At 41.6% G+C, this 912500-nt stretch overlaps 13 protein-coding genes, 1 long non-coding RNA gene and 13 other non-coding genes across 39 annotated transcripts in view; 8 read left to right on the plus strand and 19 right to left on the minus strand.

The window, feature by feature from the left end:
* Positions 1-2823: 2823 nt before the first annotated feature.
* On the minus strand, positions 2824-2897 carry trnai-aau (transfer RNA isoleucine (anticodon AAU)). Its single transcript has one exon. It is a non-coding gene; the product is annotated as a tRNA-Ile (tRNA).
* Positions 2898-3776: 879 nt separating this feature from the next.
* trnar-ucg (transfer RNA arginine (anticodon UCG)) lies at positions 3777-3849 on the minus strand. The gene has a single exon. It is a non-coding gene; the product is annotated as a tRNA-Arg (tRNA).
* A 287-nt stretch (positions 3850-4136) lies between these two features.
* Positions 4137-4210, minus strand: trnai-aau (transfer RNA isoleucine (anticodon AAU)). The gene has a single exon. It is a non-coding gene; the product is annotated as a tRNA-Ile (tRNA).
* A 24954-nt stretch (positions 4211-29164) lies between these two features.
* trnai-aau (transfer RNA isoleucine (anticodon AAU)) lies at positions 29165-29238 on the minus strand. Its single transcript has one exon. It is a non-coding gene; the product is annotated as a tRNA-Ile (tRNA).
* A 1516-nt stretch (positions 29239-30754) lies between these two features.
* trnai-aau (transfer RNA isoleucine (anticodon AAU)) lies at positions 30755-30828 on the minus strand. The gene has a single exon. It is a non-coding gene; the product is annotated as a tRNA-Ile (tRNA).
* Positions 30829-32332: 1504 nt separating this feature from the next.
* Positions 32333-32406, minus strand: trnai-aau (transfer RNA isoleucine (anticodon AAU)). Its single transcript has one exon. It is a non-coding gene; the product is annotated as a tRNA-Ile (tRNA).
* A 2465-nt stretch (positions 32407-34871) lies between these two features.
* On the minus strand, positions 34872-34947 carry trnai-aau (transfer RNA isoleucine (anticodon AAU)). Its single transcript has one exon. It is a non-coding gene; the product is annotated as a tRNA-Ile (tRNA).
* Positions 34948-38902: 3955 nt separating this feature from the next.
* On the minus strand, positions 38903-38975 carry trnar-ucg (transfer RNA arginine (anticodon UCG)). The gene has a single exon. It is a non-coding gene; the product is annotated as a tRNA-Arg (tRNA).
* A 278-nt stretch (positions 38976-39253) lies between these two features.
* Positions 39254-39327, minus strand: trnai-aau (transfer RNA isoleucine (anticodon AAU)). Its single transcript has one exon. It is a non-coding gene; the product is annotated as a tRNA-Ile (tRNA).
* Positions 39328-41570: 2243 nt separating this feature from the next.
* Positions 41571-41643, minus strand: trnar-ucg (transfer RNA arginine (anticodon UCG)). The gene has a single exon. It is a non-coding gene; the product is annotated as a tRNA-Arg (tRNA).
* Positions 41644-41919: 276 nt separating this feature from the next.
* trnai-aau (transfer RNA isoleucine (anticodon AAU)) lies at positions 41920-41993 on the minus strand. The gene has a single exon. It is a non-coding gene; the product is annotated as a tRNA-Ile (tRNA).
* A 2159-nt stretch (positions 41994-44152) lies between these two features.
* trnar-ucg (transfer RNA arginine (anticodon UCG)) lies at positions 44153-44225 on the minus strand. Its single transcript has one exon. It is a non-coding gene; the product is annotated as a tRNA-Arg (tRNA).
* Positions 44226-44503: 278 nt separating this feature from the next.
* Positions 44504-44577, minus strand: trnai-aau (transfer RNA isoleucine (anticodon AAU)). The gene has a single exon. It is a non-coding gene; the product is annotated as a tRNA-Ile (tRNA).
* A 9193-nt stretch (positions 44578-53770) lies between these two features.
* On the plus strand, positions 53771-151119 carry LOC114557751 (neurocalcin-delta A). 2 transcript variants are annotated; one of them, XM_028581402.1, is made up of 6 exons: positions 53771-53911; positions 61028-61149; positions 133553-133963; positions 145672-145777; positions 148366-148485; positions 150883-151119. In XM_028581402.1, the coding sequence occupies exons 3-5, from the start codon at positions 133586-133588 to the stop codon at positions 148461-148463; spliced, it is 582 nt and encodes a 193-aa protein (XP_028437203.1). In that variant the 5' UTR covers positions 53771-53911; positions 61028-61149; positions 133553-133585; the 3' UTR covers positions 148464-148485; positions 150883-151119. The 2 variants fall into 2 exon arrangements, with proteins under 2 accessions (XP_028437203.1, XP_028437204.1); XM_028581403.1 differs by lacking the exons at positions 53771-53911; positions 61028-61149 and adding an exon at positions 106864-107149.
* Positions 151120-157338: 6219 nt separating this feature from the next.
* Positions 157339-182414, minus strand: LOC114557750 (grainyhead-like protein 2 homolog). 2 transcript variants are annotated; one of them, XM_028581400.1, is made up of 15 exons: positions 182019-182414; positions 181205-181391; positions 180166-180567; positions 179950-180005; positions 178993-179251; positions 178688-178799; positions 176753-176847; positions 163373-163531; positions 162786-162843; positions 162128-162267; positions 161204-161241; positions 160611-160702; positions 160429-160514; positions 160161-160225; positions 157339-158494 (listed from the first exon to the last, which is right to left on the minus strand). In XM_028581400.1, the coding sequence occupies exons 1-15, from the start codon at positions 182030-182032 to the stop codon at positions 158380-158382; spliced, it is 1878 nt and encodes a 625-aa protein (XP_028437201.1). In that variant the 5' UTR covers positions 182033-182414; the 3' UTR covers positions 157339-158379. The 2 variants fall into 2 exon arrangements, with proteins under 2 accessions (XP_028437201.1, XP_028437202.1); XM_028581401.1 differs by having other exon boundaries at positions 179095-179251; positions 182019-182413.
* A 176-nt stretch (positions 182415-182590) lies between these two features.
* On the plus strand, positions 182591-191620 carry LOC114557752 (zinc finger protein 706). Of its 3 annotated transcripts, none has more exons than XM_028581405.1 (3): positions 182591-182667; positions 185307-185455; positions 189948-191620. In XM_028581405.1, exons 2-3 carry the CDS (start codon positions 185321-185323, stop codon positions 190041-190043), a joined length of 231 nt encoding a protein of 76 aa, XP_028437206.1. In that variant the 5' UTR covers positions 182591-182667; positions 185307-185320; the 3' UTR covers positions 190044-191620. The 3 variants fall into 3 exon arrangements, with proteins under 3 accessions (XP_028437206.1, XP_028437207.1, XP_028437205.1); XM_028581406.1 differs by lacking the exon at positions 182591-182667 and adding an exon at positions 183810-183891; XM_028581404.1 differs by lacking the exon at positions 182591-182667 and adding an exon at positions 183813-183966.
* A 9516-nt stretch (positions 191621-201136) lies between these two features.
* On the plus strand, positions 201137-219670 carry LOC114557225 (14-3-3 protein zeta). Its single transcript, XM_028580602.1, has 6 exons — positions 201137-201242; positions 204800-205111; positions 215021-215144; positions 216982-217145; positions 217396-217491; positions 218522-219670. The coding sequence occupies exons 2-6, from the start codon at positions 204809-204811 to the stop codon at positions 218576-218578; spliced, it is 744 nt and encodes a 247-aa protein (XP_028436403.1). The 5' UTR covers positions 201137-201242; positions 204800-204808; the 3' UTR covers positions 218579-219670.
* Positions 219671-221266: 1596 nt separating this feature from the next.
* On the plus strand, positions 221267-228914 carry LOC114557007 (polyadenylate-binding protein 1). 2 transcript variants are annotated; one of them, XM_028580215.1, is made up of 15 exons: positions 221267-222164; positions 222423-222616; positions 222792-222907; positions 224175-224305; positions 224783-224877; positions 225029-225166; positions 225317-225412; positions 225557-225829; positions 226069-226159; positions 226338-226460; positions 226578-226720; positions 227789-227873; positions 228012-228142; positions 228347-228437; positions 228554-228914. In XM_028580215.1, the coding sequence occupies exons 1-14, from the start codon at positions 221972-221974 to the stop codon at positions 228434-228436; spliced, it is 1899 nt and encodes a 632-aa protein (XP_028436016.1). In that variant the 5' UTR covers positions 221267-221971; the 3' UTR covers position 228437; positions 228554-228914. The 2 variants fall into 2 exon arrangements, with proteins under 2 accessions (XP_028436016.1, XP_028436015.1); XM_028580214.1 differs by having other exon boundaries at positions 221268-222164; positions 224175-224314.
* Positions 228915-235261: 6347 nt separating this feature from the next.
* LOC114557693 (E3 ubiquitin-protein ligase RNF19A) lies at positions 235262-271853 on the plus strand. Of its 2 annotated transcripts, none has more exons than XM_028581322.1 (10): positions 235262-235361; positions 254696-255670; positions 261959-262167; positions 263272-263416; positions 264154-264316; positions 268146-268260; positions 268602-268763; positions 269705-269918; positions 270012-270155; positions 270938-271853. In XM_028581322.1, the coding sequence occupies exons 2-10, from the start codon at positions 254973-254975 to the stop codon at positions 271716-271718; spliced, it is 2631 nt and encodes an 876-aa protein (XP_028437123.1). In that variant the 5' UTR covers positions 235262-235361; positions 254696-254972; the 3' UTR covers positions 271719-271853. The 2 variants fall into 2 exon arrangements, with proteins under 2 accessions (XP_028437123.1, XP_028437122.1); XM_028581321.1 differs by lacking the exon at positions 235262-235361 and adding an exon at positions 238165-238394.
* A 3212-nt stretch (positions 271854-275065) lies between these two features.
* spag1b (sperm associated antigen 1b) lies at positions 275066-308122 on the minus strand. Its single transcript, XM_028580047.1, has 19 exons — positions 307121-308122; positions 306642-306789; positions 306297-306456; positions 304887-305009; positions 304737-304801; positions 304457-304569; positions 304236-304341; positions 303903-304033; positions 303540-303646; positions 302945-303080; positions 299624-300079; positions 296592-296691; positions 295854-296006; positions 294937-295094; positions 281310-281451; positions 280312-280438; positions 279019-279183; positions 277182-277487; positions 275066-275785 (listed from the first exon to the last, which is right to left on the minus strand). The coding sequence occupies exons 2-19, from the start codon at positions 306785-306787 to the stop codon at positions 275657-275659; spliced, it is 2823 nt and encodes a 940-aa protein (XP_028435848.1). The 5' UTR covers positions 306788-306789; positions 307121-308122; the 3' UTR covers positions 275066-275656.
* fbxo43 (F-box protein 43) lies at positions 307200-312101 on the plus strand. 2 transcript variants are annotated; one of them, XM_028580049.1, is made up of 6 exons: positions 307200-307400; positions 308489-309364; positions 309496-310251; positions 310664-310766; positions 311094-311288; positions 311475-312101. In XM_028580049.1, exons 2-6 carry the CDS (start codon positions 308526-308528, stop codon positions 311721-311723), a joined length of 2142 nt encoding a protein of 713 aa, XP_028435850.1. In that variant the 5' UTR covers positions 307200-307400; positions 308489-308525; the 3' UTR covers positions 311724-312101. The 2 variants fall into 2 exon arrangements, with proteins under 2 accessions (XP_028435850.1, XP_028435851.1); XM_028580050.1 differs by lacking the exon at positions 307200-307400 and adding an exon at positions 308176-308317.
* A 2619-nt stretch (positions 312102-314720) lies between these two features.
* Positions 314721-331125, plus strand: rgs22 (regulator of G protein signaling 22). Its single transcript, XM_028581594.1, has 18 exons — positions 314721-315162; positions 315309-315470; positions 316178-316364; positions 316948-317070; positions 317290-317391; positions 318407-318601; positions 319127-319219; positions 319517-319698; positions 319929-320091; positions 322684-322848; positions 325380-325448; positions 326061-326219; positions 328230-328409; positions 328503-328676; positions 328918-329064; positions 329363-329462; positions 330030-330125; positions 330212-331125. Exons 1-18 carry the CDS (start codon positions 314753-314755, stop codon positions 330238-330240), a joined length of 2736 nt encoding a protein of 911 aa, XP_028437395.1. The 5' UTR covers positions 314721-314752; the 3' UTR covers positions 330241-331125.
* Positions 330514-702858, minus strand: vps13b (vacuolar protein sorting 13 homolog B). 3 transcript variants are annotated; one of them, XM_028581593.1, is made up of 68 exons: positions 702737-702858; positions 700762-700920; positions 698933-699076; positions 678208-678325; positions 667928-668095; positions 665097-665278; positions 663716-663890; positions 656978-657252; positions 650330-650425; positions 648625-648747; positions 646324-646461; positions 644030-644117; positions 641662-641847; positions 639532-639701; positions 638725-638919; positions 634570-634694; positions 616146-616330; positions 597907-598041; positions 597034-597213; positions 551784-551893; positions 548487-548619; positions 531640-531773; positions 506381-506615; positions 504903-505120; positions 499831-500034; positions 494817-494988; positions 492585-492699; positions 487355-487496; positions 485621-485872; positions 485020-485176; positions 483563-483656; positions 457818-458021; positions 452709-452835; positions 451075-451218; positions 434368-434709; positions 433138-433552; positions 432732-432869; positions 424891-425286; positions 413238-413440; positions 410461-410680; positions 406921-407105; positions 396277-396473; positions 394566-394747; positions 393482-393702; positions 393244-393375; positions 387871-388032; positions 366475-366630; positions 363138-363404; positions 360528-360611; positions 359853-360028; positions 356423-356593; positions 353440-353647; positions 352240-352428; positions 351304-351450; positions 348937-349220; positions 348145-348272; positions 347794-347990; positions 345781-345899; positions 343623-344055; positions 343025-343189; positions 342554-342782; positions 340694-340870; positions 340258-340428; positions 337694-337870; positions 335168-335270; positions 332617-332785; positions 332409-332489; positions 330514-331668 (listed from the first exon to the last, which is right to left on the minus strand). In XM_028581593.1, the coding sequence occupies exons 2-68, from the start codon at positions 700906-700908 to the stop codon at positions 331420-331422; spliced, it is 12144 nt and encodes a 4047-aa protein (XP_028437394.1). In that variant the 5' UTR covers positions 700909-700920; positions 702737-702858; the 3' UTR covers positions 330514-331419. The 3 variants fall into 3 exon arrangements, with proteins under 3 accessions (XP_028437394.1, XP_028437391.1, XP_028437392.1); XM_028581590.1 differs by lacking the exons at positions 330514-331668; positions 332409-332489; positions 332617-332785; ... (31 more) ...; positions 451075-451218; positions 452709-452835 and having other exon boundaries at positions 457942-458021; positions 483563-483675; XM_028581591.1 differs by lacking the exons at positions 330514-331668; positions 332409-332489; positions 332617-332785; ... (32 more) ...; positions 452709-452835; positions 487355-487496 and adding an exon at positions 489369-489435 and having other exon boundaries at positions 457942-458021; positions 483563-483675.
* Positions 702859-706781: 3923 nt separating this feature from the next.
* Positions 706782-714738, minus strand: osr2 (odd-skipped related transciption factor 2). Of its 3 annotated transcripts, none has more exons than XM_028580537.1 (4): positions 714687-714738; positions 708096-708785; positions 707619-707718; positions 706782-707295 (listed from the first exon to the last, which is right to left on the minus strand). In XM_028580537.1, exons 2-4 carry the CDS (start codon positions 708746-708748, stop codon positions 707113-707115), a joined length of 936 nt encoding a protein of 311 aa, XP_028436338.1. In that variant the 5' UTR covers positions 708749-708785; positions 714687-714738; the 3' UTR covers positions 706782-707112. The 3 variants fall into 3 exon arrangements, with proteins under 3 accessions (XP_028436338.1, XP_028436337.1, XP_028436339.1); XM_028580536.1 differs by lacking the exon at positions 714687-714738 and adding an exon at positions 710891-711163; XM_028580538.1 differs by lacking the exon at positions 714687-714738 and adding an exon at positions 710891-711162 and having other exon boundaries at positions 706782-707213.
* Positions 714739-785610: 70872 nt separating this feature from the next.
* On the minus strand, positions 785611-803875 carry LOC114557418 (uncharacterized). The gene is made up of 3 exons (XR_003692794.1): positions 803707-803875; positions 794845-794903; positions 785611-787002 (listed from the first exon to the last, which is right to left on the minus strand). It is a non-coding gene; the product is annotated as an uncharacterized LOC114557418 (long non-coding RNA).
* A 52119-nt stretch (positions 803876-855994) lies between these two features.
* On the minus strand, positions 855995-858625 carry kcns2 (potassium voltage-gated channel modifier subfamily S member 2). Its single transcript, XM_028581363.1, has 2 exons — positions 858216-858625; positions 855995-857846 (listed from the first exon to the last, which is right to left on the minus strand). The coding sequence occupies exon 2, from the start codon at positions 857842-857844 to the stop codon at positions 856399-856401; it is 1446 nt and encodes a 481-aa protein (XP_028437164.1). The 5' UTR covers positions 857845-857846; positions 858216-858625; the 3' UTR covers positions 855995-856398.
* A 20955-nt stretch (positions 858626-879580) lies between these two features.
* nipal2 (NIPA like domain containing 2) overlaps positions 879581-912500 on the plus strand; it is a 54962-nt gene continuing 22042 nt past the window's right edge. The window contains exons 1-3 of one of the 2 annotated variants that reach the window (XM_028581631.1): positions 879581-879859; positions 906833-906901; positions 907928-908096. In XM_028581631.1, the coding sequence (XP_028437432.1) occupies positions 879776-879859; positions 906833-906901; positions 907928-908096 (322 nt within the window). In that variant the 5' untranslated portion in view covers positions 879581-879775. Of the gene's footprint in view, positions 879860-906832; positions 906902-907501; positions 907585-907927; positions 908097-912500 lie in introns of those variants that run through there. The other variant, XM_028581632.1, reaches the window with a different exon arrangement.

The raw sequence follows: 912500 nt of genomic DNA on the forward strand, positions 1-912500 counted from the left end.
CTGGATAGCAGCAGAGTTTTGTCTTAGCAGCTTCGTCCTGCACTTTATTGGATTTGTGGAAGTTTACACTCCAGCAGCCCCAGCAAAACCTGTTACCCGAGATAGTGTTACATTTGCCGAACACGTCAGTGTAAAAATTAAATATAGCCTACTGTTTGAATATAAACCTAGGTATGTAAACAAGTTTATCTTATTAGAATGAAACATGTCTGATCCATTCTTTTCTTATTATATTAATAATACTAAGACTAACAAGCCTACAATACGTTTTTTTTATCTTTAAGATTTTTTGGGGCTATATTTGATAGAATAGTTGAAGAAAGGAAAGATAGAGAGAGAGGGGACACGGCATGCAGCAAACGGCAGGGGGTTGGACTCGATCCTGGACCATTGTGGTAAGTGCTGAATACATGGGGCGCACGCTCAACCAGGTGAGCTACTAGGGCACCCCATGATGTCATCTTGAACTGCTGAGGATGCTAACTTTTTGCCTGGGACATGTAGCTTTATCTTGTCTTTGAGCACAACGTCATGGATGTAGTTATCAAGTATATATTTAAGACAATTTTACAAGATTCTTGTTTTAAATTAGTAAGATGGAAATACTAAAACATGTTTTTAACCAACTTATGAAGCTTACGTTAGCTTAACTGGCTAGCTAGCTACAGCTGATACAATAATGAAGGGTTCATTTTGACTTTAGCCAGTTAGCCAACCACCTACCACGTAACTCTAGTTGTCCATTTCATGTAAAACAGGTGAAAATAGCATGTCCCACCCTGTTGTACTGTTGCAGCATTGACCAAAATACCTTGATGTCGATATTGCGAATTGGTGCTTTAACAAAATATTTTCACTCTCAGATTTTAGTTAAATAATTATGAATTATGTGTGACTAAGTGGTTAAAGGCAAATAATTGAAGAGCTAGAACAGTCTGGTAAGTTCAGAAAATGACATCACTTTAATATATTGCAGCCTTTGAAACAAGTAAAAGACAACCCTTACCATGAAACAATATTATGATATTCAAAATCTAAGAAGAAATCTAAGAAGATATCTGGTCTCATATCACAATATTGAAATAATATCGCTATATTGGCCAGACCTAGTCACATTCATCAAAAACATGGTGTGTGAAGGATAAAGTATGTGCTTTTTACAAAATATATGGGAATGTGTTTAAGGACAAAGTAATTACTAATTTAGATTCTTTCAGCAGCCACACACCGATAGGAAGGGGATCTGTGCAGCATACAATCTATACAACAGTATGTTTTCTCCTCAGTGTGGTACAGAAGCAGATGGCTGGGGACCAACACTCTAAAGTGGTGGAAACCAACTAATTGGTTTGAGAGAAATCAATACGGTGCCGGCAGTAAACCCCTCCTTTTTCCTCACAGTCCATCAGTCTAACTCTGCAATTACCCCATTGATTGGCCAGTGTTAATTGCAGGTCTCATTATTACAGGTTTCAGCCAGTGACTATAACGACAGCTGAGTTCAGAGCTTAACAGTGAGGAGTTATATTACTTCACTACAGACTTCACATGAAAGTTATTAGAATAACTATTTTTTCAGTTGTAAAAAACACAAATCTGAAGTGCCATGGTTTAGCTGCAAAGTAGCAATTCAATTCAATTCAATTTTATTTATAGTATTAAATCATAACATAGGTTATCTCGAGACACTTTACAGATAGAGTAGGTCTAGACCACACTCTATAATTTACAAAGCCCCAACAATTACAGTAATTCCCTCAAGAGCAAGCAGTGCGACAGTGGCGAGGAAAAACTCCCTCTTGGGAAGAAACCTCGGACAGACCCAGGCTCTTGGTAGGCGGTGTCTGACAGGCCGGTTGGGGGTGTGATGAACAGTGGCAATAATAGTCACATTAATAATGGAACAGTGACTGGATGTAGCGGGAAGCTGCATGACATTGCAGGGCACCGCTGAGCTCGGCAGGGAGTGCAGCAGGACCACGGCGACAGCTGGAACCAGGATCTTGGTGCCAAAGTTCTCCAAGGAAATACGCTGGGGGAAAAAACATAAGGACTCCGGGGAGTAAACTCCCCAGAAGCTAGGATTAGTAACAATCATTTCATTAGCATTATTAGCACCACATTCAAACCATCTGAGCTAACAACTGGCCTGCTTTTGATGACTTTTTAAAACAAATTTTGTTCCAGTAAACCAGGACAAAACAGAATTGGACCAGTTTTGGATGGTCAATCAGGTGTGGCCACCTAGCAGCTTGGCATTTGTGGAGGAAATTAGCTTAAAAGGTAGACTGCAGACTTCACATGTAAAAGTTATTGGAAGAAATATTTTTTTTTCAGCAAAACACTTCAAACTATCTCAGAATTTCAATTACAGCTCAAACACCATTGTAGCAGTAGGTGACTTGTCAAAATCAACGTCAAACAAAATACCACACAGTTTTTTGAGTTAGGGTGGAGCTTTTAACCACAAAGGGACTTTGTGTCTTCTTCTCAGTCTTCTGATCCGAAGTCAGACGCCTTGTCCATTAGGCCACCCGGTTGTAAAAAACAATTTTTTTTACAAATCTGAAGTGCCATGGTTTAGCTGCAAAGTAGCAGAGAGCTAACATTTCCCAACAAGGCAGACTGTGTCGCTGGCCAGTTAACTTTTGTGGAAGAAAATAGCTTAAATGGTAGACAAACCACTACCATGTCAGTTACTGGAATTAAGCTCTACATTGTCCTTAATATTTACATTTGCTGAGCAGAATGCCTTTCAACTATCTCTATGCTTGAAATGTACAGTGCAAGTGCAAACACATTAATGTGCTAAATCAACACTTCTGGCCAGTATGGGGATTGAACCCATGACCTTGTCGTTATTAGCACCACGCTATAACCATCTGAGCTAACCATCCTGATTTGTGAAAATTTCAGAAAAAAAAATTCCAAAAATAAAACAGGCCAGAATGAGCAAAATTGGGCCAGTTTTGGATGGGCTGCCTGGCTGTGCATGGTTTGTAGGTGCTGCATATGTTTTTGTCCTTGCTACTATAGCCATGGAAAGCAGTGCCATAGAGATTGAGACTTATGTTGGGTTAATGGCCCATTAGTGCAAACAAAAGGAGAATAGACATGATCTTGGGTGTAGGGTTTTGCGGTTACAGTACCCCTAAAGTGTCTGACGCTGCTTAGCATTATTAGCACCACATTCAAAACATCTGAGCTAACTGACCTGCTTTTGATGACTTTTTAAAGCAAGATTTGTTCCAGGAAACCAGGACAGAACCGAATTGGACCAGTTTTGGTTGGTCAACCAGGTGTGACCACCTTGCAGCTTGGCGTTTGTGGAGGAAATTAGCTTAAAAGGTAGACTGCAGACTTCACATGTAAAAGTTATTGAAAGAAATATTTTTTTTCAGCAGAGCAAAACACTTCAGACTATCTCAAAATTTCAATTCAAACACCATTGTAGCAGTAGGTGACTTGTCCAAATCAACATCAAACAAGATACCACACAGTTTTTTGAGTTAGGGTGGAGCTTTTAACCACGAAAGGACTCGAGCCCTCAATCTTCTGATCCGAAATCAGACGCCTTGTCCATTAGGCCACGCGGTTGTAGAAAAAACTGTTTTTTTTATAAATCTGCAGTGCCATGGTTTAGCTGCAAAGTAGCAAAGCACTATCATTTACCAAAATTTCAATTCAAGCTCAAACACCATTGTAGCAGTAAGTGACTTGTCCAAATCAACGTCAAACAAGATACCAAATGGTTTTTTGAGTTAGGGTGGAGCTTTTAACCACAAAGGGACTCGAACCCTCAATCTTCTGATCCGAAGTCAGACGCCTTGTCCATTAGGCCACGCTGTTGTAAAAAAAAAAAAAAAAAGTTTTTTTTTACAAATCTGAAGTGCCATGGTTTAGCTCCAAAGTAGCAAAGTGCTAACATTTGCCAACAAGGCAGACTGTGTCGCTGGCCAGTTAACTTTTGTGGAAGAAAATAGCTTAAATGGTAGACAAAATGCAACCATGTCTGTTAGCAGAATTAAGCTCTACATTGTCCTTAATATTTGCTGAGCAGAATGCCTTTCAACTATCTCTATGTTTGAGATGTACAGTGCAAGTCCAAACACATTAATGTGCTAAATCAACACTTCTGGCCAGTATGGGGATCGAACCCAGGACCTTGGTGTTATTAGCACCACACTCTAACCATCTGAGCTAACCGGCCTGATTTGTGGAAAGTTCCAAAAAAAAAAAATTCCAAAAATAAAACAGGCCAGAATAAGCAAAATTGGACCAGTTTTGGATGGGCTGCCTGGCTGTGCATGGTTTGTAGGTGCTGCATATGTTTTTGTCCTTGCTACTATAGCCATGGAAAGCAGCCCCATAGAGATTGAGACTTATGTTGCGTTAATAGCCCATTAGTGCAAACAAAAGGAGGATAAACATGATCTTGGGTGTAGGGTTTGGTGGTTATAGTACCCCTAAAGTGTCTGCCGCTGCTTAGCATTATTAGCACCACATTCAAACCATCTGAGCTAACTGGCCTGCTTTTGATGACTTTTTAAAACAAGATATATTCCAGGAAACCAGGACAGAACAGATTTGGACCAGTTTTGGTTGGTCAATCAGGTGTGACTACCTAGCAGCTTGGCGTTTGTTGAGGAAATTAGCTTAAAAGGTAGACTGCAGTCTTCACATATAAAAGTTATTGGAAGAAATATTTTTGTTCAGCAGAGCAAAACACTTCAAACTATCTCAAAATTTCAATTCAAGCTCAAACCCCATTGTAGAAGTAGGTGACTTGTCCAAATCAACGTCAAACAAGATACAACGCAGTTCTTTGAGTCAGGGTTGAGCTTTCAACCACGAAGGGACTTGAACCCTCCGTCTTCTGATCTGAAGTCAGACGCCTTGTCAATCAGGACACGCGGTTGTAAAAAAACTGTTTTTTTTACAAATCTGAAGTGCCATGGTTTAGCTGCAAAGTAGCAGAGAGCTAACATTTACCAACAATGCAGACTGTGTCGCTGGCCAGTTAACTTTTGTGGAAGAAAATAGTTTATATGGTTGACAAACCGCTACCATGTCAGTTAGCGGAATTAAGCTCTACATTGTCCTTAATATTTGCACACTCTAAAAAATCATTCATGGGATCAGTAAGTAAAGCTTAAAATCATGAGCTTTTACAGCATGAAAAATTGAATTTGTTTCATATACATGTTTTAGTAAGTTGATAACTTATTTTAAGAAGTAGATCAAAATTAAAATAATGAAAAGTGTCTTAACTTAAATATATATCGATTATGAATACACACTTTTACCTTTTATTAACAAGAGAAAAGAATTGAGTTAGTGCTACTTGTCATTCTACTGAGCATCTTTCAAAAGCTGAGTTCAGTACTGAACTTGCCCAGACATGTTTTGCTGCTTGACCACGCCTTCTACAAGACAAAGGAAGAGCGGGAGAAACGGGAGTTTGCCTATACTGTCTATGGAGTTTGCAAGAAAAGCGTCTTGGTGAGTATCTTTCTTTGTTTCATTAACTGTATAAGCATTCAGAATTTGTTTTCACACACTAAAATTGAAGTTGTAGCTTGTCCTAAGCTAATTCACCGACTGTTGAGTTATATACTTTTAGCTAGCTAGTGTTTTAAGAGACTGTCTTTTGTCTCTTTTGTTTGCAGTGGTAGCTTAACGATGTTAATTGGCACTGAACTGCCATTAATAACCGCTTGAAACTACGCAGTATATCCTACTTCAGGGTAGGGTCTTTTTGCTGTTCCCTTTTCAGCATAGGGACCTAGGTCAACGAGGGTCGGGTACAATTTTAACAATTTTCGCCATCTTATTCAACACTAAATTCACTTCTGAAAACGTTATAGGCGATAAATGAACTGTTAACATTTCGAATATAGGCAGTCTTGTGAAAATTGATGCCGAATTGACAATTTGCTTCAAAGTTTTCGGAGGTGAGAAGCTCCATGAAGTGAGGCGGCAGTCGGCAGGCGCCTTCCCCGGCCGCTAGCTCATCGCTCTGCCAGTCCTGCTCAGAAACCCTGCTGTAAGCTGGAGGTCTCTCAGACCGCTCTCGTAAATAAGAGGCTTTCATTTCGCCGTTGACGGTTCGTTTGTTTAAATATCACAACACATGTCCATCATAAGATTAACAGGAACCTGTGGTTAACTGTCTTTTCGGAGTTAAACTCCACAAGCGTGCCCTGCGGGCTTGACAACCTCGCTGTCCGGCTGACACACACGCACACACACACGTCCACAACGCAGCAGGCAGAGGTGGGGAGAGAGAGAGAGAGAGAGAGAGAGAGAGAGAGAGAGAGAGAGAGAGATACCCGTTTCTCTTTGGGAGACTTATGCTATATACATTAGATTTAGTATTTAGTTCATACTTTTTTGGTGTATTTGTTTTCTGATTTTAACGCTATAAATGTTGCCGTGCTTGCATTACTCCCTTACCCCTCCTATAGTCCCTATGGCCACTTGGCCAGTGGGAATGCAAATTGAAACAAACGGTTTTGTGGGGAGAGTAGTTAGTAGAACTGCTTAGAAGTGGACTTTTCCTCTAACTACGTTCCTGTAACTATTTGGTCGGAAAATGTTTGCATTCTGAAAAAGCATGGAGTAAGACAAAAGGTTATTTCTGTGCAGTTTTTTTGCAAGCAGATTTCTTAGTTTTAAAATGAATTGGATTTGTAAAATTTGCAAATTTGAAACACCAAGAAGGACTGATCTCTTAAAACATTATAGACTTAGACATGGCCATGGTGGAGAATTTCTCCCTTGTCTTTATTGGGAGTGTTATTGCTCATTTAAAACATGGGGTAGTCTGCGAACCCATCTTTCAAGAGGCCATTCGACCTGTGAGACAGTGACACATAGAGAAGTCCTGTCTTTTAAATGTCCATGTTGTTCTCTAAACACTATCTCAACAGAAAGAGAATACTTTGAGCACATTGGCCGTCATTTAAAATAACAGGAAACTGTTCCTTGTGTTTTTGAAAATTGTCCTTTCAAAACAAACATTCATGGAACATTTGCCTCTCATAGGAGCCGGAAACACACACCTCATTCACTGAATGACTTCAAGCCTGAGCTTTTGCAGAGGTATGTCAATCCTTTAAATGTAGGGGACGATCCTGTTATTGAGGAGGATATGGAGGGTGCAGTGAGTGAAGATCCTGAAGATGAAGAAATTGGAGAATTGCCTAACTTAATTGAAAAAAATGTAGCCCACCTGCTCCTGAAATTGGAAAGTATATTCAATGTACCACAAAGGTGTGTTGATGAGTTAGTGGAAGAAATGCACTTTATTTCTTCATCAGCTTCAGGTCCTATTTTAAGAAATATTTTACAGTCATGCTTAAAGAAGCATAATTGTGAGGTTGATGATTTGATAATCTCAGAGATGGTGACAGACCTGTGTGAGGGTAACCCAATTACATTAGCTCTGGGGAGTAATGGTCCTTTTTCCACCTCCTACAAAAGAAGGGAGTATTTCAAGGAGCATTTTTTAGTGGTGGAACCTGTAGAGTATTTACTCAGCGCCAGGGAGCAGAGAAGTTTTCAATATGTACCTATTTTGAAGTCCTTGCATGAGGTCATAAAGAAAAAAGACACCCAGGATTTGCTCACACATAGCTGTGAAGCAGACAGCAGTTCTGAAACTCAATACATTTCATGATGGCACAAATTTTAAAAACAACACATTACTATCAGAAAATAATCCATCCATTTCTCTTATTCTGTATGTGGATGACTTTGAAGTATGTAATCCACTTGGCACTTCAAGAAAAAAACACAAAATCACTGCTGTATATTGGGTTTTAGCTAATGTGCCACCATTGCTCAGATCCTCACTGACCTCAATCTACCTTGCCATCCTCTGCAAGGCTGATATCAAAAAGTTTGGCTATAGTGCTGTTTTACACCCACTACTAAAAGATCTTGCCAGCCTAGAAGAGGATGGACTTTACATTCCTTCATTAAGCATACGAGTCAAAGGTACTGTGTATTGTGTTGTTGCAGATAACCTTGGTGCCCACTCGATTGGAGGATTTGTGGAGAGCTTCTCTAGTACACATGTCTGCAGGTTCTGTCTTGGAGAAAGATTCCAGTTTCAAGTAAGTGAAGTTAGAACTGGAGCATTTTGTCCTAGGACAATACAAGAGCACAGGGTGCATGTTCAGACAGCAAAGGGAGACAAAAGGGAGTCTCATTGTTATGGGGTAAAGAGACAGTGTCCACTGACTGAAAAGCTAAAACATTTTGATGTTTTATCTGGCTACCCACCTGATTTGCTACATGACCTCTTTGAAGGTATTGTACGTTTAGAGTTAGCACTCTGCCTAAATACCTTAATAAAGGGGAAGTATTTCACACTTGATGAACTAAATTAATTAATTAAAGAGTTCCCATACAAATGGACAGATAAAACTGATGCACCACAACCAGTTCCATTGACTTTTGCTGCAAAAAAAAACTGTTGGTGGGAATGCCCATGAAAATTGGGCTTTGCTTCGCCTCCTTCCCCCGATAGTCCGAGAAAGAATACCAGAAAGTGAACCAACATGGCAAGTCCTTCTGAACCTTAAGGACATAGTTGAACTTGTCTTTTCTTCTGTTCATACAGACTTCACCATTTGTTTCCTTGACAGCAAGATTTCTGAGCATCGGCACAGGTTCCTGGAGGCTTTCCCTCAGGAAAGACTTATTCCGAAGCATCATTTTCTAGAACACTACCCACAGCTGATAAAGGCCTTTGGTCCACTTGTGTCTTTGTGGACTATGCGCTTTGAAGCTAAACACAGCTTTTTTAAGCGTGTGGTCAGGCATACCCACAGTTTCCGAAACATTCTGTTGTCTCTCGCAATGAAGCATCAGTTAATGGTTGCATACCATCTACATGCCAGTAAGATTGTTCAACCATCTCTACAGGTAACAAAACTGTCAACAGTGGATTTGAGTGTGCTGAGGGAAGACATTAAGAACGCACTGGAAACCAAATTCCCCGGTGAGTCATGTTTCCAGATGGCAAACACAGTTTGTTACAGTGGCACAAGTTACTCAACTGGAATGATCTTGGCACATGGTTCAACAGGTGGTCTTCCAGATTTTGTGGAGTTGATTCAGATAGTTGTTGTGAATGGGAAGGTTGGCTTCATTGTGAAATGTTTAAATGCATGGTATATTGAACATCTTAGAAGCTATCAGCTTGAAAACACAAGAAGTGTTAAAGTAATTGAGCCAAGTGAGTTGTCTGACATCTTCCCAATGGCAGCATACATTGTTGCAGGAAAGCATATGGTGACCCAGAAGCGCTACATTTATGTACTAGAGGTGGCTCGATACCACTTTTTCATACCCGATACCGATACAGATATTCAACTTTGAGTATCTGTCGATACCGATACCAGTCCGATACAATCTTTATCCCTGTCTTAAATAACTAAGCGTTTAATAATAGATTTGTATGGATGCTCAAACTTTGAAAACAATATTTTACTTAGCTAGAGGAAAAAATACATTGCTCACAACATCACTCAGTTATGCAATATTGCTGCTTCTTTTTATTTGAACTTTTTCACAAAACATTTAGCAGCATTTCTGATTGTTCAGCATCATTCAAACATTGGAAGTAAAAAAAATTAAAGTGCAACTCTGTGCAAAGGTTTAAATCTGAATATTTAGAATAACTCAGTGTAGCATTTACCTCGATGGCATAGCAAAAACAATTGCAATGTAGACCATCACTTAAATAACAAACAAAACAAAAATAATAGCATTTCTCACAAGTATAAAATGTACAGTGTAACAGAGTATGGTAGACACGGCATATTAAGGCAATCACTCTGTTTCACCTGATATCAAGTAAGCTGCAGTGAAAACAATATATAAGGGTAGAAACACATTTCTTTTGCATGTAACCTCTGGAGTTGAACTGTATGTAAAACATGAAACTAAACATTACAGTATGAAAACATCAATGCAATGTAAACTAAAATAGTTCAGGTTTTCCCCTGATAAGCCATACTTGCCTGAGCTCGAAAAACTGTCACAGAAACCACTGGCCTTAATTGACCTTGTTGTGTTACAGTCCTTAAGTGTGTTCACTTTTTAACATGATGGGCAAATCTTTCTTTAGAAAGATTAGCATTTCAGCCTTCTCAGCTGTCAGCCTGCTTCTCCGTTCATCAATGATAATGGAGGCTGTGCTAAAGAGCCTCTCGCTCTCCACACTTGTTGAAGGTGCACAGAGAAATTTAGTTGCTGTGACCGTCAGGGAGGGCAGTCTAGGTTGGTTAACTTCAGTACAGTAGTGGATTGTCCGATCGTAGAATAGTTGGCTCGCTGAGGTAGGTCTGCACTTCAATGCTTGCACTTGTGGTTGACTCAGGACCAGGTTCTACTGTGCTTTCCTCCAGGATTTCCTCAAAAACACTTCCAAGTCTGCTCTTGCTTGCAGCATCCACCCGTGGAGTCTTCTTTGCTGGCTCTGAGGCTGCTGATTCAGACGATGTCCCCTCTTGTGGCTCTGAGGCTTCTGATGTGGTCTTCCTCAACATTTCTTCCATCTTCCTTACCTCTGCCATTAATGCATCCTTTGTATGTTTTGAGGTTTCAGCATTTGTGAAGTACCTGTAGTGATGAATACACATATGGCACATTTAGAATAAGCCTACCCTAAATATATAATTTAAAAGATGTTTGATCTCTCACACACACACACACACACACACACACACACACACACACAACTACCTGTCTTTATATCTTGGATCCAGGAGCGTTGCCACAGAGTATATTGGCTCAGATTCCACGTCTCTGAAATGTCTGTTCACAGCCTCAAGGAGGGTGCCTTTCATGTTCTTGATTCCCTCATCTGCCTCATTTTTTCGAGTGAGAATGCGTTTTAGGACACAGACAATGGGGATGACATCAGATGCACATGCAGATGCAGAGCTCACCTCCCTTGTCAACTCCTCAAAAGGGGCTAGAACTGCGACAATCTTTTCCAGTATCCCCCACTGTTTTGCAGTCAATGTAGCTGGAAGGTCGTACTCCGCTGTATATGCACACAGGGCCTGTATATGCACACAGGGCCCGTTTCTGCGCAATGAGGCTCTCTGCCATGTAATAGGTACTGTTCCACCTCGTTCTTACATCTTGTTGCAGGCGCTTGGTCGGCATATTCAGCTCCACCTGAATGTCCTCCAAGCGTGAATACGCAAGGGCTAAGTGCTTGAAGTGACCGACTATTTTTCTGCAGATAGCCAATACATCACTTACACTACGCTGTGATAGCAGCCCCTCGTTCACAATAAGTTGTAGGGTGTGTGCGAAGCATCCCAAGCTAGCCACTCCAAGACTCCATTGCTTTTACCACGTTACTGGCATTGTCTTTCAAAAAGACATGGACTTTGCTCTTCTCATTTTTCCATGCATTAAGCATCTCTTCTGTTGCTGTAGCTATGGAATCTCCTGTATGTGTGCCACGGAACTGCTTAGCCTGCAGCACTGCTTTTTGCAAAGCAAAACTCGAGTCTATCCACTGTGCGGTCAGACTTAGTAATGACATTGGGCACATGTCTGAGCTCCAGATGTCCGTTGTGAAACTAATCAAAGCAACGTTTTCCAATCATTTCAAAATGAATTCGCTTACTTGTTTGTACTTATTGGGGATAGCTGTTTCGGAGATGAAATGCCGGTTCGGCAACATGTAGCGAGGCTCCAAATGTTCCATTAAACGTCGAAACCCCACATTTTCTACCACAGAAAGTGGCTGGTCATCCAGCACAATGAATTCGGTGACTTTATCAGTTTTCAGCTTTGCTTTGTTGCTGCCTGGAGGGAGTTTCTCGAGCTTCTGAATTGTTTCAATCAGTGTTGGTTGTTGCGGCGCACTTTTTTTCTTGGCACTTGTTGCCTGTATAAATTCGGAATACTCTTTTCCGTGATGCTTCTTTAAGTGTTTAATCAAGTTCGTGGTGTTGAAGTTTCCAACGCTGCTGCCACCCCTCGAAACACTCGCTTTGCATAAATTGCATTCAGCTGTTTTGCTTTTTTCCCCATTGAGCTTGAAATAATTCCATACAGCTGACATGATGTTGACAGGTCTCACTGGTTTTGCTTTGCTAATTGCTAGCTCCCTGCCATCCATGCATCAGGCACGTGACACATGCTGCTCATCTGTTTGGTTACTTGTCATAACACGTCTTTTTACGGCATGTTGCTCAACGTTTAGTTCAGGCAAATGGATCGGATTATACTCCCCCCTCACCTCAGATATCCGATCCATTAATTTTGGCCAGTATCGGACCGATACCGATACAGAGTATCGGATCGGCGCATCTCTATTATGTACCATAGATGGCAAAGTGGTCTTTACACCTTGACACTTTATTGGAATTTACCCACATTTTCACTTTATGCTGGAAGGCCTTTTTGAACAGAGAGAAATTTGCTTAAATGTACAACTCTGATACGCTATAGCTTCATTTTTGCTTGCTAAAATATCTACGTTGTATTGCTTTAATGTTTTTTTACAGTTCAAAATGTGATTATGTAAAATTTATAATCAGACATTTGGCAATACTAGTTTCTTGCTTTGACAGTAGCCTGGGTTGCCTTTTAAACCCAAGCCATGCGGATTCTGTGATTCTTGATGACTCTGCTAATTTGCAGATACAAAACTATAATCTGAGTAGTTGTAATTATTACCTCCATATACTTCAGAGTTGGTGACATTTTGTCACAGTTAAAATGCGTCATTCCGTTCATAGAACGCTCCTTATCAAAGTTTTTGCAAAGCCAATCTAGCGCTCCATAAACCACTGATCACGTGCCTCCATGAGCCAATCAGTTGTTCCCTGCACTGCGCAGCTTAGTTTATAGATGTAGACGGTCACAGGACAGAGTAACAAGAGGAAAATTCCACAACAGGTAGCAGTCGGTCATCATAAGCCGGCCACGATGTTTACCAGTTTACCAGTAAACGCAACATTTTGTCCCGTCCGTTTTGTTTTTCAGACAACAGCAGTGACCATAGTGCTAGTTTGTGTCTTTTAGCTCATAGCTTTAGCAGCAGACTGTTGGACGTCCCGCTGTTGGAATCCTGTCATACTACACCGTTTAGCTGTCAGCATTTTAGCCGTGTTTAATCCAGTTACTACTGTGGCTAACGGTAGGCTAACGTTACCTGCCTCGTAATGTGTTAATAGTGTTTACTAGCGTGACATGCAGTGATGTTTATGTTTCCTCTAACGTGGGTTTCGGAGCATCAGAGCCCAACGCAGACATGTAAGTAGCAGTGTAATGAGAGGAGCAGTTTAGCATATTTTTTCTTATTCACAGGATGAGTCTGTGGAAAAAAGGAGAGAGGTTGCTATCTGTGGCTTAATGGTGTATCTCAGAGAAAAGGAGGAGGATCTCTTCAAAGAGCAGTTGGTAGGTAAATCAGACACTTAAGTTCATACACACTGTACTTTTTGTTACTCTTGATTTTTAAATATGATGACTAAAACACTGCCATTGATTCTGACCTACTTATGCCAGGATGGTGGGGATATTATCAATGAAGTGATGAAGATTGTCATATCCAGAGGTGCCATTGTTACGCCACTGAAAAAGGGGAGAAATAATCACAAGAGTGATGCGCAGGTGTTTCCTCACTGAGAACTTTAGTGTAATGAGGAAAAGACTGCAATTTCCCCGGGAACTTGGATGGAGACCAAAGCAATCGATCTCAGGCTCATAGATTAAGAGCATTTAGTAGATCACAGATTAACACTTTTACCCTTAAATTATGCACCACAAAATAAAGTAATGAATATGTTTACACATTCTTCTTACAATTTATATGCGTGACAGATTTTAACACAATTATATGAACTTTATCACTCTCTGTGAACTATCTACTGAGTGCATGATCCTTTTAACATGAGCTATTTTAGAATCCTCACATGCTATAAACTTACTAATACCTTTAGTGTATAACAGGCTATGAGTATTTCCTTTACCCTGTCACACTCTCCCCGACAAAACAAATGTCGTCCCGACATTACCAACCTTGACTTAGTAAATAAGTCTCTTATGCACTGGACCTAGAAAATCCTCTTCTGTAAGATAGTAGTTGAGCAGAGGTCAGAGGTCACAGTTCAAATATAACCAACAAGTTATATTCACAGTCCATATGTTGACCAGCTGCATAAACAGTCCATATGTTGACCAGCTGCATAAACAGTCCATATGTTGACCAGCTGCATAAACAGTCCATAAGCAGTCTCTTCTCATACTATTGAGCAACAGTCCATTGGTTTCAATGATATGTATGCATAGTCTGCAAATTGTCTCTTGCAACAGTCTGTGAAATCAGTCAGCAGTTCATAGTCAAACATGTCAACTCTGTAGTCTCATGTTTGCTGAAGTCCATGCATGTAAGGTGGCTGAAGGTAATATTGCTGTGGTGATGGCAGCCATGGAACCAGTCCTGGTGCAGGGTAAACAGGTAGCAACTGTGATTGTGGCTGGATACTATAACAGGAAGGGATACCAAGCTGATCATAGGTGATACGTCTTGGAGGGTGTCTCTCTCTTTGTGGCAGCTGGTAGGCTGGTTCCTCAGGTTCAGCAGCAGCAGTCAGTAAAGGAAAGGCATTCGGTTGATGATCATCAGGTAGATTTTCAGCAGGCAAGTTCACCTCCTCAGCAGGCAAGTCTTTAACTGTTGTTGTCTCCTCCAGCTGCTTTTCAACAAGAGGCTGTGCCGGTAGCGTATCAGGAACTGGCACCAAAACTGCCTGTTTTACTGGTGGGGGCCTGTGTTCTGACTCTCTTGCTGGTTCAGCATACCTCTTCTCGGGTACTGTAGGAGATGTGGAGACCGGTGGCGGCTCATGATGAAGGCCATATTCATCCTCGCTGTCTCCATCAGAATCCAGAGGCTGTGATGCAGGCTGAGGTCTCTTTTTTTTCTTACTCTTGTCATCTTTAGTCATTTCTGGTTGTGTCTCAAAAGGTAAGTGGTCACAGGACATGAGCAGGTTTCTGTGCAGGACCCTGGAGCGTCCCCTACCCTTTTCTGGTCTCACTTCATAAATCGGCAGGTCTGAACCCATTTGTCTCACTATTGTGTGAATTGTATCTTCCCAATAGTTACGGAGTTTGCCTGGTCCTCCTCTTGGTGTCAGGTTTTTAATCGCCAGGCTGTAGCACTGAACTCCTAACTTTAGTGTCATAGTACTTCTTACTTCTTTCAGCAGCTTTCTGAGCGTTTTCATTTGCAATGGTGTATGCTTCTTCCATCCCTTGTTTCCATTTCTCCACGTAGTCTTGCTGGTTACTGGAACCTGCCTCTGTGCACAATCCAAACAGCATATCAACTGGAAGCCTGGGTGATCTCACAAACAGGAGATAAAATGGTGAATAGCCAGTCACTTCGCAACGGGTGCAGTTGTAGGCGTAAACCAGTTTGTTCAGAGAATCCTTCCAATTTGACTTTTGTGTCTCAGTTAGTGTCTTTAGCATTTGCAACAAGGTTCTGTTCATACATTCCACTTGACCGTTCCCCATTGGGTGATAGGGTGTCGTTCTGGACCCCACCATGCCACTGAGTTTCTTTAACTGATGGAACAACTGATTTTCAAATTCTCCCCCCTGGTCATGGTGGATGCGGGAGGGGAACCCAAACTTCAGGGCAAAGTCATTGAAGATGAGATTTGCAGCAGTTTTTCCTTACTTTGATGTGGTGGCGTAGGCTTGAGTGAAACGCGTAAAATGGTCAACAATCACGAGGATGTACTCATATCCCCCTTTGCATCTGTCGAGATGGAGGAAATCTATACATACTAGTTCAAATGGTTGTGTTGTCACAATGTTTGTCAGAGGAGCTCTTGTTTCATGGCCTGGCTTTTTCTGCTTGACACAGCTACAAGTTTTAGTCACATAATGCTCGATGTCAGATTGCATATATGGCCAAAAGAAGCGGTCACGTACTAATGATACAGTGCGTTCAGTACCTTGGTGTCCCATGTTATTGTGCAACTCTTCCATCACTTTACTTTTGTACTGCTCTGGTGCGGGCTGTAGTGGTTCTGTACAGAATGCCATCACTGTCTATTGTCAATTTGTCCCATTCTCTGAATAGGCATTTGGTCTTTGGACTGAATTCCTTTTGCTCTTTAACCGGCGGTTTGGAACCAGACAGTTTGAAATCGAACACAGGACGGATGACTGGATCAGTTTCTTGTGCTTCTCTTATTCCATCTTTTGGAATTGATCTGATTGCTTCAGTGGCTGTCTCACCTTCAGCTGATATTGACATAGATGCAGCTGAAAGTGACCAAGGTGCAAAAGACTCTTTCTGTACCTCAACTGCTTGTATCGTGGCAGCAATGGTGTCTGGTGGAAGCTCCTCAGAACATTCTCTCATCAGTGACTCTACGTCCAGTGGCATCCTCGACAAAGCATCTGCATCACTGTTCTCTCTGCCTGGCCTATACTTTATTGTAAAGTGGAAATCAGCCAATTCTGCAACCCACCTGGAAATGGTTGCGTTCAGTTTTGCAGTAGACAGAATGTAGCTGAGCGGGTTGTTATCGCTGTACACAGTGAAGGTCGGAGCATAGTACAAATAATCACGGAACTTATCAGTGATTGCCCATTTTAGAGCTAGAAATTCTAGCTTGCCAGAGTGGTAGTGAGGAGTTCTTCTCAGCTGCTGTTAAGGTGCGAGAGCCATAAGCAATAACCCTAAGCTTCCCATCCTGCTTTTGATAAAGAACTGCTCCCAAGCCTTGGTGTGACGCATCAGTATGTACAACAAATGGCTGAGTGAAGTCAGGGAAACCTAAGACTGGTGGGTGAAGCAAACAGTCAATCAGCTGTTCAAGTGCCTGTTGATGGTGGTCAGTCCACAGGATTGGCTTATTTGAGGGCACCACATGACTTACTTTCTTTGTTTTTGTTTTTCGTGGGTGGTCAGGTACTTTCTCTGAATCTGCTTTCAGGAGGTCATAGAGACAGCTGGCCTTCTTAGAGAAGTCTTTGATGTACTGTCTGTAGTAAGTGAGTAAACCAAGCATTTTTCTGAGCTGGCCCACAGTCTCTGGTCTGATTTCTTTCAATGCTCTTACTGCTTCAAAATCGGCTGGGTCAACTCTGCTGCCCTCTGCAGACACTATTCTGCCTAAGTAACGGACCTGGGGTTTAAAGAGATCACACTTACTTGGCTTGAGTTTGATGCCATACTCTCTGAAACTCTGCAGAACTTTCCGCACATCATTCACATGGCTGTCAAAAGTTTTACTGAAAACTAGTGTGTCGTCCAGGTAAGGAATGCAGATATTATCCCGGAGTCCTTCCAAACATTCCTCCATACAACGCTGAAAAGCTGCAGGAGCATTCATGAGGCCGAATGGCATACGTATCCATTCATAGAGTCCCCACTGGGTCACAAATGTTGTCAGTGGTCTGCTTTCTTCAGAGATGAACCCCTGGTGATACGCTTTTCCCTGATCTAAGAGGGAGAACCAGGAATTACCACCTAAACTGTCCATGATGTCTTGGACCCGAGGGATGGGCTGGCGGTCCGGATGTGTCTTTCTGTTCAGGTCTCTGTAATCTATACACAACCGGAGGGTTCCGTCCTTCTTCCTAACGCACACGACAGGTGAAGAGTATGAAGAGGTTGACTTACTAACCCAGCCCTGGGCTATGAGGTCATGAAGGTCATCTCCTGATACAGTGGCCTGGGCACTGACATGTATGTGCGGTTGACTGGTTCAGAGTCCTTTAGAGAAATAGTCATTTTCAATCGTTCAATGCAACCAATGTCATTGTCTGATCTGGAAAAGGAGTGGCACTCCTCCCTAAGCATTTGCTTAACTACCTCTCTCTCCTCTTCGGATAGGTGACTTAAATCTACTTGGATCCCACTGTTCAGTAGCGTTACATGGAGTTTGAACGCTGGTGTGATTCACTGTGGCTGGAGTGAAAGCTTTTTCAAAGACTTTGGCAGGTAACACAGTCATAATGGTTTGTACTGTACCGATTATTGTGCGTCCTAGCAGGGCAATGTCGTGGTCGGTGGGGTTAGAGACATCAAGCATGATAACTGGAAAAACACTTTTCCTGACTTTGACTAGTGTGTCAAAGAACTCAAGTCCATTTGGCCACTGAGGGTTCAGGTCTGGCTGAAAAAGCATTGTCATGTCCTCTTTGAAAGGCTGGGAAACTACACGGCACTCAATCTGAATACTACTGAAAATTACTAACGACCTTCTAACTGCTGCAGACAAAGGATTTGTCTCCATTCTTGTTCTACTAGATCTTAGTGCTGCATTTGACACTATTGACCATACCATCCTGTTACAGAGACTGGAACACTTAGTTGGCATTAAAGGAATCGCACTAAGCTGGTTTAAGTCCTATTTCTCTGAACGATCCCAATTTGTTAATGTTAATGATAAACCCTCCAAGCACGCTAAAGTTAGCCATGGCGTTCCTCAAGGCTCAGTGCTTGGACCAATTCTATTCTCCTTATATATGCTTCCTCTAGGTAATATTATTAGGAAACACTCAATTAACTATCACTGTTACGCAGACGATACCCAATTATATCTGTCAATTAAGCCAGATGAAAGTGGTCAGTTAGCAAGACTTCAAACGTGTATTGAGGATATAAAATCCTGGATGACCCACAATTTCCTGATGTTAAACTCAGACAAAACTGAAGTTATTGTGATAGGACCAACGCACCACCGAACTTCGTTTTCGAAAGATATAGTTACTCTGGATGGTATTACCCTGGCCTCCAGCACTGCTGTCAGAAATCTAGGAGTTATTTTTGATCAGGATATATCCTTCAACGCCCACTTAAAACAAACCTCAAGAATAGCCTTTTTCCATCTTTGTAACATTGCCAAAATTAAGAATATCCTGTCTCAAAACGATGCTGAAAAACTAGTCCATGCATTCGTTACTTCTAGACTAGATTACTGCAATTCCTTATTATCAGGTTGCCCAAATAAGTCCATTAAGACTCTCCAACTGATCCAGAATGCTGCAGCACGTGTTCTGACGAGAACTAAGAGAAGAGATCATATATCTCCTGTATTAGCTTCTCTGCATTGGCTTCCAGTGAAATATAGGATCAAATTTAAAATCCTCCTCCTGACTTACAAAGCTCTAAATGGTCAAGCACCATCATACTTAGAAGAGCTCATAGTACCTTATTGTCCCACTAGAGCACTGCGCTCCCAGAATGCGGGGCTACTTATGGTTCCTAGAGTCTCTGGAAGTAGACTGGGGGCCAGGGCCTTCAGCTATCAGGCTCCAGTATTGTGGAACCAGCTCCCAGTCTGGGTTCGAGGAGCAGACACCGTCACCACATTTAAGAGTAAACTGAAAACCCTCCTCTTTGATAAAGCTTATAGTTAAGGAGTGAGGAGTTGCAGCGTCCGCCTAACCCGGCCCACCTGCTTCTCCTCGTAGTCATCAGTTTTATATACTGTATAATTAATAATCTAGCGAGAGTAGAGGGAGGCAGGCCAGTACAGCCCGATCCGGTTGGGGAGATTTCTAGCCCGACCAGGCACCTCTCTTTAACCTGCCTCTCTTAAGTTATGCTATTACAATTCTAGACTGCCGGGGAGGCTGTTCCTCCCTAAGACACACTGAGCTGCTCTCTCATCTCCACTTGTTACTTTTGTATGCATCCTGTCCAAGAAATGCTTGTTACTAATCTAGCTCTGGGGAGTTTACTCCCCGGAGTCCTTATGTTTCTTCGATTCTCTGCATTTCCCGGCCGCATCCTGCTGCGTCCTGCTGCATCCGCAGCATCCACCCGTGCTCTGCAGTGCCACGTTACATCCCGCAACGCCCTGCTGTGATGTTCCTAGGCACAGAGTAGTCAGGATCCGGTATAGGAGACTGCACTACTCAGTATGACACGATGTGCCCTGCTATGACATGAACTTCCACGATAACCTTTGAAGTCACTGTGACTTCTAATGTGACTGTTATCACCACTGTTCATCACGCCCCCAACCGGCCAGTCAGACACCGCCTACCAAGAGTCTGGGTCTGCCGAGGTTTCTTCCTAAAAGGGAGTTTTTTCTTGCCACTGTCGCAATAGCCACTGCTAATGCTTGCTCTTGAGGGAATTACTGTAATTGTTGGGGTTTTGGAATTTATAGAGTGTGGTCTAGACCTACTCTATCTGTAAAGTGTCTCGAGATAACTTTTGTTAAGATTTGATACTATAAATAAAATTGAATTGAATACTGTGTTTTGGTACAGCAACCTTCTCTTTCATGGTTTTCACCGCGTATTCATCTGTCTGTTCTGCACTAACAGCCTGTATAAAAGCTCTCACCTTGTTTCTTTTAAGGCTTGGGAAAGCTTTTCTCACTGTACTGTACCGTTTAGTCTTTTCAGTCATTGTCAGGATATGCTCGATAACATTGAAACCTATGATGGGATGAGATAGGTGACAGCCTTTCATTACCAGCACTGGGATGATCAGTTCCTTTGTTTGGTCAGTTTCAGAGGCTAGCCGAAAAGTTGTTTCAATCCATCCCAGGTACGGCATTTCAGTCCCATTTGCTGCAGTCAATCTTAGATCATCAGGTGAGTCCAGGATTTCTGAAACATCCCTCAGCCTTGCGTTTGGGAAGGATTCCTCTTTCCATCGTTCATCAATGACCGACACCTGAGAGCCTGTATCCCATAGAGCTTGGAGGTGGCGGCGATTCAGATGACACTCCACAAGGCACTGTCTGCCGACTAGCGAGGTGACCTTATGTAGGTGGCAAACTTGAGCTAGGGATGGTAAAGAGTGGGAATTTTCCTCTGTGCAGGAAAGCTTTTCACTGGTAGAGTCAGTTTTCAGGTGAGTGCATTTTTCCTTATGTCTAGTCCAATGTTGTTTCTGACATGCTTTTGAACAGTACAGTGTCTCCTTACATGATGAGCATTGTTTCAGGTTCTCAAATGAATCTTCTCTGGCACAATTTGCACATTTATGGGACTTTTTGCTACCTACGGTTAACACTCGTCCCTCAGCGGTAACCCTTTCCCGTTTAAAGGGGCCTCCCTTGATGGTCTGACTCCCCGGATTTTACATCCAGCTTGAAAATGTTCTCCGCTCCCACATCGGAAGCAGTGTGTGCAGCGTGCATCTGTGCTGGCCTGCTGGCAGACAAAACACCTCCTTGGAGCTTGAGCAGAACGGTTGGCATACAAGTTAGGTGCATATTGATGCTGTGGAGGGTCAGGTGCTTGGGGCTGACTGTAGTTGCTGTAATACTGCTGCTGGGAAACAGGTGGCTGGGGGTCCCTATCTGGTCTTCTAACAGGAGGTGGGGCATAGGCATAAGGTGGTGACTGAAACATAGGCTGCTGTAATGTCTCCTTAATCTGAGCTATCTCTGCACTGAGACCCTTTAGAGAAGCTACACCTGTCTTGAGTTCAGCTAACTCTGTTAACAGTTCTGCAGGTATCTTAGCTTTGGCTTCCTTCACAGGACATTTTGCAGATGGCGTATCCTCTGACTGGACTACACTTACAGTTGTAGCAGGCTGTGGGGCATTAAACCTTTTTGTTTCGTCTTTCTACCTCATTAGCACAAGCAATGTTAAGCTTCTCTAGCAAAACCTCATCTGATGTTTTGCTATCTAGCAGGAGAGGCTGCATGTCTATCCTGATACTGTCACTCTGGAGACCTGTAAGGACTGTGTGTAAACACATGCGCTGGACTAGAGCAGGGTCATACTTCAGCCCTGATTCTGACTCCTGGGACGCAAACAGTACTTTCTGCCTCAAGTCTAAGACGCGCATCAGGAAGCTTTGAGGGGTCTCCTTGCTATGCTGTGCTTCTGAAGCTAGCTGTTTGTAAAGCTCTGTTGTGCTCTTTTCTTGGAAGTGTGAACGCAGGATGCATCTAAGTGTGGGCAGAGTTAGCTGGGGTTTACCTTCCAAGTAGCTGCGTAGCTGTGAGCCTGGAGAAATAGCCCTGATTACTGCGTCTAATATTTCTACCTCAGGATAGCCTCTGTTAAGTCCATTTTCAATCTGATGGGCAAGACTGGAAAAAGACAGTTTATCTTTCTGGCCCGGTTCACCTATCTGACCAGAAATTTTAAACTCTTTGCGCCAGTATGGGCTGGGCTGGGTGAGAGCTGCATGCTCCTCTGAAGATGGGCAGGGGGTTGGGGCTGTCACAGAGAATCCCTGACTTTGGTTGCACTGACTGCAGGACTCTGCTCAGTTCCCAGTCCTTGTTGTGGGGTCACAGTTCTCAGTTCCTCTATTATGTGATGTGTTCCGGCTGTTTCAATATCATGGTCAGTTTGCCCTGTTTGGTAATCTATGCCACTGATCATCTCTGTCATTTTGTCTTTAAGTAGCAACAATTCCGACATGCCACCATCTTCTAACTCTGCAACTTCTTCTCTTTCAAGGAACATCATAATGTGAGTCATCAATGATATGCGGGATTTGTCTTTAAATTGCCCATATTATGAAAAAAACACTTTTTTGGGGTTTTGGGGTGTTCTTTTGTGTCTCTGGTGCTTCCACACACATACAAACTTGGAAAAAAAAACATCCATGCTGTTTTGAGTGAGATATGGGTTTCTGAATGTCCTCTGTCTTCAGTCTCTGGGTGAGCTGTTAGAAAAAAATTTGAATATTCCCACCCTCCACCCCCTCCCAACAGAGCATACCTAATGTCTCCACCTTCTATGGGCTCCACCCACCAGGTACAGCAGTAACTTCTTCTCTGATATCCTCCATGTTGTTACCGATTCAGAAGATTCAGAAGCACCACTTAAACTGTGCTGTTGTTGGCTGTAAAGACAAGCACCAAACACTCCATCGCGTCCCAGCCGAAGAGGACATAAGAGCGGCATGGATTGAATTTATTTTTGAAGGCAATATCCCTGCTACAGTTGGCAAAAAATTGTCGGTGTGTGCTAACCACTTTGAGACGGACTGTTTCTCCAACTTCGGTCAGTACAAGGCAGGATTAGCCATGAAACTTTTGCTAAAAGAAGGCGCAATTCCAACTTTGCGTGGGATACTTGCAGAGGAGGGACATGTAAGTAATTCTATACAATTTCTTTTGTACATTAGGGTGAACTTGTGTGTGCTGTAGCAGTCTTTTGCCATTGCGAACGAGGTAGCTAACCGCTAGCATTAGCTTCTAGTTAGTTTGCAGTCAGCAAAGTTTCTCCTGCAAACCCATTGACCAGCTACGGTAACTTTCGAAAGTTATGCATTTTTTTTTTTAAATATTCCCATACTGTAGCTAATATGTTGGGCACAAAACAGTCCAGTGCGAACCAAGTGTGTGGTCGAGAGTGGGACCAAAACAACTCCCGGTAAGGTTAACAGACTATCGGCCCGCACACTAGGCCGCCGGATGGTGTTGCTAAGAACTTGCAATGTATAGCTAACTATTATACGACCGGCCCTCGCGGCCTCGAAACACTACCGGCCCACCGGGTAAAGTCCCGACTCTGCCGATTGCCACTCCGCCTCTGAAATTACAAGTTTGGTCGTCAAAGGTTAGCAAGCTGCTACAATTTTGGTACACCACACCACAAGTTAGCTACAGTAGCTATTAGATTGCCTAGAATCCAAACACTGTATTAGCTACGTTTCTGATCTTGCAAATTGTTTTGCATCAAATTCATATCCAAGGGAGTTGTCGAATTGTACAAATATTTAGCTGTCTTTATTTTGCAATTCTGCACGAACTAACCAAGAAGTGTTTTGGCAAACTAACATTGTAGCTAGCTAGTGTTTTGCCACATAGTACAAGGTAACGCTAACCGCTAGCTTCTAGCAATTAGCATGGTGTTCACATACAAACCCGGAGACTCAGTCGGTCAAGCAATAGCTACACATCCCCCACCGGATATAATTTCGGGGATTTGCGAAATGTTAATATTTTATAATATTACATTTCTAAACGGGAATACGTTGGCGTTGTCCAGGGCAAAACGAGTGTATGGTTTAGACTGCTACATCACAGCACTATTTACACTCGAAGCCAACCATTCTGTATAATGAGTTTCTTCTCCTGGAGTGTATTTATTAGTGATACTTTTTTGCTTGATGTATCTGTTGGCATAATAATACATACATTCTATAGGATGAAGTTGATGGCATTTCTCTTTTTTATATAGGCCAGTGCATCATTGGAGTTACCAGCCACAAAAGATATCGGCTGCCAGACTGAGTCCCTTCAAACTCAGAGTGTTGGCACACAACTCTCTTCTAGGACTCTTCGTCCTCATTACAAAAGTGAAGGTTTGTAGTTTTATAGATTGCAAATTCCTTTTGATCAAGTGTTACAATGAGCTGTTGCAACCTTTATTGCTTGAATTTATACTATGACAGTGCTGTCATGTTTCACAACTAATGCTGCATTCACTTCCACACAGGCGATTAGAAAATACATAGTAATCACTCTGTAGCTAAAACAGAGAGCTCAACACACAGGGCGAAAAGAGGAGCTGCAGCAATGTGTAGTACAACAAAAATGTTTTATGAAAATTAAACCTATTCTGGTACAACCTCTAAATACAATTATGGACCTGAAAATGTGCATAATATGAGCACTTTTAAATACCTGAGAAAATACAAAATTGAAAGCGCAAAATATCAATATATGAACAGTTGTCAAACAGTCTAGAAAATACAAAATTGAAAGTGCAAATGTCAATATATGAACAGTTGTCTAAAGTGTGTGTGTGTGTGTGTGTGTGTGTACAGGATATGTTGATGATTTGATCGACATGATCATGGAGAAAGTCTTTGTCGACCCATCATCGTATAGAGACGAGATTCTGAAGATAAACATCCCGCCGGACCTGTCTTCACAATATGAGCATCCAGACAAGGAGGAGGTCATCGCCAGCTACGTCTCCAGATTCAATTAAGGGGGGGAGTTTGAAGCCTCCATATCTTCCCTGGGCGTCAGAAAACTCCCGTCGGATCCGAAGAACCACACACGAGATACTACCCGTATCTTCCGACCAAGGAAACCCCAGCACCAGCTCATGAAGCTCCTATAGGCTACAAACCTGTAACGACTGAGAGAAATTAACATTGGTAGTCAGCAGGTTGTTATGTCTGTGTTCACATTTCTCTATTCAGTGAATCCTTCAACATTGTATTTATATGTACATTGACAGTGGACAATAAATGTTTATCCATCCATCCATCTCCATACATCCATCCATTTCATCCGTTTCATGTTAATTAATGTGTAATATAGAGTATTTGCTTAGGAAATACTTGGCTATATGTTCAAGAAAAAATATGATCTGAAATAGTGGCATTGGCTGAATATTTAGTATATTATGTTGTATGAACAGTGAATGTAAGTAGGTTATTACAGATGAAACTCACTGCTCTATCCCCCGTAGCTGTAGAGGACCGTAGTCAGCCCTGTAAATGTTGCATGCGTTCTGCAGTGAGAACACATTTAGGCAAACGGGTTCTAAACCTGGATGGTCTATCATGCATGGAGGCCTTTAATTCAGCTGCTGCAGCCGTCTTATAACCTAGTTTGCATAAAATAAGGTAAGTATCTGCAGTGGCATGTTGTCTGCAATCATATATTGGCAAACATAAGTGTAGGAAAGATGATGTTACCTGTGACACCTCCTGGCAGCATACATTCTCAGGCTCTGATGGCATTGTTGCACAATTTCCACAAGTGCACCTAAAAAAAAAAAAAAAAAAAAAAAGTCATGCATGTATAAAGCTAAAGAAATAAACCTGGTATTTACAACAAATAACAGCACCCACGTTTTACATTGTAATGAGCTGCTCTAGCAATCTAGTACTTTATCTCAGCCTGAGTTAAATAGGTGAATAGTAGCTTTAGGCTTTCTCAATGTTTACAATGCAAACGCATATGGATGACAATTTTGGTAACTTGAAACTTACAACACATAACTACGTTTTGTGAACAAGAAGCAAAATCTAGTTTACTTATAACTATTGTGTGAATAAAAATTCAATAAGTTTCATAAATTATTGCGTAGCTTATAGAGACTGGCCTGGCACTAGCTAGCTAGACTACCTTTGTGGAGATACAACACTGAATAATATCTAGCTAAGTTCCCTAAAAAAAATACAAAGTCATTTTTTGACTAACCATTCAGAGACATCCTGCTGAATTCTTTGAGTCTCAGGTTCTGGAGGAGACGCCCCTCCTTCAGGATCCGATTCTGGGTCAAACGTGTGGTTGAACCATGGATTTAGGATGACAAGTTACTGCCTCCATGTCCGCCATAACTTTCTCCGATCTGTGCTGCGAGCCGTCATGCGCATGCGCAGATGACTTTCGACCGTTACTACTATGCGCTTCCCGTTACCATGGTAATAGTTAGAGTGGGGCGTGGGTAAATGTGCAGCAGCTCATACATATGCAATGAGCAGCAGAAAACAGAATACTTTGAAAGGGACTGAAACAGAGGGTAATAGAGGGAGGTAAGAATCTTTTCCTACAAGCTGTTTCCAGCAAACAACTTCAGAAACATGTTTTCTGGAACTCATAGACCTATTTTAACTTGTTGAAAAGCAGTCATAATATGGGCGCTTTAACATCCCTTCTCTGTTCGCCTGATATGTCAAGGAAATCACATATGTCTAGTAACTTGTCTTTAGTCAGGGCGTGCAATTCTCCTACTACCTCTTCCTGTAGTTCTTCCAAGGCGGTTGTCATGTTGACAGGACAGGAGGCACTTTTACTGTGCAGGAGTTGACTCTGAATTAGATGGTCTTTACTGTCTCTGATGATCTCTTAATGGCCTCAGCTGACACGCACTTAACCCCCAACTTCCAGTCTCTTCCAGTCTCCTCGAACAGCAACACTTGCCTCACTGCAGCCTGCCTGGGTTGTTATGTGGGGATTTAGCTGGTTCAGAATTCAGCGACCAGGATATGGAAACCGGACATCTGAACAGAGGTGTCAATTCCAGGTCCAAAAAGTAAAAGTCCTGCCATGTGTTTATTCCACCAATGAACTCAGCCAGCTGATTTCACTACTAATTAGTGAAATCAGTGAAATCAGCTGGCTGAGTTCATTGGTGGAAAAATGGCAGGACTTTTACTTTCTGGACCTGGAATTGACACCTCTGCATCTGAACAGCGATCCCAGCGGTGCCTCCAAAAATGTTACGCCCCTGAAAAAGGGGAGAAATAATTACAAGAGTGATGCACAGGTGTTTCCTCACTGAGAACTTTAGTGTAATGAGGAAAAGACCGCAATTTCCCCGGGAACTTGGGTGGAGACCAAAGCAATCGATCTCAGGCTCATAGATTAAGAGCATTTAGTAGATCACAGATTAACACTTTTACCCTTAAATTATGCACCACAAAATAAAGTTATTAATATGTTTACACATTCTTCTTACAATTTATATGCGTGACAGATTTTAACACAATTATATGAACTTTATCACTCTCTGTGAACTATGTACTGAGTGCATGATCCTTTTAACATGAGCTATTTTAGAATCCTCACATGCTATAAACTTACTAATACCTTTAGTGTATAACAGGCTATGAGTATTTCCTTTACCCTGTCACACCACCATGTCTGATCCAACCAGCGCGAGGATCTTCATTGAAGGAACAGAAGTTCTGCAAGACTTGGACGTACCCAGAGCCTGTGCCTTGCTAATGGGGCTGATATACGGACTCAACCTCAGCTACCCAAAAGAACTGAAAAATACTTTTGAGGTATTTCAAAAGATATTCCTTGAGCTGGATGGGCTGAAAGCCAGTCCGAAGGTAATGGCTTTAAAAAGTAAACTGCTGTGCTAAAAATGTGAAGAATTAGATTGTCCTCAAATTCAACAGGATATGTTGCACTGTTTTGTAAAGTTTTGTTGTGCAAGAAACGGTACCTGTACTGTTGACAGTTGGCACTTCATTAGGTACACCTACTTAGAATGCTTAGTGTTCTTGCCAAGTTTTTGGAAGTGTTAATATGTATCAGACACTATTTAAGTCCCTTGGAAAACATGCCTCTATATTCGCCATGAAGAATACATGTAGCCGTTTAATATGTTTTTTCCAACACCAGCATCATTTAATTTATGTATTCTTTTTCACATGGTGCTTTTTTTTATTGTATTCTTTAACATGCACAGAGTGGATTGACGGGATTGGTCCTCAAAAAAAATAAAACAGGCCAGAATGAGCAAAATTGGGCCAGTTTTGGATGGGCTGCCTGGCTGTGCATGGTTTGTAGGTGCTGCATATGTTTTTGTCCTTGCTACTATAGCCATGGAAAGCAGTGCCATAGAGATTGAGACTTATGTTGCGTTAATGGCCCATTAGTGCAAACAAAAGGAGGATAGACATGATCTTGGGTGTAGGGTTTTGCGCTTATAGTACCCCTAAAGTGTCTGCCGCTGCTTAGCATTATTAGCACCACATTCAAACCATCTGAGCTAACTGGCCTGCTTTTGATGACTTTTTTAAACAAGATTTGTTCCAGGAAACCAGGACAGAACAGAATTGGACCAGTTTTGGTTGGTCAATCAGGTGTGACCACCTTGCAGCTTGGCGTTTGTGGAGGAAATTAGCTTAAAAGGTAGACTGCAGACTTCACATGTAAAAGTTATTGAAAGAAATTTTTTTTTTTCAGCAGAGCAAAACACTTCAGACTATCTCAAAATTTCAATTCAAGCTCAAACACCATTGTAGCAGTAGGTTACTTGTCCAAATCAACGTCAAACAAGATACCACATGGTTTTTTGAGATAGGGTGGAGCTTTTAGCCACGAAGGGACTCGAACACTCAATCTTCTGATCCGAAGTCAGACGCCTCGTCCATTAGGCCACGCGGTTGTAAAAAAACTGTTTTTTTTACAAATCTGAAGTGCCATGGTTTAGCCATGGTTTAGCTGCAAAGTAGCAGAGCGCTAACATTTACCAACAATGCAGACTGTGTCGCTGGCCAGTTAACTTTTGTGGAAGAAAATAGCTTAAATGGTAGACAAACTGCTACCATGTCAGTTAGTGGAATTATACTCTACATTGTCCTTAACATTTGCTGAACAGAATGCCTTTCAACTATCTCTATGTTTGAGATGTACAGTGCAAGTGCAAACACATTAATGTGCTAAATCAACACTTCTGGCCAGTATGGGGATTGAACCCATGACCTTGGCGTTATTAGCACCACGCTCTAACCATCTGAGCTAACCGGCCTCATTTGTGAAAAGTTCAAAAAAAAATTCCAAAAATAAAATTCCAAAAAAAATAAAACAGGCCAGAATGAGCAAAATTGGGCCAGTTTTGGATGGGCTGCCTGGCTGTGCATGGTTTTAGCTTATTGCTGCATATGTTTTTGACCTTGCTACTATAGCCATGGAAAAAGTTGCCATGAAAGTTTTTTCATTTTTTTTTTTAATGGCCCATTAGTGCAAAAACAAAAGGAGGATAGACATGATCTTGGGTGTAAACACCATTTGCGCTTATAGGTTAATTGTCCAAAAACAAAGTGTCTGCCAAGATACCACATGGTTTTTTTTTTTTGAGCATTATTAGGAGCTAACTGGCCTGCTTTTGATGACTTTTTAAAACAAGATTTGTTCCAGGGAACCAGGACAGAACAGAATTGGACCAGTTTTGGTTGGTCAATCAGGTGTGACCACCTTGCAGCTTGGCGTTTGTGGAGGAAATTAAAAAAAAGACTGCAGACTTTTTTGTAAAATTATTGAAAGAAATTTTTTTTTTGATGAAAAATTCCAAAAAATAAAACAGGCCAGAATGAATGAAAAAATGGGCCAGTTTTGGATGGGCTGCCTGGCTGTGCATGGTTTGTAGGTGCTGCATATGTTTTTGTCCTTGCTACTATAAGCATGGGAAAGCAGTGCCATAGAGATTGAGACTTATGTTGCGTTAATTGCCCATTAGTGCAAACAAAAGGAGGATAGACATGATCTTGGGTGTGGGTTTTGCGCTTATAGTTTGAGAGTGTCTGCCGCTGCAGCATTATTAGCACCACATTCAAACCATCTGAGCTAACTGGCCTGCTTTTGATGACTTTTTAAACAAGATTTGTTCCAGGAAACCAGGACAGAACAGAATTGGACCAGTTTTGGTTGGTCAATCAGGTGTGACCACCTTGCAGCTTGGCGTTTGTGGAGGAAATTAGCTTAAAAGGTAGACTGCAGACTTCACATGTAAAAGTTATTGAAAGAAATTTTTTTTTTTTCAGCAGAGCAAAACACTTCAGACTATCTCAAAATTTCAATTCAAGCTCAAACACCATTGTAGCAGTAGGTTACTTGTCCAAATCAATGTCAAACAAGATACCACATGGTTTTTTGAGTTAGGGTGGAGCTTTTAACCACGAAGGGACTCGAACCCTCAATCTTCTGATCCAAGTCAGACGCCCATTATTGTCCATTAGGCCACGCGTTGCAAAAAAAAAAAAAAAACTTTTTTTTAAAATCTGAAGTGCCATGGTTTAGCTGCAAAGTAGCAGAAGAGCTTTACCAACAATGCTAACATTTACCAACAATGCAGACTGTGTCGCTGGCCAGTTAACTTTTGTGGAAGAAAATAGCTTAAATGGTAGACAAACTGCTACCATGTCAGTTAGTGGAATTATACTCTACATTGTCCTTAACATTTGCTGAACAGAATGCCTTTCAACTATCTCTATGTTTGAGATGTACAGTGCAAGTGCAAACACATTAATGTGCTAAATCAACACTTCTGGCCAGTATGGGGATTGAACCCATGACCTTGGCGTTATTAGCACCACGCTCTAACCATCTGAGCTAACCGGCCTCATTTGTGAAAAGTTCAAAAAAAGAAAATTCCAAAAATAAAACAGGCCAGAATGAGCAAAATTGGGCCAGTTTTGGATGGGCTGCCTGGCTGTGCATGGTTTGTAGGTGCTGCATATGTTTTTGTCCTTGCTACTATAGCCATGGAAAGCAGTGCCATAGAGATTGAGACTTATGTTGCGTTAATGGCCCATTAGTGCAAACAAAAGGAGGATAGACATGATCTTGGGTGTAGGGTTTTGCGCTTATAGTACCCCTAAAGTGTCTGCCGCTGCTTAGCATTATTAGCACCACATTCAAACCATCTGAGCTAACTGGCCTGCTTTTGATGACTTTTTAAAACAAGATTTGTTCCAGGGAACCAGGACAGAACAGAATTGGACCAGTTTTGGTTGGTCAATCAGGTGTGACCACCTTGCAGCTTGGCGTTTGTGGAGGAAATTAGCTTAAAAGGTAGACTGCAGACTTCACATGTAAAAGTTATTGAAAGAAATTTTTTTTTTCATGATGAAAAACACCATTGTAAAAATAAAACAGGCCAGAATGAGCAAAATTGGGCCAGTTTTGGATGGGCTGCCTTTTATGCATGGTTTGTAGGTGCTGCATATGTTTTTGTCCTTGCTACTATAGCCATGGAAAGCAGTGCCATAGAGAGATTGAGACTTATGTTTTTTTACAAATAATGGCCCATTAGTGCAAACAAAAAAGGATAGGATAGACATGATCTTGGGTGTAGGGTTTTGCGCTTATAGTACCCCTAAAGTGTCTGCCGCTGCTTAGCATTATTAGCACCACATTCAAACCATCTGAGCTAACTGGCCTGCTTTTGATGACTTTTTAAAACAAGATTTGTTCCAGGAAACCAGGACAGAACAGAATTGGACCAGTTTTGGTTGGTCAATCAGGTGTGACCACCTTGCAGCCAGAATGGCAGCTTGGCGTTTGTGGAGGAAATTAGCTTAAAAGGTAGACTGCAGACTTCACATGTAAAAGTTATTGAAAGAAATTTTTTTTTTTTTTTCAGCAGAGCAAAACACTTCAGACTATCTCAAAATTTCAATTCAAGCTCAAACACCATTGTAGCAGTAGGTTACTTGTCCAAATCAACGTCAAACAAGATACCACATGGTTTTTTGAGATAGGGTGGAGCTTTTAGCCACGAAGGGACTCGAACACTCAATCTTCTGATCCGAAGTCAGACGCCTCGTCCATTAGGCCACGCGGTTGTAAAGAAACTGTTTTTTTTTTTAAATCTGAAGTGCCATGGTTTAGCTGCAAAGTAGCAGAGCGCTAACATTTACCAACAATGCAGACTGTGTCGCTGGCCAGTTAACTTTTGTGGAAGAAAATAGCTTAAATGGTAGACAAACTGCTACCATGTCAGTTAGTGGAATTATACTCTACATTGTCCTTAACATTTGCTGAACAGAATGCCTTTCAACTATCTTTGATGTTTGTGCAGATGTACAGTGCAAAAACACATTAATGTGCTAAATCAACACTTCTGGCCAGTATGGGGATTGAACCCATGACCTTGGCGTTATTAGCACCACGCTCTAACCATCTGAGCTAACCGGCCTCATTTGTGAAAAGTTCAAAAAAAGAAAATTCCAAAAATAAAACAGGCCAGAATGAGCAAAATTGGGCCAGTTTTGGATGGGCTGCCTGGCTGTGCATGGTTTGTAGGTGCTGCATATGTTTTTGTCCTTGCTACTATAGCCATGGAAAGCAGTGCCATAGAGATTGAGACTTATGTTGCGTTAATGGCCCATTAGTGCAAACAAAAGGAGGATAGACATGATCTTGGGTGTAGGGTTTTGCGCTTATAGTACCCCTAAAGTGTCTGCCGCTGCTTAGCATTATTAGCACCACATTCAAACCATCTGAGCTAACTGGCCTGCTTTTGATGACTTTTTAAAACAAGATTTGTTCCAGGGAACCAGGACAGAACAGAATTGGACCAGTTTTGGTTGGTCAATCAGGTGTGACCACCTTGCAGCTTGGCGTTTGTGGAGGAAATTAGCTTAAAAGGTAGACTGCAGACTTCACATGTAAAAGTTATTGAAAGAAATTTTTTTTTTTCATGATGAAAATTCCAAAAATAAAACAGGCCAGAATGAGCAAAATTGGGCCAGTTTTGGATGGGCTGCCTGGCTGTGCATGGTTTGTAGGTGCTGCATATGTTTTTGTCCTTGCTACTATAGCCATGGAAAGCAGTGCCATAGAGATTGAGACTTATGTTGCGTTAATGGCCCATTAGTGCAAACAAAAGGAGGATAGACATGATCTTGGGTGTAGGGTTTTGCGCTTATAGTACCCCTAAAGTGTCTGCCGCTGCTTAGCATTATTAGCACCACATTCAAACCATCTGAGCTAACTGGCCTGCTTTTTTTCCTGACTTTTTAAAACAAGATTTGTTCCAGGGAACCAGGACAGAACAGAATTGGACCAGTTTTGGTTGGTCAATCAGGTGTGACCACCTTGCAGCTTGGCGTTTGTGGAGGAAATTAGCTTAAAAGGTAGACTGCAGACTTCACATGTAAAAGTTATTGAAAGAAATTTTTTTTTTCATGATGAAAATTCCAAAAATAAAACAGGCCAGAATGAAAACAGGCCAGAATGAAAAATTGGGCCAGTTTTGGATGGGCTGCCTGGCTGTGCATGGTTTGTAGGTGCTGCATATGTTTTTGTCCTTGCTACTATAAATCTGAATGGAAAGCAGTGCCATAGAGATTGAGACTTATGTTGCGTTAATGGCCCATTAGTGCAAACAAAAGGAGGATAGACATGATCTTGGGTGTAGGGTTTTGCGCTTATAGTACCCCTAAAGTGTCTGCCGCTGCTTAGCATTATTAGCACCACATTCAAACCATCTGAGCTAACTGGCCTGCTTTTGATGACTTTTTAAAACAAGATTTGTTCCAGGGAACCAGGACAGAACAGAATTGGACCAGTTTTGGTTGGTCAATCAGGTGTGACCACCTTGCAGCTTGGCGTTTGTGGAGGAAATTAGCTTAAAAGGTAGACTGCAGACTTCACATGTAAAAGTTATTGAAAGAAATTTTTTTTTTTTGATGAAAAAATTCCAAAAATAAAACAGGCCAGAATGAGCAAAAAAATTGGGCCAGTTTTGGATGGGCTGCCTGGCTGTGCATGGTTTGTAGGTGCTGCATATGTTTTTGTCCTTGCTACTATAGCCATGGAAAGCAGTGCCATAGAGATTGAGACTTATGTTGCGTTAATGGCCCATTAGTGCAAACAAAAGGAGGATAGACATGATCTTGGGTGTAGGGTTTTGCGCTTATAGTACCCCTAAAGTGTCTGCCGCTGCTTAGCATTATTAGCACCACATTCAAACCATCTGAGCTAACTGGCCTGCTTTTGATGACTTTTTAAAACAAGATTTGTTCCAGGAAACCAGGACAGAACAGAATTGGACCAGTTTTGGTTGGTCAATCAGGTGTGACCACCTTGCAGCTTGGCGTTTGTGGAGGAAATTAGCTTAAAAGGTAGACTGCAGACTTCACATGTAAAAGTTATTGAAAGAAATTTTTTTTTTCAGCAGAGCAAAACACTTCAGACTATCTCAAAATTTCAATTCAAGCTCAAACACCATTGCTCAGCGTAGGTTACTTGTCCAAATCAACGTCAAACAAGATACCACATGGTTTTTTGAGATAGGGTGGAGCTTTTAACCACGAAGGGACTCGAACCCTCAATCTTCTGATCCGAAGTCAGACGCCTTGTCCATTAGGCCAACTGGCCTGTTTTTGAAACTTTTTTTACAAATCTGAAGTGCCATGGTTTAGCTGCAAAGTAGCAGAGCGCTAACATTTACCAACAATGCAGACTGTGTCGCTGGCCAGTTAACTTTTGTGGAAGAAAATAGCTTAAATGGTAGACAAACTGCTACCATGTCAGTTAGTGGAATTATACTCTACATTGTCCTTAACATTTGCTGAACAGAATGCCTTTCAACTATCTCTATGTTTGAGATGTACAGTGCAAAATAGCAAACACATTAATGTGCTAAATCAACACTTCTGGCCAGTATGGGGATTGAACCCATGACCTTGGCGCATTATTAGCACCACACTCTAACCATCTGAGCTAACTAACCCTGCATTTGTGAAAAGTTCAAAAAAAAAAATTCCAAAAAACCAAAACAGGGACCAGTTTTGAGGTCAAAAGGTGTGACCACCTTTGGATGGGCTGCCTTTTGCTGGAAATGGTTTAAAAGGTAGACTGCAGACTTCATATGTTTTTTGTCCTTGCTTTTTTTTTATTGAGCAGCATGCAAAACACTTCAGACTATCTCAAAATTTCAATTCAATGCTCAAACACCATTGTAGCAGTAGGTTACTTGTCCAAATCAAAAACAAGATACCACATGGTTTTTTTAGATAGGGTGGAGCTTTTAACCCTGCTTTTTTGATGACTTTTACTCGAACCCAATCTTCTGATCCAATCAGTCAGACCACCTTGCAGCTTTGTCCATTAGGCCCAGACTTCACATGTAAAAGTTGCAAAAAAAACTTCAGACTATCTGTTTTTTTTCAAATCTGAAGTGCCATGGTTTTTGAGCTGCAAAGTTTTTGCTTTTTTTTTAACAACAATGCAACTGTGGTTTAGCTGCAAAGTAGCAGGCGCAAACAACCAACAATGCAGACTGGCCGCATTTAACTTTTGTGGAAGAAAATAGCTTAAATGGTAGACAAACTGCTACCATGTCAGTTAGTGGAATTATACTCTACATTGTCCTTAACATTTGCTGAACAGAATGCCTTTCAACTATCTCTATGTTTGAGATGTACAGTGCAAGTGCAAACACATTAATGTGCTAAATCAACACTTCTGGCCAGTATGGGGATTGAACCCATGAAGATAGGGTGGAGACCTTTTTTTAATCATGATTACAAAACCATCTGAGCTAACCGGCCTCATTTGTGAAAAGTTCAAAAAAAAGAAAATTCCAAAAATAAAACAGGCCAGAATGAGCAAAATTGGGCCAGTTTTGGATGGGCTGCCTGGCTGTGCATGGTTTGTAGGTGCTGCATATGTTTTTGTCCTTGCTACTATAGCCATGGAAAGCAGTGCCATAGAGATTGAGACTTATGTTGCGTTAATGGCCCATTAGTGCAAACAAAAGGAGGATAGACATGATCTTGGGTGTAGGGTTTTGCGCTTATAGTACCCCTAAAGTGTCTGCCGCTGCTTAGCATTATTAGCACCACATTCAAACCATCTGAGCTAACTGGCCTGCTTTTGATGACTTTTTAAAACAAGATTTGTTCCAGGAAACCAGGACAGAACAGAATTGGACCAGTTTTGGTTGGTCAATCAGGTGTGACCACCTTGCAGCTTGGCGTTTGTGGAGGAAATTAGCTTAAAAGGTAGACTGCAGACTTCACATGTAAAAGTTATTGAAAGAAATTTTTTTTTTTCATGATGAAAATTCCAAAAATAAAACAGGCCAGAATGAGCAAAATTGGGCCAGTTTTGGATGGGCTGCCTGGCTGTGCATGGTTTGTAGGTGCTGCATATGTTTTTGTCCTTGCTACTATAGCCATGGAAAGCAGTGCCATAGAGATTGAGACTTATGTTGCGTTAATGGCCCATTAGTGCAAACAAAAGGAGGATAGACATGATCTTGGGTGTAGGGTTTTAGACATGATTTGGGTAGTTTTGCGCTTATAGTACCCCTAAAGTGTCTGCCGCTGCTTAGCATTATTAGCACCACATTCAAACCATCTGAGCTAACTGGCCTGCTTTTGATGACTTTTTAAAACAAGATTTGTTCCAGGAAACCAGGACAGAACAGAATTGGACCAGTTTTGGTTGGTCAATCAGGTGTGACCACCTTGCAGCTTGGCGTTTGTGGAGGAAATTAGCTTAAAAGGTAGACTGCAGACTTCACATGTAAAAAGTTATTGAAAGAAATTTTTTTTTTTTTTGAAAATTCCAAAAATAAAAAGCAGGCCAGAATGAGCAAAATTGGGCCAGTTTTGGATGGGCTGCCTGGCTGTGCATGGTTTGTTTGAGGTGCTGCATATGTTTTTGTCCTTGCTACTATAGCCATGGAAAGCTACTGCCATAGAGATTGAGACTTATGTTATGTTGTTAATGGCCCATTAGTGCAAACAAAAGGAGGATAGACATGATCTTGGGTGTAGGGTTTTGCGCTTATAGTACCCCCCCTAAAGTGTCTGCCGCTGCTTAGCATTATTAGCACCACATTCAAACCATCTGAGCTAACTGGCCTGCTTTTGATGACTTTTTAAAACAAGATTTGTTCCAGGAAACCAGGACAGAACAGAATTGGACCAGTTTTGGTTGGTCAATCAGGTGTGACCACCTTGCAGCTTGGCGGAGGAAATTAGCTTAAAAGGAGACTGAAATTAGCTTAAAAGGTAGACTGCAGACTTCACATTTGTAAAAGTTATTGAAAAAAATTTTTTTTTTTCATGAAAAAAAATTCCAAAAATAAAACAGGCCAGAATGAGCAAAAACACCAGTTTTGATGGGCTGCCTGGCTGTGCATGGTTTGTAGGTGCTGCATATGTTTTTTTGTCCTTGCTACTATAGCCATGGAAAGGAGTGCCATAGAGATTGAGACTTATGTTGCGTTAATGGCCCATTAGTGCAAAAAAAAAAGGAGGATAGACATGATCTTGGGTGTAGGGTTTTGCGCTTATAGTACCCCTAAAGTGTCTGCCGCTGCTTAGCATTATTAGCACCACATTCAAACCATCTGAGCTAACTGGCCTGCTTTTGATGACTTTTTAAAACAAGATTTGTTCCAGGGAACCAGGACCAGGACAGAACAGAATTGGACCAGTTTTGGTTGGTCAATCAGGTGTGACCACCTTGCAGCTTGGCGTTTGTGGAGGAAATTAGCTTAAAAGGTAGACTGCAGACTTCACATGTAAAAGTTATTGAAAGAAATTTTTTTTTTCATGATGAAAATTCCAAAAATAAAACAGGCCAGAATGAGCAAAATTGGGCCAGTTTTGGATGGGCTGCCTGGCTGTGCATGGTTTGTAGGTGCTGCATATGTTTTTGTCCTTGCTACTATAGCCATGGAAAGCAGTGCCATAGAGATTGAGACTTATGTTGCGTTAATGGCCCATTAGTGCAAACAAAAGGAGGATAGACATGATCTTGGGTGTAGGGTTTTGCGCTTATAGTACCCCTAAAGTGTCTGCCGCTGCTTAGCATTATTAGCACCACATTCAAACCATCTGAGCTAACTGGCCTGCTTTTGATGACTTTTTAAAACAAGATTTGTTCCAGGGAACCAGGACAGAACAGAATTGGACCAGTTTTGGTTGGTCAATCAGGTGTGACCACCTTGCAGCTTAAAAGGTAGACGTTTGTGGAGGAAATTAGCTTAAAAGGTAGACTGCAGACTTCACATGTAAAAGTTATTGAAAGAAATTTTTTTTTTCATGATGAAAATTCCAAAAATAAAACAGGCCAGAATGAGCAAAATTGGGCCAGTTTTGGATGGGCTGCCTGGCTGTGCATGGTTTGTAGGTGCTGCATATGTTTTTGTCCTTGCTACTATAGCCATGGAAAGCAGTGCCATAGAGATTGAGACTTATGTTGCGTTAATGGCCCATTAGTGCAAACAAAAGGAGGATAGACATGATCTTGGGTGTAGGGTTTTGCGCTTATAGTACCCCTAAAGTGTCTGCCGCTGCTTAGCATTATTAGCACCACATTCAAACCATCTGAGCTAACTGGCCTGCTTTTGATGACTTTTTAAAACAAGATTTGTTCCAGGAAACCAGGACAGAACAGAATTGGACCAGTTTTGGTTGGTCAATCAGGTGTGACCACCTTGCAGCTTGGCGTTTGTGGAGGAAATTAGCTTAAAAGGTAGACTGCAGACTTCACATGTAAAAGTTATTGAAAGAAATTTTTTTTTTTTGAAAAACACTTCCAGAGCAAAAACACTTCAGACTATCTCAAAATTTCAATTCAAGCTCAAACACCATTGTAGCAGTAGGTTACTTGTCCAAATCAACGTCAAACAAGATACCACATGGTTTTTTGAGATAGGGTGGAGCTTTTAACCACGAAGGGACTCGAACCCTCAATCTTCTGATCCGAAGTCAGACGCCTTGTCCATTAGGCCACGCGGTTGTAAAAAAACTGTTTTTTTTACAAATCTGAAGTGCCATGGTTTAGCTGCAAAGTAGCAAAGCGCTAACGTTTACCAACAATGCAGACTGTGTCGCTGGCCAGTTAACTTTTGTGGAAGAAAATAGCTTAAATGGTAGACAAACTGCTACCATGTCAGTTAGTGGAATTATACTCTACATTGTCCTTAACATTTGCTGAACAGAATGCCTTTCAACTATCTCTATGTTTGAGATGTACAGTGCAAGTGCAAACACATTAATGTGCTAAATCAACACTTCTGGCCAGTATGGGGATTGAACCCATGACCTTGGCGTTATTAGCACCACGCTCTAACCATCTGAGCTAACCGGCCTGATTTGTGAAAAGTTCAAAAAAAAGAAAATTCCAAAAATAAAACAGGCCAGAATGAGCAAAATTGGGCCAGTTTTGGATGGGCTGCCTGGCTGTGCATGGTTTGTAGGTGCTGCATATGTTTTTGTCCTTGCTACTATAGCCATGGAAAGCAGTGCCATAGAGATTGAGACTTATGTTGCGTTAATGGCCCATTAGTGCAAACAAAAGGAGGATAGACATGATCTTGGGTGTAGGGTTTTGCGCTTATAGTACCCCTAAAGTGTCTGCCGCTGCTTAGCATTATTAGCACCACATTCAAACCATCTGAGCTAACTGGCCTGCTTTTGATGACTTTTTAAAACAAGATTTGTTCCAGGAAACCAGGACAGAACAGAATTGGACCAGTTTTGGTTGGTCAATCAGGTGTGACCACCTTGCAGCTTGGCGTTTGTGGAGGAAATTAGCTTAAAGACTGCAGACTTCACATGTAAAAAGTTATTAGACTGCAGACTTCACATGTAAAAAAATTATTGAAAGAAATTTTTTTTTTTGTGCATGAGCAAAACACTTCAGACTATCTCAAAATTTCAATTCAAGCTCAAACACCATTGTAGCAGTAGGTTACTTGTCCAAATCAACGTCAAACAAGATACCACATGGTTTTTTTGAGATTTGGAGCTTTTAACCACGAACTCGAACACTCAATCTTCTGATCCATCTTCCATCCAGACTTGCCTTGTTAGGCCCATTAGTGCAAAAAAAGGAGGATTTTTACAAATCTGAAGTGCCATGGTTTAGCTGCAAAGTTTTGGTTTGCTAACATTTTACCAACAATGCAGACTGTGTGCTGGCCAGTTAACTTTTGTGGAAGAAAATAGCTTAAATGGTAGACAAACTGCTACCATGTCAGTTAGTGGAATTAATTAAAGGAGGATAAAAAGGGTTGTTGTTTGTCCTTAATTTTTGAACAGAATGCCTTTCAACTATCTCTATGTTTGAGATGTACAGTGCAAGTGCAAACACATTAATGTGCTAAATCAACACTTCTGGCCAGTATGGGGATTGAACCCATGACCTTGGCGTTTTAGCACCACGCTAACTGCATCTGAGCTAACCGGCCTCATTTGTGAAAAAAAAAAAAAAAAAAAAAGAAAATTCCAAAAATAAAACAGGCCAGAATGAGCAAAATTGGGCCAGTTTTGGATGGGCTGCCTGGCTGTGCATGGTTTGTAGGTGCTGCATATGTTTTTGTCCTTCTACTACTATAGCCATGGAAAGCAGTGCCATAGAGATTGAGACTTATGTTGCGTTAATGGCCCATTAGTGCAAACAAAAGGAGGATAGACATGATCTTGGGTGTAGGGTTTTGCGCTTATAGTACCCCCCTAAAGTGTCTGCCGCTGCTTAGCATTATTAGCACCACATTCAAACCATCTGAGCTAACTGGCCTGCTTTTGATGACTTTTTAAAACAAGATTTGTTCCAGGGAACCAGGACAGAACAGAATTGGACCAGTTTTGGTTGGTCAATCAGGTGTGACCACCTTGCAGCTTGGCGTTTGTGGAGGAAATTAGCTTAAAAGGTAGACTGCAGACTTCACATGTAAAAGTTATTGAAAGAAATTTTTTTTTTCATGATGAAAATTCCAAAAATAAAACAGGCCAGAATGAGCAAAATTGGGCCAGTTTTGGATGGGCTGCCTGGCTGTGCATGGTTTGTAGGTGCTGCATATGTTTTTGTCCTTTGCTGCATATGTTTTTGTCTATAGCCATGGAAAGCAGTGCCATAGAGATTGAGACTTATGTTGCGTTAATGGCCCATTAGTGCAAACAAAAGGAGGATAGACATGATCTTGGGTGTAGGGTTTTGCGCTTATAGTACCCCTAAAGTGTCTGCCGCTGCTTAGCATTATTAGCACCACATTCAAACCATCTGAGCTAACTGGCCTGCTTTTGATGACTTTTTAAAACAAGATTTGTTCCAGGAAACCAGGACAGAACAGAATTGGACCAGTTTTGGTTGGTCAATCAGGTGTGACCACCTTGCAGCTTGGCGTTTGTGGAGGAAATTAGCTTAAAAGGTAGACTGCAGACTTCACATGTAAAAGTTATTGAAAGAAATTTTTTTTTTCAGCAGAGCAAAACACTTCAGACTATCTCAAAATTTCAATTCAAGCTCAAACACCATTGTAGCAGTAGGTTACTTGTCCAAATCAACGTCAAACAAGATACCACATGGTTTTTTGAGATAGGGTGGAGCTTTTAACCACGAAGGGACTCGAACCCTCAATCTTCTGATCCGAAGTCAGACGCCTTGTCCATTAGGCCACGCGGTTGTAAAAACTGTTTTTTTTACAAATCTGAAGTGCCATGGTTTAGCTGCAAAGTAGCAAAGCGCTAACGTTTACCAACAATGCAGACTGTGTCGCTGGCCAGTTAACTTTTGTGGAAGAAAATAGCTTAAATGGTAGACAAACTGCTACCATGTCAGTTAGTGGAATTATACTCTACATTGTCCTTAACATTTGCTGAACAGAATGCCTTTCAACTATCTCTATGTTTGAGATGTACAGTGCAAGTGCAAACACATTAATGTGCTAAATCAACACTTCTGGCCAGTATGGGGATTGAACCCATGACCTTGGCGTTATTAGCACCACGCTCTAACCATCTGAGCTAACCGGCCTCATTTGTGAAAAGTTCAAAAAAAAGAAAATTCCAAAAATAAAACAGGCCAGAATGAGCAAAATTGGGCCAGTTTTGGATGGGCTGCCTGGCTGTGCATGGTTTGTGGTTTTTGTAGGTGCTGCATATGTTTTTGTCCTTGCTACTATAGCCATGGAAAGCAGTGCCATAGAGATTGAGACTTATGTTGCGTTAATGGCCCATTAGTGCAAACAAAAGGAGGATAGACATGATCTTGGGTGTAGGGTTTTGCGCTTATAGTACCCCTAAAGTGTCTGCCGCTGCTTAGCATTATTAGCACCATTCAAACCATCCATCTGAGCTAACTGGCCTGCTTTTGATGACTTTTAAAACAAGATTTGTTCCAGGAAACCAGGACAGAACAGAATTGGACCAGTTTTGGTTGGTCAATCAGGTGTGACCACCTTGCAGCTTGCGTTTGTGGAGGAAATTAGCTTAAAAGGTAGACTGCAGACTTCACATGTAAAAAAGTTATTGAAAGAAATTTTTTTTTTTTCAAACCATGCAGAATTCAAAAATGAAAAACAGGCCAGACTATCTCAAAATTTCAATTTTGGATGGGCACCATTGTTTAGGTTGCATTGTTTTTGTCCTCAATTGTGATACCATTAGTATGGTTTTTTGAGATTGGAGATTTGAGATAGGGTTTTATTAACCACAAGGACTCGAAATTCAGGACCTTGCAACTTGTCTTTTTGGACTTAGCTTAACCCTTGATCCGAAGTCAGAAGGAAACTGTTTTTTTTACAAATCTGAAGTGCCATGGTTTAGCTAGCTTAAAGGTAACATTTACTGCAATGACTTCAACATGTAAAAGTTATTGTCCTTAACATTTGCTGAACAGAATGCCATTCAAACCATCTTTTTTTTTTTTTTTAAAACAAGATTTGTTCCAGATGACAAACAGAATTGGACCAGTTTTGGTTGGTCAAAAAAAAAATAAAACCAGACTTCACATGTAAAAGTTATTGAAAAAAAAATTCAAGCTCAAACACCATTGTTGGGCCCAGACCTTTGGATGGGCTGCCTGGCTTTGAGCTAACCGGCCTGGTAAAACAGGCCAGAATGAGCAAAATTGGGCCAGTTTTGGATGGGCTGCCTGGCTGTGCATGGTTTGTAGGTGCTGCATATGTTTTTGTCCTTGCTACTATAGCCATGGAAAGCAGTGCCATAGAGATTGAGACTTATGTTGCGTTAATGGCCCATTAGTGCAAACAAAAGGAGGAGGATAGACATGATCTTGGGTGTAGGGTTTTGCGCTTATATAGTACCCCTAAAGTGTCTGCCGCTGCTTAGCATTATTAGCACCACATTCAAACCATCTGAGCTAACTGGCCTGCTTTTGATGACTTTTTAAAACAAGATTTGTTCCAGGGAACCAGGACAGAACAGAATTGGACCAGTTTTGGTTGGTCAATCAGGTGTGACCACCTTGCAGCTTGGCGTTTGTGGAGGAAATTAGCTTAAAAGGTAGACTGCAGACTTCACATGTAAAAGTTATTGAAAGAAATTTTTTTTTTTTTCATGATGAAAATTCCAAAAATAAAACAGGCCAGAATGAGCAAAATTGGGCCAGTTTTGGATGGGCTGCCTGGCTGTGCATGGTTTGTAGGTGCTGCATATGTTTTTGTCCTTGCTACTATAGCCATGGAAAGCAGTGCCATAGAGATTGAGACTTATGTTGCGTTAATGGCCCATTAGTGCAAACAAAAGGAGGATAGACATGATCTTGGGTGTAGGGTTTTGCGCTTATAGTACCCCTAAAGTGTCTGCTGCTGCTTAGCATTATTAGCACCACATTCAAACCATCTGAGCTAACTGGCCTGCTTTTGATGACTTTTTAAAACAAGATTTGTTCCAGGAAACCAGGACAGAACAGAATTGGACCAGTTTTGGTTGGTCAATCAGGTGTGACCACCTTGCAGCTTGGCGTTTGTGGAGGAAATTAGCTTAAAAGGTAGACTGCAGACTTCACATGTAAAAGTTATTGAAAGAAATTTTTTTTTTCAGCAGAGCAAAACACTTCAGACTATCTCAAAATTTCAATTCAAGCTCAAACACCATTGTAGCAGTAGGTTACTTGTCCAAATCAACGTCAAACAAGATACCACATGGTTTTTTGAGATAGGGTGGAGCTTTTAACCACGAAGGGACTCGAACCCTCAATCTTCTGATCCGAAGTCAGACGCCTTGTCCATTAGGCCACGCGGTTGCAAAAAAACTGTTTTTTTTACAAATCTGAAGTGCCATGGTTTAGCTGCAAAGTAGCAGAGCGCTAACATTTACCAACAATGCAGACTGTGTCGCTGGCCAGTTAACTTTTGTGGAAGAAAATAGCTTAAATGGTAGACAAACTGCTACCATGTCAGTTAGTGGAATTATACTCTACATTGTCCTTAACATTTGCTGAACAGAATGCCTTTCAACTATCTCTATGTTTGAGATGTACAGTGCAAGTGCAAACACATTAATGTGCTAAATCAACACTTCTGGCCAGTATGGGGATTGAACCCATGACCTTGGCGTTATTAGCACCACGCTCTAACCATCTGAGCTAACCGGCCTCATTTGTGAAAAGTTCAAAAAAAAGAAAATTCCAAAAATAAAACAGGCCAGAATGAGCAAAATTGGGCCAGTTTTGGATGGGCTGCCTGGCTGTGCATGGTTTGTAGGTGCTGCATATGTTTTTGTCCTTGCTACTATAGCCATGGAAAGCAGTGCCATAGAGATTGAGACTTATGTTGCGTTAATGGCCCATTAGTGCAAACAAAAGGAGGATAGACATGATCTTGGGTGTAGGGTTTTGCGCTTATAGTACCCCTAAAGTGTCTGCCGCTGCTTAGCATTATTAGCACCACATTCAAACCATCTGAGCTAACTGGCCTGCTTTTGATGACTTTTTAAAACAAGATTTGTTCCAGGGAACCAGGACAGAACAGAATTGGACCAGTTTTGGTTGGTCAATCAGGTGTGACCACCTTGCAGCTTGGCGTTTGTGGAGGAAATTAGCTTAAAAGGTAGACTGCAGACTTCACATGTAAAAGTTATTGAAAGAAATTTTTTTTTTTCATGATGAAAAAATTCAAAAATAAAACAGGCCAGAATGAGCAAAATTGGGCCAGTTTTGGATGGGCTGCCTGGCTGTGCATGGTTTGTAGGTGCTGCATATGTTTTTGTCCTTGCTACTATAGCCATGGAAAGCAGTGCCATAGAGATTGAGACTTATGTTGCGTTAATGGCCCATTAGTGCAAACAAAAGGAGGATAGACATGATCTTGGGTGTAGGGTTTTGCGCTTATAGTACCCCTAAAGTGTCTGCCGCTGCTTAGCATTATTAGCACCACATTCAAACCATCTGAGCTAACTGGCCTGCTTTTGATGACTTTTTAAAACAAGATTTGTTCCAGGAAACCAGGACAGAACAGAATTGGACCAGTTTTGGTGGGTCAATCAGGTGTGACCACCTTGCAGCTTGGCGTTTGTGGAGGAAATTAGCTTAAAAGGTAGACTGCAGACTTCACATGTAAAAGTTATTGAAAGAAATTTTTTTTTTTTTGATGAAAATATCTCAAAAAATTCAAGCTAAAACCATTGCCAGAATGAGCAAAATTGGGCCAGTTTTGGATGGGCTGCCTGGCTGTGCATGGTTTGTAGGTGCTGCATATGTTGCCCTCCAGGGACAAAATAAAGTTGAAAGTTGAAGTTGAAGTTATTGATGGTATTGTTAAAGTGGTTTGAATCAGTCTCTTAGCATTTGTTCTCTGTGTAGTCAAAACATTTTAAAGGTTAAATTGTACTCATCATACTTACTATATAGTTTGTGTGTGTAGATGATCACCCACACAGTCCTTGCCAATGTCTACTATTTCTTCCTCATCAATGTCTCTGAAAGGGAACAAGTAGTCCTCATCACGATCCAACAATTAATTTTACGGCATGTATTCGCACTTTCCATTTTGTCCGTGCAAAAGAATCCTCCTACCCAATACCATTTCTCACCAAGCTTCCCTCATGCTCTTCAAAGTCCAAATCCTCATAGCTCTAATTTAGTCTCATTGTAGTGTTCTGCATATGCACACAGGTAAACACAGACACACACACAGTCTGTGCTTGTCTTGTTCTCTCCCATGTGTCTCTGTTAAAATTGACCTTCTCTGGCTTTCATCACAGGAAAATATCACCCTCAAAGAACAATAAGGCCGCCAGACACATTAATTAGAGAGCATCTATTTAGATAAACGACTGAGAGAGAGAGAGAGAGAGAGAGAGTAGGAATATAAGGGGAGTTATTAATATGCAACATGAAAATAATTATACACAATGTTTCTTAATATGTGGAAATGGCACCTCTGCATTCAGCAAATACATTTTACTTCTACAATTTTCATATTTTTATTGATTTAAATATGGGATTTGCAAGCTTATGCATTTCCTGTTTGTATTATCTTGGTTTATTTTGAGTACATCTGTATGTATTTATATTATTATTGTCATGAATAATGTTATTTTGGCAGACATGCAGTATTTCTGTTTATTTTTAAGAACTCCTGCTTGCAGTGCAGCATTTTGTTCAGTCACTCACTCACTTTTTCCAGCACTGCAGACGTACCGAGCCGCAGTTTTCCTCAGGTTAGGACAGCAACATGTAGTAATTGTCCTGGCTCGTTATCAGCGTGCGTGCCTCCTGCAATACACACACAGCTGGTGGGGGAAAAACGAAAATGACTATTAATTAAGAGATTGGCAGATCTTTAAACGCACAAAGAACGCACACAACACGCATCATTCTTCACTGTTTCCTTTAGGATTTTTTTTAGCAGTGGGGGCAGGTCCGAACAACCCCTCCCCCCATGAAATGGAACTGACACTTTGCTGCAACACAAACAAATATATTTATTCACCTCTATTCACACACACAATGAGGCATATTTTCAGTTGTGATTGAACTGTATTTTTTTAGTTACTATATAGGCCAACTTCGAGCTTGAAATATAGGCTAAGCATACTGTAGCAAATAACAATAAACCCACTATTAATTAAATTATCTTAATAATAAAACGTTCTCCGAAATGCACTCTAACAATGCAGCTCTATTTCTGATACCATGGGGGGTAAAAATGTTGCCATGGGGGGCCACCACGTTCAAATGTGATTTTTTGTGAATCTCCAGAAGCTCTGTATGTGTGTATGTGTGTGTGTGTGTGTGTGTGTGTGTGTGTGTGTGTGTGTGTGGTGTGTGTGTGACCCTTCAAATAAGATGCTGTACTCCATCTGGTCCCAGTCAGAACAGTTTGAGGCAGCGTCTCAATCAGAGCTGCTGATTGGTGTTGTTCTCATGTGAGTTCTGCAGCTGCCCGGCGCTGAGCCGAACACACAGCCTGGGATCAGCTCTGCTTACACCTTCTTCTCAGACAGCCCACTGAAAACAGTTCAGACACGTATCATTTGCCTTTGCTTCATGTGTGCGATTATTTGTCTGAGAATTCTGTACGGAGCAGAAAATGGGACAAATGAGACAAAAAACAATGTCCCTGTTCCACAAAGAAACTTCTGTCTGAACAATTGGAGCTTCTGCTCACACACACATGCATTTCACCTGGTCTTGGTTAATCCTTGGCTGCCTCCAAGTGCTGTTGGAAAAATTGTATTCATCATGAGTTGAGCACACATGAATGAAAGTGGTAACTATGACAGTTAAGGCGTGAGTTTTCTGTCATACCTAAGCTGCAAAGACATGAAATTGAAGAGCCAGTAATCTGACTATTATTTATTATTATATTGGATTGTAGATGAAAAATTAGGCTTAATTTTCCTTCTTTTCTTCTGCTAGAGCACAACCTAAGTAGTTCATTGCCGCCAACATCCAGGCTTTTGTTTGTTCTTTTGTTTCTCAATCAACTGTTGGCTGTGCAACAGGTCACAGGTGTACTGTATGATTTTCATTATTTTTTATTCTCTGGGTTTTTTTATGCAAACATTTGAATTGTTGCTTTCATGCTCATTTTACAACACCTCAGTCAGCTTTAGAGCAGCCGGCAGTATCTACAGATAAGTTGAGTCATTTTTCTATGTGTGTGTGTGTGTGTGTGTGTGTGTGTGTGTGTGTGTGTCCAAGGCAGGGGGTAACATGGTGGTTACCAAGGCAACGGAAAGATCCCTGTTTTTTACAGCAGGAAGCAGGAAGCCTTCATCAACTCTGAATGACCCCCCAGAAACACTGGTGCAACATATTCTCTCTCTCTCTCTCTCGCTCTCTCTCTCTCTCTCTTTCACACACACACACACACACACACACACCACCATCTGCATGGGTGGGGTGGATCAATTAGGCAATCAATTGGTAAATTAATACTTAATTCTTTGATTGTCACTTCATTATTATTCAGTCATATTTTCTGACAGTGTTCCTACAGTATTAGCTACCAACTGAGAGGGTTTGGTGCTTGTCTTTGTCTGACGTGTTAATAAACAGTGTTTTGGGGTTTTTGGGAAGTTGTGAAAGGCATTTTTGCTGCTTTATGACATTTTATGGGCCATAACATTCAGAGATTAATTGTGAAAGTAATCAGAAAAGGATGAGGATTATATATTTATTTTTGCTGGAAGGAAGGGTTTAGGACTACAGAGCACAATCTTACTGAGGTCCAGTGCAGAACAAACTGAAAACAGCAGCCCTGCCTGTATCATTTAGACTGTACAATACAGAACTGAATGGAACAAAAGATGGATGGTTCATTCTGTTGGTTTGTTTGGTTGTATTTGTAAAATGTGTATATGTAAGTATAAATGTATGGGTGCATGTGTGTATATAGATACATATATAGGTTTAGGTTTTCATGATGTAAGATCATGTACAGATATATTTCTATTTTTATTCATTTCAATTCTGCTTCTATTCAGTTAACTGTGAGCGTGATGCTAATAAATTAAAACAAACTCAAACAAACTTAAATGCTTAGGGAGAGGGAAGGCTCCTTCATTTTTAACTAGTTTGTACTCGCCCCAGATTTATTTCTTATTTATTCTTATTATTCCTTTTCTTGAAAGGTTAACAGTAAAATAAAAGAGAAAGATGCAGAATATATGCAGGGCAACATGAGTTCCTTTGCCCCATCACAGAATGCACATGGATATTATAATATGTACTCATATGCATGAATGCATATTAATGATTAATTGCCATTGTTATCTCTGGCAGCATTCATTCCCACTTTCACTTTATTCTTCCTCATACGGGAAAAAAATTAAATGAGTGATATAAAGTTAGCCTATAATATAAATGAAGTTCAGCATCATGCGTTGCTTGTAACTTGTGTTTATTCCATTTACCATCCACCATCTTTTACATTCTTCATGCTTTTCCTCTTTGAGTCATTGGTGGTGAAATACTGCCTCATATTGCTACATTGATTTAAGATATAGGGAGGAGTTCAAGGGGAGGGTCCAACAAAAATCTATTATTATTATTAATGCTCGAGAGGTTCTTGCTTCTTCTTTTAAGTGAAAGATTTAGAGTTTTTATACAGTTCCTTACTACCTGCTTACCATGTATTAGAGTGTTGTAACTTTGTATTTTTTTCTGTTTAGAAATTGCTGATAAGAGGGGAGATTTGGGGAAAGAAAGAAGGAAAGAGGGTTAGGAAAAAAAGCGGAAATTGAGAAGTGTTATTTATCACCATACTGTTTAGAGATAGATAGATAGATAGATAGATAGATAGATAGATAGATAGATAGATAGATAGATAGATAGATAGATAGATAGATAGATAGATAGATCCCCATCTAATGTGTGTGACTGTAGGGCTAAAGTGCTTTGGCCTCCTTGCAAACTACACACTCTAATACCCCGGTACTGTTTGACATTTTCACTAATAATAAACCAAAGGGACAGACATTTCTTAGGCAGGAATCTGTGTGCGTCACTCCCTCAGAAACAGGATTACAGCAACTGATGGAATTATCATATTAACAATAAGACCTTTCCATTATAATGCTGTGCTATTGTGCTTCAGATGCGGACAGTAAATGCCAGACCAATTTGACAGACGGGGGAGAAGCTGAGATAGATGCCTGACAAAGTGAAAAAATGAAATGGAAAAATTAGCAGAATGACAGTGATTGTGATCTAAGGTCTCTGTTTTAGCATAAACTGCACAGCAGATCAGTAGTGCTGTGTTGGGCTTACGACATTTGAGACCCATTTTAAAAGCTGTATTTTTATTAATTACAAATAATATAATAATAGCAAATGCTTACATTAATGGGAACGATGTGTGGTCAAAAGGAAACGGAATTTTACAGTGTAATTCAGTGTGCTCTTGTTTATCTCTTCACGAGGAAGACTCAGTGAATGTTCAACATGCTGCACTCTGGTTTGGACCTTTTCTTGGCTCCGTGCCTCATGAGTGTAATTTGGATGAGTGCAGCTCGCTTGCCTTTGGGCTCATTAACAACAATATAAACAGTAATTACTGTGATCGCCTAATTAATTCGTTTAAAAATGCTGCACCGCCTAAAAGACATGAGCAAATCTTTTCTGCAGATAACAATTTTACAGAATCATTGTTGACATAATTAGCAATTTCTCTGTTCCAAAATACAACCAGAATAATTAAAAACTTTTTTTTTGTCCTATTTTACACATTTACTCTTTTATTATTCAGATTGCCTCCGCTTTTCTTTCCCTTTTCACTAAGCCTGTTTTCTGTGCGTTATCCTTCTCTGATCCCGTCTCTGTCTGCATGGCAGCTCCGCGGTCCTGATAAATGTAATCCTCCCCTCTGGACGCATTCTTTTGTTTTTGGGCCATTTCGAGGCTCTCCTCTGATCACCAAGCCCTACTTATTATAGAATTCTCTGCCTTCCTTTTGTGGGTTTTGTTGAGGTAAAGAATGGTCATTTGGCCCTCAATTGTCCAGTCATTCTATATACTGTATTGGCTAGTTAATTGTGATTAACAGTAATTAAGATTAAGCTGAACAAAAAGTGGATTTGTTGTGGCTCTGCACAATGAATGACGAAATCTTTACATTTCTTCCACCACACAGCCACATTCTTTTCTCTAAAGACAATGTTTCAATTAAACCATCAAGCAGCATAGATATGTTCCATGATAACTAGTTAGTAAAAGATCCGCTCATATATATGAAATTAGCACATTCATGTTTTGTGTTCATGAAAATCCCAACACACTTTAAACATTTAACATATATCAGATTCATTCAAAAAATATATATTTTATATCATAAAATAAAAAATAAAAAAAATGTGTGTAATTGAACACACCTGATGAAAAAAGCACATGGTGAGAAGCATATGACAGAGTGGTTTATGTCACAGGCACAGTCCTCTGACCCTTCAAAACCCCAATTAGCATTCCTGCAGAATTTATTACCACGCCTGGCATCACTTTTTGTTGATTACCTCTCTACTCATTAAAGTGAGAGCAGATTTATAGACAGATCTGACTGATGCATGGGTGAAGTGGGGGGTGGGTGGGTCTCTCACTATGTCAAAATGCTGATCCAAAGCAGTGTGGTTGGTGTTTTAAAAAGTGCCAGAGATTAATAAGCATCGCTATTTTGATCTAAACAGAGGCAGGGGTTATATGGGTTAACCTGCTTTACCAAAGTAGAGACCAGTGACGTATCAGCAATATCTGAGGTACAAAATGCCTCTCATCCACACACACGCACACGCACACACACACACACACACACACACACACACACACGAGTGACAACACACATGAGTGACAACATTTGTAACTGTTTTCTTCATGTATGTTGTGCAAAATCTATGGACATACATGTGCAGCTAAGTTGGTCTTAGGCAACTATTACAGTAATTCTAACTGACTATATGCAAAGACAAATGTCTGCAGAACAGGATGGATGCAATACAATAAAATGAATGAATGCATGAATTATTTAATTCATTCTTCTTACTTTATTTTGGCAGGTCAACTTGTATAAGATGAAGTGGCATGCAGAACATGGGAACATAACGTAAAGCACAGCATTTGAGCACCACCTGCTGGTGTAATACACAATACCATGCCCTGTATTTACAAACCGTTTGATTCAAAATTCTAAGCACATTTGGCGGCCGGTATCCACACTCATACTCCTCTACACAGGTATTAAACTGAATACTACAGCAAACTATACATAATAATTCAAAACTATTTTCTTAAGGCAAAGCTATTCAGCTGTTCTGATTTAAATTGCTCTTCTAATGTTATTGTATTTTAATGAAACATTCCTGTTGACTCATGCTGTGCAGCTGTAACATAAAATGAAAGTATAGAATAAAAAAAAATAATTGACAGATACTCAATATTAAGACTCCTTAATGATACCAATCAGGAGTAATATAAAATGATCAGGACAAACCCAACTGAGCTCTGTTACTTTTTATTAAGAAATGTTAACAGAGGCTCTGGCCCCCTGACCCCTTGGGCCCCTGAGCCTTTGCCCGGCATATATATATATATATATTTATTTATTTACACAAACTACATTACATAATTGTGTAGTGCTTGTAGTTAAAGATCCCATGACATGAAAATTTCACTTTATGAGGTTTTTTAACATTAATATGAGTTCCCCCAGCCTGCCTATGGTCCCCCAGTGGCTAGAAATGGTGATAGGTGTAAACTGAGCCCTGGGTATCCTGCTCTGCCTTTGAGAAAATGAAAGCTCAGATGGGCCGATCTGGGCTTTGCCAGCCCAGAGAATTTGGCCCACCCATGAGAGAGAGAGAGAGAGAGAGAGAGAGAGAGAGAGAGACATCATGGCTTTCAAACGAGCAAAGTGGCAGTTGGTCAAGGCCACACACCCCTCTCCTCCTCAATAGCTACAGACACAGAAATGGCACATCTAAGGAAAGCTCATGGTGGGACTGGCTCTAGTGGCTGTAAGAGACTTCAGATACAGTATTAGGGGACCACTAAGGTCTATATAAAAGAGACTTCAGATACAGTATTAGGGGACCACTAAGGTCTATATAAAAGAGACTTCAGATACAGTATTAGGGGACCACTAAGGTCTATATAAAAGAGACTTCAGATACAGTATTAGGGGACCACTAAGGTCTATATAAAAGCATCCAAAGAGCAGCATGTCATGGGACCTTTAATGTAACTGGAATTCAGACAGAGCTTTTTCTTTCTAACAAATACTGGAAAATCCTGGAAATTTGGCAAGAACAAAAGTCATATAAAGACAGGCTATGCCAAAGACAGGAAAACTGTATTAGTAGAGAGGCATGTACACCAACATTGTCCAAGTTAGATCAGAAAATAAACTGTAGTATACTTTCACCAGTACCCTACTACACTTAGCAAAACTTAAGTCATTAAATGTTAAATTGGTATAGGTTAAAACGCCCTACCTTCCCTGGTTGTCCACTAGATGACGGTAGAGTCTTATAATGAAATGATAATGTAATTCAGCTCGAGGTGGCTAGAGAAGAGAAATAAGACAGAACTCTCACTCTGCTCTTTTTTCGATACCACAAATGCACGCAGACGCGGATTTCAAATAGCCTGTTGCTTCCAGGGTGGATAAATAAAATGTCGAGTTTTGTAAAAACAACTAGGCCTACCATTTGTGTCATGTTTTATAAAATGTAGAATGGCAACCGTTATGTCCAGAGTCTGGTTATGACTCGTCCGACGGCGCATGCGTCATGACAGACGTAATTTTGCAGACCGGAAGATGAGCCTGTTTTCCTTTCACGTAGCCCATCTTCTTTATATCCTATCTTTGATCTAACTAGCTACACTCTGACACTTGTTGGGGTCGGGGATACATGTGTTTCTGAGTGTTGCTCTGCAATCTACCGAGTTACCGGCAGATTAAGAAGCCACCTCTGGTGACATTTCTCATTTAAGTGGTACGTCTCCTGTTTGCGGTTATCTATTTACAGCATTTATAGCATGTATAGCTCTTATGTATGTGTTTCCTCTTTACAGACCCTCATTTAGACTTAAAATATAACGTTAGCTAGCTATGTTACGCTGTGGTAAACTCTGTTGTAACTGTTACTTAGTGCATCTTCTTTAACTTACCTGGTTAAAATGTAAGCAGTCTCATGAAATATCCTTCCACATATACTAACGTTAGCGTTTATAAAACGTTTAGCTAGCTAACGCTACTTATTCCGTTTTTGTGTAGCAGCTTAGGTCAACATAAGTTAGTTGTAGCTTTGCTTTGGCGTATCCAAAACCGTAGCATTTTAGCTGTCTATGCTAGTTGAGCTTTGTATAGTAACCCCACTTCTTTCTTTGGCTCCGTGTTGATGCCACACGGTTTTAATGTTCCGCGGGCTTTTGTTCCATCCAGTCTTACTACGTATGTCATATTAACATGTATTATGCTCTCATTGTTGCGTATTTACAAATGCTCTTCAGATTTTCGTAGGTTGTGCATTGGGCGGATACAAACTACAACAACAGAATCTCATAACTCATAAACTGTTTCCTGTGCCTGGGGCAGAAAGTTTAGAAGGGTTAGGTCATAATATATCCATTGGTTTAGGTTTGTTTTGGTGTTGTTTTTAACGTATGTAAATAAGGAATTCCCAACGGTCAAGATCATGAACCCATTTTCTTAATCACAGATATGAACTGAAGTGTAGTCTGGTTAAATGCACCCCCTTAAGAGATTTAGCAAATCTCTGCATTACAGAGATTTCTCACTTATGGCCAAGATACAACTGACAACAAAAGGTTCGGCCATAATCCAGTAAAATATAGAATATACAAACCTAAACTCTGTTTAACCATTTTTTATATCGTATATTTATATTATATTGTTATATAAATTCATCAATTGTTATGCAATGACATTAACTGCTTAGATTAGAATGCATTGCGTATATTACATTAAGTACTGTACACTAGAGCTAGAATGATAAATCTGCCACTCCGACATCTCGGCCAATATAAGCTTCTTGCAAGTTTATTGATATCTGTGTGTATGTCTGTTGATAACTAGTCTCGCTTTGCCAGATCCTCCTCCAAAGCATGTTTAAGGAGGGTCTTGCTACTCCTCATAGCATTCGGGGATGGGGAGGAAAACGTGCTCTGGTTTATTGGCATTTCTTTAAACCAATCACAATCGTCTTGGGCTTTGCTAAGCACCGGGAAAAGCTGTGGTGCTGCTGTAAAATAGCCTAGGAAGGAACTTGTTTTGGTGGAACATGTAGAATAGATAGATTAAACTTTATTGTCCCCAAGGGGAAATTTGTCTTGGACATACTGCTACAATCTGTTAGTTTGGCTATCACCAGACCAAGCTCAATCTTTTAAGATTGAACATTAGTTTGGGGAGTCCGTCTGTATCTTCTACTGCACAAGAGGCAAATGACTCTATGCAATTGGATAGTCTTTCAACCAATCAGACCAACGATCCGGGTGACGTAGCAGCGACAGCGGCATCGATGGGTTGCTGGACTTCGGTGGCCGTTAAGTTGAATGTAAACAAGAAGCTGCTTGGTCGCTTCTCTATCGTCATCGTGTTAAACCCGCCAATAGCGCACCAGGTGGATAAGACGGCTTGTGATTGGTCCCCGCAAAATTGTAACGGAAGTAGGATAGATAAACGTAGAGGTTTCCAGCCTGAGCTGCAGGGAGAAATGAAATTGCTGGCAGATCGGGCTGGGTTTACCCAGTCTAACAATCTGTTGCTTCACAACACAAACATTAAAGGTCCCATGGCATAAACATTTGACTTTATGAGGTTTTTTAACATTAATATGAGTTCCCCCAACCTACCTATGGTCCCCCAGTGGCTAGAAATGGCGATAGGTGTAAACCGAGCCCTGGGTATCCTGCTCTGCCTTTGAAAAAATGAAAACTCACATGGGTTGATCTGGAATCTTCTCCTTATAAGGAGCAAGGTTACCTCCCCTTTCTCTGCTTTGCCCGCCCAGAGAATTTGGCCCACCCATGAGAGAGAGAGACATCATGGCTTTCAAACGAGCAAAGTGGCAGTTGGTCAAGGCCACACCCCCACCCTCCACTTTGCCCCCCCCCCTCTCTCCTCCTCAATAGCTACAGACAGAAATGGCACATCCTAAGGAAAGCTCATTGTGGGACAGGCTCTAGTGGCTGTAATTCTGCACCAAGGCTGAATTTTGGGAAAGAGACTTCAGATACAGTATAAGGGGACCACTAAGGCCTATATAAAAGAGACTTCAGATACAGTATTAGGGGACCACTAAGGTCTATATAAAAGAGACTTCAGATACAGTATTAGGGGACCACTAAGGTCTATATAAAAGAGACTTCAGATACAGTATTAGGGGACCACTAAGGTCTATATAAAAGAGACTTCAGATACAGTATTAGGGGACCACTAAGGTCTATATAAAAGAGACTTCAGATACAGTATTAGGGGACCACTAAGGTCTATATAAAAGAGACTTCAGATACAGTATTAGGGGACCACTATGCCTATATAAAAGCATCCAAAGAGCACCATGTCATATTAAAAATACATTCTAAAATCAACATAAATATTAAAGCTGCATGCAGCGATGACGGGCACTCGCTTCTTACATCAGAGGGTACTGGCAGACGCAGCATCACATGTAGACCACACATTCTAAGTTTCATGTAAATCGGAATAACTTTTGCCAAGATACAACCGTTCATGTTTCAACAGCCACCTACATGAAGTTGTTCCTCCATAACTTGCGCATTGTTTTAGCTATCAAAATTATTTTGATAACTTTTAGTCACGAGGGTCCACCGAGTCTATATCCAAGTTTTCGTGCAGATTGGACTCCCGGCCCAGGAGGAGTTAGACAAAGTATGTTTCCTACTTGTGGCTAATTAATAAAAAAAATTCAAACAGCCCCATCTAATGGTCGATTCACTCTAAATTTGGCATGGATGCTCAAGCCCCTATGCCGAACAACTATGTCATGTTTGGTGTCAATCGGAATAAATCTTGGTAAGATACGCAACTTCCTGTTTCGACAGCCCCCTACAGGAAATTGGTCCTCTGTAACTTGCGCATTGTGTTAGCTATCAATATTCTTTTGATAACTTGTTGTCACGAGGGTCCTCCGAGTCTATATGCAAGTTTTCGTGCTGATCGGACTCACGTCCCAGGAGTAGTTAGACAAAGTAGGCTTCCCGTATGTCAATGTTTTGCTGATTAATTAAAAAAATCTAATAGCTGACTGCCGCCAAGTTTGGCACAGATGCTAAACCGGCCATGAGGAACAACCTTGTCAAGTTTTGGTGCAATCGGAATGATTGTTGCCAAGATAATGCAACTTCCTGTTTACACTGATGCGCACACACACACAAACACACACGGTGGATGCAGAAAAAACCGGAGATGAGATGACATGATGACCTAAATTGAGAAAAGCTGCGCTCGTTATTGTAAGATCAATGATAAGTTAAAGTCCAATAAGTACTTTATCGAACCGTATGAATGTGTGTCCCAGCCCAGGTTAGGAAATTAACTAACAATGTACAGATCAACAAGCCACTGACACATATGTTCAAATTTGATTCATTCAATAAATTATTGTTTTTTTGTCTTTAACGAGCTGAACAAGAAAGCAGTGGTAGCACCCCCCTGATGGATATGCAAAGTAAATTTCATTCTTTTAGTCAAGCTAACCTGTTCGTTAAACTGAGCCACAAATGAATGATACTTAGCGGTTTCTGTTAGTTTTTTTAAGTAATGCATTTAATTTAATGTTTAGGAAGAAGAAAAGAGAAAAACAGTGGAGGAGGGTGCCTTTGCCCTACTCTGGTGGTTCTGTGGAATCATAGTTACTTTGATAGTACAGGCTTCCGGTCAGGCCTGGGAAGTTTGTGCACAAATAAGAGTACAAGAGTGTACTTAGACTTAATACATGTAATATCCCAATTTTTTAAATTGGTTGGCTTTATTCAACACTAGGGTTTAAACTCTTTTTACATATGGATTATGCAAGGTGAATGAACTTCTACAATGGGTTTCATTGCAAATCCAGTTGGCGATTTAACCTTGCAGTGCATTACTAGCTTGGTTATTTCTGGTGTTATCTTCTAAATTATCTTTTGTTAAATGTTTCTCGTGCTTGTGATTTTTTTTGCCAGCCGTACTAAATAACCTTAGAAAGCGTGGAGTAGAGTAGTCAGTGAGCGTCTGAGCAACTTTAATGGAGAAATTAAACAGAGGCAGTAATAAGAGCCAGCCGTACAGTAGGCCTGCACGATTCGGGGAAAAATATGAATCATGATTTTTTAGCTTAGAATTGATATCACGATTCTCTGCCACGATCTTTTTTTGGCACCTATAGCACATAGCGCATCACCACAAGTCTGTAAACATAGAGGCTTCAATGAAAAAAGAAAATGAATTACATACTGGCCATAGTACAGTAGGCTACCAAAATTAGTGACATATGACACATTGAAGTAAATAGGGCCCTGATACAGGCTCTATCTGAACTTGAACATGTCTTTACATAATTAAAACATGTTAATGTTTCAATAAATTAATTGAAGGAGATTTTATAACAATTTATCGTGCAGGCCTACCGTACATTAACCTCATCTAAACTTTGCCCTCAGTCAGGGCCGGTTCTACCTAGGGCTGCAGCTATCGATTCTTTTTGTAATCGATTAATCTAGCACTTTATCGATCGATTAATTGATAATTTTTGCGTTTTTAAACAACAAAAACTAGGGAAAAAAGCAAAATTTTCGGAAAAAAGCAACATTTGTATTGCCTACATTGCTTACAATATCATCTCTCAAAAAACTAAACATATTAAGTGCATTTAAGTGCCATATTACATTGTTTTTAAATAAAACATTTTTTTTCAAATGATATCAACCTCAAACTAAGGCATACATTAAACATACACAAGAACTACAATTATTATTATTCATGCTTACACTTATGCTATTAGATCGTTGATCAGCTGTAGAGAGAGAGAGAGAGAGAGAGAGAGAGAGAGAGAGAGAGAGAGAGAGAGAGAGAGAGAGAGAGAGAGAGAGAGAGAGAGAGAGAGAGAGAGAGAGAGAGAGAGAGAGAGAGAGAGAGAGAGGCGCGCTCTGGCATGTGTCGCCAGCAGCAGACTGAGCCGCGCGTCTGTGCGACAGTAATAATGATCCGTGCAGAAACACCGTCCGTCATTTTGCAGCGAGAATTTTTTGTAATCGAATTATTTGAGGAATCGTTTCAGCCCTAGTTCTAGCCCTTTGGTTGCCGTAGGCGAGATTGAGTTTTTTTTATTCTCCTTTGGATCAATGTTTCTAATTATATCTGAGTCCGTAGCATAGGCATCATTTCCCTCTTTTGCTTCTTTTGTTGAGGAAGTAACCACCTTAAATGTGCATATTAAGATTATTCACCTGAATGATACATGAATTCATAAATGAATTAATAAGCCCCTGTTTGAGCAAGATTTCAGCTCATGTTCAAAACTTTTTGCACATTCAAAATACAGTATCTGTGTTCTCTGAGGTTTGTAGGAGTCGTGATATTGTGAGAAAAATAAAGTGATAATACAATAGACTATTACAAGAATAAAGTCACTATATTTCAGAAAATAATCCACCTGCACCATAGTCTGCTGTGCATTACGTGATTGCTCTGCTGATACGGTAGATATCAGACAGACACAGAGCCCCGTTTGAGACACTGGTCTCTGAATGAGACAGTTTAGGGAAGTGGCTGTAGGCTACGCTGCTCTAGCCTCGTGAGACCATCCTGATCTCGCAGGCTCCAGTTTTCCCCTCGCAGATCAGTCTGGCATCTTGAGATAGAGAAAATTTGGAGCCGTTAGCCAAACGACCGGGCCAATCAGCGTTGTTTTTGAGGTGGGTTAGGTGGTGATAGACAGATGGTTTATCCAATCAGCTAACCAGTATTTTCAGACAGCGGTAGCTGCTCGCTAATGCTTTTTTTCTCTTGGATCCTTCTTTTGGAATATGGTCCGGGAACCTGAAATGGTGTCTTTTATTCCTATATTCTCGTTACACAAACGGCAAATATCCTTTACCGACATGTTTCTTGCTTGCTGAGCTAACGAGCTATGCTTTGCCTGCAGCAGCAGGGGCGGGTTTGTGGTTGTATTTTCATACGCTTTGTGGATCTGATTGGTTGGTTGATTTGGCCCGTCTATCACCAACATAGGTGATAGACAGATGGTTCATCCAATCAGCTAACCACTATTTCCGCCCCTTCCCAAAAGTTCTCCAACGGAAAGTTCCCAGATGGATATGCCGAGCAAATGCGAAGCAATCCATCTGGCAGAGTCAGGTTAACGCTGCTCTACATCGGAGGTGGGAACACAATACTACGCAGAAATAGGGACACATCTGCCGCAGCATGCCCACAGCAGAGCGCGTCCATTATAAACCTGAAGCTGCACAGACCAGGGAAGGTGCGCTGCAGCAGCTCCGTGTCTGTGCCCCTGCTCGTCTCTATTTTTACAGCGAGAGTGGACACCAAGTGACGCACAGGTCTGCTTCAGAGGTCCGTGTGTTTGAGTTTGACCGGTAGACTGGAAACGTCGCGTAATGAAAGGTTGACAAGTAAACGTGTGGCTGAGGGGGCGCCCTAGGATGATCACGTTTAATAAACACGTTTTATTTCGCTTGTCGTTCTAATTCTATTATAAATGGGAAGTAGACCTAAGGGCGACACGACGCCCCCAACACTTTTGACACCCTAGGCAATCGCCTAGGTCACCTATGGCAATTGCCGGCCCTGCCCTCAGTCAGTGTTTCCTCTGACCCCATGAATGCTACATGCTACACGTCTGGACCTCAGTCACTGATATACAGCCACCGACTGACCTACTCATTAAAGTTTGTCAACACATTTATAGATACAAACATATACAGTACACTGCAGTACATATTCACATGTTAAATACAGTAAGTGCAGAAACACTGATTGTTTTGCTGGTCAGTTGAATACCAGTGTGACATCAAGTCTGGCGGTAAAACTGAAGTTAAAGAATTTGTCTCTTTTCATCTTTCCTCAGGTGCTGTTGACTTTTAGGTCATTGGTGGATAAGGAAGGACACGTTAAGCCAAACTCTAGACGGAGTGACCCAGCTGTCTGAAACCACTTACCTGGGCTGCAGGCGTCCACACGTTCCACCTGGTGAGTGACAGAACTACAGCAATTGAACTAATTATTGCCAATGTTTTATAGCTATAGTCTGTAGATATGAGATAATGTACATAAGTGCAGGAGTGTGAACATATCTCATCAGTGTTTAGACATCAACCGTGGTATTATAAAAAAGCTGCATACATTAGAGATTCTCTGGGGCATCCAGCAGAGAAAAGCTTTAGTTAACACTGTAGTCTCAAAGCATGGGTTGGAACCTATTTCTTGCCACAGTCCAAATACATCCAGTTTAGTTGAATTGCCTACAGGTGTCATGTCTGTTTAGTGCCACCCCTATGATCGACTGGCTTCTTTCCTAATGCTTTCCTAGTACATCATCACATACCCTTCACCATAACTAGAGATTGGCATGGGGCACTTTCAATAAAATCATCTCTCAATGCAAATCAAACCAGCTATTAGGCTAACCGACAAAAAACCATGCCAATCTCTAGGTATGGTGAAGGGTATGTGATGATGTGGGAACTATTTTAATTCCAAAGGCCAAGGGAACTTTATCAGGATGCATAGTATCCTGGATCCATTTAAAAATAAAAATCTGTCTGCCTCTATGGGAATTTAACATAGGGGTGTACTTACTCTTGTTGCCAGCGGTTTAGACATTAATGGCTGTGTGTTGAGTTATTTTAAGGGGACAGCACATTTACACTGTTATACAAGCTGTACATAGTGTAATTTCTTCAGTGTTGTTCAATTAAAATATATAATGAAATATTTATATTATATAGCTCAGATTCTAGGAACACTCAGGTTTTTTTTAACATTAAAACATGCAAACATGTTTCTACATTTGTCCTTCAGTTTTTCCTGGATGGATAATTAGAATTGTTGGCATTCCTTGTTGAAACTAAGGACACAGCTATACCACCGATAGCTGAGCCCCTTGTTCATAGTAAGAATGTCGATGAATCAAATTATGGGCAGATTTTTTATTTTTTTTATGTAGCAAGTACAAGTATGTCTGCTTATTGGCAGTTACTTTTAAATATTGAGACTGGAGAGGTTGAGAGAACTTGAGGAGGACAACATGAAACACAGGCCAGATCTGAACCCAGGACGTCACAGTCACATGGTATGTGCCTTTCGATCACAAATCCACCGGGGTGCTCCATATAAAACAAACTTGAGAACAAATGCTGAAACTACTACTACTACTTCTACTATTTCCATGATGTCCTGTGAAGAAGAAAAATAACTCTCTGTAATATACATGTCTAGGCATGAAATATCCTTGAAGCACTCGTGTGCAGACAAATATCACAGCATCCCACCCACCCTCAGCGTTCAGAGCACTGGGATTATTTTCCCGTGTCTCTGCTCAGCTCAACACGAGTGGCTTAGTGGCTGAGATCAAACAGGATCATGAACTGTCAGCCTCATGCTTCCCACGGACACGGTGGTGACATCTTGAACAAGGCAACATGATGTCCTGCCAACTGCCTTTAGGAGAAGGCCTAGCACTAGGGATGCAAATTTTAAGCAATTTCTGTAATCAATAGTTGGACGTCTTAATTTATGAAATACATTACATGTTTTTCATTAGAAAACCGTTTTAACCACTGACATGAGACTGGGCTATATTAGGAGTTAAAGGAACAAGTAAAAAGCAAGTTACTTGAATGATAAACTAAATAACACCATATTCTGACTTCATTTAAAAATTGCGGAGGTCTACAGACCTAATCGACATGGACTGATGTGTTTTTCACTTTAGCTAACGTTAGCTCAACTGGACGGATGTCCAGGGGACAAACATTACTGTCGCTCCAACTTCATCTGGGCATTTACTGCCACTGCTAAAATGCATTTATAATGGAGCAGGAGACTGTCACTAATACACTCCCTTTTGTGTTGATTTAGTTGGAAGTATGTTTAATTAGAGTCCTGCTCTCTGAAGTTAACCGTGCAGCTGCTTCTGTTCAAGATGCTAGTTTAGCATTAGCATTAGCCTCAAATAGCTAAACCGCACCGCACTTAGCTTGTTTCCTTTAATATCTGATGACTCATTTGGGTCTTTTTTGGATTTATTACAGCAAATATATTACATATTGGACCTTTTAACGTTGTTAAGTGTTTGTTAGCTTGTTAACATTACCAGTTAGCTAACGTTAGCCTGTTTAATGTTAACGGTAACGTAAAAATGTTTTTTTAACGGTAACGTTACAGTTAACACATAACAAGTCAGCAGCAGCCAACGTTTGCATTTACGGTGAGTGCACTGGTGATAATGTTACGTTTATACAGTATTTATATAGTCAAAACTCTGCAACAGTTCAAACATGTCACTGAGGTTACCACTTACCACACGTTACGTACTCACTCTTCATCCCCTATGGGACATAAGGCTGCAAAGAGATCTCTTCATTGCATTTATTCCTTGGCAACATGCACATCTCCCTGTGACAAGTACATCTTGTCCAGCAGGTCCTACAACTTTTAGAAACACCAGCTAGCAGGGCCGTTTGTAGCTTTTTGGGCCAACTTCTTCTTAAGGAAAGCACTGTTGTTGCCAACACCTCTAGTCTCTAATCTTTTCAGATGAATTTCAATTAAAAGATTGATAATTCATCATGTAATCATTGTCAAAACATTCAAGCGGACCAGACCCAAGATTTTATTTTGAAAAGTAGAATCTCTGGGACAGCACCAGCTGGGAGGGCACGAGACGGGAGGTCTCCAGGCTACAGCCATACTTGACTTGGTTCTGGAGGCTCCACGGTGGCCCTCTCCCTCTCCACGCTGCATTTCTTTGGCCGTATACTCTGAGGCGCACACTGAGAATTTTATTGCTTTAATTTACTATATTTACAATCAACACTGATTGGACATCAGTATAAAATGTGTTGAATTTTCCCTTTAGGGTTGTTATCATGAAATATGGTATAATTTAATCATAGTTAATGTATCTTGTTTCATGTTATGCAACATAGTGTATAGAGGGATTACCTAAAGTGAAATGTACCCATCATGTCTCATGTGTGTCAGAGTGAGCCTGCAGTCCATAGATGACTGACTGATGACATCTGGCCCTGGGACTGGGCCAGATGCCATTCTGTGACCTGTGAGTCATCACAGCTACGCACTGCCAGCGTGTCTGATGTGTTGGATCATAATAATTAACATTAAATGTGATGATACACTAGTAAAATCTCTGCAGTCTGCGGCACACACAGGCACTGGTGGCTTATTCTATGTATGTGCATTATTGTAGTTTAGACTTTTTTCACCTGTTTCTTCAATGTTTTTCAGTGTGATAAAGCAATGTTGCTCTCTTAAACAAATGTATTTGTATATAATATATATATGGATATAGTCTTTACCTAATTATTTTATTAAAGGGGACCACAGGGACAAATTCAAGCCAGTCACTAAGTGCAAGTGTTAATTAAGATTCAAGAATCAATACTTTATTGCCATACAACTCTGTGCAAGTTGCTAGGAATTTGCTTCAGTGTGCTCATGACAGGACATCAACACAATGAAACAAAAAAAAATAGAGCTAATATATACACATATGGTATCCCACATGGGATCACACTTAACACAGGCAGATACAAAAGGGGACACCAATCACTACATACCTGGATGAAAGTCCAGGAGGCTAAAATAACAGATGTCAAGTTTAAAGTGACACGTTGCATAGGAATGCATAGCGCAAATCCACAACTTTGCAATAAATAGATAAAATACCGCTAGTATGGGTGGCATAAAAAGTAATATTAGAAAACCGGTGTGAAGAGATGTACAATTTATACAGGCACCTTAGGGGAACCTTTTTTCATGAGGTGCTGGTACAGAGATGGAGAGCTGTTTAGAGATTTAATGGCTCTGCAGTATGTGCTGTTGAGAAAGCGGGAGGTTCTTGTCTTAAAAGCTCTCAACCTTCTCCCTGATCACCAGTCTGTTTGTCTGTTATGCCTAGTTAAACCACATCCCTCTGCAGCCTCTTATTCAAATGTCAGCTGTACACACCAGCTGGTAGTTATAGCTAAACTCTGTCTGCCTGGTTGTTATAGCTAAACTCTGGTAGTTATAGCTAAACTCTGTCTATCTGTCTGCCTGTCTGGCAGGCAGGCAGGCAGGACCTCCCTCAATTAAAGTGATGGTTCGGAGTAATTTCATCCTAGGCTGCTTTGTACTTTGACCTCGAGCCAAACACCGCCCCATTAGCTTTTTCCCACTTGTTACAACATAGGTCGAGTTGGCGTTTTCAGCTAGTTAGCTTAGTACAGGCGCTAATGGATCCAGAGTTGTATCTCGTAAATAACCCCACTAATAATGCGCAGATTGATACCAAACGTCCACACTAGTACAAATATGTTATTTACTTATAAAACGAGGCATTAGAAAGTTTGTAACTACACCAGAAGTATATTTAAATAACACTTGCCTGAGAGATTCTCCTCACGGCTGCTATTGTGCAAGATCACGCACAGAGCACAACATATATTGCCGGAAGAGACTACCAAGCAGGAAGCTAGAGAACAGCAGAAAAGATCAAGAAAATGGCAGAGTCAGAGGTGAGCATTCGAACGCGACAATGAGTGGCTCAATTTCGAAGGTCGACCGTACCTATTTGAGCCTGAATATACAGACGAGGAGCTACAAGTAATGGAGGAGAATCGGAGAGCTGCAGAAGAGGCGGCGGAGATCGCGGAGGTCCCAGACACACCTAACAGATGTGCAGGCGACTGGTGGTGTAGCTGTGTACAATGTCAGCCCATTGCTACAGAGGAAGAGTGTTTGTGTTGTCGGGAGTCGGACTTGTTTCGCCAATGCCTCGAAAACTCCGAGGCATGCTGTCTCACAGCAATGGATGACTATCCTGCACTAATAAACCCCGCTTTTGTACGGACATTTTTTAATGTACCCAAAATCAACTGGAAGAGAAGACCTGCAAAGTAATTACACAAATACTTATTTTCGTCAGTGCTCTAATCAATTTTTGTGAATCGCCAAAATTACAGAATATGACTGTCCCTTGATTGCTCTTGCTTTCTTATTTCCACCCCTAGACAGTGTAGATTGGTGGCATATCGGATCGTCTTGGAGTGGGGATTACAAGGTGAGCGTCTGGGGCGCAAGGAGAGGAGAGTCCTGCCCAGTCGTGTGGTGACCACAATTAGGACCAAGTACTCCTCCCCAACCGGCGATTACAGAGGTTTTCAAGAAGCAGAGGAATTATTGAGAATTCTCTGATTTTGCAAATAATGTTATGTAAATTTGTACCATAGTAGAAGGATAATGACAATTGTGAAGTTATAAATAAAAGTAGTTGGTAAGATGTATAAAGACTCGTTTATTGACAGAATTATATACAGAACTACATACAAACACAGGAATAATAAATCAAAACAATGTTTTGAGCAACTGTCGTCCACAACAAACAAGAAAATTTCACTGGGACTTGAACCGAGATGTGGATTGTTTCAACAACTCTGACTTGTCAGGCCTAGGCACAGGGGCAATGTTCTTTAGAAGCCTTTTCCGGCAAGGCGGAGGACGGGGCCAATCTTCAAGATTACTCTCATCCCTGATCTTGAGAGTGTGGTCCATGAGCTCATGGCGGAATAGTTGCACACCTCTCTCATACACTGGCCTAGCAATTAACTGATGACTGGCCTTTGAGTAGGCAAATGCAAATTGCGGTTGTCCTATAAAACAAAATGTAATAACAAATTAGGTAATAACACAGTGTAGGTGTACATATGGTCAACCATTTGCACAAAGCACAAGAGATGTATGTATTTTTTTTGTTCTGTAGCTGACGTTCCAAAAATCACTCAACTTCACTTTCAGGTCTTATTCAGATCATTTTAGAATAGCAGAGATTTTATTAGAAGATGTATGTCTTTACCTTGCTTTGTTTTGGCCTGCTCCTTGCCAACATTGGCGTTGTGGTCCATAACCGCAAGTTGGGTTCTGGCCAGCATTGCGTCATATGAAAAGTGAAGCCTTTTCTGCGTATACTTCAGCATTGATGAATGGAAAACTTCCAGGGACCCTGTGTAGGTGCAATGCAACCCCATACAAATATTAGCCATAAACGTGATAACATACTTTTAAATGATAGTTACAGGAGCCTCTTTACATTGTATACCTAAATGTCTTAGAGGGAAAGTGCAGCAATGCTTCTGTTGCAAAATAACTTTTGTCATAAAACAAAAAATTGAGTTTAGGGGGGAAAAAATATTTTGTAGACATACCTGTGTGTTTGAACAGTGCCATCTGCCGCAAGTCTCGCAGTATGTTTTTTTTCTAGGACTATACTTTTTAAAGTCCGGTATGCTGGGGAATCCACGGTCATCCACCTTTTCCTCTGTTGTTCATTGGCTGTCAGAGGGGCATGATGGCACGTGTGTTGTATGCCGGCTTCCTCCCATCTGTGTATGCCAACAATGTGTTGGAGCAGGGATTTCCACCGACGCACACACTCCTGGAGGGGATATAGGAGATAATAACTGAAGATTTACCTGATTTGTTTTTGTGCAATATTTGGTCCTGTAGCACCACTGCCAAATGATAATAGAGTTGTTCTTACCTCACCATCTCCGTGACTGGAGCTACAAGACCAGTATAAGTGATTACTTATAGACTTCAGCCAGGTCAGTAGGTCTTTGTTTTCCTTCTTGTTTGCTGCATTGACTAGCTTCTTCTTGACACCTAAATGAAAAAACAAGATGCATTTATTACAATCAGAATTTTACCAAATGCACACAAGTGAGAAAACATGGTGTGATATTGTTAGTTCTTCTGGTAGGCATTACACTCTTGTTGACATGCCATGCATCAAACTCATGGTGAATGTTGTTGTAGGTCTCCCTCATTATTTTGCATATAGATGGTGCTCTATCAGTAGTGATGACACCGACATCCACATCCATGGTCAGGAGATGATCGAGGCCTCTTTTGAATCCCATCGCCTCCATGGCTACTGAGCTGGAAGCCTCCGTAACCTATGGAATAACATTTTCAGAGTTGACCCACCACAAATGCTGTGAAGCAATCAAATACCCACAACTTTTTGTTGATCATTTAATTTAGTAAATTATTTATGCAGGTTGGTTTACCTGAACTAATTCAAAGTGGACGATCTCCTTTGTGGCATCATCCATGAAGGAGTAAGTCGAATACTTTGCACTGAAACCTATAACAAAAAAGTATTAACATTAATACAGATGAAAGAAATATAAATGTTTTTCTAAAGTTTACACACATTAGTCTAAATGCTTACCAGGGCTGTCGCACCGCGCATCTCCAGCCAAGGCAATTTTTTCTTCTGTGTCAGCGAGTTGTTTCAGGCGTTCAATAACGTGGTCCTGCTGATTTTTGTATGCATGGTTTATGACTGGGATGAGATACTTCGACTGTACAGAGTAGAACTGCGTTTTGCCAGGGATTTGGAGGTTTAGAAGAAATGCCCAGTCTCTTATATCGGTATAAGTGGCTCCGGTGAATAATATGGCGGCAGAGGTGAGTAAATTATTTCTGCCCATCTTCCTCTGGTCTGGGCATGATTGCCATAAACCATTGTGCCCTTGCAGGCAGGTCCAGTGGATTTTTAATTGGCTACCGTGTTTGGTTGATTTCCTCTCTGCCACGGGCATTCCACAAAGGCAGCAAGTTTGAAACATTTGCATTATGCTCGATTCATCCACTATCCACTTTCTCTCTGACCATCCATTTATTGAGCCATGGCTGGATGTAGAGGCCGAGCCGGAGTCTGATGGGGAGTTGGTGGCTTGTAGCTGTCGTCTTTAGGGTCATCCTTTGGGTCGTCTAATTGCCATTCTCCAAAACTTGTACTCATTTCTTGAAGAGAATCCTCTTCTTCCTACGAAATGACAGGGATAAAGATTGTTGAGTTATGACGAAAGAATAAGGTTCCACTTCAGACTTTTAACAGTGTAAACAAAGTTTATATTTAGGCAGGAGAGAAGCACATGATGCACTCACTTGTGAAATGATTACAGTACCAGCATGAGGGAGAAGGCATGATGCTGATGTAGCCCCCAATTCCTTGCAATGAAAAACAAATTCAGCATACAGTAAATTTAGTGATCAATTAGAGTGACAACACCTGTAATGCAAATCTTGTGTAGTGTATTAGTTACTGTATTACTTTTATAGCCAGTATTACCTCAGAAAGATTCCATGTTGGAGGGCGGGCCATGTATGTGCCAGACAGAGAACGCTGGGTACGTGGTCTAACCACAGCTAGTTCTGGACTCGTCAGGGTTAATGGTAGGCCAAAGGACAGGCTCTTGGATGTGGACTGTCTCACACTGGTGTCATGGCTCTTTGTAGGGGTAGATTGAGGTAGTCCAATCACGTCTGACACGTCAATTACCACCTGACCAGACTGTTGCTCTCCAGCCTAAAATGTGGAGGACATTCAACACAGCAATGTATTAGAAATAAAAAATTATTAAAAAAATTGACGTGCTATTACAGGACACAGTTATTGTGCTATGCCAACATAATATTTCTTTATGTCCAACACACACATTCACCCCCACCCCCCAACCATCAGAGCTTACACAATAGATCAGGATTGGTCTACTTCCCTGGACAACAAAATAAGCGTGCTTGATTTTTCCAATGATTCCAAAAATAGACAAATCTACAGTTGTGAGGACATTTTGAATATGGTAACGCAAAAACTTTCGACATTTTAAATGTTACTTGTGACTGCAAAAACACCCGGTATTTCATTATGCCCCCTCCCCCAATGTACCTATACATGAACACGTTATCAGCCAAATACTAGTCAACTTACCTCTACTATGGCCGCTGCCGGTGGTCCCACTCGTGTAATAGCGTTCCTTTTCAGAAGAGCTCTAGTTGACTTTTTGGGGTCCTTGACTTTACTTGGATAATAAAAGTTGTCATCATAGAAATGTCTGCTACAGACACGGTAGCGCTTCTTTTTTAGCGTCTCGAGTGGCGTTGTGATGTCCATTTTGAGAACGACAAGCCACTGTTGTAGAAGCTCCGGGTCTTTGTATCGAAACGGCAGATCATAGAACGACTCTGGATGGAACTTTTTAGCTTTTAAACCGCAGCCAGGATATATACAACTGTGTGGCATCTTGTCCTATTGCCTCACGCTGCAGTAGCTGCTTCTGCTGTTCACTCGCTTCTTGATTCTCCTTTAGCAGTAGTCTCTTCCGGCAATATATGTTGTGCTCTGTGGGTGATCTCGCGTGATCTCGCGCAATAGCAGGCGTAAGGAGAATCTATCAGGCAAGTGTTATTTAAATATACTTCTGGTGTAGTTACAAACTTTCTAATGCCTTGTTTTATAAGTAAATAACATATTTGTACTAGTGTGGACGTTTGATATCAATCCCCGCATTATTAGTGGGGTTATTTACGAGATACAACTCTGGATCCATTAGCGCCTGCACTAAGCTAACTAGCTGAAAACGCTAACTCGACCTACGTTGTAACAAGGGGAAAAAGCTAATTGGGTGGTGTTTGGCTCGAGGTCAAAGTGCAAAGCAGCCTAGGATGAAATTACTCCGAACCATCACTTTAAGGTCCAATAGAAAGACAGAGACCAACTGCCGGTGTCTAACAATGTGGTGATGGGCTTTAGAGCCTGAATGGAGCCACATTTCTTTTCACTCATACGCAATCAGGCTTTCAGTAGATTCTGTAGTGCATTTGGCTGTTTAAAGTGAAGTAAAAAATGCATTTCCACATTGTTAATCCTATGTCCCTATGTTAATTGTTCATCTATCTCTTGTTCTATGCCAAATATATGTAAAAGAAAATACAATTTTGAGCATTTCAACATTTGTTTCAGTATCTCACTATGGGACACGCTGTCCCCCAGAAGCTATATCACACCACGCCAGTCCTGTCAGACAGACGTGACGTCTACCACCGAAGGAGGGTCTTCCTCCTGCTATAAGTGCTTGTCGTAACGTATCCTCCTTAGTCTAAAACCTCATCTTGCTTCTAGAAGCTAACTCTCGGACAGCACGTGTAGCTTACAGGCTAGAATAACGGTTCACAGAGCAAGCTTAACACTCGGTTGAGGAACGCTACCTAAAACACTGCGAAGCCATCTGAGTTTAGTAGCTGGGCTGTTTCCAAACAGTAGCTACTCACGTTACAGCTATATTTGCTGCTTACCGGAGCCTAAATTACGTCGGAACCTTACCTCAACATTGATAAGGGCAAGCTACCAACCAGGGCGTGCACATGCGGACACCCATTATGTATGCTCAGCGTGCCCAGGACCGCAACATGCCCAAGCCGCGTTAGCATCCCAGCCTGCTACAAGGGGAAAAGGCTGCCTAAGGTCAAGTACCCAGCAAAACGGCAGCTGCCGGTTTTTCCTGAGTGCCTGGAGGAGGCTATCCTCTCATGGAGCAACCCCCTCTCTGCCAAAAAACCCATCCAGGGAGGGTCAGCGTTGGACTGAAAATGACATCTGTGGGCCTCACTCTGTACTCCAAAGCAGATTGTTTTCAGTCATTGCTGATTGAAAAGGGCTACAAGGCGGTGGCTATGTTTCTGAAGACACGGATGGCCTACCAGGCTGAATTAGAAGACATTAGAATATGTCCACATCGCCCACCCCAGGAGGAACTGTGCATGGTACCAGACCTCTGCCTGCGCTTCCACAGATGCAATGTCCAATCCTCTGGAGGCGCAATGGCCCTGATGGTAACTCAAGAGAGAGCTAGATAGTTGAAAGGCTTGTTTGACCCAGCAGTAGCTACAATGCAGCATTGTTGCGAGGAAAAGAGAAGGTGAAGCACTACAACTGTGTCTCACCAAAAGATTGCCGGCACCCAGGCAGACATTTTCACAAGCCATGGCCCACACGGCGTATCGCATCCCCAAGCAGCAGCCCTAACCACCACAGGCGAGCGCCCAGGGTCAGAGCAAGCCGCTTGAACTGAGAGGTACGTGAGCTAAGAAACCCTTTGCCCCCAGTGTGACGCCAGGGGGCCCCTCCTACCACCGCAGGGGCTAACAAAAAGAGGCGCGCCACCTGATGCGCTGTTGCTCGGGGGGCCCAACCAGACACCTGCATCATTCTCCCGGGATTGTGTTCTGTTCCTAGGAAGGTTAAAGAGGGCATGCTCCAGGCCCTCCAAGAGGTGTGCAGAGGCCATGTCGGCACTCACAGTTCACAGCCACGCAAAAAAGGAAGGCCAGTCCTGCAGAAGTGGTTGTGACAGTGTTGACACAGTGTTTCCCATTGGTTGAGAATTTACTTGTGGTGGTAGGTGGCGCAAGATGTGAAAGGCGCAGCATGTGATGGCTGGATTCAGTAATAAACTAGTCAAACAAAGGTGAAAACAATGACTTCATAACATTATCAGATACTTAAGAAATGAATAACTATTTACATATTAAAGAAATTAGACTAAAAGATGATACAGATAAAAATATTGCGACTCTATGCTGCATCTGACACAATTTCAGGGTAGTTATAAGGGCTGCACGATATGAGGAAAATATGCAACGTGCCCTAACGTTGTTGAATATCCCAATAATGATATAACTTGCGATAAATAAACATTAAAATGTACTCAGTTCTGCCTTTCTGCTGCTTAGTATTCTGCTAAAATACAACAAATTGCTCATTGAATTTACACAGGACATGTAGCCATGATGTGCTTTGTCAAATAATTTTTTTTTTTTTTGCCAAATGTTAACAGTTCCGCAGATAAAATACACGTAATACTATAATATGATCCATACAGAAAGTTTCATGGGGGGGTGGCTGGAGGCAGCTGGTCTGGGTCACCTGTAAAAAATGTATGTATGGCAGACAGACAGACAGACAGACCGATTATACCAGCCACACGCTGTCGTGGCTGCTAACAATGTGCCTGAGGTCTTATTCAATCAAGTGAAACTTTGCCGATTTTACTGTCTCTGTGCCAATCCATCATGGGCATGCTACAAAGTACATGCAGATAAACGGACCTTCGGGCGGGTGAGCAGGTAGAATGGTGGGAGGCCCAGTTAATCTGCATGTACTGCTTGCGCTGCAGTGACAGAGCAGTTTGAAAATCAGCGAGGTTTCCCTTTTGTCCTCCTCCTGATCTAACAGCAACAACGGGTGAGGGAAGTGTGTGTGGAGCCAACAGTCCTCAGAACTGCGCTAAACTCTAGCCTGCCCACTTTTAAGCGATCCAATCAAATGCCACAAACCACTCAAATATTCAGTTTCACTAGAAAATACGTCCCAGTACAGAACCTAAAGACACTCTAATTTCCATTTCACTGGGACGTAAAAGCCAGTCTATATGAATCAGTCAAGGTTTGAATTAAACCTAAAAAAAATGCTTCATTGTGTCTTTCATCATGACAAACACATTTTCAAGCATTGTTCAGACCCACAGTACTGTATTTTAAAATTTAGTCAAGATGCCAAGTTTTCTAAAAATGCCACAAAACATGCTGGATCCCATGGGAATTGGAATGCTAAAATGTAATTTTTTTTCTATTTGGTTTATGGTGTAAAACACCTGGACGGTACATGTTTCACTCAATATAACCATACTGTTTGAGCATGGAAGTTATTTCTTTACTTTGAACAAACAAAATATCTCAAATCAAGGTCCACATAAAAGCTTTCCAAAGCTTTCAACCACATAACACTGTCTTCATCAAATGGGCCAGCTCCATTCACTGATGAAGAAAATGCAGTTTAAAGCTCCAATAAAACCTATTTGAGATTTTGTCACACAGCATTAGTATTACCTTAAAGTTGCTATAATAATTTTATTTTTAACAACTGCTCAGAAGTATATATACAAGTATGTGTATGTTAAAGGGATCGCTAATGGTTATAAACCAACAAAAGATTTTCCACATAATGGAGCATTTAGCAGATAAAGAGTCCGATACAGTATGTTTTTTCAGAAGTTTGTGGAAAGCAAAACAGAGCTAAAAGGAGAGTGAATGTTGGACATACTTCATCACATGAAAACAAACAAGACTTATGTAAATAAGCAGATTCCATAATAATCTTTCAGCATATTGTAATTCAAGTTGTCTGAGAGCAAACTAGATTACACCTCCTCTTGGATCTCTATTCAGGCTTCAGAAACACAGGCAGTTTTACCAACTCTTTTTCAATTAAAGAAGCTAACACTAGCTCCAAAAGTCGCTAGATGACGCCATACACTTATTTGCATAATGGTGTTGTCATTACGTATCCTTTGCATAAAGCTTAGTGGCTGTGCCGGCTGACTGCCTGCTGCACGCCGCAAGAGTAGAGGGAGAAAGAGACCTGGGCTGTTGACAGAAGAGCCATGGACTGTGATTGCTGTCATGAACCAGCTCAAAGTTATGGCTTAAACAAGGGAGACCACACATAATTAAGGATTACATTTAAACCAATTCATTTAACCCAATTAAACATTACTTCAAATTTAGAATAAAAAATCAGTAGTGGTTGAATGTAAATGGACTGTTCTTATATAGCACTTTTCTAGTCTCAACGACTACACTACGCTTTTACATAGTACAAGAACCATTCACCATTCACACACATGTACAAGGTGCCACCTGCTCATCAGATACTCATTCACACACATTTACACTCCGATGCGCAGCATCGGGGGCAACTCGGGGTTCAGTGTCTTGCCCAAGGACTTTTATGCCCCACTTCGACATGGGACTGCAGGGTCAAGGATCGAACCACCAACCTTCCGATTGGCAGGAAACCGCTCTACCACTGAGCCACAGCTGCCCCTGATGAACGACGTGTTTCCTTGGAATGGTGTGAAACGGTGTGCAACTGCTTTTGAGATATGTTTTCTCTCGTTTATTGGCGTTGTCACAGGTGATATCCAATCAGCAGAGACGAGTCTGTAAGCTCTTAAAAAGACCAAGTGCTTGCCTACACAACAGGGTGTTCAATGCACCCCTGTTTCATTTTAAAAAAACATGTTGCTACGTTTTGTCTGGGCTGAACGTGGCCCTGGTCATGGGAGACCAGAGAGCGAGCGTTCCTGTTTTCTGTGTTACAAAGGGGGGAGAGTGAGAGCTGCAGAAAGAGTTCTCGCGCTACTTAAAATGTTGGCATTTTTGGATTCTACCCACTGCAGCTTTAATGAAGTCTTGGAAAAAGCAAATGAAAACTTTTTCTTTTATTCATCTTTGTGAAAATCCGCTATAGAATGTGGATCTAAAAAGCTAACATAGAGGTCACATCTTGGCCGGTTTCACCAAATTTGCGGCATGCAAGCTGTAACTTTTTCTTTTTAAATATATATTTTTTGGCATTTTAGGCCTTTATTTGTGACAGTACAGCTTAGACATGAAAGGGGAGAGAGAGGGAGAATGACATGCAGCAAAGGGTTGCAGGTCAGAAACAATCCTGTGGCCGCTGCGTTTAGGACTGAGCCTCTGTATATGGGCGCATGCTCTACCAGGTGAGTTACCCAGGCGCCCAGCTGTACATTTTAACATGAGATAATTCTATCTTACATTCATTTTGACATGTTTAATGTTTAATTGAAAGAAACACCATATTTGCAACCCATGCATAAGCACTTGAGAAGACTGTGGGACTCTCAAATGTACCTGCAATTTGTGAAATGGGATGCTGCGTGTTAGCAGTGCTTGAAGACCCCTTTTGTGAAACGGGTATTCCAAAGAGACGCTGTATGGTCAGAGGCAAAGTAAATGACCCCATTCTGGACCTACTGGAGTTTCTTTGGTAGACACCTCTGTCAACATCACCCAGGTGCTCAGTCGGTGTGGAACTTCTGCCCCAGTAGGCAACATACTGTGGTGAATCCATTTATGAACTGAGTTAATGGGCAGAAGCTGTGGCATTTCACTGTGATCTCTCTTTGTCATTCTGCTTGCTCCGTATGTGGCTTCAAACACACAGTGCGAGTTTCCCATTTAAAAGATTAATATTTAGCCACGATTGACTGAAAGACTTTAATTATTCATGTTTACTGTTGTCCATGTCCACACTGAGGGCATAATTGAATGAGATCAGCCTCAGCTCCCTGTCCAGATAGCTAGGAGACTTTGTTCCTAGTTACTAGACATGAAACAATCTGCTTCTATAAAATTCCCTTTGCTTTTTTTTCTCCATAACAAATGATCATTGGCAGAATAAAGTAAACAGCAACAGTAGTTGTTTTAACTTGTTGCTGTTGCTAACATTGGATGTGTGTAATCTTCTACAGCAGCTGCTAACTTTCACTCTGAGGCCTACTTGGTCCCCATGCCATACATAGACTGAGATAGACTAATACACAGTTTAGGAGAAACAGAATGCACACATATGTTGGCGTGATGACAAATACAAAAACAAAGACATGCACTACTACAGTAGTGTCTACAGACAGACAGGCAGGCAGACAGCTCAGTCCCTTATATTTATTCAACAGCAATAAATTCGCCATCTCTACTTTAAGCAGCCAGAGTCGGGGACGAGCAAGGATTATAAATCGGAAACACCCCCAGACATTGCCACCCTTTAGCAGTCTCTTGTTGGTTGTTCGAAAGAGCAGTTGCTGGCGACAAAGTCTCCGCTGACAGTCTTGCTACCTACCTATTACAACAAAGTTCAGCAATAGGGCTGGATATCGGTACTTGATACCTGTAAGTCAGGGGTACGCAAATACAAATTTCAATAGTCCGGCAAGGCTCTTTAGGGGTACTATTTTCTCTAAATCTGACGCCCAAGAGCGTCTGCGTAGGCTATGTGGAGGAGCTCAGCCCTGACACAGAGCAGGGGAGGCTGCAGCGTGATATTAAATGACCCCAAAACGTTCAAAAGTAAAGATAAAAGTGCCGTTAACGTCGGAGCTTGTCAATACTATGGTCTTTTAATAGTTTAGCCCCGGGGCCTGTTTAATACCGGGTTTCGGTACCCATCCCTACTTACAAGTATGCATTTTTAATCTGAAGTGCTAAAAATTGTATTGACATATAACACCGTTAAAACACACTACATTACCTCACCAGTTCCACAGTGACACTCCACTGCCAAGGCCAGACAGATTGTCAGCAGGGGTGGCATTAATAGCTGCAGGTTGTGTTGGGAGATGTGAGAGGAGTTGCTAAGCCTCACTGACAGGCTTTGACTTCACACCTTAGCTGGTCAGGAGTCCGTGGGCATGTCCTGAATTAGTACAGGGCTTTCTCACGGTGTGAGAATGCTGTGGTGGCTGGAATGCCTCTCATAAGGGTGAAGACCTGGGTTTACAATTGACTTTGGAGGGATTTTTAGAGCCCTGAAATGCCTGTGATTTTAACCCCTTAACTCTTGGGTGTCAGTAAAGTCGTCAGTGAACATTTGCTGAAGACATTTGATAAATCTATGATGAGCAATTAATTCTAGCAAGTGTGAAAGCATAATTAGTTGCACTAATCACACAATCCTATTGTACAGACAATAGAAAATAGTTTCAAAAGTAGTGTTTAATGATCCTAACTTCCATCCCATAACTTCTCTCCATGTAATTTGTACCTAAAGCTATAGTGTGGGATTGGTTTGTTACATTCAAGCCATTGCCAAATGAGTTGCAGGGCTCCATTTTTTGAGATGGTGCAAGTATTTTTAAGTATAACTACTCACACATGTGCGACCTGCAAATTTGGTGACTTTTATTTTATGTTGAAAAAGGAGGAGAGAGCAAGTCTGCCAGAGTTGGCCAGTAGTGTGTATGAGAGGGGGATGGTCCGTGAGTGATTACTACACTCTCGCTTTCATGGTTTCGCACTCATCGTCCGCATATGCTGTTGCACAGCGCGGTTGTTGCAATGTTTCCATGAAAATCATGATGTTGCAGCCCATAATACATCTACGAGTGGTGATCCACAGCCAAAGTCCATTTTGTTTGCTAAAGACCTTACATTAGCAGGGTTTCCCGCAGAAAATTTGTTAGTTAAAGTGGTAGGGTTGGGGTTGCCATCTGACTGGGAGGGGGGGTAGTATATATATATATCTATAGATAGACAATTAGCCTACTTATGAAACACTTTTTATTATTTAAAAAACGTGCTATAACAGTGTTACTCACATGGCTCTCATCCTCCGTGACACCTTCTCTTCCACTTCGCCTGACAACTCTTCTCCAAAACAAACCGCTCTGAGACAACACAGTTTCACTCACTCAAAGCAGATAGTATGCGTGAAATAAAAACAGGATACGTAATTTCACTGTGTGTAGTGTTTAACTACACTAACTTACTGTGCGTTGTGAACCGCGTGTAGTGATTTATAAAAAACAGTCAACAGGGCAACAGCAGCCGGGACGTTGAGAATCCACGCGCGAGAGGTGATGGATAGTTCCGTCACTTTGTCATGTATTCACTTCGTTGAAACAAGAGAAGAAAGCCTCACTGATGTGAGAACAGGACAGAGAAATGCTCTCTGCCTGCCATATGCCACCCGTCTCTGCCCGGGCATGCCCCAGCTGCCTGCACATTTGTTGACAAACTCTGACTCGCACGCTGGCGATTTCTACCTAAACATTTTTAATAAACAACAGTTACACTCACCGCCAGCAAATGCTTTTTTTGTTGTGATTGGTGGTATCTTGACAACTCGCCGTCACTAGGGCTGCAACTAACAATTATTTTAATAATCGATTAATCTGTCGATTATTTTTTTTGATTAATCGATGAATCGGATAAAAAAAAAAAAAAAAACATTAATTTACATCAACTCAATACATACATACTTGTTGTTTTAGTTAATAGTTGTGTAAAGGTAAGTAACCCAAATAGCAGATACAGACAGACAGACACACACACACATACACACACACACACACACACAAACACACACACACACACTTATTCATTAAATTATTACCATCATTGTAGTAAGTGCAAGTTAAGTTCATTTATACACCACACACGAATATATTTGTCAACAATAACTGATATGGGACAAAGCACATAATATATACATGACAACAGATTGAAAAATTAATGGGCCAAAAAAGGCGAGTGAATAAAACGTGTCTTTAGTCTTGCAAACTATACCACCCCTGCTTTATTACTGTTATTAACAAGCTAACGCTAGCTTGTCATGCTAGTCAGCTGGATAACGAGTAAACAGCAGCACCAGAAGAGCTACTGGAGGGACGGTACGTTCCTCCCTTCAGACCGGAACAGAAGGAGGATAGTGTAGTGACTTTACCCTGCTGTTGAACTCCCTTCCTCCTCATCAAGGACTCAACAGGTTTACGTTTTAGGTGCTGACTCATCACCGTGGTGCGCCCATGCCGTGTCGCTTTTGCTTATCTTGCAATTAACAAGTTTTTGATTGATTTAGTGTGAAATGCTCCCACGCTGACTTAGGTCGTACTGATTTCTCTGCCTCCGCCGAGTGTTTCAGAACAACGTTACGGGTCTCTCCGGTCTCTCTCCGTATTTCCTCTACCCCCGCTCTGCTCTTTTTTCTTTTCTTTCGCTCTGTGCTGCTCCGCGCTGCTCCTCTCTGCGCTCAATTAAAATTTTTTTTTATCTCCGCGACTAGGTGCCGTAATAGTTGCGCGACACAACGAATCGATAATTAAATTGTTGCCAACTTTTTTAGTAATCAAATTTTATCGATTCGTTTTTGCAGCCCTAGCCGTTACCTTGTTTTCCTGTGACTGTGTTGATGCGACTTGTACATTACAGCAAATCAAACAGGACAGAGTAACACAGCGGATATATATATTTATTTATTTATTTTTTGACGACTTAGTTAAGGCTGCATGTTGTTAAGGCGCCCACCTTAACTGCAAAGTGCTGCGGGAAACCCTGATTAGCGAGGAAAATGCTGCGTAGCCATAAGAAGTTAGCCTAACGTTAGCTCTCTTCTCTTCATCTCACTTTGTTAACTGTCTCAACCCGGCTTGCATGAAGTTCCTGTCGGCAGAGCTGTATTGAAAGACCTCGGCAGTGTCGTTTTTGGTCACAAAATCCACCGCATTTTTTTCCTCAGTGTTGTATCGGTCTTAGACTAAAAGGACGGATTTAATTTCAACACTGTAACTACGAGATATCACTTAATTACCTGTGCATTCACTGATTTATTTGCATTTTTACATCAATGCTAATGTCAGCTCCGACATTTGCTACATGCTGCGGGAACGCTCCCTCACTTGGATGAGAGAGGTAGAGTGTCAGCAGAGAGCGGAGACATCTTAAAAAAAAAATAAATATATATATATATATATATATATATATATGCTGCTAAATATATAACTATTTACCTCATAAAATCAAACAGAGCTTGTGTAAGTGTTGTGATCTCTAAACTTTCTGACTCAATATTTTCCTCCTCTTTCCATATGATTTCTATTTCATTGTTAACAAAAAAAAAAGACAGAGGAGGGAGGGAGAACCTGTATGAGGCTAGAATAGACGGTACTTGTGTAGCCTGGTTGACACATGACTCTTCTCAGTTGTAGTTGAGAGTGGGTCTAGGGAAGCTTCATTCACAGCCCATTTCCAAAGGGGCGTCACCAACGGACGCTGCGTGCCTCTGGACGCAATTGGATAGATGAAGGAGATGACGTATGCAGAGCGACGGAAACATCTCAGCATGTTGCGCTATCGTCATCGTGTAAAGCCCGCCTCAACGGTTGTGATTGGTGCCTCGATGTGGAAAAATTGGAAATGGGCTTGAATGGGCTCTTGGCCAGACAGACTTGCAGAGCAAATCTCAAATTTCCCGGAAGTTTGTCAGGGTTTTCCCAGGCTAGTAGTTGTGTAAGCATCCTTTGGTTTTTATGAAATGCGCTATAATAATTAAGTTATTATTATGTTGGTTGCTACAACAATCTCTTAATGATTTGGCTCGTGACACAGTGACAGGGATACCCGGTTTAGCTCCCGAGACATCCAGAGTAGACTAAGTTACCGTATGCAACACTGGAAATGCAACGATGCATCTGTAACTTATTCTCTTATTGTAAATGAATGATTTTTCTGTCTGAGCAAAACATTAATCGCAACTATGACCTCCCGGTAACGCTAACACAAATATAATACAGTGGGCAACACAGCACAATAGGACCGCAGGTGTGGTAAAAACACTACCGCTTTAGTCCAAAGTGGCCGCTAGAATCAACACAAACTGAAAGTTACAAAAAGACACTTTAGACCACATGTATGGCTATAATTGACCTATGAATACAAACGTACAAAAAGTATCTGCACAAAAACACACGCATGAATTGGGCCCACATTGTCTTTTATGTAATGTTCCAGTTTGCCACCCAGCGTGCTGTTGAGGAGAGGTAGGATGAAAGCTTCTTGAAACAACAGTTACATGAGAGAGGAATGATAATGAGTGGAATGGAAACCGTGACAGCCGGTCTGCTGCAAGAAGGGGAGCGTGAGAGAGAGTGAATAAGAGGAGGGGTTACATGTGGGAGTATACCACAGCAAATATGGTAGGAAGACAACACATTGCAGCTGCAGCCCAGTTTTTTTTGAGCAGATGAGCGAATGAGCAAGCAAGCGTGTCTGGTCCAGACACCCACACTGCCTGGGCTGGTGTCCGAAGAGATTAGCAATACAGTGTTACGTCTTTCTCTGTTTTTCTTTCTGTGCTTTGCTTGGTTGTTTTTAATACCTTTTACCATTTCAGTATATATCCATTCCTGAGATATTACATTGGCCTGGTGAAATTCCATCATGCTAGTTATTACTCTGTGACAAACAAGACTCATACCATCTTTTTTTGTTGTTGCAAAATTCAGTACAGGGTAATTGAATGTACCGCCCACTGCTTGGGATCTAGGACTAGCTAGTGTGGTGCACCTGTTTGAGCAGGTAGATTACTTAAAGGATAATCAAAGTCCTTAGAACCACTAGGTCGGAGAGAGACGGTGTTAAAAAATAGAGACATGAAAAATCTCCTGTGCCTGTTGCCAAAGCTGACCACATTTCATTGCTCACATTTCAGACAACAGATCACTATGGAGAGTTTTACAGGGATATGTGGGTTGGGCTCTTTCACACAATAGTGTGAAATATCTGTCCAAAACAGTGACCTGCAGAGTCAGAGCTCCTGGTAGCCGCAGGAGTGGGAAATGATCATTTTCGTTTTGTGATGAAAATTTCTCAATTTACATAAAGTACACCACTCATATGCCTTATTTCCATATGGTTAGCATCCATGTGCCGCACCAAAATGTGAGCTGCCATGATCAGAGCCTGTGATGGTGGCATGGCAGAAGTGGTTTTCCATACATACATACACAAAAATGTTCAAGTCAACAATTACAGAGAAGCAGTCGTTGGCGATGAAAATCTCATGTTTCCTCCAACAATGCTCAAACAAATACCTACATAAAAAATAAATCATGCAAGTAAAATTAATGGGATCGGGAAAATAACTTTATGACACTTAAATATAATGTGGTAGCTCATTGCTGAAACATTGAATTAGATAATATCATTGTTCATCTGTTGGTATCCATGATGTTTGGTCATATATAAGGGTGTTTCATCCTCATGAAGATAACAGAAATAGAGTGCAGGAGCTTGCTGCAAATGAAATGTTAATGTTAATCCCTTGAATTACAGTCTTCCTGCTCATTTTGACACTGCTGCTGGTGTTTGATGTTTTGCATGAATGCACACACAGTTTTTTTTAAATTTTTTTATCCTTAATCGCTTTCTCTGAGTTGAATATTGTTCTAGTTTTTACACCTGATTCTAGCTGCTTTTTCTTACCCACCATGGAACCTGTTGCCATGGCATCACAGAAAAGGCTGTGGTCTCCCTGTTGTCACATTTTGTTCAAAGACAACCTGAGCTCTCCAGACCCTCGGCTTCTCTGTCTCTCACTTCATTTATTTCCGTTATGCCTGTCCCTCCTCTCCCTAAGACTGAAACCATGTGCCTCACCAGGGGAGCTGACCACTTCCTTAGACCTTTTTAGAAACTGAAAAATGACATCATCTTCACACAAAAACAAAATGGAAGAAATGAAGAATCCACATTATCATGCTGGTTTAAAGATCATTTCTAATGTGCTAAGAGCAAGGACATGTTATTTAGTTGAATGTTAGTTATTCTAAACCATTTTGGAATGGCTGAGGCTGTTGTCTGATTATAAAAATAACCTCCTAATAATACTATTTGCTTGGCTATTGCTTAAATGGCTCTGAGGTGATGTAATTGCATTGAATATGATTTCTTGCCAGAAAACAAAAGCTGGGCTCCTTCATGATTTTTTTTTTTGGAAAAGTAGTTCTATTTTTAGTTGTATTTTTCCTCTCCTTTTTGTTATTGAGCCAGAAATGGCATTCCATATACATTCTTCAGACAGGCAAACTTCTAGGTCAGTAGTATGTGTTTAGTTTCACAAATGGTGTGTGAAAATCTCGAAACCAGGATGTGGTGTCTACACATTGTAATGCTTGATTTATGGTTGTGCGGAGGCTCCATGCAGAGCTTTTGCCGTAGCCTACATAAGGGGCCAGACGTTTATACTTGTGCATTGGTGTTTATAGCAGTATAGCAGTAGCAATATGACAACGTGATTATCATATTATGTTGTAAACAAACTAACAGAGCCGCTAGTATCTGACAGGCTATGTGCGATTTACTGCCGACCCAAGTGGTGCCATGAGGGAGATCACGTTTCAGTAGCGGTCGGGATGTGGGGAATGGTGCACTTTGTGTTTGTTTACTACTAGAAAGTTCACGTGTTTTTGGGGTTGACGAGACCATTAGTCTCAAAGGAAACTAAAACTGTGCCACCGATATGGCAAAGAAGCCGACAAAAGAGGTGAGCTAAAAAAGACGAGGCAAAGTGTACACAGTGCAGAAAAAAAGTCATGGTTTAGAGATGCATTACCGCCACCAAGTGGACTGGAGTCACGACACTCTCCTTATGGGCTCGCTTAGAGCGGCTGCTAAATCAAGTGCGACACCTACTGGTAAAATTCAGTATACCGGTCCGGTCCAGTGTTTGGCTTAATATCAAACCGTTTTAAAATGTTTACAGGGGCCCAAGCCTACTCAATAATGAACTGAAAAGCCTCCATTCACTCTATATTGCATGTTATATTCATGTCATTAGCCATAGCTTTCCTTTTGTTTTTGGTGCCTTTTTAAAACAGGCTTCCATTATTAATGTCCTCTCACTGGGCAAACACAAGTCCTTTTAATTATAAATTATTAACTATACAAATCTTTTCCATTTTTAATCATCCCTTCTTTTCCCCTAACTCATATACAGTACACACACAGTCTGATTTTGTGTAGTGCAGTTTTTGCATTTGAATGTTAATTTGTGTTATCTATTCTAACTAAGGCTGCCAAATATGAGGAAAATATGCAATACTGTGTATAATGCGATATTGATATTACTTGCAAAAAATAGACATATATTAAAATGTACTCAGTGCCGCCTTTCTGCTGCTTTCAGCATACTGCTAAAATACAACAAATTGCTTGTTGAATTAAAAAAGGAAGGGAATCATTTCCAAAAAATTTTAATTCATTAAAATTGAACATTGAAATGAACAAAAAAGGCACCAATAAAAGGAGAAAGATAGTTACATTTTAAAGTGCAATTTCTAACTGTCTTTTTGCTTTCTTTCAACGCTGTCTGTCGCCAATGCATGTACTGTATAGCACACACGTTTGATCTATTAGGGCTTTAGTCTTTTGTCTATTTGCTATACAACAGACCTAACAGCAAAGGTATGTTTTAGCATGCAAATGGAACTCAGCTGGCCTGTACTTATTGTAAAGTTAGAGGTGTTTTGTTTTGGCCTAAATTTAGATTTGAGCTTTGGGATTTTTCCAATTCTCTCTCCTACTCCTGATCTAAATATAGAGGGCTTAACGGCCATGCTTAATTCCAGTAATTAAGCTATTTCTCAGTTAAAAAGTACAGTAGCTCTGTTTCCCAGCAGACTGGGAAAACTTAAATTCATATGTCATATCTCACTTCAAATGTGTGCTTTTCATTACATACATTACATACAACATACATTTTCACAGTTTGTAGATGTATATTTGATAAAAATAATAATAAAATGTTGCATATACCTGTATGCTATAATTAAACTTAAAATATATCTGTTGGCCTAAAGATTAAATTGGATAATGAGAAGGAATACCAAAGGCAAGTCCATCATGTATGGGCAAGACTGCATTTGTTTAGCTCCAACGATACAGTCACATCAAATGTCACCTTTTATGTAAAATGTGTAGATTCAACATAAATGGAATAAAACTAAAAAACTATGATTTTTAACCCCCGCGTTCAGTGTGGATGTTCTGAACAGCTATAAACAGTAAAAAGTAAATCCATATTTTCATCTATCTGCCTTTTAACTCACATTTACAACAATAAATGTCTTCAGAGGGTCATTGATGCTTCATCCCTTAATTTTTTTAATTTAGCACATTTGGTTCTAGTAAATCACAAAAACTAACTTTACACCACCGGTCAAAAGTTTGGGGTGACTTAGAAATTTCCATTCCACTCCATTACAGACAGAATACCAGCTGAGATCAGTTGCATGTTTTTTTTTTAACCAGGGCAACAGTTTTCAGATTACTGTACATTATGTGCTTACATAATTGCAAAAGGGTTCTCCAATGTTTTCTCAGTTAGCCTTTTAAAATGATATCAGATTAGTAAACAGAATGTGCCTGTGGAATATTGGATGAATGCTGAATTGAATGAATTGCTGATAATGGGCAATGTAAATTATTGGATTAAAGATCAGCCACTTCTTTCTACAACAGTCGAGAACCCTTTTGCAATTATGTAAGCACATAATGTAATCTGAAAACTTCTGCCCTGATTAAAAAAAAACAATGCAACTGACCTCAGCTGGTATTCAGTCTGTAATGGAGTGGAATGGAAATTTCTAAGTGACCCCAAACTTTTGACCGGTAGTGTAACCCCCAATTTCCACTGACTGCAGAACGGCTGCGTTCCAACTCCATCCCAGCTCCGGCACTCCGCAGCCCTCCGGAGCAGATACGCAGAGCTTCCACTTTTGCCGGACGCCGGAGAGCTCTGCAGCAACTCAGCACACAGCAGATAGTGCGGGACAGGAAGTCGAGCACAGAAACAAAATAAACATCCAGTTAATTTTCAAAATCAAATACACGTGCTCACGGCGGTTCATATTTCCCTGCACTACACCTTGAAAACACAGTACAGAGTTGTTTCCCCTCTACTCCTCTGGATGGAAACTAACTGTTGTTGGTTTTGTGGTTCTATTCTACGTGAATTCGCAGTCGTGCCGCAACAAATCCGTTGGATTTGTGAGGACTACGGTTAACTGCTCCTCAGATCTCTGCAGGGTAAATCCAGAAAGCTAGCTAGACTATCTGTCCAATCTGAGTTCTCTGTTGCACGACTAAAACTACTTTTGAACTTCCTTCCCGGGGCTATTTTGCAGCGACACCGTGGCTCCACTCAGCGCTTTGCACCACCCAAGACGATTGTTATTGGTGAAATGCTAAGTTTTACTCCCATCCCGGAATGCTGTGTGGATTCGCCAGACCCTCCTCCGCAGCTTTCTGGAGGAAGGTCTGGCAATGCGAGACTACTTAATTATTGATGCATAATTATTGAGCCTGATTTTGTTCATATTTCCCACCAGTAAGTAAGCTGCAGAAAATAATTTAAAGCTAAAGATTAGGTTAAAGGACTTTTATCTATAGCAGGAGTTGGTGTATGGTGTCCACTCCAAACAGTATAATGGCGGGTGGTCAAGCTGCAGCGTGCACAATCCCTGTTGTTTTTGGTCAGTGTTGTTTCCCATGACTCTGAGATGAGCCAGAAGAAGCCCAATGTGATTTCCACACAGTTCCCAGGCCCCCAGATTCCCCCAAACACAGGCCATTACACACAGTCACACATACACACTCACACAGTCATAAATCAGAGATATGTTTGTGTGTGTGTGTGTGTGTGTGTGTGTGTGTGTGTGTGTGTGTGTGTGTGTGTGTGTGTGTCTGTTTGTGTTACTAACATTGAAAGAGATACATTGCCTGAACATCCTTTTGCCCTTTGATACACACATGCTCCCTGTAAGTTGACAACCATAATCGCACACACACACACACACACACACACACACACACACACAGGCCTGCAGGGCAAAGAGGTTATAATAATAAGAGGCGACACTCATGTTTTTTTTGCCCAACAGCCACAAGTAAGCGCAGCCATCATTTTGGACTGAATGCTTTCCTGACTAATGTCAAAGTAACATTAAAAGTGTTTCCCAAAGGTTGCGAATTTACTTGTGGTGGTTGGTGGCGCAGGATGTGACGGCACAGTTTGTGATGGCTGGGTACAGTAATAAACTAGTCAAATGAAGGTTTATGAGCTATTTATTGAAAACGACTACATAACATTAACCGATAATTTGGAAAGAAATAACTATTTACATATTAAACAAATCCGACAAATATATGATACAGATACAGATGAAGTGTAGCCTTTGATGTGCTTTGTCAATTAAATCTGTTGGTTTGTCAAATGTTATGATTCAGCAGATAAAAAATACCTGATTACCAGGAGCCCAAGTGTTATTTGTATTAAAACTATACTATGATCCATACAGACAGTTATCTTTATAAATCTCAACACTGTCTCTTCCTAACTCCTGTTAAATCATATAAGACTAACGCTATCTTAAGTTAATTCTTGTTCATTTTGTTTGTTAGATCATTGTGTTTTTTGAAGTGTTTTAATCTGTGTTTTGGGGGGATCTTAAAAGCGCTGTTTTGTACTATACCGTCCGTCTTGCACTCATTACGATCTCTTCTGAACAGATTCATTCAAATAACTCTGAGTTGTAGTTTAAAACGTTTAGAGCCAACACAATAAATTGACTGGGTTTGTTTGGGCTCGAGTCAATTAATACAGTTAATGGAGACAGGCATGGAGAACAGGAACTGAAGGGTCGGTTAGCAAGGGTTAGCTCTGGTTGGCGCCAGTTAACTCTGGTTAGCTCCAGTTAGCTCCGGTTAGCTCCATTATAAAGATAAGCTCGAGCGGAAGAGAGTAAACAACTAGTCTCTAATAAATGACGTTGAGGGAGCTTTCACAGCAGTGTGGCTGCAGCATTTCTACAGTTTATTGGTACAGTTAATCCCACAGCAAGACCACCAGCAGCATGCTACTACTGATAGCCTCTGAGCCTGAAGTGCAGCGTTAATGCTGTGCCATGCACGCGGTGCGAGACTTCACGAGGGGGAGGGGCTGTAGGCCGCTGGTCTGTGTGCACTATAAAAATACATTGTTGATTGGATCAAAAATGTAATTCAGGATTTTATCTACCTGGGCGGGTCTCAATCTACCTGGGTGGGGCGCCCAAGTAGAACCTATGTATGGGAAACACTGGACTTCTTTGTCAGTCTCATGAAGAACCACAAGCTCTGTTCTTCTGCTCAAATTATGTTGAGTGAGAATCCAGAACTGCCTTTTAGGTTTCCCAGTGATCCCGACAGGAAGGCCTATTTATTTACGAAAAGATGAAAGAGAAAACTGAACTTGTCAAACTGGCTTGGCAAAAATGCTAACATGCTAGCTAATGCTACACATCCTTTCCATCACAAACTATTATTCACTTCAAAATACACCTGTCAAATCAGGATCAAGGTTCATTTAATGTCATTGTACAACACAGGGTTGCACAACAACATACAGTTTTAGTCTCTAAATATTGTCCATCAGCTTTGATTTTGAGCAATAAGCATCACCGATGTAAACAGTCCGCCTCCCCTCGTCTTACCGGACTCCTGCGCTCTGTCAGTCCGCGCTTCAGATGTAACCAATCCAGGACGCTCCAGTCTCTGCAAACATGTGGGCACAATAGTCTCAGATCACACCACCATCGGTGGCGCTTTGTTGGCTGTGTGGTCGGAAGATGTTGTGGGCAGTGATTGTCTCAAGGTTGTCTCAGATTTAATCCAGTCCCCTCAGCCACCCGTGAATGAATGAATCTTACTACAGGTGTCAGTGATTATTCTAATATATTCATGAATCTACTGTGATCTTTCTGTTAATAGCTTCTTTTGACTTATTTTCTTTCTCTCTATCTATATATTTGTAATGAATCTGAATCAGAATAAGGTTTATTGCCAATTAGGTTTTTGCATGTAAGGAATTTGCCTTTGTGCCCGCTGCATAATAAACATTTTAAAAGGAAATAAAAATAAAAGCAAAGTAATACACTGGCTGTGGTTGAAGCTAGATTGATTTTTACAAAGTATTGTTTCATTAATTGCGAAACATAGTACTACTAATGTCACTAATATAGCTACAAGCAGGTAAAGAAAGGGAAGGAAAAAGGTTAAGATTAAGGCTATGTTTAAACGGAAAGCCATTCCTTCAGTCCAAAAAGGCGGCGACCCAATGTAGTGTGACCTGTGACCTTATTATAACCGCTTTGCTAAGGGACAGCTGCAGCTTGTCCAGGTGAGAGGCCTACTACATAAAACAAGGGCCAATTGCAACTCTGTAACAAGAAGGCGATCAAGTGTATTTAAGTTTAATTTTACAAGTTCAGAGGATTTGAAAGAGCTTAAAGAAAATGTACCACCTTTTAATGTGGATGTCTAATCAGTACTGATGGTATATGTAGTCCATTGCAGAAATAAATTCCCCAGTGTGTGCTATATTGACTGAGAAAGCGAGTTCTCCTGCTCCCAGAGCCATGGCAGCTGTGCCTACATGTACCAGGATGCATTGCATGCGAGTGGCAACTTCGCTTAGCTCTCCTAGCTTTTTAGTTAACAAAATAAACACAAAATGTCAACAAAGGAAATATTCTTACACCTAAACCGAAACGTGCAACCATACACCTTCTAAATTCAAGTTTGTCTCATTCATGAAACTGAGATTAGATTAATTTACCTGTTACCTCGTCACAAAACACACTTCATTCAAAAGGAAAAAAAAACTAACCAAATCTCTCTTAGTTAGATCTTTCCACTGACAATCAGCAACTCTGTTTTTATCTAAATAAAACCTTAATTTACTAAGTAAGATGTAGAGCTGATCCACTCGCCTTTTTTTGCAGTAAACATGCAGTAACACACATACAGCCCCATGAGAGCTGTCATCGGCAACAATAGCCAGCGAAAACGGCCCACGCTGACATTCATTGCGTCACTGGCGGACAGAAGTAGAAGAGATTTTGCAGCTGTGGCCGACTGAGCCCCAGAGACTCTCAGTGTGTTTACATGCAGTTTAAAAAAACAATTATATATGGGTTAAGGCAATACTCCTATTTCTCAACGCCATGTAAACACCTTACCCCAGTTAAAATCAGAGTTCTCCTACCCCGGTTAACAGACCTAGAGAACTCCTTTAGTAACAGGGGTATTCCTGCATGTTACACCTTAACCGGAGTAAGCTCGGGTTAAACATCTGCGCGTGCTCCAACTGCCCCTCCCCACTCCGCTAGAGTGTTTTTTGACCCGGAAATAATCCATCAGCGCTGTTAATTATAGTCGTTGCTATGATGCCATACAACAAAACGGCGTTCCCTGAATCAGCGGGCCATCTGCTTTACTCAAGCCCCCAGGAACAGCGCCATTAAGCAACCATTAAAGCAACCATGGGCTTAGACTGTGACAAGAGTGTGTGAAGGAAACATTTAGTTGTTAAATTTTACTGATTTAGTGGACGCTCTGGGTAATTTTGAGATAGGTCAACCGGAAAATAAAAAGCCAGTTGTGCGTTGGCAGAGCGCCACCTTCTGTACCGGAGGTAGAGTTTCTGCTAGACAAAAATTGGTGCCGGCCATGTGACCTGTAAGATTTCATTTTTCTATGTGTTTATTGTGCTTAAAAACAATTGATAGCTGGGCTATACTGTATATAAATAATATTATCAATTGATATAAATTCATACTACTTTTATTGAAATGTAGACTTTGCTACAGGCAGAGAGGGCAAAAGAATTTAATCAATGCACATAATTGTATTAAAATAGGCCTTTCCAATCACTAGGCTGAGGAAATAAAACAATCCAAACTACAGCACAAACAAACTGGCTCATAAAATAAATCAAAATAATTATAACAATAATTGTGACTAACTAACTAACAAATGTCTTTCTGCAACTGTCCTGATGCAGATCTGCAGGGAGAAGCCTCTCTCTGCTGGCACACTGGAGACGGGTTTTACACATGCTACCATGGCCACTCTGGATAGATTTTACCGTAATCCCAATAAGTAGGCTACCTCGCAGGCTGTTGAGAAAGTCAAGCCTCCGCGGAGATCTCGATGTGCGTCTGTGGCATTAACGTTAATGAGACGGACTGTAGCTGGTGCCGACTCCTCTTCGATGGCAATTTCTTGGCTTCATATACGTTAGAGCGGCAGGTATACGTTTGATGGCCGGTAATTACCGGTTGTGTGTTGTGTTACATTACATTTCATTTAGCTGATGCTTTTATCCAAAGTGACTTCCAATTAAGTGCTTTCAACCCTGAAGATGCAAACTCCAGACAACAAGTAGTAAGTGCAAGTACATTAGCTTTAAATAAGCAAAACTACAAAGAGACGTGAAAGTGCAGCTTCAAAAAAAAAAAAAAAAAATATATATATATATATATATATATATATATATATATAAAAAATGTTCTCCTCCTCTCTTCTTTTCCTTCTTCATGTTTATCTGAAGTGTAGTCAGAAGAGATGCGTAGGCTTTCAGCCGTCCTGATGTCAAAAGGGAGCTCATTCCACCATTTAGGAGCCAGGACAGCAAACAGTCGGGATTTCATTGAGTGATTAGTTCTCCCTCGCTGTGAGGGGGCAGCAAGCAGGTTGGCTGATGCAGAGCGAAGTGGGCGGGTTGGGGTGTAGGGTTTGACCATGTCCTGGATGTATGCTGGGGCTGATCCGTTCGTGGCCCTGTATGTAAGTACTAGTGTCTTGAAGCGGATGCAGGCAGCAACTGGTAGCCAGTGAAGAGAGCGGAGGAGCGGTGTAGTGTGAGAGAACTTGGGGAGGTTGAAGACAAGTCGAGCTGCTGCGTTCTGAATGAGCTGCAGGGGTCGGACGGCACATGCAGGCAGGCCAATCAGGAGGGAGTTGCAGTAGTCTAGACGTGAGATGACTAGAGCCTGAACCAGAACCTGAGCCGCCTTCTGCGTTAGAAGGGGACGTATCCTTCTGATGTTATGCAGCATGTATCTGCACGATCAGGTAGTTGCAGCAATGTTGGCAGTGAAGGAGAGTTGGTCGTCAAGTGTCACACCCAGGTTTCTAGCAGTCTGGGTGGGGACTACCATAGAGTTGTCAATTGTTATAGTCAGGTCCTGGGTAGGAGAGCCCTTCTCTGGAAGGAAAAGGAGCTCAGTCTTGTCAAGGTTGAGTTTCAGATGGTGTGTGGACATACAAGAAGAGATATCAGTCAGACAGGCTGAGATACGTGCTGCTACTGTGTGTGTGTGTGTGTGTGTGTGTGTGTGTGTGTGTGTGTGTGTGTGTGTGTGTGTGTGTGTGTGTGTGTGTGTGTGTGTGTGTGTGTCATAGGGGAGGTGTTGATGGGTCTTTTTCTTTCTTGCTTTTTCTTGACCCCAACCTGCTGCCTTCTGATAGGAGACACTGAGACTGTGGGCTCTGGTTAATCCACTCTCTGCAATCGAGCCTGCCGTTTACCACAAAGAAGAATAGATGGGACAGACTGGTCATCCATCTTTCCTTCTAGCTTCTGTTTATAGCTCTTGAATCACAGAGGATGGAGTGGGTTGTAATGCTGTTGAGTAACTCTTGAGACACCTTGCAGATTGTATAACAAACCTTTTTTTTTCATTCCCAATTCACTGTTTCCTCTATAAATGGGATTAAATAGATAACTTCTGTAAAAACCACTCTGGATTATAAAGAAATATAGACACATCAAAGGTTGAGTCATATACAATGATATACTGTAATTATTATGACTACCAAAAGAGAAGAGTGAGACATACAGTAATGCTGCAAGACACTCCTGATGAGAAAGTGTTTGTTGTTTGTTTAAGTGTCCATTAAGATTATTTTTAACATGTTTGATTTGTATGACTCAGTGAATCATGTGTGAGAGCAATAAACAAAACTAGCCTACAAAGATGAAAGAAAAAGGATTTCTGACACAGAATCATTACACTATGTATTTAGTATGATGGTTTGTCACAACAGTTCTGAATCGAGGGCCGGTGCCCTTACTGGTGGTTGCACTTATGGTAGTCCATATCCACGACAGGATTGCTCTCATTCTGAGGGCAATTCAGCCGGATGTCACTCTTTCTGGATGTCCGTTTTCAGATGGTCGTTACCTTCTGCTTTCTTTGTGATGTAATTTTAAACTCTGGTGGATTTCTGAGGACTGTGGTTAACTGCTCCTCAGATCTCTGCAGGGTAAATCCAGACAGCTAGCTAGACTATCTGTCCAATCTGAGTTTTCTGTTGCACGACTAAAACAACTTTTGAACGTACACACGTTCCACCAAAACAAGTTCCTTCCCGAGACTATTTTGCAGCGAAACAGTGGCTTCGCTCAACACTTTGCACCGCCCAAGACGATTGTGATTGGTTTAAAGAAATGCATATCTCCCATCCCGGATTGCTGTGTGGACTAGCCAGACCCTCCTCTGCAGCATTGTGGAGGAAGGTATGGAAAAGCAAGACTACACCCATGGCACCATGGTAGCCCAGTATAGTGAGAAAATACACCAGGGTGTGAGTTCCAACATGGCGGTGCCTGGCCAATGAAATAACAGATCAGTGACTTTTGGACTATGTTCAAACTAAATAAACACATTAATCCACATCTCAGGCCATAGAAAAACAGTTTGAATACAATTTTCATATACTGGAGGATTTAGCAGACCTGGAAGCATTCATCGACCACCACTACAGCCAGTGCAAAATGGATATGGATACAACTCCCGACACACTCCATCAACAACAACTTGATTTACTGGGGACACTGGGCTTCAATGTGTTTTACTTTGACAGTCAAGATTTAAAAAAGTCTGTCTATGGAAGGTCTGTTCCCAGCTTTAATCCCAGTTGTGAAGGTTGTATTGTAACTGTCCTTTTTGCTGCTGAAATTATATTATTCTGACTACCCAAGCCAAACACAAAACACTAACGGGAGAGATACAGGATAGTTTGCAGGGCAGCAACCTGTCATGATGGCCCTTTTTTTTTTAAACCACTGTTGTTTAATGGCATTCAGGCAGATGTAATGAGTCTTGGCCATAAGTGCTGTTTTAATACATTCTGAATGAATAGATTTTCTGCACCTGTTCAAATACATAGTAGATACATAATTTCTTCCATTAAACAATCATACTTCTAATGCTAAAATACATTTTCATCTTTGCCTTTTCACTTGCATCAACTACTTTTATTCCACTCTCTTCTGCCAGAACGCCTCAGCTAATCGCTTTCCAACAAATCCTTTATGCAAAATGTCGCGGTCACCACTTTCAACATAAAACACTCTTCCAACTGCCCATAGCGTTGACAACTTGGACGTATTCCTGCAATTTATCAGGTTGTCTAACCAGGAGGGTCAAACATGGGTGACGCAAAACCAGTATGAAGCGGAATATGGAGGATGACAGTGGGCAATGTATCCACACTATGTCTCTCTAAATATAAATCCATTATCTATGTTTTGGCATCACCAAAGTTCATATTGCCAAAGCAAGTTGTGTAAGGTTATAAAATGAATCATGCCATTTCAAAGTGAACAAAAACATGAAGTATGATATGTGAGTTTGGGAGCAGGTATATTTCAGCTCCTCTCTCTTGGTTAGTCGTCCATCTTTTCTCTTCCTGTGATTTTCATCATCTCTTCCCGTCGGTCAGATGTGTAGGCATAGGGAGAATAGGTATATGTTAATGTTGTGTATTGGAGTTTAGGAAGATTAATTTCTTCTCTGTGGGCAGACCTCATTTTGGTTAATAACTTTAGTAAAGATTATATTCCTGGATTTGGCTCAAAGGATGTTATTCAGAAGATATTTGAGTAAGAACTAAAAAATACACCTAACCCTCCTGTTGTCCTCGGGTCAAATTTGACCCGTTTTCAGAAAGTTTCTAAATCAGAAATTTGGGTATTTTCAACCAAAATTGTCAAAAAAATAAAAAACCGTGAATGGTTTCCTACAACGCTCTTCACAAGTAAAAAATAAAATAAAAAATAAGATCACTTCTTTACTTTCATTGAATTTGGGTGTTTTATTCAATTGTACGGCATTTGAAAGAAAAAATTATAAAAGAATGTTGAAAAAAAGTGGTAAAAACATTGGGGAACGTGAGAAAAGTGTCAAAGTTGAAAAAAAAGTTTTAATTTTAAATAAAAAAAAGTTGCATGGTCGTCAGGAAGACAATACAAGGGTTAATAATGCATAAATCTTTTTTTATTCATTTTTTACTAATTTTACAGTGATATTGTAGCACCAGCTATGATGAATGTCATGTAATTTTCCATCACAGTTATTATTTTTATTTATTATTTTTAATACCACTTATAATGTCAATTCAGTGCATCTCTTTAAAATGTGCAGCTATTTCAACGACCTAATACAAATTTGAATATTAATGTTTTTCCTTCCCATTGCAAACTATTGCACTCTTAATTGACAAATTAAGAGTGCTTATTTTGTATTAATTTACATTATCACAACCTGTTGTATTACACAACAAAAGGATGCTTTCGTCATTTGTTTTGGCAAGCGGTGTGGTACATTGGATTAGCTTGTTCAGCGAGGTGCATCGGCTCGCCCACCTAATGTACTGCAGTTACATAACACACCAGGAGGACATTGGTTTTTAAACCATCTTATCTACTCATTTAAGTGCGTTGTTAACTAACCTATACTGTACTGATAGAGCTACGAGAACAGCTGCTGTATGTCAGAGACTCTGAAAACAGCTGCTAAGGGATAAACAAGTGTACAGTGCAGCTTCTTTAGACAAGGTTCCCTACAGTACGTGAGTTTATGCATGGCTGCACATTTACATGTGGGGTGGTATTTGTGGATGTCATTTTCCCTCTCTCTTTCTCTCTCTCCTCTCAGGACAGTGCATTGCTATATTGATAACCATATGTTGTGTGGGAGATGAATTGTGGGAGCTTTTGTAAAAAATTGCGATAAAAGTTGCAATGTCTTTTGCATTTTTGTTGCAATGAAGTTGCGCGAGACAGTGAAAGTTGCAGAATAAAATTACTCTGGGCTGAGTTTTCCTAGTAACCCTACCGTGCGTGCGTCAGTCGCGGGGGGATCTGAGCGGCAGCCCTGCTGCAGAGAGCCGACAGGATTGAAACCTTAGCAGCTAAAAATCGTTACAGCGTACATTGATGTTAAAATGTATACAGGTTGGCAGGACGGTCTGAAATGTTTTGCACGGTCTTTCGCCGTACGTTTTGTTGGTAAATGTGAGACGTTCAAGTCACACACGTCTCGTCTTCGTATCAGAAACAAGGAAATGAATTTAGCGACGTCCGTTTGTTACGTCATCCCGTTCTCACTCCCGCTTGGTCAGTGGCTCTCAGAGTCACGACTGACGCAAAGTCTGGCACGTGGGACTGCTGGGATTGGTTGAAGTCGTGGGAAACTTCAGTCAAATTTGCGGAGAAGTTGCGGTGATTGGTCAAAATTGCGAGTCGCACCAAATTCACGGTGATTGGTTGAATTCGCGTGAATTGTTGCGATCGCAAAATCCTGGAGGGACTGTATAAACTGTTGCTCTAATACAGAGATCTTCAACAGGGGGTCCAGGACCCTTAGGGGGTCCTTTAGAGTTACTGCAGGGGGACCCAAGTTATTTTATGTATTTTTTTACATACACACAAGTCCAACATAATCCTAGTAAAAATAAATCTGTCTATTTGTGATTTGTTTTTAAATTTACTCAACATTGTTGACTGGTTACTGGCCTGTAGGTAAGCTAACCACTAAGGTAGCCATCCACAGATACAGTTGAGCTTAAAAGATTCACTGTCCTACATGTATTTTTATCATTAAAACATGATGTACAGTATAAATATATGGATGTCAATTATTCTTTAAATACCTTTTTGTATTGTATAAAAATGTAGGGTTTAGGCCACCATACACATTATTGTAGGCCCAGTTTAATTTGCAACTCAATTTTATACAATATGTAGGTCCCTGCTCCGTTTCTCTCTCAGCTAAGGGATCCTTGGCCTAAAAATGTTGAAAACCCCTGCTCTAATACATACAGCAAAACAGCGTTTGCCCTCCTGAAGTCAGCGGCAGCAAAGAGCCTATGTTCTCTCTGCTTTACTCGCCGCCAGGACAACAGCAAAAACCGGGAGATGGCTAACCAGATTGTCCATCTCCCAGGCTGTCATCCATTCCCTCTGCAAAGAAGTCTCGCTGCGGTGGAGTGGACCAAGCAGCCCTGCGGCCGGCTGGCTAGTTAGCTGATTTGCTAGTTCCACCCAACATGCTCTCATGGTTACAGAAAATGAGCCAAACAAAGTTGTCACTCATCTGGGGATAGCAGTGTGCTTTCCTATGATGTGACAAGAGTGTGTAAATCAAACATTAATTTGTTAAACTAGTTGCCGGCCGGCCGGCCGGCTAGTTAGCTAGCATGTTCGCTAGGGGCAGGGGCTACCCAGTGTCAGAGGGGTATGCAGCAACAGTGTTGCTCCCCCTACACTTCCACCTAATGTTAGACCTACCTGTTGCCTTCCCTTGCCTTTTCTGATCCACCATCCTCACACCTGAATTAAATTAATGCACAGTTAAATATAGCAGCCTAAATTCAATTCTTAAATCAGCCTAGTGATGGCATCAGATAAGACCACTATTATGCAGTAAGGTTGTGCTGCTGTTGAAATTACATTCACATTTTGGATTTTAAAAAGTAAAAATATCTAGAGGCACTTAGCACAGACCTTTTAAAGAGAGAGATGTGACCCTGTAATTACAGCTTCCATGTCACCCAACAGATGTAACTATAGCCTGTATGTCTGACAGCACAGCTAACATGAACAGCTAATGGTAAAACATCTATTAATGATTCCATGGTAAACTGGAGTTATTGCATAAGTTATGTTTTCCAGCTTCTTTTCATTTATTGTGCATGCTACCTTATATTTACCAGTTGTTATTTTTACCTTAATAAAATTAAGATATGTCATGCATGGGATTGGTACCATAGTGTTTAACAAAAATCTAAATGTAGCCATCAGTAACACTGGTTTGCATTAAGCTAGCCGTAAACCCCACTTTAGCTGCTAGTGTTAGCAAACACTAGCTAGTCTGAGAACAGTCTGTTAACATGAATTCCACCCAACATGCTCTCATGCGACACAAGCCTCCAAGTTTGGTAGCAAATCTAAGCATGAAGTTATTGCATTAGTTATGTTTTCCAGATTCTTGACATTTATTGTATATGCTACCTTATATATTCCAGTTTTCAGCTCCGCAAGCTCGGTTTTGCATATTCTAAGGAGCGGTAAACCCCCATTTGGCTGCTACATTCCCAGTGTTAACAAACACTAGCTGGTCTGTTAACATGAATATTTGCAAGCCTCCAAGCACAGACGTCACACTATAAATCCTACCTGTTGCCTTTCAACATCCACTTATTTAACTGCTGTCCCTGTCCATCCCTTGACATGCCATCTCCTTTTCCCTCTCTTTTTCTATTTTTAGCCACCGACCGCTTTTTTGCTTTAACCATCTTTTTCCATAGACGACAACTCACTATTCGTACCAGCTCGCTCAGCGCACACGGCGCCCCCCCTCCCTCTTCTATGTCAACATTCTGTGATGGAATCTCATGAGACAGGGTGCCTACTCTAGCCTGTTAGTCCTCTAAAATGTTATAGAACATTGAGGAAATGCAAAAATGATTTAGAAACGCACAACAGCAGCTACAAACATAAAAAAAAAAATATATATTTTATTTTTATTTTTTTACCATCTTTGGCACCCCCATGGTGCTGCGCCGCATATAGCGCATGCCCACTTTTTGCGCCACTGGCTAGGGGGCTCAGTTCTCAATCCAACCACAGTGCAGAGGAAGAGAGGTCTATAGTCTTTATATTGAGTTTTACGTTATGTATACACTACTGGTCAAAAGTTTTAGAACACCCCGATTTTGTCCAGGTTTTTATTGAAATTCATGCAGTTCATTGTCTTATTGTACTCTGAAATGAAAGAATAGAAGAAATGAACAATTTAAGTTAAAAAAGAAATCATGGAATTAATTTAGAAACCAAAATGTATTGTAAATATTTGACTCATCAAAGTAGCCCCCTTTGGCAGATATAACAGCTGAACACACTCGTGGCATTCTTTCTACAGTGGAAATCAAATATTCTTCAGAAAGTTCTTCCCAACTCTGTTGCAGAAGTTCCTATAAATGTGTGGCACTTGGAGGTTGCTTTGCTTTCACTTTTCTGTCCAGTTCATCCCAAACCAGCTCAATGGGGTTTAAGTCTGGTGACTGTGCTGGCCACTCCATGTTTTTAAGATTGCCATCTTGTTCTTTTTTCCTAAGGTAGTTCTGGCATAGTTTGGACTTATGTTTTGGGTCATTATCTTGCTGTAGGATGAACCTCTGACCAACTAGGTGCATACCAGAGGGTACTGCATGGCGCTGCAAAATGCTGTGGTAGTCGTTTTGGTCCAGGGTGCCTTTCACTCTGTACAAATCACCGACCGCGGACCCCAGACCATCACGCTTCCTCCTCCATGTTTGACAGTTGATGTCACACACTGAGGAACCATCCTTTCGCCTACTCGACGGCGTACAAAAATCCTGCGTGATGAACCAAAGATTTCTAATTTTGATTCATCAGTCCATAGCACCTTCTTCCAGTCTTCAGTAGTCCATTGACAGTGTTTCTTGGCCCAGGCAAGCCTCTTTTTCTTATTCTGACGTCTTAGCAATGGCTTTCTTGCTGCAACTCGACCTATCAAACCTGCAGCTCCAAGTCTTCTCTTTACAGTTGAAACTGAGACTTGCTTATTACGACCACTATTAAGCTGTGCTTGAAGCTGTTGTCCTGTGAGCCGCCTATCACGCAAGCTGTTGACTTTTGGGTACCCTTACTTTTTTTTAACCTCAGGCAGTTCACCACTTACCTTTGTACCATTTAAAGCTATTCATTGGACTTGAACTGCTGAAATTTCAATAAAAAACAACAAAAATTGGGGTGTTCTAAAACTTTTGACCGGTAGTGTAGGTATGTAGATATTTTAAAAGAAATGTTTTTGTTGAAATAAATATACCTACACAAGTAGTTATGTATCACATTTGTCTGCCCTCTTATGGACATAATGTACAAAAATATATATTCCAATAGTTAAAACCTTTGCCTTTTTTTTCAGATAGAACATTAAAATGTAATTTTTGGCCAGTTTTGACAGTCCTATGTGTATTTGATAGATGAGCCTTGTGTTTCATCACCACTGTTTTTCTTTTTGTGCACTAATTCGCTTAAGCTCAATGGTGAATCAGACGGATTCCTATCGCCGACTTCTCTTGTCACAGACGAGAAAAAGACGGCAAGGGTCGATGTGTAGCGAGGGTGTCTGACGCGCCGCAAAAACTAGGGCGACAGACGCTCACGCCGACGACCTCCTTGGTGTGTCGGCATCTTTAGGAAACATCGGACACCTACACCAGACTTTCACCCGGAACTTTACAATGATAAGAAAGGTTTTTAACATATTGTTAATGTTAACATCACAGCAGAAAAAGTGGCAACAGCACCATGATAGATTTGCATGGACAGTTCCTCTTTAAAGCAACACTAGAGAACTTTTCCCGCTTCGGCCCCCCTACAGCAGGGGTCATCAACTACATTTTTTCAAGGGCCAGAATTTTTCTAAGCAGACACTCTAGGGCCCGGACTTTCAAATAAAATTAATTTATACCTAATACGCCTATTCTTGTTCGAAATTTTCACTTTCTTACTGAATTAATGCAATTCTTTTTTTTTTTTACATGTATTAGTGTGAGCAAACTCCTAAAAAACATGGAAACTCCATAATGATAACTGGCTCTAACTAGAAAATGATCTCAGACTAGGAGGCAGTTCACTGAGGAGTGATGGTTAAAGTCTGTGATTATGGAAACGTTGTAGTATGCAGCATCCTGATTGGTGGAAAATGCTTGCAGAAAGAAACTGCTGTTGTCAGGTAAACATGTCACTGTCAAAGAGGCTGAAGGGAAAAGTTGAAGTGGAAAAGCCAAAAGCCCAGCTTTAATGATGAATGGACTGATAAGCAGGCTATGCACTCGTCATGTATAACTCATTTGCAATGAAAGATGCTGTTGCAAAATAATACAACCAGAATCATCATCAAGAATGAAGAACTCGAACATAACGATCGCGTCATTCACGTGCATATCTGTTTTTGTCTTATAATACCTCCATAGATTTACCAGCAGTGAGATTTACAAGAATGTGTCCAAATTTCCAGATTCCCGGCAAACTAAGATAAACAGTTAGACTACAAACCGACAGCTTTTGTTTTAGCTTGTTTGTAAAAATTTGCTATTTGCAGAGTAGAGCGGTGTTAGGGTAAAACAGCATGGTGGATAAGAGTGGACTGAGCAGACAGAGCAGATTGATATGTCGCTTTCTACATGTTTATGCCGGTCTACACAGGTGAGTGCACTGATAAGTATTGACTTTTTACTCACAAAGGTTTTATTGTAGCCTACTTACAGAAAATAGACTAGCGTTAGTTCATCTGCCCAAGCGGCCATATTGTTCCCAGTCAAGTGCTGTGTGTTTTAACGCACACGCATCTCGGCTCAGCTCTAGGTGTGGAGCTCAGGAATCGCTGTACAGAATCCCGGCATGTGAATAGAGATGCAAATACAGGGGGCTGGGTTTTTTCCCTAAATGCTTGAAATGATAAATAACAGAACGCAGTTTTTCCTCTTTACATTTTGTGAATTCATGATTATTCTGCGGGCCAGACTAAAAGCTTTGGCGGGCCGGATGTGGCCCGCGGGCCACCAGTTGACGTTCACTGCCCTACAGGTTGGATGTGGAATTGTCCATTACTTTACATTATGCAAGTTTGCCAGATCAGGTAGTGTTTTAAAATGTTGCCATTGTTGTCGTCGCTTGTTCAGAATCTGTTGTTGACCTGAACTGTTGATAGACTTGAGTGCATCTAACTCTCTAAAAGAACGCAGGATATGCGGGGGATCCACCAAGTGCATTTGAACGCAAAGTTAAAACCTTGTATATCAGAAGCTTAGGTCACAGAAAAAAAAATCTGTTTATATCAAACCACTCACATAATGCCTGTATCATAGCATATAATCACAATTATCACAACTCACTATACAGGATGAGACACACAAATACACATTTGTACATTAAGCTTAACCTTAAATACCTCCATCCAGCAGTGTTTTTTTCTTAAAATATTGCTTTAAATGTATTTATGAATAATGAAACCCTAATACTATATACTGTCATCTAATTTTAGTCACAACATTGCTTTTGTGTGTGTGTGTGTGTGTGTGTGTGTGTGTGTGTGTGTGTGTGTGTGTGTGTGTGTGTGTGTCTCAAACCTTGCTGAGAGTTCTGGGCCTTCCCTCCCCGACAGCTGATTATCCAGTTTGAATTATTCATTATAATTAAGTTATCTAATACCTCCAGCCCAGCTGCTGAGATTAACATGACTGCTCCGATACAGGTCCAACCTTCAGTTTTTATTTTTTTTTTATTTTTATTTTTTTCACTGCCCAATAAAAACTTTGATAAAATTACCATAAGCATACATTTGCAATCTCTCGGTGTTGTTTGTTTTGGGGTCATTTCCAATTTCAGAAATCTGTGAGTCTGTTGTTTCATACTTGACTTTTTTCACCCTCAGCTAATTTTAGAAACTTACTGCAGACAATAATGGAGTTATTTAAAAGTGAGTTTCTAACAGTGACACAGTGTGAGCAGTTTCCTCTTCCAAAGGAACAACTTCTAAAGCGTTTGCCTTGGAAAGAGAAGTTGTTTTCTCTTCCGCCCATGCTGTTGCTTCCTGAGTCTTCAGGAGGAAGGAATTCAATCTAGTGCCGGTTACCCACCCTACATCCTAACACACGCACAAAGAAGCTGGTAACATGCTTCTAAGGAAAGTGCTGTGCAGAGAGCCTAAAAAGTAGTGACAAAGCCCCTGCAAAGGGTCAGAAAAGGCGGTCTATAGTACGAAATCCTTGTGGGGGTGTTTCAAAATTGAAACTGTGACAGTCATGCCCACTTTCCACAGTTATTGGCCAGATCAACATGGGGTTTAATAACATGAAACATGCAGTGCAGAAGTGTGACCTGTAAATGCAATAATTTGTCTGCTTTTCTGCTGTTTATTCATCTCCTGTACTGTACCATCAAATACTTCCCCTTTATCATCCCCCAACCCTTTATTATGATGACCAGCATCTCGTCCAACATCCAAAGGCAACCCATATAAAACAGCGTATACTGGTACAACTCTGCTTTTTCAACATGGTGGACGGTTATTCTTCAGTACCATGTATTCACCTTAAGGCGTCACCAGTAATCCCATTTATCCCAGGACTCAGGCTTTAGTCCAAATAATTTATCCCTTAACCAATTTACCCACGTTCCAATCAGACTCTCATTTTAGCGTCTTACATCATCTGATCTCTTTTGCTGTTGGCTTCACTTCCTCTCTGCTTCACTCCTCAGCAGGATCTTTGCAGTCAAATATAGCTGCAGGCTTTACTAAATGACTTTTCCCCGCGCTGTGTCGATTCTCAGTCCTGTGTGACATTTCATCTTGTGTCTCTATCCATGTGCCTCTCACTCAGCCATATATACCCATGATAACAGCAGTCAATTGAGAGGTGGTTTTCACTTGGCTGACCTTGCCCCACCCTCCGCACTACCCCACCCTTAATCTGGGCCCCACTGCGCTCCATTGAACTGGCCAGCAGATGCTATTCAGATGAATGTTACCAGCCCAAAGCTGTTGATACACAGCTTGGGTCAGTGGAGGATGGGGTAAGGAGGTTCTTTGGTTGGCCCTGAAATAGTTTGTCTTCCCACACTGCACACCCTCAGTCTTTGTCTGATATTCAAACCCTGCCCCAGATCAACATGACAATGCACACAACATTTTGGAAGTGAGGAGACACCTCAACAAAGTGTGTATACATTCTGAACACAGTGAGTTGCTGTATGCAGTCTTGTATAAAGTACTTAAAAGCAATACTTGAGTAAAAGTACAAGTATCTTAGCAGAAAATGACTTTGGTAGAAGTCACCTTTTAGAATATTACTTGAGTAAAAGTCTTCAAGTATCTGATATTTACTGTACTTTATCTATGTTACTATAGCCGGCAGTTGCCATGAACCCAGAGTGTTATTTAATGTAATAAACTCTGTTGTGAATCCACACACCTCTGCTCTGACAGATATTTCAATCATGACGTGAGAAATTTCTTTGTTATTTTATTGACAAAATAGCATCTGTCAGAAAAAACGCCAGTGCTAATTTTAAGTTGTTTGTACCTGCTTCTCCTGCACACTCAGCTGTGTTCGAGGAATTTAAGCCAGTTTCTCTGACGTTACTTAGTGAGGTGGTACAAAACATGAAACCTACCAACTGTCCCTTAGACATTGTTCCGCCAGAATGGTAAAGGAGGTTTTTAATTGCACCATTGGGTCGAGTCTTCTTACGTTTTTAAATTCTTGTCTTAGTTTAGGCTCTGTCCCAGCTGCCTTTAAACATGCTGTGGTCAGGCCTCTTCTTAAGAAGCCTAATCTTGACCCCACAATGTTGTCCAATTTTAGACCAGTCTCTCATCTGCCTTTTCTGTCAAAGGTTTTGGAAAAAGTTGTTTTTATAGCCTTTTTACAGCAGAACTCTGTGTTTGAAAAATTTCAATCTGGTTTTAGATCACGTCACAGTACTCAGTCTGCACTGTTGAGAGTACATAATGATATTGCCTTGTCAGTAGATGCCGGGAATCCTACTGTTTTAGTGCTTTTAGACCTCACAGCAGCTTTTGACACAGTGGACCATGCAGTCCTCCTCTCTCTCCTTGAACATTGTGTAGGCATCAGAGGCTCGGCACTTAAATGGTTTAGCTCCTATTTGGCAAATAGGAGCTTTTCTGTCATGATTGGGGACCTCTCTTCGTCAGCTGCTCCTCTCTCTTGTGGGGTACCCCAGGGCTCAATTCTTGGCCCCATTTTGTTTTCTTTTACATGTTGCCTTTAGGGGCTATTATAGGAAAGCATAACCTGTCATTTCATTGTTACGCAGATGATTTGCAAATGTATTTGCCTATGAAAGCTAATGACAGTGTTGCACTACATTCCCTGCTTAGTTGTATCACTGATATTAAGTTGTGGCTTTCAGAAAACTTTCTTAAATTGAATGAAGATAAAACGGAGTGTATTATTTTTAGTGCTTCAGCCACGCAAGATGGTCCAGCTTTGAATCTGGGAGCTCTGGCATCCTACATTAGGTCATCTGTCAAAAACTTGGGGGTTACTTTTGATTGCAGCATGAAATTTGACAAACAGATCATGTTGTTAGAATGAGCTTTTTCCAGCTTCGTCTCCTGGCTAAAGTTAAGCCTTTCCTGAACAGGCATGATCTAGAAAAGGCGATCCATGCTCTTATCAGTTCAAGATTGGATTACTATAATGCTCTTTATATTGGTCTGAATCAAACCTCCATCTCACGTCTTCAACTTGTACAAAATGCTGCTGCTCGCTTTTTAACAAATACACCTAGACGTGCACATATTACTCCCGTTCTCCACACTCTACATTGGCTCCCTGTGCGTTTTAGAATAGATTTCAAGATTTGAGATGTTGTTTGCTTTTAAGGCCTTAAATGGTCTGGCCCCGGAGTATTTGTCTGAAATTTTAACTTTGCGGGAGCACAACCAGTCATTGCGTTCTTCAAATCAGCGAGTTTTAGAAGTGCCAAGGTCAAGGTATAAACGTTGGGGTGATCAGGCTTTTGCAGTTGCTGCCCCGAGACTCTGGAACAAATTACCCCCTGATGTTCGAACTATCACAGATGTAGCTCTTTTTAAGTCCAAACTCAAAACGTATCTGTTCTGTCTGGCCTTTAATACATAGCAGTGGTGTGACAATTTCATTCTTTTGTTTCTGTGTAACCTTTTCTGATTTTACTGTTTTCTATGTTCATTCTTTAGACGTGTTTCTGATGTTAAGCACTTTGGATACCTGCTGGTTTTGTAAAGTGCTATATAAATAAATTTGGATTGATTGATTGATGTTGCTTATTTTGGTAAAGGAGTCCAAGCACAAGTTCAGAAGTGCAGTTTGTATGGTGCACATTCCTTTTTTAATTGCATTTGTTTCTGTGAACTGGGGGGAAAAAACATAGGAAATTTGAACCACTTTGTATCAGTTTCTTATTGTATTTCTCCTTTTCTCTCTGTTGCTCCGTCACTCGGTTCACCTTTTCTAGATTAGCCCGTCTGCAGCACTCAGCCTGTCTTTTACCAGCTTCTCTGTATGTAAGAATCTGTGTGCTTGCGTGTGTCAGATGACCTATTGAAATCATTGCGGTGCAGTGTGCCTGTTACCATGGCAACACAGGCTTCTCCGTCTCTCTGTCTTTCTCTCCCTGTGTCTCTCTCTGTGTGCCTCCCCTTTCATTTCCCCTCCACACCAGAGTGAGGTCATGTGACCGCGCTGACGTCAAGCTGGAGAGGCAGGCGAGCAGAGGGGCGAGTTAGTTTGTGGGCTTTTAACAAACCTCCTGCTCACACTAGGAGTCTCTGGTAGTCTTTCAGTCACTCCGTCTCAGTCGCTAAGTCTTCTTCTCCTCCCCCCCTCTGCTGTTCCCCCTCTCTCTCTTGCTCTCATCTTTTGTTTCTTTCTGGTGCTCTTCTTTATTCTCGCCTGTTGCTTCTGCTGCCACTGCCGCTTCCACAAACTTAGTCTTGAGAGAAAGTGCTGGGTGATGGACTGCTGAACGGCTTGTACGTTGATACAAAGTGAGGTAAGCTTCCTGTGTTTTCTCTTTGTGTGTGTATTGTGTGCTTTAGCAGCTAGTGGTTGCGCTGAGAGGGGTAAATGAAAGCTGGATGAAGGAGAGCTTTGACCTCACGAGTTTGAGTCACATACTTGTGCAGAAGGGAAGTTGTCTTTTAGATGAATTCCTGACAGAGAGGGAATGAGGCTCGGTGTACGTCAGGAAACTCTTTTTGTCCCCCTTTAATCATTTGGCGAAACTGTAGTAATGTAGTGTGTGTTGTGAGGATTTCAAGGGAAAGCCCTGATCAGGGTGTGATCTCAAAGACGAGTTGCTTTTCTTTCTCGGCACACACAGCCAGATCTGTTTTCAAACCCTCTGCAGGAAGTGAGTGTCTGATAGAAGAGAGAGCGAAGGAGAGCATGATCGTTACGGGGGCTGAGTGGGTTATGTGTTGTGTAGTTGAAAGTGATGGCCAGCTCCACATGGCTTTTCCTCTCAAAGCGTTGCTAATGTTAGAGGCAGTAGTGTGGGCTGGAGCTCCTGGCTCTGTCTGCCAGAGAGCCAGAGGCAGGGACGGTGGGTGTGTGTGGCGGGGGGGGACAGCTGCCACCTGCCTGGGAAAGACTCAGAGGTATGCGCTGCAAAAATGTAACTCTTACACAGTCTCAAGGTTAGCTGTGATATTTTGAAATCCAGTAATGGGGTGAGATGAGGACATTTTTCAAAAGGTTTTTCTTTTAGTCTTTTAAGAATTGTTGTGTGTGTCTAGCTTGTCAAGGAACCCCCCACACACACACACACACACACACACACATCTCCCTGTGTGCCTCAAACAATAGCATGCCAGCCCACATTTAGCCCAGATCGAGTGGAAAGAAAGGGAAATGTGCATAACAAGTGGTTTGGATCTCCCTACAATACTCCACACTCTCTTCTCCTCCTCCTCCTCATCCTCATCCTCCTCCTCCTCCTCCTCCTCCTCCTCTCTCTAGTTCTCTAGAGCTCCTCTGCTGTGAGACTTTATCTCTTCCTCTCATTCCCTCCTCAGCAATGCCTCCCTCCTCCAACTTAACAAAGTGGAGACAAGCCAAGGGTAACAGGTCACTGTCTAAAGTATTCTAGTCGCAGATATCTACTGACTCCATCCAATTAAATGCTCCGATTAGGACACAGATTTGCATTTGCTGTGCTGATAAAATTGGATTTACAGTTTGGTTTGGAGGTTGCTTACCTCCCTTACATGGCCTATTTGAATACACATTTTTAATCCGTGAATAGCATTAGGTTACATAAAGGCAAATATACAATATACATTAGGGAGTAATTCAGTAGCGTTGATCCTGCACTTATTTTTTTTAATCTCTTGCAAATGGTGAATGCTCCTGCTTTAAATTATCTAAATGTGAAAGATTCATCTGGATATTTTTCCTTTACTGAGAATCCCAGAAGAGATTTGAGAAGCAGACTAAAAGGTAACTTTTAAAAAGAATTTTGACATTCAATAGTTTGTGTAAGCTATTAGTCTTCCTTCAGTGTAAATTGTCCGTGTAAAGCAGTTCCTGCAGTCCTGTAAGCCTAAGGCCACATCGTTCACAAGTGTCTTACTGTTGTGAAATGAGCTGCACGAATACCACGAGGAGCCATTTTGAGTTTGGAGACAGAAAAGGTCTGTCTTCATGTCCGTCTAACAAAATAATACTTCCAAGCATACGGTTATCTCATGTCACATCTAATGTGTTTATTATGAGCTGGATATGTTGGCAGCAGTTAACCCTGCAGAAAGAGCCGCTGACAAACATACACACAGCATACAGCCAGTAGCTTTATCTGACATCCTGCAGCAGTGGATTATTCTCTTGACGTGTGTGTGTGTGTGTGTGTGTGTGTGTGTGTGTGTGTGTGTGTGTGTGTGTGTGTGTGTGTGTGTGTGTGTGTGTGTGTGTGTGTGTGTGTGTGTGTGTGTGTGTGTGTGTGTGTGTGTGTGTGTGTGTGTGTGTGTGTGTTGTTGAATGTTTTCAAGCAAGAATTTTACCATCCTACAAGAGGTGGCTAAATATAATACAATTGTAAATTAGTACACATTTTTCAGAATATCTTAATCTTGTATTGGTAAATGCTTAGTATTAAAACAGCTTTGGTGGTGTGGCAGCTAGATGATCACTGATGGCATTCATGGTTCTATTGGTGCTATATTGACACAATGACTTTTTTTTTATCTCAAAAGGCGATGAATGAACCGTCTGTTATTCAGAGGAATCGTTATGTGTGTGAAACCATCTTTATACTTCGAACAACGTAGAAAAAGATACTCACTTACATGCACCGTGATTTTGGATATAAGCAATCAACAAGTTACTGGAAAATTTCATTTGATACTTGAAACAGACTCTTTCATTTCACACTAACTCAACACACACACATTCACGTAATCCTATTAGAACAGAGGTAATGGGATGACTGAGATGGTTTCCATGGTATTTGCTCATGTTGTTCAGTGGATTTCATTTACGCAGAACGCACACCAGCCAAAGGTCCGGCTTTTTTTTCCCAGCTTTTCTCTTTGGGGTTTTATCACTTTATTGGTTTTACACCTCTGTATTCCATAGGGCTGGGATTGATACGGTAATCTGCAGGGTTGAGCTCATTATTGTCCTCGCAACTATGGCTGGCTACCGAATTCAATACTTTTTAGGCACCGACCGAATTGCCTCTAAAGTATTGCCTCGTCATCCAACACCCAATTTCAATACCTAAGGAGTAAATCTCATCAGCGAATGAGCATGCAGCATGCTTCTACAAAGATCTAACAATGCTTGTGATTGGCTGTCTAACGTTACATGTCGTGGAGGGAAGCAGGAAAAACTACGTTAAGCAAGATGAGGCATAATAGGAGCTGAAAAGAAATAGAAAGATATGTGTCGTAATGTTGTAATTTATTTTTGTTTAATAAAATTGGTATTTTAGTATAGTATTTTGAACTATTTCCCAGCCCTACTCATAACAACTAGGCAACATTACAGCAGCAAACTCATCAGTTTTCTCATGATGATTATTCAGTGTGTAGGGTTGTTTTAAAAACAAATGACGTGATTAAGAATGGTGGTTAACTGTGTCGGACTTAATGGTTAAGACACACACTATATAACCACAACCAGGCCTTTAACAATTATTACATTATTGTCTAATTGGCAATATTTTTACGTAATCGTGGTTTCTTTTATATTAGCTAAGGTCTTAAGGCGTATGACTGGTAGTTGTTGTTTTTGTTTTAGATATGGCAAATTGTAATTATATAAGTGATTATTGGTCAGACTATTTCTTTTCATTATTTCAATTGTAAGTTGTTGGCACTTAACCCTATACACCAGCGCTTCTCAAACTCCGGACCAAACTGCAAGTAAATCCGGACCCAGTACACACTTTGTGTTATGAAAAATGTCTACTGATCAATTAATTGTTAGTGATGTTAAATATACGCTGATAACAATTGACAAAAAAAGACACATTTTTGTCAAAAAATTAAATATTGTTAATCACAATTATTTCTGAGATGTACAGCAAAATTGGGAATTGTTACAGTTCTAACCACAACTTGACCGATTCTCTTCCTGCCAGTGACCTTTGACCTCAGTGAATCTTTGTCAGGTGGGTTAGGAAGTTTGTTTATTGTATAACACCAGGGCAGCACGCGAAAACTCGACCTCAGAAGGGGTAAAAAGGCCCAAACTAGTATATGTTGACTATAGCGCCCCCTAATGGCCGATCTTCGCCAAATTTGGTACCAAGCCTCAGAACAGCATGCCGACCGAGGATAACAAGTTTAATGTTTATTGCTTTTACTGTGGCAGAGATATTGCAATTGCAATTTTCCCATTTAAATGCATTGAGTTCATGGCCGAAACAGATAAACGTTGCTTATAGCGCTCCCCAAAGGCTCATCATCGTCAGATTTGGTACAGAGCATCGTAGTGGGCAGCTGAACAATGATCTGAAGTTATTTTTTAATTTGGCCAAGATATGATATGTGTGTGGTAGCTAGCTAGGGAAACTTGTTTGGTCGTCAAATGCGCATACTTTAACATAGCAAAATTCTTTCCATAACTTTTGCTCAGCTCTATCTGGAGATGATATCTACAAGGTTTCATGCAGATCTGACTCACGGCCTAGGACGAGTTCGAAAAAGTTGGTTTTGCGCATTGTGCGATATTGCGAAAAAACTTTTAAGCAGAAATGGGCGTGGCCTATATGACATGATTCAGTTGGATCCAGGGAACATGTCCATGTAAGAATTTCCAATGTGCCATGTGTAATGTGGGAGTTGAGGACAAAAATCCCTTATAGCGCCACCGAGTGGTCCACACGTGTAATTTTTGGTAGGTGTGGTCCATGGCCCATTGTCCATCTACCATGTAAATTTAAAGTTGTTCACATTAGTGTAAGTGGTATATTTAGACTTCGGTCACCTTGGGTCTCATAGGCCACGCCCACTTTGACCCGTCAGTACCCCACTCTAGGGTTGGCCTCAGGATTGGCCCTGGATGGTAACCATCAAATTTTGTATAAATCGGATGATCCGTTCATGAGATATAAACTTTTTGTAGTTGTAGCGCCCCCTGGTGACCAATTTTCGTAAAGCGCATGGGGGACCTCCAGAGGGTCATGGCAAAGAATAATTTAAAGTTTGGTGTTGATAGCATTTATTTTGGCTGAGATATGGCAACGTTGGTGTTTTCATAGTTAGCTACACAAATTAGTTTGTGCGTTATATGCACAATTTTTATCGTACAGAAATTCTTTCCATAACTTTTGGTCAGGTCAGTTTTGAGATGCTACGTTCCAAGTAGGGCTGAACGATTAATTGCATTTGCAATAATATCGCGGTATGTTAAAACGCAATTTCCTAATCGCAAAGGCTGCGATTTGGTTTCGATTTGGTGACTCGCGAGAGCAAATCAGTCTGCACTACGCAGAGAAAGCATCAACTTAGCACGCTAACACTACACTGTACCTTGAGCTGATCTGTCATTCAAACAATTCTGAGTTGAAGTTTAAAACTTTTACAGCCATTTTAATAAAATGAAGGGTTTTGTTCGGGCTCGAGTCCATACATGCAGTTAATGGATACAGGCACGCAGAACTGAAGGCTCGGTTGGCAACGAGCTAGCTCTGATTAGCGGTTAGCTCCGGTTAGCGGTTAGCTACGTTATAAAGATATGGGTGGAGGAGGCCACTGAGAGGGGTAACAACCAGACTGATAAATGACGTTCGGGGAGCTTTCAAAGCAGCGTGGCCGCGGTGTTTCAACGGTTTTATTAGTACAGTTAATCCCACGGCAAGACCACCAGCAGCTAACGTAACGATAGCCTCTCTGAGCTAGTGCAGTGTTGACGGTGTCGGCACGCAACTTCACGAGGGGGAGGGGCTGGAGGCAGCTCCTCTCTGTACACCGTAAAAAAATGTGTGTATATATATGTATATATATATATATATATATATATATATATATATATATATATATATATATATATGTGTGTATGTATATATATATATATATATATATATGTGTGTATGTATATATATATATATATATATATATATATATATATATATATATATATATATATATATATATATATATATATGTGTGTGTGTGTATATATATATATATATATATATATATATATATATATATATATATATATATATATATATATATATATATATATATATATATATATATGTATGTGTGTGTGTGTATGTATATGTGTGTGTGTGTATATATATATATATGTGTGTATATATATATGTGTATATATGTATGTATATGTGTATGTATATATATGTGTGTATATATATATATATATATATGTGTGTGTGTATATATATATATATATATATATATATATATATATATATATATATATATATGTGTGTGTGTGTGTGTATATATGTATATGTGTGTATATATATATATATGTATATGTATGTATATGTATGTATGTGTTTTTACTTATTTAACTGTCTAGTGTGTAATTGTGTGTTGTTCATACTATACAATGATTTATTGTTTGTCTTTGTTGAATAAAACAGAAGACAAAGAGCTTAAAAGAATAATCGAATCGCAATCGCAATATTTGGGAAAAAAAATCGCAATTAGATTATTTTCAAAAATGGTTCAGCCCTAGTTCCAAGTTTCGTGCAGATCGGTCGCACGGTCTAGGAGGAGTTCAAAAAAGTAGGTTTTTGATAAATCACGATTTTTCACGCATAAAAGTCTAGGCGGAAATGGGCGTGGCCTATATCACGTGATTCAGTTGGATCCAGGGAACACGTTGATGTATTGTTTTTGAATGTCGGGTGTACGGTGTGGGAGTTATAGGGCCAAACGCGTTTTTGTCTGCTATAGCGCCACCTAGTGGTGGAAATGGGTCAATTTTTGCGCCTGAGGTCCTTGCGGAGTTTTGGACCAGTCCTGAAAATGGCAACCCCCCACCATGTACGTTTTAGGCTGCAGTCGGAGTTTTAGGCGGAGAAGAATAATGGAAAATAAAAATAATGAAAAATCCTTAGAAAAACAATAGGGTTCCACAGCCCTGCTGTGCGAACGGCGTAGCTATTGCTACCGCCTGTTCTTGCAGACTCGGGCTTGGACCCCTAATAAGATAGTTATATCATGGAAAAGGTGACTTGAATCCCTCCTAGTATTCTTCTGCTACAGAGCCCACACATACACAAAGACAGTTGTATTTGTGTTTAATGTATTATGCCCACATCCGTTTAAAAAAAAAAAAGGAAAAAAAAAACTTAAGAAAACAAGTTTAATTCTGTTACACATAGCTGATATAACATCCTCTGTTTTGTACTTAAGGGAGTCTCATATAACACTGGTGGAAACTAACTTGAAAGCGGTTTATGTAACTGTTGATTTATGACCTGAGACGGAGACAGAAACTGAGAGAAATGGAAAGAGTTTAGGGCTACATCCACACTACTACGTTTTAGTGTTTTAAAAAACCGTTAGATGTGTTCCCTGCCTGGATTCCTCTCACTCTTTTATCAAGTGTTAAATAATAGCTGCTCTAGGAGCAAACCAGGAGACGGTACCAAGCAGCGTAAGGCTTTGTCTTTGATGTATTTAACTGTTATTATTCAGAGAAAGAGATTGATTCTGATTGTTTAAGGTGGCCATCAATTTGATATGTCAAAATTGAACTACTGACATTCCATCTACACTGGTAAGTGTAGTGATAGTGGTAAGTGATTATAGGCTGTAGGAAGTGTGTGTGTGTGTGTGTGTGTGTGTGTGTGTGTGTGTGTGTGTGTGTGTGTGTGTGTGTGTGTGTGTGTGTGTGTGTGTGTGTGTGTGTGTGTGTGTGTGTGTGTGTGTGTGTGTGTGTGGTATGTGTTGGTAAGACACGACATACCGAGATAAACCGTGAACGCACCTGCTCATCAACACAAACAAAACAATATACAGTTCCAAAAACTCCAGAGTTCATTTAATGGGGTGGTAATTAAGTTGTATAGTATAATTTACAGTTTTGTGTAGCATATGGATTTAATTTGAACTGGAAAATGTTTTCAAATGTGGGCTTTTTTTAAACACAATCAAAGAGAGTGCCATTTATGTTTGAGCTCCTGCTCTCAAATGGGAAACACAAACTTCACTGAAGTGAATTGGATGTCACGGTTAGGCAAAAGGTACTTGACACACTGGGTTTGAGAACTGTGAGAGATCTCCTGTGCAGTTTTGCATGAATATATATTGAATATATGTATATTTAACAATGGCAATGGCCACTCTGTTAAATAGTATGTTGCACTCAAATCTCAAAATGTGTTTGTGCAGTGTGAATTCCCAACTCTGCTGGAGCAGGTGTTAAAACACACATTAGACTCAAGTCAATTCAATTCAATTCCATTGGAATCATAATTTTTGAAACGATTCCAAGTTGGAACCGATTCTCGATGCCCAATTCAAAAGCAAAACGTGACTTTTCCCGCCTTCAACCTGCACCGTGTCATCCATCCAGCAATGGAGACATGGGATAAAACACAAAGAAGCACGCTGACCACTCTTTGATCTTGCAGTCTCCACCTCACTCCCCATAGATATATATGTTTTATATATCTACTGTATGTCACTCCCACTAATATTTATCAAAGGCAAAATATGTGTCAAACCATTCTGAATGAAGTATTGTGGCGCTGCAGAGACGTCCCGGCCTACAAATCCTATCCTACAGACGTAAGAAAAAAAATCTGTTTGGTACAGATCATTGCAAAAATCACAATATAATCATTTACATGGTTATTTTATTTTAATATTTGTCAATAAAAAAGGGGATTAATGATACAAAACTGATCATCTTGAATCATATATATCACTCACAATATCAGTCAAAATAATCGCAATAAGATATTTTTCTCATATCGTGTAGCCCTATGATAGAATATACCATTGAATAGCAACAACATTTAAACAAGTGTTACCCAGAGCAGCACCGCAAATAATGTCACTCTTCATCCCCTGTGAAAGCCTTCGTCTCTGGGACTTACAAGCGGAGTGAGAGCTTACAGACAGACACATGTAAGTGGTGGTTTCCAGGAACAGCTGGTCAGCCGCACTCTTGTCATTCTCTAATAGGCTTCTTTAGAAAGCGGTTATAGGTCATTCAACTGAAAACCATCCCCAATGAGGTGCAGAATGCTTTTAGAGATTGCCCCGACCTAAAGCATAGCCTTGGCCTATAAGCTCCCATAGCATCGGTTCAGGGGAACTATGGGAAACAGATGTTCTATTTTTAGCCACAGAAAGGAATTCACACACGTTGTCATGTCATGCTGGACACAAGAGACAAAAGGAGGAGTTCTTTTTTCAGTGAGCTGTTGCTTTCTAGAGTGTACTTGTTGGTGGTACTTTGTACTGCAAAAAAAAAAAAAAAAAAATTCCAAGCTGCCATCACTGAGAATTTTTCTGTCTTTACACAAAAGCGTTTTTTTGAGTCAGTAAACCACACGTCACTACCATGGATGTATTAAGAGAACTGGATACAGTGTTCGGTGGGAAGCCCCGTACATTCCAATGAGAGTTGCGCATAAAGCAAACATGGAGCTCGGCTCTTCACAAACATGGCCCATGACGTCACGATGGACACGCGCACTTGCAACAATTTGTTTGTGTTGTCTAAGCAACCGGTAGCAACATGCTCGTTCATGAGCTTCTCTCTCGTGTCTCTTACAAGTGGCGAACTCATAAACTCGCCGTTTTCATTGTCTAAAATATTCACTACCGTTAAACATTGTGTTTTCATTGTTCCCGATCGTTTACATGTTTAGCTAAATAAACGATAGATGTATTTAGCTAGACAACCAAGGAGATTTAACAATTATGTCGTGCTGCTAGCTACTAACTAGCGCTAGCAGTTAGCCTGCAGTTTTGTGAACAGAGCTCATCCATGGCTTCATCCCTCATCCATGTTACAAGCTTTACAGCATACAGCCCTCAGATGTATCATAAGAGAGAACCAAGGCAATGTAATCACTATGTCTGTAGTAACGTTATGTAGGCATGATAATAATACAGCCATGCAAGCTACCCCTGATGTTAGCAACTAGCTAGCTAGCCGATAGCCCCGCCAGTTTGGGAAACGCTAATGACGTTACATCCACGTAACAGGCTTCACAGCATACATACATCCCTTGGATGTATCATAACTTCATAAGATAATACCATGGACGGATTAATAGAACAAATGGTGAATTACAACCATTAACTATATCCATTATTACAGCTAGCTACATGAGCTCGGGAGAACAGTCATGTGAGCGGGCAGGCGCAGTCCCGCGGCTCTGCTCGCATCCATTATGCGCGTTCATCATGCCAAATTTAATAATTCTGGATTCGCTTCTAGTGAATGTTAAAAAATGTAAAAACGTGACGTTTTAAACAAGGACCCTTTCAGTGTTCGGGCTGGTAGGTTGATATACCCCGAAACAAATTATCCGCTGAAATATAGACGTTTCTTTTGTGAAAAGTCTTTCTGGGCCATGGGGTGCAGTACCACCCCGATGCTCTAAGCCAGTGGTTCCCAACCTTTTTTCCTTGGCGCCCCCCCTACTCATGTCTAAGAAAAGCTGAGCCCCCCCGAAACCGAAGTTGAGGTAACTCTCCAGATAGAGCCTTACTTTCTTTTTTGATACAGAGGAGTTATCAGCACAGTTAAGATTCTCCTCCATGTTTCATTTATAAAATAGTGATGCCGTGGCGGCTGGAAAAACGAGGATACAACAAAATACTTTTGTATACATTATATATTGTAGTGTATTATCATAATTTGTTTAACATGTGCAAATATATATATATTTTTTTCCTCAACCTCAAACCAGATAAAGAATTGCGCCCCCCCTGTGATCTTTGCCGCCCCCCTGGGGGTGCCCGGACCCCAGGTTGGGAACCACTGCTCTAAGCCCATGGTGGCCTATAGACATGGCGCTCTTCCTGGGGGCTTGGTTACTACTCACAGTTTGTGAATCAAAGGATCATCAAGATTGTCATTATTAGTGTATACAACAACGTAACAAAGTTTACTTTATTAGCTTTTTATATTTTAATCAGACAGACACTTTATAATTGTGGTTCACTCACTTCTGATAATGTTGTTGGACAATAAAAATTAGATAGATCGGCATGATTGTCAATATCTTAGTGATTTTAATACTTTTACTTTGTGTGTTTGGCCATTTTTTACCTGGCTACACAGATAAAAGGAAGCTGGATATTCATTCCTTTAACCCTCGTGTTATCCTCCCGCCCACTATGCAACTTTTTCCTGCCACTTTTTCCGACGTTTTTGTCACTTTTTTCCAAGTTTTTTTCTTCCCTTTTCCCGATGTTTTGTCACTTTTCTTCTGCGCTTTTTTGAAATGTTTTGTTGTTTTTTTCCCCAACGTTTTTTAAGCTTTTTCTGTCATTTTTGTCACTTTTTTCACTGTTCTTTGTAGAAAGTAGTGAAATGATCATTTATTTTACTTGTAAAGTGCGTTGTATGGAACCATCCACATTATATTTTTGGACATTTTGGTTGATAGAAACCCACATTTCTGATATAGAAACTTTTAGAAAATGGGTCAAATTTGACCCAAGGACAACAGGCGGGTTAAACAAAGTAGAAATTCAGCTATGTGCATCTTTCATTTGTTGCCAGGGACAGACTGGGGCTAAAAAACAGACCTTGACTTTCTCCCAAATAGGCCCATCATCCGGCCATCCGCCCCTAGCCGTGCGCAACAGACACTAGCCAGGAGGTCCGGATACTCTGCCACAATACTGTAGCCTATCAGACAAGGTATTTACAGCAAGTAACATCTCAAAACCAATGATGAGAATTGGGGTTGTGTTTATTAATGAAGCCTCAGCTTTCAAATAAAAACTAAAAATGTACAATGCCATTACATCTGCATTGAAAATAAAATACAAATAATGAAATATCACTGGCTACAGAAACCCCAAAGTACACAAACTTGTAATTATAAAACAGTACAGAGTATTACTGACCTTCAGAGATAAAATAGGCTACTTGCTGTACATGAACATGGGGATTAGATATATTGTAGGCCTATACCAAAACTACACTGAGAGTGTTAGTTACTACTATAACTATTCAAATATAATGTGTTGCTTTCTGTTAAAGAATTAGCATTGAATAACTTATTTAATATTTTGTCAATGTCATATTACACTTTTGATTCATATTAAGGCTGTGAAATGATGAAAATGACTAGGCTATCAGTGTTGTCTCAGAAGCTTTCACAAACAACCACCAGGTCTTTGCCAGTTCCACAATAGTAAACCAAATATGAAAGACAAGGAAAAACCGCACTCTGATGGAAGACAGACAGAAAGTGCCAGCTAGGATTTTTATGGTTAAACTTTTGGTTAAATTTGGTGAATTATTTAGCCCCCATCCCTATTTGTTAGCACGTTTAGAGTGGTACCAATGCATGCCTGATGTTTTCCCGTTTCATTTAATACCATAGTCTTCATCCTAGCAGCTAAAGTGAGCTCACTACAACCTCTCATATACAACCAAGTGAAACCGTGGACAACCCGCGATTAATTTCTAACGCGTTTAATGTTTCAAATTAACCTAACAGAAATTTTTAAATACGTTAAGTTTGACAGCATTAAATGGCACGATCATTTTCATAATCATGATGCACAGTCATGTTGAGCTGACTATGCAATTCGATAAGGCAGCCTATAATGTTTCCTGCTGGCACTTACCAGAATTGCTGATGTGAAATTAACTCATGTCTAATGATGTAGGCCTACTCTTCTTCTTCAGTTTTATTTTTACACGTAGCATATAAGTGATTGTATTTGCGCCCCCTGCTGTTGGCTGTTAATATCGCTTTATTAGACTTTTTTTTTGTTTGTGCCAACAGCCATCTGTACACGCACAGATTGTCAGTCCATCCCTGTTTGTTGCCGTGTCTCTGCTGTTGTTTGTTAGGGAAATATGATACCACAGTATTCAAGATATTTCAGTGGTTGTAGTTAATGTGTTTTGGAAATGAGAGACCATTAACATGATTCTTTAAATGTTTGGCAGGAAGAAGGAAGCCAACCACATCTGATTTCAGTTTCAGCCATTACAGTATTTTGGATCATCTACTGTAGTGGTATATTGATATTTAGCCACTACCACATTATTCTTGTCCAAATTTGATTTAAAATGCATACGTTAGATCTATTTGTCAAAAACAACATTATGCTTAATAATATTTAGTGAAAGAACTTTTGTAAATGTAATGGCATTTATCCAAGGCTGCTTAGTGGGCATTTTGACTGAAAACAGGCAGCTCTGTGTTAGAAATTGCAAGTGGCTGCCATCCATGAGTTTGAAGTATGGCTGGGTAATAAATCATTTTTATAAAAATATCCATAGATCATCATATATCGTCTTAAATTTTGGATATTGTAATATGACACAATTCTTTTCCTGGTTTTTAATGGCTGCAGTACAGTACAGTGATGTAATTTTCTGAACTTACCAGACTGTTGTAGCTGTATTTGCCTTTACCCACCCTTGTCATTATATCCATTATATATTACTGATGATTATTTATCAAATCTCACTGTAAATATTTTGTGAAAGCACCAGTAGACAATATCGCCGCAATATCAACATCGATGTATTTGGTCAAAAAATATCGTGGTATTTGATTTTCTCCATATCGCCCAGCTGTAGTGTAAAATCTTATTAAAACACTGTGATGATAATATGATATATTTATGATAATATGAGGAAGGATTTTACAATGAATCATTTAATCCTGGGTCTAAACAATTTTAAGGTAAGCAGTAGAAAATAAGCACTAGCATATATTGTCAGCGCAGTGTGTTGGGAGACGTTGCATTGTGTTGCAGCAAAAGTTTAGCCAGGTTTCCTTTGCAGGAATACCCATCATTGCTTTGGCTCGTATGTACCTTGGTCAAAAGCATTGATTTGATATAAAGAATCCTTTTGCAAATCTATTTAGTATATGTATTCACTGGGCCTGGATGTGTTTGGTGCTTGTCCAAGCCCAGTCGAGGATCACTGTCCAGACGTAGACCATGAAGACTTTATGTAGGAGCATTTGGCGCTGGACACTGTACACTCATCATAGATTAGGGCTTTAATAGTTTAATTATTCACTCCTCCTAACTTATTTCAATATCAAATTGGGTCATTTTTGGGAATAACTAATAGAAAATGAATAGTTGAGCAAAAATAGCATGCCTTGGCATTAAATAATGCTTTTTTGCTCAGTACAGAGAAGACACCGGTTATGATGAAATGTGTTTCATAAGAATTCTGATTTGATACTTGAAAATGTCCAACTGCTGATGACATTATTTTGAAAGTAGCTGTTCTTTTTTACTATTCACATGAGCACAGAAGCAGCTCTCAGCCAATACGGAAGCTCTTGAATTATTCACAATATAGCATGTGAATTATTTCCCAAAGGAAGTGTTGCAAATGACAGTGTGCAGCTAGGAGTGGATAGATCACAGATACTACTTCTTATTCCTCGGTGCCTGCACAGATTTTTGTCAGTCAAGGTGCATGCCTTACGGGATGTGTGATGTGTCACTAAGAAATGACTCAAATGCAATATCTGCATGGAAATTGCTTTCTGAAGCTGTGCATTTATTGTGAGCTGTCCGAAATGAATATGCTAACATAGAGAGGGGATATTGTATTGTATGCTCGTATGTTGTGGCAGCTGTTCACACAGATATAGATACTTTAAGCCCACACAGATGCAAGTGCTTCTCTGGTTTTGAATATCTGTTGCACACGTGGCAAATGCTGTGTTAGAACTTCACTGTTTAAAAATGCTTTCATACTCTTAGATTAGTTATACACAGTAGTCTATATCCACAACGTTCCACTTCCGGGATTGCTTCGTTGCTCCTTTACGTTCCTCTTTCTTTGTGTTGGCGTTCTAAACTCTGGTGGATTTCTGAGGACTATGGTTAACTGCTCCTCAGATCTCTGCAGGGTAAATCCAGACAGCTAGCTAGACTATCTGTCCAATCTGAGTTTTCTGTCATACGACTAAAACTACTTTTGAACGTACACATGTTCCACCAAAACAAGTTCTAATCCCGGAAATGAAACATCGTTGCTATAGAGTACACTAAGCATAATAATGACAATTAAGACAACAAACAACACACTGTTACTAGTGTTCACAAGTTTGGTTTCTAATAAACCAGGCTCCTAATGTCATTGAGAAGGACTGGTAGTTGACACTGTTTCTTATGTGTGTAAGGTGGTGTTCCAATCGTGGGAGGCTCTGGCAAAAAAAGCTGATTGGCCAATACTACTTCTCTATAGAGCTCAACAGTGACCGCCCACTTTTTTTCCGCTCTGTGTTTTTCCCCATTGAATTGTTTCATTGACGTTTCGAAAATTGCTTATATATATAGTTTTCAGTCTGGAACCGAGCCAACCAGCTACGAGATGAATATTGAGCATAACACATTTGATGCGGCGCGAAAAAAAACATTTTGAAAACGGCAAAAAAGGCAAAAGTACAAGTACAGAAACTATCATAGACTTCAATGGTAGAAGCTCGCTCTAGCCGTTCGCGATTACGGTAAAGGTTTCTATGGTATCAGCAAGTTGGACCAATCAGAGACGTTCTGTTACGCTTAGGATTGTGGGTAGTGTAGTTCTTCTCCATTAAATCACGGATAAAATGTGCTTTTCTCAAAACAAGGTTGATTTCATACGGACTTCTAGCTTCTACAGGAGCAGAAACCTTTGTTTCACAACCACGTAGCCCGGGGTCAGTCTACCTCGGATGGTTTAGACATTGTGACTGATATTCTAAATCCCTATGGAGAAAATCAATGTGATTTTTACTTCCAGAGTCGGCTGTGGGCGGGACTGTTGAGGTCTATTGGCTTAAGCGTGGTTTGATTGATTCTGTGACACAAGAAGTGTACAGACTTGGCTATGGATCGAGTTACAGTTGTATGGAATTAAGCTAATCTAATTTTATTCTGATTCTAAACCTAATTATATTTACATTAATCAGTTGCAGATTCTGACTTTCCTTTGTACAACACAGAAAATGGTTCAAACTGCCTACCAGTCTATATATATTGAGTCATCCTAACGCTCCAAAACATTTTTACTGTTCAACACTTCCTATTTTCCTGGGTTCATCCTGACCCCTGACCTCCACTGTGATGTAACTTCCATTCGGTTTGTTATTTTCTGTGATGTTCTATCCTGTTTCTATATTTATTTTTTTGACCACAGGAAGCAGAGCGAGCATTGTTGCATCCCCAGGGGCATTCTTCAATCAGAACCATCTCAAGCTCTGCCCGAGTCAAATTTTTGTCTTTCCCTTTTTTCAACCTTCTTACTGTCTAACTATTTTGTCTCTCATAATGCATATACTGTTAGACATGATAGACTTTGCCCTTATTCTGTTACAACCATACATTCTCCAGCTGCTCTTATAGTTGCTCTGAAAACAGTTTTTATCAGTTATAGTTTAGTACATTTTACACCCATCCCACTTCACCTTTCACATGCTAACTGAAATTTGTATGTAGCAGGTGTGATTAAGTAGAAAGCAGTTCTTCTTTATCATCAGTCATCCGTTTTATGGAAAATTCACTTCGAACAAACAAAGCACAACCAAAACAAGCAGCAGTTTGTTTATTAAGCATTTAAAGCAGCTACACAGAGTTTTTAACTGGTTATGAAAGAATCTAAATTTATACTGATGCCTTTATATGACCTATATAAGCAAACAGGACCATCAGTGAGAAGATTGGCTATTTCTTTATAGTTTTTCTTAACGTCGTCGTCGTCCCCCCCCCCCCGTTAGAACCCATGAGTTAGTCATCCAGCCAATTAACCAGGTCCAATGATCCAGACAGAGAACTCCCACCAGGGCACCACAGACAGGGAGCCAAACAAATTAGACACAACCTCCTGTTCTGTTGGACAAAAAGGGAAGTGAAAAAGAAGAGATTCCTTACAGGCATGCAATCCAAGCCGATTCTCATAACAGTCCACTAACAACTGTTGTCCAATCTGACTCAGCTGAGAAGTTGCTTCACTGTTATCCATGATCTTTACACATTTACATATATAATACTTGTAAGCAAGCCAGAATAAACAGTAAAGCTGTTAAATCCTTATTCAATACCTCTGACGTGGATAATAACACATAGTTGTACAATCACAGTGACAGATCTCTGCACCGTGGCTATAGATGAAATTACATAACCCTTAAGTCGATTATGAAAGTGACTTGGGGAAGTGTGTCATCTTCTGCTTCTCATTAGTTCACTTTTTTTTTCTCCTGAATCAATAGGCACAATGTGTGGTTGTTGCCTCCTCCCCTTTCTCCTACCAGGTCTGTTACCATAGCAACCTAATGAAGGCTAAGGAGGCCATTTAAACGTATAAGGGCTGAAAATATGGACTGTGGGCAGCATCAAGCTAACCAACTAGCAACCCTAATCAATCCGACAAGAATTCAAATGCTGCTTGTGTGCTGTCCCACTGTCTCACCAGGTATTGTGTTGATTTGATGGCAAAGAGCTTGCACATGTGTGGTCGGCTTGGCTACAAAAGAAAAAGGGAAGAATAACGGAGTCCGATCCTAGAAAAGTTAGCTTTAGCCCAAGTAGTACAAACTCGTCTGCCCCCCACTTGGATCAGCCTTTATCCAGCTGCTGCCTGGCCTTCTGCCAGTGCCAGACAGCTTTGTGTTTTCCCACCTCGCCTTCCAGTGTCCGAGCATTGTCAGGACGTTTGAGGGGAGAAGTTTGTCCTTTTTGGAACCAGACTGATTTTAGCTTAAAATGTGGAAAGGGAAAAAGCCCTTATTGTGCTTCAGTGAGACTGTACTCTTACCAAAAAAAAGTATACAGCTGGTAAATTGTTGGTTAATTAGCCTTAAACAAATGGCTTGAATTCTGACAGGAAAAGAGAGAATAGAGTGGTGTCTCTTAGTAGTAGTAGTAGTATTAGTAGTAGTAGTAGTAGTAGTATGTAGGTAGATGTAGGCATATTCTTATTTTAATTTCTATTTTTGTGTCTATGTCTTAGTCCTTCTCTGTTTCACTTTCCCACTCCCATCTCTATTGTTCTGCTGTTCCTGCTGTCCATTGTTTTGGAGACTCAAGCTGCTGCCTTGCACTAAGAAAACCAAATGTACAGATGTTCCTTTACACACAAAAATACACTCCCCCTTCCCATTTCTCACATCACAGTCCCTTTGTGTGCTTAGCACTTATATTATTTGGGGGTTTCATCCCAAAACGCATTTGGGTTTCCATTAAAATCTATTTGTAGTGAGTAGAGAGATGAACCAAATTAATAAGTGCCATGTATGCATATATTGGCTCTCAACATTTTGATGCAACGCCATGCCAAATTATATATTAGCACCCTGTAATGCAAAGTACTCCAGGAATTGAAAGGGACCTTTCCAAACTGAAGTGCTCTACTTGCACTCAATCTAAAACCTTATTGCAAATCAAATTTAGTTTGCCATTGACTTGCTACTGTTATAAGCAAAATTACATTTTTTTTACCTCTGGTTCAGCACACTATACTGTACGTAACATGATATGTTACCAGTAGACCAGGAAGTAGCCTATTTGTTAAGTTGTTAACAAATTAAATAATATATGAATACATGAATGATAAGTGGGATCTGATTGAGTACAGCTATGTCTTAATAAAGGGCATGGATCTTCCAGAGGATTTACCACACAAAGGTGGGGATCATTGGTCAAGTCAGAAGTGCTAGTTTCATTGTACCAGAGTTTACACTTTACCACAGGATGGAAGCATATATATATATATATATATATATATATATATATATATATATATATATATATATATATATATATATATATATATATATATATATATATATATAGTATGCTAATTGTATATACATTCATATAACTTCCCTTTTTCAGTAACTGTAAGAATGCTTCACTTCCCAGCCTTGTTTGAAACAATCTTTAAATGAGGTTTCATGATGAAAATGCAGCTCTCAAAGGTTTCAGATTTATTGTTTGTTATAAAGTTGGCAGTGTTGGAGAGTTATGCTTGACTTATTTACACTGAACCAAACAACGTAAACATAATGCTGCCCCAGTTTGTGATTTTAGATAGCATGTCGGCATTCCGGAAGAGAAAAGAGGCATAACGTGTAACACAACAGCGTTGGCGTCTAGTGTGTGTGTGCGCTTGTAGTCCCGACCTGTCGGCTGTCCTTTTCACACAAACGTCGATTCGGCTCTGTTACTACCTCCGCCGCCAGCTTAATGGCAGAACAACTCTGTCCAACCATTCCATCACCAAATCTTTTAAACAGAATGGCAAGTGGGAATAAGGGCGCAAATGCTGGCTATCCTTTTCACACAAATGTCGGTTTTGCTCTGTTACTACAGCCGCTGCCAGCTTAACAGCAGAAAAAATCTGTCGCCCCATTCCGTCTCCAGGGTTTCCCCCAGAAAAGTTGTTTGGCCCGGTGGCAGGTGTCTTTTTTTGACGAGGGCCCAGCTGGGGCCAGTCTCAGACTGATGGCAGCATAAGAGCCAAATAGTTTCTGTGACGAAAGAATCATGGACGGAATCGTGAAATTGAGAATAAAAAAACAACAACCTATAAGACAGATTCCATAGGGCTGTACATTAAGTCAGTGCTAAAAGCTAACTGGAGATTTGAAAATATGACTATGTTCAAGTTTCCAACAGAGCCGCCCCACTGTTACCCTGGAAATCCAGAGTTCTCGCGAGAGCACAATTTGAATTAGCTCAGAGAGTCACTCCGGCATTGAGTAATGATGCTCATTAACTATGCCCTTGTAGCCGAGCTGCACCAATCACATCGCTGTATCTGATGTAAACGGGACATTTTCTTTTAACTCGCACAAAAAATCTCTGAGTGTTTATTGCGATATGTTGTAGCCTTTTGCAATGTGTATATTGTGCAAGTTGATACTGCGATGACAATTTAAAAAAAAAAACGATATATTGTGCAGCCCTATTACTATGGTAACTGCAGTGAAATTGCTTCAGAAGAGAGTAAATTATTCATGTGTAGGGGGACATAAAACAGAGGATGAAGAGTATGGAAATAAGGTACGGGCAAAGTGGAAGAGAAAGACAAAGAGTTTATGAATGGGATAGAAAAAAAAGAAAGAAAATATTTGTTGACTAGTAACATGGGAAAAGATAAAATGTGTCGGAGAGAATATGAAACAAGGAGTATGTATGATTTGAATAGGTAAAAATGGAGATATACTGTCTCTTTCTGTTTTCATCCTGCTCCATGTCTCGTCCGCCTCTCTCACTGCTTCAGTCTCCATACCTCTCTCCTATCAGTGTCAGAGCCTTCTCATAAATGTATTTATACAGAATTAACATCATCACAGTCTTCACAGCCTTTCATCATAGTGAGCCTTTGTGTTTTGCATAGACATTGTTTTGTCCAGCAGCTTAACTGGTGAGCGCGTGTGTGTGAAGTGGTTAGCTTCTTATAATCTGAATGGGAATCCGAGCCATGGAAAAAGTTCTTCCCATGCTCTATTTGAATCTGAATCCTCATCCGCTTCTGTCCGCACGTTGGATTTGAATGATAATCGGCGTCCAAATGGTTCTGCAGCTGGCTTCAAGGGAGGAAATGTGAGTGGATGAGACACAGGAACAGTGGAAGCATCTGCCTGCTTCAAACAAACTGCTTTGTACGAATCAATCGGCCAATCACATTGCACAGCCCAGTTGCTCTTACTTTTTCTGAACTTTAGCGGAAATGCACAAAAAACTGGTGTGGGATTATGAACACAAAGTCACACAAATGAGTAAATTCTATATTCATGTCTTTACTTAGTTATTAAAGTTGAAGAACATAGCGTTCACTGGGAATGTTATATCTAAACTGTTATTACTATTTATTAGATAAGTGCATCTGTTTCTACATTGCCACATACTTTCCTTTTCCTTGACACTTTAAAGTCTCTTGATTTTCTCCTTTGCAGCACTTCTAGTAGCTACTTCATAGTAAAGGGCTTTCAGACTTTTTTACATCCACGCTAGCTGTGTGTGTGTGTGTGTGTGTGTGTGTGTGTGTGTGTGTGTGTGTGTGTGTGTGTGTGTGTGTGTGTGTGTGTGTGTGTGTGTGTGTGTGTGTGTGTGTGTGTTTGGTAATGTCGGTCAGTCCGTCCACCACTTTGTTCCAGACCGAAGTATCTCAACAACTGTTGGATGGATTGCCATTACATTTTGTACAGACATTTGTGAATAGAGGATGCCACTATGAGGTTGACATTTTCGGTTTTGATTGAAATGTCTTGACAGCTGTTGGATGGATTGCTATGACATTCCCATCAGCCTCCGCTGTACTTTGTGTTCACCGTGTAACGCCTGCGCACTGGTTAGCCAGTAGAGATACTCTTTCAAAATACTCTGTTCAAATACTCTTTCCTCAGTGCTTGCTTGTCCACGTAGGGGGGATCGTAGCCATAGGTGGTAGCTGATAGCCATCTTCACCTTTTCCTCTGTGTTTACTCGACCTACATTTGAAAACCTCGACCTGCCAGCTGGCAATTTTATTTCCCTATCCTGATGAGCAACTCATAGCCACGTGCCATCGCCATCCATCGTTAACCACATAAAGTACAATTAATATTTTGTAAAATAGACCAGAGATCTTCAACAGGGGGTCCAGGACCCCTAGGGGGTCCTCAGAGTTGCTGCAAGGGGGGGCACCAAATTATTGTAAGGTAGGTAGGTAGCTCCTTGGCCTGACAAAGACGCCTGAAATAGACAATTGAGCATACATTTTGTGGAGCTGACGGAGAGGCGACTGGAGGGGTCTGTGCCAAGCTTCCGGTCTGCTGATGCCAACCTTCTGCAAATCTCCAGGACCAAGTGGCCAACCTGGGGTGACAGGGCGTTTTCAGTCGGCGTCCCCTCTCTGTGGAACTCACTTCCGAACCACCCATACTGTCAGCATTCAAAAAGGCCCTTAAAACCCCCTCTTCAGACTTGCCGTTCCCAGCTAAATTTGGATAAAAGTGATTGATATGGTGGTCAAAGTAGCTGTGTGAATAAACAGAACTGAATTTGTGAACCAGTTGACACTTCTCCTATTATCTCATCTGATCCTACCTGGCCCGTTGATGTGGAAAGTGAGCTGAGACTGTCAGATTGCCTGTTTTTGGAGAGTAAATGTTTAGATTTACCACTCCTCCAGGCCCAGCTGTGAGAAAGCAGCCTTCCAACGCTATCTGACATTCATTCAGGAGCAGAAGAGTGGTTTCATCACTATGTTTGTGTGTGTACAAACTTATGTGTACAGACTGGAAATGGAGTGTATCATAACAGGTGACGGAGCTGTGTGTGTGTGTGTGTGTGTGTGTGTGTGTGTGTGTGTGTGTGTGTGTGTGTGTGTGTGTGTGTGTGTGTTTTAGCAGTAGACAGGGTCATGGCTATGGATTCCATTAGTGAGGAGCCTGGTGATAGACTGAAGTGTAATCACTCTGAGGGTCAGTTGCTGTAGTAGCACTTTAAACGGTAGTCAGTGCGGCAATTGCCATAATGTCAGAGTTTTTTAACTTTCAAAACCAAACCTTCAGTTATGTAGTTTTATAGGACAGAGGACTACTTGTGCCCATAACAAACTCACCCAAAGGTCTTTGAATTACTTAGAGCTGGGCAATATATTGATATAATATATCAATATCGTGATATGAGACTAGATATAGTTACTAATATGGCATAAGTGTTGTCTTTTCCTGGTTTTAAAGGCCGCATGACAGTAAAGTGATGTCATTTTCTGAACTTACCCGACTGTTCTAGCTGTTCTATTATTTGTCTTCACCCACTTAGTCATTATATCCACATTACTGATGATTATTTATCTAAAATCTCATTGTGTAAATATTTTGTAAAAGCACCAAGAGTCAACACTACAATATCGTTGCGGTATCAATGTCGAGGTATTTGGCCAAAAATATCGTGATATTTGATTTTCTCCATATCGCCCAGCTCTAGAATTAATTAACTTTATTTTATAAGCCTTTGATGCTCTTTCATTTAATGTTGAAGGCCTTGTCTTTGTCATTTCTTGGTTTGCCTACTTTTTTTCGTGCCTTGCTTTTCAAAAATATTTGGGAAAAGAAGACTGAAAGGGAAGTGGAAAAACAGAATACACTATAGCGAACATGGATAAAACCTCCTGAAAGTAACAACTAATTAAATTTCTTTGAATGGCATCCGAAAATTGGCATTCGAAAATTGCTGCCAAAGACTTGGTGCAGAGAACTCATTGAGTATGTTTACATTCACACCAATATGCCGAATTTGATACAGGTCATGTAAACAGTATATTCCGGTTGGATATTCCGAATAAGGCCTTTTTCCGAATATATCATTTTCCGATTACGACGTGGGATATTCCGGTATTATTCGGGTTTTAGAGGCATTCTTTGGACATGTATGCAGCGCATTTGAAAAATGTGTCTCAATCTGGGTTTTTAGCACAGGCTTATGGTCAGCTCTGTGCGTTGCTATGGTTGCTGTACACAAACCAACCAGCCAACAGTTTGCAAGGCTGGAGACCCGATAAGAAGGAGAAACACAGCTACTTTTAAACATTATCAAAGATAATCTGAGACTGTTTCCCCTTCGGTTACTCTGGATTCTAGTCTCCAGGTTATCTTGTGTTTAGTGATATATGTGCGGCTTGTTAAATTTTGCTATCTACTTTTGGGTTATCTCCCCTTCCCACATGTTTCAATATGCTGCTGTTTAAATGCTAAGCAGTTCTTTGCTGTGCTCAGTGTGTAAACAAAGGAGAATGTCAAACATAATTCCCTACAAAAATCATTCTTCCATTAATTTGTGTGCCACTAAAGAAGTGATTGCTCCTCTTGATTATGATTCTGTCCCACCCAGACATCAAAGCCGTTTTTATCATCATTTTTACCAAAAGACATGTAAACGCTGTTCTGTAGCATTAACCACCTGGCTGGTGATTACAGTGTTTTAGGGCACTCTGAGAGTAGATAATTCAATAATCTGATAAGTTATCACTTCTCAAATATGCTTACTTACATTGTGGAATATCTACTCAGTAGCCTTGGTTAAACCTTGAGTGTAGGAGGTCTGTTTTTTTTTTAGTACCTGCCATGATTTGACTTGATGTTGGTAGATTTAAAGTTTGAGTTCTCACTCTTTTTCTTATTTCTTTCTATGAGATTGTAGTAGTCAACCGGACACTGTAGATAACCTGCTAAGGATGTGAGAAATAAACTTACAGCAGTTGTTTTCATTTCCTATGGTTTCCTATAGCGCAGTTATATTCAAGGACCTTGCTAGGTAGTTTTGAGTACACAAGTGACTCATTTCCTGAGACTTTTCAGAGTCAAGGCCATATTAAGGCTTACAGGGCTGAATACATACTGGACATACAGTAAATACATACAATCTAAACACATAAGAGATAAAGTATGTTAAGGAAATTACAAATCATTTCGAACGTGTTTGGTTCTTAGAATTGTATTTTGCATAAAAGCTTATGACACAATATTAAAATATTAGCATGTACGGTTTAAACTCAGAAACACAAAAAGAGCATGGTTACTGTATTATGAGCACAATCTCACAACCAGGGCAAGCCACTTCCTGTTTATTTCACCAAAAGGGCAGATATAAAATGGACTCCGAACTCTTCCACTGTGGCTCTCATCACTTTTTGCCTAGTCTATATCCACAATGTTTCACTTCCGGGGATTGCTCCGTTACTGCTGGAAATTCCGCCGGATGTCCTTCTTTTCGGCCAGATGTCCGATACCTTCCTCTTTCTTTGTGTTGGCGTTCTAACCTCCGGTGGATTTGTGAGGACTATGGTTAACTGCTCCTCAGATCTCTGCACGGTAAATCCAGACAGCTAGCTAGACTATCTCTCCAATCTGAGTTATCTGTTGCACGACTAAAACTACTTTTGAACGTACACATGGTCCACCAAAACAACTGTTAAATAAATATATAAGACTTGAGATAAATAATCATGCAGATAAATAGACAATTTATGTACCAAAGACATTGTGAAATAACCCAATATCATTTTAATTATGAAACATTATTTGGTCTGGTTTTAATTACTATATATACATTTTTATTTCATTGAGCAGTTTTATTTCAAAATGTAAATTAGCCAATCACATAACTGCCCTGTTTGTCTTGGTGAACAAAGATGTGATAAAAAGAGGCATTATGAAATTACACAGTCTATGAAAAAAAGATATGATTAGAATGATTTCATTACACTACTCATCAATTTCTGTCCGTTCTGTCATAAACTAACTAGAGTAATGGATCTATGGAACATTTAATAGTTTCTAGTCAAACATAAATACAGTAAATGTAACATCTGTTCATTAAGGTGTTTTATTACATGAACATTGAAATCGACTGCAAACGGGGATTATAAAGTGTTATCATGTTCATAAAGATCTACACTACACACACAACCCTGATACGGCAGTTCCAGGAAAAGAATCGAGACATTGTTTCTCAAGAGTTTATGAATCTGAATGATGTTTGTTGAGAGACTAATTAAACCTGTGTTGGGCATATGGCACACAGTACACAGTGCTGCTTTCCATGGAAAGTTCCAACAGTTTGTAAAAAGAAAGTGATTTTTAGTCCTGATAAACATAAATTCTGAAAAGAAGGGTTGATTACATTTTTGGTTCATACCTCGGTAGCTTGAGGACACAGCAGCTGTGTCTTTGGCTTAGTCTGGTGGTTGATGCATACAAAAGTGTATTTGAGTTCTGAATTTAAAGTCAGAATTCTGAGATTAAAGTCAGAACTTAAATAAAATGTTCACATGTGGCCCTAATCATCTTCAGATTCAGGCCTAAGTGGAACCAATTACTGATCTCCCCTTTTTCTAAATTGAATTCAAAAATATGCCCTCATTCCTACTTTGAGTAACGTTTACTGCAGGGAAACATAAAATGAGGCTCAGCATACACGTGGTGATTTTTCTCTGAAATATTGTAAGAGTAACCGTATGATGATGCACTTTCCATCCAAGAGCCATCAGTCTGCCACCTTAATCGGCTGTCACCAGTCGCACACTGAAACTTTAAATGGATCTTAAACTGATCACATAAGCATTGATCATGGAGCCTGACAAACGTTTGAACTATTCATTTAACATTATCATAAACAAGCGTGAGTTGTTTAAAAATCCAGGGCTCTGGTATCTTTTTTCGATACCAATTTTATGAAAATTTTAACAAAAAGAAATGACAACATTACACATTACGACACAAATCTTTTTATTTCGTTTTCAGCTCCTACTACATGAGCCCCGTCTCTGTGTAACGTAGAGCTTTTCCTGCATGGTCTGTATATAGCGTATAGTTAGACAGCCAATCATAGACCTTGTTAGATCTTGGTAGAAGCATGCTGCATGCTTATTGGCTCACTGACTCCAATAAGATTTCCTCCTTAGGGCAGGGGTCTTCAATGGTTTTTTTTAAAGCTATAGTGCGTGGTTTCTGTCTCTCCCATAAGGAATTCTAAGTAATGACAACAAAACTGGCGGTGAAAATTAATAATTTGGTGGCCCCCCTGTAGTAACTTTGAGGACCCTCTTGGGGTCCCAGACCACTTGTTGAAGATCTCTGCCTTAGGGATTGAAATTGGGTATTAAATGACAAGGCATTTTTTGATACTTTTACAGGCAATTCGGTCGGTGCCTAAAAAGTATTGAATTGGGTACTACAGTATATTGGACTTTAAATTGTGTGTTGGTGTTTATCCTATCCTAAAACCAAACCTTCTCACCCCCCTCTCTCTCCCAGCTGTGAGCCGAGTAATCGAGCGGACCGCCAGACATGGGGAAGCAGAACAGCAAGCTCCGTCCTGAGGTGATGCAGGACCTCCTGGAGAGCACTGACTTCACCGAGCACGAGATCCAGGAGTGGTACAAGGGCTTCCTGAGGGACTGTCCCAGCGGGAACCTCTCCATGGAGGAGTTCAAGAAGATCTACGGTAACTTCTTCCCCTACGGAGACGCTTCCAAGTTCGCCGAGCATGTCTTTCGCACATTCGATGCTAACGGCGACGGGACAATAGACTTTCGGGAGTTTATCATCGCACTAAGTGTGACGTCACGTGGCAAGCTGGAGCAGAAGTTGAAATGGGCTTTCAGTATGTACGACCTGGATGGAAATGGGTACATCAGTAAATCTGAGATGCTGGAGATTGTTCAGGTGAGTGTGCGTGGAGGCAAATACCACATATTAAAACTGCATATATATTAGGGGTGGGAATCACCAGAGGTACCACGATACGATATTATCACGATACTTAGGTCACGATACGATATTATTGCGATTTTAAACATATTGCGATATTCTGCAATATATTGCAATTTATTACCTTTTTTCCAACTTCATTATTATGTCCCCAAAGGAAAACTTTGTCAACATCTGTTTGTTCATCTCACATGAATTTTATTGCTGTAAAATGTGACTGTCAAGCTGACTAACTAACCAGCACTTTAATGAACATGTTATAAATGTTGTATACACCTGGCAAACTGAACTGTTTGCATTTTTAATTAAGGTGGACTAGACTGTAATACCAACAGGTATGCACTGCTGTGCTACTACAGGTATTTTTACAATTAAAATGAGTACAAAAAAGCGGTAGCGACGGAGTCACGTACCTTGGTTCCGGTGTTTTTAGCAATGACAAAATCCTTCATTTTTCCACAACGTTGTAAGGACGCAGGTCTTTGCACATGAAGTAGGCGATGGCTTGAGTTATTTTCTTAGCTCGCTCTGAATTGGGAGGTAGCTTTGTCAAGCTAAGTGTGTCCAGTGTTGGTTGGTTTTTTTGGCGGAGCTGGTTTAGCATTAGCTTTACCGTCCTCGGCTAACGCTAACTCTGGATGGTGGCGTGTGAGATGAGCCCTCATGTTTGTGGTATTCCCTGAGTATTTTATTTGCATACGACACTCCTTGCAAATCCCATGTCTCATATCCATCTCAGTTCTCCCCTCCTTGTTAAAAAATCCGAAAAAAGTCCAAACACTTGATTTAAACGCAGATGGTGCATTTCTGATTTCTTTCTCTGACGCTGCCATGTTTATTTTATCTACATCCGCCTGCACGCTGACAGTCACCCCGCTGACCTCACCAGAAAACAAACAGCGCCATCTGGTGGACTGAATAAGCAATTGATTTTATTATTATACTACCAAAAAGTTAAATTCTGATGTGCAATTTAAATAATAAAAGATCGATACTTGGCGCCTTTGTATCGATACAGTATTGCCACGAGAAATATCGCGATACTATGCTGTATCGATTTTTTCCCCCACCCCTAATATATATGTCTAACAAAAGATCTGAGTGTCTAAAACAGTAAAATGCAAAAACAGGACAGAAACTTCCACTAACAGGAACAAAGTTTCTATCACATGGTAGTGTCTGTGATTGTGAGGCAGTCAGTTCTGAATTATCCTTAAGGGGCCACACACACAAACACACACTAACTGTAATATTAGCCAGGGCAGGGATTGTTAAACATTTATATTAACAGTTTTGACACTGTATCCATAACACACTCTTTATGAGACTAGGAAAAACAGTGCTGGCATTTTAAGAACAGGAGGACATACAGCTGTGCTCCATGCAGGGAGGAAGCTCTATCAGTGTATCATTTGGTGTTTTCACATTCAATTGGGAATCCAAAATCAGAAATTTAAAAATGATTTCTTTGTCGTTATTAATTTAACAATCCAACACGAAAAAACGTTTTCATTTAATGCGTCAAAAAAAATATATAAAGTCAAAAATAGGTGATAAAAAAGGCCACTAAACAGGCCACTAAATTTGATTTTGATATTTGATGTGTACGATTTGTCTGACCAGGAAGTTGACTGACTTCTTTGTGTGAACAGAAAAACTTTTACAAGAAACTGGAAACAACTATTGTATTGCTTACGCTAAAAAATATAGTCCATTCCACCTATACTGTTGGAACAATGCGTCCATAGCAACGTAAACTACGTAGCTGTTTCATGCAAACCTCCATCAGTCACTCAACACCACAGTATATCCTCCTCCTTACTGGGCATCAGCATTATGTATTTATGTCTGAATATTAAACAAACAAATAAAAAAAATTGGGTCGATTTGTGTGTACAAAAGCCCCAAAATCAGTTATGTGCAGCATCAGATGAATTTAAACATAAATGTAGCCACATGAAAGTTGGTCTGAGCTAGTGAACGTGATCACTAAAAACATGCTCCTGCATTTGCAATCTGCATGTATCTTACTTTGTTTTATTTATGTATAGTTTTGACATTTATTTCTTCCCCCCCCCCACAATCACGGGTCAGGTCGGGTCCTGATTTGATTTAGAGAATATTTTGGGTAACGTTGGTTCTGGTACTGAGGTTTGCATGCTGGACAGTAGCGGGACTGTGATCGGGAGACAAAAACGTCCTCAAACGTTGAAACTTGTTTTCAAAAGTTTTCACTAACATTTTTTATTTGCTTGAGCTTAGGCCTGTAGAATGGTAAAGTAGCTGTAGGAGGAGGGTCCGGCTAATCTACACAACATTTCGGGATGGGAGAAAAACTTTAACCAATCACAATCATCTTGGGTGGTGCTAAGCACCGGACACAGTGCCTCTGCAAAATAGCCTCGGGAAGGAACCTGTTTTGGTGGAACGTGCACGTTCAAAAGTAGTTTTAGTCGTGCAACAGAAAACTCAGATTGGAGAGATAGTCTAGCATCTGTCTGGATTTACCCTGCAGAGAGCTGAGGAGCAGTTAACTAGGGCTGCCACCTCTTAGTCGATTAGCCGACTAATCGATCGTTTTGGTCTTAGTCGACTAAGATTTCTTTAGTTGGTAAGTCCTTTTTTATGCTAATTCATGCTTAATTACTCATTTCCAAGAAACTTCTGAGCACATTTATGGTAAACACAAGATTTAAAGTGGTGCTTTTGCAGGATTAATTGTGGAGAAACTCAGTTTTACAGATGGTTAATTAACTACATTTATATTGTGCTTTTCTAGTCTTAACCACCTCTCAAAGAGCACAGCTCTGTCAATTAAATCAACTAATCGATTAGTCGACAAAATCGTATAAGTGTTAGTCGACTAAGAATATCTTTAGTCGAGGACACAGTCCTCACAAATCCACCAGAGTTTAAAATTACAACACAAAGAAAGTGGGAGGAAAGCTCAGTGATTCAGACTTCAGCCTGTCACTAGACAACATAAACCCTCTGCCCACTTTCCAGTAAAAGTTTCCAAGGGCAAAAGAATAGAAAGCTATGAATCAGTCGCTCATGTCTGGCTGTGTGCAAGGCTCATCAGTTAAAAGTCATAAAAGGAGCGTTGAAAACTTGATAGTTCTGCCTTAATGAAGGAATGAGTGTAAGTGCATTTGTCATTGTTTAGCACATTTCTTTCTTTTTATGTCACAGATGTTAATTAGCTGCAGTTTCTTAAGGGTTCAGACTTCTGACATGCATGCAAAAAGCAGTATTGTACAAACTCAAGTTTGATTATGTCTTTTGAAATGCAGATGCAGGAGCTCTGTGTTTTACTCATTAGATTAGACAGTGCCATTTCTCATTGCTGAAGTGCAATTTTAGAAAGAGCCCCGGTCCATCTCAGTTTCTCTCTTTCTGTCTCAGACACATACAGAAGCACACAGTATTCATCTGTCCTCATGTCTGTCGACTTCCTCTCTGCATTTGGCTGACTGACTGTTCTTGTTCCAAGTCACCCACCTCTGCAGTGTTGCCAACTTAGTGACAAAAGACGCCAGTATTCTCTCGGTCTTTCTCTCTTCCGGCCGCCATAGTCAACTCTCTCGGTCACTTTTGACTGAGGAGCAGCAGCGAGCATCATGTAGTGGGCCAGCGCCTTACCTGGCAGCATCGCCACCATCGGTGTATGTGAATGGGTGAATGAGAGGCAAATTGTAAAGTGCTTTGTCCGGTAACAAAGAAAGGCGCTATATAAATGGAGTGCATTTACCATTTACCATCGGATGAGTGGTTCTCAAGAACACTTTGAACGGGCACGCCAACTGGCAAAGCTGCAAGCAGCAATACTGAAAACCAAGTGTTTTAGAACTGGATTTTGTGACGCATGTTGTTTGTGAGAATTTACACAGTAAAGTAAAGTTGTGGAGAAAAAATATAAAATTTTTATTTATATAGCACGTTTAAAAACAACCTCAGTTGACCAAAGTGCTTAACAGGCACACGCTCCAAACAGGCACTGCACTCGTATATACAACCAGGATCTGATGTGATGTCAATTTCGTCATCTGCCCATGCAGACGCCCGCCAACATTTGTGAACTGTAGGCACTACAAGCACACTACATGCGCTGGTAAAGCAAACTATACACGTGTTTCATGTACTGTGTGTGTTTACTGTTTTCCTCATCCTTGGTCCTATTATCATCAAGCGGTCACACAAGCCATTTTCTTTTTGTATTCTCTCTGTAAGGGATATTGTCCACCACACCGGTATTATTGTGACCATCACCTTTAAATGCTTCACGCAAGACCCTGTCATTCCCCCCACAGTGGTCTTCATGTTCTCTATTCACAGATCTCCATTTGCTGTGGTGAGTAAGAGCTGCGGCTCACTCCAGCTAGCTAATGTTCTCTCGTGCAGAGAGTGTGTAAATGCTGGTGATGCCCATAATTAGCCTTGCTGTGGGAGTAATTGAATGAGATGGATCACAGCCAGCCTGGATCATCTTCTTCAGATAATGACTAACTCTGAACTCGGGAAAAAGATAAAAGTGTCTCATGCACTTGCCAATAGTTGATATCTAACCTCTGTCTACCTTTCATCTGAAATCGGGTACTATCAGCAGAGCAGACTGGCACAGCGGGAAGTTCATCTCGATGGACAAAAAAGAAGAGCATTCATACTGGTAATTCAGTGTGATTGAACAGAATAGCAGGTTAGATGAATATATTACTGCTCAGGCGGATAGAGTCGCCGTAGGAAACGTATTCATCTTTTGTGTGAGGGTGAGCACGGCACTGTGTGCATGTTGTGTATGTGTGCTTATTACTGCAGGGCGACTCAGACAGTGCTCAGCTGGCTCCGTCGGTGTAAATAAGTCTTAACAACTTTCTATTTCATATTTGTTTCTTGACTTTTACAGTACTTTTGTTTTTGTTTGCTCTTAGTATATGTATTGTTATGCACCAAAACACCAGGGCAAAGTCCTTGTGTGTGAAAAACCTACTTGGCAGTAAACCTGACTCTGATTCTAACAAGTGGATACAACCAGCTGACAGGGTGTCATGTGTGAAGAAGAAGAAAATAGAAAGACACAACCAATTAGGACAACGGTTGTGGTCTGTGGACACAGGGAAAGAAAGGATCAAACCTAAATAACACTGGCTTTACTTTTAGTGCAGGAGAGTTACTCTGCCTGATATTTTAACCGCCTCAGATATGCTATCTAAAGACTGGCTGTGGTAAAGGATAAGGCTGGTGTTATTCTATATTTATTCAAACTATCAAAAAATCCCAGGAGATGACCAAAGTGTGTTAGTTCGTTTCTCAATACTTTCTGACTTCCCAATCCTGTCTGTGGCACTCAGACCAGGCCTATTGGTTCCTACTGAAGACATGAATCTTTTTTTTTGTTAAAAGAGTCACAGATATATAGTTAAAGATATAATATGCAATGTTTCTGCATTACAATGTCTAAAAACAACTATAGTTATATATATTTGCTTAGTTGTGTGCTTACATTATTCCATAGACTGTAAAAATAATAATAAGCAGTGGTTTGTGGACTGCCATTTTGAAGCCTTGAGTTTGGCTCTTTGGCCGTTGCCATCTTGTTTTGGAGCTGAGGAGGATTACGAGGCCAAGCCAGTGTTGTTTATGTTTGCAATGGTGCTAAGCTAAACGCTAAAGAGGAAAAGTTAAGATTTTCAACCCCTCTGAAGCGAGTCATCCAGCGGAGAATTACTGGCAGGTAAACACAGACCTCTGGGTACTGGCGCCATTCAGCAGTACACAGAAAATTGGTAAACTTTACCTTAATTTACCAGCTACGCTAGCACGAGCTAGCTAGCTTGGTTGGAAGAATGCTGAACAAGAACATTTAGGCATTTCAAGTTAAAACACAGTGAGAGGGTCAAACCTTAAGACAAAAACACTCAAAAATGAATGTTAACGTACACAGTGCCATGGATACGCATTGCCTCTGTCCTGATTAACAAGTCGGCGTGTAGCCACGATACTAAAGCAACCCCTGCTTTGTGTCAATTTTAAAATAAATGGGACCATAATTTACAAATTGACCATAATGCTGTAATCAAAAAAGACTTGAAACTAGCAATTGAGACCATAAACTCATTATGAAAATGTTTACTGAGGTAATAAATGAAGTGAGAAGTAGGGTTATTTTCCCATAGACTTCCATACAAGCGGACTTCTTTTTGCAACCAGTGGAGTCGCCCCCTGCAGGAAATTAGATAGAACACAAGTTTAGGTCACTTCTCCATTGGATTCACTTTTCAGACCCCGAAGCTCCGTCCATTATTTTTACAGTCTATGCATTATCCCAACTATATCTAACGAGAAATCTGCTCAATTTTTTGGCAAAACACGGGAAACTTCCGGAAACACCATATGATATATTAGAGAGCAATTATAAATCATACAATGTCACAGAATTATACTCCTAAAGCTTGTTTTACAGTAACCGCAGCCGAGCTGGCGCGTGCATATGTGACGTCATGAGTCTGAGTATTTAACCTGCGCTGGTGCTCGCGACACTAGTTGCAGTCTTCTCCTGAACAGCGGTGGCGCTAATGAGCAAATGTTACCAACGTTGCTCTTTCTACTGACTAGAAGAAGAAGGAAAAGGTAAACAACGGCAGAACTGGCAGCAGCATTAACGTCAATGCTTCAATTTGATTCAGTGAGTTACTTCGTCGGATCAAGCCTTTCATTCACCATAAAAGAACTCATCGTAACCCAGTAAGTTTACCAGAGAGACCAGTAGTCACTCAGAGAGTCCTGGCATCCGGTTGTCGGCGTACTCATTCAGGCCTCCTGTTTCCGCTTTGTCGCGCGCCGCTGAAAAAAAAGAGCCGTTCACGACCTCGGCTCGCGCGCCATAAATCAGACGCGCCGGACGGATATTATATCATTTTGACGTCACGATGTCATGCGCCACCTTGAATCAAGGGGGTAAGCTTCGCTTCAGGACGTGAACCTCCAATGGCGCCATTTTGTTGCTACAAAGCGATCACCTCTTGTTAGCATTACACTGGCCGCCATTTTTTTTTACGTCACTTGACTGCGAATAACTTTACATCTGAAGCGTTTAAAGACTCTATTTGTCCATTGTTTATTTCTAAAGAAACACGACAATGTATAAAAGGCTCCATTACCTTGTACCTCACGTTATGGCTCCGTAGCAGACGTTTTTGTAAAAATAGGCTAACGATTGTGTCATAACCAAGTGACTTACTGTCGCACGTATAGTACAGGAGAAGCTCGCAGGCAGTTTCGACTTAAATTAGCTGTTTAGGTTTAATTACTAATGTTAACTAGCATGTTAGTTAGCAATAATTAGCCTGTGCCCATGTTATCTCCTTACATATACCTACACTCTCCGTCTCTGTAAGATTGGGAATGATTGAGATTTCTCTTGGCACAGCTACCAGAAGACTTACAACTTTCAGACACGTTGCTCACGTCACATTTACGTTGTCTCTCTCAGTTGGAGGCTGCTCAGTAAAGCAAGAGATCACCGGAAAAGTGCTTCTAATAGCCTTCGCTGGTCTCCGTCCAGAGCAACGGGGTCTATTGGTCCATTATATACTGTCTATGCATTGGATGCGTCTAGTATATAACGGCTGTAATACATCATTTTGTTTGCCGCACACCATAATTTTTTCCATTAATTACATGCCACTTTGTAACACAATAAAGACCAATTGATGTGATTTCAATATGGATCCAGCTTACTACGTTGACACAATTAAATTTGCCACCTAACAGACCCCAGGAGCTGCCAAGCGAAAACTCTCCGTTCCGCCATGTTATAATTGCGAAAAGATGTTTGGCTGCCATTCATCATCACTCTCTCCTTGAGTCACATGATATCTATCCCGCTATCCTGTGGGCCTATCCATCATATGTTGCTCTCAAGCTTTACTAAATACGATGACCCAGATGTAACTAAATATTGCTTTTGTGGTAAACACACATCAGTAATAGTAACAGAAACCAGCTTTTTTTGTTTTACAGAGAGAGTTACTAGAGAAAGTGTTTTTAAGTAGTAATATAGGATGATTTGTATTTGAAATATAACTGATCATGCATTGTGTTTATTTTAGTGGATACATAATTATTTGTAATTTCCTGCTCACATAAAATTAATGTTTGGAAAAGATAAGATGATGAAGAATTATGTTATTCCTTAGATGTTACTTTATGTTTTCAATTTGTATTTAGGATTGTGTGTGTGTGTGTGTGTGTGTGTGTGTGTGTGTGTGTGTGTGTGTGTGTGTGTGTGTGTGTGTGTGTGTGTGTGTGTGTGTGTGTGTGTGTGTGTGTGTGTGTTGCCCAGTGCAACAGTGTGCCTTTTGGCACAAAGGAATAAGTATATTCCTCTGTCTCTCTTTGGCTCGAACTGTGTTCACAGCACTGTGCGTAGTCGGGAATATTGAGAGGGCTATAAGCTCCAGATCGTTTCACTTTTTATTGGTTGCTTGTAGTTTTAGGATTTAGAAATTTAAGCTTATTCCCGGCATTGCTCTAGATTAGACCAACAGCTAAATCCCCATCATGTAATATTGGCTAAATGTACTAAACACTCACAACCGTCGACCAAGGAGCTGAGCCGCCCTGCTACTGTGTAATAGGAGGCATAACCAGCACCTATTCAAAGCTCCCAATGCACTGTAATCACAATCAGCCCTCCTCTGTTCACATGTCAGCTCCCATTCCCCTCAAATCTGCCTCCTTATTAGAGACAGAGAGAGTGGGCTGGGATTTCACTGTTTACTGCCAAACAGCCTGCAATGCAACCGCGAGCAGGGAAAACACAACACTGATAAATAGTCTGTACCGGGTGATGTATGTGCATATGTTTGTCTCCACCCCTGCCTGCCTAAACCATGAAAATATAATCGCACAACAGTGTAGCAGTCTCTGTAGTCTGGACCGGGTCTGTACCTATCTGATATGATGGCCCGGTATCTGCACAGATACTGATCTTATTGTCTATATCAACAACGTTTCATTTATGGGATTGTTCAGATGCCACCGGAGGATCCTCCGGATGTTTCTCATTTTCAGCCAGATGTCCGTCACCTTCCTCTTCCTTTGTGTTGGCGTTCTAACCTCCGGTGGATTTGTGAGGACTATGGTTAACTGCTCCTCAGATCTCTGCAGGGTAAATCCAGACAGCTAGCTAGACTATCTGTCCAATCTGAGTTTTCTGTTGAACGACTAAAACTACTTTTGAACGTTCCACCAAAACAAGTTCCTTCCCGAGGCTATTTTCCAGTGGCACCGTTGCTCCGTCCGGCGCTTCGCGCCACCCAAGATGATTGTGATTGGTTTAAAGAAATGCCAATAAACCAGAGCACGTTTTTCTCCCATTCTGAAATGCTATGTGGACTAGCCAGACCCTCCTCCGCAGCGCTGTGGAGGAAGGTCTGGCAATGCGAGACTACTGACCTAATTAAGCTGATGGGGTATCAGTCCATGTCCAGTCCATATTAAATACAGTTTCTTGACCAATATAAAATGTAACAATATCACTTTTTATCGCTGTCTCGATGTCATCTTGTGCAATAAACACAATGCGAAAGTCTGCGATATTGCCCTCATGGATTTTTTTGAGTTAGATGAAAGAGTAGAAAACTGCACTTTAAAATGTAATTATCATTCTTTTTTTATTGGTGCCTTTTTGTGTTGGAACAATGTTGGAAATAAATTTATTTCTTTTTTTTTTTTCATTCAACAAGCAATTTGACAGAACTGAGTACACTTTAATATGTTTATTTATCGCAAGCAATTATGTTATCACGATTTTCAACAACGTAATCGCATATTTTCCTCCTATAGTGCTACAAAACATTTTCATGAAGGCAGAATGAAGTTTTTCTTGCAAATGTTTACAAAACCATTATCTAATGACAGTCTAATATTTAAAAAGTGAAGCAATCTGCTTCATCTGACTGCGTGAATATGGCTTGATTAGATTAAGCTAAATCCTGATTGGTGCACAGAAGTATGTGACATCACCTTTTTTCAACTTGGTCCCGCCCACCTCAAACCAGCAATAAGAGCACAGACGAAAAAAAAAAAATACACAAAATGCCCTATGTGAAATAACCACAACTGATCAAACTTCTAGTAGAAAAGGGTGTGTTAATTGAGATTGCTTTCACACCTGGAGCGTTTGATCGGATAGTCCGGTTCGTTTGGGCTGGTGTGAAAGCTCATCCGAAGTCTGGTGCGGATCACACAAACTTTGGTCCGCTTAAAAACGGGGGTCTCAGTTCGCTTCCAAGTGAACCAGAGTTCAGTTCACTTCAGTTGAGAATGCAATCCGACCCAAATACAGGAAGTCAACCAGAAACGGAGCATTTACTAGCCTGCAGTTTTAACCTTGCACACAATTTACGGACTTACATATGATTTAAGGGATGATAACTTTCAGAACCATAAGCTGTTCTGAGCACACATCGCTGGTCGTCTGTGTGACATCATCGTCCTCATCATCATCAACATCATCTCTCTCTCACTGTCTGTCAGCTGCTCATTGTTCACCTTCTTCTAAAATATTAGAAACACTAAAGCAGAATCCAAAAACCCCAGCGTTATAAACGTGGTGTTGCTCCATTATTTCTGAGACCAGCAAGGTCGGCGAGTTTTGGATATTCTGTCCAATAAACAAGCAACCGTCTCTAACGCAGGACGTGTGTACAGTGTTTGGTGCGTTTGATAAAGTGCAGTATGAAAGCAAACTGAACCAAATGAAAAATGCAACAATGTTGCAACTTCACCACCGAATCGAGTCCACCCAACTATAGATGTGAAAGCGCCCCAAGAAGTTAAATGAAAATTCTGGGGCCTTTTAAAAATGATCCATCTAAATGGTCTTGTATATTAGCTGTTAGAAAAGGAGAAAGCTTTTTACAGAGGTAGACAAAAAGTTTATAGAGAATGTCTTTAAAGATGTCCATATCCATGTGAATCTTCGTCGCTAGACCACAGTGTGCTCCATCCAGTTAACATTCATTAAAGCGATGAGTTCAAGATCCAGCATTCAAAAATAAAAGATGAATGGTAGCAAAATCCCATCCGTAGTTAGATAGAGTCAGATAGCCATGTACACCCGCAGAGTTGTGATGTTCCTAGAGGCAACAGCTGGTGCTACAATACCTTAAGTTTAGAAAATAAACCGTTTAGAAATCCATGGATTAATCATTGATTATACCATGGTCTGGGTGAATATAGTATATAAATCTATCCATGAAAAAAAAAATCTTTTCAGCAAATATCTTAGTTTTAACAGAGCTAGCAAAGCAGTTTGGTGTTTATATTTGCGGTAATTTTTCAGTTTGGGAAATCCCACAATCTCTACAAAAGCTAACTTTAGCTTAAGTTGACTGGCTGACTAAACAGGGAGGGACTAGAAGATCCTCTCTTTTGCTTTTTGTTTTAATTTTGAGAGCGAATTGACCCCACAATATGAGTAATTTTATTTTGTTGGCCACCGTTGTTGTATAATCGCAATATCACACTCAAGGGTTTGATTTAACGTCATATTATTGGCACTTCAGTGATGCTTACGGACCTCGGCGCAAGACGTTAAATCAAACCCTCTCGTGTAATATTGCCCAATTAAACGACCTCCCTTGTGTCCCTTTTTATAGGCAATCTATAAGATGGTGTCCTCTGTGATGAAGATGCCTGAGGACGAGTCGACGCCTGAGAAGAGGACAGAGAAGATCTTCAGGCAGATGGACACCAACAGAGATGGTAGGCTATCCTCGTCTGCTGCTGTTTTAAATGGAGGTAGTGCTTTAACAGTAGATTGATGGTAAAGACAAAAATGGTCAACTTACTTCAGGACACCTTGTTGGTCTTTTTGAGTCAATAAAATGTGTGTGTGTGTGTGTGTGTGTGTGCACGTGCATGCGTGTACCTATAACAAAACCAAAAACATTTATACAGAAGTCCACAATGATTATGCTGATGAGAAAAAACAGCAGGTATTTGAATATAAATTCTAACTTGTGACCTTTTGCTTCTCCACCAAGACTCCAAAATATATTTTTGATAAAATTGGTTTATTGTTTGTTGGTTGATTGATTGGTTTCAGTGAAATGGGACACAACAGGCATTTCAATTGCAAATGTATTGAACAGCTCTTCCCTGCAACCTGGTTAGCTGGCAGACAGCTGTTGTCATTGTACAAACCAGGCACTCGTAAAAGCCCTTCAGCCTGAAGCAGCAGTTCACTGACAACAGACGTCACACCTGACCTGTGATTTCTTTTTTTTTACACAAACTTCAGTCAGTTCAATTTTATTCAATTTTATTCGTAATATTAAATCATAACAATAGTTATCGCAAGCCACTTTACAGATAGAGTAGATCTAGGACACACTCTTTAATTCACAAAAAGCATTTGGTGCGACAGTGGCGAGGAAAACTTCCTTTTAGGCAGAAACCTCGGACACACAATTGTACCGCAGATACTCAGAGAGTGCATTCATACAGCACAAACCCTCCAGTGATAATCCTGAGCACAGGAGACAGAGTAACAAGATGGGAGGAACAGAGAGATGGACAATCAGGAATCAGTGAGTAGTGTGGGTACAAGGAGGAGGAGGGAAGAGGAACTGGGAGAACAGTGACAGAAACACAAAGTGAGTGGGAGTGTGGTGACCTGGACATGGAAGTGTGCCGTCTTTCTTTTTGCTTCTTCTAACGAGAATCACGAGTGCGGAGCGAGTGGTTCAGAGGCATGTCGAGTCTGTCTGTTATGAGGCTGAGAGGGGAGGCCGTCTCGACACCGCCACCTGTTGGTGAGAAACGGAACTCAATTAGGATGCACTGATTCAGGTTGTTAGAACAATCCCAAAGAATCATAAGTGATTCCCTTTGAAATGTGTATTTTGCTAACATCTTATTAAAAATCTTTCAAAACCCTTAACTGGTATTTAAAAGGCCTCCTACCCTTTGGCTCACCAATGAGTTGCACTAACTAACTAAACAAACAAAAATGTATTCTCATATGTGTATGTATGATTTTGCGAAAATGTTAAAAATAAAATCTTTTTTCCTAGAATCAATATTTTTTATTAATTTGTTTACCAATGGTTCACCTAAATATCTTCTGTTTATACGGTACCACCGTCGGCGACAACATCATATCCGTTTCCGGCAAAACAGACCAAAAGCAGAGAATGCAGAAAATCCATGTTATGTACTTCTTTACAAAAGAAATAAATGTCAGGCTGACTGACTGCCATGTCATTTTCATTCTTTTATTAGAAAATCAATTAGTTTTTAGAAATATCTCATGATATATTGTCTCTAGAAGTGTATTATTCTTCAACTTTTGTTTTTGTTAAAGAAGGAAAGGAAAATCGCAATACTCAATACTATCAAATCACAATACTTGTACAATCGCAATAAATGGAAATCGCAGTACAAATCAAATCGGCACCTGTGTATCGTGAAAGATCAAATCGGGACGAAAGCCTATCGTCCCAGCTCTAGTAGCCTATAAAGCAGAGAAGTCAGAATGAGCAAACCAGCTAATAATAGTCATGTTTCCATCAACGTATTTTTATGCGCATTTTAAAGTATCGCATTAGAAAATGTGGATGGAAACAGCAACATTTACAACAAAATAAAAACTTCTGAAAATTCGCAAAAAGATTTTCTCACTCGCTTGAGGTGGTTTTTTGCCTTTTTCGAAAAAGAGTTAAGAAAATGGAAACAGCTTTGCCCAAAAAGTTGGGACGTAGCGAACATGTAACTCACATGACTATAGTCCCGGTATCCATCGGATGGGGGAAGGCTCGGTGGTCCCATCCAGGGCGCCGTACACTTGTGGCACAAGGTGCGTGGTGGAGTTGCGGTGCCCTGTAGCCTGTGACTCAGCTACGGCGGGTAAATTGATGAATTTGTTCAACAGTTTGAATCGTATGGCCGTGCACACCGCGTATACACAGCGGTGAACGGTTGTCTCGCTGACAACAAATATCTCTGCCACAACCCTGTATCCTGCACAGGTGGCCAACTGGTACAATCCTACCTCTCTCCATTTAGCCAAAGAACTTAGCTTCTAAACTCTTTGATATATCAAGCCGGTTTGCAATCTACTACCATGCGTAACGTCAACTTGTGACCAAACTACGCTTTGCGTAGTCTATTATTATTTTTATTATTTAGATTTGGGGTTTTTTTGTGGCATTTTAAAAGTTTGCTAAAAATTCTCTTGACAATAAGATGGAAACATTGTCTCTTAGTAATGTGTTGGAATGCAGCGTCACGTCTGCATGTTGTTAAAGTAGCAGGTCATTCATTTTGTGCCGATGCTCTATATGTTTTAGGTAAGCTGTCTCTGGAGGAGTTCATTAAAGGAGCCAAGAGCGACCCCTCCATCGTCCGCCTGTTGCAGTGTGACCCCAGCAGCGCCGGACAGTTCTAAACCCGAGGCATCAACACAACCTGTAAGGCTCACATTCAGCAGCTTCACCTGCAATGCAACTCCTAGTAAAAGCTAGAGAGAGAGAGAGAGAGAGAGAGAGAGAGAGAGAGAGAGAGAGAGAGAGAGAGAGAGAGAGAACTTTATTGTCCGTGTACACGGAAATTTGTCTTGCAATACAAGCTCCAACAATCACCACACAACAACCTAAAAACAAAAGCTAAAAACATAGAGACATCAATAAAACATATACTTAAATATGAGGGGGGGGGGCATGCCCTGCAAGAGTGGTCTTAAATAGTCATACATATATAGATAAAGGTAAAGGAGATAAAGGAGAGAGTTAATGAAAGTGTGCTGGAGTTCCAGCCAGTTTCAGTAAAAAGTGCCATTAGTAGGAAGGCTGAGGTTCGGCTTCAGGAACAGGCTTTTCTCCTACGAACAGTGAACGTGGCTGCTGGAGGGAACCTGATCTGGGGGGGGAGGGGGGCGGTGGTTCATCCACAATATCACTGGCTGTATGACTTAGTTCATGGACAGATATTGGAGACTTTGTACGAGCTGGCCTGTTATTTTGGAGAAGTTGTTGAAGGTCTTATTTTTAAAGCTTTAGTGCGTAACTATTTGATATTAATGAGCATCCGTTCCATTCAAGCCATTGCCAGATGGGTTGCTACAAAGTTAATTAAGACTATCAGCTCCACACGGGGGGAGCTGATAGTTGTCAATACTTAGAATTCCTCATGGGGGCAGCAGAAATTACGCACTATAGCTTTATAGCCCCCGTGTGGAGGATTTGTCAATTTCTGAAGTACTGGCTTTGTTGGCACTCTTGTAAAGAACCTCAGTATTCTGGGGGCTTTGCTCCAGATTAAACCCAGGGGGGTTGTGTTGCCTCTCCATGGGTGTTTGACACTTTTAGAGTTTTACTGTCTTGTGAATTCAACAAGCATTTCTTTAGTTTCGTGACTCTAAACTCTTAAGGTTGCAGCAGCACTTGATGAGCTTGGTCAGCACTGGGCTATGAAGAAAAGGTGGAGGGCGTTGTCTGCTGGGTGTGGTCAGCAGTAAGTGATTCAGAAAATCAATTGGGAGTTAAGATGGAAATATGATGCAGAAAAACAGAAGAGAAGTTTGCAAACAGCCGCCTGGCAGATGTCTTTGGTCTCTCTGAGTCTTTTGTGTATGGCATCCAGAAGGAACATCGCCCTCCTCCTGCACTGTACGCTCATCTGGGAAGATGGGACCCAGTGACTGATCCTAACAAAGGCTTTTCTTGTTTAAACTCGACGTTTAGGTGGGAGGATAACAAGTAGTTACAAGGTTTTTATTATTATTATTATTATAATATTATTATTCTTGGTTATTGTTAGCATCATTAGGAAAAGGAGAGAGGGGTCCATTTTTTCATAGTTTTTAGAGGTGTTATTTTCTTTCCCCTGATAAAGTTTAATGTGTGTGTCTCCTTTATAAAGAAGCATTACTCATTAGCGTCACTAGCACCTTGATTCCTTCGTAAACACATTGGCCTTTATGTGCCAGTAAAGACGACGGCACGTTTTGGAGATCTGATGATATTTAGATGATAGTTTTTTCACTGTCAGAGATTCTGCCCATGGTATCTCTCCCTGTAAGGTCTCTGGTTGTATTAGTCCACTATGGCCAATGTTGCGAATGAATGAAAAGGACAGTGTTATGGTAATATTGGATTTTCATATGCATCAATGTTATGATGTACCTTTTATTTGTCAGGGATTTATTTCATTGGACATGCCAAAAACACACATTTCCATTTAGTTTTGTTGTGTTTATCCATCGCCTGTCTCCGTAGATTTACCAGAAAATGAACTATATCACTATGTGTATATAGCATTTAGTTTATAATATCCACCTAGGGCTGGTTCCATATATCAATAGGCTAGATTTCGTCTTAGATTTTGTATGTGAGTATATCGTGATATGATATAAGTGGTGTTGTTTCCTGTTTTTAAGGCTGCATTAATTCCAGTAAAGTGAAGTCATTTTCGGAACTTACTAAACTGTTCTAGCTGTTCTATTATTTGCCTTCACCCACTGAGTCATCATATCCACATTACTGATGATCATTTATCTAAAATCATTGTGAAGATATTTTGTGAAAGCACCAATTCTCACCCCTAAGATATTGTCATCATATCGACGTATTTGGTCAAGAATATTTTAATAATTTCTACTGAAAAGTGTTTAATAGATGAATATGACATCAAATGTGCTGCATTTCTGTAGTAGTGTCAAAGTGAAACAGTTGACTTTGGTGATGTTTTTTCACATCAGATGACATTGTAGCTCTTGACCCCTTCTCTTTTATATTCTATCATAATTGCAAAGCATGAAATGCAACATGTTGATAATAATGACCAACACATTTGCCGTCTCCTCTCAGTGCTTCTTCGGGGGACTCCAAATGCCCTTAACTCTCCACTATGGAGCGGACTGACGATGAAGAATGACAAGCTGATGACGACGATGAAGAATGACAGGCCTTCACCATGCACTGAGGACATCAAAGATGAGCACAGGAGCCAAATTATCCACCCACCCCCCTTGAGCTGTTTCTCTAAAACCCTCCAAACCCCAACAAAGACTCAAACTGAAAACGTTCCAGAACCCTCACCTGGTCCCCCCCATTTTAGTTGACCAGGATCCCTCAGTTCTCCTATAGGCACGTCAGCGTATAAGGCAGGCCTAGAGTAGGTTGTATATAAACAGTATAAACTGGAGTCTCTGTATCAGTGTCTTTGCTTGGCTCTCTGTGCCCGTCGAGGCTCCAGCCAGGAGACACAGAGCCCCCGTCACTCTAATGTGTATCATACTGTGGACAGAGTGTGTGCATGAGACAACAGGAGAGAGAGAGAGAGACATGATGGTGTTAAATAACAGGACATACTGTAGGTGAGACTATTTAATCTGCAGAGAAGACTTGTGAAGTTTGTCCTTCACTCAGAGCGAGTACTGCTTTTACTTTCCTCTTTTCTACTGTGAGAATGTGTACGTGTGTTTGTGTGTGTTTTGCAAGAAACTTGATAGACCTCGTTTCATATTTTGTGCTGGGACAAAATGACATGTCATTTTATGCTGCTATGCATATGTGCCCTAATCAGTAGTTGGATTTTGTGAAGTCTCAGTGATGTAACGAAGAATGAAACCCATCCCTTCATCCACCACCAGTGGTTTTTCATATCGGTAAGAATTTGACAGACATTTTGGAGTGGCAGTGTATTACTGCGCTCTAGCTTAAGGAAAAATAGAAAACTAGTCTTTTAAAGTGTAGATATATAAAAGTGCACCTAAATTTGTAAAGCAAATTCCGGTAGTTCCGATTGCTCAGTTCATAACAAATGTGAAATAATAATAAAAAAAAATAAAAAAATGTTTATTGAAGCTATTGGGGGATGTCGAGCATGCAAACCAGTTTTTCTCAGACATTTTACAATGTGAAGAAGAGAGACACGCTTCTTCGCGTTCACTTTTAGATGTTTTTAAATGCTGCATGTTGAACGGTTGGGTGCAGGGGTGCATAGACTAAATAACACGTATGCAGGTGACTTATGTGCATGTGCGTGTTTTACGTTATGTTTATTGGATATCAGTGGCCCAACGGCCGGTTGCCCATCCAGCTCTGAGCTCGCTTCTGTATGTAAGTGTTGTCACGGTTAGTGCTCCCAGTAGTCGGTGTCATTGACGGAGTGTGGACTGCCAAAGCTGACACACGGAACGGTTTGCGTGGATAACTTCAATGAGGAACACGCCACCACACACAACAATCTATACATATAAAGACACTGTTTAATGGGGATGCTGGGTAGTCAGAGCTGAGAGCCTTTTTTTTTCTGTTTCAGTTGAGTTCAATGATTAAATTGCCATCCAATTGTATCTGTAACCGGGCCAAACACAGAGAGGACTGGATTTTTTAGCAACAGTCCCAATTCTACACTTTCAGTCAACTAGCATACACACAGTTTACAGTATTATGTAAAATGAGTGACATGCTATTAGTCACACATCAGTAGGAGTGCTGGCGTCCCACTGATAAGAACACTCGCATTACATTCAAACGGAAGGATTCGATTAACATTTTTATCTCACACCCTTTCCCTCTTTCTTTCCTTCGCTTTGCTGTCAAAGAAAAGAGAAGGGGAAACAAAGCTCTCACTGAGGTTTTTTTAAGAAGGTTTAACAAGTTCAGGATCAGTGTGACCCTCCCCCGAATGTACCTGAGCCCCCTCCAGGCCAGAGCGAAGACGTTTCAGTTATTGCATTATTTTCCAATTAGAAAAGCTTTGAATGTTTTACTCAATAACTGCTGTTTTTTTTTTGTTTTTTTTTGTGAAAAAGAAAGAAAGATGCAGACAAACAAAACCGAGAATCACAACTACTACTGCAATGATACTGTCACCATCTGTTGCTTTTATTGTATTTTTTTATGATTTTTTTTTTTTTTTTTTTTTTTTTTTTTTTTTTAAAGCTACGTCAGGTGTAACATTTCTGTTAAAACACAAAATAGCATCTTGTGGTCAAGTGCCAAATAAAAACAAAGCAGTATTGTATAAATTTATACTGTACAATTGTTATCTGTTGAACAAAACGTTTGTAATTGTTGCATTTTGTAGGTTTTGTATGGTATCCTGTATTTAGTGACTGCAGTTTTGGAACACAGGATTCTGTTTTTTGGTCAACTTTAAAAGGCAAGAATTAAATTTACAATGTATTGTGTGCAAGCATTAATGTGGTGTGTGGTTAATTGTAATATTGTGGTTTCAGTGACAGCTTAAAGATAAAGTTCAGTCTATGTGAACTTATTGCAGAGCTATTCTGTCGTGTATGTGTCGGCCCGTAAGTAAGGAGAAATATCAGCGCGGAAGTCTTAACCATGGTTTGTTTTAACATAGCTCATAATGAGTAATAACACTGACTTAGTTTGTTTTTCAACTATAAAATGTCCCAATCACTATCCAGGCCACAATTCTTCAAAAAACTAATTTAAGGAATTGTTATGTATGAGACTAAGCATGAATATTGGCAGATATCTGATTTTTCAAACTTTTGAATATTGTTGTGCTTATTGGCCTCAAAAATCCAGTATCCGTTCTATTGGTTCTAGTTTTAGTAATGGTAAAATCTGGTACATAACTCCAAAATGGTCATCAATGACAGTAACGTTAGTTAGAAAAGGTTTAATGCAATAATCATCCAGTTGAACTGTACATTAAGAGCATGACTAGGAAAAGCATACGGCTAATATAAATCATAAATAGGAGGGCTGTTCTCTACTTGAAATTGCAGATTTGGGATCCACCGATACTGTTTTCTTTAAGGCCGATACCGATTATTAGTAGTTATGAAACCAATAACCGATATTTGGACCCAATGTACATTTACAGTGAAAATGAAAATCTTTAAGTCAAAATTAAGATTTTGGAATGTTACAAACTCCAACACAAAACTTTGTTTAAATGCTTTACGCAATTATTTAATAAATTAGAAACTTTCAACGTAATCCCCAGTAACAGATAGTCAGATAGTGTTGTGGGGGGGGGACATTAAGTCAGGACTCAGTGGGGAGTGAAACCGAAGCAGAGGGACAGACACAGAGCTGGAGCCGAGCCAAAGTAGAACACTTTTTCTTTAACTTGATCGGTTATCAGGCAAGTAAGACGTAGATCCAGATCATCTGCTAACTGCCAAAAAAAGGCCCGATAATCGGCGCAGATGTCTCTCAGTAACGGAGAAAACACGAGTTTGCAGCCATGTAAGCCACTCTGAGAGTGGGGCTTTGAGCTAAATGCTAATGTCAGCATGCTAATAACATGCCACCAAGTCATTAGTTTTACACGTTAGCATATTTCATTATGATAATTAGCACTAAATACAGCTGAATCTGATGGGAATACCATTACATTTTCAGGAACTTGGTCATCATCTAAAGTATTGGACTAAATAAATCTTCACCTAATTACAGCGCCACATGAAAAATAGAAAACATGAATGTCTGTACCGATATATTTCCCTCTGAACCCAAAATATCCAGCTTGTGGTTGCGCTGGAGGAAAGGTAAGTATTCAAAGATTCATCCTCTGGGAACCAAGAATCTCTGCACATAATTCCATCTCAATCCTGCCAATAGTTATAATAGATATTTCAGTTGGGATCGAAAGAGCTGGACCAATATTGCAAAACCATCTTCAGAGCAGTTTTTCCCAGCTGTAATGTCAAATGAAGAATAGTCAGTTCTGCTTGCTGAAAGGAGATCAGCGTGACCGGACACACTGTGCTGTAGTCTGTGTACTGTACTTCCATCCTTGATTACAGAGAGGAACACAGTGAGAACTGCAAATTGATATAGCTCAAATTTCTTAATGCATCTTCGATACTTCATTCTTCTGGAGGTGACGGGATGCTGAAACTCTGAGCTGTCAGCCCAAACCATATCACTCAGTACAATCTCACTTTAAGCACTGCTGTACAGCTGAGGCAAAATCAGAGCTGCAAAGATGAATCAATTAGTTGTCAACTGCTAAATTGATCACCAACTGTTGGATTAATCGGTTTGAGTCATTTTTTATTTAAAAAAAAGTAAACATTCTTTGATTCCAGCTTCTTAAAGTGCTCATATTATGCTTTTTGTCTTATTCCCTTTCCTTTATTGTGTTATATATCTTTGTGTGCATGTTATAAGTTTACAAAGTGTAGATGATTAATTGAGAAAATAATCAACAGATTAATTGAATGAAAATAATCGTTGGTTGCAGGCCTAAGGCAAGGTATCACTTTCTATACTAATGGTTTTCTTAAGATTGAATTAATTATTTAATAATAATGCTCTAGATCAGGGGTGGAATGTGTAAAATGTATAAAAGACATGGTCTTAAAGGGTTTTTCGGTTTTGTTTCAACCTGGACCCTATTTTCATAGGTTTTTTGTGTGAAAGTGACTGATAGGATCTTTGTAATTGGTCCAGCGACAGCTGAAGACCGGGCTGCAATGTAACCCTATGGGGCTAGAGTGCATCATCAATTTAGTGCAGTTTTTGCCGCTGACAGACTCAGATTATTATTCTAAGTGTCTGACATAATTATGGAAAGGATCTCTGCAGCGATAGACAGTTTTAAAACCTGTTTAACCAGAAACAGCTCGGGTGACTACCGTTTTATTCAACCTATGCTCCTAGGTTTTTGTGTCCAAGTGAGTAATGGGAACAACAATCTTCGACAATGGTCCGGTATTAAGCAAGACCGCTGCAGCCGGCAGTCAGTGAAACAAGCTACAGTAAGTTTTTGGGCAATTGTGCACCTTCAATTCACTTTCACAAAAGTGCTTGCTTTGCCATCGACAGGTTGAGATTATTATTATGTCTGACAGCATTATGGAAAGGATTCTCTAAGGATGTCGACCTGTTAAAGAGGAAGATCCTTTTTTTAAACATAAAACTATCCACTAAAGCCACCAGACTCCATGTGAATAAGTAAGTAATTTTAGCATCATAAAACACACAAACAGAAAGGTCTCAAAGAGGTTTTAAATGTCTCTCTGTAGGGATCCTTTCCTTAAAGTGATGGTTTGGAGTAATTTCACCCTAGGGTCCTTTGAACCATGACCTCGAGCCAAACACCCCCCCAGAAGCTTTTTTCACCTGGGTCTAACATTGGGAGAGTTAGCGTAGTAGCATTATCAGCTGAATAGCTTAGCGCAGGGGCTAATGGACCCACGTTTGTATCTGGTAAATGACCCCACTAATAATGCCCGAAATGATACCAAACGTCTACAGTAGTACATATAGGTTATGTACTCATAAAACGATGGATTGGAAAGTTTGTAAGTACACCAGAAGTTCATGAACACTTGCCTGCTGGCTTCTGCTCTCTGCTGTTGTTGCTGCTGCCGGCAGTAAGACGAGTGCTTAGGGCCGTCTACAAATTACAACACCGAAAAGAGATGCAACAAAAATATTTTTTAATTTAACTTTTTTTTTTTAAATAAGTGCTGTAGTATAACTAGCAGGAGACGAGTAATAACTGAGATAAGTTTGGAGACATTAGCTTATTTAATCATTAAATTAATAAATATTTTTGTTGTATCTCTTTTCTGTGTTGTAATTTGTCGACAGCCCTAAGCACTCGTCTAACTGCAGGTAGCAGCAGCAACAGCAGAAGCAACAGAGAGCAGATGAGAGCAGGCAAGTGTTCATAAACTTCTGGTGTACTTACAAACTTTCCAATCCATCGAGTACATAACCTATTTGTACTACTATCATTTCGGGCATTATTAGTGGGGTCATTTACAAGATACAAACGTGGGTCCATTAGCCCCTGCGCTAATAAGCTATTCAGCTGATAACGCTACTCTACGCTAACTCTCCCAATGTTAGACCCAGGTGATGAAAGCTTCTGGGGGGGGGTTTGGCTCGAGGTCATGGTGCAAAGGACCCTAGGGTGAAATTACTCCGAACCATCACTTTAATGTTGTCAGACACTTAGAATATTAATCTGAGCCTGTAGGTGGCAAAAGGAGCACTTTTGTGAAGGTAAATACAAGCTGGACAATTGCCCTATTAACTTACATTGTAACTTACTTCGCCTCTGCCAAGTGACCAATGTCAGTTGATTGTTGTCCCCAGTCACTTAGACACAAAAACATAGGAAAATTACCCTTTTATAAGAAAAACTTTTGAGATTCCAGGTTGTGTCAAAAAAACAAAAAATTACCATATAGCCACTTACCTTATGGAAAAGGTTATGGAATAGGGCTGCAAAGGATCTGGATAAAGGGTGCCTCATTAGAATGTGGTAAAATAAAATGCGACACGCGTGACTGCATATAAAACTATATTTATTGACTCATAAAAAAAAAAGACTGTACATTATGGTGCATGAGGCAAATGAAGGCTACTGAAGCTGTCAGGGAATCAGGGGTAAACACAGGCAGTGAGCGATTAGACGGTTAAACTGCGATGGTTTGCAGTAGTCTCAGACTAATGCCCTAAAATACCATCCATAATTTACTTATCTTGTTTGTTTCTTTCTCTTTCTTTGTTTGTAAAGCATCTTTGAGTTCCATGTAAAAGCGCTATATAAAACTTATGTATTATTATTATTATTATTAATGACTCCAGTCTCTACAGTCAGAGGAAAAGCAATAAACACATGCACAGAGGAAGCAAAACTGTTAAACAGCATCCTGGAGACTTACTGTCGTGTTCCATAATGGTGCCTGATACGACAAATCGCAAAAAAAAAAAAAAATGGACAACTAAGAAAGATGCCAGCAAAAGATGTTGCGTGACATGCTTTGAAGCGAGAACCTTCCACACATCTGATCAAGTAATCTAAAAGCTATACTGTATACCGTGCTGTGTTCTTCCTGTCAAAGTACAGCAAGCTGGCTGGATGCTTTGTGGTAACATGGGTAAAGACCTCTTTCCTGGCGCACCAAGTATTAACAACTTCATTATTATTTAAATTTTATTTAGTTTGTTTGATATTTCCCGGCTCACTACCTGTGAAATTCTTGACTAGCTGATTAACCAAACAGGTTGGCCGCTTGATCCATAAATATGGACACTTCCATACATTTTCAAAATGAAGCCGGTGTTCCTAATGCAAGAAATCCTCCCACAGCAGGATGTGTAGTAAACAGGTTCTGCAGCAGGTGAGGTGGATGTGGCGGTTGCCTGGGGGGTGGGGGAGGGGGGTGTTTAGCCAATGATCCATGTAGGACAACAAACTGACACTCCTACTGTATTTAGGCCACACATAGGCCTCAAGGAACACATTTTGGTGCTGCCACCATCTAATACCGCCAGCAAATGTTCACAACTGCTACCCATGGCATGGCTAAAGCGTCAGAGTGACTGTGGTGGATACAGTGCTGTGGCTAGCAACCGTCAGATTTCTGACAGAGTGACCCGTAAGGATTGTGCAGAGCTCTCGATAGCCAGGATGAACGTGTCCTCGTTGGAGTAGTGCTGGATGATGTTGTCGTCCATGTTCACCAGGACCCTGAGGACCAACAAAGACATTAACACACCAGAGTGCGCCGGTTACTTTTTTATGATTAACACTTTTTATTTGTCTTTTGAAACAACATGCAAAACATACGCTTTACAACTTGAAGTACATAACCCCTCCCCGCCTGAAGCTTGGTTTGGGGTGAATTATCTCAGCACTCGTTTGGTTTGGATGGATTGCCACGGAATTAGCTTCAGACATTCAAGTCTTCCACCGGATGAAGTGAAATAGATATTACCTTTCATCTGCAGTTTATAACCAAATACCTGCAAAAGTAATGACGTTCCCATCAGCCTCAGCTGTACTCTGTGTAAAGGGCCGGACACACAGTGCCGATATTCGGCCGTCGGACAGTCTGGCGAGGTCAGTGACTCGAGTGTGTTCCGTGCAGTCGTCCGTCCGAGGGGCCGTTGGCCTTCATTTTGGCCGATTTGATATGTATAATCGGCGGGGCGGGTAGCGATATTACAAATCTCACTATGGCCACGCCAAGACCCGCCCTTCATTAGCATTTATTGGCCAGGCGTCCATGAGAATGCAAGGTAACGTAACCCCATTTGTTCAGGTCCTATCCCCTGACCAACTGGCTATCCTAACCTTAACCACTTGAGGTGAAATGCCTAACCCCAACCAATCGAGCTGCTTTGTAGGGTGGTTCTTGGCGCGGCCATAGTGGGATTCGTAATTTTGTGGGCGGGCACTGCTGGCAGTCGGACTCAAATGACCCATCTGATTGGTAGAGTGCTAACCCGCAAATGGGGAGCATGATGAGCGTGACTAGTCTCTCAAAATCTGAGGAAAATCTTTTAAACTGACCTTTGTTGAGCTGAAATGAAGACAGATTCAGCAACTGCATGGCCTATTTCTCTCTTTTTGTTTTTAGAAACACGTTTCGGTGAACTATTTTAGTAGAATGAGATCGTATTCTGAACAAGCCGCCATGACAGTCTGTTTTTGAATTTCCGGAGAAACCAGACCCACGTGGCGCGTTCGTCCAATCAGCTGCCGGTTTTCATTTTTGGGCGACAATACAGATTAGCGTCGCCTGCTGTTATGGAGACGTTGGTGTTCCGAGGCACTTTCTTGACCAACTCTGGGAGACCGATCAGCCCAACTGCCTTTTCTGCCGACGTTTGGCCATCAGCTCTGTGTGTCTGGGCCTTTAGGGTCATCCCTATGTTCCCAGGGTTCTATGTTCTTGTTATAAACTAACACTGTAAGAGATTGGCAATTTCAATTTGTAAAAGAACGAAAGGACATGGAAAGTAAAAATCCACTCAAGTGGAAATATTAATGTCTGAAGTCAAGAATGCAAACTTGAGTGCGTAGGTTTAGTATAATGTATCAGTAGGCTTTAAGCTGTAGGTGGGTGATTTCAACACATTGGCCCAGGGAAACTTACACTGAACATAAAACCCTTTGAAAGGTCTCCTAAGGTGTCACATTAAGAGGATATTAAGCTGACGATGCATACACTCTCCTTTGGATTAAGTGCTAATTAGCAAATGTTAGCATGCTAACACAGGGAAGTAAGATGGTGAACATGGTAAACATTACACCTGCAAAACGTAGACGTCAGCATTTAGCTCAAAGCACCACCGTGCAGCCTCACAGAGGCTGAATACTCTTCACACTCGCAATAGTTTGACTCACTCACCCTTTCTTGCTTTTTTGGTAAACTTTGGCCATCTTGTCAACAGGCACCGCATATTTCTCTGAGATCTGTGAAACAGAGTGACGAAACGGTGCATTTTCAACACATTGAAGCAGCATGAGGCCCTACCTGTATCATCACGCTCTCAAAAGAGTTATATAAATGATCTGGTGTTGACTAATCCTGTTCAGTGCAATGGATGCAATGTGTTTGTCTTACTGTTTGGCCTAAAGGAGCTCAAACTATATTATAATACTTCATTAATACTCACTGCCTCCATCAATGCTTTTAGGGTTGGGGTCTGCAGCATTAAGGCATCAAACACTTCATCACACTCCTTCCTCACATACAGCAGGACTGATGAGTCGTGGAATAGAGAAGGCTTTCATTCAGTTAAATAATAAAGTATGAGATCCAACATGGGTAATGAGAAAAAACGCAACATTTACAAACCTTTCCTTTCCAGTTCCACTTTGGACTTCTTGGGCTGAGGCAGACAGACATCTTCCTCAGCAACACGGGACATCCTTTTCACCAGAACACTTCTGAGACAGACAGACAGACAGACTTAGATCATCATCATACTTATAAAGGTTTCATTTATTTAATTAATTATTGTTCAACCAAAATTAAAATATGTCTGAAAATACATTTCCATGAATCCAACATATTATTAGTAAAGATAAACCTTTTTTTCCATGAACACAACATTGATGATAGGCTTACTGGCCTATAGGTACAGATACAGTTAAGCTTAAGGATTCACTGTGCTACATTTTAACATTAAAACCATGTATATGTATATGATTATGCCAGCAATTTTTATTTTAATAGCTTAGTATTGTATGCGCCATATTAAAAAAAGAAGTGTACATAGGGGCTTTAGGCCACCCTACACGTTATTGTAGGCACAGTTTAATATGCAACTCATTTTTAGACAAAATATATAGTAAGAGGTCTCTTTTTCAGCTAAGGGGTCCTTGGCCTAAAAACCATTGAAGACCCCTGAACTAGAGGTAGGTATAATAACCGTATATGATACTCACCCATCTCCGTTCACCTCTTCAGTGTTGAAAGCAAACACCTGCAAGTGGAGGAAACAGACAACATGAGGGACACTGCAAGACTGGACAATGACGGCACATTTCCTGTGTGCGTGTGTGGGTGTGTGAGTGAGTGAGTGAGTGAATGAGAGTGTGAGTGAATGAGAGAGTGAGTGAGTGAGTGAGTGAAAGAGTGTGTGTGTATGAGAGAGAGAGAGAGAGAGAGAGTATGAGTGAGTGAGAGTGTGTGAGAGAGAGAGAGAGAGAGAGTGTGTGTGAGTGAGAGTGTGTTAGTGAGAGAGAGAGAGAGAGTGTGAGTGAGTGAGAGAGAGTGTGTGTGTGAGTGAGAGAGAGAAAGAGAGTGAGTGAGTGAGTGAATGAGAGAGAGAGTGTGTGAGTGTGTGAGTGAGTGAGTAAGAGAGAGAGTAAGAGAGTGAGTGAGTGAGTGAGTGTGAGTGAATGAGAGTGTGTGAGTGAGTGAGTGAGTGAGAGTGTGAGTGAGTGAGTGAGTGAGAGAGTGTGTGTGAGTGAGAGTGTGTGAGTGAGTGAGTGAGAGAGAGTGTGAGTGAGTGAGAGTGTGTGTGAGTGAGTGAGAGAAAGAGTGTGTGAGTGAGTGAGTGAATGAGAGAGAGTGAGTGAGTGAGTGAGAGAGTAAGAGAGTGAGTAAGTGAGTGAGAGAGAGACAGAGAGAGCGTGTGAGTGAATGACTGTCTATGTGTGTGAGTGAGTGAGAGTGTGTGAGTCTATGTATGTATTCATGTATGTATGTATTTTAGACAAAGAGACAGGGAGGGTATGTATGTATGTATGTATGTATTGTAGACAATGAGACAGGGAGGGAGGGTGTGTGTGTGTGTGTGTGTGTGTGTGTGTGTGTGTGTGTGTGTGTGTGTATTTTAGACAATGAGACAGGGAGTGGTCCATCACCTGCCCGGCCCTCTGCAGGTTTCCAAAGTGGATGTCAGGAATGAAGAGCACCGGCTGGGCCTCCAGGTCGGTCATGGTTTTGAACAGCGTGTTATCAGCCCTCTTAAAGGGAGGCGTCTGCCCCGAGCTGCAATTTCTCCCTAATCCAGAGAGAGGGTGAAATCAACATCTGTTGCCAGGCAACCATCCCAAGTACAGATTCGATACGGTTTGATTACATTTCCCTGGCTCTTTCACTCTTCTGCCGAGCTCTTGTATTACATTTTATGCTTTCCTGGACAGTGCTTTGGAACTTTGTTTTAGTGGATTATTTCTGTTCACAAAAGTCTCTGTAATTCATAGAGCTGGGTACCGAATTCAATACTTCTCAGGCACAGATCTATTTTTAATGCTTGTGATTGGCTGTCTAACGTTACACAGAGACGGAGGTAGTAGGAGCTGAAATAAAAAGATTTGTGCTGTAATGGGTTTAATGCAATTTTCTGTTTGTTTTATTAAAACTGGAATCGAAATAAAGTATCGTTTAGGAACCGGTATCGAAGTCACGGTATTGGTATCGAACATTTTTGAACGATAGCCAGCCCTAGTAGTAGCCAAACTGAAGAAAGAAAGAATAAAAAAAAACAAACAAAAAAAAAAAAAAAAAAACTGTTGTGACCTTTCATCCTCTTCCTTAGCTGCTTCTTCTCCTCATCACGAAGCTTCCTCTCAGCGCCCTGCAAACACACACAGGGTTTCTGCAGGTTTTACTAAGTCAAATTTAAGACTTTTTGAGACCTTTTTAAGAACTTTATGAATGAAATGTAAGATCTATATCACGACATAGAAGTACAACGAAATGCAGAGTTATAAAAGTACTTTCAAAAGGTAATAAATGTATTCAAATTGAATAAAAGCGCCCCGGGATAATAATCATCTGTACATATACAGCAAATTATATTTGGACGAGCAAAAGAAAAAAACAAATCAGTATGCATTAGAGGTAGCGTTACATGGATGTAGGAAAATTTAAGACCCGTTTAAAATTATTTAAGACCTATAACACAATACTTCAGCGAATTTAGGACTTTAAGGTCTAAAATTTAGACACCCCACGGAAACCCTGCACACACGGGGTAGATGGGACAGAAACCACAGAATATGCTCAGAGAAAGTAAAAGTAAAGCAAAAAATAAATAAATCTTTCAAGTCTGCTCACGGTTGACGGGACCAGGGAAGAGACCTGTGGCAGCAGGCCTTCCTCACCTTATCGCAGAAGACCTTGATCTGAGCGAAGGCCCTGTGGATCGGCCGGCTGCTGCAGCTGTTGTAGCTGTAGGTGTCGATCTGGATTATCAGAGGCATCCCCTTCACGCCCTTCTGGGACGAGAAGTCTGTGCTCAGACAGTTCACGGAGATAAAGACCTAGGAGACAAAAAATAAGACGAGACCGGGTCGAAACGGGGCACTTCTGCAGTTGCCGGAGGGTACATGGAAAGATTGTTGAGTCGTTCGACTCAATTGAAGAAATAATTATAATTAAAAAAAAATTATAAATCCTCACAGGGGCAATTCTAGGATCAGAACTTTAGGGGGGCACAGTCCTCAATGAGAATGTGACATGGATACAGTGCCCTGCAAAAGCGTTAAACCACCCCCCCCCCCTGCTAAATCAGTAATTTCATTAGTCGATAATCTCTGAGCTAGCTAGTAGGGGTGTAAGAAAAAACGCACAGTATCGAAATATATTGCAATATATTGAATCGTGACCCACGTATATGTGTATATGTATCGTATCGCCATATTCTTGCCAATACACAGCCCTACTAGCTAGTGAACAACTAACGTTTTATGACACTATTAACATATGATGGAACTAAAACTGACACTTTATGAGTCACAGTCATAACGACCAGTTTGACTCAATGTTCAAGCAATTTTAGTTGTTTACGTTTCAATTTGGGTTCTAATCTGTGCCTTCTCTCTGGAGACTACCAACGTTAAACTTCCCAACCGTCTCCTGCTCCCCCTCTGACCGATCAGATCAGAGACTCAGCCAAAAACGGAAGTCTGGCACAACCTCCTCTGATTGGCCAACACTACCTTTCTGTTAACCCTTTCCTTGACGGCATATTAAACCTGTTTCAAGCCCTTTGAACCTGTAATTGGTTTGTACTCTGTCACAAACAGATAAGTTTGCAAACTCTAACTTGAAGATCTGAAATTGTTTTTTTTTTTTTTTTTTTTTGTTGTTTTTTATAATTAGAATTTTTAGGGAGGCCGAGATGAAATTTAATTATTTTTTATTTATAAATTAGTAACCATTAGGTTAGTGGAAAATCTGATTGGCCACAAAAATTTAAAAATGTAACAGCCATGGTACATTTTTAAATTTAGTTGCCAATCAGATTTTTGGCTGGTGATTAATAAAAAAATTAATATAAAGCTCTGGCTGTAAATAATGGATAAACCGTTGAAATCAGTTGGCTAAAAGTAAGGAATACAACAGCATGACCCTATTTATCAATAAATAGGTCAAATAGTTAAAAGTAAGTTATTTATTTAAGGGGCCACCAGAGGAGTTTTGGGACCTTTAGTCAAAATAGACATGACCCTCCCCTCGCCAGTAATCATTTTTCTATGACCCTCCAAAACAATTTGGAAAAGAGGCATGACCCTCCCCCAACAATGTATCGATACCTTCAAATCTACAGATTACCATCATTTTTTTACAGCCATGACTAAACCTCTGCATTGTCATCTGACGCATCCCACTCCTCGGTTATGGTGTGGGGGCCATTTCAGTAGATTTACTCACCAACGTTGTTGTGGAAACACAATAAGCATGGAAACTAAATGCACACTACCTGCATTACTTCAAATACTAAGTTACTCCTCTAGTAAACTAGTATTCACATGAAATAAAACAATGAAATATTGAGACCATCCAGCAAAGCACTCTGGGTAACATTCAACACACAAACTGGTTGCTATGGACTAGTCACTATTCTTCCTCCACTTCGCTGTTTAAACAAAGTGGAATAAACTTATAAAAGTCAAAATCTACACAAAACCCGCAATCAATTAGTAAGCCATGACATCAAATGTATATGCATGGCATTTAGGAAACCTTTATTGTAACCTTGGCACGGTAAGATGTCCCGACTGTCGTTTTTTACGTCCTGCTGCTCCCATCGTCTGCCAGAAAATATTTTTTTTTACTAAAGCAGTATATGAAATAAGATGTATTACCTACCACCATTTAGTTGTTTTGGGTTATTTAGCTAAGATATTTATAAAATATCTTGTCATGCCAGGCGTAATTATTCCACTCATTTTTTAAACAATGCAATTATCCGTTTCAGCCACCAGGGGGGCAGTGCTCCCCCTGCCCCCCAGCAAACTCATGGGTCAGACCCATCTGGTAGCAAAGGAGGGCCCAGACTGAGGGCGACATGGAAAAATATGCACCAAACAAGCCACTTTGAAATTTTGCTGTTTCTATGAATACAAAAGTTGACCTTGTACTACAACAAAGAATAAAAAGACATGACCCTCCCCTATTTTCCTCCGGTGGTCCATTCCATAAATACCAAACGGTCCCTAATGGATAAATGGTTGAAATATTGAGCTAAATTTCAAGTGGTCACTGACAGTTCAATTGTATAAATAAAAAATAAAAATATGTATGGAACAATATTTCACTTTTATACAAGTTAGTTTAAAAAACATCCAGTTCATTATAAACTAAAATGTACACATTTGGAAGATGGCAGGTGGTGTCAGGGTACCGGGGATCATCTGACAGGGCCCAAAATGAAAAACTTAATTTAATGGTTTGTTTTTTTAAAGACGGAGAATGACACCGATCACTCAGAGTTGACAGTAATGGTCAATGAGAAAATGTCCTTCTGTCTTTCTACAAACTAAAACCATCTCACTAGTTGTATAGAATGTTTTGTAGCTGGATGGTTCATATGCAAAAAAATCAAGGAAATGCATCTTTAATAGTCACAGGTGAAATAATAACTGGTAACTTAAAGATGATAATAAAAACATTCAAAAACCCCAATGAAAAAGCTAAGCAGAGATGGAGTGACCCTGCCCGGAGGAAGCCCGGGGCCCCCGTCTGGAGCCAGGCCCAGACGGTGGGCTCGTCGGCGAAGCGCCTGGTGGCGGGTTTTGCCACGGAGCCCGCCGGGCACAGCCCGAACAAGCTACGTGGCAACTCCCTCTCCATCCCATGGGCCCACCACCTGTGGGAGGAACCGTTGGGGTCGGGTGCGATGCCACATGGGTGGCAGTGAAGGTCAGGGGCCTCGACGGACCAGACCCGGGCAGCAGACGCTGGCTCTGGGGACGTGGAACGTCACCTCTCTGTGGGGGAAGGAGCCGGAACTGGTGCGGGAGGTGGAGCGCTACCGGTTAGATCTGGTGGGGCTTACCTCTACGCACAGTCTTGGTTCTGGAACCATACTCCTGGATAGGGGTTGGACTCTTTTCTTCTCCGGAGTTGCCCAGGGTGTGAGGCGCCGGGCGGGTGGGGATACTCACAAGCCCCGGCTGAGCGCCGTTGTGTTGGAGTTTATCCCGTGGACGAGAGGGGTCGCCTCCCTCACGCCTGCGGGTTGTGGGGGGGAACTCTGACTGTTGTTTGTGCATATGCACCAAACAGGAGTTCGGAGTATTCGGCCTTCTTGGAGACCTTGACTGAGTCCTGCATGGGGCTCCAGTGGGGGACTCCATTGTTCTGCTGGGGACTTCAACGCACACGTGGGCAATGATGGAGACACCTGGAGGGCGTGATTGGGAGGAACGGCCTCCTGATCTAAACCAGAGTGGTTGTTTGTTGTTGGACTTCTGTGCTAGTCATGGATTGTCTATAACGAACACCATGTTCGAACATAGGGATGCTCATAAGTGTACCTGGTACCAGAGCACCCTAGGGCCGAAGGTCAATGATCGATTTCATAACCGTTTCATCTGATCTGAGGCCGTATGTTTTGGACACTCGGGTGAAGAGAGGGGCAGAGCTGTCAACCGATCACCATCTGGTGGTGAGTTGGGTCAGGGGTGGGGAAGACTCTGGACAGACCTGGTAAGCCCAAACGTGTAGTGCGGGTAAATTGGGAACGCGTCTGGGAGGCCCCTGTCCAACAGACTTTCAACTCACACCTCCGGGCGGAGCTTTTCGTGCATCCCTGTGGAGGCTGGGGGCATTGAACCCGAGTGGACAATGTTCAAAGTTTCCATTGCTGAAGCTGCGGCGAGGAGCTGTGGTCTTAGGGTCTTAGGTGCCTCAAGGGGCGGTAACCCACGAACACCGTGGTGGACACCGGTGGTCAGGGAAGCCGTCCGACTGAAGAAGGAGTCTTTCCGGGATATGTTATCCCGGAGGACTCGGAGGCAGTGCAGGGTACCGAAGGGCCCGAAGGGCTGCAGCCTCTGCCGTGAAAGAGGCAAAGCAGCGGGTGTGGGAGAAGTTTGAGAAGACATGGAGAAGGACTTTTGGTCGGCACCAAAGTGCTTCTGGAAAACTGTTCGCCACCTCAGGAGGGGGGGGGGAACCATCCAAGCTGTGTACAGTAAGGATGGGACACTGTTGACCTCAACTGAGGAGGTAATAGGGCGGTGGAAGGAGCACTTTGAGGAACTCCTGAATCCGACTAATACCCTCTATGTCAGAGGCAGAGCTGGAGGATAATGGGGGATTGTCGCCGATTTCCCAGGCGGAAGTCACTGATGTAGTCAAACAACTACACAGTGGCAAAGCCCCGGGATTGATGAGATCCGTCCAGAAATGCTCAAGGCTCTGGGTGTGGAGGGGCTGTCCTGGTTGACACGCCTTTTCAACATTGCGTGGAAGTCTGGGACGGTGCCAAAGGAGTGGCAGACTGGGGTGGTGGTTCCCCTTTTTAAAAAAGGGGACCAGAGGGTGTGTGCCAATTATAGGGGTATCACACTTCTCAGCCTCCCTGGTAAAGTCTACTCCAAGGTGCTGGAAAGGAGGGTTCGCCAATAGTTGAACCTCGGGTTGAGGAGGAACAATGCGGATTCCGTCCTGGTCGTGGAACAACGGACCAGCTCTTCACTCTCGCAAGGATCCTGGAGGGAGCCTGGGAGTATGCCCAACCGGGTCTACATGTGTTTTGTGGATTTGGAGAAGGCGTATGACCGGGTCCCCGGGAGATACTGTGGGAGGTGCTGCGGGAGTATGGGGTGAGGGGGTCTCTTCTCAGGGCCATCCAATCTCTGTACAACCAAAGCGAGAGCTGTGTCCGGGTTCTCGGTAGTAAGTCGGACTCGTTTCAGGTGAGGGTTGGCCTCCGCCAGGGCTGCGCTTTGTCACCAATCCTGTTTGTAGTATTTATGGACAGGATATCGAGGCGTAGTCGGGGTGGGGAGGGGTTGCAGTTTGGTGGGCTGGGGATCTCATCGCTGCTCTTTGCAGATGATGTGGTCCTGATGGCATCATCGGCCTGCGACCTTCAGCACTCACTGGATCGGTTCGCAACAGAGTGTGAAGCGGTTGGGATGAGGATCAGCACCTCTAAATCTGAGGCCATGGTTCTCAGCAGGAAACCGATGGAATGCCTTCTCCAGGTAGGGAATGAGTCCTTACCCCAAGTGAAGGAGTTCAAGTACCTTGGGGTTGTGTTCGCGAGTGAGGGGACAATGGAGCGGGAGATTGGTCGGAGAATCGGGCGCAGCGGGTGCGGTATTGCATTCAATCTATCGCACCGTTGTAGACGAAAAGAGAGCTTAGCCAGAAGGCAAAGCTCTCGATCTACCGGTCAGTTTTCGCCCTACCCTCACCTATGGTCATGAAGGCTGGGTCATGACCGAAAGAACGAGATCCAGGGTACAAGCGGCTGAAATGGGTTTCCTCAGGAGGGTGGCTGGCGTCTCCCTTAGAGATAGGGTGAGAAGCTCAGTCATCCGTGAGGAGCTCGGAGTAGAGCCGCTGCTCCTTTGCGTCGAAAGGAGCCAGTTGAGGTGGTTCGGGCATCTGGTAAGGATGCCCCCTGGGCGCCTCCCTAGGGAGGTGTTCCAGGCACGTCCAGCTGGGAGGAGGCCTCGGGGAAGACCCAGGACTAGGTGGAGGGATTATATCTCCAACCTGGCCTGGGAACGCCTCGGGATCCCCCAGTCGGAGCTGGTTAATGTTGCTCGGGAAAGGGAAGTTTGGGGTCCCCTGCTGGAGCTGCTCCCCCCGCGACCCGACACCGGATAAGCGGACGAAGATGGATGGATGGAATAAAAACATGTATTACTTTATTTTAGGAAGGGGAACCCACTCGCCTGTCTTCAGCTCAGTAAGTTTTATAGCCAGTCAGATCCAGTAGTAGTAGTAGATCTAGGGTTTTGGTTATAATTTATTTTTCTCATAACAGTCACAGAAAAAAAAGAAAAAACGAAAAGAGAACTGAACTATTTCACAATGGGCTGGTGTGTAAGATCAGATCAAGGAGCTAGTGAAAGGAGGAGGTTTCATTTTTTTTGTCTATGCTTTATTCAAGACACACACACACACACACACACACACACACACACACACACACACACACACACACACACACACACACACACACACACACACACACACACACACACACACACACACACACACACACACACACACACACACACACACACACACACACACACACACACACACACACACACACACACACACACACACACACACACACACACACACACACACACACACACACGTGGAGATCTTTGTTCCCTAGTGAACCTCAACCTGATCATGATAGAATGATGTCTAATGCAGTGATGAGTGAGAGGGTTACAGGCTCATGAGTCACAACAGCTGCAGTTCACAGGCCAGAAACTACACTCAGCCAAATGCGTCCTAATAATTCAGTCATGGCTCCTGATGTTAAATGTTTTATATGCTGACAAAAAAGTTTCCAATCTATGAGAATGATACCGATTTAGAAGAAAGTGTGTATCCTGTTCTGAAATTGTGAATTAGTGGTGGTTTATTATTGTTCTAGACCTCTCTGTGCCACAGCTTTTAGAAATGTGAGGCTTCGCTCCAACAGAACTCTTTCCTGGAGCTAAATAATGTAGCAGAGCAGAGCTGCTGAATCTCTTATTTAGAATCTAATACATAGAACAAATTAAGAATTACAAAGACAAAACAAACTTCAAACCCCCCACCCACCCCTACCACTCCCCCATGCATTCATACCACAATCAACTCCACATTCATAGTGTTTTAACAAAAAAAAAAAAAACTATAAATAAAAAGAAGCACCAAGCAAACAAAATTAATAAAGAAAATATAAAAAATTAACATAAATCAATCCTCTAATTCAAGTAAACAAACATTCCATTTCTTTTCATGCTCAATTATTCTGTTATTTGTTGCTATAATTGTTTCCAGCATATGCTGATGATAAACTCTATTCTTAGTGTTTTATACATACATTTGATATAGTTTTAGCTTTAAAAATAAACATTTTACCTATCAAAATAATCATATTCAAAAAGTGTTTGCATTTACCCTCATATACACATAACAAAATATTCTGAGGTGTGATTCACAAAACAATATCCATAGACTTTAACCATATCTGTATATTGGCCCAAAGTTTAACATGCGGGCAAAAATAAAACAAATGCATCAGGTCTTCCTCCTCATCCCCACAGAACCTGCAACAAGGGTCTTTTTCTATCTGCCATTTAACCAGAGACTTTTTTGTTGCAATAATTTTATAAAAGATTTTAAGTTGAAATATTCTGGAATATGAATCAATTGTAGTTCTATAGATTGTTTTAAAGTAATCTTTCCACAAAATTGGTTCATTAAATTGGTCTTCCCAAAACAGGCAGGTTCTGTGTGGAACAAGTGCAGTGCCTGTGATATTTAATTTCCAAATATATATTATTTTATTTATCTTTGCACCACATAACCATTTTAAACATCTTATTGGTGGGAGACAAACCATTAAATTTATTCTTCTTATCATTTTGCAATTTTTTTTTTTCCAAATTTGGCGAATAGCAGAAATTAGCTGGTTAAATTGTAACCGATCTTGAATCTGAATCTTTTAAAAGCTGAGAGAGAAACCAAATTTACAAAATCTCACCCAAATCGCAGTACTATCCTATAACTTTTAAATCACAGTTAACGTTTTCACTTTATTTATTTTTTTGGTTATCTTCATACATTTAACAGATTCCCACGATTAACAATGATGCCAAACCATCTAAACCAACATAAACTTCTGATGCCTTTTCCAGTTAAACAGGTCCGACAGCCTGAGCAACAGGTCGGCAGAGATGGGTAACGGTAGAGATTCCTCACCGCAGCGTAACAGCACATTTTCCCACTACGCAGCACCGTGCCTGAACCTGCAGAGGTGAGGGCTGGAAAGGCCTGGAGCACAAATGAGCCTCCTACACACCTCCACAAATTCACACCTCCACAGACCTAAGCCGTTTCAATTTCTCCAGAAGCAATGGACGTGTTGCTGCTAGTGTGTGCGTGCGTGCGTGTAGGAGGCTTTCAAATACCTTCCTGAAAAGTTCATGAGGGCACCGGTAAGTGGCTGTTCAGTGCCATCCGCTCAACCAGGTACAAACAAAAACAAAAACAGCAGTCATGCTGCAAGGGGGCAGCTCATCTCCCCTACCAACACATTTCACACTCCTATTACAATGCCGATGATGATAGTTGCTTAGCAACAGCAGAGCCATGCGGGAAAAAAAAAAGAAAATTAAATAAATAACTGATCCATTTGCACCAAAAAGACCTATTTTGTATTGTCAGCCCGTTGGAGCCATGGTTGGAGCCTAATTGGACATCCAATTATGTTTGGGAACCGAAAGTTCTGGGTGGCACCGAGAGAAAGAGACGCGGTAGCAGGGACATCTGAGCCCACAGCCTTCCTCACAATAACAGAGGTCTTCTTTCCCAACCTCCTCCACCTTGGTTCCAGCAGTCCCGTGTGGAGGCACAGTCAGTGTGCAGCAGCAAGGCCACTTGTCTGTCAAAGCACTTTGTAAACTTTGTTACAAAGATGCTATATACATACAGTTATTATTATATACATAGTTGTTATTATTATTATTATTATTATTATTATTATTATTATTATTACCTCATTTGTATCAGATAGCGTAGCCACACAATCAACAGAACCAGAGTCAACCTGCTCCCCACCGAGCACTCAATCCTCGGGTTGCAATTCATATTCTGGTGAATAATTCATTCACCCTTTGGCTTGAGAGAAATACAGAGATTTTGGAAATGAGGTTCTTGAAGCATGACGAAATGAGTGCATTGAGGATGAAATTTATACTGCAATATTAACAAGAAAATAGTCGTATTTCCAGACCTTCCTCCACAGCCCTGCGAAGGAGGGTCTGGTTAGTCCACACAGCATTCCGGGATGGAAGAAAAACGTGCTCTGGTTTATTATCATTTCCGATCACAATCGTCTTTGGCGGTGCCGAGCGCCGGACGGAGCCCCGGGTGCCTCTGCAAAGTAGCCTCGGGAAGGAACTTGTTTTGGTGGAACACGTGTACGTTCAAAAGTCGTTTTAGTCGTGCAACAGAAAACTCAGATTGGACAGATAGTCTAGCTAGCTGTCTGGATTTACCCTGCAGAGATCTGAGGAGCAGTTAACCATAGTCCTCAGAAATCCACCGGAGGTTAGAATTCCAACGCAAAGAAAGAGGAATGTGACGGACACCCGACTGAAAATAGTGACATCCAGCGGAATTTCCGGCAGCAATCCCAGAAGGGGAACGTGGTCGATATAGACCAATTAGAAAATGACCTAATTGATGTTCAGTGTTATGAGCTGCTGTCCACTTGTATGTATTACATCAGTAAAACGTTTCACACGTCTAACAACATAACTAAGGGACTGTACTGGGGGGATGGGGGCATTTAGGAGAGCAACTATTTCTCCCCCCCTAATCACAATTACAAAACAACATGTTGGTCCTCAGCTCAATACTTTTTGAACTATCCCTACAGCTGCGCTAGCACCTCTGTGCGGCTGTAATAAGGCACTGTAGTGCTTAGAGTGAAATGCTAATGTCAACATGATAACATGATCCCAATGGAGATATATAGCAGGTCATAAAAAAAACATGTTTACCATTTTAGTTTACCGTGTTAGCATGCGAGCATTTGCTTAAGAGCACTAAGTACAGGTTAACCTGATGGGAATGTCATTAGGTTTAGTTTTTTTTGCAAGTATTAAGTGGCAACCTCCAGGGCTATGGAGCTAGATTTGCGTCTTTATTACATGCAAGAAAATAAATTATCTGAGAGGAAAAAAAAAATATGTTTGAGAGCAAAAGTTATCACACCGATAGCAAAAAAGCATTTTAAGAGAGAAAAAATATTTGAGAGAAAAAGTTTTCATACCAACAGCAAAAAATATTTGAGACTAAAAAAAAAAAAAAAAAAAAAAAAAAAAAAAAAAACTTTTGAAAGTATTTTCTCACAGAACATAAACCTATATAAATTTTAAAACTTATTTCTGAGAAAAAAAAAAAAAAAAAAAAGTCTCTCAAAATACTTTTTGAAACTCTCAAATATATATTTTTTGCCATCAGTGTGAAAACATTTTCTCTCAAAAAAAAAATTTGTTTCTCTCAAAACGTTTTTCTTCTCGCTCTCAAAACCTAAGTCTTTGCTCTTGATGTAATTTCTTGCTCTAGTGTCAGGATTTTGCTCTCGCTGTGAAAATAATGTCATGGGCGGGGCCATGTTTCTATTGGCCAGTCGGGTGAGCATCGTCTTGTCTTGGGAGTCGAACTAAATCATTACACTGGCTGAGCAAGTTTACTATTTTTTGCTGTTGGTATGAAAACTTTCTCTCAAGTATTTTTTTTTTTCTCTCATAAAATGCTTTTTTGTTATCAGTGTGATAACTTTTGCTCTCAACATTTTTTTGTCTCTCAGATCATTTATTTTCTCGCATGTAATAAAGACGCAAATCTAGCTCCATACAGGGCTGAATAATGAAGCCAACGCAAAGATACCAGAAACTGCAGTTCATAAAGTGGCCTCTTGCTCCAAAAGAGAGTCAATCCCTGTAGATCCAAATCCTTCTAGCAGAAATAAACCTGTTCACAGCCTGCTACAAAAAAATAAATAAATAACGGTTTAGTCTCTATAGCTACATTCATGAATACTGTGGGTGAAAAGTACTACATGGCATGCTCTCAAAACGTCGCTGCTGGGTTCATTTAGAAACCCAAACTACTTGGTTAGGAGTTTAGGAAAAGATGATGGTTTGGTTTTAAATAAGTACATTAATCAAGGAAGTCATCTCAGGGGGCAGGTGGTGTAGTGAAGTGGGTGTGTCTTGGAGTACAGCGGGCATGTCATGTAGCCTGCGAGACTGAAGTTCGACTGCCAAGCTAGACTGCCAAGATGGCAACGGGCGGGGCCACCCACACAGAGCATCCCACTGGCTCTTCAGAAACCTATGGGTGACGTCACGGAGACTGCATCCACTTTTGAACCATGCTCCGGACCCTTTTTACCGCTAGCAAAAAGTGGATTTGGACACGCCCTAAACACACCTGCACCATGCACGGAGATCATTAAAATCGAGCCCTCGTGGCCGTGTTAACTCAGTTGGTAGAGCAGGCGCACACATATAGAGGTTTACTGCTCGGCGCAGCAGCCACAGGTTCGACTCAGACCTGCGGCCCTCTGCTGCATGTCATTCCCCTTCTCTCTCCCCTTTCATGTCTTCATCTGTCCTGTGGAATTAAAGGCCTAAAACGCCCAAAAACATTATCTAAAAAAAAATAGAGCCCTCAGTGTGCAGGAAGGAGTGCTACCGCAGGTCATTTATGCATATTTATTGTGTCACCTCCTACTTTGAGATATCCCATTTCTTATTCATCGGCACCTTATCTATCTATCTATCTATCTATCTATCTATCTATCTATCTATCTATCTATCTATCGTTACCATTATTACTCTTATCCTTATTTTTTTCCATTTATTCTATTGTTTTCTATTTAATGAGTATTTTCCTTATCTGCTGTATCAAGGGAATTTCCCCAGTGTGGGATCAATAAAGTCGCTATTTTATCTAATTGTAACCCATCCAACAGTTAAGACATTTCACTCAAAACCAAATATGTAAATATGTTGACCTGGCACTAGATGAAAAGTCTTAAAAGAAAAGATGTAGATATTTACCAGAAAGAGAGGGTCTATTGAAAAGATGCAACTTGAATTATGGGAAGTGTAGGATCAAGTGTTTTGGAGCCTTCTTAATCACTGGAGTACTGCTTGATGAAACACAGCAAGCTGCAACAATGATCAAGGTCTACACTACATTCTCTAAATAATGGTACATTATTGTAGTCCGGTGTACAACAAGAATGTAGAAAAAGCCAAATAATTAGAGTGGAATGAAGGTTCGTGCCAAACAGTAAATATTTATCCACAAACCCAAAGAGCTCACCACTACCTCTCTTACAATGAAGCTGTTTGCAGCGTTCTCATTAAGTGAGCTACAGCCACACTCTCCTGAGCCCAAAACAGCCTGAGGGCAGGCTGATGCTGTGTGTGTGTGTGTGTGTGTGTGTGTGTGTGTGTGTGTGTGTGTGTGTGTGTGTGTGTGTGTGTGTGTGTGTGTGTGTGTGTGTGTGTGTGTGTGTGTGTGTGTGTGTGTAGGGCGGGCTGATGCTGTGTGTGTTTACATGTTTGCCATTTGTCTTTATTCAACTGAACACCGTTACAAAAAGGTGTTATCTGAGTAGTTCCTTTCAGGGTCTACTGCAGTGTGCCCTCCCGGCCTGTCCGCCATTAAAAATAATGACGAACACAAAGCAAGCGATGCTCCCGTTGTCACTGAGGACAAAGAAGTGGGTGGAGGGGCCTGGCCTTGCAGAAAGTAAAGAAATTAAAAATCCCATTGATTTTCTCCATAAGGATTTTGATTATCTAGCCATAATGTCGAAACCAACTCGTGGTCAGTGGTACACTGATCTGTGAAACGAAGGTTCCTGCTCTTCTAAAAGCTAGAAGTCCGTATGAAAATCAACCTTGTTTCAGGAAAAAAAAATCTTATGGAGAAATACTACACTACCCACAATCCTAAGCATAACAGCAATGTCTGATTTGTACAACTCGCTGTTACCATCTACCATTGACGTCTATGATAGTTTCTGTACAGTCTTGTACCTTTGCCTTTTCCAAAATGTTTTTTTGCGCCGGAACCAAAAATGTTATGGTCATAATTCCTCTCGTAGCTGGTTGGCTCGGTTTCAGATGTAAAACTCTTTATATAAGCAATTTTTTTTTTAAAACATCAACGGAACAATTGAATGGGGAAAAACACATAGGGAACCAGAACCGTTACAAAAGTGGACGGTCACTGTTGAGCTCTATTGTGGTTTAATAGAGCTATCGTTCCCAATAGTGGCTTTGAGTATTCCACCAGCAAAAAGAAAGAAAAACATGCCAAAACTAATTTGTTAACAGCCTGAGTGGGTGTGAAAGTGAAGGTAAGAGAATAAATGGTGAAAGCTATTTCATTTGTCTTGTCTCACCTGTAGATCAATCGATTCTTGCTTTGTCTCAAACAGAAAATTCCCCCCTAATCTTCTTTGGTTGCTTTTTTACCTTAGCTTCTTCGCTGACATCCCATGTGAAAGAGACAGCGTTGTAAGCAATTTCCTCCACGTTCCCGATCGTGCTGAAGCTCTCCTTGAAGTCGGCTGCATGTAAACGGAAGATTAGAGGAAACTGTTTCAGTGAGTGTTAGGCTACATTTACATTATGCATCTTTTGCTACGTTTACACCTCGCATGGGGCCCCTAAACCGGAGAAATTTAAGAAACGCTTCTGAACCGTTTCGGTTTAGAATCTGCGAGGTTGTGTTGCAGTCTCAACGGCCACAAACGGAGACCTTTGGCAACACCGACAGTGACGCCAACGTTTCACCGCCTGATTGGGTCAGGACGTCTCGGTCTCTGAGACTAAGCTGCGTCCGTTGGTGACGCCCCTTTGGAAATGAACTGTCAATGAACCTTTCCCAGACCCACTCTCAGTTACAGCTGAGAAGACACAACACACACACACACACACACACACACACACACACACACACACACACACACACACACACACACACACACACACACACACACACACACACACACACACACACACACACACACACACACACACACACACACACACACACACACACACACACACACACACACACACACACACACACACACACACACACACACACACACACACACACACACACACCTTTGCTTTTTCTGTGAAATATTGGACACCTTTACCTCATGGTCTTTCAACACTCAACAAACCCGAGTCTCTGGTCGGACTGCTATTGCCAATATTATAAGAGTTCACAAGCCAAAAAGGTTGGAAACCATTGGTTTAATTTCTAATTCATCGCTTTTTAGTTTATTCTAAATATAGTATCAATATCACATTCTGGCATCTTTTTACCTGTGAAACAATTTTGCAACAAATCAAGTTCCAAATCAATAAAAATTCTCATAAGGCCATTGTTACCTCCAAAAACACTCAAGATGTCATCACATATACATTGGGTTATGGATTTCACCATGGTACTGGCATGAACTTGCCACAGAGAAAAGCTCCACTGTGTCTGACATCTCTGCCTCATTCCATTGAGACTTTCAACCACAGGTTGAGGCCTGTCTCTTGCTGATCTTGCAGGATATGGCTTCAGTCCAGGCCTCCGCCTATTTCTCCCGTTAACGTTTATGCAAATGCAAACCCATTGGCTGTCTGTTCACACACACCTTTGCTTTTTCTGTGAAATATTGGACACCTTTACCTCATGGTCTTTCAACACTCAACAAACCCGAGTCTCTGGTCGGACTGCTATTGCCAATATTATAAGAGTTCACAAGCCAAAAAGGTTGGAAACCATTGGTTTAATTTCTAATTCATCGCTTTTTAGTTTATTCTAAATATAGTATCAATATCACATTCTGGCATCTTTTTACCTGTGAAACAATTTTGCAACAAATCAAGTTCCAAATCAATAAAAATTCTCATAAGGCCATTGTTACCTCCAAAAACACTCAAGATGTCATCACATATACATTGGGTTATGGATTTCACCATGGTACTGGCATGAACTTGCCACAGAGAAAAGCTCCACTGTGTCTGACATCTCTGCCTCATTCCATTGAGACTTTCAACCACAGGTTGAGGCCTGTCTCTTGCTGATCTTGCAGGATATGGCTTCAGTCCAGGCCTCCGCCTATTTCTCCCGTTAACGTTTATGCAAATGCAAACCCATTGGCTGTCTGTTCACAGTGCTTGTGGGAATCAAGGATTGAAAAATTATTCGAATTGTGCAACGTTTACTCTCCTTTTAATTCTATGGCTTTGTGGAGCTCACGTGTCAAAATATCTGTATCTAGGGTGATACTCAAAACCAAAAGTGTGTGCCATTTTTTTAATTTGGGCCTCTTCCTGTTCTACTCATAAACCCCATCACACCATGAATGGATCAGGCAGGCCTGTCAACAATAATCAACTTACCAATATCCAGGACTCTCTGTTTGGCAGTGTGCTGGCGGGAGTGCCAGTATTTCCAATTCTTCAGCTGCTCGTCTCTGCACTTGTCTTCCCCAAAGACAACCATGATAACACTCTGAAGTAGAAGCAAAGATACACAAGATATATTACAGTATAATCGGGCTAAAAGACAAGGTAGAAATGAATCAAATACAAATGTGACATTTCTAAGTGCAACAAGATTTCACGCTACGCAACAATAAGCCAAATGTAAAACCCTCAACCTCCAGCACTAGCTTCCTCTCCATGAACTATCTCCTCTCCCTCACCTGTACAATACTGTCCCGCTGCAGCTCAGAGCCTCCCATGGTGCATTGCTCATTACTGGATGGGCCCCCATCAGGCCCGTGTGACGGCGTCGTTCCACTCACCCGCAATTTGCCTCTGGGCTGATGTACGGACGATCTGAAGCCGGCCTTCGACAGTGTCAAAGCATAGAACTGGCCCCGGTTCAGGTAAGCCATGGGTCCTTCTACCTGCCGCGGCCGCATAGACATGCTGGCCTCCAGACTGTACTGGAAGCTGCCCCTGGAAGAACACAAGCATGTGTGGGGCAAACTTTAGCACGATATACAACATTTTGATTAAAAAAAAACAAAATCCGAATACATTTTTGATTTGGTTTTCTGACTGGACTAAGTAGTTGACCATGAGAAGAAGTTGAAGCAAGAAGTGGTTCTTATGGCACTCTTATGCCCCTAAACAAAGAGATTCATTTCAATTTATCAGGTACTCCTAAATGCAACAGCGCAGCTTTAAATGATAAGTCTGGTGGCATTTTTGTTATTGTAAGCAAATCCCATGAAAAGATCAAAACCCATGATAGATAGATCTTATTCCTCTGTGCCATAGAGCTCCTGAAAACAGTCCAACAAAAACCATTTACTCCTGTGAGTAACATTTGCTAAAAACTACAGTCCCCAGCTATGTTAGGAAATGACTGGGTCTTAAAAAAAATAAAAATAAAAATGTATCCATGTATTTGTGTCCCAGGTTAAGAGATAGTTATTGTTCAGTAGGAATGAATAGGCTTGGGGCGGACAGCCCCAGAAAGGCTGAGGGAGTCATAAAGTACTGAGAGGCAGACTTGGTTTTGGTCTAGAAGATAGAATATTGCAAGCCTTATCCTTTCAAACCTAATAAACATCCTGTGCACACATTTGAAGAGAAAAAAAAAAAAATATGTATGTTTTAATGCTTTCACTTATCAGTGAATTTTAACTTACATTGGTAGGCTGCAGTGGAATTCATCAACTCCCGAGGAGGGACTTTTGGAATACATCTGTTAAAGAAGAATAGATACTGTGCGTTTCAGGAGGAGAAATGCTGAAAACTGCCACTAATGAAGCAAAAATAATCCTACAAACGTGATCCAGGTTTACAAAGCAGGACGTAAGACCACCCCCAGTTCACCCGTACCCCAGTTGTGTAACAAGTCTCACCTCTCCTTCGACAGCATCCTCATATGTGCTGTCTGGAGTGCTTCTCTGCTGATCTTTCAAGTACCCAGCGCGGGACACATCATAGTGGCTCTGCTGGTAAACCATCCGTATCAGATCTCCGGGTTCTCCTTGGTAGGATCCCCCAGAGCAGGACACTCCCATGGACATCTGGCCCTCTGTCTTGACCACAGCCGGAGTCGCCCCACCTCCCCCTTTACCGCCTCCATACTTGGAGCCCTGATGTTCTGTTGTGGTGTTGTTTAGGGAAAGGTTGACAGGCATGGCTCTGAGAGCGTGAATATGGTGATCTAGTATCTCCAAGCTCCCGCAAGGATCAGGCCCCATAGCAGAGGGGTCTGTGGGTTTACCGTCGCTGGAGGCCCGTCTCCTCTCTCTGGGAACCTGACAGGGTTATAGCAAAGTCAATTTATTATATTGGCTGTAATGTAGGGATACAATCAACTCACGTTTCGATACGGTTCACGATTTAAGATACGGTTTTCATAACAGAACAAGCTGCGGACAAATGGTTGAAAAATATTCCTTTATTTATATATAAACTGTGCAAAGAAACGTGCGGTAGGCAGGTAAATGGGGACGGGGGTGGGAGAGGTGGGCGGATGGTAGGGTGGGTTGGGGGAAGGGAGGTGGGTTGGTAGGGGTGGGTGGACCTAATCAATAATAAGTCTTGAGGGAAGCATAGTATATAAAAATAGAGATGAAATTCTGACGAAACTCTGATTTTGATGAAATTTTTAAATCTGTCTTTATTGATTTATTTTTCTCTTTTTGTTCAAATCCCACACCAAAATAACTAAATGAATAGAAAAAAATATCTTCCAATAAATAAAATCAAAACACAAAGTAGTGAAGTCAACAAAAACTTAAAAGTAGATTACGCCCAAGGCAGTCTAAAAAACACTGCAAGCACGATTCACTTTTTATCTAAACCGGGTGTAATCCGGATACATTTATATCGACATTTAACCGATTCAGGATGCATCTTTACATCCCTACTGTAATGTCAAGCTTTCTACACCTTGTAGTAGTCGTACAGCAGTCCCAGTGCCGCTGCACTGTCTTCATCTCCATTGATGCTCATCATGGCCTTAGTGGCAGCAGTCAGTGGGTTCTCCAGGTAGCTCCTCCACGCCTCATCCTCGCTGCTGACCGCTCGACGAGAGGGCACCAGCCCCTCATTTGGTACCACCACCACCAGCCGTTTACTGACAGGACAACAGGACCATGGGAAAGGAGACAATGAAGCTGCGTTGTTACTCTAAAGGCCATCTGTCATTAACAGAAGCTACGTCTGCCAAGCCACTAAGTCTGCCCCAGGCTGTTTCTCACCAAACTTCAATGGATCTGCCCGCTCCATGTGATGCATGTTTATGTAAGTTCACTTCTGTATGTCAAATTTAAATAACAAAAGTTGCACTAATTCTGTTCTGAACATGTCAAGCTGACAGGAGTTATTTCCTAAAGAAAGAATCATTCAAAAGAGGCTGCCAAGAAGGACACACATGACACAGTCCAAGTAGTAGGCCTACACGCTTTAATATTCACAGAGAACTTCAATACTTTTGCAATAATTATAGGACAGTAGACCTCCGATTATAATAAGGTTTTCTTAATACACAATCACTATAATATTACCATTACATTCATTTTGGTCATTTCTGCAGTGTCTGTGTTGCATTTAGGGACTTGTATCTGTAGTACCCCATTTTATACAGGCTATGGCAGTAGCCTACCAATGGGTAGTACCACAAATCGAGGTTAAAGACATAAACTATCGAAATTAGAAGTTTAGTTAGAAGTTATTAACCGCAATATTAACGACTTTGTCTTACCTGTCGAGGTCCATGGTGCCTCCAGGACTCTCTGGTGTTTCTAGGACTTGCTTGAGAAACTGGACTTTCTAGTTAGTGCAGCTGAGTTTGTGTGTGAGGCTGAGAAAACTAGGCGTGCAAGAGGCTGGCTCTATTTAACCTCTCAGTCAAAAATAACCAATGAAATCCTATGTAACCTTGCGTACTAAAATATATTCGAATGTCTTTGATGTCAGCAGTAAAAATGTGCGCATACGCTGACAAAATAAAAAATATAAAAAAAATAAATTTCTTGCACGCGCAAGGTGTGTAGGCTATCCTGTTTGGAGAAGTTGGTAAATTAAAGAGATGGGTATGCTACTGCAACATCCGAAGAGGGAGAGTAAACAAGGAAACGAAAGGTGCCTTGCTGATTGGATAGATGTTTCGACACCAGGTGGCACAGTCGTTAACCCCTAACCCAATTGGTGTTCGGAGGGGAAGGGCGTGGCTTGAAATGCGAGAAAGGTGGACACGCCGGACATTTCTGATACTGGTGCATTTTAGGTACCAACTGTTTTCTTACTGCTAGAAAGTTCTAGTGAGAAAGAAAGCAGTGAATGTCGGTCAACATACGTTGTTCCCTCTCAGTTGGGCCATGGTTTAAGACTTTTTGACTGATTAATCAGAGGTAAAGTGATTTTTGCTGACAGTAACCCCTATATATATATATATATATATATATATATATATATATATATATATATATATATATATATATATATATATATATATAAGAACAAATGCTAAATATCACTGCATCACAACCAAAGGAGTTAATTTATGGAACAGCTGCAGTGAAGAGATTAAATCATGTACAACAATGAGCAATTTTAAGAGACTATTTAAAATGAATATATTGAATGGATATGAAAAGGACTCGAAGTGATAGTATTGTATACTGACTGTTAGGTTCCTGGGCCTATATACTAAGTCTAGTATGGATGTGTTATTATTTGATTTACTATAGATAGACGGAAACGAAGAAGATAGATGAACAAAAAAAATTTAAATGTGTGTGTATGCATGTGTTTATGTGAGCTGTAGGTAGGTATGTAAAGATGTATCAATAAGTAAAGCATAAAATTGTTTTGTATTTAACTAAAGGATAAAAATAGAGAAAGGGGATAGGACTAGACAAGTTTGTAGATGAACTTCCTTTATGAACATGGGGATTTCTTATTTGAATTACTTACAATCATTTTGGAAGATTGTGCTGAGAAGTAGGCCTACATGTCCTTCCTTATTTATCTGTCATTTGAATTTTATATATGTATGTAGGCTATATGTGTATTTCTAAAAAAATATATATTAAATATTCAAAATAAACTACTACTTAACTGAACTTAACTTAAACTTATCGTTATCATATTGTACAGGTGTTAATATGCAGTTGGGGGAAAGTAAGTATAGTGATCTGGGTAAACTTGGCCTTATTGTTGCCTGTACCGTGACACCTTGTGGTAGCCATTTTATTTTGCACCATGCAAACAGAAAATGTTAATCACAAATGTAACCGACAAATGTGGTTGGCTTTGCGCGTTATATTAAAAACGTGTTTTGTATAGGTAAAGGGCTGCTTTACGCTCATAAACTTTGTTACATTCGTATTTGAGTTTTTATTTTATTATTTTTTCAGCTGTAAGTGGCCTTAACACCGCCTTTTCTTTTGCAAGAGAGAATGGAACTGATGCTGCCTTTACGTGCTGTCAGAAATGTTCCAGTCCAACCCATATATACCCACAAGGTGAACGCTTTGGTCGCGACCACTGACAACACTTGAAGGCAGCATAGTGTGGGGCTGGTGGGCATGCGCACCAGCACAATGAGGAAAAACCACTGGAAGCTGTGGAAGGTCCAGAGAATTTAACATAGCGTTTCTTGAATTTTATTTTGGTGGCTATCTTCAGTAATATATTTATTTACACTGGTAAGGCATTTACAAAATGTGTATTATGACTTTTAATGCCTATAGCTATCAACATTCCTATTTTCTGTAAAGTTAACGTTATGTGTTCCCATAGGCTGTAAACAAAATAGTGTGTTTCTCAAAACTATTCTATAACGTTAACGTAACCGCGGTTGCAACCGTCTAACAGAATGTCTGCCTCTCTTGATTAGTAATAAATTAAATATCTGTAATATTTATTCTGTAACTGTAGCTACTTCCAGATGTGAGTTTTGTTTTCCTAAGACGACCTGTCTTCCACAGCATCCCTTTGCAACCGTCGGGCTCGGTGGCTAGCTAAAGTTGGCTAACATTACTGCTAGATCCCACCGTTTTCCCATTCGTCCTTCTGATGCCTCATGTTTGACTATCAACTTTGGTCTTCCTAAAAGCTCTGTTTTCAGTTTGGCAGCTTATAAAAACTTAATTATGGGAACTGCGATTTTGTTTTGGTTTTTACTTTACAGTTTCTGCGGTGATCCAGATTGGAAAGCTGTGGAATTCTGCGGAATGTTTTTATGGGTTCTTTACCTCTATGTTCTTTACCCTGTTCCAGCTCATCCCACCACACAGCAGCGTTTAGACGTGTTTCTGTTGTTGTTGGTAATTAACAAAGAAACAACGTTAACTTAAACAAAGATCCTCTATACTATACTAAACCGTCTCTTGCTAAAGGATAGTTAGCCATATGAGAGCAATGCATGGCGGAGATTTACACCCGGGTCGCACACTGCTTATGGATGGATTACATTTTGAATGGAAAAGGTTGCTGAGTAAGTTAACATAAAGTCACAAGTGAAGAAACTTAGGGGTAACGTTTCTCCTTTCAAACACACACACCGCTTTTGGGGATTTCTGATTGACCCCAGTGTATTGATGGAATAACAGCCCCTGCCCCATCAGTATCTGTTCAAAACAAAGTTCATATAACCGTATCACTGACCTAGTTCTATTCTGTCTATAATAACTTTGAAAATCTGCAGTCTGATTTTCTTTGGGGAAATTTCTAGTGTAATTGCCTTATCCTTGTGACCCAAAAAAAGCAGCAATTAACCTAGTTCTTAAAGATGTTTCACAGCCACTGCTGCCTTGCACATTTTGAAGCCTATTGATCCTGTTAGACAGCTGTTCTTAAATTGTTAATCATGGTTGCTTTATCGGAAGCCTCAACTGGTGTAACATTAAGTGCGTCTTTCAATCCCTCTGTGCTTTCCATTTCCCTTTCCATCCCCTTCTCAGAAGGTTTTAGGTTTGATTGTGTGTCTCAGTTTATGGCTCATCACCTTCATCATGCTGATCCAATTCTTGTGTCATTTCTTCAGGTCTAGCGTCAGATATGGCCCGTGGGCACCAGAAGTTCCAGTCCCAGCAGAAGAATGCCAAAAAGCAGGCCGACATCAAGAAGAGCAAAGGCCATGACCAGAAGGCAGCAGCTAAGGCTGCTTTAGTTTACACGTGCACTGTGTGTCGGGTATGTGCTTAGGCGGAGAACAGAACATCAAATTATTCTTTTATGAGTTTGATGTCTTTAACCATGAAGTCAGAATAGATATCAGTAGATGGAGGGCCAGGCAAAGGAGCCACATGCCTTACAGTACTGAGGTACATTAAGTTGTTCTCAACAATGAGACTTGTGTGTATGAAGAGACTGTAGTGTAAGTATGAATTGTAGTCCTGCTCCCTGCCTGTATCATCTTTGGGGGACTATAACCAATTCTTACATATGCTCTTTTAGACACTCTGAAAGTGTTAAAAAGCCCTCTCAGAAAGTTGGTTGAGGAGGCTCTGGCCACATTTTCTATCTTTCCGAGACTGTCTGGCAGTCACGCCCTCTTCAGTGATTGTCCAGACGCACATTGCAGGTATGAAAATGTGCAGAACTCCTAAGTGCTTCATAAAGTCTTCTCTGCACATTTTTGCTTATTCCTACCTCCGCCGCTGTCTGTGTTCACTGCTGAGTTGCACTGTTTGTCTCGGTGTGTTGCCAGCATAGTTCTATACTAACAGCTGGTACAGCTATTAACTGATATGCAAACTCTTGCTTTGCTTCCTCTTTACATTTTAGTACTTAAACTCACCAGGAAAGGTGGCTACCTTATGTCACCTGTAAATGCAATATTTGATTTTTTGATTAAGTAATCTGTTGTCCCGGCAATTATTGGCAACCAGCCTCTCCCATCCCCTTTGAAGGTAGCAGCTCTGAAAGAGTATGAACACTTTGGCATTTTTTAACATGGTGTATTACATGTCTTTTAAACCATCAGTAACCTTATGGTGAAAGACCTGGGCCCGTATTTCTCAAGCCTCTAAGTATTACTCACAAGAACACTTCTAAGTATTGACTCAGCACTTCTTAGCACTTAAGACCAAAATGGCACTTTGAGAAGTTTGATAAATAAGGGCCCAGGGCCAAAGACGGCAAAATGTCTTTAAGACTGACACTTAAGATATAGTCCTGCACTTCATTTAAATTTAGAGATGCACCGATAGACCGACCGGTGAGCGGAATTGGCCGGTTTTCACGTGCTCGGCCATGACCAGCGACCGGCAGGTCAGTCTGACATATGCCAGTTTCACGCCGGTCAACGCTACAATTAACTGACAACGTAAGTTATACGAGTTACAGTTCTCAAGGATGCACACACACACTGATGCCACAGCACAGTCTCTTTTTTTCCTTTCTCTCAACTTCTCCGCCGTGTGTCGTGGGTACCCGCTCGCAGTGTGAAGCGCGTGTTCGCACTATTCTCGTACATGTAGGGAACCTCGTGAGTTAACCTGCAACATGTCAGCTGTTTGGAAATTCTTCAGAGTGTGTGCAGAAGATAACAAGTTTGCAATATGCAACACTTGCGAGGAAAAAATAGGGCGTGGAGGGACGATACCAAAAACCACAATCACATTTTTTTTTTTTTGGATATTGGATGTGAAAAGAAGGAAATTGTTCTAACATTGCACTTTAGATGTGTGTGAATGTCCCACACCAGGAGTAATTTATATAGTTTTATTTTATAGTGATCCATTCACTGTTAAAAAAAAAATGTCTATGTTCTGTGCAAAATGTTCTATCAAAGAAAAGATAGAAAATAAATATTTGCGTGTGCTGTAAAGTGGTTAGAAAAAATGAAATCGGAATCGGCTAAAATCGGTATCGACTGGCCTAACTCAAAGAAAATCAGAATCGGCCTAGAAAGTTGTAATCGGTGCATCTCTATTTAAATTACAACTGAGATGCTTGATAACTAGTTTATATCCACGACCTTCCCCTGCCCCGTTGCCGCTGGAAATTCCGCCGTATGTCCTTTGTGTTGGAATTCTAAACTGCGGTGGATTTCTGAAGACTATGGTTAACTGCTCCTCAGATCTCTGCAGGGTAAATCAAGTTTTGACCTAGTAACTAAAACAGCTTTTGAACGTACATGTTCCACCAAAACAAGTTCCTTCCCGAGGCTATTTTGCAGCGGCACCAGGGCACCGTGCAGCAATTGTGATTGGTTTAAAAAAAATGGCAATAAACCAAAGCTCATTTTTCTCCCATCCCGGAATGCTGAGTGGACTAGCCAGACCCTCCTCCACAGCTCAGTGTTGTGGAGGAAGGTCTGGCAAAGTGAGACTACTTGATGACTAACTTTTAAGCGCAGCTTTAAGCCAGGAAGTCTTTTACTCTTAAAGGTCCAATATGTAATATATTTACTGTAATAAATCAAAAAATGACCCCAATGCATCATCAGATATTAAGGAAACATGCTAAGTTGAAATATTATCTTTTCTGACAACAATGCTAATGCCAGTATTTTCTCCTTTTGAAATTTCCGTTCCGTGACGAATTTCTGTTTGTGTTTTGGCCCGTGTGTTGGTATCAACTGCCCAGTTTGACAGCCAGGACGGGTTGCCAAATATACCTGTAAAAACGTAGACCAAGCGTGCTGCAGCTGTAACGTTACTACAGCCATGAAAGCAGCAAACTAACTAACAGGATCAACGGAGATTGATTCTACTCAACAAAAAAAACGGCATGTTTTTAACAATTTGCATGACCAAAGATGTAACAAACCCATCTGGGTAAATATTTGAGATGTATTTGAAAGATGGAGACAGCTTAGAGCCCAAAAGGACACTGGGTTGCCTAATTTCCTCCTGAACAGGTAGCTAAGCATTAGCTTCAGGCGAATTTATCACAGCTACTAGGGACGGGCATTTTATGTCATTTCAACATTTGTGTAGCTACTAGGGGTGTGACGAGATCTCGTTGTACGAGATCTCGCGAGATTAAAACGTGACGAGATTTCTCGTCGAGGTGAAAAGAAAAAAATGCCGTACTACTAACTACTGCACCCGCGAGTTAGTAGAGAGCTGTGGGGGTGCTGTAAGTGATTTTGCGTAGTGCTCGTGTTAGCCGCGGTATACAGCATTTTTTTCTTACAATGTTTACATATTGTGTTCGTCTTGTCTGTCACTCTTTCGCCGTTTATTATTTCCGCAGGAAAACCAAAATGTTGCCACACAAATGATTTAAAAGTGGCAGGGGGATCTTCAATAGTAATTCCACGCTCCATCACGCTGACATCACATCGCCTCACGAGACAACTTTTCACCTCGACGAGAAATCTTGTTTTTGTGAACCCAATCTCGTGATGTGTCTCGTCTCGTGGAGTAAGCGTCTCGTCACACCCCTAGTAGATACTCACATTGAATTATATAGCTGGAGTACCCAAGTTGGTTACTCGAAAAATCAATTGAGACACAGCCAGTAAAGTGATCCCGACTGGTCCTGGCTAACGCCGGCATGCTAACCCTGCTAACTATTAACGTTACCAGAGGACCAGGCAAGCGGGCAACGGCTGTTTACATCGTGTAGCCTGTTCAGTGGCCGTAGCCGACAGCGGTGAGTTATTTGAAGCCAAGAGAGGGGGGCTGTAAATCAGGAAGAGGACCTTGAGTTTGCAGTGTGTTTAGCCATTGTTGCCCTAATTCTAAGCCAATAACGAGGAAGTGTGTCTGTCTGGCGTGTGGAGAGGACGGCCAGGTAGTGTTATTTTTAGCAGTTCCTACCGTAATTCTAAGATGAAAAGTTGTCAGTTGGGTACAGAGCTCCGTGTGAGCACAGGCTTTTATGATTGTCAATATAGCCAGCATCTAACGTTAGCTACTCCGCTGTGCTGTGGAGTAATGTCTGGCTATGTGAGACAAGCGTCTAGCAACATTGTTGTGGATGCTCCGGTCTCAGCCTGGCAACCAACGTGAACTTCGAGTCTGGGGAGGAGGGGGCGGGGGAGAGATTTTGAATTTGTACTGCAGTAACTATTTTAAACACTAGCTGTCAGTATTACATATTGGTCCTTTAAGTCAGTTCTTAGCAGTGCTCTTGTGAGTAATCCTCAGGCTAGGCTTGGTAAATATGTGCCCAGGCGCCTTTGATGTATGTGAGCAAACCTATAATTTCATGAGGGTACACTGTAAATTAGGGGTGGGGGGAAATAATCGATACAGCATAGTATTGCAATATTTTCTGTGGCAATACTGTATCGATACACAGACGCCAAGTATCGTTCTTTTATGATGTATGTGTTGGTCAGTTTGTCTGCTTGACTATCTGATTTTGCAGCAATACAATTGAAGTGAGATGAACAAATAGAGAAATGTATATTTCTAGATAAAACGGATGCTGACAAAGTTTCCTTTTGGGGACATCATTTGAAATTGGGAAAAATTTGAAGTTTGAAAAAGGTAATGAATTGCAATATATCACAGAATATTGCAATGTGTTTGAAATCGCAATAATATCGTATCGTGACGTAAGTATCATGATGATATCGTATTGTAAGGCCTCTGGTGATTCCCACCCCTAATGTAAATGGGTGGAACTCTGCTAGATGCATAACATTTTTATTAGTGTGCTTTTCATATACTGTCAAAGTATATTTTCTAATTTTTCACTTTTTTTCTTTCCCACACTTTCTCAGACACAAATGCCCGACCCGAAGACCTTTAAGCAGCACTTTGAAAGCAAACATCCTAAGTCCTCCATGCCCCCGGAGTTGGTCAGTGTGGAGGCGTAATAGATTCACCTGTCTTTCAGTGAGACAGGTGGGGCTGATTCAGGACAGGCTTATACACTTTATAATGTTTTAGATCAGATATCTTCAGTACAACTTCAATTAATCCTCATGCTGCCTAATTTAGTTATTGAGTGTTTTTATGCAGGGGTGTTACTGGAACTGCCTGCCCATGTTCTTTTTTCCAAATTGTATTTTTTTGTTTGTTACAAAGCTATCCTCCACTAACCAGAATTTGATATGGGTCCAGTACTGAAGGTAGACACACAGCAGACAGCTACCCTCTCTTGGCTTGTGCCAAACATGTATGTTTTTATCTCTGATTGTATGCAATATTCTTATCTGATCATTTCAAAAATGTCATGCGCACAAGTCCATAGGCCCTGCCACCATTATACCATGTCAGGGCTCCCACTGTTTCAAGACTTTGATGCTTTGAATTTAGAAGACATTCTGAATTGGCACCGGTTCAGCTGAACAAAGTTGTAACACTGGGATGGATGATCATTGGAAGTCATCTGCTTCCAAATCCAATGAACTGTGAAACCCATTATGGATTTTTTTCTGAAACTAATTTGTGATGTGCCAGGGTTGGGCTTATAATTAACAGAATGACTTTGGATTGTGAGATTGGAAAGACACTTATTCAAAACCACTCCCACTGAATAATGCTCTTTTGAGTAGATTCAGATTTCCTTTTTTTTTCCTTGCCTGGATTATTTTAAAAAGTTTCAAGACAGGTCTATAATTTTTGTTGATATGAAGACCATAATAAACAATGTGCTACACGGGTACTGAAATTGTGCATTGTATTGCATCTCCTCAGATATTCATGAAATGTGTCTAGTTCTTGTCAACTGTGTAACTTTCTCATGTGCAAAAGAGAAAAAGTTGACCAGAGAGGGCACTGCAAGTCTACTCATAGCAAACCCCTCAGTGACACAATTTCCTTAACTCCTCTTTTCATAAAGCAATGGCATGACTGCATTTAACAGTTCTTTGACACTGTTAGAAGGGGTCTGTTGAGTGAATCGGGGTAAACATAAGTTGGCACTGCGCATTGTAAATGATAACGCTAACGATCTGCTCCTATCCGCCCTCTTTGTCATTGTAATAATGGTATAATTGTATGCATCGCTGTAATATTTGATAGTGATTTGGCTCATCACTATTGTATTTTTGCAGTGTAATCGGTCTGACGCTGTCATCTCAATGTGAAAATGATCCCAAGTGCAGTGTCGTTTCGCTCTTTAGTGTTAAACCATCATGGTGGTGCAAAAGTATTTGACTCTGAACCTACATTTAAAGTCTACATTACACTGTAAGAAAAGTAAAGTTATTTTTGGTTGTTATTTTTACATTAGTTTCTTTTTGTAGCGTGCTAATACACAGAAATTTAATTTATACAAAATAACTATTTTCAATACATTTGGACCTACTGGTCATTAACCACAGACACTGTATCACTGTGCTAAAGTCTGGACTGACAACCAGCCATGTTTTTACTTTTGTAATAATCATCTCTTTGTCCATACAATGCTATGTATGACCTTATAATAAAGGTTTAACTTTTTCATGAACCATTACTAAGTTGTGCTTTTTTATCATGTAGAAATATGCATTTTATTATTTGTGTATGCATGTGTGAGTGCTTGTGTTAGGTTGTTTAATGGCCTTTTGAGCTTTACGGATTATTAGCGTAGTGCTTAGGCATCGCTAGACCCCTTTTACTGGGGCATCTGCTGTGCCCCAGTAAAATCTCGTGTGAGTTTAACCCTTGTGTTTTCTTCAGGTCAAATTTGACCTGTTTTCTAAATTTCTATATCAGAAATATGGGTTTCTTTTTAACTACCTAATTTTGATTACACAAAAATTACACAGACGATTCCATACAACACGCTTCACAAGTACAACAAAAGATTGGATCTCTACTTTAATTTAACTTTGGGTGATTCCAGTCTGGTTTCCGTAAAAAGCATTCTACGGAAAATGCACTACTTAAAGTTTCTAGTGATATTATGATGTCAGCTGACTCTAAGGAATATACAGTTTTGGTCCTATTGGACCTTTCTTCTGCTTTTGACACTATTGATCATAATATTATGATAAATAGACTTTGTGATCTGGTTGGGACGTCTGGATCAGTTTTAAAATGGTTTTCATCCTACCTTTCTGGTAGAAGTTTTAGTGTTTATGTGAATCAGAGCATGTCTGAAACTGCAGAGTTGTCGTGTGGGGTACCTCAGGGTTCTGTCTTGGGACCTATTCTGTTGCTTTTGTACATATTTCCTCTAGGACAGATAATTAGTCAATTTAGCAACATATCTTACCATCTGTATGCGGATGATATTCAACTGTACTGCTCGTTTAAGGAAACTCTTCTTTAATCAACTGCTTGACTAGTATCATACAGTGGTTATGTGACAACATTTTGCTTCTGAACTCAGATAAAACAAGTAGTAGTATCAAAATAGAATTCCTCAGATAAAGCACCATATTGGTGACTTAGGCTCATCTGTCCAGCCGAGCCTCAGGATCTTAGGTGGTGTTTTTGATTGTGCTATGTCCTTGGAGCACCACTCTAAACAATTAATTAGAAACTGTTTCTTCCAACTGAGGAATATTTCCAAATTAAGAACATTAGTGTCAAAGGGTGAGTTGGAAATGATTATTCATGCTTTCATTTCCTCTCGTTTAGATTACTGTAATAGTCTCTTTACCTGTTTGAGTAAGAAGGAGCTTTACCGTCTCCAGGCTGTTCAGAACTCTGCGGCAAGGCTTTTAACTCACATTAACAAAAGAGCACACATTACACCTGTTTTAGCATCACTTCACTGGTTACCAGTCCAGTATAGAATTCAATTTAAAATCCTGGTCCTTACTTTTAGAGTCCTGCACGGACAAGTTCCTCCCAACATCTCTGACTTCATACAACTGCATACTCCCACCCGTAGTCTGAGATCATTAGGTCAGAGGCTATTAGTGGTTCCCTGCACTCATTTTAAAACTAGAGGGGACCGATCATTCCAAGCAGTGGCTCCTAGGCTGTGGAATGTCTTGCCTCCATCTCTACGTTGGGTGAATTCTGTCGAATAGTTTAAAAAGCAATTGAAGACTCTGCTATTCACGCAGGCTTTTAGTTAGTCGAGGGGTTTTTATGGTTATGTTTTCTATTTGTATTTACATTTTCTTGTATTTTCATTTGTTGTATTACATTTTATTGTGAAGCACTTTGTGATCTTTATCTGTGAAAGGTGCTTTACAAATACACTTTACTTACTTACTTCAATTTTTTAGCATTTGAAAAAAAAATTGAAATGTTTCGAAACAGTATAGTCTAACAGTCTAAATAGTTCATAATTTCTACTTTTTTAACTCAAGGATTAGGTATAATTTCCTATAAAAGACGTTTCTTGATCATGAATTCCAAAAATAAGTGTAAAACTAGTGATAATAAGTTGGTGTTAGTGGTGTTTATACATGTACTAGAAGCGTTAAATGTCAGAAAATGCGGCAAAAACATTGAAAAAAGCGCCAAAAACATCAGAAAATGTAGTGCTTATTCAGACATCACCTGGTAAAAACTGTACTGTAGTTATCGGTAAACCATCATAATCACTATCATATTACAGTGAACACCATCTATAAACAATGTGATGGAAATAAATTACTTCCTCATCTACCTCTGTTCTTCAGTCCTTTCAGTTAGTGCTCTAATTATATATTATAAATTATAATAATCTGAGTTTTATTAGCTTGACCGTTTTGTCTTGTTGCTCATCCCCAACATTTTCTTGTTCTTTATTTTATAAAGGACAACACACATTAATTAACATTTCTGTAAATGTGCCAGTGTTAGCCAGCCGGCTAATTTTCAACTGTAGTCCTTTGGCCAGATGATTTAAGACCAGAGCAACAGGAAACAGCAAGACATTAGTACAGGTTAAACTATACAGACAGAAGTCAACAAGACACCACACAGACAGCTAGAGCAACAAATAAGCTTTCTCAGTAAGCCATGCAGAGCAACAGGAAGCAGCAGCAGCAAGACTTTAGCACAGTTACACGTCAACAGTATCCCCATTCAGTATAAGAAGCCATGCAAGCATCAAAACACAGCCAAGCAACACAGACCTGTATGTATATGTATGGTAACACCAATTCTAGAATGAGACATGTAGCATAAAGGTAATAATGAATCGCTTCTCCAGTGGGAGTGTTGTAAGGACCAGGGGCGTTGGACTGGGGGAAAAAATGGGACTGAGTACCCAGGGCCTCACATGAGCTCACATGAGGGCCCAAATAGATGCTAGAATGAATAGCTGTGGATGCGGGGAGGGGCCCATAGAGAATGCTTTTCTACAGGGCCCAGAATGTTGTGCTACGCCCCTGGTAAGGACCGACACACACTAATGTGGCTTCTTCATTAGTTACACTTTTGAGCTATTGGTATCAATTGGTTGCTTTAGAAATTCTGTTTTGCAAGAGAAATGTAAATCCATATATACACACACATATATATATATATACTGTATACAAGGTATTCAAACCTCTTCACTTTTTGCACACATTGTGTTGTAGATGTTTTTTTAAATGGATACATTTGCCATCTTTGCCATCAATAAATCACTCAACCCATAATGACAAAGGGAAAACATGTTTTTAGAATTTTTGCAAATCGAAAACTTCAATCTTTCCTAAACATAAGTGTTCAGACCCTTTGCTGGGGGACTCCAAATTGTGGCCAGGTGCATCGTGTTTGCTTGAATTATCCTCAGGCTGTGTGTAGATGTTGATTGGAGTCCACCTGTGGCAAATTGAATTGATTGGACATAGTTTAGAAAGGAACACCTCTATATAAAGCCCTACAATTCACACTCCATGTCAGGACAAAAACCAAGCCAAGAAGTCCAAGAAACTGAAGACCTGTGAAAACATTGTGGCGAGGCATAGATCAGGGCAGGGCTTTGAAACCATTTCTAAAGCTTGGAATGTTCCCAGGTGCACAGTGGCAGTAGAGATGGCCATCCGGCCAAAAGTAATGGGGCCTAGAAGAGCCTAGCTCAGGGAGGGGACCAAGAGTTCAACGGTCACTCTAGAGCAAAGAGGGGTGTCAAACTCATTTTAGTCCATGGGCCACATACCCCTAATTTGATCTCAAGTAGGCCAGACCAGTAAACCACTTCAGATCAGAAACTTTAGAGCTTTTTGTCAGCTTGATGTTGGCAAACGCAAGTTGCTTCTGCTACGACAGCGTTCTAAGGCCATTGTATGAAGAAAAAATAATAATAATGTTATGAACCCGTGATAGAGTGGTAATAATAATAAAAGTCAATTTCTAAGTTTGAAGTCTTAAATTTACAGAAAAAGAACTTGGATATTATCTGAGATTAAAGTGGTAAATTTGGAATTGGAATTAGATAGATGGCACTTCATTGTCCGTGTACAACGGAAATTTGTCTTGCAATACAAGCTCCAACAATCACCACACAACAACCTAAAAACAAAAGCTAAAAACATAGAGACAGAAAATGAATTACTTCTCTGCAATTTTCACACTTTGCAAAGTCATCCAGTGGGCCTGATTGGACCCTTTGGCGGGCCAATTCTGTCCCATGGGCCGTATAGGTATAAACCGAGCCCTGGGTATCCTGCTCTGCCTTTGAGAAAATGAAAGCTCAGATGGGCCGATCTGGAATCTTCCCTTTATGAGGTCATAAGGAGCAAGGTTACCTCCCCTTTCTCTGCTTTGCCCGCCCAGAGAATTTGGCCCACCCATGAGAGAGAGAGACATCATGGCTTTCAAACAAGCAAAGTGGCAGTTGGTCAAGGCCACACCCCCACCCTCCACCTTTCCCCCCCTCTCTCCTCCTCAATAGCTACAGACACAGAAATGGCACATCTAAGGAAAGCTCATGGTGGGACTGGCTCTAGTGGCTGTAATTCTGCACCAAGGCTGAATTTCAGGGAAAGAGACTTCAGATACAGTATTAGGGGACCACTAAGGTCTATATAAAAGAGACTTCAGATACAGTATTAGGGGACCACTAAGGTCTTATAAAAGAGACTTTGGATACAGTATTAGGGGACCACTAAGGTCTATATAAAAGAGACTTCAAATACAGTATTAGGGGACCAAGGTCTATATAAAAGAGACTTCAGATACAGTATTAGGGGACCACTAAGGTCTATATAAAAGAGACTTCAGATACAGTATTAGGGGACCACTAAGGTCTATATAAAAGAGACTTCGGATACAGTATTAGGGGACCACTAAGGTCTATATAAAAGAGACTTCAAATACAGTATTAGGGGACCACTAAGGTCTATATAAAAGAGACTTCAGATACAGTATTAGGGGACCACTAAGGTCTATATAAAAGAGACTTCAGATACAGTATTAGGGGACCACTGAGGTCTATATAAAAGCATCCAAAGAGCACCATGTCATGGGACCTTTAAAGGACTCTGACAACATGAGGAAACAGATTATCTGGGGGATGATGGGACAACAACAACAACAACAACAACAAAAATTCAGGTATAAAGTCTCAGAAGTAAGTAGCTACATATACAAACATATTACAGGATTGGAGAATAGCCATGATGTTTAATCTTTATGCTACTTGAGTGGCCGATGTGAAGCATTTATGGCACAGAGCCATCTCATGTCAAGTCCGTTCAATTTCTGTGGTTCAATATCACAAGAGTTGACGGATATCATGCTGTCCTCTTTTTTTAAGTAGTGATATAGCTAAAAAACTAAAACTGAAATGATTCACAATCATTTTATTTGTATTTAGTTTTTTAACCAGAAAATATAGTTTCAGTTTAGTTTTTTCTTGAAGGTTTTAGTTTTTATTTAGTTTTTTTTTAATTCATAATGCGATGTAAAATAAAGGCATTTTAGTTTTTGTCACAAACCCTACATTGTGCCTTCAATTGTTTTTGAAGGAGACTTGCATTTGAGACCTTGGCTGGATCTCACTTGCCTTAAATTGCATCCCCGACTCCTCCACTTGCTAGTCCGTCCCGCTGAGGAAGCACGGGAGAGACGCGAGGAAATCATGGAAGGAGAGAGGAAACACGTCCTTTCCTCTGAAGCGTTGCGTGAATTGGTCAGCTGCTTGGGCGGGGTTAGCGACGGCTTTCAGCTGCACGGCTTCCTGGGAGGCTTCCTCTGGTGTATCCTCGCTCATAGCTCCTCAATGATCCCTCCTCAATGCTCACTCTCCGCACCTCGGGGCAGAAATAAGGAGGGCCAGAACAACTTCCGGTTCAACCCAGGAGCGAGGAGATATCAAATAAGGGAAGTGAGATTCAGCCCAGATTCTACCCATGCAATGATGAGGCCTTCACAAGATGGAATGAGGGAAAAGATTTTCTGGTCTGATGAGACAAACAAATTTAAATAAAATGCTATGTCTGGCGAACACCAGGAAATGCTCATCACCTAGCTAATAGCATCCCTGTGATGAAGCATGGTGGTGGCAGCATCATGTCGTTGGGGTGTTTTGCAGCCACAGGGACAGGGAGACTGGTAAGAGTTGAGGACGGATGGATGCGCACGCGGCCTCAGACCGGGGAACCGGTTCACCTTTCAGCACGACAATGACTGACTGTCCCTGAGTGGCCCAGCCAAAGCCATGACTCAAACCCATAGAACAGGGGGATCTAAATCAATTTCACTAAGGGCCACAGTAGAAAATGAGAATCACATCAAGGGACAGACATGTACAGTTTATTGACATGCGTTAATTTAATCGAAAAAGTAAAATATTTTTGACTGTATTATTGCATGTCTCATAGTCTTCTCACGACTCGCATACAGTTTGGTCGACAGAAAAACTGACCTACAACCTGTTTCACAGCCAGAATATGAAAACTCTCTGGATCTCAAAGCCGGCAAATCTGCCATATTCTGCTTTGAATGTCGCTTAATTGCAGTTTGAAAAACAATTTTTCAGTTTTTGGTTTGGCGCACAACTAGGTGAGGAGCCTTGAGTTTGACACATGTTCCATAGAACATCTGGGGAGAGACCAGAAGATGGGAGTTTACATATACACGTCCCATCCAATCTGACAGAGTTTGAGAGGATCTGCCAGAAAGAATGGGATTAACTTCCCAAATCCAGATGTGCAAAGCTTGTAGAGACGTAAGAAGACTCAAAGCTGTAATTGCTGCCAAAAGGGCTTCTACAAACCACTGAAATAATGGTCTGAATATTTATATAAATGAGAAATTTCAGTTCATTTTTTATTAAATTTGCAAGAATTTCTAAATATGTCACGTGTTTGTGTGTGTGTGTGTGTGTGTGTGTGTGTGTGTTCTCTCAAGGGGTTTATCCTTAAAAGAATACCCCAGTGATTAGAACTGCACTTTCATAAAGTTGGGGCACTCACAATAGATTCACAAAAGAATAATGGTCAAAATTAAAGTCACAGAGGTCGACACATCCTTTAGTACCTATGGGTAAAGCTACAAAACCACTAAATCCTACTATTCATCTCAAAAGCATCTTCCATTAGAGCTTCCATACCTGGATAACGCTTGCGTTTGTAACACAGGTGTTCCGTTAAGCCAAGCAGCAACGGGCAACCTCCGGTGCTGAAAAAATTAAGCCAATGCGAGAGTGCAAAAAAACTTCAGTTCATCGAGTGGCCACTTAAGGCTGACTCCAAAAAGGAGTCAATCCTCATTAGTCTATATCGACGACGTTTCATTTCCGGGATTGTTCAGGTGCCACCGGAAATTCTGCTGGATGTCCCTTATTTAGGCCGGATGTCCGTCCCCATTCGCTTTCTTTGTGTTGGCATTCTCAACTCCGGTGGATTTGTGAGGACTATGGTTAACTGCTCCTCAGATCTCTGCAGGGTAAATCCAGACAGCTAGTTAGACTATCTCTCCAATCTGAGTTTTCTGTTGCACGACTAAAACTACTTTTGAACGCACATGTTCCACCAAAACAAGTTCCTTCTTGAGGCTATTTTGCAGAGGCACCGTGGCTCCGTCTGACTATTGTGATTGGTTTAAAGAAATGCCAATAAACCAGAACATGTTGTTCTGACATCCTGGAATGCTGTGTGGACTAGACAGACCCTCCTCTGCAGCGCTGTGGAGGAAGGTCTGGCAATGTGAGACTAATCCCCATAGACCCCCCCCCCATGTTTAATGCCCAACTTTACAGCAGAAATAAACATGTCTACAGCCTAGTGGGGGGGGCTTAAATGTATGCATAATAATAAGGGCGTTGGGGGGCCTGGGTAGCTCCCCTGTAGGGCGTGCGTGGCCCATGTACAGAGGCTCAGTCCTCACGGCAGCGGATGCAGGTTCAATGCCAACCTGCGGCCCTTTGCTGCATGTCATTCCCCCTCTCTCTCCCCTTTCGTGTCTAAACTTTCCTATAAAATAAAGGCCTGAAATGCCCCAAAAAATCGTACAAAAAAATAATTTAAAAAAATAATAAGGGCGGTCCGCTTTCAGTGACAGGTGGGTGCCGTCACAGGAGGCAAGCACAGACTGTAGGCTTCATTCGGCTCGCCTCAGCTCCGTCCACACTCCACCTCTTTGCCCATTATTGGATTAGCCAATGTCAGGCATTGCCAAGATGGCCATTTATATAGTCCATGCTCCCAGCCCAAGCTGAGATCACCTGGATGACATCCATAGAGGGTCTCTTTAAATTTTAAAAGAAATAACAAACAGTCACACAGAAACCTTACTGATTGATGTAAATGTCTAAGAGACATTAATGGAGAATTATGAGGAGAATAAGTGGAGCTGCTTGGGATTTTGCAACTTCAGCAGCGTGAATTCCCACAGATATAGAGGCTTGAATCTTCACAGTCATCAAAGGTCTCTGTGACAGCAAGATTCAGCTCATTATGCTGTTCCTCTTGGAAACACTGCAGATTGTAATGACGTATGAAGAGACTGATACATTGATGTCCATTTGTTTGTTGATTTGATCCAGAACAGACATTATTGTTTGTGTGTGTGTGTGTGTGTGTGTGTGTGTGTGTGTGTGTGTGTGTGTGTGTGTGTGTGTGTGTGTGTGTGTGTGTGTGTGTGTGTGTGTGTGTGTATGGACTGAATGAGAACTCACCACTCACGTCACTCTGCTCTTATCTTTTCAATTTATTTGAAATTCCTCTTGTTTAGTACTACAACCCTCCTGGACCACACCTTGACAACAAGTGAGAAAATGCACTTTTTTTTTGGTTGAACTGGTGCCTGTGCATTCTACAGCCGACACTATCTGATCTGCCTTTAAATAGGTTACAATCTTGAAATCTTGGCCCAAGGGGAAAACATGTGACAAGGCAAAAATAGCTTCACTCTCTCCCCTTGGAAACCAACCAGAATGCAGAAATAGTAGTTTCTATTAGGCAAGATATACTGTGGTGCTTTGTCCTGTGTTCTAGTTTGTGATGCCCTCAGCATCTCCAGCAATTCCAGACACAATTTCACCAGTGTTGGAAATGACAATATCTCATTTTGTTAGAGAAATATCACTCTGGTAAGACTCTTGGTGGTCTCTAGATAAAATGTGATCCTTTCGCCAATCAGCTCCACGCAGCCATGATCTGATGTCACAGCGCCTATATCATGGGCGGGATTCAAGGTTTAAGAATTCCTTTCAGCGTTAGTCACTACACAGTAGGCCTATAGTACGTGCTGTCTCAGTCTCAGTCTCTGCCTCTGTTATAATACAAAACTGTGTTCTGTTAGGACAGTGTTGGAACCTGTATGTGACCTTGACTTCTATATCAGATACTGTGATGTTTCAAGTTGAGGTTTTATTATAATTTGGTATCTCTGCTTGCTCAGATGCAACACCATGAACCATGGAAATGAATTGGAAGTGCTTTGAATGCATTTGGGGTTGCAACAATTGACTACATTAAGGAGTGTGACAAATGTCATATTTGTAATATTTAATGTTATATTTACTCAACAAAAAACAAAAAACATAAAAATGTGATAAACACTAGGGAAGTAATGGTTATGGGTGGGGAAACTACACCTCCCACAATGTCTCGTGTTCGGTTGCCTGGGTAACGTTTGACGTCAGTCCCCTGCTCCGTGCCTTGGACTGGTGTGATTGGAGGGAAACCCCGTGGACTGCATTCAGACAGACGGGCTGGGAGAATCAGCTGTAGTTTGGAACGCCGAAATCACTGCTATCTGCTAGTACTCAGGTATGAAGGACTTAAAGGTTTTAAAACTCCACTTTTACGTTTGCATAATGTATCGTTAGGTCTTCTAGTTCCTCGTAAAATATAGTGATAATGGAAGCGCCTGCCTCCAATTGACAGCGGGCTGCGTGTAGCGGCGACAATCATCCGAGGAAAGAACAATGGCTAGCTAGGCTACAGTTTGGGATATGTCTAATAGCTGGTTTTAGAATGGAACCTCAGGCGTGGAATGCGGGTCAGGTCGAAGGTTTAATCTCTGATATTCTGTTGCATTGGCTACAAATGGTAAACCTCTGAATTAGTTATTTATCAGGTTATGCTAATTGGGTCAGTGTGCCTGTAGCTCACTGACGAGGATGCATTGTCTTTGAGGAATACTGTCGCATATAACGTTAATGTTAAATGTCCATTATTCTTTGGGTATTTCAATCTCAGTTTTAGCGGATGTAACGTTAACATTTGATGACCGTGACACGATAATGTGTCTCAGTTTATCAGTTGTATTTGCTGGCGTTTGGTGTAGGTTAATGCATTAACGGTATCAAATCTATCAATACATTTTTGTCTCGTATCAATACGAGACAAAATGGGATTCATATCAAATCTGCCACCAGACGGTTAACGTTAGCTAAACCCAGATGCACACATTTTTAAAAGCTTGGCGTCACGCGAACCAACCAAGCGAATACTTTTTCGGTTCGAGGTGAACCGAAGCGTTTGACATTGTTTGTGCACGTTATGCGATGATCAGAGTCGTTGCAAAATTGTGTATAACCTCCAGTCCATTTCTAAGAGCTGTCTGTCTTTGGAGGCTTTTTTTCAGGAAATAGTCGGCACCATACTGGAAACTGGTCACGAGGGCCTATCGGTAGCGGTTGCTTTTTACTCGTTGAACAGTGTTTCTTGTCTAAATTTAACTAAACTTAAATTAAATGGAAGCGCGTATTTCTTGGCCAAACATACTGACCTTAATCACAGAAATCCGATTTAATTTCGCACTTTAGTGTGCGTGTTCTCGCTTGTTGGGCGAGCCACAGGTACAGGAATGGGTGTGGTGTGTGTGTGTGTGTGTGTGTGTATACGGGAGAAAGAGGGGGGCCCATCTGCGTTTGCCCTGGAGGCTAGCCAACAATACAAGATAGTTAATCTCGCATGTACCTGTATACCATGACATGTATTCTTTTGGCGAGTAGCCTCTTAAAAACCACACGTGACTTAAGCTGTAACTACGAAATAACTTTTTTGTAACACATTTTATTTCTCGATTGAAATGCATACACACCCCGGTTTACCCATGGGTCATGTTGCATCATGTCCATGGGTACATCGCCAGCCTGGCAGGGTTGAAACTGTTCAGTGGTGGTTGTAATGCTGCAATACTAATACACATTTAGTACTTTTCAACACGTGTATTAACTGCATCGTAGTTACACACAGCATGTCTTTGACAGATTCAAGTAGTTTATTTTTTTTATTTTATTTTTAAAGAACTCAAATGCATATTCCAGGGTAGTGTAAAAAAAAAAATCAATCTTTTTGAAGAGGATTTGTCATAAGGCTGACAATTTGGAAGGTGCCCCTTTTTTCTGTTTTTTTTTGATTTTTGTAGAATTCCCTTTCTTTTCTGTATGTCAGGTCAAATTTAGAAAACGGCACCCTGCATGCACTCTGGAATGGAAAAAAAAAAAAAGTGATTGATTCTGTGGAACCCCGCTGGCTATTTTGGATGGGTCAAACGGATGTATGTTATTGATCTAGTGATGAGAATTCCTGTGTGTTTGTCAAGTTTACACATTGACCGCATTTACATCTGCTGGTACCTTACTCTTCACCTCTTAAAGGAACACGCCGACCCTTTGGGAGTTTAGCTTATTCACCGTAACCCCCAGAGTAAGACAAGTTGATACATACCCTTCTCATCTCCGTGCGTGCTGTAACGCTGTCTGACGGTTCCAGCATTAGCTTAGCCCAGCACAGATCCTGCAGGTAACTGGTTCCAACTAGCCTACTGCTCCCAATTGTGACAAAAGTGACAAAATAACGCCAACATGTTCCTATTTACATGTTGTGATTTGTAGAGTCACAGTGTGTACAAAAAACAACGTAACATGAGACACAGCCGTCTTCTAACAGTAAACAAACCGGGAACTATATTCTCAGACAGGCTTGCTGCGAGCATATCACTCCGCCCAAGTACTATATTCTTCCGCCTGAGAATATAGTTCCCGTTTTGTTTACAGTTAGAAGACGGCTGTGTCTCATGTTACGTTGTTTTGTTCATGGCGTTATTTTGTCACTTATTCGGAGCAGTAGGATTGCTGGAACCATTCACCTGCATGTTCTGTGCTGGCCGGATGCCGCTGGAGCCGTCAGACAGCCTTACAGCACGCACAGAGATGAGAAGGGTATGTATCGACTTGTCTTACTCTGGGGGTTATGGAGAATAAGCTAAGTTCCCAATAAGTCAGCGTGTTCCTTTAACAAACTATAGTACTCAGTGGTGCTTTGTAATTGGCAGGGCTAATAGTTCTATAGAACAGTGGTTAATCGTAGTATTGCCACTTTTCTCAAATCACTGTGATCACAGGCCTTGCAGGCATATTTGTATTTTAATACACACTGCGTTTTTTACCAAGCGGCAAGTTCCACACCTAAAAAGTGAAACTGATGGTGAAGTTCCTTAAACCTGCATTCTATCTAATTTCCAGCAGACCACTGGCTTCAAAAAGTCATTTTCTATAAAAGTCTATAGGGGATGCTTTAGGGCGTGGCTACATGCCGACCTGTCAATCAGGGCAGATGCCTAGCAATGCTTGACACTTACATTAAAATAGCTGGGAACTTGTTTTGGGTGTTGTCTGTGTTTCTGTCTTTCATTTTGACACTTAGCCCTGTCATTCTTCCCAACTCCACCCTATTGTCCAAATATGGTCACTTCTGGCTCCAAAATGCCAAGATGGTGACGGCCAAAATGCCAACCGCTGGCTTCAAAACTGCAGTCCACCAACCAATGGGTAGTTGATGCTACTTGGATTATTTATACAGTCTATGGTTTTTACTTACTGCATCCTGTTATTTAGCTAACAGATGTCCCTTTTCCACCAAAATGAGTGCCTAGGCAATATGACATTTTTCAAAACTTTTTCATTTTCTAATTTCTTTAACTAAAACGTTAAGTCAATGTACTTGTGCTTTTGTGCTCTCTTGTTTAGTTGATATCCATTAATATTCTCCCCTGTACAATTACTCTTTCACTCTCATAGCCTTAAACTGCCGTGGAGTGCATCAGTGCTTCCCTGTAAAAATACTCTGAAGTAGGGCAGCAAGCCTCAAAAACAGTAGTTGCATCATATGCCACATCACCAGTTTTAACCAACACAGATTATTTCTTTTGCTGATAGTTTAGGCTTATTATTAGCCTCATTAATTGCTCTATACATTCTATTTTTTTTCTTCTATTTAGCAATGGGAACTTCTGGTATATAAGCCCACTAAAAAATGTGTTCTCATTAATTGACTGCCAGCTGTCCTCTTTTCTTCTCTGCTTTTTCTTTGTCCAGTGAGCAGTCATGAGCGAGGCACCCCAGAAGGAACTGGTGCAAAAGGCCAAGCTGGCCGAGCAGGCTGAGCGCTATGATGACATGGCCGCTGCAATGAAGGCTGTGACGGAGGAGAGCGAGCAGCTGTCGAACGAGGAGCGTAACCTGCTGTCGGTAGCCTACAAAAATGTGGTGGGTGCCCGGCGCTCCTCGTGGCGCGTGGTGTCCAGCATTGAGCAGAAGGCAGACGGCAGCGAAAGGAAGCAGGCCATGGCCAAAGAGTACCGGGAGAAGATTGAGAAAGAGCTGAAAGAGATCTGCCAGGACGTGCTGGTGAGATTGATAACATTTTATTCGACAACATTGCTGACTTTGTCTGTCTGTTAAAGCTTTTTGTCATTTAGGCATAGGTATCTGAAAGTGGCTCATTTCTCACCATAGGTTTAACACTAGTTGTCCATGGCTCTATATACTGAATGGTAAAAGGTCAGGGTTCCCCCCATTGTATTGTATCCCACCAGGCCTAAGTTGCCACCCACCAGGCCTAAGCCACTGGGAATTATTTTGTAGTGTATTTTTAAGATTTTTTTTTTTTTAAACTATAGTTACAGTGGGGCGGGTAGGTTGGAAACATAGACATATGTAGTCAAATTTTCAAATCTTTAGCACTAACTTAATGCAGGGCCCTATGGAATCTGTCTTTTATAGCTTTTAAATTCTCAGTTTCACGGTTCCATCAATGATTCTGTTATCACAAACTGTTGGGCTCTCCATTAATGCTGCCATCAGTTTGACTGGCCCTCATTGGAAAAACACTTTCCACCGTACTAAACAACTTTTCTGGGGGAAACCCTGATGGTGGATAAATGAAGTATCGGATGAACATTTTAATCTTAAGAACAAACTGGTCTTATGCTACGTTTACACGTGGCTGTCTATTTTCATAAACGGACATTTCAACCTCTTGGTTTTCAGAAAAGTGTTGGTTTATATTTACCCGTGTATATATGCCGTCAATGCAGTCAACAGCCCACCAGACCTGTAGGTGGCGGTGTAACGAGAAGCTCAAGCCCACATTAGCCAATCAGAATCCCGACAATAGCAGCAGCAGCAACAACAACAACAACCAATCACGTCCTCTTTCTCTCGCTCGGCTGCCTAAACCTCCGTTTGTCTCAGTTTACTGAGGAAAATATCTGCGTCTTCCCTTCGTGTAAACGGGGCTTAAATCTTCATTCATCAGCAAGTGTGATTACTAGAGCATGTCATAGTTGTTTAGGGAATATTGTTGATGTACAGGGATAAAGAAGTAACTGATGAGATAAAAAAGCAATGCCCCTTGACTAAATGTATAGAAAATGTAGGCTGCCCCATGCAAATTACTTCAGTCAGTCACCTTTTGACATTTAGATTATGTGAAGAAATGCTGGAAGACTGAGGAGTGAGTCTTACTCCAGTCATACCTCCTTTCAACAGCTCATATTGTTGCATGTGTCATTTCTGTTAACAAGACGCAACGGACCTTGAAAGGAAGTGCCACGCCTTGAGTGTTTTCATATGATATTCTATCCCTGGCTGTCTTACAGCAATTCTGCTTAAATTGTCTGCCTTTTAATTATCTCATCAGTGATGATCTACAGCATTTTTCCTCACGCATGAAAGAAAATTTATTAGGTGGAGTGAGACTAAATGCAAATAGAGGATTTTATGTTTTAAAAACATCTTATACTTGGCTCATATCGATTTGGTTCATCATTCGTCTGAGTTAGCCAGATTTTTCAACAGTATGTTAAGTGGTTTGTTAATCCTGTCGGACTGATTTATCGTAATGCTTCCATTGGTCCTCTCTCATTACACCTGCAGCAGTTTTTTTATTTATTTTTTATTTTTTTTAAGTAACCCCAACTTGCTTGTGATCAGCAGTGCAAGCTGCAGTCAAATTTATAAATGGATAACCCCGCGGTGAGAAAGTAAGAAAACATTGAACGCATTAGCTCACACAGTGCAGGGAATTCTGTGTAAACACACTCAGTGGCCACATTGCGAGGTACATCTGAACAGTCTAGTGCAACGCAGTACAACATTCCTGCCGTACCGTCTATCTTTACAAAGCTCATAATGTTCCGGTTGTCTGATGATTGGCCATGACCAGTGAGCGGCCAAACAGTCTCACACATCCAAATTTTTGCCCTTCACATTTACAAATGTGCTGCATGATGGTTTACATCGCGAACAGCTACTAGGGCTGTTGGAACAAATACCGAAAGATGAATATAATTAGAATAGTAAAAAAAAAATCAATAGTATTCCATCCATCTTCGTCCGCTTATCCGGTGTCGCGGGGGGAGCAGCTCCAGCAGGGGACCCCAAACTTCCCTTTCCCGAGCAACATTAACCAGCTCCGACTGGGGATCCCGGCGTTCCCAGGCCAGGTTGGAGATATAATCCCTCCACCTAGTCCTGGGTCTTCCCGAGGCCTCCTCCCAGCTGGACGTGCCTGGAACACCTCCCTAGGGAGGCGCCCAGGGGCATCCTTACCAGATGCCCGAACCACCTCAACTGGCTCCTTTCGACGCAAAGAGCAGCGGCTCTCTCCGAGCTCCTCACGGATGACTGAGCTTCTCACCCTATCTCTAAGGGAGACGCCAGCCACCCTCCTGAGGAAACCCATTTCAGCCGCTTGTACCCTGGATCTCGTTCTTTCGGTCATGACCCAGCCTTCATGACCATAGGTGAGGGTAGGAACGAAAACTGACCGGTAGATCGAGAGCTTTGCCTTCTGGCTAAGCTCTCTTTTCGTCTACAACGTGCAATAGATTGAATGTAATACCGCACCCGCTGCGCCCGATTCTCCCACCAATCTCCCCGCTCCATTGTCCCCTCACTCGCGAACAAAACCCCAAGGTACTTGAACTCCTTCACTTGGGGTAAGGACTCATTACCTACCTGGAGAAGGCATTCCATCGGTTTCCTGCTGAGAACCATGGCCTCAGATTTAGAGGTGCTGATCCTCATCCCAACCGCTTCACACTCGGTTGCAAACCGATCCAGTGAGTGCTGAAGGTCGCAGGCCGATGATGCCATCAGGACCACATCATCTGCAAAGAGCAGCGATGAGATCCCCAGCCCACCAAACTGCAACCCCTCCCCATCCCGACTACGCCTCGATATCCTGTCCATAAATATTACAAACAGGATTGGTGACAAAGCGCAGCCCTGGCGGAGGCCAACCCTCACCTGAAACGAGTCCGACTTACTGCTGAGAACCCGGACACAGCTCTCACTTTGGTCATACAGAGATTGGATGGCCCTGAGTAGAGACCCCCTCACCCCATACTCCCGCAGCACCTCCCACAGTATCTCCCGGGGGACCCGGTCATACGCCTTCTCCAAATCCACAAAACACATGTAGACCGGTTGGGCATACTCCCAGGCTCCCTCCAGGATCCTTGCAAGAGTGAAGAGCTGGTCCGTTGTTCCACGACCAGGACGGAATCCGCATTGTTCCTCCTCAACCCGAGGTTCGACTATCGGCCGAACCCTCCTTTCCAGCACCTTGGAGTAGACTTTACCAGGGAGGCTGAGAAGTGTGATACCCCTATAATTGGCACACACCCTCTGGTCCCCCTTTTTTAAAAAGGGGAACAACCACCCCAGTCTGCCACTCCTTTGGCACCGTCCCAGACTTCCACGCAATGTTGAAGAGGCGTGTCAACCAGGACAGCCCCTCCACACCCAGAGCCTTGAGCATTTCTGGACGGATCTCATCAATCCCCGGGGCTTTGCCACTGTGTAGTTGTTTGACTACATCAGTGACTTCCGCCTGGGAAATCGACGACAATCCCCCATTATCCTCCAGCTCTGCCTCTAAGATAGAGGGCGTATTAGTCGGATTCAGGAGTTCCTCAAAGTGCTCCTTCCACCGCCATATTACCTCCTCAGTTGAGGTCAACAGTGTCCCATCCTTACTGTACACAGCTTGGATGGTTCCCCGCTTCCCCCTCCTGAGGTGGCGAACAGTTTTCCAGAAGCACTTTGGTGCCGACCGAAAGTCCTTCTCCATGTCTTCTCCAAACTTCTCCCACACCCGCTGCTTTGCCTCTTTCACGGCAGAGGCTGCAGCCCTTCGGGCCCTTCGGTACCCTGTAACTGCCTCCGGAGTCCTCCGGGATAACATATCCCGGAAAGACTCCTTCTTCAGTCGGACGGCTTCCCTGACCACCAGTGTCCACCACGGTGTTCGTGGGTTACCGCCCCTTGAGGCACCTAAGACCACAGCTCCTTGCCGCAGCTTCAGCAATGGAAACTTTGAACATTGTCCACTCGGGTTCAATGCCCCCAGCCTCCACAGGGATGCACGAAAAGCTCCGCCGGAGGTGTGAGTTGAAAGTCTGTTGGACAGGGGCCTCCTCCAGATAGTATTCGAATGCTGAAATTACTATTTGAATGGGTGTTTTTTTTTTTTTTTTTTTTTTTTTTTTTTTTATATATATAAATATGTTGGCTAACGTTGGCTAACGTTGGCTAATCTCCCTCTTCTCGCCTCGGCCTACCCGCATGTGTCACTCATGTCACGTCTTATGACAAACGCAAGGCATTGTGAGGTCTAAGCTAACGTTACGTACCGAGTAACCTTGTAGTAACGTTGCTTATAAATTGCTTATAAATCACTAAAATAGTAGTGACAGCACCGTTGGTTTAGTTATCAATGCCGTTAGCATCGTGGCTAACACTATTGTTACTTAGTCTATGACAAATCTGAAATTATGTGATGCAGAATAGTCGCAAAAATTGTATCTGCATCATCGTTGTCTAATTTGTTTAATATGTAAATAGTTATTCTTTCTAAATTATCAGTTGATGTAATGTAGTCATTGTTTTCCAGAAAATAGTTCATAAAGCTTCATTTGACTAGTTTATTACTGAACCCAGCCATCACGCGCCGCGCCGTCACATCCTGCGCCACCCACCACCACAAGTAAATTGTCAACCTGTGGGAAACACAAGTCATGTATGAGGAAATCGTCCATGTGTTATAATGTATGAGCTGACATTCCCCTTTAATTTGATACGAATAAAATAACTTCAAAATCCAAACGGCGGCTGGCTTGTCTTGTCTGTGGGCTGTCTGTGTCCTCTTTTTGCGCCGTGATGTTTACGGTTATAAATTGAAATAACTAAATTAAGTAAAAAATGGCATGTGGAAAGTGTCAATTGTGAGTCTAGAGGTGGGCGATATATCGTTCAGACGATAATATCCAAATTGTTGTCTGGACGATATGCAAAATTGGGATATCGAATATTTCATAATTTGTACAATCCGACACCCCAAACATGAAAAGAGCTGAAGGAAGTTAAAGAGAAAACAAATAACGCACACTATAACCTTTTAAACAATTATATGTAGCGATTTTAATACTGTAGGGGTTTGTTTGACTGTATTTTTTTTGTACAAAATCACGATCGTCCCGCACGGGAGTAAGCTGCTACTAGTTCTTACCTGTGTGTTATGACGTTCACTCATGTCAACAAAGATGGCGGCGCGCGATTGTGTAGCGGCTCTCCTGTCGGTGTATATTTATACAAGTACTAATCAATACAGGACCACGATACAACACACTGAACTAATCAATACAGGACCACGATACGACACACTGAACTAATCAATACAGGACCACGATACAACACAGCCGTTACGAGAGCCTTCCAGGCGGCTCATAACATCCCGGAGGATATAGCCTGACCGAGCCCTCCAGGTTGTTGTCGGTGCTAGCACGCCGAGCTAGCTATCTACCGGCAGAATGAGAAAATAACTCCGGCACGACCAGAGGCGGAGGACTGCATTTTTGTGCACCGTGAATGGAGTACCAACTGAAGGATCGTTGCCCAGCACGGCTCACCTGACCTGGAGCCCTATTGGTAATATACTGACCATTTTATTTACTATGAAAACAGCACACTGCCGTCTACATAGCCCCCGATGCTAACATTAGCCCAAGTTTGGCTCACTGCTAACAAACTGCAGCGCGATCACCTGGATACGGGATACAGGGGACTTTAACAAGGCGTCCTTAAAGTCTGTTCCCCTCCAGCTTTCTCCCAGCATGTAGATTGTGTTACTAGAGGGAAGAACACACTAGACCATGTTACTCTAACATCAAAAAAGCACACAGAACTGCACCTCTCGCTCACCTGGGCCAGTCAGATCACATCCAACTCCTGATCCCAGCATAAATCCCGGTCAAAAGGACTATACATCCAAGTAGAAGGACTATCAGAACCTAGTCTGACCCGGCCCTGTCCCAGCTCCAGGACTGCTTCCAATAAGGACATGGTTGTTTGCAATATGTTACAGAACAGAGCCCTTTGTTTATTGTTATGATTTCATCTTGCTTGTACATTTTCCCAAGAGAACCACCGAAATAGCCTCTAAACAGGGCTTCTTTAAACTTCTAGAAGGATTTCAAAAATATCATCTGAATATCGATATCGAGATATTGAAAAAAAAAAAAATCGATATTCATTTTTGTCAATATCTCCCACCCTTATGTGAGTCTCATGCTCAGCCCTGCACAACATATTTTCTGTATCAAGTTACCTGTGCATGTAAAGCTCAGAATTGCGTGCATGGCTCACATTTTACGTGCATAGGCGCGTGGTATTTCAACCCCTACATCTGTAGGACCTTCGCCGCTCTGTTCTTCTCTCAGCCTGTGCATTATCTGCCTGGTGACTAACCATATCCTAATCCTTTAATGATAGCCGCTGAGCCACCAGCGTTCTGGCTCGCTGACCTCCACTTCAGTCGAACAGCCTTATGGGGACAGAAATAGAGGAGGATGAGAGTAAATAGGGCAGAGGAGGAAGGGTGTAGGACTGGGATAACGCTGGGGTATACTTGAAGCGAACAAGTTCGTACAAGGCGTCGTCCGGCCACCTCTACAGACGTGGTTATTTCTGTTCTGGGTGGCTATACTCAAAGGCAGAATGAAAAGTCGGCTGCCAGAGAGAGAGGGACTTACAGGATGAATCAAATGGGGACAACTGCCATTCCTTTGACATAGTCGCTCTTAAGTAATTCATTGATGCACTTGGTTGTGCATAGAAAAGGGATGTAAGTAGTTGCGTGAAGACAAAAAAGGCCCTTGCCCACTTTCTCACCTTAGCAAATGGAAAATTGCTGCATAAAGTGGCTCTTGTTGGTTGATTTTCCCAGGGTTGTCACTTTAGTTTGAGAATGATAGAAGCCTGGTTAGAACAAGGATTGTAAAAAAAATATCCATTTAAGAAGCATACGTGTCAATTGCAATCCTAATATTATCAACGTCCAGAGATATATGTGCTATGAGTTTAGCAAAGTAGGTGAATAGACTTGATATGCACTGTAATGCTTCATTTAAAGGTATGTAAGTAAGGTTACACACACACACCTGATGCTCATTTTGAATGACATAAGAATGTGCTGCAGAAACGATATGACAAGTTCTATTCAAGTGGAAAAAAATCTACACAGACCTGTGCATTTCTTTTGAGCCGAGAGGTTTTTACATCTTGGCTTGCTTGTTGCCCTTTCTGGGAATCTCTCTGTTCTTTAAATGCAACAAGAACACACATGAGATAATAGGGCTGGGCAGTTTATCAACCTTTTTAAATTATATTGATATATTTTCAATCCAGATATGGGATGAGACAATTCCAGTTATCGATATAGTTTGATGTTGCGTTGCATAACCCATTTCTTCCATAAAGCAGTGCCAGTGCATCGCTCTCTCCCACTCTGTATAACCCCGCCCCCACCCTCCCACTGCGTCTGATCGGCTCACTCACTGACAACAGGGTCCAATAGTAAGGATTGCCCGATGCCCCGGAGCCAGTAAAAAGTTATCGTTGAACCAGTCAATCGGCCAGTTGCCCGATTGGGCCTGTGCTTGAAAAAGTGAGAGCAAGTTGTGTGTGTTTGCCCTACTCTCCGAGCCATCCCTCTGCTTGGTCGTGTGACAGACACAGGCTTGATTACGTCATAGATGAAATGAGCTCAATCCTTAAACAACATACGAGTTAATACGAAATAATATTCATTGCATCTTGGAGAAAAACAAGTGTGAGAATAATGACTCGTTAAGCGTATTGTAGCTCTTTGGGGACTAGCTCAGTGTGTAGCCTACTGTGTGCGAGAGAGAGCCAGTAAGATACAGTGCATGCGTTCAGAGCAGACAGCTGTTGGCTGTCGGAGCAGAGAAGGAATTAACAGTAAAGCTGTCAAGTTGTAAATGTATAGTGTAGGTTTCACTGTTAAATAGGAGAAGAAAACCTGTAATTGTACTGTTATTCTTATAACAACTGAAGAAGCATTCTCAGAGATGGGCCAGCTTTTATTTAATAAAGGCTATTTATTTTAGATAACTCTTCATTTTCAATCTTTATTGCATTTTGTGTTCAGTCCGTTCATATATATATATATATATATATATATATATATATATATATATATATATATATATATATATATATATATATATATATATATATATATATATATATATATAATATGCGCGCATGCATGCGCCCAGCTCTAGAAGGGTATAATCGAATGAGATTATATAGTTTAATTTACTTTCAAACATTCCTGCCATGGTTGTAGTTTGATTTAGCTATGCCCTTGCCGGTGGCCCAGTTCCACATTCAGATCCCAGAGGGCCTCCCTAATGCCTCATATCACTAAGAGCATTCTGCAAATGCAGGCACTTACATCAGCCTGGTTTGTTCCATTATACTGGGGATAATGTACAAATGCACTGTGTAATAAACAGGATTTTACAGAATTAGCGAAAACCCATGTCTCTGAATCCACGTGGAATAGCCTACTGGTCTGTGTTTGAGCTATTAATATCATATAGCGGAGTCGTGTGGTGTTAGCCTACATTGCATTCTTTTTCAGACTGAATTTTTCAACTTGTGACCTAAATTATCATTTTTGCCTTCTACCCAGGGACCCAGGCTCATTTTTTTTATATATAACTATTCCTATGTAGAGAGAGAGCATTAGTCGGGCCAGAAACTTTATTCTCAACCCATAGTTTAGAAATCGTGAGGTTTTGTAAATTTACGGGCAGGTCTGAGCTGGGTTTCTTAACATATCACTAATGCCATGGGGAATTCTGCTTTCTTATAACTCTATAAGGCACACTTGTGGTCATGGCTGTTGGGAAGAAACAACATTCAATTCCACTGCCATGAAGAGATCGGCACTTAGAATGAAGTACTAATTCATGTTTCTGCAAAAGGCAGTGTTAAACCCTTTTTGGCTACCAGGGTGTCCGAGTCCAGGATATAGACTCCAAAGTAGGGCTGGGTTTAAAAAAAAAAAACGATTTTCCGATTTAAATTGACTTTCATTTCAATGATCCATCGATTCATAAAACCTTTTGAATCAATCTTTGTCTGTATCATATAAAACTAGGTTGCCTACTGTTTTCATGACCCAAATAGATGGAAAGCTCGTGCATCCTAGACTACATTTTAAAAGCAGTTTAAAAACGATTCTCTTCAAATATGGCTAACCTCTTGGTGGGTGTGTATGGGAATGTGTGTCTTGTCTTGTGTCGCAGTGTTCGTTGTCTGGAAACATTTTGGCTTCAGAAAAGAGGATTTAGAATGTGATTATCGTTATTGAGGTATAATGTACAATTAATCAGGATTTTGTTTTGCGGTCCTATCGTGCAGCCCTAATTTCCTCCACAATAAGGGCCGCTGTTCCCTGCCTGCTAGCATTCAGGTTGGCAACAGGGGGAGGCTGTCAGGTGGCGCATGCTTGTGTTGGAAAGAGCCAAGCTAGGCTCTGTGAGTGACCTACTTCCTTAGCAAAAGCTCATCAGGAGTTCAGTGGCCTTCCTCTCTTTCTCCACCCCCACCAGCTTTCATCCATACACCGCTCCCCTTTTTTATTATTTTTATTTTAGAAAAAGCTTTATTGGATTTGAACAATTCCACTGTCCCACCATCTTCACTCCCGACTCTTCTGTCCAGCCCCTATGCTTTCCTGTTATCAGTCAAATGAGCCTTGTAGTAATCTGTGTACAAATTTCATTCATCACTGAATTGTGTACACATTTTATACCTGTAGTACCCAATAGGTTTTCCAGCCCCAACTGTAAAGCAAGCAATGTACATCACTGGAACATTGGATTTGAATACCTTTTGAAAGTCTGTAACATTCTTTGTCTGTTTTGATTTCTCCCACAGGGTCTCTTGGACGATTATCTCATTGCCAAAGCCACTGCGGCAGAGAGCAAAGTCTTCTATTTGAAAATGAAAGGAGATTACTACCGCTACTTGGCTGAGGTGGCTACAGGAGAAGAGAGGACATGTAAGCGCTATGCTAAGTCTCTTTTATACCATCCGTGTGTGTGGGGGTGGTAGTGGTTTTATGCGTGTGTATGTTATACTGTCAGGAAAGATGGATGGTAGGAACTGATATCGACAAGTCCTAGCCCAAATAAGATGCATCAGATAAGATTCTAATAAACACTTCAGTATTGGGTTATGCTTTAACATTGTCTCCTCTGTGCTGATGATGGTGTCCTCGTATGCTCCTTTGGCAGTCAGAAAGGAGAAATAAATGTACTTGAATGCTAACGCATTCTGTTATTGTTGACTATTAATAGTCAAGAACTAGTCGTTATGCAATTGATCCCTGTAGCAAGTTAAAAAGTGATCTTCAACCAGAGATCTTCCATCCATCCATCTTCGTCCGCTTATCCGGTGTCGGGTCGCGGGGGGAGCAGCTCCAGCAGGGGACCCCAAACTTCCCTTTCCCGAGCAACATTTTTGTAAATTTAACCTTAACTAAAACAAAGAAATGTTGGGCTTTTATGGGCCTCAGTTGATCTTAGGTCTCTGGTCTACAGTAGAAATGTTCTCTTCTGGGTTGTTTGAGTTTAGTAAAATGTGTTATTACCCACCCAGCCAAATCTGAATGACAAAAAAAAACTAAGTATATAAAATTATATTTCAAAATTGAATTGAGAAAAGAAGCAGTGCTCTGAGGCACTGGGGTTCAGAGGTGTATAAAGTACTAGAGACCCATACTTGAGTAAAAGTACAAGTGCTCTATCAAAAAAGTGACTTAAGTAAAAGTACTAAAGTATTCAAAATTGTTTGTACCTAAGTATTGCAAGTAGTTTATTTTAAGATTTACTAAAGTACTAAAAGTACAAGTATTGTTATGTAGTTATTAAAGAAAGCAGTCAAATTTTGAATATATTGTTGGAGTTCAACTTTTTACTTGTTATTAAGGCAGTCACAAGCTGTACATTGCTGGATATGAAGGACAAAAAAAAAAACAACCAGACTGACAGAAAGACATAGGGAGAGGGAGTGCGATGGACTGAAGCGTATGCCACTCACAGAGTGACGGCTGACTCGTTATGAATGGGTCCAGTACGGGTCGAATGCGCTTTGGCGGGTCAGCGGCATTACACACGTCTTGTGTAGGTTATGAAATGTCTATCATCACTGCGCTTCATTTTTATGAACTATGATATTCTGGCCATGGGTCACATCTCTCGCCCAGGTCCAGCAGGCTCCGTCTTACACGCTATTACTCAACGAGCTGAAGTTAGTTGCATTTAATAACTTCTAATGTGTTTTTCGCCGTGGCGGCTGCAATAACTGAGTTACTATCGGAAACACTGGTACTAATACAGGTTTCCCTCTCAGACTTAACAATATACAGCTGTGTTAATAACAATTAAAACTGTAGACAAATGTAGCTGTGTGTGAGTGAAGGGGTGCGCGGAGGAGCGCTCCAAACACAGGCACAGCTTTACAGAAGGAATGTAACGCAACATTAAACCATCGATATAAACGACATCGCTTCATTCGTGGAGAGGCAGCGGGTGCAAGGACATTAGGCGCACCAGTGCGACCTAGGAAAAATCTTAGTCGCACCCTTACAAATTTTGGTCGCACTCTAGAGCCCTGCTCCAGTAGAGTACAGATAAAGCCTTTTAGTCCAGTTAGTGAAGTAGTTCTACTTTGTTACTATACAGCTCTGCTAGGGTTGTGACCACTGAAGGCACTGAGCCAAAGAACTCATAACTAATAATCCTGCAACTGAGTGTATTGTATAGTATCGTCTTTTTCTACACTGTTCTGTCTGTTATAATGTTCCACAGCTCTCATGCCCCTCCCCCCCCTCTCAGCCATCATTACAGACTCAAAGGAAGCCTACCAAAAGGCCTTTGATATCAGCAAAGACGAAATGCAGTCCACACACCCAATCCGTCTTGGTCTTGCTCTCAATTTCTCCGTTTTCTTCTATGAGATCCTCAACTCTCCTGATGAGGCCTGCCAGCTGGCTAAAGCCGTGAGTTCATAGCACCACGTAGCTCTCTTTTCATACTGATAAGGATGTTAAACTGCTCAATGTAATGCAAATGTATTAACATGTCGCGTTGATATTTTGTGAGGACTGATTGCACAGCTGTTACATACACAGTGACGCAGCAATTAAACACAAACTGACCTGAAACATACACATTCTGTAGACTCGTAACAGCTTGTTCAAGACCACCATGGTTTTCCCAGCAGTTACAGATGTGTTTTGAATCCTTTAGGCGTTTGATGAAGCCATTGCAGAGCTCGATGCTCTGAGTGAAGATTCATACAAAGACAGTACACTAATCATGCAGCTACTGAGAGACAACTTGACAGTAAGTTTCCATTTCTTTCATCAACAGTTGTGCACACACACACAAAAAAATGTACCACAAAATGCTCACATTTTAGGAGCGGAAACCAGAGATTTTGCCATTTTTGCATTATTATTTTGCATTATTTCAAGATTAATTATCAAAATGGTTACAGATTATTTTTCTGGTGATTGACGAAGCGATACATCGACATATGGTTGCAGCTCTAATCAAAACATTCATAGAAGCTGTGTTTTCTTAGTGTTCTATAAATGTTGGAATTGCCAGTGTGTAAGTAGCAATAGAAGACCAGTTTCATCCACCCCAGTGGCCAGTTTTCTCACTTCCGCCTAGTAAAATCTAGCCACGTAGATAGTTTGAATTTCAGTTGCTTAGTGAATTGACTTCAGTTTGTGAAGCTCAAAGCATTTAAAATAACATTAAATTTAACAGCGAGATTTATTTCTAGAAATAAAGTCCTAACAACTACGCTTAGAGTAAAGGCCTTTGCACACCAAGTCTGTAATTTTTGTCCCAAATTGCCGCACGTTTAAACGACTGATTGCAAAACAGCTAGGAACTGGGGATGGTACTGATCGCAAAACAAGGGATGTATGGAAGATAAGACTGGTTATGCTCTAGACAGCTCAATGATAGCTTCTTGCTAATGCCAATCATTCATTAGCCCTGTGTGGGACTCGCGCTATCCATCGCACCCCACTTAAATAATTTGAAATAAAATGCGACCACAAAATCATCCTCGCTGCTCGACGGCTTCATTTAGTCTCGTATTGTGACTTGTTGCCCAAACGAACCGCACCACGGGGGTAAATGCTCCAGGGTCGGGTTCAACCCAACTAAACAAGGCAGGTGTGTAAACGCCCTAGATTTGGACTGGAGTGTAGACTATGCAAGACCCCTAACTGTCCATTCAAATGACAATTAAGGTATTTTAAGATGAGGTGTTAATGGATGTTGCCCTGTTTTCATTTCCCTCTTTGACCCTCTTGTTCTCCCTCTCGCTGCTTCTCTCTCTCCTGTCTTTCCTCAGCTGTGGACCTCTGATAACCAGGCTGAGGGAGAGGATACGGAGGAGACCAGAGAATGAGCCAGACCCCCATAGTCATTGCTGTCTACCTGCCACCATTCTGCTTCATTTTCCATCATGATCATCAACACTGAGACCACCTCATTATTATTATTATTATTATTATTATTATTACCATCATCATTGTCGTCCAATTCCCTCCATCTTTTTTCTATTTAGTTCTCTCAACACTCATCTCATTCCTTTCGGTTTACTATTCCTTCTTTTGAAGTAACTGGGGAAAGGGGATGGGGAGGGAGGGTAAGTTTTAAATTGCGTGGAAGGGTAAAGTGTGCTTGGGATTGGTTGTTTGTCTGCTGACCTTTTTTATTTTTTTTTTTTTTTTTGCATTTGGGAGCCTTAGGGCTGTTGCATTATTGAGGTGGTGGGTGAGAGGGCAAGTTCTCAACTCATGAAACATGCAGCAGGTTGAGTTTTTTGTCAAAAAACAGTTAAACTGTTTGTGTGTGTATCCTATTCATGTTAAGGGTCCTGTTTTTGAGTAACACCATCTTTTGATGATACATCTGTGGTTTCACAAAATGAGGACTTGGCTCCTCGTACCTTAGGAGACAGCAGTTGGCGTGTACTTGGCAGGAGGAATGACAGCAGAGGTAAAGACCGTGGAGGGGTAATGGAGACAGAAGGCAAGGTTTTGTTGGAACACAAAGGTTACATTCCATTTACTGTCAGTTGCTCAACTTTCTACTCTATTTTTTTTTTTTTTTTTGGGTGACCTGCTTTTGTATTTCTATGTATCAATTACGAGGTATAGAAAACTTTGAAGAACAAAATAGCACACAAGCTTGTTTTTATGAGCACAGCAGTAACAAAAATAAAATCCCACGTGCTTATATAGTTACTGCTTTTTCAAATTAAGATTTTTATTTGATTTGTCTTCTATTCTCTTTTTTTTTTTTTTTTTTCTTTCAATACTTGCCTAAACTGCATGTTGGTAAGAAGTAGTTTGTGGAGATATAAGGATGGTTGTTGTCGGGCGGGCTAGCGTTCATGTCTTTGGATTTTTCATACAGAACACCCAAGCATAACTGTTATTTGGGGGGAAATGTGTAATTTCATGTAAGTGGAATAAAAACTAATAATTTAAAAGTTTCAACTGTCCTTTTTGACCTATGTATTCTCCAAAGTAATCTATTTAGGTTACTTTTCAACTCAGGACAGATTCTCAAAAAAAATGTTTGTCACATGAAATCGTTAAAGGTACAATTCCAATGAAAGGTAATCCCATCTGCTCCTTAAACGTGTGCAGTATTTATCATTAACCACAATGTGGCTGCTGCCAGATTGGCACAGAGTTAAATGGCACAAAAAAGCTCTCTGGATGACTATGTAGGAGGAGGATGAAAGGCCACCACAGAGGAATGTTGAGCTGCAATGCCATCTAGCACTACCCATGAGTGAACAGAAATTACATAGCACATCCTCTGTAGAGAACTGGTATAGCAGAGTTTGGCCTCATGGTCTGAACACATTCAACTGTAGGCTACCCTGTGGGTGATGCAAAAAAAAAAAAAAAAAATATAATATAAAATATATATATATATATATATATATATATATATATATATATATATATATATATATATATTGTTCCAAAGGACCTGTCGTAATCGTCAAAGAAAAGCGCTATCGATGCATTTTGTCACGTGGCTTGCTATCTGTGCAGTCTCCTGTGTGCCGAACTGTGCCTACCTGCCGAGATGCGCATGAGCCTCGCGGGATCGCGCACAGCAAAAGCGAAAAATGGCTTCTTTTTTTTTTCTTTTTATCATTTCTAGGGCTAATTACTACGGTGACATTTTTTTTTATTAGGCTAGTTACTGTTGGGTTCATCATTGATAACGTTATGGTATGGCCTTTATGAACTTCTATTCAGTGATCACGATAATTTTTATTAGATTGAAATACAATTTCTTTGATATGGTTGGATCACATATGTGAAGGTTACGCCACTTAAAGTGTCCTTAAACTTAAAGGGAGGATGTAGTATTCGACAGAGCTGACTTTTAAACTGCCGAAAATGGCATCGACTTTTATTTCAGCCATCATGGCTGAAATAAAAGTCGATGCTTTATATATATATATATATATATATATATATATATATATATATATATAGAGAGAGAGAGAGAGAGAGAGAGAGAGAGAGAGAGAGAGAGAGAGAGAGAGGGAGAACAAACAAACAAACAATATATCTATGTATGTATCTATTTATTTCAGCAAAAGGGAGCGTCACGTGTATTCATGGTGCGTTCGAGATGAACTGCGAAGTCAGAATTTCCATTCTTCAACTGGAACGCCCACTGTCCAAAGTGCCAAAACAGCTCGAAATATGTGCTGGAGACACCAATTGATTAATAAATGCTCACAGACCAACTTTTGGTCGATGAAGCTGATGCCGCCGCAGTGAAATGCCAATATTTAAGTCAAAGTGTTATAAAACTATATGTAACAGTCTCCCTTTGAATCTCTAGAGAGAAAAAAAAGTCCTTAAATCTATTTATTCTCCAGTTAGGTGACATGTTCTTAATATTATTGTATTAATATTTCATCGGGGAAGCTGTGACAAACTCCAAAAATAGCTGGGGTTATTATACATTTCAAGTAAATAAAGAGAAAATGTTCTGTAATGCTCGAACGAAAACAAATGTGAAATATCGCGAGGTGTGTGACGTCACCTTTGGTGGTGAACGCGCCGTGGTTTCGACTAGAATCGGGAAACAACCTCCGCCGACCTTCCTTTCATTCCTGTAATCTGTCTGCGTAGGGTGTGCTCCGGACCTAGTCTCGGCACACATTTTATTATTATGAAACAAACCAAAAGCTAGAGAGACACGCAGACATATTTTTATAAGAAAAATAATTATCGGTGAAGCAGGATTTCATTTGTCAACCCAAGCAACGCGAAGAAGACGCTGCCTTCGAAAAATAACGAAAGACGAGAAGAACGTTAGCAAGCCAAGCAGTTAGCGTCATTGTTGAAAGCGTGGGTGATTATCGTTAGCCATTTATATTGTTAACCAGTTATTTATCCCTTAAAGGGCGTTGTCATTCTAGTAACCATTGTAAATAAGTATTTTCTTCGTTTACTACCGGCAATTGAGCTTATTAATTGACTGTGACGGTACAGATTCAAAATTGTTAAGTCGGCGAGCCACATCGGTTAGGCCACGCTCCGACATTTTGCTAATCAAGCTAACTAGCTAGCCCACGTTGCTAACTGTTAAGATAGCTAGTATATGTCTGCGCTCTTAATTTTTGTTTAGTTATTGAAGAGACCGAGAAAGGGAACCTCTTTTATATAAGAGGCCTATATTAGCTGACGGTTGTCAACAAAATATCGAGCAAATATAAGCCTACAGTTGTATTGCCTGAGAACTCGCGGCGTCAGACATGAATCCCAGCGCGCCGAGCTACCCAATGGCTTCCCTCTATGTCGGGGACCTGCATCCAGACGTTACCGAGGCCATGCTCTACGAGAAATTTAGCCCGGCTGGGCCCATCCTATCCATCAGAGTATGCAGAGACATGATCACCCGCCGTTCCCTCGGCTATGCCTATGTCAACTTCCAGCAGCCCGCTGACGGTAGGTTTACCTTAACGTAATATACTTTAGCAAGGGCAGCTAACGAGAGGGATGCGACACCACCTGACTCCATTTTGATAATGTATGGCATGCCATTGTACATCATCCCTATTGCAGTTAGCACTATTGTTGTTTTAGTCAGCTCGTTGATGTGACGCAATTTTAGGATAGTGTTAGGTTGCAGTAGGCATTATACAAAGCAGACTTGAACCTAGTGTTATCAGACATATTAACCTTTTTGGGGCCTGTTTTTTTTAGCTGAGCGAGCCCTGGACACCATGAACTTTGATGTGATCAAAGGCAGACCCCTCCGCATCATGTGGTCTCAGCGTGACCCCTCGCTGAGGAAGAGTGGAGTGGGCAACATCTTCATCAAGAACCTGGACAAGTCCATTGATAACAAGGCTCTCTATGACACCTTCTCTGCGTTTGGAAACATCCTTTCCTGCAAGGTAGGCGGGGCAGCATTTGTTTTGTCGGCCTACGTTTTTGTCTTTTGAGTGCTTTTACATACACAACACTAGTTTGCATGACTAAATATCGCACCAGGTTGAAGCGGATTCTGTGTGTTTTTAAATGCATGGTGTTTGGGATTGTGTTGACATGCTCAAATCTCCCCTTTCCAAGGTGGTTTGTGATGAAAATGGCTCAAAGGGTTACGGCTTTGTGCACTTTGAGACCCACGAGGCTGCTGAGCGGGCCATTGAGAAAATGAATGGCATGTTGCTCAATGACAGAAAAGTGTAAGTGGGACTACAATTACACTGGTTATGAATACATATTTTTTTGGGGGGTCAGCTTAATGTGTGAATTTGACATCTAATCAGAGTTTGTGTTAACTGCATCTTGTCCACAACCCCATCTCCAATCATCTACTTTGTTTTCATACAACTAAGAGAAGAGTGACAAACATCCCAGAGAACGGGGCCGAGTTTTAAAGATTTTACAGTATTATAAGTAGGGTACATTCCAATCCTTGTGAGTGTGTTTGTCCCATACTATCACACTTTCACACCTGCCTCATTTAGCTCGGTTAAATTGTAAAAGAGTTTGTTTTCACCCTTGGTGCTGTTCGTTTGGGCAGGTAGGAATGCAGCATCCGCACTCAGATGTGCACCAAAAGCGGACCAAATGAGCGTATCTTAAGTCTGAGCTAATGTCTCCTGAGGTCAGGTGTGCTTAGCAATTTGCGATGCGGCAGAACATGCAAAATGTAGCAGCTTGCAATGTTTCTCTCACAGAAATAGACTACGATCAATTGCATTTCCATGGCCAAACCAGCCGCCGCTGAAGTTGGAAACAGACACCGGCAGCGTAGAGCGAAGACTTGGTTACCAGAGCAGAGATAATGTCCCTGCGAAACAATGTCTGATTATTTAAATGAAATGAGGTGGTTTGACCATGGAGATGTAAGAAATGCGCACTAGTTCAGAATATAGGACCTTCTTCCTGTATTTACTTTCTTACTCCTGCCCCCGACACATCTGACCATTAAGCGGAGAGAAAGTTCTTGCATGGTTTGTAATGATGCATTTTGGTAAACTCTGATTTTTACATTTTTTATTTTTTGATGTGAAAAAAACAAAACCCACACCAAATGGAAATCGCTCCAAGTTTGTAGTGTACAATGTTTCTCTGTAAAATTGCACTTGGGGAAGCTCATGTCATCCATTGCATTTAACTCTAAATGCATCCTCCTAAATGTTTTTATGCTGTCCTGAGGTAAACGGTGCTATTAGTGGCTTCCATTTTGACTGGTTTAGAATCTTAACACACTGCAGGTGTAAAAAAAATGAACTAGTCGTGGATGTCAAGTTCTTTTATCTGAATATTTTAGTTAGAGGCAAAAATAGCAACGCAGTAGAGAATGATTTCCCTGAACAGTTTTGTGGAAAAGCTCAGGGTTGTCTATTGATATCCAAAATGATATTGTGGTAAATAAGGAGTTTGGGTATGACTTGTCTTGGTATGTGTGATTTGTTCAAACATTTTTCACCATTTGACCAACAGATTTGTTGGACGCTTTAAGTCACGTAAAGAGAGGGAGGCTGAGCTTGGGGCACGTGCCAGAGAGTTTACCAATGTCTACATCAAGAATTTTGGGGACGACATGGACGACGAGAAACTTAAGGATATGTTTGGTAAATATGGTAAGACAATTCTATATAGAAGTCAGTTTAAAATTCTCCCCCCAACCTTCAGACCATTGCACAGTCAGGCAGCTGCATATGTGGCTGACTGACTGCAACCAAATTTGTCAACATGCCCCCTAAGATCTAATTTGTTAAATTTATTAAATGTTCCTTGCATCCGGCTCAAGACCCGTGGTGATCAAGCTTTCAAGTCGGTAGAACCGAAACTTTGGAACGCTCTGCCTCCTCCCCTAGAGTCTAAAATTGGCTAAATACCTACCTTTTTAAACTGGCTTTTGGTTGACCTGTCTGCATTTTCTTTTTATTCATTACTTTTAATTGTGTTTTTAATATGTATGTTTATGTGAAGCACAGCACTTTGTGGTTTTTATCTGTGAAAAGTACTTTACGAAGTCCATTTAACTGATACGATACAATTTGGTGTGTTAATAAAAGGAAGTATTGATTAGCTGTTGTATTTTGTAGGACCTGCACTCAGTATCCGGGTTATGACTGATGAGAGTGGCAAATCCAAGGGATTTGGCTTTGTCAGCTTCGAGAGACACGAAGATGCACAGAAGGTTAGCATCAACTCCTGGTCATTGCCCTGGCAATTATGTTATTGGAAAATTAATTATGCACTTGTCACGAGTCCTGCTGATGGCTTTGAGTCAATACAAACATGACCTCTGTGTAGTTTGTTTCAGTGGTCTGTTGCTTATTTCATTGCAGGCTGTGGATGAAATGAATGGTAAAGAATTCAATGGCAGGCAAGTGTATGTGGGCCGCGCACAGAAGAAAGGGGAGCGCCAGAATGAGCTGAAGCGTAAATTTGAGCAGATGAAACAGGATCGCATGACCAGATACCAGGTTTGTTGGCCTACTGCTCTTTCTTTGCAATTTAATTCAACATCACAGCGCTGTTTTTAAAGGGCAACCAAACACCCCGTTTTATTCTTCATACGTTACTTTGGTTTGTTACAAAACATTACAATATCATTATCATTGTCCATAAACCAGGGTGTCAATCTGTATGTGAAAAACCTGGATGATGGCCTAGATGACGAGCGTCTCCGCAAAGAATTCTCTCCATTTGGAACCATAACTAGTGCTAAGGTAAAGACTCCTTGATTTGTAATGTTGCCATGTTTTATGGCTTGATTGCAATCTGAGTTCAGTTTAGATTTCAATGTCATTTTGTGGAGATTAACAAGAGGATAATTTATCAGAATAGACGCTAATCTGTTTCTTCTCCCATAGGTGATGATGGAGGGTGGCCGAAGCAAAGGTTTTGGCTTTGTGTGCTTCTCTTCTCCAGAGGAGGCCACTAAAGCTGTAACGGAGATGAATGGGCGCATTGTTGCTACAAAGCCGCTGTATGTGGCCCTGGCCCAGCGCAAGGAAGAGCGCCAGGCCCATCTAACCAACCAGTACATGCAGAGGATGGCCACAGTCCGCGCTGTGCCCAACCCTGTCCTCAACCCATATCAGCCTGCCCCGCCCTCAGGCTATTTCATGGCGGCTATACCTCAGGTGAGTGTCCCACCCCCTCGGCCAATTTGCTTAGAATACATGACCTGCAACGTGTTTTGATTATTTTGTTGCCACCTCGCTACTTAGTTAAATGTACAGGTGTAGTGTGTTTGGAATTAGAATAACTGGTGTAAACCCCTGCTGTTTGTTGTAGGAAAATGCATAATAGGAAAATGTTTTAATACCTTGGCTGGAAGAGAACATGTAGTAATCATAAATCTTCATCTTTGTCCTCTCAGGCCCAGAACCGTGCTGCATACTACTCCGCCAACCAGCTGGCACAGCTCCGCCCCAGCCCTCGTTGGGCCACTCAAGGAGTGCGTCCTCAACGTGAGTAGAAACGTTGTATCACATGGGGGGTCAAAAGTTTGGCCATTCTGTTCATTGGAGTGTGAAGTAATGCTGTAAAAAAAAAAAAAATGCTAACTAGCTCCATCTTTCAACAGTGAAATAACTTAATTCTAACTATTTCAGTGTGGATCACTAATGTTGTTTCCTCTTCCTTCAGACTTCCAAAACATGCCCAATGCTATGCGCCCATCAGCTCCCAGGCCCCAGACCTTCAATGCCATCCGTCCCACCACCACCCCCAATGCGCAGGTCCCACGCATGATGGCTTCTCAGCGTATGCGTAAGCATTTCAGCTTTCAGAACACAGAATCTGCCTTATATTGTTCCTTTGTCACTGCCTGTTAATCACTTGATGCAGTTTTTGATTAAAGTTCCTTGTTCACCTTCCTCCCTTCAGCCACACAGGCCCTGAGCCAACGCCCCACCGGTGCTTCAGCCACTGCTGCCCCAGTGCGTGCCATGCCCCAGTACAAATATGCTGCTGGTGTACGCAACCCCCAGCAGCACATGGCCTCCCAGCCACAGGTCGCCATGCAGCAGGTAGGCATTCCATTGACTTTCATGGCTGGCCCCAATCGGGGTCCAAAATTAGCATCCGTCAAATGCCAGTAGAAATCTACTCTGGCAAATAAAATAAATGAGATTAACCGCCATTGGTGGGTTGCTGATATAGCAACCCATTTTTTTTTTTTACAACCAGTTAGTTGTTGACTCTGCACACTGGTGGCGGCATTTAATGCATGACCGATAATAGATTGACCTTGTGGTCCACCATCGTTACGCTTACTGTATCGGCTGGGTACCACACAGCCGAATCTCAAAGCTAACTTCAAAGAGACTGCAAGTATGTGGTAGCACGTTGCTGGAGTAGATTAACTTAAAAGAAAAAAAATTAAAGCACAGTGGAAGTATGGTTAAAATAAAATGTACAATAAGTGGAGCTTCACAGATGTGGGGAGGGGGGCATATGTCAGTCTGACATATGCCGATTTCACGCCGGACAACGCAACAGTTAACTGACAACATAAGTTATACGAGTTAAAGTTCTCAAGGAGGCACGTGAATTGACCTGCAACATGTCAGCTGTTTGGAAATTCTACAGCGTGTGTGCAGAAGATAACGCGTTTGCAATATGCAAGTGCTGCGAGGAAAAAGTAGGGCGTGGAAGGACGACACCAAAAAACTAAATCACTTTTTTTTAGTTGGATATTGGATGTGAAAAGAAGGAAATTGTTCTAACATTGCATTTTAGATGTGTGTGAATTTCCCACACCAGAAGTAATTTATATAGTTCTATTTTGTAGCGATCCATTATCTGTTCAAAACATTTTTTATATTCTGTGCAAAATGTTCTATTAAATAAGATAGAAAATAAATATTTGTGTGTGTGCTGTAAAGTGGTTAGAAAAAATGAAATTGGAATCGGCTGGCCTAACTCAAAGAAAATCGGAAACGGCCTAGAAAGTTGTAATCTGTGCATCTCTAGTCATTCGTTCATGCTGTAGAAATTGATTGTGATAATTACTTAGTAATAGTAGTTGGGCAGTCGGTAATTTTTACAGTTATCTAGAATCTGTCCCTGGACTCAAATCTTTTTTCCTTCCTTAGCCTGCTGTCCATGTCCAAGGACAGGAGCCCCTGACTGCCTCCATGCTGGCTGCTGCCCCTCCTCAGGAACAGAAGCAGATGCTGGGTTAGTACATGATCTGCTCAGATATCTCCAATTCTGGGAAAGTCATAGAATTAACCCTGGCCACCAAGCTATTTCACACATTAAGTCTGATTTCACACATTTAAAAATAGTTGTTGATGACTATTCTTCTTCCTTCAGGTGAGCGTCTCTTCCCCCTGATCCAGAACATGCACCCCAGTCTGGCAGGCAAGATCACCGGTATGCTGCTGGAGATCGACAACTCTGAACTTCTCCACATGCTGGAGTCACCCGAGTCGCTGCGCTCAAAGGTCAGTTAATGGGCTGAGATGTGAGATCTCAAGCCTGTTGCCCCTCATTGTTTTCTCATTTACATGAGCATGGTTGCTAGCAACATCGTCAGAAGGGAGGACTTGATGGATAAACTGCAAACTCATGCTGCAAACTGGCTGCTTGATTGAGTTCAATGATAATGCTGCATGTGCGTTGGTTTATTGAGTGTTTTGTTGTCTTAGGTGGATGAGGCTGTTGCTGTGCTTCAGGCCCACCAGGCCAAGGAGGCTGCTCAGAAGTCTACCACCCCTGCTGGTGTTCCCAGTGTCTAAGGTGTGTGTGTTTTTATTTTAATGATACACATTTTGGATGACTCGGGCGAAAGGAGATTATACAGTAGGTGTCATAAGTATATGAACTACGTTGATATTCTTTCTTTTGTCTTACAGATTGGGCGTCTTGAAACCTGCTTCACCGATGGAAAAAGAGAAAAAAAATATTAAACATTGAAAAACCTAAAACTCTGAAAACATCGCAAAATGATAAATTATGTCTTAAAAAAAGAAGAAAACAATTATTTGCCAGGTCTAGAGAAGCTTTGACTGGACCTTGATAATAAACAAAAATTTGTTGAAAAAAAATAGCAAAATAGAGAAAATTGAGATTATACATTTGAATGCATTCCTCTGTTTTATGTCATTTTACTGTCATTGCTCAGAATATCAGCTATGTTTAGGAAGGTGGTAGCTGAGCATTTTGAAAGGTGATTTGTATTGTAAACTGCTGGCTGTAATAAATTCTCATTCAAGATTCATGCCTCAGGATTCATTTCGGTGTTATTGTCCCTATGAATTAGCATTCCTGTAAACAGTAATGGTTATTACTTAAATATTGACACAGACAATCCGTCAGATTTAAATGTATTGAGCTGTGGTGATGGGGCAGGTGTTCATGTAGTGGTCTGCAGCCTAAATTTTAACTTTGGTTGGAGTTAACATGCTACTAAAAGGGTGGCCGCTGGTCTTTTAAAAAGTCTTAAATCACTGTTCCTAAAAATAAGGCCTTAAAAAGTATTAAATTGTCTTAAATTCAGATTGGATAAGTCTTAAATATGTTTGTGTCATGTCACCGCGGAAATGCAGTCAATCTGTTCTGCCAGCCAGGTCGAATATTTTTTTACGCAAGGTAACGTAACCCCTTTTGTACATGACCAATCGGCTATCCTAACTTTAACCTTAACCGAGGTCAAATGCCTAACCCCTACCAATCGAGCTGCTTCGTGGGCGGGTCTTGGCGTGGCCATAGTCAGTGGGATTTGCAATTTTGCCGCATACATGTAACACAGCAATGGTTGATAGACACCTAGAAACATGGGGAAATGGAAGTTCAATTACACATTGCTTGAAAACGAGTATTATTGGTTAAGGTCGGTGCCTGGGAATGTTTATGAAGTGAACTGCGTTATGCGTCGGAAGAATTTCAAACTTGGTAAACTACGTACTACGTAAAGGCCCAGGTTCGCCAGCAGCCCGTAATTGCTAGTTTCTGCTACACCAGTCTTTCTCAACGGGGGGCGGTACCGCCCCCCAGGGGGCGTTCAGAAGATGATGGGGGGCGTTGGAAGCAATATTTTGGAAAGGGGGGCGTTGAGGTGCCGTTGGCGGGAGTTTGTTAGAAAGCTAGTTTAAACCAAAGATTCACAATAACAATACATGTTTACACTTAAACTACTAAATAATAAGTAGTCTGCAACATTAAAAGCTGCCAGTTTGCAGCACTGCGACTAGACGAGACGGGTATCCGAAGTTTTCCATGCTTCTGTCAGCTTTGTTTGGCGCAGCTCCTTGCTGCCTTCATTGAAACGGGACATCGGAGCATCGTCTTAAATGAGCTCTGTAGTTACTACGTGAAGCTGCGTACAGATAAGAAAAAAAAGCAATCGCCGCGACGTCCTGTTGTATTCTTTAATTCCCCCCCCCCCCCAATGTAGCACAAGTAGACTTTATATTTCCCAGTAACAGTTTTTTGTCAGATGGTTTATTAAACACAACGTTTCCTACGGTACCTGAATGCAGCTTCATTTCACGGAGAAAGAGAGAAAGAAAAGAGACGTGCGAGAGATATTGACTGTGCTTTGTTGTTTGGCAAACATTTAGCTGTTCCATAAACTCCCGGGCAGTTCAGGGCTTGCGTTTGGTGTTTTAAAACTTTCTTATGGAAGCGATAGAGGCAGTGATGTCACCGTTTACTGTACGGGACTCTCACACCTCCACCAAACACAGCGCGATGTGGGGTTGCGTTTTCTCCAAACGTTTTTTTCTGCTATTTACTCCCAAGACAGGCGATAGCAAACATAGCTAGGCTCTTCTAAGCATTAAAAAACGGCTCTCACTAACTTTCAAAGGTTGTAAACTTATTTCCATTCGGCAGTAGGTGTCGTACTTCAAGTCGTTTGTCATCACCAAAATACTTGTGTGTGTGTGTAATCCTTCTGCTTTTACCTCTTGATAAGTGCCAGCTTGTTTTCCGTTGGAACAATTCGATTTTAGATTTGAATGTTAAATTGCTAGCTGTTTCTGATTGGCTACTGTTAGTGTTTGTAATAATAATAATAATAATAATAAGCATAATACATTTTATTTAAAGCGCATTTCATGACACCCAAGGTCACTTCACAAACAAAAAAGGACATTCAAATTATAGTCATCTTATATAGGTGCTGAGGTTCACACCAAGGACATGCAGTAGGTCTTTTGATAATACATATTTATAGTTTGAATGTTACATATCTAGTCGTTCTGATTGGCTGCTGTTATTTAATTTGAATGTCAAATGGTTGCATTTTTTTTTAAAACCTGTAAATATATTTCTATTCACATGGCGTTTTTGATACCTGGGAAACTAATACATGTGTTGTTTGTCATTCAATGATTTGATTTTTTGATTATTTTTTATAACAATAGTAACAACAATAATAGGCCTATATTAGGGCGTAATCATTAATATTCAGGGCATTTAGCCTACATAATATTTGATGGGGGGCGTTAGGGACCTGGATAATGGATAGGGGGGCGCTGGCACAAAAAAGGGTGCTGAGGACTGTGACAAGCCACAATTCCTACAGGTCTAAGGACGGGATTGAAGAAGTGTTCAAAGCAATGTTTCCAGACAGGGGCGATTCTAGGATCTGACCTTTGGGGGTGCTCAGCCCCTAATGAAAAGTTGATAGCAGTTAAGCTAGGGGGGTTTGGGGGCATGCTTTTTTTTTTTTTTTAAACCCTTAAATCGTGACTTCTTGTGAGTTTTGGGGAAAGAAATAGACAGATTGAGATATGCAATTATGACAAACTATCAACAGATTTAAGGCATCTGCTGTGAAAAAAGATGGAAACTACAAAGCATGATTATTGCAGCACACATACCCAGGGGTGTTGGACTGGGGGGGGGAAGGGGACTGAGTGCCCAGGGCCCTCATGTGAGGAGGGCCCAAAAATATGCTAGAATTCATAGCTTTGGCTGCAGGAGGGGCCATAGAAAATGCCTTTCACAGGGCCCAGAATTTGGAGCTACACCCCTGCACATACCTTGAATGGTAAAATAAGCCTTAACACATTTTTAGACAAGATTATTCATGTTTTTTTCTGCTGTTGATTTTCAACTTTTTCATCTAATCTAATAATGCCTCTGAACCAGATGGGGAAAACACAACATCTCTTTTTCTTAAGAGCCTAGTCCTCCATGAAATGCATATGTAAATATAATGTGAATGGAATGTTTTAAGTGTTTTTGCCCGTATAATATATGTCCACTTTCTCACCTGGTTCTTCCAGGTCCCTCTCTTTGTCCACTCTCTCTCCATCCTTCTCTCTCTCCCCCCATCCTCCTCTCTCCCTCTATCTCCTTCCCTCCGTCTTATCACTGACAATCACATACAAAACATTTTGTAATCAACTAGAAAATAATCTTCAAATAAAAGAGAAAATAAAACACAGTAGTCCTACCATATACATGTCTTATAGGCTACGTAGCCATTTTATCACCTTGTTCATCTTGCTCTCTCTGCCCTTCTCCCTCTCTATTCTCCTCGCTCCTTTGTGCTGTCAACCAGAAGGCAAATGTAATCAACTAATCAACAGAGAATGCATTGTGTAGGCTACCAAAGTAGAGCTGATGAAGGTCCTGCTACTCCCGAAAACATGTCTTTTCGCTTTTTTCTTTTAAATGAGCCGCTTGGGTAACTTTTTTTCATTTTGGCGTTTAGACCATTGACATAACAGAAAGGTTTAGACCGTTTAGACTCGTCTTTCTCCGTCTCCGTGTACTTCCCATTTCTCCTGTCACCGTTTGTTTATCTTTGGCGGCGCACTGTGGGACGGACTAGTCCATTTCATTGTGAAAGTAGGGGGTGCTGACCTCTCTCAGCAAGCAGGGCGCCTGCAGCTGCTGGGGCCGCTGATCTGCCAATTCCCCACACAGTGAAATGATAGAAAACAGAAAAACGCTTCGCAGCACAGAGGATTATTTATATATATTTTTTAAGTTAAGTGGCTTCCCGGTTCGCCCGTGCCATAAAAACGCCACTACTTTGAGCACTAAACGATCTCACATTATCACAATAAGGACTTTATTTTCAGGGGTGCTGAGATGATATTTAGGGGTGCTTCAGCACCCCTAAAAATAGCCTAGCGCCGCCTATGTTTCCAGATTTGGGGCTTGCACGTCATTTACCTGTGGAAAGGACAAGACCAGACGTTACGCTAAATTTGGACTGGCGCCATATATCAAAAAATAACTCATCACCTAAGTCCAAAAATGCGGTGCGTTGTAATTATGTTCGACAAGACACTGAACCAGACAACCAAAAGCAAACAACTGGACTTGCATGTGCGTTATTGGTTAAATGACAAGTGGTGCTCATAAGTTTATGAACCCATGATAAGTTGACTAAAAAGAGGAATACACAAATCATCTTTTGGAAATTGATCTTAATTCCTTAATTAAAAAAAGTAGGAATAGTCCAACCTTTAAGGACACCAAATTTCTTTGTGAATAAATAATGTACCATAAATAAATAAATGCCCTTCCTAAAAATACAGGGGGTACAAGTAAGTACACCCCTATGTTAAATTCCCATAGAGGCAGACAGATTTTTATTTTTAAAGGCCAGTTATTTCAGGGATCCAGGATACTATGCATCCTGACAAAGTTCCCTTGGCCTTTGGAGTTAAAATAGCCCCACATCCTCACATACCCTTCACCATACCTAGAGATGGGGCACTTTCAATAAAATCATCTCTCAATGTACATCAAACCAGCTATGAGGCTAACTGAAATAAAACCATGCCAATCTCTAGGTATGGTGAAGGGTATGTGATGATGTGGGGCTATTTTTATGAGCAGCACTGTATACTATTTATACATATTGGCAGGTAAACAGCAGACTCTAATACCATTCTAAAACTCAATTTGGCTGTTTTTAATTCATTCATTTTAATTTGTCTAATTAACGTGTAGTGCCCTATCCATAGTAGTTATTCACTTGACAAATCAGTAAAGCTTAACTATATGATACACAACATACAAGAGGTTAGTTAATAAATATATTTATGGCACACTTACTTTGAAATGCTGAAGTAGATCCTGGGCAGTTGCATGGCCCATGAACTGCTCCATATAATCTTGACTGGATGTGGTCATTTAATCAATAATGCACAATTTTGGTTGTCTGGTTCAGTGTCTCGAACATAATTACAAACGCACAGCATTCAAGTCTTAAATTTCATTTAGAAGTGGTCTTAAAAAGTCTTAAATTTAACTTGTTTATACCTGTAGCCACCCTGTACTAACATTGAGGGTTGCACCAGCTGGAATAGTTGTAACGTAGGCATAAGTTACAACTTAAATCTTCCACCAAGCACTTAGGTGTAAAGTCCTCCGTATGATCGGTTGGCATGGCGTGTGGTTTTGAAAGGTGGAATAACTTGGAGGACAAGGAGGAGTGATTGGCTGTTTTGCGTCGACAACCCGTTCTCCAGGATAGATTCCAGCAGCAGACTTGGGTTAGATAACCTTAATTAAAAGCTACTAACATTAATCATAATAGTTTCCCAGTTTAGGCTATCAGCCAGTTTGTCAAGTATAGTGTCCCAAATTCCCCATACAATGTCCTTAATTATGAACCTGCTAAACCATTGTCATAACTAGGGTTTCAAAGGGGTGGACATTTTCCAGTAAATTTCCAGAAACTTTCCATGGAAAGTTTAGCTGGGGAATTTTGGAAACTTTCATGGTAATTAATGGGAATAAACTGGCTATTTTAAAGGTGCTCTAAGCGATGTCACGAGTTTTTTAGGCTACAACATTTTTTGTCACATACAGCAAACCTCTCCTCACTATCTGCGAGCTGCCTGTCCCCTGAACACACTGTAAAAAACGCGTAGACAGCCCAGGGTCCACAAACGGCAACAAAAACTAAGTGGCCAACCTGCACCACCAAACATAACAAACCGTGTTCCAGCGTTCAGCCAATAACCGACAAGAAGGATTTGGGATGGGGGTTTGGGGGGTTAGTTCGCTGAAGCAGGGAAGGGATGGGATGAAGAGGAGTGAGGGGCGAGCTAGTCTTGTTTTGTTTGAAAATACTTTGAACGTCAACAAGAATAAAGTCTCCCAACATCGCTTAGAGCACCTTAATATTGCATTGAAAGTTTAGCTGGGGAATTTTGGAAACATTCCAATTTTGATTTACTATGGTTAGCAAGGTTAGTAACACATAGGTTAATAATAGCAATGGTTTATGTATTACCCCCTATCCCCCCCCCCCCCCCCCCCCTGCAAGCTGCAAGATGTTTTTTCCCCCCCCAACTACATTTAAGTTCCCTGTTATAGACTAACAGTATTATAACAAGCAATATTAAAAATATCCAGTTACTTCCCATGGAAAGTTTCCAACTTTGAAAATTCCTCATGTTGTAGTTGACGTTTTCACCACTCGACATCACTTATTTTTGCACTAATAATAACGCTTTGTCACGACGCATGAAGTTGGCTTCCGATTCGGCAGTTAAGGGAAAATTTAAGGGAAACTTAAAGCTGAAGTTGGCTTCCGTTTCACAGCGTCCTGGTTTATGTAGCTACCTTTCTGTGGCATACTTCCATGTTCTGTGGCTGTTTGGTGATTAACGTTACCAACGTTAGCTATTTTTAGCCGTTAGCTTCTTCGCTATTTTGGAGCTGTGTTCAAAGACAATTGGCAAGGTAAATACCACGGTAATAATACTATAATATTAATAAAACACTGCAACAAGAATAGTCACTGCTTGGCCACGGAAAGAAAAAAAACCTTTTTTGCGACAAAATGATGGTTAGAGTGGACTTTACGCCAGTGTAACTATGGTGCAACCCAACAACGACACAACAACTTTAGTATCAAACGGGACTAGTTTCAACCATCGTTCAGTGTGGATTTACTCCCGAATTTAAGCTAGACACCAGGTCTCAGAGCATGCAGGACAGCACTGTAGTCTTCCACCAGGTGTCGCTGTCATTCAGTGTTTAGCAGGTCTACTTCGATGATACTCAATATTCACAGAAAGTAGGACAGCTTTGCATGAATCGCTCAGCCGCTTCAGCCTGATTTCTAACGATATAGACTGAGTTGATCATATCAGGGCCGGTCCTAGGCTTTTGGGGGCCCTAAGCAAGATTTGGTTTGGGGGACTCTCCACATTGTAATATGTTGCCACTGCACTTGGCACTAAACCAACTTGTGTATTGTAAATAGTTTAAGCACTCATAATGTAAAGACTAATGTGAGACCTATTAGCAGCAACGCTATCTTTAAATAGACCAGCTCTGTTATCAGCTCTATTGTGGGACATTTCAAGCGCTCTTGGGGGCCCTCTGGTAGCCACGGGGCCCTAAGCAGACGCTTAGGTCGCTTATGGGTCGGGTCGACTCTGGATTAATTTACATTGCAAACTGCACCAAATTTCTCACAGTAATGGATAATTGATTTTTGTAAACACTTCCAAGAATTCCAACCAAAGAATTTGAGAACGGCATTTTACTCTGTAAAAGACATTGTTTTAGCTACTGTATGTATAATGCCGTGTGGAAGCCATGCCCAGTCCCCTACTATCAGGAATGGCACTGCACCCCTCAGCTGGCACATGCTCTCTGTTTATTCTATCTCTCACGGCCTCTGCACTTTTTTCCTACTGCTCCAATTCTGTTTACTTTCCTGCACTTAAAATAGTACACCGTCATATGTTAATAGTGGTGGTGAAAATGTCATCTCATGACATCTTCCCCCCTTCTAACCAGAGCAGAGGGGACCTTGTACAATGTACTGGAACTTGTTGGAATCAATGTTATACCAACTGAGCTTTTAAACATGATAATTTCCTTTTAAGTTGGAATATGTGCTTTTATTACATCTCCTATGCTTACTTTACTGATTTCACTGAATTATTGGACCAGCGATGCATTTAACATATTACCACAGTGTCCAACTTTATAGGGGCTGTAGCAGACTCTTCCAGTGTCTCCCTTGACACTCCAGCACAAACACACCCAGGCTCCGATCAGCCCTTGTCAAAGCTGGACCCGACTGTGAACATATTTCAAAACCTGATACAGTACATGGCTGACCCAAAACAACTTTCCACAGGGATTTCATAGGATTATCCAGCTTTGACCCTCATAATGTTGGTTGATATGGTCATGGTTCACAAAGGGAGGATTTTGAGTAAATATCTTTCATCTCCACAGTTTATATAAAACACCAGCAGTGCTGTATTCACTATCTGTTTTCAAAGAAGTCTTTTTCATTTTAAGGTATAATGCTCGTCTGGATAGAGCTTTCGTGTAGCCTGATTGTAAGGTCCTGTGTAGGATTTGGAGTTGTGTACATATACACACTTTGCTAAATACGGGATGCATGTGTGTGTATGTTGTGTGTACAAACTGACCTGCACCCATTTGAGGAAGAACCCTCATCTTACCCTAGATTCCTGCCATCACATGATTTCCACAGTCTGGCTGAGGCTGTTAGTTGTTTTGGTCGGCTTTCCTCCCTAATTAGGCTGTACAGAATCCTTATTTGTCACTTCCTTTTGTGACCCTTTACATAATTATTAACACAGAGCTATTGTGTAATCCTCTGTAGCTTGGATTAGATTCGTCTGTCTGGAGCTGCCCTGTCTGCCAGTCAATAAACAAAATCTGTCATGTACTATATGAATGTCTGCCCGCGTAGGTTCCAACCAAATTGAAAATAAAAACAGGTTTTGTATATAGGCTATTCATGGGCTGTATGGGAAGTCATTTATGAGACATGAGGGAGCTTAGTGCTTGACTTTAATGTGTATGTTGCACTCGAGTGTACACCATATTTGTTGTAATGCATAAAACAATTCTTCATGTTTGGCTGTTCAACTCACTTTGATAACTCAGGCTAATACAATGTATTAACAGCATTACTGCGGGGCTGTTTATTTAACCTGATAGTTGATAGGTTGTATGGCTGTTTTTACCAGTTGCTATAGACGTAGAGAAGTGTTTGAAGCCCCCAAGCTTGAAGATGACATCAAGCCATATGCCTTTGAGCTGTACTTGTTATTTTCTTTATTGTTTTATGTATACCCAACAGAAAAACAAATATAGCAAGTAGGAAAGACTGCATGCAGCTGGTTGGTGTAAATGTTTGAGAAGAGTAGAACAAATCTTCAGTTTTGGTGGTTATATTAAATTGTATAATAATAATAATAATAATAATAATAATAATAATAATAATAATAATAATAACAACAACAACCTAATAATGAATATGTTTTACAGATTACATATCAGCTGTTTTGTAAAAATGTTAGAGAAGCCAAAGTGTTGTGCAGGACATAACGGAAGAGACATCAGGACAAAGATTTTTTTTTTCTTAGGCTAAATATTACCTATCTATCTAATCTGTCTCTGATTAGGCCCGTAGTTGGTTGTATTAAGAGAACAGGTCCATGAAACTTTGGTCAAAATCTCGCGATGCGATTTGAATTTCTGAGCTAGAACGAGAACAGTGAACAACAGAGGGTGCTCTGTAGGCGCTGTTGTCGTTCGAAACAGAACGGATAGGTGGGACCGAAGACAGAGGAAAATAAGTGATAGAAGCAGTGGGGAAGTAGCTAATTCACGGCACTGGGACCACTGAAAAATTAACTTGAAATCGTTTTGGGAAGGCAGAACGGTTCCTTTCGTCTTTGTTACTGTCTGCGGAACAATTGTCACTAGCAACAGACGGTATGTTCTCATCGTTTCTAGCTAACCTTGCTAGCCAGCTGCTAACGCTCGCTGTTATTGGTATTTAGCTGGCTGGCTTTCTGGTTATCGTCAGTAAGGCAAACTGACCTATGGAACATTTCTAGTGGCTCACAGCTATATTTTGCTAACGTCATATGCCCTATTTTCTGTCTGGACACGTATACCAAATGGAGATAATTTGTGAGGTGACGTAAACTGACATTAAGCACAATGAACTATCGAGCTAACCTAGCTATCAATCTAACGTAATTGAAAAGTCGAAGACAAGGAACGATACAAAACGCAACGCCAACTGTGGGCATTGTCATTACTTTTTAAATCAATCAATAAATCAACGGTTGCTTGCCAGTGTATGATTGCTAGACTTAAGTTTGTAGTCCATATAAGGCATTTAATTGTTTTTACCCAACGCCAAGTACTGCAGCAGTGTTCAACTTGGGCAGCAGGGCTGATTTGCTAATGACTGCCATGACAAGTAAAAAAAACTGAAAGCAGCCAGAGAAAAAGTTGTGCTTGTATGAGTTTTTTTATTTATTTTTTTTAACGTTGTGTCTGTCACATAGTAAACTAGAATGTAAAACAGGGATCTGTGTTAGTGGTAGAATTGAGAAATGTCTCAGGTGGTAACGTTAGCTAGGTGCTTGTCCTTTTTGTGTGTGTGTGAAAAATAGAGAAATTGCTAAGAGTCTGTTTTGCATATTTTATTCTTCTGTATTGTAGGGTGTGTCAGGTGACATGCTTCTTGTAATACCTTGCTGATAAGATAAAGATGGAGACCAACCCATAGTTTAGATAAAAACACAAAATGCAAATATGGATTAGCAGCTTTGAAGTAACGAAGACTAGACATGTTACTTGCAATAAAGACATGCAATAGTAACTGGTAACAGTAGAGCTTAAGCAGGAGAAAACTACCATGCTACCAAACTACCTGATCAGCATCATGTTATATCTTGTAAATAGCATGTCTTAGATATTTTTATGCTTGGGTCTTGAAAATTAAGCTGCAGTTCTTGTGCCATTAATCAGCACATGCCCAAATCTGGAAGAAAAGTTAGAGCGCCTCTTTATTCAGTATGCAGGGGATCTGTGTCAATGTAAGTGAATGTGTGAACACTGTACAGCGGAGTGGAAATGTTGTCTTACTTCCCAGCTGTCACGTGTAGATGTTCTGCTTGACTTATCATCCTTGGTTTAAGAAAGACTAAACACATAGTCGTGTGTTTTGGCACCCTGCGTTTGCCCTGTCATTGTCATTAGCTGCCGGTGGTGAAAAGAATTCTGGAGAATTTTGCAGCCACAAGCGCTCATCCTCTGAGTTCTCTCTATTGTGGGAACCACAGCTCAGTCCAGACACTGCTGAGCTATGTGGAGACCTGAGCCTGAATAGCACCAAAGGCCGTCATGCAGCATTTCTCTCACAGTCCTTTAGTCAAGGATGTAAAGTTGAGCTATTTTTAGGATCTGAGGCCTTTTCAATACACTTGTGTCTAGATACATTTTTAGTGTTGGGCTATATAGCTGACAATGTTATGACAACGATATTTCCATTTTGAAAAACGTAAATAATGGGAACAATTTATTAAAACTGTAGTAACAAGTACTGTTACAGTAACACACAGTTATTGGTCATGTATAATGACCAAATTGCCTCTAAAGTATCGAGTATCGAAAAATGCCTCGTCATTCAATACCTAAGGAGTAAATCTCATCAGCGTCAGTGAGCCAATAAGCATGCAGCATGTTTCTACCAAGATCAAATAATGCTTGTGATTGGCTGTTTAACGTTACACATCGTAGTGGCACGCAGGAAAAACTACGTTAAGCACAGAGATGAGGCTAGATGAGTAGCAGCTGAAAAATAAATAGAAAGATTTCTTTTTGTTTTATAAAATTTGGTATCGAAAAAAGTATAGTTTAGGAACCGGTATCAAAGTCACGGTATTGGTATCGGTATTGAACATTTTTGAACGATACCCAGCCCTAGCTATAATGTAAATTGTTGACTGTGAAACATGCTCTGTTTTGAGTTTATTGGCCAAATGTAATGTTTTCGGCTGGACCGCAGCAACGCGAGGCGTGTGTTCCCACCTGTCTGTAGAATGTGTCTCCAAATGCGTCCTCAGTGAGCACTTGTGATCAGATCTCACTTCCCCACTCTATATGCAAATAAACATGTACATCGTTATCATTTCCGTTTGCATATAGGGTGTATGTGTCTGTGTGTGTGTCAGACATCAGTGCGTTTTGGTGTCATTTATTTTCACGCTGCATTATCTCCTCTTCCCTCTGTGTCGGGGCTGAGCTCCTCCAACTACGCTCGCTGCTGTAAGTGCAATAAAACCTGAGTCAAAAGCCAATACTTTATCAATACACCCGTTCAGCAAGCATAAACGTGAACAAAAAAACAAATATATCGCGATATATACAGTTACCATGTGTGCTTCAAATTATACTGTGATATAAATTTTAGGCCATACTCCCCAGCCCTATGTTAGATGGTTGAGGTTAGGCATTGTCCTCGAATGGTTAAGGTTAGCATAGGTCGTTGGGCCGCGAGTCTCGTGAGATTTCGCAAAAAAAAAGCTGTCTGTATGTAGTCTGTTTAGCGTAGTTTGCCCAATATCTTAAAATTTGGCAAATTCTTCTAAACTTTTACTCCTTTCCCAATGGCCAAGACACCACATACACCCACTAAAATCTGGCTTTTGTCTGCAATGGGAAAGGTTACAATCAGCATTCACTACAGGGACAAATGACTCGGGCGCTCTTTTTGCGATGCTGCGATGTGCGTTGGGCTTCGTTCTCAGCCACAAATTCCGACCGTCTCCACTCAAGGAGCGCTGGAACATTAAAATTAGTTGGCGCAGAGTTTCAAAGTGACACTGAATAAGTAATGGATATAAAAAATAAAAAAAGTAACCACTGTAACATTTTCAATGGCCTCTATGCTGCTTTCTACTGTTTACTAAGCCTATTTTGTAAGAGTAGCATATCTCTTTTGAGGAAAATGCAGAGCTATCGGTCTGAGCGGAGGAGAGTTTGAGTTTATTAGCAAAGATATCAAGTGACTGTACAGCAGAGTTTAATTTTGTGCACTGGTTGGGAAAGCTGTAGCAGGAAAAGTTAACAACACCTGTTTTCCGGCACTCGTGACGTTGAACGTGACAACAGAAAAAAAAAATAGACAGGCATACTCATCTACTGGCAATGGGAAAAGAGTCCTGCCTGTGATTTTGGGTGGAAAAAGGGTATTGGCTGCAAAAACGTCCCCTTCTCTCTCTACCAGCAGTACCTGCCGGCATTGTGAAACACATCAGCAGAGGGAGTAGGACAGAGGACAGGATGATGATCACAATGTAGCATTATCGAGAGAAAAAAAGGGTGCGTCTTCCGGACGCGTCGATATTGAGTTTACTGCGTCGTTTATATATTTTTTTCTTTCTAGAAGGCTGAAAAATATGTGGAGTGCTGTCACAGCCTTCCACCATGTTTTCATTGATGCAAAACAAACATTGTATACTGTGCCTGAGTCTGGGAGACTGTTTCCACTTTTGCTTGATGCTGGAAAGTACCGTGAGATTTTCAAAGCGCAGTAATCAGTTTTAATAATAATCTGAATTTGAAACTGTAATACCAACCGCCAGGAATTTTACAGTGGTTTATCCTTAAACCAGTAAAAGTCTCATTCCTAGTATATACTTAACCAAAAAAATATTATAGTAACTATAATTTTGTCATCTTGATTGTCATTCTCTTATGTTGGTCTGTTCTGTACACATGACAGCTGTTGCATGTCTGTCTGTCCGGGGAGAGGGATCCTGAGGTTTCTTCCACTTTTTCCTCGCGTTGTGACTTTTTTCCCTTAACCCAAATTCGCTCTTGTTTTTTTATTTTTTTATTTGTGTGTGTGTGATTTTTATGTAAATAAAATTGACGTGACTATTGCTCAGCACTAACGATTTCTAATGGAGGCTCCTCGCCATGAACGGATTCTGTCGAGAGCCCATTTATTGTGTTTTATGAGTGTTGGAGGCAGTCCTTCAGAGACATCAGTGTTTGTGTTTCAGAGGCCTCCCTGGGCTTAGCAGCATGTTGTCCAGACCTGTGTGTTCTTCCAAAGAAATGTCATTCGCCCAGCATGACGACCTGGCCTGCATTCTCTGTTTGTCAGGACATGGATCATCTCCCTCTCTTGCTCTATGGTAAACACAGCTGCAAGGCTAGGTGGTGACCTGGCCACATCAGGGTGCTATCAATAAATTATTATGCACACCGCCACCTATGCATCTTGGATGATCAGGCACCGTTGTCATTGTGCTTTAAGCTTGGCTTTTGACACGATTGGGCTTCAATTCCATAATAGTCTCGCTTTGCCAGACCTTCTTCCACAGCGCTGCGGAGCAGGGTCTGGCTAGTCCACACAGAATTCCGGGATGGGAGAGAAACGTGCTCTGGTTTATTGGTATTTCTTTATAACCAGTCACATTTGTTATGGGTGGCAAACTGGCCTCAGGAAGGAACTTATTTTGGTGGAACATGTGAACGTTCAAAGGATGTTTTAGTCGTGCAACAGAAAATTCAGATTGGACAGATAGTCTAGCTAGCTGTCTGGATTTACCCTGCAGAGATCTGAGGAGCAGCTAACCATAGTCCTCAGAAATTCACCAGAGTTTAGAACGCCAACACAAAGTAAGCGGAAGGTAACCGAAATCCGTCTGGAAAGAGTTAAAACCGGCGGAATTTCCAAAAAACTAGACTTCTGCCCATGACAGGAGCCTTTGGCCAATCACAGATCATTTCCGTCTCCACATGTCATCTGGAGAAACCGTCGACCCACGTCCCACTGCTCGAAGCCTGGCGTCACCACACATCTAGCATCTGGTAATGTATTCATTAAATTCACCTGGAACTCCTAGACAGCAAGTATGTTAAGTCTGTTTCCCTCTGCTGTTTTTAGTTTTTCACATAGAACCAAGCTCGTTAAAGTTAACTGACTTCATGCTGGTCAGAGGTAAGCTGTAACCAAGGGGGTAAGCTTCGCTTCAGAACGCGAACCTCCGATGGCGCCATTTTGTTGCTACGAAGCGATCACCTCTTGTTAGCATTACACTGACCGCCATTTTTTTTTTACGTCACTTGACTGCGAATTACTTTACATCTGAAGTGTTTAAAGACTCTATTTGTCCATTGTTTATTTCTAAAGAAACACGACAATGTATAAAAGGCTCCATTACCTTGTACCTCACGTTATGGCTCCGTAGCAGACGTTTTTGTAAAAATAAGCTAACGATTGTGTCATAACCAAGTGACTTACTGTCGCACAGTAGAGGAATTACCGTATAGTACAGGAGAAGCTCGCAGGCAGTTTCGACTTACATTAGCTGTTTAGGTTTAATTGCTAATGTTAACTAGCATGTTAGTGATCAGTAATTAGCCTGTGTCTATGTTATCTCCTTAGATATACATACGCTCTCCGTCTCTGTAAGATTGGGAATGATTGAGATTTCTCTCGGCACAGCTACCAGAAGACTTCACACTTTCAGACAGTTTGCTCACGTCACATTTACGTTGTCTCTGTCAGTTGGAGGCTGAGCAGTAAAGCAAGAGATCACCGGAAAAGTGCTTCTAATATCCTTCACTGGTCTCCATCCAGAGCAACGGGGTCTATTGGTCCATTATATACTGTCTATGGCTGTAACAAGCGCTAAAGTCAGCTATCTAAAGTTATGCTGTATGTGAAAAACAATGGCAGAGAGAGAGAGAGAAAGACTTACTTGCGGTGTGGGAGTTCCAGGTGAACCCGTGAAAGTTGTTGCTGTAGATATACGGTAAAGCCAGAGGCTTTATTTATATAGCACGTTTCAGCAACAAGGCGATTCAAAGTTCTTTACATAAAACATTAAAGAGCAGTTTAAAAAAATCTGATGGTTCCACATGTTGGGGAGAGAGTCTTACAAGCAGATAGAGAGGGACAAGGGGGGATGAGTGAATCAGTGTGCTGTATGTGGCGTTACAATAAAATAAGATTTTACCCATTTTGAATAAAAAAAAAAATAGACTATCAATATGTGACGGTCAAAGTTGATATTTAAATCAATGTATGGGAAACACTGTTGTGGAACTCTGTCGGCAGTAAAGAGATGCCTCCCTTGAGTTGCTGGCAACTCAGGTGCCGCTTACTCCTACTGTCAGTAATCACACTTGCTGTCTCTAAGCTAGCTCTCCCCCCCTCTCCATTAGCTATATTGGTAGTTTAGCTAATCTCAAAATGTAATTTTGGGTCAATGCGACTGATTCAGTACCAGTAACAATTATCTATGTTGGTGCTTACTTAGCTAACGTTATTATCTAGTGAATTACACAGCTGCTAATGCTAACTAGCTGACGTCACTTACGTGACGTTACGACGAAAACCATTTGGACTTAAGTTAGAAAACCGCGCAAATTCATGGCCTCGTTACATGTCCTGCCTAGTCCTGGTGTGACTGACGAGCACATATTCACTAACGAGCTGTGTGCAACATGTTAGCTTTTGCTTTCATGACATAGACTCCGCTTTATTGGAAGCAAGGCAGCTTAAGGCTGATTGGAACAAGGCTCTACGCAGAGCCGAGCCATTGTGAGGATTTATACTTGTGCGCTAGTGTGTCTGCGTCGTTCTAGCATATCTCTTTAAGAGAATAGCAGAGGCGCTGTGTGTATGCGTGGGGAGTGTGTTGTAGAGCGAGGGAGAAAGTGAAGATTAGCTTCGGAGCGAGTACTGACTCAAAAACTTAAACACAGTGTCAACACAGTGTCACCCCCCTACAGGAAAACTGTAGCAGGAAAAGTTAACCCTCTCATTGATTTCATGTTGTTCGCGGAGAAGTAGAACACCAAAATGAGTAGAGGAAAATGCGACGCACCAAGCCCAGCCAAGCAAACCAATCGCAGTTGTTTTGCGGTTTGCGTCGCCGCAATGTGTTGTTTCTGGGGAGGTGCACGTCAGGCGTAGGGTCCATATCTACACGTATGTACCTACAGCGTAGATTCAACGGAGAACCAGAAATGAAGCTTTACATCAATAGAGCGAGAAGAAACTCCAAAACCAGTAAGAAAGTAGTCGGCTGGAAATCTTTTATGCATTTCCATGTGGAGCTTTCAGCTCTGATATAATGCTGGATAGTTTAATGAATAATATTTCATCCTATTTCAGTTGTGATTTTGAACAGTAGTTCTGGAGAAAGCTGCAAGCAGTGATACCGGAGAGCAAGCAATTGGCCCGTTCCGAACGGGCGCTGCACTAGTGCATAAATAAATTACTGGCCTGCACAAGGAACATATCTTAATATAACGATACCATTGTCATCTGCCATATTGAACATAATGATATTTGAAATTTTGGATCTATTCGGCACATTGCCCACACCTTTTACAGCCTTGCTCTTTGATGCTGCTTTTGTGACAGATGCTTGAGCATAGGATGGCGGGCCAATCTATGGCATTTCCCCTGTACAGTGTATCAACAAAGGTTGACTTGTACCTGTCTCTGGCTCAGATGTTTTCTCTGATTTCCACACCACTGAGAAGCAACGTCTTGTTTGTGCCTATCTCTCTGAAGTGTGAGCAAGTAAGAGGTCTTTGATTTTTGTCCTTCTTTCCCTATCCTGTTGAAAACTCTGAAACGGCTGTCAAACTCGAGCGCTAGCTCATGGCCTCAAAGGATGTTTTCACTGTGTGTATCGGGCAATCAATGTACATGGTAGCTTTCAGGCTGAACAAACACAACCCCTTCAGGAGCAGCAGTAATTGCATCCTATCCACGAGGTCTTTGCAAGTAAAAATCAGTAGTAAAGATGAATAGGTAGTCTTTAAAAACAAAAAAAGAAACAAGGATACACAATGCATAGTTACTACTCACATAACCAGAGATAACGAGGGTATGGTTACACCATATTAATGGTATAGCAAAATCTCTACCAGGTGACAAATCTCTATCTGCTTGCTGAGTTTTTAACTCTCTTAGCTGAGCTGAAATGCCAGGATGCTTACCTCATTTCCTCCCCCCCTTGAGTGAAGTGTGGGAGGAAAGAGGGGAAGTCTGGGAGGAGGGGGGAGGGGGGTAGCTGGAGACTGTACTGGCTTTGTTGGGGTTGGAAACTTTTCCTGTTCTTCTCCCTGCCGGCCTGCCTCGCCTCTCTTTGTACGTTCAACAATGCCTTCCCTGTTCACACTGCTGTTGTGGTTGCTGTTGGCATCATTTTTAATCCTTTGTATCTTGTACGGTCAGACTCAAAACACAATGCATGACCAATACTATACTGTGTGCAATCTTTACTCCCTGCAACAGAGGGAGATATGTTTCAATGTCTTCTCTGAACACCAGGACAAGGTTAAAGCTTGCATTTAAATATGGCCACTGACCACACCCCTTTTTTTTTTTTTTTTTTTTTTAGCTTGCTCCACACTTTGGTGAAATGGGAGGGATACTGTTTGACTTTCATCCCACATCAGTCAATAGCTGCTCAGCTTGCCTTCCAGGATGTTGCTCTGTGTCTGTTCATGATGCAGTGCCTCACTAATGCATTGACTGTCCCCAGCCCCCTAGAAGCCCAGGAATGTGCATAGAGGCAGCATTACAAAGGAGACAGACAGGCCAGGAATGCAGTTGGAGTGATACTGACTGGCTGAATACACTGGCTCAGCTGCTGCATGTTTCACTGTTCACAATTGTCTGCATGCCTAGCTCATTCCTAGCCTGCCATTACTGTTGTCTCGCTGTCTCTCTATCTACATACCTGTCCATCTACCAGTCCGTCTTTGAAGCTATTGTGTCCCCTGATTGTCCCCAGGTGTATCTTTCATCTCCTGTTTGTGCATGGTTTCCTTTGCCCCACTCAACCAAACACGCATGCTGCTTAGAAACACTGCTCACTAGGGAGTCTCTACTGGCTAAGTTTAGACTTATGCCACATTTCCACTGCATGGTATGGCTCGACTCGCTTGTAACCATTATGTTTTGGTTTGTCATTGGCAAAAGTTGTGCATAGTACCTGGTACTTTTTTTTTTTTTTTTATCGCCTGGAATCGTTCCATGCGCACTTGACATCCTGCACAAATGTGGCATTTAAAAAAAAAGAAGGGAAAAAAGAAAGCCAAGCTATTATCAGTTGAGAAATTTTTTTTATTCACTAAACACAGATTTTGAAAAATGGCAGCTCTCAAAACCATCCCAGCATTATTTTGCACTGCTGATTCACCTAGGGTAGTGATTTACCTTCATTTGCCTAGGAAAAGAAAACACTGAAACACTGCAGCACTATGCCGTCCATCTCCTTCTCCATCAGAGAAACACTAAATTTTTCCGTATTGCTCATTGGTGCTCTATCTAGGTCTTACTCACGTCAGTCAGTGTGTTTACAAGCAGTTTAAAAAAATTATTATATTTGTGTTAAGCCAATACCCCGGTTTCTCAAACGCCACCTTACCCCGGTTAAAATCGGGTTTGTCATAACAGACCTAGAGAACTCCTTTAGTAACCGAGGAATTCCTGCATGTATACACCTTAACTGGAGTATGGTCACTGGTCTCCGTCCAGAGCAACGGGATCTGTTCGTCCATTTCTTTAACTGGCTATGGAGAAGACAGTGCTGTACTCGCTGTTTATTTGGTTGCCATGACTTCCAGGGCTGCCTCTGAAAAAAGTATATAACGGAAACACACCGTTAAAGTTAGAAGCTGTCAAAGGTGATTGCCCAAGATTACTGAGAACTTTTTTTTTCCATAAAACCTCATGTGGTTTTTAATCGGTTTTGGACAGTTGTTTGCAACAGCCAAGAACAGCTTGTCAAATGTGGGTAGTTTTTCTTGCATTGGTTGTAAACCAACTCCGTCAGTAAGAGAAGTAGTGTGTTACACACTTCAGACTGTGTATGTAGGGCTGTCACAATCATGACATTTTAGTTGACGATTAATTGTCATACAAATAGTTGCAATCAGTGATTTAATGGCATCCCAAGTTGTAGGGTATGTGAGTGGAAACGCATCGAACATGTCTTCAAATGAGACAGCTGGGCTAGTCTACCTGTATCATCGGTTCTGTCATCCCCCCCCCCCACACACACACACACACACACACACACACACACAGAGCTATCTGCTCAGCAACGATAAGCCCAGACCATCACTCCTCCGCTGATTTAGACGAGGTGGTAGCTTTGTGACACAACAAGGTGGTACTATTGGACTGCAGCTTTGCTTGTGGAAAAATGCACAACACCCTAAAGGAAAAAGCTAAAGGGGGTTTCCACTGGATTTCTGTTACAAACTATGACTTTTCTGTTAAAATTTTGTTCTTTAAAGCCCACTATATATGTTAGCTCTACTGTGTGCAGACTACTAAAGAATATGGGAAAATAAGTGTATGTTACAACATAACGAGAGGGGAAAAAACAATGTTCACAATATTCATTCCTGTGTGTGTCTGTGGGAGAGGTTATTTGTGATTGTGTGCAGGAGATATTAAGGCCAGCTCTGCCCACCTCATCAGACTGATTTCAGATGTAGCTCAAAGCAAGGACAGGGGGGCGGGGTTCTGGGGAGAAAGAACAGCATGTGTTTCAGAAAAGCAGAGAAGTCAGTGGTTTGGTTGCAGCTATAGAGGGGCTGTGCTCAGTGCTGTTTTGGATCTTTTGGTATAGTGGTACAGATTGCGGAAGTTGTTTTATTGCAATAAGTGCTTATAAAGTATGCACATGTACAGTATGTGTGAGAGCATGTGAGAGAGAGAGAGTGTCTCCGTCCGTCCCTTGGCACTACTCTGTATGGTTTCATTGGAAAGGTGTAACCAAAGACACCGATAAACACACATACGTATTCAGGGATGGACACCCAGCGAGCAAGCTGGATCTCAGTCGCAACACTCCCAAAACAACAGACATTCTTTCTTCAGCTCTCTCATCACCGCTCCCAGAATCACAAAGCACAGCACAGATGTACAATCACAGAGAGTACAGTCAGGGGTGAGGCAAACTGTGGCCCAAACCTACGGTTTAAACTTGTCGGCCACCCCCTAGAACAGTGCGCCTATCAAGTTCATACTTGTTTTCAGTCCTGTTCTCTTTCCTGCGTGTAGATGATCTCTGCGGTTTTACATGGCTTTGTTCGTTTAAGGTTGTGGCCTCTGATGGCAGTCCATACTTAATAGCTCACGTGGATTTCCTCAGAAACTGTACACATCACCAACCTTTACTTCAGACATATTTCTCACAGCAAATCTTAAGAAGTGGGCTGTAGTAGGCCAAATGACGTGCTTCAAATGGTATTTTAAATTCAGACTTCTATGTCTCTACAGATGGACTTTCTCTGTCTTTCTAACCTGTAGCAATTCTGCATGTAATGCCTATAGTTTTTTGGAAAGCTAAGTCAATTTATAAAAAGGCGGATCATCAAATTACAGCATATGATAATGAAAAAGGCAGCTGTGTCAAGACTACATAGAATTTTCAGAAGGCTTAGTTGGTTATAGTTCTGTATGAGTCGACTTATCACAAATGAGGAAATTGTGACACGTGTCTGTTGTTCAACTGTAGAATGACCTGCTACTGTACATGATTTGTCTTTTACTCTCTGGCACATTTTATGCAGTCGATGCAAAACTTGAATGGATTATATTGAAATGTAACAATAGACCTAACCTCTAAAATCTGGTATTTGTTCAGGCAGAAACTTGTTTTGCCTCTGTATTTTTGCACCGTTTTACTTTAGTGTCCATCTGTCTAACTCTCTTTGGCTCTTTTTTTTCTTCTCCCCCTCTCAAATGTGTGAAATTCTCAAGTGGACAGAACACTCAGATTGGCTCAGAAGCCATCTGTCCTGATATTATCATTTTGTGGAGTGACTAGTCACACGAACACGCTCAGACGTGGCGATAACAGAGAAGTAATTATGTTTCGTCATACAGGAAATTGTGAAATTACCAGATCTAACCAGCAAAGGTCTGTTGAAATTCCGATGCAAGATCGTCTTTGTTACTGTAAATTGTTACTTGAATCTTCTGCTGTTTGACCCTGGTTTTATTTAGCTTCACAACGGTGCTTTGGCCCTGTAGGGCTAGAGGTTGTGATATTTAGGGCCCGAGCGCCAACAGCGGCGAAGGCCCTATTGAAACTGAAGGAATTATTATTATTTTTCTATTATTATTTTCCCGTCAAATGAATTGCCTTTTTGAGGGGCTTAACATATTCAAAAACTCACCAAATTTTGCGGCCGCATCAAGTCTGGTGAAAATGTACGTATTTTAAGGGTTTCGGGAATAGGCGCACAAAAATGGCTCGCTAGCGCCCCTAGAAAGTTAAGAAAATACGAAAAATGTCGTACTTTAACAAACTCCTCCTAGAGATTTCATCCGATCAACTTCAAACTCGGTCTGTGCCATCTTAAAATGTTAAAGATGAAAAGTTGTTAAAAGAAAAACTTTTCGTCATAGGGCATGGCAGTGGCAGGGCGGCCATTTTGTGCGTTTTGCCGCCGAAACAGGAAGTGGGTGTAACTCGAGTGTACGTTGTCCGATTACCTCGAAACTTTTCAGGATTCATAAGAGTCCAACCCTGAGGACAAATAACAGCCGATATTTACTTAAAGTCATAGCGCCCCCTAGTGGCAACAGGAAGTAGGCCTAAAAGTCAAGGTGCTATACTTTAACAAACTCCTCCTAGAGATTTCATCCGATGGACTTCAAACTTGGTCTGTACCATCCCAACACCTTAACGATGAAAAGTTATTAAAAGAAAAACTTTTCGTCAGACGGTGTGTGCCAGGGGTGGTGGCCATTTTGAGTGTTTAGCAATGAACAAAGAAGTTGTTGTAACTTGAGTGTACGTTGTCGTATCTGCCCGAAATTTCTCACAATTGACAAGGGTCCAGGCCTGAGGACACCTACAGGCCAAAATTGACTTTTGGTCATTGAATGGGTTTTCAGCTGGCAACAGGAAATCTGCCTTATATGACAAACATCATCCGATTTGCATGAAACTCAGAATGTGTGGTCTACGTGTAATACTGAGCCGCCCCCTATAATATGACCACGCCCACTTACTCTGGCCACGCCCCCTTTCATAACATTTGAACCATTTAAGGTAGAGTCTTGTGTGAGGTATCATTGAACTCAGCAGAGACTTCCTTCTTTATCGGTGATGGTTTGGCCCGCCCCCTATGCATAAGCCACGCCCCCTTTCATAACATTTGAACCGTTTAAGGTAGAGTCTTGTGTGAGGTATCATTGAACTCAGCAGAGACTTCCTTCTTCATTGGTGATGGTTTGGCCCGCCCCCTATGTTTAAGCCACGCCCCCTTTTTATTACTAATGGCCCGATTGATGTAAACGCTTGTGTGAGGTGTGATTGAACTCAGCAGAGACTTCCTTCTTCATCGGTGATGGTTTGGCCCGCCCCCGATGTTTAAGCCACGCCCCCTTTCATACATGTTGACCCATTTAAGGTAGAGTCTTGTGTGAGGTATCATTCATCTCAGCACAGGCTTCATTTTTAATTGGTGATGGTTGGACCCGCCCCCTATGCTTTAGCCACGCCCCCTTTCACAGCTAATGAACCGTATGAGGTAGAGTCTTGTGTAAGGTATCGTTGAACTCGGCGGGGAGTTCCCTTTTCATTGTTGACGATTTGCGGCGTCTGAGTGCCGCGCGAATGCACGGTCGCTAGGAGCAGCGTTCGCCGGTAACCCCGACGCGCGCAGAGGCGCGAGGGCCCGTCCATCGCTGCTCGCAGCTTTAATAAGATATTGGAGCTTTATATTACTTTTTATTTTTGCTGTAGCGCTTTATTTACAATGCCTGTAGTTTGTTAGACTATTCCCCTTGACATTTAACATAATTTGGCTGTGTTTTAAGTAGTGGTCCACCAATATGAGTTTTTCAATGGCTGATACCTTTTATTTAGAGAGAAGGGCGGCCAAGGGCTGATATGTAATGCCAATATCATGCTGTTTAAAAAAATAATAATACAATTAAATAACAAATGTATCTCTCTCTTTTTTCCCCAAATTCCGGTCTTTCCAAACTTTACTGCTGGGACATGTCCGGTTGTGTAATATTTGGTTTAGAAGCCTCTATTGGTGATTTTTCACGGTACAAAGTCCTGCTATATACTCCGTTGCAGTAGCTCCTGCTTGAACTAGCTAGTGAAACAACAGTGGAGGCTCCAGAGATTCCAGGAAGCACGCTGGCCAATCGGAGCATACTGGGCTTTTTTGGAAAGAGGGATTAAAGAGACTGCCACTCCTACAGATCATCTCATACAGAGGGTGAATACAGGTGCAGCAGCCATGGGCAGGATGAGAAAAATAAAGTTTTTTTTTTTTTTTTTTTTTTTTTTTACATTAAAGCATGCTAACATTTTCTAGTACAAACACAAAATACAAGTATTCTCCTGAAAATGCTATATAATAGTTGCCCTTTAATACGATCTACTTGTGCAACTGCCATTGTGATTTTACAGTAGACGCTATCTAAATTGCTGCTGCGTCAGAAACCGGTCTGCCAAGGTGAAGCATTATCCCACACTTCCTCCTGTTTGCCATTATCAGCAGCGGACGGCCTGGTTCCTGTCACTGTTGATCTTACAGACACATCGGAGCACGCTCAGAGCTAGCTTTTTCCAGAGCTTTCGATTGCATCTCAGTGTTTTCATCTGGACGGAGATGGCTCAGTTGAATCACGTGACCCAAGTATGGAATGTTGGTCATATGCGTTGGTGATAACATGAGAATCACTATTTGTTTTTGGGAGTGCTGAGATCATGATTCTCTCATGCTTCTCAGGGAAAGAGTTTATTTTCTTCTGTAACCAAAACAAATGATTGCTATTTGCACTTTTGCATTTCTTGCCTTTAAAAGTGTCCTACAAAAAAACAAAGCAAACATATGGACTGATATTAAACAGCATTTATTAAAATACCAACATGGTCAACATTTCTCCACATTAAAAAAACTAAAAATTGCCCTACCAACCTATGATCCTTTTTTAATGATTAATTGTGCAGCCCTAGATAACAGACTAGACTTGCCGTTTAATCACTTTAATGTGATGTCGAAATTGAAACCCACATTAACCTTTACTTAATACATGGCAAGAGGTTGTGTGTGTTTGATTTCCTCAAAGGTTTGGTGGACCTTTCTTTGGTTACCCATTCTATTTCGCTGATTGACAGTTTGTGGCAGTGACTTGAAAAGAAAGAAAGCAATGCACCAGCAAAGGCAGCGGAGACCGCACACTAAGAAACATAAATCTAAACAATCTAGGGCTGCACGATTTGGAGAAAAAGTCATATTGCAGTTGCGATCTACAATACATGCGATTGCAAAATCATGGTATAATGAGTCTACTTGCTTGATTATCAATGAAAATGCACAAAATAAAAAAATATTGAAATGTGTATTTCTCAACTTTAACATACAAATTTGATCAATCACGGTTTCATGTTTATTTAAAAGAATCAGCTTTACAAATTAGGGATCGACCGATACGATTGTTAGTAGCCTAAGCGGGCAGAGAGAGAGAGAGAGAGAGAGAGAGAGAGAGAGAGAGAGAGAGAGAGACACAGATGCAGTATGGACTGAAGTGTTCACGTGCTACAAAAGCATTCTTTGATCATGAAGCTGATTGTTACTGTACGACTCTCTGGTTCTCTGGTATCTGGCTTCAGCCTCCTGTCTCAACCGAGCTGCTGCCAAAATGAGACCCGCAGCAAAACCATCTACCGGAGAGCCAGAGAGGCACAGCCGTGGTGGGTTTGTCTGTAACACCGGTGTTGTCAAGAGTTTATTTCCCAGTGGGACAATTTCCTCACCGCAGCATCCTTGAACTACAACCAGAGAGAGGCGACTGCATCAGAGCCAAAGTAACACATTTGGTATCGGAAATCGCATTAACAAGCGGAATATCCCAGCTGATAATTATCCAATCTCCTAATTACAAATGTTATATGAGAAATTAAATGCATTTAACTTTGCTTAGGAAGCCTTGTGGAGAGGAGAGCGTAATGAATAATGTTCCTCCTCTTTCAGAACTGCAGAAAGTGATTTGATTTATTGTCTTAAATTGACTGATGGGAAAAAAAAAAAAAAAAAAAGGTATAACTTTTAAGAATGTTTCTGAATGGCAAATTATGCATTTCTGTTTCAATGCATTCACACTGAGTGGTTATTGAAATTTAATATTAACATATATATTCTTTTTCTCTCCCTTCTTTTGCCTTTTCCCACAATTTTCTTTTACTCTCCAGGTTCTGTTGCATCCTTTTCGCTGCAGGTGACCCCCACCCCTTCGCCAAAATCCGGCTATTAGATGTGACCACGAGGTTGATCAGGAGAAGCCACCATGTCTTAAACGCAGACGGGCCCTCTGGAGCCCTGTCCCCCCATCCTGGACCCCACTCCCCCATCCACCACCTCACCCCTTCTCCCAGCCCCATCCCACTCCCAGACCTCCCTGCACATGTGAGGGACAGGCTCCCTAGCCCTGGCTCCCCACTGGCACACCCCTCCCCTCCCTCCTTAGAGATGAGCCTGCAGAAGCACCAGCACCAGTTGGGCGGCTCTGACCGGGACCTGCAGTCCACTGCTTCCTCCATCTCTCTGCCCTCTGTGAAGAAGGCCCCCAAGAAGAGGCGCCTCTCCCTGGCCTCTCTTTTCAGACGGCGGGTTCGCGAGCCCAAATCCGGGCGCCAAAGGTCCCGAGAGCTCCAACAACCCGGACCTGTAGGGCTCGGAGGGGTGGATGGCATCGCCAGTATCGAGAACATCCACTCTGAGATGTGTAATGACAAGAACTCTGCCTTCTTCTCTGTGGCTGGGGCCTCTGCTGCCTCCGCTGCTGCTGCTGCTGCTGCCTCCACCTCTTCTGCCTCAGGGCCTTCTTCCTCTACCTCCTCCTCCTCCTCCAAGGTGGGGGGCGGGACGGGGGCGGAGCTACTGGAGTGCCCGCTGTGCCTTCTGCGCCACTCCAGGGAGAGCTTCCCCGACATCATGACCTGTCACCACCGCTCCTGTATGGATTGCCTGCGCCAGTACCTGCGCATCGAGATCTCCGAGTCGCGTGTCAACATCAGCTGCCCCGAGTGCTCGGAGCGCTTCAACCCTCACGACATCCGCATGATCCTGGGTGACCGGGCCCTCATGGAGAAGTACGAGGAGTTCATGCTGAGGAGGTGGCTTGTGGCTGACCCTGACTGCCGCTGGTGTCCTGCACCGGACTGTGGGTAAGTGTGCCTGTATGTCCAGGGTGCCTCAGGTTGACCTGCTGAGGTAGTTGTATGTGGTGTGTGAGATGGAGTGGGGTACGTGTTTCCCAAGGGAACCGTCTTTAATGGGAATAATATAAGGTGACGTAAAGTGGCCCATTGGAAGAGGAAATTAAAACGTGAATACAACCGATGAAGAATGACACAGTAACTCAGGGAAAGAATACAGTTTTTTCAGTCAAGTTCATCTAGTCTTCAAAGACTTTGTTCTATTAAAGTGATAAGAAAATCCCTTACACATGTACTGTTGCTTGTGCTTGTTTTAACTAATTACCATATAGCCTCACTTCCATGGCATGGTTCGACTCAACTCACTTTTGGTAGCAGTGTTTTTCTCGATTTCATTTTCCACTGCGGGTAGTACCCTCTCAGTGTAGGCGGGATTCTCAGCTGATCGCCATAACAGTGCCTCATGAAACATCAGTGATGACATCATCTTCAACATTTATATGCTCCCACTAGCTCACATCTTGGAAAACAATCAAATATCTATAACCAGGGTGTGATTTGTGGGGAAAAAAAAGCAGAGGGGGGGGAGATGTTTTTTCATCATGCACAACAAAATAAAATGTGCAAGAATGAAATCCCCCTTCCAATACCATGGATATAGTGCCACTCAGGCAGTCATGCCAAAACACCAATTTGTGAACTTCAGTATTTAATGGTAAAATAATCTTAAAATTAAATAGAACGTAAAACACAGCGCTTTTAAGCTGGAGAGCAGAGTTCAGTTCGCGGCGAAAACAAAATACTTTCACAGAGGAAACACTTATGACCAACTGCCATGCTTCGCTCGTTTGAAAGCTATGATGCTTGATGCTCTCTCGCTCTCATGGGCAGGCCAAATTCTCTGGGTGGGCAAAGCAGAGAAAGGGGAGGTAACCTTTCCCCTTATGACCTCATAAGGAGCAAGATTCCAGATAGGCCCATCTGAGCTTTCATTTTCTGAAAGGTACCCAGGGCTCGGTTTACACCTATTGCCATTTCAAGCCACTGGAGGACCATAGGCAGGCTGGGGGAACGCATATTCATGTTAAAAAACCTCATAAAGTGAAATTTTCATGCCATGGGACCTTTTTAAATCGACGCTGTGGCTACATACGTGCGTACGTGGAGATACCGACCCTACGCCGGACCATCGCCGTAGCCTGACGTGCACCTCTCGAAAAATATGACTACACGTCATGGCATTTCACGTCACTCGGCCGTGACTTGGTAGCGTTGCATTTCACCCGACTCATTTCCTGGTTCTCCTTCTCCATAAACAACAGGAAATCAAGGAGAGGGTTAACTTTTCCTGCTACAGATTTCCCACCGTGGTCAGAAAGAACAGGGGAGACACTTTGTTTCTCTCACTATGACTCTAGATTCACTACTCACTCTGAAGATAATCACCGGCACTCTCTCACTCACTCTACCACACACTCCCCACGCACACACACACATGCATAAATTTCCAAAACCACATCAACAGACTTACAAAATCAAAATCAGCCTACTACACCCTTAAAACATAGCTAGACTTAAAGCATAGTAAGACTAAAGGATTCTCGTTGCTTTGGCTTTCTATGAATCAAATAATTGATTTCAAAAATATTATTATAGATTTACAAAGCACTGAATGGTTTGTGGCCAAATTACATGTCTGATCTGCTGCTCTGTTACGAGTCATCCAGAGCTCTTAGATCATCTGGGACAGGCTTCCTCACCATCTCCACGTTCAGAACCAAACATGCAGAAGCAGCTTTCAGCTCCTCGGCACCACAGGCCACCCAAAGATGGGAAGAAATAGCTTAAGCCCCAGAGGGTTAAATACCTTATTTCTTTGCCATTTTTGACATATTGTGTATTAATCTGACACTACTAAATAGCTGTATTCTAGTATCACTGGCAATGTAGTTGTTTATTATCTAATCATTCAATCATACACATATTTGAGAACTTTGTTTCCCAGAGTCTCTGGTAGGAAGGATCTGTAGTGTTGCCCTGGTATAGAAAGAGAATACTGATGGCACAGTTACCTTTTAAAGTATGAAATACTTTTTCAGATTAAGTGTTATACAGAAAGTGCTGTGATCTAAACCGATCTGATGTTTTGTTGGACCAAAGCCGTGGTCTCTCCGGTCTTCCGCAGTCCCTAGTCTGTGTACTATTTAGTGCTGGTCGTTTACCGACAATGATTTGAAATAGGATTGACATGTCTCTGCTATTCCTCACCGTCTGTCTGCATTCTAGACTCAGTCCTCAGTAGAGTAAAATACAGCGGAGGAAGTCTCCCAGGCTCTCCATGGCTCTGTGATTGAAACTTAATCTCGGGTCAGTCACAGAGGGGCTGGGAGGCTTCTGCTACACTCGGATACAACTACGTCACACACTCCAGGGTTTCCCTTTAGGAAATTGGCTAGCCTGTATTTTGCAGCTGTCATCTTTGAACGGATTAACTTTTCTTATTCTTGAACATTCTCCTTGTCAGCACCTTGTATTTGTCTCCTGTCTGTTGACTTAAAGCATCATGCATTGCATCACCTCAGCTGTCACTCTGTCAGAAATGTGAGGATTTGCTCTGCTGTTCTGTGTCATGTAAATACACATGCAATTGCAGAAGACACAGGGGAAAACAGGCAGACTGACAACAGCTGTAGATTCTACTCCAGACTCTGTTTAATACAATAAAACGGGTTAAAGTACACGAATGCATGTGCTGGCCAGATCCAGATAACACTTATTATGTTATTTACTAGCTGATGGTCTGGACAACAGTCTCACATTAAATATACACTACTGGTCAATTTTTCCAGGTTTTTATTGAAATTCATGCAGTTCATTGTCTTATTGTACTCTGAAATCAAAGAATAGAACAAATGAACAATTTAAGTTAAAAAATAAATCATGGAATCAATTTATAAACTGAAAATGTATTCTAAATATTTGACTCATCAAAGTAGCCCCCTTTGGCAGATATAACCGCTGAACACACTCGTGGCATTCTTTCTACAGTGGAAATCAAATTCTCAAGTTCTTCCCAACTCTGTTGCAGAAGTTCCCATAAATGTGTGGCACTTGGAGGTTGCTTTGCTTTCACTTTTCTGTCCAGTTCATCCCAAACCAGCTCAATGGGGTTTAAGTCTGGTGACTGTGCTGGCCACTCCATGTTTTTAAGCTTACCATCTTGTTCTTTTTTCCTAAGGTAGTTCTGGCATAGCTTGGACTTATGTTTTGGGTCATTATCTTGCTGTAGGATGAACCTCTGACCAACTAGGTGCATACCAGAGGGTACTGCATGGCGCTGCAAAATGCTGTGGTAGTCGTTTTGGTCCAGGGTGCCTTTCACTCTGTACAAATCACCGACCGCGGACCCCAGACCATCACGCTTCCTCCTCCATGTTTGACAGTTGATGTCACACACTGAGGAGCCATCCTTTCGCCTACTCGACGGCGTACAAAAATCCTGCGTGATGAACCGAAGATTTCTAATTTTGATTCATCAGTCCATAACACCTTCTTCCAGTCTTCAGTAGTCCATTGGCAGCGTGTTTTGGTCAAGGCAAGCCTCTTTTTCTTATTCTGACGTCTTAGCAATGGCTTTCTTGCTGCAACTCGACCTATCAAACCTGCAGCTCGAAGTCTTCTCTTTCCAGTTGAAACTGAGACTTGCTTATTACGACCACTATTAAGCTGTGCTTGAAGCTGTTGTCCTGTGAGCCGCCTATCACGCAAGCTGTTGACTCTCAGAACCTTGTCTTCTGATTCTGTTGTGGCTTTGGGTCTGCCCTGTCTGTCTCTCTTCCATTGTTAATTGCCTTTTTCCCGCCATTTTTATGGCAACACACTACTTTCTGCAGTACAATACTGTTCAAATAATGCTCACAAGGGTACGGTACCACAGTGTGTTCCAACAATACTTTTATACAAACAGAGGGGGTTGTAAGTAATCCAGACAAGTTGGAACACCTGTGGGAATTGGTAGCACCAACTTTCAAAGCTTGATCAACCTCCATTGCTGCAGAACAGCTTTACATTGTTAACCCATTTCTTGTTCCCTAAAAAAGGCCTTTTTGTAAAATTTTGAAATGTACATTATTTTTCAGTTTTGGGTACCTTTTTTTTTTTTTTTTTTTTTACCTCAGGCAGTTCACCACTTATCTTTTTTACCATTTCAAGCTATTCATTGGACTCAAAAGTTTTAGAACACCCCAATTTTTCTAGTTTTTTATTGAAATTTTAGCAGTACCCCTTATCTCCCCTTGTGGTTTCCAAGTATTATTACATGAAAATTAATTGTTTCTTGTGAATTTAGTGGCGGTGGCGGCAGCCAGTTCAGACAGTGTCTACAACACGAAAGAAAGATTTGTTTCTCTAAAAGAGGTGTTTCTTAAGTGAGAATAGAAAGGCCTTCATTTGTAAGTGTGCACTCTTGTCACCCTGTCGTTATCAATTAAGGATGAAGTTGTCTCCACATCACCACTGGGAACCAAAAGTCCATCATGGGACATTTTTACATGATCATATGCATTTGCCTGAGGACACGCACTCATACAGTCAACACAGTGATTGAGGATGGACAAAGCATCATCAGTCATGTCAGGAGTATACTGCAGCTTCTAGATGGATCACAATGCTGATGAAAAGAGGGAGACAAAGTGGTTTTCTAGTTTGCCATTTTACAAGTTCATTACTATATACGTATAAGATGATGGATTAGGCTGCTAACATAGGCCCCAGCTACATTTTCTTTAAAGGCCCAATGTGTAAAATATTTACTGTAATAAATCCAAAATTGACCTAAATTTGTCATCAGATATTAAGGAAACATGCTAAGTTGAAATACTACCTTTTCTGACAACAATGCTAATGCCAGTATTTTCTCCTTTTTGAACTTTCCGTTCCGTGACGTAATTTCGGTTTGTGTTTTGGCCTGTGTGTTGGTATCAACTGCCCAGTTTAACAGCCAGGCCGGGTTGCCAGATATACCTGTAAAAACGTAAACCCAGCACGCTACAGCTGTAAATTGGGAAGAGAGGACCGTGAGTTTGCAGTGTGTTTAGTAATTCTAAGCCAATAAAGTGTTCAGTCGGGGGGAAAGGACGGCAAGATAGTGTTATTTTTAGTGCTTCCTATCGTAATTCTAAGTCTAAGAAGTGTGTCTGTCCGTCGGATGGAGAGGACGGCGAGGTTGTGGGGTTTTTAGTGGTTCCTACCGTAATTCTAAGCCGAAAAAGTGTGTTTGTCAGTTGGGTACAGAGCTCCGCATCAGCACGGGCTTCTATGACTGTCAATATAGCCAGCATCTAACGTTAGCTACTCCGCTGAATTGTGGAGTAATGTCTGGCTATGTGAGACAAGCGTCTATGTAGACGGCAGTGTGCGGTTTTCATAGTAAATAAAATGGTCAGTATATTACCAATAGGGCTCCAGGTCAGGTGAGCCGTGCTGGGCAACGATCTTGCAGTTGGTACTCCATTCATTGTGCACAAAAATGCAGTCCTCCGCCTCTGGTCGTGCCGGAGTTATTTTCTCATTCTGCCGGTAGATAGCTAGCTCGGCGTGCTAGCGCCGACAACAACCTGGAGGGCTCGGTCAGGCTATATCCTCCGGGATGTTATGAGCCGCCTGGAAGGCTCTCGTAACGGCTGTGTTGTATCGTGGTCCTGTATTGATTAGTTCAGTGTGGCTGTACGTACTTGTATAAATATACACTGACAGGAGAGCCGCTGCACAATTGCGCGCCGCCATCTTTGTTGACATGAGTGAACGTCATAACACACAGGTAAGAACTAGTAGCAGCTTACTTTCGTGCGGGACGATCGTGATTTTGTACAAAAAATACAGTCAAACAAACCCCTACAGGTTATAGTGTGCGTTATTTGTTTTCTCTTTAACTTCCTTCAGCTCTTTTCATGTTTGGGGGGTCAGATTGTACAAATTATGAAATATTCAATATCCCAATTTTCCATATCGTCCAGACAACAATTTGGATATTATCGTCTAAACGATATATCGCCCACCTCTACTCTCCAGTATTTTGAATTTGTACTGCAGTAACTATTTTAGTAACTATGGGTCAGCTGTCTTATTTTTTTGTCTGCTCCTTTATTGTATATGCAACACTTTTACTTATATATGCATCATTTGCTTGACACTTACATTTTTGTTTTTCCTGTAACCTTGGTGCATTTAGACTCATACTGTGGTGTCTTTGTGTATGAAATCTTAACTTTTGCCTATGTTATGTCTGTCTTCTACCAGGTATGCAGTGATTGCTTTCGGGTGTGCCAGCTGTCCTAAGATCACATGTGGCAGGGAGGGCTGTGGTACAGAGTTCTGTTACCACTGTAAGCAGCTGTGGCATCCCAACCAGACCTGTGATGCAGCGCGACAGCAGCGAGCCCAGAGCCTCCGCCTGAGGACCGTTCGCTCGTCCTCCCTCAGCTACAGCCAGGAGAGCGGAGCTGCAGGTCAGCTGCTCTTCTCTTTTTCTGTTTATCCTATGCTTGTCTGTCAAATCGCTCACACTTTGTTAAACAAGAGCATTGATTATTACCACAAGTTTACACTTGTGGTAATGGTGGTGCATAGATGGTGCATAGTTCTCCTCTAAATGGGAGATGGATTGGGAATATAGGTTTTGGTAGCATATGTCAGAATGCATTGGAATGTGCCAACAGTTTGTTCATTTTTCCTAATTGTAGGGCTGTATAACTGTAGTTATTTGATTAAAATATTTAATCGCGATTAATCACATCATTGTCCATAGTTAACTTGCAATTAATCGCACATTTTTATCTGTTCTAAATGTACTTTAAAAGGGATCTTTTTTAAGTTTTGAATGCTCTTCTCAACATGGGAGCAGACAAATATGCTTGCTTTATACAAATGTTTATTATTATTGCAACAATCCAAAACAACAAATACTGTCCTCCAGAATAACCTCACATGCTCAAAAAATATGCTGATATAGCATAATATGGCAAACTCAAGCCCATCAAGCAACAACAGATAGGCAGGCATATTGACCTGACATTACTTTGTAATACTAACACAATGTATTGTCCCTCTTTACTCTTGTAAAGGTTAAATTAACATCCCATTTTTCATCCATTCACATCGACAGTACATGAAAATAACTTTACTCTTGTCAAGAGAACCATCTGGAAACGCTTTGAAACTGAACTTGCCATTCAAAAGACCCTTTTCTTTATCCATTTCTGCTCAGGGAAGCTTGTTTCTGCTAGCTATCCACAGCATTACTGCTGCATCGCTTCCTGATTTCCCAAACTACGGAGCAAATCACAGAACACCCTTGCGTTAATCGCACGTCAAACAAATTTGTGGCGTAAAAAGGAATTTGCCTTATTGCATTCATTTTGACAGGCCTAATTAAATGCTTTAATAGTTAGAATTGTCATGTTTTTTCTCACCATGATGAAGTTTGAAAGATGTCACCTAATTGACCAGGCCTAGATTGTTTGATAGCAGAAGTGTAACTAGTGAGTAAAACTATATATTCCACCTTGCAATCATATTCTCTTTCTATCCTGTCCTTCTATTCTGCCTTCCAGCTGATGACATTAAGCCATGTCCGCGCTGTGCTGCCTACATCATCAAGATGAACGACGGCAGCTGTAACCACATGACCTGCGCCGTCTGCGGCTGTGAGTTCTGCTGGCTCTGCATGAAGGAGATCTCAGACCTGCACTACCTGAGGTCAGTTTGTCAACACGCATAGACAGATCTTCATACACAAAGACCCAGTTTGGATGGATTTTGTAGTTTTACCTGTGGATATGAGTATTTTAAGACACATAAAGTGATTGTAATTGACATAATGACCAGGCAAATAAAACTGATTTGCTGTTGTAAAAATGTGTATTGGTCACTTTGCTCCGGGGCTGCTGGAAGATCTGCCGTTTGGTTGTTATACCTCTCAAAGTTTCTGACCTGGCTAAATTAAAATAAAGTAGTTTTGGAACAGCCATGAAGCTAGCCAACACACTTAAAGTGATACTTTGATGATTTCAATCCAGCTCTATGTCATCTTTGTGTGGGCAGTGTGTTTACAAATGCTGTTTGGCTTCCCTCTGTGGCGCCAGTGCACGAGCTCGGACCAGCCGAGGTCTGCTGAAATCCAGCAAATTGACAGGTTCGCTTTATCTGGTGGATCTCGACAGACCACATCTGCTCTGCTCAGCTGGGAGCTCCATGGAGGGAAACTACACACCCTGCCCACACTGCCATGACACAGAGCTGGATTTAAATCAGTAAAATATCTCTTTAAGACCTTTGTCTCCAGTCCACAGGGAGAAACATTTTTTCGTCAGTTGTGTATAACAAGGGATGAACATGCTGAAGACCTATTACAGTATAGACTAAATGAACGATAAATACTTAGCTTAGCCTCCATTGTTTTGTTTTTCTTAATCTTTCTCCTCTACCTCTCTCAGTCCGTCAGGCTGTACTTTCTGGGGGAAGAAGCCATGGAGCAGAAAGAAGAAGATTCTTTGGCAACTGGGAACACTTGTGGGTGCCCCCGTCGGCATTGCACTCATCGCCGGCATAGCTATCCCCGCCATGATTATTGGCATCCCTGTATATGTGGGAAGGAAGGTAAGGCTCTGGTGACACATTCATGTGCAGTAGTCTGGAACATATTTAAGTTTTCCTGCTTGTAGTTTTCACTACCTGGATGAGGCAGAACAATCAGTGCTTTACGTGCAGTTTAAAAAAACGATTATATTTTATTGGGGTTAAGGCAATACTCCGATTTCTCAAACGCCATGTTAACACCTTACCCCGGTTAAAATCAGAGTTCTCATACCCCGGTTAACAGACCTAGAGAACTCCTTTAGTAACCGGGGTATTCCTACCTGTATACACCTTAACCGGGCTATGATTGGTTTAAGCGTCTGCGCATGCTTTAACTGCCACTTGGAATGTTTTTTAACCGGAAATAATCCGTCAGCGTTGTGAGTCGTAGTCGTTGCTATGATACCATATAACAAAACGGCGTTGCCCGAATCAGCGGGCCATCGGCAGCAAATAGCCTGCGGTCCATCTGTTTTACTCCCTGACGAGGCAGAAGCAGACATCTGGACATGTCTCGGCAAAAACACTGGTCACAGATATAACGTTAATGAGCCAAACAAGTTGTCAGTCATCTGCCGAGAACACTGTGCTTTCCTACTCTGTGACGTGTTCAAGTTAAGAAATTAAGTTGTCAGATTTTACTAATTTAGTGGCCGGTCAGTGTAAATATTACCAGAGACAGTATAGAGGATCTTTGTTATTTCGTAGGTCAACCGGAAGAAAAAGCTAGTTGTGCGTTGGCAGAGCGCCGCCTACTTTACCATAGGTAGAGTTACTCCGTCATTCTTCCCATTCGTCCCTGCTCATGTATACGGGGAGAAGTGGCATAACCCGGTTATTCACCTAACTGGGCTAAGGCCATACCCCAGTTACTGAGAGTGTGTTCAGGTTTACTGTTCAAGACTTGACTGTATTGAGCTGTATGGATTATTATAAAGGCACAGGGTTTCATTCGGAGTGTTGCATTTAGATAAAAAGAGTTAAATATTTGCTCTGCTTTCCCACAAAGCATACATCTACTCTAAAGCACTACCATTTCATTTGTTACCATAGTCAGTGTTACATAACTAAGCATTAATCACAGTTCACCAGTGGAGGAAGTAAACGCACTGCATGGCCAGAAATCAGCACTGCATCAGTCAGTAACTAACTTATATTTTAAAACAAGCACACGTATTGTCATGTATTTTTCTCTGGCTCTTTAGTTTTCTTGAAGTCAGCTGAGGTAATTTGTCAGTAACCTGCCCTGTGTGTGTGTGTATACACACAGTGTATATACACACAGGGCTCGTCAGTCCAAGTCTGTTCACTAAGAATTTGACATTACGATGAAATGAAAGTATTCAGACTCCAGAATTTCCCTCTGAAGCCAGCCAAGAAGAAGCCAGAGCCAACAAACTTCCCTGACAAAAGCAGAGCACATTCAGCAGTGATCACATGACACATGTGAAACATCTGAGCATGAATCACCTGCATTCCACATACTCTGGATAAATGTTCAGTCTTGGTATAAAATCTGCTTCCTGGTGAATCCCTACACCAGGGCCATGGCAGTTTACTTGCAGCATGGTCACATGTCATATCAACTGCATGTTGTCACTGTTGACTGACTTATTAAGCAGATATGTTGTGGTAGTTTGTGGGAAGTAAGTGGGAATGCATACAGCATTGTTTTTTTTCCCACTTAAATCTTTATTGGCAAGAGTTTTTCAACATTAAATTAAACTTTAAAACTGTACATTTTTCATAGGTTATGCCTATTTTTGAGGTCATTTATACAGTCGCTCCAGTGTTGCTGTTTTCAGTCTTGTATAATGTCAAAATGTCTTCCAGTTGTGCTTCTCTCCAGATATTATGTCGTTTTAACGACTTCAACAATTACTCATTTCCCCACATTCCTCCTAATAGCTTTTTTATTTTCTATTGATGGTATTTTAACTCCTTTGAAAATGTTCCCCAGTAGCTGTCAGACCTGTTTACATGCCACTTTGCACACTTTTCTTTACATGTTTGGATCTATTCTCAAAATCTAGCCAGTTGTGGTATAGTGGCTGGTTAATACTGGTGGCACTCTGTGGCCTCACTGTAGACGGAAGAATTTCTTTCCCACTCTGGCTTGGTGGTTGCCATGTGTAATGGTATTGATGTTGTTACCAGAATGACTTGCAATCAGCTCTTTATTTGTTTCAAAGCTATGCTCACTCTCTAACATAAAGTGTGTGCTGAGGTGTGAAAGAAAAACTTAAAAGGGAAGAAATTGTAGGCAAGCTGGCAGTGGGTTGTTATAGGCTCTGTCTTAGTCCAAGTTAATGTGCAATGAAGCTACACCTGAGCACTTGATATAGCTGCACCTCTGAGTTAATGTATAAGCCCTAGTGCCCGAGAACAGTCAGCAAAAAGAGAGGGGAAAATCATTAATCCTAATTATATGAGCCTTCTACTCAACCAAACGATGTTGAATTGGCACTAACACTGTGTTAAAGGTGCAGTAGGTAAGCCTTATAAAACTAACTTTCTGTCATATTTGCTGAAACTGACCCTATGTTCCAGTAGAACGACATGAAGCAGGTCATTTAAAATAAAATCCAGTTTTGGGCTTTAGCGGAAAAGGGGGAGGGACTAAGAAGTTGTTGATGTTCAAATTTGTTGGCTAAGTCCTGGTTCTTCACAATCCTACCTACAGCACCTTTAACAGGTGTTCACTTCTCTTCATTTGTTAATAACATCCCCTTTAACACTCTTATAGCTGCTGATGGCTATATAGGCTCTGCTGTGTGTTGTGTGATGGTTGTAAACTAACGGCTGACAGTTGGACCCCAACAGAAGAACCACAGACGGCTCCGATGTCGTCGATCATTTATTGCTAACCAGCCTTTTGGGACCTGAGGGATACAAGCCCGGTCTCAGTAAAAACTATTCAATATAAAATGAAGTAACAATCAAAGCAAACTTCCAAGAATGATTCCTGTGGCCAAGCTCAACAACTATTAAAAATAACTATGGAACAACTTCTGACAATTCATCAACGGTACAGGATCAAATACTTTAAACGTTACAAATTAATTCACAATTCACACAAATATACTATTTACACAGATGGATATTTACACATGGATAATTACTCTCATTTAAACTATACATTAATATTTACAGGTTTTGTCAATTTATATTACAGTACACACACACCTGAGGGATACAAGGAATATGCAATGTACAGTGAAGCTACACTTGAGCCTTTGATATAGCTGCACCTCTGAGTTAATGTGTAAGCCCTAGTGCCTGAGAACAGTCAGCAAAAAGATAGAGGAAAATCATTAAAGCTGTAGTGCTTAACTTTTTGATATTAATAAACGTCCATTACATTCAAGCCATTGCCAAAAGAGTTGCTATAAAGCTAATTAAGACTCAACTCCACACAACTCTCTCTGTATGTCTCAGTATGGCTGTGTTCAGAAGATTGTGGCGTCCGGCGACTTTGGCGTGCAGAAACTCGAGTGAAGATAATGACCTCTTCTGAAGAGTCCATCATGCTTTTTTAATCCTCCGTGTCCTCCTTGGCTTCTAGCAGCTGCGTGATCACAGAAGGCTTGTATCACGTGGACGCGGCAACAGTTTTGTTGTCATTACTTAGGATTCCTCATGGGGGAGACAGAAACTACGCACTATAGCTTTAATCCTAATTATACGAGCCTTCTTCTCAACCAAACAATTGTTGAATCGGTAGTAACGCTGCACTGGTCTAGCATTCTTCTTATGTGGGGACTTCAGGTCACAGCACTAGAGTCAGTTCTCTGGTTTGAATACTAGTTATGAGAAGTTAGACTCTCATTGTTCCCCTTTTCTCTGTCAGATCCATAACCGCTATGAAGGCAAAGATATCTCCAACCACAAGAGGAACCTGGTGATCGCTGGTGGAGTCACTCTCTCGGTTATTGTGTCTCCAGTGGTGGCTGCTGTCACCGTCGGTCAGTTGTTTTCTACAACATCGCCTTCCTCTTTTCTCTCTCTCTCTCTCTCTCTCTCTGTGTCTCTGTGTCTTTCTGTCTCTCTCTGTGTCTCTGTGTCTCTCTCTGTCTCTGTGTCTCGCTCTGTCTCTCTGTCTGTGTCTCTTTCTCTGTCTCTGTGTGTCTCTGTCTTTTGTGTCTCTCTGTCTCTCTCGCTCTGTCTCTCTGTCTCTGCCTCTGCTCTAGCTCTCGGCATGGTGGAGGATTTTTGTTGACATATCCACATTTTATTTATTTCTTTTTCTCAGCACCTAGACACCTAACATGTCCCCCGGTGTCTCTCTGTCTCTTTCTCCCCTCAGGCATTGGCGTTCCCATCATGCTGGCTTACGTCTACGGCGTGGTGCCCATCTCGCTGTGCCGTAGCGGAGGTTGTGGCGTCTCAGCTGTGAACGGCAAAGGAGTTCGCATAGAATTTGACGACGAGAATGACATGAATGTTGGCAGTGGGGCTGCTGCCACTGGTAAGCTTCAGTGCACACACACACACACACACACACACACACACACACACACACACACACACACACACACACACACACACACACACACACACACACACACACACACACACACACACACACACACTCTGACACCTAAAAGTGACTTTATGCGTTCATGCCCAAGTCAGCAAAACAACACAATTTTCCTTTTGCTGACTAATCCACTACTGACTCCCTGTCCAAATGAAATCTGCTGCTAGTTTGACAGCAGGGCTGCACGATATGAAGGAAATATGCCATATGCGATGACGTTGTTGAATATCGCGATAACGATATTACTTGCGATAAATAAACCGATATTAAAGTGTGCTCAGTTCCGCCTTTCTGCTGCTTTTAGTATTCTTCTAAAATAAAACAAATTGCTTGTTGAATTTAAAACGAATAAAAGGAAATAATTTCTAACATTCTTTTATTGAACTAATTGAAAATTGAATTGAACATAAAAGGCACTACTTAAAAAGAGAGTTACATTTTAATTAGCAGTTTTCTACTGATATTTTCTTTAAACTCGCACAAAAAAATCTCGTGGTGTCTAGCATGATAGGTTGCAGCCTTTAGCGATACGTATATTGCGCTAGTTAATATTGTGATGACGATTTAAAAAATAAATAAATAAATAAAGATATATATTGTGCAGCCCTACTTCACAGGTGTAACATGTTCTTTCACAGTTTTTCTTTTAGAAAGAAATTTCCTTTTTGTGAGCCCAGAAGCCCAGCATTTTAGAAAAATACCCTTACTGAAGTTTTGTAAACTTTTTAAATTCCATCAGAGACTTCTAATTTATCAGACACAGCACTGCCTTTTGTTCCTGATAGGGATTAATTGAGATTGACATAAACACTTTTATCCCTTATTCTTCTATTTTTAAATGTTATTTGATGATGGTACCTTCTGTGTAGACACTACATCAGTGGCAGACACCAGGAACAACCCCAGTATAGGCGAAGGCAGTGTTGGGGGGCTGACAGGCAGCCTGAGTGCCAGCGGCAGCCACATGGACCGTCTGGGGGCCATCAGGGACAACCTGAGTGAGACGGCGTCCACCACGGCCCTGGCCGGGGCCAGCATCACCGGCAGCCTCTCTGGCAGCGCCATGGTCAATTACATCAACAGGTACTGAAACAGCAACACATGCCGTGGGATTGAAATGTTGGACTTCACGGTGCTTTTCTACATTGTCTAACCCCCCCTTTCACGTGTTGTCAGGCTAGAGGTGCAGGCTGACGTGCAGAAGGAGCGCTGCAGTCTGAGCGGTGAGTCTGGCACCGTCAGCCTGGGCACAATCAGCGACAACGCTAGCACCAAAGCAATGGCTGGATCCATTCTCAACGCCTACACGCCGCTGGACAGGTGAGCATCCTTCACTCTGCATCTGGATGGGCTCTGTGCAGCTGGTGGCCTCCCCAAAAATCAATAATATGAAACACATTGCAGTAAAATATCCAGTAAATGCACACCTCTAATCACATCATGCAAATAGCCCACGTCAGTACGGATGGGATCAGCACTTGAAATACTGTTACTTGGCAGAAGAAAAGCATAAGATTGTTTATAGTTTAAATTATTTAAAGATAAAACATTCATTGGATTCTTTTTATTGATGAAAATGTTTTATTTTTTACGGAAACATTTTGCGTTTAAATTGATGTTAAAACAAGCTCCCAACACAATCCTGTGCATCAAGCCTAGTGACTGCATTGTGGAACAGCTTTTCCTTATTGGGCTCATTTCTTAAACATGCTGCACACAAACATCCACACACTCGCACACCCACATACAGTATGAGGGATAGCCGTTTTTTCGCTGTTAGCAGATGATCTGTATCAGCGTTATATTTGCCTGATAACCGATAAAGTTAATGAATTAAACATTTTTCTACTTTGGCTCGGCTACACCTCTGTGTCTGTCCCTCTGCTTCGGTTGGACTCACCACTGAAGATTTTCATTTTATTGTAAATGCACATTGGTTCCAAATATCAGTTATCTGTTTCATTAACTACTAATAATCGGTAGCTGTATTAGTAGTTAATGTATCACATTGTATCAGTCGATCCCTATACAGGATATAAAGTTCTTTTTTTAATTTCTTCTGTTTTTTTGTCTCGTGCTTCCCTCTTCCTCCCACGCCCCAGAGATGGGACCAGTATGGAGGTCCAGGTTGACATTGAATCCAAACCGGGCAAACTGCGGCACCACAGCGGCAGCAGCAGCGTCGACGACGGCAGCCACGTTGGCCGCTGCGGCTGGACCTGCCCCCCCAACGGCTGCACGTCCTCGGAGGGCAAAGGAGCGTCGGCCAAGTGGGCCAAAGAGGCGTGCTGCTCCTCCTCCTCCGGCTCGGGGGGGGGCAAGAAGAGCAAAGGCAAGCTGCGCAAGAAAGGCGGCGGAGGCACCAAGATCAACGAGACGCGGGAGGACATGGACGCCCAGCTGCTGGAGCAGCGCAGCACCAACTCCTCGGAGCTGGACTCGCCGTCGCTGAGCGGCAGCCTGCCGTCGGTGGCCGACTCCCACTGCAGCCACCTCTCCGAGTTCAGCTGCTCGGATCTGGAGAGCACCAAGACGTCGTGCAGCCACGGCTCCGGCGGCGCCGGCGACTACCACACCCGCTTCGCCACGGTCAGCCCCTTACCCGAGGTGGAGAACGACCGCCTGGAGACCTGCCCCGCCGCTTCGTCCTCGTCACAGGGACCCTCGCCGACCTCGTCCCTGGGCCGCGGCGCCGAGCTCGGCCCGCTCGGCTTCATCACCGAGGAGAACGTCGGCCTGGCGTGCCCTGCCGAGCTGGACTCTCACGGCGACAGCAGAGAGCTGCTCAAAGAAACCAACAACAACCACCCCCCCCCCCCCCCACAACCACCAACCCAAACCCAGCAGCAGCCCAGCAGCTCCTGTATACACACGGAAATATGAAATCTCTATACCTTAAGTGCTGCACAGATGCTGTTTTTAGTTAACATCTTTTCCTCCACTAAACTACCAGTCACAGCTTACCTGCACATTTTTTTTTTTTTTATTCACTCGTAAAAGGGACATGTTATTTTGGGATTTTGGGTCAAATATATAGATATATATATATATAGCTATAGATATATATAGCTATAGATATATATATATATATATATATATATATATATATATATATATATATATATATATATAGATATATATATATATATATATATATATATATATATATATATAGATATATATATATATATATATATATATATATATATATCTATATATATATATAAAAACCCTGAGTACTGGAAGTACTAATAGGTTTCCAAAGTGCAGCCATGTGAGAAATGTTTTGAACACTAGTGTGTCTCCCTGTGCGACCCACAGACTGCTGACACCTATTTTTTTTTTTTTTTTTGGGCACTGATTTGGTTGCTGTCCTATTGATCTGTGTAGGTTAAAAATGAAACCACTGTGCCAGTTTGGCTTGTATTTGATTTTGGCTCTACAATGCGGATGCAACACCATGCAGGAATCTTAATGTCACAGCTTTAGGGACCAGGTAATATGAGTCACTATTTCCTCTCTCTTTTTTTTTTTTTTTTTTTTTTGTCACCAAATGTATTAGTAACACAGGAACCTTTGTGTTCTTTCTGTATTTATTAGATTTTTGTTGTCTTTTCCAGTTTGAAATGAACCCTCAAATAAAGTATAATTATTAAGGCCAGGGCTCATTTTAGCACTAAAATGAACATGTAACACAACTAAGATTCTCTTCAGATGGATGGATGGATACACACATCTGAAGAGTAGTCCCACTATCGGGAGATGATATTTGACCGCTCTTTTGCAGCTTGGTAACCACGGAGTTTAGTGTGTGTTTTTAGTGCTAAGATGTCTTTGGAAAGCCAGGCCACGTAAGGTTCTGTGGATAGCTTGATATGTTGGGGGTGGGTGGGTGGGTGAGGGTCTGATTTGAGAAAGGTCTCTGGAAGGCCACGGTTTTCAAGATAATGCTGAAAGTCATTATAATAACCTTAACCAATGGGTTGGTCAATTCTGTGAAATTGTATAAAGAAAATGTTTTGTCCTGTTCAAAGGTGATTTATTCAGGCTGATGGTCTCGCCTCACTGAGAAGAGAGAGCTTTGATATCTTTCTTTGTTAACTCATGGTGCCTTCAAGAAGCTGTTTGTGTTCTCCGTTTGTCTCTCTCTCTCTCTCTCTCTCTCTCCGCTGTGTCTTCAAGACTCCAAACAAAAACTCATTATAGATGGCAGAATGTCTGTCTGTGTAGGAGGGATGCTCATTCACACACAGGACATACTGTGGTAGAATTGGTAAATGAAGACTTTTCAATTGCCTACCAAAGACAGCACTCAGGCTCTTGTTAAATCGTATACCTTTTTGACTTGTCACCTGTAGACACCGTATAGTGAATCCTTTTTACACCGTAGGGATGAATGAAGACAAGACCCAGGATTATACAGGCATACAGACTGCTGTTTTGTACATGCTTCACAAATGCTACGCAAATAACTGAGGCCGCGGAGGGGCCCGAGGCACCTGCACTGTTATCTGTGTTTCTTAATACATTGATGTTCTGCAATGCACAAAAGTTAGTAGGGATACACAGGTCGGTTCTGGGTTACCTTCCCTATGGATTTATCCTGTGATCCCGGTTTGTTTTGCCAATCGGTGCTGCTGAGCAGACTTAAAGTTAACTTCTGTTTTTCAACTCTTTATTTCAGAGTGTTTGCTTAAGCCTGTCTTTACCGCTCGGTGGTCGGCTTTGAGGCGGCCGAGTCGGCTCAGGTGAACCTCTACCGGGTAGATAAAAGCATCTTGAATGGTATTTTGACCCAGGTCTGTTACTGAATGAACACTGAGTTTGGTTTGGTGGATAAGATTACATGCTGCAGTCCTCGTCGCATTAAAGCAAAAATGTTTTTGTTCTTCCTCCCCAGTTCAGTTTCTCATTCTTCACCAAAACTCCAGTTTCTTGATCCTAATTTGAACACTAGTGCCAGATATAATTTGTAATTTGTGCAGAACGGCATAAGGTATTTGTATATTTGTTTGGTACTTTGCTTTACTATATGCGTGTAAATGCATATCAGAAAAATAAAAAAAATATAAATGAAATGTTGTCCCGTCCTCTGTTTTTCAGGTTAATGCAAGTACTGTAAATAATTCGGGTATTCCATTTTATTTAACTATTTTTTTCTCCAGTTTATTAAATAGCCCTCTGTGAGTACTGTACACACTTATTTTACATCTCTACTGAAATATAATGTTGAAGAGAAACTGCGGTACATGAAAATATTGCCTCTTGCCCCCCCACCTTGTCACCCTGAACTCAATTTGGTACATTCATGTAGAATTGATAAAACATTTAAAAACAAAGAATGGTTTGGATTCAAGCAGTCTATGGAGACTGGACTGTAGGGCTGGGAATCACCAGAGGCCCCACAAATCCATATTATCAACATACTTGCGTCACAATACAATATTATCGTGATTGTAAACATTGCGATATTCTGCGAGATATATATATATAGATAGATATATATATATATAAATATAGATATATAGATAGATATATATATATGTTTAATAATTAAATATTTAATGTTGATAGAATCTTTTATTAGTAAATAAATGACATTTTAAACAAGTATGTGCATATATAGCTACGTGAATATATGTATGATTTATGATGCATGAATCCAAACCATTTAACATTTTGATAAAAGCTACTGAGTGACATACATATATACTCTCTCTTTAGGAGTATCTGCACACTCACCAAAAAGTAAGTCAACCCCTAGTCTGACATCTAAGGCACACATCTCAGTAGGATGCTGCTTCTCTCCATTGTGTACATGGCTGAACTGCTTGAAGATGAATGTGCAGATGTGCGCTGGCTGTCGGGCTAATTTGGTAAACAGAGGGGTTGAATGACTTTGTGTCATTCCTTACACAAACACCAGCCTTTCAGAGTGATGTGACATTAAAACCCAGATCTGCTGATTGCATAGCTGAATAAACCAAAGAGAGCATCTGCTGAGTCATGTAAGGTTACAAATTGTATTTTTTTTCCTCCTACAACATTGTCAGTAGATATCAGTTCAACATATACTGGTATCATACCACACAGAACAGCAATAAGATATCATGCAGGCCTATATCTCCCACAGAGATCATAGAGTACATATTGTCATAATAAAAACTATTTATAGTTTTGACTCACAGCAACAAACGGTTGGGACATTTGCTACTGAGCTAATTAATAAGTCTTATTAATTAGCTCAGTAGCAAATGTCCCAACTTGTTCCTTGGCTAGGTAATATCAGCATGCACTGAATATCATTTCTAAACTTGGCTGGTGTCTGACGGAAGCTCATTTATTAGATGACTGATATCATAAGACAGACAGGGTTCAAGGACCGGAACGACGAAGCTCAGTTCTGGGAACATGAGCCCGTCCTGAGCAAACTCGCCTGTCTGTAGGGGAAACAATTGCCTGCAGCCTTACATAACATTGTACATTGGACCCCATTTATCAATACACTAGGTGCCCATAGTACTGTCTGCCTGTTGTACAATGCATATGGTTAGTGGTGGTACAAAAGTAAATCTGCATAGCAAAATGTTTTGGAGAGAAAAATATATTCCTTATACTGTCACTCAAACATACAGTGATCAGATCATTTACAGCACAGACCAGTAGAGTGAATGTGACTCAGTTCCATGGTATTTTGCTCTGGGGCACATTCTGCAGCTTCCCGGCTTTGTGTACTCAGTTCTGTTGCAGTGTTTTGCATAGATCCAAGAGTTGTTGTCATGGTGCAGCAGTTCATGCAGCAGGGAGCAGGGCCAGGAGGGTCAGATGTATTTGTTGGCCAGATTCTGGACATCGTTCTTGGTGAACTCTGTGCTCTGCACGGCAGACAGATGCTCAAACAGCTGAGTCACGTGGAGACGCTCGTTCTTCTCCAGCAGCATCAACACAACCTGTCGAAAAACAAACAGCATATCATCACCAAAATCTCAGCTTCTGGGGACAAAGTGGACAGATTACTTACAAAAAAATATGAATGATTTATTAAACCTATAGTGCGTAGTTTCTCTCAGTTGTGTGGAGCTGAGAGTCTTAATTAGCTTTGTAGCAACTCATTTAGTAATGGCTTGAACGTAACGGACATTTATTAATATCAAAACATTAAGCACTACAGCTTTAAGAGCAATAGTTACCAAATTAAATGTGAGCCCTGTAAGGAGATATGTGACTAACAAACTTTAAGATATTTTTTTTATTGAAATGTCCTTTCAGGTTGTAGGTGTAACATTAGACAGCCAATAGTTTTGATTTTAACAATTTGGGTTCTAATTCCGATTCTTGCTTTCGATTCCGGTTCTTATCAATTCTCCAGTCCGATTCTTTGAGGGGTGGAGTTCAAACGGGTCACCATGTTCATTTCACAGATAAGGAGGAACATTTGATTTGATTGACTCAATGGTGATTTACAGTTTTACTGCTTTTTCAGTGTAAAATAAAGCCACGCTAGAGCGCTGCTTACTCTGCTCCTTGGCTGCAACATAACACAAGCCTGGAAGTACGGCGGTTGCTACGGAAACCAAAACTTGTGCATGTTAAATTTGGAACCAATAAAAAAAACGATTGCATTGGAATTAGTGATAGACAGATTTTATCGGCCGGCCAATATATATATGGGGCCGATATTTGCGTTTTTACGTGTATCGGCAGATACGCGGCTGCTGCGTTCGCCAATAGTTTTTTTCCGGCATTATTTACAGACAGGCGTCCACAGGCAGCTCTGTGTTGCTGGAGATGCTGCACCCATCCATATGATGGGCATTGCACACATCATTTGGGTGAAATGAATGCAAGATGATTGCAGAAGTGATCTGTGTGTGTGTTGTTGTTTTTTTAAGAAATGGCAGAGCAGATTCCAAAAACAAATCCAGTGTGGCAGGGTTTACATTTTTATGATGTAAATTGAGAGAGCAAAAGCAGTATCAGCTCAAGAAAATCGGCAGCCTGTATTGGTCATTGGCTAAGGCTGATGAAAAAAAAAAAAAAAAAAAAATCGGTATCGGCACAAAAAAAAATCCGTATCGGTCAATCCCCAATTGAAATTTTTGAAACAATCCCAAGTTGGAAGCGGTTCTCGATGCCCAATCCTAAGCATGAGTAGACCTTGTTAGAAGCATGCTGCGTGCTTATTGGCTCACTGACTCTGATGAGATTTACTCCTTAGGGATTGAAATTGGGTATTGAATGACTAGGCATTTTTCAATACTCGATACTTCGGCAAATCGGTCGGTGCCTAAAAAGGATTGAATTGGGTACCCAGCCCTAATAAACTGGACATAAAGCGTATCTTACCGAGAACCTGTCGGTGGTGTGCAGGTTGTTGAGATGTTGGTAGACCAGGTTGGGGTCTTTCTCCAGGAGGTGGTAGTCCAGCGCCTGTATGATGAAGCTGATGTTGTCTCCATCCAGCTGGGTACTCAGGAATTTGGGAAGCATCTCCGGGGCTGTGGAGGCCAGCAGGTCAGCGCAGGCTGCCGTGTTTCTGCTGCAGCGAGCCGCGTTCAGAGCCTGGCCAAACTGGCAGGCGTCGGTGGGCTGGAGGTTGACCATGATGTCCTCTCCTCTGGGACTGCTCTCTGTTTCCTCGTCACCCTCAACCTGAGAAAACAAGATGAACGGAAGAGAATTTGCAGAGTAAAAGACATGGGAGAGGGGTTGTTGTAGAAGCATTCAACTTTGAGGAAAGATGACAACGCTTACTTTATGTGCATACTGCATTCATGTAAATACACTGACTTTAACCAAACGAGGGAGTGCGGCTCAGAGAAGCCGAGGTCTGCCGAAATCCGCTGGACAACGCAAAACAATGCAGATCTCAGAGGACCTCCGTGATGCGTTTCGTGTCATCCGACAGATCTCGACAGACCTAGGCTGCTCCGAGCCCCGTGCGCTGCGGCCAGTTCATCTGCCCACACAAAGATGACACAGAGCTGGATTTAAATCAGCAAAATATCTCTTTAAGCCAAGAACTCCTTAGAATTCCCCTCCCTTTGAATAAATCATTTTGTGTTGGTAGAGTAATCCAATCTAAGAGGTCCTGGTTTTTAATATTTTATATATCCTTTTTGAGTGTGCTGTCACAGAGATAGAAGCACAGCACAGAGTAGCAGAGTTGGCCTAGATACTGTATTTAAGTCCTCATTTTGTGCAAAGACAATGTTAGGTGTCTAGTAGCTGGAGCTTTAGCACCATTTACCAGCCAAATGCTGGTTAAATATGCAAGTGGTTAGTAGATTTGCTTCACTCACCAGCTGAAAAAAAACAATTGTAATCTTTTGAGTGGCTGGTAAAATTTTAACATTCACTAGCCATTTGGCCGGTGGACAATAAAGTTAATTTGTACCCTGCTTTTATAGCTGAGGATCACTGCATAGAAATATAACAGGTTATTTATAAAATAAAACCGAAGGTACAAGACTGTGTATATATATAAAAAAAGTTCCTATGTATGAATACAAATACAATTCCCAAGAATTATGATCCAAAACACACATTCATCAGACACAGAGCTATATAATAATAATAATAATAATAATAATAATAATAATAATAATAATAATAATAAGCACTTTAGGCTTGCTGTCACTTTAACTTAGGGTGTCCGCCATTTAGTGCTGCCGTAAAAATTGGCTTGTCTGGGCTTGTTTAAGGTTAGTGGAAATGGCTGCCTACAGTTTCCATGAGCAGTTGTCGAGAACAGTCCTTTAATTCAGTGTTAATATATACTGTATAATGGACCTGATGGATCAGAAAACGTTAACTAAAAAGATTCAGTTTTGAATGTGTGTGATTTGCAGGACATGTTTCAACCATTCCTGTGCAGTGGATGCAGAGAGAGGCAATTTATGTGGCCTGCAGTTCCAAATATGGCCACTAAATCAGCCAAGCGCTACTCCTGGGGGCTTGATGTGCAGCCTGAGCCTGGCTCCTTCTGTCCCCCCCCCCGTCCTTATAACACCTTTCTCCCAAACAATTACATATACATGTAAACAAATCCACTATATTGACTAAGATTTGCCAAGAGTGGATAAGCGAAAAAGACAATGCCATTTTCCAGATGAGCAGGGTGCAGGATCCGACTTGGAGCCTGGTTGAAATATTCATTAAAAGAAAACACATGTGTATGTACCTCTGTGATGGGGACAGTCGTTCTGGGTTTGGCCGGTGAAGCGTTGGCACTGGCCAGACTCTGTCTGAGCAGCACCGTGACCTCCTCCAGCTCCTTCTCAGCCTCCTGCACGTTGGGATCCTGCTGCAGTACCTCCTGCAGGTCAGAGCTGCACGCCAGGTAGTCCTGTGGAGGGACAGACAAAATACAGATTCATGAATGCAACCGATATGTGCAAATTACATTTTACAGAGTACAAATAGGGCTGCACATTTTGAGAAAAATATGCAATATGCCTTTCTGCTGCTTTCAGTATTCTGCTAAAATCCAACAAATTGCTTGTTGAATTTAAAACAAATGAAACTAAAATTGAACACTGAATTGAATTTACAAGGCACCACTAAAAAGAAAAGAAAGAATGACAGTTACATTTTAAAGTGCTAAAAAATCTCCGAGTGTCTTCTCGCGATATGTCGCAACCTTATAATAATAATAATAATAATAATAATGTATACTTTATTAATCCCGCAAGGGGAAATTACAATGTATGCGATGTGTTTATTTCGCCAGTTGACATTGCGATGACGATTAAAAAAACAATATATTGTACAGCCCTAGTGAGTAATTAAATGATATGCCCCTTTCACACACAATTAGGGGGAGATTTAAAGGGCAACTTCTTTTCTTCTTTTTTTTCAACCAGTCCGCTGCAGTTGGCAGCAGCAAAACAAGCTGCAATGTAACGTTAACGGGCAATTGTGCAGATTTAATTTACGTCCACTAAAAGTGCTTGTTTTGCCACTGACGGGCTCAGATTCATAACGTGAAGGAGAGCGAGATGATGATGATGATGATGTCACAGACGACCAGCGATGTGTGCTCAGAACAGCTTATGGTTCTGAAAGTTATCATCCCTTAAATCATATATAAGTCTGTAAATTGTGTGCAAGGTTAAAACTGCAGGCTAGTAAATGCTCTGTTTTTGGTTGACTTCCTGTATTTGGGTCGGATCGCATTCTCACCTTAAGTGAACTGAACTCTGGTTTACTTGGAAGCGAACCGAGACCCCCATTTTTAAGCGGACCAGAGTTTATTTGTTTGATCCGCACCAGATTTCGGATGAGCTTTCACACCAGCCCAAACGAAACGGACTATCTGATCAAACAAGGCAGGTGTGAAAGCAACCTTAGTGGGAAAATAGGGTCCAGGCTGAAAACAACTGAAATAACCCTTTAAAAGGTTTCCCTCCAGCCCTGGTTTTAAGTGAACACATTCCATCGTGGCATTTTGTCATTACTGATCAGCTCTTATCACCTTAAGGCCTTTATTAGCCAGGGCTCGTCTGTAGAAGGCCTTCTTATTGGTTGGCTCCACTTTCAGTGCTGCATCACAATCCTGCTTGGCCTCAGTAAACCTATCCAGCTTCAAGTAGCACAGAGCTCTGAAAACACACACAAAACACACAAACGTCACTTGTGATGTTTATTTTTTTGTCACTAGCAGCTAATTTGATGCGTGTCTAAAAGTCATGAGTTTGTGACTCATCGACTCTGAATCAGACTTGGTAATTAAGGCTGAAGGCATGAAACAGATCATATTCATATGAAAAAGATGAGACATGAGATAGAATTTACATGTCTGAAATGTTCTCCAATAATGTGTTTTCAGTATTTTCAGTAAAATGGGTCCCAGCAGCTGTCCCCGGCAGTGGCAAGTGTGCGTTTGCTCTGGTGCGGCTGTACATACAAGCTCTTTTTTCCACAGCAGAGCTCAACAAGCAAACATGAACACATAATAGTAAATTTTTCATGTCAGCATCACAGTTTCCTCTGCAACATGATTAACAATCAACCTATTATTGGAGAAAAGAATGGAGCGGGTCAGTTGGAGAAAATAAAGCCAGCCCTGCCTGCTGCATGCTGCATGCTGCATGCTTGCTCTATGTCTCTTTAGATAATATGATAGTGGCTATATATGGAGTTGTGATAAACAGTGCTGAAGCAGGCAGCTGTTTCCTGAGCCTCGGCCATTCTGTTTCAATTTACCAACAATACGTGCTAATTTACTACCAATGACAGACTGACGACTGGTTGGGATTAGCCACAGAGCTGACTGCGGCGTCTGACAGATGACAAGCTGGGGATAATTAATAAGTCTGTTTTCATTTATCCAAACAAATACATTGATTTTCTTGGTGTGTGTTCGGACATTTCTGCTTTATAAGGAAACAGATCGTGAGAAGTGTAGAGTGAGGAACAGAAAGTGAAAGAGGCCACAGCAGTGTCTTTGTGTGTTCATGGTGTTCCTCTAACCTGTTGGTGTAGATAGCACACTCTTCTGGCTTTAGCTTAAGGCATTCAGTGTACTTTCCCAGTGCATCAGAGTATTGGCCCTTCTTCACAAAGTCATTCCCTTCTTGTTTCAAAGCTGTAAAACGGACTTCTGCTTTCCTTTCTGGAAGACAAAGTAAAAAGGTGATTACTTCATCAACCTTTATTCATACTCCAGAGATCATTGAGGGGCGACCCTCATTTACAACAACAGAGTAAATTACAAAGACAAAGAAAAACAACAACAACAACAACAGACATATGGGCTAGTGGGAAGGTACCCAATATTTTACCGGCGGTAGAACAAACACAACAACGTTTTTCATATTCTATTAGGTCTGCTATATATGAAATGGATTCTTGTATACAAATATTTTACTGCAAAAGTGCCCCATAAATAAAAGAAGTGCAAAATAAAGCCAGGCCCAGTGGGAGATGATACACCAGAGGCCTGTACTACGAAGCAAGATCAACATGACCTGGATTTCTTTCAGTAATCTGGCTTCACTAACCCTAACAACTGCGGTCCCGGATAACCGGTGTCACGAAGGTGGTTATCAACTGGTTCAATCAACTCAGGTTTGTCCAATCTAGAGACGCGCGCGTTCACATAAAAGAGGCGGTGTTTGTGCACCACGAACAATCGCAAACATCTACCAGAGCCGCATGTTATACATAAGAAGAGCAAATTATAATTCTACATAAATATGAAGGACACAGACTCGGTTTTCCAGGGAAAACGCAAGTCGCTGCTTCCGGAAACAGGAAGGAAAGCTGGCAAAAAATAAATAAAAAATAGCCGACGCTGTAGATGTTTAAATCACAACTCCAATATCACTTCCCCATCAGTCAGGACCAAGATCTGACCATAATTACACTTGGGCTTTCCATAAACTGTCGTTGCTTTAGCCTATTATTTCAGTTGCAACCCTGGCAGTGGGAAGCGACCGTGAGAGCAAATAAAAAATATAAAAACATAATTCAAACCGATGTGCGCATTGGCGACACACGGCTCAAGAAGCCGATATGTAATTCCCTCCCATTAAAACACATAGGCTATATTTCATAAAAATACCCATGTTAACGGGGTTGTTGGTCTCTAAATGTTTTAACTTTTATGAGCGCACCCCTCTCTCTCTCTCTGCACCGAGCTCCGCCTGATCTTCTTTAAGAATGGTGACGCCGTTATCAATCGACCTATTGATTGGTCAGTAGGCGGTGCTTTTACACCGGTTGATCTCTGATCTCCTCCTCCTGACCAGGTTAGGTGTTCAGCATGAGTTACCACGGCGATTGAACCCGATAACAAGTGATCCACCTTCGTAGTACAGAAAATCCTGTGTTGAGCCTTAAATTAGCTCGTTAATGCCAAATCCTGCTTCGTAGTACAGGCCTCTGGGGACTGTTTCACAAAACCAAGATAAGGGATTAAGCCAGGATTTCCCTGTTATCCTGGATGAATTTAGCCTTGACTCGGTTTCACAAAAGCGGAGGCACATAAATCACCATGGAGATTTATTCTGTGCAGCTAGCCTGCTCCTGAGCAGGCTAACAGCCAGGATTTATTTAAACCTGTAGCCTTTTCTGATCATCCAGCAGTGGTTTTACCCTTTTGTTATCAGCCTGGATTAAAATACAACAGGTGCATATTGCTGTTCATTTAAGTATTAAGTTATTATTTAAAGTGACCATTCTTTCTTTTTATAATTATTCAGTCATTGTTATATTGCTGTATGAAGACTGCTGTTCACATTGTTGTTAGAAGTTTGATGAATATACTGTATATTATGGCGGTTGTTGAGATAATTAGAAAAGGCTGATAAAATTTCAAATGTGTTGATTGAAGTCTGAAGTCTGTTACTAAGGGCAATACATACAATGCTGTACATTTCTATATTTGACCAATGCACCTTGAATTATTTTAGTTGATAAATAAGGATCATGTTTGTTCCGCTTCCATGTGCATTGTATTTAGCATTCTTAGCACACAAGGAGGATTGTACAATTTTAAGAACATATCCTAATTGTACAATCCTCCCAAATTACAGTCTTAGTTCACTGAACCAATAACTATATAGTGATTTAGACTACTTTACATCCATGTAACAACAGGGAAAGGACCCCCCAATGGTTTTTGACCTTCTATTTAGCTGGGGGGAAATAACTGATGAATATACTCTGTTCCATTCATGTTACCAGTGTGCATGAAATTTATCACTTAATAATCTTTATAGTTTCTAGATTTTAGAGTCCAATTTCTTCAGTGTCTTTATTTTCTATGTCCATATATACGAGGGAGCAAAGCATATAATATGAAGAGAAAGAAACTAGTCCTCTATAAAAAAAATTTAAAAACGCAAAAAAAAGCGTGGCAGATAATAGCGGACCGACTGAATGACATATCTAAAAATATACATTTATGAACTACTGCTCTTAACTGAAACCATTCAATGAGTCACTGTCATTTGCAAAAACGAACAGTTGTACACTTTGCATTAAAAGCGAGCAGTGGAAGTTAATATGACTTAGGAAATTTATATTTTAGCCCATGAGAGAGAGGGAGAAACAGAGTGAGAGAGATATTTAGGCATCATATTCTAGCGTAGAAAATTGATCTTCATGGCAAATTTCCTGAGTAACATTATCTTCTGCTTACTTTTAAGGCAAAGAGTACAACTCTTAATTTGTGCAAATGATTAGTAGCCTAAGCCTTGGATGGTATGATTATGATGGTTTCAATTCAGAGCAATGGTCCGTTAATGTATATATTTAGGCTGCTTACACATTCAGTCGGTCCATGATCGTCTGCCTCACTTTCTCTCGCTGTTTCGTTACAGCGGCAGTTTCTTTTCTTTTTATACAAATAATGTGTTTCACGTCATCATACTTCCACAAGAAGCTGCTGCTCACTCTGTATAAAGTATGTACAATGCATATTCTCCATTTTAGCATCAGTAAATCTGTGATCAACCTCGCTGTCTTCTGAGGAAAGCCGTGGACGCGCATATATCTGAATTACTTCAGCCTGACTCGACCTAGTCTCTCCTCCTCAGCCTGGCTCGACCTAGTCTCTCCTCCTCAGCCTGGCTCGACCTAGTCTCTCCTCCTCAGCCTGGCTCGACCTAGTCTCTCCTCCTCAGCCTGGCTCGACCTAGTCTCTCCTCCTCAGCCTGACTCGACCTAGTCTCTCCTCCTCATCCTGACTCGACCTAGTCGCTCCTCCTCAGCCTGGCTCGACCTAGTCTCTCCTCCTCAGCCTGACTCGACCTAGTCTCTCCTCCTCATCCTGACTCGACCTAGTCGCTCCTCCTCAGCCTGGCTCGACCTAGTCGCTCCTCCTCAGTCTGGCTTGGCCTTCGTGAAACGCACCAAGCCAGCAACCTGACATGCAACAATGTTAATCAGTTCCTCTGGAATGCTATCAAGGCCGAAAAGGCATCTGCATCTCCTCCACAGTTGCCATTATTTTCTGTCCGTCATTTTCATCTCTGTCAATTCTGGATATTCCTAATTTTGTCCTCAGTGTCACAAAGGTTGTTCATGGCATCCACATGGCATCCACATAGATGCTTTCTTGTTTTCAGGACAAGATGTCCCTTGTTGTCCACTCTTGTTGTTGATGTTTGTTTTAACATGATGTGATCACTGTTCTTGTCCTTGTCCCTTTGTATATAGTCTGCATATAGTGTCTTTGTATGTATTCATTAATTTGTGTGTAACACCAACCTGCCAGGGGGTCTCCAGATGGAAATTAGCCTAAGGCTATAATCTGGCATATTTACATTCGTGAAAATGTTCATTAATATGTATTGTCCCCATTTTCTTTCAAATAAATAAATAAAAAGTAAATAAATAAAATAAATAAATATGCTGTGGTTAAATGTCTTGTCATCAGCAATCTTGTAGTCTCACATTGCCAGACCTTCCTCCACAGCGCTGCAGAGGAGGGTCTGGCGAGTCCACACAGCAATTCGGGATGGGAGAAAAACGTGCTCTGGTTTATTGGCATTTCTTTAAACCAATCACAATCGTCTTGGGCGGAGGTAAGCGCCGGACGGAGCAACGGTGCAAAATAGCCTCTGGAAGGAACTTGTTTTGGTGGAACATGTGTACATCCAAAAGTTGTTTTAGTCATGCAACAGAAAACTCAGCTTGGACCGATAGTCTAGCTCGCTGTGTGGATTTACTGCAGAGATCTGAGGAGCAGTTAAACATTGTCCTCATAAATCCACCGGAGTTTAGAACACCAACACAAAGGAAGAGGAAGGTGATGGAACATCTGAAAATGGACATCCGAAAAGAGTGACATCCGGCGGAATTTCCGGCAGACCGAGAGCAATCCTGGAAGTGGAACGTCATGGATATAGACTAGCCATCTCGTGATAAAAGGCCAATAACTCCACAGTGACTTTTTCCCCCTCTAAGGCAGATTTTTATTTTTAAAGGCCAGTTATTTCATGGATCCAGGATACTATGCATCCTGATAAAGTTCCCTTGGCCTTTGGAATTAAAATAGCCCCACATCCTCACATACCCTTCACCATACCTAGAGATTGGCATGGTTTTATTTGCATTAAGAGATGATCTTATGGAAAGTACCCCAATGCCAAACTCTAGGTATGGTGAAGGGTATGTGATGATGGGGGGCTATCCTGGATCCATAAAATAACTGGCCTTTAATTTAACATAGGGGTGTGTATACCTATCCCCCCTGTATTTTAAGGAAGAACATTTATTTATTTACAATACATTATTCATTCACAAAGAAAATTGGTGTCCTTAAAGGTTGGACTTTTCCTAATTTCTTTTAATTAAGGCATTAAGATCAATTTCCAAAAGTTTATTTTTTATTCTTCTTTTTAGTCAACTTTAGCATGGGTGTGTAAACTTATGCAAGCCATTGTACATAGTGGATACAGGACCACAGAGAATCGCATCAGAGAAGATTTTGGCAGGAGGCTTTGGAAATGGTCAGGAGGTCAAGATGGTCAGCCAGTCAGTGGTAGAAAGCTTAGTAGACATATACATAAACCAGGAGGAGGCGGATATGAGATTGGTGTTACATACAGTGCACCTTGCACGGTCACATTCTCGTATTATCAGCAATGACGCAGGTGTACTGTACTTGTTTTGCCTGTTTGTGTACTTTGCAAGCAAAGTGATATTTGCATAATCTACAGTCTACAAGCACTCTGGACAAGTTGATAAAAAACTTTGACTAAGTGGTCTGTTACATTTCTCCCTAATTTAAGTGTATTTTAAATCTCTTAAATGACTGCATGTCAAACATTTCTTAATGTAGACCACTGACCATACCTACTACAGTTATATATATATATATATATATATATATATATATATATATATATATATATATATATATATATATATATATATATATAGCAGAAGGAAAAATATGCTCTGGTTTATTTACATTTCTTTAAACCGATCACAATCGTCATGGGCGGCGCTAAACTCTGAAAGGAGGCGCTACAAAATAGTTTTTGGACAGATAGCTGTCTGGATTTACCCTGCAGCGATCTGAGGAGCAGTTAACCATAGCCCTCACAAATCCACCGGAGTTTAGAACGCCAACACAAAGAAAGCAGAAGGAAACAAAAATACATGCATCCGGCAGAATTTCCTGCACACCGGAGCAAGTGGAACGTCGACTAGTGTTTCTGGGACAATCCCACACTAAAAACTGCCTAAAAGTAAATGAATACACCATTCACCATATACCTTTATTTTTGATATTTCAGCGTATTGTACGTATTTGTTTGTAGTACTGTATTTCTTCAATGCATCATGATATTCCCATTATGTGAGTCAGTGCTGTGCAATCAGAGGTTGCATCATGAAATTAAATGACTTAAATGACAGGTACATCATCGTCCATTCAGCCTGGCGTAATTTTGCACTTGTTTTAACTACGGGGTGTGTCAGTTTAACCACTTTTCCGGTAAAATATTTGTAACCATTTCATATGTAGTAGACCTAAGAGAATATACAAAACATTGTTGTGTTTGTTCTACTCTGGTATGTGGTATCTCAAAAACTAAAGCACTTTTGGAAGTATTCCCTCTAGCCTCATATACTAGCAAAGAATAGGCAAATCCATTATAAAAATAATAGAAAAGTCCATAAAAATGTCTGTTTAGAAAAAATTATTTGATAGATAAATTAGGATAATTAAGATGTAAAATAAAATCCTGCTATGTAGAAAGCCCTAACATTTTGCAATTAGGGTAGATAATTTGATAATTCAAATAATTCCAATCCATCCATCCATCTTCGTCCGCTTATCCGGTGACCGGTCGCGCAGGGAGCAGCTCCAGCAGGGGACCCCAAACTTCCCTTTCCCGAGCCACATTAACCAGCTCTGACTGGGGGATCCCGAGGCATTCCCAGGCCAGGTTGGAGATATAATCCCTCCACCTAGTCCTGGGTCTTCCACGAGGCCTCATCCCAGCTGGACGTGCCTGTAACACCTCCCTAGTTGGGTCATCTATAGCAGTTCCGTGACCGTGGAGAGGAAAGGTTTGTTTCTCACTGGATTATAATGCTTATATAATTATGCATCCCTGTGTTTTGGCCCTATCTGTAACAAGAGCTTTTCTTCCAAATATGGTATGCTCATGAATATTTAGATAATCTGCCCGCTGATTGGTTGAGCGAAACCCCCATACACACACATTAGAGACGAGACAGCAGGTCTCATATTCCAGGCACTGCAATGTTTCGTTACCAAATTCATTTCTGAGACTTTTTTATGCGAGAAAAACAACTATATTAAGCTCAAATATGGGCCGTTTCACAAAAATTGATGGCCATTTGCAAATTTGGTAAGACGTGTCGGACTTTAGGAGCTCCACACAGTCTGATGAGAAAGTGGCAGCCTGCTGGGCTCCATACCCAGGGCAAAGCCACCCTTTGTGGATTACTGCAGTAGGCCTACCGACTATTACAGTTATGCCTTCACAGCTACCCCAAGGTCTTACAAAGCTAACAAAAGCTAACAGTCTGATTTGAATTTAAGGCATTTTTATGAACGTGAGGGGTCTTGTTAGGAGGAGCAGCTAGCTAGCTAGCTATATGTCCCATTCAATACAATGGGAAAAGGTTGCGGCTAGCTAGCTACACTTTCGGCATAACTATGGTATATTTACAGTTTGAATTTCGTCACGGCACTTATATTACAGGTTCCCCAAGGTCTTATAAAGCTAACAGTTGTGTCTGATTTCAATTTAAGGCATTTTTGTGAATATCACAGGTCTTGTTATGAGGAGCAGCTAGCTAGCTAGCTACAGTACAGGCCAAAAGTTTGGACACACCTTCTCATTCAAGTGCGTCGCACAAAGACACAGCGGTTGGAACCAAATATCTCAAATTTGGACTCATCAGACCAAAGCAAAGATTTCCACTGGTCTAATGTCCATTCCTTGTGTTTCTTGGCCCAAACAAATCTCTTCTGCTTGTTGCCTCTCATTAGCAGTGGTTTCCTAGCAGCTATTTGACCATGAAGGCCTGATTCGCGCAGTCTCCTCTTAACAGTTGTTCTAGAGATGTGTCTGCTGCTAGAACTCTGTGTGGCATTCATCTGGTCTCTAATCTGAGCTGCTGTTAACTTGCGATTTCTGAGGCTGGTGACTCGGATGAACTTATCGTCAGCAGAAGAGGTGACTCTTGGTCTTCCTTTCCTGGAGCGGTCCTCATGTGAGCCAGTTTTGTTGTAGCGCTTGATGGTTTTTGCGACTGCAGTTGGGGACACATTTAAGGTTTTCGCAATTTTCCAGACTGACTGACCTTCATTTGTTAAAGTAATGATGGCCACTTGTTTCTCTTTACTTAGCTGATTGGTTCATTGCCATAATATGAATTCTAACAGTTGTCCAATAGGGCTGTCGGCTGTGTATCAACCTGACTTCTGCACGACACAACTGATGGTCCCAACCCCATTAATAAGGGATAAATTCCACTAATTAACCCTGACAAGGCACACCTGTGAAGTGAAAACCATTTCAGGTGACTACCTCATGAAGCTCATTGAGAGAACACCAAGGGTTTGCAGCACTATCAAAAAAGCAAAGGGTGGCTACTTTGAGGAATCCATAAAGGCTGACGTTGCCCTGGGTATGGAGCAGCCCAGCAGGCTGCCGCTTTCTCGTCAGACTGTGTGGAGCTCCTAAAGTCCGACACGTCTTACCAAATTTGCAATTAGCTATCAATTTTTGTGAAACGGCCCATGTTTGAGCTTAATATATAGTTGATTTCTCGCATAAAAAACTCTCAGAAGTGAATTTGGTAACGAAACATTGCAGTGCCTGGAATTTGAGACCTGCTGTCTCGTCTCTAATGTGTGTGTATGGCGATTCGCTCAACCAATCAGCGGGGAGATTATCTAAATATTCATGAGCATACCATATTTGGAAGAAAAGCTCTTGTTACAAACAGGGCCAAAACACAGGGATGCTTAAGGAACAGTGTGAAATACCCTATATAATCATTCTATCAACCATTTAAGGTCTTAAGATGGCACAGACCGAATTTGAAGTTGATCGGATGAAATCTCTAGGAGGAGTTCGTTAAAGTATGACATGTGGAAATCGCCAAAATTGCACTAATTTCAAACTTTGAAATCAAAATGGCGGACTTCCTGTTGGGTTTAGGGTATGGCTCCAATGAAGCTTTTTGTACATCTTGACATGTTACATATGTGCACCAAGTTTTGTGAGTCTACGTTGAGCACACTGCAGGGGCTCCATTTTGTTTAACTTTGTAGGGGGCGCTAGTGAGCCATTTTTGCGCGCCTATTCCCTGAAACCCTTAAAATACGTACATTTTCACCAGACTTAATGAGACTGCCAATTTTGGTGAGTTTTTGAATATGTTAAGCCCCTCAAAAAGGTGATAAATTTGCAGAAAATAATAATTCCTTCGGTTTCAATAGGGCCTTTGCCGCTGTCGGCGCTCGGGCCCTAATAATCTCCTCTCTTTCATTGGTTCCAACCCAGACATCTGATGACATATGTGTATGTTTTAATTTTGCTTTCCTACACTGTCCACGACTGCACTCAGTATGAGCAGAGCTTTCATTTGAGCCTAATATTAAGGCTCTATGACGATTTTGAAAAAAATGACATTTAAAGAGCCAAAAATTGGTGGCCATCTTGAATTTAAAGGTCAAAAATAGGTCAAATCAATAAATCTTTATCATTTATGAATTTCTTGACCCAAATAGACTCAGAAACCATGTATTATGCAGTACTGTGGGCAAAACCATTAAAAAGTTAATTTCCAGCTAGGCTGACAGCAGCCATTTTGGATATAGGGCTCCCAAAAAATTTCCCCACATTTTTGAGAGGGGCGCCCCAGCTAATTTTTTTTTTTAACCTTCATAGATGACAAATCCAGTGAGAAACAAACCTTTCCTCTCCACGGTCACAGAACTTCTATAGATGACCCAACTACAGGGGGCATCCTTACCAGATGCCCGAACCACCTCAACTGGCTCCTTTCGACGCAAAGGAGCAGCGGCTCTACTCCGAGCTCCTGACAGATGACTGAGCTTCTCACCCTATCTCTAAGGGAGACGCCAGCCACCCTCCTGAGGAAACCCATTTCGGCCGCTTGTACCCTGGATCTCGTTCTTTCGGTCATGACCCAGCCTTCATGACCATAGGTGAGGGTAGGAACAAAAACTGACCGGTATTTGGTATTTTATTTAAATAAAATAATTAAAATGTAAAATAAAATACAGTTATGTAAAACAATTACAAGTAGAGGTTGGGTGGTTTACTTTTAAATTTCTAAGGTTAAAAAGGTATGGGTGAATTGATATTGATATTAAGGAGGTGCTGTATTTTGTTGAAGGAGTCAGGTGCACTAAAATTAAAAGCAGTTTTTTAGTTTAGACCTAGCTCGTGGAACCTGAAGCCGGAGAGACTCAGTGGAGCGTGTCTGATGCATGCGATGTCTCTCATCTGAGAGACAAGCAATTCTAAAAAGGTAAGGTAGGTAAGGTCTAAGGTAATAGGCATTTTTCAGTAAGGGCTTTATAGTTAAAACGATTCCAGCGGGTACCATGTCTCTCTTACCCCGGATTTCCACTGGATGCGTAACGGCTGCGTAATGGCTCTGGAACGGCAGTGGAGTCATTAGGTAAGTCAACGTGTGTATTTCCACTGACTGCAGAACGGCTGCGTTCCAACTCCGTCCCAGCTCCGGCAATCCGCAGCCCTACGGAGTAGATACGCAGAGCTTCTATTTTTGCCGGACGCCGGAGAGCTCCGCAGCAACTCAGCACACGGCAGATAGTGCGGGACAGGAAGTCGAACACAGAAGCAAAATAAAACATCCAGTTCATTTTCAAAATAAAATACACCGTGCTCACGGCGGATCATATTTCCCTGCACTACACCTTAAAAACACAGCACAGAGCTGTTTCCCCTCTACTCCTCTGGATGGAAACTAACGGTTGTTGGTTTTGTGGTTCTATTCTACGTGAATGTGCGAGAACTTATGGGTCCTCGTGACTACAGCTGTCAGTCATGGCCGCAGCCGTGTCGCAACAAATCCGGACCTGGTGGGTATTGACGGACGGCGGAGCACGCAGTAGACACGCAGCGGAGCAGGTCCGCAGCCATTATGCATCCAGTGGAAATCCGGAGTTAGAGAGAGGAACATCTAACTCTATCATATAAAATACAATGATGTGTACCATAGACATCACTAGTTACCGATTACTTATTACTACTTACTCACATAAAGAGCAATTCCATTCTCCTTTCTGCTGAAGCAACAAATCAACATTTTAATTGACCTCACTTTTATTTTTAAGAAAACTTAACACAAGGAAATATGCCAGTCTTCTATGCTTTAAAGCTTGAGGTTTAAACCCTTGAATTTAATGCTGATATAGCTATACGTGAGGCAATAGAGTTAAGTCAGCAATCAGTCACGGTGTGGACAGCACAGAGTTGTTTCCCCTCTACTCCTCTGGATGGAAACTAACGGTTTTGTGGTTCTATTCTATGTGAATTTGCAAGAGAACTTGTGGGTCCTCGTTAGGGCTGAACGATTTTTGAAAATAATCTAATTGCGATTTTTTCCCCCAAATATTGCGATTGCAATTCGATATTCGATTATTTTTTAAAGCTCTTTGTCTTCTGTATTATTCAACAAAGACAAACAAATCATTGTATAGTATGAACAACACACAATTACACAGTAGACAGTTAAATAAGTAAAAACACATACATACATATTATATATATATATATATATATATATATATATATATATATATATATATATATATATATGTGTGTGTGTGTGTATATATATATATATATACACACACACACACATTTTTTTACGGTGCACAGAGAGGAGCTGCCTCCAGCCCCTCCCCCTCGTGAAGTTGCGTGCCGACACCGTCAACACTGCACTAGCTCAGAGAGGCTATCGTTCGTTGTTAGCTGCTGGTGGTCTTGCCGTGGGATTAACTGTACTAATAAAACCGTTGAAACACCGCGGCCACGCTGCTTTGAAAGCTCCCCGAACGTCATTTATCAGTCTGATTGTTACCCCTCTCAGTGGCAGCTCCTCCACCCATATCTTTATAACGGAGCTAACCGCTAACCGGAGCTAACCGCTAATCAGAGCTAGCTCGTTGCCAACCGAGCCTTCAGTTCTGCGTGCCTGTATCCATTAACTGCATGTATGGACTCGAGCCCGAACAAAACCCTTCATTTTATTAAAATGGCTGTAAAAGTTTTAAACTTCAACTCAGAATTTTTTGAATGACAGATCAGCTCAAGGTACAGTGTAGTGTTAGCGTGCTAAGTTGATGCTTTCTCTGCGTAGTGCCATAGACAGTATATAATGGACCAATAGACCCCGTTGCTCTGGACGGAGACCAGTGAAGGCTATTAGAAGCACTTTTCCGGTGATGGCCAGCTTTACTGCGCAGCCTCCAACTGAGAGAATGTGACGTGAGCAACGTGTCTGAAAGTTGTAAGTCTTCTGGTAGCTGTGCCAAGAGAAATCTCAATCATTCCCAATCTTACAGATACGGAGACTGTAGGTGTATGTAAGGAGATAACATGGGCACAGGCTAATTATTGATCACTAACATGCTAGTTAACATTAGTAATTAAACCTAAACATCTCATGTAAGTCAAAACTGCCTCATGAGCTTCTCCTGTACTATACGGTAATTCCTCTACTATGCGACAGTAAGTCACTTGGTTATGACACAATCGTTAGCCTATTTTTACAAAAACGTCTGCTACGGAGCCATAACGTGAGGTACAAGGTAATGGAGCCTTTTATACATTGTCGTGTTTCTTTGGAACTAAACAACGGACAAATAGAGTCTTTAAACGCTTCAGATGTAAAGTTATTCGCAGTCAAGTGACGTAAAAAAAAAATGGCGGTCAGCGGAATGCTAACAGGAGGTGATGGCCAGTTAGCAACAAAATGGCGCCATGATGGCTCGAGTTCTGAAGCGAAGCTTACCCCCTTGCGTAGTGCAGACTGATTTGCTCTCGCGAGTCATCAAATCGAGACCAAATCGCAGCCTTTGCGATTAGGAAATCGTGTTTTAACATATCGCGATATTATCGCAAATGCAGTCCTCGTGACTACAGCTGTCAGTCATGGCCGCAGCCGCCAGTCTTCTATGCTATAAAGCTTGAGGTTTAAACCCTTGAATGTAATGCTGATATAGCTATACGTGAGGCATTAGAGTTAAGTCAGCATCAGTCACAGTGTGGACTAAGGGCTAATTAATCTGCTGCAAAGTGTCTTCTGGGAGAACAAAACTGCCAGCATATTCTTTCATTAGGGTTTAAAAATAACAGCTGTCGCATAGCCCAGGGAACAGAAAAACACCATGGTCAGTGAACAGAGGTGACACGTCCACTTATATAAAAATTAGACCTTTAACATCCTCCGCCTATCTAAGTGCAGAAACTGGAACAAGCTGGTGGTAAAAATGTAGTCTGGAGTCTATTCCTCTATCTTGATGTGAAACAGCGGAGGAATAATTTAGATCCTTTAGTTGTGTAAAAATACCACAAGTCCTGAATTAAAGATTTTACCTAGGTAAAAGTACGCAGTTGTTTCAAGCAAGTACTCAATGCAGACAAAACTATCACTGTGGGTGTTAAACTGTCATTACTGGATAATTATTATTGATACATTCATGAATGTGTATTTTGTTCTTTTTAAGTATTTTATATACTGTTGTGTAGCAGTCAAATCTACAACAAGGCATCCTATTTTATAAGATCTGTTTTGTATGAAACATGTAATGTGTAGGCTTCTCACTGACATTTCCCAGCTCAGGGATAAATGGGCTTCAGAAAGCATAGGGCTCTCTTGCCCTTACATCACACTATTAATCCAGAGGTTACATTAGGATCATGGTTAAGGATGTACACAGGAGCCTCAAAACGCTGCCAGCATGTGACTTCTTGAGACTTTATAGCACAGACAGTATTCCAAAGAATATGTCTATCCTGATTCACACCAACGAGTGTAATCCTGTGCTTTAGGGGGCAAACCGTCAACAGGCGTGGTTATGACTTTTTCCAAAACAGACCTGCATCTATGGCTGCCTTCTCTGCTCGAGCCTTAAGGACCTCTGCGCTGGGTGGCACCTCTCTGCGGTGCTGCTGAGCTGACAGAGGCACCAGGGGAATGTCTGGAAGTTTCTCTCTCCACTCTGGGCCGTCCTGCTCAATCAGCAGCCGAGTGATCCTGGTAGAGGACGCAGATCAGTCAATACACATACACACACGTAACCTAACCTGTAATAACCGACACATACAAGTGGAATATACTATACACAGTCACACACAGACATGATATTAAAAAGGCTCACAGCAAGAAAGTGTTAAAGGTATATGCAATTTAAACAAGCATCTTATTGTTATATATTGTAGATATATATGGACATATGGTAAAGCTATGACCCTCTGATACTCTGGAATACAAAGCAGCCAGGTGAGTTTCCCTATTGCATAACAGAGAGAGCACATGCACTCTGAGAGCCCTAATCAGCCTCTAGCTGGAACTGCTTTTGAACACCACCTAAATCTGTTAGCCACTAATTGGACTTTGTGTGTTTGTTCATTTGATTTGTTTTAATTAAGTCTTCTGATTATGTCACAATGGCTTCTTATAGAAAAAGATTAAACATGTGGAAATAATATTATGGAAGGCAGATATAGTATTTCCTTATATTGTTTCTTTTATTATTTCCTTATCTAAGAAAGTTAATAATATTAAGTGTCAGCCAGAATTTAAATGGACAGCAGGGACACTTTCATCATAGATCTCTTTATCAGTACAAGTAATATGGTAGTTACAGTCACAAATGCTGGCTTTGTGATGCCAATGAGACCATTCCATGTGAATATGGGTGTTAAAACTCATTCAGTCAGTTCTGTGTTTCAGTACAGACATCTCCCTGCTCTCTGCAGCCTCTCAGCTGAAGTGAAAGGTGAAGGCTAATACCTGTTGACGCTGTCGTGTGCTGACTGCACGCTGGTGTCTATCTGCAGGACAGTCTTGTAATCCACGTAGGCCTGACGGTAGCGCTCCATGGACTCATAAGCCATGGCCCGGCGCAGGAGGGGCTTGAGGGAGAATGATTGCAGCTCCAGGGCTCTGGTTGATATAAATAGATGTGATGAGACAGGAGCAAAGGATCAAGTCTGCTGCCTCTGCTATAGATGCTACTGTCTGAAAGTACTGTCCAACTGGATTGGGAATCTATATGTGTGACAGATTTCAGTGAATATGCTCTTGTGCTGTGTAGTGTATAGCACATGTATTGGTGTACACTTGTAATGTTGTGTGTACATGTAAATAAACTGTCGCAACCCAATTTCCATTTGCCCTAGAAGTTGAATCTTAGGCAAACATACCAAGTATTTAAAACTTTATTTACTTTTCACATGGGAGGTTCCCGCAAGTTAGTTAAGAGTTTGCTGCTTATAAAACTTCTAAAGAGATTAATGGAAGTCCCTTACAACACACCTCAGTGCAAAGCCCCTTATAAAATAACAGAGATCTGCTACTGAGGTATCTTAAATGACAAGGCTGTCTGCAAAACAGGTGGTAAACTGTGTTAGATTTTCAAGGTAAGACCCAGTGTAAATTTTTAAATTTGGGTTGACACCCACAGCTAGCATTACTTCTTACTCCACTTAAACACACCGTATTATAAGATCAGTTATTAAAGTCTCTCACCTTGTGCAGTCCTGTATGCACTCTTGACTGTTGCCATCTTTAAGGTAGCAAGCTGCTCTGTTAGAATACAGAATACATAGATCCTCTGGACTATCAATCCCTGAATAAAACAAGAAACACAACTCAGGAACAGTTTATGTAGTTTACCAATCCCTTGGGATCTGTTAGACAGCATATCTGTAAAAGTGGCATTAAAACAACGCTTAAATGGGTTTTAAAGAACATATTGTCTGGTTTAAGTGTGGCTTTAAAAAGTCTGTATTTGTTATAAATCATTTATAATGTTCAGAGGTTGCTGGCTGAATCCAAAAGTTTAGTGTGTTATTCTGACCTGAAACAGAAAAACTATAGAAACATGGTAGTATTGCTTAACATGGACATGGATTACAATTAAAGTTTTAGTGTCTGTTACATTGCCAATATCTCGTCAGACTCCATCTTTGGTGCTGTGTGTGTGTGTGTGTGTAAATGTTAATGATGGAATCCTGTATTGACAAAATAAAGAACTAATCAGCATTAGAAAACTTATTTTAAAGCTGCATACACACATACATTCATGTTGCAACAGTTATATGTCGTCACTGGCTCACCAATCTACATGTTTGAGTAAATTTGAAGAGTATGGTCAAGATCTGCTCTACATGAATAGAGTAATGCGATAACTTCTGTTCTGGCCCTATATAAATAAAGTTGACTTGACTTGAAATCTGAGGTATAAATTTGGACTCTAAACCCAAGTTCCTTAAACTCTTTGTTTTCTTTAAACAGGCAGCAGGCCTACTTTTTCTTCCACCACTACAACCTAATACATCCTGCAATTTTAACAGAATAGCATTATGAGTTCCAGGGCTGACAGGTTGAAAAACACAAGGTAGAGGATGACTAAGAAAAAAAGCTTATCAAACCACTTATACGCCGTTTTCTACTGAAACTTGCGCACATTCTGCAGCGTATTTGCTATTCTCTCCACTTGACTAACAGTAGGGGTGGGGGAAAAAAATCGATACAGAATAGTGTTACAATATTTTCTGTGGCAATACTGTATCAATTCACAGACGCCAAGTATCGATCTTTTATTATATATGTGTTGGTCAGTTTGTCTGCTTGACTATCTGATTTTTGCAGCAATACAATTGAAGTGAGATGAACAAACAGAGAAATTTATCTTTTTAGATAAAGCAGATGTTGACAAAGTTTCATAATTTGAAATTGGGAAAAAGTTAATGAATTATATATCGCAGAATATTGCAATATGTTTAAAATCGCAATAATATTGTATCGTGATGATATCGTATCGTAAGGCCTCTTGTGATTCCCACCCCTAAATAAGAGGAATGTCACTCTGTTTTTACCATCTCTATCATTGGCAAATCGGGCTTGTACTGTACTGTATATACAGACAGAGAAACATTCATCTGTGACACAGTCATTTTAGCATGCCACCTCATCAGATGAAAGGAGATTATGGATGATGACACTGAGGCAGTGATGAGGATGTCTCAGCACACTGCTCACACTTAGCAAGGTTACTGTGACAGTAGAGCATGTACAGTATACAAACTAGGGTAGGGCTTCAACTAACTATTATTTTCCATTTTCGGTGCGACCTCTAGCTCACCCAGTAAGAGCGTGTGCCCCATGTAGGCTGAGTCCTTTGCAGCGGTCATCCCCTCTCTTTCTCTCCCCCTTTCCTGTCTATCCACTGTCACTGTCGATTAAAAGGGAAAAGCCCCAAAAAAGAATCTTAAAAAAATAAATAATTGGGAAAATTGTGTTGTCCACAACTCAAAGATATTCCGTTTACTCTAATAACGGAGTAAAGAGACGAGAAAGTGTTCACATTTAAAAAACTGGAATCAGAGAATTGTAACTTTTCTATGTTGAACATTACGTTGAAATCGTTTAACCTTTGCAGCTCTAAACTAGGACATCCAGATACAGACCCAAACACAACTTAGAGCCCCTTCATAAAACAGTATAAATGTCAATATTATGAGGGTTTGTTTCTGGAAGTGTCCCTTTTTGACAGACCACTGACCACAGCATGTTTAAGTGGTTTTAAAGGGGCTTAAATAATCTATCCTCATCTCTGCTCTCAGCTCTATTCTGTCTGCATTATGTAGCCCTCCCTACATCAGACAGATGACGGACCTTGGATCATTTCCAGTCCAGTCACTTTCACATCCAGCAGCTCAGTGGGTAGTGAGTACATTATAGTAGACCACAGATAGACAGAGGGAGTATCCTTGATGGTGAATGAGCCTTACAGGCAGCAGTTTCTGTCCCTCCATCAATCGCTCACTTTCTCCCTCTCTGTGAGAATTATGGCTGCGGTCCTACAGATTCAATTTCACAGTGAGTGGTTAGCAGTCATGTGACCTGGACAGACCTGAGCTGAGAGGCTTAGCACCAGGCTGAGGCTAAAACAGAAACACTGTCCGTATACACCACCATAGCCACATTATGACGCATCGTTGTATGGACAAAATCAATTCACAAACAAGCGACCTTATATATTGAAATATTTGTTACAGTTTCTAGACTGTATGTATGCTAATGTGGACTGCTTCTTGGAGAGATCATTTCTGTTGTTTAGGTATAATTTCTCTCATGGAAAATATGCTTTTTGGTGTTTTATTTTTGTTATATCATGCACTGTGATAAAGCAACAAACACTAAATGGAAGCACTAGCATTATAACTGTAAGGTCATGCATGACCTTTGATTTTCAATTGCAATGGCCAGTTATAGGAAACAGTCTTAATGGCATTGATGATTAAACACCATAAAGCAATATGTGTTAAAAAAAATGGGTGAGACTGGTGATGATACATCAGTCAGTTAAACTCTGGGCCAGTTGTATTACACACTGCTGTCGTTATAAATGTTTACTGACATGGAGACACATAGTAAACTTCTCTCCAATCATCGATCAACCAAAAAGCTTACACACTATGCGACTGATCTACCAACCACCTCAGATTATAATAACATGAACAGCATCAACAACAATGACGACTCTTCCAGCCTACCTGAATCTGTAAATCCTTGAATGGCTTGTGAGTATTTCTCCAGTGCATCGGCAAACTGTCCATTTTTAAATAGCAGGTTTCCTTCATTCTTTAGCCGGGCCAGGGGTGGGGGCAGGGCTCCACATGGGGCATCAAGGTTGACAGTTTCCCCTGCATTTCCTCTAACCGGAGTTTCTTTACCGTTGTTGCTCTGATCAGCCGGCACTGAAGCCGTCGAGCCGCTCTTGCCAGTTCCATTGGCTACCTTTTCCTTGGACTCCTGCGTGACTTTGTACTTGTCAGAGCTTCCTCCTCTGCTCCTCCAGTGTCCTTGATGGGAGTTGTTGAACTCACTGTGAGGACCCCCGTCCCCTCTGCTGTGGGGCTTTTTTTGAGCGTTACCCATGTCTCCCCTTTCGGCAGGAGTGGATGAGCTCTCCTCCCCTCCCACAGGCTGGCTGGGTTCAACCGGACAAGCTAGTAGGGAGAGGGAGGGAGAGGCAGAGAGAGGCAGAGAGAAGGGGGAGACACACCCACAGGAAGGAGTCATCGGTTACATCACAGTGGGGGGAGGGTTGCACACACATGACACAAAACCACTTCAGAGAGGGAGTTCCAGGAAGCAGCCAGCCGCTCAACACTGAACTAAAGCGCTGTGTGGGGGTAGGGCAGATAACACACACAAGCATAGTATGCCATGTTATCCAGAGGGAACAAGGGGTGTTTCCTCTTTCTATAGCACAGGCAGACAGAAGGGTTTGTGATGAAAATGCCTGGCCTACTATTACCAGAATTGCTGAAGCTTCCTCAGATGCTTTGTGTAAATCAGTAGATTAGAGGGCAAATCCTTTGCCAGGCAGCTACCGTTGGGACTTGGTCAAGCACAAGCGTACGGATATACTACAGTGTAAAAATACCGATGACTTCACAACATAGTGCATATTGACAGTACACAGAGTCTACAGCAAGCCTTTTTATATTTCAATGCTGAGTTTGAAAGGACCAGTGTGTAGGATTTAGAGGAATATATTTGCAGAAATGGAATATAATATTCATAATTCTGTTTTCATTAGCATATAATCACATGAAACTAAGAATTGTGTTTTTTGCTCATAATAAGATGTTCATAGCTACATAGGGAGCCCGCTTGTTACAGCGCCATGTTTCTACAGTAGCCCAGAACAGACAAACCAAACACTGGCTCTAGAGAGAGACACTGCGTTTTTACGTTACATGAAGGCCACAGTAGGTTCTACTACACACTTGGAAAGGAAAGGGTGAGGGATTCAGCAGTTGGTTGCAATCTACGTTCCGGAAGGTGGCCATGGTCAGTCCCATTTTAAAATCAGGGGAAAGATCAGAAATGGCCAATTACCAGCCAATCAGACTCCTACCTGTTGTATCTAGGGTAGCAGAAAAATGGGTTGCTAAGCTAATGATTAAACATCTAAATATAGGAAGTAATCCATTTCACCCCATGCAATTTGGATTTCAAGCCCATCACTCCACAGAAACGGCAAATTGCCTTTTTTTAGAGAAAATCAAATGCTCCCCGGATAAAAGCTCTTTTGTCAGTGCTGTGTTCTTGGACCTGAAGAGGGCCTTTGACACTGTAAACCATCATATTCTGTTATCAAAAATAACTTATTTTAATTTTTCTGAACAAGCTTTCCGCTGGATGAATTCATACTTGTCCAGTAAAAAGCAATGTGTCTGTGTTAGTACTTAGTCTATAACCTCGACATTCCACTTCCGAGATTGCTCCGTTGCCAACGGAAATTCTGCTGGATTTAGGCTGATATCTGTTGCCTGAGCTTTCTTTGTGTTGGCGTTCTAAACTCCCGTGGATTTGTGAGGACTATGGTTAACTGCTCCGCAGATCTCTGCAGGGTAAATCCAGACAGCTAGCTAGACTATCTGTCCAATCTGAGTTTTCTGTTGCACGACTAAAACTACTTTTGAACGTACACATGTTCCAAACACGTGTTCCTTCCCAAGGCTATTTTGCAGCGGCACCGCGGCTTTTCCCGGTGCTTAGCGCCACCCAAGATGATTGTCCTTGCTCCTTGGATGCTTTTATATAGGCCTTAGTTGTCCCCTAATACTGTATCTGAAGTCTCTTTCCCGAAATTCAGCCTTGGTGCAGAATTACAGCCAATAAAGCCAGTCCCACAATGAGCTTTCCGTAGTATGTGCCATTTCTGTGTCTGAAGCTATTGAGGAGGAGAGAGGGGGGGGTGTGGCCTTGACCAACTGCCACTTTGCTCGTTTGAAAGCCATGATGTCTCTCTCTCATGGGTGGGCCAAATTCTCTGGGCGGGCAAAGCAGAGAAAGAGGAGGTAACCTTGCTCCTTATGACCTCATAAGGAGCAAGATTCCAGATCGGCCCATCTGAGCTTTCATTTTCTCAAAGGCAGAGCAGGATACCCAGGGCTCGGTTTACACCTATCGCCATTTCTAGCCACTGGGGGACCATAGGCAGGCTGGGGGAACGCATATTAATGTTAAAAAACCTCAAAGTGAAATGTTCACGCCATGGGACCTTTAAAGAAATGTAAATAAACCAGAGCACATTTTTCTCCCATCCAGTCCCATACTGTGTGGACTAGCCAGACCCTCCTCCGTAGCGCTGTGTAGGAAGGTCTGGCAAAGCGAGACTACATTCCACTAAATCCTACACACTGGTCCTTTAAATTCTGTGAAGTAGGGCAACCAATATTAAATTGACTATGGCTCTTTGAAAATGTACAGTTTATCTTTTTCTTTTCTTACATAAATACTATACATAATGTAACAACATTTTGACAAAGATCCTTTAAATGTGGTTATTAAATAATTATGAATTAGACATGTTCTGATTGGGACATTTTACATTTGGAAAATAAACCTGTCAGTTCTCTTTGATAAAAAAGCTAGGTAATTATGACACTTATGAAACTTTTGCAAATATATCTCTTTTGCATTTCTGTACTACAATTTTATGTTATTGGTTGACATACAGTACATCTCAGCACCAATATTTCTGTGATAAGCTAAAATGTACCGATAGTATCATCCATGCAAATATATAGGTTATACTCTACTGTAAAACTAAAATTCTGTAATTTTACTCACCATAGAGCTATAGATCTACTGCACTAGGTATCTGGTTGTTAGTTTTTAATTTGAGATCAGTAGTAATAATTGGTGAACAAGGATGAAGAATCAAGGCAGTACATTGATACAACAATATTTTGTCCGCTGAACAACTGCAAAATGCTAGAATAATTTCTGGATCGATTCAGGAAATTATAAATGGTCACTGGCTTGTGTCTTGATATTGATTATGGAGATAATCTCACCAGTCTGTTCTGCTTTTGTCTCATCGGTATTGTTGTCATCTTCCTCGTCTACTTCTTGGATGAGGATTTTTTTGCCTTTGCTGTGCGGCTCCAGTTGACATTCCTTCATCTTCTTCTCAGTTTCAGACAGAAGTTTCTAAACCATAAATAATTCACACATTATAATTTGTCAACAGCAGGGGCCCAACCCAGTTCTGTTAAGTAAGCCAGCAAAGGTGACACACCTAGTGATTATCACCCATATTCCACAGAGCTATAGAAAATGCCTTGTGTGGCAAAGTAAAAGGAACATCTTCTCCCCATTTAATCCCTAATACATAATTGTTGTAATTAATAATAATTCATATTAACAATGTCCTCAAGGTGATGACTAAATAAAATACACCCTGAGCTCACCATTAACATAGAACAACTGAAAAAGCAACACTATTCTCAATTTGCAGTAATAACTAATACTACATATGATTTTTTTAATACCTTGCAGCAGCTGCAATCTGTTTTTAAAGCACCTGATCGCACACAAATACAGTGACACCTAGTGGACACAACGGCTACTGGCATGTAATCAACATGCCTCAGTACTTCTGTCACCTACAGTGGCTGCAGCATTCTGCGGCTCTTCCCGAAGCACCACCCTCAGGTCTTCAGCAGCCATTTGGAAGTTGCCCATGTGATTATGAACTCTGGCACGACGTAGCAGGGCTAATGATGAAAAATAAATCACATGTAGTATACAGACATTACATACATTAAAGCTACCCTCAACTCCTGTGCTGTAAAGTTGCAAATGTAATATGTGAAAAACAAAAAAATCAGAAAATTCACAAAAGAGGTTTTCACAAAATTAACTGTTTGTTGAGGTAGCGGAAACATAAAATGATGCCAACATTATAATCATATTTCTGTTTGCATTGTTTGTAAATCCATTAAAGTGCTACTGTACAAAAAAGGAAAGCACCTTTCATATTGCCTGGTTCCAGCTCGAGTACTTTCAGACAGTCTCTCATGGCATTGTGCCAGTGCTTTAGATTGATCTCTGCCTGGGCTCTGTTGTTGTATGCAGCCAACGTTGGTATAATGGAAAGGCTCCTGTAATAGAAAGGCAAAAATAAAACAAACCTTTAATTAGAATGAAGTTAATGGACAAACACTTTGAGGTACATTAAAATGGGAATGGAATCAGACCCAAATGAACAACAGGAGTCTAATTAAATGCCAGGAAACATAATATAATCCCCTTAGGAGATGTAAAATGCTTTATATAACAAATGAGTTGTTTTAAAAGCCTGACCTGGAATAGTATGCAACTGCCTCCTCATAATCCTTTGCTCTGAAAGCTTCATTGCCTTTGTCCTTTTCACGAGTTGACAGAAGGAGCTTTTCCTGTTGTGTCAACACTGGATGTATTGTAGAGACCACACATTTTAGACACATACCCCACATAATTTAAGTATACACAATGCTTCGCTGTGACCACAAAAAAAATATGAGCTGCTATACAGAATACATTACATGATGCATCCACTTTAGTCTTTAATTTGGGGTGTCCTGTGTTTATAATGGCAGCTGGATCCTTTTTGACAGAATTGCCGTCGATTTCTTCACATTCTTTTTCGACATCAAACCTGGAAATATTGAAATACATGTCTAAAGTAAGATATTCTGCAAAATTATGCTTAGCATCAACCGTGGATCATCGGAATAAAAGAAGCTTAGAAAAGACCTTTTAAGGCCTTTTCTTTCTTCTGAATATAAATGACAAGTAAACAAAATAAAAGACAAAATGACTCACTTGTCCCATTCTCTATAATCACGTGGGAGGATTTTTTTTGAAGGATTCCTCTTTGGAACTGAAGTCTGTGAAGACATAAGACTTCATATTAGTATTTTTCTTGTGTACATAAATGTACATGTTACTTACATCGTTGGAGACTGTTTTTACCTGACTAAGTGGAAAGGAGCAATTGGAACCTCTTACAGTTGGCATATTTTCTTTCACTAGATCATCAAACATTGACTCCTGTTTCAGTGAAGTCTCAATCTTTTTGGTTTCTTCTTGCCATGTCTGTAAAGAACAAATTATTTGCATTGTTTTTTTACATTGCTAAACAACAGTGGGCACAACTGGAATACCATGTGTAAAACACTAACTACAGTCTGCATTACCAACAGTCACCTGAACTAAACAGTTCACATCACCTGCACAACTCCTCCCAAGCAACACAACTCTTCACACACGTCTCAAAACAGGCTCAGTGAAGCCAAACACTCAGAACAATCCTCACTGAGATAACACACACTGTCACTCAGAACACACTGAGATTAAAAACACTAGCATCAAACACCAATACAGAAAATACAAACTTTTCATCTTTACAGTTTGAACAATTTAAATGACTTTACACTAATCAATATTTTCTATAAGAAAAGAGTGAAATTATTTCCTTTCCTTTTTTATTTTATACCAGTTTTGAGGTAAACAAGAATGAATGAAAATCCTCAGTTTGCTTACCTACAATAAAAAGATATATCTTTTTTTATTTTGTCTTTAGTAATTTACGTAATTACTGGGAATGTTACAAACTAAAGGTACGTAATAGTCCAGAAGTTTTACATGTTTGGTTTTTAATCAACAAATTGGATGTCTTCTCTTGCCATGAACCTACATCATCTCTAAATACAAATGACTGTGCTGTTAATCATTACTTTGTGAAAAACAGTAAGTGTGCAGTTTTACTATAGTAAAAGGAAGTGTTTTTCACATTTTCACAACTGTGTATACAACCTCAAACATTTTACCTGGACATATTGGTATCTTTGCTCTTTTACCTGTTTCTCTCAAACTGTATAACAGTGTATAATGTTTTCATTCTTATTTGTTGTTTATTTCCAAAAAAGGCTTTATGAGCTTTCCCTATAAACTGTATATACAGTATGTGTTCACTAACAAGTCTAAAACAAGAAACCATTGCAATCAGCAGTGTTTGATAGGCACCAGGCTGAAATCCGTACTGTTTTGAATGTTTTGACAGCAGTGTGTTAGCATTTGAACAAAACACTGTAAATCCACAGTGTTGTGCAGGTTGTGGTTAAAGTCATGGGATAAGTGTGTAGAGTTTTGAAAACTGTGTTCAAGCAATGAAACACAAATTAGAGTTTGGTCCACATGAACTGCTGCAGTGCAGACTGTAGTTAGAGTTTTGCACAAGTTGTGCCCACTGTCATCTAGCAATCCAAAAAAAACTGTATTAATAATATCAAAATGCCTAATTTTCAGAGAAAATGCTAGAAAAGAAGAGAGCAGGAATTAAACAGGATTGATAAGAAAAGTGTACTATAATGTGAAGCATGCCTTCAAATCATCAACAATTTGGCTCCACTCATCATTAGAAAGGCTGGCTGCTGTGGCCACAGGGGTTTCCTTCCTGAGAACTCGGCTCCTAGGGTCCAGTTTCTCCAAGTGACTCTCACAGAACTTAATCAGATGAGGATAAATGCCCTCCTTGCCAGATCTTTGCACAAAGTAAAACATTTTAGAAACATTTTCTGAAAGCACAAATTCCTTGCAGTATTTTCAGTCAAGTTTATCAGACTGCATTGTGTCATGGTGGAGAAAAGCAAACCAACAATATGGAATAGAATATTTGATAAACGTACAAAATCAATTCTATCTCTTCACACCTTGTGTGGCTTTTACCTCAGTACTCTCAAGATCTGCTCCAGGTATTTTACATCTTTGCATTTTTCAATGTAACCATAATCCAGGTGCTCCACAGGGACCTTCCCTCTATAGTCAATGGTGGTGGACTGGTTTTGAAGAAAGAAAACCGTATCTGCGCTCATACCTGGGAAGAGTATCAGTTTACTCAGTTATTATGTTAAAACAATGTTGTTTTGTTAATAGCAGACTCGCTCACTAAAGCTAACCCAACATTATAGTTAAGGTAACGTTAACTTACTTAGCTAGCTAGCGTTAGATAGCTCTAACGTGACAAACTCACTGTGATGAAATTAACGTGATTAACCTAGCTAGCTAACGTTATGTGTTCGTATTTGAGGAATTAACGTTAAGGCAATACAGAATTTTCATTTAGAATAAATGCCAGTGTTCCTTATAGCTGATAAACGTCACGTTAACTTAAATTAATGCTATTAAAATAAAACAAACATCTTTACCTGCTGTGTTTGGCCTCTTTGGATAAACTATTATCTGCAAAGTGGGGTCTGTTACTATGGTAACCACACATGGAAGGAAGCTGCACTCCAAAGCGGAAACACGTAACGCAGTCCACAGTGGGCTCCAAATTTGAAAACGTGGCTGTTAGTTGCCTGCAGATGATATGTAGCAAACAGAAGCAACTACAAGGCGTGCAAACTGAGCCGGAGGAAAACAAAAAACCTTTGCCGACAGGAGTCCACGGCCCATGCGTTAACGTTAGCCCAGTTTTATGTAGCGGTAAGTGTTTTTGTTTTGTTTGCAATTTACGTAAAGCTAAATAGTTCACGTTAACGATATATTTCTGTTAAAGCCATTACCTTACGTTAGCAGTGGTCGCGGTTTTAGGAGGCTAACGTTGATAACGTGTCAGTTTATCAAGACTGTATTAACTCCAGTCTCACCGCGACCCTCAAGGATAAGCGGAACATGTCGAACTGTTGATGGAAATAATCTATAAGAACGAAAACCTAATTGCTCTTTGATAATGGCTGTGTTCATGCTTATGTTAAGTTTTTAACATTGCTTAATGTTGTTTATCAACGTGGCTGACATTACAGACAATTGCACTTCGGGCCCTCGCGCGAGCTACAATGAGACAACCTGTGGGGGGACCGAAGCGGGAAAAGTTACATAGTGTTGCTTTAAGTTTTTTCTTTTTTAATAAATGACTAATTTAGCTTAGTCTTTAATACAATCAACTAACGTTATAATGGATTCTCCATCGATTGTCAAGTGTAATTTAACAACTACACTTTCTCTGTGCTCGTCAATGTTATTTTTGGGCTCCGGGCACGCAGAATTGATTGCCAACCGCTATTTTTTTGTACGTTAACCGTTGTAACGAGGAATTAACTAGGTATAAAATAGTATTGGCACACCCCCTTGTTGACCCTCGTCTGATTCCCCGGTGTCCTCGTTTTGGCGGCTATAGCTCACTTTATAGCGGCATCCCAGAGAGCATGCGACGGGGATTTAAATCGAAAACACGCCCTCTCATAGCAACGCTGATGAAACAGCTGAGAATGTTTGGTGTTGAACCAGTTGACTTTCTTTGACAATTTGTGTTTAACGAACTGCTGCTGCAGTATACACGCTGAGCACGACTTGGATACTTTCGACATCATTTTATCACTTGGCTCATCTTTTATCAGAAAGTGAGTCCCAACATGACAGCACCTGTCATTAATTAGAAACCCGGGAAGACCTTGGAAACAATTAAGCTAGTTCCCCTAGCTTTAATTAACTTGGCAGTTACCAGACAGTCTCAGTTCATGCTGCTCAGTTTTCCTTGAGTAGGTTCACTCACTGCTTTTTGTTGTCTGCAGGTCAGTTGACATCATCCCCACTTGGTGAACACAGTGTATGGGACAAAGTGCACACCGGAGGAGGAAAATGCAGTGCACTCCTGAATCAAATGTCTACCTTGATAGTTGCAAAAGCCAGCACAGTTATGACTGCTCTGACAGTGGATACAGTGGTTTATTCCACACCCCACAACGCATCAGTGGAGTTGACTCCTGTCGGTCTTTGTCTCCGGTAAAATACAGCAAAACGCCTAAAGAGAACCTCAGGCTTTCTGTAACACCTAAGGAGAGGACCAGGGAACCATTTGAATCTTTAGGCAAAGACTCGAGGGGAACACAGCGGCAATCGTCAGTAAGCTGGTGTGAAACTCCTAAAGTATACAAAAGAGATGCCTCATTGCGACACAAACTTCTAATGAGCAAACCCTCCACAGATGTCAAAATTGACAACACAAAGTCACCATGCGCCAGAAAGACTGAATCTTCCGTCAGTGTCCGGTCTGAACACTGGCTCAGTGTATCTTTTGACTCCCTAGACACTGTGATGGGGGCTTTAGCATCAAGCACTTTAAATTCGGACCATGATCTGCCACTATCTGGTAGGAAACGTCGTCTCCTCTTCACGCAAGTGAGGACCTCCACTCTTGAAGATGGCAAACTCAATTCTGGTTACCCTTCCAGTTTTGAGAGAGGAGTTTCACTCTCTGATGCAGATTTCAGTGAGAGTATTTCTGCCTCTGGTCAAAATAATATTGAGACTCCATGTTTTATCAAATCCCTGCCTACCTCATCTAAGGAAAACTCTCAGTCATCAGTCAGCGCTGTGACAAGTAACCTAAATGACATCTCAAGTGTCTTGTGCACACCGTCTTCCACACATACACCAAAATATATCAGGTATGTGCTTTTTTGCCACTTGACTCTCTAAATGTTCCCAGCTGAATTCTTGGAAAAGCAATTAATAAAGCCATGTTCCCTACATTAAATTGGAAAACGTGTCTAAAAACCCTCTTCTAACCCTGAAACAGGTCTCTGTGTGAAGACAGTGGTTTTAGTTCCCTGGCCCTTGATAAATCCCAAGACTCCTTTGTGGACCATGATGGCTCATTCCAGGAGCTGCTGCTCTCTACCTCCAGAGGAAACTGTGAAACCCCAAATCTTGCAGAGGCAAAGCGGCGCTCCCGTTTGCAGCGTCAGCAAAGGCTTTCAACACTTAAAGAGGGGGGTTCTCAGTCAGAGGAAGACCCAACAGCGAAAAAGCGTGTACATCTTCATCAGTGCCACAGCCATTCTAAAGATGATGATGTTTTTGGTGACGGTGCCACCCCTCGCAGTGTCCTTTCTGCTAAATATGGTAAAAGCAGGACCTCTGATAGTTTCCCCTCTGCAAAACAAGACTATGCCACCCCACTAAGATCAACTACAACAAGGCCAGAAAACATGACCCCCATAAGCACAGCTCCAGCTAATCCAGATGCAACTCCTCTCTGGACAACCCCAGTCAATCTCTCTCTGACTCCAGCTTTGCAGCTGGTTCATGCCATGTGCCACTATAAAGCCCACATGTTTTTTGGCCAAAGTCCAAGCCTAAAGGAGCAGCTGAAGTCCACAGCAGCATTGGCTGAGATCCCAGTGATGTTCAGGACCACCATGCCATTGGCAGGGCTGATCGGCAGGAAGATGGGCCTGAGGAAGGTGGACGTACTCACAGAGCTGAAGAAGAGGAACCTCAGACACATCCTGGCTGTCATCCTCAGCCACCTGACCTCTGAGAGCATCTACATGTAAGAGTTCATGTTTTCTACTCATATACATAGTAATATCTTATTTGCTTTCAGATTTTTGTTGCATCTACTGTATAACTTGGCACACCTTCCTTACTTCTCAAAGGTTCAGTAGTTTGATTTCCAATTTGTGATTTATTTAACTGATAGACTTATGACGGTAGCATTAAGTTATTGGTAAATATATGAATAAAATCATATAAACTACAGAATCCTGTAGGCTTCATACATAATATGGCTGCTTGGAGCAAACCACAGGACTTGCTTTTAGTATTTTTATTAAATTAACGCCTGATTATCTACTCAAGACATGAGGCTTAAGAAACAGTCACAGCAGTACACAGTCTGTATTAAAAGTTTAATGGGGGCTGAAAATATTGGTCTAATGCATGCATTTGTTTGTGTTGGGCAGGTGTGGTCAGGTGTGCAAGACATGGAATGAAATCATCCAACAAGACAAGCGAGCTAGTTTTAAGAGAAGAAACCACCTGAGTGAAGTGGAGGCTGCTCTTGAGGTAACGGTTTGCCCATATTAGCCACTATTGCTAATTGCTGGCCAATGATTAGCGGGTCTCGTATCAATACATTAGGGCTGTTACATAGTGCATTGTGGCTTTGCTATCTTCCTCAAGTAGGTATTTTATATCAATCTGCCTGCAAAGGAAACGCATTGCTATGACATTGATGGTCAGCAGTGTAAGAAAAGAAAAAAGTCATCTCATAGAGACCAGTATAACAGCAGTTTTCTGTCTGATGTGATTTAGTGAAAAATCAATATGGATGTCAACTAACCGTGACTAATAGTTGAAATGAGCTTCTAACTTTGTGCTGTTGTCTCATAGCTCGGTGGTGCTGTCCATGTCCCTGATGCAGAGACCAGACTCGCTCTGCATAAGAGGTCGGCCCTGAAGACCGTTCAGGCCCAGTCTAGGACGTCTAGCTACTGCACCCCGCAGTCAGGAAATAGCACTTTAACCCCATCCCAGCACAGCGCCTTGAATTCAGGCAGCAGCCACAAACGGGATATGTTTTTAGAAGTGAGTTTTTAAATGATTACACCGGATTTCCTTCAATAGATTATGCAATGTTTGGATGTATTGTAATTAGTTTATCGATTGCTGTTCAGTGGAGGATGAATGGGGTTTCTAATTCATCTAATTTAAGGAACGACTCTGGGAAGTTTATGTAAAACATTACTTTAAGTCATTTTTTCTTTCTTTCAGGTTGCCAAAACCCTCTTCAATGATGAGTGCCTCAAGCCTTGCCCTCGATGTCAGCATCCCGCAAGGTGTCACTCAGTGAAAGGGGAGGGTGTATGCAGCAGAGCTGACTGTGGTTTCCAGTTTTGCACAGCCTGCTTGTGTGCCTTCCACGGCTCTAGAGAGTGTGGCAGCCAGTCTGTAGGCCGCCGCAAGAAGGACATACTACTTCCAGGAAGTGCTCAAAGCAAACGAAACGTTAGGAGATTATGAGCAGAAAGTGAACTGCATTCCTGTTTAATATGCCTGGGGCATTTTAGGATTCATTTTTTTGCCTAATGGTTTGGCAACAAGGAAACTGATTTGTAGCAAGTAAATGAGCACAACTTCTGTACTTTTCAATGTGTCTATGTGCCTGTCCTTGTACTGTATTTTCACCTTATTTTTTTTCAACACAGTTCTTACTTGTGTGTTTTTAATTATGAATGTGAAGGAATTCTCACCAGCAGAACAATGATTGAATTTAGCTGTTTATCTATTTCATACACATTGATCAACTGTACAGAATGTTTTTTTTTGAGATTCCTCTGAGATTTTCAACTTTTACCAATGTGTTTTCAGAGCAGTTTTAAAATAAATTAGTTTTTGTTTTTTAATGTGTTGCTTGTCTTTCATTTGTGAAATAATTGGTCTTTTTGGAGCGAGTTTCTATTGTAATCTGTACAAATGAATGTGTTAGTGTTTGGTGCCCTCTAGTGGTATGACCTGACCTTGTCTAAACTGCAACAAGAATGTCATTCTCTCCATTTTAACTTTTACTACACGCAAGTGATTCTAGAATAGATAGTAATGTACATTCTGTGAATACTTTAGAATAAAGTAATGTTGGGGTCTTAACTGCAAGAATAAACAACCTTTCCTTTTCTTTCTTTTTTTATTCTAGTTAAAGTTTTACCGCCCCCCCTGTGTTTTGAAAATGTGTCCACTTCCATAGCAACCTGCAGTGTGTCTGTAATTACACACAGAGGTTTGTGGCTGCCCGAGTGTTCAAATGTGACGGTCCGGCTCGACTTTCTGGGCAGCCAGTTTGAAAAAAGCCTGTATAGGCGTTTGTATTTTGAAAGTGAACAATGTGTGGAGTAATTTCAACAGGTAAGAGCAGTACTCTTAAGAAGTTTTAATTTTCTTTTTTTGAATTTTTGGTGGAGGTGTTGGTTTGGTAACTGAAGTATGACTTTGTTTTTAAGAGTTTCCCCATCTTACTGCTGGCAATTTTGTGAGTATAAGTTTTGATTATTAACATTTCATCAACTGTCAGTCTGTAACAGCAGTTTGGGTTTGGCAAAATGTCTATACTTTGCCTCTTCCACTGGATGCTCCTTACTCCTGTACTATTTTATTCTTAATCTCCATGCAGGAGAGCTCTCTGGCCTCTGATGATGTCTTGGCTCACTTCTTCAATGACTTCTTAAGTCTGCCGGTAAAGAACTCCTAATGTAGATTAGATTCTCTAGAACTTTGTCATTTAGCAGAGTACAGGTACAGAGCCAATGAAATGCAGTCAATGTATAGTTGTAACATAGTTTTGACAAAACTCTCGCACCCTTTTTATACCCTCACAACTATTTCCAGTCTTTCCCAGAGGCTTTGCTGTACAACCAGGAGTCCGGGCAGTTTGAAGTAGTGAATGGAGCAGCTGAGTTTGTCTCCAGAAGAATCCGATCAGTCCTACATCACAGCAAATCACAACTTCTTACTGGTGACCCCACAGCCCTGGCCAAAACCCTTCCAGTAGACAACCATTATACTATCAGTGTAGGTAGTGAATAATTCCTTTATGTGAAAACCAGGAGTTGGATATATTTGGTTTTGAAAATGAGCAGAAAGTCTGTAATGCAGATTTCGAGGGTTGGCTTGATGAATCTGTCTCCCTGACCTTTGCAGTGCCTGGACCGAGAGCAAGGAATTCAGTGGATCATCAAAGAAAGGTTGCCCTTTTTCCTTCAAAGTGATTGCTACAATGAATACAGGTAGTACAAGTGTTGGGCTGATTTGGTTTTGTAAAAAATAAATGTAGTTTCCCCTCCTATAGTATGCATGGATTGTGTTGTTTGCATTAGCTTATTACTATAACATTCTTTTATAATACTACTAAATGGTTTTTCTCATTCACTTTTGAAATGATCAGTTCTAGGTAGTGTGTCTAATAGCTCATACAGTTTCTTTCTTGCTCTCATTACCTCAGCTCTGCTATAACCTGAAACATTCTTGCTTACTAACTTAGTTTTTAAAGATTATTTGCTTTAGTCAGCTGTGACCTTATCACATATATGATCATCATTTCAAGGAATACATTTGTCAGTGATTACGGAGTGTAAACCTCTAGCAGTACAACGCATTACGCTGTGGTTATTTTGTAACTTTTTGTGATTGTGTTTAAAACTTGCCCTACTTCCTTGCATCTTGCAAGAAGCCTTAGGGTCCCATCCCTGTACAGGTCAGATGACCGACTGACGCTAACCTGCAATCTAGACGTACACATAGTAATACAGAAATAACAAAAGCCATGTCTATTAAAACCATTTACCATAAAAGGAGTGCTTTTAGAAAAACACATGCTTGTATATTCTGTGACCGGTGGTGTGTCATTTCTTTTGCTGGTCTTTCCCAGACTAGCTAAATTGTTGTTTCAGTGGAACCCAATCTTTTGTATCCAGAGGAGGAAAAGCAGTTCAGGCCGAACCACCCTGTCAGCCCCACAACTACGTTTTGCACCCCAATTTGGCAAGGAAAAAAACAAAGCACTGAAGATCCTAACCTGCTCGCATTCTCATGAGAACATTTTAGCAAAACAAGGTACATACTATACTTACTGTATATATGAGCAGGCTGAAATCAAGTTAGAAATGTAAGGATTCTGATGTTCTCTCTTTCTTTACTGTTCAGGGCCAATGGGGATGCACACCGTTACATGTCTCCCCTCTGGCCAGAAGGAACATATCAACACAAAATCCAGTGAATCGTCCAGATGTTTCTCCAGCTGTTCTGAGCCAGAGGACCCATGTACCTTTTCCTCTTTGTCCTCATGTTCCTCCGCTTCTAACCTGAAATGTGAGAAAACCAAGAAACTCCAGAGCTCACAAACCGAGTTGAGCCTCTACTTCACAGAGCCATCAGCTGGCCGCTCAGAGGAGCAGCATCTCAAAGAGTCCAGTAGCCAGAATTATGAGTCCTCTGAAGGGCAGCTGGGGCACAAGGCTGCCCAAGTGGTTCAACAGGTGCTTAACAATGCACTGTACGTGATGGATCATCAGAGTCAGGAAAACACTTGTGACAGTTCCAGCAAGCCAGTGGACCAGTCAAGTTGTACCAGCACAGACAGATCCTGTAACTGTAATGTTTGCCAGCATTCAGCCGATGGGGTCACAGAAAGGCTTGGGGGAAAGAAAGAGAAAGTTAAAGAAGGCAAGAGGCTGAGTGGAGGGGAAGGAAAGACAGAGTGCTTTAAGAAGTATAGGGAAGTGGGGAGTAGAGGCGCAGACCAGGAAAATATCTGTGATTTTTGTTGCCGTGGTACCTGTTGCCAGGGCACTAGACCAGGATTGGATGAGCTGAAGGAGTTCTTGCAAGGAACGCCAGGAGAGAAGCTGCTTAATCTCTGGATGGATACAGAGAGACTGAGAGCTACACAGAACAGAGAGCGGAAGAACAGGTAACTTGGTCTTTTTACTGTTGATACAAAAAGCTAACAGCGTGTAATCAACGGTCATCGTTTGATATTGAACTCGTAACACTTTGGAAAACAACTGCAGCTATATATATTTAAAAAAAAGTAATGTTATGTGGTGTTTGAATCAGGTATTTGTTCCAAATGAGGAGCCGGTACCTGCTGAGCAGCAGCCAGAGCAGTCTCAATGTGGAGCTGCTGTCCAGACTGGGACTGACTACCTCCCCCTGCTGGACAGAGGAGAAACTGCGCTCAGTTCAGCCCTCGCTCATTGAGTCTCTGCTCTACTACTGGTAAGATTCACAATTCACAGTATTCAAGTTCCCTGGTATAAATCATAGATGCTGTATTTGTGTGTGCAGTGTTTATAGATGTTGTGTGTCCATGTATATGCCTTGCTACTTTACTTTTGTGATAGACTACATATACTGTAGGGCAATAGCCTTGTCATTTGCTTGTCATATACTGTGAGTCATACCCAGTGTTGGGAAGATTACTTTGGAAATGTAATAAGGTACCGATTACAAGTTACCCTATTTCAATTTTTTTTTTTTAAATTAGTTTATTAAAGTAATTTATTTACTTTTTGATTACTTTATATGAATGTTTTCAACTGTCAAAGTCCTTTTTAAAATCCTTCATCACATGAATTCAGATTATAATTAATAAAATTTGGAAGAACAGCTACCACAAAGTCAGACTTCAACACCTTTTTAATAAAAAAGGTACGCATTTCTTCCCTACTTTAATTAATATGACTGCTTGCAGTTACTGTAAGCCAACGTAATTTACATACCTGCAGATTTCCTGAGGTTGGACATTTTCAACATTGATAGCATTTTGACTACCGTTTAAACATTCTTTGCATGTTGGAACCCTTCTCAGATTTAACTCTCAGACAGCTTGAGGGGCAATTTAACTGTCAGACGGGTGGAGACGCTGCAGGAGAACAATTCAAAGGCATCAAAATAACTGTCCTTGACAATTCTTCCCCCCACAGGGTTCCTCGGTTCCGGACGTCCCAGTGTGTTCAGGAAGACCCTGATGACTCCCCTCATCTAGAGCTGTGGACAGAGTGGTGTGTTAGCCCTCTATCAGACATACAGTCCCACCATGGCTCTATGAGCCTGTCTCCCCTCCGCCCTGACACCTGCCTGCCCCAGTCCCCCCATGCTGTCCATACACAGGTAGGAGCAGTAGGATATGATACCACTAGGTGCATACAAGTTTTAAGGTGGGGAAGAGAACCCTCTGAAGCAACACGTGAAATGAAGCATAAACATAGAGACCAGCAGAATAGAGCTCTTACTCTCTGGGTTGTCCACCTTGCACACCGTTACATGTCTCCCCTCTGGCCAGAGGGGACATATCAACACCGGGCTTTCACTGTCTGGGTTGTCCACCTTGTAGTTTCGGTGGCAGCAGGTGGGATAACTGCCTGGCATGCAGTTAAGTGTCTTTCCTCTGAGGCATGTTCGTTGCTATAGTTTAAAGAGGAGCTGTAATGATTAGTGGATTGATGGAAAATCAGTATCACATACTGATCAATGTCAAATCATTTTCATATACTCATTCATCAAACAAAAATGCAGACATTCATTTCCAGCTTCTCCTATGAGGATTTGCTGCATTTTTCTGTTTTATATCATTAGAAATTGGATTTTGAAGATTTTATTTTGGCTGATTAAGTGATAATGCAGCTGTTTTTTTGTTTTTTTTTATTAATGAATTGTATTAACAGGTTTCTTTTCTGTTTATGTATTTCATCAGTTATTTTCTAGCAGAAGTCAGTTACTGGGCAGCAGAAGAATGGAAAAGATGTTACAGGCTCTTTGTGTTGACTCGTGGGCCGGCTTATACTTCACAGATTTCTGTGAACAATCGGGAAACCAGGTACAATAGCAGCTACTGGATTGTTTGCACTTTTATTCAGTCAATTCTGTTCTTCTGAACATAGCAATGCTGAGAAATACAGAGAGAGTTGTGGTGGGGCTGATACTTAATTAGCTAAAAGCTAAAGCTTTAATGAGATGCAATAACATTTTAAACTTTATTATTTGATGTCGTAAACATGATGACAGTTACTGAGTTTTTTTTTCTTCTTTTTCTCAGCTTTGGGAGAATGCAGTTAACTTTTGGACTGACCTGCAGCCCTACTATGAGCTGTTCTATCAGGATGGACTGGATCCCTACAGAGTACAGAGAGAGGCACAGGTCAACACACACACACACACACACACACACACACACACACACACACACACACACACTGAAGTTGTTCTGCTAAAGATTTCATTTGGGGTTTTTCCTACGTTCATCTCACACCGACTACTCAGTTAAGGAAAAATACTGAGCTGGTGACTACTCTCTGTTTAAACACAGTACGTACATTCCACATTATGTTAAGGTTGTGTGATAGAGACCTAAGGTCATTATTAGAGCAGTTTCTGGTACCTTGGTTTGTTCTGTAGGGTTTTCCTGTCACAAAAACTCCCCTTAGGATAACTTTGTTTTTCTTTTGCCAAAAAATAGCAACACACTGTTCCAGACATCAAATTGTTTACGACTTTTTTCTTAGATAAGATGTTGCTGCCAAAGCCAACTGTGCAATATCTAATTTCAAGAAATAAAAAATAGAGTAAAGTTGTGTAACTCATGTTTTCTGTTTGTAGCTAATTTAAAACTCAAATTAAGATGCTTCATACAATGGAAAACAATATCCAGAGAGATAAAGAGGCCCCTTTTAGTAAAGACGCCATGGAAAAAGAAATTAAAGTTGCAGAGAATAAACCAGTAATGAAATACATAGTCATCCTGTATGTGTGCTCTCTTGTTCTGCCACTCCCGTACTCCTCTCTGCTTCTCTCTGCCCTATTTACCCCTCACTAAGTGGATACATTTAAAAGTTCATAAAAACACGTGAGTCAGACCCCCCCCCCTCCCCGTCCCCGAGCTGAGAATACCTCAAAGTGAGATATATTTTCCTTCTGTTAACCTGTAGTTCACCAAAGGAATGACATTTAGATGGTCTTTCCATTGTGCCGTGGCCAAGAGGGTTCAATGAGTGACATTTATGTAGTGTGATGGCAGCAGTGACGAGAGATAGTGAATATTGTGTATGAGAGCACACTGACCAGTGGTGATGATGGAAGTGATGGCGCTTGCGATGAGAAATGTTTCTGAAGTGATGACATTTTTATGATCTTCTTTTCTCCTCTCTCCTTCTCAGCTCCTTTACTCCACCTATGTGTCCAGCTCTGCCAGGAGGAGGGTTGGTGTCGATGAGGAGATCAGAAGGGAGGTGTACGACCAGCTGATGCCCGCCTTTGAGGAGCTGTTTGACAAGGTTGCGGAACACACACTGAACATCCTGCTGGAGCCTTGGACTCTGCTGGTCAGCAGGGACAAAAAGTCCTTCCAGACGGTAACAGTATACACACACACACACACACACACTTTAATTCACTTCCCTTGTATCTGGTGGAAGTGGGTTTCCTTTAGTAAGTTTCCAGCTGGCACAGAGGTGTACTGATTCCACTAATTATTTTCTCAATTAATCATTTGGTCTCTTGAACATAAAAAAAATGTGAAAAATTACACAATGTCCGAGGGCACAAGAAGACGTCATTAAATGTCTTGTTTTGTCCGGCCAACAGTCCAAATGTTGATGAACACCTCCAAATATTCAATGAAATATAATGCAAGAAACCAAGAAAAGCAGCAAATTCTCAGGGACAAGCAAATGTCTGGCATTTGTGCTTGCAAAATTACCTAAATAATGAATCAATTATCAAAAAAGTTGCTAAATATTTGTTCTTTTGATTGACTAATTGATTAATCAACTAATAGTTTCAGCTTTGTGTGTGTGTGTGTGTGTGTGTGTGTGTGTGTGTGTGTGTGTGTGTGTGTGTGTGTGTGTGTGTGTGTGTGTGCGTGCGCGTGCACCCAGGTGTGTGTGCAGGAGGAGGTGCGTTGTGTTGACAGTCCGGAGTACAGGGAACTCCAAAGTCTGTACGAGGAATCAGAGCACCGACTGAAACAGGTCAGCCAGCATCAACAGATTTATAAAATCCGCAGGTCATAACCATAAACACACACGTGTGAGCATAAAACAGCTAATATCAACAAAGTGAAAATGGCTTATATCCGGGATTAATGTATGGCTAAGTAACAATGTTGGTTATCTACTGGTCCAAGCCTATATTACTTGGCCTGAATGTGTCATACGATGATATGGAAATATCACCATTAAGGGTTTTATACCACACCTTACTTATCTCTTTCTTGCTCCATGTCTGTCATTTCTTCTCTCCCCTCTGCTCTTTTGTCTCCTGTACAGGCGGAGCAGTGCAGGTCCATGCTATTTCCCCCTCATATTACTCCCCTCTCAAAGAGCCCACAGGTGCCTGACTCTTGGTCCAGAGTGTCTCCCAATTACCAAGGTTACCGTCTAGGTTCCTTACTTCGTCACCGCCATGAGATCGGGCACTTTATGTCCTTTCTACAGAATCAGGATGCCAGGTGAGCAGCATAACACACATATATATCAGACTGTTGTCCTTTGTTCAGACTTATGTCCGCCACTTTACCTAAATATGTATATAGAATATATTTACAATGTTACATTGTGCCTGACAAATGTGCACAATATTCACAGAAAGTGTATGGTTTGCAAGACGTATACAATATACAATGCAGAAGGTTTTTGCGAAAATAACATGGTTGTTCTGAACATGTGTGTTTCCGCTCAGTATCCATCTGATGTGCTGGCTGGATCTAGAGCAATACAGGAGGACTCCTCAGAAAGACAAGGTTGTCAGACAGGAGAGATCGTCTCATATTGCAGCCAAATACCTCAACAGGAAGTACTTCTTTGGCTCTGACAGCCCCGCCACAACAGAGCAACAGAATGATGTATGTCAGTCAATCACATGATTTAAAAAACAAAAAACAAACAGTTTGCTCAGGTTTATTGGGAAGCCCATTTTATCCATTTTGGAATAGTCACATCTCCATTGATGTTGAATTATTGTCAACTTCCTGGGAAAGCATTAGAGAGACAGCGGCAGAAATATGGTGCCCATGACATGACCATCCCAAGACGGGATGTGAGCTCCAGCTGGGGCTCAATATCCAGATTTGATAAACAGAGGCTGCTGCGGCTCTCACACAATTTCCCATCCCCTTCTTTGGCATCCTGCAGACTTCATGTCGACAACTCTGACAGCAGGGTGTCAGTGGGAAACGGGGAATGAGAGGACATGGTTAGAATTAAAAGGAGAAGAAGGGGAAGAGTGTGGTTTGGATCCAGAAAGATAAAAAAGACTAGCTCCAGTAACAATGACAGTAAGATGAAATCTCTCCTGACATTTATAGTCTGAGATTAGGTTTCTGGATTCTAGGATTACTGCAGGAGGGCATTCTGTGTAGAGCTAGGATGAATAGATGGGACACTGAGCACAGAGCCTGATTTTCTCTTACCAGGGACGGGTACTATGTAGTATTTATTATACGGTCACAGAAAAGATGTGTTATAAGGTAGTGGTTCAGATAAACTCATGTACCCCTACATTGACATCACTGCATTTTCCAATTGTGTTCATTGGAATTGATTTTAAGTTGGGTGTTATTTAACATTACCTATCGCCACAGCAGTGTGGAGTAAGGTCTGGCTCCTCCACACATTCATTCTGGGATAGGAGAAAAAACAAAAAACTCAGGGTTTTTTGCATTTCTTTAAACCAATCACAATCGTCTTCAGCGACGCTAAAGGCTGTTTTATGCTTCTGCGTCGAATCGACACACTCCCCCCACACACACACACACACACACGCCGGCTCGACGCACACACCAGCGCACAAGTATAAACATCAGGCCACTTATGTAGGCTACGGCAAAAGCTCTGCGTGGAGCCTCCGCACAACCATAAAACAGGCTTAAGCTCCGGACGCAGCAACGCTGGCTTTGTTAAATGGAATGAACTTGTTTTGGGTGGAACATTTGAACCCCGCAAAAGAAAACACCACATACAATATTAAATGAAGTTAACTGTTGACACAATACAGTAAAATTAGCTGGATACATGGTTAAATGTAATTTGCTCTTAACAGTGTATCGCCGTCTGTAGGGTCCCAAAACGGCAGATAGTAAATAAATGCTGTAAACATATTCTTTATTAAACTTTTCAATCATTCTCCAAAAGAACCAAGCAGGCCTGCCTTTTTGCACGATCCAAATCTTCAAAACCTGACATTTTTAGTGCGTAGCTTGCTAGCTCAAACTTTGTTGTTGTTTCCAGATGTGAACAGAGTTTTAGCACGGCAACACACAGAGAGCGTAAGGTAAGGGACACGCGCTGGCTGTCAGGCAATTATCCTGGAAATGTACTTCCGTTGATCCAGACTAAGCTAATGCCAACTATTTCAAATGTTTATCTGTTGCTTCTACAGTTTTGCTGATACTTAGCTATTCCAGCCGTTTAGCCGTTACTTTTAGCTAACTATTTCAACAATTTATCCATCAATCGCAACAGGTAGTGTTCAGGTTTTTCTTTCAACTTTTCAAATTAGCAGAGCTACTCTACAATTTTCCACATACCTCCTGGCAACTGGTAGATTAAGTACCCCTGGTTGGGAAGCACTGTTATATGAAATATTAAAGTTATGGCCTTTGATGACCCTAATTTCAAAGTGTTATTGAAGCACACTGGGTTAGGAGAGAAATACACAGTGTAGTTCTTGACATGACTTCAACTCTGGTGCATGACCTTTGTCATTTGTCACCCTCATCTCATAAATACCATTAAAATCATTATTTTAAGTGTGCATTTGAGTAAAGATGCCAATTCTAGTGCTTCTAACTCTGTAGGATTGGGTCTGGCTGTCGCTCTCGCATCTCAGCGTTGGTTCTTGTCTGCGTGAGTGATGTAGAGAGACTGACAGCTTTACTGCTTTGGCCCTTCACTCTTTCAATCACTCAGTCATCCAGTCTCAGATTGGCCTCCTTTCATCTACTGACTCCCACTCCAACTGGTTCTCATTTCTCAAGCCTGTGTATGTGTGCATGCATTGCTGTGTGCGTGCATAATGAGATGAGTGAAAATATAAAAGAGATATAAATAGGGAGACACGGCCAGATCGATATATGAGGACAGAAAGCAGACAGGCGAGAGGAAGAGAACAGAGGGATTGTGGGAATGATAAAGAGCACAGCAGGAGTCAGGAAGGAGAGGAGTTTTCAGTCGGTTTTCCCACTGTGGGCAGTTTTTTTTCTGGGTCTGTCCTCATATGTTTTTCATGTTGTTAGACATCTTTAGCATTCATATCAAACACATTAACACACAACCATCAGCCTCTACTGTGTTTTCACTGTGTCTTGCTTATGCTTTTTTATGTGTGTGTGTCTGTCTCTGTGTGTGTGTGTGTGTGTGTGTGTGTGTGTGTGTGTGTGTGTGTGTGTGTGTGTGTGTGTGTGTGTGTGTGTGTGTGTGTGTGTGTGTGTGTGTAGATATTGCGTCTGGCAGGTGGACTGGAGCGTCTGAAGCTAGAATGTCCCTCGAACCCAGTGGTTGTGGAGGTCCAGGCCATCATAAGGAGTCACATTGAGAAAAAGTGGCTGCCTCTGTTTCTGTCCACAGCAGAGTTCACAGAGCGACTGAAACACAAACTAAAGGTGGACATCCTGATTCTCAACAGGAACACAACTAATTGGTCATCTCAGAACAGAAGTTACTTAAAGCACATAAAGAAATAGTTTGACATTTTGGGAAATAGGCTTTTTTTGCCATCCAACCCATCTACCGGCATCTCTATAACTCACTACACTTCACTTTTTTATACAGATTGCACTGCAATTTAGCCTTAGAGGTGCTTGTTTTGTTACCTTTGGACAGAGCTACTGCGAGCTGTTTCCTACTAGTTCCAGTCTTTATTTTAAGATAATGATTTTTCTGGCTGATTGGCTGCTGGCTGTAGCTTTATGTTTAATGGACAGACTTGATAGTGGTGTCACTACCTGATGTGAGTCCAGTGTAGATGTGAGCTGCGCATGCGTCACTTAGCGACAATGACCAGATTTCACGCAGATCGATTTTGCTGTTAGCCACAGAATAACGAGATAGGTACATTACATAGCAGTAATTTATTATTTAGCGTAAGGCATCACATTTTCACGGCATGATCTCTGATGTCAGTTCTAGATTAGAGGCTTAAGTAGCCTACAAGAACCTGCTAACGAGAGACTTCTGTAATGTCAATACTATAAAAATGGACCTACAGTACATAACAAAGTTGGTTCACTGCTGCCTACAAGTTAGCAATCAAACACAACAAAGGCTGTTATTTGAATGGCGTTTTGAGCTAACGTTAGCAATCAAACAATCATAGATAGCTAAAATGTTTGCCGGATCCCTTGGCGTTATGCCGTAAACCGTTTAAATCTGAGAATGCGCAACTCACATCTGCACTTGACTCACATCGGGCAGTGACAGTGGCATCAATCTCCTAATCAAGTCTCAGTGAGAAAGTCCAAAATGGCAAGCGTTTCTGTGATTGAGGTCAGGTTTAGGTTAGGTAGTACCAAAGTACTTAAGTTAGAGACTTTGTACATAACCAAACATGAAAATGGTTTTCCGGAGGTGAGCTTTGTTTTTCAAACGCAGTGATTTGTCAATGTTCTAAGTGTAACTAAGGGTATTGGGTCAGTTAATACATGCACATACATGTGTATATCCAGTAAAGACTAAAGACAGAATTGTTAACTTTAATCTATTATTAAAACAATTCAGCTTTTTCCTCATGAATTATTACATGTTACTAAATGAATCTCCAAACAAAGTTTGGAGATTCAGAAACAACAACATGGAGCGTCTTTGTGTGGTGCCTCGTTGGGTTGCTGAGTATAAAGTTATTATCAGCACACAGCCAGTAAACTGAAAGACTTCCATGATGGCGTCAGCAGTGACAGTGGTTAAAGTCGTCATTGATGAAGTTATTCGAGGTCAGACCCGCCCTAGTGTCTGTGAACATTATTTGCATGGAGGATTTATGCTGCTGTCACTTTGATTTTGGAAAAAACATACAAATTATTTAAGGATTAAAAACAATGATCATGAGATTTGATGCGTTTCAACTGTAATCCATTAGTCCATTAATAATAGCTTTTAACTAAACATTCTCAGCCTTTCTATACGTAACACATGGCCGTTTATCAGGCAGGATATTTGATGTAATTTGATTTTAGATTAATCCATCAGTTGTTTGGTCTATAAAATGTCAGAAAATGGTGCAAAATGTCTGTTTTCCAAAGGCCCAAGATGACGTCCTTAAATGTCTTGTCTTGTCCACAACTCAAAGATATTCAGTTTACTGTCACAGATTGAGGTGAAGAAAATAAAAAATAGTCACATTTAAGAAGCTGGAATCAGAGAATATTCTCAAACCGATTAATCGATTGTCAAAGTAGTTGCCGAAAAATTTAGTAGTCGACAACTAATCGCTTAATCTTTGCAGCTCTAGTTTTAATAATGTTGGTTTGATTTCAAATGATTTATCATTTATTACAGTGCACTCCTTTTTTTATTGTTTGTGATCACACAATTGAAAAAGTGGAAGGCCCATTGCCAAGCCTGACTTGCATACTTACTTAGGCCAACATATTAAAAAAAGAGTCATTGGCTGTGAGAGTGAACAGACATCAGAGCACATTAGTGGCTCTGCTATGTGAGAAACCACTAGACACTGTCACTGGGCAGTCACTCTCTCAGGTTGCCTCATCAGGTGGCAACACACAAACCGCAGATTCCGCTGATCTGCCTCATTATGTTGTCAAGTTAACAGAATCTCTCATTAAGTAATGAGAGGTAGACGTAGTTTAGCATTACATGCTGGAGGAGGAGGCGGAAAAGACGGTTGAGAGGATGGAGGGTGGGAGACAGATGACGTCAGAGAGGTACAGATCTCTCTAAGAGGAGATTGGAGGATCAGAGGAAATAAAGACTGAGGGAAGGTTAAAGGTAAAAGAGGAGAGCGAGCTTTAGTTACTGCCAGTGACAAAGAGCAGCAGAGTGCAGAGTAGAGAGGTTTAAGAGGTGTGTAGTGTCTGTGTTAATCCTAGCTTACTCAGTTTCTGACTTTTGACCTTTGTGTGTGTGTGTGTGTGTGTGTGTGTGTGTGTGTGTGTGTGTGTGTGTGTGTGTGTGTTAGCCCCAAGCAGCAGACAGCCTCTCACAGCACGTCTACGGTCGACGCAGAGCGAGGAGAGAAGCCTGGAAGGTAAGGAGAACTCCTCTGGGGAAGCTGGATATTTTGAATGGAGAGAAATAAGGCATTTCCTGGCCTGAAAGCATGTGTGATTTAGTTCATGACTTGGCTCCAAGCACTGGCTTTGTCAAACACCATTTTGGCCTTGTGGTTAGTTTTCCCAAATTGGATCCAGGATAAATAAGATTAAAGCATCAGCATTACTAACCTTCCTTTAATAGCGTTTGGAGTGTTTTCCACGCAGCTCTGTTCCCGTCCCCTCGTATCAGCTCCAAAGCAGAACACAGATATAAAACATGAACGATTCTCTTTTCAAGCAGGATGATTACAGGATGGAGTTTTCATACATGATTGTGACTATATCGTCTTTATGATCATTATCTCATCATTGGCGGGTTTTCTAGTATCATTATCTCAGTTTTCTGTGAGCTAAGACTGTAGCACATAGGTCACAGATCATCTTTACTGCTGTTGTTCAGGAGCACACTGTACTGTATCTTCTCCTGTACCACATCAGTAGATGATTATATATTGTATCTATCCCTGAGAGATTTTTTTTTTCCTCTCCTGAGAATGTTTAACATGTCCTTCTGAACGTACCATAGCTCTGCTGTGTCCCTGCAGGCGGAGGGCTTGTGGATGAGTTCCTCAAAAGAGATCCTGCTGTTTCGACGGATCCTACTCAACCCCGTCACTTGTATGCAGTTCCAGCACTTTGTCTCTCTGAAGGGAGACTTCCTAGAAAACGATGTGCTCTTCTGGCTGGAGGTGCAGAGATACAAGGTAAAAGAAGCAAAAAAATACCTGGAGGGTGATCTGCTGGTGGCTCACATGGTATGGCTGCAACGCCTTCAGGTCTGAGATTACCGTTCCACTTCCTCTCTTTCCTGAGTCACTCCGTATTAAAGTTACTATGTAACATTTAATGTTTCTGAAACTGTGTAATTATTCATCTGATGATCATAAATGACCTGTAACATCAAACGAGACTAACCGTGAAAAGAACGCTGTTTTATATAGTTTTTAGTAAGGCTTCTGCTCTGTCCGATTTTTCCCGCGTTGTCAGAAAATGATTTACGACTGGTAGCCTAGACGACGGTGCTACAGTAGGCTATAGGGCTGGGCAATATGGAGAAAATCAAATATCACAATATTTTTGACCAAATACCTCAATGTTGATAACGATATTGTAGTGTTGACTATTGGTGCTTTCACAAAATATTTACACAATGAGATTTTTGATAAATAATCATCAGTAATGTGGATATAATAAGACAGACGATGGTCGGGCTTTCAACAGATGGAGACAATTACAGGATTGTATATGATTCAACACCAACCCCGAATTGGCCCTCAGTTATGTAATGTCTATTTCATTCATAAAATAACTTTATAATGTGGTTGTAGGTCAGTAGCCGACATTAAATTACGTCCCCCCCCCCTTCCATTTAGAGTGAACATGTTATTCCTTTTAGTCCGTGTTTGTGTTATCTACTATTTTCTTTTCCCTTGTCCCCCTGACCCTGTACTTGTGTGAAGCATCCTTTGGTTTTCATGAAATGCGCTATAATAATCTAAGTTATTATCACATTGGTTGCTACAACAATCTCTTACTGATTTGGCTCGTGACACAGTGACAGGGATACCCGGTTTAGCTCACGAGACATCCAGAGTAGACTAAGTTACCGTATGCAACACTGGAAATGCAACGATGCATCTGTAACTTATTCTCTTATTGTAAATGAATTATTTTCTGTCTGAGCAAAATATTCATCGCAACTATGACCTCCCGGTAACGCTAACGCAGTAGTTTACAACAGCAGGTGTGGTAAAAACACCTGCTTTTGTCCAAAGCGGCCACTAGAATCAACACAATCTGAAAGTTGCATATAAACACTTTGGGCCCTATTTTAACGATCTGAGGTCACGGCGGGAAGCGTACGGCGCAGGTGTGTTTAGGGCGTGTCCAAATCCACTTTTGCTAGTTTGACGGCAGAAAAAAGGATCCGTGTGCCGGGCGCCTGGTTCTAAAGGGTTGTACTTAGTGTCTTCATTAATCAGAGGTGTGTTTTGGGTGTAACATGCAATCAACCAATCAGAGATCATCTCCCATTCCCTTTAAAAGCCAGGCACGTTTGGACCTTGGAGCATTGCTGTTATGATGGAGGATTTGCACCGGAATATTTTTATTTGTAATCTTTTGCATGTTTGTGTGCACGTGTTGTGCTTAAGCCTAGGCACATTTTACTAATTTGCTGTTAAAATAACAATGAGTTATTGACTTTAGACCTGGTTTTTATTGGTCAATGGCGCGATCACTTCCCGCTGCCTCAAGATAGCAAGACGCCCAGAATGCACCTCCCTGTAAGACCAGCACGCCCATGGGCCACAGATGGGCGCAGGTGCATTTGTTATTTAAATGAAGCGGGCGCTGGACGGGAAACAACTGCGTCGGTCTTAAACTAGCAAAAACACCTGTGACGGGCTTGGTGCTGCGCCGAGCCGGGTGCAGGATAGGGTCCTTTAACTATAAAAGGAAATCGAAAAATAAATCTAGGAATACTTTAATACTCAGGCAAGCACTGAGAGGCTCAGGAGGAGCTTCTACCTAGGATCCTAAATGAGGACCCTGCTGCTGTCCTATCTCAATCCAAATGAAACATTTTCATATCTGAAATATCAATTCCAGTGATATTCCAAACATTTCAGGAACAGTAGGAACTCCTATAAAATAGTTCTTACCACACATTTCCTCCCTCTCATTTCTCCTGTGTCCCCTCTTCCTGTATGCAGGACCTCTGTCACTCCCACAGTGATGAGGCCACCATCGAGCACAAGATCTCCACCATCATTAACTGTTTCATCAACTCCTCCATGCCCCCCGCTCTGCAGATAGACATCCCTCCTGAACAGGCCCAGCACGTTCTGGACAAACGCCATGAGCTGGGTCCTTACATCTTCAGAGAGGCACAGGTAGAGTCTGTCTGTCTGTCTGTCTGTGTGTATGTGTGTTGTATTTCTTCTGCTATGTAGGCTACACATGTGCCTTTTTTTTCTCTGTTGTAGATGTCAGTGTTCAGTGCTTTGCTAAAGTTTTGGCCCGAGTTTCAAGAGCTGAGCAGCAGTGTCCAAGAGGAGCAACTTCTTCCTCTACTGCAGGAGAAACGAGTGAAACACCGAGCCAGAGTCCGGAGAGAGAGGAGGAAGGAGGAGGAGGAAGAGGAGATGAGGCGATCTCAGGTGAGGAAACAGTCAATACTGACGGAATAAAGGAGGATGAGCGAGTGATGCAAATGTGATTATACAGTCTCTAATAGTTTGTCCTTGTCCGATGCGAGGGTCAAAGGACTCGGAGGCTGATTCGTGATATTGGACTGTATAAATAAACTTAATACCACTGCAATAGTGTTGATAAAAGGAAAGTATTATATATAGTATGTCTGGAAAAAACTAACTATTCAGTCTGCCCTCTTTTGTTTAGGAAGAGCTGGGGAGGCCAGAGTCCAGTTTCAGAAAGGAGGAGGAAGGCACAGATGACGAAGACGAGGTAGAAGAAGAACACGAGGGAAGAAATGATAAAAAACAGTCGAGGACACAGAGCAGAGTGCTGCTGACTCCCACACAGTCGGTAAGGCGCAGTCTGATGTTCCTCACAGGGAAACCTAATGAATTTAGAGCTGAAGATGTGTTTGTGTGGAACGTATCGTACAGTACGACGGGAGCCAAACCAGATTAAATGATCTCCTTTTGATAGCTATCTGAAAGCACAACATATTGAAATGAAAAGAAACTCAATTACAGCAGGAAGTCCAAACGAGGCCTCATCAGTTCCAACCACAGACTAGAAAGGAGAAACCCGATCGCCTAATTGAACCATTTTTCTAATCACGTTCGATTTGACTGGATTTCTGGAAATGTTCCCTCAGTTGTCGTGGTCCTACTCCAAGTACATGGCAGCTCTGAAGAGAGAGGAGATGCTGCTGAGGAGACAGAGTCAGCTGGAAGCCTCGTTCTCCACAGCCTCCGGTACACACACACACACACACACACACACCCCTTTGACTCCCAGGGCTTAGTAAAACTCCTATATCCAGCACTTTTGACCACTCTCTGCTACTAGTCAGACTAAATGCAGGAAAATTTAACACAGAAATGTCATTTAGCTCTTCCCACAGTAAAATCCAAGCTAAAATTTCCAAGGCTCCGATTTGACCTGGCAGTCAAAGCCAAACAGTGTCAGAACTGTCTCATTATGTACAACTCCGGCCAAAACAGCCACTTCAGCCTGTCCGTTAAGTGTTAATGTTCTGTGCAGGAGTTAGTCAGAGCCCACACTACGTGTACGTATAAATGAAGCGCGATGCCAACACAGCCCATAGTGAATGAGGACGAGTGGAAACCAAGCACAGTGCAAATCGTGTTTTAATGGGTCGGTATAGAGGCAAAATAGTGTTAGGAACACAGATGGAGATCATCACTGATCTCTGCATGGTAGAGACCGGCTAAGCATGAGTGCCTGGGTGTACATGTATGACAGAGATAGTATAAACATGAATGCTTTACCCTCTCTCTCTTTCAACTGTGCCTCTGCAGACTGCAGCGTCAGATCAGCAGACAGTAAAGCCAGCCGCCAGCCGCCCTCACGCCGCTCCTCCAGAACGGACAGTAAACAGTTTAACAGACACAAGAGTGAGTGAAGAAACAAGATGAATACACACAAACACAGCAGTTACTTTGCCTCTCAAACATAACCTGGCGCTCATGTTTTACTGCAGGGGGTGCGAGAGCCTACAACATGAAATGAAACCAAAGAGTAAGAACCGACTTCATGGCGCACAGCTTTGATGCAAACAGACGAGGGTGCCCGACGCCGTTATCGGAGCACGACGAGTGAAAACTGAGAGCAGAGCTGCTACTGATATCCTGATGAGGTCGATGTCTGAGGCTGGCTTTACATGATGTAAGAATATTTGCTACTGTGTGTAAAACTCACTTGACTATATTTACAACTGGCTGCACAACAAGTGTACATCCATCATGTATCATTCTTACATAGTACACAATGATAGAACAACACTTCATTTTTAATGTGTTTATTAAATGTTTCTATTCATAAATTACCCATTTACATTACATTAAAAGGCATTAGACTTAAATCTTACGCAGAGCTCAGTGGTACAACAATATAAAAGGCAACAATAACATGTTTGCATCATGAGGGGTTGGCATCCACAGAAGGTTACAAAGAACAGTGTTATTGTCAAACAAGTATGTTACATCTATATAAAAAAAACATTTTGGTTGACAGCTGGTATCTCTAGCGTCCATCCATATGTACTGTATATAATATTGCACTTAACATTGGCATGAGACATAGTCACTACACGGAGAATGTAAACACTAAGAGCTTATACTGCAGAGTGAAACATTACACACTGTTGTGATAGAATCGTCGTGCACTTCTATCTGCAACACTGAAGAGGTTTCACACTGACGGAATGAGCCCGGATTTAAAGTTGGGAGAGCACACACTGTTGGTCCATAACGGTTTAGGTTGACACAACTCTTACTTGTTTTAGTGTTGTAGTTTGTGTGTGTGTGTGTGTGTGTGTGCACTCAGTGAAATGTCTGAGGACAATAAATGTCTTAACTTCCGTGTGTTTCTATGATTAAACTGAATCTAATCCCTCCAATTTCTTTCTGTGGTTATGTGGTGGGTTTGTTTAGCAGTAAAAAAAGAAATATCTTTCAAAGGCAATTTCTAAGAATTCTCTACATCACTAAGGCATGAATGACCAGGTGGACTTATAATAAAATAAATTCTTTTACCTCAACAGGTAAATGGTTTATGTTTTGCATAAATGGATAGTTATCTTTTCAGGGCCAAAGTCCAATGTATTCTTTTAAGGCTTAATTTTAAAATTGGAACAAAGGATCGGATCTTTTTCTGTAGCATAAATCCACAGATGAGTGTTAAAGTGTATTAGTGGAATCCGATGCGTAAGGCTTTATTCTTTACCATGGTGAACTTGCTGACAAACACCTTGGCGAAGGCGGGGTCCACCAGGTAGCGGTAAGACTTGGTGACCGAAGGCAGAGGCTCGGCCAGCGTCACTGGGAGCTGCTGCTGGAGAGAGGCAGCGGAAGGGGAAAGGAACTGGGAGGCTCGCATCACGTAATCCACTAAGCGCCGATACTGCTGCTCCGACAGACGCTCCCGAACACCGTCACCCTGAGGGAGCACAGAGCGATGATTACCAATACACGGGTCCTGATTAAGTTAAATCTGATGCAGGGATGACATTCCAAGGAAACATTTTTAAATATCTACAAGTGAACTTTGTTTCTTCTATGCAAAACCAATCAGTCCTGATACCTGCACTCTCATCCTTAGAAGAAATTATAACAAACAATTGCAATGAGAGGGGTTTGATTTCATCAATATATAACTGGCTTGCATCTGGCTCTAAAGAAACATCGATAGTTACATGGAGGGCGGACTTAAAAGAGGACGTTCCAGAAAACCATTGGAAAAAATACAACCTGTAAACAGACAGCAAAGTCTAATTTAAAGCTACTCCAACATAACTGGCTGATGCAGACATACACAACTCCTGTTAAATTGAATAAATAGAACAATAATATACCTGACCTTTGTTTTAAATGCAATGAGGCTAAAGGAACATTTATGCATGGTGTCTGGAAATGGGACAAAATTAAAACATTCTGGAGGGAGGTGATCAAAACCATGCTTATCTTGTCTGAACTTTCCACTTGATCTAAGATGATTTTGCTGCACCAACTGAAACTACAGAGTACTATAGCATCTCTCCCTTTTTAACTAGAAGGGTACATTTTTTTTAAATGAATCAATAAAAATCAGCCTGTGTAAGCAGCGTATAAATTAAACACTATTGTGTTCCTTCATGTGAGTGCTGTGCAGCTCCATTGCTTTGAGCTTCAGGGTCTCACCTCTGTGTCGCTGGCTACTGTCTGCTGCTGTAAGCTGAGGGTGAGCTGGCCCTGCTGCCCCGGCTCCTGCTGACACTCCACCTGCACAGGACAGCACGGTTAACATTCACTACACAGCAACACAGCTGAAGGCAGGTTCATCTCACGGTTACAGGAGCGGTTAGTCAGCCTGCTGAGATCTCTGTGTGTGAACACTGCTTGTCTTTACCTCTGTGATGGGGAAGGCCTGCTGCTGGGTGTCCTCGCTGAGGCTGACCACAAACAGCACCTCGGAGGTGAGGAGCAGACAGCCGGCATGCTCCTGACCTGACCCGCTCACAATGGTCACCTCCAGGGCCATGTGGAGCTCCGGCCGCCCCAGAGACTGGAGCATCTTCCTGTGGTCACAGAGCAGAGCACGCAAGGAGAGATGGACATTATAAACAGGTTATGACATGTACATTCCACTACTTAGAGGGATGTCTGGAAAATTCAACCTTAAAGCTATAGTGCGTAGTTTCTGTCGCCCCAACAACACTGTCTGTGCATCCACAGGAATAGAGGATGGATACCCAAACCGAGCCGACGGGCTGGGCCGGGTTCGGACAGATATCTAGAAATGATGTTCGGGCTCGGTCACATCAGCGCGATAAGGCATTGAACATTTTAAATTTAAAAAAAGTTTATTATGTAGGTGCGCGCCTGTGTTAACGTGCGCTTGTTGCCCCGTGTGCGCTGATGCTCTCATCTGCTGACATTTCCGAATGCCTTCCTACAGTTGCTTAATAAAAGCTTTCCACACAAAGAAACGTACATGTGTCATTAGTATGAGGAAAAAAATTAGAGGTTAGCTGGGTTGGGCTCGGACAGAAATATCTTAATTATGCTTGTCGGGCTCTGGCCGGGCTCGGACAGAAAAATGCGTCCCGATCTGCACTCTACACAGGAAGCCTTTGTGTCCGCACCCCCACCCCTCCTCCATGCAGTTGCTAATACGGAAGATAAGATATGATTGGACTCTTCAGGAGAGGTAATTATCTTATTTGTCTCCAAAGCTGAACGATGCTGTTGTCCTTTCTCAGCGGCGACGTAAAACGCATCCCGACTACACCATTCTGTCAACATAGCCAAACTGAGAAATCCAGAGAGAGTTTTGTTGAGCCGATAGTCTTAATGAGCTTTGTAGCAACTCATTTGGCAATGGCTTGAATGTAACGGATGATCATTAATATAAAATAGTTACACACTTTGTAGCTTTTAGCATATGGTCAAACCATATGCTAAAAGGAAACCAAACGAAATATCAAATTAAAATTCGGCTTTGTAGTTTTATGCTTTATCCACACATGTACTATAGGCAGCAATCAAATACACATTACTTCTCATGCGTGCATGGATTATGTGCGCACATAATGGCACGCCTCCGAACTCCAGATATACACTTTCCCTATAAACACAGGACCACACAAGGTGCCCAACTAACCTCAACACACACAAACACGTGGCCATACGTTTCTCTATACATCCTGCAATTTACATTCTGCATGTTCTCTGTAAGGGTTCTATTACACACATGTTCGATAGGGAAATATGTGTGCAGGAACTGAAGTCTTCAGTCATGTTTCTCTGACAGTGTTTACTTTGGAAGGCAGGTGTTCAAATTGCAGAGCAGATGTTGAAGCAGCCACAGTAGGGACAGTTTGGTTCTGTTCAGTGTTACTCTGCTCAAACAGTCTGACCCCTCAAGTGTCTGGGCTACCTGTAGTTGTAAAAATAATTGATGGATGCCTGATGGAAACCAGTTTGACTGCAAGGCAGCATGAATAAAACCACAAAGGAGCATTATCTCAGCATTCATGGGTTTCTTTTAATCTTTTTTTCATCTTCCTCTTACATTAGCACAACATACTGCTAACCCCTCGGGTGATGACAACTAAAGTGGAATGTCCTAAAGAAATATTGTATCTAAATGTTGGCCTTTTTCCTCATGGCAGTTGACAGGCGACACAGATGGCTATTAGAAGTAAATGTTTGATAGCTATGGAAACCAAACTAAATTGTGGAAAATTCATTATAAAATGCCATAAATGCTTTTTCTACAGCTCCTGATGACCTTCTGGATACAGAGGCCTCTTATAACTTTTTATGATAATAATAAGTGCTCCACCGAGGGAGCATACTGGAATCTTTAAACCACTCAGATCTGATACAGTGCTGTCGATACCACTGCCATGTTTTTTTTTTTTTTTTTTTTTTTACAATGCAGGACCCAAAGCTAACCTTCTGCTTGGCACAACATGCAACCTTTGTAAACTGAGTCTCTCCCAAACTCCAAACCATTCCAGCACACAAAAGAAGGTGTTCCACCATCTGATGGCACTGGAAACATCTCTGGATAGACTCATAGTTAAACAACAAGAACAATTTCTAGCTGGCGGCTTTGGCAGAGTGCTTATAAAAACCTTTTAAGATGGCTCGATGAGAACAAGGGAGGGCAGGCTGGCTAACATGTGTGGGATCGAGGTCAAACATTTTTCCAGTTTTTTTTCTTTTTTGTGGAAAGTGGGTAATGAACCCTCCAAGGTTTTTTTTTTATTTATTTATATATATTTTTTTTAAACAAGACAGCAACAATGATGAGAGGTAAGGGGTAGAAAACGAACACCAGATCCTGGAGAGACTCCAAGAAAAGCAAATGTGAGAACACATGTCCTACTTCTAAGAAATAGCTGGACAAAAGTAAAGGAGATGCTTGCAGAAGGAATGGCCAGGGATCCTACCAGACATATTTAAGGTGGCTGTTTGGGGCCTGAGCAGACTTCTCCTCTGTAGGCAGGTGCAGTTGTTTCGGATACTGCCACAGTCCTGCTCCATGGAGGATCCCTGTTAGAAGAGACACAAAGACAAACATACACTCAGCATCAAGCATCACTATCAGGGGGGTTGTGTCTGCTGTGTTTGCGATATTGTGTATTATGTACAGTACAGGCCAAAAGTTTGGACACACCTTCTCATTCAATGCATTTCCTTTTTATTTTCATGACTATTTACATTGTAGATTCTCACTGAAGGCATCAAAACTATGAATGAACACATATGGAATTATGTACTTAACAAAAAAGTGTGAAATAACTGAAAACATGTCTTATATTTTAGATTCTTCAAAGTAGCCACCCTTTGCTTTTTTATTAATAAGGGAAAGAATTCCACTAATTAACCCTGACAAAGCACACCTGTGAAGTGAAAACCATTTCAGGTGACTACCTCATGAAGCTCATTGAGAGAACACCAAGGGTTTGCAGAGTTATCAAAAAAAGCAAAGGGTGGCTACTTTGAAGAATCTAAAATATAAGACATGTTTTCAGTTATTTCACACTTTTTTGTTAAGTACATAATTCCATATGTGTTCATTCATAGTTTTGATGCCTTCAGTGAGAATCTACAATGTAAATAGTCATGAAAATAAAGAAACACATTGAATGAGAAGGTGTGTCCAAACTTTTGGCCTGTACTGTACATGCATTTTAATGCAATGTGCATTTACATCAACAAGGCAGACTGCTGCCATACTGAGCTGATAAACTGCACATTTGATGAAAAAACATCTGTTAGTGTGTGCATTATTACTAATGTACTTTTCTAATCCAAACACATGATAAGGATGGCTCTGTGTGTACATGTCAGGGTGAGTTCATAACCCATGTGCGTGTGGTCAGTTGTCCTTCAGCCTACTCTAGCTGTCAGCACAGCAGCAGCGGGCCAGTGAAGTCATCAAGTAGTCAAAACTGAGCCATAAAGAACACACTGAGATCCATGAATGATGTCAGTGCCTGCTGCTCAACTCTGAGTAGGTGATTGCAAGTGTGTGTGTGTGTGTGTATGTATATCTCCTTGTGTTTCATAAGACAGGATGGAGAGAAACAGAATAATGACACACAGTTGATCTGCATATTACCCGCAGATAGAGCTTTTTCTGTGTATGCGAGTGTGGATGTGTACGCTGGTCAGTGTATGTTGCAGCGTGCCTTTGTGTGCACTCATGAGCATCCGTGTGGATCCACATGTATTTGCCTAAGTTTGTGTGTGTGTGTGTGTGTGCTGGTTTGTGTTCTGCTGAGCTCAGAGGGTCAGGCAGATCGGAGCCAGACCCCGGGGAGTCATCAGTCTTACATAGAGCTGTTAGCCTCGCTGGTAGTTTATGTGCTGTAGCCAAGACCTGTTAGCGCCAACACACCCCACCCTCTGATCCAATCCTCACACCCCACACCTATCTTCTACCAACTAAAAAACACAAACTAACTCCAAAGACTTTAACTGACTGTATATACAAGTGTTTGTGCATTGATTATTAGGCATGCGTGTGTGTGTGTGGGCTTGTTTTACTATATTCGTGGGGTCCAAAAACTGGGGAATACAGTATACTTGTGGGGTCTGCACAGCCTTGTGGGGCCCACAATGCTGGACCCCACAAGGTCAAAGGGCTGTTTGACTTGTAAGACTTAGTTTTAGGATTAGGGTTAGAATTAAGTTAAGGTTAGGGTGAGGGTTAAGGTTAGGAATTCAGTTGTGATGGTTAAGGTTAGGGTGAGGGCTAGGGAATGCATTATGTCAATGACCTAATACACACTTCTGGCTGGAGCTGAGAGGACAGAAGGGGAGAAATTGTCCATGTACTGATGGATTTATGATTTTCCTGACACACAAACTCTAATTTATGTGTGTTTATTAGAATATTGTTGCCTAAGGCTCCTTGGAAAGTAAGACGTATTTGTTGAGTTGTGTTAAATACATTTGAGACCTTGCTGCGTGACCAAATCTCTCTTTACACTTCACTTTACTGCCGTGTGACGGTGCTTGTGTGTTAAGGATCTAAAAGTTTGCATCTCTACAGGACAATTTTTTCATCCTTTTGCAAATGTACTTTAAAAAAGGTAGGTTCAATTAACAAAAAACATTTCAAATATGTATTCTGTGCTTGATATTTCCCCAGAAAATGATGGAGCTCGTTGCCAGAAATAACAGAAAAAAGTTGCTAGCTTTTTATGGCGCTAGAAGTTCTATTAGTTGATATCCAACATTATTCATGTCTGTGTTGTTTACAATGAGAATTATGCTCTAATTATGCTTTCATTTGTCTGTGTTTTGTGTGTTTGTAAACCACAGGAAAATGAATTGGGCCACTATAATAAACAAATCTAACTAAGCTTTAATGACCATCATTTTATTGACTGAAATTGTTTTCTAAAAAATAATCCTGAAACTACTTCTGAAACTTACAAGGGAAAAACTTGAACTCCTGAACTTACCGTATCCAGTTTGGGAAACCAGTTCAGCTGCTCCTCCAATGGGCTTGGTGAAAACCCCCACAATGCCTTTCCCAACTCCAGCGATGACGCCTCTGGCCTGGCTACCAGCTGAGCTCTGCATGTCCCAGTTCCTTTGGAAGTTCTGCATGGGCTGGTCCACGATGCCTGCTATTGCTCCTGAAAGAAATAGGGAAAACTTGTCCTTTATTATTGTGCATTGTTCAATAAATACTTAATGAGAGACTTACATTTACAAAATACAGGATGAACACAGAATTCAAGACATCTTTTGAGGACAAAAAGAACGGGTAAGCCTTCTTAGTGATTTTATTTTAGCAAGACATGGGAAACCGAGATAGACATAAAGATTTCAAATGGGACTCCCACAGGGATTCAGACATGCTTTTGCCCCACAGAAAATATCTGACACTTCATTTTATGTATGACACAGATGTTGTGATCGGCAGTGCATATCAGGAATTATAATCCACTGTAACGCAGAGAGATGCGAGCAGCTGTTTGGTTTCAGTGACAATATTTACTGCCCTCTGGGTGTTTACTGAGTCCCTGCTGTGCTGTCTCCACTGCTCCGTCTCATGCTAATGCCAATGGATGGCAGATGAAATGTGTGTGGGCAGAACATGTTTCCATACACAGAGTGACTTGAAGTTAAGTGTTATGTTATCAGTTTAGTGTCTTTTGAGTAGTTAGCTGATAGTGTAAATGCTGACACGTGACATGAGGGGTGTGTGTGTGTGTGTGTGTGTGTGTGTGTGTGTGTGTGTGTGTGTGTGTGTGTGTGTGTGTGTGTGTGTGAGACGCTGATCACACAGTGTCATTGGCTGGTGTGTAGATGAGATTGATTGATTTGAGGAGATTGTTTCCACCTGGAAGCAGTGGCAAACAGCCTCAAACGGAAGGCTGCACACCAGATGTTTCTACACAGAGAACACTACTGAAGACAAAGACGCTGAAAGACTTTTCTTGTTTTCCCACGGCACAAATTTTTTAAATACACCTTTTAAAACCTGAACTACAACAACTAAGACGGCGAGGACAGAGTGCGCGGGGCAGTGGACCCGAAGCAGCAGCCAGCTTCACACCAGCAGAGTCTGGGTGAGTCAGTTTAACACAGCACAAACCCCTCTAGGAGGAGGAAAGACATGCACTCATCCAGGCAAGTTTAGTCTCATTCTCACGTTAAATGCAACACGTAGGGAGAACGAGACGAGAGGGATTAATGTTACCAGCTAGGTTAACCTTTAGCAGCTGTGTGTCTTCATTATACTAGTGCAGGTTAGCTTTAGCCCTTTGTAACATAAGGAAAGAGAAATAATAAAACTAAATTAATATTTATTTCTAGTTTCACTTTTTGCTGGGATTTATGTACACTTTGATTGTTAATGATTATCACAAAACCCTTTATGTTTTCCAAATATCTAAATAACTTTCTACGTTGTGTGACTGAGAACAACATTGTCATGTGTGCCATTTCTCATCTAAAACCACTTTGTGTTATTGGAAAGAAGGCTATTAGTCTACTTGTAGTCTCGCTTTGCCAGACCCTACTCCAAACCGCGCCAAAGGAGGGTCTGGCTACTCCTCATAGCAATCTGGGATGGGAGGAAAACATGCTCTGGTTTAATGGCATTTCTTTAAACCAATCACAATCATCTTGGGCGGTGCTAAGCACCGGCAAAAGCAGCGGTGCCGCTGCAAAATAGCCTCGGGAAGAAACTTGTTTTGGTGGAACATTAAAAAGTAGTTTAGTCGTGCAACAGAAAACTCTGATTGGACAGATAGTCTTAGATAGCTGTCTGGATTTACCCTGCAGAGATCTGAGGAACAGTTAACCATAGTCCTCACAAATCCACCGGAGTTTAGAACGCCAACAGAAAGGATGCCCAAGGCAACGGATATCCGGCCTAAATGAGTGAAATCTGGCGGATTTTCTGTCGGCAACGGAGCAATCCCGGAAGTACTCTACTTGAAACCCCTATACAGCCCATATGAAACCCAGAAATGTTGTTTTCTATGAACGTTTATGATTGAAATCTATATCATCTATAGGTCTAGTAAATGAAATTAAGCTGGGTTGCTAAAAGTTGCAAAGTTACAATTTCTTTTCCTTATTCACCTGCAGTTTCTGGTGTCTTATAATTAGTGTATTATGCTAATTACTCAAATTGCCCAAAATGCAACTTTTAGTAACAAAGCTTAATTTCATCCACTAGGCCTATACATTTTCAAAGTTCATAGAAAACAACATTTCTGCATCCAACAATTTTCCAGTAGACTAAAAAGTGAGTTGCAGGACCAGGAACAGATTAGAACGAAATTCTGATATTTAGAGGGGTGATGACACAAATTACAAAACTGCAATGTATATCTGATTAGAAATGCTGTAAAACCTTCAAATGTAAAATTAATGATTGCCTGAGGGTGAGTGTGTGTGTTACCTGAGGGGTGTGTGTGTGTGTGTTACCTGAGCTGTGTGTGTGTGTGTGTGTTACCTGAGCGGTGTGTGTGTGTGTGTGTGTGTGTGTGTGTGTAGTGCCACATACCTAGCAGGCTAATGCCGAGTCGTGACAGCCCCTGCCTCAGCCCGTCCCCGAGGCTCTCTGGTAGCTGGCGTCTCCACTCCTCCTGCCTGGTGTAGTGCTCTTCATCCAGCGACAGGCGGTCCATGTTCCTGGCCAGGCTCGTCGCCAGGTTAGTGATGGACGTCAGTGTGCCTGAAGACAAATGTGACCAAGTCACCAAAAATCTCTCCCAAAAACCAAAACTGTTCATCACAAATGTTGCACTAGTCATCAATGCATGATGACACTCTGATTAGAAACAGTGTTTAATAATGTATGTGCTGTATCAGTCTGGGAGAAGACCTAACATAAGCTATTACTTAATATTATTAGTCCACAAATACAAATGTGTGTGTGCACACAGATTAACATGTTGCTGCTGTAAATAGAACACAAACGTTATGAACATATGCGTTACCTTTTGAGATATGTTTGACGAAGGAGGTGGTCCCTCTGGACACCCCGCTGACGAAGGCTCCAGGCCCGCGCGTCAGACCCTCATATGGCAGCCGGAAAAAGTCGGACACGCCGTTACCGATACTCCGCACCAGGCTGGCAGGACTGCCCAGGATCTCCAAAGATCCCACCACCCAACCTGCACAGGATATGTCAAATAATACTTGTTATATCATCATAATTAATCAGAATCTTTTCTTTTTTTTCCTCCTGTTTAGCTTTACAAGAAACACTTAGCAACTATTTAAACAAACTGTATTATGTTTGGTGTTAGCCACAATGGTGTTATAATACACACAATTTACACACTATATAATCGGTAATTTTTTAGACTGCTAAAATGGGTTTTGTATGAACCAATACCTCTGGCACACCTTCTCTTAAGAGGAACATTCTACTTACAAGCCTCTTGAGTAAACTTTCTCTATCGTCTACTAAGCGGTTTAGAGTGAGAAGCTCTCCCCAATCTAAACATTTTACAGAATAACGTACAAAATGTTTTTACGTCACGAATTGTGTTCATTCTATCAGAATCCTTTTCTCAACAATACAAAGATTCACAAAAGCATTCACACATACACATATACACTCATGCACACAGACATACACACTCCTGCATGAAATCATACATGTGCCACAGTCAGATTTACAGCCTCCTACCATCTCACCTCATCTCTCTCATTCAACCATAGAGTCCCCTTCAGATGGCACGGCTCAGTGATATTTATGCCCTGACAATTGCATCTCAAAAATCAAATAGCCATTTCTCAAGACGCCGACCCCGCTCTGCTCTTATTCTCCGTCAATTTGCACTTGAGTGATGGACTCTAATGATAGGAAACCAACTCCAGTGGTCATTTCTGCTTCAAATGGTCTCCCAGTTGTGGTTTTGGTAAAGCATAAAGTCCTGACAGGAGCTGATGTTTACAGGGTTGAGTCATGCTTTTAAACACACACACATACATATACTGGTGTGTATGCATAGCTAGTGTAAGCCTTTTAGTACCCATATGTCCATAAGTCTTTGCATGTGTAGGTGCGCGGATTTACGCCGGTGGGTGTATGTGTGATCGTAATACCGTACATCCTAATACTAATCAGTCCCAGAATGCAATGCTTCCCGGTGCCCCACACTCCACGATGACTCAGGGAGAGGTGACGTGTTGAAATACGAGCAGAAATGAGGGCTCTAACGAGAGACAGCGGGAAGGAAGTGTTCGTCCAGAAGGGTGATTTCTGATGTGGAAATGACTGGCTTAAACCACAACATGTGTGGAGGATTTGACTAGACAGGAGGACAACGAAGGAGAGACACACAGAGTCTTTATGGAGACTGAAAAGTCAGACTGCCGTCCACAGATTATCCATAATGTACTGCCTAAACATGAGTCATCAGTTAAACCGTGTGATAAAACAGTAAATTATGAGAGAATCTAAATCTTTTTCGAACCTTCAGTGATTCAGATTTTACTTCCTGGAGCTCTACAGTTTTACTGCACGTTCTGCCACAAAGCAACTTTCCTTTCAAAAGGTCAACTCTAGACCTACTGTGAATAAATTGTGAAATTTCTCACTTGAGCACACATCCTGTTATTTTTCTGTCCATATTTGCCTTAACCCAGTGCATACTATTAATGGATTTGAGTGTGAGCCTATCTGAGACAGATTGTAAATCTGAAAAGAAATCCGTCTTGTGTCCGTATACTGTATGAAACACAAGACAGCTTGAAGGACCATTTGTTTTATCATGATGTGGCAGCAGGTAGATATGAGGCATTTGTAAATGAAAGAAGTTGTGCGACTCCCTCCGTCCACTACCTACCAGCTCTGAAGAGGGCTCCAGCAGCATAGTGCATGGCCAGAGCGTGGACTAGCTGCCTGGCCGTGGTGCACAGCGGCCCTCTCTCAAACAGGGAGAAGGAGAGAGGAGTGTGGTCTGAAGCGATGTACAACTTCAGGGAGGCGTGGATGCTGACCAGCAGGTTGACTGGCTGGATGGTCAGCCTTTGCAGGCGCACGGGGTGGACCAACGTCTGCACCGACTGAAGCACCTGGAAGACGTGTGCTAGTTTTAGTACTGACATGAGAGAGTAATGACTACAAGTAATACTAATGATTACACTATCTTGTGATATGCAGCACTGACACAAGTTGCTTTATTGGACTAGATAGTAATGGCTGAATTCATTATAATACAATATTATGCGGCTTGGTCGAATACTTGATTCTGATTGGTCAATCACGGCATTCTGCGGTCTGCTTAAATACAAACATTATGTTACGAATGGTGCACCTGTTCAGGGAGGATGGGTGCTGATCCAGACTCTCGCCTCCTCCGGGTCTCTGCTGTGGCTGGGGTCATGGCACTGTCAGGGATGTAGGTGTGGAACAGGGTCTTAATGTAGTAAACAAAGGTGTCTTCAACATAGACTCTGGCAGGCTGGAGCTGAAAGGTGATCTGAGGATGAAACACAGAAAGCTTTTATGAAAACTCATGATTGTTACGAAGGAAAAAAAACATCACAATATTTTTGACCAAATACCTCGATATCGATACCGCAACGATATTGTTGTGTTGACCATTTGTGCATTCACAAAATATTTACACAATGAGATTTTTCATAAATAATCATCACTAATGTGGATCTGTGGTATAAGTGGTAGATAGTAACCCAACAGTCTGTTAAGTTCAGAAAATGACATCACTTTACTGTAATGCAGCCTTTAAAACCAGGAAAAGACAAATTATGCCATATCACGATATTAGGATATCCAAAATCTAAGACGATATCTAGTCACAATATCGATATAATATCAAAATATTGCCCAGCTCTACCTTTTTTTTTTTTTTTTTTTTTTTGGAAAAACAATGACAGAAGAATGAGTCCAACCTCCTCCGCAGTGCATCTGTCCCCAGCCAGCCTCATCCTCAGCTGCAGGAAACATGAGCGTTTAAACTCCTCCAGGGATTCTGGAGACTCAGTGGGATTGGAGTCACTGCTCCACGGACCCCCAAGCTCAGCCCCCCCTCGCTGATCCTGGCACAGCAGCACGGGGAAGTGGAAACTCGCTCGGTTGAACAGCTGGTTGTCTACTTGCAGACTGGAGCAGTAGACCTCGATCAGAGAGGCGTCGGGCATCGGAGGGGAGTCAGGGTCACCTGCCAGCTCGGGGGGCAGGGAGGGTGGTGCTGGAGCCAGGCTGAGGAACAGCTTGGTCAGCGTGAGTCTGAGCAGCTCCACAGATCCAGAGGGATTGGTGATGTCATCACTCAACACCACACTGGCTTCACTGAGGAGGACTCTACAGGACAGCTTAGAACACCTGAAACAAAACAGAAGTTATTCATGTGAAACTATTATATAGTGACATATTCAAATAAAAAAAAAAAATTTAATTAGATTGTCATATGTTTAAGGGGTATTTTTGCTATTTTTCAACCTGGACCCTATTTTCCCATGCATTTGTGTCTAAGTAGTCTATATCCACGACGTTCCACTTCCGGGATTGAGCTGGTGCCGCTGGAAATTCCGCCCGGATGTTGCTCTTTTTGTCCAGTACCTTCCGCTTTCTTTGTGTAATTCTAAACTGGGTGGATTTCTGAGGACTATGGTTAACTGCTCCTCAGATCTCTGCAGGGTAATCTGTCCAATCTGAGTTTTCTGTTGCACGACTAAAACAACTTTTGAACGGACACGTTCCACCAAAACAAGTTCCTTCCCGAAGCTATTTTGCAGCGGCACCGTGGCTCCGTCTGGCGCTTAGCACCGCGCAAGATAATTGTGATTGGTTTAAAGAAATGCCAATAAACCAGAGCACGTTTTTTTTTTCCCGGAATGCTGTGTGGACTAGCCAGACCCTCCTCCGCAGCGCTGTGAAGGAAGGTCTGACAATGCGAGACTAATGTCTAAGTGACTAATGTGAACAAAAATCTTTGAAATTGGTCAAGTGTTGCTATATATTGTGGGGAGGGAGGAGTTCCGGGGAGTAGAGACAGCATAGCTTTGTGTTGTCTAAAAGATTGTCTAGTTTGTGCCAACGAAATGTCAAGCTACACTTTTATAGACGTTACCCTTGGATACGGACAAGCTGAAGTTGGTGCTAGTTGTGCAACAGCTACAAATGGATCCTAACACTCCGGTCCATAAACTGCGCCTTGCAGACCATTGGGTCTGCAGTGACCATTTTGAGCGTGAATGACCAATGCCAGCCAAAGAGGAGAAAAAATCCTAAACCAAAGCACATTTACCTAAAGAGAAATGCCGCTCCAAGAGTGAAGAGCTGCAGAGCCGAGGTTACAGTTTTGACCTGGCATCAGTAAGTTACACAGGAAAGCATGGCAGTATAACTGCAACTTCTCCATCTTCCCATAATGTAGTCAGACACTTAGAATAATAATTAATAACAATCTGAGCCTGTCTTCACATTAGTCACTTAGACACAAATGCATAGGAAAATAGGGTCCAGGTTGAAAAATATCAAAATTACCCTTTAATTGCCCTTTATTACTGTCTAATAGAGAAAACAAACATCTCCATCTCAGACATTGCTTGAATCTTAAGTAGGTGGTGTTATGATTCAGATGATTTGTAGAGCATGAAGACAGACTAAACTCATTGATAAAGTTTCATGAATTTCCTACCACCAGAAGAAAGATCATTGTCTGACCCAATGTGCTTACATTTACCTAATATGTCATTATATTCATTTCCTGTTTTTGCCAAAATGAAAAAGCAGCCGTTGATGTAATGGAATAAAGCTGTAATACTATGTTCTACTGTACTAATTTCACTGATGACAACACAAGAAGGTTTTATTGCCCTCCTGTGGTGCAAATGATGCCTGTTTCTTCATGTTTGGAGACTAGTAACAACTGCTGCATGAAAACATTGCTGTTAACAATAATCATAGAGCAATTTTTAGTGAAGACAATAAAAGTCACGCGGGTAGATACCTGGAGGGTTAGGAAGAACATGCACGGATAATTTCTTTGGGTTCAAATATGTATGGAGCATAAAACAACAATAAAAACTGCCTGTGCACACATACCTGCTGTGCTGGTTGATCACAGCGTCCATGCTGCCCTCTGGTGCCAGAGACAGAACCAGGGTGCCTTTCTCACACACCACGTCTACGTAGAGACAGCCAAAGCCTGGCAGGAACACCACCTAAGCAGCAACAGAACACAGATCTGTGGTGAGATAGATCAATATGTGTGTGTGTGTGTGTTTCAGAGCATACATATGTCTGACTTTAACCTCCACCACTCCAGTTTCAGAGTGATCAGCCCCTCGAAAAGGAAGTAGATCCCCGGTGAACGCTTCGCTGAGCAGTCATAACAAGTCCAGCCTTTGGCCTCTCACCCCTCCCACACAGGTCAGACACAGAGCTCACAGTAACCAGAGATACACAGCCTCAACCCCAACCTACAGCTGGTTAGACACAACACCAAACATTACACACAATGCTCCTTAACATCTTATTAACCCCACACTACTACTCTGACCTAACCAAAAATACTGACTAGCTACTTAACACCAGTGGAAGGACGGACAGACGTGTACACACACACACACACACACACACACACACACACACACACACACACACACACACACACACACACACACACACACACACACACACACAAACTGTTGATCTATATTATTCATGTAACAGTGTAGCCATGCAAAACATGCCATTTAAATACTATATACTGTATATGAGATACACTATATTGTCATACAGGATGGAAAAGATTTTTCTCCAAATATAAAGATAGTTTTATGAGTTAAAGGGGATTACATCCTGTCAGGTATCTGGCTGTTATTAGTCACTTAATTAAAAACATCAACTATAAGCCTGTGATGTGGCTATTCTCCTTAGTCCTGCTGAAGCATGACAAACTCTGGCTCCACCTAACTGCCAATTCAGCCAAATCAGTGGGAGCTGTCGCAACATCCGTATTCATTAAGAAAGTAAGATCTCATAACGAGCGCTTGAGGGCAATCTTTGTGTTGAAATGACAAGTGCAGATGAGATTTCTCCAATTTTGAGAAGAGGGATCGTGAGAAAAAAATATTCCTACACAAACTCATTAAAATCAAAAGGGAAATATAATGTGTATTGTGATTGGGGTGTGTGTGTGTGGCTAAATGACATGTAATGAGGTGGGACGTCCCTTCACACCTGAGACAAAATCCTGCCTACATAAGTGGCCTACGCCGTTGTGAGGATTTATACTTATGCGGTTCACACTGCGTGCTTCTAGCGTATCTCTTTATGAGAATAGCAGAGGCGGTGTGTGTGTGTGTGTGGGGAGAGCATAGTAGAGCGAGTCACTGAGTGACTGGGATTAGCTTCAGAGGGAGTACAGCGGCAGAGACGGAGAAACCACGCTTTCTGACCACGGTGGGAAAGCGGTAGCAGGAAAGGTTTCCTGTTGTTCACAGTGAAGGAGAACCCGGAAATAAGTAGGAGGAAATGTGATGCTACCAAGCCACGGCCAAGTCGACCAATCGCAGTTGTTGCGATCTGTGTCGCCACGACGTGTAGTTAAATTTCTGGGGAGGTCCACCATCAGGCTATGGCGTAGGGTCCTTAGCTACGCATACCTACATACTTAATTATAGTGTCAAATCACAACAGGAGTTATCTCAGGACACTTACAGATAGAGTAGGTCTAGACCACTCTATAATTTACAATGACCCAACAATTTCCCACGAGCAAGCATTTGATACAACAGCGGCGAGGAAAAATGTCCTTTTTACAGGCAGAAACCTTGGACAGACCCAGACTCTAGGTGGGCGGCCATCTGCCGCTGCCGGTTGGGACAGAGAGACACTGATACAGATACACAGAAATATGATTCATCATAATTATAGCAGTTGGTATGATGCGCCGTGGCACTTCTAGTAACAATAAAGATAATAGAACTATGCGTAGAAATGTAAGTTGTAGCAGTGCAGGGCGCCGAGCAGGACCACGGCAGCAGCTGACCGTGCAGGGCGGGATAGGGCTTACGGCATAGATTTAACGCAGAGCCATGAATCAGGCTTTACCTGAGTTCCAGGGCAGTTGATATCTATGGGGTCAGTCCAGTCGGTGGAGCCGTGGTCTGAGGTGGTTTTCAACAGCAGTGTGGGCAGCATCTCTTTCTGCCTGCACTCGGGGAAACTGGAAAAGTGATGGTAGAGCTCGTGGTGCAGGGAACAATTAGGAGGCAGAGGACGGCAGTATACCTCAGTCTTTGGAGTTTCTTTTCGAAAATAAGAGCAGAAAGTATAAAAAAATATTAGTAAATAGTATACTAGTAGTAGTAAAATGAGAGGAGAAGGGAGGGATAGGACGAAATGTGAGGAGAGGAACGGAGAAGAGAGGAGAAATGTCCAGTCGGGCCTTTCCCTTCCTACCTTTGACAGTTTCCTTCAGCAGCAGCGGGATAGGACACTTGTTATGGATCAGCATCCGAGGACAGGGGTCCTCATTCAGGGTGATGTATGTCACCCCAAGGTGTTCCTGATATGTCAGTACTATGACTCTGCAGAACACAAATAACAACAAGACCATAATTAAACTGTCCACAGACAGATCATGTCCCAAACCCTTCTAACCACACACAAATAAGAGCTCACACACCCACCAACATGTCAAGCGTCACATTACTGCTATGTCTATTTGTAAATCTCTGAGGTGCATCCATGGGCAGAGCCCTAACTGAAGCTAGGCGTTGACACACTGTCACCCTGTGTGTGTCCATATTTGTATTTCAATTTAATTTTGTGTGTTTGGCTGCACATATGTTGCAATTACACACAGTAAATGAGAGCCAAGCTGGCCAAGGGATATGCTCTTTGGCCTGTGTACTGTATGTAGCCTGTGTTTTTTGTAATTGAAAGATGAAATTCCTTTTACTTTGGCTAAAATGAAGGCAAAAGGCCACATGAAAAGAAAGAGAGAAAGAAATTAAGTAAGACAAAGAAAAGACATGAGATGGACTGTGAGGTATCAATGTTACAAGACAAGCAGAGAGACTGACAGTGGAAATGTTGAGGGCATTTCTTCTTTTGCGTTAGCTGTTTATTAACAAGCCGTGACGAGCAACAGTACCTCCCGGCTTTATGTCCTGTGCCAGCCGGGGCTCGGTACCCTGCTCTAAATGGACTGTCACAGCCAGCAAACCACGGATGCTCCGCTTCACCCACCTGCTGCTCAGGCCACCCCCAGAGTCCGGTTGCCCAGGAACAGATAAACTCTGCCTGGGGAAGTCTGGTCGGATGGGAGCGGGGAGGCTCCATGCTGCAGATCCAACTCCACCATCATGCCTGGGAAATAAGCTGAAGAGCATGTGTCTGAGCGGGAGGGGGAACACCGTTCCCTGGACACTGGTTTGGAGGAGGTCCCAGCATGGCACAGAGCAGGGTTTGGCCTGGGACGGTTCCTCAGTGGGAGCCAGGCTGAACAGTGCTGTCTCTGGTATCTCACAGGCCTGAGGAGAGCACACGATATAAATGTGACGAAAAGGGAAGACGAAGAAGAAGAGAGGAGAAGAGATGGGAAGAAAGTAAAGGAGGAGAGGAAAAGAAAAAAGGCGTGGAAGAGATGAATGGATATGAGGAGAGAAGAGAGAAAAAGAAAGAAAAGGAGTGGACAGGAGAGAAAAAAGGGAGAGGCAAAAATAAAAGAAAATAAGCAGATGAAGGAAAAACAGAAAAGCAAAAAAAGATGGAAGAGAAGAGAAAAAAAGAATTTAAGTAGGGAAAGCAACAGAGAATAAAAGACAAATAAAGTGGGTAGGGGGAAAAAAGTGGAAAAAAAATGTGTCAGAAAAGGACATGAGATGGTACATTAAGAAAGAAATACAGAGAGCGAAGAAGATGCAAGTGATTACAACAAAAGATACATGGTAAAACCACATTGTTATTGTACTTTCTTCTCTCTCCCACTGAGCTTAGTGCTAAATTGGTAGCAGAGAAGCCCTGCTGTGCTGGTTTAGCAGCCAGTGAGCAGCGAGTAGTTGAGGACTACAGGGATTAGGCACTAAGCATGATGAATAGACCAACTAGAAAGGCATTCCTCGCCTTGTTTGTGGTCTGTGTTATTGTTAAGCCCATCGCCCGCTATTTAGTTTTTTTTCATAAATTTTTTTTTTTCAATCAATTAGTGGCAACTGGCAAGCTTTGCCATCCTTCTTTAAGAGGATCTGAAGGCTCGTTAAATGACATCACTACATTGTTGCTCTCTTTGGGGACAAGCAGCAGATGAAAGCGAGAAGGGAAACCTGCATCCAATTCTGGGTGTTTGTCAAATGTCCCAATGAAGTGCCATAGCCACATGGTGAAAATGGCGGAGGGAGAGAGGGGGAGCAGCATGATCTGATGGAAAACGGCTTGCTACGTCCGAGCAATGTGTATGTGTGGCAGTGCTGGGGTGGATGTGTGAGTAATGTGCACGGGGAATATACTGTATGTGTGAAGCCTCAGTAACTTCAGCGGGACAGGACAGACACGATGCAGGGGCCCCACACACACACACACACACACACACACACACACACACACACACACACACACACACACACACACACACACACACACACACACACACACACACACACACACACACACATTGAAGCTGTTGACCCAGAAATTACACTATTTCATTGTGTTTTAAAAAGCTGGAGCTACACTGGATGATGAGGAGCGGCACACAGAATCAGTAGGAAAGACACACCAAATTTGTCTACGATGTAAAACAGAGGGCGGCCAATTACTTCATGTCCTATGGTCTTGTGATAAGGTGCAATAATTTTGGACAGGGATCCATGAAAACGTATGTTGGATTGCAGGGACCCAGGTTCCATTCAGCCCAAGATTTTTTGCTCTGGGAGATGGGTCAATCCTAAGCGGGATGGATAAGCACATAAGAAGCTGGGTCCAAACTTGTTAAATGATAGCCAGACAGATTATTTTAAGGGGATGGAGGAATGAAGGGGTGCCGTCAATACAGGAGTGGGCTTTTGAGACGGCTAGGGTGGCGGGGTCTACTTTGTCGTATGGTCTTTTATAATGTAATTACTGTGTCATCTTTTCTAGACGAAGGGTGGGGGGGGAAATGTAAATGTAATGTTGCGAGTTGTATGTTTTGTATATTGTTTAAAAAAAAAAAAAAAAAGTTAATCACAAAAAAAAAGAGAAAGAAAGCTGGAGGTAACAGTTGAGCTAGTGGGGACTTAAGATACTGGGAATATGAAATATATGAGAAACCTCTCATATGTTCTAGAACTTGCCAGCACAAGCAATTGTTTTAGCAGTTTAAATAAAGGTGGAGAAAAGCCAAACGTGAAGATTCAGATTTTACCATGAACAAAAATAACCCAGCGTTGACATGATTGACATTATTGCATTAAGTCAAAAAAATCCTCTGGACTCTTGTGAAAGGTCCTTTGAGTTACATTGCTGAGGTCTACTTATTGCACGTTTGTGTGCATGGTAGTTAGATTCAGAGAAAACCTCAGTTCAGTGCACAGTGAGAGGAGAGAGAGTGTTTATGTGAACGTTTATGGACATTACCTGGTCATCAGTTCCCAGAGCGTGGTCGGTCAGCAGAGGCCTGTACTGAATCATGTAAGGAGTGTTGTTGACAAGAATTGTCCTGTCCTCTATCTGTAGGATCTGGATGCCGTGTCTCACCACGGACGACACGCAGAACTGACACAGCTACAAAGGAAACGACAGACATTACTTGAGAAATCTGTGGTTGCCGTAATTAAATACACATTCAAAAAAGGTTTTCAGTAAACTACATTATAATGATCTGTACCACAAAACATTTTCATTGTGCCCACCATAGCTGTAAAAGTCAGTAACTTTCCAAAGCCAATGCCATTTAAAGCTATAGTGCGTAGTTTCTGTGGCCCCCATGAGGAATTCTAGGTAATGACAACAAAACTGTCGGCACGTCCACATGATACAAGCCTTCTGTGATCGCGCACCACCCCCACCCCTCCTCCACACAGTTGCTTGTAACCAAGGAGAACACTGAGGATTAAAAAAACATGATGGACTCTTTATCTTTGCTCGATTTTCGCGAAAGTCGTCGGACAACACAATTTTCTGAACGTAGCCATACTGAGAAATACAGCGAGAGTTAAGTGGAGCTGACAGCCTTAATTAGCTTGGTATCAGCCGATTTGGCAATGGCTTTAATGTAGTCTCACTTTGCCAGACCTTCCTCCACAGCGCTGCGGAGGAGGGTCTGGCTAGTCTAGGATGGGAGAAAAATGCCCTGCAGAGATCTGAGGAGCAGTTAACCATAGTCCTCACAAATCCACCAGAGTTTAAAATAACACAAAATTTCCAGCGACAACGGAGCAATCCCCAGAAGTGGAACGTGGTGGATATAGACTAGCTTGAATGTAACGGACATTCAATAATATAAAAAAGTTCCACACTAAGGCTTTAATGAGCAGTGGTGACTGGATGTTATGAAAGCATTGTTTCCCTCACCTTCTGTCTGCCAGGGAAGGCTCCCAGGGTGATGTCGGCCTCTACATATCCCTCCTCATCCAGAGTGATCACCTCTGAGTCTGATCCCTCCTTCCATCGAGGAGAAGTCAGGTCATGGACCAGTTTGAGTGCTGTAGACTTGTGGACGGTGTTAGTGTGGGCCCAGTAGATACCAAGCTGAAAGGCTTCCTGGATCGTGGGGGACAAGATAGAAGGGGGAGAGAAAATCAGAAGTTGAATCATTGTCAGACCTGTCAAACACAATGTACTAATAAAATGGACTGTATTTGATTGCATTTCGGAAACGGCCACATACTAGGGCCAACTGTGGCTTCATTACCAACAACTCAGCACAATGTTCCTGACAGTGTCCATGTTCTCTGCATAACATTCAAACAGTCCTGGAACTGGCCAGTATATAACTTCCATTACTGCTGGCTTTGTTGCGAGAACATAATTTAAGTGCCCCACAGATGCTCGAATGTCACACTGATTGTTCATCTGGCTCTGCAGCTAGCAGCATCATGCAACATGCCGATCAAACAGCAACCTTTTCCTCATAAACCAATCAACTCGGAACGAGTCTCAGCGGAGACCAAATCTTCTCTTCGCTTGTTATGCCATGATAAACAGCAGAGCTCTATGGAAACAAGGCTTTATTTATTTCTATTTCACAGGCGATTACACATTTTACAACTTTTAATTTTGTTTCTCTGAGCTGACCCATATCAGCACTTGTTCTTCGATACGATGCCTTCCCCGCTTAGCACTGGGTTAGTGCTAGAGAAATCTGTGTGTATGTGTGCGTTATGTTACACAGGGGGAAAACCATCTGCAGACCTCTTCTTCTGATCTCTAAAGCCAGTGAGAAGACATGCCTACAGTGTACGGTGACAGAGCTTGGCAGCAGATAAAGACTTAGGCAGGGAATATTTTTGTAATGCAGCTTTGGTGAACAGATTTGTGCTTATTAGTGAAGATGAGGGACGAGCTGGTTTCATAATGATAAAAAGACCATCTTCCAGGTCTTGATGTATATGTATCTTCAGTGCAACAGGGACATCACTGTAGATCATACAGTGACTAAAATTAGGAAAGTATACAGAATCAGAATTATTCCTACCCAGGTGCCCAAGACAACACATTTTTAACAGAAAGCCTGTCCTTTGCAGGATACATATACTGTAGTTGGCACCCTACCTTGAAGTTGGGGGGTACAATGACCTTGCCGGCTGGTATCTGCAGTACGATGGTCTCTCCCTCAAAAAGCCAGAGGTCCCATTGGGAGTTGTTGGCCAGCAGGGCCCAGGGCAACAACTCTACCAGCAGAGTTTTCAGACCGGACTTCCAGCAGGATAACTTAACCTGCATGGGACTGTCCCACTGGGCAAGGGGCTCCAGCACTGACCTGTGGGGAGAGAACAAACTCACATTTTAGAAATCACCTGTAAATGAATCCTGACAGTGCTGATGCCTTGCTCAACACTACTCTATAAAGTGGGTTAGACAAGACTACAGACAAGCAAGCAGACATGCTGAACACATTACTACTGTTCTGAGCTCGTTTCTCATTTAGGCCACTGCAGTAAGGCTATGGGTGCATGGACCGTAAACATTTTACCCTAGACGCATAGCTATAATGACATAGATATAGACAGAGAGACAGACACACAGCTACCTGTAATGCAGTATTGATAAACAGCCATTATTGTCATCTTGGTAAAAAAACTTGTATGCTCAATTACTAAGATTAAGGATATCACTTGCCCTGTCTACTCATGTAATTCAGCTATGGACATGTTTTACACAGTGCCAAATATAGAGCGGCATGCGGCCTTTAAACAGGCATTGAAATGTGTTGTGTATAAACAATTATTATACTGTTATACTATGCAGACCATTAACACACTGACAGTCAGTCAGGCTAAACAAACACATAGAAACAAAAGGTCTGTAGGCAAGTTATGCAATACAAACAGATACAGAGAACAGTTGACAAGGTATCTGGGAACACACATGGGCATGTGGACACAGACAAACAGTCAGACAGGCAGAGAAACACAATCATTTTTCCACCAATCCACTGACACAGCAGTCATTTCACGGTAATCATGGTCTTGTGAACCCTAAACAGCGCAGTGCCAGAAGAGAGCCAAACAAATAGTTCTCTCAGACTTACTCTGAAGTTCAAAGCCATCAAAGGCAGCCCAGTCTTCCCTCTCCCTCAAGGCTGCCTAGACTCTGCCGAACCTACCAACCTGCCATCTCAAACCTGTCACATACCCAAGTCTCCCTGTGACTAAAAAAAAGCACTGACGAACGATAGCTTTTCTTTAGTGTGTGTGTATGTGTGTGTGACATTGACCTCAAGGCTGCGGGCATAGCTCATAAATCACATTACAGAGCTCACAAAAAGGTAATTGAAAGAAATGCGCTCAGCAGCTTCTGTCAAAACCTGTCAACTCTGGAGTTGAGGGTTTTAGAAGTGTGACTTTTAAGAAGCACACTGCTCTGAGCGCCTCCACCCCCCCCCCCCCCCATCCAACACACACACACACACACACACACACACACACACACACACACACACACACACACACACAGCCTGCAGCTAGAGCTTACCCTAACCCCAACCACTACAAGATGTTTGTTTAATGATTGTGGAGGTGCCTCTCTGCCATTAAAAATCCAACAGAGAAAGAAAAATAACTTTTACCACTTTCAACTTCCTCTGCCCTTTTAAGACACAATATTTACACACTCCCTGCCAGGGAGTTCAGTTGGTTTGGTTTCTCCACTGTGCCAGGGAGACTGAAGCCTCTTTCCAAACAGCAAACTGTATCACTGTTATCAAAACTGTGGCTTCCACTTGCTGTCCAAGTACTGAGTGTGTTTAGAGATAGAAATCAGTGCTATTAATCCTCCAATGACACCCTCCCCACCCCCTTTTTTTTTCCTCATACCATTTTTCCCCTCATACTCTTAAACATAAAGTAGCTGGGTTTCACACAAACTGCCACTGCTACTTCCATGATGGGAAAATGTGCTTTGGCCTCAGGCTTTTGTCTAGCAGGGAAGAGAGAGGCCCGACTGACAGAGAAACCCAACACCAAACCGCCAGATAGCAGCCCTCCACTGAGACACAGAGTGTGTGACATTTAAAGGTGAGCAATGTGTATGGTGGTGTGCGTATGTAACAGTGTTATGAGTGTGTACACATGTGCTGGGCAACAATCTGTGTGCATGTTTGAGTATGTATAGAGAGCAGAGAAACTCGGGAAACCACAGGCAGGCAGACATATGGCCCACATGTCCAGCAGATCTACTGGGACTCTTTGTAACTCGGAGCCTGTGGGAGAGCATGTGGCTACATCTTTTTCCGCTGCTATCAAGATGTGATTGCTCTGTGACAAAAGATGATTCCCAGAGTGACATTTGTGGACAGTTTCATGTGTGTGCTGCCCGATTGTACTCTGCACGTACTCTCATGCACAGGCCACATATACACACACATGTGCACGCATCTATACAGTATACACATTGTAAGCTTGCAAGTTGTGCCAAGTTTTAACTGGATGTAAGCCCTGTGACTTGTGTGAGAAAGTGGGACTGTGACAGAGTGACAGCCTAAATCTCCGGTCTGTGGGGACGGCAGTGGGATCCCTGCTAACTTCTGATGCATGGCTCTGCATTGTCTTTGCAGTTAACTGTTTTATTATGTGAACAAAGAGTCAGCAATAAAGACAAGCTTCCCTCATTAAAGGGCTTGCTTGCACAACTTTGTGCTTTGAGGATAGATGCTGTATGAAGCCTACTATTAGAAAAAACACACTGGTGGCTTTCAGTGAAATTTGTGTTATGCCATTTTACAGTAAGATTTAATGCTTGCCACAGAAGTGCTATAATAAAGTTAGAAAATAATTAGTTGACTTATTACAAAGTATCATAAGGTGTCATTGTGTCTTGGGGGGTATGAGGGCTCTTGCACTCATGTTTTTTTTTTTTGTGGGAATCTGACTCACAACTTGCATTAAAGCATGTAACATTATTTCTCTATCCCGCCTTGCTTCGCTTGTTTATCCAACCCATGACGAGCAACACTATTCCCGAAATAAAAGCACAAAACTGCAGTTCTCACAAATGCAGGGCAATGAATGAGTAGGCAACAACTAATGTGGAGTACCTGTCAGTATTGTTGGTGACGTAGGGCCATGGTGGTCCAGTGGAGGTCTTCGGACCATAGAAGTCAGCCAGGATGTGTTCCAGGTTGTCCTCGTTTGCATTCTTGTTCACTATCTGTTTGATGAGGCTGGTGGAGACTGGTACAGCACAGTGGGAAGCATCTTCATCCTCCCTGAAAGGCAGAGCACAAATCATTATAGATTTCTCTAACATGACGAACATGATTGTGATGCACGTATTTATTTGTGGGAACATGTAACCAATTTTCATTTGAAATAGATACCTTACAGGACTTGTCTATATCCTCAAACATGTGCTATCTTTACCCAACAATCTGCAGGTCCTCCTGCCAAGCAAGCACTGTACAAGCTGATTTCACTTATCATGATTATCTCCTCCGCTGTGGTGTATGGTGTGATAAGTGATTGCTTGGAATGAAAACCTACATACTCGTAGGGTCATAAAGGCACATTGTTGTGAACCACTGCTGTATATTATGTCAGCAAATCTGGCATGTTAAGTTATTCTACGCCAGAATCAATTCAAACATATTTTTTTATTTCATTATAGAACAAGACATCTGTTGACAGGAGCTCACTATTCCCATTGTTCTGTTCAGAACAATCAAAGTGACCTCCAGCTAAACTCTGCTTTTACCCTGAAACGAGGGTTGAATCTGCCTTTTGTTTTGAATTGTTTTTTCCTGAGATGCAGTCTTAACTTACAAACACTAATTCACAAAGATCATAGAAAAAGCTAAACTGCAGTAAATAATCCTATTGCATACCTCTAGCCCCAGACATTGGTCAATTATGGCTTTGCAAGAAGAAGAAAAAATAACTAAATCCAAACTGTAATAGCTTCTTCTCTTTCTCTGGGCAGGATCCAGTTCCACTTGGCTAAAGCAAAGCAGCCCCTTACCCCAGAGCAGTAGTTTATTAATAGAGCGCATTGTGCTATAAAAGGAACATAGGGGCTATTGCTTATATATCTGGGGGCAAGACAGAGGAGAGGGACAAAGTGTTGACAGGAAGATTTTCATCCAGAGCAGTTCCTGAGGGGGGAAACTGGAAGAGGCTTCTGATTGTAACCCTCAGCTTTCTAATGTGGTGGCCAATATGAGGAGAGCAGGACAGAACAGTTCTGGTTAAGACTTGTCTGTGTCTCTTGTGTCGCAGACCGCAGTTCTGCTCTCTACCTCGTCCATTAGAGCCCACAACTATGTGTAATTACAGGAAGGAAAGACGAGCTGTTGACCAGCGAGCATTTGAGATTGGATCGGTCCTAGAGGTGGGCCTGTGTGTATGCGTGTCATACATGTGTATGTGAGTGAAGGTACGTTTACAATTGTGGCTTGTAGTGTGTGTGTTTTTTGAGGATGGAGAGGGATGAAGGATGGATTGAATCTGGGGGACAAGCGAAGGGGGGTATGTAAGTTTGTGCGGTGAGAGGCAGTTTAGTGGTGGAGCATTGTGGTTGCAATCCAGAAAGACAAGACACTTAGTTGTTTCTGAGCTTGCTTTTTGAGCGCATGAAAACGGATTTATCTACAACAAACAGGGGCCAAATACTGTATATTCCCAGTCACTCTATGGCCACTGTGGTTCCTTTATGGCAGCTGAAATCAAAATAAACTTTGTGACCAGATATCTAAACACACAACGGTTACAGCTAAAGATTCTCTCAGGGGGAGTCAATTACACTCAACGTTTATTCAGATCACCACTAGTTGCTACCAAAGGGGTGATGTTTCTTATATGGATTCGCATAAAACAACATAGATTACAGATGTACAGATAACAAATACAGTAGGAACAACAACAATACAATATGTACATGTGGTAGGTATTTCCCCTGGGGGGCCACCCATACTGAAACATAAGCACTCATGTCACTGAAAGACAGTTTGGACAGATACAGTACATGGCATTTCTTTTATGGAAACATTTTGATGCAACTAAACATTTTGACAACTGATTCAGCTTAGTGGAGCCTACCACGATGAACTGTATGAAGAGCTGTCTCTCACAAGAGGAGACTGACAATATGAGAAAGTGTGAACACACACTGACAGACTGGGGCCGAGTAACAGGCGTAGCAGTGATGTATGTGACAGACTCTGCCCATGATGAAGTGGCGACTGTCACACTTACACTGGCACATAACTATGACAATGACAGACACAGACCACACGTGGATACCAGGACACATACTTGTTCACCCACGCAAACATGTGTGCACACACATACAATCCTCTCCACACACACACACAAATATGTTGCCAATATGGGGCCAAAACCTGCTCTCTGTTAGGGGCTGTATCTAAATGAGGTGTAATTATGGTCCAACCTGACATGTTGGAATTGGAGCAGTGTCTTAGCTGCTGCCAAACTGGCTTCCTGTTCCACTGAAATGTGCCTGGATTTCCCTAGATCATGTCTTCATGTTGGCTCAGGGAGATCAGAATGTGGTGTAAGAGAAGCTTAAGTACAGTAAGTGTCTCATCCATTACCGAAGACTAAAATGTCTGTCCTTTGTAGTAGTATGAGCTGGTGGCTGATGACATAATATAACACTGGACTGAAAGAACTAAATTGTACAGTGAATTTTCCTGTTGATCGGCAACCATCTTGGTAATGAGGACAGAGCAAGGACGAAAACAGAAGACCTGGCAAAGATGCAGTAGCAGGTGAAGGTCTGTCTCAGTCATGAGCATAGATTCTGAGTGTTAATATATCATGAGATGTGTACAACAGGTTAAAGTATTGTGGGTCACGTAGACTTTTGACTTTAGAACTACCTTGCCTTTTAAACTTATAGTGCGTAATTTCTGTTGCCCCCATGAGGAACTCTAAGTAATGACAAGAAAACTGCCGGCGCGTCCACATGATACAAGCCTTCCGTGATCGTGCTTCACCCCCACCCCTCCTCCACGCAGTTGCTTGTAGCCAAGGAGGACACGGAGGATTCAAAAAACATGATGGACTCTTCAGAAGAGGTCATTATCTTCTGCGTGCGGAAGTCGCCTGATGTAGAAGTCTTGCCGTCTCAACACCGGAACTAAACAGAGCTGAATTAGCATAACTTTAATGCATTTCTTTCACATCTACTGCAGTCAGATTCACTGTGTTCATGGCTAGGCACTGTATTGACATTTCGAACATGTTAAGAGGCTAAAAGCACGTTTAAAATGTGCCTGGTTTCAGCCTCCTGGGTGCAAACTGTAGCAGGAGCGTTTTTCTCGCTACTGACAGCACTCCAAATTTACAAACAACAGAGCTATGTGTTGAAATCGACCGGAATTCTCCTTTAATTAATATATAAAAGTTACGCACTAAAGCTTTAAGGGTGTAAACTTATTGTAAATGTTGGTCAGTACTATGTTCTAGATGGTATAGATATTGTTCCATGGGTTTTGATCTTTTTTTTACCTGGCCTGGAAGATTAGGTGGTGGGTTTGGTCGGCCTCAGTGTTTAACAGGGGCTCCTGTTGGCCCTGGCCATGTATCAGCTGGCTCTCTTTCAGTCCTAGACTCCTCTTCTCTATGTGGACGATTACTGGATCTGGCAAGTGGCTCCTCATGACAAACAATGGACTGAAAACCACCTGAAACAGGGGATTCATACAACAATCATCAGTGAGACATTCTGCACAAACAAACTGACTGAATGTGATGATGATCTTATGTGTTCAATAATTCAGCTGCCATGAATCCTTATAATGCCTGTTTTTACGTTTTGGACTAATTAATTAATTATTATTTATTAATTTATTAATTATAATTAATTCCAGCTATCCTAAGAAGATGGGTTGAATATACGGCAGCAAATTATGTGACACCAGCACAGATCAACAGAGTTAAAAACGACCAAAGCAGGCGGTTCTGTGAACATATTATGTCAAAGAAGTGTTGCTTTACCACATCTACTGTCTTTTTTATGCAAACGGGTATGTAATGCTTTGTGTTCCGTAGCAATCAATAACATATTGCCCTAACTAAACTGGCAAAAGCTGGAAAACCTATACAAACATAAAGTAACAGCAGTTAAAGTATCAGTAAAAACATCAAGTTTAGTGTGTTTAGTGTGTGCGCGGGTATACTCACCACTCTCTGCTGCATGTGAGAGCCAGGTTCAATTCTTATAAGTGTACACCAAACATAGAGCAAAGAACCACTGGAGCAAGGCACCTGAAATGAGACACACTGGCTGTTATTGATTCTCACTTATAAATCCCTTGTGTCCAATTCGAAAACAGTTTAGTCATACTGTGTGTATAACCCACGTTTTCAGTCGCCTATCTCTACATTATTGCAAAGGGTTCATATAAAAAGATTGATCAACTTGATTGTGTTTCTTTGTAAATGTAAATGCAATGTAAAAAATGGATATCTGATTACTTTAATGCTCATTGGCAGAATGTTTATTGCCTCCATCAGTAACTCATTATCATGTTTTGTACTAAAAAAAAAGTTCTTTCTTGGCTTCTTCCAGTAGTTAAAAGTTAAATCTCCCTAAAGTCCTGCAACACAATACCATGGCTGAGGCAACTGACAACTGTTAGTGCCAGATAATGGGCCATTACAGGCAGTTAAATCTTAGTAAGATTTAAAAGGATGAGAATGTGCCCACCAAAGGCTGAGCGCTCTCTGTATGTCACTGGTGTTTGTCCCATTTATTCCTCACTCCTCATTAAGCCTCGGGATGCCAAGGCACGTTACAAGTGGTCTAGTTTACGACAGACTGGGGACTTGATGTACTGGTGGGGACAGCAGAGTGGAGCACAGAGACAGAGGGAACATTCAGTTTAATATAGTGGGCCTTGCAAAACAGCCTTGTTGGGATGAGGGAGTGAAACTTTGGAAAACAGATACTCTTTAGGCCTGATCCACCAAAAACACACGCTCGCTGGGATAAGGTCAAGATGACCGCCTGTACTTTGTCAAAAGTGAAGGACAGGGGCAGAAAAAGATGCTGAAAAAGTTCAGGAGGAGTAATGTGAGATATGAGGAAGAGGAGTTACTTGAGATGGATTACTGATACAGATAATCAGGAGACAGATGAGAAAAGAGACAGACATAGTCAGGGGAGAGAGTTAGAGAGTGGAACAGGTGGACAAGCTGAATGCCAGAGGATGAAGTAAATAAAAAAGAGGAGTTAACAAGTGAGCCAGTGTGTGGGCGAGAGAGTAAAAGTAAGGGAGGAAACGAGAGAGTGAAATAGCAGGAGACAGACAGAGATAGAGAGATCTAAGGACCCAGCTACTAGTCCAGGCAGCTCTCTCATTTGGAGCCAACCCTCCATATGTGTAATGAATGGCTGATCTGAGGAGAAGAGATAACAGCGGAGGTTGGAGTGGAGTCAGAGATGTTCAGACCCACACACAGAAGCTGAAGCTGTAGAAATAAGCTAACTGTTAACAGCATGGGGCTTATAAAGGAAGAAAACAAAGAGAGAGGGACAGGGAAAGACAGGGAACAAGAAAAATACAGAACAAGAGCAAGAAAAGCAGGGAAGGAGTGAAGGAGTGATTGTCTGGCACTAATCCAGCGGTGTGAAAGTGCCTTCAAAGCCTCTCCATGTGCCCACGTATCAGCTAGGGTTTCCTGTCTATGGTTAGTGTTGTTATGAGAGAGAATAAACTGTATTTTCTGCCTCTCAACATGGTTGAATTATGGGTTGGAGGGCCTTTGTAAGCCTATCTGAGGGGAAGATCTCAATCTTTCCTCTAACTGTGAGTAGCAGCGTGGAAGCTCTGCCACTGTGGCCACCCAGGAGAAGAGCATCCGACCATAGTTGGTGGTCCAGTCACCAGCTCCAAACGTGTGTGGCTGTAGAGCCAGAGGGAAGTAGTGGTGCGTGCAATGTGTGCGTCTCTATCTGTGTTTGTATATGATATATCAAACATGTCTTTTTAGAAATTACATTTGAAATAACTAGCCTGGATCAACGGTACAAGTACATTCCCAGTATAAAGCTTGACATCCACAAGCCTCTTCAATGGCTTTGCCCCTCCGCTTCCGCTCTCTGTGTATTGCCGTTCTCAAAATCCCTTTGCACGGGATACAACCACAACAACCTTTAAGCTAGAAAGATGAAAATGGCAGGTTTTAATCGTGCAATAAGGCAGGCCTGCTTGGTTCATTTGGTAAATGATTTTAAATGTTTAAAAGAAATATGTTAACGGCATTTCCTCTCTAACTGGGACGTTTTGGGAACGATTGGTTGGATTGCTATGGACCAAGTACACACGGAGATACACTGGTAAGAGCATGTATCAGCTACTTTAAATAGCTCACGTTACTGTATTGTGTCAACAGGTAACTTCATTCAATATTGTATGTGCGAGGTGCAAATGTTCCACCAAAACAAGTTCCTTCCTGAGACTATTTTGCAGAGGCACCGTTGCTACGACCGGAGCTTAGTGCCACCCAAGTTTGCGATTGGTTTAAAGAAATACAAACAACCCAGATGGTTTTTTCTCCTGTCAGAATGTATGTGTGGTGTAGCCAGACTTTATTCAACAGCGCTGTGGAGATAGGTCCGGCAATGCAAGACTAAAAATAACTAATGTAGCCTATAGAGTAAAGAGCATCCAGATAGGTCTTTGGAAAATAGAAAATCAGTTCCACTGGCCATTGTGGCTACATTGAAAAATAGGTCATGTACAGTACTGACCCCGAAATCTCAGTCAAAGTCTGTTTGTGTTACTGTACCTGTACAACAGAGCTGCTGTTGCCCTTTTCCATCCTCTCCAGCTGAACATCCTGGGACCAGTCTTCATCTCCTCTGGCCCTCACACACAGCTCTGTCATCTCCGCGTCCTCCAACACATATGACGGCAACTTGGCCCCTGCCTCCAGGCAGTCACAGTGTTCCCTGACCACCGTCTGACTGTCAGGCCCCACGTAGTGCTGGACCACCCGCAGCTCAATGTCCTGAGTCAGGTAGCTGCACATCACCTGCCGCCCACAGATTATTACCTGGAGAGAAGAAGGTTACAGGGGACAATTGCCACAATTAAAACTAAATAATTTATCTCATGTACTCTAGGAGGCAATAGACACTGAGCCTTGAATACAAATATGTCTTGTTGCTTGTAATCTTATGCCCTCAACAGAAGATGCTTTTACATTCACTTTTAATTGAGAATGACCCAACAGAAAGATGTGTTACACTCAAACTTTAACAACACACAAATAACAGTTTGACACTTTCAGCTCTAGATCTAAAGCATGTTTATTTCACTGTAAGGATCACACAATATCACTGTACAGTACATGAGGGAGTTAGTGAAAAAGAAGGAACTTTAAAATGGCAAAATCCAAAAACCGGCCCTTTAAGTCATACAAATACTGCTATGCAAGTATAGTGTGGGTAAGAATTACTAAATGAGTACAGTGTTTCAGACACTGTTTGACAAGCAATTTGGCTGAAGCATACTGATGCCTTACTGACACTACATTATTTCTATTATGGAAAAAAATAGTTAACCTCAGTAATCCCACATAAAACCCTGAAGGAAAAAAGTGAAGAAATAGGGATGCATTGCATATTTTTTAGCCATGAAGGGGAAAGTCATCATCTGTCAAATCTTCGTCACTGAAGGTCACTGGTGCTCGGAATTGCATCCCACCCTCAAGCATGATGGATCAGTAAAAATTCATTAAAAGTGATTCTCTTTAGCTGCACTGTTGCTGTATCTGTTTTCATCAAAGGGTTGCTCTGTAGCCTGATTGCTTCCTCACTGCCTGATCATTTTCCAAGGTTACTATCACTCCATATTCAGTATGCGCGCACACAAGTGCACACACACATACATGCAATACTTTCTTTTCCTTTAGTCTTACTTCATATATACCACCCATATACGTACATACGATACGCACTTGTGTGGACATATGCATGTCTTTCCCTGGCTGACCATCTTCTACTTCTTTTCTGCATTGACACAAATGTGTGCAAAAATAAGTCTGTTTTAAAGAGAATTAGAAAGATATGAAAAATTGTTGCTTGTCTCTCTGTCAATACTGCAAACTGTGTAAAATTTGGGCAGCGTTCATTATTTTCATTTTACAGATGAAATGATCAATCAATGGTAAAAAAAAATAATCAACCGATGAATTGATCGTGACAGTAATTGTCAGTAGCAGCCCTAACGCTCCTGCCCTCACATGTGTTTTTCCACAAGCATCAAAGTGTGCCTAGTGTATGTGTAATTAGAGAATTCATCTGTGTGTGTGTGTGTGTGTGTGCGCATATGTGTGTGTGTATGGTATTTATTTGAGGGAGATTTTACAGCAGTCAACATGAGGTGCCAATATAAATAATAGAGAAGCCGTCACTATAAAAAACAACAGGGTAGCTAGACAGAGAGGGACAGTACAGCAGAGTGTGAAACTTCAAGGAGGAAACCCCCGGCCGTCCAAAAAAAACCCGACATGGTCCACGCTCACACAGGTGGGAGCCAACTTCCTCTGTAGTGGCAGCCACTGTCCCACTCTGAGGCTTTGCGTTGTGAAATCGATGTGACCAACATGTATACCCTGTCATTGGAACCAATGGGAACAAGATGTAAACAGTGTCTGGGACAGACGGAGGGAGGAATGCGAGAGGCCGAGTCTGTTTTGTCTGGAGTATGAGAGGGAGACATGTGCGACACTTGACACTGTTTACATAACAAAGTGTCACCGCTATAATGTGACGACTTCTCTACATTTTTAGGAATACGACTCTGCCTTGTATTTGTGGAAAAATCCAAACATGATTCACCACTGTCCTTGTTGTGTAAAAATACAGCTGGTTTATGATTTGGTTTATGACTTCCTGTGATCTTCTTTGTGGATTGATGGGGTACATTGTGTTTTTGGATGGCTTCAAGCTCATAAACTTTTCTTTCAGTGCTATGAAACCGATTACAAAAAAGTGTCAAAAACAGAAAACGGTCTGTTGTTAGCCGAGAAACTACTAAATCATAACATACAAATGAAAAAAAACACTGGAGATTAAAAAGGTGCACTGGGAAAAAAAGGCCAGGCATAATGCAGCAAACAAGTTCCTACTTTCTTTGTAATTCGGAACAACGTACAAGACTTTTTCCAGGTTAGCAGGAAGATAATCTGCAGAATCCCTACATTCTTGGTTTTGTTGAAAACTGAACTTTGTTTATGGCTGTGGTATAGTTTCACCACAAATCTACTCAATTAAAAAGTATTGCCAGTCTATTGCCTTGAATTTTCTGTCAATGAAATCCTGGTTGTGTAACGCTCACCATTGTCTCCCCTTTTATTGCTTAAAGGTGCAGTAGGTAAGACTTATAAAACTAACTTTCTGTCATATTTTCTGAAACTGACCCTATGTTCCAGTAGAACTACATGAATCTGGTCATTTAAAAAACAAATCTGGCTCCTCTGGCACCACCTACAGTCTGTAGCGTGATTTCCAAAAATCAACCGTTCCCTGTTCAGATGCACCAATCAGGGCCAGGGGGGGTTGTCTAACTGAATGTCAATCACTGCTCATTCACATGCATTCATTCTCCCTTGTGGGGGGAGGGGCTTAGGAGACAGTTTTGGGCTTTAGCAGAAAAGGGGGAGGGACTGAGAATTTTTTTGGCTAAGTTCTGGATCTTCGCAATCCTACCTACAGAACCTTTAAGATAACCACAAAGTTCTAACATTATTCTGATTAACCTTGATGCTAATATATGAAAATTAAAAAGTATAACTTTTTGTGTACCAGGAAATTCTAACCAGGAAATAGAAAACAAGGCAACTGAGCTTCACAAAAAGTCAGTGAGATTGTGTTAAAAATGTAATACTTTTCACATTCATGAATTATATTTAAAAGTATTGTAGCAAAATAAACATGTATTCAAAATAGACTATTTAAATTTAATTTAAAAAATGGTAATGTTTGCATAATGACGTTTGGCGGATGGAAATGTCAATAATGTGTACACAATTTTCTTTTATCGCATATTTTCTCAAAGAGGTTTTGTGACATGACAAAAACAAACCCAACAGACAGTAAGTCTGTAAAAACTGACTGTACCTGTTTCTGGACACCGTTGAGCTGCACCACCTTGATAATGAGTGAAGCGGTGCGTCCTTTGTACTGAATGGTTCTCAGCAGAGTTCCCACATTGTCTACGCTGAAGGCCTCTGACCAGCGCCAGTTCCCCCATCCCTCGATGCAGATGTGCAGCAGCTGCAGGATGGGACAGAGCAGGATACACACATAGAAACAGAGACAGAAGACATCAGAGGTTAGTCTTCTTGCCCTTTATTTATCCCCGAGCAAAAGGCAAGTAAACAACAAGAGTCTTTGTTTAAACGATTTTGGTAGGGCGAAGAAGGGAGACAACAAAGTTCCTGTTTACTGGTGCTGAACAGACCTGCTGCTGTTGGAAGTAGAAATTGAAGGTCGCACACAATAAACTGGCTGGTGGAAAACAGCTGATGTGGAAGCTCATTATGGCTGCATATGTATGTGTGTGTGTGTGTGTGTGTGTGTGTGCGTGTATGTGTGTGTACACTTGTGCGGTTGAATGTGAAAGGCTCTGTTCTCCACACATCTAAATAAGAGGCAGATAGTTTGGCTCTCAACCTTTCCAGCTTCATATCCATCACTATAATGTGGAGCACATCCATGTGTGTGGCTGGGTGTAAACCCAGACTCAGGAGGACAGCTATAAACAGACGCTGTCCTATCGGTTGACATCCAAACAACTTTACAATGGTGACAATTTTCCGACCGTTGTCAACATATTTCCTTGTATTGTGGGCCACAACATGGCAGCAGGGCTAGAAAGCGAGTGTGGCTCTCCAAAATGGTCTTTGGAAGGAACTTGTTTTGGTGGAACGTTTGCATCCCGCAAAAGAAAACACTACATACGCTATTAAATAAAGATAACTGTTCACACAATACAGTAACGTGAGCTTTATAAAGTAGCTGAATACATGGTTAAACGTGATTTGCTCTTACCAGTGTATCACCGGGTGTATTTTGTCCATAGCAAATCCCCACCAATAGGTCCCAAAACGTCCCAATTAGAGAGGAAATGCCGTAAACATATTCTTTGTAAATCTTTACAACCATTCCCCGAAAGTACCAAGCAGGCCTGCCTTATTGCACAATCCAAGTTTTACTTAAAACTTGGCATTTTCAGCTTGTGTAGTCGCTCGATGCGACAGGAGTTTAAAGTTAACACAAAGAAAGCGGAAAGTGAGGGTCATCCGACGGAACTTGCGACGGCACCGGAACTATCGCGTAAATGAACCGGCGTCGATATGGAGTAACACACACAACACACAGTACAAAAGGAAAGTGGGCCGGTCAAATGTCCATCCATGCACACAGCAAATCTGTGCTTCGGTCAGGTCATACACAGGCTAGCTATCCACCACAGAGTGCTACATGACAAGGAAACTCATTTGTCAAACAATGTGAGTGTTATCACGAGATTATGGTCACAATACAGGAGCAGAATCATAAATACGTTGGGAGATCTAAAGCCTTCTCCCCTCCTGAGGCAGCGCGGCTGACCTCCCACCTAACTGAACTCTCTGTGTCAGTCCAGCTTTTCAACACAACTTGCAACAGTTAGAAAGGCAGGAGAGAGAATGTGAGAAAGACAAAGAATGTATGAAAGTGAGAGAGTCTAGAAAAACAGGGGAGACAAGGGGGTGCGGGGGGTCAATACTCTCCCAGAGGAGTTGCGACTCCAGTGAAACACTGAAAAGCTTCTTTTTGAAGATTTACACTTAGGCTCGTCGCCTCAATGTGCCGAACATTTAGCCAATCTGACTAAAGAAAAACAAATTACTACTGAGGTCAAAGAGCATGGGGGACCCTGGTCAAGACCTTCTATGTTTCTCTCCGCTGTAATCTTTCCTCGCTGTTTGAAGGCAGATTTCTTTACAATAACATTCTTAATCAAAGCCTGAATTCACTTTCTCCAAGATCATCCCTTCTCCCTGTCGGCTGAGTGGAAATGACATAATTTCTCAGATCTGCTGCTCAGTAGACTTGCTCACAGGGAAAGTGGTAGAGTGGTGTAAACTCCCAGGTGGCAGAGGTTAAGGTAAAACCTAAGAGTGGAAAACTAGACGATTCCCTAAACCAGCACACTAAGGGGGCTTTCACATCTCCCTCGTTTGGTCCGGACCTTCGGACTTTTAAGTTTGATCCGAACCAAAACTACAGGTCTGAAACCTCCCTCGGACCTCATTCCGGCCCAAACAACAGAAATTTGGTCCGACCGAAAGAGGTAGTCTCTCAAACTGAACCACGGTCTGGTTTGTTTATAGTGTGAAAGAATTTTTTGGGATGGTTCGGACTTTCGGACCAAATACAGGAAGCTCTGGCAGGCTCTCATCGTGTTATAAGACCGGGGAAGCTCCTTTAAGGAACAGCTCGGTGCTGAGTGTGTAGGCCACATGAGAGAGTGTGTGACGGTGAATGCGCTCAGAGCAGACAGCTGTCGGCTGTCAGAGCTGAGAATACATCAGCAGTTTACTTGTTAAGTGGTAGTAGATGTACAGTGGAGGTTTCTGTTTGTCTCTGAATAAATGCTGCAGAAAGAAAGTTCCTGTGTCTCGCTTCTTAACATTGCAACAAAACAAAAAGAGTGTTTCAGTAGGGGAGAGCAGCAGTCAGTAGGGAAGAGCGCCTTAACCCTAACCCTAACCCTAACCAGTGCCTCCCAACGGCGCCTTCCAGGCAGCGCTGCCTGGAAGGCGCCGTTGGGGGCAAACAACACAGATAAACGGGAAGAGCAGCAGTCAGCTGAAAAAACTCAGACACAGAGAGAGGACACGAGAGGACGGGGAAGCCCGTCTACAAACCAATCAATTAGAAGTATCTGGAGACGCGGCTCACGTATGTGATGACGGCAGGACGTAGTTTTGTCATGTATAGATCATTAGTGCGCTTGCATAACTGCAGTGTGAGACCAAAACTTACCGGATCAAATGCAGAAACGTGAACCTTGGTCGGACCTTGGTTCGGACATTTACAGTAGGTGTGAAATCCCCCTAAGACCAGTTAAGATCATGGTGGTTTGAGGAAAACGTTAAGAAATAACTGTAATGTGGGATTTTCTGCTCCTAATCTAATTTAAAGGTTAACTTCATATGTTTTGTGTGTAATTGACTGATGAGAAAAAAAAAAATCCTTTTTGTTAAACCGGAAACAGCTCCGAAATCGCTATTGCTTAACCTACCGGACTCCATTTAAAAAGCAAAACACATGTAAATTGGTAAAGTATGTGTTCATTTCAACCAAAACTAGAGTGTTGATTGTTAGAAAAAATCTTTTCATAGTTTTATTCTGTCGACTTTTAAATTAAGTGTATTTTACGATGATAAAATTACTGATTATTTACAGTCTGGTGGCTTTAGCGGATGTTTTTATGTTTAAAAAAAAGGATCTTACTTTTTAACAGAAAAGTCAACATCCTTAGAGAATCCTTTCTATAATGTTATCAGACACTTAATAATAATAATAATAATAATAATAATAATAATCTGAGCCTGTCATTGGCAAAGCAAGCACTTTTGTGAAAGTGAATTGAAGGTGCAAAATTGCCCAAAAACTTACTGTAGCTTGTGTACTGTAGCGGACCAATGTCGAAGATTGTTGTTCCCATCAGTCACAAAAAAAAAAGGAACATAGGGTCTAGGTTTAACAAAAACAAAGTTACCCTTTAAGTGACCTGGTACTGGGTGAGATGGAAACCTTTAAATTTACATTAACTTCTTAGCATCAGCCCCTCTCTTTAAAGGGATACGCCACCGTTTGTTGAAATAGGGCTTATCACGGTCTCCTCTAGCTGTAGATAGGTGGGCCAACAAATTTTTTTGTGCATGCATTGTTTTAGTCCGGAGCAACACCGGCAGTGCCACTGCTAGTTAGCTTAGCGTAGTGAATGGAATCCTATGTTGCCGGTTAGCATGTTGTGAGTAAAAGTGAGCCAACAAAAGACAAAAAAACAACCTAATTACTTGCACTGAGACAAAAAATGCGTTGGCCCACCTATCTAGAGCCAGGGTAGACCGTGATAAGTCCTATTTCAACAAACGGTGGCGTATCCCTTTAAGATTTGATTTGATGAGTGGTACTGCATTGGTGTTAATAATGGTCAAAATGTTGTGGTGGTGAACCCAGTCTGCTGTGCCTCAGCACCATCTGCGAGGAGCGATTTGTTATTTCAACACTTCTCTCTCCTTTAACCCCACTGTTCCTCCCCCTCTTGCTGTGGCTCAACTTGACCTTTAAGGGAGAAGTCATAATAATGTCTCTCCTCAAACTTCAAACAGCGAGTGCAGCTCGTGTTTAAATTCATCACTGCTCTAGCAGGGGAAGAAAAAAAAAACACAGCAGTGACACAGATGAACTGGACACGTAGGACAACAAGAATGAAAAATAGGAAGCTGCTTTGCCTCTTTGTGACTTATCCAACTGTTGTGACGCTGAGAAAACCCAGTCAGCCACATGTGGTGCTTTTGTGCAAATGGATTACTTCACCAATAGAAACTGCTTTGTAGGAAGATCTGAATCTAGCTGAATTAAAAGGATAGGTTCACAGTTTTCAAGTATCTCAAAACAGTATTCAAATGCCCATATGTACACTGAAAGAGTTATTGGTTGCTTTAGGAGAGGCTTTCTTTGCAGCCAGCACGTGCGGCAATAACAATTTCAGCAACCAATAACCCATTCAATATACATATGGGCATGTCAGTATTGTTTTACGAGTGGTAGTGCAACGTGACATCATGACTTAGCGTAAACATACACGCCACTTTCTAAAGCCACGTGGCATGTTATCACGGGGCTACGTGTTATCGCGAGGCTACATGTTATCGCGAGGCTACGGTTGGTTTCAAAGTCACACCCGGGGGAAAAGAAAAAATGGTTGGGATTAGGAAAAGAAGAACTGGGTTGGGTTTAGGAAAAGAAGAACTGGGTTGGGTTTAGGAAAAGAAGAACTGGGTTGGGTTTAGGAAAAGAAAAACGTGGTAAGGAAACCACACACACTTTTCCGATCCCCGGTCTCCTGGGTTAAAGTCCTGTGTTTTACCCATCCACCACCCCAACCACCCTCCCTACGTGGATTTTTTGCCCTTTCATACTACTCGCTGCAGCGTAAATTCACACGCAAACACAAGGTAATGTTAGTCAATGGAGGCCAAACGCCGTTGATAAACACACTGAAAAGCGACTGTGCATCTTCATAACGTGCCAATAACAGCCTACAAATTGGCGTGTCACACATACGCCACTTCATGAGATCAGTCTGGGTAGTGTGTGGACCTATTCTTCAACCCTGATGGAGAAGCTAATGCTTGTAATTAATGCTTGTAATGTTTGTATCACTTTGTATAGAACGTTAATATTGAGTATACTGTAGGGGACAAGATGACAGTGGAGAGGGAAAACTGTGTGATGGAAATCAGAACTAGGTATTGCACTCACTTGTGAAACTTAAATACAATAAGAGTTTACTTGTCATGTTGAAAGACTATACTCACATCGGCTTCCTAATTTGAAGATCTCCAACCTTAAGAACCAAAATGATGAAATCCCCCCCACTCCCCACCGGCCCCAGTAAAGCTTAAAGTTGCCTGTACTGTATAATAGATTTACAAGGCCAGCATGCAAAGGTGACAAACAAAACTGCACCAAAACAAGGGAAACTAATTATTTCAGAATTTTTTAAAAGCCAACAGAAACTCAGACTCCACTTTGTAATAATCTACTAGCATCTTGAGAAAAAAAGTACTTTTTAAGCAAAACCATCCTTCAGTTTTTCATCTAAGATGCTAAGTAAGTTTTTATCTCATTTCCAAATAAATCTTTAAAAAAAACAACAACTTCTAAACCCACCCTCAGACACTGGCGCTGAGTTGAAGATTTGTTGTCCAAAACCAACTAAGAACCCATCTGTCATATAGTATGATGATATATCCAAGTTGTGTACTGAGTGTGAATGAAATGTGAAATCTCAACCTCTCCTCATTTCCCTTCAATCCCCAGGGAGAGATTGTGATTACGGCTGGCTGATGGTGAACACTTATCTTCCAGCACATTACTGGGCTTCAGCTTTGGTACCGGAGCAGGGATTATTAAACTGAGCAATTGGATGTAACCACACAAAGCATTTTTATTCTGTGACTGCAATGTACTGTAATATTGCCCATTATCCGTTTCGCTGATAGTGAGCAGGAGTTGATCAGGGTCATGTCACACTACATACAATACCAACTCTGGCTACAAGCTCCGACATTAGCAAAATACAAGCATTCATCCAAATTCTTTGGATTTAACTTGACCAATGGTATTAATATCTCAGAAGGAGGCCTTAGTCAAACATTTTCCACTCATTAATATTATTCATTCCAATTCTTCAGAAATGAAGAGACTACAAGTTACTAATATGGCTTTCGGTTTGACAGCACATCCCAGCCTTGTATCATCATGAAGGTTTAGAGTGACATGTTTTTCTATGTACGCTAATATAACTAAGCTACAGATGATTCATTTCAATTCCATGGAGATGAATCATCTGAGTGATTTGACACTGGGATTGTCTATTCCTGCATGAACTGAAACCACTCCATTCTTCTTTGGTCTAATGTCGGCGGTCAGACTGCAGGGCCACATCATCACAGGGATTATTTGCCTTGCAGTTGTCAAACACGACACTGATGAAAGCTGAAGTTCGATATGGTTTGTGTATTACCATATTACCACTGGGTTTACTGGCTTAGCCACAATCCAATCTGCTTGAATAACTTAGAGCCTGCAGGTATTGCTGAGAACATAATGAGGCTTTGACATGTGTTTTCAAATCAAGCAGTCTGCTGAAATTGTGACTAACCTAAACGTAACAAGGAACACCTGGCTCCTAAACCAAATATCAGGGGGGCAGAATGGTGATGTTAAAATCCACACTGATCATGGTGGGACCATGTATGGTCCTATCACAAGATCAGTACCACATGAACTTTTTGAAACCCCATCACCCAGATTTCCCAGTTGCTATGGAGACCACATGCTGAACCCAAACATGGGACTGACACATTCAGAAATGGTGTTAAGCTCTAAGGATCACCACCCGCCTAAACTGTAAATTATATTCAGTGAGTCAAACAACCAACCAAATTCCATCAGTGGTACGATGTCATGTCTACTGCTTGGTCCATTGCTTAATCCTGTCCCGAGAGAAAATCATTAGCAACAAAGTTTCCTGTAAAAGACGGTAAGATATCAGTCAGTCATAACCAAAGCAATGACTATTAACTTCCTGGTAAATACAGAGTCATGACATCACTTGGATGGCAAACATTCAAGTGTCTGCTTCGATAACGTGGGTGTCAAGCATAGATGAACAGAGAAACACATACAGTTGAATAAACACAAACCCACTCTCTTTCGCACGCGCACACACACACACAAACAAACCACTATCCATCTATTGTCCTCTAGCAGGAATGTGCTTGGGTCCACATAAAACGAAAGTGTCTGTCTGCAGTAGAGACGTAATCTGCCTTCATGTATGCTGCAAAGACGGGCAGACAAAGCCGCAGTGGTCATTGGTCGTCTACCCATTACAACCATTCCTTCATTCCATCTCGTTCAGACTGTAATAGGAGATGTGAGACATGGAGACATGGAGCAGAGGTATAAACTACACCAGTTAGATGGTTGATTACCAATCAATTCCACCCAAACAAGCTTAGCATCTAAATTAAACTTTCTAAATCTTATCGTTTGTCTTCTTTGGTTTTTTTCCATATACCAAAGACTTAAAATAGTCTAACAAAGTCTCTGTACGGTCTGTCTTATTGAATGTAATGGGCCTACATGAGAAAAAAGGGTTTGTTGAACAGAGGCCTGTTTTGTCTAGTGAATGAATTTGTGACCAGGGAGCTAGCTAGCCACCTAACAAATGAGAAACAGGTTTATACCCAGACAACAAAACAAAATAACATGGATTACTTTGTCCTCTAGAAAGAATGAGTATGGGAAAGAAAAAGAGAGAGGTAAACAAAGTTGAACTGCAGTGAGCGAGAGTAGAAAAAGAGCGTAAATGAGTTAAAGAGAGAACAGAGAGACACAACAGCATCCCTGCCAGGGCAGTGCGGGCTAACCCATGTAACATGAGGGAATTATGGAGGCTTTAACAGCTGTCTGCAATGCTCTCCTCCTTGGCTCCCTCTCTTTGACAGAAGAAGCAAGGCAGTGCAACATCAAAGCTCAGATTTGCAAGTCTAAAAAGCGGTTTGAGAGCTGGAAGAAGGTACAGAGAGAAGGCATTGTGTGGGTCCGTGGTTGACAGAGGAGACGTTAAGGGGTTTATGCTCGACTAACATTGTTCTATAGTTCTCCCTCTGGTTTCTACCAAGGCATCTCAGACATCCAGGGCCTCAAGGGTTCCAGGAGACGCAGACGCTGCAAGTGTTTGCACCAAATGACAGGAGCTGACAAAAGGAGCACTGTCTGAGAGGAGAGAGGTTTGTAGACCGCACGATGGGGGGATGAAGGAGTCAGTGGTCCAGGACCCTTGGAAGGACAGAGACCTTGTCTCAGTCTATGAACACAACAAAAACAAAGGCTTGCCCTGGGCTCCTGTAGAAATACAACAGAGGGAGACTGTTGTAACATGCTGCACATATACTTCACTCACATATACAGAACAGACCGAGGCATACATAGATTGGCCCATGGCATGTTCAGAATAATACCCACCCAAACGGTACTTTCTACTCGCTTATAATTAGAGCTGCAAAGAACAATCGAATAGTTGTCAACTTTTAAATTAATCGCCAATTATTGACTTTTATTCGATTTTGTCATGACAAAAGTAAGAATAATAATGAGGATGAATAATTTTATTTTGGTTAACATACATGAAAGAAAATTATTTCCCACAATTTGCCACCATAGCTCACTGGAAAAGGAATAGGCTTATTTTTTCCTATCCTATAATCCCCATAGAATCACCCAGAAATCCAACAAACTTGAATCCAATCTTAGTAATTTTACATTTTAATCAAATTACTTCATAACCCTTAATTATTTTAGATTAGATTATTTTAAAGGTGCAATATGTAATACTGAGAGCTAGTGTTTAAAATAGTTACTGCAGTACAAATTCAAAATCCTGGAGAGAGTCGTCTCCCCCGCCCCCTCCTCCCCAGACTCGAAGTTCACGTTGGTTGCCAGGCTGAGACCGGAGCATCCACAACAATGTTGCTAGACGCTTGTCTCACATAGCCAGACATTACTCCACAGCACAGCGGAGTAGCTAACGTTAGATGCTGGCTATATTGACAATCATAAAAGCCTGTGCTCACACGGAGCTCTGTACCCAACTGACAGACACACTTTTCGGCTTAGAATTACGGTAGGAACTGCTAAAAATAACACTACCTGGCCGTCCTCTCCACACGCCAGACAGACACACTTCCTCGGCTTAGAATTACGATAGGAACTGCTAAAAATAACACTACCTTGCCATCCCTTTCCCCCCGACTGAACACACTTTATTGGCTTAGAATTAGGGCAACAATGGCTAAACACACTGCAAACTGAAGGTCCTCTCTTCCTGATTAACAGCCCCCCTCTCTTGGCTTCAAATAACTCACCGCTGTCGGCTACGGCCACTGAACAGGCTACACGATGTAAACAGCCGTTGCCCGCTTGCCTGGTCCTCTGGTAACGTTAACAGTTAGCAGGGTTAGCATGCCGCCGTTAGCCAGGACCAGTCGGGATCACTTTACTGGCTGTGTCTCTATTGATTTTGCGAGTAACCAACTCGGGTACTCTAGCTCTATAATTCAATGTGAGTAGCTACACAAATGTTGAAATGACATAAAATGCCCGTCCCTAGTAGCTGTGATAAATTCGCCTGAAGATAATGCTTAGCTACCTGTTCAGGAGGAAATTAGCCAACTTTGCGTCCTTTTGGGCTCTAAGCTGTCTCCATCTTTTAAATACATCTCCAATATTTACCCATTTGTTAAGTCTCTGGTCACGCAACTGTTAGAAACATGCCAGGTTTTATTAGGTCAGGTAGAATTTATTTCAGTTGATCCTGTTAGTTTGGCTGTAGTAACGTTACAGCTGCAGCACGCTTGGTCTACGTTTTTACAGGTATATTTGGCAACCCGTCCTGGCTGTCAAACTGGGCAGTTGATACCAACACACGGGCCAAAACACAAACAGAAATTCGTCACGGAACGGAAATTTCAAAAGGAGAAAATACTGGCATTAGCATTGTTGTCAGAAAAGATAATATTTCAACTAAGCATGTTTCCTGATGGGGTCATTTTTGGATTCATTACAGTAAATATATTACATATTGGACCTTTAATGCTTTTTGAAACTCAACAGAGACGTACACATCTTTATTTTACATTAGTCCTCACTTTACCAGTTTCAAAGATAGAGAACCGCCATGAATTAATGTATAATTACCTTCTCTTAATAAAAAATAAATACAGATTTGTACAGTTTTCTTGTAGTTTATAATTTTTTTTTGTCACATCTGATTACAGCTTATAATAATAATAATAGTTTCTAGTTTCTTGACTCCCCTGTGACAGTAAACTCAATGTGTTAGAGTTTTGGAGAAGACACAAGACGTGAGAATGTCATCTTGGGCTTTGGAAAAAACTGATCAACATTTATATCAACATTATAGCTGTCCATTAGAACACATTTGTTCACACAAACACAAATACAAGTGAACTAAAGGTGGTACGTTCTTGATCACAGGCTGACTGGGCAAGAGGAGTCCTCAGTCACCCATACTCTGACCACAACCAGAGTGCCTCTGAACTACCAGCAACTGTAGGCTGACTGCAGTAACTCAGACAACAAGAATGCAATTGATGTCTCCACTGGTTTGACAATGCAATGCATAGTGCAACGTAACACTTCACTACAAAGAGGAATGGTTCACTACAATGAGACCACAAGCTCTCCCACTAAAGAACAAATGCAGCATGGGTTAACCCTATACAGCTACCCCTAACCACACAGTGGTGGATTGTGTAATGAAACTGAGGCCCAGGAAAATGTAGAAAACATATCACCACAACATGGTCATACACACAAAAAAAAAATCTCCTGCTTCCAACTCGGGTGCCGGTAATGCATGTGCATTAGTGTCTTTCACTGGCTCTGCCTGGCTGACAGCCAACACACATAAGTGGCACAAAACCAACATCTTGATACAGCTCTTGTTGGTTTTCAAACATATGTTGGACATAATATTAAAAATGTTGATACTGTACTTCAAATGCAATTTTTTAATGCGTCAAAAATGTCCTATGAAAGGCTTCATGGTGGATGTACATTATATGGCGAGATGCCTTTCTGGGTCCCAGGGTGTCATGTGACCTGTAGTTCCCACTGTGGCCAGTACGCCAAAACCACCATGCAGCCCAGCGCTGACCCTGTGGGATTGGTCATACAACACTAAGGTGCTGTCCGTGGTGCTGAACCCAGGGCAGCACCAATGGGACCACAACGCTCACTGATTCTTCACCTGCACCTCCCCGTCTTTAGATTCAGGAGAGAATCAAACCGCGAGCTGGTTAAGCCAGGCAGACACTGTATAGATTCAGCCCGGAATCAGAATCAGAATAGGATTTATTGCCAAGTAAGTAGCACTTACAAGGAATTTGCCTTGGTGGGTGGTGCATACATTAAGACAAACATATTCAAAGGAAATAACCAAAAAACACAAAAACAAATATGTACAATATGACTGTTTAAACAATAAGTGAAATAGAAAAAAATTACCCACAACTAATTTTAGAATAGGGACACATTTCAAATCCTGCCAGATGTACCAGGGTGGCTACAGGTATAAACAAGTTAAATTTAAGACTTTTTAAGACCACTTCTAAATGAAATTTAAGACTTGAATGCAGTGCGTTTGTAATTATGTTCAACGAGACACTGAACCAGACAACCAAAAGCAAACAACTGGACTTGCATGTGCGTTATTGGTTAAATGACCACGTCCAGTCAAGGTTCTATGGAGCAGTTCATGGGCCATGCAACTGCCCAGGATCTACTTCAGCATTTCAAATAAATGTGCCATAAATATATTTATTAACTAACCTCGTGTATGTTGTGTATCATATAGTTAAGCTTTACTGATTTGTCAAGTGAATAACAACTATGGATAGGGCACTACACGTTAATTAGACAAATTAAAATGAATGAATTGAAAACAATGGTATTAGAGTCTGCTGTTTACCTGCCAATATGTATAAATAGTATACAGTGCTGCTCATAAAAATAGCCCCACATCATCACATACCCTTCACCATACCTAGAGATTGGCATGGTTTTATTTCAATTAGCCTCATAGCTGGTTTGATTTACATTGAGAGATGATTTTATTGAAAGCCCCCCATCTCGTACACTACGTTTGAGGGAGGTCACAAAATCGGATTAATCGCCAGCATGATCAACAAGTTATCGTTTGGATTTTTGGCAGGTCAGAAATTTCGGTTGGTTGTGTTGCAGCTTTAGCAGGTCCACGGTTCGATTTCCATCATGCCTGCAGTCAAAAGATCAGTTACAAACTGTAATAAGCTTGTTCTAATGTTATTTGAGTAATATTTTACATGATGTAGCAAAAAAGTGTAGTCTTAAGACTGTCTGCATCTTACAGCAATCTGCGACTTTATATTCTTATTTTCCGCTCACAGCAGAATTGCAGAAACGAATGTGACTTTCTCTCATTGTCTCAACATTGTTGAGTACACCGCCGTCTTCTTTGATAAACTGTATCGTAATGTTTAGTGGACAGAACGGGCCGTGGAATCCATGCCTATGAGGTTTTGGTTGTGTAAAGAGGCTAATTAAAATGTGTAATGTGAGTTAACACAATGAACAAGTTCAATAAAAATGCAGTGTCTGTCCAGCTTAAATGATATGGAGCAGTGGCCGGGTTGGTTCAGTGGGTAGAGCAGGTGCACATATACTGACTTTATGCCTCAACGCAGAGGTCCAGGGTTTGAGTCCGAACTGTGACTATTTCCTGCATGTCTTCCCCCTCTCTCTCCCCTTTCTCACCTAGCTGTCCTATCAATTAAAGGCAGAAAAGCCCAAAAGAGAATCTTTAAAAAAAAAAAATGATAGGGAGCAAAGAGGAAGGGCAAGCACGTCTGTGGGGGCAGCCGAGCTGGTCAGTGGGTGGAAGCTGGTCAGGTGGCGGTCTCATTCACTCTTTGATCCTTTCCCAGAACCTCCCACTGTGGGTGAGGCTCTTCCATTAATTTAAAAGTCATTACAAGTAAACGCAAAAGAAAAATCAATATTAGCTACACTTATTCCAACGGCTCTCGCCAACCAAACAGCTTGTGAAAATGACACTATTTGTCCTGGTGTCGCCTTTTCAATGTGCTATATCCAATACATTCTGGTCTGTTCAACACACTGGAAACACAAGGAAGAAGCAGAAGGGTTGTTAAAAATTCAGGTTATGGGAAGCTGCAGAATGTTGAATGCATAAAAAGTCTACATTAATTGCTAAGAGAATTTAGGAGTGTCCACAGGGTTTCAGATTTGAACACTTTTACCTCTCCTATCAAATAAAAAGTAACTTGGGCGGCATTTTATGGGACATTTCATCCTTCACTTACCAATGAAACAAAAAAAAGACAAGTAAACACTATTGATGTTAAAACTGACAATTTTTGGAATAATTTCAAATTGACTTTAACTATACACAAAGTAATGAAGAGCTTGTCAAAACAAAAGACATGGCCACAGTGAGAGACCTCATTCTGTAACTGACATCATACTGGAGTATAACACGGGTTGGTGAACTTGTTAAGACTGGGATCTCAATTGAATAAATCTGCTGTCACAATGTGGCCCAGGGTCATTAAAACATACCAACACTTTTGTCATGTGGAGACCAAGCAGAAACAGTTCTGCTGGCCAAACAGGGTTGCAACCCGTGGTTTAGGACTCTTTGTTGTAGTTTCAAGGCCAAGGATTTGATGGAGAGGATGAAAACATATTTTTCAAACTGCTAACACATTGGCATGTTTAAAAAGATTTACATAGAAAAACAAATATGAGATTCTAGCTGCTCAGCTCTCATCAACATGATAATTAAATTAATCTCCTCATGTCAGAGTGAGAGCTTCCTCTGGGACAAACTACACACGGAGTGGAATTACTCAAATATATATACACACACACACACAGAGTCATGACAGACCAATGGCTCATCAGATATACAACATGGAATCAAAACAAAATCTCACAGCGTGTAAGTAAGAGTGAGAAAGCAAAGTCTTCTAAATAGTGGGCTGAGTTTGGAGGGATGAGCAACAATGAACTGTACAGAGATAAAAAGAAAAAGCGGGTGGTGAAGGTGGAGACTCACTGCCTACCCTGTAGTTCTCATGAGGAGCTTGGCTGTGGTAGAAAGCTGGGGAATGTAGGACATTGTTTTACAATGGTTGGATTAGAACCAAATGGTTGGTTGCAGAAAGACGAGAATGAGTCCCCAGAATATTTTGATTTAAAATATTACTGGCAACATTATGTTGAAACGTTTTCCTTTTCTTTGTAAGATAAGATACATCTTCGGACCTTCTCAAGACATACCGTATTAATCACTAATCAAGCCTGCTACCAACAAGCACTGCTGGGTTCCAGCCCTCCAGTGACATATAATAAGAATAAATACTAACAAAAGGCCAAGTGGCAATTTCTCAAAAACAAAAGCTTTAGTGCTTGTCCTGCATGGAGGAATGGGGTACAAGAGATTGGGTATTGCATTGTGTCTGCTGGCTGCTGAGTCATAGAGCCCTTTGGCTAATATGTCCACTGAGCTGATATAGATTTGAGAAGTATTTGCCTTGAGTACAGGACGTCCAGTTGAAGATAGACCAGCTGGGATGAAAAGAGGTGTTGGGCACAAAGAACCTCAGAGCTAAAGAGTGAGGCCTGTGCACTGGGAAGCAACTTTAAACATCCTGGAAACATGAAATTACCTGTGACCTTTGACCTCCTGGTGTTATGATGTGTGTATGATTCTCCGTCTCATTGAGAGAAGGAGACAGGGGGGGATTTCTGGATGCTTTTTTAAAATCCATCAGGCAGAGCTGCCAATCTAACTTTTAGTTTGACATAGGGCTCCACTTACCTCTTTGTCTTTTCTTAACTTTATTTCTATGGTATTATTTGAGCTATGCTGACTAAGGCAATTGCTTTGGCCAGTTTGTGTGACGTAATGTAATGCCCCCATGTAGCACAAGTAGACTTTATATACATTATATATCAAAATTAGTGTTTTCCGTCAGATTGTTTAATAATAATTCTCAACATTTCTGACTGCACTTGGAGGCAGCTTTATTTCACAGAGAAAAAGAGAAAGAAAAAGAGACTTTGTTGTGGCAGGAAACCGTCAGTCTTGTGGTTCATTTTTTATCCTTAAAGTGTATTAAAACTTAATTGTTGCAGCGATAGAGGCAGTGATGTTTCCTATTAACTGTATGGGACTCTCACACCACCTAATAACGGACTTTCAAGTCTGATCGCCGGTAACATGATTGACCACCGCATTGCGTTTCACCAAAAGTCTCAACCTTTCACTGCAGGCCGCTGCCTTTCTTTAACCCCCTGCGGCCCCCCCGTCGCTGCAGCCATAAAGCTCTATCCCAATTCAAAATCAATTGGAAAGACTTGTGTTTTCTAGAACCGCCTGAAGACTACCTGAGTTTATGTGAATGCAACCTAAGAAGGGCAAGTCCCCCTCACTCACCATGGACATTTACTATGCAACCTGGACCAAGAATGTGAATCGTGCGTAGCTGAATAAGGCTGTAACCTCACCCAACGATGACTGTTCTGTTTGTCTGAGGTTATCCTACCCAGGAACACATGATGATGATGATAATCATCCTCTTAGGACTGACTTAGCTTCTGACCAACTGACTCACACACAATTTCTATCTTGTTGCCAAAGACACAAAATAAAAATAAATAAAATAATAAGTACATAATGCATCTTCAAATTCAATCCAATATATTTGTCATTATTTTTCTGACAAAGGAAATCACTATGGTGAATTTGGGGGTGGTTTCAGAAGACACGCCTGGACAAGATCAAGAGTGTGACAGTACAGGATAAATGACTGTACTGCATGTGAATGTGAGTCAAGACACAAATCATCATCAAAATGTAACTCAGTGAGCAGCCAATGTTTAACCTTAGCCTGATGATACAGTGTTCATCTTCAACTTTTATTTTCATCATCATAACAATGCCGACAAGTGTATGTATTATGTAAGTGTATATAAGTGTAAAATGGTCAGCTTTCCTTCTGGACGTTACAAAGACTAAGGGATAAACAACAGGAAAGTGCAGGTTTTCTCCAGGGATCAAAATGGACAGCAGTCTCTTTCATCGGCGTCTCTCTCTCTCCCTGTCTCTGATCGGTCAATGTGAGGGTTAACCTGATTGGAGCTAATATCTCTCAAAGGGTCAGTCCAATCTACTGCAGTCAAAGCCACAATCTTGGATGAACAGCACAACTACACCACTTCACTTGAGGGCAGTGTTTCTTAAACAATGGGTCAGAACGGTGAAATATGAAATCCTATTTGAAAAAAGAACAGATACATTTTAGGGTATAAATATACCTATTTTGAATAACGAGCTGTAAAAGTTTAAACCTGCTGTAGGTTGAAAACAAGAATGTGGATCAGACTGACACAGCAAATTGCCTATGGAAAGTAAACAGCAAGAGTACACACACACACACACACACACACACACACACACACACACACACACACACACACACACACAAATAAACACAAACACACACACCAAATACCTCCCTGTCATGCCTTCTTCCAACAACACGGCCAATCTAGCCACAAACTAATAGTCCTGGGCTGCTATCTCCAGCACATTACCCCTGGGAACCACACACACGCACACCAACACAACACTGACGCACATATACACATGGACCAATATCACGCACAAACACCAACACACAAAGGCACACATCCAGGAAGAGAAGGAGAGAGCTCTCCAATAGAAGCCTGCTCCTGGAGTAAATTACAATTTATTCAAATTGTGAATATTCCTTGTAGGCACTTAAAAAGTCCTTCCCAAATCTAGGGGGCTTTTTACGCCCCTCTCCCTGCTAACCACACTAACCACAGGGATTTCCATCAGCTAGGCTGCATCCTGTACCAAGCAGCCAGATATTTCAACCATCCACACCACACCACACGCCAGAGCCCTGAAAAACAGCAGGGTGGGGACAGTGAGTGAGTTTGTGTGTGTGTGTGTGTGTGTGTCAGATAGATATAAACTGTACTTAAGTGTGTAGTTATACACGTGATCATCCTGCTGTTTTATAATCAATGAATCAATCTATCTATTTGTATCTATCTACTGTATTTTTCTGTTCTCCCATATGTAATATATATTTATATAAAAATAAAGAAAATAATATGTTAAAATAAATAATAAACTTATCTAACAATTGGGGGTAATTGTCAGTGTTTATAAACCTCTTCACCTTGGCTGGCAAATGCTGGGGTGTGAAGGCATGCTCAGCCTGAAAGAGAGAAATTAGACTGAGAGGCCTGACAGACTCCAGGCCTTAGGAAACATTTTATCACAGTGTGTATGTGTGTGTATGTATGTGTGTGTTAGTGTGGGTCTCGGTGTGCACGTATGGGTATGAATTTGATAAATTTTTAGACCACAGTGGGCTCTAAGGACGTGACTGCCTCAATCGACCCTTTTAATGCATCTTATAGTTATGACTGACAGCAGAAACAGGGGGGGGAAGAGAGAGTGGAAGGGAGACCGAGAGAAACAAAGGAGCACTGAGAGGATGTGTGACCTGAGCTGAGGTTCATGTTTCACTGCAAAAACACTCGGCATGAGCGTTCTTCTGAGAGAAGTGACAGATATTCAGAGGTATGTCAACATCGTGGGAAGTGTACACTGGTCAGACCGCTCAGGATCACACACATTAGGCACTCTTCTTTCACAAACAGACACACAAAGGCACACACAGGAGATTGCAGGATATTAAATACGCCTCCCTCTTTTAGTTCAAGCTGAAACAGCAGCAGGCCTGTTCATTTAGGAAGTTCTTTCCTCTCTCTCCCGACTCTTTCAGGGCTATGTCAACGGACTGACAATAACAGAAGATAGGATTAAAGGATTTAATGTAAAGCATAGTTGGCACATCTACTCATCTACGGTATACTTCCTTTATACGTTGCTTGTGCATCATAAACAGAGAGAAATGGGGAAGGTGGGAGGGACAGCAAGATAGCGAGCAGACACATTTTTGGCTGTGTTGCCACTGTAGAGTTCTCTCGGCCAATCCGTGAGTGTTAAGAGCATGGCTCATCCTTTGCCCTTGCTTCCTTTATTCCATGTCCTCCCATTTTCTCAAGTAGGCCTGTACTGTATCCCCCTTGACAACTCCTTGCTACCCTCCTTTTGAGTTTCTCATATTTCACTGTCCATTCTGCCTTCATTCCTTCTTCTTCACTCCCCCCACGTCTCTGTCTCTCCCCCCATCTTCCTCTTTTCAAGATGATTTCATGTCCAGTGGGTTCTCGGGGGAGCCGGAGAGAGAAAGGGGACAGATTATTTTGTGAGTGTGTGCGCGTGTGTGTTTGTGAGAGGGAGAAAGAGGGAGAAAGAAAGAGAGAGAGAGAGAGAGAGAGAGAGAGAGAGTGAGAGTGAGTGTGTGTGTGTTTGTGCCTGGGGGACAGGTCAACTGGGACACACACATCATACCAGAGCTATGAGGACAGGCTGATGGTCTGTCTTCTTGACAGGCCCCAGGTCTCCCAGTGGAGACAAGATTGGCCATGAACAACAGGGGCGGGGGATATGTACTTCAGTGTATGTGTGTGTGTGTGTGTGTGTGTGTGTGTGTGTGTGTGTGTGTGTCTCTCAGGGACAAGGTTGGGAGGTAGAGATAGATGAACAGAGTGATGGTACTAGTGGTAGTTAGGTGGTGAAGAGAGGATGATAAAATGAAGGCAGGGGGAGCTATGACCTCATGTCAACAGAGTGGACGGAGTCAAACCAGGGCTACCAACAGAGCAATGTGACCCTGGTTAATGTCGGAAAGGTAAAAGGTACACAAGAGAACTGTATGAATCGTAATGAGAAGGGACTGGAATGGCCAAAGAACAGACAGGACCAGGCAAGATGTGGAGAAAGGCTTCAGGGATAATCCAAAGGCCATGATCCCAAATAAGAGAACAGCACTTGCTGGGGTGTGACAGAGATATAAAGGACTAAGTCGCTTTCTAGCCAGAGTCCAAGACAGAACAGGATAGCCAGACGGAGGCCAGTGGCAAGGGACAAGGGATAATGAGCTCAGCCGGCGTGGACGTAAACACCAGAACACAAGAGTGTGCTGGGGGGGATTGAGAAAGGGACAAGGACAGCGCTGGGAGGCTGTGCGCTGTTATTGGAGAGCGGTAAAAGAAAAACACAAATGTCCAAGTGAGACCCCAAAACAGAGTGGAGGCCAGAGACTTTCCAGGTCTACTGATCTCATCGAGCTGATTGAGGTGAAGCATCAGGACTTAAGAGAATTGGCCTGAGCGGACGTCAAGGGAATATTGTACAGCTATGTTCTCTAAACTGTGGTTTAGGGTGTGTGGCCTGAAATTGTTTTTTTGCCAGCGTCTGGTGGGTCCCTACAGCGCATGGCAAGAAAAGACACAGAATACTAGCCCCTGCATTAGCATATCCCCAGTATGAGTGAGCTAATTGCACTGTGGGTCCCAAGCTGAAAAGTGTTACATGGAGGGTTCACAGCATTACACTGTTTGGATGCACTGTAAGCTGTTGTTTAACATGGTTAATATAATGAAAATTGAGACTCACTATCTGAATGATGAGTGGAGTTAGATTACAAAGGAAAAAGGAGGAGATAATGGGAGAGGCTGAGGGGTTTTGGTAGAAAATGTGTATAAATATACAATAACAGCACAAATGGGCAGCCTGAGAGTGTCAAGTGCAGGGTAGGACATAGGATAGGAGGTTGGTAATAGAATTGACAAATAGGCAAGAGGCCAGGGGTTTATGGCAAAGTCTTGGAGTTGAAGTGGAGAGCAGGCTCACAGATAGAAAGAGGAAAGATGGGAGAGTATGGAGGTCTGGAGAACAATGGCTTGTGATGATCAGAGTTGTTTTAGACACTCCAAAGCATCATGGGTCTTAAGCAAAACAGCACAACCATTTAAGACTGATTTGTAAGAGCTACAAAAACACACTTGCAGGACCATTAAAGAAATACAACCCTTTCTCTTATCAGTGCCACTATTATTATAACCCCGAAATGTAATTAGTGTGTGCTACAATTCGCTGAGGCGGACACATTGGCAGGCATTTTATCATCAAGTTTAATAAGTTAGCTGAGTGTTTTTGGCAAAGTTGCACTATTTCTTATTTATCTAGTTTCACAAATCATGTTCATCTAGAGAACACATATTTCATATACCACAAACACATGATGGAATAATACATGACAGAACCATCTTGGAATCACATTCTTCATCTATGATGACATTTGGCCCATTCGGACAATCTTTCTTCCAAAACATCCCTGAAAATACAGAGGTCATTTTAAATCACAGCAAAAATGGGATGCGGTATTCGCTGTGCTGAAATGCCAGATTGCCACTCTTCAAGTGTGTGTGTGTGTGTGTGTGTGTGTGTGTGTGTGTGTGTGTGTGTGTGTGTGTGTGTGTGTAAGCAAGAGTGAGGTAAGAGCACAGATTAACCATGGTTGATGATTAATACAACTTGACTTTCTGACTTACTGCGAGCAATTATGGCCATGTCTTTTCTCAAGCTTGACTTTCTCACACTCGCCGTGGAACACATGGGGGTCCTGAAACATGTGCGCACCAAACACACACACACATATGCCACAGATCGCCAGCCCACCCTCCGCTCAACCTCAAAACCACAAAGGGTTAAATATAATCAATCTTCTTTAACAATGCTGTCAGGGCACTGTCTGAAAGCGCTAACAGAAACACACAGATAGTGGTTGCACGCTGGTGACGGTGTGTCCGTGTGTGTGTGTGTGTGTGTGTGTGTGTGTGTGTACTGTATACCTCTGTCAGTCTGTGTACAGAATGTGTATGCTAAAGTCAATGAGTATGGATTTGTACTGATGTGTAAGCCTTTTTTTAAATATATTTATGGGATGTGTGTGTGTGCATGTAGTACATGTGTATCGAGTGTGTGTGTGTGTGTGTGTGTGTATGTGTGTAAGTTTATGTAGGTACCATCTGTGTATTATGTGTACTTACGTATACTACTTGTGCTACAGTAATACTCTATGTACTGTAGGTGTGTGTGTGTGTGTGTGCGCGCGCGCACGCTACCTGAGGGGACTTGTGGGATCTCCAGCTGTACTGGTGGCTGTGGAGGCTGGCCAGCAGCACATTCTCATCAGTGTCCACCTGGCCAAAGCGCAGCGTCTCGTGGGTGTCGTTACAGATCACGTAGTGGCTGTAGACCAGTTCCTCAGCCTCCAGGTTCCCATTCTGAGAGAGAAAACAGGGGGGTGAGGGGTTGTGGTTGGAGGTATTAGTGAATGGATGAATAAAGAGAAAAAGAAAGAAGAAGGGAGACATGAGAAAAAGAGCTTGTGAATAAAAGAGTTCGCAAAATACTTCCAGGTGTGTATGTTTATGGTGGGTGTATATAATGTACAGTATGTGTGTAATGTGTGTGTATAAGTACATTTACAGGTGTCAAAAATGCATGTCTTCTCAATCTCAAAAATGCAGATCTTGGTAGTGCAGCTGTCAGCCAGTAGGAGAAAGAGATGAGTGATAAGACCCGTGGGTGCAACACAACCTCAACAGGGGAGTAAATCATACCACAGTCTGACAGCTATCCAGGCTGAAGCAGCTTAGACTGGGCTTTGGGGCCAAATCTACCCCTTGGTCCCACATAAAACCTCCAGGAGGCCTTTCTGTTTACCAAAACTCAACTTCTTCACATCCTTCTTTGAGCAGCTAAATTGTGGCCGTGAGATAAACAGGGTTGCAGATGTCAACTTATTTCAAATGGCAACTTCGTTTGTGTGTGCATGGGTTTTCCTAACATTTTCTCAATGTTTGGAACAAAGTTGGCAACTACGTAGGCATTCCTGTTAGTAACAGTCATCAATATATTGTGGTTTGTTAGGAGAAAACAATAGGGTGGAGTCTGGCCCACCTACAGCAATGGGTCAATGAGAAAGCCTCACAGAAAACTCAAGTCATGCGAGTCGTGCAGTGATGCTGTCCACTCATACGTCACCTTGCATGCAAGAGCAAAGAGCCCACTGGCCTGCGATTGAAAACACTGGTTTAAAAGGGAGAGGGGAGTGTGTCGAGTCTCCTGCATAAAGGAATTCAAGTACACATTTTCAAAACAGCACATAGTTTGCATGTGAGTTGGAGAGCGAGTCCGTGGGTGCATGTGTATGTGTACGTTTTACTTGAGCTCCTTCCAAAGGCTCTCAGGCCCTGATGGGATCTCTCCTGCACACCCCTCCCTGACTCTTGACGCACATGACTGTGGTTCAGACAGCTTCTCAATAACTACTCAACTATCCTAACAAAGAGGGACCCCAGCCTGCTGTATACTTTTAAATGGCAGGGGGTTGATGGTTGATGGTTAAAAGAGGCTGGCAGTAAAAGCTCAGTTTGACTGCCAAGCACGTTCAGGGTCCTGGGGTTGTTGATGCTATTGAAAACGGATGGGAAAGTTTACACCATTAAAAAGAACACTTGATGATAGATGTGAGAGAGAGGCAGAGAACGAGAGAGCAAAATATAGACGGGACAGCTGCGACAGTGGGTTCAAATCCATTTCCAGTTTTATAGTGGAACACTATCTGTACTCCCTTTCGAATCTGACACTGCGATTTACAAACTTCCTGCTGCCATCTTAAGATGCCATTGCTAAGCCCACTCTTTGATGGTATCGTCTTTCCGCTCCGATTCATGAGGCAATACGATACACACGTCAGAAAAGCTTCCTGCAGTAATCATAATCACTCTCTGTCTATCCAGGGTCTTTAAGTGGACAAATATTAAGACAAAGATATTTAAACAGTCAACACGTTTTTCTTGTTAAAGAGCACAAGATGACAGCTCTTTCTTCAGACGCAGTCCTACCAGGAATCAAAGGATCCATTTCACTAATCCACCCAGATACTATTACTGAAGTTTTCACAGAGTCTAGCCCAGATCTGCATGGCAGAGTGGCACATATATAAATGGCAAGGTACAGTAAAATGTCTGGAAAACAGATTGTAAATAATGACACCCACTCAAAAGAAATACTCATGAAACAAGACTCTGTCGAGGAGATAGTGAAACCTGTAAAAGGGACATAATAAAAACAATAATGGGGGGAAACAAGGGAAAATTCCTGTTGTCTCAATTGCACATGTAACAGCCTGTGAACGTTCTGTGAGAAAGCAGAGTGTGTAAATACTACTGGGCTTTTGTGTGGCTTTCCACCAAAGCCACTTCCCTGGGGTTAGGGGCTGGGGGGAGCAAAGATTGAAAGTGGGGCTAGGGACCGAGAATTGAAAATGGAGGCAAGGGGCCTGAGGTTAGAGTGGTGGAGGGCTGAGGTTGGGGCCATATGGGGCTATCGAGCAAGAAGAGGCAAATGAAGAGGAGGAAAAAAGAACTTTATTCTATATTCTTTCTTCCTTCATCTTTTTTTAACCAAGAAACCCTCTAAAAATGTATAACTAACTGTACTTTTATCATCCTCTTGCAGTTTTATATATAACAGCTTAAGGTGCTGGCCAGCCCATTGGCATCAACTTGGGGTTCAGCGTCTTGCTTAAGGACACGTGGCCCAGAGAACCCAGGGATCGAACCTCTAACCCTGATTACAAGTGGACGATCCACTCGACCTCCTGAGGTGCAGCCAACCTCAATTTTGAGCAATCTACCTGTCGTCAGAACTGTTAGCGGACTTGTTTGAAGGTTGGAGCAAAAGGAAAATGCTGCAGTCGAGGTACGGAAGAGGAGGTGAGCCTGTTGCTGTTGCCTTGGGAACATGCTGAGAATCATAATAGATGGAATATATATTCACATCAATATTAATGACAAGCCATCAGGAATGTGTACTTATGACTGCCAGAAAGACCTTGGTGATGTTATCATGGGTACAAGAGCAGTCCATGTTACCATGACTACGTCGTCGTATGGCTATATGAGAATAAATCACAACCATATACCAATCAGTGTCTTTAATTTCTATTTATTGCGATGCATCTGGAAGTGCTCCAGCTGTTCTGGTTGTGGTGGTCTGGTGTGACCGTGTCTGGGTCATGAGGTTTCAATTGTGTGGTAGTTGAGGAATCTTCTCCACGGTTCAATGCTGACCCTACAGGCCACATCACAACAGGCCTGCCTGCCAGCCTTGACACCAGGAAACATGAAAATCACTGAAACAATTACACACGTAAGGATACATCCTTCTGTTGCGGAAGGACAGAGGCTTTTAACATTTCCAACTGCTTCTGATTACGTTTTCAATTAGGATCAAGTTGTTGTATGCGTGTGTGTGTCTGGAATGTAAGCCTCTATCAGATCAAAGATACATTTTAGTTTAACTGGGCAGCCCTTTACATCCACCCTTATAGTGCACCTCACCACCAGACAGATTGTGCCTAATCGCACCCATACAAGGTTTTCTCACCGCATAAAAGATTTTGTTTCAGTGAAAACCCCAAAAAGGGAAACAATATTCCATGATCTAAGTGTTCACAACTTTCTCTGAGGTGTACCAAATATTTAAGAAGAGTGTTTTCTAAAAAAAAAAAAAAAAAAAAAAAAAAATCAGCCTTTTGTACTTGACCTCTCTCTACCCCTTATCCAGAACTACCAAACCCACATGCAGCACATTTGCCTTATAATTATGGTGTGTTTTTTTTCCCTTGTGTTCCAAAGTGGTAAAGGCTGGAGGTAGTTAAAAGGTTCTGTACAAGTTACAAGGCTGCTGCTGTTTAGACCAATCAAGAAAATACAGCAGGCTTAATCATTTTATGAATCAATCCCATACCAGTGAACATGTAAATGCAGCCTTCAGGGGTTTGTTTTTGACTGTGTAGTGTGCAAGTGAAGAAGGGTAATCTGTGTGCGTTTGTGTGAGCATTGTATGCCTTTATTTTTGGGTCTCGAGATTCTGGGCAAAGATGGCATTCCAAAAGCCAAATATATCACCCAATCAGTATCAGAAAAGCCTTGGCAAAAAGCATACGACCAACTAATATCCTAACTAATCATGCTTGGCATGTTGTGTATCGCCCACCATGGATACCAACATGTCCAAAACACTCCAGTAAAGCTGCAATATGACCACTCATTACAACACCATCAATGCTCGAAAGTCTTATTTATGGCTAAATTAACCAGCAGAAATAGGGAACATTCCCTAGCTTGCCCTACATGATGCAATGGTGAAGCCAAGGGTCAATTATGACCGATTATCCAACACGGTCGGTAAGAGCTTTTGATGAGTCAATGAGCCACTGCGTGAAAACAAAGGTATTAAACTTCTAGCCAGAACAATCATTTTATAGTAGATTTCCTATACAGCTTGTTTAATTTTATTTTCCACAGGTAAAAGACCCCAGCTGCTCCTAGAAAAACACAAGTTATTATTTCTCTCACCTGGCATTGAGAGCCTGTATGCATGTAAAACCATGAGAGTACCTCACGTCTCCAGAGGCCAGTATATGAGTCAGCAGAGCCACAGCTGAGCCGAGCCGAGCTATGATAGGGCATACAAAACCAGAGAAGCCAGGGTGCGCATGTGTGTGTACACGCAATAGACAAGTGGGTGGAGGACTATGGCCAAATTAAGTCTTGGCAGGCAGGTGTCACCACTCAAGTTTTACCGTGTTTTCATGGGCATCACTTCACACACAAATATCCTGGCTACCATAGGCAGTGCTGAGAGCTGTGAACTGAGAGATGACGAGGACCATAGGACTAGAAGCCCAGGAACAGACACACTGTAGCCTCTTAGTCAGAGTTTACAGCAAAGGGAAAGGCAGTTCCATCCTGCAAATTTTATTACCACTGGCATACAACCAAAACCTCTCTCTCATGAAATCCACTTTGTTGTGAGTTTGTTTAGCTGATACTCCATCTGGGACAAAAGACCATCTTTCAGCATATTCTCTAAATGTACAAACCGTTTTTACGTATTTCCTCTATGGATTTACTAGCCCCTTGCTCCAAATATAATAGCTATATGCAAGTGCTAGCGATCAAACAACAGGGCAAATCCCCGGTTACCTTAAATGTCTCAATGAATCGGACTATTGAAATGTGCAAGTGAAAAAGTTATTCTCCAATACTTTGCAACCTAAGTGACCATATCACTAATTACTTACACTGATATACTGGTCACTTCAAATGCACCATGCAGCAGTAAAACGTTGCTCAAAGAGTGCCTTTATACAATATAATGTAAAGTCAACTATTTTGCTTCAGATATTAGCTGTAAGGGGGGATTTAAAAAAGAAAGAAATTGAAGGACAACTTCAGCCATCAGGACCCCTAACATGTTAAATTATCCAAAAGCTCTGATAGCAGTATCAATAATCTATCACACAGCACAGCTATGTGCCTCATTTTTTTTGCATGTCAGCTCATGGAGCTTATACCTTTTTTGTATTCTTTGGAGTGTGGTTAAATATAAAGTGTATATAAAAGGTAACTCTCTGTTACCTGTTGCCAGCTGCGCAGGGCAGTGTCTACAGTGTGGATGGCATACTGGCTGATATTGAGGAACACTGGGTCCACAAACACTTTCACATCCAACGTGGTGTCCCGGGGGCAGCATGTGGCTGTAGCCTGGCCCTGAAACACACAAGAAATTAAATTAACTTGTTTCCACATTTCCTGACCAATGCTTTGAATAAAAAATATCTAGACAGACAAACCAGCATAAATAGCTGAGCTCTACCTGAAGTACACAAGGCTGGAGGAGCTGAAGGCGTGTCAGGTTTCTGTACTCCAGCAGCTTGCAGTCTAGCTGGGTGGAAAAGCTGAACTCCTGACAGTGACGTGGTCCATTGCTCCACTGGCGTAGGAAGACCCGCAGCTCCCTAGCACCTGTCACCATGAACTCCTGTTCCTGAGGTAACTTCCTATCTGGCAGGAAGGGACGAAGCTGTCGAGATGGAACTGGCAGAGTGAGACACAGGTTCCGTATTAAGAGACTGAACTTAGGGACATTATTTATCAAAACATGGTACAACTATCAAAATAACCAATAATACTCAACTTAGAATAAAAAGGAACAACCATATTGCCACCTGGGACTAAAAAAAAAGGAAATGCCAATGCCAGACAGTTCAATGCCAATGAGTAAAAATGTGTTTTGAGCTCTTTCTTAATGTCTTCAGGGGACTCAAACACACGACAATAATAGATTATTATGGGTAATGACTTTTTGGAGGGTGCTGACAATTATTGCCACACTATAATGTTGAATGTAAGGTAGTTAAAAGTGAATGACCATTGACTCTGTAATTGCTGCTACCATTGATGAACTAAAAAACATGAGAAGAAGAAGGCTGAACTTTTCCCCCCACCAATAAACGAAAAAGAAGGTTTGAAGTCACTTTGTGTCACGGCTAGACTACAATCCATCCTAATAAACCTAATACTCTTTAACTCAACTGACATAATGGGACATCATGTGCAATAATTATGTCATGGACATAATCATGAACATTCTCTACTAACCATGTGCTCCTACACTACCTACAGTAAACCTCAGATTTGAAACTGTAAATACATATCTATATGCAACCCCATCTAGACTGATCCCTGACGTCAACCAGTTTATATTTGTATGATCTATATCTGACTTTGCCATTGTATATATTTTGGATATGCATGTTTTTGTTATCTTAGACTTGCATGTTTGCACTCTTTATATTTGCCCTCTTCCCACTTTGTATTGCATTTGCTGTACAGCAATTTCCCTCAGGATGGACAAAGTTTTATCTTTTAACTTTGTGACTGGGTATTCTGTATCCTACCTGTGCCCAGCTGTTCTAGATGGTGGCAGAGATGGATGTCCAGCTGTGCTAGTTTAAGGGACACACCCAGGGAGGGGACAAACCAGGGTGCAAAGCAGGAGTCCACACGAATGCAGGCTGCCAACACAATTGGAGACACCAACTGATCGCAGGGCAGCTGGGAACCAGACTCGCTATCCGAACTGAAGGCGAAGGGAGATACAGCAGACAGTCAAATTTTTACAGATTAAGTGGTATTTCTGACAGTGAAAACCAACAACTGAGCTCTAAAAACACTAAAAGTGACTGAAGGCACGCTGGGAATATGAAATGATTTCAAATGAAAATAATGCTTTTGTCTTTTGCCCAGTGAGTTACACATTGTGTGTCATTCTCGTCCGAAATCTACAGTGAGATTAATGCTACAATTATTCAGACAAAAGAGAATGAAAAGAGACAACAATATGGAGAGGGCCTCCTCGCTGTCCGAGGCTGTGAGTTTAGGTACATTATTACTGCCGCAGTTTCCAGCAGAACCTCTCCATGGACATTAATTGCATGTCACGGTTGATGATGTTGAATGGAAGGTAATTGAAGTGAATGACCATTTGCTCTGTAATTTGCTGCTACCATGATCCACCATAAAAACTCCAGCAGGAAACGCTCAAGACCTTAAAAAACGCTGGTGCAGCAGAGTGCTCCTTAAAAAGATAAGCATCATATGTTGACAATTTTCATTACTTCCAGTTGGCAGGCCAGCCAAGTTATTTTTCTGGTGGAAACTAAAGTACGGCAGATGAAACGAGCGAGTACAGAAAGGGGAATCAATTTTGATCAAAAAAGACAAATAATTTAAACATAAAGGAAATGTAGTGTTTGGACTATGATTGTAATGAAACACAGATGTATATTTTGCTTTACACTGTATCTGGTACTGTAGACTTTTTTCTCTGTTTCTTCTCCTACATGTTTTCTTATTCCTCCCTTTCTGCTCCTCTGGAGCTCTCTAAGCCACACAGAATGTGGGCTTGGCAATTCTATTCCACTAAAAGTTTCCTAAATCCCAGGAGGAAGTAAAAAGGGGAGAGAGAGAGAAAAAAAAAAAAAAGAGAGTAAATTAAGATGAGGAAGAAATGTGAAAAATACAGAAAATTAGAAAAATCACTGAAGAACGGGATGCCAGGTGAGACATAAGAAAGGTGAAGTGAGAAGAAGGGAGTAGAAGCATGCTTTTTGAGGTGTTATAGTGCTTGGCAGGCCTAGAGCAACCTATCCCATCCCAACTCAACCCAGCCCAATCCAGACCAGGCCTAGGAACTTATGAGCCAACCCAAAGGGGGCTTTACTCCTCTTGCTTCTCCTCGATTAGATACACTCAAGGTAAGCAGGAAGGAATCCGGATGGGCCCTGACAGGCACTTGGTGTGCTGGGAAATCTCATTAGACCGATCTGAACGCCTTCCAAGCCCGCTCCCTGCTCCTGCACACCAGATGTGGGGCGAGGGACACATTGCTAGTTCTTTGTGCTCGGCGGCCTGGGTGCGCTCTCTCTCTCTCTCTGCTTTCCCTCACACTGGACGGCGCACGTACTGTAGATCCACACACACACACACAGATCTGTGTGTAGGCATACACGCTCTCTCTCATATACGTGCTCGGGTGTACAAGCATGCATACAGATACCTACAAGCACAGAGAAACAGTACAAGACCAAATACAGATTTCCCCCCCACCTTTGCTCATCTTCTCCCTCTCCGTTTTTATTGAGTACTATTCTCCACAGGTCTGAGGCCACCAGCTCCTTCTGCTGGTCGGTGAGGCTGAGGCTGGGCAGCTGCAGCTGGCAGGCACTGCTCTCTGAAAGGCTGAACTCCCGGTATGGAACAAAGGCCTGCTGAAGCTCGTCCCAGTACTCTAGGCTGCATGGTACCTGGAAGGAAAGACACAGTGAACAACTTACATATGTAACAACCAAATATGTATTTTATTTAGGCTTTTATGCATCCTCCCTATCTTTCTTAAGGGCAACAACATTGCCTAGTAATTACGGTATTGTCCTTCAACTCTGATTCAAGCTCTCTTGAGGGGAAGGAACTACACACAACTACTAACAAGTTGTTTTTAACATTATAACAAGATATTTTCACGTTGTTCAGACATTCAAACTTATCACGTTCTATATCTTGTTATAATGTGAAACGTTAATGTTAAAATGTAATAACTTAAATTGTTATAACGTGAACACAAATATGCCTCAGATTAGATTTATTAATGGTCTTATTCCACACACCTTGCTCAATAACAGCAAATCTCACCATGTCTCTAACCAAGCATAAAAAACTTAATCAAATAGTGTAAATGAGCCATATTCCTCAATTTATGTTTTTACTCATTATCCGTTTCCTCATTCATATATGACTTTCACGTTTAAACTATGCTAAGTTAGGTTTGGTTTGACGTTACAACAATAAATGTTTATGTTTAACATGAAACGTTTCAGGTTCTAACAATATAAATAGTATATTGTTAGAACGCGATAAGTTTGTATGCTGTAATAACGTGATTATATATTGTTAATTAGATCAAGAAACCATTGTTATAACAATACACTTTTCACATTTTAACGTAGCACTGGTCTGTTTGTTTTTTTCTGGCTATGGCAGCGATATGCTTTTGCACAGTAGGAATGATTGACAATGTCACCATCATCCCTGTACTCCCTGGTTAAATATCTGTGGGTCAAACAAAGCCTCTCCTCCATCATACAGAGTCTGTGTGCTTCTGAACATGGTACACACCTCTGCTCAACAGCCAATCATGGCTAAATTCCAGTTTTTCTTCCGTCCTATTTCTCCATACAACCAGCTGACAAGCTTTCAACACAGACTAAAAATGATCATATATTTGTTTCTCTCTAAGAGAGCTTGGAGGAAATGTGAAAATATGGCTTTGTTGGATACTTTATGAGGACCCAAAGACACAGAATAACCAGTATGCTTCCATGGGTTGCATTATAGGGTAACACTGAGCTCTGAAACTACTCAAACACTTTTGTTGTCAGATTGTTTCTGTTGAATATATCCAAATCAGCAACCTGCCTGAAGATGTCTGTATGTATGGTTTTGCTGTAGAAATGATGTTTTCCACCAATGGATCAGATATTTCTTTCTTAAGGTGGTGGCTTTGCTCCATTGGATGACAACATTTTACTGTGAGAGTGTTTTTATATCCCCCGCTTAGCCTCCTCTACAGATGGACACCAGTGGTTTGTTACTATTGTATCCCTCAGTTGTTCATCACTTTAACCTGAGGCTCCAGTCCAGATAAACAGCCTATTGTAACCTCCTCAGTGTAACCCTGATTACTCATCAGCAGTAGGATTACTGTAAGGCTTTATTATTGCACAACAGGTACTACTTCAGTCCTGTGTTTCCCCCAGCTACACAAAGTATTAAGCAACTGCAGCGGTCTGCTACTCATCAAACATTGATAGTTTACGGACCCTTTCAAGACGTGGGGAATCCCCGCTTCGGAGAAGGAATAAGTGAAGGATTTTGTCTGTATTATAACCTTGAATATTATTCACTTGAGACACACCGATCTTTCATTTTTCATGTAGTCTGAAAAGAAAAAAAAACGACAATTTTTTGACCACAGACCACCGACGTAGCGAGACGACAACTCATCTCCGTAACAACACTGTGTGACCACAGCATAACTAAACACCAGGAAACCGTATGCTACAAGACAGCCATTAGCATTGAAGTCCTGAAGCTGTTTCTCACACTGAATAACAATCAGCTTATGTGAGTGTTCAAACATTATGTGATGACTGGTAGGGCTCCATTCATTCCTCTCATATTGTGCCAAAATTAGCATAAATGTGTCTGGTGCTCCTGTGTGAACTAAACCAGGTTCTCAGGTTCCCTCGACCACCTGCAAAACTCTCAGCCACTGATGGATCGGTTGTGGCAGGGAGCTTTTAGCAGCCCACCTGAAGGATGCCAGGCAGTAAGGCATGAGTGTGTGTGTGTGTGTGTGTGTGTGGTGCATATGGGTGAGCGAGTGCATTTGTCTGTGCACGTGTCTGTGACAATCCAATTGTTTAGCAGAGGTATGGAGCGCCCTGGACACTTACAACACTCATGGAACTGTCAACAAGTTGGTGTGTGGGTACAGTATGCGAAAAGCTTTGTGTTCACAAAATGTGTGTGTATGTGTCCGTGCATTCATATGTGTGGGGCTGTACGGTTAGGGAGGAATGCATGAGCTAACCGTAGCTTACATCATGTATGAAATGCCACACAGGTTTTCCTGGAATCAACTTCTCATAATTGTACCTGACAGAGTGGTGGACCCGCAACCCCAACACTGAGCCACCGGAGCGGAAACTCACTGAAGCTCCACCGAGAATTCCCAGAACTGCGTTGCTAAAACACAGAGGGTGTTTTTTCTTTCACCTGTGATACTCTATACACATGACGGCATACAGAAATGAATATGTGAGGTACATATATGGTACAGTGGAATACATTTGCATGGTTGAATTTGCGTCACGTTCCCTTTGACTTGTAGCCCTGGCCTTGAAGGCAGTGGCGATGCAATCGATAACCAACTCAAGAAATTATGTAGGGAGGATGGAAAAAGAAAAAAAGAAAAACTTAAATACATTTTAGCTATGTTGAGTTGAATGTATGGTAATGGCTTTTGGGAGGAGAAGGCACCTGTGTATATGTCAAATGGATTGTGTATATGCGTCCGAGAGGAAGACTATGTGTAATTGTACGTATGAAAGACAATATGCGTGTTTTCATATGTGTATACACAGGTGTGCGTATGTATGTGAGTGCGTGATACAGTCTGGGCAGTGTCAGTTTCCGCTGCCTGATTGTGTGTACCTTATCTGATAAACAACGTGTTACCCTGAATAGCTGACATTCCCTTAGCTGGAAGGGTCCAAAATGTGTTCTCCTCAAGCGCAAGACAAAGTAAGCCTGGCAGCTAGACCTCAGGGCAAAACATCCGCTGAAGGGTTATCTTAATTTTGGAGTTAAGGACTTTTAAAGTAATTTCAATATTCCAAAACTATTTACACATTTATTTAAATCCAGGACGGTTGGCAGCATCGTGTATATACAGATCTGATTTCCATCCCTGTCACCCACCTCTGTTTCAGCCAAACCAGAAAATACTACTCTGCATGGGCCTGATTAACCAATCACAGTCTCTCAAAAGGTTAACTAAAGACAGGCAGACTAAAGCAAATACACAACACACAGAAATGATTCAAATTTCCATGATCAACCCAGGTGTGATCACTGCTAAAGTTGAAATATGTCTCTGCAACTGAAGACTCCCCAAGCTCCCTCTGAGGCTGTGGCTGCTGACATCCACCGCCTTGTCTGCCATTACTTTTATTAACAATATCAACACTGCTATTAGGTCTTCTGTTATTTCACTGATGCCTATATGTCTAAAAATTTCACTGCTAGCTACCTCTTATCAGCCAGCAGACAAATTGAATTGACATCAGCTTGAGCAAATGTTTACTCAGGAGATGTAATGAAAATTGTTCTGAAAATGACTCCTGCTATGCTGTCTCAGGTGGGCTAATATAGGTTAACGTTAATCAGTGTGGAAAATCAGGAATAAGCCCATGCTGAGATCTTCACGCTCAGCTTTTTTATTTTCTCCGTAATGCCAAACTTTTAAAAAGGGGGACTGAAGTTTTGGTGGATGAGGTGTAAAAACTCCAGATCAAATTAACCACATGGACAGTCTTTTTATTTTTATAGTGCATTAGCTGTGACTAATGCAGGTCTGCTTGAGCACTGTCCGACTAAAATAATAGTTATCTTGGCTAAAACACACTCTTGCTCTTTCTGGTTCAACGGGTCGCTCCGGAGTTAAATCCCACTGGCTCCCCCCAGATTCTGACTCCCTACAAAAGGTTGCATTTATTTACTAATTGGAAAAAGTGTGCTTCAATAAAAAGGCGGCGTACAGAGGATGTGAAGCTGATGGCGGACCTGTGTTTCTCATAACAACAACGACAGAAACAACAGCTGCAGCAGTGGTTATGGCTGAAGGTTGCTGGTTCATCTCAGGCCACGGAGCTTTTATGATATGGGTTGCAGGCCAGCGGAGCCATGATGGCAGTGCAGAGCCCTGCCGAGACATGAAAGGCTATCCCACAGTGCCATGCACGAAAGCAACAGCAGGGGAGCAGATGGTACGATGTTTGTCAAAGTGATTTGGGCAACTGCCGAAACAGTGAGTGGATGATCAAATTTATACATCTGCCTATTGAGAAAATCTAGTTCTGGTAAAAGGTAAAAATGTGTGTGAGAACAGAATGCGGTACTTTTGCTTGACTACATGCTCCCCTGAGCTGGGGTCAGGCTGAATCATAGCTCCTGTGTTTACTCCCTTTTTCTCAGGCTTCAGAACCCCCGCAGAGAGGCAGAAGGAGGGGAAGCCGAGTGGCAGAGATGGAAAAAGAGCCGTAAGGACACCTGTTTGTGATTCAGAGAACAGGACCACATGGCGGTGAGAAGGTGAGAATGAGTCACCTTCCTCTCTCCTTCTAACCCTTCATCACTTGGGCCCTCTACAGGCGGGAACCTGTGGATGCTCCATCAGGAGCCCCCCTCCCCCACCCCCCCCAAATCACTCTGACATCGTTCCCCTTCTACTGTATGTAAGAACAGCGCAGGCAGCAATTTGACTTTGAGTAATGGAAGAAGGTTTGAATTCCCCCTCCGAGATACTGGAACCAGTTGGGAAACCACAACTATTTAAATGCAGGAAATCTTGATTTTATAAAATGTTAATATGATCTACTCTGGGGACAAGCGAGCAGCATGGCTCAGAGCAAGAAACCCCCCCTTCATCTATTCAGCAAGGTGGAGACAGGGAGCAAAGGAAAAGAGGGGGGGGGTGACAAAAGTAGGGAGAAGAGAGAGAAGGAGGCAGAATAGAATGAGGAGATGGAGCAAATGTGGAGAAGAGCCACTTTTATTTGGTTTACCTCATTACATTCCTTTCACCATCCACCTGCAGTCCTAAATTGGAAAAACATTACTGCCTAAATGACAGAAAGGAATGACAAGACAGCTCAATTCTAAATACCACTCTCTCTCTTTTCTCCTTATTTCTTTTTCTTTCCCTGTGCCTCTCACTTTCCATTTTTCAAAATCTATCAGCCTCCATCTCCGTGTGGCCACATGGTAATTTTAGAGGCCTGAGAAATTATGACTGCCTTCTTTCTCTTTCCTGCACTCTCTCTTTCTCTCTCTCTCTCTCTCTGCACAGTCTACATGTAAAGTAAATTAAATTCCTTTGGAACTGAAACTGAGCCATTAGGTTTTACATTTTTGTTTTTTTATGACTGCATTTCCTTTCGCTGCACTTTCTTTCTGGACTTGGGAGAAAAAAATAAAAATAAATGAATAGAGACTTTTGAAGTTTTGTAAAAAGGAAATAAAAATCATTGTCGCCAGAGGCTGAAATCAATATAATCTGGGATCACAACGACTTTGGCTGATGATGAAGAAGTCCTGTTAAAATAACCCCCACGAACCCAACCCCTCGCACACAGCTGGCCTAATGCTATGTTAGTGTTTGGACAAAATATGAGGTAAGAAGGACTGTGTAACATATCATAAACCGATCCAATGTCTCATAATTACTTTACAATCACTCCTTTTAATAAGGTCCATGATACATGCAGTGTTTCCCACAGAGACTAATGTGTGGCGGTACGCCACACTATCAACACCGGCTGCCGCACATTGCCTTATTAATTTTTTTTTTTTAATAGTTTTTCTGCATTTCCTTTCCCTGCTCTCCTCCAACTCTCTGTCTCACACACACACACACACACACACACACACACACACACACACACACACACACACACACACACACACACACACACACACACACACACACACACACACACACACACACACACACACACACACACACACACACACACACACACACACACACACACAGCTCCTCCCACCGTGCGGTGTTTTTAGCCCCCAACGTCGCCTTCCAGGCAGTGCGGCAATGGTTATAGTCAGGGTTATGGTGAGGGTAAGCTGCCTGGAAGGCGACGTTGGAGGCTTAAAACACCATCGAGCCCACCGTGCACACAGTGTCTGTCTCCATCAAGGAGAGAAGAAAGCTGGCGAAATTCACAAGTTCACAAAAGGTTGGTATTTATCTCATGAACACCTTTACACAATTACACATTCACAATAACTGACCCGAATCTTAGCAAACAAGCGATTGTGCCCGCTTTAGAAAGATAACTAGTCCCAAGTTTGCAGTAAAAGGCAGTTGGGTTGTCGAGGTCAAAATATAGCAGCTGTGAATCAAATAAACGTATTATAAATAATGTTATGTCATTTTTTACTCTTACACTGAATGTTTGCTGCTTCAATCCAGATGAGTATTGAAAAGTATTTTCCGTGACTGAAAAAGGCCCGTGTTTAGGATGAGGACCAGCCTGAACCGGAGGTTCTGTGGGAAACACTGTACATGACACTGTTTTTAGCAGTGTAGACAACATGCATCGCAGTAGCTTTTAACAATGGATTTAAACCAGCTTAGTGAATACACTTTGTAAACAATGTTTTTTTATTAATGTACATAACACTACCTTTGTTCACATCCTCACTGCTATAGCCGTCCAAGTGTCCTATTACAAACATGTCTGCTGCAGCATTTACATGGGTGTCACAGAATTAGGGAATTAGGAGACACAGGCTACATCCGCACTACTACTTTTCATTTTTAAACAGGGTTTTGAAACAAAAACAATCTCCGTTCACACAAGCGTTTAGGCTCCGTATCAGAAATGATTTTGTCCATATTAACACGTCTGGAAACGTTGGTTACTCGGGGGTTGAAAATCATGTATAAGTTGAAAATACAGAAAATACTTTGGATAAAGAACAACAATGGTGAAACGTAAGACCAGGGATTTATTTGCCTGGACAGACTACGAGGTGAAACTGTTACTGAAATGTATGTAAGCCTACCTAACCAATAATAGTCCGTTCCATGTACCTCGGAACTCGGAAGCCAAAGATGGGAATGACTAGCCTGGGAAAACCCTGACGAACTTCCGGCAAATTTGAGATTTGCTCTGCAAGTCAGTCTGGCCAAGAGCCCATTCAAGCCCATTTCCAATTTTTCCAAATCGAGGCACCAATCACAACCGCTGAGGCGGGCTTTACACGATGAGGATAGCGCAGCGACGGCAAGCAGCTTTTTGTTTACATTCAACATGGTGGCCACCGAAGTGCAGCAACCCGTTGGTGCCGCTGTCGCTGCCTTGTCACCCGGATCGTTGGTCTGATTGGTTGAAGGACTATCCAATTGCGCCCAGAGGCATTTGTCCGTTGACCCTTTGGAAATGGGCTGTGATGCCAGACCTTCTGAGAAGGGTCTGGTGTCAACCAGGCTAGGGAATTACGTCACACCCGAGTTGAATGCGTTCCTTTTACAAGTCAGATTTTCATTGTTTACATTAGCTCTAGCCAGGTTAGCTATTGTTAGCAATGCCAGTTGAGAACAACACATTACGCAATTTTTTGTGCATACAAACAGTGTAACAACATATCCACAGATAGAACGACAGCACTGCGTGTATGACTGATTTAGTGAGACACATAACACAGAAGTGCTAATAATTGCATGTTACTAAGGCTTTCACAACTGTTGATGCACAGAGCAGCCATGTTGGATTTTTTAGCACAGGGTACTCGGTGGTTGCCCGAGTTCTGAGCTTGGAAATCTGAGGTCAGGGGGCGCGTTTGCGACTTTGACCTTGGAAAATCCGACTTCCGAGTACAAATGGAACGCACTGTAAGACCGACGTGAGTGTCCGTTTCTGCCCGTCCAGACTACAACGCAACCTGGGAGTTTTCAAACCTAAACTGGGTCAGCAGCGTTTCGAACTGCCTCACTCCTGTTCAGTGGTAATGCAAGTCCCATTTCTCTTTCAAATAGATGCTAGCTAAGTCTGCACAACTGTGTAAACAATTGTCTCAGCCATCAATTACAATGGCTCCCTTTTAAATACTTAGCATTTATTGCTTGCTTGTCTGTATAGACGGAGTATCTCTGTGTACATGAAGACATTCATTAACAGTCGGGTGCCCGGAGCCCTCCTCTTTTCACCACTTCCACCACGGACGACTCATCACCTGATTCCTTTTAACAGACTTGTCAGAAGAGACGGGACCATGCCAGAAGGACATGAGGAGTGGAGCAGAAGATGTGGAAACCACATGTTCATCAACCACTGGTTGCACGTCTCCTGCTGTGTAATACACACTTACACAAATATGTCCGCAGAGACAGGCATCCATTTTTATACACAAACATCTATAGAAGTACAGATGCAGTAATAAATGCATGCACCCAACCATCTCCGCCACTGTCCAAGTACAAGACAGATTGTGAATACATATGAATCATGTAAACATGACATGTTGGAATATAACTTGCTGCATCTCCTGTCAGACCTTCATCGGCCCCTCGTTTCATCAGCTGGTAAAGAATCATCTCTCTCCCCCGGACTAGAGAGAGTGTATTTTCACACAGAGGCTCTTGTAAGACACCACCTCCATCTGTGATCATCTATCTTCATCCTTCTTGACCCTCCTCTTACTCCATCTGTGATCCTCTCTCGCTCTTTCCACTCCCATTAAGCAGCCTCTCCCTATACAAGCTCTGTCTGTCACTGGCTTTTCCTCTAACCCTCCCTCATCCACACACATCAGCTCCCTCTGTTCTCTACTGTAACTCAATATGTGGCCAATCAGCGAGAGGCTTTGGAGTTTTGCTCATTACAGACTTTACAGCTGCGGGGCCTCGCTGGGAAGCCAGACATCTGCAGCACCTTCCAATATCTTGTCTCTCCTGGGCCGACATAAACATCTGCAGTGTAGGTGAAAGGATTGTGGGAGTCCAGGAAAGAATCTGAGAGATAAAGGGAGGCTATGGGAAGATGAGAAATGTCAGCTGCAGATGGAGGAAAGAAGCAGAAAGAAAAGGAAAATGGAAGGTAACCTAACCCCAAAGCTTAACAAATGTAATTAAAAAGTCCTTATAAATGGCCTGGGAATGTAATCAAATTTGCTACTGTCATTCATTCAGGATAATGTAATAACATGAGATTATAACTCTATATTATACACACATATGCATATGCATATGTATAAACATCATTAGTGAATGTTATGTTTTACCAACCAGATTTTATACCATTTATGAAGTCATTCTTACCAGTTAATTGCAATAATGTAATGTGGGAGCAATATTTGTGAATTTATTATCTTCATATGTTTTAGCCATCCTTGCATTACATTTCACAATCAGTTGCTAAAGGGCTGATTCTCAGCTTATGCTCCTCAGTGGTTTTTGAAGACTTGCTGCTATACAGAATTGAATTTAAAGCCACAATAACAGAAATTAAAAATAATATCTGACTAAACATGGTTGTATAATATGTATGAGCAGGAACACTGTATTAATTCAGGAGCATGACTGGGTTCAGCTTAGCTTACCAAATCACAAAAACATGTTTTGCATATTGTATTACCAGAAATTCCATTCCTAATTGCATGGTCAATAATTAAGACACAGAGTTACTGTAGCTGTAATAGTGTCAGGGAATTTGACCTAAAAATAGCATATTTCTGCTCCAGGCAAAAAGAAAGATTACGGAGGAGAATGTAAAAGAACGTGATTTGGGACCCGACTTGCCTTCAAGGATGATAAGCTGGAAAGTGAGGCGGGGGAGAGAAAGGCGGAGGATGAGTGATAGGAGGAAAAGTGGGATGTCCTGTCCCCCACTGAGGCCTTGTAGACTCGGTAGCTGCTACAGCCTGCCAAATTATAACCTCATCTGGGGTTGGAGACACCTGGCTATTCACACCAGAGCATGCGAGATGACTTCCACAGCTGTCCGACCATGTATTACACGTTTGGAGGGACAGCAGGGTCTCTGTCATTCAATAACACATAGAGTATGGAAGTTCTCATGACTCATGTCATGGGAATTATAATGGGCCCCCAGCCCAACTCTTAGACAGTTTATTTCTCTTTCATTGCAGGTGATGTTAAGCAGAGCAGTGAGAGAGATGAGCGGAGTCTTTCGCCTTCTTTATACAGTAGTAGCAGGACTCGTAGACCACAACACATCCTGATACAAGTAATTCATAAAACATTTGGTTTGCTTAACACATTACCATTCCGTGCTTTCTTAAAGTTTCCATATTTATTCACAATATGCTGTGTGTGTTTATATTTGTTCAATGCGAGACAAAGAGATACATGTATGTGTCAGTCTCTACCTGCAGGGCGTCCCCCAGGTCGGCAGTGCTGATCTCAGGGTCCTCTGTGGTGTTGAAGGGGACAGGAGTTATCCTGACAAAGGTAAGGACGCGGGGTTCAGGGTACCTCCACAGCATCACCCCCGGGCTCTCCTCTGTCTCGCTGTAGAACACCACCTCATGGGGTCCTGGCAGTCTTTGGGAAGCTGCCAGAAAAGAAGAATAAACTAAAATTTTAGAATTACTTCACTTTACTTTGTCCATAATCTGAAAGCAATGCTCATGCTGTGCTTTACAGGGAGACATAACAAAAGAGGGGAAACATACAGGGTCCTATTTTAACGATTGTGAAGCACCTGGCGCAGGTGTGTTTAGGGCGTGTACAAATCCACTTTTGCTAGTTTAACGGCGGGAAAAAGGGTCAGTGCGCTGGGCGCGTGGTTCTAAAGGGTTGTACTTAGTGTCTTCATTAATCAGAGGTGTGTTTTGGGTGTAACATGCAATAAACCAATCAAAGATCATCTCCCATTCCCTTTAAAAGCCAGGCGCGTTTGGACCTTGGAGCATTGCTGTTATGATGGAGGATTTGCTAAGCAGGAAGGAGAGATGTTCAGGAGAAGAAACTGATCTGCTCGTGTGTGAAGTGAAAGCGCCTGAGCAGATCATATATAGCACGAGCACTATGCCACCAAAACTCCACGAGGTGGAGCAGGCGTTATTGACATTAGACCAGGTTTTTGTTGGTCAATGGTGCGATCACTTTCCGAAATTGACAACTGCGTTGGTCTTAAACTAGCAAAGACAGCTTTGCGCTGCGCTGGGTGCAGGATAGGGCCCATAGTGTAAGTACGAAAATAAGAAAATGGGGTGAGGAGAATAGTTGAAAGAGAAAAAGATTAAACAGGATAGCTGATCTGACAGATAAAAACAATGTGACTGGAAAGCAGAAGATGAACTGGAAGGAATCCATGTATTTTATATTTTAAGATACAGTAGATTACTAGTTTCCCACGCGTCACTCTTCTGGTATCATACAGAGCCACTTCTCCACAAGATTTCAGAACAAAAAGCCTGTTTAAAGGCTTAACTGGAGTCCTTGAACATTCACAGATGCATGCTGAAGAAAGAAACACGCAGAGGTTGAAAAAGTGGGATGAAAATTCTCATGAATAATGTGAAAATTCACATTATGTTCCAATATGGGATGCATTGTATCATTCTTTTCCCATTATGAAATTCGCTGAATGTGGCAAAGAAAACAAAAACAATGTAACTTTGACTTGCATATATATTTGTTGCTGCGTTGTTATTTCTACTATGGAATCCAAACTTTCCAAAACAATATCTCTCTTAATAGAGCACGGTGGATGTTTCCACGCTTTCAGAATGTTTATATGCGTAAGATGCCGTCTATAAACAAAGTGGCTGAGTAAACATTTTTGCTATTGAGTAAACAGCCATTGATTGAACCATGCCAAGCACCTGCAAAAGCTGGATAACACTGGATCTAAACTTCTGAGTGGTGTTTGACTTAAGTCGTGGCTGCTGTTTGGGATTCAAGTCCTTTGGAAAAATGTTTATTTGAAAAAAACAGTCAAGCAGAGAACTGCTGCTTTGCTTGGCCCCTGGAGGTCCAAACACTGAGAGTCTCTTTCCAGAAAACACATTTCAAGGGGCAGCGAAATCTGTCTGGGGCTAATTTTTCCCTTTTATGTGAAGCGGTGAGCTGCCCACTTGAAGGTAGACAGCGTATTGTTCTTATGCGAAATGATGGATGAAAGAAAAACAGACACTTTTATGAGGTTTTGCTTTGATTCGAGTTAGCTTGAAAAGTGAGAGGCAGGGACAGAGACTCCCTCTACCCTTCTCTGCATCCATCTTTCATCTCCTCCTCTGTCCATCTATCCCATCCATCCCTGTGTCGGGCCCCTGGGGGCCACTCGCTGTTTGCTGTACTCCGGGGCCCGGGTTTCTCTTTCTGTTGACAACATGTTGCAGACAGATTGTGCTCTGTGTTCAAGTTCACTACTGTACGTTCTGCTGTTTCAGCCAGCATATTAAATGCATCAAAGACCAGTGGAACAGTGCAACAAACAAACCCTCAACCACAGCTGACAGAGTGGACTGCTGGTCTACAGCCAGAGAGAAGTTTGATCCTCTGTGTATAATGTTCCTGTGTGTGTGTGTGTGTGTGTGTGTGTGTGTGTGTGTGTGTGTGTGTCTGCGTGCATGCACGTAAGAGGACAGCACACACAAAGCACAAAGACGGGGAATAAACAGCATGCGTGGAGTGGAACCAGGCAGACATGTCCGATGAAACTTCTTTCCACAGAGGGCTTTGATCTGACTTTGATTTAAGGCGATGTGTATCTTAAGTGACATCTCACTTTGGCACAAAAGTTCCTTTTTTCAGGAAGTACCAACTCTGTTATACGAGTTTACGAATGATTGACTATGGTTACTGTTCATCCTATGGAATTCAGGGACCAGTACTTACCACTGCGCCGTGCATTTTGAAAACCTTGTCAAGAAATAGCAGGGTAAATGTATGTCCAGGTAATATTATTTTACTCTGAGTCTTGGATAATGCTTTTCGTCTGTTTGCGACTAAAAACAGCAGTGTTGTAGTACTCGAGACCGGTCTTAGTCTTGAGACCAGTCTAAAGACCACATTTTGAAGGTCTTACTCTGTCTTTTCTCCGTCTCAGTTAAAGAGGACACAGGATGTTTTTTCAAGACCACAACTGCCTTTTGATTATTTTATCAAGGCATTTCTCATGATACACTTAAAAGAGGTGAATGAAGAATCATAATTTATTTTCTGTGTTTTTTTTCATGGGAATGTGGATCTTTGAGGAGTTGCTATGGTTAGCATTTTCCACATTTTATTGTGGCATGCAGTGTGGGACTCGCACTGGTCTGGTATTGGTCTTGCCCAACCCCTTTAAGCTGCCTACACATGACAGGCGTTAAAAGCGCTTTGCGCCGGCCGTTACATTGATTTCCTATGGGGAGGGCGGTGGTGCCCAACTCTGCGCTGCGCTACTCCTGGCGTCGTGCACCGCTCAGATTTGCCGCTTTGCTCTGTGCTCAAAGTTCAAATTATTTCAACTTTGACCTTTGCCGCTGACCTATCGAAAGCGCAAGCAATGAGATAACAGCATGTTATGCGGAAAAGAGCTTCCTTGCCACCCTTGATGACGAATACCTGCGCTGCACTTTGCTCTCTGCGCTTTGCTCTGCATCCTACAGAGAGCAAATCGCTTATCATGTGTAGGTGGCTTTAAAGTCTCGGTCTTGGTCTTGATACACTCTGGTCTTGGTGATGACTTGGTCTTGGTTTAGGTGGTCTTTCACTACAACACTGGTAAACAGCAAGCAATCTTTAGGGAGTCTGGGCTACTGCTAAACATCTATTAAGGTGCTGTTCTAAGAATGAATCACGTCACTTGACATAGGATTTATTGAGTATAGCAGCCAATGCTTTACCTAGGGATAAGCCTGGCTACACTACCAGCCCCTCTGCACATGATCAGCTGTGTGCGCTGTATAAACACTCACCTGAGTCCTGGATGTAATGAAAATGCCCGGTACGCAGGTCATCTGAGCTGTGCTCTGTCCGGGGGGAGGGAGAGCCTGGAGAATGAGGTGGCTGGGTGTGGCAGGCCTTGCCCTTGGAACAGCTATCAGCTGACTCTGAACCTTTCTGGAGGTTTAAGTACTCCAGTAGGTGCTCCTCCACCAGCTTCAGGCAGCTCAGATGTTCCTGTCCCCAGAAGACCTGTCGAGACAGAAGCACGGTCAAGAGTGTGGGATGGTGTACGAGAGGAGACAGAGGCCAACAGGGAAGTCAAGATGTAGGGTTAGGGTATATTGGAGGATAAAGAAAAAGAGAGACAAAAGGGAAGTAAAGAAAGAAGCTAAAAACAGACTGTGATAAGGAAAAAGTGAGTGAAAGAGTGACACAGAGTCACAGCTGATGCATAAATACCTACGTTTACAATTATTTAAACACTCTTCTCAAAACAGGAAGAGAAGCAGTCGGGGTTACCCTCATCATCACCCCTTCACATCCTTTTCAACATTGCCCAACACAACCTCACATCCTCCTTACTTAGCCGCGGCATTCCCCTTCTCGTGCTCCATCAAAGCAGGTCTGCCTGGGGTTTGGACTAAGGACCAGGAATCTCTGAGTCAAAAACTCTTCACACATGGAGCTGCCTGCCTGCTACTCACTAGCTCGCAAGGGTGGGTTATGACTAAACTCAGGAAAAAACAGGAAAATTTGGGGATTTTTTTTTTTTCCCCAGGTTTTTGGAAAGAGAGCACGACAAGAAGGAATCGGAAGGAATTCCGGCGGTTTTTGCACAGCACTTGATTAAAACACCGCAAACGCCAATATTTACAGTGGGAAATGTATGATTACGTATTAAGTGTTGAGTTACGAGTCATGTTTCTGTTAATGGGCACGCTATAAAAGCATTAAGAGAACCACTGAAAATGGGGAAGGGGTAGGGGGTTCCCCCGGAAAAAGTAATGTGGAATAATACATTAGTAATAATGTGTTCAGTTAGTTACATTGAAAAGGGACTTTTCAGTGTGGACATTATATAACTTTACACAGGAAAAAAGGCACACATAAGATATAACATCCTCCCCCCTTAAAACAGCCTTTTAATATCCCACCACTTAACCGGCAGATGTGACTCAAATCTACAGTGGAGTTACAGCATGCAAATCCTACTGTCATATCACTTCAGCTGCAAAGAGGACAGAAGCCGATTTAAAGAGGAACAGCAGATTTAGGATGAGTGGGATGAGCTGTGTCTGTGGGTGTCAGCTCATGAATACTGGAAGGATTCATTTGGAAACCAAAAGCACTCAAGGCGACCAGTGGTGGAATGTAACTAAGTACATTTACTCAAGTACTGTACTTAAGTCCAAATGTTGAGGTACTTGTACTTTACTTGAGTCTTTTCTTTTCATGCCACTTTCTACTTGTACTCCACTACATTTTAGAGAGAAATATTGACACAAAAACCATATGAAGTTTATAAAAATTATGAAAGAATTATTAGGATAAGATGATTAAACACTTAGTTGTTCGACAGAATTGTTTTGATCGTTTCTAGTTTCGACAATGTGAGGATTTTTCTGCATTGAGTACTTTTACTTTTAAAAGGTCCCATGGCATGAAAATGTCACTTTATGAGGTTTTTTTTTAACATTAATATGCGTTCCCCCAGCCTGCCTATGGTCCCCCAGTGGCTAGAAATGGCAATAGGTGTAAACCGAGCCCTGGGTATCCTGCTCTGCCTTTGAGAAAATGAAAGCTCAGATGGACCAATCAGGAATCTTCTCCTTATGAGGTCATAAGATGTTACCTCCCCTTTCTCTGCTTTGCCCGCCCAGAGAATTTGGCCCACCCATGAGAGAGAGAGACATCATGGCTTTCAAACGAGCAAAGTGGCAGTTGGTCAAGGCCACACCCCCACCCTCCACCTTGCTCCCCTCTCTCCTCAATAGCATTTAAAGCTACAGACACAGAAATGGCACATCCTAAAGAAAAGCTCATTGTGGGACCGACTCTAGTGGCTGTAATTCTGCACCAAGGCTGAATTTCGGGAAAGAGACTTCAGATACAGTATTAGGGGACCACTAAGGTCTATATAAAAGAGACTTCAGATACAGTATTAGGGGACCACTAAGGTCTATATAAAAGAGACTTCAGATACAGTATTAGGGGACCACTAAGGTCTATATAAAAGAGACTTCAGACACAGTATTAGGGGACCACTAAGGCCTATATAAAAGAGACTTCAGATACAGTATTAGGGGACCACTAAGGTCTATATAAAAGAGACTTCAGATACAGTATTAGGGGACCACTAAGGTCTATATAAAAGAGACTTCAGATACAGTATTAGGCAGCTATATAAAAGCATCCAAAAGGCAGCATGTCATAGGACCTTTAAGTCCATTTTCCTGATGATACTTACATACTTTAACTGAAGTAACATTTTCAATGCAGGACTTTTACTTGTTACAGTTTGGTATTAGTAATTTTATGTAAGTAAAGGATTTAAATACTTCTTCCACCGCTGAAGCCGATGTGACGTTTAAGTGGGCAGCAGCATGGCCTCTTGATTCCAGGCTGTTCTCTAACTGGAAGAGCCTTGTTCAAGCCCTTGGGTTTAAGCGTCCTTGAGCACGACACTTCAGTCTAACCAGGTGTAGAGGTGCTGATCTGACCCTGGCCTCTAGAAACCGTAGCTGTGCAGGGGATAAAACTAGTGACTGAGGGTGCTGAATTGATGTCACAGGTATACAGTACAAACCTGCAGCAGGCCTCCCTTCAGGTCCAGCAGCAGTTTAGGGGGGCCGGGCTCAGGTCCGGGGCTGCCGCTGTGCCGACACCACCGAGCCTCCAGGGAGGTACTGCAGGAGAACGGCCCCAGCAGGAGACGGCTTCGGTCCTTCAGCCCTGTTCTCACCAACAAATCTTGCAGCTCCAGCTGCAACGACGCAGCCTGAACTGCATCTAGGAAGAGAGGAGGAGTAGCAATGAATGGCATGTAGAGCCCAAGGGGGGGGGAACTACAGAGGGAAAACAGAAGGTAAATGATATGTCAAAAAAATATTTGGACTATGATGAGGAAAAATGTCTTGTCAATGTCACGTAAGTGGTTTGTGGATAAAAGTAGGAGCAGTCACTAATTTATTGATTACACATTGGAGAAAAAAGGAGGAAAGAGGGTTCAAATAGACCGGGAATGTCTAAAATAAATACTAATTTCAAAGTGAAATATTGATATCTCTAATTATGTATAAAAACTAACACAGCTCATTGATACAAGTGCAACCAAGCCAGATGAAACTGAAACGCATACACAATTCAACCTCAAAATTCAGTTGCACGAATGCTTGCCTCTGTTTTCTTTATACTAACCTCAATTACAACAGTCTGTCTATGTAGCAGCAAAACATACAGTACAATCCCATCAACCACATCACTGGCCTCTAAACTATTCCACTCATTTGATGTTATTAACATAAACACTTGCCTCTCAAAGAGGGGGGCATGATTGTTCCTCTTTAACAATTACGTGCAAACTATGGTATACTGTATGTCCCTGCCTTTGACTTTGTTTATGAATCTATGGAATGATGAAGAAAAAAAAAGTACAAATTTGCTCAATTTAAGTGGACTGTTATGCACTAATTGAAGTAATTTATTAGACTGGGTACAAGTTGCCAGAGTGAAGAAAATTGACCAATATTTGGTTCTGAGGCTAAAAACGAAAAAAGGGAAACCATCAGAAATAGCAGAGGTGACTCCTGTCTGTCTCTGAACCAAGGTGTTCTGGGGTCTTGGTTACACTAATTTGAACCTGTATGGATTCAAGTTCTGTGATCTGGTAAACTTTTTCTTTTAGTATTTTTTTTTTTTTTAAATGTTTTAATTGTGATCTGGTAAACTAAAAGGTTTAGCAGACAGGATGACATGGAGAAAACCCTAACGGGACCCAGACAGAGAAGCCAAACACCCACTCATCCTGAAAGAACCAAAAGTAGCAAAAGCCCCAACTTAATAAGGACAGCATTCTCTGTCCTTTCCATTAAAACAGAGATGTGTCACTGTGTTCACAGGCTGTATTGAACATGGTCTTTTGGTCCCATAAATCAGCGGACTGAAACCCCTTCTACTAGTCGTTGACATGGGAGGGCTGATCTGGTCAGTTAAAGCTACATCAGCAGCAGCAGCAGCCCACTTGGAAACCTCAAACCTACATGACTAATAACGTCCTGAGAAGTGGCTCTTTAAATTGCTTTTTTAACTCCAGTCTGGCTGTTGGTGTGGGAAAGTAAAACAAAGTAGCGACACACCTGTTTCAGTCCCTAACTATAAGTATTGTATTATTGTTCCTATTACACAGCTGTTTTTTGTAAACGCTGTAACAAGCAGAGGCATCTCTACAATACAACAAAGGGTAACCTTTTGTAAAACTGAAAATGAACACCCAGAAGTTATTCTATGAAACTAGCTTGTCCTTAAATAACTCTTCATACAATATAAATTGTATTTATAATATAAACACCTGACACCCCAGTTATATAAATATAGCAAATCCATGGTATCCATGTTAGTGCTTTTACATATGTATAAATATTTTGTTTATGTGTCAGTTCTTTGAGGAAAGACTTTGGCCACAGTGCGCTTGGGGTTCACTTGGGGTAATTGAGGATGGAAGAGATGGAAAGGCATAAGAAGGGAGTGGGGGAGGAGTTGATGAATGAGGAGACAAATAGATAGAGACAAGGAGGGAGGGAGCGAGACAGAACCAGAGGGTGTGAGAGTGAGAGAGGATTTGATGAAGATATTTCACGCAGGCGCCCTCACATCTTTCCAGGCTTGGTAAACTGACTAAGGAACATTTTATTCAACATTAGAGCGCAATAACACAACAGGGGGGTTCGAATGAAAGAGGGCTTCTCTTGAATAAATCATTCTGGGGGGGAAATATTATACCGGGATGACTCATTTCTCTCAGGAAAGACATTGTTGATGCAAGTTGGCAGTTTACCTGCTAATATCTTCTGGTGTTTCAGCGTAGAGAGAGCTGTTAGAGATTACTTACTGAACTGTGGACATCAGGTTTATTTTCATGGCTAGGATTTATTAGACAGCACAAGGGAACTCCCAAACTGGCTTGGTAAATGGAGGATCTTTCATTCACACACGTATAAAAGGAGACACAAGCACATGTACATAGACACACACTGGAAAGAAATGCCCGCATATATGCAGATTTGAATGCATATGCACAACCATGCACACCCAGGTGAACAAATGGAAACAAATACACCCAGACACACATTTGCGCACACACGTACAATGTGTATCAAAGTATTCTCTCCAGTCTCACCATGCGTCATTTACAGCCCAGTTGACCGCAGCATCCTGGTGCTAAAGCCAGCAGCCAGCACTCTTAATAATCAACCTAATTGGGAGTGGTTTTAATGAGGGGAATCCCTTTCTTTCTTCATCTCTAAACTCCATTCTTCCATCCAGGCTGAATAATAGTCAGAGGCACATTTCTCCATGCTCTCTCCATCCCTGCTTTTGCCCTGTATTGCCATAGTACTGCTATTTAGGTTGGTTTCCAGAGATGTGTCAGCAGACGGCCCAAAGACATTACACTGCTCAGCTGTGAAGTACTGCCATAAGAAGGGAGGGGTGGAGGGAATGTTAAAGGGGAAAAAAAAGAGCTGGGAAAGTATTGGAGGATGAGGCAGGTGGTACCTGCGTTCACTTGAATAGAGTATGCAACATATTTGCAGATGATGGGTAAAGCCACATGAAGCAAGAGACAATGAGGAAGAGAGAGAGAGAGAGATATGAAATAACAAATAACATGTACACAGATAAACGAGAGAAAACAAAAAGAGCATGAGATTGATGAAGAATGAAGAAAATAAAGCAGCAGCAGCAGCAACCTTAGACACAGTTGAAGTAAGAGAGATGATAAATACTGGAAGCCAGTGTAGAGACAGTTATCCGATCAGCACAAACACAGATACACATGTGCACACATGCCCCAGAAATACAAAGACCTTTCACAGACACCAATCACTATAGCATGACATAGAGATGAACAATAACATTGTTTTATGCCACTGAGACATACACACTCACTCACACGCAGAAAGACACGGGAGCAAATGGGCAGCTGTTGTTTTGGGGGTATTTGAGGTGGCTACACTGTGTGTTTGGGGTTCAGTTGACTGGCTCAGATGGCGCTGAATGAAATAGATCCTTGCATATGAAAATGGCAATGGCATAAACAAACACACACACAAACACACTTTTTGTGAACTGTTTTTGTCTGTTTTTCTAAATAGTAAATTAAATAATTGTTTAACACTATTTGTTAGCCATAAGTAAGCAAGTACAAAGTAGTAGTAGTACAACTAATATCTGCCCATAACTGCAGCCAAAGAGCAGTACATGGAAAGCACTTCAGTGTACCAATCCATGCACAATATTTAAACAGCCAAAGTGGGTGGTGGGGAATATAGGCTGGATGGAAATCTTCCTAAAGTGAAATACATTTCTGGCAAACGCTTGGGTAAGATTAGATAGAATCGGAGACATTGATTTACCATGTCGGTTTCTCCCTGGCAGCCGTTATCTGACCACTGCCTGGCTGATTTATACCCTGGGATGCACTGGTATCAATTAGAAGAAACCTAAAGGAGTCATTACCTAACTAGCAGAGGCCCCCGAAGACTGTCTGGGATGGTAAGAGTAATAGAAGTAATATACTGTCACTCACCACAGAAATACACTATACCTCACCACAAGACCACTATAGGACACTAGAGGAAACTGGTTTCGTAGCAGGGGGACACCGTCGGCCAAAATGGCACAATGCTGGGAGCTGTGCGTCATTCCAAGCCGTTACACAGTAACTGATGAGTGTTGATAAGTTACATATGGGTTCCATGACAGTTGCAACACATTAGGAAACACAGCAAGCTACGTATGGTAGATGGGTTTTCACTTCTTAATAATTCACTCTACATGCGATCTCATCATAGGAAGACATGTATGAAGATAATGCTGCAAGTAGAGCGATATTATTCCCACAATTGGAATTTTCACAGTATGCCATTCTGCTACCCAACTGAAGCCTGATGGGTGCTGACAAATTATCGGGTTTTAGGTCAAATTCGGGCCATTTCATTTAATACAGCTTCAGGCTCGGTGTGGTTTTGGTTTTGGTAATTTTCAAATGTAATTTAATAAGGAATCACTCTCTTTCTCTCTGGCTGCTCCAACGGTCTGTGTCTGTGTGAACATGTGTCTGTGGGATGTGTTGCGACATGCAGTGCCCAGCGGGAAAAGTCACCGAAACAGCAAAACTAGACCAATGTTATTCGTTACATTAACCTGGCAAACTAACGCTCCATACCTGATCAAATCAAGCACAATGTTGCTAAAGGGGGGGCTTCTTAAAATCTCCACTGATTCAGGACAAACTTCTTTATTATTGAACCTTATGGCCTTAAATAACCTATGATTGTGCTTGCACATAGTTTTGTTCTGGATTATGACTGTTTAAGATACCAGCCATGTTAAAGCAGATAGTTTCGGCTGCAATTTGTGTAATCTTTTTTCTACTAACTATGTATTCCTTTTTGCTGTATCGCAGTAATCTAATAACCTGACTCCGCCAGATGGATCGCTTCGCATTTGCTCGGCATATCCATCTGGGAACTTTCCGTTGGAAAACTTTTGGGAAGGGGCGGAAAATACTGGTTAGCTGATTGGATGAACCATCTGTCTATCACCTATGTTGGTGATAGACGGGCCAAATCAACCAATCAGATCCACGAAGCGTATGAAAATACAACCACAAGCCCGCCCCTGCTGCTGCAGGCAAAGCATAGCTCGTTAGCTCAGAATGCAAGCAAGAAACATGTCGGTAAAGGAGATTTGCCGTTTGCGTAACAAGAATTTAGGAATAAAAGGCACCATTTCAGGTTCCCGGACCATATTCCAAAAGAAGGATCCAAGAGAAAAAAAGCATTAGCGAGTGCGCTGTCTGAAAATACTGGTTAGCTGATTGGATAAACCATCTGTCTATCACCACCTAACCCACCTCAAAAACAACGCTGATTGGACCGGTCGTTTGGCGAACGGCTCCAAATTTTCTCTATCTCAAGATGCCAGACTGATCTGCGAGTGGAAAACTGGAGCTCGCGAGATCAGGACAGTCTCACAAGGCTAGTAATCTAACGCATTACTAATAAAATGTTGGTAATATTATACCCGTTACTATCTCAGTAACACATTTTAACCCGACATTTAGTGCCGTTTTGTTTTTTTAAGAATTCACCAACACGAGAAACATTCCGGCACAGAGAAAAAAAAGCCGTAAGCGTTATTTCCTGTTGCTGTATTCGGTGGTTGAGATGACTGCAGAGACGGATACATTTGCGACATGGACATTATTACGCTGCGTTGAAGCGAGCTGTCCCGTCACTGTTCCCGTGGTCGGAGCCAGAACCAGAGACGGTAGGCTAGGGTCATCTGGGTCCTGTCAGTGCCGACAGCCACGTGCCCGAGCAACTGACAGATAACATGTCGGGAATTAATGTTTAGTCTTGCTACATGTAATATCATTACATTTTATCAGCGGTGGAAAGTAACTATAGGCTACGTCGATTCAATTGTAAGGTGCTTTTAATTGAGTATTTTCATTTTCTCCTACTTATTAGGCTACTTCTACTCCACCACAGTTCAGAGTCAAGTAGGCTACTGTACGTTTTACTTAACTATTTATTTTTATAGCTTTCTTGCTTCTTGCTTCAGATTAATAATATGAATAAATGATGATGTATATAGTGGATAAAGATGAGACTTTGTTAATCCCATGGTGAAATTCACAAGCTACCTGCCAAGTCATACTTCCGTTTTTATTTTGGTGAAAGTAACTCAAAAGTAACGCAAAAGTAGTGTAAAGCATTACAATTCAGAGACAGTAATATTGTAATATAACTATTTACTCTCAAATGACAATAATTAGTAATCAATAACGTATTACATTTTGGAAGTAACTTGCCCAACACTGCTGAACATGTACCTTTGTTTCCTTTTGGAACTTTGTGCTGGTTGGCCGCAGAGCCTTTGTCTGTGTAGGTTAATATTATGACCGTTCCCAGGCCAGTTATTTTTTATTTGTGACAAAGTAGAAATAACATCATATAATGTTGGGTCTGTTTAGGTTCAGGTCTAAAATGTGGCACTAAGAGCTGGGCTCAGTTGGATCAGGTCTTATAATGGGTACGCGGTGGGTTCAGGTCTCAGTTTCATGCCTGTGTTGACTTCTAGCTCCTGTATCAAGGCATGCATCATAGACATGCTAAAATATTACAAGATTACAACAATAAACAAGTAGATTTTAGCAGAAATGCGCCTTTTGAAACTAATCTATAGAGATTTCACGAGGAGATACGTTCAAGTTTTTAAGATCACATATTGAATTGAGCCCACTACTGAGAGCTGGCAAGCACATTTTAATAACCGTCGGGTTGCTGCAAGTAAAGCTAGTATTATACGGGATATGTACTAGAGCTAAAAGTACATTAATCGATCTGTTGATTGATTGAAAAATAATGGGCAACTATTTTGATAATTAATCCTTAAAGTCATTTTTCAATCAAATATGGCATTCTGCACATTCTCCTCCAAATTGTGAATATTTGCAGCATTTCTTGGCTTTATGTGAGAGTATGTTGAATAGGTTTTGGTTTTGGAGAAATGGTTGGACACAGCACGCAATCTGATGAGGTCACCTTGGCCTGTAGGAAATTGTGACGAAAGGTTTTCACTATATAAAAAGTATTTATCATATTGACCGCTAGTTAAAGTAATTGTTACTTGCAGCCCTGACATTGTACCACTGTTGTGATTAGAGTATGGTCGGTTGGTTCAACACGGCTCCATGCTGAGAGCCACCAATGTTCCACAGAATAGGAGTTCTCAACATTTAACAAAGACTACTGTTCAACAAAGACTGCAAACTCTTGTTGGTCTCTGATATTCAACTACCACAATCTCACAGCTTTCTTACACTTCATGTCATGTCTCTAACCAACTAACTGTAATACTTCTTGATCTTGACTCTGCAGCCATGTGTTTGTGTGTGTGTGTGTCAAACACCTTGCCGGACAGTTTTTTTTCCCCCTATGTCTTCTCAGTGATACATTTCTATTATTAATGCATTGAAAACAATTTATTAGTTGGGTTAACTTGCCAAATCACAGCAGGGGGTATTTCCAAATATAAATCTCTTCATGTTTGGCTTTTCCCATGTCTGCTTTTTCCTGACTATTGAAACAGAAATAATATGATAAATGGAAAAGAGTGGCTTTCTTTCAGCAGAGTAAACAAACTGACATGATCGTAACTCAAGAGATTGGCCAGGGAAACAAAATAAAACTTGAAAAAAAAAAAATCAAGAGACAAATAAATAATGGGTAGCTTTCACGTTGTTCTATGAACAGAAGTTTTCCTTTACAAGTGGGCTGGAGTAAATCACCGTGAAGAAGCAGGGGGTCCACAGAGGCAAAGGACTGAGGAGAAAGCTTTGTGTGTGTGTGTGTGTGTGTGTGTGTGTATATGTTGTTGCATGCATATGAAAAAGTGCGCACTAGTAACAGGGGATGTCGATACGTATGTGTGTGTTCTTAGGAAATCGGGGGCACTCTATGGGCAGTCTGATGGAGAGCTGAGAGATTAGGGAGGGTCTTGTTTCATGGACCTTAAGACATATGTTCTCTCTCTCAGGCCGCCCCCCCCTCCTTTCTTTCATTGAACTATAAATGCCCCCCTACCTTGGGGAGTGGTGAGCCGTGGACGGAGGGAGGAATGTGGGGCTTCCACTTGCTTTTCATTAACACAGGATCTGGTAACACACCTCACTGTCAACCTAATCCCCTCTCTCTCCATCTTGTCCCCTGGCAGAGGGGGGGCTGCCATGACCAGGTACAGAGCCCCAGATGTTCCATGGATGAGGGGGGGGGGGGGGGGGGGGGGGGGGGAGGAGGAGGTGGAAGACAGGGTCTTCACCCTGTTTGCTCCTCCTTTTCCTCATCTGCTCCTCTGTCCTACAACTCATTCCCCTGTTCTACTTTCTGTACTATATAACCCGTTCTGCTTAATCTGCATTTTTCTCTGTGTCTAATCAGGTTTTATTTTCTATTATATTTATTTTATATTATCTGACTCTCCTCTCTCCCTCTACTTCTATATCTCCATCTCCCTCCTGCTTCCCTATATTTACAACTCTTCCCTTCCAACTCTTCTCCTGTTTCTCTTAGCACACTGGCATCATCCTGAGGTCTGCTCAGGATGTGCTCCATCAATCAAGCAACAACAGTAGTGGTACATACTGTAGCGGTAGTAATACTACATTCTCCTGTCTTACATCTCTCATGTACAGCTTCTCCCAGGGGGGTCATTCCCGCTGACTTATTGTGGCAGCTCAAACACTCAACCTAACAGAACGGGAATCTTAACCTTTATCTTTGTAAAATTCCAAGGTATCCATTTTCGGAGGTACAGAGCGGACTGGAGAGGCCAGAGCGCTGAGTGATGGAGGCAGTGCAGCTAAGGCTAAAAGTCAACAGATACATCTATTGTCACCAGCGATCAGTCTGTGTAATTGGAGACAGTTTGTCTCCTTTCGATTGCAACAAATCTGGAAACACTATGCGAAGAAGCCCTCAGGGAAAATCCCTGTGTGTGTTGTGACAAAGATCTCTAAGAGTGCTCAAGTTATCAAGCAAGAAAAAGAAGAAGACACAACTGGGTGAGACAAACATGTTATTCAGCGGGAGAACTTCTGACACCTGCTTAAAAATACAGTTTTCCCATGCAACAAAAATCCTCTTTGTGGGCATTTAGTGCCATGGACACTGACATCCTCCACATGAAGTTTTAACACGCTCTCAGAGATGAGGCAAAGAGATGAAATACCAGGGCCGATAATGAGATCTACATACAGGATCTTAAACCTCTCAGGTATTTCAGAGAGCACTAAAATATGATATATGAGGAGCTGAATGAAACCTCTGGTACACACATGATGACAGCATTAGTTTTATGGCAGTTATTATAATGTCTTGTTCGGAACAGACATAAATGATGTTGTGTTTTTTGGACTATAACAACAAACTTTTCTATTTCTTTACTATTTCAAAGAGTTTGGAGCCAAACTAGGGATGAATGAGCCAATGGATGTCAATAAACACCTGGGGTCCTGATCCCAACATTTCTATTTGCGTCAAATTACAATGTCTTAGGGGCGGAGCTGTGGCTCTGTGTCAAGGTGCTGTTAACTGTGGGGTAAACAATATCCATGAAAAGACAGTTTACTGCACACTAATCTCCATTTCCTGTGTTTACTGTAAACAAATCAAAGAACTACTATTAACAAATTTCTTCTGAAAAGTATTTCTATGTGCAAAGGAAGAGAAAACACGATAAATAGTAGAGTGATGTGAGAGCAAAGTGAGTGGGAGGGGATTAGCTTTCATATTAGTACAATTGTCTCTGAACTCTATTTCTTTTTCCATTGCAGTGCACACGCAGTTTCAACCGTGTTTATCGAAGTCAACACATCAAAGATGAATGAAAGCTGAAAAGCTGGTGAAAATCAGAGCAGGGCAGCAGCGCTGAGTATTGTGTCACTGTGCAGTTATGCAGATTTGAGTAAACAAAGTGCAAATTGTTTGAGGTTTTAATTAACATTTTCGACAATCATTTTATCCCAAGTAACCCAATATAACAACATCTGTCAAACAGATGCAGGCACTTAGGGAGCCCAGTTCCATCTCTGTGCTCGTCCCCCTGCAACCCCAGTCAACAGGGGCTGTGGAGCTCAGTGGTCCCGAGGTACAGAACATCTACTCACAGAATAACGAGTGGTCCTTGTTATCTCCTGCATGTGGCATGTCAGCCCCTCACCCTCTTTCATCTTTTCTCTTCCCATCTGCTGTCATATTTAGAAGTCATGCCAAAAAAAGAAAAAGACAAAAAAAAAAAAAAAAGCAAAGACTGAAACACAAACCAAAATTCCCTGATCATCTGTTACAGCGCATCGGCTCACACCCAACAGCACAGAGAAATTGGAAGCTTTTTAATTTACATTAGCATTAGCAGTTCTGATTGTTCGAATGGAAACACTGTGATGCCTTCTGGATAATAGTCAGTGTTGATGATGAAGGGTTAGGGTTTGGTCCAAACACGAAAATAAACATCTCGCTCTCTCGCTTGCACGCGCACGCACGCGCACGCACACATACACACACACACACACACACACACACACACAGTCTCACAACAACTTTAGATCCAAGACTAACACAAACATCTCACTTTACAGTTTACTGACAAACCTTGTTTTTGGCAGATGAGGGCTTTGCTAGCATGTGTAAAAAAAAAAAAAAAAAAAAAAAAAAAAAAACATTCCAAATAAAACTAAAATCAATTCTGGTATTTGGTTCCCAGTGTGAGTGAATGACAGTGTGTCAAATTGTCTAAAAAGGCAGAGACATCACATATTCTTCAACAAACAAGGGTGGAAAGTGGAAAGTTTGACTCAGTGCAATGCAGTGAGATACTGAAGAAATATTCCGAACGAATTTATACTTTCTCCTCTTCTTTTTATACTGTACAACCTGCTGTTTAATTAAACACATTACTATGCATGTTTGGAACATGTTGTACCACCTCAGCTAATACCTAATCAATTGGAATACGAATGAATAACAAATATAAGTGGGGTGCACTGGGTATAGCTCTCCATCAATATCTGTTTGGTTACACACTGACACGAAACGGAACAATTTGTTCTCCTCTACATTTTTGTATTGGATATTTGGAGCTCTGTCTACTGTACATGTGCTTCATTTTCAAAGGGCCTGGGCTGGTTCCTGTTGGCACACACGGTGAGCTTGGGTACTAGACAAATGACACCACAAAAAAAAAACATGTACGTTTAGCGGAGTGTAATACTGAGTCTTAAAATTGTGGTTTCTTTAAAAGATGATACAATTTGCCAAATGGGGTGAAGTCATTACAGTTGTTTCCAATGTAGCTCCACCTGTTTCAGGAATTTCTTTGAAACAAGTGGCAATGTTTTTTTCATTTTCACATAAAAAAATAAAAATAAAAAAAAATCATAATGACTGAGTCATTTAAGGTCCAGGCCCTTGTTACTTTGGATTTAAACACCACGGGTCATTTACTGAGCTCAGAGAAGTCTTAGCAGGGGGTTGGAAAAAAGAAAAGAAAATGTTTCGACGGTCTAGTTAAAGAAGCAGTGCAACTGTGTACCTTGTGCTTCTCGTGTGCCCACATAAGCTCAATGTTATTTTTTAGTTCCTGCAAGAAATTAAAGAAGTTTTTCTTTTACTCACCTTCTATTCTAGGCCCTGACTTCACGTTCAGACTTCCTGTCATGGCCGACACTGTTACGGTCACGCTGGGCCTCATTGGATGGGCCTCTGTCTCCATGACTACTACAATCTGGGCAGTGTGGAGAGAGACCTTGTGGAAGGACAGCGCCAGGGCCCCGACGCTGCCGGCTTTACCCAGGGCAGAGGCCTGATGCTGCGGCTCTGAACGAGAAGGAAAGGGCCTCGGCAGTGTCTTGGTAGGGGAGGAATGAGGGGTGGAGGAAGCAGATGGTGGTTTACTGGAGGTCTCCCACGTGGTGTTTGGTAGGACTTTCTCCAGGTAAGCTTTGGCCTGCTCCAGCTTCGCCAGTGTGGGGTTGATTTTCAGAGGGCGCCACAGCTCCACATTCGCCTCAGCTGTGGAGGGAGATAGAAAGAAAAGAAAATAAGGAGACAAAAGAAAAGGTAAAGAAAAGAGACAAAATAACAATGTTTTTAAAACCGTGCTGGTCAACAAAACGTTACAAACAACAACTATGGAACGTTTCTAAGCAGTCTCTCTCAAAATTAGGGAATATCTCTTGTGCTCATTCTTTTTTAGTTAGCTCTGGAAGTACAAAGAGCAATGCTTTTGGGCAGATAATAAAAACATGACTCAGTGGTTAGCACTTCTGCCTCACAGCAAGAAGGTTCTGGGTTCAAACCCAGGTCGTCCCAGGCTTTTCTGTATGGAGTTTGCATGTTCTCCCCGTGTTTGCGTGGGTTTCCTCCGGGTGCTCCGGTTTCTTCCCACCATAAAGACATGCATTGAAAATTAGCCGAATGGCTAACACTGACGCAATTACCGAAATGTTCATTAATGTCTTAATCAAATAAATAAACAAATAAATAAATTGTTGAGACAAAACAAAAAGCTACCTCATGACAGAAGTACATTGAGTAGAACACACACTCTGTGTGTGTTCTGTTTGTTTTTTGGGAATTATTATTATATATATATATATATATATATATATATATATATATATATATATATATATATATATATATCTATCTATCTATCTATCTATCTATCTATCTCTTTTATGATTCAATCTAGTGAAAAAGGGTTAAGTCTTCCTCAGTGCTAAAGCAGGCCCTCCTAAACCATGTTAAACCAAGGACCCAAATTGAATAAATCCACTTCTGCCTGGGGCCCTTGCTCTTTAAAACTTACTCTTGTCATTTGGAAACCCACCATAAACTGGACAAAATTCACTTGAGGGTTTTAAGAAAAGGCAGTTTTCATAAATGTCCCTCTGAGCAAGATCTGTTGCTATCTAACCCATGGAATAGTGCATGGTACCGTGTCTCATAAATCAAGCGCTCCTCCTCTTCTAATCACTCAGCTTTGCATGCAAGGACCAAGTTAAAAAACAGCTGGGCAGAGTCTCAATCTCTTTCTCCTCGTCTTATATGCACACACACACAAGTACTGGCTGTCTCACTGTAACATCCTAACGTGACACTGTGGAATAGCAGAAGAGAATCTTTTCCTAATGCCAGCCACATAAATCCAAGACTCCTCGGCTCTCTCCCGTTCTACCTCTCTCTCTGGTGCACTGCAGCCTTCAAACACTTGACTGGAATTTACAGAGACACATGAATTAACTCAATGCCGTTTTACACCACTTCCATTATCCCATTTTTCCACTTGGTCATGATGATGGGAGAGGGAAGCAGCCGAAAACAAGCACAGCTGTTTTTCATGGTCTCATCAAGGCACCAGAGTTTAGAGAGTTTTTAAGGGTTTTAGGCCTCCCGTCTGTCTCCTTCCCAGGTAGGAGCACAGGATGACATGAGCAGGAGCGCTGCCAAGCTGCCCTCAGGATTCTTTCTCATTTAATCCAGTGGAAGTGAGGCACATGGTCAAATGAAAGGATGGCTGGAGAGAGGGATCGGGAGGAAAGATAGGTGGAATTTGCTTTGCAATGTAGCTTATCATTTCCACTTGACTTTTCACCAGAAAACTTTCCAGTGGTGGAATAAATAGCCCATATGCAGCTGTTCCTCTGCTCCTCTCCCTTCCTTCTTTTACCCTTTCATTTTCTCGCTCTGTTTCATGTAGCCCATTCTTCTGCTTCTTTCTCAGTCCTTTCTATCTTTTACTCTTCCTCCAACCCTCAATCTAATCAACCCCTCCCCCCCTCTGTAATCACACAAAGCTGTCTCTGATCACCCAGTCAGGGCCAGCGCCGGGCCTTGCCTGGCTCTCTGCACAGGGAGACCTGGTCCTCATTATCGACTGTCCTCCATCCCAAAGTCCCTCTTTCCCCCCTGACCTGAAAATCCCATTCTACCCCTGACTCCCAGCCAGTTCTGGTGTGACGATAGGGGATTTATTATGTGTTCAGAAAACTCACCTGGCCTGAGAGAGCAGCGCAATGGATATTGCTCGCTATAACCCCAAGGTTGTAATACCTAACCTATATGTATCTTTTACATGATATGGGACATTTATCCTGAGTTAAAGTTCTGATGAACAGTATGTTTTCGGTGGCCTGGAATCATCTGTTCCACTGTCTCAAAAAAACATAAATCTGAATGGATGGAGATTCAAATTCATACATCATATATTGCTGTTTCACATATTTGGAGGAACCTTAACCTCAGGACCTTATCTGGACAGGGGTGGGTGGAGGAGTTGTCTCCTCCTATGAATTGAGCTACCACATGCAGCTTATAGCATATAGCATTCAGGGCCAGCCCAGGAGTATCTGAACTAGTTTTAGAGTGACATTGTGTGAACTCAGAAACAACTGTCCATAGAGGACCCTGTACAACATCTGTACAGCTTCCCATTGGCTTCATTCAGCAACCGATGGCGCACATTTTTACTGCAGTGGAGCGATGTCAAAAGATCATAAATAATAAAATCACATAGCAGCATTATACGGCTTCAAGTTTGAGTACATCTGTGTCATTTCCCTACGTTTGGTTGTTTCTCTGGAGCTGTGTGTGCGAGACAACCTTTACAGCGCTGTTCCATGTGGTTTCACTATCAGGGCAAAGAAGGCATAAAACGAGGAAACTTAAACCTCACAACAGAAAAAAAAGAAGCTATTTACAAGCCATGACAGACTTATACAAAATCCTATTTTTATGGATTAAGATGTAAGGCCTTACTATGATAAAGACTTCTCTCAACAATATACACTGCTGCACCTCTTTAACACTGTCAGTGAAGAACTGAGAACACAAATGGCAATCTTATGTAATGCTGCTTTCAAATGTGCCTGTTATGCTTTAAGTGGGCAAGGAAATACTGCAGAGATTTGTTTTTTATTAAAGGGAGGAAATATCAATTATTGAAAAAATAGTGGCACTTTCATTGCCAAGCAGGGGGAGTCCACAGAGGGCTTTTTGAGCAGTGGTCTTCTCACACATATGAGTGTTTTTATTGGGAACACCTTGGTTTCAGCCATAAGACTACTGGCTATTTCAAGCTGGAGACTGTCAGTGGAAAGCCTGTGCATGGAGCAGGCATCAAGCCTATAGGTTGAGAGGTGGTGTTGGTGTTCACATACCTTTAAAGAACAGGACTTAATGTGAACAGGCTGGGGGGAATCATAGACTGGCCCTTCTCAGGTGTCAGCCTCTATTAGCGCTGGAGAAAGTGGGAGATCAAGGTCTGATAGAGCCACACACACACACACACACACACACACACACACACACACACACACACACACACACACACACACACACACACACACACACACACACACACACACACATCTCTGTAAAGTGGTGGGGCAGATCAAATATGCTTATTACCCAGGTTACTGTGCTTTTTTGGCAAGGTCATGCATGACGCCGTCCCCACTTTGAACCTGGTGTTGGTTATATGTGTATGTGTGTGTGTGCAACCACAACGAACATTGTTTTCATTCCCACCCCACCTTTGATTTCTCTAGCTGACTTTTACGCTTGACTCTTGACAGCAGAAAGCCTGTCTGACACAGGTGGCAATGTGTCCAATTACACAGGGTCCATATGTGAAGGGTATTTGTGTATGTCTGTGTTTGTAATGGACAATCATTTTTTTTGGGGGGGGGGATGTATCTGTAGAATCCCACTGTCACAAAAAAAAAGCCTCTAACCAAGTGAGGCCAGTGACATGCGCCTCAGCTACCATCTGACTCAAATTAGAGTGGTTCTGGACGGTTCGGAGGGGCACAGGCTTGTATACAGTAACTGACAACATTTCTACGAACCCATAGCTTGACGGGAACCAGGGACACGGGAGAGTAATGGTTCCAATTTGTTCTAGCTAATCTATCACCTGTTGCTTCTCTCGTCTCCAAGTGGTAGCAGTTACATCTCTGGACTCGCTCACTGACCCTCCCAAAGACTGGAACGGAGTAGGAAAGATGAGAGAGGGAGGGAAGGAACGTGTATGTGTGTGTTGTGAGTTTGCTGGTCAATCACTGAACCCTGCTCATGTTGAAAAAAACTAAGTCATCTGGGGCCTTTTTCATGTATGTGTTTGCTGGTCAAGCCTTGAACCCTCCTAGTTTACAAATGTGGCTTCCTGTATGTACTTGCATTAGTAATGTTTATATATATATATGTGTACATGGTCAGAGGTTGCCGAGTGAGGGTCAGTGCTGACTTTACAGTACACATGTTACGAGTGTTTCCCACTCGACATCCTTGGGAGGGCAGCTTTGATTGGTCTTGCAGAATAAATGCTGCTGAAATTGCGAGCATTTTGCTGTAAACACACAGCGAGACGTGGCCTCAAAGCGGTCTGCTCTCCGTTTGCGCCTCGTTTAAATAAATCAAATATGAAGCCTTGCTCAAATCAAAGAAGAGCCGCCGGACATGATACGTACACAATCGCCACGCACACACACAGTGACAGCTAGTTCTAAAAACACCAGGGGATTGATGAATAAAATGCTGAATGGCCTTTTTCTTCCTAATCCTGTCTTCATCGATCCTCCCTTTATTCTTTGTCGCGCTCCTTTTTGTTTCATGATCAAATTAGGTGAATCCAAACAATTAAACTCGACTGAGCAGAGGCATCAAAACGTGTCTCACCAGGTCATTTACTGAACCTTATCATGAATGATGCTGAGGCTTCAGTTCAGACCGATACACTTTTCTGACTGTCTCTATGTACTGTCTACACAACAGGAATGACTGTATTCCGCAAAAAGTCGAATCTTCTGCTCTTCATTTTTCCTTTGCCTCCTTCTCCCTGAAGAGTATAATTATCTCCACTAGAGAGTCATCTAACCAAACAACTCAGAGTTGAAAATGTGTGTGTGTGTGTGTGTGTGTGTGTGTGTGTGTGTGTGTGTGTGTGTGTGACTGTGGGTGAAGGGGAACCAGTAGCATGTGTGGTCAATTCTAGATATTTCCAGCACAGCCTGACCTAGGGCAACCTCACACTGAGCCTGGATCCTGTCTGAGTCATTATGGAGGGTGGTGTGTGTGTGTGTGTGTGTGTGTGTGTGTGTGTGTGTGTGTGTGTGTGTGTGTGTGTGTGGAGAGAATGAATGCGAGTGATTATGATTGAAGTTGTCCTTCTGAGACAAGGATGGCTCTGCTCTTTAGAGGTTCAAGGGAAACACCTGACTGTAATTGTGCAATGTCGACATCTGTGCTTCAACTAAACACTGGAATCAGATGTAACCACAGCATAATGTAATAGAGATATGACAGGCAGTAACCCTGTTCAGTAAGACATCCTGTCAATAAATCACTTAAAGGAACACGCCGACTTATTGGGAATTTAGCTTATTCACCGTAACCCCCAGAGTAAGACAAGTTGATACATACCCTTCTCATCTCCGTGCGTGCTGTAATGCTGTCTGACGGCTCCAGCATTAGCTTAGCCCAGCACAGATCCTGCAGGTAACTGGTTCCAACTAGCCTACTGCTCCCAATTGTGACAAAAGTGACAAAATAACGCCAACATGTTCCTATTTACATGTTGTGATTTGTAGAGTCACAGCGTGTACAAAAAACATGGTAAACATTCTCAGACAGGCTTGCTGCGAGCATATCACTCCGCCCAAGTACTATATTCTTCCGCCTGAGAATATAGTTCCCGATTTGTTTACAGTTAGAAGATGGCTGTGTCTCATGTTACGTTGTTTTTTGTACACGCTGTGACTCTATAAATCACAACATGTAAATAGGAACATGTTGGTGTTATTTTGTCACTTATTCGGAGCAGTAGGATTACTGGAACCATTCACCTGCATGTTTTGTGCTGGCCTGATGCCGCTGGAGCCGTCAGACAGCCTTACAGCACGCACGGAGATGAGAAGGGTATGTATCGACTTGTCTTACTCTGGGGGTTACGGTGAATAAGCTAAATTCCCAATAAGTCGGCGTGTTCCTTTAAAGCTGTAAAATCAGCGCTGTGCACTATGCAGTTTCAAATACATAAATATACCAAGTGTACCTAAATCTATTTGAATATTTATTTAACCTGGAAACAATACTGCATCTACTGCTGTTCTTCTTTCTCGCTCTTCTCCAAAGGCAGATCAGAGGTCAGTGCAGTATACACTCTCTATCGAAGGACGATTTCTCTTTACTCAACCTGCCTCTCCTGCATACAGCAAAAACACATCAGACAGGAATCTATTAACCATGTAAACTCAAAAGCTGACTGAAATTCTTATGCAATTCGTGCCTCATGGAAAGGTCATGCACGCTGTAATTTGACAACTGGCGCCATCTGGAATGAGCAGAGGGGTAGATGGACATTGGTGGTGTGCGGCTGTATTGTGTGATTGCAGTGGTGTACAGAGAGCTGCATTGTGTTGTGTGATTCCAGGTGGACAGAGAAGCGGAGGGCTTTTCCGCTGACAGCAGGAAGGGATGGGTGTGGGCGAGGGGGCTATACGCTTCCCCGAACCATCATCAATAACACCTACAGTTCAGCCTGGAGCTCCCTTTTTGTCTATATGCACAGTATGTGCTCATGATTGTTTACATGTGGAAGAAAGACAGACTATATGTCATAGTATGTCCGTAGTTATGTGTGTGTGTGTGTGTGTGTGTGTGTGTGTGTGTGTGTGTGTGTGTGTGTGTGTGTGTGTGTGTGTGTGTGTGTACAGTATGTGTATGCATCTTACAGCATCTGGCCAACTGGGTTCAGGGAGCTGAACTCTGGAGGATGTCCTGCGCCTACACACACTGCATGAAACTCTCATTGGGATAACAAGGTTGCACACTCTCATACACTCAAAAGCCCACTCATGATTTTATTCATTGCTGTACTATTTGGGTAGGATGTCAGCCGCACCCTTGGGTCAACAACATTAGCTTAAAGCTGCTCATATGGATATCATATCAATCTAAAAATAGACAACCAAACCCTGTGAAAGCCAAATCCATAGAAGCCTGACATTACACACACACACACACACACACACACACACACACACACACACACACACACACACACACACACACACACACACACACACACACACACACACACACACACACACACACACACACACACACACACAAACTTAAATCCACAGGAGCTGTAGTCCGCTGTTCAAAGTGAGTATTAGTGATATCAGTGGCCTACTGTGGAAAACAGCCGCAATGTAATTTAGACTGCTCATCATCTGCACACACAGCAGAAAAGTAGATATTATTGTGTTCGGCTCTGGGATGTGTTTGATCAGTGTGTACGTGTGTGTCTGCTGCTTCACAGCGGTGGACATGTCCCCTGAAATGGGATTAAATGTGAAACGGATGCCTTTAAACAGTAAAAAGCATGTTAGCGTGAGTATACAGAAGTTGCATGCGTCGAACAATGTGTGTTGTGCGTGCATGACCCTCACCCGGTCCATTGAGGAAATCTTTGATCTGGAGGCAGAGCAGGGGGGGAGGAATGCCCGTTTTACAGTCTACCTCTCCTGCTACTGTCTGCAGCCAAAACACATTGTAGTCCAGAGACTCTGGCAGAGTCTTTCCTGGGTCTGGATGAAAGATGAAGAGATTAAGAAATAGAAAAAATAGGTGAAAAGGGGCAAGGAGAAAGGAAGAGAACAGCACAGACAAAGAAATATTATACAGTATAAAAGAAATATTTAACATTTACTACTGATAGTTTTCCTCTGTGGGTAATTTAAATAGGGTATTTATCTTAATCAGAAGATCCAATCCCAACATTTACTTTAACAGGATCCTTTGGTATCTCTTCCCCACACACAAACTTTGCCATCCCCCCCTCTTGATCTATCTTACCTAGACACTTGTAGTCAGAAGCTACTCCTCTTAAGGCCACATCAAACACAGAAAGCTCCATCCTCTGCTTGCGGTGGTGGCAGCTGAGCAGAGCAGAAGGTTGCATCACCTGGATGTACAGGAGGGGTTCCAGCACCTGGTCCCCAGCCCCTCTTCTCCCCGGCTGCCTCACGATGGTCACACCCAGGGCTTGGCGGGCTGAGGAGCGGCTGGGGGTCGGCAGGCCACTCAGGGATAGCAGGCTGCCTTTCAGCAGCGGAGTGGCCGGCAGGGAGTTGTTGCTGTTGAGGATGTCCTCGGCGGTTAGGCCAGCAAGGGATCCCTGGGCAGCTGGAGCAGGGTCTGGAGTGGGGGAGGCTGAGGCTGGAGGAGACTCAGGCAGGATCTCAGGCAAGTTAAGGGCACTCTTTCCCACCTAAAGCAGATGCAGAAAGATCATTCAGTACTGTGTCAAGCCACACCTTCCACAAACTTCACTGCAATTATCTGAGGCGTTGATTCAATGAGATGCTGGAAACATTACTAATGTTTTGGTCCATTATAACTCGCCAGCATCATGCAATTTAGACAGATCCTGTTGATCCTATCCATATACTGTACATCCACTGTTTGGGGGAACTGGCTGTTCACAAGAACACATTGTATTAAATAAAATGGCCACTCAGTGTACAGCAGATGTGAGCAAATAGACATTATTACCAAAAATGAAAACGTCGAAAGTTCTAAATGTAAGTGACAACTATGTGTTTGTTTTTCTATTTTGTGTGGGACATTGTTGAGTTGGTGCCCAGAAGTATTTCACTTACAAATCAGCCCAGATCACATTACCCCTGACTAAGTGTAAAGAGCACCCTTTTACATACATCATACATGTACATTTAAAGTCTTAAGTCAGCTAGATGGGCAGTGACAGATTGAATGGAATAGCGCAATGACTAACTGTACCCTACAAATCCGTGTTACAGTATAAAACAGGCCATTATGATGGACTTTGGACTTTATGAAATGACTCTCATAAACCACATACCACCAAACCACCAAATTGTAAAGTTGAATTGAAAACTGTGTAATATTAATCCTCTGTACTTAGACACCACTACAATCCTCGCATAAATAACACATATTGCTATTGTGTAAGGTATGAAAAATTATACACAAATGGACAACTGCCAAATCCCGGAACTGATTCTGGAACAGAAAAAGCTTCCATGTCACAGGCTTTTTGTTTACCTTCTCCCCAGGCTCCTTCTTGTCGGGTGTGCTGGGGGTATCTGACGATGAGGGAAGGGCCTTTGGGGCACTGGAGCAAGCATAGGTCATGACAGACAGCCTACTAGCTGTGAGAAAGATGTCGAAAGGGATGAAGCTGAGGTTCTTGGTGATGGTGGACTTGTGTGAGGGCCTAGCGATGCAGTGGTGGCTGGCCCCACTCTGCTGCTCGATTTGGACGATGCGAATGGGAGCGCTGTCGCTGCCGAAGCCGCTGTCCTGCCCAGTTCCGCTGTGACGTGACAAAGAGTCGACGCCTGCTGCAGGGTCTCGAATGCCACGCTTCTGCTCGTATCGACGCACCTGCACACAGAAACAGAGAAAGGTAAGGCTGTGTTCACACTGATGCTGACTTTGTTTGAGCCTTGAAGTCTACTGGAGATGGCTGGAGCTTCACGGTTGTTTTGATTTCTGTTTTGTTGTCATACAACCAACTGCCACAACACGATAGTTGAAAAGAGAGTCCATGATGTAAGATGCACCCTCAAACAGCAGTTATTAAATCATGCAAGTGAAGGAAAGGTAGAAACTGAAAAACTACAAAAAAAACATGGTATTTCTCTCTCTCTCTCTCTCTCTCTCTCACACACACACACACACACACACACACACACACACACAGGCAGCTGGTACCTGCTGCGTAACTTGAGAATTGAATTTGCATTAAAACAAACCGCATTATCTTAAACCAAAGCAAGATGCTGTGTTAGAATCACAGAGATGGATCACAGCATCAAATAAAAATTAGATCAGAGCATTCGCCTTCTTTTTTGCAAAGTTTCTTTCTAGTTTGGATCCTGACTTTACAAGAGGACACAAACCAAATAACTTGCTTGATTGAAACCATAGACAAATTGACCAAAGAAGGAGAGCATCATATATAGCCACAGACATTACAGGCATGCTCTGGAACTTTTCCTGCGGTCTTAAAATCATGTTGCACTTTCTTGCAATATTGGAAATGTCTTTTAAAAAGAATGAAATTGTTTCGTGCAGCGACAATGGTATTGTGTCTAAAGCAGCCGAGATTTTATGCTTGGTTCCAACTAACTGATGTCGGGAGAGTTCCAGCCGTTGTGGCAATAAAAAGCGTTCAGTGACAGATGATATAAATCAATGTGAGTAGGTTACTGGGTTTCAAGGGACAATGAAAACAGGCATCTTTATTCTGCTACCAAAGCATGCCCTCTTCAAGTAATTTATTAGTTGATAGGTAGCGTTTAGTTTTCTATGTTTGTCTCGTTCCTGTCCCCTGGGAGCCAGACAAACATAGAAAACTAAACGCTACCTATCAACTAATAAATTACTGGACATGTTTATATATCAATGACATGTGTGGGTAAAAAAAAGCTGCAATAAGCAGAAGCGTCATAAATGTGCATGGAATATATTTTGTAGATGCTGAGAAAAAACTTCAAGCCATCCCCACAAAGGCTCCCGCTGTTCTTTTTTTTCTTAAAGAATATTTTATTTTTTGACATTTTGGGCCTTTATACATGATGTGCACGCTCAACCAGGTGAGCCATCCAGGCGCCCCGAGCACTCGCTTTTCTCTCGTATAGTGAAGCTAAGACCATCGGAAGTAAAAATACATAAAAAGAGAAGACAAAGATGGCAGAGGCCGTTTCAGTTTATTGCACCACTGCGTTATATCAATTAAACACTCCTTTTATAGCTGCAGGTTAGTCAGGTGCATCATGGATAGAATTGGGCTTATTAATCATCATCATTTCCAATAACATGTCCATGTCCAACAGATACCCCATTATTGAGGCCTTTCCCCCATGTTTCCCATTCATAATAATGGATACAATGTCAGCTTCAATTAGCTACTGCTGTCTTTTGAAACATGATTGTGATAAATTGAAAATAGAGGAAACATACAGAAAGAGAGTTTTCAAAAGTCCCAAGGTATGTCCCATCTTATCCCACCCTTGTCTGCTCCAAACTGCACATGGTTACTATTACAGCATGTACTCTCAGCTGCCCCTTTTCTTTCTCTACATCGCTCCCTCCCACCCATTCCATGAGAATTTTAAATGTATATTATTGCTGTGGCGGAGATAGTGTTTCAAGACCTCCAGGCAAATACTAAACCCACTGGCAGCACATTAGACAGAATACTTGACTTATTAGATATTTCCTATTCTAAACAGTGTCATCAAAGGCTAAGAACAAGAGCCATATAAAACGCTGCGGCATGCCTGCCCGCCTGCCTGTTCTGTTCTGTTCGTCCAGGCTCATGTGTGGGGCTTCTATAGGATCGGCCCTGCCAGATCCCTCTCCTTTCCCTGGCCTAATGAGGACAGGATGTGTGCACTTCTTTTCTGTAGAAATGTAAGATTTTCCAAGCAATGGGGAGGGGAGAGAAGGCAGAAAAGGGCCTGGACTTGTCTCCATGTGTGTTGTGTTAAGCGGGTGAAACTTGTATTGAGGTAAGGAGGTATTTAAAAAGGTATTCAGCAAAGGCAAAATGTCCACTCCAAAGAGCGCCACACGTTGGAAGGGACAAATAAGCTGCACAGCAGCTGGGAAAGAGCAAGCGCCAGGGGAAACTGCCAGATTCTCTTTACGCTTCTCTGTCTCTCTTCCCAAGCTTAGGCTGTACACATGCATTTACAATTACAGCAAATACCCCGTCTTCTCTTTAACCACCACTACTAAGAGAGTGCCCCCTAAGCAAATTCTTGGTCTATATTTAGATGTGCTTACAAGTGGAATAACGGATAATGGGGAACACAATTGGGGGCGTAGAGGAAAAGAGACAATGAGAAAACATACCACAGCACACAGTTGTTCATATAGTTTGAATCAATGCATGCAATCAGTGCATTCACAAACATGTACACATAAACACACATGAAGTTAGTTGCTTTTCCAGGGTTTGAGCTCAGCTATATTTTGAAAGCGCATGACTGGATTCATTCCTGTTTCTAGGCTCACTTATTTTATTCACTAATTTAAAGGTATACACAGAAAACATAAACCTATGGCTCTGTAGTCTATATGCCTATATATATATACACCTTTGGCCAATTTATTCATTGACAGAGGGCAATAAATTCAGAATACAAACATGCACTGTAGCTGCAGGCATGGTCCCAGCTGAAATCCCCTATTCCAACCATTACTTTCTATTATATTATATAATGGCTGCACTAAAGCACTGTTTCCAGATCCCAACGCAATCTTTCTCTGAACTTAGTTGATCATGCGACTACACACATATACACCCCCCCACCCCCAAACCCCCATCAGCCAATCATGAGGTCATCCCCTCAGAGTCTCTAGGCAGAACATTCTGGAAAATGGAGGATAATCCCCAAAGTGTGAAACCATCAGTCTCCCAAGTGCCAATCATATCAGAGTGCATCTGTACGACTTCTGACCCCTATTTCTGTCAGTGTAACTCAGAACAGCTTGGCTAGAGGAAGGCTAATATGCGGAAGCAAATGTCACATCATCCAAATGCCACCCGTTTACAGTGTTGGCTGGCTAGTCGAATATGGCAACATCACTTTTACATCTGAATACCACATATGCAGTTGATTGTTTCCAGATGAATGAAAAAGTAGGTTGCAATTCAGGTTCAGAGATCAGGGAACATGAAAAATGTCGATGTTTTAAGATGGTAGAGAAGTCCATTGTAGCCGACAGGAAAGCATATAAGAAATAAAGTTAAAGTAACAAAGGTGACTAATATTCCTTTCAAAAAGGTCCATTTAAACGCCACACATCCTCACTGAAGTCTGGATTATATATCAAAGCTTCAAGGGACATGAAAAGCACCCAAAAAGGGAGCCCAAAAAAAAAAGCACTGAAAAGGATATCACCATATTTTAAGCATGGCACTAAAGACGGGCACGAGAAAGAAAAACATGCCACTAAACTACTAAACACGTGACAGGAACACAGAACGATTATGATAACAGGGCATTGATACTAAAAAGTTAAAGGCCTGTCGGTGACATAATCTGTTTCGATTTCAACGGGGAGCCATATTTGGCCATTTGGGGGCATTGCAAAGTGAGGCACTTTAGCAATAGAATGGTCAAAACCTTGATTTCTCTGGAGCTGGGTGTACTGGTAAATGGAAAGGTTGTTTGAGTGACATCACTGGTAAGTGACAACAGTGCTAATTGTGGAAGAAAGTCAAGGCAGCGGTATAAAAAGAACTTGAACATTAGTGTTGAGTGAAATAGGTCAGCAACTTGACATCATTAGAGAAGTACAGAGTTGTTCAAAGAAAAGTATGTGGGGACAACGTTGTCACAGAGAGCCAAAAAAAAAAAGTTACTTCACATGTACTGTGTTTCCCTTTCTGGCTGTCATCTCCTCAGGTTTTCCCAACATTGCAATATATATGCTTGTTTATTAATTTTAACAGATATGACAGTTAATGTGGAGAGAAAACAAGCCGCAATTAGTAGCATGTTTCAAACTAAATGAAACCAGTGATAGAGGCTTTCAGTAGTCAGTCAGGTGAGGTCAACTTAGGAACTGAGCTGCTTTTTGTGCATTTCATGTTAAACATTTTTTTTACAGTGTTTATCACAGTTTTCCCATGATCTCTTGTAGCTACAGTAGAATTCCCATTGAAAAACATGGAAGCCATATAACTAAATCTTTCTGACAGAACTATTCAGTTGAGCTACTTGCTTGCAGGACGCCTGCATGGAAATTAACTTCTGTATCTTAACTACATCAGAGTTTACAGGTTAGGCCCCTGCTGTGCTACCCGCTATTGTTTACCAGAACCATAAAGCTGATAGCAGGCCTCTGTGCTTTTGTGCTGATTGAAGAAAAACCTCAATGCAGCAATACCTCATCTTAATCACAAATAATAACAATGATACTTCACCAAATGCCATAAAGACGGCAATTCATTCTCTCATTTTCTTGAGGAAAACAGAGGGGGGAAGACATTTATAATATGAAGTCACCGGTCTTTGTGCGCCCTAATAGCGGTCACAAAGCTTTCTTGCGCATCAAAGGCAGTCATTTAATACATTCAACTTTGTTTCAATAACAAAGGCAACCTGCTATGCACTTCAGCTGAACCACAACAAAGAAGCAATGGAAGGTCTCGACCCCGGAGCTTGCAAATGGATGCTGAGTGCTCCAGAGTGACTGTCAACTGTATTTTAAACACAGTGTATACTCCAAAGCTCAGGGCGCCGAGTGGGGCCATTTTAACAAGCTCCTTCCACCCAGTAATGCTGGTGGGTGGGTTTACTCCGCCAGGATTTAACAGCATGGGAGACAATATCCTTTCGTTCTCCCTTTTCCACAATCCAGCCCCCAGCATTAGAGAAATAACAATGTAAGAATATTTTGCTTACCATGTTAGATACTCTCCTGTTCCCCTGATGCCATGTGACATTCAGGGGGGAGAGCAAACATCTGTATGACAGTAATAATGTATGCATGTTGACATTCCTAAAACGCTGGGTCAGTTGGAACACTTTCCAATCTGGAAAAAGACCTACTCGAGGAGAAGTGAGGAGAGCCGAGGACTGAGTATGACACGGATGGTCTGAAAAAGAGGAATGCCTATGAAACACCTAACTGAAAAAACAAAGAAAAGATGAGCAGACAAGAATACATGATTACAGAGATGTTTATAGCTGCTTTGTGGCTTTGAAAAGCCTTGGCTCTAACACAAAGATGCGAAATGATAAAGGCTGGAGAATGAAAAAAGAAGAATTGTGAAAAGGGTGAGTTAATGTGGTCCATCTGGGGAACGACGTGCAGTGTGCTGCTCAACTAAAACCTGGCTCTGGGATATGTGGCGGCCAAAGCCTCTGTTTAATAATTGATTAAACTTCAAAACCGATTCTCTCCTATCGCTGCATATGACATTAGTTTGCAAACAAATATTTTGCCACAAATAGAATAAGGATTGCCATTGCTTTGTTAAAATAAAAAAATAAAAAGCAGAGCTGGATCTGGAGCTCTGACTTTCAGCAGGCTGCAGGGTTGTGCGCAACGCGTTTGCCTCCCCGGTACGACTCCAGGCCCTAGGAGAAGCTCGCCAAACCCACCATGACCCTCTTGTAAGCTTTAGCAATCAAGAATGATTTAAAAGGTCTGACAGACACCACCCTTAAAGCTCAACAGGAGACATATTGATTTAGTCATCCTCAAAAGATCCACCAATCTAAACCGAAACCCTGATTCAGATCCACCAATCACAGCCAATGCTTGGGTCGGGGTGATTGTGAGGACACGCAGGAATTACCCAATATCACTACAATAACACTGGCTGTTTGTATAAGCAGGATGCAATGCAGTTGTATTACTCGGTGAAGAAAGTGTTCAAAAATGCCAGACGACCATTTCTAGATTAACACCACAAGTGTGTTAGTGAAAACAAACAAAGGGGAAAAGTGGCTTGACCGGCATGATGTAAGCATTCAGAAATGATACACAGACTCTCTCTGCTCATCCGACATAATCTCTTGGCTGGAATCGGATGCTGCTGCCTGGACTTTATCACCAAATGCTTCCATCATTAATGATAAACAAGATATCAGCCGCATGGTAAACAAAACAGGGACAGTAGAGACATTGACATTTTATGATAAAGTTATCTAAAGCTAGATGGAGAACTTGGCAGAAAGAATGTGGCTGAGGGATAATGAATGGCATTTGCACAAAACATCTCTATTAACTCCTTGTCTTACATCCCTGGACAACAGCAACCAGACCCCTAACATTTTATTTGGTAACTGATTAAATTAAGATGAAGGCCAGATGTGGAGTAAGGTAAGATTAGAAGACACGCTACAACAAAAGGGAAAGTGAGAGACAGAGGCACCCTGGGGGTCTCCCCTAATTGCTGTGATCCTGGCCTCCATAGCAGCAAAGTCATCATCTTTCCTTTGTCCTCCCTTCTTTCTTTCCATGGGAATGGAGTGGAGAACAACTGGCTCTTATTAGCTGTCACCGTCCCCATTTAGTTTTGAGATATGTGTGGGGGTAATTTTCTAATCTAATATTCAGGCTCTGGTATTTATACATGTCATTAGTCCCTGAGTGAGGTGGGCTTGATGGTGGCGGTGGCGTCTAAAAGTTGTGCGTGTGAAGTGTCTGTGGTTGAGCTACTGTGAGAAATCCTGTGTGTAAATGAAAAGTAAAATCTCTACGTTTGTTAGAGAATGTGTTTGCAATTTGACTTTAAATGTCTATTACTTGTTTGTTTGGTCCATAACAAAGAAATAGTTGTAAGAGCACTGATTCAAAGTAATTCTTCTTTCATTTCATGTTTATACTTCGTAGGTAAAGTGTGGCAATGCACCACTATTCACAGGCACGCACACAGGGGAAACACATCCTCAGTACGGCAGAGAGCTATTCAGCAGAGTAATCATCAGGTTTCAACCTGGCCCTCCAGATCACTCATCCAAGCTTTCAACTTAACATCATTAGCTTTGGCATTATGTTTTCAGCAAACAAACAACAAAAGAGACTTCAAACTGCATTGTCTTCAGTACGGGCTTGGTGGTTCACGAAAGCAGACGTCTGAGAGACTTCAAAAAGCAGCGGAGATGCCTTTCATTAGGTCATAAAGTGTTCTTCTGAAGCGCTTCCCTGCGCTGCCTGGCAGCCATGTCTGTATTCTCTGCTTTAGTTACAACATCGTGGGGAAACAGCAACAGCAGGAAAACAACGACGACCCGAGGTGAGATGAGGCTGTATGGAGAGGGACAGGGTGAGAGGTGTAGGGCTGAGAAGGGGGGGCAGATGAGCTCCAGGTGGTCCAGCACACACACACACACACACACACACACACACACACACACACACACACACACACACACACACACACACACACACACACACACACACACACACACACACACAGCTGTGCACATGTGGACAAACGCACAAAAATACGTGCATAAGATTGCGTACGAATTCAAAGCGCAGCGTGAAGCTAGGAACAATCCTGGCTCGCTGTCTATTATCAGAGCTGAAATTAGAAGAGGAGGATTGAAGTAATCTTCCTTTAATTTCTCTCTGGATGTGTTCCCAGGGCTGAGTGAGACATAGACTCTGATGTGCTGTATGTTACGTTCTCAAAGGAGAATGATGCAAGACCTCCTGTCCCCTCATATGGGTTAGCAGGGGGGCTTGATAAGGGGGACATACAGAGGACAAGGCTAGAGGACACATCGGTACAAAAAATAAAACCAAGTTAAAATCCAGAAGAAAACGTTAAACTGGCTACAAAAATGAAATGAGTGATATGAGTTCAGGTCAAGAGGACATTGTGGATGGAGGAACAATTTCAGGTGCTGATCACCAGGCTGCACTGGTGGGATTCAGAAGCAGAGTTTAACATGGAAGGAACACCTGTAATACATTACACTGCGAAACTAAGTCATCACCGCACACATGAGTTTTTTTTCCGTTCTGGCTGGAGTACTGGCAATTCAAAATACTGCAACTCAAATGAACACATTATCAAGAATGGATTTTAGCCAGTGGACTGTTCCAAGTGTTGGAATATGTGAGGTGCACGTGATGATTCATCTTTGTCATGCACATCTGAACCACCGGAGCAGCTCCAAACAGACAAACTGAAACAGGTGAGGTATAAAATCAAGTCCACCTCTTGATTATCCAAAACATCTGAGCTATGTTCTGGAGTTGGGTCTCAAGTGGCTACATGGCACCTATCCGTGCGTATCTATCATTGCCTAGATTTCATTTGGGTTTATGTGCCTCTATCGAGTTTCAGGGCCAGTCACAAGCCTCGAGTACAAAGACAGCATTCATTTCACACATACATTCATAGATAGCGCTTGAGGTATACATAGAATAATGTTTGGTTCTTCAAAGGTACTTAAGATAAAATATTTCAACTGTGGGGCTGCAACTAATGACAAGTTCCATTATTAACTTATGTCTTTTTGTCTATTTTCTAAATTATAATAATAATACATTAATTGTTTGGTCTATATATTGTGAAAAAAATACCCAGCACAATATTCCAGAGCCCTCAAGTTGCTTGTTTTGCAAGTCAGTTTACAATAATAAAACAGATAATGCAGCAAATATTCACATTTAAGAAACTGAAACCAGCAAATGTTTGGAATGTATGTTTGACAAATTAATCTCTTATGAAAATGTTGATTATTATATTATTTTACCCCTATGTGACCTGGATAACAAAGTATAAAAAAGAAAATGTGCACCCATGGAAAATCTTCCAAAAGCCTGGAATGATGTGTGAATTTTTAGGGTTTGATTTTGGGGTAAATATTTAGTTAAATGAGAGCAGTCCAAGAGGAACTCTGTAGCACTTCGGTCAACCGCAGGATACTATACATATTGTACTGTAATAGTCAAATAAAAAAAAAAATGTCATCCACATACATGTTATTTCTTTGCACATGCAAACTCACATGCATGCTCTAGCACACACATGCGCACACACACTTTTACTACACCATCTTAGTTACAGAGAGAGAGAAACCAATACTCTCCATCACCTGTTATTCTAGGTGGAATCTTGCTTATACAGGTGTAAGAAAGAAAAAAATCAGTTTCCTCTTTTCACCTCTTCATACAAAACAATTTGGGCTTTTTCACTGAACAAAGTCTACTATGGTGTGTGTACATATGTGTCTGTACTAGTTGGCCTGGTGTGCCCTGTTTTTACTAGTCCCCTGGGTGTGTGACCCGGTTTCCCTTGCAGGCAGAGAGAGAGAGAGGGCACTCCTGACTCCTCCTCACCTGAGCCGACACCCGATCCTGGGGTTCACGGTGGGGGCCCGCTGCCTCTCCTCAAAGGTCCCGTTTGTTTCCCTGCTCTAATAGAATTCCAACCTTCGTGATTTTATCTGGAGTTTTCACGCCAATTTTGCCAAAACCGATTGAGGAGGGAGCAAATTCAGCTGCTACTGATCTCAAATAGATTGAGTTTCCAAGGGGCCAATTTAAGAATGTGCCACGGTTATGCTTTGAGAAGAAGGTTGGTTGGGGTGCGGGGGCTGAACAGGCAAGGTGAATTGTTATGACTGGCTGTCAATTAGCAGTTGATTCACACAGGAGGGTCAGTGAGACATGAAAAAAAAAGGGGGGAAAAAAAGATACGTTTTCATAACAAAAGAAGGGCAGCAAGATGAACACTGGCTATGAAAATATGTATGTTTAAGATAAGCTGAACGACTCTTACTTAACAGATGCAAGGCAGCCAAAAAGGAAAAGGAGATGGCTGTGCAGGGAGCCTTATTTATTATTACTCTCAGCAGCAACAGGTCGAAGGAAAATAGCGCTAAGCAGGATGGGAAGAGGTCAGGGTGAAAGAGATCTGGCCCTAAGAGAGGGTTAATAGCCAGACCGACTGGTTAAGAGCTGACCTGTAAGGAACGTCGGCTCCCACATTTACAGACAAATACATTGGAAAGAACCAGGAATCAAAGCAAACACCGGATTCAGACTCTCTTTTTCTCACTGTGTCATGTCTCATCTCCGTGGATTTCTCCCTAACTACTTGTTCCCACTTGCATTCTCTGTCATTTGGCCATCCTCTCTCAAGCTGTCTCCACTCTCTTACTGTCTGCTCTGTTCCTTTTCCATGCTTCGGATTTTCACTCGCATTTGATGTCTCCCTATTTCTGTTGGCCAGCAGAGCACATAAAAGCTCCTCTGACACCTCCCTGTCCTGGAAAAGATCAGAAGGTCGAGAGAGAAACTTCAGTTCTCAAAGCTCAACAGCTACGAGACAATATGAAACACTCATCACAAAGAGGAGCGGCCTTGGAAATGGTTTACTTTAAAACATACACAGACGAGGATCCAGCCCCAGGTCGCTCACGGAGCCAAGCCTGTCAACAACACCATGGCTTACATAAGCCGACGTATGTGCATTTGACATTCAGCAAATACTCCTACATGAACAAGAGCAACATTTTTATACGACAGGGCAGAATAGGTCAACAAGCTTCCATTCTCCCACAACGTAACACTTGGTAGCATTTGGAGGTGCAGAAAGGTCTTCATTTGTTTCATGGGTTTTATTATTCTATTTATCTGCAAGCAAAAGAGTTAGTTCAGGGGTAGTCTATATCCACCACGTTCCACTTCCGGGATTGCTCTGTTGCCGCCGGAAATTCAGCCGGATATCATTCTTTTTGGCTGGATGTCCGTTACCTTCCGCTTTCTTTGTGTTGGCGTTCTAACCTCTGGTGGATTTGTGAGGACTATGGTTAACTGCTCCTCAGATCTCTGCAGGGTAAATCCAGACAGCTAGCTAGACTATCTGTCCAATCGGAGTTTTCTCTCGCACGACTAAAACTACTTTTGAACGTACACATGTTCCACCAAAACAAGTTCCTTTCGAGGCTATTTTGCAGCGGCTCCGTGCAGAGCTTAGCTCCGCCCAAGACGATTGTGATTGGTTTAAAGAAATGCCAATAAACCAGAGCACGTTTTTCTCCCATCCAGGAATGCAGTGTGGACTAGCCAGACCCTCCTTTGCAGCGCTGTGGAGGAAGGTCTGGCAATGCGATACTAGTTCAGGGGCATTTGAGGTGTTACAGTAGGGTTTTTTATCAAAGACAAACAAATAAAACATTGGAAAGCTTTGATTCTTAATCGGCTTGTAAATTAGACAACTTTAAAATGTATGAAACAATAATACTTGAAATCTTCACCGTCCAAACACATGTAACTGTAGCCGAGTGTGGTTGTGTGGATGATGTGCAAAAAAATCACATGCATCAATAAAACGCTGCCTCCTCCCCACTAATAACCTAAAACTGCTGTCCAAACCCACTGACAAACCAAACCAGCTCCCGACCAGTGTGCTCGTGCCTACTGTAAATTCACTTCTTACAGCGGTTCGTCTTGGCTGGCGATCTACCCCGCTGTCTATAGTGCTGCAGTAGTCCAGCTTTGCGTGTGAGTGCAGCTCGTGTGCATCCTTAACACAGGCGTTTAAGATGTAATAGTACAGTAAGATCTTAATCTACAGACTGTCAAATTCTATCTGTCTCCAGAGGAGGAACCCTCTCCACCGTCAGCCAGCTAGCTGCTTAACTAGCCAGCTCTGGAAGGACCAACACTTTTCCAACCAGCTGTGCCAGTCCCGCCAGGGAAAAAGAGATGAATGGGAGAAGACGTAGAGCATGGAAAAGAGAAGAAAATGATAAAAAAGGGGAATGAAAGAAGAGTTGGATGATTGTTAAAAGATGCCGGAGATTGAGAAAGAAAGACAAAGTAAGTGGTCGATAGATAGAGAAGCATATAGCCTCACAATGCCAACTTATGTTGTAAGTGATACGAAGCGGAAGGAAAAAGAAAAGAGAGAAAAAAAGAGGGGGAGAGGAAGAATAGAGATAAGGCAGGTAATAGTTGATTGAGAGGTTTGGCCCATGTGTGTTTACTAAAAACTGTAATTCAGAGGTTCCTGTGAGGCCTGATACCTTGTCCTGAACATGGGTGCTGTTTGTGTGTGCACTGGCATCTGTGTGTGTGTGTGTGTGTGTGTGTGTGTGTGTGTGTGTGTGTGTGTGTGTGTGTGTGTATGAGTGTTGGAGGAAGTCTAAAGCCCTGTTTCCCATGCGTGTAATCATCCCAGGATGAGGTGGAGGATGAAGCCGAGCGGGACTTCCCCTGCACCAGAGGGTATTTTCCTCTCACACTGTGGTATAAGCACATGGCTGACCCGGGCTGCCTCTGCTCGGGTGTGTGAGAGAGGGACATACCAACATGGGACGAGGGAAGCATTTTAAAAGAATATTCTCTATTCTGGCTTGTAACCAGTTTGGTGGGACATTACTAAAATAGCATGTCATTGTGGCAAGTGCATGGCAGCCAGACAGTGATGCCAACAATGAGAGGTTACACTATAAAATCTGCTTAAAGGAATGGGTGGCATCGAGGTGGCAAATAAGAGAATGATGTGTGTATACGTGTGTGGAGGAAGATGTGGTGGTTAAGAGAGAAGAGAGACTGAAACGAGAAGCGGCCAGGAAGGCTTCTCAAATAACATCATAGCAGAGCTGACGCACAGAATGTAAACACACAAACAAACAGACACACACAGGTCAGCTTTTCAGTCATAAAGCTGTATTACAGTACTGGCTCCCAAATAAAAGGCTGCAGGCAGTTACCATGCATGGAATGTGGGGACCATCTGTATGCAAGTGTGTGTGTGCGCACATGTGTGTGAGAGGGTATACACTTCTGTGTTGCTGGGTGACAGTGCTGATGACAGAGCGCTGAGATAAGTCCCAGAAGCCGCTCTATCATCTATTCATAGCTCCCTCGCTGTGGGACCTCCTGCTGCTGAAAGCTGCCTGATCTCAACCCAGCGTCGCTTTATCATCATTACCATCACCCAAAAAATACAGAGATGAAATCAAACTGTGACGGACCGTAGCTAATGCTGTGATAAACATCCTAATAATGCATTGACTACAGAGCAACAAATCTGCGTATGGACCACTTAGAAATCATGTTGCATTTGCTTTGCATCTCAATCATGATTTAAGTGGAAACCGGCATGGAAACTATGGACAACTGGCTACAATGCACAATTACACAGAACGGACAGATTATGAGAAAATAACAATCTTGGACAGCATCTGTATGTAAGCATGGAAGGGTCATAATGAAAGTGCGTATGTGTGTGGACAGATTCTCTCAAAGCGCAGCTCAGTGACTAGAAATGACTGAAATCACACACAAGGCTTGCACATACTACCCACGCGCCTGGCTTGCCTCACCACTGCCAGGGAACCCAAAAGCCCCTACAAAACAAATCCATTAACCCAGACAATAAAACACAGCTGTGAGTGGCGATGGGAACTGTTTGAAATCAGTGCCCGGGATTGTGGAGAATCTGTTCAAGGCAAACAGCGTGTTCTCAAAATGTCTAGGAAAGAAGAGAGCAAGGAAAGGATTTGGAAATAAGAGAGTGAGCAAGGAGCAGTGTTTAATTTAAACTCTTGATGGGGACAGCGCTGACAGAGAGAGAGGGGAGCACAACAACAAAAACAACTCCTTTGCACCAGATGCAAGAGAGAGATCCAAGACCTGTTTTTAATTGAATCCTTTGAACAGGTTGTATAAAGGAAGTACAAACTAAACTGTCAAATACTATAAATATCATTACGGAAGTTAGGTTTCAATAAAAAATACAGATACATGCACAAATTCCAGATTTCTGATACGCGCAAACTGGCAATGGAAATACATCTGAACTTTATGATTATTATTTGTAAGCTGTTGGCAGGGGGTGGACAGGCTGTTTTATTCTATTCAGTTAGTCTGTTCTAACGACATCAAAAGCCTTTACCTGTTCCAAACTCATACTCCAAACAATGTCAGTGCACATACTAGTGCTATTATCTGATGGTGGTGTGTCTAATGTGTTAGCAGGGGGTAGACAGGCTGCTGGCAGAGCAGACTGCGAGTGAAGAGAAGCAGCCCTCACGAGCTGGGGTCTGAGCATGGAACGTCATGATGCTGTAGTTAAACGCAACACTAGAGGGCTCTGCAGCTTGTAGAATAAAGCTCCCACAGACCCGACCATGTCTTAGTCAAACTGACCTCCCTTCTGCAGGTTCTAGGCCAAGCAGCCGGACAGATACGGCCGCCAAAAGACTTACGACACTGAGATAGATGGAGGTACAAATAGTTTCACAGAGAGTGTCCAAAAAGTCCAAGCCAGACCACATTTATTCAGAATAACCTCCATGCTCTGCAGCTGCACAGAGGTGAAGACACACACTGACTGACCTCAGTGTTAATGATACTGTTACGCTCCATAATGGCACTACTATAAAACCTAATGAGTAAAGAACATGGTATAATGCACCTGAAATTAATATGGTATAATAAAAGTTAAAAAGTGAAACACTGAGAGTTCCCAACAACTGTGACCAAACAGCCAATATTAAATGAAAGCAGAGGAATGTTCCCAAGCATATATACTTCATTTCTCAATTGTGGATTGATGATCATTATATTACATCACTCTGGACCTATGGGTCATTTCAATTTCACTTAATCCAGCTGAAGGGAGCAATACCACAGCGGTTGGATGTGAATTTCTGAACAAAACGTTGATTGTTCCCATCTTTGGATAAACTGCTAAAACATGGCTGGGGAAAAAGAACATAACATTTAGCAGCTACTGTCACAGTGCCTTTGAGCAATACCCTTAATCCCCAGCTCCGCTGGCTGGAGTTGCACAGCACAAATTCACAGAAAACTGAAATTATAAAAGAAGGTGTTTTGTGTATGTGAAGCTAGTTATTGCTGGAACAGTTGGCAAAGATGCTCAGTTTGCATTGCCTTGAGAAATAAAGGTATAACAAAAAAATCCATAAACCTTTCTTAAAAGGACTATTTTTTTTTTTTAAACTGTTGCCAATGGACCTCCCAGAATAGCTGCTTGCTGAACTTTCTCATCCTGCCTTGAACCTGGATGAACTCTCTGCAGCCGTTAGCTGCCCCTCAACAGAATCAAGCCATGAATCATTACAAGTCAGGGGTGAGGGCTCCGAGATCACCCAAATCAAAACCAGATGCACAGCAGGCACCTCCTAACTCCTGACTAACTGTATAAATAACTAAATAAATGAATAAATAAAGAAGTTTGCAAACTTCACACTATGTCTTCCCTTCCCTTTCATGAGTTTCTATAGTGTTGCACAACAACAAATCTGACTTGATTGTAAGATCAATCCAAATCCATCAAATCCAGTTTAACATTTGATTTTATGATGTTGGTTTGCATTCGGCGGAGACAGTCGGCTCTGTGAATGCTCTTTATAAAAAGATGGTACCACACATATTGTCTGTATTAGTTGTCAAGCACATTTCTGTAGTGGTAACAGAAACGAGTGATCACTGTACATAAATCTCTTTAATGCGTTTCATTTATTTATTTATTTTCATTTTTCCTAGGAATCCAACCACATCCCTTCACAGAAGCCTTTACGCAGTCTGAGTCATCTGACGCAGTCACTGCACGTCAGTACACACAGCCTCCCGTAAAGAATCCTAAGAGGAGATAACCGTAAAATCACTCTGTCAACTGACTTCCCTAGTCTATGACTCCCATCCTCACCACAGCTGGTAAATATTTTTATATTGTGTTCCATTAGAAAGGTTTATTAAGCGGTCAGACGGGGCAAATGGCGCCTGGGAGCTCCCTGTCCTGTAAACAATAGAAAGTGTCCTGAAAGCTGCAGCTGAGTACAACATAGTAAACTAAGGTCACATTAGAGAACCGCCTTGCTTTGAGTGAGTAAATATTTAAATGTGTTAGATTCACCCAAAATAGTGAGGGGTGATAGTTAGGGGCACTGTATCAGGAAAACGGTCGATGATGATGTATTTTTGAGCGAAACTGGCATAGGCTCGTGCAGTGATTTGTTAATGGATGGATGTCAAACTTTGGTACAAAGATGTTAATCATCAGCAAAAGAGAGGTGATCTGAGGGGCAAGATGTGATAGATAGAGTATGGGAATATAACTACTGTAGAGCAAGGCTTCATATGACCTCATGTGTGTGTGTGTGTGTGTGTGTGTGTTTTTCTGAGTACAGCAGAATTGATATATTATATACTTCTGAGAAACTAAAGACTGAAGAAGTGGAAGGACATGCTGAATCGAGAGATGTTGTTGATTACAGTACGTACCTCAGCACGTTTCTCAGGAGCGTCCATCCCCACCAAGTTCTCTCTGAGAAGCTGCTGAAGAAGCTGCACCTGGGCAACGCTGAGGTAGAAATCCAGACTGCTGGTCACATTTACATCTAGAGAGTGGCCACACACCACCACCTCCTACAGAGACAAAGGAGATAGCACAGGGGGAAATGAAAAGAGGGAGGTGGGTGGAGAGAGCAGGAAAGACATTCAATAACACATCAGGAGGGTTTGTGACCTCATGCACTGCCTCTCTCTCTCTCTATTTTTTTTGTTGTACTCTCGGGCTATTTACTTTCTATCTCCCCTCTGTCTTGCTCCCTTTAGCTCAGTTGTTCCCTCCTTCCCCTCTTCCCTCTGTCCTCTCCCGGGTCCCACCCACAGCCAGCAGTTCAAACCTCAGCCTGGAGGCTACATCTAACAGGATATCACTCACTAACACTCTGGGTTCAACCACACACACATGGGCCAAACCTACAGTAACTACACAATGGTATGTGGCAACTACTGTGTAAACATGATCTATTAAGACCCACTTTTTAAACACATTTTCTGATTTAGATGTATATAACATATTACGTGTATAATCAATATGATTGTTATTAGTAGTAATTGTAGCGGTCATTTTAACACACAGTGTCATAGTAGCATAATAGTTACAATAATAGTTACAGAATATGCTGCAGGGGTGAGTGAAAATTTAGACTGTAGATTAAAGATGCAGAACATATAGAGATTACAATGAATTAATAAATAATTCAATAAAGATAGCTGTTACATTTGTGTGGTAAGCATGCATACATCTAACTGGGAGTTAGTTGAAAATGAATGCATTTTATTATACAAACTGTTGCAATTTATCTACACTATGTAGTTCAAAGTCCTGTTTGTGTTGTTACTGGCTCTGAGTCTCCATATCTCAGGGAGTAATACAAATCACATTGTGTGTGTGTGTGCGTGCGTCTCTGCGTGTTCGTGTGTGCGTCAGTGCAAACTATGGATTAGCTGTTACGCATTGTCGAGGGGCATGTTAACGTGGACGGACGAGGCATCAAAGAGGCAGGAAGTCGCAGAGAGCCGTGCCAGAAAACATCAGCTGTATAAGCAGAAAGGTTTGAACTGTGTGGGTCAAAAGCCTCCATTACACGGCGGACTGGCGGAGGGAATCCTAATGAGTAAGTTACTGTATGTTAAGAAGCAAAACGTAAATACTTCTGACATCTCACATAATCAATGTCTATTTTCATATGGACAACGGATTGTGAGAGTAATGGTTACAATCATGGTTATAACAGGTCATAGTCAAAGAGCATTACAAGTCAGTGTAAGTGAACAGAGCTCTGCGTAGTAGACAAAGAAAAATATGCAACCTCTGACTCACTGTGGGTTTCTTAGAAAATCCTTGTTTAAGCAAATCTCTACATCCTCAGGACCTGTTATTATTAATTATTAGATATTAAAGTTTGAGGATAGAAATATTGATACTGTCATTTTATGACTTTTCACTTTGATTGTTTGAATTAACTTGCCACAGTACATAAAAAAAGAAAATTTCTTGCAGAAATGAAAAAAAAAAAAAAGAAGACTTTTAAGAGATTTATACAAAGCTGTGTTGAGTGGATACTGACCTCTGGCTGTCCACAGTCAGGGGATATATTCTTGCTGAAGATGATGGCTGGGGCAGCAGTCACCCGAACAGAAAAGTCAGTCAGGATTGGTGTCAGGATGGCCCGCCGCTCCTGGTGCCTCCTGATACTGAACAGAGATACATACAGGATCAAACTATTAGCAGACGCCTCATTAGATAACTTCCATTACTTGTTAAAGGTCCCTTATCGTGGTCCTTTTCTGGTGCATACTTGTATTTTGGGTTTCTACTAGAACATGTTTACAAGCTTCAATGTTTAAAAAACATTTATTTTTCTCATACTGTCTGTCTGAATATACCTGTATTCACCCTCTGTCTGAAACGCTCCGTTTTAGCGGCTGTCTCTTTAAGCCCCCCTCTGGATTAACCCCAGTCTGCTCTGATTGGTCACCGTTTCCAGATTTCCCATATATGCGCTCTGGGCGTCTCTGCACCGTCATTGCAGCCGGGAAATGACTGTAACGACACTGTAGCGGCACTTTCTATCTATATATAGTATAGTTGTGACATCACAACCATCACAAGGAAGTCCTGACGACTCGTTTAAAGGCACAGTTTCTGAATATGGACTGTGTGCATTTCTATGTGGATTGAGCGTTTTGATACTTTCATAGTATTTATATAGCACCTTGACTTGTTTATAATAAAAAAAAGACATGGAAAACTCCCTTGCTACAATATTGGACGTTTAATATTCTGTTAATTGAGAAAAATGATGGGATAAATATAGACATTTGGAGGTCATTATTGTAATCAAGGGATTACATGGATGGACATTTTCATTTAAAAAGTATTAATTACTGAATTATATTTTAGGTAATAGTGTATAGTCCTGGTGTTGAAGTGATTTTAGCATTATACTGCGATACAAAAAGCTACCATAAGGGACCACTTATTCAATAACATTCCCCAACATTTATTTACTAATAACTTGTCATGGTTACCATTGTAAAATATTTGTAGCATTGTCCCATCTGCCCAGGAATGACAAGTCAACACAACACAGTCAAAACCACAAACTGTTCAAAACCGAACTTTTGTTTTGCCCTTAGCTGACAGGCAGACACATATTTCAAACTTGCTCTGGCTTTTTAAATTCAAACCAGTAGGATGAAAAGCTGAACTCAAAATAAAAAGACTTCAAAATGGATTTTCTCTCGCAGGCCAGACCTGTGAAATATTCCCATAAGTGAGCTTTTTTAAATTTCTGGTCTAACACATTTTAGCTGGAAGCTTGAATATGGTTACAGAGACAGAGTGAGACGTTATTTGACAAGTCTCAATTGAGAACACCCCTTAATTGTATACACAAGATCAAATAAAGACCCTCTCACATCAACTCTCTCCATTTCACTAATGTTCATTCCCACAATCAAGTCATATTTGTGGGAACATTTGTTAGTAGTAAAACAAATATACAAGGGGGCTTTATAAAGTGGTGTTAATTGCCACATCTGCTGCTATTAAAACAATCAAGTGGTATGGCTTCCAATATTTATAGTTGGCGAGGATTAAAAAAGGCCCTGTTTCTAGGTGGCCTGGAGTACAGTACTCAACCAGAACCAATATCATATTCACTTCTGCTACACAAATGTGCATTACCAGTGCCCTTAAGGGATTATTTTCGGACACATTTCTCTGCGTAGAGAGGTTAAGGGAGGCCTAATTCGGAGGTGAAATGATCTGTGAGGCCAATTGGTGTTGGCTAATCTCCCCTCAGACAGGGATTGAAACAATGAGTGTCTCGTTGCAGGGGACAGGTGCTATCATTCACCAGCAAGGCTAGGAGGCATGAGGCTTGGTTTACCAGTAATATGGGGTCCCCTGACTGGGCCCGAGAACTCTGTGTGTGTTTGTGTGTGTGTGCAGACCTTTGAATGGGTGTGGTACAAAGCAGAAAAAAATGGAAAGAATGACTTTGTTTTCATATAAAGCTACACAGTGTTAACAGTAAGTGGAGATATCCGTGGCATGGTCAAAAAGAGAAGGGGCTGCACAGGGTGGTTGACAGGAGGGGAGAAGTTCACAGCACCATGACACGGGTCTTTCCTAGCCGGCAACTACACACTGTGATGAGGACAGATGCTGTCAGTGGATCCATAGTGCTGGAATTTCCTCGCAAAACCTCAGGAAGCCAACTGAGGCCACTGCAGATCCGCAACTACTGGAATTGAACCTAAAGAACTGCAGAGTGAACATGCCAGTCCAAAACTGGAAAGAGAGAGGGGGGATCGATGTAGGGAATGAGGGAAAGGTGTGAACTTTGGAAGTGGTGTGTGTCAAAACTTGTTACAACCGAGGTGGTGTATTTCTGCGGGTGATTGCAGCAGACAAGTAAAGCTGTGAACATGACTCCCCTTTCCTCAGTGTGTTGGAACATTCTAAATCACATGTTCAGTTATGACTCGGTCGTGCTGGTGGCTGAGGCTGGGGTATACAGTGCAGCACAGCTAAGCCCAATTTCCAACAGAGCTTCCAGAGCTGTCTCCTGCCACGGCAAGGGGAAAGGGGAATGAGGAGGCAACCACAGCCAAAAACCAACAGCAGCAACTTTGACCTCAGTGTGATCACACAAAAGCATACTGACTTACTGGTGTGAACCTCAATTATTGAGGATATGGAAATGAGAAGAGACAAAGCTAAACCTTCTGATAATGAAATGAGTAATCACTATGACACTTTAAGTTGCCAATGTGACCGTAACAGTATAACACTTTGTGTCAATCCTTTGAGTAAAAAAGTAACTGTTAAGCTACATGTTAGGTCATCCTGTGATCAAGTTCTGAATAGAAATCCAGACGTGCAGCTATAGTTTGTTTAAAGAAAGTTAAGTCTACTCAAAAAGGCATTCAGCATCTTCTGGAGCCCAAAATCTCACCTTGTTGCCCTGTCAGACAATCTGGCCTTGGCACTAGGCCCAAGCAGCCTTGTTTTCATCGACTGAGAGACAAATTGCGAGTAAAAAAAAGAAAAATTGCGAGTGGATTGAGCCTCAGTAGCCCTTTGCTCATATGAGCTCGTCAGACTCAGTAATAAGAGGGTAAGATGGTAACGTAGGTTCAAGTCCACTACTTATAAGGGCTGTTTTACAAAAGACCCTGGCACGTTTAGCAAAGGTAAAGACAAAGGAGGATTTTTTTGGATAGATGGTCAAAACTACTGGGGACAAATAGAGGGAGAGTAAAAAGAAATCAGGGTGGTCTAGTGGTTAGGAAAAACATCCCATAGGTCCACTTCATTGTCTTGTTGACATGTCAACAACTAAAGCTCTCATTTTGAGTCACTCTGGCTGAAAGCCTCATGATGTCTCATCATTTCATTACTGAAATGGAACAATAAGGTTTAAGGATTTCTACCTTTTAACTGACCCAAAAAAGGAGTGGAGACAGCATTGATTATTTTCTATTCAAATATGACAAACACTTTGCAATAAAGTGAACACATACCAAAACACTTGAAAACATTAACTAAAAGAACTTCAAATAACCAAACTTATTTAAAATGGCTGCGTTATTGCTTTTTACATCCTTTTTTAAAGTGATGTCTGACCCATGTCAGTGTAGTCAGCACCTCAACTTTAACTTGACATTTGCCTAATTCTGCTTAAAAAATATGTTTTGGATAAACCTGGAAGAGGTACATCAGACTACTTTTTAAAGTATTTTGTAAAGTATATGTTTTGCCCTAATTAGTACGTGTGCAGAGGGAGCTGACAGAAAATGAAGAGAGAGAGAGAGAGAGAGAGAGAGAGAGAGAGAGAGAGAGAGAGAGAGAGAGAGAGAGGAGGGACTTATGGCAGGTCTCACAGCTGAAGGCCCAGCATCAGTATCAGCTGCAGTCTGTGTTTCGCTTGAAGGGCTCCACTATCATACATTCATACTGTGTGTGTATGTGTGTGTGTGTGTATGTGTGTCATACAGTAAAGAATGTATGATTGATTGTGTGCGTGTGCATTAGCGAGTATGCCTGAGTTTGTCTGTGTCTGCACGTAGAAGGTGTGCGTATCTCAGCCAGCATCACTCTCAGCTCTGATGACCCGAGGGCACACAGTCTCAGTCAGGCCTGTGTTGATTCTGCACTGCATTCTTCCACAAGGCTTATTTTTAGTTGACAGGGAACAAATCTGGACTCTTTGCCTGTGATTCTGTGATTTTTGGGCCTGTTCCCTCTGAAAACATGAGTGGAAAAAAGGATGTGGGGCCAAACAGGCTGTTACACTTGTGCTTGTTTTAGCTCCCGAGTCTATAAAAAAAATGACAGGGTTTGTAATTATGACTGTGCATGGAGAGGCTCCATGATAGGGCGCTAACTCAATAACTACATGCTGCTCCCACATAAAGACTGATGAGATACAGTATGGGACATTCACCATTCACAGTTAGTTACACACAAACACACACACACACACACACACACAACCTGACTAGAGGTATAACAATTTAATCTAGACTAGCAGCAATGTGAATTATGCTTGCTGTTGTCATTGTATGGGATTCATCCAAATAGACTAAGACAGTGGCCTTCAAACTGGGGTCCGGGGACAAAATATATGACTATTTTGGACATGGGCTTCATACACTGTAATAAAACATCTAAAAGAACAAATCCTATCAGATGGGCAACCTGGGAAGAAATTAAATTAATGGGGGTCCGTGGTCTGATTTGTGTCAGTTTAGGGGTCCTTGCCTTGAAAAGGTTTTTTGAACCACTGGACTAAGAATGTCAACTGTGTTCTCTTTCTGGCCACCTGACAAATGCTATTTCAATAACCACAAATATTTTAGTCCTAGTTTGATACGTAAAGTCCTGATATATCTGCTGTATTGTGCTGGGCAGTAAGCATACAGTTGGCTTGTGTAAAGTCAATGACTCTATCAGATATTACAGACAACAGAACATTTTGTAAAGTTCAATTCTTCAATTCTGTTGTTTGAATGTTTACTATTCTACAATGGATGAACCAAGATTTCTTTTCAAAATGCAACAACAATTATTTACAAATAATCATAGGTAACTACTTGAATGAATTAATCATACTGCAGCATCTTCCCCTTATTCTTAAAATGCAAATAGTGAAGTGTCTCCTGACCTGCTGGCCATGTTCCACTCCAGGGCCGGGTTCTGGGAGCTCCTCTCACTCTCCACGGACACACCTCCTTTGGCTCCCTCCTTCTCTGGCTTGAGTTGCTCCCACTGAGCCGTTCCAATGTTGATGGACTGGAGGTCGACCTGATACTGCCGGTCCTCCACCTCTGAACCCGGGTCACGCAGGATGCCAAGGTGCAATGCACGTCTAGAGGGAAGAGAAGGAAAACGTTATTTAGTTGAGTGACTTTTACAAATCACACAAATACAAATAGTGTGCTAACAAGTCTAGGAAACCCAGGCCAGATTAGATTAGATCGACTTTTATTGATCCCAAATTGGGAATTTTCTGTGCTATAGCAGCAAAATATCAGACACACATACAGAATGTATAAGGAATGATAAATAGGAAAGAAAAAAAAATACAAAGGAAAGAAAGTACAAACGTGTATAGAAGCTGGGAATAAAAATGTACAACTACTTCAATAGTATTTATAAGTATGTAAGTCAAACCTATGTTTATGCACGTTGCACAGTGATTTATATGAGTCTTATCAAACACTCAGTGATGAAGTGTTAAAAAGTTTTATTGCCTGTGGTGGGGGGGGAAACAGGTGTCTAGGTCAAACTGACCTAAACGTAAAAAACGTGAATAGGTTTTATTTATTGTTGTGGGGGTCACATTGGCTCAGGCTGTACTTTATATAGTCAATTACAATGAAGTCCATGACCAGGTAGTCTGTAATACTGAACCAGTAGAGAGGTTCTGGCAGCAGGCCCTAATCACTACGGACTTCTTTCTTCCCTTTGCCTATGCAGTGGTTTAGTTTGTTACAGGGTGATTTATGACTAAATCAAAGCGTTTGGTACAGCCAGGCCTCAAATAGCCCCGCAGGTCTCAGGTGAAATCATTTTCCTTTTATATAAAGTTCAGATTCATGCCAGCTTATCATTGGCAGTAAACATTGCTTAAACCCCTGGCTCTACGGCACAGTAGTGTGGAGACTCTTACCGCCTCTCTCTTTTTCTATTTCTGTCTCCAGAAACACAGGACTTCTACAGTATACACAAACTGTGATATGGTAGAAGAGATGTAGCGATATGGCAGGAGTGGGCAGCGGTGTCTCTGTACTTGAACTGCTACAGTCAAGTGAGCAAACACTGTCCCTTCAGCGCCAAGAAAAAATGATGTCATCTATTTTGCCTTTGAGAGACAAGATCCTGACAAATTCACGAGGCAAAAGGAATAATCAAAATTCAACATCTGCATATGACATCAGGGCTTTCGGTTCGTTATGATATGTTTATTTGTGCTGGTGAATTCAAATGAGAGCTTAAATGGTATAAATAAGGGCTTAAAATGGCTACAGATGTAGTGGCAGCATGAGTAGTTCTATTTGTTTCGGCAACGTCAATGGCAATTTTCATATAGCGTTTCCCTCCCTTAGCCACACTGGGAAGGCCTCTACCAGAGCGTGATGTTATGACAATAAGCACCAAGTACAAAAACAATGGCAATGGGAGATCAGAGGTGTATAACTGGATTTAGCTGGATTTGTTGACATACAAACAAGTGAAACAGATCTTTAATCAACATTTGGAACCACATTTATCAACAGAGTATAATATAAATCAAACCAAGGGCGCTGTAAGATTTGGGTGGGATGTGTCAGTCTAGATTCATTAGGGCTTTTGTAACAGTACCTCCATCACCCTCCCCAACCCCAAAACTGTATTTTTCACATTAAACAAACCACAGTTACCTCATATGCTTTCCAAATTATCTCTTAACTTCAGCTTATTTCGGAGACTCTCTTACTCATAATCAACATTACATGGGAGGCTGCAGCCAAGTCTCTGCGTTGCTGAGCTGCAGGGTCATCTCCAGTGACATAAATAAATATGATAAACATTTGTCTTGGTCATGCAGCCAGTGGAAACCGGTGTGATTTAATATCAAAAGACATATTTCAGCCAATCGCAGGAAACGAGAGAGCTTCATTTCTGACAAATGAGGAGGGGGGGAATTTTGGAAGTTCCCCTTGGGGTGCAATAATAATTGAAGCCAGATTTTCTTGTTGTACATGTGGGGGGAAAACACTGGTGGTTTGACATCTTTGATTGGTCATGTGAAGACCACACTGCTTGGCTAACAGGAATTAGAGAATGCCTTGGGAAAGCACGACACTCACTTTGCCCACCGTATACAAGGACAAACTGAAAACATACAGAGCAGGGCAGGTGGAACACACCCTTCTGCTGGGTCTCACATGCCATTATCAGACATCTGCCACTACCATGTGAAAAATATGGAGCAAATTGCAAATAACAAGTCATAAATGACATGCTTTTGCAGATGAGGAAGGCATAGGAGGGAGGGAAGGGAGAGGGGGGAGAAAGAGAGAGAGAGAGAGAGAGAGAGCGGGAGAGGGAGAGAGATTTTTCTCAAACACAAGTACTTAGTTTTGCCCTTGTTCCTGAGCCAACCTTATTTTAATTGCAGGAAAAGACCACAGAAACATTATTTTTTACGACAAAATTCTGCTATTTATAAAAACGGATCAAAAGCTCTGCAGTAAGAACGCTCTGTTTCATGGCATCCATGGCTATTATTTTTAAAAACATTTCTCCCTCTTCTGACACAATTTAAACCCAATTTGAGTCCGAAAAGCCACTGGGCCGATTTCGCATCAGAGCTGAAATATGAGGGCTCCCATCCAACATTATTATGGCACAAAGTCAAAACCTCCATCCAATTCAAACCCTGCAGTGGGAAACAGCAGACAGAATCATGAAGGCATGGCAGCGTTATGTAGCTAGAATGCAGGACTTGGAAAGAGCGACCCACTGGTACTTCATCACTGAGAAAAAAAATAATGATGGTCCAAATTCCTTTGAACAGAAGATATGCAGACACATTTACAAATGGGCAATTAATTGCAAGTTATGTTCCACTGTTTAGCATTCTTTGGGTCTGTGCATGTGCTGGGCAGAGCATCAATTATGATTTGTGTTATGAAGTAGACGTGTGGGAGGACTGAGTGTTTAACATGTAGCAGATTTGGGAACGTGTGCTAAAGTGGTAATAGGATTCAAGGAGGGCCACATGCATAATGCACCAGTAAACACACACACACATTAGCTAATGCACATGAATGTACTGATAAACAGCAAATGGGCTGACACACTGCTGCTGCATGCCATGGAGGCATTAGGTGCAACCAGTGAAGGTTTTACTTTGCTGCTGCACACAACTTTTAAATAGCATCCAGACTTGAAATACAGAACTTGCACGATAGGAGAGAATGAATTGCAAGAAAAATAAAGTGAAATACATTGAACGTGTTACACGGATACAGAATCACATTGAACAGAGCCACTGGGTAAAAAAGTAAGAGGACTTGTTGAATAAGAGAGAAAGTGAAATCTTGGGAGAGCGTGATTGCAAAGCTAAGGTTTTTGAAGGCTACGTGCGGTTCAAGGTTGTAAAACAAACCACAGTGGGATCTGGTTGAGGCTCGGGGCCCGATGGTAGGACTGTGGGAGCAGTGGGCTGTGTCAAAGACTCTTGCCGAAGGGATCCTTTGGGCCAGGGTGTACCGTGGCTCTTGGCTTTAAATGGCCTCCCACCTTCCTCTCTCAAACTCAATCCATTCCCCCCCATCCCCATCCTCTGCCCCAGGACGATGGGGCAGGAAGCAGCAGGGTAATACCAAACGCCGCTGGCTTCTGGATCTCGTCACTCTGAAACCCGCAACCTGAACCCACAACCCCAGACCTGTTTTTCACTCCATTTCCCCAACAATCACAAGCAATACATGTCTGCTTCCACGTTCAACAGAGGCAGGAGTGTACGTAAATGTGTGTGTGCAAGTGCCTGTAAGTGTGTGTTTAAGAGAGATGGGGCCCTCCGCTTCTGCTCTCCTAGTAGAACATGCGGACCGAGTAGAAATTGTATTGGTATCTCAGGCTTAATTTGGCCAAGTCAAGCTAAATTAGGTTTGTACCAGTCACACGTGTGCTATATTTCATAAGTGTTGCGTTTTCTTTGTTTTGAGCAGACCTCAACTACTGTTTATTTGAATTAAAAGAACACATACACAAACCGTGTCGTTTAAATGTTGTGGTGGGGTCTGCGCATACGCAAAAGGAACATCCAAAAGGCAAAGAGGTTTTGTGAGAGCAGCATAAGTAGTATCGCTCGATAAATTCCAAAAAAAGAAAGTGTTCAATTGAGGTTTTTGATATTCTTTCTCTGTGGCTACAAATGGTATTAGCCAACACCATTAGCACCCAGGAGCTCCTCCATGGTATTTCTGATGTGGCGAGGCCAAAGCTGCACAGTTGCTTCTCAATCCGCTTGCTATGACTCCCAGTGGCTTAAAGCAAGGTCCCAATGGGCCTGTGTGTGTGCTGAGGGGGAATTCATAAGCATTATGATTCATGAAACTTGCAATTACTTAGTAAGTTAAGCACCCCTGCCTACGGTGGTCCGCTCTGAATTGCCAGAAGTTCAGCAACTTCTGAGCTGTGGATTTATGACCCCAGTCAAGACCAATTGCTGTTAATTTGCATCTACCAATTATGGTAATTAAGGCTCGGAATTACAACACTGAGCAGCCCTCGGAGTGAGAGGGGAAAATGATGTCGTGGAACATGGCGACTCAGCAGAATATAAGACCCAGTCCCTCAGGGATTTTTGTACCGCGGCTACTATTTTTGATGACTAGAGCCTTTTTTAACAGGAGTCAAACACGGTCACAAAAACAACAAAATATCCAAGACAACAAAGCTGCAACAATGCTCCAAATTTGTCACAATTGGCAATAACAAGGTTCTTACTTGTGGGTGTTTTAAGCCAACAATTCCAATATACAGTTGATTTTTTTCCTCATTGGCACAATACACAATAAATGAAAAATATGCTTTTTTCACATATTGTGTCTTGGCTTTGATGTAGTGACATATTCCCATGGCAAAGAAATTAATAATCTATTCTTTTTTAGCCCAACAGCATTACTCATCTCCACTGCTGCTCCCAACAGAAGCCTGTTATTCATTAGACTGATTGCACTTTAAAGACACTCATACTCAACCAATTATATCATATTTACACAAGATCTTAGGAGGAAACTATTACTTCTATATACAATACAAGCAGGGCTTAGCTTTAAGCACATACCACCCTCAAGACAACGGTACATGATAGTAAGGAGTTGAGAAAGCACCACAGAAGAAGGCCCTCTGTTTACAAAGACATGGTGCATACCAAAAGTCAGTGTTTGCACTTTGATTTCAACATATCTTAATTACAGGAGTCATTTATCTCCCATGCAGTTTACATGTCAGAGAAGTTATATTGTTATGAACACGGTCGGTATTAGAAGTGTTGCTCTGAAGACACTGGCTAACATGTGCTCGCCATGACGGCCTGTTAAATATGTCAGCGTGGACCGGTGTTATTTATAGGCTCATCATGCACTAATTCAAAATCTGCTTCTTGCATCAGAGCTCCATGTTGCAAAGAAGCCATGAGTGAAGACGGAACAGATATTTCATTTGGCTTTCGGCCGAGGTGTATTTTCGTGAAACTCACACACGCCAGTGACTGTGTCAATTAAACTGCTAATCTTTCATCATAGTCCATGATTCATTGTAGAGTAAAACATACAGTTTGCTACAATCACATAGTGGACACATACTCATTTATTAACACATTATAACGAGAAAGCATTTTTAAAGCCGTATACTATCACATTTCCTTGGCTGTACATCAGTCAGAATGTTGATGCCATTTCAAACTTACATTTCAGTCTGAAGCACTCTGCAGTTTGTCCCTGCTAATAGTATTGCAAGGGCCTTTTATTAAAACTCACAGATGTCGTCTCCAGTGCTCCTGTTCTGCTTCTCTCTCTCTCTCTCTCTCTCTCTCTCTCTCTCTCTCTCTCTCTCTCTCTCTCTCTCTCTCTCACACACACACACACACACACACACAGGTCTGTTTAGCCTTAACTGTGCTCTTCTCCTGCTTCTGCTGGCATGTACTGTAGCTCTAAGCTCAGAACATTCCTAGTATACAGGGACAGCGCTGCCTGGAAGGAGACGTTGGGGGCTTAAAACACCGATGAATTCATCGGCTTTTTAAGAGCAATGACTACTTACTGGATTCCTTCGTACAGTAGGTACATCTGCACTGGATCTACTAAAGAAAGGAACCTACTGTAGCATCCTTATTTGTGAACAAATGTAGTTGAGGCTTCTGCTAAAAATGACTGACATTATTTGCGTGTGACCGTGTGCGTGCATCAGTCTGTCTTAGATGGCGGCGTCTACAATATTTGCATAAGTTGCTGCTGAAAATTACTATGAGTCATGTGTGTGTCACCACAGGACAAAGCTACCATTTTCCTCATATAATTGAGTGGATCAGAGCTTGTGAAATCACTTTCTGTTAGCAGCTACAGATTTGTTATGCTTCCTACCTGCTCTGAAAACCGACATAAGGCTGCTTTTATAAGACATGTCAGGCAGAGTTTTAGCAGTGGGTCCCTGCTGCAGAGGTGTGAAAGGAATGCCTCGCTGACTTCCTCAGACCTCAGATTGAAAACAGATTTAGGTCCCCACCAAGCAATTTCACAATGATGTAATCCCACTGCCATTTTAATTTGAGAGGCCTTATCTTTAATTAATCGCTAAACACATGCGTGGAATAGATTATTCAGAACTGGCTGCAGTAGGGAACATGGCAGGGGTAGCCAAGGATCTGGCTTTCCCTCATATGCAGTCATTTTCATCAAGCTAAAGTAGAACAGGCACATACCTCAATGCTACTTTTACACTAATTAAAGGAAAATAATCCTTTTGCTGGAGGAAGATTCCAGATCCAAAGTCTGTCCCTGGTCTCTGGCAAGGCACTCAGCGTGTTCACTGGTCTGATTGACAAAGCCTGAAGTGAATCAAACTTCTTGTGAAACATAAAGGAGTCAGAATCACCCAGGACCAAAACCATTTATTCCAGCTGACGCAATTTGAAGTAGATTGATGATAATTGATGATACAGCGAGAGCAATACTTGTACAGCTGCACCTCACATGTTGTATCAGACATGCTGTCCAGATTGTCAGAAAATACATGACGCAGTGATGCATATTCCTCTCATTACTCCCAAATCGTATATCACTTATCACTGTTAAACAGAAATTACATTGTAGTCTCTTTAAGACAATAACTACACACTACCAGGACAAACGGGCATAAAAGCACACGCCTGGAAACGCAATTGCATTAAAGCGTAATGCTCACACGCACAAGCAATATACATTCCCTCTATGATATGAGTCTCAAACCAAGATGGTTACAGTCTTCAGAGCATTCTTTGTGATTTACTTCTGCACATAAATTGTTCACTTTGTGCTCCGGCAAGGAGGGTGTTTTATGGAGCTGTAAAATTAGGCCCACTTTATGGATCCAACAGCATGAACCACTACTGTTTTTTCCACTTGATATTGATTAAGCGGTTCAGCATTGCCAAGCTGGTTCACATTAGGCGCTTTGTGTGTATTTTTGAAGATGCTCATTTTTATCTGTGAAAATAAGGGTATTTGGCAGAGCACTTTGAAGTTGATTACACATTGTTTACAGCAATTATTGAATTCTGACAAATGTTTAAAGCAACGAGATTACATATCAAGGCCTTATCCTTCTTCGGATAAAGAATGAAAATTTTCCTAAACAAAGTCAGGGAAATGATGGCCATATTTGATTAGGTTAACGTATGCTACAGGTTTAGCAGACAGGCTGAACAAACATGTAACTGGATAGCTAAAACAGTAGGTCCTACTCGTTGACGTTTGCCTTGACCTTAAACAACATTTTGTTCTAATTCAAATTTCCTTCCAGCAAACAAAGGCAGAGTGAAACAAAATACAATGACTTGATGCTGGAAGCTCCCACATAATGGAATTAAAAACTTATGTCTAAATCACAAGCTTTAAGGAGAGACAGGCAAGACTTTAAGAATACGAGAGCAGCTTAGAAGCCCCTGGTGCGGCCCAAGACTACAGGACTACAACCGCTTTTTCATGAGATAGTGTCCAAATACTTTTATGTCAGCAAGGAAAAACAGCATTAAATAATTACAATAATGTGGGGCACACATGCTTCCTACATCAGCTAATTCTTCCTCCTCTGTAAATGACTGCAGAGCCAGTGTTTAGAATTCTGTAGCGGATCTCGCATTCATCCAAACCGCCGAGTGTATTTATACAAAGTGACATTTCTATATGGGAGATTTCCCCCTTTTCCCCCTATAACTGAAGAAATCACATGGGGGGGGGGGAGAGACTTAACTCCCATGCTCACCTAATTCCACTAGGAGTGCTGTTGATTTGGGGAGGGATAGGGAGGGAAGAATGGAGAAAAGGGACAAAAAAGGGGTGGATGGGAGAGGGACTTCAATTCAATTCATTTGTATTTATAGTATCAAATCATAACAAGAGTTATCTCAAGACACTTTACAGATAGAGTACGTCTACACCACACTCTATAATTTACAAAGACCCAACAATTCCAGTAATTCCCAACAAATGTAGCACAAATGCAGTAGAAGTCAAGGGGGGAAGTTAATAGACAGTCTGACAATGTCATAGCAGACACTAGACTTAAAGAGCTCACAGGTTTTCCTAATGACATTAACGATGGCTCCTATCTATTTAGGCGTGCGACAGTGAGCCATTATTAATTGTTCACACCTGTTCTTTTCCTACTGTGACATGCCAAAATGCTGGAGAAATTAAAAGAGTGAAGTACACCTCCATAAATAGTTCCATACATCAACTTTACATAATTACCTCCGTGATAATGTTCTACTGTTTGTCCCTCTCCTAACATCTTATTCTGTTTTCTCCCCCTCTCCTCTTTTGCCAGTCAGTGTTTTGGTACAGTGACTCCAGAACAGTAAGGAGGAAGTGGCCCCTGCGGGCCAGGCTCCTGACAAACCACAACTCTAAACAGGCAGTGCTGTGAAAATATGGCATTCAAACAACACAATGCCAAAACTTCTGACCACCATGCCAACATCAAAACAGCTGCAGGCTCTGAGAACATTTGTTGGGGAAAAAAAACAAAGAGAACGAAATGGATAGAAAAAAGGGACAAACTAATACAAGAAGTAGCAGGAGGGGAGTTAAAAATCTAAAACATGCAAAACAGAGCTTCAGGAGTGTCTGCGTTGAGCTGGAGACCGGAGTGGGCCTTGTTTTTATTAGAAAGGAACTATGAGATGAGAATAAGACAAGCCCTCTGTGTTTCTGTGGGATGAAGTTTCTACCCCCTTTAAAACATATTGAAAAGGAGACTATGTTGTGAAGCAAGAGGCTGCAGGGAGAGATTGAGAAATCAAGTGAAGGACGCTGTAGGAAGGAAGGAAAGAAGGAAAGAAGGGGGAGAACGAGAGAACTTCTGTTGAGTAGAAACGCTGTACAGTGAGTAGTCCAGGTGTAAAGAATTAGAGGAGATGGCACATCAAACAGGGCTGTGCTCGGCCTCTTTCCTGTAGCCCTTGTGGCAGGAAATGTTCTACGCATCCTGTGAGCTGACTAGAGAGAAACTGACGAGAGGGAGCAACGAGGAGACCAAATAAAGTGGGAGGTGAAGAACAGATGAGGGCACATGTAGCAAATGTTCAGCAGCATCCTGCAGAGAAGAGGGAGATTAGAAGACAGGCAAAACGGGAAAAAAAAAAGACGGAGGACATTCTGCAGAACACGGGAGGGAGAAAAGGGCAGGGAAGAAGTGAGAGAGTAAGGAGAAGGGGGAGAAGTAAGGGAGAAGGTAGGAAAACCTCTACACCATCCCGTGAGATGGCTTGGCACTAATGGGCTGGGTGGAGGGGAATAAGAGAGATGGATTGTAGGATACATGGAGACTGAACCATGTATAGACAGGGGAGTAATACAGAGCAGGCATGAAGTTGAAGTAGGCCAGTTAGGGACGGGTGGAGAGGAGGAAGAATTAATTAAGGGCAGAAAGCATACTGGAGAGAGTAGAAAAAAATCTATTTTTTTATATTAAATCTATTCTCCAAACTATCATTTTGCAAATATTCGCTCATTTCCATCAGCATCTCTATATTTAAGTCTTTCAAAAGGTAAAAATAATAACCTGAAATTCTATATGTCAGCTCCCTAATGTTCTTAGTTGGCTTCATGTGGCTTGGATAGAATACTCTGCGTTGGTGACTGAGAAGGAAGGTGACAAAGACTAGTGACAGGTTCAACCATGGACAGTTAAGCAGGTTAAATACTAGCAATTCTACTGTGTATGTCTCACAGAAACAACAGACCGCACAGTGACGTATGTGTGTGGTTGAAAACACGTGTGGGATGTGCTTGATGTGCACAAGTCTAAGTGTCTGTACAAATGCAGTTTGCAGAGTGTGTGATATGGTGTGTGTGTGTGAGAATGTTTGTGTGCTTCTCTGAGACATGTCAGGTTGTGATGTGTGAGCCTCTTGTCTCGCTGTGCTGTCTGTCCAACATGTGTCTGTCAGCTGGATCGCTCCCTCAGCCTTCAAACCAGCCTTCTGCTCCTTAAAAAAACAACTCTCATGTGGCTTTAAAATGCTAATAACATCAGTCCATTACCAGGCTACACAAAATATGAGGCCTTAAAAAAACTCCTTTCAAAGCCCTTCAAATGCCTTCTCAGTTGTTAGAAGAGGAGATGGAAAAATATCAAGGGGGGGAACAATGATGCTTTAAACACTGGCTCCTCGTCATTACTGAGGAATGGATGGAAGTCTTGCCAACAGTTGGACATTTCATTTCAGCATAAATATATGGAGCAAAGCATATTTGCTCAAGTTAATAATTTTTAACTTGTGCGTAACTAAAGCCCTGCATGCGTGCGATGATAAAGTGACAGGGGTGGGGTGCTGATTGGAGGGCTGTTTTGTGTGTGTGTGTGTGGGGTAAGTTATGGAGAGAAGAAAGGAGACCACCGCAGTAGAGTTGTCTACACGGTGGCTTCACATTTCCCTCTGTGGTTCTCTCAAACCTGCAGCTGAAGTAACATGACTGACATTCACACAGACACACACACAGACACAGACAGACAGAGACAGACAGACAGACAGACAGACAGACAGACAGACAGACACACACACACACACCTGCCAGCCTTACTGTGTGGAGAGTCTCTTTCTCCAGGCCAACCTTGGCCAAGTAAACTACTGTGTTTGATTTGGAATGTCTACAAAACACAATATTTAAGTGCACATCAATAATAATTCAATAGCCTCTTAAAGTGTAATACACAGGAAAGGGAAACATCTGTTACATTCTACATTCGGTTCATTTATGGTATACATATATTCTAAATACCACACAATTTTTGAAATAAATGTGGGCTGAGATAGAACTGGAGTGTGGAACAAAAACTACATAGACACTGTTACAGTACAAATGCATTAAACTACTACTACAGATGCATTAATAGGGATTGTTACGAAGTGAGTGCCTCAAGACTGCAAACACACAGGAGAGTATGTCCAAGTTCCACGCATTTGTTTATTTAGGAAGAATATTTGTGTGTTAAGCAAGAAGGTACAAAAGTGACGGAACAAGACCAAACATATGGATGTAGAGGGACTAAAAATAAAATATTAGAGTTCATAATATACTGTACATTAAAAACTGTAAGCTATTTGATATTTAGCAGGATTGAGTAAAAACAACTGGTAAAGACCAGGAGGAGGAAGACAGTTCTGAGCCTACTTAAGTGCCAGCCTGTGGTTATTTCAAGCCTGGTTGGGCCTCCTGGGGTTGTAATGTGCCTCTTATTACACAAGCATTAGGCAATTATGCCACTGGTTTCACATTGGCTTCCCAGAGCCACAGAAGAGCTTGTGGCTTCACACATGGACATTTGAAAGCATCTGCACATTCCTTCTTTCTTGAGGTTGACTTCTATTTTTTTTTCGTCTTTCGTACTTTTACTCAATTCTCCAATTGCCACTGCTTTGGTCTGATGTTCTACTGAGTAGCCTACTGATAACTGCTGTTTGGCAGGAAACTACTGACCACACACACACACAAATATATGGGCACATTCCTCCGGAAATACACACAGGATATGCTAACAAAGTTAGAGTTGTATATATACAGAAACTCAACATCTAGGTTGCTCATTCTTCTGAAAAAAGAAAAAAATAATTACAATACACACTACCATATTAATGATGTTGAATTGATATGTAACTATTCAATGTAATTTGCCAAAGAACTAAACTGTTGACAACTGTAACAGCACTACATTGTAACTACACACAAAGCCTTACTGCTCTGAGAAAAAAAGTTGCCAAAAAGTAAGTAAGGTTTGTTAATATAGCACCTTTCACAAAGTGCTTAACATTTAAAACAATTAAACAATACAAGCAATACAAAAAGAGAGATTGCAACACAGCACAGGCATGACGAGAATAAAACTGCATCAGAACAAAAGTTATTTGCTAACCAAAAGCATGTCTGAATAAAAATGTTTTCAGCTGTTTCATAAAAGCGTCACAGGGAGTCCAGGGATCCCAATGATAAGGGGAGAGTATTCCAAATATTATAAGCCCAGTCACCTCAAGTTTTATAGTGGGTGAGGGACATCGAGCAAATTTAGCTCAGATGATCTAAGAGCCTGATTTGGCATATAAGGTTGGAAGAGGTCAGTGATATACTGGGGAGTTAAGTTATGCAGGGCTCTTAAAGTTACCACTAGTACTTTAAAATCAATGCAAAATGTAATAGGAAGCCAGTGAAGTGAGGATAGAATTGGTGTGATATGTGATCTCTTGTTACTTGTAGTTGAAAAAGCTCTCCCTCTGTTTCAGATCTTGCTGTGCATATCGACACATGGCTCAAGTTCAGCTATTTCAATGTAAATCATATGAAAAGAAACTAGACAAAGTAGAGACACACGGACTATCAATACAGTATCCCTGAATTCCCCCGACAGTCCACCTGGCCTCCGCTACTGCTGTGGGACTGGCCAGTCAGAGCGTCCCTGTCAGTACAATGACAGCTTCAAACCAACCACACAGGATGCCAGAACATCAACATGTCATGAGCAGGGAGAAAAGGAACTAAAACACAATACTGCATAAGGCTGGGGTTTGACTACACACACATACACAAAACATACGCAGTTACAATTTCATACACACACACACATCAGACTTTGACAGGGTAACACGGGTAGAATGTGTGTATCACATGCTGCATTAGAGCACAGAGCTTCCTATGTTGGTAGTATGGGTGTATTCTTAGAACTCTTTGTATCCTGCTTCAGGATGAACCATTTACACCCCCCCTCCCCCCCGTGGTCAACCCCTGGATCAGGCCCTTTTATGAGTGCAGGACAGCTGAGGGGTGATCCCTCTCGCCTCTGTCAGCATGCATCCCGACCTGACCGACAGCAGTATGCCAAAACACAAGAGCAGTTTCCGGGAAGCTCTGAATTAAGGTCTGTCACCTTGAGTGCCATCAAACAAGGAATGCGGAACGCTTTCATAGCAGCACACTGACAGATGTTAAAGGGGGGAGAATCTATACTGTGTGTGTTTCAGTTTTGTATCAAAAGGACGTGAAAGGGGAAACTGCACTGCGCACACACCCAGGGTTAATGAGGTAATTGGGCGGGGCCAGAGGAAGGCCATGGCTGTTACCAAAATGAAAAGGGTTTATCTTCCAATGAGAATGAAAATGTGCATAGCAGTTATTTTTGAAATTGAAAGGGTTCATCATTCGAGGAAGATGATTTTTATCAGTTAATGTCGGGGCATTTACCTATTTTCAGATTTCTTGTATAGAACGTTTTTAAATTGACCAGAGGAGGTCATAAAAATCATTAAGATTCATCCTCTGAGGACCGTGATTACATTACATGTCATTTAGCTGACGCTTTTATCCAAAGCGACTTACAATTAAATGCTTTCAACTGTGAAGGTTCAAACTCCAGACAACAAGTAGTAAGTCCAAGTACATTAGCTTTAAAGTGATGGTTCGGAGTAATTTCACCCTAGGGTCCTTTGCACCATGACCTCGAGCCAAACACCCCCCCAGAAGCTTTTTTCACCTGGGTCTAACATTGGGAGAGTTAGCGTAGTAGCATTATCAGCTGAATAGCTTAGCGCAGGGGCTAATGGACCCACGTTTGTATCTGGTAAATGACCCCACTAATAATGCCCGAAATGATACCAAACGTCTACAGTAGTACATATAGGTTATGTACTCATAAAACGATGGATTGGAAAGTTTGTAAGTACACCAGAAATTTATGAACACTTGCCTGCTGGCTTCTGCACTCTGCTGTTGTTGCTGCTGCCGGCAGTAAGACGAGTGCTTAGGGCCGTCTACAAATTACAACACCGAAAAGAGATGCAACAAAAATATTTTTTAATTTAACTTTTTTAAGTAAGTGCTGTAGTATAACTAGCAGGAGACAAGTAATAACTGAGATAAGTTTGGAGACATTAGCTTATTTAATCATTAAATTAATAAATATTTTTGTTGTATCTCTTTTCTGTGTTGTAATTTGTAGACAGCCCTAAGCACTCGTCTAACTGCAGGTAGCAGCAGCAACAGCAGAAGCAACAGAGAGCAGAAGCCAGCAGGCAAGTGTTCATAAACTTCTGGTGTACTTACAAACTTTCCAATCCATCGTTTTATGAGTACATAACCTATTTGTACTAGTGTAGAAGTTTGGTATCATTTCGGGCATTATTAGTGGGGTCATTTACGAGATACAAACGTGGGTCCATTAGCCCCTGCGCTAATAAGCTATTCAGCTGATAATGCTACTCTACGCTAACTCTCCCAATGTTAGACCCAGGTGAAAAAAGCTTCTGGGGGTTTGGCTCGAGGTCAGGGTGCAAAGGACCCTAGGGTGAAATTACTCCGAACCATCACTAAGCAAAGCTACAAAGAGACATATGAAAGTGCAGCTTCAAGAAGATTACCCACAGCAAATTTAACGGAGATCCATGTAACAGTTTTTACAATATCTGTTTAATGTTGGACTAATTAGACTTTAGTCTCTGTGACCTGATGGTGCCACCACAAGAAACATGGAGGTATTCTCAAAATGACTAGAATTGACCCTCTTTGAACCATAGATGTCCATACCAAATATCATGGATATCCAAAAGTAATTAAAATATTTCAGGCTGGATCAAAGTGTTGGACCAATGGACCAACTAGTCAACATGGCCTTCCCAATAGCCCCTCCACTTAGTGCCAAAAAAAAGAGAGGGAAAATAAGTTGTGGTTAACTTGTTTGATTCCCCTGCGGTGAGTTCTAATACCCCCTTCTCTCCCTCTTCTCTGCACATTACATCGGAATCATATGCATAAAAATGGCCATAAAAATGTAACGCAGAGCCCAGGCTGGGGTTTTCTCCCTCCTAATCCCCCTAAACCTCTAACTGCAGGCTGAGAAATACAAGTGTTGTGGTGCAATCTTCTCACAGAGCAGAGGGCCTGAGAATAACATCACAGAGGCCACAGCTATTTATGGAATGAACCACAGGCTGTACACAGAAGTCAGCAGACACCACAACACAGCACACAAGACACTGTATACAGCTCCCTACTCATATACAGCACAAGACACTGCCAGCTAAACACAAAGTGTAGAGCTGCGGTCAAAATCTCTTCAATGTTGGATAAGTGGAATTAGAGGGACAGAAAGAGAGATGATAAAGATACAATATGATATATAGGTAAATAGATACAGCTATAAATCACCGATTTTATTCAGTATCCATATAAACTTTACTTATTAGTCTGTTCGAGGGCCTCTTGTCAGACAGAAAGAGGGACGGCTGGCGGTCAGCGTGGAGTACACCCTTAAAAAGACTGATAGCCTTAAACCGAGTAGTTGACTTGATTGAACACAGCGGTAAGGTACTCTGGTTAACAGTTTAAAGATCAAATCCACTAACGTTCATCTGGTTTCCTCTGTTCTGCTCTCGAGACATTAGCTCCACAAACACAAACTAAGTCTCTCCCTCTCTCTCTCTCTCTCTCTCTCTCTCTCTCTTATGTCTGAAGAGGCAAATGGCATTTTCGAGCCTTCCAGGAAATCAACTTCAATGCCATATGATACAGTATGTTCCCTGTATCATCTGGGAGACAGAGAAATTGATCTGTCACACTGGTTCCCACTGAAAAGAATGACAAATATTATTTCATCAAAAGATGAAGAAGAAAAAAAAAAAAAAAGGTGAAGAGGGAAATACTCTGCCTCAAAGCCACAGCAGTATTCAGTGTCTAAACTTTCTGAGCACATTACGACACGTTGTCTGAGGGCTGTTTCAACATGAGCCCCACCGAGCCCGCTCCCAGTCTCAACTGCCGGCTCTGCGAAGGCTATCCTGTCGGATTCAAAACATAAATTCTTGGGCAAACTTTAATAAAAAGGGGCGTATGATTCACTCTGGGTAGCAGCTGTCCCCATTCTTAAAACAATTTGATGTTGCATTAATCCTGAGTGTCAAGGCAATGTGAAATATGTCCTCTGCGTTTACCAGCACCAGGTGTTTCATTTGCTGGACTGACAAAAAAACAATGTTTATTCTGGCTGACCCTCCAATCCTTGCTTATTTTATCTTCTTTCTCTGTAAAAGAGAAGGAAAACACGGGTGTACATCCAAAGTGAGAGAGTAGAAAATAGGTTTAAAAGAAAAGGGAGAGAAACAAATGGAGCTAAATGATTTACAGTTCACCAAGACAGGTCTAGCTCTAATCATCTCTCGTCTCCTTCCTCAGACTCCCAGGCCCAAAATGAGCACAGCAGGACTGAAGCCCCGGCCTCAGGAGCCCTCAGAGCCATTCTCGTTGACGAAATATGTTGCACTATCAGCCACTTCACATGTGTTTGACTGCTGGGTGGGTCTACTATAGGACTTCTCTGTTGGCTGGCTCAGGTTCAACAAACTCTCCTGGCTGAGTGCCATTTCCCCCTTTTCTGCCCTAAAAGCTTTTTACTACTGAATTACATGATGATAACTGGACATTTGCATTTAACACAAAATAACTATACTCACTGTAAGACAAGTGGTTAGTATCAAAATGGATTGCTGTAATAACATATATTTAAGTCAATATACTCACATGAAGCAACTAAAAGATCAGAACAGCTAGTTAGCCAAACAAGCACCAATGCAATTAAAAGAGATTTACTAAGTTGGTTTGGTTTTGTCTACAGTTCTGTGATAATGACACACTGGCATATTTTCACAAAAGATAAAATTTAGAATAGCAAGAGTGTAGAGTTGAGATTTTAGATCCTCTGATTATAAAAGTAGAGACCAAAATAGATAAAGGGAACTTTGATTTAAAAGGCACGTGTCTGGCTGGGTAATCCCCACAGACACCACTTTTACTGTTCTAAAATGCTACTCTGCATACTCAAAGCACTGAGTAGCAAAGTACTACAGCAGCAGGGATACATTGAGAAGTTTTACAACATAACTCCTTTCAGCACTACTGTTACAAAACTTCTCATCATCCAGGCTGCTCTGCATTGGCAGCTTAAAATCCTTTTTTTTTTTATGTGGTGATACAGATATTACGATCATTGCCACCACTGCCTCTGAAAGGAGTTTATCATTAAACCTGCTCAGCAGCCAGGGAAGTTTTTAAAGCAACTCCTAAATCAGTGTATATAAGTGTAGGTCCTGAGTGTCACCGTGTGTGGCCTGAGCAGCTTCTCTCCTCCGCTGCGTCAGCGAAGCAAAGCCGGCGCACTTTTTGCTGGTGTAAACAAACGGGGAAATGGGGCACTTGGCAGCCGACTAAAGTGAGTGATGAGGCAAGTGTGCACTGAAGCATCTAATGAATCATTTGCTGGGAACTCTGGGTTTTATGAGGAAAAGAAAGATGAGGAGGAAGACAAGAAAGAGGGAGGCCAGCTGAGAGCATAAAAAAATGAAAAGAAAAGAAAGTAGGAGAGCCGCAGCTGTCATACAGACGCCTGAGAGGATCATTCAGTGTTTTGCCCCAATGTGAGGACAAGAGATTAGAATGCATAAAACTCACAGGGTCTCCTAATCCTACTACTAGCACAGCAGCAGCATGTGAACCCAAGTGACCGCTGGTGAATTTACTGAGGTGACTGCTGACGCTGTGACAGGTCTGCACCTTTGAACAGAGCTGATGTGCTGAGGGCCTATAAGCAGCTTTATTCCACACTTTGCCTTTACTCCTACAGCCTCAATAGAGGCAGTAAAAGTATTACATCTGCTACTACTGAATGAACAAACGGTGAAATCTAACAATGGTGATTACAGTAGAAGACAGGATCTGATCTATACATAAAAGAAAATACATCATAATTTCAGTGTTCATAGTAACCAAGGCCACTTAGTTCGACTGACTTCTTTCCATTCATCTATCTGGATACATTATTGTAATTAAGTTGTATATGAAAAGCCGTTTTTCGAAATCTAGAGTGTAATGACAGTTCTCACAAATACCATGTTAGCTACAGAGTGACAATTAACCACAATTGCAAACTGCATAGTTAACTTATAGTTAGTTCATATTAACTCGTAGGTTTTATAGTATGCCAAGGGTACATTAGTTTGTCAGGACGACTGAACTGAGCACCCAAAATGTTATAATGTGAAACAAACAGTTATTTAGTCAAGGTCTAGTTAGGCAGTCAATGCAGTAGAGTTACCAGCTAAACCATTTTATCTTGTTAATGAATATTGTAAAACATGGATCAATTTAGAAGTCAAACAGAAATACAACTGCTCTGCCAAAAGCTTCTGACTAATTCAATCATTTACTGTCAGGTAGAGGGGCGTATCACAACATTCTGGGCCCTGTAGAAATGGGTCCCTCCCCACATCCACACCTATTCATTCTAGCATCTATTTGGGCCCTCCCCCCAGTATATCCCTGTATCCACACATACACGCCCAATACAAGGATGTTACCAGAGGAGAAGGGTGCATATAACTTAGTGCCAGGGAGTTTTATTGGTAACAGGCAGGGTCCTGGCTTCAGTGGGCTGTGTTTATCTGTGGAGGGGGAGATCCCCATCACAACCACTTATTAGGACATATATGTGGGTTCAACCAGGCAGCCATTCAACAGCAATAAGCGGCTTACTGTACTGACCACAGTTTGCTGGGACGGGGACCAGTCTAACCAACACTAGAGCGAGAAGAAAAAGCAAGACAGGACGAACATAACAAATACACATGGAGACAGAGAGAAAACAAATTGAAAAAGAGACACGGAGGGTAAACGTGACATCCGAAGGTGTGAAAGAGCGGAAAGTAATGGATGGATGTATGAAAAAGAGCTATTTAGTTATACATATTATATTATATACATACTGTATGCTGCAGCCAAAAATAAAAAGCTTGCAAGAGCAAAAAAAGAGAAGGAAAATGACAAAATTGGAGAAGGGTCAAAGAGGGCATGAACAGAAAAAAATCATCATTTTATTTAGGGATGGGTACCGAAACCCAGTATTAATTGGGCCTCAGCTGAGCTCACACGCACACACGCACACACGCACACACACACACACACACACACACACACACACACACACACACACACACACAGCGCATAGCAGATCAGAGAGGCCGCAGTGGAGACAACTAGTAGTTACAGTAGCCTACGTCTATATTGAAGACGTTCCACTTCCGGGATTGTTCAGGCACAGGCGGAAATTCCGCCGGATGTCCGTCCCCTTCCTCTTTCTTTGTGTTGGCGTTCTAACCTCCGGTGGATTTCTGAGGACTATGGTTAACTGCTCCTCAGATCTCTGCAGGGTAAATCCAGACAGCTAGCTAGACTATCTGTCCAATCTGAGTTTTCTGTTGCACGACTAAAACAACTTTTGAACGTACACATGTTCCACCAAAACAAGTTCCTTCCTGAGACTATTTTCCAGCGGCACCGTGGCTCCGTGTGGCACTTAGCGCCGCCCAAGACGATTGTGATTGGTTTAAAGAAATGCCAATAAACCAGAGCACATTTTTATCTCATCGCGGAATGCTGTGTGTACTAGCCAGACCCTCGTCTGCAGCGCTGTGGAGGAAGGTCTGGCAATGCGAGACAACTGTAGCCTAAGTAAGTGCAATAAAACCTTTGCGGGGGGAAAAAAAGCCAATACTTAAAAAATACAACTGACAACAAGTATAAACATGTAGAAAGCTCTGTCGCTTTTTGTTATTTGAGTAGTTTATGCTCGATGGTGTTTGAAGCCCCCAACGTCTCCTTCCAGGCAGCGCTGCGACCGTTGATTTCAAGGCACCTAACCCTAACCATAGCCTAATCCTAGTGCCTTCCTGGCAGCGCTGCCTGGAAGGAGATGTTGGGGGCTTAAAACAATGATAAACGTAGTTTATCTTTTGGGGTGAGGCTATTTGCACCCCTGGTACAATTAGCAGTGTATGCTATTCGTACCCTGGTGCAATTAGAAATTAATGCTATTCTAACCCTGCCGGTGCACACAGCAATGTGTTCTATTAATACCCCCTCTGGTACAAATATCAATGTATGCTATTTGAACCCCTGTGCATTTACAGTACCTTAGCATATATTTACACACAGTTATCCATACTACTCATGTATTACACCTTTTTGGAATATTATCGCCCTGACATTCTTACCCTAACCATAACCAATCCCACTCCTTTTGCCTAAACCTAACCAACCCAACCAGAGCAGGCATATTCATGAGTCTTCCCCTACCACACTGCAAAAAAAATTTGCATTCACGGGCCCTGACTTGCGCAATTGCATGCAAATTATCCAATCCAAAATGAAAAAAACAACATCACCTCAGCGGGGAATCAAACTCCAGACTCCCAAACCAAAGCGCGGTGTTCTAACCACTCACCTAGCAGTTCTTACAGAATGTTGTACAACTGTTTACCACTTGGTGTCTTCAAGCCTCAGTTGCTAGGTAATCATACTGTATAAAAAAAATAGGTAGTAACTAACAAACTAATGGTTGTATGCTTTCACTGAAGACAGAAAGTGCAACTGTAGTATCCATTTTCCGCTAGAAATTCAACTGTTATAAACTTTAGAGACAAAACTTTCCTAATATGTCAATTTCTGCAGTCATGGAAGATGAACGTCTGCCATGATTTCGGTGCACGCGAGCAAAATGTTTTTGTTGTTATGTCACAGGGTGTGAATAGCTCAGCTGTGTGGCCAAGGCTATTCGTACCGGGGGTGCAAATAGACACTTGTTATCTTTTACCGGGCCGCTGAAGCGCTACCTGCTTCCTCATGTTGCCTGCTTCCTCGGGCCAATGTTGAGCAATTGTACAGATTTCTTTCGCAAAACCGAGCAAATCTTGCAAGAAAACACCCTGATAATCTATTATTAATTATATTGAAGACATATCAGATATAAATAATATGATTCTGATAAATGATCAAATATGCATTCCCTGCTTGCCAACCCTTTTGATTTCCCTGCCCCTCTCCCTGTAGATCTCCTGGAGTGTCAATTCTCCTGATTTTTACATGATGAAATATCAAAATCTGCCCAGAAAGTTAGGAAAAGGGAAGACAGAAAGGAAGAAAGGAAGGAAAAAATGAAGATGGACATAAGGAAGGATAGAGAAAGAGTGAGGAGAAGAAGGGGAGTAGATAGAAAAAAACTGCTGATAAGAAAAAAAGATAGAATAAATAAAAAAGATACAGCAATCAAAAAATGTGAAGAAAATAAGGATAATAAGAAGTTAGGTGATGAGAGTATATTACTGCTTAAGAGGTAGAGTGGGTTATAAACACCAGAAAAAGAAAGTAGGGAGTAAGAACAGACACATTTTGGAAAGTGCATGAGAAAAAGACACAAGAGGAGGGAGTGAAATAAGACATAGTCCATTGATACAGCCACATCATGTTGACTTGGCTCTGCATCACCACTGACACAGCAGCCGTGTCTGCCGTTACCGTAGAAACACAGGCATGTGCACTACTCAAAACAAAAAAACATATTTTGCGGCAGTGGGATGCTCCCTCAGTCTCACCATGAGGTAACCGAGTATGTGACGGAATCTAAAGCTGTGTCATCTAGGTGTGGGGATGTCGGGAAATGTGCAGGATATTTTAAGACACACACACACACACACACACACACACACACACACACACACACACACACACACACACACACACACACACACACACACACACACACACACACACACACACACAGAGTTGAGGGACATACATATATGCAAGAAGGTCAAGTTAATTTTTTATCATTTAAACTTTTGTACAAAAAAAAAACTTTTAATTGTTTAGATAATACAATATGTATGGATTTTGGAGCTTTAGTTGCATTAAATATAAAAAGATTTAATGTATTTATATATTCCCTTTGTTTTTAAGTACATAAAAATCTTTAACTACAAATGAACTAAGGCAACCAAAACTATTTGATTTATTTCTAAAAAGAAATTAGCTAAAAAAAAATAGTGTTTTTAAAACAACCACGAGATTAGCAAACTGATGTCATGTTTTAACCCTCCCATCTAGACATTTTAACATGCGTCTCTCTGCCTTTAAATAACGTACACTAAATCTCCACATGGTACTTGAAAGAGCGCTCCTCGTTCACCCCAGCATACAAGAAGCTTTCAATTAAGTGTCCCATAAGTGAAAAGAATCTCATTGGAAAAAGGAGAAATGAGAGAAAATGAGAGGAAATAGGAGTGGGGAGTAAAAGATCTCGGAGATTTTACAGAGGGCCCAACCACAAGAAAGTCAGGGCTGAATGCATACTGGACATTCCCTGGGCCGGCGCTCATGTACTTTGAAAAAGCCCACTTTTTCAAGACAGGAAAATGATTTCAGCTGTGTAATTTGACAGCGGCCTTGTAGCTGAAGATGGAGAGGGAGAAAGAGGGGAAGCCTGCAGCTCTGTGTCATAATTCCTGCTCAGTGAAAGAAGCCGCTGGGGACCTAGTCCTTCAGGGAAACAACATTCGACATCACAAGATCAAATGAAATAGTGTTAATGGTTACCAAATGAACCTGGTGGTGGATATCAACTTGGCTCTACAGCTTTACAGTCAAACAGGTTTATTTTACCTGCTTTGAAGAAATCTATCTACTCCAAATGATAAATACACACTGTACCTTAAAAATGTTGAGGCTGAAAGGGAAGCTGAGGAGCTTTGAAGTGTGTCAGAAACACAGTATCAATACATGCTCTGTCAGGATGTTTACATACGCGCGCTATTTTAGCCTTCGCTCTTGTCTTCTCTCACAAGGTGGCATTACAGTAAATCCTGCTTTTAGACATTGTGAGGCAATCATTTCATGTACAGTAGACAATAACAGCATGGCTGCTTAGATCAGTCATTCAATTATGATAACGGATGTAATTAGTGGTGGGCTTTAAACAGAATTGTAGCAAATGGCTACTGGCACTCACAGACATATGTTTTCCTATAGCCACAATTTGTAAAGGATTGTAAACACACATTGGTTTGGATGATTACAGACTCTCACATTGACTTTGTCTATACGACTTGGGGGAGCGCACAAAGTCAAATTCAGCACTGATAAAGCACATAACAGTGCCTTGTAATGGTATGTCAACAAGTCCCTGATCTCAGGGTTATCAATCATGTGACTCAGAAGTGTGATCATCCTAAATTGGAGGGCAGATGTGAACAGGGAAGGTGGTGAGGATAATGCATGGTTAGACATGGCAGAATGAACACAGAGAGTGGTTGGACATAATTCCTGGGTTTCGCTGCAGAGAGGGAAGTGGTGACTCTTGGCTTCTGTGTGTAGAGGTTAAGGGGGTGAGTGAATGTGGGTGTGTTTGTACACATGGCCATGTCTGCTGCTACGGTTTGTGACAGAGTATGTATATGTGTATTTTCTGTGTGCATAGGTACAGTATGTGGTGGTGTTCATTGCACATTTTGGTGTGAATGCATGAGTGTAGGCAACTTATTGTGTTTGTAAGTGCATGTGTGGACTTTGTATATTGAATGACTATGTGCGTGTGGAGGGCTACATGCTAGTCTCGCTTTGCCAGACCTATCTCCACAGCGCCGCGGAGCAACATGGCGGCGTGAGTGAGTGTTCAGGCCAGGGTGGAGTGGTGTGCGAGGCAATCTATGTCTATGAGCAGATGTGGGCACCACAGCCACAGAGCCACTAACTACCACAGGCAGAACATTACGGGCCAACATGGGGTAAAATTGCATGGCTGGTCTAACTGGTTTTTGGGGCGAAAGTCTGAGAAAAACTCCAGATTATTTTCCATGCCCACAAGATCATTTATCATCTGACACGATAACAACATGGCCAACATGTCAACAAAAATAAATCCAGGCACAGTTTCCATGGAAACAGAGTAGTTACTACCCATTAGCTGTACTAACTTGTACAAAAACAAAGAGCAAACATTTTAGGCCAGTACAGTGTTTAGATCTAGTGGGGATAAAAAAAACAAACAAAAAAAGTACCCCCAAAAGTCTCTGCAAAACAGTAGCTATGGTTACTGATCAATACAATCTTTGCTCCAATACATCAAAGAAGTAAATTAGAGACTGGGAGGGAGATAGCGCGGGTACTCTGGAAGAAACGTTAGAGTGTGGTATTCCTCTCCATCTTGCCTTGATGGTTACAGATTGTCAGGCATGCCCAAAGGCATAGACCCCCTCTGCCTCCCTGCTCCATGTAATCTCCCAGCATATAACACTTCCACCAACTGAAGGCAGCAATGAAACCTAAAGTGGCCTCTCCTCTCCTTTTTGTTGTCCACCTTCTTTTTTCCCCCCTCCACTTCAAGTCTTGTGTCAGCTCAAATCTCTCTTGCAGCTGCACAAAGCATTTGGCACCACTTTTATCTCCCTCATTACATGTGTTTGCCAGCTTTATATCTGCCCATTCACACAACTGCTCTCTCTCTCTCTCTCTCTCTCTCTCTCTCTCTCTCTCTCTCTCTCTCTCTCTCTCTCTCTCTCTCTCTCACACACACACACACACACACACACACACACACACACGCACAACAAGCTGTGGGGCTGCGATTTTGAAGAAGCTATGACACAATCCAGATTCTTTTAGCTGCCTGTAGCAGGAAAATGTGTTTTGCGCAGCGCTATTTCCCTCAGAAGTCCAGATTTTCCCTGCCTAGTTGCTTTGATCCACATGGCACGGGGGGCTTGTGTCAACAGTCTTGTGTTTCAGCTGGAGGGCCCAGCAGACCCCCAAGGTGTCACTCACTGCTCTCTGTCCTTGCTGGGGCAGCTTACCACTATGTGGCGCTGTCACTCACTGTGTACCCTAGCGCACGTGCACGCACGCACACGCGCACACACACGCCTCACAACAGGTTTTATGGAGTGTGACTTGAGGTCAGAGAAATTTGAATGGAACCGTTGATGAACTGTGGTCAAACAGAAAGTTTTGTGGTGGGCTAATACAACCAGCGGTGTTTGTTTAAAAGACACATGTGGTAAAGCTGTGAGTAATGATATTATAACAGAAGTTAAAAGATATCTTGCACATCATCTTAAGGTGGAGAAACTGAGGATTAATATACATTATGTGCCAACAGAAGAGAAGAGAAAATAGCAATATCAATACGCTGTTTATGCAATGTTATTTGGAATTGGGGAAGAGGTTTGATTTGTCTGTACATAATGTCAATTTAGCAGAGAGGTTGTAGTGAGAAGAGAGTTTGTCTTACTGGTAGATGTCTTTTCGCAGCACAGTGCGGGTCAGGGGGTTATCAGCCTGAGGAGCCATGCTGAGGGAGCCCAGCTTTAAGACCAGGGTGTCCTCTTTTTTTCACCTGGGGATCTAGTGGGACACACGCAGACACAACATCCAAAACACTCAATATGGAGGAACATATGTACATAAAAGATAAGATATACTTTATTGTGCTCAAAGGAAATGTCCCCTTGGGCAATGGTGCTATATACTGTATATACACTGTAAACATATATAAAAGGTATACTATGTATGATGTATTGCTAATGGTTTTCAAACACACATTGTTCAAAGTTGGCCCCTCCTCCCCGGCTCAAGAGAGAGAGAGAGCAGCAGCGGTCGAGCAAGCTAGAGAGTGAATGTAGAGAGGACAAACAAACACACCCACACCTCAGGGGGAAGGTGCCACACATTGCCAAATTTTGTGTAAATTTAGAGCTTAATCCTGGCTGTGTTGGTTAAACTTGTGCGTCGTATGAGAAGCCGAGGGGTGTGACAAAGCAGCAGTAGTGCGGTATCTGGGAATGAGAATGGACTGCCCAACCTGCACGCTGTTATTGCCTTGGGGTATGTGGGGCCCAAAATCTCTTTGCTGACACCCATAAACGTCCCGCACACAGAAATAAAAGAAGAAAAGAGAAAATACAGGCAGAGGGCAGGGTCTCTGCATACAGACACCGCCACACACTTTTAGTGGGTCATAAGTGATGATTGACAGGGATTATTTTAAATTGTGTTTTAGTAAAATCCTGCATATTATATCTTTAACCCTGGTGTTGTCCTAGGGTCAAATTTGACCCGTTTTCAAAGTTTTTTATATCAGAAATATGGGTTTCTTACAACCAAATTGCCCAAAAATAATATGGATGCGTGATGTACATTGTATGGAACCCATTTAACAATCTTCGCAGGTACAATTCATTGATTACTTTCATTGAATTTTGGGTGCTTTTTTCAAATTTATAGCATTTGAATTTTTTTTTTAAATTGTTTTAAATTGTGTGACTAAAGTTTGACATACAACAGTCTGTGATTCACTCAGCATCCTCTGATCTTAACTATTAGTCAAAAAATGCATAATTTCGGCTTTTTTTAACTAAAAGATTAGGTATAATGCCATTTAAATTAGGTTTAATGACCATGAATTTAAAAAAGCGTTGAGAAAAGTGACCCCCCCCCACACACACACACACACACACACACACACACACACACACACACACACACACATAGCCTTACCACTATTATATATACCACTATACAACAAGCCTCCATCTATGACATTCTGAGAATAATGTTATGGCGGCTCTGCTATGTCTGGTTGGCCCTGGCAGGGACTTTCATACAGGCACCACAGAATCCAAAACACAGCCTGTGACATAATACTGAAAACACAAGTGTGTATTCAAAAACGACAAGTGGTTGTCTAACCTGATGCGGTATGTTTGTCTTGTGGCCCGGGGCAGAAGACCCTGATCACGCTGGTGTTGATGTACATGAGAGGCAAACATCGAGAGGTCAGTGTGTGGCTTCTCATTGGTTGACCTGCTGACTTCCCACGCTCTCTGTAGCGTCTTGGTATCTTAGCCTGAAAAGACATCAAACAATAAATTGAAATAATGCATTAATAAGATCTCAATCATAAGTTTGAATTGCTGGTTCAAATAACATAAAAGTAAATAAATCCTAATCATGGAGTAGCCTAATAAACTGCATCGAAATGTGCAAGTTTAAGATAAAATTGTACCTCATTAGAGTACACAATTTAATTTATCCTAAAGGGTTTTAAATGGTACAATATATTTCTTCCATTCATTTAAAATCATTTATAAAATAATTCAAAATGTTTATTTCCTTTGACGGAGACTATATACCTACTGTATATTACAAGGTTTGCCAAATTACTGCAAAATTCATCTAAAATTGCTTTCAAGGTCGATGAAAAATATATGTTTTGTTGTTGAGTCTCCATATGGCTCAAGCACTGACATACTACACAGTTATAGGAACTGACAGACACTTTTTTTTCTACCTGGAACACCCCTGCTACAGTAGCCAATAAGGGACAGGATAGCACCACATCAAAGGGCTGGGCTGTCAGCAGGATTTCTCTCAGGTACTGAGGTGAGCTGTCTGCCAGCGGATCAGTGGTAGCGCCGCTCCGTGTGGGCCGCTCTGGCCGGGTGGTGAGTTTGTGACGGACATTTTTGGTGACAGCCTGGGTGTAGGTAATCGACAGGAAGCCGTGCTGCTGGTGAGAGCCCTCGAGGACCTTGGCTGCCGTCTGGCCAGTGGTCAGACAGGACAAATCACAATGATGATAGGTATCATTGCACAGAACAATGGCAGAAAAAAATACTTAACCTGTTCAGTGTTATTTTGGTCTGATTTCTTGGATGAGGGTTAAGCCTGGCTAACAAATAACATAACTCTAGATTTTACAATATAAATACATGTAGAGCAAACATGCTCCAACTAAATGCCTCAACTAAAATGTTTATCAAAAAACTGGGCCAGATTGCTTTTACTTTCAACAGTACTCTATTTAAAGGAAACGACTTAACCTCAGCCAAAAAAACAGCTCTATGTGTTTCCATACACTGTACAACTCTAAAAAAGCCAAGCTGAAGCTAATCGCTAAAAAAGGGTTCCAGAGCAAATGTATTCATATTCTGTGCAGTAAATTAGATTGGATCCTCAAATCAGCCAACTTTATGAGATGCATACAGTTATTTGAAAAAATTAGGACACCCATGCTATAGTTGACTAAAAAGGAATAAAAAAATAATCAAGTCAGTACACCCCTATGTTAAATTCCCATAGAGGCAGGCAGATCTTTATTTTTAAAGGCCAGTTATTTCATGGACCCAGGATACTATACATCCTGATATTTTAATTCCAAAGGCCAAGGGAACTTTATCAGGATGCATAGTATCCTGGATCCATGAAATAACTGGTCTTTAAAAATAAAAATCTGCCTGCCTCTATGGGAATTTAACATAGGGGTGTACTGACTTACGCCCCCTGTATTTTAAATTTATTTATTTACAATACATTATTCATTCACAAAGAAAATTGGTGTCCTTAAAGATTGGATTTTTCCTCATTTTTTTAATTAAAGCATTAAGATCAATTTGCAAAAGATGATTTTTTTATTCCTCTTTTTAGTCAACTTTAGCATGGGTGTCATAATTGTTTTACATGACTGTACATTTTGACTGCAGCTGAATTCTGAGGCTGAATTATTTCTGATTTATCAGAAAAGACAGACATCAATGTCGTGTGTGATTTACAAAAGGTAAAAATCACTTAAACACCCATTAAGTAAAAGAAAATAATCTCCAACTGTTCCATGATTAAAAGAAAGCCAGATCCGTTTAAAGACATGATGTAAAGTCTGCAAAAACAGCTAGTAACAGTGGACTTAAAAGTATAAAATCTGCACCCTTTTGGGAGACATTCTGTAACAAAATGTAAGTAAATACATAAAAAAATAAGTTTAGAGTACTTTCCTCAGAGTTTAAGTGTGTTTTATATAACTACCCATAGAGATTTTTTTCCTTTACAGCATTATGAAATTAATTATATTAAGATGTGACTGTGACTTAAATGACTATTTAAACACAATTTGAACGCAACATTGTTTAAAACCAAATTAAAGCACTGGCTTCTGAAACCTCTCTAAGGAGCACACAGAATTATTTTAAGCCACTGTTAATGGAGGTTAAGCAGAGTCAACTAAAAAGGAAAAGAGCTAGATTCTTACAGGAGGGAAAAAGCCAGAGAAGTGGCTGAAAGATTCTTGCTTGCTGACGGGTCGAACCAACACAGTGCGTCTGTTCAGCTTGTCAGTGCAAGAGAGTACCACTCCTCCACAGCTGCCCGAGCTCTGAACACCCTCCTCCGTACTGGAGGTGAAGAGAGGGAAGGAGAGAGAGAGAGAGAAGGTAGATGCAGAAAGGGACAGAGAAGGCAAGAAATTACAGGGAGGGGGCAAAGAAGAGAATTGCATATGTACAGAAGGGAAGGAAAAAAGAAAAAGAAAAGCATGAAACCTCAAGATCATTTTGGAAAAATGAAATATAGAGTACACTGATTAAAACCAAAGGAAGTTGCACCAGCTTAAACCAGCTGACATATCGTGGAATGGTCTTATACTATCCAGTAATAAGAGCACTGAAGCAACTGTTTAATTCTGGGATGAGCAGTATTTTGAATGAAAAAAAAAGTACAATTCAAAGGCACTTAAAATTGTGGTGGACAATTTGTTAATGGCGTCATAAAAAAAATTCCATAATCATTTTTTAGCATATTGTAATTCAAGTGGTCTGAGAGAAAACTAGACTTCAGCATCCCCGCTCTGTTTTCAGGCTTTAGGAAATGTAGCCTGTGGTGGGAGACTTTGGCCAATCACAGGTCATTTCAGAGAGGGGAGAGCTGCAGGAAGAGGTGTCACTCTACCTCAAATCCTGGCGTTTTTTGCTTTCTACCCACTGCACCTCCCTGACCTGTACACAACACTGCAGAGAAAATTTGATGCATTTTATCATTTTATCTAGTGTAAATTCATTATTGCTTACTGCTTCAATAATGTAAACTCTGCTCTATCCAACACATTTTCATTTTTTTAGGTACCAGTATAAGACCATCACCAGAATAAGATTTCATTAACAAAAGAAAGGAGGTCCATGTCCTTGTCTCGTCTCCTCCCCACCCCACACACACACAAACACACACACACACGCGCAGAAGAACGGTTGTCAACAGATTTCATTGGCTTGATTTTTTTTTTTAGCGAATCAGAGCCACTGGAGAGACAGGGGAATGTTATTCTGTTTATTGAATTTATTTGTAATTTAATTCTGTTTTTCGTGATCATTTTAGGGTGCATCAAATTATTACATTTGTGGACACCCTGTGTTAAAGGAACACGCCGACTTATTGGGAATTTAGCTTATTCACCGTAACCCCCAGAGTAAGACAAGTCGATACATACCCTTCTCATCTACGTGCGTGCTGTAAGGCTGTCTGACGGCTCCAGCGGCATCAGGCCAGCACAAAACATGCAGGTGAATGGTTCCAGCAATCCTACTGCTCCGAATAAGTGACAAAATAACACCAACATGTTCCTATTTACATGTTGTGATTTATAGAGTCACAGTGTGTACAAAAAACAACGTAACATGAGACACAGCCGTCTTCTAACTGTAAACAAACCGGGAACTATATTCTCAGGCGGAAGAATATAGTACTTGGGCGGAGTGATATGCTCGCAGCAAGCCTGTCTGAGAATATAGTTCCCGGTTTGTTTACTGTTAGAAGACGGCTGTGTCTCATGTTACGTTGTTTTTTGTACACACTGTGACTCTACAAATCACAACATGTAAATAGGAACATGTTGGCGTTATTTTGTCACTTTTGTCACAATTGGGAGCAGTAGGCTAGTTGGAACCAGTTACCTGCAGGATCTGTGCTGGGCTAAGCTAATGCTGGAACCGTCAGACAGCGTTACAGCACGCACGGAGATGAGAAGTTTATATATCGACTTATCTTACTCTGGGGGTTACGGTGAATAAGCTAAATTCCCAATAAGTCGGTGTGTTCCTTTAGAGCCAAAAACAATGGATTTCCTTATGACTTCCTTTATTTTCCTGTCTGTCCAGCATGAGCAGAGATGAGTGACCTTGATTAGGAGCAGCAGAATGGCAGAGGCACAGTATTTAGAGGCCCAAGGCTGCTACAGTACTGTATGTCTGGTCTGGGACAGGCAGAAGCCTCACCACAGCTGTCTCCTTGCACTGCAGAATGAGTCCTTCATAGTGGCCAGAGTGCAAGCCCTGCCCTGGCCTGGAGAGACACACAAGGCCAAGCTTAACTTGGGCATCTGGGATTACTCATACTGTTGTGGCAGGGACTGATAATATCTCTTAAATGGCAACAATAGTTACAAAATTTAATTTAGATAAGGCTGATACTAAACATGTTTTTATCAAACTGGCAGCAGCATACATTGAGACTTCAATGCAGGTAAATTATACGTGTACCATATATGTTAATACAAATATTAATAAAAATGCAACACGTACTAACTTTGGGAACTTATATAAACATAAATAATGTAATGCATAATTCTGTTTTGGTGTGGCCATCTGTAAGAAGCAGAAAGCACCTGTAAAGCAGACATCAATAGAGGTTAACGAATGAAGACAGACACAACAATTATCACTCTCAATTTGCAACACAACATAAACACAAAATCTACAGTATATAAAACACACACATATATATACATGCACAGGTTTATTACAGTTAGCCTTGGATGCCAAATCATGCACAACACATGTATGGCAAAATGCTTAACACAATGGGAATGGTTCAACACCATGTGCATCATATCGTTAGCCCCACTCTCTCTTCATTACAACAGAATACTGGAAGTTGATTGAGAGAAGTAGGCCTACCCATGAGTGTGTATGCATGTGCATGTGTTTTATGCATAGTTATCTTGTGTGTATGTCAAGTCTTTCTGTGTGTTCCCATGTAAAATATCTCTTTGTAATCTCCCTCTCTGCTGTAAGAGTGACTAATACATATGGACCCCCCACAGCTCTTCACTTCTCCCATCAGCCCTCTCTTTTCTCTCTCTCTGCTCCCATCCAGTCATCCTTCGCTCCAAGCCATTTGCGAAACAGCTGGAAGACATCAGTTCCAATTTGTGTGAGCTGCTCCTTGGAGCGAATAAGGGTGAACTGTCACCAGCCGTCCTCTCTCGGGGGGCATCTCTGCGTTTCACAACAGTTCAAGGAGCACGGTTGCTAGGGGAGACCTGGCTAAAATAAGGAGAAGAAGAAGCTTCCTAATTTCTAAACTTCCCACTGGACGGGAGACGCCCCTCCTACAGAATCAATCACCCCATCATCTCCTTGCCTCTGTTTCCCTTTAATTCACCTCTGCTCCATGATTAGAGAGCCCCCAAACCTACGGGGTTCAACGCCCACCTATTTTGTATTCCTTGGGGACTCCTTTCCTGTCATTTTCCTTCCCTCCTCCACACTTTTCTGTCCTCCTCCTATATTGATACAATCAAGGATTCAATTAAATATTCACCTCACATATTTGCCTGCCCTATCTAACTTTCCATTAATTTTCCAGCGGTGAGATAGCTTAGGCCAGATGAGACATTTTCTCTGTCAAGCGTGATTTAATCTGACCTACTGCACACAAATAACCTGGGCTGGGTGACAAAATACCTAACAATTATCTGCTCAGAATGATTAATATGGACTCCAACCCCTGTGGGCTCTCTTGTATATGTGGATGATACAGAGTAAAGTGGGCCAGGAGCCCAGAGGTCCTCCACTGTGTCCTAAACAGCAATGACTATAACCTGGCCTGGATGATGGAGAGCTTCTGACTGCCAGATCTTTGGTCGGTTAAAAGTGTGTTGAGACCATGTTGTTAAAAGCACATTAAACTGAAATAACTTAGAAATAAGAAAATTGACCAATTATCTACTTAGGAAGGCATAGAGGTCTCCTAAAGAGATTAAGGTTGGCTCCGTCTCAGAAGCAATTGGACACACACCTGTGGAGAACAGAGCATGTGTGATGTAACGACCCATGACACCTTTACGCTCTAAAACTGTCTAACCACTGACATTGTCCTGGCTTAAGTTGATACTCCATACTGTATGTAGCACATGTGGCCTGGATATAAATCAAGTGACTACAGCGAAACGGGGAGGTCAGGTTCAAAGGCAAGACGATCACCTCACTCCCTCTCTGACCTGTACTCACATACATTGTACATTGGCTAAGGTGATTTTAAAATCTGGCAAATTATCTATCCATCTATTATCATATTAGTGGTGAGAGCATTGCTTGTTAATGATGGGGTTCAATACGGGCGCAGGGCCCAGGAAGGTCCATCTCCCTTTCACTGCCTGGCTGGATCAGAGGAGGAGGCACTTATAGGAACATATGTATTCAGGCACACAGATCTAAAAAACACACACAAACTATAAACACTATGGTCTGCTGGATGCAACATGCTGGAGTGTTACAGCTCGCCGTTTCATTATCTCCTCAGACTGAGACAGAGGGAATTGCCTCCTGCTAAGTGGTCTCAGAACAGAACAACACCTCAGGCACTTCTACCGAGCACACTTGGAACTGGTGACTCCATCACAGAGGTATGTGATCAAGGCAAGGAAACATAAATACAGGAAAAATAAGGATTTAGATATTTTCAATTAGGCTACCCTTTAATTCATGTGACGAACGTTTAGGGCATGAAAAAAAAAAGAATAAATCTTTAGTTACAGCTTTAGTTGCACCATGCTGTGCTGTAGTATGTGCTTTCATAATTTCAGAGCCCGGAGCTAATTTACCCCATTTTCGACTGGAACTTGACATGGGAAGAGATTACCATAAGGATGCAGTGGAACACCGCCCAGTGGTTTTCCTCCCCAACAATGTGTTAATGTTTCTTTGAATCGATTCAGACACCGCAGTCTAGGGAGAAAATGACTGACGTACGGACAGAACTCCTCTCCTCTGTGAGTCAGAGTTGGGTTGGCCTAGAGCACGTTCAGCGCGTCCGTCTAGTCAGTTGGTCCATCTGTCAGTCCATCTGCCTGTTAGTCTGTGGTAACCACTATAACAGCTGTCTGGAAAGACAATGACGCCGAGGTGATAATCCGAAAAATCACCCTTACGAGCAAAAGTGGGAACAGACAAAGTGTTAGTGGTAATGGTGGTGAAGTGTGTGTTTAGACTCCGGGACTTTGGGAGCATAAGTGTGTGGGTGCAGCAGGGTGACCCGGTGGATAGAGACACTGTCCCTAAACTGGAGGGTCCCAGTTTTACCAATGCCTTTGCCAGTGCCATTTTATCTGGACATCAAATTGTCATCAAGGCCATTCCTGCTTGCTGACTTAAAGGCTACCAAAACTCCTGGATGCATATATGTGTTTACATGTGCGAGATGTACTCTACCTGCATCTGTGGTGGTCGATGTTGAAGCTGCCAACTTTACATTTGATCTTTGTATAAACATCCTGGACATCTACTGAGGCACTGAGGTCTTCTAGTTCACTGATGACACAGATCTCTAACAAAAAAACAAAAAGAAGAAAAGAGTTTTTTTTACATTTTAAGGTCGTGAATTGTGAAATTCACTTTCATGAAAATGAATCCCAGTGGAAAGACAATCATTGGTCAACTTAATTGTGTATCGATCTTTAGTTTGCAACACTGCGCATGCTGGGGACTTTCTCCCTCTGTTTTTGTTTAAGCATGCTCTATGGCCATCGTTGTACTTGGCAAGGACTTGGGAGCTGAACAGCTGAACTCAGACTTCAGTAGAGGAAGTTTCATCTGTGTGTGTGTGAATTTCATTTCTGTGGGCAAGGACCTGTATTGGAGCTAACCCTGCCCAGGTCTTGCCATTGGTCCTGACCCAACTGGTTAGTTCCTGTACAGAGGACACACACTGTGTTTTTCAAAACTGGACCAATATACTGTAAGGCTGATTATGACTAGAGTATGTACACACACACACACACACACACACACACACACACACACACACACACACACACACACACACACACACACACACACACACACACACACAAAATGTGAAACACTGCCTATCTGACTAAGGAAGTCATAGTAAAATATGTGGGTAAGAAGGCAAAAAATGAATAAGATATCCTCCCTGTGTGTGCCTATGTGTGTTTACACAATACTGAATGTTCATATAATGTTCATATGTGTAGTCATGGAAATGTATGTGCGTGTCATACTGCACCTTGTGTGAAAGCAAACCCACCCACTTCAGGCAAAGTGAGTAAGCTTCATAGAAGGACTGATTGACTTTGTATTGAACCGAGCCTGTGAGCTTAACTGTTGGTTCTCTCTCATTGTTTCCATAGAAAAAGTCCCACAATCACAGGCTAGCTTGGGAAAATGGACTTCATGCATGTGAAACTATGGTTGTTGTTGTTGTACTGTTGCCTTGTGGTGATTCTGAGAAATGAAAGCTTCCTAATGGCTTATTCAAATTGAAACACAAGGCATGTCAGCTTTATTGCGGATACTGAGTGGAAAGAACTCTCCCAAGTTGTTAGATACTCAGAAACTCAGTCTCCGAACATAGTGTTGATATTGATGTATGAGTTTACTAAACCCACCCTGTAAGAGTACTGGAAACCCTTAGTCCCATGGTTTTAAATGGTTCATCTTAAAAGAAGGAAAGTGTCCTACTGATGTGTGCCTTCAGCAGAGCCTCTGGAGAGTCATGCTTGAATTTCTACCTCTAATCTTCCAACACATAATAGCATAACATCAGACCCGTTTTTCCATTTCTCTGGAGAGACAATAATCTTATTTCCTTTGCAGTTGAAAAACACATTACATCATAGCAGATTGTCTGCAGTCTTATCTGTGGCTTACTTATCTCCAAGAATGTACTTGTGATATTAGGCATCTAATATACTGCATGCACACAATTCTTGTTTTCAATAACATGCTTAATGTTTTGCACACAGAAAATCCAGTGGTAAATTCATCTCGCAACTCAGATGGCACGTATTAAGCCCAAATCCAAAGTAATGCCTATTTAGGATGTCTCTAAGTCAAACCATTTCTGTGAGGTCCTTCAAAACATTCCGTTTCCACAATTGAAGACTTTAAGCTAGGTGATCTGCTTGGCAGATGCTAAATATTACAGCCACCAATTAAAGGTAAATCTAGCCTTTCATCGCCCCAGTAAATCTAAAGGGGACGAGGCGGTTCGCTTGGGATTCATCATCCATTTATTTATTTGTCTTCTCCCTCCATCCCTCCTTCTCTCCATCTGCTTTTCCCTTCCAAGTGCTCACAATTTGAATGAGAAAAAAGCTCACATTGATCACGTTAAGAGTTGATACAGCAGGACGGTAAGAACTCCGAATAGCTTCCTCTTTCACACTGCACACCGACAAATTTGCAATAAAAACTAGTGCCGCTTTACATATGAGGGTTTTCTCTATCGTCTTACACAGATTAATCAGATCTCAAATTTAATTTAATAACAAAAAATAAGAGTATTGTTTATTCAGACACTCCTCATGTGATCTACCCAGGTCTTCTTCAATCATGCCATACTTCTGAGAGTTACCACATATGTGTTCAGAACAGCAAAAAACACTACTGTGGATTATCAATCAGTCGAGGTTGGGGTACCTGTCTTTTTGGCGGTTGGGTCGGGAGCAAACAGTTTAACTGTGACCTTAGGTAACATCCACTGCATCCAAAGGCTGACCTTCCCACTGGTGCCACCAATGCTGTTAGTTTTCTGCTCCAGAGTCACTGTGTCGGCAAACGGACTGTCGTCTCCAGCAGGCGCTGAGTCACCCTAAGGAGCCAAAACAGGATGTGTTCAATCAGCGCTGGTAAGATGGAAACAAGACATGATTTGAGGTCAAATGTGGCACTACCATATGAGCTAGATAACTGTAAAAACATTCAAACATTTATATAACATTTGAAAAACATCTGTTCAACAAATCTACTAACTGACGGGCAGAGACATATCGTTTTCTTATCAATGTCAAATCCATTAACAACTCACATTTTAGTTAGTAAGACTGTCAGTTAGGAGTTACAACAGTCAAACAGACCAAAATGAAATTTTATGAAATGATGTGCACAAATACCAAATGTATCTTATAATTCTGATGTTTGCATTGCAACTGTTAGTTTGTCTATCTGCTTGTGTGTGTGTCCAACCATGTGTTCAGTGAATGTGTACATGTTTGAAAGTGTTGTCGCTGTGCATGTAGCCATAGCAAAGCAAACACCAGCTTTCAAGCCTTTTGGTGTGTAGATGACATCAGTGTCTGGTGAGCAGAACTGCACTCAGAGCTGAGCCATGTGGGGGGAAAAGGACCATTGTGTGGAGCTGTCACTGGTGTTAACCCCAAACTAAGCCACCAGCACCCACGTGGCGTGCTTTCACTCAAGTGCGCCAGGACACACACGTCTTGCAGCCTGGGAGAAAATGGGAAGTGAAGACCGGAGGTGGGGGCGGAGGGGTGAGGTGGGGAGGCAAGCAGGATGCGGCGGAGGAGGCTGCCTTCTGTGAGCTCTCATCTCATTACTGGGGGGTTTGGCAAGGCACTGAGGATGACAACACTGGGGACATTTTTTATTTCTCTCCTGCTCTTCGCTGGTAAATCTGTTTTCCAAACATGTATCTGCGTGGCTGACTCGGGGAGTGAAAAGCCTTCAAACAAACAATATGGCAATTTGCAGCTCCACCATTTCACTTTTTTCCACAGCTTCTCCCATCGCGGCGCGGTAATGACAGATTGTGTCATGGTTATCAAGCCTGGCTGTGGTTGGTGAGGAGATTATCAACCATCTCAATTAGAAAGCCCACAGCTGCTGGGCTGATTACAGTGTTTTAAAGAGCGTCCAGATGAGAAAACTATGTCCCTGTTCTGGGGGAGGGATGAGGGCCCCACTCTAATTTGCTAATTGAATTTAATTGCACAGTTGAGGGTGGCTGACAGCAGAGCTCAATAATGGATGACAATATCAATAAATTAAGGATTTTTTACGGAGTCAAAAATAAATTCAACATTACAGTGTATATGGACCACTAGAAATGGATGAGAAGCATGTGATCCATGCAAGCATTACCTCTCAGAAGTCAGAAAAGGAAAAATGTCTATTTAGGCATTTACTTTAAGAACATGGGATTTTAAGTATATCCGATAAAACAAAAAAATAAAGGAATACAGCAGAAACACAAGCAAGGACTTGACCAGGCTGGTGGACACTCAAAGTGTTGTATTGTTAAGCACCTTGTATTGCAATTTTGCACAAAGGGCACTATATAAATAAATAGAGTTAAGTTTAAAGCTCTGCAGGCATGGGAATACAGTCCTATTCTAGATCAAATATACAGTCTATGTATAGTACAGTATATAACATTAAATAAAGCTTCATAACCCTCAAAATTATTAATTTAAATACCGTACACATGAACAAAAATACCAAAAAAAATAAATAAATAAAAAAATATCACACTGAATTACTTAATTTCCCCCAGAGCTAGCATTTACTCCAATCAAGTGTCGAGTAGTGTCATTAGGTGTTTCCATGGAAACAAACAGTCAAGGTGTGAGTGTGTGTCTATGTGTGTGTAATAACGGTGACTGGCAGTGAGTAATATGAGCCCAGTAGTAATGGTGTTCAGTCAGTCTTAATGAGAGATATTTTAGTGTCAACTGCTATTTGGGGACTAATTATTGTTGAGCTGGAGTCAAAACATGGGACTGTGTGTGTGTGTGTGTGTGTGTGTGTGTGTGTGTGTGTGGTTAGGACTGTTTAGTTTACAGTTCTGGCCGGTCGGCAGGATTAGACTCTGTAATGTCATGTGTGGAAACAGGAGCCAGCCGCTGGCGCTGTGGGAAGCTCAGACCACTGTGTACTGTAGCGTGGTTACACTGGTGCATCGGACACCAGGCGGCTCCTTCTTCCCAGCCAGAATCGCCACTGTCACTTTAAAACTCTCAGTCTCGTACAAGCTGATTTCATCAAGGTCAGTAAGAAAGAGAAATTATCAACAGTCTGACACCTCTACATTTCTTGGAATCACACAAACATATGGACTTTAAATTGAAGAATCTTGACAATTGTGAATGGCTTCAAATGAGAGAAACCAAATAAAGCCCACAACTGTTGAGTTGTCAAAATGTACCTACAATTGTAGAATAAAACAAGACCAAGACTTTCATATTTTAATGCATACCTGGAATTTGAGAAACCCAAATTAAGAAAGAAAGCTGTGAGGAGAAGGCTGCTTTCGATTGAATTTCTCAAAAAAATCCTACAACTGTAATTATGCATTTTTAAGACAAATTACATAACATGAGACAATACAAAGATGAGACAAAAAAGTAAAACTAACAACAACCTTCAAAACAAAAGCTAACATAACTTATAACTTCCAAAAAGCCAAAGTTCATGTTTTTTTATGAGTGACAGAAAATTCCCTCCCCTACTTTTATCAAGTTGAGGCCTTGAATAACAGATGTGGTGGCGTGTTGTTGGTAGAGGTGGGCTCAGCCACGTTCCTGAACTGCCAGATTGGGGCCGCACACGCACACACACACACACACACACACACACACACACACACACACTCTAAGAGGGAGCTATTTTCCCACACCTCCACAAGCCAAGCTGTAAAGTATACAGTTTAATTCCTGGGCCCCTGTGCTATAAACGGGCTGAGGATCCGGGTTTATTTTCTTTGCAGAGTTTGTCTTTGCTCATCAGATAGACCCAAACACTGGAAGACAACAGCAGGCTGGGAAGTCTCGAAGAAAGACTGAGGGAAGGGAATATTATCAAAGAAGAGTGGAAAGAGAGAATGGTTTAGGAACAGGTGGAAGGATGGAGAAAGGTTGGGAGGGAACAAAGGATGGGTTTAGTGATAGGAAGAAAATATTTTTTTAAAAGATAGCGCGAGAGAGGCAGGATAAGGCTGCAGACAGAGATGTAGTACGAGAAGGGAAGAAGGGGAAGTGGGAGAGAAGAAATAAAGCATGAATGGAGGAATGGATCATGGTGTATAAATTCATAAACACAAGTAAAACATATATTGTATCATCTCAATAGCTGAGGGCGGTGGAATGGTTGGGAAGGGGCTGTAGGGCAGGGCTTTTGGCCATGTGATGTGGATGTAGTTGGACAACTTAGAGGACTGAGCAGGAGGGTGGGGAGCGGAGGGATGTTGGGGAGAGACTGCTGCCACTACTGCTGAGACTTATCAAAACAGCTCCTACATTCTTGCTCAATCACCCAGCCTCCCAGAGGACTAAACACTTCTACCAGTGTTTGTACTTAGGTAAACAGTGACAAGTGGGCTGTCAGGGGCCTCTGTGGCCTTGTTATAGACGCACTATACCATAGGGCCTCCACTGCCATACTCAACTACTGCCACTTCTGTGGGTCCACAAATCACACAAGAACACACACACACACACACACACACACGATTGCACGAAAACAAATGCAGACACAGATGCACGTCGACATATGAAACACTTTTTTTCATGTGTATGTTCTCACACGGACACACTTTATTGCCTCTCAGGGTGGTATGATGCTTGTGCTGTGATCCCAGGAGCCCCACATTGCTGACAGGGCCCTGGTGGTCAAATAGTATTAAGTCCCGGGCCAGTTGCCAGTGCTTAACACAAACACTCATCAACACCATCATTTTTATGCATCCTATATTCCTCCTAAACACAAATATACACATACATGTCACACAAGGCCCTGGTGGCTAAGGCATCAAGCCCATGGACCCCCAGCTAGTCAATGTTGCTGCTACTGTACTAGACAAGAGAAAAAACTCCTGCCACATTGTCAAAGCCAAGGAAAAGCGTCACCTAGAGACAAATTTAAAAAATAACACTCAACATTTGTTGTTGCCCCCTAAAAACTCTGACTGTAGGTTTTCACTGGCCTTGCACATGCCTGCACGCACTGCTACACTTCATACTTCATTCTCTGGGTTTGATATTTTATCTGAGCGAAAAATGTAAATACAGGTTATTGTTTTCCCTAAATTAAGAGGCAGGTTTATACTCAATCAAGGCCCCAGCTTACACAAATCAAACAGAGCTCACAGCCTATCTGGAGTATCTGTTCTGGGTAAGAAAAAATAATGTTAGAAACACAAGCACTGATGAGATTTTTCCAGCTTTGACAATCCTTCCCAAACAAACTGACTCAATGACTCATAATAGAAAATATTATATTTTTTACATAAAACCTGAAATGAGCAGCAAAATTATGTATACAACAAAGACTTTATATAGCAAGTGTTATTCCATGACTCATAGCAGTCTCATAGAAGGACTCGTAGTCGGGTGTTGGCAGGGTGTAGTCATTAGGCCTCTTATTAATCAAGTAGCACCACATGCAAAAGTGGCTGATACTGTGTTGTAGTGTGTAATATGGTAGAAAGTAAATAACTACACAAATGGATGAAGGAATGAATTAAATAGTAAACCATTTAAATGCAAGAGTAAAATAAGTCCTGCAACATGATGTGGCAGCTTGTCCATATGAAAAAAGCAACTTAGATGTGTAGATTCATGAATCTCACAATTCATAAAAGCCTCATAAAAACACTGAACTGCCAAATTTGAATGTGTAGCTGGGTGAGAAAACAAACCTCAGTGGGTGAGCCAAAATCTGCAGATGGGCTGCAGGTGCTGGTATCCGGTAGGGCAGTGCCAGCACTGCTGCGCACTGGGGATGACGGAGCAGCACCAGCAGGGGGTTCTGGGATGCTAGAGGTCTGACGCAGGATGCCATGCCTCTGGAGACGAGCCCATGTAGAGCTCCAGCTGAGGAGGAGCTCGTACGCTAGCTGAACCTGGAGAGTGACAGAAGCAGAGAAGAAAAGAAAAACAGAGAACTTTAAGTTGCCACGCTAGATATAACACCTTACACTCACTGGGATGAATTGAAATCTAATGTAGTCTAATGTAAGGAAATACTATAATGAAGGATTCGCATGTCAATCAATCTTTTCCTTTCTTATCTGAGAACACATTCATGTAGAAAGCTCTTTCTCAATATACACTCAGACGCTGCTTTGTGTGCAACACAGCTGTATACACTTTCAATACATGAGGCCTACGGTGCCAATTGAGTGCCTTAAAAGATAAACCTAACACACCACAAGTACTCTTAATATTTGAAACCAGATTTTAATGTATTTTTGCCAAGGTCTGACTCGAACAGCTGCACTGGGGAGTTCTCATGTAGTTCTTACTTCTGAGTCCATTACCATGATTTGGCTTGGCAGCTTTGTAGTTATGTGACACTAAACTTAGTTAAAGTTGAGTGAGAAGGAAAGAGAGAGGGAGGAAATATTAGCCAGAAATGGACCACTATCCATTCCCATTTCTTTCACTCTCCAACTTAACACTCTTTTAGACTTTGTACTTTGGCCTCATTTCACAAAAATGATGTAAAATGTGTTTGTGTTTCTAACCGATGGGTGATTATTTGCAAGGCACAGTATGCTCCTACACGTGCTTCAATGTACAAATTTGTTATCCATAACAACAAAAACCCTCAAAGAAACACCCACAGAGGAAAGTTAAGTTGTGTCATCAATTTCCCCACGAAAAACTCACCACGGTTCGGAAAAAACTGAAGGCTCAGCTTCAAGTGTTCTCAACTATTCATCATGTGTTCACATGAAAAGAGGCCTTAGCATTAAACAACAACAAAGCCAAAAACAAGAGTGGAAAACATGAGGGGAAGGCTGGGGAATGTGATGTGATGCTTTCAGTTATTCATGCATTCACTCAGTGTTCTTTAGAAGAGAGAGAGGGAAAGAAAGGGAGAAAAGCGACGGTCTTTCACGGTGAGCTAATTTCTGGATTTCAAATGCTTCGCTTCTGCAGCCAACTAACCCCCCAGCCCCCACCACTGAGGGTCCCTCAAACGTAAAGGTGCACAGACACATGATCTCTCACACACACACACACACACACACACACACACACACACACACACACACACACACACACACACACACACACACACACACACACACACACACAATATAGCTCTCTCTACTCCAAACACATTTTTACTTGCTATTGCTCACTCACACACACGTGCACGCCTGTTAGCACACACATTACAGGAAAGCCTTCCATAAATAAGCATAGATCAAATGAAAAAAGCAGCACAATACATTACAGCTGGGCCATTTCAAACATGTCCAGGAAGAGCTGCTAACGCCGATCCAGCAGCCGTCCAGGGACAGGGCCAACAGCTGTCTGCCATACCCAAACCGAACCGCACTGCCGTCAGGAGAGGTACGGCTCCACGCTCTCTTCTCTGAGAGTCTGGGGCCTGGAAGTCCAACCAAGCACAACAAGGCCTACTGCACTCAGCAGCAGATGTGGAGGAAGTAGAGAATGCCGAATAGAGGAGAGAATAGAAGGGGGGGTACACTGAGGCGGCGTTACACAACCTCTGTTTTACCAGTTGAGTCTGGGGTTTGGTTCCTACTTTCATGATTGAGATTTTTTGTACATTTCTCTGTTACCTAATTCCTCTCATCCATCCTCTCATAATTTGTCTTCATATTTCATTTTGTCCTTCTCACCATTCTTAATGCACTATATCCTTCTTTTCCTTCATATCTGATCTTCCCTCTGCCATTTGCTCCATCTACATCCTGCTCATGATATCCCCGATTAATGGAACATTTGCGAACACGCACACACGCACGCACGCACGCACGCACGCACGCACACACACACACACACACACACACACACACACACACTTACATGAGCTCACAATACATATGCCACATTTCATGAGTTGGAGAAGTGAGCAGAACATTTGGAGGGCTGGGTTCTCCAAAGACCTGTCATCTGCAGATCAGGAGGTCTGCTAGGCTGCAGTAGTACAAACTGGAGACTGAACAGAGGCTTCCACAGTCATTCATAAAAACACACAGATGAAAGACGGGAGAGCATGCAGATGGTGAGTGTTCGTGTTCCTTTATCTAAGCCCAGTTTATAGAAACTTCACAAAAGTGACATATTGTTGGGTATGTGTAGTAGCTGAGGGTGTACATGTGTACAGATGTATGAGCGTATGTGGTGTGTGTGCATGTGTTCACTGAAATGCTGTACAGTTATGTCTCAAAAGGTCAAAGCAAACGGTGGTGAGGTGTGTGTGTGTGTGTGTGTGTGTGTGTTGATTTCAAGGTGGTCCTGATATGGTTAGAGTGCAGCTACTAACCCCATCCATCTGACACAAACATGAATCCTTCACACGGACACACAAACTTAGAGATGACACGTACTAATAACGTACAAGCACACATTTGCGTTAAAATGAAAAGAAGATGTTACATGTTGGAATCATACATCAAAGCTAACTGTCCAGTGTTTGCTTCTTCATTTCTATGCATGCATTATGTGTGAGCATGCAACTGTCGTTGTGTCTCTGTATGGCCTGGTCCCTTTTTCTCTCACTCTCAACTAATATCCTTTTTTTCACTCCTAATTTTTTGTCACCCTTTCAAAAGACACTTATCTCACTTCCTACTGTATCTTAGCTGCAGTTGCACCCCTAATATTTTCAGAAAATCTAAAATCCATTCAGACACGTGCCTTATTCCTGTGTACAGTCACCTTCGCTGACTTCACAAATGACAAAGCTTTTACCGCTCTTAAACATGAAAACCATGATACCTGTAGCTACATGTAAAATAAAGTAAAAAAAAAAGAAAAAAAGGAAAAGATGAAAACACTCCAAGGCTTGACAGTTTCACCCGTTTCCAAAAATACCTTTGTTTGTGCCATGAAATAATCCACTGCATATAACGGAAAATGTGATTTAGTGTCACAAAAATGTAGTTTAGATGCCAGGGGCAGTTACGAGGCCAAAAGCTTTGGGTTTATTTGTTGACTTTAAATGTATTAATGTCTCAAAGTGAGTGTAATAATAATTGTTTGATTTCCAAATCCTAGATCTAACTTTAGCACCCACACTCCTCCAGTTCCATACACCCATCACAGTGTTCCCATCTTACTGTCTTGGTGGTACCTATTGTGTAGCAACTGTACAGCGCCCTGACATACATTCCCACAAATGGAAATGCTAATTAGAAAGAGGAGTAAGGAGTGTGAGGTCTCTTTTGTTCTGGAGAGGGTGGGGTTGCTCTCGCAGCGCTTCTCAAAGAGCTGCTACATGACTTGAAATGGTACAGAATGAGCTTATACCCCCCCCTCGAGTCGGAAATTCACACAGAAGAGCGAAAGAAAGAGAGAGGAGGTGAACAGATGGGAAGAGAGAGAGCAGAGGGATAGCGATAAAAGGAAAGAAGTTTTCATTGGACCCAAAAACTAATAATGACTCATCATATAAGCGCAATAAGCTGTCCCAGCTTCTCTGCATTTGAAAGCAGGAACAGAGAAGAATAAAAAGAAACTTTCCCTCAATAAACAAACAGCTCTCCTCAACCCTGGGAAAGTTTTCACCTCTACCAGATTACGGCTTTTCATTTGTTTTTGGTACCAATTCCCCTAAACATTGCCATGGCTCATCACTGTGGTCAGAGACATTTAGCAGTATGACTAGGGTTGGGTAGCGTTTGGTTTTTTTCTGATGCCTGTGCTAAAACGATACTTTTAAAACGGTGCCTGAACAGAAATATATATATATTTATAATGTATATAATATAAAATATAAAAAAAGGAGCACAAAATTACAGGTGGCGACATTAAAGGACGGCTTGTTTATTGCTAAGGCCGTATGGTCAAAATTAAATGACTGATTAATAATGTAATAACAATAACTTATAACAATAACTTATTTCACCAGTAAATTGCTGGTAAACGACAAAAACAAGCACCAGATGGGAAAAGTGTATTTTACAATAACTTAAAATGCACCACGAGGCTGGGCGAGTTTCCGACAACGGCAGCTGCAGTCAGACTGTTAGGTCCCGCTGTTGGAATCCTCTACAGGGAAATACAGTCATGCTTTACACCGCTTAACGTTAGCTGTCAGCATTTTAACCAGTGGGTTTAATCCAGCTGCTAGCTAACGGTAACGTAGCGTCCAGTGCAGCAAAATGAGGCACCGAAATATTCGTTCTTATTAGGTCTCGTTACTACCATTTACGTCGGAACCGGTGCCCTATTGGCACCGCGTTTCGGTACCCAACCCTAAGTACGACCACTCAAAAGGTCACTCCAATTAAGTGTTTATAGAGGAACCTAATTCAATCCAGCTCATTCAATTGTGAAAAAACAAAACGTGTAATTTTACATGTAGATGTGATTATTGTGCTGTAACAGCACAATGAAACACAGAGACCTGACCGGGAGACAAACATGTTCCCTTTCCAATCTGTCCATATTCATCATGCTCACTAAAACATAATAACACACTGTAAAACGATGATGATGAGTCCTGCAATCCCCCCACTCTCCCTCCATTCAGACCTCAAAATATTTGACCAAAGCAAACAAGGCAACACTCTCTTGTTTACGCTTCCATTCTCTTGAAAATTACACTAGGTAAGAGGATGAGGCAGTTTGTTTATTGGAGTCAATATAAGAGAATCATGCAGAGGAGCGATGGTCCTGCCAGGGTGTGTGTGTTCCTATTTCAGGAAAGTTTACAAGGGGATGATTTGTATAAATATACATGTACATCTGATGACTACTTTATGAGATTCAGGACTGTCTGACTGACCTGAGGGTTGGAGCACTTGACGTGGACGGGCTGCAGATCAACATGGAGGCAGACCACAAAGGAGTGTCTTCCTTCAGAACAGCTCTGCAGCTTATGGGATGTGACGGCCAGTGTGGAGGTACAGCCCATAGGCTCTAACAGGCTCAGGCTTTGCTGCTGTCCCAGCAATGTGTACACGCTGAACTGACTCAGGCTTACTGTCCACGGGAAGGCATCACCTGGTGGCAGACATGAGGGGGAAAAAGAAGGATACAAAAAAAAAAAAAAAAAGTGCAGCAAAGGGATGAAATAGTAGGAGAAAGAGGATGAAAATTGCAGGGAGGATAAGGGAGATGTCATGTGAGAGGAGAGCAAAGAGGACTAGCCAAGTCATTGTGAAACTGAGAGGAAGACAAAGTGATAGCAAGAAATGCAGACTAGATTTGGAAAAAGGACAAAAAAGTGCAATGGATTGAAATATCAGAAGGATAAGTCAGCTATACTCATTATTAAAAACACTATAAGAACTAGATTATCCTTTTCACTAACCTTTAAAATCAAAGCCAATTACTGCACATGGGATGAGAAAGCTTCATGGAAAACATTACAGATGCACTACAGAGTAGTATCCTGTCTCCAACATTCTATACCCAATAAGTAGGAAGAGGATCCCATCAAAACACACAGTCAAATAAGGGTAAACATCTAAATCTTTGGGTCTGAGACAGGATGCCACACTGGGAGAGCTTAAGTTTGTTAGCCTGCCAACCCTGGTAGAACAATCGTACAGAGAATGGGAACTTGTTCACTAGCACAGGGCCATGAAGAGCACATTTCCCATGCACAGTGGGCAGGACGCTTTGATCCAGAGCATTGAAACTGAGAGATGAAGAGCTTTTTCAAAGGGTAGGAATGAATTACCAAAAGCAAGGGTTGTTAATTTTTACGGCAACATTGACAAGGCTGCTGATGTCACTGTTTTTGCTGTCGTTTTTCTTTCTCCTCCATTTTTTGAAAACTGTATGCCCAATGCTGATGTCATTGAAGAGTTGAGAGAGAGAAAAAAAAAGGAGGGTGGCCCCTTTTTTCTTCTTCTTCTAAAGAGAAAACACTGCTCACCCGTCTGAGTGTTGCTTATGTCAACTGGACCAGGTGTGCGCACCACATGTGCAGATCTATCTCTCAAAGTCGCTCTACTTAAGTTTGTTTGTCTTTTGTCATGGTAAATGAGTGGTAGTGGGTCAAAGGTTTGCTCAGTGTTGAAAAGGCCATAATGATGATGAATTCACATTATGTAGCCTATTACTATTATGAAAGCATTCCTTTCAATTATTAATAAAAGCAAATTCATTCGTTATATTTAAACTTTTCAAACCAATCTTTTTTTTAAACACCAGGTCATTCGGTGTTCTCCCTGTGTATCTGGGTGTGTGTTCTTCCAGCATTTTAATCATTCTAAATAAAGTTGAGATTTTGATAGATACAGTATGAAAACCTACCTTCCTCCAAGATGGGCTTGGACACCACAAAGGGGAGCTCCTGCAGCGGTTCCATGTACTTGTGCCCAGTACTGAGGATGCTGATCTGTGGCAGGCAGACTACCAGAGTCCCCGGCATGGAGGCCTGGTTGTGGTACCAGCTACGGACGGTGCCGGGAATGTCACCGCAGATGATGGTGCTCGGGGAGGGGAGGCTGTCATTAGGGAGGAACACACAGCACGACTGCAGCTCCAACTGCAGAGGTGAAAGAAAAATGAAGGCCACAGGAAGTCACGTTAATCAATTCAGTCACATGATCACTGAGCCCCAACCTGCCACGGCCTCCCTATATCATATTCAGTGAGCTCAGGGACACTGCTGTGTGCCAACATTAAAGGATTTGGACTGCAATGGAAAGGACATCAGAGCAAGTGTGTGCACAACGCTGGGTGTTGCTGGAAAAGTCTGAACATGCTTAATAAACCTTTCCTTGATTTGAAAAATGGAAACCGTCAATCCCACATTTAGTCATGCATGTTGTTCTGCTTGATGTCTATGATAAACAAAACTTTGCTATATATTATTATAAGCCCACTACTGTATTATTATATAACTGTCCTGCTTTAGATAGTAGGATTTGCCTTTAAAAAAAGTTTTAAAAGTAGAATGCAAGACTTTGAATGCCCATTTAAAACCAATGTGAAATTCTATATCTAGGAAACAGAACACCTTTTACAACTTCAGGGACTTTTGACAGTTAAATCACATTTAAAGTGTTTTTTGAAAGGGTTTGAGACCCCATTCCAGCTGCATTACGTCACACATATCTCTGGTCACCCAAAAAGTAAAATTTACAAGCCATTAGGTCAGTAACCAGTAGCAAGTAGCCAGTAAGTGTAAGAGCAGTGTCTTTTTCCATTACATGGGGGCTGCACTGATTTAAAAGACCAGTTAACAGAAAGGAGAAGAGTACAGGGTCCAGGGGGCAGACAGCAGGTGCTGCCACATACTGGCAGTGTGTGTGTGTGTGTGTGTGTGTGTGTGTGTGTGTGTGTGTGTGTGTGTGTCAGTCAGAGAGCTGCTTGGTTTTATGAAAAGTAAGACAGTTAAGCCCTGTTAAACTGTAATATGTTTAGCGTACAATACACACTCAAATGCAAAGACACACATCCTTTACTGAAATTTGCATATGCAGATTTGCGGCCTTCTGCTAATATCACACACACAAATGCCTCTGACAAGCCTGTATATGGAGGCCAGTTCTCCCAGCTTTGATCTGTCAAGGGAGGGCGAGAAGGCAGAAACTGAGAAAAAGAGATGGAGAGAAAGACAGATGGAGCGAAGGAGAGCAAGAGAAAAAGAGGGAGTGATATGGTTACACATTCATCTCACGCTGCTTCCTCTTTTGATTCCTCTTCAAAGGGGGGGTTTGAAATCGGAACACTTTTGCACACTGACACATACTGTAAGGCTTTGGCCTTTTAAAGAGCCGGCACGCAGGAAGAAAATCCATTGACACTGGCTGGTCTGCTGCAGATCTTAGCAGGGTTAAGCTGTAAAGCAGGCAGACACACGGAAACCGCTGGGTTTAACACGGTGACTCTGGTCTGCACCTTGAGCTCACCGCCTGAGGCTAATGCCATCCTGCTGGACATCTTGGTTTAGTCACATTATTACACATTACTTCTTCTGCTCCTCAACCATCAAAATATATATATTTTTTAAGATACATTTTTTTAACTTTAAACTTACAGAACAAAGAAACACAAATTGAACAGGAACACAAACCCTCTCCCACCCCCCACCCTCTGCGGTCTCGAGGAAAACAAAAACAAAGAAACAGACAGAAATCCCACCTTGCCTAGTCCCTCTCCTCTAGTTCTTGAGGCGCTGAGGTCATTAGGTCTGATATTTGTGCTGCTGCGTTTTTCCATAGGTCTATAGTCGATGACTTGGCTTTGTTAATCCTTGCTGTAGAGAGCTCAAGCATAACTATGTCCAGAAAAATACGCCAACCACTGTTTTAATCAAAATATTTTTTTAACAATGGTACTAGCTGATTCTTAATAAATGGGCTTGTCAGTATGAAGAACATACTGACACAGTGAGGGAAACCTGGGAGTGGCAATGGCAGTCAATGATGTATTTATTGTAGGGCCTCATCTACCTGAACTAACACCAAATGTGTTTTTTTAATATGTCAAATAAATAAATAATAATAATAAATGCTAATAACAAGTAACCAGAACCCAATCATATGTCTTAATATTTCTTAGTTTGCCTCAACAACCATCTAGAAAAAAAAATTAATCAAATACCATTGACATGAAACTGAGAAAAACAAGTAATGTAAGAAGCTGTGACCAGCAAATGTTTGGTATTTTTGTGAACTTACTGACAAAAGGCATTATCAAAAGTGTAATTTAAGTTTTTTCCATTAACTGACTGAGTTTTATTAATGACTAATCATTTTAGGCCTAATTTAATGCCGAACCAATATCCAAAGGTATGAAAAGGTACGCATGGAGACGTATACTGTACCTCTGTGTATATGTGAAAGCTTAACCCTATTAATGCCAGAAATAAAGATAAATAGTTCAACCATAACATAAAGAAAGTAATCTTATACTTAAACATTTGCGGTTTCAAATGGGTAATTTCAGAGCACAGCTATCCTACCATAAAGACCAATTGTAAATTACCAACTACAGGTACCACATTATTTGAGTTCCCATACCGTGTCTGATGGTTGACTAAATCTGTCACCATATATCAAACTTTGGGAGTAAAACTTTTATGCATAATCACAGGAAAATATCAAACACTAAAATAAATGCTCACAGATGAAACTTGACCCTGGTAAAATCCTAGAGGGAAGTGGTCTGTCCGTGTTTGAGAAGACACAGATGTAAGACTCTTTATTTCACCAGAACTTTCATTTTATATTAACATTTTTATAAGCACAATTAAATACAAAGTAAATTTTGTTAATAACTATTCGGAAAGGGTGAGTTAATTGTGCGATATAAATTTTAGGTCAGTCAATTTATTTTGGAAAAGCTTATCAAACGAAAACAGGACTTTATCGGTATTGAGAGCAGGTTGTGCCACAAGAGGATGTACAGTATATCTTTCTTGGACTATAGCAGAGCAGATAAAAATGGGCACCTACTGTGAAATTGCTGAGTGTGTGCAATATAACATAATGTAATACCACTTAATGATATTTTCTTCAGATTTTATAATGCTTTGCTGTTGTTCTCCATGGCAACACAAAACCAAAGATGATGTCAAGTGTATGGTAGCTACAGACTTGCCACATCACACAGTGAAATACTAACAATAATCAGATAACATCTCGCAGATGACAACAGAGGGAAAAGTCCAACAATTGAATGGCATTCACTGGGCATAGCGACAGCTGTTTCTAGATGTTTACACAAAGGCAAAAAGGCTCACAATCCTTCAAAGGGCCTAACTATGTAATGGAAAAGAAAATGGCCTGTCAGTCCTAAATCTGGGTGATACAAAACTAATTTTTAGTCATCCCCCCTCTCCTTTGGTGACAGCTAATAAAAGCCACAAAAAAAAAAAAAAAAGAAAACAAACATGTTGTAATTCACAATGGCAACAGTGCATGAGACCATCTGAGGGTGCGGGCAGCTTAACTCTCAAGTGAGGGAGTTGAGGTCACCAGAGTAGATATGAACAATAGTGAACTGGGTATGCACTAGGACCAGAGGCTCCAGCCGCTGCCGAACATCTGACTTCAAATCACACAGTTGCTAGAAGACAAGGGAAATAATTATATACCAAACAGATGAGCTGTACATGTACTGTTAGTCAAATATCTTGCCAGGGTCTGGATTAAATCGTGCTAAAGTCTGTGGGGCCACAGAGTCCATGAACAAACTACTTATTGTAATCCATACCTACTCCAGGAGGCAATATGGTTACTGGCTCCAGTTGTATCCAAGACAAATATGGTAAACAAGTAAGATCAAAATATAATGACAACTAGAAAGCACTCAGAGAGAGCACGCCTCTGCCAAGGCTGCACAATGGTCTACATTTGTTATTTTAATAATAGAAAATGTTTAGGAATTTTAAATCTGCATCTGGATCCGGAGCAAAATACACACTGCGATAGACAATCATGGGATAAATGTGCCAGATTGTTTTAAAGTGAGTTCAATAGTTCATGAGAAAATAGCAAAAATATTAAAAAATGCCTGATCTTGCAATGTTGCGAAATCCTTTTAAAAAAGAAATTCTGGTTCAGAATTCTTTGTTCCATGAGCCATGGCATAAACGTTTTGTGAGTGGAAGAGGTACAGAGAGACACTAAACGCCTCATCTTGGTGTATAGAACTAATTTCCTTTGGTATATCCAAAATGCATGGCATATAATGGTTTTCATTGTGCGAGGGCAATGAAAAGCTGGTCCTCCGTGAACACTGCATGAGAAAACAGGAATGTTCAATATGACTTCCACCCAAATGAATTCATATTCACTGACATGATGGAAATCCTCTGCTTTCTCAGTCACAGCAACCACTGGGCATTTAAAGGCAGTATATAGTATAGTACCTTCATGCCGAACAATTCATGCTGAAATGTACCGGTCAAGCATTATTGACAAAAAACTGTAAATGCCTAGCCTCGGTTGTGCGGTTGTGTCACCCTTCTAGGAACGTGAACTAAGAACCCTCTGGGAATGGACTGGCTATACTCCACCCTTTCCTCTGGGCTGCCGCTAACATAGGATCACCCTGGTTAACCTCGCAGGCCTCTCCAAGGCTCCCCCTCCGAGGTCTCATGTTTGAGCTGTGACTCTCACACTCACGCATGCAGAATGTCCCACATGCATCACTGCTTTAACCACTGCCCAAACCACTGACAGCTCTTCTCCCTGACCAATATCCCTCAATCCCAGCATCACCCTACTCTTCCATGCTGCTGTCCGTTTGTCCCTCTCACTGTTTAGGCCTGGCTGTGTCCAGGTCTCTCATCATGACCATGCATTGATTCAGGTTGGAAAGTGTGTGTAGAGATGTTGTGACCGGAGCAAAGGGAGAAAAGGAAACCCTAGAGGAGGGTTGAGAGGAGAGCTGGTGGGGGCAGAGGGGAATCCAGGGTTTTTGAATGGTTGCATACACAGCAAAAAAGAAAAAGAAAAGTTCTCTGTACTAGCAGGTCAAAGTAGAACGTGTGAGTATGTGTGTGTTTCATGTCACAACTTCAGGTGTAAAAGTTCAGTTGAGGTTGTGCAGGGTCATGTTTGCTATTCCACACAATTGTGTTTAACAGCTCTGTAACAGGCCAATAAACACAGCACTGGAAGCAGTTAGGCTGTGTGACAATGTCCCCCTACTGCGTGCTGATGGGCATGCCAGGTGTGTGTGTGTGTGTGTGTGTGTGTGTGTGTGTGTGTGCGTGGGTGCGTCCGTGCGTGCGTGAAAGAGAGAAAGCATGCACAATGTCCTGTGACAGAACAGGAAACTGCCAGGTATGCCAGGTTGACCTAAAACTCAGTTTGTTCCGTCACATGCTTGGGAGACAAAGGGCAACATGTTACTGAACTTACAAACCACTCACGAGGCTTGGCATACTATATTTAATTTTTACCCATAATAAGATGGTGAAAATGTATGTTCTGTTCGGAGAGGCCCATGGAAAGGGAGCTTTTCCAAGAGCAGCGAAAGGAAAATTCTTAAATGAATTTAAAAATAGGAATGGGCACAAATAATATTTGAAAGCCAGAAGTATAATTGCAGTGTGGAATATCTGTTACACACTGTTACCCTCTGAGGGGTTCAGGGTAATGTGGAATAAAACTGCAGCAAAAAATGACAGATAAACGGCCTCTGGAAATGACTCAGGTACACCAAATAATAAATACAGCACAGGGTTGTGTCTGTGTGACCTATGTTTTAACAATCTTGGGTTTTAAACATTCATGTCATGATTATGAGAGAGGTATCTGGAGCTCAACCACATTAAGAGGACTCTGGATTATCACAACGATCATAAAGAAGTTGAAGCCTACTGTTAGAAGTTTAAGAATGGCAGGTGTTTTCATACAGCATATATGTCATTATAGAAGGTTCAGTGGGGAAAAGAGAAGTCAAAGAGTCATAATTCTTCATTCCTTTTGTCCAATGACATCATGTCCTGTCAAAGTGAAACTAAATCTTTAAACATAACAAATGGAGTTAACTGTCAGCGGCCTGGGACTGCAGTTCAGTTACCCACTGCCTCTAATGACAGATTAATTCAGGAAAAAACACTGAGGGACATTGTGAGTGTGTGTCTGTGTGTGTATTCAGGGCGCGGTGTATCACTTGCAGCACCCTCTATTAATATACTTCAAAAACAGCGGAAACACTTTGCAATTTTGACCAGGAAATCTCCGTTAAAAAAAATAATATCGAAGCCAATCGACTCCTTATGAGCCTGCACGTGCCAGGCTTTAACTGTGAAAACATGCTCAAATGACATACACATTTACAAAAGCACATACACACACATGTATCATATGTGTGCTCGCATGTTCACATACAGTACCTGAACACGCACACAAAATCACAGGTCGTATCACCCCTTGCGACTGCAGTTATTACTCATTTGAAGAAGGAAAAAAAGCCCATTTGGAGGAAAAAGTTCAAACAAATAAAAAATAAACCCCATGGCCACAGGCCAAAACACCTGAATTAACATCTCCCGTCTTATTTTTCTTCAAATAAGTGCTGCTCTGAGAGAGCCCCCGTCTCTTTTTAATATCCTTGCAGAGACTTGGTGCTGTGCTTACCACTTCCTCTGAAGGATGGCACCTGCAACAGCAATGAACTCAGTTACAACACTGCTGAAGCTATAATTATATCCCTCTGTACTACTGCTGGGTGTTGAGTAAGTCCAGTACAACAAGCTGGCTGCTGCATCCTTTCTCCTCCTCTTCTTATGTTGGGTGAAATCACCACAAAAGGCGTCCAATAGCTGGACTGATGAGAGACTATGCTTCAATATGAGTGTAGCAAGGATACTGCTATTTGGCATAGAATCAGAGACAGAGCAAAGTGCTTATAGAGATGCATGTTACTGATTGCTGTCTTTCATCAGTACATCCCTGGTATGTGGAGAACATGTCTGTGTTATCTAGCTTGCTCATTTCGGAGATGAGAGTTATGACAGTACACAGCCATCGGGGGATAGCTGGAAATAATAGAGAATCTGTATATCATAAAATAATAGGCTAGTGCTCTTCAGTTGCATAAGTCTCAGTACGCACACTGACAGACTGGATTCAGTAAAAAGCCCCACGGACCCAAAGAGTGAAAGTGCCAGTCGTTTTTGAGTGACAGCATGGTTATTTAGTAGGTGACCATTGCTTATCCTGAGACTTAGGCCTTGATCCCTTCCTCTTAGGCCTCTAAATGAACACGGATCTTCTTACACTTTGATCTACAATCACACAGGCTCTAATTCAATCTGGATTCTGGATCAGGAAGCCAGCATATGCTGTCAGGAGTAAATAAATACTACTAGAAAAGAGACAGACGAACAAAAAAGCCTGAAACGTTAAAAAAAAACTTCAAACATATCCATTTGGTACATAAGTACTTCAATTAAATGGTAAGATGCCTGAAGACTTGTTTTTTTTTCTTCTTCGTCTATTTATTCCTTCTCATCCCTGCCTGGCGTCACATCACACAGTTCTAAATATGGGATTGTTCCATTTTTTTTTGTGGAAAGTTCTGCCCAGTTTTATTTCTGATCACATCCCCAGCTCCATCAGATAGCGTTCAGAATCCAGCCACATGTGTGGACCCTGTTTCAAATCTTTCAGTCTTAATACCCCTAAAAAGCGTCCCTTACTTCCTCCTCTTGCGAGCAGTGCTGGGAGTCCATGATCTGTCTTGTGTAGCATTTCTCCCTTGAGTCCTTATGAAGATGGTTTATCTGGTTCCAGCAGAGCAGGTTCTAATAGAGAGGAAGCTGAGGGCCAAACACACTCAGGCTTTAAAAGGCCGGGGCCATGTGGAAATGGCCTATATAACCACAGGAGGCTCTTAGGATCCACCGTGCCTCGCCAGTAAATGACAGAACAGTGAGTTAGATGCAGGACAGCCTGTCTACTCTGAAGAGCGACTTCAACTGAGAGTACATTATTCTCAGATCGTCATTCTTAGAAGTACAGTTAAAGGTTTCAGACATGAACTGACTTTGCAGGAAAGGTAGAAAGACCTGCCTTGTCCGTAAGAGAGATCTGGAATTTTAGCTATTATAACTAAACAACACAAGACTTTACTCTCATTGCTTAAAATGGTAGAGAAGTACTCTATTGTATGAATGGGTTGGTGCACTTCACACCGTATCTGAATGAGTGTGATCTTGTGCTATATGAACTATCTTTCTCCTGTGTAAAGTGCTGTTAATTAAACTACAAATATTTATAAGAGTTATCTCTTTTTACGACTCTATACTGAGCCCATGAACTCTTATTTGACAAAGATATAATGCTCTGTGCCTACTCTTCCCGAAAAATATGTTCAGCCGGACACGTGTTGCTACATAATTCTGACAGCATTAAATACAATCTCTGTCACAGTCATCTATCTTGGAAGTACACATCTGACATTTGTCCTGTGGTGCTGTGGTCAGATCCGCTGTTAGACTTATTGTTTTCATATCACTGCAGGGAGGAGAAACTTTGAGGCCCTGACTCTGTACAGACCTCAGCACAGCGCAAACCCTGTAGGCCAAGATCACCTCTCTGTGGATCCACCACACAACGTGAAGCACAAACACAAAAAACGTGCACATTCAAGCACGTATGTACTGACACATTTCCGCCTCATTTTCTCTGCTGCACAGTTTTTACACACACACACACACACACACACACACACACACACACACACACACACACACACACACACACACACACACACACACACACACACACACACACACACACACACACACACACACACACACACACACACACACACACACACACACACACACACACACACACACACACACACACACACACACACAGGAAATCACCCGGAGACAGAGGAGAGGAAATTAGAAACACCCTCCCAGCATCCCGGGTGAAAACATTTGCAACTCTGGAGCAGAAAAATCTCAGTGGACAGATCTGCAGCAAACGGAAAACACATCCCTTTGTTTTTAAAAACCTGATACCTCTCCAAATGTAATCTTCCTGTGCCTGCACCAGCCGGGACACTGTGTTTCCTAAGTGGCCGGTCAGATGAACAGAAGGTCCAGAGAGCAACCTCTCTTCTCCTCCCACCCCCCCCACACTCCAGTCTCTCTGGATAACCCACCCACTGTTAACCTTCTGCTTCTCATTCTTCTGCATGTCCTCATGCATTTTCAGGTCTGTCCAAAAAGACATTTGGAGAAGTGAGAGTAATAGTGTAAATAGTGTAAAAATACTGTAAATAGTGTCTCCCTGTAAATTAACATGATTAATGTGTATATCTGAAGATGTGCAGATGTGTGTTGTGGTGCATGGATGTACACAAATTAAGTTTTTCCTGCAACCTCAGAAAGCAGCTTTCCCACCTAATGTCTATGAGGAAGGCATCTGAGCGTGATGCCTCCTGACAACAGATAGGCCCGGTCTCACCCACATGCCACCACAAGCAATAAGCACGCGGCCTGGCACAGCAGCACAGCAGCACAGCCAGCCATCCCTGTGGCCCTGCATTCCTCTCTTCCAACACTGCTTACAGAAGCTGACAAGCGCTGGAGGTCTCCCTGGCCGAGGTGGAAATCTGCAAAAATAAACGCTTTAGGTGACATGAAGGCTTTGTTTGTTTCTGCTGGCCCGGCTGTTTGTGTTAGCGCGGTGGGTTAATTGCGACTTTGATCGCTGCGTTTATTGATCCAACAGTGGCCTTAGGAGTGCGGCCGGCCTGGCCTGCCTCGCCTGCTCCCACCCCCAATCTCAAACAATCACACCTCAACCGCCCCCACTACAGACGGGGTCTAAGGGGTGGCCATGCCAAAATGGTGTTAAAGATGCACTGAGAATGGCAGGGCCAAGGACAATTAGGATCGGGTGGCTTAGTTCTTAGGGCTTAGAGACTGACCGTTAATGGGGAATGGGGTGAATTGGACTGGGCTAAAGGTCAGGAAATAGATTGCGCTAGAGCTTTGATAAAAGCGCTCACATACAAAGGACTAATGGCAAGCAGGTTGGCCTGTGCTTTGGTCAGATGTATGAGTAGGCTTGGCTTGGTTTATCTACAGTAGTGGTGTGGCCAGACAATCTTGATCTGGGCCAGCTGAAGTGAGTGAAGGTGGCTGTGATTATGTTGTGCAGAATTTAATACTAGGCCAAGTTGGATCAAATGATGATGGACTGCAGATGAAAAGAGCTTTTATTGGCTAACTCTGGCAAATGTTCACCAATATTGATTTATGCGGTGTGACCGAACCACGCAGGCCAAACTGGGCTGTTCTGAACCTCAGCTGATCTGACTTGACCAGTGTTTTGGCATGGCTTCCTCCTCTGACCCAAGCCAAAGGGTGGATGAATGCCCCAACAATTTAACCAGCTTCACCTCTGAACAAGCTTTCCAAAACGCATCCAGAAAATCAGGGTGAAAACCACCATCAGTTCTCCCTGACAATTTTTTAAAACATCCCAATCTTGAAATTCTAGCTGCTGTGAGTTTTTATCCTAATGAAAATCTGTTCCAGGTCTCTAGGCCTCTTTGGTTCAAGAGGTTACAGACACAGGAGAATCCCGGTAAGCACTTTTCCAGTGCAGCCCGCTGAGAGGGTCAAATATGTGTGTGCGTCTATGATGGCTGTGAGGTCATCAGTGTATTGACACAGCAGCAGATGATGGAACGGGATTCTGGCCACACATGCACGTTCCTCACACTCACACTCACACTCACACACACACACACACACACACACACACACACACACACACACACACAGAATGTTCTCACTCGGTAAACAGCTAATGACACATCTACTGTTACAATGTGGGGTCTTGATTTAGATCAGGCGATACCAGAGAGGAAGAGTGTGTAATCAGGAGAGAATGTACACCCTTTATCTCACTCTCTCCTTCATATTCCCTCAGTACCTCCGCTGTATCCCTCTCTGTTCTTCCTTCTCTCCTTCCTTCCTTCCAATTTGCTCTCCATTTCCCTCTCTGTGTGGAGATATTTGTGGAGAATCAATGACATGAGAGACATACTGCGTTCTGCACTACAGCCAGTACTAAGCTTTCTATTAGACAACCACGGACTGCAACAGGGCTGTCCTCGACTAAAGAAATTCTTAGTCGACTAACACAAAAACGATTTTGTTGACTGATCAATTAGTTGATTTAATCGACAGATCTGTAAAACGGAGTTTCTCCTCAAAGAGTCATAGAAAACACCACTTTAAATCTTGTGTTTCCCACGGATGTGCATAGAGCATAGAAAATGGGGGCAGCCCTAGACTGCAAGCTAGAATAAAAGCCTATTAATTTTTCTGTGCTCCTAAACAAAAACACCATAGCCATTACCTATTGTGCCACTGACACAGAACATACAGAATTCAGTAAAGTTTCAGCCTCAATGAAAAAGATGTCTGTTTGGCAGCATGCAACAAGGTATGCTAGCATGCATAGATTTATAAGAGCTCAAAATGTGCAATATTGTAATTTTTGTGTGAAATACAGTAACATATATGGATTTCACTCAGAGTTGTGATTAACTCCCAGTGTTAAAGTGAAAAAAAGCACAGTATGTTTGAAAAATAGTATTAAATAGTTGGAGGATCTCTGAGGGAATGCACTGGGAGTGTGTGGGTAGTGTTTGTTTGAGAGAGTGACTACAGATGAATTTAAATTAATTGCCATTTTATTACATTCCATTTATTCTAATATGCTACTGAATTGTCCTGATTAAGCTGTCTTTAACCAAACTTTTCAAATCTGGGATCAGTGGGTAGCTTATGGCCCTGTGCTTGGGTTTGAGGTTAATCATGACATGTAAATCTACTTACCCGCTGAAGTTGCGATATCTAGCAAAACAAATAAATCTTTTAATGATTTAGATGAGATAGTGACCCCTAGGGTTTGTAAAATAATCGTCAAGTTTGAAAAGTTGAGAATTTATTACCATATCTACATATAAACATGGTGTTTTAAGTGGCACAAAATAAAAGTTGTAATTGCAAATCATTTGGAAATTGTGGGATCTGATAGACAAAGAGGGAGAGGTGTTGAGTGGAGGGATGATAGGATGGAGGAAGGGGGGCAGAGGATGAAGTAATGTGCCTGCACAAGGCACTCCAGCCGGGGGTCAGATCCTGTTCATGGAAACCATCTGGCCAGCTCAATGTGAGCCACACCAAACATACAGTACACATGATCCTCCTTTCTATTTCTCACTCACTTTCCGCCTGCCTTAAAACTCACCTTCTGCCCATTTTTTCTCCCTCTTCTTTGCTTCCTAACCTCCGTCTCCTTTCCATCACTTTACCTTTTCTACCCCCCGCTTTTACTCCTCCTTTTCTCTCTCAAAAGCTATCCTACTCATTAATGCATGGCAGCTGCAGGGAGCAGTGTTACTTCATTTTTCCATGGCAACGGCCTCTCTGTTTCAGCGGATCCCATTTCAGTTTTGGTAGCAACGTGCTCCTTTGCCAGTGCTGAACACATTCATGTGTTAAATAGAAGGAATTATTGAAAAATTCCTGAAATAGAATCACCATCCCGATCACTGGCAATTATTGTCAGGACCCAGTGAGACTATGGGTGTCCACGGGGAGAATGGGACGGGGAGATGACAGGATGAAAAGGGGTAACGGTGCACAGTGGGGGAGAGGGGTAGGCAGGAAATAAGCGGGGGGGAGAAACCGAGAAGGGGACAGAGAAGGACCCCCAGAGGTAAGAACATGGAAGGCAAAGTTCAGGAGATGTAGTGTACGCAAGGAGAAACACAATGAGTTGGAGCAAGAGAAGGAAGTAAAGCATAGGGTCAGAACTCCAAGGCTGAGGCCAGGTGGCCATTTGAAGGTGTGCCAGGCCACGGTGACAAATGCAGCACTGCCCTTCAGCCCTAATGTGAAGTGACTACTGAAATAACACCACCTACACATATTTTAGCCTTGCATGACCAAGACACTTAGTTGCCTCCGCAGGGAAAAAAAACACGCACACACTCTCTCCCTTGTGTGTACAACACGGATGATCTGTGCTGTGCGTAATGTCAAGGAGACTCCACCATCTTGGGCCTGAGGGGCTCAGTTTGGATGGTATGTGTCTTTGACCTCACCATGCCTGTTGCAATGGTGTGACCATAGACTGTAAAAAAAAGAAAAAGAAAATGGACACAGCATCGTCACCCTTTTGGTTTGTAGAACAACGTTTTGAAGCAGGGGGTTTGCTTTTTGGCTGACGTTATCTTGGTATTTTGGAGCCAGAAGTTACATACCATATTTGGACAAGAGGGCGAAGATCTAAACCAGCGTTATGTATGGTTTCAGTGATGCTGCGCTAAGCTAAACGCTAAAAGAGGGAAAGTAGTCGATTTCTAACCCCGCGAGTCATCCAACAGAGTTTTATTTGCTGGTAAACATGGACCTCCAGGTACTGGTGCCATTGTTGGAGCTGTGGCCATAATCAAATCTAACCTGTGATAAAGTGTTGCGCAACACGATTAGATAGATTGTGAGTGAGGTTATTTGAAGATTCAGGTCGCTTTTTGCTGACAGTGATAAGACCAACGTATAGAGACGCGTTGAGGGACAGAAACGTATCTGTTGTTTTCTTGTGATTGAGACAGGGATGAAAGAAGCCCTAGTGTGTTTGTGGCCCAAATATTACCGATGTCCTATGGTGGGTGACATTGATTAGTGCGTGATTTTGGTGCGGACTTCTCTGTGTGATTGGTGCTTCGTTTGGGATGAGGTTCAGTACACAGAGTCGAAATGAATGTGATGAGTGATTGTGATGCATAAGGCGTAAGTGAAGTTTTGACTGGTTCAAAGCTGATTATTTTTGAGTGCCCTGTAGACAGTTGGAGACGAAGAAAGGGGGAGTTCGGTTGCATGTTTAGCTTAGTTACACAGGAGAAAAAGAGGAAGTTAGGAGTTGAATTTGATTAGGGACATAGCCGGTAAACAATTCAAAACTAACCATTATCCATTCCAGTTTCGGATCAAGTGCTGCGTATTTGATGTGTTTCTGTCTTGATTTGCTTTATGTGTTTTGGTCCTGTTTTGCTTTATGTGCTTTGTGTATTTGCAAATCAACAATGGGTCAAAATCATAGTAAAGCATCTTGTCAAGCGCTGACATTACAAAGGAAAACGGAACTTGACTTGCAGAGGAAACAGAAAATTTGTTTTAAAATTATTAAAGACTAATCCACATTTAAATGTTGAGGTTACAAAACCAGTTGATGAATTGACACCTAGAGAGTGGATGTTGAATAAATTGGGATTTTATTATGTCGAGCCGTTTCTGAGCGATTTAGAAAGATGGACCGATTCTATTCCTATTTCCGGTAGTTTTCATAAGAATGATTTAAATTTGGTAAGAGAATATGTAGTTGAAAATACAAAAGTAGCTGATTCAACATGGGATATATCATATATGATGGAAGTTTTAAATGCATGGGAACTTTTGAGTTCACAATACCCCGAAAATGTTCGAAAAGCTAAAATACGAAAAGATAAACGCTTATTTAAACATTTTATGTTGGCTCAAGAGACAGGTGAGCAAGGGGGAGAGGATGGTGTGGCAGCCGCATGCCCTCTGACCCTTCCCCAGGCCACAGCTATGAATAAACATGGAGACAAAAAGTCTAGCTCAGAGACAGAGCCATTTAACTATAAATCATTATATCCCGCTTTGAATAATATTACAAAACCACCGGTAGACACAGACGACCAAATAGATGAAATAGACGAAGATTTAATGTGGGCACAGCATGCAAATCATGTTAGGTTATTGGATATAGAACCGTATCAAGCCAACATTAATTATGCTTCATATCCAGTTTTTGTCAAACAATATCCATTATCTAAGGAGAAAGAGGAAGGAATACGACCAGTGATTCAGAGTCTGTTGCAACAGGGTGTAATCGTACCATGTAAGTCACAAAACAATACACCCATTAATCCCATTTTAAAACCAGGAACAAAGAAATACAGATTTACTCAAGATTTGCGTAAAATTAATGATGCCGTATTTCCCCTCGCCCCAGTGGTACCCGATGTAAATGCTGTATTAGTAGCAATACCCGCTGATTCTATATTCTACACCGTAGTTGATTTGTGTTCTGCTTATTATTCGATACCAGTTCATGAAAACACGCAGGATCTTTTTGCCTTTACGTATTGCAATAGACAGTATAAATTTACACGTTTGACGATGGGTTTTGTTGATTCGCCAACAGTCTATGCCGCAGCTGTTCAGAAGCACCTTTCTAAATTAATTGTACCAAACAATTCAACAATCAGACAGTACGTGGATGACATTCTTCTGTCCTCAACCACAAAAGATCAATGTGAAACTGATTCAATTGCTTTGTTGACGTATCTGGCTGAAGGAGGGCACCGGGCGTCACTTGCAAAGCTTCAGTTTTGCCAACAGGCCGTGAACTACTTGGGCTATGTGCTGCATGATGGGTGCAGATGTCTGTCACCTAACCGAGTTAAGATCATAAAGGACATGAAGAAGCCAAAAACATAGAAGGAGATGTTGTCTTTTTTGGGACTTGTTAACTATTGTCGTCCATGGCTCCCTGAATATGCAAAGTGGGATGCTATGCTACGGGCAGCTACACTGAAGGACAAACCGGACAACATCCGGTGGACAGAGGACATGAAACATGCATTCAGACATGTGAAGTTTTTGCTATGCTTTGCGCCAGCATTGGGTTTACCATGTTATAAACTGACTTTTCATTTGTACGTGGCAGAGGATGGAAATGTTGCAACGGCTGTATTGGCTCAGAAACATGGTGATAAGTTAAGACCAGTAGGTTACTACTCTAAAGCTTTGCCTTTAATTGTTAAAGGCATGGTGGCGTGCTTAAGGGCAGTGGAGGTAGCGGCAATGATGGTCGAAAAAGCCCAAGTTATAGTACTAGGATATCCGATGATTTTACACACCACGCACGCGGTAAATGTAATTTTAAAAAATATTATGACGCAACATATGTCGAGCCAAAGACGTTCGAATTATGAACATATTTTGACAGGTACACAGAATCTTACGATTTTCACAACAGCTCACACTAATCCCGCAGTGCATTTGAGAACGTTGTTGTACGGTGAAAGTCAGGAAGAGGAACAAATTGAACACAACTGTATGGAGTTAATTAATTCCACATCTAGTATTCGATTTGATTTACAACAAACACCTTTAGAACAGAATGATATGATTCTTTACTGTGATGGCTCCTCAATACGACCACAAGATAACACTATTTTGTCGGCTTATGCGGTAGTCAATGATGAGGGTAAATGTCTTGAAGCTTTTAGATTACCTGTAAGGTCAGCACAGGCTGCAGAGTTGATTGCTTTAACACGAGCTTGTGTGTTGGCTGAGAATAAACGGGTTACAATATATACCGATAGTAAATACGCATTTTCAGCCGCTCATGATTTTAGTAAGATATGGGAAAATAGGGGATTTGTTACTACAGGAGGTAAACCGATACAGCATGCTGACTTGATCAAGGAATTGTTAGCTGCAATGATGTTACCCCTAGAGATAGCTATTGTAAAATGTCAGGGTCATGCAAGGGATGGATCAAGGGTTGCAATGGGTAATAATTTTGCTGATGAGTGCGCAAAGAAAGCTGTGGGGGATTCAGTGTTTCCACCTTGGTTAAAAGAGATAGGAACATATACACAAGTCACAGATCCACCCTTTACTAAAACTGATTTATTGGAATTTCAGAAACAAGCATTAGACACTGAGATTAAAGGATGGAAGCAGAAAGGATGCATTCAAGATGAGGAAGGTTTATGGAAATCTGTGGATGGCAGAATTGCATTGCCAAAAGTTTCATTTGACGCAGTGTTAAAATTTGTTCATGGAATTACTCATATAGGCACAGAAGGAATTATCAAGTATATTTCGAAGATTTTCTTTGCAGTAGGTTTGGAAAACTATGCAAGGGAATTTGTAAGAAGATGTCTTATATGCGCTAGGTGTAATCCGGATCTCAGAGCTCCAAAACATGAACATTTAGTTCCACCTAAAAAGGTCCATTTCAATATTTGCAAATTGACTATACACATATGAAAAGATTCAAAGGATATTTATATCTTCTAGTCATTGTAGATAGATTTTCTAAATGGCCTGAAGCATTTCCGACGAGGACGGAAGATGCACAAACAGTTGTTAAATGTTTGATGGAACATATTATTCCACGGTTCGGTGTGCCATGTCAAATTGATTCAGACAATGGACCAGTGTTTACAGCTAGAGTCACCAAATTGTTGTCTGAGGCATTAGGGATAAAATGGGCATTTCACTTCCCATATCATCCGCAGAGTTCAGGACAGGTTAAGCGGACCAATCGGACCATTAAGGATAAATTGACTAAATTACAGATGTCAAAAACAATGAATTGGGTCGAAGCATTACCTTTGATTTTAATGTCAATGTGAGCGATGCCTAATAAAACAACTGGTCTTTAGCCTCATGAGATTTTAATGGCCAGACCATTTGCATTAGGTGCGTTAATGGACAAAGAATCAGTGGTAAGTCTAACAGGATTACAAGAAGGTCAACAAGAATATGTCAAGAACTTATACAATTTTGTTTCTGAGTTTTCCAAAAAGGTGATTGACAGACTCCCGGAGCCAGGAGAGGACGCAACTCATCCATTCCAGCCAGGAGACTACGTCCTAGTAAGGAGTCTCAAGCCAACGGCAGGGGAGCCGCGATACGGCCGCCTACGCAGGTGTTGCTGGTGACGAGGACAGCTGTTAAAGTTAAGGGCCAACCGCAATGGATCCACGCAAGCAGGGTCAGGAGAGCACCAGAGACAACGCTGGAGGCAGCGCCAGAGGCAGTGTCGGAGACATCATCGGAAACAACGCCAGAGGTATCGGTAGAGGTACTGCCAGGAGCAGCAACAGCGGATCCAGAAGGAGCAGCACCAGCAGATCCAGGGGCAGCAGCTATGACCTCATAGACCGGTTCAAGGTAGAGACGAGTGAAGAGAAACCTAGCTCTGATTAACTATGCTATTTTGATTTTTGTGATGATCGGAGGAGGACTGTCCTGGTTGACTATACACACACAAAGGAATGTCAATCAGGAGCAGGAACTTGAGACACTGGTGATGATATCACCAGTTCCAGCACACAACGAGGATTCGTGTGATCATAGAAGACAAGAACCTCATGCACAAGCCTTATGTGATGTTGTTGATGTTACTAACATGACCATCAAGTTTTTAGGAGACATGCATGAAACGGGGGAAGATGACAAAATGAGACGCAGTGCACGTAATGACCTATGGAAAAGCTTCCTTCCAAATTTCTTTGTACAGTCAAACACGAAAGTGTTAGAAAAATTGTTGCCACAATCGGTATGGGAATCAGGAAAAAGGGGATTGCCATTAACATGTATACAGGCAGTAGGGGGATTACGTAAGCATATCGCAGATCCACATTGATGTGGTTAACCTAGCAAATGCTGCTGCATTAGGGTTTCAATCATTGAGTGCAGAAGTTGCCCTTATTAGACAATTCACAATCGAAAATCGTTTAGCACTCGATACAATCACAGCTGCTCAAGGCGGAGTGTGTGCTTTAATTGATACGGATTGTTGTACATACTTACCAGCAAAATCTGAAGGATTAGGAAATTTGTCAATTGCATTAAAAAATCTCAAAGAGATTCAAGAAGGCATTGTTAGAACCAATAAAGAGGCACACGCTACAGGAGGAAAGTATGCAGAGACAGGAAGAGGACTTGAATGGATGACGAGACTGTTCACTAACAATTTCATCGTTGCATGGATGATAGGAATTATTGCTCCAGTTTTACTAATCTTCCTGGTTGTCATTTTTGTGTTAGGATGTTGTTTTCCAATCTTGAGGAATTTAATACTAAAGTCCGTTACTAACATTTCAATGGTATAGAATCCGGTTAATCATGTGCATGTCCACTCAGCTAATCGACGGAGACCTAGGTTTGCATCTTCATTGTCTGATACTTCTACATCCAGTTCTGATGAAGGTCCCATGGGACAGGTGGATTAAAAGATGTGCAGGAAAAATTCAATGTAACAGGGTCAAGATCATGTAGGAAACGATGAGGGATAAGTTTAGAACCATGCAATCATGACAAAGAATAATGTGATCGCCCCAAAGATTTGGCTGGCAGTATTTAAATGAGGGGATCGCAGAGGAATTTTGTCCTGGTAAAGAAACAGCCACCAGGTTTTCGCCTCTGCCATGATTAAGCATTGTTATTATTTTATATACTCTGTAACTAATATATTCTTATATAATCATCATTTAAATGTGTATTCCATATGCTAAGAGTGTTTTTTATCACAGTATATTACATGTTAGACTGTATCTCAACCATGATTAAAAAAAGGGAGGATTGATAGGTTTGGTATGTGTGCATGCAGACGTTTGAATGTATCTTATCTATTCTAAGGACTTTCTAGAGACCAGTCAGTTTAAGATGATATGGTCTCACAGTAAAACCTAGCTTAGAATGGGCACAACTGTCACATAGAGGAATTGGAGCCAGGAATTTGGGAATCTATTTGGAGCACGTGCCATAAAAGGTGTAGTTTAAGAGTAAACTGTTCCAACTGAAATAGATGTCTCATGCTGTGTAAGTACAAAAGGTGTTTAAAAGGTATTCACTATGATGTACATGTGGTTCATCCTTGGGCAAACGTGTCTGTATGCTCATGGTTGTTTGAATAAAGCTGCACTTGATTTGTAATCATCGGACTGGTCGTCATCTTTGAGGTCTCCCAACATCATTTCTGAATCATCACCTGATATCATAGACAGTTAAAGAAATGGACCAATTGATCCCATAGATTTCAACGGAGACCAGTGAAGTGACTTAGAAGCACTTTCCCGGTGCTGGCTGAGCATTACTGAGCAGCCTCCAACTGAGCTTGAAGACGTAGATGTGACGTGAGCAACCTGTCTGAAAGTTGTAAGTCTTCTGGTAGCTGTGCCAAGAGAAATCTCAATCATTCCCAATCTTGCAGAGAGAGCGTAGGTATATGTAAGGAGATAACATAGGAACAGGCTAATTATTGCTAACTAAAATGCTAGTTAACATAAGTAATTAAACAGCTATTGTAAGTCCAAACTGCCTGCGAGCTTCTCCTGTACTGTACGGTAATTCCTCTACTATGCAACAGTAAGTCGCGTGGTTATGACACAATCGTTAGCCTATTTTTATAAAAGCGTCTGCTACGGAGCCATAACGTGAGGTACAAGGTAATGGAGCCTTTTACACATTGTTGTGTTTCTTTAGAAATAAACAATGGACAAATAGAGTCTTTAAACGCTTCAGATGTAAAGTTATTCGCTGTCAAAGTGACTTCAAAATGAATGGGAGTCAATGGAATGCTAACGGCGGGTGAGGGCGGGTGAGGGCTTCTATAGAAACTGACTTCTCTTTCAGTGAAGTCGCCCCCTGCTGGCAATTAGGTTGCAGGTTAAGGCACTTCCGCATTGGCTTCACGTAAGATAAGGAAGTTGCCACTTGGGTATGACAAAGAAACTTGCTCTTTAACTCATAATAAATGTATTTTTCTTCCTAATCCGAATTCTCTCTCTTTCTCTCAGGTCATCGTTCCTGAGAAGCATCTACACTAATCAACTACAGTTTAGACTGTTTACTAATTGTTTAAGCAGTGATCGTAGTTCATATATGTGTAAACTGAACCATTTCTCTTTGGGCCAGCCGGAGTGTCTCTTTTTGACATTAACTGCCTGTCTGTCTATCTTCGACAGTTCCTTAAGAAGATTAAAGGAGGTTCTCTGATGGCTTTGAATGGATTACGAATCATTTTTCAGCCATTTTCATTGCAGGGTGAATTTCGCCTATCATTCCCCGTGAGGTAACAGGAGAAGAGGGTGTTACAAACTGAGATAGATAGGAATGTACTGGATTTGAAGTCATAGAGGAACCATGGCTCAGAATCATTTCTGGGGTTTGGTTGAAGCACTCCGCTACAGATAGAGCGTGACACTCATGGATTCAGATAATAATCTCTGCCCTAACCACGCATGACGGGCCATCACCAGGAATCAATTCTAACTATGTCTGTCATTGAAAAAGACAAGTATGGTGTAAAGAATGATTTAAGAAGAGAAAACTACAAACAGAAAGAGCATGTTCTGCTTTTTTCCAGCTGCTATTCTGGTTTTAGACTTTGAGTGGGATATGTGTCCAAGACATAACATAAGCATAAGCTTTACTCAAGTGTAGAGTCACACTGTAATGAAATGCACAGTGCAGGGGGACAGAATTGCTTGCGTGGGTTTTTTGAGGTCATGCTGTTTCTTGAGGTAAGATAAGGGATGATGCAGCAAAGTGCATTAGACCTTAAAATGTATGACACCAAACCGAAAATACAGAACATGTTTTATTCCATTCTATGCTATTTGTGAACTGCTGACACTGGTGGAATAAATGACAACAGTCAATTGTTGAAAATGTAAACCTCATGTACTGAAGCTTTTCAATCCGCATTATCACTATTTTCTTAGCTACTTCTATTAAAATGGGTCCATGCACTAACATCTGCGCAGACCTTTACCTTTTTTCCCTTCTGTTGTGAATCTGAAGGAAAGAATTTATGTCACAGCGACAACACATCTGAGACCAGGACTACGAGAAATTTTAAAACAATTTACACAATCACCAGGTATCATGTGTCCCCATTCTGTTTAAACAGCCTTAAGTGGTCTCAGCAGCCGTAGTATAATAAATACTTTCGTAACTTTTTCTCCCCCAATCTCATTCCGCCACCTTCGCTCTTTCCGTCTTGTTCCTCTCTCTTCTGTAAAAATAACAACAAAAACAGAGAAAGCCCTGCATGCCAAATTGGGCACATGTGCAGCAGAAGTGTGAGCCATTAGGTATTCTGTTTACGCCACACTAAAATAAATGGAGTGGTTTAAGTTTGGGAGCTTGGATATTCAAGGCCTGGGGTACCAGCTGTCGGGTCGTTCGGTTTGGTCCGCTTCCACTCCCATGTCAACAGGACAGACCGTTTCCTAATTACTGCTGCAGTATGTGGTGTGGTCCCAGTCGCACAGCCGAAGGGGACAAAGGAAAGTGGAGGCAATGACGGGCTCAGCAAACTATTAGAGGGTTGAGTTAACTTTTGTGGAAGTACTGTAAACAGCTCCATGGGCTGACATGGAACCTGGGCTCTGAAGCATTATTTCAATTCACATTTGTCATGCCCTCTTTCATGTTTGACTGACATCGGTTTGTGTGGTCCTAGCAATACGAATTAAGATGAATTAAGAATGGTTGTTGGACTTCTGCATCATTGGTTATTGTTTACATGCACAAAGAGCCGTGCCTATAAGCCATATTCCTATTAAAGATTGATTTAGTTTACCTGCTCTTTGAATTCCCTGAAACAGAGTATCCCTGCTGCCATAAATAAACCTGTTAAGAGAAAACGTCTGTGCGCCTGTGATGACCTGCCTGCATATACAACACACTGCTGAAAAGGTATGAAAACAGAATCCTGTGAAGTTACGATCCCTGGAGTGATCTGTGAGACGATGAGGTCTGTTGACATCATCATGTAACTATAACTTTGTGTCAGTCTGACCCGTGTGCTGACAGAGAAAATCAACAGTCAAGAAATACGTCCATGCCACAGTGATCTGTGGGATACTTAAGTAAGCCAGGCAATCTGATCAGATCTCTCATCATGAGAATATGACTACATATAACTGTAGTATTTAAACATAGTTGTGATCTTTACAGTGGCCAACCAAAAACCAGGATATTTGAGTAACAAAAATGCCAAAATAATATACTGGGTAAATGCGGTCACCATCTTCACAGTCCTTTTGCAAACTGTAGACCAGCAGTCATAAGTGAACCTAACACATTACCGGACACAAAGATGTCCATATTTCCCCAATCAGTAAAGTACTGAACCACATGAGTACTGTGTGCGTGTGCATACACCATGACGTTCTGTTCCTGCATCAAGAGGAGCCCTGTCAAAGAGTTGTCAGCACTTCCTGATGCATTTCAGATGGGGCTGGTTGTGATGTGGGCTCTGCTAACTGGTCCAGGCAAGATGCAGCAAGCATCCACACAATGGGAGCACTTAACTATCCAGTTAGACACTTTAACACACAGACAGGGACATCCAGCAAGCCAGCCAGTCAACCAGCAGTAAGCCCACCACAAAGTGACATGAGACGCTACGTATGCATCTGTATGTAAAACAGGCTAATAGGCTAACATCTAACAGAGGTCCCTGGAAGCCATATGGCCACAACCACAGAGAGAGCTAAGATGGGCTGAGCTAAGCTAAACCTCAGCACCTCAGAGAGAAAGAGGAGGACAGGGAGAGGGGTAAATGGTCTCTAAAGTAGATTTGGGACTGGTGTTTGTTGCTGAGTTATGGCGTTGAATAATTGCCAGAAAAGTGTTTTTGCAGAACATTACAATGTCACAGTGAAGTTGACCTTTAACTTATTGGGTATAAAATGTCATTCCTTCATCATTTTATCCTATTAGATATTTGTGTGGAATGTTCCCATAATTAGCATATTAATTATTGAGTAATGGCCCAAAACGTGTTTTGTGTGGACGTTTATGCCAAGTTTGAGGAAATTCCCTCAAGGCGTTCCTGAGATATCACATTCACAAGAATGGTACAAATGTATAGACGGACAACCAAAAACATAATGCTTCCAGCATGGCATTAAAATAGAACTATATAAAAGTAGCACTAAAGAAAGAGATACAAAAGAAAAATTAATTATTTATAAGGAATATATACAGTTAAGTGTGTGTGTGTGTGTGTGTGTGTGTGTGTGTGTATATATATACACACACACACAAACAAACTATTTTACAGGTCTTATATCAGTGTAATATGAGTGATTTAAATTATACTGTGATTAGAAAGCTTTAGTTGAAGTGGAAATGAGTAAGGTAGTCGTACAGTAATATGCAAATCCAGCATAACTGAAAGTTCCATGTCACCAAGACATTTAAAGGGCAACTATTATATAGCAGTTTCAGGATAATACTTGCATTTTGTGTTTGTACTAGAACATGTTTACATGCTTTATTGATAATAAAAAATGAAATAAAAACTTTATTTTTCTTCGTACCATGAAAAATCACCAGTAGAGCAGTAAAGTGACCCGAATCTGGGGAGAAATTACCAGCATTGGCCGCCAAGATTACAGCTATATGTAAGCATGCAGCTACTTGACATTTAGCACTAGGCTAACTTTAGATTGTAGTGTAACGAAGCAGCATTTTCTACCATCAAAAATGGCAGATAAAGGTTCTGAACCAAACACTACCCAATAGGACATGTTTCAGCAGTAATGTGACCTGGAACTGGGGAGAATTTAACAATATTGGAAGCCAAGATTACATCTTTTTCTGCTGTTAGCATGTAGCTACTATAGTTAGCAGTGGACACTAATATAATATAGCAGCACTTTCTACAGTCAATAATCACAGATTAAGGCTTTTTAACCAAATACTATATCACCGGTAATGTTTCAGGAGTAATATGACCCGGAATTGGGGAGAATTTAACAACACTGGCAGCCAAGAGGACATTTTACTGCCGTTAGCATGTAGCTACATGTGACAATGTTAACACCGCAGTGGCTTAAAAAACACTCCAGTCCTGCGTACCTGGAGCAGATGACCAATCATAGAAGATTGGCTTAGAGTTGTGTAACACTTAGCCGAGAGTAGAAAAAACTAAAAACTGTTGAAACTGGAGTTTTCAGAACAGTTGGAAATCTGAACGTTTTAGCTCCCCCATGTACTGTACAGTACATGGGGCTTGACCCCTCAGACCTAGACTATAAGGACATGCTACTGGTCCTCCCTGCTCCAAACAGGACTACATACAGTGAAATCTCACATATCACCTACTGGAAAGAAACATCAAAAAGACCACCCTCCAAAGGAAATGTGCTGTAAATGTTGTGTACCTGCTATACAACATGTATGTACAATAATGGTAGAGTATATCGTTTGATACCTGTAGAGTAAGGCGTTTAACAGCATCCCAGGCTTGGGCAATGAGCTCCTTCATTCTCTCCTCTGAGGTTGTCCATGACTCCGCTGCTGTGGTGTCGGGCATCACCCTCATGGGGATGGACAGGGGACGTGATTCTGGAAAAGAAAGAAAGTACTTCAGTACTGTGTGTACCCAATTGCAGTAATGTAAATTTGTTTTGTTTAAACTTCTGGTCCTGTGATGAAGTAACTTCTTTACCACAGAAGTACTGTAGAACCCTGTAACGTGTAATATAAAAACAATATATGGTACACGAGACTGGACTGCCCTGCATTCATCCTACATTTAACTCTCTTCATAATTCACTTTTATTTTCATTTGCTGTACAGTATCATGTTATATGATGTTTAACTGACACTTCATTGAGGTGATGTAATGTTAGCACTCAGGTTTCTTGTCTCCTACAGCAGCGCGCACACACACACACACACACACACACACACACACACACACACACACACACACACACACACACACACACACACACACACACACACACACACACACACACACACACACACACACACACACACACACACACACACCTAGACATGACATGTCCTAGTGGGCCTGCTGTGGTCCAGACAAAGGTTGACAGTCTGCACTGACACTCATGGCAACAGCCAAGCACACACATCCCACAGAAACAACCCCCTAAATTAGCCTTTGCACTAACCCTATTAACCTGAGGGTCCAAGAACAACTTCCCTGTTAATAGACAGTTCTTGTGAGAGAAGCAAAGACACATAAAAGAGAAACTGAGTGTAAGAGAGAGGTGCAGAAGCAGAAATTCGAAGGAACTGAGACAGAGGCATATAGACAGAACACACATTCTACTAGGTTAGCCTGAGGTCTGTGGATGTTAAAGCCATCAGGGCGCCAGAGGTGAGGGAAGGGGGGTCCCTCTGAAGACACATTAGGACATATTCCATGATTTAAAGGTCTGCCTTGCTCAGCAGCTCTATCCCACATTTGTCATGAAACAGCAATGATGTCACAGCACCACAGTGCCTCCTCAGACGCCACGCTCCCAAATATAACTAAAACAGGCAAATGGGTTGGCACGGAAACAAGAGTGTGTTGCCAGGGCAATGGACAAAAAGGATGGTTAAGTTACCCTGATTTGTTGTTGCTGTGGCAACCTGCCTAAAACTTGTGGGTGGCAGTGTGTGTGTGTGTGTGTGTGTGCGCGTGCGTGCATGTGTGTGTGTGTGTGTGTGTGTGTGTGTGTGTGTGCGCGCGTGCGCACATAGACAGCTGAGTGACTAAACTCACAGGTGCGTGTGTGTGTGTGTGTGTGTGTGTGTGTGTGTGTGTGTGTGTGTGTGTGTGTGTGGAAGAAACCAGACTGAGGGCCAAGATCATCGTGTCTGGACTCAGTATTTTCTCACACTCAGCATCCAGGTGCCTCTGGCATTCAGGGACTATGAAATGGACTGTTTTTGTCATGATGCCTACAATCAGTGTTGCATCATCACGTACTATACACATGACCGCACTGTACATTTTGTACATTTGACAACCCATATTTTCCAATCTGCCTTCTCCCTCGTTCTTGTTCGTCAACTACATACACTAGATTCTGTGAGCCTTGTACAGTACACAACCAATTCCAATGTTAGTATACTTTACTAAATATCCACAGCCACAGATGGCAAAAATTGACTTTGACAGGACAGATTGTGTTTCATGGACTGTCTTTCATTGAGTAATGTGCAGAGAGTGCTGCATAAACCACTGTGATATCATTGGGTTGTCAATAGTGTTTTGTTGTAGAGGGCTGTGTCTGTGTGTGTGTGTGTGTGTGTGTGTGTGTGTGTGTGTGTGTGTGTGAGTGTGAGAGAGTATTCCTGTCACACTGCATTAGAGAGCCGTTTCCTGTTCCGCTCTGCAGGGGATCCATATAGACATGACAGAGCTCTGTGGCTGCTGCTCTCTGTCATGTGGCCCAGCTGTCTAGACCAAGGAGACTTTACCCCAGGGACTGGATATGCTCTGTCTGAATGTGTGTTTATTTGTATAGTAGGTTGTGACAAAGTAGTGTAACTGTAAGTTCTTGGGAGCATGAGTCAATGAGTCTGCGCCCACATTGACATCAATGTATGTGCAAAGTGGTGTGTGTGTGTGTGTGTGTGTGTGTGTGTGTGTGTGTGTGTGTGTGTGTGTGTGTGAGAGAGTGAGTGAGTGAGTGAGTGAGTGGTGTGTATGATTTTAACTCAGTTGGTGGTTATCACTGGAAATACCACAGTCTTACTACTTACGTCAGTGTCCTGGTTACCCCCCCTCCACCGTAGACGGAATCCTTGCCCAACCAAACAGTGCCTTACCACATCGGAAAATACAACGGCAAAATATATCCACACACACTGCCCTTGCAATACACGACAGAATACACACTAAAACAGACCCCAAATGATCGTCACATCATTGATGAAATCTTAGAGTAAAAAGATACCACCCTTCTGACATTCAAAACCATCAATTGTACCATGACCCTCCAAATTGCCAAAACAATCTATTACACACCATGAGATAGTTAGCCTGAGGGTGGAGTGGACCCTGTATGGCTAGAAGTTGGAGACTGCCAGGTTGTGTGTGCATTTTGACAATTGCAACTATGATTCCTTTGTGTGGAAATGCACAATTTCAAATATGCAAGCACACATGAGTAGGTATGCAGTGTGCCACATGCAGTATGCACTTGCATTAACCTGTGGAACTAATTTTATATTGCACAACATGCATTAACACATGAGGGCATACACAGATCAGCACAGAGCCTAAAATTAGGACAACAATTCCAGTTTTTACCATTAAAGGTCCCATGGCATGAAAATTTCACATTTGTTTTTTAACATTAATATGAGTTCCCCCAGCCTGCCTATGGTCCCCCAGTGGCTAGAAATGGTGATAGGTGTAAACCGAGCCCTGGGTGTCCTGCTCTGCCTTTGAGAAAATGAAAGCTCAGATGGGCCACTAAGGTCTATATAAAAGTATCCAAAGAGCACCATCAGCACGTCATGAGACCTTTAAATTCAGCTTTTGACACCCTGATCTTCTACTACCTTCTCATTTCAAATCAATACCAACTTCAAAATTTTAGTTTGTCATGTTGAGTCATCATCATCTAGAGTAACCCATCGTTTTTTGTTGCTGATATTATTACTTTTTGGCCAGGCCTCAAAAGGGGTACTGGCTGCAGTTTTAATCTAAAAACTGGTTATTGCCCTAATCCTATAGACCTTATGGCTAACCATTTTTTACTTGAGGGTAGGCAAAACTGTGAATGTCCTTCCCAAGAGAGAGTCTGTTAGGCCAATCAGAAAGTGTGCTAAAGTAGAAGTACATCATAGGCAGCAACGATGCAAGGCCATTCTGCTCTCTGCTTTGTTTTAAATACCATTCCAGGACTGTGTTTGTTAATCCTGGGGTCATTATTTGGAATGAAACTGCCATATCTTGTTATATTGACTTGGCGGCCGCCATTTCTGCAGGGAGGGGATTGAAAAAAAAGAGAGAGGCAGGCAGGGACAGAGAATGAGAAAGACAGAGAACACAAGAGGTCTAAATTCAAATGAAAGAGAAATATGACAAGAGCGCCCAAAGCTCTTAAACCTGCCCAGGACTAACAAGTCCTGAGAGTCCTCTTAAAGTGGGGTTATTCCCCCTGTCTCGTGCCATCTCAGCTATGTCCTCATTTTCACCCTCTGTTAGGCCATTAGGCTAATATCTTATTGGCCAAACTCTGACCATACACCCTTCCCCTCTCCTTTACTCTTTTTTATTTTTTTTTTTACTGTTTTGTTCTCACTCTCCCCCAACACTCCCTCTTTCTCTCTTAGTGTTCAGCTGGTGTGCCAGTCCAGTCCTCTATAAACATTCTAGTGTTCTGATGGTGATTATTCATCCTCTTCAACAGCTCCATCACATCCCCCAGCAAGTGAAAGGACTGGGTCTTTGAAGCCCACAGCACTGAGCATGTGTCACGTGATCAGAGACCAGAGCCCCATTACAACACGTTGACTAAAAGGCGGGAAACAAATCAGTGTTGCCTCATTTGATGATGTACAACAACACCGCCGTGGCAGAGTAACATTGCTGTAAAATGTGTGAGGGTGTGTGGTGTGGCAAGTGTAAATCGCACATCATACACATGTGCAATTCACACTCACCGACACACGTAAGAACGAAAAAACACACACACACATACCCACAGTCACACAACACTAACACCTTAACAGCACCAGTTTCTTCTCAACAACAATGGCACAAAGTATCCATATGTCCTTTCCAAGTGGTTGAGCAAGTCAACCATAAAAACAGCCTCATTGAGGGATCTTGGCATTTCCCCATGCCGCCTGCTATCTTTCTGTTATGTTCCCATTTCCAAATGGTTTACAGTGAGTTGAAGTGTTGTATATTCTGTTACAGCTGCATGCAGAGGCAGCAATGGGGCTCTTTAATAAACTCGCCTGCCTATTTGTTTTGGATGCAAGTCGGTGTTTATTTAAATATTTACGTAACACCATTTGTTATGGGGTTATTAAAGCAGCCTATGAAAAAGTGGTGTGGTCGGGCTGAATGAACGGGTGAGGAATGGGGGTGAGGGGGGTAGCAAGAGGACTGTGTTTTAAGAGTTTTACTTTGCCCATTTATTTCTACTCTACAGACACTGCATGATGTCTCTTCCCACCAGCTATGCTTTAGGAAGTCCCCTAACCAGTCAAGGTAATTGTGAAGGGAAGACTTTTTTTTAAATTCAGGCATGCAGAAACAGACTCTCTGATGTCTCTGGCTAGATAAAAAAAAAAGGGAGAATCACACACATTTCCCATTGCTATCGTCATCACTGTCATCATCATTATCATCAGAGTTGAACCTGATCATACACAACATAGCTATTCAGCCTATACAATATCCAGTTGAGATACTGATCTAAAAAAAAAAAAAAAAAAAAAAAGGGGAGGAGAGATCCTGCCAGCCAGACCATGACAGAACATGTTAAGATGAAAACAAATAAAAAGCGCCTTCTCACAGTGCCAGCAAGACCATTTGAAACATCATTTGTGAAATCATCTCAACCCAGTTTCCAATCCCCTCCTGTTCTCCTGTCATCTGAACTGAGCCCCCTCCAGCCTGCACACTAATCCACGCTACATCTGACGAACCACAACTCAACCCCAACTTCCCTCTCTGCTCCTCTCACTTCAACCTCAAAAACCAAAGCCAACATCCACAAGGCCTAATACCCTTATCATTCATGGAAGCAGAAAAAGGGATACATAAGGACAAATCTATTCCCCACAGACTGGTTTGCGCGGGCTCATCAGTGTGCGGAGGCCAGACACATTCTCATCGAGCGAGTAGAGTTCCCTACAGACTACAACCATGCTTCTCAGGGGTGGGGAGGGTGGGGGAGTCCTATCTCATTATTCTCCTTTTCTTGTTTTCTTTCCCTTCTCCAACCATCATTACCTTGATAAATTATTGACTTTACCAGAAAAATTAAACTATATAAATAACTCCACAATGAAAATATTATCCCTTTCTGAAAAGTGCACAGCAGCCAATAAAAACCTGCCTGACTTCCATCAGGCTACTTGGGCTTGGATTATGTTATGTATGACTGTGGAGTTCTGCGTGAAGTAGTCCCATCAGTTCTCTCTCTCTTTTATACGTGTGTAAATGGATGTATATATTAGTTTCTCACTGCTGTTTCTTTATGCAAAATATATTGATTCATGTCTTTCCAGAATATACCCCTCTCAACCATGAAACCTGGACTTTCTTTCCTGTTCCCAACCTTTTTTGCTGACGCACTACGGTTGAGATCACAGAAAAGCCATCAGTACGGAAATGTTTTTGTGAGGCCCAAAGCCCCGACTACCACCAGATATTTTCTTCTAGCTTGCAGATTGACAATATGAACAATGCAAATGTTTCCTCGTCTCTCTTTCTGGTCCTCCCAGTAAACAGCTAAATTATATCTAATCCCATCATCCAGACCACTAGCAGACAGGAACTAAGACAACAGTTCTCCTTCCAACCTTTTAGAAGCACAGCCAGATTGTAGGATAGGTTTCTCAGAGCGCCAACGGCTAATTTTAGGATTGAAAAGGAAAGCCGGTGAGATCATTATTCTGGTAAATGTTAGAGAACAATGAGAAGCTCGGGACTCGGGAGGGTCTCGATCAGAAACAGAGTGCTGCTGCCAAAAGGAACATTCATTAGGGACAAATAAAGAAAATACTTAGAGGCTAGTTTTATGTGAACCAATTTGTGGTGTAATTGTGCGGGCAGACAGAAATCGACCTCAAAATGAGAAGAAACGACTTGTTTTCAAAGTTGCTCTTCCACGGCCTTTTCTTGTAAAGGGTAATCACACAAAAACAACCGTTAACACTTCTGATGATGTTACTAAGCAATATTCAAACAAACCCGGGATGTGATGTTTATTTTTTTTAAATGAAGTACCAAACCTCTAGTATATCCACCAGAATATTTAGTCAGACCATATTACTTTGACCAGAAAAGCCTGATGGACTGACCATAACTATTAGTTATTATAAAAGCCAACCAGAGCCATACAAATATGCAAAAGGAGCATTTTGAAGAAACATTTAGCACAAACACCACCTAGACTAGGCTTACAAATTAGTATTTGTACAGTACATGAACAGAGTATGCCATTATAAAACACAAACCAATTCAAAGAGAAATATGAGTCCTTATGTGATGGAGAGCCGATCTTAATTGCAGACGCGTGTCTTTAGTAACATGAACATAACTATAATATATTTTACAATGTGCTGTGTTCAAAGTCTCTGTCATCCGCTTTGGTCCAATTCAGCCAATGCTGGTTATGAAAGTCAGCGGTGTTTTGTAACATGTACCCTGTATATTTTAACATGTGCAATGACCAAAACCAGAAAAGAAGAGAGACAGGGTGAAATATTTAGTTGCCAACTGGAGCTGAGTGGATATGGATTCTGAGATTTGAGCTGGGCAGCCCCACAGTCCCAGCATGATATCACCTTGCCCTCAGTGCTTTCTGCAGTGAACTGGTGCTGTGTGTCTCTGTACATTTGCCTACACATTAACAGGCACCTTACAAAAGCCTGCAGGAAAGTCCCCCTTGATTACTACGAAACTGTAGCTAGGCTGAATGTGGTAACAAAACAACATAACACTCTCTTTACATCATAAAAGTGCCAGGCATGCATTCAAATGGCCAATTGGAAGCAGGGACATCTAGCGAGTGCAATTGTTCTGAGGAGGCTTTGAACTGCTAAAAACTCTGAAAATGATTTTCTTCCAGTGGATTATGATTTATTCTGTAACTCCCTGTGGGGAAATCAATAGCTCAAGTGGAAAACTATCATAGTCAATAGGCACAGAGAAACACTGCTTTTGCCAATTTATAATCAGGCCGAACAAAACACCAATCTATATCAATACTTCATATATCCAACACATCAGGTCATTTAATCCTATAACAGTATTTCAAACAGCCACACTGTGGACAGGAAAACTGTTAACTTATATTTTTGAATTGACCACTTTAATGCATGGTTAGAGTACTGTGGGCTTCAGAGTGGCTCTTGGGGGACAGGGGCCAGAACATATGTATACTGGACTAGAAGATCTTACCGTAGTGGACTCAAAGAGAGTCAGACAGTTAATCTTTTTTTCTTCTTCTTTTCAGTGTGTTCCATTAATGGACTAGCAGCAGTATTGAGACAGTTGGGACTACAATTATTGCGGGATGAAAAGTAGTAAGATTTCATCTGTAGCATATTTTATAGCAGCAGCTCAAGTGACTCAAGGTAAACCTTAACGGGTGTAACCAGGATTGTGACAGCATCAACACATCACGAGCATTCAGGGGACTTCAGGGACTAAATATTTGAGTTGCACACTTTAAAGGAAAATTTGTCACCTTTTATGTGGATGTCCAATCAGTGTTGATGGTAAATGTAGTCGACTAAAACAATAAATTCCTCTGTGCGTGCTATATTGACTGAGAAAGCTGCTGTTTACGGTTGCAAAACCAGCGCCATAGTTGGAGACAAGAAAGAACTAATAGGGACCTATCTTAACGATCTAAGCACACGGCGTGAAGCGCCTGGCGCAGGTGTGTTTAGGGTGTGTCCAAATCCACTTTTGCTAGTTTGATGGTGGTAAAAAAGGATCCGTGTGCCGGGCGCATGGTCCAAAAGGGTTGTACTTAGTGTCTTCATTAATCAGAGGTGTGTTTTGGGCATAACATGCAATAAACCAATCAGAGAGTCATCTCCCATTCCCTTTAAAAACCAGGCGCGTTTGGACCTTGGCGCATTGCTATTATGATGGATGATTTGCACCGTAATATTTTTTTTTGTAATCTTCTGCATGTGTGTGTGCTGCTGTGCGTCCCTGTGTGTGTAACAAGCATAGTATGCGCGCGCTGTGCACAAGCCTAGGAGCATTTTACTAATTTGCTGTTAAAATAACAATGAAATGCTGCGCTACTGACTTTAGACCTGGTTTTTGTTGGTCAATGGAGCGATCACTTCCCGCTGCCTCAAGATAGCACTACGCCCAGAATGCACCTGAACACACCTCCCTGTAAGACCAGCACACCCATGGGCCACAGATGGGCGCAGGTGCATTTGCTATTAAAACAATGCGGGCGCTGGACGGGAAACTGACAACTGCGTCGGTCTTAAACTAGCAAAGACACCTGTGTCGGGCTTTGCGCTGCGCCGGGTGCAAGATAGGGCCCTAAGTCTGTTTCAGCTCTGATTTCTCTGGGTAGCCAAGGGGCGGGCTCTACATGTCGCTCAATAACAAAACTTCCTTGTTCTCTTTGCTTGGATTGCAAACTAGCTACGTTTCAAACAGTGGAAATGGCATCACAAAAAGTGAGAGTGCAGACTATGTTATGGACACACTGAGCAATTTATTGCTTCAAATGATTACAATGACCATCAGCACTGATAGGTCATCCACGTAGAAGGTGGTGAATTTTCCCTTTAAAGTGAATTCAAAGTCTCGGTCATCCCCCGGAACTGGCTTCGGTCCAATTCAGCCAATGCTGGTTGTTTGCGGTGTTTTGTAACATGTACCCTGTATATTTTAACATGTGCAACGACCAAAACCAGAAAAGAAGAGAGACAGGGTGAAATATTTAGTTGCCAACTGGAGTTGAGTGGATATGGGTTCTGAGATTTGAGCTGGGCAGCCCCACAGTCCCAGTATGATATCACCTTGCCCTCAGTGCTTTCTGGGGAAATGATCTGTAGTGAGGGCACTGGTATTTGCAACAAATACCAGTGTAATGGTTCCTATAAGAACCTCATGACGTCTTCTCCTGAAGCCCATCTGAGTAGCAGCACTAGTGGCAGTCCAGTTGGCTGTCTAGCCCTGTTGAGCCTGAGCCAGTCTTATGTGTTTATTCCCCATGCATCCCTGTGAATGGCAGTTTGAACACGTGTCGACTCCAACTGGCAAACGACCTGCACATCTCTCCTCTGTTTACCTAAATAGATGACTGAAGACTGAAAAATAAAATGTCTGCTGCAGTGATTACAGCCCCCTTAGAGTCCCCTGAGAAATGATTTGCCAGCAATAAACCCGCAACTAAAATCGACCTTGTCATATATGTGGACTTTTATTTGAAGTCCCGTTAAAACAAGCATATTAGAGCTATCAAGGAAAATGCCAAATGATAATTTAGCAAAAAGAAGGGGAAAAAAAGAATTTGTGTTCACGCTCCATAAGGGGGAAAAATGAGCTGGTCCATTTCAATTAATTTCTTACAACTACACAACTTATTTCAAAGGGCAATTATTAATTTGCCTGAAAACCTTGCTCCGTCACAGCTGATGAGATGACGGTCCATCAAAACACAATGCTCATTTCTCAACTACATCAGCTTTACCCTTTAGTAAATCATTATGGCTTATTGATTCAACCCAAGCTAAACAGCTGGATCTGATGTCCTGGGGTAAACATGCAGCAATTACAAATAGATTCTGGAAAATCCATCAGATCACTCGCTGCAGCTAAATGGCTTTAGAGATGAAATGCATCCTGCTGACACAAGAAAAGCAGAAGACAGTTTTATGTCCAGCTAACAATCAACAACGTATAAACACCACAGGAAAACATGATACACTTGTTGGATTTTAGGGCTGACCCTGGCCAGTGTTATTTTTTTTACGTAACAGCTAGACAAGAGTGAGCTCCCATCATCTCCCTCCTGTTTAAACTTCCAGCTCCTTATTCACAGTATGCTCCACACATGGTAAATCAATTAATAAATCATTTTTAGAGAGCCTAATTCCAATCATAACATGTTAGATGTCAGCAGCTCTTCTCATGAGGTGACGGGGGAAGGGGGGAGAGAGGAGGAGAGGAGATATCCACCCTAACAACAGAAATCCACGTGTTATTCCCATGGCCTTGAGCCTTTCAGGAGTCCTCGCTCACCACGGTTCTAATGTGTTTGTCAATTGAGTACAGTTATAGGGTTAACATATGTTAAATCAGTTTTTAGGATGGATTTTTACCTGAGCTGCCTCAGCAAATAGCTCTTTTCACAACAGTCTACATTAAACAACTATTACCCGAAGGGAAGTATAATGATAGATCATTCTACATATCACGTTTCTGTGCATCAGAGTATCAACCCCACCGTGGCCAGCCTACCCTGGGGAATATGAAGAATTAACATTCCATTTATTATCCTCCAATTAATCACAGGAACAATGTATTATTAAGAGAAATGAGGTGGAGCAGAATTTCTATTATTGAATCTCAAAAAAAAAGTGTATCAAGTATCACCACAATCCAACAACCCAAGAAGATGTGGGGAGTTCACATTTTTCATTCATGGCCGAAGAACTAAAGTCATATTCACATACAGAGAAACAAAATAGTTAATTGCAGGAAGGATGCATTATGAAGTAACAAGGATAAGGTGGAACTGGAGTTCTGGGATGAAGGAAACAAAATACATGCTGTGCTGCAAGTCCTCTGTAGTGTTGAGCTGTAGTCTATCAAGATTTTCTGACTGCAGGGTGGCTTATTGTTTCACCATGATTAAAACCACAGGGGCTAAATGCCTCTGGCCTTTACTTATTCTGATTGCTCGCGGAAACAATTTGTAACTTTTCATTACATCTACTCCTGTAACACCGCAGCAATTTCCAGAGAAGATGCTATTCATTTACTTGCAAGTTTGATTCCAAAGTAGAGCGCTGGAATGAAGGCACTGATGGTTGAATTTCAAGGAAACACAGTCCCAGCACCTAGTTACCAATGTCTTGTTTTCACTTCACAAGAGAAATATTTGGATAATAAAGAGCTTGAGTCTGACTCAGTTTGTGTTTCTAGCTAACTAATGCAGTCCAACAATGAGAAAATAGGTCTAACACTAAACACTCCAATAGACACAACTTCAGCCCAGATGTGCTGATCACTTAACATTTTAACAGCCAACGCACTGTGTAAGTGTGTTTGTGTGTGTGTGTGCGCGCATGCGTGTATGTATGTATGTATGTATGTATGTATGTGTCATCGGTTAATTCTAAAATCCAGGCTAGGCTTTGTTTTCAATCCTGTCACATAGTGACCCAAATGCAGACAGCACGACTAGGAATGTAAAAACACTACAAAAACATAATAAAAAGAAACGGACAGCTACCCAGACAGAAAAACAGCTTCACAAACAGAAAAACAAGAAGTCGGACAACAAGGCAGAGGACCAGTCACAGAGATAGATAGCTAATGGAGAGGAGGCCATGCACATTAGTGTCAGTTGAGTGTTGCTGACAAGCTACAGCCTGATTTAGCTTTGTGTGCAGCGTTGGAGCCAAGGTGACTGTTTACTGACAACCCCTAATGAGATGTGAGTAAGCAAAGATGCTGATGTATTGAAAGGCAATTAAGGCTAATTTTGAATGAAACAAGGAACAGAGGGAAAACCAGTAGGGAAATGGCGGCGTGACCTTTCAGCTCTTAGCTTTTAAAGCGAGCAAGGAAATAACCCTAATGGCCTTTTTTTTTAGATCCCGAAATGTCAAAAGGAGCATTTTTTCAAAACACTTTACAATGTGGGGGACATCATAGACATGCAATGTTATTTACAGCTACAGGATGACTTCACCCAAAACAGGGATTCATCACTCCTGTTAGAAACACTTTTCCCAGGGACTTAAAAAAGAAGAAGAAGAAAAAAAGAGAAAAATAACCACTTGCTTATTTCCCCTGACTCTTCCCTGCGATGCTTTGGCAGAGAATGGTTCAACCGTTAAAGTGTTTAGAGGACCTGGAGCCCAAACACTGTGAGAGTCAAACAGTAGAGGCTGGGAAGACTTTTTTTTAAACTTATTTATTTATTCGTTTTTTAAACTTTGTAACTAATTAAGTTACATGAAGCTAGCCAAGGCGTTCCATTGGATCCCATTAATTAAATATATATATAGGGGGACATGAGAGAGGAGGTGGGCTATTAGGTTCATGAATACACATGAGTAATAAATGAAAACCATTTCTGCAGTCAGTAAGGCTCTGTGTTGTGTCATGGACAGCTCCTTAACAGAGAGACTGCTCCAGCCATCCTCCCTGGTTGGATGGTAAGAATACATAGGTACTATACAGTGTGTGTGTGTGTGTGTGTGTGTGTGTCTCTGTCTGTCTGTCTGTCTGTCTGTCTGTCTGTGTTTTAGGTAGTTTTTTGTGATCACCATACAATATGCCGAAGGTCCACTAAACAATTCCTCACACTGATTAAAAAAAAATACCATTATTAGGTCTAGTAGCTAAATTCCTGTCTCACCTGTCTTTCCGCAATCAACCTTAACGCTTATGGTTACTGTTGGCTACTTGTCAGTTTGTTCTTGACACTAAAGCAAGCACTCCCTCTCCATCCCATGGGCCCACCACCTGTGGGAGGAACCGTTGGGGTCGGGTGCAATGCCACATGGGTGGCAGTGAAGGTCAGGGGCCTCGACGGACCAGACCCGGGCGGCAGACGCTGGCTCTGGGGACGTGGAACGTCACCTCTCTGTGGGGGAAGGAGCCGGAACTGGTGCGGGAGGTGGAGCGCTACCGGTTAGATCTGGTGGGGCTTACCTCTACGCACAGTCTTGGTTCTGGAACCATACTCCTGGATAGGGGTTGGACTCTTTTCTTCTCCGGAGTTGCCCAGGGTGTGAGGCGCCGGGCGGGTGTGGGGATACTCACAAGCCCCCAGCTGAGCGCCGCTGTGTTGGAGTTTACCCCGGTGGACGAGAGGGTCGCCTCCCTACGCCTGCGGGTTGTGGGGGGGAAAACTGACTGTTGTTTGTGCATATGCACCAAACAGGAGTTCGGAGTATTCGGCCTTCTTGGAGACCTTGACTGGAGTCCTGCATGGGGCTCCAGTGGGGACTCCATTGTTCTGCTGGGGACTTCAACGCACACGTGGGCAATGATGGAGACACCTGGAGGCGTGATTGGGAGGAACGGCCTCCCTGATCTAAACCAGAGTGGTTGTTTGTTGTTGGACTTCTGTGCTAGTCATGGATTGTCTATAACAAACACCATGTTCGAACATAGGGATGCTCATAAGTGTACCTGGTACCAGAGCACCCTAGGCCAAGGTCAATGATCGATTTTATAATCGTTTCATCTGATCTGAGGCCGTATGTTTTGGACACTGGGGTGGAGAGAGGGGCAGAGCTGTCAACTGATCACCATCTGGTGGTGAGTTGGGTCAGAGGGTGGGGAAGACTCTGGACAGACCTGGTAAGCCCAAACGTGTAGTGCGGGTAAATTGGGAACGTCTGGAGGAGGCCCCTGTCCATCAGACTTTCAACTCACACCTCCGGGCGGAGCTTTTCGTGCATCCCTGTGGAGGCTGGGGGCATTGAACCCGAGTGGACAATGTTCAAAGTTTCCATTGCTGAAGCTGCGGCGAGGAGCTGTGGTCTTAGGGTCTTAGGTGCCTCAAGGGGCGGTAACCCACGAACACCGTGGTGGACACTGGTGGTCAGGGAAGCCGTCCGACTGAAGAAGGAGTCTTTCCGGGATATGTTATCCCGAGGACTCGGAGGCAGTTGCAGGGCACCGGCGGGGCCCGAAGGGCTGCAGCCTCTGCCGTGAAAAGAGGCAAAGCAGCGGGTGTGGGAGAAGTTTGGAGAAGACATGGAGAAGGACTTTCGGTCAGCACCAAAGTGCTTCTGGAAAACTGTTCGCCACCTCAGGAGGGGAAGGGGAACCATCCAAGCTGTGTACAGTAAGGATGGGACACTGTTGACCTCAACTGAGGAGGTAATAGGGGCGGTGGAAGGAGCACTTTGAGGAACTCCTGAATCCGACTAATACGCCCTCTATGTTAGAGGCAGAGCTGGAGGATAACGGGGGATTGTCGCCGATTTCCCAGGCGGAAGTCACTGATGTAGTCAAACAACTACACAGTGGCAAAGCCCGGGGATTGATGAGATCCGTCCAGAAATGCTCAAGGCTCTGGGTGTGGAGGGGCTGTCCTGGTTGACACGCCTTTTCAACATTGCGTGGAAGTCTGGGGCGGTGCCAAAGGAGTGGCAGACTGGGGTGGTGGTTCCCCTTTTTTAAAAGGGGACCAGAGGGTGTGCCAATTATAGGGGTATCACACTTCTCAGCCTCCCTGGTAAAGTCTACTCCAAGGTGCTGGAAAGGAGGGTTCGGCCGATAGTCGAACCTCGGGTTGAGGAGGAACAATGCGGATTCCGTCCCTGGTCGTGGAACAACGGACCAGCTCTTCACTCGCAAGGATCCTGGAGGGAGCCTGGGAGTATGCCCAACCGGTCTACATGTGTTTTGTAGATTTGGAGAAGGCGTATGACCGGGTCCCCCGGGAGATACTGTGGGAGGTGCTGCGGGAGTATGGGGTGAGGGGGTCTCTACTCAGAGCCATCCAATCTCTGTATGACCAAAGTGAGAGCTGTGTCCGGGTTCTCGGTAGTAAGTCGGACTCGTTTCAGGTGAGGGTTGGCCTCCGCCAGGGCTGCGCTTTGTCACCAATCCTGTTTGTAATATTTATGGACAGGATATCGAGGCGTAGTCGGGGTGGGAAGGGGTTGCAGTTCGGTGGGCTGGGGATCTCATCGCTGCTCTTTGCAGATGATGTGGTCCTGATGGCATCATCGGCCTGCGACCTTCAGCACTCACTGGATCGGTTCGCAACCGAGTGTGAAGCGGTTGGGATGAGGATCAGCACCTCTAAATCTGAGGCCATGGTTCTCAGCAGGAAACCGATGGAATGCCTTCTCCGGGTAGGGAATGAGTCCTTACCCCAAGTGAAGGAGTTCAAGTACCTTGGGGTTGTGTTCGCGAGTGAGGGGACAATGGAGCGGGAGATTGGTCGGAGAATCGGGCGCAGCGGGTGCGGTATTGCATTCAATCTATCGCACCGCTGTGACGAAAAGAGAGCTGAGCCAGAAGGCAAAGCTCTCGATCTACCGGGTCAGTTTTCGTTCCTACCCTCACCTATGGTCATGAAGGCTGGGTCATGACCGAAAGAACGAGATCCAGGGTACAAGCGGCGAAATGGGTTTCCTCAGGAGGGTGGCTGGCGTCTCCCTTAGAGATAGGGGTGAGAAGCTCAGTCATCCGTGAGGAGCTCGGAGAGAGCCGCTGCTCCTTTGCGTCGAAAGGAGCCAGTTGAGGTGGTTCGGGCATCTGGTAAGGATGCCCCCTGGGCGCCTCCCTAGGGAGGTGTTCCAGGCACGTCCAGCTGGGAGGAGGCCTTGGGGAAGACCCAGGACTAGGTCGAGGGATTATATCTCCAACCTGGCCTGGGAACGCCGATCCCCAGTCGGAGCTGGTTAATGTTGCTCGGGAAAGGGAAGTTTGGGGTCCCCTGCTGGAGCTGCTCCCCCCGCGACCCGACACCGGATAAGCGGACGAAGATGGATGGATGGACTAAAGCAAGCAGTCACATCCTTGACAAGGTCCAAAACTGCATCTATTCTCCCTCATCCCTGTCCTTCTCTCCTCTTTTTCTCCAATATGTCCATCTCCATCCAAAGGGTTCAGAGTTTCCTACTTCCTACTGAAAAATTCTGGAAAGGATCTAAGGAAGGACGATGCTACAGGAGTGCGTGAGAGTGTCTGTGTGTGTGTGGCATGCACAGGTGTGTACATGTACAGTATAAACCTGATAAGTACTGTACATGTATTCTGTTAAGTTGTATGTGTGTGTGTGTGTGTGTGTGTGTGTGTGTGTGTGTACGCACTGAATGTGTCTGTTCTGAACGGGGAGGGGTCCCCAGAAAGCGGAAAACTGGCATCGAAGAATCAAAGGCTCCACACAGCCAAGCCCTCTATTCTGGGCATCCAGAGCCCACAGTAATACTACCAGAGGAGGAAAACAGAGGACATGCCTGAATATGAGGTGTCCTCTGTGAAATGGGTTCACTCAGGTGTCAGCAAGCTGTAGTGTGTTATGTAACAACATAGTAACATGATTTAATTGCATAGAAACAAGGTTAAATTTAGTAAAATGTTGTTATTCCACTACTGAAAGACCATATCCTTAAACATAGAAACAGTGGTAGTTATTGCAAATATCAAGGGAGAAGTTAATGTCGCTGCAGTTTTCATTTGGTGATATTAATCTTTACACAAAACACACCTGAAAACAAAGAGAGAAGATCGTGATCTTTTACAAGTCTGTTCCCATTATGTGTGTAAACCTCTCTGCTGCATGGAATTGATGTCATGTTATTATATGAAGTGCAATGTCACAGTAATATCTTCAATATTATACATTTAACACAGCTTGGGGTTGGTCGACCTACCTGTCACTGTCTTAGTTTTGACCGGACTGCTGGCATAGTCTGAGGCCTGATTGGAGGGCTGTTTGGCCAGTGGCGTGCTCCCTACCGACACCTCGTCCTCTCTCCTCTTGGCCTGAGGAACTGAACCTGGAGTCTGCAATGACACCAGAGCATGACTGAGCACCAATGAGGTCATGGGAAAGGAAATATGTTGTTTTATTGTAACATGAATGCATTTCCATTAAATATGCATTAATTCAGTCTTTTGAAAAAAAGACCACGTCATCAGGTGTAATAGCACAAACTATTCAAATATTGTTCTGTATTGTACCAACATTGTTCTGTGTTAGTAAGACCCTGACCTGGGGATAACTTTACAGATCTGGGTTAATCAGGAGACGCAATGCATAATGCAATGCAAGACAAAAAGGGAGGCAGAGAGAGAAAAAGGAAAGAAAAATGCAGTGGAACACAACAGAGGCCTCCAAGACCAACAAGGACTAGTGACAGCTCCCTGTTTTTTTTGAGCAGTCTCCCATGCTGCTGGCAGGCCAAACACACACACTCAAACACACACACAGACACACACACGCGCGCACACACCCTGGCTGGCAGGGACATGGCTGAAAGACAGAAGAGTGGAAGGTTGGTCTGAAATAAGGAAACCCCATTAGCATCAGCCAGCAGCAGCACTAGGCTATGATGCAGCTGCACAAGGCTGCAGGCCAACCACGTACTGTAGCCTGTGTAAACACACACACACACACACACACACACACACACACACACACACACACACACACACACACACCTTTTCAATGACTGGGTCGGGACCCAAAGGCTAGTTGTGGTAAGATAAAAAATGGGCCCCGAAATTACATTAGTATTTGAAACTACTGACTGAGGTATGAGGCCAAATCCTTCTAAGGTTTTTGCAACTTAAAGGACAAATCCGGCGCAAAATGAACCTAGGGGTTAATAACACGCGTGTACCGAGTCGACCCTTCTCTGGGATCTGTTTTCATGCTAATCGAATGTGACCAGTTTTAGCGCGAACTGCTAATTAGCTTATAAAGCTAGTCGTCGGGGCACGGGTAAATTAAAAAGAAATTGCTATTTCTATACCACTAACAACCAGTAACATAGCTCAAGCACGGTGTTCGTCGTTCGACTGGTCGTGACTGTTTGCCCCAGATGGCGCCCACCTGTATACATGAAAGGTACTGTCTTTATAAACTATCTTTTTAATAAACGGTCTGTCCACTTACAAAGTTCTCAATGCTTTCGGTTTACATGTAGGGACCCTCATTATGCTACTGTGGAAGTGTGGTGCTATTTTGAGCCTTGTTAGTGGTGTAGAAATAGAGATTTCTTTTTACTTTACCCGTGGCCCAAAGACTAGCATTATAAGCCAATTAGCAGTTTGAGATAAAACTGGTCACATTCAATTAGCATGAAAACAGATCCCACAGAAGGGTCGTCTCGGTACACGTGTTATTAACCCCTAGGTTCATTTTGCGCCGGTTTTGTCCTTTAACATACAGTAGGGTGAAATGCTGTAGGCCACTAGGTTAGTTGAAATGCATCTTTTAAAAAAACAACTTATATACACAGTATACATGACACTAAAATACTGTATATACAAACCATATGACTGTTTTTTGGTTCATGGCGTCGAGAAAAAAATGCTAAATACAACAAAACATATTATATAATTCAGTTTGTACACTTCATGGGAAATATGTGCTTGGCTACATTTGTAATACTCTATGCTAAAAGCAGGTACCTTACCCAATGACCATCGCTCATTCCTGGTGGATGACATAGTATGAGCTAACTCCTTCTACCACACACACTGAGGGGCGATGAAAACAGCCAAGGCAAATGCCTGTTTGGTTCTCAACCTTCTTTTTTCCTCTTATTCCATTTCTCTTTATTACCCGCTTCCCCAACCATCTCTCTACTTCTCGGATTTGTGGCCTGTGAAGCTGCGTTTCCTGCTCGCTCTGGTAGTTTCAGTTGACTTTTGATTCACCCTTTTCAATTCTGTCGTGTGCTCTCCCCTTTTTGTGTTGTCCCCTCTCTGTTCCATACTTTTCTTATTATACCCCATTCCCAGGTGTTTTCTTTTGTCCCTCCATATGTTTTCATATCTTTCCTCTGCACGCTCTCTCTATCATACCTACATGTGCCTCCCCTCTCCCATTGTTTGTGACTCCATCTCTCTGATATTATCAATTGTGTCCTCTTTCTCCCTCGCATCAACTTTTCATGTGCATTTTCCATTTTTCTTTCCTCTGTACTACCAAAGCCCTTCCTATTCCTCTTTGCATGCGACCCATACGTCCTTCTCCGCTTGTCCATCTGTCCTAAGTACCTCGTTTCTCATAATTTCCTGCCATCCTGACCCGACCAGTCAGTGTCCTCTCCTCTGTCCTTCACAGGCTGTTGCGTGGCCTTCAGCTGAAGGCCTTGTCTAAACCTGCCAGGCCTTGAGAGGTGGCCATGACAAGCAGCTGAGCTCACATAAACACAAACCAACACAGGCACAAACACATTCAGACACACGTTTGCTGCAGCGTGCACACACACACACACACACACACACACACACACACACACACACACACACGCAGGCAGGCACACGCACACGCACACGCACACGTCAGTGTTGTGTATCCTTCACGCTGGCTGCAGTTCAACTCATAACATCTGTTTACCCCCGTACAGCTATAACCTCCAGAGTAAGGAGTTGGTACAATTAACTCCCTCTCTTTGTCTGTCACACACACATGCATGCTGACAGCCCTTCCAAACTGCAGGAGGCATGAAACAGAGCAACTTGTTGTAAAAAAGAAACATTTAAAGTATTACATATATTACATATATATATATGATACTTTCATATACTATATATATATTTATGTGCCTTTATGGGGTGAACCTGTGCTATATCCCAGGCAATCAAACTGAGCATGTCTGCATGTGTGTGTGTGCGTGTGTGGGCATAGAGCATTCAATGTCCATAACCATCACCATGACCCCTGTCAAATAAATAGAGAGAGAGTGGATGGAAGACAGGGAGCAGAGCACATGGAAAAAGGTAGCTGGAAATGAGAAGGCAATGGCGAGGGAGGGAGGGAGACATATACATTCCCTTCAGGCTCTTATCCGGAGCCGATTACAATGAGTGCAACAGAGGAATATGCTGCAGACTCCATTAATAAAAATTACATGTACAAGTTAAACATGTGAAACCTCAAAAGTACAACATGTTTAAATGTTGACACAGAGGGCCAGGAAGGTAAGAGAAGGTACCTGTTGCTGTTGCCTGCTGCTCCCTCTGTGAGGTTGGTACAACAGCCATGTGCAGAAAAGTGGGTCCACGTTGACAGCTATGCCCTGGACACTGACCAGCAGGACTGCACCTGGACAACAGAACAACACAAGATCAGAGATTTAGTAATGCAACTCTGAAGACAAAGAAAATGAAAGCCATGATAAGTGAGCAATTTTTCCAAAAATAAGACTTAATAGCAAACGATATACTGTACATCTGTCTTGCCTTTACAAAGTCAACATTACTGCTCGCAAACACAGATCAGTTGGTTCAAAGCACTGAAGCAGTCGTTTGACAATACTGAACTTCAGTGATCAACAGAACTAATTCAAAAGGCTCCAAAGAGATGCACAAAATGATTGAAGTGGAAAGTATCTAATCTAACAGACAGAAATGGTCTGAAGCTGCTGCTGCAATTATTTCTGCAAAGTAGGAGGGACATCGATGCGAATCTCTGAAATAAATGTAAGGTAATAACAAGTGAAAGTGACTTAGGGCAAATCCGCTCAGATTGAGGTTCTTCCTCTGCCGCGCAGTTTACACTGTGTCCTAATGACCTGCTGGTGGGTATCGAGCCTGCTGGTTGGAGCACAGTTTGTTTCAATTGTGCTGTTCAAAGTGGTATCACACTAAGCCAAGAATAACATTTTCTTTTGATACATTTCTATGAAACTCAAGACTTTCTCTGGGTTTTGGTTTACTCTTAAATAATAATCTTTACCAACAATAAGCGGGCCCTGAGGTAATGCATTAGGATCCTATCAATAATGATTCCCATGCCGGCAGGATTAACACAGGGTCTCTGGCGTGCCGTGGAATGTCCCAGCATGACGATAGGAGGATGTTTCAGCTCTAAAAGGACTTTCAGCAGTTTAATGGAGCTTTGGACAAGACCCCGGTCTTCTGTTTCAAGCCCTGAGGCAAAGCTGTAAGTGTGAATGTGTAAATGTGTGTGTGCATTTCACCTCCGGCAAAGCCTGATTGCTTGTTGCTTAGCCTAACATTTTAGTATCTCTAAAGCATGGACAAAGCACAATTATAAACTCGCTCTGGAGAGAGAGAGAGAGAGAGAGAGAGAGAGAGAGAGAGAGAGAGAGAGAGAGAGAGAGAGAGAGGCACACACACACACTTTTGTTACACCAGCTCTCCAGCTTGGCAGGGATTGCTCCCTCCTCCATTATTCCCTGTGAACAATGCAAATAAAACCGCTCTAATTTGCTCCACTTTTACAACATTTAGTGATTTGTGGCCTGTGAGCCTGTGTGTGTGTTTGCAGTATGTAATGTGTGAAGTCTGTGGTATGTTTGTGTGTGTGTGTGTTTGTGTATCTATGTACAGCACAGTATAATGTAATATAGTGTATGCATGTATCAGCAGGTAAAAACAGGGACACTTTCTCATCGGACACACACATTTCTTCCTTTATTGCATCATCTATCTTTCTACTTTCTTTACTTTCTGTCACTTTCATCTTTGTTTCTTCACTATTTCCCTGTCCATCATCTACACCTTCATTGTCTCCCTAACAACAGCCTTACTGCCTGCTTCAATTCCATTTTAAAACCTTCCTTACCTTATTATTGTATCCTTCTTCTCTACCTCTCCATTACAATCTGTCTCCTCCTCCATCCTACATCCTTCATTGTCACCCTTTCACCCCTCTTTACCCTTCCTTCTGAAACCATACCTCCACCCTTCCTCGTCATCCTACATCCACCTCTCTCCCCTCCCCCTGACAAAGACTCATAACCTCAGCCCTGTGGCTTGAACTCCTATACCACAGTGTGGCTGCTTAATAGGCTTTGGCTGTGGCTGTAGTGCTGGGGCCCAACTTCAAGTGGTTTCATCATAGCCCAGAACAGCATGAGCAGTATAGGACCCAAAAGGCTGCGAATGGGCTGAGTAGTGAAGATGTATTCAATAAATTGACCCTAAATTGAGGTCTATGGGATGCAATGAGCACAACGAAGCACATTCAGCAGAAATGAGTCATAGCATAATAAATCATATGACTTAGTAGATGGATTGTTTATTTAACAGTTGTTACAGAGATAAATGAGCAAATAAAATATAAAATGCCTGATTGCAGATAACTCTCTCAACCACAGCAGACTACACAGCAAGTATATTACAGCATATGTTTAAAGGCCAATACAGATTTAAGGCAGAATACACTGCCACCAGCCATCTGCCTGAGCCATCGCAGAAAGCTGACTTTTGAGTGTCTTAAAGTCTAGTAAGTTGGTTTCTCTAATATCTAAGTAAGCTGAAGTAAATGGCATTCTATCAGCAGTGTTCAAAGTGTCATGTCAGCGGTTGTCATCGTATTGTGGCTGTGTGACATGTCTCACAGACATTTTGCTTTTGCAAATGACCATTTTAATAAATCCCAATACCAATCAAAAAGCTCTCTTTCTGAAATTAACAGAGTAAACAATCTTTTCTTTCTCTCTCACTCTTTGCTGGTTTGACAGTGACACAGAAACAAAATATGTGTTGACCTGGCTTATGAGGCTTTGAAGACCAAGGCTTTACCATCCGCACCGTGTTTTCTTGTTTCATCACTGTGTTGACATAACTGCCGGAGAGTGACGCCTCCTTTGAAGCGTGCTGCACCATGAAACGGCCTGGCGCGCTAAGAGGGTGACCTCGGCAGCAGGCTAACTGTTGTTTTTCTCTGCTCTAACAGGGTGGCATATGGGTAATTACAGAAAGTGATGACAATGATAACAGAGGTGTTTTTCTTACTTCCTAAATGATTCCTCAAGAAAACACCAGAAAACAGCTCAGTGGCCTAGACGCTGAAAATACACACCAACCGCATAATGTCCGTGTAGGCATCTATGAAGACACACTTACCTTGAGTCACCCACAGTAAACCTATTAAAGTTAAAGGTGTTTGTTTTTTTCTGAAGACCAGTAGAGTTAAAAGAGAGCACGGGGCTGCTGGTGTTGTTTTATGACTGTCTGACATCAGGCTGCTCACCGCCTGAGGCTACAGCACAGCATTAGACCAGCCTGAGAGAAGGCCTCTAACCTTTAAGCACTGTCTCCTCTTTTTTTTTGGGCCAACAGCCCCAGTAATCTATCAGCCACACATATTTCTGTCTTCATATTGTCTTTTTTATCAGGCTATGTCGTTTGTACATAGAAATCTTAATGCAAAATCTGCTTTTGTTCAGTCACTGCAAGCATGAAATTCAATAAACTGGGAGCGGTTAGGTCAGTGAAAGTTCAAAAACCAAGTCCCACAGTGGAGACCAAAGCCCTGATTGGGGTTACAGAGGGCACAACCTCGCAACTACAGGGCCATGACCCCCCCCTCTATCAGAGTTACAGACAGGCAAAGAGAGGTGGGGCTGGCTCACCATCCACCCCCTATGTGGATGGTGGGGGGGAGGATTCATGTCGAGCCAGCTAATCGCCCCCTCAGAATTGTTTCATTGTTGGACATGAGGCAGCACTGAGACCCTGCGTCCAGCTTCTCCAACAGAAAATAAATAAATATAGCCCAGGCCGCGTCAGCCAGATGACTTCTGACAGGTTTGGTTAATTTTGAAGCCAAGTAGCAAAACAAAACATTACGCCAGCGTGCGGGGCCTACGCTGCCTTTAATTGCTTTTCCGATGAGCTCATGACTCGAAGGTGTCCTGGAGCGAGCCATGCAGCCCGACAGGTGTTCTACTGGTGTGTGTGTGTCAGTGTGAGTGTCTGTGACTATGGATGTGTGTGTGTGAGAGAGAGCTGGAGCTGTTGACACCACTGAAAAGGTACTCAGCTGTGTGTGGGTGGGTGCGAGGAACAGTGTGTGTGTGTGTGTCAGTGATACACATGTGTACATGTGTCTGTGAAAATAAGGAAGTGTTTCTATTTGTATCCATGTGTGTGAAACAGACACTGACTCATGAAGCTAGACACCTTTCACACACACACACACACCTTTCACACACACACACCTTTCACACACACACACACACACACACACACACACACACACACACACACACACACACACACACACACACACAGCTGTTCCCCTGCCGTACTGTGACCCAGCGGCCCAGGGGCAGGGCCACCGCAGGAGCCCAGGGGCTCAGGAAGGACACAGGCAGGTTTGACTGGAAACAGATCCTGGTCTACGGAAAGCCTGCTCTCACTCTGGGCCCATACAACGCTCTGCATTGGATGGCGGTACAGTATATGTGTGTCTTTGTATGTGTGTGTATTTTTTTTTAGAGAATATAAGCACATATGCGTAAGTGTGTATGTGTCTTTAAACATGGCCCTACTAGCTTGCAGCTGACAGGCTAGACCCAGCTCGTAAAGGTTGACAATGGCTGTGGGTACAGTAACAGTAATAGGCAGGAAGAAAGCTGGAGAGTGATTCAGCCAGCGAGGGAGTCAGTGAAAGGCAGACATAGAGAAAGATGGAGTGACAGAAGCAGAGAAACACCTAAAAAATACACAAAAAGACAGAATCACAGACGCACATTCAAAGAGAGAGGGGAAAAAAACAGTGAAAGACACAGAGAGAACAGAAAATAGTGGATGATAAAGTTTTTTTTTTTTTTTTATAAGTCATTTTCCTAATCTACATGACAAGTGAGTACGCCTCAGAATTTGGCAATGGATCTGTATGATTTATGGGATGACCACAGTACGTAGGTCTCCAAACATGCAAAGTCCTGTGAACCGGACATGTGTGTCTACATTACATGCATTTTGAAAGGTCCATACATCGACAATTCAAAACTGTGCATGTACCATACATGCATGTACTGTACACATGCTGAATGTGTGCATGTCAACATGCGCCACAGATGATTACGTATGTAGTAGTGAGCACAGGGCTGTATCTCATCCACAGAGAGAACTCTTTTTTACTGTTCCCATCAGGACTGAGGCTCCCTCTTTCCCATCTGCTGGGTTTGGTGACTCATGGTCGTTAGCTGTGGACTTGACACATTTCTCAGGCTCAGTGCTTTTGTCTGGAGAGCGTTGGTGGTGCTTGACTCAACAGTAGCAACAGGTTTCCTGTGTATGTATGGGTGTGCATGTCCCTATGCTAATGTGCACATGTTACATTTGAATTTAGATACAATCAAAAGGATGTATATTTGATAAGGGTGATTCCACTAATCCTTACATATATAGCTCAGGCTGAGTAAGCTCTGATATCAGTCCAGCACAGCCAAACAAAGGTCAACTTTTGAAATCATAGCTGTTTTGTCTATAATGTGAACAAATTCTACACCTTCCTAAATAACATAAAATGGAACACACACTAAATATTTGACCACAGAAACATGTACTTATGCACATCTCTAGTATGTAATGTAGACCAATAAATAGCGAGGCCAGACGAGGGCTTTGAAGCAGCATAACAGCAGCTAAGTTGAGCTCCATATGTTGAAGAGAGGCTCTGAAGGCAAACATTTCCCCCTTCAAGTCGATTCCTTGCATTAATAAATCCACATCAACTCTTATGGTGCTGAAAAGACAACCAGACACTGCACAATTGGTGCCTGTGGCCCTGCTGAAACCCAAGCGTCCCTGATTTGGACTATTCCAGCTGTTCTCTCTAATCCTAGCCTCTATCTACTACAACGATTCCCTGATATGCCCATGAAAATACACACTTTCTGTCTCCCTCACTTCCAATCACACCGAAGGAAAATGCTTAAAGTCACGACCAAATGTGACCTGGCCCTTGTCAGCAAGATAGCTAGCCTTCTGAATGGGAGACAAAACAGACTTGGTCCTGATTGCATTAATGTATCATTACCATATCCATCATGGACATACAGTGCACTGTGTGAACCCTAACTGAGCCCCAGTGTAATGTAAGAGAAACAGGAGAGACACTTCTGAGCTCATTAAAATAAACAGACTTCTGCTTCTGCTGCTGCTTTCCCACAGACAGTTTCAGTTTTGCATAGTTACCTTGAAAACTCCTTATCGCTGCTATCATTCAGCTGGCTCATGGGCTTTCTCTACAGTTCAAGCCGAGTTCCCTCATTTTGTCATGAGGACTGGGGGAGCCAAGCAATTTAATGTCTGTCATTAGCTGGGGTTCCTTCCAAGCATTTTTATATGAATTGTACAAAATAGAAAAGCCTAATCGAAATGGCACCATTTGAGGTTTACTTGATATTGCAATACTGTTTAATATACATGTACTATCGAGGCCAGAGATGTCCATGGAGAAGTTATGCAATTAAAAAGCAGATGGAATACTTAGTCAGCTAGATAATGATGTAGTATTGTTTTAATAAAATATTAAGACTAGAAAAATAATATATAGTGAAGCTATCACTTCCAGCAAACTACACAAATGAAAACAATGAGGGCAAAACAGCATCACCAATCTGTTTTAATAGAATATTCTCTGGTCTAGTTCAGCTAGAAACAACAAATCCGTCAACACGTTAAGAGTGTCGTTCTTGACAGAGCCCGTTTGTAACTGGTAGGCCACGGACAACGTTGTCTTCACTTCACCTGTCTCTCCTCAGCTCCGTATGTGTGGACAGGCTAAAAACACAAGCTTTCAAATGAACAATAACAGAATGTTAAATGTTGTCTGGGGGTGTTAGATCTATAGTCCTTGCTCGTCCCCGACTCTGGCTGCTTAAATAAGAGATAGCGAGTTTGTTTCGCTTGTGGAGATTTTTGCATGGCAGTGGCCGCTAATCATTTAGCAGCAGCGCTGCACTGCTGTATGCAGGGGAAACACTGGGGCCATAGAACTGCAACTGATAGAATGTGCACTGATACTAACCGTTTCTCTATAAAGGCAGAACATGGAAAAAATGTAAATCGTTCGTGATCTAATATCGTCATATCGCACACCCCTACTTTAGATGCACACAAATCAAAGTGTACACAGAGCAGGAAAGGATATGTGATATAATGTAATAGCAGATGGGCAGGAAACCTCAAGCGTACTGTCTGAGAAAGAACACTCAGCTTCAAGTGTACTACCGGTTTGATATTTTTTATTTGACCGCATTCAAAGTTTGAAATAATTCACTTTTTGCGAGCACGGTGCTTCCATTCTTCTTTATTTGTTTTTCTCTCTGGTTCAATTTGGAAACTCCAGCTGTATTTGATGTGTTATCCCAAAACTGATCCAATATAATGGCACATTTCAAAAGTGGCTTTGGAGGTTCTATAATGTTGGTGTGGGTTATTACTGCACTGCTCTGTAAAAGGGATGTGATGTGGTTATATGACAATTATGTGATGCTTTCTTTTTCATCATTAGACAGCTAAAATTTGATGGTAAAAAATTTGATGGACAACATTTTTTTTTTTACACCAACAAAATAATAACAGTAACTGACACTTATCCATTCATCTGTTTGGCTTTGTTATTCATGATGTTTTTTTCAATTTAGAAGCATACTGTGCTGTATATGCTGTATCTGGTTGAAACCAGCTGATGGAAGTACTTTTAATTCACATGTTTTGCTTGACAAATTAAACAAGGTTAATGTTACTTACCTTTACCCTATCATCTTTCTTATATCTCCTCCCCTTCCTTGGTTTAACTTATATCCCTTGCTAATTGTGTTTTTTTTCATTATTATTATTATTATTCCCAAATATTGTGACATCTGTTGTTGCCTCTCTTATTCTGTCTGCATCCAGAAACTGACCCACTTCATGATCCAGCTGTCTTTTGCAACAAACATCCAGATGGTGGTTGTCCTACCCCATCTTCTCCAGTCATCCTCTCCGGCTCTCTCCACAGCCCTCGGCTTTCTGGAGAGCAGGTGGGACAATTGAGGACGAGATCCTGTCTTCAATTACCTTTAAGTCTCTGCACCTCTCTGCAGAATCTCTGTCAGCTCGGCCTTTTGTCAGTTCAGTAGACTTAGTAATGATCTCAGTGACAGATCAAAGTCCTCCGGCTGAGATTTGGGGTCACTCAGGAAGCTGGGAATGCTGCACTTAAGAATTTGACGTTTGCACGGCAATATGCAATGGATCCTCTCCTTTGGTCTGTCTATGTACTGTATCTTTCTGTCTACCGGTCTGGCTGTTATCCAGTCAAACGGTCTGAGTATCTCTGTCAAGCAATTTGTCTGTTTGGTCCATGAGTGAAATCGAGTTCCTTTCAAATATAGCCAGCATTAAAAATCCTTTTTTCTTGAATGTTCAGTTCATTACTGCTCAAGTTAGCTACCGGGTTCTTATATTTGTTCCAAGGAAAACATAGTTGCTGCTGCCAGAAATTGGAGAAAAAACAATTTTCTGTACACCAGAGGATTTCTTCCTTGGAAAACCTACACAAGTATTCAGGATCCATAGAGGGAATTAGTATTGTGAGTGAAAATGTATTAACATAAATGTAAGTAATTGATTATGGTTTTAACAGCAGGTGTTTTTACAGAGGGAACATAGCAGCATGTTTGCCAGTTGGTAGTGCACTTGGTCTCTGTGCATGTGTGAGAGAAAATAAGTGCGAGCATGTGAGTTTTTACTCTCTATTAACCTCAATAACTATCACTGTCAGCCTCTCACATTCCAATGAATGGGATGTTGCACTTTCTCTGCAAACCAACAAGTAGACTGTAGTAAATACATGAGTTGCAAAGAGAAAGAAATGTGGGGAGATGTTTATATAAAATAGCCAATATCTTAACCCCTTCCCCTTCTATCCATCTCTATGCTTCTCAGTTTCAGTCTCTGTGTCCCTCTCAGTTTCTGCTCCCACTATCCACCTCATCCTCTTCTTGCTTGCCACAGTAGATTGAAGATTACTCCTCTTAAAGACAAAGCTTTAAGTGGTTGCACATTTGAACCATTTAGTAATTTGGTCTAATGGTTTCAGGATGAGCTATTTTAGCTGCAATGCAGGGACGAAGGGAAAGAGGAATGAAAGGGGTGTAAAGAACAATGAAACACTAGTTCTGATTGGCTGGATTTCCTTATTCAGGAAGGGGGTCACTGCGGTGTCAACGCTAAGAGGGATGAGCTCAAACAGAGATAGGATGATTACAACTGAACAATTAGAAGTTAGCAGATGGAAAAAAAATATATCAAGGCATGTTAGAAAAGTAGAGAGGAAAATTGTACAAGGCTGTTTTAGATTCATAAAGGTCTTGTGTTAGAGTGAGGTCAAGGCTAAACTGATTTAGTGTGCCTTTTTTTGGTGGATTAGGACAGACAGCGGGAGCTTAATTCTCTCTCACTGGTGTGTCATTTAATCCTCAAACCCTAACCCTAGCATGAAACTTTGTGTTACAAATTCCACAAGTCAAGATGACAGCTAAGCATGATAGCTCAACAAGGACATGTAGATTGATATGTGTGTGTGTGTGTGTGTGTCCTGAAGTTTCAGAGAAAGAGCTTCTATGCATATTTGGCCTGTAATTAGTCACTGTTGACTGAAGCCATGGTTTGAATACTGCTCGCTGACAGCAGACTAAAGACAGATTGTGCTTCTTGTTTTTGGAGTATGTCACCCATGTCTGCGCACACACTGATGATAAGGAAGAGGTGTTTATACCCATCAGAGCTGTATTTCACACACACACACACACACACACACACGCACGCACGCACGCACGCACGCACGCACTTACACAAATAAAGAATGCTTCAGCCACCTGCAACACAGGATGCCCAAACTACTATCAGCTGCCCTACATTAACAAACCATGGCACAAAAGAAGTGATGAGTCAGCTACTCTAAACACACTTGAAAATTCTCCCCAGACTGGCTTATTGCAGATCAACTGGACAGATATGGAGGAGAGGGAGATGGGGGGACCATAGGGACAAAGAACACAAGGGAAGGCAAGGGACAAGGAAAGGAAATGATGGGAGGAAAGAGGTGGGTTAAGAGAAAGAAGAGAGGGAGGAGGAGCAGAAGAAAAAGGAGGGAGGAAGGACAAGTCTTTGAAGGTAGAAAAGCAGAGAGGCTGCACTTATCCTTCAACCCATAATCTGAGATTTATCATCAGGACATCAGAACTCTAGGTCTAGAAGGGTGAAGACCCCCTCTTAGTCCAATTATCTCTCTCTCTTGCTGTCCATTTCATAAAAAATGCTATTGCATTTGAAGGCACACAGACTCTCATGAAAATGGTCAGATGAAGACAAACACACTATGCTGATGCATATACAGTACATACATACTGCTGACAGACAGAACTAAGAACAGTGCAACACTGGACTTATTCTTTAGACTGTTGTTCATCTCGTAACACCACTGCACCATTCCTTATACATGCAATGCTGAGACACCACAGACGGTGAGAGCAGCAAAGAGCAGCAAAGACCAGCTCGCCAACAATCCATCCCCCGTCCTTTCAGATGCCTGTTGGTTGATGAAAAAAGGGAGAGGACCTATTTGGCCATGGTGACGGGACAATCCCAAGGTGATCCAAAAAAGCCTGACATAAATGTCTCCATGAAAATCTTAAACTTGATGAAAAGGTTTTCTGACACAAACACACACACACATAGAGAATTAGTGGCCCACGCCATTTAAAGGAATGTACTGGGGGATGCTGGAGGAAAAACTGTTCTAACTATGTGACCGTGAGTGTTGCTTATCATAATTAACCCTCACTGTTATCTTCAAAACACACTCTTACAACAGGGATTTCACAATGGCAGCCACATAATTCACTACAGTGATAATGAATTGGCATAGTCCACCACTTGTGATACTGGCAACAACAGCTAGAGCAGGAAATAGCTCTGTCTCTGATCCACATTTGGTTACATACACAGCACACACTTACTTTTCAGACAAAGAAGAACATAGCTTTTGATATCAGAAACAATGTTATTGCACGAGCCTCCCGACTCAAAATTATCACCCAACAACTTTTGCAAACTTCAGTGCAAACCCTGTGGCCTTATCAGTTACTATATGCTTATTTTCAGATATGTGTGCAAGCCTGATAAGCTAATAAAAAACATTCCCCTTAACTTCAGCCAGCCCATGTAACCAGGGCCTGTATTTATCATGGTGTCATGGCTATGGCTTGTATATAGCATCTTAAAGCAGACATGCTCACTTATTTAACCATTATTTATGTACACAGACTAGGCCCATACATATTGCTTTTTAGCAGCAGTTACTATGGCAGTAGTAACAGGGGTAGTTCACATAGTGAAGGCAGTGGATGACACTGACAGGTGATCTAAGGTGAGTATTCTACTATTCTTAGAAACATTGGAACATGGTCGCTGAACTTTTAATTATGGGACAGAGGAGGATGGTGGAAGCTAATCTCTAGTGGCTATTAGTGTCGGGAACTAGTCCTTTCATCTGCAGGTCTTGTATATGCTGCGAAGGGAAGAGAGTGGTGCTAGGACTGCCTGTGTTTACTGCCTGTTTATCTAAGTGGGCATGTGGAGGGCTGGAGGGCCACGGCAGGTCAAACCACACACAGCGAGAGGAGTCCAGGACCCTCGGAGGACCACTAAAAGTGATGAGATTTTACAACTACTGCTTGGCCTATGACTACTGCTGCCCGCCCGCCCGCCCGCCCGCGCCCGCACACACACACACACACACACACACACACACTTGTAGTAACATACTGACATACACACCCCTGACTTAGAGTGATGAGAGTTTATTACTACTGTGTTGAGACTAAGTGCCCCCGGGGCAGGAAGACGAGTTGAGGGTTCCTGTGGACCTTAAGGCCCCCAAGGCAAAGAGAAGGAAACACAGCTTTGAGAAGGCCAAGCATGTATACACTAGATTGCTACCTTAAAAGCTGCTGTATTTACATTGTACATTGCGACTGAAGTACACTAATATTATAACAAGCTAACAATACATTAACAGTGTAGGCCAACCTTCATATATTTTCTAATTTTATAGACAAAATCTGACGGAAAAAAAGCTAAACATATAGTGAGAATACCTAGCTTGCAGTGTGTTGAAGATGAATTTCAGAAAGCAGTAACCCTTATCACAAACATCAGACTAAAAGTAAACGCAATGCTGTTACACCTATGTTGCACAGTAAGCAACTATGTGAGAGAAGTTTCCGTCATGGCAGATGGTCTTACTGCTACCACCTGTGCAATCTTGATCTTTAGTACCAGTGGCTGCACAGAGGACTGCTTTGTGCCTACCAAGAGAGTGAGAGTAGGGGATACTGAGAAAGCCACTAGCAACCAGCAAATCAAAGGCAAGCAGTCTGGTTTGTTTTCTCACGGTACAGGGCCCGAGTGAAAAAAAAACGACTAAATAAAATAAACCTTTAATTTGACTGAAATTGGAGGCAACAAGCGCTGCTGTAAGAAAAGGCTGTGAAGTGTGATTTCTTGCGGTTTGGGTTAATCCTGATTGAGGAGCCCCTGAGTTGAAATGTCAGCAATATGAGACTAAAACAAAAATAATTACATCCAGGGTTAATGAACACAACTGCCTAAGGCACAGGGAACTAGAGAGGACAGGGAGGGAGAGTGGGGGGGGGGGGGGGGGGAGAGAGAGGGAGAGAGAGAGAGAGAGAGAGAAGGTTAAAAAAAGACAGAAAGAGAATGAGAGCACTCTAAAGAGCAAGTTAAAAGGGGTAATTTGCTCTCATTTCTCAAACAGAAAGGGTCAAAATCATAGACCCATATTTGTCTTCATCCTAGCAGCTAAACCACTAAGTCCCTTCGGTAGAATAATACATTGTAAGTGAACGGGCTTGCATTCTGATACAGGGCCATCCATCTGGGCCTTTGCTATGCCCTGGGTACTATTTCCCCTCAAGGCTAATGACTTGTATGGCTAAAGGATGATACATTAAGTACGACAGCACCATACCTCTCTTTTAACTACCACCGTGGCCCTCAAGTTTACACCATCTCTCTACATCCTGCTTTCATCTTTGCTGTTATGTCTACACACACAATCTCAGTTGTGTAGGGAGCTGCCCATTACAATAACACTGGTCACTGGTGCTAGGAATCACCTGCACCTAACACTGCTGCAGTAATGTGAATGTGGGTATGTGTGAGCCTAAGAAGAAATTAGCTTGGTAGGTAGGTATGCAAGTGTATATTATGTGTGTACTAGGGTCGTCAATCACTTAAAATATTTAAACGCGATTAATTGCATGATTGTCCACTGTCTAGAATATCCTCCAGAATAACTTCACATGTATAGTATGCTCAAAAAATATGCCAAACGCATAATATGGCAAACTCAAGCCCATCAAGCAACAACAGATGGGCACACTGACTTGACTGTAACATTACTTGGTAATACTAACACAATGTAGTGTCCCTATTTACTCTTGTAAAGGTTAACTAAACATCCCATTTTTTTAAGCAGCTCAACACAAAACAATGGACCTCGTGCATTACAGCAACAGAAACCGTGTACAAGTACATTGGTCAGCTAAATGTAACAATGTAATTGTAAGCGTGGCCTGCCTTTGGCGAGAGGAAGGAGGTTTCTCTGCATCAGCCGTATGCTTGGCCAGCAAGTGGTGTTTGAGACTCGACGTACTCCAGTGGTAACTCGATTCACATCGACAGTACATGTAACTAACTTTAGTCTTGTCGGGAGAACCATCTGGCAAGGCTTTGAAACTGAACTTGCCATTCAAAAGACCCTTTTCTTTATCTATTCCTGCTCAGGGAAGCTCAGTTCTGCTAGCTATCCACAGCGTTACTGCTGCATCCTGATTTCACAAACTACAGAGTAGGACTACTAAATCTGGTTATCGAAAAATGTACTGCAAATTGCCAGGTGAACTACTTAGTTTTTATTTTTATACAACATTAACCTGCTAATTCAATTTCTTAAATAAGCTTAGTTTTTCTTGTTCATTTATTTTTGTTATTTCTGCTGTAGCTGTACTATATAGTACAACCACTATGAGTATATTCATTTAAATTTGTAAGTAGATGTGTCAGTATTGGTAAAATCATTTGGGGGCATCTGTGAGATGAGCACACACTTACCGTCAACATCATCTGTAATCGTAATACAAGATGGTGCACCACAATGCATAATTGGGTTGAGACTGTATGTGAGTATATACATGTACTATGGCCCATAGACAAATTAGTAATGCATGCCCCCACCAAACTCCGTGTCCAATTAAAAAAACTAAAATGTAATTTTTGGACTACTGGACAGAAATGTAGCTCAAGTATTAGTTATGAAGTACTTTAATTTTCTGTACGTGGCCAGGTTTGTATATCCACTCAAGTTTGTGTGCTTGTGTATACTTTGGGACAAGCTGGCCGCCCGGTGCACAGCTGCTTGAGGGGGATGCGTCCAAGCGGAGAGCCCCACAGAAACAACAACAACCCACATCAAAGGAGTTCCATTGGTGGAACATGATTATCAACCTTTATCCTATGAGTCTATGAGTCCTCCCTCTGCCAAAGCATCACTCACAAGCATGGGGAGGGAAGAGAGAAGAGAAGATGATTTGCTAAATACAAGCTGACCACAAACTGATCCCTTACTCATGCCTTCATTTTGTTTTTCTTTCTTCTTTTAACCATTTTCCTTCTTTCTGTTTAACTCTACTTCTCTAAAGCTATATACTGTAAATGCTCCCAAAAATACACTTACCCCGAATTCAGCCCCAGTGACTCCACAATTAACATTGTGGAGTCTTTCCACTTCCCGGGAACTACAATCTCCCAGGACCTCAAGTGGGAGCTGAACATCAGCTCCCTCGTCAAGATACGCACAACAGAGGATGTACTTCCTACGGCAGCTGAAGAAATTCAACCTGCCAATGACAATGATGGTGCACTTCTACGCAGCCATCATTGAGTCCATCCTCACATCCTCCATCACCATCTGGTACACTGCTGCCACTGCCAAGGACAAGGGCAGACTGCAGCGTGTCATTCGGACAGCTGAGAAGGTGATTGGCTGCAATCTCCCGCCGCCCCAGGACCTATACACCACCAGGACTTTGAAGCGTGCTGGAAAGATTGTGGCTGACCCCTCCCACCCCAGACACAAACTCTTTGAACCACTCCCCTCTGGCAGGAGGCTGAGGTCCATCAGGACCAAAACCTCACGTCACAAGGACAGCTTTTTCCCCTCCGCCACTAGCCTTATTAACAAGGCCCGGAAACCACCCCGACTCTCTCCACAACCACCTCTGGCTTTACATGCCACTGTACTTAATCTGCTCTTTTTATCTTAATTGTTACCCTTATTTTATTACATCCTGTGTGTGTGTGTGTATATACACATATTTATATATTTATACTTATATTGTCTGTTCTGTTAACCTGTTTGTTTAACTTATTTTAGATAATGTGTGACATGCACCTACGACACCAAAACAAATTCCTTGTATGTGTAAAAAATGTACTTGGCAATAAAGCTTTTCTGATTCTGACATTAGTCAATCTTTGGAACCCTCTTTAGTGTCCATTTGCAACATAACTAAGCCTCTCCGGAAGCTGGGTGAAACCCTGATCTGAGAGTTAAGATTGTCTTACTTTCACTGTAAGTCAATGGGCTAATATAATCTTGGTGAGGATATGCTTTTGGGAATCTAGGCCCTGGGCTGGGTGCAGCCAGTCATCTCTTTGAGCTCCAGAGGAGCTGAGTAATAAAGACCAGATAACAGGCTCAAATGAATGGATCTCTTATTCCAAGCCCAAGGGATGGTCAACAAGGATCCACAATGCATTACCTAACTTTAAAGGATTGTGTTCAGCTAGTTTTTTGGTTGCAGTGAGGTCAGGACCCTGAAACAATGTTGGATCAGACAGGAGATAGGGTTGCAAAATAGTTAATTCTGCCTCAGCAAAGCATCCAAGACACGGACCTGACCTGCATGATGTCACGGAAATGGCTCAAAAGGTTCCCTGAGGGATTTTAGAAGCACTTTGGAGCTGTTTTTTGATGAGTGGGTGATGCGATGCACAGCTTTACCAATGGAATCACACTATTCCATTGATAAACAGGTGATAAGATACTCTACAATCATCCAGCAAAGGTAGGGAAGAAGATTTGCAATATTTTATGAGCAAGGAAATGCACTCAACATGTCCTCAAGGTTACAGACAATGCATGAAAGAGTGTAAGTAACACTGAATATGACTATAACTTATTTTTTGGAAGAATACTACACACGGCCCCTTTAAGCTTCATGCCAAGAACAATGAGGAACACACACACACACTTTACTACAATCATAATTTGCATTACAAAGTGCACTGCAAAATACGTAACATGTATTTGCATACAGAACTTCATGTTGTACAATAGACCCATACAGTATGTGCACTGTGCAGGCATACCTGCAAAGCACACACATTCATATTAACGAAGACAACAGATTTATAGTTTAATATTGTACTTTGAATGTTCTACACAACCCCAGATGACAGAACCAGCTCCAGTATTTAAGCAATTTCTGTTTCTGTCTCTCTGTAAGGCGACTCTGTTAGTGACAGTTATTCACTGTATATCTTAAAGAGTTTCTAGATGTCATTCTAGATTGTTTGTTTCAGACAACTTCAAGTGAACAAAACCTTTTTACCGTTAGTCATATTAAATGGCACATGATTTTCCTGCTGCTGCTAAAGGCCAGACAGAAACAAGCTTGGCACACACTCAACACATTTACTTTATGAATCTTGTGCAGGGGCAAAAACAAACTTATAATTCCAATTACACATGCAGGACACACACACACGGACACACACACGGACACAAACACGGACACACACACGGACACACACACGGACACACACACACAAAAGATTGTAGTGGAATAAAAATGTGCAGTTGATGCTGTGGATAATGGGCCTGACGTCAGGCGGACCTATAAACTCAGCTCAGGTGTGGGTTTATTTTTCTTGGACCTATCAGATAAGTCATGAAATAAGAATCTCACTGACAGACTCACGGCTAAACAATAAATCGCTACTCACACTTTCAAAAATGTTAAGTAGAATTGCTGTTCAAATAAACCCTGGCATCTCCTCAGGCACGCAGACTATCGTGCCATCTGACACATCTCCCAGTCTCACCACTACCACTGGTATAACACCCACCACTGGAGCCGTATAGTATATCGTCGGTCCACCCATCTGCAGCAGTGCAGGACTGCTGCTGGGGCAGAGAACATCTGGACAGGGCACGAGAGGTGCTCATTCATTTTGAGAAAAAAAACAACCTTTTCTAAGACACGTTTAAATGTTTTACTCACTTGCAGTTGAGTCATAACCAATGGACATTATGAGGGTAGGAGTCTGCATTACAAAACTGATTACTGAATGTGCCTTTGGGTAAAATGAGCTAAACATTTTAAAAATGCTTCATTACAGTATATTATAGCTGCATACACCCATTTATAATGCAATGGCTGGCTCTGACATGCTCTTGGGTGGACCTATACTGCATGTGGATCTAAGTTCCATTAGAATGCAAAAGATTGTATGTCACTTTGTCTGTCAGATACTGACTAAGAAGGAACATGACACTAGAGCTAGACTGCGGAACTTTTACATATAATTGAATGTCTGTTACATTCAAGCACTTGCTAAACGAGTTCACACAAGGCTGGATAAGCCAATCAACGCCATGGAAAGCTTTGTGTATTTCTCAGCATACCAGAGTTGTGGTGTCTGGTTTTTGTGGCGACATTGCCGCGCTGGTGCAACAAAAGTATGCCGATACAGGTTATTTGTACTATTTGTACTATTTATTTATTTGTAAGTTATTGATTAACTCCACAACAGCAGTACACAGAGTGTCGTCAACCAACCTTGCAACAGGGTAGCTGCTTATTCTGGCTCTCTGATTGGTACCACAGTAAGTCAGTCTACCTGTATTACCAAACACCTTGATTGACAGGATTGGGGGGAGAGATCACAGAGACACAGCGTTATTATAAATCCCATTGCTTTTCTTAAGTATGTCGACAGTGTTTGTGTAATTACTTTTACTGCCAGAGGGGGGAGACAAAAGTTCCATGCTCCAGCTTTATTGTAATTAGCATTGCTTTTAGTGGAGATCTTAAGGATCTGATAAATCCTAACTGTACTTAATATATTTACCACAAACTGTAAGCTTCAGCCACCTCTTAAGAGCTACTGTTAACGTCTAGCCTTTTCACATTTAGCATTACTTGATACCGACGCTGGCCCCTGGTTCTGACCTCTTTCTGGCCCTGGTTTTCTCTCATCCCAACCCACCATAAAGTTGAGGGAGTGTGGACATAATCTGTGAAGCTGCTGGCTCACCCCACGACGACCTGCCTCAAATACTTTACTATGTCTGATTACATCTATTGCTGTCAACCACAAAGGAACTCCCAGGAAAGGTCCTTGGAGCCCCATGATACCTCCGAAAAATCTGCTGTGGTTGCAGTAAAACCTACATAATACACCATGTATTGTGTATTAAAATGCACCATTGGGGTAAAATGTTCTCAATGTACCAGTCAGTCTTCATTCTGACCCACACCTAGGCCTCATGCTATGGGTCCAATATACATGCAGCCTGAACAAGATTCCTCTGCAGGGTGGCTGGCCTCTTTCCACAACAATAATACCTTGGCAATAAGCTATTGCTCCTCTTTGTTGAGAAGAGCCAGATGACGTTGTTTGGGCACCAACAGTGCAGTCTCAGGGCATGCCACCCACCCTGGAGTTCTTAGGACACCTTGGAAAAGATGTCTAGGCTGCTTGCCCTGATATCACCATGACCGAGACTTCGATAGGAGGCAAGACAATCAGTGAGGACCAACAGGTGGTCATTTGAGCGGGTTCCAGGGAATTTGAGTGGATATAATGTGTGTATTTGGACAAATTGAAAAGTTAAATTAGTGTTTGATATTATATGGTCATTATCGACATGACTAAATACAGCATTGATCAGTGGCCACATGAGTTTAATGACCAATAACAAGTTTGCAGCTTAAAATCTCTGCGGCGAGGATTGGCCTTGTTGCAGCAAGGGCATTTAGTCAATCCAACGCTGAATAAGACTATAAACAGATGTTTTATGTAGCATTATCGGTGGAAAAAATAGGGTCGGTGCGTCCCATGGACACGTCGATAGTGAGTAAGGTTGGGTCCCATTCGCTTTACCAATACTGGTACCTGAAATTTGGTTCCAGTACCCAACGGTACCTTTTTTGGGTATTTTCCCTCTGGAATAACGAAAAATGTATTCCATTTGTAAAAATAATTCCGAAACTATTTATCCTATTTACTTTTATGTTACATTTTATTATTTAGGACATTTTACACACCACACAAAATAAAACACCTCCGTCTCCCCTCCCAAACCTGTCCCTACAACCTATTAAATCAAATAATTATTCTTACACTGCAACTTTTATTCTTGTAATTGTAGCTTAATTATTATTATTATTATTATTATTATTATTATTATTATTATTAACTGCTCTGTAATGTTTTATGTGAAGCACTTTGAATTGCCTTGTTGATGAAATGTGCTATAGAAATAAAGTTGCCTTGTCAGTCTATCACCAGGGCAGAGAAAACACTGCTGTGCCGGTGTGTCTTCGGAGGAAGTGGAACATTAAACGCACCGCGGCCGCTTTAGGCTCTCCATTACATTATATTGCAGCAAACGCTGTGTGCGTAAAGTTTTGAAAACTGTAACCATACTTACAACTGCTTATGGCCATTGCCGTGACTCAAAAACGAAGTTAATTTCGCTCCGTCTGCACCGCCCCTCTGTGTGCGTGTGTGTATGTCGGAGCTCCGCACTCTGTTAAGGGGTTTTTACACTAGACGCATCCAAGGTGGCACGCGACATCGTGACGTCAAAATTATGTAATATCCGGTTGGCACGTCTGATTTATGGCGCGTGAGCCAAGGTCGTGCACGGCTTCTTTTTTTTTTTTCAGCGTCAGAGCCGCTGGACGGGTTCCCAGATAGATCACTGGACAAAAGATCAGTGGAAGAGATTATCTATGAAAATGTAAAAAAAAATCTTTGTATATACTGTTGTGTTTAAAAAAACAACATGACATTATCACATTATATAAAGCTGTATTCTAATATATTAAGGGTGCAAATAATGAATGTAAATTGTGGTAAGGCATAAAGACAAAAAGGTCAGGTGGAAGGATCACAGAATTTACCTGCCATTAGAAAACCGCATTGTTTAAATTAGGAAGAGACTGAGAAAACAGTCCAATTCACAAAGTTCAACCTAAGGACCAGACTTTCATGTCATGCCTGGGTCAGAGTAGAATAAAATACTACTGTAATTTCAAGGCACTCACTTTGAACCCTTTACTATGATCTCAAGTTGTGATAGTTTCACAGTGTAATATTTATGGTTTTTGTAAAAAAAAAAAAAAAAAGCATGCCTTTGTAAATAAAATAATTTTGAAGACACGCTACCATAAAAAAAAAAAAAAAAAAAAAATCAGCCAAAAAGCAAGGCAAGACCACATCTGATGAAAGAGATACACTTTAGCCGCTTAATGTTGCTTTCGTGACAAAATTTATTGGAAAAGAAAATTCTTTTTTATCTTTAATCTCTTATGAGCAATACCAATTTTTAATTAAATAAAGTTACACAAAGAATGAGCCATTGTTCACAAGGAACACATTTATGGAGCCTAATCTTATTCAATCTAATATTTTTAGAGACAGATTGGAGGAGGGAGGTCTAAATCAGAGTTCATAAAGTTACACCTGAATTTAGGGAGAACTGTTGACAACTCCCCACAGCCTCGCCCATTTTTGCACATCATTTCTCCTTCTCTCCTACATATTTTCCAGCAAATTACTAATATATATCATTTGGGTTATATGCATTCTCTATTCTAAAGCATATTTATTGTCATCCAAGTGTAGCTAAATCTTGGCAGTCTGTAGGGGAGTCATTCCCATAAACTGCATGTTGTAGTTTAAAATGGCTATGCACTTTGCAGGAATACAACGGGTGGTAAGAGGGTATTGAGGCATGGAAGGAAATCAGGCAGGCTATATATTGTGACTAACAATTTTATACATTTTTAGAAAATAAAAATGGCTAACACATAATACAAAAAACAAATCACCGATTTTATTGTATGGCAGTTGCAAAATCATGCACAGGGAATCACAAACAGACCACTGAAGAGGTACATATGTGCAGGATTGCCATTTTCTCTCTGGCTCTCTAACCATCACTCACCCTCCATCAGCCTTTCAAAATTCAATCAGTTAAGGTTGGCATGACCATAAACAAATATGGTATTGCCAAAAGCGCATTAAGGAACAGAAACAGAGTATGGAGTATGAAAAAGAATCAGGCCTTTTAAAAATAAAATAACAAACACTGTCAATATTATTAGAGATTTTTACTTATCCCTGTATATCTATCACTATCTCTCTCAGCCTATTTATCTCCATCATTCCCTCTTTCTATTCAGCATGTCAGAAACAGACACATCTGTGCCCCCCTCACCACCACCACCAGAGCTGAAGTTTATTTGACTAGAAAATTACCCTCCTCGTGTTTAACATATCTCCAATATTGTCATCACCAAATATTTATTTGTAAAGGAGAGGACCTCTGAATGGCCACATTCCTTCTGCTTTGCACCAGTTACACAACTTTTTGCGCGCACACACACACACACACACACACACACACACACACACACACACACCATGCTAAACAGCAAAGACTAGATGTGTTTATGAGAATTTCACACAACCATCTTGCATATTTATGACACTGTGTCATAATGTATATTTTTATAATTTCCTCAGAGGGAAAACTGCTCAATGCCAGTGAGAAATAAAGCCATGTCAGAGAATGACCATATTATTACACAAGACTAACATTAAATTCCTTTCTTTCACAAAAACAGGGATTTAGTCCACTTGCCTACTATGTATGAGCTAAAGCTCTCATTATCAAAAATTATTCTTTTTATGTAAATCACATTGTATGCAGATATTAACTGAGCCTGTGTCCATAACCAAAGCACAATTGTGCACTAAGTGTTGCTGCACTAAGACCTAGGAATCATGAATTAATAAACTGATTTAAAATTACACCCTTAAATCCACGCTTAATGACTTACGTGACACTTAAGTCAAACTTGGCCCTATAACTATTAACTCAAACAGCAGAGATTACTTAGATTATTTGCTTAACTCTGTTTCATCAGGCTGAGCAATCAATCCCAAGATAAGTCACTTGACAATTGTAACCAGGGGCGTCGTCTACCATCAACTTGACTGTGTGTGTGTGTCTGTCTGTGTGTGTGTGTGTGTGTGTGTGTGTGTGTGTGTGTGTGTGTGTGTGTGTGTGTGTGTGTGTGTGTGTGTTAGTGGGTGGGGGAGGGGGGGGGACTTAACATAATTAACAGCACACCACACCACAAGGGGGCAGTGATGTAACAAGGTCAGAGAGGCTTCCTCATTAAGAACTGACAGAGGAGCAAGAATGGAGCTGGGAATATGGGGGGGTGGAGGTTGAAGGAGAAGGGAGTTGAGGTGGAGGAGCGAGAAAAAAGATAAGGAAGGAGAAAAGTAAGTGTCAAAGAAGGGAAGAAGAGAAAGAGGAAAGGAAAAAAAAGTAGAATGAGGGATGTCTGAACAGAATTTAGGATGGATATGACATATACACAACTGTAGAGAGAGCAGGAAATAACAAAGATTAAGGCCACTGAGTGTCCAACCAAAACCTTGCTGCTTAACAAGTCCATTTAAAGGCCACCCAACTTACCCTCACCTGTTGACTAAAAAGTTTAGGATTCATTTAAATGGGAAGTAGAATCTAAATTAAAAATAACGCTACAAATAACAGCGCTCTGACCTTTCCACTTTATATATAGCCCAACATCTAACCAAACCAAACAATAAAATCTTCATTTAGATAGTGTACTAAAAATACTAAAGCCTGTCTGCCAGCGCTGTCCCTTTGAACGGCCGTCCACAGAAACACAGATGTGCATACACACAAACAAGAACTATTGGCCTCCCAGAGAGCTGTCTCAGTAAAACCACAGGTCCCAGAGGGAGGCGCCCTGGTGTCTCTGTAGTGACCCATTCCTTAAACAGGCCTTGAGACGTTACTGCTACAGCAAGCTGCTGGGTCATGAATTCACTGCAGAAGATGAGTTTGTACTATTGCTCTCAGTACCACGAGTTTGTATGACCTCCTGGACAGTCCCACTGCTGAGCAACCACAAAAATCCCATGTGTGGCCTATCACACACTTTGTGTAGGTTTGTTTGGTTTGATGCCTTCTTACCTCTTAATCTATGGAATAGAATGCACCACTGTCTGGCTACTATGCAAAATACAAATAGCAGTAGTGAATCAGAATATTTCCGGGAGACCCTAATGGAAAACTTTTTAATTGGAAACTGCTTGCATTCTTTTCTTTAAACCATTCTGCCCTGGTTGATACCATCTCTGCCACAAACACTGTCCAATTCCTAGTGTCTATGTGTGTGATATTCTGCCAGCCCAGATGTCTAAGCCTTAGCCTGTTTGTCTGCATTAATACCCCATATGGAACTCCCCAATGCTTTACATGTCTCTCTGCCTAAAACTATTTTTCTCTCTGCCTGCCTGCTTTAATGGCAGCCTGCAAGGGCAAACCACAAGGATGAAGAGCCCAGTGACCAGTGCAACACATGTGGCCAAGCGAAGACACACTCATATACTGTAAAGCCTAGTATTACTTGCTACCAAACCGCAACCGATTTCAACCAAACTCAGCACACATTCACCCCACCCAAAGCTGTGTCATCCTGACAAAGCGTAGGCAATAAACAATTCAGTTTAGGACAATCATGCAAACACATGAGAAAAAGTTAAAAACGCAACTGTAATATTAGAACAATTAATAATGTAATTCCTCAAGAAAAACAAAATAAAGCCAAACCAATCAAATCACTCCTGTAGCACTTTAATCCTTCTCTGTATGTCTTCCCCCCAAACCTCATACGGTAATTGGGTTTTCTGTAACATTTTTGTGCTCACTTCAAAAGCTGCCAGTAATTACTCACATGCACTAAAGTGGAGACCACAAACAGCCATGATGCCGCACTCTTTTCAACTTCCAAATGGTGTTTATTAAGCCTCTGTTTCAAGACCAAATGTTCAGTGTCCATAAAGTGTATAGCATTTTAACTCAGTGGCAGCTTGCTGCAGTTGGTTTCACATTAGTCACATTTTCTTTGTCCATTGTAATTAGTGTGCAGACGTCCACATGTAGAATGATTTATAATGTAACATATAACAGGTATATCATTGTTTATTCTATGTAGTTATTTAAAGGAATCAGGATCCGTTATTTAAACAGCAGCCACAAAGCAACACTATCATAAAGTCTTTGAATGACCACTTCATTTCTTAAGATTTCCTAAATTGAAGTTTGTTTTGGAGTGCATTATAGTGAAAGGGATTTGACATATTTGGTCATTTATTTACACACGTGAGCAGAAATTTCAGTAATAAGTACGAGAGGTGAGCCAGTGTGGAGCTGTGGTCCATTATCCAGAGTGTCAACCAGCCAATGGAGTGAGACCATCTATCCATTGTCTGTCTGTCTGTCTGACAACCGTCTCCAGCACCCTGCTGCTCAATGCTGTTCTTTCCCTCCCTTGGCACGGGTGACCCCATGTTCACACCTAGGATAAGGGCAGGGGGTTCAACAATGTCTCTAAAATGCCCCTTTACATCCCTGATACCCCGGCAGCTCTTTGTCAGGCTGCTCTGCGCCCACGCGTTAACCCTACCACCTACTGTGTGGGCACCAGCTGAGTGGATCTGTTGCATGTCACGATAAGGCATCTTCCTTTCAACAAGGTCTGCTCAAATCAGATCCCTGGATTACGCTAGATTACACTGGATTTAGGCAGGAAGAACAGATCATGGTAACCCTTAATTCTAAAATAATACACCAATACATAATTTATGATTCTAAATTTACAGATAAGCCCATATACCAAATTGCCTCTCTCTTGTTCAGGGTGTACCTCTGGCTCTAGGCTCGGTGGCCTCTCTAGCCTGCCTCTGGCAACAGAGGAAGCTCCTGTGAAGGTTTCTGATAGCAGAGAAGGACTGGTGTCTGATAAGAGAGGTGTGAACAGCAGTGTAAGCTTGTCACTGCAGGGGGCTAGAATGACAGACCATGAGAGGTTAGAGGGTTACAAGGCTAGAGGACTGGACGTCACTGAACTGGGCACTGTTACATCTAGCGCAAATATCCTTCCTATACTTTATATGGGAATATGACTAACTATGCGCATGTACATACACAGTACTACCACGTGTTCCTTTTTATTACTATATGTCTCCTGATTTTTTTAACCCTGTCAACTACTTATCTTAAACTTATTATGCATTGGGGCCTCCTGTTATTCATTCTTCTTTATGTTGTTTTCTGAAAGCTGTTATTTTTATTTCCTTTTTTCTTGTGATATAATATTACAATTTGATATTCATCTTTAAATCTTCAAAGATTTCAAAAGTTTTTCACTGAGAGCCATGGCTATGATTTCTAGCAATATCATATAATTGGTCCTTGCTGGATTTACCTAACATAAAATGGACATAGTATTATTATAATTACTGGTGGGGAAAAAAAAAATCCCCTTTTTTGAAGACGAGAGAAATGATTATGAAAAAAATCAATTCAATGATTTAGAGGTTCAATAGGGCTCTAAGAAACTGAGTTAAAGCTTAGGTTAAACAATTAAGTTGAAATCAATATTGGACTTGAACTGGCCTATCTTGAAATATGTGTTGGTCTAGGTCCACACCATTACAGGTATTGCTAGGACTTGATGCAGCACTTCATGAAACTCTACAGTTCTATTGAGCCAATTACCCAACATGTGACTTGATAAGGTCCCTTTGCTGAGCCTCCCCCGTCTGCTTCTTATCACCCTGTCGCACTACCCTTCCCCTCCACTATCCCACCTTACACCCCCCTACATGTTGAGGAAAAGCACGACGGTTTTGACCTTTGACACGTTAATCAACTGCATTAAAGAGCCCCTTAAACAAAACTGATGGACTGGGCAGATTGGACTGACAGGGCGACTGACTGACTGGCCCAGAGGCTAAGAGGGATCCAGAAGCAGTGGCGCTGAAATGCCGCTGCCAACACATTGGAGGTGGCAGATGTGGTGGGAGAGTGTTGGCCATCACAGGGCTTACAGATTAGCTGGGCTTATTAGTTCAGCATAGGGACCTTCCACCCTCTCAGGATTGTCACACGTCGCTTTGCTGCCTTGCCTGTTTAGGTCCTGTCTCATACAGGCAGAGTGTCTTTCTGTCAGACACAGATGGAGGTTAAAGGGTGAGAGTGATTCAAAGATACTGTAATGTTAGAGAACTTAACAAGAGCCGCCAAGCTCAGCAACAAAAAGGCACACTAAACCGGACACCCATTTGCGTCAGAAAATACACACAGACAAACATGCGTCAAAGCACAACGGGTTTGTGCAGACTGTTCTGCTCCAAGATTTTCACCACAACAAAACATGTCTACATGTGCTAATGCTGAGACTAAAGACTTTCCTTTTGATTTTTTGTGATTTGTAACAAGCGCTAAAGTGACGGGATGTGAAAAATATGCAAAGTGCACCAAAAGGACAATGGTGCAGTCACAAAACACGGTGATTAATCAGAGAAAAAAAATGAGAATTAGATCAATGTGTTGATAAAGCTAGGATAAAAGGAGCAAAAGCCTAACTTATACTGAAAGAGGGTAATATTTCTAACTTATGCTCCAGTGTAATAATGACCAGGGTAGGGGTCAACTCACGGTTATGGATTTCCAACAAATCCACTAGAGGTGGTGTTTGCCTTAAAATATTCAAACTGTATTATTGAGAAATATTTGTTGGTACAAAACAGTTTATGAATAGATAAAATACAACTATTCACAACAAGATTCACACAGTTTTGAATTTAGCCAACAATTGCTTGTAGAAAAAAAAAAAAATCAATTCAATGTTCAATGCTGTTCAATTCTAATGAAGGTGTTAAGGCGAGCACCTAGGAACAGCTTTTCAGGACCAACTGATAACTTGGTAAACCCACTGTGGATTACATAATGGCTTATGCTGCACTGCACTCTGCAAAAGGTATCCAAACTTATGATTTGCTTTATCATAAATACTGATGTAGAATTTGTGTTTAGGTTACCTCCAATATGTTATCCATATCTATAGAGGTTATTGACTGAGTAAGCAAACCGTCATATCCAATTTTCTGTAAGAGGTAACAGGCCCCTGTGTATTCTGGCCTCCTGCATGCAGAGCACCACACATGTAGACAAGTCATCTATCTCCCTGTGTAGAGAAGCAGACTGGATTTAGTGTTTGCACCTGGCCAAAGATCTTCTGCCTGTCCAGAAACCAGGCCTCGCAGTGACACTTTTAAAACAGAGCAGACTCATTCAGCAGTCAATCAGCAGTCTTCATATCCTCCTCTCATGCGGTCTGTCACAACCCCCCCTTCTCTGCTCAAACACACTCATCCATTATCATTCTAATTATCTTCATTGTTACAATGTTGTGTCAGCATCTCATGATACTGTGGATTTATGAGAAGAATTTTTTCCTAAAATGAGGGATTGTAAATTAAACATATGTAAAGCATGAAAGATCACATCAGTTTTACTTGATCATAGATACCACGTCCACATTCAGATTATAACCTGTGCTGCATTGTGATGCTTATTTAGTATTGAGAGATTCCCTGCAAAATACCAGAGGAATTGTGCAATGATGCCTTATCACTCTCTGTGTTGTTAATTGCAAAAAAGCACATACTCTCAGGGGTTGACAGAGGCTGACGTTGAGGCTTCATCCTGCGGCGGTGTGTGTTTTGGGAGTCATGAATGCATGTTAGCGGGTTAAAAGCGTGTGTGTTTTCTTCTATGTATTGGTGTGTATATTACATGTGTGTCTAAGCTTAATCTTTAATCATTCTCTACCTAGACATAGTAGAATGCATGGCCTAAAAGCCTTTAAGCTATACAGACCCAAGGCTCTGGCTGCTACTGACCAACGGGAGCACAGCAGAAACTCTTACCATCTGTAGCAGTTTAACATACAGTTCAACACATGGGTACAAAATACCTATACACTTCCCATTCGTCATGCATACACACAAGCACACACACAGTAAGACAACAGCAGGGAGCTTTAAGTGCACCCCACTGCTTTCATCTCGCCTTCAATCAGATAAATTAGCTGCCTGCTGGTTACTGGCCAGTGTGCCTTCTGATTCTGGGGGTTTTACGCCTTTTTCTCCCCCCAGCAGGACAGAAAGTGCTGGAAACCGTATCAGGAATATCTTGATACCAGAACAGCTCCTGCTAAACACATGCTTCACATCAGCCTAAAATATATATCCACACAGACAAAAATGATATCCAAACACTTGCCACCAGCACCCGTTTGGACACATACATGAAACCACTCAGTGCAAGTGCATACATATTCATACTGTATGAAGCCTGTGTCAGAGGCCTTGACTGCCTTTCCAGGGCATAGCAGAGAAGCAAGGCTCTAATGGTGCTGTCAACCACAGAGCTGACAGGCGGCTCTGAGGTCCCAGGCCCCAAAGTAAAGTCTGTATCTTGGCTGTGAAACTCCTCACAGAAGCAAGGATGTAGCCCCTAGGCTGGGTGTCAGACCTCCATCCCAGTCCAGTCAGCGTGTGCAGTCTGAAAGCTGATTAAGCTAATACACACTGTGGGTATAGACACACATTAGCCACAGCTTTCAAAACACCAGATCATATTTCGTGGTAAAATGTTTTCCCTATTAATTTCGGTAATGAGTGTGTTGCCAGGTCGGTCTCCATCCCTCCCTCCTTCTCTGTTTCTGATCTCACAGAGATCTAGATGTCAAAAAGTGTGTTTATGAGTCATGACATAATGACAACCTTTTGGTTTTGGGCAGAGCTCTTTTTTGGCCCTATTATTTCTCATCCTGTGAAAATAAAAGAAATCCCAGAGAAGCAAAGGGCGTCAGTAACTCTAGAATGCTGATGGTACCGATAAGGCCAGAGTGACTGATACATTTAAAAGCACAGGTTAGAGTGAAGGCACAAGGTAAGAGAAAGGTAAGCTACAAATTAGCAAGCTTTTGTGTAAAATCTCTGAGCTATATGATGTAAGAGGGAGAGGAAAAAAAAAAAAAGAGGAAAAGGAGTGCTCAGAGTCAGAGAATAACAAGGGGCCATAAAAGTTGGGCTGAGTTGAAGATGACCAGTCACAAGGCCTTGCATGGCCCTCAGAAACACTCAGGCTCAGGTTACCAGGAGAGGCTGAAGGGGCCAAGGGAGCAGGATGCTCTCCTCACCTAAGACACCATAACTCTCTCTGGGGCAGAGCCTCTGTCACTAGAGCCTGCCCTGGATGGAACCTTCCAAATCTGTTCACATCCACAGCTTCCATTAACATTCCTGCCCAACCTGGCAGAAGAGGGAGTGAAGGTTAAGTGGGGTGAGAGGGTGGATGGTAACAGACTGGGGCTAGGATCAGTTTTAAGGTTCAAGGGGGAAGAAAAGCATATGGGGGGAGGGCGTGAAAGGAAAAGAAGACAAGAGTCACAGAGGGAGGGCGAAGGGGTATGGTGACCCAAGTAAAGAGCAGAGAGTGATGGAGAGGAGGCAGAGTGGGGTAGGCCAGCATGGAACATGGACCTGGTCTGTACACTTTACTCTGAGTGCAGAAGGACACACTAAATCACAGACAAATAACACCACTTACATGTCTGCAATCCTGTTGGTAAGATCGTATGTCTGTTTAGAGTGTGTGTGTGAGTGTGTGTGAGTGTGTGTGTGTGTGTGTGTGTGTGTGTGTGTGTGTGTGTGTGTGTGTGTGTGTGTGTGAGAGAGAGAGAGAGAGAGAGAGAGAGAGAGAGAGAGAGAGAGAGAGAGAGAGAGAAGAAAGCAAAAAAACGGCAAAAAACAATAGATTTTTCTATGTACTTCTAACAGAGACAATATAAAAATAAAAATTTCTTTTCCAAATCTCAAAAAATATTAATGTATTATCCCAGTGATTTTTGGGAAGGTTAAAACTCCAAATCTAAAAAGGCTCATTCTTTACTCAAATATTCTCCCATTAAAATTTCTAACATAGCTTTTTAGATTTGATGAAAAAGATTATTGTTGACAAAAACCTTTCTGCCTTAAGAAAGCACATACAATCCCCAAACGAACATTAACAGGAAATTATAAATGTATCCACTGTACAGAAAACCAGAAAGAAAAACAACAGGAGTGGTTCTTGAACGGATTCAGATTTATCAGGGGCGGACTCCTGCTGTCCCAGGTCAGCAGTGGACAGCAGGAGTCAATAGGTTGACATAAACCAGGCTACTGAGAACCCACTGCCTCTAGCCATTATTAACCAGAGCTGAGCTAAACCACCTCCCAAAGTGACACCATAGATAGCATAGTGTGGAGGTAACATTAAAATCAATAAATCTATATATCTCTAGATCTTGTTTCTCCTAAACTGCTCACTGCCTCTCTGTCCAGTTGTTTGTGCATGTAACCTGTACATGTTATTGTATATTGCATAGAATATATATTGCATATAAAGTAAATGGTAAATGTTAATTACACAATTGCACAGTGAGACTAGTTTTTGGATATGTGACGTCCATGTCTAAGGTGAAAAATGGGATGCCAATGCAAGTCTGCATGTTACATCTATATGTGTGAATGGTCTGCAGGGTTATTAATCATGCCTGGACCCATTTGTGAGAGTAGCTAGTAACACACACACTTGCATATCTATCAGAAATCTGTTTTTAAAGGCTTTCTATCTTGTTTTATAACATTTCCTGTAACATTCTCAATATAATATCTAGCAGCAGAGGTCACTTTACAAACTTTAGGTTTGCTTCTATTGTAGTACTGTGGATTAAGACTACTTTATATATATAAAGAACCAATGTCAGGTTAATGTGCAAAAGCAGAGGGCCAAAAAGAAATACAGAAGCCAAATGGCTGCATCTGTGTTAATTGACTTAATCTACTGCATTGATTTATGTATGTCTGCAAGCCTTTTGTGATTCATATCCTTAAGCTGTATGCCTAAAAGCATATACTGACATACAGTAGAGTGCAATATGTAAAGCAACTGCACTTGTAAAAAATGGCTGCAGCATCTTTCACTCAGCCAAGAATAAACATTAGAAAGATTATACATTAAAACTACAAAAAAACATTAAAACATTGGACAAAACATTAATTAACTACTAGGTAGAACGTTAAAACGTCACAATGGGAAGTCCAATGATGCGTGCCTCTGCTTCTACTGTATTTGAGTTTGTCTGCAGTAAAATGAACGATTAAATAAAAAAAAAAAGTTTGAATCACAACAAATTTGATCACTAAATGTAGAGAGATTATTATGTTGCATTCATTACTGAGACTTTCAGTGAAAGCAAAGTTGTTGAATAAGCAGGACATTTAATTGAGTAGGTTTGTATGGCGTTAGACATTTCAAAAGACTTTCAAGCTAATTTAATCTTTTTAATATAATCGATCTTAATGACTATTGTAATGTGAAATCTGACACCACACAATGTCATAGTCAACTGCTGCATAGTGAAAAACATTAAAAAAAAAAAAAAATGGAGGGGAAAAAGTCTCACAGTAAGAGCCATGTAGAGAGATTATTATACCAGAGGCAATTTCTTTAAGACTGCAAGGGAGGCTCAGTTTCCCCTAAAAAAAATCAATTAATTAAAAAATTAATGGTCAAATATATTGTGTGTCATTTTATTAACTAAAAATGAGTTAGAACACGTTCATCTCGAAGACGAGTTCATTCAAAATCAGCGACATTTAACAGGTCGACTGACTCAATATCCTTCTCATACATTCCCGTAGCGTCACAGTGCATTTCCCTGTTGAAGCCTGGCGTCCATGGACTTCAATGGCGCTGCTTTGAAAAGTTTTTTTTTTCAGTGCTTCGAAACTAGATGGTCATTTAGATAAATGCTGCGATTATGTCCCGCCCACGGACACTCAGCGTCTCTGGGTGTGAATGGAGCAGTGGGCTGGCCTGGACTCCGGGCTTCTGTGTGATGATTGGAAGGTCTGTCAAAAGACTGCATGCCCTTTTGATTGACAGCAATTTTGTACTATAAAAAGTTTTCGAAGCTATTCGCGCTCGGTCCCATCGCAGATTTTGCAAGAAAGACCAACTGCTGCAACCTATTTCTTGGTATTTGCTTGGTGAAATTGCTAGCCAATTTTCATCATACATTTCATACAATTATACGACACATTCCTTGTTTCAGTTTAAACTAATTCCCACGTTTCCCCCTTTGAATTTAATATTGTTTTGTTAGATCGTTTGTTTGTTCATTCATTCATTCATTCATACATACATTAGGCTAGGCTAGTGTTGTAGGGGTGAACTAGCCAGCTAGCAAACTGCACACAATGGCAGAAAATGCCAATATTGTCAACCTGATTTTGGAAATTCAACAGCAGGGCAGATCAACACCTAAGATTGATTTAGTGCAAAAGATAGGGCATAGTAACCGGTCTTTTCAGCTCTCCTGGTATGACAAAGTTAGCTGGCTGAAGAACAGCAGCCACCACTGTAATATACAGTATAGTATTTATCTTCCAAAAGTATCTCAGCATAATCTAAACAAGCAAATGGTTTAGGGTAATTGAAATTCAATTGAGATATTTTCTCACTTGTGAACTATCTGACAGTTGTGTAAGAAATGCACCGGTTGATGCAATGCAGAAACTGAAAGCAAACGTTTTTCTTTTAAATGCAAAGATGAAAAGTGAATTATAACATCTTGCTTGCCAAATATAGAGTTGACAGTAATATGTGACATTCATCAAGAAATTTAAGCAAGGCCAAACTCATAATTTTGGGAAAATATTCAGTCATTAACTTCATACATAGACATGTTAAAATATACAAAGATTTCCTACTTTATGTCTCCCTATAAATCCTACAAATATATTTGGACTAAGGGTTTTGGGACACACTTGGATGTGACAGTGTATTGGCATTATTTTCAAAAAGAGCTATATCATTCTCCGACTCTGCCTGTGTGTATGTGCGTGTGTGAGTATAATGAATTTAAATGAAAGGCAAAACCACGTCTGATTGGAATTCTGAAAGCATATGACCCTATCCTCAGCAGACTCTAATAAAGCATTAACAGGCATTTTATGAAAGTCTCACCTCATCCCCACTGTGCTCCATTAACATCAATCACAGTCTAATCCTACAGCTGAGGGTGACAGCTGGCCAGAAACATTGTTATATGTAAAAGCTTGTTCAGTTGAACTGCCAATGCACGCGTTACATTTTTAAAAAGAGAAGCGTAGCTAAAAAACAAGCAGGCTATTAACCTATCATTTTATTCATTTTGGCATTAATACAGGGGCTGAAGATGCTCGCCACATGGATGTCTAACTTCATCACTAAACAAATATAATCTTGACGCATTAGCTGGTCAGTCGATGATCCTTTTAACAATCACAAGTTGAAACACAAACATATATGCTTTGCTGTAGTTTGACCGTACAGAGATACAGATTGCAGTTTTAAATCTGGTTCATTTCCACTGCCAATTATTCTTCTTATTCATGAGCTGGTTAAACCTGCTTGGAATTAGTCATCTCAGCGTGACTCTTGGTTCTTTTTTTGGGTAATGACTCCTCTGAAGAGAAATGAGAGCTCTGCATACAAAACAAGAAGAATTACAGAACTCTAAAGAGGGAGAACTGCTTCCATATTTAGGGGATAAAAATGTGACGATAGAGTGAAGACTCTGAGAAGCCATTCTTCTGTGTGTCTGTCACTAAGACAAATTACAGTGGTTTTGGACGATAGAAAGAAATACACTGAACAACAGAGGGCTAGGGTATGCGGCAAACAAAACCTTAGATAATCTACTATGTCTTTCTCTTTTATTTTCCACTAAGAAACAGATGATGCTAAGCTGTGCTCTTTACTGGCTTCAACAGTGTTTCTGAACACGAGCCAACCCCGAAAAAGAGCCAAAGACCTTGTAATTGGTACAATTGAGAGTCTTCTGTGTGTGAATGAGAGTGTGTAACAGTAAGCCAGTTATATGGGAGAATTCAACATTAGTGTGGGTTGTGTCACATTCCATTCTTGACTGAGCCTCACTGAACCCCTCCACTCCCCCCCCCCCCACCTGGTTCCTACCGGCTGATTCTGTTAATTACTTTGCCTTTTTTATTCTGTGAGAATTCTGAGAAATCTCTCTCACCGCCACTACCATCCGGCCCAAACCTACACCACAACCCCATAACCACCATTAACTTAATTAGCCTAATTAATTACATCTTAACACAGTGCTCCAGCAATAAAGCCCACATCAGTATCAAAAGAAATTTCCAAGAATATAAGCTCTTACTACTTCTCACCCCTACATCGCATTTCAACCCTTTTCAGCTTTTCATCCTCACCACTGCTGCTTTATGTGGGACTGCACTTAGCCCACTAACTTTAATATTTCCCCTTTTTTTCTTTTGAAGAGCTAGTGCTGCTGCAGTTCTGTGCGGTAAACCTTTGCCCACTGTGTGCACGCAGACTGATTTGGGCAACGGTGCAGCCTGGGAAAATGTGTGTAAAGCGTGGAACAGGAGGGGAGTGAAAGTGGAGGAGTGTAGGGGGAATGGGTGAAGAGATGAGAAGAGGGCATGGACCGAGGGAGGAGGCACACTGCGGCAGCTGAGCTGTGAAGAAGCTAATGGGTTCTCATCCCCTTCCCACGCCCACCGCGTGTTTTCTGATGGGCACTCAAGCGGCGAGACACATATTGGTTTTGCTACCGGCATAGAACTCCAGCCAACTTGCTTCAATACTGCCAATTCGGCATCTGTGTGAACTCTGGTTAGCCTGTATGTGACTTTAGGACTGGCAGAGTATGAATCAGTAACCAACCTCTAATAATGTGTGGAGGTGGTGGTTGATCTCACTCATACTGTAGTTGGAACAGCAATAATGAGAGATGAGATACAGAAGCATGGCTCACAGACAGACAGTGACAGTGATAAACTGAGTGGAGTGATGAACAGGGAGCCACCACAAATTTATATTTGTCTCTGTCAGCAAAGATGGGAAGGCATCAGAAAGGGAAATACTCTATCACAGGGCAACTGCTAAACCACAATTGCATCAGCACATCTGTACAGTTTATCATGAAGCATCATAAGAGAAAATCAGTGACATAAAAAGTAAAAGAGGTTTCTAATCATTTTATGTTAAATGATGTTATTTCAAGGCAATCAAAACCTACACAATTACTTAAACTTAAAGAACTGTAATGTATAGTAAAAGAAAGAATGCATAAAAGTGCATAAAGTATATTCTTATAGTTTGAAACTTGTCACGATACCGAGTATGTAGCAGTACAACTCAATCCAACTAAACTAATTAATATGTCTATAACTAAAGACAGTGTTCTGGCCCTGTTCAGTCAGTCTGGACATTATCCCCTCTAATTTGTGAGAAAAAAAAACCCCAAGCCCCTGATTAGGTGATCCGGGGAAGCCAATTGTTTTGATTGTGCTGTGTGATGTTTGATCCGGCGGTGTGGAATGTGGCGACCTTTGATCAAGTGACAACATTCAATTAGATAAGGTTAACTAAATTCACCTCCTTCAGCCCTGCAACTCAGCCCAGAACGGGATAGAGTGTAAACAACTTGTATGCTACACCGTGAACCAGGGATTACCGCTGTCCATTTCAACCAGGGCTCTAAATACTTTTTTATTTGTACACAGTACTGGTGCATGTAACTTTTGAAATGACATGCACCAAAACATTTTTTGATGCACCATTTGATTTATTTGTTTTTACTTCTTTTTCTTTTCAGCATTTCCGCCACGGGTGCGGCAGGATCCGATGGAAAGAAAACCAACATCAACCGCTGTGACATTTTCTTTTTTATGACAGTTGTATGACAGTACGGAGCCCCTAAAGGGACATGGGGAATTTTTTTCCTCTCATGCTCATGCTTCTTGTGCGCACAAGATAAAAAAAATCTCCATAAGACAATGAGAAATCGACAATGCGTTAAAATGTTATTTTATTGGCTTGTCCTTTAATTTTCTCAAAAACCGTACAGTAAATATTGCTGTAACGAGAGTTCTCTTCATGTTGGCCGTTTTCCAGTACTGGTACCGTAACAGCATGAATAGACATGCATCAAAATCCAAGAGGTGGCTTGCTTGACTGGGTTTTACACGGTGCTGCTGTTGTGCTGTCAGTGTCCTCTTTCTGGACATTATGATTTATAAATTGGATTTTAATTGCTTGAGAAAACGGAGGTGTGGCGTGACAGTGTGTGAAACGTATCAATTGTGAGAGTACCACGGTCAATGAGAGTAAGCAGCCCTGCACAACATATTTTCTGTACCAAGTTACGGTGCATTTAAAGCTGAGAATTACGTGCACAGCTCAAATTTTACAATGTATTTTCAAGGGTATTTCGAGCCCTGTTAGCAAACAGTCAGCATGCCCTCAACCATTTACATCACATTTACAACATGCACTACAGTGTGTATGTGTTTCTGCTTTAGAACCAGTGAAAACAACACTGATTAGCTTTCCTTCTCTTGTTCTTTACTAACTAATGATGAATGAAAAATCATAAAGGAGACAGCTGGCAAAGTACTTTGAGTTTGGGGAAACTTTGTCCTTTCTCCCTCTCCCTCTCTCTAAAGAGCTTAACTTGTAATTACTCATTGTAATAACTGCAGTCACATGGGAATTTGAAATGATGGGAGTATATAGAACTGGGGGGGAAGAGAGAGAGAGAGAGAGAGAGAGAGAGAGAGAGAGAGAGAGAGAGAGAGAGAGAGAGAGAGAGAGAGAGAGAGAGATTTGTGTTAGGCTCCTTACTGAATGTCTCACTGACAAATGTTAAAAAGGAATTGCACCTTAGTGGGAAATAAATCAGGGTGCCCTGGGAATTACATTACGCCCAGTAGCTCACAAGCTAGATGACTATTTTCCAGCTGCTGAGTAACCAAGGGCAAGTATCTCACCCATCCCCACAAAGAGAAAAAAAAAAAAAAAAAGAAAAAGCAGGGAAAGGTATAGAAATTAAAATACTTCAGGTGTCAATTTCAATAGAAGAACGAAATTCAACTTTAAATAAGATGAGATCTGCTGCCAAACATCAAAGTGCACCTATTTTGACATAAAAGCTCATCCATCTGCATACACAAGTGGTCCAATCTCAGCTGCCTTATAGAAAGATTTTTTCCGGTTGATTTGGTATTTCAATGTGGATGGCAAACCTTTGACCTTCGACACATGCATGGCATCTTAAAATATATTCATTAGTGCACACCAAATGTGACAAACAACTTACAGGCATTAATCTTTTTTAATTTTTTTTTTAATGAAACTGATGAGCTAATATGGTCTCCACTTTCACACGGTGAAAAAAGCTTCTTCTCCCTGCCCTACCTTGACGACAGCTTTTAGAAGTGAAACAGCAGTGACCCAGAATGACCTGCTCTTCACACTCAAAGGCTAAATCTTCATCACAATCTGATTCACTTACAAACCACCATGATGCCTTGCACTGACAGCTAACACCAGAAAGTTGTTTGACCACTGTGTTCCCCTAAGCTGTTAACAGTTGGTCCTGGGTTTCTGCAGCTTTAGGCCTGTCCTAAGATGGAGCATTGCTTCATTACCACTATCTTATAATACGCCATCAAATATTTATTCCATTGATTACTGTTTACATTACTTGTTCTGGTCTTTCTTTTGTAGCGTTGGCTTAGTTATGTTTGACACTTCCTGACTTCTCAATTTGCTATTTATATTACATTTTCTGTTTGGTGTATTCTTTTACTTCATTGTTGCTATGACCAACTTCCCCACAGTAATCATAAAAGTGCTATTTGCTTTCATTTCTTCTCCAGTCGAAGCACAAATCGATAAATAAATAAACTGAATCATTCTCAGAAAGGATGTAAAATGTCCAAATGGCCGCATGGAAGCTGTGATATCATGTAAAAAAGGTGGAAACTAGCCTGCATGGAAGGCTTTAGCCCCAGTCACACTCCAACCCTACCACAGCTCTAGCCCTTATCCCCCTGTACCCAATCTCTGCCCCCTGCCCCTCAGCCTCACACTCCAGCCAGGCTTTAAGCACTGTGAGAGTGGCCTAAGTAGCCCAACACTTAACAGATGAACAGCTCCAGTAATGGGCCATGATTGACCTCAATAGCCAGCTATGAGTGGGTTCCCTCGGGTCTAATCTCCACATTACCTGCTCTGCTTCACACACACTGACTGACGAGACATGATGAGAGCAGCTGCCTTGAAGATTAAACAGATTGTTGAGGAAGTTACGAGGTGCTTAAACAAATAAACAAATGTAAAAAACTATTATGGTCTAGTTTCATGCACCTGAATTAAGTCTGAAATTGAGTGTGGACCCATTTTAATCTGTATGCTGCAAAACCTGGAGCATTTGTACTATATATAAATATACATTTCCCAGTCACCCCCCTTAAGTACTTGTCTCTCAATTGTTCAAAATCATTTGGAAATAAGTTTTGGTCAGTTCCAAACAGCTACAAAGCTAGTCACATTACCTACAAGACAAGAAATTGCCTTTTATTTTCTCACAAGAATATAAAATTAATGTAATTTTAGTACCATTTTGTCTATTGTAGGTCTATCAGCCAGAAAAAAGTTCAGGCCAGCAGCTTAAAGCCATCAAGCTGCTGCCTTAGACAAAGCCAGACTGTTGATTTAACACTCAATGGAGTGAGTGAACACATGCAAAAGAGGGAAAAAGAGCATGATAGATGGACATATGAAAGTATGACAGGCCTTTGAAAGATTGCAATGGAGGAGGCTACCAAGGGAGATCCCAAAATTCACACCCCATCTACGGTGTCAGTGCAACCCCATTCAAAGGCTATGGTTTCAGAGAGGAGGAGATCATGTGTGGCAAATGTTTCTAAGTGCCTATGCATGCACAGTGAGTGTACTGCATGCATGTGTGTTTGTGTGAAATGGTCAGATCAAAGTCAGGTGGCGCTTCATTCCCACCTGCTCTCATTAGTCTTTGGGTGCAGAGGCCGGGAGCACTGTAAGATCCCACCTGTTTCTGACTGCTGTGGAAGGGTCTCTTAGGACGGACACACGGACGCACATGCACGGACACGCGGCAACGCACGCTCGCAAGAAAGTTAAAATGCTCTCCACAAAGGAGCGATTGAAGAGGACCAATATATTTCTGTCTACTCTAAACTGTTTCAGTTTATGCATGAAATATGGATGCTGCAGACCTTTCTAATACCTTTTTCACACCAGTGACCAGGGTCGGACCAGGGCTATCTGACCTGTGTTCAACCCTTCTTTTGTCAATTCAAACCAAGCCAGTTAACACGGGTTGGTCCCTGCTCAAGACAATTCAGTTGCAACCCGGGTTAAAACCCTGTTCGAGTGAAATTTACATTTAAAACAACCTGCGTCCGAGTCATGAAGCGAAGTCGCGATCGATCAATAGATACATCAATAGATCGATAGAAATCAAGCACGTTTTACTATCTAATTTCTAATAACATAATTTGTTTTCTTTAAAAACTGTAGATTAAATAGGTTACAGTGTAAACAAAGTAGTTGAAGAGTGGACTTAAGTTTGTATAAAACCTCAAACTCTCTCAGACATTTTCTTCCTTCCATCTGTCTAATATGAACAGTAATTGAGGAGAAAACAGCTTTAATATCTATTAGGGAACTAAATATGTTTAGTATTACCGCGCCCGGGGAATTCTCCAAGGATTAATTTCATGTAGCTTTCATAATTCCCTCCAATATGTTTAAATTAAGATTAAAGATCACTTTGTTCCACTATTCCCACAGCTCCCCTGGTATGGTAAAGAGATCAAAACTAGAGGGCTTTATATGGAACATCTTTAACATTTGCTCTGCTCTCAGTGCGCTTGATTAAATGTAACATTTTGAGATCCCAGAGTTCTGAGAAAAGCATAAATCATTGTCTCACAGCTGCTGGCGTGTCTGGGGAAAACACATGCTATCCCTCACTCTCGCTCACTTTTTGTCTTCTCTGTGATCATAAAGCCCACCCGACCCGTTGGTCCCTCCTCCTCTGGTGCAAGTCAGGGTGGAGGGGTGGGGGGGGGGGGGGGGGGGGAACACCTGCAGGCTGCTGCTCGCCTTTAGGTTCAGCATAAACCCCAGCTCCTCACACGCCCTCTAGCCCTGTGCTCCCTCACACTGTCCCTGTCCAAGGCCCCCTTAGTCTTTCCCATCCATCTGCAGTGACAGGCCCAAGACCAAGCCAAGGAGGATAGTCAGCCAGCCACTGTCCGGGATGATCAAGCTGCTTTATTAGTAGTAGTGATAATTTACGCTTAGTGTAACATTGGAGATCATTCTGAATGACATGGCCAAGGATTTCTGGTCCTACTGATCCTTACGGCACCGCTCTACTCTGATTGACTTCACAAATAATGTATAGATCTAATACCAGTCAAGAAATATAGGCATCAGTCCCAGTGTGTGCTAGTGAAGGATGACATGTCCCTGGCTCTCAGCTGGGCCCATGTGGAAGACTAACCTGTGCCCTTCTGATCTAGCCTGCCAACCTGGATTGCTGCCTGCTGTGACTCAAAAGCAACTACCTCACCCCCTCCGCTCCACAAGTCTGACTCCTCCTATAGCTGCCTCGCTTTCTTGTATTTTTTTGCTCCATCCCTCGCTTAGTTTTTTCATGTTATTTAATAATGGCATTGATTTCTCATTATTCATTGTGTCATGTTAGGTTCTTGTAAAAGGAGAGAAAATGAAAAAGAATACTTGGCTATGATATGATATTGTATCATTGCTGGGTATATCTGGAACGACTGCTCAATTAGGAGAAATCACGTAGGACTGTCACCTTGTAATGCAAAGGGTTAACGGCAAGATATGAAATTACTATACGCCTTCGGATCTAGAAAAGAGGATGTTTCAAAGCAGAGCCGCTTAGTTCTTCTGCGTTAAAACCCACGTCTTTAATTGTGTTTAATTTATTAGAATGTTCCAACCTCAACTCTGTTAAATGAAAACACATTCATCTGGATCTGCAGGAGTTCTACAAGTGTATGGGGACTCGCTCTAACCGCCACCCCAAGCCACCCAACCCAATCGCTTCATTTTCTAAGTAAATTGGAATTTCGTTTTCACTGGTAAACAATTAGACAGAAAACAGATGTCACTGGCCATATTTGAAAGCAATGTATCTCCTTGGTAAAATAACCAGGCATGAAGATTAAAACGTTTCAAAGCTGCCGTTAAAATGCTCGACTACGAATTCATTTCTTTAAACTATAATGCAGTGAAAATGAACATTCCCCAGCGTGCTTTGAAGTTTTTTCTAAATGACAACTGTGTCATAGAAAGAGGTCAAGACAAGAATGCTCTAGACTCGAGTGGAGACTTTTTTTGTGACTGGCCTTCAGTAAGGAATTTAGTCTATTAGACCAAATCTATTTTATCAGAAGTGACCTTAGAGATTTGGGAGCTTTCTGAACTCTAAAAAAGGGAAAACGTAAGACAGAGGAAATGGCTTCTGGGATGAATTAAAGGATCCATAAGGAAAGTGCTGGCAATTTCCAGAGCCTGTCATATCCTCTAAGAAATGAGACAACACAGAGATCACACATACATGACCAGTGGGGAACCACTGAAGGCAAGGCTCTGGACTTATAATCAGCTGCAGTCAATCACATACACCAAAACATGCAAATAAATGTGAAAGCACCATGGCCTGTGAGTATATATGTTCAAGTGACTACATGTTTGTGGCTTGATGACGATTATCAAGAAGCTCCCCCTTCCTTAAATAAATATTATGCTTTGGGAATTGGGTGGACAGATCCCACAGCACTGCTGTGCATCCCTACAAAAACCAGAAGCAACTAATCAAATAAAAAATAGAATATAAAAGTTGATTGGGGCTCATTATATCTTAATGTTTTCGGCATGTCTATGGTGTAAGGAGTAAGCTTTTCTCTTACTCCCCTTCCCCAGTCTTCGATGTATAATGATCACGCTTTAAGAATTTGCTAAATGGAATCAACAGAGCTACATGGGATGAATAAAATGTGTTTGATGCCAAGGCCAAGTGCTCAAACAATTCAGAAATGTCATGATCACAAAACGTTGAGCCCCTGAGTCGGTCCTATGGGAGCAAAGGGTGCAGCCCATTTATAGTGGTGCTACTCCACCTTTCATCTCTGGTCGAATGAGGCGTTGCATCCATCATTCCATTAGCAATGCTCTAACAGGCTCCCAGTCACCCTCTGGATGACAGCAGGGACATGGGACATGTGGACTGACCAAAAGCTTTGATGTAAGCCTGACCACCATACAAAACACAGACCTATAAGTAGACACAAAAAATGCCTGTGTGCACACATTAACTTTGCAAACGCTCTTCCTTCAACAGCACGTTTGACACAACACACACATACATGCATGCATAGAGAGAGAGAGAGAGAGAGAGAGAGAGAGAGAGAGAGAGAGAGAGAGAGAGAGAGAGAGAGAGAGAGAGAGAGAGAGAGAGAGAGAGAGAGAGAGAGAGAGAGAGAGAGAGAGAGAGAAATGTTCCAGTCTGGTGGAATTGTTACGGTCAAGCTATGCCGCTGTCTCCGGCTCGGACTATATTAACAGGTATATTGCAGATAAAAGAAAGATTTCTGGTAGAAATAGTGTGTGTGTGTGTGTGTGTGTGTGTGTGTGTGTGTGTTCAAATAGTTTTCATGCATTAAGGTTTGTTCCTTAATGCATGAAGAATAGAAAAGAGGGACAGACAGAAAGTGAGAGTATTCTAGTTTTGAGTTTTAAAAAAAACCCAAAAAGAGATGCAGACAGAGTGAAAAAGAAAGCAAGCAAGAAACAAAGAACATTAAACACAGAAGAGTGGAAAAAAAAAAAAAAAAAAAAAAAGAGTATTGAGGCAGTGATGAGAAGGAGTGCAGGCCTCCACTGCTCCACATCTGCTGGAGATATATCCAGTGCTTCTGGGAGTCAGCCCCCCGCCTCCCTTTCACCTTCATCTTCTTTCTCTCTCCCCCTCTTTTCGCTTCCTTTTGGTCTTCTGGTTTGTGTTCAGATCAGGTTTTAATATTCAAAAATATGTACTGTCTTTATGAGCCATTGCTTTGCTGAAATAATATGCTCTCTAAATCAAAGTAATAGTCTGAGGCTGTGCATTAAATAGAATTGACCAGAGTTCCTAAAAATATCTATCTGTGTGTCTGAGGATGTAAAAGGTGGAACAACCGCTTGTCAGAAATACAACATTGCTTTTAAAATCTACTCTTATGTCATTGCAACTTGCAGGAAATTTATTCAATGACTGTCCTCACATTTATCAAACTGTGAGTTGCCTATGAAATGGAAGCTTTCCCCTGCCTTACATTTTCAATTTATAGCAGTGTTTTGGCACTCTGTTCACTAGCAATGGGACAGTGATTGACTGGGTGACATTCAAAAAGCAATGGAATGGAATTTCTGGTTAGGGGTGACCTCCTAAATCCATTGTCTCTAAACCGTACTTATTGTCTTACTTCACTTCACTCTAAGCTACAGCTGTATCTTCTCCTCACAGTCTGAAACCACCTGAGGCCAGCTCCATCTCAGCGCTGACATGTTTAAGGCCCAGGGGCCTGATATGATTCAGGTTTGGAGGTTTACGTAAGTCAAGGCCACACGATGAATCTCTACAGCCCTGTATTAAAAGTGATGTACAGTTGTGACTCTGAAGACAACTCTGAAAACAAATACTGGAGGTGTATTGTTTTACATCGTCACCCCTTGCTTCTCCTGTATCTGCTGTTGGGCGGGAGGGGGTTGTGGGATAACAGCCCAGAGTGTACTTTGAGAGAATCACCTTTTGTGGGATTTTAGAGACTTGGGAGCAATTGAAGGCCATGACATAGGAGAGAATGTCAAGTGCATCTACTTCCAAAAGTATCGTTCTTCCGTGGGAGCCCAGTAGAGCTGCCCGATAGGAGAAATACTTGCATATGCAGGTGGGGAGGAAAGGTTAGTGATGACATACTGATATTCATGGCCTCATTCACAGAAGAAAGCAGTACAGGAGCCATTTTTGCTTAAAATAACACTGGAGACTATACTGTATGCAGACATACAGTACCTGGCTACTGCTATAGATACATGAGATGCACTATGTTGTAGTCATTTAATATCCAACGTACTATGTAAAGCAGTACAACACTTTGCAATCTGAATTACAGTTAGTTTTTTGGAAGGGCTACTAACTAATCCCACACCCTCTCTATTAACACATGCATACACCCACACACTCTCGCACAAACACCAGAAATATAATCTGTGGTCTAAGGATGCAATCAAAAACTGCAACCTGACATCAGTGCAGCCTTCAACAGCAATCCTTGAGTGGTTAGCTGTTGTTAGCCAGCTCAGCCCTGTGCTGACAAAGACTAACTGCTGTTTAGAGAACTCATGCTGCCTGTAAAGAGATGCTGAGTTGCCAACCCTGCCTCAAGGATACTGGAGTGGAAAACACTTATCGGCTTTACTAAACAAATAACTGAAAGGGGCCATTGCGTGACATTATAGGAGGAAGGAAAATATGACGACCTAAACAAACCAAGACTCTTGCATTAGATCACCAATAATTGAGATGGAATATGGACTACCAGTGCCTGTCACAAATCCACACACCACAACCGGAAAATGAGCTAAAAAGAAAACTGGTATATCAACAAGGAATGGTGATTTGTGAAAGAGAGAGGAGGGACTGTAATGCATGAGGAGAGGAGGGACTGTAAGGAGAGGAGAGAAGAGGTGTAGGGCTGCCACCTCTTAGTCGATTAGTAGACTAATCGGTCGTTTTGGTCTTAGTCGACTAAGATTTCTTTAGTCTATTAGTCATTTTTTATGCTTATTTATTACTTAATTACTTATTTCCAAGAAACTTATGAGTACATTTATGGTAAACACAAGATTTAAAGTGGTGCTTTTGCAAGATTAATTGTGGAGAAACTCAGTTTTACAGATGTTTAATTAACTACATTTATATTGTGCTTTTCTAGTCTTAACCACCTCTCAAAGCGCTCAGCTCTGTCAATTAAATCAACTAATCGATTAGTTGACAAAATTGTATAAGTGTTAGTCGACTAAGAATTTCTTTAGTCGAGGACAGCCCTAGAGAGGAGAAGAGTAATGCATGCACTTGCAACAAAAGCTTCTACCTGAGTTCCTGCAATCATCTCCTTGCTGAGGGACCTGAACAGAAAATGCCAGCAGGTCAGGAGCCAGCAAGGATTCAGGTTTGCGAATCTCATTAAGCCAGCGGCTGGTATGGAGTTCTTTGGTGTCAGATGGGCCTTGAATCAAAGGAACCAGCTTCTCCTTAACCCCCTCTCCAGAACCTAAGAGACAAGAGTTGAAGGCTTATTAATATATTACAAATTCCCCAGTGACTAAAATCATTGAAAACGAGTCATATTTACAGATGAGAACGTTTTTTTTTTTTTTTTGTTGTTGTTTTTTACAAATGTGTCAAAGAGAATACAAAAATTGTAAAAGCAAGAGTCTTGTTGTGAATGCTTCATGGATTACACAAAAAAATCCTATTATTTGAATCACTTTGGGACTTAAATTAAAGGGATTTTTGAAAGTGGAAATGGTGATACCGAATTACAGTGATTACAGATTAAGCTATGCCGCAACAGCCTTTTTCTGACTGTACAAGTGTATAAGAAAATTAATTGCACTTGCTTTTTTTTCACTTTGTACTTCTATAATGACAGCTGCAATATATCTTATAATCTGCCTGACATCATGTGTGCAGTTTGACCTGATGAACTTTGTGCTATGACACTAGTTCCAACAACATCCTTGCCATCAAAGATATGGCTAGAGCCCAATGACAGCACCCCAGGAGAAAAACAACAACTGAATCACAAAGCTGGAAAGAAATCAAGATAAAGATCGAGCAGGAGAGAGACAGAGTGAAGTGTGTAAAAATATAAGTTAAAGAAAGTAAAAGAAGAGTCTAGTCGCTCTCACTCTCTCCCTCCTACACAGGCAGTAAAATTTTAACAGGGCACAGCTGCACACACCTGGGGTCCTGGCGCACACTTTTACAGCTCCCACGGTTCCCGAAGCGCATTTCACCGTCGCACGGCTGCAAAACTTCAGCTCCAGGTTTTGGACCGAGCCCTCGAGAGTCGGTGACGGGCCCGGAGACTTCACACCTAATAAAAAAAAATAAAAAAAAGTGAAAATGAAGTGCAGTCCGGGCAGGTTTAAACGCGGCTGCCGTGGCTTTGTTAAACACTTGATTGGCCTTTAATTGGTCTTGACCCCTTCCTTTCCCTCTCTGTCTCTCCTAAAGGTTTGAGAAACCAGGTGCTCTTAAACACAGATATCTCCAACACTAGGCCGAGTGTGTTGCGTTTATCTAAGCTCTGGCAGGGATACTGGCGGTGCCCTCGGTTTCCAAGGTTAACCTGCTGGCGTGTCTCCATACCATGAGACATACGTGAAACAAAAACAAATTTATATATTGTAGTATGCTGTAAAAGTTTGTAAACAAACAAGTGAATAGTCTCCCAAAGCTACAACATAAATAACACATTTTACTATAATGAGTGATTATCAGCACCCGGCTTTTTGGTTTTGCTACAATCTATGCCAGTCCCTAGTCCATTTTTTATTATTTAGCGTTTTATTTCTGTGTATTTATCTCTGAGTACAAGCTGACAGGGTCTGAACATTTACAAGGGGTACATTTTATTTGTATTTTTATCCCTCTGGATTTAGAAAGCTTCCTGTGAAAACATTTACAGTATACTGATGGGCTTTTGGATTCACTACAGCAAAGTCCCAACATATTGTTTTTAAAAAGTGCCCAGGAAGGATATTAAAAGAGATAAAAAACCCTTAAATTGTCAAGTGCTTGTTCTAAATGTTTTACAAGTTCCCAGTAAATCTACTGAGTTAAATGACTTGAACATTTTAAGTTAAATAACCGGGACTATTAGGAGTATGAGTAATAGGCCAATATAAAGGATACATCTTTCCAAAATAATATCCAATACAGTCTCGCCAGTATTCAGCTTAGTGTCAACTACAACTCACCTAACACCAGCATTACCTCACAGGAGCCTCAAGTGCTCCTCACTCTATGATTATTTCTCTTAATGGCAGCATAGTGTGGAAGAACCTTCCGTCTGCCATCTTTCCAAAATGAAACTGTTTGCACTGTGGGAAGGAGTGGGGGGGGATTACATACTCACCATTATGATATGTCAATGTTATTTCTATGGTGAGAGGCTATTTCAAACACATAACCAGAGGAGAAGGGAGAAATAGCTGGATGGCTAAAAGATACTGTAGCGTTTAGGGAGTTCAGTGCCAAACCGCCTGTTGAGAGAGGAGAGGAGGATCCATCCATCACATGCTACATTCTTCCAGTGAGCTGGAACTGTCTGAGGGAGTCACATTAAATTCTTACATCACCTGTTCCAATAAGGCTTTTCTTCTTAGAATAATCCCCTCTTACAGTGATAGCACTTCATTTCCTCCAAGTGTCCACAGCACTTTCATCACAATGGTGGCCCAGTGACTCTAAGATCAACAGGTCATGGAGGCCGGACAACGAAGAGATACTCAAAAGTTATATATAAACATATATACATAAAAAATGGATCGACAACAAAAAAGGGTCTTACTTAGGGAATCCAATATCTGGACCATAGACTATGCAATATTAATGGACAGAGCATGTGTGACGTCACCCATTGGTTTGTGAAGATCTGCTATGAGTTGTCGAGTTTGGCGTTAACGGGCGCAGCCATCCTGGTTGCGGATGGGACAATTACATTACACACTTTCACTGGCAATCACATCATAGCCACGTCCTAAAACACCCCCTGCTTTATTGCCAATTTTAAAATCAACGAGAGCATAATTCAAAAAATGAACATCATTCTGTGTTGCAGACGACTTAAAACTAGCGATTGAGACCATAAACTCATTATAAAAATGTTTACTGAGATAATAAATCAAGTGAGAAGTGGGTCACTTTCTTATAGACTTCTACAGAAACCGACCTCCTTTTCCAACTGCACGTGTTGCCCCCTGCTGGAATTCAGATAGAATGCAGCTTTAAGGCACTTCACCGAACCAGATGCTTTGTCCATTAATATTATACAGTCTATGATCTGGACTCATAAATGCATAAACAAAGATAACTTCGGTAGACTGTTTTACACCAAAACTAGCATATACAGTACAAGCCAAAAGTTTGGACACACCTTCTCATTCAATGCATTTCCTGTATTTTCATGACTATTTACATTGTAGATTCTCACTGAAGGCATCAAAACTATGAATGAACACATGTGGAATTATGTACTTAACAAAAAAGTGTGAAATAACTGAAAACATGTCTTATATTCTAGTTTCTTCAAAGTAGCCACCCTTTGCTCTGATTACTGCTTTGCACACTCTTGGCATTCTCTTGATAAGCTTCAAGAGGTAGTCACCTGAAATGGATTTCCAAAAGTCTTGAAGGAGTTCCCAGAGATGCTTAGCACTTGTTGGCCCTTTTGCCTTCACTCTGCGGTCCATCTCACCCCAAACCATCTTGATTGGGTTCAGATCCGGTGACTGTGGAGGCCAGGTCATCTGGCGCAGCACTCCATCACTCTCCTTCTTGGTCAAATAGCCCTTACACAGCCTGGAGGTGTGTTTGGGGTCATTGTCCTGTTGAAAAATAAATGATGGTCCAACTAAATGCAAACCGGATGGGATGGCATGTTGCTGCAGGATGCTGTGGTAGCCATGCTGGTTCAGTATGCCTTCAATTTTGAATAAATCCCCAACAGTGTCACCAGCAAAGCACCCCAACACCATCACACCTCCTCCTCCATGCTTCACGGTGGGAACCAGGCATGTAGAATCCATCCGTTCACCTTTTCTGCGTCGCACAAAGACACGGCAGTTGGAACCAAAGATCTCAAATTTGGACTCATCAGACCAAAGCACAGATTTCCACTGGTCTAATGTCCATTCCAAACAAATCTCTTCTGCTTGTTGCCTCTCCTTAGCAGTGGTTTCCTAGCAGCTACTTGACCATGAAGGCCTGATCCTCTTAGCAGTTGTTCTAGAGATGTGTCTGCTGCTAGAACTCTGTGTGGCATTCATCTGGTCTCTAATCTGAGCTGCTGTTAACTTGCGATTTCTGAGGCTGGTGACTCGGATGAACTTATCCTCAGCAGCAGAGGTGACTCTTGGTCTTCCTTTCCTGGGGCGGTCCTCATGTGAGCCAGTTTTGTTGTAGCGCTTGATGGATTTTGCGACTGCACTTGGGGACACATTCAAAGTTTTCGCAATTTTCCGGACTGACTGACCACTCGTTTCTCTTTACTTAGCTGATTGGTTCTTGCCATAATATGAATTCTAACAGTTGTCCAATAGGGCTGTCGGCTGTGTATCAACCTGACTTCTGCACAACACAACTGATGGTCCCAACCCAATTAATAAGGGAAAGAATTCCACTAATTAACCTTGACAAGACACACCTGTGAAGTGAAAACCATTTCAGGTGACTACCTCATCAAGCTCATTGAGAGAACACCAAGGGTTTGCAGCGCTATCAAAAAAGCAAAGGGTGGCTACTTTGAAGAATCTAAAATATAAGACATGTTTTCAGTTATTTCACACTTTTTTGTTAAGTACTTAATTCCATATGTGTTCATTCATAGTTTTGATGCCTTCAGTGAGAATCAACAATGTAAATAGTCATGAAAATAAAGAAAACGCATTGAATGAGAAGGTGTGTCCAAACTTTTGGCCTGTACTGTACTATTTGTTTGCGGTTGTGAATCTCAATCAACCAATAGCTCAAAGGTAGTTTTAAAGTAAAACAGCAGGCAGTGTGGATACAGACGGGATTCAAGTAGACACATTTATGCACACAGCATATTTAACCAAGAGAATTACTGGCAATTGCGAAAATCCCTAACCACTGACTTCCCTCCTCTCCCTCTCTCAAGACAAATTACCCAGCAACCTCTTCACCTGCTGTCTGAGAGGCCCTCCATCAGCCCAGATGGAAGATGGGGATGTTAATAACCCTCCCTCTGTCTCCCTGCCTGCCACTTAATATAGCTGCAGGTCAAACAGAGCAGTGCAGTATGTCCCTCTGTGGCTGTAGTTACCTAATTCTCTATCAGCTTCCTCTGTCTATAGGACATACGTTCTATATAAAGTGTACACCTGGTACTGTATATGTGAATTATTTCATCCCAGAAGCCAAACAATCAATCAATGTTTTACCCTTGGGGCCGGATTCTAATAACAGAGCTATACTTTTATACTATATTTGCATGCATACATACCAATGTTTTTCTTAAGTAACTGGTAAAATCCTACATTTACCTTGTATAATTACTGTAAACAAATGACACTATTGTCAAAATGAGCAGGTTCTGTCTGTCTGTTAAAGAATTAAGACCACATGGATGATCTTGTTTCAGAGAACAGTTAAAGCATTTTTTTTTGATTTATTTATCTTTTTTTAAATCAGATTTCCTCAATGGTAAGTTTAGTCAATGTCTTATATTCTTAAAAATGTTTTGTTTTCAGTAGAAACTAGAGAACAGAGTTGAGTTACAATATTGAACATTTTTAGCAAAGCATGCATGTGCAAGCATATATATGCACATACAGATACACACCTATGCACACACACATTATTTGATGTGATCCAGTACCAGAGGGAAAGATAGAGAATGACATAGGCACTACATAAAGCTAGGATCCCCTTTCTGGAAACAATATAGCATACACAGAATTGCCATAAAAGCACCAGACATTTGGCTATACTATTGAGTGTGTCTCGGTGAACCTAAAAACACATGACCCATCTACCCTGAAAAAACAAGACATCGTAGAGAATGGATATCCAGATCCAGTGACCATTTGGCCTTTTTCAAAACCGTACGGAAGGAAAAATTATCTAAACAGTGATGAGTAGGCCTCCACACAGACTGACCAGTCCTTCATTCTTTTAGTAGAAGATGGAGATGTTAAAAGTGCAAGCCAATCTGGAACACAACAGGGGCCATTCACCCTACTCTATTTACTCTTTGAAAAATGGAACTACGGGTATCACTATCCCACGTTGCCCACGTAGATGTCCTAAAGGGCACGGTGCACCTGCTGTGGTGGTGGTTGTTGCATGGGGGGGGCCCTCTGGACAATGTTTTGTCCAGCTGTTCGACTATAAAAAGCGGGGTACACAGGAAGAGGAGAAAGAGTAAAAACAAAGGGGTTGGTAGTTTGTCGACTTAACAGTGGTATTCAGTTTGGTTTATGTATGTAGGACGCATTAGTGTGTGTATTACAGCCAGACGTTTGTGTTTCCGTGAGTGAATGAGAAAGTGAATGTGGGTGGTGCTGTTACTCTTCAAGCAAGGGCAGGTGCAAGAAGTACATAAACACACAGCTAGGGGCCAGAGGCTACGGCACTCCATCAAACACTGTGAGGGCAACCGTGGGCAGCTGGATTTGCCATCCTGAACGCTGAGGAGAGTGTGGAAAATATGAATGGAAGTAGGGATGGAAAGTCAGTGAAGAAATACTAAGGGATAGAAAGAAAAAGAAAGAAAGAAAGAATAGATTAAAAAAAAGGAACACACACACAGATGGGGCAGTATGGGATGTGAAGGCTTCTTTTCTGCTTTCTGCATACCTCAATAGTTGGCGTGCACATGTCTCAGTATGTCTGTGTGTGTATGTGTGTGTGCAGGACATCTGCAGATTTGCCATGTTTTACACATTCCAACATGTCCTGCTCTCACCACTTTGAGGAATGGTATGGGAAAGTTGCCTGCTAAACCAGGCGAAACTACATTTTAAAACAAGAAGCACAGTGTTTGTATTAGCCTACATTCACAAAACACTTATGATAACACCTCAGAAAGAATGAGCAATTTTCATATCTAGTGTTATGGAAACAGTTTTTTTTAAGCGAATAAGCCAGGACATTCAACTGGGAATGTTGAAATTTTATAAGATAAAGAAGGGGAAAAGCATAAGTCCTCCTCTGATGTATGTTCTTAAACTTTAGAAAGCATCCAGAGGAGCCATTAAAAGCTGATGCAGACCCTGAAACTGTCTCTATTACTAGAGGTGAGGCATGAGAACTAACAATATCTGGAATTGGTTGACCAAAAAAAGCATGGCGTGTGCTAAAACAGCTATTAAAGCTGTGTTATGATTTAAGTTATTACACCTCCACTTCATGCAGTCACATTATAGTCATTTCATGAGTGAAGAGTTCCCCTACTTTTCGGAAAACCGGTCCCTGGCACATAGTAATGCATTAGGGATCAGTTTTATATGTGATGACGATCAACTGACAAGAGGATGTACACTATCGCTAAACCCTAATGGGAAAGTAGTCAGACAAAGACAGACAGAGAAGGAAAGAGAACCTAAAGTACTAAAAGCTCCAAGTCTGGCAATGGGCCCACAGCAGCTAGGGGGCTGACAGAAAAAGAGGTAGACACAGACAAGTCGGGTAGACCAAAAGCAGCCAGCTGAGCCATTAAGTGCTGATGCAGAAACAATAACTGTCTCTCCTAAGTCAGGAAGGGCTGAAGTAGAAGCAGTAAGTAGGAGCAGGAGGTCTGCTGGCACATTGCCCAGTACTGACACACAGCAGAAATACAGACACATGCAGAGAGAGAGAGGGACAGGAAGACCGACAAGGTGAACCAGTAGTGGTTTGTCCTGCAGTTAAAGCTGAGACCAGAGCAGCTTTGGCAGTCGGCAAACACAAGTCTGATACTACCAGGAAATGATTCTTAGGACAGTAGAGACTTTTAAACATAAAGGTAGCTTTAGGAACGCATTAAGTGTTTATAATCAGTCGTGATGACGTTTTTTTATATTAAAAAAAAAAAATCTATTTGGCTACTTTCTACCAGCAACTGACAAAAACAGCAAATCAGAATACAGTCAATAAATAAAGCAGTTACAGTAAATTGGTGGCCTTAAAAACTTGACATGGCTTATGGTATTTGTAGGAAAACTTCACTTGCACACAGGAAGATATGCTTTTTCCATTTCAGGTAAATGGAACTGTGCAGTTTACATGAGCAGTGATAACTACCGTAGCTAAATAACCACCAAAACTCACACACAGCCCCAAGGCCAGGGTTATTTCAGTATGTAGAAAAACCTCCATCAACAGTGAATTCTTACACACACACACACACACACACACACACACACACACACACGCACACACACACACACACGCACACACGCACACACACACACACACACACACACACACACACACACACACACACACACACCTCTATGAGGCAGCCTCCAGCACACTGGGTAGAGGTTAGAGAGCTGTAGCATGCAAGTGGTGCTGGCTGCCTATAACAGTCGAGGTATTAAGACAGTGATGGGGTGCGGAGGCTGGGGGTCTAATTTCCATGATTACCATCCCCTCCAGGTGCTGCCTGCCTTTCCGTCTGCCCACTAAAGCAGTGACACATGTTCTCCGCACATTCAAACCTTGGTTTTCTCTGCCACTGAATTACCACAATTAAGGAGTCTTCATGCGGAAGCAATTTGGCCAACACTAATGGGCCTAGGCAGTGGGGTTTGGGAGACAGGGCGGGGTTGGGAGAGGAGTGCAGAGCAAAACCGAGCGAAAGAGTTATACAACAAGTGAGAAAGATGAGAGAATAAGAGGAAAAAAAAGGGAGAGACCGATGAGCGAAGAGTGATAGAGAAACGTGCTGTGACATAGAGGATTCCCGCATCGCCACTTGTAAGGAGATGATTAGTCGGTGGTGAGATAGGCCATTAAAACACAGTTCTTGATGAGAGGGCCTGCCTCTCAATCTCCCATATCCCCAGCCTAATGCTGTCCTGACAAATTTGGTAAGCATGACAAACAGGGGCATTCTGACTTTGAAGTAGGAGCCAGGATGGAGTGCCAGTGTGGTTCCACCATGAGAGAGATGCTCGAAACTACAGACCGCAGCTAATGACGCTACACCAGCCCCTCCGTCACTGAAACGTAACTCTGGATTACTGCTCTCTCTTTCTCCCTCTCTGACTCTCAAGATGTCTGTGACTCTACAACTCACACTTGCTCTTTTTCTCAGGTTTCCCCATCTTCTCTCCTCTTCCCTGGTGGAACACTGAGATCAAATTTGCAGAGGCTGTGTCTGTGTGTGGTGGTAGCCAAAGACGTGACTGGGGTTTTGGTGCTGAGGCACTTCAATGGGAGTTACAGTGGAGATTTATGGCCTTGTGACGTGGAGCTATGTGCTCAGTCGGCACTAGTCACTACCCTTAGATGGGACGGTTGGCTCACAGCAGGGAGCCAGCTCAGCAGACACTACCAGATGACATAAATACAAACACATTTATTTGGGGCTGTCATTGATTCTGGCTTAGTAACATTCAGAGCAGTCTGCTGTGGGAGCTTTAAAGCCCATTCTACTTTCAGTGCATATTGTTTCATGTCTCAGTGATGCTCTTTGCTTTGTGTTCTAACTGTTAAAACAGTTATTAAGCTTCTAAATTAACTTTTTTTTACTTATTTATTATGCACAGCTATATGTAATGTATCCCTTATGAGTCATACTCTTCACACCCTTAATTACTTTGGGATGAAAGTAAAGCTGTGTGTTAAATAAGTCTCTCCTTAAATGGCTGTAATGTTTTAGTGATGCTCCCGATGATGACTAATATATATTTAAATGCAGAGCCTTCCTAGGTCTGTTCAATGCATTATCTACTGATGACACATTGTAGGGATCTACAAGTCTTTACTATGGTAACGTTTTATAAACCACAGCTGCAGGGGGTTTTCAGATTATATTTCAGTTTACCCTCTACAGGGGAGAGTCGGGAGTCAAGTGTTCCAGCTCTAAATGACGGAATCTCTGCTCTAACCAACCTTGGCCAGCTAACTCAACTGCCCTACTCAACTACAAACGACCAGCCAGGTTTCTAAAAAGCATGATAGATCTTTGAGATCAACTACCAATGTAGGAGCTATATTGTGCCAATGGTATATTGGAGAGGAAAGATGCCTCTGAAAAACCATCAATGATTCATATAAGAAAGGCAAAAATAAAAAGTTGGACATGAAACTCGGGCTTCCAGATCCTGTACTGGGATCATCCTTGTCCTCCAACATGCCTGGAATCAAATTTTATTTCCCATGACAGAAAAGTGGGCTACTATTCAAACAAACAGGGAAGAGAAAATCCTTGGCACACTCTCACTAGACTTCTGATTTCTTTGAAATATCATATTTCTCCAGAAGCCAGTGGATGGTGTGAGGAAAAGTGGAATGATGAATGACGAATCTGGGTGAGAAATGACAAGCCTGATGTCCCCTGATGAGTGTCTGAAGTCACCAACCACGATGGGGGAGAAAGGTTGCGTGTGTGTGTGTGTGTGTGTGTGTGTGTGTGTGTGTGTGTGTGTGTGTGTGTGTGTGTGTGTGCGTGCCGTTGTTTGGTAAAAAATAATTTGAGATGTTTAATGGAGGCGCGAAACCTCAGGCCCTTTATGCTCCTCTCATCTGATTAAAGATATACATATCCATGTAATCTGATGTCCAATCTTGGGACAACAATTGCATCGAATCCACTGGCTTCTTTCATTTGCCCTGGACTGAAGTGAGCAACAGAGAAAGAGCAGAGAGCTTCAGGAAGACAAAAGAAAGGCCTGAGTCTGGATTGACTTAAAACATCATCTCAATCTACCAGGAGTGGAGCAAGGGCCGTCTGTAGATCATTGAAGTTTTCATTGACAAGAACCGTCTCAAGTTCCATCTAAGATTTATTTATCAGTTCTCTGATGCTGACACAACGTGTTTTTAATGTCAGAAATAAGGTTGCGTATGGATGAAAAAGCCCTCTTTCTTTCCTTTCCCTCCTGCTTTCTTCCTGCCCTGATGTCAATCCGTGAAGCAGACAAGTAGACAGGCAGAAATTTCTCCCAAACCAATAAGTTACCTCTTCAAAGAAGTATGGATACTTGAGTGAGGGTCCAGGCCATGATGAAACAGACATCTCAGGGTTTTTATTAAGCTTCCCATCTCTTTACTGACATTTGTGACAACTACAGACCACGAAAAAAGGCTCATGCCTTTCCCTTTCATTGTGAAACAATGAAAAAGGACTATCAAAATAATCTGCATGAGCTAAGTGTACGGGCCCATTATGTGACAGGGCAAAGCTGCATGTTCCTCTGGCTTGTCGTGATTAATAGATGAGAGAGCCAAAATCTGCACAGGAAAACAGTGGAAAACGGAGTGGAGTGCAACCTCCCCCGTTCAGTCCAATAGCCAGGGCTATGCTACCAACAGTTGCATTACTGTATGGGCAAGAGAGAAACACCAAGGAGGCTGAGAAGGAGGGAGCAAAGATAGACAGTACGTTCTTGGACCAGACAACATTAAATGCACAGCATATCAGGGATTAGTTTACAGAGGTGACCTAGTAAGACCCCCGGTCCAATAACACAGAGCCATTACAGACACTCACTATGCCACAGCATCACAGGGGGATATGCGTCAGACTCATGCTCCCGAAGGCAGTTAGATCACAGGGATGTGAACTGCTGGCCATGACAGGAGCAGCCTTTTTTATGCAGTGCAAAATGCATAAAAACTGTTATTGGCATAGTCTTCTAAGAGATTGCATTTGTTTCCAAGCAATGGGAAATATCAATTTGAAGAAAAGTATAAATAAGTCTCCCTGACGTAACCTTGAATATTCTTAAGTCTTTATTCCCATCTTTTCTCTATTTTCCTCCCAACCACCCCTTGCCCCAATGTATGTGTAGGGGGAACTAGTAAAAACAACAGACTTGTTTTAATAATGATACTGTTAGGAGTGAGAGCATAAGCCCTGGACTATTATTATCAACATGCTCCGAGTCGCTATGCAGTGAGAGCATACGCTTGCTGTATCCAAAAATTCTTGCCGTCATTTGCCTTAAATGGGATCGTATGCTGTGAGTTCGGGAGTACATATAGGATTTGCTAAAGATGGAGATGGGCATGCATCTGTACATATGCACGTCTCTTTATGCACGTGTGTGTGCATGCTTAACCTGACACTAAATTAGGTGCAAAAGCTGGGTTTAATAAAGAGAACCAATGGCCAGTTGTGTTTCTGGGCACTGATGTCCACCCCACTCTCTCAATCTCTTTATTTCCTTCTGTCACTTTTCCCTTCAACCTTTATTTTCCCTGACTTTCATTTTTCATTCTGCTCATTATATCGTTCACTCTCTCTCTTCCTCTGTTCTTTTTCCCTTATATCTGTCACGCTAAAGTTATGTCACAGCTCGTATATCACCCAGCAATCATCTGGAGCACGTCTGTTGACCACCACCAACCAACTTCTACAAGACCCCCCTCCTGTTGTCCTAGTCCAGACCACCACAGTGCTCTGTGGCCAGAAAACCAGCTGGGGTAGCCACATTAAAGCTGAATTCAACACTGGTGGAAATGCCAATGTTATGCTTATTAACCTTGATCTTTTGTCTTTCAAAATGCAGCCTTTCGCAAGACACTAAAACAAGTGCAAGGATCACAATTGTGCGTAAGCCTTTATGCTTTGCCTGGCAAAAGTTTGTATTGTAGAAATACAAACTCTTGAAAAGATGCAAGGATGCAACCAAAACTTCTACTTTATGTTTAATCAGCGAGACAATGAACAAAGACACAAAACGTACACACATGGGCATGCGTGCAAGCAGGCAAATGCACACACACATCAACACGAATAGGACTATGTGATTATTCTCACAATCACAGTCATAATGTAGGCAATATTTAAAAATACATGGACAAGAGATCATTGGGTCATATTCCCATAGCCAGAGTTGTACCATCTGCAGGTTTAAGAGCTCTGTGTACACCTGTTGAAACAGAAACACTCAAGTCCATTGACCCAAGTCCCAAGTACATGAATCAAAATCCAATAAAGCTATCATCAACAGGGAAAAGAAGAAGAATACTATAAGAAAACAAGATTATGTTTGCTCATTAGGGGTGGTACGGTTCATGAATAAACATCTGAACCGTTCGGTTCGCTTGTCTCGGTTCGGAGCGTGTGTGCTTCGCACGGTTCGTCAGTACACTGTTAATGTGCACTAACCACTTACTGCTGTAGTGCCCACTTTTGACACCTATATTAACCCATTCAAACCTGATCACACATCTGTGTGTGTTTACCTTTAAGACCTGATCACACATCTGTGTGTATTTACCTTTAAGACCTGAACACGCATCTGCGTCATTTTTGTTGTTTATAGATTTTTTTAAATGCAGTTGAAGATTATGGCCAAGAAAGTCAGTCAAGTTGAAAGCCAAAGAAGTAAGCTCTCAAATGCTTTTTATTTCCTGTTTTTATCTGCTATAGAGCCTGAGAAATTAAGATTTTAGTAGGCTTTTTACAAATATTTCTGGAAACCCTTAGGTTTTGGGAGGGGGTTTACAGAAAAGTACTTAGGCATAAAAAGGCCTTTTTTAGCAGGCGTTTTAGGCCTAAATGGGTTAAAACACTTGACGAGAAAATGACGATGGGGATGAGCGTGACGAACGCAACACATGGCAGCTGAGCGACACGTGGGTCTTGCTGCTCCCGAATTTCAAAACAGACTCTAATGGTTCTGAATACGATCTCGTATTTTACGAAAATAGTTCACCGAAATTTCTTTCTGAAAACATTTTAAGCGAGAAACAGGCCATACAGTTGCTGAATGTGTCCGGTTTTTTTTTTATCGACAAAGGTCAGTTTAAAAGATTTTCATCAGATTTTGAGAGGCGCTGAGCCGACCGCTCCTCAAGTGTGGAGAGTGTGGAGAGCTGCAGGTCACGTCACGTGTAGAAATGGCAAGTGGGAGGGATAAGGAAGGCTGCCCGGAGTTGGAGGATGCGCCAGCGTCATATAAGTCTGGTGTGTGGGAACATTTTGGATTTCATGTTACCTATGATGACAGTGGAAATAAAACAATAGATAGAATTGCTACTGTGTGCAAGCATTGTGCAACATGCATTCAATATGCAAATTTTAGCTATATATCATATGGTGAAGTATATTTCTGGAGTGTTAAAGATTAAAAGAAAAAATAACAAGAACCGTACAGAACCGAAAACTGTGACCCTAAAACTGTGATACGAACCGAACCGTGGGTTTTGTGAACCGTACCACCCCTAGTGCTCATGGCAATGTACAGACTAAGGAATCTAAGATTTTATCAAAACTTTAGTCACGGAGATCCATGACAACTTTTTAGAGTTGACTGTTGACACTGAGTGAGATTTAACTACAGGGGATAACTAACTATGAAAATATAAAACACTAAGTAAGAGCTGTGACTGTAGATCAGCCACTCATTAAGTTATTTATTCATTATGTCACTGGTGTCAATAATATGTAACCCTCTACATGTCTCTTGTATTGTTAAGTACAAACTGTATTGGTTGTTAAACAGTTGCTTTAATTTCCAAACATCATTAGCAAAGGCACACATTATGCATAGCTTCGGCATGTTTTGGAGATATGCCTACTGCCTCTTCCAAAAATGCATGTTTTGTCTTTCATATTTGCCTTAGGAAGATCTTGCAGATCGAAACATTGCCTTAAAAAGAGAAACTATTTAATTGTAGCCCAACAGTGTGCAGACTGCCTTTATGTCCTGCAGTTGAGTATTTTTGCTTGGACGTGCGCACACTTAGTCCCTCTTTGATGTTTTCGAGATAAGGCATGTTTTCTACAGGTTTCTGGACTAATGAAATGTGTAAAAGAAACCAAAAAGAGGCAATGCAAATCCATACCGACTTTTGAGCCATTGAATATCCAAATATTAGGACAATGCACTGAAGAGTGAGCAATGACAAAATGAATTTGTGCACTTTCCCTGTACCAGAATTATGCACACACTCACCATATTCTTATGCACAACATACAGTATACTCACACACAAATGTATGCAGACTCGAGTAGTGTGTGGGAGGTCACTGTGGTCAGTGTGTCGCTGAATCTGAGGTTAGCAGTGGCTAGAAGCAGTGGTAGGCAGGAATTACTGGCTCCTCTCTACTACTATTACCGCTACTACTACTACTACTATGGCTGCTACTGCAAACCACAAAAGCATCCTGGAAGTATAAACAAAGAGGACATGTAAGACGGGACGGGACGGGCTGGTCGTTGACAATCGCAGGAGAAGAGGAGAAAAAGACAGGGTTAGAGGAAGGAAAATGAGATGGTGTGAGGCAATGAATTCAGCAATAAAATGAGATAAAAGGGACAGATAGAAAAGAGAAAAAGGTGAAGAAAGGTAGCATTGAATTAAAAAGAAAATATGGAAAGAAAGGACAAATGTTATGGTAAAAAAAAGACAAGAAAAAAACAAGCAAGAAAGAAAGAGTAGGTTTTGTTAAAGCAAAAATAGAGTCAGTAAGGAGGGAATGCAGCATGGCAGAACTGCAAAAAAAGTTGTTATTACCCTCACTGGGCAACTGGCAAGGCCGAGGGTGAGTGGGCACATACTGTAAGACACTAATATGTTCAAAAACAAACGCACACCTCCCTATGGACCACTTCTCTGTTTTCACCAGACAACCAGACACATGAAGTAGGACATACTGTTGCAGCTCACCAATAAAATACAACACTAGTGTGAGTTTCACTGGAATGCAAAAGCAGAACGCTGGAATAATGTGTTACCACAGAAAACTCTGCTCATGTTTGAGCCAAGCTCAGCAGCATTGGAGAGCAACACTGTCCTACAGACAGTTGTGTGACAAACCAAGCAGTCATGCAACAGGCAGTGACTGACAGCGCCTGATTGTCAAGGAAAATAAGATTTTACGGTTTGTTTTCTGATTTCGTTCAATCGACTCTGGGCTTGCAGACCAAACAGAGCATATGTTGCTTGCTGGGTCACCACTGTAGCTGCAACTGAGCAGCACAGTAACTCAAAGTCTTACAAGTCTTAGTGGCTGTGTTCTAGTCAGCTGCAATAATTTTACGTCTCTGACTGTTGCTTTAATCTGAGTCCACCAATTATTTTTGAAGAACACTTTACAGTCTGTCAGTACCTTGAGATTACAACTGCAGCTTTGTTGAGTTTTCCCCCTTGCTGAATTGTGAAATTTCCTTTGGATAGGGAATGAAATCTTATACCCAAATGGCTCCCCCGTGAAGGACACTGACCATCTGTGTTATCAGCTAGACCTCGATATGAAACACCTTCCACTATTGAAAAACCCTGTAACATCAAAAGGATAGAAGGGAGGAGAAATTCCTAAAGGAATGAAAAAAAGCCCATGTTCTAAGTGAACAGCTTTTGTTTGCCATGTTCAGTGTTTGGCCTCAGCATGTGTGTGTGTGAGCTCTGTCCTGGCAATGGTCTGATGACTGCTGGTTGGTGAACAAACAAACGACCACAAGACTTAAATCTGGATCCAGATCTGAATCCTGTGAGCGTTACAACAGACCCGTGCTCTTACCACAAACAGTTGAAGCAAGTCAGCCGGAAAGTCACACTAGCGGAAAAATGCAGCCACTGCTAAGATTGCAAACACTTTTACTGTGCGGAGGGCCAAATAAGTGGCACCATGTCAGCGGTTTAACAGTACAGTCCCCTTATTTGTCACTGGATAGGTTTATAGAATGTAAAATAACTGCCTACAGTTAGCTTTTCATCAGGAGTTATGATATTAAGGTTTTGGTAGAATACACACTCCTTAGTTCTCCTTATTAAAAGAAACAAACTCCGAGCAAAGCGGACCAGAGAGGAGCATAGCAGTAAGTGGGAAGACAAGTAGTTAGCACAGAACAGCCAGCATGGTCCCATCATGACATTACAGTGTGGAGAAACCCACAGTCCGCACAGGAACCATAACTATTCAGCAAGGTTGTACTGGATGTGCAGTAAGATGCACTACAGCAAACAGATCACAACAGTTTATTCTGCTAGCTTTTCTTTTTCTTGCATTCCCTCATTTTCCATTTCTCCTCCCGCTCTTAAGCTGTCACACCAACTATTGGGAGAGGTTGGGACAGCTAACATCTTTCTTAAGGCCTACGAGTGTCACCACAATTTCAAATGCAGATACAGTTCTAGACATCTATGGTTATATCATAGGAATTATTGCTGAGTTTTTTCCCCACAACATATACTTACACAACACATCACCTATTCCCCTTCACTCTCTTGCCTTCTAACACAAACTCTTTTCCCCACTGCTCTTTTTCTAACCTGCCAGCACACAGACCAGATGTGCAAATGTTTCTCCATGTTTCTATTCAAGCCCTGTTCCAAGAGAAAGGCAGAGTGAGGGGAGAGGAATATTTGACTTCACTCCACGGGAGACCAGTTTCATAAATTTTGGCGGCTGCACAACGGCGAAAAAGGTAGCTTGGCTGGCTTGGCCGAGGGAGAATGTTGACGGCATACCAAACAACATGATCCTAATGAGTTGGAAAATCCCTGGCCCTCCAGAGGACTGTCCAGATGCTACCGTCATGAGAAAAGCTACTGTTTTATTGAATTCAGGCTCCCCTCCCTTTCTTTAACAAGGGGCAAAATTTATTATTTGACCATTAAGGCATCCTAAGCGACATGAAGCGTAAAACTGTTTCAGAGTTAATTTGCCCTTGGCTGCAGGTCCAGTACCCCACACTGGGCACAAGACAAGTTGATCTTTATGCTAAAGTGTCTCGCGTGAACGTATATTTTGAGACCTAAAGTTTTAGATTTGTGCTTGCATATAGGGTCTGCAGCCACCTTGTCCATAGCTTACTAGCTACCACAGGTTGATTTGTTTTGGGCGAATGAGTCTGGCAAATGATGTGCTGAGCCCTGAGAAAGAACTGTAAAACTTTTCATAAGAGAGTCAAATCACTTTAAGCTCAAGCCAGTTCCACATGTCTCTCTTGACAATTTCGTGGTACTGAGAAACCAGCTTTATTTTATGGAGAACTAAACAAACAAAGAACAGTAAATGTAATTTATGAGATTTTAATAAATCAACTACAATGATGAACGCATTAACATTTAATACAATAGCCTAAAAGAGACTAGATGAACAAAGTGATGTAGTTTCTTCTTTGACTATTCATGACTGAAAAACCGAATGAGCCGCTAATGGATGCATTATTCTTCTGTATGGGTATTTTTTTCATATAGCCAAGTGACTAAGTCGCTATTGCAAAATGTTAATTACTACCCTACACTGCAGTCACAAGTGCAACCAAAAAAACACAAAAGCCTATTGCCATGCTAAACAGCCTTTGCTCCTCTATGATAAACCTGCTCCCTTTCTCTTCACACACCTAATCACTGTCTGTTCTAATGTGCAACCAAACAGCATGGTATGAGTGGAAAGGTCAGGGTTCCTACATATATAAAAAAACACATTAATCACACACAAATCCCTAACTACCTAGAAGTGAATTGTAGGTATGCTGCAAAGATATAGGAAGAGTGAACAGGTCATGCTTGCTCCTCTGTCTAAGGTTCGGCAGCCCTTAAACCACCGTTGCTCCGCTGTAGCTGCTCAGAGATCAGCAGAAATAGACTTAAGCTGTTTTCACTTAAGAACTCTCAGACGAATTAGGTCCAAACATAGTCCGGAGTTTTCCTTTTACCACATGTAGCACACAGCAAGAAATTGTCTGTGTTAGATTTGTTCTCACTAACTGGAAATACTCTGTTTGATTAAGACGCTGGGTAGAGCGTGCAGCAGACAGGACATGGCGCGGATTACATTGCGTCAGAGAGCTGTTATAATAAACAATCAAGTCTCTTGCCGTTCCTTGAATTTGCCTGCTGATTTCGGCGTCAGTCCGGCCTTTACCGACAGAACTTCCTGAATCTCGTCATCTTCATGTTAATCATCCTTCTTCTTCACTGCTGGAAGTTTGTTATCTCTCATTTTTTTGCAAGCAGCATGAAACGTCATCAACACATCCACTTTCTTGCTAGGAATTTTCACACTTTTGGCTCAATCGGAGATTACACAGATTTTTTACTAGGGAGTTGGCAGGGTAAAGGCTATTTGACGTCCAATCCAACTGATTCGGACGTTTGCTTTCTTACATATAGCTCCACTGGGTAAAGTCTGAAGAATTTCAGGTGGGCGGTGCATGTGTGAAAGCGGCTTTAAAATTTTTTACCTTGGTCAATTGTCAGAAATTTCTTAAACTGGATGATGCTTTGAAAGAACCGAACAGAGAAGCTCAGTTAACTCTGGTCTATTGTAGAGCATGTTGTTTACCTGGAGCTTTGTACACCTCACGGAGCAGGCTTTCGCTGAGTGTCAATGGGGCTCCGTTGACCATGCTGTGGGTCCAGCTCTGACAGATCGCTTGGAGCAAAAGCGTCTGGGCCCTTGTGGCTTGGACAGTGAAGTGGGGAAGCTCAAAAATACACTCTGTGGTGGGTACCAAAGACCTTTTGCTCCTGCAATAGAGGGACAAGAAAGACGGGGTTAGATAAAGGATAGTACATGGGGAGAAAAAGAGACAGAGAGAGAGTCAGCATATGTGACAATAATAAATGATATAATGGAGAGTCGCACATAAGCGCCAACATACACTTAATGAAATGGACACCGGTGGAAACAAATCGTTCATGACTTCCATGAATCCATCAGTATCACATCACAATATAAAACAGCTCATTGATAGCCTGAGTGGCCAAATAGGTAGAACTACATTTGACTACAGCAGATTGAAGAAGTACCAAATGTAAGCCAAGCTTTCCTTAGTTACTTGGCAGGTAGGTGTAGTTTGCCTCTTTGCCGCAGACCCTTCTCTCCCCTCCGTCAGAACTGTGATGATGATTTATGTGAAGAGATGTACAGCCCAGAAACCTGACCCTAAAAAGAATCTCTATGCATTTAACATTTTATCTGTCTCCAAGAGTGTAGAGGGAGAGAGTTTGTGTGAGTGTGTGTGTGTGTGTGTATGACAAGCTGATAAGTTGAGCGTTCAGGGGGATGAGGTAACAGTACAGTCGGATGGAGTCCTCCAGGCCCCTGTCCATCAGAACCTCAGTGGACCATGCTCTCATTTATCATCTAACACACACACACACACACACACACGCACGCACGCACGCACGCACGCACGCAACCATGCATGCATGCACGCACACATGCGCACACACTTTGTCTTTTTCAATCCCTCCTTTCTAGTATTTGCCTCACTGTCTCCCCTATTCACTTTGTAATCACTCGTTCATATCCAAACACACTTTCTGCACATCTCCAATACCACACAAAAAACCATCTTGAAACACATATACTGCACAACAAATCCCTGTATCAGGTCTCTGAGCTCTTTTTTTTTTTTTTTGCCAGGCCGTGAAGTCATGGCTCCTCAGTTCTTAAGATCTCATCCATGACATCAGCAACAGCAGAAGGAGGGATTCCCCACCACACACACACACGCCAACCAAGGTATGGCACACAGTGCTGAGAGGGATGGAGCACTTGACTACTGATCTGTATCTTTCACATCTCTCGCTCTCTCTCCCTGTCCCTGACTTCCTCTGCGTCTCCAGGAACCTCTGTTCAATGGAAAAACACCCAGGGAGCCTGAACTAAACACTGCAAAACAAGCCTGTTTGGTTCCACTCCTGTTTTCCTCTCTCTCTGTTCTGAGAGGTTCTTCAGTTGGCTTTTTGAGGACTGGCAGTGCACCCTTCCTAATACACATCTACTTTTTGTGTGTGTGTGTGTGTGTGTGTGTGTGTGTGTGTGTGTGTGTGTGTGTGTGTGTGTGTGTGTGTGTGTGTGTGTGTGTGTGTGTGTGTGTGTGTGTGTACACACACACGACTACATACGCTTGACTACATATTGTAATGGAAGCAAAAAGGTGCTGCCCTTTGAGGAGTACTTTTGGTGAAAATAGAACTGTGACTAATTCCAGGGATGGCTGCGGCGTGTCAGGAACAAGAATCACAGTTCATTTAATCACACACATCCATTTTGGTCTGGTCCCAGTTCAGAGTGTGGGATATGTCACAGGGTCTCTCCCCTCGCTCAGCAGCTCTGCAATCGTTTAACTCCTCTGCTTCCCTCCCTCTCCTTCTTTCTGAGTCTCTTTATCTTTCCCTTTATTCTGCTCCTGGGTGGTTCGGCAGGGTGACATGAGCTGTTCGCTGCACACAGGCAGGCCCAGAGTTCTTAACTACGTGCTGTCTCAGAGGGGGAATACTATGAGACAGAAAGCTAGAGAGAGAGAGAGAGAGAGAGAGAGAGAGAGAGAGAGAGAGAGAGAGAGAGAGAGAGAGAGAGAGAGAGAGAGAGAGAGAGAGTGTGTTTGATAAAGAGAGATGTAAGAGTACAGGAAAACAAAGGCAGTAAAAGAGAGAAACTCCAAACCTGACAGGGTCGATGAGTTTACCATGACAGCGCACATATACATTCTGAATTCCCTAGAAACATATGGTGCATTTGGCACAATGGTGAACCATGCAATGTCATTCTTCTCTACTATTAGAAATCACTACTGTTGCATGCTATACAGCAAGACATCAATCAAATGTGTGTTTTTGTATGTTCAAATGCGTGCGTGTGCGTGTGTGTGTGTGTGTGTGTGTGTGTGTGTGTGTGTGTGTGTGTGTGTGTGTGTGTGTGTGTGTGCGCGCACATGTAGCAGATATCGCCACTGAACAAAAGAAAGTGAAGGGGACCCAGCAACAACAATGTCCCACATGCAGAGCAAATGTGCCTGCAAAGCCACTTCAATGGGAGGACTGGCAAGGGATGAAAGTTTGTTGGCTTATTCCAGTGTTTATAGCATTTCAGGGGAGGCTGTCATGTGCATGTGGTCGTCTAAAACTTTAATTATGCACCTGTTTTTATTATATTCTGCCCAATTCTTTAGGAACAGCAACTTGGATCTTGGAGCTAAATGAGAAGCAGAAACTCTCATTAGGGTGTTTTAGGAATGCTGGATGTGAGGACAGCCAGACACTCATCGGATTTCATTAAGTAGCTGGCACAGACAGTGTTTCTTGCTGCAACATGGTAAACAGCTTTCTGGCAGGCAGCTCTTTCACTGTTACCACAGGCTTTGAAGGAAACAAAAGTCTCCAAGAGGTAGAACTAGAAGTACTAATACTTGCAGCATCAACAGCAGTAACAAATGACTACACTAAAACATATATCTTAGAATGAGGGCAACTAACAAAATGCAATTTACTGGTTTAGGACAGTATCCATATTAGAACCGAGAGCCTATAGCCTGGGGAGCAGAACTCATTATAGCATACTTCTACTCTTATAATGTGGAGACCACCAGAAGTGGGCCCACAACCCATTTTGAATCCTTAAAAAATCAGGTACTTTGCTTGAACTTAAGTGCCTCATTGAATAGGCTGTCTGACGTCACAGTAGTCCTTTAAGTCACTGACTTTTTATTTTATTTTATTTTTTTATTAAAACACACAGGCCACCAGGAATATGTTAAAAGGAAATCAAAATTAGTCAGGAGCTATGAAAAAGTAGGTGTTTAAATTTCAGCCAATGAAATATGATTTCCTCTGGTGTATTTCAACAACATTAGGCCTCATTTCCCGACCTGTCCCTTGTTGGTGCCGTGACTGAGTGACAAAGAACTGGACCCGGACAAGGACAGGCTAGTTGGCAGAAGTCCTGACTGCTTGGCTAGGTAACTGGCTGACTGGCTGGCACAAAGTCTTTCTGTCCAGTGTCCCTGTCAAAATCAGGCAAAACAGGGCATGGTGTTGTGCAGGGGGTGTGAGTCATAGTCAAGAGTACCATAACCAGCTGTGGTGCTCTTTGCCTTGACTGTTTCCTCGGTATACATCCTCGAATGTAGACATAAAGCAGGGACAGAAAATTATTTTTAGTCATTAGAATGAATGAGTGAAATCTAAAAGCAAGTAGACTTAAAGCACCCATATTATGCTCATTTTCAGGTTCATAACTGTATTTTAAGGTTGTACCAGAATAGGTTTACATGGTTTAATTTTCAAAAAACACCATATTTTTGTTGTACTGCACAGCTCTCTCTCACTGCTGCAGATCCTCTTTTCACCTGGTTTCTGTTTTAGCTACAGAGTGAGACCTCTTTTCATCTTCTTCTTCACTACTATCTTTGATTGCACTTGCACATGCTCAGTAGCTCAGATGTAGATCATGTCAGCTAGCTAACTCTAGAGACAGTAAAAGAGAGCCTGTTTCTCCAACTTTGGAGAGTTACAAGGCAGGATTAGCTGGGAGACTTATTCTAAACCAGGGACCACATGTAAGTAGTTCTTTTGGAGATTATGGTGAACTTGTGTGTGTTGTAGCAGTGCTTTGCTATTTAGAACGACGTAGCATGCTAACGCTAACGCTACGAGCTATCGGTTGTGGTTAGCCAGCTCATTTCGGACTGTGACGTCACAGTCCGAGTCAATTTTGAACAGCTCACTAGGAGACTGAAGGCAGGACACATTCAGAAACCATATCTCACTCAAAACAGCGTGGATGGATTTTTTTCAAAGTTTGTATGTGTGAGACCAGAGACACAAAAGAACACCCCAAATCCCAGAAAAAGTGTTTTTTTCATAATATGGGCACTTTAACAGAGGACCCTCACAAAATATGTTTTGTTAGGTCCAAATAAGGCCAAGAGCCAAAAAGTGACACATTAAGCCATTACTAGCATTAGGTAACACTACCTAAGCCTAACCTTCCATTTAAACAGCCTCTGGGTAACCCTGTGCCTGTACGAAACCCTTTCACATCATAATAGCTGAGATCCATTCGGACCATTGGTTCTCAGGCTAATCAGCTTCCTGGTCTGGTCTGACTGTGGTCACAACTATATTTAGAAAAATACAGCTGGGGCTCCAGCTAACAGGCTGCAATTGCTGGTTTACAGAGGCGAGGCCACACACAAGCACATAAATGCACATAGTCACACTCAGACACACAACCACAAAAATGCACATACCTGTACAGACACAAATAAATTAGTGTTCCAATATGCACATATGCTAACATACCAACACATATGCTGTCACAGCAGCACACATGTATACACACACACACACACACACCTGTACACGCATACATACAAACCAATAACAGCAGGTTGGTCAGCCAGAGCACGAACAGCAGCAGTAATGAGGCCACAGCTGAGAAGGGGCCTGCTGCTCTAACAACCTGTAACTGGAACAATTATAAAAATAACTGCCAATACGAAGGTTGGGGAAAAAAAGTGTGTAAGTGTGTGTGTGTGTGTGTGTGTGTGTGTGTGTGTGTGTGTGTGTGTGTATATGTGTGTATATGTATGTGTGTATGTGTGTGTATACGCTAAGCATGTATAATAGTGACAGAATGCTTGTTCTGCAAACTGAGCAAAAGGGAGAAAAGAGAACAAGAAAAATATAATCAAACCCTGCAGAAAACACGAACAAGAACGAGGGGAAAACAGCAAGAATAGGCAAGAAAAGGGTCGAGACCGCAAACTTGCAGGTCATATGTTATTCTCCAGGTAAAATAATACCTAACATGGGGAGTCTCATTAAAAAAGGCCATTTGGAAAAGCTCCAATACAAACTAAGGAATAGTAGAACTGGTAGGTTGTTGCTTTGTACTTTTACAGACAAAAATAAATGTAGCCTAATTAAAGCCGGCTGGTTGGGGTATGTGTCTGTGTGTATATACAATTAGGTGAGTGTGTGTTGCGTACATGTAGATGTCCAGTAATGTGTTGAAATCTGGATATGTTGGCATTAGTGCAGATGTTCTGACAGAGGACACTACTAAAAAAGCAAGAGTGAAGCGAACTAGAAAGCCTTAACTGCAGGGCCAAATGTTGTCAGCAAACTCTCTTTTTAAGATCTTGCCGTGGTCCTAATGGTTTACACAGTGTCCCAGAATACAAGTTTGGAACCTGCGCACAGTTTCCAGTATGTTCATTTTTGTTATTACTCATATCCTGTACAGTACCAAAAATCAGTTGCCTTACTCTTTCCAAAATACAGTGACACAGACAGCTGTGGGGGCTGGGAGGTCAGCAAGACATGTGGAGCAAGGTGTCTGGTCCGTCAGTGGACCACAGAGAGAGAGGAAGGCTCATTCGCACAAACAGACATTCCCTGACACAGGTGGATATTTTCAGTAATGGGAACTATATGGGAAATTTTACATGAACTGGAACATAACACTCCAATAAACTGTTAAAAGTTAAAATGTAGCAGGCTACTCAAAAAGAGAATGTAGACTGGATCCAAGGCAGTAAAAAAAAAAGAAGAAAAGTCAACAAGATAGTCAATCAATTTTGATTGGCCCCACAATGTGCTACTTTCTCTTGACTTAAACTTATCTGAGTCCACAGCAACGCCAATGTAATCCATTATGCACTGACATATTTGTCTGATAGATACAACAGATATAGCCACCGTCTTGAGACCAGTGATAAGTTATCTGAAGTTTCTACAAATCATTCACTGTCGCACCCTACCCTAATTATCAATACAAACATTCCCCCAACTTAAACAGTTAACCAAATCCTCTACTGCTATTAATTTCCAATTTCAAGAGCTTCTTTGGAGAGAATCAGACTAAAAAATGGAGGGAAGGCAAGACTGACAGCTTGTACCTTATTTTTGTTCTTTCTTCGTGGTGCAGATTGATTTGAAGTATTTCAGAATTCCCCATCTCTCTAAGCCAAGGTCACTGACCCCTCTTGAAAATAACCAGAGTGAGTTATGGGCTGCTCTCAAGTCCCCTCTTTTATCTTACTACAAAAGACTCACTACAGTGTCTCGCAAAGTCTCCAAATGAACATTATAAATCACGCAAGCACTTCACACTTAACAACAACACCTACCTACCCACCCACCACCTTGGGGCATGGGAACATTTTACCACCTGAATGTCAATTGGGTTAAATGGCCAGCATTTGAAAAAATTGAAAAATACTACCATAGAAGAGCCAAGCAAGCATGTGACAAAAAATGGCTCCTCTAACTCATTTATTATACTGTATGTCTTTCTTTGCAGTTTCTCATAATGTTCTTTCAAGTGAGTCGTTTCATTGACTGCACATGGTCTATGTCATTGGCTTGATGGGAAATGTAACTAGAGCTGCAACTGAGCCTCCAATATAGAACATTTAGCAAAAGCTATTTTAGCAGCAGCCTTAAATGACTCACAGTGATCATTACGGCTTGTCTCGAGTGTCTTTTGAATCCAGTTGAACTCTGAAAATGCCATTTAAGCAGGTAAAGAAGAAAAGTGATCAATAAAGAGGATTTTCCAAATTTGGTTTAAATTATATTAAAGCAATCTTTTCAGCACAGTGAGATTACACATGACCATTTCCAAGTGACGATCTACAATTAAAAATTTTCATTTCTTGTTTTGTAAAAGCATCACCGTAACTGGCAACCATCTTTTATTGACAATATATTCTAATTAGGCTCACATCTCGCCATAGGACTTGTATTACTTGATTTTTATTTTTTTTTACCTTCAGGTATTGTATTATCTTTCCATTGTATCTGTAGCAAACTGTGTTTCTTTTTTTTTGTAATGAAATCTAGTCTTGTGTTGAGTTTTCACTGTGATTCCGCTGGTACAATTAAGTGATTACAATTTTATTTTATCTCTCAACCACAATCTATAATGACATCCATTCTCTAACCTCACCAAACTCTTTAAAGTCTCTGTGCTGGATGGTATGAGTTAGGACGAGGCGAGGACTGTATTTGTGGCCACAGCTCAGAGTTTCGTGGTTCCCCAGTGTCAAAGGTGTTCCATGTGTGCATTTCTCAATCATCGGCCCTAAACAGCCCAAACTCTTCATAGAAAGAAACACTCCACTCTCTCACACACACGGCCCTCCCCTTCCTCCCATCTGGAGCACCTGTGACACACACACACACACACACACACACACACACACACACACACACACACACACACACACACACACACACACACACACACACACACACACACACACACACACACACACACACACACACACACACACACACACACACACACACACACACACACACACACACACACACACACACACACACACACACACACACACACACACACACACTCTCTCTCTCTCTCAGGAGAGGGCTTCATTACACAGGGATTACTAAAAGAAATGTTTTAATCAAGTTGTGCAGACAGCTGCAGACCGCAAGGCGAGAAAATGGCAATGACGTGGTTCATCAGGCGTTAAAGGAAAACACATCAAGAGGCCTGTGTATGTGTGTGTATAATGGTGTGTCTGTGTGTGCATGTAGCTTCCTGCCTCTGTCCAACATGTCCAGCTGTGGAGGACATGCGGTTCCTTATAAGGACACACAGAGATAGGAGACCTTTGTACAGAGACGACAGACCTAATATCACATTTATACTGTCAGATTTTGCTGCAGACTTTTGTACGTCACGTCCTCGTAACAACAAGTTCAGCAGTCAATGGAAGCACCAGCTGTCCTTTATTTTGATCCAAATTAGTTGTCCTCAGAAGTCTCAATGTCTTTGACCTTCTTGCAGATGGCCATTGAAAAGAAGAATACAGATTCCAGTAAGTTTCCCTGAGCCTGGTTAAATAAAGCTATTTTTTGATCATGGTTACACCAGTGTTTCCTGTACCTCATTACCAACTGTAGATTTTTCTTCAAGCAGTGAAAATTAGATGGGACACGCCGGAGCAGTACTGAGGCCTGGTGGGGAGGAGAGGACAGTGGAATGCACACCACAATAGATGATAATCCAGTCAGAGCTGATAATCCATCTACCCTTCCCTATTTCCCACTGTTTTCCCTCCCTCAAGCTTCAGTTCCTCAGATGACTAATTCAGGCATTAATAGAGTCTTCCAGTCGACTGAAAACATCTACAGCTGCTCCTAAATTCGCTATCTTGGCTCTGGCCTTTACTGTACATCCGTATACATCTCAAGGTACTGTATAGTTAAAATTCAATAGATATTCTTGGACTGCAAGACTATTGCCTCTTGAGAACATTACAGCCTATAATATACACTTTAGGGCTGAGTTAAAATCTGTGTTGATTTAAGCTACCAAATGACACTTGTAATCATAAGGGCAAGTACACAGCTTCTACAGAAAAGTGACTGTTTTGTAGCGCGTTTGAATGCTGAATGAAAGCCATCAAAGCTTCCATCAGAACCGAGACGTCAATCACTGAGAGCACAAGCCTCACATTCGCTGATGCCATTTCCTTAATACAGGGCTCCTCAATACGTCCATTGATCTCTGTCAGCCATGAAACCAAATAAAACTGTCTGACACCAGTTGTAGCGAAGGGGGAAAAAAAATCCTTACCACAAAGTTGGCCAAAATACTTTATAGACTGTGCCACACGAAATATGATGTTTTACCTTGCAGCTTACAATCCTTTGCACTCCTGTGCTTCAGAGTGAAAAGTGGAACAATATTACATCATATGCCATTCCAGGCTTTTAATACACACCTGTTAATACATAAAGCCTACTTGTTGCAGTGTGTGCCATACCTTCAAGCTTCATCATGTGAAAACTTTTTCTTTCTGAAAACATTCCCATGTTTCTTCAAAAACAGGGAAGGGCCTAGTTCATGCATTGCCTTGTTCAACTAAATGAATTCCCTGCTGCTCTTATGGCCTCTGAACCACAACTCAAAGCTGAGCATGACCACAGCAACCACACGTTGATTTAAGGTCATTCAATTATCCTTCACCATAACAGCTCACAGTAACTTTAACCCTAACGAAACAGACCTCTCAGTTAAGTCCTTGATGAGTAATACAAGTGATTACTTCATTATAAAATCACCACAAATCAAAGTTTGGTCGAGGGGCACAACAGTTGACGCAGAAGCTGTGTGTGTGACATCTTTCACGAGATCTGTGTCATAAGTAAGTCATACTACCGTTCAAAAGTTTGGGGTCACTTGGAATTATCATTTTCTGTTAAGGCAATACAAAATTGGAATTCATTGCCCACTACAATCAAAGATATACATACGTATACCTTAAAACATGGCAGTCCGATAACTATTACTGCACACATCAATCTGTCGGATGTGATGTGTGTTCAATGTGACATAGTCATTGTTGCTGTCGCTCCATCTTTGCTGCATGCCTCCGTTATGTCTTGTACGTGCTTTCAATGTGGCCTCTGAGACTTTTCTCCTTTCTCTTGTCTCCTTCGTATTGTATTAACTGCATGGATTGCTTTAATGCCATTGACATTATGTGTGCTTGTTTGTTTGTGTGCCACTTCTTTGTACATTTTAACACTTTTTGTTTAGGCCTGTTATTATAGATGTAATGTATCTCATGTCAGCTGGCCAGGGACTACAGCTGCTCCTTTTACTGTACAGTTAATTAAGGGGGACTGTCCACAACATTATAAACTAATAAACTAAACTAAATTATAGGCAGAACACAAGCTGAGATCAGTTGCATTGTTTTTTTTAACCAGGGCAACAGTTTTCAGATTACATTATGTGCTTACATAATTGCAAAAGGGTTCTGCAATGTTTTCTTAGTTAGCCCTTTAAAATGATATCAGATTAGTAAACATAATGAGCCTTGGGAACATTGGATGAATGGTTGCTGATAATGGGCAATGTAGATATTGCATTAAAGATCAGCCACTTCTTTCTACAACAGTCAAGAACCCTTTTGAAATTATGTAAGCGCATAATGTAATCTGAAAACTGCTGCCCTGATTAAAAAAAAAACAATGCAACTGATCTCAGCTGGTATTCTTTCTGTAATGGAAATTTCTAAGTGACCCCAAACGTTTGACCGGTAGTGTATATAAATATATATTCAGAGCACAGACATTGACTTTCCCATTCAGCAGCTCACCCAAATCAGTTTTCATCGGTCAAAATGATGAATCTAATTCAACGGGTTAACGATATTGCCTGCCAAAAGGGCTAGTAGACAAATAACAGCCACAGTCAATGTTCTCACCAGTGAATGCTCTTCACGTACATTTGCAAAAGTTGACTTGGATTTCTATTGCTCACTACTGAAGAACACAGAACACATTTGTCCTCTTGTTCTTGGCTGTGCTTGGAGACATAGACCAGGAGCAGCTTGCTATGACTAACTATGAACAGGAGTAATGAGGCATTACAATCACACCAGAAGCCTCATGCCTCAGATGCCTCAAGCAGCCTTAATAAATTACAACATGAGCTAATCTAGAGTCTAGACTACTGCTCCAGACATAGTAATAGACTTCTCAACCTCACATAAAAAAAAAAATCCTACAGGTAGTGCTAAAAGCTGAACTATCCATTAACAATGTAATAGAGTTAGATCAATAATTAGATATCAAGGGAGAACCAACATTCTTCTCTATTCAGAAACATTTGCAAGGCAAGTCAGCTTTTTGTGGCTATATAACATGCACCTGTAATGCCACATGCTTTAAGAAATGATCCCCTCAGAAATAGCTGAGCGAGGAACAGGGGCTGCTAAAAACGCCACATAAAAGCTGGCATGGGGCTGAATTATGACCTGCAATACGACGAACCACACTAGGCTGCTGCTGGTTTGTTGGTTGGTTGGTCGGTGGGCCCCGGCCTTGGCCTGCCTCCATATGCTGCTGCTGTCAGGTGGCCCTGCATAAGTAATATTATATGGTGTGAGCGTAAGTGGGTGCGCGTATGTGTGTGTCTGAGTGAGAGAGTAAGGTTAGGTTTTGGGGAGATCGACGCAGGTGGCACTTCTAACATCCCCTCCCTACTGCCACCTCCCTCCCTTTTTCTTTTTTTTCTTTTGCAGGGACCGATTTTATCTGGGATAACAGGTTTAACAGCCAGACCAATTGAGACTCTCTGTAGAGTCCCTGTGAAGTAGGCGGCCACATACATTGCCTTTCATTAGGGATAAGTACAGCCTGATGCCTCTCAGCTGCACTTTAATTCACTGAGAGTAAAAGTTCATTTCAGAGGATTTTGGCTTTTTGCTTACCAAATGACTGCCCAGTTAGTACATGGTAGTGTACCAAGACCGCAGACTGACTTTGTTTACTATCCCTACTCTCTTGCAGTGTTTTTTTTATTATTTTAGTAAAAGCTCAGCTTGTCAGTGCAATCATTTTGCACAGTTACACTGAACAACAATTTAAAATGTTCCTTATGATTTATTCGCGTTTAATCAAATAATTAAGAATCACAACAAATTGTATACAAGTTTTTTTACTAATAATTTCGGAGACAATATAGCTTGTTCAATTTGGTCTTCAGACATCAGCGTCAATAATTAATTTATATTATTGTAGATGACAGATGAGGGTATTCATAAAAAAAACATTCAAAACTGTATGCCGTTTGTTGAATACAGCAATATACAATTGCAATTATAAAATCTGATCTTTTTACTGTTTACAAAAATAGTGTTATGAGAGTTATAATTCTAGGGGGTTTCAGCCAAGCTAGCCGCATTGCTCTAGAGATAGCAATGTCTGTCCAGGACTTTGGTCCAGAATGATATATCTAAACAATTATGAAAGAGATTGCCCAAAAATGTTATACAGATATTCATGATCTGTGAGGGTAAATCCAGGTCCCAAGTGGGTCTGCCAGGCTTTGAAGCAAATTGAATACATGATGCCCTCTGGTAGAAAAATAGTTTTACCCATAGACTTACATGTCTGTTACTTACTCATGTCTGTTTTATTCATTTTATTAGGACAATCCACATTAATTAACATTTCTGTAAATGCGCCAGTGTTAGCCAGTCGGCTAATTTTCAACTGTAGTCCTAGTTATCTAGCATTCCTAAGAGAAGTCTGTAAATCAGAGGATACATTTTTTTTGAGTGCCACAATCCCCGCAAAATGACTCGTTTCACTATCAGATTTTGATCCACTTGGTCCGATAACCTTTAATTTTTCTCTTTTTTTGTCTAGTTTTCACCCAAAGGGTCTAAAAATATTTTGTGCACAAAACGGAAAATAAAAGGAATGCACTGCATGCACCACATGGCTGTAAATGCTCGCGATTGGCTGTCTGTACATTATACTGTAGCTACAACACTGTAATAGGATTATCAAAATTGGTAAAGCCCCTTTTGGTATGCATCTTCAGGTGATCAGAGTTAGTGATGCTGGGTTTTTTATGGTGTTTTTTTTATATTTAGAACACACAGAACACAAATACAACTGAACAAAAACCTTCTCCCACCCCCCACCCTCTGCGGTCTTGAGGAAAACTAAAACAAACAAACAAAAACTAAAACAGAAATCACACCTTGCCTAGTCGCTCTCCTCTAATTCTTGTGATGCGGAGGTCATTAGGACTGATACTGGTGCTGCTGCGTTTTTCCATAGGTTGATAGTCGATGATTTGGCTTCGTTAATCCTTGCTGTAGAGAGCTCAAGCATAAGTATGGGGGAGACAGCGCTGAGCTATCATTTTCTTGGTTGCGGTTGAGTCAGCCAGTGATGCTGTTTTTAAAGAAACCTTATCTCAGTGTCTCAGTTGGCGCCTTCTGTATGAATGTACCTCCACACCACAACTTAGATCTAGTGACAGTGATCAAGTGGACCTAAGCTTACTGTTTAACAACAGCTAACACTATTTGTAGTTATATATTAGCCATTGTGATGCTGAGACACAATCTGCAGAATGTCATCCTAGAGTAGGGTTGGGTATCGTTTTTTTTTTTTTTTTCGATTCCGGTGCTAAATCGATACTTTCAAAACGGTGCCGGTGCCTAAACAGTGCCTGAACCGGTACTTTTCAATAAAGTAAAAAAAATATATATATATATATAAATAAATAAAAATAAGGGTAGTAAACAACAGTCAGTGACTTGTTTATTGCTAAGGCCATGGCCAAAATTAAAGATTTAATAATAACGTAATAACTATAACAATAACAATAACTTATTTCACCAGTAAATTGCTGTTGAACCCCAGATGGGAAAAGGGTATTTTACAATTACTGTCAATGCACCACGAGGCTACCAGTTTTAAGTGAATCTGTGTTGTTTAATTCCGACAATGGCAGCTGCAAGTGAACGCACCGTCTGTGTTGTTTAATTCCGACCATATAAACATACTGTATATCTATGAATTGCGACAACGGCAGCTGCTGCGCTGCAGAGCAGACTGTTACATCCCGCTGTTGAAGTCCTCCACAGTGAAATACAATCACACTTTACACTGTTTAACGTTAGCTGTCAGCATTTTAACCGTGATTAATCCAGCTGCTAGCTAAAGGTAGGCTAACGTTACATGCTGTCAGGTGTAGTGTAAAGTCAGGCACCGAAATGAGGCACCGAAACTTTCGTTCTTATTCGGTCTCGTTACTACCGTTTACGTCGGCACCGGTTCCCTATTGGCACCGAGTTTCGGTACCCAACCCTATCCTAGAGAAAATACTTTATTATAGTTGTTCCAACCAGATGACACATTTCACTTGGTTATGCAGTTTCCAACCTCTAAAGTTTATTCCCACATCTCCACACAGACACAACATGGCCAGGATGTTAAAATATTACAACTGAGCTGAGGTGCCCTTACAAGGGCATGCACCAGCCAACCTAGACCTCTCTAACTTGGAAATCTATTGCTCACTTTTAACTGACTAGGAAGAAGAGACTGTTGTCAGGGGAGTAGATTAACAATATATTGGTTTGACTGCTCCCTTATTGGGTGATCTTTTCATTTCTTAAAAAAAATGCAATATGGGGAACAGCAAGGTCAAAATCTGCAATTGCTCTGCAGCAATTACCCTTCTTTAAAATTTCAGTTTGCTTAAAAAACTGAGGAAACAAAGACATAAGACATCTAATTGGATACATCCAAGGTCTCACACAAAATACCAAATGCCTAGTAAAAGCCAAGGCTGGCAGGGAGAAGATGTCAAGACAGTGTACTTTCCCCAGTGAAAGCCCTTTGTTGCCTACTGTGAGAAGCCGGAGCCTTTGCGGTGAGACTGAAGGAAACATGAGCTACACTATGCACTGCGGGCCAACTCATCAGGAGATGTGCTGGGCCTTCAGACGCCCAGTGCCTCTTCAAATCCCCCATGATCACCTGGCAGTCATGTGCGCTTGCTTAAGCATGAGCTGGCTGCACATTGACAAACATGTTTGTGTGTGCATGCAAGTGTGAGAGTAAGAGTGAAAGAGGCGGGACAAAGGAGAGGGATGCAAAATGTGTGCATATGACATCACCTTCTGTACTTCCCTACTCCAAGCTACCCGTCAGTCATCAAATCTAAAGCAACCTTTTACATTGGAAGTTTTATCTCAGAGCACTAAGGTCATGCTTCCCACTTTCTTTCAAATTTCCATAAAACTTCAAAAGCTTGTACAGCTCTGCTTAGTGCCTGCCCAGAGAACAGAACATCTTGAAAAGGGGTATTTTTGGAGTTACATCAGTGCTGAGGAACAGTCCCAAAACATACATCAATACAGCCAATTAAATGCTACCACCTGGTGGAGTGCATCTTTTGGCTTCCCCACTGACCCAATGTGTCAATCTTGGCCTCAGTTTTCACCTTAAGGAGAGGAACTTTCTGTCTGACTGTACGTCGGTCACCCACATACTGTGAACACATGTAATCTCACACTACGTTATAATACATTTGTGTTGGTACAAATGGTGTGAGTTCTACATGGGAATCCCATTGCTCAAACACACTGCCTGAGAATAAAGTCAACTGGAATTAAATCAGATGTTCAATTCACTGTTCATCCCAGGACACTTCTATGTGGATGAATAAATAATAGAAGAGACCCAGAGACAACTAAGCAAACCTCAGCAGAGAAATAGGAAACAATACAATTTATTACTATTCACTTATTACCATTTCTGGTTCTCGCCCAGCACTCTCTATTTCTCTCTTCTATGTCTTCTAACTACTGTCTCCACTTCTCTGTCAAACCTGCTCATCGTCATTCCTCCAGGAGCAAACTGTCAGGTTGTGTTAATTGGATTTTGACTGTAGCGACAGGAAGCAAGACAGCCATACCTCCCCGCTTAGACACAAAGGGTCAAATATGAGTCACTTGATATATGGCAGGTTCAGAACTCATAATCCTGCACAATACACCCAGTCCCATTATCATCTACAGGAAAGAGACTGACAGTGAAACAGATAGGAAACTGTTAAAAAATGATGCTTCAAACCTGTCCAAGTGTTGGAAACATCAAGCTGAATTTAAACTGGGTATGAGGAAAAGGAGATGAAGTGGAAATAATCCTGTTAAGGGCAGTAGAATTACTTTGGTATTACGTGTTCACTTATTTTGAGATATGATCGCAATGCCATCACGTAGTCTAGATAGACCAATAGATGTTCTATTCAAATCATATGAAGATAAGGACTTCTGGTGCAGAAACTGTTACTGGACATGTACATACTGTATTCATCAAAGGCTTGCTTGCAACAAAGAATAACAGAGCACTTTCAAGGAGTCAAGGAGACTCTGTGAGAAGTTGTCAGTGTTATTTCTAAGGGCTAGTCCAGGCTGAAAGAAAAGCCATGGGAGGGCATTGATCTGGAAGGCTCTCTGGAGATGAGAAACATCTAGTGATTGTCAGAAAGAAAAATAACATCCGTTTGACATTTGAATCCACTATTTGAGGCAGGCAGGGCAGAAACAAGGGGGGGCTGGAGATCAAACAAGCAGCTAGCAGTCTCTTATTGGGAGCAGAGAGCACAGGGAATCAGGTTCTATCTACATACACACCACTGAATGAGGGCCTTGTGGTTCCCTATGTGGCCAGCTAACCACTGTACAGTAGATACAATGTTTGCCTGGAGAAGATGTCAGGAAAAGTCAAAACCATCTGCAGGTCTTTGACATGTTTAAATCTAAACTAATGGGGGGAAATGGATTCCCAAGCTAGTGCTCTCGCGCAGGTTTCCTGCTTTAAAAGGCACTTTGACTGCAAGGTGTGAGAGAGAGGGCACAGGGTGTGTGTGTGTGTGTGTGTGTGTGTGTGTGTGTGTGTTGCGTGTGTTTGCATCAAGGGTTTTCCAGATGATGACGACTATATTTTTCCAACAAATCTCTGCATTTCAATTTCATTTGTTGCTCTATCAACCAGACGTGCTAGAAAGTTGTTCTAGTCTGCTGAGCGCAGACGGAAGACAGAACATTAGCTACTCATTCATTCTTTACAGGGCCCAAGAAGGTCATTTGAAACATATACTGACTCATTTACATATATAACATACAAAGTTCATGAAAAGTAAAGGCCATGACATTATACACACGCACACGCACACACACACACAGTATACCTACAGTGAGACAATTCATCTTCTAAAATGTTTTTTTCTTTTTCTCTCCCTCTCCTTCAACCTTTGTCTATATTCCCAAGCTTGTGTCTCATTGCTCGTCCATTTACACTGTTCCCATCATCCTCTCTTCCTCTCTACTCATCTTCCACCTTGTTGTCTACTCTCGTCCTCATTTTGTCCTCTTTCTCTTCTTTCCATTACGTCTTCAATTGGCTGTCTACAATCTCCAGGCTGGGGTGCTTATTTGTGAAGTTCCTCTCCTTTTCCATTTTCCCGTGTTCCCTTCCACTCTCTGAATTTTGATATATTCAACACTTCAAGACGAAAGATTCCTTTCTTGTTCATCTTTTTCAAATCTACTATTTGTCCAACTGTTCCACCTCCAAACATTGAACATTATTCCCCTCCTTTCCCTTTTTGTCCTCTCTTCAACTCCTACCCTCTCTGGGGGACATCCCCAATGAGTCATCCTCTGTCTGGTACAAGGAGAGGGATATAGCAATATGTTTTTTCATCTCCTTAGACAGCGTTGTCTTATTTTCCTCTCCTTGGGTTTCAAACCATCTGAGAAATTGTTGCAGTTGTTACCCGATGACTCCGTTTTTCTGTTTTCCCCACCGACCGCTAAAGAAGTGGCTCATCCATCACTTTAAATACCCTCTGATGCACTGCCCGCAAAAGGCTGCAATCCTCTTCATGAAGTACAATACATGGGGCTAACACCACACATACACACACTCACTGTATACAGACAAGCCAAGCATGCATATAAACACATCCAAGGATGCAAACACGCAGGAGGTTCACACTCAACCTTTCAGAAATCAGAAAAAATCTTTTCACGTATGTTAGGCCTCCCTCACTTTGGCATGCATTTCTACTGGGTTAAATTGATGGGTGAGTGTTACCCATAAGGCCATCCACAGGTGCTTGTAGAATGTAAAACACCCTTTAATTTATTATAGTTGCCTAAGTCCCTTTAGCCATCAAACAATGGCAAGTACATTACATATGCAGTGTCTACTTCAAGGAATGTGTTGACTTTGAATTACCTTGTGCTGCCAGTAATAACCTCAATCAATATGTTATATTGTACAACACCACACCTGAATCGAAATAGGTCCAGTACTCCAGTACTTGGCCTATAGTGATTTTCTGCATACCAGACCTGCAAGCTGGTCAAGATGTTTACTGTACAGTGAAATCATTCAGGATGTCCAAACCAAATAATCTGCAATTGTGTTTCGACTGATTTGTATATATATTGTACATTGGTGTTTTAGTGATCGGCTAAGATTTAACAAGGGGAAAAAATGTTGTTTTCCTTCAAGATGTCTATGTTATCTAATAATTTATCTTCACATGCGGTACTCTACGTGCTACTCTGCTCATTCAAATTTCCATCCATATTACAAGTGCTCACCAGTATGCAGGCATCTGAATTAGCTTCCCATAGAGTGCAGTGCTGAAGGAAGGGATGATGGGGATGAGATGCAGGAAACCCCCTGTACTGTCCTGGCATGTCAAGCCTGCCTGGAACCCAAACACCTGGAAAGAGAGACCGAAAGAAAGGAAGAGGGTATGAGAGAAGGTTTGGAGGGAGAGAGGGGAAGGAGAAGACAGGGGAGATAAAAAGCAGACATGGAAATGTCTATTCAGCAATGTATAGATCAAACCATTTACTGGATCCATAGAAAAAAAACATATGGAGTTCACACAGCTTCTGAAAAGACAGCACAGAAGCACAGAGCCAGAGTTGTTGGTGTTCTCTTATCTCAATCACCACTGAACTGTTTTGACTCTGTCTTCAGCAGACCTGTCGCAGCCCAAACCTGCGCTCTTACAGGCCCTGGCTCTTAGAGACACAGAAGAAAGAAAAAATCATCTCATCTTACTTGTTAACTGTATAAACAGCTGTCAGCAAGTCCATCTTACAGTCTAGGAGGCACTGTTAAAAATATCCTTATGTTGAACCATAAAAAAACATTCACATACAATCGTACAGTACAGTGTAGTGAAATCCAATCTCTGTGTTTAACCCATCCTAAGCAGTAAGCCGCTACATAGCATCGTCTGGGGAGCAACTTGGAGTTCAGTGTCTGCACAGCTGTTTACTAACAAACGTACAGACTAAACTGAAGTTTTCAGAATAACTTTGAGGTTCTCTATTCAGTGTACATACATGCAGTAACAGAGTTGGAAGAGCAAGACATTAAGTAACACTCTTGCTTGCACTAAATTAACAGCACAGACAAAACACCCTATGGACCAGATTGATAAGCTCCAGATCACGCAAAGATGTCACTGTTAAGTAACATTGATGTATTTTCCAGAAAGACATTTTTAGTAGTGTTGGGTACCAAACTCTGTACTTTTTTGGGTACCAACCGAATTACGTTGGTACTACCAAGGACCGATTCACGTTAATTCAAACGTGCCAAATAGTTAAAGTCACAGTGAATCAAGGCAATTCTGGTAAAGCGGTTGCAAGTACTGTATGGTTACAGTTTTCAAAACTTCAAGCACACAGCGTTTGCTGCAATATAATGTAATGGAGAGCCCAAAGTGGCCGTGGTGCGGTTACACTTCCTCTGACAGACAGGCACAGCAGTGTTTTCTATGCCCTGGTGAGAGACTGGAGGTTGTACTGTAGGGCAAGGCAACTTTATTTCTATAGCACATTTCAGCAACAAGGCAATTCAAAGTGCTTCACATAAAACATTTAAGAGCAGTTAAAAAGAGAAAGAAAATAAAAACAGGCTAGAATAAGCTACAAATATAAGAATAAAAGTTACAGTGCAGTGTAAGAATGAATAATTATTTGATTTAATAGGTTGTAGGATTTGGGAGGGGCGATGAAGGTGTTTTACTTTGTGTGGTGTGTAAAATGTCTAGAGGTGTGAATCTTCACTGATCTCCCGATTTGATTACGATTATCATGTCAGCGATTCAATATCTCAATGCATCATGATGCGTCAAATACATTTTTCTATTAAAGCCATGTAGGATATTTAATTCATAGCTTTTCAAGCTTCAAAAACAAAACATTCTGCAGTGCTCGAATACTAAATAAATTGGATACATAAAACTACAACACTGAGCACATGGCACTTCCAGAATATGTAAACAGAAATGTTGTTAGGCCTACATTAAATTGTAAACGTCCACGATTTGATGCATCGATTATTTGATTAATTTCAACACCTCTAAAAATGTCCTAAATAAATAACAAAATGTTCTAAGTAAATAGGATTTGAAATTATTTTTTACAAATAAAATACATTTGTTACAGAGGGAAAGTTCCAGAAAAAGGTACCACATTTCAAGTAAAAATGTCAATGGTACCCAACCCTAATTTTTAGGCTCACTCACCTCAATGTGGTGTCTTTTAGTCACAATGTGGCTCATAAAGCTGAAGCTAGACTAACACGTGCATGAGGTCACCATGACATGACATCTACATAACAACTGTCATTCTGGTGGATTCATGAATCCACCAGAATATAGAATTCTACCAAACAGAAAGCGGAAGGTGACGGACATCCAGTCGAAAATGAGGGACATCCAGCGGAATTTCCAGCTGCACCTGAACAATCCCGGAAATGAAATGCCGTTGATATAGACTACCAGACACATAATGTACTGCAAACTCAATGTTTACATTCTGTTGATGGTGAACATGGTGGATCAAGTCCCATTTAATATTTGAGCCAGTGCTGGGCCCAGCTGTCCCACATGCAGCTGCTGTATATGCACATGACGGGATTCATTCAATTCCTGCAAGTGAAGGTCTACCAAACCACTTTACAGACAAAACGTTGGACAAAACTAAAATGATTATTCATTTATAATAGGCCAACTGGCCTATGGATGGACGATTAGACACCAGAGTAGTACTGTATATAAAGCTGAATAGTATGATGGCCAGATACAGATGTAGACATAATAAAAGTCCCACTTTGAAATGCAAGTTGGGGCCATGTAGCCACAGACCGATTCAGTACAGCTTCATCTGGGAGAACAGATTTCAAATTCTGTTCTCATTTCAGCAGCCCGAAGCAACTAGTTTTTCAAAAAGCCCAAGTTTTCATTTATGATCGGTCTGTTTACTTCTGTGGCCTCCTTGTTGAGCAAGGCTGACTTTTAGTTCTGGTCTATAACCATGGAAGAGTGAGACAATGGCTAACCGCTACCCTCAAGACAGACACCTTAGCTTTGTCAGCCAGTGTCAATAAAACACAGATTAAGATAAGCCTTAGTTTATACCCGTTTCAAATCACTTCCTGAAGTGGGTGAATTGCGGCCTGAATGACCTCCACCCTGTCATGATCCCCCTGCCAAAATCCAGAGGCGGAATTAGTACCTTGGCAGATACAGCTGCTGATTGGCTGATTGGTCAGAAGGATCCTTGGCCACTGACCAGTTGACTGTTAACCCTGCAGTGACCCTGTGATAAGGACTACCAGCATGATGTCCGGCAAACATCCTGCCTTAAAAAAACACAGCAGGCCATACCAGGCCAGACTGGGCCACCCCAGATTACTACAGAACTGTTATGCAGGCTTCCTGAAAGGTGGATTAGCTGAATTTGCTAAAGCCTCCACAGTTCTATATGCACTGCATGGGGCATTCAGGTCTTCAGGTAAATATAAACACAAAGCGTTAAAAAAACTCTTTATTTCTAGTTTATTTGTAGGTCAATTTGTTTTACAATAATAATAAAAAAACAATATTGAATTTTATATGTTGAGCTTTAAACTCAAAACTATACGATCATCACAGAATCAGGTGAATGTCACAGCTGCCCTGTACAAGCTTGTAGCCACCTATCAATTTGGTAGATGAAAAGCATGAAGTAGACCAGAGTTGGACTGGTGCTCATCAGAAAGCTCAGTGCTTAGATTTTTATGACCAGGTGAAAAGGGGTCATTAGGGTTATTTTAAGTTAGTTAAGACTGTGGCCACGCCGTTGACTTCCTACATTTGGGCTAAAGTGCATGGAAACTGACCTGTACAAATTCGAAAGATGAAATGAAATGTAAAATCAAATTAAATAAATGAAATAGAAATGTAAAATCAAATTAAATAAATGAAATAGAAATGTAAAAAAGATACAAACCTGTGCTAATCAAAAATGGCAAAGGACAGGGGGGAAAAAAAAGGTTAAAAAAAGGGAGCCAAATTAATTTGTTTTCATCCACTCCACCATAACTTTTGCACTGTGCTTTACCAAATATATAAGACAGCATAACAGAAGAAGGCATATTTTACTGATCCTTTTTTTTTTTTTTTTTTTACAATTTTACAGTATTGTTTCTTAACAGTCAACAGCACAGAACTTTTATAAGAGAATCAAATCAGCAAATGCAAAACTAAGCAGAGATGTGCAGGGTTAAACTACAATCTAGAATGCCTAAGTAAAGGTAGATGTGACTGTATATGTAGCAGCTCTCTACAATTACAAGTTGATTCTAATTATTATTACTATGCACATCAATTGCGTTGTTTGCAATGGGTCCCATTTTTGTTTTTATATCTTCAGAAAAAGCAAGCTGGGGTTTAAGATGGTTGTGCTCACCTTGAGGTAGAGGTGTGCATAGCAGTGATGTAGCAGGTTGTCGGAAGGCTGGCTGACAATGCTGACAGTGCTGACCAGCTCTGGAGCATACATGGGCACTGAGTGTTCAACATTCACCCTTTCCAGCTGGAACTGCACAGACGGTAGAGGGTGCACCGGCTGAAACACTGGAATGTTGACTGGCCCCGGTGCAGTCTGGGAGATTGATGATATGAAAGGGATTAAAAGGGAGAATACATATCACACATATTTCTCTAGTTGCAGTCTAAAGTTAAAATGTCCACATCAGTCTTCCTCGTATACTGTATCCCGAGGCCAACTCTCTCTGACAAGTTCTTTATTATATTATCTTTATAATTGAATTAAATCTAAATTTGAGTCATAAATGATGCGTGATTTTTATAATGATGGATGATTGGCTGGATTTGATGTTTGAATTGTATCTTTTTACTATGGACCTACTGTATAGTAAGGAAATAGTTAGAAATAACACAATACAAGATTTTGCCCCTCACCACAAGACTGCAGAATGTTATCATTTTTCATCTTTAAATCTTTTTAGCATGATATCAACCCTTGAAAGTGCAGTAATAACTGAATCTAATTTGTTTTCCTCTGAAAGTATCTCGGCAATCAATGTTTGTCAAAATCCAAGCTATCTATCGATTTGGTGCCTGTTCGGATAAGTGTATAGAAGCTTCCATGTCAGTAGCTGCAGTGTGTACTGTACAATGATTTTGTCGCCAAAAGTGTCATCTTGTGGTCATATTCTTGCTATTTAGAAGAATGTTTGTCTGTGTGCACTACCTTGCATCCCATGATGACAGGCATTAGCGTGTGAAGGAGGTTGAACTCTGCCATGGAGACGGTCACTGAGACTTGTAGCAGAGTGAGACAAGTGAGTCTGGTTGGGATGAATTCCTCTAAGCTGCATATTTCTTCTGGAGTAGCTGAACCATGGCTCTCGTCAACCACTTCTACAGAGACAATGACACAACAACAAAGAAACATGTTAGTTTTGGAACAAATGCCGTAACATGTTGCACAGGTGCAGTAAAGGGTGCTGTGTAAGATTAAACTTATTATTACAAAAATAATGTGCCTTTGTTTTAAAAGTAGTCAGTAAATTGAACCATGAGTATGCAACCTGTGGTGCATTTTTTGAAATAAAGTGAGGGAGTAGGAAAGGCCAGAGACATTTGGATTTGATGACTAAATATCATGTTACAGAGAAAGAGGTTAGCTGTAAAGCACACCAATTTCTTTGAGTGGGCGCCTCTCCTCTACGCCTGCAGCAGTAGAACAATAAAAAAGTATTTTCCAACAAAAACCGCCACCTCATACAATAAATAAAATAAACATGCACTAAAAAGTAGAACAATAAAAAAGTATTTTCCAACAAAAACCACCACCAGAAACATCCGGAAAGGCAGAAAATGAAGTGAACCAAATCAACATGGAATAGAGGCTAGCAAGGTCAGCGCTCACCAAAGTAAGGAGTGACCAGAGCACTGAACCAGTAAACTGTGTCCAGGGCCTGAGATGGACCAAAACCTTTTCGAGTGCTTTGTTACTGAACGGCCTTGGCTCTGGTCCCAGGACATGGGCTTGTTTCAGTTCAGTTAAGGTTCTGTTGGGCTACATTCCCAGCTCCAAGGTGGGCTCAGAACCTGATCCCAAAGCTGTTTTGCTCTTTGGCCTACCGCCACAGCCCGCATCAGGTTTATCTGGCAATGCCATGTCCAATCTAATCATATGCCAGGGCTCGAGTCAATATCCACCGTCAACATTCAAATTACAAAAGACATGCAGCTCAAATGGTACACATGGCATGATTACACACACTTTCTATTTAAAGCACACAGAAAAGGCGAAAATATGATTCAAAAAAGAATATGTGTGCAGTGCATGCCAACATACAACCCTTGACACACACAAACTACTACAGTCACGCCGTGTCTTTTCCTGTCCTTATTAACAGATTCCAGCTCTTAAAGTCTTGTTACTTTGTTCCTTCTATAGTTCTTAGGAAATATATTAAAAACAACATTCACACTGTAAGTCATGTACAAGTTGAAACCACCTGCTCTAAATAGTGCAAGATCTTAATACACAGACACCAGCCAATTTGGCCTCCATTACAGCTAGTTTTGGGGAGGAAAGTGATTCTTCCTAAGCTCTTGGCAAGGGTGTATGTGGAGGAGAAGAAGAGGACAGGATGAGTAGAAAGATAGATATGTCTTTGACCTCCTGACTTCTACTTCTCTCGAGGAGAGGAGAATTGATTCATGAAAATACATAAGGCATGTGTTATTTTATCACTCCATCTGTAATAGCTACCTTGGTGAAAAATGCTTCCTACTCTCAATTTCCCAATACACCCCCACCCTCCGGGGGTCTTACTATACTGACCCTTGCCAGAGAAAATGTCAGAGAGAGCATAGACACTTATAGAAACAGGAAGGAACACACTGACCTACCCAGCTTTAGTCAAAAGCTCTGTAGTAATTACTCCATCATCTATTATCTATCGCAGATGCTGAAACAGCCGAAACCTACGGATGTTATCGTTTCGCAAAAATGAGAGTTATTGCTACAGATATTACACAAAGACACACATTCCATGTTCTTTCACAACATCCCAGGGATGAGCTCATCAATAGCTGTGCAGGGACGATCACTAACAAAAGGTGTTTGGCTTATCCTCCCTCATGTGGTCCAAAAGGTCACCACTTTCATGCACAGCTGTGTGTTGAAAGATGGGTTGTGCAAGGAAATAACAATGTGATGAGGATACTGTAAAGTGCAAACTGTTGTGATTTCTGATCATTGGCAGAATAGAACAGAGTAGAAAAGAACAGAGTGGAAGCCGACTATTAGCTGTTAAAGTCAGCCCAGTAAAACCGATGGAGCAACTGTTAGCATTTGATGTCTGACCTTGCTGCGGTTTGCAGTAGGGTTCATACTCGTGGTCCATGGCACAGGTGACCATCTTGAGGATGCGGTGGACAGCGCTGCTATGTAGCCTGACGTCCAGAGGTCCCACCACCAGCCTCTTGATTGATGTCTCTTGAACAGTGGGCACTACCTCCTCCATACTCACCACCGAAAATTCCTGAGGGCCTACAAACAGAAACAAACATGCATAACATGTTTAAAATATACATAGTATGTTGTTTTAGCGGTCAGGAAATGTAACACATTTTTCAAAGCCAAATCTAAAAAGTGTAAGTACAGTAGACATGTCACCTTCTGTATTTAATGTACAGAGTGGTGTGTTTTTGACATAAATAGTTAGGGTAACACATTTTGTTCATCCTTAATGATGAACAAATATAGAATCTCCTCATCTGTTGGACAAAAACACCACAAACGTGGCAGTGGTGTAATGCAACAGCACGGAGCCGCTCACATAGCCGTGACCCACTGGAATGATGAATATTCCAAATGTCCACTTCTCTCACACAGCTGTCCCTTCATTCATCGTAGGCCCCTGTTCCAGAGGTCCACTTTAAAGACTCAGCTCCCCGGCAATAAAAAGGGAGAAATTAAAATTAAAAGAAGGCGGTGGATGAATGGCAGGGAGGGAGAAAGAGGACAAAGGGTCACAACTTTCTTTATTCCCATTACATTCCACCACTGCACTGAACATTCTTACAGCTCAGAGAGTCAATGCTATGAATTGAACTTTTTTAGCTGAATGGCTTGGGGGGTGGGGTGAAACTTCCACTGAATTCTGGGGATTTATAAAGGGCAACGGGCAATGCCACTTCCCCTTCCCTTCTTCAGTGAAATTTGGCTGCAATGGATTAGGCCTAATATCAACCATATGGCTGCAGTTAGAACGGTCAATGGAATGATGAGAAGGCTGAAAGTAGCTGGGATTTAGGCGATTTAAAAGTGTCTCCATTTCCCAAGATTTAAAAAAAGTTTTTAATCTGCTGCGTTACACTAATGTGAAGTCAATAGTGAGTGTGACCTGGGTCGGTTAGTATTTCGGTTGACTCAGAGTTTTGTTAGTCCCATGGCAATGGAAACTAATTTGTTTGGTTGACACTGGATCTGGTCCGCGTCCGAAAGGAAGAGAAACACTGACAGAAGAGAAGCATTCCAATTGGCAAGGGTAACCCCAGCCATCCTGCAGGAAAAGAGACTGACACTTATCCTGCTGTCAGAATGACTTTGACAGCTCAGGATGACAGTATCAATGTTTTTTTTAATTTAGATTATTATCTGTAGCTGACAGCAGGAGCAAACAATAGCCTAGTCAGAAAGAGAGGTGAGGAAGAGAGAAGTAAAATGAAAGAGGAAAAGCGGAAGGCAAGTGGAACATCATGGTGACACTAGACTCTTAATAAATCAAATGATCTGTTCAAGTCACTGAATTAAATCAAATTAGTTCAACCAGATCTTTCTTTCTTCTGTTATTCAGTCAACTGTGCACTATATCATCAGAAATGTCTGCCTTAGTTAATCATCACTGTAACTTGTCACTTCCACTCAATGAAGCATGATCACCTAACACCATATTTGCGTAGCATTCAGTGACACCATGAAGCTATCCTATTATACGTGTTGCCATTAGACACAGTAAGGTGCACTTCATCTAGATTTAATCCAATTTTTTTTGTAAAACGTTTTTGGGGTTTGTTTAATCTTAGAACTTGTGAATGTCACTCAGGTGTCACATACAGCTTCCTAGCAGCATTGGAATAAAATGCTCAACTATTACACACTAAAGCACGTAGATATTTGTGGGCCAAATATAACATTTCAAATTGATGGGAGAATGCTTTATCTCTTAATGGGAACTTCAGATCTTTCAGACTTGAATAAACACACTTGAGTCCTGCAGCTGAGGAATGAGAAATCCTGTCTGTCTTAAGGCTTCTGCCAGGAAGAGTGACACCTAATTAGCCAAGAGAGCCTATTCACTTTCTCAAGAGCTTACAGGTAACGAGACAGGGGGGAAACAGTGTTTCAACAAGCAGCAAAGAGAAAGAAACTTAAATACATGTCAGCGCAGACTAAACACTTCTGACAGTTGCCCTCCAGGTAAGTTTGGGGTGAGAGCGAGGACAGGAAGGGTCAAGGACCAGGTGGCTGTGACTCAAACAAGACAAGCTCTTTCTTAAAGTCTCTAGGGGGCTTGTTTGACAGAGAGGAGAGAGAGAGAGAGAGAGATGAAAAGAGAGTACGACCAAAAGAGAGAACAAGACAAAGAAAAGGAGAACATGACAGATGAAGAAAAAGAGAGAAGAGGTGAGCAAACAAGCTCTGAAAGGAGGAATGAGTTAGACAATACCTTTGCCGCTGCTGTTCTCCATTGTGTAGAGATAATCCATGTAGAAAGCACCAAAGCGCTGCATGCCTGCTATCTCCGTATAGGTCTCCTGTTAAACAAAAGTAGTTAGGTAAACAAGGCAGTAAGGGAGCAAACAAGCTGATAGCATTTAAGAGTGGCAGTGACTGGGGTCACGGTGGATACGGCAAACAGGGTCAAATCCGAGATTTAAAAAAAAAAAAAAAAAAAAGAGTAATTGAGGAGTTGATCCGCTTTTTTTACTGGCCAACAATATCACCAATGTACGTAAGGATTTACAAAGACTTGAAATGAAAGGAGATACCTGATCATGGCAGGCAGGATTAAAAGTGTCTCTAATCCAGGGGGAAATTATAACAATTTTTACAGGAGAAATTCAGATAGAGAAGACACTCAACTATAATTCATTATAGTTTCTGGTACATATGGAAGTAATTTACTACATATCAAGGCTGTTCTTCATTGGGTTATAACCTATTGATAAAAGGAAGTGAAAGTTTCCTCATTCAATTGGTGCTTGGATGTATGCCACTGGAAATATGTACCTTATCTACTAAAAGATAGGACTTTTTCATGAACAACCAAAACTGTCTGACTGGGATTATGGCTTTTAGTTTCAATATAAATAATTGTGAAATGTTATTTGGAAATAGTTAAGATAGCAGGATACAGCTTATGAAAGTATAAATGAGATGTAGAATGTACCGGTAAGCAATACGTATTCATTTGGAGAAAAAAATAGGATGATTATAAAAGCCCTTTTATAATCAAAATAGTGCATAACTTTCATTACATACACCTAAACCTAGGCTTTTACAATAGAGCACCCAGAGGAAACCGCAACTGACACAGGAAGAACATACAAACTCCACAGGCTGGAGTTTGAACCCAGGTGACACTAACCGATAAAGCACTGTGCCACCCCCACTTGGTTATTTATGATCATTATTAACAAATAAAACGTAAATATAGGTAAAAGAACTGTTGATTTTTGTCTTATTCCTATCTACCTCAGTGTATCGTTTTACCATAACTCGTTATCATTTATTAGTCTGCAGGTTAAGATCTATTGACCCTGCCAATATTTGAAAGTTATATTTTTACTGCACATCAAACCACTGGCAAACAGAGAGAATGAGTGAGCAAGCAAGAAACAGAGAGCGAATGAGAGAGGCCCCTCTCGCACACACATTTAACACCCCGACCCCAGACTTACTCACTAGTTCTCTAAACAGAGATTTCAATAGAGCCTTATCAGTCAAGCAGGTTAATGAGTAATATTTATTAGGGGAGCTCTAATGGCTCTGGCATGCTTTTGAATCAAAGCCATTGGCTGGTTTCAAAACGGCTAATGAATTAACACGAAGACCTTTGACTCTTTTAGACTTTCAAGTATGGACAGATTGATGGTTGGATGTCCAAACAATTGCTTCATTGAGGGTCATGAACATTTCTGAGCAGAGTCAACACTAGAGCTGTGATGGCTGATGAAGGGAGCTGAGAGTTATCAGGAATAATGGCTTTAACACTACTGCTTAGATAGTGACAACATTCCTCTATTGCAGCCAGCAGCTGTGTGACTGACAGAAATAATCTAAGTGGCAGTGATTTAAATCAGAATCATTTATTTAGAAGAGGAATTACTGAGAGTTGATAAGGACAAAATATTGTATTAACTTGGTACCACCAAATATGGGAATAGCTGTCATTGCAGCTTTTTCAGATGAAACCTGAAGAAAGACTGAATGCAATTATATCAGATTATTGTTTATTGACCCAGATAATGTACTATATTTGCAAAGGGCATTAGTGTGCTTGCTTTAGCAAGTCACTTAAGCCATACCCACACTAACATGTGTTAGGAAAGCTCTTTTGTTCTCTATTTTTGCAGTGGCCTCAGTAAAACGGATTGTCTTAATAACATTTCTTTGCATCTTGTGAATATTTGTTCTCTGAAGAGCTTGACAACCTCAGCGCTACATATGTTTTGTTTAGTGAGGACTGTGTCAATGGCAGGTGCTGTTCAAGTAAATAGCATCAGTGAGTTCATAATGTTTAATGCATTTTTGTGTATTGCTTGTTGGTTAAATAAGTGTGTTGTCAGCCCACCTCAATCTGAAATGCACGGTTTGCTACTGCCTTTTGACCTTCCATTCAAGCAAATCCCAAAATAAAATTCTAGAATAAAAATGTTTGGGACCATTACTCTTCTGTACAGTAGTATTGGGAATAGGGACTTCTAGAAGTTGAGAATCTATCTCATTTTTTCATGTGACCTTGTGATTAGTGGTATCCAGGATGAACTCAGCCCTGACTCCGTTGTTCTCTGGACTACGGTAGTCAAAGAGAGAGTTGGTAAGGTAGGTCATTCCTTTACTACTTAGGCTGTCCCCACAACTGAAGAACACTGCATCCTGCAGAAACAGAGAGAAAAGAGGAAAATGAGGAAAGATATGAAGTAGAGGATACTAAAAATGCAAGGAATATTTAAGATCATTTCATGATGTCACAAAAATACAATCCAGTTCATACTACATAAAAGAACTAGAAGTATTTCAAACTATTTGATATGAATAATTTGTTGTCCTTTCTAATGTAATACACCATAGGACCTATGGGTGCTTCTCAAAGTTTTGATGACGGAGTGCCAATTTATGAAGCCAGCCTATGAGGGCTGCACAGGAAAATTGCACACATCTCAATTCCACATTTAACTGCAGAGTTATAACTTTAGCTAACAGCACTAGCATTAATGATCGAACGTAATTCCCTTGACACTCGCTGTGTTCAGGCCTGGAATGGCCATCGGGAGCACTGGGGGAATTCCCGGTGGCCTAGCCAGCTGATTGGCCCGGAGGCAATATTTCTCTGCCGTACCATTGTATTCTCACCCTAACCAATCTCACTCCTCGTGCCTCAACCTAACCAATCCGATCCGATCAACAAAGGCAACGAGTACTAGCCAATCAAAGCAGCATAGGGTGGGTCATGCCTTCACCATCCTATGAAACGCACATTTGCGGCCCGCAGTGTCAGACCACTGTTAACCCTTGGTGACCAGTGGAACTGCCGGCAAGTTCTGAAACTTGACCTGACTGTATAAACTGACCTATTGTGACCTCTAGCATAATTGCAGCCTCATGAAACATTAAAACCACAAACTAGAGACCCAGCACATTCAGAGGATGCATGGCTTCCCTAGGTATAGATTTACAATAAGGGGGTTTGTGAGCTGTTTCCACAATAGCAGTGCTCGCCATTCAATTGCAGAAAATTGCAATTCTTGCAGAAATCTCCAAATGTCAAAGTTTTTTTTAAACCAAATCACAGCATGGTTTTTCTATGGTGTTCATCGAGGTCTAGGTGTCTTAATGTGGTATTTTGGAGAGATTTTCAAAAAATAAATGATCAATTCTCAAGAGTTAGAAAATGGTTAAATTTAGCACCAAATCTGTGTAACAAATGACATCAACCCAAAACACTGCTGAAACAACTTATGAGACATAACTGAGAATGAGAATGGTCATCATAAGAGTGAACAGAAAAAAAAGTCACATTTTACGTGGTCTGTCGTGAATGTGTGGGTATTTCCCTGGACTGCTGTTAAGATTCCCTGCCTGAATTATTATCCTAGTCCGGCCCTGACTGTGTGCCACTAGTTGCCATGCAACTAATATCTATAAACAGATATATGCATATGAATCCACAATCTAGGCAAAAGGACAAGATTTTGGTATCAGAAACTTTATGGTTTCTGTTCTTATTTTGTTTGTAGTCTGAGTAGTAATCACGTTTGAGTGGGCTTTGGTTGCAAGCAGGTAAACAGTCTGTGTGGAGTGGAAAAGAAGCGGAATGCATTGGCCAAAATGCAATCTCAGGATGGCATTTATCTGTAGAGAAACAGTTGTAGACGTCGTCTCTCAACTCCAACTCCATTCTCACGTCTGAAGTTGCTAATCAGACCGCTTGGTCCGTATACTGGGTTCCCGAAATATTAGTTGTTGCCCCCAGAGGCTAAATCGTTGATTGTTTGATGCAGTAGCCGAGTAGTGTATTAAATGTAGGCTATTGAAAGTGAAAATATTGAAATGGGTTAAAATATAAAGCATGCATTTCATGTCATTTACGGGGGCTGCAGAAAATGTTTCTGAGGGCCGTCATTGGCCCGCAGGCAACTATGCCATAGGTAAACGCCGTAGAAAAAGAATCATAAAACACAGTTTACACATACAGTAGTTGATGAAATACAATAAAGTTGATTTCAACTGAGCCCCAAAGCATTGCACTGCACATTAGTAGATGGTGAGACTATTGCTGACACAGTGATGTAGTGGCAAACACAGAACATTATAGTAAATTACAAAAAGGCAGCTGGGTCTCACTCTTCCATAAACAAACCAGACCACATCTCTACCTGCTTCTGAAAGCTCTCGGGAGCAATAGAGGCTGCGGAGACATGGTTTAGGTGAAAGTGATCTCTGTTCTGGGCTTTTAAATTCTCCATTATCTTCCTCACTCAAGTTTTCCGGGTTTTTTTCTTCATTTTCCCTTCCTTTTTGATTTTAGGCCGTCTTTACCTCTTCACGTCGGTTCATGTTTTCTTCAAAATCCCGTACTCCCATGATGCCTTTCAGGCAGAGTGCCCGGCAACCCACAAAGCCAATCTGACAATCGAAAAAGGGCTCCCCCATCATCAGCACCTGGAATAAAAACCAGAGGAAGAGACATTAACCTGTTTTTATACGCCTATACACAAAGAACAATGTGGAAAATGGATCAACTCCGGAGCCCTTTTCCTCCAGTGAATACAATAAGAAAGACAAACCTGTACAGTTAAAAAAAAGAAGAAAAAAGAATATATTAATTATTAATTAATTATAAGTGAATATTATATATATATATATATATATATATATATATATATATATATATATATATATATATATATATGTTTGTGTTAAAACTGAACAAAAAAGGTGACAGTGCTAGCTTCAGAATCCCACCCAAGATGTAAAATGTCTTAAATCAATCAACAGAAGCCCAGTAAAACCACAACAATAATTCACAGAAATTAATTTGACTGAATTACCTTTTTACATCACAATAAAACATAACATTTGAAATGAATGACAGTTTGAGACTCAATTTATTGTGGACTTTATCACAAACAAGGTTCTCCAGGTTTGTGGGGCTTTTGAGGTTGTGGGCTCATTTCGTAGTGATAAAAAGAGCAGGGGTCAGACAATTTCCATTTTCCCTCGAGATTAGTATGTGTGAGCGTGTGGTAGCAGTCCAGCAGCCCCTGTAACCAGTAAGGTGGGCTTGTGTCTCACTCACCGTGCCTTTGCTTTACCCAGCAGACAACTAAACAGAGAGCAATCCAATAAAACTTTACGTTTCACCACACAATAATTACAAGGCCTAGTTTTCCCTGTTTTACTAGCCATCCCTTTGCCTTTCAACGCTCTCACTTTTGGTTCCAGTTCAGACTGCTCTCTTTCTCTTCCAGCAAAAGCATAAATTACAGAAATTGGAATTGGAAATCTCCCAGAATTCTCACATCTGGTAGAAAGCTTAGGAGCAGAAAACTCCTTTCCTACTCCAACCAGGTAATCAGAGAAAAAGGTTTAAAAATATTTTCTACACCGAGGGGGAATTGCGGAAATGATCAGACTTGGGCCCAATTCAGACACAGATTCCACTGTGTTCACAACAGGCCACAGATTAGTGACCTGGAGAAGCTTTAAACATGTACTTAGAGAGGGAATTAAGAGGAACCTCTGTCCAATAGTGAATAAGAAGACACTAATATAAAATAATAATGGGAGGATCAAAATGGAGAACAGGGATCTTTATTGGTCTGTCAGGTCTGGCAGTGAGGGGTAACAAGGTTGCAGATTCGTAAAATTAGTAAAAGGCAGATATCACCAGAAAAAATGAATGGTTGGGGCCTGATATTTTAATAATATTATTCCTCAGAATTTATATTGGTAACAATCTAGAAATGGACAATATGATCGATAATCTATATCAGGATACATTTTCACGTTTGCCTTAATAACAATACATTTCATTTCTCTATTTTTCGCATTTTGACATCTGGACTGGACGTGGGGCTGTTTGGTTAGTTGGTTAAACACAAGTTAGTTAAAGTCTTTGGTTATTGTAGCTATGCTCTGTTTATTATATAGAAATTACAAATTGTAATGTGAATAAATAAGAAAATTATAATCAACATATTTCTTTAGGCGACAAGGTAAGAATTAAGCTGTGGCATCTTACCTCAATAGTGATTCCCTCTTGCTCCAGGCATAGAACCTCTCTGGACTTTACCTTCTGAGGACTGTAGTAGCTGCTCTCTGACTGCATCTCGGTTAGCTTAGACAAAAGACAGATAGACAGAAACCATTTTATATTCTTATGAAAGGTCAAAAATGGCCTCAAATAATAAGTACAAATCAAATAAATACATTATTTAGCAGTCAAAGCTATTTGGCCCTTAAGTTAACCAGGTTAGAATAAGAAAAGAAACACTTTCACAATTTTGATTTCATCTGTCAAAAATATTTAACTTCTACAAACAGGTGTCACAAAAATACATCAAAGCAACAGACCATGAAAGCTGAAGCCTTTGAGTTTAATTTTGTGTTGTAATTAAAGGAAGGGTTTGTAATGTAAAAAAGCTAGCAAGATTTGAAAGTATCATCTACTCGGGGCGCCGTCTAGAGCTGGGTAGCGAATTCAATACTTTTCAGGCACCGACCGAATTGCCTCTAAAGTATTAAGTATCGCAAAATGCCTCGTCATTCAATACCCAATTTAAATACCTAAGGAGTAAATCTCATCAGCGAGCCAATAACAAGATCTAATAATGTTGGTGATTGGCTGTCTAATGTAACACGTCTAGGAGGCAGGAAAAACTCTACGTTACGCAGAGAGACAGGGCTCACATAGTAGGAGCTGAAAAATAGATAAATATTAGTGCTGTAATGTTGTAATGTCTTTGTTTTCATAAAATTGGTATCGGAAAAAAGTATCATTTAGGAGCCAGTTTCGAAGTCGCGGTATTGGTATTGGTTCCGGTATCAAAAACGATTACCCAGCCCTAGCTCCGTCTAACCCCTCCCCCTGCCCTCGGGCCTCCGACCCACACACAGACGTGCACGGGCAGAACGAAGGAAAGAATTTTACTTCATGTCTTATTCACCAGTAAGCAAACACCTCATGTTATCATACCGAATGTTTAAACCAAACATGACTACTGTTAGCAATGCTGCGACAGCATTTCATTGGTTCGTTCCAAGCGGACTGCGAGGCAGTGATTGGTGGGCGTTTTTAAAGGATTACAGCAGCTACAGGTGACAGATCTTTTTCAGAGCCAATAAGTTAGTTATTGCCGTCAGGGCGTAAAGACCATTTCATACAATATATATAAAAAGTGTATATTGGAAATAGTTACCAACCCTGCCTTTGAGGCTTTGTGACATCAAAAAAGTAGATTTGGTATTTAAATATCATTAAAACAGATCAAAATAGATTGAACAAGTCTTAAAAGTAAAGGAAATTAAATGAAAAATAGTTAAATATAGGGGGGATTATATTGGGAGACCACAAGGAAAAGTTATGTTTTGTTTGACAGAATACGTAACGGTTAAGGGCAATAATATAATATGGATGTCACAAAACTTCTACGCTAAAAACTGGAAAGCATATGTCTCATTGTGTGGGTGTGCGTGTGTACCCACAATTCACTGCTGAAACAGATACATGATTTGAAAAATAAACAAAAGCTATGCAAGTCTTTAGATTTTAAGGGCAACGAGGCCCCGGAAAATAAAGCTTTAAACCAGAAACAATAACATCCAAACAAGGACAGATGGCATTTTGTAAGATCAGAGACTGGATGCCAGCCTTGGGACTTTTTGGTCGTTTTCCCTTCCAAGTTTGGACCCAGGCCAAAGACATTCATCAAACCATATGACAGCCGCTCCTCTCTGATTCTAGGGGAGGCCCACACTGGCTTTATTGGGGATGACAATCAGAACATGACTAAAGCACTTAGGATACCAAGGGGGTAAACTGATAATGTACTGTATGTATGTAGTGGTTGTTCATTGACTATTCAGGTAAATTAATAAAAAATAAAAAAAAGAGAGATTGTTCATTAGAGCATTTATACTGTGTGTAGAAATAGTGTGGGGGAAGAGAGAGAGTGTTTCTGGTTAACTACTTGGTTAAAGTGAGAGTGGGTACAGAGCTGTGATTCTTTTGAGGTTGGCCAGTCCAGAAACTGTGGGTGTAGAACAGAACTGTGCAGGTCCTAACCCATTCAACTTTTAACACAGGAAGCAGGTGCAGAGCAAGAAGCAGCTGTGCCTTATTATCCCCACTGATGGAGCAGACTCTCTCAGCCTCGCTCCCTTTCCCTCTTTCGATTCTGATGGTTTAATCACGTGCAGGGACCACTTCAGCCCAACCCGCAGGTCCCTGGGAGCAGTGGTGAGCAAGGATGTTAAATTATATGAGTAAACACATTGACTGTTAATCCAATAAGAATATGGCCAATTTGGCATTTCCCAATCTAGACTGGTGGGACATTTCTGACTGTACCTAGGCCTGAAACAACACATCAGACAGAGAACAGAAAAGCAACAAAGCATTGGAGCAACAACACGAATGCTTAATGCAGCCAGTAATAGACAGAGCTACTGCTGCAACTACCGTCCCTGCTACCTCTCCTTTTTTATACTTTGGCCCATTAAAAGGCTTTGGGAGTCCAACACAAATCAAATGATTCTTTATGAGGCATCTTGGAAATGTTATAATGTTGGATGTGAATATTGGGGTACTTTGTCTTTATGTTCATTTCTCAGAACTGTAACATGGTAGAAAGGATCTGATGGAAAAGTAAAACAATTCTTTGGGAACACTTGAAATTTGCTATTGTTGAAATGAATGAAAATACTAAAACAAAAGAATAACATGACGTCTGGCATGCAATGAGAGTTTGGCAGCAGTGCAAATGTGAAAGAGGGGAACAAATGGTAAGTGCTGAACTATGCATTATGTGTGTTAAAGTCATTAAATTATACTGCCAATTTCTCTGATCAAACAGATCTGGTGAGTAATGGGTCAGCAATCTAAAAATACCTCTCTGATTTCATGTCCATGTCAAACTCCAGTTCAGGCAGTGACTGTTCAAAGAGACCAAATTCCGTCAAACTAAATACTTCCTTGTAGGAAAGAGACGAGAACGTTTAAAAACCATCCTTTCAGCTGTCTGCAATTACTCCAGACGAGAGGCAATTAATTGATTAAAAGAACTCAAACAATACAGGAACAATTTAAACATTATTAGAAAAGCACCATGGTCTGTTTGGCCTGAGACATACCTCCCCTTCACTGATCACACATGCTGTCAAGTACATGTACACACACACACGTACACACACGTACACACACGTGTACACACGTGTACACACGTGTACACGTGTACACGTGTACACACGTACACACACACACACACACACACACACACACACACACACACACACACACACACACACACACACACACACACACACACACACACACACACACACACACACACACACACACACACACACACACACACACACACACACACACACACACACACACACACACACACACACACACACACACACAGTAATATGATCTCAAGTGCCTGAACCTGAGGGGAAACGTAGATGAATTCCAACTATTCTGAGTGAGCAGGCAGGATTAAAGTTTGGGATCCATTTCTGAATAGTCATCATACCACGTATAATGTTTAAAACATTAACGTGACCCGAGACGCCAGTTAGAGGTTACGCTACCCTACCCTATACCACACACAGAGACAAAGAGGATTGTAACTTCCTGAAGATCAAGCTGTTCTTCAAGACTCAAACTGAAAATCTCCACAAAATGTAGGAAGCAGGGATGGGGTGGGCAGTGGAAGTGAATAAGCAATAATGGTAGCTAGGAAAAAAACTAACTGTTAACACAGCAATATCCAGAAATTCTATATCAACATTAAATATCATTATCTGAAAAATGTCCCCAAGAATATCCTGACTTACCATGACAGCCCCCTACACATACTGGTTCTACCTTTTGTGTAATACATGCATTTAAGACATTTACATTTTTATCTTCACCATCTATCCATACTACTGTTTTTTGGACATCAAAAAGTATTTTTGTTGCCACTGTACAGAACATAATGTATTTGTTTATCTGGAATACATTTTTATTATTTTAAAAGCACACCTTAAAAGGGGAACTATGCAGTTTTTAGCTTAATTTACCTTAACTGAACAGCTTCGGAGTCATTGGAATGGTTATGACTTTTTTTCGGGTGGAATGGTGGTCGTCTCACTTCCCCCTAGCGCCTGTGAGCGAAAAACCACCCTTGCAACTTTCGGCCGGCAAGCCGCCAGCCTCAGCACCAGGAAGTATCGTGTGATAGCCTCAGCACCAGGAAGTATCGTGTGATAGCCTCAGCACCAGGAAGTATCGTGTGATATCAGGTCTCGCAATGTAACGAATTGCTTCACGGTACTGCACACATATGCACATTCAGGAACCGGCTAACAAGGTAGCGATTAAGGCTGAGCAATTTTATCGATTCTGCGATATAAATCGATATTGTTTCCCCCAAGAAAGTATCGATTTTTATGCGGCGAGTATCGATACATAAGTCCCATTCAAATCCCCCGTGTTTACCCCCGTTCACGTTGCAGGAAGAGCGATTTGGTCAGCCAGCCGCTAGTGTCGCTGTAGAGCAGCCAACGTCAACTGGCGGCCCTCAGCCATTTAGTCTGGCCCCCAGAATAATCATGAATCCACAAAATGTAAAGAGGAAAAAATGCGTTCTGTTATTTATCATTTCAAGCATTTAGAGCAAAAACCCAGCCCCCTGTATTTACATCTCTATTCACATGCCGGGATTCTGTAGCCTACAGTGATGCCCGAGTTCCACACACACTGAGCCGAGATGTGTGTCCGTTAAAACACACACACAGCATGAGCCGAGATGTGTGTGCGTTAAAAAAAAACACACACACACACACACACACACACACACACACACACACACACACACACACACACACACACACACACACACAATACCTGTGTGTGTTAAAGGTTAAAACACGCAGCACCTGACTGGGAACGATACAGAGTTACCAACGGCCGCTGGGGCAGATGAACTCATGCTGGTCTCTTTTCTGTAAATAGGCTCCAATTAAACCTTCGTGAGTAGAAAGTCAATACTTATCAATGCACTCACCTGTGTAGACCGGCATAAACATGTAGAAAGCGATATTTCAATCTGCTCAGTCCACCGCTGTTTTACGCAAAACACAGCTCTACTCTGCAAATAGCGAATTTTTACAAACAAGCTAAAACAAAAGCTGTCGGTTTGTAGTCTAACTGTTTATCTTAGGTTGCCGGGAATCTGGACATTTTGACAAATTCTTGTAAACCTCACTGCTGGCTGAACAAACCAAACTCTCCGCTAGAGCGGACAATCTGGAGCTACTTAATATGCAATGAACGACGATCGAATATGAATGACGCGATCGTTATGTTCAGTGATGATGATGATTCTGGTTGTATTATTTTTCAACAACATCGTTTCATTGCAAATGAGTTATACATGACGAGTGCATAGCCTGCTTATCAGTCCATTCATCATTAAAGCTGGGCTTTTGGCTTTTCCACGTCAACTTTTCACTTGTGTGACAATGACATGTTTACCTGACAACAGCCTCTCTTTCTGCAAGCATTTTCCACCAATCAGGATGCTGCATACTACAATAATGTTTCCATATCACAGACTTTAACCATCACTCCTCAGTGAACTGCCTCCTAGTCTGAGATATTTTTCTAGTTAAAGAGACAGTTATCATTATGGAGTTTCCATGTTTTTTAGGAGTTTGCTCACACTAATACATGTTAAAAAATAGTAGCATTAATTCAGTAAGAAAGTGAAAATTTCGAACAAGAATAGGCGTATTAGGTATAAATTAATTTTATTTTCTTAATTTGAAAGTCCGGCCGCCAGAGTGCTTAGAAAAATTCTGAAAAAAATGTAGTTGATGATCCTTGCTGTAGACTCTGTCCAGTCAGAGACATATATTTTGTAATTGATGTTTTCAGTTCAATTAATTAAATCCAAGTAAATGGAACACTCACAAGATGTCACCAAAATCACTCGGTCCCCTTTAAATCTTTCGGAAAATGATGCAAGTGTATCGAAATATATCGAATCTTTTCGTTGGCTGAATATCGTGATATATATCATATCATGAGCTGAATATCGTGTATCGTATCGTGAGATTAGTGTATCGCTACAGCCCTAGTATCGATGGAGTTTTTCACACTATCGTCATGGCTGAGCCGGCTAAAAAGAAGAATAAAGCTACGAAAGCATTGTCGGAGGAACAGAGGAAGAGTTAACGGCAGACTGACCGAGCGAGGAGTCACACACAAGTAAACATAGGAGCTGTCAAATATCTATTCCAAAGCTGTAGGGGGAGCTCTATAGAGAAACCTGCCAGCAAAAATGGCCCCAACTGCATACCGCCTCTTTAAAGCTAAAATCACATTCATTCCACATGTATTTACGTTCAATGTGATGCAGAATACTTGTAACTTTAAAACCGTAGATAATATTAAAGTACTTCACTTACCCATATTTGACTATTTCATTTTGATATTTGACATCAAGTTGATCATGTTTTTCCTTTCCCCCAATGACGGAATACAACTTTACACATGGAAAAAACTATAACTGTCATTCACCCAATGTATGCTGGCCTACAGCCCCCGGGTGATATTTAGTTATGATTTAGTAATTAAATAATTTATGATTATTATTTTTTTAAACAGTTGATTTACCTTGAATGTAACAGAAGCTTTGGTGCAGTAGAAGCCTATGGAAACAATGGGGTCTTTGGGTGTGTGCTGTTGTGGGTTGTTGGGGATGCCTCCTGTCTCTCTCTGCTGGTACAGGTCTTCCTCATATTCCTCCTCTGTGCCTACGATGGCTGGGACAAAGGACCAGGCCCAAGACACCCAACCCTGGTCTCCCTCTTCAGGACTCCCAGACTGCATGTAGAGGTCTGGGCTAGAATATTGGCTAGTCCCCTGGCTTTCCATATCCACATCCATCCCTGAAGGGTCAAAAAAAGACATAATTAATTATAATGTAAAGATAAGCAGATGATTTTACTGTACTTTTAATAGTACGAAAAAAGGCAGGGTAAGTGTCTGCAGGTCTACTGTTACTCCGATAAAGAGTATGTTTAAGATGTTTTAAATATTCAGAAAGTTCACACTTCCGATCTGGTGCACACAAAGTAGACTTATTAAAAAATGCATAATAATCCATGAGAATTGTTAAAAACAGGAGGTCACTGTCTGCAATAAACAAATGTATTACATTTGGTAACAATACTGTTACCAAATTTATATTGCATTCAAATTAGGTTTCAAATGAAACACACTACATTCCCCTTTAGTATGCTTTTACAACAGATAAATCAATGTAAAGAGGCAGGTTCTAAGAACAAACTGGTCAAACAAAGAGACAACTGTTGATAATGTAAGCGCATGTGCCCAATGCAGCACACTAAATTAATTTGTCCACGTCCTCAGGGTAGTTTAATACAAGCAAGATGTTTCAGCTGTCAACTGAACACACAACAACAGCAGAGAACAAGGCAGTTTACAGAAGTTGCTGCCAATGCTCCAGCATGCAGGTGTGTATGTCTGCTGCATGAACTCACTGCTACATGAACGAGAGAGAGGAAGCCTGTTCCAATGGAGGCCAGAGGGCACAGTCTGTCAGCCAGCATCCTGACAGAAGCGAGCCTTGACTGGGACTAGTGGATCACGGTGGTCAGGGCTGTCTGTGCCGGACCGGTGTGTGTGTGTGTGTCTCTGTCTGTCTGTCTGATATACATATATACACATACATATATATATACATATATATATATATATATATATATATATATATATATATATATATATATATATATATATATATATATATATACATATATATATATATATATATATATATATATATATATATATATATATATATATATATATATATATATATATATATATATATATATATATATATATATATATATATATATATATATACGTTAATTAAGATTAATTCATTACAGACTTTAATGCGTTAATTAATTACACAAAAAATAACACAAATTTTTTTACGCATTTTAATCACACTTATTTTTGCACCGCAGGACGTTTCTCACTGGATGAGTTTCGGCGGACCGATTATACTGGAGCACCAACTAGCGTTCATGACTTCAGACCTTTTATATATGTCAATGCTTCAGACAACAACAAACCACAGTGAACATGAGCGAAGAAGCTGACGAGACAGCATTGGTTGGCCCCGTGGATGGGAAATTTTGTTATAAAAAACGAACGGATGGAAGCGTTGATTAGAGCATGGTTGTGTGCATGCTATGCAACAAGGACTTTGCATATCACCGCAGCACATCGAGCCTCAAGTATCACCTCGACGCAAAACATTTAACAGCTAGCCCGACTCCAAGTACAAGGACCCACACCCAACCTACACTCCACCAGATGACTGGTTTAAGAACCAGGGTAACTAAGTCTAAATGTACTTGAAAGTATTGTGTTTTACTTAAAAAAACATAGTTTACAGAAGGTCTACCTACCTATAGGCTACCTGAATTTCTGAAATGTACTATATTTCTAAATATGCTATTGCTACACTTAATGGCAAAAATTGCACTGGTCTGCTGGACTTGGTTGAACAAAAATAAACAATATTGTGTTGCTTAAGCTTATGTATTCAGTCATTATTCAATGGTATACTAAAAATCCATGTGAAAAAAATTACTTCTCACTGTTCTCAGGTCAAATATTTATGCAATTAAAATGCAATTAATTTCGATTAATTACAAAGCCTGTAATTAATTAGATTAATTTTTTATATATATATATATATATATATATATATATATATATATATATATATATATATATATATATATATATATATATAGTGTACAAGTCAAAAGTTTGGACACACCATTCAATGTGTTTCTTTATTTTCATGACTATTTACATTGTAGATTCTCACTGAAGGCATCAAAACTATGAATCAACACATATGGAATTATGTACTTAACAAAAAAGTGTGAAATAACTGAAAACATGTCTTATATTTTAGATTCCTCAAAGTTGCCACCGTTTGCTTTTTTGATAGTGCTGCAAACCCTTGGTGTTCTCTCAATGAGCTTCATGAGGTAGTCACCTGAAATGGTTTTCACTTCACAGGTGTGCTTTGTCAGGGTTAATTAGTGGAATTATTTCCCTTATTAATAAAAAAGCAAAGGGTGGCTACTTTGAAGAATCTAAAATATAAAACATGTTTTCAGTTATTTCACACTTTTTTGTTAAGTACATAATTCTATATGTGTTCATTCATAGTTTTGATGCCTTTAGTGAGAATCTACAATGTAAATAGTCATGAAAATAAAAAGGAAACGCATTGAATGAGAAGGTGTGTCCAAACTTTTGGCCTGTACTGTATGTATGTATGTATGTATGTATGTATGTATGTATGTATGTATGTATGTATGTATGTATGTATGTATGTATGTATATATTCAATGAGAATAATGATACAAAAATGATCATTCCCTCCAATATTGTGAATCATATCGCAATCGAAATATCAGTCAAAATAATCGCAAATATCGTGCAGCCCTAATAGACAGTTGGGAGAAAGCAGATTGGGCAGAGATCTAAATATGGCACAATAAGGGATATTAGGAAAACAAAAGAGTTGAAGATAAACAGAAGTTAAAGAATGTTAACAGGCCGGTCCTTGTGTCAGTAACAGAAAACTTGGACTAGACTGGCATGTCACTTAACATAAGAGAAGCAAAAGTGTGGTGAAGCCCATTCACTATTATCTTTCCCCCGTTTCTCAGCAAACTATTTAGGGGTTCACGGGTTACCCAAACCACCATGCACCACCCCGGTCCCTGATGTCGACCTCTGAACTCATCCCAATCGTGCCTGTTTCCATACATGTTAGAAAAGAGGAAGCTGATGTCAATACACAAGAATGTGTAATCCTGTTCCTTGTGGCCTCACGTCCTCTGTGAGAAAACAATATTGTCCGTGAGGTCACAGCTTAGGAATCCCAGAGGCTAAGGCGGTGAAAATTATGACATATTTTAATTAAATCTTTCACTTTGTGAATTGGCAGTTGGAAATTCCATGTTATGGCTTTTTATCTCTCTCCCTCTCCCCAATCTCCCTGTTGGATTTTATCTCTCATTTCTCTTTTTTCGTTTTCACTCCGTGGAAGCCTTTGAGGTGTCAGTTCAACAAGTTAAGCTCTTTCGCTTCATGTCACAGCCTGACAAAACCTACGTTTGAATTGCAAGGCAATCAAAATAAAAGCACAATTACCAATCAAGTGATCAAAATAGACCGGCTTAAGGACACTTTGAAGTATTAATCCAAAGAAGTGAGTGAAAAATTCCCAGAGAGTGATGTGGGTAGGCCAAAATGCTGCTGTGAAGCAGAGCACTATGACCACAAAGGTGTGAAATAAAATCAACATGGTTCTCCGTTTTACCATGAGAGCAATCAAAGCCTAACTTGATATTTTCCGTGGGCAACTCACAATATTAGTGTGGCACCACATAAGCATGCACATGTCCATAAGCAGATCTCAGACGCACTATGTAATAGGATGTGTCAGGGTCATGGTTGGTTTCCATGAGTCCAAGGCCTCTAGGCAGCGGCGTATGTCTAAGCTAGCGAGTGGTGGCTAGGAGTTAGTGTGTAAGTGAATGAACAGCTGAGTGACATTGAGACAGTGAGAGGGGAGGAGTGAGAAAAGGCAGTGCCCTCACAGGCCAGTAGATGTCCCTCCATGTTTATAGAGGGAGAGGTGGACTGATTACCTGACCACTGAGCAAAGGCTACTCTGCTCGTCATCACACACACACACACACACACACACACACACACACACACACACACACACACACACACACACACACACACACACACACACACACACACACACACATATCATGTGTGTCACATATTGTTTCAATTTAACACTACCAGCTTGACATTAACATCAAAATGTTTTAAAATCCATTTTAGCAGTCATGGCAGGAGAATATAAAATGCTCTGCAGGACAAAAACCTGTTTCATCCATATCCATAGACTTCTAAACTCAATGGCCTCCACGTCTTCACACCAATATTAAAAAGTGAAAAGATGATTAAAAAGAGGCCCTGTCACGTCACTAGGCTAGCATAAGGGAGCCACATGAGGTTTATAATGGGCAGATAGCCTGTGGCCTCTGGCTGATATGTGTGTGATGGTCCATTCCATTCGAAAGGCCTCTAAGGACTCTGAGGCTCTCCTACAAAGCAAACACAAAACACTCAGACACACACAGACACACACCCCCCCCTCGGTTCATAAGTCTTCACATACTTGTTGAAACTGTACAGCTTTCGGTGCCGTGACCAGCTGGTCCATTCAAGCATGTTAGTCATCTATGTTTCCAACCGCTGAAATTTTACAGTATATCATAGCCTTCATTGAATTTCAGACAGTAGGAAAAATAGCTGTCTAATCCTGACTGAAAGGTTGCTTTGGTTAGTGACACATAAGTATCCCGCACTGTTCCCTTATTAGTGCTATTCATTAAAGAGACACTGGCTTACCTAAAAAGAGAAAAAAAATCAAATAAACAGCATGCAGCAACAGTGAATCATGGGCATATAAACAGCTTTTTTCCACTTTGTTAATGGGCAAAAAGAAAAACACCTTCACAAGGAGGAAAAATGAATATTCAAAAATAAGCAACACCCCAGCCCCCCTCCCCCATTGGAACCAGAATATACAGCAAAGACTCACCACGCGCAGCCTATGGGAAATCAAATGTATGTGATGAAGTACTATGTACGATACTGGAATCATGTGACAATGATTGTTTCCTACAAACTACAACCCACTAAAAATAAATATGCATGTAAGCCAAGTCAGTCACTATAAGCGTCAACATACGTGAATGTTGTAGAACTCAGAAACTATCAATGGTAAAGGCTGTCAGTCCTTGTTAGCAAAAAGAACTACATTATATTTTCTTATCACAAATAATAAATCATTTAAGCTGTAATTCTGCTGCTATTATTAAAAGAATTGAGTTTCATTCCTTAAATCTGAAATGAATACACTGAAACCATATGTTCCTGCAGAAGCCCAAACGCCTCCCAACAAATACAAACCCACCAAGTACAGTACATATACACACACGCACGCACGCACGCACGCACGCACGCACGCACGCACGCACGCACGCACAGCTGTGTGTGTGTGTGTGTGTGTATGTGTGTATCAGCGTCTTCACTCTGTCGATTACTTCTAGCATAACAAGATCTGGGGGTGCTCAGGTTCCAAGAGCTGGTCCCCTTTTGTGATGGGATACTAATTCATTCTCAGAGGCTCCGCATAGCAGTAGCATGACACCGACTCTTACATCTGGCAATGGACACTGAACTGGAAGCTGCGCCAACTTGCAGTAAAAGTTCCAGGCCAACAAGCAGGGAGCAAGTTAGAGGGAGTGAGCGAATGGTTGTATTGTGTTGGGCTGCTTCCCCTCTGCCCACCACTTCCCCTGCACCATAATTTGCTCCTGGTGCTACAGAGGCTGATTTAGCCCAGCGGGACCTGGGACTTGATCCTGTTCTATTTGGCTGAGATGAAGATGAGCATTTGGGGAGAGATGGGCGTTTAGGGAAAGAGGTGGGGTTTTTTTTAAAGACAGAGATGGGCCTGTGTTTAATTCATCCTTGTGTCTTCCCTTCATCCTCCTCTCTCCTGCCTCTATCCACATGGAGGGGATCAGGCTTGACGACAACGGTCTGTGTCGAGTTACACGCTCCATCTTTTGTTTGTGGAAAAAGCAGGAGGAGCGCACACCATGGTCAAAGTGATGTTAAATGTCCCGTTTAGGAACAGCAGCATATGGACAGACATAGCCCCTGAACAGAACAAGGCAACAAGCAAAGCGTCACGAAAACACTGTCTAAGGAAAACCTTCAAAGCTTTGTGCATGGTCAAATGGATCATTAACCACTTCAGAGCTTTCAACCACATTTTGCTGGTGATATATGACTGTGACAGGAACTATACTGACACACGTGCTACATCGCTGTGAAACCTCAATATATAATTTCGAAATGAATTTTTAAAAGAAAAGAAAAAAAGCTTTAAGAAAATTCTACTTTTTTGCTTTTGGTTTGCTGTGTACGTCCTTTGCTTGGTATGATGGGTAAAAATGTACAGCTACAACAACTGCCTTATTCTTCTATTTTGTAGGTAAGCAAATAAATAAAGAGCAGAAATGACCTTACTGAATGTACTTACATATGTTCTTGCATAAGTTCTAGCAAATGCTGCTACTGAAAGAAGTTTAAAAAAATAAATAAAAAAAATACACCAGATAAAGTAAAGCAACCCAGAGTTTTGTTTTAGATAACAATAAATCTGAGACAAAATTGTCGATGCCCACTCACCAGGTAAAATCGCTCCAGCCTCCCTGACATGAACACTGCCCTCTTCTCCCTCGCCCTCTTTGTGTCCTCCAATTTCCCCATAGTAGAGGGCAATAATCAGCTCTAAAATGCGGATAAACATGGGCAGCTGCTGATCTGTAATAGACAACTTCAGGCTTTCCACCATGGTCTGGATCTGAGGAAACATAGGGAAGAAAAACGTAAGAGATGGTTTAAATTCTGAGATTTGATTTGTTAAAGTATATGTTTAGATGATTATAGTGGGCTCCCGCTTAATGTGAATAGGAATGTTTAATAAAAAAAAAAAAAAATGGTAGCGCTGCCCCAGGCCCTGTAAGAAGTGGTATGGCATCCCCTCTGGCTAACTGGTGGATGCTGAGAGTTGCATGTTGAAGACGGAATTTTTGCTCCTGTTAAATGACATACAACTATAAACCACAAATTATGGTCTGAATGCAAGGAGATTTACTGTATGGAGTAACAAGAAGGAAGTAGATATATTCCATGAAATAAAAACAATGTCAGGAAAAAAGAAGTCAGGTCCAAATGTACCCACATAATACATGTAATGTGAACCAATGTGTTTACTGTAATTAACTACAGCAGCAACTAAACTTTTCATTTAGGCAGAGGGGTTTGTATTATATATTTTGTATACAGTGGTAAATTATAAATAACAGAAGACGCTATGGAATAAAGTCAAAGTGGACTTACCAAAGCTACTGCTTAACATACTGTAACAGATGCAACTACTCTAAATGTGGCAAAACTTTTGCGTCCGATTCTGTTGATTGGACACCGTGAAACTGATACTGACAATATGTAGATGGGAATGAGCCAGTTCTGCTTTGCTAGGGTGTTCTCAATTACATCAATATGGTTGACTAGTTATTAAACAAACCATGTCTAAATTGGCCAAAATAGGAATAGCATATTCTTCTCTAGGGTAGCTTTTTCAAACCTACTAGAATGAAACAAAGTGCCATTTGTTCAGATAGGCAAACCAAACTGAGGTGCTGATGAAAGTCTAATCTCTTTAGAGACCACTTGCGTCAAAATCAAATAGTGATGGTACTACAGTGACCAATCATATTATTTGTAGCATTATCTAGCATTTTCGTGGGCTGTCTTCTTCTTCCATACATATTCAGAACAATGGACTGAAATTAGTCACTATCCTGTTATGGATTTAAGAACAGCTAACTCAAAAAAGGAAGTGTCATGTTCCTGTAACAACTTTTCCATCCCTAGCATGTGTGGCATATTTGGAGGATACCAAAATGACATCAGATTAACCCATTTAAAAATCTTTTTCTAGATCTTGAGCTTTGGGAAGATAATGACGGTTATTGAGTTATTGCTCAAATATGGAGCTTCTCACTTTGATGACAGATGGGATCTTGGAACTGATGTTGTCGTAGGTAAAATGGAGACGTGTTCTGAAGGAGCATTTGTACAGCAGCGGGTCCTGGTAAAACTCGATCTTGCCACTAGCATTCCGCTTGTCCAAGCACACAGTACAGTCCGCAAAGTTGATCACTTTCCTTAGGACCAGCTCTGGAGCTTTATAAAGAAAAAAGAAAATGAAAAAATTATAGATAATTTTGCATTGAACGCATAAGAGGTTGACCAAATGCGCTTGACACAACATGTGAACATACATATTAAGAGTACGCACACAGACAAATGCACACCTACAATCTATCATACACACAGTAGCAGAGTGCAGGCCCTGTCAGTAAATCTGTGATCTAGGGAATAAGGTGAGATGACTCTGCAGACATCACAGAGCTGTTGTGTAATGTAACATTTACAAGTAGTACAACCAAGTGGTGTGTGTGGTGTTTATCAGATTCTCAGTTGTCACTGACTCACTCACCCCAGACAGACTGATAACAGGACTCATCATTCCCAGAATTATTTCACTCTCTAAACAGTGCCAGTAACTACTGTTGTAACCAATACTTGCTTCACATGTTGGAAGAGGGCCCCCTTAACAAGAAATTCCACAGTGATAACAGTGACTGAAAATGACCACTTTATGAATTCTTTGTTGAATTAGGCTTTTGTGACTCCGTATAAAGAACCAGTTCTTTCTTCAAGGTTATGATGGTAGTTCAAGTTAAAATAGTTGTAATTCTCTGGCAGTAAGCTGAGAAACCCAGGAGTTTGTACGGTGCAAGAGCTTCTAAGTACAATGGAAACCCTTTACAGAGAATGTAGATGGGCTTACAGTATTGTTGCTGTGAATAAACACCAACTAGGAAGATTTGAAAACTTTATCGTTGTTGTAGTACATATACAAGATTCAGGAAAAGCCAAAGATGCCAGGCTTGTGTGACATTAAGCTACCAGTTAGCTCCATTTGTGCATGTATAGGTACTGAGCGTGTGTGTATTTCAGGTCTGTGTGTTCTAACCGAGTAGAGCTGGGCGATTTGTTTCCCTAAAAAAATCTGTGATTTTTTTATAAAAAACTCGATTTACGATTCGATTTCCTCCCCCCCTTCCATTTAAAACAAAATAACTGCAAGCTGTAAATATATTTAAAAAATATATATTTATTGTATTTAATTAAAGTGCATCAACATAAACAAAATTGCAAATGCAAACCCTTTCTCTAAGTGAAAAGTCACTGTGCAGTGTGCAACAAAGATTGTTAAACATCCAAATTATTTATACTGTATTTGGATTAAAAAAATCTAAAAAATCGATTTTTTGAAAATATGAATCGATTTGACCTACCAACTCGATTTTTAAATCAAATCGATTTTTTTCCCAGCCCTATAACAGAGTGAAAAGAAAATTGTAATATCTCTTGCAGGATTTATAAAGTATAAATTATTATTAATGGAATAATAGATGACAGAACATGGAACTTAAAATTCAGTTTTTTAATTTAAAATGTAAACATCTATGAATTAAAATATTTACATGTTATGCAGTAGTCTGATGTCCCCGATAATTGAGTTTGTGTGATTTCTTTGAAAGTTAACTTCATACTTGCAACCAGATATCACCGCACAGCATTTAGTAAGACTTTACTTTAAAACAGTGCCCCACGCACGCACACTAGAAACAATTCAGGCGGAGAGTGGTACTGCAGCCCGGGAGACGGCGAGACTCTGCTTCCAAAGCAAAAACCCCTCAAAATTATAATAAAATTAAAAAATAGTTATATATGATGTTTATGAGGGAAACGCTTCTAAAATCAGGAAGACACCACAGAGGTGAAGACAATGTCACTCTCGCCGGACTGCTTTTCCTTTTTGTCCATTTCACGTTATTGAGAAACACTGTGGTGTCTGGTGAGCGCTTTTTTGGCTGATTATGTGTTTGGCAAATTACTGGAGATGTTCAGAAAAGATGGTGAATCTAATTTTATCAGTACATTTGGTCTGTAATTAGAAACGTCTTGTTATTTTCCCAACCTTGTTCATGACCTGCTTTAATCCTATTTTTAACTTTATTTGTTGCATCCATTCTTCTGGTTAGCACCAGCACTAAATCCCGGGACCTGCAGCTTTTTTTTTTGACTGCACCAAAGTTAAAAACGCGTGCGGTATCCCAAACCCAATGCGGTACTCTAAAGCAAAGCACTGCACACAAACACTGTCACACATCGACGCAATTGACGGCTCTTATTAAAACACTGTCATCCTTAAAGTATCAGTACTAATAAAATGGGGTATTGTGCGTGTTTAATTATAGGATATTATTGGTATTTTCTAGTATTGGTATACCGTGCAACACTAGTTCCAATACATTCTTATGCTTTGCTACAAGTAATTATTGTCTCTACAAGGAATTAAAACAAAAAAAACACAACGCAGGATCCATGCAGCCATCAAAAGCAAGGGCCCACATGGATTACAGTCCTACTGTTCTATTTACAAGTGGCATGCTTAGGTTTAAAATCCCCCACTTCAATCATCTTTTGTGGTTTTGAATGTGAGCTCTTTTCTGTGTCAAAGCCCACTCTGGATTGCACCTACACATGCTCCAATCAGACTGGGGAGTCGGAATATGAGACTTCTCTGGCAGCTGACATTGGGCATTTACACAAAGAGCCATGTTTAAACTTGTCCGATATGTCAGTTTGACCTTAGTTTGAACTAACAAAATTAAATACTTACTGTAGTATATAGGTTCTTGTCTCAGTGGATTTACTAGTTAATCCCACTACCAAGGAATGTAAGCAGCCATTGCTCACCAGTGATGTCCATGAAGGCCCTCTCCCATATATCGTCCACAGTGTAGCACTCTGCTGAGGTAATGTTGACCGACAGCACAATGTCATCTTCCACGTACTTAAGGATCAGGTTGTTCACCACAATATTCACGTTGTTCACCACGCGCCTTATCAGACTCTGCACGTAACCTAAGAACACATAAGCAAACAGATGAGAAACATCTTAAACTGCACAATAGGTCCAGATTAAAATATACACAAAGAGCATGCCAAATAAAAAATAGACACACATGCACACAGGAGGACGTAGTAGCTACAATTCCATATACTGTATCTACTAGCATACATCAGGACACATTAACTTAGTTCTGAGACAAAGTAAACGAGTAAAATCCAGAGCTGCATTCCCTAAAAGTCTAGGCATAATACTACTGACCCCTGCCATCCTCGTTGACTCGTAAATAAGAGGAGGCCCTGACATGTTATTTTTTGCCTCAGTCTATCCCTTGGACATGTAAAGTGAAAGAAGCTAAATATCCATAAGAAAACATTTTTACTCCTCACCCTGCCTGAGCAGCGCTACAAATCCTGGGTGAATTTATGAATCTCTGAAGAGCTCTCCTCTCCGATACAAAGTCCTGTTTAACCCCAAACTATGCACAGGCTGCCTTAAACATATCCCTCCCAAGCCTTAAACCACTGAGGAGCCTGCATGTTCACTTAAACATACACAAGATTCATTGGATTAGCATGCACACGCCTTCATACATACAAAATTCAGAATTTTATACATATTTATACAAGATGGAGTTTCTGAGGGCACAGTGAAACAGTGTCTTAGGAACGACAGGATTGGAAATGAAACACCCTTCTGCCAATGCTAAGAAGAAAACTTCCAAATGGGCGACCTGTGCGAACACTCAATACACATTCAATTGTGCGATAGCTCAACAAGAATGTGTCATCACTTACTTTCAAAATGTTAAATATGAATAGCAAGGCACAGGAAATTTTACATTTTGTGGCGTTGAAGAGCAAGAGCTATTTTATACAAATGGAAAGACCCAGGAAAATAGAAATTTATTTTTTGGTGAGGGTGAAAGGTGGGGGCCAGCAACTTTGTGGTGAAGAGGCAGAGGGATGTAGCAATCAAGAGCCAGGAGGAGCGAAAGAGCAGCCCGATAGATTGGGTTTCAGCAGAGCTGGGGGAGCCATCCGGCAGTGTTACCAGTACCTCCTAATGGCCACAGTGACGCCCAGAAACAGAAGCTTCACAGGAAAAACATACATGCGAAGGACATTACTCAATGAAGTAAGAAAGAACTTAAAATATTACAGACAGGGGAGTTTCGACCATAAAATATGAAAATATACAGCAATAAATCCTCCTAACTACAGGACCAATGGCATTATTCATTCCTCCCATGTACTGTTAAACACAGTCACTACAAGTTAAAACATATAAACCTTTAATGCTTTTCCCTTATTTTCCAAACCAAATGTTTGTCTTCCTGTATCTACATGCTTGGCCCAGGGCATAACAGAACCGATAATTAGGCAGAACTAAAGGGTGCTGTTGATGAAAATATTTATATGAATTGGTTAACTGTTCTGCCACTTGTACACAGGCCCGACTATTCATTAGCATAATCCAATTGACAAAATTCTCATGAGTTTGCTGCCTGACCAAACAGAGCGGCAGGAAGAGAGGATGACATAATATAAACTCTACTCATAAACGCGATGTGTGTTCGTGACATTTGTGCGTGGCCTTGCATGCATGCATGTGCTTGTCTGAGTTTGAGTGTGTGCCTGGCTGCTTTCTTGCGTGCATGAATGTGGCTGTGTGTGTGTGCCTGTGGTTTTGGGGTCAGTCAGAACGCTGCTGTCGCACCTGCAGCCTGGGCAGTAAAACCAGCACTTTACCTCCTGCTATTTCCCTCTCTGGATCTAATTTACCCGTGTCAGAGTGTCTCTCTTACACTTGCTATACCTCTTCTTGCCTCGTACCAAGTCCAGGGCCCCACTACGTCTCTCTGCGAGCCATCGCGCTGCTCTGAACTTCTGTAAACAATTGACACAGCCAGCACCTGTGCTGCGGCCCACAGGGAAGGAGCCCACTTAAAACTGTTCAACCATAAAATGACTGGAAAAACCAGCTCCTTTATGATTTTAGAACAGGCCAAGTACTCTCTTCTGTGCAATACAGGAAAGAAACACTATACTGTCCATGCTCACAATTTTTCCTGTATATGGAAAGTATTAGCAGCTATCAGCCTTGCCAGTTATTAGCCATGGAGAGAAAGATTGACAAGTCCATCAGACAATAAATGTACTGTAAGTAGGGCTGCTCCCTCTTAGTCGACTAATCGGTTGTTTTGGTCTTAGTCAACTTAGATTTCTTTAGTCGATTAGTCATGTTTTATGCTTTTTTCATGCTGAATGACTTATTTCCAAGAAACGTAAGAGCACATCTCTGGTAAACACAAGAATTAAAGTGATGCTTTTGCATGACTCTTTGCAGAGAAACTCAGATTTACAGATCAGTCAATTAAATCAACTAATCGATTAGTTGATACAATTGAATGAGTGTTAGTCGACTAAGAATTTCTTTAATCGAGCACAGCCCTAACTGTAAGTTGGTCTTGTTTTTCTAAAATGTAGTTAGTACAGATAGCAATCTAGCCAAGTAAATACATATAGTAGCTACTGTTGGACATAGCACCAACTATCCCATTTCATTTTGATCTTTTCTCTATAAAATACAAAATACTAGGAACATAAACATAGTGGTGCAAGAATCTTGATGACTGACACCATGGCAAGTTTCCTGCAGGAGCATGGAAACACTGTTATTACAAGGTTACCATCATCACTTGATTATGTTAGCCAGTCTATTAGCTAATTGTAGATTCACAGAACCCAACCATGCATGGTACAGCAAGTCTCCGAACACAAGAAAGCTCCAGCTGGAGAAAGCTCCAGCATTTACCAGTATGGGATATTCTCTATCCATAAGTAGCATTTCCCAGTAATACCAGAACAGATGCTGTATTTATTTTCTGAGCAAAGGTCCCAGTACCAGGACAGCAGTAGCACTGGACCATGGATTTATCTCAGGAGTGTTTGCATTTCAGTCCATGTAAATCTCAATCTCCTCCAATCACACGCATACTTACACAACCATGTATGCATGCACAATTCTTGGACAGACAGAAAGCAACATAAGCACACTCACATCTGACACATACATTTAGGTGTACTTTATGCACTTGCACAACAGTACATACACATGTATATTACACACAAACACAGCATAGCAAAAGTAGGAATGAACGCAACCTCATGCACAATGAACTTAGTCCCTGTGTCTAAGCGTAATAATGTGCATTCTGTGCTTTTGTGGCAGGGTGTGAAACAACACTACCCTCCAGAAAGCAGTTGTTATCTTAAGAAATCTAAATCAACATATGGTCTGAGCATTATTAACCAACAAAATAAGAATAGTTAGGACTGGAATTTAAAATCCATATTTTGGGACCCAGCTTAATAATGTATTAGTTCAATAGGGAAAAACATAAGAAAGGGTCCCCAGATGCTCCAGTACTCTCAACGGAAAAGGTTGAGACAGTATAAAAACATTGGTGGAAAATTATACACAAGTCAACTATGTAGGTATGCAAGAACGTATAGAAATTAATATGAGTGTCCATTCATTTTTGTATCAAATGTCCAAAATAACAGGCTATCACATGTGACAAGAGACAATTTGTAAGCAGATGCTTGTTTACCTAGAGAAACTGTCAGACTGCAAAGACACTTCATAATACATGTCCTGTGGCACTTGCAAAAAATGAAAATTTGTGTGGCTCTTTAGGAGTTTAGCTTTGAAACTGCAAATCTTGAGTATAACTTTGATCCACCCAACTCACAGGTAGCAGGCTAAACCCAGACTCAAAGAGAGACTTGCCACTATTAAATCTCTTTGAACTTATATAAAACAAAACACATTTTCAACAGTGTGAATAGGGCCAAAGCAGGATTCCTCTGGAACAGAGAAATGCAGTTCTCACAAACAGTGGCCGCTGGTCCCCCACAAGCAGCAGTAAACATAATCACTCACAGAATCGCCCAAGGTGGAAGCACTTGGTCTTTGGTCTTTGTGTGGCTACCAATCCCATGGCATATGAATTAACATCACTATTTTCCACCACAGGGAGAACAGGGAGGATAAATTCATTCAGCATGTGAGAGCTTAGGGCCAAATGACTGGATAATTGCTGGTGGCTGCTTTTTAGTGTCGGCCGTGTTTTGTTTTGGTTGTTTTGAAGGGGAGTGGAGCAGACTCAACACACAGGTTTGTTGACGTAGATGCTGACGAAGAGGTAAGATTGGTCATTGCCCTGTAATTGTCTCACTGCTAAGTAACAACCTCTATCGTCACACACACACACACACACACACACACACACACACACACACACACACACACACACACACACACACACACACACACACACACACACACACACACACACACACACACACACACACACACACACACACACACACACACACACACACACACACACACACACACACACACACACACACACACACACACTCCTGTGTCCATCATTGCCTTCTGAGACAGAGGCATTGAAACTAACTTCAAATATGGGGAAGCATGCATGTGGCTTAAAAAATAAGGATGATGCCAGAAAAGGGATGTCCCAATCACATGTTATTGCCTCCCACTTCTCTAATAATATGTCCGCATAAGCAAGTCCAATTCATACTTTTTACTATATTTCTTTTAATTTTGTGTGTAAGTGTAAATTTAGCCTAGAGTAAGTCTACATTAAAATAGTAAAGCAATATACATATTTTGGACAGCTAAAATGCTCTACATTAAAAATAAATATAGATTTATTCATAATAAATATAGCTTTCCTTTAATGTTTTCCTATAACATTTTAGTATTGTCTTGTATCATGTATTACTAGTGCAGTGCCCATCCAAACGTGCCTTTTTGGAACGGGCCGACTGCTTGGCCTCCTGTATTGCTGCTTGCAGCTTTCTCCAGAACCATTGTAACTCAATAACTTACAGAAGGTCCTAAGAGCACTTAATTTGAAACCTAACTCACTTTGTGCTTTCATTTCAGAGGAAAACATTGTACTACCTTTACCTGACAGAGAATGTTGCCAATTTAGATTCTACTCACAAAATATCACAATTACAATATGATGCATTATTATTCATTAAACTATCCAACATTATATGGGAGTTGAAATTTCCACCATGAACAGTTCTTAAAGTTATTAAATGTAAGTACATTGTGCTGATAAAGCAGAACTTGTACTGTGCGATCACAGGCGGGTTTCACCATATGGCATACGTAAAGGGCCTCGTGAATTAGTTTTTTATAAATACATTTTTATAAAACTCAACCTGTAACACATGTTGCAGCACGGTTCAATCAGGCGCGGTTCGGCTGTGGCTCATCTAGAGATTCAGCGTGTGCCCCTTTTATCGTGTAGCCATCACAGATCCAGGTAGTAGTAGGCGATGTGGACCGGGCGGGGGAAGCAGGGAGCCCAGCTCAGCCTTCTGGGGAAGCCGCTTATAAACAGTGTGCAGAACAGGCGGAGACAGGTGCGCAACTGCCGGCAACAAAACAACGTGCTGGAGAGCCCAAGAGTCTGGGCGTTCATCTACCATGTGTTTGTTTACGATTAATTTCATCATTTGCATGTAGGGTAAACAGCAATCAGTTTTTGGCTAGTGAATATTTTTTGGCATGACACCAGTAGTTTTTTGTTTTTTTTTTGTCAACCTTTATACCCATGTCGCAGTTTTATTCTGGTTATCTCAACCTTCATGGTGCGGCCGTTTAGTTTTATTCAGAGTTTATTAATATCCAAACCAACGCTGTCCAAACTGCTCCAAATTCCAAACGCCAATTTTATTGGGTACCTAGGAAGCAAAGTGTGAAGCAGATCGGATGAACGGTTCTCAAGATATTTGAAAGACAACGGACGGACGGACGCACGCACATAATCTCAGAGATTCCGTTATGTTCTGCCTCTGTTTAGAAGTGATGAACGTAGGCTACAGCTCACAGGAACTTAAAGGAACACGGCGACTTATTGGGAATTTAGCTTATTCACCGTAACCCCCAGAGTTAGACAAGTCGATACATACCCTTCTCGTTTCCGTGCGTGCTGTAAGGCTGTCTGACGGCTCCAGCGGCATCAGGCCAGCACAGAACATGCAGGTGAATGGTTCCAGCAATCCTACTGCTCCGAATAAGTGACAAAATAACGCCAACATGTTCCTATTTACATGTTGTGATTTATAGAGTCACAGCGTGTACAAAAAGGCAGAAGAATATAGTACTTGGGCGGAGTGATATGCTCGCAGCAAGTCTGTCTGAGAATATAGTTCCCGGTTTGTTTACTGTTAGAAGATGGCTGTGTCTCATGTTACGTTGTTTTTTGTACACGCTGTGACTATACAAATCACAACATGTAAATAGGAACATGTTGGCGTTATTTTGTCCCTTTTGTCACAATTGGGAGCAGTAGGCTAGTTGGAACCAGTTACCTGCAGGATCTGTGCTGGGCTAAGCTAATGCTGGAACCGTCAGACAGCCTTACAACACGCACGGAGATGAGAAGGGTATGTATCGACTTGTCTTACTCTGGGGGTTACAGTGAATAAGCTAAATTCCCAATAAGTCGGCGTGTTCCTTTAATACTATATAGTGTTGGTAAATGGCTTTTTATTGAGTTTCCTCTTAGCAAAATAATAGACAGCGAAATAATAGACACTGAAAAGCATAGGGCCTTTTATTTTGCCAACCTTATTCCACATAACAATCGCGATGTTACTTTCTGCTATCCGAAGGAAAGTGAAGAAAAGTTAGTTTGGTATATCCAGCAAAGATGTAGCTAACATGAGCAGGAAAAGAGTCAAAGGTGATAACACTCAGACCTCTTTAGTGGTGCTATCAAAACAGATGCTGTAACACAGGGGTCTTCAACGTTTTTTAAGCTAAGGACTCCTTCGTCTATATCCACGACTTTCCACTTCCAGGATTGCCCCGCTGCCGCCGGAAATTCCGCCGTATGTCCTTTTTTTCGAGCGGATTTCCATTACCTAACATTTCCTTTATGTTGGAATTTCAAACTCCGGTGGATTTGTGAGGACTATGGTTAACTGCTCCTCAGATCGCTGCAGGGTAAATCCAGACAGCTAGCTAGACTATCTGTCCAATCGGAGTTTTCTGTTGCACGACTAAAACTACTTTTGAACGTACACGTGTTCCACCAAAACAAGTTCCTTCCCAAGGCTATTTTCCAGCGGCACCGGGGCTCTGTGCAGCACTTGGCGCCAGCCATGACGATTGTGATTGGTTTAAAGAAATGCCACTAAACCAGAGCACGTTTTTCTCCCATCTCAGATTGCTGTGTGGATTGGCCAGACCCTCCTCCGCAGCGTTGGGGAGGAAGGTATGGCAAAGCGAGACTAAGAACCCCTTAACTGAAAGAGAGGCAGAGAGCAGGGACCCCCTACTACATACAGTATGTTGTATAAAATGAAGTTTCATAATAAATTGGGCCTACAGTAACGTGTAAGGCGGCCTAAAGCCAAACAGCCTAAAAATTGTTGGCATGATTTTTTAATCATGTTTTAATGTTAAACATACATGTGGCACAGTGAATCCTTAGGATTACCTTTATCTCTGGATAGCTACTTTAGTGACTACCTTACCTATAAGCCAGTAAGCAGTGGGGATTTATATTTGCTAATAATATCTTGGATTCATGTTAACACTTTAACACTTTGTTCTGGACCCCCTGTTGAAGATCCCTGCTGTAGCAGACAGTGGGGCTAGCGGTGTGCATTTAGGTATATTTAAAGATACAATAGGCTTACATAATATAATAAACATTACAAGGCCATGCAGAATATAGATATTTTCTTAGCGAAATAGCAAAAATGGAAATTCTACTCAGCATAACAACATCTGTATCTATACCAGTGCCCTATAACAAGTCTAAAATAAGGTACTCACTAAACTAATGAATGTCTATAAAATTGCACAAGTACACTGCCATGAAATGCTGTGTCCACATTTTTAACTTCTTTAACTACATTAAAGACTCATGACAGGTTTGTTTTGTATCTTATTCTTATGAAAACATCCTCTGTCTGAGTCATAGCAGGTTAGTTTTATCTCAACTAACTTTTAACCTCTACCTTATAATTAGGAAGGCTGGGATTACAGCATCCATCTGCTTCCTCGCTGTTATTGAGGTGCTGCAACCTTTGACCTCAGAGTTGTCTCTACAGCCTGTAATGGTTTGAAACGAGGTTCACTACATTGTGGGGTGTGCCCACAAATTAACACAGATACACTAAAAACCACAGACACACACACCTGGGGGATCTGTTGGAGGCAGGCCCTAAGGGAGATGCTGGGGTGTGAGGCACCCTGCTTTAACAGCTGGGGAGAGATATTATCTCATAACATCAGGCCTGGAAATTGATCCTCCCCAGATACAACCAGCCAGGAGTGTATGTTCATACATTCATGCATCCTAGGGCTCTGGGAGTGAGTCTTTTGGATGGGTGTTAGACCGGGACCTAGCTCCTTAAGCTTAAGGCCCCCTTCTCTCTCCTCTTCTTATTTTCCCTCTCTAAAAGCCATATCTTGGCTTCACATTTTAGTCTCCCCTTTGCCACCTTCTTTCTCACCTTTGCGGTTTTCTCTGGAAACATTTTCCCCTGGCCCTAGAACTCTTGGTTCTATTTTTTTTCCACAATGTTGTGTCTCAGAAGGTTGTGTGTTGAGTTAAGATTACTGAGGTTGTGCATCCTATGTAAAAATTATACAAATTGAAAAATCCATGGCTAAAGTTTCAACTCAAAGTTTGGATCACAATTAGACTAAGAATATACATTATTGGATAAATTATGGATAATTAGATGGAGTGCACATAACTCCGACTTTAAACCCAATCAACTAGATCTTCGATTTAAAACATGGATAGAAAAAGGCATCCGAACATCCTAATCACTTACAAACCAAAGGGCAACTAAAGGGCTTCCAAACTTTAAAAGAGTTTTCTTTAGATCAACAGGATTTCTATTTTTGCAGGTATTTGCAATTACCGAATTACTTTGATAAATGTAAACAAAAATACCCAATAGATTTGGAAGATCCGGTGCTGAAAGAAATTCTAAGGGCATATTCATGTGAATCCAACAAAGGTACCGTTTCTAGACTGTATAAAGGTTTCCTTACAAAAAAAACTTACTCTACAGATTACATAAAAAAATAAATGGAAAAGACAGGGAGACCTTGAGATGACAAAAAGAGGAATGGTATAGCTATTCATTTTTATTTCCTGCTTTTCTACCTATTTACATATCTATGTATGGAATAAGTGCTTTCTTATTAATATTTTTTCTTATTGTTATGGGAGGAAACAAGAAATAGAAAGACAAGTATCATGACCATGTTGGTTTCAAACAATGTTAATTACATTAAGCGTATTGTTACAACTTTATGTAACCAACAACAAGAAAGAACTGGCAATGTCATGTATGTATGCAATACCCGGAAAATAATAAAAAAATATATATTCATATTTTCTGTGCCAGCATAAACAAAGAAAAATGTCTGGGTATGTTTCTTTCTTTCTAAAAGCCAGTTAAAAATTGGTAAAAAAATAAAATTGATTAAAAAAGTCATACATTTATAAAAGGCCATAATCCAGCCCCAATCAAACAAGGCCATTCCTTGTGAGGTGCAGTAAAGTGGTGGAGGCCGGCAGGCATGGAATCCATGGCCCTGTAGGAGGCATGTGGTCAAGTGGCCTTGTTGATAAGAGCCATCACTGTGTGATTTATCGCAGACACATCCCCCACGCTTTCTCTGGCTGATTTACACTGGTTAAAAATGCAGAGCTACACAGCTCATCTCAAAAAGAACATTTCTCACAGTGTAAACAGGTATTGCCTAGATTTGAATCTGCCACCGACCTCCGCAGGTATTGGGCTACAACAAGCCAGTGGATTTAAATCCAATTATTTGGTGGCTTTACATATTGTTAGTTATTGTAGAAAAGAAAAGAAAAAAAGAAAATATTTCTCCGTATTGTAAAAGGTCCTAATCTCAGCCTCACTCTGTGGTCCCATCCTCCCCCACAGAGGGTGATCCTGCCTTGGTGGTCATTGTCTGAGCAGGGATTTGGAATAGCCTCACTGGCCCCAGAGCCATCACTCACCTGGGGGCAGGTCCGGGTCGCTGGGGGCAGCCTGCTGGAAGCGGCGTGGCTTGGCCACGGCCTTGGAGCTGTCCGAGACACTGCGACTGGTGGAGCTAGAGCCGCTCTCGTGGTCATCCTGATGAAAAAACAAACAAGAACGCCTGTTAGGATAGGTAGTAAAGTAAATACAGGGTTCTACACAGAGCTCTACAGAACCAGTGCATTTAGATTTGCTCTGATAGCTATTTTCATGTATAGATATTTTCTTAAGTAATACTTTATTTTACTAGTGTACAGTAGTAGTAGTATAGGTAGGTTTGTACGTAAATAGTTTAGTCTAGTGTACTTTTTACTGCACGTGCATCACAGAGGTCAGAGAGTAAAGTTAATACTAAATGGGGTGACATTTTGTTGGGAGATGGCACAAGAGTTTTCTTTAGGTTCAAAGAACAGTCCATGTGTGAAGATGCCATTTCCATTCACCACTGCCAAGACACCAGTTCAATGCTTAATTTTCTGTCTATTACCCTGTGGAGCTTTAGTTTTTGGCAAGCACACATGAGCAAGATTGATTACCAAACCAATCATGTAAACTCTAGTTATGGGGAAAAAGGTTACCAGTCTAATCTTTTACCTTTATCTGGTTATTGAGGGTAATCCAATTATTGGTGTGCATGTAAAAATGATTATCTTTTCTCCTGCATGGCTGTGTGCACAATGAACATAGGAGTGATTAGGGGGAGCATCTACTATACACCACTGTTTTTAAGCCTCCCTTCACACCAAACCTTCCCCCTAACCTCCCTTCCATCCCCATTTAACAACCATATCCATGGGCTCTACAAATAAACTCTGGTCCTTGGATGAGGGTGAAGGCCTCTCCCTCCACAACAGCACATGTCATCTGCACTCAAGAGACCATCAGCCTGTTAAGCCCAGGAATGTACAAGATCTGTGTGTGTGTTTATATGTGTGTAGAAATGACGATGAAATGGACATCCCCTTCAGAGATGAGCCTGAACATAAACAAAATGAGCCAAGATTCAGGATGAGGGGGTTATTTATTGGTTCAGCTTGTATAGTGCCTCCAGCCCCTATGGCTAAGACATGAGGTGCAATTAAAACAATAGGGACATGAGGACAAAACAGGATTGGCAGACAAGGACTTTTACTAAATCTACTGCTGGGGTAGATACAATTAAGCTTAGTAAATTCACAAACGCACAAAAAGAGCATTATCCTATAAAGCAATATGATCAAACATTCTCCTAAAGCTTAAAGCAGAAAACCAAGGCTCTCATATCTGATGTCATCAAGTAACAAACTCTGGAGAAGCTCCATTAACAATAAAGAGACTGACTTTGTGGACTTGTAAAATTTCAACAAGCAGATTGTCACCTTCTCCAGAGGGTCTTGGTCATTGTGTTTCCAAGTTTTAGCGGAGGCTTGCGGTCTTGTTTCCAAGTTTTAAGAGGGACTTGCATGTTCACAGCTTTTGATTAAATAGTTCATTATCAGAGGTTATGGGATTAAAATGTGTCAAATCTGTTTTGCACGCCGGGGTGAAATATTTGTCAAATTTAGAATACAGCCAGCACCTCTTCAACCATAAATTATTAATTTGGAGAATAGGGGAGCACACCCTATTACATCAATATCATAGCCCAAAAGACATACTATGACTACTATAGCTAAAGTTCTACTCCTCTACAGCTACTATGTATGATTGAACAAATACCTCATATTCACAGTGGACAAACGCCTGCAACAGAAGAATGGAAGGAAGAAAGAAAAATAACCAAATACATTATTAGACCAATTCTAAAAAATAGAAAACCTCAGGAAAAAAAACCCTAACCCCCAGTATGGCATTAATTAGGGGTTACTGCTGCACTGTAACCTTCTCACAGTCAGCCCGGACGGTAAGAGAGTCAGGCAATCTGGACAAAGAAAATGGGCCGATCACATGTGTTTAGCATTGAAACAGTAATCAGCGTGGCGGAGTGTCTCAGGAGCCACCCCTTATCCTGACAAATGTAAACACTGAAAGGTGTCAATACCAAATATATTTGGCAACTCCATGCACACACACTTCATTCACACATACTCAAATGAGCAAATGAAAACCCACAGCCATACGTTTCATGCAAGTCACATGCTGTATATACACGTACCTCACACAATTAACACACATTCCCTGGTTCTAACACTATTTAATGACAATGAACCCCTTTTCCCTCTGTGTGGTTGAGTAATGAAGATTAGGTTTTAAATATACTTTGCATAATTTGAGTTGTGGACACAGACAGAGAAGCAAGTATCCCCCAGTGCGGTAACGTAAACATGCAATTGCCAAAAGAGACGAGAGAGGCTCTGGCAGAAATATTTACACTTTACTTCAGTAAGGGCCTTTGCGGTAGAGCTGCACTATGCAAGCAGTTTTTTTCCCATCAGTGAGTGGTGGGAATTGGTAAACATAAAGGGAAGAATAATAAATACTTCATCAAGGTTCCAAAGAATAAAGATTGGCAAATAATACGATGTAAATTTTGTTGCTCATTATTCACACTTCATTTGTTAACTTGTCATCACTTCAAACGTTGCATCTGCAATATTTAAAGTAGAAATTACAATAAAAAAGAAAAAAGGCTGTTTTTTAAGATGAGGTAAGTTTATAATGAGACATGCTCACATGTTGAGGTTTTTAGTTTACATCACAATACACTACTTTAGAATTATAAACAGTCCCCCTCCCCTGTAGACTCTCATATCTATACCTAAAGGAGTGCCTAGCCATGCATGCCAAGAGTACATTGAGTTCAACAACTCAAACTGCCACTAAAGAACAAGACTGCCAAATTTGGAAGTAGCGCAATTAAGCGCTCAATGTCACCGTGGGCAGCGAGCAATTCTCCAGAGGCGAAAAATGCCTTTTCAGAGGGAAGCCCTGGGACAAATGAAGCCTGCCTCAGCTGCTGCCGGGTAAACTGATCCCTCCAATGCCACGGCAGGGCACAGGACAAGGAGGGAGGGATGGAGGGATAGAGAAGGAGGGAAAGTCAGAAGGACCAGGAAAAGGGGGGGGTTGCTTCCCCTGCAGGCATGTCAACTCAGCTGTTGACCAAAGATGACGGTAGCAAAAAAAGAAAAGAGATACGAGAGATAAAGAGATAAGTGGAAAAAATAACAGACTGAGAGAAAGTGAGACACTGTAAGACCAAGAGTAGTAAAGAGACAGCAAGAGTGAGAGAGACTTGGAGACAATGGGACCAGAATGGAGGCACAGAAAAAAGGAGCAGGTCCTGGCAGCGTGAGTGACAGGCAAGGGGGACCCCCTACTCAGAGGGTAAGTGGGCACCCATGGAGGGTTAGGGCACAGGAAGGCCAGGCCTGACCTCTGTCCCCATGCAGACGTCTGGCTCAGTCAGGGACCAGGAGGCAGTGTGTAGAGCCTGTCTGGAGGGTTGACTCTCATCTGAGCTGCTCAACACATTAGCTGAACCCTGCCACCACCTCCAGCTATTAAAAACAGCACCTCTGCAAATACTGTCACAGTTGCCCTAGTACAAACAAACGAGCTATAACTCTCAGATACCAGAAACCAGTAAAAACTAAACTGCCATTGGCAATGTAATTTATATGTAAATTGTGATGTGAATAAGTAAAACTTACTATGAAAAAAAATGCAATTTGTTTTTGTAAGTACACCATTTCTGGCCACAGCAAGCAGAAATTTGAACAGCGCGATGTGATGACACCTAATCATTATAACTGAATTTGCCCAATTGAATTTTATTTTAATGTTTTCCAGGCATCTGTTTAAACAGTTTCAAATGTAAGTTTAACATACACTTAAATAAAATAATTTTAGCCTCCGGGAAATAATATATACATTACTTAGTGTAAAGTGTGTGTGTGTGTGTGTGTGTGTGTGTGTGTGTGTGTGTGTGTGTGTGTGTGTGTGTGTGTGTGTGTGGGGGGACACGACACAGAATAATGGTCTTCCTGCAATTTCCTGTCATTTTAGGCATTCATTTTGACATATGTTGGCCTAAAACAAAACAAAATTGCCACAGTTTGTTTTTATTGCCCAATGCACAATTCTTATTAAATATTATTTTAAATTATTATTATTATAAATTAAATATGACATTTTCTTTTTTTCCTCCACAAATTACAAAGCAATTTTTCAATTTCAGTTGAACACACAAGAAAAATAAATTGTTGGCAGGGATTAGCAGTTGACTACCCTGCATGCCTGCAACTGCCTGATCTTTGAAAGCCAAACATTTTTAAAACTGGTCAATTTCACACAGTTTCACCAGATTAATGGGTGCATACAGAAGACCATTGCTGGATAAACACACTCTTTGTTATTGTTGTTTTTCCTCTGCAGGTTGCTGGCGAACTCATGCTGACATCAAAGCAGCAGGCCTGGAGATTGGAGGCCAGGCAGTGGAGGGCGAACGCCTACGGAGTGAGAAAATAAATGAAGGAAACCCAATAGCTCCTTATCTCAGACAGGCCCCCCTTCTCCTCCAAATCACTCATATACACACACAAACACAGACACACTCACTGGGTCTGACGAGTAGAGGCCCTGTCCCCCATGTCAGGGCCCACAGAGCACCAAGCCCTAGGGAGGATCCAGCAATCAGACCTCCCTTCTTCTACAAAAACACTCACAGAAGACATTTTGCCAGATAATAATCAAAATAATAGAAAACCTCTCTGTGGGAGACACTGTGGATGTGATGGATCTCTGATTGTTTTCCCAGAACAATACTGTAAACAAACACTGCTGATGTGATACAGACACCCTACATTCAGCAGAGAACACACTGGTCTGCTCTTGAAGCAGCGCCTCTGTTCTCAGCGCTACGTGATGTCCTCTCTCCTCCTCATTTCATCTTGCTCTTACTTCTTTTGTTCCTTCACCTGTCCTTATTCCTTCCTACTAATCATCCTATTTTCCTCTTCCTTATCAACAATCTATGTCCTTTTTATACAGCGGCTTCTAGTTTGTCACCTTCTTCATCCTTCCGCTTATTCTAGAACTTCTCATCCCAACTATAACCAGCTAGTCTGAAGCTTGTTTAACAATGATGACTCTGGTTCTCATAAGAATGGTTTCCTGCTGGCACCAAAAGGAATGAGTTGTGAAAAGTGGCTTACTGTTTTCAAACATACAGTCACAGTTTGGGATGGTTCCAGTAATGTCAAATGGTATGCAGCCATTGATGACGACTCCACTGGAATGTAAACTGAAGAGAACAGAGCTCATCGCAGTTGACTCAAATTACCTTTTCTTTAACGTCCCTTGGCTTTAAACCCATCCATCAGCTCAACTAAAAATTAGCTGCTAATGGGTTTTTAATGAAACTGTAACAAATGCAGAAAGCCATTACACCATGATTAAAGACAGTGGTTTCATTTTCTCCTCAAACGGAGGTAGACTAGAGAAGGCTGCGGCCAGCCAAAACTGTAAGGACAGAATTTCACACACTCACCATCACGTTCAAAAGACTAAATGAGCAAAAGTTCTTAATATTACTATTATGCTCTGCAATTTGTATACAAAAAAACAACACACAACTAATGTATACTAAAACAACTACTTACAGACAACACCACACACAAATACATGTGCACAGTACCACACGGCCTAGATATAAAGACCCACGCTTGAAAAACACAGCAGAGCCGTGCAGCTGGAATCCATGGCAGATTGGAGGGATTAGAGGCCGAAATGAGCCCAGATGAATATCACATCGTGTGACATTCTGAATAATTATCTCAATGAAAACAGCTCCTTACAAAAATGTGGTCTCTCTCTCGCTCTCTCCCTTTTCTCCTCTCTCCAAGTAATTAAATCCACTACTGGCAAAGAAAATCCCCATTTTCACCACATATACTGCACTAATGAAATATTACAGTCCTGAAATGTAGACAATGTGCTTTAGTACTTCAACTGAACTGATGTATTCCTTAGCCTTGTTTTATTCTGATCAAATAAGAGAGTCAGTGTAAGATCAGTGTAACTGAGGAAGAGTGTAACTTAGTAGTTTCTGAAAAAGCTCAGCTTACAAAGTATTCAACCCAAAGAAAAGGCTACTTTCATATGATGTTGAAATGTGAAATGTAGTGTTTCTATAAAAAAAAAAAAAAAATCCAGCAGTGCATGGTCAAATGCAACTAAAGATCAGCAAAGATGGCTGATTTTAAGTACCGTTATGCAGCTAAAATGAATGTACTGCTTTTTAATGTCAAAAGTAAAGCTATTGTGATTCTCATATAAAAGTCTTTTTTAAGTTAGTTTTCTTTTGTGAAACCACACACCTCAATTATTCAGCACATACTGCATATTAACCATAAGATAAACAAAATATCCTTAACTTCATATGAAGGGGAAGACAGTCCATCAAATTATGTATCCCATCCTGGTTAACTTGAAACTCATGTTATTTTCTTTATAGTCAAATTAATTATTTGTAATTTGTGTTTTTCAAAACCTTCATACCTATACAAGGACTGCAATCACAACAGAGAATAGACAGACTTGTGGGATTTCTTTAGAATCATTTCAAAAGGCTGTGTACAAGATCAGTAATACCAGAAGCAAACCGTTTTAATGAAAGCATGAGGTTAATTTTCCAAGTATAGGCCATCTTTCTTTCGGAAGTCCAAAAATATAATATGTTCATTAAAAAGAGGGGAGCAGGAACATGGAAAAGACTAAAACGCCAAAAGGAGAATGCACAATTACAAAACTATTTCACTCTAAAGCGGGAGGAATCACAACGACAGCAGTGGTAATGTCATGCTCAAGGCCTCTGCCAAGAGTGCCTCCACATGTTTAATATCTGCCTCCAACATGCCCAGAATAACAACAAAGACAAAAAGGGATCCCAGTTATGGACTAGACCCAGAGGCAGCCACAGAAGGATGTCTGACTTCAAAGTAGGGCTGGGCGATATGGAGAAAATCTAACTAAAAAATCTAACTATATTATATTTTTGACCAAATACTTCAATGTCGATATTGCGACGATATTGTAGGGTTGACAATTGGTGCTTTCACAAAATATCTTCACACTTAGATTTTAGATAAATAACCATCATAATGTGGATATAATGACTAAGTGGTTAAAGGTAAATAATAGAACAGCTAGAACAGTCTGGTAAGTTCAGAAAATCACATCACTTGACTGTAATGCAGCCTTTGAAACCAGGAAAAGACTAAAAACTTACCATGCAACGATATTACGATTCTTCAAAATCTAAAACGTTATCCAGTGTCATATCACAATATCGATATAATATTGATATATTGCCCAGCTCTAATACAAAGCATTTCATATGGACATCTTCGGACAGCCGTTTGCATTATCTTTGCCTGAGAGGATACAATTGTCTGTATAGGTCTTTAAGTAAGGGACAGTAAAATATCTGCACACTGTACACAGTAAAACCACCTTAACTGTAAAGTGCTATAGTACCCTTCTCAAACCTCTTTAACACTGTATGGAGGTTTTGACAAAGACCCATCCTACGGCATCTTAGTATCATGGACCACTCAGTGCCATTATTGTCCATTACTATATGTGACCAGTTTAAGTGAATTTCAGCTCTACTATGGAGCTATTACATTCTGTAGTATTGGTTTAAACCCCAAGACATTTTCTTTAGTTAAACCTTGAGTAATACCACCAGAAACCAATCTTGTGTTTACGGTACAGTAGCTATTTTAGCTCCAGTTAAAGTGTGCATAATTCTCCATTAATCTAGTAAATCTTAAAGCCTGCATGATGCATGTAATTGGTTTCTTTGTTACAAAATATAGCTATTTTGCAAGCAGGTCAGCAGTAAGACATTTTAAAGCAGAGGGAGCACCGAGGTCAGTGCTCTTTCATCCTCGCTAGAATTGTCCACAATTTTTGTTCAAACTAAATGTTTTAAATCATAGTTACTATAATTCCAAGACTTTATTAAAAGCCAACAACAAGAAATTCAGACAGGCTAGATATAGGTGCCGTGATGGAATTTCGAACCAGGCTGAACAGTCTAGATCACTGCTGTGTCATTTCACTTTAATTGTTGCCCATTGAAATTCTGCCCAGTGAATGCTTGATGTTAACATACCATGTTCCTGCTGGTGACCTGCACTTTTAGTATTATTGCACCTGACACACCAGTGTTTTCTCACTGGTGAAAATGAGAAAACATAAAAAAGGAAAAGGACAGAGAAAGAGAATGAAAGAGAGCAAAGAGTGAGGGAAACATCACTTAGAGAACAAAAAGTCAAGCCAGAAAAGAAGAAAAATAGGAGTGAGACAACAGGAAAGTGTGTGTGTGTGTGTGTGTGTGTGTGTGTGTGTGGGGGGGGCTAGCAGACACAGAAAGATAATGGGAAAGAGGGAGAAATTGTTCCTGATTTAGATCTGAGAGGCTCTGGTCCTTCAGATGTCTCCATCAGCTAACCACAAGCCCAGGCTGAGCATGTGAGGCATGCTGCTTATGCTGGCACAGCTATCCCCTACTGCTAGTAACTGCAATGTATTAGCTACAATAAAACACTCCACACAGACCCCTCACAGACCCCTCACAGACCCCTCACAGTCACACACAGACCCCTCACAGACACACACAGACACACACAGACACACACACCTTGAGTCTACTATAAAACATGGGGGAATTCCCAAACACTTTAATCTTACCTGTTAATCTTTAATCCAAATAATAACCAGGCCTCAGTTATACGTTATGTAGTTAACCCACTCAAACAAACCAGTTACTTTCCTACATATGATATGAAATAAATTAACAATCTTTAGAAATGGTAAAGAAAAGGAGTATCCTATAAATATATTTATATCTTCTTTTTATTTGAATTTGAACTCTAGTAGTCAGGACCGGATTTTAACATAAACTGCCATTCATCTGTCAAAAAACTGAACCATCCCTGTTCTGAGCTTTACCTATTATTTCATACACAATATTAAGCACATTTTACAAGACATAAGCACCCCTTAAACGATGTAAGCACCAGCCTCCAAGAACAGCGCAAGTAGTGGCTGAGGCTACTCTGACAACTTAATTGCACATGTGAGGTGCAGCTGGAAAGCCCGAAATGTAGAGGCATAAGTGTTCTTGAAGAGTATCAATATTCTGAAACCAGCAAGATAGAAAAACAGAGAGAAATAAGAGAGTACATTCCATCCATTGCCAAAGCCATATTGCAGGGGGTTTGAGCATGCAAGCGGAACGCAGCAGGCCTTATGTTTGCATAGCTTTTATACACTGGGATCCAAAGTGACTGAGGTACTGTCAACATTCAGCTTACTTGAGAGATGGAAAACTGTCAACCTTACTCTAGAATTTTTTATTTCATACTTATAAACGTCTTGGAGCCGTAATCCAGCCCTTGTCCATGGATTTCAGGTCTCTTATTGTCTTCGTCAGTGTAATGAAAAACGACATGTTTCAGTTCTTGACTCAAATTTTGATAACAACCCAATGAAACAACAGGCCTGGCCCTGGCCAAAAGCAGGTGCAGTCCTGTTTTACCACTCTAAAAAGGTTAAAAGTAAGATTTAAAAGGTTAAACTTTTTACCAATCTGCATTTTCCTATAAAACAATGTATAGACGCTAGGGCTGGACCCAAATATTCGTTCGGTGGGTTGGTATTTGATTTGAAAATTTGACATTCGAATATTCGTTTTTTTTTATTTTTTATTTAATTTAATTTTGGTTTATTTATTTTCTGCATTTATCTCTCGTTCACACTCCAGTCCAGTTGGTGGCGGTAATGCACATTTAAGTTGGTTTGCCAACCGCCAATAAACTACAAAGAAGAAGAAGAAGAAGCTACTGTCGGTACACGATGACGCCCACTTCGAGCATTTAGCGAGCTGGGCAGAGAAGCTAGCGGTGATAACAAGTGCGGAAATGGAAGACTGTTTCGCGTTTTTCCGTTGTGATTCGGCCAGAAACTTCAACATTGTGAGGCGAAGAGATCGTTTTGGAATATAAAGCTTGGATATTACATTTCCTCGGACTCTTGGGGATTTATGAAAATCAAGTTTTGGTCAAAATACCACTTTGTTGCTGAAAGGACAATGACAACAGGTATGCATGCCCTCTCGGCTGCGCAGATTACAGCTGAATTGTTTTATTTTGTTGTGTACATGGCTGTATATTTTAAAGATTTAATGCTTTAAAGTTATAAAAACGCTCATGAGTGGAAGTTTTATCGAGGTTACAGCGACGCCCCAGTCACAAAGTGTCCCGTTGACGAGACGTAGATCCTTGAGAGGTTAAAAGTTTATTAATTCTGAACGCGTCTGGCCTGTCTATCTATATTGCACCAAATACGACACTGCACTCCCTTGTGAAGTCGTTTGGATGAAAGGTTCTCAAAATGCAAACAAACAGACACATAGAGATTCCTGCCTTTATTAGAGATAATATGTTCAGCCCCCTCTCTCCGAAGCTTCGAATATTTGATGCTCATTACTACCGAAGCTTCGAAGCTCAAAAAAAAATGGTATTCGGACCAGCCCTAATAGACGCATACAGAATTAATTCCTCTCGATCATCAATTGACCTACTAGTGTGTGGCGGTGTCTGTATCTAGAGAGACCCTGCCCTCTACCTAGATTTTCTTAATTTCTTCTAATTTTGCTGTTCGGAATGTTTCTGGGTGTCACCCATAGTCTTTGGGCGCCACGTGGGTGTGTAACCCCCAGCCAATAACAGTGTGTAGCCCATTCACGTCGCTGTGCGTTTGTGCTGCATCTGTTTGACCAACGCAGACACCTCCTCTTTGAGCCAGAGAGGAGGGGACAACTTTCAAACACCAACTTCAACTAAACAGCAATCCAATTTCTCTACTTTCTGTTCCGTATAACTGTCAAAAAGATTGTATCAAAGATTAGGAGCACATACAAATCAATTATATCATGTGAATTATTATCATGTTGGTCATGTAATCTAACTCATATACCAACACAAAAATAGAGCGGTGGAGCTACTTCTGTACAAGATCAGTTCAGGTATCATTAAGTGTTATATATAAAATGTGTTATGGACAGAATCTAGATCTATAGGTAGAATTAAATTTAGTATTGGAAAAAAAAGAGCTTTACCAAATAGCTTGTTACTGACTAGGCATGCATGATTTTCCTGGTTACAATGTCCTGCCTTAATGGCGTCATCATTTCTATTATAAGAGTGAAATTATTCATAGGTCAAAAGGGGTGAGGGTCTGCTAAATGGAGCACACACTCACCCTGAGACATGAAACACAGACCACCCACAGTTTGTGTAACATGGAGTCATACAAGCCTACCTTTCTCCACTGAGAAATTACACACAGAGGCACTCAGTTACTGTGTTACTCCTTTTTGTTAATTTCTGTCTCACCAAAAGTGAAAGAAAATACGCATCTCTATGAATGTGGTTAGAGCAATTACAACAATTACAAACCCGGTGGCATATGGCAGCACCCAAAAGACCAAATGAAATGAAAGCCTGTTGTGTCACACTCACACACAACACAAGAATATTAAAAGCAAAATAAACGTGTTCCCTAATGTAGTGCAATCTCTTCCTAAAGTGTCTGTTTAGATTTAAGAATCATAAAGAAGGTGGTGTTCCTAATTGCGATACAATATCTTCCCAGAATTTCTGTCCGAAGAAAGCACTAATAAAGCAAACATTAGCCTTAACTGCAAAGTAATCGTTTCCCAGATGGCAATATCACCTGGAGCACCCAGCGAGTAATAAGCTCCATTGAGGGATTGCTGTAGTCCGGATGGCTTGAGAGCAGGGATTAAATTGTGAAGCGGCAGCATCCTGCCCAGAGTGTATTGATCACCACTTGACTCACTGGATGCAGGAAGCCATTGGGTTTAATTTTGCCCCCGACAGCTTTCCTGTGTCTGAGGAGCTAAAGTAACCTCATCCCACCAGGAACCCAAAACCTCAAAGGCAAAGCAGTGTAACGCTGTGGGTTATGTAGCATTGGGTGACTCACAGCAATGGTGGCTGGGTGGAAGGCCTTCTGCTGGAATGACACACTTGTGCATTGGCTTCTGTAGATGCTTTAAATCAGTTTGGAATACCAAACAGAGACCAGTGCAATGGGTCTCTATGTTGAAAACTTGAATGAGGGGACCGAAAAGTGCAGCATAGTGAATAACACTTAGGGGTGTATGATATATTGACTCAATATCGTTATTGCGATATCATGTTGTGCAATATTATAACAAAAGTGTCGCAATAAGTATGCGATATTTTGTTTATTTTGTGGAGCGCTGCGTCCCGTCCGTTGGCTGTGTGGCTTAATTGTGTTTGATTTAGAGCCCGCTTGAACCGCTATAATGATCATGTTTCATTGGCCAGTTACTGTGCCACTTGCACTTGCACAGGTCCACTATGTGACGAACCCTATGGAGCGTACCACGTGACGTGTGTGCATATTTCGACACAGTGACAGTGTAAGTGAAGAAATAGATAGACAAAAAACATGGAAAGAATCAGAGAAGCGAAAAAAGAAAAGACTTAAAGAGAGAGCGAGGGAGTCAGTGGATCAAAAGAAAGAAAATAAATGTTTGCTCAGAGAGGAGACGAAATAACGGAGATTGAACAGGAAACTTTAATGGCCAAAAGTAATGCCTCCTTGGTAGCTTGGAATACTTTGGCTTTAAGCCAACAGATGTTTCACAGGCTAATGCACTATGCAAAACGTGTTGAATGGTGGTGAACCGTGCAAGAGGCAATACAACAAACTTTTCGCACCTAAAAACCACAAGCCACTTTACGATGAGTGCATGATACTATCCCAAAAAAAACACTGTTGCAGTTAATACGCCAGCTAGCCAAACAAGCCTCACTAGCGAGAGCTTTTGCTAGTGGCACAAAGTACGACAAGAACTTGGAGACATATCGAAATCACCAATGCTATAACGTACTATTTGGCCAAAGATATGATGCCCATCCACACGGTGGATAAAAAAAGGCTTCAAGAAGCTTCTGAATGAACTAGACAAACGGTACCAAATCCCATCCCGCATCTATTTCTCACAGGTAGCTATCCCGCAACTTTACAGAGTTTAAAGGCGGTGCAGGCAGATTGGAAGCAGTCGGAAAGTTTGAATATTTTTCATCCACGACCGACCTGTGGTCCAGCTGGTTAAGTCTCACTGTGCACTATATTGTTGTGAATCTATTTTGATGAGTTTTCCCATAACTTTTGTAATTTTATGGTTTAAAAATATCAAAATTAATATCGCAATATTTATAATCAATATCACATTTTGTCAATATTGTGCAACCCTAATTAAATCATTGTTTTATGTCCTAGAATTATATTGGAAAACATTTATTTGGCTTGTAGACACACTGCATGATTACTATGTTAATTTCTTTTTATTTCAGCATTAAACACAGACTTACTAACCAGGAAATTTATTACAACATCAAAGCCTTCCTTAGATTTAACAGTCCTGTCACCAACTGGGTTGGCCTGAGGCCACCAACGTACAGTACATGTGACAAAGACAGTGGGCAACTTCATCTATGGTCTCATCTGAAATATCTCCCAATCTTGCCAATATAATACATAGATTGATATTACAGTTGCCAATTTATTAAGTTTATGCACACACAATCCGTATAGCAATACAATACAAGAGACAATTGTTAGAGGGCATATTTGTTGATGGGTCATAAAACAAACAATGGATGCAGGCTTTTAGGATAAGTTTAAATGAAGGCCTGATAAACTATAAACAATGTGGAGGTTTCATCTTTATAGCCATTGAAATGCTGCCATTTTTATGACATCATACAAACACATACAGGGACTTACACACAAAAATCATTTCATAACCACTTCCAAGCAACAACTGATGTTCAATATACTTCTGTCTCTATAGTTTTTTTGTCTCTCATCAGAACACTTGCTCTTGCTTCCAACCTGCCTGAGGAATCCACAGTGTGCCAACATTACTCCATCTTTTTATTATTTACAGTCAGAGATGCGTTTTGTTACTGCTAGGGGGGGGGTTGGATCCAAGTAAAAGATTCTCCAAAGCTCCATGTCTGCACCCTCTGTCTCCTTAGTCCTGAAGACAAGGCCCCGCTGAGCTGATGATCAGAAGGATTTATAGTGCAATCTCTGTAAGCCATTTGCTCCCTGCGAGCCAGAGAATCAAAGGTAAGATTTCCGGATGGTATTGGGACAGAGATTATCCAGTTTGTGCTTTCTGATTGCAAACTTCCACAGGCTGTTTTCTTTTACTCGTTCAAGTTTTTCATTTGTGTTTTCTGACTTGTGAAAGAAGACTTGCACAGGCCCAAAAAGATCTCAGGGTCTCATTCTGTCAGAGAAGACTATACTATGGAGGCTACATACATTTGATTGCATGTTTAATGTTTTACTAGATGACACAATGACATTTTTGAAGAATATACAGTATGTTTTGTATTGCCACTTTAAAACATGTTCACACTCTGTCAGCGAGAATTACTGTACATATCTCAATTTTAACCAGAAAGTAAAGAATTACTACAACAACCTTAACACAGAAGCTGCTAACAGTCATACATCCCAAGTTTCCCATTTAGTGGATTGTAGATTCAACACCTGGGTTGCAAAACCACAATTAAGCAGTAGCATCCACAGTATAACTCCACAACAATGTCACAAGATTAGACCAGTGTGTAACTGATTGTTTGATAATAAAAATGTATGTATCACATATATAGATTTCTGCTTCGGAAGCCAAAGTAGAAATCCTTTGTCTTGTAGGTGGTAGATTTTGCAACGGAATAACAACTTGGGGTTTTTAAGGAGTCTTCAAAAAGGGGTTCCCTAATTCACATGCATTACCCATTATTTAGGAGCAATGAGGTCTGGTGGTGTAAAGCCCTAAAAATAGTTTGGAAGGAATCTAACAGAAGAAAGGGCCTAGCTGGACCATATGCCAAACCAACAAGTCTCAGAGGCACCTCCCCAAATCATCTTGAGGCAATGCATCAATCAGAACCTCCACATCAGTGGCAAATGCACTCAGCGGCCATAAAACTCCCAGATCAAGCACCAGGCTGAGCCAAAACCAGAAAGGCTCTCCTCTGTAAACCCAAGTCCTTATCTTTGTCTCGTAAAAAAATAAAGACTTCCTGAGAGTGTTATGATCCACTGTAACTGCTGTCCAGCCAGTTCCTCTCTGTCTTTGCTGATCACACCTCATCTTCAACATCTGGAGCAGTTTACCGAGATGTCAAGAAGAAGAAAAAATGTGCCCGTAATTTTGCAACATTACATCAATGTTAGCTGGTAGGTCTTTCATTAAGGCCTGAGTTCAACCTTGCCAATATATGTTACTGCTACAAATACAAGAACAAAACTCCTAAAAACACACACAATAACTTTTATCTCAGGCTTTATCCGTCTCCTCATTATAGGGGGAAGCTTGAAGGCAGTAATGGCTTAAATCAATAGTATCAGTATCACATCACTGACCAGCACATTGGAGCTGAAAACCTTAAAATGACAGCCACCTAATGAAAAAAATGAAATACACCAAATATAGAAAAACTGTCCTGGATGTGAATAGTTTGGTGTGAAGCTGATAAAACTGAAGATTGCTGCTAACTCCTTCCATGAGATTTCCATTGGGATATGAAGATAGTAGATGGAGACCTTATGGGTTCTATTAATAACTCCGGGTTCCATAGGGGCTCTGTATATAGAATGACCATTGTTTTATCCTGGACAGCTCTTGACATTTTCAGATTGCTTTTTAATTTAGAACGGGCTCAGATCAAAAGGTCATATCAAGTAACTCAAGAGGGGCCACATTGAGTGTACAAGAAGAAATAAGTTGAAGTTGACTACTACAAAACCCTTTCATCCCCATGACCAATCTCCTGTTACACACATTGAGCTCTTAGACATAGACCAGAGCTTAGTTTAATTTCACATGGAGATGTCCACACTAATTATTCAACGCATACATGAACTACAACGATTTACATTTTTTTTGTTTTTTGGGCAAAAGTATCTACATGCACAATAAATCTGAAAAATAAACAAAAGCGCTAGGGATTTGAAAACAGAGATGTGTATTAAAGAAAGCATGTACGGTGTCTAATTTTCAAATGACGCAGGTAGCCTAAACACAATTAAAGAAGATTTCTAAGCTTGCTTTGGAGCACCACCATGTCACTTGAGGACAAAATAAGGCACATGCACAATGTATTTTGTTTGTAAATGGCCTTCAGTTTGTAAAATGTCAAAACTCAAAAATTGACAACATATTTTCTATTACTCTACTTTCTGCACTACAAGTCCTCATCACAGCTCATTTTAAGCAATTACACTGTCAGCAGGAGCTGTAATCTCCAACTGCTGTTAAACGCCATTTGCTGGAAACTATAATTGTGAGCTGCTCTTGGTGCTTTGCAGATGGGCCCTATTGAGCAATCTGAATATCCCTAATATTACCCAGTTCCTCTCGAGGGGAAACATGAACATTAAAAAGGTCCAAATAATTCCGGTCAAATTACACAACCCTTAATGAACTTCAAAAGACGTACGGATGTTTTTACAGGCCAGCGCTCAGGCTTTAACAGTAATTATGAAAACAAACCATATTAATGATATCATTTATCATTTCCACACTTTGGCCGCATGAGGCCCACCACAAAGTTCCTGTCTCTACTGGACTAAAGAAACACTAGTAACCTACTAAATTTAAAATGTAAGATTTTCCATACACAGATCAATTTTTTCAGCTCTTTTTAAAATCCTGTGGGCCATCACCCAAATTACTTAAGGGCTTCAGGGAGAACTGTCATGGCCCAGGTTTTTGCATACACTTATGCCAAACTCCCTGCATCCCTGCTGAAATCTGATTAAAACTGGACCTGGGTCTGACATGCATATGAACAGGATATCTAACCTCCAGAGAAATATAATCTTGTTTGTGAGACTAATGTGACAAAGGCCTACAGACCTTTTCCTGTAATCAAGGGAATTCCTTCTGGGCTGATGATGGGAAACTGCCATCACAGAGATGACATGGCAAATATTGTTGAAGGTGTAATAAAGATGATTTAAAGGTTACGATGTTACGTAGTTATGATACAAGTTACCAAACTATACAAATCTAAAGCATATATGTAAACTGGCTTCATTTTCTTGGCCCAAGAACACAGTAGTCATCCTCCCACTTGCATAGGAGAGCAGTGTAGCGGCTCATTTAAATTCCACATGCTAGAAGGACTTCTGCTGTAAATCTGGCTTTGCTCCAAATTATGTCTCATGGGTATACATACCACTGAATAATTTGTCCAAACGTCATTTGCAATTCCCCCAAAATCTTTTCTTGACTGGAAGCCTTTTACAAAACATCTGTAACAAATAGTTGTTTTGAGACTAAATGCATTATACCAGTACCGGTGCTGGTAGATGACCTTAAGCTGTGTATGAAGCATAAAAAACAAGTTTAAATTTCCATCAAACTGAAACCTGATCACATGAGCAGTAGCCACCTGCGTAGTATATTTACCATTAGTTCAGGGCAGCTCAAGCTCATGTGTTACAAATCTTTTTGCCGCAGTCTATATAATTAGATGTAATTGACTTCCCTTGAAATGTGTTTCTTCTGGGACATCTGGCCTTGGAACTCCAACCTTCCCATAAAGGCCCAGTGCCGGGCTACACTTTCAATGTTAAAACTGTATGGGTGGCAAAGGTAGGACCAGGCTCTTCTGCAAAAACAAATCTAAGAAAAATGGCTTTCATATACCACACTTAAAACATGAAAATATGTATAACTAAACTAAATACAATAATTTAAATATTTCTCTTGAGATAACATTTCTTACTGAAAGTTTACAAGGACAACATCTCACTCCAAAAGGTGCCCTGGGGAGTTTTCTTGTAAACAAAAAAGTTTCTATTCATATTTTGTCACTCACCAAAACGCATTTCTTACAAATGTGCTGAATGCATTTTCCTCCCCATAAAATATTTGCAAAAGGTGATTTGTCCTAAATGTTTTCAAACTGCATCATTCACATCTATGTTTACTAGCTTGCAGTGTTCTTCTTTCCTGCCTTTGTTGGCGCATTGCTGCATGAGAAACTAAAAACATGGATCCAATCGTTTAAAAAACCCACAGGGTACCTTTAAGCAGCCTAATTTCACAGAGATGAGTTGAGATGAATGTAATGATATAAGCACTGTTCATTGCTTAGAAACTTAATGAAACAGAGGCCGATGACACGCTAAAGATGGAGAAGGCAAAAGTAGTAAATAGCACTGGTCAAATTCAGTCAAGTCACCTCTCAGTTTTAAGTTCAGTGGTCAATGAAGCTGTCCCCCTAAGAGACAGATGTGGTGAGGGAGAGTACCATTCTTTCCTGGAGGAAAATCATATTGGAAGAGTAAAACCAACCATTTTTAAATGCCAAAAAGATGGGAAAAACAATAGTTAATAAATCTTGTATGCTGGAAACCATCTGTTTAGAAGTAAATGCAGATGCATCTTTTAATAAATTGAAAGAGCATTTGCAAATAGTTAATTCTGGTAGTTTGGTTGACAACACTTTTATCTACAAATTCATAAATGTGCTCCTCATTGCAGACTAGTATTACATCACTCACTAAAGGGCTTTTTTTCCCCCAGAAGCTTTTGAAAATGTAAATTATAATCCAAAGCACTGTTTCACTGTTGCCTCAATAAGGCAGTGATTTACTTGCTTCTGTTTTTTTGCTTCGTATTTTTTTCAATGCATTTTTCATCAGAGTAATTAAGCATGAATAAGAAAGAGAACTGCTACTGAGCTGTGTCAAATTAACACATTTTAAGCCCTTCTCTTAAATATGGTTGAGCTCTATCTTTACCATGTGACTAAGTGTGGCTGCAGCAATATTGTCCATAACAAACTCTCCCAATTTATAGTACCAACACTCATATTCTCCTTTTGATGCTTGGTAATTGTCTGTCATCATGCCAGCTCATTTTAGATGTAAACCTTTAAATCAGAGTTGCCAGGCAGACAAAATGTGTCATATTGAGTTAAGCACCAAACCAACTTGAAGTATGGGGTGGCACGAGCAGTGGGACATAAACTATTAAGGCAAGAGGGATTAAAGTAGTTGAATGAAAACATTAGAGTTAAAACATAGCAAAAACATTTGTGATTTTGTTTTTTTAAAAGACAACCTATGTTATTTAAACATGACAAATATCTACAGTATATTACTTGCAGGTAACTGATTTAAATACAAGACCACATGTAAAAACATTTAACACTTTAGGATTCAGCATAAACCAAAAATTAAATAGTAGGTTGTAGTAGGGCTGGGCGATAAAACGATAACGATATGTATCGCGATAGACACATAATCAATATCAATAGAAAATGCGGTCGATAAAACGTTCGATAACTTGTTTTTCTTCATCAGAAGAAACCAGAAGTTGTGAATCAAGTTTGGTTGCATGAACAAAGGCCCTCACTCTCTGGCAACCTAGCAACGTGGGGAGTGACACTCTAACAGCCAATCATGTATCAGTATCATGTTTGGTTGCGCCACATCGCTGTCTCGTGTTCTTCAATAACAGAACCGGCGTGGAGTGGAAAGTGAGTGCCGGAGCGAGCGAGGAAATTGTTGATAAAACAGGAAAAGTTAGTATGGCAGTTTTGGGGATTTTATAAGTCTGACCGTAGTCAGACCAATGTCGTCAGACCGTCGTCCCCACAAACACTGGTAATACCATAAACTTGTTTTACCACTTTAGCCGCGCTCACACTTTCGAGCACAGCCGTATCCGCCATCAACGTCCAACAACATCTGCAGCTGCTACACGGCACAAGCAGCAGACCACCATGGAGAGGTACTCTGCATCAGCACCTTACTAAACACTACAAGCAGCAGACCACCATGGAGAGGTACTCTGCATCAGCGCCTTACTAAACACTACAAAGAAATAACGGACACTGTCCAGAAGCCAGGTTACCAACCTAGCACTAAACCTGCAGAAAATAGTTCCCCTAACACTTTGCACTATTTTATGACACTTTATTAAGCATTTCTTACTTATTCGTTAATTTTGCACCTTAATGTTAAGAGATAATTGTTAAGTGTTCATTGTGATTTTAGACCCGTTTACATTTTAATTATGTTTTCCATGGTTGTGTTGACATTTCTGCTTTTATAATTGAGGGGATTATAATCAGAGCAGGGTTAAGTTTTAAATAAAAATGTTTAAATTTAATATATTTTTCTCCTGGTCCTTATTTTAAATAGGTCATAAAAAATATCAATAATTATCGATATCGACCGATATGAAAAACTTATATCGTGATACAGTTTTCAACCATATCGCCCAGCCCTAGATTGTAGTTTCTCTTCATGTGATTTAACACCAAGTCAGGATTATAGCGTGCCTTTGTCACAGCAACCCCACCACAGGGTGAAGCTTGCCTGGGTCAAAATGTTCAACATGTTAAAAAAAATATTAAAAAAAATCTCCATTTGTTTATTTAAAACAAAAGCCATTATGAAACATCATGGAAACACAAAGGGAAAATCGAATGAGAAAGCTTTTCTTTTGCATGAGGAGGAATTTCACATTAATAACAAGAAGATCTGGCCAGTCCTGTTTTGGCCCTATAATGAAATTTGGGGATAACGGGTTTGTCATACAACTAAAGAACTAACCTGGGCTCCATCCCTGAGCTTGAGGATGCACTCCATGGTGTTGATGGTGATGACCACAGGCTCCGAGCCCAGCTTGGTCCAGGGTACGTGGATACGCAGCTCATGGATATGACCACTCATGAATGTAAAGGGTAGCTTCAACTCCTATAAATATGCAAATACATAATGAAGATGAAAACAGATAGCTATGAAGCTATAGTTCTAGCTTTATAGTATACAATCTGTACTTTAGTATTACATCTACGATGCAGACAACATTGTAAGTGTGGTGATATGTTGCTGAGGCTTCAACATTTGGAACCTTCACCCATCTATTTTCTAAACCGCTCTTTGAAACTAATATTTGAAGACGAGAGGACAGTAAAAATTAAAACCGCTACAGATTCCATACTGGTCACACTTTTAACAAAATCAATCAGATTTTCTCAGGTAGTTAAATCCCTATTCTGCAGCTTGACCTACTCTGAGTAAAAACAAGCCCCATGAAAGCAGACTGCCTACATACAAGCTGTACATGCCTCCTCTGTAAATTTAAGCCAAAAACCTAATAATTAAAGATATTTATAAAGAAAAGCAGTCATAGATGTATGGTATGTCTGCTTAATGACCCCCACAATGTTTCACAAAAAAAACTCCTTTATATTAAGATGATGATCTCCAATTGCACATTTCAAAAGAGGTACTGTCCAAATGAAAGGCAATAAAACGGAAAAGGGAGGATCATTGCCAAAGTTCTGACATAGCATTACACATCAATGCCTAAGACAATTACTGTACCACAGTTTAATTGGCGTAAAGCTGCTTTCAATAAGAACTTTCATCACCATCTCTGTTGAGTTTGGTAGTGTCTTGGACTGATCTTCAGAAGCAGTCAGAAACCACTCACGACAAAAGACAATTCTTTTACCTTGTCGTGGCAGATTGATCTAATTCAGGCATTACAAGTGAAAAAAGCACCCTGTGTCAAAATAACGCTGCAGAGCAAAATATGTCAATAAATCTATCAACTCCTCCAAAATAACAGTAAAGATACTGTTTGTGCCTGGCTGGTAAGCATCGCTGCTTTTTTTCTGATGCTAGTCAAGGCAATAGACCGTGACTATATACACTGTGGCTCAGATGTAGATGCTTGCTTACCCTCCACACATTAATTCCTTTCCAAACATTTTTCTTTATTTTATGTTCTAAGTGGAACAACTTAAATTCTGACTTCATTGTAAAGACATTCTGCAATGTTAGCATTGTCATGTTTGTATGCTTCTTTTGTTGAGAGACAAAAATTCTAAAAGTAGTCATTTTAAAATGCTTAAAGATCCAATCCATTAATAGCTTAACTGTACGTATCTTACATGTACCTGGATGACCAATGTTTTTGAACAAAAGCAAAAAGTAAAAGTGCAATAACCTACAAAAAGAACACGATGAGCAAACACAACTTAAATCCTTTGCAGTAAAAAAAGAAGTGAAATGTAAAAGGAAAATGTATTTTTTTATAATATATGCAGGAAAGAGACATTAGGCATAAGAAAACAGATATGACTTAATTGCACTAATTACTGCATAGAGCCACCGATGGCTATCTAAAAACCTGTTTGGCATTAATTGTGTATGGATACGAAAACACCATAGTTAATATTTCTCCCACTAGCAGCACTGAGCACTAACTCATGACTATCATTCATCAGAACTACATGGCATCCCTGGACACAAAAAAAACCACATTGCCTATTCATGTGCCCTGAAATGAAAAAATATAATGTCTGTCATCCCAATAAGTCTTGACTTGGTCTTGTGAAAAAGTTAAAGAAAGCAGAGGACATTCAATATACCTGTTCCAGCACATCCAGTTTCAGGTCCAACTTGCTGAGCACTACATCTCCTCCCCAGAGAGACAGCTGCAGGTCAGATGGCTTCAGATTCTTAATATACTTGTTCACATAGCTCATCAGGAGTGGTGTGACATAGGACTCCAACATCTTGTCCCTGGCCTGCACATGCATCAAACATTGAACAAAACGTTTTTATGTCATTCAACGTTATGTTTATTTGAACATTACAGTATTTATGTATTAAACTTATTTCGCCATTATATCCCAATATTATGTTTTTGTTTTTAAACACCACTGCTTCTGAAGCCTGGACCAGAGAATAGACATTTTTCACAGCGTGTATATATAGTATATATATATAGTATATATATATATATATATATATATATATATATATATATATATATATATTTTACAGCAGTACTGTGCTGGCTGACTCACTGGCAAGTCTTATTAGGACACTTAAACTGAATGGAGACATAATTAATTACATAAAGTAGTACACCTGTGCCTTTCTTGCTATGACAAGTCGAAATATCTATTTGAAAAAGGCCTATTGTTATTATTATTATTGTTGTTGTTGTTCTTCGCTCCAGACTCAAGACAAACATAAACTGGGCTTTTGAGGTTGTAGCTCCTAAATTTTGGAACTCGCTTCCATTGGACTAAAGCTCTGTGGACACCTGTAAAAAGGTTAAATGAAATGTTTTTAGCATTTCTTCATGTCCTCTATGTTGCTCTGCCTTTTATTAGCTTGTTTGACTTTTATTATGAACCACTTTGTGACGTGTGCTCTAGAAATGTGCTATACAAAAAACGTATGCTACTTACTTACTCACTTACAGTACAGGCCAAAAGTTTGGACACACATTCTCATTCAATGCGTTTCCTTTTTATTTTCATGACTATTTACATTGTAGATTCTCACTGAAGGCATCAAAACTATGAATGAACACATATGGAATTATGTACTTAACAAAAAAGTGTGAAATAACTGAAAACATGTCTTATATTCTAGATTCTTCAAAGTAGCCACCCTTTGCTTTTTTATTAATAAGGGAAAAATTCCACTAATTAACCCTGAAAAATAACACCTGTGAAGGTAAAACCATTTCAGGTGACTACCTCATGAAGCTCATTGAGAGAACACCAAGGGTTTTCAGAGTTATCAAAAAAAGCAAAGGGTGGTTACTTTGACGAATCTAAAATATAAGACATGTTTTCAGTTATTTCACACTTTTTTGTTAAGTACATAATTCCATATGTGTTCATTCATAGTTTTGATGCCTTCAGTGAGAATCTACAATGTAAATAGTCATGAAAATAAAGAAACACACTGAATGAGAAGGTGTGTCCAAACTTTTGGCCTGTACTGTACATACTTACCTTACCACGTAAGGTCATACATATTACCGGTTTGTGCATTTTAAAACTAGCCATATTCTAAGTTGTATCTAGGTTGGCTGAGGGTGTAACTACAGTTGGTCATGTAACGTTAGAGCAGATATGCACACTCCCCAGAGACAGAATGAGAATTCTGCTCTTATGGGTTGCAGGTCAAGGTTGTAACGTTACTAACTGTTTTTTAATACAGGTCAGTGTTTCTGCTTTGAAGTGGCTATATTTTAATTCACCTGAATTAGCCTGCTTGCTAAGGTGTTTTTAAGCATGCGACTTGAGGAGAAACGCCAGCAGAGGTTAGAGACTTCATTTCCAAATACATAACAATGTAACTAAAAATAACTTGTGGTTTTAAATGAAGCAGCGTCGTGCTGCGTAGTAAGAAATAACTTACTGCGGAGTAGTTAGCCAGAGAGGCTATATATGCTTTCCTGTCACTAGCTATAACGTTATAAGTTACACCAGAGCAGCACAGCAAAGAAGCTAAGCTAACTGCTAGAAAGAAGTCAGCCTAACTTCGTTTGGCTGAATAAAACACGCAGCCACAGGTAAATATAGAAACCCCACTGCTTACTTGACTCCCGCTTGTATCCTGTAGCTATTTCTTGAATTCGACGTTTAATATAACATATTCATCCTGTTAACTAACGTTAGCCTCATCGCTCCACGGCTTTAGCTCAAACGTCATCAGTAAACACCAACTCGGCTTCCGTATGTCTGGTGTTGCCTTTATATCTTTTGGAAATTTGCTTTTCGCAGTTAAGTGCATACATTGTATGCAAAATAGTGGCAAGCGATACACTAGAAATTCCTGCAATGCGTGACAGGATTGAATTTGATATTCAGACGACTGACTTCGGAGATCGCTGAACATAAATATATGAGAACATTAAGCGAATTGCCTGATGCACATTGTCTCTTCCCATAGATATATGTATATATAGGCGATCTGTGGTCCTAAATCGGTTACTGCAGCACCTGGTACCGTAGTGCCAGTTGATTTAAAAACAAATAGCCTATATTTCCAATCAACGTGTGCTTGTAGTCAAACCAACGGAGCTCTCTGTGTTGGGATTTACGAGGAGCACGGGAAGGCATCATTGCACGTAATACTCGTCATTTCTTTCGCATGCCCATAGCACTTAAATTAAGCTTACATGGCCGAGGAATCTCACCTTTGCTGAGAGAGTAGATATTACAATTCTCAATGGGCAGCCCCTGAAAAGTGTCAACATGTCAGCAACGTTTTCTTGAAATTATTATTATTGAATTATTTTTTTTAAAGTCCTACTTTTACATGGGTTTCATTTCAAGAACAGATATTATCTTCAGATAGGCTGCTGAGACCGAGACCTATGGAAATAATGAAGCCTATAAAAAGATATTTGCATTTCGGTCACACGGGTCACCTGTCTGGTTTTTAAACAGTTTATTGTGGGGCTGATCTAATCCAAAATAGGACATGAACTGTCATAATGTTAACACATGCAACTGGAGGCGCACTGAAATTTACACGTGTTATTGGATAGTAGCTTACATACAGCATAGTGTAAATTAAAATACAGTAGCACATTCTATGACAATGAATTCTAAAGTTAACAAAACAATCCAAACTAAAGTTGCCTATATTTGTCATTCGTAGTCTTTTGTTGTTTCAGCAACACGAATGACCTTGGAGTCAAAACCTGGCTTGGATCAATATAGCCCTAATATCGGAGTGAAAGACAGAGTTAAACTCCATCTTTACTTCAAACTTGTACACGCCCGTAATTTCTGTGTGCCAATGTCAAATCTCTAACACTTGTTGTAGCCTACCTGCAGTTTGTCAGTTGCTGCCAAATGCACCTGCTAGTTGTTGTTTTTAATAGCTATAGAGAACACTGAAATGACTAATTAGAGCTCAAAAATAAGTCTCAATCTGCTGAAACAAACACACCTAAAATATTATAGTTTTGAAAGCTATAAAGTCCCTGTACAATTGCTTCTTTGATGTCAGTATTGACTCAAAGCGAGTTTTGGGAATTTGAGGGACTTTTTTTAGGGGCATTACAGGCACTGTGGCTGAAATAAAAAGTGGATGTCTGTCACAGGCCGCAGAGGGTCATGTGGAGATCTTATGAAGTCAGAGCAGCGGGGCTCAGAGGCCTGTCAGTGCAGCCTCTCCCTGTCAGTTAGATAAAGCTTCCTGAGTACACAGTCCACATGGCCCCGGTCACCGATGAAGTTCACCATGTGTCTGTCCACTCTTTGCCAACCGTGTGCGTGCGAGACAATGTGCGTGTAGCGCGCACTCCCTATTTCTGTCATTATTCTAAAGTCTGTTCAGGCCGATGTGCCTGTTTAAGTGACGAAGAAAGCATGGCCTACATGATTTCATGTTATCTATAGGCTACACCTATAGTATGCACAATATAGTTAGGTCATTGGCCCAATCTGGCATTCTTTGGTGTAGCCAGTAGGCTAATAAATAATAAAAAGTTTGTTGTGATCATTGCACCCTTGTCCCTACAGGACAGTAGCCTGTTTCCATTAACACAATACATTTGAGCTGAAAAGTAGACTGTCTTGGTGATCAATTGCCGTCCATGTCTTAACACATGAAATAAAAAACGAATTCAGAAAAGTCAGAGACCAGTCATGTTTCATGTTTAAAAATGTATGCCAACAAAGTTTAGTTCACTTGTGAGAGAACTCCTGGAAAAGTCTTTTTTTTTGTCAATTAAATATCTTTATCATATATACACATTCATGTTGAACACACCAGTTACAGTTACACACTAACTTGGCGCATATAGCGTCTCAATATGAAGACATATTTAGCAATTAGGTGTAGAATTGTTTCGTTGATTTAAGTTGATTAGAATATATAACTACAATCCAATGATTTAACCACAAGATAATAGAGACTTAAATACAATGTTGAGAAGTCACTTTTAACTCATTTGTAAATAAAATCAAAATCCACAGGTTGTTGTCGTTATTATATCACCATCATCATCATTATTATTATTATTATTATTATTATTATTATTGCGTGTACCTCATTTGCATTGTTTGTAGGTTTTAATTTTTAGTGATAAGCTTGCTTCCCCGGATGATTATTAAGAAGCTAAATTTTTGTTTTATGAATATTAGCTTGCTGGAGACGTTGCATGTCGTTGCCTTTCCATTTAGAAAACCATTAGGAAAAGCCTGCACTGCGTAATAATGGGCCTTAGTTAATGGCCTCTCAGCAGCAACGAGCGCTGTTTTAAATCGCCTGTTGTTACTGTAACCACTAATTCCAGACCCTTTAGAGATCATTAAATATAAATGGGGGTTTTTTTCAAGCAATTAATTGCACTGTCAGGTGAAAATTAGGTTTTCAAACGAGTCTTCGGTGGTGAAATCATGAAACAACAGGCCTGAAGGCCAAGTAACACAGAAAGGCAGAGAACTTTATAGGAGTCAGAGGGAGAGAATCTTACTTTGTCTTCACTGAATTATAAAATATATATATATATATATATATATATATATATATATAGATCATCTTATTCTGCCACAGAGCATAGCTCTGGTGATTAATATTCAAGCGCATTTTGATCCGACAGGGGCCGAACATAGTTGGATAAAATCCAAATCTTGGGATTTTTTTTTTTTTTTTTTACATCAAAAATCTGTCTAAACCTGGGTTGTTTAGGCAGAGTCCCAAGCGCCCACTATTCCCCGGTGAACCTGTTTCTTTTCTTCTTTTCTTTTCTTCTTTTTAATCGGTACAATAATTATACTGTGTGTGTGAATGAATCAATGAAACAAGGACCGAGCTCAAATAGGCTCAGCTTTGATTTGCGGAATCGAATTGTAGGCTACTACATCTCCTCAGTTAAGTAGCATGATTTTGTTAGAAATTATGAAAATGCTCAATTAAAAAAAGAAAAAAAAGAGTCTGAGACAGGGTCCAAAACAGGAACAACTCAGTTGTATTTATTTGTGTTTGTTTTGAGTGTAAAAGGGATGAATGAATTCACCTTGATGACTTCCTCCAAAAAAGAACGTGTTGACAGTATATCGGCCACGTCTCTTCTCCTCCTCGGGTTAAATCGCTTCCTTTGCTCTGGTGACTCCTTCTGTCGCGTTGTAAGTCGATTCTGATATCAGAGGTGATGTAGATAAAGGCGTGATATGGCTGCTGCTAATGCGGCTAATAGAATATTAATCAGCCTCTTTAAACTCTAAACTTCCAAGACAATAGGGAATAATTCTGTTAGGCTAATTACAAAAACACTAATAGGCGGGTGTTAGACAAATCTGTGTAATACGCTAATCATTATATGATTGTCATTTTATATAAAAAAAGAAAAAAACATTGAAATTGTTTGACTGTAGGCTACGTAATCAATGATGACTCCTGTCTGTCCTGGAAGACATTTCATGCTCCCTATAGCTGCTAACTGACATCTGCTGGTCTGCTATAAAAAAAAGCCACACTAAGCTCTCACTGCCTGCCGGCTGTAAACATATAGACTATTAATTTGATGGCCACGATAAACGGTTTCATCTCCATTTTGCTTTTTGGGCTTTAACAATGTGTCTCGTGTTCAGCATGGGGAACTTGGAATAAAGACAGAGCAAGTGCAAATGTATCATGGAAGTATTTATTTCTAAAATACAATTTAACATACTTTAAACTTATGACTGCTTGTTGACAACTTTATCATTTCAAGATCGGAAAAAAATAAAATAAAAAAAAGCAACATTATGTACATGGTCTTGATATTTACAGGTGGTGTGAAAGCTGGACATGGCCATGGCTCCGCTGCTGTCCCACTTGAGATGCAACCAAATCCCACTCTAAAATGTGCGGCGGTATAAAACGTGTCCTGATTTGGAGATTGTCTTTGAACAACAAACAGTCGGTGGCTTGTCTTCCTGCGTTTTGTCCATTGTTATTTTGTTAGTCTGTCCAGGCTAGTAGTCCTGATGTGGGCTGTGCGTCAAACTGTGCCGTCGCAAGTCACAGTTGCGCCGAAACACCTTTCCGCAGCGGCCACAGCTGTAGGGCTTGATGTCTGTATGGGTGAGAAGGTGAGTTTTCAGGTTACTTCTTTGATTAAAGGTTCTTCCGCATGTGGGGCATTTGTGGGGAGATTCCTGTTTAGATTTAAAGCAAGCAAAGGATTATTCCCTTTAATTGTATAGAACGTCTATATAAATTATCATTCATCTACATAAATCCACTGTTGTGTCAGTTGTAACTCTATAACGGATTTACACACATTTTCACATAAACTGTATGTGTCTCTTACTCACATTTTTTGTTTTAATATAGTAACTGGCCAAACGCAATTATTTTTGTGAGACTGTGAGCCCCATGCATGCAGTAGACAGTGCATTATAGGTGAATTATGATCATGACGTATCACATAGTTTTAGTGAGGATAAAAGCATGGTGTGTGTTAATATTTCCAGCTTACCTGCATATGTAAGGTTTTATGGACGGCTAGAGTTCGAGACTGACAGAATCCCTTCCCACATTCTTGACATTTGAATGGTTTTTCCTTGGAGTGGATGTATCTGTAAAACAGAAATAACACTTAATCAAATGTCTGCTCATGCATGGAATCGCTTGTAGCTGTTATAAACCCCAGAGTCATAGGGCGAAAAATCTCTACTGTGCAACTTATGAGCGTCCAACTTAATGCGTAAAAGTGCTTTAGCGCCCTCATGGAGAAAACTCTGGGTACAGCCTGTATGTTGTAGCAAAATTAAGGAGATCTATTTTAAATAGCAAGCCCTGAAGATGTTGTTTAGTTAAATACACATATTTGTGATTTAAATCACGTGCAAAATCAGGAATATTGCGGGGAATTTGAGACCCCCTCCTAACCCTGAGCGTAATTAGCACAGTATCTGCTAAATAATATATATTAAAAAAAATGATAAAGTCTTACCTGTGGTCTCTGAGATGGTCTTGCCTTCTAAAGGCCTTGTGGCAAATATCACAGGTATAGGGCCGCTCGTCTGTGTGGGTCCTCTCGTGGATGAGGAGGTTGTAGGACTTGGTGAAATGCCTGCCGCAGAACTTGCAAATAAATTCCTTTTTAGTCTTGGATGGGAGCCTGCCCCGGGTGGGCTTTCTGTCCGGGGATAGCTTGCTCAGCTCGGAGATGGTTCCCCCTAGTCCCGACGCCAACTTCACCAGATCCGCGGCTTTCGGCGGGTCTTCCTGAGTGGCAGCGAGGGCCAGGTTGGCGAAGTCAAACCTCGGCCTGTCCTTGTGCAGCGAGGGGATGCCGTGCGCAACGGCGGCTTGTTTTGGATGGAAGAGCTGCGCTGCGGTTGTGAAGGGTAACCCTGGGAAGGGAATCCTGGGGTCCATCAGACCCTGGGCGGCTGCCATCTCTGTGATCGTCGACCTCAGTCCTTGGATGTGCGGGTAACCAAGAGTCCAGTGGTTCATGTGCATGGTTTGCACAGCGCTGAGGCCATACAGTCCCTGCAGCTGGTCCGCGGGGAAAGTGTTAACGGCCTGCAGGAAGGAGTAGTTTGTGAGCTGGAGGGCCGGGTGCAGAGGGATCGGAGCGTGCAGGGCTTTGCTCCCCATCTCGGCTCAGACCTCTGCAGAAGACACGGTGATACACCTAAGGGGAGGAATACAAAACGATCAGTGTTATGTGTAAATGTCGAATTAGAGTCTCTGGTAAAAATAAATAAATAATAAAAATAAAAAAGGCAGGCAAATTATGACCTTCACTTAGTGATCACGTTACAGCAAAAACACCTGTTGACTATAGATTACTATTTTACTTTAAATACATTAAGATACATATTTTGATTCTAACATAATATCATTTATTTCATTAAAATTAAGTCACAAAAGGGGATTATACTCCTCTAATCAATTGTGCTCAGATTAGCGCGCAATTGAGTGACCCTAATAATAATAATAATAATAATAATAATAATAATAATAATTTGCACAAAGTGATGGACTGATGAGCTGATTGGGTGAATACATTGAGAATCTTGTTAAGATGCAGCAGTATTTTTTACTATACTGACAATGACGACTAAAACACTGTTTGTCATGAGCAAAACCGCAGAGAGAATATGAACACGTATATTTACGCATTAGTTTAAGCAGTTTGTCTTATAAAAACAGAGATGCGCTTCCAAGTAATTTTCTAAAAACAAATCAGTCATCGAAACTGTAATTCAATTAAGTGGGTGTGAGCGAGTCATATGGCATCGATTGACAGTGTAAATTACACATCCAGATCCCTCCGAATAAAGCGCTAAATCTCAAACGAGGTAATTAGCGAAGACACGCTGTTGTTTTTGACGGTTGTAGTTGGTGTTTCACAATGCACAACGACTGCTCTGTGTGTAGTTGTGTAGCACTTTAACATTTTGCAAGCAGAGATCAAATATGTGCATGAGTCAGAGCAAAACACACAAATGCTGGATATTATTACCCACAAGAAAGTTACTATAATCTCTACTGTAAACGCATGTGCTTTTTATTTTCATGTTTTCGGATAGTAGCCAGTTCATTTCATATAGTTCTAATATTTAGCTTTTAGGTCTATTTTATTCAAGGCTGCATGTTTTATTTTATTTATTTTTTTTAATAATGCGGGTTCCACATGGGCAAGAGAGCATGGTAGCAAATAACCTCTGGGCATTTGAACCCACTTTTCTGCCAAACAATGTTTGAGTAGAATAAAGCAGGAGCTACCTATCTCCACAATGTAGGACAGCTAAGGTGAACTGACTGCAAGGGAATCTGAAGGCCTGGTCCCATGTTTGTGGGGATGACAGGTTATGTTTCCCACACAGAAAAGAAAAACCGTGGAAGTTCAAGACTCCGGATGGTGAAAGCGGGACTGGCGGAAAGCCAGCGGTGCGACAGCGAGCTGACCTCGAGAATGAAAATGGGGAGAAAAAAAAACACCTCAGTTTTCTGTGTTTGGATAATATGCTTAGCTGTTTTTGACAGGTCAGACCAAAATCGTATTTTAACATAATATGTTACAAGCCTGTCGAACCTGCACATTCTGGAGATTGAGGCATTATTCCCACTTGCAGAGTGAAAGTCCTGCTACATGGTAGCCGGAGGGCTGGTCGCTTGTTTGGGTCAGGTCGTTCTATTTGTTTCACAGATCTTTGAATTATTTCGACTTTGCTTTCCCCTTTCACAGGCGGGACAGGCTTAAAATGTAAGTTTGCACAGGTGCAACGTAAGTCACCATGCAGGCACTTGTTGTTCTTTCCCCATATGTACAACTTTGTTCAACCTGTTGTTCTCCCAATAACGCTTGGACTTCATTTAAACTTTGACAGCAGCTTAAGTGTCTTGTCGTGCTCTTGTCAGTTTCTATTTTTTTTTGGCAGAAGGTTTTGAATATCTTTAAGTCGTGACAAGTCTTCAAAGACGCGACTGCTTGTTTCGGCAATGGTATATACACTGTGGACAGAGACCAGTGAAGTCAAAACGTGGGTGAACTATGACCTCTCAAGGTGGTGATCGCCACGAAGCAATAATCACGTCTATAAAACTACATTTTATTTAACTTTTCTTTTCATGAAAAGTTGCCCCTTTTTTTAACAGTTTGATCTCTTTGGTTTACAGCTCAAACAGTAAATTAAACATATTTTCTTAAAAATATTCTGACAAGTAAGTTGAGTGATGTTGGGTTCCCTTCCTGCAGAAGACTGACATATACCATGCCAAACAGAATCTTACCCCAATAAATAGCTGCCAAAGGTCCTGCGTTATGTCAGTAATCCACAGTAACTATAGAGGCGACGAGCTCCAATAAAGCGCCGCTAAAAGTTTTCCAAGTTCCAAGTCCATGAAACTTTCATGTAGCCATGCAGTCAGCTGTGATGTCTCGAACCTTTACAGAGATCTGACAAGTTGTGAAAAGTTGTGGGTAGAGGCGAAGAAGTTTGGAGGAGAGACAGCAGCAGCGTGGGAGTCCCGTCCGGAGCTGGGGCTGGAAGTGTGCGTAACGCGCACCGGTCCTTCACTTTTCAGGGCTCCGGGGCTCTGGAGCGCTCAGCCCGCCCTCCGACACGCCTCCACCCCCCTCCTCTATCATTAACTCCAATGTTCCTCCTCTGTTTATTTGTGTTTGGATAGCAACTAGGGCTCCAGACCATAGTAGAGAAGCGTGTTCAGCTCAACCTGCCTCCTCTGACACCTCTCATACACCATATAGCCAAGGCTGATACCTTCTTTTGGAGACGTGATTGGAAGCGCAGGAGGAAACGCTGCTCGGTTTTTTTTTCTCCCTCCAAGCTTTTTGAAAACGTGCTTTTTGGATACTTGAGCCTGCTTATAAGATTTTTTTTTTTTGAAACCATATACTCCATTTGCGAAAATGAAGGGCACATGCAAGAGCCACCACATGAAATGGTTTTATTTGTTTGTGGTAAGATTAAAAACATTCTGAGGTTTGTAAAAAAATAAAAAGAATAAAACACACACCCTGAGATCAGCATGGTGAACAAATGTAAAACAGTAACGCCACTTTGACAACGATTTCTTTCCGTACTGTTTGATATTTTTTTTGGAAATTGTGTCAAACACTTCAATAAAATGGACTAATGACATCGCCATGAAAACGTCACACACGTTGTCTGGACAGTTTTACAGGCTTGCCACACAAATCATCCCTTTTGTTCTCCAAAAATGAATTGGCATTCGATTATATTTGATAAATTTTGTGCAATAAAAAAGGTCTGTAATATGTTGAGGAACTATAGCCTGTGTTGACATCAGCCTTAATCAGGAAAACTCTTTTTTGTGTGTGTTCAAAAGCAGATACAAAACTTCAGTGTAATTCTTTCATACACATTGTCCAGTCTTTTTTTTTTATTGAATTTATTGAAAGTGACAGAGTAAATGAGATGAAGTAGACTGCTCTTGAATTGGATTGCGGGTTGTTTCTGGCCACAGATTTAGATGCAAAGTAATAAAGACTTTTGACAGCGCGAAGTTGCGCCTTTTTGTGCAACACACGCAGAGAAGCGGCTTCACGCACACGCGCAGAGGCTCTACATAACAGGTTGTTATTAAACCAAGATGCTTGATTTGTAGAAAAAAGTTCATTGACTATTAATTTAAAAAATATAGGCCTATATTTCTTTTTTTTTATTTTTATTTTTCAAGGATGAAAAATCCTGCTGATATTTCTTTCAGTGAAACGTCAAAACGTAGACTAATGATCTTGTGTTCAATTATTAATTATTTTTACTTTAATTATCTAATCATTTTACTATGCAGGACAAAAAAAAGGAGGAACACTACATTTTCTGCTACGTATAAACACATATTCATGTTAGTTTTGAACATGAATCTGCAGTGTGTAATGCTGAGTGCAGCAGGGCTGACTGGTCTGCAGCGGCTTCACTTCCAGCCTTTGCTGTGCAGAGCTGGTCTGCAGCGCCGCCTGTTGGGACTTTAACAGAACAACACGCTGCTTCTTCTGCTCAAGAGTTTGCGGCTCTGACAGAACACTGCCTGTTGGAGCAACTTCATATTTTCTGCCGACATCGTTGAAAACAAATACTTTAATAATAATAATAATAATAATAAAACAAAAATATGGCTGCATCATGCATGCGTTAAAACTAATGAATTTTTAGGATAAAACAAACTAATTGAGCCTACTAGACGAAAAGCAGTAACAATTGAACTCGATTTCACTACTGAACCGGATCATTGGAGCGTCTGACCTATTCATGCAAGTCTTTAAATCCGAGTTAATAATTGAAATGGGTGCACATGGGCCAGGCAGATCTCAGCTCATCATGTGAGCGATAACAAGAGAAGACATTGAGTATATCCAAGAGCTCATGTAACCTAATTTTCGTTTTTTTTTCTTTCTTAGAGCTGCAGAACATTTTCTGCACCCAACATGCTTGTGGTTTTTTAGTTCGGTTTCATATCACCCAGGGCTCCATCTTCACTGTCAAAACACTGAGCATTGCGGACAGATTAGAAGACACATAAAACCCCCCCACATTTTTACATTACAGACGGTGACATTTTCTCAACGTATCCTTTTCTCAGAAATGTATAACAATGTAAATTGTGTTTATTTTTGGTCCCTGGAAAAAGGCCATTGAAATAACCATACGTTTTCTTTTATTATATATGTATATATATATATATATATATATATATATATATATATATATATATATATATATATATCTCGGGCTGGTCCATAATACAAACATTAATAATAAATTTTTTTCGGAATGAATTTAAATCGGACAAAATAGAGAGTAGAGAATAAAATACCGACTTCCTAGGGGAACCGAGCGTTTTTCTTTAGTTAAAGCTATTACAGCTATCGCCCTGAGCCTCTATGTACAACATTCACGATGAAATATAAAGTTCTTGGTATAATTCTTATGTGACATGGACTCATATTGCTGTGGTACTCCAGATACATTTGACAGTAAAACATATTTTACTTCATGGTATTTCTGCATTTTATAGAGTAGTTATGACTACTCCATTACATTATTGTTCCGACAGATACCAATGGTAATGGTGCTTGGTGGTTGAGTGTGCGTCTTTTTGTGCTTGTATCTGCTATAATATCACAGTTACATACTTAAACGCATGACTCAGATAGTCCATAATAAGTTTATAGCCACCTTGAAAACACTGTGGAATTTTATCTTGTTCCCGTGTTCCTGACAGGCCTTTATATCCAGTTTTCTATTTTACGGCTGCACCAGTCTGTGCTATGGGATTGCTGTATTCTTTATAGTTGGGCTAATATCAGAGCCAGTGAGTTAGTGCCTTGCCCTTTGGCCCTGCCCTGAGTCCCCTGCAGCCGCCATCATTCTCTATGATAATCTGACTCCCACAGAGTATCAGTGTTGCGGCTCAGTGCAGCTGCCAAGCCTGTAATGGCCGACACTCCTCTTCCAATAGCACTGAGTGACAGAGCAGAAGACTAGCACAGATTACTAATAAAGCGCTATAGAGCTCTCATGGATTTGCACAAAAAGATTTAAGACAGAATTCAACTTTGGACTTCACTTGTCAAAGATTGACTATATTCTGATAAAGGTTTTGACATATAGGCCTATAGGCCTTTATATAAATGTGTAATATCACATGCCCTAGTCTTTTCTAATGGAAGTTTTAAAATATGTATATTTTTAGATGTCAGTCCCATTCAGGCATTTTCTTAAATAATATTGTAACATAATATTCCCCTCACAATACTGATGATGTGTTCATAATGTGTATTCTTCTCAGGGTCAGAAATAAAGTTCAACTAAAGGGAAAATTAAAATCAGTAGACTTACAGATTTGGTTGGAACGTGTCTATTTCATCTTTTCAAAAAGTGCTATTGATTTAGATATTCAGTGTCCCAGCTCTTAAGATCTCAATATGCCCCTTCTTATATTGTAATAAAATATTCAGCTCCTACTATTTTATTTTTTATTTTTTTTCTATTTACTATTTTATCCTGCATATGATGTAGCCTTGTTTCCAAAATGTGCTTACCTCTGTTATACTCGCATGCAAGCTAGTCCTTGACAGAAGACGTAGAGCTGCTGGGCTGTTCTGTTCTGGAGTGGGACTGGGTCTGTTTGTCTCTCTGTGCTACTGTGTCTCTGTGCATGTTGACAGACAGGATGTCAGGTCCATAGTGTAAGAGCAGGGGGAGGTAAACCTGTCACTCTTACCTGCTGTGGTTTCAAAGCCCCCACATCCCCACCTACATTCTCACTCATCCTGTCCCAGCAGCAGCTCTCAGGATGGTTGTTTACACTCAAAGACCCTCATAGTCACATTTTCCTCCACATCACACTCTTTACCTGAAATTGTGCACTTCTAGAGAAATGCTTTTTCATATAGAGTCTTTTTATATTTATTTTAAATGAATGTGTCATGAATAAGGCACAGGGGCTGCAGATTTGAGTTTTTCAGACATAATAGACACAATAAGAAAATAGGAAATATCTCGGTTGGACATATAATAACGTATCTTCTATTGTAAAAACCCTATTAGGCTGTTACTGTTTGTTTTTGTTAAAAGGTAAAGTTGTATCTTTTCTTTTGGTTTTGGTTTATTAGCTATGCTGCGGTGGTTGCCATCCTTTGTATCACTAAACCTCCTGCAAGTTTTGACACGTTCATTTTAAACGGCTTTTAGGTCTTTTTTATGCCATCTAGGAGTTTTCGTGTAAGACTAGTTTAGCAACTAAAATGAATGAAGTTAGGTGGACTTATCAAAAGGTGCCTTTCCTCTGTGTGATTGTGCTGATTTTCTGCTCTGAAAACATTTGAAATCCACTTAATCTCATTTTTTTTTAATAGACAGAAGATACAATTAACTGTATTTAAAATGTCAAGTTTTGAATTTTCATATATCTGCAAACTACTGTTGGCAACATGATGCACTGCTTTTTGTCTGAATCTGACAAAGAAATATTGAGAATTAAAAGACATATTAGTCATATGAAAATTAAGCAGTAACACATATTTCCACCAGTGTAAATTGGACACATGGTCCATTTAATTGATAAACATGATGAAGATGACATTCTGCAGAAACTCACTTTCCTGGATAGTGCACTACGTAGTGTAGTTCAGCTGTGACAACCACATGCTCGGCCTTTTTGCTTTATTGTACAAGATCGCCCCCTATTGGTTTACCCTCAAATTACTATTCAGCATTTCATGTTGTACCATCATACAGCACACTGTATCATTCAGTGACAAGTGCATTATTCATTCATCAGTTTTAGAACTAGAATTAATGTTCAGAATGGGACTTTAAATACCCTTAAATGAATACAGTCCATGCCCTCAATTCAACTTCTGAGCTCTAACAAATAAGTCATATTTGTTCTGTTCTATTCTGTTCTCTTCTATGCATCTTTTCTGGAAATGCATACTGTTTTACATTTCACTCAGAAATGTATACATGAGGAGGAAAAACTAGAAAATAGACTCATCAAGTGTGAGCAGGAACAGGGGACTGGCAGTGTGTCGGGTACGTACAGTGCATTGCATTCCTCTGGTCTCCTACATAATCTCTTCTCCATCTGCTGCCCATTGCCACTCTCTTCACTGGTCTGCTGCCATCTGTTTAACAGCGTTCGGCACCTTTGCGTGACCAAATGCCTTTGCTCCCTGCAACGTCATCCCCTTTGCCAGAAAGGCATAGAGAAGAAAACCGCCATGATATCGTGCTCCTTCAACCAATAAAACCCACCAGTTAATGCTGCTCAAGCCCAGCACCAAATCCCATTTGTCAGCAAATAGCCTCCTCTGGTTGTCTGTGCTGGCCAGGCGCTTCTGTAGAGCCCCCTGCCATTAAAATGACATCTTTAGTTATTTGTTGTCTGGTCTGATGGCAAGCAGCCTGAAGAAGAAGTAAAAAGAAGGAGCAAAGAGAGGGATCTGTGTATGATCATAAATGTGCCTCAAAGAATGTCTGATCAGACATCTGATCTCGGTTGAATTATCAGCTGGTTTAACTGATAGCTCGGCAGCCTAAACATGAAACACCATGTCAGCATTTATAGAAGTCCACATTCATTAGAGTTAACTAACACTTTTCTTTGGGTCAATTTGTTTTTAAAATATGTAAAATCCACAGGTAACTGGGATATCTGGACAAGAGACTGTAAATAAAAGTCTTATTCTATAAGAGGAGCTGTATCAAAATTGTTTCCTGTGCCTCTTTGGTATCTGTGGTGGGATGGAGAGATGGAACAAGGCAGACATTTTGGGATGGAAGTGTGAAGAAGTGCTGGAATGGATGGATGGAAAGATCTTAGAAGAAATATTTAAAAATGAATATGGGAAAAGTGAGAAGCAAAGATAGAGATGAGAATTTATGCAAACCATGCCACTTCCCAGCCCATAACAACTGAGTGTATTATGTGTGTAATATGTATGTGTGTGTGTGTGTGTGTGTGTGCTGGAGAATCTATGTGTAAAAAGCGAGCAGGAGAGCTACGGGTAGGTGAGCAGTATCCTGCAGGCTTCGGCCTGCACAGCTACAATATAGGCAGAGAGGGTCATATCAAACTGTCTCGAGCATGTTCTCCCAGCTGTAAGGTCATTGCATTTTTGCATTGTTATATGTGCTCGTCATGAAAAAGGTATTTTCTCAAAGCATGTTCTGAAGCTCTTCACGGCTCAGCAGTAACAGGCGTGACCTTTTTGTTGCCGGGCGGGGATTCTCTGGATTCAGCTGCTCTGCTGGTGTAAGGGCTGTGGTGCTTTTTAAAAGGTGCCTTATGCCTTATTGCCCTCCACGCATTGCATCATGGCTGTTTTGCCTCTTTTCTCACTGAACGCTGACAGCTCAGTTTACTGGCTTAGCTCAGTTAAAATCCATATAAATATGAATCCAAGATTCTTTATGTGGAAGCTCTCCTGCTATTGTGGATAATAATTCTGTATTTTTTCATTTGGAGGCTATGGCACACAAAGCTACAGCACACATTGGTACTTACCATATATGATGTATAATTCATAGTTTTTTTATATTAGACCTGGTCTATTATTGATCATAGAAATCCAATTTGATTGCAGGCTTGTCCATAGAAAGAAAAAGTTCATATTGGTGGTGGCATACTCTTTATAAACCTTGAAGGAATAGATAGACGTTTTTGGAAATGCTAAATACTAAAACTACTAAAGCTCACTGATAGGGTTGGGCATCGTTTGGATTTTAACAATTCTGATTCCAATTCCGTTTCTTCCTTTCGATTCCAGTTTTCATTGATTCTCGATTCTCATTCTTTGAGTGATGGAGTTGAAACAGGTCACATGCTTATTTCACAGATAAGAGGTACATTTTATTTTGATTCAATGGTGGTTCTACCGGGCTTTTTCGGCCACACTTTAGAGAGCTGCTTACTGTGCTCCATGGCTGCAACACTACAAGTGCAAGTTGGAACCGGTTCTCGATGCCCAATCCTACTCACTAATGAGTTATGTCTCACGGGGATGTGTATTTCTGTGTATTTCTGTTGCCTGGACTCCAGTAAGTCATAAAAACAAACAAACATCAGTAAAACCACAAGTTGTTCAGGTCAGAATTTGTGCGGAATAAATAGATGAAATTTAATACGTTAATTAGTGAGCTTCACAGGTACTGGTGGGTGGAGTTTGTTACCATCAGACAAAGCCAGGATAGCTGATTCCTCCTGTTTCTAGGCTAAGCTAAGGCTAAGCTAAGCTAACTGGCTGCTGGCTTTAGCCTTAAATGTAATATACAAGTGTCGGGTTATGCCCGAACGACCGTTCAAACAAACTGAAATAAGAAATAAAATGTGCTTATAGATGCATCATCCGACAAGCACTTCTGAAGAATCAATCTTCTCAAAAAAGACAGCAAATACGTGTACTTCTCAAAATGTCACACTATTGCTTTGAAACTGCCCTGACTCAGTGCTCAGTGCTCAGCACAGTTTTCTTTTTCTGTATGTCTCATTCGCTGCTGTTTTAACCTGAATTCCACTCTCTAACACTTGTTATTGAAGTTGTGACTTTGTGGGCCCAAAGCGTTGGAGCTCCGGGTGCAACTGTTCTGCCTGCTCTCCCTACTGCTGATCAGCTCCTGCTGCTGAGGTGATGGACAGTAAAACTCTGCGAGCACCTGTTTCCTGGCCATGCTCATGTGCTGTTAATAGGCTGATGAGAGACATTAACAAAGTTACTGCAGCACACTGGAAGGATAAATCAACAGAGTGGTAGACTGTCTAGTCCAGTCCCTCAGAAGTGACATTTTTAAAAGGTCCCAGTGACTGCTCCATCCGTCCTGTACCTTGGGTGAGATGGAAAGATGAAAAACAAAGTGAGGATGGAGTGATGAAAGCGGGGGATGGAGAGATTTAACAGAGCTTGGGTGGAGAAAGTAAAGGAGAGTTTGAAGGATGAAGAAATGGCAGAATGGAAGGAGGTGTTTGAAGAAAGCAGTGGAAAGATGGAGAGATAGGTGAATGGAAAGGGTGGATGTGAGGAACGGAGAGATGGACCAATGGCTCTAAAAAGTTGTTGTTCCAGACTACTTGTCATGACTTTGTGTAATCAGGCCTCATTGAAACATTTCTGTGATGTTGTTGGATGAGGAATGAATAATGCAATAGACCAAGTCATTTTCCCACATCAACAGCAACAACAATAACATTCATCCTGTGTGATTTCATATAATTTCTTTATTCCCCATGCCTTTCTCTCCCTTTGTGATGTGCCAGACATATGCACATTACAAAGAGAGTCAGGAAATGGCTTTCCACTTAAAAAAAAACGAGAGCAGATCTTGACACTGTTACAAGAAGGACCTTTGGTTGCGAAGGACCGTAGGGACGGCTTCTCTGCAGGCAAGCTCTTTTCTTAGATTCTCATACGAGCAAATGACAATCTAATTAAATTTACCCACAAATAACTATATTTCATCAATGTGTTAACATTATCACTGAGATGTTATTATCAAAAAAGACTGAAAAAGGCAAATTACTTTCTCAATGCTAAAAATATCCCTGTTGGCCGGAGTCCAACCGTGTTGCTCCTCTGCCTCTCATTTTCCTCACACTCTTTGAACTAAAATAACCTCATTTTTTGAATGGATTCTTGTATTATTGATGCATTTATGCTCCACTGTGGTTTGAGTTAATAGCTTGGATCACTGTATGGTTGCATTTAGTGTGTAGACACACGCATGCATACTCGCAAACACACACAAAAACGCTTTCAGGCAATTTCACAACGGCACACACACTCAAGCTAACTCACACACACACTAAGTAAATGTTAATGTACACAGGTGCAGTCTTTTGGGAGGTTGCTTTTGCTCTCTCATCAGTCACTCGTAATCACTTCCCTTCCAGCCCAGTAAATCACCGTCTTTTACTGATGCATTTATAGGATGCATGTTCACAACTTGTAGCCAGGGAAAAGTTTGACCACCACCAGGAATAGATTATAAGCTTCTGCATCCATACGGTCACACACTCAATACAGTCATACAGTCGACTCACAGACAGGAAATATTGTTTTATAAATGTCTACTTAGTTTCTGAAATGTATTTGTGCTTTTAATAGGGTTTTAAGCTGTTTACGACATATGGGTGAGAGTGGAGTTATTGGTCAAGCGGGCTCCTGGGCGGCTGTGGATATTGGCAGGTTGCACGGCTTCACCAAACTGGTCCTGGGGAGGTCCCAATGACCTGTTTTATACCAACACTGGTGCTTTGTCGTAAAAGCAGGGGGAAGTCGAGTCACAGCTCGAGTATTTGTTTGAAGCGGATGGAAAAAGTCCCCCTGTGGCAAGAACCATGTGAGTGTTGTGTGCTGCTGTGTCTGATGGGAGTGGAAATGCTACTTTGAAACAGGCTACTTTGTCTTTACATAGACTTAAGATTGGTGGCCAGGTTCTGGTAAAATACTCCTGATACCACAGAGGAAAGAAATCCACGTTCCCCTCTTACTCTTTTGGATGGAAACAGTCTCCTGTCACCGGTGTTTGAATGTTGTAATTGGACGTTAAGGGGCTTGCAGAAAGAGGTGTGAGGTAGTGTTAAAACTGCTCACAAATCACATATTTCTCACCTCTGTGGAGGTTCAAATCCTGGCTCTGGCATTCTCTGGCCATACCACTCCTATTGCTGCTGCCTTTAAAATTCACACAGCACTGTCCTGAATGAGACAGGTGAAGAAAACGGCGTGGAATGGTGCGTCGGTAGATTTAATGTTTCCTAAAAGCCTTGAATTTTACCCGTCACTGTAACAAAAAAAAATGTGTCACTGCATGTGCATTGTGCGTCAGAGTGATGGATGGTGTAAGTGTATTCCAGGATTATGTTTATGAAAGTTAAAGGGCCCTGGGGTTGGTCTGGGAAGCACATAATCTCAGTCCAAGTATAGGCTGGATGAACCAAGGCTTTATTATTAAACACCTATGAGAGGCCTAGAACTGGTGGAGGCCCCTGCACATCCAGCTTAACACTCTCTGGCCACTCCCATCACACGTCCTTGCCATTTGGGCATGAAATTAAAATGCTTCTCAAGAATCCATTTACTACTGAGCATGAAATAGGAACTGCATTATTATGCATCGATACATTTCGAAAAGGGCAACCTTTGTTACCCTTTAAATGTGCTGTCATGTCATTCCCTTGTGCTATCTTTCCATTTTTGGGGGGTTCTTTTCATTAACTGAGTTTTATCATTGAGATGAGAGTATTACAAAAAGGGAATAGTTTTGGCAATATGTTTCAGAGTTGATGGTACAAGTGAGAATTGGCTATAAACGATGTGGTATTGATTTCACATGTGGAGGAGGACTACCAGGGCTCAAGCAAGAGAAGAGGAATGGGAATGCAGTCCTTGGGATGTGCATAGAGGGCTTGCTGGAGGCTCTAGGGGCCCAGGGCCTGACTCCACAGCTATGGGAGCTGTTAAAAATACTATAAAAGTTCCAAATCCACAATTATTCCAACTTCTTATATTTATAAATCTCTGCTAATGCTCATGGTGGATGTATTACTAGTTTGAACATGGACATTGATTGCTGCTCCCTTGGTAACAATGCACTTGGTAATTATAAATGAGCCCATAAAGACAACTGGCACAGTACATTTGGTGGTACATCGTGACTTGTACAAGTCAGTTTGAAAGTGATTGAAAGGTATATTATAGTATAAGATATTTAAAAAAACAAACATTCAATTTAAAGCGCCCATATTATGTTCATTTTCAGGTTCATAACTGTATTTTAAGGTTGTACCTGAATAGGTTTACATGGTTTAATTTTCAACAAACACCATATTTTTGTTGTACTGCACAGCTCTCTCTCACTGCTGCGGATCCTCTTTTCACCTGGTTTCTGTTTTAGCTACAGAGTGAGACCTCTTTTCATCTTCTTCTTCACTACTATCTTTGATTGCACTCGCACATGCTCAGTAGCTCAGATGTAGATCATGTCAGCTAGCTAACTCTAGAGACAGTAAAAGAGAGCCTGTTTCTCCAACTTTGGTCAGTTACAAGGCAGGATTAGCTGGGAGACTTCTTCTAAACTAGGGACCACATGTAAGTAGTTCTTTTGGAGATTATGGTGAACTTGTGTGTGTTGTAGCAGTGCTTTGCTATTGAGAACGACGTAGCATGCTAGCGTTAGCATTAGCGTTAGCATGCTAACGCTAGCGTTAGCTACGAGCTATCGGTTGTGGTTAGCCAGCTCATTTCGGACTGTGACGTCACATCACGTCGATTTTGAACAGCTCACTAGGAGACTGAAGGCAGGACACATTCAGAAACCATATCTCACTCAAAACAGCGTGGATGGATTTTTTTCAAAGTTTGTATGTGTGTGGAAGCACCAGAGACACAAAAGAACACCCCAAATCCCAGAAAAAGTGTTTTTTTCATAATATGGGCACTTTAAGAATTGATCACAACTACATGTATGTTTGGCTATGTTTCGCATTTTCATCAGATGCAGATAGAGTGGAGATATACAGTAAATGGGGCAGAGAAAGGGGATGACACGCAGCAAAGGGCTGCGGTTGGACTCAAACCCTGGCCGCTGGCAAACACTGAGCCATCTACACCGGGTGAGTAGATGGTGCTCCACTAAAGAGCATTTTAGAATCTTACAGCTTATTGTTTTTTTTTTTTTGGCCCACACATTGTTGTTTTAGTTCACTTTCACTGCTCTCACAATGTTCTTTTTGGCGGCAGCAGGCATTTTTTTTTCTTAAAATAAGCTCTGATAAACCTACTGTACACTACCTGCCCAGCACTCAACTGCAAACAGATAAAGTTGGCAAGTAGCAGGTAAACATTGTGGAACATTTTTACCAGCTAAAGAGCCAGTTATTTCTCTCAGGATTTTTTGGAAAGTAGAGACAATGGTGAAAGAGCTAAAATAAGAGTACATTTTGGAATTAAACTCGCCTGTTGGCCAGAAACCTGACTCCAGCTGAATGTTAATGTTGATCTGTATCCACTGGATGTGTAAATACACTACTCAACTTAAAATGTGATATTTACAACAAATCTTGTTCTGCTGCCCCAAGTGGCCAGAAAATCAGTTACTGCACGTTAAAAAAAATGCAGACAAGCTGGAGTCAGTACCAGGATGCCATTTTTTTTTTGGGGAAAGATGACGTTCTCATCCAAGTTTTGTACTGATCCATCAGTTGATCACTTGATTTCAACCCGTAGCTCTGTTGTTTGTAAATTTGGAGTGCTGTCAGTAGCGAGAAAAACAAAAATAATCGGTGCTGCCTACACGGTGTTATCCTCCTGCTACAGTTTGCACCCAGGAGGCTGAAACAGGGTACATTTTAAACGTGCTTTTAACCTCTTAACATGTCAATACAAGTGCCTAGCCATGAACACAGTGAATCTGACTGCAGTAGATGTGAAAGAAATGCATGAAAGTTGTGCTAATTCAGCTCTGTTTAGTTCCGGTGTTGAGACCGCAAGACTTAGGGACCGTCTACAAACTATAACACAGAAAAGAAATACAACAAAAATATGTATTATTTTAATAATTAAATAAGGTAGTGTCTCCAAAGTTACCTCAATTATAAATTGTCTCCTGCTAGCTGTGAGTGCTTTGATTGCTGAAGGAATTGACTACTGGACAGCTAGCTATTAAGTTAAGTACTTACTTTATTTGGGTTTTTGCTACTTCTTCTTCTGTTCTACTTTCTATTGCTGCTGCTGTATTTCTTGCTGTAATTGGTTTTGTTGTTGAGCAAAGTTAGTGTTTTTTGTTAAAGTGAAACTAGTTAGTGTGAAGTGTGACTTTGGGAGTGGGGCCTAACGACTCCCAGGTGCTTTGACTGATTAGCGAGGGTGTGGCCTCCCACCGGTAGCCAACACCAGTCCCCTCTTTGTAATTAATATTGGTATTTGCGTGAAGCGGCAGCTTCGGCGGCAGCTTCAGCGGCAACCCTGCAATCCCTTGACTTCCTTGCTCTCACAGAGACCTGGATTACACCAACCAACACATCCACCCCTGCTGCTCTCTCTTCTGCCTACTCTTTCACCCACACACCCAGACCCACTGGGAGAGGTGGAGGTACAGGCCTACTCATTAACCCCAAGTGGAGATTTTCTCTCTACCAACTGCCAGAGTTCACTCCTCTCTCTTTTGAACTTCATGCTGTCACCATAACTCATCCGGTACAACTAGTCATCATTGTTATCTACCGCCCACCAGGTCCTCTGGGGGAGTTTTTGGAGGAGCTGGATGTCCTTCTTTCAAACATCCCTGAAACTGGTCCTCCGCTGGTACTTCTGGGAGACTTCAACATCCAGACAGAGAAGTCACCTGCCTTTCTTCACCTTCTCTCTTCTTTTGCCCTCTCACTCTCTCCTTCACCACCCACTCACAAAGCTGGCAACCACCTAGATCTCATATTCACTAGAAACTGCTCTACATCCAACCTCACTGTTACTCCACTCCATATCTCAGACCATTTCTTCATCTCATACTCTCTCAAGCTCACAACCATATCTCAAGAGACACCATCCCTGTCCGCCGTAGTATTCGTTCACTCTCTCCTTCTTCTCTGGCGGGGGCATGTGCTCTATCTACCCTCCCTCCATCTGACTCTTTCTTACCCATGCCTCCCAACGCTGCCGCAGACACTCTACTCTCTACTCTATCCTCCTCTCTCGACTCTCTCTGCCCTCTTACTTCACGACCGGCTCATAAGTCCTCCCCAGCTCCGTGGTTATCTGACTCGGTACGTGCTGAAAGATCAACTATACGGGCAGCGGAAAGGAAATGGCGGAAATCTAAACACCCAGATGATCTGCTTACTTATCAGTCTCTTCTTTCCTCCTTCGCTGCCTCTATTTCTGCAGCAAAAAGCTCCTTTTATCAAACCAAAATTGAATCCTCTTACTCAAACCCCAAAAAACTTTTCTCCATCTTCTCTAACCTGCTAGATTCCCCCAGTCCACCTCCTCCCTCCTCCCTTCTACCAATCCACTTTGTCAACTACTTTGTAAAAAAGATAGATGACATACGCTCTTCATTCTCCACCACACCTTCTGAAATCACCTTACCATCCATCACATCTAGTACTCTTTCCTCTTTCACCCCTCTATCTCCAAATCAAATTCTTACTTTGATTACCTCTGCCCGCCCAACCACCTGCCCCCTGGATCCTATCCCTTCTCATCTTCTCCAGTCCATTGCCCCTGACCTTCTTCCTTTCCTCACCCATCTCATTAACATCTCCTTGTCAACTGGCTGTTTCCCCACTGCCCTCAAAGAGGCAAGAGTGACCCCACTACTCAAAAAACCAACACTTGACTCGTCTGATGTAAATAACTATAAACCCGTCTCCCTTCTTCCCTTTCTATCTAAAACTCTTGAGCGTGCCATTTATAATCAACTCTCTACCTATCTCCACCAGAACAACCTTCTCGATCCACACCAGTCTGGCTTCAAGGCTGGTCACTCAACAGAAACCGCCCTCCTTGCTGTCACTGAGCAGCTTCACATTGCTAAAACAACCTCTCTCTCTTCCATCATCATCCTTCTGGACCTTTCTGCTGCCTTCGACACAGTGAACCACCAGATACTCATTTTGACACTCCAGAATCTGGGTGTCTCAGGCTCTGCGCTCTCATTGCTCACATCTTACCTGTCAGACCGAACCTACCGGGTAACTTGGAGAGGATCTAGCTCAGAGCCTTGCCCACTCAAAACTGGGGTTCCTCAGGGATCAGTCCTGGGTCCCCTCCTCTTCTCTCTGTATACCAACTCCCTCGGGTCTGTCATTCAGTCGCACGGCTTTTCTTATCACAGCTACGCAGATGACACCCAACTAATTCTTTCCTTTCCTGAGTCTGACACTCAAGTAGCAGCACGTATCTCGGCCTGTCTGACTTACATCTCTTCTTGGATGTCCACTAACCATCTGAAACTCAACCTCGACAAGACTGAGCTCCTTTTCCTTCCAGGCAAGGGCTCTCCTACCCAGGACCTGACTATAACAATCGACAACTCTATGGTAGTCCCCACCCAGACTGCTAGAAACCTGGGTGTGACGCTTGACGACCAACTCTCCTTCACTGCCAACATTGCTGCAAGCACCCGTTCGTGCAGATACATGCTGCATAACATCAGAAGGATACGTCCCCTTCTAACGCAGAAGGCGGCTCAGGTTCTGGTTCAGGCTCTAGTCATCTCACGTCTAGACTACTGCAACTCCCTCCTGATTGGCCTGCCTGCATGTGCCATCCGACCCCTGCAGCTCATTCAGAACGCAGCAGCTCGACTTGTCTTCAACCTCCCCAAGTTCTCTCACACTACACCGCTCCTCAGCTCTCTTCACTGGTTACCAGTGGCTGACCGCATCCGCTTCAAGACACTAGTACTTACATACAGGGCCACAAACGGATCAGCCCTAGCTTACATCCAGGACATGGTCAAACCATATACCCCAACCCGCTCACTTCGCTCTGCATCAGCCAAACTGCTTGCTGCCCCCTCACAGCGAGGGAGAACTAATCACTCAACCAGATCCCGACTGTTCACTGTCCTGGCTCCTAAATGGTGGAACGAGCTCCCCATCGACATCAGGATGGCTGAAAGCCTACCCATCTTCCGCCGAAGGCTAAAAACACATCTCTTCCGACTACACCTCGGATAAAATATAAAAAAACAAAAAACAACAAAAAAACAAAACTCTTGAACCTGCACTTCTATACGTTTCTTTGTAGCTTTGCTTTTTTAAAGCTAATGTACTTGCACTTACTACTTGTTATCTAGAGTTTGGACCTTCTCAGTTGAATGCACTTAATTGTAAGTCGCTTTGGATAAAAGCATCAGCTAAATGACATGTAATGTAATGTAATGTACAACTAGCTATAACTGTAGCACTTACTTTTAAAAAATAAGCATATGCCTATTTTTGAAAATAGTTTTGTATCTCTTTTCGGTGTTGTAGTTTGTAGACGGTCCCTAAGTCTTGCCGTCTCAACACAGGAACTAATCAGAACTGAATTAGAACGACTTTTATGCATTTCTTTCACATCTGCTGCAGTCAGATTCACTGTGTTCACTCGGAAGGAATCTCTTCACATGGCTAGGCACTTGTAATGACATTTCGAACATGTTAAGAGGCTGAAAGAACGTTTAAAATTTGCCCTGTTTCAGCCTCCTGGTTGCAAACTGTAGCAGGAGGATAACACCGTGTAGGCAGCACCGATTATTTTCGTTTTTCTCGCTACTGACAGCACTCCAAATTTACAAACAACAGAGCTACGTGTTGAAATCGACCGTAATTCTCCTTTAAGATCAGAATGCTGCAGAGATGTGAAAGGACTCAGGGAAAAGGTTTCTCAGACTGAAATTCCTTCATGTAGCCTACAGGCTTTTGCTGCAGAGTAGACGTACAGCAACTTGTAACTTTGGCATGATCCAGCTGGCCTGGACAGGGAGCTGGAAATGTTTACCATGGTCCACATGGATAATTTGTGTGTTTTTATTTAGCTGTGTGTATCTGGGACGGGGGTATGGGTGGAATGGGGGGAGTGCAGCAACAGTCAACAGATGCTGTCAAAGTGACCGCAGGGAGGAAGCAGAGACAAATGCTCCTCATTACAGCACTGAGTGCAGCCCAGTGGCCCAGTAACCAGCAGAAACCAGCTCCATGTCTTTGACTGTACAGCTGGAGATCAGCTGATCCTCACTTACAGTCATGTCCCATTCCCTTCTTCTTTGCTTTAGCTGAAAAGGATACATTGTGGCAGCCATTGTTGTACCAACAGGGACAATTCCAAGATTATTTAAGTGGGGTGGCACAGGGGGGACCAATAATCACTTCATTATTATTTTTACTTGTTTTCATTATAAAGAAATTCTATATCCGAATACAAAACACATTTTCTATAGACTCAGTCTGCATTTAAAAAAAAAAAAAACACAATTCCAGTGCTGGTTCCATGGTATCAGAATTTTGGATAGTCATCATGTTAACATTAATTGGTCATGTAACAAGGACTGGTAAGGTTGGCAGATCAGGCAGCCAAGCGACAGATTCTGATCCAATGGAAATCACAATTGTCAGATTGCCAGATTGCCCCCCTTCTAGCTCCACCCTTGTGTACCAACACAGGAGAGATACTCAAATGAAATACTTGACACCGAAGCATTTATCAAGGCTATCATTGCAGCTCTTGACTAATGACGACCCAAGCTAAGAGCACCATTATCATTTTAAAGCAATTTTTACTGTTCACTTATGCAAGGATGGACAGGTCAAGTTGGATTTTTCTTACCGTGCAAAGATAGACCACATCCGAGGCGGACGGATTTTAGTGTAATTCTGTATCGTTTGGACACTGTCCAGTTACATTGTTTATCTGAGAAACATGAAGACATGGAGGAAAATTTTAGCAGATTTAATTAAATGCAACCACATGAGATGCATAACTGACATTTTAAGGCCAAGTGTGAGTAACCAGAAATTCACAATTTTAAGATCTTTATGATCAGATATCGAAAATCATATTGAAATGACAAGTGTAACGGCAGGCTTAGACTCAACTGACTCAGAGAGTGTATTTGTCAATTTAATGAGTCATTTGACGTCTGATTAAAGGATCTTACGAATATCTTAAGCCCTACACAACAACAATGCATTAAATAATAACATAAAATACATCTATTCTGTTATCCTCTTAGGGCCTTGAAGACCTAATACACCAATTATGCTTCTCAGACAGATTCTGTTTGTTTCCTTTTGTCTTCATGTTTACAGCTGTTTCCTGTATTCCATATTATTATCCATTATCTCAATTATCTTTTCACTCACCCTGTAAGTGTTAGAAGTTCATTCATATGCTTTGTGTTACAGCCCAAAGTGAGAAAGAAACCAAAAAATGTCCCAGATCCTCACTGACTGAATTAACAGCACAGTGCAGCGTGTCCATATGGGTGATTTCATTGGGCTGTGAAACCAACGTCAGCAATGTTCCTGACCCCAATCAGGAGTCAGACAGCGGTACGGGGGTCACCAGGGGTTACATCGGGCCCCTCTGGATGGACAGGCAGGGAACTGTAAACCTGGAAGACCAGGAGCCCGAGCTCCATGTGTTTACCTCGCTTCTTTTACAAGTGATGTCACCACGTTGTAAAAAGATACAGTTCTCGGCGGCCCTGTTCTTTTGTTACTATTTGAGAGAATAAACACGGGCTAAGTGCATGGAGAGAGATCGAAGCGGAGGGCTCCATGGCTGGAGGGTAGGGGGAAGCGGGCTCCTGTGGTGCATGGTGCGTCCAAGCAGTTGAAGTGGGCTGTGGGGATCTGTAACTGTCCAGGTGCCGCAAGCTCAGGCCCAGCCTCTGCCGGGCCAAACCCTACTCACTGGTGAAGAGGGAGGTCCTGCCTATAAATATTCAGCCATCCTGCCTTTGCAACAGCAACAAAAACAGCAACTGCTGATGATTCTCCTGGGCCCTTCTCTGTGTGTCTTCATGCATGTGTGCTTCCTCTCTTGAAATGAAAGATACAGTGAATCACATCCTCCACTTCAGTGTCTGCAGGTCTCATTCCAGCTCCTTTGGAATTCCATAAATATTCAGCTTCCACTTTATATACCTGCTCGCTTTCTTCCTTTTTACGATACTGCCTCTCACTAAAGGTCTTTGTGGTATTGCAACAGAAATTCTCTTTACATAAGTCAAAGTAGCAATGTGTGGTATAAGCGTAGCCGTATGCATAAAGGCAATGAAACACCTTGTGTTTTATGTGAGCTCTCCTTGCTCAGACAGCTGGGTGGTTGCTGAGGCTGTGTTAACCTACAGTGCCGGGGGTCCCAGTATGCACTGGAGTGGTGTAAGTCAAGCTAAACAATTCCAGCCCAGCTGCAAAGGCAGGAATCGGACAAAATCTGGATATACAAATACTGTAGAGAATACAGAGACGCCTCGGCCTCTCAGGACCTTTCCGAGAGGTTGCATTTTTTTTCCTGCTGGGAATCACAGCTTTAAAAACTCCTGATTGTGCTGCATTTCTCTGTCACCCTGAAACCCCATCTCACTGACAGATGATGTCACATACACCAACAAACCTGACCACTGGAATAATGTAGCAAGCCTTTTGTGCCGCTCTGGTCATTTTTCTGATGAGACCTCCGCTGTCTTGCTGCGTTGCTTCGTCTCTTGGTTCAAGTGTATTTCTATGGTTCCTTGGCTCAGACTTTTATTAGCTTTTCCTGAGCCTCAAAGAACTTGGCCTGGCCTGGTTCTCCCCGGCACTTTCCCCACTAATGAAGTGCACATTCTGCTGGAGCGTTTGGCTGAGCCCGGTTCCTTGGCGATCCCTTAATGGGAATTTCCCCTTCTTCCATGCATCCCTGCCTGCCTCGCTCTCTGCCTCTGCCACTCTGGTGTGTGTGACTCATGTCCTGAACAGCCAGCCATTAGCCAGGGGACGCTTGATTCATAAACCTTATTACACTTTGTTTGTTTGCCACTGTTGGACTGTTTGGCTAACTGTCTGGGCAACTGGCTGAGTGACTTGTTAAAGTGCAAACTTATTGCAGGACTGGGTGGCTCAAAATGGGATAAAGGTTTAGAGGCGCAGACACTGAGGAGCAGTGAACTGTGCGAAAAAGCTACGTACAAGTGTATATGTGTGTGTGCAGTCAACTTACTGTGAGTGGGTTTAAGTAAAAAATCAAAAACAACATTCATCTACAATGACACATTCAAGACGGCACTTTCAGGCACTTTGACTGAAGTTGAAGCTGCAGACAGGCTTCCATTGCATTTTCCGAACTCGATCTCTGAATGACGAAAATCAAACAGGCTTTGATGGATGAGATGATTTCAAATTTCAAACATGACTGCTTGCTTCCACATGTTTTACAACCGCTAAAATTAAGTCAGACCACCAGTGACAGCACCTGTTGCTCCAAAACTTTAAGCAAATGAAACTGCACTAACTGCTCTTTTATTCCACGAGGAGCCTCTCAGCATTTAATATTTTGGAGTGTCTTAATCACTGGAAAAATAATCCTTGTATGTTTTTGTTGCACAGCTCAATGAGGATGAGATAATCTACATCCTCAAATCAACCTTGAAGGGCCTGTGCTATCTGCATTTTATGAGGAAAATCCACGGGGAGATGAAAGCTGGGAATATACTCTGTGACAGGGAAGGTCATGCGAAACTTGCTGGTTCTGGCCTGGCTGGACAGTTGACGGTGAGCTTTGATTCCACTGGGCCTTCCACTCTTTAAAAGTCAACATAATAAAACCAGGTCTCCCTTGGAGACTATGGCATATGATAATCATTTCTGTCCACAGTGGTTACAATGCTATTAAGTTAACCTTTCTGATGCGCAAACAAAAGGCTGGGAGCCATAGAATTTGGAAGTGTTTATTTCCACACAGTCTTTGCTTACATTTTACATCCAAAGAATGCTGTTGGGAAGATAGCTCTCGCGAAACTTTTACAGCCCCTCATGAGCATTAATCTTGTCAGAATCTAGGTCTAGCGTAAGAAAGCACTCCAGGGCTGCCAGAGAGACAATATGCTGAGGATAGAAGACAAGAAGCTAGAGTCTTCAGGCTGTTTAGTTAATTCCCATTATGAGCGGTTCGTCATGTTTCCAACAGAAGTTTGTGGTTTGGGCACATGCTGCTTAGGACATTTTACTTTTCCCACACTGGCGTATCTTCGCTGCTCATCTTATTCCTCTTGTCTCTCCATAACGATTGGCCAGTGGTTCTCTGAAATGGGTCAGAGAGCAACTCTCGGCTCCCCGTGGATGGTTGGTTAGTGAAGAACACACACACACACACACACACACGCACACACACGCACACACACACACACACACACACACACACACACACACACACACACACACACACACACACACACACACACACACACACACACACACACACACACACACACACACACAAACAAACACACACACACACACACACGCACGCACACGCACACGCACACGCACACGCACACGCACACACGCTCTGCTGAAGTGTCCTTGCGCAAGACATTCAAATCCTACCAGCTTCAGTAGTGCTGCTGCTCTGTGGCTGATCCTGACTTCTGACCCCCATGTGGAGGAGGCCGGGACATATGGGAATTCCCATTAGGGACCAGTATAAATGGCAAATTATTATTTTTAGAGACAAAAATAATGAGAGATTGATGAGAGATAAAAAAAATTATAGAGAGAAAGAAACACAAAACAATCCATCTTTACAGCACTCCTTTCACTGAATGAAATGTAATTTCATGTTCCAAAGACTCGTGGGATGTTTCTAACCAGAGCTGATTACCAGTGCTTAGAGGTCCATCCTCTGGTTTAGAACTGAACAGCTGCAAACGGGCCGGGCCTGCTGCTGCTGCTGCTGCTGGCTGGGTGGTCCGTAGTCTATAGAGCATAAGTACCCCATTACTTACCTGGCTGCATTGTTTTACTTTTTGGACACTTAGCCATTTTTGCTAAGCACTTGATGATTTAAAGAGATCCATAAAAACTGCAGGACCGTGACCCTCAAAAACCTGTGTTGGCTGGGTCTGAGTGGACCGAGACATTGGGAAGGAGGTGTATCTATAGGGTGAGTTTCAATTTAGTAAGGCTGGAATATATATATATATATATATATATATATATATATATATATATATATATATATTTAGTACAATAAACCATTTTAAACCTCAGGTTTAAAATATGTAACACAGAAATAATTTGAAAAGAAAAAGAGCATGGGGTGAGAGGGAGCTTGAAATTATTTTTGTTCGATTTACAGCCAACAATTCTGCAGAACTCATCATGCGTTTCTCCGTCAAGGCAGTAAGGGAGGATAATAGCGTGTAATGGTGATGCATTTTACAGGGTCATCCTTGTTCTTGTCCAGGCTCCACTGGCCTATTTGGAGACCTTCTTCTCACACTGACGATCCTGTTTGATCTTGTTCCTTGTCCTTCGGAAGATGTCATGCCTGAGGCCAAAAAGGCCCTTTTTTTGTGCTGAGATGTAAAGAGATGTCATCTAAAAGCCTGAGCGATGGCAGTTCTATGTTTTCTGGACACAGCTGTAGGGAAATGAAGGGAACCTCACCATTAATGTATCCCAAGTAGGTGTGTTCTTTATGTCTTTACACAGTAATCTTCCTTAGTGGAGAGGAAAGGCCACTGAAACAGCCCACATTTTTATTGAAACCACTTTATATATTCTTTCAGGAGGGTAACTATGTGCAGTCTTGTATAAAGTACAAGACTGCACATGAATAAAGTAAGTAGTAAGTAGTATCTTACCAGAAAATTACTTTGGTAGAAGTTAGTCTCCTTTTAGAATATTACTTGAGTAAAAGTCTTAAAGTATCTGATATTTACTGAATTTATTTTTCTGATATCAAATGTACTTGATTTTTAAAAGAAAAAAACCTTTGATTATGAACTTTATTGTGGCTTCCTTATAGTAAAGCATAATATTCAGGGTTTCCACACCATCTTAAAGGTCCAGTGTGTAACGTGTTTAGTTGTTCATTATCAAAATCTGTGTTGCCCTTTCACAAACTTGTCCTTTTTCATGAATATTTACCTCCACCATCAATTCCAAGTATTCCTTTTGGCTTGAAATTTTACATTTGCATTTGCATGAACTGGGGTAGACGCTCCATATTCATGCTCCATCTTGAAATACGTTAGCCGGTAAGGAACATACAGGACATACTGCTCTGCCTTTCACGTTTTCTCTGTCATGATAAACTAACAGGTTCTGCTAATGCTGCTAACGGGTATCGTAGCTTCGCGGCCCCGGCAAGTTTGAAGAAGGAAACATGGAGGACCACACGTATTCAAAATCCAAATTTCAGGAACAGGAGTCTTCTTCTTCTTCACCCAGAAAAAGAAAAAGGAGATTGAAAAAAGCAAGAGACTGTCTTTTTGAAGCGTGAAGGCTACCGTAGCTGTAATACTTACTTTGAACTGCGTGGCGCGAGAGAGTTGATTACGAAATATGATCTCAACGCTAGATGGGAGAAATTCCCACACACTGGACCTTTAAACATCAAACTCAAAGTCTGACATCAAACAAAGAGAAAAACAGACACCGAATTTTCATTTTTTGTGAGGAAGAATTTTTCACTCCAACGTACGAGTAATGAAAACGCTGATTGGAAATGTAGTGACGTAACAGTATGCATTTTATTTAAGAAAAATAGTGGACTAAAAGTGAAAGTTTGCAGAAACTTAAAAAACGAAGTAAAGTACAGATATGTGAAAATTCTACTTAAGTACAGTAACGAAGTATTTGTACTTTGTTACATTACAACACTGACTATGTGGCGGGTGGAGGTGAATGCTGCTGTACAAACCATAAGTCTGCCTTACACATCGCCTCCCCTCTTGCTGAACCCGCAGCGTGGCTCTATAAAACCTGTGGTAGGAAACAAAAAAAAACCTGTTTGTGTACTTTGTATCACTAGAATATGGCATTTCTTTCTGGAGATAATAGTTTTATATGTGTGCATTTAGGAGGGTTAAGTGGTCAGTGAGGATATGACCTACAGCTTTTAAAAGCCTGGTCATCCTTGAAGAATGCAACAATGAGCATGAGCAATCACATCACCATCAGTCGAGCTCGCATGGGAAAAACTGTCTCACAAAGATACAACGAATAAGTTGAAGTGATAAACAAATGACGGTGATGGAGTTTAAATGTGGCCCTTCTTCATGTGGTCTGAGCGGTTGTACTTGGGGCTTACTGTTCTCTTACATCCATATGCAATCACTGAAACACTCTCTGCATGAGCTTTTTTTTTATTAGATCACATAAAGTAAACAGTCCCACTGAGTGTTTTTGATAAATGCAATTTGCTGCTATGCTCCTTTCCAGGCTGCATCTTGTGTTCAGCCTGTTGTAAGTTAATTTGCCAGATCAACTGAAAAAACAGAGAAATCTAATGGAAAACACTGCCCTGGCATCCACACTGCATACCAGTGGTTGTCTGAAGAATGGGAGCCCTTTAATGTGGTGATTGCATGGTTTCAGTTTGAAATTTAGTTTCCGTAAAAAAGAACGCACTTTTCCGTTGTGCTTTTCCCCTATTTTATTCCTATTTCCTTTCATTTGTTGCTTACATTAGTATTTTCTCCAAGATACTTACACAAAATCATCACTTATGTGATATGAACTCTTCTCCAACTTACCTCCCCCACCCCCCCCCCCCCTTTTTATCGTTTTACCACATTTTGATTGTTTCTTTTCGAACCTTGGACAAAAGTGAGAGTGGTAACTCTAGGGCTGCTGCTGCTTTCGTTGCATAGTCAGACGTAATTATTTTTTGTGTGTGCATCCATCTGTACACATGTGCACGCACTGTGTGCGACTTCATTGGGGAAATGCTGCTATGGTACCAGACCTTCCATAAATCCAGCAAACCTCCATGAATAAAGGGAGGGGAGCTTTGGGATTCTGGGCAAAAGTAAGCAGTCTTGGAAAAATCAAAGGTGTATGGCACCTGAGGGAGGTGTACTCCCAGCCGTAGTTTTCATTTATGGTTAGCTAGGGCTGGTTAGGAACTGGGTTTGACACCGCTGCAGCAGTGGCATGCTTCCTCTGTGTCCTTCCCCACTGTGCTGCGAGCACTTCAAGACGTTGGCTCGTTCCTGCAACGAGATGTTAGCTTCTCTTTCAAAACCATCTTTTGTGCTCTGAACTGCTTCTCACCTTTTTAGGAAGTTTCAATTGTTTCATTCCAGAGCACACCAGAGGGCTGTGATGGCTGCAGTTTTGGCTGCTGATTTCCTGTCGGCCTCCATTTCTGGCAGAGCTTTCTCCTCCAATACAGCCTGCATCTGCTACAGAGGAAAAAACACATCCAGCACTCAGCCAAACATGAATCTTGCCTTCAGGAGGAAAAAAAAACAACACATTTACAAGGCCCCCAGGAAGAGCTAATCTAATACAAGAGCACCATAAACAAGAAGGAAGTTGTATTGACCTTAAACCCATTGTCCAGCTGACTTACAGAAAACATTACCTGCCATGTATAATTCAAACTGTGTTTAACCACTGCCATCTTTCTTAATATAACCATCAAGTGTCCCCCCTAATCCTCATTACACCAAAATCACAAGTTATCACTCTGAGGTATTGTGATATATCCACAGGATGTCCAGCTTGTACTGTGCAAGGTGAAATGATCATGTTATCATATTTTCTTTAGTATTAACATGGCATGCTGACACTCACAGGAACACACACACTTCAGCACATGTACACAAATGTTACATTTCATCATATTCACCACATCGCTCCAATCGACATGGACACAGAAAGTAGGTTCCCTTATTTTCTCTGGAGCAGGTTTGAGGACTTGTGGTGTGGTGTAAATGTGGGTTATTGTTATTCAAGAGTATGTGCTGGAATATTGGGCGTATCGATTGCTTTTTCGCCGCAGGCTTTCTTGGCCAGCCCACAAAAGCCTTGTGCTGCACGCTGCCAGTAGGCCCATTTCTGCTACACTTATTTTTAATACAAGTATTACATGACTTTGCTCTCTCAAGGTTTCAGAGGGGAGGAAATAGCAGATTGAATGTAAACAAGATTAGCTTCCCTCTCGTGCGGCACAGCCAGCTGCTGCGTCCGCGCTCGGCCGTAAATCTGCCGTACTGCCTGCACTGTGTGAAACTGTGTGCTGGAAAGAAAGATATCAACTCTGGTTCTGTCACTATGTGGTGGGAGGTCAAGATGAGCTGCAAGCCCTTCAATGGCATAATGAATGACTTATCTGTAATCAGCATTCTGAAACTCGACTCAAGAGATTTCATGTTGAAGCATTAGTTTGTGCAGCATCATTAATTCATTTTAAAGATGATTTTAGCCGCTATCTCTGCTGGCATTGTTGCAAGCATGTGGTTTGTATCTCCTGCATTAGCTCTGTCATGCTGTACTTCGTCGTTCCCTCCTTTGGTCCTGGAGTTAGCCGACACAGGCCTTGGTTCCTTCTGCTCCCTCAGCCATCAAAAACTAAATATAGCAGATTTGTTGCTCTTTCAGAATATATTCCACCTGCCAAAATACACAGGCCCTGCTTTCTTAACCTTGCGCGGTGATCTGTGTATTTGGAGTGGAAATGCAGTGAAAGGAGAAGCCGTGGCGCTCAACATGGCTGGCTTAAAGGCAAAGTAATGACACTGTCTGCTTGTGTTTTTGGAAGCTGTGAAACCACAGCAGGGAGCTCCCCATAACTGCTTCATTGTAACTCCATGCTATTACTCACATCAGAGCGATATTGATATTGATTGCTGCTGGAATGCTTACCCTCCATCCTGTGCTGTACTTACATAAGCAGTCGTCGTACAGGGTCCGTGCTCATGCTGTAGCGTCTCATCTGATGGAAGCTTCTGGCTTCGCTCAATTGAAGGAGAATTACAGCGAAAATATTTTCTTTTAGAACGTTAACATCAATGACATTGAAGTGGTATAGTTCATTGAGCTCATTCCCATTTACCCTCATTTTTCTTTACAACACCCCTCTTTGAGCCATTTATTATAATACCTACTATGAAGTCATCTCTAGAAGGGTAATGGTTAATTTCACATTTTTTGATTTGTAGATATTTAGAGGGAGAAATAGGAAAAAGTAAAATATTGTGCTTGAATAAATTTGCGCTCGTAAATTCTCCTTAGATACTCAGTGTTCTTGTGCCATTTCAAATGCACTAGTCTGGATCAATGGAAGTAAATTCCCAGAACAAATCGTGACATCCGGTGCATGGACGTCAGGCTTTGCCCTTCACCTTCCGCTCGAGTGTTGCCGTTCTTAAAATCCCTTCGTTTTATGAAACAACAACAAACTTCAAGCTAGCCAGCTACGTGCTGAAAATGGCAAGTTTTGAATAGGTTTTGGTTTGTGCAACAAGGCAGGCATGCTTGGTTCTTTAAGGGAAGAATATGTTTACGGCATTTACTATCTTTCTGGGACGTTTTGGAACCGATTGGGGGACTTGCTGTGGACGAAGTACACACAGCGATAGAGCAAATTACATTTAACCATGTATCCAGCTAATTTAAATAGCTCACGTTACTGGATTGTTTGAACAGTTAACTTCATTTAATATTGGAAGTGGCGTTTTCTTTTGCAAATGTTCCACCAAATCAAGTTCCTTGTCGGGACTATTTTGCAGATACACCGCCGCTGTTTCCGGAGCTTAGCGCTGCCCAAGATGATTGTGATTGGTTTAAAGAAATGCAAACAACCAAGAGTGTGTAGCGAGACCTTACTCCACAGCGCTTTGGAGGTAGGCCTACTGTAGGTCTGGCAATGCAAGACTACAAATGAACTCAAAAACTCAAAAGAACACTAAAAATACGTTTTGGTTTCTTGAAGCAGCAGCATTTTAAAGACCTGCTTTTGCTCCCTTACAATATACTCTAGCAGCATTGAGTAATATAGTAAATGACTGTAAGCTGAAATCAAACTGCATCTCTAGCTTGGAATACAATCAAATGAAAATGTCTTCCAGAATCTGCTTGATATTTTTAAGAAATCACTGCATTGCTCCTTTCCAGATGCAGCAATGTGTTCTGAGAACTGTAATCAGTCATCAGAGTGTTTGTGCTCTGTCTTTACAACATGCGAGCAGATTCTAGTGGGGTTCATCAATGGAGGAATGTGACTGACTTCACAAGGTTTTCATAAAGGAACACTTCATCTTTCACTTCAACACTTTTTCATACACGCACAAATAATGCCATCATGGCATCTGTTGTTGATCCTTACTTATCTGCCTCATTTTGATCGCATTAGGACATTCTCAATGAACTATGGAGCAATCGGAACATTCTTCATTTGTACTGAATTGTGCTCATATTATCATATTAAATTCAGATGAATTATCACATTAATGCAAGCAACCACAGTTCAGCTATTTTAGCCATGCTAATGACATGGCTCTAGTACAGTGGTTCCCAGCCTGGGGTCCAGGCACCCCCAGGGGGGGCGGCAAAGATCAAAGGGGGGGTCTTTATTTGGTTTGAGGTTGAGGAAAAAAAAAATATTTGCACATGTTAAAGAAATTATGATAATACACTAGAATATATAATGTAAACAAAAGTCTGTGTAAAAACTTTATATTCTGTTGTATCCTCGTTTTTCCTGCCGTCACGGCATCACTATTTTATGAATGAAACATGGCGGAGAAACGTAACAGTGCTGATAACTCCTCTGTATCAAAAAAGAAAGTAAGGCTCTATCTCAAGAGTTACCTCAACTTAGGTTTCGGGGGGCAGGGGGGGGGGGCTCAGCTTTTCTTAGACATGAGTAGGGGGGGCGCCAAGGAAAAAAGGTTGGGAACCACTGCTCTAGTAGCATTGGTCTGTTGGTCTGCCACTTTTGTCCTGCCTAAATAACTTTCTCTAGCCTATTGGATGAATTGCTGTAAACATTTATCCAGAAGATGAATCCTAAAAACGCCACCATGAGGCTGTGGTTTTCAGTGAAACTACTGGATGGTTTGTCATGAAATTTGGTGCACACATTCATGTCCCCTTCAAGTAATACTTTTGTGGATGATAAAATGAGCTGAACTGGACATTCAGAACATTAATATAGCAGCAAACACATATTTGTTTTATATAGTAGAGTAACTGTGTCCTGAGCAGAGAATGAAGGCACACTCCTTCTGTGTGTGTTGTAATCCGAGTTTCTGTGTTCTTTGTTCTTTGTTTTGATAGTCGGTCCGGCCATGTGTAGGCTACATGTGAGTGCATGCGGCCGTGAAAAAACTTATTTCACGTATTGGGGAATAATCTGTGAGAACCACGTGGAGGCAATCCCAGCCTGCTGGGATATTTCGGTTTTAAACCAAACACCTTCAAAACTAATGACATTCATATTAGCCTCAGCTGTACTTCGTACTTAGCGCTAATTAGCAAATGTTAGCATGCTAATATGCTAAATTAAGATTGTGACCATAGTAAACATTACATCTGCTAAACATCAGTATGTTAACATGAGACATGAGACATGAGACCGCTGCTAGGGGCGCTAATTTATGATATGCTTCTGTGGGTCGTATTGGAGCAGAGATCTTCAACAGGGGGTCCGGGACCCCTAGGGGCTCCTCAGAGTTAGTGCAGGGGGTCCACCAAATTATATGAAAAATGTATTGTTTTTAAAGTTTCTTATTTCAAAAATTTAAATAAGTCTGAAAATATACATTTTAATAGCAAAGATGAATTAAAATTTGTGAAGAAAAAAAAAGTACACATTGAAGATAATCTTACTATAGGTAACTATGGTAGCCATACAGTTAAACTTAAGGAGTCACTGTGCCTTCCAGATGGATGTTTAACATTAAAACATGATGCATAAATAATATCCATTTATTTACATCCATTCTGCCCAGTTTAATATGTAACTCAATTATATACAATATATGCAGCACCTACTCTGTCTCTCATTCAGCTTAGGGGTCCCTGGCTTAAAAGACGTTGAAGTCCCCTGTATTAGAGGGTAGGAACAAACGACTGACATCGTCACGGTTTGGAGGACGTGTTGGGATACTGAACCATTTTGAGCATGTTATTAGCATTTAGCTCAAAGCAGCTGCGCTGTGCGAGAGGGCATCCTCACAAAATTGCTAGTATGGCTGTAGAGTTTTTAAATATGTCTGCGTGTGTCTGTAAATTAGGGTAAATATATAAAGCGAGACGTCAACCTGCATCAAAATAAGAAGTCATGAAAAGTTGGTTAACAGGCCTGTAGATTTATGATGCCACAGCCTGCTGTTACACTCGTGTAGTTTAGCACTTCATTCTGTTTTCACCTTGGTCGAGTTACAAGACGAATGTGCAGCTTTGATTAGCGAACATGAACAGGATCAAACTTCTGTCAACCAATCACTTCCCTTTTTAAAACTATATTATGTTCTACCGAAACAACCACACATATATAACACATATAATATGTTGCAACTAACAAATGCGACGAGCATTTGTAAAATCTGCTTCACACTCAAAAACAATGATGTGCGATCATGTGCTGCGAGTGTGATGGTTTTCATTGTGACCAGCTGATTCCAATGATTAGCTTCTCTTCTTTCCCCTTCTCTAATCAGCGAAATCAGCTGATAAAGCCTTTGGTTGGAATGAAACCCGGCATGACAACGATTGCCTTTCCTGCTCTGTAGTTACATGAACAAATGCTGTGTATGTTCCAGAAATGTGCTTTCCCAAGGGCAGAGGCACACAGGAAAGCATTGAATTGACAGGGGATAGCATGACTTTAATGGCTTACAGTTTTTCACAATCGCTAACATCCTTTTGTCCAATCTGTTGTCACATTTTCAAAACTCTTAACACAATTAGCCCAACAGCAGTCTGTTCAGGCCATACCATTAACACAATTCATGTTGTTTCCACAAAATATGCAGACAATTAACCCATTTCTAAAATGTCAATCTCTTCTTTACATACAAGTTTGCCCAATACCAAAATTATGGATCTTGTCTTTTTTTTTTTTTTTTTTTTTTTTCAAATGCTTGCACACATCATATCAGAATTGAAGACATAATGTTCAAAACCTTAAATATTTTTGAAAGGAATGGTGAGCGCGTCAAGGAACTCAGGCACCAATACGTCCAGTATACGGTACAGTATGTTGTCTATCAAATATCTTTTTTCTATAGTGAGTTTTAGAATTTGTTACTGATTTACAGTGCTGATACTGTGTTGGATATCTCTGTTTTTTTGTTTTGTTTTTTTTCCCCTTCTGTGCCTTTTTTGTTTCACTGTAATTGTGTATTTGACATAATTTCTTTTATTTATTTTTTTCAAATTCTGAACCAAAAGCGACACAGGTGTTGATCACTGACTGCAATTCCTGTTGCTAATAAAGATTTTACTTCGGCAATTCTGTAATTTTTCTACTGTATATTCTATAAAGTAAAGATGACTCATTCCCTTTTACATAGTTTGTTGTCAAAAAGGCAAACATTCGACCCTTAAGCCAAAAATATAGGGTGGTTACGTAAAGTAGCCTAAAAGGAAGCTGAATTACAATTTGTCTATTGTTTGCAGGTAAAACTGAAACATGAGAAGTGATGCAGTTTTTGTAATATCATCATTGACTAGAGAAAAATGTGCTAGTGTTTTGACCGAATTATTTAATTTTGAGTCAGGTTTGTCGTGTTGTGATAGAGTTGATGTATGAAGAAAGTTTTTTTGCATTTTGAAATGTAGAGTTGGTATTTAATGAAAAAGCAGAAAATGATCATGATGAATGAATTTGAATACATTACTTTATTGATCCCTTCAGGGAAATTATTTGGCTAGTTGTGTGAGGTAGGTGGGCTGCTGTGTTAAGAGTTTTGAAAAAGTATCTTAAGTATACGTAAACGCTTGTTAGCAATTGAAAAACACTGTAATAGACTTTAATTTATATGAAAATGTTATACATTTGTAACTTAATACTAAAACGAACACAAGCACAATCAAAGTAACTATCCAGTATTATTTATACATGTATTAGAAAGCCTGATTTGCTTCAGTGAGAGTTCCTATAATAAAGTTACTCACAGCAGTGGCAGTACCCAGCACCCTCCCTCCCTTCTTCCCCTCTCCCTGGTGTCTCTCCCTCCAGTCACCCTCTCTCATTCCCAGGCTCTGAATGTGGGTGTCCCGCCGGGAATTCAAGTAGCACATCGGGTCGGCCACTCAATACCCCCTGTTTAAAGGGATTCATTGCAGACTAATTGGGATAACATGGCTGGAAATGTTGACCTTGGTATTTCTAAACAAGGTTTCAATTAACTTGTAATAAGGCCAAGCACCAGGCCCTAGACGGATCCTCCACAAGCAGAAGGAAATGCGAAACATGCCCCAGTTGATGGTTGGCTTTTCTTAACTTTGATTAATCACTCGGAGAGTAAGCAAGTGGGACTGGTATAATAATTAGAAGGGAAAACACTCTGTGCTTACCCGCAGTAGCGTTTAGACCAAAGATTGAGTTACTGAAGGATATGTCAAAATGTCTTCTGTTCCCCTATTACATACAAATAAAGCACATTTTTGTACTTACTTTTGTATCTAATGAAAACCAATGCCTTCATACCTCCCACACACAGACGTTTGTTGGAGCCTATTTCACAAGACTTCCATTTTTTATTTCTCTTATTTGAATAATGAAATCTTGTTCATTTGAAGTGGGAAACCAAATAATTTGAATTGTCTTTTAATGTCTTAACTATGTTTGTCCCACTGAGGTTTCTTTGAATGTCAGAATGTGGTGTTCCCCCATTTTTGTATAATACAATCAGAGAAAAAACAGCTGGTGACCTCTGTTGTCCAAGGTGTGACTGTGATCGAGTACAGTCCAAATACATAGAACTGCAGATATTTTTGATCTGTTTTTAATAATGACGTGTCCCTAACAATCTGCCATTAATTTTTATTTTGAACAAAAGCCTCCTTAAACCACATGCTAAACTGGCTCTGACTTACAGAAATGATACTTTGAGGAAGTTTATTGTTTCACATTATATTGTGTACAGGCTCTTAGATCTCGGTGCCAGTAGCCCTGATCCAGCAGGCCTAAAAATGGGATGCCAGAGTTTTTTAGATTTTGGTACAGGAACTGATCTGAGCCACCTGATGAGAGACAGAGTGAAGTTCTGGCTAAAGATGGGCCTTTGCCCTGTTGCTGAGTCAGCACTTCTTCTATATGCATCAGGTCATTTGGAGCCACAGGACACCAACTGACCTGCGTTGAATTAGCGTTTAATTCATAAGGCAATAATGGGTGGAATTTCTGTGGGCTGCTCCGCTCACAGGAAGACACGAAGACGACGGGATGAGGAGATGGACTCGCAAGATTAAGCTGAAACTCAATGAAAGTGGACGCTGAATTCTCCCTCCCTTTCATGTTGCTCTGATATCACCAGGTTGACAGTTTTGTGTGTTTGGCTTCCTCTTCGTCTTCTTCTCTCCCTGCCTCCTCCTCAACTTCCTCCCTAATTCTTCTTTCCTGCTATTTCGAATGATCATGAGTCCAAAGAATGTCTTTCTGCAAGTGTTTAACACACTGGTCTTTGAAGCATGGTCCAAGTGGCTGCTTTGTCAGTGCTTTGTTGTTCTAAATGCTAGCTGTATTAAATCACCTCCCAGTCCCCGGCCCCTGTGTGCTTCATCTTCTCCAAAACTCCATCTCCATTCTCAGGGAGGAAGTCCTGTTCTGCACTGCTGAGGCTGTCGAGGGACTTGGCATATTTACACAGGTTTTTAATGCAATTCTAATAGCACCGTGACACTTTAAATACAGATTTTTGTTGCTTTTGGAGCAATTTTCGTCAGCACATATCATCACACTAGAGACAGGAGCTGACTGAAAGAGAGCGGGTTGCTTCTTTGTCACTTCCAATAACTACTTTCTCGTTCTCCTCCTGTTTAATCTAAGCCTAAACACATGTTGCCAAATGGGAGATGATGGAAAAGAGCTTTAAATGACTAACCTTAAGATGCTCTTGTTGCGAACTATATTGTCAGAGGAAAATTCCAACTATACAGAAGAATCTAGTGTTATGTTTTCAGAGTTTCTAGAGTTAAAAATGAGGACTGATCCAAGGTACGAATCAAACCATGTTCTAAGGGAATCTGCATTCTCAAATGAAACCAGTGGTGGTAAGTAGGTTAGATTTACCCAAGTACTGCACTTAATAACAATTTTGAGATATTTATACTTTTCGAGTATTTCTAATTTATGCTTTTTTTATTTTACCTTCACATTTCTTCTACTTTTTACTCCATTACAATTATTTGACAGATAAAGGTACTAGTCACTTTTCAGATTAAGATATAACATTGTTAAAGATTAAACCAGTGGTTCCCAACCTCTTTGGCCCTCTTACAAATATGCAGTGTGTTGGGGCCCCTTGTGGCATAAGACATTTCCTCTTTAAATATTTAAGATTTATTTGACTTCCAAAAATACAAAAGGATACAAAAGATAAAACAAACTTTTCTTTCCTGCCCCATTAATCATCTCACCATCGCTTAGATTTATCTTGTTACCCTTTGGAGGGACCCCACACCAAACTACCTTACTCTATTTAATTTCATTTATTTTTTTAATTTATACTTTTTGTGGATCCCCAGAGGGGAAATTAAATTTTTTTTCACTCTGTTGTTTGAACACACTACACACAGGCCTGAAATACACACACATGCTTAGGCCCCTACACATGCACTAATGGAGAGATGTCAGTGAGGGGCTGCGACTGCTGGACATGCGCCCCGAGCATGTTGGTGTGTGTGTGTGTTTGTTCAGTGCCTTGCTCAAGAGCACCTTGGTAGTGCCCAGGAGGTGAACTGGCACTTCTCCAGCTACCAGTCCACACTCTGTACTTCGGTTCGTATGGGGACTTGAACCAGCAACCCTCCGGTTCCCAACCCAACTCCCTACGCACCCTTAAGTATATGAAATGGTTAATAGTAGCTCCCCCTCGAGCAGCTACAACAATAAAATGCTACTTACAAATTGATGCATAAGTACTAACAATAATCTCATAATGTCATAATAATATATCAGTCATAGGAATACTTTTACTTTGACACTATGTACATTATTCTGATACTACTTCTGTACTTTTATTGAAGTAAAATTTGGAATGCAGGACTTAATAATAGTAGTAGTATTTTTACCTCATTGTATTGATACTTTTACTTAAGTAAATGATCTGACTACTTCTTCCACCAGTGCATGAAACACACCCATACCTCAGTTTAACAGCGTAATTAACTTTGCCTTAAAAGTGAAAGCACAGTGGCTTGTGTTTGCTTTTTATTCCCAAACATTTGCATTTGATTCTTTTTACAGACAGTCTTATAAAAGACTGTGAAATGATGGAAGGACTACAGAGGACGTGCAGTAAACCGGGTAGAGGAAACGCACCTTTCTTTTACAGCCGGGGCATAAACAGTAGTTTATGGTTGGAGTTTTACTGTCATATTGCATAAGCAGGCAGGCAGGCCCCCTTTAGAAAGAGCTTAAGCTTTGGCTGAGGTAGATGCTCTTATGAAATGGTTGGATCTTTTAATCCTACACATTAATGAATTAGATGTAGAGTAAAGGTGCTTGCAGGCACTGATCACCAAGGATTAGTCCTCTCCAAACTCCCTATATCGTTTGATATTCCCACCCACATATTTTTCATCAGAAAAAAAAAGACTACGTATAACAAGGATTATTCCACTCAGCTGCTCCCATTATTTAGTGGGCTACATTTTTTACTAGACCAGGAATAGATGCTACCACAGCAGATAACTATCTAAACTTTAAAGAGAGCTCTCCTCCAACTGCCAGTGGTCTGAGGAAAGAGGAGCAGCTCTTATCAGTTCTCTCAGCGCACAGCCTTCACCTCTGCCTTATACACACTGGTATCTGCCTTTTGTCAAATAGCTACCCTAATTTTATGGCTTTACCACCCTTTGTATGCGTCTCTTCACCTGTGATAGCGTTCAAAGGTGCATCCACCCAAAGATAACAGTTTACAGTAGTTAATTGGTGATTAAACGACTAGATGTCCTTGTAAAATGTCGCTACCTGTGTTGTGGTGTTTTAAAAAAAGTTTTTTTTAAAGATGTAAAGCATTTCATTGGGTTTTAAAGTAAAGTGTTTGCTTTAAGGGCGTTTATAGGTTTGTCGGCAATTATATAAAAACCTGTAATAACGGATGGCATGACATGATATATTGGACCACTGTAGAGTACACAGCATCACTAATCATGAGGATCTTTCTGCTTATAATTCTCAAATGAAATCTTAAATTAGATGTAACAAAAAGTATATGCTAACGTCTGGCCCTATTATCACCAACACATTGGCCAACTTCATACATGTGGACGAGCAACTATGCTACACCAATAAGTGGCATGTGAATACCCCAGTATGGCACAATACACACTTAAAGTGCCCATATTATTATATTATTTTTTTCTGGGATGTGGGGTGTTATTTTGTGTCTCTGGTGCTTCCAGCACATACAAACTTGGAAAAAAAACCATCCATGCTGTTCTGAGTGAGATACGGGTTTCTGAATGTATCCTGCCTTCAGTCTCCGGGTGAGCTGGTCAAAATCGGCAGGGCCGTCTACGTCATCGGCCAAAACATTTGAATTCTCAGAGTCTCAGGTTCTGCAGGAGACTCCCTTCCTTCTTCAGGATCTGATTCTGGTTCGACCATGTATGGTTGAACTACTGCCGCCATGTCCGTAACTTTCACACGTAGTTCTATCTAGTCACGTTAGTCTACACTCTCCCCGTTACTAATGTCTGTGCCCAAGCACTGACTAAGTGATTATCTGTTGATTTTCCTGTGAGAGGATTAGTGTCCAAGTTTTATGCTAAACTGATGGAAGTATCCATAGGAGAACTCCCAATAGTAAAGAAATGGGAACGAGAGCTGAGCCCTGAGGGGAACACAATTAATTGGGAGGCAGTTTGGGACAACATCTTCCACTGTTCTAAGAACCCAAATCACCAGCAGATCCGCGTCAACATATGCCATAGGACATATTGGACTCCTCAGAAGATACGTCTCTAAAGTCATTCCCACTCCCTATTGCACGTTCTATCAACCTGAACAAATTGGAACCTTCCTGCATATGGTCTGGGAGTGTGAACAGGTGGAGTTCTGGCATAAAACAACATCAATAATATCTGATGTGATAGGATGTCAAATTCCTACTGACCCGATTGTTTTGTTACTTATTGACGACTCTAAATTACACCTGCTTGAGAGACAGAGGAAGATTTAGCTAGCCGGCTCAACTGCAACCAAGAAAATGATAGCACTGGCTCCCCGGAGGAGGAGTTCTGGCAAAGCGAGACTACCGTTGGACAGAGCCAGGTCAGCTGTTTCCCCTGTTTCCAGTCTTTATGCTAAGCAAAGCTAATCAAATGCTAGCTGAACCCTTCTATAGAATCTTCTCATCTAAGTCTCCAATAGAAAGCGAATAAGCGTATTTCCCAAAATACCAAACTATTCCTTTAAAACTCTTTCTCTGTTGTGGAAGTAAAACTTTCGACTTCTTTCAAGTGGTTGACCATGATATGATACTGATCTCCTTGTCCACCCCAAGTTTCTCTCTTGCTGTCATTTCAGTGGCAGTCAGATTTTACACCGGGGACAGGTCTGCCAATGTGAGATTTGCAGCCACCCTAACCTCAGCCAGAGCTATAAACCCATGTAATTACATTTTAAGCAGCATTGGCTAGTTGAAATACCTCGAGTAATTAGTTTTGTTTTCCACTCTTCCTATAATCTTCTCCTTTTGTGTGAGGGTTTGGAGCATGAGCTGGAGAGAGAAACAGAACAAGTCGGTTGGTAATATGGAATGAATTAGAAAAAAACTGACGTAGTTGGATGTAAGAATAGAATGACCCCTTTCATCCCCCAACACACACACACACACACACACACACACACACACACACACACACACACACACACACACACACACACACACACACACACACACACACACACACACACACACACACACACACACACACACACACACACACACACACGCACGCACACACGCACGCACACACACACACACACACACACACACACACACACACACACACACACACACACACACACACACACACACACACACACAGACCACCTGAAATGTGTTTTGGGGGTTGTTTCCTTTGATTAGGAGTGTTATGGGAGTGCTGTACAAATATAAAAGCTGTCCAGACGGTTTTATGGTGTTTATTTGTGGTACCACCTGTGTTTCCATACAGAAGAATGAGCTTGTGATGGTGATGAGGAACATAGAGTGTAAAGAAAGTACAGTGTGTGCTGTGCTGGCCAGTCGAGAGCCAAAAACATGCCTATAAAGTACATCTTAATCTGTTCCTGCTTCGAGAGAGACCAGCAAATCCTCAACTTGGCCTGGCTTTTAATTTGTTAGAAATCTCCATGGAGCAGTTGTCACTGGGCTTTCAGAGGGTCCCTTAGACACTCCCGCTACCCCACCGCCCCTGCCTGTCCTCCTTGCTTCTTCCTCTCTCTCTCTGCCCCCCCCCCCCCCTTTCTCTGTCAAATATTTATAGCTGATGGCAGATAAGATTATTTCAGCCTCGAACCTCTCAGTGCCAGCTGCTGCAGACCTTTGCTCACAATAAAGCCTAAGATGAGTTCCAGGCAGGGGGAAGATTGTTTTATTTGGAGCTCATCCTAGGCCTCTATTGATAGGAGGGTGAGGTGCAGAAAAGCAGTACACCATTCACTTTCTTGGCTCAGCGCATCGTCACTGACTCTTATCTTGAATTGTGTGGAATTCTCTTCCTTTCATACTCAAAGGCTTTTTGTTTTGAGCACCGACTGTGGCAGTGGCACTGGGCTTCAACCCTGGTAATGTTTTCAGGGTGACACACACAACTTTATTTTGTTTTTTGTCATGAGTAAGTGCTGTTAGCACGCACCTGTTTGCCAGTTCAGGGTTCTCCAAAAAAATTTTCTTTACTGCCAGAGATTGTGGGAAACGTGTGATGATTTGCTGAGTGTATGTAAACGCTGACCACAGTATATTTAAGAGCATTCAAAGAAAGACATGATCCCTAATTCAACTCAGATGCTTTACATTTTTTATTGTTTGTTATAAATGACTTTCCATAATTTGAAACATCATTAAATGGGCTGAAGTTTGTCTATTTTGAAGTTTGATCAAACAGGAAATCTTACATGAAGCTGGATACATTTGGAGTATTTCTACTTTATACATGTACATTTGTCAGAGTGAATCGGTGTCAGTGTCTCTTTATGTAAGGAATAAATCACCATGATGAAATGCCAGGGCTAATCCAGCTGAACACACTACAACCTGTCATAGTTGGACCAAGAATGGCCTCCTAGCCAGTCAGCTCATGAGTGGAAAATTAATCTTGTTTAATAAAATAGAACGCCATCTGGGATTTGCAGTCAAAATTGTTACAATATGTGAAAAAGCCGTCCCAAAAAAGTTGTACTAACCTCAAGCAACCCTGGAATTTCTGTGGCTGCACAAACAGTTTTGAAGCATATACTGTGGCAGATGCACACACAAGAAAATGATAGCAGCATTTTATCAAGATGTCTTTCAGCAAATGCAATAAAACTTGAGCATTAAAAAAAATCCTGTGCAACTTCAGTCAGTCCTTCCAGAAAAATGCAGAGTTTTTTTGTGATTGTTGCAGGGCAAAAATCCTTGATTATGCGGCACGTTTTCTTAAAAAATACAATGGAATATGCGGGATATTTCTGCAATTTTATGCAATGAAATTGCGGGAACTTGCAAAAATTGCGGGAACTTGCAAAAATTGCGGGAACTTGCAAAAACTGCGGTTTGAAAAAAAGGTCATGTCACGACATGTTATGTTACTGTACTGCAATTTATATGTAAGGAGAATATAAACCAACCATATGGTCCAGGGGTAACTCTTCCTCTCTGTCATCTTCATCTGCCTCCTCCTGATCACTGTCTGCCTCTGTCCCTCTCTCTGAACCTGCAGCCTCTTCATCCCTCACTGTCAATTCTTCCTTTCCCTCTTCTCTTTCACTCATTTCTGCATCTCCTTCTGTGGTCTTCTCCTGCTCTGACCTGCCTGGTCTCTCCAGTTTCCTGTCTTCTCCTTCTTCATTTCACTCCTTCTCTTCCTCCTGTGCACATCTCAGGATTTTCTTGGCTGGCAATATCCCCACTTTTAGTCTTCAGCTAATATCTCCAGCTACTCTGGCCTGCAAAAGTCAAGATGTGAAAAGCTCTTGTTATTCTTCTATTACATTACACTGTATGGCCCTGTAGCTAATATAAGTAGCCTGAAGAACATAACATCAGACGAGATTTATTACATGCACACATCAGTTATGTTTAGACTGGCCTTCTTAACCCCGTTGTATTTGTTGTTTTCCCAGTTTGACAGTAAAGGATGTTGCCTGGTTTAATTTGTGCAGCCGTATTGCCGTGATATGTGAGAGGAAGTGGATTTTATAGTACTCCTTAACTAATCATATACAAATGATCGGTCTCAGCAAGCACTGTGTAGTGTGTTGTAACGTAACGCCACCGAAACGGCGACCCTCTGTAAACGTTATGAATTCAAACATGCCAGTTTGTAATATTTTGTATTATGCTCTTCTTGTCTTTACTGAAATCAAACTAATCAAACAGCAGAATGCGCTTACAAACCAGGAGGGAGCGATTTGACTTTTGGCTAACGTAATGGACGCGCTGTTGTTGATGCTGACTCGCCTTTAGCAGACATTACATTTATTACAAATTTAACTTTAGATGAATGTGTGTTTTAACTTCACCTGGGGAAACTGACTTCACTTTCCGAGGCTCGGCTCGGTTGCTCCAGTCTTTGCCGGGATGCAGGACCACCGCCCCGCAGCAGACTCGCTGTGTGTGTGTGTGTGTGTGTGTGTGTGTGTGTGCGTGCGAGCCAGAATGTGCGAACGCTGCTGCACGTTTGATGCAGGGACGTAGCTAAGTATTTGAGGGGCAGGGGGCTAAGATTACATCCACAATTATTATTTATTATGAATTAATATAAATTAATTGTTTGTTTCAATGTTTTAAGAAGCCTGTGCACGTAGTGGCATTTTGTTTTTACAAGCAAAGTTTTTTGAACACCAAAGTTAGGGGGGCAGCTGGGGGGGCAAGGCCCTACAGTGGGGGGTCAGCTGCCCCCCCTTGCCCCCCTGTAGATCCGCCCCTGCTTATATGTGACTTTTTGCAACGAAAATGCGGGGATTATGAAATCATGCAAGCCCTGCATATTTTGCGTGGAAATCGGCAATTTATGCAGCAAAAGTGCGGTGTATTTGAAAACATATAGGCCCCCGCATAAATATGCGGACATTGGCTGATTATGCATTGAATTATGCGATCGCATAATCACGTTTTTCTGGAGGGAATGTTCATTGTGCACAGCACAGTCAGCATAGTAGTGTTTAATCATATCTTACAATTTTATTACACATCTTATTTAGTTGTCCTCAATCAGAGTTCATTCAGAATAACTGTAAGTGAAGTTCAGAAGCAATATGAGGCAATGCATGGGTGTTGGTGTTGTCAGTCTTATCAGCTGTGCAGGGCTGATGTGCATTTTGTTGTAACCAACGATAAAAAATTCAGTGGGTGGATTGAATAGACTTTGTCCCATGGTCTCAGTGTTATGTGTTGCATATCAGTCTTTACTGTTGACATGTTTAGAGGGCAAACAACACCAGTGGCGCTCTCTGATTGGCGAATAAGCAAAAAAGAAACATGTGAGACATTATCAGAGCTACTGTCTATTGATTTCTTAAAGTGAATCAAACCTCTTTTTCACTCTGGCTTCCTGATTAAAGGACTCTCTAAAGTTGTTATCTGTTTCACTTCAGTCTATTGCTTTATCAGTGTCATTCAAGTAGCCCTAATGAAAGAATAACTGTAATATTCAAAGGCCTTCTCCGCTGGCCAAGAGATTGTCAGAATCAGAAAATTATATATATTTTTTATAATTATATATACATATATTAATTTCCAAAATATATATCTATATATACATATTTATTAATGTCATATGCATTTTACAAAGTCCGTTCCCACATGTCTATTACCGTAGTTTCATTGCTACTCTCTCCCTCGGTTGTGCTGCTTCCAGTGCATCTCATAAATTACAGCTTTTATCCAATCAAATTTCCTCCCTGGTGAAAAATCGACTCTGAGGCCTTCAATATTTCGAGTGAATCCCTCTGCTGTTCAAGCAAATAGGGACGATGTGGCGTATCCTTTGAAAGGCCGGAGCATTCTAGCTGGCCTAGCCAACTACACTGGTACTTTTCGGACCAGTTAACCAACTGAAGTAAAACTAGCTAGCATCACATAACCGTAGCAGTAACATTAGTTCAAATTTGTTTAAAGCACGTGTCAAACTCAAGGCCCGGGGGCCAAATCCGGCCCCTTGCAAATTTTGATCCGACCCACATTTCAATTTAGATTCACAGCTAATTTTGACATGACTAGTTGTGTACCACACCCAAAAAAAAAAAAATCAGGAATCTGTTTTTCATACTGTAATTATGCGACAATGTTGACAGATTTGCAGACTTTGAGATTCAGTATTCCCCACAGAAGCAGAAAGTTTTTTAATATTCAGGCCGTGAAACAGGTTGTGGTGAGTCAGCTGGGTGGTAGCTGTTTTTAAATTTGTTTGTTTGTTTGTTTGTTTTTCTTGACTTGCTAAATTCTACGAGGGCTAAGAAACTTTTTTGCTGACTTTTTTAGGGTTTTATGTCGACGAAACTGTATGGGAGAAAGCTATATGAGACATGCAATAATAAAGTTAATTGACTTTTTTGCTAAATAAAAGCATGTCAATAAACTCAACATGTCTGGCCCTTATTGTGATCATCATTTCCAGTGTGGCCCTTAGTGAAATTGAGTTTGACACCCCTGGTTTAGAGTATTAGATGTGGGCGCCTGGGTAGCTCACCTGGTAGAGCAGGTGCCCATATACGGAGGTTTACTTCTCGACGCAGTGGCCCTTTGCTTCGTGTTATTTCCCCTCTCTCTCCCCTTTCATGTCTCAATCTGTCCTATAAAAATAAAGGCCTAAAATGCCCAAAAAAAGAGTTTTAGATGTAAAGTTAATGAAAAAAGGAGGATGTACTTTTTCTTTAAATGATGAGCAGCTTTTGGTAAGTGTAATGGATTGGCATTTTAGTCAAACTAGTACAGTAAAATGTGCCTGTTTAGAACCGGCTCATTGCTTGGCCTGTGGTATTGCTGCTTGTAGAATTCTTCAAAACCAAATTGTACCCCAAAATTACTTACAGAAGGACCCCAAACCTAGTCTGGCTATCACCAGACCAAGCTCAATCTTTTAAGATTGAACATTAGTCTGGGGAGTCTACTCTGTATTTCCTACTGCACAAGAGGCAGGATCAATGGGCATAGTTCAAATTCAATTGGATAGTCTTTCAACCAATCAGACCAACGATCCGGGTGACATAGCAGCGACAGTGGCATCAACGGGTTGCTGCTCTTCGCTGGCCGCCATGTTGAATGTAAACAAAAAGCTGCTTGGTCGCTTCTCTATTGTCATCGTGTTAAACCCGCAAATAGCGCGCCAAGTGGATAAGCCAGTTTGTGATTGGTCCCTGCAAATTTGTAACGGAAGCAGCATAGATAAATGTACAGGTTTCCAGCCTGAGCTGCAGTGGGAAATCAAATCGCCGGCAGATCGGGCTGGGTTTACCCAGTCTACCCCAAACCACTTAATATGCAACTCCACAGTATAGCCTATTACTGACTTACAGCGTAGGCTACGTCTACATCAGAAGACGACATTGTACTACTAAATTTACCTGACAGAGAACGGGGCAGATTCAGAATTTAATCACAAAATATCACAATGAAAATATGGAGTAATCAGACATTAGCATCATGGACTCATGGCAGTGCGCTACCCACCTGGCCCGTTATGAGAGCTAATCAGCACATATCTGCGTTCATCAACCACCAGAAGCATAGAGAGAGAGGAAGAGGCAAGGAGGAAGACAGGCAGGGTCGGTGGGGGACCTTCTGAAAGCCCAGTGACAACTGCTCCATGGAGAACATTTAAGTGTTGTCTTTTTTGTCAACGATATTGCATGTTGATATCACCACAGTCAGCGTTTATGATGGCGGTATTGTCTTGTCTTGTATGACCGTTAACGAATTTAACACTTGTGGCTTGACAGTTAACTTTGAAGTATTGATTCGTGGGGTAGTTTGGCGACGGTAATGTTATTAGTGTTACAAATTAGCAGTAGACTTAATCAACTGGACCTAATGTGAGTCTGATGAAAACTCTTTGCCTGGTTAGCTCTGAGATTGTTTTTTTGGTAATTACATTAATTTGGACTATAGTATGTGATGCCATACTGCGTGAAAGTGATGGCTTCCGTCACTGTGTATTCATGTCTCTGCAATAGTGTATTAATACTCTCCAGTTGTTGAGCCTTGTATTAAATCGCTTTATTCCACACAATAATGTCCTAGTGTCATGGTGAGGTTATTCAAAGGTGGGTTTAATTGCTGTAGGATAGTACTGAAGGCCCAGGTCCAAAATACAAGGCCCGCCACTGCAAGAAGCACATACAGCACAACACTTCATTCACTTAAATGGACTAATGGACTGCATTTATATAGCAGCATTTCACGGAGGTTGCCACGGTGCCTGCTCATCAGATAATCATTCACAAACATTCACACACCGATGGCACAGCATCAGGAGCACTTTGAGGGTTCAATGTCTTGCCCAAGGACACTTGGACATGGGACTGCAGGACCCGAGATCGAACCACCGATCTTCCGATTGGTAGACGACCGCTCTACCGCCTGCTGCCCGCCATTATTTCTTTTCATATTTCTTTTATACATTATTTAGTGGCATTCTTTGGTGTAATTCTTAACCAGTTAGAAACAAGGATTTTGAGAAGAATTATGAGACAATTATGTTGATTTTGCTGTATTAGTATATATATAATATATATGCTGGATTCCATATTGGAAATACATTCTTGGTAATCTATCTCTAACACAAACGTTCTCAATGCAGCTTAATAAAAATGATATAGCATCTTGTTACATATTAATCCACAAAATGGCCTGTACTTAAAGAAACACATCTTTCAGTTATTGCACTGTGTCAATATAGACATATGATGTATGTCTACTACCTTCTAGAGAATTGCTCTATGTGTATACTTTTATGTTGATGGAGTTTATAACGTCCAAACAGCTTCTCTTCCAGACTGGAGCCATCCATTTACCTCCACTGTCTGCAGTCTGTTGACTATTCCTATACTCATGTAGACATCTGCTTACATGCACATGTGCACGTGGGTAGTGGATATGTATTTGTGTTATTGTTATCTATGTGTGTGTGTGTGTGTGTGAGAGAGAGAGAGAGAGATGGATATATGCATTTTCCCTCAGATGATTGGACAGTGGCCTGATCAGCTTATGGTATAATAGCCATCATTTCGACCAATCGAAGGCACTGGTTGGGAGCATAAAAATGAGCTGATTGTCAGCAGAGCAGGGCAGCACGTCCTCTTTGCGAGCAGATGCCTGTGATAAGATAATGATAAGGCTGCTATCTGGCTTCCACATCAATAAGTTGACCACAACATATCATAGTCACCATCTAGTATGTGTCCTCTGTGGCTGATGGTCCGATGCTGATGACAGAACAGCTAACAGGTCCATTAGAGCAATGAGGCCTGCAGACAAAGTGAGTGGTGGACAAAAAGGGTTCAGAATATAAAGTGCACCTGTTCAACTACTCTGGGATGTAGCTGAAGCTATAATATTGATTGTGGTGCGATAAGGACAGGTTGTTGTATCAATAAAAAGTTGCTTCCTAATCCTTTGCATGTCAATGACTGTTGTACCAAAGGCGGTGTTTTTCCTTTTTGCTGTACACTTTAACATCCATCGGTCATTTACTATTCCAAAATCAATCTTTTATATAAACTGTACTTTCAAAATGAGTCTTATGCTCTTTTGTTTACCTTATAGATCTCTGTAAATATGCACTGCTGTTGTATGGTCTCCTTCTCCTTCTCCCATCTCTACCTGAGCCATCACCGACACCCACGGTGATTGCCCAGCACAAAGGTAAATTGTTTGTTGGTGCCATTCACCATCTTCTGGAAGGCGCAGACTGCTACATAATGAAGGTATTACATATATTGTTTTATCTATCAGAGGGAATAGCCAGCTACCAACCTTGTTTGGAAATCTCTTATTATCTTTTGAGATAAGGAGAAGAGTGCTGAGGCTCAAAGGGTATTAGAAGCAGAGCTCACTGACTTCCTCACTGTCTTACTTACTGTATTAACAACAGTCAGTTCTTAGACAACTGACACAATGTGGCACTTTTGTTATTAATTGTAATTTTTTCTTTTAAAAAGCAGATGATAATTTACAGCCACAGTTTAACCTCACGTTTGATTCAATACATGTCTTCCAGACTTATCTTTAGGCACCTTAATATGTGACTTGTTCCTTTTTTCTGTTGTCTTGGACTTTTTGGTATTTGGACTCAGACTTGTCTCTGACTCGGCCATTGGACTCGACAAATATTGTAGTTGATCTATGCTTTTATTCTAAAGTAACTTCTTCCTTCAAAACAAAACCATAGATGAAGCGCGCGAGTTCAGAAAACAGGTATTAGTTTAATTCGAAATCCATCTAGAACAGGCATCGAGATTGGTCGCCTGGTGTACACCTGGCTGCATCATATACCTCAATCATCAGGTATCAATCATTAGTAGATTGGCCACAGACACAATGTCAGCGAGCACTTTGTAATAAGTTCAAGAATGGAAACATTTCCATTTTATATTTAAAGTAAATAATATGGCCTAATAGTGTGTTACTCTGCACTTGCTTTTTGATTGTTAAAAATATTAAAGCAAAATGATTATCTAAAAATAGAACATATACTGTCTCTCACATCACATAAATTATGAACAGGTAAGTGAGTGGTCTTGAATAGGATTCTTTTTTTTCTGTCTCGGTATTGACTGTCTCTCATTTGGACTCGGTCTGGACTTGGACTCGATTAGTCCTGGTCTTGGCCTTGTCTTGGACTCGACAAAGGTGGACTTGACTTGACTTCAGCCCTGGCAGTTAGTCTATGTGATCATGGTGCAGTAAGTGCAACGGAACATTACTACTTCTAGGGGTTTCACAGAATAGTCGATCATTCAAATATTCAGCAATTGGCACTTTATTGTCGAATATTCATTCATCTGTTCTTTACACATGATGCAGTAATGAAGTAGTGGCAATGTATCAGATATGCATGTAATTGAATCAGATATGCAGTAGGGGGCGGTGTGGGTAAACAAGTCATAGTTGTTCTGCAGTGCAAAGCGGTAAAGCAGCGGAGTGGAGCTGAGCGGCCATTTTTTTTTTCAATAAACGAATAACATTCACAAACTTCATGAAATCTGGGGACATTGATGTTTATTGGTGAGATAATTATATGTAATATATCCTTGGTTGACTTTTGGGGAGTAGCCTAGTTGATGACTACTAAACTACACTATTCGTTAATGCCCTACTACTAGCTATGCTAGCAACTCTGTAAGGATTGACACTACGGCCCTTTGAGCTACTGTAAAGGCTAAAGTCAGCATGCTAACATGCTTCTAATGGCTAATATGTTTATGTTTAGCAGGTAATAACAAAGATTCTCTATAAAGCGCATTACAAGCTTCGCCAATGGTATTAAACTGTACACACTTCCTGTCTCCTAAATGGGCGAGGCCTCATTTGAAAGTGTAGTTAACATGGTGTGGATTGAGTAAAAGTTATATTTGCATAATTTATTAATATTTTCTTTTGCTACTATTAGATATTTACACAGGTAAAAGCCATATTCATGAAAATTTGCTTTCTTATGGCGTTCACAAACAGGTCTTGAACAAAGTTAATTTTCTCCTGATTTGGGTGATATGTGGCTTGTGAAAAATGGGTCCAATATTTATTTTGGTGACTATGGGGCTAAAGAATTGATCATAATCTGTGTTAATGTTAACTTTTCCCATTGGAATCAATACACTCAGGACCTGGCGCTGATCTCCTAAAGAGGTGTGGCTGTGGAGAAACCCACGTGACACAGATAAAGGAAATTACTTTGAGTTGGGGCGTCTCGGTTCTAAACTGTCTCTGGTAAAAATTACCATGTTCACCATCTTAGTTTAGCATCTTAGCATGGTAACAATATCTAACTAGCCCTAAACACAAAGTACAGCTGAGGATGATGGGAATGCTATTAGTTTAGCAGATATTTGATCATAAACCAAAGTATTGCACAAATAAAACAAGTGACCTACTGCTGATGCTAGATGAAAAGTCAGAATGTCTATATCAGATTTAATGGCAATCCATTAAGTAGTTGTTGAGACATTTCACTCCAAACCACAGGTGTGAACCTCATGGTGGTGCACAGGGGCGTAGCACCAGACCCTGGGCCCTATGCATAGGCAGTCCTGATGGGCCACCATGTTCCTCAATATATTGCTAATTATAGACATTATAGTCTGGCTCCACCAGACACTCAAGCGTGCAGATGGACTAAACCATTTGGCGCATTAGCGAGGGGTGGGCGAGACCTTAGTCTTTTTCTGTATACAAAATGTAGTCAGTCAATCAACCAAGTTATTCAGCCAATACACTAACTTTACATTTCATCTGACATGCATTATGAAATTTAATTAGGAAATGAAAATATATTACAGACTTTTCAAGGGCCCTCTCTCCCCTTGGGTCCTGGTAATCAGTACCGGTTTTACCCCCAGTCCGACGCCCCTGGTGGTGCAAGAGTAAAACACAGGGGATTACCAAAGTCATTAGGATTCATCCTCTGGGCACCATAAATATCTATACCAAATTCCATGGTGATATTGGTGGCACTAGAGGTAAAGTATGGGATGACCAAAGTCAGAAAACTTCATTCTTTATGTCTGTACAAAATTTAATTGCACTAGCTGTTGAGATATTTCAGTTTAGACAGAAGTGGTGGACTGACCAATAGACTTATAGACCGATTTTGCCATCCCTAAAAAGTGATGCATTAAATATATGCATGAAATGTATTTTCATTTAATGCAAACCCAAATATGTTGAAAATTTTATATCTAAATTAATACTTGAAGGACATACAAAAAACCCATTTATTCAGAGGCACATCCTATAGGAACAATATACTGATTCTCATTTTCGGGTGGATTTAGAGTGGAATTCAGATACTAATTTTAGTAGTTATATGTTGTACAATTACACTTTAGGGGAGCCAACTTTACTTGTAGTGGCATGGAGCAAGCACTTAAATCATTCGACATCATACAATATTTTTAATAGCCACCATTTAACGTTTTACAGGGTGAAGCTTGAGCCCGGCTCGTGCCTGCCCAGCTAACAACCTCAGTCGCTCAGTTGTCCCAGAGTGTCAGCTCACCCTAAACCTTCGTTGAGCCTCTGTTTGTGTTCTGGCTAGACATCGTCTATAATGAGCGCTGATTAGTTAACTTGTTTAAATGCCTCTGCTATTTCAGTCTCTGTTGCTCAGCCATCCATCCATCCAGGCCCAGCCCCTCCGCCCTCACCCACCCTCCCACATGGGTGACATTCTTCAGAGGTGTCTGAGCCAGAGTTAGAGGCTACTACTGGGCCACAGGGAGCAGCCATGGAGGTCAAGTTCAACATCATGTAACATGTATTTTATGTACCAAATGTGAGTTTAATGTTGACAGAAAAAAACGAAATGTTAGTTTTTCTGCTCGCTTTTTTAAAGTGCTCATAATATGCTCATTTTCAGGTTCATAATTATATTTAAAGGTTGTACCAGGTTTACATGGTTTAATTTTCAAAAAACACCATATTGTTGTTGTACTGCACATTGCTGCAGCTCCTCTTTTCACCCTGTGTGTTGAGCTCTCTGTTTTAGCTACAAAGTGAGGCATCACACTTCTATTCCATCTTTGTTGGGAATCGCACATGCGCAGTAGCTAGGTAAGGACTACTAGCCAGTCAGAAGCAGAGTATGAGGGCATGCCATGCTAGCAGCTAGGTGAGCATTATAACGTGTGTTCCAAAGTGACCACGTTTGTCTCTGAAGTAAAGGCTGGACTACAACAGAGCTGTTTGGAGCAGTTGGTGAACAGTGTTTTCTGTTGGAGAGGGTAAGTCCCTTTGGGGGGGACTTTGGGCTTTTTCACTTTGTAAACCTATAACATACACAAAAGAGATATATAACACAATAAAGGAAAGGGGAAAAGACAAAAAGCATAATATGAGCAGTTTAAGACATTCAGCTTACATGTATTTCACAAATGGTCTGTTCGTCTTGATCTCTGTCTATCTCTTCTTCTTGTCCTCCCACTTTCTCCTTATTCTCTTTCTATTCTAACTCTCTACAGATGTGAAGAGGTGGTGTTGGGGCTCTATAGTCATCCTGCTGCCGAGCCCTCCTCAAGCCACCTACACCAACTGGACCTCACCCACAGCCTGTTATTCTTTCCACTGGGAAGGTGACTAACTGTTAGAAGAGCAGGGAGGAGGGTCTGTCTTGGCCTCTTTTGGTCTGGGTCTGTGATGCTGAGTAGTGTTTATTTGTCAGTGCTCTCCCGGCGGAACCATACATTTTAGCGACAGATTGGTCTCAGGTCCTGGAAATGACAATATTTTTTAAATTGATTGAACTGTTGAACCAGGACTTGAGAAACAGGTCATGTCTAGGGTGTCTGGAGTGAAATTGAAGTTGTGACACTCCAGCAGACTCTTTTAAACACTAGTCTACAGATGCTTCTCTAGCCCTTGTAGGATGTGTAATAGCATCCACAAGGTGTCCGATATCCACTGACAAGAGCACTAAATCTGATAAACCAATACACAGCAATCTGAGGTCAAGTTTTCAGCATTACAAGTAGCAGAGACCCTTATCTTCTTGGTTTCTCCCAGATCTAGATGTAGTGTTTTTCTTGTATTTTGAGCAGGGCCAGTTTCTTAACTCATTGTGTGTGAATGTGTGCACTTGTGTTTTAGTGCTTGCCTACGACTGTGTTCACCAACACAGTGCTTTCCTAGGACCGCTGTAGCCGTGGTGTTTATGCGCAGAATAAATAGGCTTTTATCTGATGGATGGAGGTACGTGTTGGCTAGTGTAGCGAGGTGGAGGGGGTGCCCGCCTCCAGAGAGGCTTTAAGCAGGCCAAAGATAAAGACTCAGAAGTGATGGGCTCTCTGTGATGCCCTTTTGTGGGAGGAAATTTAATGGAAGTGGCTACATTGGTAGCAGATGGAGCAGTTTCCTGGATCTCAGTCACGGTAGAAATATTAGACTGCCTTACACACACACGCACACACACACACACACACACACACACACACTCCACCTCGTTAAATTTGTTCACCAGATTTACAGTACGATAGAGACGGAGGGATCGAACAGGGAAGTGTTTATTTGCCTGGGACCTCAGGCACCAAGGGTTATATTTTTCTGCACTTTTTTTCTGTCTTCTCCTTGTCTCCCTTTCTCTGTTTGGTTTACCCGTGTGTGTGTGTGTGTGTGCCTCATGCCCTACTGTCGGCTCTATTTTTCTTTTTGGCAGCCTGTTTTCAGGATTCCCACAAACCCCCTGGATGCTGGAGCTGCAGGCTGACAAATTTGGTGACATGTTAAAGAAAGGTCCTGGTGCAGAATAGATGGCTGCTCAGTTCTTGCAAGCTTAAGCATGTGTCTGTGAACATGTAGATGTCTGAGCGGCGGCTGCACAAGTGTGCATCTGTGTGGAGTGTGTGCGTATAGATGCGAGTATGAGAGCACTGTAAATTCTCTATGTGTGTGTGTGTAGGAGAATGCGTATGGGTATGTGAGTGGGGGGTGGCTGTGTGTGGGTGGTTCAGCCGAGGGTTGAGTGGTTGAGTGAGATGACAGTAATAAATTCATTCACCGTAGGGCCTGATGATTGCATCATCAATCATGTTTATTGATGATATGTTTGGCTGACATAGCTCTGAGTCCCTGTTGTTCCTCTGCAACAGCCCGACACGTCCTACACAACAACGGTTAACTAAGCAGCGCACATCTGTCAACCTGTGATGTATCTGGCCAAGTAAGAACAACTGATACCACACTGAGATATCCGTTACCCCCGGTCCTCTCACTCAATCTGAATTAACTCTGAGGTTTCAAGTCGATGGCTGATCAGCTTACCCTGCCCAATGGCAGGAGCAGAAAATAAAGTCAGTGTTGTCATTGGAAAAAGTTTTTTTTTTTAAATTTGGTATGCTGAAGGCAACAACCATGGGGTTCGTGTAAGTCACGGTAGTGATAAGCACAGTGCAGTTTCCCCCTGCTGTAATGTCTTTGTTTATACTGCCACTCCAACAGAATCCAGCTCTGATTAAGATGAAGAAATTAATCGTGGTGTTTTTGATGAATATGAAATAATGGAACAAACCCAAACAAAGACTGAGCAGGGAAGCTGAGGTCTGACAGTTTATGTGGAGTTTTGTTGATATTTGAAGTCCCTTGCCCAGATCTGGAATGTGAATTCCACTGTGTTCAGCACAGAAATGCATTTAGCCCCAGTTGATTTTAGCTAATTAAGTCAGACTCCTGAATGTTTTGATGTAAATCAGTGATTAGAGAACTTTGACAGGATTTTGAAAAAAAAGCCAAACTGACCCTGTTCCCTGTGTAGTTATGTGTGGACTTGTAGCTTTAGAAAAGGTGCATATCACAGATTAATTGCAGACCTTGCGTTGCACGTGCACTGAAGTAATGAATCTGAATTCAAAATGGATTATCCTGTTGTTTGTATGACATTCTTGTGTTTCATTGCAACTTTCATTTCTCTCTCAACAGAAGTGGTTGGAATTGGTTGGAATGATACAAGATCCTTAGTTTAATTCACAAGCAGGACCAGAACATTCACCACATTTTTGGGAGTTCTTGCACTTGCTTGGGCTAAAAAACACCTGCCATGTGTGTGTGTGGAAAGCTTCCATCTATGGTCAAAACATGGCAGTTGGAGCATGGTTGGTGTTGTGATATATAGCACACACTTAGGGCAATTCCTTATCACATTTTAAAGGTGGGCCTCCATTTTATTGACTGCTGCGTTCAGGCATTTGACCTATAGCCATCAGCACTTCTCTCCGTTATCTCGCGCTCTCCCTCCTGCTCTCTAGTTCTTCCTAACTCCCTTACCTACTATTTACTCCTTTTCTTCTCCCTTCACCGACCCCCTCTCTCATTCCTTCTACTTCTTCAGTGTGGGGAATGCCGAATGTGTAACCCTGTTGATGACCTCTCAGGGAGGTCATAAATTTAGTGATGAGAGATAGTAGGAGCAACACAGATAGGGAAATGAGAGATGGTAGCTTGGTGATCCATCAAATCCTTGCTCTTGTAAACATTTCCAACTGCCAGTATCAAAAACTACTCCATTGACAAATGGGAAAAGGTGATGAATGAATTTAAATAAAAGAAGACAGCTTCCACATTAGTGCTTTTGATATTTGTACTTTATGACAGTTTTGTATATATAATCTAATAATGTGAATACATGTTTGTAATCCTGTATTAAAGGTTGAGTAGGTTACATCTGTAAAAAATAATGTTTTGTCAAATTTTCTGAAACGTGACAGTAGCATAATGAGACAGATTATCTGTGAAAAAGAATCACATTCCTTTGCCTCCCCCTAGTGCTCCTTATAGCATTTGCAAGTTTCCACCCTGCACGAAGATAATATATATTTTATATATATATTTTATATATATATATATATATATTATATATATTTTATATATATATATATATATATATATATATATATATATATATATATATATATATATATATTAGTGATTAAGTGGATGGCATTGTGTACACATTCTTAACATTACCATAGCATTTGTCAAGAATATTTTTACCTCTAGTATTACAATCCACATATTGATTAAACCCTGGTAAAGCAGGCTCAAGTTTACAATGATTAAAATCACCTAAGATTGCCTGTGAACACAGTCTGCTATGGCCGTAGCTGTATTTGCAGCGTATGCACTGGGCGGGATGTAAACGGTGCATAATATGATGTTGCCGAATTCACGTGGGAGATAAATGGGTCTTAGGCTTAAACATGTCAGCTCAATGTCGGGTTGCAGACCGGCTCCCTCGTCGTGAACTGTGAACACCACTTGTTGTTGACATAAACACAGGTCCCGCCACCTTTGCTCATGCCAGAGTTATCGGTCCTGTCAGAATGCACTAAGGGAAAAGCCGTCCAAAGAGACGAGCGAGTCAGGCACGTCCTCCTGCAGCCACGTCTCAGTGGAGACAAGCAGGCATGATTCACGGTACTTGTGTAGAAATCTGGTGTTAACTTTCAGTTCCTCAGCTTTGCTCTTCAGTGAGGGGACGTTGCAGAGAAGCATGGAGGGCAGTGGTGGTCTGTGTGCTCTTCTCCAAAGTCGTAGGATACTCTGCTGCGTTTCACCTAAGGGGGTAAGCGAGCGTCCACAAACCGTAGCTCCTATGGAGCCATTTTGTTGCTAACAAGCCATCACTTCCCGTTAGCATCCCATTGACTGCCATTCATTTTGGTGCCACTTCGACAGCGAATAACTTTACATCTGAAGCGTTTAAAGACTCTATTTGTCCGTTGTTTATTTCTAAAGAAACACGACAGTGTATAAAAGGCTCCATTACCTTGTATCTCACGTTATGGCTCCAAAGCATACTTGCTGTTGCATAGTAGAGGAATTACCGTATAGTACAGGAGAAGCTTGCAGGCAGTTTTGACTTACATTAGCTATTTAAGTTTAATTACTGATGTTAACTAGCATTTTAGTTAGCAATAATTAGCCTGTGTCTATGTTATCTCCTTATATCTACCTACGCTCTCCGTCTCTGCAAGATTGGAAATGATTGAGATTTCTTTCGGCACAGCTACCAGAAGACTTCACACTTTCAGACAGGTTGCTCACGTCACATCTACGTCTTCAAGCTCAGTTGGAGGCTGCTCAGTAATGCTCAGCCAGCACCGGGAAAGTTCTTCTAATATCCTTCACTGGTCTCGTACAGAGACACGGGATCTGTTGGTCCATTTATTTAACTGGCTATGGTTTCCTCCTCTTCCACATCCATCCACTGCAACCTGCACGCAGCTCCCTCGGTAGCTGAGGGGCAGGCGTGTGACTGAGCCGCAGAAGCAGGAGCTGGTCCCGGGTGTAGCTCAGGAGAACGGTCGGCATAGTGCCCCGGGCCGCTGGCGTGGAGTGGCATACAAGCCAAACAGTTGGGATCACAAGCAGTCCTGTCAGTAAAAACAGTCAAAACAGCATTGTGTTGCGCTTGAGCACCGAGTTGGGATAAAAACTCCAAAAGTTCATAAGAACCCACATACAAGAACACAAAACGAACAAAAAAAATGAGGCAACAACACAAGGTACCCCGAGTCGCGGCAGAGCAGCGCCAGACCTAGCAAATGGAAGGCAGGTCGGATTCAAACCCGAGTCGCTGCAAAGGACTCAGCCTTCATGGGGCGCACACGCTACTGGGTGAGCTATAGGCCACCCGTAAAACTAGCCAGCACTGTTAAATGTAAAATCAGGATTCTGTAACTGTATTGCCTATTTCTCACCTTAAATGTTTTCAGAAAAATATTTGAGTGAGGGCCTGTTTAGCTGTAACATGAGACAGTTGGTGAACAAGTCGAGCTAAAACCTTCTCATTTTACAGCAAAATATGTTTCTGAAAACATTTAAGGTGAGAAGTAGGCAATGCAGTAACAGAATCTTGATTATCTAATTCATGCAGTATTGTCAGGATATAGAGACAGATTGAGCAAAATGACAAAACGTTTTTTAGAATAAAAGTTACCAACTGTAGCTTTAAAAGACTAAGATACGAGTGCATTAAATTAAATGTCAGGCGTTAATGACTTAAAAGGAAGGGCACCTTCAAACCTTATTAGCTTGTTGATGTCCTCTTCACTGATCCGGAAAGATCTTCTGCTGAACCCAACAGATGAACTCAGTGGGCCAAGAATAATTAAGCTTTGACTGCCTGTTTTGTGTGTGTGTGTGTGTGTGTGTGTGTGAGAGTGAGAATGCTGATATCTTTAGACAGTGTGAGAGTCTGAAAATGCAGACAGGCCTGTACGTAACTCAGTGGCTGGCCGGCTCCCATACAGTCCAACCTTTGAGGCCCTATACATCACAACCCAGCGTGTTCCATGTTTGCTCCCAGATAATGCTATCAGAGCTGATAACTGCCCCTGGACCCTCTCCTCACTTTAACCCCCTGCCATCCCCCACATGCCGGGCCACTGGTTTTCCAGCATCAGCTGGGATTTAGTGGGGTGAAGGAAATAGAGATGCCTGTCCCCCCCCATCTGATCCCCATCCATCCTATCCACTAACCCCTATGTCTGCCTGAGCTGTCCTCCAGACTGCAGCACTGATAGACCACAACATTAAAGCTCATCACTACCACACCCGACTCAATCAGCCACTGTCGGCCAGCGAGAATCCCCAGGACACCCTCCATTTCCCCCTCCCCCGCTCATTCTTGTTTTGATAGGTGCTGATGTCATTCCACACATTTTTTCACAAATTAGGGGGCTGACATTATGGGGCCGCCTCGCCTCAGTTTGCCTCGCCATGTTGTGCCAGCCCGACGGGAGCTTAATCCCTAATATCAAAGTTTGGCTGTTGGCTTGAGCGTTATGGGATATGGTGGCCTCTGTCCGAACCCATCCGCCCCCTCAGCTGGTATTTGAAGTGACAGAAAGTTGAGTCTGAGTTCCAGCAGCAATTGGGGGTGGGGTGGGGGGGCGGTGAGTAGGGTTGTTACAAATCACCAAATGATAGAATAGAGTTTTGGAAGGGGCGAGTTGACTGCAAGGGAGTCGCAGGGATGTCAGTTCTGGTCAGCTGCTTTCTTTCGGGGGAGAAGGGTATAATGATGGAAGATGTTAATATTACTAGGGGTTAGAGGAAGCTGCAGTGGTGGTGAGGGTGAAAAGGAGCAAGGATGGGTAGCGTGGGAGGGGGGGCGTCTCTGGAAGCTTGGCGATCGTCATGGGGGAAAGCCCTTGGTTGCCTGGAAACATAGTGGGAAACATTTGTAAATATAGCCATCCTGCATTCTAGATCGTACTGCTGTTAGCAGCCTATTTCTGTGAATGGTATTCACTGTGGGGAGCACAAACTTTAACCGCGTGGACGCAGGTTGAAGAGACAGAGGGCAAGGATGGCATTCTTATGCCAATCTTCCGTCATTTCATTTGGACACATTCAGATTAAAAATACTTTTGGTAACTTTTATTTCAAGCACAGTGGGTTGACCCCTGATAAATAGCATGATAAAGAAAAGTTCCCAGCACACATGCAGACACACTTCTCAGTAGGACCAATGACTCTGGTCCCCTGAAAGCCTGTAATTGCGGTCATCTTCGATATTGACTTTGTCACTTTTACAGCTCCTCTAGATGGTTCTCATGAGCACCCTGCCAAGAGAGCCTCATTGGAGGCAATACAGTTAATGGTTTCAGACATTTGCTTTCTGTGCCCTGCTACAATGTCAATGCCAGAACTGCCTGTGTGTATTGTGAGCCTGGCTATGTGTGCGTGTGTATGTTGGAAATGGCTGCCTCAGTTATTATCAGGGTAATCCTGAAATTGGAGAACGTATTAGAGTTGGGCATGTCATTCAAGGGCGGGATCCCGCCTGTGTATTGACTACCGTCGCTTCCAATTAGACAAAACATTTCCTCAAAGCCTTGCAGATCGCTGGGACTAACATGCTCCTTTTTGGATGTTCACCACAGACAAGCAGGTCGTTACAGGCTAAACGAGATCTCTAGGTAATTCCAAGAATATGGCTTTGTCCTCCCTAACCTCCAGACTCCTCCCTGCTCTCTGCTTTTCCCTCCTTTCTCATCCTCACCTTTGACCCCGGCTGTTGTTTTCCCATGAATCCTTGTGTAATAGGTGTGGATATTAGCCTGGTAAGCCCAGTGTCGGGTGACAGTGTTCTCAGCTTTGGGCCGTACAAGACTGCAGGCCTGTCACTGCGGCCCCTCTAGACGCGGCTGATGGAGTCATTTGTTTTTGCACATTAATTCAATTCTGTCCCCAGACCAGGGTCGGACACCTGCTTTCCATTGCAGTGGAGCGGTGGGGGTGGGGGGCAGAGAGGAAGGGGCTGGGTAGAGGGCTAGCTGGGCCACCTGCCGATGTTATTACAGTAGAGCGGCATCCAGACGGACACACATATGCACACACCCACACACACTCTGACAGCCCTGGACAGTTATTCATATTCTTGTCTTCGTGTTTCTGATACATCACACAAAACCATGCCTGAGATGACCTTGCTCATCATTACTATTTCATAATTCATTTTGAGATATTCATTCATTCAATTCTGTGTGATGTGTGACTTTTCTAAACAAGCTGCTCAGACTCACAGATGTTGGGTTAACCTTTGAATTCTTCATAGTGCCCTGTAACTCTGTGAAGTGGATGGATTTTACTGCTACGGTGCGCTGCGGCCGTCTCACTCAGCACTTTTGTAGAAATTCTGTCAGTGATTTCCGCTGGTGGAGGTGAGGAGAGCTCTGGCTCTAACACTGTAACAGTCAGTCTATTGTTAGACCTGCTCACCCATGTGGAGCGTGATGGGCTGCGGGGGCTGGTTCAACCTTACAGTACACTGCCCCCCTGTGCTCAACACGTCCCTGAGCCAGTAAAATACGACTGAAATCAGATCCGTGGTCACCTACTGTTCACTGATAAACTGACTGTTTGACGATCATCACTGTAACCTCATATTTCCCTGGATCTCACACACACCAAACCAAGCAACAAAACACACAGGCTTTGCACTTTCAGTGGTAGATACACACGCACACACACACACACACACACACACACACACACACACACACACACACACACACACACACACACACACACACACACACACACACACACACACACACACAGGCACACTTCAAGTCACACAGGAATTACACATTAGCATCTTTTAGATATGGATCTGCTCATCACCAGTAACCTGCAGCTAGAAATCCAATAGCCAGTCATATGATTGAAATCTGGCAGTGTTTAGCAGCCTGCTCCCTAGCTGCCCAGTATGTGTCCGTATGTGTGCATACTTTTGCACGTGTGGAGCAGTGGATATATCTGTGTTAAATATTAAGGTCCTGTGCATGAAATGGCGAGGCGAGGCAGAGCAAAAGGTGTGAAATAGAAAGCTGTGTTTTTAATCAGGCCCTCCAGGAGTGTAAAATGAAGACATTTATGGATTAAGTTTGAGGTTAAACATCCACAGTCCACATACTGTTCTGTGTGAATAAAGTATTTCCAGGTTCTTCCATTGCATTTGTATGTATGGCGGAAGGCACATATTTTTGTATACCTGTTGTATATGCCTGCAATCAACAGATAGTTATACAGACAAGTAAACTGCGGTAAGCCAAGAGTTTTTCCCATTACAAAACACTCCACTATGCAGAGCTACTCAGTCCAGACTTTACATTAGGGGGCCCTAGCCCTATAATCAGTAGCATCAGTGAATTGTGTAGTTTCACAGTCAAGGACACTGTAAGTGAAATGAATTCTGCCTGCCTGCCTCCGCATTCACTTTGAAGCTCTCCGAGTATATACCTTTCTCTTCTGACATAAGGTAAATAGGAAACTAAAAGCTGATGTAACGTGTTGCCTACCCTGCAATCAGCCCACTTACTACTGGGGCGGACCCAATCAATGCCTGCCTGTCGGCCTGCTTGCCTGCCTGCGTGCCGCCCAGATGTAGCCTCTGTCTTAAGCCCTGCTTGTTTAAGAAAGCTCTGTCCTGGAAGTAGGTTTTACAAACCAAGGCTTCCACTGGAAATGACCAATTAGGGGGTAATATGGACCTGGTTTGTTCCGTGCCAGTTTGAATCGGTGTGGCGCTATAACGTGATATGATCTGAGAGATACATGGATGGAAGTGGTTTGGAGTAGCATGAAATGTTTCCCCTGCCCTCCCTCACCTTCCTCTTTTCTCCACCCCCACACCCTTTTCTCTCTCCCTTTTCACCCTCCAGGAGTAAATTGGAGTACATAATTACTGCAATACCATGTCAGCCTAATTGATTACTGCTCCCCCTTGGCTATTGGCAGTGGATTGTGTGTCTGAACAAATCTTTAGTGACCACACATCCAGTTTAGCCTATGCTGATCTGCCTAGGATGTAATTTCAGTACCTCTGTTTCTTTTTCAAGAACATTCTTCCTTTTAGTTTAGCTACAAAGCAGCAGATGCTGTGGTCTGTTGTCCAAATAAAATGAAATTCAAAATGCACAATATTGAATTTGTGACCCAATTTAAGTACATTTGTAAAGGGCTACAGTACAATAGAAAAAAAATCCATGAAAGATTCCCAACAAAAAAGTACAGATGATTGAGTTTCATATTGAAGAATCAATTTAAAACTCTGAAACGATAGTTTCTATAACAAATCATGTTATTGAAAATATTCATAGAGGGTTCAATATTTCTATTTACGGCTACATTGCATGTCATGGTCTACAGTGTATCTGTCTTTGTTCAACTTATATGCAGTTACATGGGTAAAGTATGCGTGTGTGTGCATGTAAAGCCTTAGTGGCAGGAAAAATGAGGTTCTAGCTCATACCACTGGTCCTCATGAACGTGTCAGGCATCTGTTCAGCCAGCCGTCCAGTGAGGACATCAGGCCCCTAGCACGCGGCCTTGCTGGGGGAATCCAGCTGGTGGCGAAGGCAATGAGGTGAATCTCCCCCCTCCATCTCTCTTACACTTACACACACAGTCATGACACGCACAAACGCATGCATGATTTCACACAGGAATAAGTCTGTGCATACTGTATATACTCTTTCACACACACACACACACACACACACACACACACACACACACACACACACACACACACACACACACACACACACACACACAGAGACCTGTGGAGTAGCCTTAGCTGTTTTAATGGGCGGATGAATGCATGGGAGGTGTAGGATTTTATCGTCCTCAGAGGTATCATAATAAAGAATTTGGAGTTTTGATGGATTGCCGCAGCTTCCTGTAACCAGCGAAAGGTTTGAATCCGTAGCCTAAAACAGTGACTGCTGTTACCATGACGATGACATCATCAGACCTGTGCTCTCATCCCTAAAGAAGCGGTGAAAAGAGCTCCACTTTGTGAATCTCATCAACCCAGCTGCATGCAGTCCAGCCAGCATTACCCACTCCATCCCAGAACAGAAGAGCTTTAGCTCATAGTTTAACTCAACTCAGCCGTTTTCAGTATGGCCCGTTCTTCCCGACTCAGCACAGCCCCGGCCAGATTATCTCAGCTCAAGTCAGCTCAGCCGAAAACAAACGTGGTCAGCTTAACTCGTTCACCCGTTCAAGAAATACCTTTTGTAGGTTTGTACCTGGTCATTAACCCATGACTGCCTGTTTTAACTAAAGTTAGATTTTTCTAGTCCTTCAACTCAGGTTATGTATCACATTTTAGGACAGGTTTACAATCTTGAAATTTGGCATGGCAAACAGTCACTCCCACAAATTATGTTTACAAAGGCAATCCTCACAATTCGACTGCCTTTTACTGCCTGTTACTTTCAAATAGAACCAGACTCCAAGCAACAGCGAATAGTGCGAGCTGCTGCACGGTCAGAGTCTTTTCACACCCTGATTGAGTTTCCATTTGAAGTTAGATCCAAGCCGCCTAATGTCCTTTAAATGTTTTTTCCTAAACACAGCAGCAGTAGTCCTCGCCTCGGAGCAACTTCAAACAGCTGTCGGCAGAACCTTGTTGTTGCACGTAGTCAGGAGAGTAAAAATCCCCCTGCCCGGAGAGAACATTGTGATTGAGGCTTGTGGCTGCTGAAGGAGAGAAATTGAGGTACTGGTGTTGATGTAGCAAGCTTGACTTCCTCCACTAGTTAACACAGAGAATGATGCTCATGTCTGAACACAGCTGTCTGGACTAGGGTAGGCTTTAACTGTGTGCTATAAGATGTAATCATGTGAACAAATGATGGGAAAAGCGGTGAATTGAAAGCCAAGATATAGGGAACAAGAAAGGGACTACAGGAATTTGCATTAAATAGTGTGTGACAAAAGAGAAGTACAGGAGACAAAATGCATTGCTGTAAGCAACTTGATCTCACAGAATTCCGTTACATGAACATGGACCCTTAACTCAAAATCTGTGGCAGTTTCACAGAATCGCAAAACATTCCGTGATGGGCCCACGGAAGAATTCCGTGAAATAAACACAGATCGCTGAAAATTTCCTTAAGTTAAGGAAAAGGTAATGGGTGGGCCTACGGTTCCGTGACATGTGGGAAGAACGCGACTTTAGGAAACTTGACATGCGGGACACGAACCCCGGTCTCCTGGGTAAAAGTCCTGTGTTGTTTGACCCATCCACCACCCCAACCAACCTCCTTATGCGGAATTTTGGCCTTACATAGTACTCGCTACCGTAGTCGCTCTTAATGCTACGTTATCTTCTCATTGACTTTACATTGGAATTGTTTTCCGTGGTGGCCACACAGATTTTTCACCACGTAATGCGGTGTTAACGATTCGTGATCATTTCACGGAATTCTGTGCGACCAGGCTGCTGTAAAAGGATAAGACTAACCTGTCAGCAGCATTTCGTATGTCTCATTCATTTGGAGAACAGACTCACAAAAACACAAATGGTAAAAAACATGAGAACAAACTCAGAAAGCCAGACAGTTGGATTAAACAGCAGTGAGACAGACTGGAGATGCAGTTGTTACTCGGATGAAATGGAGTTGGCGACAGTGGTTAGCGATGACGACTTAGAGGAAAATGGACCTTGAATGACTTCTCGAGTCAGCATAGATACATAGAGGAAACGGGCATGTCATGAACTTGTTTCGGAATATCCTGCCGTTGGAGAGCCAGGGGTCAGGACAGGCGGACAGGGTTACGTGTGGAGTAATGGAAAAGTCACTGCTGCCTTTCCATGGCCCATTTGACTTAAGATGAAGTGATTCTAAATAGCTGATTTATTTCTGTGGAAGTCATCAACTTGTTCTGGACAAATGGATGCTTATAGCAGATCACCGGGAGGCTTTGTCATTACTTGCTCATGGTTCAACAATGTGTGCCTGCGGTTGGTTACATGAACTTTTCAGTTGCAATTTTACTCTCCACCACTAGATGTGAGTGTTGCACCAGATGTTTCCCTAATCCCCCTCTCCTGCTTTCCCTCGGCCTCTGAAATTTGAGGTGGAGTGGGTGATGCCTGTTTGAATTGACTGTGATTGGCTTCTCTAGCAGCATATTGTGAAGTCGGTATTGTATAACCACTAATTATTGAGTCATATTTCTATAATTATTAAAGGTAGGTATTATTTGTGTTGCTGTGCATCTCTCTCTCGCTCTCTCTCTAACCGATCGAGGCAGATGGCCGCCCACCAGCCAGGTTCTGTTCAAGGTTCCTGCCTGAAAAAAGGAAGTTTTTCCTCGCTACTGTCGCACCAAATGTGTGCTCCCGAGGAAATTGTTCAGTCTCTGTAAATTATAGAATGTGTCTAGACTCTTTCGGTAGTGTCTTGAGATAACTTTTGTTATGATTTGACATTATAAATAAAATTGAATTGAATATTGAAATTAGAACAACCATAACGCTGGAGAACAAATAAAAAAAAAACCGGGCAGAGAAGGTGAACTACAATTAGTAAATGATCACAAAAGAAAGAGAAGAAGGCTGCATACAAGAGAGTCTTCAAATTATCATGTTCCTTCTCCTTCGTTCATGTCTCGTGACTATTAAATGTTAAATGTGAAGTAGAGCGTGTTTGTTTGTACCATGTGTAAATGAACCATATAGGCAATCAGTGTATCCTCAAGTATTGGATAACTGCGTGAACATGATTACTTCACTCATCACCTCTCATTTAAGAAAACAAAAGTTACCTCATTTTTCAAAATTGCCACCCACGTTGTCATGTACACTGGCCCACATAATAAAATTGTATAGTTCTGAGCACAATTACATACATTTCCTCTTTGATTTGGGAAGGAACTAATGTTCAATGATGAGAGACAACATAACAAGCAATAGAAGAACATTTTCTTTTACATTTGAAAGACTTGCGTGAAAGCCTTGAGTGTGTTACGGCTTCTTAGAAAGAACTGGAAGGCTTATTTATCCAGCAGAGCTCTAGTCTCTGATAAGAAGGTGCCCTCTGGACAGCAGTTTATCAGTTGGTGAGAAATGGACAGTGACAAACTGCTGGGGGTTGACAATGTGATTGGGTTTTGCTCAGAATTGTGCTGTCTCCCTCCCTGTCTGCCACTTCTACAGGGGAACACAAACAACAAAGCGAGTTATCCCTTTCTCAACTACAATATTGTTTTACTTTTGTAGTTTCCAAAAGGGCAATTGATGTTTTTTTATTTTGTAGCTTTTAACTGCACAATAGGTATTCGCCTGGGTTGATGAAGGTCAGGGGAGACTGATTATACTATAGAGAGAGCCTGTAAGTAAGATGGTCTTCTCATTGTACCTATGCAACCATGTGATTATAGCTTCAGGAAAAAGTAATTTCCCTGCCTCTGTAATGGAGGAGAACATCCACAAGCAAGCAGGATTCTGTGGCAACCACTGAGAACGCCTTCTGCCAACTCATGAACCATGTGGAGGAGTATGATGCCAAGTGGGACGGACATAGTAATCATCACAGGCTCTCCCCCTATCTGATCATTTTGGCTTGTGTCGTGCTATAATTTTGTATGTTGCATGTCAAAAAAGTGCCAATAAACATGGATTGCAATAAAAAAGACCTCAAGTCTGCAGCCATGCTAGTGGCTTTATGAGACTGAACTAAGGTGAAGTGGTGCTTTGAGCTGAATGCAAAGGTCACCATCCTAACATGCTTAAAGTAACATGCTGATGTTTAGCTGATATTCTCCATCTTAGTTGAGTGTGTAAGCATGCTAACATTTTCTAATTAGCACCAAATACAAGGTACAGCCATAGCAGTGACATCCCCATTGGTTTGTGGACTACCGTTTTGAAGCCCTAACTTTGGCAATTTGGCCGTTGCCACCTTGGGTTTTGAAACCGGACATGAAGGTTTTTGATAAGAAGGTGGAGCCAAGCCAGTGTTGTTTATGAATACAATGGTGCTGGCAATGGTGGTTGCTAAGCTAAATGCAACCCCCCTGAAGTGAGTCATTTAATTGGGTTTTATCAGCGGGTAAACGCGCTCCTCCGGGTTCTGCCGGCATTCATCTGCATGTACGTCAAAATTTCCCTTAAGCGACCAGCTAACTCTGGTGGTAGCTTGCTAGCTTGGTTGGCAAAACGCTGAACCATACATTTTTAGGTGACCAAAATGTTCCAATTAACTTTGATGAATTGAAAACACACAGTGTGTGGGTCAAAATGAAAACCAAAACAAGTTCACAGCTATTTTAATGCACACAGTGCCATGGAGACGCATTGCTAAGCCTCTGTTCTGATTGACCTGTTAGCGTGTAGCCACACCATAAAGCATCCCCTGATTTATTGTCAATTTTAAAATGAATAGGACCATAATTTACTAAATGAACATCATGCTAAACTGAAGAAGACTTTAAACTAGCGATTGAGACCATAAACTAATTATGAAAATGTGGAATCACCCCCTGTTGGAAATGAGATAGAAGGCACTTCCGCATTGGCTTTACTTTTCAAACCCAGAAGCTTATTGTCACAGTCTTTGGGTATAGCTGCGACAGGAAAGAATGTAATTAGGTAATTAGTTATTTATTCATGAAACCAAGTATTGGACAAACAATTTCTTTAACAAGATGTTGCGCTATAAAAAGGTAAGGGATCACCAAAGTTATAAAAATTCATCCTGAGGGGTAGATGAATGTGTGTACCAAAGTTTATGTCAATCCATCCCATATTTGTCGAGACATTTCATTCAAAACCACAAATGTCAACCTCATGGTGTTGCAAGAGGGAAAGTCAGGGAATTACCAAGGTCTTTAGGATACATCGCCTAGGAACCATGAATGTCTAAACAAATTTGTGCCTATATATCTTTTAAATGTTGAGATTTTTGACTGTATACATGAAAATGTTAACCTGCTGGTGGGGATATAAGATCCTCTTGGCACCATAGATATCTGTAAAACATTTCATGGGAATCCATCCATCCCATAGTTGTTGAGATATCTCAGTCTGGACCTGACACACAGATATTTAGCCATTAGCATGGCTAAAAACTACAAAAAGGACATCACATAACAAGTATGAAACAATACAATTTTAGGGAAAAGGCTATCATGCATTTCATCATCAGTCCACTTTCACTAAAAATAGCTTTTGAAATACAGAATGAATAATTCATGAGTAACATCACAGGACACCAACGTACCTGCTGTGTGCCTCAGTCACTTAAGTTAGGTACATCTGTCCAGCACATGTCAGCCTGAATGTGCCAAGTCCTTCTCCGTGTCTATCCTTGGAGAGAGGAGAGAGTCTCTGGGATCTGGGGCCAATTACATCCAGGTGAGGGACTCTCAGGCCTTCATAAGCATCCCAGGACACGTTAAAGCCACTCAGCTCTGCACTGCGCTGACACATGCCAAAGCTCCAGGGCCTCTGAATGGATTACCAGCTGGACTGTTTATGGTTATGGGTTTTTCACACACAGGCGGCCATGAGAATGAAGATTCGGTTTTATGGCAGATAGTTTGGGTTATGGCAGAGCTGTTTAATTTGTATTGTATTCCTTTGTTTTTTTCCGGGTTACCGTGTTTATGTTCCAACAACATGAAGTGTATTTTGAAAGTGTGGTTTGCTACATGCTGGAGGAGACAGTTTATTTGCAGAGGGTAAAATCAGATTGCACCCAACTAAAAGAGCGAAATGACTCTTGTCAGTGGTCATGTTGCTGACTATGCTGCAATACAAAAAACATTCGGTGTGGGATGCTTATCACTTAGTTGATTCCCTGAATCTTATTTACAAGCAGCCCTAAGGAGATGTGAGTGTATGTTATACTGAATGCCTGAGGGTGAATGAGACCAAAATCTGTGGATTTGCATATTGTGTGTAAGTGTAAGTAGGTCTGTATGTGTTAATACAGGCACAGTGTCTCTTTTCTTGGCTTATATGTGTATGAATGCAGCTGTGTGTTCATTTGTGCTCAGACTGACGCGTCATCTCCATTGCCGTGCCTCTGCCCCCCAGTGGGTCTGAGACACTCTCAGATCTACAGCAACTCCCATACCACCAAGCCACCACCATTACACAGCAATCAGAAGAGCTTTACCTCAAAGTCATGTTACCTCCCTCAGGTTGGCAGGAGCCCAGGAACATGACTCAGGGAGAGAGAGATGGATAGAAAGATAGTTGGAGAAGAGGAAAGGATAAAAAGAAGAGAAATGGGGTTAGAGAGGGAGAAGAATGTAAGAAAGCCCTGACAATGTTTCTGACACAGCATACACAGATGTAAATATTATAGATTAAAAATGATATTATTATTATGAATACAGTATTAAAAAAAAACCAAAAAAAACTGAAAGGTGTTCATGGGGAAGTTAACTAGTTTTGGGTGACAAAACAAACCGAGTCTATTATCTAAATGTTATAGTAATCGTGTGATGCTGTGAGCTGATTTTGAGGTGTTTGCGTTAAGGGTAAAAAGCGTAACTTTGAAGCTAGTTGTTCCGACCAGTGTCGGCATGCTGAGTAGTTCTTATGAACTTCGGTTTTACAATGTAGTTTTTCATAGTAGTTTGTAAGTTACTGATATTAGCATCCTGTAACATTAGAAAACATGTTCTATATTTTGATCAGAGTATTAGCCAGCCAGCAGTGAGGAAATGGTGATGAGAAATACTGTTTTAAGCTAGTTCTACATTCCCGGTCATTCAAACATGGCGACGCCATATTGTCGGGCGCTGATATTGAGTGCACGTGTGTGAGAGAACATGATGTGTAAGAATGTTGTATGTATGGGTGTGTATTATGCTACGGTTAAATTTGTGTTAGCAGGATAGCATTGGTAATATGTTAAAGACTGTAGGTATCCGAGTCCAGTGAATGTGAAGTGAAGTTATATTATTTTGGTATCTTTTAGTATTTTAAATTAAGCAAAGTCTTGTATGTGTAATATGTGTTAAATCATTTGAATTTATGTGCATTTATTATCTGTCAGACTGTTTCATATTATTTATCATCAGTTTGGTTACACCATTTATTTAATTTTTAAACGTTTTATATCATTTTAACATGCACTTTCATCAGAGAGTTAGTACAGTAGAGACAATGTGAATGTATGGGAACTTTATGTAGTTGTTTCGGAAATAAACAAGCTTTGCCGTGAGCAACGCGCTAATGTCTGTGCTCTCTATTGGTTTCACAGTTTCCAGTTTTCTTAAGCTACGCAGTGCTTCCTAGCCTGTGTAGCCATTGCTGCCGGTCCAGATTCCCCCTAGGTCTGGTGCCGGTAACATATGATGTCAACAAAAGTGCCAATTGGGCATGAGTTTCTCTCCAGTGCTGATAAAAGCTAAGGTCAGAGGCATTCTGGATGAAGAATGACTGTATTTCCTGCTGGGCATGAAAGAAAGACAGTGATGACAGGTTTATTGCAGAGCACCGATTTTTCTTCTGGTATTAGAAAATATCTTTAAAACTTTTTTTTTTCCAGCAAAAAAGGTTTCTTTTTTTTCAACAATTGTGTTTATTAATTTTCAGAAAATAATCACACTACAACAAATAATACAGGTGCAAATCAGAACTGTCACAGTAAGGCTCATCTTCAATAAAATAAACATAAACATGACAGGGCTGAAACAAGCAATATTTGGTACAGTAAGTCAGCATAAGTCATCCTTAAGAATCACCGGTGGTCCAAATGTTAACTCATCTCACCCAAAGAGAAAAGCACTTCAAATAAAACAAAGCAAAGACAAACAGACGCATACTAAATATATAGTAGTACTCATTTGTTGATGGTTGACACACACAGAGAGCATGCCGCCAATGCTTTCCTCCCCTCTAAGAACACCATAAAGGATTTCCACATATTGTCAAAGACAATAAGATATTTACCCTTTAATGTAAAAGTGAGTTTTTCCAGTGCAAGACAGTCTGACAGTCCTACAAGCCAGACATTAACACTTGGTTTGATATTGGATTTCCAAGATTTGGCTATGGTATATTTAGCATGTAAGATGCAGAAAGTAATCATAGATTTATTTACCTTGCTGAGATTATGATTTACTGAAAAAGGCCAAAGATAGGAATAGAAACTTGACGTCAATCCCCTCTTAGGGTTTTGATTTGTTGCTATTTCTTCTATGCAGCTAAGAGTAGGTAGAGATAAATATTTCTGCATCTTAAATATATAGCTTCTTATCTGCAAGTATTAAAAAAAATGTTTTGGTTGGATGTCATACTTTTGCCTCAAATCTTCAAATGACATGAGAATGTTATTGTTAAATAAATCAGCAATTTTACTTTGTTTGCCCAAATGTTGAAGCACATATCTTGTTTGCCAGGTGTAAAACAGCTGTTCCCCCAGGTTGGTGTAAATTGAGATAACACAGGTATCCCACCAGTACGTTTATGAACCTCATACCACACCATAATCAAGTTTTTAACAAAGGGATTATGCGTTTATGTCTTTATCCTTTTAATTTAGCTGAATATAAATATGAATTGAGTGGTAGAGGGGATGTCATGCTTCTTTCCAAACTCATCCAGGAACGTGGCGTTTCTTGTGAGAACCAACAAGAGGCAGTTGTAAGTTGGGCAGCCCAATAATACCATTGGAGGTTTGGGAGTTTCAAATAGGGGAGATAAAGCAAAGATAAGCAAAGTCTAGCCCGTCTGTTGTTCCAAACAAAATTACAGAACGTGCTTTTCATCTTTGAAAAAAAATGAACAGGAGGACCAAGAGGAATGGAAAGAAAGAAATTTCGGAAGGACATTCATTTTAAGTAAATTGATACGCCCTATCATGGAAATTTGTAACAAGGACCATCTATTAATAGATTCAGAAACCGACTCTATTACTGGATTATAATTTGCCTCTACTAAATCGTCAAATTTAGGGGTAATTCTAATATCAAGATAAATGAAGCTATCTCTAACTATTTGGAATGGTGTTTGAACTGGGGGATTTACTCTTTCAGAATGTTTAAGGAAAATAATAGCAGATTTGCTTTCATTAATTTTGTAACCGGAAAGCTTACTAAAAGAAGTAATGGTATTAAACAAGTGATGTAGTGACTGTTCTAAGTGCGATAAAAAAATCACATCATCCGCGAATAAGCCTATTTTGTTGTCAGTCCCATGTATTTTAATGCTAGTAATATTCTGATTACTCCTATTGACAATAGCCAAGGGCTCAATTGCCAACACAAACAGAAGAGGTGAAAGGGGACAACCTTGGCGTGTGCCTCTCAAAAGTTCAAAAGGTTCGGATATAATATCGTTAGTTAATACTGAGGCGACCGAGTTATTATACAAAACTTTAATCAATTCAATTCAATTCAATTTTATTTATAGTATCAAATCATAACAAAAGTTATCTCGAGACACTTTACAGATAGAGTAGGTCTAGACCACACTCTATAAATTCCAAAACCCCAACAATTACAGTAATTCCCTCAAGAGCAAGCATTAGCAGTGGCTATTGCGACAGTGGCAAGAAAAAACTCCCTTTTAGGAAGAAACCTCGGCAGACCCAGACTCTTGGTAGGCGGTGTCTGACGGGCCGGTTGGGGGCGTGATGAACAGTGGTGATAACAGTCACATTAGAAGTATCCAATTAGAAAAATAATTACCAAAGCCAAAACGTGCAAGTACTTTGTGGAGATATCGATGCTCAACTCGATCGAACGCTTTCTCTGCGTCCAACAAGAGCAGTGCTGTATCAGGATGTTCTGTCTTCGCATAAATAATATTGAGAACCCTACGGACACAATGGAAAGCTTGATGTCCCTTAATAAATCCATTTTGGTCTGGATCAGAAAGAGAAGGCAGGTATCTTTCAAGCCTTCGTGCCAATATTTTAGCAATTATTTTATTATTTAATCAATGAAATTGGTCGATATGAATCACATTTTGTTGCTGATTTTTCAGGTTTCAGTATCAGAATTATAAGTGCATTATGCAAGGTTGGTGGAAGTTTGCTGGAGTTAAAGCTTTTTACAAACATATCTAACAGTGGTGATAAAAGCTTATTCTTAAAAAATGTATAAATGTCAACAGGCAGCCCATCCGGGCCAGGGTCCTTTCCCCCTTTCATTTTGTCAATTGCTTCAGAAATTTTGGCTGATGTGTTATGGGAATCTAAATCAGCTTTAGCTTCTTCACTAAGTGAGGGGAGCGTTAACTGATCAAAAAAATCTTGAAAAAATGAATTAGTAACTAAGCACTCCAATGAGTATAGCTGTGTGTAATATGATTTAAAAACTGTATTAATTATTTGAGGGTCCGATGATTTGTCTCCATTAGCAGTCACAATCTCTGTGATAGTTTGTTCATTTTGTTGTGCTTTTAAGCGCCATGCAAGTAATTTCCTTGCCTTCTCTTCCTGATCATAATAGGTCTGCTTCAGTCTACTTAAGCCTACCAACGCTTTATTGGTAGATAAAATGTTATACTTTGCTTTTAGAATTGCTAATTTCGTTGTTTTTCTCTATTGTTATCACCAATTATTTTTAATTCCTTTATATCCCTTTCCAGCTTAAAAATCTCTAAATATTGTTTATTTGATTTATTTCTTGTATTTTCCATCATTTGACCCCTAATAAAATCTTTGAAAGCTTCCCATCTTATTGAGGCAGATGTTTCTGTTTCCGTAGTCAAGGAATTTGGGATTTTGTAACCACTGTGGCTTTAGGCGCCAAAGGGTTTTTCTTTGGACAGCAGATGAAGCTGAGTATTCAAAAAAGGTTTTTTTTTGATCACTTTACATTCACTTGATTACATTGCTCATTTGAGACTTACTTCCCTGGTTTCTGGCTTTGAGATAAAGTAGTTAATTATTGATTAAACTTACTAGGCCATGGAAACGACAAATTGGAATTCTTAATTTAAGGGAAGCTGTTGATTAAAATGATTATAAAGTCAGTGTGAAGAGGCTTGTACCAAGGCAAATTCCAAGTAAGTGTACCTATTGTGGCAATTATCCTTTTTCTGATTCTGATTCACTCACTCACCAGCAAATGTTGATGGTTGATGCTCGTTTGTTACCTGTGTGCAGCTGTAAAGGATGGTCATGCTCATATTAGAAAAGGTACCGGTTAGGTTTTCTCCTTGGAACTACAGCTCGTGCTAAAAGTTACATAGTGTTGCTTTAAAAGCTAGTCTATATACACAACGTTCCATTTCCAAGATTGTTCCGGTGCCGAAATTCCGCCGGATGTCTTTCATTACGGCCGGATGTCCGTCCCCTTCCTCTTCCTGTGTGTTGGCGTTCTAACCTCCGGTGGATTTGTGAGGACTATGGTTAACTGCTCCTCAGATCTTAGCAGGGTAAATCCAGACAGCTAGCTAGTCTATCTGTCCAATCAGAGTTTTCTGTTGCATGACTGTTACGTGTGTGTTTTTCCTCTGCTCTCTTGTGTCCTGATCCAGGTACCCCCCTCTCCATCTGACTGGTCAGGCACACCTGCAGCGCCTCAGCAATCAGGCGGATTGATATAAAGCTGCAGGGATGAAAGTGGCCAGGGTGCCAGTGGGCCAGTTAGCCGAGCAGAGTTATGTCGCTGTCGGTCGTGAATCAGAGCTGTGTGGTGCTCTTCGTCTTGTCATTACTCCCTCAGTGGAGGGATTGTGTTACTGGTTGGATTAGTGGCTTGTTTAGTTTGAACGGTCTTTCACCTCCTTTCTTTTAGGGTGGTTGTTTTGTGTTAACAGTGGGCTCATTTACGTCTAAATAAATAGTTTAATGGTACGAATCGTTCTGTTTCCTTTCTTTCTTTGAACACCCAGCTTATTATTTATTGTTGCTCCCCTTTTCCCCTGGACACCACAAATGGGGACGTAACAACGACTAAAACAACTTTTGAACGTACACATGTTCCACCAAAAACAAGTTCCTTCCCGAGGCTAATTTGCGGCGGCACCGTGGCTCCGTCCGGCGCTCTGCACCGCCTAAGACAATTGTGATTGGTTTAAAGAAATGCCAATAAACCAGAACACTATTCTCCCATCCTGGAATGCAGTGTGGACTCGCCAGACCTGGCAATGCGAGACTAGTTAAAAGCTAACTATACATTCTTTTTTTTTTAAGTTTCCACCTTATTACTTCCTTACTCCCTAACTTCACATCATGTTCCCTACTGTACTGAAGGAGAGAGAAGTGGAGTCCAGAGAGGGAGAGGGTGGCACAACAAAAGGGAGCAATGGGGGAAAGGGATTACGAGATGGGAGATGCATGGGAGTCAGGGAGAGAATGAGTGGAGGAACTGGAATAGATATCGAGAGAAGCATGTGAGGTGAAGAATGGGAAATAAAGTACACTGTAGGCCAGGCTGGTGCAGGGATTAAGGTAGAACAAAGTGAGTCATTACATCCCTCCCCTAACCTCCTCTGCTGATAAAGGCATGCTGTTGCCTCAGATAACGCCACCAGCTCACACACCAACTTGTTTCATGCAAACAAAAACAACTTGACTTTAAAATCAGGTCAAAGGAGTAGGAGACGGTCTTACATACTGTATAATCCCTTAAATAAATTGGAAACTGTGCCTTGAATGCTATCCAGTCATGCTCTGGGGCACTCTGAGGCTATTTTATAATTGGACAGATCAAAATAAGCCAGATCAACAAGCTCTTTTTACTGACCCCTAGCTATTAACAATCTTCATTTTCTCTAAAGCATATTCAGTCGACTCTCATGTTTAAGATATATCTACTTAAAGTGCTCATATTATGCTTTTTGGCTTTTTCCCTTTCCTTTATTGTGTTATATATCTTTTTTGTGCATGTTATAGGTTTACAAAGTGAAAAAGCCCAAAGTCCCCCCCAAAGGGACTTACCATCTCCAACAGAGAACACTGTTCACCAACTGCTCCAAACAGCTCTATTGTAGTCCAGCCTTTACTTCAGAGACAAACGTGGTCACTTTGGAACACACGTTATAATGCTCACCTAGCTGCTAGCGTGGCACGCCCTCATACTCTGCTTCTGACTGGCTAGTAGTCCTTACCTAGGTACTGTGCATGTGCGGCTGACAACAGAGATGTTACAGCAGTGTGATGCCTCACTCTGTAGCTAAAACAGAGAGCTCAACACACAGGGTGAAAAGAGGAGCTGCAGCAATGTGTAGTACAACAAAAATATGGTGTTTTTTGAAAATGAAACCATGTAAACCTATTCTGGTACAACCTCTAAATACAATTATGAACCTGAAAATGCAGACTTGGACCCAAATCACAGACAAGGAAGCAGCGGACAGTTTGAATGATATTTAATGAACAAAGAAAAAACTTACTATCCAGGTAAGCAGGTGAGAAATCAAAGAACCAGAAATAACCCGGGAACATGAAAATACAGGTTTCAAGGAACAGGAAGAACGTTTTTACAAATGACAACGAACAGACACCAGACAAAAGCTGTGTTCGAAACCGTTCCCTCATTCACCTACTCACTCACTATTCCCTATATAGTGTAGTGAACTATCCAATCCAACTTTATTTGTTAAGCGCTTTAAAACAACCAAAATTACAAAGTGCTGTACAGAAGAATAAATAAGACATCATAAATAAAATACATAACAATATAACATGAATACAAAATAATAGCTGCGCAATGAAAAACAATCAATCTAAATAATTAAAAGAAGTACAACAAGTCAACATCTTACTAGGTGTCAAAGGCCACAGAGAAGAGATGGATTTTAAGACGGGATTTAAAAACAGACAAAGAAGAGGCCTGTTTAACGTGCAGAGGCAGATCATTCCATAATTTAGGAGCCGCCACAGCAAAGGCACGGTCTCCTCTGAGCTTCCACTTAGTTTTAGGCACACCCAGGAACAGCTGATCTTCTGACCTGAGAGAGCAAGTGGGTATATAAGGGCGTAGAAGTGTCGAGAGGTAGGGGGTGGGGGGCAAGACCATTCAGGGCTTTAAAAGCAAATAAGAGGAGTGAGGCTAAGATGGGGGAAATGTGCTCATGTTTATGTGTGCCAGTTAAAAGACGTGCAGCAGCATTCTGTACCATCTGCAGACGGGCGATGGAGGACCCACTTACCCCCACATGAAGTGCATTACAGTAATCCAGCCGAGTGGTAACAAAGGCGTGGATTACCGTCTCAAAGTGCTGTCTTGACAGTATTGGCTTTATACAGTATTAACTATATAGGGAACGACACCACACTGAAAATATCGTCCCTGAAACAAAGCGAGCACTCAGGAGAATAGTAAAAGGTTGTATATACAGTATGTTGCATGTTACATTTCCACTGGTTAGAAACAAAAGCCCGCTCCATTTTCCTTTTCAGTTTTCGCAGGTGCTTCTGCTTCTTCTTCTCCGCTGGAAAACACAGGAGTAAAATGTAGGGTACATCATATGTACACTCAAATTAGTAGTGCACCGTGGGCATTTTATCAAGGACTATATAGTGAATGAAATTAACCGCAGATAATTCGAACACCACAACAAAATGGCAAACACACTATTTGGTGCGCTATTTCCGTGATAGGGAATGGTTTTGAACACAGCCAAAGAAAGCACGCAGACTAAATACACAAGGCAACGAGGGTAGTAACGAGGGACAGGTGACATGAGGGTAGATGAACAGGTGGAACGCGTCAGGGCAGACGATCACAAAGGCAGGAAGTCAAACGAGACATGACACTACAATATAAAACAGGATACTAAAGCATCAAAAACATACACAAGGATGGAACAGGGAAACCAAAACAGAACAAAAGAACCACGAACAAGGAATACAGATATACAGCAAAACAGGAAACAGAGAACCAACAGGGAAACAAGCAAACAGGAAATGAATAGACAAATTAACAGAAAATTGAAAAACTGAAAAACCACAACCAAGAAGTTACAGACGGAGGCGACAAGCGGCAAAGCATCACGTTGGAAAAGGGGGGGAAATTAGCGTGTCCACCAGGGTGTCATGTTTCCATCGCTGTCGATCAGAGCTGGAGCAGATAAATATACTATCATTGTATTATATTTATTATACAGCACATTATATCATTCATCAAGTCAGATTATGAGTACAAACACTTCAGTTGTCCCAGTAATGTCTCTTTAGAATCATTCTTACCACCGTGCACTGTGTGAAAACCTAACTGAAAGCCATTCTCAATTAGTTTTGGCCATAAAAATATCCACTTTGGGGGGCGGTGTTGGACACCGTGCATGTAGGACCTATCTCCCTTTTGCTCCGTGAGTTTGTGTTTATTTTAACTTTTTAACACAGTTTCTTTTTACTAGCTTGGCCGGTGCACAATTGTGACAAGTACTTGGTCAGTTTCGGTGTGTTTTGGGGGGAATTTCAACCAACAATGGCAGCTGCACGTGGAAACTCGGCTCGCACAGGCCGTGCTAAGGCTTCTCCCTCGACTGAGCCTGCATCTCCGCCGAAGGTGGTCACGGACCCTGAGTGTGCGCCCTATTTGGATCACATTTGCGGCAAAACAGACTCGCTGTCTTACGAGTTTTGAGCGGACATTTCTGCGCCCAACCAAATTTATTGCCCAGCTGCTGATGGACTCCCTCGGCCTGGATGAGTTGCCCCTGCTCAATCGTGCGCATCGCACTCTCCGATCCAAGCCCAGTGATGGTAAACCACCCCGACCCTTTGTGATTCATGTGCACTTTTTTAACGTGAGGAATGACATTTTACGCCGGGCCAGCGAGGCTCCTCTTCTCCACCAAGGCAAAAGACTGTTTCTCCTTCCTGACTATACTTCGTCGGTTGCGAAGAAACGTCCTGCATTCACGGACGTTAAACGTCTGTTACATTCGTGTCCTGGAGTGAAGTTTGGACTGAGGTTTCCCGCGACTTTGAGGATCACTCTTCCCAGTGCAGCTACACACGCCTTTGAGGACCCAGCCACTGCGATGGACTTTGTCAAGGTGAACTTAAAGTCTGGTGTCTCTTCTGGAGCTACAGTTTGAAAGCGGCTTGCAGTTTGTTTGGTAAACTGGTGGTAAATTTAACCCGTTTTCTGTTGGTAAGCTGCCCTGCTTTAAGTTTGTGTCACTTGGACTTGAGTCACTTTTCATATTTTTTTACTGTGTTTGTTTACATATTTATGACTAGCATGCAGCAGTCTAGGATGCCACGACAATCAGGGACAGGACTCAAATTTGTTAGCTTGAACTGTAATGGTCTAAATCAGCCTATTAAATGTAGCAAAGTTCTTCACCATCTTCAACAACTAGGTGCCCATATTGTTTTCCTTCAAGAGACTCATTTAAAATCTTCCAGCCATATCAGATTAAAGGGGAGGTGGGTCAGTCAAGTATTTCATTCTAGTTTTAATGGTAAATCTAGGGGTGTTGCAATTTTGATTCACAAATTGGTTCCTTTTGTGTGCTCTAATGTATTAGCTGACCCCAATGGAAGGTTTGTGTTTGTAACGGGACAGCTATATAGTAATTCTGTGATTCTGGCTTATGTGTATGGTCCAAACTGGGATGATGACAATTTTTTCCATCAATTGTTCGCCAAGTTACCTGACATGTCCACACAATCCTGTATTAGATCGTTCTTCTACTAGACCAGGAGTGCCCTCAAAGTCTTCTAAGACCATTTTATCCTTTATAGATGAATTCTCAGTCTCTGATCCATGGCGCTTTCTTAATCCGTCTGGTAAAATGTATTCTTTTTTCTCTCATGTACATCACTACTTTTCTCGTATTGATTATTTTCTCCTGGACAACCGTTTTCTCCATTCTGTTCAGTCTTGCTCTTATGATACTATTCTAATATCAGATCATGCTCCGACCACACTGGAGTTATTCATACAAGAGCGCAAACGTACGTGTGCCCCTTGGCGTCTCAATACGCACTTGCTATCTAATGAGGATTTTGTTAAGTTTGTTTCTTGCCTCCCTTGTTCGGGAGACTCTTTCAATTCAAATTATGTCATACAGCAGCTATGATAACAAACAAAGGAAGAAAGAATTAAAGGAATTGAGGTTATGAATCTCCCAGCTTGATATCTATGCTTCCTCCCCATCCCCTAACATATATAAGGATTGTCTCTCTCTTTAGGCTGAGTTTGATGTTCTTTCTACTAAAGAGGTTGAGGAGGTCTTATTTAAAGCTAAATATTGTTATTATGAATCTGGGGATAAGGCAACCAAACTTTTGGCCCATCAGCTTCCTCCTCTCAGCAGATTCCACAAATTCATACTCCTTCTGGCGTCACAACCGATCCTAAAAAAATGAATGATCAGTTTAAACCAGGCGTCGGCAACCTTAGGCACGCGTGCCACCATATACTTATCAATGCACTCAGCTGTGTAGACCGGCATAAACATGCAGAAAGCAATATTTCAATCTGCTCTGCCTGCTCAGTCCACTCTTGTCCACCGCGCTGTTTTACGCAAACACAGCTCTACTCTGCAAATAGCGAATTTTTACAAAACAAGCTAAAACAAAAGCTGTCGGTTTGTACTCTGTTTATCTTAGTTTGCAGGGAATCTTGAAATTTGGACAAATTCTTATAAACTTAAGCTGTCTGAAGAAACCATCCTCTCCGCTGGAGCGGTAAATATGGACGCATTATAATACCAATACAAATACATGTGGCTACTTAATATGCACGTGAATGACGCAATCATTATGTTCGTGTACTTCATTCTTGATAATGATGCTGGTTGTGTTATTTTTATTTTTGCCATAGCATCATTTGAAAATGAGGCATACAGGACCTGCTTATTCCCATGCTTATACTATTCATCATTAAAGCTGGGCTTTTCCACAACTTTTCGCTTCAGGCTTTGACAGTAATATTTTTGTCAGCCCATTTTCCACCAATCAGGACACTGCATACTAAAACCATGTTTCCATAATCATAATAATAATATACAATAATAATAATTACAAGGTCCTGATTATGAGAAATAATTTATATCAAATGTTGCTATGGAATGAAATTACAGATTCCCTGGATATTACATTTTGATGTGATGTCATAATTACACTTAATGTTGACATGGCACACTAATAAACAAGAAATTTTGAAAAGGGCACTTCATATAAAAAAGGTTGCCGACCCCTGGTTTAAATGGTTTTACTCCTCTTTATATACTTCTGAGGGTGGGTCTGATCTGTCAGCCTGGATAGTTTTTTTGACTCACTGGAGTTGGTTAGGGTTGATGCTGATACTGCTGAGCGGTTAGAGGGCCCAATCACCATAGATGACCTTAAACGGGCAACATTTTCTATGCAGTCTGTAAAATGTCAAGGCCTGGACGGTATTCCGACCGAGTTTTACAAGACCTTTTTTGATAAATTAGCACCAGTTTTGATTGAAATTTTCAATGAATCTCTTACTCTTTCTAAATTACCTCAGACTCTAAATCAGGCCTCCATATCATAACTCTTAAAAAAGAATAAGGATCCTCTGTCCTGCTCAAGTTACCGTCCAATTAGTCTTTTATCTGTAGATGTAAAACTTCTGTCCAAATTATTAGGTCTGATTTTGTAGCCTTTGTCTCCTTATTGGGTAGTGGGTGAGCATTTTGTGTTTTTGTTTTGTTCTGTGTATTTGTTCTTGGGGTTTTTATTTTTTTAAATTTTTATTTTTCTACTTGTTGTACTTGACACTGTTTTGACTCCCGAAATGTTACCTCTTGATTTTGTTATGTGACTGAAAAATCAATAAACAAATGTTTAAAAAAAAAAACCGTCTCCTATGTAATGAGCATCTAGTACATAAAGTTTCAGTGGGCTATCGTGCATGAAAGGTTCCCATACTAGTACTGTCGAAATGGAAGCTACACAAAATCTGATTTTTGAAGTTTTATGCGATATCCAAACAAATCAGATGCACAAAACTTTAACAAGTCCTAATTTCATCCGTTAAAATGACAGTAACATTTCTGTATAAGTAGCTTGATACCTTGATCAGTTTCTCTTGTCTCTGCCTCCTGTCTTCTGAATGCTACATATCTATCCTGTTGTTTTGTAGTGAGTGGGCAGTGTGCAGCAGGGAATGTGTGTGGGTTTTGGTGGGCAGTAGCTCTGTTGGCGCTCCTGTATATTGTGGGCAGACAGAAGGCTTAATAAAACAACATTGAGCATTGCTTTTGCTGAGCATGATTGCATCTCATCATGATCTGTTCATAAAAATACTCTCTTACGGGAATTCTATCTTCAGAAGATTGTATTGTATTGAACATGTCATTGCATTACATTTGGTGCATACAGTGCTTTGAACACTTGGGGAAACGTACTTACTTTCTTGCCCGAGAGTCAGATTAGAGGGTCATCGCCACTCTCATATCTGTTCAGTAAAAATGAAGCTCAGGATCCAGTTAGCTTAGCTCAAACCAAAGACTGGAAACAGGAGAAAACAGCTAGCCTGGCTCTGTCTTAAAGGTGCTCTATGCGATGTCACGCGTTTTTTAGGCTACAACATTTTTTGTCACATACAGCAAACATCTCCTCACTATCCGCTAGCTGCCTGTCCCCTGAACACACTGTAAAAAAAACGCGGTCTCGGTAGACAGCCCAGGCTCCACAAATGCCAACAAAAACAAACTGTGCCAACCTGCACCACCAAACATAACAAACAGTGTTCCAGCGTTCCAGCCAAGGGGGTTAGCCTCTCTTCAGAACTCAAACCTCCTATGGCGCCATTTTGATGCTACCAAACGCTCACCTGCTGTTAGCATTCCATTGACTGCCATTCATTTTGGCGCCACTTTGACAGCGAATAACTTTACATCTGAAGCGATTAAAGACTATTTGTCCGTTGTTTATTTCTAAAGAAACACGACAATGTATAAAAGGCTCCATTACCTTGTATCTCACGTTATGGCTCCGTAGCAGACGTTTTTGTAAAAATAGGTTAACGATTGCGTCATAACCACGCAACTTACTGTTGCATGGTAGAGGAATTACCGTACAGCACAGGAGAAGATCGCAGGCAGTTGGACTTACATTAGCTGTTTAAGTTTAATTACTAATGTTAACTAGCATTTTAATTAGCAATAATTAGCCTGTGCCTATGTTATCTCCTTACATATACCTACGCTCTCCGTCTCTGAAAGATTGGGAATGATTGAGATTTCTCTTGGCACAGCTACCAGAAGACTTCACACTTTCAGACAGGTTGCTCACGTCACATCTATGTCGTCTCTCTCAGTTGGAGGCTGCGCAGTAACACTCAGCCAGCACCGGGAAAAGTGCTTCTAATATCCTTCACTGGTCTCCGTCCAGAGACACGGGATCTGTTTGTCCAGTTTATATACTGTTTATGGTTCCAGCCAATAACCGACAAGAAGGAGTTGACGGTGGGGGTTGGGGGGGTTAGTGCGCGGAAGGGAGGGGGAGGGGAAGGGGAGGGGAGGGGACGGGATGAGGAGGAGAGAGGGGCGAGCTAGCCTCGTTTTTTTTGAAAATACTTTGAACGTCAACAAGAAGTGCCGTCACCCAACATCGCTTAGAGCACCTTTAAGGTAACAAAATGTGCATTGACTTCCTGAAGTCTCCGTTGGTTGCCTTGGATCCTCATGGTGATGCCAGGACCCCAGGAAGTCACTGCCATGTTTACAATTAAGTTTTTGTACGCACACTCAATTTCCACTTTGTAGTGGTCTCCCACTGCTTCCGGTTTTACTTGAGGCTAAGCTAAGCTAAGCAGCTGCTATGTATGTGTGTGTGTGTGTGTGTGTGTGTGTGTGTGTGTGTGTGTGTGTGTGTGTGTGTGCGCGCGCTCATGTGTGTGTTGTTCAAGTCTGTTGCTTGCTGGCCTTTTTATCTCTGCTCCACACTTAGAAAAAGGTCCATCTCTGCTATGATGGCCCACAATCATGCCCCTTATTCTGTGTGTGTGTGTGTGTGTGTGTGTGTGTGTGTGTGTGTGTGTGTGTGTGTGTGTGTGTGTGTGTGATGTGTTCATTCTATGACTTCATAATATATTAGCATAACTGATGGTAATTAAAACCGCTAAACCTTTATAACTATAGCTGTATGTTGGGAATGAAAAACAACCATATGCTGTACTTGTGGATGGCGAACAATTTCTTGCAGCTTAATGAAGTAAAGACTGAAGTCTTCATTGTTGCTCTACAGCAACTCGATATTACAGCCTCGAAAGTTGTTCAGATTTTGGGGTCCCTTTCTTCAGTGGTACAGTCCAAACTCCAAAATCTTGGTGTTATATTTGATCAGAATATGTTTCTTGACCAACATATCAAATCACTAACCCGCACATGTTTCCTTCAACTGAGAAACATTTCTAAACTTATAGCCGTGGTTTCGCAATGTGAACTTGAGATGATCATTCATGGTTTTATATCATCCCGGCTTGGTTACTTCAACTCTGTTTTCACCTGTCTCAGCAAGGCGTCCCAGGACCGTCTACACCTGGTCCAGAACTCTGCTGCAAGGCTGTTGACCAGGTCAAGCAGAATGTAGCACATCACTCCTGTTTTATCCATGTTACATTGGCTTCCTATCAAGTTCAGGATCCAGTTTAAAGTTCTTGTTCTTACATATAAAGCATTGCATCATCAGGCGCCTGTTTATATCTCTGACCTGCTTCAACTGTACACTACAAACAAGTCACTCAGGTTTTCTAACCAGGGACTACTGGTGGTCCCACGCACTCGTTTGAAAACTAAAGGGGACCCTTCCTTTGAAGTGGTAGCTCCGATTCTGTGGAACGCCCTTCCTATTACCTTACGTTCTGCAGTGTTGGTTGATGTTTTTAGAAAGCAGCTGAAGAGTCACTTGTTTCAGCTCGCTTTTGTCTCATGTTGGTAATTTTGGGTTTTTAGTCTTTTAATCTTCATTGGTATTGTATTTGTTTTTGCTTGTTTATTTTCTGTTTTGGATTCTACTGTATTTTAACAAATGTCTTTTGTGTGAAGCACTTTGTGACTCTGTCTGTAAAAGGTGCTATATCAAATAAAATGATTACTATCATTATTATTATTTTCCTTGGTCCTTTTTTTGCATAACTGGTGTTGACTTTAGTACAGCTGCTTCCATTTTTAATTTCCCATCAAACTCAAATTTCATTTAAAGGCTCATCTCTCCAACTAAAAACATTTTCTATGCTGTTGATAAAGAATACGGTTACTGCCTAACTGTGATTTCCTCTGCTTTATGTGAACATTTAGCAGAGCAGGGACATCATCTGCAGCGGTGAGTCATTCATCAGCCACCGGTGCTATTGAAAGTATTCTTTGAAATAAACCTCATAAATTGTGACAGACAGTTACTGATCCTTTGATCTACTCAAAGTTTCCCTGGTAACAGAGAGAACAGGATTCATGCATTTCATTAACTATACAGCATAAATCATTTATTTGAATGTTTTAATGATTTGCAGACACCAATCAGGAGCCTAATTAAGCATCAAAGCCAAATGATAATGAATTCATCTTCAACACTTTAGCCCTTTATGCTCCAGTGGAGACATGCAGGTATAGATAGGTAGAGATGCATTTAGACACACTGGCTGTTGCCTGGTTTCTCCCACGTGTCTATCTGTATACAGTATGTGTATATGGGTTATTGTACTTCTATATGTAAGAGGCCGAGATATCAGCAGAAGAATGACAAAATACAGAAAATCATCAGAAAAGGGGACATTTTAGGATCTTGGGTTTAGGATTTGGATTAGAATTAAAAGGTTTGTTCACCCAAATTACAAAAAAAACTAGCCATGCAGACAGCTTTGTTTTTGTTCAGATTTTGAGAAATCCATGGTTGAGATTTATATATATATATATAATAGTGGTGAGTGAAATTTTGTTTGTGGAACTCAAAGCATAAAAACGAAAATTACCTTAAAAAAATCAGCCCCGTCTTATTGCAGAAACTGTCTCCATCACTCTGGGTAGGTTGCTGGATAGTAGAGAAAATACACTGTCAATGGTTCTCATTTCGTCCTCATTACTGTTGATATTAGACGATTCTGTGAAACCCTGGAAAATGTTCAAAAACAATGTTTCCTCTCTTTTCTCAGTGTTACGCATTATGGTTATGATTACAATAAAATTATTACACCCTTACTTTTTGCCTCGCAGCACGTAGTGCACACTACTGCATTGACACCGAACGCTGGCAATGGATGTACATCTTGAGTTACATTATCATCAAATATGGACGTAATTGCTAATGCCTCCTAATGGGTTGTTTATGTGGACTATTTCTTCCGGTGAAAGCACATCCAGAGTAACACTGATTATGAAAAGAGATGCTGCTGTTGAACTTTTGTAATGTGACTTTTTTATTGCTTTCAGTGCCCCTCATAAAATCACCTCCATTATATTGGAGTGGAGGCAGAATACAGATATCTCAAATCCTGATAAAATAAAACCAAAACTATCTGGCTAGAACTGCCCCTTTAATGTGCACAAATACATTTAAAGGAAGACACATGCCTGATTACCTGTGGTTGGCTGATATTTATATCTCTGAACTGCATAGTAGAGTCTCAAACACACCTCAGTACACGTCTGCAAGAAATCTCTCTGTATCATTTTTATCATCTCTCCCAATGACTGAGTTTCATCACTGATAAGACTACAAATATCTTACATATCTTATAAGCCTTTTTTCCTTCAGGGTCATTTCACTCAACATCAACAGCTTAGAAGCTGAGCTTTCACAGGGAATTTCACAAAATTGTGACTGGGCAGTCACAAGCTCTGGCAGTTAAATGGAATAAATCAACCAAACGAGAGCGTGTGACTTTTCTAAACGTGCTGTGGATGAAAGCTGCTTGATTACTTGGCAAATGAGGAGGAACAGTCTGTACGTGTGTGCAGGGACATCTCAGACTGTGGACAAGTACTGGCAGGTAATTGGTTTCTTTTTAAAGGATGTCCCTAATCCTCTCCTCTCCTCTCCTCAGCAGGTCACTCATCTCGACACAACTTCCAGTGAGTTCAGGGCTCTCACCCCAGATCTCTTCATTTTCTTTGGTCTGTTTTTAAAAACTGTTGCAACCCGTTCTTACTCCCAACTCGTAAAATACAGACGCTTGGTCATGAAAGTGGCTCTCAGCGTCAGATAAAGACGCAAAAATCACCCTTCAGCGTATGTATGGAACGCACCGGGCAGAGCAGCAGCGCGACTGCAGCGCTGTGAGAGTACCTTGTATGTAAGAGCAACAACGCTAGCGAGTAGTTTGAAAGACCGAAATGCCGCGTTAAGGAGATTGGTTGGGGTGGTGGATGGGTCAAACAACGCAGGACCGTTACCCAGGAGACCGGGGTTTGTGTCCCATTGTTGTACCGTGTGTCGCTGAAACATACATTTTGTGACCCCACCCACAATCTTTTCCTAAACCTAACTGTCCCGTTCTTGTGCTGCATGTCAGTCCGTACGTCCCGACCCAGAGCATCATAAGTGAAGTCAAGAGTCCCGACGCTAAAGGAGACTTTTAGCGTGAATAACAAACGCCAAAGGCACATGACCAAGCATCCGTATTTTACGTGATAGGAGATTGAGGACTTGTTGCAAGCACACACTCTCATTCCTTCAGCCCCCACAGAACATCTCACACCTCTACAAAGCTAATTAGCAGCACTATCATCTCATCTTTAAGACAGAGGCGAAGAGAAACTTTGGAGAAGAAGAGGACGAGAAACAGAAAACAGGGGAACCTGTCAGAGTAGAGAAAAAGATTTTTGAGAAGTGAGGGAGGGATGGGCTGAGCCACGCATTACTTCAAACAAAGAAATGATTTGAAAGGAGCTGTGAATGAAAGAGAATGTCAGCCATAAAAGCTGACAATTGATGCTGTCATTTATTTGCTGTGCCACCCACCATCCTATCTACTTGTGTGATTCAAGATACGCTGGCTTTACAGCACCCCTCTGATTTATACAACAGCAAAGAGAAGAAAAAAGCCACTGTACACACACACACACACACACACACACACACACACACACACACACACACACACACACACACACACACACACACACACACACACACTTCTCATAAACTGAATTTATTACAACACTTTTCATGCTAAACTCATGGTCACAAAGAGTCAATTCTCATTCCCAATCAGTGGACAAGGGGTCCAAGCAGCCATTGTGGCTGAAAGGCCCCAGTAAGGCTATGAAAGGGGGTCGTTTATTGCCAATTACAGCTGCTGAGAGCAGCACACAAGAAGGGACTCCCACCTGAATGCACCTGAATGAAGACACATGAATAGTAAAAGGCTAAACACCTTAAAGATATTATATGTTCATCCTGTGTGAAGTTAGAATTTAATGAATAAGTAATGTGTGCAGCAGATGCACTATTGTGGAAGAGCTAGTGTAGGAGGTTAAAAACAATCCGTGCTCAGATTTTGACTTTAAACCAAAGTAAACCATCTTATGCTTGTATCTTTGTCTAATGGGTTATTCAAAATGCTGATGCATCAGAGACAGGAGCTGAAATACACATATGCTGTAATCTCAGTTGAGTGCATATGCATTCTGTATGACCGTGGGTATGTCTTTTTAGTGCATACCTGTCATATTGGTTGTTTTGCTGAATGACACTTGCTGGATTCTCTTGTGTAGATCCCTGTAATCCACTCTTTGTACAACCACTCTCTGCACTTACATAAGAGCATCTTAACACTGTGATCTTTCTCACTCTGTGGAACACAGAGAGGAGATTGTTGCTACTTTCAAATTTTTTTGAGAAGTGTGAGACTGAGATGTGGTTGACCCACAGTTCACTCTCAGACGTTATAAAACAGCTCTGTGGGTGGACAAACAAGGCCAGGCTGCCCTAGCCTGTCACAGAGCGGCCTTACAGTATTACAGGATTTTACAGGAGAAATCCTCTTCTACCAAGCTCAGCTCACCCCCTAAGGTGTCCCCGCCCTGGTTGGCAAGACACTTCAAATACTAATAGTCTGCACTGGCCTGAGGAAATTAATTGGGCTGATTTCATAAACTTGAATATCTGATGAAATTTGAGGCAATCCTGCAATTTTGATTAAATATTAAATAATTATGGATGCATTGTTGATTTGAGGTAGTTCAACACACAGCAGTGGTATAATCAAGTAGATTTGGTGATGATGGGGATCTAGATAATGATGATGAAGGTTTTACTGCCCCCACTATCTCTTTGCCTCTTTCTTTTCGAATTTCAACATTGGTGCCAATTTGAATGGCCAGCATGAAAGTTGCATGTAACATATGTGACACAGTGGTGTAGTCTACGTGATACGCAGATATACGCAGCATTCCCACTAAGAAAGCTCCAGGATTTCCATATACCCACTTAAAAACGCCCAATGACATGCAACAACATACTTTACATTACATTTTTTATATATGTGGAATTGTCATCTGTGTTTTTCTTCTTCACATAGGCTAAATAAAGGTATTTCCACCGAAAAATTGGTGCATTAAAACGTATCCAAATGCAACAAAAATGAAGTTCCTGACGCTCAAAACTTCCCTGGGAGAGGACATCCAGACCCCCCACTATGATATGCCCCCCCTTCCCCAAAGGCAGATTTGGGCCCATATGGGCCAATATATACAGTACAGTATACCCACTACAATAAACTACACCACTGCTGTGACAGTAAAAACATTGCGAAGTCACAGTTGAACCCAAGATGTTAAAAGATTGGTTATGTGTTTTGGGAGCTTGATAGGAAACAAAATTTAACATTTATCTACACAATTTGTCTTGGTGAATATAATGGCTGCTCTTTTGTATGTGCGTATGATTCTGTTCTATCATTACATCCTTAACTTGACATTTTAAATGCATACACGGAAATAATTAAAAGCAACATAACTGCATCAGATTCTCAGGTAAGAGTGACTTTGTGAAACTGAAACAATAGAAATTGTGACAAATAATATGAGCAAAAATAATTAAACGGCTCTCAAACATTTGGTTTACATGATAAGTCTGGTCCCAAGGAGCTAAGAGTCTAATAGTATCACAAATTGGTCTGCTGATTCAGTCCATCCATCCATCCATCCATCTTCATCCGCTTAACAGGGGGAGCAGCTCCAGCAGGGGACCCCAAACTTCCCTTTCCCGAGCAACATTAACCAGCTCCGACTGGGGGATCCCGAGGCGTTCCCAGGCCAGGTTGGAGATATAATCCCTCCACCTAGTCCTGGGTCTTCCCAGAGGCCTCCTCCCAGCTGGACGTGCCTGGAACACTTCCCTAGGGAGGCGCCCAGGGGGCATCCTTACCAGATGCCCGAACCACCTCAACTGGCTCCTTTCGACGCAAAGGAGCAGCGGCTCTACTCCGAGCTCCTCACGGATGACTGAGCTTCTCACCCTATCTCTAAGGGAGACGCCAGCCACCCTCTTGAGGAAACCCATTTCGGCCGCTTGTACCCTGGATCTCGTCCTTTCGGTCATGACCCAGCCTTCATGACCATAGGTGAGGGTAGGAATGAAAACTGACCGGTAGATTGAGAGCTTTGCCTTCTGGCTCAGCTCTCTTTTCGTCACAACGGTGCGATAGATTGAATGTAATACCGCACCCGCTGCGCCGATTCTCCGACCAATCTCCCGCTCCATTGTCCCCTCACTCGCAAACAAAACCCCAAGGTACTTGAACTCCTTCACTTGGGGTAAGGACTCATTCCCTACCTGGAGAAGGCATTCCATCAGTTTCCTGCTGAGAACCATGGCCTCCGATTTAGAGGTGCTGATCCTCATCCCAACCACTTCACACTCGGCTGCGAACCGACCCAGTGAGTGCTGAAGGTCACAGGCCGATGATGCCATCAGGACCACATCATCTGCAAAGAGCAGCGGTGAGATCCCCAGCCCACCGAACTGCAACCCCTACCCGCCCCGACTACGCCTCGATATCCTGTCCATAAATATTACAAACAGGATTGGTGACAAAGCGCAGCCCTGGCGGAGGCCAACCCTCACCTGAAACGAGTCCGACTTACTGCTGAGAACCCGGACACAGCTCTCACTTTGGTCGTACAGAGATTGGATGGCCCTGAGTAGAGACCCCCTCACCCCATACTCCCGCAGCACCTCCCACAGTATCTCCCGGCAGACCCGGTCATACGCCTTCTCCAAATCCACAAAACACATGTAGACCGGTTGGGCATACTCCCAGGCTCCCTCAAGGATCCTTGCGAGAGTGAAGAGCTGGTCCGTTGTTCCACGACCAGGACGGAATCCGCATTGTTCCTCCTCAACCCGAGGTTCGACTATCGGCCGAACTCTCCTTTCCAGCACCTTGGAGTAGACTTTACCAGGGAGGCTGAGAAGTTTGATACCCCTGTAATTGGCACACACTCTCTGGTCCCCCTTTTTAAAAAGGGGAACCACCACCCCAGTCTGCCACTCCTTTGGCACTGTTCCAGACTTCCACGCAATGTTGAAGAGTCGTGTCAACCAGGACAGCCCCTCCACACCCAGAGCCTTGAGCATTTCTGGACAGATCTCATCAATCCCTGGGGCTTTGCCACTGTGGAGTTGTTTGACTACATCAGTGACTTCCGCCTGGGAAATCGACGACAATCCCCCGTTATCCTCCAGCTCTGCCTCTAACATAGAGGGCGTATTAGTCGGATTCAGGAGTTCCTCAAAGTGCTCCTTCCACCGCCCTATTACCTCCTCAGTTGAGGTCAACAGTGTCCCATCCTTACTGTACACAGCTTGGATGGTTCCCCGCTTCCCCCTCCTGAGGTGGCGAACAGTTTTCCAGAAGCACCTTGGTGCCGACCCAAAGTACTTCTTCATGTCTTCTCCAAACTTCTCCCACACCCGCTGCTTTGCCTCTTTCACGGCAGAGGCTGCAGCCCTTCGGGCCCTTCGGTACCCTGCAACTGCTTCCGGAGTCCTCTGGGATAACATATCCCGGAAAGACTCCTTCTTCAGTCGGATGGCTTCCCTGACCACCGGTGTCCACCACGGTGTTCGTGGGTTACCGCCCCTTGAGGCACCTAAGACCCTAAGACCACAGCTCCTCGCCGCAGCTCCAGCAATGGAAACTTTGAACATTGTCCACTCGGGTTCAATGCCCCCAGCCTCCACAGGGATGCATGAAAAGCTCCGCCGGAGGTGTGAGTTGAAAGTCTGTCGGACAGGGGCCTCCTCCAGACGTTCCCAATTTACCCGCACTACACGTTTGGGCTCACCAGGTCTGTCCAGAGTCTTCCCCCACCCCCTGACCCAACTCACCACCAGATGGTGATTGGTTGACAGCTCTGCCCCTCTCTTCACCCGAGTGTCCAAAACATACGGCCTCAGATCAGATGAAACGATTATAAAATCGATCATTGATTCAGTTATTCTATTTATCAGTCAAAACTTTTGTTTTGTATACTCGTTTCAGATACTTCACTTCCTGTCCTTGTCTTTCCCGCCCCTGTCTTTGCCTACTCCGCCCTGATTAGTTCCACCTGTCCCTTGTCATTCCTATCTTCCAAGTGTATTTAGTCTGTGTGTCCTGTGCCAGTTCATCTTAGTACCCGGTGATTACACGGAAGCTACACAGAAGTGCCTTTGTATCGACTTCTATTCAGTTTTTGTACAGTTTTTAACAATAATTTCTAGGGCTCTCAAACGATTAATTTTTTCTTAATCACGATTAATCGCTGAATTTCTATAAGTTTATCACGAATTTTATACCAGTGTATCTTGATTGGGAATCAAATGAATGCAAAGAAAGTTACTTTATGAACTTGACTTTAAGATTTGTATTTGTTTATTATTTATTTATTTACTGTAAACAAAAGAAAAATGTGTGAATCTGTCATTATTGCACAATTCCTCCAAGTACCTAACTAAAAAACAAAAAATTCCTATCCTTACACCACAGCAATTAACTGACACTAACACTTTGCTTATACAAGGGCATTTGCGTAAAAAATGCAGCCTGGTCGCACAGAATTCCGTGAAATGATCACGAATTGTTAACAATGCATTACGTGGTGGTGGCACGGAATTTGTGAAAAATCCATGTGGCCACCACAGAAAACAATGCCAATGTAAAGTCACTGAGAAGATGACATGGAGCTTAAGCGAAAGTTCTTTCAGGACAACGACTTAAACATAATCACTTCTCATTCCCCTGAATGGATCAGCTGTTGAAGTGTTCACTTTAGTCTTAACCAATCAGAAGTGGCCATGAAATTCACGAGCCAATCACTGCACGATATCCCTGTCTCTCTCTGCTGCTCAGTTGTCATTTCAGGTTACGAGCACCACCCTCCTCCTCCCCTGCTCCTCCGGTCTTTGACCCTCACGGTTCCTGGGTCCTCTTCCAGCAGACCTCTCCCGGCGGCCTTCAGCGTTGATCTTCAGGCACCTCACGCCACAATCAGTGTCTAGACTCCATCGGGGGGTTCATACTTTGGCCCTACCCCTTTTAAAAGTTTCTCAGAATTTTTAAATGATGGTGGAGTCTAATCTCCAAAGACTGTACATTTCAGGCACATGTACAATAAATCATTACATATCTGCAATGAAGTCTCTCCTGATTGAAGTAGCATTAAGAGCGACTATGGAAGTGAGTACTATGTAAGGCCGAAATTCCACTGGTTGGGGTGGTGGATGGGTCAAACACGGGACTTTCACCCAGGAGACCGGGGTTTGTGTCCTGCATGTCAAGTTTCCTAAAGTCGCTTATCGCGTTTCACGGAACCGTAAGCCCACCCACGACCTTTTCCTTAACTTAAGGGGCCGCGTTTATTTACCAGAATTTCTTCCGTGGGCCAATCACGGAATTTTCAGCGATCCGTGTTCATTTCACGGAATTCTTCTGTGGTCCCATCACAGAATGTTTTGCGATTCCGTGAAACTGCTTGATGTCTTTCCTGTGAGTCAGCCATGCTAAAACCTGATCAAAGTTGTGGGCTCCGTGATCAGAAGTGCCACTGCTTGTCCTTAACTTGTTTGTGCTTTTCTTTTTTTTTTCTCTCACTCCCTACCCACCACAATTACAATCCATGGCTTCACTCACCTCACTGTCAAAATCATGGAAGGCAGAATATCAACACTCTACCAGATCTAGGAAGCTGAAAAGGTAATGGACACCATCATCACAGCACACACAGGCATAACCTGTGCCTCCACTTCCCGTCCTGATGCTCTCTTTCTCTTTCTCTCTCTCTCTCTCTCTCTCTCTCTCTCTCTCTCTCTCTCGTCATCACTCCTGAAGTCCTGCTGGCACCGCTGCCTCCATCACCTCCCCGGCTGCTGCTTCTACTCTATCTGCTACTGCTCGGGCTGCCGTCCCTGAGGGTCCCTGACTCCAGCTCAGTGCTGGATCCAAAGTTCCACTTCATAAAGAACCCTGGATTGTTGCTGGCAACCGGAAAAAGGGAAATGCTCCAGTAGCGGCATCTCTCCCATGGCCCAGGATATCCAACTGGAGAATCAATATGATTTCCTTGACTTGGACGAATTTCTGCCACTCCCGTGTCATTAAGTGAGCCCTGTTGGCTCTGCTTCCTTCACCCAAACTACAGAGGGTCCACTCTACTGTCTATGAACATTAAGCTTGCTGTGCAATCAAGTACGATCTCCTGACCAGTGGTGGTTCTAGACAAATTTTACTAGGGGGGCCAAGGAGAGGCCAGTGTTTAACCAGAGGGGCATATTAAAAAAAAAAGATATTTAAATATTATAAACTTGCAAAAACAACAAGTCACTTACGAGATGAAATCGTTTTGCTTACCTTCAACTCTTGCAACAGGTGAAATCGTAGCTCCTCTGCTCTCTCCAAGAGTAGTTGCTGTCTCATTCACCGAGCAGCACCACACGTTGCAGGCAATTTCACTACCTGATGTGAGTCGAGTGCAGATGTGAGTTGCGCATGCGTCACTTTGTGACAATGACCAGATCTGTTTTGCTGTTGGCCACAGAATAATGAGATAGGTACATTATATAGCAGTAATTTATTATTTAGCGTAAGGCATCACATTTTCAAGGCATGATCCCTGATGTCAGTTCTAGATTAAAATCTGAAGTAGCTGACAAGAACCTGCTAACGAGAGACTTCTGTAATGTCAATACTATAAAAATGGACCTACATAACAAAGTTCGTTCACTGCTGTCTACAAGTTAGCAATCAAACACAACAAAGGCTGTCACTTGAATTATGTTTTGAGCTAATGTTAGCAATCAAACAATCAGTTCACTGCTGGCTACAAGTTAGCAATCAAACACAACAAAGGCTGTCACTTGAATTATGTTTTGAGCTAATGTTAGCAATCAAACAATCAGTTCACTGCTGGCTACAAGTTAGCAATCAAACACAACAAAGGCTGTCAGTTGAATGGCGTTTTGAGCTAACGTTAGCAACTGATCCCTTGGCGTTATGCCGTAAACCATTTAAATCTAGAGGTGTCAAAAGTATTCACATTCATCACTCAAGTAGAAGTATAGATACTAGGGTTTGAAAAGACTTCTGTAGAAGTTGAAGTATCAACTCAAGCTTTTTACAAAAGTGTAAAAGTACTGGTTTCAAAACTACTTAAAGTATAAAAGTAAAAGTAATGTAAGGGGGAAAAAATGCCATTAAGGACAAAAGCTTAGCCCACCCCACAGGGGCCTATAGTGCACTACCCCACCTCCACAAAAAAACATTTTTCTAAAGTCCATAATGACTATAATAATGTTATATTAAAATCATATGTGCAAACTCAGAAGGGCTGAAAAAGGTGACACATCTTTTCTGTGTTTTTCAGACAATGGCAGCTACAGTCTGGTGTTAGAATCCTCTCCAGTGAAATACAGACACACTTTTACACCGTTTAGCTGTCAGCATTTTAACCGTGTTTACTCCAGCTGCTAGCTAACGGTGGGCTAACGTTACCTGCTGTCGAGTGTAGCGTTAACTAGCGTCCCGTGCGGCGATGTTTCAATTCCCTCTAATGTCCGTTTTTGGAGCATCAGAGAGAAGCGCAGGCATTTAAGTGGCAGCTTAATAAGGCACCGAAATCCGCGTTGTTATTCGGTCTGGTAGATAACGGTCGTTAAGGTATATGTTTATACTTCTCATCCAACCACAATCAAATTCACTCTTTTGTGTGTGTGTTTTTTTTAACAATGACAAGCCGGAATGAAAACAAGCCAAACTGAAATAGGAGTAACGAGCAGGGCTGGACTGGTACAAAAATTGGCCCTGGCATTTTTGGCCCAGGCGGCCAACACCCACCGTGATTGGTCAGAAACATTCCCTGCAGACAGTCCTCTTAAAATATGCGTGCATTCTATGATATGAGTTACCTAGTGTTCAGCGTTCATGTGATCGTTTTGGATCCTTCAAGAGGGGTCTTAAGACTTATCTGTTGATCTTACACTTAAATAATTCATTCATTCTTAGATTTATGATTTCTATATTTATGGTATTTTTATAATTTTTTATTATGGATATTTTATATTGTATTGACATTATTGTTATTATTACTATTTTGCTTAATATTGGCTTAGCAACTTTAAAAACAGTTTACTGTTAATTTTAACTATTGTAAGATTCATATTTTGTCACTTTGGACACAAGTGTCTGCTAAATACAATAACCATACCTATAACCCTTCCCAAAAGCTACAATAAAGCTGAGAGTAGTATATGCCCTGGAAAAGAGCACCAATACAAGAGAAGCTAATTAAGCCATTCAAGGAACACTGATGCTTGTAACAACACTGATTTTATAGATCACACAGACTTTTCAGCTAGCCAACAGGCTAACCGCTAGCATTTTCAATGTAAGCTTAAACAGTTAGGTTACCTGACAGCCACTAACTTTAATGTTACAGCCAAACTGCTTGTTATCGTTATGACGTGACACACGTGCACGCACACGCACACGCGCACTCGCACGCGCGCGCACACACACACACACACACACACACACACACACACACACACACACACACACACACACAGCCTCCCTTCCTTCCTGAGAGTCTGTGTTAATTTGCCTACTCCTTACCACATCGTCATCTACTCTCTCTTCCATCTTTTCCTCACTCGCTCCCCTGGCCCTGTCATGGTCACTCTCCTCCTCGGCTTCGTCCCTGTCATGATGTTGTTTCTGCTTCTCTGTATAGCCAGCCACCTCTCCTCCTCGGCTTCAGGTATTGCTGATGTTGAAGCAGCTACTACAGCCCCAAAGATGTCCAAAAATTTGGCAAATTTTGAGGAATCCACCTGTAGATTCTTAATCTTTTTCTCCCGTAATTTCTCTGCACCTCCCTTGCGCTTTGGTGGTCGTTTGTCCATTTTAACATGGATGCTAAACTTCCAGCAGAACTATTACAGCTCGTATCTCAGGGCCGGGAGGCGTGGGCCATAGTGGGATTCGTAAATTTGCGGCCCGGAGTTGGGAAGGATTTGATGGATTTGGATTTGATTGGGTCAGGCCAGTGCCAATAAAGAAAATTAACCAATGGGCCACTTTATGGGCTGGCCCGGCCAAAAAATAAAAAAAGGCTTATTTATATCGGCGATTCGGCCCAAAAGTACGTCGGCCCACCGGGAAAATGCCCGGTATGCCACATGGCCAGTCCAGCCCTGGTAACGAGGCTATTTTTTAAATGTAAGGACTAAAAAGTACAGATAATTGCGGGAAAATGTAAGGAGTAGAAGTAAAAAGTCTGCTGTAAAATAATTACTCCAGTAAAGTATAGATACCCAAAATTTCTACTTAAGTTTGGTAACAAAGTATTAGTACTTTGTTACTTGACACCTCTGTTTAAATCTGAGCATGTGCAACTCACATCTGCACTTGACTCACATCGGGTAGTGACAGCAGGTTACAGTGTTTGGGTGCGGCGCTCTAATTTACCCATGTAGAACGTTGCGTCATACATTAGTTCCGCTTTTGGCGCTCATGTGTAAAACCATAATAAATTCATAATTTTTTTATTTGGTCAGCACGGGTTGGGGGCACAAGGGTGGCTAGGGACATGTCCCTAGGCCTCCGTGTAGAACCGCCACTGCTCCTGACTCACCACATCCCACACTGACACAACACATCATATTGAAATAGTAATCAACAATTGACCAAAATCCAAGAACAAACCAGTAAGAAAATCTAAAAGTTAATAGCTGTCTTAAACATCAAGCCTCCTATTTCTGTCCCTGCTAATACCTCTTTTAGCACTCTAAAACTTGCACTGCTTAATGTCAGAACTCTAGCCAAAAGACTTTCATTGTCAATGACATCATCATTGCTCACAAACTGGACTGCACTTGTCTTATCATCCTCCTAAAGTGAGACAGGGATTTCTAGAAGAATTGGGTGAAACATAATACTCTCAGGTGATTTCAATATCCATGTAGATGACACCTTGTCAAGTAAACCCCCTTTTTGACTTTACCCGTTTGTGTCAAGTCTCGGATTTGAGTTCCTCTGTCTGTTACGCCAGTATCACAGATGGGTTTTAAATTTAATCCAACTGTATTATTTTCCTTTGTATTTATTGAGATATGGAGGTGAATAACCACAAAAAAATTTAATATGTATAATTCCTTACATTTTCCACATAAACATCTGGGACAGCACCTCATTTGTGCCAGTCAGAGGATATGGATGTTGTAAAGGGTGGCAGCTGTCTCTTAACACCCTACCTGCTTGCACACAGGTGAATATAATATTCTGTAGCCTAATGATGAATAATATATATACATTTAAAAATAAATCAATATAATAAAAGTGGTCAGAAATACAGAAGCAAGATCAAATACCAAGAGTAGTTTCACTAGAAATAATCGCTGGAACGTTAGGCACAGAGGTACTAATGGCATGATAGAAATAAGAATACAGTATAAGCATCAACATAACAATCTACAAAAACATACAAGTGTGACCATACAAATTTACAAACGCTGTAATTAAAGCTATAGAGCATAGTTTCTGTCGCCCCCATGAGGAATTCTAACAAAACTGTTGTTCACATGATACAAGCCTTCTGTGATTGCACACGCGCCCCCACCCCTCCTCCACAAAGTGACTCTCTGTGAGCAAAAGTCACGGGATGCCCCAATCTTCTGAACATAGCCATTATGAGAAATCCAGAGAGAGTTGTGTGGAGCTGATAGTCTTAATTAGCTTTGTAGCAACTCATTTGGCAATGGCTTGAATGTAACAGACGTTCATTAATATTAAAAAGTTACGCACTTAAGCTTTAAACAAATGCCTGAGAGAATAAAGTTTTGAGTTTGCTTTTGAATGTGGACACAGTTGTGATGGACCTCAGGACATCAGGCAGCTTGTTCCAGAGAGCCTGACCACAGTAACTGAAAGCCCCCCCCACCGGACCTGGATCTAATTCTGGGTAGAGCTAGAAGGTCTCATGACCTTGAGCAAGTCAGAGATGTACTGAGGAGCTAAACCGCTAAGTGCTTTAGAGACTATTAGCAGGATTTTGAAAGTGATTCTGTATTGTACCGTGAGCCAATGAAGTGATATAAGTAATGTGTTCAAATTTACGTGTCCGTGTAAGGACTCTGGCTGCTGCATTTTGAATAAGTTGGAGGCGTCCGACTGATTGTAAAGCATTCCAGTAGTCTATCCAGCTTGAGATGAATTCATGCACCAGTTTCTCAGAGTTAGTTTGAGATGTGAATGCTCTAATGAAATTTTGATTTTTTGAGTGATAAAATGCTGTTTTGGTGATATTGGTGATGTGATTTTCAAAATTGAGAACACTATCAAAAACAATGCCAAGGTTTCTGACTTGCTCACTGTATTTCAGAGAAATCAAATCCAGATGTAAATACATTTCTGCGTAGGACTTTTAGGTTGGGTTCAAATCAGTACATTTGTTAAGTTACTTACAGTTATGCACATGACGCATAATGTGTAGTTCTGTTACTTTCATTTGTCCCGTTTATTCCGTTTGTTTGACCCATCCACCATCCCAACCAATTTGGCTCTGATATACTTCGTAACCTTACTTCCTGCTTTGGTTTCCATCGTAATTACTATGGCAACTAGAAGGTGCTGCCACTCTAAATGTAAATATAAGTCAAAATTGCTGTTCGAACAAACGACTTACGTGGGGGGAAGACTCCTGAGTTTGTTTTGTGTCCTACAATCACAGCTGTGTGCCTCTCTCTCTTTTTCTCCTCATGTCTTCTTTTCACTCACTGTGCTGAACCATCGGCTATCCTGGGACCCGTCTCTCTCCCCTGGCTGGTTTGGATCTGGAGATTCAGCCTCCTGTTTCCTCTTGTCTCCATCTCTCCCTTGTGTGCATGTTGTCCTTCTTTCTCTCTCCCTCTGTTTTTGTTTCGTGCCTCCTATCTGTGTGAATAGTGTGCTTGAACTTTGCCTCTTGTGTGTTTCTACAGTCTATCCTCTTTCCAAGTTAGAGGTTAGGGTTAGTAATTCTTGTTTAATGCTTAAGAAGTTTTGTCTGAATATATTGGCACAAATCTAATTCCATACAGGTCTCCATTGTGGAGAGAAAGTTGTGTGGATTTGTGACATTGGGCTATATCAATAACATGTACATGACTGGACTACTGACTCAATTTAAGCATCCATAAAAGCTATTTACAAGTTCAGAGTCATTTATAGCCTATTTCTTAAAAGCTCTGGAAAACCATCTCTTATATATATTTTTTTTAATTCTGAAAACACATTTGAGGCATGGCTGTATGCTTCTTAAACTACATTGAGGCAGCAGAAGCTTATTTGTGCAGCAGCATGGATGTACCTTTCCAGCCAAAGATAAATGTTCATTATATTCCCTTCTTTGTCAGTTGACTAAGACGGCCCTTATGAGAACCACGTGAATTCTAATCAGGCACCAAATGGCCCTGATTCGCACAATAGAAGTGAAAGATCGTGTTGACATCACAGTGTCTGCACGCAACTGTGGGTTTTTGTGACTCCACAGTTTCTGAATCTGCACTTGGGATTTGATTCATATCATTATCTTCTTGTCATTCTAACTGAAGTTAGTTGAAGGGCTGTTTGGGGCCTTTGTGATTAACATTTCCTGTGTGGGTATAGAAGAGATGTCCAGCACACAGAGGGCATCCAGCTCTTTGCTCATTGATCAAAGATAAGGCCCGTATGAGCTCTGTGGAGCAACAGACGCAGCTCATTGGTCAACTGGCATTAGAACACTTTTTATGCCTTGACAGATACGAAACATAACAGCAGACCCCCTCACATGGGATATCAGCTGATCGGGTGAATTTAAACAATTTGAATGCCTCAGGATACCCTTCAGTCAATCCATTCTATTCATCCTGTACACTGAAAGCAGGAGCTGTTGTATATCATAAAAATACTAAGTAACTAATATATCATATACAGTTGTGTTGTTAGGCAGCACAGTCAGTAAGCAAGCTGTATGTTTTATTCTCTAAATATACAATCACTTTTCATGTTCCCACTTGTAATATCAACTTAATGAGCTGTCTTGTCCCTAGCTTTCTCCTGCCCCTCTATTGAATCTCCTCACATCCTTTCCTGTGGTATAGATCCAAAGCCAAACTTGCCATCCGTCATTTGAGTGTTGAATCATTCTAAATTGGAAGTCAACCAACCGAGAGTTCACCGAATGGAGATAAATGCTTAAGAGAAATGTGATTTTAAATCATTTTGGATATGGTCTGCGTGCTTTTGAAGCATGGAAAAATTCTTTTTTTATTCCTGTCTCTGTTTCTCTCTCTTTACACGTCTCTCTTCCCGTTTCCTCTGAATGTTATATGATATATGTTATGTTGTGAGACATAGAGCGCAGTAGATGATGATGGACATGATCTATATTTCTTTTATATAAGAAAAGGGAAGAGATAAAGCTAAGCTTTTTGATAAAGCTCATCCCAGCCTGCAGCGGAGTGGGAAGCGGTTTCCTAGGGAACGTGTCAGATTGTAATGACTTCTCTTTCTGCGTATTGTGGGATGGTTGAATGTGTGTCATATATGCAGCTGCACTTATGGACAGACTGAGTCTTATTAATTGAAAGAGGCCCTTTAATTGCTTTCCCTTTTTATGTTATGTTATGACCACTTAATTGAACTTGGGACTGCCAGAGAATGATGTACCGTATCATCTACCTATGGATAATGCTGACGAAGGACAGGGCTGGGAATCATTTTAGGATTAGAACATAATCTCATGTAGGTGAATATTACAATTTAAATCTTCTGTCACCATATGTTGTAAAACTTAGAAAGTTGTCTAAAGTAGGTCTCTTACAGTCTTTTTTTTCTGTGTATTGAACTACTATTTTTGCTCTGCTGAAGGCCTCAGTATCTGGGTTGTTGTATAACATATGGAAACTGTGAAAGTCAGAGGGGGCAGTTTTTAAGATGAGATGCCATAATAAAAGAGAGTTTTCTCATTTTTATGCATAGAGGACAGTTCACCTTCACGTTGCATTCGCTTTTTCTGGCCGGCTGAGCATAGTAAACTGTACCTCAGCATGATAAGAATTATACATACATCTTATAAAAAAAGCACAGTCATTTATCAGCACTTTGCAATGAGTATATCTAAAGTGTGATGTGTTTTTGGACCGTATACACTGTATTTACAATTTTCTTGTCAAATCTTTTGGAATACATCCAAGGGGAAAGGCAGAGGACAAAGACACGAACAGAGAGGCAGGAATTTTAGGAAATATTCCAACAGCAGCAACAGGCTGTTACAAACATTAACACGGGAGATCGGGCTTGTTTCTTCAAACAACCTAATCACAAAAGAAATACTGATGGCTATGTTCCCAGTAGTCAATTGGTAAGAAACACATTAACACAGGAACATTAATGATAACACTGTTTTTAATGTGACAAGAACATTTTTTTACATGTTTATCTCTAATTGTTGAAAGCCAATGTGTTTTTCTTTTTTTACAGTGGCTTATTGATTGACATCCTCTGAACTTACCTGTTGTTTTATTTTGGACCTAATTGGGTGAGGAAAGATATTGTAATAGACCTTTTTTCACAGCAGACATTTTGACATGCCATTCTAAGAAAAAAAATATGTGCGGTTTATACATTGATAATGGCCGCATTTCATTTAGGTTGGCTAATTACTCTAATTTATTTATTTAGTTATTATTAGACTATTGTGCATGCATGAGTCTGCGGTATGGCTAATTGGGTCACTTAAATGGAACAAAGTCATAAGTAATGTTATTGATTACACCTGTGTTCTATCTGCTATGCCAAGTTAAACTCTCAGTTGTTATGTAGAGTCATGTCATGGTGACCTCATGCACGTGTTAGTCTAGCTTCACCCTCCTTCAACCTGAACAGTGGCCTCATCATTCCATCAGGAATTGTGTGGAGGTGTGCAGGGCCTTTGAGTGACATGATGGATATTTGCAGTTTTGGAAATGCTTTAGTCTATATCCACGACGTTCCACTTCCGGGATTGCTCCGTTGCCTCCGGAAATTCGGCCGGATGTCCTTCATTCAGCCAGATGTCCATCACCTTCCGCTTTCTTTATGTTGGCATTTTAAACTCCGGTGGATTTGTGAGGACCATGGTAAACTGCTCCTCAGATCTCTGCAGGGTAAATCCAGACAGCTAGCTAGACTATCTGTCCAATTGGAGTTTTATGTTGCACGACTAAAACAACTTTTGAACGTACACGTGTTCCACCAAAACAAGTTCCTTCCCGAGGCTATTTTGCAGAGGCACTGGGGCTCTGCTCGGCGCTTTGCACCGCCCAAGATTGTGATTGGTTTAAAGAAATGCCAAGAAACCAGAGCACGTTTTTCTCCCATCCAAGAATGCTGTGTGGACTAGCCAGACCCTCTTTTGCAGCACTGTGGAGGAAGGTCTGGCAATGCAAGACTAGAAATGCAATGCGAGACTAGAAATGCTTTAACATTTGAAGATTGACAAATGGGTGTTACTTATTAATGAGATATATCTGACATTTTTACATGTGTGTCATATTTGTGACACAATGAAGCAGGGTGAAGTGTTTAAACATTATAATGTTATATATAACAGAGGTGTAAATGATAAAATGAATGATGAATGACATCCATTTAGCTGCTTTGGTTTCAGGGTCCTGGTATTGTGCAAGCTGGCTCACAGTCACACTGTCATGGCTTACCGGGACACATTGGTAGAATGGAGCCTTCATTGATGTTATTAGTAACACCTGTTTACTATGTGAAAAAGGCACACACAGACAGAGACAGAGAGCGAGCACTGGAGGCTGTCAGAAGAGCTCTGTCAGAGTCAGATAAGACATGCATGTATAATCCTTCTTCTGGTAACCCAGCAGCCAGTCTGTACTATCGGAGTACTCAGAACAGCCAGTCAGTTACATTCAAATGTAGTAACGCTGCCTTGTAGTGGCCAAAACACTAATTTGAATCCAGTCCAAAGACATACAATCCAGGGGGAATTTGACTCTGTAAAATGCCAGTCTACCTGTGCAACCAATCCAGGATGTTTCCTTTTCTTTCTTACAAATAATACTACAAGTGCAGTGCCTGTTCAAAACAAAAAAAAGCTTATAAGTAGCTTGCTTCCACATAATCACTGCGGTTATAATGTAGCAGACTGTGAGAGTGCTCCAAAACAAAAACCAACAAAATTATAATAAATTCAGATAGTTGTTTGAAAAAGGTATGAGGGAAAAGCTGCTAAAATCAGGATGATACTACAGTAACTGTAGAAAGCGCTGTGTTGTGTCGAAGTGATGTGTGTGAAGAGAATGTTACTCTCGCCACACTGCTTTTCCTTTCTGTCCACTTTCACATTAATGACATACGCGGTGATGTCTGGTGAGCAGAGGGGCAAATACCTGTATAGAATTAAATTAATAGCCTTCTTTAACAAGTGCTGTTTGGTGGATTATGTGTTTGCTGTATTACAGGAGATACCAAAAAGACGATGAATGTAATTTTATCAGTAATTGGAGCTCCTTTGTTCTGCTGATGCAGACACCAGCTCAGCAGTGGGACTGTGCAGTTGGCTGAGCTGTTAATGAACTGCTTTAATATTCTTTTCAACTTCATTTGTTGACTCCATCCTTCTAGTAAGGTTATTAGGTTATTTTTATTTTTTCACCGCCTGCTCACAAACAGCAAACCGCAGAAGACAGCCATGTGAAGACGAGTCAGTCCCCAGAGCCCTGAATCCCCACCCCCGCTGCTGAACCGAGCGATGTACTGTTAATTCGATCTTTATTTATATTGAACGTGCATGTTCAAATAGCCCCAAATTCAACATGACAGGTCCTTGGGTCCCCAGCAATGCACCCGCCAAGTGTGAAGTAGATCAGATGAATGTTTCACGAGATCTGCGAAGTACAGATAGACACATTCCTTCCTTTATATTTACTGTAGGTATAGTTACTGTATTGTAAGGGTCATTCCTGTTATGCAGCAACATTTCTGTCCCCATGAATTACTTCCTAATCATTTCTGTAAAATGTGTCACATAATTACAACAATCGGCTTAAATTATAGCTTTAGGTCTTTTCTTTTTTTATCAAATAAAAACAGAACAATGCGCATTAAAAACACTCTTTTGTATTTTACTACTTTTATTTTGTACATGTGTTCCATTTGACCACGTTCTCAGTGCAAAGTAGTCATCCTCCACAAGAACTATAGGCCATCAAATGATAATGACAGGCTGAAGATTACAAACTTCAGCCCGTCGTGATGACCCAGAGACGGAATTTGTCCTGAGAAAAGAAAATGACAGGAACTTTATGTAATTATCGTTGCATTTTGTGTGATAATCTAGTTCCAAAACAACTGGCCAGATGCAGAACATGCGAGTGTGCCAGTGGTTTCACACACACCTAAGCAACAGCTTCTGCCAGCCCTGCAGCGAGCCAGAAATGACAGGGCGTGCAGCGCTTTCCGGGAAACAGCAGGTTGTGCCAGTCAGTTAGGTCAAGTAGGGGGCAGAGGCGGGCAAAGACAGGTTTTAATAGCATATTGATTTCACAGACCATCTTTAAGCTGCTCTCCACCGGTGCTTGTTTTCACTCTAATTTGTTTGAAAACGAGAGATCAGCGAGTCACTCATCCCGACAGGCAGCCATCCCTGTCTGGGAGAAGAGAGCTTCCATCCCTTCAGCATCATTTTCCATTAATCAAATTTAGGCCTCCATCCACTCATTTCCTGCTTTCCCTAAAGGCTGAAACTCTGCGTGGTGTTCATGTTGTCAAGAATCTATATATACAGAGCTCCACAATTACTGTATTTCCATTCTTACACTCCTACTTTCAACCACACTTTTTCACACGCTGTAAGACAATAGTCCAAATTTGTGATTTTACTGACCCTGAGTCATACATTTTCCCAATTACCAAATTTGAGTAATCTTTTATTTATGAGTAAGTGGAGACACATTTTCAGACAGAGCTGTCCATGTTTGATCCGCCTATTCATCTCACTATTATGTCGCCACAAAATAGCAACCCTTTTTATAAACGTGGTCAATAATTAGGCCCAGGTCCTTTGTCCCTGAAAATGGTCCTTTCATGCTCCTATTCCTGTTGTCTGCTTCTCTAACCCTCAGGAAAAGAGGTTTCTCTACCTGACAATATTACATCTTCTCAATTATATGGTTGGGCTGCTGCCGGCTGCTAGTCTTGGAGAGAGCCTATTGTTTTGATGAAAAATGTAATCAAGATACTGTCTCTCACTCTCAGCGGTTTGCCTCTTGGCACGTCCCTTTAGAGAAACTGTGAGAAGAGAGAGGTAGCTGATTAACTGCCTCTCTGCTCCCACTGACTCTAGGAGCCCAACACATACACAAACACACTTGCATTATTTAATGTATTTTCTATATCAACACAACGCACACTTGAATGTATGTATAACCCCAGAGACAAGCATACACTCTATTGTAAACCTTTTTTCCGTAAACTCTTTTATTCATTTTTCAAATGCAATAATATGCACCAACTACAAATTAAGCATTGCGTTATCATCATCATCATCATCATCGTCATCATCATCATCATCATCATCATCATCATCATCATCATCATCATCATCATCATCATCATCAACATCAACTTTTTATTCCAGACTCAAGGTCCATTCAAAAGACACAGACATGACATACAACATACCTTAAAAAACGTTAGTTCATGCAGGACACGGAAGTCAAAGACCCACTAAATGAATTATCATTCCAGCCAGTCACAACCAATCACAGCCATTTGTACATCAGGCGGTCCACTAAAATGTCTCCCTATTCCTTTCTGCTTCCTGCTACTCCAAGGCTGCCACCACCCCGGTTTTGGGTGTCATCATAACTATGTCTGAAATAATTTTGATGTCTTGGATTGGGCTTACTCTTGTGTACAGGGGGTCTCCCTGTGTCTCATCTTAGCATGCTGCTTGGCTGATCCAGGGAGCATCATTAGAACAGAGCCTTCATCCCCAAGTATAACTGTATTTCCATTTGTTGCAATAAATGGCTAAATCTATGACGAGAGTGTTCCTAACTGAACAATGTATATCTCATTATAAATACACAGGAAGATAAGCAACATTAAACAGTTACAACAAAAAGAGAACAAAAGAAAAAAAAAGTCCAGACGAGAACAAAACGCACCCTGTTTCTTTCACATAAAGACCCCATAGTTCAGGACCCTCCGCTATTGGCTGTGTCACCTTTTACCTAGCCTTAGGTTACATCTATAATACAATGTTTTATTTTTTTTAAATTTTTTTTTAAGTGGTGTTTTAAGACAAAAATGATCTCTGTCCACAGAGTTTTAGCAAGAGTTTTAGCTCCAGTTGAAGAACTAATCTCCGTCCATATTAACACATCTGACAATGCAATCATATGACCATTCGCATACACTGGGTGTGTGTTCCGGTGTAAGTATAAGTTGCAAATGCAACAACAATAGCAAAAAGTTAGACCACTGATTTATTTGCTTGGACATTCGACCAGGTGAAACTGTTACTGAAAGGTATGTGAGCCTATCTACCTGATAAGACTGCGTTGTTTCCAAAGGTCTCTGTTTGTGCCCGTCCAAGCTAAAAAAGTGTGACGCCCAACATTATGTGGTTTAATAATGTATATTTGTTGGCATATGTACATATATATATATTCACCCTTTGCAAACACGTGACCACGACCACGTCAGGACGCCATGACGGACGGCAGAATCACCGGAAGCACAAGCTAAACAGTGTAGTAGACGAGTGGAAAGTTTCATTAGTTTCAATCAGTTTAAAATAAATAACACTAAATAAACTATAATAATAATACTATTCTTCTTTATGGCTTATTCTATTGAACAACAAGTTGTCATGCTGTTATCAGTCGAGGTAGGACATCTGGTAGGTGCTCACAAAGAGCGGTATTTGGAGAAGTTGGAGATCGCAGGATTGGATACCGACCCTTACCTTCTTCCTCCCTCCGTTTTCACAGACCTCATTAAATTGCCGAGTCTGCCCGACTTCAGTCCACATGATCTGTAACACTATGTGGTAAATGGGGTATCCCCATACACTGGTGCTGATCTCAAAGTTTTTAAAAGTCTGGATGCTTACCAGTTCTTTGTAGATGGCTGGGTAACAGGTACGCAATGCTACGCTCACGGCGGGAGTAGGTACCTCATAATGGCAAAGGTAAGACATCAATCTAGGGTTTATTTTGTATTAACATCTATTCTTTACTTAAGTAAAGATTTACATAACACGTAGCCTATGTTTTTAGAGGACATGGTTGGTCGTGGCTACCCACATACCGTTGTTCACTGGGTGTGCCAATGCAACTTTCTAATTGATGTCATTAATTATCTATCACACGTTAATCCATGCAGTAAATCACGGAATGTATATGATCATTAGTAACCACACATAATTGTAACATCTAGCCATCTTCTTATCTGTGATTATATTTGCTGTAGCCTATGTTAAGATTTGACCAGTAAGACACAGCATAGTAATTAAGATGTCTTCACAAGGGGCATTTATGGTGTCACTGCAGCGGTAACATCACAATAACATTCAAGTAAAAATAATCTAATTATACAGATGACACTGTTTGAGACACTGATCAGTGTATTCCTGACATTAGGCTATGTTTGTGAATGGGTAGACTGCACAGCCCTATCACGCTAGTTGGTACTTGCCCATTACATAGGCTACTCATGTTACAAATGACAATTTGACTGGGTCTCCATCTGGACATGGATGACGGTATGGTATTACACAAACGAAGTACGTAAGTAACTGGGAAATGCATGAATCTTACCTTGTCAAAAATGCTCGCTGCAAATCCTGGAGTACTTGGAGGGCTGCCAGTCCTTTCGGCTGATAGCAGCAACCCATCGCTGCCTTCTCTCCCCATCAAACGGTATCCGATAAAAAGATATGTTGGCTTTACCCTGTCTATTGGCACAGCCCACCGCACAACAAGAAATTACCATTTTATTATATGAGCGAACACGAACGAACACGAAGACGTACACGTTTGGCTTGCCATCCGTCTACAGCATAGCTCTTCCGCCGTCCGTCATGGCGTTCATAATTTCGCGCGAGTAGAGTGTGATGTCACGTGCAAAGGGTGAATATGGGCGCCTGCTCTACCAGGTGAGCTACCCAGGCAGGCGCCCATTAGTTATTTAGAGGCACACAGAGTAACGTGGTCGGAATGCTACAGCTAAAGCCGAGCAAGCTCGCTTCACTTACAGAACGTGTGTCACGCCTGGTATATTGTCCTATTTTGAGGCTCCTATGTGATTTTATTTCATAAGCCCTGTCATGTTTAATACTGTTTAAGCAAGTGTGTGTTTGAAATACTGTTAACATGTACAGAGTTAACTTTTGATTGTGTAATGTCTCCCGCCAGCTGTACTATTTTGTTAATAGAATTAACAGCATTCTGCTAATATCTTAGCATTCAGCTTGTGCGTCTGGAATCTTATTTGTAACGCGTAACGTTGCAGTTATTAGTTAGTTTATTTGGATATGAAGTCAAAAAGAACATATGGATTCTGAAAATTATGTTTATTTGTGGAACTGAATTCAAGTTATGTGGTGATTATGGTAACTTACTTGATGATGTTCTTATGAGAAGGAATGTGAAATTGAGAACACAGTTAAAGTACATGTTTATGCGTAAAATAAAGTCTGGCAGAAGCTAACTAACTAAAGCAGGGGCAGCAGTGTTTCCAAATGTCTCCATTTTAAGGGCTTGAAAGCGCCGGAGTAGTGTGGATGCGAGACGTAAAAGTAACAAAAGATATTAGTTTTTAAAACCAAAACACAGTAGTGTAGAAGTAGACTTAGTCCAAGTGAGTGGGTCCAGCACCAGTAGGCCTACTCCCTCCTGGAGGTTTCTAGGTTAAGACAGAAACTCCCTTTGACATTAAGGATTAACACGAGTGGCTTCCAAATATTCAGAAATGGAACGGATAGCTCAGTTGGTAGAGCAGGCGCACATATATAGACGTTTACTCCTTGACGCAGCGGCCACGGGTTTGACTCTGATCTGCGGCCTTTTGCTGCATGTCATTCCCCTCTCTCCCCTTTCATGTCTTCATCTGTCCTGTGGAAATAAAGGCCTGAAAAGGCCCCAAAAAATGATCTTGAAAAGAAATGGCTGGTCATTACTTTTGAGCGCAGAGGTGATCCTGTGGTGATCCTCTCATGTGGTGATCCTCTCATGTGGTGAAACATTAAAGAGCTCTTTATACAACAAAGTAACAGTAGGAGGGGTTTCCTTGATCCATTTGAACAAAAATGCATTTTCTTGCCAAAAGCAATATTTTCAGCAACTTAAATTTCGTTATCTTTAGAGTCCCAGCAGATACATCCCAGGATCTTTTTTTTTTTTAATTTTGATTCAACTTAACAGTTCCAAAAACGTGATATGTATTTACATAGCCAAAAAAAGATAAATATAATCCCCTTCTTCTCTGACATTTTAAAGAGAGAGCCAAGCTACGCTAAGAACAGCTATGATCCATCTGCTCCAAATAGAAGGTGTTATATGTAATCAGTGGTGAATTCTGTATGAAGTTTCTCTCAGCCTATTGCAGGTGAGGACTGTGTTGATACAGTCAACAGCCAATCATTCTCTATTTATTCATTGATAAAATTCCTCTCCTATTGGATGTTGTACAAGCCAGTTGAATTTTGAGTTTTTTTAATAATTGCAAAAAATGCATAGGCTGGAAGATACAATATTAATCAATCATTTGGTTATGGTTTGTTCATAAGTATATGTGAATTGGAATGAGGACCATAATCATTAGTTACTCTTTTTGTGTACCACCAAGCAAAATGATACATTATGGGTATTACTAAGTAGTCCCTCATTACTTCATGAGTATCTCAGGATGACTTACCCTTTTGTGTCCTCTCAAGTAAAGTGGTATTTCTAACCACTACAGTATGTTCAGATTGTAGAAGAGATAAAAAAAATATATCTGTCACAATCAAATGTGCCATGCAACACAGATGAAGGATACATTTGAGTATAATCATGTGTGTCAAGTGGAAGAACTGGTACAGCATTACCTCTGAATATCAAATAGTGTAAAACTTCTCAAGCACATAATATTGGAAAAATACAGTTTTTTTTTTGTCTTTTTAAAAGAACGTATGATGCTTATTATTTCCACAAATAAACTTGTGAACTTACTTTCAGTTCAGATAAAAATAACAGTTCAACAGTTTGGACTTAATCCGACTTGTAGAGCGGTGGAAAAATCTCAGTGGAGGAGATGTCCCCGGTGCGGCTTACTGGGATCAGAGTTTGTGGAGAAGGTGTTGAACAACAAGTGGCTGATCCTGCGACTTCCTGTGGGATTCATCTGTAAGCTGTGAATGGCTGAGCAGGCAGACAGCTAAAACCACCAATCAATCTCCTAAAGGCTTTTCTCTAGATATCAGAGCAGCCCATTACAGTCAGGAAGCAGACATCCATCCAGCTGCAGACAGCGTGTCGATAGCCGTGGCAGAGCAGTGACAGACTGTGCCATTTTTAGGTCGATAATGCTTTAGATCTGCATGGACTCCCAGTGATCAACTGCTCCACATTTCTCCCTTAATGAGGCCTTCGTGTGTGTGTGTGTGTGTGTGTGTGTGTGTGTGTGTGTGTGTGTGTGTGTGTGTGTGTGTGTGTGTGTGTGTGTGTGTGTGTGTGCGTGCCAGTGTGTGTGTAAAGTGGGGCGGGGGTGTCTGTCTGTTTCTCTGTCTGTGTGTGATGTCTGACTCTGTTTGTGTGGCTGGGCTGTGTGAGCCCACTTCTCTTACAGCCCTGCTAATTTAAAACAGTGTCCACATTCTGCAGCCTTCAGAGACTAGTTAATAACCTTTTCTGGCCCGCTACCCCATTAACAAATCAAGATATTCTCATGGCCCCAGCAATTGGTGCATTGCCAAGTTGTCATGAATATTTGCATATGGCATACTTTTGTATCCTATTTTCAAAGGTAAAGCTCCAACATACCGAAAACAATATTAACCAGATGTCATTATATCAGTCTTAGACATCTCCAATGACCCTGTCTGAATATATCAGATGACCCAAAGTGAGGCTCTAGACCCCTGTGCTGTACACATAGATTTCTGGGGATGAGAATCAGTGAATCAATGACAGTGTCTATAATAGGCAGCTTTGCTTTGCTGCCTATTATAGCACACAGTAGTGATTCCACTTCAAGAGCATTCAATTTCACATAGTTCTGAACATTTAATGTAAGACAGGTCTCACAAGAGCAAAATATTTATGAAATATTTATGGAATAAGTGAATAGTTTAGTCACCAATGATATGTCCGAGCAGACAAAGAACAAAAGACAAAGGAAAAAATGACACCTGGCTATAATGGTTGTCAAGTGATTTCTATAATGCAGAGTAAAAAGTCACAGTGATGACAACCTAACAAAACCTGTGTCACCACAACTCGGATTAGTGTTGCCAGTATTAGTCATACAAACCTCAAAGCGACCCCGCTCTGCAACTTTAAACGTCTAGAAAGAGCCTGATAGCATCTGTTTCTGTCAGTCTCACTGACTCTAGATGACATTGTTATCATCCATGCCATGCTTTGCTGGTTTAAGATAAGATAAGATGGATTTTTTATTATCCCGAAAGACATTTGTCTTGGACAAACAAGCAATATCTGCTGTTTAAATGATTCAGCACAACAAGGAACATACATACAAACATAAAGTACACAGACTGCTGTATCACACTGAATGGCCATGCTCATGTTGCATGCGGAGACCGCCAATAGCCAACAGAATTGCACACTGTAAACGTTTTCTTTTTATCAGGTATTGCGGCGTATAAAACTTAAAAACTAATCCAAACGCCGCAGCAGGCTAAGACATGTGGTTTTACACTGAAGACGCGTCACGCTGAATCATTGCACTTGATGGAATGTCTTTATTGATCCATTTCACGGACTTAGCAAGAAACAGCACTTACTTGTATTGATGCATTTCATAAGCCGTGCAAAGATACCTCAGACAGTGCAGTAATAGAAGATACCAACTGTGACGGTCAAAAGGAAAGTTTCTCCACGTGCTCACCCTGCAGCCGTCATCCCAACACCTGGTCAAACCCGCACAAGTTAATGCACGCACACACTAATACAGTTACCACACCCCAGTGACACCCACAGTAATCAGCGACGTCACTAAGCGTGTGCACATACACAATAGCGCAAAAAAGGAGGAAAGCTCATAATAAGAATCAAACCTGATGTATGGCTCCTACATTCCGGCCCCAAATTATTTCATAGTAATAATTGACCACCATAATCACCTTGTGGGAGACAGAGATCAATCAAAATGCAAAGTGAACTTTTAGTCCTCTGAAAATCATTTAATGTCAATGTTCATGTCCAATGTATCCAACGATCTTCACTGCCCCTCAGCTTCCTGCAGAAGGCAGACTTTAGTTATTGGCCGGTTCAGATAACTGCTTTTAGTTTTAATCCGTACACTTCGCACCAGTCCATTTTTGTCCGGAACAGTATCCACAATTCTTCCTGTAATCCAAGTATTGCGAGGGGCCATATCATCCACCAACACGATGAGATCTCCTGAAACAAAGTTTCTTTTAGCAGCATTCCACTTCTGGCGCTCCTGAAGTCCAGGAAGGTACTCCTTCGCCCAGCGCCTCCAGAACAAATCCGACATATACTGCACTTGTTTCCAGCGACGACGAGCGTAAACATCCTCCTTCTCGAACAATCCTGGTGGCAACAATGGCCGTGACTTAAGCAGAAGTAGATGATTAGGAGTCAACGCCTCCAGGTCTTGAGGGTCTGTTGACGCTTTTGTTATTGGACGACCATTAACAATTGCCTCAGCCTTGCAAAAAACCGTCGCCAAGCCTTCTTCGTCCACAGTCTGAGTCTTCAAAATAGAATTTAGCACTTTACGGACTGACCGAATCAATCTTTCCCAAACACCTCCATGGTGTGATGCTGCTGGGGGATTGAAAACCCACTTCACACTCTTTTGTAACAGCACGTCATTTATGAGGTTGTGGTTCAGTTTCTCAATAGCCTCCCTCAATTCTCGTTCAGCACCCACAAAGTTAGTACCATTATCCGAACGGATTTCCAGGACTTGACCACGTCTCGCCACAAACCTTCTAAAACCATTGATGAAGGAGTCTGTGTCCAAGGATGAAAGAACTTCAAGGTGTATGGCTCGCATCGCCAAGCATGTAAAAATTAGCCCATACCTCTTGACCACAGCTCTTCCACGTTTAACCTCAAACGGTCCAAAACAGTCCAAACCAACTCGACTGAAAGGAGGCTCATCAGGAGTTATTCTGTTGCGAGGAAGGTCAGCCATTTTCTGATGTCCAGGTGAAGCAGACAGTCTACGACAGATGACACACTTAGACAAAACCTTCCTAATAGCGGCACAAGCACCAGGAATCCAATATTTCCGATGCAAATGAGAAAGCATATGGTTTCGTCCACCATGGCCTGTTTCTTGGTGTACATGACAGAGAATAAGATTAGAAACATGTTGATCTTTAGCCAGTATAACTGGATGCTTTGCTTCAACTGGCATAGCTGCTCTACTAAGCCGTCCTCCAACCCTAATGAGATCACCATCCAGGATCGGGTTAAGCTTATAGAGGTAACTCGTCCTCCTTACACACTCTCCTTTCTTCAAGTTGGCCAGTTCTTCCGGAAACCTCATTTTTTGACAAAAACGGATAATATCTAATTCCGCCGCAACCATATCCTCCATGGAAAGAACATCCTTTGGCACTTGCGCCTTAACACCTGCCATCTGGACCTGTAGCTCTTTCTCCAGCTGCTCAGCACAAAGGTCCGATCCAGAAAGGGTTTCTCTCAGCAGCTTGCGATGTCGCACCCAGGATAAAAGTAAGCTCTTAAACTTGAGAAGCCAACCAACGGCCCTTTTAAGACAGAACCAGGAGGAAAAGTAATCAATGAGCTTCTACACTGGACTGACATGCTCAATTTGAACAGCGTTCACCACCACAGCCTTGACCTCCGGGTCTACAACAAGAGGGTCTTCCAGAGTCTCAGGGTTTTTGGGCCAGATGCTCTCAGGGTTAAGAAGAAAGTCAGGACCACAGAGCCACGCACCAGTCTTTAGCAAAGACTGAACCTTAACACCTCTGGAGGCTAGATCCGCAGGGTTGGCTGACGTATTCACGTATCTCCACTGGGATCCATTAGACATTTTCAATATTTCAGACACTCTGTTTTCTATGAAGATTTTAAATCTTGATGTCTCGTTTTTTATGTATTTCAAAACAGAGGTGCTGTCTGTCCAAAAGACTGACTCTTGGAGATCCATTTGCAGCTCCTTCCTCCACAATTTGTCCATCCTGCTAGCCACCACTGCGGCAGTCAGCTCCATACGGGGAATGGTGACAAGTTTTAGAGGAGCTACTCGAGCCTTTCCCATTACGAATGCACTGTGAGTTCGCCCGCTATTGTCATGGAGCAACAGGTAAGTCACAGTCCCAAACCCTTCCTCACTTGCGTCTGCAAAGTGGTGGAGCTGAGCAGAAACAAGACGACCATAATCCACAGGTTTTAAGCACCTACTGACCTTCCAATTTTCAAGGTTATGAAGGTCTTCCAGCCAAGCCATCCATTCTCCAGCAACCGAAGAGGGCAAAGGATCGTCCCATCCCAGACGTCTCCTGCAAAGGCCTTGGAGGATTTTCTTGGCGGACAAAACAACAGGTGCCAAAAAACCAAGAGGGTCATAAATCGAACTAGTCACAGACAAGATTCCTCTTCTTGTGAGTGGGTGGGGTTTTAGTGTGATTTTAAACTTGAATGAGTCAGATTGAACACACCACTGTACACCCAAAACACGCTCTACAGGCAAAGCATCTGTATCCAAATCCAGATCTTTCACCTCTTTGGCCCGCTCCTCCTGAGGGATAGTAGCGAGGACAGTGCGTCGATTACTAATCCATTTCGTGAGTTTAAAACTGCCCTTAGCACACAAGGCACTAAGCTCTCGACATAAAGATACTGCTTCATCTTCAGAGCCAATCGACATAAAAATGGTGCAGGACAGTGTCAATTGCCATAGGACTGAAGCACTTTCCATTGTCTTCAGCACACTTCCTCAGGGCAAAACAGGCACAACTAGGGGAGGAAGTAGCACCGAACAGATGCACCCTCATTCTGTACTCCATTAGCTCCTGACTGCAATCTCCATCAGGCCACCACAAGAATCTCAACAAGTCAGAGTCTTCAACCGGCACCCTGACCTGATGAAACATGGCCTCAATATCTGCCATGAGCACCACAGGTTCTTTGCGGAATCTCGTGAGGACTCCCACTAACAAATTTGTTAGATCTGGTCCTTGAAGAAGCTGTGAGTTCAAAGATGTCCCCTGAAACGTGACCCCATAATCAAAGACTACCCACAGTTTTTTCTTTTTAGGATGGTACACCCCATGATGGGGTATATACCACACCCTTCCGTCACAACGGGTAAGCTGCTCAGTAGGAACTCTCTCAGCGTATCCATTAGACAACATCCCGGACATGAAAGCGATGTAATCGGAGCGAAAAGATAGATCTTTATTCAAACGCCTTTTGAGACTCAATGCACGCTGTTCCACAACTATCTTATTGTTTGGCATTTTGAGGTGTCTTTGCCTTACCGGCAAACCAATACTGTAATGACCATCAATGAGCTTGGCAGACTCTGAGACTGACTCAATGAAGCACTTGTCCTCCCTTGACAGACCAAGTTGTTCATCTTGCAGAGTTTCAGGGAAATCCACCTTCAGCTGTTTCTCCCAGAGCTCGTCAAGCTTCGCCACTGAGATCTGATTGACTGTGATGTCGGGCTGCAAACACTGATCATTGATCCGACAGTCTCCTCGGAGTGGGCCATTCACAGTCCAACCCAAAATGGTCTTAATTGCATAAGGTCCCCCGTTAACTGCACGAATCACCTCCCACGGCTCCAGAGCTTGAGGAACATGATGTGGAAAAGATCCACATCAGCATCGATCTCTGGTATTTGTATATGTCTCAGATGCGGCCATCTTTGGAGGTCTTTTGAGCGTGGAATGTTACCTCCATGAACAGGCATGCTCCTTTGAGTAAAAACCTCAGGCAGGTCACAAAAGCTATCTGAATCCAACCCGGCGACTTCCAAGTCTGACAACTTATAACTGTCCACCACTTTCTCTTGTCCCATAGTTCTAAGGAGGATCCCCAGCTTCTTTCCCGTAAGATTGAGCCGGTTCATGAGTCGCTCTGTACAAAATGAAGCGGTACTTCCAGGATCCAGAAACGCATACGTGACCAAGATCTCTTGTCCCCTTTTGGATTTCACCTGAACAGGCAAAATAGAGAGCGTACAGTCCTGCTTACCGGCCCCAGTCAAGCCACTGGACTGAACAGACACCACAGTGCCTTCTCTGGCCAATTCCAAGCCACCATTGGCCTGAGTCGAACCCTTTTGTTTTGCTTTGGGGTAGAAATGCAATACTGTAGGGTGCCTATAATTGCATACTCTACATATTAAACGTTTTCTGCAATCTTTGCTCATGTGCCCAACGCACAGACATCCAAAGCACATACGGTTCTCCTTCAGAAAAGACAATTTTTTGTCTTGTGTCCTTTTATCCAAAAGAAGGCAAACATCTAACGAATGTCCAGCTCCACAAAACAAACAAACCATTATTGTTGAGTTCTTCTCCATTTTATTCCCAGTCTCCACTTTCTTCTCAGCAGGTGTTACAGTAGTGGCAAAACTACTGCCTCTAGCCTTTAAACTCGTTTGAGAATGTGACTTAAGCATTGTTAATTCCTTTCTTCCTGTCACAGGTGTATCTTGTATATTTCCAAAAAGAGGATCACCTGCTATCTTGACTTGCCTCTCAACAAACTCCACGATGTCCGAAAATGTAGCTCTTCGACGAAACTTCTCCTGAATATCGCAGGCCACACTTCTCCAATGATCCCGCAGCTTATAAGGTAGCTTTTTCACGATGGTTTGCATATTTGTAGACACATTCAGGTCACTTACGGCAGCTCCCATAGCGTTGCAACATTCCTGCAACAATAAACTGTAGGCCCTTAAAGCATTGTTATCTTCAGCTTTAACCATCGGCCATAAAAGCACCTTATCCATGTAGGCAGAGGCTACTATGAATGGATCGCCAAAATGCTCCTGAAGTAATGACTTTGCCTTAGTGTATCCAAGTAATGGAGGCAGATGTTGACAGCTTCGGATTAAATCCCTGGGCTGACCTCTCGTATACTGTTCGAGGTAATACAAACAGTCCTTCTGACTTTGTGTTCTTCCTTCAATGTTGTGTTCAAAACCTCTTATGAAGGTTTGATACTTCAATGGATTTCCGTCAAAAACTTGTAGGTCTATCTTAGGTAAGAGAAAAAGTGACTGTTGTCCAACCAGTAACGATGTAATTTGATTTTGCCTTGCCAAAACAGTGAGAAAGCGCTGATCAGAATTATCCACTGTTACAGGTGCAGCTTCTGGCTGAAGGTAAGTAACTGCTGGATTAAAAGCACATTCTGACAGAGTGGGCATACCAACCCCAGTTACAGCAGCGGGCAGAGTAATCGAAGTGGACACACGAGATCCTTCTGAAGCCTTGAACACACTCACTTTAGCCATAGCTGCTGCCAACTCCATGTCCAGTTCCAGCTCCTCACCCTTTTTTCTCAACAGTTCCTGCTGCTCCTCTAGGGCGTGCTTCGGACTCAGCAGCCTTTGCCGAGCCATAAGAGCAGCAGTCTCCGCCTCAGCCTTTATTCTAGCTGATGATGTAGTGGACATAGATTTACTCACCACTGTGCTGTTTTCTTTGACCTCACAGACACGTTAGAAGCACTATCACATGGTCTAATGTCGTCTTCTACTGCATTTTCCACAATTTTAAATATGCACACCTCATCATTGGAAACCGATCCAAAACATGGTGCGACAATGCCCTTTTCTGATGTGTCTGGCGACTCCAGCAGCCATTTATTTGTCTCCTCCACAAAGGCAATTTTATGTTCTTCAACACTGCCAAACCAAGCGTTTTGTTTTTCTTGTTCTTCGAGTGGAAGCATAGAAACCACAAGACCATGAAGATGACTTGCTTCCTTAAACAAGCTCGATATATTTACAAGACATGACCGTATTTTTTCATCATTTTCAGCAGTTTGCATTAGGTCTTTAATTTCTCTTATTGCACCTTTAATTTTCCTTATTTTTACTTGCCGTTCTTCTTGGAGCTTCTCCAATTTATGTTCAAGAGCCTTGGGTGTAAGTGTTATTGGTCTTTTTTCAATTGACCTGATATCATTCCGCTCCATTTTTCATTTACAAAATAATCCAACAGTCACAAAAATATCTGCTTATGACACTAAACACAGTGTCCTTTTTACAACTTGCGTTTCCATATGAAAGAAGTACAATGCATTGTCTTTGATTCCCCCTAACTTCCACCGAGGCTAAGCTAAACTCAACCCTAGTCTTCTGTGCATGCTAGCGGTGGGTATTTATGTACCTTAATACCGATAGTCTCGAACCAGACTAAGCGTCTTAGAACCAGAACTACGGCGGCACTCCCAAGCACAATGCTTCACCCGCTTGACGCACGAAACAAAACACTACAAAAAATCCCAAAATAAACAAACAGTACAATCACCTTATGCGAAAGTACCGCTGAGCCTAACGGGGAATACAATCCATCATTAACAAACAATGCACAATATTTATAAACGTGTACCCTTTCAATAAAGGCAACTGTGATAATCAAATAAGCATCATAACAGCAAATTTTATGAATGAATGGGACTTTACGCGAGTCAAATGAGCGTTCACGTCAAACGATTACAAGTTATAACTTTGTAAGCAATTTCAAACATCTACTGTTATCCCAACAAAACGTTTCCGCGCCTCAACAAAGCCAAATGAACGCTTTGTGTTGACAAAGTATTGCGGCGTATAAAACTTAAAAACTAATCCAAACGCCGCAGCAGGCTAAGACATGTGGTTTTACACTGAAGACGCGTCACGCTGAATCATTGCACTTGATGGAATGTCTTTATTGATCCATTTCACGGACTTAGCAAGAAACAGCACTTACTTGTATTGATGCATTTCATAAGCCGTGCAAAGATACCTCAGACAGTGCAGTAATAGAAGATACCAACGGTGACGGTCAACAGAAAGTTTCTCCACGTGCTCACCCTGCAGCCGTCATCCCAACACCTGGTCAAACCCGCACAAGTGAATGCACGCACACACTAATACAGTTACCACACCCCAGTGACACCCACCGTAATCAGCGACGTCACTAAGCGTGTGCCCATACACAATAGCGCAAAAAAGGAGGAAAGCTCATATTTAAGAATCAAACCCGATGTATGGCATCAGGATTGTATGTTTATAAGTCAACATACAATCCTGATAAAAAGATTTTTTTTTTTACATGTGTGTGTGTTTGAAGCAACACCAAAGCACTTTTCCTCTTCGGTCCCCCTACAGGTTGGAAGCGTTATTGTCCATTACTGCTGTCGTAATGTCTCAATCCAACTACAGATCCGCTACCCGATCTGGCAAACTTGCATAGTGCGGTTCTAGCCGATAGAGGGCCGCAAAGCGAATGCAGAAGTGCCGTTCACCCTGTTACGAGTTGATGAACCACTGAAACGATTTTGGAAACATTATTTTAAGGTACAAATGAATCTTTGGTGTTGCTTTAATAAAAAAACAGTATTTCAGGGGTGAGGCTGGCTTGCCATCCATAGCTTTGATGGACAGGGGGACAAATGAGTTCTTAAATGGGTGGAATCTGCACAAGGGAGAAGCTGGTATTCAGGGTGGAGGACATGCGTGTGAAATTATCTTCTGGGCCTGCCTGAGGATGGTATTCACTGATTCTTGAAACTTTGGCGAAAACATGTCCCACTAAGAAAAGTTCCAATTCTGTTGGAAATTAATAACATTTTCATGAATAAAAACAATCAAGGTTATAATCAGGGGGTCCTTTGCACATATGTAAGGTTCATTTATAGTTTTATTTTTAATTTTTATTAATTTAATGATTATTTGACATCACCACCGTCAGATTTTCGTGGATATCCAGCCCAGTCTCACGCCATGTTGTTATATAGTCACGTTATTGTAATCTATTAAGTCGTGGACAGGTTACGTAAATCCCGTTTTTTTCTAACTGGAAAAACTGAGGAGGTTGCACCAGTACATTGCTGAACAGCCAAAACTTTGGTCTATAATGATATACCTTCAGATTTTGTAATGTAACTAACTTTTTATTTTCAAAATTAAAACCTGTTTTATCCAAATTCCCAAGAATCAGTGAATTGTCAAAGACAGGGGTTTGACTCCTTTGTCCCAGGCTGACCTGGATCCATTCTTAGCTCTTTTCTAACCTCCATCTTAAGTAGTTTGTAATTGTTTATATTGATTATAGAGTGTGGATATTGTTTCTGTCTTGATGATGGGAGTCCAATTATTCCTGTAGCCCTTCAGCTGAAAATTAGCATTGACAGTGTGACTTACTGTGGCCCCTGTTAATGACTCCATTGTCTAGGGGACTGTGCAGGCTTATTATTTTTTCATTTAGTTATTTGGCCAGACTGACTTGACGGATAAATGCTTTTTTTCTCCACACAACACATAACAACACAGTAGCAGAGTATTTTTCCAAATCTGTGTTAGGACTCTGGGGCAATTTTTTGCTTTTTTTTATAGCTTTGTGTCTACTTGTCATTAATCAACCACACAGTTAATTTCCTGTTTAATCATTGATTGCTGACAAGTAGTCCCACAGTAAGAACCACTACACTCTAAATAAGTAGAGTCCCTGCTGCATTGTTAGTTTTTTAGATTCTTCTAATGTACAAATGTGTTTTTACTGTTGGGGCATTTAAAGTGCTCATATTATGCTTTTTGGCTTTTTCCCTTTCCTTTATTGTGTTATATATCTTTTGTGCATTTTATAGGTTTATAGGTGAAAAAGCCCAAAGTCCACCTCAAAGGGACTTACCATATCCAACAGAAAACACTGTTCACAAACTGATCCAAACAGCTCTATTGTAGTCCAGCCTTTACTTCAGAGACAAACGCGCATCATTTTGCGTCACTTTGCGTCACTTTGCGTCACTTTGTAACACACGTTATAATGCTCGCCTAGCTGCTAGCATGGCACACCCTCAAACCAAGCTAGTTAGAGCGGAGCCCGAAGAGTTCAGATAGTTGTATTGCCATGTCCAGGAGACAGAGAATTTAAAACGTTACGCATAAAAGACAAATTTGTTAACATTTAAATAACTTACCACTCTGAAACATCTTGCTCCAGTCTAGGTCGCGTAGCTGGTTTAGGTTGTTCTGCCGGTGTTTCGGGATCAGACTCTGGTTCAAACATGTCCAGCTGACATGTTACCGGCTGAACCAGGTTTGTTTTGGATCACACTAGCTTGCTTTTCAGGGCCCGTCCTACTCTGCTACTGACTGGCTAGTAGTCCTTACTACTAGTAAGGACTACGCTGCGCATGTGTGACGATGGAAGAGAAGTGAGATGCCTCACTCTGTAGCTAAAACAGAGAGCTCAACACACAGGGTGAAAAGAGGAGCTGCAGCAATGTGCAGTACAACAAATATATGGTGTTTAAAAAAAAAAATTAAACCATGTAAACCTATTCTGGTACAACCTCTAAATACAATTATGAATAGGGGTGTCACGATTCTCCAAATCCTCGATGCAATTACATTTTCAATTCTAAGGTTCACGGTTTGATTTGATTCTCGATTTTTACATTTATTTTTTTTAAAGCACAGGTTGCTATGCCATTTTTAGACTAGACTTTGATGCAAGATAATATCTGACCTTTGTTCGCAATGTACCACGCTACATTGTCAAATTTAAAACATTTATTAACAACATAATGTAACAATAACTTATATCTATAACCTGCCATCTAGTTTCTCTTTTGTAACTGCAGTCTTCGTCACAGAAGATGACATTCAACACAACAAAACAATGAAACAGCCATGTCCATAGTTTTCTCTAAACAATTAAGTGTCCTAACAAACTATTTCCGAACAGTTGAACATATACCACACAGATTAACTGCCATGTTAGTCGTGCTGCCAGTGGAAGAATATGGTACACGCACATAGCAGAGCTTGCAAACTGTGGCTTTTCACTCACTGGAAATTCCAAAATGCTTCCACACCGGTGACTTCAGTGAAAGAGGAGGGGGTTCAAGTTCTGTTGATGGGTCTCCTGCATCTGCAGTTGCCATGCTATCTTTTGACTGGCAGCGCTTCAACACTAGTGTTGACGAACTGACCGAAGAGCCGGTTAATTAACTTGAGTAGTGTCACTGAACCGGGAGAATGAACTGACTCACTCCTGTTGTTTTACCTCATCATTTGTGCCGGCAGCGCTTCGCTCAAGCTGAGTGCGATCGGTGTATGCTCCGTTGTGTGTAGCTGGTGTTCTTCTGCTATTGTGTGTGTAGTAATCTAGCTCATTAGTGCCATCACTGGAGTGGTGGTAGAATCAATCAGGAAATGATTTCAATTTAAAATAGAAATCGTGACACCCTTAATTATGAACCTGAAAAAGTGCATTATATGAGGTCTTTAAGGACACTTCAACATGTGCAGAAAAGAATTGGAGTTGATGTGTAGCATTTTGACCACACTATGAGACACTAAGCTAACAGTATAATATTATAAACTAACAAGGGATTTGCCAAAAACCCTTGAAAGCTTTAATGCCACAAGATATGCTGCTTTATGGCACATGTGAAATGTGCACTGCTTTATCAGTACTCAGGGCCCTATTTTAATGATCTGAAACGCAAGTATGAAACGCAAAACACAATTAGCTTTGTGGTCGGATCTCGGGCGCTGTTGTTATTATACCGGTGGGAGAAATGAGTCTTGGGCCCGACGCAAATCTAAAATGGGTTGGTCTGAAGTAGCTAGGTGTGGTTTGGGCGTAACGTGAAAATAACCAATCAGAGCGTCATCTCACATTCCCTTTAAGAGCAGGCGCGCTTGTTCCATGGTGGATTGCTATTATGACAGCGGATTTGCCTGGCGCACGCCAGCGGGAGCTGTCCGTGATGCGGCAAAGTAATAAATGCCCGTCTTGGCCTCAAGTCTGGAGAGGATTGCTGCAGCCATGGAGCGTGGGCCTCCAAACGCACCACCTGCTCCTGTTGTGCCACTTCCTCCTCCCCCCACTCCATCTGCCTCCATCTGCGTCCATCCGCTCCATCAGGAGCACATCGGGCATTGCCACTCCCGAACCCTTAAGTGTCCAATCCCGCAATAGTTCAACTTCACGTCTCCTTGAGTCCTCTAATATTTCCTCATTTATGTCATCAACACATCCATGATTCATGGAAATGTTATGTAAAACACAACAAGCCACAAAGAATGCTGCAACTTTTTGAGGATTGTACTGTAAAGTACCGCCTGACCTATCCAAACACCTGAAGTGCATTTTCAGTAATATTTTTCCATGTAATTATCCGTGTAGATGAGAGAAGCAAAGTGTGTGGCCAAGCATGCGCCCCTAAAACAGCATCTGAATAACGTGCCACTGACTTTAGACCAGGTTTTTCCTGAAACTGCAAAATAGCACCAGGGAACGTTTGCGCCTGAACACGCCTCCTCTTTTCACCGAACCGCCCCGGGAGCGCAAATTCATTCCCTAATTTACCGAGGTGCGTCTGTGGAGGGAAAAGTCCTCTGTGCGTTGGGTGCAAAATAGGAACGATACATGTGTCGGTGTACAAAGTCAATTGCGCTGAGTGCAAGATAGGGCCCTCAGAGTTTAAGCTTTTAGAGTTTAAGGCTTAGGTAGATGGAGAATAGCTGTCAGGTTAATCACCTCTAGCACAATTGCAGCACAGCTTTAATTCTCTAAAGCTCTAAAGCAACATTGTCTTTATGACAGGAAGCCAGAGGATTTAGGGAAACGTGACTTTATAGTAATTTAGAGAAACACTAGCACTAACCGCTAGTGCGAGAGAGAGGCTGCCAATCTTTTCAGCCATCATCTTATTTGTTGTGTCATTTTCTTCAGCAAAGGTATCATAGGTAATTTGACAGTTATGTAGTCATGGTTAAGAATGCTGCTTGCAACCTTTACACTTGCCAGAACCTCTACAGTTTAATTACAGATCTATTTCTGAGAAGAAATTGTTGTTACCAATTGTAACTCTATTACTCTAATTATACAGAGCTTAATTAGTTTAGCTTGTACTTCTTTGTTTTGTCGTCTAAACTGAGAGGTTATTAACCTGACAGATTTGAATTTCTGTTGCAGCTGCAGTGTGCAGAATCTATCCCCCCAGTGATTAGAGCACAACACCAAATTGATAAACACATTAGTAATCATGAGTAAAACATTACATTGAAACACTGACATCTGTTATGAGCAGTTTAACAGCTTTGTAATGAATAATGGCATGAGAAGCAAATTTAAAGTTGCAAATCAAAAGCAAGTACGGGCAGCCTTAAAATGGAAACAGTGTCTTCATGCATGGAATGTGAGAGAAATGGGTTTGTAATCCAGTACAAAGGAAACATGACTTGATAAAGAAAGAAGCCATAGAACTATGTTGATGTCCAGTAAAGGCATGGTTGTCAGTGGGTGGGTGTGCAGAGCAGAGTATCCCATGTGGCGTTCAGATTCGTTTAGAAGTAGCATGGCTCTTGGAAAGGCATTGTCAGTCTATCAGTTGGTCCAGCACTTTGGCCCAAACTATACTTACTAATAATACAAATTAAATATATCAACAGCTATCGGATGCATGAATGATGATGAATCCTATTGGCTTTGGAATTGTAATCACTTTGGGGAACTCTTAACTTTTTATCAAGCAACATCATCAGGTAAAACATTTTTATTCTTCAAATAATTTATGACCAGGGGTTAAAGTGGGCCGAAACGATCCAGAACTGGGTTCCGGCACCTTTGATTAATGAGTAAATTAATCTGACTGTAGTTTTCATACATCAGTGTTTCATTCTGCAGAAGCGGTGAACTGCAGCGATGCACAGCCGTGAGTCCAGTGTCAGTGGTTAGTTCATGTCTGTAATAACTGCAGGACAGTCGAGTGTCGGGTATCTAAACTGCTAAGGTGATGATAAAGTTGTTGGTAGCCTACCGGTTACAAATAGGCGTGGTAGCGAGCGACACGCTAACTATTTACTATTATGGACAGTAATGCAACAGTACTGTGGTCTTTTCCTTTAACTCCCAGTGCCAATAAAATATAATGAAAGCTTTAGCATTTATGCTCATTTTACTTCCTGTGACATTGGTGTGAGGAAAAAAAAATTTCATGACAAAGGGATAAAAAAGAAAAAGGAACCTTAATAATAGCCAAAAAGAGAGAGGTAGAGAGAAAAAAAAACATATATTACAGAATTACAGTGATCAAAGAATATGCCTTTTATTCTTCTTGCCTATCAGGTCTGAAGGGGTAGATGAGTCTTTTGTCCACACCCCATCAGCAGTGACAGAAAGTCATTAACTCCACACCCACTCAGACACCCTTTTCTTTGTTGTGTTTAGAGCCCATTGGCACCACCAGACACAAGCAAATAGATTCATGCCTCTGGATAAAAAGAAAAAAAGTGATTCATGGCTGACTGATGGAGTAAAGCCTTTTCCTGGCATTCACAACGGAGTGAGCTTTCTAAGGAAATATCAACCATCCATCACCATCTCCACAACTGTGAGAAGCTTAATTAATGGTGACCTTAAGAGTGAATGTGAAAGAGTCCTCTCTTGCACTGGTAAAAGGTGTGTGTGTGTGTGTGTGTGTGTGTGTGTGTGTGTGTGTGTGTGTGTGTGTGTGTGTGTGTGTGTGTGTGTGTGTGTGTGTGAGCGTGTGTGCGTGCCTGCGTGCGTGCGTGCGTGTGTGTCTGTGTTTCGAGTGCTGAGAAAAGTTCATAAAAGATTAATGAGCTCCTTCAAATGATGTATCAGTCCCCAGTGGCTCCAATAGATACAGGGCAATACAATCTTTTAGGCAAGAAATTTTGGTGTGACATTTCTGCAGAAAGCAATAATCATCATCTGCTTTACAAAGGCAGCATCGCTTCCTCCTGTGGTCCCAAGAGTGCAGGTGATACCATCTTGGAAGTCCCCCTGAAGGTGGGTTGCTTATAGGGCCGCAAAGGTCCTGTTGTTGTGTCTTCACTCCACTGCACCCTCCATAAGCCTCAGCACAGCTTGGGGTATAGGTGCCTATTCGGTGCCTCACTGCACACACAGTTGTGACTGGAATCCAGATAGGTTGTTAGGGGAGACACCTCATCGAAAAACAACATGCGTATTCAGATGTACACCAGCCAAGTAGCAGCAGTCTCTATGGGACACAATGGAGTCTTGCTTAGGTGTGTTTGCTCAATTGGAGTTGACATGTAGCCCAGACTAATAGATTAGAAGTGTCTGGGGTGAGCAAATCTCTTGCCTCTTTCCCTCCATTGCTCCTTTTCTTCCTCACCAGTGATTCTATTTGATGTGACAGAGCTTGGAAGTTGGCATTTTAAACATAGTTGTGACCTTGTCTGCACCGCCATGGACACTATTTTTCAAATAATATGACAGTTGGATTGACCGCACGTTCACAGTGACACAGTAGTAAATTGTGATTTGTGGCATAGGTTCATTTGGATATTAAAAAGACAGAATGTTTATGAACAACCAAATTAAGTCACTTTAATGACTTTTAAACGGCTACAACCCCCATAAAAATATAATAAGCACAATAAAAAAACACACAGCACTGTTCCACTCTCACATTAGCAGATATTTGGCCCACAGGAAGCTATAATGATCCATAATGGGAAGCCATCCATCTGTATTTTTTAGCTTCACACCCCTGTTGCCTCAGTGGGATAATGATAAACAAGAGGCAGCGTCTCCCAGCTGGTCCCTGTTTCATCTTGGGTTGCTGAATCAGCCAGATACCCTTTGAAAATGCTCCCATTGAGTGAATCCTATCACTTAAACTGAAAAGGGTTTTTCACCTTTAATCGCTATCAACACAATCCCTCTCTTTTCTCTCTCTACAGCCTATGCCTTGGTTTTGCTTTTGCTGTCCATCCTCCAGTTCCCTGACTTAAGCTGACTTAAAGGAGAATTCCGGCCAATTTTTACGTTAATCTTGATCGCTATAGCTACGCGAGTACTTTCGATAGAAAAAACCCCGACCCAAATCAGTGCAGGTAACACGGAGAAGCTGCAGCTACGTACTACAAGCGTCCCTTGAGCTAAAACGGCAGTGCTCGGGGCAAGTTTTAGAGTGCCTTTGTGCCTCTTAACAGACACAATATGCAATTAATATGTCTGTGCCACATGAATAGGGCCCTTACGTGTCAACAATATGCGTTTTCAACTCAGACATTGTTTAAATTCACCTACCCTGGTCCCTGTCTCAATCCTGCCAGTAGCTAGCTTGCCCTGCTAGCTGATAGCCGTTAGCTGCCGTTTGGTGAGTGTATTCAGACAGGCTTCTGTGATAATCATCCCAATAACAATCCACGGAGCGGTGGTGGTGTGGCTATGTCCTCCAGAGGACAGGTCATGTCACGTCTTGAAGTGTATTCCCCCCTAAAAAAAACAATAGTGCTGTAGTAGCTGTTAGCTGCTAGCTGCCCTCCGGTGAGTGTGTACAGCCAGATAGCTGTTAGCTGTTAGCTGCTAGCTGCCGTCCGGTGAGTTTATTCAGCCAGGCATCTGTGCTAATCATCCCAATAAAAATCCACGGAGCGCCCGGTGGTGTGGCTATGTCCCCCAGTTACTGAAGGCTACCTTTAGCTTGTGCTTGGAGCAGCAAGTTCATCTGCCTGTTTCGCCTCTGTCTGTCAGTCTCGTTCTTTCCAACTCTTGAGGCTAGTTCTTCGTCTGTATACTCTGGTTCGAATAAATAAGGATGACCATCAAACGCAAAAGGCTCTTCCGTGTGTTGCATATCTGCTATATTCTTCATACTCCAAGCTTCTTCCGTTATAAACAACTCCGCTTTTCACTCTTCACACACACTACGCTCCAATCTGCAAATGACTGTTTACCTTTTTCTGCTACAACTGAATTCCCAGGAGACCGCGCGATGCAACAGCTAGGCTTCAGTAACGCTATTACTGTGCAAGCCACAGACATCGTTTATCCCGTTTCCATGTAGTTACAGTACATAGTCACTGATATGGTCATAACCACTACAGTGCTCAATTACCTATTTTGAGGGGGAAATAATCTAAACCTTTCGCTGCAAAGGCATGATCTGTCCTATGCACAATATCCACCAACCCACCGGGCGCTCCGTGGATTTTTGTTGGGATGATTAGCACAGATGCCTGGCTGAATACACTCTCCGGACGGCAGCTAGCAGCTAACGGCTAACAGCTATCTGGCTGTACATACTCACCGGAGGGCAGCTAGCAGCTAACAGCTACTACCGCACTATTGTTTTTTTTAGGGGGGAATACACTTCAAGACATGACATGACCTGTCCTCTGGAGGACATAGCCACACCACCACCGCTCCGTGGATTGTTTTTGGGATGATTATCACAGAAGCCTGTCTGAATACACTCACCAAACGGCAGCTAGCAGCTAACGGCTATCAGCTAGCAGGGCAAGCTAGCTACTGGCAGGATCGAGACAGGGACCAGGGTAGGTGAATTTAAACAATGTCTGAGTTGAAAACGCATCTTGTTGACACGTAAGGGCCCTGTTCTTGTGGCACAGACATATTAATTGCATTTTGTGTCTGTTAAGAGGCACAAAGGCACTCTAAAACTTGCCCCAAGCACTGCCGTTTTAGCTCAGGGGACGCTTGTAGTACGTAGCTGCAGCTTCTCAGTGTTACCTGCACTGATTCGGGTCGGGGTTTTTTCTATCGAAAGTACTCGCGTAGCTATAGTGATCAAGATTAACGTAAAAATTGGCCGGAATTCTCCTTTAAGCATGCTTTGCTCTTTCCTAGATATCTCTCTCCTCTCAAATAAAAGCCATATCCCTCTATGTGAATTGCACCCGCATCTGCTGGTCATTTGTCCTATTTTAGGGTAGCAGAAAAAAGACGCATAGCAGCTAGTCTCGCATTGCCAGACCTATTTCAACCATGGGTGTAAATCTGATCTAACAGTAGGGGGGGGGGGGGACAAAAAACATAAAAATAAAATTTTTGAAGGGGACACAAATAATACAGTCACAATTATACTCATAGAGGACATGTGTACACAGAGGGAAGCCTTAATACTATCATTAGTGTAGCATGGAGACTGTACCATTATCCTTCTTTTCACTGTTTCTCTTGATTCAATGAAAAAGCTGACTAAATTGACCAAAATATTCTTCTTTGAAAACATGTATTTATTTTTAAATTGTTTACAATCAAGCCACAAAAATACTTTAAAACATAATGACTTATTTTGAAAAAGTGTCCCCATATAAAAGAAATACAATACTTTTGTACACTTAAACTTAAATTAGCTGATCATAATGTAAATTAGAGAGCCACTGGTAAAGCTCATCTGCTCACCCTGACGGCACACACCTCCAAAAATATGAACTAAGCTCAACACACTTACCTGAGACTGTACACCTGACTGTCCCTGGTCTCCCTGAGACTCTCCACCTGACTGTCCCTGGTCTCCCTGAGGCTCTCTACCTGACTGTCCCTGGTCTCCCTGAGACTCTCCACCTGACTGTCCCTGGTCTCCCTGAGACTCTCCACCTGACTGTCCCTGGTCTCCCTGAGATTTTCCACCTGACTGTCCCTGGTCTCCCTGAGGCTCTCTACCTGACTGTCCCTGGTCTCCCAGAGACTCTCCACCTGACTGTCCCTGGTCTCCCTGAGACTCTCTACCTGACTGTCCCTGGTCTCCCTGAGGCTCTCCACCTGACTGTCCCTGGTCTCCCTGAGACTCTCCACCTGGCTGTCCATGGTCTCCCTGTTCCTCACTTCTTTCTGTCTCCTTTGCCTGTGACATAGTGACGTTAGTATTTCCATAAGCACCCATTCTTATAAAGATGTTACCAAATTGTCTTGATATGAGGACTTATTGTACTTACTTGGTGTTTTGATGTAGGCATAGGCCTACTGAAAAAGGATCTTATGTCTGTTTTTTTTTCTCTGTCATTTTATCTGGGCAAAAACAACACAAATCTTTAACGTCAGATGTCTAAATATGAATTAGTTTCACCATGCGGTCATATTATAATTCTAAAATTATCTTGCATCCTCCACATAAATATTAGGTTTTGTCTGGGACAGAGGATATATATTTAACTGATCAGCCACTTAACTTTGAAGATCTACAACCGTAGATCTTCAATATTAACCCTAATATCAGTTCACACACATAATTAGGCTTATTGCCGTGGTAACGTTAGCTAGTTGTAGTTTGTGCATTTCTATCCAACAAGCTATTAAACAAGCTAGGTAACTTACATTATATTACACTAACATAGCGAACGTTTTTGTTATGACTAATTCATTAATTACTCAGCATCATTTCTATTTGAGAAAAGAAAAACTTCATCCGATGTTTAATGTGAATAAAATAGCCTTGAACCGCCTACTTACAACATTCCTGTCACTACCTCATGAGACTGTGACTCCGGATTTCCACTGAATGCAGAACTTCTGTGGACCGGCTCCGCTGCGTGTCTGCTGCGTGCTCCGCCGTCCGTCAATACCCACCAGGTCCGGATTTGTTGCGTAATGGCTGTGGCCATGACTGACAGCTGAACTCACGAGGACCCACGAGATCTCGCAAATTCACGTAGAGTAGAACCACCAAACCAACAACAGTTAGTTTCCATCCAGAGGAGTAGACGGGAAACAGCTCTGTGCTGTGTTTTCAAGGTGTAGTGCAGGGAAATATGATCCGCCGTGAGCACGCTGTATTTTATTTTGAAAAATACATTTATTTTGCTTCTGTGCTCGACTTCCTGTCCCGCACTTCCTGTCCAGCACTATCTGCCGTGTGCTGAACATAGACAGTATATAAGGTGCTGAATTGCTGCGGAGCCCTCCGGCGTCCGGCAAAAGGTAGAAGCTCTGCGTATCTGGTCCGGAGGGCTGCGGATCGCCGGAGCTGGGACGCAGTCATAATGCAGCCGTTCTGCAGTCAGTGGAAATACACACGTTGACTTTAACGGAAACCTAATGACTCCGCTGCCGTTCCGCAGCCGTTCCGCAGTGACCCCCAATTTCCACCGACTGCATAACAAAATAAATTTTAATTTTCAAAATAAAATACAGCGTGCTCACAATCATATTGTGGATCATATTTCCCTGCACTACACCTTGAACACACAGCACAGAGCTGTTTCCCCTCTACTCCTCTGGATGGAAACAAACTGTTGTTGGTTTTGTGGTTCTATTCTAGGTGAATTAGCAACTTGCTGGTGAACATAGTGGAGCATTAGCAGGACAAGAGACAGATATTGGACTTATATACCACAGGTGGCCAGAAACACGTCTCTAAATGGCTGTTTATGTTCCGCTTTCTTTTATCCAACGTTAGCACCGCTCCACGTAGCGCTCTAGGATAATGTAGCAGTAGCTGCTGTTATAGCAACAAAAGACGCACTTGGCTGCTTTTTGGAACCAAAACGCTGCCAGCTTTTCTTTTTTTTACTACAAAAGCGCCCTAGTGGAATTTTTTCTTGTCAAAAAAGACGCCAAGTGTGATCACAGCCTAATTGTTTGCTGATGCAAAAGTATAACAGCTTTACAAGGTGATAATGGCGCAGTGGATGTCACACATGCCTTTGGTGTGGGAGATCTGGGTTCAATTCCCACTGCGGTACATTAACCAATGTGTCCCTGAGAAAGACACTTAACCCCTAGTTGCTCCAGAGGGGTGCAACCTCTGATATATAACAATTGTAAGTCGCTTTGGATAAAAGCGTCAGCTAAATGACATGTAATGTAATAATATTTAAACATTGCGGTTACAGCTTGTTGCACTGCCCCAAAGTGGCCAAATACATAATTGAATGCAACTAGCATTACTGTAGAATCTAATTACTGTTGAAAATGATTTATATTACTAAGTAATAACAACAATAATAATAATAACTGGTGAAAGCTATTATAATTAACAGATATTACTCCATAATTACTGGTCACTCCAATAACATTTCATTGCATCTAATTTACTTGGTAGTCTGTCAGTTATTTTGAGCCATCCCTGTGTAGTTATTGCCATGCCATTTAGGGAACCCAAAGTACTACAGTCATCTGTTAATGTTCATATTTACCAAGATCAATCACAATAGCAGCCTCAAAAAAAGAGCAATATTTGTTATCTGTTTGTTTAATCAAATAGTCAAATAATGTACTATTTTGTCAGGATTAGCAAGCTATACCCTTTTGTAGTTTTTTTGCCTTAAAATGCAGAAACTGCAACTGGCTAGTGCTGTTTAGTAGTAGTAGTTCACACCAGCAAACAAACACACAGATGATCAATCACCGAAATTGACCAACATTTATCTGTCAGAAGGAATACCACGCACCTTCACCTTTACCTTAGTACTGTGAATAGGGGCTAGGACCAGAAAAGTTTTTACTATCTTCTTCCTACTCCTTTTTTTTAACATGGAATCCTTATTTGAATAATTGACTATAATTTTGAAATATATGCTTGCTGAAGGTTTGTTTTTCTTTTTAACATGTTTCAAATAAACTCATTAAAAAACTGGAAACAAACCACAAGCTAACCTGGGATGAGCTCAAATGAAAAACATAGGGCCACTGTACAGCGCCAGGCTCAAGCTCAGCTTGTTTCCATAATCAGTTTCCTTTAGATAGTGCAGTCCCCCTGGGGCGGCTGCAGCACTTTGCACAGTATAATTTGAACACCAGGTGGATTTCAAAGGCAATTAACCACACCAGACAAAGTACAGCACAGCAATTATTACAAATTAGGCAATTTTCTTCACCATTCCTCAATACTATAGGGGGATGAATGTAGCCCTTAGTATTTAGCGAGTTGATGATCCAGGAAGATCAATGCCGTAAAATGAGGATTTGGGAGGGAAAAAAAAGGGAGTGGGGCTGCAGTTCTAAGAAACAAAAATAAACTCATTGTGCTATTATATTCACATCATGTCTCACACTATGTTATCACAGCCCCTGCTTCTTTTAGGACAGCTGTTTTCACCATGTTGCCTCCTGACACAGATGCACAGATGACACATATTACCAACAACTGATTCTTCTTGAACCAGCATCTGTATTCTTGTCTTTTCTTCTGCATAGTCACCACCTAGATGTAATCAAAACATATATTTCTTGGTGCCTGTGCCCCTGACAGTTTTTTGGTCCAGAATAGTATTTTTGCCTTTGACAGACATTTTTCATCACGCTCGGCAGTGTCATGAGCCTTGTGGTTGAAGGCAGCTTGATAGTCCTCCACCTTTGCTCATATTGTATCATTGTTGTAGAACCTTCCACGGTGTAATTGTTTCTTTTTCTGAAAGTACACACCATGAAATATTAGGGGTTTTCAAGGTATTGTTGACGTCAGGGCTCAGGTGGACTGCTACCCAGACACATTCGGTTCAAGCTTTACAAATCAAACTGTCTGCACCGCTGTCCTTGGCACATCCTAGAGGAAATTGATTCTGGAGGGAAGTTATGACACACACCCACTCACACACACACACACACACACACACACACACACACACACACACACACACAAGCATACACAAACTGCATACACATGCAAATACATAGCCACACACATTACACACACAGGCAGACCGACAGATACGTGATCTGTATGTATCTCCCAACCATTTTCTCCTCTCACTTTGAACTTTGGAAAAGACTGATTGTGTCTGTCCTCTTGACTCGACCCACCACCAGCAAAATAATGGATCCAATCTGAGTCGGTCACCTGTGGGAGCAGCAGTGTCTGAAAAAAAAACCAACATAGTTCAAATTACTCTGAGCTATGTGTATGTGTGGTGGTGTGTGTTGTCATGCATGTTCCTTCACAACCCCATTCTTTAGGACTTTAGGAGACTTGTTTTCCGGTAATTGACATTAGGGTTCCTGGCATTGTGCTTGCTGAATAGCTTCCATCTCCTCTGAGGGTCAGGCCAGGGTTGCTGTCTCATTCTCAGCCCCTCACATGGCAACCATCGCCTTGTTATATTTCCACCAGGACTGGTTTAGCTGCACTGCTACAGAAATGCAGTAAGTCACGCTTCAGGTACAGAGGAGTACGTGTGACTTATGAGTAGAAACATTTCAGTGAGGTAAAGAGTAATTGTGAATCTGTCTTTCCCAGACCATTTTTCAGATCTGGATGATTTCATGTATGACATTATAACAACGCTGATCATGCTGTTTGTGTGTGTGTGTATGTGTGTGTGTGTGTGTGTGTGTGTGTGTGTGTGTGTGTGTGTGTGCGTGCATGTGTGTGTGTGTTTGTGTATTTACATAGCGCTTTTCTAGTCTTAACGACTACTCAAAGCGCTTTTACATAGTACGGGAGCCATTCACACACATTCATACACTGTTGCCAAGGCTGCCACCTGCTCATCAGATAAACAGATAAACATAAACACATATTCACACACCAATGTGTGTGTGTATGTGTGTGTGTGTGTGTGTGTGTGTGTGTGTGTGTGTGTGTGTGTGTGTGTGTGTGTGTGTGTGTGTGTGCAGCCTAATACTGTGGTTTATGAAGGAGCAATGATTCGCCAAACCTGCTTTTTTCCATCCATCTCCATCCATCCATCTTCATCCGCTTATCCGGTGTCGGGTCGCGGGGGGAGCAGCTCCAGCAGGGGACCCCAAACTTCCCTTTCCCGAGCAACATTAACCAGCTCCGACTGGGGGATCCCGAGGCGTTCCCAGGCCAGGTTGGAGATATAATCCCTCCACCTAGTCCTGGGTCTTCCCCGAGGCCTCCTCCCAGCTGGACGTGCCTGGAACACCTCCCTAGGGAGGCGCCCAGGGGGCATCCTTACCAGATGCCCAAACCACCTCAACTGGCTCCTTTCGACGCAAAGGAGCAGCGGCTCTACTCCGAGCTCCTCACGGATGACTGAGCTTCTCACCCTATCTCTAAGGGAGACGCCAGCCACCCTCCTGAGGAAACCCATTTCGGCCGCTTGTACCCTGGATCTCGTTCTTTCGGTCATGACCCAGCCTTCATGACCATAGGTGAGGGTAGGAACGAAAACTGACCGGTAGATCGAGAGCTTTGCCTTCTGGCTCAGCTCTCTTTTCGTCACAACGGTGTGATGGATTGAATGTAATACCGTACCCGCTGCGCCGATTCTCCGACCAATCTCCCGCTCCATTGTCCCCTCACTCGCGAACAAAACCCCAAGGTACTTGAACTCCTTCACTTGGGGTAAGGACTCATTCCCTACCTGGAGAAGGCATTCCATTGGTTTCCTGCTGAGAACCATGGCCTCCAATTTAGAGGTGCTGATCCTCATCCCAACCGCTTCACATTCGGCTGCGAACCGACCCAGTGAGTGCTGAAGGTCACAGGCCGATGATGCCATCAGGACCACATCATCTGCAAAGAGCAGCGATGAGATCCCCAGCCCACCGAACTGCAACCCCTTCCCACCCCGACTACGCCTCGATATCCTGTCCATAAATATTACAAACAGGATTGGTGACAAAGCGCAGCCCTGGTGGAGGCCAACCCTCACCTGAAACGAGTCCGACTTACTGCCGAGAACCCGGACACAGCTCTCGCTTTGCTCGTACAGAGATTGGATGGCCCTGAGTAGAGACCCCCTCACCCCATACTCCCGCAGCACCTCCCACAGTATCTCCCGGGGGACCCGGTCATACGCCTTCTCCAAATCCACAAAACACATGTAGACCGGTTGGGCATACTCCCAGGCTCCCTCCAGGATCCTTGCAAGAGTGAAGAGCTGGTCCGTTGTTCCACGACCAGGACGGAATCCGCATTGCTCCTCCTCAACCCGAGGTTCAACTATCGGCCGAACCCTCCTTTCCAGCACCTTGGAGTAGACTTTACCAGGGAGGCTGAGAAGTGTGATACCCCTGTAATTGGCACACACCCTCTGGTCCCCCTTTTTAAAAAGGGGAACCACCACCCCAGTCTGCCATTCCTTTGGCACTGTTCCAGACTTCCACGTAATGTTGAAGAGTCGTGTCAACCAGGACAGCCCCTCCACACCCAGAGCCTTGAGCATTTCTGGACGGATCTCATCAATCCCCGGGGCTTTGCCACTGTGGAGTTGTTTGACTACATCAGTGACTTCCGCTTGGGAAATCGACGACAATACCCTTCATCCTCTAGCTCTGCCTCTAACATAGAGGGCGTATTAGTCGGATTCAGGAGTTCCTCAAAGGGCTCCTTCCACCGCCCTATTACCTCCTCAGTTGAGGGAAACAGTGTCCCATCCTTACTGTACACAGCTTGGATGGTTCCCCACTTCCCCCTCCTGAGGTGGCGAACAGTTTTCCAGAAGCACTTTGGTGCCGACCGAAAGTCCTTCTCCATGTCTTCTCCAAACTTCTCCCACACCCGCTGCTTTGCCTCTTTTACGGCAGAAGCTGCAGCCCTTCGGGCCCTTCGGTACCCTGCAATTGCCTCCGGAGTCCTCCGAGATAACATATCCCGGAAAGACTCCTTCTTCAGTCGGACGGCTTCCCTGACCACCGGTGTCCACCACGGTGTTCGTGGGTTACCGCCCCTTGAGGCACCTAAGACCCTAAGACCACAGCTCCTCGCCGCAGCTTCAGCAATGGAAACTTTGAACATTGTCCACTCGGGTTCAATGCCCCAGCCTCCACAGGGATGCACGAAAAGCTCCGCCGGGTGTGTGAGTTGAAAGTCTGTCGGACAGGGGCCTCCTCCAGACGTTCCCAATTTACCCGCACTACACGTTTGGGCTTACCAGGTCTGTCCAGAGTCTTCCCCACCCCTGACCCAACTCACCACCAGATGGTGATTGGTTGACAGCTCTGCCCCTCTCTTCACCCGAGTGTCCAAAACATACGGCCTCAGATCAGATGAAACGATTACAAAATCGATCATTGACCTTCGGCCTAGGGTGCTCTGGTACCAGGTACGCTTATGACCATCCCTATGTTCGAACATGGTGTTCGTTATAGACAATCCATGACTAGCACAGAAGTCCAACAACAAACAACCACTCTGGTTTAGATCAGGGAGGCCGTTCCTCCCAATCACGCCTCTCCAGTTGTCTCCATCATTGCCCACGTGTGCGTTGAAGTCCCCCAGCAGAACAATGGAGTCCCCCACTGGCGCCCCATGCAGGACTCCACTCAAGATCTCCAAGAAGGCCGAATACTCCGAACTCCTGTTTGGTGCATATGCACAAACAACAGTCAGAGTGTGCGCCTCACACCCTGGGCAACTCCGGAGAAGAAAAGAGTCCAACCCCTATCCAGGAGTACGGTTCCAGAACCGAGACTGTGCGTAGAGATAAGGCCCACCAGATCTAACCGGTAGCGATCCACCTCCCGCACTAGTTCCGGTTCCTTCCCCCACAGAGAGGTGACGTTCCACGTCCCCAGAGCCAGCATCTGCCGCCCGGGTCTGGTCCGTCAAGGTCCCTGACCTTCACTGCCACCCATGTGGCAGCGCACCCGACCCCAGCGGTTCCTCCCACAGGTGGTGGGCCCATGGGCTGGTGCTTTTTTTCAGTGTAACAAATTTCTTCTGATTTTATTTTGTAGTAACAAGTAACTAAGATGCTCAGGGGAAATGTAGTGGAGTAAAAGTAACAGTTTAGAAGCTGATGAGCAGGGCCAAACAGAATCTGCGGCCACAGAATTCACACAGATTTTAAACATATTGAACAAATTAAAAATAAAACTTGTTATGTTAACACATCTCAACCCCAAGCCAAAAAAAAAACTCCACAGGTTTTCATTCTGGATCACCGCTGAAAACTGTAAAAAGAAATCCGCAAATTCTGTCTGGGTCTGCTGATGAGTCAATTGATTAGCCTGACTTCTTAGAAAGCACGGTTGGGGCTGGATGGTCATGTCAATCCTCTAAGCAGTTGAGAATATACAAGCCCAAATTGTCAAACTACCCTTGAGTAACGCACTAAAACCTGAACATATAGAGAAACTCCAGCAAACACTGCAAGACAATGTTTTCTTCTGGTCTAGCTCCCACTGTTAAATCATCAAGTTCAATAGGTAAAGTAAGTAAAGTCAGCCTTCCTAGATGTAAAGTTTTTTTTCTCTTTTTTTTCACTGAGGCATCCGACTTGCATGTAGCTTCAGCTCATCTCCTCTGCTTGCACTTAGAAAGTCCTGAAATATACAGGCTCCTATAATTAAAGTGTTTTGGGCATACTGCTGCCTCTGTGTCATCCAAACAAAACTGCCAAAGTACACCATTACCCTGCTTGGCTGTTAAGAACAAAATTGCATTCCCATCCTTTTGAGGCTGTTTAAACAGGACTAGCTGTAGAGTTTCCATATCAATCTTAAAGCTGATTATTTTAATGAAAGTCATTGGTAAAAAGGTAGGATAGCACTTGCTAAGTGTTGCATTGGGCCATTTCCATTCAAATCCTGTGGGAACACTATTGTGATTTAGATCCAAAAACATCTGTCTCTCCGGATGAGTCACTTAATGGGCGCAGATGGAGTCATGCATTAAAAAAAGTGGGGTGGGCGTTAATGTTCCCGTTTGTCTAGAATTATTGTCCTTCAGAAGTTCTTTGATCATCAAGTGCATGTGGTTTCTGGTGAAGGCCCAACTTGCTGCCTTGCTGCTGGAGGTTTTGTGCAGGGTGACAGGTTTAATGCTGTGGTTTCAGTGTGAACTAGTATTTGAAGATGTTTGATGATTTGATGCATTAGTACATTTAAAATAAGACTGGCTTAAGACAGAAGTAGTGCTCACATTGTTGTTATGTGGATATAAGGAGGGCCATGGCATTGGATTAATTGCCATGAAATATTGTACAGACATTCATGATCCCCAGAGGACTAAGCCTAATGACGTTGTGATCTCCAGACTTTTCCTCTAGCATCAAGAGCAGCAGTCAAAGTTTTCACTTAGCTACTCAAATATCTCATGATCTACCAGAAGGATTGGAATAATAGTTTGTACAGACATTCATGGTTCCCAGATAATGTATTCTACTTACTTTCTTCTAGCACCAACAAACATTTGTGGTTTTGACTGAACTACCTTGCAGCACACTGAATTAAGATGGTGAACATAGTACGCATAATACCTGCTGCAAATCATGTTGTCGTTTTGTGCTTATTAGCATGATGGTGGTAGCATTTAGAGCTTGTTAGCATGTTGATGGTAGCATTTAGCTCAAAGCACCAATGTGCCCCACAGAGCCATTTGCATGGCTGTAGGCTGTTAGTCTTGTTCTAAGAAATTTGAATCCAAGATGGCTTTTTTCATCATAATATTCTTTGGAATTTTAATGAGCACAAAAGTCTACATTATCTGAAAAAGATGCCCATTAGAACTAAAGTATTCACTCTAAATAAAGATGATGCTGGTGAATAATGCAAAACTTGAATGTAAAAAAACAAGTATGCCCTGATTGTCTTCCACTTCTAATGGTGGCATCAAGCAATAGGAACAGCCATCCTTGTTGGGCATTACATGCATTCTGCCTTTGCATCAGATCTGTAGGTGATAATTAGCTAAGCCATGATCCATGTAATGAGAGATTATTTTTGGAGATATTCACAGATCAGACATGGTGGGAAGAGAAAGAAAAGGGGGGAGGGATAGAAACCAGCACACGGAAAAGATCCAATCTTCCCACACTGTTTAAAGCAAAGGGATAGTAGCAGATGGTAATGTGCAACAACACGGAACGCCTGCTTAGTAACAGTTTTATATCACCAATACAGAGCAGACTGGAGATGACGCTTGTGCTGCCAGCTTCAATAAGTTCCCCATAAGACACGCTGTCTGCTATGTTTGTGTGTACAGTATGCGTTCACTCACATAAGCACGAGCACCGTATAGTTCTTATTCCCTGTCAGCCCTGCTTTAATGAGCTCAGTATTCTTGCAACATTTTCAGCATCTTTTCATGATCTTCCTCTCTTGTCTTTGTTGGGAAACAGAGAAAACTAATGAACCAGACTCTTTTAACTTGAAAACATTTGATCAAAATGAACTTTTTTGATTTAGTAATGAATCATTCAAATAAAACAATTAACCAATCCTGGTAATAAATGACACCCCCAAAAGCATTGATTTTTTTTTAAAACTCCCCCCAAACTCCTTTTTCTTTCTGCATAATGTGTCACACATTTGGGTCTTAATGATCAAAAGAAATGGTAGGAATGGATTTAAGCTTTGCTGGTTACTGGTGTAAAGGAGGACAGCAGACTTTTTGCCATGGCCTCCCTCTAATGACCTGAGCTGCCGTCTGCACTCAGCTGTGTGCCAGGCAGGCCCTGGGCCTTTCTTACATCTATCACCACAGTCAGAGGGTAATGACACAGGCGAGCCAACCGAGGCTGTGGAGGGGCCAGACATCTCCATCTTCCACCTCAGAAGTCACTGTGACCTAAACACACACACACACACACACACACACACACACACACACACACACACACACACACACACGCACGCGCACACACACAAGCACAAACACAGCTTTGCCTTTTGGACTTGGATGACATTGGCCAAATCTACTAGTGCTGTAATGTTGTTACTGTTTCTCCTATGCCTACACTCCTAAAGTCGATTTCAAACTTCAAAATTCTATGATTACTTTCCTCTTCCTAAGTTGGAAAAGATTGACTGTGTTGGTATGCCTCTACTGATATGTGTAAATGTCACCCACTGTCGCTGTGAACTCATTTACTGATTTGTCCATGCTAGTTTGGCACTGCATGGTGTTTTGGATTTGCTCCTGGGGGGAAAGCCTTTAAAGGTTTAGGAGTAAACAAAAGGAGACTGATATAATTGGCCTCCGAGGGTAAATATTATTTCAAATGAGCTCTCCAGATATACTATGAAAACAACCTGCAAAACGTGAATTACCCATTAGTATTTTCCAAGTGAGCATGACCTTGTTGCTGAAGTGCATTACATATTAGCCTTGTACCACTCAGTATTCTCCAATCATCCCTTGAATGAATCAAACCTCAGTGTCCCAATACTGTTATGATTTTCATATGTACACTGTAGAAATATTTCTATAATCTAGATGTGTTATTCTCAGTATAAAAGTTTATAATATATGTGAGTTGTGTGTAGTCATGAGACATGGTTGCAATTTCCAGGGAAGACACATTTGAACTCCCTGTACAATGTATAGACTCGTACCACAGATGGTTAGCTTAAACTTTGATTACATTATAGTTCAGGAATGTGAAGTGTATGTTAGAAACTGTTTTTGATTACCAGGCGCAGAGGTGGAACGGCAGGGGGTGGCTCTTGGGTCAGTGTGTGTGTGTGTGTGAGAACTGAGGAAATCTGCCCGGAGACAGAGGATGACGCCATCAAGGAAGAAGATATAAAGATTAGGCATATGGTCAGAGGGGGTTCACAAGTTTGGGAGAGTGGACCTGAACCCCTGTATTCTATTGTCTGCAGACAGGGAAACTTTTGTGCACCCACACGTGTGTTTTAACTTGAATGCTGGACTTCAGTAAACTTGCTTAACTGAACTATATGCCCTGCTACGTCCTGTGACACCCTGCAGTGCCCTGCTATGCCAGGAACTACTAAAGCTACTATTTCTAGTCACTGATCCATTATCTTTATTGTGACTATTATTACCATTTTTCATCACACCCCCAACCGGCACCGTCAGACACCCCCTACCAACAGTCTGGGTCTGTCCGAGGTTTCTCCCTAAAAGGAAGTTGTTCCTCGCCACTGTCGCACTAAATGCTTGCTCTTGGGGGAATTACTGGATTTGTTGGGTCATTGTAAATTATAGAGTGTGGTCTAGACCTACTCTATCTGTAAAGTGTCTTGAGATAACTCTTGTTATGAATTGATACTATAAATAAAATTAAATTGAAATTGAACTCTTTGTCTCAGATTGATTGGTGTGTTCTTGTAAACTTAAGTCCGATGAAAGAAGGCACAGGAATTCATAAATTGTAGCTAGATTTGAAAGACCTTAGGGCCTTATTTTAGACATAATTCCTCAACAACACCCAAAAGCTCTTATGTGTTCGAAGAGAATTTGGGATTTTTAAGGCCAGACACTGCAGGCAAAAACGTTTTTTTTATTATTCTCTGGTAAATTTTAAAATGTTGGGTTATTTTGCTTCCCTTACAGTCTTCTTTCAGACTAGTGCAAGGCCGCTTGAATATGACATGCTCATACCTATTCACCTTTCATTTTGAGTGAGTGCGTGAGTGAATTCTGTAAAATCCTAACCATAATGGCTACAAAATGTTCATTTTGTGCAGCTAAAAAGTACTTAATCTAAATTGTACTGCAATATAAAGCACAGTGCTGGTAAACTTCCCTATTAAATTACATACGTAAGTTTTAAAGAACATTTATTAAGTCAGCTGGAGCCCTAATGTTACTGTAAAAGACTGGCTTCATGTCTCCCACTGTAGCAAGTGATAAATGCCTGTAAAAGGTCTGTAATACGGAAGATATATTCAGATTAAAGAGCAGTGTTATTTTAGAAATTTTTATTTTAGATTTAAAATGTTCATTTTCTATCAAATATATTATAAAAAATATATATTTTCTCATAACATCATTTATTTTTGGTCCATGGCCCTCCATCCAGATACATTTTTGGCCCTTCATATGAATTTGATCACCTCTGGACTATTATTATATTTATATATTTATTTATTGTTTGATTATCTGTGTCTTGTACTTTTCCCCCTATCCCTTGCTGCTGCAACATTGTGAATTTCCTCATTGTGGGAGGATTTTGAATCTTGAAAACTACCAAAATACAAGTTTAGGTCTTTATTTACCTACACTTTGTCTATTTGAGTCTTTACATTTCTAAAGGTATAGGATATAAGTATATACATTTTACAGTATTTAAGCCATAAAAGGCCTTTTTCTCAAAATAATTTTTTTCTTATACGCTGATACAGAAATCTCACCTTCAGTAGCACTTAAATCAAAGCAGTTTTATTGCTGTCTTTATTCTGAAGGATTTTACAGGGTTTGCTTATACTGTATATCATTCATAGACGGCTTTATAAAACATTTTATTCCAGAATGCCAAATTGATATTTTTAAGGCTGTGACAATATTTTCAGATTTATGGAGTGATTACAAAGATATTTCTGAAAGTCTAAAATTAACATATATTTATTAGGAGAATGCCTTATTTGCATATTTACAGTTTTTTACAACTTCTTCAGCCAAATCTTTTCATGTCACACGATTTTTTAAACCTCTCACTCAAAGAGCAAAACTACACACCAAATCTCCAAAACCATAAGTTATTTCTCAGCCCTTCCTTCACTCAGTTTTCAAAAACACTACACACAATTCTCTACCTCATGTTACGTTTCCACGTGGCCGGCTATTTTCATAAACGGACATTTCAACCTCTCCGTTTTCAAAAATAACATTGTGCACAGCTGTCAGTTTTCAGAAAAGTGTTCGTTTACACGTACCCGTGTATATATGCTGTCAGTGCCGTCAAGAGCATGCCAAACCTGTAGGTGGCAGTGTAACGAGAAGCTCGAGCAACGAATCACTTCCTCTCTCTTCTCTTCCTCGTCCTCCGTTTGTCTCAGTTTACATGCAAACATGCAAACAAAGTTTACCAAAATCTCCACTCTGGCTGGAGGTTTTAGAAAGAATCATTTTCAGAGGCGAATTCTCCGTTTGCGTGTAAACAAAGGGGTCAAATGAAGGGAAATATCTCTGTTTTTCAAAATAACCACATATGTGTAAATGGGGTATAAGAAAATCTAACATGAAGTGACTTTCTTTCCTTTTCCAAACACAGCCAATCAAAATGCTACACTTATTCACCATAGCACGACAAAATGTAGCAACACGTTTTTTTAAACTGAAACGGGGGTGCGTTGAACACCCTGTTGAGTGTGCAAGCGCTCTGCCTTTTTATTACTACGAGTTTACAGACACGTCTCTGCTGATTGGGTGTCACCTGTGAGTCTGTGACACAGCCAATAAACGAGAGAAACAGCCACCAAACGAGAGAAACCATATCTCAAAGCAGTTATAGGCCTATGAATAGGTCAAAGGTCAGATTACCTATTTGGAACAAAGGAGAGCAAGGGGAGTAGGAGGATAGTTTTTTTTCGGAGTAAAACGTGCTCTGGTTATTGGCATTTCTTTAAACCAATCACAATCGTCTTCAATCGCTAAGTGCCGGACAGAGCCACGGTGCCACTGCAAAATAGTCTCGGGAAGGAATTTGTTTATGTGCTCACAAAAGTTGTTTTATTCGTGCAACAGAAAACTCAGATTGGACAGATGGTCTAGCTAGCTGTCTGGATTTACCCTGCAGAGATCTGAGGAGCAGTTAAATCAGAAATCCACCGGAGTTTAAAATTCCAACTCAAAAAAAGCAGAAGGTACCGGACATCCAGCCAAAATTAGGGACATCCGGCGAAATTTCTGGCGGCACCTGAACAATCCCGGAAATGAAACGTCGTCGATATAGACTAGCTTTGTATCAACTGGTTTGGCAATGGCTTGAATGTAACACTAATATAAAAATAGTTGTGCACCATAACTTTAACTGCCACGGGCCCCTGAAAGGACCCTCCCCTCTCCATGCCCGTACCCAGCTCATAGTCACCTTTTGTCGGCTAAACTTAACTCAAAACTGCCTCTGAAACGACTGGCAGCTCACTGTGCTCTGTAGCCGGCTCCCAGTAACCGTTTGTCGGCTTAATTAAACTGATAAGACGCTAACCTTGACTGTCATTTGTCCAATTGTCACGTGACCAGCCGGCAGCCGCCTAATTTCGAAGGATATCATACAAATTGGTGCGCATAAGTTTTCGTACGATATCATACGAACAGGCAGTGGTAGCCACACCTTATATTTTATTTAAATTATTTTCTACTCAATTCCCCTTGAAGGTAAATGTAGTATGCAGAAAGCATGAATAAGTGCAACTTCTATTATGGCCATAGATATATAATCTGCTTTTGCTACCAATATGATACCATGTTTGTGGCTGTCAATTAATAGCGAAATACCTGACAGTTTATCAGTAAAACATATTGATTAATAGTAAACAACAGTTTTTTTGTAAAGTGGTGATGCCAATGACAAACAAATGCAATAGATTTATGCAACATGTCAGCTCTGAATGGTTGTTGCAATGCCTGTCAAACTGTTTCAGATATTGTGTCAGTCACTACTGTGAATCCGTCTTCCCCCCTTCGGGCTTACATGTGTTCTCTCTATCAGTAAGACACACTTAGGGAGACGCCACAGGACCCTCGCTCTGCACATGAAAAACATGAGGAAGTGTGTTATGTATTTTTTGTTTAATACTTTGCTTTAACCACACATCTGAAGTAATCTTGTTGCAACATAACAATTACACATCAACGCTCTTTCCAAAGAGGTACAGCTGGAGTTACTTTCAGACATATTTGATCACAACAAGTATAGCTGGAGGATGGACTACAGTGTGACACCATCTACGACTGCAAACAACTACATCTTTTGAATCGTATGCGGTCACTTTTTGGCCTGTTTGGTGAGGGGCCATAATAATGCACAGCAAACTATCATATTCAGGCCATCCTGTACATTTGCTTACTTCCTCATTGTGACTGACACGCAGATTAACACATTATTGCACTGAGCTACAGAGAGGCAAACGGTCAGACATCAGTGAAAGGAAGTGGGCTTCTGAGACAGAGGTTTCAGCACCCTGGACAGCTCCTCATGCAGCCACATCAATGGAAGTGTCACCCAACCTGACTGCGTGTCCTTGATACAACAGTTTCAGTGTATTGATTCATTCAGACTGTGTTCACTGGGTGAACTCCGGCTCATGTTTGACAAGCTCGCCATGAGGGATTTGACTTTGTGTGCGTAATAGTTCCTCAGGTTGACCGAGGGAACCTCTTTTATCCCCTCGTCGAAATCACAGCTTCTCATTGCGACCTCCAGTTGTTTTTGTCTCTTGTAGAAGAGAGAGAACTTATTGAAAATGAGCGTAATCGGAAGCACAACTACTAAGATCCCGGCCAGGATGCACGCCGAGGCGGTCAGCTTGCCAGCTATGGACACCGGCACCACATCACCGTACCCGACGGTGGTCATGCTGACGGTGGCCCACCACCAGCACGACGGGATGGTGGAGAGGTCCTCGCTGTCTTCTTTCTCCACCGTGTAGGCCATGACGGAGAAAAACGACACACCGACGGCCAGGTAGAGGAGCAGCAGGCCCACTTCTTTGTAGCTGTTTCTGAGGGTGGCCCCCAGGGAGCGCAGCCCCGTGGAGTGACGGGCCAGCTTCAGGATGCGGAAAATCCTCATCAGCCTCAGCACCTGTGCAACACGGCCCAGGTTGGCCAGCGTCGGGCTGCTCTCCGCCACCAGGTTTATGAGCAGTGTCAGGTAAAACGGGAGTATGGACACCAGGTCGATTATATTTAACGGGTGTTCAAAGAAATGCAGAAGATCCGGCGCCACCGTGAACCTGGCGAGCAGCTCCAGAGTGAACCAGCCGATGCCAAAGTGCTCGACAGTCTCGAAACGGGGGTCCTCTGTGGGTTGCCCCTCACTGTCCAACAGGCTGAACTCGCTCATGCTGTTCATGCACATCGTGGCGATGGAGCCGAGCACCACCAGGATAGAGAGGATGCTGATGATCCGGCTGGCCACGGAGTAGCCGGGGTTATCCAGCATTAACCAAACGCGCCTCCGCGCGCTCCCGAGCAGCTGCTTGTCAAACTTGGTGGCGTCGCTGTAAAACTCCAACAGTTCGTCGAAAGATGAAGTAGTGCTCCCTTCATCGCTCCTGTCCTCCCAGTCCTCCCGGTCCTGGTCCTGGTCCATTTTCCTACAGTGGTAGGCGCTGCTGCAGCACGAGTCAATAAAGAACTCATTGATGCCCCAGTACTCGATCTCCTGGCTGAAGGAGAAGATGCACAGCTCGGCCATGACGTGCAGCCTGCCCGTGTTGTAGAAATTCAACACGTAGGGGAAGAGTGCTGGGTTCCTGTCGAAGTAAAACTCTTTCTCGGTGTCGTCGTAGTCGTCGCACAGCTCCAGTATGGACTCTTTGGACTGACAGTGGAGTAAACGCGCAAGCCGGGTCTCAGGGAACCGGGAGAGCGTATCCGACTGGAGACGCTTCTTGAAGCCGCCCACGTTGATGCGGATGGCGGCTTTGTCATCCATGTGAGCCCCGCTGCCTGGTTTCCCCAGGGCCTGACCTGTCATGTCTGGAGAGAGGGACCCACACAGAGACGCACGGCGCACAGAAAGAAAAGAGTGGGAGACAAAAACACATTGACACAAAGAGAAAGAGACAGTCAGCACAAAGAGAGACACGCACATTCAGAGAGAGAGAGAGAGAGAGAGAGAGAGAGAGAGAGAGAGAGAGAGAGAGAGAGAGAGAGAAATGAGAAAGGGAGTTATTTTAGATGTATTATTATCCTTTGAATTAATGCCACACTTGCTTTTAAAGTAAAAGACTAAATGCTGATTTGTTAAAACCACGTGTTTTCTCCCAAATTACACTTAATGACACTTACATGAAAGCAATGATTTAGACCTAAACCTTTGGCTTTCAAAAATAAAAAAGAACTTACTTTAAAGCGCTGCCAGTTCACTGAACCCCACTACGAAATAATCTGCATTTCAACTCCGGATATTGCAGTCTGTGGCCAAGTTGTGGCCCTATAATAAACGCAGACACGCTTGTCCCCTGGAGAACAGACAGGAGCGTCTCTGTCAGGTTGATTTTCTCAGCTTGGGCAGAAGATTAGGAAGTCTCTTCCAAAGGGAGTCGGCGCAAATATGATGTTGCCTCCAGACAGAAATAAATTGGTCCCTCCTCAAATATCCCCGAAGGCTTGTTGTAGCTGGTAGTCCTTACATCCTGCATCCGCATGGTTTTACATCTCCTTCGGTGGCAGGTATCGGCCACATTTATAACAGTGAATTCTGGGAGCCATAGGAACCGATAAGCACACCCTGGCAGCCGCTTTTGGTTGTGCTAGGGAATTCCTCTCTCTCTCTCTCTCTCTCTCTCTCTCTCTCTCTCTCTCCCCCTCTCTCATTTCTATCTGTTGCTGCGCAGCAACACGTAGCGCTCCCTCTGCACCGCCCTCCCGAACCTATCTCCGCATCACGGTGCTGAGGGGCGAGGCGCAGCTCCGGGAGGAGAGGGAGTCACCAAAGTAACCAACAAACGGAAAGCACTGGCACGAAATCAAGTGAACATATAAACAATGATGCGTTTCCGGTGTAACTGTAAAAAACGTCTTTATGTCAGAAACCTTAGATCCATAAGCTGCATATTACTTTATGATATATTACAGTAATGTCATGGGAGATTTAACAAACAAACATTATTATACTGGCCTAACTACTTGGGTTCTACATCAATTTAATATTGCATATCCACAAAGTTGAAGGACTCACAAGAGACAGATTTAAAAAAAGAATGGTCAAAATCTGTGCAGCAGAGGTCGAGATATATTGACTTTAAAATCCCTAGTATGGATCAAGCTCCAAAAATTCTGGATCTTACAATTCCCATGATGCAGCTCAGTTGCATCTTTCATTTCAATCAGGAGAGACATTGTTTTTGGAGAGGAGAACATTTAAATATTGACAACAAAGAAGTGATTGGGGCTTTGGGCTAATACAGCTTTTGGCTGATTTAAATGCCCCTAATCAGCTGATAAGGGGAAGCAGTAGAAGAGCGAGGGTGGGGAGGAATGAGTGTGTTACATAAAATAGTGGTCCTGGCTGAACCTGAACCCTGCCTGGTAAACGCCTTGAAACTGACTTCTACAGTTTGTAATGCAGGATTTCCGTTAAAACTGTGTAACCCACGCTGAGATAACCCTGATGACATCATCAGAGGGTTATTTTTGGACAGGAGACATTATACAACTGTTTCCTCTTCAGTAATCCTCTGAATGTTGTGTCTAAATCTCTGGTGTTCTTTAATATTACTCATCAAATGAAGCCAATAAGTAGCATACTAGAAACAGTGTAAGTGTCCTGTGAGAATGCCCATGGGTTTGACACTGCCGTTTTTTTATGTAAAAATTGTGAGTGTTACATGTGAAGACAGATGCTTTCATGTAAAGGTTACGATTGATGCTGTGTTGGGGACCAAGAGTCTGGTTAAACCTGATCAGATTAAACTGACCTCTGGATACAGGACACACATGTGCTCAGAGACAAAGGAATCTTGGCCTGCATGTAAACCCCAAAGCCGGGGTAATTCACACCTCTATGCGAAAGTGCCAGCCAGAAGGGAAACGCCTCACAACTGGCAGGAAGTCAAAGAACTACAAGATTGTAGTCTTCACCCTTTCAAGAGTTTCGAGTCTTCCTATTGGTGTAGCGGGACCATAAACACAGCAGGGGGTCTTAACCTATAAAAAGCCTGATCCTAGGAAAATCCTTGTCTTCCATTGCAACTCCGTTGCTGAGGGGAGCGCACAAGCGCTTGTGCTGAACTTCCATTTTCTGGAGAAAGTGGATTTTATTTTGGTGGATCCTTGAAAATGCACCAGTGTTTTCATATCCGCAGTGAGAAGGAAACAACGTTTTTCTTCTCAAAGTCGACTAAACTTCCCCCTTTCTGCCTTTTTGGAGGAAGTTTCAATAGGTAGGAAACAATAGGTAGCATACTAGAAACAGTGTAAGTGTCCTGTGAGAATGCCCATAGGTTTGACACTGCCGTTTTTTTATGTAAAAATTGTGAGTGTTACATGTGAAGACAGATGCTTTCATGTAAAGGTTACAATTGATTGACGAGTCTACAGTCATCCGTCCCACACATTCACTGTCACGCTGCTGATCAATAGAATGACATTCAACCCATGCCAATGTCTCCTCACTCCTCCCAAAATACTGTTTTACTAATTCTCACTACAGAACCATGATGCTGTGTTGGGGACCAAGAGTCTGGTTAAACCTGATTTTAACCAAAAGGCCTCAGATTAAACTGACCTCTGGATACAGGACACACATGTGCTCAGAGACAAAGGAATCTTGGCCTGCATGTAAACCCCAAGTTTCAAGTCTTCCTATTGGTTCAGCGGGACCATAAACATAGCAGGGGGTCTTAACCTTTAAAAAGCCTGATCCTAGGAAAATCCTCGTCTTCCATTGCAACTCCATTGCTGAGGGGAGCTCACAAGCGCTTGTGCTGAACTTCCATTTTCTGGAGAAAGTGGATTTTATTTCGGTGGATCCTTGAAAACGCACCAGTGTTTTCATATCTGCAGTGAGAAGGAAACAACGTTTTTCTTCTCAAAGTCGACTAAACTTCCCCCTTTCTGCCTTTTTGGAGGAAGTTTCTCCGTGGCTGCTGACGAGCGCCAAGGGATTCATTCTGTTTCATTTCTGTGGAAATCTATGGACAGAAACAAACGGACTGAACACACCGTAAGGAGGCTTATGTCTGGGCAGAGATAAGTAGTGTGTTTATTAATGAGCAAAGGGTTCGCTACCACTTGTTGCCATTAAGGTGATCTGATTTAATCATGTACTGCTCCATATGTGATTATTAATATGTTCTGTGAATGTATAACTGATCACTATACTGTTTGATTAGGTTGTGTTAAGTAGCTTGGTAAACCATAATCGCTACCTGCTTAATCACTCCTTTCACGGAGTTTTAATTACTGTCTGCGATAGAATCGCAAAATCAGCTGTTAGCCACTGGAGTGGTTATAATGACCAAAGTTTCCCTCAGTAAGTCAAAAGTCTCAGTCTGTCCTAACTACACGTGTGGTCCAGACCTGAGTAGCTGAGGGGGGGCGGGTCATTATCGATAACTAAGATCAGAGTGCCTCTTTTCTTTACTCTTCTTCTCTTTCTTCTTTTACTAACACACACACACACACGACACAGACGTGTCCATGCTGCTTTGTTTTTGCTTTGTTTTGGTTGTGATTGTAAAAGATATATAAGTTTATTATCAAAGGATTATTGATTAGCTACTGATAATTGTGACGTTAATAAATCTTATTATACTTAATTAGCAGTTGCTTGTGATTATTTGGGTACTTGTAATAATTGCTGGTCGATCAGGTCCGTGCTTGGATTCACCCCTTCCTTTATTTCCTTTTTAAAGGATTACCACAGAAATGAGACTGTTCCACAGTTTGATTATTGGTCCCTGACTTGCAGGGTGGTGCCCCGTTTTGATTGTTTGTCGATTTGATAAAGTTATTAATAACCATATTCATAACTTTATTAATATTGATAAAACATCTTTGATAATTTGCCATTGATCAAATCTGTACCCTACGAGAATCCTACAGCTGTTTGAGCCAAGAAAAGAATGTATGTGCTTTCAACGCTGAAAACCACCAGCTCCACCATCTCCACCATCACCTGCATTTCCTTTTACCAACTCAGTGGCGGCATCATTAACAGCTCTGTCTGGCAGAACATAAAGCCAGCGTTAGAGCCTTGAACAGCCTTGCTTTTATTGATTAAGCACTGAAGGTTTTGCCTTGTCATGTCCCAAAGTGTCTAATGAAGGTGATAGCGGCTGCAGACAAAAGCTGCCTTATACAAATTATCTTGGGTGTATGCTTGTTAGTGCACAAAAAAAAAAAGAAAATGTTGATTCCGTTGTTGATGAATGAGTTTATGGCAAGTCTGATCTGTTGAGAAAATTAGGGGTCTCTTTGTTTGTGCTGTTTGAAAATTTGAAAAATACACAAATGCATAGTAGCCCATTTTTGGTCTTAACACACGCTTTTAAGGCAAAAAGTCCTCCAAACCTTACGATTATATCTGTCATTTATTCCTACCCTCTAATAATGTAAGACCCACAGGAGCATGGCAGGAAATGCGACCTTATATCTAAATCCGAGAACAAAACGGTCGCGGTTTGGTTGGGTTTAGGCACAAAAACTACTTGGTTATGTTTCGGCACCGACACTAATAGTGTAAGTTTAATTAAGGTTAGAAAAAGATCGTGGTTTGGGTTAAAATCAGACGCTACTTCACTTTTGGTTACGCATATGACGCAGAATGTGATGTGGCTCCGTTTCTTACGTTAAGTTAAAAAATAACTCACTGTTTACTTTTAAACGGGACTTGAACCCTGTTCTCCTGGGTGAAAGTGTTGTTGTATGACCCATCCACCACCACCCCCATAACCTACTTCCTTTGCATAAATTTGGCACCCTGCTCCTTGCTTAATATAGGTCGTAATTGCTGCATGAACAAACGACTTATGTGGGTGTTTTGGGTGGATGACAGTCTCCTTTAAGGAGCCGTGATAAAGGTGGTCACCATCACTCCATTTTTATTTTATGAGAAGACCTAAAGTGAAAGCTTTAATAGCAGCTATTCCTCAGGCTGTGCTACTATATCATTTGCTGGCCACCCTGTTTGAGACACCAGGCTTTAGCTGCATTTGAAAACACATTTAGAATCATTGGAAGCAATTTCCTACTTGCTATAGTGTATTGCGGTACTTGTTTGTAACCAATGGCTGCAGGCAGCACTGCTGCTGTTTACTCCTAAATAGGATCTTTCACTCCCAGATTGTTGCTCCTGGCCAGCCAGCACATTAATATTTCATCACATTTCTTTCTCCTAACAATTGGAGTTTACCATGAGCATGTAAACCCATGAGATTGCCTGTACAGAATGTGTTTTTACAGTCATATTCATACAGGCCATCTCCTCATTCTGGATGTTTTTAGGGGTTTAATGAGAACTAAAACCTATGCTCTTCAGGTGCTCCCAATATGGTATATTAGATTATGTCATGGGTGTAAGTGACCATAGTTTAAAATACTTTTATTTTGAAATAACACGAACAGTTTAAGAGACTTTTATTTTGAAATCACACGAAACAGGAGGAAGCTGCAAAAAAAAAAGGAAAACATATTGCAGCGCAAAGCAAATGAGAGCCGTTACTTTTTCGCTCTCTTGCTTAAAACATACACCACATGTACTATACAACATGTAAACTCAACATTTTTCACTGTCTTATGTTACAGCGGACTGATCTCATGCTCTCCTTGCGGATTCACATAAAAACAGTCATGTGACATGACAAACAAATACACTGTAAACAGCGGACTCCAACTGTTTCCCTTGCGGGGTCACAGATTGAAGTGCCGAAATCACCTCAGTTTCCGAATTATATTCCTGTGGAATTGTGGGTCTCTGATTAAAGACACACCTCTGATTTTAGGTTTACCCCAGGTCACAGACAAAGGTCGTTTCACATGGTAGTGCCGATTCTGTTCAAGTCTACAGAGTTTGCATTTCCTTTGTTCTAATCACGTCTGGCCCTGCAGGGAGTGGCTCCCCAAAACCAGAAACAATAGTTACCTTTCCTGTGGGGACAATGAGTCTTCTTCATATGCTAAATGTCAGACATGACCTGATTAATTCTTTAGAAGCTAGGTTTTGGGTGAGACAGTCAAATGCTGATTAGGGTAGTTACTTGATTAAATTTAGCTGCAGGCCCCATTAAACATTGTTTTCCAAACATAGCCTGGCTTTAACCTTTTTTTAACCTAACACTTACTGAAGCTTATTTGTATGCCCTCGCTTCAGATTACCTTATGCTTGTGTTAAGTCTGTCGGTGAACTACCTGTAAGTGGCTAATGGACAGCTAAGTAGACTGCTAGCTTTGCACCAGGGATGGAAATTACATTTTTTGTCCACCGGCCACTGTGGCTGGTGGATTTCAAAATTTACCAGCCACTCAATGTTTTTACCAGCCACTTTCTGGTTTTTAACCGACAATGTGTAACTGCATGTGAAAATTAATACTACAAGATCTACAATACTTAAGCAGTTTATTTAATCTCAAGTCTCAATGAAACACTGACACTTTCGCTTTCTCTCTTATACATACACAAACTTATATACATTTCATTAAATGAGTAGGGCAGATTAAAAAAAAACTAACATTCCTCCACCCATCTTCCCCCCTCCCAGTACAATTCACTCCTGCTCATCAGAATCAGATTCTGAAGTTTCAGAGGTGCTTTCCTGAGCGTTCTTCTTCCCCTCCATGAACTCTGGCCTTCTAGGCCGGATGGTAGCCTGATGCCAGAGCTGGATAGCAGGGGTGGGGTCATAATTCTCAATAGAGGGACTGGATAGCTGGACAGTCAGTAAGTCACAGAGGCTTCTTGATGTAAGATGGGACCTCCAGTCATTTTTCACTAACTTCATTTGCTCTTCTGCACTGCATTCACCCCTTCAGCATCTGGTGACTGAATCTTTATACAAAATCAGTCAAATTAATAAAGAAAAGTCCATTAGTCAATTTAACATTTTTATATAAGTGTTTTATAACTGTAAGTTAGTTCAATTTATTAAATTACACTGAACAAATTCCTGACAGTAAACGGACCTAACCTTTTAACTTAACATTCGAGTTCTCTACACTGCACCTAGACCAGCTTACCTGGTCTAGGTGCTGGGTAAGTCCCTGGTAACCCCTCAAAAAATGGTCAATGGCCCTGAAGAGGTGAGAAACCCACCTGGTGCCTCCAACCCTAGTTGGTACAAGGGGATTCTGGCCCAGAATCTTGAAGCTGTGCTTTAGGTTTGCCCTGTTGAGAGCACTTTTACAATAGAATGTATGCAGCCCTGACAGCACATCTTCAATCTGTTTTGCCATAGAGCAGCTCTTAATGGCATCCTTGAAAGCTAGTTCCAGGCGGTGTGCCATACAGTGAATACCCAAGACGTGCATGTCACTTCCTCTCAGCCTGCTCACTACTCCTTTACGTGTCCCTGTCATCACCGACGCACCATCAGTTGCACATGCCACCAACTTGGCCTGCCACTCTTCTCCACTGACCTCCCTCATCATGTTGTCTATTGCCTGAGCGATGTTCTCACCGTCTGCTTTCTCCACATCCTGTATCCCTACAAAGTGGACCTCCACCTTGCCTCGGTTGCACAAGCGCGTATACAGCATTTCCTGTTCCATCACGGCAGTGTCAGTAGACCCGTCAGACATAATGGAGAGGAATTTCGCTGCTGCTATCTTTGACTGAAGGGTCTTCCTCTCAGCTGCAGCTATGTGCTTAATAAACACCCTGGCTTGCTTCCGATTCACGTATGTGCTACCTGTGCTAATTCCCTTATTCTCATCTAATCTATAAAATGAAAATGGAAAAATAAACAATGAAAAGGATAGTTAGAAGTAAATATCGTACCATAGCACTCACGTTATAGGCTACTTTATGCATATAAACTAGCCTAGCTACTGACATTAGTTACATGGGCGCTATATTCTTCTGACCTTATTCAGCATTTAATCTACAATTCAACATTTCATAGACAAAAAAAAAAACACTTACTTGCATTGCCATTCGTAATCCTTTTTTCGCGATTGCGTGGGAGTTCCTAAACAGGATTTTCATCTTATCCAACTGGGCCGTCTTCAGGCTGGTAGGTGCCTTCATGGCAGCCGTATTCTCCGGGGCTGCTTTTCCCTGTGCTCTCTTTTTTACCTGGATGTGGCATTTGGACGATTCGTGGTCTTTTATGGCTTCCAGTTTTAGGTTTTTAGTCCCAACAATGACTCTATTAGTTTTGGCATCTTCTGAATCGTGTTGACGACATACAGAGCAGTACATTATCAGATTTGTCTCGTCGTAAACTAACCAATCGCGGGATTCCCCATTGTCTGCTTTTTTCCATCGTTCTTTAAAAAAACGTTTTTTGACTTTCGCCTCTTTGTCCACTGGCTCCTCCTGAGATGTTTTCTCAGCGGACCTCTTAACCCCTGCGATGTAACACCACATTTTTTTTGAAAGTGTGCCGCCTCTAAAGTGTCCGGGTGAAACGGTATGCTATTTTTATTTACCCGCCACGGTGGCCGGTAGGTGAAGCGAGTTTACCCGCCACAACACAAAATCACCCGCATTTGGCTGGTGGCGGGTGCTAATTTCCATCCCTGCTTTGCACCCTTGGGAAGTGGAGCGAGGTATGGAATCCTTAAGTGACTCATATTTAACATGTTCAGTTGTTCAAGTGAACTTGTAATGCAAAGTGTTAAATTATATTTGTAATGTTTCTTGGCTTATGAGTTAACACGGGTCAGCAACTTGTGAATTTAATGTGAACATTGGCTTTAGCCTATTACATTTATCATTTGAGCATCAAGTTAATATTTTGCATAAACCCATGCACTTTATTTGTAATTTATTTACTTGCTCTTATTTGTATCATATCCTTTAGTTTCACGGTGCTGGAAGAGCGGCAATAAACATTATTGCACCCATTTTCGAGACTTCTCTTCATTTCGGTTCCAAGGGCTGCTACAATGGGCCTCTACAGATCCTCTACACCCTCACACAGCAGATTTGTAGGATTTGTGAAGCTTAAAAAGAGCCTTGAAAGCACACACAGCCACTCTCTGCTGATTACAATGTTGTGAAATAACAGACTTTTTCTTATTAATGCTCTTCACTTGTAAAATCCATCTGTGGTTGTGTGGGAATGTTGTTCAGTGATTATAATCCTATTTAGTCCATCATAACACTCATCCAGAAGGGTATCATCCTCTGTTCACTGAGATTCTTGATGTTTGGGATCTGTATTATTTGGATAATTTCTCATCATATTTCCTCTCGCTGTGTAGGAATGTCCTATAATCCCATGCAGGCAACAACATGCTTTTACTATGGCACATTTGGAAGGTGTTCAGATATCACATCTCTTAGGATTACATTATTAGGTGACAGTCAGTGTTTATCCTTTGCCTGCTGGGAAATGTTCATTTTCTGTGCAGGATATCTGATTTAGGTGAACGTTATGGGTGTCTTCTCGCTGTGCAAGCTTCATCAGTCCTGAATGGTATCTCTGATGGCGCACGCACACACCTCCTCAGATTTCATTAGCGTGGGTGAAGGAGCTTGATGTTTGTAATAACGAATGTCATCAGGACTTTGTTCAGGATTACTGACGCTGTTAGTTCTAAATGATTTGGGCTAACCAGACTATCATCTGCCGATTATTCACTCTCTGCTTTTCATTGAACCTGGCTGCTTTTGATTCATTCTTCTCCCACATGGTTGCGTTTAATGTGCTGCTTTGTGGAGGAGGCACTATTCCTCATAGCTGATTCCTCAGCAAGTTTCCTTAAATCCGTTGTCTTATTGATAGCTGGCCTTGGTTTTCAAATAAATCCTTCTGGCTCACTTCATCATGACAAGTTTGCTATGTATTACAAACAACTAGTGGCAGAAGAATATCTCAAACCATTTATTTAAGCAAAAGCACTATAGGCCTACATTAATGTCAATCCTTTACAAGTCAAAGCTCTGCATTCAAATTCCTATTCAAGTAAAATACAAAAGTATTATCAGCAAGACATGCTAAGTACTCAGTCTGCTGATATATTATCATATATGACATTATGAGATTGTCATTACTGATGCATTAATGCATTGCAAGTATTATATTACTAGCTGATAGGTGAACTACTTTATGTAGGCTACTGCTCTCTTCCATGTCTTGAGCCCTCACACCCTAACCCTTCACAGTGGAGGATGTCCGACTACAGCTGAGGAGATGGAAATCTGGCAAGGCCCCGGGCCCGGATGGCAACCCAACCAGTGTGCTCAAGCTCTGTGCCATGGAACTCTCCCCAATCCTCTTCACCATCTTCTGGGAATCCTACAGGACAGCTTCAATTCCTACCCTCTGGAAGACATCAACAATAAAGAAACCCCGCCCCTCTGAACCTAACCATTACCGGCCTGTTGCACTCACTCCCACAGTGGATTGACTTTTGTGACGCAGTGTCTAAGATTACTCAGATTTCAATACCTGTTGACCCAGAATTTTGCTTGTTGGGGAACTATATGAAAATTGATAAACCACTTAATAAATTTCAAACAAATTTTTTGGAAATAGCCCTGGCAGTGGCCAGAAAGTGTATTGCCGTCACATGGAAGTCTGATATGATAAGTCTGATTTAGAGAAAATAATAATAATATAATCTTAGAAAGAAGAAAAGAAAGGGATACAACACCTTCATTAAAATTTGGCAGCCCTATCTAGATTATGTGGATAATGTGTTCTTGGAATGTGACTGACCTCGAAACATTGTATACCTACTTTAAAACATTGGAGCATCCTTTTGGGGAGGGGGGATGGGGGGTTATTTGTTTGTGTCTGTTCCTGTTCTTGTAAACTGGAAAATGAAAATAAAGTATTCCAAAAAAGAAACTTCACCAGCTCAACATCCCACCTCTTCTCCTCCACTGGGTCCATAACGTCCTGAGTAACCAACCACAGGCTGTAAGAAATGGAGCTGTCACTTCGCCAACCATCATCACCAACACCGGAGTCCCTCAAGGCTGTGTTCTCAGTCCCTTTCTCTACACCCTGAACACAAATCAGACCTTCACCCATCACCACATACTATAATTATTCAGATGACACTGCAATACTGGATCTACTCAGTGACAACAACTCCATTACAGCCTATCAACACTCCATCTCTCATTTCTCAACTACCTCCATCTGAACAGAGAGAAAACAAAAGAACTGGTCTTCAACGCACCAAACACTGGACTGTTTCCCATCACCATCCATAACAAGATAGTAGAACAGATCAAGAAATTCTAATACCTTGGACTCACTTCAGACAATAATCTCAGTTTTGATCAACACGTCACTGATTTCCGCAAACGATCTCAGCACAGGTTAGATGTCATCCGTAAACCCAGAGCACTTTCTGTTGCCCCAGACCTTTCTTTTGTTGTTACTTTACAAAAGCATAATCCAACCCATCCTGCTGTACCGTTCCCCCTGTTTCTACACCAACTCACCAAGATCACACATGTCGCCTCCAAAATGACCAGCTCCCTTGCACCCAACATCTGCATCTGGAGCCATCACACGCCTTGCCCTTGCCATTGTCAATGACACCAATCACCCTCTATAGACACACTTCACATGGCTGCCATCTGGCTGCAGATACAGGACTCTGAGTTGTAGAAGGACTTACTTTGGCAGAAGTTTTGTCACTTCTGCCATAGCACTGCTTAACAAACCATCTCGCTGACTTTGTGTAGATCCGGTGTCTTTGTTGTAAATATGGTTGTTTCTATGTGTCTATATACCTGTCTATATGTTATTTGTCGATGCATTTGTCTGTGTATATTGCCATGTGCTTGAAACAGACTGTGAAAACAAATCTCCCTCATGGGACAATAACTATCTATTTATTTAGGTAGTTTAGTCCAGATAAATCTGAGGGGTCGGGAGATGATTAATGGGGTAGAAAAGAAATACAAACAACTCTGATTTGTATTCCTTTTTGGGGACTTTAATTTAATCTTTACTTTTTTTGTGTGAAATATTGTATATATAATATATTGATCTCTTTAGGCCTTGTACCATTTTCTTAAACCATGCATTTAAGAAGTTCAGAGGGAGTGTCTTTGGTGAAATTGCCAACAACTCAACAGACATTTAAAACGTGACAACGTGAACCAACTGTTGTTTTTTGTATAAATAATAATAAATGTAGTGAAGTAAATTCATTAAGTAACATAAAATGTGCATAATCAAGTTAAGTACAAGTACCTCCCAATTGTGCTTAAGAGTACTTGAATTAATGTATGCAGTAACTTTTTACCATTGCAACCAACAATGTAATGTTCAAAACAATAATGAGTCCCAATTATTTTAACTTTTTCTACTCAAGTACAATTCAATCAACGACTGTACTAACTATGCTTTTGCACTCTTGGCTGCAAAAACTGTGACAGAAATGTGTATTCAGAACCTTTTTGGTCACAATAAAATACCTCCTGCATTATTAATCACCATCATTTAGATTCTGCACACTCTTGGCAGGTTTTCATTCCCATCTCATATCTTTTGATGAAGAACTTTTCAGAACCCCAGTATAAATGTAACTATGAAGTAATAGCCAGCTTTATTGTTGCGTCTCAGCCGACAGCTGAACAGTAGATACAGGAAATAAAATGTCCCCAGTATTCAAATGATGTATCACACACATTTTAAGCTCTGACCTTAAATCATAAGAAACACACTATTGTGTTGGCCCCCGCTAAACAACGTAGATATTAAATTGAACGATGCGATTAGTGGGGTCAAAAACAGTTACACTGAAGCTTTGGTGCCAATAAATTCCAGTTAAGTTGATTTTTAAAAGGAACTTTTAAGACAATTTATAGTAGGTGTGTTGAGACTGAGATATGGAGTTAACGTCTTTCGATGAGAAACTGCTCTGAGTTCTAAGGGGTACAATCAATTGCAGAGTTTTTAATCATTCTAACAGTTTCACTCCTCCATTTTCAAATTTCACATTCCATTATCAGACCCACACGGTCAAGAGGAGACAATCAATCAGCCCATTTATCCCCTTCAGAGAGTCAAGATGACATTTACCTCACACTTTTAGTAAGTGTGTATGAGAGAGATAGAGGAAGGGTGGAAGGAGAGGGCAGAATGAGAAACAGACAGAGAAGAAGAGAGAAAGTAGGAAGAGGATGTGGTTATCTCTCTCTCCTTCAAAGCCTGAGGGTGCAAGTGAGAGTGTGTAGGAGTTTTTTGTGTCTAAAATCTGCTGCTCCCTATCTTTTGTATGGCTGCCTTCGTCGTTCTCTCTCCTTCCCTTGCTTTCTTTCCCACTCCCTTGCTGTCTTTATGTGTCTCTCTTAACATTTTATATCCACTCCTTATCCTCTCTCCTACAGTATGTCTCATACTTTCTTGCTTCAATCCTCCAACATGAGGTCAAGGTTCAATAATATGTTGACCTCATCCTTGACTGAAAACAATATTGTGTCATCTGAAGCATTGCCAGGGGACTTTAAACTGCTGGGGAAAATGCCACGGCACGCTGTCCGTGACAGAAGCTGTCAGTCAAAGCTCACTCTGAATTCCTGCCAAGCACTGATGGGTGATCCAGCACTCTCCAGAGAGATTTATAGAAATAGTAAAAAAAAAAAAAAAAAAAAAGGGGGAATCTGTTTAGTCATGTTATTCAGACGCGTGATATAAAATGTGCTTACATTCGTCTCCCCTGATCCCCTTTACACCACGGTAATCACATCAAATGGGCCTTGATTATTATGCCAGAGAAAGCTGGCTCTCTCAGGACAGAGTGCAGGCAGAAGGAGCAGGATGAATATAGATTGAAGCTGGAGGAGCAGATTCTCCAGCTTCCAGCTCTGAGAGTGGGAATATGAGTTTCAGGACAGTCCATCCATCCATCTTCGTCCGCTTATCCGGTGTCGGGTCGCGGGGGGAGCAGTTCCAGCAGGGGACCCCAAACTTCCCTTTCCCGAGCAACATTAACCAGCTCCGACTGGGGATCCCGAGTTCCCAGGCCAGGTTGGAGATATAATCCCTCCACCTAGTCCTGGGTCTTCCCCGAGGCCTCCTCCCAGCTGGACGTGCCTGGAACACCTCCCTAGGGAGGCGCCCAGGGGGCATCCTTACCAGATGCCCGAACCACCTCAACTGGCTCCTTTCGACGCAAAGGAGCAGCGGCTCTACTCCGAGCTCCTCACGGATGACTGAGCTTCTCACCCTATCTCTAAGGGAGACGCCAGCCACCCTCCTGAGGAAACCCATTTCAGCCGCTTGTACCCTGGATCTCGTTCTTTCGGTCATGACCCAGCCTTCATGACCATAGGTGAGGGTAGGAACGAAAACTGACCGGTAGATCGAGAGCTTTGCCTTCTGGCTAAGCTCTCTTTTCGTCACAACGGTGCGATAGATTGAATGCAATACCGCACCCGCTGCGCCCGATTCTCCGACCAATCTCCCGCTCCATTGTCCCCTCACTCGCGAACACAACCCCAAGGTACTTGAACTCCTTCACTTGGGGTAAGGACTCATTCCCTACCTGGAGAAGGCATTCCATCGGTTTCCTGCTGAGAACCATGGCCTCAGATTTAGAGGTGCTGATCCTCATCCCAACCGCTTCACACTCGGTTGCGAACCGATCCAGTGAGTGCTGAAGGTCGCAGGCCGATGATGCCATCAGGACCACATCATCTGCAAAGAGCAGCGATGAGATCCCCAGCCCACCAAACTGCAACCCCTCCCCACCCCGACTACGCCTCGATATCCTATCCATAAATACTACAAACAGGATTGGTGACAAAGCGCAGCCCTGGCGGAGGCCAACCCTCACCTGAAACGAGTCCGACTTACTACCGAGAACCCGGACACAGCTCTCGCTTTGGTTGTACAGAGATTGGATGGCCCTGAGAAGAGACCCCCTCACCCCATACTCCCGCAGCACCTCCCACAGTATCTCCCGGGGGACCCGGTCATACGCCTTCTCCAAATCCACAAAACACATGTAGACCGGTTGGGCATACTCCCAGGCTCCCTCCAGGATCCTTGCGAGAGTGAAGAGCTGGTCCGTTGTTCCACGACCAGGACGGAATCCGCATTGTTCCTCCTCAACCCGAGGTTCGACTATCGGCCGAACCCTCCTTTCCAGCACCTTGGAGTAGACTTTACCAGGGAGGCTGAGAAGTGTGATACCCCTATAATTGGCACACACACCCTCTGGTCCCCCTTTTTAAAAAGGGGAACCACCACCCCAGTCTGCCACTCCTTTGGCACCGTCCCAGACTTCCACGCAATGTTGAAAAGGCGTGTCAACCAGGACAGCCCCTCCACACCCAGAGCCTTGAGCATTTCTGGACGGATCTCATCAATCCCGGGGCTTTGCCACTGTGTAGTTGTTTGACTACATCAGTGACTTCCGCCTGGGAAATCGGCGACAATCCCCCATTATCCTCCAGCTCTGCCTCTAACATAGAGGGCGTATTAGTCGGATTCAGGAGTTCCTCAAAGTGCTCCTTCCACCGCCCTATTACCTCCTCAGTTGAGGTCAACAGTGTCCCATCCTTACTGTACACAGCTTGGATGGTTCCCCGCTTCCCCCCCCCTGAGGTGGCGAACAGTTTTCCAGAAGCACCTTGGTGCCGACCGAAAGTCCTTCTCCATGTCTTCTCCAAACTTCTCCCACACCCGCTGCTTTGCCTCTTTCACGGCAGAGGCTGCAGCCCTTCGGCCCCTTCGGTACCCTGCAACTGCCTCCGAGTCCTCCGGGATAACATATCCCGGAAAGACTCCTTCTTCAGTCGGACGGCTTCCTGACCACCGGTGTCCACCACGGTGTTCGTGGGTTACCGCCCCTTGAGGCACCTAAGACCCTAAGACCACAGCTCCTCGCCGCAGCTTCAGCAATGGAAACTTTGAACATTGTCCACTCGGGTTCAATGCCCCCAGCCTCCACAGGGATGCACGAAAAGCTCCGCCCGGAGGTGTGAGTTGAAAGTCTGTTGGACAGGGGCCTCCTCCAGACGTTCCCAATTTACCCGCACTACACGTTTGGGCTTACCAGGTCTGTCCAGAGTCTTCCCCCACCCCTCTGACCCAACTCATCACCAGATGGTGATCGGTTGACAGCTCTGCCCCTCTCTTCACCCGAGTGTCCAAAACATACGGCCTCAGATCAGATGAAACGATTATGAAATCGATCATTGACCTTCGGCCTAGGGTGCTCTGGTACCAGGTACACTTATGAGCATCCCTATGTTCGAACATGGTGTTCAAGTATAGACAATCCATGACTAGCACAGAAGTCCAACAACAAACACCCACTCTGGTTTAGATCAGGGAGGCCGTTCCTCCCAATCACGCCTCTCAGGTGTCTCCATCATTGCCCACGTGTGCGTTGAAGTCCCCAGCAGAACAATGGAGTCCCCCACTGGAGCCCCATGCAGGACTCCAGTCAAGGTCTCCAAGAAGGCCGAATACTCCGAACTCCTGTTTGGTGCATATGCACAAACAACAGTCAGAGTTTTCCCCACAACCCGCAGGCGTGGGGAGGCGACCCTCTCGTCCACCGGGTAAACTCCAACACAGCGGCGCCAGCCGGGGCTTGTGAGTATCCCCACACCCGCCCGGCGCCTCACACCCTGGGCAACTCCGGAGAAGAAAAGAGTCCACCCCTATCCAGGAGTATGGTTCCAGAACCAAGACTGTGCGTGAGAGGTAAGCCCCACCAGATCTAACCGGTAGCGCTCCACCTCCCGCACCAGTTCCGGCTCCTTCCCCACAGAGAGGTGACGTTCCACATCCCCAGAGCCAGCGTCTGCCGCCCGGGTCTGGTCCGTCGAGGCCCCTGACCTTCACTGCCACCCATGTGGCATCGCACCCGACCCCAACGGTTCCTCCCACAGGTGGTGGGCCCATGGGATGGAGAGGGAGTTGCCACGTAGCTTGTTCGGGCTGTGCCCGGCCGGGCTCCGTGGCAAACCCGGCCACCAGGCGCTCGCCGACGAGCCCGCCGTCTGGGCCTGGCTCCAGACGGGGGCCCCGGGCTTCCTCCGGGCAGGGTCACTCCATCTCTGCTTAGCTTTTGCATTCGGGTTTTTGAACCATTCTTTGTCTGGCCCCTCACCTGAGACCACTTTGCCTTGGGAGACCCTACCAGGAGCACAAAGCTCCAGACAACACAGCCCTCAGGTTCACAGAGACACACAAACCTCTCCACCACGATAAGGTGATGGTTCACGGAGAGGTCAGGACAGTAATTAAACATATAACATATTAAAGTGCCCATATTATGAAAAAATCACTTTTTTATCGGATTTGGGGTGTTCTTTTGTGTCTCTGGTGCTTCCACACACATACAAACTTTGAAAATAATCCATCCACGCTGTTTTGAGTGAGATACGGTTTCTGAATGTGTCCTGCCTTCAGTCTCCTAGTGAGCTGTTCAAAATCGGCTCGGACTGTGACGTCACAGTCCGAAATGAGCTGGCTAACCACAACCGTTAGCTCGTAGCGTTAGCGTTAGCATGCTAACGCTAGCATGCTAAGTCGTTCTCAATAGCAAAGCACTGCTACAACACACACAAGTTCACCATAATCTACAAAAGAACTACTTACATGTGCGCCCTCATTTAGAAGTCTCCCAGCTAATCCTGCCTTGTAACTGACCGAAGTTGGAGAAACAGCTTTTCTTTTACTGTCTATGGAGCTCAAGGGGGTTAAGCTTCGCTTCAGAACGCGAACCTCCGATGGCGCAATTTTGTTGCTACAAAGCGATCACCTCTTGTTAGCATTACACTGACCGCCATTTTTTTTTTACGTCACTTGACTGCGAATAACTTTACATCTGAAGCGTTTAAAGACTCTATTTGTCCGTTGTTTATTTCTAAAGAAACACGACAATGTATAAAAGGCTCCATTACCTTGTACCTCACGTTATGGCTCCGTAGCAGACGTTTTTGTAAAAATAAGCTAACGATTGTGTCATAACCAAGTGACTTACTGTCGCACAGTAGAGGAATTACCGTATAGTACAGGAGAAGCTCGCAGGCAGTTTCGACTTACATTAGCTGTTTAGGTTTAATTACTAATGTTAACTAGCATGTTAGTTAGCAATAATTAGCTTGTGCTTATCTCCTTACATATACATTCGCTCTCCGTCTCTGTAAGATTGGGAATGATTGAGATTTCTCTTGTCACAGCTACCAGAAGACTTACAACTTTCAGACACGTTGCTCACGTCACATTTACGTTGTCTCTGTCAATTGGAGGCTGCTCAGTAAAGCAAGAGATCACCGGAAAAGTGCTTCTAATATCCTTCACTGGTCTCCGTCCAGAGCAACGGGGTCTATTGGTCCATTATATATATGTCAATGATGGAGCTTGCTGACATGATGTACATCTGAGCTACTGAGCATGTGTGAGTGAAATCAAAGATAGTAGTGAAGAAGAAGAAGAAAAGAGGTCTCACTCTGTAGCTAAAACAGAAACCAGGTGAAAAGAGGATCTGCAGCAGTGAGAGAGAGCTGTGCAGTACAACAAAAATATGGTGTTTTTTGAAAATTAAACCATGTAAACCTATTCTGGTACAAGCTTAAAATACAGTTATGAACCTGAAAATGAGCATAATATGGGCGCTTTAACAAATGATTACGCCAACGGCAATCGGACTCGAGTCTGAGCTCAACGTGATGCGCACTAATTGCCTCTGATGTCAAGCGATATTGTTTAACAGTAGCAACAGGGTGACCCAAACACAGAGGCAGCTCCATGACATGATAACTGGAACTAGAATTAGATAAACTTGTGCTAAATGTATAGGAGTCTGCTCATACAAGAAATGGCACTGCATTGTATGGCTACTGGCAATTTATTTCTGTGGTTCCACTGTGTCACATTCACTGGTTAGTGTGAACACACAACTTGACTGTCTTTTACCCTCTGGGGGTGAAAGGACGTCTAGCATTAAGACACTGCAGATTTTTCACCTTCTTCTTTTTTATCTGAATCAAAGTTGTTCCTCGGGGTTATCCCACTGCTACACAGTTTCAATACATCTCTGAATAAAGCGACTGTTAAGATTTCTTGTTGGAAAGTCAATTAAAAATCCACAGAGAGATGCACAAAATGATGCAAAATGACGACAAATACACACAAAATGACTACAAAGAGAAAGAAAACATCCACAAAGACACAAAATGACCGCAAAGTCACACAAAACATTCACAAAGAAATACAAAATATAGAGATACAAAACGTCCACAAAGAGATGCACAGCGACTGCATAAACACGCAAAACTTCCACACAAAACGATGACAAAGATAAGCAAAACAACTACAAAATGATGCAACATGTCCACAAAGAGATACAAAACAACTAGTCTGGGTGTTAGGGGCCTTTTACCGGGGCCCATTGTGTCATAATCTGTCTATGGCTGTAGGCTATTTACAAAAGTTACAAAGCTATTAATATTATATTTACTATAATATTTAATGTTGTTTATTTGGCATTCATTTATTACAATGAACAAACAATGTTAGTATCGATAATGTACAGTTTATTATTACCAAGGATCAGGGCTTTAAATTTCAATCTTAACGTATTTTTACTTCCACATTTCTCAAATGCGCCCCCACCCCTCCTTAAATCTTTTCCTCGGCCTGGTCCCCTCAATTCAAAGGATTCCAACCCCACCCTTGCCCAAGCATCTTGCATGGGCAGTACAGATGGCTGTGAAATTCTCACTCATTTCCCAAAGGCTAGTCATGTACAGTATATACCACTATATCTACGTATACCTGAAGATTGAGTCCCTATATATATATATATATATATATATGTCGATCATTATGCAAATTTCTTTGGAATATGAAATGGTGTTATGTGGTTGTAATACAAATTTACAGTAGGTAGGTGTGTGTGTGTGTGTGTGTGTGTGTGTGTGTGTATGTATCAGCAAAGGCACATGATAATTTTGTTCATGATCAGCACACAAGAACAAACAAGGATTCATCATGTATCTATTCACAGAAAGGAAGCCGGATCAATGAGCTCCCATAAAAGACAACACAACAATGTATGTCAGTTCATTCCTTTGACTGTCTGGGACGTCACGTACCCACAGCTGAACCAACACTGAAGGGAGATCACATAGTGTCTTCCTGATGAAGCCGGCCTCGTTAGCATCATCGCTTGTTATGATGATTCATTTTCCATCTCCCTTTCAGCTGCTGATGAGGTTTCTAAAAGCGATGACAAGGAGTGGATGGTAATACATTTGCAGATTCATACACAATGAAACACCTGTCCAGGAGCGGGGCTAGAAGGGGGGCATACCACCCCCCACACACACACACACACACAGACACACACACTCCATTAGGTTAGAGTGCTGACAATCTGACAATTGTGATTTCCATTGGATCAGAGTCTGTCACTTGGCTGCCTGATCTGCCAACTTTACCAGCCATTGTTACATGAACAATTCATGTTAACATGATGACTATCCAAAAAGGATTTTTATTTTTTATTTTTAAAGTGATGGTTCGGAGTAATTTCACCCTAGGGTCCTTTGCACCATGACCTCGAGCCAAACACCCCCCAGAAGCTTTTTTCACCTGGGTCTAACATTGGGAGCGTTAGCGTAGAGTAGCATTATCAGCTGAATAGCTTAACACAGCTAAGCTCATAAACTTCTGGTGTACTTACAAACTTTCCATTAGCCCCTGTGCTAAGCTATTCAGCTGATAACGCTACTCTACGCTAACTCTCCCAATGTTCGACCCAGGTGATAAAAGCTTCTGGGGGGGTGTTTGGCTCGAGGTCATGGTGCAAAGGACCCTAGGGTGAAATTACTCCGAACCATCACTTTACGTGGCAGACTGTACTTGGATATACAATTTGTTTAAAATGAAACCAAGTGAAACTACTAATGAATGTAATGTTTTATTTAGCAGCATTGCATTATGTTGTTCTATCCTATCTAATATTTTATATATATATATATATATATATATATATATATATATATATTTTTCTAAAATATATTTTCTATGCTGCACTTGTCAGCTGTAGGTGAGACCATCATCAGCCTAAAAACAAGCGGGACATCATGTGGCTCTTCTAAATCAGATGTGTGGTCCAGCCATGTGGGAGACTGCAGACAGATCTCTCTGCCATGCTGAATGTGGCCAGCAGGAGGCAACATGTCTAACACCAAGTACAGCAAACTGGTACCATTGACTAATAATATACAGTCTATGACTGGTACCCAAAGTCCGGTCTGGGAAGCCTGGGCACGGCTTCTTTCTTACAAGTGTTTTGTCAAGCAAATAAATGTTTAGTTCATTACGCCAATAGGCGTATCTTTACACGCGCACCGGGAACCGCACCTGTTCGCATATGCTGCCTTCATGTACACCTCGTAATGTCGTACATCGGATTAGTTGATCGACAATGAATACTGGGTCTAGAAACAGATATTGAGATTTTTTTTCATCAGGCAGGCTTTTGATATTTTAGTATCTTCATTGTAATACTATACTCTATCAAACCAATAAGCATAGCTTTTAAAAACTAAAAACAGTACCCCAGATGTCTTCACAACTTAATTGAAAAGTTGCATTTTTTTCCGACCGCACTTGAAGTCAGCACAAACTCCTGATCCGCCTCGCAACAATGAGGAACTTTCCCTTCCGAGTTTCCACTGAAGCGACAGGGGGACGTGGGATGCATGCGGTGGGATGAAAACGGAAAAAGATGTGAAAAGAAGAGAGTGGGAGTTGTGATCTAGAAACGTATTTTTCTTTTCCTTATCAAACGATAAGGAAAACATGGCGAATTCAAGTTCTTCACATGCGGCTCCTCAGGTGACCTCTCAGCCTCACCGCGCCGAGATCCTGGACAACCCGCTCCAGGTGAGTGCGTTTAAGTTCCCAACTGTTCGCTCGTGTAAAAAGGGAACAGCTTGACAGATAGGCTACAAAGTGGAGCATAAATAGTGTCACGTGAGACATGTATCGTCGATACAGCAGATACTAGTTGTAGTTGAGATTGTGGAATAGATTAATGCAACTCCAGGATGTAATAACTTTTGCGCTATTTAAAAAAAAAAGTAGGCTACAAACATTTTAAGAACATAATGCTGCCTAAAAATATTAAAATGAAGACAAAAAGAATCAGTAGGCTACATTTGTACTCTGCACTATATCTATAAATATCTCTGGAGAGTGCTGGTTCATCCATCAGTACTTTATTTTGCCAAATGTCACTGGACAAGGGCAGTGATTTTTGCCTATTTCTATTGTAGATGAGTAATTTCCTTTGCTTACTGTAGCCTATGTGTGATGTAAATCATGCTGAACCAGCATCACTGCAACACGCAGAATTGAGATTTTAGAGATAAGAGGAAAGTTTGTGTGCTTTTTTGTGTGTTAACTTTCAGGAACTTAAACTTAATATGGAGAAGGAAAGTGGACACTAATGTCCAGGAGGGGATTAAGTTAAACTGAAAAAAGAAATCTTAGAGTAAAGTGAAAAAATAACCTCAGCCTCCAAAGCCCTTTGGGTAATGAGCACTCAGTGTGGATGAGGAAGCCGGACAGTGCAGAGATCTTTCGGGGGTTGGCACCTGTCAGAACTATTTTCGAAAATGATCATGACTAAGTTGTTGTGTTAAAAAGGCCTTTTTCTTTGTTTTGAACTTTTAACTTTGTAAGTGGACTCTCCCGACTATGCATTAAGTTGAGTATGTGCATATCTGTTGTGTACATTAATATAAAGTCTCTCTCTTCCACTGTTTGTCGGTTTGCTAATGTCTAGTTATGTGTGCCCTCCTACTCTCGTATGCAGACACGCATTCTCCTCGCGCTCATTTTCCCCTCTCAGTGTTTCTCTCTTTCTGCCATGTTCCCTCTGTGTGACATTACCAGTGTGTCTGTGTGTGTGGGGGGGCAAAGAGACAGTGAGTAACAGAGGCGGAATGGGAGGCATCAGTAATGAGTAATGGCTCATGGGTGGGTTGTGAGAGAATAGCTCTACTGTAAGAGTCCCGAGCAGCTGGCTAATGGTCCCAGCTACCCACCATCCCAGAGAACATCCCGACTTCCAGGGGACAATATCTGTCTGTCTCACACTTTTAACTGCCTCCCAGAGTTGAAAATGTTTGCACTGGTGGACTGAAACTGTTGATGTTCAAGGAGGACACCAACGTTTTGAGAGATTGTCCCATTGGTTGGCTCACTTGTTATGGGATGAGAACATGAGAACAGAAGTTAACCACATCACCCCAAGATAAAACTGGTTCTGGTGATGCACGCTAATGTTGGAACACCTCTAAAGCTCAGTGGTTTATCATTGCAGTGTGGTATGTAGTTAAGTGTGCTAGTTTATTTTTTTTTTGTGCAAATGGTTAAAATTTGTGCAGAATTTGCTTGAAGAGCTACCGTGCTACTAAAGACTACCCTGGATGCCAGCCGAACTTAGCCCCGCCCACAAAATTTGAGGTCGGGAAGTTCTGATTAGTATCTGAGTATGACCACGTCAGGCTAACTAAAGACCACATTGCTAGTTTTGATGGGAGGGGAAGAAGGTGGGTGAAGCAACTTTACCACGACAGCGAACTGTTTAGCAGAAATAATACTGCAATAAAATCCCTGTTGGGGTGGGAATCATCATTTAAGCAAATTGCGATATTCTGCGATATATTGCAATTTATTACCTTTTTTCCAACTTCAAATTATGTCCCCAAACATCTTTATCTATTAGAAGTAGAGCCCGACCGATAAAGGATTTTTAAGGCCAATATCGATACAAATATTTGGTGATTTAAAAAATCTTATTTTTATTTATATATATATATATATATATATATATATATATATATATAAAAATCCACAAACGCGTAACAAAACAAACAGATTTCCCTAACATTAGTTATTTGTAGTTATTTATGAGTCCTCTCTAAAATAATATGATAATGCAGTTTAACAATAAGCTTGTTTAGTTTTATTGTCACAACAAAACAGAGGAACATCAAAATATATTAAAGTTCTGATAAATAAAATTGATAAAAATACAAACTTAAGATATGAAACTTAAGTGTTTCCTTTAGGATTTTTTTTTCACCTCTATTCACACACACAATGAGGCATATTCTCTGTTGTGATTGAAATGTATTTTTTGAGTTACTATATAGGGCAACTTTGATCTTGAAATATAGGCTAAGCATTCTGCAGCAAATAACAATAAATCCACTATTAATTACATTATCTTAATGCAGTGGAACTACTTCAGCATGGAAATAATGCACCTAAAATACAAACGTGAGAGAGGGCGTTCAGCAATCGCTATTAAATCGAATCAACAGCCACGTGCAATTTAGCTCGCAGGTGAAGAATACAAACAATGAAACTCACCAGTTAACTTAACCAGTTAACTTAATTTAAATTTGTAAGACCAGGCTTAAATGAACTGACAACAGAAGTTATACGACATACAGTTCTCAAGGACGTACACACACCATCTCAACTGGTTTATCATCAAGACAGCGTCTCTTTTTCCTTTCTCCCTTTTTCTGCCGAGTGACCACGCTATTCTCCGTCATGCCCTCTAACAATGCAGCCCTATTTCTGATACCGTGGGGGGGCAGAAATGTTGCCATTGGGGGCCGCCATGGTCAAATCAACATAGAGGAAACACTGCTTAAAGTCCTTTTGAACAAAAACACAATAACAAAACAAAATAAATCAAAGAGTGTTGCCAACAGGGGGCGATGTAGAGCGCCCTCTGGTAGACAAACTATGCAACGCCAACACGCAGAACATGGTTGAAGGGTGTTTTGTCTGTTTTAATTTAATTTTTAAAATATTCATTTATCAGAATCATTTATATAAATGATTGAATATTTAAAAAAAATAAAATAAAAATATGAAAAATATTCATTTATCGGCCATTAAAAATGCCGATACCGATAGTTTGGAAAATGCCAAATATCGGCCAATAATATTGGCCGCCAATATATCGGTCGGAAGATGTAGATGTAATAAGATTTGTTCATCTCACTTCATTTTTATTGCTGCAAAATGGGATTGCAGCAGACAAACTAACACTGTCATGAAAGGCAAGGCAGCTTTATTTATATAGCACATTTCAGCAACAGGGCAATTCAAAGTGCTTTACATAAAACATGAACGAGCAGTTAGAAAACAATTTAAAAGACAAAAATACATTTTACAGTGCAGTATAAGAACTGAGAGATAAATACGCAAATAAAGAGCAGTTAAAACAGTTAAACATATAAAAGCAGATAAAATAGGTTAATTAAAGAAAGGACCAATATGTCAGACATCTCAAGCAGTTCGGTCAATAACTGAATGAAAACCTAAATGTTGTAAAACAAACCCCCCTCACTGTGCTGAGTTAATATTTGTCCAGGTAACGGACATGGCAGTCTGTCTGTCTGTCCATCACCTTGGTTTGGAGCAGGTCATTTTTTTCTGCCTTTACTACTGGTATCTGAACATGGATATTCACAATCCCCAGAAGATTCATGTACATATCTTTAATGATCCCCTGTTAGTACTAAATATGCTATTTTCAAGCCAAGATACATGTCTTGTGCGTAGGATATATGAAAATGTAATTTGCTGAGTACAGTCTTGTTCCCAGGCCAATAAATCATTTGTATTTTAAAGACTCCATTGCCCTTCCTCTTCTTAACCTGACTACTTGTAAGGTCAGCAGAATTATTAGTATGCTCTTCATGTACTCCAAGGTCTTTGTATTATTGGATGTACATTATATTGCAAGTTTGATGCAATCTATGAGGGACCCATTGAGGATATTTGTGAGCATGTCGCTTACATTTGCTGTCAGGCCAATCATTTGCACATTGTGATATAATCTAATAGGGTTGACAGTAACATATTTTCATTGTCAATTATTTTTTCGATTAGTGGTTTGGTCTATAAATTGTCCGAAAATGTTTAAAAGTGTGGATGAGTGTTTCCCAAAGCCCAAGATGCTGCCCTCAAATGTCTTGTTTTGTCCACAACTCAAATATATTCGGTCTACTGTCAAGTGAAGGAAATGGAAAATATTCACATTTAAGGAGCTGGAATCAAAGAATATTTACTTTTTGTTTAATATAAAATAGGACTAAAAACGATTAATCGATTATCAAAATAGTTAAGTGATTCATTTCATAGTTGACTACTTTGCAGCGCTATAATCTAACATTAAACCTTCTCTCTGTATGGTTCTCTTCCTCGTCCCATCTACGTCTCAGAGCTGAGACTCTGCTTCATCTGCACCATCACATCTGAGCAGAAACTGCTGTGCTTCATCCAGAGATCAGCCCATCCTGGGGAGGGACAGATCCCCATTGTCAATGGACACAAAGAGCCATGCTGTCTATTTGTCTGTCTCTCTGTCTTTGGGTCAGTGTCCTAGGGAGGAGGAGGAGGAGGAGGAGGATCAGTGCTGTCAGTTGCTTCAGCTTTAGTTACATTACATTACAGGCAGGACATACAGACTTGCGTTGGCAGCTATACATGCTTTTCAGATGAGTTCAAAGTTTAGTGTTCTGTTCTACTCCAGTGATTCCAGTTTGCTTTGTGCAAGTACACGCTTATGAAAAATTGCTTGTCACTTAAGTTGCATGTGTTTAGTATTACATGTGCCTTTTATAAGGATGATAAATGTCTTTGAAAAGTTAGATGTGGTAAATATAGTAGTACACTGTCTTCCTCTGATGTAGACGTAGCCTACACTGTAAGTCAGTAGTAGGCTATACAGGGGAGTTGCATATGAAGTGGTTTGGGGTCCTTCTGTAAGTAATTTTGGGGTACAATTTGGTTTTGAAGAATTCTACAAGCAGCAATACCACAGGCCAAGCAATCACCCGTTCCAAACAGGCACATTTTCAATAGGCTCTGTAATAGTAATTTACAAAGATCCAACAATTCCAGTAATTCCCCCAAGAGCAATCATTTAGTGCAACAGTGGTTAGGAAAAACTTCTTTTTAGGGAGAAACCTCAGGTGGTGAGGAAAACTTCCTTTTAGGGAGAAACCACGGACAGACACAGGCTCTTGGTGGGCGGTAGTCTGACGTGCCGGTTGGGGGTGTGATGAACAGTGGCAATTATAGTCACAATAAAGATGATGGAACTATGACTAGAAATAGCAGTTGTAGTAGTTCATGGCATAGCAGGGCACTGCAGGGCATAGCAGGACGTAGCAGGGCACTGCAGGGTGTAGCAGGGCACTGCAGGGCATAGCAGGGCGCGGAACAGGACCACGGCAACAGCTGCAACCATGATTTAGGTGCCACCCTAATACAAGGAAAACTGCTGGGTAAAAAAAAACAAAAAACATAAGGACTCTGGGGAATAAGCTCCCCCAGAGCTAAGTTAGTAACAAGCATTTCTGGGCCATGGATGCACACAGATGGAAAGAGAGAGGAGCTCAGTGTGTCTAAAACTATAAGCTGGTCCAAGGCAAACCTGAGCCAGCTCTATAAGGGTTGGTAGATGAATCTGACAACTATGAAGAAGCAGAGAAGGCCGGGCTAGGCGACCGCTGCAACTCCTCACTCCCTAACTATAAGCTTTATCAAAGAGGAGAGTTATAAGTTTATTCTTAAATGTGGTGACCTGGGTTCGTGACCCGTGGTCCCAAACCCAGACGGGGAGCTGGTTCCACAGGAGAGGAGCCTGATAGCTGAAGGCTCTTGCTCCCATTCTACTTTTAGAGACTCTAGGAACCACAAGTAACTCTGCATTCTGGGAGCGCAGTCCTCTAGTGGGACAGTAAGGTATTATGGGCTCTTCAAGATATGATGGTGCTTGACCATTTAGAGCTTTGTAGGTCAGGAGAAGGATTTTAAATTAAATCCTAGATTTTACAGGAAGCCAATGCAGAGAAGCTAATACAGAAGAAATATGATCTCTTTTCATATTTCTTGTCAGAACACGCGCTGCAGCATTCTGGATTAGCTGGAGAGTCTTAAAGGACTTATTTGAGCATCCTGATAGTAAGGAATTACAGTAGTCCAGCCTGGAAGTAACAAATGCATGGACTAGTTTTTCAGCATCGTTTTGAGACAGGATGTGCCTAATTTTGGCAATGTTACAAAGGTGAAAAAAGGCTTTTCTTGAGGTTTGTTTTAAGTGGGTGTTAAAGGATATATCCTGATCAAAAATAACTCCTAGATTTCTGACAGTAGTGCTGGAGGCCAGGGCAATGCCATCCAGAGTAGTAGAGTCTAGTAATTGCACTCTTTTTCTGCGAAGCCACGCTGTTGTAACACGTGCAGAATGTGGCTTAGCATTGTCTTACTGAAATTAGCAGGGATGTCCCTGAAGAAGACATTGCTTGGATGGCAGCATATGTTACTCCAAAACCTGTATGTACCTTTCAGCATTAATGGTGCCTTCACAGATGTGCAAGTTACCCATGCCACGGGCACTAACACACCTCCATACCGTCACAGATGCTGGCTAGCGCTGATAACAATCTGGATGGTCCTTTTCCTTTTTGGCCCGGAGGACATGACGTCCATGATTTCCAAAAACATTGTGAAATGTGGACTCGTCAGACAACAGCACACTTTTCCACTTTGTCAGTCCATCTCAGATGAGCTCGGGCCCAGAGAAGCCGGCAGCGTTTCTGGGTGTTGTTGATATATGGCTTTCGCTTTGCATGGTAGAGTTTTAACTTGTACTTGTAAATCAATCAATCAATCAATCAATCAGACTTTATTTATATAGCACTAACACACACACACTAACACACATATATACACATATAACGCAATTAATCAAAGATGTTTATCAATATTAGTTATGAATATGTGTCACTTCAACAATCAAAAAGGGGCACCAACCTGGAATCAGGGACCAATAACTGAACTGTGAAAATAGTCTCATAGGTGGTGTTCTCTTTGAAAATACAGATCTTAATTAAGTTGATTCATTTATCTCCTATTTATAAAGTGAACGGGAAGGGTGAAATTCGAGCACTGATCTGCTTAACAGTTAAACTTGCTCGACTGCAGTTGGCTCCTGTTTGAGTTTGTGTCATCATGACCTTTAAGTGCCGACTAAAAAAACACTGGGATCTTTCTTTGATCGGTTGCCTGGTTTCCTCACAATCCCTATCAATGTCACGTTAAAGAATCCAATTCTCTGATTCTCACAGTTTCTTGTTAAGACTCTGGCAGCAGCTTTTAAAACTAACCATGCTCTTTTGCAGTCTGTATTATTGTGTGCTGTGTTGTTTCCCAGTTAAGCTGTCAGTTCTTTAGTGTCAATTGTTCTCTGGTGACTGGTGCAACTGAACCCCCCTTTCTAACAAATTAATTACATTTTGACAAAGCTAAAAGAAAGCTGGAGTATAATTGGCTTTCTCATGTGGTTGGCGCGAAACAATCCTACAATTTACTGAAGACTTCATCAAATGCACAAACTGGATTGGTAAAGGAAAAGTCCACCCTAAACCAACTGGATAACAGTCAAAATATAGTTACTTAAACGTACAATATGTTTAATTTTCTGCCGCTAGGGTTCTCTCAATCAAAGCAAAGAAGAGATGGAGCAATGCTGTCATTGCTGTCAGTTTCTCCTGGTTAGGATTCCTTCAGGACTGACCTACACACAGAGTATGCCAGGCAGACACACAGCTGTACAGTAGTAGTAGGGGAGAGCCGGGACGATGAAACGCGGGACGAATGAAACATTCCAGTTTTCTCCGAGTGCAATGATGATAGACAGACTTCCTTAGGTCAAAACATAGAGCATGTTAACCTCCCACTATCAGCCAAATATCCGACCTGGCTGTTACTCCATGTATTTTAAGTAAATGCACAAATGATCTGTGTTTATACAATAATTTATGGAGGGGAGACATGGAAAAGCAGTTTTAGAAAAATATATTTGGGCCCCACCAGGTAGGGGGTCGAGTTTTCCCATGTTATCCTATGGAGACTGACTGTGGGTCACGGCACTTATTTGGATGTGCAGCACCTAACCCATGTGAAAACCTAGTGAAACGACATTTTCCACAATAGAAACATGATATAAATGGGGAAAACGTACTGTTCTAGTTATAAAAATGGCAGAATCATCCACAGTGCATGATATTTCAAAAAATGCTTCATAGTGGTTAACAGATATTCACCAAGACGTATAGCCCAGCAACAATCTATCTAAAATAATACCTTTTGGGAGTATCATTCATGATATGTAGTAAAATATTTAAGTTGTGGGAAGTTTATAAGGCTTAAACTGTGTGTTTCATCCGTCCCCGTATGCTGTTTCATGCGTCCCGACCAGGAGGGACGAATGAAACATTACGCACGCCCCACTTTTGCTGTAATAATTCCTGAACAGTTTTGTTCAAAGCTGAAAATGCAACTGTATTTGACAGATGACAGGTGTAGGTTGCTAGTGACAAAATATTAGCTTTCAGTGCGATACGATTGCTTTGTAAATTACGTTTAATTAAAAAGTGTTTCAGCTGTCCCGGCTCTCCCCTACAGTAGTTAAGTAAATGTACACAGTTACTTTCCACCATTGCATATATGAAGTGGCCTAATCTTTCCTGTGCAGCGACTGTACAATAAAGTCTAATAGCAAAGAAAGAAAAATCTAAAAAACAATGCAACACAGGGAGCTTTGTGGTGTGAAGTCTCTTGCTTTTCTTAGGTCAAGTGTGTAATGTTTGCTAAGTAAGCCAGCCTCGCCTGCCTCGCCTGCTTTGTTTGCTCTTCCTGTGACAGGAAAACTCTTTTCCTCCCTCTCCCTCTCCCTCTCCCTGTTTATCTTCCTCTCTCTCACACACTATCTTGTGTGGATTTGTCTTTCTCGGTGGGTAGAACATTAGGCTCCCGCTGGCTTGGTGATGTACGGGGTTCCTGCTGTGCCCACCCGTACACTGCATATGCTTGCGCCCTCTCTCCCACCAACACTTAGACAACAAACAAACAAACCAAAAAGATTAAGGGTCTGGCATTGAGTAATGCAAATGGCCCAACTCGAGGGGCGGCACCAAGCATGCATCTCACTGCACGCAATTGGATAACACTACGACCAATCACAACAATACACGGGGTGACATATCCAGAGCTCCATACGCTTAGCTACCAGCGGAGCTAACTGGTAGATTAAACTGTCCTCCTCTGTTTAGCTCTCCTCTGGCCCATGTATATCAGATACAGCGATGTGATTGGTTAGGGCTGAACGATTAATTGCATTAGCGATAATATCGCGATATGTTAAAACGCGATTTCCTAATCGCAAAGGCTGCGATTTGGTCTCGATTTGATGACTCGCGAGAGCAAATCAGTCTGCACTATGCAGAGAAAGCATCAACTTAGCACGCTAACGCTACACTGTACCTTGAGCTGATCTCTGTCATTCAAACAATTCTGAGTTGAAGTTTAAAACTTTTACAGCCATTTTAATAAAATGAAGGGTTTTGCTCAGGCTCGAGTCCATACATGCAGGCACGCAGAACTGAAGTCTCGGTTGGCAACGAGCTAGCTCTGATTAGCGGTTAGCTCCGGTTAGCGGTTAGCTCCGTTATAAAGATATGGGTGGAGGAGCTGCCACTGAGAGGGGTAACAATCAGACTGATAAATGACGGTTCGGGGAGCTTTCACAGCAGCGTGGCCGCGGTGTTTCAACGGTGTCATTAGTACAGTTAATCCCACGGCAAGACCACCAGCAGCTAACGTAATGATAGCCTCTCTGAGCTAGTGCAGTGTTGACGGTGTCGGCACGCAAAAATGTATGTATGTATGTACAGTATGTGTGTGTGTGTGTGTGTGTGTGTGTGTGTATGTATGTTAGGGCTGGGCGATAAAACGATAACAATATGTCTCGCGATAGACACGTAATCAATATCAATAGAAAATGCGGTCGATAAAATGTTCGATAATTTGTTTTTCTTCATCAGAAGAAACCAGAGATTGTGAAGCAAGTTTGGTTGCATGAACAAAGGCCCTCGCTCTCTGGTAACCTAGCGACGTAGGGAGTGACACTCTAACAGCCAATCATGTAACAGTATCAAGTTTGGTTGCGCCACATCACTGTCTCGTGTTCTTCAATAACAGAACCGGCGTGGAGTGATAAGTGGAAAGTGAGTGCCGCAGCGAGCGAGGAAATTGTTGATAAAACAAAAGTCAGTATGGCAGTTTTTGGGGATTTTATAAGTCTGACCGTAGTCAGACCAATGTCGTCAGACCGTCGTCCCCACCAACACTGGTACTACCACAAACTTGTTTTACCACCTTAGCCGCGCTCACACTTTGGAGCACAGCCGTATTTGCCAGCAACGTCCAACAACATCTGCAGCTGCTACACCGCACAAGCAGCAGACCACCATGGAGAGGTACTCTGCATCAGCACCTTACTAAACACTACAAAGAAATAACGGAGGCAGACATGTCTGTTCAGAAGCCAGGTTACCAACCTAGCACTAAACCTGCAGAAAATAGTTTCTCAGGTTTATTATATTTAACATTTTGCACTATTTTATTACACTTTATGAAGCATTTCTTACTTATTCTTTAAGTTTGCACCTTAATGTTAAGAGATAATTGTTAAGTGTTCATTGTGATTTTAGACCTATGTTTACATTTTAATTATTTGAGTGTTTTCCATGGTTGTGTTAACATTCCTGCTTTATAACTGAGGGGATTATAATCAGAGGAAGGTTAAGTTTAAAATAAAAATGTTTAAATTTAATATTTTTTTCTCCTGGTCCTTATTTTAAATAGGTCATAAAAAATATCAATAATTATCGATATCGACCGATATGAAACACTTATATCGCGATACAGTTTTCAGCTATATCGCCCAGCCCTAACGTATGTATATGTGTGTGTGTATGTGTGTGTGTGTGTGTGTGTGTGTGTGTGTGTATATATATATATATATGTATGTATGTATGTATGTATGTATGTGTGTATATATATATGTATGTGTGTGTGTGTGTGTGTGTGTGTATGTATATGTGTGTGTGTATGTATGTATATATGTCTGTATGTATGTATGTGTATATATGTGTGTGTGTGTGTGTGTGTGTGTGTGTGTGTATATATATATATTGATATATATATATATATGTGTGTGTGTGTGTATATGTGTGTGTGTATATCTATCTATCTATCTATCTATCTATATATATATATATATATATATATATATATATATATATATATATATATATATATATATGTATGTATATATATATATATATATATATATATATATATATATATATATATATGTGTGTGTGTATATATATATATATATGTGTGTGTGTGTGTGTGTATATATGTGTGTATATATATATATATAAAATATGTATGTGTTTTTACTTATTTAACTGTCTAGTGTGTAATTGTGTGTTGTTCATACTATACAATGATTTATTGTTTGTCTTTGTTGAATAATACAGAAGACAAAGAGCTTAAAAAAATAATCGAATATCAAATCGCAATCACAATATTTGGGGAAAAAATCGCAATTAGATTATTTTCAAAAATCGTTCAGCCCTATGATTGGTGCAGCTCGGCTACAAGGGCATAGTTAATGTGCATCATTACTCAGTGCCAGAGTGACTTGCTGAGCAAATTCAAATTGTGCTCTCGCGAGAACTCTGGATTTCCAGGGTAACAAGTTACTATAATTAGACTGAATTCACTTGCTGGTAAACTCAGTCTAACAAGATCCAATCTTTAATCCAATGAAAGGTGACATGAATCCCTCCTCACATTTCAAATTGCTACATCTCCTGTGTGAAGTCTGCAGAATAAACTGTCCTCAGGGCTGTACATCCACCACGTTGTACTCTTAACACACTGCTTCTCTGCCCCCTGGCACTCTCCGTATTAACCAGCAGCCTCCATGTTGGCTCAGTAACAGCAGCGCAGCAGGCCACTTACACTCTCTCCTGTAAAGCTCGACAAGGTTATTGATCTTGGTTTAGTGAACAGAGCACAGCTGGCCTGATGGATGACGCCATCTGTCTGATCATGAATTACCACAGCACCGTAGTCCTCTCTTATACAATACAGTCAGCCCACCACACTCTCTCTTTGTCTGTCTGCTTCACAATTGAGGATGGAGTCTATGATTGCACACCCCACCCACACACCACACAAACACACACTTTTTACCTTGCTGCGATATCAGTCCCCTAGGAATCTCATCATTGAGCCGCCCCTCTGCTCCCCCGCCGCCTCCTCCTCCTAAATCCTGTTTACCTCGCTGATGCACTGCAAGCATCACACACATTCACACAAACAAACACAGAAACACACACACACACACACACACACACACACACACACAATCCTGCTTACCTACAGGTCATCAGACTTGGAGTCAAGGTAAACAGAAGATAGACAGACTTTGAAATAGAGGAGTGTGTGGAGGTTTTCAATTTAAAATTACCCAGAAATCCACTGGGCTTAAACTCTTTATTAGGCTGGCAGGGAGAAGATGAGTTGTGTTATGCAATAAAGAGAGAACAACACAAGGGGTTTTACTTTAAAGTGGGCTGTTGGGTGGAGTTATATTGTGTGATGATCAGATCATTCACAACCAATTGAAAATGGACTGCAGATAAGTCTTTGGTCATTTATTCACCTCTACTGTGTGCTTAGAAGTGAGGAAGGGACTTTTGTAATTCTTTTCTTCAGACTACAGATCCCATGGCACCGCACCCGGCGCCACGAGGGGGCAAAAAGGGGGTTTTGCCCCCTCAGTTGTATTTTCTTCCCCCTTGTTTCAACATCCTACATCCATAAAACATACAAACACAACAACACAATTACTATTAGGCTACAAGTTCTACTTGGCGTCTACATTGCATGGGGGCTTTCAACTACAAACTACAATGTAATCCCATCTGAGAGAGCGAGCGCTCCAGCCGTACTCTCACTTCATTAATAAGTTTATGACTTTAGCTATACCTTGAAAAAAAAATGCTGTGTATTTTGACCAAAGGGGTAAGCTTCGCTTCAGAACTCGAACCTCCTATGGCGCCATTTTGATGCTACAAAGCGATCGCCCCCCGTTAGCATTCCATTGACTGCCATTCATTTTGACGTCACTTTGACAGCGAATAACTTTACATCTGAAGCGTTTAAAGACTCTTTTTGTCCATTGTTTATTTCTAAAGAAACACGACAATGTATAAAAGGCACCATTACCTTGTACCTCACATTATGGCTCCGTAGCAGACGTTTTTGTAAAAATAGGCTGTGTGTCATAACCACGTGTAGGATTCTCGTAGGGTACAGATTTGATCATTGGCAAATTATCAAAGATGTTTTATCAATATTAATAAAGTTATGAATATGGTTATTAATAACTTTATCAAATCGACAAACAATCAAAACGGGGCACCACCCTGCAAGTCAGGGACCAATAATCAAACTGTGGAACAGTCTCATTTCTGTGGTAATCCTTTAAAAAGGAAATAAAGGAAGGGGTGAATCCAAGCACGGACCTGATCGACCAGCAATTATTACAACAAGTACCCAAATAATCTGTGTGTGTGTGTGTGTGTGTGTGTGTGTGTGTGTGTGTGTGTGTGTGTGTGTGTGTGTGTGTGTGTGTGTGTGTGTGTGTGTGTGTGTGTGTGTGTGTGTGTGTGTGTGTGTGTGTGTGTGTGTGTGTGTGTGTGTGTGTGGAGGAAAAGGAGGAGGGCGGTGTCAAAATGTAGTCCTAACACAAAAACCAAAATGGCTACTCCTGTGAGCTGCACAAAACTATTTAGCCTCAAGAGGGCGGTAGTGGTGCTGCGTGCACGGGGAGGGGCTGAAGAAGCCGAGGGGGTTGCTAGGCAACGCGCACGCTTAGCCTAGTATGCTAGGTCATGTGTTAGCTCTGTACAAGGTGATGCCGACTCCACATGTGAAGATAGCACCATTAGCTCGGGAGCTACAAGCTAGCTTGTGTCCGTGTGTGTGTGTGTGTGTGTGTGTGTGTGTGTGTGTGTGTGTGTGTGTGTGTGTGTGTGTGTGTGTGTGTGTGTGTGTGTGTGTGTGTGTGTGTGTGTGTGTGTGTGTGTGTGTGTGTGTGTGTGTGTGTGTGTGTATAATTAGTAAAAAGAGACAGGGTGAAGAAGGGAAAACACTCTGATCTTAGTTATCAATAATGACCCAGTTCCCCTCAGCCACTCAGGTCTGGGCTAACGTGTAGTTAGGACAGACTCTGAGACTTTTGTTTTGCTGAGGAAAACGTCACTATAACCACTCCAGTGGCTAACAGTTGATTTTCGCGATTTTCTCGCAGACAGTAATTAAAACTCCATGAAAGGAGTGACTTAGCAGGTAGCAATTACAGTTATACCCAGCTACTTAACACAACCTAATCAAACAGTATAGTGATCAGTTATACATTCACAGCAACAGATTAATAACCAGATATGGCCAATACATGATTACAATCAGATCACATTAATGGCACAAGCGGTAGCGAACCCTTTGCTCATTAATAACAAACCAAAACGCACTAGTTCTAACGTCTGCCCAGAACTGTGTAAAGCCTTACGGTGTGCGTTGTTTGTCTGTTAATCTCCTGCCAGAGGTTAACGATCCGTTTCGTCCAGAGCAAGGAACCATACGTGATCCAGGTCGACAAGCAAGAAACAGAACGAATCCAGGCTTATTAAACCCGCTGCAAACGAAGGAATACTCGGCCAGTATTTCCTCGGATCCCCTTTGTATATCAGGCCGATATAAAATTGTCCCAGCTCAAAACTCGACCAGCGAGGTGATGCTGGCTAGCTAGTCCGGACTAGTGCTTCCTGTCAGCAACCGGGGGTTACCGTGAAAGCGATGAAACGCACGCACTGACAGCTTTTATCCTTCCTCCGCCTCCTAGTGGCGGGGTGGTGCATTCAAAGACCCGACAGCCAATGGGAAAAGTGCAACCTTATCACAGGTGTGAAGCAGTTCTTTGTCTCACCACCAGTCTGCCTTGCCGTCCTCGTGTTGAATGCACATTCTCCATTTTGCGAAGTGGCGGCTTGTAGGAGTTTGGTGAAACCGAATAGTACAGGAGAAGCTCGCAGGCAGTTTCGACTTACGTTAGCTGTTTAAGTTTATTTACTAATGTTAACTAGCATTTTAGCTAGCAATAATTAGCCTGTGTCTATGTTATCTCCTTAAATATACCTACACTCTCCGTCTCTGTAAGATTGGGAATGATTGAGATTTCTCTTGGCACAGCTACCAGAAGACTTCACACTTTCAGACACGTTGCTCACGTCACATCTACGTCTTCAAGCTCAGTTGGAGGCTGCTCAGTAATGCTCAGTGCTCACCGGAAAAGTGCTTCTAATATTCTTCACTGGTCTCCGTCCAGAGCAACGGGATCTGTTAGTCCAGTTTATATACTGTTTATGATTTTGACAAGGTGGCTGCATTATCAGAAGCTAGAGCAAGCTAGATTTGGACATGAGTGATGGAGAATCAGATCGTGGAGAGATCAATGACCCGTCATTTTCATCAGATTAGGAATCCTCATCTGATGAGGAGGAGCGTCCACCTACTAAAGGTCGACCGATATGGGTTTTCTCAGGCCGATGCCGATCTTTATTTATTATAGCATTTTATATTTATATAGCATTTATTATCCGACTTATAACAATAATGTATTTCACTAGTAAATTGCTGTTGAACAACAAAAACAACCACCATGGCAAAAGGGTATTTTACAACATCTAACATTTGTTTTTGAGCATCAGAGAGCAACGCAGGCATATCAGTGGCGCCGAAATGACTCACAGAAATCCGCGCTGCTATTCGGTCCGGTAGATATGGGTCGTTAAGGCACAGGGGCCATATTAGCAGCGGGTCTACTCTGTACCAACCCTAGCAACGACGCTAGCAAAGCAAAGCCAGTCCTTCACTAGCCTATGGTGCGGTGGTCTCTTTTAACTACAACTTCTTTCTCTGCATTGAGTTGACAACCCTCTCAAATATAGACACACAAACAGAACAAATAATAAAAGTCTCAGATCCACTGTCTGTGATTGCAAAATTCTAGCTTAATTATTGTGACATGACAGCATGACATGACAGCTATTAATATCCAAAGTAGCCGAACGTCATGTCGCCTATTCATGTTTTTTTCTCGAAGTTGGCAGTAACATGTCATACGTTTTTCATTAAATATATAGGACTTTAAGAATTTAATCCTTACCGTTTTCTCCGAGGAACAGCTCCTTCCTTAGGACCCGATGGAGGTCTGCTCACTCTGCTGGTAATTGACTCTAGGGGCAGCGTGCGTCGAACACGTGTTCCACAACAACAACAACACCAGGCTGCCCGCAGATGCGCCTGCCTATTAATCGGCTTGATATTGGCCGATGCCGATTATGTAAAAAATGCTAAAAAATCGGCCGACCTCTACCACCTACCCGTATCATCGCTGCCGCCCTCAGACCCTGATGTGACCGGTGCCTCAGTTACTGTCACGTGATACACTACTCATTCTAGTTAGACGTAACTCGTGTAACGTTAGCAGTTTCTAACGTTAACGTTACTGCACTAGCTAAACTTTTTAGAAATATTTTATTCTTAAGTGTTGGCTCAACCATTACTGGACGGAAATGTCTACATGCACTGGGAGAGTGCAGTCACAGCTGTGTGTGTGTGTGTGTTTGATCTGTAACGTTAATGAAAGCCTAAAGCTCATAAACTGACTTTTAAATAGTTAACTTTGTCAAATCATACTCATTATTTAAAAAATAGATAAAAATGCCTAAAGCCTAGGTAAATTAGTTGATTTTATCCTACTTTGTGAAAAACAAATCGCCCCCTCGCAATTTTTACCTGCCCCCTTAGTCATTTTACCCTGCCGCCGGGCCTGCGTAGCAGTGTGTTACATCATGTATCGCCAAACATTCAGCCACAGGTTACTGTGATAGTGTGTCATGTTTAGAAATGTTGATGGAAGACTGCAAATTAGACCCTATTTAAACTCCAAAATGAGATGCAAATGTGGGACTCGGTCATTGTCATTGTATTTTTCTAGACAATATTGGACAATAGAATATTCGGTAACCCTGGCTGCCTACCTTGGGTTTAATTTAATGGATTTGATGAAACGCATCGCTTTATGTTTTTGTTTTATTTGAAAAAAAATTGTGGTGGCGCAATTCTTTTGCCACACTAGCCAGGTACTGTGGGCTACGGCTCTAAGAATAGCGATAGCGTTGTTGCTTTGTGGACAGACATTTATTATCTACCCCAAGGTCTTACAAAGCTAACCGTTGTGTCCAATTTTAATTTAAGGTATTTTTATGAACTCAGGGTCTTGCTAGGAGGAGCAGCTAGCTAGCTAACTATATGTCCCATTCAATACAATGGGGAAATATCGCAGCTAGCTAGCTACACTTTCAGCATAACTATAGTATATTTACAGTTTGAATTTCATCACGCCACTGATATAAAATCTACCCCAAGGTCTTACAAAGCTAACCGTTGTGTCCAGTTTGAATTTAAGGTATTTTTATGAACTCAGGGTCTTGCTAGGAGGAGCAGCGGTAACACTTTACTTGACAGTACCGACATAACCATGACATGACACTGTCATAACTATGACATGACGCTGTCATGAATGTGTCATAAACCTTATAAACAAGTCATAAACGTTTATGACTTCTGTCATAAAGTGTCATTCGGTTTTTGTCATGACAAGTTGACATTGTTTGGCTTGTCTTGATTATGACAACTTGACATTAATCAAAGTGATATTACCAGAAGTTGTCTTGGTCATGACAACTTGACATTAAATTTGTCTTGATTATGACACTTTGACATTAATCAAAGTATCATTACCAGAAGTTTTCTTGGTCATGACAAGTTGACATTAAATTAGTTTGGGATGTCTTTGTAATGACAACTTGACATAAACAGAAATTCACCTCTTTTTGTATTCATGATATTTTGACCAACTGATTATTATAATTAGATGTGCAAGATTAGAGACCAATTCTAGCACTTTTTCAGATAAATGTCGGACAGGAAATTTCACAAAACTGGGTGTCATGACACTGTTATGACAGTGTAACTAATACATATTTTGACCTCAAGTGAAGTGGTACCAATTGTATTTGTCATTAAGATATTGATAGGACTTGCTGTCATGACAACATTATGACAGTGTAACTAATACATATTTTGACCTCAAGTAAAGTGGTACCAATTGTATTTGTCATTAAGATATCATAGATAAGACTTGCTGTCATGACAACATTATGACAGTGTAATGAAAACATTCTTTGACCTCAAGTAAAGTGGTAACATTTTTATTTGTCATTAAGATATCATAGATAAGACTTGCTGTCATGACAACATTATGACAGTGTAATGAAAACATTCTTTGACCTCAAGTAAAGTGGTAACATTTTTATTTGTCATTAAGATATCATAGATAAGACTTGCTGTCATTACCACATTATGACAGTGTAAGAAATACATTCTTTGACCTCAAGTAAAGTGGTACCAATTGTGTTTGTCATTAAGATATCATGGATAAGACTTGCTGTCATGACATCATTCTGACAGTGTAACGAAAACATTCTTTGACCTCAAGTGGTACCAATTGTATTTGTCATTAAGATATCATAGATAAGACTCGCTGTCATGACAACATTATGACAGTGTAACTAATACATATTTTGACCTTAAGTAAAGTGGTACCAATTGTATTTGTCATTAAGATATCATGGATAAGACTTGTTGTCATGACAACATTATGACAGTGTAACTAATACATATTTTGACCTCAAGTAAAGTGGTACCAATTGTATTTGTCATTAGGATATCATGGATAAGACTTGCTGTCATGACAACATTATGACAGTGTAACGAAAACATTCTTTGACCTCAAGTAAAGTGGTACCAATTGTATTTGTCATTAAGATATCATGGATAAGACTTGTTGTCATGACAACATTATGACAGTGTAACTAATACATATTTTGACCTCAAGTAAAGTGGTACCAATTGTATTTGTCATTAGGATATCATGGATAAGACTTGCTGTCATGACATTATGACAGTGTAACGAAAACATTCTTTGACCTCAAGTAAAGTGGTACCAATTGTATTTGTCATTAAGATATCATGGATAAGACTTGTTGTCATGACAACATTATGACAGTGTAACTAATACATATTTTGACCTCAAGTGGTACAAATTGTATTTGTCATTAAGATATCATAGATAAGACTTGCTGTCATGACAACATTATGACAGTGTAACTAATACATGTTTTGACCTCAAGTAAAGTGGTACCAATTGTATTTGTCATTAAGATATCATGGATAAGACTTGTTGTCATGACAACATTATGACAGTGTAACTAATACATATTTTGACCTCAAGTAAAGTGGTACCAATTGTATTTGTCATTAAGATATCATGGATAAGACTTGTTGTCATGACAACATTATGACAGTGTAACTAATACATTCTTTGACCTCAAGTAAAGTGGTATTAATATACACAGAAATATGGCATACATACAGATAAACTAACTCAAAAAATAAAGTGTGCACACAAAAGAAACCCTTTTCAGTTCTATGAGCTCAATTGTTCTTTGATGACAAGAGTTCAGAGATGTTCAACATTGGAGCCCATATGAGTTTGGTTTCCGTTTGTCCTTCCACCATGAAGAATGAATCAAGGGAAATCCATCTACGTTCAGAGTCTCGATCCTGAACTGGGAATCTCTAAACCCTGGAAGTCTCTGGGATGTGAAGAATTGATGTAATTCAATATCCCTCTGTGGACTGGGCCTACCCTGAGTAGCCTTTTCACGTCCTCCACCTGTAGACAAGGCCAAAAAATTTCTCTCAATTACTATTCAGTAATAAAATCAATTGCTTAGGCTACAATGAAAATAAAATGAGGTCATATTTCAGTTAACCCCTATTGAAATATCTAAACCTCTATTCAGTTTGTACAACCGTTCTTAAATTTCTTCTCTTAGGTATCAAACGTATATAAATCCCTTTCGTGTACCAAAAGCACATTTATATTAATAGGCAACCTTTATACAAACAATGCATTTCTAATTCAAGTTGTATGGAACCTTAGTAACATTAACACTATCCTAAATATAATTGCATAAATTGCATGTAAACATCTCTCAAATTGTATTATTTTTCCATAACTTAAGCTACAGTGTTGTAATCTAGAGGCATTAAGACTTGCGTGCTTATTTATCCCTCCCTGCACCGGTAACTGTAGAAAGAATGCACTAACAATTAGCCTCTTTAAGTTAGCTACTTCACCATAAACCCCAGTTAAACAGTTAAACTCACAATTTGTACTAACATTCATTCAACAAAAAACCCACAGCTAGCAATAGTGTTGAAAAGCAGCATTACTTTCCATAACCAATAGATATAATCATTAGCCTTTTCACAGGCAATATGCAGTAGCTAGTCTGCTAGCCTTTTGTGGCTAATTACCCTATTAGCATATGAATACAGCACCTTAGCTAACCCATTAGCTTAATGCTATTAGCACCGATTAGCATGGATGCTAGCAAACTCTAGTGTTATGGAGTGACTCACCATTTTACTGCCTATAATTCCCGTGACGATAGCTGATTCAGGCACAGCTCTCTTTTGCTCTATTTACAACAAGGTATAGCCAGTATTAGATAGTATTTAGTATGTAGAATTGATTTCTTTCACTAACTGGCGTTGTTTTTTATCTTACTGAGTGAATAATGGCAGCCTCCTACATTCTGATGCAGGCGCCAAAAGGGATGTGAGGAGATGTAAATCTGATTGGTCAGCTCACGGACCCAAGTTCACCCATTGACTTATTTACAAGCCCATCAAAGTGTTTTTCAAGCTTTCAGGTAAATAGGAGGAGGCTGCCGTTATTCACTCAGTAAGATAAAAAGAACGCCAGTTAGTGAAAGAAATCATTTCTACATACTAAATACTATCTAATACTGGCTATACCTTGTTGTAAATAGAGCAAAAGAGAGCTGTGCCTGAATCAGCTATCGTCACGGGAGTTATAGGCAGTAAAATGGTGAGTCACTCCTTAACACTAGAGTTTGTTAGCATCCATGCTAATCGGTGCTAGTAGCATTAAGCTAATGGGTTAGCTAAGGTGCTGTATTCATATGCTAATAGGGTAATTAGCCACAAAAGGCTAGTAGACTAGCTACTGCATATTGCCTGTGAAAAGGCTAATAATTATACCTATTGGTTATGGAAAGTAATGCTGCTTTTCAACACTATTGCTAGCTGTGGGTTTTTTGTTGAATGAATGTTAGTACAAATTGTGAGTTTAACTGTTTAACTGGAGTTTATGGTGAAGTAGCTAACTTAAAGAGGCTAATTGTTAGTGCATTCTTTCTACAGTTACCGGTGCAGGGAGGGATAAATAAGCACGCAAGTCTTAATGCCTCTAGATTACAACACTGTAGCTTAAGTTATGGGAAAATAATACAATTTGAGAGATGTTTACATGCAATTTATGCAATTATATTTAGGATAGTGTTAATGTTACTAAGGTTCCATACAACTTGAATTAGAAATGCATTGTTTGTATAAAGGTTGCCTATTAATATGAATGTGCTTTTGGTACACAAAAGGGATTTATATACGTTTGATACCTAAGAGAAGAAATTTAAGAACGGTTGTACAAACTGAATAGAGGTTTAGATATTTCAGTAGGGGTTAACTGAAATATGACCTCATTTTATTTTCATTGTAGCCTAAGCAATTGATTTTATTACTGAATAGTAATTGAGAGAAATTTTTTGGCCTTATCTACAGGTGGAGGAGGTGAAAAGGCTACGCAGGGGAGGCCCAGTCCACAGAGGGTTAATGACAAATACAATTGGTACCACTTTACTTGAGGTCAAAATATGTATTACACTGTCATAATGTTGTCATAACAGCAAGTCTTATCTATGATATCTTAATGACAAATACAATTTGTACCACTTGAGGTCAAAGAATGTTTTCGTTACACTGTTATAATGTTGTCATGACAGCAAGTCCTATCAATATCTTAATGACAAATACAATTGGTACCACTACTTGAGGTCAAAATATTTATTAGTTACACTGTCATAACCGTGTCATGACACCCAGTTTTGTGAAATTTCCTGTCAGACATCTATCTGAAAAAGTGCTAGAATTGGTCTCTAATCTTGCACATCTAATTATAATAATCATTAGGACCTTGGCCACAGCAGGCCAAGGTCTGTGACGGAGGACAGGCAGGGCGGCGATGTAGCAACCCAGGCAGCACCGGACGCTGAATTCCGACACACAGTCGGACAAAATTTGCAATTAGCCATCCATTTTCGTAAAACGATCCATATTTGAGCTTTACGTAGTTGATTTCTCGCATAAAAAAGTTTCAGAAGTGAATTTTGTAATGGAATAGCAGAGATCTGCACGACCTAGATTCAGAAGACTACCTGATCTCAGGTCAGTTGTGTAGCCTATGTAAATGTTGGGGCGTGACCGTTCTCTTAATACACCCATGGGCTTGACAAAGGTACAGTTTTTGAGATGCTTACGTAAGCAACTAGCTTTGTTGAGATTCGCCCGTTTTCAGCGGCAGTTTCAAAATATGAGATTTTCATAGTAAAGGGGTGTCAATGGGATTTTGAGTTTAGGCTATATGTATGTCCTATTTACCCACCAAACTGTCGTTATTCAACTATGACAGGGTAAAATCGGTTTTGCATTCTATCACCCCTTTAATGTTTCTCCAGCTAGCCCCACCTTTATGAAGGTAAATATGGTGCAAAATGTGAGAGCTTGTAGAATACGATGTGAGAACTTGCAGAACAAAATATCTGAACTTGTATTTTAAAATATACACTTGTAAAAAAATATTCACACACATGTGATCTGAATTTGAAGTCACACAAAGAAAAAACATGAGCGCTTGTAAAAAAAAAAAAAAAAAAAAAAAAAAAAAAATCTGAACTTGTAATTTGAAGTCACAGAAAAGATATTCACAAATGTGAATGAACACAATGACAGCTGCAAACTTGTAATGCAACATTTACATCTATACTTTTTTTTTTACTTTGGTTCATTTTCCATCACAACTACAAATCAACTCTCGAATTTGTCACTGCAACTTCACTTATGTGCTCTCTTGCATCACAAAGTGGCAAATCTGCGCCTCGACTTCTTGCGATACATTTGGTGCAAAACTAATTTGAACCTGTGGACTTAGGCTGTGGAGCTCTGAGCCAACAGAACGGGGAAAGCAGGGTTTCTATCGCTTATTTATGTAGCATTGTAGCTTGGTGGAATAGCATGCTAGCATTAGTTAACTAACCAGCCAGCCTGCTTCTAAATAAATACCTTTTAATTATCTAAATACTTTCTAACAGTCAAACTAAAACACTGGTGGTGTTGGGCTTAGAAATATTTAAAAAAAATGTAAAAGTCCACTTGGGATTTGTTTTTGATGCACTGGGTTTAATCAATGATCGTACTTCCAACTACCAATGAAACAAGTTTAATCAGCCAATCAGATGCAAAGTTGGGCGGGCCGAAAAGCGAGAGAAAAAAAATGAAGGCAAAGTTTATCAAACTTGGAGCATGTAGAAACAGCTTTAGTTGAAAAAGATCAGAAATTTGGGTTTCTTTCGACCAATTTTTCAAAAAGAAATAACGTGGATGGTTCCATACAACGCTCTTCAAAAGTCAAATAAATGATCAGTTCACTACTTTCATTGAATTTGGGTTTTTTATTCAATTTTATACCATTTGAAGAAAATAAATTGACAAAAACATGGAAAAAAGTGACACAAACATTGAAAAAAGTGATAAAAACTTAGGGAAAAGTAAAAACAAATAGTTTGAATTTGAAATTCTGACCCAGAAAAACTAAAAGTTGTCATGGTCGACGGGAAGACAACCCGGCAGAATGGCCTGACACATGGCCTTGTCCCAGAGTTTATCAAAAGCTAAAAATATTTTAAGTTTTCAATAAACATACATGAAGCAACTAATCTCAACATGGACAAAATCATAAATGTGCTTGTTCGCTTTTTTGATGATGGCCTGGCCAAAGCATCAATACAAGATCTAGAAAGGAGTCATTGTAGGATTATGATATTATTGCAATATGTAAATCTACATTGACTCTTAATTTAAAATATGGTTGAAAGAAGTAAAAAAATGGATCCAAAACTTTTTACTCATTTCATTTTCAAGTTTCAGGCTCAGGATTTTTTTTCACTTTGAGCCCTGTCAGTTACATAAATATCACATGTAGGCAGTAAAGGCCAGTATCCCGAAAACCTTGGAGGTCTTGAGGAAGTGCAAATGTTGATTTTAGTTGATCCTGAGCTGCCAGCAAGTAGAAATGTTGTTATCTTGATATGTCCCTAGTGAAAGTTGGTACACCAAAAGAAGCAATGCAAGTGTTCTACTCAATATTATTTTACAATTTGTTAAGTGTGAGTGTGAGGGTATTTTTTATTTTTTTTTTAAGATTATTTTTTGGGCATATTTAGGCCTTTATTGACAGGACAGCTGAAGAAATGAAAGGGGAGAGAGAGGGGGGAATGACATGCAGCAAAGGGTCGCAGGTCGCAGTCGAACCCGGGCCCGCTGCGTCGAGGAGTAAACCTCTATATATGGGCGCCCGCTCTACCAGCTGAGCTATCCAGGCGCCCCTGAGCTGATTTTTTTTTTTTTTTAAAGTCTGAAGGACACAACAGTTCTGTAGCTGGAACTTGAGATCTTGAAGTTCAGTGTCAGACCTGCACCTTACCCACACAATTCCAAACTCCTATTTTGCACCTGTGATAAAGCACACCTGAGGATGAGATCCTGGTATACTGGTGGTCTCATTAAAAGGAAGGTTACCAAACTGTGTTCCGAGAAACTTTACCATCATCATTTTGTCTGGCGTTCCTTTGTATGCTTCACTGTGGTTTTCTGGGGCTGACAGAAAGATCAGAGGGCTATTTTCCTTGTTCAAAGAATGGACTTTGGTCTTTGCTTAATGACTTTAAGAGTATGCTATAATGACAGCTCTTTCCCCTCAGTGGTGGTTTCGTATTTTCCCCAAGGATGTCTAATAATGTACCCTGAGAAAACGCTAGACGACCTCTGGATTGTGTGATGGTGATCAGTGTTTGGATACTAGGGGAATTAATTTACACTCCATTCTGGTAGCCTTTGACCGCAGTGCTGTTATCTCATTGTCAACAATATCAGATGGCTATTATTGACTGCCTGTCTTATCTCATGGAATAGACCGCTAGACCTGAGAATTGACTCTCTCTCCTCTCTTTCTATTTTTTTTTAATCTAGTGTTGATGTCCTCTTTGCCATCTTTTTCTTACTTTTTCTTTCTCCCTCCCTCTCATTTTGCAGCTTCTCCGCCCCTCTATTCCTTTGTTTTAATTCCCATCCCTGTATATCCCCTCTCTCTTTTCTCCTTACCCTCCCTCTCTCTCACATAATGCTTTTTCAAGGGATTTTGATTTTGCACATGGATGTGCCTGTCTGCTGTTACTTCTTCTACACTGATTGAGTTTCTTTCTTTAGGTTTTCATCATTCACATTCCACCCCCACTGCACGCTTTCATTTCTTTGTAAACTTTGTCCGCCCACAGCCACCGGTATGTTTATGACCTAAAATTAAATTTCCTCTTGGCAATCATTTTCCAAGCATATGGGGGAAAGTAGCCCGGCGTATTCTTGAAACACTTAAAGTGAATGGATCCTGTTTCTCCTTCCATCTCTTAAACACCAATTATGCATTCCTGCTGAGAGTTGGCTACGAAAAGATGCCCATATTAGACCAAAAATCTCATTATACAAGGTATTTTTGGAGTGCATCATTTCTCCAGAACTTTACTAGCGGCAGGGCTTGAGGGATGGCAGTGTCGCCCCATCACTTTAGTCCACACCGAAATACCTTAAGAGCTATTGGATGGATTGCCATGAAACTCTATACAAACATTCGCGGTCTCCAAAGGATAAAGCCCTTCTGAATTTTGTGATCTTTAACTTTCCATCTAGCGCCATCATCAGGTCAAAATTGTCCAATACTTTGTTTTATAACCAAATACCTGCAAAACTAATGCCATTTCCATCAGCCTCAGCTGTACTTTGTGTTTGGTGCTAATTAGGAAATGTTAGCATTATAACATGATATACTCAGATGGTGAACCTGGTAAATATTTTACCTGCCAACCATCAGCATCTTAGCATTGTTGTTGTCAGCCTGTTAGCATGCTGACGTTATGTCATTCAGCTGTGCCTATGAGTGCCGCCTCACAGAGCCACTGGCATGGCCGTAGACTATTAGTTTTGTTGATTTAACGCTGTGAAACTTTAATCTTGTCCACATTATCAACTTCTACCAACAATACACGCTACATTACCGGCCTTCTATTCCCAAAACTATGCTTATGGGTCATGAGCAGTGTGCATGTGTATCTAAAGGTGTGTACCAACCAACCTGCATCAGGACCTTTTGTGAGGTGTCGTATATAGTGTGAGAGTTAAGAGGGTGAGGGAGTGTTTGTGTTTTTGCACGTGTGCTTGTGTCTGTTGCTTTGACTGCATGTGAGTGTGTGAGAAATGAAAGTTTGATATCCTACTGTAAAACGCTAAAAGCCTCTGTTCCACACACACACACACACACACAAACAGAAACACACACTAGTGCCTTTGAACAGAGCACCAATGGAACAACAGTCTCTGTGGTTGTCATGGAAATGACAGATGTGACAGCTGGAGAGAAGACTTCAGGGAGTATTATGGGGTGTTTGGAGTTGTTTTTTGACAAGTAGAGCGTCACCTAATCATGTGCCTGTTTACTGTTTGTTCCCACAGACCTATCTTCTGGGAATCATAATCTCCATATGTGGCAATGTCCTCATCAGCATTTCACTCAACATACAGGTAGGAAGTGCTGGAATCCAGCTGTACGGCAGGCACTCAGCACACAGCAGGCACTTAATACCTGTAAAGACTCCTTTTTCTACTCTCGGAGCACTGCTTTTTCCTGACAGTTGGCTCTGTCTTTAGCAGACTGTGTTCATCAGGATCTTTGTAAACGTAGGCAGCTGACAGCACAAATGGCTTTGTATTTTATAATAAATAAAGCTTACTTTGAACTAGAATTAATAGAAGTGAATGTTTAAACATCAGAAATGTATTTCAGTCTAATATTGTGAGTAGCAATACAATTGTTCAGTTAAGTACTGCAAACAAACTGCAAATTTGTTGCACTTGTACCTGTCTGTACCTGATTGTAATACTAATGATGCTCCCTGATGCCTTAGCAGCACTAATTTAGAGAGTAAATGCATTCATTAAATATAAGCATACACCCTCTATAGCCTCTACCAGACATAGCTTTTAGAGGCTCTTTTTTTCCCCTGTGTGATTCAGCTAATACAAAATGTCTGTTGCTAAATTACACTGTGCTTAGCACATGCAAAACCTCTTTTGATGCAGGTGCAGAAACTGGAGTGTTTGTGTCAGCGGCAAACAGGGTGTGTGAGACTGAGCGGGCGTGACAGCATCAACTTAATGTGGAAAAAGTGCTGGAAAAGGCTATTAACCATTGTTCATTACCAGGTGTAAGCTTGCAAAGACAGAATTGTTAATGATTATGAAGTATACATTTGTGTTTGCCTTGTACAGCTTCCCACCTCTTCAATTTGCTTAATTGGTGTCATGCCTCTTCTGAGATGATATGCTCATCAGCAGACAGTGTTATGGCTTGTTTAGGGTTGTGAAACAGCCTCTGTAATGCTGTATTATCGCTTAAAGTGTACATTATTTTTCAAGTGTTATACATTTGGCTTTGTAAGGCTGTAAAATCATCTGTATGGTGTATGTTTGTCTTGTTCAGCTCTCCAGTTATTAGAGCTGCTTAATTTGACTGATGCCTCCGGCTCCTGTTCCCTCTGTTCCTGACAGAAATATGCCCACGTCCGTCAGTCTCAGCGTGGCTCTAAGCCCTACTACACCTCTGTGATGTGGTGGTGCGGTGTGGCTCTCATGGGTGTCGGCGAGCTGGGGAATTTTGCAGCCTACGGCTTTGCCCCAGCATCACTCATAGCCCCGCTAGGCTGTGTGTCTGTCATAGGTAAGTACAACCTTTTTCCTCCTCTTACATTATCCATGCATGAACGTAGGAGAAAGGTTGCTTTCTGTGGGAATAACCGGAAGCATTGCCTTGTGAAGTCTGGGTTTTTCTTCTGATCTTGTCATAAACAGTCCTCTCTATGCCAAGCAGTTGCATTATGTGCTGAAAGTCTGACAGGTTTTACTCTTGTGTGTGACTCACTGTGTGACTCACTCAAATGCATACAGTATTGGAGCTAGTACAGTACAGATACTGCACATTTCCAAAATGTCCATACAAAGTCTCAGTGACGTAGTTTTTTTTTTTAAAGATATGGCCACTCCAAAACAGAATGCAAAAGAGCCATTGTTGCAGTTTCAAGCTTTCAGTTTTTCTTCAAACACATTATCAGTAACAGATGGGGCATGTCAACAACATGTTTATCACATTGTTACTGCAAGGTTATTCTGAACAAAATTTGATCATAACCTTTTCATTGGGAATTTTGGGAATCAATTTCATATCAGTACAATACCAATATGGTATTGGGAGAAAAGATCCTTGATCTATGTCAAAACATTAGGAAGAATCTAATTAAAAAGAAACATGAAATAAATCAATCTGCTTTTCTGTCCTGTTAATCATCTCATTGCCCCTCATATTTATCACACAACCTCTTGAAAGGGTCCCGACCCCCACGGTGGTAATTGACAATTATACAGACGTAAATGATCTAAGTTACTATTGGGACATCTATAATATAAGCCTTCCCTGAGCAGTGGTCTTAAAGCTTCGATAGAACTGATGTTGAGATTTAACAACCAAAAGCTGGACACTGCAACAATGCCTCTGTTCTTTTTGTGGTGGTACTCTTATTTGGTTTTAATTATCCGTGCATATCCTGGTTAATAGATAGAACAGCACCTTCTTCAAATAACATGACATGAAAATTAAGTGCATTAATGAAGTTCTGTGTTTGCAGTAGTAGCGGTATTTGCAGTAGTAGTGCTATTTCCATCCTGTGTGTCACGACTACACATCTACCTTCGCTGACGAGGCTGATCGGTCTTCACCGCATTCAGTAAAGTCTCTTGCTGTCAGTGAAGGCTTGCTTTCAAAAAGAAACTTCCAACTGTTGCTTTACAGCCTTACACAGCAAGTCTGTGTGTAGGTGCATGTTTATATCTTCCAATTCCCAGTTATAAACTAGCACTGGACCTGGAAGATGGATACATACTGTACATTTCCACACTTCAAATTGTATGGGTGATTAAGGAAGTCCAATTACTTCTGACATTATAAATCCAACAATGATCATTTGTACAGCCCACGGTGTGAACTAAAGCGGTCATGAACTACCATTAGCCACTCAAAAGAAAGCCTGCCTGGTTGCTACAGCTAGCAGCTGCTCAGTACAAACACTCTAAACGCAGGTTAAATATTGAGCAGATTCACGTCTTACCTCCCGCCAACCATCACTCACCGTGCTGGAGGTGGTGGTGAGTCATGGATATAAATGACAGCTATTACCCCAACGCTTTCAATGATTTTCCTATAGTCACGCCTCACAAGTGGATGAATGGTTTAAATAAAGCCCAGCATGAAACCACAAATCTCGTTAAGTAGGCGGAACCTCTTGTTCATTGTAGTTTTTGCGTGTCATACTTGCTCCAATGAGCAGTCTCTACCTCTCACTGCTATGTCAGTGTGTGTAAAGCAGACATGATGGCTGTTTTTAAAGCCACAACCTTATTTCCTTTCTACTATCATTACCGTTATCCCTACAAAAAACACTAATTGCTAGACACTAGTGTTGCATTGGAGTGGGCATGACTAAAATGCGGCTGGAGTATGTATTGAAGAATTAATGAAGGTAGAGATGAAGAGGTGAAAGGAGGGAAGGATGGAGAGGAAGATGCCTGCAGCTGTGACACAGTCTGTCCTCCTCAGAGCTAACAAGTGGAGCTGAGGGGAAAACGTGCTGGTTGCTGTCTGCCATGGTGACTCCATTCTCACCTCACGCTGACTCACACTCTAGGCAAATGAGCAAATGCGTGCATAACTGTAGTGGTGTGTAAAAATACACACACACACACACACCCCTCCTGTGGTGTTGTTGTGCCTGTTTTCCAACAGGGGGCCTTGGGTGAGTGTAGGCAAGTGGTTGGCTAGGTAGAAGAGAGGAGAAAGGAGGTAGGATGCTGAGAGGAAAATGTATTTGTTTGTTTATTTAAAGGCAGGGTTGGTAACATTTTCCAATATACACTTTTTATATATATTGTATGAAATGGTCTTTACACCCTGCAATAAACAACTTATGGGCTCTGAAAAAGGAGCAAAAAAGATGTCACCTGTAGCTGCTGTATTCCTTCGCTTAGAATTGATATCACGATTCTCTGCCACGATTTTTTTTCTTACAAAGTGTAATGTTTATTGCACACAAAACAAAACAAACCTGTCACCAACCAAACCAAACAGATTTTTTTTTTTGCACCTATTGCGCATCACCACAATCCTGTAAACATAGAACTTCAATGAATAAAGAAAATAAAGTACATCCTGGCCATTTAAAGGAGAATTACGGCCAATTTTTACGTTAATCTTGATCACTATAGCTACGCGAGTACTTTCGATAGAAAAAACCCCGACCCGAATCAGTGCAGGTAACACTGAGAAGCTGCAGCTACGTACTACAAGCGTCCCCTGAGCTAAAACGGCAGTGCTTGGGGCAAGTTTTAGAGTGCCTTTGTGCCTCTTAACAGACACAAAATGCAATTAATATGTCTGTGCCACAAGAACAGGGCCCTTACGTGTCAACAATATGCGTTTTCAACTCAGACATTGTTTAAATTCACCTACCCTGGTCCCTGTCTCGATCCTGCCAGTAGCTAGCTTGCCCTGCTAGCTGAAAGCCGTTAGCTGCTAGCTGCCGTTTGGTGAGTGTATTCAGACAGGCTTCTGTGATAATCATCCCAAAAACAATCCACGGAGCGGTGGTGGTGTGGCTATGTCCTCCAGAGGACAGGTCATGTCATGTCTTGAAGTGTATTCCCCCCCTAAAAAAAACAATAGTGCGGTAGTAGCTGTTAGCTGCTAGCTGCCCTCCGGTGAGTGTGTACAGCCAGATAGCTGTTAGCCGTTAGCTGCCGTCCGGAGAGTATATTCAGCCAGGCATCTGTGCTAATCATCCCAACAAAAATCCACGGAGCGCCCGGTGGGTTGGTGGATATCGTGCATAGGACAGATCATGCCTTTGCAGCGAAAGGTTTAGATTATTTCCCCCTCAAAATAGGTAATTGAGCACTGTAGTGGTTATGACCATATCAGTGACTATGTAACTACATGGAAACGGGATAAACGATGTCTGTGGCTTGCACAGTAATAGCGTTACTGAAGCCTAGCTGTTGCATCGCGCGGTCTCCTGGGAATTCAGTTGTAGCAGAAAAAGGTAAACAGTCATTTGCAGATTGGAGCGTAGTGTGTGTGAAGAGTGAAAAGCGGAGTTGTTTATAACGGAAGAAGCTTGGAGTATGAAGAATATAGCAGATATGCAACACACGGAAGAGCCTTTTGCGTTTGATGGTCATCCTTATTTATTCCAACCAGAGTATACAGACGAAGAACTAGCCTCAAGAGTTGGAAAGAACGAGACTGACAGACAGAAGGGAAACAGGCAGATGAACTTGCTGCTCCAAGCACAAGCTAAAGGTAGCCTTCAGTAACTGGGGGACATAGCCACACCACCGGGCGCTCCGTGGATTTTTATTGGGATGATTATCACAGATGCCTGGCTGAATACACTCACCGGACGGCAGCTAGCAGCTAACGGCTATCAGCTAGCAGGGCAAGCTAGCTACTGGCAGGATCGAGACAGGGACCAGGGTAGGTGAATTTAAACAATGTCTGAGTTGAAAACGCATATTGTTGACACGTAAGGGCCCTGTTCTTGTGGCACAGACATATTAATTGCATTTTGTGTCTGTTAAGAGGCACAAAGGCACTCTAAAACTTGCCCCGAGCACTGCCGTTTTAGCTCAGGGGACGCTTGTAGTACGTAGCTGCAGCTTCTCAGTGTTACCTGCACTGATTTGGGTCGGGGTTTTTTCTATCGAAAGTACTCGCGTAGCTATAGCGATCAAGATTAACGTAAAAATTGGCCGGAATTCTCCTTTAAGTACAGTAGGCTGCCAAAAATAGTGACATAACACATTGAACTAAATATGGCCCTGATACAGGCTGATCTGAACTCCTGGAACATGTCTTTACATAATTAAAACATGTCAATCAACATGCTGCAGCTACAGCTTCAGTCTCTAGAGAAATGGAGTTTGTCAATTGCCAATTTAAGTAGAGTATCAAAAACAGAATGATTTCTAATTGCTTGCCTTTTCATGTCTTCAGCTGTTCTATCAAAGTAAAGGCCAA

The sequence above is a fragment of the Perca flavescens genome, chromosome 6 (genome assembly GCF_004354835.1).
Source record: "Perca flavescens isolate YP-PL-M2 chromosome 6, PFLA_1.0, whole genome shotgun sequence".
NCBI lineage: Eukaryota > Metazoa > Chordata > Actinopteri > Perciformes > Percidae > Perca > Perca flavescens.

Bases quoted from the DNA above. Each gene is read 5' to 3' on its own strand.
- osr2 (XM_028580537.1), bottom strand. From the start codon at position 708,748: ATGGGGAGCAAAGCCCTGCACGCTCCGATCCCTCTGCACCCGGCCCTC. The intron at 707,719-708,095 runs GTAAGACTTTAT...TCTGTTTTACAG, and splicing joins GACCATCTCAGAGACCACAG to ATACATCCACTCCAAGGAAA. The intron at 707,296-707,618 runs GTAAGCTGGAAA...AAATCTAAACAG, and splicing joins ATAAAACCTTACATATGCAG to GAATCTCCCCACAAATGCCC.
- vps13b (XM_028581593.1), bottom strand. From the start codon at position 700,908: ATGTTGGAGTCCTATGTCACACCACTCCTGATGAGCTATGTGAACAAG. The intron at 641,848-644,029 runs GTATTGTCTAAC...TTCTGTTTGTAG, and splicing joins GGAGAACAGCAGCGGCAAAG to GCCCTCAGGAATTTTCGGTG. The intron at 485,177-485,620 runs GTAGAAAAAAAA...ATGTCTTTTCAG, and splicing joins CTGTAGCAGGGGTGTTCCAG to GCTAAGATACCAAGACGCTA.
- fbxo43 (XM_028580049.1), top strand. From the start codon at position 308,526: ATGGGACAAAGTGCACACCGGAGGAGGAAAATGCAGTGCACTCCTGAA. The intron at 310,252-310,663 runs GTAAGAGTTCAT...TGTGTTGGGCAG, and splicing joins ACCTCTGAGAGCATCTACAT to GTGTGGTCAGGTGTGCAAGA. The intron at 310,767-311,093 runs GTAACGGTTTGC...GTTGTCTCATAG, and splicing joins AAGTGGAGGCTGCTCTTGAG to CTCGGTGGTGCTGTCCATGT.
- LOC114557750 (XM_028581400.1), bottom strand. The intron at 163,532-176,752 runs GTAAAAAAGCAA...TTTGTCTCCTAG, and splicing joins ATGTCAGCGAAGAAGCTAAG to GTCTTTATCTCCGTGAACTG. The intron at 161,242-162,127 runs GTGATGGACCAC...CTCCACTTGCAG, and splicing joins ACCTGCAGAGGGCCGGGCAG to GTGTTTGCTTTCAACACTGA.
- kcns2 (XM_028581363.1), bottom strand. From the start codon at position 857,844: ATGACAGGTCAGGCCCTGGGGAAACCAGGCAGCGGGGCTCACATGGAT.
- rgs22 (XM_028581594.1), top strand. From the start codon at position 314,753: ATGGATCATCAGAGTCAGGAAAACACTTGTGACAGTTCCAGCAAGCCA. The intron at 320,092-322,683 runs GTATGTCAGTCA...GTGTGTGTGTAG, and splicing joins CAACAGAGCAACAGAATGAT to ATATTGCGTCTGGCAGGTGG. The intron at 325,449-326,060 runs GTAAGGAGAACT...GTGTCCCTGCAG, and splicing joins CGAGGAGAGAAGCCTGGAAG to GCGGAGGGCTTGTGGATGAG.
- LOC114557752 (XM_028581405.1), top strand. From the start codon at position 185,321: ATGGCCCGTGGGCACCAGAAGTTCCAGTCCCAGCAGAAGAATGCCAAA. The intron at 185,456-189,947 runs GTATGTGCTTAG...ACACTTTCTCAG, and splicing joins ACACGTGCACTGTGTGTCGG to ACACAAATGCCCGACCCGAA.
- LOC114557751 (XM_028581402.1), top strand. From the start codon at position 133,586: ATGGGGAAGCAGAACAGCAAGCTCCGTCCTGAGGTGATGCAGGACCTC. The intron at 133,964-145,671 runs GTGAGTGTGCGT...CCCTTTTTATAG, and splicing joins AGATGCTGGAGATTGTTCAG to GCAATCTATAAGATGGTGTC. The intron at 145,778-148,365 runs GTAGGCTATCCT...TATATGTTTTAG, and splicing joins GATGGACACCAACAGAGATG to GTAAGCTGTCTCTGGAGGAG.
- spag1b (XM_028580047.1), bottom strand. From the start codon at position 306,787: ATGAGCGCAGATACGGTTTTCTTTCTTCAAAACCAGTCCACCACCATT. The intron at 295,095-295,853 runs GTATTAGCCTTC...GTCCTCTACCAG, and splicing joins GCACACGACAGCGTCAACAG to GATCACTCGGCTGCTGATTG. The intron at 275,786-277,181 runs GTAAGATACGCT...GTTTTTCGACAG, and splicing joins ACACCACCGACAGGTTCTCG to GTTGTGTTGATGCTGCTGGA.
- LOC114557225 (XM_028580602.1), top strand. From the start codon at position 204,809: ATGAGCGAGGCACCCCAGAAGGAACTGGTGCAAAAGGCCAAGCTGGCC. The intron at 205,112-215,020 runs GTGAGATTGATA...TTTCTCCCACAG, and splicing joins AGATCTGCCAGGACGTGCTG to GGTCTCTTGGACGATTATCT. The intron at 217,492-218,521 runs GTAAGTTTCCAT...GTCTTTCCTCAG, and splicing joins TACTGAGAGACAACTTGACA to CTGTGGACCTCTGATAACCA.
- LOC114557693 (XM_028581322.1), top strand. From the start codon at position 254,973: ATGAGCCTGCAGAAGCACCAGCACCAGTTGGGCGGCTCTGACCGGGAC. The intron at 263,417-264,153 runs GTCAGTTTGTCA...TACCTCTCTCAG, and splicing joins TCAGACCTGCACTACCTGAG to TCCGTCAGGCTGTACTTTCT. The intron at 269,919-270,011 runs GTACTGAAACAG...ACGTGTTGTCAG, and splicing joins ATGGTCAATTACATCAACAG to GCTAGAGGTGCAGGCTGACG.
- LOC114557007 (XM_028580214.1), top strand. From the start codon at position 221,972: ATGAATCCCAGCGCGCCGAGCTACCCAATGGCTTCCCTCTATGTCGGG. The intron at 225,167-225,316 runs GTTTGTTGGCCT...TCCATAAACCAG, and splicing joins ATCGCATGACCAGATACCAG to GGTGTCAATCTGTATGTGAA. The intron at 226,721-227,788 runs GTAGGCATTCCA...TTCCTTCCTTAG, and splicing joins CACAGGTCGCCATGCAGCAG to CCTGCTGTCCATGTCCAAGG.